The sequence below is a fragment of the Ambystoma mexicanum genome, chromosome 8 (assembly GCF_040938575.1).
Source record: "Ambystoma mexicanum isolate Mex_15411 chromosome 8, UKY_AmexF1_1, whole genome shotgun sequence".
NCBI lineage: Eukaryota > Metazoa > Chordata > Amphibia > Caudata > Ambystomatidae > Ambystoma > Ambystoma mexicanum.
The window spans coordinates 1,454,466,349-1,455,619,781 of record NC_090929.1 but is presented as its reverse complement, the minus strand read 5'-3'; the positions used below and the strand labels follow the sequence as shown (position 1 = coordinate 1,455,619,781).

General features: G+C 48.1%; 1 protein-coding gene across 1 annotated transcript; it reads right to left on the bottom strand.

Annotated features, from left to right (window-relative positions):
• Positions 1 to 244,173: 244,173 nt before the first annotated feature.
• Positions 244,174 to 1,111,647, bottom strand: OGA (O-GlcNAcase). The gene is made up of 16 exons (XM_069611624.1): positions 1,111,175 to 1,111,647; positions 1,037,898 to 1,037,949; positions 970,821 to 970,918; positions 919,170 to 919,300; positions 845,358 to 845,529; positions 754,811 to 754,909; positions 754,258 to 754,542; positions 591,226 to 591,384; positions 546,639 to 547,240; positions 486,392 to 486,566; positions 483,744 to 483,829; positions 477,116 to 477,220; positions 396,907 to 396,995; positions 368,302 to 368,494; positions 273,045 to 273,204; positions 244,174 to 246,190 (listed from the first exon to the last, which is right to left on the bottom strand). Exons 1-16 carry the CDS (start codon positions 1,111,335 to 1,111,337, stop codon positions 246,054 to 246,056), a joined length of 2,706 nt encoding a protein of 901 aa, XP_069467725.1. The 5' UTR covers positions 1,111,338 to 1,111,647; the 3' UTR covers positions 244,174 to 246,053.
• Between the last annotated feature and the right edge of the window lie 41,786 nt (positions 1,111,648 to 1,153,433).

The following is a 1,153,433-nucleotide window of genomic DNA, read 5'->3' as shown; positions in this document are numbered from 1 at the left end:
AAAACACCTTGGTACCAAATGTCTGACTTGCTGAAAAGGAAGCCCTTCATCCCAGAAAACAACTTTCAATCTGCTGTCCAAGTGTTGGCCCTCAGCCCACCTGGATAGTTGTAATCCCCTTTTGCTATGCCTTGCAGCTACTACCCTGGCACATTGAGAGGTGTCCTGCATGCTGCAGCACCACTTATCAAATGAGAGTGCAAATTCGACCACATCACCTAACCCTCATCAAACTGCACTGGCTCCCGCTGTAAGCCTGTATCATCTTCAAATCCTGACACATCATCTACAAGGCTGAGAAACCCAGAATCTCTGGAGGCTTATGATCCACCAGAATTAAGGACATGTGCAGACTTGAACTCTGCTGGTGCAGCAAGGAAAGAACCAGAAGACCGGCCTCTCTGTCTACACCCCAAGACTTTGGTGCACCTCCCCATCATCGGACTCGTCCCCTCGCTTCTATAGTTCAGGAAGGAGCTCAAGACCCTCCTTTCTAGGGAATGGCTTTACCCTAACACCTGGGCCCACAAACCCTCGACTCCCCAACCTCCCTAAGACTGGGTGATCTTCTCCCCCCTGTTTCCTCCCCGGGTTGCTGTAGATCCCTTGCTGACAGATTTCCCACCTTCCCCCTCTCCTGTTGGCTCGACACTTCCTTTTTTGCCTGCTTCCCTCACCATTTCCTTACCCCTATGTTTGTAAAGCACGCTGTTGCTTCTCAAAGCCAGGGCCACGCTCCCGAAATACCCTAATAATAATTTAATATGAGCCAGTGTAATCATATTTAACTTTTCTAAGGGAAGTGAAAGGTTGAGGAACAATAGGTCCAAAAGCAGTGGCGGCCGCTTTCATAGGGCGGGGGGCGCCGCCCCCCCCCCAGCTGACCCCCAGTGTGCGAGATTATTGTTGAACAAGTTTCCTTCTGCAGAACAAATTCAGAAGTTCTGAATCTGTTCTGCTCTGCATCATTGTGAGAAGCTACACAGCGCGGTGGCATTGTATTCACTCTAATAAAATAATTATCAGCTGCTCGATCTGCATCTTCATGACTGCGCACGGGGCTGGCTGACACAGAGGGGCGCGTCCCATTTTACGAAGCTTTTGTTACTGTAAAGTGCGTGGAGAACGTAGCTCCACGCACTTTACGTAACCCATCACAATCTGCATTACTGGCGGGGCGCTAGAGGGGTGGCCCTGCCATTATTAACCTCTGCGCGCAAACAGCGCACCAGATCTGATCAGAGAGCCTATAGCAACAAATATTTACTGAATGTTATTGCTGCTTAGCAGCCAATGACATTTGAGTGTAGATGGGTGGTGATGATGATGGGCATTCGGCGTCTGCGTAGTGACGGTGCGTGCGTGCCACTCACTTCGTGGACAGTGCTGCTGAGTGTGTACTGCGAAGAGCTGCCCAACATGCCCACCACGTGAATGGCCTACCTTTCTAGCAACTCTGCCAGGTAAGTGAAGTTAAACTAACTTCTTTGTGAATGCCCTGGCCCTTCATTCCCCAGGACAGTGCTCCGGCAGCACCGTCCTGCTGGAGCCCTGCCCTGGGGGATGCAGGGCCTGGTTGTTTGCGCCGATGCAGAGCCTACCCTGTGTCTAATCGTGTGTTTTCTGCAGGAATTAAACGGCACTCCTTTTTTTTCCGATTGCAGTTAACTAACTTTTAAAAAAAGTGAGATCAGTTTGTCCTTTCCAGCTCATCCTGTGGATATGAATACACGTCTGTAGGCAGGGCAGGCTTCGCTTTCTCCCTTGGGGGGGAAAAGGGGGGTTTTTGGAGTCCCTTCCCATAATAATGCTACGAGTGAATGCATGAGCAGGAATGAAGGACAACGCTGTGTGACCCTTGCAGGCAGACCTGCCCATTCATTTCTTGGCCTCTCTGCTGGCAGGCACTGTTACCTGATGCATGTTCATCCACATATATGGTTGTTCACACTTTGCAATGGCTTCATCTAACGTGAACAGGATTTCTTGAATATTTATGTTTTTCACTTTATATTATTTTGTATTAATGAACAAATGTGCATTGAATGTCATGAAAACAAGTTAATTCACTGTACATATTTTCACATCCCACTGGCCGTGACACAGTTTCGACATTGTGGTGAAGGTGAACAAGTGAACACTTATCACGCCGGCACTTATCGTATTCACTTTGGCTGCGTAAAGTAGCTCTTATTCCGCGCTTTACATATTAGCTACTTTAGGCCATCGTAGGCAGTCAGACTGCTATTGCCCGTAAGGAGTCACGTATTTCGCCTGAAATTGTGTAGCCAGATTCCAAATCAGCCAGTTGAAACAGTGAAATTGTATATAGACACGCTATGCAAAATGCCTTTTTCCCCCAGTTATTGGCATCTCAATCCAAAAGATGAAACACCTGATCCATGTGATCAGTGCATTATTCGATGTGGCCTACATTGCCATGCTTGCAACAACCATGTTAACGGTTTTGCATACTCTGGGCAATTCACCAAACTTTGAGGATTTAGAATATTGTAGGTTTTTAGCCAGGCACAGAGTGGTTGGCAATATGTTTTTGCTGCTGCACCTAAGTGTCTACCTGACACACGGTTGACATCCTGTCTCGAGGCAGGGACAGAAAACGGTCGACATGCCATTTTGCATTTATTTGACCTCTAGCACACACTTCCTTTTTAATTTGATATCAGTTATTCATATAGGCTTATGCCCAAGCGCTGTACACAGAACATATTTACATATATCATTGTCAGCCCAACCGACGTTGGTGCTCATTTAGCAACATTGGACAAGTGAAATTATGAGTTGTCCTTGCCGGGATTCAAACATGTGACTTGTTATGGATTTTCTGGCTTATGATTTTATAGCAAATAACTCAATGGTGGAGAATCAAGGGCCTGGCGCATGTGAGTCAGACATTGAGGGGTGTGGGCCAGGAGGAGTCCTGTTTAACAACTTCTGTTCTCAACGGATGCCATTGCCATTATCAATAATGTTGGCATCAGTTGAGATCAGCAACACATAAGGTTAAGATGGAATTTGAAGGGACGGATGGATTATTAATCAACAGCTGCATTAGCAGACGCTTTTTACTGAGACTGGCGTGGAGTCCATGTGCAGTCACCCTGGGAGACTTATTATGTGAAATGCTCAGTTGGGCATATAAATGTCTAACTCGTGTTTGTTAATTTGTGTGAGACAAGGGTATCTGCCACTAGCCAAACCTTTGAAAAAGGTGGTCTTTATTTTTACCCGTATGAAATTAGCATCAAATACATTCTATTCAGTTTGTGATTTTCGGGATGGCGCCTCCATGATCTATGTGCATCTTTTAAAATTGACTCCTGCAGTACTTCTACCAACATCACACCGCTGAAATGTGTACTTGGGCAGTGAGCACTGTTTTTTCCTCTGCCATGCTGCATTGGGCATCCACCACGTGCCTTTTCTGACTCCTACCCCCACATGGTACTTTTTGTGATGTGTGGTGATCATATAAGCTTAGACACCTAATGCTGCTAGTCTGCATCCATCTTCCTCTTGCGCTCGTCCTACACAGTCCATTCTTAAACTCTTGCTTCTTGAGGCTTCTATCTCTCCCTAGTACTCTACATGCCACTAGCCACCCAGCTCCCACATACCACTCCTGGCAAGTCTCTCATTTTCCCACTGAAAATAATAAACGTAGTAAACTATTTCTGTTGCATTTTTCTCCATGCAATATGTATGTGCTATTTCTGTGACCTGTGCATTCCACGTGTTTCTAACTTTGAGCAACTGAAGTAATGGCGGCTGTGCGAGGCAGACAGCCATAAGAGGTAGGACAAATGTTGCATTAATTAAGTGGTAAACAAGTACATTTTTAGCTTGGTTTCTCACCTTTCAAATAATGCCTAAAATCCCACCTTAATAAGAGGATGAACGCATATGAATGCCAGTAACAGCATGACAAAATTATATTTTTCCATCCTTACTGGATATCTATATAATCAATTTCTTTATGCATACAAGCTTGTATTTGAGAATAGCTGGTACTATGTTGTATCAAACTTCATAGTACCAGCTATTCTCAAATACTAGCCGCTGTAAAATACATCATCACACTTGCACACGTAAGAACAATGTACCACCATTAGAATGTAAAACCTAATGCCTTTTATGTTATATTTCTGTGGGTTTGGACAGCAAATTGCACATTTTGAAAGCCATTTTTCAAAGAATTTCTAGAAGGGGGAGAACCCTCCCGCTCCTCCCTTGGTGTGGGTTGGGTGTGCTCGCTCCCTAATTCGCCCCCAGGAATTTACGCCCCACCACCTTTCAAAGTCACCAGCCGCCACTGTCCAAAAGGTTTCTCAGGCTTGGTTCTTTTTCTGTATTGTGAACAAACTGGAGAAAAAAATGCAATTGCTTTAGGAGGGTGGCACCTCAGTTGTGGAACTCCTTTCAAAGAGCCTCACTCGCCACTAGCAATACATGCGGATGAACAGGTCGGTAAGTGGGATAGGAAGACGAGACTCTGAGGTAACGAATTACCGAGAGGTCCTTGACCAGTTGTTTCCAAACTAGGGAATGAAAAATAAAACAACCTGTGTTACTGGTGTGCTGTGTTAACTGAGCGTTACGTAATTGTTTAGGTTTGTCAGAGAAAGAAGACTGAATCCCGTATCCTGAGTTTCCCGTTTGTCTCTGCTGGTTTGGTGGTCTCGAGCTGTATACGTTCGGTTCGGAAAGTGGCAATACCCCACAAAAGAACTAGACCTGATCTGCTGGAGCTCTAGAAAGACTTTGATGGCTGTTTTGTAATCAATGCCAAAGACGTTGCCATCTGATTTGAAACCACCTTCTTTTTTAACTCTTCTGGATGGCAAAATTCCAGGCCGTCAAAGGGCAGGTTGAGAATTTTCTCCTGTGCATCTTGATTGAATTTTACGGTCCTGACCTTACCCTACCTTTTTGTATCGGCCACCAAAGCCAGTATCTAGAAGGGGAATTCCATCAAATCACCTGCCACCAATTACTATTTTAGAGGAACCCATTTTTCAAAATCTATGGTCTCTACCCACAGCCTTCGATTACTTGCTGCAAGAGTGGGGTCTGTGTTTGCCAGACAAAAGTGAAAGTCTGCATTTTGGTATACTTTGTGCCCCAAGCACTAAAGGGGCTTATCCTCCTGGCTCAAAAGAGATGGTCTAGAGGTGGATGCAGGCTTATTCCATACAGTGGATGATGTCACAACGTATGACTGCACTTGAGGTTGAAATGATAAACATACCTTCTCCACAAGAACAGGTATGTACCCCAAATCAATTGCCTGTTGAGACGCATATAAAGAGGTTTAGCCCTTCTGAGTTTCACCCAGTATGTCCTTTTGGATGTGGATTCCTGGCCAAAACACCCTTCTGTATGATTGAGATTATATATATATATATATTCACTACAAAAAAAACTTTGTTGAGGGGACGTTATGGTTAAGTTGCCCTACAAAAAACCTGTGCACTTCACTAAAAAACATTTTTCGCCCTCCCCATTATGGTTCAAATTAAAACCGAAAAACCCCTGAAATTCGCCATTTATGGCAGACTGAGCCCCCATACATGCCATCGCCACTGTGCACTGCTAACACTAACACCCAGAACATGAAAGATGTCATCTCAAATGTAACTGATGACATCACTGACGACATCCCATGTTTAGCCCCTTTGTTTTCGTTCCCTGCCCTATATAAATATGTACATTCAGTAAAAAAACTTTGTTAAAGAGTTGTTATACTTCACAGTGAAACCAAAAAACACTGCACATTCCCCCATTATGGCAAGCTCAGCAACCATAACTTGCAGCATCTACGTGCATTGCTAAGACTAACACCCAGGACATCAAAGATGACGGTTAAAAAAGCTGGCACTCGGCAGCTGTAATCCGTGACAATCACAATATGGAAGGAAGTATCTGAGGGGACAAGGGGAAATAAAACGTATATCAATACTGAACCTCTGCACAAAACAAAGTTGTAACACATACTTTTATTACTAAATATTAATTTAATTTGGGGAAATGTACTGGCACCCTACAAACGGCGACAATGTGCAATGTTCATAATGGGGAAAAACAATTAAACGGCACATAAACCTTGTAATTCATTAGGAATTATTTTTTTTCCCCCCCCAGAGTAGAAATTTAATGTCAATTCGGTATATAGGTGGGAAAAATACACTTACATGATGTGGACCGGCTCCATTGCGTTGGCTGCAGTCAGACAGTAGTGTATTTGCAATAGTGCCTCTCCGGGCCTAATATTTCATGGTCGGTTCAAACGTTTTTGAAGCATAACCTTATCAAACGATATGTTGTTCTAACTGTTACTCCCTGCATTCTTTCTGCTCTTTCCCTGTACCTCAAGGTTAAAAAACAACTGACCCTTATGACTGTCGACAAATATGCGGCCGTACTGAGCTCGTATTTAAAACAGAAAATGAAGTGGCCTTTACTTTAAATGCAAATACATTCTCATTTTGCATCAACATATCAGCGGCTATTCATGAGAACCACTAGTGCCGTACACGTGCGGAACTACTGTGTGTACGAAATAGTGCAGGTGGCTGCCTCAGATTCCAGCCAGTCTGACCGCAGTAATGTTGTTTATGTATTGTAAAATGGACGCAGTAAGTTCATTTCGTACAATGAGTAGCAAGTTTCACTGTATCGTACGACAGTACTAACAAGAATACTTCAATGTTTCACTTTCTACTACCAAGTCTCATTAACGCTCACCTTTCGAAACAGTGTTCCATAAGTGTAAAAAGTGCATTGGTGTCTTCTTCATTTACGTATGTTAGCGGCGATGTCCACGTTCAACAGAAAACGAAGTAAACATGGCGGACGTATTGAAAGATTAAGACGCACTTCACGCTGTGCCACAACCAATCGGTGAAAGCGCAACATGATCGCGGCCAGTACGCCACGGAATAGCCAATTGCAATCTCCTCCACGGAGCGGACAGGGAAGTGTGACCGCGGAGTGGACATAGCTATCACTAATTTTTAGAGACATACTTTTTGATAGTTTTTAAGGGAACTACTGGATGGATTGTCACATAATTTACAAAGAACAACAGAAAAAGGTTGTCCAGAGAAACAAATCAATTTGAAAAAATGTGTATCAAAATTTATTGAAAGTGATACCAACTATTTAAACAATGGTGAGTCAATCACAAATAATTAAACACTGATCATACAGCAAAACAGCAGCAACCGTATGCCTAAAGTCGGCTAACACATTGTCACACATACTTGCCATTCATAGTGCACTCATTCAAACCCAACTCAACATACCGTGACATACATTCAAAAGCTTAAAAGACAAAAGAATCATGCTAAAAACCTGTGGGGAGAAGGAATTCATGACTGGTCCCCATCAAACAGACATTTTTATATTCATAATCAATAGAATTAATTAATAAATAATCTATTGTCGGGGTGGATCAGAAGGAAAAGTGCAAAAGATCACATCCCTGTAGGGTTTATCTCTCGACCGGTTTCGACGTGTAGTGGTAGTAAACACAACGTCTTCCTCAGGAGGTGGATGTTACCATTCTGTAAAACACAAAAACATGGCTATAGACTACTGCATAGAACATATGAGTCATAGCTGACTGTCTGCCGAATACAATTAAAAAGAGGGGGCAACTACAAAAGAGCAGCCCAATTTTCTTTGTGAAAAATCTCAGGGATCATATATGCCGTATAACAACTAAGCAAAATAGGAATCCCAATCTAACAGCTACATATGACAGAGCGAAAGGGTTAGTGACTCCCAAAAGAAGACAGTGCAGAATGGTGGGGAACCTTCAGGACCATGGTTAATCTGCGACAAGTATATAAATGCACAATGCAGATTATATATAAACATATGATTGTTAGTCAGTTCCGGGATGGACCCGTGCCCCCGAAGAAGACCAATACTGGACCAACCTGATGAATGCCAAATTGCTATGGTGGCCGTAACAAAGTGATATGGTCAGTCACGCTGGGGGAAGCCAGGACCAAATCCTAACCTAAAGCAAGACCGACATGCACAAAATGAAATAAAATAAAACAAGACAAAAGGTGCTATATCAAGTGCTTGAAACTGGAAAAGGAGGCTAAGAGTATTATGCCAGTACAGAATAACATGTGCAGCATTAACGTGGATGTTCGAAAAATGAATTAGCAGAAAATGGCAAAAAATGCCAAAGCAGAAAGCAGACACTGCTTTGGAATGTCAAGCTGTGAAAATCCACAGCAGACTTGCCTATCCCTCAAGGGGGCCAAGAGTGTTGTTATGCACGTTTAAACTTACATGCACTGCATTCACGTGAATGCTCGAATGACTGCCCTGTTAAAGAATGTGCATAGCAGCACTGAACTGCCATCCAAAATGCAGCCCATCTTAAAAGTGCTCAGAATTCCCACAACTAAGGTGTATAAAGCGGAAAAACTAGCCGCTCGCTTACCTCCATCAAACAATTATCCATCTCTGTCAAGTGGATAATAGAGGTCAAAAAGGTTGACTCTGCGAACTGAAATAGATTTCCTCACTCGAAACGCCATGCATGCGTGTAGGCAGTCTGCATAAAAGAGGCTGGCTGACGGGAACCGCAAGTCAAGCTCTATTTAAGCTAACTGCGCAATCCTATGTTGATACAAAACCACGGTTTCGAGACCAATCCCCTGCCACTGCCGCAAATTTGGTTGAAATCTGTCCAGCGGTTTGGCCTGTAGCCATGTGCAAAGTTTTCCCCCATTCAGTCTATGGGGAAAAAAAGACGTTTTGGGACCCTCCCTATAACTTTGTCCCCCCTTGACCAAACATCACCAAACTTTGCAAAATTGTGAAAGTGCGTTGAGTTTGTTCTTACAATTGCATCCTCCATATTCCAGACAATTACATTTAGTGTTTTCCATATTTAATTTGAAGCCCTAATTTATAGAATATTGATTTAGGATTTTATTTCTTGTGGCTGATTCCTCCTTACTCGAATAGGTAAGTAATATAAAACTGGGCGTGGATATCGCCCCTTTAATTTTAAATCCTTTCATTCTAAAGCCCATTCATTCTACTTTCGCCCTAGAAATGGTGCCAACGCTTCTATGTAGCTATGAAAAGGTTTGCGGTAAAGTAGAACATCCTGCCTTGTACCTGATTCTGTCTCAATTTTGATAGCCAGTGCATGGTTAACTGCTATTCTAGCGGTAAGTACACCGTGAAGAGTGGTAAACACATGCAGTGAAAGGGTCATGACATTACAGTCTCAATTCACCATATTGACATGTTTTTCAGCATCTAAACTTATTATTTTATAGAGCATTACCCTGTGTTTATTTTCTACCTCACTCCACTCTTCTGCGCTAACCTTGATCACTCGACCACCGCTACCCTAGGTATGCTAAAAATAGTTGTTTATCTAGATTTGGGATGGAAGCCATCACTCCTACACTTGGTCCTGGGATATTGTCTGAACAGAAGCGAGGCGAAAACCCCTATGCAAACATTCTGTTCTAACAGCATTTGACTTGGAATATAGCTGCAGCAGCTGGATGAATAATCTCAATGTTCGTGCAGACTGCTTTTTATGGAGTGGGCAGTCTAGAAAAAGATGTGCTACTGTACTTAAGAGCGACATTTATACGTTTTATTTTTTTTTAATAAATTGCCCAAATCGGACATCGGCAACACATCTTGATATCATTTTGGGCCCAATTTATCTCAGATACCAGCCACAGCGTCCCAAGATGCTGTTTATCATTTCACCACTAAGTGGCTGCTTGGCATTCCACAGACCCTGGCTACAAATGCACTGTGGGACTTTGGCATTCCTTTCAATCACAAAGCTTTCCACACCGTTTGTTCCTTGTAACAAGAGTAGGTGCAGGGTTCGGTGCCTACCCATTGTATCCCTCATAGTTTGGAAACCATGGTTTCCAGCGGGCGAATGCCTCAACGGAGTGACCCCTAAATCAACTGGGTCCCAGGATTCAATCTGCCCGCTTATTTTGAATTTGTTAATTCAATCCTACATTTAACATTTAAGGTATTTTGTGTTCTGAATTTGATTGTATACGTTTTTATATTTTCTGGCAGTCTTAAAAATAAACATTCAGAGAGGCTTTGAGCAGCCCTTTATTTTCAGCGTATGTAGGGCAGGTAGCTAGGAAACAAAAGGAGTGCTGATTTACCATGTACACCTTAAAACAAAAGCATTTGGTGTACTCCGTACAGCATTTGGCATTGCTGAGCTACTGTACAGTAGTTTGCAATTAGACCCATGCCAGACTGATATAGCATATCTGTAATGGCGCAGCCTGCTCACTGGGACAATTGATCTTGTATCCCAGCAAAGGGTGCATTGTGTGTCAGCCTATTTTACATATGTTGATTAAGAATGTTATTGTACACTCAATTCCAAAACAAGACAACGACAGAGGTACCCAAACAAACACAATGTACAGTGCATGCTTGTTCGAAATTAAAGAACCACCACTTCCTATAAGGCGAAAACAGACCCCTCTTCAAAACGTTCTCACACGGTCAGGGGATGACCTAGATATATTAATATTTAAAGGAGACTATTACAACATATAACATTTTACTAATCTGGTGCATATGTGTTGGTGTATACCCCACAGTACTGGTACCTTCAGTCCTGAAAAAATAGACCCGGTACTTGTTCTTTCTGTTGTAAAAAAGTTTTTTGATTTTTAATAATTTTTGAATCATTAGTTCACAAATATAAAAACACTTCTAAAAGTGTTTGGTATGAGTCAAACCCAACCTCACACAGCATGGTAATAAAAAACAATACAAATTACAAAATTACATATCCATATATCCACATAAAACGATAAAAAAATTATTACACAGACAGACAATAAATGGATTTAACAATTTTCCAAAACCTGAGTGTAATGACTCAGGTACAAACAACTCCCGACATGTTTCAGTTCTTGGTTGCTCAGATGCATGAACTTTCTTCAGGGGAATATTTCAATTTCAAATTTTCCACCATGCAATCCAAGGTCACAATTATGGGTTCTCACGCATTTCCTAAACCAGGAAACAAACAAATGGGGCAGTCACCACCCATATATACCAGTCAGATAAGCTCAGAAACAAATTCCATACATCAGTGCAGTTTGTTTAATAAATCACAAAGCACTGATAAAATTAGGACATGATTGCACTCAACCTGTCCCCAATAACAAGCTACATACCTCTTCGATTGATACCGGTAGCGCCGGTGTAACAACACCAAAATTTGGCCGAAGACTCCAACAGGTCGAGTCTTGATTGTTCGATAGCTCCTAGTAGCTGAGGGCCCACTTAAAAGCTGCAAACCAAACAACACATACAGTTCATCACAATCAGACCACCAAAATGTTTCTCCCTCTACTAGGAAAAACACCAGTATGTCACCAAGCAGCCCTTATTGCTGCAGCAAAGTGTACCACCACCACACAGTGATAATATTCCATGGCCGACATGTGCCCAACACCCCCGTTGGTTTCGCCTAAGTATGACAACGCCATAAATTGTTAAATTTAAGATACCGTGATCTCTAGTGTACAGTGCGGTACATCCACCGTGGTCAAAAACAACACATCATACCTCCTTTTTAATACGTACAATGTCAATATCTATCCTGTTCCTCTTAGAAATGGATCAAAAATCGCTGTATTCAGGTATCCAAGGCTAAGGACCTGTATGGAGAACGAAGGGGAATAGCCTCTGTAGAAATGAACATTTCCGTGTCACTATATTCAATTATTTATAACACGGCCTTGGTACACACCGCTCATCAAATAGTACCACATGTGACTCAATGCCCCTTAAAGACATACCTGTGACACGCGTAGCGAAAGATATATTCCGGAGCAGCCGTGTCTGCCGTGTCAGTGTAACACACGTTATGCTGTGATTATCTGATCTCGCGTTCAACCCGGAAGTGAGTAGCGCGACATAGAACGAGGACTACGGAGGCAGTGCCAAGGGAGAGGAACACAAAGAAAGGACTAATGTGCTCAGGACCTATGGCTATTACAATTGACACAAGGTACCTAAAAAACAACAACACTGGGAGTGCTATATAAATGAAAACTAGGCTAGAATGCCGTACAAGTGAAGAAAGGCCACCGCACAGGCCAGCATAACGGGCCCAATATGCCTAAATTGAAATAACTTGTCAAAACGAGTACCATCCTCACGTAAAATACAACACTTAAAAATAAGTGAAAAACACATATACATTTTTTAATAAACAGGCCAGATTACAAAGTATCTACCAAAATCACACTGCCTCTTTAGCCAAGTAAATCAGGATACACAAGGATTGGCAACCATAATGACGCTGGATTGCATGTGAGATTACAGACAACACCCAGATATTTATCCTGCACATAAGTATAAACATGGTAATACACATTACATCAAATATATGACCATACAGATTGGCCCAACGGAGGAAATTTACTTGTGTGTATGTTGCCACTCAATTTCTTCATTTAGACTCACAATGTGGCTTTGACACTTAGATGTAATTTTCTGTTCGAACAGTAACAATTTCCTATCTGTTTCAAATTTGTTCTTGCCTATCACTTTCTTCAAAATTACCCATCTCAAATCCTCATGTGTATGCTTCATTTGCGTAAAATGTTTTACCATGGGGGCTGTAAGAATCTGATTCTTTATGCAGCTACGATGTTCCACCATCCGTGTCCGACACTTTCTATTCGTTTTCCCAATATATTGCAATCCACATGGGCATGTGATTAGATAAATAACATTTTCCGTGTTACAATTTGTCATATCCTCAAGAGACCACATCATAGTCGGATTCAGTAAGACCTGTTTGGTTTCTTTTGTATAGGCACACATAATGCATTGTCCACATGGGTAATGTCCTTTAACAGGTGGGAAACCCCACAGTGTAGTTTGTCTAGGAGCTGTCATCTGTTTTACCGATATATCATTCCTAATCAACATGTTTCTGATGTTTTGACTTTTCTTGAATGCTATTAAAGGAGGATGTATGGACTTATCATTATAGACCTTTCTCCAGGTTTTGTTAATGATACCTTTAATTTTGTAAGATAGATTAGAGAAAGTATTTACAAACATAATGCGGTTCTCTTTATTTTCCCTTTCCTCCTTTTTCTCTAGTAGAGCTTCACGATTATTATTAAATGCTCTTTTGGATGATGTTTTCACCAATTTGGCCGGATATCCTTTGTTTCACAATTTTTTGGACAGTACGCCCGCACTACTACAGTAGTCCTGTTGTAAGCTGCTATTCCTTTTTAGTCTTAAAAATTGTCTGAAAGGTAAGTTTGTTTTGATGTGGCTTGCATGATGACTTGAGAAATGTAACAAGGAATTTTTGTCCGTCTTTTTGTTATATGGTTTCACTTTTAATTTCCCTTCATGGTGAAAAATAGTAATATCTAGGAAACTAATTTCCTGAGTATTTATTTCCTTGGTAAAATTTAAAAAAGGGTTTTGCAAATTTAGCCATTCCACAAACGACTGGGCCTCAACTTCTGAACCTTCCCATACTATGAAAATATCATCTATGTATCTTAGCCATTTGACTAGATGTTTTTGAAAGGATTAGTGTCAGGGTAGATGACCAGTTTTTCAAAGTATTCTACATAGAGGTTGGCCAAATTTGGAGCCATGGCTGCACCCATAGCAGTACCCTCTATTTGTTCGTAGAAGCTTCCTTGAAATTGAAAGAAGTTTCTAGTCAGTGCCACTTCAGCACACCACATTATAAAAGCGCTGCTGACTGGATGACCATCTTGTCTGTCTCTCAGAATTTCTTCGACTACTTCCAGAGTAGCTCTTTGTGGAATAACCGTGTACAAAGATTGTATATCAAGGCTAATCAATAGAAAGTTGTTACAATTGTAGGGCAGATTCTCAATTTTATTGATGGCATCCGAGGTATCCCTCAGGTAACTACACATTTTCACTACAAAAGGCCTCAAATAAAAATCCACAAATTTCGACAGAGGTTCTAGTATGGAGTTTACCCCTGATACAATAGGTCTACCTGGAGTGTTAATTAGACTTTTGTGTACCTTGGGAAGGATGTAAAACGCAGGCACACGTCCTTGCTTTCTCGTGGGGTATTCGTATTCCTGCTTACTGATCATCTTGGCCTCATAAGCACTAAGTACCTTGGTTTCAATCATGGCCGAAAGGGTGATGGATGGGTCATTGGGGATGGGGCGATAGCTTTTGACATCATTGAGTAACCGTAAACATTCCCCAACATAATCTGTGCGATTAAGGAGGACAATAGCTCCTCCCTTATCAGCTTGTCTCACAATGACATCCTCTGTTCTCGCCAGTTTGAGAATCAGTGCCCTTTGGGTATTACCAAAGTTAGAGTGATTGGGTATACCACGTTGTTCCAGTTTGAGGACTTCCTTAGGAACCTGTTTCTCAAAGACCTGGGATTCAGATGTATGACTGTGAGAAGGGGCACAGAATGTAGATTTATTTCTTAAGCCCGTGCGATTAAGATTTTCGTAGATATTATCGTTCTGAAAATATTCATTTAGATGAACTTTGCGCATAAAGCTATGGAATTCCGATCTAAACTCGAAAGGATCGTGGAATTTCGTGGTCCCAAAATTAAGACCTTTGTTTAGTACTTGTTCTTCATCACTATTCAAGGTGTAATTAGATAAATTGATTACCACTGATTCCTCGCCCTGCTGCGAGTTTGTATCTGATTTCCCCAATCTCCTCGGTTGGGTCCCTGTCCTAAAAAAGGACGGCCTTGTCCAAAAATAGCCTGGGTTCATTCCTAACAATCAACCCCTGGGGGAGTGCCTGATTCTTAAATAACAATATTTAAAGAATAATCAAGACTCAACCTGTTGGAGTCTTCGGCCAAATTTTGGTGTTGTTACACCGGCGCTACCGGTATCAATTGAAGAGGTATGTAGCTTGTTATTGGGGACAGGTTGAGTGCAATCATGTCCTAATTTTATCAGTGCTTTGTGATTTATTAAACAAACTGCACTGATGTATGGAACTTGTTTCTGAGCTTATCTGACTGGTATATATGGGTGGTGACTGCCCCATTTATTTGTTTCCTGGTTTAGGAAATGCGTGAGAACCCATAATTGTGACCTTGGATTGCATGGTGGAAAATTTGAAATTGAAATATTCCCCTGAAGAAAGTTCATGCATCTGAGCAACCCAGAACTGAAACATGTCGGGAGTTGTTTGTACCTGAGTCATTACACTCAGGTTTTGGAAAATTGTTAAATCCATTTATTGTCTGTCTGTGTAATAATTTTTTTATCGTTTTATGTGGATATATGGATGTGTAATTTTGTAATTTGTATTGTTTTTTATTACCATGCTGTGTGAGGTTGGGTTTGACTCATACCAAACACTTTTAGAAGTGTTTTTATATTTGTGAACTAATGATTAAAAAATTATTAAAAATCAAAAAACTTTTTTACAACAGAAAGAACAAGTACCGGGTCTATTTTTTCAGGACTGAAGGTACCAGTACTGTGGGGTATACACCAACACATATGCACCAGATTAGTAAAATGTTATATGTTGTAATAGTCTCCATCGAAATTAAAGAAGCCAGTGGGCCAGGTGCAGGTCATGCGGTCAGCATCGTGTGTCTGGGGGCAATCCAGCAGTAGACACTTCACGACTATCCCCACACTCAAAAACAAATGGCTACAATTACAAAACAGCTGAAAATAAAGAACGGAATCTGTGTATTGTAATAAACTGGGGTAGGGCTAGACCTAGATTTGTGTGCAAAAGAAAACCGGTCACATCACTTGACTAGTAAACATATACGATGTTTTTGTTTTTGCACAGGATGACAATGGCAATTTGTTGGTTTAATAACCCAGGCAGGCAAATACTTTCCTTTGTGTCTTTTCTTTCTTTTTACATGTGATTGCAATATAATTTCCATGATTACAATAAATGGTTCCAATTTGCTTGAGTACGTTAATCTGTAAAACCTCAGTTTATACGTTACATGCTAGAATGGTCAAATCTACAATAGCCACCAAATCTCTCGGCTGAGTGAATACAAAAAAATCCAATAAGAAAAAGAAATCCAAAAGGATAAACTGTATGCTCACATTATTGAACAAAAAATTAATTGCAGGCAACCACCGCTAAACATCAACTTTTCAAATAGACTATGCAGTTTAACAACCCTGGCAGTGGGGTTCTTCTGTATGCAGCCAATGTTCTCCCCTCCTGAAACCCTGAGTGCTAAAATTGCACTTAAAGGGGAAGTTCTCTCAGGAATTGTATTGGCCCAATGGATAGTGCATGTATTTGAGCATATATCGATTAATCAGAATTTCTTTTCAGGTGCACCTTACCTTTGATTTTCTGACATTTACACTGGCAAAACTCATGGGTCGGAAACCGCCATCTTGTGATAATCGTATCCATTTATCCATCGCCCCAAGTTCAAGTGCCCTTGCTGGCTGTAAATTGGATCACTCGTCCCTAATGCTGACATCATGCAACGCTTAAGCCCCTTGTCACAACGCCAGTGCACATCTCATTCGAACGTCCTCTGTGCGCAATTTGTTGACTTGTCTCCAAGCAAATTTCAAGACGCCTCTTTCCTCTAAGTATCAAGAAAGTCTTTCTGATCAGACAACATTGGAGTTTCTGCTGCCTTAGTGTCTGTCTATTTCATTACAAGCTGCTACAAGTTCTTTTTGCTCTGTTCAGCTACCTCACAACTACGACTAATTAAACTGAACACAGTACTTGCGCTAGCTCAAATGAATTTACTCTGTAAGCGCTTTCAATTTTAATAATTATTACATAATTGACAAATGTCTTTACTAAACCATATTTAAATTGTATATTTACATCAGTTCGTTTTTCCATCTACCAATGAAAGCTTTCCAACTTTGTGTCTATTCCTGTTGCCTATTCCTGTTGTCTTTGCACCATGGGTTTTTATAACATGTTTGTTTCTTCTCCTCATTTTCGTTTACATGGCATTTTAAAATAAAACATCCATTCATTACGTTATCCAAATTACTAAAAAGAATTTGCCCCACAGTTTATCTTTTACTTCTTCAATCCTCAATAATTATTGACATCCATTCAGCCATACCATTACAAACAGCAGTGTACTGAAAGCTAACAAGGTAATTCATAGAATTCGGCGCACAAGTGGCACACGCGGCTGGCGCCAGCCGCGTGCACCAAAATCCATTTCCGCGCACAGTGTTTTCATGGATTTTAACATCCATAACCAGCCATGGTGCAGAGTGGTGTAGCGACCCTGCAGCAGCGCCAGTTACGCCCTCAACCCCGCCCGTGCGCCATGAACAGCGCACAAATCCCGTACATGGCGCACAGGCCAGTGGAACAGCATACAGCCCCCCAACCACGAAAACGTCTGTAAAACTACCCGCGCACCCCTCAGAATACACGTACCCCTCTCGCGGTAGCAAAATCGCATGTAAAACTCCCGGCGCACCACTCCGAATACACGTACCCCGCTGGCGCCAGGTAAATTGCGTCCAAAAAGCACCCCCCTGTGGCGTGGGCTGCCTGTGGGGCACGCCCAGGGTGGATGGGGTGCCTGCGTGTATTTGGGGTGTGCGTGGGAAGTTTCACACGCGATAGGCCATGTGCGAGCGGGGTACGTGTATTTTGGGGGTGCGCGTGGAGAATCACATGCGATAGGCCTTGTGCGAGCGAGGTACGTGTATTTTGGGGGTGCGCATGGAGAATCACACACGATAGGCCTTGGGCAGCGGGGTACGTGTATTCTGAGGGGTACGCGGGGAGAATCACACGCAAAAGGCATTGTGCGAGTGGGGTATGTGTATTTCGGGGCTGCGTGTGGAGAATCACACGCGATAGGCCTTTGGGAGCGTGGTACGTGTATTCTGAGGGGTGCGCGGGGAGAATCACACGCGAAAGGCCTTGTACGAGCGGGGTACGTGTATTTCGGGGGTGCGTGTGGAGAATCACACGCGATAGGCCTTGTGCGAGCGGGTTATGTGTATTTCGGGGCTGCGCGTGGAGAATCACACGCGATAGGCCTTGGGGAGCGGTGTACGTGTATTTGGGGGGTGCTCAGGGAGTTTCACATGTGAATTGGCAGTGTGGGGCCTCCCAGGTGTGCTCTCTACCCCCTCCCCAGCCCCTGCAGGCAGCCCACACCACAGGAGACTACCCTGCACCCCTGGTCATGTCCCGTAGGCAGCCCATCCACCCTGGGCATGCCCCCAGCCAGTTCACATGTCACCATGCACTAGTGAGTACCGACTCATGTCCCCCTGCACCCCCACCCATCCAGCATTGACGGGCACCTGCCAGCAGGTTCCGATTCATGTCCCCCTGCACCCCCACCCATCCAGCACTGACGGGCACCTGCCAGCAGGCCCCGACTCATGTCCCCCTGCACCCCCACCCATCCAGCATTGACGGGCACCTGCCAGCAGGCCCCGACTCGTGTCCCCCTGCACCCCCACCCATCCAGCATTGACGGGCACCTGCCAGCAGGCGCCGACTCGTGTCCCCCTGCACCCCCACCCATCCAGCATTGACGGGCACCTGCCAGCAGGCCCCGACTCATGGCCCCCTGCACCCCCACCCATCCAGCATTGACGGGCACCTGCCAGCAGGCCCCGACTCATGGCCCCCTGCACCCCCACCCATCCAGCATTGACAGGCACCTGCCAGCATGTCACGCTCACCTGATTCCCACGGAGGCGCAGGTCTGGCTTCGAGTGCTGATGCTTCTTCTATGGTGAAGCGCAGGACTCTGAAGATGGACTCACTGGCTCGCAGGAATATCCCCTGTGCGTGAAAAGGGAGTACTACCTACTGACGGAATAATGCTCAAGCCTCCCACTCCCTTCCAGCCCTCCACGATACCCTTCCTCGATTCCCCGTGAAGTCTCACCTTAGGGTCTGGAAGGATGAGTTCTCCATCCTGCTTCTGATGCAGGGGCGCGTTGAAACCCAGTTACTTCACTGGATTGAGGTTTGATGGGAGATCAATAAGCTTGACTATTCAGGTAAGGCGCTGTAAGAGTTCTGTAGCAAGTTCAAAAGTTCAAGCTTAATAATAATGTTCATTGTCTTATTGCTGCAAGCGCTAAAGCTTATGTCTTTTTCCCCTTAGGGGCCGGGGTTCGGAATGCCGGAGATATGGCGCCGACCCGAAGTGAAACGTGCAGTTCCAGTAAATGACAGGTAAGTTCTGGATGAGTGTTCGGGTAATGTCTTTGCATTCGCTCATTCAATGTCTTTGTCTTTTTTCCCCATAGGGGCCGGGGTCCGGAATGCCAGGAAGCGGCAGGACCTGAAATGAAATGGGAATGACCCAACAGGTAAGTCTTAGAAGGAAACTGAGCTTTTCCTATTCCCTTCCTTCTTTCACCTTGTGTTCTTGTCTTTTTCTCTCTAGGCTCTGGGAAGTGGCTGCGGATCCGGATGATCGCTGCTGAAGATGGAGGTGCCCAGGAAAGGTGAGTGAAATGCAGCGCTGCAGCGATCGAAGCGAAATGCTTTTAAAGTGATGTCTTCCCTTTCAGGATCGTCGGTGTGAAGTCTCTGTGATGCAGCTTTAGCAGGTAAGGTCTTCTTTCTCTCCAATTCTCTCTTAGCAGGTGACCCAGGATGCTGACAGGCGTGGCTGAAGTCCAGATGCAGGAGCTGACACGGTGAGCGTCCAGCTGCGAGGAGCAGAACAACGCGAAGCGTGAGTTGCTGATCGGGCGTGGTTTAAATAGCTTTGGAAGAAGTTCCAGGTATGTATCCTTCCACCGATCAGGTATGTATCCTTCCCCGACCACACCCAGGGGAAAGTAGGTCCACAGGTTAAGTAGTTCCATTCAGGCCTCAAGAGGGCCTGGATGTAGCAGCATGGTCTGCATCAGGTAAGAGCACCTTAAAACACTTGAACACATGTCTAGCTTTATGAGCCTGGCGCCTAAGGCGCCAGGACAGGGGTCCAACATGAGCCTGGCGCCTAAGGCGCCAGGACTGTGTCCAAAGGGCTCCAGCTTGGGCCCGCTGGCGCTTCCCTGGGGGAAATGATGCCTGCCTCTGGGTTTGCTGGGTCGGACCTGGCTCCTTGGAGGTAGGCATCATGACACAGCAGGCCCCGACTCATGTCCCCCTGCACCCCCACCCATCCAGCATTGACGGGCACCTGCCAGCAGGCCCTGACTCATGTCCCCCTGCACCCCCACCCATCCAGCATTGACGGGCACCTGACAGCAGGCGCCGAGACTCATGTTCCCTGCGCCCCCACCCATCCAGCATTGACGGGCACCTACCAGCAGACGCCGACTCGTGGCCCCCTGCACCCCCACCCATCTAGCATTGACAGGCACCTGCCAGCAGGCCCCGACTCATGGCCCTCTGCACCCCCACCCATCCAGCATTGACGGGCAACTGCCAGCAGGCCCCGACTTATGGACCCCTGCACCCCCACCCATCCAGCATTGACGGGCACCTGCCAGCAGGCCCCGACTCATGGCCTCCTGCACCCCCACCCATCCAGCATTGACGGGCACCTGCCAGCAGGCCCCGACTAATGTACCCCTGCACCCCCACCCATCCAGCATTGACGGGCACCTGCCAGCAGGCCCCGACTCATGTCCCCCCCAACATGTCATAAAGATGCACATTCATGGGTCTCATGTCCACCAAAATCCCACTGCACGCCACCCCAGTCTTGAGACCCAATCAAGTTTCCCATCCACCCCACACTGAAAGGCCTATTTCATGACACAAACCAAAAGTCAACTATGCACATCAACACATGTCCGTCACACACACACACACTGGGTGCCAGTGATTGTGTAAACCCACATTGTGACATGCAGTAAACCAATGAGCGAATACCACACATGGAAGTAATAAATCAAAATGCATTTTGCACAAAATGAAGCTAATGGAATGAAACCATGAAAATTATTTTAAACAAGAAAAGAAATGCATGTCCAAAAATGAAAAAAAGAAATGAAGTCTCAATCCAAAGTAATCCAAAAGAAAGTTAGTCCAAACTCTCCGTCCACCAAAGCAAATCCAAAGGAAACGTAAATTGTAAAATCCATTTATCCATGGTGATTTAAAATAAATTCTTTTTCAGAAATCCACAGTTCAACTATGTACAACGATTCAAACCAGGGTCCATAAGCCCAACGAATGAAATGAAACCTATAAAAAAAAGCCCTACAGAATGAAGAACTATATACAAAAACGTGGGGCATTGTCCAAGCGTCCCAAAAGAAATAAAAACAGAAAGGAAACCTAACACTAACTAACTATATACAATGGCGTCAGGCAAGTCCTACGGCTCACTCTGTGATGTCGTGGGCCAGGGCATCATCGAACTCCATGCCAATCTCCCGGAGGCGGGCCTCTGCCCTGGCCCCGAGGTCTCGCAGGGATGCAGTCATGGCCTGTTCCAACTCCCTGAGAGTTGCCTCGAGGCACTCAGCCCGCCTCAACGCCTGGCGCATGGAGAACTCCGCCCTGACCATAGTGAGCCGTGCCTCTTCTGCCCGCCGCCGCTCCGCATCTATCCGCTGGCCCAACTGCAGCCACACGGAAGACACTCCCATTCCAGGGTCCTCCTGCCCTCTTGCCGATGCCTGCCCCTCTGATGTTGATGGCCCCGAGTCAGCATCGCTCCCACCTTGAGCCTGCTGCTGCTGCTGTCCATGTGCTCTGATGATGCCTGCACATCCTCCATATGCTGGTCTCCAGTTGGTGGGGTGTCCACCCCTGCTGGACCTCCGACTCCCGACTGTGGCAGGGATGGGATCTCCACCAAGCTGGCTGTGTTGGTCGGGCCAGGTCCACAGGGGGCCCTGGTGGAATCTGGGCCGGAAGACGGCAGGGAGAACGACTGGCGCATAGTCTCCACAGAGGAGGAGAGGTCCGCCAGAGTGCGCGACACATGTAGGAACCCTCCGACCATGGCCCCTCTCAACAGTGCCACGTTGCCACGCAGCTCTTCGTGATGGCGTGTGTGGTCCCCCCAGGAAGCATGCACGTCATCACGAATGTCATATGTGTGCAACGCGACACCAATCAGGATGGAGCCCATACGGTCATGGGACTCCTCGTCCGCAGGTAGTGGAGTGCCAGATGACGTGGGCCTCCCCCCTACCTGCAGACGGGCCTGGGACAGGGCATCCCTGCTGGTGCATGGTGGTGCAGTCACAGGGTCAGGGACAGCGACATGCACAGGCCCCTCCGCGATGACCTGTGCTGCCTCCTGCCCCTGGCCCTGGACTGCACCACTTGCACCAGTGGTACTACCCCCACCAGGCCCCATGTGCGGCTCAGTAGCGGGCTCCTCCTCCTCCTCTGTGGAGACCACCAATCTGGATGTCTCTGTATTGTCTTACGACATTGCAAGGCCCTGTGGGGGCTCACCAGGCCCTTCTGCTACAGCCGTAGTGGCAGACGAGGCACTAGTCCCCTCGCTCCCGGATGATGGCCATTCCTGGGAGGGTGGCTGGGCCTTGCGTCGCCGCCCGGTTGAGGCATCCCTGCCGCTTTGCTCCACAGCGCCATCTCCGCCCTCTTCTTCACTCAACGCTGCGTAGAGGGAGACATAGAACACAAGCATCAGGGTAGTGTAGAATAGTCCCCTAGACAGGAAGCAATAACACATGAGTGGCACTGTCACACGTCACTTCCATCCTGTGCCTCCACAACACATGGATCAATGCAGGCAACACACATGCAGAAACGGCGCATGCAATCAACATCAGTATCCATGTACAAGTGCCTCTATTGACATAAAGGTTTGGCTTCAAAGTCACATGCATCATGGCTCATACTGATCCCATGCACACACATCACCGGAGGGTCATGCATCAGGGCTCGTACACCACAGACACAGTGGATACAAGGGTGACTAGACTGCATAAGTGAATCAACACATTGTCACGGACATGTGTCATGCATCCATGGCGTTTCAAAGTCATACACACGCTTCTCAGACACACAGACATGTACACCATACATGTACATGAGAGCAGCACCCATCTCCCACCCCCATCTATGTCCAAGAACAGAGACAGGCATGCATTCATGTGTGCATTCCGCATGCAGCTCCCCATGTTGCATTGGAACACATGCACTATCCATGTGGTTGACCCATTACTGGTCTCACATGCATTACCATGATGTCCCTTCACACACACATCCATACATGGCCTATGTAACACATACAGGCAAGCAGCTGACTACCAGCACACTGCAACATGCCCTGTTTCACACAGCAATGCATGGCCCCTTACCGCTCGACTCCAGACGGGTCTTCCTTCGAAGGATCTGGACGTGGAGCGCTGGGTTTATGCGTTCCAGGACCCTCATCTGGATGTTGGTCAGGCTGACCCGACACCCCTCTGCATCCTCTGCCTTCAAGAGGCACCAGGCCTTGTTGAGGGTCCTGGACGTGAAGTCCTCCCAGCGCTTCCGGACGTGCTTGATGTCGCAGGTTGTCACCCCCTCCGCGTTGATGGCAACCACTACGTCCTCCCAGATCCTCTCCCGCCCTTCCTTGTCAGCGCGCGATGGTGTGAAGAGGGCATCATAATGCCCCAGAACTTGCTCCAACAGGATACCAACTTCCTTGTCACTGAAGCTGGTAGCCCTCTGCCTCTCTGGCTGAGGGTCGCCAGTGGTCTCTGATGGTGTCTGCCCCGACATGGCGACCCCCGAGGCAGGTGCGGGTGGGCAACTGGGTCCTGGGGCTGGGCTGTGGAGCGATGGTATCCCAGTCGGGAGTCTTCTTTTCCAGCAGGGGTGGACACAGCAACTGGACCCCTTCAGATGGCTGATGTGCAGGCATCAAATAGCAGGGCACGTGGGCAGCAGACAGGCAGGCAGCAGCAGATGGCAGGTGGGAGCTTGCTCAGGGCTCTGGGGGGCAGGAAAATGGCCTTTTGGGCAGGAACATGGTTTTCCGTGTGTTGTCACGTGGCCAGCTTGATACGGAGTGATTTGGCACGTGAAAAAAGTGCACATCCGCGTGTAATTCGAGGAAAGGCCCTTAGCGCATAAGCGCGTCTGTGACGTAATGTGCACGGGCGTTTCCTTCAACACGGGTACATAGTGGATCAGCACGTGAAAAAACCACACGTCTGTGTGTGAATGCGTGCAATCCGAGGAAAGGGCCTAAGCGCGTAAGTGACGTGATGCGCGCAGGCGTCACCCTCAGCACGGGTAAAAGGTGAGCATGGCCAGCAGTTCGCTGTATGTGCCTTTCGTGGAGACCGACGTGTGTGTTGCTACTTCGTGTTGTTTTGCGCGCCATCATAACTTCACAGCGGATCAAGGACGTATCTCTTCTTTTGGCGGAGGTATTGGCTACACATGTTTTTCATCATCACGCTAGTCTGACGGTGAGTCGCGCATGCTATTTTTCCCACTGCGGGTGCCCCTGTGTATCGCGTACCCATTTTTCGAGGTCATAGTAGCCTGCGTGTCCCACGCGTACATGTTTTACCTGTTCCTGGGTGCCACCGCATACTGCGGGAGGTTAATTCCACGCATGTAGGCTGCAGGGGTTGCGTGCATGGTTTTACTGCAGTTTTGGGGTGCCTGAGCGTTGCGTGACCCGTCACTTAATCACCGGGGTCACATACATCCTTGCAGGTGCAGGGGTGCTGTTAACATGTTGCATCCCACCCCCTTCACCCCAATTGCCCAGGACAATTGTCGTGTACACCTCCCATTGGCACTTCTCCATCTGTGCCATGGTTGGGAGGCCACCAAAGGTGAGGAGCATCTCAGCTGGGTGTACTCCTCGTGGTGGGCGTGGTCAGGGACGTGGCCGGGGTGACCAGGGAGTAGGGGGACTCCAGGATGTCCAGGGTGGCCGCAGAGGGGGAAGAGGCAGGTGTGCGCCACTTCGGCACGATGTTGTGCCATGTGTTGGTGCAGTCATGCCACCACCCACTGTGGTTCCGGGAGATGCAGCTTCTGCATCTGGCACTGGCGCCCATGTGACCCGGCAGTCCGTTTCATCGACTGCCACGGGCCCAAGGGTAGTGGTAGCTGCAGGTGCAGCTGTGGACACCACCACCCAGGCTCAGGGTCTGCCAGCGCAGGCTGCATTGGCACTCGAAGAGTCCATGGAAGATTTCCAACAGGGCAGGAGGAACACCGTAGGTGCACGCAGGGCTGCCCTGACCGAGACACGTGTCCCTGGGGCAGTAATGTCATCTGCTGCCCCGACTAGCCGGGTGTTGGCAAGTGCAGGGGCAGATGCAGCCAACAACACCCCGGTTGTGAGTCTACCAACGAGGACAGTCACAGTCAATGACCCTGCCACAGCGGATGTTGCTGCGCAGGGTCCATTTGAGGGCACCCAGCAGCCACTGACGCAAGTCAGGCCTTTGGTCATCCTTCCACCTGCCACTCCCTTGGCATAATCCGCCGGTGCCACTGGCCACACTGATCAGGGCGGCATTTGCCAGCCAGGGTCCACGCCACTATCCAAGAGGAGGAAGATTGCACCTGCAACACAGGCTGGGACCCCACACACAGCCACAACCTCCTGCATGTCGAGGAAGAAGCCTTTCTGTGCGCAGGAACTAGACTTCCTCGTGGACTACGTGCGGGACCACAACCGTGACATGCTAGTGGGGCCTAATTGTCAAACTACGGCTGCCCATCGTGATACCCACTGGAAGCAAGTATCGGAACATGTGAGTGCATTTGGCCATGAGGTGCGCACATCGCAAGAGTGCAAAAAGTGTTGGAATGACCTCAAACGCAGCGCTAAGGCAAGCGTGCCTCAAATTACAACATGACTCTGGTGACTGGCAGTGGGCCGGCACCTGAGGAGGAAGACCTCACTCCGCACGAGTCACTCATTGCGGAGTTCATAACACCAGAATCGGTCGAAGGAGTGGGAGAGATGCTTGACTTTGATGCCCAGTCCAGAGAGTGTTGCTGCGTGTTTGTTGAGTCCATGTGTGTTTTACTTGTGTGATGTGTTGTGCATGACTGCCACTACATGTCATGTGTACATGGTTCAGATGTGCAAGTAATGCAATGCTTCACTGATGCATGGCTGCTCTGCAGGATGGTGGACATGTGGAGCAGATGGGGACTGTCCTCATCACCACACTTGCACCCTACTCACATGCTGGTCACCTGGATGCCCCTCCGGTCCATGTTCCAGCTCACTGGCCCTTCTGCATGTAGCCTGAGGTGTCCTTCCTCTCAGCACTCGGACTATGTCATAGCATGACTGACATGCATGTGTCCTCTGCCTGCATGCGGGTACTCCACGTAGGCATGCTCCCTGGCCCCTGCACCCCCCACCCCAATATCTCCTTTGCACTGGTCTGCATCATTTTGCCGTAATGCAATGGCCTGTTCATGCATCCTGTGTACATGCTAACTTCCACCAGCCAACCTGCTAGTCACATGCAGTGGGATACATCCTTTGTACTTGATGCAGGGTGTCTCACTTGGACTGTGCATATGTCAGATGCTCCGCAGAGAGATGAGTGCCCATTCATGCTCCATGTGCATTCCATGCATGCCCCTCTGTGTCCTTGACTGGATGATCATTTTAGTACGTGTCCAGGGTGACCTACATTTCATGGCATTTCATCAGCCTTCCCATGGCCACTGTGGCTCAGTCCTGCGTCCCACACATGTTTAGGGTGTGACAGTCTGTGTGGGTCACAGGCCTCAGCCTGTTTCAGGCCCACTGACTCTGTACAACTGGTGTAGTGTCTTCTGCACACGTGGGTGTACTACTGAGGGTTCATCATGTGTCCTGCTTACTGTCCCACCATCATCTGCTGTGTTGTCAGTTGACTCAGATGATGCAATTGATGCTTGTCAACACTGTCTGCCAATACACAGTTCTCTGGTCATCCTTTTGATACCATGCAAGGCATTCCAGCATTTCCACTTAGGGGAGGAGTGGTTTGCTTGTAGCCATGCAACCCATTGCATGCACATTGCATGTGATGCCTGAACTTGACGTTGCACTGCCTTCACGTTTTCTGATTCACATCATGAAGTAATTGTACATGTAGATAGTGAGTAACGTAGAAATGTTCTGCACTGCATCGAGCCACTTCTGAGCGGTATGACACTCTTCTACATGCTTAATCACAGAAGCAATGTCAAGTTGACCCGGCATGCATGGCAGGTTCTCTTTTGTGTGTGACATGTCTGCTTCATGTGTTGGCTGTCTGTGTGATGTCTATGTGTGTGTGTGTTGTGTGCTTCGTGTGTAGTGATTTTTTTTCTCTCTACTTTTCAGATGATGACGCAATGGAGCCAGAGGATGGTGTTGTCATGCCAGGCACAGGGTTGTTATCACTACAGCAACCTGGCACAGTTGGGGGTCGTGGGGTGGTAGACCACGAGAACCCACATGTGCTACAGACCATCTTGTCTTTGGCTGGCAATGAGTCTAGCTCAGATGACCACGCTAACGTCCATGTCGAGTTGGATGTGTATCAGGTCCATACGTCAGGGGTGAATGATTCTGATGTGGACACTCCTCTGTCCGCGACACCTGCACTGAGAGGTCAGACAGTGGTGGGACCTCCGCCTGTGGTGGATCGGGACGCAGGGTCACCCTCCACACCAGTCGCTGATGGGCCTGGGCCATCACGTCGACGGGGGCATGTAGTCTTGCAGCCGTGGGCAGTGCCAACCCAACGAGGAAGGCCGGTCCTTGGGTCCCACAGGTGTCGAGCCCAGCAACGCGGTGGCTGCGCGCCACCGAGGTATACTGAGTGGGAGCAAGACATGACTGCCAATTCAGAACGCCAGGGGGCAGCAATGGAAAACATCGCTGTGAGCATGGAGCGTGTGGCCCAATCCATGCTCCCCCCTGCTAGGCAGGTGCTTCTCCAGCAGCGGGTGGCACAGTCCACGGCCCGCTTGCTCAGGTTGGGCATGGCAGCCTCAGACAGGGCACACCAGGCTGAAATGTTGTCTTTGCGTCAAGCTATTGCTGCTCACGCAGAGGCACACATGGAGGCCCAGAGGGCTGAGTATGAGTCCCTCAGATCCACTCTGGGTGTCCTCTTGATGTCCCAGAGGGTGCGGTCAGAGGAGAGGTTTGAGCAGCTTGAGCATACCATCTTGGCTGAGCTACGTGCTTGCCGGGAGGTGGATCAGTTGTCCAGCCAAGCCTTGCAGGAAGAACTCTGGGTTACACGTGTTACCTTGCAAGAGGAAGCATGCGTATCACGGGAGGTTCTGCATGCAGACCTACGTGTCATCGCCACACAGAACCAGCCTCACCCGTCCGGCAGACTTGCTGCCGACGAGGGGCAAGCTGCGGCTAGGCGTGGTCAGGCTCCTGTGCCACGTCCTCCTTTTCAGGATGAGCCAGACTCGGACGACAAGGTATCTCCCACACAGGTCGGGCTGTGCAGGCGTTGAGCCCATGGAGGTTTTTTTTTTCCTCAACATCATCGCATGTGGGTGTTGAGCTGCACCCTGTACCTCCCCCCTCCTGGGTGCCTCCCCCTCCCCTGGGTCATATGTGGCCATTTTTGATTGTAATGTAGGTTTTTTTATAGTTAGGGTAATTAGTTAATATAGTTTAAAATTGCTTGTCTATTGTGCTTTCATGTGACGGTGTGGTGCTTTGTGGCTTTTGAAAGCATCCACTGTCTGTTCCAGCTGGGCCCTTCAAGCTTGTCTCGTGTATGTGTTTGCAGCTTGGGGCCCTGACTCACATAGGCCACTCCTGCTTCCCTTATCCATGGGCTCGCAAGGATGGTTCGGTGTTACAGTCTATTTCACAAGGGCTTTGGACTGTCTGCTGCTGTACTACTTGTGTTAACACCCCTAGTGGGGATTATAGGGGTCTTATCGACGGCATTTCAGCATTAGAAATGGGTGGTTTCAGGAATCAGGTGTCCATTGATTGCTATACATTGTGTTGTATATTTATTTTCTTTAATGTACATGTGCTTGATGCACTTCATGCTGTCGAGAGTGTCCGCCACCCTTTGCCTGTCAAAGTCACACTGAAGGTCCCACTGATGGTGGGATGGAATCTGATGTACGTCTCTGACATGGTCCAGTCACAACCAGCATGAAGATACACACACAGGTGACTTTCCTGCATTAATTTTGTGTTTTGTGCCCTTTCTGCAGGAGAATGAGCCCACAGACCAACTTTGCCGGCAGACATGGGCCAGTGTACGTCTGGCAGCTGGCCACGTTCGGTGGTGCAGACATGTGCATGTGTGCGCTAGCAGTGCCACAGGGCTTGTGCTCAAGCATCCAACAGAAGCAGACGTATTTCCAGGAACTCCATGCAAGGTGAGCAGCACAAGGTGCCCACACCACAGCCAACTTTCCACTAGGCCTGTTGCACATGCATGCTAAGTAGCGCCACTGACGGTGAGCTTGGACAGTTATTGGTGTTGAAGCGCACAGTACAGCTAAGATGAGTTGGTGGACACATGGCAAGTTGCTTTCCAAGTTGTCAGGGGCACATGCAGGGGCTGTCGCACATATCCTCCAGTCCACCATGCTCCATTGAAGCAGATGTATAAGCCCATTAGCGTTCAAAGCCTGAAAAAATAGAGCTGCGCACAGGGACACCCAGCGAGGGACAGACTGATGTGCAGTGCATATCATTTGCATGTTCATATTGACACATGCAATACCTCTTTTATTTGGGGGATGCCAGAACACTACTTGTACTGAAGTCGTACCTCGCTATATGCGTGTAGCTGCTTACCCAGGGACCATTTCATGATGTGTGAATCTTGACACATTGGTCTTCCATTTGCCACGCGCCCACGTGCGCCTGACTTACTGCATTGACAGTGTATGAAACATCACGGGGGGAGTCTTACATATGGGTACGAAGCAGCAGATAAGAGTGTTTGTTTGTGGAGGATTTACTTGCTTTGGGGCATGTATGGTGGTGTGTGTGTGTGGTATGGACACACACAGATTAGTAACTCTTACTATCTTTGCAGCATTGAACTGCTCCTGTTACCGGACCTGAGAGTGCGCAGGCAGGAGGCCAGCTATCACCCCAGAGATAAGTCTCTCTTTGACTTCCATTTCAGTAATTTGGTACAATGTGCATGATGTACATGGTTTATCTGATTGAGTATGTGTTAATGTGAATAGTAGTTTTATGTCTTTTCCCTACTTTCCCTTGACAATCCAACTCCCCTCTCCTGCCCCTCTTTCCGGTTATCCAGAATACCAATGCCTGTCCAGTCAACATATCCCTGACCCTCCTTCCCCACCGTAGTCTCAGAGGCCTGTGTAAGTTTGACCTTGTGCCACTCCTGCGCGTGGACACCGGAGCAGTGACACTACCCATCAGTTGGTGCTGCATCATTGTATATTATGTAGCAAACATGGTACACATCCTTTCATAGCATTGTTTAAGTGTGCTAACTTGGTTGTTCCATCATTGTGCTTGTACATGTCCTTTGAAATTTACTGCTACTTTAAGTCATCTACTGGAGACTCTTCAAGTGTTTTTGCTGCCTACAGGCTTTTTGCCTGGCTTGTGTGTTTGGCTCCTTTGAGTTCTCTTTGATTTGGTATTTTTGCCAGTCAAGGTGGCCTCTGAGGGTGCTGGACACTATTTACACGCAAGGTGGTAGATGGAGACAAAGGGGTAGGGTGATCCTGTGGCCAGGTAGACTTCAAGGAAGAAGGCTACAAACCCCAGACACAGTTGTTCAGTAGGTCATGGTGATATGTGAATGAGGGAGGGTGTTTGGTTGTTGGACAGTTGTCTTGGCCTACAGTGTGATGGGCACACTGACATTGTTATTGTGGTGTCCTATGTACATGATGTGTTCTGCTGGTCAATGCCTGTTCCTGTGTTGTGTTTACCTTTCAGGTGTGAGGGGATTGGTGTGGTTTGACATGCTGGGGTGTGCACATGGGCAATGTTCACATGTGATGTGTAGAGGACACTGATGGTCACTTGATTGGACATGCATGTATTGAGTGCATGTCCCTACTGACACACACAGTCGCACTATGCTCCACCATATGTAGATCCGCCCTTCCATGTCCAAATGTACACACAGTTTGCCTTCTGGGGACCACTGTGTCCCTGCAGCACATCATCTATGACCAATTGTGGATCCTGTACATGCGTCAATTGTTTATTTATTTATTTATTTTGTCCTTTTCATGTGATGCTCAAGGTGTGTCTCTGACACAATGGCTGGTCACTATGCTGTGTGCTGAGCAGTGTGTTGGAGGAGATGCACACAGCACACGTATTCAGGAGTAGGGATTTTGCCTTGGCCAATGTGCATGTGAACAGGCATTGATTGATATGTCCATGCTACAACTGTTGGAATGCATTTGTGTATGCCTTGTTTTGTGTGGGAGGTTGTTGGTCAGTCATTTCATCAGATTCCATGACAGGCGTCATTGTGTGGAGCCAATTTACATTTATCACGTCACTTCGTATATTATTGGTAATGTGTTGGCCTTTTGCTATTGCTTGCCATGTCATGGTGTGTCAAGCAAGGGTGATGTGGTTTAGGAGGGTTTGGTGACATACCAGGGATTGTGATGGCCTGTTTTGCAGGGGTGTGAGATGCACACCTTGCATGTGTTCCTTTTGGTCACACACGATTGTTCATGTTTTAGTAGCTAGGGATGCACACAATGTAGCACTTCCATGGCAACATTCTCAAGTGGTATGAATGTGACAATTGACTGTCTCTTTGTCATCATCGATTGTCACCTGGTATGTGCCAGGCCTGTGTGCACGCCTCAGGGGTGGGAGTTTACGTGAAAAATGTAGCCACAAGCTGGTTCTGGGATGCCTCGCCACGTGCCCTATCCCCTCCCATGGGCAGCGCCTGTGCCTGTGGTTGGGGATGTGGGGGCACCACCATGTCCACCGCTACACCCTGCTCTGTTGCAACATTGTGCAGGACACATGCTGCCACAATTATCCTACACACTACTGGGGGTGCATAGAGTAGCTGCCCACCAGAGCGGTCAAGGGGAGTGGAAGCGTGACTTTAGCACTCCGAATGTGCGCTCCACTATGCCCCTGGTTGCAATATGGGCAGCATTGTATTTTACCTGGGGTGGTGTGGTGGGGTTCCGGATTGGCGTCATCATGTGGTTGCTCAGAGGGTAGGCACTATCCCCCGGAGAGGTGATAATGGTTGTGATTATTGGGGTTTGTGTATTTGTCTGTGTGTGACATGCATGCATGTGCACGGGCATTTGTACTCACCTAGGAGCCATGTGTCGCCATGCTGCCCAGATTCCAGGGCCCGGCTCAGGGCGGACATTCTGTATATGAAACTGTCATGGGTGGAGCCTGGGTAGTTTGCATAGACCTAGGTGATGATTCCCTTTGCATCGCATACCACCTGCACGTTGATGGAATGCCAGTGCTTGCGGTTTCGATAGATGTGCTCAGTGGCCCTAGGTGGACGTTGGGCCACATGGGTGCAATCTATGGCACTGAGCACTTTGGGGAAGTGTGCCACCCTGTAAAAGTCCTGGACCACGGCCTGCCTTTCTGCGGTATGTATATGTGCCTGCGGACTGAAGGGCGTGCAGTCATGATTGCCAACACCTGGTGTAGGCAGCGTGACTGGGTGGCCTGTGAGACTCCCCCCACTATGGCAGTAGTCCGCTGAAATGACCCAGTGGCCAAAAAATGCAGGACATTGAGCACCCTCTCCAAGGGGCTCAATGCTTGGGAGCAGAAGGTGGGGATGTAAGGTCATCTTCCCACTCCCTGACCAGGTCTAGGATGATACGAGGTGGAAACCTATACCTGCCATGGACCTGGTCGTCATGCATCCCAAAAAGGCTGGTCCGGGGGGAAAAAATGTGGGCCCTGGCTATTCTGCTCCTCCTGCGGTGTTCCACGATCAGTGCTGCGACAAATGGGGCATTCATCGTAGCTGTATATACGTGTTTGTTGTTTGCGTGCACTTTTATACTGTGCGCAGGGACGCTTACGCCTGCCTTCCTGTGGCAGACGTGTTGACACCAGTGCGCGTCTTTTTGCGTATTCAAATCCATGAATACGAGTTGTTCGCGTGCGTGTGGGCGTGCCGTGTATTTCCCTGCAGTACTTCCCCAGTTACGCCTTCTTTTTCACGCGTTGTTCCCCATTCCGCGTGTTACGCCCCGTGTCCCGTCCCCTTTTTGGTTTGTGCGCTGACGTTGTGCGCTTTCCCTGTGCGCGTTGCACACGGCATTCAGGTTGTTGCAATTACATGTGCACCCGTGTGCGCCACGCATGGATTTGGCGCACAACCAGTGGGCTTGCTTTTTCACGCTTGCGCCAGCTTGCGCTGAGATTTTCGGCGCACGTTTGTTACATGAATCGATCCCTAAATGGTTGAGAAAGTAGCCAAAAAGATGGTGAATCGAGTAAAAGTTGTGGCGATCGCTCCTAGGATCCTGATCCTCGTCGCATGGAAGACGTTTCCACGTGGTGCCTACCATCAATTTGAGGTAATGCCAATTTTGGTGGAGAACTGTTGTTGCAGAGGAATCTTTGGCTGCTTGGCTTACATAGCCGAAGAAGATCCTCCAACACTATGCATTACCCAGCTGCATGACTTCAGGGAAGCCTGCCTTACAAGATCTGTGTTGAGAATGCTGATGGTGCAGATGCACAAACTTATAGCAACTGTTCGCCCTCATGCTCCTAGTAAGTATTGTGTCTGTACGCTTTCATTTGTGACAACCTTGCACTTTAGCCTTTTGTTTGTTTGTTTGTTTATTTATACCGCGCGCCGAACCTTAGGTAACTGGGCGCCGGTTTAAATATTTTATTTTGCTCTTCTAAGTACATTCTAATCTGATGGGTTCACTCACGATATAGATTTTGATATATTGAAAAAATGTATTGTTCTTTGTTCATGCCAAACCATTCTATTTTGCTAGCCAACAACTTTATTTTCAAGTTATTATAAAATCATCTTCATATCTTTCATTTTTCAAAAGAGTTGGTTATATTATTATAGTACCCTTACCTCAAAAGTATTGAACTGTGACTACTTTACTCACAAAGTATGTTTTTGAATTCATACCAATGCCTTGTATTTTACAAGATAGGCCAAAAAAGATTAATTCAATTATTGGATTCATTCAACAAAGCTATTTCTTTATCTTTTACCCAGATGGTACAGGCTTGAGACCTATCGAGCATTTACATGGTGGTTTCATGGAAGACTGGTATTCCGCGTTCAACGAGTCATACTTGCCTGTGTGGTTCGAGCCATCCATGAACAATTTTCCTAGTTCCTCCAGATGATACAAGGGATTTTTACAGACATTACCACAACCAGATATGTATTATTTGGAGTTAGTATATACCATCAATTTACTTAAGTTCCTTCACGATAAGAGAGCACAATCAATCAATCAATCAATCTTTCTTGGACATTTTCTTAAATGTGCTAAAGCCATTGAAGGACTGAAACATGCAGTACAAAAAACGAACATCACTTGGAAAAGCTCCATCTGATGCAAAGCGAAAATCAATATCTTCAGAAATACAACAACAAACAGCAGCACAATTTGCCAGCCAAAGGACATGAGCAGCTTTTTCCAGTGCAAATGAGATGCCAGAGCAACCTGAGGCAAGACTCGATCAGGACACGTGCAATGCCGGGTAACCCAGCTATAGGAAATAAAAAGCAATGAAGTAATATGAGGACAAGTGAATGAAAGTTGGTATCCAAGTCTTCAACACCACCATGTGTACTAATAAAAATAGTATGCTATACTATCAAGATGAACAAAGATTGTTACTGCCATCAATATGTTTTCAATATCATTCTTACTCGATCATAATCTATCCAAACACTTATCCCTTATAAATGCACTGTTTTTGTTTGTTTGCTTTTATTAATTTTAACATAGCACATATACATGGCACTAAAAGAAAGACGGGAGGACCTTGTACATTCTAGAGTATCTTCATATGCTGTTACAGTGATAACATAAGAAAATAACCAACTTTTCCTAATTGACCCCCAACTTGCCCTCCCTCCCACAGAACGCCCACCCCCCATGTTGCCTATAATACTGGTATTCAGTTTCCTATTTCCATATTATGCCAGAATTAGTCAGTTTGTGTGATCGTTGGAGATACGTGTTCCGTCTCTGTTTCTAGTGTTGCTGGTGTAAACAGCGATTGGATGAGCATGTTCCATGCCGCTATCGGCATTGATGTCCGATAGGCTTACATGCGCTGCTCGCCACCATGCTGTTGTCTCAGCTAGTGCCCATTTCTTCAGATCCCGCCACCAGTTTTCTATGTGGGGACCCCTTGGAGACTTCCATGTCATTGCTATCCTGCGTTTAGCTAGTAAAAACGCCAAGTCTTTCATCCTAGAAGCAGAACGTGCATGCTCAGGGAGTGTAAAACGTATATTAAAGTTACCTTTGCTCCTTCTGTTCACTAAACTCCCAGTACTCCCGTATTGTAGGAAAGGACCAAAACATGTGCAATATGCCCGCATCTGGGGCCGCACATCTAGGGCAATGTTGTGCAACTGCTCCAGGGAACATGGATATCATGAGAGGAAACAAGTATGCTCGGTGCGTTACATACAGTTGAATCAGTTGCAATCTTGCGTTCCGGGACACCTTCTTGTGATAGCGCAGTATGTGTGCCCAGTGCATGTCTTGAATCGGAGTTCCCATGTCTTCCTCCCACCTAGCTGTTATAGTTACCTCTGCTGAGGGTCTGCTCCTAAGGAGAAATGCGTACAACCTAGACATCGTCTGTGTTCCTTCAGCAATGTTGTACAAGGTGTTTATTAATGAGTGTGCCTCTGCTATTTCCCCAAACATAGACCATCTGCATGCAATCAAGTTTTTTATGGTTTGACGTAGCAGTAATTGGCCGTGATGTAGGCCCGTATTGTCGACTAGCTCATGAAAGGGTGTGAAGGCAGTATTTGTAAGCAGATCCCCTATTGTGGCAACGTGTTGAATGCTCAGGTGCGCTTGAGTTCCGTCCGAGACTAGCAAGGCCAAGGGAATCTGTACAGAGAACAGGTCTTTCAGTTTAATTAAAGCCATTGCTCTGTCCCACAACTGAAAGCCTGGTGGCAGCTTGCTTGCGGCCGCTTGCTCCACAACACTTCTTTCAGAAAGACGCACAGCATTGCTGGTTGGAGTAGCCTAGTGTTTAGGGTAGGTTTGTCCGTTAGCCATCCTACCACGGATTGCAGTTGCCCCCCTATGTAAAACAGCTCAAAATTAGGCACCCTAATGCCTCCTTCTTCGTAGGGTCTTTGTAGTGAAGCTAGTGCTGTTATGCATCTACCATTATGCCTCAAGAATTCCCTGCACAATGAGTCTATAGTCTTAAAGAAGACTTTTAGTATGTTATATGGGTTGTTAACAAAGTAATGTAGGAGTCGTGGGAGGGCGACCATTTTATAACAGAGCTGCTCTACCCATCAACAAAAGGGGCAATTTGGTCCAGAATGCCATAGATTTCTTAAACCCTGCTAGGGATTTTTGTGTGTTGTTGTCATGTTCCCTGGCCGGGTCAGGGAATATGTTGAACCCTAAATACCGAAATGTGGTGGTGCTCCATTTTAGGGCCAACACAGGAAGTTTGTTAGGTTGTGTTCTCCAGCATGGGGTCTGGCATGGATTCACATGCTCATGAATATTCCCCGTCGTCAGGCTGGGAATCCTCGGTAAAGAAAAAATCAGTTTCAGTTTTGTTTCTGAACTGTCTTTCTCCTAATAACCAATCACTGGTCTCTGGGTCATACTGCCCCCAGCCAATGACTGCCCTCTTCCTAAGCCCCTCCTCTGGCAGCCATCTTCAGATTTTTACCGCACGTTCAAGTGTTGGGAGTCCTCATGCTGTAGCTCTCAAGCTTTTACTATGTTTTGCAAATTTTTAAAGAGATTCCATCTAATTTTTCGGTCAATCAAGCCTCAAGCTCCACCATTTCTACTTCCGATCAACGGGGACCAGTTTCGGATTCTTCAACGCCCCTCAAGGGCGCAATTTTTGTCGAGTTTCACTTCTCGGAGGCTTCCGGAAGATCTTTGAGGCCTATCCGGCGTGGACATGGCCCAGGAAAAAGGAAACACGACGCCCGGACCCAAGCTCTTCAGGAGCTGCCCTGGATGTGGACTGCAGAATGTCTTCAAGGAAGCTGAACATTCTCGATGTCTCTTCTGCCTTCATGAAGACAAAACGCACCTGGAGAACGGCTGTGCGTTTTGTGAGAACATGTCCAAGCGGACGATGAGGGATCGTCGTGCCCGCCTCACCAACTGGCTGGAGGGGAAGAGCCCAGCAGCGGGTGAGAAAAAGTCAGAGCGGTCTTCTAAGTTCTAAGTCCTTTGAGGGCTCCCCGGCGACGGGGGCCCAACAAAAGGCTAATCACCGCGAGTCCGCGGGCACCGGGAGCGCCGAGCGGTCGGGCTCCTCGGCTGCCAGGCAGGGCGCAACTTCACCGACGCCATCAACCACAAGCCAACGCTCTGGCTCTGGGAAAAGGAAAGCGGAGAACCCGTGTAAGCTTCGGGAGAAGTCCCGGTCGATCCCGACGACAGCCGAGGGGGAGCGAGGCGGTGACCCTCCCCTCAAGGTGAAGGCCTCAGGTGCCTCCAAGGTCGTGAAGGCCTTTATTCACCCGGCTAAGGCCTCTATCGAGGGAGTCGTGGCGGCCCTGGCGAAGCCTGTGAAGGCTACCCCAGTGGAGGCAACCTCGGGGCCTAGAGTTTCCCTGCCACCGCAGAGGGAATCTTCTTTCCAGCCCATCGATAAGACCCCCATGAAAGCCCCAGTGGGAAAAGAGGGGGGGCCCGTTGGCCATCACGGACACGGATACAGCCTCTGAAGAAGAACTGGCTGGAGTCGTAAATGTCCTGAGCAGGAGGTTCGAAGAGGTCCGGTCCCACGGGAAGGATCCCGAGGAGGTGGACCAGGAATGCGACAGTGGTGGCGACGAGGAGCACGTGGAGGCAGAGGATTCCACTCCCCAACCATCGCATCCATCGCAGACAGTCCCTGGGCCACAAGACAATGCAGGTGCAATCTTGATGGCGATCCAGGCTTTGTATACAGAGATAAGGACAAGGTTGCCCTTACCACCAACGGACGACCCAGCGGAGCCTGGCCCATCGGAAAGCCCTCCAAGCAAGCAGAGGAGAATTCATCCACCCCCTGCTTTCCAGCCTTCTCAGCCCGCACAGCCTTCTTCCCCTTCTCCCGAGCCGAGGGACGATACGGGAACAGAGACAGCCACGACGGGGATGGATGACGACAGTGGTGACGACGGGTTGGACCTTCCATCACCACCCCCTCGGTCCTCCCCTCCCGACGAAATTGGCTCCTTCCGCGCCATGATCGCCAGGGCATCCAAGCTCTTCCAGCTCTGCCCCATGGAAGAGAAGAAGGAAGGCTTCCTCTATCAACGACGGGAGCTCCTGAAGAACCCATCCACGGCCCTTGCCAAGAGAGACCAGTACGAGAAGAAGTACTGGGTCCCGGATTCAGCCCCCATGTGCCTTAGGGCGCAACCTACCCCGGACTCAGTTGTCTCCGTGGCAGCCAAGAAGAAAGCGGCGGGGCGATGGCATCAACTTCGTCATCTCCGCCGGACGCCGAAGGGAAGAAATTGGACGCCATGGGACGACGGGTCATCTCATCAGCGGCGACTACCATCAAAGCGGCCAACGCCCTTGCGATCGTGGCCCGCTACGACAGGGAGCTATGGTTTAAGATCGCTCATCTACTGGATTTCCTCCCGGACGACAAGAGGGCTGAGGCCCTAGAGATCCTACAGGAGGGAGAGGTGGCATCGGATCACGCCATAACGGTGGCCACGGACATTGCAGACACTGGCTTCCGCTAGATGGGCAACGGCGTTTGCCTTCGCCGACGCGGCTGGCTCAAGGCAACCGATTTCCATCAAGACGTACAGACCAGGGTCCTGGACGTGCCCTTCGACGGGAACAACCTGTTTGGCAAGGCAGTGGACGACTCGCCCTAAGCCATCAAGGACGACACGGAGACGGCTTGTGCCTTAGGTGTTCTTCAGCAACGACGGCCGCCCTTTCGTGGCTCCGGAGGCAAGCAAGGTGCCTCCAAGGGATTTGGTGGCAGCTCCTCGACATACCGCCAGGCGGCTCACTCCTCGTCGCAGGAAGCCTACAGGGGACGCGGCAAGCAACGAGGATCTCATCGCCGTCGCCAAGGAGGCCAGGGCGGCAAGGCCACCGCCAAGCTGGATTGAACTGGCCGTCGGGTCGGGCCCGACCTGAGCACCCCGGTGGGAGGACGGCTGGCGAACTTCGTCAGCGTGTGGGAGTCCATCTCCACCTACCGCTGGGTGCTGGATGCTCTGGCCCGCGGGCACACACTGGAATTTCTAAAAAAGTGTCCCCATGTTCCACCGGTGGCCATCAAGGAAAACCACGTCTCACAACTACTACTGGCGGTACGAGCGATGTTAAAGAAGGGAACCATCAAACTCGTCCTAAAGAGGCTCTGGGGCTCCGGAGTATACTCTCGATACTTCCTCGTAAGGAAAAAGACCGGTGGTTGGCGACCCATCCTGGACCTTCGTCGTCTAAACAAATGCATCGGGTCCCAGAAGTTCCGGATGGTTACCCTCCAGCACGTGCTGGGACAACTGGAGGAAGATGACTTCCTATCGTCGCTAGACTTGGAGGACGCCTACTTTCACATCCCCATCTAGAAAAAACATAGAAAGTTTCTGCGATTCGTAGTCCAAGTACGGCACTACCAGTTCAAGGCCCTTCCCTTCGGACTGAAGTCGGCACCCAAGGTGTTCACCAGTGGCGGCACGGCTCCTCCTGGAAGGTATCCACATCTACCCTTATCTGGACGATTGGCTCATCCGAGCGGAGTCAAGGGAACTCGCCGTCGAGCACACAAGGAAGACCGTCCAGCTGCTTATGGATCTACGATTTTGGATCATCTTCACAAAATCCAACCTGGCACCGTCGCAAGTCGCCCTGTTCCTGGGAGCCAAGCTCGATACAGTGGGGCGACTAGCGTCTCCATCGGAGGTGAGGACAAAGGCCATCCTAGGCAAGGTGCAACGGCTGTCGACCATGGACGTGGCCAAGGTGAGGTCCGTCAAGTCCCTGCTCGGCATGATGTCCTCCTGCATTTACCTTGTGCGCCTTTGCAGACTACGGATGCGACCACTGCAGGAGTTCCTCGACGCCCGTTGGATGCAAGCGATGGGCAACTTCGAAGACAAGATCTCGCTCAACGAGACCTTTCGATGAGGTATCCGATGGTGGGGCACCCGCGCACATCTGACGGCGGGTATAGATTTCCAGACCCCGGCCCATCAGGAGACGGTGATGATAGACGCCTTCCTAGAGAGATGGGGGCTCACTCCAGAGATTTTCATGCAAGAGCCGGAGGAGAGGTCACTTCACATCAACGTCCTGGAGCTCCGAGCTGTGTTCTGGGCCCTCAGGTCATTCCTTCCGTTCCTCAAGGGCAAGGTGGTGAGGATCTTCACCGACAACACCACGACAATGTTTTACATCCGGAAGCATGGAGGCTCAGATCCCCAGCCCTATCCAAGGAGGCCCAGGATCTGTGGCATTGGGCCGTAGCCCAAGGGACGTTTCTGGTACCCTTCCACCTGGCAGGAATAAAAAACACCATCGCTGACGCACTCAGCAGGGAGTTGCGCTCGTGCCACGAGTGGGAACTGCGGCAAGATCAAGTGGACACCCTCTTCCGACAATGGGGCAATCCCCAGATCGACCTGTTCGCAACGGGGGCGAACACCAAGTGCCAGAGGTTCGCCAGCAGGTTTCCCCAGCTGGGGAGCATGGGCGATGCCTTCTCGTTCCCCTGGGACGGCCTGTTCCTATATGCATTCCTTCCTTTGCCATTGCTGCTGCGACTCATCAACCAACTCAAACTGTCCCGGTGCAGGATGATCCTCGTCGCACCGGCGTGGCCGTGGCAGATCTGGTTCCCAGACCTTCTGGACATATCAGCGTCTCCCCCAGTCAAACTGCTGACGGACGCGGATCTCCTCGTCAGAGAAGGAGGCGCTATCCTCCACCACGATCCGGCGTCGCTGAACTTGCAGGCCTGGCTCCTCCAGCGCTAATGTTTGGAGGGTAAAATATCCCGGCAGACTGCAAGGAGGTGCTTGCAAAGGCCAGGGCACCCTCGACTCTCAAGTGTTATGGACACAAATGGAAGAGGTTCTCTGTCTGGTACCGTGCACAGAAGATTGGCCCTCTGCGGATTACGGCCCCTCAGGTGCTGCCGTACCTACTGTCGCTGGCAAAGGCGGGGCTGGCTCACGCCTCCATCAAGATCCATCTAGCGGCAATTTCCCGCTACTCCAGGACCCCGGGGCGTTCATCTCTCTTGTCCTATCGCCTGGTGAAGGAGTTTATGAAGGGACTGTTCTGGTCATTCCCGCCGGTGAAGGCTCCGGCCCGGGCGTGGGAGCTCAACATAGTGCTGTCCAGGCTCATGGGGCTGCCATTCGAGCCACTGCATTCGGCACCGTTGAAGTTGCTGTCGTGGAAGACAGCGTTTCTTGTGGCCATCACCTCCGCACGCAGGTGGGAGAGATCCAAGCCCTCTCCTGTAAACCTCCATACTTGACTTTTCACGATACGAGGGTGGTGCTGAGGACGCACCCCTCCTTCATGCCCAAGGTGCCGTCGGTCTTCCATCTCAACAAGCCCTTGGTGTTACCTGTTTTCTTACCGTCACTTTCGTCGCCGGCTGAAAGGACTTTGCATTCGCTGGATGTCGCTAGAGCGCTGAAGTTCTACGTGGACCGCACGAAGAGTTTTCGGATGACATCACAGCTGTTTGTGAACTTTGGAACTGTGAACCAAGGGAAGGCCCTCTTGAAGGCTTCCATTTCCAGGTGGCTCTCCGGCTGCATCATGCACTGTCACTGGTTGGCAAACTGACCGTTACCCGGCCGTCCAAGAGCCCATTCGACCAGAGCGATCGCTGCTATCACGGCGTTCCTATCTGGCGTGCCCCTGCTGGACATCTGCAGGGCTGCTACGTAGAGGTCAACGCACACCTTCAAGAGATTCTACTGCGTTGACCAGGATTCCAGGGAGGAGTCCAGAGTCGGCCAGGCAGTGCTGCGCAACCTGTTCGCCTGAAGGTGGGCCTGGTGAAGAGGTCAGAGATGCTTAATGTTGAGTTGATGAAATGCTTAATGTTGAGCCTTGCCACCTCCCGTGGTTGTGCATGTGTGTACTGCTATGTATTCTTATATTCATGAGCATGTAAATCCATGCCAGGCCCCATGCTGGAGAAGGAACAAGTTAGTTACCTGTAACTGTTGTTCTCCAGCATGGGTCTGGCATGGATTCACATGCGAACCCTCCCTCCTACCCCTCTGCGGCTCTTCACTTGGTCATACTGCCACTTTACGTGCTACCAAATCTGAAGATGGCTGTCAGAGGAGGGGCTTAGGTAGAGGGCAGTCATTGGCTGGGGGCAGTATGACCCAGAGACCAGTGATTGGTTATTAGGAGAAAGACAGTTCAGAAACGAAACTGAAACAGATTCTTTCTTTACCAAGGATTCCCAGCCTGACGACGGGGAATATTCATGAGCATGTGAATCCATGCCAGACCCAGGCTGGAGAACAACAGTTACAGGTAAGTAACTTGTTCCTTCTAGCTAGCCCAGCCAATGGGAACAGAGATGACTTGGTAGAAGTCGTAGAAAACTGCATTAATGCCTTCTTGAGTTTGTATTGAGTAGATGGGTGTGCGTTATTCTTTTTTACACAGCCATGCGAGACGTCTGCCTGACTTCTCCTCCTCCGACTGCTGCCTCTCTATGTATTTGGTATAGCTGCGCCTGCCCAAACGTGACCAGCAGCTCAGGCATTGTTGACGCAAAGCCGTTTCCTTTGCCTCCCTGTCCCCCTGGTCAATATGGGATTGTATCAGTGCTTGCAGCGCGTCTTCAGCAGAGGACAGTTCCCTACTAAGCATAGTTTGAATGCCCCCAACTTCGCAATTGCATTGCCTCGAATAACCACCTTTACGGCCTCCTATAGGGTACCTGCGCTGTTCATGCTACCGTTATTGTGCAGGAGGTATTCCTTGATGCTATCTTTAATGTGATCCCGGAAAGGCATGTCCAGTTGGGCCTCGCCTCTCAGCTTCCATGCTGGAATGGGAGGGGCCTCAGGGGTTTAAATTGCCATTGCAGCAGCAAAGCGATGTGATCAGACAGAACCGTACTCTTATATTCTGCGGTCACTGATCCGTCCATCAGACTACTCCCCACAAAGAAGTAGTCAAACATAGTTTGAACAGCGTGTGAAGAGGAGATGTGGGAGTAATGTCTAGTGTGCAGGTGGAGTGTCCTCCAAATATCAACCAGCTTGAATGAAGTTAGCAGCCTCTGTAGGGATCTTTCTGGTGGGGCCGGTCTTAGCATTTTAGAGTCTGACCTGTTCATGCAAGGATTCATAATGAAGTGTAAAGGTGGGCACTACGACGTGACACATATGTTGAATAATCAAAATTCTTTTATTCATGAGAAGCTTTTGCCTGGAGCAACCCAGTTATGAGGAGGTCCTGTGGCATCAGGACCAAATGGAAATGAGCAAAAAGATAGATTTAATATACTCTATCAAAAACTGGTGCTCTCAGTTAACCCTAAAGAGGGCAGCACATTTAGGTAATCCGCTTCATAACCATTTATTTAAATATTTGCAATAAATTATCACCATAAAAAGGAATTGTGCGGAGTGGCCACCAGGGGGCGCGCGGATGAGCTCCTCTCCTGCGTGAGCTCCCGTCCCGAGGTCCCGAAAAGTGGAATGAGCCCCCACTTTTGGACCCCCCGGGGTTAAAACTCGAGACGAAGGTTTATGAAGGCATCGACCATACATGGGAGAAATCCCGGGGAAAATGGCCCAGGCTTCCAGTAAATATTGCCAAGAACCCGTGGCGGTGAAAACGAAACTCGATGCGGCCTTGAGGTGGCTCGGAACCTCGTGCCTGCCGGGAGCGATTACTGCGCTGGCATCGAGAGGAGCGCCCACCGGAGGTTGAGCCCCCACATCTACGTGACACCACTCTTGGAAGCAAGGACCCCACGGAATAGCCGATGGATGCAGTGGTGGGGGAAAGGGCCTGAAAACAAGCTAGCCGGTCGCCCCGCGGAGACGACAGAGGCACGGGCCCCGAGTCGCATTCCCGCGGAAGGATTACTTCGCCTCCCTCTGCAAGGAGCGTGACCCAAGAGAACTATGTGATCCCCGCTGGCCCCTCCATCGCTTGGCTGTAGCGCACAAGGCTTTCAGATCGAAACTGCGACACAACTGATTGCGGCCTTGCCGGCGCATCGCCCGGAGGAAACCCGCGAAACCGAAAATAGGCAACACGCTACCTTCCAGCCGCGTGGTGCCTTGGGGTTCCCTTTCTTATGTGATAACGAAGAAGCGGGCACATGATGGATGCACTTTGCGACTGATTTGCGGGTCCCCACGTGGAGGTGTCCGCGGGACGTTGAGAGACTACGAACAACCCTGCTCCCTCAAAACGATAAGGCCCTTGCTTGGACGGTAACAACAAACGCATCTCCCCCACAGAGGGTAAAGCCCCCGGCGACACCCTTAAAACGGTCCGTCTGGGCCAAAATAATAGAAGGAGGAAATTGGTCTAGGGGCGTGTGCCTCCTCTGTGATACCAAGTACGTGAGCTTTTGCACTTACGACACGTTGAACCTGCAACACAAGGCGCATGAACGCCCGCCAGAAACTTGCCATATACGCATACGGATTAGCACCCCGAATTGACGTCGGACCCACAATGGCCACATCACCAATTGTTGGCGCAGAAACCGCCGCGACAAAAGGAGATATTGCAGATTTACTGGCGGAAATAAGAAAAATGGGTGCCAGCATAGGAGGAAAAATCGATAAGCTCACACAGCGCCTTGATAACATAGAGGACAGGGTTGAGGGCGTTGAGAACAATCAGGCCTCAATTGACGTCCTAGAAATGCGGCTCTCGCACAGAATAACCGAATTAGAACGGAGGGAGCAAGAATTTAAACTCAAGATGGACGATTTGAAGAATCGCGAAAGGCGAAACCATCTACGCTTTTTTGGGATTCCTGAGAAGGAAGGAGAGACAGAGGAGGACCTAAAAACGACCCTTCATGACATCATTAAGCTACTCGTTGCGGACAACAACATTGATGAACCCAAAACGGAACGCATTCACAGAGCAGAAGGGCCACCTGGAGGCCCGAGGTCGGTGCTGGCGAGATTCCACCGTTATCAAGATAGGTCGAGAGTGCTGGAAAAGGCACGGAGCGGGGGCACCATTACCCTAAGTGGGGCCCAAATACCAATATACCAGGACCTCTCCGCCCTGACACTAGCCCTGAGGAAAATGTACAAACCACTTACGACGTGGCTTAAGTCTCGGGACACGCGCTACAGGTGGGGATATCCCTTTTCTCTCTCCTTCGAACATGAAGGCACGAAGATCAGGCTGAGCTCCAAACGGCAGATCAAGGATGGCATCGCTGACTTACTAGGCCCGCAGGATTGCGAGGAATCCAACGACCGCCCTCCCAGGGATGGGTCGGAATGGCAGACACAGGGCCCAAAGAGGAGGAAGGTGAAAGGTTCGAGGAAATACCGCGGAGGGAACGGTTCTCCGGAGGGGGGCAGCTAAGCCTCGATAAGTATAGTACTCTTTGCTTGAACTGACATTTGATATAAGGACAACATGGTTGCTTTTTTTGTGGGTGAAATGTGATCGAGACTTCCACTCATGTTGCGGTATTGAGCTCACTCTGGGGGGAGGTTCTTGGGGGCTTATTAGTTATTTTGATATTTACTTTACTAGGGGACCGTGAGGTAACGGTCTCCACTAGTGGTTCGGTCCAGGGCGAGTGAAGCTAACTCGGCCCGATCGGATGCCACCGAACTCAGGTAGTGGGAGGGAAGGGGGGGAAGGGTCGGGGGACTGGGGCGCGTGTTGAAGCAAATGTAAACTTAAGAACTATGAGCAGTGCAACGGTCATGTGGTTGCTTCGATACCAAGGAAGTGAGTTACTACGGTCAGAAAATATGGATGGTCCTAGATCCCGTCGTTATGATGACCGCTGAATCATATTGCAGGGGTGCCATAAGGGTGGGGATGTTAAATGTCAAAGTTCTTAATTCACCAACAAAAGGATCCCTTGTCTACAGAGAATTTTGCAGATCAAAAATTTACATCCTTCTATTGCAGGAGACTAAATATATGAAAGGAGAGGAGAGGGCGGTCCTGGGGAGGCGTTCCGGGATGGAATTTTGGGGCTCGGGACCGTTGAGGAGGGGGGGAGTGGGAATCCTCATTAGGAAGAGGTTGGACTTCAAGATCACGAAGGTCTGGTCAGATTTTGAGGGCCGTGCCCTACTGGTTTCGGGGACTATTGGGAATGTGTCCACTACGATTGGCACAATTTATTCCCCCAATGTAGGGCAAGTTAGATTTCTCTCCAAAACAATTCCCAAAATTATGTTAGAGTCAACAGGTCATGTCATCCTTGGGGGAGATTTTAATATATGGGCAGATCCCACGCTTGATTGGAAACCTGGTAACCCAGAAACGCGCGAAAAACTTGGAGGAGATCACGCTCAATTCAGGTCATTGATGGAGCTCTATGGACTGACTGATGTGTGGAGATAAATGCACTCTACAGAGAAAGCTTACACCTTTTTTTTCAGCCCCACACAACACCCTCACCCGCATCGACCACCTCTATTTCTCAAGGGACTTATTCGGTACGACTTCACACACAGAAATCACACCAATCACATTGTCTGATCATGACATGGTGATCGCTGACATGGTATGGGAGTCCTTGCTAGTTAGAGGTGGGAATTGGAGATGCAATGAAACCCTATGGAAAGACCCTGTCTTTAAACTGGAAATGGAAACCGAGATCACCAAATACTTTTGAGTGAATGATACTGGGGAGGTTTCTAGACAAGGGGTCTGGGATGCGGGCAAGGCGACTTGAAGAGGAATCCTTATAAGGGAGGGAGCCAAAAAGAAAAGAGAGAGGGCTTTGATCGAAAACAGACTCCGCAAGGAAATCACCCAACTAGAAAATGAGGCAGGGACGGGGATGTGCTAAACCATGAAAAAGCTTGCCAAGCGCGGACAAAAAGAGAGGAACTCCGTCACCTGGAACATGATAAAATAACTCGCAAACTCCTCTTCCTTAAACAAAAGTTTTATGAGAAAGGGGACAAGGCGGATGCGTTGCTGGCGGCCAGGCTGCGAGCACAACAGGCAGAACGCAGAGTGCAGGAAATAGTGGATGGAGGCCCCAACACCCCGATAACTAGCACCACCATTCCCGAGGCCTTTGCAGACTTTTATGAAGCTCTGTTAAAGTGTGCTGTAATTGTTTTTTTCTGTTTTCTTCGGTTTTTTCAATCAAGATGACTATTGCACTTTATTTGTTCAGCGACGTCTATTTCAGACGTTCGTGTATCTTCATGTGTTTCTTATTTTACTCTGTCACTTTTGCTGATCAGATTGAATTTGGGACTATTATTGAACTTGATTTGTTCTGCGACGTCTAGCATAGAAGCTTGTGTATTTCCAAATCCTGTTCGGCATGTATAGTGCTCCTCGAACATTGTGGATTTGAGAATCATATCGCTGCACACAAGTGTGCCTGCTTAAATAACATTTTCTTTATAGTTATATCCGCTCGCACTTTACCTTGTTTAGATATTAGTGTTTTCACACTACCATGGTGACAGTCCCGCCTCCCGTGATGTCATGGGGGTGGGACCCAAGGCGTACGTGCCTCGACACGATGCCGTTTGGTCACCATGGGAACATTTAAATACAGAGGCTTGACATTCGCGCGCGTGCTCGTGCGAATGCAGCTTCCATTGACACAGCGTTTTTTGTCGGGTAAGGCTGACTTCGTTCTCTCCGTACTTACGGCTGTTAACAATGGTGCATTTGACTGATTAGCTTTCCTGTGGGTTTTACAGGAGCCCGCACTGCAAACCGTTGCTTCTCACTTGTGGTGGAGAAACATTAGACACTTAAGGTATGAAAACCTTTTGCTCACTTTTTAGTTTTTAGTTGTTAATTAGTTGGAATTTATGGATGCTTAGTCATTTACATTGTGCTTGTTTCTTTCTTTTTTCTCCTTTATTCACATTATCTTCATTTTGGGACGCTTGGACTTGGTATGTGTTTGAATTTTTTCAATTGAAACTATGTGATTACTTGATGGTTCACGATTATTTATTGAAATGTTGATAGATCATTGAGTGAATGTACCGCCCTGATGAAGGTTTCATTAACCGAAATGCATTGGCATCTGTACATACTATCTGAGCCAATTTTGGCACAGCCTCATTGAATGTGATATACACATATTCCAAAAAAAAGGAACTACGTTAAGGGATGTGAATAAACATTTCCTTGAAGCACAATTCCTTTTTATGGTGATAATTTATTGCAAATATTTCAATAAATGGTTACGAAGCGGATTACCTAAATGTGCTGCCCTCTTTAGGGTTAACTGAGAGCACCAGTTTTTGATAAAGTATATTAACTCTATCTTTTTGCTCATGCAAGGATTCATGACACAATTAAAGTCCCCCTCCCCCCATATGACATTACCGTTTCTGTATGGGCCAAGCCTCGGGTACAGTGTTTCGAAGAAAGCCACTGTGTTGTGATTTGGTGCATATGTGTTTACCAGACAGGTGTCCACGTTCTCTAAAAGCCCCTGTATAAGCACCAGTTTGCCCTCGTCTGTTTTAAACTGGGTTACTTTAAAGGACACTCTAGGTGCGATCCAGGTCAGTACTCCGCGAGGGTTATAGGTTAAAGTTTCGACTCAAAAGGGTCGAATGACAAAAGGGTCGAGTCAATTCGACCCAAAAAAAGGATTGATTATTTTTTTTGGAGGGGTCCCCCTCCCAAAGCCCTGTTTTTGGTGTAAAAACACCTTTTTTTTACCTATACTAAATAAAATAAAAAATATACATTTAAACATTTAAAAAAAAAATTAGATCCTTTTGTTTTCGGTCGAATGCGCTCTCACCTTTGGCATTCGATCCTTTTCATTTCGTAACTTTAACTGGACACCCTCCGCGAGCATACAGAGTACATGGCGCCTATAACCCCTCCTCCCCATTTTCTAGCCAGCAGTGCTTGCTTCTCTGCCATAAGGTGGGTTTGCTGTAGCAGGGCGATGTCTATATTGTGCCTGCAAAGATAAGAGTGCACTCTATTGATTTAATTGTTCAGGCCCTGTACATTCCAGGTCCACAGTGTTATCCCTTAGCTGCCATCCAACACTTCCAGCAAATATGACATGTCATCAAGCTCCTCCAACCTACTTTTCACATAACTCCATGAGAAGTGTTCTAGCCCCATGGAATGTTTTGTAATATAATGTTCAGTGCCGGCAACCCCAATTCCTGCTTAACTTCCATAACCAACAGCAATCGCCCAGCGTAGTAGCCCGTGCTCAGGCGTTTCCACTCTTCGCAACTGCCTCTGGGAGATCATCACGAGGTTTGTGCGCAGCGGTGGGGTGCAAAAACAAGCGTCCAAGAATAGAAAAGCAAAAAAAAGAAAACTTTGTGGGTGGGTTTGTGGCAGCCGTAGGAGAAGTCTGCTTGTTCGAAAGTACAGAGTGGAACTAGGGTATAGATTGTGCCAATTGAGCCATCTGGCCAAAAACTGTGAATGCAAAAGGAGATCGGCCACTACTGGTTCCTTTCTTAATCCAGGGGACACCGCCCATCTTTTGTGACCTAAACATTTGATGTATGTGCGTTCTTCCATGGCTCGATCATTCCGTCATGCTTACGTTAGCGTTCAAAGTGTCTTTGTGCTTAATAGGAGTGGCTCTGTCCCCTGTCCATGGGTTGATCCTCTCTCTCTATCCATCCATTCTTGCGCCTCTTCAAGCTGGTCAAAGAATAGGACGCAGTTTTTGTGCAGGACCTTGAGGCGGGCCGGATACATTAACATGTACTTCAGGCCTGCGTTGCGAAGTCTTGTCTTGGCCGATACAAATTGTGCCCTATTTTTCTGGACAAGGAAGGTGTAATCCGGGTACACTGCTATGTCTGCTGACTCTCTCCGTATGTTACGCTCACCTGGTCTCTGCGGGGACGTTGGGGCACGGTTGCAGCCCTCCCAGGACCTGGCTTCTTTGGATCAGGCTTCTTCCCCTGCTTCCATGTGGTGGACTGCTCTGGTGGTTGGCACTGCCCCTGTGAGGATATGAGAGGTTGTGAGGATGCTATGATATGGCTGTGATTCTCAAAACTTCCCTCCCAGAATGTTGTGAGCATGCGTTTGCCCATATAGTCTTGCCTGTTTAACTATCCGTCCTGCTTCTCAAGTGCAGGGGCTCTTTAATTGGACATAGTTCCTTCACTGGTCCATGTGCGTGGCAGGCCAGACCGGCTATGACTGATCCACTTCGAAGGTAAGTGTTCTACAACAATGATTATTGTCCGTGCTCGTTTGCAATGTCTTTTTTCCCATGATTAGTGTTTGTATCCCTAATAATGTCTTTCTTTCTCCCCAATACTGTCATGACCTACAGAACGCGCCCCTTTTGGACTTCCTGGTCCTTGTCTCAACGGGGCTTGCACTCCCTGGTACTCCCAACATGGCCGTCCAGCGTGAAACATCTTCCTCGCTCTACACGTTGGACGTAGCGTGTTCTATTAATAGACCACGCCCCCGCGGCTCTGCGCGTCTCAATGCTATTGCGAAGTAGCGACAAGACGTGTGCTCTGTAGCTCGCGGTATTGCTTCCCTGATTCTAACTCCATTCCTAGTCCCTCTCCTTTCTTTCTTACTTCCTGGACTTGTGTGCTGTGTAGTGCACTTTCTTAATTTCCCGGATTCCTGGATCGTTGCATCCCGGAACTTTGAACGCACGCTGAAGTCGGAAGAGACTCGTGCAGCCTTATTCAAGACCCGATCCGTCCGCAAGACGGCGTCGACCAACAAATCCAGAAAAGATCGGACTCAGGTGAGAAGGGGGGAACTCCTTGACAAATACGTGATGAAGGCATAGTGGAGTTGCGGTGCTGGCAATGAGCCCAAACAGAGCCCTGATAAGTTTACAATGTCCCAAAATAGATGGTAAGTTTGGGCCCTAGGGTCAGCGCGGAGCTAGAATAGCGCGCGACCATAGATAATTGTCTTTTTGTGGTTTCTGACCTTATTTGTCCTTTTCTCCTGCAGGTTAGCCCTGGCGACATCAGATGAGGAGCCGCTGTCCGAAGATCTGTCAGCGGGTGATGGATGGCTGCACCCGCAACGATGCTGGTAGAGAAGAGCTCCCGCGTAATTGTTGGACCTGCAGAACAGGTAAGGAGCACTGCAGGCGATTGTATTGCCGGAGTCAGGTAAGATGCGCTTCAGGCAATGGTATTGCCAGAATCAGGTAAGATGCTCTTCAGGCGATAGTATTGCCGGAATCAGGTAAAATGCACTTCAGGCGATGGTATTGCTGGAATCAGGTAAGAGGCGCTTCAGGCGATGGTTTGCTGGAATCAGGTAAGAAGCGCTCCATGCGGCGGTGAGTGTTACGCTGCATGAGCAGACTAACGTGAAGTGCTGGCATGCGGGCGGGGCAGGCTTAAATAGCCTGGTCCCAGCCACACCCCTTTGCTCTGCTTGATGGCTCCACCCTGCCACTCCCAGAAGAAGCTGCACGTGTAGCTCAATGCATTCTTATGGCCACGCCCAGCCTGGATGCACGTGGAGGCCCTGCAAGAGATGAAATAACACGTGCACTAGGAATAAAGTGCAGAGCACACTTTCTCATGAGCCTGGCGCCAATGGCACCACTACTCGGTCCAACTGGACCCTTTAAGTGATATAACTTGTGGTCCTTGCCCTGTGGTCATGACAGCACTCCCCCTCAAGGCCCCTCTCACGGGCACTCTTCCTCCTGGTCCTGGTTTGGTGGGATTATTTCATTGAGATTGTCTGATTATTTGTGGGGCATGGACATATTCACTAGGCTCCCATGTGCGATCTTGAGGTTCATAACCTTTCCAGTCTATCTGATAATACAGTTTAGATTGTACTATCTTGGAATCCAGAATGTGTTTGACTTCATATTCCGGTTCCCCTTCTCTGATATCGGGCTCAGATGGTGTTTCAATCCGAGTATCTGGCTTCATCGGTTTTAAGAGAGAGACATGGAATACCGGATGGATCCACATGTTAGCTGGTAAATCCAATTTCATGGCAGCAGGATTAATGATTGCCTTGATGGGTTAAGATCTTAGGTACCTAGGACGGGAGGCTCGGGGTCCTTTCAATGGATTATTCTTGGATGCCAACCAAACCTTATCCACAGCTTGATAATGCAGAGCTTCCCTTCGATGTCGGTCTGCACATTTTTTCTGTTGTTCTTTGGCCCAGGTCAGATTTTCTGCTTCCTCTTTAAGGGTTTGAGAGATTATCTTGTGCAATGTTGTGACTGCTGGCATTTCCAGTTCGTCAAGTGGATCAAATATGGACGTTCGAGGATTGTGACTTTGCACTCTGTAGAACGGGGTCTGTCCGGTGCTAGAATCGACTGAGGTATTGTAGGCAAATTCGGTCAACCAGAGAATATTTTTCCAAGACTCCTCAGTTTGTTGCAGCATACACCGTAGGTATTGCTCCAAGGTCTGGTTGGTCCTTTCTGTTTGACCATCGGTTTGGGGATGATGACTCGTGGATAACCGGAGGTCAATCTTGGCTATTTTGCTGCACCTCCTCCAGAGAGCTGAGGTGAATTGTGTTCCGCAATCTGAAATTAACACTGACAAGAAACCATGTAGCTTGACAATTTGCTCCAAAAACACAGTGGCAAGGGCGGAAGCAGTAGGAAGCCCCTTTAATGGAATAAAATAGGCCATTTTAGAGAATAAGTCCACAATAACCAGGATTGTGTTAAATCCGTTGCAGAGAGGAAGATCGGTGATAAAGTCCATAGACCACGTATGCCATGGTGCTGGTGGTACAGTCAAGGGACGTAATAACCCTGCAGTACTTAGCTTCTGAGATTTGTTTTGTGTGCATATATCACATGTGGTGATGAATCGGGCAACGTCTCTTCTCCAGGTTGGCCACCAATAGCCCTTTTGAATCTTGGCCCGAGTCTTGGCGATCCCAGGATGTCCTTCCACTAATGATTTGTGGTAATTTGCTATTATCTGATCTTGCAATTTCTTGTCCTGAATATATAGTCTTTCTTGAAAATAAGGTTGACCATCCTTTATGGAGTATTGGTCTCCCCGAGCTAACCACTGCTGTTGTGCAGTTTGGTTCATCCGGGATCGGAGATCAGTTTTTAAGTCCTCTGAACAGGCGGTTGCAGTGATTTGGTTCTGAATGCGCTCTTAGGGAATAATGGCCACCGGCTCAGATGCTGTCAAAGCTTTCTTTTCCTTTCCCATAAGTGATAGGGTGTCGGCTTTTCCATTCCACACTCCTGGTCTGTACGTAATGACAAAATCGTATTCTGCAAAGAAAAGAGCCCAGCGCAGCTGGGGTGAAGATTGGGCCATGGATGTTTTCAAGTATTGTAAATTACGGTGGTCTGTAATAACCGTGACTGTGTATCTGGCTCACGGAAGATAGTGTCTCCATCTTTTGAAGGCTCCTTGATTGCTAACAGTTCCTTGTCAGTGATTGCATAGTTTAATTCCGGAGCGGAAACCTTACGGGGGACCAAAATGCTATGGAATAGAATTGTCATGTGTCTGGGTCTCTCTGTGACAAGTCGGCTCCATGGCTATACTAGAGGCATCTGTTTCGACCACATATGGCAGGTCGGGTCGAGGGTGCCGAAGAACTGGTGCTGAGGTGAAGGCCAGTTTCAGCTCTTGAAAAGCTTTTTCTGCATCTTGGGACCAAATACATTTCTTATTTTTTCTCAATAAGGAGGTGATTGGATGAACTAGTTGCGGGAACCTGGGGATAAACCATCGATAGAAATTGCCAAATCCGAGCATGCTTTGTACTCCTTTTGTGGATGTTGGTGACGGCCACTGAAGGATAGCATCCACCTTAAGTGTATCCATGTGAACTCCTCGTGGGGTAAGCATGAAGCCCGAAAATTCAACTTCCGTGACATGGCAGAAGCATTTTTCCAGTTTGGCAAACAACAGGTACTGACAAAGCTTTTCCAGAACTGCACTTTACATGGCCGACATGATCTTCCTTGGATGTAGAGTAAATAAGAATGTTATCAATGTAAACGAGTACGCAAACGTCCAACAACTCGTGAAGCACATCATTCATGAAGAATTGGAATGCCGCTGGGGCATTACATAATCCGAAGGGCATGACCTGATATTCGAAAAGGCCATATTTGGTTCGGAATGCCGTTTTACATTTGTCCCCTTTTTTAACCCTTACAAGATGGTAGGCCCCTCGTAGGTCCAATTTAGTGTAGATTTGAGCATTCTTAACTTGATCAAGCAGCACCGGAATGAGTGGTAGGGGGTATCTGTTCTTTACTGTGATTTGGTTCAGTGCTCTATAATCTAAGTTCTTACATCGCTCTCTTTCTTGGGTACGAAGAAAAGAGCAGAGGAGGCAGGGGACTTAGACGGGCAAATGAAACGGTTGGCTAGGTACTGATCCAGGTAAGACTTCAGATGCAGGTTTTCTTGCTCTGTTAGAGCGTACATTCAGCTCCAGGGAATTTGTGCTCCAGGCACCAGATCGTTCTGGCAGTCGTAAGGTCTGTGAGGCGGCAGGGTGTTTGCTTGCTCCTTCTGGAACACATCCTGGTAATCCAAATATTCCGGGGGTAGAGAACCATAGAGTCCCAAGATAGGTTTCGTTTTGAGTTCCTTGCTCTTCACGTGGTAGCAGATGTTAGCGCACTCTGGGGGAAAGGTCACCACTCTTATTCGCCAGTCGATCCTTGGGTTGTGTGTTTCCAGCCACGGCATTCCTAAGATCATCTGGAACTGGGGAGCCCCAATAAGATCGAAGGAGATATCTTCCCGATGACCATCCTGACACATCAGCATGACTTTGTCGGTATGTTGCGTCATTGGGCCGGATCAACTGAAAACCATCCACCGCTGTGATGTTTTCTGATTTGAGCTTTTGCTGAAGAGGAAGGCCTATTTGAGCAGCCAGATCTTGATTAATATAATTTCCCACCGCTCCACAATCAATATATGCCTCTAAGGCATGTACCTTTGTTGGTTGGTGATGGTTGACCAAAAGTACCGGGATGACCAGGTGTGAGGTCTGTACAGATTCCTTCTTTTCGCTCGACAAGTGGACCCCTATGCTTGTCGGGCGTCGGAGTTTTCCCGATGTTGTTCTTTTTCTTTGTTACCATTGTCCGTTGCACCTACAATCCTTTTGGGGGTTTGACTGGGCAGTCCTGGAGGAAATGTCCTGCTTTTCTGCAGTATAAACAAAGCTGTTGTTGCCTCCTCTTCTCTCTCTGCGCCTTGGAGATAGGAGCCCGTAATTCCCCGATCTGCGTTCGTTCTGTTGGTTCGTGGGTTTTGATTGGATTGTCCCAAGGTCGCATATAGACCGTCCTCCCTTCAGTTCTGGTGCAATCCATTTTTCGATTCTGCAACCTGTGATCAAGTTGTACCGTCAGATTGATGTACTCCGCACAACCTTCTGGAGGGTTGGCCACTTGGGTTAGCACACCCTTTAATTCCCCACGCAATCCCTGATAAGAGTGTGGTTGTCTTCTCTTCTGGCCAGTTTGTCTGTGCTACGAGATGATTAAAGATGGCAATAAAAGTCAGCAGATCTTGGTTTCCCTGTCTGAGGGACAATAGTTCGATATCCAGGGCTTGTCCTTGGGTGTGCCTAGCAAACAACGTTTTCCATTTCCTGTTGAAATTCCCCAGTTTCGGAGTAGAGAATCATCCTGGTTTACTAATGTTATCAACCAGTCTGCTGTACTGCCTCCTAAATATGAAAGAACAAAGGCGACTCTGACACCATCATTAGGAAAGGATCCAGGGTGACATAGAAAGTGAAGACGACATTGGTTCATAAATATATCATACTTGTTTGGGTCGCTGGCAAAACGTTCGGGTGGGGCCAGTGGCACTGCCCCTGGAAGTACCACTTGGACTGGTGGCGATGGCTGTGGCAGAGGAGGCTGTGCAATCCCCCGGTAATGGAACCTGATCTAAAGCATCTGTCTTGCCAAGTCATCAGTTCGTTCTCGGGCTACAATTAGGTCCCTTCGCAAGGCATTAGTCTCTTGTCTGGAAGCATGAACTTCGGCCTGCAATTCCCCCAGTAGTTGGGCCAACTGGTCAGTTTCCGAGGTCTCCATAACGCCCAGGCAGAGATTCAGAGAGGCTTCGCGTTCTGTTACGCTCACCTGGTCTCTGCGGGGACGTTGGGGCACGGTTGCAGCCCTCCCAGGACCTGGCTTCTTTGGATCAGGCTTCTCTCCCTGCCTCTGTGTGGTGGACTGCTGCCTTTACATGAAAGTGGGTTCCTTGTGATTCTGTGTACTGTGTACTCTGTTGGCTTGCCCTCCCCCTCTAAATGCAATAATGTCTCAGAATTAAGGCTTCTGACCCACTCTTCAATGATGTACGAGCCTGCTAGATGTATGGACAGTTTGTTGTTTTGTTTAAATACGTTAAGTTTGTTCTCATAATATGTATGCCTTAATACCTGGATTTCACCTTGACTTGAAAATCGACATATTTAAAAATAAACTCAATGACTTAACCATTATCAACCTTTCTATGTATTCTTATATCTTGAATTCCTACATCACATGATAGGTCTTTTTTTGAAATATCTAAAGTTTTGTCATCCCTCTTTTCTTTCTGTGGCACAATGCATGATCAGTTTACCAGTAATAAGTTTCTTCGTGTGACATACCATTGACATAAAAGTTGGTGTTTAGCCTGGCAAGTCAGACTAGCTTACAGGGCAGTTAAACTCTAAAGCGCTTTGACCTTGCAAGGTTTTGATTGGTGAATTAATCGCTGCCATACGTTTGTATATATTTTAAAAATGTTTACTACATCTTCCTGAGCAAAATTCCATTCATGCAGGCCTCCAGATAAGGAGCGTATTATCAACTTTTACGCATATAATTATGGCAAATTTGGAACAATTCATGTTGCACTGCATATAGCAGGGTTTTCACGGTATTTATTCATTTAAAAAAAGTTCCTATTTCTTCCACTAGATGGCATTACAGTCTGAATCATTAAACTCTACAACAGCACACCTGCGTTTCAATTCGATTTTGCTTTGCTTGGTAGGAAAGAGCAGTGCCTTTTAGTGCCATTACGAGTGGCAGGGGGCAAACTGCCCCAGTCCTCGCCCTCAGGGGAGGCCTCGCAGCTGGGGTCAGATGCCACGGTGCCAGCCTCATTGCTGCTGTGTTTCCAGTCCATCACGTTCCCCTAGGCCGCACCGGTGGCACCCGACTGTGTGTGCAGTACTTATTAATATATATAATACACTCACCCAGCGGAGTGACTGACAGCCCACATAATTTCACTTCGCTTGGTGCATGTATTATATACTATAAATCTATAAAACCTGCACAGTGAGGATCTGACTGTGTTTTGATATTTTTCTGACACTTAAATTCATAGGTGAATGTGTAGTGACAGTTGCACATGGTGTAAAATGTGTTCCCCCACCCCCTCCAAATATACTTGGAAATGGTGAACGTTGTGCAATAGTAAACCTCCTAACATAACCTAGCAGTTCATGCACACCCGCTTGTGTAATGCAGCTGCTTTGATAGCATTCTTTTGTTGGCTCTTGTGCTTATGAATAAGCTGGCAAAGGCCTTTTAAATGCTGCCTTTACACGCATCCGGGCAGATGTATTCTGCGCTTGGACCCGCTTAACGGCCGCAAACCCTGTTATTTAAATGAAAACCCTCCTACATGCATGTTCCCTCCTTTCCCGCCCCCAACACCTCACACCACCCTCTATACTCAGTGTAATCTTTTACTTTGTTCTGCAGATTCACTTGCGCAACCAATAATATAGCTGAAATCCGAGGTGCACACCCCACTGACTAAATAAAGGCATATGATGCATGTGTTCACTCCCAATGTTGGTCCGCCCTCTGCACTGTGCAGTAGAAAGCTAGTCTTCACCTTGCTGTGTTAGCCCCTCATCTGCAATCTTCACAACCAGTAGACTCTTCCTCTGAACATTTCAGCCCCTCTAAACACGCACAGAATAGGGGGGCTTGACAAATGTCAACCATTGCTCCAGTTGGCAACAGCACTTGACTTGTATCAATATGCCCCTCGTGCCCTCAGCACAAACTTCGTAAAACTATCTTGCGTGTCAGCTGTGCTGTTGGAACCTAAGAATTACCTGAAACAAATTCCAAATAAGGCATATACTTAAGCAAACTTGATTTGAAAGTGAAGTAAAATGTGTTTCTAGGTTTGTCAAATTCTTCATATTTACTGCATAACTGCACAGGTAATTGAGACCATGGTTGCTGGTTTGGAAAGTGAATAAAACACTTCCCGAGTGGATAGATTTCGAGTTAGGTAACAGCCTCTTACATGAAGCCAGCCTGCACATTGTGATTTCAAATCACCAGTAGGGCCAACTTCATATTGAGTACCACTATTTTATTAATCTTCTGCCATTATAACAAATAATAGTACACAATATTTATGAATGTGCTGCAGTTAAAAAAAATAAAATAAGCTACACAACTTCATAAAAAGCTATACCCACCTGACCCACACATCCCTATTTAGGGTTTTGAGGTGTGGAAGAGGGGGGGGACTACTTATTTTATTCTGACATTCTCCATTATTGTCTTTGCCACTTTGCTCACAACAAAGCTTTTTGCGAGCATTCTACGTGGTCATGTAATGCACTGTGCACAATAAAACCCTTGTTAGACTCTCTAGGTCTTATATATGTAATGCATTGGTCGTTTAAAAACAAATATTCTATCATTTGAAAGCCACTCACAAGAGTCGCACAAGTTATATTTTTGAACAGAAATGATGGTAATACATGGTGAAAGGAACATTTTCACACGCCATTCTTAAAAAATCATAACACATTTGTTAGCTCTGCAAAGAGTTTCCAGAGCTCATTGCTCACATTTAATGCAGTTTACGCACAGCATTGTACAGAAATCCAGCACAGGATTTACAATTTCCAGCCTTATGTCTGCCAAGTTTTTTCACCAAAACTACACTACATGTTCCAAGAAGCACTGGGAAGCAGGAGGGGTGGAATGGGAACCAAACGTGGTCCTGGTAATCCTTTTCAAAGTGGCCCCTTATTACTCATTTTCAGGCTCAGCAGCCCCAACCCTATGAGGAAATTTGGAAATAAAATAGGTTGCCACAATAAGAGGCCCACAGTGCAGAGGCCTACCAGGAAATCCCCAAAGTTCCCGATAGGCCAGTCCATCCCTGCTGGGAAGTCTATTTGGAAACCGCAAATTGATATTAATAAATCTGTTTCTCTCTGATCACATAGGACACGTTTATGGTTACGCGATCAGCCAGTGGATCAGGCTGTGTGGAGAAACATAAGGACTTGACACCACAGACAGAACGGATCATTACTTAGACGTAAGAGCAGGGTTGTTCAGACAGCTAATAAATAAAACTCATCCACTCACCATTGGCAAACATCAATTACTTAAATGTGAATTTATGTGAGACAAAAGAAAACCTGAAAAGAGCAGCATAACAAAATGTCCATGGGCGCTTCTGAGTGACTAGTTTTGTGAAGGTTGCGAGCCTCCTGGAAAATACTCTTGTTAGTTTTGGGCTACTATGCCAACACTATTGTATTAGAGTAAAGGGAGGAATGCCAGATGAGATGGGGCACACAGTCTGTAGGTGTTTGGTAGGTATGTGTCCACCCATTGACTGCCTGTGGCCATGCTAATTCCTGTGGTCATTCCTGCCCCTCCCAATGCAACTCCTCATGGGAACTATTTGAGCTAGTGTTATCAAGCCTTAACATCAAACTATGCACTCAAAGTTCCCGGCAGTGTTTTTTCAAAGCAGTCTTCTGAGAGTTAATGGCTTAATTGGAGCTGTAAACCCTGCTACGCGTTTAATAAAAATGTCTTACGCGTGTAATAAAAATGGCTTACCAGGCTTGCCTTCAGCCACTCCATTTCTAAGCACTCTGGGTGTCCTTCACTGAAGTCCTGTTAAAAACAAGCATTGGCAAAGCCAACAGGTTTGGCTTGTGTCTTAAGTATTAAGCTTTTGCCAGGCACTGCTATTAGATGCCCAGGTACTCGCTCCATCTTGCACCTTCTACTATCAAGTGCCTTTCCCATTGCATACATGGATATGTTTGTACCAGAAGGGCATGTAGTACCACACAACTGTTGTTATTACTGCCCATCAGAGAAAGAAAACGTGTATTTGTTTAATGTGTATGAATAACTAGGTGCAAAGAAACAATGATTACAAAAACATTTCCCTTTTCCAGTTCAAACTTTATTTGCTTTTTTTTTTTTTTTTTGTATATAATCAATTTAGATTTTTACAAAAAGCTTTTAGTTCTTGAAGAGAGAAAAAAAGACGTTTCTGTGTATTTGGTAATTTCTCGAAGAAGACCAAGAAAGAGAAGAAAAAGCGAAGAAAAAAAGACTTTTTTGATGGTTTACTTCTGTGTCGTTTGCGAAGTCTTCTCCAGTGCGATGGTTATCAGTTTAGTAGCTGCTATAAACCACCTTGTTTGGGCTCCTGTAATGAGGCGGTTCCACCAAATGTTTTCATCAACGACGTAGGACATTTTGTACACAGGACCGAGGAAGGCCTTTCTTTCTTGGTCAATAGCTGGACAAACCATCAAAAGATGTTTGATGGATTCTATGGATTGAACATCTCTGCAGAGTCTACAGGATTTCTCTTCAGAAGCGGAGTGGATGGCTAAGACTTCTTGAGTCGGTAGGAGATTTAGACGGGCTTTCAACTGAGTTCTCATAAGAAATTTGCTCGGGTATTTACTCTAGTACAGTATTCCATCGGTTGTTTCAGTTTATTGAAGACTGGTGGCAAGTGGACTAGCAGTTTGTTCGCTACAGCATTGTCATTAGTTTTTATCCAATCGAGCCATTCCATTTTTGCTTTTATTCTCAGAGAATTAATTCTTCTTCTGAGCAAGCTAAGTCTTGCAAAACACGTCTTTGCTTATTGGCCCAGTTGTTAAGAAATTTGTTACTTCCTTTAGATAATTCCTCGGAAATCATCCTGTATATTTCCAGGCTTTCTGGGTTCCTGATTTTTCTGTAGAGTTGGATGGTGCTCTGAGCGACCACTGCCTCCATGGAGAGTAGCCCAAGTTCACGTCTTATAGGTGCCACAGCTGTCGATTTCGGTAGACCTAATGTTGCTCTCCAAATAAAGCCTTCTAATTTGGTCCATAGGGTCGATGGAGTTGCGGGGCTGGCATCCATGCCGTAAGTTAATGCTGGAATTACTTTTGACTTATAGAATTGGATTGCCGGTAGAAGACTGTATTTGCCGTATTTTCTGTCGACTGCACGTAGTTGGGCCGTTAAGTTTTTGGCCTTAGACCACAGGGTTTTCTGCATACTTAGACCTCTTTTCGAGCTGTCAATGTCAACTCCAAGGTATTTGAATGTGGAGACAGTTTCAATTTTAGAGTGGTCAGGGAACCACTTCAAGGACTCTTTTTTTTTTTTTTTTATGCCCCTGCTTCTGAAGAATCAGTACTTTTGTTTTAGATTTATTGATCTCCAGATTGTTCTCCTTGGTGTAGTGGGCCAGGTTATCCAATTGGCGTTGAAGGCCCACCTGAGTATGGTCCAGAATGATGAGATCATCGGCATATAGAAGTCTGGTGACCGTTGTACTTCCAATTTCGGCGGAAAGGATCTAATCAGATCTTGTGAGGCTTTGAAATCGCCAAGGAAGGAGATGAAAAGTGCTGGGGCCAGAGGGCATCCCTGTTTGACTCCGCGATTGGATGGTATGAGGTCGGAGAGTAGTCCTTGATGATTTAGTCTGACTGAAACGCTGGTATCGGTGTGTAGGGCAATAATCGGGTCAAGGATCTGGTTAGGACAGTTCCATTTCTTCAGTTTGGCCCAGAGTTTCGATCTGTCAACTCTATCGAAGGCCTGGGATAGATCCACGAAGGCGAGGAAGATTCTTGGGGCACCTAGCAAAACTTTTTCTTTTAGGATGTTTAGAATCATTATATTGGCCCCTGTACTGGCGTTTTTCTGGAATCTCGTTTGAAGTGGGTCCCTGGCCGGAGAAGTTCTTGCCCAGTTCTGGAAGTGGGTCAGAAGGCTAGTAGCAAAGACTTTGCCGATAACGTCCAATAAGGCTATAGGACGATAGTTGGAGGGGTCTTCTCTGATGCCTTTTTTGAAGATCGGGACGATGATAGCTTGGTTCCAGGAGCTAGGGATTATCTTTCGTTCTTTACAGTCTTTGAATATCATGCTCAGAACCGCTGACCAAGCCTCCGGGTGTTGCTTTAAATCGGTATTTGCTAAACCGTCGGGCCCAGGAGAGCGCAACAGTTTCAGTTTCAAAATGATTGACCTTATATCTTCTATATTGGAGAGATCAACCCAGTTTGATTTAGTAGAAGATTTTGTTCTCTCGATGGTGGAAGGAGGATGGTCAAACAGTTTTGAGAAATGGTTAATCCAGCACTCTTCGGAGACCGCGTTTATCATCTGAGAGTTAGGATGGAGTTTTGTGTTGTTCACTAGTTTCCAAAATTCTCGAGTTTTTTTGTTGGCTATGATCTTGATCATATTTTCAGCATCTGCTTGGTAAAGGGCTGATTTGATGTTTCTTAGCCACTGTTTATAAAGTCTCAGCTTGAAAAGATAGGATTCCCATAGCGTAGGAGAGCTCGTAGTCGATGCCTCTTTTTTAAATTTTCTTAGGAGACGACGCCTGATCACTAGGTTCCGATTGTAAGTGTGGTTATGACTTCTGGCCTGATTGTCTAGCCTTTTTTGAGGTTTTTTGTAGGTCAGAGGTAACGGGATGTAGCTGGACCTGAAGGTTGCGTTGTTTGCTTTAGTGTCAGAGGTTTGGATTTTATATTCGTCTGATAAAGTTTTAATATCGTTTACGGTCATGCGTAGACGAGAAATCTGCATGTTGGTCTCGATCCCTACGTTGTAGAATTGCTGGTCACGACGCCTGGTGCTGCACGTGAGGTTTAGCAGATTGTGATCGCTAGCTTCACAATAGATCAATAATTTTCTTAGGAGACGACGCCTGATCACTAGGTTCCGATTGTAAGTGTGGTTACTCTCGACATCGCTGATTTTATAACTTACGAAAAACTCGATCTCCTTGCAGTCACGGAAACCTGGCATAATGCTGCCTCCGGTCCATCTCTGGCCCTTGCCATACCTAATGATTATGCTATCATTAGATGCGACAGAAACACCTCTCAAACGAAGGGAGGTGGACTCGCCCTCATATTCAGAAATACCTTCGACATTAAAGTCATCCAGGACGCTCAAATCCCCTCTGCTGAATCCTTGTCCATCAAGCTACCTATATCACCCAACCACACGGCAACTATGCACCTTATTTACCGACCACCAGGTCCCATCTCTTCTTTTATAGAGGACATTACATCACTCATAACCTCAGATACCAAACCTAATTCTCAAACCATCTTACTTGGGGATTTTAATCTCGGTTTTAACGACCCTAAGAACACCAACGCCCATGACCTAGCCAACACCTTATCTGACTTGGGTCATACGCACATTATTCATGAGCCCACTCATATCAAAGGCAGAACACTGGACTGGCTCACTCACCTCAATTGCTCTATTGACCTCCTATCCAATGACCCATGCATTTGGTCCGATCATCATAAAATAACCTTTTCTATCAAAGCCAACACACCCCACCTGGGGCCGATCATCGCCCCAGCCACCAGCACGAGAAATAAGAAAGACATTACTCCTGACAAATTCCTACCTATATTACTCCCCATCCTGAACAATATTGACTCACATGCTGACCCCACAGTTTTAGTGGATATCTACAACCAGGCTATACTCACAGCACTGAACACCATCGCCGCCCTAAAATTGCGGAAACCTAAACCACAGCGTCACCTTAACACTTGGTTCACACCGCAGTTAAGAGAATTACGTAAAACTAAGAGAACCGCTGAGGCACATTGGAAAAAACATCCCACAGCATCCAATAAGACTGAGCTAACCCTAGCCTCCTCCAGTTACAAAGAAGCCATCCTTCTTGCTAAAAAAGACACCTATAACAAAAGGATTACACAAGCGGAATCCAACACAAAAGAACTTTTTAAGATTCTGAAAGAACTAGAATCCCCCATTGCCCCTATAGACAAATGTGTTACTGACGCACTATGGTGTAGTAATATTCAGAAGGCCTTATTAGATAAAATAGCTCGCCTACAATCTAAAATCAATGCAAAAAAATCCCTACTACTAGCTGACCCGGACTACAAACAATTACCTAACAAATCACCTACCTTTAAGTCAACTTGTAAACCTTTCAGCTTCTCACCCCTTTCAACCTGGGAAGTAGAAAACATCATCAGGAAACTTAAACCCTCAAATTGCCAAGGTGATGCCTGCCCTAACCCGATCATCAAAGCTGCCGCGCACGATCTGGCACCATTCATCACCAACCTCATCAATGCATCCTTCAAATCTGGAGTAGTACCTGATAACCTAAAAGACGCGTGGGTCATACCACTCCTCAAAAAACCTACACTTGACCCAGCCAACCCGTCTAACTATAGGCCGAAAACGACTGTACCTTTCTTATTAAAAATACTGGACAGAGCAGCCTACTTACAAATACAGGCCTACTTAGAATCAAACAATCTCTTAAGACTCAGGCAATCAGGTTTCCGACAGAGACACGGTACGGAAACTGCTTTAATAGATCTCACGACCCAGATCCAAATCCTGAAAGACAATGGCAAACTGGCACTCCTCTTACTGCTTGACCTGTCAGCAGCTTTCTACTTGGTCAACCACCAAACACTCTGTCACCACTTGAAAACTGCAGCACACTTCTCAGACGCAGCCACGGCTTGGATCAGTTCCTTCTTGGCGAACAGAACCATGAGGGTCTTCTCTCCCACTGATTCTGCTGAACCCTCACCAGTACCTTGTGGAGTCCCGCAAGGCTCTTGTGTGTCCCCGACACTTTATAATGTATTCACAAAGCCCCTCTTTGATATCCTTGACTATCTGGGTGTCACGTATACCAATTACGCGGATGACACCCACATACTCATTCCTATCTCGGGTAACTATGAAACAGACAGCAAAACCCTTAATGAAATCTACTCAGTAATACAAGCATGGATGGCACATCATGGACTTTGTCTCAATGACGAAAAAACCGAGCTGATCATCCTTGGCACTCATGCCAAACTCAAAAATCTTAATCCCGCATTCAAATCCTTCACCATAGATGGCAATCTCATCCCCGTGTCAAATAATACTAAAACCCTTGGTATCTACATCGATGCCACCTTATCCTTCTGCAAACAAACTAATGCAGTAGCATCATCAGCCGCTTACACCTGTAAGCTGATCACTGCATGTAGGCCGTTTATCTCCTCCCCCAATTACATTAGTCTTGCTAGAGCATTAGTCCTATCCAAAATAGACTATTGTAATGCCCTTTACTTAGGCACTAGCCACAAGAAAATCAACAAACTGCAACTAATTCAAAATAATGCTATCACGGCTGCCCTCAACATTCCCAAAAAGGCGCACATCTCTGAGACCAGACGCAAACTACGCTGGCTCCCAGTCGAGCACAGAATATCCCTCAAAACGCTGGCCCTTACACACCAAGCCAGGGCCAACCTTTCACCAGCATACCTTACCAACCAATTTACATCTCACACTTCTTCAAGACCACTCAGAGCAGCACAAGCTAACACTATGTCCATACCAAGATTCAAACTTCATAACTCGGGTGGAGCTAGCTTCCCTGTACAAGCTTCTAAATTATGGAACACAATCCCTGCGCTTTTGCGAGCAGAACCTTCATTTAACCTATTCAAACACAACACGAAGTGTTGGCTTCACAACATGGACTCTATGACAGCCTAACCTCCTGATCCTAGCATGATTGACTGCTGACTGCACACTTTTGTAATTAATGTATTCATCTTAGACTAGGTATGTATGCATTTGCGACACTAAGTATGTACCTACCTGTAACTGTAACGTAACCCTTTGTTGACTGCTTTTAATTGTAACTGTAACCAGATCTAACTTACGCGCCCGTATGCCCCCGGGCCTGGCTGCGCTTTATAAATAAAATAAATACAAATACAAATGTCTTCTGGCCTGATTGTCTAGCCCTTTTCGAGGTTTTTTGTAGGGCAGAAGTAACGGGATGTAGCTGGACCTGAAGGTTGCGTTGTTTGCTTTAGTGTCAGAGGTTTGGATTTTATATTCACCTGACAAAGTTTTAATATCCTTTACGGTCATGCGTAGATGAGAAAGCTGCGTGTTGGTCTCGATCGCTACGTTGTAGAATTGCTGGTCACGACGCCTGGTGCTGCACGTGAGGTTTAGCAGATTGTGATCGCTAGCTTCCGTTCTGATTACTTCGAAAGAAGATATGTTCGAGTAGATTTTTTCAGAAACAAAGATGTAGTCGAGATTTGCTGTAGATTGATCGCGCTCCCATGTGGGAACTGTAGTTTGATTACTAGCTTTTGCAGCGTTTCGAAGGTTTTTTGAGTTCCTTAGTGTGATCCATATTTTTCCGCTTTCTGCCGTCGGTGTTAGCTTTGACAGGTTCAAGCAATTAGCATTGAGGTCTCCACAGATAAGGATATTCAAGGTTTTGTGTTTAATCATTATTTCGTCGCTGCTTCGTCACAAAATTTTCCGGAAGAGGTTTTTTGTGGGTTCCAGTAGGCGTTGATAATAGCCCAAACTTCAGAAGAATTTTCATCACTCGTTGTTATGAGTACTGCCAGAAAAGCATAGGTAGCTGCTATTTTCTTGTTGATAATTATGTTTGATCCCGTCCGGATAGCAGTCAATAGGCCAGAAGATGGTCTGCCAAACGGACCTTTTAGGGCTGGCGAGATCTCAATGGTGTAGCCGTCAAGAGCAGGCTTATTCAGTAACCAAGTTTCTTGAAGGCAAAGAATATCGTGAACCCCCTGGTTGTAGCTACCAATTTTGGTTAGGTGCATGTGGCCTCTGGTGATCCATGATGCTATGGATAAGTTTGAGTTCTGAGGAGCTTCGTAGTTTGCTTGGGGTAGCCGCGACAAAGAATTGGCTCCCCGCGTTTGCTGCTATCTTTTGAGGCCTGGTGTAAAGGCATCTCGTAACCAAGACCATGTGCCTTTTGTTGGCTTGGGGTCGAGATGGGGAGTAGACTGGTCTCTAATTTGTTTTGAACGTACAAGGTGGTCTGGTGATACAGATCTTCGTTCGTTGTGGTACGCTAATGAGGTATGTGAGGACGTACTAGATCTTCTGTACTCTTTGTATTTTCTTGATTCACTTATTTCTTCAATTCTCTCATTGGCATGGTGTTGATGTTTCGAGTGGTCCGATCTATTCGGATATTTCCCCGACTTTCTAAATTCATTGTGGTCAAATTTTTCCCAACGAGACAGTGTTCTTCCCCGTCTTCTTGATCTGTACAGGTCCTCAGTTTGTGATTTGTATCTGTAGTTTTTAACCGGGTGTTTTTTGTAATTTTCCGCCTGGCTCTTGTTGGTATTTGCTGTGTGGATCTCCATCAGGATAAAGCCCACATGAGCCAATTTTGCATAAACTTCTTGCGGAATCTCCCTGAGTGCCAAGCTTTTGATGTGTAGGTAGGCCTTTGCTTGCTTGTTTCTGTGGTAGGGCTCTATGAGCATGAAGTCATCAGACTTTAAGGTGTTAAGTATGTCGACCTGTTTGAGAATCTTAAGGACAGTTCTTCTATTCAGGATCATGTAGTGATCTTCAGATGGTTTTTGTTTGATTTTGAACAGACGCACGGAGTCCGTAAACTTGTTTTTAGGTTTTGAAGACGGTCCGTGTCGGTATTCAGTTGAAGACTTTCTATCTTTAATAGGCGAATGTCTGGTCGAGGAATTTGATTGGGTAGATTTAGTTTTTGGTATAATTGTTCAATGCTCATGTCTTTCGCCTGGTTTGGGTTAGATGACCTCGTGCACGGGTTAGAGAGTGGGGATTTGTTAGAGGTTCTTTTGGGTGGAGGCGATTGGATTGCCAGTTGGTTTTCAGGGCTATCTCCAGTTTCCGTATCGAGCTCGCAGATTTCTGCTGAGTCCTCGTGCTGTGATAGATCAATCAGGGAACTTTGACAGATGAATTCATCAGCCGATTTTGGGGAAAGGATAGGATGAGTTGTAGTATTGATATTGTTTTCAGGATCGTTCGCTTCGTCCGTGGTCTCTCTTCTAGTTTTTTTGGAATTTCCGTTTGAGCTAGTTGCTGGGTCAGGTGCAGGTTCTTTTCTCCTTGAGCTCGAGTCTTGTTGAGGGCTTCTGGATAGCTTCAATAGAGGTTGTTTAATCGTCGGAACTGATGATTTTATGGAAGTGACACTTATGAGTGCCGGATTCGTGGTCACCGTTGGTTGTGGTGAATTTTTGTTTTTTTGATTAAACAAAAAGTTGCGCCGTTTTCGTAGGTTGTAATTGGCATGAGGTCTGGGTTTCTTTGTCGTCTGAGGTGGTTTTTTTCTGACTTGTGGTTTGGAGGAGTCATAGTTTCTCCTCCAAAACCGACAGCTTAAGGTCCCAGGTTTCTCTATGCTTCTTGTTGGTTTGGTCCAAGGCGGTGATAAATCCTTCCACAAATATCAGTTTGGTGTGCATCATTGCTGTTACTGTGATGCTGTCTTTTAGCGAGTCGTTGATACTTTCGTAAAGCTTCCCAAATGGGGCTAGAGCTATTGTTATAGCCGACATGATGGTGGCCAAGTCGATTTTTTTTTTACGGTGAGTCTTTGGGATTTGTGGAAGCTATTTCGCTAAGTCTCCTATTTATTGGGGGAGATCGTGGTCGAGGTGTGGATGGTGATGATGGGTCTGGTGGAAATAGACTTTCCTCTGTTTGAGTAGGTTGATCTAGATTTTTTGGTTTCAGTGTTTGCTGGTCCTGAGGAAGTTGGGTCGTCGGTTGAGTCCCGAGTAATAGTTGGTGATTTGGGGCTGGGAGAGACGACGGTGTAATTCTATCGGAAGGTTTTTCTTTGAGGATGCTTTCTATGGTTAATGGCAACAGGGTGCCAATTGGATCTTCCTCTTGGGGAGGCATGGAAGTTTTGATGTTGGTTGCTGCTTCAGGTTTCCCCAAGCTGTTTAAGCGTGATATAAGTGGGCGTATAGGCAGTGGAATGGCGGCAGGGGTGCTTGGTATGACTTCTTTTGAGATTCTGTAATCCCATTTAGAACCTTCGTTGGTTGCCTTCCTCCTTTCGACGCATTGCTTGATTCTAAATCGCTTTCGTCGATACTCGAGGGATCTGTTGGTTTTTTTGCTTGCAGTGTTGTTTTTCTTGCTTTGGTGGCTGGTGGGAGGTCTTGGATTGCCTCCAAAATTTCCGCGTTCGAAAGTTCGTTTGCCTCATCCAACTTTCTTTTACACTGTTTTTTGAAGAAGTCTTGTAGAGCCGAAGATAACAACGGGCGGGGGAGGATTTTCTTCCCTGTGTCCTTTTTCCTGTATTTTCTTTTTGAGTTTTGTGTTTTTTTAGGTTGAGCATCTTGTTTGTTATTCGTCGCCAGAGTTCGAGGGTCAGTAAGTTCAGGGGCAAATACCTCTGGCAGTACTTCAATGACTTCGTGAGGTGCTTTGGTAGTGCCGGCTTTGCTTATTTTTGACAAGGAGGGGTCTTTGGAGATTAGACGGTCTCCCTCGCTGTACTCCCTTGGCGGGTTTGCTGGAGCAGTTTGCTCCATTGCTGCGTGGATTTGAGCCAGAGTTAAAACTGTAGACGTTGGCGAGTTCGCTAACTGACAGGGAGTTCCCTGCGTGGACGCCACAGTGCCAGCTGTTTGGATTGTTTGGATTACAGGCGGAAGCTGGTTTTCCGGCGATGCTCGCGGGGCCGTACTAAGAAGAGGATGGCCGCTGTCGAATGGCAAAGTCTGAGCCGGCGAGATTTGATTCTGTTTCCCCTCGCGTTTACTTTCCCTTCCTTCAGCGACTGGATGGTCTCCCACTGTCTCCTGCTCGTCCCAGGCTGCAAGCACAGGGGCAGACGCTGACCGTCCTCCGACAGTCAAATTGTCCACACCTCTCGCCACCGTGAGGGCCTGGCGGGAAGGCTGAGCAGGCTGGGCGCTGGTGCTGGAAGGGGAGGTGGAAGGAGATCCCAGTGCAACGGGTGATTGCTGCGATGAGGGAACTACAGCGTTGCGAAGGTCCCGTAAGTCCCGTAGGTTTTCGGTGTTCATAGCCAGCTGAACAGGTGAGGCGGGAAGTTCTGAGGGGGGAGTGCAAGTGTTAGTTGGAGCATACGACAAACTTGGTGAGACCGCAGGGGTGGGAAATGTCAGTTCCCTGAAGCCATGCTGAGAAAGCTGAGTTATGGCGTTTGTTACGTTTGTTGCATTAGTGTCTTTAGTAGCTTCATGCGCTTCAGTAGCGTTGAATAAGGGCTCCATGGGTGTCGAGCAAGAAACAAAGGGTGAACGCTGGCTTCCGTCAAAAGGGTTTTCAAAGTCAAATCGGATTGCAGGATTTTTACCTGGAGCAATGGAAGCCGAGGAAGTATTCCTTTGCGCCTTTGGTTTTTTTGTCGGGGGTTTCAATGTCACAGGGTCCAGAGACTTGAAATTACTCCTTAATAAACGCTGCTCTGCTGGGCGCTCGGATTGGAGTTCTGGCGGGGTAGGAGTAGTAATCAGAATTTCCTGCGACAAAGTTTCACAAGGCCCACAAGGCTCCATTCAAAGGACCGTGAACCGCGGGGCCGCGGGGTTGCCGCGGACTGCCGGAGACTGTCTCAACCTCATCTCAAGCTCCGCTCACCGCTCCGCGGTGTATGCTGTAGTTAAGTGGATCCTCCCACTACAGACAAGGTAGAGAGACTGCTGCTGCCGGAGACTGTCTCAACCTCGTCTCAATACTCCCATTGGGAATTGGACTTACATTTTTACTCCCTAAAAAATCATTTTACTCCCAACCTTAAAAAACAGGGAGTAAAATACTCCCACTTTAAAATCTAATCTGCAGCACTGCTCCCATCACTCCGACTGATGTAGTGGATGTTTGTGTATGTTCTCGATTGACCAAGATGTAAAACATGGTTTGGTAGAGATATAATTGAGTTTGCAGCAATTAACAAATAAGGAGACACATGGATAATAAAGAGAGAAAGGCTGTGTTGATTTGTATTGCAGGTGAAAGCATCTACATTTCCATGGTGGCATGTGATTATGTAAATGCATGGACTATGTTTTGCTCCAGCAGCAGCAGACATCCCTAGCAGGGGTGCTTGCTGTGCTTTGTGCTGTTAGGCATTCAAACGTGATGCAACCACATCCGACATTACGTTACAACAAGACAGCTGAGGTGAACGCAGGTGTGTCACAGTGATAAGTGCATTGAAGTTTAAGCGATACTTTGTAGAACTCACACCTATAATACATCACTATGAGATTTTAAGTGGGTCTACTGACGATTCATTGAGAAAAAGTACAGGGGCTGAAGATTCCTTTATTGAAATCCCCTCAAACAAGTGGATACTACAAACCACCATTGCCGTGTTGCAGGGATATGAAAATAAATACCTCCATAGAATGGTCAACTAGGAGAAGTTGATGAAATTGGCATTAGGATAAGCTTGCTTACAGGTAAAAGGGCTGTGAGGATACTCCACTTACTTGAGTCAAGGTTCGGTTGTACATTACCCATTCTAACCATGATCTCAGTGAGATACGAGGTGAGGCACGTTTTGTCACCATTGGCGGGACTAAGCCATTATTGGCCAACCCCAAAGTTGTAGAGACGTCGGCCAAAGTGGTAGCCTCAATTCCCAATGTTGATCCTTGAGGCAGGGGAGGCTTCATTCTAACCATGATGGAGTCCCCAACACCATTCTGGGGCCCTCAACATCCCTTCCCCTGCATGAGTCCCCCCTCCCCTCTTAGCTGAGAGGAGTCATCTTCACAGATGATAACACTTTCCAAGTTGAAGTCTGACGATGGCCCCATTCCAGGCAGAGCCACTGAAACACCTGTAATTGGGGAGTCTCCTACCCGAGAGCCAACCCTTAAGTCACATGTGAACCCCGCTCTCCAGGGAATGCCCAGGTTGTAAATGCACTCCGTTCTTGGTATTAGCCAAGCCATGGGAAAACAAACTCTTTAGCAGTAGCATGTAGTTTTACATTATCGAACTTAAAGAGGAGCGACTCCAGAAGCACTAGGTTTGCTTTTGTTTTTGATTTAAGGCTCTCATATAGTGACACTAGAATGCATAGGACCTGATTTATTTCTACCAGTGATTGTTCGCACATGTAAAGAAGGGGACATCAGATTTCCTTGGAGGAAGAAAAGCAGACAATGAGCCTATAGCAGAAAACAAGGAATCAAAGTCTGGTGCATACCGCTGGTCATTGTCAGGTGGCGTATCTAGGTAACTTTGATCCTCATTGGTGTGCACAAAAAGAAGGGTCCTTAGCAACTCGTAAGACTGTTGCTGGGTAGCGGGGCTATTCCGGTATCCTTGTCAGTTTTCCCAGCCCATTTCCCCTTTGGCGGAAAGAAGGAGTTAATTAGTTTAGTTGCAGATTTAACTTGCACAGGAGTCACTGCTTTATCTGGGGGTAGGGAGGAGGGGAGTTTAAATGGTCTCCTCCTCACTTTCTCACATTCTTCCCCATGAACAGGTCGCCGGACAACACAACCTGCGGCAAAGACAGCGGAGGTAGATTTCTCGCCGCCAACATCTCGTCATTCGAAATGGGAGCAAGATTAAGTTTGGGAGTGATGGTAAGCCTTCCACTCGGTAGATCGTACATACGGCATATCGGTGTCAGCCACCATTGGCACCCCCGCCCCTTGTCGTGTGAGGATGACATACCTTGGGAACCAAAACCTGAGCAGCCAGTGAATAATAGTCCGATACCAGTTTACATTTTTGGAAACACAGATCCTAGTTTATTGGAGCATATAACGCAAAAGGGGCAGTCCCAGTCCTAAAGCATCATGGTTCATGACGATCTATACCACAAAACGCCTAGCCCCCAAAAAGTGGGGCAAATAATCTGAATGTTCTGGTGTCCCCTTGCTGCCTCCATGCTTGTCGCAAGGCACCAGACATACGCTCCAGATTGGTGCACAGAGTGCTTCTCCCTCGGGCCACTGCACATGAAGGTGAGGAGTCTCCAGTGTCCATAAGGGATCCAATGCCCGTCGTCCGAGTTTGGCTCGAGTACGGCCATTGGGAAACCGCCCACGGTTCAAGCCGCAAGGTACTCCTCCCCGGCTAGGACTGCCCTGAACACTGCCACGCTTTGGGGATGGCCCTCCTGCTTACCTCAATGCCCCCATACTCCCAACAACTTACCATCACACTCATTTCACCCGGCCTTCGGGAGGATTCCTAAAATGGCCGTAAGAAACAGGTTGTTACCCTTCTCCTATAGATGTACGCCGTCAGCAGTATAGTGAGAAGGTAGTGAGTTTAGCAATGTGTGCTTCACTAAGCAAAGCCATTTGCTAGCGTAAACCTTTCAATGCCTTTATTGAGCCTGCGCCTAGATTTTTCCATGGCCCTCTGTGATTCACCCCCGCACCATTGCAGCCTGGGCACCATTTCTGACCATATCACTTCTGTCCCTGGTAACTCCTGGGCCGGTGCCTGTAGGCCTACTTGGATCTGTGCCCATAATTGTCCCCTTCCCATGGTTGCGAGGTCATTGCCATCCAAATGGACCACTAGCACCCTAGGAGCAGGCCTCCATTGTAAATGCCTGTGAACTGCCGGCAATAGCAATAGCGAGTGCCATCGCATCCCCGATGTACCTGTCAGGAATCGGTCCGGGATCAACAGGAGTCAAACCAAATCGGCTCCCTCCCCATCGTCTCAGACACAACAGGAACACTATACACGGTGTCAGTGCTCACGATCCCTTTGGATTCCTCGTAAAAGAGGGTTATTTCAGGGCTACAGGAAGTTGGCAAAACCTCGTCCCTCCGTGTTGTTGCATTGGCGGTTGCCATGGAGATTAGGGCAGGCATGTCGACCCACTCCACGTCAGCCGCACCTTTAGGTCATGTGACCGCAGCTAGATAAACTCTAGCCAGCAACAAACTCGTTGCTTCTGATTTTGATTTTGTAGCCTGCTAAGTATCCTGAGATATCCCTTGTTTTTGCCTGCTATTTCTGGATTCCTTGCCTTCCTGTCTTGCCTCGCATTTGTTACCCCTGCTTCATCCTCACACTTGTGATTTCCTCGATGTTACGGCCTCCGTGATTGGAATCTCCATTGTTCTTCCTCTTCCTACCTATGCTATTCTCCTTACCTGTTGTCCTCCCGTTCCTTCCATCCTTCCAGCTTACACCCTGAATCCCCGCTCCTTCTTGTTGCCAAACTGGACTGCACCCACGAACTGCCATTTGACTCACGCTTTTGATCATCAATACCTCCCGTTGCCGAATCGGAATTCCTTCTGGATTGCTTCGTCTCACGTTTTGTCCTGTGAAAGTCCTTCAGTTATCGACCCGGATTGCCTTATGGATTGCTATTGCCACTCGTTTGATCAACGTTGTTTATAAATCCTTCATCGTGGACTGCATAGGATTGCCTCCTGTTTCTTGGAATCCACGTGCCTATTGCTCCTCAACCAGACTGCCAGTACACCACTCCTTTCCTCTTCCCCGGTACGGACTAGAGACTGCAGTGGTACCATCAGGGGCTGAGGTCGGAGCGTCCTCGTTTCGTCGGGTATTGTACTTCCGATCCTTAGGCGTACGCGTGCCGGCGGGAATAGTCCTACCCTGTACTTGGCGGTCTTACTGGAGCATTAGTTGTTTCTGGAATACTTGCTGTCAATCCCATGGTAAGAGTGTCTGTCTTTTTTCTTGTTTCTGCTTTTCGTTTCACGTTATCTGAGTATTAAGGATTCTTGTTTCTTGTGTATTGTAACAGCAGTTTTCTGGTCCTTGTGAACTCGGCATAAAAAGCATTATTGTGTCAACTGGAATACTGTTGCACCCGAGGGAGTCTACTGCCATGCGGTTTTTGGGTCCATTCTTCCAAAAAATTGATCCCTGGTGCTGGTTTCCTTGTATCCAGACACAGGGTTACATTGTAGGGTAGAATATTTCGTCTACACTACGAGGGCAAATTAAGAAGGCATTCTCAACAGTACCTAACCACACTATTTTATTCAGATCCATCCCTAGGTTGGAACCCAAGTGCCAGTGCCGAGCTGCGACCTACGCCCGTGTTACAAAGGAATGTCCCACAATCCATACTGTGTCATCTGTGGGTAAAAAGTTGCATTGAGTTAAGAGAAAAAGATTTGTGAAGAAAACATAAATCAGGGTATCATGCAGGAATCATACCATCTCTCGGCTGCGGGCAAACCTTACTTCCCTGTTGCTGGGTGCTCTACAGCCCCCTGAGGTCTTACATAAAGCTGAAATCTGTTTGACTGCCACCTCCCAATCTTCATAATATCGGATGCTGGTATGTCCTGTAAAAATGACGCCGTGGCCGCCCCTATGCGAAAGCTGTGGGATGACCAGCCCTGTTCCCTTATCCCTAGTGCCCCCAAAGTTGTAGGCAGGACCTTCTTAAACTGGTAGTTAGTCAGTGGTAAACCGCTTTGGTGCACCAGTAGCATGCCCGGCTGTAGGGGCCTCATGGTCAGGTACCTTTTTAACAAATGAACTGGACAGCTGCTGTTATGGTTGCATTGGTGAAGCTCCACCCTCTTCCCCTTCCCCACCTGTCCGTCTTACTTTTGCGTATTCCAATCGTTAGCTTCACCCCGCCTACCTCTGGACAGATTTGCACATCCCCCACTGTTATCGCCCTGCCTGAAAAATCGGCTTTACCTGCTGACACTAGCTCGCTGATCCTAAAGGCCCCAAAAAATGCCAGTGAAAATGTGGCCCTGAAGAGTGCTACCGCAAATCCATCAAAGCATATTCCCGGTAATGCCTCAAGTAGCTTCTTCAACAACTCTAAGTCAATTGGCTTCCGGTTGTCCCGCTTGGGCCCCTCAGCCCGGCCCCATCCCTTCAAAGACATTCGAACCCTACACCCCACCCCCGGTTGGGTCTCCCAATCCCTTCAGTTTGCAGTGGCATGCTATGGCAGCCAGGTGGGCAGCTGCCCAGCTCCTGCTCTTACCGTTACCATGTGCCCATACCACAAATGCCTGTACCTGCTCCTCCAGAGAACCTCCCCTGATGTCCCTGCTCTCAATCATGTGGATGAATTTACCATAGCCCTGCCGGTACCGGGATCTGATGCCTGGTGTGAGCGATCGCTCCCCCATTTTCCAGAGTGCCTGGTCCACTTCACCAGCTGCCACCACTCACTCCTGAAGGCCATCCCCTCAACGTTTGCCTTTGGATGTGCCGCCCGGAACTTGTGCCACTGGAAACGAGAAAGAGAGTCAGCCGCAATAATTACCACACCCTGTACATGTCTGGCCCTGAATTCAATGTTTCTTCTAACACACACCTCCACCAGCCTTCTGATTAAGCTCCAAACTGCCAGGCAAGAGGCTGACTGCAAGTTGAGGGCATGGACCACAGCTTTGTTGTCGCACCAAAATCGCACCCTCCTGTTGCCCAATTCACCGGGCCATAGCATGAGTGCCAGTACAATAGGAAATAACTCCAAAACCATGCTTATGCCACTGACCTGGCCATCTATGGGCACACCACTCACAGCCCAGTATCACCCCAAAGCCTTCACTCCCTGAGGCATCAGAGTATAACTGCAGTTCTTCACTGGACTGCCAAGGGCCCCTCCATAACGTGACCCCATTGAAGTCTTTGAGAAATGCCCGCCACATGCGCAGATCTTCCTTCAGACCTGCCCCTAAACGGATGTGATGGTGGGCCATTGTCACCCCCGCTGTTGCCCTGGCTAACCTGCGTGCGAATACCCTCCCAGCAGGGATGTCCTTTGCTGCAAAATGTAGCTTCCCCAGTAGTTGCTGGACCCTCTCCAAAGTTGTCCTGTCTCTTTCCAAAGTGGCCCCAATTTCCTCAATCAATTCTTTCACTTTGTCTCGGGCAGTCTGCAGGTGCCCTCAATGGTGTCTATCTCAATGCCCAAAAAAGCCAACACCTCAATGGGCCCCTTTGTCTTTTCTGGCGCCAAAGGGACACCCATTCTCGCCATCAACCCTTGAAATGAGGACAGAGCTCACATACAATCCCCAGAACCCTCTCGCCCAATGAACAAGAAATCATCCAGATAATGGATCATGTCCCTGCTCCCCTCCGCCCTGTGGGCGACCCATTCAAGAAATGTATTGAAAGCCTCGAAATAAGAACAAGACACTGAGCAACCCATTGGCATGCACTTATCCACGTAAAAACAGGCCCTCCCAATGAAAACCCAGCAGATGAAACCTATCTGGGTGTACCCGGAAGAGTCTAAATGCAGATTCGATGTCCACTTTTGCCAAGAGAGCCCTCCGGCCTGTGGCTGCAACCATCATCATGGCCTGATCAAATGAGGCATAGTGTATCGAACATTTGCCCTGGTCCAACCAGTCGTTCACTGAATCCCCTTTGGGATAGGACAGGTGGTGTATTAGTCTGAACTTGCCCTTCTCTTTTTTAGGCACAATTCCTAGTGGGGAGATAATGCAGTTTGGGAGAGGGAGGATGGAAAAAGTGCCCGCTACCCTGCTCAGTTCCACCTCCTTTGCACTTTTTTGGGTGACCACCAGTGGATGTTGGAGTGCTGAGGAGAGATTTTTCGCCATCCGTCCAGTCAAGGGAACTTCATAAGGAATCCTGAATACCTCAGAGAAACCTTCCCACAGCAAATCCCTATCCCCGGCACTTGGGTATTCCTGCAGAAAATCCAGAAGCACCCCTCTGTCCACCGGTGATGGCCCCATTGACCAAACCCCCTCATTGACCTCCTTTTTGTCCTCCTCCCGCCCTGAGTCCCCCCTCAGTTTTGAAGCATGAAATGCTTGCGTGGCTGCCCCCGCACTTCGAACATTGATGAGAGAAACGGCACTTGCTTCCCCATGTGCAAGACCCTTTATTGAATGACCTACATTCTTTCCCCTCCCTGAATCCCCCGTTTGCTTGGTCCCTCCCGTCCTGTCTCTGTTTTCCTTCCATGGCTCCCCTGTTGGCCTGTTCCCGCCCTCCCTGCCTTGGAGGGGGTGGTTGAACTGACTGCCACTCCCTCTTGGAGTCCCCCTTATTCACCCATGGCCACCCCGTTCCCCTGCTCTCCACATCATTGGGCAGGCTGGTCCTTTCCTTACCTCCCATAAACTCCATCCATGCATCCATATCCTTGGGATCCCACCTTATCTCTGGTTCCCGGGCCATCCTTCTTCTAAAGGCTCTATCATAGTCTATCCAACCTGTGGTCCCATATTTTCTATACTCAGTCGTTATTCCCTTTTTATGTCATCAAAGCCTGACCATCGTTTGGGAATTTCTCCAACCAGACTGCTGCCAATGGATCAAATGCCAACTCCCAATTCGGTATGATCTCCTCTGATCTTACCCTCTTCGCCTCTTTCTGTCCTCTTCCATGCTAATGTTAAAATCTGGTCCTGCGGTTTCCGTCTCCAGAATGCACATTATGTCACATTGCTCCCTTGCCCATATTCTTTCTTTAAAATCCTTACGCACGTGCCTAGCCATCCCACAAGTGGAAGTTATTAAGGGTGCGTGTGCAACCTGCTGGATGGTTGCCCCTACTGCCTCAATGGCCGGCGTGACAGTTGTTTTGTCTGCACTGACTGTCCCCACCGGTTGCTGGGCTGCCACCAGTGTGGGTGTGGTCGCTGTGGGTGCTGGGACCACCGCCCCTAACACTGGTGTTGTGGTACTTGCCGTGCTACCCCCCCCATTCCTCCCCCTGCAATTGCCCCGCAACCTCAGACCCAGATGAGACATTGCCTTTTTCCGCCAGGACTTGTAGCCCAGTACCCTCAAATACTGCCTGGCTCTGTAATGCTTATGGTCCTGGTTGCGTGCTCCCTCCCACTGTACCCACAGTTGCTAGCTGTGGTGGGGCTCCCCACGCGTCCCTTAACCCATTACTGGGTGCACCTGCAGAGGGAAAAATGAGTCCCTGCAATAACTTCAACATTTCACCCAGTGTTTTGTTCAATTTAGCGCTCATCCCTGCCACCACTGCAGGTAATGAACTCAATATATCGTTAACGGGAGCAGTTGGGATAGGCTCCCCCACACGTAAAGCACCCGTCAGTGACTGCCCTCCAATGGGGGCTACCGGTTCCTCTGGTGTTTGTGGAGGGCTGATCAATGGCTGTGACGGCCTGCTTTTCCTAGCCGCCCGTTTCTTTGGCATCGGTGCAACTTGGACCAAATCCAACGACCCCTCCATATATGGCAAATCCCCTAGAAGCCCAAAACCTGTCGCCCTTAAAAACCACAAATCCCACAATTCCGGTAGTTTATTTTCTGACAATAATCCTGGTCATAACTGTTTGTTCCACACACCCTATAAATCTCACCCTTCTTTTCTATACCCTTTAGGGTACTCAAACCCTCTAACTCCCACTCCCTTTCCGACACGAACACCTTCGCACAACATAGAAGACAACAGACTAATTCTAGAGCTGTTCACCTGACATATCCCAACCTAAGGGTCAGGCAAAGTCAGGCAATTGACCAAAATCATACAGACCTGACACCCTTGCCTTTCCCCACAGGGAGAAAAGGTGGAGCAAGAGAGCTCAATGCAAGCAAGGCAAACCGCACAATGTGAGTTAACTCAGCACGGCAGTTCAAAAGGAGGCGAAAGACTCTCCATACCGAGGGCTGACAAGGAGAGAAGTTACCTTGCCCTTTCCGACCCAGGCCTGTGAAACCTCTGCAGATGGAAACCTCAGGCTGAGAACACTCGTCAATGTGTATTGCAACAGATGTCAACCGTACACAAGCCCCTTCTGCGCAGATTACCAAGCCAGGGAGAGCCGCTTGTCTCGGAGGTACCAACCTTGACTCCAAAGGGACGAAAGTCAAGCGCTTCATCACAGTGAGTCGAGGGGAGAGTCGATAAGAAACTGAACTGTGTTGAACAAACAGTAGCAAGCGGCTAATTTGAACTTTGAAAGGTAGAAAGGAACTATTGAGAAAAGAGGGGGGAAACCTGCAACAGAGGCGTCCGGCACCACGTGGGAGCTCACTGTAAAGAAACGCACTGGAGGGGCGTGTCTGTACTCCTGCTCTCTATACGGCAGAGGAGAGGCACAGAGGAGCCCAGCCAGGATTCTGTATATTGGTAAACGTGACGAGCAATCAAGGCCTAGCTTTTCAGGAGGTGATGCCGGCTGCTTCTTAAGTACAGTGTTGACCCCAAGCACCCACAAAGGAATGTCCACACAGTATATTAGTTAAAACACAGTCTTTATATAAATAAGGTCCAATGTTATATACACTATCATGCTAATACACTTTGTGCTCCGACAATTCTAAAATGGAAATGTATACAGTTATAGGTCGTACCACTCTTTCTCTGATTCCATTAAAATGCGACCACGGCTGACAGCCCCAAATAGCATACGAATCAACACAGCAACATGATATCAACCATAGATTTAGGAGGAAGAGAAGTTGGTTAGACAATTGGCAGAATACTGAGCCCCTAACTCTAGGCACAGTTCCGTATGATGATCACCCCACCTGGGCAACCTGTAAATAAAGATATATCGTACAAGCCTAGTCCATGTATTGTCTATTAGAGTCTTATCTTCTTCTATAGTTCTGCAACCCAAATGTACCTTGCGTTGAAGAATTCTTCTTCGGGGAATCGATGGGCCCTTCTTGAGTGCGCTCCCTTTCAAGTGGGCGCCATGGGTCGTCGACCATCCGAGATGAAGAAAGGGTGAACGTTGTTGTTGAGGCTGCAGCTTTGGTCCTTGCAGTGCTCGTTGACAAATGATCGAAAACGTCCTGCAACAGGGGAGGCATGCGGTGCACCTCGACGACAAAGGGCGTCGAGTCGTCACCATCTGGCGTCGGCAAACGGGACGTGAACATGGTTGGCTTCAGTAGCTTCATCAGCGTCTCTGAGGTCTTCGGGTGACGGTAAACCCACCGGCGGATTCTCCTCAGTCGTCGGCGGCTCTGTGGTCAACAGAGATGAACAAGGGAATCCTTGGATCAACTGTTCTTAGGCAAACGGGAGCATGGTGGCTCCGGTCGGTGACAACGGTCGTGGACGGCTGCCCGGTGCTTTTCTTCGTTCTCCTCGGCGGCCCCCTTCTCCGGTGGGCAGCCTTTCATAGGTCTATCTACCAGGGAGCTTTGGCAAAGATCAACTTGTGCACAATGGTCCCTCGTAGCTCCGGAAGAGGTCTCCTTACCAGGTTCACCTTCTTCTTCCGGCTCGGCTTCGAGAGTAAGCATCAAGTATCAACTTCAGCTTCTGAACAATTTCTAGCAGTAAGAGGCCCCCAGATATACTGTTGATCTCCCATTCACTCTGCTGGGTCACACGCAGGCAACCAAACACTCAGAAGGGCATTCAGGCATTCAGTCAGCTAATCAGGCGCATGGTGCATTCAGGCCATTCTTCTCCATCCAGACACTCACAACACATAATGTGGATTCGGACAAGTACTCTGCCATTCAGCTCTACACACTGCATTCATACCAGTTTCGGGCAGGGCTGTCTCAGTCATTGTGTCAACCACCAGATACTAGACACCCATAACACAGAATGCTAATTCGTCACACACTCCATTCACCCAGGTCCCACCCACGGGCATACCCACAACATACGGTCATTGGGAAGGCTCCAGCCTGTCTGGTCGGTACTTCCCCACACTACCATATATGGAACTTCCACCCAACAGCCAGTCAGGGGGAAGAGACAGAGTCAGGGCTTCCCGGGACTTTGGGAAAATCAAGGTAACAGGCGATGGACGGCAAGAGGCCACGGGGGCCATCTTGTCTCCATCAGGAATCCACTGATTCCAATGATAGGGCCTGGGCATCCCAAGATGGAGGATGCGCAGGGCACATGTCAATTCAGCGCGGAGCTGCCACCAGCCCGTACCCTGCTCTGTGGGGCACACACAGGTGCCCAAAAACATACACTAGGAGTACAGGTTCGCACTCCCACCCATGGGTGCCATAAGGTTATCCCAAGGGTCTGTTCACCAAACCAAATAAAGGAATAGCCACAATGCCAGGAGTCCCACATGAACTCCTGCGCGGAAAACAAGTTAGAACATACATGATGAAGCTATAAAGGACAAGGATTCAGCCTAAGCTAAATGAATCCCGCATGGTGAAATTAGTATATGGACTGTGTTTGGTAAAAGTTGGCAAGAGTTAACCCGGCGGAGGGATGCTAACGAGAAGGTATGAAATGTAAAGTCCCATAGCGAACTGTTTAGTAAAAGTTGGCAAGAGTGAACCCGGCAGAGGAAAGCCGACAATCAGGGGTGAAGCCCGAAGAACTGTGTAAAAAGACATTAAGATTCATGAATGCAAGGAAAGTCAGTGTGAACCCGAAGGAGGGAGGCTAGCGTTTGAAAAGGAGTCCGACCCCGGAGAGAGAGATCCAGAGGTGGAAAGTCATCACCCAAAGTTCATTGAGAAAGAAACTGTTCGATTGATTTGTTGAATACGACTTATGAGGGGTCTGCACTCGGAAGAGGGGGACCCAGGGGTGAAGCATTCACCAAATGTATATGTGGGCCAGAACTTTGTGTTGGTTTGTTGAATGCATCATGCCCTCGAAGGCAAGAGACTTTTATTGGAAAGAGACTTAACCATCGAAGAACCTGATAGCTGATACAGAACTGTCGACTAATGCTGGGAAGGCTGGAGTGTGTGCTGTGCTCAGGAGATCCACCTTGTCCCGTGCTCAAAACCTAGGGAAGGGAGACCCCTGGCAATCACATCCTGACTTATTGTTATGTGAGCACTTCTTTCTTTATTGATAACATTAGCCCACACTTTTTTGTATTTAGGGTAAGGATTGGCAATACGTTTTCTTAGTATAGGCCCTTTTATTTTGACACAACGCCACAAGGACTGCCTTATTTTCATTTGATGGTCGAAGCTTGCTCCCATCTTAGATTTAGGTTAGGCATTTTTCCACCCTGCATTTCACAGTTTAATAAACACCCTTGAACTGTGATCAATTGTGTCTGTCTTTACTGTTGCCACCATGAGTTCCTTACACAGTACAGTCATGTGTTTTGGTCACATTGATTGTACAAATTCCACAAAATGGGTGCCATTAAAATTGAATGTAGTAGATATTCATTGATACATAGCAAAGGACGGGATTCAGGGAGAAAGTCGGGAAAACAAATAGACATATTGATTTGTGAATTCCCAGAGTATTCAATCATCTAATTAGCGTAGTAGTCTGCATTGATTCTCAAATTATAGTTGTTACCTTGCATGCCGGTCAGTGCCCAAAACTAACTAATATACAGTACACGTTCTGTGGTTGTTGTCGCATCTCATCATCTCAAAAGCACTAAGAATTTGAAACATTTCTCTCAAGATTTACTTTGCAACTGCAATTCTGATTCCAATTTGTAACTATGTTAGATTCAGTATTGCCTGTCTGAGGCTGAGCGCGAAGTGTTATTGGTATTTATTTACTATATGAGGTCTAGGTTTTAGGGTTCACCACAGACCACTAGCCACACGGCTGGCCTGCTTTCGGATAATGTTCTCCGAGCGCACTTGTACGCAGAATACACTTTCTCCATTTAAATCCTAGCTACGTAATAACACTCATGTTTGCCTCTGCATATACTTTCTTAATGTGGCATGCTATTTTTCCTTGGCATCAAGGGTAAAGCAAACATAAGTGTTATTACGTGGCTTGCCTGGCCTATGGTGCCAGTGTACATTTACTTTCTTACTTTGGCATGGCATTTGTTACTTGGCATCAAGAGAAAAACAAACATGATGAGTGTTATCCCATGGCTAGACTGTCCAGCCACATAATAACACTTATGTTTTCTTTACCCTTGATGTACAGTTACTTAAAATATGCTGACTAACAGGAGAGTATTTCTCTCCTGTTAGTCAACGTGCCTATGAGGTTAGCACAATAATGAGAGGCGACGAGGCAGGCGCTTCCGACACCCTCATGATTTTGCGCTACATTAGTTTTGTATATAAGTGAATTAAACAAAAAGTTGCATAGCAGGGCATGCACCTCTGCTCAGATGCAGACAGCAGTGTTCTACATGGCAGTAAAGCACACTGGTGGACTGTGCAGTCTGTCACTCAGGTGAGGGGGCAACACTCCCTCCTCCCATAGTGGCAGGTCGCCACTGCCCTCAAGGGAATTTCGGGCAGCATGTGTTACCCATTCGATTCTTTGAATGCTGTTGGTCTTGATGAATGAGCTGTCTGTTTGCGTGTCCCCACTAATCAGTGCGCAGAGCATTAAATTATGAGAAATATTTCCCAAACATGACTGTACTTTCACCAGCCCGACAGAATGTATTATTTTCTATATGATGGCACTAGCATTTAACTTCTATTCATCCAGTCCCTCTTCCATCCTCCCCTGTAATATGAATGATGTCTTTAGCATGACTACTTGTAAATGTGTATTTCTTTCTTATTACTTTGTGGGTATTCCCAAAGCTTTCACTGTGACAATCAAATGTGCTTACTATTTAGTGGAATAGTGTGTATGCTTTACAGTGTGAAATAATTACTTTTGGAAGCGGAACACCCCCCCGCTCCCCTGGCTAGGAGGATTTCAAGCTGAGGGCACAGAGCAGCCCCTGCTATTTCAGAGGGTTTAAGAACGGCCAATCCACAAAATTGTCGAGCACAGTCTAGAGGGTGCAGTACGGCCCCTTGCGAGGAGGAACACAGGGTGGAGGAGAGGACCCCTCGCCCGAGAGAAGAGGACCAGGAAGGCGTTTCTGCGGTCCCGCCGAGAAGTTTCCGATGATGAAGGGGTGGAAGGATACTTGGGGCATTGGGAGGATGAAGGGTACAGTGCTGTAAGTAGGAGGGAGAGGGCGAGAAGGGGCCTAAGATGGGAAAGGGAAAGACAGGAGTAAGGGGTCTGGGGGGGCAAGAGGTCGGGGGGATAACTGGCTGGGTGAGAATGTTGACATGTTTTGTCCCCGCAGCAGGAGCCCAGTAAGGAAGGAGATGAGGAGATGAGGAGTGTAGGCCAGACTGCAGACGGGCGATGGCAGGGCAGAAAGAGGTGAGAGGGTAGGGGACTGGTCAGCGGCATGGCAGAGGGGGGACACGAGATTGGGGCCAAGAAGGGATGGGACAGGGTTGCAAGGGTGAGGAGAGAGATTGGCGTGCAGGCTATGGGAGCCTTGGTGTGGGAAAAAGGAGATTTTTTCGGTGGAGGTGCAGACAGACAGGGTGATTGAGCCCTTGGCACCCAAGGTACAGGTTACAAAGGAGAAAGATGCATAGGGAAAGGGCAAGGAGAAAAGGCTGCCATACATGGGCATTACGAAACCCCTGGGAGCACATTTGATGACGACAAAGGATAAGATATGGGCAGGGGAATTTGTGGACGTGTTCAAGCTGCTTCATAGGGAAGTGAGAGCCAAAGAGGGTTCTAAAGAGGAGGAGAGGGAGCGGGCCTCACGTCCAAAGGTACCGGTGATGATCGAGAATTGGACGTCAGCCTTTATTGTCTACGCGAGTGTCTATTGTGAGAAATTACAAGTACATGGACATGATTAGAAAGGCATTCACACTTTCGGGGGCTTCGCGTGGGTGCGTTATGACGAGGAGTTTACAGCAAGGTTGGCTGAGGACAGTCAGGCGGTTTGGGGGGAGATAGATATGGATCTCTGGTTGCAATGGATGGTGCCGACGAGGCCAGCTCCGACGGTACACACGGCAAGCAGTTTACCCGTGCGTTACCGGCCCTTTCTTGGTCGCCCGCCCCAGAAGGGGCAGGGGGAGGAGGCAGAGGTCAGCCCACGGCAGCATGTTGGGCATTCAATAAAGAAGGATGCACAAGGATGATGTGCAAATTTAAACACGAGTGCAGCAGGTGTGCGGGTCGGCAACCGATTACACAGTGTTTTCAGGTGGGGGACGGGGGGAAAGGGTGAGGAGCGGAGCAAGGAGGTGGGGGGAAGGACCGTATGTCAGTTAAAGTGGGGGGGGTGCCTGTAGGTGGGGCTTCAGTTTATCGGAAAGGGAGGGGGCGCAAATGTTGGGGAGAGGTTTTGGGGGCGATCCCAAGGGTGTAGGAGAGGGGTGAGGAGGAAAACCTTTTAGGTAGGGGGGAGGACCGCGGAGGGGATGTAGCTATGAAAAATGTTAGGGGGTGGTGGCCATTATTGGGAGGGCGGGGAAGACGGTGGCGAAGCCCTCACGCTTGCCGCACGACAAGGTGAGCAAGCTTTGGGGGGACGTGAGAGGGTTATAGTGGCACAGAGTAAATACAGAGAGAGCGACGGAGGTTAAGAGGATATATCGCAACTTCGAGCGTACAGTAGTAGCCCCGGTTCCCAGGACGGGCAGGAGACAGGGCACATGCTAGGGCAGGAATTGAGTATGCACAGCACAGGAGGAACTTGGCTCGTTTGGCCCTTGGTTCAGTTGGGGGAATGAGGAGAGGTGACTGCATGGACGGGGGTGCACGAGGGCCCCAGTTGCAGGGTGGGCAACACGGGGCACTGGTAGGAAGGTGATGGAGGGTGGGGGGCAAGGGTGAACATGGGGGTAATAGGATAGAGGAGGAAGGGGGTCAAAGTGGGGGTAGGTGCATTGTTTAAAGGATGGGTGTTAAAGGTGCAAATTATAGCGGGCCAGGTAGGAAAGGACCGGGGGGGTCCGTAGGAGGAATAAGGAGGTGGTCAGGTGAGGATGGGTTGTCCGAGGAAGGCATTGTAGCGGGGGGGGGGTGTAGGAATTTGGAACTCATTCATTTAGGATGGGTGCAGCATCTGTAGGTAGTCGATTGGGGTTATCTGAAGATAAGGTGAAAAGTCGGGGTCGGTGGAGGTCCGGGAAGTACAAAGGGTATATTAGGGACTTAGGTAAAGGGGCTGTTGGAAATACGGACGGGGCGCAGGGCAGGGCTGAATGTTGTGGGGTGGTCGTGACTGGAAAGTGACATTTCTTTTTCAGATGCAGTGCGGAGGTCGGGTGAGATGCCGCAGATTTGGATTGCGGGCCACTCTATTGTTAAGTGGGCGGGGAAGGAGGAGGAGAAAAGGGTTTTTGGCACCCAATTGGGGCGCAGCTACAAAGTGGTGCTGGTAAGGTGGTCAGGTAGGGGGGGCTTCATTGGGATCAGTTGCTGCCTTTGTTGGCAGGGTTGAAGGAGCGCTATGGGTCTCCAGGGGGGGTGATAATTGATGCAGGGGAGAATGATCTAGTAAGAGACAGGTGTGGCGCTGCTGAGAAAAATTAAGATGGATTTGGTATGGATCTGGGAAATGTGGCCCAAAGCAAGTGTTTTCTGGACTAAGCTGTTGCCGCGGAGAGTTTGGAGGGGAGCGAGAAGAGACGGAGCAATAGAGCGGGCAAGGAAGGGAATAAATAGGGAGATGGTGAAATGTTGTGCCTTGGCGGCGGGGAAGGTTTTGCGTTTCAAGATTTTCAGGGAGGATGGCGTTCACCTGTCAATCTATGGGAACAGTTATTACCTTTTGGATTTGACTTTGCAGGTGCAAGAGATAATAAGCAGCTGGAAGTAGAAGGAAGTTGGTAGGGGTGGGGCAGAAAGAACATCTCGGTGGAGGGTTTTTCTGTTGCCGGGGGCATGGGCCCTTTAGATGAGGGGGAGTGAAGCACAATGGGGGAATAGCACGGGAAATGATGGGGGTGGTGCTGTTTGCACAAACTGACTTCCCCGGGGGAACAGGTATTGAAGATGGAGGGGCATGGCCCCGGGAGAAAGCGGGATTCCTTGAGAAGATGGTAAGGAGACGATAGGGACCAAGGGATAGGTAGGAAGGAATGGACTAATTAATTATTTATTTGTTGGGGGAAATGAAAGTGTTGAATTATTAAATTGGTTGTTAAAACATTTTGTGTTAGTCTGTAAGGCCATGGAGCCAGGTTAGCTGTTATTTGTGAGCTTTGGGCTGTCGCATTAAAGCAACCTTTTCCACTACAAGCGAGTCTGGGTGTTTTTCCTGCAGTAAGCCCAAAGGGGGTACCGGGGGGAGCGCAAAGCGTTTCCCCCCGGGGTTATTTTGGGCACTGCACACAGGCCAACGAGATGGCCTGTGCGCAGCGCGCCCTCAGGGGTATTTAAAGGGGCAGGGAAGATTCAGGTGCAGGCGACGGTTAGGACGAGCGTTTGTCCCTGCCCGCCCTCCCTCTTTTTCCAGTTTGGCAAGGGTGTCAAATTTCAGGGGAGGAGGGGGTTTTTAATTAGGAATTTTTTGGTTGTTTTTTCCCCACAAGAGGTTCATGGGTTGTATGTTTAGAGTTCAATGGGCCATAGGGGTTTTTGTGGCCAGTTTTCTTTTGACAGGCTGGGGCATTAGTTCAATGGGCAATAGGGGTTTTTGTGGCCAGTTTTCTTGTGACAGTCTGGGGCATTAGTTGGGAAAGTTGTGATGTAAAGTTTTCGTTGCTGATGTGGCAGGTCAGCCTGGCCGCAGGTCATAGGAAGAAGGAGTTTGGTGTAGAGGGGAGTTCTTGGGTATTGAGGTTGTTGGTTTCCGGGTGCATGGCCCCTTTAGATGAGGGGGGAGTGAAGCACAATGGGACAATAGCGCGGGAAATGATGGGGTGGTGCTGTTTGCACAAACGGGCTACCCCGGGGCAACAGGTATTGAAGATGGAGGGCATGGCCCTGGTGGGAAAGCGGGACGCCTTGAGAAGATGGTAAGGAGACGTAGGGACCAAGCAATAGGTATTTTGGAAGTGGAACTAATTCATTATTTATTTGTTGGGGGGAAATTAAAGTGTTAAATTATTAAATTGGTTGTTAAATCATTTTGTGTTAGTCTGTAAGGCCAGGGAGCCAGGTTAGCTGTTATTTGTGAGCTTTGGCCTGTCACATTAAAGCAACCTTTTCCGTAAAATCGGTCTGGGTGTTTTTGTGCACTAAGCACAAAATGGAGTGCAACTATATGCGCAGGGAGTGGGAGGAGTACAGAGTCGACGCCCTGGCCAGAGATCCTCAAGCCACTCATCAAGCTGTGACTGCGGTGAGTACCTTGCCTCCTTCTCAGAAAATGGCCTCAGAGCATATGCAGGACCACCCAGACTTGGCTACTACAGATGCCCAAATTGTGGTTAGCGGTTTACCTCGCTTCTGTTGGAGCATTAAGTGTTTCACGGCAGGAGCTTGAAAGTAGGCACTTTCAAGATCTGATGATTGGCCCTGTAGAGTGAAGAGGAATTCATTGAGCATTGTCAAAATCATCCAGATTTGCCCACATCCATTATGTGTGGTCCCGTTTCCCTTAAGCAAAGAGGAAGGGGAGACAGGTTTGCCATATACTCTCCAATGCTGTGAAAAGTCCTTCAGCCGCCTGAGTTACCTGACAAGTCACAAGCAGATCCATACAGACAAGCAGCCCTTCGGGTCCACATTCAGTAGCCAGCTGTTTAAGCACAAGAGGAGTCGGGATCTCCACATAAAAAAGCACACAGGGCACAAGTAATATCACTGCCAGGAGTACGGGGCAGCCTTCTTTTGAAGCAGCCACCCCAAAATTCACTTGCAAACCCACAGTTTCACAAAACAGTTCAAGTGCACAGACAGCATATGGGGATTCTCCTCCACAGGATCTTCTACCACACAAACGATTAGGAGAGGCACATGCTGTCACGGCATCATCATCAGCAGCTTTCAGAATAAGCCAATTAACAGTGCACCCATTGCCATGAGTAATTCCTGCATGAGATGAGATGAGAACACTCTATTGACCCACATTGAGGAGGCCCATGCATGAGTGTTGCAAGCAGTTATAGGCAGTGTTAGGGGGCACCTCTTAGCATATTGGGCGCCTGGCCTGTGGGCCTGCGCGCTGAGCGTCTACCATTGGTATCCACTTACATTCCACACTGTTTGTAGGGAATGGGAATGAGCTGGATCAGCAGTAGCAAACAATGCCTGAAATGCCCACTAAGCAGAAGGGGGCCCAATCGGGAGACATCAAAAGTCTCATGAGAGCTCAGAAAACCTAAAGAAAAATATAACGGCAGACTAAGGTGGCACAATTTAACTCCCCACAGTCTCAAATGATCTCAAAGGACCCACCGGCTACAAACGTATGAGCAGCAGAAAGTAGACTAGGGGAGCTGGAAGTTGCCCTCTGTGAGCAAGCACATAAGCAGGCAGAAGGAGTGAGGGGTCTGGAGTAACAGATGGATTTAGACGTAACAACATCCATATATGATGGGTCCCTAAACGGGTCTCTGACAAAGAACTGGAGGGGTTTGTGATTGCTCTATTCCGTCATATCCTGAAGGAGGCGGAGGACTTTGCAGTCATCCTTGGTCAGACACATCGGGTCTTCTCTAGACTGCAACAAAAGAACAATTTGATCCCTGATGTTCTGCCGCGAGTCCACTATTTTCAACTCAAGGATAGGATCATGAGAAAGGCCAGAGGTTTGGAGGCTGTTTCAGGAGAGACCATATTCTGATATTTCAAGTTCTTGCACATGTGGCTCTGCAGAAAAGAATGAGCTTGAGGCCAGTGACGGGTTAGCTCAGAGAGAAACAAGTGAGATACGGATGGGCACATCCATACTGGTTACTGTTTGAACTGGAAGGAAAGGCATATAATATCGCCAAAGACAAAGAAGAGGAGGTTGCAGACTTAATCAACTGGATGATCTCTGCCCACGGGAAACAAAGGGCGTACAATGGACGATTGAGACACAAACAGGAGAAGGGGTCCCAGAAGAGGGCAGAAGAGAGCACATGGATCCAGGGGGTAGAGGGGATATCAGGACAAATGGCCTCATTACGGGTTTGGCAGTGCAGGAAAGAAATGGAGGTCATTCAGTTTACTACATTTTTCCCTTTGGTGGAATTACCGTGTGGTAATTCTGCCGATTTCTGGAGGTAAAGTGGAGGAGGTACCTCCAGCTTCATGTTGATGAAGCAGTCATCACGGCTTTCGTTGGCTTAGGCTTTTTATGTGGTGGCTGATATAAGTCAACTGCCGCATCCTGGGCAGTTCCAGCGTGGGTGGCATGTTCCCTCCTCACTCTCTTCCATCCAAAGCCTCCTTGTGGGACCTCGATCTCTTAGAAAAGGTAGCCTATTATGGCCAAGTGAAGCATGACTCTGAACAGAAGCAGAGTCTGAGGCCCCAGTACCCTCGTCAAGCCAAGACACCAACCTTATGTGACGGTCCCTCAGGCGAATTGTTCAAGAAGGAATGGCAGATGGAGCACAAGTTGATATTGTGTTACAGGCAGTAGATGTACTCGACATGCTTATATTGGGGATAGATGTTCTTCCAGTGGTAGGTGGTGCATACCATAAAGAGGCTTTTCGTAGCCTTTTGATTCAGGATCAGCCATGGTAGGGCGACCAAGAAGCTTCCAACAGGTCCCAACCCTGAGGTGGCAAAGGGTTTTGCAAACAGGGGAGCCCGGGACCTGGGACCTACCTATCTGCAACGTTTCCTCCCTAAATACTGTCCTTCGCGAGCCCTCCGCTCATCTACCTCCATCCTTCTGCAATTGAGCTGGTTCTCCAAGCAGAGATTTGGAGGAAGATCTTTATCCTCTTCAGGGGCCTCCCTCTGGAATAGCCTCCCTGCTGCACTCTGTCTTGAGCCTGATCTCCTTAAGTTCTGAAAACTCCTCAAGACATTCCTCTTCTCTTCCTTCTCTCTCCCTCTATCCTGCTAACCTTTCTCTCTGCTCTATCCCTCTCTCCCTCCTTTTCCATGCAGCCCGCTGACTGGTCGCCTGGTGTACCTCAGAGTCTCACAGGTCCCCTGCACCCTCGCCAGTCCTCTCGCATTTGCCTCCGGGCCTGCACTTGCCTCATCACTACTTCACTTGGTCAATGACCCATGAGAGTGGCATCTCTCAGCACTTACCCAAGCTTCTGACTGACTGGGTGCACTTGGTCCCCTCGCACACCCTTCCCTTCCACCACCTGCACTTGTTCCCCCGCCCCTCTCCTGCACCTGTCTGTGCACTTGCACAATCTGAATGCACCATGCCTTGAAGATCGTTTATCTGTTTTTCCCTTGTCTCCCCTCCTTGCATGATGGCGCCTCAATGCACTTGTAAAAACTGCAGAATCGCCATCAGATCTGTTTCCTGTTATCTACACCGTTAATTGTATTATATACACTTGTTCCATGCACCCACTTCTTCCCGAGCAGACTTGTATCATTCAGAAATTCAAGGGCTCTAAATGACTGTGCCCCCCCCTTGTTACCTTCCTCCATGAGTGCTTTGAAACACCTGCTTTATGTATAGGCGCTTTACAAATAAACAATACCATACCAGGGATTGTTTACACTCCCAACCACCACAATAGGAAATAATGCAACAGAGGCTTTCTGAATTTCGATGAAAAAACATAGAAACAGTGTGTAGATCATCGTACGAAGAACACTTTTATGGCTCCTAAAACACTTGAACGTGTTGGTAAACAATCTGAAGATGGCCAACAGGGGTGGAGCTAAGGGAGTCTCAGCCTATTGTCTGTGGGGCATATGCCTTTCCAATACTAGTACCGGGATGATCAGTGATTAGGTAACTGAATCCCGCAAAATACTGAGACCAAAGCAACTGATGTGCACTCAGCGTTTTTGCCGAATAGTTCTTTTATTTTTTATATAAAAATATTTTTATTGATTTTCATCATAAACGCCATATGGATTAACTCAAACCATTGAAACCACAGGTCCATCAAAAGCAAAGTGCATCCCCTTCCTCCCCTGACCCATCCCTCCCCCTCTCTTATCTTATCCCTTGCAACCCTATATCTTCCCGTTTCTCTCCTACCCATCCCCTTCTCCCCATGCCCCGGGTAACAGCCCACCACTCAAAGTAGCTCATCCGGTTCCAGTCATTTAGCCCATATTAGTTTGTTTTTGGGGACACCCCCTGTCCCTATAAACCCTCATCTCCAGTTCTGCACAGTGATCCATTCCCTCCAGCGATTGCTGCCACCTGGGGGTGCCCCAGTACCCCACTCCTTCAACAGCATCGTTTTCCCTAGTGTCCAGGCCACCCGGAGCAGCTATTTCTCCTTAGCACCAAAGCCAGAGTCCCCCCATATGTTCAGCAGGATCAATTTAGGGCAGAGCCGGTACAGATTCTCCCACCATCCCTGACATTTTACCCCTGACCTTATCCCAGAAACACTTCACCACCCGCCAGTCCTAAACTAGGTGGAAGAAGGAACCCATTCCCGTCCTACATTTCAGACACAGAGTCTAAACCCATCCGATGCTGGTGATCTCTGCTATAGTAGACTCTGTGCAACACCTTGTACTGTATCAAACGTGGCCTCCACCCAATCTTCCCCCTCCTCCAGTGGGCACAAGTCTCTCTCCCATGCATCCATTAACTTTGTCAGGGGTTTGGCTGTAAAGCTGTTTAGCATCTGGTATAGCCGCATGATCCCCTTCTCCAGAATCTCCCCCTCCATAAGGTTGGCTTCTATAGGCAACCTATCTGGCACATCCCATGTGTCCTGTCCTTCCCGGGACACTGCATGTTGCAATCGAATGTATATATACCGATCTTCCTCCCCGAGCCCATGTTGCCCCTGTAGTTGCTGGAAGGGAGCGAGTAGGTTCTGCGTCACAATGTTCCCTACCCGCCTAATGCCTTTCTCCTGCCACTTCTGCTGCTGACCCAATTTCCAGACTTCGGGCAGATACATATTTCCCCATATGGGTGCCTCTTTCATCACTATACCACCCCATCCCATTATCTTCAGAGCTGAACTTCGAGAGTCTAACACACTGGTTCCTGATGCAGAGAGCTTGTGTTTTGCCATATATCACCTGCAAAGGGGACTGTACTCATCTCATCCAACTCTGGGTAAATGTGTGGCCACCCCTCACCTCGGAACAGCCACTCATTAATCACCACTAGTTGAGAGGCCCAGTATTAATGTTGTACATTCGGGACCCCCAGTCCTCTGTCCCACACCTATCTAGAGAGTGCTTTCAGTGACACCCATGGCACCCCATATGATCCCCTGTGCAGCCCCTCTATTGTCCGTAAGACCCCGGGGGGAATCCTCGCCTGTGAATTTTGTAAGACCTATGAGCCTTGGCAGCAAAATCATCTTGAACTGATTTACTCTCTCGGCCAAGGATAGTGGCAGCGTCGCCCAGTGTTTCATATCTCTTCGCAGCGTGTCCAGCACCGGGTCCAAGTTGTTCTTGACGAACCGCTCTTTCCCAGCGCCGACCTCTCCCGGCACCGACCGCAATACCCAAATATTTAAAGGATGACGGTTCTATTACAAGGGGACAATATTCTGGGATAGCCACATCTCCCTCCTTAACTGGCATTAGTACTGACTTTTCCCAGTTAATTTTAAGGCCACTAACCTCTCTGAAACTCCATGACCGATGGACCTGTACGCTTAGGATCTCCTAAGTAGACCAACACGTCCGCGTATAACGAGATATGGATTTCCCTTCTTCCAAGTTTCTCAAAACCTTGCAGCAGAGGGTCTGCTCGAGTGCTCACCGCCAGCAACTCTATTGCCAGCAGGAATAGCAGTGTAGAGAGCACGGGTAGCCCTACCTGGTCCTTAACTGGTGTGGTAAGCTACCGGAGCTCCACCTGTTCACCGTTAACCTTGCCTCTGGATCCTTGTAAAGCAATTTCACCCAGCTGATAAACTTGGGTCCAAACACAAACCGGGATGCCATTTGGGAGTCTCCAGGGGTCGCAGCTGTAACCCCTCAGGTCACCCTTGCTACCCCTGTGGTCTCCCTTGTTACCTCTAAAAAATAAAAATGAATGTTAGTTCCTGGGCTGTGGCCAGCTCCATGTGGCTCTTTGTTTCTGGAGTGGCTCGATTTCTTATTCAGGCCTCTAAAAAAAAAACAGGGGATTGCACAAGTGTAACTCTTTGAACAGTGACCCTAAATAAGAAAGAATAGAAATACCAAATACTTGTCTTTCTGGACTTCTATACAATAATTGCTAGACTCATTAAAGGTTTATTTCAGGCACACTTCAGGGGGTGAGTCAATGATTTAGTCTGTCCTTAAACATCTCAACTCAGTCTTTCATCCTTCTGAGGTCGATAAATGAGTACCAACACAGGTTGGGTGATAGTCTATGTATATTTGTTATTATATAACGCTTAAGCGTAAGTGCTATATAATAACACATCATTTGGCCTTGGACGTCTGCTTGCATTCACAATAATTTGGTAATATGGGCCTATACACACTGATATTAATGATACATATGGGGATCCATTCTTGTATGAAATGTATATCACATTATAGTGATATCGTAACCATATTTTTCATAGTTTACATAGGAACAATGTTATGTGATACGACTTTCTGTTTTGTCAAGGGGTGAAAGGTTGTGTTCCATCGCTTCCTGTGATGTCATTTCAGTGTGGGGTTCAATGACATCACTTCCTGTGGTGTCATCAGAGGGCAAGAGTCGTGTGATTTTACTTCTGCTACCCCTGGCATTTTGCTGAAATGACATCCCTGGGTCCAAACCCAACCAGGACCACCCACAGGTACTCCCACCTGTGAGAAATCAAAGGGTGTCTCACTTACTAGTTCCAGGGATCTCTCTCTCAGGTGGCCAGGGCACGCCCATACCCTTTGGATCCAGACCATGGGGATGGACCAGTGCAGGAGGATCACCTGGGTGAGGGATCTTCGAGGAGTGGGTGTGGGACAACCAATGGTGTGACGCGGTATCCCCCCTTTCCCGTGCTCATACCCCATCCTATTTTATAGGATTTTCCGACGTATAACTCCCCCACCCCCTTTTTACACAAACACTGGGCCAAGGAAGAGGAGGACTGAGAGTAAAAAGGCTAACACTTGCAGATCTTATTGGACATGTCCCGTTAATGCGGTCAGGCAAAGTCAGGCATTTGACCTTAATCACATACATCTGATACCCATTAGCTCCCCCACACGGATAAAAGGCGGAACATTGAGACACACTGTGAGCAAGGTGAGACACGGGAAGGAGCAGATCTTCTGGGGCAAATGCGAACCCACTGGAGTAAGAGGACCGATCGAGGGACCAGAGCGAGGGATAGAGAAACCCTGAAGATCCCTGCAGGAGGTTGTTGCCTCCGGGAAACCATGAAGGATAAATGGAGAAAGACAAATCCCAGACAAGAAGAAGCCTGCATTATGTGTCAAGGACGCCAATGACCCTCCTGGGTAAACGACAGAGTTGCAGAGGCGGGGCCAAGCCTGTGGTATCAACCTTGACTTGTGAATCCAAGCCACGGAGACAAGAAAGGAATACACACACCCGGTGAGTTAGCGAAAGACATGAAAGGCCGGTTTGTGTTAAGGAAAGATTGAGGCCGCAACAGTGTATCTCACAATTGAAAGTTGTGTGCATGCTGATGAGACACGAAAGAAAGCAACCCAGTAGTAAACTTAAAAGTTACTGATAACTGTGAAGCCAGTGATACATAGTAGCAGAGTGGTCCGGTGAAAGAAAGTGGCCCACTCAAAAGTCTCAGCGAAATGTTTGATGTCTTGTTATAAAGCACCAAGAGAACAAACTCTTGAAATGTGCAATGTCAAGATTAATCCTGTAGAAAGGCGAAGTTAAAAGGTGATTGCTTTAAGAGAAAGATCTCTTTGAACTTTGCTGATTGTGTTATGGAACTACCAAGACCAAGAGACACTGGGGCAAATAACATAAGGGAGAACTGAAGTGAAAGTCGAAGGGGTCCTGCAGAGGTCTGTGGAAAAAGCCTTGCACACTCGAAAGTCCTTGACATCAGTGAAAGGTCCAAGCCCGACTGAGGGAGGCCGGGAACATGGAATAAGTTAGAGGAAGGGAACCCCTAACAAATGTGAATGAAGATTGGGGAAGGAAACCCCTGTAACTGCTGTGATTGCGAGGTCTGAGCCCAACAGAGGGAGACCTACGCAAACTTTTGTTGAACTGTGAAAGACCTTTTGGAAAACTGGAATAAGTGACTTTAGCGTGGAAAATCAAGCGGGCTTCGACCCACGTTTTGAACTGCCTTTTTTTGATACCCTGAGCTAGAGTGTGTCATCCTGTTTACGGGAGCCGCTTTACTCCGTGCTGTCCAACGTGGGGAGGAGAGCTGACTCAGCCACCTTGATCCTTTGTTATAACACTGACTTTCCTTTGCATAAACATACCCCTTTACACACTTTTCATATAAGAGATAGGGCAGGCATTGAGTTTTGTTAGTATAGGCCTTTTTGATTTGACATAGATTGACTAGGACTGCCTTTTTTCATTATTTGATGGTAGATACTACTCCCACCATAGCTATAGGGCAAAGTAGGAGTTTCTCCAAACCCCAAGAATTTAATAAAGGTTTTGAAACTTGTAGCACTTGTGTCAGTGTCATACTTGTGATAACATGCCTCCCTTACATTTGGTGTCATGGGTAGGATACTACTCAATTGATAAAAGTTGAAAACACATGCTGATTATCGTGATACCACCCGAAGGGGAGAAAATAATTGTTGAAATTGAGAGTTCTGACTGTATTTACAGCATTAAAGAAGCTCTGTATTCCCAAATCCATATCCCCATCATCCAACTAGATTTAGTCTTTCAAGACCAAGTTTTATTACATACCCTTCCTCTTTCTCACTACCACATACAGCAGTGGGGTCTTGTCAGCTATAAATCCCGATGCTTTGAGGTCTCCGTCTCAATCTGAATCAATCTCCGAAATTCTAGAAAGTTCTGAACCTTCTGCGGAAGAAGGTGAGACCATTTATTTTTTCAGAATTAGAAGATACGACAGGGGGAATGCTCACACCCCTCGAGAATATGGCCTCAATAGAAGATGTGCTAGCACAACTGGCCACCCATCAGATACAAGCTAAAAACCATCTCCAATCAAGCTTAGAACAATTAGTGGCTTTACAGACCAAACCCCTATTACATTAGGGGGTATTGCAACCATATCAAGATGGAGAAGATCTGTGGAATTTCTTTTTGAATTTTGACCGGCTAGCAGAGCAATTCAGATGGCCTGAAAAGCGAAACATTTGTTACCTGGGACCATTGCTGAAAGGGGAATTACAAACTACCTACCATTTACTCAATCTCCCAGTGGGGGCCACCTTTACCTCGATTAAAGAGGAACTTCTTAAAAGAAGACTTTGGGGAGTGGCGGAGAGGCAACCGATGGCGAGCCGCTGTGTTTCCCCCTCTTTTGTTTATCTGATCCATCCTATTTTTTAGGGTCTTCCGAAATCCCAAATCTCCCCTTTTTTTTACACAAACACTGGGCCAAGGAAGAGGGTGACTCAGAGCAACCAGACCAACTCTCTCACATTGTAATGGGGACATGTCCCATTAATCAGGTCAGGCAAAGTCAGGCACTTTACTCTAAGTGCACCCCAATTAGCTCTCCTCACATGAATAAAAGGCAAAACATAACAACACACTCTGAGCAAGGCGGAACACGAGTACAAGCAGAACTTCCGGGACGAAGGCATACCTATGGACCAAGGGACGAGAGCAGTGGGTCGAAAACCCCAGGAGTTCCCTACTGGAAGTTGTTGCCTCTGACAGGCCGTGAAAGGCACGTGGAGAAGGCCAGATCCCACACGTAAAGATTGCACTGTGTTTCAAGGACGCCAGCGACCCTCCCAGGTGAGCAGTAGAGTTGGGGAGGCGAGGCCAAGCCTGTGGTACTACCCTTGACTCGTAAATTAGAAATAGAAAAAAGAAGAAAGAGACGCACACAGCCGGTGAGTTGGCAAGCAACCTGAGAAACCGCTGTGTGTTAAAGCAAATTAAGTAGCAACATTATATCGCAAGTGAAGGCTGCACGCGTATGAATGAGACACAAAGAAAGGCAGACCTGTGAGTGAACTTTGAAACAAGGACAGCTGTGTGATCAGCGATACTACGTAGCGGAGTGGTCCGGCGAAAGGAAGTAGCCCACGTGAAAGTCTCTGTGAAGGGTACATTGTTTGAAGCAATAAAGCGGATGAACAGAAAAAGTGAAGTAAGCAAGAGTAAAGGTGAACTTTCAGTCAAAGTGTTCCTGGGGTGGTCTGTAAAGAAAGCCACGCACATACGAAAGTCTTCGACGTCCAAAAGTGGTCCAAGCCCGACAGAGGGAGACCCAAAGTATAATAAGCCCCCTTGCAAACTTGTGTTAAACTTTGACGTGAGAAGTCTGAGCCTGGCAGAGGGGGCCTTTGTGAACTGTGTGGTGAGAGGTCTGAGCCCGACAGAGTGGGACCTACGTGAACTGTGGTGAAAGGTTTGAGTCTGACAGAGGGGGACATTTGTTAACTTTGTGTTGAAGTACTATTGTTGAAAGACAAGAAAAGAGACTTTATCGTGGAAGGCTAGGTGGGCCTTGATCCACGTTTTGGAACTGTTTATAGTGTTGGAAACTGAGCCAGTGTGTGTCATCCTGCCTACAGGGACAGCCTTACTCTGTGAGGTATAACGTGAGAAGGAGAGCTGGTTCACTGCATTGCCACTTTCTGCTCAAGCTTCCAGTGCTACGCTGGTGACACTCAACTCATTTTCAGGCTGCCCTCTGCCACCTTGTTAAAGGATAGTTCCGGGACTTTTTTTTTATTGTCCCTACGGGTCGGCCATGTGTTTGTAAGCATAAATCGGTAGATCGTAGGAAACTTTCCTATGGACCTTACCCGACTTTTCGCCCATTATCGCACTCGAAATCAGCCTCCATTTTGTGATAATCCTATCATTTCGCCCCATCGACCTGGCTCACCTGCCTTTGCGGCACTAAATCAAATCCCCCGCCCCTGAAACAGACTTTATCAAAACATTCATATTCCCCGCCTCTATCCGTGACGTGACTGAGCTGCGTAGGCAAACGCGCCCAGGCGTCTTCTACGCGACTCCACACAGACCCCGCAAATCAACACAGATCAGCTCACAATACAGCGCACCACAATTCGGAATATGAAACTGTACTTTGAAATCAAACCGCAAGATTGTAAATGTGGTAAAGTACATTTATTTGACATCAAATGTTTAGAGAATATTCAGCGATTTGCATTTTTATTTGCTCATGTTCCAAAAAGTTCGTATTGAGGGAAGCGATGTTCGTGTGCAGTACACAGGGTGTTGGTTTACGATAAAAATAAGCTCTTCGGTCGCACTGATAATCGCATGGCTGTTCCAACAACGAGGCACTAGGCCACCACAACGGTAGGTATGTTGCATCTAACCGTTAGTACCGCGTAAGGGCATACTTGTACTTGGCGATCGTCCCATAAAATGGTCAGGGTGGTAACGTTGTTCATGCGGAGAAGCAACTGGCGGCTGTAGAAGCCGTCCGCCGGTGTCTGGTACTCGTGACACAGACAGTAGTGAATGATGTACCTAAAAACATAAAAAATGAAATTAGTCTCACCATCAGATCCTTATTAAAATTATTCATTTCATAGCGAGGACAGCGCTACTGGGTGTACACAAGTGTTTAAAGGCGTGGCGAGGCATGGAGGGGGGGGGGGGTGGAGTACAAGGTAAGTAGCATAAAATAATAAATAAATAGGGCCAGCTGGTGGCAAGTGCAAGGTAAGTGCAGAACAAGTGCTGGGAAGGGGGGGCTGTAGGATACTGAGACAGTCCCCCAGTGCAGGGGTTGACAGGGAGGCAGTGCAGGTGGAGAGTGGAAGGGCCCAGGACTGAGGTCGCAGACAGTGGACCAGTTGTAGCAGGGGAGAGGGAGAGAGAAAGCAGAAGCAAAGAGGAAGGTTTTGAGGTACTTCAGTAAAAGCAGATGTTTCTCCTCAAGATAGTGCGCGGTAGAAAACAATATGCCACATAGAACGAACAAGTACAACTGAACCCGTCTTTAAAGCCACTGTATAGTAATGAAATTGCGGTATAAACTCATCAAAAGTTACTTACATTATATTTGCATTTTCCATTGTGTCTCTGTGTAGGGCAGACCCGAAACACCACTCCTTCTTTGCCGACGTTACTTCTTCTAATGAACGTGGCTCATCGTTTTGTTTCTGAAATTTTATTCATTATCTTTTCTTAGTCTTTCGGGATGGTCCCGGCCTGTCAAGGTCAAATCACAATAGAACCTTATACTGGGTCGTGGGCCGTTCCGCCACCCGAGCAAAACATCAAAGCAGCTGACCTTCACTTTGAGCGAGCACACATTTCTAGTTTGGGCCTGCAACATGAGGAGACTCGAGAGAACAGACAATCAAATTACAATCATTTAAACCGTGATGTGTATTTCTCAATGAGCTCTGCTTTAGGTGGACATGGAACAGAGGCAATGTTGGGTGGCAATGCAGTTGTCCCCTGCATAGGTTCGTTCACCACTCCATGTATGTGCCTATCGAGGACATCTACGATAAGTCTCTCAATAAACTCATATTGCATATCCTCAAACACTGGTTTGATCACCCATTGTTTACTTCTTTTAGTGAAGGCCTTATTGTAGCGAAGCGTCCCTAAAGTTCCGGTCGTCCTACTTTGTTGACGGCCAACATTATGGTTATGTGCCAAGACCGCTAGAAGAGTCCGATTTATCATGCCTTCCATGCCAAAATGCAATCTTTTGGGCCTGTACTTTAGGCACATATTGTGGAACACCTCCAAATCTCCTGTGTGGCAGAATTCCGTGAGTCCCCTCAAATCTCTTGTTATAGTTTTATCAAATACAATCTTTTCAATGGCCTTGTGAGTGGGTGATGAAGGAATCAACCACTTCTTCTTCCGTGCCTCCTCTGTGGACAAATGGCCATGTTCACATTTGTGGAAATGTTCATTTGTCGACCATCGATGTACGTTGCTACAGTGCAACATTACTGACCGCCATTTTTCCAGTAGAATTTCCAACGACCCTTCACATGTTTTTGAGCTCCACCAAAGATGGTTGCTGATTGACTTGGACCACTGTGAAATACCTTGCATATCTTTTTTTTTTCCTGCAGCCGACAATTTTTTATTGTTTGTTTTTGCAAGATGCCATACGTCAAATTGGTGATTTATATTTTTGTACTCTTCTCTCATTGTCTTGGCAATTGAAACGTGTCTGTCCGTGGCTATCAGGTCGATCACCATTCCCCGCGATTGTAGTTCTTGCAATGATGCTACAAAGCCAACTTTCTCCATGGCCACTGAGGATGTACTTTGTGACACCTGCACGACCACCGAACTCACAATTTTCTTACTTTCCATGTCCTGAAAGTGGTAGGTGCAGTACTTGGCTGAAAATCCTGGGCTGTCGCACTGTCCATCACCGGCTAGCCTGAAGCGTTTGCCCGCGAATGTACTTTCCATTGACATTTTTTCCATTCTCCAAGCTTCGCTGATGGCTGGAAATAGATAATCGGTTTGGTATTTGTAGAACTGAGTTTTCGCAATGAAATGGATTCCCACAAACTGAAAGAAATACTGTAACTTTTTAAAACTTGAACCACTAAAAAGTGCGGCCGCTGCACAAAGTAGATTGCCTGCTGGCAGTTGCCCCAGCATGGGTTGTGCAGACCATGCGAACGGATGATATTGTGTACAGGTGGCATGTATTTTAAGGTTAGTGCCTCGAATTGCACGAGTCACATTAATCAATGGCTCCCCACATACTTCCCCACCAACCCAATGCCCACATTTCATCATCATAATAATATCCATCAAACAGCTATCGAATACAATGAATTTGGCCTCTTTCCTTATACTGTCACTCTGCATCCCAGCTGGTTCGGCCTGTAACGTTGAGGACATGTCACTCGCATGAAAGGTACAATCTCTGATATCGTCTTCCGCTATGCTGAGTGATATTGATGGTGTTTCATTGTCGTCCATGTCATTCTCTTCCACTGCAACAACTGTTCCTTGTCCGGAGATGGGAGAAAAAAACAATGTCTTCAACTTTCGCGCGCTCTTATTTTTTGCGGGTGTGGATTCTGTGAATTGATCTCCGACTGCATCCAAACTACCAGGAGGACATTCACTATCAATGGCTGGTGGTGGTATAGCTCCGTTGTCAATCACTTCATATTCTTCCCATTGGCATGATGCATCTCCAGTCTCAAGTCCCTGCCAAAAGGTTTGACAAGCAACATCTCTCGTTCGCTTCACTGTCTGTGTAGATCTAGTTCTTACACCCACTCGCAACTAGAGGACAGATTAGAAAAGGGATGTTCAGTTTAAACACAACTTACAGTATTGAACTATTGACAGTGAAAGACAACATAATATAGTGAACAGGACACTAACCTTCTTTTGCTTTCTTTTCTTTGAAACTTTCTTGCCTCGAACTTCAACATCTGGACGCTGTTGCTCCGACTCGTGTGTGCATGTCTCCACTTCCTCTCGCGCTGCAACGACTATATTTTCATGATAAGCACATCCATCACTCACTGAGGCTCCATCGACTCCCTGAAACATAGAACTTTCATTAGTATGTATAATAATATTGAAAACACAAAATGTACTTGGGGACCAATACCCATACGTACATCTCAATAGCAAAACACGAATGAACGCATTGTGTAGAACATTCAAACGACAATAGTTCACGCATTGTTGATCTAGTTAGATTGAACTGTCAAGATCCATACCTCGGGCTCCGCATAGACTTCCATTGATGATATTATTGAAGATGACGCTTCAGCAACTCCCTGAAACACAGTAATTGCATTAGTATGGTTTTCTATTTTGTTTAAAAGAACATAAATTTTCTGCAGGCGTCAACGGCTCATCTAAATAGACCTGCACAAATGATCAGTTGTCTAAAATAAATAATGGATATCTAAATATTATTCGATTTGCTCCATCGTTGGAAGTGTCACCACCCAGAGATCTGCATCAACTACTAGGGGTGATGTTCTTGTTGAAGAAGCTCCGTCAGCTCCCTGAAACATAGTACTTGCGTTAATAAAGAAGGAAGTATAGCGGATGTAATCACGTCATTTGATCTCGCATGATTGATCTGTCAGTATCCATACCTCGAAATGCATAAGAACATCAAGGGACGCTGTAACTGCGGTGCACACTTCTGCAAGCTGTTGCGCCGACCCGTAACTGCATGCTCCCCCTTCTTCTTGGACTAATGCTCCATCGACTCCCTGAAACATAGGACTTTCATTAGTAATGAACACAATATTGAAAAAAGAAGACACATAGGAGGGCGACGACAGAAGGACATACCAATGGCTAAAAACGAAAGAAACATTGGGCCTCATTACGACCCTTGCGGTAATCCGCCGTCATTACCGCCATGGCGTAATGAACGTTAACGCCGTGGGACGATGGCGTAAAGTGCGCCACATTAGGACCCATCGCGCACGAGCATTACGCCATGGCGGTAATGTAAACAGCGCCATGGCGGTAATGCCCCCAAAACGGCACCTACCGGCATCGTATGCGGCGCAAGGTGCACCACCGCCACCGCCGTACATAGCGGTGACCGTAGTTAGCGGTCACCGCAATTAGCGGTGACCGTAGATAAGCGGAACCGGAAGTAGCGTCACCGCGGCGGAACGGGAAAGAGCACGGCGGCCATCTTTAAAAACACAATCCATTGCCATCCTCCGAAACCACTGGACATCCGAGCCTGAGACCCCGCCAATACCGTCTTCAACCTTCTACCTGCAGGAAGATGCCTAAAGTTTTGAAAAAAGCCTGTGACCGCCAGCGGCAAGACCGCTTCTCCAGAGAGGAGCTTACCATTCTAGCGGAGACCCTCCAGGAGAACGCTGCAGTGGTATTCTCCAACCAACTGACAAGACCGGCCATATCCAAGAAGAAGGCCATATGGGCACTGGTAGCTCAGCGGGTCAGTGCCGTGGGAACAACACCCCGCAATGTCAAACAGTGCCGCAAGCGGTGGGACGATCTCCGGCTCAGAGTCAGGAGCATACTATCAGCCAACATGAACCTGGCAATGGCAACTGGGGGAGGATCGGAGTCCCCTATAAAATTGCAGCCATGGGAGGAAATCTGTGCCTCCACAATCGGAATGCAGAGCATTGAAGGAGTAGGAGGAATGGAGAGAGGAGCCCCGACATCGGGCGATGCAGGTAGGTGGCTCAAATCAAGGCATGCAAATCTCACCTAAGTCCATTCATGTGAAGTACAATGTTGGCCCATAGTGTGAATGCAACACATCAGCAGGAGACTGCCCACAGATACATCCGATCTGCACCCTGTACACATGCAGCACGCACACCCTAACTGCAGGCACCCACATACCTCCATGCTACTTCCACACAAAAGGGAGACAACTTTTTTCCCCTGCATGAAATGTGCCACATGTACTAACTGATGAGATGCCAGTCGCCACAATGCCCGGCCAATGTCCGCAGACCCATCAATAACACTCTCCCTCCTCTGTCCCACCACAGGCTCAAATTCCGACCTTGAGGAAGAGGACACCACAGCCTCCACACCCACCAAGAGGGCCAGGCCAACTGTGCCAACGCCACAACCCTCCACCTCTGTCGTCCCGAGGAAAACACCACAGCAGGCAAAATCCCTGCAAGGGAAACAGGACAGGGCACAGACAGCCACCCCAGCAGGCAGTACAGCAGCAGCAGCAGCAGCAGACATCACACCAATCATGCCCACAGAAGCCACAGCCTCTGCTGCAAGCAGCACAATTGGGGAGAATGCTGCCATTGCTGCCTCCTCCGATAGCGAAGCAGGGATCTTTGAGGAGAGTGATGTCAGAAGCCCCACAGGCCACCCTCATTCCCCCTACCTGTCCCTAAGCAGCCCGCATGCGGATGCCACTCAGGGTCAGCCAGAGGATGACGATTGGCCAGCCACTCCATCCCCGCTGCAGGGGCAGATCAGCCCAATGGGAATACCACTGCCATTAGCCATGGGCCAGAATTCCAACCATTCTCTGGAGGCGATTGCCACCCGGCAGCAGCAACTTTCCTCGCTGCTCGAAGAACATGTTGCTGAATGTGGGGGGTCAAGTGCAGCAATGGATAAATGTGCTGAGACTGTGAAGGCAGCTATAGAGTCGTCCACAAAGGACATCTGCGCGGAACTAGCTGCTGTGCGGCACGCCATCACTGACCTTGTGCAGACAATACGGGCCATGCGTCCAAATGAGCAGGCAGGATCCTCCTCGGTTGCCAGCTCGACACCGAGCAGCCCCATCCGCCGATCGGGGAGGAACCTCCGCAGCACAGGCAGGGGTGCCCCGGGGGCCAGTGGAGGGGGCTGCCAATAGTGGCCGGACAGTGTAGGAATCCTACTACTGACACTGCTGCACAGACCAACTCACACCTTTGTTGGGATTCCAGGGGGGGGGGAGGTGGGAGGTGGGAGGGGGTGTGTTGGGGTGTGCAGGGGGGTGGCGGGGTGGTGTGTTGGGGAGTTAAGGGGGGAGTTTGGGGGGGTGTGTGTGCAGGGGGGAGGTGGGAGGTGGGAGGGGGTGTGTTGGGGTGTGCAGGGGGGAGGTGGGAGGTGGGAGGGGGTGTGACACGACAGTTCATAGTTCAAATACACTTTTTCGTTTCAAAAAAGGAAATGTGTGGACATTTTCATTGCGTATGTGTGCTTTATTGGTGTCCAGTCCTCAGTGTGCATGCCCCAGAGTCACACAGTGCCCCAAGTGCAGTCTCCATGCGATGAACACCAGCCGTGTGTGCTAGAAGCAGTGGTTGATGATACTTTGGCGCATGGCACGCCCCTCCTGTGCATCGCCTCCTCCATGTGGTGGCGCCCCTTCTGCACCCTCCTCATCCTCATCCTCATCGTCAGGTGGTTGCAGTTCTGCGTCAGGGGGCAGGGGCACATTCCGTCTGACGCACATATTGTGCAGCATGACACATGCCATGACGATCTTTGCCACCTTCTCATGGCCATACAGGAGTGCCCCACCAGACCTGCTGAGGCTTCGGAATCGTGCCTTCAGGAGGCCGAATGTCTGCTCTATGACCACACGAGTACGTGTATGTGCACGGTTGTAGTCCTCCTCGTGCTGGTTCTGCGGGTTCCGGACTGGCGTGAGGAGCCACCTCTTCAGGGGGTAGGCTGCATCACCTGTATGTAGGCGAGAATGTATGTGTCAGTCATGTTGTCTGATCAGGAACATGATGTCCCACCATGGCTGGCATGGAACTGTTACCTTGGCTCACTTCTACATGCACTAATTGATTCACACTATGCAACCAGTATATGCTCATTGCTGCCATGGCCTGTTTTGCATGCCATCACCCTATGTATGCAGAGGGGTTTTGTGCATTGTGAGTGGCCTTCCTCTGTATCCGTTCTCTGTGTTACTCACAGCCAGGTGGAGTATGCATCATCCCCCCCCCCCTTTCAGCCAGGTGGAGTATGCATCATCCCCCCCCCCTTTCAGCCAGGTGGAGTATGCACTGGTACGTCATTCCCATGCCCACTTCCATGACATCGCACTCACCGAGTAGCCAGGATCTTGGGCCTGCATGTCGCTCCATGTAGCGTGGTATTGTGGAGTTCCTCAGGACCATGGAATCATGGGTTGATCCGGGGAATCGGGCACAACAATGTGTGATGATCTTGTTGGAGTCACAGACCATTTGCACGTTGACAGAGTGGAACTGTTTCCGGTTGCGGTACGGTACCTCCATGGCACGTGGAACCACCAATTCCACATGGGTGCTGTCGATGGCACCAATGCAACCGGGTATGCTGGCTAGTGCATGGAAACCCACTTTGGTGTTTGCAATCTCCTGGGCAGTCCGTGGTAATGAGATGTGGTCGTCTGTGTGCTTGAGGAGGGCATCGAGCACTTGGATGAGTGTTCGTGAGAATAATGGTTGTGAAATGCCATGCAGGTGCCCCACTGTGTGCTGGTAGGTGCCTGTGGCCAGGAAGTGGAGTACAGCCACTACCTTCAGTAGGGGGGGGATGGCGGTTGGACTTTCTATCATGCTGACGATGTCGTTGTGTGTCATGTCTACGATGGCGGTGATGGTGTCCCTGTCCAAACGGTACAGGGTGTGGATCTGCTCAGCAGTGAGGTTGTTTGGATTGGCTCTGATGCGTGGGATTGGGGGCTGCCTGCGTGGTGGCACTGGCTGTGCTGGTGGGGCTTGCTGGGCCTGCCTTGCCCTCCTTCTCCTCCTGCGTCTCCTCTGTGCTGCCTGTTGTTGTTGTTGTTGCTGTTGCTGTTGTAGTAGCACATGCATTGCTATCAGGTCCTCCAGCCCCAACATTGCTAGTCGTATTGGCATCATTGTGGAGTGTGACTGGGTGTGGGTAGGGGTGGGGTGTGCTCTTTTTATACTCCCCTGAGTCTGTATTGCCTTCACCTGTGCTGTTTCTGTGCACCTGTGGCAGCTGCATTCACTTGAATTGGCCCTTTACGGTTGGTTCGCGATGGCGTTATTTGCACCATGGCGGTAAGGTACTTAGCGGCCTCATTGATGGCGTTAGGTGCATGTCCGCTTGGGTCGGCATTTGCGTGCCTTTCCGCCATGGCGCTAAGTACGGTGTGGGCGGTCGCGTGCGCGCACCCTTAGCGCTGTTTGCGGCAGCGTTAACTACGATGCCGCTATTGGCATCGTAGTTAACGGTCACGGGTCATGATCGTACCTGGCGGAAAACGATGGCGGTAAGCATTTACCGCCATCGTTTTTCGCTTAGCGCCAGGGTCGTAATGAGGCCCATTGTGTGTAACAATCACGCTACAAGAATGCAAGATCTGATGATCTCCATCGATGGAACTGTCCGGAAACGTACCTCGAGCATCTGAGTGACATCTACGGTTGTCGTCAATGCGTTGGACTCCTCAGCATCTCCCTGAAAGACAGTACTTGCATTATTTTGGATAACAATAATTATAACTGAAAACAAAGACTAGAGGACGAGTACTGTGGTGTACCATTAGGTAAAATAATTACACGATCAATTAAAACTATTGATTTACATGCCTAAAACAAGTCAGTGTCAGAATAGCTAAGTAAGATTACCCGATAGGCGCTTGAAGTGGCTGATGACTGCAATAACGACACGGATGGAGAATCTTCCGCCTTCATATTGAGTGGATACATAAATGGGGAAATTATTGTTAGCTAATGCTACACACTACCGCAAGGCCGAGAGATAAATACGTAAACTTGACTCACCAGTGGAGGGATGTGGACGAATAGAGTGGGAATAGCGGTTGAGAGCAATTTTCGCCTCGCTCGCGGTGTTTTCTTCTTTATTAGCAATGATGTGGAGTACATGTCTGGGCTAAAGTGCCTGCTGCAGATGCGGTATCGATCACCCCTCTTGTCCGCAAAGACTTCTAGGACTCTACTTTCTAGCTCAGAGGCTGGATATCCGCAATATCGGACCCATTCTCTTATCTGATCTATTGTCTTAGGGAAAACATGCATTATAGTACCTTCAGATTTGTTATGGGTCTTCGAAGGGCAACCGCCAATGGAACAGGCAGGCATTATGGAAAGTTCTGAAAAGTAAAGATCAACAATTCTCTATGAATACCAATGTGTTAAAACATTAAATGACACATAAAAGGTTCAATGCAAGGTCCGTTTTGGTTCTTGGAACTATACACGTTATTCACATGCGGATAAGTATTTCAATAACTTTCAAAAAATAGAAAAAGTAATTTGACTAAACTCAGAACATGTGACTAGTTCCTTGCATGTACTGTCGTGAACGAAAAGAAAACATGGATGCAATTTGATGACTACTAGCAAATAGATATAAATTAAAAAATTGGACGCAAAATGATTATGGTACATGGACTTACCTTGACGAACAAACAGTTAGATGCAGGGATCAGAGTAGTTTCTTGTCGTAGAACAGGGAGCAGTTCACAGGTTGCAAACTGACGAGTTTGCTCAAAGTGGTCACGGAAGTTCACAGAGACGAAGAGCAGATAACCAGCACCTTCACGGGTTGACTAGCAAAGCGCAAAGAAGTTCTCATTAGAAATATGAAGTGGGTTATAAAGAATTCGAAATAGGGGTGTGTTTGTGAATGAATGACATGTATATGTCGTGGCATTATGCGGATTGCAGGGGGGCGTCCAGCGTGAGGGGGGATGCTTGGCAGGAGACACGGGGTCTGGAGGTAGACATGGGAACAACAACCCATGCTCTATAGACCACTTTGAAGTGTACATGGTTTTTGGCACCTCTTGGCCTTTATCGCTCCCTGACAGCTCCACTTGCCAGCAGCGCAAGTACCCTGGTGCGAACTGCCTTTGATAGGGCGGGGGGGTGGATCGGGGCGGTGGTCGTGCAGACAAGACACAGGAAGACTCGTGAATGGAGACACACTTATGTGGATTGCAGGGGGGCGTCCAGCGTGAGGGGGGATGCTTGGCAGGAGACACGGGGTCTGGAGGTAGACATGGGAACAGCAACCCATGCTCTATAGACCACTTTGAAGTGTACATGGTCTTTGGCACCTCTTGGCCTTTATCGCTCCCTGACAGCTCCACTTGCCAGCAGCGCAAGTACCCTGGTGCGAACTGCCTTTGATAGGGCGGGGGGGTGGATCGGGGCGGTGGTCGTGCAGACAAGACACAGGAAGACTCGTGAATGGAGACACACTTATGTGGATTGCAGGGGGGCGTCCAGCGTGAGGGGGGATGCTTGGCAGGAGACACGGGGTCTGGAGGTAGACATGGGAACAACAACCCATGCTCTATAGACCACTTTGAAGTGTACATGGTCTTTGGCACCTCTTGGCCTTTATCGCTCCCTGACAGCTCCACTTGCCAGCAGCGCAAGTACCCTGGTGCGAACTGCCTTTGATAGGGCGGGGGGTGGATTGGGGCGGTGGTCGTGCAGACAAGACCCGTTTGCCGCAGGGCCTCACCAATTAGAGGCCATCTAACTGAATGTAAGAGGATGGCTGCAGGATCTACTACATGGAAGGCAGGGGGGTGAGTTTATAAATACCTCACCCTCCCAGGAGAATATATGGGGGTCATCTCTGTACCCGGTGCCCAAAAAGAGGATTTATTATGATCAACCATATTTATTATTTACCTATAACCATGTTTTGTATCAATAAAATCCAACAGCTTTTTATTGCCAACGCTTGATGCCAACCCACAAAATAATATATGTATGACTGCTGCATATATGGGTTCAACGGTTATGTGGATTGAAGGTGTGCGGCCAGCGTGAGGGAGGATGCTGGCCGGGGACATGTGGTGTGACAAGACAAGGCACTGGAAGGCTATTCAACGGAGACACACTAGATTCATTTAAAAAATCAAAACAACCATTGTTAAAATATATGTTGGGCTTTATTTTAGATTTTAATTAAACATAAATAATAAACATTACACATTGTAAAGTTGAGGTTGCAGCACATCGAGGGAAAATCCGCGGTATTGTCCACTGTCACTGGGGAAATGTTGTCTAATGGCAAGTACCGCACAGGCAGGTATTACTCTCCGAACGCGGTGTCCGAGCCTCCCGTGAAGCCACCAAGTGAAGCAACGATAGGCCACCAGCCTGTACCACCTGTGAAAAAAAAAGATGCAAACTGTATTAAACTGACAAAACTTTCTTATCAATGTCGATTCAGGTAACACATGTCATTTTTCTTAGAAAAAAATTATATCTAGAAAATGCACTATATGGAACCAATTTACATGCGTTCGAATGATATGTAAATGTAATTTTATATGTGGGAGACGACCATGAAATAGTAGTGGCATCACTGACATCACAAACAGAGTATACTTACTCGTTACTCGGATTACGCGGACGAACAGTGCCACGAAGTTCGTGCATAAGCACCATCATCATCCTCAACACGGTCCGTGAGAGGCAGGCTTCCCTGAACTCTGGCAGCTCGGTGATGCATTGCGGACTTTGCTCGCCTTCCTGCAGACTTTGCTCGCTTTCCGAAATGTAGGCCAAGCACCCGGAATTTTCACGGCAGCAGCAGTTCTCCTCCTCAGTTGGCATTAGCTCGCACCGATTGCACGTGCACCAGGTGGAGACGCCGTCCATGCGACATGGTCCAGGCTCTTCATCCGTTGACTGGTCCTCCCAACTGCCGTCCGAATCCCCATCGTTTTCGCGTGCTTGCCTTTCCAGTAGTTCCTCCTCGGTGTACTCGGGCTCGTACATATACGGCATTATTGTGGCCATTGTGCGGTAAAGATAGTAAAATAATTTACAGAGATGGTACAGGTGTTCACACGGGCTACAAGCGGCGAAGGTAGCTGACCAGAGCACTGAAACGAGTCACAGAATACTCAAAGTAACACAGAGAGAGGAATGGAATCGAAAATCTGCTGCTGTGTGTTGTGAAACGGTCTGTTTATACTTATTGGGGAAAGAGGCGTCCTGCCATTTCCATGGCAACACGTCAATAGCTGAGGCGCAGCGATTGTTGACACGAGACGTGCTTGAAATGGGCAGTACGCGTCTGCTGATGTCAGGCTCAGGGGCGGGGGATTTGATTTAGTGCTGCAAAGGCAGGTGAGCCAGGTCGATGGGGCGAAATGATAGGATTATCACAAAATGGAGGCTGATTTCGAGTGCGATAATGGGCGAAAAGTCGGGTAAGGTCCATGGGAAAGTTTCCTACGATCTACCGATTTATGCTTACAAACACATGGCCGACCCGTAGGGACAATAAAAAAAAAGTCCCGGAACTATCCTTTAAGAAAGGAAGAAGGCATACTATGGCAAAAGGGAAAATGCACACAGGTCCACTGTGAACAACTCTGAATCTAACAACGTGTATATAATACCCAAGTCTTGTGTATATATGTAAAACCCAGGAACGTCAATAAGGTAAAACAGTATTACCAATATAGGAAAAGGGATGTGGGGTAAACACTTAGGACCTCCTTATGACTGGAAGGAAAGTCGGCAAACTCTTTACCCACTATGCTCTTACAGATACTGACAGCGCTAAACCCACGTAGCGGGCAAGCAAGGACAGATTCTGTGAACTGACAATCTGTAGAATACTGAATAAGGAAATTATAAACAGTACTCACGAGGACCGGAAAGACCACTTGAATGTCAGTAATTTCACGAACCCTGTAGATCAAACAAGGACCCAGAAGGCTGTAAAAGCAAAGGGTTAAAGATAACAAAATACATAAACCCTAGTAAAAGGCAAGTCTGAATTGTGATAATAAATCGTGAGGAAAACTAAAAGGGGAACACTCTGGAACTTGTAACAACAAACCCACACCTAATAATCAATGGAAAATGAATGCAGAAGTGTAATGGAAAACATGGAGTGGAATCTCAATAAAGTAGGATCAGGAGCAGGGAAAATGATATCACAAAAGGAAACCTTTCCCACCCAATCCAAGGAGAAAAGGCAGTAACTAATTCTACGAAAGTAAATATTAATACATCATGCTTTTCAGTAACCAGGACAGCATAAAGGGACAGAAAACACCGGCAGACTGGGCTGCATCAAATAGTAAAGTACAGAGAAAGGCTGTCTGCAGACAGAGAAAGACAGAAAGGGAAATTCAGAAAGCATAAATCAAATAAGCGCATAAATCCGAAATCCAGGACAGAGGAACAAGATACAGGAACTAGTAACTGGGCACAAAGCTAGGAACAGGAACTAGGTACAAGGCATGGAACTAGGAACAAGGAACTGGAAATAGATACTTGGCTCAATATCTATGAACAGGGAACTGGAACTAGGTACAAGGCACAGAAACTAAGTACAGGAAACAGGGACTAGTCACAACAGGAACAGTGCTACAATGACCAGCGCCGGACTGAAGCAAACTGAGGCTTTTAAAGCTGCTTAACGAGCACACCCCTCAGGCGTGTCGCCTGCTGCACCTGCAGCCACATGTGTTGCCTATCCTCCTCCCAGCGTTGTGCTGCAAGGGAGGAGATGATGCAGTGAGCCAGGCATTCTGGGAAGCAGGAGGTGAAACAGTGAGCCAAGGCATTCTGGGAAACATAGTCATTTGATTTAAATAGCATGCTGGCTGCCAAAAACCAGGAATGGATCCGGAAGGGAAGTAACTGGGAAAATAAGGTTTTAACGCTCCCCATTCATCAGAACACTGTAGCATAGGGTTCGAAGGAAATGTCCAGTAAGGAATAAACCCCAGAACATGCCCCCAAGTGGCGGGGACGGGAACGAAGGGAGCGAGAACGGGAGCGAAGAGAGCGAGCCGTGACACTATACCCCCTCCCACGGCCGACTCCAGGCGGCCGTTACTCGCACAAAACATCTTCCTTCCATGACTGGAGCGCTTTGTCTTTGGAGGTGGCACTGACGAAAACAATGATCCACGGGCAGAAGCAGAAGGACTGGAATGAATAGAATCAGGCTGCAGTCTATAAGAGTCATAGGCAGGTTTTCGGTGAGGAAAGGACTCATGGGTTGAAGAAAGGCATGAAGGACTTGCAGGACCCGAAGCAGAGTTGGAAAGTCCAGGAAGGTCAGTCTCTGGGAGCGAACACTCATACATCATTGAGGAGGGAGGCTGGCTGGTGCATGCTTTGGACAATGATAGATGCTCTGGTAGCCCCCCTGCTGAGAGCGAACACACAGGAGGTGAGAAAACAGTGGATTTCAGACAATGTTCATGTTCAGACAAAGAAGGTGGTGACTGGTTCAAGGCCTGTGGTTGAGGGTGACCAAGGTTTGATTGCATTTGTTCCACACCTTGGGGGCCTGGAAGTCCAATGGGTTGTACAAGGCTGGCATTCCTGATGTCAGTCATATGGCCACCTTGTTGCACGTGGGATACAACCGCAGGGACGTTTGGCATACCGATAGGAGTGATAGACACAGTACTTGGTACATCAGGCACACTCGCAGCTGGAGCAATAACAGGCACATCTTGAACTACAGCAGTCATATCCTCCCTTTGGCTACTAGCACCCGAATGGTGCAGCAGTTGGGGAACCGTGCCCGTCCCTTCATTCAGGCTCATGTGAGATCCGGCAACAAAAGGGCTGTCAAGCAGCTTATCCAAACCGGCCCCCAAATGTGAACCGTCCGGCCCGTTATCCTGGTTGACTGCTTGTTCGATGTCTAGGCCATGGCTGATGGTATCCGTCACCCTCTTGTAACACTCCAGGCAAGTCCAACGGCCTTGCATGTAAGGCTCTCCCAAGTCGTGAACCAGCTTGATGTTTTTGGCAGAAGTCTCAGACTCAGATGTAGCACATGCGGGAGGTGCTAATTCTACAGACAAGCAGTTGGAGGAATTAGCTTGTGTAAAAGGCAGGCCTTCTGGTGATCCTCCTGAAGCATAGGATGGGCAGATTGGATGTTCATCCGTAATAAATGGCTGGGATTTAGGAGGTAGCTCTGAAGTAGATGAATCTGCAACATGATCAAACAGAGCAGACAGGTTCACCTCCGATATTGGCAGCGAGGCTGAGCAGGATACAGGTCCTTCATGAACTGAAGCCAAACTAGCAGTAGGCTCTGGGACCGGAGACAGGCACTCAGGATGTGCTACCGGAGGCTTCATGGCTGAAGGATAAACTGTTGGATGAGTCACTGTATCTGAAAACAGGCATGCCAGAGGAAATTCAGAGGCTGAGGGCATGCAAGCTGGAGCCGTCTCGTTAGCTGAAGACAAACTTGTCAAGGTCTTTGGCTCTGACCACGTACATGGTGAAGGCTCTTGAGTGACTGGCAGACATAGCAATTGTTCATTGATTGAAGACACGTTTGACAATGATGACTGCAGAGCCGTGGACTGGGTAGTCGAAGAGTCAATAGTTGTAGAAGGACAGACTGAAGTCCCAGAAGTCGACAGACATATTTGTGGCTCAGGAATGGAAAGCACCTTTAGGGCGGTTGACTCCATGACACCATTAACCAAAGACTGAGCTGGACCCATGCCGTACCTTTCCTTAGTGGATGACACAGAGTCATTTCCAAAGTCTCTGTTAATCAGGATTTCGTCAAGTGTCCATTCCTTTGTCTTAACTTCTGAAGGTGGCAGATTATCAATCAACAGTTCAGGAATCGCTTGCCTGGTCCTTGTTTTAGTATACTGTGGAATGAGTCCATCAAAACAAGAATTATGTACTGTCTTTGATTGTTCATTGTGACAAGAATTGGCAGAAGGAGGAGGGAACACAGAGGTAGCATCGTTTTCCACATCAGCTTGAGTGTTTACTTCAGTCTCAGCAGCTGGATCAAGGGCTGAACCTAAGCCTACAGTAATGACTGATTCTGTGTACGCAACCATTGTGGATTGTGTTTGGGATACAGAAGCATGTATGTGTTCAAACTCTGAATTATGAATGACTGCTATAGAGGAATTCTTAGGCAAAGGAGTGACTTGTAAATCTTCTACTAACAGCAATTCCTGACCAACGGTAGAACAATTGTCAGAATCTGTGCTCTGAATAAGTGCTGTGCAAGAAAGAGGACTTTCACTCCCAATAGGTTTTTCATATTGACAAGTATCATGACCTACTAAAACCTCCTCACTCAGAGATTGAACAGTATTCACTTCATCAACGGATAAAGTTTGAGGTGTAGTCAGAAAAATTCGTAAAGTTTTATTCTCCTCTAGTAAACTGATGTATTCTCGTCTTAATTCCTCAAATTCAACTCTTAACATGCCCAGGCTTAACTGTACATCCCTATCAGTAGTCACAAGGGAAGGCATGGTGGCATCGGGGCTGGAACCTGCCCTAGTCATCTGGACGTGTACTGATTGTACATCGTTATTTACTGCTTGCAGGTCTTGTGATCTATACTCTCGCTTACCGACTTGGTCTGTGTTACCCTTAAGTAAACTACTGACATCAGACCTCTTGACATTAGGGACTACAGTAAGTACTTGTGCAGAGGAGTAAGCAGTTGGCTGAGGGCTGAAAACAGAAGTTATGTAATGAACCCCTTCATTCTTTATGTTTGAATCATGAAACTGTTCAATCTGAGGTAAAGCACAACCGGAATCATGGGGTTCAACAACAGATGTACTCATATTTAGTAAATCTAACAGTGTTTTATTTTCCGCTGCTAAGGCTTGTGCGGACATATCTGGATCAAAATTAAAAACAGAATTAGGATCAGGCAATGTATGATGGGCCAGGCGATGGGTAAAATATCTTGCACGTAAATACCCATTCGTGTCAAGGAGTTCATTTAAGTCTGGATCAGTGTTTTGATTATCACAGGCAAACGTAGTCAAAACTTTCTGTACACATATTTTAGTAGCCTTGCTACCCTTCTTTCTTGATCTGGCCATATACAAACGGGAAGAAGGGCTGGTCATTCTGTTAAGAAAGGAAGAAGGCATACTATGGCAAAAGGGAAAATGCACACAGGTCCACTGTGAACAACTCTGAATCTAACAACGTGTATATAATACCCAAGTCTTGTGTATATATGTAAAACCCAGGAACGTCAATAAGGTAAAACAGTATTACCAATATAGGAAAAGGGATGTGGGGTAAACACTTAGGACCTCCTTATGACTGAAAGGAAAGTCGGCAAACTCTTTACCCACTATGCTCTTACAGATACTGACAGCGCTAAACCCACGTAGCGGGCAAGCAAGGACAGATTCTGTGAACTGACAATCTGTAGAATACTGAATAAGGAAATTATAAACAGTACTCACGAGGACCGGAAAGACCATTTGAATGTCAGTAATTTCACGAACCCTGTAGATCAAACAGGGACCCAGAAGGCTGTAAAAGCAAAGGGTTAAAGATAACAAAATACATAAACCCTAGTAAAAGGCAAGTCTGAATTGTGATAATAAATCGTGAGGAAAACTAAAAGGGGAACACTCTGGAACTTGTAACAACAAACCCACACCTAATAATCAATGGAAAATGAATGCAGAAGTGTAATGGAAAACATGGAGTGGAATCTCAATAAAGTAGGATCAGGAGCAGGGAAAATGATATCACAAAAGGAAACCTTTCCCACCCAATCCAAGGAGAAAAGGCAGTAACTAATTCTACGAAAGTAAATATTAATACATCATGCTTTTCAGTAACCAGGACAGCATAAAGGGACAGAAAACACCGGCAGACTGGGCTGCATCAAATAGTAAAGTACAGAGAAAGGCTGTCTGCAGACAGAGAAAGACAGAAAGGGAAATTCAGAAAGCATAAATCAAATAAGCGCATAAATCCGAAATCCAGGACAGAGGAACAAGATACAGGAACTAGTAACTGGGCACAAAGCTAGGAACAGGAACTAGGTACAAGGCATGGAACTAGGAACAAGGAACTGGAAATAGATACTTGGCTCAATATCTATGAACAGGGAACTGGAACTAGGTACAAGGCACAGAAACTAAGTACAGGAAACAGGGACTAGTCACAACAGGAACAGTGCTACAATGACCAGCGCCGGACTGAAGCAAACTGAGGCTTTTAAAGCTGCTTAACGAGCACACCCCTCAGGCGTGTCGCCTGCTGCACCTGCAGCCACAGGTGTTGCCTATCCTCCTCCCAGCGTTGTGCTGCAAGGGAGGAGATGATGCAGTGAGCCAGGCATTCTGGGAAGCAGGAGGTGAAACAGTGAGCCAAGGCATTCTGGGAAACATAGTCATTTGATTTAAATAGCATGCTGGCTGCCAAAAACCAGGAATGGATCCGGAAGGGAAGTAACTGGGAAAATAAGGTTTTAACGCTCCCCATTCATCAGAACACTGTAGCATAGGGTTCGAAGGAAATGTCCAGTAAGGAATAAACCCCAGAACATGCCCCCAAGTGGCGGGGACGGGAACGAAGGGAGCGAGAACGGGAGCGAAGAGAGCGAGCCGTGACACACCTCCTCTCCCTCTCTCATCTCTGATTGCCTAACTGACATTCAAGATTGGTGTGTCGCCAATGATCTTTGTCTGAATGCCAGCAAGACGGAGATCCTCCTCATCCGCACACCTTCACCATCCTTTCCCCTCACTCTCTGGCCGGCCTCCTTTGGCCCTCCTCCTACCCTCATCTGCGAGGCTAAGAACCTCGGGGTCATCTTTGACTCCACCCTTTCCTTCTCCACCCACATCTCCGAGGTCTCTAAAAAGTCAAATTTCCTACTGCACCTCCTCAGAGGTACTCTGCCTTTCCTCTCCTTCTCCCAGAAGCTTATGGTATCCCAAGCTCTGGTTCTCTCTAGCTTGGAGTATTGTAACAGCCTCTTACTAAATCTACCTGCCTCTACTCTCTGCCCTCTGCAACTAATCCAGAACAGGACTGCGAGACTTGTCCTTGGCATCAAGCCCTGGGATCCTATCTCTCCAGCTCTGAAATCTCTCCATTGGCTCCCAGTGGATGCAAGGATTGAACTCAAAACCCTCTGCATTGTCCACAAGGCTTTCTGGGGCCTGGGTCCAAAATACCTTCAGCTATCCCTCTGCAAATACCTCCCTTCTCGAGCTCTTCGCTCCTCTACCTCCAACTCCCTCAGGGTCAGTTGTTTTTCAAAGAAACTAGCTGTGGGTAGATCTCTGTCTTCAGCTGGGGCCTCCCTCTGGAACAGCCTCCCTGCCACTCTAAAACTTGAGGAGAACCATCTCCGGATCCAGAAGCACCTCAAGACCTTCCTCTCTTCTTCTGCCTTCGCTCCCCCTCTCCCCTGCTGATCTGTTCTCTCTTGGCACCATGCACCTGGCCACCCTCTGTCCTCTGGGCCCAGGTACCTGCTCACCCTGCCCCCCCCATCTCGCACTGCCTCCGGGCCACCCCTTGCACTGGGGTCTGTATCTGTACCCATACAGCCCCCCCTTTTTATTCCTGCACTTACCTGACCTACCCTGTCTGCTGCCTTAAACCTAGCACTTGCAAATTGCTGGCTGCACTACCACTGTTTGTTGCGTTTATTATGTATTTATTGTTATTTATCTGTTTCTCCTCTGCTTCGCACTTTCCACTTCTCCCCCCTTCCATGTACTTTTCCCCTCCCCCCTCTCCCATGCACTTGTGCGTTCTCAATGTCACTGGGCCTAGTAAGATCGCAGTTTTGTTCCCCCCTGTCCCCTCCCTTGCCTTGGTGCGCTCTGAAACACTTGTGTACGAGCGCCATAGAAATAAAATATCAATATCAACCACATTTATTCTTTTTGAACACTGATTTTTCCTTTGCATACATTTTGGGACTTTTGAGTGTTCTAGGCTTTTTCCACAGACCTCTGCAGGACCACTTTGACTTTCACCTCAGTTCTCCCTTATGTTATTTGCCCCAATGTCTCTTGGTCTTGGTAGTTCCATAATATAATCAGCAAAGTTCAAAGAGATCTTTCTATTAAGGCAATCACCTTTTAACTTCCCCTTTCATTGGGATTAATCTTGAACATTGGACATTTCAGAGTTCGTTCACTTGCTGCTTTATAACAAGACATCAACATTTTGAGACTTTTGAGTGGGCTACTTCCTTTCACTAGACCACTCCGCTACTCTGTATCACTGGCTTCACAGTTATCAGTAACTTTTAAGTTTACTACTGGTTTGCTTTCTTTCGCGTCTCCTCTGCATGCGCGCAACCTTCAATTGTGAGATACACTGTTGCGGCTTCAATCTTTCCTTAACACAACCAGCCTTGCATGTGTTTCGCTAACTCACCGGGTGTGGGCATTCCTTTCTTGTCTCTCCGGCTTTGATTCACAAGTCAAGGTTGATACCACAGTCTTTGCCTTGCCTCCCCAACTCTGTCGTTCACCCGGGAGGGTCGCTGGCATCCTTGACACACAAAGCAGGCTTCTTCTTGTCTGGGATTTGGCTTTCTGTGCGTATCCTTCACGGTTTCCCTGAGGCAACAATCTCCTGCCACGATCTTCAGGGTTTGTTTATCCCTCGCTCTGGTCCCTCGATCGGCCGTCCTGCTCCAGTGGGTTCGCCTTCGCCCCGGAAGATCTGCTCCTTCTCGTGTCTCAATGTTCCGCCTTTCATCCATGTGGGGGGAGCTAGTGGGTGTCTACCATCCGCCTATTGTTCTGGAAAAACTCCTTTGGTTCCTTCCTGATGGCGTCTGCTATCTTAATGTCTTTCAGGTAGAATGCATTCAGTTGCCACCCAGAGTGGTCTGAGATCCCTCGCTAGAAACTTAGCTGAGCATGCCCTTCCTGCCACAGTACCGGACAGGAACATAAAGTGTATCCATGAGAGAGCCAAGTGCACGCTGGAGTATAGAGAAGCCATGTTCCCAAGGGAGTAGCCCCATTGCATCCTTAAAGGTGCTGTTTGGTGTGAGAGTAAGTGTGCCTGCCCTAGTACAGTGCTCTGTCCATGGCAAGCTTCACTGTGTCGTTAAAGCCTCCCCCCACCAGTGTAACGTCACCCCAAATTTTGCTAACAGCAACTGTATTAGTTGCAATGTCTCCCCCTGTAGCACAGGAGGCACATATGCACTGATCAGACATATCGTTTCCCCATAGTAGCCTCTCACCAGTAGTACCTTCCCCCTTGTTCCCTCTCGACATGCCAAATTTCCAAAGGGACTGACTTCTTCGCTTGGATTGCCACTGCCTGAACCTCTCATAAAACCTGCATGCTCCACTACTGCATAGCGCCCCCTCCTCAGGAATCTGCACACGGTCCCAATCATGTGGGTCCCTTGTAGCATCACTATATCCGCTTGGTGAAGCGCTGCAATCCATTCACATTCGACGTCATGCAGCTGATTGACCTAGCCCTCCCTCTATCCTCCTCTGCCATTCAAGATCAGAAAGCCAATTATCAGGATCTGAGATAGGAAAGTTGGTCCCCTTACCAGGCCACCCCTGCTCTCTCCGGAAATACCATAGTACCTTAATCATGACCTGTGTTGAACCATGAACTGCCCCTTTTCTCCCACCCTCCCACCCCCAAATCAAAACTGCTTTCGCCCAAAGCCACGAAACATGTCTCGTCCTCCCTCGCTTCCCCCCAACTGGAAGAATCTGACGCCCCTCAACCATTAACCAAACTGCCATTGTGCCAACCCAATGGTGGACGATCTGTGTGTGTGTGTTTGCAACGTCTCCCTAGCTCTGCTCCAGCTGGTTCCTTTCAAGATGCCCTCCATGCCTCCGGCCGCCCCAACTGAAATGGCAAACTTGTTGCATAGGTTACTGCAGCGGTGGTCCTGGTCTCGGCAGTTCAGTACATTTGCAATCACCGGCTAAGGGTGGGTCCCTGGAGTTGCCCCGCTTGGGATTCTGTGGCCTCGCTACACAGAGAAGAATTTCAAGAGTCCCGACGGACCCATCCACTCCGCCAACCACTTCTACCAGTACAGCTCCACGGAGGGGCCCTCTGTTTTTTTCTGGGAGGCCCAAGATCCTGATATTATTGTGACAGGCCCTCCTCTCTGCTTCCTCCGCTCTGTTTTACAAAATCTTGGTCCTTTGGTTGAGCTCCTGGATGTCTTTCTGCATGGGCTGTAGTGTGTCTTCCACCTCTTAAATTCTGCTGTCTGCTTCCCCCATTCTGCCGGATATTTTATGTAAGTCCTGCCTGACGAAGCCAAACTTTGCTCCAACCGCATCTACCTTTCTTTCCAACAAGGTTTTAGAGTCCTTAATTGCCAGGAGGAGTTCACACAAGGAGGGTGATGTTTCAGGACCCTCTCTGCCACAAGCCGCTCTGCTTTCTCCTCCTCTCCTCTGTTGCTCAAAATGCCTGTTACCCCCTCTGCTGCACTACCTGATATGCTCTGGACATGCAAGTGTGCCCACCTCTTGCTCTTGGACCTCGCCACGTGGCCTGGCACACCTGCCTGGTACTGCAGGCCTTGCTGCACCCCATGGGGTCCCACACTCCTCTGCCACATCTTCTTGTTTTTCTGCCTCTAGCTCCCTCTCAAGGAGGAGACACGCTGCCTCCTAATGGTTGGGCCCCAATGGACCTGAAGACACATGCCACACTAGGGTCGCCCCCTTCCCCGTGGCACCGGAGATCGATTCCCCCACTTATGTCAAGTCCTACATAGGCTCCCAGGCCTGTGATTGCCCATGTGGCAGGTCCTGCTCCCTGCTGTCCTGTCTTGAGTGTTCAGTAAGATCCTGGTGTGGGCCTTCTCCTTATGGCCCCTGGAGGTCTGGCATGCAGCCAGGCACTGTCCTATCCGCTGGGGGGAAGAGACTCTGTTTCCTTCAATGGTGGGGAGGCTGCATGGTCTGCTGGTCACTCCCTTCACCAGCCGCCACGCACAGTATGTCTTGGCCCCCGGGCCCCGCTCCTGGGTGCTGCCGCTGCGTTAGGTACATTGGGGAGACACTGCGCAGGAACTGCTTACCATGTCACTGCGGTGCCACCGTGTGCTCCAGTGTTCCTTCATGCTCCCGGGTGTCACCGGGTAAGCCTCCGACACTCCACACTTCTCACTTCTCCAGCAGCCGTCGGGTGAGCCAGTGTAACGTCAGAAAATGCTATCAGTAGCAAAATCTGACAGCAGTTGTAATGCCAGATTTTGTTATCCGTCAGAAAATGCTACCAATAGCATGTTCTGACGGTGTGCTTTTCGTAGCTTGGCACTGTTCTTCCTGATGAATTGGAGCTGTACCTGTGAGGACTTTTAGCAATTTCTAACCCTATGCCCTATGATGCGCTAAGCCGCCTGTAAGGAATTTTAACAATTTAACCCTATGGTAGCTTTACGCGGTTCGTCCCGGGGAATTGGAGCTGTGCCTCAGCAATTTTAACCCTATGTTGCATTATTTATGTAGCGATAGCAAAATCCGACAGCAGCGGTAGTAAAATCTGACGGCATGTAATGTCATTTTTTGCTACCCTGCAAAGCCGCCTGTGAGGAATTGTAGCAATTTAACCCTATGGTAGCTTGGCGCCGTCCTTCCCGGGGAATTGGAGCTGTGCCTCAGCAATTTGAACCCTGTGTTGTATTATTTTTGCAGCAATAACATAATCTGATGGCAGCGGTACCAACATCTGACGGCATGTAATGTCATTTTATGCTACCCGGCAAAGCCGCCTGTGAAGAATTTTAGCAATTTAACCGTATAGTAGCTTTGCACCCTCCTTCCCGGGGAATTGGAGCTGTGCCTCAGCAATTTGAACCCTGTGTTGCATTATTTTTGCAGCGATAGCAAAATCTGACGGCAGCGGTAGAGAAAATCTGATGGCATATAATGTCATTTTATGCTACTCTGCAAAGCAGCCTGTGAGGAATTTTAGCAATTTAGCCATATGGTAGCTTCCCGCTGTCCTTCCTGGGGAATTGGAGCTGTGCTTTTACCCTACGTATTTTTATTTATGTAGCGATAGCAAAATCTGACGGCATGAAGTGTTATTTCTTTGCTAACCTGCAAAGACGCCTGTGAGGAATTTTAGCAATTTAACCCTATGGTAGCTTGGCGCTGTCATTCCCGGGGAATTGGAGCTGTGCCTCAGCAATTTGAACCCTCTGTTGCATTATTTCTGCAGCGATAGCAAAATATGATGGCAGTGGTACCAAAATCTGAGGGCATGTAATGTCATTTTATGCTACCCTGCAAAGCCGCCTGTGAGGAATTTTAGCAATTTAACCCTATGGTAGCTTGCCGCTGTCCTTCCTGGGGAATTGGAGCTGTGCTTTTACCCTATGTTTTATTATTTATGTAGCGATAGCTAAATCTGACGGCAGCCGTAGCAAAATCGGACAGAGTGAAGTGTTCTTTTTTGCTACCCTGCAAAGCCGCTTGAGAGGAATTGTAGCAATTTAACCCTATGGTAGCTTGGTGCCATCCTTCATGGGGAATTGGAGCTGTCCCTCAGTAATTTTAACCTAGTTAAAATGTGCAGTTGCAAAATCTGCCATGCTTCCTTCCTTCCAAACCGATATCCCATTGAAGCTCCCCAGAAATTCTTTGCAGATTACTAGGTCCACTTTCACTCCATCTCCCAGCCGGACATGACAGTATTTTTTTGATAGGCCTCCTTGTGAACACTCTACCCACTGCAATGCAATGACTCCCACAGTCGAGGTTCAGCTGCCATATGAACTTCTGCATCTCTGCCAATGCCGCTTTTGCTCTCCCTCTCATAGCTGCCACTGCCCTCTGGTACTGCTCTACTTTCTCTTTTGGTATGTGCTGTTACATAGAGGAGCACCACATAGATGCCATTAACCAACAGGTTGGTGATTTGGGCAGCGCACAGTTCATTGCTGCACACATATCACTGCATTGATTTGCCATGGGCTACTGTCTGCATGGTGGCACGCAATGAACCCTGCTTTCCTTATCAAGGTGCCAAGTCACCGTGTGGAGCCATTTGGTGTGTGCGTGGCAGTGGTTGACTTGTTAAGAAAATGAAAAGACCTTTGATGCTTTGCGGGGCTAAAACCTACTTGCCCCTCATCCCTACAGACATATCGTATTAAATCTTCCCCTTATCCCAGTGATTGCACAGACTCACATTTTGTATTGGAAACCATCCAGATCATTTTATTGGAGTAAACTCATGAGCGGTCCTAGCCTTGCCCCAGTCCTGAGTGGACCTGGTGTAAAACACCTCTTCCAGTGGCCCTTCGCCATTCCCGGGCTTCACACAAGCTGTTGACCTATTACTTTGGCTTTTCTCTTCTTCCTTTTTTTCTGCCAGGACAGTAACTTCCATGCATCTGTAAAGCGTGTCACCCAGGGCCACTGCAATTGCAAAGAGTCCCAACTGTCTGTATGGGTGTCAGTGCCCATAGAACCCCAACCTGGCTCCTGCAGCCAGTGGGTAAAGCTTGCCGCTGCATCCACAGGGTGACTCCTCCCTGGCTAGGACCGCCCCGTTACTCTGCCAAGCAATGGGGTTGGCTCCCCCACAACCGCTAATGCCCCCACCCACTGCAAAACATACTCACTGCGATATATTACTCGCATCCTGCTCTCCTGAGTACTGTGAAGATGTCGAGGAGGACAACATCATGGCCTGTACTCGACAAGTGCACCCCATTCGGTCAAAATGTATGAGGTCCATATCACAAAGCATTCTGTATCTTATAAATCCCAATCCTTCGAGCTGCATACATTTCTCCATGCTCTTAGTAAACCTCCTTCTAGTATTTTCCATGGCTACAATGGACCCTGCACCCTGCCTATCTCTCTTGGCCCCCCTCTGGCTGCCTCTCCCTCTCCTCCTCCTTTCTCTTTTTTCTCTCCGACTATACCCAACAAGGTTTCTAGACAAGTCCGACCTATGAATGTGTCATCCAAACAAGTGCTCCTGTGCGACTCCAGAACCTTCGAGGACCACATTGACACCCTTGCTGCAGTCTTGGTCGATTTCTGCAATCACTCTTTTGCCACTGGAACTTTTCCCTCTCTCCTCAAGCACTCCCTTGTGCACCCCCTCCTTAAAATGCCTTCTGCTGATCATGCCTGTTGGGAAAACCTTTGCCTGATCTCTGTTATGCTATCCTGGTCAAACTTACTGGAAAAGCTGACCATCTCTCAGCTTACTCTCCACACTGAATCTGTTTGTTGTCTCTATGACCATCAGTCTGGCTTAAGAGCTACCAGAGGTACGACAATTTCTCTCCTGAACACCCGTGAAGATCTGCTCACTTATCTCGGTTCAAGCCTTCCTTCTGTCCTTATCCTCCTTGTCCTTTCATCTGCTTTTGTCACAGTCAATCATGCCATCCTGATCAAATGACTCTGTGAAAACCTGGCCATCACGGCTCAGGCTTGGAGTTGCTGTCCCCCTTCCTCCTGGACCGACCCTCCCAGGTCCTACTCGTGTCCTTTCTCTCCACCACCTTTCTTTCCACATGTGCTGTTCCCCCGGGGCTCTAACCTCTCACCCTGCCTCTTCAATGTGTATGTGACCCCTTTGGCCTACCTTATCACTACCTTTATCTCTAACTTTCAGTGTTATACGGATGACACTCAGCTCTTTCAAGCTCCCCACAGCCTCCTCTCCTTTCTTTTTTATTCCTGACAGTGTACCCGCGATTCTGGATTAGTGCGCCTCCAACAAACTCTGCATTCATGTCAGTAAGAGTGAGATCCTTCTCATTGGGACCCTTGCTCCCGCTGTCCATCTCGCACTCTGGCTTCCCTCCTTGAGCCCTCTTCCTTCGCCTTCCTGTGTGGCAAAACATCTTGGTGTCATCTTCAACTCCATTCTCTCCTTCTCTTCTTACATCACAGACCTTGCTAGGAAGGGTCACTACCAGCTGCACGACCTCAGATGTATTCTTCCTTTTATCACTTTCCCCCAGAAGCTCACTGTTTCAAGAGCCCTGGTTCTCTCTAGGCTGGACTACTGCAACAGCCCCTTTTTCAATCTGCCTTCCTCTACTGTCTGCCCTCTGCAACTAATCTGGAACAGGACTGCAAGACTTGTCCTTGGCCTCAAGCCCAGGTACTGTATATCCCCAGCCTGAAATCACTCCGCTGGCTCCTGGGGGCTGCATGGATTAAGTTCAAGACCCTCTGCATTCGCTCTCTCCCTCCACTACTGACCTACTTGTCTGCTGCGCTGACTGGTGGCCTGGCTACCCTCTGAGTCTCTCTGAGAACCAGGCTCCTCCACTACCAGCTGCCCCTGCACTTTGGGGCTGTAACTGTAACCCTAGAGCCCCCTGCCTCCTTGCTCTTCCCCAGAGCTGCGCAACCCTGGCTATACTTCCCCTTTCCCTCTCCCTGGCACTTCCCCCTTCTTCCTTCCCCTTACCCCCTCCCGCACTTGCGTTACCGAAATTTGCACGATCTGAATGTGACAAAGCCTAGTAAGATTGTTTGATTATCCTCCTTCTGTCTTCTGTCGCGCCTAGAAACACTTGTGTACAGGCGTGTTTTAAATGACTTATCATATTTTCTGGGTGGAGTCCCTGTCACGCAATCACAATGCCTGCTATACCCCACTTATAAGGGGGTAGAGTCAACAGGCTTCCCAGCCAGTAGCGTGATGGGTGGTCGGTAGGACCTTGCAAGAAAAATACTGTGTCGGTAGTTAACCATAGACAAAATCACCACAATATGCATGAAACAATGATCAGCATTTATTTACAAAGAAAAGAAAAGTTTTGTCTGAAGGAATTCTTATGTGCCGTGGCACAACACAAGTACATATAAAAGTGCATGTATACTCTGCACGGTGGTGGGTTAGTAAAAGGTGGTTACAGAACATTCAGTGTATCGCCATTGTACAGTGAACACTATTAAGTTGATAACAGTCTCTTATACATATTGTTCAAAGTCACAATATATCAAACAGTGTCACAAGTTGATGACAATCTCTTATGTATATTGTTCAGGGTCACAATATACCAAACAGTGTCGACACTTAGATGTGTGTTTCTGGTTCGGTAATTGGTTGGCGGAGCGCAGGGTCATCCCGGAAGGTTTACAAGTAAAAAATATACCCCGGGTTTTTCTTGATAACCCCCGTTTCTTAAACAAATTCAGTGGTGTTGGCAATAAATGTTCCCGCGACTGGGTCATTTTGGTGATTGAAACAGCTGAAGAGGAAACCAAAAAACAAGATGAAGAACTGAGAACCCTGGAAGATAAAATCAAAACTGAATCCATTATACCAGAGATAAAAACACATCTTGTGGTGATTTTGTCTATGGTTAACTACCGACACAGTATTTTTCTTGCAAGGTCCTACCGACCACCCATCACGCTACTGGCTAGGGAAGCCTGTTGACTCTACCCCCTTATAATTGTGTATCTTTTCTACCCTCAAGAGTCAGGCCCCCGAAAAAAGAGGGTTCCTTTGCCCATATTTTTTCTCCTGCTATACCCCACTGCCAGGACTTTCACACCATTCATCAGCTCTTATGAACCGTGGGGTTATACTACTTCCTCAAGTTCCACTTCTCTCTGGGGTACTTGTATTTTCAGTTTTCACAAAGTACTGGTATTTTCAAGCTTTGGGTTTCCCGGGGAGGAGTGATGGCTTCCTGTTCGGGGTCTCGTGCATGTGGGTTGTTGTTGGCTTCCCGTTAATGGTCCCGTGGAAGGTTGGAGTCCTGGCTAGATGTGTCACATACCCCCCCTCAGCAAGCTCTGATGTTCAGGCAGGGAAAAGGAACACGACATATAATCAGCCTGAGCTAGACAAGTACCAGGAATGTGTTCAGGAGTGAATGAAAAAGGCTGTAAGGACAGAAACCATTGTAGAACCCTAGGATTGGTGCCCTTGTGGCAGGCCAACCAAACCAAAGGAGTGTGATCAGTGAGGAGTGTGAAGTCATGTCCCAGCCAGTAGTAACGGAAAGACTCCATCGCCCATTTAAGTGCAAGACACACCTTCTCAGTGGTGGCATATCTGGTCTCCTGAGGGAGCAACTTACAACTAATGAACAACACGGTCATTCCCCCTCCTTACCCTGTCTCTGGAACAATACAGCACCTAATCTGGTACGTGAAGCTTCAGAATGTAAATAGAAAAAATGGTTCAGAGAAGTACCTTCAATGAAGGACAGCTTGAGTTGTTAGACTGTTCATTAAAGCTTGAAAGGCGGTTCTTACCTGGGCCTCGCTTTCAGCGCCTGACAGAGGAGATGTTTTTTTTAGGAGAGTAGTGGCTTTGAAGGGTTGTCTTGGCCGACCTATGTGGAGGAATGCTAATGAACCTGCTAATGTACCTCAACACCTACCCTTTTGTTAAGGGCCCAATAAATGATGACCTTGATCTTTGATTGTTATACTTTAAGGAATGTAGCAAGCAGACCGTGTTGCGATATGCACTTGGTTATGTGGGCCACACCATTTTTTACATGTTCATTTTTAGACTACGCCCATCAGGTTTGAGACCACGGCCATCATGCAGGCCATGCCCCCAAACGAGGGCCCCCCTCAATTTCTTAACCCGCGTAAAGCACTGGGAGTTCCTGAAGCAGGGTACGGGTTACATATTTCCTAAACATTCTTGCGGTGGCCCCTTTGTGGGTATTCTGCACTCGGGCTCAAACACCGCCTGCAGACAGGATGGGACCTTGGCGCATAAAGTGCTGCTAAGTATCACACACCTGGTGAAAAGGGCTGCTTCCCTCCCATGCAACTGTCACACCCTTGACGAGAAATCCTGCCCGTCCCCCTCACCGAAAAAATTGCACTCATGCTGAAATCAACACTAAAACTCACAGCACACTACACATTCCTTCTCGCAAAAACACAGCTATCTGGACAATTTTAAAACACTCACTGCACTGTAACTGCTGTGTCTCTGACCTCAGTACTAACTCTGAATCTAAGTGTGTTATTACCTATGCATTGGAACTGATGTGTCTCTGACCCTAGTGCTAACTCTGAATCTAGGTGTGCTATTACCTATGCATTGAAACTGCTGTGTCTCTGACCTTAGTGCTAACTCTGAATCTAGGTGTGCTATTACCTATGCATTGGAACTGCTGTGTCTCTGACCGTAGTGCTAACTCTGAATCTAGGTGTGATATTACCTATGCACTGTAACTGCTGTGTCTCTGACCTCAGTGCTAACTCGGAATCTAGGTGTGATATTACCTATGCATTTCAATGTTGCGTCTTTGACCTAATGCTAACTTTGAATCTAGGTGTGATATTACCTATGCATTGCAACTGCGGTGCCTCTGACCTTAGTGCTAACTCCAAATCTAGGTGTAATATTACCTATGCATTTCAACTGCTGTGTCTCCGACATTAGTGTTAACTCTGAATCCAGGGGTGATATTACCCATGCATTTCAACTGCTGTGTCTCTGACCCTAGTGCACTTCAACAGTTGTGTCTTAGACCCTAGTGTTAATCTCGAATCTAGGCGCCACACCGTATATAGTAGTACCCTAGTGCAGCATTTAATCTACTCTGTCCTATACCACTGTATGGTGACTGCATTCTGCCACTGGCCCAATACTTGATCACTGTGCACTTTAGCCCACTCTGCCCAGTATCCAGTACTCGACTGCGGCATTCAGTCTACTCTCCCTAACCTAGCCCACTTTGCCAAATACCTAGCTGAATGCTGGCCAATATTTGTTCGATGTGGGAAACAACAAGCCCCAGATTGACTAGTAACTACATTATGTACTCTTACCTGCCAAACCTAGCCCTTCGAGCATTACTCACCAATCTGATAGCTATACTTAGTACTATTGTATACATCACCATGTCAACAACCCTGCCCCTAGAGGGCCCAGATGCCCATACACAACTTATCTCCAAATCCCATTGCAATATAGCTCAGAGAAACTACAGACTCGGGGTACGCCGACCCAAAATATTTGAACCTATCAATAAATATAACATTAATCTGGGTCACCTTCGACCCAAACTACTCCCACCCCTAGAAACTACTGCTCCTCCCAGCCACGAACACTATCCTAAAAGAAATAAGCCCACTGCCAACCCGCCTCTCACGGTACAGCCGGATCCTGACCTAAAAGCTGCCTTAATCAATGCCAGATCATTAGTCGCCCATGCTATAGACATAGTAGACGTGATCCTAGAAAATGACCTTGACTTCCTCGCCATTACTGAATCATGGCTCCACGAAGCAGCAGGCCCCGCACTAACCTTAGCAGTCCCTGACAACTACACTATCCTTAGAGCTGACAGAACAGACGCTCGAGGTGGAGGAATAGCGATTATAGCCAAAATCAATCTCTCCATGAGAATTATCTCCACACCTAACCTTAATTCCTTTGAGTCCCTCTCGATCAAACTACCTACTGCCAACTCTCAAACATTAAATATTCACCTCCTCTACAGACCCCCAGCCCTATCAGCACCTTCAATGAAGATATTACCACTATTATCTCCGAGAAATTAAAACATTCCTCACAAACCCTTGTGCTAGGAGATTTTAACCTAGGGTATAATGATATCAATGATCATCAGGCCACTGCCATAGTCAACACCCTAACAGAACTAGGCTTCTCGCAGAAGGTGAATGCATCCACCCATACCAAAGGGAGAACTTTGGACTGGATTGCCAGCCACAATTGCAACCTATCCATCACAACTATTGCCCCCCAAATTTGGACAGACCACCACCTAATCTCCTTTACAATTAATACCAAAAGACCTACAGGTCCAAACACCCCTCGCCACAGCCACATTAACTAGAAACAAGAAAAATATCACGGCGGATAAAATCCTGCCACATATCCTTTCACCTGACTATGCTGATCCAGGCCTTCTAGTGGAGGAATTCAATAATGCTATGACCCTCGCTCTCAATAGCATTGCCCCGCTCAAACTTAGGAACAGTAAACCTAAAAACACCTGAACTCCTGGTTTACACCCCACCTAAAATACTTAAGACTTCAGAAAAGAAAATGCGAAACAGCATGGAACTTACATCCGACTGTGGAAAATAAAACAAACCTAATAAACATCTCAACGCAATACAAAAAGGACTTCATCCTGGCCAAACAAGAAACCTATAATAACAGGATCACACAAGCCAATTCCAGCATGAAGGAGCTATATTCTCTATCCTAAAAGAACTGGAAACTCCCATCGTAGCACAGGATGACTCCATCAAAGATAAAACCTGGTGCACAGACATAAAGTTGGCATTAACCAACAAAGTGTCCAAACTCCAAACTTAAATTGCTCTAAAGAAAGCCTCACTACCAGCCCAAAACTACCACACCTATACCTAAAGAAACTTCCCAATTCAATTTCTCTAAGGTCTCAGTGATCAAGGTAGAGAAAACTATTCTGAGCCTTAAACCTTCCAATTGCAAAGGCGACCAATGCCCAGCACAAATGATCAAGGACACTGCTAGAGATCTAGCTCCCTTCATCACAAAACTTATCAATGCCTCCCTTACTACGGGCACCATTCCACGTAACTTAAAGGAATCTTGGGTACTCCCCCTTCTGAAAAAACAAACTCTGGACCCCAATATTCCTACAAACTACAGGCCCATCACCACGGTGCCTTTCTTACTAGAAATACTAGATAAGGTAGCCTATACCCAAATTCAGAACTTCCTTGAGGCGAACCAGCTCCTTGGCGTCCGCCAATCTGGTTTCCGACCTCAACATGGCACAGAGACTGCCCTTATCGACTTAAAGGCCCAAATTGACTCACTCAGAGACGAGGGCAAACTAGCCCTCCTCCTCCTACTAGACCTCTCAGCTGCCTTTGACCTGGTGGACCATAGAGTCCTGTGTAACTACTTGGACTCTGTGGCCCACTTCTCAGGGGAGGCCATAGACTGAATACAGTCATTCCTCAGAGACAGGACTATGAGGGTGTTCTCCTCCTCAGCAGCAGCAGACCCAATACCCATCACCTGTGGAGTGCCCCAGGGATCCTGTGTCTCGCCAGCACTTTACAATATTTTCACAAAGCCACTCTTTGACGATCTTGACAATCTGGGTGTCACCTACACCAACTACGCAGACGATACCCAGATTCTCCTACCACTTACTGGGGATTACGGTGAAGATCTGGCTTTGGGGAATAGAATCTATAGCATTGTGCAGGCATGATGGCCAACCACGGCCTATGTTTAAACAATGACAAAACAGAGCTCATCATCATGGGCACGGCAGCTTGCATCTCTAAACTTAACCAAAATTACTCAGCATTTATCATCGATGGGAACACTATTAAGGTCGCCAAAGAAGTAAAAACCTTAGGTTTTTACCTTGACTCGACCCTCTACCTTACCAAACAGGTGAACTCACTGGCCTCATCCACGGCCTATACATGTAAATTAATATGAGCCGGGAAACCATTCTTATCAGTTGACAGCTGTCTTATCCTAGCCAGAGCCAGCATCCTTTCAAAGTTAGATTATTGTAATTCCCTCTACATAGGGTCTACCAAACAAATAATCAACAGAATACAAGTGCTCCAAAATAATGCACTTAGAGCTGCCCTAAGCATTCCCAGAAGAGCACATATCTCCGAAATAAGACGGAAATACAAATGGCTATCTACCCAAGAAAAAATCAACCTCAAAGCTGCATCCCTCATCCATAAATGCTTAAATAATAAAGCCCCCCGCTAGCTTACAGAACGATTCCATAGAAAAAACCCTACTAGACCTACTAGAACAGTTAGCCCCAACGGCCTCCTAGTGCCCAAATTCAAACTTACCACCATTGGAGGATCCAGCTTCCCAGTCAAGGCAGCTCAATTATGGAACTCCCTACCCCATGCACTTAGATCTGACCAAACGTTCAACAAATTTAGACAGAATACAATAAAATGGCTCACTGAGAATACTATGTAACCTGCACTTTCCCATGTACCAACCACTTGTGCCTCACCTGGGCTAAAGATGGTGACTGACCTGCTACTTTGTAAATTTAGTTTTATGATGACTGTTTGGCTATACATCGTCTGTACTTGGTATCGTCTCACCCTGTGGTGCCATGTTCTATGAATGTGTAACTTCTGTAAATGTGTAACCTCTGTAACTAAGCTGTAAACCTACTTGTTCTCATGTACCCTGCTACCTCAGGGTCTGGTGCGCTCAGCAAATTAAACAAACAAACAAACAAACTGCCATCCTTGCATCCCTCAAGGCAACATAAGTGCCTGATTGCCTCCGTACTGAAGACCCTTTCCGATTTAAGCACTCCTCCCTTACCTGACAATCATTAACTGCTCCCAGTAGGACACAGCTGTATTAGTTCCTGAGGCAAGTGGTCTTCATAGAATCATAGATGGCTAGCCAAACCCTCTGACTGGGTTTAAAGCTGTTTGGTGACTTTCAGCCAATTAGGAGAACCGTTCTGTTTGGGTTATGAGTGGAATAGGGGCCCTAGTGTGCTAGGCTGTTTGCCTAGACATAACCCCCATTCCAAACTGTTGAGTGTATTATACAGGACAGGATAAAAATATATATATTGTATAGATAAAAAAATCTTCTTTAGCTTTGCTAAGGAGTTCTCCAGGCTGAAGTTGCAAGGTACAGCAACAGTATGTGATGTTCCTTCTCACTCTGTTACTCCTGCCAGCAAGCATAGATGTACAAGCCCCCATTTGCTTTATTGGCCCACATTCTGTATAGTTGAAGGCCATTTGTAGCCGTAAAGGTTACGTTGATGTAATCAATTTTAACACAAAGAAGAAAAGTAGTAGAGATGCAATCAAGTTTTACCTTGGTTATTTTATTCTATAAAATGAAAGATGCATTAACAGAAATTAAATTGCAAAAGTAGACAAGAGCTTTTCTTTTTTTTTTACAACTCTGAAACAATGTCACCCATAAGCAGGTTGGTGCGAAATTCAGGTCACCCACACAAGCCAACACTGAATGCTCCACTGAGGATGACTTCTCTCTAAGTGTAAAGAGATGAAAAATGTAAGGCTCCACATAGAGTGAGATCCATACGATTGGCAATCAAATTTAAAGAATGACAGCATGAACATATTCTTCAATAATCTTTTGGGTATTTGTAATGCGCCTATAAAGCAAATGGTATTTTAAGGGACATATATAATAATGTGAAATTAAAAAGTACAACGTACATCTTATCACAGTAAGCACAATGATCTGCAAATTCAGTGCCAAGTTTTGCCTGGCAAAGAATACCATACATTTGAGCCTAATCTCACAGTTCTTGGGGTCTGTTCTCCTGTGGTGCTCCAGCACACTGTTTCTAAAACTTCTAAGGTTGTTTTCTAATTTGTTCTATTTCCCGGATGCCAGCACAATATTTGGAGCCTGTGAGTGGATTCTATGTTTATGTGATACTGTTATTCCTGTCCCATTAATTTAGGAAACGTCCAGGAACCTCCCCAACCTAGAAAACAGAGGATCCAAGATAAAACATGGTACTGTCCATTCGCTAGTATTGACTCACCCTACTCTCCCTTAGTCTTTTGGGGATATTACCACTCTTATCCTACACTACCCGCTGAAATTCCACTAGTTACTGTAAAGAGGGGAAGGCCATCAAAAGGAAGGCAAACTTCCAATAGAGAACACCATTATAGGATGGAGGCGAGGAAGAGAGGATTAGATACATTGCACATATATCCTCAACAATACATTCACCTACCCAACCCCCTTTAGCCTACTTTACTGTGCATTGGGCCAATTTACATTTACTGGGATTCGATGTTAACCCTGCTGCTGTCAAGACTCACGTGACTGTATAGAGGTGATAAACATGATCTTCCTAGGTCTTATTGTGTATTACAATATTACAATGTCTATGTAGGCCCACAGAATGGTATGGTGGTATGGTTGTAAGATCTTATCCATCAACCGTTGGAATGTTGTGGGGGACCCATGTAGTCCAAACGGGAGGACTTTAAAGTGGAACAAACCTAGGGGCTTGGTGAAGGCAGTGTTTTCTTTATCAGGGCCATTAAGTAGAATCTGCCAAAAGCCTTTTGTAAGGTCAATGGTGGAGAGATAGACAGCATTGCCAAGCCGATTAATTAGATCATCAATACAGGGCATCGGGTAGGCATCAAAAGCAGATATGGCATTGACTTTCCTGAAATCAATACAAAATCGCCAACTTCCATCAGGTTTGGCCACTAATACAATGGGGGAAGACCAGGGGCTATTAGATTGTTCGATAATATTAGCTTCAAGCATCTGCTTGACCTCCTGGATGATGGTCACTTTCCTTGCCTCAGGTAGTCTATAAGGTTTTAGGTATACCATTTTGCCCTCAGGGGTGCGGATGTGGTGGCAGATTCCTTTCAATCTCCCTGGCTCCTCTCTGAATACATCGGTAAATTAAAGGAGTAAGTCATACAGATCATGTTTATGGTTATTATCAAGTTCAAGAGGGATGAGCACCTTTCTATCAGAGTCATCAGGTAGTAAATCTGACAGAATAGCGATAGTTGATTCTGTAGGGTTTTTATTCCATTATTTTAAAGGGTATATATGGTATACCTGTGTTTTCAATCGGCGGTCAGGTTTTAGTTACAGGGTCCTGTCTGTTCTAGCACCTCATAAGACCTGTGCCATTTGGAAATTAGTTTATTCTCGGAAGTTGGCAATAACACTAACACCTTTTGTCCTACTGATAAACATTGTAAGGTGACTGTAAAATTATATGAGGTTCTCTGCTGTTCTTGTGCTTTGGCCATATGAGTTTGGACTAAAGATCTTACTACAGTCGTGTGCGGTTTGGGAAAGTGGAATTGGGGCTTCCTCACTTTCTTCCAAGGTTTCCCCATAACATATCCATTCCCGTCCGTAAAGTAATTCAAATGGGGAGTATTCTGTAGATCAGGGTGTCTTCCAAACAGCAAATAAAGCCCAAGGTACAATCTGATCCCAATTCCTTCTCTCCTCTTTCACTAGCTTCTGTAAAATCATTTTCAGAGTTTTATTAAACCTTTCTACAAGGTCCTCTGTCTGTGGGTGGTATACTGAAGTTCTTAAGGTGGTAATTTGCAACAGTTGTTTCACTTTCCCCATGAGTTTGCTTATAAATGTAGAGCCTTGATCCGTTAAGATTTCTTTGGGAAACCCTACTCTCAAAAAGAAGGGGAGGAGGTGTTTCAGGATTTTCTAGGTGGTGTGAGCTCTAAGGGGAAAGCTTCCAGATACCATATGGCATAATCTACTAGTACAAGTATGTTTTTGTTCCCCAACTTAGAATTTTCCAGGGGTCTTACACCGGTCTGTTACATCCTTCCCGGCCGCTTCCTTTACCAAAGGAAACATTGCTCTTTCAAGCACCCCCGGTACAATTGTATCCCCTTGATGCATCTGGAAGGGATATTTCCCATGGTTTTGTAGTAACACCTTTATATTTCCCCGAAGTCTGGTTCTATGACCCCTGCTAATACATCAATTCCAAATTTCCATGCTAACTCCAACTTGGGAGCCAACCTGATGTATGTGTGTGTGTAGGGGTGGCATCAAGACCAGATCAGTGGGTATTAGTCTTCTTTCACCTGGGGGAATACTTTCTTGCCCAGTGCTGCAAATATTGAACCCAATAGAGCCTTCTATAGCTACTGAGGGGTCCGATACTTTGGGACTTAATTTCTCAAACTTTAGGGTTCCCCAACTTGTATTGGTTGAGCCGCATCCCACTCCTTACACCATTTGTGACGGCACATCATGAAGTAAACACAGACAACTGAATAAAAGTTTGGGGTTGGAAAGAGGCCTAAGGTGCCCTATAGTAAGGTGGGATTTCCCTACCTAAATGAAACAAAGGATAGTCTATGCCAGGAAGTCCAAAGTAAATGTCAGCCTGTGTTCAAAATATATACTTGCCCTCTCGTCTATTTGTATGCAATATGTAGGGATGTGGCCTCAAAATAATAAGTGTTCAAATAACAGTTCACAGCTTCTTCCAGCTCTTGGTTTGTAAAAGGTTTTCCCTTCTGCAAGGTTCAAGATTCACAGTGCAAAAAGGGGTTTGCTTCCCCAAGCTTTCAAGTCTTTCCACTTTTCCAAAAACATAATTCCTTGGGATATTTTCCAGCTCTTCTGGTTTGGTTAGCTTTCACCAATTTCACAAAGTTCAGCTCCTTAATATCAGTTGACACACGATTTCCTTTATATTTAATCACAAGATTCTTTTGCAGGTATTTTATGTGGCTTTTCCATATGGAGCTGTCATCGGTCTAGGCGTAGTTGTCAGACCACAGGGTTCACCCGTTACAGGTCAAGCAACTGACGCACCTTATTTGCTTTGTCTTTATATGCACGTTGGCACTGTGTCAGCTGTACAGTTGTGCTTGATTTATTCTCATTTCACATCCTCATGATGCTTTACCATTGCTCGTTTTGCTGTTATTCACTTGTAATATATTCATATGGCTCTTGCCAATGTTTGTTCTCTCAAGTTACACAGTTCCTTTATGGCTCTTGCCAATGTTTGTTCTTGCAAGTTACACAGTTCCCTTATGGCTCTTGCCAATGCTTTATATGGTGTGATTCCACAAAACTGCTTTCATTCATATTAGTATTGAACTGTACTTGCTTTTATTCAGATCGGTTTTGAAAAAAAACTTGCTTTCATTCAGATCGATATTCAAATTGCTTGCTTTCATTTATAGATTGGCATTCATAGGTTTCTCATAAATCTCACATGCTTGCTTGCCGTTCCGATGTCCCCCTTCCTAGGTTGACTCACCGGTCGACGCTTATGGCGTTCCAGCAAGGCTTCCGGCTGCCATAAGATCTCTCTCTCTCTGTCTCTCTGTCTGTCTGTCTCTCTGTCTCTGTCTCTGTCTCTCTCTCTCTCTCGTGCAGGACCTCCCTCTGGCTCCACAGCAGTTCTCTGTGGCTTCGCTCCCAACACTGATACAGCTCGGGCATCACTCTGCAGCTTCGCCTGGTGAAGCTGGTTCCTTTTCCATATTGTGCCACAGGCCTCCAGGTTCCTTTAGCCTCACTTCCTGCTGTATACACTCTGCAATTTTCCGGGGTTCTCGAGCACCCCGTCTGCCACACCGCCTTTCAGGAGAGGTCTGCTCTCATCCAAAAGTCTGTAGACCGGCTTTTACAGCGGACTCAATTGTCACCGGTCTTGTTGCTTTTAAACCTCCCACCAGGTTGATTGGTCCAAAAAGGATTAGACCTCTCATTGCTGGTATGGGGATTCTGCACTTCTCTTGGTTGCCGCCCCCTCGTCCCAGTACCTAAATGGTGTGTGTGTGTGAGTAAATAAAAGGAGGATGTATGGATTTGGTTTGTCTCTTCCTTGTCCCAGTACCTGACTGCTGGCTAGTGGGGAACGATCTACTGGAAAAATAGGGAAGGGACTGGCAATAGCCTACCAAGGCCTGTGGGATGTCGGACTTGTTAAAAAAAGGGAAATGGGGGATACTGCATCTCACCCATTGGTACCTCGCCTCCACTCCCCAAGTCTCCTCCACCCAGGTAGTCCTCCCTTGCATATCCACCCCCCCCAGGGTCAGGATCCGATAGTGACAGCCTTTCCCTGGCCACCTGGGAGGAGCATATCTGGGAAAAAGAAGTGAGGATCCTCCCCATATTGCTCATAATACATAGTGGATCCCCGTTTTTTATGAGCTGGCTCCGATCCCACAGTTGACACCATATATGAGGAGTGAGTAATGCATGGCAGACAACAGCATGATGATTTGTTATCATGTGCCATTTTATTCTTAAAGAAAATGTATTAAAAAATGCCTCACTATCCCTACTCTGCTGAGGATTTCCCTGCCTAACCAAAGCTAAGGGAGAACAATCTAACACAGGATAGCGGGCCCTCACACTAACAAACAAATACACAAAGAAAATATATAGCAATCTAACATCACATGAACAGCATTCATAGTCTCTGAATAACCTTCTAATGTCCTGGGTGATTTCCCTTCGCCAGGATTCAAAGTCAGGTCTTTTGGTATTCAACCAAAGAAAGAAATGTCTCAAATCAGTTCTTGGTTGTTCAAAGTCAATGTAACAGTTTGTTAACCAAAGTTCCACTAGCAAATCTCTTCTTCTTGGTGAAATATCCACTTTCCACTTTCTCCAAATAGCAGCAATGATAATCCCAGCCACAATGCTTTATCACTGTTACGCTCACCTGGTATCCATGGGGGCGCTACCCGATACTGGATGGAGGTCTAAGCACTATCCCGGACCCCTCTCTGCTTGGTTATGTGCCAGACGTTGGGTAGCGTCTATAAGAGGAGAATGGAGGGTTAAGAAACTGGTTCTGTGATGGGTGGACTCCCACCTCCCTCTGGTCCAAATCCCCTCCCTTGGGGTTATTGTTCACCTAAGGTTTTTGTGCGTTGAACTCTCCGTCCTGCGCCTCTGTGCAGGGGCGCGTGGTTGGTGCGGGAGTTATGTGGACCTAGTTGCTTCACTGGTCCGTGTGCCCTTATGCCAGGTCCAGACCGGCTATGACTCCGACTTTGCTGGACACGGTGAGCATTACGCTGCTGTGCAGAATAACACGAAGCGTGTTCTGCTGTTTGGGTGTGGTTTAAATAGCCCAGGTAAAGTAGTTCCAGGCCAAGTAGTTCCAGGCTCAACCACACCCAAAACACTAGACCACTGCTGCCAGGGGGCTGTTATACCTGAGGGGGTCAGGGGCATGGATTGTGACAATCACCTTCCTCAAGAAGACTTGCCACAGTTCAAAAGAAATGTAATATCCACAACTACCAGTGATGTACAGTTCTTGGTGAACAGTTAGTTTTCTCTTGGTTAAAGTTTTGGGCTTCACAATGGTATATTTGCCAGGATGATTTCTTAGTGCTGCTGCTTCAACTTTAACAACTTCACGCCTACTTCATTTACTATGAGAACAGTCACCTTTGTCTCACAGTACTCCTCTCTGTTTGGACTACTACAATATTGCATCCATTGACAACCAGATATACCACCACAGCTTTAGTACTTTGGACTACTACCACAGCTTCAGTGATTTTTAAATTTAGACAGGCTTTGTCAAGATATACTTCCAAGAGCTTCAACAACATTAAATAGACAAGGCACTCTTCCTCTGAATAACTCTCTCTTCAAAAGGGGCACTTTAGAGTTTGGGGGAACAGGACCCTCTCAGAACAAGCAGGTGAAATCTGCAGTCTCCACGTTCTGGCGTCCCTCTTGTTCTTCCACTTCAGCTTAGTTTGCTAGGCTCGTGCCTTCTTCCTTCTATTACAGCTCGCATTCCAGTCACAGTTCCAGCTCCTTTGACTCCTTCCAATTGCCTGCACCTGAAGGGGGCATTTATGCCTTCCAGGTTCCTTCAGATATGGGCTGTTCGGCTTAATTGCCTGACTACTGCAAATGTATGCCTCTTCAGCCCTCTTCATGATCCGAGCCCGTCTAGGATTATGGGTCTTGTAGTCCTATTCAACAAAGTTAGCTTTTTCAACAATTGAGCTAATTTTAAGGGCAGATCTACTTCCCCCATCCATCCACAATTCCTGCCCAAAGGCTGAAAGGGAGTTCCATTCAAGGGGATGGAATAACCTTTACTTCCACTATTTAGATTCATCAGATCATTTCCCCTTGAATAGTGGTGGGTATCCACAGATACCCTAGATGAGCCTAGATGTCCCCTGGCTAAGTGTGCTTAACGAATGTCAAAATAAATAAATAAATATGTCAAAATAAATAAATAAATAGAGGTTACTCCCGTGTGTGAACAGGCAGGTGTTTTTGCTCTTTTTCTTGATGGTTTTTTCTTTCTAAGGGAAAATTCTCTGATTATGTGTGTTGTTTGTTTGTTTGTTTGTTTGTTTGTTTATTTGGTAATGCGCGCCAAACCCATGGGTAGCCGGGCGCAACAGTTTACATGAAAACGTAAGCTTGTTACAGTGTTTGGCATGAGTATATACAACACAACGGCAAAAAGAGCAAATATATATATGACTATAAAACACAATCGGCAAAAAGCAAATATATACAAGAATATATATACAAACATATGCCCAGGAACAAGGCATGTCTTGGGATGTCCAGGAAAAGGGTAGGTAGAGGCTAATGTGGGAGTAAGCTAGGTGTAAGTCTAGTTATGTGTCATTGTCGCGCAGCCAATTGATTATCTTGTGCCTGAATTTTGGGTACGGTTGTTCCGTTCTGAGGTCAAGTGGTAATTTCTTCCAGCAGTGAGCAGCTTTGACAGGAAAGCTAGTTCCTCCCGCGGTGGAACGTTTAAACCTTGGGATCTCTAGTTTGAAGGTTTTGGCAGATCTCGTGGGTTGCGTGGAAATTTTCCTGTTGATTTTTTCCATTAGATACGGGGGGCTAGGTTGTTTAGACATTTAGATGTGAGGGATGCTGTTTTAAGTAGGATTCTGTCTGTTATTTTTAGCCAGTTAACCTCTTTCCTGCAATTAGTGATGTGCTCTCTGTAGGGGATATTTAGTGCTGCTCTCAGGGCATTATTCTGTAATCTTTGAAGTTTGTCAGTGATGTATTTATTGGTTCCAGAATACAGGGCATTGCAGTAGTCTAACCTAGACATAATAAGGGCATTAGCTAAGGTAATGCAGCTGGCACTGGAAAGGTATGGTCTAGATGCACGGTGAGTTTGCAGGTGTAGGTAGTAGAAGAGGCGAGGGAGTTGACCTGCTTCTTGAGAGTGAGGGAAGAGTTCAGATAGAATCCAACGAGGGTTTTAACCACCGACATCACCTTGATAGGGTTGTTATCAATGCTGAAGGATGTGTAGTTTGGGCATAATTTTTGGATGTTGGCTTCAGAGCCTAGAATTAGTAACTCTGTTTTATCGTCGTTCAGGCAGAGGCCATGTGCGGCCATCCATGCCTGAATGAGGGTGTATTGAGGGTGTATATCTTGTTCACCAAGGCTGAGTCTGTCTCGTAGTCTCCCGAAAGGGGTATGAGGATCTGGGTGTCATCTGTGTAGTTCGTGTAGATGACACCCAGTCTGTCCAACTTGTCAAACAAAGGCTTGGTGAAGATATTGCACATGGTGGGGGAGACACAGGATCCTTGGGGGACACCGCAGGTTATTTTGATAGGCTCAGCTGAGTCAGAGGTGGAGAAGACTCGCATGGTGCTAAGAAGGATTGGACCCAGGCTATAGCATCTCTGGTGAACTTGGCGGCAGATTCGAGGTGGCTGCATAAGACTGCATGGCCCACCAAGTTAAAAGCAGCTGACAGGTCCAGTAAGAGGAGCAGGGCTGTTTTCCCGTTATCCTTGAGTTCCTCAATTTGTGTCTTGAGATCTAACAGAGCTGTTTCCGTGCCATGGAGTGGGCGGAAGCCCGATTGCCGTGAGCCAAGCAGGTGGTTAGCTTCCAGGTAATCCTGGATTTGTATATAGGCAGCTCTGTCTAGGATTTTTAGTAGAAAAGGCACTGTGGTGATTGGTCTGTAGTTGGTGGGGTCCAGAGTTTGTTTTTTCAATAATGGGAGGACCCATGATTCTTTGGAGGTTGGTAGGTACGTGTTAGATTTAAAGGAAGGGTTTATGAGCTTGGAAATGAAGTGAGCTAGATCCCTAGCTGCGTCCTTTATTAATTGTGCTGGGCAGGGGTTGCCCTTGCAATTTGAGGGTTTGAGGGAGAGTATTATTTTTTCTGTGTCAATTATGGAGATAGACTTGAATCTAAATGGAGCAGTAGTCTTATTCTCCTGAGATTGGGGTATTTGTTGGTCCAGTGGTGGCAGTTTGGCTTTTTTTTTGGCAATTTTACATTGAAGCGAGGAAATTTTGTTAGCAAGGGCGTTTTGTATGTTTGTGCACCAAACTTTGTTTTTAGGGGCAACGTCTATTGCTTGAATAGGGGGATTCCAGTTTGCGGAGGGTGGCGAAGAGCTCTTTAGTATTAGAGTTGGCTTTTGCGATCCTGTCGTTAAAGGTGTTCTTCTTGGTTTTGATCATTTCTTTTTTATAAGATTTGGCAAATTCGGTTAGGTTGTTTTTGTTGTATTCAGTGGGTGAGTGGCGCCAGATGGATTGGAGCTTTCTATTTTGTAGTCTCAGCGATTTGAGGTGGGGCGTAAACCGGGCTTTTAAATGGGCTTCCTGTTTAGCTTTACGTAATTTGGCTGGAGCAACTGCGTCTAATGCTTTGGTCATAGCATCATTGAAAGTATTTATCAGGGTTGTTTTTTTTTTTTTTAAACAATTTTTATTATTTTAAACAAACCACACATCAAACGTTACAACCTTTTAGGACATCCATAAACAATATCAAAACATCTTATTATACAGTGATATTGTCAGGAATGGCACTCTGTCAAGAGTGGCACAGGGTACCCAGGTAGGGCTTGGGTGGCTGTGCTGAAGTAAGGTAGCAGATAAGCACACACAGCAGGAAGTTCAACAAGAAAGAAGAGTAGGAAACTGTAGCTGTGAGCCAAAAGGGGCAAAAGATACAAAGGTACAAACAAACTGGATTCCCTCTTGGGGTGTATGCTGAAATGGGAAAGAGTGTTCCACGAACCTTAGGAAACTCCAGCCTTCTGCACAGATTGCTATAACAGAGGCCCACGCTGTATGCTCATGGCTGGGAACAACAGCAGTGGGTGTCTGTAACACTGGAAACGCGACAAGGGAAGGGGCAGAGGTTGCCTGCCGGAAATCAACAGGCAAGCTCTGTACAAAGGGATTACATAAGACACATGAGAAGACAAGAACAGAAATATCCAGCGAAAAGGAAGTCAATGAGCAATCTAGCAGAAGGAAATGAAGGTAAGGCAGTTAGACTGAAATAGATAACCTAAGGTGGAGTACAGAGGACTCAAGGAAGAGAACAAGGGAGCAGCAGTCAGGAAAACAGAAGGGCTGCAAAGTAGGAAGCAGGTCTGCAGTCAAGAGTGGCACTAGGTGCAGGCAAACTGTAGTAGGCTGCAAGGCAGGGAGTCCAGAAGAACAGGACAGAGAGAGATTAGTAGTAGGCGACAGACAGAGAGCCCAAAAGAATAGGGCCGCGAGGTAGGGAGCCCAGAGGAGCAGGGCTGTAGGCAGCTAAGTGTAAAACAGGCTGTAAGGCAGAGGAGTGTAGCAAGCCGCAAGGCAGGGAGCCCAGAGGACACGGGCTGTAGGCAGCAGAGGAAGCAGGCTGCAAGGAAGGAGCCCAGAGGACAAGGGCTGTAGGCAGCGAAGAGATGCAGGCTGCAAGGTAGGGAGCCCAGAGGACAAGGGCTTGGAGACAGCAGAGGGTTGCAAGCTGCAAGGTAGGGAGCCCAGAGGACAAGGGCTGTAGACAGCCGGAGTGAGGCAGGCTGCAGGGCAGGTAGCCCAGAGGACAAGGACTGTAGGCAGCCGGAGTGAGGCAGGCTGCAGGGCAGGGAGCCCAGAGGACAAGGACTGTAGGCAGCCGGAGTGAGGCAGGCTGCAGGACAGGGAGCCCAGAGGACAAGGACTGTAGGCAGCCGGAGGGAGGCAGGCTGCAGGACAGGGAGCCCAGAGGACAAGGACTGTAGGCAGCCGGAGTGAGGCAGGCTGCAGGGCAGGGAGCCCAGACGACATGGACTGTGGGCAGCCGGAGTGAGGCAGGCTGCAAGGCAAGGAGCCCAGAAGCGCAGGACAGCAAGGAGTGAGCCCAGAGGAGCAGGGCCGCTGACTGTAGAGGGCTGCAGAGGACTGTAGTAGGCTGCAAGGCAGGAAGCCCAGAGGACAAGGGCTGTAGGTAGAAGGCAGCAGAGCGTGATCGGCTGCAAGGCAGGGAGCCCGGAAAGGGCACTGGATCAAAACAGGATAATGCAGCAACAGGAACAGCATACAAAGTAGAGGGTCAAGGCAAATAGGAGCGGGGAGATCTCAAGATGCAAGACACTGTGCTCCTGCAGGCAGCTGCTTATAAACAGCCCTGCCCTGTTCTGAGGCAGGCTAATTGACAGCACCTGGAGCAGCACACCTGAAGACAATCTGCCTCCTCCCTCTCTGGTCCTGAGCAGGTGAAAGCAGCACTGGCCGCTAGGGCTTCTGGGGATTGTGATCCCAATAACGATGAATGAGAAAAGCCAGGAATTTAGGACTGTAGCCAGGTGCATTATGGTAAATGTAGTTAATTGAATACAATAAGAAAGAACCAAAGTTGAGCAAATGGAAATAAAAGACCAAGGCGTGAATAGGAGTTGTTCAAAGAGTATTGGAAGGATAAATGAGTACCAAGTAGTCCATGATGGTTGCCAATGCGTGCGCCAGCGGCGCGGGCATGACAGATATTCTCTGTCCTCCCCCTTCCCTCCCCACAAACTCGAGCCGTCTCATTCGTGCCATCTGCATGAGCATTTTCAGGAATCTCAGCGCTTGTTGACTCCTCTGAGTCTCCCGTTTCATGATTGACCTGGTGGGGTTTAGCCAATGAGGTCACCAACTGCCTCCAGGCTATCAGGGGGCCCACTTCCTCCTCTCCCCCCCTGGTAACAGCTTCGAACCATACCACAGTTTCTGCTTCTGCCCATTTTAAGATATCTGCCCACCATGTCTCCACTCTGGGCCTATGGGCCGCTTTCCAACCCATTGCAATTCTATGCTTGGCTATGATGTAGGCCAGGTCCTTCATCTTACTGATATGTTTTAAATTACGCGGCCTGGGAAAACTCCCAAGCATGCATGCCCAAGCAGACCTCACATCAAGCACCACTCTCCCGCTGGCCATTCTCATCCTTATTTCTTCCCAGAATCTCTGCACCTCGGGGCAAGCCCAGAACATGTGTAGCAGCCCTGTCTCCTCCCCACATCTGGGGCATTTCTGTATAGCCGAGCCTCCAAACCTGGCTATTCTGCCGGGGGTCAAATAGGCTCTGTGAGTGACATACAACTGGATCTGCTGGAGTCTCGCATTCCAGGACACCTTTTTGTGGTACCTTTGAGCTCTATCCCACTGTCCCTCTGTCATGGGTTCTCCTACCTCCTTCCCCCAATCATTCCTCAGTTGGAGCAGCTCCCTCCCTGCCTTCGCACTCAGGAGCTCATATATCCTGGATATTTCGTGCCCACCCTCTGAGACATCATACATCATTTCCAGGGTGGCAACAGGTTCTTCCGCTAGCACCGTCTCAGGCCACCTCTCCCTCACCCGTTTCATGAGCCTGATATAAGTAATGTATTGGCCTCTATGAACCCCAGTCTCCTCCTGCAACCTCTGAAATTCCAGTGACTCCCCTTCGTGCCATGTATATCTGAGGGTAGCTAGGCCAGCCGGTTCCCAATATCTGCGGACCCCTTTGAACAGTTGGGGGTCGTCCCCGCATAACACCGCCAGTGGGGCCTGCTTAGAAAGCGGATCCGGGTCGCCCACAGTTCTCCATGCTCTGTGCCAGACTTCCCAGCCCACCTTCAGTAGTCTCCCCATCCCCGCCATTTTAGTTTTGTGCAGCCACACTGTCTCTCTCAGGAAGTATGGAGCTGAATTGCCCTGCAAGAGCCTAGCTTCTGCCGAGTCCTCTGCAGACAACCACCTAGCCACATACAACAGCTGTCCCGCCAAGTAATACAATTCGAAATTCGGCAGGTTAATGCCCCCCTTGTCACATGTGTTCTGTAATTTCCACAGGGCCACCCTATTCCTCGAGTTGCCCCATATGAATCCCCTGCACATGCTATGTAGTCTCACAAAAAAGTGTCTGGGGATCAGGTACGGGACATTCACAAAAAAATGCAAGAGTCTGGGCAAAACCACCATTTTGAGCAGAGCCGCTCTTCCCATCATGGCTAGGGGTAAGTGAGACCAGAACGCCATGCTATTCCTAATTCCCTCAATTGCTTTCTCTGTGTTGTGTTTGTGCTCTGTCTCTATCTTGTGGTAAATGTTTACACCCATATACCTGAATGTCACGGGCTGTCAGGGTATCTGCAGGATGGGCAGTCTCTCCAGAGGGGTGCTCTTATACCTTCCCAAGGGGAACAAACTAGACTTCCCGGGGTTCACCGATATGCCCAAGAGGGCGGCATAGCGATCCATCACCTCCAGCACATATTGCAGGTTCTCCTCCAGGTAGCGTAGATAGAGGAGCATATCATCTGCATACAGTGATATCAGGTGTGTGCCTCCTGTCATGCTGATCCCCACCTCTCCGTATTGCCGCCTCAGGCAAATTGCCAGTGGTTCTAAGGCCAGGATGTATAAAGGGCATCCCTGTCGGGTCCCCCTGCTGAGCTGCCATTTATCTGAAATTCTATTTCCTGTTTTAACTCTCGCGATCGGGGAGCTATATAACATCTGGACCCATCTGATGTATCCTGCCCCCCATGCCGTATCCTTTTAGGGTCGCCTTCAACCATGGCCACTGCACTGAATCAAAGGCTTTAACCGCGTCCAATGACACAATAGCCAGCTCACCCGAGTTGCCCTCGGCTTGATCAATGATATGGTGCAGCCTCCTATGGTTGTCTGTAATATTTCTACCGGGAAGTAATCGGAGTCAACAGCTACCCTAGTCATTGACGCTTTCAGTAGGAAAAAGATCACAGTGGGGCTAACTTAACACATATCAGTTAGCTCATAACATAAACACCAAAAGATCAAGATATCTTTTTCAAACATTGAAGAATGCGATTTATTAGATTTACACAATTAAAAACCTTTACAAGAGTCGAAAGGTAAAGTATTCCATCCTTGGCACAAGAAAACCAATAAGTTTGTACAAAGTTATGCAGTAATTATACGCATGGGTGGGTTAGTACAGACACACACAAAGTTCAGGTGTTTCTGGTACGGTGAGTAGATGGAAAAACCAGCGGAGAAGGTTGTGGAAACTGCTGGTAGTTTCACCGGACTGTCTTCAGGACTGGGGGATTTATTTCAAAAAGAAAAACACGAAGTGGTTGGTGAAGTGCCAGGCTCCTGAAATGGGTGAGACAAAGGATGGTGAGGTTATAAACTAGAAAATAAGATTAAAAGGGGAGTGTTTTGGAAACACTGTGAAAAAAGGACCTACCTAGGGTAGTTGACGCGTCATGACTAACATGTTATATTTTGTATAGGGCCACAATCTGGATGAGTCACAGGCCGGTGGATTTTGTCCAAAATTTGGACAGAAGGTCTCTGAAACAAGTGAAAAGACCGAGTTGTAATTGATAAGATGGGTTTACGATGTCGAAAAAAGAGGTTTAATAATCATTTAATAATCATTTACCTGGTCTGGTTCACAAATGAGTCCCAGGTTGTTAGAGATGAGAGTTGATTTCTATCTAGGATGCTGGGTAACCGCGGTCTGTAATATACAAGGAGGAATGTTGTTGTAAACGTTTGTGTAGCACGCATCGAGATATCGTGCTTGAAAACGTACTGACAGTGCCTGAATGGAAATACAGTGATAGTGATAAATTCAGTAGGTGGTGGATAAAGGCGGTCTCTATTTTAGGATAGAGTGTCTGTGTGTTTTTGTTTCAGCGTGCCTACACTGTAAACTATCATTGCACCATGATCGATTTCAAAAAATGGCGGAATATAACTCGAGCAAAGGTCAGTGCCGATATAGTCTTGGCGCAGTGAGCGGAGGCTTAATTCTGGGAGCACCGAAGCTGATCGGTCTAGTAACTAGTAGGAAAATGTTGGCCGGGTGGGCTTACCTCTGTAGTCGAGCTATGTTTATGGCTGCCGGGGTAGTTAGTAGCTTGCGCATGCGTATATATGTCAAGCAGTGGTCTAGATGACATGCGTGGGGAGAATAGTGTTCATGATTACTTAGCCAATGTGAGTGTTCATAGACATGCGCACGCGTTTAAGGATAGAATGAACGTGCGTGAAGAGTGAGTAGTATCACTGCGTCTGCATGTATTGAGTAGAGAAGGGGACTGAATTTCATGACGTCAATCAACATAGAGAAAATAATATATAATCTATTATCAACTGATTCGCCAGATACAGAAACATAATATTATGACAGGAAAAACAGAAACTTAAAATGCCTACATTTTTGTTGAAAGAAACATTTTTAAACACGAGTGATCAAGACGTATTGTTATAAACATACATTTGTAAGTCAGAAAAACAGAAACGTAAAATGCCTACATTTTTGTTGAAAGAAACATTTTTAAACACGAGTGATCAAGACGTATTGTTATAAACATACATTTGTAAGTCATTTTTTGTGGCAGACGGACAACCAGTGGATTAGTTTCAAGAATATTATCATGTGTGAGGAAATGATAAGCTTAATTTTCAGAGATATGTCATAAAAAGGGGTCTTCCATTAATAGAAATGCAGAACTATATGAGATATTACTAGTCTGCTATTCTGGGGTGATGTGGGGCAGCCAGAGTCAAGGCAGCGCTCAAGGGAGATTGTTAGAAAAAAGGATTGAGTTATTTGTTGAAGAAGAGATTCCACTCGATGGATATATTTAAACCATTTTTGACAGAGTCCAGACGATAGATCCATTTTTGCTCAAGTTTTCGGAGCGCTAGGTCACGATCACCTCCACGAAAAGGGTTTTGGACAGTCTGTAAGATGACCCAGAAAATGTCATTATGGCTGTGTTTTTTCTGCTTAAAATGAGCTACAAGTGGTTTGTCTTCGACGAGGTTTTTGACACAGGAGCGATGTTCACAAATTCTCTGTTTAATTTCCCTTTTGCATTTACCGATGTATATCAGGTCGCAAGGACATTTTATGGCATATATTGACCATTTTGTTTTGCAGTTGGTGAAGTTTGGAAAAGTCCATCTAGTTTCTTTTAAGTCGATGTATCTGATGTTTTTTGTTAAACTACACACTGAGCAATTTCCGCATTGAAAATTTCCTTTCACGCTCGGAAGGTCCCACAACGTGGTTTGTCTTGTCTTTGCTTTTGTCCTATCTTCATAGGTATGCACTAGGCGATCTTTTAAGTTCTTATTGCGTTTGAACGCAAATCTTGGTTTTTCTGGTTTGAAAACATCTGTGTTCAATATGTCCCAGTTGGTAAGAATGATCTTTTTTATGCGATTGCTGAAAGACGTGAAGGTGGTTACACATGTCATTCTTGTTGTTTGTATTTGTTTTGCTGTAGGAGTAAGACATTGTTCCCTGTCGGTGTGTTTTGCTCTCCTACGAGCTTGACGAATAACGTGTCCGGGATAGCCTCGTTCTTTAAGACGTGTACTGAGGTCACTGCTCGTGGAGTCATATTCGTTAATGGTACTGCAGTTTCTCCGTAGTCTGAGAAATTGACCGAAGGGTAGGTTCACTTTTAGGCCTTTGGGGTGGAAACTGCTGTAGTCCAAAAGGGTATTTTTGGATGTAGACTTTCTGTATAGGGTCGTGGCTAGGCCATTGTTGTGGTCTTTGTAGATGTAAAGATCTAGGAAGGGTATTTTATTTCGGTTTTGCTCGCAGGTGAATTGGATGCAGGGGTTGCATTTGTTGAGCCAGTCTAGAAAAATTAACAATTGATCCTCCGTATCTTTCCAGATCATGAAAACATCGTCGATGTACCTACACCAGCAGCCGATAGAATTCTTGAAGGGATTGGAGATATGGTAAATGGAGTGTTGTTCAAAAGAATCCATAAAGAGATTCGCCACATCTGGGGCAAAAGTTGCACCCATACTTGTCCCGTGACATTGCTGATAGAAAGTTTCTTCAAAAATGAAGTAATTTTCTGTTAGTGCTATCCTTAAGCATTCTAACAGCAAAGAGGTGGGTGGGTCTAGGCGTGTTCTTTTATCCAAATAGGAGGCCAAGGCTTCAATGCATTCCATTTGTGGAATGCTGGTGTAGAGTGACTCTACATCAAGTGTCACTAGTAGATCAAATGCGAACCCGACAATGGGTGCCGCCGCCGCAAACATGGTAATTCCTATTTTCAATCTAAGTGAACACATTCTATCGTCAGATGAAATCAATCTCCTCAGTAAAGGTCTTAGTTTTATACCGAACACAAAACCCGATCAGTTCAGCACAGAAGTAGAACTTAAAATTTTTTTTAGAACCATCCGCCTTCGATATTTCTTCAGAGATAGCCCTGAAAAAGATCCACCAGAAACAACCGGCCTAAAACCTCCATCAACCTTTACACCTTTATCATCGATGGTATGCCCGGAGATACTTAGTTTTGAAAACCGCATTCTACTTGAGATGAGAGAAATGTTCAAATCAAATACCATACGTTATAAGGACAACCTCACTAAATCACAACGAGAAGCTTTAAAATCACTAGAAGGTGATCACAACTTCCTGATAAAACCAGCTGATAAAGGGGGAGGAATTGTCCTTTGGAGTCGCCTCCTCTACAATAATGAAGTGACTAGACAACTGTCCAACACTAAGTTCTACAGACAAATTCCAGCAAATCCAACCACCCGATTACTAGCTGAAATCGAAACCCTAATGTGCCACGCTTGGCAAGAAGGTTGGATAGATGACGACGAAAAAGCATTCCTGGTCAACCATCATCCTATTATTCCAGCTTTTTACCTGCTTCCCAAAATACATAAAAACGCAGAGAACCCACCAGGACGACCCATAGTAGCCGGAATTGGCTCGATATTAGAACCTCTATCGATTTACATCGATCATTTTCTAAGACCTTTCATCAGTTGCATGCCATCCTACATACAAGACACCACTGCCATGATAAAAAAGTTAAGAACCTTGACTATAGACAGCAATGATCTACTAGTGACACTTGATGTAGAGTCACTCTACACCAGCATTCCACAAATGGAATGCATTGAAGCCTTGGCCTCCTATTTGGATAAAAGAACACGCCTAGACCCACCCACTTCTTTTCTGTTAGAATGCTTAAGGATAGCACTAACAGAAAATTACTTCATTTTTGAAGAAACTTTCTATCAGCAATGTCACGGGACAAGTATGGGTGCAACTTTTGCCCCAGATGTGGCGAATCTCTTTATGGATTCTTTTGAACAACACTCCATTTACCATATCTCCAATCCCTTCAAGAATTCTATCGGCTGCTGGTGTAGGTACATCGACGATGTTTTCATGATCTGGAAAGATACGGAGGATCAATTGTTAATTTTTCTAGACTGGCTCAACAAATGCAACCCCTGCATCCAATTCACCTGCGAGCAAAACCGAAATAAAATACCCTTCCTAGATCTTTACATCTACAAAGACCACAACAATGGCCTAGCCACGACCCTATACAGAAAGTCTACATCCAAAAATACCCTTTTGGACTACAGCAGTTTCCACCCCAAAGGCCTAAAAGTGAACCTACCCTTCGGTCAATTTCTCAGACTACGGAGAAACTGCAGTACCATTAACGAATATGACTCCACGAGCAGTGACCTCAGTACACGTCTTAAAGAACGAGGCTATCCCGGACACGTTATTCGTCAAGCTCGTAGGAGAGCAAAACACACCGACAGGGAACAATGTCTTACTCCTACAGCAAAACAAATACAAACAACAAGAATGACATGTGTAACCACCTTCACGTCTTACAGCAATCGCATAAAAAAGATCATTCTTACCAACTGGGACATATTGAACACAGATGTTTTCAAACCAGAAAAACCAAGATTTGCGTTCAAACGCAATAAGAACTTAAAAGATCGCCTAGTGCATACCTATGAAGATAGGACAAAAGCAAAGACAAGACAAACCACGTTGTGGGACCTTCCGAGCGTGAAAGGAAATTTTCAATGCGGAAATTGCTCAGTGTGTAGTTTAACAAAAAACATCAGATACATCGACTTAAAAGAAACTAGATGGACTTTTCCAAACTTCACCAACTGCAAAACAAAATGGTCAATATATGCCATAAAATGTCCTTGCGACCTGATATACATCGGTAAATGCAAAAGGGAAATTAAACAGAGAATTTGTGAACATCGCTCCTGTGTCAAAAACCTCGTCGAAGACAAACCACTTGTAGCTCATTTTAAGCAGAAAAAACACAGCCATAATGACATTTTCTGGGTCATCTTACAGACTGTCCAAAACCCTTTTCGTGGAGGTGATCGTGACCTAGCGCTCCAAAAACTTGAGCAAAAATGGATCTATCGTCTGGACTCTGTCAAAAATGGTTTAAATATATCCATCGAGTGGAATCTCTTCTTCAACAAATAACTCAATCCTTTTTTCTAACAATCTCCCTTGAGCGCTGCCTTGACTCTGGCTGCCCCACATCACCCCAGAATAGCAGACTAGTAATATCTCATATAGTTCTGCATTTCTATTAATGGAAGACCCCTTTTTATGACATATCTCTGAAAATTAAGCTTATCATTTCCTCACACATGATAATATTCTTGAAACTAATCCACTGGTTGTCCGTCTGCCACAAAAAATGACTTACAAATGTATGTTTATAACAATACGTCTTGATCACTCCTGTTTAAAAATGTTTCTTTCAACAAAAATGTAGGCATTTTACGTTTCTGTTTTTCTGACTTACAAATGTATGTTTATAACAATACGTCTTGATCACTCGTGTTTAAAAATGTTTCTTTCAACAAAAATGTAGGCATTTTAAGTTTCTGTTTTTCCTGTCATAATATTATGTTTCTGTATCTGGCGAATCAGTTGATAATAGATTATATATTATTTTCTCTATGTTGATTGACGTCATGAAATTCAGTCCCCTTCTCTACTCAATACATGCAGACGCAGTGACACTACTCACTCTTCACGCACGTTCATTCTATCCTTAAACGCGTGCGCATGTCTATGAACACTCACATTGGCTAAGTAATCATGAACACTATTCTCCCCACGCATGTCATCTAGACCACTGCTTGACATATATACGCATGCGCAAGCTACTAACTACCCCGGCAGCCATAAACATAGCTCGACTACAGAGGTAAGCCCACCCGGCCAACTTTTTCCTACTAGTTACTAGACCGATCAGCTTCGGTGCTCCCAGAATTAAGCCTCCGCTCACTGCGCCAAGACTATATCGGCACTGACCTTTGCTCGAGTTATATTCCGCCATTTTTTGAAATCGATCATGGTGCAATGATAGTTTACAGTGTAGGCACGCTGAAACAAAAACACACAGACACTCTATCCTAAAATAGAGACCGCCTTTATCCACCACCTACTGAATTTATCACTATCACTGTATTTCCATTCAGGCACTGTCAGTACGTTTTCAAGCACGATATCTCGATGCGTGCTACACAAACGTTTACAACAACATTCCTCCTTGTATATTACAGACCGCGGTTACCCAGCATCCTAGATAGAAATCAACTCTCATCTCTAACAACCTGGGACTCATTTGTGAACCAGACCAGGTAAATGATTATTAAATGATTATTAAACCTCTTTTTTCGACATCGTAAACCCATCTTATCAATTACAACTCGGTCTTTTCACTTGTTTCAGAGACCTTCTGTCCAAATTTTGGACAAAATCCACCGGCCTGTGACTCATCCAGATTGTGGCCCTATACAAAATATAACATGTTAGTCATGACGCCTCAACTACCCTAGGTAGGTCCTTTTTTCACAGTGTTTCCAAAACACTCCCCTTTTAATCTTATTTTCTAGTTTATAACCTCACCATCCTTTGTCTCACCCATTTCAGGAGCCTGGCACTTCACCAACCACTTCGTGTTTTTCTTTTTGAAATAAATCCCCCAGTCCTGAAGACAGTCCGGTGAAACTACCAGCAGTTTCCACAACCTTCTCCGCTGGTTTTTCCATCTACTCACCGTACCAGAAACACCTGAACTTTGTGTGTGTCTGTACTAACCCACCCATGCGTATAATTACTGCATAACTTTGTACAAACTTATTGGTTTTCTTGTGCCAAGGATGGAATACTTTACCTTTCGACTCTTGTAAAGGTTTTTAATTGTGTAAATCTAATAAATCGCATTCTTCAATGTTTGAAAAAGATATCTTGATCTTTTGGTGTTTATGTTATGAGCTAACTGATATGTGTTAAGTTAGCCCCACTGTGATCTTTTTCCTACTGAAAGCGTCAATGACTAGGGTAGCTGTTGACTCCGATTACTTTCCTAATTGTTGCCTTACCCTCTGGAGTCAAGCCCCCTTAGAAAAAAAGAGGGTTCCCTGCCTTATTTTATAGACTATATTTCTACCGGGGACATAGCCTGTTTGGTCCGGGTGTATCAGTTTGCCCATTACCCTCTTCAGTCTGTTGGCAAGCACTTCCGTGAGTATTTTGCTGTCTTGATTGAGCATAGACAAGGGCCTATAAGACCCACACTCCAAATCCGGCTTGCCTGGTTTAAGGAGTGGGATGATCACTGCCTCGCGGATCGACGCCGGCAGTTCCCCCTGCTCATAGGCTTCATTAAAAATGGCAAGCAGTGGCTGAAGTAGCTCCTGCTTATATGTTTTGTAAAACTCACTGGGTAACCCATCCGACCCAGGCGCCTTACATGGGGGCAGGTGTTGGATCACCATCTCCAGTTCGTCCAGGGTGATGGGGGCGTCTAGATCTGCGCGTTCTAGGTCATCTAAGGTGGGCAGCCCCATGTCCTCTATTGTTTCCTGTATCTCTTGACTCATTTGGCCATCCGCGTCCCTGACCTCTCTGATCACCGGTCGGGGGGTTTAATTTTTGTATAACCAAGCCAGTAATCTACCCGGCTTAACCCCCCCTGTGTGTAGCCTCTCTGTGTATTTCTTATAATTTAGCCTACATAATCTGTCCCAGAGTTCGCTACATGCCATCTGTAAGTCCTTTATCTTGGCGCTGTCCTCTTGGGTGGTCCCCTCACATTGTATCAAGGCCTCTAGCTCCCTTTCTGTTTCTTGCAGTTCCCGTTCAATGCCCCCTTGGAGCCCCTTGGAGTTTGATATGGCTACTCCTCGCACCACTACTTTAAATGCCTCCCATACTGTTCCCACAGAGTGTACGCTACCGATGTTAATTTCGAAATATTCCTCAATGGCCTCCCGCAAGTCCTCCCGGACTCCCGCATCCTGTAGGGCTTCAGTTCTGAGCCTCCATGCCGGGATTCTCGCTCTGGGGGGTTGATGGCACCAGGTCAGATGGCACCAGGGCCTTCTATTCCGCGCCCACCATCTCTCCCACTATCTCGGCCGCAGCAAACACATAATCCAACCTCGTATGCAGGTCATGTGGTGCCACGTAATGCGAGTATTGCCTGTCCACTGGGTGCAGTCGTCGCCACACATCCTCTAGGCCGAGGTCTGCCAGCAGTGTCCTCAGCGCTTTGGCTGTTGGCGCCGGATTTTCTGATTTGTCATCCGACCTGTCTATCCTGGGGTTCAAGGTGTAATTAAAGTCCCCTCCCCAGATCGTTGCGCCACCCGCTAGGGGGCTGATTTTACTGTATAGGGACCTGAAGTATGTCGCTGTATCATGGTTAGGGGCGTACAGATTTATGATGTTCACTTCTCTATTCTCCAGGAGTCCCACCACCGCCACCATTCTACCTTCTGGGTCTGTCATCGAGCTGAGCAGCTGAAAAGGCACTTGCGCTGCCACCCATGTAATCACCCCTCTTGCATACACCGAGTATGTGGCCCCTATGACATTACCCCATCCATTTTCTTCTGACCACCTCCAGCTTTTCCTTGGTGAGGTGGGTCTCTTGTAGCAGATCTATATCAATCCGCATCCTCTTTAGGTACATCATCACCTTATTACATTTTAGATAACTATTGAGGCGCCGCACATTCCAGGTCACGATCCGGGTTGTTACTTTCCAATCACGATATGGCTGGAAGGAGGAGGGGGATAATGTTTTCAGCAGTCATGCCCTTCTTACTTCTGGTTGGGTGAGGGGGAACCATGTTGTTGATTTTGGGGCTAAGGAGATCTAGAGTGGCAGAGAAGGTTATTAGATAATGATCGTCCATGTTTGTGGAACAATATCGGTGATACTGATGTTGCAGTTCAGTTCCGATACCCAATCAAGGGTCCTTCCTTTGATGTGGGTGGGGGAGAGGACTTTTTGATGAAGGACATGGTCCTTGAGCAGGGCTGCAACTGACTCTGCGTGTTTATTGTCAGTTTCATTAAAGCCGAGGTTAAAGTCTCCCAATAGTAGAGTTAGTTTGGGAGTGGTCTTTAGTGTTGTTGGCTATAAGGTTAGTTAAATCGTCTTCAAAGGTGCCTAGAGGCCCTGGGGGTCTATATATTAAGTGGATTGAGAGCATGCGGTTGTTAGAGAGGGGCATTTTGGCTGTACGTAGTTCACAGGATGAGTAGGAGACTGATGTGGCAAGTCTGATGGGATGGGTAGATTTGCAGATGATGGCTAGTCCGCCGCCTCTGGCATTAGACCTGTCAGCTCTGAGAATTTGGTATTTATCGGGCACTGCTAGCATTAGTGTTGGTCCTGCAGCCTCGTGTAGCCAGGTCTCAGTTATGGCCAATAGGTCCAAGTTGTCATTATTTAGGATGTCCGCAATTTCTGCGGCATGGGCCACCACTGATCTCGCATTAATGAGAGACCCTAGTAGTGTTAGAGAACTATTGGGTTTGCTGGTTTAACAGGTTTTAGGTGGTAGGGTATCCATAGTTGTGCAAGTTGTAGTAGAAGTTTGATCACCGGTGTGAGTGGATTGTTTGGCTGAGCGGTGCAGGTTTTTTGGTTGGGTAGTAGTACTCTGTTGGCGTTATTCTGGTGGTTTCCTACAGGTTCATAGATACTAGGTAGTCTGGACCTGAGTCTCATGTTTCTATCCTTGGGAGGGCTGGTTTTGAGAGTGAGGGCCATTATACTGGATATAGCGTGAAAAGTATTAGGGTCAAGGTGACTTTCGTGAGGCAAGTGGGGGACATTTTCTGATTATGCCAGGAACATACTGGGCCTCATTACGAGTATGCCGGTAAAACCGTGTTCATTACAGGCATGGCGGAATGAGCGGGTCCGTGCACATATGAACCCGCTAATAGCGGGTCATTACGAGTGCGCGAGCACGCGCGTTCCCCCATGCCGGTAGTGGCAACACCGCCATTCCGGTAAAGGGCCTCCAAGCCCCCTATACCGGCATTGCGGGGCCCGCCCATTGCGCCACTACCTCACACTAACCCGTAAATACCGGCACAGTAATACCACCATGGTATTACCGTGTTCGCCAAAAACAGACCCGGAAATTACGTCATCGCGCAGGAAATAGCGGACACCCTACAACAGCATGCCGACATTATCCGAAGCACGGACCTGAAGCATGCGGCCCAAACGCATAAGAACAGGTGTGGCAGGAGGTTGCGCAGAGGGTAACAGCAGTGGGGGTTACCCCAAGGAGTGTCCGGGATTGCAGAAAGCGCTGGGACGACCTCCGCCTCCGTGTGCGGAAGATCCTTGCGGAGAACCGGAGGGCCGCAAAGGCGACAGGCGGTGGCACACACTCCCCTGTTAAGCTCACCACATGGGAGGAGATTGCAAGTGGATTCATCGATCCAGAATCCATCGAGGGGATTGGAGAGCAGGTGTACGGGGCAGCTACTACAACAGAGGAAGGTGAGTGAACCATCACATCCACCTATAACAAAACATGATGTGACACAAGTGAGGTGGGAGTCAGAATAGGCAAGGCAATTCCCATACCCAAGGCAACATCAACTCACCAACAGAATATTGATTGCCACCCCCTGCACCACACGCATGCTGCGTGAAATCTGTAAACCCATCCATGCCCATGTCCCCCCCACACCTAGACAATCCATTGCCACCAGCCATGCAATCATTGCCAACATGTCCCCTCAGTACACCAAATGCCACACAACAGAAATGAAATCATGCCTGAATGTATCAAGATATAACACTGCCACAAATCACAGCTGCCATTTGGCAACCTCACTGATGACCTGCATCTCTTCTATCCCCCAGGCACCGATGAGGAAGGTGGAACCCAGGACAGGGGGCCAGGCACATCCAGTGCAAGCAAGGGGACCAGGGACACCGCAACCCCCTCCTCAAAAAAATGTCCTCTGACCACTCCCAGTGTGCCACGCAAGGCATCATCTCTGCAGGGGGCACCTGCTGCGACAGTGCCAGCTGTACCGCCGGCCACCACGGACGTCCTGTCCACAGAGGTGGTTGAAGAGGCCGAAGAATTTTCAGGATCGCCCAGCCCAACACCCATTGGCCCCCCCTCCCCTTCTGCTGAGACAGAGAGCCTGGATGACCCATGTCTCCATGACTCCGACCTAGGGGACTCGGACATCGGCATATTTGAGGACGACAGTGCCCAGGACGAGGGCCCCACGCAGGTGCCTGCCACCACCCAGCCCTCCGCCACCCAGCCCTCCACCGGTACACCTGCGACAGAAACCCCCTTTGAGGTCCGTCTGGCAAGGGTGGAGGCCCGTCAAGACGAGATGCTGCAGATAATGCGGCAACAGGTCCTTGCCGGTAATGAGGCCATGAAGGCCATAGCCACAGCCATTGCCGCAAATACAGCAGCCGTGGAGGCGTCCACGTCTGCATTCAGGCAGTGCATGGGGTCACTGACCGAGGCCCTACTAGCCAACATCAGGCAAGTGCAGCAGCCACACCATGGGTCTGACAGAGGATTGACAATTGACACCTCGACCACGTCAACACCTTCTACCTCTGTCCAATCAAGCCCCGTGCGCTTAACGCGCAGGAGTGCACGGTGCATGGCCATGGCACCCACAGACCTGAAAGTCGCCAAATAGTGACTTTTTGAAAAATGGAAGAAATGTGAGGAGTAGGATTGTTGAAGGCAACACTGTTTGTTGCACACATGGGGACATCTGGGATCTGTGGGGTGGGTGAGGGAGTTTGTTGGGCTGTTCACTGGGGTCTGTGGGGTGGGTGAGGGAGTTTGTTGGGCTGTTCACTGGGGTCTGTGGGGTGGGTGAGGGAGTTTGTTGAGGGATCGTGGGAGGGGGGAGTGGGCACAGTTTTGCACTTTCATATAATACACAAGTTTTCTGGAAAACAATCCATGTCTGGACATTGTCATTTTTGGTGTGCATCCATTTAATGTGTTACGGTGTTCAGTCTCAAAATTACAACATTCCCTTTGTGCATTTTCACATTGGCCCAGTGTCTGACTGACAAAAGTTATTCATGGTCCCTGTGTCTTAAAAGTATTCGTCAATTAGTTCTTGGCGTACAGCATGGCCGTCCCGTGCATCACGTACTGGCAGGGGGGCTCCTTCGCCTCCGTCTCCATCCCCTTCATCCTCACCCGGGCCATGCATGTCAATGTCAGGTGGCAGTGGTACATTCCTTCGGACGCACATGTTGTGCAGTATGACACAGGCCATGGTGATCTTTGCCACCTTCTCAGGCCTATATAGGAGTGCCCCCACCAGACCTGCTTAGGCAGCGGAACCGCGCCTTTAACAGGCCAAATGTCTGCTCAATCACGACACGGGTGCGGGTGTGCACACGATTGTACTCCTCTTCATGGCTGTTCTGCGGGTTCCGCACAGGGGTAAGTAGCCACGGCCTCAAGGGATATCCTCCATCACCTGCAAGCAGATACAAATAGGTGTGTGTCACTCTGAACTGACACCTTCAGGGAGCATGGTCATGGCAGCAGCTATTAGGTGTGAGCATGCACATGTCCCTGTACGTGTACCAAATAGTCACCTATATGGGATGTATACTGGAAAGAGGTGCGGTACACTGGATGGGGTTGAATAGATGATGCAGGGTGTAAGCATGCATGCTGAGGCAGATGTGCTGTGGCAGTGAGACAATGTTTAGCCTCCAATTCATTCTGTTCATTCTTCACTGTGCATGGTCACACTGGCCGCATTGGCACAGTTGCCATCCTATTCAGTCATGCATTGCTTGCCATCACCATGGTGCCCCGGTTGTGCCTCTTACTTGTTGTCATCCATTTGCATTATTTGTGATATGTGGCCCAGTGATGTGTCATTTTCCGTTTGGCTGTGTCAGGTGAGGAGTGTTAAGCTCTGCATTCATTCTCCACTCACTGGCTATTGCCACCCATGTGTACTTTTAACCCCCCCTTTCCCACCCTGGTAAACTACCCCCCCCCCTTTCCCACCCAGGTAAACTATCCCCCCCTTCTGCATCCGCACACATGAGTACCCCACAGCATGGCCATGGGCCTGTTGTGCAACTCACCGAGCAGCCAGGCACGTGGTCCAGCATGTCGCTCCATGTGACGGGGTAGCGTGGAGTTGCGCAGTACCATGGCATCATGTGTGGATCCAGGAAATCTGGCGCAGCAATGGGTGATGATTTTGCTGGAGCCACATACCATTTGCACATTGATGGAGTGGTATTGCTTGTGATTGCGGTACACCGCCTCTATGGCATGGGGGACTACCAATTCCACATGGGTGCAGTCAATGGTACCAACACAATTGGGCATGCCGGCCAGTGCATGGAAGCCTACTTTGGTTTCGGCTATCTCCTGGCCAGTCCGTGGTAGGGATATGTGGGTGCTTGCGTGCTTCAGGAGGGCATCGAGCACTTGGTTCAGCATGCGTGAGAATAGTGGTTGTGAAATGCCATGCAGCTGGCCCACTGTGTGTTGGTAGGTGCCTGTGGCCAGGAAGTGTAGCACAGACACCACCTTCAGTAGTGGGGGGGATGGCAGTGCGTATTTGTATGTGGCTGGCAATGTCGTTGTGTATCATGTCCACTATGGTGGTGATGGTGTCACGGTCCAACCGGTACAGGGTGTGGATCTGCTCAGGGGTTAGGTTGAATGGGCTGGGTCTGGTGCGAGGGATTGGTGGCTGCCTACGAGGCGCTGGTGGCTGCGCTGGTGGTAATTGCTGGGCCTGTCTCACCCTCCTTCTCCTCCTGCGTCTCCTCTGTGCTGCCTGTTCTTGCTGCTGTAGTAGTTGTTGCTGTTGTTGCTGTAGTTGTAGCAGTATAGGCATGTCCTCCTGCGCCATGATTGCAAATGCTAGTGGTAGCATTTTGGTGTAGGAAGGGGTGTGGTGTGTAGGTGTGCTCCTTTTGTACTGGGCCACTCTGCATTGCCTACACCTGTGGGGGGGTTGTGGTGTGTGGGTGTGCTGAGTTCATACAGGCACAGCCTCCTTTGACTCCACCTGTGGGGATTGTGTGCACCTGTGGCAGCTGCCTTGTATCTTGGTTGCTGTTTGCGGGTGGTCCGCGATGCCTGTTTTTCCGGCATCATGCAGCCTGTTATTACCGTGTTCGCGATGCCGGTATTTGCATGTTTGCGTGGGTTGTGATTGCCCCCTATTACCGGCATGCCGGTATTTACTACCTGAGGAGGCGCGTGTACGCGCCTATGCCGGTATTAGCGGCACCGTAAATAACGGTGCCGTTAATACTGGGTTTGTGGGTCAGAATGCTACGGAACGTTAAATGATGCCGGTATTTACATACCGGCATCATTTTTCCCTTACCGGCATAACTCGTAATGAGGCCCACTCTGTGCTGGCATCTAGATATTAAGTTTGGGCATACATACTTCAGTGATATGCCCGAGTCGTTAGGTGGGTTTAGGGTGGCGGTTTCTATAGAAAGGATGTCGTGAAAAGTAGGTTAGGACTTTTTCCTTGGGTTTCCTGATCTTATTGGGACTTAAATCCCCCATAGGGCCTTCGTCCTCGGATGTTAATAAATGCAGAGGTAAGACATTCGCTCTCCCCACACGCCACCTTTCCCCCCAAGCACTCCTACCCTCCCCAAACACCACCTGCCCACAGCCCTCCCTCCTGCCATCCCCACACACCCACTTTCCCACGCACCACCCTTCCCAAACAGCCCACAGGCACAAAGCGAATTCAAGTGCTAGGCCAAGAGCCAATTGTGCTGCCTCTTCGGCACAGGGCTCTTGGCTGGTCCAGGTGTTGACGAAAGCCGCTGGGAGCGGCGCCTTGGGCTGCCCTGCTGCGAGCTGCCGGGGGTAGTGGTGAATGTGGGCTCAAGGGTTAGATGCATGCATGAAGTGTGTGAGGGACTCAGACATGCCTGACATTACCTCATTGCCCTTGCAAACCCTTTGGGCCAGGATGGGAAGGGCAGCGGTGGTGCAACCTTGTGCCAGTGCACTCCTGCGGCTACTGGCCTGAATCAATTCACACAGCAGCCTCACCTCCCTGGCCTCACAAGGAGGGGCTCCCCCTATGGGAGAAGGGACGACATCTGAACATTCGTCACACTATCCATACGTAAAGGCGGGATGAGAGCTCTCATGTGGTATGGCCTATAGTAACATTCAATGTCTGGCAACCCCACCCCTCCCCCATCTTTAGGCAAAATTAGCTCCTCACTCGGAATCCTATTCATTGCCCCGTCCCACAAGAACCACAAAAAACTCTCTTTCACCTCCCTAAAACATGGTCTGGAACCTCAATTGGCAGCATCTGAAATAGGTATAACATTTTAGAGCCTATAGTCATCTTCAGGGCATTCAATCGACCCAACCACAACTTAGTCAGCCTCTCCCAAATTCTCAAATCTCTGGTACTTGGTAAGCAGGGCTGACTAATTTGCTGCAAACAGGCCCTCCAATGTTCTAATCACCATCATCCTGAAATATGTAAACCTTTCAATTTGGAGTCAGGTCGTTCAGTTCTGCTCCTGGATCCCTATTAAAAGGGAAGAGGATTGACTTCTCAAAACTGACCTTGAATCCTGCTAACTCACCAAACTCCTGAATCACCAATATTGCCAATGGTATCGACTCTCAAGGGTCGCAGAGATGCAACAAGATATCATCTGTATACATACCAAGATTATATACTTTCTTGCAGACTTTAATAACACAAATCTGCGTTGGCTCCTGTACATGCTGCACCAATCGCTTCAGGGTCAGGTCAAACAGGAGCAGGGACAATGGGCATCCCATACTTGGTTCCCCCTCTGTAACTCAAAAGGAGTCAAAGTAACCAAGTTGACTTCCACCCGAGCCCTAGGTTCAGCGTACCGAGCACTATACCTCTATGGAATCTATCACCAAAGCCAAACGTCCTTAAGACACCATAGAGGGAGCCCCATTCCACCTGGTCAAAGGCCTTCTCTGCATCAAGTGTGAGAAGAATCAAGTTCCTCACATCTCCTCTGGCTTCTGCCATCAAATTCAAAGTCTTCTGCAATGTATCCGCTCCCTGCCGGCCTCAGATAAAACCCACCTGATCTGAGTGCAGCAACCTAGGCATCAAACTCTCAACCCTCGTTGCCAGTGTCCTTGTGAAAATGTTCTCGTCCATGTTTAACCCCCCAAAATCATAGAGTCCCTACCCTCCTTGTGTATAACCGAAATCAAAGCATCATGGAATGGGGGCGGGGGCTGTCCAGTATCAAGTATGTGATTTAAACAATTTTTTCAAATGCTTCACAAACACCCGTTTTTACCATTTATAAACCCACTGTGAAACCATCATTCCACTGGGGCTTTTCCCGTCAGCAGCGTACGTATAGCTACCGCAACCTCTTCCGTCATTAAAGGGGAATCACCTCCACCACCTGCGTCGCCAATAGCACCGGTAAGCGCACCCTATCCAAGTATCTATCCAGTCCTTCCATTGCCGGTCCAGCCTTACTCGTGTAGAGCCCCTTATAGAATGCTGCAAAGCAACCGGCTATATCCAACAGTGAAGTACTCAGAACTCTGTCAGCATCATTTATATTTTCAACCCACCTCTCCATCCTCTGCGCCCAAAGCCTGGCCGCCAAATTTCTGTCTGCCTCATCGGCCTTCTCATAAACCTTCTGTTTGAGGAACCTCAGCTTCTGCACAGTTTCCCCCACTCAAATAGCTTTCAAATCCATCTTTTTTCTTTTCAACTCATCTAGGATGTCTGCCATCCCACACACCCTCAAATACTTAACTATCAAATGCCTGAATCTCAATCAGCTTTTTCTCCAGGGTCTTGCTCTCTCTCTCTTCCTGTGTGCCCCCTCCCTCATTAGTAAACCTCTCCAAGTGACTTTCCCCGTTTTCCTCCGCTGTGTCATTGACCTGGAAGTATTCCCCTATTCTCTTCTCCAGCTCTTCTACAAATACCCTGTCCTTTCAGAGATAATCATTACATCGGCATCTTGATGACATACATTACTCAGCGTAATCGTATTTCTGATAATTGTATCTGCTTAGATTCACATACGTGCATATAGTCCGACATCTAGTGGTAATCGCAGAGTATTGCATCTTTTTATCGAAGATTGAAAGGGACGTCAACATGGGAGTGACTGTAACACTATCCCTAACATGATGTGTATTGTACCCAAAATCTCTCACGTGTCGAGGTCACACCGGTTGTTTTTTTCTGCTGCGAGGGAGCCTTATAGTCTGCATGAGTAAGTACAGAAGAGAGAAGGTGTAAGAAGCCTATGTTCCTTCTAGGGGAGGAAGGGTGGACGCATGTGAATCTAAGCAGATACAATAATCAGAAATACGATTACGGTGAGTAATGTATGTCTTCTGATGCTTGTAGACCTGCTTAGAATCACATACTGTGCATAGACTAGCGGGCAGTACCCAGAGATGGTGGTGGGATGTGTGTAGGAACAGTAGCAACGAGATGTCTTAGCACTGCTTGTCCCACCTGAGAATCAGACCTAGAGTGTATATCTAGGCAGTAGTGTTGTTTAAAGGTATGCACAGAACTCCAAGTTGCTGCTTTGTAAATGGAATCTAGAGGAACATTTGCAATGAATGCTATCCCTTGTGCCCCAAGTCGAGTGAGCTCTAGACGTGAAGGGTAGTTCTCTCTTGATAAGAGTGTGATGCAGTTTACGATCCACTTGGAAATAGCTGACTTAGAGTCAGGGTCCCATTCTCTACCAGCTGCCACTGATACGAAGAACTGGTTTGTTTTCCTTAGTGGCTTTGTCTTTTCCAGATAGTAAATTACCACTCTCCTCACATCTAGTGTGTGGAGGCTCCTTTCTGCCACATTAGTGGGGTTCTGGAAAAAGGCGGGTAGTTCTATGGACTGGTTTACGTGGAACTTTGAGATAAATGTGGCCGCAAAGCATGGGTGTGTGATCAAAACCACCTTATCCTTGTGAATCGTGATGAAGGGGTCCTGAACTGAAAGGGACTGTATTTCACTAACCCTCTTTACAGAGGTGATTGCCACTAGGAAGGCAGTCTTGTAGGTGAGTGCTTTAAGGCTAGCCGCCTTGTGCAATGGTTCAAAGGGAGGTCCCATTAGTCTGGCAAGAACTACATTCAGGTCCCATCCAGGGGCTGGGTTGGAGATAGGGGGGTGAAGTCTTTTTACCCCCCCCCCCTCCACAAAGGCTTTAATCACAGGAATCTTCCACCACAAAACTCTGCACTGGGACGTGGTGTACGCGAAAGAGCGGCTAAGTCGACCTTTAGAGAATTGAAAACCAGTCATGAATCTAACAGGTGAGTTAGGTACAGGACAATATCTTTAGGAGAGCAATCAATAGGATTGATACCCTTGGTATTACACAAGGTAACACAGTGCTTCCACTTACTGGAGTAGCAACGTCTGGTGGTAGGTTTACGTGCCTCTCTGAGTATGCCATGCATCTTGGAGGGAGTTGAAGGTGCCCACACTCTGACTTCAGGAGCCAGGCTGCTAAGTTGAGTGTTTGGGGGCATGGATGTAGTGCCCCTCCCTGATCTTGGGGCAGCTACCTGGGAGGGGAGACTGACATTGCCATGAGATGCGAGAACCAAGGCTGGTGGGCTCACATAGGGTCCACCAGAATCATTCTGACTGGTTCCTGGTGCATCTTGTACACTATTCTTTTGAGATGGGTAATTGGGGAAAAGCATAAGCAAATCTCCTGGACCATGTTATCCAGAGACCGTTCCTCTTGGAGGGGTACTGTGGGTATCTGGAGGGTAGTCTGATAAGTCGATCTCTGGGAAGCCCCATTCTGCAAAGAGGTTGAGGAAAATATCCTCTTGTGGCTACCACTCGTGCTCTACGGTTAGGGAGTATTCTCTGCTGAGTACATCTGCCCTGGAACATGTTGCGAGAGGAGGAACATTTTGTGTTTGAGTGCCCACTTCCAGATGTTCTGGGACAGTCTGGATAGCCCTAGAGAGTGAGTGCCCCCTTGTTCTTTCAAGTAGTACATGGCCGTGGTACTGTCCTTGAGGATTAGAACTGTCTTCCCCTGGAGGTGTGTCTGGAAAGCCTTCGGGCCTTGAACACTGCCAGCAGTTCCAATATTAAGATCTTTGTCTTAATGCCAGCAAGACGGAGATCCTCCTCATTGGCACACCATTACCTTCCTTTCCCCTCTCTCTCTGGCCGGCCTCCCTTGGCCCTCCTCCTATCCCCACCTGCGAGGCCAAGAACCTTGGTGTCACCTTTGATTCCACACTCTTCTTCTCCGCCCACATCGCTGGTGTATCAAAAAAGTCAAACTTCCTACTGCACCTCTTCAGAGGTATTCTTCCTTTCCTCTCATTCCCCCAGAAGCTCACTGTCTCCCAAGCTCTGGTTCTCTCTAAGTTGGACTATTGCAACAGCCTCTTTCTTAATCTACCTGCCTCTACTATCCGCCCTTTACAACTTATCCAGAACAGGACTGTGAGACTTGTCCTTGGCCTCAAGCCCTGGGATCGTATCTCTCGAGCTCTGAAATCTCTCTATTGGCTCCCAGTGGATGCAACGATTAAATTCAAAACCCTCTGCATTGTCCACAAGGCTTTCCGGGGCCTGGGTCCAACATACCTTCAGCTATCCCTCTGCAAATACCTCCCATCTCGAGCACTCCGCTCCTCTACCTCTAACTCCCTCAGGGTCAGTCGTTGCTCAAAGAAATGAGCTGGGGGTAGATCTCTGTCTTCGGCTGGGGCCTCCCTCTGAAACAGCCTCCCTGCCACTCTAAAACTTGAGTAGAACCATCTCCGGTTCTGGAAGCACCTCAAAACCTTCCTCTTTGCTTCTACCTTCTCCTCTTCTCTCCCCCGTTGATTCTACTCTCCCTCGGCACCATGCACCTGGCCACCCTCTGTCCTCCGGGCCCAGGTACCTGCTCATCTTGCCACCCTCACGCACTTCCTCCGGGGCACCCCTTGCACTGGGGTCTGTATCTGTACCCATACAGCCCTCCCCTTTTCTTCCTGCACTTTCAGACCTACCCGGCCTGTTGCCATAACCCCAGCACTTGCCACTTGCTTGCTGCACACCCATTGTTCGTTGTTTTTGTTCTCCCCTGTTCCCCTTCCCTTGTCACGCTCTGAAACACTTGTGTATGAGCGCGGTAGACATAAAATATCAATATCAATAACAGGTTGATGTGATTGGACGCTACTGCTGGAGAACACATGCTGTGCACGGTCTGTTGAAGGAGGTGAGCTCCCACCCTGACAGACTTGGGTCTGTGTAGAGAGTGGCTTCTACTGTGGGGGTGGTGAAGTTTTTTCCCTGCAGAAGGTTTTCCCTTAACCACCTCTGCAGAGACTGAACGAGGGCTGCCGAGACAACCACTATATTGTCCCCGGCCGCTGCGCTGACACCATTGGCTCGAGAGCCACTCTTGCTTGGGGCACATGTGCAGATGAGCGTGTGGAACTAGGAAGATGCAGGAAGCAATCATCGCCAGCAGTCGCACGGCTTTACGTACGGTCACCTTGTGGCTGGCTACATAGTGAGGGATATGGTACAGCATGTTTTGGACCCTCTCATTGGAGGGGAAGACGAGCCCGTCTTCTGTTCGAATTATAGCCTGCAGATTTCTTTTCATTGATAGAGAATTCTACGTTGAAGAGGAGATCTACCGTCTTCTGGGTATTTGTCTGGCATGTTCCTTACAAATCCTCTGTTATGAGCCAGTCGTCGAGGTAGGGATGGACTGGGATGGGTTGCCTGAGCAGGTGCACGACCACTACCACCAGTACCTTTGTGAACACCCATGGGGCTGAGGCAATGGCAAACGGGAGAACCTTGAACTGATAGTGGGTGTCTATCATGAACCTGAGGTACTTTTTATGCGCTGGCAACATTGAAATATGAAAGTATGCATCTTTCATGTCCAATGTGGCCATGTAATCCCCCTGCTGCAGTATTGGGAATGGAATACCTCCTGATGGGTTGTCATCCTGAACCTTTGAGGTTTGACATACTTGTTTGCAGGGCGTAGGTCTAAACCAGGGTGCATGGCGAGATCCTTTTTGGGTACAAGGAAGTACACTGAATAAATACCCTTGTTTACCTAGAGAAGGGGGACGACTTCGATGGTGCCCTTTTCCAGCAGGACCTAAACTTCTTCCAGCAGGATGAGCAGGTGTTCTGGCGACAGGCGTCTGCTTCTTGGTGGGTGGTAGCAAGGTGGTCGGAGAAACTCAATACAACACCCGTGGGCAACGGTCTTTAGTACTCACTTATCTGAAGTGATCCCTTCCCAGGCGTGGATAAAGGAAGACAGGCGACCCCAACCGGGGAAGCTCGGGGGGGACCCGTACCGATGAGTCACTTGGAGATGGAGGCCGGAGAGCCCCTGGGAGCAGAGTTTCTACCTCTGCCCTTACCCCTACGACAGCCTCTTTGTTGGTACTGGAAGTTGCCAGAGGAGCCCTGACCGGAGGACCAGGGGGCCCCCCGTGCCATACTGACCTTTGGGCGAGTGGGAGGTTTGGCCACGAAAGTACCGGCGAGCGTTAGGGCCGGCACGCTGGTAAAAGGTTTTAGCCACAATCTGGCTAAGAGACTTTAAAGTCTTGTGTTCCTTTTTTGCCATTTCCAAGGCGTCGTCAACCACCTTCCTGAATGGGTTGGATTCCTCCACAGGCTTGTTAATTAAGGAGGCTTGTGTTTCAGGTTTGAACCCAGAGTTCTTCAACCAGGCATGCCGCTTGAGTAGGGTTCCCTGGCCAGTGGTGCATCCAGAAGTTTCGGCTGAGTCCAGTGTGTTTTTCAGGATATTCTGGGTCACTTCTCTGCCTCCAGCAATGATCGCTAGTTGGCGTGATCGGGTAGGCTGTGGGACCTCCTGAAGGCCATCCTGTACTAGGCCCCACTGAACATCACTGTAGCTCGCAAGAAGTGTGGTGTTGTTGGCAATCCTTGTGGAGTAGGCTGCAGAGGCGGTGACGCGCTTATCAAGGGCGTAACATTTTTTTAAATCCTTGTCTGGTCGGGATTCTGCCGAGGACATTGGAATGTCTGCCCGTTTGCGAGTGGTTGTTGCGACCAGGGAGTCCAGTGTGGCATGACCCCTAATATAGAGGGGATCAGAGGGGGCTGGGCAAAACAATGTTTGCACACTGGGATTACTGCCCATGTAAGGGAAGGGGACTGTAAGGAAGGAGGCAGGTGTCTTTTAATAGAATTTAATAAGGGAATGGCTTGGCTAACTAGAGTTTTTTCCTTGAGGATGTCCTCCACAAAGTCCGAATCAGGGTCAGCTTTGTGCTTAGCAATTTTAAAATGGTCGGCTGCTCTTTTTGAGAGGGAGTTCAGCAGCATTTGGTTGTCCACTGGGGATGAATATCTCTGCAGAGGAGAGGTAGGGGGATTCAGACAGATGACGTCTGGTTTCAGTGGTATGTGGCGGTGTGTGCCACAAGCTCTGATGCTCTGATCCTCCACCTGATTCCAGTCTGGGTCTTGGTCATAAAGGTTCAAACCTTCGCAAGAAACATCCTGGGCTGGGTCCTCGGGGTCCTCTCCAAAGATATTATTGTGGTGTTCTTATGGTTCTTCCAAAGAGGGAAACTGGGCACCAGGGAATGGACGTTTCCGAGATTTAGAAGGGATATGGCATGAGTGCACTTCCCTATGTCTCTTCAAGGACCTGCCATACTGGTCTGAAAAGTCGACGAACTCAGCCTTCTTAGCAATACACTCTTCAAACCTTTCCCTATCCATTCACAGGAAACTGAAGGGTCAGGAGAAGAAAAGGGCTGCCTAGAAGGGGGTGAACCTCTATGAAAAGCCTCAGAAAGAGGCCTGGGGGCCTCAGAACCTTCGGGGAGAAGGGTCTCTCTGGAGTCCCCAAAAGCTTCTTACGATGATTCAGAAGCCCTATTGATGGCATATAGGGTCTCGTTACACCTGTAGGTGCTGCCACAGTTGGCAACACCATCGAGTCCTTGAGCGTTTGAGTGCCTTTGGACGGCAGGTCGACAGTAGAGGAAGTTTTAAAAGAACTGCCAGTTCCATAAGGAGATTTATGCCCATTTGCATGCTGTGGGTGTGGTTGCGGGGAGGGCGCCGAACAGATAGTTTCGGAAGGTACCGTAAAAGTTTTTGGCAGCCCTATGGGAGTTGAGGTCTTCTTCGATGACCCAGTCAAAGAGGCCTTATGGGTTGTGTGCTTAAGTAGACATGGTGCGTGGGTGCCCTTGGCGCCGGGGGGTGACTTCCCCATAACAGTGCAGACAGCCTGCCTATCCGGGCCGGGGTCGGGCACATGGGAGCACGTAGGCTCTGCAGAAATGTTGATGGCTTCCGAATCAGAGCCATGGATGTCGACGGATTCCTCGTCCAAAGCGCCGGCGGAGGGAAAGGTTTTCGGCTTGCACAGCATAGGCTGCCCACCACTTAGTCCGCCTGTCTTCCAGCGTCTAAGGCTGAAAGTGTTTACAGGCCTTGCACAATCACTTGTCGTGGTCATGAGGAAGAAATTTATTGCATCAGCAATGGATGTCTTTCCAGGGAAATTTGCTGTTACAAGACGGGCAGAACTTAAAAGGTGTCCTTTCCATAACAGAGGTTAGCGGCAGCCACACCAAGAAGAGAAAGAGAGGGAGGAAGGAAATGCATTCTCAGAGAGAAGAAAGAAAACAGGGCCCCACTCTCCCCACTGTAAAGGCCAGGCCTGAGGGCCACGGCCACGCGGTCAACAGTCGCTGAGCAGTTGCTGATATAGGCGTCGGGGGCTGGAAACCCACCATAATGCCGTTGAGATTGTGGTCGAAATTGATTAAACAACCTAGGCCATGGCAATAAAATAGCAATATAAACCCTTATGAGCTCTGCATAAGCGACCAACTAGGTTGACGGAAAAAAAACAATCAGGTGGGACCTCGACGTGTGAGGGATTTTGGGTACACAATAGCCATGACCACCATATCATGATCCGCCCATCCAATGAGTTGTATATCACACTTAGTGACCCTCTTCCTCCTTTTCTCTCTATGACGAATTGAGGTAATTTGCCCCTTCTTCCCAAGGGGGAACCCCCTTCTCCTGTGAGGCTGGGGAGTTGAGCCTGCTCAGCAACACGCTCCCTAGGGGTAGAAGCAAATGGGCACTCACCGGGAGAGACTCCACTGTAGGGACAAGGACTCTCGTTGTTCTAAGGAAATCCAAATTAATATCCTTAAATGGCCTGTTTGGGAATATCAGACAACTTAAAGGACCTACAATATAGAGCCTTTGATGAAGATAACACTGCCATCTGTTATTGTCAACCAGAAAATGAATACATGTCTTTAAGAAGAAATTCCCATACAATTGGGACAAAGAAGCTAAAGTGGGAATAGACACAGCAGCAAACGGAGGCAGAGAGACACATACGTTGGCCAGGGAAGCCCCGGCCAACGCAACCCCTGATAGGGTAGATACTCCCCAGATGGCAAAGCCCACAAGTTTGGAAACTGCTGGGAAGCCCATGGCAGAGCATGGGATGCAAAGCCTCCTTCGAGAATGCAGAAGAGAGGTTGGTGGCAGTGGTGTGACTACAGGAATCCCGATGTGGGCCGGCAGTCCCCAGAACTACACTGAGACCAGTATGAAGCAACGACAGCCTACCATACAGTTACTCTTAGAGATGTCAGTCCGTACAGAGAGAAAATACAGAGCTTGAAACACCAGTGGGAAACAAGAAGGTGGGAAAGCAAGGAATGCAACGGACCCTAAACGAACGAAGGCCCCAGTGACATTATCCCAGACAAGCCCAAGTAACGGGGAGAATTAATGACCCGGGAGGCCAAAGGGGAATCGTTATGGGACTGTTCATACCAGTCCCAGTCACATTCACGAGAGAGTGAGAAAATGGAATGATATTGATAATATAAACCTGAAGACAGTAAATGTTGAAGCAGATACTGAGTTTAAAACACAAACACCATGGGAGAAGAACTGAGTGTTTAATGAGAGAAACACGAATGCAATAGAAATTGTGAGAAGAATTAAGAGTGAGAAAGTAACACCTGAGGAGAAAGACAAAGTGCAATATCTGTCAAAAGACATTGGGGTGTCATTATGACCCTGCCGGTCCGGTAACAACGGTGCCGGTAAAATTACCGGCACCGTTGTTACTGGGCCGGCAAGAGTATACTTTTGCGGGCCAGATGAAAACCCGCCCGCCAGGTCTGACCTGGTGGGTGGCACGGCACCCGCTCACAGACTTTCACGGTAGCACTGGCACCATTATGAACAGTGGCGGTGCTACCGTCATCCCCATTGAGTCCTATGGTAATGGGGAATATTTTTTTTCCAGCACCTGACTTCCCTGGAACGTCGGGGTCGTAATAACTCGGTAATTCCAGGAAGCCAGGTGCCAGAAAAATCACAAGTCCGGCAGCCAGCCTGCCCTTTTTACCCACACGGCTACTGCCGGACTCGTAATGAGGCCCAGTGAAAATAAAGAGAGAGAAGACTATGGGCCTCATTAAGCGTATGGCGGTCCGGAAACAAGGATGCGGTAGCAACATACCGGCAACCCTTTCCGGACCGCCATACTCTGAGAATACCGGTAGGGGCATGGATCCCCTGACAGGCCTGACCTGCCGGGAAATAAGGCCCTTACCTGCATGTATCTCACTGACGCACCGGCACTGTCAGTAACGGTGCCGGTGCTTCAGTGTGCCCATTCCCATAAGAGTCCTATCGGATTTACCATTCCGTCACCACTTGTGATATCTCGGTCATGCTGTTGCTTCGGTTAGCTTCTGCTTCTTACGTCTGAGGTTAGGGTCTCAATCTGAAGACGAAACCCGGTATGCAAGTGAAAGCCACTGAATTTCATTGTGTCAATGCGAATGTGTGCAGGTGGAATGTCAATAGAAACCATTGAATATCTGAAAGGGAACCCCTAAAGAAACAAACTGAACTGGTATGTTGGTGCAAGTCTGACTTTGCGATTAGTTGAACTTTGATATTTGGAAAAACAACTTTTTAAACCCAAGAGGCATCTGAACTTGGGCAAGGGAAGCCTGGGAGACCCAGTGTAAGAGTCAAAATGAGAGGGCTTGGAGTTCAGGAAAGGGAACCCAGAAAGGCCCACATAACTAGTACTAGTGAGAAATAAGGTACTGTGAACTTTTGACAAGTGAATCTTGAGAAGCCTTCAGAACCTTGAGAACATGAGTGTACTGAATTTGGGGAAGGGAGCTAGAAGAGCTGCAGTGACGTCCCCTACACATTGTTATTTTATAGAGGTGGGGGTAAGCATAGGTTTTTACACAGACAGTGTTTTATTTTGGATTGCTAGAATTAGTTAGTCAGTTTACTTTCATGAAAGGAACATTCCCAACTTAGAACTAGGGCAGCCCATTCATCTCATAGAGTGGTTCCTAATCGAACACTTCTTCATTTCTAAAATTGGTGACATACCTAATAATATCAGCTTGACAAAACGAGATGCTGATGACTCTGTGCTAGTTTCACAGGTAGCAGCTTCATCCCATTCAGTCATTTCCCTGAGTTTTCTGTTGAGGCAGTACTGACTGCCGTAAAAGGACTTAAATCTGGAGCCCCTTCAGACCCAATCCCTTTGACTACTTAAAGATATTATGCCGAATATAGTTACCTGGGTCAAACAGGCAGTTAATCTGTTTTGCCAATCTGGCCTTATTCCGGTCGAATTAAAACAGGTCATTGTCATACCCCTCTTTAAGAAATCTACACTAGATCCTTCTATTCTGGTGGATTTTCAGCCTATTTCTCCTCTTCCTTTTTTAATGAAATTATTATAGTCTCCGATTTCCCCTCTTCTCTGTTCTTTTCTAGAGTCTTCTAATTTCCTGGACCCCTTTCAGTCTGGATTCCGCCTTAGGCATGGCACTGAGAGTTTCCTGATCTCTGTAGTGGATGGTCTTGCCAGCCTGTTCAACCAGGGAGGAATGGTTGTATTAGTTCTTTTGGACACCTTTGAAACCATGGATCACTCCCTTCCGCTGCCTCGCCTGGCCCTGGCAGGACTTTTGGGACCAGTATTGCCCTGGTTTAAATCTTTCCTGACAGAGGCCAGTCTCTTTCTCTTCCTCCATTCTGTTCTTCCTCTTGTTCGCTTTCTTGTGGAGTTACTCAGGGCTCCGTCTTGTCCCCTAAGCTATTTAACATTTATATGCAGCCTCTTGTCTGTCTCATCTCACGTTTACTCTCTGCACCCTCTCCTGGCTATTCTTAGCTCTACTATTTCAGCCTCTGACTTGGCTCAATTCTTCTCTTCAAAGACGGCTTCCCTCCTCTCTGACATCGAAGCCTCCACTCCTCCATCACTGCCTGTCTCTACAATCCCAGTTCCCCCTACTACTATCTCCTGCTTCAAATTTATCACCAATACTGATACTTATCTCCTACTGGCTAAAGCTCATCCGAATGCGTCCCCTAACAATCATATCTCAAGGTCTACCCATCTCTTATTTCCTACCTTACCTCTTCCCTTAATATCGGTCTCTCGTCATCAACTTTTCCCTCATCGTTTAAACATGCCTCTATTATTCCAATCTTAAAGAAACCCATAGCTGACACCCTGCTTGTGTCGAATTTCTGTCCTATTTCCCTATTGCCTTATTTTTCTGAACTACTTGAACGGTTGGTGTACTCTCAAGTTTCTACTTTGGTTTCTAATTCTTCTATTCTCCCACGCTTCCAGTCAGGCTTTCGCCCCCGTTTACTGAAACTGCTCTTTCCGTTTTCAATTCTTTGCTTACTGAATGGTATTCTAAACCCAGCTCTTATTTCGCTGGATCTTTCTGCTGCTTTTGGCACTGCTGATCATTCTCTTCTCCTTCATCTTTTGGTTTTTCTGGCTCTGTTATTTCTTGGTTCCGATCATACCTGCCCCAGATAACGGTTTCCATTTATTGGGCCAGCAAATCATCTGACACCTTTACTTGCTTATACTTGCTATTTAACTTGCAGCCATTGCTTTTTGCTCACTGTACCTTTCAGATGGAAATACCCATTTGCATATCAGTCTTTGTCCCGCCCACATGGTCAGTCCAGCACCGAAATGCTATGGCAATTCCCTTCTGAACAAGATTTCCAACAGCAACCCCATACATGTGTTTCAGCCTTGTTGGGCCTCATCAGTGAGGTGGCACTGTGCCTCTCTGAGCACAGTGATCAGGGAGCCCACGTCTGGGTTCCCCCAGGTAACTTGGGGTGACCAACCACAGGTTCCTTGCAAATATTTCTCAAAAAAGGTAGCAGGTGCCCCTCTCCAGAAAGAGCATGGCATGATAACCTGTTCTGTGGTTTTTTTCCCCACTTTGAGAGTTTGCAGCCATCGCTTTTTCCTCACTGCACCTCTCACAGAGGGGAAATATCCTTTTGTATATCAGTCTTTGTCCTGCCCACATGGGCAGTAACAGAAGAGATACAAGTTATTAGTCAAGAGACGAAGGTTACAAATTCCTCATCAGGAATTCACGTCATTTGTAAGCTAATCTGAAGCGCACGAGTTTCAGCCTCACAGAGGATGACAGGAATTCCACCTTTGGTGACTTTGAGCTCTTGCCCCGAAAGAAAGTAATTTCCATTCAAGGCGAGATTACAAAATCCGTTATTAACAAAGGTGCTTCCTATTCTTCATTTAACCCGTCTGATTTATCTGAGAGTTGTGCTAAGAGAAAAGTCTATTCATTATAAATGTAAAATGTAGCTTATCCAGCTGTAACAAATAGCAAGACTGGCGCGAGTCTCATGTGCCCCTATGTCCTGTACATCTTACATTATGCTTTGCTCAGGCTTTCGTACTACTGCTGGGAAGAAGTAGCCCGGTTCTGGATATTTTACATGTGCATTTCATTGACAACAAACATATCATATTAGTTCAGACAGTGGTCTTTGTTTTGAAAGGGTTGCAAGAATACCAAGTTGGTGTATTAAAAAAAGGGATTTATTGAAAATGAATACATTTCCAGGTTCTGTTAACTATAGTAATCGACGTAAAATGTATCCTGGCTAATGCACCTTCTTACAACAGATATCCAGCCTTTAATCCATTAATTACAATAAAAGACGATACAATGTTTGCAAATGTATGTTACTCAAAACAGTTCTGCCTCACTGGACATTGATGTCGTTTCAGTGTCTGTTTGTTGTCCCCTTTATTTGTATGGTCCTTTTATAATTGGGTCTTTATCCTCTCCTACCCAACGGGGTGCTTGTTTATGTTCCATCTACTTGGCCTAATTGTTTCATGAGATTAGAGAAGGACGTTTGCATCAGCAAATTGCAAAATAACTTGTTTGGCCTTTCAATTTTTGAAAGTTAAATTATGGTATTTGATTTGGCTCTTCGGCCTTTCACCACAAATCAAACATAGTATATGTTCCTAACTAATATTTTTCAATAAGCAAGCTTTTCTAAGCACTTTAGAAGTTATATGTATGTGCATTGAATGCATAGCTTCTGAAGGCCTTGTGTTGGCACTATAGCAATGATATATGTACTTGCAGTGAATACATAACCTTAGTATGTTACTATCTATATAAACCCTATTGTTCTAAACTGTCTCTTGCCAAGCTATACATCCGATTATGCATACCAGAAGTCACATGTATGCTGTACACGATTTCAATTACCCAGGCATCTTTATATACACCTGCAGCTGTTTCAAAATGCTAAATGCTGTGGAATTAAAACTTATTTCTACCTGAGAAAAAGCGTAATACACGACAGAACAACAGTAATGCCAGATTAATGGCCGGGCTCTGGCCAGCTCTTCTGGCCTTTCCACAGACTGCTGAAATGAACTCTGTCCCATCAAGGAAGTAGTGCTCATCAGGCTGACCAACAGCAAGACTGACTGACTGACTGACCAGTGCCCTGCGAAGAAGGCTAGTTGTAGATCTCCACCAAATCCTGTCCTTTCGACCCATGGGGAGGAGGGAGGCTTAGATAAGGTCCATCATTTCCCCTGTGAACTGTAACAACTTACTCAGCAACCTCTACAGCAGTTGTGGTTTTGGAACTAGGACTTCGTAGGATTCCACAAGTGCCAGCATTCTCAATATTTCAACCGTAAGCGGAGTTTGGTAAGGAGGGCGCTGCTGTGACTGCTGGTCACAGTCTGGGGGAAGGAACGGTTTGACTACTTCAGGGAGAGCCAAAGAATGAAGAATCCACAGCTGCTCTTACCTGGCCTCAGTATCGAGTGTTAGGTGGAAGAAAAAATGTCCACCCTTCTCTCCCGAAGAGCAACCACCATGACCTTTGTTAACACTTTACGAAGACACAGTGAAGCTGAACGTGTGAACCACAAACTGTCAATCTGTGTCCAGAACCACAAACTCAAGGTACTTTCAAAATCTGGGGTGGCTAGGCATACGAAAGTATGAATCCTGCAGTTCTAAAGCAACAAGGCAATTTTGGAGCGGCAATGCTTTGAAGACATGGGCAAGGCTCAAACATCACAAATGTTTCTTTCTGAAGAAGCTCAAGTCCAAAACGGGTCTTAGTCTTGGGAACAAGGAAACAGCGGGAATACCACACTTTCCTGACTAAGCTGATGGTACAAACTCCAATGACCCAGTAGAAGGGAGCGCTCTTCCAAGAGAAGCAGTGCAAGGGAACACTGGGAGGGAAAGGAAATTAGGCGGTAGCTTGTTTAGGAATGGGAGACGGAAGCTCTAGGTCACTTTCTGGAGAAGCCAAGGGTCCAATGTTATGCGCTCCCAGAGATGGTAATAAAGCCCAACCCTTTCCCCTTACACAAGAATTGTCAGAGCACAATGTCTTCAATATGCCTTTGGGGGCTACGGTACTGGGGCGCACAGAAGCTGTGGAATGGCCCTTTCTAGCACCGTGCCTTTAGATGGGCAAAAGTATTGTATTCCTTAGAGAGACTAAGCTTGCTGGCCGCTTTTGACCAGGTCGACCGTAGGGTTCTCTGTAATCACCTGGCCTCAGCAGGCCATTTCTCTCAGTCTGCAATCCCATGGATCGAATCCTTCCTAAATAATAGGACCATGCGAGTCTTCTCACCGTTGCAGCTGCCGACCCTATTCCCATCACATGTGGAGTACCTCAGGGCTCCGGTGTGTCTCAGACCATGTACAATATCTTCACAAAGCCGCTATTTGACTAACTGGACCGTCTGGGTGTCACCTACACGAATTATGCAGATCACACCGAGATCCTCCTCCCTTTAATAGGTGTCTATGACTCAGATGTGCAGCTTGTGAACAACATGTATCTCATCATTCAGGTACGGATGGCCACCCATGGCCTCTGCCTGAATGACGATAAAACTGAGCTCCTGATCCTAGGCTCCCCAGCAAACCTGAACAAACTCAACCCAAACTATGCCGCATTTAATATAGACGGGAATAACATCTCAGTGGCCAAAGAGGTAAAACACTTGGTTTCGACATCGATTCTACCTCAAATCTACTTAAACAAGTTAATGCTACGGCCTCAGCTACTGCATACACAGGCAAACTGATAAGGGCTTGCAAACCACTGCTCTCTATGGACAGCTGCCTCACGTTAGCCAGAGCACTCATCTTGTCCAAACTGGACTATTGCAATGTTCTCTACCTGGGTGCCAGTAAGTTTGTGCTCAACAAACTACAAATATTGCAAATTAGTACCCGGCGAGAGTCAAACAAGCATTCCGATTGGCTCTCGCCAGGTCCTTACCCGGCCGAGAATCCTTCGATTCTCGGCCGGGATTCCAGCCGCATTGTCCTCGGCAGGGGGCGTGGCAGCCCCCTCAGCCAATGAGGAGGCTCGAAGTGCTCCGAGCATCTCCACGGCTAAGAGACTGCCTTCACCCCTGCCGGGGACTCGGATAAGCTTTTTTTTTTTTTTTTTTTTCCTTCCCTCCCTCCTCCCTACCCCACTTACCTTTTTGCTCCTGTGTCCCCGCTGGGGAACGATAGCAGGCTCCAGCAGTGTGGAGACTCGGAGCGGGCCATCCCCATGGGGACACAGGTACTTTTTTTTTCTTTTTCTTCCCCTCCTTTCTGCCCTCCCAACCCCACTTACCTTCTGCTTCTTTTTTTTCATTTTTTTTTCAGGAGCGGACGCGCTGGGAACACTTGTGTTCCCAGCGCATCCGCTCCTAATGGCCGCCATGGAAAGAGAAAACTGACTCTGTTTTCCCTTTCCATGGCGGCCATTTTCTTGGTCATTTTTTTTTTTCCTGTCCCGAAACTCTGCAGCATTTCGGGACAGGAAAAAATGCTTTTAGTGCCCTGGTCACGCACATAATGCGGGCCGGGGTACTAATAGCAATATGACCCTCGTGGCGGGGGAATTACCGACTCAGGTAATGCACCCGCCGCTCGGGTCATATTGCTTAAATAATGCTCTCAGGGCGGCGTTGAACATCGCTAGGAGACAACATATCTCTGCAATAAGACAACACAAATGGCTCTCTATCAAGGATAGAATAGAGCTCGAAACCTTGTCTCTTACTTTCAAATCCTTGAATCATGCAGCCCCACCATATATAACTGAAACATTTACTGTCAGATCCTCCACACAGGTTACCAGGTCGACCAACACATCCTGCCTGATAGTCCCAAGATATAAGTTAAAAAAATCAAGTAGCTTCCCTGTCATGGCGGCCCAACTGTGGAACACACTTCCTCCTGATCTTAAGCTGCCCCAGTCCTTCACCAACTTCAGGATAACATCCATCTCCTGGCTAACCAGTAAAAACTAAACCTCAACATTATACCTCTCCCCACAGCATCTAACTATTTGCTCTTCTGTGTATATAACTTACGTTTTTGTTGTCATTACCTATGTGTCTTTGTTCTGAAAATGTTCATGCTTTCTTTGTAAGCTATAACGAGACTTATGTATTGCTGTATAATTGCTTCCTGTAACCCTATATTTTGACCATCTCTGTGACAAATTTGTTTTCTGCTCTAAATGCGCCCAGATACCCCAGCGTTAGGTGCGCTATAGAAATAAAATAAACCTTGAACCAAATCTCTCCCCTTCAAAGGGTAAGAACAGGGCCAACAACAGCCCCTTCAGCTTGAAAAGCAAGTAGTGGGTGAAAAGACCAGAGGGGGGGGGGTCTGCACTTCCGCTCTCTATATGGCAGAGGGGAGGCACAGAGACCCCTGCCAAGATTCTCTATTATGGTAACATAGTCGAGCAATCAAGGCCTAGCTTCTCAGGAGGTACTGCGAGCTGGTTCTTAAGTACAGTGTAGTCCCCGAGCACCCACAAAGGAATGTCCACACACTGTATCGGTTAAAACACAGTCTTTATATAATTAATATTCAAAGTCATATATACAATCATAACTCACTTTGTACTCCGAAAATCAACAATGGTAAATATGTACAATTCTAAAGTGGTACCACTAACGTTATTAGATCTCCTTAAAGTGCATACGGTCAGAATGACACACAGATTAAAATAAAGAGGAAACCAGCAGTAGAGAGAGGAAGGAAAGCAAGATGGTTGAACAATTGGCAGAATACTGGTCCCTACCACTAGACACAGTTCTGTGTGGAGATCCCCCCAACCTGGGCAACCTGTAGAAGAAAGATACAAGCCCAGTCCATATATTGTTCACACTAGACTTTCCAATAGTTCTGCAACCCCAAAGTACCTGGCGTTCTAGCGTTCCTCGTCGGGGAAATCGACAACCCTTCTTGAGTGTCCTCCCTTTCAGGCAGGAGTCACGGGTCGAACGTCCGACGGAGAAAAGGTTGAGCTACGACGGTGAAGTGGCCACGTCGTTCTTAGCGGTGCTCGTTGACGTGGAAGCGTAAACGTCCTGCCAGGAAGAGGCGTGCGGGGCACCTCAGTGTCGATAATTCTGGACTGCAAAGAGTTGAAGAACTGTGACCCAGCAAGGGCGTCGAGTCGTCGGCGTCTCTGTGGTCTTTGGGTGGGGGAAAGCCACCGGTGGATGCTCCTTGGCGCGTCGATGGTCAGGCCTTTTCCAGCAGGATACAGCAGCGACGATGCAGACGAGAGCGTCCTTGGATCCATGAAGTTCTTAGGCAATGGGAGCATGACGGCTCCAGTCAGCAACGGCGGTCGGTGACATTGGCGGACAACAGTCCGGGCGCTTCTCCTTGGAGTTCCGCAGCAGTCCCCGGATTGGGTCGGCAGCCTGTGGAAAGTCTGTCTACCAGGGAGCTTAGGCAAAGATCAGCTGTGCACTATGGTCCCTCGTAGCTCGGGAAGAGGGCGCCTTACCAGGTCCTCTCTGGGTCAGTTCTTGAAGCACAACAGCTTTCAGATTGCGAAGGAGAGCAACAGCAATACTTCTCGTCCAGCAGGGCTTCAGGATCAAGCTTCAGTTATTCCAGTTACTCGTCGTAGTGGACTCCAGCTTCTGAACACGATTCATAGCAGTGAGAGGTACCAGATATACTGTTGATCTCCCATTCATTCCGCTGGGACACACTCAAGCAGCCAATCACGACTACGGGCATTCATGCAGGCAGGCAGCCAATCAGGCACACGAGGTATTCAGGCCATTCACTTCTCTCCAGACACTCACAACAAGTTATGTGTATTGGGACAAGTACCGAGCCATTCAAAACTCCAAGCTGCATTCATAACAGTTTCGGGCAGGGCTGTCTCAACCATTGTGTCAAACACCAGATACTAGACAGCCACAACATAGAATGTATATTCGTCACACATTCCATTCACCCAGGTGGACGACGCTCAGGGCACCAGTCATTTCAGCACGGAGCTGCCACCAGCCCATACCCTGCTCTGTGAGTCACACAAAGGTGCCCAAAAACATACACTAGGGGCACAGGGTTGTACCCCTACCCATGGGTGCCATAGGGGTATCCCACGGGTCTGTTCACCAAACCAAAAGAGAGAGAGCTGCACCGCCAGGAGTCCCACTTGAACTCCTGCGCGGAAAACATGACAGACCACACGATAAAAAGCAGTAAAGGACAAGGATACAGAGGCCCTGTCCCTCCGATGCATTTCCAGCATCACAGTGGGGCATGCCTATATCCTCAGGAATTTGGCTATTGCCGTAGAGGCTTTACATTTAAGGCTCTAGTACGCCTTACGGCCAAACAGATTCACATCAACAAAAGGCATGTCTAAAAACTAGGCCTGTATATTCTGGGGAAATTGTGCATCCTCATCCACTAGTGATGCCTGTCCCCCTGGGCATCACCACACAGTCCTTGGTTATCCAGGTCGGACTGCAAAACCTGTTTTGCATATTCCCTGCCTATGTGTACTAATTGTTGAAAGGGACATTTGTGGTCCAGAGGCAGAGGTTTTTCCCGCCGCACTGGCCAAAGCGCGTATGAATATCAGGCCACAGGGAATTAACAGAACACAGGACCAAGTGACTGAAGCAAAAATTCTTTCCTTCCTCAAGTGGCAAACTTGTTTTGTTTTCATGTCAGAAGGCTTGGGCATATCCTTCTGTATTAGCCCAAAGCACCAACCTCTCTGTTGTAGAGTGAAAGACTAGGCACAAGTCTGAGGAAGGTACAGCTCATCCATAATTGTTGAGGGGGTACAGACACGCCAGAATGCTTGCCAGTCACAAAGTGCTCCCTCAGCTCCCTTTGACAGTTCGCACCCTAGACGCACATGTCCAATGGTCCATGCATGGCTAGGGGCGTTTTGATTCCCTAACCTTGCATGGCCCATTGGGGATGCAGGCTGGGGTACTGCAAGTTTGTATTGTATTTGGTTATTTATATAGCACTCTTTCCCCATTTGTATGGCCTCAATGTGTTTTGTCCTGGTTGGAACACCCTCAGTGACTGTAGTCATTGTGTCAAGGACATTTCTAGAAGTTTAGTTTTAGGAGATGTGAGTGTGCATTTTTGCCAGTCTAGGATTTGGGTGGCTGGCTAGGCTCGACTAAGCAGCCCGATGGTCTGCATGGGAGGGGGCAACCTGCGTGCATGTGCAGGAACCTCTTTTCACAAGTGCTTCCTGATCATTGAAGCCTTTCTGGCAGTGAAGTTGCATGAGGTTTGAGGCTGTGTGCAGGTAAGATTTCCTTTATGTATATGTGTGTGAATCAATGAGTGTATGATGTATGGGTGCATGTGTGAATGAGCTAAATGGAATGAGCGAACAAATGTGTGAATGTGTGCGTGTGTGTTTGTGCTGGCCCGAGGGCATGGCAAACACACATTTTGTACTGCCATCTAACAGTCTTGCAGCCTTCACTGGGCTGCCTGGCTACGACCTTGCAGGACAAGGGGACATAGGAAGCTGAGATACAAAATCCCCCCAACCCTTCGCAGAAGGCACAGAGGGTTGTTGGATGGCAAGGCCAAAGGACTTCGCTGTGACCTTTAATGATTGAAACTTCTGAAGGGCGTCATCAGCTCTAGCCCCAAACAGGTGCTTTCCATCAAAAGGCATATCGTAGAGCTTCGCCTGGACATCGCGTTCGTATCCCAACATCCTCATCCAGGAGTGACTCCTTACCACCGTACTTGTGGCCATGGATCTGCTGACACAATCAGACGAGTCCAGTCCAGATTGTAAAATCTGACAAAAGGCTTCCCTGCCATTACTGGCCATAAAGAGGAAGCCCTCCGGCATCTCACCCCCAGCGACGTGATCAGCCACATTGGCCACAGAGGACCAGAGACCGAACGAGAAAAGGGTACAAGAGGCCTTAATTGCGTGAAGGGCGAGTCTGGCAAATGCACAAACGTTCTCCCCTCCTGGAGAACTAAGGCCAGCCCCTGGACATCCTCACCTTCTTCGTAGAACTCCTCTGGTAAGTCCCCATCTTCCCTGGAGACCAAAGGTTCCAACCCAAAGGGAACATTGTCCCCCCACTTTATTATAGATGTCATACATCTTAGACATGAAGGGCTTCAAAGGAAGAAGAGCATTTTCTAGAGGGGCCCAGATGCCTGCGGCACTGATGACATAGAGGATGAAGTTTGAACCGGCGCCGAGACCTCCATGCCTGATGGCGCTGGGAAACTTCATCCCTCTTAAATCCAGCCCTGAGCCATAGTCATGCAGGATCCCCAGCAGGTACCATGCCAGTACCATAGGACGTGGTGGGACCCAGTCAGCACCGAGTCTCGCCAAAGCCTTTGCGAAGATGCAAGTGCTTGGTCATTGACAATGAGGTAGTGACAGATGCAGTTTTATCCAATGCAACCGTCGCAGTCGAAACAGCGGTGTCAATGATGAACACAACTGTTATGCCATTAGGGCCTTTTTCAATGTTTCTTCTGGCCTCTCCTCTGATCTAGTCTTGTGGGACGAGGGCTTGACAGGGGGCCTTAATGCCATACTCTTAGAGGACTCGGCCTCTGAAGGAGTTCACTTGCCCTCATTAAGCAAACACACAAGATGTCTGTGTCTATCCCTTAAGGTCTTGGCACTGAAGCTCTAGCAGATTTCACAATCTCCAGGTGTACGATTGGGATTGAAGCAATTTATGCACTCATTGTGCCTGTCCCCTTCATGGACATTTTTGATGCCACAAGTCTGACAAGGTATAAGAAGAGTCTTCTTGGATCTCTGTTCCATACTTGACCCCAAACAGATCTGTTTTTGAAGAAAAGTGATTTCTGGAGAGGATTGATAAACTTCTTTTAACGCTGATAAATGTGAAAGGTGTTGGAGCACGACGTGCGGTTAGAACATGAAGATTACCTACAGGCTGGGGCTACATACTTGATGTCCCATTGGTTGGGGATGAATGCACCCAAAAGGACATGGATAGAAGTCTGTTCTCGGTAAAATTAGGTATATTACGTCTGCAATGGCTCGCCTTTGCAGACGATATAATTATCTTTGACCCTACTCAAAAACTCTTTGGCCTACAAAACAAACTTAATTTGTTTGAAAATTTTGCACAATAGCATAATTTATCTCCTAACCCAGCAAAAACAGCTGATATGAAATATGGCACAAATATGAAGTCAAATACAATTTTTTTCGATGGTATTTAAAGCAAACAACCTTACCATTGCTTGAAAATACTATTTCTGAGGCTTGTGGAAGCTGCTTAGATCACATGCTGTGCATAGGCTGACATCTAGTGGAAGCTATGGAGTATTACTGTTTGTTTTTCGAAACTCGAAAATGGGCACCGACAAAGGGCTTGCCAGTAATACTATCCCTAGCGTGACGTCCACTCTACCCATGATCCCTCACGCGTGTAGGACCCTCAGATTGTTTTTTTCCGCCATACATGTCGGAAGCATTGCGCAGAGTTCCCTGGCTTTAAGCCATTTTGACAACAAAAAATCGATATTCATTTCCCCGTTCTTTCACTCCCACGTTGAGACATCGAAGATGGACGCCGGTCCGAAGAACAAACAACCGTCAAGAGCTGCACAACGGACTTTGGGCCTTAGAAGGCCTCTGGCCTCGGCCCGGGCCTTGGAAGGCCTCTGCAAGTAGGGAAAGTTGGGGGTGGAAACATACTCTACACTCTTTATTTTCCTACACACACTAGCCCGCTGCCATAAGGTGACATATGGAGAGAACTACATTTAAATTATGCCCCAAGTGCAACCGCAAGTACCCTTGAGTTGACAAACACGCCACCTGTAATCTCTGCTTGCCGAGGGACCACCCCGAAGCTAACTGCAGAGTGTGAAGGCTTTTTAAAGCTAAAACACTCAAGGACCGCTCCACTAGACGTTGGGCCCACCACGCCAGGCAGCGCGAGGCATGGAAGCGGTGGGTGCCTTCAGTGATGGCAGCGACGCCGCCCATTCAGACGGCGAGGGCACGTGGGTGTCAAAAGACACCCAAGCGCTAGTGCCCGACCTTGGAGGATTGTCCGGCAGGGCAGTTATGGGAGCACACCCAGCGACACGAGCGCTACCCTTTCTTCTTCTACATCTAAACACACTAAGTCCAACCGAGACTCGACACTCGTGTCGAGTTCTCGGAAGAAAGAGGCACATAGAGAGCGGTCCACCGAATCGGTGTCCTCTGGGCGTTCCAGGTCGAGATTGCAGCATGACACACGGCAGCCGTCCACAGTTGCCAAGAGTGCCTCGCTCCCTCGTCAGGAGACGAGTCCGGCCTCCATCCCCAAGCCGCACACCCAAAGTCGGCTCCGGCAGCACGTTCTGCGTCTGCCTCCGAGTCCCAACGTGCGCACTCTAAAGAGAGAGAAAGTACCCCAAGAATCTCGACGCCAGGCGTCCAAAGATTCCGAAAAACACTCTTCCACTCACGGGAAAGGGGACAAACAGCAGAAAAGGTCTACATTTATAACTTCTGCACCCCAGGTACACAAGGACAAACACAAATCATCAGATAGGGACACATCTAAGACCCCTGTCCCTCTGTCTTCACCCAGGCTCACCCCTCCCACCTCTTACGATATGGGATTAGAAGAGGAACCTCATCAGGAGGTTATCATCCCCAGCTCCAGAGAATGGAGCATTTTCTTAGCTGTACCCCTGACAATGCTACTCCTTCAGGATCCAAGGACCCCCAGCCTCCTAATAAGAGATCTTGGCCTGATACTCCAGCTCAGGGACTGTCTTCAGACCCTTACCATATTCAGCCTTACCAACATGACCCAGACGTTTTGGTGCTGGACGACCAAACTGGGGTCGAGTATTATGGAGATGACGAGGGCCAGGATGAGGAGGAGGAAGACGAGGCAGAGGTCTACAATATGGACTCCCCGGTTAACAAGGAACCGCAGGTTACTGACTCACCTATAGATAACCAGCCCCTTCTAAATTAGGTCTTGGCTAAAGCTGCAGAGCACTTCCACATAGATATGCAGGGGGCGCAGGAAAAGAGGGACTTTGCAGAGGAGCTAGTGGGGGACAAAAGACCCATTGCTCAAGCCATTCCTATTCTCAAATCAATCCAACATAGTATTGATCCTTCCCTTCTCAATCCTAATCTCACTAAGGCTGTGAACCCCAGAATTGAGAAGATGTTCAGGGGCGCCCAGTCAGACCCTCTTTACATAAGGGGTCAACTGAAGCCCGACTCCTTGGTAATCACTAACACCAGAAAGAGAGCGGGGACACCTCTGCCATCATCGGAGGCTCCCCCAGACAAGGAGATCAAAAAAATCTACAGTTTAGGAAGGAAAGTAGCCTCCACTTCCGCTTACCAGGCAAGGATTGCCAACACCACCACTCTGCTGGCAAGATATAATTGCCACCAGTGGGAGCAGGTAGCTGCTCTCATTGACTCCGCACCGGAACCACTAAAGGGTCAGTTGGCCCAAATTGCGTCGGAGGGTAGAGCCGTGTCCGGTTGCATTCTGAAGACAACCTTTGACACCGCAGATAATGCAGGACGGCTCATTGCAGAAAGCACTGTCATTAAGAGGCAAGCTTGGCTAAGGCAGTCAGGGTTTAAACCCGAGACCCAGGCAACCCTTATTGACATGCCGGTGGAACTCAATGTCTTGTTTGGCAAAGCGGTAGAGGACGCACTCAAAACTGCCAAAGACGAGTATGATACTCTAAAGTCCCTAGGACAGTTGACGAATAAGCCCACTAATCAAAGAGGGAATAGTAAATTTCGCCGCTCACGCGGACAAAATTCCCAGAGGGGCTCCAATTATTCACAGGGACAGGGTACATCATGGGGTGGCAACCAGCAGACTACCCAAAGTTACGGCAGAGGTAACAAGAGGGCCTGTGGTAGAGGCAGCCCCGGCAGAGGCGGCGGTACACCTCCCGCAAAGCAGTGATGTTCCGCTCAGTGTCCCTTCCCATGCATCTCCAGTAGGGGGGCGCATTTCCAACTTCACCCAAGCATGGGAAGGGATCACATCGGACAGATGGGTGCTGTCCACAGTGTCCGCAGGATACTGCATCGAACTGCTAGAGCGCCCCCGCAACCACCCTCCACGTCAAAAGATACATTCACTGGACCACCAGGAGATCCTCCTTCTCGCAAAGGACGCGATAGAACTTGTCCCGGGCAAACAGAACTTGTCCCGGGCAAACAGGTAAACAAGGGTATCTATTCAACTTACTTCCTTGTGCCAAAAAAAGATTTAACAATGCGCCCAGTATTAGACTTACGGCCTGCAAACAAGTATGTCAAGCCCCAAAAATTTCGCATGACTACTCTCCAAGAAGTAATCCCCCTCCTAAAAAGGGGGGATTACATGGCAACATTGGACATGAAAGATGCCTATTTTCATATTTCCATGTTCCCAGCGCATAGAAGATTCTTGCGCTTCAAGGTGGACAGTCAGCACTACCAGTTCAAGGTGCTGCCCTTCGGCATAGCCTCGGCTCCAAGGGTATTCACCAAGGTACTGGCGGTGGTGGCAGCACACCTACGCAGAGAAGCAATCCCAGTGTACCCTTACCTGGACGACTGGCTCATCATGGGGGAGACCCCAGTAATTTGCAGATCAAACATCCAAAGAACGATCAACCTCCTCTTCGAATTGGGTTTCTCTATCAACGAGAAACAATCAAGCCTGGTGCCATGCACCTCCAAGCAGTTCCTAGGAGCTGTACTAAACACTCAAGAGGGGTTGGCCTTTCCATCAGAGGAAAGAATTCAGAATCTACTACCGCAAATTCCTCTATATCAGCCCGGTCACCAGATAAGGGTGCGCAAAGCGATGTGTTTGCTAGGCATGATGGCGTCATGTATTTACGACCCATGCAAGAATGGTTGGCGAAACAGTGGTCTCAGGCAAGTGGTCAGTGGGATGATCTAGTGGTCGTTTCGCCAACACTTGTACAAAGTCTTCACTGCTGGACAAGAGAGAACCTGTCAAAGGGGAAACCCTTTCATGATCCGGAGGTACAAGCTGTAGTCACTACAGACGCGTCCCTGTCAGGGTGGGGAGCACACCTCCTCCACCACACAGCTCGGGGTCTCTGGTCTCACTCAGTGGCCAAGAATCATATCAATCTGCTAGAACTCCTGGCAGTCTTCAGAGCGCTTCGAGCGTTCGAACCCCACCTGTTGAACCTGTCATTACTGATCCTAACGGACAGTACAACAGTGATGTTTTACATAAACAAACAGGGAGGGACTCATTCACCAAATCTGTCCAGGCTTGCCCAGAAAATTTGGACATGGGCACTCAGACGGAACATTTACCTGTCATCTCAACGTGTTCCTGGGGATCTCAATTCACTAGCAGACGCATTAAGCAGAGATCCCCTCCCAGATGAGCACGAATGGTGTCTACACAGAGAAGTCGTAGAAGACATCTTCTCACAGTGGGGTATCCCCACTGTAGACCTATTCGCCACAAGCGAAAACAGGCAATGCCCAGGATTCCCATCCAGGTTCCCTCAGCCAGACTCCAGGGGGAAGGCCCTGTGGATGAGCTGGTCATGGATGTTTGCCTACGCTTTTCCACCAACCCCTCTCATGAGGAAGGAACAAGATGCACAGGGAATCGATGATGCTCATCCAAGTTTCTCCCATGTGGGCGAGGCAACTGTGGTTCCCACACCTACGCAGACTAGCAGTGTGTGACCCATCAGACTCCCGTGCTGGCACAACCTACTATCCCAGCACCAAGGTCAAACAGTGCGTCCTCCACCCAGCTCAATGAATTTAGCAGCATGGCTCCTGAAGTCATAGAGTTTGGACATCTCAACCTACCACAGAGATGCATGGACATCCTAAAGGAATCTAGGAAACCAAACACGAGGCATTGTTTCTTCGATAAATGGAAAAGATTTGTTATCTGGTGCCAGAATAAGCAAATCAACCTGGTTGATTGCACTCCTTCCAATATTGTCACCTACATGCTCCACCTGCTGGATGCAGGGTTGGTATTTAATTCACTCAAGGTACACCTGGCGGCGCTGTCAGCCTACACCACCTCACATAGCAACGTTTCGTGGTGGAAAGTACCAGTGGTTAAAGCCTTCATGGAAGGGGTAAAGAGACTCCACATTCCAATTTCTAACCCACCTCCAGGATGGGACCTTAATGTGGTGCTTGCTAAGCTCATGGGCCCACCATTCGAACCCATGCATAAAGCCAGTCTCAAACACCTGACCTATAAAACTGCCTTCTTAGAGGGAGCCGCCAGGGGGCGCCGAGATGTGTGGACGGGTCTCGGCTGATCTCCTCCCCTGGGTGTGGATTTTGTCGATTTGGGCCCCCCATCCCCTCGGGAGTTGAAGTTGGACCCCCCATGGTGTGCTGGAGCTGGTGTGCATCGGCGGAGCCTGCCTTCGGTGTTGGTAGGCTCCTGCACGCCAGAGTACAGCCGTCGTCCAGCAGCGGGCGGTAGCAGAGGGCAAGTCTGCCCGGCTGTGTGAACCGCGTGAGCGCCGGCTGCCTGTCGGAGGCGGAGGGGCCAGGATCCTGTGCCGCGGGCGCATCCCCGCCGCGAAGAGCTTTGGCGGGACGGCCGTGGTCCCTGTGAGGGCTTAGAGTGAGACACCTGGAGCAGCCCCGCCGGGCCCGGCGGCCTTATTTGTTGGAGCGCGGGTGTCGGGTCCCGCTGTGTGCTTGGAGGGACCCGCCGGTCAATCCCAGAGAACTGACCTTCTGGCACGTCAAATCAGGTACGTGCAGCCCGCGGTGGTGGTGCCCTCCTGATCCTGAGAGGTCAGTTATCACATTCCAGATTGGACTTTTGCTGGGTCGTGGCGGCCCGTAGAGACCTCATCAAAGGCCTGCATCCCGTCTGAGTATATTGCACCGAGCAGTCCCGCATTGAACACTGCCTGAAGGTCGGACTGGTTGTTGGAGTAGTAGCGGGCTAAAGCTGGGTAGAGCGTCCTCCACAACTAGGGGTATTGTTTTGAGAACTGTGGTCTGTTTCTCCGGCAGCCCCACTGTGTACTGGCAATTTGACCATAGAGGAATCCCTTGGGGGACATGGTTTGCCCTGCTATCGTCCCGCATCCACAAGTGGACCCCAGGCACCTAGGTGGTATTGTCGGGAATCCCGGTTTGCCGGTGGCGGGGCTCCAGGGACCGTGTGGCTGAGCTGGCTGCTGTTCACCGCGCAGAAGGTGTCTAGGGGAAGGCCAGTGACTGTGTGAGATCTGGAGTGGACTGGGCCTGTTGGTGGTCGTCTCGAGCCTTGGCGGAGCGCAGGTCTTTGTTTGGGCCCCCTGGAGTGCTGCATGTGGGACTTTTGTTTGAGCTTTTACTGTTAGATCTCGAGGAACGAGCTCGCAGACGTGGCCCGCTTGGTACTGACTCAGAGTGCAAAGATCTGAGCAGCGATCAGATTGCTGTGAGGTCTTGGCCTCTTGTGAAGAGATGCAGCAGTGTTTCGGGTGGTGTCTGGGTGGGGATTTCTTGGTGCCTGCCTCTGGAGCTTCTAAGGTGGTCCGCGCCTCTCTGGTTCTTTGATGGACTAGGTACAATCTCTGCAGAAGTATCGGCGTGCCCCTGAACAGGGGCCAGTATGCAGTCAGCAGGTCTATCGGAAACAGCGGAGGCTCAGTCCATGAGCCAGAACATGGCTGCCCTGTTGGAGGAGATCCGTGGTTTCAGGGCAGATATTGGCAGGCGGCTGGACTCCCTAGATAAAAAGGTGCATGCTGTCGAGGACCGGGTCCAAGCCCTAGAGGCCAATCAGACCTCGGCAGATCTTTTCGAAACCCAGTTTGACATGCGCCTGGCGGAGTTGGAGAGGCGAGAGGAGGAGGTCACTCTTAAGCTTGATGACCTTGAAAATAGGGAATGGCGCTCCAACCCCAGGTTTCTGGGCATTCCGGAGCAGGAGGGGGAGACCCAGATGGACATTGCAATAAGAGTCAAGTCAATCATAAGCAAACTCTTTGATGGAGAGAATACCAGCGAGCCCACAATTGACAGAGCCCACAGAGCAGGAGGTCGTGCGGGAGGGCCGATATCCGTTCTGGTCAAATTTCACTACTACGTAGAGAAATCAAAGATTCTGGAGCTGGCGCATAGAAAGGGCCCTATCGATTGGGAGGGTGCTAAAATATCGATCTACCAGGACCTTACTGCGCTCGCCCTCGCTCGCCGGAGATTGTGTGGCCCTCTGACGAAGTGGTTGCAGACGAAGGGAGTGCAATATAGGTGGGGGCACCCGTTCTCACTTACGTTTGAGTTGGATGGCTATAAGTACTCCCTAACTACGGGGTCTGAGATTCAGAAAGTGACTAGTAAATTGCTGGGGGCCATGTCATCAGGTCCCAATTTGGAAGCCGGGAAGAAGGGGAGTCATAAGGAACCCTTGGACGCTACAGGTCGGCGCCGCGTTTGGGGGCAAAGGAAGTACAGAAAGGTGGCGCCGCCCTCCCCGGAGCAGTCAGCGATGCGGCTTGATGTGGAGGGTCTTGTTTCAGATCAATGCTCGAGTGCCTTGGGACCACGTGGTTGGCTATCTGGCCGTGTTGAAGAATGTTACGAATTCTCTAGGTTTGGTCTACAGGGCTTTTTGCTTTGTTGATGAGGGGGGGGGTTCAGGAGTTTGAAGTGCTGGGTTGTGATTACATTGTAGGGGGGGGGGGGCAGAACTTCAGGTTTGTTTCGACATAATTCACCCAGGTGGCGGCAATCCTGGGTGTCCTGGTGGTGCAGCAACTGAATGTTGCGACCGTTCCAGGCGCTCAGGGGTAGGTTGGGTGGGGGGCGGATGGGGTTTGTTTTGGTGGGTAAGGTGGGTGGATGTTTGAAGTGGGTATTCTTTTGGGGGGGTGGGGTGGGTTGTTTTTTGCACACGGGTCTACCTGGATTAAGGGGTTACACAAGTCATTACTTGGGCTACACATGTTCACTGAGGTTAGGGGGCTGGGCACTCACAACAGTCTCCCTCGTGGAGGCGGTAGAACTCTTTGGCGTTTCTTATGGGTGATTCTCTACAGCTGGTGTCAGTGGGGTCCTTAAATGTGCGAGGTCTGAACTCTCCGACTAAGAGATCTTTGGTGTTGAGGGAATTTGTTAGACTGAAACTTCATTTTCTCTTCCTACAGGAATCCCATTGTCATGATCTCTGCTTCCAAAAGATCAGGACTTGCCCGACTCCCTTGGAAGCAGACCCATAACCCCGGTTCCGAGTGCCAGCCAGTCCCAATTGGGACCTTTTGGACCCTGTCCTGGCGCCAGTGGCACCAGGCTCATAAAGATGCCCAGTCCCAGCGCTGGAAGCGCCGGGCTCATAATGCTTGGGTGGACTTACCTGCAGCAGACCATGCTGCTTACTTACCTGCCAGTTGAACCCCTGATCCTCTTCTGTTTGGGACTACTTTTCCTGTTGGGTGGGGCAGGAGCCACTCCCTAGCTTCAGAACACTGGAACTCTTCTGGAAAGCAGGAACTCTTTTCTTACCTAGGCGTGGCTGTGGAAGGAGACACCTAAGCACTACAGGAGGCTATTTAAACCACACCCGATGGATGAATCTTGCTTTGTGTTATTCTGCATTCTCTGCAGCAGAACGCTCATCGTGTCTTCTGCTTCTGATCCTGGGCCTAAGGGAACAAAGGCTTACCATCCTGGAATCCAGTCTTCAGCAGCACCTGTAAAGACAAAGAAAGAACAGGTTAGCACTACGGTCTTCAGTGGCAGCGCATCTCTTACCTGGTCCATCGGCTGTCACCAACGCCTCGCGCTGCATTCCGGCATCTGAAAGACAAAGGCTTACCTACTCTTCGCAGGCTCCGGAGGTCTTCGCACTGCATTCCGGCATCTAAAAGACAAAAGCTTACCAGCTCTTCGCACGCTCCGGAGGCCTTCGGCGCTGCATCCCGCATCTGAAAGACAAAAGAAGGTGCGTTTAAAGACATTGGGCAACTTTATTACTCACGTGCCATTACTCCTTCCCACGCCGAATCCAGTGGGTATTCCAGCACCCTTCAGCTTCTCTAAAGCTCCGAACTTGTACCTGCAAGATAAAAGGGACAGATAGTGCGCATCGTGAAGCAGGCTACAAGCGCTTACTTACGTGCTTCCAGGCGCTTCTATTCCTCACGCGGGTTCGATCCTCAACTCTCATCAGCCCGCCATCCGCCATCGCCGGAACCCTGCAAAACAAGAGATATCATTACAAAAGACTTTTAAGACATTTGAAGTGCCCAGAACTTACCGTTCGTGCAGTTAACGACGGACAGTAGTCCTCTGAGGTCAAGAGGTCTGCACCCTTACCCAGTGAAGAAACTGGTTACGGCACCCTGCCCCGAGGCAGATGGAGAGCTCGGCGTTCACTTACCTAAGGTGAGGGCGTTAACCTTTGGGGTTCTACAGGAGAAGAGAAAGGGGAGAGAGGCACCCAATAACCCCAGTTCATTAATCCCATATTTTCTATCTGCAGACATCTTACTCTTCGAGTCAGACATACAGTGCACAGAGGTCCAGCCCAAAGAGCCAACCGTGTGTTACACATCACCTTTGAAGATACGGCATTCACCCAGTCAAGACCGGCGCCTCTGCGGGAATCAGGTGAGCATTACACCCATTGGGTCAAGGGGAGGGAGCATGCATTCAGATTTAGGGCTGTCCAGCAGGTGTTTCAGGCCTCTTATGTGGCAAAAAAGCATGGGGTTGCCCATTTGATTTCCCCGGATGCTCACTTCTCCCCCAAATCTCACAAACCTGACCCGGAAGGGCGTTACATCATGGTTAAGGGGGAGGTGAAAGGCCGACTTTTTACTCTTGTGGGTGTGTATGCCCCGAATGAAGGGCAAGATGTTTTTTGGGAAGGGATGAGGGAGAAAGTCAGAGGATTTGTTGACGGTGCGTTAATAGTTGGGGGGGACTTTAACATGGTTCTGTGTCCGGACAACGACAGGAGATCCCCCAAAACCTTGCCCCGACCTAAGATTCCAATTGAAGATGGCCGACTCATTCAATCAGATTAATGGTGAGCTGGGCCTTGTGGATGCGCACCCGGTTGGGCGCAACCGCAAATCCCTCTTTATGTATTACTCCAAGGTGCATTAATCCTTCTCTAGGATGGACTATCTTCTGGTGGATTCTGCGATCCGGGACTACGTCTCGGATTTCGGGGTTGAGGCGGTCCGATCACGATCTAGTCAGAGTTAATTTAGGAATCCCTTCCCCTGCCCCGAGTAAGTCGAGGTGGATATGTAATGACTCGTTGCTAAGGTATAAGGAGTTGAGGCAGTCCCTACTAGCTTCTATTGAGGAATACTTTAGTCTTAACGACACAGGGGAGGTGGAGACAAGAGGTGTTTGGGATGCAGTTAAAGCCACGATTAGAGGCACTCTGATGGAAATGGGTGCTAGGAGGAAGAGGGCGAGGGAGGAGTTCAAGTTGAGGGAGCAAATCACTGCCATTCAGCCGGAGGGTAAGTTAAAAACCCAGATGGCCCCAGGTCCCCGGGAGGCGCTTCAGAGCCTCAGGGTGAAACTATCCGCCCTCCTTGTAGGTCAGACAGAGAGAAAGCTTGCGTTCTTAAAACAGCGATACATGGAGAGAGGGGAAAAGGCGGACAAGATTCTGGTCTGGAGGCTGCGGGAGCTGCGTAACAGCAGGAGGGTTAAGTGGGTCTCCGGTCGGGTGGGGGAGAAAATACTGCAGGATAGCCAAATAGCGGAGCAGTTTAGGCAGTATTATGAGGGTCTCTATGCTTCAGAGTATCGTGGCAATGGTACGGAAGTGGACCGGTTCCTGGACTCCCTTCCAATCCCTTGCCTCGCTCGAGAGAGACCTTGGAATTTCTAGAGCACCCCATCTCCTCTCAGGAAGTAATTGATGCTATTGTATCCCTGAAGAGTGGTACTGCACCAGGAGACGATGGTTTCTTTGTCAGATTTTATAAGACCTTCCGATCCATGCTAGCCCCCTTCCTATCTAAGGTGTATAACGCGGCCCTGGACTCTGGCTCCCTCCCCGATACCATGATGCCTGCCCTTATAGTCATGCTCCCTAAGGAGGGGAAGGATCCCTCGCTTTGTCAGTCTTACAGGCCCATTTCTCTTCTTAATGTAGACGTTAAAATATTGGCTAAATTACTGGCGAATAGACTGTCCAAACTCCTCCCCTCTCTAGTCCATGGTGATCAAGTAGGCTTCACCCCCGGACGCCAAGGCTCTGACAATGTAAGGAAAACCCTGGGCCTTATGTATGAGGTGTCTAAGTGGGATTCAGAGGCTTATCTCCTTTCGCTGGACTCTGAAAAGGCCTTCGACCGTGTCGAATGGCCTTACATGCCGAAGGTGCTTCGTAAGATGGGTCTGGGTGACAAATTTTGCGGGTGGGTCGCGGCCCTGTACAACGGCCCCTGGTGAACGGCTGTACTTCGGCTGGTTTTTCGCTCTCCACAGGTGCTCGTCAGGGGTACCCCTCTCCCCCCTTTTGTATGCTCTGGCAATGGAGCCCTTTGCCATTGCGGTCAGAGCTGATAGTGGCGTCTCTGGGGTGCAGTGTGGGGACTGCGAATTCAAACTATCCCTTTTCGCAGATGAGATCTTAGCATACCCGACCAGGCTTCACGAATCCCTCCCGCACTTGCTAGGCTTCTTTCACCTTTTGAGGGCATTTTCGGGGTTTAGGATTAACGTATCCAAATCGTGTATTATGCCGATGGGCAGGCTGGACTGAGAGAACAGTGGTAGATCAGAGGTGCTGGGGATGAGAGTAGAGTGGGAATCAACTAGGTATCTAGGTACCAATATCCCTAGAGATTTAAACAAAATGTATGAGTTAAATTTTCTGTCCCTCCAGGCTAAGATCTTTAGTGATCTGACAAGATGGGCTCCTCTCACTCTCTCTTGGTTTGGGCGTATGGTTACGGTTAAAATGAATACTCTCCCGACTCCTCTACCTTTTCTCGTCCCTTCCTTGCATCGTCCCAGACTCCTTTTTTGAGTCTTTGCAATCTCGCCCTCTTCGATTTGTTTGGAGTGGCAAGAGTGAAATATTCCACCCTGACCCTCCCAAAGTCTCACAGAGGGTTCGGTCTCCCTGATTTTAAATTGTATTATAAGACACCCCAGCTGCGGGTGATTCTAGAACATTTGAGGGACTGACCTTAGGACATACTGGACGTATGTGGAGGATGTTCAGGTCCATCCCTTCAAAGTCAGGGATTTACTTTGGGCGCCTCCACGATCCCTCCCAGCAGTGGCTAAATCACACCCAATTCTGTCTGTTTTGTGGGCGGCCTGGAAGCCCAATAGAGATAATAATCTCCTTTCTTCTTGGCCTTCTCCCCTTTCTTCTCTATGGGATCCCCCACTCAGTATTGGATCCAGAGGATTTCGAGAGACTCAGTCGTTGTTGGACCATGGGGTAGAAAGGGCTGCGCAACTTTTTCACCATGGCGATTTTATTGAGTTTGGCCAGTTGTCGGAGGTGTTGCGTGAAAGACCGCTTTCCATTTTTGAATACCTGTGGCTTAAGGGTATCCTCACCCAGGCTGGTTGGCGGGCTGAATCGACTCGTCCTTTAACCCACTTTGAAAAAGTTTTTGTCGATGCTAAGACCAGGAAGGGATCTCTTTCCAAGATTTACAACGTGCTGGTCACAGCTAACCTGGAGGGTAGACAATCGTTCAAGCATATCTGGGAGGAGAGATTGGGCATAACCCTTGACGATTGCATATGGCAGGGAGTCTTCAAACCAATATTTTTTGGGGGGGGGGGTTTATACACAGCAGCTATGGAGCATAATTTCAAGATTCTCCACTCCTGGCACCGTCCCCCCGTTACCTTATCTAGGATGTTTGCCAATGTGTCCCAGGGAATGCTCTCTCCGTGGTACTTGGTTCCACATGTGGTGGGATTGTCCGGTCATCCAGGTTTACTGGGCGGAACTGCTTAGTTGGATCAAGAGCAGTCTGGGAACATGTCCCTCTCTTCACCCCTTGGAGAGCCTCCTGGGCACTCCTTTGCCCGATAACAAATCTGTACCCTTCACTAGGGTGACGAGGGCTATGTTAAGAGCTGGGAGAAAGGCCTTGGCCCAAAAGTGGAAAAGTCCCCATGCCCCCTCTAATCACTGAGTTATTGACAATTTTTACGTATGAGAAACTGTCGGCGTTAATTAACGATAACATGTCTTCTTTTCTGCAGGAATGGACTGTTTTGTTAAGTGCGGAATGCACCGCCCTGAAATTGTAAACAGTTCGGACATGGGGGGAAGTTTGAAGCTCGGGGAGGGTGGTTAGTATTCTGGCAGTTCACCAGACCTTGCACGGTCCTCTGGGGCCCTAGGACATCGATGATGTGTTGAAAAGTCTCACTATGTATTGTGTCCTAACTCTAATCCTTGTGTACTTTTCGTTCTTTGTAACCCGGGTAGCTCGTGGTGGGGGCTGGGGGGGGATCTGGATGTGGGGGGGGGGGGGCGGGTACGATTTGCTTTCACTTATGTTGTGTTTAATACTCGGCTATTGCCAGATGCTGACTTGCAGATTTATTGTTTGATGAAATGTTCAATAAAAACTAAGTGGGAAAAAAAACTGCCTTCTTAGTAGCCATTACATCCATAAGAAGGGTCCGTGAATTCAGGCACTGTCAGTGCAGGACCCTTAATTTATGGTTCATAAGGATAGACTGGTTCTACGAACACACCCTAGGTTCTCACCTAAATTAATTTCTAAATTCCACGTTAACCAGTCCATTGAGCTTCCAGCCTTCTTCCAAGAACCCAAAAGCTCTGCTGAGGTGAAACTACACACTCTAGATGTGCAAAGAGTGGTCCTCTACTATGTAGACAAGACCAGACCGCTAAGGAAAACAGACCAACTGTTTGTCTCCGTAGCTACAAGCAGAGAGGGAGATCGCTTCTCTAAAGGTGCCATCTCGAAGTGGATAGTCAATTCTATCCAGCTATGTTACTTTCTGAAAGAACTCTGCCTTTTACGCCAAGAGCCCACTCTACAAGAGGCACGGGGGCCACTCTGGCTTTCATTGCAAATGTACCCCTTGACACCATTTGCAAAGCAGCTACTTGGAGCTCTGTTCACACTTTTACTCAGCACTACTGCATTGACACTCATTCCAAGACACATACTCAAGTGGGACAAGTGGTTCTAAGAGACCCGTTTGCTCATGACCCTTCTCACATCTCACCTGCTTTTTCTAACACTGCTCGCTAATCTATGCACAGCATGTGATCTAAGCAGATTCCACAAGCCTCACAAGGGATACATTACTCACCGTAATCGTATTTCTGATGCTTCTATCTGCTTAGATTCACATGCGCCCACCCTTCCTCCCCTCTGAGAGAAGGCGCATGGATGCTTGTAGTCTTATCTATCTGCTTGGATAATCTGTACTCATGCTACTCCTCATGCTACCTCATGTCAGAAAAAATACAATCTGAGGGTCCTACACGCGTGAGGGCTCATGGGTACAGTGGACGTCACACTAGGGATAGTATTACTGGCATGCCCTGTGTCGACGCCCATTTTCGAGTTTCGAAAAACTAATACTCTGCAGCTTCCACTAGATGTCGGCCTATGCACAGCATGTGAATCTAAGCAGATACAAGCGTCAGAAATAAGATTACGGTGAGTAATGTATCCCATATCTGGGTTACAATATAAATGAGGTGAACTCGATAGAATATTGAACAGCTTTACTAAAACTAAAAAGTCGCCCGCTGCTCTCGCAGTTGAAGTTAATTCATGTAAAATACTGTAAACATTCATTGGTTCCGAAAATAGACTTCTGGATCCTTAACCCCTTAAGTGCCAAGGACGAGATCTCTCATCATTGGAATTGCGTACGCAGTGCCAAGGACGAGATAGCTCGTCCTTTTTGGCACCTGGTGTGATCCCTGCAAAGCAGGGATCACACAAAACAGTAATCCAACCCCCGGGCTATGTGAGGGGGAAGTCCCCCCTCACTGCCAGGGCGTTGGATTACCTTCAGTTTCACGTCGGCGTGCGTAAAGCACGTCTCTCTGAAACTGAAAGTAAAATCACTGCAGCAGTTGTTTTCGGCTGCTACAGTGAAGAAAGAAGGTAAGAGCCCTTCTTTCTCCGAGATCGAAGTGGGTGTCGTTGGAAAGGGGAGATTCTCCCCTTTCAGCGATACCCATTGTGTGGCATTTCTGCTCACGGATCGGGCGCGGGGCACCCGATCCGTGAGCAGCAATGTCACTGGATCAATAGAGATATGTTTGTGACGCGGGGGGGGGGCTGCTTACTAGGTAAGCAGCCCCCTTGCCTCTGTGGCCCCAAAGCATGGGGCCACAGCACTGGAGACCCCTGGGGTGAAAATAAAAAAAAATAAAAAATGTTAAAAAAAAAAAAAATCGAGGGATGGGGGAGGTGGGAGGGCGTTTGGGGCCCTGGGTCCCACTAGGCCACCAGGGATATAGGAAAAAGTGGTGTCCTTGGAAAGGGGAGGTTCTCCCCTTTCCAAGGACATCACGTATATGACGCATTGCTGGTCACGGATCAGCGCAGAGCGCTCGATCCGTGACCAGCAACCCACTGAACCACCATCGATTTGTTTGTGATGTGGGAGGGAGGGGGGCTGCTTCAAGTATGCAGCCCTCTCCCTCCCCTGGCCCCCAAAGCATGGGGGTACATATGTGCACAACCCTGGGGGCAGATGGCTGATCATCCCCCAGGGAAGGGGGGCAAAAATAAAAATTAAATAAAAAAAATAGAACGGGGATGGGGGGCCTGGGATTTTTTTTGCCCCATGAAATGGTGGTGGCCCTCCCCCTCCCACACCAAGTGGAAAGGGGGGCACCCCTTGTAGCCCTCCCTGGGGGCAGATTTATGCCCCCAGGCAGGAGTACATGAGGTGGCCCCCCATCCAATTGAGGGGTGGGGGGGAGGGCCACCAGGAATTAGTGTGCAGGCCCCCCCAAAGGATGGGGCCTGCAGGTTAGGCCCCCCTGGGGGCAGATGGCTGATCATCTGCCCCAGGGAAGGGTGGAAAACAAAAACTAAAAAATGAAAATAACCAAGGGGAATGTTGGGTGGGATTGGGGGGGCCACTAGCCACCAAGGATATATTTTACAGAAAAGGGGTTGGCCCTCTCCCCATCACCCCATGGGGAAATGGGGGCATCCCTTATATCCCTCCCTGGGGGCAGATATCTGCTCCTAGGAAGGGACATCTGCCCCCAGGGAGGGCTGAATGAGATGCCCCCCTGCATTTGGTGTGGGGGGGTAGAGGGTCACCCCCATTACATTAGAAAATTACCTGGCAGTTTAGGGTGCCCCTCAGCCCACCCTAAAGTGTAGTGTACCTTTTTAATTTGTTTTCTTTGTTTACAAATCTTGCCTTGGCGCAGAGGGGCACATTGGTGTGCCAATCTGGCCCCGGGGTGCCCAAACCTTACTTCCCCACCATTTTGGGGGGCCCTCTCCCCCCTCACCCCAAATGGGTGGCGGGGGCACCTCATGCAGGCCTCCTACAAACGGCTACGTGAGGTACACCCCCCCCACCATATCCAGTTGTGCTTGTCTGGAGAAAGTGTCAAATTCAGGTGTCGAACCTCCCAAGAGCAAGAACAAGATACAATAAACACAAGGACCTAATACTACAAGAACATTAATGTGGCAAGGTTACAACAAATGAAAAGAAGAACAGGTCTGGGAATTTACCAACGGAATCCAAGTTGTTGTTACCGAGGAGCTCTGCACCACCCAATCTACCCTATAGCCAACGGCACGAGGATGCCTTAACGGATCTCCTGGCAGTCTCTAGTCCAATTCTATCCCATCGAAACGAGGATGCCTATCGATCTAAAGCACCAAGTATGATAGTCTCTAGTCCGGGCGCAAGGTACTGGGTAATGCAGGCTCTCTCCAGGTAAAGGATAAGGATGTTCCGGAGGCAGCTCAGACGATGATGGAAGTCCTGGAACAGCAAATGAGGCGCAGCGTAGATGTTCAAGGATACAAGCAGGTGAGCGAAGTCAGAGATGGGCAACGTGCGAGCAGATACTATATTGAATCAGGAGACAAGCAGGTCAGATAGCGTTCCAAGTCGGCAATGTGCGAGTACGGAGGTAGCAAAATCAGCAGGCAGAGCAGGTCCGGTAACTTTTCCAAGTCGTAAAGGAGTGAGAAGAGCACAATGAGAATCAGGTGACAAGGTGGGCCAGATTTCTGGGCCGTGGTCGATGAAGGAGGTAAACGGGCGATGGTAATGGGAGCAAGGTGGAAACTAGAAGCAAGAGCGGGAACAGGACAAACGTAAGCTAAGATTGAAACAATCAGAAGCAGTGAGTGTGGCCACCCGGAAGCGTTTTAACGGGTGGCCGCAACCCCGCGTGACTCCTCCCCACTAAAGCGCGATAGCGTTGCTTGTGGAGGGGACGCCATAGTCGCCATGGTAACATGGCCTCGGGAGTTCTGCTGTGAACTTGGCTGAAAACGGGTGTGGAGCGTTACAGAACTTTCACACTAGTACCTTTAGATTGCTTGAGAGGAGACAGGCTTTGTTTTGGGGCATTCCTCGGGGTAATCCTGACAGTTCCCCACCTCAAAGGAGGCCTCCGTCTCCCGGACCAGAACTCAGCAATAAGCAGAGGGGCATGGATGTTTTTCACCGGTTCCCACGTCCTGTCCTCAGGACCGTAACCCTTCCAATCAACCAGGTACAACCGGATTCCATTACGAACCTTAGTGTCCAAAATGCGCCACACCTCATACTCATCCGAACCCTGCACTTTGACTGGTAACGGGCAGAAAGGCAACCTGGTGGTAGGAAGACATGGTTTCAGTAGAGAAACATGAAAAACCGGATGTATGCGCCAATCATTAGGCAGTTCCAACCGCACAGTTACTGGATTAATAATGGCAGTAACCCGGTAAGGACCAATAAAGCGTGTTAAGAGAAAACAGCAGCCCGGTAGGTGTAGGTGTAGGTTCCGAGTTGCCAACCAAACCTTGGAACCTACTTTGTAAACGGGTGCCGGGGATCTGTGAAGGTCTGCGTGGGTCTTATGCTGTAACTTGACTTCTGGAGCTGAGCAGACACCCTATCCCAGACCTTGGCCAGATCTCTTACACAAGCCGTAACAGCAGGGCTGGATACCGAGGAAAGTGGCTGTATGGGAAGAGTGCAGGGATGCCGTCCGTACATGGTATAAAAAGGTGAGGTCCCTGTGGATGTATGGATTGAGTAGTTGTAAGCAAACTCTGCCATGTCTAAGAGTGTCAAGTATCGGCAGAGATCATCTGTGTTGGGACGCCGTAGTTATCCGGCTTCCGCGAGGACTAATACTTGTGGCTCTCGTATTCGTCAACGAACGGTGGTTACGGTCCCTTTAAGATCTCGTCTGCCGGGATCTTGGAAGTTGGCATGGAGACGATGGCGTCCTCTTCCAATAGTGGATTGGCCCATGCCGCCGCCGTACCACCCAAGTATGACAAAAGGAAGGCTGCTTTAGTGGTTGGATCCGGAAACTGTGCTGGCCTACATAGGAAATGCAACCTACACTGGTTAAGGAAGGTTCGATAGGTCTTAGGGTCACCTAGAAACCGCTCTGGTGGAGCCAAGGGAAACTGAGCAGTCATGTACACTGGCCCCGTATCAGAACGGGCGCGAGATAGCCCAGAACCCGAGGCCACAGTGGGTGAAGGCGCCCCAGCACCGGTGGGCTGAAAACCAACCTGTAGCTCATCAATGCGCCTTTCGGTGGCAGCATGGGCATGAGCCATTTCACTGCGTAAATCCGCCACCAATTGCATTATGGCCGACAAAGACTCATTGGCATCCATTTATATAGAAGGCTTCTGAATATGTCAGTAGCGCTCTTGCCCTCGTAGTGTAGCCGAGGAGTTCTTCTCGCCAATCTACCGAACTAGTCAGTACAATCAACAAACAGAACAGTTGATTGGCGGAAAGATGGAATGTCAACGAAGAATCCAGAACCCGATGGAACAGGATACTGGAACGGGATGTCTTCTCAAGGTGTACAGGCAAGACCCCCAGACAACTGCACTACGAGCAAATATCACATAGATGCGATGTATGCAAAACAAACGCAGAAATCAGAATAGAATCCACCACTAACCTGTGTAGTTCTTCAGAATCTCCGATTCTCCGAATATTCCCAAGGAAGGAATAAGAAGGAAGGTAGAGGCCAACCCAAGATCCAGAAATGAAGGCAAAGCAAGGAGCAGGAGAAAATCCACGCTGACTGTCCAAAGAGCGAAACCTAACCCGACGGCACGAGGACGCCTAAAAGGTACAACAAGGCAGTCTCTAGTCCGTGTACCAAAGGTGACGAGTTCCAATGTAGGTGGACAATCCTAGCAGGGTAGGACCGTGGACGATCCGAGGTCGAAGAGCAGGGCTGGCAGCAAAAGTACAAAGGAGTATCCAAAGCAGGTCCGTGGGCGATCCGAGGTCGAAGAGCAGGGCTGGCAGCAAAAGTACAAAGGTGTAACCAAAGCAGGTCCGTGGGCGATCCGAGGTCGAAGAGCAGGGCTGGCAGCAAAAGTACAAGGGAGTAACCAAAGCAGGTCCGTGGGCGATCCGAGGTCGAAGAGCAGGAAGACAAGGCAAGGGGGGACAAGAAGCTGGAATACAAGAGAAAGCAAGCCGCTAGAATACAAGATTCAGAAGCGCCGGCAAAATGAACAGGCGTGGCTTATATAACAGTCACATGATCACTATACGTAAACTTAACGTGTAGAGGGAAAAGTGACAGACGTGAGAGGACGCCATCGTCTCCATGCCAACTTCCAAGATCCCGGCAGACGAGATCTTAAAGGGACCGTAACCACCGTTCGTTGACGAATACGAGAGCCACAAGTATTAGTCCTCGCGGAAGCCGGATAACTACGGCGTCCCAACACAGATGATCTCTGCCGATACTTGACAAAGAGGGAGAACCAGGACTCCTGATATTGCACCGTGAGACATCGTAGATACTGTTCCAATGTAGCATTTAACCTCTCCGTTTGACCGTCCGTCTGGGGATGGTAAGCGGTAGAAAAAAAAACCCTCTATGCCCAGTGAGGCGGTCAAGGCATGCCAGAAACGTGACGTGAATGGTGATCCACGATCCGAGACGATGATGTGGGGTAGACCATAGTGCCTGAATACATGATGCAGGAACAGTTTAGCCAGTGCAGGTGCCGTAGGAAGTCCTTTACATGGGATAAAAAGGGCCAGCTTGGAGAAGTAGTCGACAACCACCCATATAGTGTCATAACCATGGATGCAGGGCAGCTCGACTATGAAATCCATCAAGATCATTGTCCAAGGTTCATTGGGGATCGGTAAGGGTTGCAGAAGACTAATGGGTTTGGCTGGGAGAACCTTACACTGAGCACAAACGGCACACGAGGCCACAAATTCCAGGACATCTTTGGACATTTGTGGCCACAATGACCAACGTCGTAAGAGATCCAAGGTTTTCCTATCCCCTGGGTGAGCTGCGAACGTAGTGTCATGACACCAGTGCATGGCCGTAGTGCGGGTTCCTGAGTCGGGTAGGTAAACTAATCCGTTGTGGTAAGGAATGCCATGTGACAGGGTCAGATTCATGTCACGAATAGACAGTGAATTATCCTTAGCCCACTTGACTAGGGCAGAACGTAGGGGGTTTAGTATCCCACAAGCACAAACCACCTGTGAGGGAAGCAGAACGGTACATTCGTCCAGAGCAGGCAGAGAGCCAGTATGCATCCTGGAAAGGGCATCAGCTTTGGAGTGCCAAGAACCTGGTCTGTATGAGACTTGAAAGTGGGACATAGAGAAGAACTCGTGCCAACGGGCATGTCTGGCGGTGGTGCATTTCACCGACTGCAACGACAAAAGGTTACGATGGTCTGTATATACCTGGACCGGTATTGCAGTCCCTAAGAGATGGTGGCGCCATACGAGGACAGCGTCCCGAATGGCTAGGAGTTCCTTTACCGTAATAGTGTAGTTGGATTCCTAGGCAGTGAGCTTCCTAGAATGGAAGGCCACTGGATGTAACTCTCTGTTTTCCTTACACTCCTGTGACAGGATAGCTCCTACTGCAACGTCAGAGGCATCCGCTTCTACCACAAACGGGAGATCTGGGTTCGGGTGCATCAATACAGGAGCTGTTGTGAATGAGGATTTCAGATGGTCAAATGCTTCCTGGGCTGTCTGGTTCCAAGAGAACCGTTGTTTCGAACTGGTCAATGAGGTAAGAGGGGCAACAATGCTAGAAAAGGACTGAATGAATCGCCTATAGTAGTTGGCGAAACCCAGGAAGGACTGCAATTGTTTCAAGTTAGAAGGTGTTGGCCATTCTAAGACTGCCTTGACTTTTGTGTCGTTCATTTGTATACCCTTATCCGTGATGTTGTATCCCAAGAACTCAACGGATGTAACATGGAACACACACTTTTCTAATTTAGCGTACAAATGATTGTCCCGAAGCCTTTGGAGAACAGAAGACCTGTTCAATGTGGGTTTTGTAGGATGGGGAGTATATGAGTAGATCGTCTAAGTAGACCACCACATAAGTGTCCAGGACATCTTGAAACACATCATTGATAAAGTGCTGGATGGTAGCAGGGGCATTGCATAGGCCGAAGGGCATGACACAATATTCATAAAGACCGTATTTCGTTTTGAATGCAGTCTTCCATTGGTCCCCTGAGCGCATCCTAACAAGGTTATAAGCACCTCTTAAATCCAGTTTTGTGAAAATCTTTGCCGTGCCCAACTGATCTAGCAGTACAGAGATCAATGGTATAGGGTACTGGTTTTGTATAGTTATTGCATTCAACGCTAGAAACCGGGACGGGCGGATGAGACCCGTACGAAGGGCCTTGTCAATGTAATCCTTCAGAATGGCATCTTCTTTGGTGGTTAGAGAATACACCCTGCCATTAGGTATCTTGGCCCCCGGAATCAGATCTTTTGGTCAGTCGTATGGATGATGGGGTGGCAATATCTCAGCACTTTGGGCATCGAAAACGTCTCGGTAAGAGGTGTATTCTGGAGGTAATGCCATGGCTACTATAGCCCCCACCACAGGTGCGACCTTAAGAAGAGCCTGACAGGGGTTCTCCATGCGCAGGTGAGTGGAGTGGCATTGCTTTCCACAGTACTCGGAGGAAAACAATACAGTACCCTTGCTCCAGTCGACACTCCGATTATGCCTTCTAAGCCAAGGTAAGCCCAGAATTAGCTTAAACTGGGGTGCTGCGATGGCGTCAAAAGTAATGGTCTCAGTATGACCAGTAGCTGTAATCATGGACAGAGGTTCGGTCTGCTCTGTAACCAACCTTGACAAAAGCGAGGTCCCGTCTACTGCATTAACCATCTCCGGGGAACTCTTGACATTGAACATGACACCTTTCTCACGAGCGTAGGAAAGGTCAATGTAATTTCCGGTGGCTCCAGAATCCAGAATGGGTTCTCCGACCCAAGCAGTGCACGATACAGGTTGAAGGACAGCCATAAACGTGACTGGAATGATGCCCAAGGGTTCTCGATTTGCCGGACTCAGTAGAGGAACCCCATCTACTATCGAGCAATGGCGTTTCCCGACTTCTTGGGTTTCTTTGAGCTCTCCTTAAGAAGATGATCTGGAGATCCACAATAGAAACAGGTTATTCAGGCGTCTCGTCTCTCTTTCACTGGGCGTTAATGGTCCTTTAATGGCCCCAGATTGCATGGGCTCAGGTGCATTAGATAAGGCAACAGGAAGGGTAACCACCACAGGCATTGTCTCCCTTTTCTCACCCTTCCTTTCTGCCCGTCGTGCATCAATTTGGAGAACCAAATCCAGTAACTCCTGAAAGGCCGTGGGTACCACTGGAACCGTGGCCAAGGTATCTAACAAAGCGTCAGATAATCCTCTATAAAACAAAGAGGCTTTCTTATCCTCAGGCCAGGCCGTTTCAGCAACCAATTGGTTGAACTTGGCTATATAAACCAAAAGGGGCGAATCGCCTTGTTTTATCCCCAAGAGCTTCAACTCGGTAGCTTGGGTTCAATAGCGAGTATCAAAAACTCGCCCCATCGCCTCCAACAAGGTATCGCAGTCAAATAGCAGAGGACTACCAGCTTCCAGTAATGGATTTGCCCAGGTAGCGGCGGTACCAGCTAGGTGGAACAGGACAAAAGCCGCCTTAGTGGCCGAATCAGGAAAGGCAGAGGACCTACAGAAAAAGTGCAGGCGGCACTGGTTTAGGAAAGTGTGGTAGAGCTTGGGATCTCCATGGAACCTCTCAGGAGGTGCCAGGGGGTGAGGCGAGGCCATAACCAGTGAAGGCTGAACTGGTCCTGGGGGCACGACTGCGGCTGAGCCAGAAGCTACCGCAGGAGAAGCTATGGATGGAGCAGATAGGCTCTGGGCCTGTAATAAGTCAATCCTGGCTTGGTTAGCAGTATGTGCGGTCGTCATGTCGGTCCGCAATTCGGCCAGGAGCTGCATAAGATTGACCAATTTGTTATTGACATCCCTCTTTCGTTCGTTTTTTTGGCTTCTGATTTTGTCAGGTTTCGCCATGCCTGAACTGGAGAACACGCGAGGTGTAGCCGTAGAGTTCTTCCTGCCAATGTCTCCCTTTGTATTCCATTAGAAAACTACAAAGGTAGCAATTAGCCGAAAGATGGGGTCACTGCAGCAGCTGATAAGGAAAACCCGGTCTGGATACTGAAGACAGGATTCAGATGGAACCTCCCAAGAGCAAGAACAAGATACAATGAACACAAGGACCTAATACTACAAGATCATTAATGTGACAAGGTTACAACAAGTGAAAAGAAGAACGGGTCTGGGAACTTACCAACGGAATCCAAGTTGTTGTTACCGAGGAGCTCTGCACCACCCAATCTACCCTATACCCGACAGCACGAGGACGCCTTAACGGATCTCCTGGCAGTCTCTAGTCCAATTCTATCCCGTCAAAACGAGGACGCCTATCGATCTAAAGCACCAAGTATGATAGTCTCTAGTCCGGGCGCAAGGTACTGGGTAATGCAGGCTCTCTCCACGTAAAGGATAAGGATTGTTCCGGAGGCAGCTCAGACGATGATGGAAGTCCGGGAACAGCAAATGAGGCGCAGCGTAGATGTTCAAGGATACAAGCAGGTGAGAAGTCTGAGGTCGGCAACGTGCAAGCAGATACTATATTGAATCAGGAGACAAGCAGGTCAGATAGCATTCCAAGTCGGCAATGTGCGAGCACGGAGGTAGCAAAATCAGCAGGCAGAGCAGGTCCGGTAACTTTTCCAAGTCGTAAAGGAGTGAGAAGAGCACAATGAGAATCGGGTGACAAGGCGGGTCAGATTTCCGGCCCGTGGTCTATGAATGAGATAAACAAGCAATGGTCATGGGAGCAAGGTGGGAACTAGAAGCAAGAGCGGGAACAGGACAAACGTAAGCTAAGATGGAAACAATCTGAAGCAGCGAGTGCAGCCACCCGGCAGCGTTTTAACGGGTGGCCGCAACTCCGCGTGACTCCTCTCCAACATATAGCATTGCCCCCCCCCCCCCCCACCCCTAGCCAGGAACCTGAATCCCCGCTCTGTGTACTGGACACTTTTGGCGGCCTTCTACAATCCCTTTCACACTCTTTCCATGTTTCAGACGCAATCTCAATCTCCAGATCTTTCTGCCAGGCCTGTACATTGGGTGATAGAATTTCTTTCACACCCCCACACCCGAAATGCAAGTATAAAGATTAGAGACGAATCCCCTGCGATATTCAGTAAGAATATACATTTTTCAAACTGTGCGAGGAACCTTGTGGCGGCCAGATGTCTGGCTGCATTACCCAGTGCCATAGTTGCCAGTATTGAAACCTCTCGTTTTCACCAACACCAAAGGAATGGATTTGCACCTCAACAAACATATGCCTTAGGAATTTGCACTCACCTAGCCTCCAATTAGTGAACCTGGTCCCTCAACAGGCCAGAGGGAAACTGGAATTGAAGTGAATGGGTGTAACGGGGATGGCAAGGATGAGAGGCTCAACCTAAACACTAGAGTCCCATACCTCCATGCTAAACTTGGTGGCTGGCAATTCAAACATACTCAGTGGCCTCTCTCTTTTAGGCAACCCCAGAAAATACTGAAGTGGTTTGCCCGCCACATCTTCCTCCAACTGGTACCTCGCTTTAGTTGTATGAGGATTCAACTCCTTCAGTAAATCCGGTTTACAAGATACATTCAGCGCCTAGCTCTTCTCCACATTAATCTTGAACCCAGACACCTGACGGTAGGTGTCTAAGACTTCCAGGAGCTCAGGGGCTGAATTCTCAGCCTGTGTCAGAGTTAGGATCACATCATTGGCAAAGAGGGATATTCTATGAACGTCCCCTCTATATACTATTCCCTAGATGCGCTCTGCCTTCTGTGTATACACAGCTAGTGGCTCCACAGCCAGTGCAGAAACTAAGGGACAGGGTGCGACCCAGTCTATTGCCCCTGATCAACCTGAACCCCTGGGAAAGCCCCCCATTTGCCAATATCCGAGCAGAGGGGTTCTAATATAAAGCACATTTTCCTTTCGTAAACCTCTCCCCAAAATTGCAACCCTTCAAGACTCCTCGAATAAAAAGCCATTCCACACGGTCGAATGCCTGCATCTAACCCCAGAAGTAAGGCCTGAACTCCTGTGCGATAAGCTACATCCAGAAGGTTAACTATTTTCCTGACATTATCCACCCTCTGACACCCCTGAAAAAGCCTGCTTGATGTTCCCCTACTAGGTGTAGAACCTTATGGCCAGAATTTTCATGTAAATCTTTAAATCAGTATTCAAAACAGCTATATGCCTATATGCTGCACAGAAAAAAAAACATCCTTACCGGGCTTGGGGATGAGACATCGTAGCTTGTCCCATGGTCTGGGACGCAACTCCTTGAGAGAACATGTCATTAAGCAGGGTATGAAGGGGCTCCAAGAGTCTGCCACTAAAGTTCTTAAAGAAGGAAGCGGTTAATCCATCTAAACCCTGGGCTCTACCCACCCGCAATAAGGTAATCCCTTGTATTATTTCTTCCATAGTAATTGTGCAATCAAGAAAGTCCCTCTGTTCTTCCGATAGCCTAGGCATCAGACTCCTAATCAGGAATTCTCATATGGAGGAGGGGTCCAGCTGGTCCGAAGTAGACCGGGATTCATAAAACGTATCAAACTCCTCCAGGATATTCTTAGTACCCCCATGTATTACACCCAAACGCCCTCGAATGCCTTCAATTCTCCCTGAGATGGCCCTCTAGCTAAGCTTTCAGGCAAGGATCCTTCCAGCCTTATTACCCTCTTCAAAATACGTCTGCTAAGCCCCTCTTGTTCGGAATTCAGCCCGCAATGTCTCAAACATATTAATCTGTCTACGAGCGGACTATAAGGCCCGAAAGTCTTTACGGAAACCCGTAGCTCTATAGGCCCTTTGCTTATCCTGCAACTCAACACCAGTGAAGTGTGTTGCTCTCCTGAACCTATTCATCACAGCAGCTCTAGAGATTAAACAAAAAAACATATATATGCCTTAAAAGCATCCCATCAGGTTGCCTCCGAGATCTGGCCAACTGGGTTATTTTGGAAAAACTCACTTATTGCTCCACTCATCTCTTTTTTTACCCCCGTGTAGTGTAGTAGTAACAGGTTCAACTTCCATTGTCTATGTACCGCCTCATCTGGGGGAAGAAGCAGATTTATATGAATAGGCGCATGGTCTGAAAATTATACATAACTCACTGTAGTGACTAACGTACTCTTAGTCCTTAGTCCCCTTTCCTCTATACTGCATGGGCGTCCCTGGCGAGGGGTGGGTGATGGAACCTTTTTCACCAGAAAAAAACCTTTTCCCACCTTTAAATTTAGAGGCGTGCGAGGGTGCGGCCCTGGGAGCATGCGCTGCCCTGACTTCGCCCTCCGGCGCCACACCTCAGTCCCCATAGATGTGTCGACAATAGATTTAACATTGCCTAATGACACCAGTTTTATTATGGGGGAGGCTGGTGGTACGTATGGAGGAAAGGGGACTAAGGACTAAGAGTATGTTAGTCACTATGGTGAGTAACTTAATTACTCTAATGTCCCATCCCCTTTCCTCCATACTGAATGGGCGATTACAACTGAATGTAGCCCCAGGGTGGAGAGGAGACCCTCCTTAAGCAAACAGGTTCCTAAGAATCGCCTGTCCGAAAGCCGCGTCTGATCTAGAGCCGGCATCCAAACAGTAGTGCTTGCAGAAAGCCGAAGGGGTGGCCCATGTGGCCGCCCTACTTATGACTTGCCAGGGGACATGCCGCTGGAAAGCGATGGCCGTTGCCTTGGCTCTGACCGGGTGCGCATGCATGTCGGCCGGCGGTGGCTTATGCTGTCTCTTGATGGCCGAGACCATCCACCGGACTATGGAGGCCTTGGATGCCTGATACCCCGGTCTTGAACCTCCAAAGGTGATGAATAGAGCGTCTGACTTGCAGATGCTCTTCGTCGTGTCCAAGTAGAATTTCAGTGCCCACCTGACGTCGAGGCAGTGCAGCCCTCTCTGCACCTCGTCTTTGGGCTCAGCAAAAAACGTGGTGAGCACAATGTCCTCGTTCAGATGTAACGCAGAAGGAACGTTGGGTGGGTCCGTAGGACTACTTTGTCCCTGTGAAACAGTGTATGGCTCTGAGGCGACCAGCGCCTGAATTTCACTGATTCTGCAAGCCGAGGTGAGGCCGACTAGCAAGGCCGTCTTAATGGTGACCAGCCTTATGTCTGCAGACGCCATTGGTTCAAATGGTTTGTGTGCCAGGGCACCCAAGACTATGTTGTGGTCCCACACAGGGTGTGGCTTCTTGTTGGGTGGGTAGAGCCTGGCAAGACCAGTCAAATGTTTCTCGACAATCCGGTTGGAGGAGGAAAAGCTTGCTTTCTCAGAGTTTCTGTAAACCACAATGGCTGCCAGGGAAGTGCAGCAAGTGTCCACCTGCACGCCTGAATGGACGAGATGCACCAAAAAAAGAGCACATCGTCCAGGGAGCATGCCAGAGGGTTAATGCCCTTAAGAGTCTGTGAGATGTCCTAGCGGGACTTGTTTAGGAACCACACTGTGAGGGCATATTTCTCTGGTGCAGGGTGGATGACCCTGCCCCCTGCTGTGCCAGAAAGTGGTCTGGGCCCATTGGCAGGTAAATGGGACTCCGCTCCGCGAGGCTGAGCAGCTCCAAAAACCATGGCCTGGCAGGCCACCATGGAGCTATCATGATGATGCTGAGGAGGTCGAGACGCCTTGATCTTCTTGCATATCACCCTGTGAATCAGGGGAGTGGGTGGAAAGGCGTATGCTGACATTCCGTCCCACCTGATCTGAAAGGCATCGCCCAGGGAGCCCAGGCCCTGACCCTGCCAGGAGTCGAACAGTTGGCACTTCCTGTTGCCCTGGGAGGCAAAGAGGTCCACTGAGGGTGGCCCCATTTGTGAAAATTCTCCTGTAGCACTAGGTCATTCAACTGTCACTCGTAGTTGTCTGCTCCCCTGTCTGCCTCCAGGTTGGATTCCCCCAGCAGGTGGACCACCGTGAGGAAGATGTTGTTCTCCAGGGCCCATTCTCACATACTGACTGCCAGCCTGCACAGAGGGGACGGAGGGGGATCTGGTACCTCCCTGCTTGTTGATATAGAACATGCTAGTCGAGTTGTCTGTCTGAATGAGGACGGCTTTGCCCACAATGACCGGGAGAAAGGCCCTGAGTGCCAGCCAGATGGCCTTCTATTCCAGCCAATTGATGTGGTACTCCTGCAGGGTCCAGGTGCCATGGACATAGTGGTTGTCCAGGGTGGCCCCCTAACCCACGAGAGAGGAGTCCATGGTGATGGTGATCCGAGGTGTAGGTTGCCGGATCGGCTTGCCCGTCCTCAGGTTGCCATCCCCATACCACCATGTAAGGTCTGGGTGAAGTGATAGAGGAACGTTGATCATCTCTGACTGATGGCCCCGTTCCTGGCTCCAGGATGCTGCGAAGTGCAGCTGTATCCTCCTCATCCTGAGTCTTGTGTGGGGGACTGCCAAGAGGACTGCTGCCATGAGACCCAGTAGGTGTTGGTACCAACAGGCCGTGGTCACTTCTCTGCTGAGGAAGTGCGCTGTGGGTCTCATGAGTGCCGTAATCTTGTCCTCCGAGGGAAAAACTTTCTTGGAGCATGTGTCCCAAATGCCGCCTAAGGTCTGTTTCTGTGTGGGCTGCAACTGTGACTTCTTGAGGTTGAGAGAAAAACCCAGCTTGTGCAGTGTATCCATGAGAGTGTGGGAGGTATGGTGCACTGCTTCCGGAGATCTAGCCCTGACGAGCCAGTCGTCTATGTACAGGTAAGTGTGGTGGCCTTAGGACCTGAGGAGGGCCGCCACTGTGTTCATCAGCCTGGTAAAGACCCTGGGGGCCAAGTTGAGGCTGAAAGGGAGCACCTTGTATTGGAAATGGTAGCCCATGATCCTGAATCGTAGAAAGGAAAGATGAAGCTGCCAGATCGGGACGTGTAGGTATGCGTCCTTCAGATCCAGGGAGCACATCCAGTCTCCCTTGCACAATGTCTATGCTATCAAAGTTGGCGTAACCATCTTGAATGTTTTTAGAGGTAGGGAGAGGTTGAGGGTGGAAAGGTCCAGCACAACTCTCAGGCCCGCCTGGTTGTTCTTCTGAATTGCGAAACTCCTGGAGTAAAAGCCCAAGTCTCACTGGGATGTTGGCACTTCCTCCACTGCCTCGCTCTCGACGAGCGACTGGATCTCCACCAAAAGAGTTGCTGTCTCAACCTGTGGGAGTGGAGGGAAGGAGGGAAGAGAAGCTGGGATCTGATGGTGGTACCCCGTGGAGACTACAGAGGTCAGCAAAATTCTGGCACCAAAAATGCGCATGGTGAGCAAGCCTGCTCCCCACTGGAGACACGTGGACCCAGAGGGGTGTGTCATGCCTTCTTTCCTGCTGAGGCTGCTGCGGAGGAGGGGGCCTGGAAAAAGCCCTTACCCCCCCCTACCTTTTTGTTGTTTGCACCGATGATGGGAAGGCGAATGGTCAGGCTGCTTTAACCTCCGCTCTTGGAAGACGCGGAAACCTCTGTATGTACGCCCCTTCTCAGAGCGTTGCTGTGACTGGGTGTATGGTTTGGGCGTGGTCTTTGTAAGAATGGGTAAAGACTTGGCCGTTTGAGAGCTGTTTTTCTTTTTATCCAGCTCCTCGTCCGTTGTGGAGTGGAAGAGGTCACCCTCTTCGAACGGAAGATCCAGTATGCGTTCCTGGACATTTGGGTTGAATTTCATAGCACTGAGCCAGGCAGTTCTGCTCATGTCCGTGGCAATACAGATGGCACAGCCAGAGGTGTCAATGTGGGCCACGGCCATGATGTCCATGATGTCCTGAGCCACGATCTTGGCCTCTGCCAATCCTGCCTTGAATGGTGATGGTCTCTGAGCCGAAAGGTCTGGGAGGAAATCAGCAATTTCCCACCAGAGCCTCTAGTTAACAGCTGCCAGCATGGCATCCGCGTTGGCCTGACACAGGTGCAAGGACGTGTTGGAGTACAGCTTCTTCCTGTACAGCTCCAAGATCTTCTCCTCCTTTCCTAGCAGTGCCATGGAGGAGGCTGAGGACGACTGAGCCCTGGAGTACAGTGATGCTGCAGCGATCACTGAGGAGTGTGGTTGAGGATGGACCGATGGCAAGAGTGTATCCCCTTCCAGCTGCCTGTACTTGGCGTCCAGGTATTTATTCACCGGCTGGGCGGAGGGGGGCTTGAGCCAACCCTTCCTGGCCAAGGCAACTAAGTCCTTCATCGGGATCCCCGTTCTGGTAACGGGATGTAGCATGAGGACTTCTGAGAGGACCCCCTCTGCTGGTTGCTCGACCTCGGGCTGAGGAAGGCCCAAGTACTCTGCCAGCCCTGGCAAACGTTCATGGAAGGCCTCGGCTGAAGACAGCGTGTCGGGGTCCTCCTCATCTATGTCCACCTGTGGCTTCAGAGTGCCGGGCACTGGAGGGGGAGTGCTAGGAGCTGGGGGCAGCAACGGAGGCTGGTGAGGAACCACCTGCGCGATAGGCTGGGGGGCCGGAGCGGGCTGCTGAGGATGAACAGGAGCCAGAGGAGCCTGTACTGGGGCCTGAGGCGCTGGTGGGTCAATTGGAGAGAGCAAGTCCCTGATGGGATCCTTGAGGATGACCCCCATCTGTGGAGATTTCATGAGCCCGAGGAACTTTTCAAAGAACCTGTCCTCACAGGCTGGATTGGTGGTAGGCGATATTGATGGGGTAGTGGGCGGCTGCTGGAACCATTGCATGCCCTGCCCATATGGACGCAGAAGCAAACTGCCTTGCGCAAAGGAAAGATAAGCTGTAGGCCACATACCTGGTTGACACCAGTCCCACCTCGACACACGGTCCTCCATCTGCCTTCCTTGGAGGGGCGTCGGCCGGATGTCTGGATTTTCTGGCGCAGCGGCCATCTTGTCGAGGTGCCTTCCACGTGCCTGCGTTGTGTTGCTCAGCTCACTGGGCCCTGTCCCATCCAGGACTCTTATCATGGGGCCTACCCTGTTCCTCAGGCCTAGGCCCGGTAGGTGTTATGCCCCAGGCGGATCTGCTGGTAGAACTGCGTAAATGTGCCCCCCTCTGACATGATGCCGGTAATAGGGTGTAGCCCCTCGAGTGAAGACCCGGTAAAAGGACCTTCCGGTCCCTCAGCACCCTCACCGGGAGGATCTACAGATCCCTCAGCCTCTCGGGCAGTAGCTGATACAGCCTCTGTACTTTTGCTGGTACGAGGACCTGGGCGGTCCCTCCCGCACGGGCAGGTCCTTGGGCAGGAGTCTCCCATGCAGGCTGTGCTGGAAAAGAGCGGCCCCACCTTGGCCTTGGATCGATGATAGACAAAGTCCTTTAGGTCTTCTGGAGGTGATCTGTGGAAGAGCTCCCTCCACCTGGCCTGTCTGTTCTTCAGAGACCTCGAGGAAAGCGTGTTTCACGCAGTACAAGCTTGCAACCCGTGGTCAGGGCCAAGGCCCCGTAGGTAGAGGGCGTGGGGGTCTTTATCCAGGAAGAGACCGTCGCAGGACGGACACCTGCTGAACCTTGTAGAAGTCGACATGCGCCGGGAGGAGCGTGACGCCTGAGGACCGAGTACCTAAATTATAAAAAGACAAAGAAGAAGTATCTGTGCGTGGAATTACATGGCCGAAGCCAAACCCAGGAGCGCTGGTGAACTTGGCCCATTCCCATTGATGCGGAAAAGGGGAATGAGGTCTGGCGCCGGGCCGCGGAGTCAGGGCAGCGCGTGCTCCCAGGGCCGCACCCCTCTAAATTTAAAGGGGAAGAAAGTGTTTTCTGGTGAAAAAGGTTTTGTCTCCCATCCCTCGCAAGGGACGCTCACGAGTATGGATGAAAGGGGACGGGACGCAAGAGTAAATCAATATGCCAAATGTCTATTCTATTCGCCCCAGGAATCAAAGCTTTGCTAACCCTAAAATAGTCTATTCGAGAGTATACCTGGTGGGAGTGGGAGAAAAAAGTAAAGTCCCTCTCCTTTGGATGTAGGTGCCCCCAGGCGTCCAGTAATTATGAGTCCTCACGTTGCCTTAGCAAGGCTGCGGTGGGTAGGATGGAGACCCAGTAGTGCCTCCTATACTCATCCCTATTATGTTCCATGGGGAGATTAAAATCACTCTCTGATGCACCTTGGAAAATCGCACCAGTTCCCACAACACTGCACAGGGAAATTGATTCTGCCCCGAGTTCGGACCATAGATGGCTGCTATCGTAACCAACAATCCCTTCAGAGTAACTCCCACAAAGAGAAACAACCCCCGTCTGTCACATTTTACATTCTCCATGTTGAACTGGGCTCTCCTACCAATCAAGATGCCTAGTCCCATCTTTTTTTATTTTAACATCCACATAATAGGCTTTTCATAGCAGTGATGTAAAAAGGCAATAGTTATACATACATCTTATTCCATGCACTCACGGGCTACAGAAGCACCTGATGCTGTACCAGCATCTTTGCCTTAATTATCGTCCCAGTCTCCCACCGCATATTCCTTGTGCCCTCTTACGGGCCTTCACAGCCCCTCTGGGCTCATACTCAACCACCACTATCTCCAGTCTTACACCTATTAACAGATACAGCTAAACTTTGCATGCCTCCCCATCCCCCCACTCCGCTCAACTCCCAGCATGGTGCTCACATTGTCTGCCACCCAAGTCTTCACCTCTTGTCCCCGCCCTAGTCTCAGGGTGGCTTGTCATCCTGTGTCGTAAACATCATTTTGACTAATGTTTTCCATGCCGCTATGGCCTTAGTAACCCTTTCTTTGCCTCCTATACACTGCCCTATGCCACACCATTGTCTCTGCCCACTTCCGTAAGTCTTCCCACCATGCCTCCAATCACGTGCCCTCTGCTGACTTCCAAGCTAGCGCGATCCTACATTTGGCCAGAAAGCAAATAAGGTCCATCTTGCTAAGGTGCGCTTCTGTGCTCCGTCTCAGTTAAAGTCCCAGCAGGCATGCCTCTGGCAGCCATTCCTGCATATTAACCCCCACACCCCCCTTTATGACCCTATTAGTTATGTCTTGCCAAAAGAACCTAATAACCAGGCACTACCAAAACATGTGTAGCATGCCTGCCATGTTGCTTTCACACCTAGGGCATCTCTTCTCGCCTGTCCCTGGGAACTGCGAAATGGCGTGTGGGGTCATATACGCCCTATGTATAACTTGTAACTGCGCCTGCTTGAATCTGGCATTTCTGGATACCTTTCTCATATATATCCGTGTTTTAGCCCACTCTCCATCTGAGAAGGGTCTTCCTCCCACCGGGCTCTCGCGTTGAGCTCTGCCGTGCTCAATGAATCTAGCAACATCTCAAAGTCTAGAGTTCACATGTCCTCCATCTGCCAGGTCATAGAATGCATCCAGCATGGTGTCCATATCCACTCCCTCCTTTAATCCCAGCCATCTAGCCTCAGCTGTTTGATCAACCTGTGGTACATCAAGAACTGGCCTCTCGGGATAGCATACCTCTCCATCAGGTCGGGGACAGCTACCCATGCGCCTTCTTGGTGCAGAACTCCCAGATTTATTATCCAATTTGGCTCCCAGTTGGGCCAAAAGTTGCAAAATTCCTCTTGACCTTTCCCACAGAACACTGTTAGGGGTATATTAGCAGAGAATGTTTCTAGCCTCCCCACTAACTTCCACAATCTGCGCCCTAGTTTCCCCCCCTCCCCCCAATGTTATCAGTGCTGGTTCCTCCTGCAAACTGTCACCTCTCACTCAAAGTATGGCCCAACTTCATCCTGCAGTAGCCAAGTGTCCAGCAAACCTTCTGCCAGCCAAGTCATGACAAACTGCAGTTGACCTGCTAGGTAATATGCTTCAAAGTGCGGCAGCTTGATCCCCCTGTCTTTGTAGTCCCTGTTCAGTGTCCTCAACGCTACCCTGCACCTCTTGCCCCCGGCCCCTCTAAGGAATCCTCTTGTCATCGAATCGATCTCACGGAAGAGCTGCCCTGGGATGTCATAGGGTATGTTAAAAAAATGATATAACAAATGCAGCAGTGCCACCATCTTAACGAGCGCTGCCCGGCCCATCATGGAAAAGGTAGCTTATGCCAGAACTCCATAGATCTCTCAGCCCCCTGTAGCGCCCTCAGCATGTTCTTTACATGCTCCTTTCCTGTGTTGTGGTAAACATCCACCCCCAGATACTTGAAGGTGTCCATCGGCCACTGCAACCTCAAATTCGGCAGGCATCTACACTCCAACCTCACCAGGCTCGCTAGTGGGACCAGTCTCGACTATTCCCGGTTTATGGTAATACCCGACAATTTGGCGAAACAGTTCAGAACTTCTAACACATATGGCAGATTGACCGCCGGGTTCTGTATTTACAACAGTATGTCGTCCACATACAGTGAAACCACATGCATGCTGCCACCCACCGGGATGCCTGGATCTTTGAAATATGCTCTGAGCAAGACTGCCAAGGGTTCCAGCGCCAAAATAAACTGCATTAGTGAGAGGGGGCATGCCTTCCTGGTTCCCTTTGCAGTTCCCACTGCTCTGAGATGCATTTGCGCGGCCTCACTTTAGTCATCGGTTTCTTGTGACCCACCATGAAAACCACAGGTCCAATGCACCACAAGACCACATGCAGCCATTCCAACCTCACTGAGTCAAACGCTTTAGTTGCATCCAGTGAAGCCACTGAATACTCTTCCTCTCCCACTTTGGTCTCATCTATTATATGGTGCAATCTGCACAATTTCCAGGATGTATTCCTGCCGGGAACATAGCCAGTCTGATCCAGGTGCTCTAGGGTATTGACTCAGTTATGCAGCCTGTTAACTAGGAGTGCCGCTAATGTTTTACAGTCCTAGCTTATCATTGAGAGCGCTCTGTAAGAGATGTACTCCATTGGTGATTTCCCCGGTTTATATATCGGCACTATAATTGATTCCTGCAAACTTGCAGGCAGTAACACAGCCTCAAATGCTTCTTCTAGTGTCTGTAGGAGTTTGGGAACCAGTACTCCTTGGAAAATTCCACCAGGAGCCAATCGGCTCCTGGTGTTTTGCTGGTAGGTAATGAGTATAATAGCCTTCACATACATCTCAGTGAGTGGGGCATCCATTATCTCGGCCTGCTCATGGTCATGCGGCAGCAGCGCTATATCGGCCAGTGTCTTCTATTTCCATAGCTTCTCACTGACCCTCTGTTATATAGCAGTCGGTAAAATAGGCCAAAGATCGCATTGCTCTTGCTTTGAGCCCGCCGCTCCTCTCCGCATTCATCCCTGATGATATTGATCATTCCCAGCCAGGCCAACACTCTCCCAGGCTTGTCCCCTTTCCAAGTACTTAGTATAAGCATGCTTGCCCAGCCGCTCCCAGTCAGCAATACACTTCTAAGCTGAGTAGGTTCCTTGTCCCTCTCCTTTGTATTCCCCTCTCTTAGTACAGTGTGTGGAGAAGAATTGATGTGGGAATTCCCTGTGGCGTAGGCGACCAATATCACACCGCCGTAGGTGCATTTCTTGTATAAACGCAATGTCCAGAACCTTTGGCTCTGCAGCCTGTGCAGTAGAATGTTTAACTTCCTGGGGCAGTTCAGGCCCCCCAACATTAAATGTCAAGCAACATATTTCCATCTCCTAATGACGCATAACTTGAGCACTGTCTGAGTGCCCCAGAAGCATTCTGTCGGGACTCCCCTACATCTAGAAACATGGACTGAATCGTAGGTCTTTGCTTCCCAAACTTTTAAGAACGAACAGCCTGAGAAAGCAAATTAGAACCAAAACATCAACTCAGGCGTGTCGAGGCAGAAAGTCCCACCAGGAACCAAGACTCCCATCCGGAACCGCCCACCACCCTATTCCCCAGGCAGCGCAGCACCTAACCCTGGCCAGAAAAAGATTATACCTCTACTGATTGCCCGAAAACCAGACAGCCAGCCAAAGACCAGTACCCCCGCCTCAACACCCCCCCCCACCACCACCCGATCACCCTGTGGGGCCATGGCCTCCTCCAACCCCTTTTCATCTGTCTTCTTTCCGAATCTTCTTCTCCATCCAAGGACAGCGAGACACCCAAAACTGTTGCTGCCTCCACTGGCGTAGTACCACGCCATTGCTTCCGCTCCCAAGTAAAAAGACTGATGGGAAATGTCCAACAGTACTGAATTTGTTCCCATCACATCTTCCCAGTGATAGGTCTAAATGATAAACGCTTCTGAAGGGTGAGTGTAGCAAGATCCTGAAGATGAGCAATTTATGGATGCCCTGGGTGATTTTCCTTTTTGACTTAGAAGCCTGGACTCATTAAAATGTCTGTGGGCTGCCCCCCCATGATTTTTCCTGAGGGGGCCGACCCAGTGGATCCTGGTCAAAAGAATGGGTTCTGTTGAAATGTCTGGGAAGGTGTCCTCAAAGAAACCTAAGACCCATGCTTTCAGGTCTGCTCCTTCAGCGGCTTCTTCTAGGCCTCAAATTCTGAGGTTCTCACGCCTATGCCTATTTTCTAAGTCTTTGATGGTGAAGACTAGTTCCTCCATATTTTGCTTCACTGCAGCCAATTCCGCCTGAAGGAAGAGGACATCGTTTTTCAAGGAGCGAATTGATTCTCCAGTATCCTTCACTCTACTGTTCTGTCTTTAGTCCTTGGACAGTCCTTCAAGGGACTTTCAGAGCCCCTCCTTTGCTTCCGAGACCTCTTTCCTGAGAGCTGTAGACATCTTTGCTTCCAGGGTGGCCATAAACTCCAATAAGTCACCCTTAGTAAGGTGAGAGAGGACCCCTTGCCATTGTCTTTAACCACTGCCATACTCTGACACCTATAACCATCGCCTGCACATCCAGCACCCGGTTTAAGAGTCCATAGAGCTGTCACTGGGTGAACATTCTTTCGTGTTTTATGTGCGACACACAGATTGGGTCTGGTTCATCAGGCAGCAGAACTCCTTCTGGAAGCCTCTTTATAGGGATGTTTGGGTGGCCAGGCCAATCCATGAGATCCCTTCTGTGAACTTCTCCAAGGGAAAGCCACAGCGAGCAAGCTGCCGACCCCCAGTCCTACTAAGTCAATTATTCAACAAAGGGGGCTGAGGCGCACCTTAGACTGACATAGCTGATTGGGGGTGCTTTTATTCTAGTAATCAGGTGCAAAGGCTCATCCGCCTCATACCTCGGGTCTCTCCTCTCCACTCCCCAAAGGGCTGTGTAGTCCTCAGCTAACACAGACTGCCCCCTCTGCTATCCGACAGACTGTGCTACTATAGGCCACACCACAGACTCGGTCCATAGACTGGGGCGGCAGTCATCCTCAAACAAGCTGGAGAGCATGCTCACAGTCCACCCAGCTCCCAGATGGGCGGTGGTGCACCAGAACTCCAGCAATTGGCGAGGCCAGCATGCCCAGCAAAGCACCTGGCACGGCCAGCTCACCCAGAACAGCCTTCAATCAGCCCCTGATACCTGGAGGGAGCACATCTCATCAATAGCCCGCAGACATTCCAGACCGCTGGGCACGCTCCCCTTCTGCTGGCCCTCACTCTGCAAAGCTCTCCCGACAGCACTGCTCTCCATATCACACCCTAAACTCTGCCTCCCGGCGATACCGAGTGCTAGCTGCAGGGCCGGCAGGGGAGCACACCGCCTGGAGCCTGCAGAGCCCTCCTATAACACGGCCATCTTAGTCAGCCGTTGGCCACACCTCCAACAAGACATTTTTAGATTTGTATTATTTTGCTTTGAATGCAATAAAAAGAAGGGGTACCTGTTTTAAAGTCCCTAGTTCTACAGGTCAATCTAACAAAAATATCACAGGATTTGAACTAGTAGACCAAATGCAAAGGTGACGGAGTACACAAGTGGTTTTAGATTGGTTTACAATTCCCAAGTTTATTTTCTTTAATTATGCACAAGATGCTATATCAAAAAATATATATATTCAACATTTCATATAATTCTGTGGCCCATACTCTTAATTCATTCATTCACATTTATACTTTCTTCATCAGTCTCTCATTCTACACTTCATACTTTGGAAAAATGGTCTGTATATAAAAAACAGTAAAAACATCTGTTATCTCTACATATGTTTACAATTCATTGTGAAACACATCCCCACCAATTAGGGGTATTACACAAGTCTGTGTTCTGTTATTCCCACAGTTCTCACGTCGACACGTGTTTCAGTTGCTCTCAGCGAGCATCCACATTAATGCTCTCTTTGTATGGCAACCTTCTTCAGGACAAAACAACCCATTTTTCAGGCACATATATTGACATGGGCCACACCATCTAGAAAAATACATAAAACACTATGAATATTGTGTATCCCCGTCACTCCTTTTCAAGTTATTTGATTGCATATTAATATGCTGTGTTCTATAATCACTAGAACAACAAAACAACTCACCTCCTATCCTGATGGGGTCAGGAGGAACAGTGGAATCTGGAGGCCAATAATCCTCTCGTCTATGGGGTAAAGGAATGTATCCATTACCAAAAAGCTGTCTCCGTTTCACTTGATCGCAAAAGCCAATATTTTATTTATAACTTTACAGATCACTACGGGTGGAAAAGACCCAAGTTGAAGGCTAAGTCACTCACTCAAGGTAGCAACAGCCGCAGCTTCCCAGGTGGGTTCATCCAAGACGGGGTGTTCTATGGATGAAATGTCTGAGGCGGAGGCTTATAATTCCAAAGCTATCCGTCTGTCAACGCCTTTTCTTCTGGTTCATAAATCTAAGAATAATATATAAACAATAATATAAAAACACCATTGGTTGGTTTCATATATTGCACTTGAGCTAGATATTATTAGATGTGGAGTTATATTACTCCATGCTCATACACTTTTCTTATCTCTTTTAAATTGTCAACACAGAGGGAGTAGAATCAATATTTGTCCGCTTTTTTAATAAGACATTAATCTAAACTCATTTGTTCGGGTGACCAATGACTAGTACTAATCCTAACACATAAAAGTCTCTTATGGTTAGAGAGACATGGATCGATCTAACAAGAACACGCGTTTCTGCCCATGTTAGTTATTTACAAAGCAGCTGCCTCCCATTTATACTTATGCCAGCGGCATCATCTCGTATGTCACAGGGGATTCATTTATCCTGTCACTCTGATGGGGTATACTTACCCGATTCTCGCCGTCACAGATTTTCTTTCCTGCCTGCACCACAATGACGCATACAACAGCCAGCGGGGTCGTGAGTACCATCCACACGAATCCTCGTGATCATGTTCATAGAAAGCGGACTTGACAAGTTTACGCGTGCACCGAGGGACGTCTCCTCAATTTGCGCGCTCTTCTGTCATGTCTTGATTTTTTATGTAGTCTTTTTTACTTTGTTTTGTGTGTGATCTCATCATCACATTTGGTTAAACTTCTAAAGGCAATATTTCTGTATCGATAGAAATAAAAGACAGACTAATCCAAAGTCTGTTACTAAAGGATTTACATTACCCCATTTGTTGTAAGGACGCAGAGTAAAACTCCTATTCAGGAGAATATACATTATCGCACGTCTTTTTTTCTTTTTGTGTAAATACCGCATACACTACTATACCACGCGTTGGTAGGCGTATACATTACAAAAATGATGGATGTTATCAGTTGTTTTGGTAACGTCTCTGGGTGTAAAATTCTAATTCGCTGCAAAGTAAAATGTTGCAGGGAACAAAGCTAATTTTACATATGGGCAATCAGATGATTCCATTCCACAGACAGATTTAGACCTCGTTTCACTGTATCTAAAGTGTATATCCAACGTTGTTCCTTCTGATGTAGGAGAGTGCCCATATCGCCACCTCTTCTTGAGGGTTTTATTACTTGTAATACAAACCACGTTAGGTCTGTATCTTTGTGACCGTATCTCCCAAAATGTTCCACAAGCGGCTTATCCGCCACTTTATTCCTTATACAGGATCTGTGTTCTGAGATGCGCTGCCGTACTTCCCTAGTGGTCTTTCCTATATATAAAAGATCACAAGGGCATCTTATTACATAGATTGCATTCTTGGTTTTGCAATTAGTATGCATTTTTAGTTGCCATTTAATTTGTCTGTACTCAAAGTCGGTTCTCACCTCTGCCAGTGGGCAGGCTACGCATCCTCCGCATTTGTGGTGACCGATCACGGGGGGCAACCCCCATTGACTGAGTATCGTCTGATTGTGTTTTGGTTCCACATATGTATGTACTAGTTTCTGCCTCAGATTTTGATTTCTTTTAAAGGCAAACATTGGTCTCTGATGTAGAGACCCATCCTGTTTCACAAGGTCCCAATTGTGGTCGACTATCTTTTTAATCTGATTACTTATTGGGCTATAGGTGGTAACACAGACCAATCGTTCTTTTTTTACCTTGGGCTGATGGGTTAAACATATATCCCTATTGGTATTTTTTGCCCTTTTCAGATTGTTTCTGACCAGTCGTGTGGGATAGCCCCTCTCCACCAGTCTGACTTGTAGCTGTTTGGAATGTTCCATGAATTCTTGACTGGTGCTGCAGTTGTCTCCAATTTTGCTCCTATCAGAAAAGCAGGAGCAAAATTGGAGACAACACTTTATAGAAAGCCAACAGACCGCAATACCTTGCTTCATTACACCAGCTTTCATCCTGCAAGCCAGCAATATAATTTACCATATGGGCAATTTTTAAGAATACGGCGCAACTGCAGCACCAGTCAAGAATTCATGGAACATTCCAAACAGCTACAAGTCAGACTGGTGGAGAGGGGCTATCCCACACGACTGGTCAGAAACAATCTGAAAAGGGCAAAAAATACCAATAGGGATATATGTTTAACCCATCAGCCCAAGGTAAAAAAAGAACGATTGGTCTGTGTTACCACCTATAGCCCAATAAGTAATCAGATTAAAAAGATAGTCAACCACAATTGGGACCTTGTGAAACAGGATGGGTCTCTACATCAGAGACCAATGTTTGCCTTTAAAAGAAATCAAAATCTGAGGCAGAAACTAGTACATACATATGTGGAACCAAAACACAATCAGACGATACTCAGTCAATGGGGGTTGCCCCCCGTGATCGGTCACCACAAATGCGGAGGATGCGTAGCCTGCCCACTGGCAGAGGTGAGAACCGACTTTGAGTACAGACAAATTAAATGGCAACTAAAAATGCATACTAATTGCAAAACCAAGAATGCAATCTATGTAATAAGATGCCCTTGTGATCTTTTATATATAGGAAAGACCACTAGGGAAGTACGGCAGCGCATCTCAGAACACAGATCCTGTATAAGGAATAAAGTGGCGGATAAGCCGCTTGTGGAACATTTTGGGAGATACGGTCACAAAGATACAGACCTAACGTGGTTTGTATTACAAGTAATAAAACCCTCAAGAAGAGGTGGCGATATGGGCACTCTCCTACATCAGAAGGAACAACGTTGGATATACACTTTAGATACAGTGAAACGAGGTCTAAATCTGTCTGTGGAATGGAATCATCTGATTGCCCATATGTAAAATTAGCTTTGTTCCCTGCAACATTTTACTTTGCAGCGAATTAGAATTTTAAACCCAGAGACGTTACCAAAACAACTGATAACATCCATCAATTTTGGAATGTATACGCCTACCAACGCATGGTATAGTAGTGTATGCGGTATTTACACAAAAAGAAAAAAAGACGTGCGATAATGTATATTCTCCTGAATAGGAGTTTTACTCTGCGTCCTTACAACAAATGGGGTAATGTAAATCCTTTAGTAACAGACTTTGGATTAGTCTGTCTTTTATTTCTATCGATACAGAAATATTGCCTTTAGAAGTTTAACCAAATGTGATGATGAGATCACACACAAAACAAAGTAAAAAAGACTAAATAAAAAATCAAGACATGACAGAAGAGCGCGCAAATTGAGGAGACGTCCCTCGGTGCACGCGTAAACTTGTCAAGTCCGCTTTCTATGAACATGATCACGAGGATTCGTGTGGATGGTACTCACGACCCCGCTGGCTGTTGTATGCGTCATTGTGGTGCAGGCAGGAAAGAAAATCTGTGACGGCGAGAATCGGGTAAGTATACCCCATCAGAGTGACAGGATAAATGAATCCCCTGTGACATACGAGATGATGCCGCTGGCATAAGTATAAATGGGAGGCAGCTGCTTTGTAAATAACTAACATGGGCAGAAACGCGTGTTCTTGTTAGATCGATCCATGTCTCTCTAACCATAAGAGACTTTTATGTGTTAGGATTAGTACTAGTCATTGGTCACCCGAACACATGAGTTTAGATTAATGTCTTATTAAAAAAGCGGACAAATATTGATTCTACTCCCTCTGTGTTGACAATTTAAAACAGATAAGAAAAGTGTATGAGCATGGAGTAATATAACTCCACATCTAATAATATCTAGCTCAAGTGCAATATATGAAACCAACCAATGGTGTTTTTATATTATTGTTTATATATTATTCTTAGATTTATGAACCAGAAGAAAAGGCGTTGACAGACGGATAGCTTTGGAATTATAAGCCTCCGCCTCAGACATTTCATCCATAGAACACCCCGTCTTGGATGAACCCACCTGGGAAGCTGCGGCTGTTGCTACCTTGAGTGAGTGACTTAGCCTTCAACTTGGGTCTTTTCCACCCGTAGTGATCTGTAAAGTTATAAATAAAATATTGGCTTTTGCGATCAAGTGAAACGGAGACAGCTTTTTGGTAATGGATACATTCCTTTACCCCATAGACGAGAGGATTATTGGCCTCCAGATTCCACTGTTCCTCCTGACCCCATCAGGATAGGAGGCGAGTTGTTTTGTTGTTCTAGTGATTATAGAACACAGCATATTAATATGCAATCAAATAACTTGAAAAGGAGTGACGGGGATACACAATATTCATAGTTTTTTATGTATTTTTCTAGATGGTGTGGCCCATGTCAATATATGTGCCTGAAAAATGGGTTGTTTTGTCCTGAAGAAGGTTGCCATACAAAGAGAGCATTAATGTGGATGCTCGCTGAGAGCAACTGAAACACGTGTCGACGTGAGAACTGTGGGAATAACAGAACACAGACTTGTGTAATACCCCTAATTGGTGGGGATGTGTTTCACAATGAATTGTAAACATATGTAGAGATAACAGATGTTTTTACTGTTTTTTATATACAGACCATTTTTCCAAAGTATGAAGTGTAGAATGAGAGACTGATGAAGAAAGTATAAATGTGAATGAATGAATTAAGAGTATGGGCCACAGAATTATATGAAATGTTGAATATATATATTTTTTGATATAGCATCTTGTGCATAATTAAAGAAAATAAACTTGGGAATTGTAAACCAATCTAAAACCACTTGTGTACTCCGTCACCTTTGCATTTGGTCTACTAGTTCAAATCCTGTGATATTTTTGTTATTTTGCTTTGAGACTTTTAGCTTCCCCCATTTAGAATGTGCAAATAAAGCCAGGACTAGATAATTTTGGCTTGACCTGGTTCCTTAAGGATGTATTGTCAGATTGCTTTCAAAATACACAAATCTCATTATAAAGCAATCACTATGACAGTATTTTAGTGTAGTCATTGAAAGCCAAAAGTTTTGCACAAAGTAAAATGTAGAAAGTATGCAGTTAAGCGCCTAAAGTGTAGAGTGCCTAAAAATATTGGCCCTCATTAAGAGCATGCCAGTCCATAAGAAAGTGCTAGTAACAATGGTTACCAACACCTTTTCCAGACCGCCATATCTCGAGCCTGCCGGTAGGGACAGTGAACAACCGGCATGCCTGACCTGCTGGTAGTTCATGCCCCTACCGGCAGATAAATCACTGAAGCACCAGCACCGTTAATTATTTTAGGAACTAAATGAGTGTGCTCCTCTTTCACTGGCCCCGAGATCACCACCTAGAATTTTATTATTCTAGCTTGGCTCTTCCTGTGTCCCATAAAATGTGACGTGACGGGCAGATACATAGGGTCACCAGCAGCCAGTGCATGGGAAAGTCTAGTATAGCAGAGTGTCTGCTGCAGAACCAACGTTAATTTCCTCCCCTCATGCTGCCAACCACCGAATTTACTTTACTTGTAGACCCAATGAAACCTCGTTGTGAAATTCATGATTTCAATCCATTATTATAAAAAGAAACAGTGCACGGTCGGTTCAACCCAACTAAGAAATGCACCCCCCCAGCCATTTTACAAATCCACCAGCTGCAGACTGCAGATGTATTATTGTCAGAGGACTGGAAACCCATGAAGAGTGCTAGTCTTGCTATCTTCTTTGGCACACATTTCACAAATAAGAAAAAAACTGGAATTTTTGTAAAGTTTGCCCCCCCTTACCCTCCCCCCCAACCTCCTGCCACACTAGATACTCCTCTGCCTCGACATGTCCAACGCAGGGAGAGCGTAGAAGCGTCACCGCTGTGTCCCCTGGCAATGGAAACATTTCCATAGCTGTGGATACATTAACGATGAGGAATACGTGGGAGGAAGGAATCTATTAGAAGCAAACATATCTGTTGTGTCCACAGTTCCCATTTAAAAAGGGAAATATTTACATTAAAAATGATGCCGCTCTGATGCTTTTTCCTCAGATTCCTCATCACGCTATGTATTAAGGAGACTATGCCATCCCCATTGTGCTCCAGCAGACAAGAGCACTATTTAAGTGGTTCAGTTCTGAAGAAATCAAAAGAATCTTTACTTCAGCCACATGGGGGACGCCTTACTTTTGGGATAAAAAAGAATATCAAAGATAAATGCGTCAAAGAGGCCCTGGCTCTGGGCCCATGTCAATTTCAGTCCATCTGTGTACAAACAAATTACTGCATACAAGAAACTAACTAGCGCTACAAAACAATGTGGAAATGCAGAGGGAAGGGACAAACCGAATTTGCAAGGAAAATGCCAGCTGGCTTGAACACATGTAAAAATGGGCTTTTGCAAACCAGAAAAAAAGCCTGTTTTAAAAGTACCATATTTGTTGCTGGGAAACATATCGGGGATGTTTTATCCAACAGGTTTGTTTTGATCCAGGACAAAATAAAATAAAATGAAAGGCATTAAACTGCACTGGCTGAAATTTTGCAAGCTCCAGAACAGGTTTTTCCCTGCTGGCTAAGCTAAGATTTCCCCCAAAAGGAACGATCATTATCTTCCAGGGCACAAAAGTGATAATTGCTAGCTTGAAAAGCTTTGAATGGACCAAGACAAAGAAAGTTCACACGCTCGTCAGACATTCGTCTGTGCTCCAGGCTGGGGCAATAGAAGTTCTGGGACACTAACCTGTGTAGGGGGACAGAAAACCTTCAATCAAACTGCGAAACCCCCATCCCACACAGGGCTGAAGTGACAGTTGGTAGTAGCTGAAGAGTAAAGAAAAAAAATGGTCCAGTGAAGGACAAAAGCAAGCCCATTTGTTTCAAAACACTACTTTATTAAGAAACTTTGAAGATGGTTATTTTTGCAGCAGTTTTAATATCATTTTGTGGGGTGTAATTTAAGATGTTGTAGCCTTCACTGCCACCTTGGGAACAGATATGGCAGAGAATTGGGTATTCTAAGGAAAGTATACCTGATGCCACTGAATTTTCATGCTGACATGCCGAATGATAATCTACACACCTGTATAAAGTTTTAGAATTTTAGGCCGAATATTTCACACTAAAAATGAACAAAAATTATTAGAAGGGCAAAACAATGTCTTACAGACTGCAGAGTTGGACTGGCATGTGCTGCATAAAATATGTAACCTGTTTATGTAATTTGTTAAAATGCTACCACTGTACAAGTGTGCCACTTATAGCAAAACTGGATTTTAGCTAAAGTAACTGTGGGAGGGTAGGGATATTGTAAAACTCACATCATAAACCTGACCGCATGCCCTTGAAACCCAACCGAGAGCAAGGCGTCAACCATTACCCCTGACCAATCCAGTTGTTTAGAGGCGTGCTCAGCTAAGCCTGCCCCACCATATAGTTCTATGATGTCACCACGCTTTATATTAAGCGTGGCTGACATGACTCTGGACACACTCTTTCCTGAATTTCCTGCGCCTGCGTTCCTCATCATTTTACCTTCATCTTGCCATACTCCAGATCCGACTGCAAGGCCAAAGCATAGCTGACCATCCCAGCAAGGCCTCAAGCCTGAAAACCCACTAAAAATCCCAATACCAAAAGGGAGCAGCTGTGGTGTTTTTAGGAAGCATCCTGAAACCAGACCAGCTTTTTGCCCACTAACTGCTTGCGCTGCTTACCCGCTCCATCCCGCTGGAGGCGTCGCTGTGCTGTGACCAGACCTTTGCCCAGCTGTCTTGCCAGGAGAGTCTGCCGTCCAGTGACCTGAGCCGTGGAGTCCAGAATCCGGTTGACTGTGCCTAATCCCAAATTTAAGAGTGGACTGTGAGTATCCACATCCCATCACACAGTCTACCTCCTCTTGATTTTGTCTTTGTTCCTCTCTCTAAGCCACCCTATCCATATCCTGATAACTTATCCAACTGTCAGAATTCTCTGTGCATTTTGTCCTTGATCTCCAAGCATTAGCACCACTTTACTCTTCATTTCGGTCTTGCATAGATCATAAATCATTAGCAATATTTTGATTAAATTAATACATTTTCCCTAAAGATAAAGGGTTTGCTGTGTGAAGGGTTACAACTGCAGCGTAACTTTTATATTCACAGGTGGTGTTACTCTTTTCTTAGCCATTAAATCTAGTTTAAGTAAAATTTACCTTTTTTAAAAAACAGTTTCTCTTTTTTTTTACTGCTCTAATTTCCTCAAAACGAACCTCACCCTACCTTCCAAATCTCTCTCAATTCACCAGCTAGATACCTCCTTTCACCTCTATATTGTCCCTGTGATATACATCTATTCCCCAGTCCAAAAACTGCATTGCGAATCCAAGTATTTCACCCGTTTTTCATAATATTTGTTTATGTCTTTTTAAACGGGAATTGAGAAAATGCAACTTTCCAACGTGTGAGTTCGGCTGCAGCATGTTCTAACTTTCCACTTGTTTTTTAATTGTATGCTTCTTGTTCATCCCTTGCCTTGGGATTGCTAGTGTTTAGGTATTCCTGTTGTGAGAAATATTTGTCTCAAAGATTTAACTGCACAATTATTTGTCAATTTCCGAGTGTCATTTCCTGCTATTGCAAAGGGTTTAAAATCAGTTTTTTGATTCCGTTTGCGGTCTCTTATCCCTGACTACCTGCTGCTGCTGCTTTCTATCCAATCAGAATTTGATTATTTGTCGGTTGAGGGAACATTGCAGGGGGAAACCTTAACTTAGGTGCTATCTATCCCAATTCAAAAAAGTGCTCCTATTCATTTGTGCTTTGAATATGTTTTACTAGAAGGTTAACCAAGTGCATTGCTTTCATTTCCATCTTCATCACCACCCCATTGGTGATTGCTACCCAATACTAAAATGTGTGCGATTTTTGTGAATTTGGTCCATTGTGACCCGCGGTATTTGTAAAAAGGAGGTGTGAGACGGGTCGGGTACCGGCTCAATTTGAATTCATTGAAATTAAAGAAAAAGCATTCCTATTGAGCACCACATTCCAGGCCAAGACCAAGTGTCCTGGCCCAGTGTGTGACGCCCGATTGGAATCCTTAACAGACTCAAATGCACTCTGGCATGATTGGCTGGCTGACCGGTGAGTGGCAGCTAGGCAGGAATAAATGGGAGGAAACTGGATAAAAGGCGAGTTTCTTGGCTTGGAAGGCAGAGTCGACCACTGGAACGAAAGAACCGAAGACGAGCTGGAAGAGGACGGCTGCTGCAACTCCTGGACCATTGGTTTGCCCCGTGAAGCCCTGCTGTAGGTCCGAATCACCAAGTTCATCTCAACAGAGAAGCCCTTCAAGGATGACTTCTCCCTTTGAGTTGGTGAGACCAATCAACTCGTAAGCCACCTGGATTCCATTCTCGGAGCTGGTTGTATTTTCCTCAGAGTGCTGCAGGAAACCAAATAGCCAGGGAGAAGGACACCAGTTTGTGTGCTTGACTACAGCTACCGGAACTGAAGATTTGCCTTTGCCAGCGTTTTGACCAGTCCCCCAACGTCCTCCCTCTTGTTTCCACAACTTAGGCTCAGGAACATCGAGATCTGCCAGGAACAGACTTCTTCAGCTGCATCTTTTTCTTCATTGTAAGGTACTTTCAAAACCCGACCGAGAGAACTTACCTCTCACTGCCAAAGTGCTTGAAACTTTGGCAACTTGCAGGCCTCGTCAGCTTTTGACCCAAAATATGAATCTTTCTTTTATAAACTACTTCTGAGAACTTTGGTAAAGACTTTTCTGTTTACCAGAACTGCGTTATCCTATACAAGACTTTAGCCCATTGACTTTGGCCTAACCTATTGCATTGAATCAACTCCTCTGGGAAACTCAAACTATTTGCACTGTTTAAGAGTAACTGTAATATTCGTTTTAGTAACCTCTGCCTTTTTGCCCCTACTTCAAATGCTCCGAATGCCATTTTGCTCCTCCTTTAAAGTAGTTTAAATGCCTCAGGACCTGATACTGTGAAGTACTGAAGTATATTTTTGTGTGATATAGATTGCCTCCTTCTAGTGAATGTTTTATAACTGACTGTGAAATAAATTAATACGTGTTTTACCAAGAAACCTTGAGTATAAGAGTCTATTTGAAAACTTGTAATTATAGACCTCTGTGTAACATCCTTACAGCTCACATTCCCTCTTGAGATAAGCCTGGCTGCTCATCAACGCTACCACAAAACTCTGTATTACAGACTTCTACCAAAAGTTGGCTTACACCTGTAGTCCTAGTTGTGTGTAGTGGTCCCAAAAGGTACTGCATACAAACTTTGCCTAACAGACCCCACTAAAGATACTATGGCTGATTTAGATAACGTTTTAACCACAGAAGAAATGGAATGGATCTCACACAAGAAAAAAGCATTCTTATCTACGCAGAATCCTCAAATACCACACTTATCTCCTTCCCAAAATCCACAAAGACATGCAGAATCCGCCAGGACGACCCATTGTGGCAGCCACGGGAGGGATACTGCAACCTTTAGGGACTTACATTGATTTCTTTCTGCAATCGATTATACAGAAAACCCATACTTACAAAGACAGCACCCATTTACTGCAGTTATTGGACAAAATTATCTTTAGAGATAAAATGTTGCTCACCACCGATGTTAGTAGTTCATATACAATCATCCCACATGGTCAATGACAAGAGTCAGTCAAATGACTTTTACTGCAAGCAGGGTCTATCGGAGCATCAAAAGAAATTATTATGACACTATTGGAGTTTATCTGATTTAATCAGAATTATTTATAACGTGCACATGGACAAACCAAATTGTATAGAGGCGTAGATGGTCTAAAAGTAACAGAATAAGCGATAAATACATAAGCATTGGTCAAAAAGGATCAATTTGTCAAGGAGAGCTTACAGTCAGTATTAGAGAAACAAAGCATATGACATTCCTATTTATAGAACATTTGCAGGGCTCTGGAGAATGGGTGGAATGAGTCCAGTGACCTCATTTCTTCAGGGGATGCTGTTCCAGAGCTCAGGACCACAGACAGCAAATCTTCCATCACACCTGGTAACTGCGGGATCAGGGAAAATTTAGCAGCAGTTGGACCATTGAGCGCAACAGCCTAGTCGGTTGGTTTCGACTAAGCTTGTCCACTAGGTAAGCTGGAGCGAGCCCCTTCAAGCTTTTGTATATCAAACAAGCAATCTTAAATTTGATCCCATCATCCACTGCCAACCAGTGTAGAGTATGGCGTGCAGTTGAGACATGATCATATCTGTTCAAACAGCAGATTGACTGCTGCATTCTGAGCCTTTTGCAGTCTCTGCCGTTATTTTGATAGAATTTCAACAAGAAAGCTGTTGCAATAGTCAACGTGTGAATTTACCAGTGACCCCACTACAACAGCATGGTTACCACTTGGAACAAACGGCAAAACATGCGCAAGGAGTAAAAAACTGCCTGGACCTTAGCACTAACCTGACTTTCACTGCCAAGATTTGTTTGCAAAATGCACACAATATTTTATTTATCTTGGTGACGAATTTAAGATTAGTCCCCAAATAATGGGAATCTTGGGGGAATTTTCCTGCAGTGAGACTAGGTGTTTTGGCCGAAAAAGGGAAACCTCAGTCTAAGCTGGATTTAGTTGCAACTGATTTGCAGACATCCGAGTGACTTCCTCTAAACATTGATGGACCCTGAAAAATGTGTGTTCTGCATCCTCTAGTTTGATGAAAAGCTGGGTGTCATCGGCATAGGAGTGGACATTAATCCCATGATGACTCGGGATATTCATCAGTGACTGCAAATAGAGATTCAAAAGTAAGGGGGAAAAGGAAGAGCCCAGTGGGACCCCACAACCAATGTGAGTGGGGTCTGAGAGAAAGTCCCCCCATTTTCACCTGCTGATGCCGCGCCAACAAAAATTAGTCAAACCATTTCAGAGCATCGTCTGTGACTTTGCCAATTTCTTTCAAGTGACTAAGCAGTATGGAATGGTCAACAGTGTCGAACGCCATGGAGAGATCCAACATTATCAATAATGAAAGATCTGCATTATCCGCGGCCTCCAACAGGTCACCCTGCACTGCCAGTAGCACTGTCTCATCCCAAACCTTGGTCTGAATATCGACTAAAGAGGTCCAAAAAGGACTCCCTTTCAACAAAGCCCTGCAGTTGGTTGACAACAACCTTCTACAGTAGGTTGCCCAACCATGGCATACCAGCAATCGGGCAATATTTCTGCAATGCAGATGAATCCAGATTTGACTTTTTCAAAAGCGGAGTGATAACATTTTTCTGAAGGTCCAAAGGCACAGAACCTAGGTTTAATGATGTGTTAATAACATTTGTCGTGAAAGGATCTCTAATGCTAAACTTTGTGCTGCACAAGCTGGCAGTGGGAATTAAAGATTGTTGGTGGGTTTGAGCTAAGCGATCAAAGCCGATACTTCATCCTCCATTACTGGTTTTAAGTCAAATGGCACTGAATACTCCTGAGCCACCAGGTGCCCAAGGGATCCTGTCCTATCTGATCTAGGCCTTTATCAGAAGATTGGAGACTCAAATATTATTTTGAATCATTTCCATCTTCTCCTTAAAAAATGAGTTAAATATATTAGCCTGCGATTGTTCCATAGAAGAAGTGCACCTAGGGTAACAGATTTGAGAGGACTGAGAAGAGCTCTCTTGGATGGTTCTTTGCATTCATTTTTGCATGCAAGTAAGCAGATTTAGCTCGAAAAATGGCCTACTTATATATCTTTAATGTGTTTTTTCTCGAGTATTAGCCTCTCTCCATTTCCGCTCTGTGGATCGACACTGTCTTCTTAAAAGTAATAGGTCCTGAGTAAACCAGGATTTAGATTTTCTTAATTAAGGTTTTAAGTATTGCCACTGAAGAGCAGATATTGTCCAGAATAGTGGTACCGCAAGCAAAACAATTATCACATTGCAACGCTGGGTTGCTAGAGCTTGCTGTACTTCCACGCCTGTAATATTTGCTAAATCCTTAGCTCTGCGGACTAACACTGTGGGTTATTCAATGGGTGGCAGTTTCTTCTCTATACCATGCTTCAGCATGAAAAACGGGCATAATCGGACCAATGGACTGGCAGCATATCCATCAGCGTCAACATATCCCTATGTAATAAGACATATAGGCAGCGGCCTTTAATATTGTAATTGGCTATTCATAACATGCTTAATACAAGAGGTTTCTAAGCATGAACCCGGGGATTGAACTTGTGTTGCTCCACATCATCTTGCTTCCAAGACAATCGCGTTGCCCCCAAGATATCCTCCGGAGCCTAATGGCAGGGGGAGGTGGCCAAAGGGGAGATGATGGGATTATTAATGATCTCCCAGAGTTCCCTGGCATCCAAATTGGTCTGATCGTCCGACCACATGTTAAAATCCTCCAGAAACAAAAAATTGGCAGGGCAATGTGGTCTAATACCAAAGTCACATTTTCTGAGGGGAGGAAGAAGAGGGGGTAGTCCATATGACCAACTGGTCCACCTAGGACACCTCATCCCACTCCAGAAGGTCTAAATGAGAGATCTGCAGTGAGGACTTTGAGATCACTGCTAGACCTCCCCCTCTTGTACTATCACGATTTATAATTTGTATTAAAAAAATATCAGGAATCATGTTATGAAAGGATGGTTGGGAGCAGTTTGTAAACCAGGTCTCTGTTACAAACAAAATCTCAAGAGCATGCCCCTCAATAGAATCATGGAGTTATGTGCCATGAGTAACTGCCAATGTGGCATTGATCAAAGCAGTCTTAATTGCTCCACTCACGAGAGTTAACAGGAGCTGTGCCTCGTCGGTCTCAAGATCCTACTGAATTCCTACTTCGAGCATGACAAATTATTTTTGCATACATCAGGCAGAGCTATGGGAGCCACTATGGCACCAGCATATGCTAACAGCTTTATGTACAAGTTTAAAACAACACACATACTTCAACACCCAGTTAGGCAAAAATACATTGAAAAGTGGGTATGCTATATTAACGACATCTTTGGCGTCTGAGCTATCAGAAAATTATCCAACATTTCTCGACTTCATGCCAATGAAATAGAACAAAGGATCCAGTTTACAGCAGAAGTCGGTAACCCAGGTGCACACTTTCTAGATGTACAATAAAAAAGTACAGGAATGTAGACTAAAGTAACGGACAGGAACAACTTGCTCCACAAACTTCGCCTCCATCCTCAGAACACTCAAGAACTTACCATACGTACAGATGCTCAGGATTAAAAGGATCGTGAGCGCCCAATGGAATGTGAAGCAGAAGTAGGCAAACTTCGTGAACAAACTAAAACAAAGAGGATATCCAGAACAAGATTTGATGATAGCAGCTACAAAAACAACCTCAAACACATGCAAAAGTCTATTACAAAATAAGACTAAACGAGAATCACCCGCAATGGTGTTTGTTTCTAAATACTCTACTCAAAGTCAACAGATCAAACGTTGCATATCCAAAAATTGGAGTATTTTAAAGCCCTTTTTCCCAACCCTCCTGTGTTCGCATATCAGAGAAGTGATATGATAAATCTACTAGTGAACACCAGGAGTGTATCTCGAGAATCCACAAGAGATAAGATGCCAGAAACTTTTCCATCTCCGAGCTGCACAAATTGCAACAACGTCAAAGGGGCAGTTGCGTTTCCTCCTAGCACAGGAGAAATGATTAAATTGAAGCAGTTCGCGACCTATCTAACGGAAAATGCAATATACTGCATAAAATGCACATGTAGTATGTACTATGTTGGCGAGACTGCAAGAAAGATCAGAGTAAGAATGAACAGCATTAAATCCTGCATTAGGAACATAAACATGACCTGTGCAGTAGCAAGAGATTTTCACAAAAAAGGCCACAGCATTGCCCAAATGAAGTTTCAGGTTCTAAAGATCATGAAGATGCAAGGCCTGAAAAAAAGACGTCAAACGCAACATGAAGCCTACTGGATAGACCGTTTGGACTCATTCGCCCCCAACGGAATGAACAAAGAATGAGATCTGAACTGCTTCATTTAACCCAAAAGGATTAGTCTCAACACTATACTTAGCTTGCGGTCAGCCTGTTAAATCCTAAAGGGTTATCCACTGACATGAATTACAATGACAACTGTGTATATATGAATTGTAATTTACACTCATCTTTCAACATATATCCAGTTGTCTTGATATCTGTATGACATATCGGCAGATGTTTACACCTTTAAACTCGAGCAGATATTATGATATCCATCACACACAGACTCATTATAGAGAAAATGAGTATTTAGGAATTTGACAATCATTTAATTAAATATGTTCTCTACCGTTCGGCAGCCCAAGGACCTATTTGTCCATAGAAATGCAACACTCGGCTTATTGTATTAATGAGACATTATGGACAGATAAAACACTGCAGTTCTTCCCTACATGTTTCAATAGAGGCTCATATTTCCATGCATTCATGGTTAAATGAGCATTATGGTCAAGCGCCAATGACACTGCATTTATGCAAATTATTACTACACCATTAACATTCATTTGCCCATGGAGATGCAACACTGTGCTTATTGTATCAATGACAGGGTTTATAGTGATAATATCGAAAACCAAAATCTCGAAAACCAAAATCTCGAATACAAAAGGCCGAAAAATAAAATATCGAATTTTTTTTTCAATGTGTTTTTTTTTTAAATGGGGGGGTTCCCCCCCCAACCCCCCTTTTTTTTCATTTTTTTTTATTTTACCCCTTTTTTTTACTTACCTGACCCCAAAAACATATATAAATAAATAAATAAAAAATTCGATATTTTTTTTTTCGATATTTTTTTTTTCGGTCTTTTTGTATTCGATATTTTGGTTTCGAGATTTTGACTGACTACCCAATGACAGATAAGGCACTGCATCTCTTCCTCACATGTTTCAATAGAGGCGTACATTTTCAATTGTTTTGAAATGGATACCTTAAACTTGTTTTTACATAAATTGTTATGACCAATCACGATACCGAAATTTTACGGTTGTGAAATCATGTGGTTACAAAATTGCGGGTCACACATTTTGTTTTTTGACATAATTATGGTTGAATTTATCAGTCAATTTTATAATGATAGTTCAGTGAATTATGCCTTGATGAAGGACTTTAAATAGTCCGAAATGCATTGGCAATTATTGCATCTGCAACTATCTAACCAATAAACAGAAAATATTTGTTTGGAATTAAACAGTATTTGAGAATTATTGTCAAACATTCTACTTAAATAGCCTTGGTCTTGTTCTCCTCTGTCATCTCTCCCATTCTCCAACTTGTGGATTGAGGAAATGTAGCCATTACAAAAGGGGAACAAAGGGAATAAAAGTTGCAATCCACTGGTCTTAAACAACATGAATATGTTCCATGCCACCGGTTGCCATAATACTGTGCTCAAGTATATGTCAAAGTTCCAAGCACTTCAGTTTCAAAGTTCTTTAGGAAAGTAATCCTCCCCAGTCCGCAATGCAAGGAAAGCAAAATGAAATTCCACAGCCTGTAAGCAGAATACAACTCAATTGAATACAACTGAAAAAATAAACGCAGACCCGAGTCTCTATGCATTTTCCAGGGAAGGAGACCTCATGCTCCGTAAAGTCCTCATGAGTGTAAGACTGTTGTTCCATAGCCAGGATATTCCTATGCCAGATGAAGCCACACAGACACTGTGGGTATAGCCGTGCTGCCTCAGAGGGGAATGTTACTTCACTTTCACTACCAGGTGGAAGTGGCTGTTATTGGCTGCAAATCCAGCTGAAGGCGCTCCTACCCCAGTCCCATAGCCAGAAATCACCACCTCCCACAACGATTAACTGAATTCTAGCCAAAATATCTCAAGTAAGGGTAACACCAAATGTGCAGCAATATACCATTTTCCTTGTGGCAATGAATAATGGCAAGGAGTCAACAAACAATCTTCAAAATTCTTTCCCATACTTGGTCTTCAATGTGAGAATGCAAATCCTTTTGCCATGTGTTCATAAAGGCGGTTCCCTCTCCCTCAATGTATGTGACGATTTAAAGCCAGAAGGAGGCCTCTAAATAGTTTCTACTGTCTACGATAATGCTTCAAAATGTAATCATTCATGTGGTAGTATGTTTGGGGGCTGTAGACGCCTTAATTCTTAAACAATGTTATTCCTCCCCTTTCAAAAAGTTCTACTTTAGCACAGTTTTTCCGATGACCACCTTAAACATTTTCTCACTATATTCTGGCGAGGAGTCTGGGTTACTGTGAATTGGTGTAAAGGAGGAATGTTGTAGATTTTACAAGCTTGGCCTCCAGTATGGCCTGATTTATGCCTATTCAGGGCACCATCCAAATAGATTTACCTGCCACAGCCTGCACCATAAACACTACGTGTTTCTGAGGTTTGGATCAACTCTGCCAATAGCCTTACCTGAGATATTTGAAGATCAGAAGCGAATCGCATAACCCCAGCCCCACTTAGTTTTTACATTTCATCAGCACTTTCTTCCTCATCTGTGGATTTTATTTCCCCTAATCAAAGCCATCACCTTTTGGATCTTAATTGGGGCGCCCCTCCGCACCTGGACCTATGCTTGAGAAAGATACAGAACCGTTGTCCGGACATTAATTTTGATGACCAATTCACTTCTCAACCAGTACAGAAACAGCCCCTCCATTTTCTGAGGTCACTTCAAATGGTTGTTTGGCATCAGAAATGAATTTGCTCTACCATGATTAATGAGCCACTATTGGCTTTATGTGCTACTGAAAGCAAATCTATTAAAACTTGGAAATTTTCAATAGGCTAAAAGGAGATGACATGGTTTATTTTAGCACACAAACAATCCTCTGCTACTGTTAAAACATGTTCGATCATGGTTACAATTACATGAGGTGACTGTGTACAAGAATGGCCATAAAAAGACAACACAGAGAGAAGTGTTGACTTAAGTTTTATTATACTGTTGCATTATGTTGAAATACAGTTTGACTCCTTGTTTGGCTACACATAACTTAGTTGATCTAAAAACAGATTAACAAAGTTTTATTCCAGCCAGCCATGTTAAATGTCATCATGGAACCTACTTGAAAATGACAAAGGTTTGGATCTGCATGTAGAGTACAGTTTTAAACTTCACTAGATACAACAGATAAATTAGTAGGACTACTGACTTCAGCAACTTTCTACCAAGGTAAGGCCACAGGTATCCGGTTGTGTGCTGCTTTGCAGCCAGAACATATGAATGTACTTTGGTATAAAGGGAAGCATGAGAAAATGACAAATGGAACATGCACTTACAGAGCATTATAAAACTAAAGCTTTCCAGGTCGATTTGCTATACAACCTATATAGTATGCGTTTTCCAAAAAAGCAACCTGGACTGCAGGTGGGCTAGAAAACATGCTGTCGCAACAATATCATAATGTTTACCATTCTACAAAGTAGAAAATCCTGTGCAAGAATGCACTTAATTTAAAGACATACTAGTTCATCATAATACAACAATAAACTCCGTAAATATGGAGAAGTAATGCACCATTAAGTACATCTTTTTCATTAAGTATATACAAATGTTGCTTCTGAAATGCAGCGTAACAGATTTTCTTATCCAAAAGGTGAAAGTGAAAAAAACAGAATTGTGTAATTTAAATATCAGTAAAAGAAGTTTATTTCCAATGTTTTACAAATGAGGTTGAAAACAAATTTGTCCTCACTCCTTCGCAAAACAAAGCAAAAAACCCACGTGATAGGGAAAAAGTAACAGAACTGCAGGTTTAAATCGCATAGCAAAAATGATTTTTAAAACATCTCTGAATCTGAAGATTTCACTGAAGTAATCACTCCGTTCACACATATGACCTTCCTAGTTTTTATTTTTACCTATGGAGTGACATCAGATTACAGTGCTCCTGTGAAGTTTACCGTTTTCACTTACATAGGAACATCTGAAATGTAAACATTCGGTCGGAATAGGATTTACTTTTCTACAGTATTTTTAAGAAAAAATAAAGGTGGACTCGAACGTAGTTTGGCATGAACATAATTAAGCCATTAGTGGTTATTTGCATTTAAAAAAATGAATCAAACAGAAAAACCCATATTGACAATAACTGCATGAGGCCAGTAAAACATTATACAGACGAGTCCAGCATAAAACCAGATTTTACCTTGCGGCTTTACATTATTTAGAAAATTGTTAACCTGACGTCAAAAAGGAAATGAAATGTACAAAAAAATGCATTAAACACAAGTTAGTCAGCATACATTTATATACACAGAAATTTACAAAATGTCAGTGTGACAACTGCCACAAACAAGTCCACATTTGTCCCTGGAAACCAACCCTGAAATACTGACCACTGCTGATCAGTTCACTCCCACGATTTCTTGACAACTCCTTTTTTTGTGCATTGAATCTTCGGTCTTCCTTTCAGGATGGCATTTGTCTGGGCCCACTTGTGTATAAAACGAAATAGAAGTACGGTCCCATTTTGTACACGTTCTACAGGTTTATATCAAGGTAATGCATTAACATTAAATACACCATTCCTTCCACAACCATTTTTAAGATGTGTTGGTAAGAGCGTAACACAGAATGCTCTTGCATTTCACTGTGGCAGCACGCACAAGGTTTAAAGATTTCATTCAGTTTAGCCAGCGGTTTATGATGTATACATCTTAAACAAGTTAAGGTATGCACAGGTGGATTTTCAAAATCATCCCAAGGGCAGGTTTGTCCATCTTGCATGGTGGGAGATTGAATCATTTATCTGCAGAAACCGTCTTCACTGAAGTAAAAACACCATGTTCCAACATCACAGAGTTCTTCCAAGAATAATGATATCCTTTGGAAAGCCTTCCATTTTTGCTATCTCAAAACAACCCAATTTGCTGTAAAAATCTAAAATTCTTTTATCATCTGGTCGCACTTCACAAAAGGCACCACGGGATCCTGCAGAGGGAGAGAATTGTGAAAGGAAATTAAACTTTCTTCAGCATCACTAGTAAATCTCCAAATCATTTGTATAACTATTAGAAGTACTGATTGTATGAAAGCTATAATAGGTTACATGTGCACTGTTAAGAGAAAAATAAAACTTTGCGCAATGTATCTAACATTTAGTTGACCAACTGAAACAAGTCCAAATACATACCTCCCTGTAGCACCAGTCAAACATTCATGAAACATTTCAGTTTTTAGCACTACCAGCCCAAATTGGTTACTCCCAGTTCATAGAAATTATGCACAATGTGGGTCCAAGAACATAATATCTGCCCTTCTATGCCCAAAGCAAAGCCAGGCATTACTTTGTTAACAGACAATACACTTATGAAAAATGTACCATCAGATAAGGGCAATCCAGTTTCATGCCTGATGCAAGTTCTATGGGCTACCATTTCGAGGTCCCTGGGTCAGCGGTGGACTTGGAAGCCCCAACCACGCACTTAGACCCCCAGCTAAAATAAATAACATTTGCATGTTCCCCAAATTCAAATTCCTTAAGAGCTATTGCACGAACCACTAGATTGCCAGGTATTAGTTATTTGTACAAGTGGGTGAATCACTGGGATTACGTATTTTAGCCACTAGACAATGTCATGTTCTCCGCCAAACCGCCAAAGGGGACCAGGGCTATTTTTCTTTAACTCTCTTGCGACCCATGTTATAACTCTTCTCTATTTCTACCAAGGGTAAGGTGAGATAAAAAAATAAACAAACCGAATTCACACCCATTGACTCCTGGAGACTGGTGTTGAGCAACAGGAATTATTTGAATGTATGTCCTAACAATGAACACATGCTATTAATGATTACTTTAGTGTCCCCTTTTGTCCATAGTTCGAGGGGTCTGTCTATGGACAGCAACCGTCACATTTCCATAGCACAAAAAGCGCAAAATAGCAGGGAAACTCCGCCCACTATTCACCTCTCAACTTAGATGGGATAAGTAACTACATGTCATTAGGACCATTACTGTAATCCTAGTCAAGAGACGCCTTTCCTCCATTTGCCTACCCTCTGTTGTCCAGGACACCCTTCCAGGTAGGCAAATGGAGGAAAGGCGTCGCTTGACTAGGATTATGGCAGTCACTATGCTGAGTCAAGAAAAAAAGTTGTGACAACTGCAGTCACACTTATGTCCCATTGGTCCCCAATTCCACCGCATTAGACGGACTAACTACTACTTTTTGTCATGGTGCGTGCTCCAAAACCCCTGGAGCTGTTGGGCCCATCCCAGTCCCCGCCAACCAGAAGGACTTGGCAGGCCCCAAGGAAGTGCCCCAGAGTCTCATGGACTCAGTCCTGGCGCCGTTAGTGCCAGGCTCATGAAATGGGCTGAATTTATGGAACTACTTAAACTGCCTGAAAGGCTGAGTCTTCTGTTTAATCCAGGGGGTGGCAGAGGGACTATTTTTCCTGAGAGACAGGGTGTGGTAAAGGGACTACTTTACCTGGAACTACTTACAAGGCTATATAAGCCACACCCTGCAAGCAGAACACGCTTCGCGTTATTCTGCACTCCTGCAGCGTAACGCTCACCGTGTCTGCTGTGCCCTCGAGCTTCTTCAGCCACGCCCGTTTGTGCTTTCCATCCATCGGTGCCTGGAACAAGAGAAGGAGAACAGGAGTTACTACAGCGACAAGCCCTTACCTGCAATTCCGGCCATCGGTCTCATCTCCGGCTGGTTCTCTGATCGCCGCCCCCGTTGGAAAAGGACTCCCACGCTGATTCCCCGATACTCACCTGGGATTCTGCATCCTCCGGGTTTCTTCGGAGCGGTTCTTCCATTCTTCATCTTGGGGCCACGCCGCGCCTTCAAAAGGGGAACAGAAAACAGCAGGTTAGTCGCGCACCATATAAACGAACATTTACTCTGTCATCCGGCGCCACTCATTCACACCTATACTCACCTGGAGGCAACCAGCTCAGCATCCTAGGAGGGCCGAATCTTCACCCAGACGATGCACGAAACTGCATCTGCAAGAAAGACAAACACATTTAAAGCCTTGGGACAATATGAGCATGTATACCAAGCTGTTATTGAGATAGAGAATCACCTGATAATCCAAGCATTCCGAAAAAGCAGCAACAGCACTCTGGAACAGTGAAGTAATTGCGCCGAGAGAAAGACGGAGCCTACCGTGCCCCTGCTGAAGGTCAAGCAGGACGGAGCTCCAACCTCACCAAACTCATAGGTGAGCAGGAGAGGAGTCGGGCACATGGAGGTGGCAGGTAGTGGGGCCAATCCAACCCACTCATAGCCAACTTCTTGTTTCAACTTTACAGACTAACGCCTTCTGGGGAGATAACAAGGGAGAGGACACCACTATACCATCAAAACTACACCAGTACAGTTCCCGGTCATACGGCTACGTGCTACGCCCCCGTGGAGACCAGGTGAGCGTGATAGAACACGAAGCCTTCTACAAATTCTCTACCTGGGCATCATGAAAACCTCAGAGACTGCCCAACTGGCCCAACTTTTGGGGGAACTCAGGGCTGAGGTACATTCGGCCCGGCAGGAGACCAATGCTTTAAGGAGGGAATTGATCGTGGCTAAAGACCGTACCGATGAGCTTGCTAAACCATTGCTTCAATCCCAGGCGGGGCAAACACTGTTGCCTGGATTGGGGTCAACGGTTCAGACTACACCCAGCAATCCAGTTCCAAGTGGTCCTTCCAGGGGCTGTACCTTTGGCACCTCCAGAACTCTTTGCAGGAGACCCAAAAAGGTATGCGGTTTTTATGAACCAGTGCCGACTTCATTTTTTTTTTTTTTTTTTTTTTAAACGTGTTTATTTTAAACAGGCAGGTTATGGCAATACAAAGCTTAACCACTTGCGACATGTAGCATACAGTAATACCATTTGACGCTCCTCCAATCCCCACCCTTCGGTCACAAGTTCCTTCTTCACTTCCCTGTAGGGGGTCTCCATCCTGAATAGTTCTCCTGGCCAGTTGGGGCTTGAAAGTCAGGGCTGGGAACCTTTGGTCAAACTAATACCGGACCCCAGATGTTGCAAAAGTGATGCAAGGTGCCTGCTCCGGCAGCCGTCACCTTCTCGGCGATCAGGATGTCCCAGACTTTCATCCACCAGAAAGGCATGAGAGGGCCTTCCGTCGTTTTCCATGTGCGGGCTATCACGTTCCTGCCCGCAAGTAGGCATTGTGATAATAGTTTGGCCTTGGGGCCAGACCTGGGGTAAATCCCGGGGATCAGTGCTCCAAGGAGGATGGGTTCGGGGGCCAAGGGCAGTCGCACCTGAGTGATGTCTGCTATTGTCGCCAGGCATTGTTTCCAAAAGGCTTGGGCCTTGGGGCAGGACCACCACATGTGGAAGGAGGAGCCTATTTGGCCGCACTGCCTCCAGCATTGAGGGTTGATCGTGGAGTTCATGTGGTGGAGTCTTAGGGGAGGGTAGTACCACCGGAGGAGGATCTTGTAGGCGCACTCTCTATTCGTGATGAATGATGAGGAGGTGAGAGCCCGGGACCAGATGTCAACCCACTGTTGTTCTTCAATCGGATGGCCCAGGTCCGCCTCCCATAGGGCCATATACTGGGTCTTGGAGGTTAGGAAGTCCATTTGGAGGCGCTTGTATAGAGTGGAGATTCTTCCTCGGGGCGGAAGCTCCTTAAGGGTCAATTCGATGGTTGTGGGGGGACGAGTAGCCGCCTGGCGAGTCTGTGGATGTGTGCACCAGTGGCATAGCTGGGTATGTGTGAACCTATCTCGTTCCTGGATCTTAAAGAGTTCTTTGCATCGCTCAAAAGGGGCAGGGTTGGTCCCCTTCAAAAAGTTGACCCAGGGTCTCTAGGCCTCCTGCAATCCAGGCCTTAAAATTCCAGGGAGACAGACCAGGAGAGAAGGCCGGGTTCATGAACACTGGGGAGAGGGGGCTGAGCCCCGTCGGGATCCTTTCCTGTTTCAACGCCTTGTCCCACACCGAAATGGTGTGTTTGGTGGATGCCAGGAGATTCCGCCACTGTCGCCGTTCCGGATGGGGGGACATGTGGGAGAAAGCATAGCGGGGAGGGGCAACTGCGTTTGCTAGAGGTCCACCCATCTAGGGCGGTTGGTGAGGACTTGCCATGATTGGATACAGGACAGGTGAGCCGCCATTTGGTATTTCTGCAAGTCAGGGACCCCGAGCCCACCCAATTTCGCGTTTCCCAGCATCGTGGATTTAGGGATCCGGGGCTTTTTCCCCCTCCAAATAAACTGCAGCATTTTCTTCTGTAAGCGTTAAAGGACTGGCGCCAGAACCGGCACCGGGCGAGTGGAGCATGCATACAGAAATCTCGGTAGTAAGTTCATGTTACGGGCTGTAATACGGCCCATCAGCGATATCTCCTGTGTCGCCCGGCGTCTCAAGTCTGCCTCCAAGTTTGTAAATAATGGGGGAAAATTAGCCCGATAAGTCTCGCTTGGACTGGTCGGGATCTGAACTCCCAAGTAGCTAATTCCTTTGGTCGACCATTGTATTGGACACAGCGGGACCAGGGCTTCTCGGGTCAAGCCCACTCCCATGGCGACTGATTTCCGGTAGTTGACTGTGAAGCCTGTGACCCTGCCATATCTCGATATCTCAGCCAGGGCTTGAGGGAGGGAGGAGCGGGGTTTTGTGATAGTCAGGAGGACATCATCTGCATAGAGGGCCAGCTTGTGGTGCGCCGGGCCTGATTGAAAGCCTTCGACTGCAGGATTCAACCTGATCCGCTAGGCAAACGGTTCCATAATTAAAGCAAAGAGAAGTGGCGATAGCGGGCATCCCTGTCGGGTTCCGCAAGTTAGATTGATGGGGGAGGAGAGGGTGCCATTAACTCTGAGAAGGGTTTTGGGGGCTTTGTAATTTGCCAGCGTCATGGTGCAGAACTCCGGGCCAAATCCAAACGCCTCAAGGGTGAGCCTCATGAAAGTCCAATCCACTTTGTCAAACGCCTTGGTCACGTCCAGGGCCAAGAGCATCAACTCCCGGGAATCTCGGGAGGCGAGTTCCACTAGATCCAAGGCTCTTCGAATGTTGTCGGCCGTGGAGCGGTGTCTGAGGAAGCCACTCTGATCCGCACCGGTTCTCTCTGTCTGGCAAGAATCGAGACAGACGAGATGCCAGGATTTTAGAGTAAATATTAGCATCTATGTTGAGCAGGGCAATGGGTCTATATGATGCAGGGTTCTTCGGATCGCCCCCAGGTTTAGGTAGTAAGACCGTAATTGACTCCTAGTTAAATAACTGTACCAAAGGTGCTAATAGTTGGGGTTTGAAAATCTTGTAGAACCTGGTTGTATAGCCATCAGGGTCAGGGGCTCGGGATTTAAGAGCTCTTATTGCCTCGTTCAGTTCGTCAGTAATCAGCGCCTCCAGAGAGTCACGGGCTGTTCTTTTTAGCCGGGGAAGCACTGCACCCCGTAAGTATTCCTTCGGTTCCTCCATGTCCCGCACTGGAGCGGTCATCACCTGAGTCAGGTGGGCCGCAGCGAGCGGCAGTTTGTCCTGGTCAGCGTAATAGACCTTGCCTCGTTGGTCCCGCAGGCCCACAATGGTATTGTTCCTGTTCGCCTTGGTAAGTTTGGCCACTAGTAGTTTATTTGATTTGTGGTTTTTAGCATAATAAAACTGTTTTGCTTTTGCCATTTGGTGGGCAGTGTGTTCAGCATAGTGGGCCTCGATCTTTTTCTGTGCTATCCGGATGGCCCGCTGAGTTTTAGGGGTCCAGCCCTTCACCTTATAGGTCCATTCTGCATTTTTAAGATCTTCCTCAAGGCCCTGGCGAGTTTGCGCAAGGAGCGGCCTATCATAGGCACAAGCGTCAATCAGTTCACCCCGCACTACTGCCTTCATTGTGTCCCAAGTGTTGGCGGTAGAGGTGTCATCACTGGGGTTCTCCTTAAAGAAGTTGGTGATCGTGGTTGCGATCGCGTCTCTGAGTGGCATCTCGTTGAGAATCGGATCATATAGAGTCCATCTGCGCTGTTGGGGGTTAGCTGGTTTCTGCACTCGGATTTCCAGGGTCACCAGAGCGTGATCAGAAAAGATTCTGGAGCCAATTTTCACATTGTTGGTAAACGTGAAGATTTGTGGAGACACTAGAAGATCTATCCTGGAGAAGGTTCTGTGGACATAAGAATAAAAGGAAAAGTCTCTTTCGGATGGGTGGAGTACTCTCCATGAATCCAACAGCCGCAAGGTTCTAAATAGTTGTAGGAGAGCCAGGGCTATGGTGAGGTCTCCAGCACTGGGTGGGTGTGACTTGTCTTTCGAGGGGTCCGGGACCCCATTGAAGTCCCCTCCAATCACTATGTGGCCTTCCAAAAACAGGGAGAGGGTTGTACTCAGGGATTCATAGAACAGCGCCTGGCCTGAGTTGGGTGCGTATACAGAGATTATAGAGTAGAGTTGTCCTAGTAGTAGGCATTTCACCGCCATGTACCGCCCCTCCGGGCAGCTTACAGAGTCCAGAATCTGAGGGCTCAGGCCCCTCCCGAATAGGATAGCTGTGCCACCCCTCTTGGAGTTCCCAGACGCGAAAAGTTGCTTCGGAAAGTCTCGGGAGCGCAGGCGGCTGTGGTCTGCCGGCAGCAGATGGGTTTCTTGTAGCATAGCCACAGCTGCACCGTCGTTCTGAAGCTTCTGTAGTAAAGACTTGCGTTTGGCGGGTGAATTTAGTCCCTTGACATTCAGGGAGACGAACCTCAGAGTTCGATGTTTCGGGGCCAGGTCCGGGGAGGTTGACGAGTCCTGGGGGGGAGGGGGAGAAGTAGAGGAATCAGCCATCATGTCGCGGAGTGTGTAGCCATTCCCCAACCTGCCTGTGGGTTTTTTCTCGGGCTGCCAACGGGAGGACCGAGTTTTAACTGAGGGTGGCTGACCTTTTGCGGGTCTAATGCCTCCCTTGGCCAACAGGGCCATCGAACAGTGTGTAGCCAACATGGCTAACCCTATGAGTAATCTTAGTGGTTTGTTCCAAGGACTCAGATGGCTTGTGCCTTGGAACCGGGCATGAGCCGAGGAATAATGCCCGCTGCTTAAAGAATAAATCTTATCAGTGTTCCTGAGGGTGCAGATCGGAACAAGGTGCCGGGCTGCGGGCCGGGATCAAGGTGGAAGCTCCAACATGGGGTCGCATCTGGCTATTTCCTCTTCCGGAATCTGGGAACCCTCGACCAAGAGTCTTGTGTGGGATTAGGGGAGGCCACTAGGTTTGAATCAGCCGCTGCTTTGGAGGGCGGGAAAGACTAGGGTTTGGAAGCATCTGGGCGCAGGATGTCGGTAGCATCTTCCAGGTGGCTAACTTTCCTGGGCGAGCCCTTGTAGGAAAATTGCAAAGCTGTGGGAAAGAGCCATCTGTAGCAGATTTTTTGAGCCTGAAGAAGGGCGGTTAACGGGCGAAGGGCTCGCCTCTTTTGAAGAGTAAGCGGAGAAAGGTCCTGGAAGATCTGGAGAGAAGTCCCTTGGAATGAAATTTCGTATTTGGAGCGGCTTATTGCCGAGATGGCTTCCTTCGTAGTAAAGAAGTGCACCCTAGTAATGACGTCGGGGGGGCCATCCGATTCCACTCCGCGTCGGGGGTTCAGCCTGTGGGTGCGATCTAGGAGAAGCAGTGAGTCTTCGAGGTCAGGGAGAAGAGATTTGAAAAAGAGGCCCACATATTCAGCTAACCCCTTGTCTGGGATCGATGTGGGAACCCCCCGAATGCGGAGGTTGTTGCGCCGGGCCCTATTTTCGAGGTCTTCTTGCTTGTATTCCAGGATGTCGTACTTGTCCTGCAATAGTCCGATTGAGCGTTGGACCTCCGTTAGCGCGGAGGCATGGTCTTGGATGGATATGATCCTCAACAACTCCTACTCTTTGTTCAACCTCCGAGACCTTTTTGTCTGTGCTTTCCAATTTAGTTGTGAGTTCCGCCATACAAGAGCGGAATTCTGATTTGATGTCCGCCATGAATTCACGAATATCTTCTTTGGTCGGCAAAGGTCCCTTGTTATCTAGGGATTCCCGCGAGATAGAGAAGCAGGAATCTTGTTTTTTAGCTTTGTCGGAAGCGGTCAAAAGAGTTGCTATGTCCGAAGACTAGGTGGTCTTTTGTTGCTTGGACATCGCGCTAGTTGTTAGAGGCAGGACAATGGCCGCCGGGAGCGATGTAGCGGTGAAGAGGAGCAGGACAGTGGGCCGGGGCGCCCCAGGAAGAGCTCAGGGGGAAGCGCATGCGAGCTAGGCCTACCTTAAATCTCTCAAGGGGCTCCCGCTGCCAACCGTTGGGGGGAGGGTCTCTCATCTTTGGCTCCAGGAATTGAATCGCCTCTAGGGCCGTTACATATGTCCATGAGCCGGAAGGTGGGCCCCACTGCGCATCCAGGTGGGCCACTACCGCAGCCGTATAGATCTCCGTCCGCTGGATGTGTAGCTGTAGGGCGGCGTGGGCCGGGGCGCCTCAGGAGGAAAAGGGAGAGGGTGCACAAAACAGGGCCGATGTATGCAGGGCTCTGCCGGTTCCGGGGGGGCCCTCGCCGGCAGATGGAAATAGTCCCCGTTTGTCTGGATATCCGGATGTCCGTCCATCCCCTCTGGCTACGGGGAGGATCGCCTCAGATTCCTGACTGTGGCCGCCATCATACGTGCGTCCGCCATCTTGGATTCTCCGAGCCGCAGAGGAGGGGGGGGGGGCGGGATTCAGGCGACGAGTACGGACATAGTGCTCCCTCTCCCAGCTTTCATCTTTCATCTTTGAGCCGCTAGTGCCCCATCGGTTCCGATCCACATAGCTGGCGTCGATGGATCATATAGGCCAAAGGAACCGCGCAATTTTAGCTGAAGCAGGGGGCCGTCCACGTACGGCTTTAGAGTAGCGACTGCATCGCGTCGCCCCCCGACTTCATTTTCTATATAGGCCAGGGGCCTTTCCAAATGACCAATCAAGGGTAGCCTTTGTATTGTCTTATCTCAGTGGCAGTGCTGCGGACTGGTCGGTTCCTCTAGTTAATCGGGACGATCGCATCTTGCGAGACTTCCAGGGGTTCCAAAGGAACATGGAGAAGTTGTTTGCCCGCCACTCTCAGGGTCAGGCATTGGATAATGAACTCTTGTCCCTGCGCCAAGGCAGCCAGGATCTGTTGTCGTACATTGCAACCTTTAATAGACTGATAGTAGAAACCGATTGGCCTGACGATAAGAGAATAACTCTGTTTCACCGGGGCTTAAGAGGGGAGCTGAAGGACTTTTTAGCCCAAGTGGTCAACCCCCCCTATTGATTGTGCGGAATACATAGATCTGGTGGTTCAGCTTGATCATAGACTACAGAACCGTAAGGCGGATCGAGCTAGGATGGACACTCGGGTGTTTGTGCGCCCAAAGGAGAATGCATCCAAGACTTCCGACGTGGCCGAACCCATGCAAATTGGGGGGGGGGGGGGGGGGGGGGGGGGGAGCGAGGGCCATTAACCAAAGCAGAAAGAGACAGAAGAAGACAACAGCTATGTTTGTACTGCGGCTCTGCTGGCCACTTTCTTCGAGACTGTCCTGTAAAGCCACCCAAGAAAGCAGTCAGAGTTGCCGGCAAAGTGGAAACGGAGCCGGAGCCGGAAAACTTCCTCGCCCGACAAGCGTAGGGGTCTGCTTGTCGAGCGAAAAGAAGGATTTTCAGACCTTGCACCTCGTCTTGCCAATGATCCTCAAATCACCAACAGCCTTCTCAAATGCATGCAGTCAGAGCATATATTGATAGCGGGGCCATTGGAAATTATATGGATCACGATTTGGCTACAAGGATGAATCTTCCTCTGTGCGAAAAGGCAACTACAGATTTAGTCACCACTGTCGATGGAACTGAGATTGCGTCAGGGCCAGTAACGCACTCGACAACAGAAATGACACTTTTGTGCCAAGACGGACATCGGGAAGACATCGTATTCGATCTAATCAAAGCTCCACAATTTCAAATAATTCTGGGAATGCCATGGTTAGAATCTCACAATCCTTGCATCGACTGGCGTGCTAAGAGGCTGACCTTCTCAGTCGAACATGCTCCTACCGGTTACCAAACAAAGGAACCTTTGGTTAAGAAAGTCACAACTGTCTCGAATCAGCCTAATCCGCTACCTCCAGAATACCAAGACTATCAGGACTTTTTCCAGTAAGATCAAGCAAATACCCTTCCTCCCCATAGATCGCACGATTGTCAAATCGACCTTATACCTGGCGCTCAGATTCCATGTGGCAGAATCTACACACTTACAGAGCCTGAAAATCTGCATTTAAAAAAGTATTTGGACCAATACCTGGCTAAGGGCTTTATCCGCCCATCCAAGTCCCCTGCAGCCTCGGCTCTGTTCTTCGTGCTTAAAAAGGAAGGCGACCTTAGGACTTGCATCGATTACCGCGCATTCAGCCAAGTCACAGTTAAAAACCGTTACCCCTTGCCGTTAATTCCTGAACTTTTGGACCAAGTTAAAGATGCCCGAATCTATACCAAGCTCGATCTCAGAGGGGCATTATCATCTGGTATGAATAAAAAAAAAAAAAGGGACGAATGGAAGACCACCTTCCACACCAAATATGGATTATTCTAATACCAGGTGATGCCCTTTGGTCTTTGCAACGCCCCAGCGGCGTTCCAGTACTTGATGAATAATGCCCTGTGTGAATTGATTGATGTGTGTGTTGTAGTATACATAGATGACATCCTGGTATATTCATCGTCTGAACGGGAACATGTGAAACACGTCCGTGCAGTTTTGGATAAACTTCGGCAACATACTGTTCGCAAAACTGGAAAAATGCTTCTTCCATGTTATGGAGGTCGAATTCCTTGGGTTTGTCCTAACCCCACATGGTGTACGCATGGATTCCCGGAAGGTCGATGCCATACTCAACTGGCCTTCCCCCAACCTCGATTAAAGGAGTTCAAAGTATGCTCGGATTTGCGAACTTCTAGCGCCGCTTCATTCCAGGCTTCTGATAGCTAGTGCATCACGTTACCTCTCTACTACGAAAGAACAAACGTTTTCAATGGTCAGAGGAAGCCGAGAAGGCCTTTCAGGACTTAGCAAAAATTCATCTCAGCCCCGATCTTGAAACACCCATGTCCAGACCTACCGTATGTGGTTGAGACAGACGCTTCCAGTTCAGCAATGGGAGCGGTCCTCTCACAAAAAGATCCTGAAACGGGTCAACTCCATCCAGTGGCCGCCTGGTCACGAAAATTCACGGCACCTGAATGGAATTACGCCATTACGGACAAGGAACTTCTGGCCATTAAGGCGGCCTTCAAAGCTTGCCGGCATTACCTGCTGGGAGCAAGGCATACAATTACAGTAATCACTGACCATCGCAATCTACAGTATTTGAAGGTGGCAAAGGCTCCATCATCCCGCCAACTCCGATGGGCATTATATTTTGCTGAATTTGACTTTGTGATCACTTACCGACCTGGTTGTCGAAATGGCAAGGCTGACGCCCTATCTCACATTGGGGTAGACGAGGAATCCACCAACCCAGACCCAGTGCCCATCATTCCCAGAGAAACCTTAGACGACATCCACAAAGAAATCACACATCTCATGGATACAGACACTCAGAGACTGGTCTACTAAAAGTGTTCATCATTCGGTCTCAAACCACTTACCTTATTTTCAAGGACGTCTCTACCTACCCAGTAAAGAACTTCAGTAGAGGGTCATCTCAACTTACCACGAATCACTGGTTTAAGGCCATCCTGGGACAACTAAAACCGAAGCCAAGATCAAGCGATACTATTGGTGGCCAACATGGCGTAAAGACATCAAGCAATTTGTATTATCCTGTGGAATTTGGGCACAAAACAAGGCCTCGAAAAAAAGATCACCAGGTCAACTCCAACCACTGGATATTCCGCCTATGCCTTGGCATATGTTGTCTCTTGATTTTATAACTGACCTTCCCCCTTGTAACGGGTTCAACACAATTCTGGTGGTGGTGGACTTATTTTCGAAAATGGCTCATTTCATTCCACTGAAGGGCCTACCCCCAGCCGCAAACTTGGCTAAAGAATTTTTAGTGCAGGTAGTCCGAATACATGGATTTCCTTCCATCCTAATTTCGGATTGTGGCAGCCAATTTATCTCGCGCTTTTGGAAAAAGTGTTGCGAATTAGCGCAAATCGATGCAAGACTGTCCACCAGCCACCATCCCCAGACTGATGGTCAGACAGAGGACCAACCAGACTCTAGAATAATACCTCAGATGTATGTTACACCAATCTGAAAACGGTTGGAAAGACATTTTATGGATAAGCGAGTATGCCTACAACAACTCTCTGCACTCCAGCATCGGACAGCCCCCCTTCTACACCATCTACGGTTTGCATCCACGAACTTCCAATCTTGACTCACCTCAACCTTTGGAAATGCCAGCAGTAAAAAGTTTGCACTCTGCCATCACCCAAGCCTTCAAACAAGCAACGGATCAGCTGAAACAAGCCAAGGAAAGGTACAAGAAGTCAGCAGACATCCATAGGAGTGAAGCTCCAATGTATCAAGTTGGAGATGAAGTCTGGCTGGCATCTAAGCACATACCCATGAAAGGAACCCGAACCTTCAACCCCAGAAACATAGGTCCATACACCATTAAAGCTATCATCAATCCGGTAGCAGTGAAGTTCAATTTACCCTCACACATGAAAATTCATCCCGTGTTCCATGTCTCACTTCTAAAACCAGTACAACCAGGAACCAGAGTTCTGAAACCACCAAAACCGATCATGGTCGACGGAGAACCCGAATTTGAAATCAAGGATATTCTGGACTCGAAAATCGTCAAATCAAAACTGTTTTATCTAATAGACTGTAAAGGATATGGACCACACGAAAGATCATGGGAACCCAGTGAACACATTCATGCACCACGATTGTTGAAAAGGATTCATCATAGTCACCCGAACAAACCAGGACCAAGGGGAGACCCCTCCTTTGGGGGGGGGGGGGTGGAGTGCTGTCATGGTGTGCGCTCCAAAACCCCTGGAGCTGTTGGGCCCATCCCAGTCCCCGCCAACCAGAAGGACTTGGCAGGCCCCAAGGAAGTGCCCCAGAGTCTCATGGACTCAGTCCTGGTGCCGTTGGCGCCAGGCTCATGAAAGGGGCTGAATTTATGGAACTATTTAAACTGCCTGTGAGACTGAGTCTTCTGTTTAATCCAGGGTGTGGCAGAGGGACTATTTTTCCTGAGAGACAGGGTGTGGTAAAGGGACTACTTTACCTGGCACTACTTACAAGGCTATATAAGCCACACCCTGCAAGCAGAACACGCTTCGCGTTATTCTGCACTCCTGCAGCGTAACGCTCACCGTGTCTGCTCTGCCCTCAAGCTTCTTCAGCCATGCCCGTTGGTGCTGTCCATCCATCGGTGCCTGGAACAAGATAAGGAGAAGAACAGGAGTTACTACAGTGACAAGCCCTTACCTGCAATTTCGCCCATCGGTCTCATCTCCGGCTGGTTCTCTGATCGCCGCCCCTGTTGGAAAATGACTCCCACGCAGATTCCCGATACTCACCTGGGATTCTGCATCCTCCGGGTTTCTTCGGAGCGGTTCTTCCATTCTTCATCTTGGGGCCGCGCCTGCAAAAGGGGAACAGAAAACAGCAGGTTAGTTGCGCACCATATAAACGAACATTTACTCTGTCATCTGGCGCCACTCATTCACACCTATACTCACCTGGGAGGCAACCAGCTCAGCATCCGAGGAGGGCTGAATCTTCTCCCGAACGACGCACGAAACTGCATCTGCAAGAAAGACAAATACGTTTAAAGCCTTGGGACAATATGAGCATCTATACCAAGCTGTTATTGAGATGGAGACTCACCTGATTATCCAAGCATTCTGAAAAAGCAGCAACAGCACTCTCGAACAGTGAAGTAACTGCTCCCAGAGAAAGACTGAGCCTACCACGCCCCTGCTGAAGGTCAAGCAGGACGGAGCGCCAACCTCACCAAACTCATAGGTGAGCAGGAGAGGATTCGGGCACCGGGAGGTGGCAGGTAGTGGGGCCAATCCAACCCACTCCTAGCTAACTTCTTGTTTCAACTTTACAGGCTAACGCCTTCTGGGGAGATAACAAGGGAGAGGACACCTCTATACCATCAAAACCACACCAGTGCAGTTCCCGGTCATACGATTACGTGCTACGCCCCCGTGGAGACCAGGTGAGCGTGACACTTTTGGTATAGGGCCATGGAGGGAGGGCATAAAGCGGAAAGGGGACTAGGAGTACAGTAGCAAGTATGGGGCAAAGGGGATGGGGCCAAAGGAGTACTTTTACATAATACTATGTCCCAAACACTTTTCTACATTCTTATGGAATACCACCAATGTTTGAGGACAGCCTCGTCAAACCGAGCACCCGATCTAGAATTGGTGTCCATGCAGTAATGCGTACAAAAAGCAGTTAGAGATGATCAAGTTACACCTTTGACTACAATGCTTCAAGGGAATTCATCCCTGAATCGCAATCGCAGCAGCCCCAAATGCATGAGCATGAATGCCCCTTGGAGAAGACTTGCCCTATAAGGAGTAATATTCAGAAATACAGGTGTTAGGAAAACAATACTCTTTTACTCCCATAGACTTCTACGGGACACCCTTTCTTTTTGCTTTGTTTTGACTCCTGACCTGACTTTTTGGCAGTAAGTAAATCTTTCTGCTTTACTTCCCTCGCTTTGTGCTCATTTTAATGGCAGGACTGATCAATCCATAAGATTATCAGTGTTGTGAGACCTCTCTCTCTTTATGGATTTCTTGTATTTTTACAACAGCACACATTACCCTAAAGTGAAGTTTTCCTACCAGGTTTTAAACTTTTTACTTGGGCACATTTGCACTTCTGGCAAATGGCTAATAAGAGTGGCTAGCTCTAAGGTGGGAACGCCACAAATGTTTTGCCTGTCCTTTAGCCATATTGTTCTTTGTCCTGCCCTCTATGAGCCAGAGTTTCCTTATATGGAATGCCCTTTTCCGGGGAAAATTGCTGCTTTCGCGAGCCAAGTGGTGGTATGTGTGTGTGGCAGATATGTCTGGTCCCAATCCACATCCTGGTGCCTGAATGTCTGCTGCTGGGCAGATTGTGTAGCGAGTGGGTGTTAGGACAGTTTTTCTGAAGTCCAACTAAAGGCTTAGTAAAACCATACAACTGAGGCAGTACAAGACTCCACTCTTAGTATAAGGATGTACCATGGTAGGGTAGACAGAGCAGCCAGGCATCCTAGGAGGGAGAGAGGGCTGTAGAATCAGTACAAATGAAATTGTAATACAAACGACTGAAAAACACTTATTTAAATAAATCATTTATGTTTACAATACAAAGTAGACCCAGATAAATCTAGGGGGTAAGTAAGTACTAACAAATTATATGAAATCACAATATAAAAACACAACACTATACTTGAAGGCACACAGACCCAAGTATAAACCTCATTTTAAATACCTAACAGTAGTTCTGAGAAAGTCAAAACCTTTTCATACACATTCAGTATACGTCACACCTATTCTTGGGGAGTAAAAACCAATGGCTACTTTCACAGTTACATTCAGTAATCCAAGGGTAGTAGAGCCTTCCAGTTGTACACCGACGCTTAGTACACATCACTTAGTCAACTGAACAATATACTTTTGGTGAATAGTGGAACACTTATTCAAGGTTCAGTAAAAACCTAGAACTACTTTTGTGATAACACAGTTATACTAGGCGAGTAAAACCTAAGAATGTAATATACAATTACAGGTGCTTTTGAAATCAGTGGAACACAGATAGAGATAAGCAGTAACCCTTGTAACTTATTTTTGGATGGCACACAGCTAACACAATGTAAGTAAAACTTGCATACTTTTTTTAACCTTACAATGTAGGGGAAAGTGAAACCCAATGTTATACTTTACTGAATGACTAAGTTATTCTAGGTAGGCAACAACCTAATGCAGACTTATTCTGGACAGACTAGCAGCAAGTCAGGGGAAGCAAGACCCAGTTGGGGGATACTCATCCAATTATTCTAACGGGACTAATCTGGTGATACCAACAGCTAGAGGACACTAGTACAATTACCCTGCAGGAATAATGTGGTGAAACCAACACTTTACTTTTGGGAAGAGGCACACCCTAATCACAGGAGATTAAACTACCTTCACATCTACTTTCTATTAGACTGGCAAAAGGAACAAGTTAATTACCTGTAACTGTTGTTCTCCAGCATGGGTCTGGCATGGATTCACATGCTCATGAATATTCCCTGTCGTCAGGCTGGGAATCCTAGGTAAAAAAAAAGAATCGGTATCAGTTTCGTTTCTGATCTGTCTTTCTTAGTAGTAACCAATCACTGGTCTCTGGGTCATACTGCCCCCAGCCAATGACGGCCCTCTCCCTAAACCCTGCCCCTGGCAGCCATCCTCAGATTTGGTAGCACGTAAAGTGGCAGTGTGGCCAAGTGAAGAGCCGCAGAGGGGTAGGAGGGTTCGCATGTGAATCCATGCCAGACCCATGCTGGAGAACAAAAGTTACAGGTAAGTAACTTGTTCCTTCTCCAGCATGGGGTCTGGCATGGATTCACATGCTCATGAATATAAGAATACATAGCAGTACACACATGCACAACCACGGGAGGTGGCAAGGCTCAACATTAAGCATTATATAAACTCAACATTAAGCAACTATTACCTCCTCACCAGGCTCACCTTAAATGAACAGGTTGCGCAGCACTGCCTGGCCGACTCTGGACTCCTCCCTGGAATCCCGGTCGACGCAGTAGAATCTCGTGAAGGTGTGCGTCGACCTCCACGTAGCAGCCCTGCAGATGTCCAGCAGGGGCACACAGACAAGAACGCCGTGGTAGCAGCGATCGCTCTGGTCGAGTGGGCTCTCGGACGGCCGGGCAACGGTCGGTTTGCCAACCGGTGACAGTGCATGATGCAGCCGGAGAGCCATCTGGAAATGGAAGCCTTCGAGAGAGCCTTCCCTTGATTTACAGGTCCAAAATTCACAAACAGCTGTGAAGTCTTCCGAAAACTCTTAGTGCGGTCCACGTAGAACTTCAGCGCTCTAACTACATCCAGCGAGTGCAAAGTCCTCTCGGCCAGTGACAAAGGTGACGGGAAGAAAACTGGTAACACCAAGGGCTCGTTGAGGTGAAAGTCCGACGGCACCTTGGGCATGAAGGAGGGGTGCGTCCTCAGCACCAATCTTGTTTCGTGAAAAGTCAAGTATGGAGGCTTGCAGGATAGGGCCTGGATCTCTCCCAACCGTTGTGCGGAGGTGATGGCCACCAGAAATGCTGTCTTCCTCGAAAGGAACTTCAACGGTGCCGAATGCAGAGGCTCGAATGGCGCCCCCATGAGCCTGGTCAGCACTACGTTGAGCTCCCACGCCGGGGCTGGAGCCTTCACTGGCGGGAACAATCGGAACAGTCCTTTCATAAATTCCTTCACCAGGCGATGAGACCACAGGGATGGAAGTCCCGTTGTTCTGGTGTATCGGGAAATCGCTGCCAGGTGTATCTTGATGGAAGCATGTGCCAGTCCCGCCTTGGCCAGCGACAGTAGGTACTGTAGCAGTTGAGGGGCCGTAATCCGTAGAGGGTTAATCTTCTGTGTATGGCACCAGACAGAGAACCTCTTCCACTTGTGTCCGTAGCACTCGAATGTTGAGGACGCCCTGGCTTTTGCAAGGACCTTTTGGCAGTCCGTCGGGCTATTGTACCCTCCAAGCTCTAGTGCTGCAGGAGCCAGGCCTGCAAGTTCAGCGACCCCGGGTCGTGATGAAGGATGGCGCCTCCTTCTCTGGAGAAGGATCAAACTGTCGACGGACACAGATCGGTGGGGACGCTGACAAGTCCAGAAGGTCCGGGAACCAGATCTGTCTCGGCCACGCCGGTGCGACGAGGATCATCCTGCACCAGGATCTCTTGAGTTGATTGATGAGTCGGAGCAGTAACGGAGGGAACGCATACAGGAACAGGCCGTCCCAAGGGAACGAGAAAGCATCGCCCATGCTCCTCGGCTGGGGAAACCTGCTGGCGAACCTCTGGCACTTGGAGTTGGTCGTCGTCGCGAACAGGTCGATCTGGGGTTTTCCCCATCGCTGGAAGAGTGGATCCACTTGATCCTAGCGTAGTTCCCACTCGTGGCACGAGCGCAGCTCCCCGCTGAGTGAGAAGGGTACCAGAAACATCCCCTGGGCGACGGCCCAGTGCCACAGATCCTGGGCCTCCTTGGATAGGGCTGGGGATCTGGTTCCTCCCTGCTTCTGGATGTAGAACATTGTGGTGGTGTTGTCGGTGAAGATCCTCACCACCTTGCCCTTGAGGGACGGGAGGAAAGACCTGAGGGCCCAGAACATCGCCTGTAGCTCCAGTATGTTGATGTGGAGCGGCCTCTCCTCCGGGAGCCAAAGGCCTCTCGCGTGAAGATCTCCGGTGTGCGCTCCCCACCTCTCCAGGGAGGCATCCGTCGTCACCGTCACTTGGTGTATTGGGGTCTGAAAGTCCATGCCCGCCGCGAAATGCGCACTGGTGCCCCACCACCGAATTACTTGGCGGAAGCCCTCGTCGAGCGAGATCTTTTCCTCGAAACTGCCCTCCGCTTGTATCCAACGGGCCTCGAGGAACTGCTGTAGAGGACGCATCCGAAGCCTGCACAGGCGCACCAGATAGATGCACGAGGACATCATCCCGAGAAGGGAATTGATGGCCCTCACTCTGGCCACGTCCGTGGCCAGCAGGCGCTGCACCTTGCCCAGGATGGCCTTCGTCCTTTCCTCCCGACGGCGAGGCAAGTCGTGCTACTGTATCGAGCTCGGCTCCCAGAAACAGTGCGACCTGCGACGGAACCAGGTGGGATTTGGGGAAGTTGATGGAGAATCCAAGGTCCGTGAGCAGCCGGACGGTCTTCGCTGTGTGTTCGACAGCGAGTTCCCTTGCTCCTGCTCGGATGAGCCAATCGTCCAGGTAGGGGTATATGTGGATCCCCTGCAGGCGCACCTGCGCCGCCACTGGAGCCAGGCACTTGTTGAACACCCTGGGCGCCGACTTCAATCCGAATGGGAGGGCCTTGAACTGGTAGTGCCGCCCTTGGACTACGAACCTGAGAAACTTTTGGTGTCTTTTTAGGATGGGGATGTGAAAGTACACATCCTCCAAATCCAACGACGATAGGAAGTCTCCTTCCTCCAGCTGGCCCAGCACGTGATGGAGGGTGACCATCCGGAACTTCTGTGCCTTGATGCATTTGTTTAGCCGACGCAGGTCCAGGATGGGATGCCCTCCTCCTGTCTTCTTTCTGACGAGGAAGTATCTTGAGTATACTCCGGAGCCCCAGAGCCTCTTTGGGCTCGATGGCTTCCTTCTTGAGCATCGCCCTTACCTCCAACAACAGTTGAGGGATGTGATTTTCCTTCCTGGCCACGGGAGGAATGCGGGGGCACTTCTTCAGAAATTCCAGAGTGCGCCCGTGGGCCAGGGCATCCAGCACCCAACGGTCGGTGGAGATGGACTCCCACACGCTGAAGAACCTCGTCAGCCGGCCTCCCACCGGGGTGCTTCGGTGGGGGCCCGACGCAACGGCCGGTTCAGTCTTGCCACCTTGGCCACCCTGGCGACGACGGCGAGATTCCCCCCGACTTGCCTCATCCCCTGTAGTTGACCCCTTTGGAGGCACCTTGCTTCCCTCCGGAGTTCCGAAAGGGCAGCCGTCGTTGCTGCAGAACTCCCAAGGCCCGAGCCTTCTCCGTGTTGGCCTTGATGGCCTGAAGGGACTCACCCACTGTCTTCCCAAACAGATTGTTCCCGTCGAAGGGCATGTCCAAAACTTTGGCTTGTACGTCTTGGCGGAAATCCGTCACCTTGAGCCACCCCTGCCGTCGAAGGCAAATGCTGTTGCCCAACTGACGGAAACCGGTGTCGGCAATGTCCGTGGCCACCGTTATGGCGTGGTCCGACACCACCTCATCCTCCTGTAGGATCGCCAGGGCCTCTGCCCTCTTGTCATCTGGGAGGAAGTCCAATAGGGGGGGCGATCTTGTACCACAACTGCCTGTCGTAGCAGGCCACAATCGCTAGGGCGTTGGCCGCCTTAATCGTCGCCGCAGACGAGATGACTCGTCATCCCATGGCATCTAGTTTCTTTCCCTCGCCGTCCGGTGGGGAAGTAGAAGTTGAAGCCGATGCCCCCCTGCCTTCTTCTTGGCCGCTGCCGAGACGACTGAATCCGGGGTCAGTTGTGCTCTAAGGCACAAAGGGGCGCCGTCAGGGACCAGGTACTTCTTCTCGAACCGGTCCCTCTTGGCAGGCGTCGTGGACGGGTTCTTCAGGAGAGCAAGTCCCTCATCCCAGATGTCATCCAGCAATGGCACCACGAGGACCGTCTTCCTCTTGGCCTTGCGCCGTTGGTAGAGGAAGCCTTCCTTCTTTTCTTCGGAGCAGAGCTGGAAAAGCTCGGACGCCCTGGCAATCATGGCGTGGAAGGAGCCAATTTCATCGGGCGGGAATGCCCGAGGAATCAGCGACGGGAGGTCAGTCCCGTCGTCACCACCGTCGTCATCCGTCCCCGTCGTGGCCGTATCTGTTCCCGTGTCATCCCTCGGGACCGGGGAAGGAGACAAAGGCTGAGAGGGCTGTGAGGGCTGAAATGGCGGGGCTGGATGAATCCTTCTCTTGTTTGGAAAGCTCCCCGACAGACCCGGTTCAGTTGGGTCATCCGTCGGTGGTAAGGGCAATCTCGTCCTTATCTCCGTCCATAAGGCTTGAATTGCCGTCAAAATGGCCACCGAGTTGTCCTGTGGCTCGTGCTGCGACGGGCGCGACGGTTGCTCCTCCTCCACAGGGGCCGCGTCGTCACCACCCCCGCTCTCGTCGTCCCCCTCATCGGGATCCCTCCCGTGGGACCGGGTCTCTTCCAAATTCTTGTCGAGTCCCCCTTCGACTTCGACCAGCTCCTCCTCGGAGGCTGTGTCCGTGTCGGCCACCGCCCCCCCTTCTTTCTCCACCGGGGTCTCCACAGGGGTCTTCTCGATGGGCTTAAAAGAGGATTCCCTCCGCAAAGGCAGGGACACTCTGGGCCCCGAGGTCGCCTCCACTGGGGTAGCCTCCACACTCTTTGCCAGGGCCTCAGCGACTCCCTCAATAGAGGCCTTGGCCGGTTGAATCAAGGCCTTCACTACCTTGGGCGCGCTTGAGGCCTTCACCTTAGGGGGAGGGTCACCGCCTCGCTCCCCTTCAGCCGATTACTTCGAGATCGACCGGGGCCTCTCCAGAAGCTTACCCGGGTTCTCTGATTTTCTCTTCCCTGAGCCAGAGCGGTGTCTCGTGGTTGGTGGCATCGGTGAAGGTGTGCCTTGCCTGGCAGCCGAGGAGCCCGACCGTTCTGCGCTCCCGGTGCCCGCGGACTCGCAGTGCTTTGCCTTCTGTTGGGCCCCTGTCGCTGGGGTGCCCTCACAGGACTTAGAAGACTGCTCTGACTTCTTCTCACCTGCTGGGCTCTTGTCTTCCAGCCAGTTGGCAAGACGGGTCCGACGATCCATCATAGTCCGATCCGACATGTTCATGCAAAACGCACAGTCCTTCTCCACGTGAGTTTTGTCCTCGTGGAGACAGTAGAGGCACCTCGAGTGCTCGTCCTCCTTGAACATTCTGTAATCCGCATCCAGGGCAGTTGCTGAACAGCTTGGATCCGGGTGTCGAGCTTCCATTCTCCTGGGCCATGTCCGCGAGGTAGGCCTCAAAAACTTCTGGAATCCTCCAAGAAGCGTAACTCGCTGAAAACTTCATCCTTTAGGGGCGTAGAAAATTCCGAAACGGGTCCCCGTTGATCGGAAGTAGAAACGGTGGAGCTTGAGGCTCGATTTAACCGAAATAAATCTCTTTGGAAAAGCGCAAAACGCAGTAAAAGCTCGAGAGCTATAGCACGAGGACTCCCAACACTTGGACGTGCGGTAAAAATATGAGGATGGCTGCCAGGGGTGTGGCTTAGGGAGAGAGCAGTCATTGGCTGGGGGCAGTATGACCCAGAGACCAGTGATTGGTTACTACTAAGAAAGACAGATCAGAAACGAAACTGATACTGATTTTTTTTTCTTTACCGAAGATTCCCAGCCTGACGACGGGGAATATTTATGAGCATGTGAATCCATGCCACACCCCATGCTGGAGAACAGCTGCTAAGGAAGAGAAGATGTTAACCATACTTTTAAGAATAGTGCATCACACATTCAAGATCCGTAAGAACTTTTGTAACTGTTCACTCTTAGAATTACAGTTACCAAACAACTCTTTACAAGTAAGTTACTTTTAAACACTTATTTTCTTTTCTAGGCAAAAGGCCAAATCCCTTCAAAGTCTTTCCCTTATTCTTGGAGCGTGCGTGTTCTCAGTGGCAGAAGGGGTGGTCACTAGGACTAGTGACCAACAGGAAGTGTCAGAATAGGTTCTTTAGTAGCAAAAGTCAGAGTTCCTTGGGTAAACTGGGCAAACAGGCGAGTACTTTACTTCTAGGGTTAGAAGAGGGTCCAGGGGCTTCGCAGTAGACACCCTAGCAGGAGTCTAGCAGTGTGACTGGGTGCACTGGATGAGAGGCCTCCCCATCACAGAAAACAACCCACAGCTATACAGAAATTCTAACAGGCTTAAGGTAAGTACATACCCAAGCAAACAGTACCTCAGCATTGAAGAGGATTTTGCAGCAGGAACACTTCAGGGTCTGCAGCCAAATACCCGGTCAATGGATTCCTTGTCGTGGTGACTGAAAACAAGGCCTCAGAAGGGACTTTGCAGCAAGGATTGATGAAGGCACTAAGCAAGGTTTCCCTCGCGGCTGAATGCGGTTCTGCGGATTTGGCGCCTTTTCAAGGAGCACAGAAGAAGACAGAAAATCGTGGTTGAATTCTCATCGTTGAAAAGGCCTAGCACTCTGTTGAGGGGACTTTTTGGATTCGATTCGTGTCTCTGGAGATTCGGAATTCGGAAGACCGTGCACCGCACGATGCCTTGAGGTCCCATGGTATTGGGGTATTGCAACAACGCAAGGTCGCAGCAACGCGTGGGATGGCTCAAAATGCAGGTCTTCTTGAGTCTAGTGGGTCTCACCGGGATCTGGGTCGGGGTCATTGTTTTCAGAGTCTCCAGGTCGATTGGAAAGAAGGGCTACAGCAGGTTCCAGTTACACAGCAGGCTCTCGGTCGTTGGAAATCATTTCAGCCACGTTTCCTTCATCTTCCTCTTCGGTTCCAGTGGTCGACTTTTCTTCAGCTTCCAGGTTCGCAGTATTTATCAGGAACTACAGCACAACCTCTACATTCTCTCCCCGCATTTTACAAGAAGGGGCGGTCTGGTTGTCCAATCAGGACAGACAGCCCCCCATTGGGATTTGTCCCCATTCAAGCAAGGCGTAAGACAAAGGGCTGGGGAGTTTTGGACTCCTCCCTCACTTCCTGCTCTCACAGACAGACTGGAGCCTTGGCGGGGAGTCCACGGGACTCTCGCCGAAGATAAAAAACACACAAAGGAATTTCCCACCCTGGATATCAGGGGAAACAACAAGAAACACTAAAATTAGCAAAAAAAGACAAAAATTGCCATTTTGGTAAAATGAGCACCCTACGTGCCTTTACTGCAGCTGTGAACACAGCCTGGGGTAAAGGTGCACAAAATTAATACAAGGTATCACTGCCACCAGCCACTGAAGGTAAGCTGGTCTCTAACAGAATTAATGTGAAAGGGGATACAATGTATCGCCCCAGCACTCCACATAAGGTGGGGTGTGCTGACTTCACAGAATAAAATGTAAAAGGGAGCCAAAGATCCTTTCTACCCTTGGGAACTGTACTTCACCCAAGGTTTGCAAAAGAAAGTAAACAAGGGAGCCCCTAGGGCAACCCAGCAACAACAGGCCTTATTGCCAGTAAGTTGTTTAAGAGGAAAACCTTAAAAAGACACTACGGAGAGTCTAAAAAATGACACCCATAAAAAGAGTTAAGGATTATGTGAGTATGGGAAAAGGTTCCCACTCGCTGAGGTATTATGGAAAAATATCCCACTAGTAAAGCAAAATGTTCTGGGGTTGACCCAGAACAGTGGGGATTCATGATTGAAGAGCGCTGCCAGTTTGAATGGTGCACATCCTTACCATTGGTGAACCGGGGCGAGATTCCAGTCCACATCCTGGATAAAAGAACTCCTACTGTAGCCATTCCACAGATTATAGGAGCCAAGACCCCCTACGAGCAATGCAGCCCGCCGACGACCCAAGGACAACTACTGCAGCTCTCCAGCACAAACTATAGTTAAGTCCTGCCCCTCTCCCTGATCTCAAGATGACCTTTGTTGGTGCTACGACAACCAGACTCGACCCCTGCACGAGAATCCCCACCTTCTGAGCCTTCATAAGTGTCCCTGGACCTGAATCACCCAAAGGTGCAGGGAAAAAAAATGTATGGCATATTTGTCTAAATTTTGGCTATACGACAATATAGTATAGTCTAACCATTTTCACAAATATGCCATACAAAACATTACAGGGAAGAAGGGCAGCAGGGGCTTTTGTGGCTGTCCCCCCGCACCCTTCTTCACAGTAATGTGAGCGGGGGTGCGGGGTGTCTGGCAACCCTGACTCAAAGTATAAAACAAATTCATTTAAAAAAAGAAAAGTGGACCCTGTAGCGCCGGTACCCATACACGCAAGTTAAGGGAACCGGCGTTGCACAGGGATGTTGGCGACATCAGCACACAAGGAGGTGTGCTGCCCACAGGTAAGTAGGGGGTGGGGCAAGGGCAAAGTCTGAAATGTTCAGGGGAGAGATGACCGAAAGTTATTTTCGGAAAAATTACTTTCGGTCTTTTCTCCCTCGAACATTTCAGCCAGTCTTGCAACCCAAAACCCCCTGGACTAACTTTTAGGCTGACCAGGACTACCCTGCTGCGGCGGTTGCGAGTGTATCCTTGGAACTACGAGTATCTTCATCGTTTACTACAAGACACCAGCTCCTGCATTTTCACCCATTTTTTGCATCAAAGGTAGCTGTGCTTTGTTCGTCCACTGAATTTTGCCTGTCGCTGCCCGACTGTGGTTACTCCTGTGGCAATTATTTCTTTGCTCCCTGGAGGTGTCCTGAGGTTGCCCGCTCTGAAGAAGTTTTCATCTGTTCTACACAAGGGTGTTCAGCTGAAAAGTGCTTGAGATTCTTTCCCCATAACCGATCAAAACAAAATCCTGCAACCGAAAGGGACCTCTGCCCCCGCGACCCCATGGCTTCCTTCAACTGGACCAAGCACAGACAACTGTCTCCAACAGAATTCGGGAACTTCAGAAGTGGTCTCTAGAGAAATGGGAGCCAAAAGGGGTATGTTTTCTTTTCCCTCCCGACCTCCATAGTGTTATATGGGCATACAGTCCTGTGCCAATCTCTCTCCTTCCCAACTTAGGTTGGTGGTAACCTTGTCAAGGTTCCCTTCCTAGAAAGACTATCCTAGTGTAGAGGGATTGAGAGAGTTACTTACCTGAACTTTCCTTAACCTTTTAAATTCTGAATCACCACCACTGGCATAGACCAATCACACAGTAAACCTACCTGAAAAGTATAACTTAGGAACTGGTGACTTTAGGGCACAAGGCCCCAAACCATCTCAGGACTGGACTTACTAAGTGCTAGGAAATTATTTTTTCTGGTTGCTCTTAAGTGTCACTGACCCTTATGGCACACCTTGGTACTTACCTATGTTACACTGGCTACTGAATCAAATGCTTTCTAGCTTCTCAGGTGAATGTACACATCTGTTTATTAGTGCGTGTCAATATTTGCCTAGAGGTTTCATTGTTTAGTGTGTATTTTAAAAGGCCTAATAAATAATTGCATATTTTTGTACTTACCCATAACTGGAATTATGGGTGTTGTGTGGAGGCATTGTAGCTCTAGCCCAACGCCACCTAAATTAAAGCCTTACCGCTCTGCGACATACCTTGATTGGTTTTGGATAGACTGTCTTCCCTGTTCACAATAATAGGTTGGCCTCCCATTTGGAAATCCAGCTCAACAACGCTTCCGGATCTTCACAAAACTGGTAGAGCTAGAGAGGTCTACTGAAGATCTCTTTCCAACAAAGCAGTCTCCTGCACAAAACCCACGGCGCCAAAGCATGACAATGTGCAGTCGACCCACTTGAGCTCGGGGACCAAACACTCTAGGAAGATCTGATACGAGTTTGCAGCCAGGTAATTCCTGCCAGAACACGCCTAGAAACCAGTTGAAGCCGACAAAAGCCTGATGTGGGCGAGTGGCGAGGGAAATTGAAAAAAAAAAAGAAGGAAACCTTTTAAAAAATATCTCTGCATGCTGCGCAAGGTGTCAGCCCCGCAAAAGGCAGAGAAAAAGACGGATTGGTCTTGCTGGTGTGCAGGGTCAACACACACATCTGCCACTGTGTCCAGTCGCACAACAAATTTAAAAAGGGAAATTGTGGTTTTTTTGTGTGCAAAAGGACCAAGTCCCGCCCCTACAGACTGACAATTTATACGTATGGAGGAAAGGGGACAGAATGTGGAAGTAAATATGAGCAAATATGGTAGGCTTTAAGGCATCAAGTGGGCTGTACGTTTAGCTACGAATTATGGAATGTCTACGATGCACTCGCATTTCTGGTCCTCAGCAGAGTCCAAGTATTTCACTAAATTAGTATTTTCCGTTCAGTGGCACACAGATGAACACCATGTTAGCAGCTTTGATTTGTTTAGGTCTAGGCTAGGCCTTATTTAAATATAAAGAACCAGCACAAATATATAATTTATTTTATAGACACTTACCATTAGCTTTCAGAGATGAAAGGAGACATGCCATCATTCCTTTGGCCACACTTGGGTCGGTAACCTTTTTGTGAATATCGACTTTGATTAATGATGGAAAGTTTGCCAGAAAGGAATCCGGCAACACTTCCTGTTCTTCATGAAAACTCAACATTATTTTCTAGAGCAGAGACAAACATGTGCAATTCAGTAACATAGGAAATGAAACATGTCATCAGTTTAGGCTCAAAAATTAAATCAGTATTCCTGTAGAAATCCACTGCAGTACAGACTAGAGAGGACACTACACAAGAGGCTTCAAATACACCTGAGAAACTTGGAAGTCAGATGGTTTGATTTGCATTTTGGCACATTTCAGTTTTTGTACATTTAGATTTATGATCCGAATTCCAGGCAATTTAGATATTCTGGATGTTAGTACATCAACTAATACATAAAATGTGGCAAATACCTAAGAAAACCTCAGACTAGAAATTACAATCAGAGACATCAATATTTTGGAAAATTGTGCATACAAAAGGGGACTACAAGTACATGCTTTATTAGCCCCCACATCAGAACACTTCTCAGCTATGGAAAAAGAAAAAATAAAATTTAGAATTATAAATTATCAAGTGTTAGGAAAGGTTTCCTCTGCCTTGTGTTCAGGGCGGCAATAACCCTCAGTGAGACAATAAGGTTTCCAGCAAGCTTTCCCTGGCTCATCTTGTGTTTCCGATCAATGAAGGGAAACTCTTCAGAGGTGAGCATGCGTGTTCAAAATACAATATAGTACATATTTAACTGGATATTTCAGCAAAGGAGGCTATTGAAAATATTACTTCATTATCTGTGAAGGTACAGTGATGTGGAGGTTTACAAGTAAGTGAACATCATAAGAAGGTTAAGTGTGCAAAAGTTAAGTCACCCTAACTGTCAGTTGTTGGCAACGATCAAAGTCAACCAAATACTCGGATACTAAGTTCAATTGTCAGTATACCCAGGGCACCTTAGGAACTAGATCTGTTCAACCAGGAGTAAGCCTCGCGTAGGATCGAAGGGACGAGCTGGACTGGCTTCCAATTGGCTAAATTAGATATGGTCCCAAATAAGATGGATTTCAAAATCAACGCTTGGGATGGATTTTGGGAGGCCACACTATTATGGTGAACAGAACACACTCTAAGACTAGCCAAACCCAATCAAGGTAAGTTATCAGAGTGGCAAGGCTTAGTCTTAGGACGGATGTGTTCAAATGGATTTGTAGAATATGGCTGGGGGACAGGTTTTGGGAGGTCACAATAGCTGTGAAGAGGGATGTTGGGTAAGATTTTGATTTTCAGATCAATGATAAATCTTCCTGACCTGTGTCAACCCCAGAACTTTTTGATTTGACTAGGTATCTTTTTTACCTTGTCCCTAGGTGAAGTGACATCTCCCCCCCCCCCCCCGATCCCACCCTCCCCATCACCTAGTCTTTTACTCTTTATGAGTGACCTTTTTATGTTTCTCCATAGTATATAGTTGAAGTTATAGTTTCCTAGAACATATGGGCTTATTAGGCTAGGTTGCCCCTATGGACTCCCCTATTAATTTCTCCTTCATGTACTTGGGTGAACTACAGTTCCCAAGTAGTAGAGGGATTTTCATCCTCCTTTACATTTTATATAGTGAGCCAGCACACCCCACCTTATGCAGAGAGCCTGCTGTGTAACCGGAGCCTGCTGTTACCCTTCCTTCCAATCATCCTGGGGACTCCGAAAACGACAATGCCGATCCAGAGCCTGTTGAGACCCACTAGACTCAAGAGGACCTGCATGTTGAGCCATTCCACGTTGTGCTGCGATCTTGCTGCCTGCCTTAATCTGTCTGCTGCCTTCGACACGGTTGATCATCCCACCCTGATCTCCTGGCTATTGGTGGCCGGGTTGTCTGGCCAAGTTCTGGCATGGTTCTCTGCCTTTCTGGTGGACCGCTAAGTCTGTTTCTCTGCCCCCAACCCTTCTGTTCCAAGTTTGTTCTCTTATCCTGCAGTGTTCCACAGGGTTCTGCACTCTCGCCAACATAATTTAACATCTACATTAGGCCACTTCTCCACCTTATTCAGTTCCATGGATTCCGGTACTAATCCTATGCCGACACGCAGATTGATCTCACTCAGTCGGATACTGCGGCACGGCTTAGAGGTTTTCTCGAGGACCTGGGATCCTGGATGGCTGCAAATTGGCTTAAACTTAACAGTGACAAAACAGAGGTTCTGGTTGTCAGTACCTCCACCCCTCTATCTTTCTGGACGACTGATTTCTGGCCTATTTCTCCGAGTCCTTTTCCTATGCCCGTTTCCTCTGTAAAAACGTGGTTGTAAAAAATTGCCTCATCCCCATCAATGGGTGACCAGGTTGCGCTAGTCTGCAAATCTTGTTATTTCAAATTGAAAATCTTGCGGAAAGTTTTTCCCTTCATCCGGGCCCAATTTCAGGCTCCTGTTGTTGCGGCCCTTGTATTGGCACCATTGACTACTGTAACTTGCTCTACCTGGGTCGGCCCTGCTATCTCATGTATCGCCTCCAGCATGCTGCAGCTAGTTCTATACTTTACCCTCCGCTGGGTGCACATATGCGCACCCCCCACCCCTGCTTCGTCAGCTCCATTGGCTCCCCATTGCGAAGTGTGTTCTTTTTAAAATCGCTCTGCATTGTGCACCAAACCTTTAATAAACTGGGCGCAGAATAACTTTCGACTAAATTTTCCTCTTAATTCTGCCTAGCCCACTTCATTCCCAGTCTGCTCTCTTGATTCAGGTTCCCCAGTTCAGACTCTCGGCCGTTCGGGAGAAGTCTCAGAAATGTGCTAATTTCCTCCACTTTAGAGACCCCAGCAACTTTGCTGGATTTTGAGGACTTGATTTTTTTTAATCTGGAGAGAGTCAGACCCTTTTCCCCGCTCTCTCATGTATTTTAATGTGATTTTTTTAACACTGTTTCGCTTTTGGTTGTGGAGTCTGACAAACTACATAGGCATCATATTTGACATTGTGTCACACAGCACCTTCAGTGCAGTGACACAGGGAAGTCTTTCAGATTTCCAAAGGTTTAAATACCATCTCTGTGATAAACTACCGTTTCCCAGAGCGTGAAATTGACTTTACTTTCATTTATCACTTTCTAGACCCAGCACACACCATCTTACAATGGGGTGCTGGAGGGGTTACCTAGTATCCCTTTTGTCTAGCTTCTCATGTAACATTTTTATGTTACCCTTTCATCACTGAATGGCTGGTGGCAGTGGTTTTGTTTTAACTACCGTGGTGTATATTTACCGCAGGCTGCGTTCACAGCTCAAGTAAAGCACCCAAGGGTGCCATTTTTTATCAAAATGGCCCCGGGTTCTTTTTTCGTCATTTCTTTGTGGAAAGGTCCTTCTTGAGATTTACTCTGCACGCCAAACCAGGTTTGGTCCCATGTTCGCTTTGCCTTTGGCTGGATTCATGAGTGAAGCCCACCTCTGGCTCCAGGGTGTCTTTGGTGGGCAGCAAGTGAGAGAGGAGCCCAAAACTCCCTGTGCTTAGTCTCCTAGGAGACCCAAATGCACTCTGTAGTGATTGGCCGGCTGACTGCCCGGCAAGGACAGCCACCCTGCTAGGTGACTGACAGCTGGCTGGAATGAATGGGAGAGAACTGAATAAAAGGAGAGGCTTTTGGCTTGGAAGGCAGAGTCGACCACTGGATGAAGCAACCGAAGAAGAACATGAAGAGGACGCCTGCTGCAACTCATGGACCGTTGGTTTGCCCGGTGAAACCCGGCTGCTGTGCTGAAACTCCAAATTCGTATCGACGGAGAAGCCCCTGCAGGGACAACTTCTCCCCTCGAGTTGGTGGGACCAATCAACTCCAAAGTAAGCCACCTGGATATCCTTCTCAGAGCTAGTTGAATTTCCACAGAGTTGCTGCTGGAAACCGAATAGCCAGGGAGAGGAACACCATATTGTGTGTGTTGCTTTTAAGTTGGTCAAGCACTCCAGGAAGATCTTCCGGACTCCCAGGAAGTAGGACTGACTGAGCCTGGGCCACCTCAACAGAGTGCTGGACCCCAGAAGGAAGGAAAGTCCATCTCGACATCCAGAAACCGCTGTGTTGCTATATGCAGTAGTTACGAGGAGATGAAACACTGAAGTGCCACTTGTTGAAAAGATTGCAGGTTGCGAGCTGTGACCGTCTCATTGCAGTGCAGGAGTACCCAGACGTCCTCCCTCTTGTCCCCACGACGGAGGCCCAGGAGCAGTGAAATCTGCAGAGCTGAACAGGAACAGAAGTCATCTGCTGCACTTTTTCTTCAATACAAAGGTACTGTAGAGTGTAAGAGAAAACTTGCCTCTTGTTCTAGAGTTGCTTGCATCTTCTACCTTTCACAAGTATAACAGCTTGTGGCCCATTTGATTCTTCTTTCTTCAAAAACTTCTAAAACATTGTGCAAAGACTTTTACTACTTACCTGCAAAGAAGTGCTTCAGCTCATATAGACTTGCCCATTCACTTTGGCTTAGCCTTTTTCACTGACTGACTCTTATTTGAGGATTTGAAAGTATTTGCCCGATTAAGAATATTTGTGGACTCTTGTATGTCTAATAACCTTTTCCTTTGACATGATTCTAAAAGCAACAGTGATATATTAGTGTCCCCAGCACCCTAGCAACTTATGTCACCTGAGGGTGTAGTTTGTGTATTTTATGAAGTATATTTGAGTGTTACTGTTATATTGCTCCCTTCTGAAGAAGTCTTATTAATAAGTGTTTAGTCAAGAAACCTTGTGTGTAAATGTTTATTTGAATATTTGTCACTGTAAATCTGTAACTCCCCTACAGCTCACAATGACCCCTCTTCAGAAGCCTGGCTGCTCATCACGCTACCAAAACTGTAATACACACTTATACCAAAGGTTGGGTTTCCCATTACCTGTAGTCAGAGTTGTTGTAGTGTTCCCAAAGGGTACTGCATACAAACTTTGCCTAACAGCTGTTCCTTTTCAGTCGCCGCTGCCAAGGCCTGGAACGCTTTTTCATCTCTCTGCATGCCATTTCTGAGCATCTTTCCTTTTGTCGTTCTCTGAAAACCTTTGTTTTGAACTCTCCTTTTTTTCATTCCTTCTCTTTGCTGGTTAGCGCCATGATGCCTCCGGGCTTATGTGCGCTTTCTAAGTATCCTTAACATAACAACAATATCCCAATACCCTGGGACCTCGAGTCTTCCAAATTCCGAATATTGCTGAAACCTTGTGGGCATCCTGCTGGACCTCCAATTAAGTGAAGCGAGCCTAAAAAGTCCCCTCAGAGTGCTGACCTTCCAAACAATGAGAATCCGACCATCGATATTCTGTCTTCGTCTGTGCTGCTGAAATAGCAGCTAAATCCACAGAGCCACATCCAGCCGCAAGGAAAATCTTGCCTGAACCCTTCTTCCGTGATATCTGCTGCAAACGTCCTTGCAAAGTCCTGTCTTCAGTCTTCTAGACCAAGGAATCCATTGACCGGTATTTTTGCTGCATATCCTGAAGTCTTCCTGCTGCAACACTTCCTCTCTGCTGAGGTACTGTGTTGGATGGGGTATTTACCTACCTTCAGTCTCTTGTGATTCCTGTGTATTCCTGGGGTGCTACTGTGATTGGGTGGGCTCTCGTCCAGTTCACCCAGGCCCACTGCTGGAATCTTTCCTCTTTTTGGAAGTCCCTGGATCCTAACTACTTTCAAAGTGAACCATTTACTTGTTTGCCCAGTCTTCCTCAGGAACTCTGACTTTGCCTGCAACTGAGCCCTATCTCACCCCGACTACTGCTGGTGCCTAGACCACTAGGATCCCTATTCTGCCTCAGAGAACTCCTGTACTAGAATTGGGAAGGGCTAGATCATTTAAAGGGTCTGCCTCGAAAAGTAGAACAAGTGTAGAAAAGTGTAATTACTTGTAAAATAGTTAGTTGGTAACTTTAAACTCAGTGAATAGTTACAAAAAGTTATTACTTACCTTAGATATGGTTCTGCCATTCTGAAAAGTATATATAGGATTTACTCATCTTGAGTAAGATGTGTACCTTCTTAAATAAGTATTCTCAAAGTCTTTTTTTTAACTTGTTTTTATTAGTATTTTCTATGTTATAACATACATTCCCCACCACCAACCCCCTTTCCCTCCCTTCCTTTCTGTGTTTAAATCTCCACTGGCACAAGTTCTTGCAACTCAAGAGTTTGGCCATGGCTTTACATTATGTCCAAAATCTTCAGGTTCTGGGGGGCATCATTGCATCGAGTAGTCTCCTTTTAGGTAGTCTAGCACCATTCCCCACTCTTGACGGAACTTGTCCCTTTTCCCTTGCATTCCGTACATAACCCATTTGTAACCACTCCACAGTCGTGGGCGAGTCTTTCCTTTTTTAGTTCCTTGCTATTGTCACCCATGCTGTTATAAGTAGGCCTTCTGTTGAGGTTTTGTTGGAATCTGAAGTTCTGGATTGAAGAGGCCACACATCCATTCTTTTGCGGGATATTCTGGAGGTCATTGAACCATCTTTGAGATTTGGGTTTTAATGTCCTCCCAGAATCCCTGTATTTTCAGGCACTCCCACCAGATGTGTCTCCAGTCTCCCCTCCAACACTCCCGGGTTATATTCGGGTACATGGAGTGAAGACTCTCTGGCGTGTAATACCATTGTGTCATCACCTTGTACCACACCTCCCTCGTCTGAATTGATCTTGTTAGTTTCGGGATTTGCAACCAAAGTGTTTCCCAGTGCTGTTCGGGTATTTCCTCCCCAAATGTGGTTTACCACTTTGTCATGTATGCCCACTTACGGACCACTTACGGGTGGGGCCCTCCCCCTGAAGTCTCCCATAGAGGCTTGAAATGAGATGCTTGTTCCCCGCATGTGTCGTTCTGAATTTTTCAAATGAGGTCAGGGCTCAAACCCCCCACCCCCCCCACCCCCCCCAAACCGACCATGGCGCTATTAGATTATCCATCGCAACCCTGGGGCGTTTGTTTTGCCAGATACATTGGGTCATTATTCTTTTTAGGGCCTTGAAGAATGCAGGCGGGACCCTAACTTGGAGAGACTTAAAGAGAGAGTACCCTTGGGAGCACTAACTTTTTTTTATAGAGGCTATCCTGCCCAGCTAAAATTTTCGAAGCGGAGTCCACCTATTCAGGTCCACTTTGATATTTGCAAGTATCCCTGGGTAATTACCCCATATATTATCATAATTGAGTCAGTTAAGTTCCCCCCTATGTACAATATGATGATGGTTGCCACTTTGAAAGGGGAGGCCTTCAGCAAAAGCTGCAGCTGGTTCTGTGGTAGCCCCAGGTTCAATAGCTCCGATTTTGCCATGTTGATCTTTAGCCCGGAGACTTTTTCCACCCTGAAAAGCTCCCGCATTAATGCTGGTACTGAGGATTCTGGCTGTGTCAGTCATCAGCATGTCAGCGAAGGCAGAATTGCGTGTTCTCCCCCCACCCCCCAAATCTTATCCCTTAAATTGCCGGGTTATGTCTAATGGCAAGCAGCAGCGGCTCCAAGAACAGGGCATATAGGAGCGGCGACAGCGGGCACACCTGTCTAGTGAACCGAGAGATATGTATTGTGTCGGACAAGCATGAGTTGACAGAAAGTGTCATGCTGGGGTTGTTATATGCTGCCTTTACCCAGCCAGTTAATTTAGGGCCCACTCCCATTCGCTTTAGAACCTCAAAAAGGAAAGGCCATTCGATGCGGTCAACCGCTTTTTCTGCGTCGAGCGAGAGGAGGACAGCCAGGCTTCAACTTCAGATTTCTCCATTAGGTGGGCAGCTCTTCTTGTATTGTCCCATGTGTGCCTGCCCCTAATGAACCCCGACTGGTCTGTCTGTTAGGCCTGGCAGTAGTGGGGATAGTCTAGCGGCTAAAAGCCCAGTGTAAATGATTTAGTCTAGGTTTAAGAGTGCTATGTCTACGGTATGACCCACATAGCCTGGCGTCTTTATTGGGCTTGGGGAGGACCACCACTTTGGCCTCGGCCATTGAGGGGGAAACCCTTCTTCGTTGCTGGAAGGAATAAAAAAGCCTTGCTAATTTCGGGCCTAGTTTAGAGCGGAATTTACGATAGAAGTTTGCCGAGAAGCCATCATGGACCGGGGCCTTATTGCCCGGCAGGCTTTTATCGCCGCCTCCACTTCTTCGCTCGTAACCTCTTCCTCCAGACCCTCCCTATCTTCACTAGACTATTTGCGGGTTGTGATCTGCTCATAGTACTTTACCTCGTTCTGGGTTATACAGGGACCCATATTATGCTTCAAATGTCCTCATTATCTTCTCTGTCTCAGTTGTATACTCCTCATTCGGTTGCTGTAATGTCGTGATGGTGCGTTCTGCCTCCACTTTCCTTAATTGCTTGGCTAAGAGACTATGTGCTCTGTTGGCATGTATGTATCATCGCTGCTTGGTTCTCAAAAGTGCCCGCTCTGTCCTCCGTGAGTGGAGTAGTTCGAGCTGAGATCTTGGGTCCCTCAGCTTGTTGGAATTGCTCCTACTTTTATTGTTTGCTAATGTGTGTGTGTGGCTGTCGCTATATGGATTCCAGATCCCAGATCCCAATCCAGGGCCTCCCACATTGTCCGCTTCTGGGATTGTAAAGCAATTATCTCACCCAAGTAGCACATTGAACGCCTCCCAGGTCTCTTCTGGAGTTGAACCTGCCTGCTCATTATCTAGCATTTCCAAGCATTTCATTTGTTCACCACTGTCATCTGTCAATAACCCCTCGTGGAGTGACCGGGCCCACAATCCCCTCCGCAGTCCCCATGTGCGTATTGTAAGCGTTAAAGGCGCATGGTCAGACAAAGTGATCGCCCCCAAGTGCACTTCTTCCACCTCTCCCAAGATTGCTGCCGAAAACCCATACATTGTCAATTCTGGATAGGGACGGCTACACGTGGGAGAAGCATGTAAAGCCATTCTCCTCCCCCTTCAACTCCCTCCACACGTCCCTCAGAGCCAGCTCATGGAAGACCTCCCCTCAAGCGCTTAGGCGGGGGGCTACTCTTCTGGCCACTTCCTATGCTTCTGTCCTAAAACGGGTCCCATGCAGATTTAAAGTCTCCTGTGATAATAATCTCCCCCTCAGCGAATTTCTAGAGTTTCAGCATAACTGCCTGAAAAAAGTAGGCTTGGTTAGTGTTTGGTGCATCCACAGTCCCCAGTGCCATCACTTTTTTTCTACCCGCGCTCGTAAAAACAGGTCATCTCCCCATTTTATCTTCTAGGGTAGATATTACCTACACCTGCCGATGCCTTTTTAACCCTATGAGCACTCCTGCTGTTCTCCCCTGTGCGTCCGCCTGATGTATCTGGGTAAATTGGTGTAATCGAAAGGGTGTCTTGTCAGTTTTCTTTATGTGGGTCTCCTGGAGTGTAACAATGTCCGCCTGGCAACACCTGAGCATCCCTCTACTTTCTTGCGCCTGATGGGAGAGTTTAACCCCCACCCACCTACGTTACATGATTATTTTTTTTAATGTATTTTATTAACATTCTAGAATGTACCATTACTCCCGCAGTGGGCGTTCCCCTTTCTTTGTGCCGTCCCCAATGTGTACCTGTCCAGCGGGGTTGTGTGTTTTTAAAATGTATATATATATATATATATATATATATATATATATATATATATATATTCTCTCTCTCTCTCTCTCTCTCTCTCTCTCATTTACTGCCAATATGACCCCTCCTCTCTGCTCCCCCCTCTCCCCTCACCTCCCTTACCCAGCAACCCCCTCTTTCCCTGCCCCATTCCTTCCCTCCCTACTACCCTTTCCCGGTCAGGACCCGAGTTCCCAAGAAGTACCCCAGAAACTATCCTGAGGCTGTGGCCCTGATGCAACCACCAGGAATTTCCCCTGGGTGAACGATGCCCCTTCTGTGGTTCCATGGTTGACTCCTGGTCTCCCCTCCACCAGGGCCCTTTACCCCTTCACTGCACTTCCCCGCCCTGTATTCGTCCCCCTCAACTGTGGCCTCTCTATCCTTGCGACACGCAGCAGGCCATTTCCCCCCCGGGTCCTTATCGTAGTGAAGTGGGCCTCATCAATTGACTTAATTTGGACAGCAAACCCTTCAAGACTACTTCTCGATCCCCCTCTCCTGCTACCAGACCACTTCCAGGGTCTGCTAGTTTCATCTTGTCTTTTAGATTTGGGCTGTTGCGATGGGTCTGTTTCTTCCTCTTCTAGGTTCATAATTGCCAGGCCTTCCTCGTAAGTTGTGACCCTCCGGTTTCTCCCTCCCCACATGAAGAGTAGGTCAAACGGAAATGGCCACTTGTAAGCTATGTTCTTTGTTATGGGGACATTTGTTAGAGGGTGCATAGCCTTCCTTTTCTGCAGCATAGCCAGCGCTAGGTCTTGGTAGAGTTGAATCCGGGACCCATTGATCTTTATTTCTTGTTGGACCCTGGCCGCTCGGAGCACGTTTTCTTCCATTTTGAAGGAAGCGAGGGCCACCAGGACGTCTCGTGGTCTCGCGCCGGGCTCTCTTCTCTTGGGTCCCACCCTATGTACTCGGTCGATCGCAACCTCTTCTGGATGAGTCTGTTATTAGGCTGCCAAAGCACTGCTGCATGGTGCCTTTCAATTCTGCGTCCATAATATCATCACACAGGCCCTTCACCCGATTGCTTGACCTGCTGCAACGATTTTCCAAGTCCACTGCTTGCATTTCCAGGTTTTGGGTGGCCCGGGCCACCTGTCCCAAGAGGAGGCTGTTTTGTCTGGTTTCTTCCGCCAGTTCCGACAACCCTCTCTCGGTGGTGTCCACTCTGGTCCGGGAGTCCGTTCGCTCTCTTGACATCCTGAAACAAGCTCTGTATCTCTTCTTTCATTTTGTCCATCCTGTCCTGGAAGGAGCACATCGGCCTATACTCCATGCTCCAAGGCATTCTAGAAGGTCGTCCTTACTCAGGGCCATGTTGCATGTGGCCTCTATTGTAGCTATGCTTCTCTGCTTCCCAGGGGGTAGGTCTATTCCCTCTGCCTGTTACTACTTCCAATAGCATTCCAGTTGGCCCTCGGTATCTGAAGGGTTGCCCGGCTCTCCTCCTACTTTTTGACGAGGCTCCCTATGGAGACTACATCTTTATGCTTGTTCCCCTCGAGCTCAGAGACCCTTCTCTGCCCTCGCTCCTCTGGACTTGTTTGGCCCTGGGTGTGGGAGCGTGGTTCCGGCAGGCCTCCTTATCTGTCTTTGTAGGTGACTTGTCCCCCCCCCACCTGTACGTTGGAACGCCGGCCGCCCTTTTGCCTGGAAAGTTGGCACAATAGTTATCTTGTCAATTACCTGACCGGGTGAGGGACTGTCACTCTAATTGGTCCTGCTGCTTGCCCGCCTCTTCTCGATCTTCCCCCAGTTTGTGTCCGTTGTGCTTGGGCCTCTAACTCCACTTTGGTGTTGTCTTGCAGGCAGGAAGGGGCGCCCCCACTGTTGTCAGGACACCAGGCACTCTGACGTTTGTGTCAGCTGTACCTCGTCCTGTTTTGGTACCACAGGGCCCCCACTGCTAGAGCCGGGCCTGGCCTGCACTAGTATTCTTCCCTTGAGTCCTCTGGAGGGTTGGGGGTGTCCTCTGCAGTGTCTGGGGTATCGCGGCAGTCTAATGGCCAATCTCCATCTGCCCGGGCTATCTGCTTCTGGCTCCTCCTCGGTTGCGTCCCTCCTGCAATGCTTCAGGGCCGCAGCAGTCAGGCGGCCCCCTCCTGCAACGATCATCCCCTCCCCGCAGTCCGCACCAGCCTCACCTCTGGTCGGTTCTCCCCTGCAGCCTATGGGCAGAGGTCCGTTTCCTCTCTTCAGCATTGTAGGTACCTCTTAATTCACTGCCCGCGTCCATTTTTCATTCCGGCTGGGTCTCCACAATCGAGGGCAGCCCGATCTGCGGTTTCCGTCCTTTTCCTTTTATTCTTACGGGCTGGGGTCCTGGGGCAGGGGGCGAGGGGATAAAAAGCTGAAGGGAAGCCTCACAGGGCCGGGCAGGGGAAGGGGGTTGTTTGCTTCTGTTCTCCGGTTTAGGATTGTTTCAGCAGGTCCTGGAGGAGGACAGCAAAGCATGTCTTCAAACTATGCCGGCCATTTTGGAACCACCTATTCTCAAAGTCTTAATTTCCTTAGCAACTGTTACACCATTCTAACAGAAAGTAGGTAAAGGGTTAGCTTACTGACCTGTGAATTGGGTGCCCCTCTTCTCAAAAGTAATGCTGTTGGTTTCACTTTATTATTCCTGTTAGGATAATTATACGGGTGTCCTTAATTGGGTCTGGCTTCCCCCGACTTGCTGTTAGCCTGCCCAGAATAAGTCTGCCTATGTCATATTTACCTTTTAGGTTGCTCGTAACTCCTTACAAAAGTATATAGAGGTTTTACTTAACTTGCATAGCTGTGTGCCATCCAAAAATAAGTAATTATTGCTTCCCTTAGTCTGTGAACTGAAAAGCAACTGCTATTGAATATTACAGCCCAAGGTCCAACTCCCCTAGAATAACTTATCCTGAATCAGAGTTATAGGTGTGTTACTGTTCCTAGAATAAGTGTTCCACTATTCTGAAAAGTAAATAGTCCAGTTGACTTGCTATGTGATTTCTTGCTACTACCCTTGTATTACTGTAAGTAATCCAAAAGTAACTATTGATTTTGACGTCCATAGAACTACTGTTCCAAATAAGTTTATACGCTTTGGTCGGTGCACCTTCAAGCATTGTGTTGTATTTTTATAAGTGTGGTTATATATAATGTGATAGTACTTATTTCCCCAAAAATGTATCTGGGCATACTTGTATTTAAATAAAACATTTATTTTTTTACAATACATAGTGTTTCATTTTTTCTTTGGACCATTTCTATTACAATTTCTTTGAACTGATTCTACAGCCCTCTCTCCCTCCTAAGATAAGGAACAAGTTACTTACCTGTAACTATTGTTCTCCAGCATGGGTCTGGCATGGATTCACATGCTCATGAATATTCCCCGTCGTCAGGCTGGGAATCCTCGGTAAAGAAAAAACCAGTATCAGTTTCGTTTCTGATCTGTCTTTCGTAGTAGTAACCAATCACTGATCTCTGCGTCATACTGACCACAGCCAATGACTGCCCTCTACCTAAGCCCCGCCTCTGGCAGCCATCTTCAGAATTGGTAGCACGTGAAGTGGCAGTATGACCAAGTGAATAGCCGCAGAGGGGTAGGCGGGAGGGTTCGCATGTGAATCCATGCCAGACCCATGCTGGAGAACAACAGTTACAGGTAAGTAACTTGTTCCTTCTCCAGCATGGGGTCTGGCATGGATTCACATGCTCATGAATAAAGAATACATAGCAGTACACACATGCACAACCACGGGAGGTGGCAAAGGCTCAACATTAAGCATTACATCAAACTCAACATTAAGCAAATCTTACCTCCTCACCAGGCTCACCTTAGGCGAACAGGTTGCGCAGCACTGCTTGGCCGACCCTGGACTCCTCCCTGGAATCCCGATCGACGCAGTAGAATTTCGTGAAGGTGTGCGTCGACCTCCACGTAGCAGCCCTGCAGATGTCCAGCAAGGGCACACCAGATAGGAACGCCGTGGTAGCTGCGATCGCTCTGGTGGAATGGGCTCTCGGACGGCCAGGCAGCGGTCGGTTTGCCAACCGATGACAGTACATGATACAGCTGGAGAGCCATCTGGAAATGGAAGCCTTCGAGAGAGCCTTCCCCTAATTGACAGGTCCAAAGTTCACAAAGAGTTGAGACGTCTTCCGAAAACACTTTGTATGGTCCACGTAGAACTTCACTTCAGCGCTCTAGCCACATCCAGCGAGTGCAAAGTCCTTTCAGCCGGCGACGAAGGCGACGGGAAGAAAACAGGCAACACCAAGGGTTCGTTGAGGTGGAAGTCCGACGGCACCTTGGGCATGAAGGAGGGGTGTGTCCTGAGCACTACCCTCGTGTCGTGAAAAGTCAAGTACGGGGCCTTGCAGGAAAGGGCCTGGATCTCTCCCACCCGTCGTGCGGAGGTGATGGCCACAAGAAACGCTGTTTTCCACGACAAGAACTTCAACGGAGCCGAGTGCAGAGGCTCGAACGGAGGTCCCATGAGCTTGGTCAGCACCACGTTGAGCTCCCACGCCGGGGCCGGAGCCTTCACCGGCGGGAACGATCTGAACAGTCCCTTCATGAACTCTTTCACCAGACGATGAGACCACAAAGACATCCGCCCCGTGGATCTGGTGTATCGGGAGATCGCAGCAAGATGAATCTTGATGGACGCGTGCGCCAGTCCAGCTTTGGCCAGCGTCAGTAGGTACGGCAGTACTTGGGGAGCCGTAATCCGCAGAGGGTTAATCTTCTGTGCGTGGCACCAGACAGAGAACCTCTTCCATTTGTGTCCGTAGCATTTAAGAGTTGAGGACGCCCTGGCCTTTGCAAGAACCTCTCTGCAGTCGGCCGGTATGTCGTATCCTCCAAACTCTAACGCTGCAGGAGCCAGGCCTGCAAGTTCAGCGACTTCGGGTCGTGATGGAGGATGGCGCCTCCTTCCCTGGAGAGCAGATCCGCATCCACTGGCAGCTTGATTCACGGGGACGCTGACAAGTCCAGAAGGTCCGGGAACCATATCTGCCTCGGTCACGCAGGTGCGACGAGGATCATCCTGCACCCTGACCTCTTGAGCTGGTTGATGAGCCGGATCAGCAATGGCAATGGAGGGAACGCGTAAGGAAACAGGCCCTCCCAGGGGAACGAGAAAGCATCGCCCATGCTCCTCGGCTGGGGAAACCTGCTGGCGAACCTCCGGCACTTGGAGTTCGTCGCCGTCGCGAACAGTTCGATCTGGGGTGTGCCCCACCGTCGGAAGAGGCGGTCCACTAGATCCTGTCGTAGTTCCCACTCGTGGCACGAGCGCAGCTCCCTGCTGAGTGAGTCGGCGATGGTGTTTTTTATCCCTGCCAGATTAAACGGCACCAGAAACATCCTTTGGGCGACGGCCCAATGCAACAGATCCTGCGCCTCCCTGGACAGGGCTGGGGACCTGGTTCCGCCCTGTTTCCTGATGTAGAACATGGTGGTGGTGTTGTCGGTGAAGATCCTCACCACCTTGCCCTTGAGGGACGGAAGGAAGGACCTGAGGGCCCAAAACACTGCACGGAGCTCCAGGACGTTGATATGGAGGGACTTCTCCGTCGGGAGCCAAAGGCCTCTCGCGTGCAGATTTTCGGTGTGCGCTCCCCACCCTTCCAGGGAGGCATCCGTGGTCACTGTCTCCTGGTGGCCGGGGGTATGGAAGTCCATGCCCGCCGTCAGATGTGCGCGGGTGCCCCACCACCGGATCGCTCGTCGGAAACTCTCGTCGAGTGTGATCCTCTCCTCGAAGCTGCCCGTCGTCTGGATCCAGCGCGCGTCCAGGAACTCCTGCAACGGGCGCATCCGGAGCCTGCACAGGGGGATGAGGTAAATGCAAGAAGACATCATTCCGAGGAGGGACTTGATGGACCTCACTCTGGCCGCTTCCGCAACCAGCATCCGCTGCACCTTGCCCAGAATGGCCCTCGTCCTTTCCTCCGACGGAGAGGCCAGAAGCGACACTGTCGAGCTTCGCTCCCAGAAACAGTGCTTCTTGCGCGGGCACCAGGTGGGACTTTGCGTAGTTTATGGAGAATCCCAGGTCCGTGAGAAGTTGGACGGTCCTTGCCGTGTGCTCCACGGCGAGCTCCCTCGTCTTGGCTCGGATGAGCCAGTCGTCCAGGTAGGGGTAGACGTGGATCCCCTCTCGGCGCAGCTGCGCCGCCACCGGTGCGAGGCACTTGGTGAACACCCTGGGTGCCGACCTTAGTCCGAAGGGAAGGGCTCTGAACTGATAGTGACGCCCTTGGACCACGAACCTGAGAAACTTTCGTTTGTCCCTTTAGGATGGGAATATGGAAGTAGGCACCCTCCAAATCCAACGACGACAGGAAATCGCCCTCCTCCAGCTGACCCAGGACATGTTGGAGGGTGACCATCCGGAACTTCTGTGCCTTGATGAATTTGTTCAGTCGTCGTAGGTCCAGGATGGGACGCCATCCTCCCGTCTTCTTCACGAGGAAGTATCTTGAGTAAACTCTGGAGCCCCGAAGCCTCTTTGGGACGAGCTCGATGGCGCCCTTCCTGAGTATCGCCTTTACCTCCAAGAGAAGTTGAGGGACGTGATGTTCTTTCCTGGCCACAGGGGGGACGCGCGGGCACCTTTTTTGAAACTCGAGCGCGTGACCCTGGGCTAGGGCGTCCAGCACCCAACGGTCGGTGGAGATGGACTCCCACACGCTGACGAAGCTCGCTAGCCGGCCTCCCACCGGGGTGCTTTGGTGGGGGCCCGACCCCACGGCCGGTTCAGTCCTGCTTCGACGAGGCTTTGCCGCCTTGACCTCCTTGGCGACGACGGCGGGGTCCGCCTGACTTGCCTCGTCCCCTGTAAGCTTCCTGCGACGACGAACGGGCCACTTGACGGTAGGTGGAAAATCCGCCGCCGGAACCTTTGGAGGCACCCTGTTTGCCTCTGCCACTCCGAAAGGGCGGCCGCCGTTGCTGGAGAACCCCAAGAGCCCGGGCCGTCTCCGTGTCTGCTTTGATGGCTTGAAGGGAATCGTCCACTGTTTTCCCAAACAGGTTGTTTCCATCGAACGGCATGTCCAAGACTCTGGTCTGCACGTCTTGACGGAAGTCAGTAGCCTTGAGCCATCCACGCCGCCTAAGGCGCACGCCGTTGCCCAACTGGCGAAATCCAGTGTCAGCGATGTCCGTCGCAATCGTAATGGCGTGGTCCGACGCCACCTCTCCTTCCTGCAAGATCTCTAGGGCACCCGCCCTATTGTCATCCGGTAGGAAGTCCAGCACGGGGGCCAGTTTGTACCACAGCTCCCTGTCGTAGCGGGCTACGATAGCCAAGGCGTTGGCCGCCTTAATCGTCGTCGCTGCAGACGAGATGACCCTGCGTCCCATCGTATCCAATTTCTTTCCCTCGCCGTCCGGCGGGGAAGACTACGTCGAGGCCGCACCCCCCCCTCCCCCGCTTTCTTCCTGGCCGCCGCGGAGACGACGGAGTCCAGGGTCGGCTGTGCCCAGAGGCACAAGGGGGCCGCGTGCGGGACCCGGTACTTCTTCTCGTACGGATCCCTTCTAGCCGGCGTCGTAGATGAGGGGGGCTAGGCCCTCATCCCAAATATCGTCCAGTAGAGGCACGGAGAGGACCGTCTTCCTCTTGGCCTTGCGCCGTTGATAAAGAAAACCTTCCTTCTTCTCTTCCGAGCAGAGCTGGAAGAGCTCGGATGCCCTGGCGATCATGGAGTGAAACGATCCAATCTCGTCGGGCGGGGAAGCCCGGGTGGGAGGTGACGACGGCAGATCCTCGTCGTAAACCTCGTCGTCCATACCCGTCGCGGCCGTGTCAGTCCCCGTATCATCCCCACGAGTCGTGGACGGGGAGGAGGGCTGAACAGGGCGCGATGGCTGAAAAGGAGGTGGAGGATGAATCCTTCTCTTATGGGGAGGGCTCCCAGAAGGGCCTGGCTCCGGGTCCCCAGTCGGGAGCGGTTCCTCCACTGGTGGTAACGGCAGTCTCGTCCTTATCTCCGAGCATAAGGACTGTATAGCCAACAAAATGGCCGCCGAGTTGTCTTGCGGCGCTGGTTGAGGGGAGTCCGACGGGCGGTCAGGGACCCCGTCGGCACCCTCGACGTTATCGTCGTCTCCTACGTTGGGATCCCTCCCGACGGGCTGGTCTTCTTCCACGCCAACGCCGTGGCTTAAGACCTCGATCAGCTCTTCCTCAGAGGTTGAGGCCGAATCCACGACGACCTCCTGCCCCCCCTTTTTCTTCTCCGTCGGAGGTTTCACGGGGGTCCATAAAAGAGGACTCCCTCCGCAGTGGCAGGGAGACTGAGCTCCGAGGTCGCCACCACTGGTGTAGCCTCCACAGGCTGAGCCAGGGCCGCCGCGACTGTCTCGATAGAGGCCTTGGCCGGATGGATTAAGGCTTTCACCACCTTAGGTGCGCTCACCGCCTTCTCCTTGGGGGAGGGACACTGCCTCGCTCTCCCTCCGATGGGGCCTTCGAGCTCGACCGGGGCCTCTCCAGGAGCTTCGCCGGGTGCTCGGCCTTCCTCTTACCCGAACCAGAGCGTTGGCTCGTGGTAGATGGTGCCGGGGAGGATGCGCCCTGCCTGGCGCCCGTAGAGCCCGACCGTTCGGCGCTCCCGGTGCCAGCGGACTCGCGGTGCTTGGCCTTGTGTTGGACCCCCGTCGCCGGGGCGTCCTCAAAGGTCTTAAAAGACCGCTCGGATTTCTTCTTCTTCTCGCCTGACGGGCTCTTCCCTTCCAGCCAGTTGGCGAGACGTTGATGGCGGTCCTTCATGGTCCGCTCCGACATATTGCCGCAAAACGCACAGTCCTTCTCCACGTGCGTCTTGTCCTCATGTAGGCAGTAAAGACAAAAGGAGTGTTCGTCCTCCTTAAAGACATTCTGAAGCTGGCATCCAGGGCAGACCCTGAACAGCTTTCCGGGCGTTGAGCTTCCCTTCTCCTGGGCCATGTCCGAGATGGGCCCGAGAAACTTCTGGAGTCCTCCAAAAGCGTGGCTCGACGAAATCTTCACCCTTGAGGGGCGTAGACGAATCCGACACGGGTCCCCATTGATCGGATGAAGAAACGGTGGAGCTTGAGACTTTTTTTGACTGAAAAAACGAAGGTTTTGAGAAAAACGTGAAAAAAATAGCACTAACGCTCGAGAGCAATAGCACGAGGATCCCAACACTTCAACGTGCGGTAAAAATCTGAAGATGGCTGCCAGAGGCGGGGCTTAGGTAGAGGGCAGTCATTGGCTGTGGTCAGTATGACGCAGAGATCAGTGATTGGTTACTACTACAAAAGACAGATCAGAAACGAAACTGATACTGGTTTTTTCTTTACCGAGGATTCCCAGCCTGACGACGGGGAATATTCATGAGCATGTGAATCCATGCCAGACCCCATGCTGGAGAAGCATGGCTGCTCCATCGACGCTAGTACAAACTCGGGGGGAGGAGGGGTGTTATGGCTTTATACTAAGAGTGGAGTCTTTTATACTGTCTCAGTTTGATGGTTTTACCAAGCCTTTAGTTGGACCTCAGAAAAACTGTCCCAACAAAGGAGCTCTGAGAGGTTAGCGAACGCCCAATCAAGGTAGTGTGGAGAGCAGCCAAGGTTCAGCCTCAGGAGTGAGTGGGATCAGAGGCCCTCAATGAGTTCACACAGCATGGCACACAATTCAACTCAGTCAAGTATAAAAATACAGTTATTTATTATAGGTCTTCTGAACACACTGGATAAGGAATCTAACATGTAGTATTATTGGACAATACAATTATATAAATATATACAGCACTCACAGGTTCAAATATACATCAGATAACTTATTAAGCAAAGCACGTAAATAATTTAGATGCAATAAATGAGAACTAATTCACAAAACACTATCCTATCTTAAGAAGTCCAAACGCTAAGTTAAAGGGGGCTTTGTGCCCAAAACTCACAAGAGCCACACAATGTCTCTCACCCGAATTAGGTCTCTGCATGTAGGATTCAATAGGCTTGTGTGGGTGATAGTTTCAAACTCTCCCAAAGTTCCACAACAATTTTACCAGAGGTAAGTATGCTATTTTATTTGTATCACGCTCGTACACAAGTGTTTCTCCTTTTGTTCCAGCCCCCAGGGTAACTAAGGTGCATGATACCAGACCCTGGTTTGACTACCAAAGGTGAGTGGAAAAGAGACAGAAGACAAAGGGACTGGTTCCCAAGGTTATCCTATTGAGGATAGGGAGGAGACAATGAGGAACAGTGATGCCACCTATTTCCGCCCCTCCCTCCCCAGGCTCAGATTTTCCCAGTTGACCTCATAGATCAGCGGCTGGGGGGAGCGAGGTTGCTAGGGGCTCCATCTTCCACAGTTTGTTCCAGTGAGAGGTGCCCAGGAGTGGAGGTTCGAGGACTCATCCGGTTGATTGGAAATGCACGATGCAACCCTTTTTGGGAGGAGAAATGCAGAATCCACTGATGGACAGGTCGGAGGAAGACTAATCCCAGCAACGGTCTCCGCACACAGGCGAAGACAGGCGCCCTTCCAGTCACAGCACAGCAGCTACTCCAGGACAGGTTTCTTTGATGGTGGAAAGCTGAAATTCAGGGAGGTGGCTACATGAGGCACAAGCTGGAGACCACCAAAGTTCTGGAACGGCGACGGTTCTGGCAAGGTAACCCACGAGAGAGCTGGTCAGTCCTCCAGGGAGTCCAGGGACACTTCCGAAGGCGCTGAAGGGCTGGATCTCCAAGAAGCCGTCAAGACTAGTTGGTCTCACTAGTCCAAGCGCTGAAGCACCACTCAAAGTCTTCAGAGATCAGGTAGAGGAGTTTGGCTCCACTAGGTCAGATACAAGAAGGGATGCTGGGCCACTTCCGGAGTAATCTTTGGACTTCAGACCGTCCCAACCCACTTCCTGGGACCCCACACATGTGGTATGCACTAGCCCACGAAAAGCCGGGCTTTCCCGGGCATGTGCATGACCATAAAAAGGACATTTCTGACCTGGCAAGGCAGGAAGAAGGCCAAAAGGACAGGATAGCCAAGGAACAAACAAAAAACCTTGCGGCACGGCCGTGTTGGAACACAACCCGTGGTTAGTAGCCAAATGCAGTAAACGCAGTAAGGCTAAAGAAAATTACTGTAACAAGTATGAGAAAGTAACTGTTGCCACCAGTTTGTCCTTAGGCACATGTCAAAGTAACCAAAAATCCCTTTGAGTGCAGTCTAGGGTCAAACAAAAGAAACCCCATTGCGCTGCATTGGAAGAGGCGTTGCACAATGTTAAACAGTTACCCAAAAGGGTAACAAAGACAAAAGACTGAGGGAAACAGTTTCCCAGTACTGACTGCCTGAAGGACTAGTCAGTTTCCCAATAACAAGCAAGCAAAAACCCATTGAGTGAAGCAGAAGACTTCATTTCATTGTAAAAAAGTCAGGACATGGTGAAAAAAAATGTTTGGGGGCCCCATAGAATATGGCTGTAAAGTTGCTAAAAGAGAAAACCTTCACAACACCCCATCAACCCCAGACTAGGGAGGCGAACTAATCCACCCCTGGATGGGTCTCATGTTGAGGTTGGTTATACATTCTGGACGACCCATCAGCATTGCAATGTTGAGCATCTGGCCTATGCTCAATTCAAAGCCTTGAAGGCATATGAACCACCTGCAATTTAGGATTCTCTCCCTTCATGTTCATCAACCAATTTAAAGGCCTATGGTCAGTCTGCACGGAGAAGTGGGTACCATAGAGGTAGGGCCGCAACTTCCTAAGGCTCAACACAGTGGAAAAACATTCCTTCTCCGCAGTACACCACCTGAGCTCTGTGTCCTTAAACTGACGGCTGATGAAACATATAGGATGTTCCCTGCCTTTGTTATCTAGCTGTGATAGTACTGCTCCTATCCCAGTGTCGGAGGCATCTGCACTATGAGAGGTCTCCGATAACCAGGTGCCCTGAGAACAGGGGCCTGGCAAATTGAATCTTTCAGGCCTTGAAAGGCCTTCTCACACTCCTCAGACCAGCTCACCACCCTGGGTTTCTTTGCAGTACTGAGGGCAGTCAGAGGGGCAGCTTTGGTGCCAAGAGTCTGCCATGAAATGTCTAATTTACCCAGTGAGGCTGAAGAAAGCTCACCTGGGATTGGGTTGCCAAATCCTGTACAGCCTGTACTTCACTGGGACTGAAACTTTCCCCCACCAACCTCATGCTCAAGGTAGGACACTGAACCCTGACCAATTAGACACTTGGTTGCCTTTATGGTCAGGTGGGCTTTCTGAAGAGCCTGCAACACAATCCTTGGGTGTTTCACATGTTCCTCCCAGGTGGGGCTGAAGACTGATATAACGTCCCAATATGTTATGCAGAAATCATCCAACACATTCAGAACACAATTAACCAGCCTTGGTAAAGTGGCAGGTGCATTTGTCAATCCAAAGTGATCTAGGTCACCTGGTTGAAGCCCCACCCACCTGGTGCCTTCCTGGCTGCTGCTCTTTTTCCCTACTTAAGGAGCCCTGCAGCCTGTTTTCCTTTGCAGATGGGGAGCAGGTGCAAGTGGATCTAGGTCACCTGGCCTAAGCCCTGCCCACCTTCTTAGCCCCGCGTCTTCCAACTGCTCTTAAATCTTAGATCAAGGGCATCTCTCGCCCGGGCATCCAAAGTGAAGGGCAGAAGAAAAGGGCAATTCCTGTTTGGACCCGGCCAGAAGAAGAAAAGGGCAATTCCTGTTTGAGCCAGGAGGACCCAGGGCCCGACCCCCTGCTCAGACAGCAGGTAAGTATGCCTCAACATGTGTTTACTCCCTCTGTCCCCACAGGCCACCCCCACAGGCCACCCCCACCATCATCAGGCAATGGCAACATAAAATTCTCTGGTCCTGGGGTGAGCACAGGTGCTCCATGGCCCACCCCCTTCCTGGTCCCCTGTGATGTTATTGTGCCCCATTCCCCTGTCCACTGTGATGTCCTTGTGCCCACCCCTGTCCCCCTGCCCCTCATTCCCCCCCACTTGCCAGCTCTCTTCTTCCCTTCTCCCTTATCCTTTCTGCCCCCATCCCCCTACACCTCTCACTACAGGAGTTGTCTCGATTCACTATTGTCTCACCTTCTCAACTGTCATGTTGGACCTCCCCGGGATCTCACACTCAGGGTGGCCCTGAATCATGCTGTGCCCTTCTTGATTCCTTGCCTACCTTCTCTGTTCCCTGCAACATTATGCGTTTTACTGACCTCTGCTTCTCTGCTCTTTTTCACTGTTTATTCTCTGTTCTCTCCTCGCCCTTCTCCCTCCTCCCCTCCCTCCTTTTTTTCTATGCACTTACTCTATCAGAATTGTCCCTTGACCTAGTATGCAACAACGTTTATTCCCCCCCCCTACCATACTTGTTCTCCTCCCCCTCCTTCCAGCACTATCTGAAATGTTATCAGGCCTAGTACGATAGTCGCTTGTTTTGTTCCTCTCCCTCCTTCTTTGTAACGCTTGTGCCCTGCAGGAATGCCTCGTCCGGACTGTTCCGAAGCGTTGCCCCCACAGGATAACTACTATGGTGAATGCCCAAGACACTCCTTCCCCCCACTGGTCCACTGAAGAATCAAAACCCAAGGAGCAGTGAGGTTGGGAGGGACCCGGTAGAAGTTGGAACCTCTGGTAAGATGTGTGAGGGGGGGTTTGGTTAAAGACCTAGAGGTAAGTAAGTGCAGATATTCTGTATGTGTTTCCCAGCTTTCCCCCCACACACCCCTTGTGTTCCCCTTAGATAGGCTGGCAGGCAGTTGTGCTCACCGTATTTGGATGAAGACGACAGGTTGGAGATATCAGGTAAGCATCAGACTCCAGTTGCTTCACTGTGAGTAGTGGTGCTGGCCAGCTGCGAAGCACTGGATGCTGAAGGTATGGAGGTTAGTCGTACAGTGCTGCGCCGTCCCTTTGGAGGCTTACAGCTTGCAGCGCAAAACACAACGTTTCGTGCCGTTTGTTCTTGTCGGGTTGCGCAGTGCGCTCTAACAAGTCTCTTTCTATTCCTTTCCAAAGGTGCAGGTCTCGTGGGACGCCTTTAGTTGGGTTGGCCGCTGCGCAAGAAATGAGTGGAGCGGCTGATTGTCTGTTCAGTTAAGTTTGTGCTGAATGGGGAATGCGGTTGGGATTTGGACAGTTAAATTCAGTTGCTACTGTTTGTTTTCTCGTTACAGGAGCTGCGATTGCTGTGGGCCTCGCTCAGCGATGATCCAGAGTATCAGGACGAAAGCTAGAAGCGTAACTCTTACGGGGAAGTCTGTGAGGTTGTAGCTGCGGTTCCAAGTGAAATTCAAGACGGAGGCATAAAACGGAACTCTTACGATGAAGTAGTTGGTAAGTATGGCTGCGGATGAGTTTGGGCGTGCACTGGTAAGCTAAAGTCTCTGTGCACTTGGAATACAGGAGCGGTAAGCATTGCACTGCTCTGGCAGGTAGCAGAAGAAAGGCTAAGCACAGGGCGTCATTTTATAGCCTTGGGCCGCACCCTTTTAGCACTAGACCACCTGGGATGTCAGATCTTCAGATCTGCCGGGGCCATCTTAAGTTCCATAATAGGTTCTGTCAATGTGACCATGTTGGTATGGATCAAGGCAGCTCCCAAAAAACGCCTGCGCCAGCCAGCCACCCAGCATGACCAGCTTCTCCCTACACAGTCATGGAGGGATATGCCTTGTGTCCTGGTGTGTCTGCTTTTTGACCTTGCTGGGATTGTGACATTCTCATGCCTTCCCTCTCCTCTTGTAAAATTCCAGCTCTCCCAGAAATGTTGTCAGCCCTAGTACGGTAGTCGCCTGTGTTTCCCATTCCTTCCTATCTGTCTTTGCACTTGCTCTATCTGAAACGTCGCCAGGCTGAGTACGATAGTTAATGTCACATTACTGTTGATCAAGACCTGTAAGAATGTCACTGTATTTTTCCCGTTCCCTCCCTTGCCGTGAAGCGCTTTGAAACACATTGTGTATAGGCGCTATATAAATAAACTATCATATCATATATCAAAAGGCATTACCCTGAACCGGTAAAGCCCTTCAGGAGTTTAAAATGCAGTCTTCTCCTTAGCATTTTCTATCAGGGATATTTGCCAATATCCTGCAGTGAGATCAAATGTACTGAGATACTTGGAAGCACCGAGCTCGTCTACAAACTCATTAGTTCTTTGTAAGGCGTGGGCATTTGTCTTGGTGACAGCATTCATAGCATTATAGTCCATGCAGAATCTCAAATGAGATGTACCTGTTTTTGGAACCAGAACCACAGGACTGGACCTAGGGCTGCTAGAGGGCTCAATCACCCCAAGATCCAACATCTTGTTGACCTCAAACTTGATGTGGGATATTTATCCGACATTCTAGAACTCCTACTTTGGTAGGCGCACTATCTCCAGTGCCAATGTCATGTTTGCACCAAGGTTTCAAACCTGCAGTAAGTGAGAACAAGGAGGAAAATAGCTGTTTCCACCTAAACTTACTGCTTAGAAGTCAGTTCAGAGGACAATTTAACACCCTCAATGGAGCCATCTTAAGTACTGCCCTGGAACAAATCGGGGAACGGTTAAGATTCTGCTTCCTCCCTGTCTGAAGCCAACAGAAGAGCAGCAATTTCAACTCTAGGGATGAATGCCTTCAGTTTATTTATACTAAACACTTTAGGAATGTAACCAGGTCTCCCAAGGTCCACCAAATAGTTCACCTCACCAAGTTGCTCCACTACTTTGTAAGGGTCTGACAGTTGGTCCTGCAAAGTTCTAGCCCTTACAGGATTCATGATGAAGAGTAGCCTTCTGGTCCTACCAATGTTTTACCAAATCCTGACCAGCCTTCAACTTATCATTGCCCTGAGCCAGCAGTAAGGCCATCCTCTTTCTTAGACCAAGCACATAGTCCACCACATTTGTAGTGACAGAAGGGGGACCTCTCATCCTTCCTAGACTATAGCAAGTCGTCCCCTCAATAGGGTGACTAAAAAAGTTCAAAGAGGCTGAAGCCACCCCTTCTTTAGGTACCTTTCTGTACAAAAAAAAAAGTGATTCCACTTTCTCCTCTGGGGCTCATCAAGAGCTCCAATCATGATTTTGAGGGTCCTGTTGAATCTCTCACCTAAGCCATTTGTCTGTGGATGATAAGCAGATGAAAACCTTTAGCAGACTCCACACTCCTTCCACATGGCTTGCATGTAGTTGGACAAAGTTGCTGCCTCCGTCAGACACAAATTCTTTAGGGAAGCCAACCCTAGTAAAGATGCCCACTAATGCCCCAGCATCCCATCATCCAACATCTTCTTAAAGGTCTCATGTCAGCCATACACAAGGTACGGCTACTGGCCTGCGGTTGTTTTATTGTTAATTTGTACTGAGTTGATACAGTTGTACTTTTATTTCAGCATTTTTTGGTTCCTCTCAGGCACCGGGCTATTACCCGGGCTGTGGCGTGGCTAGGCGCATATCACCCTCATGCATACTTTTTTTTTTTACTTCTAGTTTCTTTCTTGTTTTAACTATTTTAGTTTTCTACGGCTCCTTAATTGTTTCTTTCCTTGTATTGCCAGCTCCCTCTGGCTGAGGGCGCCTGGCCTCTCTGCAAACCAAGGCTCTGCTGGGTCACTGCCGTGTATCTATTTTGCTTTCCAACACACATCCAGAGACTGACGGCAGTCTGTCCTCGCTGCTCATTGCTACCATGAGAGGATTGGCTAGAGTAGTATCAAATACCTCCATAATGATGCACCGCACCGTTCTTATTACCCAAAGTTATGCCCGTCTGGGACTATCAGGGCTTGACTTGGCTATCTGCAAAAGCTTAACCGGAAAGCCAGATTGGATTTAGCTCCTCCTGACACAGTATTTCCTATAAAACGGAAACAAGCCCCCGGTGGCTGCTCGGTCCACATGAAGGTGGTGGGTGGTTCTTTTAAAGTTATTTCACCTAATGCATGCTCTTTGGTGTCCATGCAGGGCTCGTCCACAATGTTTTATGCGATCAGTCTCCAGATTTCATGTGTCTAACCGAGACGTAGCTTACAGAGATATCTGTGCCCATGTTGGTACAAGTGCTCCCAGGGGACTTGAAATAATCCATCTTGACTGTGGTCAATCCATCAGCTACTCCTTCTGATCCACTCCCTTTGGATGTTCTTAAAAGACATACCTGGCATGATTGTATGGGTATTCCAGGCAGTTCATTCGTCATGTCAGTCAGGCTGCATTCCGGTGGAGCTTTGACAGGCCTGCGCTCTCTCCACTGGCTCCCAGAGGCCAGACACATTAAGTTTAAATCTCAACCTGGTTCATCGAGCTTATTATTGCCAGCGGGCTATCTCCAAGATAAGTTCATTACTTAGCTTCGTGGTCAGGCACTCTGCTCTGGCAGTGCTTGCCAAGTCATGGTTCCTAAGTTCGGCCTTTCTAGGATGGGAGGCTGTACGTTCTCAATCGCTACTGGCAAATTGTGGAACGGTCTGTCCTCTCACCCTTAGGCGTACTCAAAATCACATGGAATTTAGACACTTATTGAAGACGTTGCTCTTCTAGGTCTGGGTATGGTGCAACCTTTCTGTGTGTCTCCTAGCACCAAGATGCCGTTGGGTGAACGTGCGCTTTACAAACATAGCTAACTTACCAGACAACGGCTTAAAGGAGGAGGCAAAAACAAAACAAAATGATAAGTCACAAATTTGATATATGTTGACATAACAAAAGAAAAAAGGACCTTAGGAAGCAGGTAAGGGCCGCAACAAAGTTGGGCTTTGCTTGTCTATCCATGGTGAAAATATCAAAACAAGGAAATGTCATTTGCTCCAAGGCACATACGCACTTAAAATATCAGAATGACGCAGAAAGTATGTTGGACTGTTTATGGTCTAGAGACGGATCTCAGTTTTGGGCTCCGATAAAGTCAACGGCTCAACAAGACTTTATGCGGGCTCAGGCAATTTCTGGAAGAGATTGGGAGAGCTACTTTGCTAATTCATATTCTGCTGCAACTCCAAAAGATAAGACTGCTAAAAACCTCAGACCAACAACGTGGGCTACTTCAGGTTGGGACAGTCTTAATATAGATTTGGGAGATATCCAACGGGCAACTGGAAGGTTTAAAATGTCCAATACCCCGGGCCCTGATGGGCTGTCAAATCTTAATTTTGTATCAGCCCTGAAGCACTGGTCTAAGGTCCTTTTGGTCCCGTTTCGGAATATACTGCAGTTACATCTTAACCCACCATCCTGGAGGGATGCACTTATTATAGTAATTTAAGAATGGCTTATTCTGTTAATTATTGTCCAATTTTCCTGTTGGATGCCTCATAAAATCTTCGTCATTTTAATTTTAAGGAAACTTCACTTTTGGGCCAATTCGCTTCCGTGCTTGGACCTTTACCAATCAGGTTTTAAGAGGTACACGTACTTCAAAAAGGCATTTGTCCTTGATATTAGCAAGGCGTTAGATTATGCAATAAGAGTGAGATTATGGCAAAAAAATGAGGGAGCAGGGATGCCCTGAGGCTCTGTTAAGTATGTTGGATGTGTTGCATTCAGAGACCAGGCTGAAAGTAAGATTTGATCAATGGGGTAGTTACTCAAATTGGATTAAGAGTAAGCCCCCCGTGGCCGCCTCTCCCTCTCCTCTTCCTTTTTCCTCCTCTCTTTCTCTCGACACCTGATGATGTTTCGAGACAAGTCGGAACTATGAAAGTTTTGTCTAAACAGATGCCCCCTGCTCTTCCAGAAACATCAAGGGCAATGTGGACAGCCTGGCTCCAACCCTGGCCGATTTATGCAATCACTCTTCCGCCACTGGATGTTTTCCCCTCCCTCAAGCACTCTTGCGCACCCCCCTCCTAAAAAAGCCTTCTGCTGATCCCATCTATCCGGCAAACTATTGACCGATTTCTACCACTCCTTTCCTGGGCAAACTCCTGCAAAAGTTGGCCATCTCCCAGTTTATTCTCCACACTCAATCTGTTGGTTGCCCCCACGACCATCAGTTTGGCTTCAGAATAGCCAGAGGCACGGAAACCGCTCTCCTGAACACCCATGAAGATCTGCTCTATAACTCTAGCTCTCCTGTCCGCATCCTCCCTGACCTTTCTTCTACTTTCGAGACGGTCAATCACTCCACCCTGATCAAGCAACTCTGAGAACCTGGTCATCACAGATCAGGCTCTGGCGTGGCTGACCTCCTTCCTCTTTGAAGGACCCTTCCAGGTCCAACTTGGGTCCTTCCTCTCCATCAACACTCTCTCTACACGTGATGTCCCCCAGGGCTCTATGCTTTCACTCTGGCTCTGCAATGTCGATCTGTCCCCTTTGGCCCACCTGATCTCCTCCTTCTCCAACTTTGTGTTTTGACACTCTGCTCTACTTCAGGCTTCCCTCAGCCGCCTCTCCTTCCTCACTCATCCCCGACTGTATCCACGATTCAGGATTGATGCTCCTCCAATGAACTCTCCCTTAATGCCAGTAAAATGGAGATCCTTCTCATTGCGACTCCTGCTCCCGCTTTCACTCTCACTTTGGCCGCCCTCCTTGGGCACTCTACCCTCACCTTCTGCAACGCTTACCTTAGGTCTCCGCGGGAGTGTAATGCTTTTTCAGCAGAGGACCTGTTGTCTGGGTATTGATTCTGTGGAAACAATTAACAAAACCCCTATTGTAATTCCCATCCACAAACTAAAACTGTGATACAGTGTACCTTGAAATAACCCACCCTTCTCATCTGTGCTTTTGTTTTGTGGAGCTCTCCATCCTGTATTGGACAGGGGCATGTGGGGTAGAGGACTTTTGATCCAGGGGGCTGTGGTGTCAAAATATTCTTAACTGAACAATGTCCAAAACTACTTCTACAAGGTATCTTGGGCAAGTCTTTTGGTGAAAATAATAATATTCAGTTCATCAGATACAGAATGGTCCCTACGTTGGAGAGATCTCTCTTGCAATTATTTGCTTTAGTTTTTACAGGTTTGTGGTTCCCAAACAAGGGCTCATGCTGTGGTACAGCTGCAGCTATACTCGTTTTGAGGAAACATTAATTTACGTCAGTTTGTTGAAAAAAACGGAGTAATAGCTGCCTTCAGAAACAAGTGCAGTAAGAAATAAGCGAAGAAAAGCCTTGCTGAAACTTCAGGTAAGCACATATGCAACTTCTTTCTTTCTTTCCTTTTTACAAGTTCATTCATTCATTAATTACCTATGTTTTGCAGGTCTTACCTTCGGACGATGCAGAGACTGCTGAGGAAAACTTTAGGAAGAATACACTGCGACCGCGGATGAAAGCTGCTAAGAGAAGAAATGCTGCGGCTGCGACAGAGCTTCTGACAGAAGATGCAGAGACTATGAATATAACAGCGGACTGAGGAAAATACTTGGAAAATACTTGGGTTCGGTAAGGCTTAACAATTCTACTGCTATTCTGTTGATTTTGCTGTGGAAATTAATATCTTTGACTTTTTCTTCTATTGACAGGTTCTGTCAGAGATCGCTGGAAAAGTTACCCACTGTCAGAGGAGAAGACGCGAAGCGAGAGCTTCAGCAGAGGCGGGGCTCAAGTAACTCCCTCTGCAACAGGTGTAGAAAGCACTGAGTTATCTATGGACTTAGAGGTGGCCATGTTGAGGGTAGGGAAGGCAATGTGAGCGTAATGAGCCTATGGGTACAATGCTAGGAGTGAGGTAAATGTCTCTTGTGCCAAACTTGACGCCACTGTTGACCCACTGATGGATATGAAGTTCCTTGCCGCCCTTGTTTTACTGAATGGAATCTGTTTTCCTGTGCTGGGATCATGACACCTTCGCTCAGCTACCTCCAACTCTCTAAGGGTCACATGCTTCTCCAGACAGAGTGGAGGGTAGATCTCTCTTCTCTGCAGGTGCCAGTTAGGAAAGATTTCTCTTTATGCAGTGCAATGAAGCCTTACTCTTCACTACAATGTCATTTGCTCATCACTTATGGGGAAACTGACATGACCTTCAAGCTGTCAGGACTGGGAAACATTGTTTCCCTTTGTCTAGTTACTTTGTTACTACTCTTAGTAACTCATCACTTGTGGTAACTGTTTATCATTGTACAATGCATCTTACAATGCAGTACAATAGGGTACACGTATGTTTTTATTGGATGAATGCGGCCTTGGCAATCGAAAAGCAAGCTCTAAATGAAAGCTGTGGTGGAGTCGTTATTGTACGTTGGGCTGCAAAATTTTTGTGATTTTACATTGAGACTGCGCAATCTGATGATTGAATATGACAGTTGAAATCACCTAGATATTTCGCCTCAACATTTGTATATAAAATAAATATTATTGGAAGCAGTATTGTTCCTCAAATTGCTGGTTTATTGTAACAAAACAGATGTGTCTCTTGCACAGCAAAAATAACTTGGTTTCTCAAAGTCTCTTGGTCTCTCAAATGTTACTTCACATCATAAGAGCGGATTTATCTCCCCTCGACACGTGTTTCTCCAATAGATTCAATTGGTTCTTCGGGAGGGTAATTCTAACTTTTGGACTGCCTGAATTAAACAGCCGTCACTTCTAGGATTGGATTTGGAGTAAATTGCTTTTGGTCTGAACTGCGGAGGGTTGAATCCTCTTTGAACCACGCTGTGTTTCAGTTCATTGAAAATAACAAATGCAGACCATTTCGTCATCACACAGTGACTTTTGTAAAGCAGTGTGGGTGACTGCGGAGAAGTTGTATTCTCTTTGAGCCCCACTGTATTTTGGTGTAAAACTTAAATCATCCGACCTATTACAATTTGGGAACAACAGCATTACTGAAGCAGAGCGAGACACTGGGGGGCGGGGTGGGAGAGGGGTTATACCTCTTTGAACCACACTCGCCTATTTACGTGCTGGATGGATTTGAGCTCTGACTATTCCAGGAAAACAAAAAGTTACAAAAGTTTGCAGTCGCGCAGTGGAGGCGGTGAGGGCAGATTGGTGAATACTATTTCACTCAATTTGTAGAGAAGAGATTTTTTGAAAACAAGGGCTGCTTTAGTTTAATCTACAACTTTGAGCTTGTAATAGAAGGAGGTTCCCTCCACCTAAATTGAGGGCCATGTCGCGCTCATACAACCAGCGTAGCACAGCCTTAGGTGATCTCAATGCCCCGGGATTTGAAACTCTTGCCGATGGGGGTAGAAATCGGAAAACTTAGGAAAGCTCAATTTTTAAACCTTTTCCTGAGGGGGATGCTTTTGCCCCCGGAGTCTTTGTGCAAGACAATGAAATTCCTACGGTGGTTGGGCGCTATTGGCCGCACTAATGCAGAAGGGAGAGTCTCTGCGGCTTCTACGCCTACACACAATCATGACAGGCATACTGTCCAAACAGGAAAAATACACACTCGCTGCAACCACACTAAAAACACTATAGCAGAGTTCTTTCCGGCTGGTGGCACAGCGGCTGGGGAAGACTTGTCAGCAAGTGAGAAAAGAAGCACCCCATTTAAATCCAGTAAGGTGGGCACGCCAAATAGAACGTTTAGTATTGAGTTTCAAGGCCCCGAAGGGGAGACTAAGGGTGCTCTCGTGCCTCAAATATCCCTCGACGACTCCTTTGAACTAAATGTCATATCGGCTTCGTTAGAAGTATCAAGGATTGCAGTGGAACATCATCCAAAGGACAGGGAACGTAGGTCCACCTTAATCCATAGGACCACGCAGACAGACCAGGCGAAAGTAGATCCTGCCTTAATAATTACAGCTCTGAATTTTGTTCTTAACTCGCTAGTTAAGGTATTTGAAGCTCTAAAATCAGAGGTTTTTCAGCATTCAGGATTGCTCCTGGGAATTACCAACGACATGGAAATAAACTAAACGTCGCTGGTTGCCCTGAAATCAGCACTCAGTGGCTCAGTGGGAGAGACACTGAAGGAGTTCCGAATAGAAACTAAAAAGCAGTCAGAAAAATTGGATCTGCTACAGAAACACTGGGAAGGGGCCAAGGAGGAACTGAGTTGATTACATTTGAATCTCTCAGACGATAGGAGGGGATTAGAACGTGGGCCCACTGATACCCACGTTCCGGGTCAAGAAGGCCTAAGCCAAGAACCTCGAATTAGCCCCTTGGATGATACACCTCTCTGGTTGAGCCATGGATGAATTTGTACGCTTAGCTCAGCTGGTGGATGAACCAGACCCCATACAACTAAGGCCGAGCCCTTCTTCTAAAAGAGTCCCCGGAACCAAGAGTACCAATTAGGAAATTTACTAAGCCCAATGGTAAAACCAAAAAGAAACGGAAGAAGCTCCTCTTAGAGCCTGACTCATAGAACCAAGGAGATGTGGGGGCAGTTAAGAAATCAAAGCACCAAAAAGCCAGAAAAAACAGGAATACAGACTTAAGTAATTTCATTCGAAGACTCAAACAAGTCGAACAGGATATTATAGAAATACCAAAGTCTGGGGTGACGGGGAAAAGAAAGAAAAAAGGTGGCTACTTCCTTATCTGCCACTAAAGAATCCATCAAATCAATGGCCATGAAAACAGCAGGGAGCCAGACTGGAGGTGCAACGTGAGCCCCTTAAGATTGCCCTTATATTTCTCAGAAGCAAACAGCGCATTGATACACCAAAAGAAAGTGCTATGATGCCCCGCCTGGTCAGTGCAAGGATCAGACTTTCATTGATTTAACTGTTCCAGGTAAACGCTTTTCGCCTCTGCAGATTGGTATGAATACGTTGGCCATAGGGGCAGGTGAAGGCATAGTAGATCTCTCAGCGAATGCCATCCTCACCGAGGCCAAAGGGGGTGAAAAGACAGGTTTTTGCACGCATATGTTATTCTCATGTATGCAGGCCAATTCCGATCACCCACTATGAGCTCAAGTGAAAAGACCTCAAGGTCCCCTGCCCAAGAGGATGCCAAGAGTCTTCTTTTCCAGAATAGACTTAACAAACCCAAGGAGAAGCCATCTGAATAGAACTACAATTTTGTCAATCATCAATGAAATCCATCAGCTGCAATTTCTTACTACATCAGATACTGAATATGTCAGATTTCCCTATTCCCCATCGTCTGATATACGGTGGAGTCAGGCTTAAAATCTAGACTGGGTGTGGATGCTGTATTGAGAGCGGGAGGGGTACTGAGAAGGAGAGGCTATGAAGTACATTTGGAACTACCCATAGGGGTAATTCATCTTCGAATATGGTCACAAAAGCACAAATGGGGCAGCCACAGACCACAGTCTCCCAAAATGTTGAAATATCTCCCAATGTCTGGTCAATGGTTCCGGAGATTATCACCCAGATTTTCCTCAAGTTAGGGATACCTGGGAAGCAACTCTAATGGAAGAATCGATCAAACTTATCATGGAATACTAGGGGCCAGAGACCATTTAGAATTGAAAGAAGGGCACACATTTTCGAGGTCTTTGTCCTAATTATATTTCAGGAAAAATGGCTCGAAACTCCTTTTAGGTTGAATAATATTCCAACAATTAGCAGTGAGGGTTTGGGTCGGCCCTCAGGGGGCCTCAGCATTGCCTGTAGAAATAAGGTCTTTCTCACTGTTCTTTTGTCCAATGTGGAGATGGGCATCTTGGCAGCAAAGGTTGACTCTGGTCCCAAAAGGGGCAACCTTAGGTGAGTTGTAATAAATATTTATTGGAACCCGACGTCTAGGAATTAAAAGGAATTTCAGCAGTCTTTGGCAGACTTACTGCTTCTCTATATGGACCAGTTTCCATCGTAAGAATGTTTAGTCATGGGTTATTTCAACTCGCAATGCATAACAACTTTTGGGGTCTGTGAATTGTAAGTTACCATCAACTAATGGAGAGCCTTGGCGGAATTACTTTGTGGGTTGGGTTCTCCATGTGGCTAATTGATCTATCGAGGGGGACATCCCTCCTGCTCAGTCTTCGGGGAGCGAGGATCGTTTCTCAATGATTGACTATCTGTTCCTGTCTAGGCCTCTGTTTGAAGTCTGCTCTCGTTTTGCTATCTGAAATGGCTCACCAAGTGACCATGCCATTCTAGAAGCAGATCTCGCTCAAAAAAAAAATAAAACAGAGGTGGTTGACCACTATTTCTCTCAGGAGTTGATTGTAAACAATGGGGGAAATAGAGTTGCCAGATTTAAAAATAATGGGCAAGTCTCGACAAATCGTTTGGGGCGAACCATCTGTTCTATGTCGGAAGGGGAGTTACAGGAGGTGTGCCACCCAAGTTCATTTGTGGAGTTTCTTTGGAACATTAAACCCCCCCCCCCCCCAAACGCGACATCAGTGATGCGGCAAGTCAAATATCCCCATGGTTTTGATGTCCAGACTTAGGGGGTGGGGGGCAGGGGGTAGAGAAATGCGAAGGCACCTAAGAAAGCCCAAGAGCAGGCTTAAGGATTGTCGGGATTATAAGAGGGAAATTAAAAACTCCTATAGAAATTGTTCCAGAACCCATTAGTCCAATCGTGCACAATTAGAGGGGGAAGCTATGGGGAGAGCTTTTGGACAAAATAATTCCCGAAACATTTGGGCAGTTATTAGGTCTTGGGACAACCCAGTTAGTGCAGCACAGGGCGAAGTTATTCAGGAACAGGTATGGGTTGATCACTTTGCCGGGCTCTACGGGGCCGAGGCCAAGTGAAAGCAAAGAACAAAGGCGATATAGCCTGGTCCTTGAATTTTTCATTAGAAGAAATAAAAACTCTCATTCTGAAATGCTCAACATCTAGATCTCCGAGTCCTAATGGACTGAGTAATGAGATTCTGAAGTCGAACCCCGACACCTGGGCTACCTATTGGAGGCTCTGTTTAAGGGAATACTTGTTTCAAAGCAAGTACCATGCTCTTGGAGAAGGGCTGTTATTATTACTATCTTTAAGAGGAGATTGGTTGGATCCCTCAAATTACCACCCAATGTTCCTCTTAGATGCTGATGGAAACATTTTCGCTGGCCTTGTCCTTAGGGATTTGGAAGCATGGGCTAAAAAAACATAGCATTATTTCAAAACATCAAACAGGCTTTAGGAGAGGCCTATCTACATCCCTTAATGGCCTTGTCCTGAATGCCGTGAGCAGTGACTCGTTCTCCAGGGGCAGACTACCGTTTTTTGGGGCATGGATAGACCTGTCCCAGGCTTTTGATACCATCAATCGGGACCACCTTTGGGGGAAATTAAGAGATTGGGGACTGCCAGAAGGTCTACTGGCTATCCTAATTGATTTACATAAGGATGCAGAATTTCAGGTTAGACTTGATAGATCAGGACGTCTTTCTAAATCCATCACAATAACAAGAGGTGTTAGGCAGCGTTGCTTAGTAGCACCATTTTTGTTTAACCTCTATCTAGCCGATCTGGTTGAATGGATACTGGAGTTAGCATTGGCCAGCCCAAAATTGGGTTCGCTATGACGACAGCATTGTGCTGTTAGATCGCATCCAGGTTGGCCCTCAGAGGCTACTTAATGCGTTTCAGAAATACACTGAGTTGAATGGGTGGAAGACAAATCCCGAAAAATCCAAAGTCCTAATCTTTAAACATTCACTTAAGGTGATTAAATCTTCCTCCTGGTATTTTGATAACCAAGCGATCCCAATAGTTAAAGATATCACCTACCTGGGATCGGTGGTTAGATCTTATCCACCCAAAGGGGTGGTTACAGCTGCTCTGAACTAAATCATGACCTTAGGCTCACAGATGAGAAGAATACTGAACAAATGCTGCACATTTTCCATCACTCCACATATTAAATATTATATTGGTAAGATAATACCAGCTCTCCTGTTCGGTTTTGATACCAATCCACAGATCATAGACTGGGAGAGATTGGAAGGTATGTTGTGGAGGAAAGTGTGGACTCTTCCAAATTGTGCTCCAATAGCAAACCTAAGATATGAACTGAGCATACCTTCACTAAGGGCCAGTCTGGAATGGAAATGGATTACATTGTAAACGCTGATTCTGGCCCCGCCATGAAATTTCCTGATCCTGGTATCATAGCAGATTTTCGGAGATTCCGTCTAAATTTGTTACCAACTTTGGAAATCCAGAATATTAGGGATGGTGTTATATTGAATCCAAAAATATAACGCGGCGGAGATCCAGTCTCTAAGACAACTGATGTTTGATTGTCCAGGGACTATTGAGATAAGATTGCAAAGGCTGGCCAGATTTGCCCCACATAATTGGTGGTTGGAAACTGACTGCTTCTGGAAAAGACTGCCATCTGGTCATGAGATTTTTCTTACCGTAGAAGTAGTGAAGCTACTACGGGAATGAAACCTGTTGAGATCATTTTAATGGTGACGAGAAGGACTATTATCGAATGTCCAATGCTTTGGAACTAAATCCTTTGGCTGATGAAAAAACATTTTTTGCTTTTGTTTTTATTGGTAGTGAAGATGGTGTGTGTTGATTTGGTGCTTGATATAGTTCTTGTTTTTCTTTTATTGCTATTTTGTAATTGTTATGGATTTATTAGTGTTCCGAGTTTTGTGAAAAGTCAAATTTTAACTTGTCTATTTCTGACATATATATATATATATATAGGATACATTACTCACCGTAATCGTATTTCTGATGCTTGTATCTGCTTAGATTCACATGCTGCGGAGTATTACAGTTTGTTTTTCGAAACTCGAAAATGGGCGTCGACACAGGGCGTGCCAGTAATACTATCCCTAGTGTGACGTCCACTGTACCCAAGATCCCTCACGCGTCTAGGATCCTCAGATTGTATTTTTTCTGACATGAGGAAGCATGAGGAGTAGCGCGAGTACAGATAATCCAAGCAGATAGACAGAAAGGTAAGACTACCAGCAATCATGCGCCTTCTCTCGGAGGGGTGGAAGGGTGGGTCGCATGTGAATCTAAGCAGATACAAGCATCAGAAATACGATTACGGTGAGTAATGTATCCCTTCTGAGGCTTGTGGAATCTGCTTAGATCACATGCTGTGCATAGATTAGCGAGCAGTACCAGAAGAAGGAGGTGGGATGTGAGAAGGGTCATGAGCAAACAGGTGTCTTAGAACCGCTTGTCCCACTTGTGTATCTGTCTTGGAATGAGTGTCAATGCAGTAATGCTGAGTAAAAGTGTGAATAGAGCTCCAAGTAGCTGCTTTGCAAATGGTGTCGATGGGAACATTTGCAATGAAAGCCAGAGTGGCCCCAATGCCTCTAGTAGAGTGGGCCCTTGGCGTAAAAGGCAGAGTTTTTTCAGAGAGAGAGTAACACAGCTGTATACAGTTGATAATCCACTTCGAGATAGCGCCTTTAGAGACGCGATCTCCCTCTCTGCCTGTAGCTACGGAGACAAACAGTTGATCTGTTTTCCTTAGCGGTCTGGTTTTATTTACATAGTAGAGGACCGCCCTACGCACATCTAGGGTGTGTAGTTTCACCTCAGCCGAGCTTTGCGGGTTCTGGAAGAAAGCCGGAAGCTCGATTGACTGGTTTACATGGAACTTTGATATAAATTTGGGTGAGAACCTAGGGTGTGTGCGTAAAACCAGTTTGTCTTTGTGGATAGTAAAGAAAGGATCCTGCACTGACAGAGCCTGAATTTCACTGACCCTTCTTATAGAGGTAATGGCTACTAAGAAGGCCGTTTTATAAGTCAGGTGTTTGAGACTACTTTTATGCATGGGTTCGAAAGGGGGGCCCATGAGCTTAGCTAGCACCACATTAAGGTCCCATCCTGGCGGTGGGTTCGAAATAGGAGGGTAAAGTCTCTTTACTCCTTCCATGAAGGCTTTAACTACTGGTACTTTCCACCACGACACTTTGTTATGGGATGTGGTGTAAGCCGAGAGGGCTGCCAGGTGTACTTTCAGAGAGTTAAAAACCAATCCTGCATCCAGCAGGTGGAGCATGTATGTCACGACGTTGGAAGGAGTGCAATCAACAGGGTTGATTTGTTTATTCTGGCACCAAATAACGAATCTCTTCCACTTGTCAAAGTAACAGTGCCTTGTGTTTGGTTTCCTGGATTCTTTTAGGATGTCCATACACCTCTGTGGTAAATTGAGATGTCCAAACTCTATGACCTCAGGAGCCATGCTGCCAGGTTCATTGAGTTGGGTTGCTGGTGCACTGTTTGACCTTGTTGCTGGGACAGTAGGTTGTACCAGGCTGGAAGTTTGATGGGCTCGCACACCGCCATCCTGCGTAGGTGTGGAAACCATGGTTGTCTCGCCCACATGGGAGCAACTAGGATGAGCGTCATCGATTCCTTGTTCATCTTGTACACCACCTTACTGATGAGAGGAGTTGGTGGAAAAGCGTACGCAAACATCCCTGACCAGTTCATCCACAGGGCGTTCCCTTGGGAGTCTGGCTGGGGGAACCTGGATGCAAATCCTGGGCATTGTTTGTTTTCGCTTGTGGCGAATAAGTCTATAGTGGGGAAACCCCACTGAGAGAAGAGATCTTCTACGATCTCTCTGTGAAGGACCCATTCGTGTTCTTCTGGGAGGGAGTCTCTGCTTAGAGCATCCGCTAGGGAATTGAGCTCCCCTGGAACATGTTGCGATGACAGGAAGATGTTCCATCTGAGTGCCCATATCCAGATTTTCTGGGCAAGCTTGGACAGATTTGGCGAACGAGTCCCTCCTTGCTTGTTCAGATAGAACATGGCTGTCGTGCTGTCCGTCCGGATCTGCACCGACAGGTTTAGTAGATGGGGCTCGAACGCCCGAAGCGCTCGGAATACTGCCAGAAGCTCTAGGAGGTTGATGTGGTTCTTGGCTACTGAGTGAGACCAGAGACCCTGAGCTATGTGGTGGAGATGGTGAGCTCCCCACCCAGTCAGGCATGCATCTGTAGTCACCACTGCCTGTATTTCGGGATCGTAAAAGGGTTTTCCCCTTGCGAGATTCTCTCTTGTCCACCAGTGTAGGCTCTGTACAAGTGTTGGCGAAACGACCACTAGATCGTCCCACTGACCACTTGCCTGAGACCACTGTTTCGCCAACCATTCCTGCATGGGACGCATGCGCAGTCGCGCGTGGGGGACCAGGTAAATGCATGACGCCATCATGCCCAGTAACCGCATTGCTTTGCGTACCGTTATTTGTTGACCGGACTGATAATGTGGAATTTGCAGTAGTATATTCCGAATTCTCTCTTCCGAAGGGAAGGTCAACCCTTCCTGAGTATCTAGAATTGCTCCTAGGAACTGTTTTGAGGTGCTTGGCACCAGGCTTGACTTCTTCTCGTTGATTGAGAAGCCTAATTCGTGGAGGAGGTCGATAGTCCTTTGAATGTTTGTCCTGCAAATTCCTAGGGTTTCCCCCGTTATGAGCCAGTCGTCCAGATAAGGGTACACTGGGATTGCCTCCCTGCGTAGGTGTGCCGCTGCCACCGCCAGTACCTTGGTGAATACCCTTGGTGCTGAAGCTATCCCGAAGGGCAGTACCTTGAATTGGTAGTGGCGACAGTCCACCTTGAAGCGCAAGTACTTTCTGTGCGCCGGGAGCATGGAAATAGGAAAATAAGCATCTTTCATATCCAAGGTTGCCATGTAATCCCCCTTTTTTAGGAGGGGGATTACCTCTTGTAGCGTGGTCATACGGAATTTTTGGGGCTTGACATACCTGTTGGCAGGCCGTAGGTCCAATACTGGGCGCATTGTCAAATCTTTCTTTGGCACAAGGAAGTAAGTTGAATAGATACCCTTGTTTACCTGGTGTCCTGGGACGAGTTCTATCGCGTCCTTTTCTAGCAGAATGGCGATCTCCTCGAGAAGGATTTTCTGATGTTCTAAGGAGTGTACTTTTTGTCGTGGAGGATGGTTCCGGGGACGCTGCAGTAATTCTATACAATATCCTGTGGACACTGTTGACAGCACCCATCTGTCTGAGGTGATCCCCTCCCAAGCCTGGGTGAAGTTGGAAATGCGTCCCCCTACTGGGGTTGCGTGAGAAGGGACCCTGAACTGAGCGTCACTGCTTTGGTGGAGGCGTGCCACCTCCCTTGTTGGGGCTGCCTCTGCCTCTCCCACGACCTCTTTTGTTACCCCTGCCGTAACTTTGGGTAGACTGCTGGCTGTTGTTCCACTGTGTACCCTGTCCCTGGGCATAGTTGCCTCTGTGAATTTTGGCCGCGTGGGCGACGAAAATTACTGTTCCCCCTCTGGTTAGGGGGTTTGTTGGTTAGTTGGCCAAGGGATTTCAGTGTTTCGTATTCGTCCTTGTCGTTTTTCAGTGCGTCTTCGACCGCTTTCCCAAACAATAGATCGGGTTCCACCGGCTTGTCTATTAATGAAGCCTGAGTTTCTGTTTTGAACCCCGACTGCCGTAACGACGCATGTCTCTTGATAACAGTACCTTCTGCTATCAATCTCCCTGCGTTGTCCGCGGCGTCGAAAGTTGCTTTCAATATGCAACCAGACACGGCTCTCCCTTCTGCCGAGATCCGAGCCAATTGGCCCTTTAACGGTTCAGGAGCAGAGGCTATGAGTGCCGCGACCTCTTCCCATTGATGGCAGTTGTAGCTGGCCAACAGGGTGGTGGAGTTAGCAATCCTTGCTTGGTAGGCGGACGTTGAGGCTACCTTCCTGCCAAACCCGTAAAGTTTCTTGCTCTCCTTGTCGGGAGGAGCTTCTGACGAAGATAAGGGTGTTCCAGCCCTCTTTCGAGTGTTGGTAACAACTAGGGAGTCTGGTTTAAGATGTCCTCTTATATAGAGAGGGTCAGACTGGGCTGCCCGGAAAAGTTTTTCGACCCTGGGGTTGACTGCTCTGGTGAGGTTTGGGTTCACCAGGGACGGATCTATTCTTCATTGGATGGATTTAAGGATAGGGATGGTCTCAGCGACCGGCCTCCTCTCTCCCACCAACTCTTCTGCGAAGTCCCTCTCCTCCTGTACACCGTGGGTGTCGATGTGAAAATGTTCTGCCGCGCGAGCGAGAACCTCAAGGAGGGGCTGGTTATCGACTGGCGAGTCGGTAACTGGGGCTTCGTTGTCTACCGGGGAATCTACTCTGTAAATTTCCTGCTCATCTTCTCCCTCCTCCTGGTCCTCATCATCCGCATAGTATTCCGTCCCGGTTTGTTCCTCCATAATTTCAAACTCCTGGTCCCCCTCAGGGAAAGGCTCTCCTTGGTACCTGGGGTGTGGAGTAGAGTATGGAGTAGAGTAAGGCTGTACCTCGAAGGGTTCAGGTCTTTCGAACCGGGCCCTTTTACTTAGGGGGATGGGATCAGTGGAACCTGAGGGTGTGGCCCCCTGAGGGTCATACGAGAGGAAATGCTCTGGATTCTTGTCGTAAAAATCAGCCAAGGAAGACATCCTTGACATGACCCTGTCTATGTCTTCGCTGGACCATTCTTTGGAACAGGGGATGACTTTAGTAGGCAATTTAGGGGACTTATCAAGGGTACCCTTGCTGGATGTTGATCTCTCAGTAGACTTGTATTTGTTTGTCTGCTTAGGGGGGAAGGATGGTCTTACATGAGTGGAAGAATGTGCTTTCCGCTGTTTCCCCCCCTCCCCGTGCGTGGAAAAATGTTTTCCCTGTCCCTTGGAGGCCCCGGAGACTTTCGACGCCTGGCGTCGAGGATCGGGAGAGGTATCTGTGTTTTTCGAGCGTGGGGCCTCGCTGGTGTTAACTGCGGGCTCCGTCTCTTGGAGCGCGGCCTGGGGGTGGAAGTCGTCTTTGTCCTCCGACGATCGAACTTCCATTAGTCTAGGGTGCGAGGCACTCTTGGCAAGAGTGGATGATTGCCTTGCGTCATGAGGCGATCTCGATCGAGAGCGCCCAGAGGACACAGAGTCGGACCGTTTTATCTGTGCCTCTTTCCGAGAAGTCGACGTCGTCGAGGTTCGGTTGGACTTAGTGTGCTTAGTGTGTGTAGGGTGTGTAGGGTGTGTAGCGCTTGCGTCGCCGGGGGTCTTCCCCATAGCCGCCCTGCCGGACGACCTTCCGAGGTCGGGGACCTGCGCTCGGCTGTCTTTCGACGCCGTAATGCCCTCGCCGTCCGAAAGTACGGCGTCGCTGCCATCGCTGAAGGCACCCTCCGCTGCCATGGCCGCCTGCCTGGCGTGGTGGGACCAACGCTTTGTCGAACGGTCCTTAAGTGTCTTAGGTTTAAACCTACTACACGCTCTGCAGTTCGCTTCGGGGTGGTCCCTCGGCAAGCAGAGATTGCACGTGGAGTGCCTGTCGACCCAAGGGTATTTGCGGTTGCACTTGGGGCAGAATTGGAAAGGGGTACCCTCCATACGCACCTTGAGGCAGCGGGCTGATAAGTGTAGGAAATATATAAGTATCTATATACCAAGAGTGAAGAGTATGTACCACCCCCCACTCTCCCTACTTGCAGGGCCGAGGCCAGCGGCCTACTAGGCCCGGGCCGAGGCCAGCGGCCTTCCGAGGCCCAGATCCGTCGTGCAGCAGCCGACAGTCGATGTCTTCTCCAGCCGTCGTCGAGTGTCGACGTTGGGGTGGGGAAGGATGTCAATAAAGAATAATAAATTTCAATTATTAGCAAAAGTATGGCTAAGGTCAGGGGACTCCGCAAGATGCTTCCGACCAGTATGGCGGAAAAAAACAATCTGAGGATCCTAGACGCGTGAGGGATCTTGGGTACAGTGGACGTCACACTAGGGATAGTATTACTGGCACGCCTGTGTCGACGCCCATTTTCGAGTTTCGAAAAACAAACTAATACTTCGCAGCTTCCACTAGATGACGGCCTATGCACAGCATGTGATCTAAGCAGATTCCACAAGCCTCAGAAATATATATGAGACATTACTCATCGTAATCGTATTTCTGATGCTTGTATCTGCTTAGATTCACCTGCTGTGCATAGGCCGACATCTAGTGGAAGCTGCGGAGTATTACAGTTTGTTTTTTGAAACTCGAAAATGGGCGTCGACACAGGGCGTGCCAGTAATACTATCCCTAGTGTGACGTCCACTGTACCCAAGATCCCTCACGCGTCTAGGATCCTCAGATTGTATTTTTTCAGACATGAGGTAGCATGAGGAGTAGCGCGAGTACAGATAATCCAAGCAGATAGATAGAAAGGTAAGACTACAAGCAACCATGCGCCTTCTCTCAGAGGGGAGGAAGGGTGGGTCGCATGTGAATCCAAGCAGATACAAGCATCAGAAATACGATTACAGTGAGTAATGTATCCCTTCTGAGGCTTGTGGAATCTGCTTAGATCACATGCTGTGCATATATTAGCGAGCAGTACCTGAAGAAGGAGGTAGGATGTGAGAAGGGTCATGAGCAAATAAGTGTCTTAGAACCGCTTGTCCCACTTGTGTATCTGCCTTGGAATGGGTGTCAATGCAGTAATGCTGAGTAAAAGTGTGAATAGAGCTCCAAGTAGCTGCTTTGCAAATGGTGTCAAGGGGTACATTTGCAATGAAAGCCAGAGTGGCCCGAATGCCTCTAGTAGAGTGGGCTCTTGGCGTGAAAGGCAGAGTTCTTTCAGAGAGTGAGTAACACAGCTGGATACAGTTAATAATCCACTTCGAGATGGCACCTTTAGAGACCCGATCCCCCTCTCTGCCTGTAGCTACGGAGACAAACAGTTGATCTGTTTTCCTTAGCGGTCTGGTTTTATTTACATAGTAGAGGACCGCCCTACGCACATCTAGGGTGTGTAGTTTCACCTCAGCCGAGAGGGTCCTACAAGAATGCCGGAAGCTCGATGGACTGGTTTACATGGAATTTAGATATAAACTTAGGTGAGAACCTAGGGTGTGTGCGTAAAACCAGTTTGTCTTTATGGACAGTAAAGAAGGGATCCTGCACTGACAGAGCCTGAATTTCACTGACCCTTCTTATAGAAGTAATAGCTACTAAGAAGGCCGTTTTATAAGTCAGGTGTTTGAGACTGCTTTTATGCATGGGCTCGAAAGGGGGGCCCATGAGCTTAGATAGCACCACATTAGGGTCCCACCCTGGTGGTGGGTTTGAAATAGGAGGGTGAAGTCTCTTTACTCCTTCCATGAAGGCTTTAACTACTGGTACTTTCCACCACGAGATCTTGTTATGGGAAGTGGTGTATGCCGACAGGGCTGCCAGGTGTACTTTCAGCGAGTTAAAAACCAACCCTGCATCTAGCAGGTGGAGCATGTATGTAACAATAGTGGAAGGAGTGCAATCAACTGGGTTGATTTGTTTACTCTGGCACCAGATAACGAATCTCTTCCACTTGTCAAAGTAACAATGCCTTGTGTTTGGTTTCCTAGATTCCTTTAGGATGTCCATACACCTCTGAGGTAAATTGCGATGTCCAAACTCTGTGACCTCAGGAGCCATGCTGCCAGGTTCATTGAGTTGGGTTGCTGATGCACTGTTTGACCTTGGTGCTGGGACAGTAGTTTGTACCAGGCTGGAAGTTTGATGGGCTCGCACACCGCCATCCTGCGTAGGTGTGGGAACCACTGTTGTCTTGCCCACATGGGAGCAACTAGGATGAGCGTCATCGACTCTCTGTTCATCTTGTTGACCACCTTCCTGATGAGTTGTTGGTGGAAAAGCGTACGCAAACATCCCTGACCAGTTCATCCACAGGGCGTTCCACTGGGAGTCTGGTTGGGGGAACCTGGATGCAAATCCTGGGCATTGTCTGTTTTCGCTTGTGGCGAATAAGTCTATAGTGGGGAAACCCCACTGAGAGAAGATATCTTCTAGGACCTCTCTGTGTAGAACCCATTCGTGTTCCTCTGGGAGGGAGTCTCTGCTCAGAGCATCCGCTAGGGAATTGAGCTCCCCTGGAACATGTTGTGATGACAGGAAGATGTTCCGTCTGAGTGCCCATATCCAGATTTTCTGGGCAAGCTTGGACAGATTTGGCGAACAAGTCCCTCCTTGCTTGTTCAGGTAGAACATGGCTGTTGTGCTGTCCATCCGGATTTGCACTGACAGGTTTAGTAGGTGGGGCTCAAACGCTTGAAGCGCTCTGAATACTGCCAGAAGCTCTAGCAGGTTGATGTGGTTCTTGGCCACTGAGGGAGACCAGAGACCCTGAGCTGTGTGGTGGAGATGGTGAGCTCCCCCACCCCGTCAGACATGCATCGGTAGTGACTACTGCCTGTACTTTGGGATCGTAAAAGGGTTTCCCCTGTGCAAGATTCTCTCTTGTCCACCAGTGAAGGCTTTGTACCAGTGTTGGCGAAACGACCACTAGATCGTCCCACTGACCACTTGCCTGAGACCACTTTCGCCAACCATTCCTGCATGGGACGCAGGCGCGCGTGGGGGACCAGGTAAATACATGACGCCATCATGCCCAGCAAACGCATTGCTTTGCGTACCGTTATTTGGTGACCGGACTGATATTGCGGAATTTGCAGTAGTATATTCCAAATTCTTTCCTCTGAAGGAAATGTCAACCCCTCTTAAGTATCTAGGATTGCTCCTAAGAACTGTTTGGAGGTGCTTGGCACCAGGCTTGACTTTTTCTCGTTGATTGAGAAACCTAACTCGTGGAGGAGGTCGATAGTCCTTTGAATGTTTGTTCCGCAAATTACTGGGGTTTCCCCCGTTATGAGCCAGTCGTCCAGATAAGGGTACACCGGCATTGCCTCCCTGCGTAGGTGTGCAGCCGCCACCGCCAGTACCTTGGTGAATACCCTTGGTGCCGAAGCTATCCCGAAGGGCAGTACCTTGAACTGGTAGTGCTGACTGTCCACCTTGAAGCGTAAGTACTTTCTGTGCGCTGGGAACATGGAAATATGAAAATAGGCATCTTTCATATCCAAGGTTGCCATGTAATCCCCCTTTTTTAGGAGGGGGATTACCTCTTGCAGCATAGTCATACGAAACTTTTGGGGCTTGACATACTTGTTGGCAGACCGTAAGTCCAATACTGGGCGCATTGTCAAATCTTTTTTTGGCACAAGGAAGTAAGTTGAATAAATACCCTTGTTTACCTGGTGTCCCGGGACGAGTCCTATCGCGTCCTTTGCTAGCAGATTGGCGATCTCCTCGAGGAGAATCTTCTGATGTTCTAAAGAGTGTACTCTTTGTCGTGGAGGATGGTTCCGGGGACGCTGCAGTAGTTCTATACAGTACCCTGCGGATACTGTTGACAGCACCCATCTGTCTGATGTGATCCCTTCCCAAGCCTGGGTGAAGTTGGAAATGCGTCCCCCTACTGGGGTTGCGTGAGAATGGACCCTGAACTGAGCGTCACTGCTTTGGTGGAGGCGTGCCACCTCCTTTACTGGGGCTGCCTCTGCCTTTACCACGTCCCCTCCTGTTACCCCTGCCGTAACCCTGGGTAGACTGTTGGCTGTTGTTCCACTGTGTACCCTGCCCCTGGGAATAGTTTGATCCTCTCTGGGAATTTTGGCCGCGTGGGCGACGAAAATTACTATTCCCTCCCTGGTTAGGGGGTTTATTGGTTAACTGGCCAAGGGACTTGAGTGTCTCGTATTCGTCCTTGGCGTCCTCGACCGCCTTACCAAACAACAGATCGGCTTCCACCGGTTTGTCCAACAATGATGCCTGGGTTTCTGCCTTAAAACCAGACTGCCGTAACCATGCATGTCTCTTGATAACAGTACTTTCTGCTATCAATCTGCCTGCGTTGTCCGCGGCGTCAAAAGTTGCTTTTAAAATGCAACCAGACACGGCTCTACCCTCTGCCGAAATTCGTGCTAACTGGCCCTTTAAGGGTTCTGGTGCAGAGGCTATGAGTGCCACGACTTCTTTCCACTGATGGCAGTTGTAGCTGGCCAACAGGGTGGTGGAGTTTGCAATCCTTGCCTGATAGGCGGACGTTGAGGCTACCTTCCTGCCGAAACCATATAGTTTTTTGCTCTCCTTGTCTGGAAGAGCTTCGGATGATGACAAGGGTGTTCCAGCCTTCTTACGAGTGTTAGTGACAACTAGGGAGTCTGGCTTCAGATGTCCTCTTATATAGAGAGGGTCAGACTGGGCTGCCCTGAAAAGTTTTTCAACTCGGATTGACTGCTCTGGTGAGGTTCGGGTTCACCAGGGACGGGTCTATTCTTCGCTGAATAGACTTAAGGATAGGGATGGTCTGGGCAACAGGCCTCCTTTCTCCCACTAACTCCTCGACGAAGTCCCTCTCTTCCTGGACACCGTGGGTGTCCATATGGAAATGTTCTGCTGCTCGTGCGAGAACCTCGTTCAGGAGGGGTTGGTTATCGACAGGGGAGTCGGTAACCGGGGCTTCCTTCTCTACCGGGGAATCTACTCTGTAGGTTTCAGGGTCTTCCTCTTCTCTTCTTGGTCCTCATCATCCCCATAGTAGCCCGTCCCAGTTTGCTCTTCTATCATGCCAAAATCTTGGTCCTCACCAAAGGAAGTCTCTCCTTCATACAGTGAGTATGGTTGTACTTCGAAGGGGTCTGTAGACCTCATCGGTGTCTCAAACCGGGGCTTCTTACTCGGGGGGGATAGGATCATTAGAGCCTGAGGGTGTAGCCCCTTGTGGATTATATGAAAGGAAATGGTCTGGATTTTTATCGTAAAAGTCTGCCAAAGAAGACATCCTTGACATGACCCTATCTATGTCATCACTCAACCATTTTTTGGAACTGGGAATGACTCTCAGAAAGTCTAGGAGATTTATCTCGAGTAGATTTGCTGGTTTTAGAAATATCAGCAGACCTGGTCTTGTCTGTTTGTTTAGGAGGAGAGGAGCGTTTCACAGGTGTGGAAGCGTGCAGGGGCTGCTGCTTCTGCTGTTTTCCCCCCTCCCGGGGAGTGGAAAATTGTTTTCCCTGTCCTTTTGTGGTTCCGGAGGTTTTTGATGCCTGGCGTCGAGGATCCGGGGTAGAGTCCCTGTCCTTCGAACGTGGGGCCGCGCTGATCTTGACTGCGGGCTCCGACTCCTCGAGAGCGGCCTGGGGGTGGAAGTCGTCTTCGTCCTCAGACGATCGAACTTCTGTTAGCCTAGGGAGCGAGGCACTCTTGGCAAGAGTGGATGATTGCCTGGAGTCATGTGGCGATCTCGATCGAGAACGCCCAAAGGACACCGATTCGGACCGTTCTGTTTGTGCCTCTTTCCGAGAACTCGACGTCGTCGAGTCTCGGTTGGACTTCGTGTGTTTTGTGTGAGTGGTGTGTGAAGCGCTTGTGTCGCCGGGGGTCTTCCCCATAGCCGCCCTGTCGGACGACCTTCCGAGGTCGGGGACCTGCGCTCGGCTATCTTTCGACGCCTTAATGCCCTCGCCGTCCGAAAGCACGGCGTCGCTGCCATCGCTGAAGGCGCCCTCCGCTGCCATGGCCGCCTGCCTGGCGTGGTGGGCCCAACGCTTCGAACGGTCCTTAAGTGTCTTAGGTTTAAACCTACTACACGCTCTGCAGTTCGCTTCGGGGTGATCCCTCGGCAAGCAGAGATTGCACGTAGCATGCCTGTCGACCCAAGGGTATTTGCGATTGCACTTGGGGCAGAATTGAAAAGGGGTACCCCTCCATACGCACCTTGAGGCAGCGGGCTGGTAAGTGTAGGAAATGTATAAGGTGTACCTATATACCAAGAGTGTAGATTATGTGCAACCCCCCACTCTCCCTACTTGCAGGGCCGAGGCCAGAGGCCTTCCAAGGCCCTGGGACTCCGCAAAATGCTTCCGACCAGTATGGCGGAAAAAAACAATCTGAGGATCCTAAACGCGTGAGGGATCTTGGGTACAGTGGACGTCACACTAGGGATAGTATTACTGGCACGCCCTGTGTCGACGCCCATTTTCGAGTTTCGAAAAACAAAATGCAATACTCTGCTGTTTCCACTAGATGTCGGCCTATGCACAGCATGTGATCTAAGCAGATTCCACAAGCCTCAGAAATATATGACAATGCATTACTTACCGTAAAAGCATTTCTGATGGTTGTATCTGCTTAGATTCACATGCTGTGCATAGGTCCGACATCCAGTGGTCACTGCGGAGTATTGCATTTTGTTTTTCGTAGTCGAAAAGGGGACGTCGACAAGGCGTGTCTGTAACACTATCCCTATAGTGACGTGCGTTGTACCCACAATCCCTCACGCGTCGAGGTCCCTCTGTATTTCTTCTGCTCTGAGGGAGCCTTCTATACGTGAGCGAGTACAGAAAAGAGGGAGATGTAGAAAGATGTCTATGTTCCTTCCATCCGAGCGGGGAGGAAGGGTGGGCGCATGTGAATCTAAGCAGATACAACCATCAGAAATGCTTTTACGGTAAGTAATGCATTGTCTTCTGATGTTTGTTAATCTGCTTAGAATCATATGCTGTGCATAGACTAGCGAGCAGTACCCGGAGTTGGCGGTGGGTTATGAGAAGGAACAGTAGAGAAAAGATGTCTTAATACTGCCTGTCCAACCTGGGAGTCAGATCTAGAGTGTGCATCTAGACAGTAGTATTTTGTAAAGGTGTGCACAGAACTCCAGGTAGCCGCTTTGCAGATGGGCTCAAGGGGAACATTTGCAATGAAAGCTATGGAAGCCCCAGTGGCTCGAGTAGAATGTGCTCTTGGCTTGAAGGGTAGCTCTCTCTTAGCAAGAGAGAAACAGAGTGATGCATTGAACAATCCATCTAGATATAGTGGACTTTGAGACTGCATCTCCTTCTCTTCCTGCTGCCACCGAGACAAAGAACTGATTAGTCTTTCTCAGTGGCCTGGTTCTTTCCATGTAGAACATGACAGCTCTGCGTACATCCAGTGTATGCAGACTTTTTTCTCCCAAGTTGGAAGGGTTTTGAAAGAACGTTGGTAGTTCTATCGACTGGTTTACATGGAATTTCAAGATGAATTTCGGTGCAAACCTTGGGTGTGTGCGTAGAACCACCTTATCTTTGTGAACTGTTACGAAGGGGTCTAGAACAGAAAGAGCCTGTAGTTCACTTACTCTCCTAATGGAGGTGATAGCTATTAGGAAAGCAGTCTTAAGAGTGAGGTCTTTAAGAGTTGCCTTGTGCATGGGTTCAAATGGTGAGCCCAGGAGTCTGTAAAGTACCACATTTAAGTCCCATCCGGGAGCGGGGTTAGCTATCGGAGGGTGTATTCTCTTTACCCCCTCCATGAAGGCCTTGATAACTGGTATCTTCCACCACAACACTTTAAGTTGGGAAGTGGTGTATGCAGAAAGTGCCGCCAGGTGGACTTTAATGGAATTGAACACTAGACCTGAATCCAGTAAATGGGTAAAGTACAGAACAATATGTGTAGGAGAGCAGTAAACCGGGTTGATGCTCTTACCTCTACACCAGATGACAAATCTTCTCCACTTGCTAGAATAGCAGTGGCGAGTATTAGGTTTTCTGGCTTCCCTGAGGATGTCCATACATCTCTGCGGAAGTTGTAGATGTCCAAATTCTATGATCTCAGGAGCCAGGCTGCTAAATTCATGGTCAGAGGGCATGGATGCAGTGTCCTGCCCTTGTCCTGTGACAGCATGTTGTACAGGCAGGGAAGTTTCACTGGGGGAGTTAGGGACATCTCCATCAAGTGCGCGAACCATGGCTGCTGGGCCCACATTGGGGCCACTAGTATCATGGTAACTTGTTACTAGTGCATCTTGTGCACAACTTTGTTGAGAAGGGGAGTCGGGGGAAAGGCGTAGACAAATTTCCCTGACCATTGAATCGACAGACCGTTCCCCTTGAACTGGTTCTGGGGGTACCTGGAGGCGTAACTTTGGCATTGTGAGTTCTCCAGAGTTGCGAACAGGTCTATTTCCGGGAATCCCCATTGCGTGAAGACGTCTAAGACGATGTCTTCGTGCAATCGCCATTAGTACTCTTCGGGCAGGGGGAAGTCTCTGCTGAGTTCGTCTGCTAGCAGATTGAGTTCCCCTGGTACGTGTTGTAACAGTAGGAACATGTGTCTGAGAGCCCACTTCCATATATTCTGAGACAGCTTGGACAGTCCTGGAGAGTGGGTACCCCCCTGCTTGTTGATGTAGTACATGGCTGTGGTGCTGTCTGTAAGGACCATCACTGTCTTCCCTTGTAGGTGTTCCTGGAAGGCTTTTAGTGCTTTGAACACTGCCAGTAGCTCCAGTAGGTTTATGTGCTTGAATGCTACGCTCGGAGTCCACACTCTGTGAGCAGTCTGATGGGATAGGTGAGCCCCCCCATTCTGTGAGGGATGCGTCCGTGGTTAGAGTGGCCTCCACCGCGGGTGTGGCAAAGGGTTTTCCTATTATCAGGTTTTGCTTTGTCCACCACCGTAGCGAGAGAACCAAGGCCTGCGAGACCACCACTAGATTGTCCCATTGTCCGCTGGCCTGACACCACTGGCTGTTGAGCCACTCTTGCATTGGGCGCATGCGCAGGCACGCGTGAGGTACCAAGTAAATACACGACGCCATCATTCCTAGCAAGCACATCGCTTTGCGCACCGTCACCTCTCGACCTGCCACATATTGGGGGATCTGAAACAGCATGTTTTGGACCCTCTCATTGGAGGGGAAGACGAGGCCGTCCTTTGTTCGAATTAGAGCCCCTAGGAATTGTTTGACTTGGCTGGGGTCTAAGCTGGACTTCTTCTCGTTGATGGAGAAGCCCAGTTGGAACAAAAGGTCTACAGTCTTTTGGGTGTTTGAGAAGCATGTCTCGTAAGAATCCCCTGTTATGAGCCAGTCGTCGAGGTAAGGGTATACTGGGATGGATAACCTGCGCAGGTGGGCCGCTGCCACTGCCAGTACTTTCGTGAATACCCTTGGTACAGATGCTATGCCGAAGGGTAGCACTCTGAACTGGTAGTGTTTGCCCTCTATCATGAACCTGAGGTATCTCCTGTGCGCTGGCAACATTAAAATATGAAAGTATGCATCTTTCATGTCCAATGTTGTCATGTAATCTCCCTGTGATAGCAGTGGGATCACTTACTGTAAGGTCACCATACGAAACTTTTGGGGTTTGACAAACTTGTTCGCTGGGCGCAGATCTAATACAGGGCGCATGGTTAGATCCTTTTTGGGTACAAGGCAGTACACTGAATAAATACCTTCCATTACCTGAGATAGAGGCACGACCTCTATGGCTCCTTTTTCCAGCAGTTGGTCCACTTCTTGGAGAAGGATGGCGAGGTGTTATGGTGTCATGCGGCGTTCCCTCGGGGGTCTGTATGTTGGGGAACTGTTGAACTCTATACAGTAGCCGCGGGCTACGGTGGAAAGTACCCAGCGGTCTGAAGTTATTCCCTCCCATGCTGGAAGAAAGGATGTTAACCGGCCCCCGTCCGGCGTTGCATGGGAGGGGACGCGAATCTTCGCGTCACTTGGTGGTGTTGGTGGCTTGGGAGCCTCTGGGGGTGGAACCCCGGCCTCTTCCTTTGCCACGGCGTTGACCCCTCTGATTGTACTGGCCGCTATTACCCTGGTAGTTGCTGGCAGAATACTGTTGGTTTTGTTGCTGGCGTTGTCCACGAAAAAAGCGCTTATTACCAAATCCCCGTCTGTTAGGCGGTTTTGAAATTTGGTCTAAGGTCTTTATTGTGTCAAATTCTTTCTTCGCGTTCTCCAGCGCGTCATCCACTGCTCTCCCAAAGAGGTTGGACTCCTCTATGGGTTTATTAATAAGGGATGCTTGTGTTTCCACCTTAAATCCGGAATTGCGAAGCCAGACGTGACGCTTCAGTAAAATTCCTTGCACCAGAGTGCGGCCAGCCGTCTCTGCTGCATCGAGGGTAATCTTGACGATGCTTTGATTGACCAGAGAGCCCTCATTAACTGTAGCTAGCAAACAAGTCCTTAGGGGTTCGGGAACTTCTTCGATGTCCTGTTTGAGCTTAGCCCATTGAGCATCGGCGTAGCTTGCCAATAGGGTATTATTATTGGCGATTCTGGTAGAGAATGCTGCAAGGTGGTGATTCTCTTGGCTAGGGCGTACAGCTTCTTCCCCTCTTTATCTGGGGGTGCCTCGCTGGTAGATGGTGGGACTCCTGCCCTTTTCCTGGTGTTGGTCACGACCAGGGAGTCCGGGATTGATTGACACTTAATATATAATGGGTCTGATTGAGAGGGAGAGAACAGTTTCTCAATCCTCGGATTGACCCCTCTCACCAATGCAGGAGTGGAAAGAGAAGGTGTAATACGAGGATGGGTATAATTTGGCTAGTGGGGGGGTTTTCCTTGATAATCCTCTCCACAAAATCGATGTCTGGGGTGACTTCCCCAGTTTCAATTTCGAAATGTGCTGCTGCCTTCTTCAGCAGTGCATTGAAGGTGGGTTGATCGACAGGCGAAGGTTTCCCGACTGGTGTAGTTTCAGTAGACCTGATGACTATACTGCTACTGCCTGTGTCTGTCGACCTAGCCGGTGACTGCCAGGGATTTGGGTCGCCCTCGCCTGTGTCCTCCTGGAACACCTCCTCACATAGGTTAGTTTCCTCGTGAAAACCTTCCTCTTCTTGTTGGTCTTCAACATAGGTGAACTCATCTTCCTCCTGGAAGAAGGTATCTTCCTCAGTGGGATTGTGAGAGTATCTGTCCTCCTGTATGGGGTTATAAAACTTCTGGTATTTAGCCCTTGGACTCTCCATGGGTGCCTCCCTTGGTCTCTTGGGTGTCCTGTCTTCTGGGATGGACATGAACCTGTCTAGTTTATCCATACAGGTCTGGAACCTTTCAAAGGTCCACTGAAGTCGGCCAGGATGGTCTGGGAATGAAAAAGGAGTTTCTTCCTCCTGTAATTGTCTGGTTCTGTCCCATAACGTCGAAGAAAGAGAGCCTTCGCCTTCTGAGTAGCCTTCTCGCTGACTAGGGCCTTCTGTCGGCGTCAGGAACTGGCCTGATCCGTTTTCCGGCATATCTTTGGCCTTGTGCGCGGTTTTCGGCGTCTCACTCGCCGTACGTCTCTGGCCGTCCTTAGATGCTATGCGCGCGAGGCTTTCGGCGATCATTCTCTCTTCCGAGGGATCGGTCGCCGTTGCGTTATGTAACGTCGAGCCTTTGCTCATCGAGTCCTTGCTCGTCGAGTCCTTGCCCGTCGAGTCCTTGTTGGCCACGTGAGCGCTCTTGCGATGCACGTCGCCGGAGGTTTTGGTGTTAGCGCCCTTATTTTTAGAATGCCCAGACGCCTGTCGCGGAAGCGGTGGCGGGGAGGGCTGACGACCCTTATGGTCGGCGGAAGACGCCGGTGGGCCCGGCATCCCCGTTGGCGCTATGGCTGCCTTCGTCTTCGACGAATGCGTGCCGGGGGGTGCCGGGGGGTATGTGCTTTGGTGTTTTTTGCGTGTGCGTCCTTGTCGCCGGGGTGTACATCACCATAAGCTGGGCGTGAGCCGGGCTCGTCAGGGCTGGGGACGGACGACGAGGAGCGTGAACGCTCCTTTGAAAGGTCTACTGCCTCCGTTACGGGGGCCGTGTAGTCACTGTCCTCGTCACACTCGGCGGCGGCGGCAGCGGGTGAGGAGTCAGGCCTAGACATGGCATAGGCCACCCACCTTTTGACCCTGCGGTCTTTTAGAGTTTTGGGCTTTAGTAATTTACAGGCCGCACAGCCGTCCTCCTGGTGATCGAAGGGTAAGCAACGGTTGCTTATCCTTCCAGGTATATTTACCCTTGCAAAGCGGGCAAAACCTAAATGGCATCCTCTCCATACCTGAGGGCAATAAGTGTGACTAAGACCTCGAAAGAGAGGGAGGGGAAAGAGAAAGGCATTCTTAAAGAAAAGAAAGAAAGGCCACAAAACCCCACTCTCCCTACTGTGTATGGCTGGCGAGGCCTGGCCACGTGTTCGGCAGCGCCGAAGGATCCCCTCTGCTCGTCCTTCCGTCGAAGATCTTGCTCGGCAGAGAAACAGCTCTGCGTCGAGGGAGGGATCTACGTTATTGATATTAATAACAAACGACCAAAGGCGACCAGTAGCTGGGCGGAAAAAAACAATCTGAGGGACCTCGACGCGTGAGGGATTGTGGGTACAACGCATGTCACTATAGGGATAGTCTTACAGACACGCCTTGTCGACGTCCCCTTTTCGACTACGAAAAACAAAATGCAATACTCCGCAGTGACCACTGGATGTCGGACCTATGCACAGCATGTGATTCTAAGCAGATTAACAAACATCAGAAATACAGTTATGTAGATAGGCAAATACTGAAACGGGTTCATAGGCAGTGGTATAGGAGAGGCCAGAGGTACAGGAGTCGCAGAGAAAGGGTGATGAGGGGTGAGGCAGACGTCTAAGTTTAATTCGGCTATGGTGTCCTGAGAAAACAGGAAGGTTTTGAGCTGCTTGCGGAAGATCCCATGTGAGGGTTCTGCTCTCAGTTTGTATGGTAGCTTATTCCACTGTCCTGCAGCGAGGGTGCGGAAGTTTGTACACCAAGCTCTTTCCAGTCTGTAGGGTGGGATGGTAAGGCGGTTGGAGTGGTACGATCTGGTGGGTCTGTGAGATTGCATTTTTTGCAAGCGATACCTAGGTGCTTTGTTGATTATGCATTTATGTGTGACAGCTCGTGTTTTGAAGAGGATATGTTGCCTAATGGGTAGTGTTAGGACAGATCTTCTGAAGTCAAACTAAGGGCTTAGTAAAACCATTCAACTGAGTCATTACAAGACTCCACTCTTAGTATAAGGCTGTACCACCTCAGTTCAGGGTTGCGTAGACAGAGCAGCCAGGCTTATCTTAGGAGGGAGAGAGGGCTGTAGAATCAGTACAAATGAAATTCTAATAAAAATGGTCCAAAGTAACACTGAAACACTATATATTGTAAAAATTATAAGTTATTCACCGCAGTGACTAACGTACTCTTAGTCCATAGTCCCCTTTCCTCCATACTTTATGGGCGTCCCTTCCAAGGGACAGGAGACAGAACCTTTTTCACCAGAAGAAACCTTCGTCCCCTTTAAATTTAAATGCGCGCAGGGGTGCGGCCCAGGGAGCATGAGCTGCACTGACTCCGCCCTCTGGCGCCACACCTCAGTCCCCACTGACACGTCGACAATGGATTTAACATTGCTTAATGACACCAGTCTTATTGGGAGGGGAGGTTGGCGGGACATATGGAAGAAAGGGGACTATGGACTAAGAGTACGTTAGTCACAGTGGTAACTAGTAATTACTCTTCCGTCCCATCCCATTTGCTCCACACTGTATGGGCGATTACAACTGACTGTAGCCCCAGGGTGGAGAGGAGACCCTCCTTAAGAAAATGGGTTCCTGAGAACCGCCTGTCCGAAAGCCACATCAGCTCTAGAGCCGGCATCCAAACAGTAATGCTTGCAGAAAGCAGAGGGAGAGGCCCAAGTGGCCGCCCTGCTTATGACTTGCCAAGGGACACAGCGCTGGAATGCGATGGCCGTTGCCTTGGCCATGATTGTGTGGGCATGCATGTTGGCCAGGGGCGGCTTGTGCTGGCCCTCATACGCTTCTTTGATGGCAGAGACCATCCAGCGGGATACGGAAGCCCTAGAGGCCTGATTGTCACTTTCGGGCGCTCAAAATCAGGCTAACAGGGCGTCCGATTTGCGGAAGCCTTTTGTCCTGTCCAAATCGAATTTCAGGGCACGCGTGACATCCAGGTAGTGCAGCACTCTGTGCTTCGTCCTTGGGATTGGGGAAAAACGTAGGAAGGACTATTTCCTCTTTCAAGTGGAAAGCAGATGGAACCTTGGGCTGAAATGCTGGGTGTGTCCGCAGGACTACCTCGTCCTTGTGAAAGGTGGTATATGGCTCAGAGGCGACCAGCGCCCGGATTTCACAGACTCTAAGAGCTGAGGTAAGGCCGACTAGTAAGACCGCCTTGATGGTAACCAGCCAGATGTCCATGGACGGCATTGGCTCGAACTGTTTGTGCGCCAAGGCCCCTGAGACTATGTTAAGGTCCCACACCGGGTGCGGTCTCTTGACAAGCGTGTAGAGCCTTGCGAGTCCTGGCAGATGTTTGACGATAGGGTTGGAGGAGGAGAAAATGCCCTCCTCCCGAGTTCCTGTAAGCCCCAATGGTTGCGAGGTATGTGCGGCAGGTGGCCACCTGCACGCCTGAATGAGCGAGGTGTGCCAAAAAGGAGATCACATCGTCCAAGGTGCCTGCCAGGGGGGGGGGGGGGGCGCGATACCCCCTGGAGTCTGCCCAGTGACAGAATCTGGTCCATTTGCTTTTGTACTGGGCCCTGGTTGCCTTGCTCCTGGCACCCTGTATGATCTCCAGATTGGCCTGTGAGAGGCTAAGGTGGCGCAGCGTTACTTGGTCAGGTACCACGCTGTGAGGGCTAGTTTCCCTGGTGCAGGGGGGATGACTCTGCACCCCCTGCTGAGCCAGAAGATGTGCTGGTCCGGTCTGGAGGTGAATCGGGGGCGCTTCCGAGAGACTGAGCAGCTCCAAAAACCACGGCCTGGCCGGCCACCATGAAGCTATTAGAATGATTAGGAGTTGGCGAGACTTCTTGATTTTGCAAATTACCCTGTGAATCAGGGAGTGGGCGGAAAGGCGTAGGCTTTCATGCCGGTCCACTGGAGGTGAAATGCGTCGCCCAGAGAGCTGAGGCCCTGACCTTGCCAGGATGCGAACTGGGGGCACTTCTTGTGCCAGGTGGCAAAGAGATCCACCTGGGGGTGACCCCACCTGTTGAAAATCTCCTGAATAACAAGGTTATTTAGCTGCCACTCTTAATTGTCTGCTCCCAGTCTGCTGAGCCTGTCTGCTTCCAGGTTGGAGTACCCCGGGAGGTGGACTGCCGTGAGGTAAACGCCGTTTTCCAGGGCCCACTCCCACATGCTGATTGCCAGTCTGCACATAGGAAGGGATATGGTGCATCCCTGCTTGTTGACGTAGTAGATGCTAGTCGAGTTGTCTGTCTGGATGAGGACCCTGAGAAGTGGTAGGAATGCCCTGAGCGCCAGCCAGATGGTGTTCAGCTCTAGCCAACTGATGTGTTATTCCTGCTCCTGTCGAGTACCGGTGCCGTGGACCGAGAGATCGTCCAGAGTGGCTCCCCATCCCCCAAGCGAGGAATCCGTGGTGATGGTGGCCTGCGGTGAGGGCGGCCGGAAGGGGCCCCCCTGCAGGTTGCAGTCTCTGGACCACCAAGTCAGGTCCGGTGAAGGGATGGAGGAACGTTGATCATCTCGGATTGAGAGCCCTGCTCCTGGTTCCATGAGGCCGCAAAGTGCAGCTGAATCCTCCTCATCCTTAGTCTTGTGTGCGGAGCGGCTAATAAAACTGCTGCCAGAAGACCCAGAAGATGTTGGTACCACCATGTCGAGGTAATTTCTCTGCTGAGGAAGTGGGCGGTGGCTCTCTTGATGGCCAAGATTTTGCGACTTCTTGAGATTGAACGAGAAGCCCAGATCGTGCAGTGTGTTCATAAGGGCATGGGAAGAGTGGTGAACCGCTTCCGGAGAATTAGCCCTGACGAGCCAGTCTAGGTATGGGTAGATGTGGAGGCCCTGCGCTCTGACGAGGGCCGCCACTGCACTCACGAGTCTGGTAAAGACCCTGGAGGCCGAGTTGAGGCCAAAAGGAAGGACCTTGTATTGAAAATGGTAGACCATGATCCTGAACCGCAGGAAAGAACGATGGGGCTGCTAAGTCGGGACATGTAGGTATGCGTCCTTCAGATCTAGGGAGCACATCCAGTCTCCCCCATCCAATGTTTCCGCTATAAAAGCTGGCGTAACCATCTTGAATTTTTGCAGGGGTAAGGAGAGGTTGAGGTTGGAAAGGTCCATCACAACTTTCAGGCCCGCCTGGTGGTTCTTCTGAATGGCGAAAATCCTGGAGTAAAAGCCAAAGCCTTGCTGGGAGGCTGGGACTTCCTCCACTGCCTGGCTCTCTACGAGCGACCGGATCTCGGCCAAAAGAGTTGCTGTCCCAACCGGAGGAAGAGGAGGGGAGAAGGGAGGAGAGGCTGGGATAGGAAGGCAGTACCCCGTGGATACTATGGAGAGGATCCAGGGGTCTGCGAAATTCTGGCGCCAGAAATGTGCATGAGAGCAAGCCTGCGCCCCACTGGAGACACGTGGACCTGAAAGGGCAGGTCATGCCTTCTTTCCCTCGGAGGCCGTCGTTGAGGAGGGGGACTGGAAAAAGCCCTTACACCCACCGCCCCCTTTTTGTTGCTTGTGCCGGTTCTGAGATGGCAAGCGGTCTGGCTGCCTGGATCTGCGCTCCTGGAAGTCACAGAATCCTTTGTATGTACGACCTCTTTCTGAGCGCTGCTGAGATTGAGTGTACGATTTGGGCGCGGTCCTTTTAAGGATGGACAAAGACTTATTTTTCTTTTTGTCCAGCTCTTTGTCCGTAGAGGAGTGGAAGAGGGCCCCCCCCCCCCTCACCCCTCCTCGAATGGAAGATCTAGTATGCGTTCCTGGACATCCAGGTGGAATTTTGTTGCCCGGAGCCAGGCTATCCTTTCTCATGTCCGTGGCAATACAGATGGCACTGCCGAGTTGTCAATATGGGCCACTTTGGATTCCATGAGGTCATACGTGACCAGCGTGGCCTCAGCAAGCCCCGCCTTAAAGCGCGATTGGCTCTGGGTGGGGAGTTCGGGGAGGAAGTCCGCAATTTCCCGCCATTATCTTTGGTTGGCGGCTGCCAGCATGGCATCGGCGTTGGGCTGACGTAGATGTAAAGAGGCCTTGGAATAGAGTTTGTTGCCATACGCCTTCAAGATCTTCTCCTTGCCACGCCGAGGAAGAGGCTGAGGATGACTGGGGCTTGGAGTATAGTGATGCCGCAGCGATCACCGAGTAGTGTGGCTGAGGCTGGGCCGAGAGCAAGAGTATCACCCTCCACCTGCCTGTACTTGGCGTCCAGGCGTCGATTGATCGGCTGGGCCCAGTGGGGAGACTACAACGGTCTGCATAGTAATTCCTGATTTGGCAGAGGGGCGTAGTGTGAGTACTTCAGCCAGAACCCCGTCTGCCGGCTGCTCGACCTTGGGTTGGGGTAGGCCCAGGTACTCTGCCAGCCCAGCAAGATGTTCGTGGAAGGCCCTGCTGAGGATGGCGTGTCCGGATCCTCCTAGTCTGTATCCTGCGGATCTTGAGGAGGAGATGGCTTCGGAGGCTGAGGTACAAGGACCGCAGCCGGAGGCTGAGGAGGTTGTGGAGTTGGCTCTGGAGCAGGAGGCGGCGGCTGCACCGGGGCCTGGAGGCCCGATGGAGTCTGTGTTGCCTCTAGCATGGCGGGAATGAATTCCCTTAGGACGTGTCTGAGGATAACGCCCATCTGCAGTGACTTCATGAGGCAGAGGAACTTCTTAAAGAAAACCTCACTGACTGAAGTGGTGGCAGGGGGTGCTGACGGGGTAGCAGGGGGATGCTGAGGCCGCTGCATACATTGTCCATACGGGCGCAAATGAAAACTGCACTGAAGGGTAGGCTGTAGGCCACATACCTGGTTGAAGCCAGTGCCCCCCCTCGACACTCGTTCTTCGCCGAATTCCTGGAATGGCGTTGGACGGTGCCTCTTTCTGGCACGGCAGCCATTTTGTATGGCTGCCTGCCATGTGCCTGCCACGTGTTGCTCGGCGCGCTGGCCCGGCATCCTCCAAGATTCGTGTGTGGATCACGAAGCCTACCCTGCTCCTCGGGCCTAGGCCCAGTAGGTGTGACACACTTGACCTGGGGGTCGATGGAGCTGAGCTTAGGCCCCCCCGGACGTATTGCTGGTAATAGGGCGTAGCCCCTCGGCCATGGTGCCAGTACAAGGGTGGAGCCCCTCAGGTGAAGCCCTGGTAAAGAACCTTCTGGTCCCTCAAGGGTGGCACGCCAATAGAGAAGACAATGCTCAGATAAGTAGGCATACCTTCATGTCCTTTCAGCCTGTCTCTGGCGAAGTTCAAGGGTTTTGAGCTCAGCTGTAAACCACTGTTCTGACCGACAGATCCTTATCGAGCAACGTTAACACAGGGCCAAACTGTGAGCCACAGATGTAAACGTCTGGCAGCAATGGGCAAACTTCAATTCAGCGGTCCTTCAGTGTTTCAGCTCCTCGCATCTGACAGCAAATAGCAACACTGCGGTTCTCAGATACCACGCTGGACTTTCCTCGCATCTGGGGTCCAGCACTCAGTAATGCAAGGGGAGCAGACCCTACCAGTTGTACAGTGAGGCTCACTGCAAATAACGGTCAGTCAACTGGACAATATACTTTCTGTGAATAGTGGAACAATTTTTCCAGGTACAGTAAAAAACCTATACAGTTATACTAGGTGAGTAAAACCTAAGGATGTAATATTCAATTACAGGTGCCTTTGAGATCAGTGAAACACAGATTGAGATAAGCAGTAATTCTGGTAACTTATTTTTGTATGGCACACAGCTAACTTAAGGTAGGTAAACCCCATATACGTTTTCAATCTCACAAGGACTCCAGGTGAGATCTTTCCCAGCTATACAAGTAACTGATGCATGGCTTATAAGGGATAGTTAGAACCACAGACTGTGGGTTAGACAGCCCAGGGAAAGTAAACCCAAATGTTACACTTTACAGAATGACTACAAGTTATTCTAGGTAGGTAACAACCTAATACAGAATTGTTCTGGACAGGCTGACAGCAAGTCAGGGGAAGCAAGGCCCAGTTGGGAAACACTCATACAATTATCCTAAAAGGAATAATCTGGTGAAACCAACACATTACTTTTGGGAAGAAGCACAACCTAATAACAGGCGAGTAATATACTTTCACGTCTACGTTCTATTAGAATGGGAAAACGGTTTCTAAGGAAAGAAAGAGGTTAACCATACTTTTAAGAATAGTGCATTATCCATCCAAGGTAAGTAAGAACTTTTGTAACTGTTCACTCTTAGAGTTACAGTTACAAACCTACTCTTTTTCAATAAAGTAACTTTTAAACACTTCTTTTCTAGGCAAAAGGACCAATCCCTTAAAAGTCTTTCACTGGTTCTTGGAGCATGAGTGTTCTCAGTGGCAGAAAGGGGGTCACTAGCAACTAGTGACCAACGGACAGTGTCAGAATAGGTTCTTAAGTAGCAAAAGTCAGAGTTCCTTAGGAAGACTGGGCAAACAGGTGAGTACTTTACTTCTAGGGTTAGCAGAGGGTTCAAGAGCTTCACAGAAGACACCCTAGCAGGATTCAAGCAGTGGGACTGTGCGCCTGCCCATCACAGAAAACACCCCACAGCTACACAGAAATCCTAAGAGACTTAAGGTAAGTGCATACCTAAGCCAACACAGTACCTCAGCATTGAAGAAGATTTAGCAGCAGGAGGACTTCAGGATCTGCAGCTAAATACCTCATCAGTGGATTCCTTGTTGTGGTGACTGAAAACAACAGAAAGAACTTTGCAGCAGGGATCAATGGAGAAGGCTATAGGCAAGGTTTTCGTCACAGCTGAATGCCATTCTGCGGATTTGGCGCCTAGTCAAGGAGCACAAAAGACAACAGAAAATAGCGGTTGAATTCTCGTCATTACAAAGGTCCAGCACTCAATTTGTGTCTCTGGAGATCCACCAGGATGCCTACTAAGTTTGAGCGAGATTCAGAAGACCGTGCACCGCACAGTGGCTTGAGATCCCAGGGGATTGCAGCAACGCATGGTCGTAGCAACGCGTGGGATGGCTCAAAATTCAGGTCTTCTTGAGTCTAGTGGATCTCACCAGGCTCTGGGTCGTCGTTTCCGGAGTCCCTAAGTCGATTGGAAGAAAGGGCTACAGCAGACTCTGTTTACACAGCAGGCTCTGCGGTACCTGGAAATAGTTTTCCATCATCCTCTTCTGTTTAAGTTCCAGTGGTCGACTTATCTTCAGCTTCCAGGTTCGCGGTATTTAACAAAAACTAAAGTATAACTTCTGCATTCTCTCCCTGCATTGTACAACAAGGGGCGGTCTTGTTGTCCAATCAGTTGAGCCAGCCCCCCCACTGGGATTTGTCCCCATTCAGGCAAGGAGGAAGACACAGGGTTGTGGGGTTCTGGACTCCTCTCTAGCTTCCTGCCTTCACAGACAGACTAGAGCCTGGCCAGGGAGTCCAGGGGACTCCCGCCAAAGATAAAAATCGTACAAAGGAATTTCCCGCCCTGGAGGTCAGGGGAAGGAACAAGAAAGGATAGGCAACACTAAAATGGTGAATAAAGAAGACGGGGGCCATTTTGGTAAAATGAGCACCCTTAGGTGCCTTTCCTGCAGCTGTGCACACAGCCCGCGGTAAAGGTGCACCAAATTCATACAAGGCATCACTGCCACCAGCCATTAAAGGTAAGCTTTTCCCTGTAACAGAAATGTTACAGTTTTAGTGTGAAAGGGGATACCTTGTATCTCCCGAGCACCCCACATACGGTGGTGTGTGCTGGTTTTACCAAACAAAATGTAAAAGGGATCCCAAGATCCTTTCTACCTTTGGGAACTGCAGTTCTCGCAAGGTTTGCCAGAGAAAGTTTAAAGGGGGAGCCCATAGGGCAACCCAGCAACAGGCACTTATTGCCGAAAGGTTGTTAAAGAGGATAACTTTAAAAAGACAATATAGAGAGTCAAAAAAATGACACCCATAAAAAAAGTTAAAGATTCTGTGAGTGTGGAAAAAGGTTCCCACACAGAGGTATTAAGGAAAAATATACCACTAGTAAAGCAAAAAGGTCTGGGGTTGACCCAGGTCATGAAGATTGACAATTTCTATGAAAATCTTACCCAACAGGTGGGCTTTTTCCCTGGCCAACGAGATGTGTTCACATTTTTGGATATTAAGTGCGGATCCGAGGGGGTTTTGAATTAGTTGGAGTTTTAAGGTTTTGTGTCGATGTGCCTGCAAATAGTGCTTTGCAGTAGTCCAGCCTGGACCCTATGAGGGCAATAGCAATGGTGAGGCAGTTGTCTTGGGACAAGAACAGTCTGGAGGCATAAATGAGTTTTGTCGTGTAAGCCGCTGAGGAGGCAATAGCGCTGACCTGCCTGTTCAGTGACAGGGTGGCATCCAGATATTCCCAATGTTTTTACATTGGACACTGGCATGGTAATACCGTCAATGTTGAAGACTTTGTAGATGTCATAAAGTTTGTTGAGGGAGGTCTGTGAGCCTGTCAAGAGAATCTGTTTTTTCGTCATTTAGGCAAAAGCATGTTGGCAGCCATCCATGCTTGGATTGTGTGATAGATGTAATTGAGGGAAGTGGAGTCAGTGTTATAGTTGCCTGAGATGGGTATAAGTACTTGCGTGTCATCCATGTAATTTGTGTATGATATTCCCAGACTGTCCAGGATGTCAAATAGTGGTTTCGTGAAAATATTATACAATGTAAGAGAGAGATGCAGGAGCCTTGGGGGACTCCGCAGGAGATCAGGGTGGGTGGAGTGGAGGCTATGTCTGAGAACACTCAGAAAGGATCTGTTGGATAGGAAGGAATGGATCCCGGTGGTGGCTTGTTCTGAGAAGTGTGCCGCTGAGACAAGGTGCTTGCAGAGGATGCAGTGGTGCAGTAGGTCGAAGGCTGCTGATAGCTTTAGAAGGAGTAGACGAAAGACTCTGCCAGTCCCTTTGGCTTCGTCCATCTGTTTTTTTTTAGATCTAAGAGAGCGGATTGTGTGCCGTGTCCTGGTCTAAATATATTTTGCCTTAGTTCCAAGAGGTGGTTGTTTTCCAGGAACAACTGGATTTGGAGATATGTTACTCTAGCTAGCATTTTGAGTAGGATTGGGACTTTGGTGATGGGGCTGTGGTAGTTAGCGGGAATGTCAGGATCTAGAAAGGGTTTTTTTTAGTAGGGGGTGGGGGGGGGGGGACCCATGCATCCTTGAGATTCGTGGGGACTTTGCAGGTGGCAAAGGAAGCATTGACCAGGGCACTGATAAAGGGTGCCACTTCTATGGCACAGTCTTTGATTACGGTAGCTGGGCAGGTGTCGCCTTGGCATATTGTGGGCTTCAGGTTTTGGATGATGCTCAAGGTTTCTTGTGGTGACACAGGCTTAAAGTGGAACTCCAGAGGTGGGGGTGGTAGTGGCGTTATCTTGGTTGGGGAGGTTGGAGTGCGGGAGTTCTGTTTTTGTCTGCGCTTTTTCTGAAGGGAGTCTAGTTTACAAAGCAGTGCGTTTTGAATACTGACACACCAAGCTTTGCCTTTGGGGCTGGAGGGGGTTTCTAGCTCGCGTAGACTAGCAAAGAGTTCATGTGAGCTAGAACTGGAGTTGGCGATTCTTTCATTGTATGTGCATTTTTTGGCCAGGAGGAGGGCGTTTTTTAAAGTTTTGGCTATTGAGAGGAAGTTGCTTTTGTTTGCGTCAGATGGTAAATTCTTCCAGGAGGTTTCTGCTTCACGTTTTTTTTGTCAGATTTTTTAGGTCAGGAGTGAAGCAGGAGTTGCAGTGCGAGACGGGCTTGTCTTTCCGTTAAGTGAGCGGCGTCACAGTGTTTATGGCTTTTGCTAAGGTTGAGTTGTAGATGTCAGTCATAGCTGTCGGGTTGTCTGGCCAGGTTGTTGGGAAGGAGGTGATTTCGGATCGAAGTGGCAGGATATTTGTTGCTGTGATGTTTGAGTTGCGGGAGAGGTTGGGGAGTTTATGGTGGCCGGTGCTGGGGGGAGGGGAACCTTCTGTGTGGGAAGGGTGAATATCACGTTATGGTCTGGATAAGGTTTGTTAATGGTTATGGGGCAGTTCATTTCCACAATCCAGTCGAGTATTTGACCCTTGGTATGTGTGGGGCTGTGGATGCATTGGGATAGCCCTAGTGCGATTAGGGAATTGGTAAAGGAGAGAGCGTTGATGTCACTGGTGTAGTTATATCCCAGGTTCAGGTCACCTAAAAAGAAGCATTTGTGAGGAGGGCTTGGTGTTTGAGGCTAGGATTTGTAAAAATGTCTTCAAAAGGTGGCTATTGGGTCAGGTGCTCTGTAAATGATGTGGGTGGTTAGTGTTGGTGTGAGAGGGTGATTTGGAGGGACAGTACTTCACAGGAGGTGGGATGTCGCTGTTGATCTCTCTAATGACTAGTGTCTCTTTGGCAATCAGGGCTACACCTCCACTTTGGAGTGCAATCAGTCTTTCCTGAAGATCGTGTAGTTAGGGTGGGATAGCTAAAGATAGTGTGGGGCCTGCGGATGGGTGTTGCCAGGTTTCTGATACAGCGTGCAAGTAAAGATCTTTTGTGGTGATGAGGTCTGCGAAATCCAGTGCATGTGACTAGTGATCCCTTTAGAGGGCATGAGGGTGTTGTGAGTGTTGGTTTGGTTTTGCGTCTGGTTGTTGTTTTGTGTGCGTGGATGCTGTGTGTTGCTGAAGGGGCATCGCGCAATGTGTTCGGCAGCATCGAGGCATCACATGAGGTTTCAGGCATTATTGCAAGCAGGGCATTGCATGGAGTATTAGACATTATTGCAACGCACAGGGTTTCCGCCATCACTGACAGACCGGCATCACATGGGGTTAAGGGCATCCTTGCAGACCGGGCATCGCGCAGTGTATCGGGCATTTTTATCAATGGGGCATCACACAGCAGCGTATCCTGCATTTTTACCACTGGGGGATCGCATAGCTAGTCAGGCATTTCTACCAATGGGGTATGATATAACATGTTGGGGCGTTTCTACTAATGAGGCATCACATGGCATCCCAGACATTTTTACCAATGAAGCATCACATAGCATATCAGACATTTTAACCAATTGGGTATTACCTAGCGTAACCTTCATTTTTAACCTTCATTTTTTTCCAATGGGGCCTTACATGGCAAATCCAGCAGTTTTAGCAGTGGGGCATCAAATAGCATGTCAGGTAGTTTTACCAGTGGGGCGACATATAGCATATCAGGCATTTTTGTCAGTGCTGCATCCCATAGCGTGCTATGCATTTTTAATGGGGCAGAATAGTGAGTTTTAGGTATTACTATCCTTGGGGCAACACACATTCCCAATTCGGTTGGTGAGGCAATGTCTCTGGCAGGCGGTTGTAATATCATAAATGTTGGCTTAGTGCAATTTCGGGTTTTCTTGTGTGCTTGAGTCTTCTTGGCATTCAGTTTAAGATTGAATGGGTGTCTGTCTTTTGGGGTGGCTGCAGTTCTCGTGCGGGCTTGGAGGTGGGCCTTTCTTAGCCACAGTGGTGGTGCTTTGGATGTAAGCGACTGTTAAGTTATGTCTGTGACGCCCAGATCATTGACAATGATCGAGTCCTGTATGTCTGTGTCATGGGCACAAAGAGAGCAGACATTGATGAGGGCACAATTGGGGGGTGACAGGTTTAGGAGTTGAAGGATGAGCGGTGGTGTAGTCGGAGGGGTTATCGGAGGTAGTAAATTTCCAATGGGGCGTGCACGTGGCATGCTCCTTCGCGGGGATGGGTGCTTTATTTGCAGGCTGTTGGTGTCTGGTGGGTGTTTAAGGGCAAAGGTGCGGGAACGGAGACGTTGAAGTCAGATATCTCCCGAGCATGCTATGGTATTGGTTTTGATCTGGTTGGTAGGCAGGCCGACTGGTAGGTGGTGGGGAGATGAGTTCTGAAGGCCAGGGCACTCGGTAGGGGTGCTTTCGCTGGATGGAGGATGCATGGCGCACAAAAGGCTACAGGAGGTGCATCAGTGTGACAATTGCTAGATTCCAGGAGTTTTTTGGTAGAGGGCGAGTTGGGTGGTAGGGCACTTGGTAGTTGCAGGGGGCGCGGTGTGCAGTTGGGCACGGGAGGTATACCAGAATTTCTAGCTGTAGATGCTGGCAGGGGAGCTGATGGACAAGGTGTTTCCAAGGGTCTTGTGGCAAGAGGTGTGCCAAAGGGCAAGGCACTGGGTAGGGCTCTGTGCCAGGGGATGTTGCAGGGTGGGAGAAGAAAGGTAGGGCTAGAAGTGGGCAGAGCACATGTGCGCTGTGAGGGGATGCTGACATTAGTTACCAGCATAGCCTTTGGGGGGGAGAGGGGCTGCTGGCATAGCCTTGGAGTGAGGAGCATTTGAGTAAACACCAGGAGGTGAGAGCATGATTATCATGAACTGCAGCTTAGCCAGTATCTGTAGCGGGCAGAGCTTACACAAATCTACTGAAGAGTGGACGGGAGCAGGCAAAACATCACAGGCTGAAGCTGCATGATTGGCATGAGCTACAGCTGGGGCAGAATCGGTAGTGGACAGAACATTGCATCAATTCGCTAATGTGCAGATGGGCACAGGTATATCACAAAGTGAAACCGTATGATTCGCGTGAATTACAGCTGTGGAATTGTCAGTCATGGGTAAAACATTGCAGAACTCAACTCAAGCGCATATGTACGCTGGCGAATCATCACTGCGTGGAACATATGGAATAACAATTATCAGCGAGGGTGGTAGCAGGAGAGGGAGAAGTCGTACATAGAGTAGTTGAGGTGAAGGTAGGCGCGGGCACGGCTGAGGATGCTGTGGTATGGGAAGCATATATGGAAGCTGAAGCAGGATTGGTGGCAGAAGTGGGGTTATATGAAGAGGCATGTGTGCAGAGGCGATTATGCGTGAAGCCGGCAGAGAGGGCAGGCCATCTGGTGGCGGCATCAATGGGTGCATTATTGTCAACAAATATGTCCAATGCAGCAGAGTTCAAGACGGGAAGAACATCCAAGTCCAGAAGGGTTGCTTTGATGTTAGGAGATATATGGAAGGGCATATAAGAGAGGTGCATGCTCGTTTCGTTGTTGGCCATTCTGGGTGGCAGAATGTTGGTTGTATTTCACTGGAGTGGCACCGGTTGGAGGGGCGAAGCTCCGAGGTGGAGCTGAGGGAAGTGGAGGCGGTATGGTGGGCCAGCTTTTATGAAGGGCTGGGCATGGGGGTTGGTTAGAGAGCGCAGCAGCATGGAAAGTCACATTCGGGGAAGGACGACAGGCGAATAAGAGGGTAGTGGGGCAGTGGCTTACCCATGTCGGATTTGCTTAATCTGTTCCTGCATAGAGCTTTTGGGTGAGGCAGGTTTGGTTATGCAGCGGTTGCTGTCGATAAAGATCAGTGGCCAGGCCTTCAAGCTCCGACATGCGTAGGTATTCCTGGGCAGGGCCTGTCATAGCCCCCTGCATAGGCACTTTATGGTGCCCTAAAATGGTTTAGGGACCATTTATCACTCGTAATATGTACATTTTGTAACTTTTAAAATAATGTTCCGTTTGTCTTTATATGTGATATTTGCTGTTATTTGTAATTTATTAAATTTTTCAATAAGTGTGTATTGTGTTTAGTTATTTGAATGTGTGAAAGGTTCATCGTAACTACAGCACACAAATAAATAAATGCCTAGCAGCTGGTCAAGCGGACCAACACCATCAATCCCTACCCTCTCAAAGGGAGTATGGAGCCTGAATTGTTGTACCACTTTTTCCCAGAAATCTGGCAAGTGGCACAACTCCAACAATGGCTTTCTGCCTAGGCTCCCATCTTAGTCCAGTAGAAGTGCATTGATAACCTCTCCTTGGTCTTGTAGATCCCAAGATGAACTGAAAGGGAGACTTCTTATGCCAGCTGTAGGAGGAAGGGTCTTACCTGTGTACAGGAGCTCACCTTCCCAATAATTTCTGTACTTCCCAGGAGGTTCCCCCCTCCAGCTAGGAACAGGCCTGTCTCCCGAGGCGTTCCAAAGATGGGCACTCATGTTGGCCCTTACTGAACTCTTCCCTACATGGACCACCTCTGCAAGCAAACTTTTCAACTCAGGGTGCTCATGTGGGTTGAGAACTTCAGGCAGACCCTCTTCCGCATCCGGTTCAGGGGTGTTAAGTAAGGTTTTGTAGAGTCTAACTGGTGTGGGACTTTACAAGACTAATCTGCTTGGTTTTAGTGACCCAACCTTTAATATAGGCCTGGGCTACACAAATCGGTAGAGTGGCTGTGCAGCCAGGCTCATTTTAGGAGTACTGTGAGCTTTAGAGCAGTACAATCTAATCAGCAGAGACAATTAAACACTTACACACTTTAAAAGTTATATTAACATTTTTTAGTTATATACACAAAGCAAAAGAATCACGCTATGTTATGCAGAAACTAATAGTAACATCAAGCAGCATTTCAGAAGCAAGCAAAAATGCAGGCAAGTACATTATGTTTGTAATTAAACATTTCCAGCATACAGAGTGACATCAGTTAAGGCCAGTAGTAACACATTTGGTCTATTTTTTATTTATTTATTTATTTGCATTTATAAAGCGCACAAAACTGCCCTGGGGCATCGTGGCGCTGTTACAGCAGACTTAGTCTTGAACACAAACATAGGAATATGTTTACAGATGAAAACCGAGTTACAGAGTACGTTTCACATTGGTAATAAACATTGAGCTTAGAGGTTATGCTATGCTGTGGTTACAATGCAGGCATGAATGTGCATGTGGAGGATTTTGGAATAGGAGGGTTTTGAGGTTTTTACGGAAGGTGTGGTATGATTTTTCGTTCCTTAGTGAGGTAGGTAAGGAGTTCCAGTTTTTAGGTGCGAGGTGTCTACCGTACAATATTGAGTTTGGAGGAAAAAAGTGTTAGAATAGAACAATGTAGCACTGTAACAATAGTCTTTTCTCCCAGAGGGATGTAGGCACTCTTTCATCCCACTGCTGCCACCAGCGTTAGGACAGTTTTTCTGAAGTCCAACTAAGGGCTTAGTAAAACCATTCAACTGAGATAGTACAATACTCCACTCTTAGTTTAAGGATGTACCACCCGAGTTCATAGTAGCGTAGACAGAGCAGCAAGGCTTATTTTAGGAAGGAGAGAGGGCTGTAGTACATTGTACTTGTAGTACACCAAGGATACAATAGAAACTGACAACCAGGAGTATTATAAAACAAAATAAAGGTTTATTACAAATCCACATATAGGCGAAGTTAGGTCTTGGGGTAAGTACTAGTCAGTCAAACATTTTTATAAAAACACACACAACTATGCTAGAAGGCACACAGGCCAAAGCACATAATCTTATTTGGAACACCTAACAGGAGTTCTAGGGAAGTCACACCAATAATTACTTTTAGATTACATACAGTAATTCAAGGGTAGAGCCTAACAGTTGTATGGTGGCGTTCAGTAAGAAATCACATAGTAAGTCAACTGGACAACTTTTGTGAATAGGGACACACTTAATCTAGGAGCATTATCAACCTATAACTTCTTTTGGGATAACTCAGTTATACTCAAGGTAAGTGAACCCTTTTTTGTAGTATACCATCACAGCTACTTTTCAGTTCAGTGACACACTGACTAGACAAGCCAGAACTTTGTAACTTCTTTAGAATGGCACACAGCTACCTCAAGGGAAGTGAAACAGTTGGGTAAGATTTCCGCGCCTCGAAACACTGGTGCATAGGCACGTTATAAATGCCATATCATATCAAGATTTTCATAGCAATAATAAATCTTCCTGACCTGCGTCAACCCCAGATCTTTTTGCTTTTACCAGTGGATTATTTGTTCTCATACCTCTGTGAGTAGGAACCTTTTCCCACACTCACAGAATCTTTACTCTTTTTATGGGTGTCATTTCTCACACTCTCCATAGTGTCTTTTAAAAGTTATCCTCAGACTACATTTTGGCAATACGTGCCTATTGTTGCTGGGTTGCCCTAGGGGCTCCCCTTTTAACTTTCTCTGGCTAACCTTGTGAGAAATGCATTTCCAAAGGGTAGAAAGGCTCTTTGGATCCCTCTTACATGTTATTAAGTGAGACCAGCAGCTCCTACCTTATGCAGAGTGCTGGGGAGATACTGAATATCCCCTTTCTAATTTGAAATGTAACATTTATGTTACAAGGACAAACTTACCGTTAATGTCTGTGGCAGTGAATCTTTTTATCAATTCTGTGCACCTTTACCGCGGGCTGTACGCACAGCCCCCGGTAAAGGCACCCATGACTGCTAATTTTACCAAAATGGCCCGTCTTGTTTTTTTTTCCACCATTTTAGTGTTCCTTGTCCTTTCTAGTTCCTTCCCCTGACATCCAGGGTGGGAAATTGCTTTGAGGGATATCTTCGGCGGGAGTCCTGTGGACTCCACGCCCAGGCTCCAGTGTGCCTGTGAAAGCAGGAAGCGAGGAAGCAGTCCAAAACTGTGCAGCCCTTTGTCTTCCAGCCTCAGTGCGAGATTCCAGTTCAAACAGGAAGGATTGCTGTCCTGAAAGGATTGCCAACCCCTCAGGTTTGAATGTTGCAAAGCTGTTTGACTGGCTGGGTTTCTGCATAAGTGTCCGAACCTGGACATTGACGAGGTAGTGGACTATTGGAACCAAAATCGGAGAGGAAAATGAAGAATTCACGGCTGAAGCGATTTCCAGCGACTAGAGAGCTTGCTGTGTAACCAGAGCCTGCTGTAGCCCTTCCTTCCAATCGACCTGGGAACTCTGAAAACAACGACCCCGATCCAGAGACTGGTGACACCCACTAGACTCAAGACCACCTGCATTTTGAGCCATCCCACGCCGTGCTGCGACCTTGCGGGCTGCAATACCCAGCAACCTCGTGACATTGGGTATTGCAGATGGGGAGCAAGTGGATCTAGGTCACCTGGCCTAAGCGCCACCCATCTGGAGCCTTCCCCTGGCTGCCGCTCTTTTTCCCTACTTAAGCAGCCCTCCAGCCTCTTTTCCTTAGCAGATGGGGAGCAGGTGCAAGTGGATCTAGGTCACCTGTGCTAAGCACCACCCACCTTCTTAGCCTGGCCTCTTCATTTCTGCTCTTAACTCTTAGATAGGGGCATCTCTCGCCCGGGCAGGCAAACAAAAGGGCAATTCCTGTTTGGACCTCTTCGGACCAGGAGGACCCAGGGCCTGAACCCCTGCTCAGACAGCAGGTAAGCATGCACCGACATGTGTTTTCTCCCTCTGTCCCCACAGGCCATCCCACCGTCATCAGGCAACGCCTACTTCTCCAGTGCTGGTGTAAGGACAGGTGCTCTGTGGCACAGTAAATTGAGCATATGTACACATTTTATTCTCGCACCCCTGCACGTGTGTGTGCCTGCTCCCCCACCCTTTGTCCCGCTTGCTTCCTTGTTTATTGGCCTTCCACCCCCTCCCTACATCCCACCACGCTCCCTTCCATTGGCCCTTTAAATCAGTGTTAGGCAAGGTTTGCATGCAGTACCCTCTGGGACCCCTACAAACAACTATGACTACAGGTGTAAGCAAAACCAACCTTTGGTAGAAGTCTGTACCACACAGTTTTTGGTAGCGAGCTGAGCAGCCAGGCTCATCTCAAGAGGGAATGTGAGCTGTAATGATGTTACACAGAGGTCTACAATCACAAGTATTCAAATAGACTTATACTCAAGGTTTCTTGGTAAAACACTTATTAATTTATTACACAGTCAGTTAGAAAACATTCACTAAAATGAGGCAATCAATTCCACAGAAAAATATACTACAATACTTCACACTATTCAGTTATGAGGCATTTAAATTACTTTGAAGGAGGAGCAAAATGGCATTCAGAGCATTTGAAGTAGGAGCAAAAAGGCAAAAACTAATAGAATTATTCTTAAACAGTGCAAATAGTTCAAGTTGACCAGAGGAGTTGTTCCAATGCAATAGGTAGGTCAAGGTCAATGGGCTAGAGTCTTGTGTAAGTAAAAAGGGTTGTGGTAGTTAAACGGAAAGGTCTTTGCCATGGTTCTCAGAAGCAGTTCATAGAAGAAAGATTCATAAGTCAAGTCACAAGCTGACTAGGCCTGCAAGTTGCCAAAGTTTCATGCACTTTTGCAGTGAGAGGTAAGTTCGCTCGGTCGGGTTTTCACACTACCTTATTTTGAAGAAAAAGATGCAGCTAAGGTCTTCTGTTCCTGCAGATCTCGCTGTTCCTGAGTCTCAGTCATGGGGACAAGAGGGAGGACGTCGAGGGACTCCTGCACTGCACAGGGACTGGTCACAAAGCTGGCAAATTTTTGATTCCGGTAGCTGTCGTCAAGCACACAAACGGGTGTCCTTCTCCCTGGCTATTTGGTTTCCTGCAGCACTCTGAGGAAAATACAGCTGTTAAGCAGAAACCTGTGCAGTTCCCTCTGGGACCACTGCAAAAGATTTAGGCCTACAGATGTTTGGCAGTAAACCCACTTGGTAGCAGTCTGTACCACACAGATTCACTTGGTAGCTGTGGCTGAGCAGTCAGACTTCCCTCAAGAAGAGTTAGGCAGTATGTGGAGTATACAAGATAGGGCAATTTACACAGTAGAACAAGCAGACACGGAACAGAGCTTGGGTGTAAAGATATATAATTATTTATTTATAAAAACACATCTATGAAAAACACACTGGCACTAATACGGCAAACAACTTCAATTACTACAAGTATATCAATCCCCTAACAATATTTCGACAAGTCTAGGTTCAACGGCACCACTTATTTGCAGACAGAGGTGAATGCTTTAACCTAGATGGCACTCTAATATTCGTTAGAACGGGAGAGAAAAGGCAGGGTATGAAACCAACTCGATACCAACACTTTTACGAAGCAAATGCAAGGCAAGTTAGGCAGGGTCTACTGTAGATCACAAAGTTCAGAGGCCAGGCCCACTCGGAGAGAGGCAAGGCGATAGGTCCCAAAAAGTATCACAGTGGAAATGCACTTTGAGTCTTTGTAGCAAATTGTCACAGAAAGGTTGGACCAGTTTAGAACAGAAAGTTACGAAGGTCTGGAGGCGACCCAATGGAAAGGTAAGGATTTAAGACACCTCACGCTAACCGTCACAAGGGAAGCCAGGCGGACACAGTACCTTGTAAGTGAAGAGACAGCTCCGGCGGGAGCAGTTGTTCCTGGTGGTGGATGCAAGTCGGGGCTTTGCCAACAGATGAGATGGTCTCGTCGTCGAAGGAAAGTTGAAGTTCGTTGCACCAGCAGGGAAGAGACCAGCCGCGGAGTGCTCCGTCACAAGGCACCACCTTTTGGTCGCGGTACGGGTTAGTGGCTATCCAGTTGCCGGGGTGCTCGGCACGGGCAATTCGACCACTACACCCTGGAAGCGAAGAAAAAGCAAAGGGACTGGTTGTTCCCACCAGTCAGGGGAAGAAGACTCTCCGGCGGGGAGATCTCCTCTGTCGTTGGGAAGTGGTGAGTCGGTTCAGAAGGGCTCCACCGGAGGTGTCGTTGTTGCAGGTCGGCTCAGTTTTACCCTCGTCGGATTCTTAGGTCCTGTGGCGACTTCTGAAGATCCAGTCCCCAAAAGCCCTGCTTTTATGCAGAAAACCCCCATTCATTCAGCCTAGCTGTCAATCAAACCACGCTAAGTGGTGAGCGGGGTGGCCCACCACTTGGGCCAATCACACCAGAGTGCGACTTGAGTTGGCAAGGCAACTCAGTCCAGGGTGCCTAAACCCCCTCCCACACCCCCTGTGGTACCCAGACAGAATGGCACCACTTTGGAGGGCCTCTGTGCAGAAGCCCACCAAAAGTGGAACAAAGGGGTCAACCTTTGGTTCGGAGTTTCAGAGGCGAACACATACGCCATTTTAAAAACCGAGTTCTGGCAGAAAATACCATCCGGTAGATTTATTTAAGACAAATAAACCGGCGGTATGTTCGAGACTAATGTGAAAAAGTATTAGCCTCCAACAATGGGAAGAATCCCATAGAATTATATTCAGGGTCGAATATAATAAGTAGTTTCCACTGCCACCAGCCAAAACTCGACGAGGGGGGACAGTGCCCCCTCGAACAACAGACCCAGGGGTAATCAAATTACCCCTACCAGTACGTCCACAATAGGATGGTTTGTACTAGTTCTGTTAGTAAATTTAGGTCTAGCAAAGCCAATGGTGACTTTACATGCCCTGGGAGACCGTAGTCAGTCCCAGGATATGGAGTCTATGGTGGGGATCCTCTAGGACACCCCAGTGTTACGGCACGGAGGGTGCGGTGTAACACATAGTAAAACACATGAGACCCTATGGAGTAAAAGACCCCATAGCCCATAGAACACATTGACATTCAAAGGAATTAACCACATTCATGTCCAAGAGTGGGAGAAAAGAGTCTCACTCTTGGCAGGATGAAAAAAACAAACTCCAGAAATCCAGCAAAGCTGCTGGGGGACTCACTAGGTTAGGAAATTCAGCCTAAACAGAGAATTCTCCCTAACAACAGCCAGCTACGAGAATGGTATCCAGATGGCTTACAAATTGATTGGTCCAATTAACTCCAAGGAAGAAGCCGTCATTGAAGGGCTACTCTGTGGAGAGGAACTTGGCGATTCGGACCTGCAGCAGGGCTTCACCGTGCAAACCAATGGTCCAGGAGTTGCAGCAGCCGTCCTCTTCCAGCTCGCCTTCCGTTCTTTCCTTCCAGTGGTCGACTCTGCCTTCCAAGCCAAGAGAGACACTTTTTATCCAGTTTCCTCCCATTCATTCCAGCCTACTTGCAACTAACCCAGCACGGTGGCTGTCCTTGCCGGACACTCAGCCAGCCAGTCACACCAGAGTGCATTTGGGTCTCCTAGGAGACTAAGCACAGAGTTTCGGGCAACTCCCTCACTTCCTGCCCACCCCAGACACTCAGGTGCCAGAGGTGGTCTTCAGTCCTGAAGCCCGCCAAAGGCGTAGGAACAAAGGGACCAAACCTAGTTTGGCGCGCAGAGAAACTCTAAAAGGACCTTTCCAAAAAGAAATGGTGAAAAAAAGAAGACCGGGACCCGTTTAAACAAAGGAGGCTCGGATGCCATCTTGAAAAACATGGCTCCCGCGATTTAACGCTACCGGTGTTCGCGGTCGAGAAAAATCATGATATTTCGTTGTAAAACCACTGCCACCAGCCATTTCGAGAGAAAAGGGTTGCATTGGACTGCTACATGCGTTTCTAGACATAGGGAATACTAGGTAACCCCTCCAGCACTCTATTGTAAGATAGGGTGTGCTGGGTCTAGGAATTTAAAAAGACTAAAGTCAATTTAACTTTATTTTCTCTGGGAAACAGTAGTTTATCACAGAGAAGGTATCTAAACCTTTGGACAGCCTAAGATGATACCTATGAAGTTGTCTAAAACTCCATAATCAAAAGACCACAAAAGTAAAACACACCTCAAAATACATGAGCGAGTGGGACAAAAGGCTCACACTCTCCAGGTAAAAAAAATCAAATCCTCAAAATCCAGCAAAGTTGCTGGAGGTCTCTAAGGTAAAAGGAATTAGCAAATTTATGAGAATTCTCCCTAACAATCGGCCACCCAAGTCACCCCCTGCCGTGGCAGCCCCCTCGGCCAAGGACCAAAGGCAAAGGACAGCTCCAGTGGTGTCTGCCGGTGTCCGCCGTGGTAGGATGTAGCCTGCAGCCGTCGACCTGCTGCGACTGATCAGGTAAGTGGAATCTGACTGTGTTGTATTGTGCTGTTCTCAAATACTTGCTCAACAACTTGGCTGCGTGTGCTCCCTCACATGGTAGGCCCTGCATCCTGTTCCCCCATCCCTGTGTTTTCCTTCTTTCCTCTCCCATCTCAGCTCTTCCCTCTTCGATCTCTTGTGTACTTCCTGACACAGTCTCGTGCTCCACTCTTTCAGGAATTACTTTGCATTGCCTGCATTCTTCTTCTAGGTTCCTGTTGTGTTCTGTGCCTTGTTGACTGTATTGTTGATTGTATTGACTTGGTATTTGTTCTCTATAGTTCTTGATATTGTGTTGCTATCCACGGTTTGTGGCATCACATTGCAGTTGCCTGCATTCTTCACTTCTAGGTTGCCTGCTTGTGTTTTGCTTTTGGCCCTGTATTGCATCTGTTTTCGTTACTTCTAGGTTGCCTGCTTGTGTTTTGCTTTTGGCCCTGTATTGCATCTGTTTTCGTTACTTCCAGGTTCCCTGTTGTGATTTCTGCTTTGCCTGGTTCTGTACTTCATCTGCATTCTCTACTTCTAGGTTCCCTGTTGTGCTCTTTTTATTCTGATAGTTCTGTACTGCATCTGATTTGTAGGTCTGTTCTTGGTTGAGCCCCCCTCCCTTTCGTTTCCCCCGGTGCCTGCCTCCTGCCTGCCCTCCCTGCGTAACCTCCTCTAGCCCCGCCTCTGCTCCCCTCTCCCTACCACCCTCTTTCCTCTCCGCACCCCCTATGTTGCTCTCTGTGTCACCTACCTTTTCTAACTGCTTTTCTATGGACTATCCAATCCACCTCACCAAGTCTGCCAGGAAGAAGTTCAAAAGGGACGTCCTAATCTCCAACCCAGGCCTCCCCATCGCTGATACCTATACCAGTGCTTCCTTCAGACAGACCCTTACTGACATACTCTTTGTCGTTCCCTCCCCAGGCCTATGGACCTCCCCATTTGGTCTCTGTTCTCCCTTTTTCCTCTTCTCCCATTAATGGTGGCCCCAGATGGGAGACCCTCCTGGCCCCCTTCCACTTCTCTAAGACCATCATTAATGTATACTTAAATGGCACCGTCTTGGTCCAGGGCCCTCGGGCCAATCTCCTCCTCTTTGATAGACGCTTCCCGTGCCTCATCAACTTCCTTTCCTCTCCTGCTATCCCTTCTTACCTCTCTCAGGCTCCTCTGCCGCCTCCTTCCTCTGCCACCTCTTCAGCACCACCTGAAGCTTCTCTGGCCACCCTGTTGCCTCCCTCCTCTGCCACCCCTCTGGCACGCTGTTCTCCCTCTCCGACTACCCTGCCTTCTCTTCCTTCCTCCTCTGCCCATCCTCTTGCACCTCCAACACTTCCGCAGGATGTACATCTGACCTGTAAACCCTTCAAAGGTGGTAACCTGCTCCACATCGCTACTCTCAACTCTCGTTCAGCTGTCAAACACTTCTCTGACATCCGCCATCTCCTGGAAGAGCTGGAGTTGGATGTATGTCTCACTGAAACTTGGTTATAGGTCAGCTCTGTCACGAGTTTTGACACACTCCTTCCCGATGGCTACAAGATCCCCTCCAATGTTGAAGCCAGGGCAAGGTGCCACAAGAAGGTTTGTGTGCAGACAAGCAAAGTATAAAAGCGAACCCAATCAAAAGAGAGACGCATAAGATGCCAATGTGGGGGGGGAGAGGTTTTCAGCAAGTACATTTGAGCAAAATATTACCACATGTTAGGGAGAACTCTCAGAAATGTGCTAATTCCCCTCTACTTTAGAGGCCCCCAGCTCTTTTGCTGGACTTTAAGACTTTTAATTTCTAACCTGGAGAGAGTGAGAACCTTTTTTCACACACTCATCTATCTTTCTGTGATTTGGACTCTGTTTCTTTTGACTTTGGAGTCTGAACTCCATAGGCATCTTTACATTGTGACACACATCACCCTCAGTGCAGTGTCAGAGAAATGCTTTGGATTTCTGCTAAGGTTTAAATACCTTCTCTTGGATAACTACGATTTCCAAGAGTAGTAAAGTGAAAATGACTTTACTTACATTTTACTCTTTATAGACCCAGCACACACTATCTTACAATAGGGTACTGGTGGGGTTACTTAGTATCCCCTTTGTCTATATTCTCATGTAACATTTTTATGTTACCCTTTCTACAATTAATGGCTGGTGGTAGTGGTTTACTTTTTCCTACCATTGTGTGTTTTTACCACAAGCTGCAATTGCAGCTGCAGTATAGCAACCATGGGTGCCCATTTTTTCAAAATGACCCTGGTCGCCTTTTTTCGCCATTTCTTGCTCTAAAGGTCCTTCTTGAGATTTACTCAGCGCCAAACCAGGTTTGGTCCCTTTGTCCGTTTTGACTTTGGCAGGATTCACTGTGTGTCTGGCAGAGCAGGAAGCGACAGAGCTTCACAAAACTGCCAGTGCTTAGTCTCCTTGGTTACAGGAATACACCCAAAGGTGATTTGCTGACTGTGCTTGGAGGCCAGCCGCCCTGCTGTGTGAGTGACAGCTAGGCTGAAAATGAATGGGAGAGACTTGCATAAACGGCAAGGTCTTTTGCAAGGAAGGCAGAGCGGGCCACTGGATGAAGGAATCCGAAGAAGAACTTGGAAGAGAAGCTTGCTGCAACATTGGTTTGCCCAGTGAAGCCCTGCTGCAGTGCTGAAGCTTCAAATTTGCCTAGACTGGAGAGGCCCTGCTAAGGATGACTCCTCCCCCTGGGTTGTTGGGACCAATCGACCCCAAGACGAACTCAAATGGAAACCCTCTCTGATGGCTGTACTTCCATTGCTGCTGCAGCAACCAAGTGCAGGGGACAGGAACACCAGAATCGAGTATAGTTTTTAAACCAGACCCGAGCTCCAGGAAGATTCTCTGGACTTCCTCGAAGCAGGACTAACCAAGCCTGAGCCACCTCAACAGAGTACTGCACCCCAAAAGCAAGGAAAGCCCAGCAGGTGTCCAAGAACCGCAGTGGTGCTATTCGCGAGAAGCTGAAACCGCAAAGTGCAGCTGATCTGAACTTTGTCCATTGCTCCCACCGCCCTTCAAATCGTAGTTCAGAAGACCCCAGACATCCTCCCTCTTGTCCCCATGACTGAGGACCAGGAACAACAGGCGCTGCGGACAACAACAGGAACAGAAGCCAGCTGGAACCAATTTCTTCAGACCTAAAATACTGTAAAACTAAGGGGTACTTGCCTCTTGTAGCATTGCTAGCTCTCAGATGAGACTTGCTTTGGCTGCCCCTAGCAGAGTTGCTAGCAGCTTTGCCCATCACAAGCCTTCCAGCTTGTGGCCCCAACAGTTATTTTCCTTTTCAACAAAAACTCTAACATTGTGCAAGACTTTACTTACCTTCCAGAAGACTCCAGCTCCCCTAGACTGTGCTCAAGTAACATTGGCCGCCCTGACCCCCTGAAGACTTCTAACCTCAGACTTTGTGTTTTGATCTGTCCCTCCAAAAACCCACACATTCTTTACTTGTGTAGCTGGGAAAGGGTTCATCTACATTGCACTGGGGGGTTCAAAAGTTCTTACCTGTTTGAGAAACTTGTTAAACCATTGTTTCTTCCCCCTAACCTTTTCCTTTTAACACCAAACTTGGTATTGCTCTAAATGTACCAGTGATATATCAATGTCCGCAGTGTCCTTGTTATTTAAGTCACCTTAGGCTGTAGGAAGTGTCTGTGTGCCATCCCAAATGGGTATCTACTGATTTATTGAAACAGAGTGTATTTTTGAAGTATATTTTAAGTGTTACATATTTGCTCCCTTCCAAAGAAGGCTTATTCAAACAGACTATAAATTAATAATTAATTGTTTAATCACGAAATCTTGAGTATAAGTTTTATTTGGATACCTGTCACTGTGAAAGTCTAGGTTACAAACCTACAGCTAACATTGGCCCCTCTTGAGATAAGCCTGGCTGCTCAGTTACTCTACCAACTTGTGTAGTACATGCTTATACCAAAGTTTGGGTTAACTATTGCCAAGAGGACAAGGCTGGTGCAGTCTCCCACAGGGTACCGCATACAATCTTGCCTAACAGTCATCTTTGTCAAGAATTCTTTCCAGTTTCAGAGAGCGCACACTGGTGCCTTTTATTCTCACAGATTTGATCCCTAGAGTGCAAGGCTGACCGTGCGAATCCCTGGTTGGTCTTTCATCCACTGATCTTTTCGTGGTTGGTGGTCTTTCTTGGATTGGAATGGGTCTGCTGGTAGGTGAGAGATAATTTCCTCCTTCTGAGTAGTCTCGTCTGGGGATTGAGGTTTTCGAAGGAAGAGGTAAGGCTTTGATACGCCTTTCGTCTTGCAGGTTTTCGGTTTGATGTTGTAAGCTTGTGATTTTTCAGAGGATGGACGCAATGAGTCACTTAAGTATCCAACGTTCAATTTACTCGCTGCTTTTTTTCTTTTTTCAAAGGATGAGGCAGCGCGAAGAGTGATGGTCTGAGGATGACGATTTACTGGTGTTGACATTGGGTGACTTTGGTTGAATAGTCCCAGAGTTGACATCCTCTGTGATCGGTTCCGATTCCGAGTCTTCAATGTAGTACGCCGTTAAGTTCATCAGAGCTTTCTTTGTTGGGCTATGATCGTTGTCTTTTAGAGGGAGGTTCAAGGGTTTCGCATCTCCTGTACGGACGATCAATAGCGGTGCTTTAGGGGGAAGTTGAGTTTTGGTTGGTAGGTTCTCCCTCAGTGCTGGTTTCGGTGGGACCTTCCAACCTATTTGTGGCTGTGTGGTTTTGACAGTAGGCTGTGGTGGTGCAATTGAGGAATTTTCCGACACCACAATCCGATCTTTATCAATGTTAATCTTATTCAGCTTATGGGAGAAAATTGCGAATTCAGGGTTGATTATTCCAGATGGTCGTGGATCCTCTTTCTGGATTTTGTCCGATTCATCCTCCAGTAGCACACATGGTCTGAATTGTTTTTGAGGGACCGGAGGAAGGGTCCCGCATGGTTGGTTTCGTGTGAGGTAGATTGATGGTGGCCATTTCTTCATCAGTTAAATCGACTTGGGGTAGAGTCTGTGAGGTCAGTGTGGTTTGATGATGCATTGATGGGAGAATGGAGCTTTTAGTTGAGATGTCATTACTAGAAAGGAACTGCAAAGTTCCGTTAGTAGCGTTTCTCGACTCGTTAGCCGCAATATAGCCTAAGTTTAGAATGCACCATCGCCATCAATGTGGTGTGATCCTTCAATGTGTCATTCATGGACTCACAATTTTGTGAAAGGTGCTAAGGCGATGGTTAGTGTGGACATCATTGTTAACAAATCTGGTTTATTTTTCCTGGCAGACGATTTCTAATATATTTGTTTTTGAACAATCGAGACTCAAGGTTGACAGAGTTGTTGGATTTAGAAAGTCCTGCGAGAGGCCTCTTGGACAGACATGCCGATCACGAAAGTGGAGAAAACGTTTCTCACAACACTTGACCATCTCTGGTGGATTAATGGCTCTGCCGTGTCCCCCTCCTTGTTTACCTTTCTTACGGTTAGACCCATGAACCTTTGAACCCTGTTTTTTTCTTCTTTCCCTAGTTCAGATTCTAGGTCTGCGTTTACGCTCACCTGGTCTCCACGGGGGCGTTGCACGAAGCTGAGCGATGAACGTCTGCGCGTGTCTCTTCCTGTCCCACTGCTTCACTCACGCTTGGGCGCTATCCTAAAATGATGAACAGAGAAGTTACTTGCTGCGTAGGGTGGGCTAGACTCCCACCTCCCTAAAACCTCCAACCGCTTCCCTCTGTGCTTAGGTCTCACCTTAGGTATTTTAACGATGGGCTCTCCCGTCCTGCGTCTGAATGCAGGTGCACTTTAATGTTCGTACAAACTTTCACTGGATCTAGTGCCTTCACTGATCCTACAGCCTGTAAGTGGAATCCAGACCAGCTGTGACTCTGTAAGAAAGTCTTGGTACCAATTGGTTCTTGGTAACTGTTTTTGCTTAATGTGTTTCTTCTTGTTGCCAAAGTTTCACTATTGTCCTCATTATTTGCAGGAGCGGTCTTGGAGATGCCAGGTTAAGCAATGAACTCCTAAATGCGGCGCTGAGCGATGTTTATGCAGGTGGGTGTTAGCTTGTGAGCGCGGCGTCGAGATGCATTTTAAAATGGGTATTTTTCTATTGCGCGGCTAACCTGGTGTCTTTTTCTTTCCTCTGCAGGTGCAGCGATGCTCCGTAGCAGTGATCGTGTGGACCGCTTCGAAGGAATCCTGAGATGACTGATGCCTCTGGGTAAGTGGTCTCCTTTCTGCAGGTGCGGTGGTCCACAGGAGCGGCGTTCGGATGGAATTGGAAAGACTGCTTCTCTCAAGTAAGAACCTAACTAATGTTGTTCTTGTTTTTCCCTTTTTCGACAGGTGCTGATGGTCCGTGGTTCCCGATGAAGATAACAGGGTGCGGCTGAAGTCCAGGCAAGCAGGAGCAGAGCTGGCACGGTGAGCGTTAACGCTGCAGGAGTGCAGACTAACGCAAAGCGTGTTCTGCTCTTTGGGTGTGGTTTATGTAGCCCAGGTAAAGTAGTCCCAGGTAATGTAGTCCCAGGCCCAGCCACACCCTAGAAACTAGATTGCATAGCTCAGTTCTGTGTGCCTCCATGTTCACTGGAACCTCATTCCATGTAGTCAAATAGTACGAGCCTGGTGCCAAATGCGCTATAACTGGCTCCAGGAGAGCCTCTGATAACGTTCTGTGGTCTTTAAAGCCCCAATGGAAGCCTGCAACTTGGGAAGGCTGGTTTGGCCCTGAAGACTGGGGCAATGCATCATGATAGCACTCCCCCCTAATGCCCCTCTCAGGGTGGGTTCTCTATCTGGTCCAGGCTTGTTTGGATGATTTTGATGGAACTTTTTCACCAGGCGTGGTGCATGAATATGGTTGCTAGGTTCCCATGCGCTCTCCTGTGGTCTATAGCCTTTCCAGTCAACTAGGAAGAATAATTTAGACTTGACAATTTTGGAATCCAGAATATCCTTAACCTCAAATTCGGGTTCCCTGTCGACCATGATTGGCTTTGGTGGTTTTTTAACTCGAGTTCTTGGTTGCACTGGTTTCAAAAGTGAGACGTGAAACACTGGATGGACTCGCATATGTGGTGGTAACTCCAATTACACTGCCACAGGATTGATGATGGCCTTGATGGTATATGGTCCTAAATATCTAGGATTAAAAGTATGAGTTCCTCTTACTGGTATATGTTTGGATGCCAACCAGACTTCATCCCCAATTTGATATTTCAGAGCTTCACTCCGATGTTGGTCTGCAAATCTTTCGTGTTTTTCTTTAGCTTGCTTCAGATGCTTTTCCACCTTTTCGAAGGCTTGTGTGATGGGGCCAGGGTGTAGGTGGAATGTCTAAAGGTTGCAAAAGACCAGATGTTTTTTCTTTTGAGCTTTGTTCTGTGCACAAATACTGCAGGATAGTACAAATTGTGCAATGTCTTTACGCTAAATTGGCCACCAATATTTTTTTATTTAATACATTATATTGGTTTTTACAATAAACAAAACTCACTCAACACACCCGACATTTTCAATTACTTGCTTCATGGCAGACATTTGCATGTAATGTATTGCTGTCTTACCCCTGGTCATCACTAGTTCATAGATCCGGGAAATTTCGTGCCCCCCCCCCCCTCTGAGATATACATCGTTTCTATGACTGTGTCCGGTTGTTCTGCTAGTTCTGCTTCAGACCATGTCTCCCATACCCGTTTGATTATTCTGGTATACGTGATATTGTTGTAAAGCAACTTCATACTCTTCTTAGTTTACTTGATAGTTCTTTATTATAAGTTACTTGAGCTGTTACAAGAGAAGGACCACCGGGTCCCACCACCCAGGCTCAACTGACAGCATTGGAACTCTGGAGCGAGGCTCATAGTTAAACATTCCATGCACTCACAGTGTTCCAAGCCATCTTATAGTTCCATCAACAAGTAACATCACAACACATCTCCCTTTCTATTGACAATGCAAAGATGTCCAACGCAGTCAACATACTAACACACAGACAACCTTAAAAAGGAAAATGCTGCGTTGGGGAACCTAACTGAACATTTCGCTGTGTCATATCTCTCCTCGCAAAACACTACCAGGAAGGACCCATTCCAGGGTAACTTTCATGGACCCTTCACTAAGGAGAACTATGCTGACGAGATTTCATCTTTTAGAGATGATGCAACTCAAAACATATGGGTGACACCAATGACTATGGTATAGATCACCCAGACACATATGGAAGGATATTCCCTACCAACGTGATACTAACCGAAACACTTGGAGCATATACTCCCTTACTCTTTATTCCTTATCATACGTTAGGAGATCCCTCACCACCTCCTTACACTTTGACCTAATCAACGTTAACTCCTCACAAAGTGGGACGCTATCCCTATTGACACTGGGACGCTATCCCTATTCACAGTGGGACGCTATCCCTTAACATTTGGACGCGATCCCCTTCACAGTGGGACGCTATCCTTTCCTTCAGTGAGACGCTATCCCTCATAATGGTGGGACGCTATCCCTTCCTTCAGTGGGGCGCTATCTCTCTTCATTGGGACGCTATCCCTTCACAATGGGACGCGATCCCTTCACAGTGGGACGCTATCCCTTCACTATGGGACGCTATCCCTTCACTATGGGACGCTATCCCTTCTCAGTGGTACGCTATCCCTTCACAATGGGACGCTATCCCTTCACAATGGGACGCGATCCCCTTCACAGTGGGACGCTATCCCTTCACTATGGGACGCGGTCCCCTTCACAGTGGGACGCTATCCCTTCACTATGGGACATCCCTTCACTCTGGGACGCTATCCCTATTCACAGAGGGACGCTATCCCTTCACTTTGGGACGCTATCCCTTCACTTTGGGACGCTATCCCTATTCGCAGAGGAACGCTATCCCTTCACTTTGGGACGCTATCCCCTCACTTTGGGACGCTATCCCTTTCTTCAACTCAAAACATTTATACTTCAAACACGATGTCTATAACTTCCCACGTAAAACCTTAACTCTACATACTTCCATGCACTGCATTTTGTAACTCATTTTCACTAAGAGACAATGCAACGTTTAAACATTCCCATACAATAGCATTTCCATTTCTATGTGTCCATGTTGCTATTTGCAACCACCCTGAAATGCCTCAAAGTGTTAAATCTAGCTGCTCGACACCACACCCGTAACTCACATACTTGCATAAATTGTGCATATCTATGAAAGTCCACATGAGTCCATTTTATCCTGAAATGCCTCAAAATGTGTTACATCTATTACATTTTAACTTCTCAACCTCCTATACTCGCAAACTTCTTCAGATAACACTTTCTCAACCTCACGTGCAGTTCCCACACACACACTGATCATTAATCCTTAAACTGATCTATGCATGCATGCAACTGCAAATACAACAAAAATTTGAAAGGATATATGCTGGTCGCTCGAACTTCTACTTCCTTTATGAGTCCAACGTTCATGACATCTGGTTTAGATCACTCTGCCACCATAGATCTCATGCTGTGCTCCTGCTTCCTTTGTCGTTGCGTCACCCCGATGCACCGCTTCCACTCGTCGTGCCTTTACTACAGTGTAGTTTGTATCCTTCCTTCATACGAACGAGATCAGTGCTTCAAATGCTGTTGTCCTGCCTCCCCTTTTTTTTTTTCGTAATGCTGCGTACGGTCGTATGCACACGCCGTCATGGCTCTCAACCTCTCTCCCGCATTGCGCATCCGGCGTGAGCATTTTCTGTTCCGCTGCGTACAGTCAAATGCATACGCCGCAATGCTTCCAACCCTTCTTCCGCATTGCGCATCCGGCGTGACGCAACTGAGGGTCCTTTTCTCTTCTCTACATCCGTCCTCAGCCACCTCGCTTTACATTTCCTGTTCAGACGGGCCGATCATATGGGCACATCCGCGGCGCATCTATTGGCGGTTACATCTTGCTACGTCCCGACCTGCGGGGCACGATTCTGCGAACGAACACCATCCAGTGTTCCATCGGTTAGCCAACTCTCCAGGACGCACCCTGACGTCATCATTTATACACACGGAGGTAATCTGTTTTAAACTCCAGGTGCTCAACCGTCATCCATTTGTAACAGAGCCCCGTGCTCACAGTCCTTAGTCAGCACTAGTTTAACATAGAAAACACCGCCGAACTTCATTTTACACCCCTCTTTGACAGTTTCTCATATTCTGTCACTGAATTCAGGGTAGGCTACGTGTGCCAATTCAAAATATCTTCCAACTTTACACTTAATCCTCAAGGGGACTTCTGTTACCAGGGGAGTTAGGGTTTTCTTTACTGCCTTAGTACGAAAGACACTCTTCCTTGCTTGACGCTGGGGCTCCACATTTCTCTTTATCAGCCCAAACGCCCAAATGGAGTTTGTTTACTTCCAGATCTCTTGTGCTCTACTTCTTGCTTATGGGGCTAGCGCATCACTATTAGGGGTTGTAATTATTTTAGGGAGCTTCTACTGTTTCCCTTCTTCCGCTCCCCTAATTCTTACTGTCCTTAACCCCTTGCGCTAATAGCCCCCCCCTGGGTGATGGGACTTACTTGGATGACTGGGGGCAGTGGTCTCTCTGCTTCTTCTGCTGCTCCCCCACCACAGCTCAGCTCACTTCTTATCTTGGTTCTTGGTAATCCTCGTCGCCATTGTTGTAAAGCAACTTCATACTCTTCTTAGTTTACTTGATAGTTCTTTATTATAAGTTACTTGAGCTGTTACAAGAGAAGGACCACCGGGTCCCACCACCCAGGCTCAACTGACAGCATTGGAACTCTGGAGCGAGGCTCATAGTTAAACATTCCATGCACTCACAGTGTTCCAAGCCATCTTATAGTTCCATCAACAAGTAACATCACAACACATATGTTGGCCCCTGTGTACTCCCGTTTCATCCACCAATGTTTGAAAGTCCAGTGTTTTCCCCTCCTGCCATATATCTCCCAGGGTCGCCAGGCCTACCGGCTCCCAGTATTTGCGGATCCCTTTCCTCAGTTGTTCATCCGCCCTGCAAAGCGCCACAAGTGGCGCCTGCGGAAAGCTTGGTGCCGGGTTTCCCACGGCCCGGCACGCTTTGCGCCATGTCTTCCAGCCCAGTTCCAGCAATCTCGAGCGCTGTTGCAGCTCTGGTTTGGGTAGCCATATCAGTTCTTTTAGGAAGTATGGGTCGCATTCACCCCTCAGTAGTCTAGATTCTGCGGTCTCATCTTCCGACAGCCACCTAGCGACATATTGTAGCTGTCCTCCCAGGTGATGCATTTAAAAATTCGGCAGGTTAAAGCGCCCCCCGCCCCCCGTCATACGTAATTTGCAGTTTCCATAGGGCTATTCTGTTTCTGGAGTTGTGCCACAGGAAACCTCTACACAAGCTCTGGAGTTTGGCAAAGAAGCGGCGTTTAGGCAACATATGTGGGATATTTACAAAGTTTAGTTGCCTAGGCAGGACCACCATCTTGAGCAAGGCCGCCCTCCCCACCATAGCTATGGGGAGCTTTGCCCAGAACCCCATGCTGTTCCTAATACCATCCACTGCCCTCTCCGTGTTATATTTATGCTCATCTGCAAGCCGGTGGTATATGTTAATCCCCAGGTATCTGAATGTTCTAGTCTGCCAGGGTATCTGCAAGATAGGTACGTTCTCCTGTGTACCTCCCCAGGGGGAACATGCATGACTTTCTGGGGTTCACCATTATGCCCGAGAGAGTCGCATAGTGCTCCATCACCAAGACATATTGCTCTGGGAAACGCAGGTATAGCAGTATATCATCCACGTACAATGATATCAAGTGCAGTCACCCTTTAGTATAAACCCCCATTTCTTCATACTGCTGTCTTGGGGAAATCGCTTGTGGTTCTAAAGCCAAGATATATAGCATCGGGGACCATGGGCAGCCCTGTCTCGTGCCTCTGCTGAGTTGCCATTTGTCTGAAATTATCGCCCCCGTTTTGACCCTGGCTATTGGGGAGCTGTACAACATTTTCACCCACCGCAGGTACCCAGGTCCCATCCCATAACCTTCCAGGACCCCCAACATCCATGGCCACCTTACGGAGTCGAAGGCTTTCACTGAGTCTAGCGAGACTACTGCTATTTCGCTCGGGTCGCCCTCTGCCTGTTCTATTATGTGGTGTAGTCTTCTATGGTTGTCGGATATGCTTCTGCCTGGGACGTAGCCGGTTTGATCGGGGTGTATAAGTTTATTACCCTTTTCAATCTGTTAGCTATCGCTGTCGTGAGGATTTTGCTGTCCTGGTTTAACATGCATAGGTATGACCCGCAATCCGAGCCTGGCTTATCAGGTTTGAGGAGCGGAATAATTACGCCTCTCTCAGAGATTCTGGGAGTCTGCCTTTCTCAAAGGCCTCGTTAAGCATTGCCAGTAGTGGGGGGAGCACTTCCTGTCTATATGTTTTATAAAATTCACTGGGGAGTCCATCTGTCCCTGGGGCTTTACACGTGGGCAGATGCAATACCACTGTCTCTAGTTCCTCTAGTGTGATAGGGGCATTTAGATTCTCCCTTTCTTCCTTGCTCAATTTAGGCAAGCCTATGTCTTCAAGCATCTCCCGAGTCTCCTGCTCTGCAATCTCCCCCGCGTCCTCGTGGAGGCGTTTGTAGAATCTGAGAAATTCCTTATTCACTCCCTCCTGGGTTTTCCAGACTTGGTCCTCTTCACCACTTATCTCCCCGATTGCTGGTCTAGGTGTCTCTTATACAGCCATGCAAGCAGCCTCCCTGGTTTGTCCCCTCCAGCATGTTGTGCGCCTCAATGTATTTTGTATAGTTCAGATTGCAGAGCCTCTCCCAGAGCCCACCACAAAAGCTTGTTGTAGTTGGTCCACCTGATCATCGTTCTGGGAGGCACCCTCACTATTCATGATACCTTCTAGTTTCTTTTCCGTCTCATGTAGTCCTCGCTCTATCCCCCCCTTGGTGCCCTCTAGATTTGGATATGGCCGCCCCCCCTCACTACTACCTTAAAGGCCTCCCACAGGGTTACTTCCGACTCCACGGTCCCTGTGAAGTTGGCCACCAATATATCCTTTTAATTTTAGCTTAAGTTTTTGCAATCCCAGGATGACCTTCCACTAGAGATTAATGGTAATTTGAGATTACTTGTTCCTGTAGTTCTTTACTGGGTAAATAAAGGCGCCCTCGAAAGTATGGCAGTTGATGCGCAACTGTATGGTGTTCGCTTTGGGTAGACCAATCTTGCAAAGTCTTTGCATCTATTAGATGCAGAATTTCCTTTTGGATGTCGTCCAAGGTCAGATGTAGTAATTCCCAAGATTCTTCCCCCTGGGATTATGGCTACTGGATCCAGGGTTGAGTATGCATTTTCATCTACGCCGATACGGGAAAGAGCGTCAGCTTTTCCGTTCCGACAACCGGGATGATATGTAATCACAAAAATCATATTCGGCAAAGAATAGGGCTCATCGCAGCTGGCGAGATGTCTGGGCTTTTGCTGTCTTTAGGTACTGCAGATTGCGATGATCAGTGATCATTGACTGTGTCTTGCTCCTAGGAGGTAATGCCGCCAAGCTTTATAAGCTGCTTTAATGGCCAAGAGTTCTTGGTCTGTCACAGCCTAATTTAGTTCAGAAGCTGAGAATTTTCGCTACCAAAAGGCCAATAGATGAAGTTGACCCGTCTCAGGATCTTTTTGGGAGAGAACTGCCCCCACTGCGAGACTGGAAGCATCGGTTTCAACCACATATGGGAGATCTGGGCGAGGGTGTTTCAGGATTGGGGCTGAGGTAAATCTTTCTTTTAATTCCTCGAAGGCCTTTTCCGCTTCATCCAACCTTTGAACGCGTTTTTCTTTCGCAGCAAGGATGTGATTGAATGCACAATTTGAGAAAAACCCGGAATGAACCGACGATAAAAGTTTGCAACGCCAAACATACTCTGGACTCCTTTGATTGATGTTGGAGGGCCAATTGAGGATGACATCCACCTTACATGAGTCCATACGAACACCTCGGGAAGTTAGAACAAATCCAAGAAACACAACTTCGATGACATGGAAGGAGCATTTTTTCTAGTTTAGCGTATAACTTATGTTGCCGGAGTTTTACAAGGACAGCGCAAACATGTTTCACATGGTCTCGATTGGAAGCGGAGTACACCAGAATGTGGTCCATGTACACTAAGACGCAAACATCAATCAATTCTCGTAAGACGTCATTCATGAATTACTGAAATGCCGCCAGAGCATTACAAAGACCAAAGGGCATTACCTGGTATACAAATAGCCCATATTTGGTGTGGAAGGCGCTTTTCCATTCATCTCCTTTTTTAACTCGTACAAGATGATACGCCCCTCTGAGGTCCAGCTTGGTATAAATCTGGGCATCTTTCACCTGATCCAACAGTTCAGGGATAAGAGGTAGGGGGTAACGATTTTTTTACAGTCACTTGGTTCAACACGCAGTAGTCTATTACAAGTCCTTAAATCTCCCTCCTTCTTAGGTACGAAGAATAAGGGCGAGGCTGCCGGGGATTTGGATGGACGGATAAAACAGTTTGCCAGATATTGGTCCAGATATGTTTTTAAATGGAGATTTTCAGGTTCAGTGAGCGCATAAATTCAACCGCACGGAATCTGTGCGCCAGGTACAAGGTCGATTTGGCAGTCATATGGACTATGGGGTGGTAGGGTATTGGCTTGATCCTTCTGGAAGACATCCTGAAAATCTTGGTATTCCTGGGGTAGTGTGTTTGTTAGACCCATGATGACCGTTGCTACTTCTGAGGTAGGTTTTTTTCTTTTCAGTCAAGGATTCTTCCATTTTATAACATGTATGAGCACATTCATCGGAGAAGGTCAATCTCTTAGCACGCCAGTCAATGTGAGGATGTGTTTCCAACCACGGCATTCCTAGAATTATTTGAGGTTGTGGAGCCTCGATTAGATAGAACACAATGGCTTCCCGATGCCCGTCTTGGCACAAAAGTGTCATCTCTGCCATTGAGTGCGTTACAGGGCCTGAGGATATCTCCGTTCCGTCGACAGTGGTGACCATTTCAGTTGTTGCCTTCTTGCAAAGAGGAAGATCCATTCTTGATGCCAATTCTTGATCCATATAGTTACCAATTGCTCCGCTGTGAATGTATGCTCTGACCACATGCATGCACGACGGTTGTTGGCGACTGATTAGAATTATTGGCAAGGCTAGGTGCGAGGTCTGAGAATCCTTCTTTATGCTCGACAAACAGACCTCTATGCCTTTCGGGCGTGGAAGTTTTCCGTCTCTGATTCAACCTTGTCAGTGACCCCCAACTGCCTTCTTGGGTCGTTTCACTGGACATTCTCGAAGGAAGTGGCCGGCATTCCCGCAATATAAACACAATTGTTGCTGTCTCCTTTTGTCTCTTTCGGTCTTGGATAATGGTCCTCGAACTCTTCCAATCTGCATAGGTTCAGACATGTCGGTAGGTTTTGAAACATTTTCCCTACGGCGCACATAAACCCGATTTTCCATTTTAGCTCGATCATCTTTTTGATCCTGCAGTCTGTGGTCTAATTGCACCACCAGGTTAATATATTCCACACAGTCTCCAAAACATGTTAGTTCACCTCTCAATCCATGATGGAAGATTGTTGTTTTTTTGTTTTCGGGCCAACCAGTTTCAACTACAAATCTTTTCAAGGTTGGGATATATGTTAATAGATCTTCGTTCCCTTGACGCAAAGATAGAAGTTCATTGTCTAATGCTTGACCTTGGGTGTGCCGAGCAAACAGCTTCTCCTTTTCTTGTTGAAACCTCTGGAAGTCCCGCAGAAGAGGGTCATCCTGATTAGCAAGTGGTACCAACCAGCCCGCAGCACTGCCACTCAGATAAGAAAGCACTAAAGCAACCCTCGATTGATCATTTGGAAAAGCTCCAGGTCTACATAGGAAATGAAGGCGGCACTGGTTCATGAAAACTGCATATCTTTTTGGGTTTTCAGTGAAGCGTTCAGGTGGAGCCAAAGGAACGGCCCCCGGAAGAACCACCTGTACGGGGTTGCTTGACGGAGCTGGAACCGATGACCTGATTCCAGGTAAAGGTGTTTGACCAGCCTGCTACTGAAGTAATTGTCTGGTTAGTTCATCCGTGCGATCTTTAGTCACAATCAGCTCTCTTTTTAGAGCATTCGTTTCCTGCCGAGCAGAGTGCACCTCGGCACTGAGTTGTCCCAAAAGCTGGGCTAATTGGTCGGTCTCAGATGTTTCCATGACGCCCAGGTAGAGAATTTTATGGAGGCTTTGCGTTCTGTTATGCTCACCTGGTCTCCACGGGGGCGTTGCACGAAGCTGAGCGATGAACGTCTGCACACGTCACTTCCTGTCCCACTGCTTCACTCACGCTTGGGCGCTATTCTAAAATGATGAACGGAGAAGTTAACTTGCTGCGTAGGGTGGGCAAGACTCCCACCTCCCTAAAACCTCCAACCGCTTCCCTCTGTGCTTATGTCTCACCTTATTGTATATTATTTCAGTAGAGGCTGTGTTAGGCAGATGGTTTTTTCGAGTGATCAAGGAAGCTTTCTGCTGTGTGTCTAAGTCAAGTGGATAAAAGCTATGCATCTGTGCCTGTATTGAAATCTATAAGTGGTTAAAGAGTTTATGTGTCACCGGTGCGCCCCAGTCTGGATCTATGACTAGGTCCGGAGTTTGAGAGAAGTTCTCCCCTGCTGTCGGGAGCTCCTCCCCCGCTCTTACGGACCTTAGAGTTTTCGTTGCGCCTTGTGGAGGGAGTTCAAAAACAGGCAGTGAGTTTCCCCTCTTCGGGCTGTTGGAAGCATACCGAGGTGCCCTCCACCCCTCCCTGTCGGGCAGCGGCCAGGTGGGGTCCGTATTCGGGGCTGCCTGTAACCCGAATACAAACGGGACACAGCGTGGGATAAGCACTACGGGTTGCAGGGAGCCTCTGATTAGGGGGCTTGGTCGTAGTCGCTGGAGAAATCCTTCCTGCCTGGCATGCAGGGATGCATAGAAGGCAGTGTGCATAGATGGTGATCGCTGGGCTGGGGTGATTGATGGCTTAGGCGATGGGAACAAGGAAATGTTTCGAGTGGAGGTTTTATAAACTTGCTTAGCCGCTGATGACGATGCTGCGTCTTTTAGCGGGGAGGAGAGAGGGCAATATCCTTAGTACGGAAGGACAACCTAAGGGGTCACCATCTTTCCATAGTCTGAAGCTTCGGAGGGTACGACCCTCCTCCATCCTGCCTCCTCGTGCGGACTGCGCTGATTGAGATTAACTCACAACTCCTGCTCTGCTTGGAACTCGAGTTTTTGATTTGGGCGCCTCCTCCAGCAGTGTAGAGAAGGAAAAACACCAAAGCAGCAAGGTACTGCAACGGACTGCACTGACTGAAATTAACTCACAACTCCCACACTTTACATTAAAACACATACACAGCAGAATTCATTATAAAAACTTGGATGACTTTGCCTTAGTCTAAAAGTTTGTTCTTATAATTTACCTATAGTTGTGCTGTTACTACAAATGCCATCTATTGTTAAGAGAAAATAGTGCATTAGCTTTAAAAAGCTCACCTCTGCTTCAGAAAGATCTTTATCATTATTTGGCTTAGTGTACTTTTCCTGCATGAAAGGTATCCATGAATGTTTACATTTTTTGATGAAGGGCGTCACATCAACTGTGCCAACTGCATATCCACAAATACCATCTTCATCTTCAAGAACAAAGCAGTAATCGAGACTAAGAGATAGAAGACCTCCAACTAATCTGCAAAGAAAAAGTAGATTCCATGGAAAGAGTGAATCGCAAATTGCACAACAGTTTTTGTATAGTTAACTTACTATTCATTTACTAGCAAGACACATTTCCATCTTGAATGACCTGTCCCAGCAACCCTGGGCTTTTCATGTGGCTTCTGTAAATGTTTTGAAATCCATCACTAATCATATAGCCTGCTAGACCTTTAGAACCCCTCTTCAAGAATTGACAACTTCAATTCATTGCTGCAGCAGGTAAGTACATTTTCAGATAGCTCTGTTTAGAATGGTGTGTTGGGTAAGGATTAGTACAGTCCAACTGGCTTGGGACTACACAAGACTTATCTCTTGGTATTAGGTAACCCACTGTTAGGCAGAATTGCAGGCAGTACCCTCTGGGAACACCACACACAATTAGCACTACAGGTGTAAGCCAAAACCAACCTTTGGTATAAGTCTGTACCACACACTTTTGGTATCGAGCTGAGCAACCAGGCTTATCTCAAGAGGGAATGTGAGCAGCAGAATAAGTCACACAGAAGTATCACAATCACAGTGGTTAAATTAGACACTTGCACTCAAGGTTTCTTGGTAAAAAATACTTAAACATTAATTTACACAGTCATTTAGAAAACCTTCACTAGTAGAAATCAACTCAATATTAAACACCAATATACTACAGTATCTAACTCCAAGTTTTAAAGACAGTTTGCGCTCCCCTGAAAAAGTAGCCAAATGGCACTTCAGTACTTCTAAATAGGAATAAAATGCATGAGTTTGTACAAAGGGTTAAAAAACACTTCTTTTAGATAATGCAAATGTTCATTGTACCAGGAGGGTCAGTTCAATAGGCCAGGCAAAGGTCAATAGTCTAGTGTTCTTGGATAGGACAGCACAGTTCTGGTACAAATGGAGAAGTCTTCGTAAAAGTTTTTAGAAGTAGTTCACACTATAAAGAAAGATATGCTGGCTCACAAACTGATTAGGCCTGCGAGTTTGGCAAAGTTTCACAAACTTCCACTGCGAGAGTTAGGATCTCTCAACCGTATGGCACAGTACCTTAAAGTGGAGCAAAAAATATGCAGCTGAAGACGTTGGTTCCTGGCAGGTCCTGCAGGTCTTGCTGCTCTTGAGCCTCAGTCGTGGGGACAAGAGGGAGGACGTTGGGGGACTCCTGCACTGCACAGGATCGTTGTCGGAGCAAACAAAATGGCGTCACTTCAGCTCAAGTAGCTGTGGCTTCCAAACACAAACTGGTGTCCTTCCACCGGTTTAACCTTAACCAGCTCCTAGAATGGTATCCAGGCATTTGCAGAGTTCATTGGTCCCACCAACTCAAAGGAAGAAGCCGTCCTTGAAGGAGCTTTTCTGTCGATTGGAGATCTGGCAATTTGGGGTTCCAGCAATGCTTCACTGGGCAAACCAACGGTCCAGTGGTTTCAGCAGCCGTCCTCTTCCAGCTCATCTTCGGTTCTTTCATTCCAGTGGTCGAATCTGCTTTCCAGTCCTGGAGACTCCCCTATTAAACAGTTTTCTCCCTTTCATTCCTGCCAGCTGCCACTCACCCAGCAGGGTGGCTGTCCTTGCCGGACAGTCAGCCAGCCAATCAAGTCAGTCCATTTGGGTCTCCTAGGAGACCAAGCACAGGGAGTTTCGGGCACCTCCCTCACTTCCTGCCCACCCCAGACACTCATACGGCATGGGCATACTTCAGTCTTGAAGCCTGCCAAAAGCTCACAAACAAAGGGACCAAATCTGGTTTGGCGCGCAGAGTTAAACACCAGAAGGACCGTTCCACAAAGAAACGGCGAAAAAAGGTGAGTGTTTTTACAGAGGGGTCTTGGGAGCCATATTGAAAGACATGGAGGCCCCAATTTTTAGCTACCGGCGTTCGGGAAAAACCATGGTAGTTCATTATAAAACCACTGCCACCAGCCATTTCAATAGGTAAGGGTAGCTTCTGACAGCTACAAGAGTGTTTAGACATAAGGGATACCAAGTAACCCCTCCAGCAATTTATCGGAAGATAGTTTGTGCTGGGTCTATGAATTTAAAAAGACTAGTAAAGTCAATTTAACTTTACATTCTCTGGGGAACAGTAGTTCATCCCCAGAGAAGGTATTTAAACCTTGGGGAGTCCAAAGGACACCCCTGTGCCACTGCACTAAAGGTGCTGTGTGACAACAATAAAAAATGATGCCTATGGGGTTATCTAAAACTCCATACCCAAAGAACACAATAGTAAAACAAACATCAACATAGCTGAGAGAGTGGGAAAAAGGCTCACACTCTCCAGGGGAAAAAAACAAGTCCTCAAAATCCAGCAAAGTTGGATGAAGGCAAATAAGCACATTTCTGAGAATTCTCCCCAACACTCGTTCCCCCGCCCCCCCCCCCCCCCCGCCGGACTAAGGGACAGGAGGATTTAATCCACCCCTGGATGAATCTCCTTACTCCAGTCGGTCAAACATTCTGGAGTGACCATCAGCATTTTGGCGATTACACCCTGGCCTGTGTTCAATGGTAAAATCAAACCCTTGGAAGCTGATTGACCATCTCAATAGTTTTGGGTTCTCCCCTTTCATCTGCATTAACCATCTCAAGGGTTGGTGGTCAGTCTGCATCACAAAAGTAGATCCATACAAGTATGGTCTAAACTTCTTCAGTGACCACACAATTGCAAAACATTCTCTTTCAATGGTTGCCAACCTTGTTTCTGGTTCCTTCAGCTTTCTGCTAATGAAGCAGATGGGGTGCGCCCTACCTTTCTCATCCAGCTGAGTCAAAACTGCACTTATACCTGTATTGGAGGCATCTGTCTGCACAATGAAGGTTTGGCTATAGTCAGGAGCTCTTAGGACAAAGGGCTTCAAGTCCTTCAAATGCCTTAGTGCACTCCTCATGCCATCTGACCTTTTTAGGAAATTTGGGTGAGGAGACTACATTTTAGGGAGAAGCTATGGACCCATAGTTCTCAATGAAGTTCCTATAATAACCAGTGAGACCCAAGAAGGCTCTCACTTGGGTTTGAGTAGTAGGGGTGGCCCAGTCTTGTACAGCTTGTACTTTGCTAAGCAATGGCCTTATTTCACCTCCTCCTACCTCATGTCCAAGGTAGACCACTTTGCTCTGACCAATGTGACATTTACTTGCCTTTATAGTCAGATGGGCCTGCTCAAGAGCCTGCAAAACATATCCTAAGTGGTCAACGTGTTCTTTCCAAGTAGGGCTGAGCACTGCAATGTCATCCAAGCATGCCATGCAGAAATCCTCCATCCCATTCAGAACTTGATTAACCATCCTTTGGAATGTTGCAGGTACATTCTTTAGTTCAAAAGGCATTACCTTAAACTGGTAGAGGCCGGCTGGAGTTGAAAATGCAGTTTTCTCCTTGGCATGGTCTGTCAGGTCTATTTGCTAATGGCCTGACGCCAGGTCAAATGTACTGTGGTACTTGGCTGAACCAAGTTTATCCACCAGATCTGTCCTAGGTAAAGGATGGGCATCAGTCTTTGTGACTGCATTAAGAGCTCTATAGTCCACACATAATCTCAACTCCTTGGATCCTGCCTTTGGTACTAGCACAACTGGACTAGCCCATGGACTTGTAGAGGGCTCCATCACCCAGAGATCAAGCATCTTGGTTACCTCTTCCTTGATGTGGGTTCTCACATTATCGGACATCCTGTAACCTCTGCTTTTAACAGGTAAACAGTGAGAATATCATGCTGGCCCCAAGGTGTCAAGCCTGGTGATAGTGAAAACAGGGAGACAAACTGATTTAACAGAAAATTGCACTCCTCCTGTTGTTCAAGTGTCAGATTAGAAGAGAGATTAACTCCCATTTTCTCATCTAAAGGTTGTCCCCTGAGGAGATCAGGTAGAGGTTCACTCTCTTCCTCCTCTTGAGCTGAAGCTAGAAGCAAAACTCCCACTTCTAGTCTGGTGACATAAGCATTTAAGCGGTTGGTGTGAAAGACTCTGGGAGCCTCCTTAGGATTGCCCAAGTCCACCATATAGTTGACCTCTCCAAGTTTACCCACAACCTTGAAGGGTCCTATCCACTTGTCCTGTAAGGTCCTCTGCCTTGTAGGAACCATAATTAAAACTAGCTCGTCTTGAATAAATTCCACCATGTTGGACTTCTGGTCATGCCAATGCTTCACCAGAGCCTGACCTGCTTTTAAGTTATCGGATGCTTCTGTTATCATGGGTCATTCTCCTGCGGAGAACTAACACAGTCAGTGACTTCCACTGGCTTGGGGGAAGGAGCACTTTCCAGCTCCTCCTTAGTTAGGGCCAATGGGCCTCTAACTGGATGACCATAGAAAAGCTCAAAGGGACTAAATCCAACTCCTTCCTGAGGGACTTCTCTATAAGCAAAGAGAAGGCATGGCAGTAGAAGGTCCCACATTCTTCTAAGGGGTTCCTCTAAAGCACCTATCATGCTCTTCATAGTATGGTTAAACCTCTCTACCAATCCATTTGTCTGAAGATGGTAGGCAGTTGAGAACTCGTAAGTCACTCGACAGTTCCTCCACATGGCCTGCATGTAGTGGGACATAAAATTAGATCCCGTCAGAGAGGACTTCCTTAGGAAAACCTACCCTGGTAAAAAAATACCAAGTAGGGCCTTAGCAACAGCCTAGGCTGTAACAGTCCTCATAGGTATGGCTTCAGGATACCTAGTAGCATGGTCTACTACAACCAATATAAATTGGTTGCCTGAAGAGGTTGAAGGGTATAAGGGACCAACAATGTCAATTCCTACCCTTTCAAAAGGAACTCCCACCACTGGGAGAGGCACCAAGGGTGTCACAATCTTGGCTCCACTCTTGCCAGATGTGGGACAGCTCCTACAGAATTTGTCTACATCTGACGCCAATTTTGGCCAGTAGAAATACAGAGAAAGCCTTTCCTTGGTCTTCTTGAAACTCAAGTGACCAGCCAAAGGAATCTCATGGGCTAACTGTAGGAATTGTCATCTGCTTTCCATAGGCACTACAAGTTTTCTGTAGTCCCCAGGAAACAGACTCAGTAGGCTCACTGTAGAAGAGGCTGTTAGGCAGAAACCTGTGCAGTTCCCTTAGGGAACACTGCAAATGATTTAGGACTGCAGGTGGTTGGCAGTAAACCCAATTGGTAGCAGTCTGTACCACCCAGATTTACCTGGTAGCTGTGGCTGAGCAGTCAGACTTCTCTCAAGATGAGTTAGGCAGTATGCAGAGTATACACAATAGGTACAGAGATACAGTAGTACAAGCAAACACTGACCAGAGCTTTGGTGTAAAAGTATATCATTATTTATTTAAAGACACACTGGTAAATTACACTAGCACAAAAAAGAGGTAAGTAAATTCAACACACAGTCACTATTACTAGATGTACATCCCTTATTAGACAAGTCTTATTTAACACCACTTATTTCCAGACAGAGGTGAGCGCTTAACTAAATATGGCACTCCAATAAGTTAAGAAAAAGGGAGGGAACAAGGCAGAAGTTAGGAAAAGCACACAACACAATACTTTAGAAGCACCCAGCAAGGTAGGAAAGTCGAGTCTACTGGTGAGCAAAAGGTTCAGAGGCCAGGCTCCCTCTTAGAGAGAACAGAGCACCAATGCGCCCTAGATCACACAGCTAAAAAGTCTTGAAAAGTCTTGCAGGGAGTTCAGCAAAGAATTAAGTCAGCTCAGAAAAGTTCAGTTAGCCAGCCTAGGGCCAACCCAAGTGATAAGTGGAGACTTTAAGAGTCACCACACACAAACCGTTGCGAGGGAGGCCAGGCGAACACAGTACCTTCAAAGTGGAGAGAATCCTCCAGCGGGGGCAGTTGTTCCTGGCAGCAGGTGCAAGTCACGGCGTCGTCCAGAGGAAGATATGGTCTCGACATGGAGGAAAGCTGAAGGTCGTTGCACTGCCAGGGAAGAAACCAGATGCAGAGTTCTCCAGTTAAAAGGTAAGACCCTTTTATTCGCGGTAGTGGAAAAACCGTGGTATCCCAGTTGCCGGGGTGCTTGGCACAGGCAAGGCGGCCACGAGATGATCCAGGAAGGTGAAAGGACGGGCAAACTGGTTATCCCCACCAGTCAAAGGAAGAAGACTCTCCGGGCTGGAGATCTCCTCTGTCATCGGGAAAAGTGATGAGACAGTTGAGAAGGGCTCCACCGGTGGTGTCGTCATTGCAGGTCGGCTCAGCTTCTCCCTCTTCGGATTCTTTAGGTCCTGTGGCGACTTCTGAAGTTCCAGTCCCCAAAGCCCTGCTTTTATGCAGCAAACTCCCATTCATTCAGCCTAGCTGTCAATCAAACATGCTAAGTGGTGAGCCGGGCGGCTCACCACTTGGGCCAATCACACAAGAGTGCGACTTGAGTTGCCAAGGCAACTCTTTCCAGGGTACCTAAACCCCTCCCAAACCCCCTGTGGTACTCAGACAGAGTGGCACCACTTTTGGAGGCTTCTGTGGAGAAGCCCGCCAAAAAGTGGAACAAAGGGCCCGACTTGGGTTGGAGTCACATAAGCAAACACAAACGCCATTTTGGAACAGAGTTTCGGCAAAAATTACCAACCGGTGATTTTATATTAATTTAATAAACCAGCGGTATGTTCGAGGCTATATTAAAAAGTGGTAGCCTCGAACAATGGGAAAATCCCATAGGAAAATATTTGCGGTCGAATATAAAAAGTAGTATCCACTGCCACCAGCCAAAACTCGATCAGGGGGGACGGAGAAGTCCCCCTCGAACAACAGACCCCAGGGCAATCGAATTGCCCCGACCAGTACGTCCACAATATGATGGTTTGTACTGGTTTCTGTTCATAATTTGGGACCAGTTAAGCCAATGGTGACTTTACATGCACTGGGAGACAGTAGTCAGTCCCAGGGTATGGAGACTATGTTTGGGGGTCACTTCGACACCCCTGGGTTACTGCACTGAGGGTGCTGTGTAACCCACACACCAAAAACACATGAAGCCCTATGGGGTAAAGGACTCCATAGCCCATAAAACACATTCAAAGTCAAAGGAACACCTCAAAACATGTCTAAGAGTAGGAGAAAAAGAGTCTCACTTTTAGCAGGAGAGAAAAAAATAACCCCAAAAATCCAGCAAAGCTGCTGGGGGACTCACTAGGTTTGGGAAATTAGCCTTAACAGATAATTAATTCTCCCTAACAGAGGCCATCTTCCCAGTAGAACCTATGCTTCCCTGGCTCTTGCCCTTCCAGCTGGGAAGCTGCCTGTTGGCGAAGACCTTCAAGAGTAGGCTACACTTTGACCTCTGTTGAAGTCTGCCCTACAGGGGCCACCTTCTGCCAGTAAAGAATGCATCTCAGGATGGTCTTTAGGATCCAGATCTCCAACAGGGGCAAGGTCTTCTTCCAGCTTTGACTCCTCAGCAGCTGAGTCAACCTTTCCCGGTTGGTTCTCCCACTCAGCCTCAGCTGGTGGAGTAGTCAGAGTTGTGACTTTGGACAGTCTGGGAGATGTCCTTGTTAGTAGCACAGGAGTGCTTTCTGGTTTCTTCTTTGAGACTCTGGGTTTCCCCTTTGGCTCTTTCTTTTTTGAAACTGCAGTCAGTAACTCCTCTGGGCTGGGTGTTATAGTTTCTTCTACAACCACCTCTGGAGAGACATCTAATGTACTTACTCTGGCCCTCCTTGTCTACTCCGGTTTCCTTTTGCTGGGAGCCGGGGGGTGCTTAATACAACTATTAGAGTTTTTAAGTCATTCCCCAACAGGACTCTCCCAGGCACCTCCCTCTGCACAGTCATGCCATTGCACTGGTTGAGACCTGGTAATTGTGCAAGAATTTAAACAGGGCCTCCAGCAAGCTTAGTGAGGTATTTGGGTGCCTTAGCAACATCCTCTACCTTGAAAAAAAGATTCATCCACTACAGTAATGCTGGCCCCAGTGTCTCTAATGGCAGGGGTCTCCGAACCATTGACAAGAACACCGTCTTTATAATACTCTTTAGTATTGTCTGGGATGGAATTATAGACATCTAAATTCTGTTGTTCCCACAGACCCAGGGACACTAAAGAAGCACTGGCTGAGACTTTCATGGGTTCCAAAGACAGTAGGTGAAAGTTTCCACTTGCCATTTGTATTCTTCCTCTGGGGAGAAGGCTAAGGAGACATTGTGGATCCCTGAAGGTTTACCCTTGTATCTGGGATCCCCTTTCACATGGGCAGTAGAACCACAAGCATATCACTTTCTAAATGTTTTGGCAAATTAGGGTTTCTGCTGACCTCCCTCAGGTTTGGCAGCAGAGGTTTCACTAGCCTGATTCGGTTTTCCTTGCGGCTTACCCGTCTTATATTTGGGACCTTCTTTTGGATTGGAGGCATTAGAATTCTCTTTTGTATCTTTCTTGTGCTGTTTCCCCTCATCCTTCTTCTGAGTTGCCCCAAAGTCCTTGTAAGTGGCCCTGTTGGCAACCCACAAGTCAGCAGCCTTTGCTAACTTCTTTGGATCAAGTTCCTTAGAGTCAGCCAAATGCTGTCTCAGCTCAGGAGAGCAGGCATCAAAAATAGATGCCAACAAAAATAGATTTTTCATTCCTTCAAAAGGTGTTAACCCTGTAACCCTTTACCCAACCATCTAAGTTGTTCAAACATTCACACACCCACATAGCCCAAGGGGTACCATCATGCTTTTGAGGGTCCTAAACCTGTTAAGGGACTGGGAAGGAGTTTTACCAAATCTAGCTATTAAAGCTAGCTTAACATTTTCATACTCCAATCTTTCAAGTCCCCCCCCCACCTCCATTACAGAATTAGTTGCAACCTTGGGGTGCCTAGACAAAAGCCAAGGAATCAACTGATGCCCCATGAAACCCTGAATCTCATAGTTATACTCAAAAGCAGCCAACCAATCCAAAACATCAAGTCGCATACTCACAGCTTCTTTAGGCATGTGAGGCCTCTTAGGACTGGAAGACCTAGAAGACTGAGAGAACCATTTTCAAGAGACAATTTCTTCATTTCAAGTGCATGATTCAATTCAATTTCTCTTAGCCCGAGCTCTTGATGTTAGTTTTCAGTTAGCGTTTGGAGCTTTTTGAATTCCAACTCTAGTCTCATCTTCTCAAGAGAGACAAATTCTGGACTTAGTACTGGACCTGGTAGGGTCCCTGTGGCTAAACATTGAGGCCTAAGAGCCGGTCGAGGGTTAGTGAGGCTCACATCCTGAGACTCCTCTGACTCTTCTGCATCTTCAACAATATTAGAGTTAGACTCTACATCATTTTCCTCATCAACATTATCCACATGTGGTGAGACATTGGGGATTACAGCCCAATTTCTCAATCTTTGGTGTTCCAACAATCTTTCAATCAATTAATTTTTCTTTCCTTTAACAGCTACGTTCCTAACTTTACACATATCTTTAAGTTGATCCACTGTAAGAATGGCTAGGGCCTCCTGTTTGTAGTTATCCATATTAGGCATTATAAAACAATTGATTCTCTAGTGTAGCTTAGCCTTGTGAAGGTTATTTTGAACAAAGTTAAGAGTAGCATTCTCAATGTTACAACTATACTTTATCCTCACCGCTGTATACCATTGTTAGGCAGAATTGCAGGCAGTACTCTCTGGGAACACCACACACAATTAGGAGTACAGGTGTAAGCAAAAACCAACCTTTGGTATAAGTCTGTACCACACACCTTTGGTAGCGAGCTGAGCAGCCAGTCACATCTCAAGAGGGAATGTGAGCAGTAGAGGAAGTGACACAGAAGTATCACAATCACAGTGGTTCAAGTAGACAGTCAAGGTTTCTTGGTAAAAAAATACCAAAACATTTATTTGCAGAGTCATTTAGAAAACCTTCACTATTAGAAATCAACTCAATATTGGTTTTGTTTATTTACTTGTATAGCGCACCCCACCCAAAAACACCAATATACTATAGTATCTAAGTTATAAAGATAGTTTGCGCTCCCCTGAAAAAGGAGCCAAATGGCACACGAGTACTTTAAAAAAAAGAAAAAGCTCTTTATTGAATTTACAACATGATAAACCCTCCCCCAACAAGAACCCCCCTCTCCCCTCAAGCCCCCCCCCCTTGAGGCACATCAGCTTCTGGCCCATTACTTCCAAGAGCCGGTCACCAAAGTTCACTGTAGATCCAACAATTTTAAGCGTTGTGGGCACCACATTACCCGAAAGTAGTCTTTAAGAAAAGCCAGAATTTCTCCCCAGTCGTTTGCAAAGTTATGGACATTGTTTTTCATGGCATATGTCGCCCATTCAAGTGGGATGATTTCCCATATCTTTCGCAGCCAATCCTGCATCCTGGGTATCTCTGCGATTTTTCCATCTGTGCGCTATAAGCGCAATAGCTGCCAGCGTTAGGATCACCCTCGCTTTCTCTCGAGCTCTGGGTTCTCCCCCTTGCGGAGCCCTCTCTAGTCCCCAACAATTTGCTCCGGCGGTCGAGCCGCCCCAAGACCAAATGCCTGGTCTTGTGCCCTCTGGACCTCTTGCCAAAAGGGCTCGATTTTCAAGCGACCCCACCAGATGTGTTCTGCCGTACCTATCATCCCACAGCCCCTCCAACAGTCCCCCGTGGTTCACGGGTAACTCCTGTGCAGTCGGGCTGGTGTGTAGTGCAGGCCTAATAGGATCTTGTACCATGCTTCTTGCAATTAATTTGGGATGCTCTTGCCAATTGGGAATCTTTCCCCATCACCTTTCCCACTCCTCCCTTCCCATCTGTCTCCCCAAGATTTTCTCCCATCTCCTCATATATGGCCACTGCTGCCTGTCATTTGCATTGTCCAATATCTTGTACAAGTTGGAGATTAATCCCTTGACCAGTCGTTTGATAGGAGGAATTTTTCGAATTGCGTTGTATCCCTATTTGCTGCTTCCTTATTCCCGGGATTCAGTACCCAATGCCTTATTTGCGCATACCGGAGTCTTTCCCCCTCCTTCACCCCGAATTCCATTTTACAGTCCAAAAAGGATAGTATTTCCCCCCCTCTGAACATGTCTCCCAGCTTCCTACATCCCCCGTTCTGCCATTGTTTAAATGCCCCCTTCTCCATCCCTGGTGTAAAGTCCCCATTATTGAAGATGGGTGTGAAGGGAGATGGAAATGTCGTTATCCCCTTGTTTCTCACTAGCTTGTCCCAGTTATCAGCTACTAGTTTGGTTATGGAGCTTTTATATAGATGCTTTGGCCTGCAATATTTCGGTAGCCACAGGACTTCCGCTAGATTGTGATGTGTGACCGCCCTATCCATTTTAAACCACTGCTTATTTTGCACTCTCTCCCCTTCCTGAAGCCATTCTCTAATTACCCGCAATTGCGCAGCCTCGTAGTACTGTTGATAGTTTGGTAACGCCAGTCCCCCATTCTGTTTAGGTGCCACCATCAGGTTCCTACTAACCCTCACTCTTTTTCCCTCCCATATAAATTTGTTGGTCAGGGTTTTTAACTCCCTGAAGAGGCTTGCTGGCACCTCTTGGGGTATCGCTTGGAATAGGTACAACCACCATGGGAAAGTGACCATTTTCATTGCGGCTAGTCGACCCAGCCATGAGACCCAGAGGTTCCTTCACCTGTGAAAGTCCTGCTTAATGTCCTTCAACAGTGGGGGATAGTTGGGCGCGTACCAACCCGCGAGGTTCGCCGTGCTTCTCACCCCAAGGTATCTAATTCCCCCTGGACTCCACACAAAAGGGGTGCTTGCCCTCAGAGCGTCCCGTTCCCCTGCCTTCAGAATTAAGCTTAGTATTTCAGATTTACTAATATTCACCCTCAGACCAGAGACCTCCCCAAATTCCTCAGGCAGGGTTCTACTTGCCCGGAGAGACTCAATTGGTGTCGTCAAGATGAGCAGCAGGTCATCGGCTAGCGCTGCTACTTTTTGCTGCCCCCTCCCCCCATACGGGATGCCCCGTATCCCTTCCGTCTCCCTTATCGCATGTAGGAGGGGCTCTAGATAAAGTGCATATAACATCGGGGAGAGTGGGAATCCTTGTTTTGTCCCTCTGCTCAGCCTAAAGGGCCTTGATAGTGTGCCGTTCACCGCCACTCCGATGGTGTCTGATAGTTTGCCCGAACCATTGTCCGGTACTCTCCTTCGAAACCCATCTGCTGCATCACCCGAAATAGAAAGGACCACTCCACACGGTTGTACGCCTTTTCTGCGTCCAATGCCAATAGGACAGCGGGAGTGTCCGTTTTTTGTACCTTTTCCACCAGGTGCGCCACCCTCCTGATGTCCGCCGTTTGCCTGCCTCAAATAAAACTTGTCTGATGCGGATGGACCAAGTCCGGGAAGTACGTTTCTAGCATATTTGCCAAGATCTTTGTGTACATCTTGGCATCGACATTTATCAGTGCAATGGGCCGGTAGGATGTCCTCAACTCTGGGTCTTTATTGGGCTTAAGGATAAGGGTTAGCTTGGCTTCCTCCATGGATGGAGCTATCTTGCCTGTTGACCTGAATGTGTTGAAGAGGGATGTCAGGTGTGGGATATGGGCGGTTGTGAATGTTTTATAGAAGGTAGCGGTGTAGCCATCTGGGCACGGGGCCTTATTTGGCAGTAGATTCCCCATTACCCTTCTTACTTCATCCTCTGAGATCTCCCGGTTAAGGGCCTTCTGCGCCTCCCTCCCAATCTATTGCAGCTTTACTCTCTCCAGGAACTCTGCTTGTGTACGGGGCTGGGGGTTTTGTGATGCGTAGAGGGATTAACAGAATTCTGCCAGAGTTTCTTGAATGTCCTCGGACCGTGTGACCCGCTCCCGTTATCGTTCGTTTTTAAGGCCGTGATGGCATTCTTCGAAGTCGCACCCCTCAGTAGACGTGCCAGAAGCGCGTCTGCCTTGTTTGCTTTGGCATAAAATTTTTGACAGACGGAGAGTAGTGCTCCCTCTGTCTTTGTAGTTCGGAGGACTTCCAATTGCCCTCCTGTATTCCATCATGAAGTATCTAGTCGGGGTCGACCCAGCCTTTTGTCTAGCCGCCTCTACCTCAGCCTCAAGTTGTTCCTCCAACGGCCTCATTTGTTTCAACCTCTGCGCTGATACTGCTATTAATTCCCCCCTGAGCGTGGCTTTAAAGGCGTCCCGTAAATATATATAAGAGACAGAGCTCAAGGGGCAGGTTGTACACTGAACTTTACAAGTAATAAAACTTCTAAATCTTTGATATAGTACACATAAAAAATTCTGAATCACTCAACAAATCAACACCATCATACAGTTATGGTTAAGAACAACTAAAAAACAAGGATTTCGTCCATTCCCATCAAATGGTCTGGTGACACATAAATCTATAGTACATTCAACAGACAAATGACAATGTACTTCAGTTTCTGGTTAGTATTTGATAAGATCAATTATTCTAATCCTGTACATACCCAGGACATTGTCTAACGTGTATATGTGTACTATATTAAAGATTTATAAATTGTATTACTTGTAGAGTTCAGTGTACAACCTGCCCCTTGAGCTCTGTCTCATATATATTTACGTGTCTCCCTCCCGGGTATAGACAGAGTAGTTTGTTGAGTTTCAGGTTTGGAGTGGACCACTAACTACCGGGATTCCTTTTGAATTAAGAGTGTTTAAAGGCGTCCTACCTTGTTTCTTCCTTCGTATCCCCTTTTTTGTTATCTGTGAAGAAGTTTTTAATTTTCCCTTTCATTTCCTCTCCAATTACAGGATCCCTAAGTAGGGGCTTTGGGTATTTCCAACCCCACACACCTCTGTCCTTGCACCCCAGTTCCATGTGAATGGCCACAGTCTTATAGCCTGCTATTCCAATAGGGCCCGTTTGTGCATCACGAATCTGGCCCACCAGGCCCGCTGATAACCAAATGTAATCAATCCATGACTGAAACCTGTGTACTCCCGATAGAAAAGTATAGACCTCCTCATCCCCATTCAGCTCCCACCAGGCATCCCGTAGTCCCGCCCTCCCAATGCTGTCTCTTAGATCCGCAGACATCACCGCTCCACGCCTCTACCAAGGCTCCCAGACCTATCCTGCTCCCTGTCCCAGGTTATGCTAAGGTCCCCCATCAGAATGATATGACCCCATGCTTTCTCTTCCGGTATCGTCAGGACTTGCCTCAGAAACTGCTCCTTTTCTCACCCACTGTTGACCACTCCCACGGTCTCGATCTGGGTCTGTGATCACTTGTTTGAGAACCGTTCCGTGCGGGGGTTTCCTCTAGGTCAATTTGCAGTACGTCAGCTCCTTCCTGTGCCGTGGTGATGCATTTTTGAATTCCTTCCCATTCAAACACCAAGCCGAATGGGAATGTCCAGTTATATCTAATGCCTTTCTCGTTTCCCATCTGTTTCCTCTTTACTAGTGTGCTGCTTGCCAGGTCCTGATCGAGGGCTATTTGTTGGCCCTTATACAAGATCGGTTCCAGTTTCCGTGCCGTCCGAAAGACCGCTTCCTTCTCGGCGTATCTAGTAAAGGCAGCCAGCACATCCCTTGGACTTGCTGCTGCGCCTTTGGGCAGTCTTCCCAACCTGTGTACGCGGTCCAGTTCAATCTTGTCTGGGGTCTCTTGTTCCAGAATCTCTGCAAAGATGGCCTCCATTTCCTCTTTCAGTTCCTTATCATTTACCGTTTCCGGCAACGTTTTCACCCTGATGTTGATCCTGCGGTATCCGTTTTCCAAATCTTCAATTTGGGTTTCTAGATTCCGGGTGGCTACATCTAGTCTCTCTATGGCCTCACTGTTGGCGGTTGTTTCCTTGTCCACGTCTTGTAGACCCTTCTCCAGGAGGTCAGTCCTTTCCCCTATTGTCGCACATCCTGCCTAATCACCCCCGTTCAAGTCTGCCGCATGAGCTGGAATTGGTCCTGGAATGTTTTGGGGGGGTTGGCTTGCAGTATGTGCACTTCCCCCAGGAAATCCTGTTTCGCCATCGGGGCCTGCCCTTCCCCACCTTCCAAGGTTGTGCGGTCCATCTTCCCTTCTTGACTGTTCTTGGCTCCTTCCCTAACGTCCTGAGTAGGCCACAAGGAATGAAGGGTACCTAGTGTGTCACTTGAGCTCTGGGGCCCAATTCCGCCCTATCCCTTGGTTTTCGTAGTCATGTCTCTCGCTTACTCAAGTTAGTCCTTATCCAGGTCCCCAGTGCCCGGGTAATGATGCCTCACTCCTTTCCGCTTAGGTCTCTGGCCCTGTCCTCACTCCTCCTGATTCTCTGTAGGTTCTGCCTCCGTTTGTGCCTTGCCGGTCCGATGTCCTCGCTTTGCTTCTTGACTCATCCGAGCCCGATCTCTCGGGTGGCTTCCCCTGCGCGTCCGTCAGGCCCCGTTTTGCCTCCACTCTATGCGCCAGCCCAGTTTTGGATGTTCGCCAAGGTGAGGGTTATGTTTTGTATGATTGGGTATTCCCGGACCCAAGTCTTCCTGCCCTCACTGCACCCCTCAAAAGAGGGTCTTCCTTCCCTTCCATAAGCTGCAGGGGGGCACTCGTTTGGGTGCTACTGGGCTCCACCCCGCTGCAATCTGCACCTGTATGTGCTCACTGTTATGAGGAATCCCAGCTTTCGGGCGGTATCCTATTTCCCCTGCACTCACCGTCTTCTCCTGCCTCATATGGGACTCCGGCTAGGCTGCCACAGCTCGGCTTCCCCTCAGTACTGCCGGTACTGGCTCCCCCTGCAGCCTCCTCTTCCCAGGTGTGCTCCGGTATGAGTACGGAGGGGCCTCTGCCCTTCTTTCTCTCCAGTGCCAATCTTGGGCTGTGGGGGTTGCCTTGCTCCTCTTTGGCCTCCTACTTCCCGATGCCTGACAGGCCCTTCTGCCCAGCCTCTGGAGCTGGCCCATTGTATGCCTTGCCGGGCTGCTCTGGTGTCGCAGATCTCGCCGTGTGGGCTTCACTCCCCTTCTTCCTCCCTCTCACACGCAGGTTCCCCGCTGCCGACGAAGTGAGGCTTCCCCCGTCGCTACCTCCGGAATGTTAGCGGGAATGCTGCTGTGCTCTTGGGACCGGGGCGGGGACCCCCCCCGCCCTTTCTTTCCTGCTCGGGCATCTCCCGGCTCCCAGGGTCTCCTCGATCCTATGCCCAGGGGCACCACCGTCTCCTCACTTCCACGTCAGGTGACAGTAACCAACTTCTCCGCCCTGTGGATGCCGGGCAGGGTCTGCTCGTCCTCTGGTCGTGCCTTCTCTCCAGGCTGGAGCCCGCCTCGTGGCATTTCCCTGCCTCTGGATGTACTGCTGTTGGGGAGGGTTTCCACCGCTCCTCCCGTCCCCCACCTGGCTACGGGTCCTCGCTCGGGGATCCACAGTCAGCTCCTGGCCGTGGTGGCGCTTCTCCTCCGGCCCCCTTCCGGGGCCGCCACAGTCCGCCAGCGGGCTTCTCGACGCATCAGGGGTGCTGGGCACCCTTTTTACTGCCGGGTTCCGGAGAGCACCATCGGCACGTCTACATTGTGCCGGTGGCCATCTTGGAATTCCAGTACTTTTAAATAGGAATAAAACGCATACGTTTGTACAAAGGGTTAGAAAACACTTCAAAATAATTCAAAGGTTCAATGTACCAGGAGGGTCAGTTCAATTCAATAGGCCAGGCCAAAGTCAATAGTCTAGTGTTCTTGGATACGACAGCACAGTTCTGGTAGAAATGGAGAAGTCTTTGTTAAAGTTTTTAGAAGTAGTTCAGACGATAAAGAAAGATATGCTGGCTCAGAATCTGATTAGGCCCGCGAGTTTGGCAAAGTTTCACGAACTTCCACCGTGAGAGTTAGGACCTCTCAACCGTATGGCACAGTACCTTTAAGTGGAGCAAAAAGATGCAGCTGAAGACGTTGGTTCCTGGCAGGTCCTGCAGGTCTTGCTGTACCTGAGCCTCAGTCGTGAGGACAAGAGGGAGGACGTTGGGGGACTCCTGCACGGGATCGTCGTTGGAGCAAACAAAATGGTGTCACTTCAGCTCAAGTAGCTGTGGCTTCCAAACACAAACTGGTATCCTTCCCCCGGTTGACCTTAACCAGCTCCGAGAATGGTCTCCAGGCGTTTGCCGAGTTGATTGGCCCCACCAACTCAAAGGAAGAAGCCGTCCTTGAAGGAGCTTCTCTGTCGATTAGAGATCTGGCAATTCGGGGTTACAGCAGGGCTTCACCGGGCAAACCAACAGTCCAGTGGTTGCAGCAGTCGTCCTCTTCCAGCTCATCTTCGGTTCTTTTGTTCCAGTGGTCGACTGCCTTCCAGTCCTGGAGACTCGCCTTTTAAATAGTTTTTTCCCATTCATTTCAGCCTAGCTGCCACTCACCCAGCAGGGTGGCTGTCCTTGCCGGACTGTCAGCCAGCCAATCACTACAGAGTGCATTTGTGTCTCCTAGGAGACCAAGTACAGGGAGTTTCGGGCACCTCCCTCACTTCCTGCCCACCTCAGACACTCAGACGCCATTGGCGGACTTCTGTCCTGAAGCCCGCCAAAGGCTCACGAAAAAAGGGACCAAACCTGGTTTGGTGCGCAGAGTTAAACACCAGAAGAACCTTTCCACAAAGAAACATGCGAAAAAAGATGACCAGTGTCTGTTTTTTCAGAGGGGTTTTGGGCGCCATATTGAAAAACATGCCGGCTCCGATTTTTAGCTACCGGTGTTCACGGTCGGTAGTTATAAAACCACTGCCACCAGCCATTTCAATAGTGAAGGGTAGCTTTTGACAGCTACAAGAGTGTTTAGACATAGGGGATACTAAGTAACCCCTCCAGCACTCTATAGAAAGATAGTTTGTGCTGGGTCTATGAATTTAAAAAAAGACTAGTAAAGTCAATTTAACTTTACATTATCTGGGGAACAGGAAAAGGACACCCCTGTGCCACTGCTCTAAAAGGTGCTGTGTGACTACAATAAAAAGATGATGCCTATGGGGTTATCTAAAACTCCATAACCAAAGAACACAAGAGTAAAACACACATCAAAATACCTGAGAGAGTGGGAAAAAGGCTCACACTCTCTCCAGGGGAAAAAAACAAGTCCTCAAAATCCAGATAAGTTGCTGCGGGTCTCTAAGGTGAAGGGAAACAAGCACATTTCCGAGAATTCTCTCTAACACCCACCTTTTAATATAGGCCTGTACTACACAAGTTGGCAGTGTTATCTTAAGAGGAATAATGTGAGCTGCAGAGCTGTGCAATGAAACCAGTAAATACCAGTATCCAATTAAACACACACAAAAGTTATATAACTATTATGTATTTATTTATACACAAAGATATTTAACACATTCTTTAAAAAGCAGTAATTAGCTGCAACATTGATTCTCAGTTAGGATTCAATTGAAAAAGTGATTAATTAAGTAGGTGAGTAATTCATTCATATGTTACACATTTTCCACCACCCGGGAGTGACGTCATTTGAGGTCAGTATAACACTTATTTTGCATCACCTTTGCAGTATTGAGTTTTTAAGGTGGGATAGGTTAGGGTTAGATCAGAACAGACTGATATTTTATAAAAAACAGTTACATTCTCCCAAAGGGATGCAGGAAGTCTTTTATCCGAGCATTAAGAGTGTTCAACAATTAAAACCTGTAAGGGAACACACAATGCCAAAGCCATAGGTTCAGAAGGAGGCCTTTAGGGAACCAGGACAGCCAAAGTCAATGGGCAAAGTCAAAGTGCTGATGCTCGCTAACTCTTGCCGCTAAACTACCTGAAGTTAGCTGACTCACCAGCCTTCAACTCTTTCCCATGACTTTACTCCCGCCTATACCACGCCAGTACCCTCCACCTATGTATTCTCCTACGGGTTACACACCATGCCTAGTGACTCCATCATGGTGATTTTGCCCCGCTCTCCCCTCTGTCAGAGCCACTGCCATTATCACCAACTCCCACCTCCCTGGATAGCCCACACTCGCACTATAAATTCTCCTGCCCTACCACCTCACTCCCATGCCCAAGCACGTCTCTCTGCTTCACAACATGGCTACCACTACTCACTCCAACATGCCTTACATTCCACCCACACTATTCCTCCCCTCATTCACACAACACAAAACATGACATCCACACCACCGGCATACTCCGAAGTGACAGTCAAAACCAGTAAAACCCGACCCAACATCACCACCCTCTTCACACGCCCCAGACCAGTCAACAGCAGAAACCAGCTCCTCAGGCTATGCTCACGACAACCCTCCCAAACCATACCCCCCACCATCCCTCAGAACACTGCCCCACATGCTACCCTCAGAACCACACCTCACCCCACACAGCTCACCAAACACCAGCACCACTACAACAACCACGAATGTTACCACTGAAATCCCACACCAACCCACACAACCTAGCACCACCACTACAGCAAGCATTGCACCCACTCTAAATACATCCTCCAAACCATCTGAACTCACTCACCTACAATGTGCACTCATTAACGCAAGATCCCTCCCAGCACACACCACGGAATTCTTTGACATCATAACAAATCTAGACCTAGACATTTTGGCCATCACAGAGTCCTGGCTACACCAAGCATCAGGACCAGCCATCACTTTAGCACTCCCACAAGGACACTCGATCTACAGACAAGATAGAACTACAACCAAAGGTGAAGGCGTAGCCTTCATAGTAAGACTCCTTGACCATAAGAGAAACTGCCTCAAACCTTGGTGAAAATGCTGACTGCCTCACAATCAAGATAGCCACATCAGCCATAATAACAATCACCATCCACCTAGTCTACCGCCCTCCAGGCCCCATAGCCAACTTCCACGACAACCTTATGCACCTTGCAAGTGACAACATCAAAACTTCTTCAAAAATACTCGTTTAAGGTGACCTTAATCTGGGCCTCAATTACCCTAAAGACAAACCAGCCAAAGACCTAGCCTTAGCTCTCGCTGAACTCTGCTTCCAGCAAAGATACCTCACACCTACACACTGCAAAGGTCGCACAATTGATTGTGTAATTGACCACAACTGCCAAGCAGATGTCAGCTCTAACACCCCTGTATGCTGGTCTGACCACCACCTCATCCACTTCCTTATTCCCACGCGCACTAACACAACCAAAGTTAACGCTCCCATCCCTGAGGCTCTAGCCAGGAATGCCCGAAACCTAACCAAGGAGAACATCCTCCCTCTCTTAGAAATACCACCTCTCCTTCGCCCCACCTCCACTGTCCCCACAGTACTCGCAATCGCATACAACTCCATCATGGAATCCGCCATTGGAACCATTGCACCTCTACAGAACAAAAAAGCCAAAAAAATTAAAATAAATATAACACATGGTTCACCAATGAACTCAAAGAACTCTGATCACAAAAACGGAAAGCCTTGAAGAATTGGCTAGGCCCCCCTCATGATACCATGCTATCAGCCTACAAAGCCATTGCCGCCACCTATAAAAAAAAGCCATAACATCTCCAAATCATCTTACAACAACAGAATCACTAATGCCACCTCCGAATCCAAAGAATTGTTCGCTATATATAGAGAACTCTCCATCCCAGCCACCAAATCGCCAGAAATCACCAAAGACGCTGCCTTGTGCACTAGTGCGCAAACAGCTTTACTAAGTAAAATTGAAAAACTACAGGTCAAGATCCAGGAACACCACAAAAACCTCTCCAATCTCATTAATCTCTCCCCCCACACTGAAATCAAGACTAACCCACATTCAGGGAAGTTACAACATCCGAGGTAATAGAAATAGTAAAAAAAACAAACACAAACCTTCCAACTGCAAAGGCGATGCATGCCCCGCCAAACTAGTCAAAGAGTGCACCGAAACCCTAGCCTCCTTTCTCAAAACCTTTATCAATGCCTCCTTGAACTCCAACAACGTCCCAAACTGTCTTAAAGAGGCCTCGGATTCAACAATTCCTAGAAGAAAATAAAATCTTCGGCAATAGACAATCTGGATTCCGCCCTGGTCATGGCACAGAATCCGCCCTACTTGATCTAAAAATTCAACTCCGAGACATCATGGATAAAGGGAAACCGGCACTTATTAGACCTGTCCGTAGTTTTCGACCTCGTTAACCATGATATTCTAGGCAAGCAACTAAAAAATGCGACCCATTTTTCCCCTGAAGCTACAGCATGGATTGACTGTTTCCTCTGTGGTAGACTCATGAGAGTGTTCTCCGATTCTGCCCAACCCACTACCATTCATTGTGGAGTTCCACAAGGCTCTTGCACGGCACCCACTCTCTACACCATTTTTACCCTCCCACTATTCAATGACCTCGACAGTCTAAACATAGCCTACACCAACTATGCTGATGACACACAAGTCTTAATCCCACTCAGCGGCATCTATGAACAAGATGCAGCTACCCTAACATCTACACTACAATCCAAACCTGGATGGCAGCAAACTGACTGTCTCAATGGAGACAAGACAGATCCTTGTAGTAGGCACCAAACAAACGCTAAACAAACTATCACCGCACTACAACTCCTTCACTGTCGACAACACTACTATTATAGTATCGTCAGCAGTTAAAACACTAGGGGTATATCTCGACTCCTCCCTATCCATTACCTGACAGGTGAATGCCATAGCCTCGTCTGCAGCACTCGCCACTAAAATCATTAACGCAGTCTAACCATTCCTAACAATACAAAACTGCCTATACATTGCCAGAGCCACTGTCGGCACCAAACTGGATTACTGCAATGCACTCTTCCTGGGCACATCTGCCAAAAACATACACAAACTACAAGTAACGCAAAACAACACCCTAAGAGCTGCACTCAGTATCCCCAAAAGTGAGCACATATCTCAAGCAAGAAAAGAAGCACACTGGCTCCCTATCAAAGAGCGCATTCTCTTCAAAACACTAGCTATCACCCACAAATGCCTCTTACTCAACACTCCCCCCTACCTATCCGAAAGAATCACCCCCTGCACATCCTCTAGACCTATTAGAACCCACCTCCCCAACCAGATCATCATCCCACCAGTCAAAAGATCCAAAGCGGGTGGTGCCAGTTTCCAACATCTACCCCCAAAAAATTGGAACACACTCCACAGCGTTAAGAAATGAAAAATCCTATACTGTGTTTAGAAAAAGGCTCAAAACAAAACTGTTTAACGACTCTGCATATGTACTTAAGCTGAACTCAGACCATGATCAACTGTAACCTACTAATTAACCTGTAACTTGCCTCTTACGTTTGCACCACTATGCAAGCATACCAAACACACTGCATATCCTGTATGCAACTAATTTCTGTAATCAACAAGCACTCTGTAACAAGCGCTACGATGCCCTAGGGCCGCTCGGCGCTATACAAAACCAAATAAATAAAATAAAATGCTGATCCTTCTTAGAAAAAGTGTTCTTAAATCGTGTTAAAAAAGAAATCATAGCAACTCAAGAGTAGTCACTTTGAAGCAGAACAAGCTGGAAGGCCAGTCCAAGTGAGTTTAAGGTCAACTCAGAGTAGGGTTAAATAGCACTCCAAAAAGGTAGGCAGCACCCCAAATGGCAAAAGGATAATGTATCTCAAGCCCCACAGTACCTGGATGCCTTCTGGTTGCAATGTAGCATACCCTTGTTTTTGTTCCTTGGTCGTGGTGACGAGCGGGAGGGCGTCTGGCAGGCTCCTGCGGCAGCACTCGAGAGAGGGACTCTGCAGCAATGGATTCCTCGAGATTCAGCGGATCATTGTGGTTTTGGAGCCTTTTTCTCAGCGCCAAAGAAGAAAGGACAGCTCTGGTTAGAAGTTCCTTGATCCCTCAGTCCTGGACTCTGGTGAGGGGACTCTGGAAAGGTATTTCCTGCTTCTGTAGGGTTCTCTGGATGCCCAATAAGTTTTAGCCGGTTTAGTACTTTGTAAGGAAATGCACTCCTAGATGGTCGGAGTGCATTCCTGCAGTCTTGGAAAGTCACAGCAAGGGGTTGCGCCAAAATAGAGTTGGTCTTGAGGCTAGTTGGTCCCACCAGCCTAACAGAGGAAGTTGTCCCGTACGGGTCTTCCCGGTCGGTCGATTAAAAAAACTGAGTCAGCACAGCTGCAGGGCTTCACCAGGCACTTTGCGGTCTAGGAGGGTACAACTGGCATCTTCTCTCGTCTTCTCTTTCGGTTGTTGTCCTCCAGTGGTCGAGTCTGCTAGTCCCAAAAACCTCTTTTATGCAAGTTCACATTAATTCACAGCCATAGGCTGTCAATCACACAGCAGGATGGCTGTACTCCAGGACAGCCAGTTGGCCAATTGGAACTGGTTTCACGCAGGCACACTGAAGCCCGCCAAAGGCAAAACACACAAAGGACTCAAAGCTGATTCAGAGTAAAAGCCAAGAAGAAACCGACAAGAAAGGGCAAAAAAAGAAGACGAGGGCCATTTTGAGTGGCAATAGGAACCCAACCTTTGGTATAAGCATGTACTACACAAGTTGGTAGGCACTGAGCAGCCAGGCTCATCTCAAGAAGGGTCATTGTGAGCTGTAGGGTTGTAACAGAGATTCACAGTGACAAGTATCCAAATAAACACTTACACTCAAGGTTTCTTGATTAAACAATTATTTATTAATTTAACATTCAGTTGAATAATATTTCTCTAGAAGGGAGCAAATATATGTAACACAAAAATATACTTCAAAATACACACTCAGTTTCTGTAAATCAGTAGATACCCATTTGGGATGGCACACAGACACTTCCTACACCCTGAGGTGACTTAAATAACTAGATCACTGGTACATTTAGAGCAATACTGAGTTTGGTGTCAAAGAAAAGGTCTAGGGCATAAAACAATGGCTAATAAATATTCTTAAGCAGGTAAGTACTTTTTGAACCTCCTTTCCCCCCCAATGCAAAGTAAATGAACCTTTTCCCAGATACACAAGTTATATAATGTGTGACTTTTGTTGAGGGATAGTTAAAGCACAAAGTCAGAGGCTAGAAGAGTCTTTCAGGGAGCCAGCAGAGCCAATGTTAATTGAGCAAAAGTCTAAGTGAGCTGAAGCACTTCTTGCAGGTAAGTAAAAAGTCTTGCACAATGTTTCAAAAGTCTTTGTAGAAAAGGAAATTACTGTAGGTCCACAAGCTGGGGGGCTTGTGAGGGGAAAAGCTGCAAGGAACTCTGCAAAAGCAACGAAGACATGTCTCAACTGAGACCTAGCAAGGCTAGACAACAATAGGTAAGTCCCCTTAGTTTTACAATACCTTTGGTTTGAAGAAATTGGTTCCAGCTGGCTTTGGTTCCTGTGTAGGTCTGCAGATGCTGTTGTTCCTGGGCCTCAGTCGTGTGGACAAGAGGGTGGACATCTGGGGACTCCTGCACTACGAATTGAAGGTCGGCGGAAGCAATGGGCAAACTTCAGATCAGCGGCACGTCGCGGTTTCAGCTACGAGACACTCAAAAACACCACCACCGTGGTTTTCGGATAACTTAATGGACTTTCCTCACATCTGGGGTCCAGCACTCGGTTGAGGTGGCTCGGGCTTTGTCAGTCCTGCTTCATGGGAGTCCGGAGGATCTTCCTGGAGCTCAGGTCCGACTTAAAGGTGACACACTCTATTCTGGTGTTCCTCTCCCTGGCAATTGGTTCCTGAAGCAGCAATGGAAGTACAGCCAGCTCCGAGAGGATTTCCAGATGAGTTCGTCTTGGGGTCAACTGGTCCCACCAACCCAAAGGGAGGAGGAGTCCTTTGCAGGGCTTCCCTAATTGAGGCGAATTCGGAGCTTCAGCACTGCAGCAGGGCTTCACCGAGCAAACCAACGGTCCAGGAGATGCAGCAGGCGTCTATTCCAAGTTATTCTTCGGATTCATTTTTCCAGTGGTCGACTCAGCCTTCCAAGCCAAAAAGCCTCACATTTTATGCAGGTCGCTCCCATTCATTCGCAGCCAAGCTGTCAATCACACAGCAGGGTGGCTGTCCTCCAAGGACAGTCAGCCAGCCATCACATTTGGGTGCATTCCTCTAACCAAGGGGATTAACAGAGTTTCGGGCACCTCCCTCACTTTCTGCCCCTGCCAGATACGCTGAAGCCAGAGGCAGGCTTCACTGGTGAATCCTGCCAAAGACAAAACGAACAAAGGACCTTCCCAACAAGAAATGGCGAAAAAAGAGACCAGGGCCATTTTGACCAAATGGGAACCCATGGGTGCTTTACTGCAACTGCAACCCATGGTAGAAACACAATGGTAGGAAAAAGTAAACCACTGCCACCAGCCATTAACTGTAGAAAGGGTAACAAAAATGATACATGAGAAACTACACAAAGGGGATACTAAGTAACCCCTCCAGCACCCTATTGTAAAATAGTGTGTGCTGGGTCTAGAAAGTTACAAACTGCAAGTAAAGTCAATTTCACTTCTCTTGGAAACCGTCTTTTCACCAAGAGAAGGTATTTAATCCTTTGGGAAATCTAAGACTTCCCTGTGTCGCTGCACTGAAGGTGCTGTGTGTCACAATGTAAAGATGCCGCCTACAGAGTTTATCAGACTCCATAACCAAAAGAAACAGTTTAAATCACAGAAAAATATATGAGTGGGAAAAAGGTCTCACTCTCTCCAGGTTAAAAATTAAAAAGCCCTAGAGTCCAGAAAAAGTGCTGGGGCCTCTAAGGTAGAGAGGAATTTGCACATTTCTGAGAATTCTCTCTAACACGATCTAAAGGCCCCGGCAACCGGAGCAACCTCAGAAGACAGTGGAGCTGGGGATTCAGGAAAACGTGCAATCAAATTACTTTTTCAAAATGTAGACGAAAACGAAGAATTTAGAGAGATTTCTCTGAGGCCTTCCAACACAATGTGCAGTAAAGAATATGAAGATGGCCTCCAGGTGTGGAGTTTAGGGAGCTCTTTCCATTGGTTGTGGGCAATATGACCTACAACAAGACTACTAGAGCACTAAAGTGACTGCAGTTTTAATTTCTTTAAATTAACTGCTCTATGTTACTGACGATACCCAGCCTGATGGGGAATATCCATACAGCACGTGAATCTATGAAAGATCCAGAGCTGGAGAAATGGGGTAACTGCACATAAAGGTGATAGGCTTGGATGTCAAGAGTCTCCCAGGATTCAGCGCACACCACAGCTTTTCAATGTCTACATGTTCTCGCTAACTGAAATTCTTGACCAGTTTAACATCACCTACAATATCTACGTCACTGATAGGCAAGTATGATTTTAGCTAGACAACAATTCCCCAGTTTTGCTTTCTATACCCATCGACCATGAAATCCTGGATATCAGACAGCCACCTCCATTGGGCAAAGAGATCCTACTGTGTGGCAACGCCCAAGCAAGTGACATATCAAAGACATGGCTGATCATTCTGCGCGGTACAGATTTCAGTCAGAATAGCCTGAAGCTGCTTTGATATTGAGATTGATATTTTATTTCTATTGCGCTCGTACGCAAGTGTTTCAGAGAGCGACAAGGCAAGGGAGGGGAGGGGGAACAGAGGAGAACAAAACAACGATCTTACTAGGCCCAGTGACATTGAGAACGCACAAGTGCATGGGAGAGGGGGAGGGGAAAAGTGCATAGAAGGGGGAGAAGTTGAAAGTGCGGAGCAAAGGAGAAACAGATAAATAATAAATAAATAATAAAGGCAACAAACAGTGGTAGTGCAGCCAGCAAGTGCCAAGTGCTGGGTTTACGGAAGCAGACAGGGTAAGTCTGTTAAGTGCAGGAAGAAAAAGGGGGGCTGTATGGGTACAGATACAGACCCCAGTGCAAGGGGTGGCCCAAAGGCAGTGCGGGAGGGTGAGCAGGTACCTGGGCCCGGAGTACAGACGGTGGCCAGGTGCACCCGGGAAGAGAGAGAAGAGATCAGCAGGGGAGAGGAGGAGCAGAGGCAGAAGCAAAGAGGACGGTCTTGGGGTGCTTCCGGAACCAAGATGGTTCTCCTCAAGTTTTAGAGTGGCAGGGAGGCTGTTCCAGAGGGAGGCCCCAGCCGAAGACTGATCTACCCCCAGTTCATTTCTTTGAAAAACGACTGACCCCGAGGGAGTTGGAGGTAGAGGAGCAAAGAGCTCGAGATTTTCGGAGGGATAGCTGAAGGTATTTTGGACCCAGGCACCAGAAAGCCTTGTGGACAATGCAGAGGGGTTTTGAATTTAATCCTTGCATCCACTGGGAGCCAACGGAGGGATTTCAGAGCTCGAGCGATACGATCCCAGGGTTTGAGGCCAAGGGCAAGTCTCGCAATCCTGTTCTGGCTTAGTTTCAGAGGGCGGAGAGTAGATGCAGGTAGATTGAGAAAGAGGCTGTTACAGTAGTCCAACCTACAGAGAACCAGAGCTTGGGAGATGGTGAGCTTTTGGGGGAAGGAGAGGAAAGGCAGATTACTTCTGAGGGGCTACAGCAGGAAGTTTGACTTTTTAGAGACATCAGAGATGCGGACGGAGAAGGAAAGTGTGGTGCAAAAGATGACCTCAAGGTTCTTAGCCTCGCAGGTGGGGGTAGGAGTAGGGCCAAGGGACCATCTTTGACCATAACCTTTCAGCTTCTGTACTAAAGTCTACAATAGTAAGCAATTGTCACAGACCGCTCAAGATCCAGCACCAAACCTTCCAGGCCATAGATCTGAACTACAAGATTCATATTATCCAGGCTCTGACCTGGAGATTGAGAGGCCCAATTGGCTATTGCAGTAGCAAATCTAAAACACACACTGATAAGACTGCAGGCAATCCAAAGCGGGGCAAATTAGTCTGATCTTCACCTTCCAAAAGTACAACTATATTGTTAATGTTCTCAAAAGGCTGCATTGACTGACTCCTTGTGCAATCCCAGAGTGAATTCAAGGTTTTGTGCATCACAAGAAAAGCAGTTTGGAACACAGTTGCCAAATACCCCTCAAACCTATCCCTCAAACATACCCCCTTGAGGCTGCTACGCTAGAGTATGAAAAAAATAATTCTGCATCATACATAACAAAATAAATGGTAAACCAAGACTGGCAGTGACCACCCCAGAACTGTGGAACAATCGTCCTACCGTTACGCATTACCTGCAAGATCTGACTTGGCCCTGAACCTAGAGTGCAATTACTGGTAATACAAGTAAATGCTATTGTATATAAAGACTGGCATATGTTGTAGATGCTGCAGCTTACCACACACCGGGGAGCCTCTTCACACCAAATTCCCTGAACCCTCCCAACACCCTACCCCCCTCATGCTCTTTTCTGTATATGCACAAAATTATCCTGTATAAATGTGGCACTTTTTAAAACACCACAAACATACACAAGTTTAATAAGCAAACTGCTGTCCAATTTGGTGGTTCTGATCAGGAAAATTAGGTCTATATGGTCAGTTTCCACAGGGAACAGAGACGCATGCAAATCGGAGAAACATTTTGCTAGGCTTTAATAGAGGACTAATAATTGTTTTGCCATTATCCATCCATATGTATGGTAGAAAACATTCTTCACAAGGTTTAAAAAGATATTGAATATTTAATTTTCGGTACACATGGGGAAAAAAAATAACAACGTACCTGTCTCCAATAAGATCTGGTTGACTTTCAAAGGGCAAATCTTCCATCGCATCATCATACATTTCTCTGCAAATCTTGTATACAGATGCCTGCAAAATATATATACATTTTTAACATGGAGTCGAAGAACTGAATTCCGTTCACAATATTTGACAGGGTGCTGCATTTTTAAATTAAAATATCATTAAGGTCGCAAACTAGAATTTAAATACTCTATAACAAACTTTTAGACAATTGCACACAAGTGTTAGGCTGTTTTCTCTCCATCCTCTGTTCCAGGAAAGAGGAAATGGCCCACAACTGTCCAAAATGGCTTCCAACAGACTGTCTTGCTCACCTAGAGGTAGCAATGGCTGACCAGACAAGGACAAATCTTACTAGGGTATCAGCGTGTTTTAATATACATTATGCATAACACAACAGTCAATAAGAAAATGTCCGCAAAAAGAGCTTATTAAAAATGGTACTATAGCGTTAGAAAATAAAAAGTTAAATTGAAGTAATCTTTATGAAAAATGATGTAAGGCCATGACCCTAACAATGAGGCTCCAAACTGTAGGCAGTGCCCCAGTATGTTACAAGTTACTTACCTGTTCTCAAGCATGGGTCTTGCATGGATTCACGTGCTCACAAATATTGCCCTTCGCCAGGCCGGGAATCCTCAGTAAAAAGAAAGCAGTTTAGCTTTAAACTGCTTGTCTCCTCTATAGCCTATCAGTGTCCTTTGGGTCATACGGCCCCCAGCCAATTACACGCATCCTCCTAAGCTCCATCCCCCGACTGCTATCTTCAAATTTGGTAACACATGTGAAGTGGCAGTATGAACCAAGAAGAGCCAGAGAGGGGAAGGAGGAAGGGTTTACATGTGAATCCATGAAAGACCCATGCAGGAGAACAAGAGCTACAGGTAAGTAACTTGTACCTTCTCCAGCATGGGTTCTTACATGGATTCACATGCTCATGAATACAATTACACAGCAGTACATTTACACAACCACGGGAGGTAGCAAGGCTCATAGAAGCAATACACCTACAACTGGAACAGACATGCCTCAAACAGGTTGCATAGCACCGCTTGGCCGACCTGGGACTCCTCCCTGAAATCCCAGTGTGGGTAGACCTCCACATAGCAACCCTGCAGATGTTGAGCACCAGAGAAACGCTGTAGTTGCTGCAATGGCCCTGGTGGAGTGGGCCCTCAGCCGGCCTGGAAGTGGTCTGTTGGCCAAGGACGAGAGTGCATGATACAGCCGATAAACCACCATACGCAGGGCCTTTGTGTGTCGCACAGGTCCGAAATTAACAAAAAGCCGAGACGTTTTCCGAAAAATGTCCTTCGTGCGTGCCATGTAGAACTTGAGGGCACGAGCAACATCCAGCGAACGCAACACCCTTTTAGCAGGCGTAGAAGGGTGCGGGAAGAAGACTGAAAGAACCAAAGGCTTGTTGAGATTAAATCTTTGGCATGAAGGAGAGATGAGTCCGCAGCACCACCTTATTAGCGTGGAAGGACGAGTACAGCAGCTTGCAGGAGGGGGCCTGAATCTCCCCGAGCTGCCTGGCCGAGGTGATAGCCACCAGGAAAGTGGTCTTCCACGACAGAAACTTCAAAGTGGCATGATGCATTGGTTCAAATGGTGGCCCTATAAACTTACACAACCACGTTCAGTTCCCAAACCAGGCCAAGAGACTTCACTGGGAAAAAAAACCTGAAGCGACCCTTGAGGAACTCTTTGACAAGCCTAGGCAACCAAGGGGAGAGCTTGCCTGGAGTCCATGTATACCAGGATATTGCAGCCAGATGAACCTTAATGGAGGCGTAAACCAGGCCAGCGCAAGCCAGCAAGAGCAGATATGGGAGGAGCTGCGGAGTCATGACCGCCAGTGGTATGATGCTCTGCGCCCCGCACCACATGGTGAAACGCTTCCATTTGTGCCTGTAGCAAGACAACGTAAAGGGAGCTCTGGCCTTGACCAGGATCTTCTTGCATTCCAGCAGCAGGGAATAGATCCCGAATTCTAGGGCTGCAGGTGCGAGGCTGTGAGGCTCAGTGACGCTGGGTCGTGGTGCAGGATTCATACATTGTCTCTGGAGAAAAGGTCGAGAAGTGGAGGCAGCTGGATGGCCGGATTCACCGACAGATGGATAGTCCAAATTAACAGATCTCCCTTGGCCACGCCGGTGCGATGAGGATCATCCTGCAGTGGCAATGTCCGAGTGTGTTGATCACATGTAACAGTAGCAGAATCGAAGGGAAGGCGAGTCAGTCCCAGAGGAACGAGAAGGCATCCCCTAGACTCCTCGGCTGAGAATATCCGCTGGCAAACCTCTGGCACTTGGCAGCTGCTGCAAAGAGGTCGATCTGGGGAAGACCCCACCTCGCTGAAGAGGCGAGACGCCTGCGCTCGTTGCAGCTCCCACTCGTTACAGGACTGCAGCTCCCTGCTGAGCGAGTCCGCTGTTAGGGAGAATTCTCAAAAGTGTGCTCATTACCTCCACTTTAGAGACCCCCAGCAACTTTGCTGGATTTTGAGGACTTGATTTTTTCAACCTGGAGAGAGTGAGACCTTTTTTCCCAATCTCTCATGTATTTTAACGCGATTTTGAACTCTGTTTCTTTTGGTTGTTGAGTCTGACAAATTCCATAGGCATCATCTTTTACATTGTGTCACACAACACCTTCTGTGCAGTGCCACAGGGAAGTCTTTCAGATTTCCCAAAGGTTTAAATACCTTCTCTTAGATAAACTACTGTTTCCAAGAGCAGTAAAGTGAAATTGACGTTACTTACATTTGTAACTTTCTAGACCCAGCACACACATCTTACAATAGGGGGCTGTAGGGGTTACCTAGCATCCCCTTTGTCTAGCTTCTCATGTAACATTTTTATGTTATCCTTTTCTCTCTGAATGGCTGGTGACAGTGGTTTCGTTTTAACTACCGTGGTGTGCATTTACCGCAGGCTGTGTTCGCAGCTGCAGTAAAGCACCCAAGGGCGCAATTTTTGTCAAAATGACCCGATCTTCTTTTCCGCTATTTCCTTGTGGAAAGATCCTTTTTGAGATTTACTCTGCGTGCCAAACCAGGTTTGGTCCAATTGTTCGCTTTGCCTTTGGCAGGATTCACGACTGAAGCCCGCCTCTGGCTCCAGGGTGTCTGGGGTAGGCAGGTAGTGAGGGAGGTGCCTTTACTTAGTCTCCTAAGAGACCCAAATGCACTCTGTAGTGATTGGCCGGCTGACCGTCCGGCAAGAACAGCCACCCTGCTGGGTGACAGCTAGGCTGGAATGAATGGGAGAGAACTGAATAAAAAGGCGAGGCTTTTGGCTTGGAAGGCAGACCATTGGACAAAGGAACCGAAGAAGAACTTGAAGAGGACGTCTGCTGCAATTCCTGGACCGTTGGTTTGCCTGGTGAAGTCCTGCTGCTGTGCTGAAACTCCAAATTCCTATCTACAGAGAAGCCTCTGCAAGGATGACTTCTCCCCTCGAGTTAGTGGGACCAATCAACTCCAAGGTAAGCCATCTGGACATCCGTCTCGGAGCTGGTTGTATTTCCACAGAGTTGCTGCTGGAAACCGAATAGCCAAGGAGTAACACCAGATTGTGTGCGTTGCTTTTAAGTTGGCCAAGAGCTCCAGGAAGATCCTGCGGACTCCCACGAAGCAGGACTGACCGAGACTGAACACCCTCAACAGAGTGCAAGACCCCAGAAGCAACGAAAGTCCATCTCGACAGCCAGGAACCGCGGTGTTGCTATTTGCGATAGTCCCGAGGAGCTGAAATACTGAAGTGGCACTTCTTTGAAAGATTGCCGGTTGTGAGCGGTGACCATCCCATTGCAGTGCCGGAGTCCCCAGAAGTCCTCCCTCTTGTCCCCACGACTGAGGCCCATGAACAGTGAGATCTGCAGAGCTGCACAGGAACAGAAGTCATCTGCTGCACTTTTTCTTCAATACAAAGGAAAACTTACCTCTCATTGTAGAGTTGCTTGCATCTTCTACTACTCACAAGTCTAATCAGCTTGTGGCCCAACATTTGATTGTTTTCTTCAAAGACTTCTAAAAACATTGTGCAAACACTTTTCTACTTACCTACCAGAAGTGCTTCATCCTATATAAGACTTTTGCCCATTGACTTTGGCCTACCCTGGTATACTGAATGACTGAGGGGATCCAAAAGTATTTGCCTACTTAAGAATATTTGTGGTCTCTTGTTGTTCTAATAATCCTTTTTCCTTTTACCAACTTCTAACAGTATTCTAAATGCCAACAATAAGATATTAATGTCCCCAAACCATAGCTATTGAAGTCACCCGAGGGTGTAGGTTGTGTCTGTGGCCCATCCCAAAAGGGTCTTTACTGATTTAGAAACTAAGTGTGCGTTTCTGAAGTATATTTGAGTGTTACTGTTATATTGCTCCCTTCTGAAGAAGGCTTACTCTGACGGATACATTAATAATTGTTTATTCAAGAAACCTTGTGTGTAAGAGTTTATTTGAATACTTGTCACTGAATTTCTGTGCAACTCCCCTATAGCTCACATTGACCCCTCTTGAGATAAGCCTGGCTGCTCAACACACTACCAAAACTGTGTAGTACAAGCTTATACCAAAGGTTGTGTTTTCTATACCTGTGGTCAGAGTTCTGTGTAGTGCACCCAAAGGGTACTGCATACAAACTTTGCCTAACATCCGCAATGGTATTTTTAACACCTGCCAGGTGAAGGGGGACAAGCAACATGTCCTGAAGAATGGCCTGGTGCCACAGGGACTAGGATTCCAGGGATAGAGCGGGGGAGTGCATCCCACACAGTTTCCAGATGTAAAACATGGTGGTGGTGTCCGTGAAGATCTGCACCACCTTCCTCTGTAGCTGAGGCCAGAACGACTTGTGTGCCCAGAAAGCCACCCGTATTACTAGGACATTTATGTACAAGTCCTTCTCCTCCTGGAGCCAGAGGCCTCTGGCGTGAGATTGTCCTTGTGAGCCCCCAAACCGACTAGAGCAGTGTCGGTAGTGACCATAGCCTGGTATGAGGGATCTGGAAGGGGGCTCCTTCAGTGAGATGTGACCGAACCGACCACTATTGACGAGCTTGGCGTAATGCCTGATTGAGGGCGATCTTTTCCGTCCATGTGGCTGTGACCTGCTTCCACCTGGCATACAGGAATTCCTTTAGGGGCCGCATTTGGAGGCTGCAAAAGGGAAACAAATGGATGCAGGAGGACATCATGCCTAGCAGGGATTTGATTGACCGGACTGTTGCTATGGACAGCCACTGATCCTTCCTCTGAGGGGGTCGTCAGACAAAATCGTGTGGAGCTGGCCACCCAGGAACAGTGTGTTCTGAGATGGCACCACATATCCCTTCGGATAATTGATGGAGAATGGTCTCTGCCATGTGCTGGGTTGCCAGTGAGTGGGAGCAGGACCAGATGAGCCAATAGTCCAGGTAATTTATTTTGATTTATTGGTTATTTGTAATGTGCCTATACAGCAATATGGTGTTTCAAATCGCATCAAGACAAGGGAGAGAGACAGGGGAGAAAAAAAGAGAATAATAACGTTCCTACTAAGTCTTGAGGCATTTTGAAAGTGCAAGTGCGATAATAGCAATGATGGGGAGGTGTGGGGGGGAGGACAGAAAGTAAAGGTGGGGGACAAACAGGGAAGGAGACGAACAGTAACATCCTTACTAGGATGTGAGACAAAAGGTAAGGGTAGACATGGGTTCCCTTGCATTGTAGGTGTGCTGCCACTGGGGCCAAGCATTAGGCAAATACCCTCACAATTTCAGACTGAAGGGAAGGGCCTTAAGTTGGCAATGCCGTCCCTGGATGACAGAACGCAGGCACTTACAGTGTTTGCGATGAATGGGGATGTGGAAGAATGCGTCCTCCAGGTTGAGAATCCCCTACCTCCAGCTGGTTGATCACATGCTGCAACGTGACCATCCTGAATTTTTGGGACTTTAGGTACTTGTTTAGGCGTTGCAAGTCTAAGTTCAGTCGCCACCCTCCAGCATTTACCATAAAGTATGTGGAGTACACCCCAGAGCCCCAGAGGCGCTGAGGGACCGGTTCCGTTGCCCTTTTTTATAACATGGCCTGAACCTCCTGTAGCAGCTGGGCCATGTGAAGTTCTTTACGCGCAACAGGAGGAATGCAAGGGTACCAGACTTAAAATTCTAAAGCGTGCCCCTGCTGAAAAATGTCCAGCACCAATCTTTTGCCAAGGATAGACAAAGTTGATAGCCAGTCTCTCCCTGCAGTGTGAAAGTGGGGACGCCGGTTCAGGCCCACTTGGGCGTCTGGGTCCTGGATGGCAGACGATGACTGTGCTCTAGCACCTTGAAGCTTTTGTTGCGTTAGATGGAATTACCAATAAGGAACAAGTTACTTACCTGCAACTGTTCTCCAGCATGGGTCTGGCATGGATTCACATGCTCATGAATATTCCCAGTCAGGCTGGGAATCCTCAGTAAAAGAAAAAACGGTTTCAATTTCGTTTCTAAACTGTCTTTCTCCTATAAACCAATCACTGAGCTCTGGGTCATACTGCTCCCAGCCAATGACTGCCCTCTACCTAAGCCCCTCCTCTGGCAGCCATCCTCACATTTGGTAGCACGTAAAGTGGCAATAGGCCCAAGAAAAGAGCTGCAGAGGGGCAGGCGGGAGGGTTTGCATGTGAATCCATGCAGACCCATGCTGGAGAACAACAGTTACAAGCAAGTAACTTGTTCCTTCTCCAGCACGGGGTCTGGCATGGATTCACATTTTCATGAATAAAGAATACATAGCAGTACATACATGCACAACCACAGGAGGTGGTAAGGGTCAACAGAAGCAATCACTTACCTCCTCACCAGTCTCACCTTCAAGCAAACAGGTTGCCCAGCACTGCTTGACCGACTCTGGACTCCTCCTTGGAACCCCGGTCGACGCAGTAGAATTTTGTGAAGGTGTGCATCGACCTCCACGTAGCAGCCCTTCAAATGTCCAGCAGGGGCACACCAGACAGGAACGCTGTTGAAGCAGTGATCGCTCTGGTAGAATGGGCGCTTGCACAGCCAGGCAACAGTTGGTTTGCCAACCAGTGACAGTGAGTGATACAGCCGGAGAGCCACCTGGAAATGGAAGCCTTGGACAGGGCCTTCCCATGGTTCACAGGACCAAAGTTCACAAAAAGCTGAGAGGTTTTCCGGAAACTCTTCTTGCGGGCCACATACAACTTCGGTGCTCTAGCCACATCCAGCTAGTGCAAAGTCCTTTCAGCCGGCAACGAAGGTGTTGGAAAAAACACAGGTAACACCAAGGGCTTGTGGAGATGAAATTCCAACGGCACCTTGGACATGGAGGGGTGCATCCACAGCACCACCCTCGTCTCGTGGAAAGCCCAGTAGGGCCGCTTGCATGACAGGGCCTGGATCTCACCCACTCGTTGCACAGAGGTGATAGCCATGAGGAACGCTGTTTTCCTCGACAGAAACTTGATCAGAGCTGAATGCATTAGCTCGAATGCGGGCCCCATGAGCCTAGTCAGCACCACGTTGAGTTCCCACACTGGGGCCTTCACCAGTGGGTGGGGGTTGGGGGTGTTCTAGGGGTAGGTCGAGGAGAACCGTAAGCATTGCGGGGTGGCATTGGTTTTTTATACTCTGAGACAACATAGCTAATGGCCCCATGAGGTTGTGATTACCGAAAATACTTCATTTCAATATGTTGTGGCATGGATCACAAAATGTTTGTGTCTCAGGAATCTCAGCAGAGAAAAACCATAATTAAGTAGGTGGACAGTTTGTATTGTATTACTAACAGCCACAGCCCGAGAGGGTGAGAATTAGGGCGTGTCGCCTGGAAACTTAATACATAGCTTCATAATGACAGAAAACATTTGGAATTAACAAAGAAAGTATAGTTTTTCATGTAGGTGATTTCATACATTGACCAAAAAAAAAAAAAGATGGCTGACATAAATACCTACAGGGACCTAGCAACAGCGTTACCAACGCTTTGCAGTCAGGCCCCTGCAGTCTCAACTGTGACACAGCAGTCTGAGGAGCTCCAGCTCGTACTTTTTTGGCAGACAGGCTGCCCATGCTGCAACCCTCACAGGTACTTTAAAATAAACCCTGCACTTACTGCTATATATATGAGACAGTTGTTACTAGGTAACCACACTCACCTTGAGCCATGACAATGCTTTACTTACCGTAAAAGCATTTCTGATGGTTGTATCTGCTTAGATTCACATGCTGTGCATAGGTCAGACATCCAGTGGTCACTGCGGAGTATTGCATTTTGTTTTTCGTAGTCGAAAAGGGGACGTCGACAAGGCGTGTCTGTAACACTATCCCTATAGTGACGTGCGTTGTACCCACAATCCCTCACGCGTCGAGGTCCCTCTGTTTGTATTTTTCTGCCCTGAGGGAGCCTTCTAGACGTGAGTGAGTACAGAAAAGAGAGATATAAAAGGAAGTCTATGTTCCTTCCATCCGAGCGGGGAGGAAGGGTGGGCGCATGTGAATCTAAGCAGATACAACCATCAGAAATGCTTTTACGGTAAGTAATGCATTGTCTTCTGATGTTTGTTAATCTGCTTAGAATCACATGCTGTGCATAGACTAGCGAGCAGTACCCGGAGTTGGCGGTGGGTTATGAGAAGGAGCAGTAGAGAAAAGATGTCTTAATACTGCCTGTCCCACCTGGGAGTCAGATCTTGAGTGTGCATCTAGACAGTAGTGTTTTGTAAAGGTGTGCACAGAACTCCAGGTAGCCGCTTTGCAGATGGACTCAAGGGGAACATTTGCAATGAATGCTATGGATGCCCCAGTGCCTCGAGTGGAATGTGCTCTTGGCTTGAAGGGTAGTTCTCTCTTAGAAAGAGTGTAACAGAGAGTGATGAATTGTACAATCCATCTAGATATAGTGGACTTAGAGACTGCATCTCTTTCTCTTCCTGCTGCCACCGAGACAAAGAACTGATTAGTCTTTCTCAGTGATCTGGTTCTTTCCATGTAGAACATGACAGCTCTGCGTACATCTAGTGTATGCAGACTTTTTTCTCCCAAGTTGGAAGGGTTTTGAAAGAACGTTGGTAGTTCTATAGATTGGTTTACATGAAATTTCGAGATGAATTTTGGTGCAAACCTTGGGTGTGTGCGAAGAACCACCTTATCCTTGTGAACTGATACGAAGGGGTCTAATACAGAAAGAGCCTGTAGTTCACTTACTCTCCTAATGGAGGTGATAGCTATTAGGAAAGCAGTCTTAAGAGTGAGGTATTTAAGAGTTGCCTTGTGCATGGGTTCGAAAGGAGTGCCGATGAGTCTAGAAAGTACCACGTTTAAGTCCCATCCAGGAACTGGGCTTGCTATTGGGGGGTGTATTCTCTTTACCCCTTCCATGAAGGCCTTTATAACTGGTATCTTCCACCACGACACTTTAAGTTGGGAAGTGGTGTATGCAGAAAGTGCCGCTAGGTGGACTTTAATGGAATTAAACACTAGACCTGAATCCAGTAAATGGGTCAAGTACAGAATAATGTTAGTGGCAGAGCAGTCAACCGGGTTGATGTTCTTACTTCTACACCAGATGACAAATCTTTTCCACTTGCTAGAATAGCAGTGGCGAGTATTAGGTTTTCTGGCTTCCCTGAGGATGTCCATACATCTCTGAGGGAGATGTAAATGTCCAAATTCTATGATCTCAGGAGCCAGGCTGCTAAGTTCATGGTCTGAGGGCATGAATGTAGTGTCCTGCCCTTGTCTTGTGACAGCATGTTGTACGGGCAAGGAAGTTTCATTGGGGGAGATAGGGACATCTCCATCAAGTGAGCGAACCATGGCTGCCGGGCCCACATTGGGGCCACTAGTATCATGGTCACCTGCTCTTGGTGCATCTTGTGCACCACTTTGTTGAGGAGGGGAGTCGGGGGAAAGGCGTAAACAAATTTCCCTGACCATTGAATCAACAGACCGTTCCCCTTGGACTGGTTCTGGGGGTACCTGGAGGCGTAACTTTGGCATTGTGAGTTCTCCAGGGTTGCGAACAGGTCTATTTCCGGGAAACCCCATTGCGTGAAGACGTTTAAGACGATGTCTTCTTGCAATTGCCATTCGTACTCTTTGGGTAGGGGGAAGTCTCTGCTGAGTTTGTCTGCTAGCAGATTGAGTTCCCCTGGTACATGTTGTGATAGTAGGAACATGTGTTTGAGAGCCCACTTCCATATATTCTGGGACAGCTTGGACAGTCCTGGAGAGTGAGTGCCCCCTTGCTTGTTGAGATAGTACATGGCTGTGGTGCTGTCTGTGAGGACCATCACTGTCTTTCCTTGTAAGTGTTCCTGAAAGGCTTTCAGTGCTTTGAACACTGCTAATAGTTCCAGCAGGTTTATATGTTTGGATGCTAAGCTTGGAGTCCACACTCCGTGAGCAGTCTGATGGGATAGGTGAGCCCCCCATCCTGTAAGGGATGCGTCTGTGGTTAGAGTGGCTTCCACTGCGGGTGTGGCAAACGTTTTCCCTAATAACAGGTTTTCCTTTGTCCACCACCGTAGCGAGAGAACCAAGGCCTGCGAGACCACCACTAGATTGTCCCATTGTCCGCTGGCCTGGCACCACTGGCTGTAGAGCCACTCTTGCATTGGGCGCATGCGCAGGCGCGCGTGAGGTACCAAATAAATACATGACGCCATCATCCCTAGCAAACGCATTGCTTTGTGTACCGTAACCTCTCGACCTGCCACATAATGGGGGATCTGAAACAGCATGTTTTGGACCCTCTCGTTGGAGGGGAAGACGAGGCTGTCCTTTGTTCGAATTAGAGCCCCTAGGAATTGCTTGATTTGGCTGGGGTCTAAGCTGGACTTCTTTTCGTTGATGGAGAAGCCCAGTTGGGACAAAAGGTCTACGGTCCTTTGGGTATTGGAGAAGCATGTTTCGTAAGAATCCCCTGTTATGAGCCAGTCGTCGAGGTACGGGTAAACCGGGATGGATAATCTGCGCAGGTGGGCCGCTGCCACTGCCAGTACTTTCATGAATACCCTTGGTGCAGATGCTATCCCGAAGGGTAGTACTCTGAACTGGTAGTGTTTGTTATCTATCTTGAACCTGAGGTATTTTCTGTGCGCTGGCAACATTAAAATATGAAAGTATGCATCTTTCATGTCTAGTGTTGTCATGTAATCCCCCTGTGATAACAGTGGGATTACATCCTGCAAGGTTACCATACGAAACTTTTGGGGTTTGACAAAATTGTTCGCTGGACGCAGATCTAATACAGGGCGCATGGTTAAATCCTTTTTGGGTACAAGGAAGTACACTGAATAAATACCTTCTATTACCTGCGATAGGGGGACAGCCTCTATAGCTTCTTTTTTCAGTAGCTCTTCTACTTCTTGAAGAAGAATAGTGAGGTGTTCCGGTGTCATGCGCCGGTTCCGTGGGGGTCTGTATTTTGGGGAACCGTTGAATTCGATGCAGTATCCGTGGGCTATGGTGGATAATACCCAGCGGTCTGACGTTATTCCCTCCCATGCTGAAAGGAACGATGTTAGCCGGCCCCCGACCGGTGATGCATGGGAGGGGACCCGAATCTTTGGGTCATTTGTTGGTATTGGGCGTGGGGCCTTTTGGACGGGAGCCGCGCCCTCTTCCTTTGCCACGACGTTGGCCTCTTTGACTGAACTGGGTGCTTTGGTTAGAGGGCCAGTTGGTAGCAGAGTAAAATTGTTGTTGGCTTTGCTGCTGGCGTTGGCCACGAAAGGAGCGTCTATTGCCATAGCTGCGTCTGTTAGGTGGCCTAGAAATTTGGTCAGTCTTGATGGTATCAAACTCCTTCTTGACATGTTCTAGGGCCTCCAACTGCTTTTCCAAACAGATGTGTTTGCTCTATGGGCTTATTTATTAGGGAAGCCTGGGTTTCTGGCTTAAATCCCGAATTGCGCAGCCAGACATGGCGTTTGAGAAGTATTCCCTGAACCAGGGAACGTCCAGCTGTCTCTGCGGCATCCAAGGAGTTCTTTACGATGCCCTGGTTTACAAGAGTTCCCTCTGATATAGTAGCCAACAGGCGTGAACGCAGGGGTTCTGGTGCGTCCTCTGCTTCGCTGCGCAGCTTGCTCCACTGTGCATCTGCGTAGCTAGCTAGTAGGGAATTGTTATTCGCAATCCTAGTTGAGAAGGCGGCGGAGGTCGTGATTCTCTTCCCAAGTGCATAGAGCTTCTTGCCCTCTTTGTCAGGTGGTGCCTCACTAGTAGATAGTGGTACCCCCGCTCTCTTTCTTGCGTTAGTAACTACCAGAGAGTCCGGAATAGAATGTCCCCTGATGTACAAAGGGTCAGAAGACGAAGGGCTGAAGAGCTTTTCTATCCGAGGGTTGACCCCTCTGACTAAGGCCGGATTGGAAAGGGAAGGAGTTATTCTTCTCCTTATAGAAGCCAGGAGAGGAATGGACTGACTGACCGGGGCTTTTTCTTTAATAACTTTTTCTACAAAGTCTATGTCCGGAAGAGTCTCCCCTGTGTCTATTTCAAAATGCGCTGCTGCCTTGAGCAATAGTGCATTAAGTGAAGGCTGGTCATCTATGGGGGAGGTGTTCCCAATAGGTGAGTCCTTGGGAGGAGAAGGGTGAAAGACATCAGGGTCTGAGTGCACTGATGGGGATTGCCAAGGCTGCACTGATGGGGAGTGCCAGGGCTGTGAGGTAGCTGTATCTTCCTCAAAAGCTCCTGCGCTAGTGTAAGGGTCTTCCTCAAACCTCTCCTCCTCATGTTCTTCCTCTCCACCTAAACACTCCTCATCTTCCTGAAGGTATTGCTCCTCTTCAGTGAGGTCATATGCATCTGTAGAAGGGGGAAACAGCCTAGGAATCTTGACCCTAGGGTCATCCTGGGTCCATTCTCGGTCTTTTGGGTGTGGGTGGGTTTTGGCTACCCAAAAACCTCTCCATCTTTTCCATACAAGAATGGAGTCTTTCCATGGTCTCATGGGGAACCCCTGAATAGTCTAGAGGGGGGAAATCAGTGTTATCACCTTCAAAACGCTTCGAACGCTCCCACAACGTCGACGAAAGGTTTCCGTCGCCCTCAGAAAAGCCCTCCGGTAGTTTAGAAGTGCCTTTAGATGAATGGGGCAGTTCCTGGCTACTCTTGTGCTTTTTCGGCGTTTCCATTTCCTTGGGTGCGGTATTCGACGTCTGTTTCGTCGTCCGCTTACGTTTATCCTCGCAAACAATTCTCGGCAGACTCTCGACGACGAGTTCGTCAGTCGAGGGTTCTGGAGTCGGCGTTGCCTGCGCTGCGCGTTGTTTTTCGACGGAAGCTCTATGGAGCGTTACGTCGGATGTTTTTGAGGTAGCGCCCGTGTTAGATGAAAGCCCAATCGCTGGTCGCGGCTGCGTTTGCGGGTGGGGCTTGAGACCCTTGCGGTCCGAGGTCGACGCCGGAGTACCCTGCGTCCCCTTCGGCGCTGGTGGATCCTTCGTCCTCGACGAAGAAGAGCCGTGGGTTGTGTGCTTAGGCCTATGGGGTCTGTGTGCGTCCTTGTCGCCGGGGTGTTCATCCCCATAAGCAGGGCGTGAGCCGAGCCCGTCGGGGCCGGGGACGGACGTCGAGGAGCGCGAGCGCTCCTTCTGGGGGTTAATGAATTCCGTAACGGACGTCGAGTTATCACTCTCCTCGTCACTTTCTGTAACAGCGGCAGCGGGTGAGGAAACTGACTTCGACATAGCGTAGTCCGCCCACCTCTTAACTTTCCGTTCTTTAAGTGTCCTTGGTTTCAAGAGCTTACAGGCCGCGCAGCTGTCCTCTTTATGATCGAGGGGCAAGCAACGATTACAGAGCTTGTGTTTGTCCTTCCAAGTGTATTTGGCCCTACAGCGTGGGCAAAACTTAAAAGGTGTCCTCTCCATAGCTGAGGCAATAAAAACTGGTGATAACAACCCCAAGGGAAAGATAGGGGAGAAAGAAAGACATTCTCGACGAGAAGATAAAAGTTCGAACCCCCACTCTCCCTACTGTATGTTGGCCGGCGAGGCCTGGCCACGTGTTCGGCAGCGCCGAGGGATCTCCTCCGTCTCTTCCCCTCCGTCGAAAACTTGCACGGCGGAGGAACAGCTTCACAGCTAACGTCGAGGGGAGGGATCTTTACAATAAGTATATATTAAGGACCGAGGTCCGTAGTAATTGTTTTGCAATGTCTCTCTAGGAGCTCCGCGTAAGGCGACCATAAGCTGGGCGGAAAAAAACAATCTGAGGGACCTCGACGCGTGAGGGATTGTGGGTACAACGCACGTCACTATAGGGATAGTGTTACAGACACGCCTTGTCGACGTCCCCTTTTCGACTACGAAAAACAAAATGCAATACTCCGCAGTGACCACTGGATGTCGGACCTATGCACAGCATGTGATTCTAAGCAGATTAACAAACATCAGAAATATATTTTTTAGCTGTGCAAGCCGTGTCTGTTTCCCACTGAAATCCACCCTGGATCAGCATTTTTCGACCTCCAGCGAGAGGTAAGATTTTTTTCCCTGCATATAATAAAAAACTTTTTTTTCATGCCTTTTTAAACGGGGACATGTTTAGCTTCAACCTCCCTTTGCTTCTCTCGTTCTCTGTTATTTGCAACAGGACCATACAGAGACCAGCCCATGCGGCTAGCAGATCTCAAATTTAGCGCCTGTGAAATCTATTAACCCATAGGTAAGCTATGTGCTTTTTGATTTTACATCAACCACACGTGATTCACTCAAACTAAATAATTTTGGCTCAGACACCCCCCTGACTGTAGTCTCCTTCCCCTGCAGCACAGACGTCAATCTACACAGAACTCCGTCCTGATGAAGGCCGTGTTAAAGATGAGACACACCAATGCCACCTAGAAACGGCTGAACTGTGTAGACGCACTACTCCCCCCAAAACTACAGCACATTAATGCTGTTTACGCAAGAAAAATAATTTTGTGTACATTGTTCTATGTGTTTTCCACAAATGTTGACTTGAATATGTACACTGCAATATGTGAATTTCTTGGCAAATCCTAATAGGAGTCGGGTTTGTTACACACACAATTTGGAGATTGTCCCAAAAAATGTTTTTTTGGCACTGTGTGTTGTAAATATATTTTTTTGTCTGATTGTTCTGTTTTAGCAAACCATTTTGATGTCTTAATTTCTCTAAATGTTGGATTTATGTCTTTTTGCACACAACTTTAATATAAAAAAATGAGATTTATCTCTACAACATACTATTGAAGAGTGATTCTTTCCTTAGCAATGCAGAGTTTGATAATCCATGTGGAGGTGTTGTTCTGAGCCTAGCATCCTTGGACCTATTCATTTGTATCTTTTGTTTTCCTAGTTAACCCTCCTGGGTAGAATAGGTTCCACACCAGGAGCCCTATTTTTTGATTCTCGTTGAAGTGTAGTGTCTTCTCCTTCGGCCGCCACATGCCTCTTGTGTGAAGCTCCCCCCATCCTTCCAGCATACGTCGTGACAGTCTCTTGGTAAGGGGGCTCTGGAAATCCGTGCCTCTGGCTATATTGGAGCGCAAGCCCCACCACCATCTCGCCCGGCGGAACTCCTCGTTAAGCGTGATCCTGTCCTGGAAGCCTCCGGACACCTGGACCCAACAGGCGGCGAGGAATTCCTGCAGCGGGCGCATCCGCAACCTGCAGAGCCGAATCAGGTGTATGCACAACAACATCATGCCGAGTAGAGACTTGATGGTCCTTAACATGGCGACCTTCAGTGCCAACAGCCGTTGCACTTTGGAGGAAAGGATATCAGCCATCTTGGGCAATGGTGATGCCAGGCATGACAGTGTTGAGCCTGGTTCCCAGGAACAGGTCGTCCTGTGATGGAGTCAAGCAGGACTTTGCATAACTCATCGAGAACCCCAGTTCCATCAGCAGCTGGACGGTCCTCGCTGTGTGGTCGACTGCAATGTCTTTTGACCGGGCCCAGATGAGCTAGTTGTCCAGGTAATCTCTGCAGTCCTAGATGGGCTGCCAGAGGTGCCAAACACTTGGTGACGACTCTGGCCGCTGCCTTCAGTCCAAAGGGAAGAGCCTTGAATTGGTAAGGCTTCCCTTGAACGACAGAGCTCAGAAACCTCCGATGTCACAATACGCGTCCTCTAGATTCAATGACGACAGAAAATCCCCTCCTCCAGCTGGCAGAGCACATGCTGCAGCATGACCATCCCGAACCTCTGGGACATTATGTACTTGTTGAGTCGCCGTAGGTCAAGAATGGGCCTCCAGCCCCAGTCTTCTTTCTTACGATAAAGTATCTTGAGTAGACTCCGGAGCCCCAGAGTCGCCGTGGAACCAACTCTATCGCCCCTTTTTGTAACATGGCTCGTACCTCCAGCAGCAGCTGAGGGATGTGAATTTCCTGGTGGGCCACCGGTGGTATTCACGGACACTTTCATTGAAATTCCAAGGTGTGTCCATGGGTGAGAACATTCCGCACCCAACGATGGGTGGAGATGGCCTCCCACATGCTGAATAAGTTTGCCAGCCAGCCTCCCACCGTGGTGCATGGGTCGGGGCCGACGTCCTGGCCGGTTCAATATTGCTTGGAGGTCATCGGACCACCTTGGGGCCCTTGGCGATTACAGCAGTCACCTCCGAAGGCCTTGGAGCGACTCCTGTTGGCGCCCTGGGTCGAAGCTTGGGAGGGTTGGCGGTAAGATGAGGCGCCCCTGCCAAAACCCTTCGAAGACCTGCTGGACTTCCCTCCTGAGGAATGACAGGACGGCCCGTGTTGCTGCAGGTTGCCCAAAGCATAGGCCATCTCGGTCTTGATGGCCTGGAGGGATTCATCGACGACATTCCCAAACAGGTTGTCTCCGAACGGCATGTCCAGGACCCTCGTCTGGACCTCCTGCCTGAAGTTGGTGGCTTTGAGCAAGCCTCGACGGCAAAGGCAAACCCTGCTGCCCATCTGGCGGAAAGCCGTGGCTGCAATGTCCAGTGCCACCGTGATTGCATGGTCCGATGCCACCTCACCTTCCTGGAGGATCTCCAAAGCCTCAACCCGCTTGTCATCTGGGAGGAACTCCAGGAGCTGAGCCATCTTGTACCAAAGCTCCCGGTCGTATCTGGCCACGATCACCAGGGCGTTGGTCGCTTTCACAGCCGAGAAGGAACAAGTTACTTACCTGTAACTGTTGTTCTCCAGCATGGGTCTGGCATGGATTCACATGCTCATGAATATTCCCCGTCGTCAGGCTGGGAATCCTCGGTAAAGAAAAAACCAGTATCAGTTTCGTTTCTGATCTGACTTTCGTAGTAATAACCAATCACTGGTCTCTGCGTCATACTGACCACAGCCAATGACTGCCCTCTACCTAAGCCCCACCTCTGGCAGCCATCTTCAGATTTGGAAGCACGTGAAGTGGCAGTATGACCAAGTGAAGAGCCGCAGAGGGGTAGGCGGGAGGGTTCGCATGTGAATCCATGCCAGACCCATGCTGGAGAACAACAGTTACAGGTAAGTAACTTGTTCCTTCTCCAGCATGGGGTCTGGCATGGATTCACATGCTCATGAATAAAGAATACATAGCAGTACACACATGCACAACCACGGGAGGTGGCAAAGGCTCAATATTAAGCATCACATCAAACTCAACATTAAGCATCTTACCTCCTCACCAGGCTCACCTCAGGCGAACAGGTTGCGCAGCACTGCTTGGCCGACCCTGGACTCCTCCCTGGAATCCCGGTCGACGCAGTAGAATTTCGTGAAGGTGTGCGTCGACCTCCACGTAGCAGCCCTGCATATGTCCAGCAGGGGCACACCAGATAGGAACGCCGTGGTAGCTGCGATCGCTCTGGTGGAATGGGCTCTCGGACGGCCAGGCAGCGGTCGGTTTGCCAACCGATGACAGTACATGATACAGCCGGAGAGCCATCTGGAAATGGAAGCCTTCGAGAGAGCCTTCCCCTGATTGACAGGTCCAAAGTTCACAAAGAGTTGTGACGTCTTCCGAAAACACTTCGTGCGGTCCACGTAGAACTTCAGCGCTCTAGCCACATCCAGCGAGTGCAAAGTCCTCTCAGCCGGCGACGAAGGCGACGGGAAGAACACAGGCAACACCAAGGGTTCGTTAAGATGGAAGTCCGACGGTACCTTGGGCATGAAGGAGGGGTGCGTCCTGAGCACCACCCTCGTGTCGTGAAAAGTCAAGTACGGGGCCTTGCAGGAAAGGGCCTGGATCTCTCCCACTCGTCGTGCGGAGGTGATGGCCACAAGAAACGCTGTTTTCCACGACAGAAATTTCAACGGAGCCGAGTGCAGAGGCTCGAACGGAGGTCCCATGAGCTTGGTCAGCACCACGTTGAGCTCCCACGCCGGGGCCGGAGCCTTCACCGGCGGGAACGATCTGAACAGTCCCTTCATGAACTCTTTCACCAGACGATGAGACCACAAGGACGTCCGCCCCGTGGTTCTGGTGTATCGGGAGATCGCAGCAAGATGAATCTTGATGGACGCGTGTGCCAGTCCAGCTTTGGCCAGCGTCAGCAGGTACGGCAGTACTTGGGGGGCCGTAATCCGTAGAGGGTTAATCTTCTGTGCGTGGCACCAGACAGAGAACCTCTTCCATTTGTGTCCGTAGCATTTAAGAGTCGAGGACGCCCTGGCCTTTGCAAGAACCTCTCTGCAGTCGGCCGGTATGTCGTATCCTCCAAACTCTAGCGCTGCAGGAGCCAGGCCTGCAGGTTCAGCGATTTCGGGTCGTGGTGGAGGATGGCGCCTCCTTCTCTGGAGAGTAGATCCGCGTCCACCGGCAGCTTGATTGGCGGGGACGCCGACAAGTCCAGAAGGTCCGGGAACCATATCTGCCTCGGCCACGCAGGTGCGACGAGGATCATCCTGCACCGTGACCTCTTGAGCTGGTTGACGAGCCGGATTAGCAGTGGCAAAGGAGGGAACGCGTAGAGGAACAGGCCCTCCCAGGGGAAAGAGAAAGCATCGCCCATGCTCCTCGCCTGGGGAAACCTGCTGGCGAACCTCCGGCACTTGGAGTTCGTCGCCGTCGCGAACAGGTCGATCTGGGGTGTGCCCCACCGTCGGAAGAGGCGATCCACTAGATCCTGCCGTAGCTCCCACTCGTGGCACGAGCGCAGCTCCCTGCTGAGTGAGTCGGCGATGGTGTTTTTTATCCCTGCCAGATGAAACGGCACCAGAAATATCCTTTGGGCGATGGCCCAGTGCCACAGGTCCTGCGCCTCCTTGGAAAGTGCTGGGGACCTGGTTCCGCCCTGTTTCCTGATGTAAAACATGGTGGTGGTGTTGTCGGTGAAGATCCTCACCACCTTGCCCTTGAGGGACGGAAGGAAGGACCTGAGGGCCCAAAACACTGCACGGAGCTCCAGGACGTTGATATGTAGGGATTTCTCCGTCGGGAGCCAAAAGCCTCTTGCGTGCAGATTTTCGGTGTGCGCTCCCCACCCTTCCAGGGAGGCATCCGTGGTCACTGTCTCCTGGTGGGCTGGGGTCTGGAAGTCCAAGCCCGCTGTCAGATGCGCGCGGGTGCCCCACCACCGGATCGCTCGTCAGAAACTCTCGTCGAGTGTGATCCTTTCCTCGAAGCTGCCCGTCGTTTGGATCCAGCGCGCGTCCAGGAACTCCTGCAACGGGCGCATCCGGAGCCTGCACATGGGAATGAGGTAGATGCAGGAAGACATCATTCCGAGGAGGGACTTGATGGACCTCACCTTGGCCGCGTCGGCCACCAACATCCGCTGCACCTTGCCCAGGATGGTCCTAGTCCTCTCCTCCGACGGGGAGGCCAGAAGGGACACTGTGTTGAGCCTCGCTCCCAGAAACAGAGCGTCTTGCGCGGGTACCAGGTGGGATTTGGCGTAGTTCACGGAGAATCCCAGGTCCGTGAGAAGTTGGACCGTCCTTGCCGTGTGAACCACGGCGAGCTCCCTCGTCTTGGCTCGGATGAGCCAGTCGTCCAGGTAGGGGTAGACGTGGACCCCCTCGCGGCGCAGCTGCGCCGCCACCGGTGCGAGCCACTTGGTGATTACCCTGGGTGCCGACCGTAGTCCGAAGGGGAGGGCTTTGAACTGGTAATGACGCCCTTGGACCACAAACCTGAGGAATTTTCGGTGCCCCTTTAGGATGGGAATATGGAAGTAGGCATCCTCCAAATCCAACGACGACAGGAAGTCTCCTTCCTCCAGCTGACCCAGGACGTGCTGGAGGGTGACCATCCGGAACTTCTGCGCCTTGATGAACTTGTTCAGACGTCGCAGGTCCAGGATGGGGCGCCATCCCCCCGTCGTCTTCTTCACGAGGAAGTATCTCGAGTAGACTCCGGAGCCCCGAAGCCTCTTTGGGACGAGTTCGATGGCGCCCTTCCTGAGCATCGCTTTTACCTCCAGGAGAAGTTGAGGGACGTGAAGTTCTTTCCTGGCCACGGGGGGGACGCGCGGGCACCTTCTCTGGAACTCGAGCGTGTGGCCCCGGGCCAAGGCGTCCAGCACCCAACGGTCGGTGGAGATGGACTCCCACACGCTGACGAAGCTCGCCAGCCGGCCTCCCACCGGGGTGCTTCGGTGGGGGCCCGACCCCACGGCCGGTTCAATCCTGCTTGGACGAGGTTTTGCCGCCTTGACCTCCTTGGCGACGACGGCGGGGTCCGCCAGACTTGCCTCGTCCTCTGTAGGCCTCCTGAGACGACGAGCGGGCCGCTTGACGGTAGGTGGAGAAACCGCCGCCGGAACCTTTGGAGGCGCCCTTGCCTCCGCTGCTCCGAAAGGGCGTCCGTCGTTGTTGCCGAACTCCCAGGGCCCGGGCCGTCTCAGTGTCCGCTTTAATGGCCTGAAGGGAATCGTCCACTGTTTTGCCAAACAGGTTGTTCCCATCGAAGGGCATGTCCAGGACTCTGGTCTGAACGTCTTGACGGAAGTCCGTAGCCTTGAGCCATCCACGCCGCCTAAGGCAAACGCCGTTGCCCAACTGGCGGAACCCAGTGTCGGCGATGTCCGTCGCAACGGTAATGGCGTGGTCCGAAGCCACCTCACCTTCCTGCAGGATCTCCAGGGCCTCTGTCCTCTTGTCGTCCGGCAGGAAGTCCAGCAGGGGAGCCAGTTTGTACCAGAGCTCCCTGTCGTAGCGGGCCACGATAGCCAAGGCGTTGGCCGCTTTAATCGTCGTCGCTGCCGACGAGATGACTCTGCGTCCCATAGCGTCCAATTTCTTTCCCTCACCGTCCGGTGGGGAAGTCGATGTGGAGGCCGCACCCCCACCCCGCTTTCTTCCTGGCCGCCGCGGAGACGACGGAGTCCGGGGTAGGCTGCGCCCGGAGGCACAGGGGGGCCGTGTCCGGGACCCGGTACTTCTTCTCGTACCGGTCTCTTCTAGCTGGCGTCGTGGAAGGGTTCTTGAGGAGGGTGAGGCCCTCATCCCAAATGTCGTCCAATAGAGGCACTGAGAGGACCGTCTTCCTCTTGGCCTCGCGCCGCTGATAAAGGAAACCTTCCTTCTTCTCCTCAGGGCAGAGTTGAAAAAGCTCGGATGCCCTGGTGATCATGGAGTGGAACGATCCAATCTCGTCGGGCGGAGAAGCCCTGGTGGGAGGCGACGACGGTACATCCTCGTCGTATACCTCGTCGTCCGTACCCGTCGCTGCCGTGTCAGTCCCCGTATCATCCCCTCGGGTGGACGGGGAGGAGGGCTGGATGGGGCGCGACGGCTGAAAAGGAGGTGGGGGGTGGATCCTTCTTTTCTTAGTAGGGGGAACACCAGAAGGTCCCGGTTCTGGGTCCCCCGACGGGAGAGGTTCCTCCGTCGGCAACGGTAGTCTCGTCCTTATCTCTGAGCATAAGGACTGTATAGCCAACAAAATGGCCGCCGAGTTGTCTTGCGGTGCTGGCAGAGGGGAATCCGACGGGCGATCAGGGGCCCCGTCGGTACCCTCGTCGTCACCTGCGTCGGGATCCATCCCGACGGGCCGGTCTTCTTCCACGCCGAGGCCGTGGCTTAAGACCTCGACCAGTTCCTCCTCCGAGGTTGAAGCCGAATCTACGACAACGCCCTGCCCCCCCTTTCTCTTCCCCTCGGGGGATTTCACGGGGATTCTATCGATGGGCACAAAAGAGGACTCCCTCCGAGGTGGCAGGGAGACTCTGAGCCCCGAGGTCGCCACCACTGGTGTAGCCTGCACAGGCTGAGCCAGGGCCGCCGCGACAGTTTCGATAGAGGGCTTGGCCGGATGGATTAAGGCCTTCACCACCTTAGGTGCGCTCACCCCCTTATCCTTGAGGGGGGGGGGGGGACACCGCCTCGCTCCCCCTCCGATGGGGCCTTCGAGCTCGACCGGGGCCTCTCCAGGAGCTTTGCCGGGTGCTCGGCCTTCCTCTTACCCGACCCAGAGCGTTGGCTCGTGGTTGATGGTGCCGGGGAGGGTGCGCCCTGCCTGGCGCCCATAGAGCCCGACCGTTCGGCGCTCCTGGTGCCAGCGGACTCGCTGTGCTTGGCCTTATATTGGACCCCCGTCGCCGGGGCGTCCTCAAAGGTCTTAGAAGACCGCTCAGATTTCTTCTTCTTCTCGCCGGACGGGCTCTTCCCTTCTAGCCAGTTGGCGAGACGTTGATGGCGGTCTTTCATGGTCCGCTCCGACATGTTGCCGCAAAACGCACAGTCCTTCTCCACGTGCGTCTTGTCCTCATGTAGGCAGTAGAGACAAAAAGAGTGTTCGTCCTCCTTGAAGACGTTCTGCAGCTGGCATCCAGGGCAGACCCTGAACAGCTTTCCGGGCGTCGAGCTTCCCTTCTCCTGGGCCATGACCGGGCCTGAGAAACTTCTGGAGTCCTCCAAAAGCGTAGCTCGACGAATCTTCACCCTTGAGGGGCGCAGACGAATCCGACACGGGTCCCCGTTGATCGGATAGAGAGTCTGGAGCTTGAGGCTCTTTTGACCGAAAAAACGAAGTTTTTGAGAAAAAACGTGAAAAAAATAGCACTAACGCTCGAGAGCAATAGCACGAGGATCCCAACACATGAACGTGCGGTAAAAATCTGAAGATGGCTGCCAGAGGTGGGGCTTAGGTAGAGGGCAGTCATTGGCTGTGGTCAGTATGACGCAGAGACCAGTGATTGGTTATTACTACGAAAGTCAGATCAGAAACAAAACTGATACTGGTTTTTTCTTTACCGAGGATTCCCAGCCTGACGACGGGGAATATTCATGAGCATGTGAATCCATGCCAGACCCCATGCTGGAGAAGATTACCTTTCTACCCATGAAATCTTCTCCTCGTTGTACGGGGGTACAGATGAGGACTATGATTAACTTGACGACTTCTTCCGGCGACGGAAGACACTGCAGGCACTTGGGCGCAGACTCCGGGACCAGGTACTTTTTCTCAAGCCAGTCTCTTCGCTGGTGCTGAAGCAGGGTTCTTCAGCAATGCCAGCCCCTCATCCCAGATGTCGTCCAGGAGCAGTACCAACAGGATAGTCTTCCTCTTTGCCTCCTGGCGTTGGTACAGGAAACCCTCCCCCTTCGGGGAGAGCTGAAGAAGCTCTGTCGCCCAGGCAATCATGGAATTAAAAGATCCCACCTCGTCCGGTGGAGAGGCTCTCGGCACCGGTGATGCAGGGTCTCCTAGCCCTGCGTCATCGTCCGTATCCGTCGCCGTGTCCGTCCTCATCCTAATAGGGGAGGGAGCGGGGGCGGGTGGCAGCGACGTTTGGAATGGAGGTGTAGGGCATCTCCTCCTCTACACCGGTTCACCTGTGGTGCCACTGGTGCAGGTGGAGCCATCTGCAATTATCTCTGACAACAGCGTGTGGAGTGTCGAGAGGATGTCCTGCGACATGTCCCTATGGGGGCACCTGGTGAACAGGGTCACTGGGCCCAGCGTCCATGTCATCCCATTAGACGGTATCAACGTAATCGGTGACTGTCAGCGTAGTCATCGCCGCATCTGGTCGGCATCTCTTTGATGTTTCCATTGTCGTCGTTGTCACCACCGTGGATGGTGTGGATGGAAAGAATCTCATCCTCGGATGAAGAAATGTCCGTGCCCTGGAGTTCTTCACCGCGCCGCCCACTTTCTTTCAGTCCCGAGGGGTCGGTCTCAGGCTGAGGTCCGGCATCCTTTTCTCTGTCAATCGCCTTGAACGAAGACTCTCCTGGCTGGGAGATGGACTGGCTGCCGCCGGGGCACCCTGGACGGGATGAGCACCTTTTGCCTTCGAAAGGGAGGCCACCACCAACTTGATCGAGGAGGATGATTTGGCCTGGCTCACCTGGGCCTTCACAGGCAGTTCGGCCATCTTGACCTACTTCACAGGTAGCTCGGACCCCTTGTCATACTCGGCCTTCCCCTTCAAGGGCGGTTCGGACATCTTAGCCTGTTTGGCCTTATCCAGTGTTTCCCGCAGCTTTCGTGGGTTAGCTGACTTCCGCTCGGATGAAGAGCTGGAGCGGTGGCTGGAGATTGAGGCCGATGGAGATGATGAACGCGCCCTGACTCTCGCGGAAACCGCTGGAGTAGCGACTCCGACAGAAGCGGACTCGCAGTGCTTGGCCTTGTGTTGGGCCCCCACTGATGGGAACACGGTCAAAGGACTTGGAAGCCTGCTCAGGTTGGCTGATACGGAAGAGGCATCACCCGGGGTTGAGGTCTTGAGCCATGCCACCAACCGGACGTGTCGATCCTTCATCGTGCGCTTGGTGAAGCCACGGCAGATCTCACAGTAATCTTCTTTATGTGCCGGGTGTAGACAATTCAGGCACAGAGGATGCTTGGCATCCGAAAAAACATTCCGCAAACCGCAGCTGGTGCACAGCTTGAAGAGGGAAGCTCAGTCCTTCTCCTCCAACATGATCCGTCACGGTGTAGGCCTGAAGACTTCGGGAAGCTTCCAAGAAGAACACTCGATTTCTCCCCTTGAGAGCAGATGAAAGATGCCGAAAAACGGGTCCCCGTTAATCGGAAGGATGAACAATGGAGCACAAGGGCTCGATTGACCGAAAAATAGAATTCTCTAGTACAAAAAGCGAGGACTCCCAACACTTGAATGTGCGGTAAAAATCTGAAGATGGCTGCCAGAGGAGGGGCTTAGGTAGAGGGCAGTCATTGGCTGGGGGCAGTATGAACCAGAGCTCAGTGATTGGTTTATAGGAGAAAGACAGTTTAGAAACAAAACAAACTTTCTTTTACCAAGAATTCCCAGCCTGACGACAGGGAATATTAATGAGCATCTGAATCCATGCCAGACGCCATGCTGGAGAAAATACTTCAGACCCAGTAACAGGACAGACTCAAAGGAGATGGTAAAATACTGCTTCAATGTCAAGAAGTAAAGCAAGGCAAATAAACACTAATCAATTTGACTCATGCAAGAAATCACTGTCTTATTTATGTGTAGCTTATCTAATGCTAGATGCGTCATCTAGGACATCATCCTAAGTGGCAAACTTCAAAAACCTATTGAGGGGTGGGATTGGATTGAGAGATCAGGTCTACTTAGAGAAAATGTGCGTGTTAGTCCCTCATTGGTGGTCTCTGTTCTGTAAGACACATCCTGAGCTACTTCTAATCACATGATTTAGGGTATTCGTCATAGCAGAAAACGTGGCAGCAGACTAATACTTTGCAACATTGTATGTGAAAGTGCATGGCAGGCTATTCTAATTGGTTGGCAACTCAAATCCAACCTTGGACATTTGGCTTGGTAGCAGCACGTACATAGAAACGAAACCCAGGTGGTTGGCGATTGTTAGGCAGAATTGCAGGCAGTACTCTCTCTGAACACCACACACAATTAGGACTACAGGTGTAAGCAAAAACCAACCTTTGGTATAAGTCTGTACCACACACTTTTGGTAGCAAGCTCAGCAGCCAGGCTTCTCTCAAGAGGGAATGTGAGTAGTAGAAGAAGTTACACAGAAGTATCACAATCACAGTGGTTCAAGTAGACACACTCAAGGTTTCTTGGTAAAAAATACTTAAACATTTATTTACACAGTCATTTAGAAAACCTTCACTAGTAGAAATCAACTCAATATTAAACACCAATATACTGCAGTATCTAACTAAGTTATAAAGAAAGTTTGCGCTCCCCTGAAAACGGAGCCAAATGGCACTTCAGTAGTTTTAAATAGGAATAAAACGCATCAGTTTGTACAAAGGGTTAGAAAACACTTTTAGATAATGCAAAGGTTCAATGTACCAGGAGGGTTAGTTCAATTCAATAGGCCAGGGCAAAGTCAATAGTCTAGTGTTCTTAGATAGGACAGCACAGTTTTGGTACAAATGGAGAAGTCTTTGTAAATGTTTAGAAGTAGTTGAGACGATAAAGAAAGATATGCTGGGTCACAAGCTGATTAGGCCTGCGAGTTGGGAAAGTTTTCACGAAATTCCACTGCGAGAGTTAGTATCTCTCAACCGTATGGCACAGTACCTTAAAGTGGAGCAAAAAGATGCAGCTGAAGACGTTCGTTCCTGGAAGGTCCTGTAGGTCTCGCTGTTCCGGAGCCCCAGTCGTGGGGATAAGAGGGAGGACGTCGGGGGACTCCTGCACTGCACGGGATCGTCACCGGAGCAAACGAAACGGCGTCACTTCAGCTCAAGTAGCTTTGGCTTCCAAACACAAACTGGTTTCCTTACCCCTGGTTAACCTTAACCAGCGCCGAGAATGGTATCCAGGCGTTTGCTGAGTTGATTGGTCCCACCAACTCAAAGGAAGAAGCCATCCTTAAAGGAGCTTCTGTCGATTGGAGAGTTTGCAATTCGGTGTTGCAGCAGGGCTTCACCGGGCAAACCAACGGTCCAGTGGTTGCAGAAGGCATCCTCTTCCAGCTCCTCTCTGGTTTTCATTCCAGTGGTCGACTCTGCCTTCCAGTCCTGCAGACTCGCCTTTTAAACCCATCCATTCATTCATTCATTCCAGCCTAGCTGCCACTCACCCAGCGGGGTGGCGTCCTTGCCGGACAGTCAGCCAGCCAATCACGTCAGAGTGCATTTGGGTCTCCTAGGAGACCAAGCACAGGGAGTTTGTGCACCTCCCTCACTTCCTGCCCACTCCAGACACTCAGACGCCATGGGCGGACTTCAGTTCTGAAGCCCACCAAAGGCTCACGACCAAAGGGACCAAAGGGACCAAACCTGGCTTGGCGCACAGAGTTAAACACCAGGAGGACCTTTCCACAAAGAAACAGCGAAAAAAGATGACCGAGTCCATTTTTACAGAGGGGTCTTAGGCACCATATTGAAATACATGGCGGCCCCGATTTTTAGCTACCAGTGTTCACGGTCGGAAATAATCATGGTAGTTTGTTATAAAACCACTACCACCAGCCATTTCAATAGGAAAGAAAGGCTAGCTTTTGACAGCTACAAGAGTGTTTATACATCAGGGATACGAAGTAACCCCTCTAGCACTCTATAGGAAGATAGACTGTGCTAGGTCTATGAATTTAAAAAGACTTTAGTCAATTTAAGTAGTTAAATCAGTAGTTCATCCCAGAGAAGGTACTTAAACCTTGGGAGTCCAAAGGACACCCCTGTGCCACTGCACTAATGGTGCTGTGTGACAACAATAAAACAATACCTATGGAGTTATCTTAAAACTCCAAAACCAAAAGAAATAAAACAAAGAAAACAAACAGAATTAAAAAGTACAGAGTCCCAAAGTTCAGCAAAAGAGCTGGGGGGCTCTAAGGTAGAGAGGTATTAACACATTTTGAGAATTCTCCCCAACAGCGACACATCAGCTTTCCCTTTCTCTCCTAATTAGGCCACCCCCTCTCATCGGGTAGGCCTCATGCCAGTGTCTTCTGTTTGAAGATTGACCTTGCCAGTCTGCACAGTCTCTGGGCATTCGAGGGAGAGCAGGTACACCGCTATCTTCGCTCCAGACCTAATGAATAGCACTTGTTTGCAAGCTCTTCGTCATGTGTTACAAGACCGTGAAATTGTCCATATCGACAGTGTTTTTAACCTCAATTGATTCAAATTTTGCGGGGTGCAGTTTTTTTTTTAGCCTTTAGAGATTTGCTCACTATCGCATATTGACTCTATGCCTTTTAGTAATCCAATATTTGGCATCAGTAAATGTTCTTGTTCCTCCTAATCTCTGGCAAATATGTCCTTATGCATGGTCTGCTCGGAGACTCCCTTTATGCTTTTCCTTAATCTCTTGAACTAGCATCCTTGGTTCAAAGCAAATGTACTCCCCTATTTGGCAAGGATAACAGCTTCATCGTCTTTCAAAACGCAGGGCTCGCATTTTGAGGTAGTTGGGTTGATTGACATGAGCCATCGTCCATCTGTTCCGATGTTACTCCTAAACATTGACTATATACAGCTCATAAGCAAGCCTCCATGTATTCTTTCTACCTTGCCTTTCAGTGTATTTACAGTTATTGACCCATGGACATTTAATTCAATTCTTCTTTGTATTTGTAAATACTGCAACATGGACTATATATTTCTGCTAATGCTTCAGTTACATCATCATTCTTAAGTATTCTCATATCGTTCAGCATAGATTCATACATCTTCGCTGGGACATTATTTTGCTGTTACTAGACTTTGCTTAACGTACATCCATGTCGCACACCTTTTTATTCATGGCTGCTTTCCAACAGCTCAGCAAGGGACATCCTTCTCGATAGGTTTCCACCACTGTTTCAACATGAGGGTATCTTCTGAATGGCTGCCTGAGGGCATATCGCTTTACATATAGTTGACATGGTATGAACAAGTCGCATAAACTTGGGTTCCAATTGTGGCTCCTCGTCAGTCATTCTAATAGGGTAGGAGGTGAGGGTGCGCTGACTAGGGCGAATGAGTCCTCTACACTTCCTCTACATGACTTTGGCCTCCACTGCGGTAGGCCTGGGAGCGGCCACTGTAGGCCTCCTGGGTGGTGGAGCGGGAGGGCCGACGATAGGGGGTAGTGCACGTCTTGGAGGACCTGGAGACTCTTCCCTTCAGGGAACAAAAGGACAACCTTCTCTGCTGCAGGGTCCCATGAGAGATTGCGGTCTGTGTCTGTCTTGATGGTCTGGAGAGCGTCATGCACTGCCTTCCCAAACAGGTTTCTCCCATCACACGGCATATCCACAACCTTGGTCTGCACGTCCGTCTGCAAATTTGTGGCCTTCAGCCAACCTTTGTTGAAGAGCCACACCATTCCCCATCTTCCGGAAGGCTGAGTGCCCTATGTCAATCGCGACCATGATGGCAAGGCCTGAAATCACCTCTCCTAACTGGAATAGGGCCAAGGCTTCGGCCTTCTGGTTATCAGGGAGGAAGACCAGGATGGGTCCGAGCTTGTACCACAGTTCCCAGTCTTACCTAGACAGGACGGCAAGGGCATTGGCGGCCTTGATGGTGGAGGGTGCAGTGGTAATGATGCGCTTGCCAGCCGCATCAAGCTTGTTTGCCTTCCTGGGTCAGGAGGCACCATGGATGACGAGGGGTTTGACGACCTTTTTCTGGCAGCAACCAACACCACTGAGTTCAGAGAAGGCTGAGACACTTGGGGATTAAATCCAGGACGCAGTACTGCTTCTCGAGCCCATCACGCTTCACCTGCTTTGTGTTTGGAGCCTTCATGACTACCAATCCATCTTTCCAAAGGACGCCCAACAACAGGACGAACACAGTGGTCCTCTTTCCGGACTCTGGGGGTGAAGCCCTGGCGGGCTCATCAACATCTGGCGGTTCCCCATTTGCGGGAACATAGTCATATTCATCAGTGTGAGTGCCAGTGGTGTTGGTGTCCATGCCTGTATCCGTGTGGACTGACTCCTCTGCACAGGGGGCAGCAGTGGCTCACAGGTAACTGTTGCCCTATGGGGTGGTGTCGGCGGATGCCATGGAGGGGTCCTTGCTTAGCCAGGTACAGGAGCAGCAGGGAGCCACTGCTGAATCTCTGACACCAATGTATGCAAGGTGGTTAAAATGTGCAGGGACATGTCCTTTGGTGCAGGTGGTACAGCCAGAGCAGGAGCTGGGCTCGGGCCCCTTGGAGGGCTATACGGCCGGTAGAGCTCACGAGACGGTGATTCCCTCATGAGGCAGGGTTCCCTGGCTCCCTTCCTGGTCTGAAGAAAAATCTTCAGTCAGATCCGCCTCAGAACTGGTGTAGATATGTGGTGGTGACCTCTTGGGGGATCCCAAAGGAGAGAGGAACAGTCTTGGCAGGCCTAGGCAGAAAATCCAGAGCAGGAGGGAAGGCTCTCACCCAATCAGATTCGAAAAGGGGATTAAGGTGTGGCACAGGACGGTGGAGTCAGGGCAGCGCATGCTTGCAGGGCCGCACCCCGCGTGCCTCTAAATTTAAAGGGAAAGAAGGTTTTTTCTGGTTATAAAGGTTCCGTCTCCCGTCCCTTGGAAGGGACGCCCATGCAGTATGGAGGAAAGAGGACGGTACATAAGAGTAGGAATAGACGTTGCTGCTGTCAACGGAGTCGGGACTGACGATGGGGGGGGGTCTAAGACGCAGACACACCCTGGGCGAGCAGGCCATTGTGAAGATGACGCATTGAAGAACTGTCGCTGAAGTGAGACACGTTTTCTGACAGGGCGCTCGTCGCCGAAACAGTGATGATCCTGGTAGTCGACAAGGTGGTCGTCCATGGAGCATTGGTCCTGGTGGATGAGGCTGTCGTCGATGGGGCTCGCACTGCTGACTGCAGCAACAGTGATGGGAACTTCGAAGATCAGCTCTTATGTTTGGACGGCGTCAGCGGCTTCCTCGTGGAGGGAGGCAACCCACCAGCCGGCAGGATAACTGTCGGAGTCCGTGACCGACCCCTTCCAGATCTTGGTCCCCCAGCTGCAAAGACTGCCGACAAGAGTGCTGATTGAGTGCTGGATTTTGCGGCCTTTTGAATCTTCCCAGAGGAAGCATCCTCAAAGGACCTCACCCTCTTCTTGGCAGAGCGAGTACACTCAGAGGACCTGCCTGCCCTGGATGAGGCATGACTGTGCCCAAAGGCTGCATCAGAGGCCTTGCCCTCAATCCCTTTTGGTCTTCGATGAGGATTGCTAGATGTTGCATCCGTTTTGGTCAGGGTGAGGACAATGAAGGTAGTGAAGGTGCTTGACGGAGATGTTCTTCAGGCTGCAGCTTTCACAGGTCCTGAAGAGGCTCTTTGTAGCATCAGTTATGGTCGAGGTGTCGAGTAGGCCCAAGCCTGGACCTGCTGGTGCCACATGTTAAAGATCCAACGATGATTAGAAGATCTTCACCGACAATGGGTCCCTCTGGCCGGTAGTTTGCTACGTGACAGGAGACTAATAGATGAAAGATCTCTTCTGAAAAATGCAAAAGAACTGCTAAAAGCATGATTTTCGAGGAGCAAAGCACAAGGACTAAACACTGGAAACATGGTAAAAATCTGAAGATGGACGCCAGGGGTGGAGTTTAGGAGGACAAGTGTCATTGGCTGCTGGCTCTATGACCCAAAGGACAGGCTATAGAAGAGACGAGCAGTTTTAATTTTAAAGCGAAACTGCTTGCTTTTTACTGAGAACTCCCAGCCTGATGGCTGGGAATATTCATGAGCATGTGAATCCATGCAAGACCCCATGCTAGAGGACCTTATCCATTTAACCAGAAGTCAAACTCCTCAGGTTTGGGCAGAAACAATGATGATTATGGAACAAGCAGAACTACCGAGTAGGTCCTGCTTCAGAAGAGATGACTAATGCTAAAGCTGGGATAAGGTAACATTATATTTATGGGATCTGAGATTTGTGTTGATCAATTTCAACCAAGACTTTGATCCTGTGAATCTCATTAATTGTCTTTTGTATTGAAAAGCCCCCCGGGTAGTCCATTACCCGTGTTCATGGGGGTCAGTTGATCCTGCCTCTATTTGTATGGCCTGCTCAGGGAGGAGCAGCAAAGCTTTATCTAGAAACAAGGATATTTCTAAGGCTTCAACCATGCTTCAGTAGTTAGCTGGCTCTCTGGTTGCTGACAAGTTCGATGTCCCAAGGCACTGGCAGACACCTCCTCAGACTGTTCCTGTTTTTTCACTGATGTTTGGCTCCTTAACTCTGGGTCCCTTAAACCATTTGCAGGCTACTTTATTTTGTATTCACCTTTCCTTTGAGGTCAAAGGTTCTTCTACCAAGTCCCCCTGCTTCTTTTACTGCATTAGAAATCCAATAAACTTACATGGAAGCGATTTGTGTACCAATGCTCCAGGCCATTGTGTTTTGGGCCATCCCACCCACAAGGCATGGTCAAAATGGCAGTTTTGCTGTGCTGACACCGTCATCCAGAGCCCACAAAGGAACCATGAGCAGAGTGGTTTAAAAGTCATTTATACTTCATAATCGACATTCAGTGTGGTTAAGCCAGGGTGTTTGGGGGCGTTTAGGGACAGACTGGCAGGCTGCCGTAACCTGTCTTCATCTAGAATGTTATAGGAGGGCTGGGTAAGGCCACCACCTGAGTGAACATATTGTAATGCCATGGCTATCCTGCATTTCTGATGTGAACGGAAACCTCAGTGTGAAGCGTGTGTGTGTGTGTGATGCAGTGGAGACCTTGTATAAGGTTTCTGGCCCTGTAGTCCACCGGTGTCACTTATATCTTGCTCCCCTGGGGGGATGAATGCCTAGAACCTCTGCTCCTTGCAATCTACTTGGGTAAAGTGCCAGAGGTGCACAGTGACAAATAATAAAGTGACTAACCTGCAGGTTGCTGTTCATATACATTCCATCCATCTAAGAAATTGCATTATAGTACTGGTGTTCAGAGGAGGATCATCGCATACATATGCCATTCTGCTCAAGGGGTCAGCAAATAGGACAGTCCACCCTTTCTCCTTCTGACTTTGCCAACTTCTTATCCTCCAGGATTCTTGCCCTTCGACAGAAAATCACCTGTTCCTCTTTTCCCCCGCCTCTCCTCTACCTCTCCCATCCACCTTCATGTCTGTCTTCTCACCTGTTTCCCCATCTGAAGTCTCCACCCTCCTCTCCAAAGCCCACCCTACATCTGCCCCTACTGACCCTCTGCCATCCCTCCTTATCCCCAAGATCTACCCTCTTCTCATCCCCTACCTTACTTCCTTCTTCAACACCTGCCTCTCGTCGGCCACCTTCCCCTTTGCTTTCAAAAATGCCACTATCATCCCTATTTTGAAGAAACCTTTGGCTGATCCCCTTTTTACCTCTAATTTTCGTCCCATTTCTCTTCTTCCATTCCTCTCTAAGCTGTTAGAGCGCATTGCCTACTCCCAGCTCTCAACCTTCGTCACTAATCTCTCCCTCCTACACCCACCCCCTCCCAATCTGGCTTCCGTCCTAAACACTCTCCTAAGACGGCTCTTACCTATATCCTTAACTCCATTCTCTCTGCTCGACACTCGTAAGCAATCCTCAGTCCTCATTCTTCTTGACCTCTCTGCTGTGTTCAACACTGTCGATCACCCCCTCCTTCTTAACACTCTCCTCCTTTGGATTCACAGGCTCAGTCCTTAACTGGCTATCCTCTTACATCTCCTCCCGCTCTTTCACTGTCTCCTGGGGTGGCCAGTCCTCTCCATCCCAACTTCTTGAATACGGCATACATCAGGGCTCTGTGCATTGTCCTTTCCTTTTCTCACTCTATATCTCCCTCCTTGCCCCTGTCATCTCCTCGTTTTGCATTTCCCACCATTTCTATGCCGACGGCACTCATCTCTTCCTTTCTCTTCCTTCTCATCCGACCTCCACCTGAAACTCTCTTCCTGCCTCACTGCCATAAAAAAACGGATGTCTTCCTGCTTTCTCTCCCTCAACACTGACAAAACTGAAGTCGTCTTTTTCCCCTCAAACTCTCTTCCCCCCCTCCCCTCTTTCTTCATTTCCCTCCCACTAATCTCCCCATCTCTCTCCACGCCCGTAACTTAGGTGTCCACTTTGACTCCTCACTCTCTTTCTCCCACCATATCTCTCTCACCTCTCGTGCCTGTCGCTACCAGCTCTTCAATATTCGCAAAATCCACCCTTCTCTCACCTTTCGTGCTACTAAACTTCTAATCTCCTCCCTTATCTTCTCTCGCCTCTTCTACTGCTCCTCCTTACTCTTTGGCCTACCTACTTCGAATCTTGATCCTCTCAAGTCCATCTATCACTCTGTCCGTACCCTCTGTCTCCTTACTCCCGCGACTATCTCTGCTTCCCTCTCCTCCCTTGGATGGCTTCCATTTCACTCTCAACTTAAATTTCACTTCCTCTGCCTTGTCTTCAAATCTCTCCATGGACTCGCTCCCCCCTACCTCTCCTCCCTCCTCTCTTTCTACACTCCCCCTGCTCCCTTCGTTCAGCTGATCAGTTCCTTCTGACTGTTCCTCCATCCCCTTGTGCCCCCTCCCGTTTCCGCTCCTTCCAACTCCTAGCTCCCTTGCACTGGAACTCCCTACCTCTCTCAATTAGTTCTACTCCCTCCTCATTTCGCGCCTCCCTTAAATCTCTGCTTCTCCACCCCCGCCTTCAAACACCATCCCCTTCCTGCTCCCCCTCCTTGCCTTTTCCTTTCCCTTGATTCCCTCCTTCCACTCCCTACAACCCCTCTCTCACCCTCCTCCCCTCTCCTCCTGCTCACCCCTCCTCTCCTCTAACCCATATTCCCACTGCTTTCTCTCCCTATTCCCTCCAGTCTTATTGCTCTTCTTAATGGTTTGTTATTTGATTGATTCATATTGCAATCTGCTTCTACTTTTATATCGTTATGTTATGTTCTTTGTATCAAGTTCAATTGTGCAGCGCTTTGGCGTAAAGTGCTATATAAATTAATAAATACAAATCTACCCCCCCCCCCCAACTGGCATCTCAATTACAGTCATCAATATGGGTCAGAAAAAGAGGGGAATACTTTATTTGCCCTCCACTCACCAGCACTTCTGTTGCCTACAGCAAGGGCCAACCAGTAGAGCTGAATAAAGCCAACAGAGCCCAACTTATTGTCTGACAGCTAGTGCCTCCAGCAGCAACTTCAACCAAGCTACTTCACAACAACCTGCTGTCATCTGCAGCCTGCCTTGTGTCAAAACAACCAATCCCCCAGGCCAAAGTGATGTGCGCATTACCACCTCCAGCAGCCTCTGAGGTTGGCCCCCACCTCTAGGACATCTGCCCCATTTTCCCTGCAAGATCTGTTGCTACCATACAAACCCTTGCCAAGCTCCTCAGCGCATCGTAGAAGTTACACTGTGGGTACACCCAAGACTTAATCGGGTAGAGGGGGGATAACATTCTGCTAGGGCCTTACCCTCAGCTCCTATAGAGACCCTTACCTCATATTGGCAATTGACTTCATGCCCACTCCTCATGCCACATTTTTGTGCTCCTTCTCCATGCAAGACAGTGCCCTCCCGAAACAGGTTTTTTCTCAAACACCTCCTTGAAGAGTTTGGACACTTACTTTAGGATCTAGTGCAGTTCCTGCATGAGCTCCTACATGCACAGAACCAAAAGGGTTCTTCCTCCAATAAGGAATAGAGAGGAACACAGTCCACCCTCCTTCTGCGACGCCACCCTGGACTATCAACAGAGCGGTTCATAGTCTCGCAGTCCTCAGAAGGTCAATAAATTGCAACATGCATGGTAATTCTACATTCCTTTCTAAAAGCCCTGCAGGCAACGCTGTATTCTCTCCACTACTCGTGTGTTTATTTCGGAGGTTTGTCGCTTCGAAATAAAAAGGGGAGGCGGTGCCTGTGATGTGAACTGGGGGAGAAGTGGGGGTGTTAAGACTGTCAGGACCATTTCCCGCTCTGCACATTTGACTTGTTCTGTTCCCATGACTACCAGCTGGTACCTTTGCATGCCTTGCTGTTATATGAAACGTCCGTGTATGATTTCCATAGCTTTTCCAGGGCAACTGACTCTGCCAGCACTCTACCTTCCAAATTCTAGACTGCTGTTCATTTCATTAAGTGTTTATAAGCGGTATACCTTGATTACTTGCAACGTGTACTGGTGGGGCATGCAAAGCTGCTACATATGTTCCACTGAACGCTTTTTTTCTTGCATTTTACAAATTATGAAAAATTCCAGTTGAAAAGTTTTACGATCCCATTCATTTGTTTCATGTTTTTTTTAAGCTTTATGGTGGTGTGTACACACACCCAGCCCCCTCTTTTTGGTAGTCTGCTTCCTTGTACGCACACCAGACATTACCTAGCAGATCTCTTGTACATTAAAAACACAATCCTAATGACTTTGCAGCCATGCAACACTCTTGCACTACTCACATGCAGCTGAAAGTTTAACCTTCCCTCCATAGTTTTCTATGAGCCCCGTCTTTTTTGCTTGGTTTTTGATCCTGTCCTGACTTTTGGAAGGGAAGTAAAGCCTTCAGCTTCACTTACCTTTTGTTCGGTTGTTATGGGGAAACTGATTCCTTTTTTAATTCTTGTATTTTTACATTGCACAGAGCACCTTACAGTGCAGTACATTGGAAATACTTTTGTATCACCTTAACTTTTAACCCATGGGATTTTCAGTTACTTTTATATGTGCATAAAGACAAGCGGGTGGCAGCAGTTACATTTTGACTGTTTTTGCTTCAGTTATTGCGCATTCGCGTTTTCCGCATATGGCTACTAAACATTGCTAGTGCCCTAAAATGGCTGTGCAAACAACGACATCACCACGATTTTCACATGTTTGTTGGCCATATTGTAGTTTGTCCGCCTTCCTGCCTTCCCGGGGTTCCAGGTCTTAAAAACGCGGCAAAAATGGCCGTGAATAAAAAATATCGCGGCAAAAATGCTGTGGTTTTTTTGTGCCACAATCATGTAAAGGAAGCGGGGGACACCCCCGCAACACCCCGGACCCATTATGCCCCGCAACCCCCACGCCTCTTAAATGGTATAATGGGGTACACCTTTACCGGGCCAAACCACAGAATATTTGCCGTGATTTGTTTTACCGGAGACATTGTTGCCCCAATTTTATTACCGGATACCCTTCCCAGGTCAGGAAATCTTTTACAAGGTCATGCACTTGCCCGGTAAAGCTGCTGCTTTCCCACCGAGTGAGCCTTTGCATGTGTAGCCCAGTGAGGGAGCTGGCACTGTACTTAATTGGTATCAGAAAGTTTGCTACTGGGGCGGATGAGAAACCAGTAGTTGTCCCGGGTAGGACAACCACTGGCTGTTTGAATGGTATAGATCTTTATCATTGGTGGGCTTGGACTTGATTTCAGCTCTAGCTTTCTATTGAAACATTCTTCAGATCTACGTTGGAGCCAATAATCCTTCGAAGAGCAGCCCGTTGATGACCCGGGGACAACTTCTCCAGTGGACCAGCATCCCAACCAGTAGTTGGCCCGGTGAAGCCCTGCTTCTCTGCCTGATCTCCAAAGACCATCATCAGTGCTTCAGCCCTTGGACTACTGAAAGCAACTAGTCTAAATGCCTTTGAGATTGCATCCCCTTCAAGCCTTCAGAAGTGTCCATTCACTGGTAGTCTGATCAGCTCTCACGTGAGCTACCTCTGCAGAGGCGTCACTGTTTGCTGGTCATCTTAGGATTTGAGCCTTGGGACTTTACAGTTCCTCAGTTTATGAAACAAGAAGAGTTTGCCTGAAGTTGCAGCTTTCCACCATGACGAGGGGACTCACAGGACCAGCTTCTTTGTTTCCGCCACAACGGTCGACTGCTGCCATTTCTCTGGAATGTCCGTTGCTGACTGCATTGTGTGCTGGGCGTCCTTTGCGATAGTCTCCAGAGTGGTGCTTCTTTCTTCAGCCCATGAGGTGTCCAGAACCAATCTACTGAAGCATAGAACCACAGACTAGCCAGACCTAAAAACCTGACGCCCAAAGTGACCCCTGCACCCAGGACTTCCACCAACAGAACAAAGGAACTAGAAAAGGAGCCCCAGCAATTTCAGGAACTTCCATCGTCATTCGTAAGTGAATCTGAGTACAGGGGGTAAGCATATCTTTTCTGCCGCCAAACCCCACCTTTCCAATCTCACCTTAAATCTCCCTTGCCTGACCGTGAAGTGTGGTATTCGGGTCAAGTATCCTGCCCGGGTTATTCCCCTCCTAAGGTAATTGGATTGGGATAGGTACCAAGAAACTTTCTTCAATAGTGGTCCAAGTTTGGGAAATGTACAATCTGCTTGTTGGCTTTGCCCACTCTTGTTCAAATTCTTAAAAAGACTCCTAGCCTTCTGAAGAGAACTACAATGCGTCTGGTCACTCTAGGGAACTAGGCCACATCTATTTCTATGGAAGGGCTTAAGGTATAGTACCTTATTTTATAAGGCTCTGTATGGGGTTTCCAACTCATTTTCAACAAATGAGTTCTGATAGTTACTTAACTTTTTTATTTTTATTTGCTTGCTTTACTACTCTACAGTTTTCTAAACTGCTTGAACTGTATTCTAAAAGTGGAGTGTTAGAGCTTTTAGTAGAGCACATCAAAATTAATGTATATATAATAATAGTGAATGTTTGTGTGTAACTTAACTGTGGTTTAAGACCAAAATAAATATCTACTTTTATACATTCTGCCTAGCTTGTATTAAGAGTGCTCTGCGTGTGCTTAACCGCACCTTTTAGCACTCTCACACTTCCTAGGTATACGCCTTGCTTTTCAGTCGCACTGCCCATATGGAGCTTGGTTAGACATTTGTTCCTCCTCTGTTCACCAGAAAAGGGTGGCTTCTCAGAATCTGCCCACAGGGTTCTGAAAATCTGTTTGTTAGGCAAGATTGTATGCAGTACCCTGTGGGAGACTGCACCAGCCTTGTCCTCTTGGCAATAGTTAAACCAACCTTTGGTATAAGCATGTACTACACAAGTTGGTAGAGTAACTGAGCAGCCAGGCTCATCTCAAGATGGGTCAATGTGAGCTGTAGGGTTGCAACATAGAGATTCACAGTGACAAGTATCCAAATAAACACTTACATTCAAGGTTCTTTGATTAAACAATTTAACAGTCAGTTTGAATAAGCCTTCTTTAGAAGGGAGCAAATATATGCAACACAAAAAAATACTTCAAAATACACACTCAGTTTCTTTAAATCAGTAGATACCCATTTGGGACGACACACAGACACATTCTACACCCTGAGGTGACTTAAATAACTAGGACACTGGACATTGATGTATCACTGGCACATTTAAAACAATACCGAGTTTGGTGTCAAAGAAAAGGTTTTAGGGAATGAAACAATGGTTAACAAATATTCTTAAGCAGGTAAGTACTTTTGAAACCCAAATGCAAAGTTAATTAACCCTTTCCCAGCTACATAAATTATAGAATGTGTAACTTTTTGAGGGATAGTTGAAGCCCAAAGTCAGAGGATAGAAGAGTTTCACAGAGCCAGGACAGCCAATGTTAGTTGAGCAAACGTCTAGGTGAGCTGAAGCACTTCTTGCAGGCAAGTAAAAAGTCTTGCACAATGTTTTAGAAGTCTTTGTTGAAAATGAAATCACTGTAGGGCCACAAGATGGGAGGCTTGCGAGGGGCAAAACTGCAAGCAACTTCGTAAAAGCAACCAAGGCAAGTCTCAAATGAGAACTAACAAGGCTACACAACAAGAGGCAAGTCCCCTTAGTTTTTACAGTTCCTTAGGTCTGAAGAATTTGGTTCCAGCTGGCTTCTGTTCATGTGTAGGTCTGCAGATCCTGTTCCTGGTCCTCAGTCGTGGGGACAAGAAGGACAACGTCTGGGGACGCCTGCACTACGAACTGAAGGTCAGCTGCAGCAATGGGCAAACTGCAGCTAAGCTGCACTTTGTGGTTTCAGCTTTTCGCAGCGCTCGCAAATCGCACCTCCGCGGTTCACGGATACCTTATGGTCTTCACTCGCATGTGGGGTCCAGCACTCTTAAGGTGGCTCAGGCTTGGTCAGTCCTGCTTCATGGGAGTCTGGAGGATCTTTCTGTAGCTCGGGTCCGACTTAAAAAACGAGCCACTCGATTCTGGTGTTCCTCTACCTGGCAATCGGTTCCTGCAGCAGCAATGGAAGTACATCCATCTCGGAGAGGATGTCCAGACGAGTTTGCTTTGGGGTTGATTGGTCCCACCAACCCAAGGGAAAAAGTCGTCCGTTGCAGGGCTTCTCTAGTCTTGGCGAGTTCAGAGCTTCAGCACCGCAGCAGTGCTTCACCAGTGTTGGGCAAAATTGTAGCAGTACCCTTTGGGTGCACTACAACAAAGCTGCCCTGACCTCCTGGCAATAGGAACCCAACCTTTGGTATAAGCTTGTACTACACAGGTTGGTAGCGTGTTGAGCAGCCAGGCTTATCTCAAGAGGAGTCAATGTGACCTGTAGGAGAGTTACGCAGATATTCACAGTGACAAGTATTCAAATAAACACTTACACACAAGGTTTCTTGAATAAACAATTATTCATTTATGAGTCAGCTAGAGCAAGCCTTCTTCAGAAGGGGGCAATATAACAGTAACACTCAAATACACTTCAAAAATACACACTCTTAATATTTCTAAATCAGTAAGTACCCTTTTGGGATGGCCCACAGACACTACCTACACCCTCATGTGACTTCAATAGTTACGGTGCTGGGGACATTAATATATCACTGTTGCATTTAGAATCAGATTTAAGAGTTTGTCAAAGAGAAAGGTTATTATGACAACAAGAGACCTCTCAAAGAATGTAAGTACTTTTGTAAACCCCCCCCCCCCCTCCCCCAAAATGCAAAGTTAGTTAACCCTTTCCTGGAAGCAAGACCAAACACATTCACAGAGGGAAGAAGAGTCATTCAGGGAGCCAGGCTAAATCAAAGTTAATTTGAGCCAAGGTCTAGGTGAAACTGAAGCACTTCTCGGGAGGTAGGTAAAAGTCTTGCAAAGTTTTAAAAGTCTTTGTAGACAGAAAAATTCAAAGTAGGTCCACAAGCTGTTTAGGCTTGTGAAGTAAAGAAGCGGTCAACAACTCTACAGACCAACCACAACAAGTCTCACCAACAGAGAACAAGTGCAGTTACACGACAAGAGGTAAATTCTTAGACTGTACAGTACCTTTAGGTTGATGAAAAGTGCAGCAGAGGACTTCTGTTCCTGTGCAGATCTGCAGATCCTGGTGTTCCTGGGCCTCAGTCACCGACCGCAACCAGCAATCTTCAAACAAGTGGCACTTTGGTGTTTCAGCTCCTTGCGTCTACCACAAATAGCAACACTGCGGTTTCTCGCTGTCGAGATTGGACTTTCCTTGCATATGGGGTCCAGCACTCTGTTGAGAAGGCTCAGGCTCGGTCCGTGCTGCTTCCTGGGCATCCAGAGGATCTTCCTGGAGCTCTTGGCCAGCTTAAAAGCAAAAGCACACAATTTGGCATTCCTCTCCCTGGCGTTTCGGTCTCCAGCAGCAACTCTGGAAATTCAACCAGCTCCGACAGGATGTCCAGGTGGCTTAATTTGGAGTTCGATTGGTCCCACCAACTCAAGGGGAAAAGTCGTCTTTGCAGGGCCTTCTCTTCTGATACAAATTTGGAGTTTCAGCACAGCAGCAGCGCTTCACCAGGCAAACCAATGGTCCAGGAGTTGAAGCAAGCGTCCTCTTCGGTTCCTTCGTCCAGTAGTCAACTCTGCCTTCCAAGCCAAAAAACCTCGCCTTTTATGCAGGTTTCTCCCAATCATTCCAGCCAAGCTGTCAGTCACCCAAAAGGGTGGCTGTCCTTGCCGGACAGTCAGCTGACCAATCACCACAGAGTGCATTTGGGTCTCCTAGGAGACTAAGCACAGGGTTTCGGGCACCTCCTTCACTTCCTGCCCCCACCAGACGCCCTGGAGCCAGAGGCAGGCTTCACTCGTGAATCCCGCCGAAGGCAAAGCGAAAAAAAACGGACCAAACCTGGTTTGTCGCGCAGAGTAAATCTCAAGGACTTCTCCACAAAGAAATGGCGAAAAAAGAAGCCTCGGGACATTTTGACAAAAATAGCACATTTGGGTGCTTTACTGCAGCTGCGAACGCAGCCCGCTGTAAATGTAAACCACGGTAGTTAAAAGTAAACCACTGCCACCAGCCATTCAGTGAGGACAGGGTAACAAAAATGTTACATGAGAAGCTAGACAAAGGGGATACCAAGTAACCCCTAATGCACCCTATTGTAAGATCGTGTGTGTGCTGGGTCTAGAAAGTTACAATTGTAAGTATAGTCAATTTTACTTTACTGCTCTTGGAAACAGTAGTTTATCCAAGAGAAGGTATTTAAACCTCCTGGGCGGTGAGACACCTTCTGGTTTCTCACTGTAGGAATGATGATGGAAGCAGGGACCCACTCAGGGAAGATCAGGGCCACTCGACCTCCAGGCCTCTTAGATCTGGGTTTGGAGATGATTTTGGAGCCCTCAGGAAGGAGAGTGGCCCGCCTTTTATCCCCACACGGATAAAAGGCGGAGCACGAGAGCCCACTCTGAGCGAGGCAAAGTACACAAGAAAACAGCAGTTCCAAGATAGCAGTTTAACAAGAGGAGAAAGACAGCGAAACAGAAGGGGATTCCGAGGAGGGAAGTTTCCTTGTCGAAAAGGTCAAGGGACCGTTGTTTTCATAAGCCCTGGAGATTAGAAAGCGTCAGAGCAGGAAAACGGGGTGAAGAATCCTGCATTGTGTGTCGGAGATACCCGAGGCCCTCCCGCGTCAAGAATCAAGGCGGGGAGAATTACTGGCCGTGGTACTGTCATTGGCTCCAAGAACAAAGCAGCTTCAGTGAAATCAACACAGCCGGTGAATTGGAGAGACCGATACAAGACCGGTCTGTGTTGAAGCCAACGTTGCAAGCTGCAACATTGTATTGAAACAAAGATACAATACCTTTGACAGAGTGGTCCAGCACTGCGTGGGTGCTCAATCGAAGGTCTCTGTAGGGTATCCAGCTGAGAAGTGAAAGTTGTAGAGAATTGCGAATCCAAGTGGTCCTGTGACAGGTCAAGCAAAACCATGTGCACAATCGAAAGTCTTCGATATTGATACAGTAAAGAACATTTGTGTCAAAGTTGATGAAGTTGGGCCAAGCCCGGCAGAGGGCGATCAATTGAAAGCTCTGTGATAGTGTGGGGCTGATCCCCGATGGAGGGGGATCCGGGTGAAACGGAAATCACCCGAGAATGTGTATGTGTGAAATCCTAAAAAGGCGGGTCTGAGGCCTGTAGAGGGGGACCTGGGGTGAACAGAAAATCAACCGAGAATGTGTATGTGTGAAACCCTAAGGAGAAAGGAACTTTGTCGTATTGCATCACGCCCTCTGGAAAAGAGACTTTGAATGGCAAAGAGTCTAGCACAGAAGGCCATGATGTTAAAGTTTTTAACTGCACCCTCGTGCTAGAGAAGCAAGAGACTGCGCTAAGCGCGGGTGTGCGACCTTGTCCTCTGCTGAAAACATGGGGAAGGGAAGCAAACGGCTTGAATATCCCGACATATCATTTCTTGAACTTTCTTTTGCATAACATTGTTTCTCACACTATTTGTATTGAGAAGTAAGGATTGGCAATATGTTTATTAGTATATGCCCTTTTATTTTGACAAGACACCACTAGGACTGAGTTATTATTTGATGGTCATAGCTTGCTCCCATCTTTAGATTTAGGTTTTCAAACCCCATTCAAGTTCAATAAACACCCTTGAACTGTGATCACTTTTGTCCGTCTTACTGTTTGATGCCATGCCTTCCTTACACTACTCAATACTCCTTTGAATGCCTCGTCTGAAGACTCGGGGTCTCGCCTACTCTCTGAAACTCACCACTATCTACAGACCACCTGGCCCCATTTCCCTCTTTCTCTTTAAACAGGCCGACCTCGCTTCCTGCCTTAAAACCTCTTCCTACAAACTCCTCCTCCTTGGTGACTTCAACATCCACCTTGACTCTTGAATCATCCACCTCTCAGTTCCGAGCCCTCTGTGACTATCTCACTAATCTTCCTCCAGGCCCGACTCACTCTGCCGGCCACAGCCTTGATGCCCTCATCTCTGGTGACAATCCTGTTGCTAAACTGGTCACCACCCCCCTCTCCTGGTCTGACCACTCTCTCCTCTCCACCCTCATGGGCAACCCTAATCTGCCCAATGGTACCCCACCCAACCCCAGCAAACCTCAAAAATTAACCAAGCTGCGCTCAGGTCACTAGTGCCAGCCCAGGGTGAGTCGGCCCCGCTAGAAAGGATATAGCAAAAATGAAAGTCTGAACTCCACGTTAGGGAGCATTCTCAATTGTTTGCTAATTCTCTTCAACCCTAGACACCCCCACCTCTTTTGCTGGACTTCAGGACTTAATTTCGACCCTGGATTGAGACCTTTTTCTCACTCCCTCATGTATTTTCGATCTGATTTGGGCTTGCTTTCTTTGTTTTTGGAGTCTGACAAACTCCATAGGCATCTACCTTTTGTATTGTGACCCACTGTAACGCTCACCTGATTCCCGTAGAGGCGCCGGTCTTGACTGGGCGTATACCGTATCTTCAAAGGTGATGTGTAACACACGGCTGGCTCTTTGGGCTGGACCTCTGTGCACTGTATGTCTGACTCGAAGGGTAAGATGTCTGCAGATAGAAAATATGGGATTAATGAACTGGGTTATTGAATGTCTCTCTCTTCTTCCCTTTCTCTTCTCCTGTAGAACCCCAAAGGTTAACGCTCTCACCTTAGGTAAGTGAACGCCGTGCTCTCCATCTGCCTCGGGGCAGGGTGCTGTAACCAGTTTCTTCACTGGATAAGGGGAGCAGGCCTCTTGACTTCAGAGGACTGCTGTCCGTCGTTTACTGCACGAACGGTAAGTTTCGAGTAATTCTAATGTCTTTAAAAGTCTTTAGTAATGATGTCTCTTGTTTTGCAGGGTTCCGGCGATGGCGGATGACGGGCTGAAGTGAGTTGAAGATGGAGCCCGTGTGATGAATAGAAGCGCCTGGAAGCACGCAAGTAAGCGCTTGTTGCCTGCTTCACGATGCGCTCTAACTGTCTTTTTATTTTGCAGGTACAAGTTCGGAGCGGCTGCAGGGTGCCGGAATACCCACTGGGTTAGATGTGGAAAGGAGTAATGGCACGTGAGTATTAAAGTTCCCCAATGTCTTTAAACGCACCTTGTTTTGTCTTTCAGATGCGGGATGCAGCGCCGAAGGCCTCCGGAGCGTGCGAAGAGTTGGTAAGCTTTTGTCTTTCAGATGCCGGAATGCAGTGCGAAGACCTCCGGAGCGCACGAAGAGTAGGTAAGCCTTTGTCTTTTAGATGCCGGAATGCAGCGCGAGGCGTTGGTGACAGCCAATGGACCAGGTAAGTGAAGCGCTGTCACTGAAGACCGTAATGCTAACCTGTTCTTTCTTGTCTTTATAGGTGTTGCTGAAGACTGGATTCAGGATGGTAAGCCTTTTTCCTTAGACCCAGGATCAGATGCAGAAGACACGATGAGCGTTCTGCTGCAGAGGATGCAGAATAACGCAAAGCAAGATTCATCCATCGGGTGTGGTTTAAATAGCCTCCTGTAGTGCTTAGGTGTCTCCTTCCACAGCCACGCCTAGGTAAGAAAAGAGTTCCTGCTTTCCAGAAGAGTTCCAGTGTTCTGAACCTAGGGAGTGGCTCCTGCCCCACCCAACAGGAAAAGTAGTTCCAAACAGAAGAGGATCAGAGGCTCAACTGGCAGGCAAGTAAGCAGCATGGTCTGCTGCAGGTAAGTCCACCCAAGCATTATGAGCCCGGCGCTTCCAGCGCTGGGACTGGGCATATTTATGAGCCTGGTGCCACTGGCGCCAGGACTGGGTCCAAAAGGTCCCAATTGGGACTGGTTGGCACTCGGAACCTGGGTTATGGATCTGCTTCCAAGGGAGTTGGGAAAACCCTGACCTTTTGGAAGCAGAGATCATGACACCCACATCACCTTCAGTGGAGTGTCACAGAAGTCCTTGGGATTTCTCATGAGATTTAAATAACTTCTTGGATGAACTACTGTTCCGAAGAATACTAAAGTGAAATTGACTTTGCTTACCTTTTTCCTATGTAGGTCCAGCACACCCCATCTCATCGGGCAGTGCTGGGGGGTTACTTAGTAGCCCCTTTTCCTACTTACTCATGTAAAACAATGTGTGTTACCCTTACTACTTTAAATGGCTGGTGGATGTGGTTTCATTTTCCTACCTGTGATGATGCCAGAGGAGGATGAGTCAGATCAGAGCCAATTAAATAACTAAATCCCCTTTGTATCATAAGCAATGCAGGAAGAGTAAGCTGATGATGTCATAAAGGGTCATGAAGGGAGGGTCCAGACTTGGAAAGACATCTGAGTGGTTCAATGGGAGATAAGAGATATTTTCAAAAGGTGCTCTTCTTTAATACTGGACTTGTGTTGTTTTTTAGCCTTTGGAGAAGGGTGAGGAGGAAAAGGCACCCTCTGAAGAGGATATTGTTTATGAATGGGCTTATTGAAAGACAGTTGCCCTAAGAGTTAAGTTTGTGAAATATAGCCAAGAGACTGTTTGAGGCGAGTCAGCAGAGGTCGAAAGAAAGAGCGAGGGCTTTGAAAAGGCGTTGTGAAGGCCAGTGAACAACCCAGATGTGATTGCCCGTGCGACGGCTCGACCCTTGCAGAGGGTGAGGCTGTCGGACCAGCTGAGCGCGAAACGCAGCTCCGTTTCATTCAGCCCCCACCCTTGCATAGGAGGAGCCGGCTCGGTGAAGTCTACCGCCGCCGTACGAACAGCTGAGAGGTGCCCAGTGGAGGCGCTCGAGCCCCCACCGTTGCGGGGAAGGAGCCGGCGCCGAAGGCTGAAGAAATGTCAACCTGCAAGTGAGTTTCAGAGCACCGCGGAGCAGTCCGACTGATGCGAAGTTCTCGATCATACTGAAGATCTGACAAACGCGAATCAAGGAGGGGCGGTGAACATCGGAGTCCAGGGAGAGAGTTACTGAGTAAAGGTGAGAAGCAGAAGGTGGCGATTTTGTACGGCGAAGTGAAAGTTTCAGTAAAAATATGAAGAGAGAAGGGGAGCGGAGAAGCAAGGATCAGAGAATAACCTTCCCATTTAACTGTATAAAAGGTTAAACAGACTCATATTAACCCTAAGTCAACACACCTAACTATATAAAGGAAGCAAACTTTCTATAAAGCCAAGGTTATGGATTTTTGGGGACATGATGTGCCAAGAAGGCGCTCTCACAAAGATCTGAGGACCCTTACCACTAAAACAAAATAATACAGTCAGTCAACAACCCAGGCAAGACAAAGAGTAGAAACACTGGCTGAAGAAGAAAAGAGTCAAGGCAGTACTCCAGTTATCTTCTTGTTTTTATGGTTACAAGTTAAAAAAATAAAAGGAGTTCAAATCCCATTCCTGTGTATTGAGTGGTCTATTCCCATCTGCTATATTACACTACCATTGTGCTTTTTTAACGCAGGCTGAATCCTCAGCTGCAATATATCATACACGGGCACATTGTGTCAAAATGGCCCAGTCTTTTTCGTCATTTCTTGTTTGTGAGGTCTTTCTTGGGTTTTACTCTGCGCACCATTAACACTTTTGTTAGTTTTGCCTTTGGCGGGCTTCAGTACTGAAACCCGCCTCTGGCTCCAGTGAGTCTGGCAGGGCAGGAAGAGAGGGAGGTGCCTGAAACTCCCTGTCCTTTGTCTCCTTGGTTACCTGAATGCACCCAGTGCTGAATGGCTGGCTGTCCCTGCTGTGTAAGTGACAGCTAGGCTGTGTTTGAATGGGAGAAACTTGCATAAAAGGCGAGGCTTCTTGAACTGATGACAGAGTTGACCACTGGACGAAACATCCGACAAAGGAATTGTGAAGAGAAACATGCTGCATCCTCCTGGACCGTTGAACTGTCCGGTGAAGCCCTGCTGCTGTGCTCAAGCTCCAATTCTGGATCAACTAGAGAATCCCTGGAACGGACAACTTCTTCCGTGGGGTTGGTGGGACCAACTAACCCCAAGACGAACTTTGCTGCACGACCTTCCCCAACGGGCTGTACTTCTTTGCTGTTGCTGGAACCGAGTGCCAGGGGTCGAGAAATCTATAGTTGAGTGCAACGTCTTCAAGCCGGACCCAAGCTCCTGTCACCTCACCAGAGTGCTGGACTCAGGGAGTGAAGGAAGCCCATCAAGTGTCCAAGATCCGCAGTGGTGCTATTTGCCGGTAGCTGAAACCGCGAAGTGCAGCTGAACTGAAAAGCACCCGTAGCTGCAGACCATCAAGCTGCAGTGCAGGAGTCCTCCAGACGTCCTCCCTCTTGTTCCCATGACTGAGGCCCAGAAACCCAGGATCTGTAACACTGCAACCAGAAGAGAAGCCAGCTGGATCCTCTTCTTCTAACCTAAGGTACTTTTGCCGACTAAGGGGTACTTACCTCCTGTCTGTAGCTTGCATTATATCACTTGAGACTTACAGTAGCTGCTTTTTGCAGAGCTGATTTCAGCTCTGCCACTCACAAGACTAACAGCTTGTGGCTCAACAGTGGTTTTCTACAAACTCTCCAACTTTGTGCAAGACTAAGTGCCATCTAAGAAGTGCCTTAGCTCCACAGACATTGTTCAAATTGACTTTGGCTGTCCTGGCTCCCTGCAGACTCTTCTGACCCACTGACGTGGATTAGAACTCTCCCTCATAGGTGGTACATTGATTTAACTAAGTATTGCTGGGAAAGGTTTCATCTAGACTTCATTGGGAGATTGAGAAGTGCTCCCATGCTTTGAGAACCTGTTAACCTTTTTACTTCCCTAACCTTTTCCACAACCTGAGAATTTTACCAAGTGCAAAAGTGATATACAAATGTCAATACTGTCCTACTAATGGAAGTCACCTCAAGGTGTAGGATGTGTGTGGGAAGCATCTCTAAAGAGTATCTACTTGCTTATCTTGATTCTGAGAAAGTGTTATGAAGTATTTTTATTGTTGCACATTGTCCTTTTTAAAGAATGCTTATTTAAAACCGAACAGTAAATAAATAATTATTTTACTAGAAAACGTTGAGTGTAAGTGTTATTTGGATTCGATGCTACAGCTCTACAACTCACATTTACCCCTCTTGAGAAGTCTGGCTGCTCAGTCACTCTACCAACTTGTGTAGTACAGACCTATTCCAATATGTGGGTTACCCAATACCAGGAGGACAAGACTGGTGTAGTCACCCACAGGGTTGCTGCATACAATCTTGCCTAACAGCCATGGATCTACACCTCAGGCTGACCTCAAGCCATCCCCACGACCCATCCAGTTCAGGGGTTCTCCTGGCCTTCCTTGCTGTGATTCCTGGTGCCATTCCAGGGACGCAGATGGTCCCTGTTGATCCCATCCAGGAAGGAGCTGGTGGACTTCAGGGACAAAGAATGGAGTCTTACCCTTGTGCTGAATCCTCAGCTTCGCCAGGAACATCATAAGAGTACTATATATGATTGTACCAAAGTCTGCGCTTGACTCCCACAAAGTACCTCATGGATGCCTGCACCGCTGATAAAAACTATGGAAATACGTGGAATTTCTCCCCATCAAATTGTACAGCCCTTTTCCGTCATGCTAGCCGCAGGGTGGTGTCTCAGTCCCGATAGTTTAAAAACAGAGCTATGAAGGGGCTTGGTGTGGCCCCCAGCACCGGGCCCGAGTCCGGTATACAGTGCTCCCTCTCAACCATAAACAATGAGGTGAGTTCTGAGTCTCCAAAGACCGCTCTAGACAAGGATTTGATAAATTCCTCCATTTTAGTAGGACTGTTGTACTCCCAGATCCCAACCAATTGAATATTATTTATGCGTGCCCGCCCCTCCAAGTCCTCATTCTTGGCGTAAACTGAGTTTAGCTGCCCCACCAAGGAAGAAACCATGGATATGAGGGACACCGCACTGCCTCTATGCCAGACACCCTGTGCTCCACCTCATCTAATCTGTCGCTGTGCTTATCCAATCTGTGTTGGAGCATATCCACTTTGGATAAGAGCAAGTCCAACTTCGCAACCAGCCTACCAATTCCAGCTGTGAGGTACAAAAGAATTGCCTTAATGTCCACCTCCTCCCGAGTCAGCCGCCTCGAGAGCAGACTCTCCCCCAGCTCCGGGCCCCCTGATTGAGACATGGCGCAGGGTGTCCTAGACGAGGTGCCCAGTCAAAATTCAGGTTTCTCTGAAGCTTGGTCTTTCCCATCCTGGGTCTCACCGCAGCAACAACAGACCAGGCAGAGAGTGAGCCCCAGAAGGCAGAGGCCCACAACAGTTCCAATTTACTATACGTCAGTTCCAAATGCTGTAGAGGCTGTCACCCAGCTAAATGTATCCACCCAACAGGGGTGTACTTCCTCATGGACGTAGGGGGACCACCAACCACTGGTGCCCCCAGGCCAGCCGTCTCAGTGGCATGCAGGCTCCTAACTGCCACTGTCCGCCACTAGCCATGCCATGCCCTGCCCTGCTGTCCTCTGCAGCCCCAGGCGGGGCCTCTGCTCACTCCACAGGGGGGTCCTCCGCTACGTTGTCAAGCTGCCAACTATAATGATGGCAGGCAGGCTCCAGACTGCCTCTGCTCGTCACCCACTGTGTCCCGCTGTTCACCTTGAGCCAGGGAGCCCTGCCTTGTCGCTGGAGGGGCGGGGGTCACCTGTTTCCACAGCCGAATACCAGTATGGTGGTGGCAGGCGGGCTCCAAACCGCCTCCGTCCGCCACTGCAGTTATCAGCTTCTCCTTGCAATGCTGCTCACCCCAGGAGGGCCACCAGCTTCAGTGCCGAATATGGCCCACAATGCTGGTCAGGGCGGGCTCCAAACTGCTGCCGCCCTCCACTTTCGGTGCTTCGTCGCTCTCTCCTCCAGGTCTGGCTCCCAGCTCTTGCCCGCGAGGGGAGATCACTCATGACGCACCCCACTGCAGACCCCTGCCAGCATCCCGGGGCACCTTCAGGATCGGGGCTTCCTCCTCTCTCTAACCTGGGTGGGGCCTCCACTCCACACAACCGTAATCCAACCAGGCCCGGGTGGCCTCCCATCTAAACTATCCTGCATGATCGCCTGCACGGGCTGCTGCGGCCTGCTAGTGTCAGTCGCCTTAAGTCAAATAAAAACGGTTGGCACATAACAGTGTGTAGACATTCCTTTGCGGGGACTCGGGATTCACTGTATCCAAGGACCAGCCCAAATCCCCTACTTTGAGTCTCAGCCTCATGTGCTGATCCATTGCTACCATTTGAGAGCGTTTGCTGGGGAGCCTCCGTCTCTACCCCAACCATATAGTGGGAAGTACCACAGACACCTCCAGTCTGTACTGCCAGGAATTGGGGCCCTCAACCATTAGTATCCCCCTCTGGGTTAGATGTCTCTGGCTTTGTCTCATGGAAGGAATCCTACCCCAGGCTGAGAGGGGTTCCTATCCTTTCATGACAGTAGTAGGTTAGTGACCCTCTCACAAATTACATTTCCTCAAAGGCCTGCTTTTCTAGTAGGCTGGCAACCTCAGCAACAGCTGAATATGATCCGGAGGTTCATGTCGGTTTTTGGGAGGAATATTGTGCAGTCTTCGAGTGATTTGGATACATTAGCTCTTGAGTACGGATTCCAACAACCACTTGTTGGTGGTTAAGCCCTTTCATGCGTGGGGTATGACGTTACTCTGCCCCCTACTGGAGTAACATGGGAGGGCATCGAAGCCAGGAAGTCTTTGCTTTGAGGAAGCACCCGTTGTGGGTGTCCCTCTGGCACACCGTTGCGGCAGATGCTGGGGCTGGTAGAAAACGTCCTGTGAAAAACTGAAGTGTTTGACTCCAGATGCCTTGGGGTAACTGTTGCAGTATTTTACATCCCGATTGAGACCTAAGGGGCCCCCAACGCAAAGTATGTATGAAGCAGGGATTTAGACAGTTTGTCAAGGGAGTAAAAGATTGGTTGGTTTCAAATCACTAGGGTCTCATCAACTATTTCAAAAGGGTGGTCATGGAGTGGCTTATCAAAGTTGTTAGAGTTTCAGGTCAACACCCTGCACAGCAAAACCAAGAATGTTTCTTAATAACCGACACACTAGCAACTTGGTGACAACCAGTCTGAGCAACATTCAAGCAGTTTTTAATAACAAAATTCACCACAAGTTGTCACTCTACAGCATGCACTATATTCAGGTTGCTTTCAGGCATATTGTTAGGGAGAATTCTCAGAAATGTGCTAATTCTCTCTACCTTAGAGACCTCCAGTAACTTTGCTGGATTTTTAGGACTGGATTTCTTTTTTTTTTACCTTAAGAGAGTGAGTGAGACCGTTTTTCCTACTCTCTCGTGTATTTTAATGTGATTTTGTACTCTGTTTCTTTTGGTTGTGGAAACTGACAAACTCCATAGGCATCATTTTTTACATTGTGTCACACAGCACCTTCAGTTCAGTGCAAAAGGGAAGCCGTTTAGATCTTCCACAGGTTTAAATACCTTCTCTGGGATAAACTACTGTTTCCCAGAGCAGTAAAGTGAAACTGACTTTACTTAGATTTGTAACTTTCTAGCACCAGCACACACTATCTTACCATAGGGTGCTGGAGGGATTACTTCGTATCCCCTTTGTCTAGCTTCTCATGTAACATTTTTATGTTACCCTTTCCGCACTAAATGGCTGGTGGCAGTGGTTTACTTTTTACTACCATTATGGGATTTTATCGTTGGCTGCGTTCGCAGCCACGGTAAAGCACCCATGGGTTCCATTTTGGCCCCGGTCTTCTGTTTTTGCCATTTCTTTGTGGAAAGGTCCTTCTTAAGATTTACTCTGCGCACCAAACCAGGTTTGGTCCCTTTGTTTGTATTGTCTTTGGCAGGCTTCACGAGTGAAACCCGCCTCTTGCTCTAGGTTGTCTGGCGGGGGCAGGAAGTGAGGTGATTGCCGCCTGACTGTCTGGCAAGGACCGCTACCCTGCTGGGTGACTGACAGCTAGGCTGGAATGAATGGGAGCAAGCTGCATAAAAGGCCAGGCTTTTTGGCTTGGAAGGCAGAGTCGACCACTGGACAAAGGAATCCGAACAAGAACTTGAAGAGGATGCCTGCTGCAACTCCTGGACCGTTGGTTTTCCTGGTGAAGCCCCGCTGCTGTGCTGAAACTCCAAATATGTATCGACAGGGACCCTCCTGCAAGGACTTCTCCATTTGAGTTGGTGGGACCAATCAACTCCAAAGTAAGCCACCTGGACATCCTCTCAAAGCTGGTCGAGTATCCACTGCAGTCGCTGCTGGAACCGGATAGCCAGGGAGAAGAACACCAGTTTGTGTGCATTGCTTTTAAGTTGGCCAAGAGCTCCAGCAAGGTCCTCTGAACTCCCAGGAAGCAGGACTGACCGAGCCTGAGCCCCCTCAGAGTGCGGGCCCGCAGAAGCAAGGAATGCCCATTTAGACAGCCAGGAACCAGAGAGTTGCTATTTGATGCGAGGAGCTGAAACACCGAACAGCCACAAGTTTGAAGTTTGCCGGTTGCGAGCGGTGACCATCCCATTGCAGTGCAGGAGTCCCCAGAAGTCCTCCCTCTTGTCCCCACGACTGAGGCCCAGGATCTGCATAGCTGCACAGGAACAGAAATCTACTGCACGCTCTCTTCAACCTAAAAAGTACTGTAAAGTCTAAGAACTTCTCTTGTTGTGTAGCCGCTTGTCCTCGTTGGGAGACTTGCTTGGTTGCATGTGTAGAGTTGTTGCCAGCTTCTATACTTCACACGCCTAATCAGCTTGTGGCCCTACTTTGATATTCTTCTATTCAACAAATACTTTTTTAGACATTGGAAAATACTTTCTACTTACCTGCATGAAGTACTTCAGTTCACCTTGACTTTTGCCAACTTAACATTGGCTGGCCTACGCTCCCTAAAGGACTCTTCTCTCTGCTGATTATGTGTTTTGCCTTCCTTCCAGGAAAGGGTTAACTGACTTTGCATTGGGGGTTGTATTGAAAGGACTTACCTGCTGGAGAATAACGGTGTGAATACTTGTTCCATTCTGAACTCTCTTCTCTTTAACACTACTCCTAAGAATATTCTAAATGCAACAGTGATGCACTAATGCCAACAGCAGCCTAGCTATTAATAACAATTATAATAATAATGAAGAGTTAGGGCTAAGGTGTCCTCTTATGTAAGCAAGATCAGAGGGGAAGTTTTATATATTTGTTTTGATACAAACATTAACTGTCCAGGTGGACTCCAGTGTTTGGAGCAGTAGCTTTCATGCTATTTCACCCATTTTATTAATCGAATACAGTGGGCTATGGGTTGTAGCTAATCTGAAGTCTTCTATAAAAAAAGAATAATAATTAAAAAAAATTAACATCCTTCTCCTGGTCTTGGTGTTATACCAAACATTTGGACAATCTTTAGAACTGCAGAATCTGCACTGATCCAGATTGGGGGGAACTAGATGAAGGGGGCTATAGGTTGCTGGGGGAGGCAGGTAGAGTCTATAGGGTACTTATGCAGATTCTCTTATCCCTCAGTCTTTCTGGAGCTGCTCCTGTTCTAAGATTCTAAAAACTCATCCATGGGGACTTAACAGGTAGCCAAGTGCTAGGCTCAATTTCCTCCTTTGGGATTTTTCCTTGCTTGTAGGAAAATATGGAGCTTACCCACTGTAATGTGGGATGATGGGTGACTGAAGGGAGTGTCCTTCAACTGGTGGGGAGTATAGGGACCAGCCCCCATCCTCTCGCTTCATACGGCGGCTCCTCAGAGGAATTCTGCAAGCCTTTTAAATGAAGTGCACTAGTCAATGTATGTTTGACATGTGTATATAGCAACAGCTTTGATGCTGGACACGGCAATGAATAGTCAACATGGAACACCCTTATGTGTGTCCCTCACTGTGACAAGTAGTGTCTTGGGCGTCTGGTATTGGGCTTCTTGGGTGTTAACCTTCAGGGTGGGGGCAGATGTAACTGTGTGTAGTTTTAGAGGCTCTCTGCACTGCGTTTTATGGGAATAGAGCACTTGCTTCACTATGCGGCCAAAGCATTCAGCAACATGCTTGGATTGAAGTTTTCTCAGTCAATGACCATTTTGGGTGGTGACCCCAAAAGCTTGTCACCATGTTTAGGACCAGAGGTCTCTGCACTGAGAGAACATCTCTCGGCAGACAGCTTTGAAGCCTTAGCATGGCCCGTCTGTTTGGCTAGGCCTTTAGTTTATAGTTTTGTTGCTTATAGAACAAACCTAGCTCGAGAGCAGCACAGTGATTTTACACAGGAGGGTGCCAGAATTGGGCTTGCCATTTTATACAGCAGTGCACTTCTACTGGTGTAGGGTGGGCAAAATAGTTATCCGTCTAGCAGCTATTTTTGAAAGACCCACATTTCTAGTGTTTTTTAGGTAGTGGGAGCATGCCAAGACTCTGCCAGATGATCGGGTGTGGCAGGAGACGGACTGCTTGCAAGTGTTCTCTTTATCTGCTAACAAACTCCATCTGAGAGCCTCAAGATGTGTAGAGTTCAGACAACAAGTATGTTTGTGTTCCAATCAAGACTGCTTTGTAGGTGAAGCATGAAGTTTTGAATATGATCCGGGTGGGGAGGGAGAGTCACTGAAGCTTGTGCAGTGTGAGATACGGATGAATTTGTATTTGCTTTAATGAGGCGGGCCATGGCATGGTGGGCTGCCTTCATTGGGGCCAGCGGCATGGCTGCAAGGCTAGATAGGAAGAAGATTCCCAGTTGATGCGAGATCACCAGTGCTTAGATCGCTGTGCCGAAGTCATGTGGGGGGTGGGGAGGGATGAGGGTTTGATTTTGCAGAATGTGGAGAGCTATAGCCATGCTGTTTGCACCTTTCTGGCTATGTACTATTGGAAGGAAATGCTACTGTCAAAGTCCTGAGATTTACCAGAGTTTGACAGCTGCAGGGTGAATCCTTCCATGCGCATGTTGTCCAGCCATTGTTGCACGAGTTGTTGTTTGGCAGTCAGACGAGAGGTTGAATTTGTTCATGGCGGTGTGCAGATTGAGGTAGGCATTAGTTGTATGTTTTGGGAGAGCTGCTTAGGACACTAGGCAGAGTGATCTCCTGGGGCCGTTGCTTGACAGACCCTACGGGCATGTGGTCTAGCCGTAAAGGAGTGGTACAAACGTCCTCATCAAATGATTCTTCTGGGTCCGATGTGGCCCCTTCTCCCAGGCTGTTGACATTCACTACCTCTTCAGTGGCTCAGAGCATAGTATAGTCCCAGGCATAAGATCCCCACCGCTTGACAATTTGATCTATAAGCATTGCAAGCCAAAACATTCTGCAAGCCGGGCCATTGGCTTCGGCATGGTCGCTCTGTAAGCAGTGATTACACACCATCCACCTCTATTGACAACAGGCCTTACAGTGACTGGTCAACGACATTCAAGTTGATTGAGAGAAGGCCTATCCCTGCACCAAGGCAAGCTGCCAAGAGAGGACATCAACTCCCAAAACTTCGGCTCACAGAAAGACAGGAGCACTTGAGAAAGGTCAAGTCTAGAAAGCAAACTCCAAAGAGGACTTGCCAGTCGGGTTGACAAGAAAATATCTCCTTGCAATATCTCTGAAAATGATATACTTTCGCAGTCAGTATAAAACGGGAGGCTAGGGTTTAATAACCACTAGATGCTTAACTGGGTGCTATTGTAGCCAACTGAGACCAGGAGAACCCAGGAAAGAAGAACGGTAGGGACAGGACTAGGAGAACAGAAAAAGGCATGAAGAAATTGGAACGGGCAAGGGTCAGGGAACAGACAAAAACAAATTACACACAAAACCATTGGGGAAAGCATCCACTCTGCAGGTAAAATAGAGCGCAGAGATTAACTGGCACGGCTGAAACAAAGGCATATAACTTCCACGTGATTGCCTGACATGACCAAGGAAAGTTTGCGTCAGCCAACTTGGAATGGGGTAGCTATCCTTCCATCTTGTATATAGTTTCCATGCTCCAGGAGGTTGGTGTTGCATTCGGATAGACTTTAAAAGGAGCGTTCACCATTTGGACAACGAAGAATGGGAAAACCAGAAAATTGAAATATACGGGTGATGAGCTGCACTCTCAAACTAAAAGTAAACCATCAATGTGCCTACTGCCTTCATTGCATCTTCGGTTCAGGTTACAGTCCCAGCACTGGCCTGGTGACGAAAAAGTTGAAGTCAGCTGAGCAGTCCGGTCAGTGCTTTTGAATATTTTTTTTCTCCAACTCCACGCTAGCGATCACATCCATAGCAGAAAAAGAAATCTGAGGACATTGACGCATGGAGCATAATGGGTACCAGCACACACAGACTATGGATATTGTTACAGGAACACCCCTGTGTATGCCCTTTAACTGTGGAAGTAGACATGTAAAAGTCAACCACTAGATGACAGAATATGTATAGCATCTGAATCTAAACCTATTCACAAGCCTCAAATAGTTTGACAGTATATTATGTGTACTGTATATCCATCAGGGTTTAATTGTATTCTGGTACAGCCCGAAGCCCTCGAAGAGTGAAGCCTGGCTGCTCTGCTATGTTAACAAATCAGAGTTTTGGTCTGCCTTGGTGGACACCCTGTGTTCCCACTTAGGCTAGGTCTCTCCACATCCCTCAGAGATTTGTGGAAATATTGCCTTAATCTTTACAGATCCAACTAGAACGTTAAATGGTTTTAGGTTTGTAGCACACATCAAAACCACGCAAATTACCAGTCATGCTTCTAAAGGATCCATAAACCTTGCCACCACCATACACTGGTCAGGCATTCTCACATAGTGTACAGTTACAAGGAAATTCATAACGTACAGTTCATGTGTGATGGCCTTCAAATTAAACTTAAAAGTGTGTATATCCAGTATAAAGCACTACAGGTTTTCCTTAGATCTTTCTTCAGGTCCTGCATATACCTTTGGGTATGTGCATGTCGTTTGACAGATTTTCTTTTTGCAAACCTCACCCTCTGTCCTGAGCCTCCGTCCACTACTGCCGTATTCACTGGAATTGGTTTTTACTGACTTTGAAGGGGAATGAGACTATTTCACTCAACCTCTGCATGTACTATTATTCTGGGGACACTCAATCCTTTTCCTAAAGTTCAGGTGGGGGACCTCCCTTTTGTTTTTGCTTCTAAGCTTCCTATGGCTGCACCCCCACTCTTATGTGGTGTGCTGCAATGTCGTTTTGGGTTCACTGGTTAGTCCTTAGACCAACCAGTACAGGAAGTCATCTCCTTTCCATGACTTGTGTTTAACCTTTGCACCACAAGCCATCTTACATGGTGTGCTGTGGGGACACTGTACCATTATTTTTATTCTAATTAGCCTTATTGCTACTTTCCTGGCATCATCTGAACAGGCTAGAGGCAGTTGTCACACCGTTCCAATTTTTCCAGATGCATTATCCCAGACTGCCTTTTTAGCCAAGATAATGCACTTAAGGAGATCATATACTAAATCAAATGACGGGTCAATGACCTCAACTTGGAAGCAGGACGACGCAGAGCAACACAGGTTCGATCCCAGGGTCCGTGCGTAGAAAACTCTGGGTATTAAGTGTGTTATAAATAACCAATTACATTCCTCAAAATGGCCACTCTGCATTTTTTCAAATTGTGGACCACCACCATAAAGCACCAAATAACTTCAACAGTAATTAATTGTACCAAACCTCCGCCCCCTAGGTACAGTGTCCAGGAAAAGGATAACAGTCACCATGTCTCTGATCAGCATGGGTACATACCACACAACCAAACCATTTCGACATCTTATTTTCAGCAGTGAGCGACAAAACGGTGCCCTTCTCTTAACTTTGCACTCCCAGATATTGCCTCCCACAGGAAAGGTTTTGGACTCTTATTCATAAATGCGGTTGGAGCATTACAGTCGGGTATCAGTGCCAGGGTCTGGGTAAATGGGGTTCTTTCAACCTCATTTGGATTGTTTAAAAGGTACACCTGAGGGGTGTCCCTTATCGCCTTATCTGTTTAATTTGGCTCTTGAACCGTTTTTAATATATATTTCGGCAATCGTACTGTCTAACAGGCTTTAAAATTGGAGAGAATGAAGTTAAGATTCTGGGTTATGCAGATGTAGTAATTGTTCTTGATGATCCTGATGTAGGGGGTGGCATTTTAAGGAATATGATTACTGAGTTTGGTAGGCTCTGAGGTTACAAAATTAATTGGGAGAAGACTGCTGTATTCCCGGCTCGGGATACTCTGGTGCGTAGACAGTTGTTAGATGGGAATTGTAAATGGGAAAATTGTCAGGTGAAATATTTAGGGGTATTTTTGTCCACGGACATGAAAAGAATGGCGGGGTTCAATATTGGTAGGTAAGGTTTTAGAAAAGAAAGAATTTTGTCCATGAATGAAGTAGGCTCTCGTTATCCATCTGGGCTTAATGCTATCAAAATGGTGCTCTTACCTAAAGTTCGATATATTATTCAGTCTCTACCTTTAAGATTCACAAAAAAAGTTCTGGGTCGTGCAGATCGGGTTTTTCAAGAGTTCTTGTGGGGCGTTGGGAAGAAATCGAAGATACCCCGATATTTGATGGTTAGAAGTGTAGTGTACATGATGGTGGTTTTGGTTACCCCATCATTGAAAATTACTACAAAGGTTTTTTGATTAAAAAGTCAATCTCTTTTTTCCTCGATGAATGAGTCATGGGTTCCAATATGGGCTCAGATGGCGTTTAAAATGAGACCCTTCCGAATTGAATCTTTGTACTCTGCAAATTACTGACCAATTTAGGTAATTTACCAAGACTGTGGTTGCTACAAAAGATGCAGTCACATCACCGATTGCAGGTGGGGGACAGGGGCTTTATTTATATGAGGAGGCCTCCATTTGGCAGAATCCGGGGTTACAGATCGATAAGATATGTTGGAGACATTGGATGAATAAAGGCATATTACTTATAAGAGATGTCTGCGGTGAGGAGGATATGTTATTGTTTGAGGCTCTGAAGGTGAAGTTTGCACTCCATAATAGGGAATTGAGGGGATATAACTTGTTGAAAGATTTGATATCTGAGAGGTTATTAATGCTTGATGGTCCTTTGTTACCAAGACCAGAAAGGTGTAGTTTTATTGTAGTTGCTCCTCGTGAAGTGTCTAGTTATTTAAAATTGTTCCCGGAAGAGGAAAAGATCAGATTTTCATAGAATGCTTTGCACCTCGCATGGTGTGACGAATTGGGGGAGGACATTTCTATGAAGGATTGGGAAAGTTTATGGAAAGTCCCAGTTAGGATGAAGATTGATCTGAATCTATGGTATATTCAACAGAGGATTCTGGGACGGCTTTTTTGGACTCCGGTTAAAATGCATAGATTTGGTTTAAGAGAGGATAATAAATGCTGGAGTTGTTCTAAGGAAGAAGGCACTATGCTCCACATGTTATGGGATTGTTTAAGGGTTAGGGATTTTTGGAAAGATGTTTTAAAAGAGTTGACCTGGTTTGGAACATATCTTTTCCTAGGACACAGTTTTCAGTGCTATTGAAATCACCAATTGGCACACGTCATTTGAGTTATGTGACTGTGGTGGGTTACTAAAGTAGTTCTGGTGGGAACAGCAAAGTTTGCGCCTCTGGAAGACGAGGAAAAAGCCATGTATTGATGAATGGTTATTACAGGTACAGTTGCTCTCACAGTTTGAAAAGATTAAATATGGTGCTTTAAATAGAGAAGAATTTCATAAGGAGCAATTGAATGCTTTTAATGAGCCATATGCTTGAAATTAGTGTTAACAGACTCTGGTTTATTTTAATCATCTTTTGAGTGGATAATTTGATGAGGTGTTTTTTTATGTTTGTCTTGTTTTTGTGTGGTATTGCGTTGTGTTTTTTATATATGATTTTTCTTATTTTTTTCGCTCTGTGTCATTTCAAAATGTGATTGTTTTATTTTAACGGGGATATTTGAATACTTTTACTTATTGATTCTGTTCTATTTGTATCAAAATTACTTAATGTTATTCTGTTTCATTTATATTGTTTTTCATATATTCATATATGTTTTGGAATAATGTATTTCCTTTGGAAATTTTAAATAGAGTTGCCAAAAATAAATAGTCTTTTGCCCCAGATGGGCCGGCTTTTGTGTTCCAAATAAGGGCATTTCCTTCGAACCCACAGCCAACTGTCAGCATTAGTCCTGTGTTGCCATGGAGTTGCCTTTGAAGCTCCCCAGTTTGAGTTTGAGGGGAGGTACTGCTAAAAAAAAAAAGTCACACCTATGTGTCCCAGAAATCCAATCTGCCAGGCTTTAGCACAACCACAGAGTCTGACGAGGGTGTGAGATCCACCACCATTGTCTATTCAAATGCCTCGGGGGTGGGGGGCCGGAGGTGGAGGGTGTGGAGGGGGGCGAGGGTCTGGTCAACAGGAAGGGATGCAGATCATGTTCCCAGGAATCAAATGTCCTTTGAAGCCAGGCCAGGAAAAACCTGTTCTGTGGCTTCAGCACAGTAAATGCATTTATTTATTTCTGAACCAGAAAGCAAATCTATTGGAATTAAATATCCCATATATGTTTACAAACAAAACCCCCCTCACATTTCTAAGCAAGGACATGGCCTTAAACACTTCACTAAACAGCATTTTCTTGTTTGTCAAAAGCACATTTTACGTGTGGGTTAATTCTGCTGGGATGTCACTTTCAAATGTGGCTTTTCTCAGTATCTTTATTCTGAGCATTTCCATGGCCATAGTTAATTTCGACTACACAAGAATCTGTTCCACACAAGGATCCTTTGAAACTGACATATTTTGTTGCAAAGTAAAGCGTTTTTCTTCCTATGCCTTGGAGTGAAGTTCTTTGTTATTTCACAGATCTTGCCTGGCACAGCCTGTCATTCAATGAGCAATGTCCCCTTTTGCTGGAGCATGACCTGAATATGAATGGACCTAGCTGGGTCTCAATGGATCAGAACTGTGTACTGTTGAACAGATGAAAAAGGGCGTCAGGGCGCAATCATTTTAAAAGGCAGAATATTTCCTTTTTTAGTGAAAAGCTTTGGGCTGGCAGCCTAGCAGCGCTGCCTTTGCATTATTCTCTTTTTGGTGCAAATTAACTTCTCTTCGCAACTTTGTACACACTCCTCCTTCTATGGCTATTAATAGATCCAGCACATAGGGCGTGGTCTGGCGCGCATGGAGTGAGGAAGCAGGGCACTGAGCTCCGGCCATGATCCTACGTACTGATCCTCCAGCGAAGCACAGATACAACCAATAGAAAGCAGAAGTAATCCACTAGGACGACAAAGCGATCCGCACCAGAACCGTGGCGGAACCGACAAAAATCGGACGTCGAGGGAAGCAGTGAGGAGTGTGAGACGAGTCCCCCCCTGAGCAGCCCAAGATGGCGGCGACGGACCGGAGCTAGAAGAGAGAAGGGGGAAGGGCGCGGAAACCAAACCGGCCCCAGAACTGACTACACCAGCGACGGAAAAGGGCCCCCCGGCTTACAGAAGACTCTCACGGATCGAGCTCCACGGCGACGGAGCCCAGCGGAGTCGGCGAAGAACCCAGCTGACAAATCCGAGCGGGGACCGCAGAGGTGAGCCGGCACCGAGGCAGCCGCAGCGAAGGAGACCGACGCGGCGAAACCTCTGGGAGCGGAACTGCGCCCACGGACCCGCAGCGGAAGGACATAACGCGGCGAGGGAAAGGAGATCGGACCGGACGCCGCAGACGGACACCCATGGGTAGAGCCACGCAGACGGCGGACCCCGAGACCAAGGGAGCAGAAATCCGGCGCTGAGAAGTACAGCGCAGCCAGAGACCCTCCCAGGAACCACGAAAGAGGACAGTGAAACCCCGGGACTCTGTGAGCACTGCCAGCAGAAGACAAGGTGAGACCGGTGGCCCCAGCGGGGAACGGGCACCCAGGTGAGAGAATGGGGTGGAGAAAACGGCACCCAGAGTGCGCAGAGACGGCTCGGGGACCACTGACCGGACTGCGCAGGAAACTACCCACTACACCACCCGGGGCTCTGGAGAGCTAACACAGGGGAGCAGGGCTAGCGGCAGGGCCGGCAGCAGTCTGTCGCAAACACACCGTGGGGCACTGCAGCTCCGAACCACGGGGCTATCGGGAAGCCTGACGGATCCAGTGCCCAGAGCAGCGCGGGAAACACCGGCCGTAGAATCAGGTGGCCGATAACCGGCAGATAAGCAGAGCAGGAGGAGCTGGTGGGGGATAAGTCCGGAATGAAGGGGCACTGGACGACCCAAGATCAATCACTGAGACTCCAGCGAGAGCTGTAAAGCGGAAGAAGCCAACGCATAGAGAAAACCGAGAAGAAGCCCGGCGAGTGAGGACGCAGTGCGAAGTTGGACACACGGATCGGAACCACAAGCGCCATACAAACATGCCAACTACTAAAGACAAAGGAAAGGTGAAAATGACGACCATGGACGCGTTTGTGGCACAGAAAACGGCAGCCACAGCACAAAGAAACCCGCCGGAAATCGAGGTGCAGGGAGAACCAAGAATGGACAATAGAGATGGGCAAGTGCTTGAGGCCATAGCTGCTCTAAGAACCTCCATAGAAACGAAAATAGACGAAATAAAAGTGGACATGCAGCTTATGAGGCAAGATGCACGGAACCTTGCGGAGAGGGTGGCGGTGACAGAAACCGGAGTGGCAGAAGCCGCGGAGGCCACGACTGAACTAAAGACCAAGGTAGGGGAACTGGAGAAGAAGGTGGCAATGCTGGAGACTAGAGCTGAGGAAGCTGAAGGGAGGGCCAGGAGAAGTAACGTTAGACTGCTCGGCATCCCCGAAGGAACCGAAGGAATGAATCCGACAAGATACGTAGAGTCCCTACTGCAGCAGGAGATAGGCCCAGGCAACCTGTCACAGGGATTCGCGGTGGAAAGAGCACACCGGGCCCTACAGAAGAAACCGCCTCCCGGCTCACACCCCAGGCCGATGATAGCAAAAATCCTCAACTTTCAGGACAGAGAGATCATACTCAGGCATTCGAGGGAAGGCGGGCTGATAGAGAGAGGAGACTCTAAGATAGCCATATATCCTGATTACACACAAAAGGTGCAAAGGGCCAGAAACTCCTTCGTTCCGATCAAAGCGAGGCTGCGGCAGCTTAACATAAAATACATGCTGCTTTACCCATCCCGCCTGAAGATAATCCATAAGGGGCGAGCCATATTCCTGGAAACCCCTGAGGCGGCGAACATGTGGCTAGAGCACAATAACTTAGCAGATGGCCAAGACAAAGATTCCCGAAAGGATGGAAGCTGACGGACGAACACAAAGGTACGGAAGCGACGACGACAACTAAGCCACCAGTGAAAGTCCCATGGAATACTGGGGGTGAACCACAGGTGCTCTTAACGGACGGCCGACCAGAGCTCAACCACTGCACCGCACACATCACCCCAACACTAGGAAAGATGGATGCCAGCCTGTTGCTGGCATACCCAAGCCCACGCTGGATGCCCCTGAAGGGGCTAGAGAGCGTGGAGGCGCCCGAGCACAACGCCGGTTGTGTAGTTGCTGGGCGCACCTGTTTACGCTGTGGAAGTTGCCGCAGCAGTTCCAGTTTGATACCACAGTCTTCATACAGAACGAGGAGTAGGGAAAGGTGGCCGACAGACGGAGGATGCAAGAAAAAAGGTGAGAGGGCGAGAAAGAATAAGAGCCTGGGGGGTAGACACCCTACGAATGGCAACACAACTTAGAGTACTAACCTGGAACGTGAGAGGGTTGGGGTCATACCTACGCCGGAACAGGATCAGGTCCTACCTTCGCAGGAAGAAAGTAGATATTGCAATGCTCCAAGAGACACACCTCACAAAGGAGAACCAGTCCAGACTGCAGGAGTATTGGGGTGGACAAGGGCAAGGGGCCCCTTATTCCAAATTCGCTAGGGGAGTGTACACTTGGATAAACCCTGAGGTACCCTTTCGGTTGATAGGATGTGAAATAGACACGGATGGGAGGTATCTGATAATGTGGGGCGTGCTAGAGCAAGTGGAGATCTGCTTAGTCAACACCTACTTTCCGAATCACAGTATTCCGCCCTATCTTGAAACACTACAGCTGAAACTGGCGGGACACAGGGATGGCCTTTACATATGGGGCGGGGATCTTAACTGTGTGAGGGACCCGAGCTTAGACAGATCTGAACCCCCACAGAAACGAGTGGATAGGACCTCCCGGGCACTGAACAGCCTGCTGGAACAACTGGACCTGGTGGATGTCTGGAGGGTACACCACCCCGCAGACAGAGAATACTCATACTACTCCTCCCCACACAACCTCCACACAAGAATCGATTATATGTTTATAGATAAAACACACCAAGCCCAGGTTGAATCAATACAATACATGGGTAGATCGATCTCAGATCATTCCCCCCTGTTAATGAACTGGGCATTGAAAGGCCCAAGACCCCCTGTCCCGCTGTGGCGTATGCCCACGGACACACTGACGGATCTGATGTTTAGGGAGGAACTGGGAGAAAAGCTGGCAGACTATGTCACCACTAACAGCGGCAGCGTCGAGCACTGGAGCACGGTCTGGGAGGCCCTGAAGGTGGTAGCGAGGGGAGAAGTCATAGCCGGGACAGCGGGAATCAGGAGAATGCTGATGAGGGAACTGGAAGAAAGGGAGGAAGAAATAAGGCAAGGGGAAGTTAATAATTCAGGGACTAGAGAGGAAGAGGAACATTTGCAAGAGGCACGGATAGTCTGTCACCAGGCATGGGGACGGTTAGCGAAATTCGACTACGCAACACGCACCACCAGAGCACACATGCATGGTGACAAACCAGGCAGGTTGCTGTCCTGGTTATGTAAACGAGAGCACCCCAGACACCCAGTGACCGCCATAAAAGACATGAACGGTGACACTAAGACAACCCAGCACTCCATAAACACCACATTTGCTGACTTCTACACCACACTATATGCACACGACACCCAAGTCCCGCTGATAGACATACAAAACACCCTGGAAGAGATAGGACTCCCCAAATTAAGTGAGCAACAACGAGACTTGTTAGAAGAGCCCCTCACGCCCGAAGACATTACAGACGCCATTAGATCCCTGGCCACATGCAAGACCCCAGGAACGGACGGGCTCCCCCCCCCCCCCCCCCGAGTTTTACAAGGCATATGAGACAACACTGGCCCCACTGTTATATGAGGTATACCAGGAGGCTTATGAAACAGGAACCTTACCCAAATCCATGACAGAGACACTAATAGTCCCGATACCCAAACCACATAAACCGGCCGAGGAATGCGACTCTTACAGACCAATAGCAATGCTAAACTACGACTGTAAGATACTGACCACCATACTGGCCAAAAAACTGTCAAAAGTGGTAGGAAGCCTAGTTCACGAGGACCAGAATGGCTTTGTGCCCGACCGCAATACGACGGCCAATCTGCGTAGATTACAGCACATTATAGCACACACAGAGGGAGACCAGGATCATATGGCGGTAATGTCGTTAGACGCCATAAAGGCATTCGACTCCATATACTGGGAGTGGCTGATAGAGGTGCTAAAGGAGTTCGGATTCGGGGAACGATTTGTACGCTGGGTCAAGATATTGTATAATGGACCCACGGCCAGGGTGAAGACGGGCAAATGGGTCTCGGGAGCCTGGAACATACAAAGAGGCACAAGGCAGGGATGCCCCCTGTCGCCCATGCTCTATATCTTGGGGCTGGAGCCAATTGCGATCTACATTAGGAGTCAATTCTGGGACGCTGGGATAAGGGTGGGCAGGAGACATCATGTTATCTCGCTATATGCGGATGACGTCCTGATCTACCTAAGGGACCCAAAAAACAACGCCCCAACAATCTTGGAAGTGTTAGATAATTTTGCGCGTTATTCGGGGATACATTTTAGTAAACAGAAGTCCTGCATGTTTCCGCTGGCGGGCCTAAGGGAGCTAGGAACAGACAACCTACCCCAAGTTGGGATAAGATGGCAACCGGACACGTTTAAATATCTGGGGGTCTGGATCAGGCATACACCTGAGCTTACACACGAGCAAAATACGCTGAGGGTAACTCAGGGGCTTCACAAATCTATGAAATTTTGGTCTAAGCTACCACTCTCAATGATGGGAAGAGCATCAATAGTAAAGATGATTATACTCCCCCGATATTTATACTTCTTCCAGACTATTTGCCACTACATTAGACCACCCTTTTTTCGAAAGTTAGATGCCCAGATTAGGGATTTCATATGGGGTAAGGCACGCCACAGACTGGCACTGAATATTCTGACCCTCCCGCATGATGTAGGGGGCATACAGCTCCCGGACTTCGAAAGATACTATCTGGCGGCCCAACTTAGCCATGTCACCAAATGGTTATCAGACGAAGTTACCAACGAAACAGGCCTCCTGGGAGATCTAATCAAACCTCTGTACCTTAAGGAGATAATATGGGTGCCCCCAGACCGTCCCGACAGAGCACCCCCATTGGCTGGATTGGGCAGACTGATATGGGAAAGAGTTAAAGCCATCACGCACTTAAAGAATCCTTATTCCCCAGAAATCCCAATAATGGCAGGCTTAAGAAAAACACCAGCCGACACTAACACGATCAGGCAGTGGGAAAGACTGGGTATCTACGCCTGGGGAGACATGTTTGAGGATGGGGAGTTCAGAGGGCTGGAATCACTGCACGAGACAGAGGGAATACCCATGGGACAGTTTTTATGGTATCAGAAGCTTAAGCACGAGGCTAAAGCAAGATGGAGCAACTGGCCAGAGGAGCCAACAGCGACCCCTCTTGTAACAGAAATGTACAATCTAAGCGATGGGTGGAGGCCAGTGTCAAGAATCTATGCGCAGATGAATGATAGGCCCAACCCCAGGGGCGCTACTCTAAAAGCTAAATGGGAAACTGACCTTGGTGAAGAGATTTCAGACAATGAATGGGAAAGAGCACTGAAGTTTCCGAAAGCAGTGTCCAGAAACACCAGATTCAGACTCATCCAAACAAATGTCTTATACAGAACGTACATGACCCCGAAAAGAGTAGCTAGCTTTAAGCGGCAACCGGAAGCGCAATGCCCATGGTGTGCCAGTGAAAACGCAGATCTAATACATATGTTTTGGGGATGTGCAAAGGTGGGCACTCTTTGGGCCAACATCAAACAGGCATGCGAGAAGGGCGGAGTAAGCAGATACGACTGGACAATGAAGGAGTGTCTGCTAGGCACGTACCCCAGGATCAGCAAGTTAAAACACATTGTGAGGGTGATGGACATAGCATGCATCTTGGCAAAGAGGGAAATAGCAATGTCGTGGAAGTCAAAGAAAGGCCCGCAATATACAAGATGGAAAAGGGAGATGGAGCGGTGGACGACCGCAGAGACGGAAGCGTGGGGCACCGGGACCACCAGAGGGCTAGGGGACGCTAACGCTAAATTCGAGGCATGGAAGGCCGTGATCAGAGACATGTTCCTGCCGTCGGATGATATGCCCCCATGAACTAACGAGTAGGTGGACTGGCACACAGCCCCAAGAGACACGTGGTTCGTAAAGAAGAGAGGAGAGAGGTGTGGCACATTGGGAATGAATGCTAACCTTACCCTCAACCCACAAGCAGAGATTGGGACGGGCCACCAATCCGACCCTAAGTAATCCAGACGTCATATTCGCTACAAAAGGAAGACAATGTATGTTTGTGGTATGTTAGAGTTTTGTTTATTATGTATAAGAAATAATAGAACATGTTTCAACCTCATAAAGAGGATGTAATGCCAACTAAGAAATGCTAATAAAAATATTTTGAAATAAATAGATCCAGCATATAGCGGTTCTGCATTGTCATGAGTCTCAACGCACCAAGCTCTACTTTGATGGTGTTCAACCCATTCTCTGCATCATTGGCGAGCTGGACTAGCTCCCATCGGATGATTTGAACCCACTTGGCATTAGCAGCCGCTTTCACCCCAGGAGCCAACAAAAATGAAAAGCAAGTCTCTGCTGAGCTAAAAAGTCTATACTTGTCAGGTATCCCTCTGAGCAGTGCGGAAGAATCTTTTGAGATATAGTTCAATCTCTTCTTTCTTTGTAGCTATTGAAATGGTTCTTTTTCTTGCAGCATACGAAATTCTTGTGTGATCTCCAAGTCTCTCTCTGCTTCTTAAGGAGTTGGAGGGGTTGTTGGCACCTTGACAGGCAGTTCTTTTTCCTTCAGGTGTTTTTCCAGGATTACTAGTAGTGCTGAGTGCAGGGTGGCCAGTGAACACTTGCCCCTCCATGATGATGGGAGGTGCAAGTAGGTTTGTCAGCCACAAACCCATTAGTAATCCATCACTGCTGCCGTACCTTTTGTTGTATCAGTGCAGCCACACTCTTGTGATCCCTGTGCGTTTGCGCCAACAGGAACTGTTCCTTCATTGCTAAAACAAAGTATGTAGTCCATGTCTGTATGTATTCGCACTGGCTTCTCCATTGTCGCAATCCATGACTGCCTTGTGATGTATTGGGACCATATTTGCGCACACATAGTCTCTACGCAGGCTATTGTTTCTTTGCTGTATTCAATCAGTCCATCTGCCAGGCACGTTACTGTGGTACCCAGTCATTTGTTGTTCACAAGTGAGTGACCTCCCACGGTGCTTGTAGACACTTATTTCGTACTGCCATTGCATAGCGCTGGGTCTAGATCGATGCTCTTCAACTTCAGCTGTGTGCTTGGAATTTGTCTTTTATCCTACATAGTGCAAGATGTACCAGGCAGTGTGCCTCTATAATTGGGACTGGTCGTGGAACTAAAACCTTAGAAGCCCCTGATGCATGCGGAATGAATGTACACATGTAACCGCTTTCATTCATCACATTCCTTCCCACAGTACGCACATCGGAGTACCAGCTATTACACGTCTCCGAATGCAGAATGTCAGAAATGGCGTCAGAGCCCAACCCCTTATATAAATCATACGTCATTCGTACTTCCCGTCTTTCGTCGAAGTGGGTGGCCAGCAAAAAGTGAGCCATTGTTTGATTCTTATTTATCATAGACATATTCATACCATTTTTCACAAATCTATTAACATTATTCTCCTTTATATGTAACTGTCCATTCCCCCTTATATATGGCCACCCCATATAACAGACATACCTTCATGCACTCCGACAATCATAACCAGTATCACACAAAACAAAAGCATCGGCCAAGAAAGTATAATGCAGAATTCCTAGAACGAATTACATTCAGTTTATCATTATCCCAAGATAACAGGGAGGTTTGAACACGTCGGTCAGACATCCTTGCTCATCTCTGGAGAGGAGAAAAAAAGGTTACCAAGACAAAGAGGGAGAGAGGGAAAGAGGGAGGGAAAGACACTTTCCACACCGGTTCTAGACCTTAAAAAATTGAAAAATAAAAAATTTTAAAAAGAAAAAGGAAAATCAGCATTGTGCCACTGCACATCACCCTGGCATGGATCCCTTACTAAACGTATTCATCAGTTATGTCCTTGATCCGTCAAGTGACCTTTGCAATGCACTTGTCTTGGGTGCTTTTCAGACATCCGAGAGACGCACCCAATTCCTTCACGCGGACGGCGAGAGGTGTACAGACCACCACACCGTATGGACCTTGAAACCTGGGACTGTTCCATCTATGAACAAAGTTTTTCACATAGATCAGATCCCAGGTAATAAATGTCCAGCTGTGGCAGATATGTTGGTATTTGCTGTCTCCTTCCTTTCCGGTGTGTCCTGTCTTTCGCTCCTGGGTGGCGCAATCTATCGGGAGATATATGTGATAGCACATGTTAGTGTTGTTAAATATTCCCTAAATTTCTCTCCTAGTACTGTTGCTGCTTGATGTGCATCTGACGCTTTCCTCACACAGGATATGGGGGTTTTCATGCCTGTAACCATTTAGTGTGGTGTCAAACGGTGGTCGTCACTAGGCTTTGTGCATAAACTGAAGAGGGCCAAGGTCAAACAGTGTACCCAGTTTTTCTTCAACCTGGAACACAATTGACAGTTTACATTTCAAAAGCCCATTGATCCTCTCCACAAGGCCATTAGCCTGAGGGTGGTAAATTGAACACATTTGATGTTTTATGCCCAATAGCACTGCAACATGCTGAAATAGCGCATTAAAGAAATGCATGCCATTATCCAATCTCAATACTTCGCACATGCCCCATCGTGGAAAAACGTTGCTGTACAGGACCTGCGCTGCACACTTCGCATCTGGGTGTGCACATGGTCCTGCTTCCACTCATCTTGAAAAGGGGCACACCACCACAATAAGGTAACTATATCCAGTGCAACTTTCTCCCGTTTCTGCATAATCTATATGCAGTTCACGGAACGGCCCCGTAGGGCAAGGCAATGTACCTCTTAATGTCTGTAATGTCATCCCTGTGCTGAAACCTTGGCATGTCAGACAGTGCACTGCTTTTTCCGAAATGCTCTACTGGAGGTTTGGCACAAACCAGTCCTCCTGGATATTTACCAATATATGTTATTTGGGGCTGTGGGTGGGGAAATTATAAGTTACTCAACTTAGTTACTAACGTACTCTTAGTCCATAGTCCCCTTTCCTCCACACTGTATGGGCGTCCCTTCCAAGGGACGGGCGATGGAACCTTTTTTACCAGAAAAAAGAACCTTCTTTCCCTTTAAATTTAGAGGCACAGGGGTGCGGCCCAGGGAGCATGTGCCACCCTCCAGCGCCACACCTCAGTCCCCATTGACGCGTCGACAAAAGATTTAACATTGTCTAATGACACCAGCATTATTATGGTGGGGGGTTGGTGGGACGTATGGAGGAAAGGGGACTATGGACTAAGTGTACATTAGTCACTACGGTGAGTAACCTATAATTACTCTTATGTCCCGTCCCCTTTCCTCCATACTGTATGGGCGATTACAACTGATTGTAGCCCCAGGGTGGAGAGGAGACCCTACTCAAGCAAATAGGTTCCGGAGTACCGCCTGTCCGAAAGCCACATCAGATCTAGAGCCGACATTCAAACAGTAATGCTTGCAGAAAGCAGAGGGGGAGGCCCAAGTGGCCGCCGTGCTTATGACTTGTCAAGGGACATATTGCTGGAATGCGATGGCCGTTGCCTTGGCCCTGACTGCGTGGGCATGCATGTTGGCCAGGAGCGGCTTGTGCTGGCTGTAATACGCTTCTTTGATGGCAGAGACAATCCAATGGGATATGGAAGCCTTAGAGGCCTGGTCTTGAGCCTCGGAAAGTGACAAACAGGGCGCCCGATTTACGGAAGCCCTTGGTCCTGTCCAAGTAGAATTTCAGGGCATGCCTGACATCCAGCCAGTGCAGCACTCTGTGCATCGTCCTTAGGATCGGGAAAAAACATAGGAAGGACTATTTCCTCGTTCAAATGGAAAGCAGATGGCACCTTGGGCAGAAATGTTGGGTGTGCCGCAGGACTACTTTGTCCTTGTGAAAGGTAGTATATGGTTCTGAGTCGACCAGCGCCTGGATTTCGCTGACTACGTGCCGAGGTGAGGCCGACTAGTAAGGCAGTCTTGATGGTGACTAGCCTGATGTCCACAGACGCCATTGGCTCGAACGGTTTGTGTGCCAGGGCAACCAATACTATGTTAAGGTCCCACACCGGATGCGGCCTCTTGACGGGCAGGTAGAGCCTTGCGAGTCTTGTCAGAGGTTTGATAGGATTGGAGAAGACACCCTCCTCGAGTTCCTATATGCTCCGATGGCTGCAAGGTAAGAACGGCAGGTGTCGACCTGCACTCCAGACTGGGCGAAATGTGCCGAGAAGGAGAGCACATCGTCCAAAGTGCACGCCAGGCGATCGATTTCTGCCCAGTGGCAGAATCTGATCCATTTGCTTTTGTACTAGGCCCTGGTAGCCTTGCTCCTGGCGTCCTGTATAATCTCCAGATTAGCCTGTGAGAGTGAGGTGTCGCAGCGTTACCTGCTCAGGTACCACGCTATGAGGGCAAGTTTCTGCGGCGTGGGGTGAATGACTCCGCCCCCCTGTTGTGCCAGAAGATGTGCTGTGCCCGTCGGGAGGTGAATCGGGGGCATCTCCGAGAGGCTGAGCAGCTCCGAAAACCATGGTCTGGCCGGCCACCAGGGAGCTATTAGAATGATGTGGAGTTGGCGAGAAACCTTGATTTTGCAAATTACTCTGAATTAGCGGCGTGGGCGGAAAGGCATAGGCCTTCATGCCGTTCCACTGGAGGTGAAATGCGTAGCCCAGAGAGCTGGGGCCCTGTCCCTGCCAGGAGGCGAACTGAGGGCACTTCTTGTTGTGCCAGGTGGCAAAGAGATCCACGTGGGTGTGACCCCACCTATAAGACCTTCTGAATAACGAGGTTGTTTAGCTGCCACTCATAATTGTCCGCTCACAGCCTGCTGAGCCTGTCCGCTTCCAGGTTTGACTCCCCCGGGAGGTGGACTGTTGTGAGGTAGAAGTCGTTTTCCAGGGCTCACTCCCACATTCTGATTGCCAGTCTGCACAGAGGAGGGGGATCTGGTGCCTCCCTGCTTGCTGACATAGTACATGCTGGTCGAGTTGTCGGTCTGGATGAGGACAACCCTGCCCTGAGAAGTGGAAGGAATGCCCTGAGCGCTAGCCAGATGACGTTCAGCTCTAGCCAATTGATGTGGTATTCCTGCTCCTGTCAAGTCCAGGTGCCATGGACCGAGATCGTCGAGGGTTGCTCCCCATCCCTTGAGCGAGGAATCCGTGGTGATGGTGGCCTGCGGAGTGGGTGGCCGGAAGGGCTTGCCTGTCCGTAGGTTGCAGTCTCTGGACCACCAAGTTAGGTCCGGGTGGAGAGATGGAGGAACGTTGATTATCTCCGAGAGTCCAGCTCCTGGTTCCATGAGGCTTCGAAGTGCAGCTGACTCCTCATCCCTTAGTCTCGTGTGCGGGATGGCTAATAGGACTGCTGCCAGTAGATCCAGGAGATGTTGGTACCACCATGTCAATGTCACTTCTCTGCTGAGGAAGTGGGTGGTGGCCCAGTTGATGGCTGGAATTTTGTCTTCCGATGTAAATACCTTCTCAGAGCACGTGTCCCAGATGAGGCCCAAGAATGCCAGTCTGCATAGGCTGCAGCTGTGACTTCTTGAGACCGAACGAGAAGCCCAGACCGTGCAGAGTCTTCATAAGGGGAAGAGTGGTGAACCGCTTCCGGGGATATAGCCCTGACAAGCCAGTCGTCGAGGTATGGATAGATGGAGGCCCTGCGCTTTGAGGAGGGCCGCCACCGCATACATGAGCCTGGTAGAGACCCTGGGGGCCGATTTGAGGCCAATAGGAAGGACCTTGGACAGAGTTGCTGTCCAAACCTGTGGGAGGGGAGGAGGGAGGAGAGGCTGGGATAGGGCAGCAGTGCCCCGTGGATACTACAGAGGGGATTCAGGGGTCTGCGAAATTCTGGCACCAGAAATGTGTGCGGAGAGCAAGCCTGCCCCCCACCGGAGACACGTGGACCCGAAGGGGCATCATGCCTTCTTTCCCTCGAAGGCTGTCGCGGAGGAGGGGGGACTGGAAAAAGCCCTTACTCCACCCCCCTTTTTGTTGCTTGCGCCAGTTCTGAGACAGCAAGTGGTCCGGCTGCCTGGATCTACGTACCTGGAAGCCGCAGAACCTTCTGTACGTACGACTCCTATCTGAGTGCTGCTGAGATTGGGTGTATGATTTGTGCGTGGTCTTTGTAAGGATGGATAAAGACTTGGCCGTTTGTGAGCTGTTTTTCTTTTTGTCCCGCTCTTTATCTGTGGAGGAGTGGAAGAGGTCTCCACCCTTGAACTGTTTATCTAGTATGCGTTCCTGGACGTCCGGGTTGAATTTTGTTGCCCGGAGCCAGGCTGTCCTTCTCATGTCTGTGGCGATACAGATGGCATGGCCAGAGGTGTCCATATGGGTCATGGTGGATTCCATGAGGTCATGTGCCACCAGCTTGGCCTCGGCTAACCCCGCCTTAAAGTGTGATTGGCTCTGGGTGGGGAGTTCCGGGAGGAAGTCCGCAATTTCCAGCAATTATCTTTGGCTAGCAGTAGCCAGCATGGCATCGGCATTGGCCTCACGCAGATGTAAGGAAGCGTTGGAATATAGTTTCTTGCCATACGCCTCCAAGATCTTATCCTTGCCTATCAGCGCTGCAGAAGAGGAAGCTAAGGACAACCGAGGCTTGGAGTATAGTGATGCCGCAGCGATCACCAAGGTGTGGTTGAGACTGGGCCGAAAGCAAGAGTGTATCCCGCTCCATCTGCCTGTACTTGGCGTCCAGGCTTCGATTGACCAGCTGGGCTATGTGGGGTTTAGCCAGGCCTTTTTGGCCAGGCAGACTACATTGGTCTACATAGGAATCCCCGATTCGGCAGATTGGTGTCGTGTGAGGACTTCCGCCAGAACCTCCTCTGCCGGCAGCTAGACCTCAGGTTGGGGTAGGCCCAGATACTCCGCCAGGCCAGCAAGACATTCGTGGAAGGCCTGGCTGAGGATGGCGTGTCTGGATTATCCACCTCATCCGTATCTTGTGGATCTGGGGGATCCTGAGGAGTAGTTGGCGCCAGAGGCTGGGGTACAGGGACCGCGGCCAGATGATGGTGGCGTAGGCTGAGGAGTCAGCTGGGGAGCCGGAGGAGGTTGCTGCACCGGGGGCGCTGACGGAAGCGGCTGTGGTGCCGCTACCATTGATGGCGTCTTTGAGGATAACGCCCATCCAAGGTGACTTCATGAGGCCGAGGAACCTCTCCAAGAAACCCTCTTCATTGACTGAGGAGGTGGAAGGGGGTGCTGACAGGGTAGCGGGAGGCAGCTGGAGCCACTGGGTACCCAGCCCATACGGACGCAAAGGAAAGCTGCCCTGCGCAAATGAGGGGTAGACTGTAGGCCACGTACCTTGTTGAGGCCAGTCCGACCTTGACACTCGTTCTTCGTGGAATTCCTGGAATGGTGTCAGACGGGTGCCTCTTTCTGGCATGGTGGCCATTTTGTCAAGCTTCCCGTCACATGCCTGGGACGTGTTGCTCTGCCTGCTGGGCCCGGCCTCCTCCAAGACTCTTGCGTGTGGATCACAAAGCCTACCTTGCTCCTCGGGCCTAGGCCCGGTAGGTGTGACACCCTCGACTTGGGGATCGGTAGAGCTGCGTTTAGGCGCCCCCTCGCACATAGTGCTGGTATTGGGGCAGAGCCCCATGGGTGAAGACCTGGTAAAAGAAACTTCCGGTCCCTCAACACTGTCACCGGGAGGATCCGAGGATCTCTCGGCCCAGAGGCCAATAGCATCAGCCTCTGTGCATGTGCTGGTAGAAGGACCTGACCGGTCCCTCACACGCGGGAGACCCCCTGGGAAGGAGTCTCCCTTGCGGGTTGCCATGGAGAATATTGGCCCTACCTTAGGCCTGGTTCGATACTTCACCAGATTCTTGAGGTCCTCTGGAGGCGACTTCTGGAAGAGCTCCCTCCACCTGGCTTGTCTGTTCTTCAGCGCTTACGAGGACAGCGAGTCACACGCTGAACAAGATTGCCAACCGTGGTCTGGGCTAAGGCAACCTAGGCAGATGGTGTGGGGGTCTGAAATTGGAAAGTCAGTTGCAGGATGGACACCTGCTGAACCCTGTGGAAGTTGACATGCCCCGTGGAGGGGTATGACGCCCGAGGACCGAGTAGCTGAATGATAAAAAGACAAATAAAGACAAAGAAGAAGTATCCGCGTGTGGAATTACATGGCCGAAGCCAAACCCAGGAGCGCTGGTGAATTTGGGCCGTTCCTGTCTATGCGGAAAAGGGGACTGAGGTGTGGCCCCAGAGGGCAGCGCATGCTCCCTGGGCCGAACCTCGGAGCGCCTCTAATTTAAAAGGGTGAGAAGGTTTTTTCTGGTGAAAAAGGTTCCGTCTCGCATCCCTTGGAAGGGGCGCCCATGCAGTATGGAGGAAAGGGGGCGGGACGTAAGAGTAATGTAGTTACTCAAATGCCACAGAGTAATTCTTGGGGCATCACCACTTTCCCAGAACTCTCCTGCCTCCACAATTAATCAGTGGGAGACTGTTTGCATCCCCTCCGCAACCACAGCTCCTTTTCCTCCTCAGGTGCTTTCCCTTGCAACTCTATGATCTGTAATATATGCAACTCTGTGCGGAACTGTGGTCTCTATACACTCAGTTAACATTGTTTCTGGGAGATAGGCTGCCAACTTGGTCGGCTGGTCTGCAGCCATGTTGTCCTTAGAGATTCGTGGCATTAGTATGGGTGGTGCATTTGACGACTGCCACAGCATATGGTCACGATAAGGCTTCAGTCAGTTCATCCAAGTCTTGCATGCTGCACTGGAGAGCCATCTGCCCTTTGAAACCCTCTCCTCTTCCACCGAAACAGACCAGCATGCACCGTTGTCGTGACATACGCCAAGTCTGAGTACATAGTGACACGCTGCCCTTCAGTGGCGCTCGATGCCTCGATGAAAACGACAAGTTCCACTCCCTGAGCCGAATAGGGCATATGTAATCTATTCATAAGAATTTCATGCTCCCCCCACTCCATGTTTACCGCATACCACTGCCGCCCCTGTGTGCCTCCGTCCTGCCTTCTGCCTTCTGATCAATTGTTGATGACCCATCAACATACAGTATATCTTCTTCCATCAAGGAACTGTCTCTAGCTTTAGATTTACCCACCTCTTCACCCTGAATGTAGCACAGTCATGAGTATTCAGCTCATCAGTGGATCCCTCTGTCAAAAATGTGGCGGGATTCACCGTTCTATGATGTTTGGATATTTTCATAGGCAGAAGATCTCCGAGTCATCAAGGTCAATTTAGACAAATAGCAAATGTTCCACAAACAAGGTAACAGAGCACCGCCCCATGATAATTGTGGTACTTTTCTCTATTGCAAATGCAGCTGCTGCAAGTGCTTATTCGCACGCGAACTGTCCCTGCATGACTCAGTTGAGCAGCCCACTATAAAGAGCCAATGGCTTGTGGCCCATTGTGCTCTTTTGCGTCAATACTGCAGTCATGAGCCGTCCATCAGAGTGGGAAAATAAATAGAACTCCTGTGTATAATCCGCAGTTGCTAAAACAGTGGCTGTGCAAATAGCTTTTTTCAAGTCCTCAATTTGACTATTGCTTTTTTCAGTCCATTCCAATTTACTGTTTTGTCTTCTGTCCTTCTCTGAGACTTTGGAACAGCAGCCTTTGTAGGCTGTGTAGTCTAGGATTCATGTCCTACAATAATTACATAAGCCCAAAAACTGCTGCATTTCCTTGACAGTACTGGACCCAGCGGTGGCGTGTACTGCCACCGCCCTATCTGGTAGTATTGTTTTCCTGTTTGCAGAGATAAGTTGCCCCAAATATAGTACCTCCTGTTGGCAGTATTGTAGTTTATTTTCAGTCCAGAGGAGTCCAGAGGATTTTCCTGGAGCTCGGGTCGGACTTAAAGACACTCACTCGATTCTGGTGTTCCTCTCCCTGGCCTTTTGGTTCCTGCAGCAGCAATGGAAGTACAGCCAGCTCAGAGAGGATTTCCAGATGAGCACGTCCTGGGGGTCGATTGGTCCACCAACCCAAAGGGAGAAGTCGTCCTTTGCAGGCCTTCTCTAGTCAAGGCGAATTCAGAGCTTCAGCACAGCAGCAGGGCTTAACCCGGGCAAACCAATGGCCCAGGAGTTGCAGCAGGCGCCTCTTCCAAGTTCTTCTTTGGATTCCTTAGTCTAGTGGTGGACTCTACCTTCCAAGCAGAAAGCCTCGCCTTTTATGCAGGTTTCCCATTAATTCGGAGCCTAGCTGTCAATCACACAGCAGTGTGGCTGTCCTCGAAGGACAGCCCTCCAGCCAATCACCCTTGGGTGCATTCTTGTAAACAAGGAGACTATGCACAGGGAGTTTCGGACACCTCCCTCGCTTTCTGCGATGCCCGACACGCTGGAGCCAAAGGCGGGTTTCACTCATGAATCCCGCCGAAGATAAAATTAACAAAAGGGACCAAACCTGGTTTGGCACAGAGTAAATCTCAAGAAGGACCTTTCCAACAAGAAATTGCGGAAAAATCAGACCGGGGCCATTTTGACAAAATGGGCACCCATGGGTGCTTTACTGCAGCTGCAATTGCAGCCCATGGTAGAAACACATGATAGAACAAAGTAAACCACTGCCACCAGCCATTAAATGTAGAAATGTTAACATAAAATAGGTTACATGAGAAACAATACAAGTAACCCCTCCAGCACCCTATGGTAAGCTAGTGTTTGTTGGGTCTAGAAAGTTACACAATTCAAGTAAAGTCAATTTAACTTCACTGCTCTTGGAAACAGATTCACCAAGAGAAGGTATTTAAACCTTTGGGAAATCTAAGACTTCCCTGTGCCACTGCACTGAAGGGGTTGTGTGTCACAATGTAAAGAAGATGCCTATGGAGTTTGTCAGACTCCAAAGTCAGAAAGAAACAGTCCAAATCACAGAAAAATACATGAGTGGGAAAAAGGTCTCGCTCTCTCCAGGTTAGAAATGAAAAGTCCTAAAGTCCAGCAAAAAGACCTGGGGTCTCTAAGGTGGAAGGGAATTACCACATTTCTAGATATTCTCCCTCACACCGTCAAGTGCATGACCTTATTAGGACGTTCCTGACCTGAGAGGGCAGAAAGAAGGTCAAACTATAATATAGTCAAAGAACAAGCGAATATCTCGGAGCACTAGCCATGTTTAGTAGCCATACACGGTAAAGGCGAGAATGCACACTTGAAAGAACGCAAACAATGTAAAAAATATACCTGCTGCCACCAGCTTGTGTTTAGGCACATGTAAAAGTAACAAAAATCCCAAATGTAAAAATCTAGGATGAACAAATGTTTCCCTCATTGCACTGCATTATAGGATGCTCTGCGCAACGCTAAAAAGTTACAAAAATGTAAAAGATAAAAGGGAAACAGTTTACCAGTACTGATAGCCTGAAGGACCGCTCAGTTTCCTCATAACAAATGAGGAAAAGGGAAGTGAAGCGGATGGCTTGACTTTCCTTTAACAAGCCAGAGAAGGTTAAAAAAAAACAAAGCAAAAAGACTGAGTGGACCGGGGGTGAGGGGAGAAATTATGGAGGTTGCCAGAAGAAATCTTTTCACCTACCAAAAAGTTAAAGTGGTGCGAGTGGTATGCAGCCGATCATATAAATACAAATTGGACCTCATCTTGGCAGAGTTTACAATTGCAGATGACTAGCAACAAATATTTTACATTACTGGGACAATTATTGCCATATATAATTTTAACACATTGTAACAAGTGTCACAAGTACATAATAAGGATTGAAGTAAACTCTTATTTTCAATGCAAATAAAAGCTTGAATGGATGATCTCACCTCATCTTTTGGATAGTAAGGCCTTATTGTGTAAACCTTGGATGTCGGTGTCAACGGAGGTGGTTGAAAAAAGAGGTCATTTGCTCCTTCAATTGGCAGCAAACGCTGTGGGAAATAAAGACAAAATCTGCAAACAGCTGAGGAACGTTATGAAATGCATACAATTTTCACAAAACTGGAATATGCTCCTGCAAGCACACTAGAAGAACAATAACAGTTCTTCAAACGAACAAGTTACCTACCAACTGGTAATGTTCTTTCGACTGGATGTTCCACCAAAGTATTCCTCATCTATGACATGTAATGTCAACAGCTGTACTGCTTTGGAAATTATTTCGGCAAAGGGAACCCTGCGTCGATGGCATTGGGACGATGTCCCTCGAAGGCCTCCATCGAGGGTGACATCATCGGATGTTATAAGTAGCAGGCACAGCGCCCATAGCCTCAGTTCTTGTCCCCCCCCCCCCTAACAAAGTGGGGCACACGTGCCTATAATACAGCATTGACTGCACTTAGCCTTGTTGGAACGAAAGCTGCAGTGGCATGGGAAATTCTGAAGAGGGGTAGGCTGGGAGGGCGATGAGGAATACTTTGGAGGAACAGCCAGTCGAAAGAATGTTACCAGTTGGTAAGTAACTTGTTCTTTGAATGGAATGTGTCCTCCAATGTATTCCTCATCTATGACAGACTCCCAAAGCAGTATCCATGAGTGGAGGGGGGAGAAGAATTTAGACATGCCCAATTAAACGGCAGAGTAAAACACTGCCTTACCAAAGGTGACATCCTGAGCATGGGAAGTATCCAGGGAATAATGCTTAAACGTGTGTATGGAAGACCACGTTGCAGCATCACAGATGTTCTTAACCCGTACACCCATCTGCAGGGCTGTCGATGTAGCCAGGCCCCTGGTGGAATGAGCCCGTAAACCCTTAGGAGGGTCCTTGCCAGCAAACTTGTAGCATTAGGAAATAGTGAGGATGATCCACCTAGACAAGGTCTGCTTAGAAACATCCTGGCCTAATCGGTGTGCAGTATAGCCCACAAAGAGCTGGTCATCCACTCTGACCTTGGGTATTCTGGAAAGAAAAGCTCAATGCCCTCCTAGGATCCAACCTATGGAGTCTATCCTCGTCCTTACTAGGATGCAGAGGAGGATAGAAGGCGGGGAGCACCACCTTTTGACTTCAATGAAATTCCGACACTACCTTAGGTAGGAAGGACTGACGTACTCGCAATACAACCCTGTCCTTGTGGACAAAGGAAAGGGTGGCTTAGAAGAAAGTGCCTGCAACTCGCTCACTCTACAAGCAGAGGTTACTGCAACCAAGAAAACAGTATTAATTTTCAACAATCTCAACAGACAAGAGTGCAAAGGTTCAAACTGAGCACCAATCATACATTTTAAGACCACTTTTAGGTCCCATACCGGCACCTGAAAAGGCGACGACAGGAACACATTATTGAGCTCTTTCAGGAACTGAGTGATCAGTGGAATCTTAAAATAGGAGCATTCTTCAGACGAGCGCTTAAAGATTGAAAGCGCTGCCAGGTAACTTTTAATGGTTCCCACCTGAAGACCCCTGTGGGCCAAAGAAAGTAAGAAGGAGATAACCTCGGGAATGGAGCACTGAAAAGGATTAACATTCTTTTCTCTGCACCAGTCGCAAAACTTACGCCAACGGTACAGGGACTTCGTTGCTTGCTGCCTGGCTGAAAGCAACATCATCATGTCATTCGGGAGGTCCCAATCCTTATATCTCAACCGTTTAGAAACCATGCGTGAAGGTTCAGAGTCTTGACCTCTGGATGGAGAACCCGACGACCTTCTCGCTAGAGAAGATCCGCTCTTTGGGGAAGACGTATTGGATGACAGATGGACATGTCTAGAAGGTCCGGGTGCCACGCTCTCCTGGCTCAATCAGGGGCAATGAGTATCATGCGGGTCCCGAACCGTCGTAACTTCCTGAGAACTTGAGGAATGACGGGCATTGGAGGAAATGCATGCAGTAGCGGGAATAACCAATCCACAACGAACGCGTATCCTAGAGCTCCTCTGAGGAAATTCTCCTCGAGCAATACCTTTCGCACTTCCGGTTGGCACCGGTTGTGAACAGGTCCACCTGCAGGGTTCCACAAAGGGCGAAGATCTCTTGAAGGACTTCCTGAGCTAGTTCCCACTCGTGGGAGACTGCGCTTTGCCTGCTCAGAGCATCCACCACCATGCTCTCCTCTCCGGCCAGATGAACTGCCGTTAGGGAGATTCCTTCTTGAATTGGCCAGAACCAGAGCAGCATTGCCTTTCTGCACAGAGGGAGTGACCCTACACCACCTCTTTTGTTGAGGTAATGCATAGCCACCGTGCTGACCGTCATTAGCAGGACATTCTTTCCCCGTACAGACGGCAGGAAAGCCTTCAGTGCTAGCCTGATTGCTCTCCACTCCAAAGGATTGATGTGTTGTTTGGACTCTGATGGAGACCAAAGAGCACTGACGGTCAGATTATTGGCATGAGCCCCCGCAACCCGTGAGGGAAGCATCTGTCACTACCGTTACCTCCGTCCACAGTTGCCAAAGAGGCTCTCCCTTCATGAGATTTTCCTCACTGGCCCGCCACAGAAGATCCTGAGAGATCCTGACAGGATCCGAAATCGTGCCTGAGAACTGGGACCATTCAATCCGGAGAGCCCACTGAAGGGATCGCATTCTCAGCTGGGACTTTCACCAGAAAAATGCAGGATGCCATGAGGCCGAGCAACATTAAGAATTAGAGCCAGAAGAGTTTGAGCTTGTTGAAACTTGGAGACCATCTGGAGAATGTGTTGAGCCCTCACCCTGGGTGGAGAACACATCCCCAAGGAAGTGTCCAACACAGCCCTGATGTACTGGAGCTGTTGGGAAGGTGTCATATGCGACTTCTTGAAATTGGAGGGAGAAGCCCAGTTTGTGAAGAGAGAGGTAGGTGACGCTGAGATGATCCAAGGCTTGTTCGGGAGAACGCACCCTGTTCAGCCAATCGTCCAGGTAGGGCTAGACGTGAATCCACCCCCCCCATCCCGAGATATGCTGCCACTACAACCATGAGCTTGGTGTTGACCCTCAGGGTGGAGGTCGACCCGAATGGCAGCACCCGAAACTGGTGAGCTGCCAACTGCGAACCTCAGGTATTTTCTGTGCTTGAGATGGATCGGCACATGAAAATAAGCATCCTGCAGGTCTAATGACACCAACCAATCCTGAAGTTGGAGGGGGCCTGAAGGATATGAGAAAGAGTGAACATCTTGAACTTGTTCTTCCTGAGGAACTTGTTTAAGTATCTCCTGTCCAAGATGGGTCTCAGTCCAGCATCCTTCTTGGGAATCAAAAAAATACAGGGAATACCAACCCTTGTTCCTCTCCACCACAGGCACTGGTTCTAAAGCGCCTTTCTCTAGCAGGGTCAAAATTTCCTGCACAAGGAGCGGATTTGGAACCCTCAGAGTGCTTCACCGGTGGATTATCGTGAGGCTATCTTAGAAAAGGAAGGCAGTAGCCATGAGCTATTGTTTCCAGAGCCCAAGCATCTGAAGTAATGGCTCGCCACTCTTCTAGATGTTGAGACAGCCTGCCCCCTACTGAACAATGAGACAAGGCTTCCGAGCGGATTTGAAGCGGTTGCGGCAGCGCCGGATGGTAAAGAGGCTGCTGCTTGAGCGACCTTGGCACCTCTACCTCATCCACCACGAGGAAACTTAAGTTGGCCCCTCTGAATGGCCATCCCTCTCGCCCTTCCAAATGAGGAGTAGTAGCGAAAGAAACCTTCATTGCTGTCCCCTAGGGCGAAAAGGCAGAGGTTGTCGAACAGCTGTACCCAAAGATTTGGCAGCTGATTTGGCGGTCTGCCACCTCCCAAAGCTCTCGTCAGCCTTGCTGCCAAACAGATGCGACCCATCAAAGGGCATGTTGAGAAGATGAGCCTGCACATCTGGTGCAAACCCAGACTTCCGCAACCACGCAAATCTGAGCATCCTGGTGCTCGTGCCCATGGACCTCCTCCCACTATCTGCAGTGTCCAACCCAGACTGAAGGGATTCACACATGGTATCCTTGCCATCCTTCACAATAGCTAGAAAGCCATCCCTTTCTTCCCCTTGAGAATAAGCTCAGCCACTAAAAAGATGTAATTCCACAGAGTGTGCGAAAACTTTGTTAAGGCACAGGTGGAGTTGGCTGACTTCAACGCAATAGTCCCAGTAGAAGACACCTTGCGTGCCCACCCATCCATGCGCTTATCGCCCCCCCATATGGAGGGATGGTAGCGTACTCTGCCTGCTTTGAGGTGGCTGTAGCCGCCTGAACCACCAAACTCTCCCGAGTAGGGTGTGTGGACAGGCAGCTGTGGTCGCTACAGGATGGGCGGTATTTCTTTGTAAACTACTTGTTCACCGTCGGAATACTCTCCGGGGTGTTCCAAGTAGCAGCCACCCACTTTTGCAATGCCATATGAAATGGTAACACCGGGTCAGTTCACGGACCCCAATCCGGAATATCTGTAAGATCATCTTCATCAAACAGCACCTCAGACCTGGCCCAGCCCAGGTACGCCACAACTCTCAACATCAATCACCGATAAGAGGAGTCGGCATGATTCCCCCAGATCCGGTCTACCAAATTCCCTCTCAGGGGAAGTGTCAAGGCCACTGGCATCATGCAAGGACTGACACAGATCCTCCATCTGACTCTTCAGAAATGAGACACTCCGGAACACCAGGAGTCCCATAAGGAAGACCAAAAGGCCAGACCTCCTCCTCAGACCTTTCTTCGTCCTCATAAATGTCCAGGAGAGACTTAAAGAAGTCCTTCCTTGGGAGAGGAGTACACCTCTTCTCTGTAACAGTCTTCACAGACTTAGAAGTAGCCTTCCTCCGAGGGTCCACAGTCACGGGGACCTCCACCGGTAAATTCAGCCCAGATGGCATCGAGTCGATGGCTCCTTCGGCGTCGACGGCCTGGCCGGGGGGGCAAAGACCGGACATGTGCACCCAACTGGCATGGTGCCGACACCTTTAAGGGCTTAGAGGATTTTACAGGTTTCAATGGTTTCGCTGGAGATGAAGACCTGGACCTGGCACTTCTCTGGTGAACCCCTGATGCCTTATCGCAACGGGGCCTCGAAGGGTCCCAGTGTTCATCACGCCATCCACCCGGGCTGAAGGCGCGCGAGCTTCCGGCCAAGACAGTTCCCTGCTGGCTTTGTCAGAAGGCGCAGACGGAACTGTGCCTTGCGATTGAAATACCTTTAACATCTGCACCTGGAAAGCATCCCACTCCTCCGGGGTCCAGGATTTGGTGGGGCAGGTCACCTTTGTGGAAGAGGACGAGGAAGGCGAACGGTGACATCGCTTCCTGGACCGTTGTTACAAAGAGGACGAGTGGCGCGAACCACGGCGGGACCTGGAGCGCCTGGACTTCTTCCGACGAGGAGAGTCCCCTCTTGACTAGTCGGTCGAAATAGCAGCCAACTTGGATTTATGGGGCTGGGACACCCTTCCTACCTTCAATTTCCCCTTACATTCCTGCAAGGCCTTGGCAGTCAACGACTGGCACTTCGCGCAGTAATCCGTCACGTGATCCTCGCCCAGGCACCACAAACAAATTCTGTGCGGATCCGTAATCTACATCTTGGAGCCGCAGTCCTGACATTTCTTGAAGCCAGACTGCGGGGTCGTTGGGGTAGAAGAAGAAGACATGATACAGTAATTTCACAGTAATCACGAGGCGCGCCGAGTTTTACGAAGCAAACACGTTCGCGGAAAAAGAAACTGAGGCTACGGGTTACTTATAACATCCGATGACGTCACCCTCGACTGAGACCTTCGAGGGACATCGACTCAACGCGCCTTCTGCCGAAAAAATGTCTGAAGCAGCACAGCTGCGGACACTACATGTCATAGATGAAGAATAAGTTGGAGGACAAAATCCATTCAAAATGCACAGATCAGACACGCTGCTACATTTCTAAATTGAAAACTTAGATTTAAAAACATTATTACATAAACATACTTCTACAGTAAGTGTCTATCTCAAATATGTAATTTCCAAAGCTAATATAACATTTAAAATTTATGTTTAGAAACCAACTTGATTAGACAATGACAGGTATCAAGGAGGAGAGGAATGGTCTGAAGAGGGTTATCTAGCATGAGGAGACCTGCAATTCCTACAGAAATTACCCTCAAAGCGCAGCAGAGCACCTGTGAAAAGGAAAAATACAGCACTTGAAAATCCATGAACAAATTCAAACAGAACATCGGCTTCTCCACAAGAGGCCACTGACTAGTTGATAGGCTCATTAGGATAGTTAATTTAACTTAGAAAGCAAATTTACTCTGTTCATGGAATTTCACCTGGCAAGCATGCGCACGCTCTGTGTGCACTCACTAACGCAGATAAAGATGCTAGGCACCCTGCAAAGGAACCATGTGTAACTGAAGCCATCATTGACCTAAAAATACCTTTTTTCCTCATATAAATTTAAAGAAAGGAGATTTACAACCAGAAAACCTTCAGCAGACCAATCCTCTCAAACCCTTTATTAGTTAAATTTAAAAAAAAAAAAATATTCATTCAGTTGTGAATTTATATTTGATACCTGGAACTCTCCTGCTAGACCACCTCTAAAGGCCCAGGGTTCTTGGTCTCCACTTAAGAACTGTGCTGAAGATTGACTACGACACCCTGTTGAGATCAGATCCAAGCGGAAAATGTTACGAAAAAGGGGATTTCCTGGTGATCTGAAATGTCCAACAAACTCATACATTGTGGAAAAAGCTCTAAGCTATTCCAAATTTTTAGGAATGTGTGCCTTCCAAATATTTCAACATGTGTATACCAAAATAAAAAGGACCTAGTAAATGACATTACATGGCAAATATTTTCTTCCACAAATTGTCAAAGTTATTCTAGTGCATCTGTGACAAAACCACAAACATTACCTTTACACAATGATATGCAGAGTAGTCTCATATGTATACATATAGTATCAAGTCCAAACACAAGTTTTGACTTGGGCATTATCATAGACCTATGAGAAACAATCCTGTCTGAAGTCACATTTTATACTTTTTATTCCATCAGAAAAGGAAGATTGGCAAAGACATAACTAAGATGCATCTGCATAGTTTGTGAATAAAGGGCCATGCTATTGTTTGATACAGCAACAAGACTTCATTCAAGGGATTGCCATGGTTTGTTTTTCCAATACAACCATTCTTCCTTTAGATGTGTCAAGCTATAACAAACCTAAATTACTGTAAATATTAGTTCAATTTATAGGTTGTTTCTTCAACCCAATAACTATGGCACCTTATGAATTTACTACAGCTATGTAAATAAATGCAAAGTTTATTCAAGGGGATAAGCACCACATAGTAAATCAAAAAGGACTGAAGCCGTTGCACAAACTGCAATTCCGCACTTTTCTGATGAGATAAACAGTGAAAAATTACTGCCCTTAAAGTGCGGCGCAAATTTACATTTCCAATGGTAACACCGGCACACCAGAACACTCGTAAATGCTGACAAAGTCAAACAGTCTCAAAGTTTTCCACGTTTTGGAATGGACAAATGCAAAATTATTCATTTAAATAGGTATTCAGAAACAAACTATGAACATTGGATGGATACACATTTTTTTTAACTAACTCATTAAGTGAGATTTTCAGAAATCCAATGGTTTTCAAATTTTGTCATAGGGTTGCAGAAACGTAGGACGAGGCTTGGACACAGCAGACTATGAGACTGTGAGACAACCAGAATTTACAGACACTCTAGTAAAATGCTGTGTATGTGAAGAGCTCTGAAAATACAAAAATGGTTAAAGCCTTGTATAGTTACAGTCGCAGCGCAAATGTGACTTCGCTTAACCTAGCTGAGCTGCCTAACAAAACCTTTAATTTATATTATTAATCACGACAGCACGCTGTGTACATCTGACGAAGTCCATCCACTAGCAGAAGAAAATCGTGCTGAGGCTTCTCCCATCTGTACACAATGAGGAAGACACAATAGAATTCATTAGTAAGCAACTGTATTATAACAACCTTTGAGCTTTGTGACTGAGTGTTAACTGGGCTGTGTAGAAAAGAAAATGGTGCTTTCAGTGGACCATTTGCACAGTACCCGTCATTGCTCATTATGGTCATAGCAAATTGTGAGACTTTCAAAAGAATACAACAATGGGAGAGCAATTACATTTTATTCAGAAACAGGTTTGCAATATCATGCTGCATGTCAAAAGAAAGGTTGTGCAATGGTTAACCACTGTCAATGTAGCGACAACATACAAAAAGCTGAATTACAAAACCACCAGCTTTGCTGCCTGCTATGTAAATCACTGCACAGCATGATCTTTGCAAAATGACAACCCTGCAAACATTACCTGGAGATGGTGCTGCTCTTTTTGGGCTCAACCCAATGATAATGTGAAACTGCAAATGTCATAAATAAGCAAATGTTCAGTTTCAAGAACTGGATGATTGCCATTTGGGTTAACCATACGTTAGCTACTCCACCTACAAATTGTGCTCTTTGTAAAAATAAGCCACTTGCACCAGAATAGCTTGTGCCAAAAATCTCCTGCGGAAGGGGCGGGAAGGACTGTCTTCCTCTTAGCATACCCCTTAGAAATCTGCTTTTACTGTTTTGTTAGAAACTTCAAATAACGTTATGACAGAGCAAGCAGCAGAGAGCTGGTAGAGTTATGTTTACGAGATTTACTTGAAAAATGAAAAATGGATTTAAGATGTTAAAACCCAGCCTAATACACATTCAGTCACAATATAAAAAGTTTTAAAAATATTCCAAAAATGATATTCATTCATTTGCATTAGCTCAAGTAAAGCATGAGAAGCCTTTGTTTCCAAATGCATGAAACAAAGACCACATATATGAACTGGAGAATTAGGTTATCCATCGTGTAGGAAACCTTTTAGTGTTTCCAATATCCATTTGAGGAAAACATGATTTTTTTAGATCAGACTGTACCAGTTTGATTTCAGTGGGTAAGCTTTTAACAGACCATTTATCCTTCAACGAATCACATTTAAGCTAAAACCCAACAGATCATGACTAATGTATAACGAATGTGAGAAAGGTACTTACAAATTAACGTGAATCAGAAACCTCCCAATATCTTAAAAAGTGAAAGGCATTTTGCATTGTTTCAAAGCTTTTAAGCTACTTGAGCAAATGCACTAAGAACTTGGAAAAAGAAAAAAAAAAGAAGGAATGCTAACATACCTAACCACTGTACAAACGACTTCACCATTGAAATAATACTCTTGATATCCCACACATAGGAATAGAGATCATATAGAATTGTCCGGTTTGGGCAATTTGAAAGTCGAGTAAACATGGTCATCACCACTCCACACATAGCTTCAAATTGTGTTGCTCGGGTTCGCCATTCTTCAATCTTTAACAAAAATGCACTGATGTTAGTTAACATGATTACAATACACCTTTCAATACAAAGCAAAGTGTCATTCACTTGATTTAGAAGGCTAATTGCCAAAATGACTTGATTTACAAATAAAACTGCACTTTTCAATTGAGATCAATTCCCAAGAACAGCAATGCAGCCAACTGAAAAGGCAATGGATAAACAAGTCAATGTAAGTATTTCCTGACCTGGACACATTCACTGGTATGTTCTGCAACCCTTAAAACGACTCCTTAGGGCCGAAATCACTGAACGCTTTCCAATGGGTTTTTGCCATTGTAAAAAACTGAATTCGGCTCTTAGTGAGAAATAAAACATTGAACACAAATTTAAAGTACAATTTCTTGCATTTCAAGTATTCTGGCATGTACTACACCATTCTAGCAGTTGACAACCCAAGCCACGCACTTGTGACTCAACAGTGGTCCGCAAGCAGTACAGCAAAGGCCTTTGGAACTTAAACAAAATAATGGCAGTCTGAAAAGTACACAACTCCATGTTGCCCCTTGTAGAGGTGGGCAGATTGACTGCACAAAAAACGAAACAGACAAAATATCCAAATAGTTTGGTGCCACTGTTACCCATGAACAGTGGTCTACAAAGATTATCCATTACAGTAATCATTTTTACAGACATGCTGCTGGAGATTGTCATTACTAAGAAATCTCCAATGGTTCCTGTACAAAAATAATGCAATGTTCCAACAAAAAGGAAGTAACAAAGGGGAGGATCAATGTCAACTAGCATGTTCGAGAAAAACAAATGTAAAGTAAGGAGAAATTACTTGCCTGTAACTCCTTTTCTCCAGTTTTGGTATCTTTTATAGAATCACATGCTGTTGAGTATTCCCTGTGGCAAATCCTTTGATGTCGTTCCTTCTCCTCGAGGGGGAGACCCTTTCTATGAGGCCATGGAGGTGGGGCAGTTGCCCGATAGTCCCCATTGGGGTGGAACTCACCGGGTGGATCTCATGGGGAGGGATTATTCCTCCTCCGGTCACCCATGTTCTCCCATGTATTTTTGCTATAGCAATAGTACCACTAGTACTGGGACAAGGAAGATAAGGACCGACTGCTGAACTGTCACCTCTATATACTGAGACGAGGAAGAAGCTTTGCACTAGAAAGAACTTAAAAGACCATTGCATTAAGCAGTCTAGCTTTTGTGTTCCATGGAACTTAAAAAGAGAAGCAAGACTAACAACGTTGTCAGTCCCTCCCTGGAGGCACTGTAAGGCAAGCACTGTGCAGACAGAAGCGCTGGATCTGCAGCTACTGACCGGGACATGGCGGAAGGAGAAATGGTGTCCCTACCTGCTTTGAGGAGGACCGAAGCCTGGAAGAGATTGAGGCTCCCAACGCGGAAGAGCGCAGAGGAAGATGGTCCAGCAGGAACACATAGCTGGGCTCCCAGGAAGTACTAGGGAGACGCGTACAGCAACATGCGAACATGAGACTGCAGAAGAACCGTCGGAAGACGCAAGGAGGTCCGAGACCGAGGTGAGTCCATACAGAAGGTACATGGGTGGGCTGAGGACCTCAAGGGCACTACAGAAGCCAATGTACAGGGGTATGGGACCAAATACAAAGGGGTCGAGGACCCGCAAGAGAGAAACCAATGTGAAGGGACCGCAAAAATGAGAAAGCGTAATGGAGACAGTATTTCTGGCAGGGGAGTGTACCAGGGATATTGTGAAGAAGCAGTCAAGCATACCCAACCGTGCATGAGGACAAGGTCCTCCATCAAGCCCTCTTCTTCGTCACAGTACCTGGTAAAGTCGAATACCAGGTCTGGTCAAGCGAGTCATTAGTGGGGCTCAACAGGGGCGTTAGAAAGGCCAGGGGAAGGGAGACATCCCCCTACTTGTAAACTGTGTTTGTCCAGAAGAAGGGAGTCATTCTCCTGGACTCAGTTTAATTCATTTGAAAGTGTAAGAAATAGAAGTAGGATATGGACACAGGACGGTGGACTTTTTAGCTACAGACATTCTGACAGCTCCTTAGTTTTGTTGAGGCAGGTAAACTATTAGAGTTAGGGATAGTTTGGTGTCCTTCCTTCTTTTGGTATGAATAAAAGTCTTTGCTCAAAAGCATTCCACCTGTATCATTCTCCTTGTTCCACACCCTTACACCAATCAGGCTGGGAATCCTCGGCAACAATAGGCATTTTCAAAGAAATACCCGTTTTTGGGTCATTTACCCTTTAGCCAATACGCAGTAGATCCACCCCTGGAGGTCATCTTCAGATTCATATAGCGTACATAATGGTCCAAAGATGAGCCACGTGTGCAGTAGGGTCGCATGTGAATCTATGAAAGATACCAATGCTGTGGACAGGAGTTCCAGCCAAGTGACTTATTCCTTCTCCAGCATTGGATTTTTTCATACGTCTACATGCTGTTGAATAGACTTAACATCAGTAAAAATGCATTGATAAGCACATACAGGTATGTAGGGAGGAGGAGGTGAACACGTTTTGAAGGACAGCTTGTTCAACTCTGTTCTCCTCTGCATCATTTGTCAATGCAGTAGAACTTGGTGAGGGTATGCAGAGACCTCCTTGTAGCCGTACTGCAGATATCTGACAGCAGCACTCCTGCCAGAAGAGCAGTGGTAGAAGAGACTGCTCTCGCAGAACACAAAGTGGCATGTTAGTGTGTGATGTCATAAAAGGATACCAGCAGACAGCCCTCTGGAAATTAAAGACCCTTGCAAGTAGCATTAGGCCCAAAGGCAACAAAAAGCTGTGATTTTCAAAAATATTTGGAAGGATCCACGTATTTGAGCACCCTCATGAGATTTAGGGAGGGAAGAGAGAGTTCAGCAGGTGGTGTTGGAGAGCTAAACAAGACAGACAGGACCAGGGACATGTTTAGGTGGAAAGAGGAAGGCACTTTCGGCATGAAAGTGAGGATTGGTCCACAGGGTGACCTTATCTTTCTAGAAAGTAAGGTACGGTGGTTGTGAGTAGAGCGCCAGAATATCCTGCACTCTCCCAGTCGAGGTGATAGTCGCCTGGATGACAGCATTTATATTGGCTAACGTAATGCTGGTGATGTGCAACAGCTTGAATGGCCCCATCAATTTCGAAAGAACGACTTGCTTCCTAAGCAGGGGAAGTCTTGCGTACAGAGATGTATGAGCCAGGCTATGAGGCGGAGCAAGGATGGAGCACCTTGTCCTTGACTCTGGAAAGCCACTTGTTCAATGGGAGGGACCAAGGAGAGAGCTAGAATATCGGATAATCAGAACTGCAGTGGCCACACAGGCGCCACAAGGATCAGTATGAACAGCTGCTGCTTGGCTGTGTGGAGAACTCTTGGAATTACCAGAAAAGCATACATGAATCTCACGTTCCATGGTAATGTCAAAGCATCTACCTGGCTGGCTGAATAAACCTGCTGGCAAACAAGTGCACTTGGAGATGTTCATTGTGGTGAATAGGTTCAATTTAGGCCTGCCCTATTTGGAAGATGACTTTCACTTTGCTTTGTCGAAGCTCCCATTCATGGCAGGAGTGGAGCTCCATGCTAAGGTATATTGTTAGGTAAGAATTTGCATGGTCCAACTGGTGTGGGACTTTACAATTTGTACCTCTTGGTATTCGGTAATGCAGCTTTTAATATAAGCCTGTACTACACAAGTTGACAGAGTGACTGAGCAGCCAGGCTTATCTTAAGAGGGGTAATGTGAGCTGTAGAGCTGTACAATGAAACTAGTAAATACAGGTATCCAAGTAAACACACACTTAAAGTTATAGTATTCAACAAGGGCAATAAAGTAGGAGAGTAAACTTTTCTTATGCTAAACATATTCCAGCCCACTGTGATGTCATTTGAGGCCAGTAATAGGACTTATTTGTGACCACCATTACAATATTGAGTTTCAGGGAGGGAAAAGGGAAAGTTGGATCAGAACATACTTTGTATGTAGTAAAACAGATTCTGCCATAAGAATGTAGGCTGTCTTTTATCCCGGCAATAATAGTGTTCAACAATTAAACTTGCACAGGAACAAGCATTGCCAAAGCCAATAGGCTCAGAAGGGGGCCTTTAGGGAGCTAGGGCGGCCAAAGTCAATGGGTCAGTTTAAAGTTCTGATGCTCTCTTAAAAAGGTTTCAAAATAGTCAGTAGTTCAGTAGGAAAATCACAGAAGTTCAAGAGGAGCCACCTTGAAGCACAAGCTGGCAGGCCAGTGCAAGTGAGTTGAGGTCAACTCAACGGGTTTAAAATAGTACTCACCAAGCTAGGAAGCACCACAATTGGCAGAAGGTAGATGTACCCAAAGCCCCACAGTACCTGGAAAATGAAGAATTGGTTCCAGCTGGATGCCTTCCTCTTTCAGTGTAGCAGACCCTTGTTCCTAGTCCGTGGTCGTGGTGATTAAAGGGAGGACGCATGGTGGGCTTCTGCGGCAGTACGTGAGAGGGACTCTGCAGTAATGGATTGTCCTTGATTCAGCTGCCTTTTGTGTCTTTGGCCACTTTTTCAGAACACCAAAGAACTAACCGCTATGGTTGATACTTCAGTCCTCGACTCTGGTGAGGGGACTCTGGAGGAAGATTTTCTGTTTCTGTAGGGTCTTCTGGATGCCCACGAGGTTTTGGCCGGATTTACCCTTCCGAAAACAATGCACTCGATGATGGTCAGGGGTCCCCGGGCATTGGGATGCTGCAGCCTTGGAAAGTCAAAGCAAGTCGGGGGTTGCGCCAAAATGAAGCTCGTCTCAAGGCTATTTGGTGCCGCCAGCCCAACGGAGGATGTCGTCCCTTATCGGTCTTCAGTCTAAATGAAAACGGGGTGAGCACAGCTGCACGGCTTCCAGGAGGGACCTGCCGGCGTCTCTTCGCAACTTTGTCGGATGTTGTCCCCCAGTGGTTGACTGACTGTAGTCCCAAAACCTTGCCTTTTAAGCAAGTTCCCATTCATTCACAGGGCTGTCAATCAGAACTGGTTTCACTCAGGCATACCCAGAGACAAAGGACAGGGACGTTTCTGTCCCCCCCTTCACTTCGTGCATTTACAGACACACTATCACGGCAAGTTGTGGGGAGGATGGGTCCTTTCCCTCATTTTGTCACTGGCAGTCTAGAGGGCCTGTGACTTGTTGCGCAGGCTCCAACAGCCCTGTGACATGAGCCGCTGCAGTGTGAGCAGCTGCAACGGGCAATTCTCTCTCCCCAAGAGGTGCACTCCTATCTAGGGACTGTGGTTTCTCCTTTCGGCTTTTCTTCCCCATTCTGCACCAACGCTGCTTTTCTTGCTAGGCCTTTGCTGATGGTTTTTCTCTGAAAACAAAGACATTGGCCAGTATTTCAGTCTAGAGACAAGCCTGGAGAGAAGGGTCTGCAAACAAATGTGACATATGGGGTGAGGAGCAACAGGAATAAAGGCCCCTCTGCTGCCACCATCCACCTCAAGGGTAGGGACTGGCTATGGATTGCTCCCTGTAAGGCCTCCCACCCCCAGCTGAGAGGGATTTTTGTCCCCTCTTGACAAGGCCAAGATATTCGTAAATTCCACAAATCGCACATGAAACTTCAACACCTAACCCCACCACCTCTGGCCGCAGAAAATATGGCTAAAGGAAAGTCTGGGATGCTGCCATAGAGTACTGTAACTTCAGAGGGAAAAGCCAAGGGCCTACAGTTAGAGTGCCCAACTCAATTCTAACTAGTCGATCCAACCACATTAGGTCTCACCCAAAACCCAGTTACATTTCTGGAAGAGACTATTAAGTTCCCAGAATGATATAGAAACTAGACAAAACAGATAATAAAAAGGGGAAAGGAAGTGTTTCGTAATATTTGTAATTTAGCATTTTTGTACCACCAATAACTGTTAGGGAGAATTCTCAGTAATGTGCTAATTCCCTCCATTTTAGAGACCCTCTCCCCCCCACCCCCCCCTAGCAACTTTGCTGGATTTTGAGGACTTGATTTCTTTGAGAGAAGAGAGAGAGAGAGAGAGAGAGAGAGAGAGAGAGAGAGAGAGAGAGAGAGAGAGAGAGAGAGAGAGAGAGAGAGAGAGAGAGAGAGAGAGAGAGAGAGAGAGAGAGAGAGAGAGAGAGACCACCTTTTTTTCCCCACTCGCTCATGTACTCTTTTGGTTGTGGAGTCTGACAAACTCCATAGGCGGCATCTTTTACATTGTGTCACACAGCAACTTCAGTGCAGTGGCACAGGGAAGTCTTTCAGATTTACCTAAGGTGTAAATACCTTCTCTTGGATAAACTACTGTTTCCAAGAGCAGTAAAATGAAATGTACTTTACTTACAATTGTAACTTTCTAGACCCAGCACACACTATCTTACAATAGGGTGCTGGAGGGGTTACCTAGTATCCCCTTTGTCTAGCTTCTCATGTAACATTTTTGTGTTACCCTTTCCTGCCTGAATGGCTCGTGGCAGTGGTTTCATTTTAACTACCGTGGTGTGCATTTACCGTGGGCTGCGTTCGCAGCTGCAGTCAAGCACCCAAGGGTGCCATTTTTGTCAAAATGGCCACGGTCTTTTCACCATTTCTTTGAACTACCTGCAAGTCTAATCAGCTTGTGCCACTACATTTGATTCCTCTTCTTCAAAAACTTCTAAAACACTGTGCAAAGACTTTCTACTTACCTACAAAGAAGTGCTTCAGCTCATATAGAATTTTGCCTGTTGACTTTGGCTGAGACTCTTTCACTGAAGGACTCTTATTGGGGGGGGAGGGGATCTGAAAGTATTTGCCTGCTTAAGAATATTTGTGGTCTCTTGTATGTTCTGAATAACCTTTTCCTTTTACTTCTTACTATATGATTTTAAATGCAACCGTGATATATTAATGTCCCCAGCACCCTACAATTGAAATCACCTGAGGGTGTAGGTAGTGTCTGTGGGCCATCCCAAAAGGGTATCTACTGATTTAGAGATATTAAGATTGTATATTTCATGAAGTGTATTTGAGTGTTACTGTTATATTGCTCCCTTCTGAAGGGTTATTCTAACTGATGAATAAATTACCTTGAGTGTAAGGTTTGAATACTTGTAACTGTAAATCTCTGTAACTGTTAGGCAAAGTTTGTATGCAGTACCCTCTGGGAACACTACAAACAACTGACTACAGGTATAGGCAATCCAACCTTTGGTATACGCGTGTACTACACAGTTTTGCTTATCTCAAGAGGGGACATGTGAGCTGTAGTAGAGTTACACAAAGATTGTTACAGGTATTCAAATAAACTCTTACACTCAAGGTTTCTTGCATAAACAATTAATTTCTCAGTCAGTCATAAAGCCTTCTTCAGAAGGGAGCAATAGAATAGTAACAAATATATTTCAATACTGTACACTCTGAGTTTCTGGATCAGACAAGGCCCTTTTGGGATGGCCCACAGACACAACCTATGTCCACAAGTGACTTCAGTAACAAGGGTGCTAGTGGCATTAATACCTTACTGTTGGCATACAGAGTACTCTTTAAAAAGTAAGTAAAAGACAAAAGTTATTAGAACACAAGAAATACAAATAGTCATAAGCAGGGCAATTACCTTCAGATAGCTCCGAGAAGAGTCATTCAATTCAATAGGTTAAGCCAAAGTCAATAGGCCAAAGTCTTTGTATTGGATGCAGCACTTCAGGTAAGTAAATGGAAAAGTCTTTTCACGTCTTTAAGAATAAGAAGAATCAAATGTAGGGCCACAGGCCGATTAGACTTGTGAGTTGCAGAAGTTATAAGCACTTCCACAGTATGAGGTAAATTCTCTTAGGCTAGGTTTTACAGTACCCTAGTAAAGAAGAACAAGATGCAGCTGAAGACTTCTGTTCCTGTACAGCTCTGCAGATCTCACGGTTCCTGGGCCTCAGTCGTGGGGACAAGATGGAGGACTTCAGGGGACTCCTGCACTGTATTGGCACCGTCAAAGCTGGCAACCGGCAAACTTTACTTTCAGTGGCTGTTTCGCGTTTCAGCTCCTTGCGGTACAGCAAATGGCAATAAGCGTGGTTCCTGGCTGTAAAGGTGGACTTTCCTCACATCTGAGGTCCTGCATTCGACTAAAGGGGGTCAGGCTTGGTCAGTCCTGCTTCGTGTGAGTCAGGAGGATCTTAAAAGCTTTAGGCCAGCTTACAAGCAACGCACACAATCTGGTGTCCCTCTAACTGGCTCTAAGGTTTCCTGCAGCAACTCAGAGGAAATTCAACCAGCTCTGAGATGGGTGTCCAGGTGACTTACTTGGGAGCTGATTGCTCCTACCAACTCAAAAGGGAGAAGTCGTCCTTTGCAGGGCTTCACCCGGCAAACCAACGGTCCAGGAGTTGCAGCAGCAGTTTTCTTCAAGCTCTTCTTCGGTTCAGAGACTCGCCTTTTTTTCAGTTCTTTCCCATTCATTCCAGCCTAGCTGCCACTCACCCAGCAGGGTGGCTGTCCTTGCCGGACAGTCAGCCAGCCAATCACGTCAGAGTGCATTTGGGTCTCCTAGGAGACTAAGCACATGGAGTTTCGGGCACCTCCCTCACTTCCTCCCCACCCCAGCCACTCATACGCCAGAGGTGGTCTTCAGTCCTGAAGCCCGCCCAAAGGCATAGAAACAAAGGGACCAAACCTAGTTTGGCACGCAGAGAAACTCTAGAAGGACCTTTCCAAAAAGATGACAGGACATGTTTGAACAAAGGGGCTTAAGGCGGCATCTCGAAAAACATGGCTCCCGTGATTTTTAGCTACTGGTGCTCGCGGTCGGGAAAAATCATGGTAGTTTGTTGTAAAACCAATGCCACCAGCCATTTCGATAAGAAAGGGTAGCATTTGACTGCTACAAGAGTTTCTAGACATAGGGGATACTAGATAACCCCTCCAGCACTCTATCGGAAGATAGTGTGTGCTGGTTCTAGGAATTTAAAAAAGATTAGTTAAGTCAAATTTAACCTTCCATTCTCTGGGAAACAGTAGTTTATCCCAGAGAAGGTATTTAAACCTTTCGGGAAGTCTAAAAAGATATCCCTGTCTCACTGCACTGAGGGTGCTGTGTAACACATGAAAAGATGTCTATGGAGGTACCTTAAAACTCCATAATCAAAGAACACAAGAGTAAAACACATCAAAATACATGTGAGTGGGGAAAAAAAAAGGCTCACACTCTCTCCAAGTAAAAAAATCAAGTCCTCAAAATCCAGCAAAGTTGCTGGGGGTCTCCAAGGTGAAGGAAATTAGCACATTTATGAGAATTCTCCCTAATAATAGGTAAGAGCTTTGAAACTTGCCTTATGCATAGGCTCAAAAGGAGACCCCATAAGTCTAGTCAATACCACATTTAGGTCCCATCCGGGAGCTGGGATAGAAATATAGAAATGGGGGGGGGGGATGAATCCTTATAACCCCTTCCATGAAAGCCTTAATAACTGGTTATTTTCCACCACAACACTTTCTGTTGTGAAGTAGTTATCCAGAGACCGTTCCCCCTTGTATCGGTTCTGGAGGCGTAATCTTGGCATTGAGCGTTCTCCAGAGTTGCAAACAAGGCGATCTCTGGGAAACCCCATTGTGCGAAAACGTTGGAGAGGATGTCTTTGTGTAGTTGCCATTCGTACTCTTCGGGCAGTGGAAAGTCTATGCCGAGCAAGTCCGCTAGAAGATCGAGTTCCCCTGGAACATGTTGAGACAACAGTAACATCCTGTTTTTGAGAGCCCATTTCCAGGTGGACCTACCAGCACTTTCCTTTCTTCACTGGGACGGAGCCCTTCTTGACACAGACGCTGCAGGAGCAGCCAGCACCGCCTGAACAGCTGATCCCCTGTCAGGACCATAGGGCAGGTCCTGCATCCCTCAGCTGCTATTACCGGATCTATTCGTGCATCTCCTGAACCAGAAGCACACCATTGCTTAAGGTGAGCACGGCCAGCCTCCGCAGACCGCGTGGATTGAAATAAATTTGCAGCCGCACGTCCCAATGTTTTGTGTATGTTGGGTTGCTAAGCAACCGCTCCAGGCCCGCTCATAGGCCAACAGGAGCCACCTGAAGGTGTCAGCCGGGCCCCCCTCCTCTAGGCCCCACGAACATAAGGCCCACCTGTCTGGACCGGTACGGACACAGAACTGAACGCATTGCCCTGCGGACCAACTTCTACTATTGCCACTGTCAAACACAATAGAAAACATCGACTCCCCTCCCTTACGCCTACGAAGTTACCGGACCTGTAATCCATCATCATATGAGGTCCCACTAGGTCTCGGCAAAGACACCCATTACACCGTTCCCACAAGGTGGTAAGCGTTCACAATATTATACTGAGTTAATCCAACCTACTACGCCTCAGTTAATATAGCGCGGCTACCTGAAATCGGTACTGGGTTGGGATCACGCACACCCTATCCCACCTCGTCTTAGTAACAATACTTAGCATTGTTCCAAATTCCGCCATTCCTGTTGACATTTGTCTTTTGCTGCACTGCTTTTGAACGTGCCCACTCTTGTGTACTTTGCCTCCGAGTAAACCACATTCTATCATATGTGCCCATCTTGAGGAGATCTGCCAGTTGGTAAACTATAGCTAAACTATAGTGAAACTGATAAACTATAATAGAGTGCACCTACGTGGCATCACATCATTGTATGGTCTGTGTATTGTTGCTTGATTTCTAGTACCCACTCCCTATACTCGCTCGCCCTTTACCCCATGTACCTGCTCCATCTAGCATGACTTTGACTGCATCTATGCACAAGCCTTAGAGTTAATATCTATTTCCTTACATCTATCACTAACGTGGCATTATTACAATTTTACTCGACACATGCCGTACAATTACATTTGCATTTGAACCTTTCTTTTTTGATGTCTAAGCATATGCCCCAATATGGTCCAAATTGTACTAGTTATGCTGCCTAATGTGTACCAGATCTTACGTACCCAGATTATTGCTGAGCTTACTCAAGGAGCCATGTTATTCTAATACAGCCTAACTGCATGCTGACCTAAACTGAATTAATGTTGCCTAGAATACTCCAGGATGCATATTGCTTGCATGATCATTTAGCCGGTTTTAGGAGTTCCGTAGCCTAACTATCGCCCAGTTCACTCCAAGAGCTATACTGCTTAGTTGCACTAGAATCTAGGTTATTCATAGACTTCCCTACTCATACCTAGACTTATATTGCATCAGTTATTGCTCTATGCTCCATGCCATGGATACTATACTGTATCTAATCTGATTAGACCGACACGTGCTCCACCACGTACCAGCTGCAGTCTTATAACATGTATGCCTCGCTAGTGTTACCTCTGATGGGCTTATTCTCAGACACAAACCAACACCGTTTAACTATACATCTAACACCTCTGTATTACCACTGGCTAACCATGAGCTATACCAATTACCTACCACAAGGGATTAAGGCTACACCTTCCCACCCTCGCTTATATACAACCACTTGTACGCATCAATAAGGCCTACCAAGTTTTTGCCTAAGCTCTGCCTAAGCTCTAAGCTGCCCAACAAAGTTCTTATGAAAGTTGCAACCCCCCCCTTTGCCTCTATCTAACAGGACACCAACTGCCTCCATATCCACTTGACATCTGTCAAACCTGCAGCAAAGATTCTGTTATTGCCAAGAAGACCAGGTTTTCAGCTGTGATTAGGTCAGCAACGTCTCTCGCATGAGCCACCATTGATCTGGCATTTATTAATGCGCCCTTAATTGTGTGGTGCCATTAGTAGAAGTGGCACTCAATTTATCCTGTTTCCTATTCTGATTGTAGTTATTCGAGGTTTTAGACGCGTCTTTGCTATGTGCAATTGAGTTTTTTGGTAAGGTTAGGCAATGCTTGTTCTTAGTGGGTATCATTTTAAGGGGGGTGTTGAGCAAAGGCTTGTGACGAGTCAGGAGACTAGAGCGGAGTATTGTTTCTGTCATTAGTAGAGCAATGATAACTACTGATAACTACTCTATAATAGGAGCTGACAGGATTGATTCTAGAGGTGGCAGCATTGCCATTATTGCAAAGTCCAACCTAGAACTAAGACTAGCCGCTGTGCCAACATTTTCATCCTGTGAATTATTCACAGGCAAAATACTGATTTCTAATTCCCGAACCCTAACTGTTCAACTAATATACAGACCTCTGGGGTCTATTGGTACCTTTGAGGAAGACATGACAACACTACTATCCGATAATACCAAAACTTCCTCTTAAATACTATTACTATGAGACTTCAATTTAGGATTTAACTACCCTAATGATCACCAAGCACTAGTAGTAGCTAACGCCCTTACGGAACATGGCTTTAACCAAAGAGCTACCCATGACAAAGGAAGGACAATAGACTGGGTAGCGGACCTTAACTGTGATACTGCAATCACTTCAATCACACCTCAATCATGGACGGACGATTATCTCTTGTTATTGATTCTCTCAGCTAATATCCTTAAAACTAAAATCGAACCCAATAGTGCCTCCATGCCTTACGAGGAACAAACTGAACATTATGGTGGACGCCATCATGCAGTCCCTATCCTGAATTCCTTAGAGGACACTACTGACCCAAATATGCTAGTAGATGCCTACAATTCTACTATGACGAACGCCCTGGACATCATCGCCCCACTTAAAATGCGCAAAGGCAAACCAAGAGCTCACCTGAACTCATGGTTCACTCCACAGCTAAAAACATTACGCGCTGAACAAAGAAAACTGGAAACCATATTGAAACCTTCCCCTCTGCAGAGAACAAAACCAACCTGTTGCATTTATCTGCAAAATATAAAGAAGAGCTACTTCAAACTAAACGTGAAACGTACAACAGAATTAATCAAGCTTGTTCTAGCACTAAAGAGCTCTTCGTTATCCTCATAGAAATGGAGACGCCCATCACGGATCCCTGCCTAAAGGACAAACTCTGGTGTATGAACATTCAGAATGCTCTTACCAACAAATTTCCACACTTTAAAGACTCCTCACCGTACACAAAAGCCCTCTACCAAACCATATCAATGTTCAAATTCTCTAAAGTCTCCGTTCTGGAGGTTCAAAAAATGATTGCTTCCCTTAAGCCATCAAGGTGCCAAGGAGATAGCTGCCCGCCTCAAATTAAAGATGCCGCTAGAGACCTGGTTCCGTTCATAACCAAATTAATCAATGCTTCTTTTACCTCAGGTATTGTACCTAGTAAGCTAAAGGAGTCTTGGGTTCTACCCCTCCTTAAAAAACAATCTCTGGACCCCACTAGCCCCACAAATTACAGGCCTCATCTTCTTACTGAAGATACTGGACAGGGTTGCATACCTGCAGATCCAGCAATACTTGGAGCCCAACTATCTTCTAGGGACTCAGCAATCTGGCTTTAGACCTCAACACGGTACCGAAACTGCGCTGATGGACTTAAAAACCCAGATTGACGAACTCAAAGCTAAGGGGAAAACTCGGCTGTTACTACTGTTGGACACATCGGCCGTGTTTGATTTGGTCGACCACAAAGTACTATGCAGTCACCTAGCCACAGCAGCTCACTTCTCTCAGAATGCAATTACATGGATCCCATCTTTTCTAAACAATAGGACTATGAGAGTCTTCTCACCATCGGCAGCGGCTGACCCAATTCCCATAACAGGTGGAGTCCCTCAAGGCTCCTGCGTGTCACCAAACATATTTAATATTTTCACTAAGCCTCTTTTCGATGACCTGGATCATCTGGGTGTCACCTACACTAACTATGCAGACACCCAGATTCCCCTCCTCCTCACAGGTAACTATGACACCGATGTACAGCTAGTGAAAAAAAAATGTATCTCATCATTAAGGCATGGATGGATACCCATAGCCTCTGCCTGAAGGACGATAAAACGGAGCTCCTGATCCTAGGCTCCACCGCTAACCTGAATAAACTTAACACTGATTATGGCTACTTTAATATCGATGGGAATAACATCCTAGTGGCTAAAGAGGTAAAACATTAGGCTTTTACCTAGACTCTACGCTGAATTTACATAAACAAGTCTACGCCACGGCCACAGCCTACACTGGTAAATTGATAAGGGATAAGGGCTTGCAAACCTCTTCTATCAAATTAGAGCTGTCTCACCTTAGCCAGGGCCCTCATCTTGTCTAAAGTGGATTATTTTAACTGACTATTTAGGCGCACGCAAGTATGTTATTAACAAATTACAAGCCCTGCAAAATAACGCTCTTAGGACTGCTTTAAGTATTTCAAGGAGAGAACATGTCTCGGAGACAAGAAGACAGCACAAATGGCTCTCCATGAAGGACAAAATTCAGTTCAAAACCATGTCTCTTACATATAAATCATTCCGCTCCACCCTACCTGAGAAATTCACCTTCAGATCTTCAGCATGTGTCACCAGGTCCACAAACACCTCCAGCCTGGTAGTTCCCAGATAAAAATTAAAAAAAGTCAGGGGGGAGTAGCTTCCCAGTAATGGCGGCCCAGATATGGAATACACTCCCACCCTCCCTCCCTCAAGACAACAGTCTTTCTCCAACTTCAGGAGAAAATCCATCACATGGCTAAATGAGAAGGACCAACATCAAGAATAGGATCATGTTACCTCTAAGATCACTTACGGCACTCTACTGCTCTATCTGTACTGATAATGTTGTTCCTATGACCTCATTGCCTGCATCCTTCTACGCCTTTCACTGTTTAAATTCTTAATGTACTTTTCTGTAATTTGTGTCTTTGCCTATGTGTACTTCGCTGTAATTTGTGATTATGCCTATTTTGTATCACTCACAACATGTTCCATTGTGCCCAGATACCTCTGGGTTTTGTGCGCTTTAGAAATATATAAAACAAACAAAACAAATGTTCTGGGACAGCTTGGATAACCCTGGAGAGTGTGTGCCCCCTTGCTTGTTCAAGTAATACATGGCTGTGGTGCTGTCTGAGAATCAGAACTGTCTTCCCCTGCAACTGTGTCTGAAAGGCTTTCAGTGCTTTTAATACGGCTAACGGCTCCAACAGATTTATGTGGTTGGATGCTACTTCTGGGGACCACACGGCGTGCGCCGTCTGCTGAAGCAGGTGAGCCCACCCTCACTGCGAGAGATGAGTCTGTCGTGAGAGTGGCTTCTACTGCGGGGGTGGTGAAGGTTTTCCCTCAACCACCACTGCAGAGAGAGAACGAGGGCTGGCGAGACAAGTATCAGATCTTCCCATTGTCTGCTGGCATGGCACCACTGGCTGTTGAGCCTCTCTTGCAGGACACCATCATTCCTAACAGTCGCATGGCTTTGCGTATTGTCACTTCTCGACCGGCTACATAATGAGGGATCGGAAACGGCATGTTTTGAATCCTCTTGGAGGGGAAGACGAGGCCATCTTCTGTCCGAATTAGAGCCCATAGGAACTGTTTGACCTGAATGGGGTCTAGGCTGGATTTCTTCTCGTTGATGGAGAATCCCAGGCTGAATAAGAGATCCATCGTCTTTTGGGTGTTCAAGAGGCATGTTCTGTAGGAATCCCCCGTTATGAGCCAGTCGTCGAGGTAAGGGTAAACCGGAACGGATTCTTTTTGCAGGTGCGCTGCTGCCACTGCCAGTATCTTTGTAAACACCCTTGGCGCTGAAGCAATGCCGAAGGGGAGTACTTTGAATGGATGGTGCTTGTCCTCTATCGTGAACCTTGGGTATTGTTTGTGTTTTGGCAACATTGAAATATGAAAGTATGCATCTTTCATATCCAGTGATGCCATGTAATCCCCCCGTTTCAGCAGAGGGATTACCTCCTGCAACGTAACCACACAAAACTTTTGAGGTTTGAAAATGTTTTCGTTTCCTTTTTGGGTACAAGGAAGTACACTGAATATGTATTACTTACCGTAAAAGCATTTCTGATGGTTGCATCTGCTTAGATTCACATGCTGTGCATATGGTCCGACATCCAGTGGTAACCGCAGAGTACTGCATCTTGTCTTTCGAGAATCGAAAGGGGACGTCGACATGGGTGTGCCTGTAACACTATCCCTACATGAGGGGTAGTGTACCCAAGATCCGTCATGCGTCGAGGTCCCTCCGATTGTATTTTGTCTGCTGTGAGAGAGCCTTATGACCATCGTGAGAGTACAGTAAAGCGAGAAAGTAGTAAGACGTCTATGTTCCTTCCATCCGAGCAGGGATGAAGGGTGGACGCATGTGAATCTAAGCAGATACAACCATCAGAAATGCTTTTATGGTAAGTAATGCATATCTTGTGATGTTTGGTAATCTGTTTAGAATCACATGCTGTGCATAGAATAGCAAGCAGTACCTGGAGTTGGAGGTGGGTTGTGAGAAGGAACAGTAGTGAACAGATGTCTTAGTACTGCCTGTAAGTAAAGGTAAGTAAAGGTGTGTACAGAACTCCAGGTTGCCGCTTTGCAAATAGATTTGAGGGGAACATTTGCTATGAATGCTATGGATGCCTCAGTGCCTGGAGTGGAATGTGCTCTAGGCTTGAAGGGCAGCTCTCTCTTAGCAAGGGTGTAGCAGAGTGTGATGCATTTAACAATCCACCTAGAGATTGTGGATTTGGAGACCGCGTCTCGTTCTCTTCCTGCTGCCACCGAAATGAAAAACTGATTAGTCTTTTAAGTGGTTGAGTTCTTTCCATGTAGAACATGACGGCTCTGTGTACATCCAGTGTGTGCAGGGTTCTTTCCCCCAGCCTTGAAGGATTCTGAAAGAACGTTGATAGTTCTATTGACTGGTTCACTTGGAAATGAATTTAGACGCAAATATAGGGTGAGTGCGCAGAACCAACTTATCTTTGTGAATTGTTACAAAGGGATCTAGGATCGAGAGCTCCTGTAGTTCACTTACCGTTCTGATGGAGGTAATAGCTATAAAAAAAAAAGCAGTCTTAAGGGGGAGGTCTTTAAGACTTGCTTTGTGCATGGGCTCGAAAGGAGCCCCCAATAAGCCTAGTCAAAACCATGTTTAGGTTCCATCCGGGGGTTAGAAATGGGAGGTTGAATTCTCTTCACTCCCTCCATGAAAGCCTTAATAACTGGTATCTTCCACCACCATGACACTTTCTGTTGTGATGTTGTGTAGGCTGAAAGTGCAGCTAGGTGCACCTTTATGTAGTTGAAGACCAGGCCTGAGTCAAGTAAATGAGTTAGGTATAAAACAATTGTGTGGGAGAGCAGTTAATCCTCTGAGTTGCACCAGATGAAAAACCATTTCCATTTACTGGAATAGCAGTATCTGGTGTTCGGTTTTCTTGCTTCATTGAGAATGTCCATCCATCTCTGAGGCAGTTGCATGTGTCCAAACTCTATGACCTCAGGAGCCTGGCCGCTAAGTTCAATGTCTGCAGGCATGGGTGAAGCGTCTCCCCCCTGTCTTGCGACATGTTGTATGGGCAAGGCAGTTTGACTGGAGGAGATAGGGACAGCTCCACCAGATGAGCGAACCAGGGTTGGCAGGCCCACATGGGGGCCACCAGTATCATCGTGACTGGTTCCTGGTGCATCTTGTGCACAATCTTGTTGAGAAGAGGAGCCGCAGGGTGGGGAGAAAGGGGACAGACAAGCATAGTCAAATTCCCCAGACCATGTTATCCAGAGTCCGTTCACCTTGGAACGGTTCTGGGGGTACATAGAGGCGTAATCTTGGCACTGAGCGTTCTCCAAAGTTGTAAACAAAAGAATCTCTGGGAAGCCCCATTCTGCGAAAACGTTGGAGACAATGTCTCTGTGTAATCGCCATTCATACTCCTTGGGCAATGGAAAGTCTCTGCTGAGAACGTCTGCCAGAAGATTGAGTTCCCCTGGAACATGTTGCGTTTGAGAGCCCACTTCCAAATGTTCTGGGACAGTTTGGACAGCCCTGCAGAATGAGTGCCCCCTTATTTGTTCAGATAATACATGGCCGTGGTGCTGTCTGTGAGGATGAGGATCGTCTTCCCCCTGCAGTTGTGTCTGGAAAGCCTTCAGTGCTTTGAACACTGCCAATAGTTCCAACAGGTTTATGTGGTTGAATGCTACGTCCGACTACCAAACTCTGTGCGCGGTTTGTTGAAGCAGGGGAGCTCCCCACCCTGTAAGAGACGTGTCTGTGGTTAGAGTGGCTTGCACTGCAGGGGGGGTGAAGGATTTCCCTTTCAAGAGGTTGTCCCTCGACCACCGATGCGGCGAGAGAATGAGGGCCGGCAAGACAACCACTAGATCATCCCACTGTCTGTTGGCCTGACACCACTGGCTGTTGAGCCACTCTAGCATTGGGCACATGCGCAGGCACGCATGAGGAACCAAGTAGATACATGACGCTATCATTCCTAGCAGTCACATAGCCTTGCGTACAGTCACCTTTCGACTGGCTACATACTGAGGGATTTGAAACATGTTTTGGACCCTCTCGTTTGAGGGGAAAACAAGGCCGTCCTTTGTTCGAATTAGAGCCCCTAGGAATTGTTTGACCTGACTGGGGTCTAGGCTGGATTTTTTCTCGTTGATAGAGAATCCCAGACTGAATAAAAGACATATCGTCTTTTGGGTATTTGACAGACATGTTTTGTAAGAGTGCCCTGTTATGAGCCAGTCGTCGAGGTAAGGGTAGACTGGGATGGATTGCCTGCGCAGATGTGCTGCTGCCACCGCTAGTACTTTTGTAAATACCCTTGGTGCAGATGCTATGCCGAAGGGTAGTACTATGAACTGATAATGTTTGTCTTGTATCATAAATCTGAGGTATTTTCTGTGCGCTGGCAACATTGAAATGTGGAAGTATGCATCTTTCATGTCCAGTGTTGCCATGTAATCTCTCTGTGATAGCAGTGGGATTACTTCTTGCATTGTGACCATGCAGAACTTTTGTGGCTTTACACATTTTTTCACTGGGCGCAGATCTAAAACAGGGCGCATGCTTAGATCCTTTTTGGGTACAAGGAAGTACACTGAATAAATACCTTGTTTTACCTGTGACAGAGGTATGATTTCTATGGCTCCTTTCTCCTGTAGTGTTTGGACTTCCTGCAGGAGAACGCGAAGGAGGTCTGGTGTCAGTTGTCTTGCTCGTGGAGGTCTGAATGTTGGGGACCGGTTGAACACGATACAGTACCCGTGGGCCACAATCTTTAGCACTCACTGGTCTGTAGTTATTCCCTCCCATGCCTGAAGAAACTATGTTAGCCGGCCCCCAACCGGGGAGGCATGGGAGGAAACCCGAATCTTCGGGTCATTACGAACCCGAGGCCGTGGAGCCTCTGGGTGTAGAGTTCCGGCCTCTTCCTTTGCCACGTCGCTGACCCATCTGGGGATATGGGGTGGTGTATCTGCTATTTCCCTGTGTAGAATTCCAATTGTTTCCCGATGAATATTGTTGTTGAGAGAAGCGTTAGCCACGAAAAAGCCGTTTGGACCCAGATCCTCTTCTTGTAGAGGGTCTTTGTCTAATCTGGTCCAGTGTTTTAACGGGGTCATGCTTCTTTTTTGCGGTCTCGAGGGCCTCATCGACCGTCTTCCCAAACAGATTGGATTCTTCCACTGGTTTATCAGTGACGCTTGCATCTCTGTCTTGAATCCAGAGTTCTGTAGCCGCGTATGTCTCTTCAGGCGTGTGCCCTGAGCAAGGGATTGACCAGCCGTTTCTGCAAAATCCAAAGTATTCTTAAGAATGCTTTGGTTCACCCGTCTACCCTCTGTGACAGTGGTGAGGAGACTAGTATGTAGGAGTTCTGGAACCTCCTGTATGCCTTCCTGTATTAAGGCCCACAGGGCATCGGAATAGCTGGCCAACAAGGTATTGTTGTTGGCAATGTGCGTTGAGAACGCTGCCACAATCGTGATCCTTTTCCCCAAGGGTGTAAAGTCGCTTACCTTCCTTATCAGGTGGTGCCTCGCCTGTTAACAAAGGGACCTCTGCCCTCTTTCGTGTCGTAGTCACCACCAGGGAGTCTGGGGAGGAATGACCTCTGATATACATTGGGTCTGATGGAGAAGGGCGAAAGAGGTTTTCTATCCGTGGGTTGACACCTCTTGTGAGAGCAGGTGTTGATAAGGAGGGTGCTAGACGTTTCTTCATTGAATTGAGGAGAGTAATCGCCTTGCTGGCCGGTGGTTTCTCTTTAAGGATGCCCTCCACGAAGTCAGCTTCGGGGACTGCTTCATCTGTAGCAATTTTAAAGTGATCAGCTGCTTTATGCAACATCACGTTAAACGTCAACTGGTCATCCACTGGCGAGGGTTGCCTGGTGGGAGTGGACTGGGGAGAGTCCAGAGACAGGGTCTTGATGATCCGGTGACTGCCATGTTTGAGGGTCACCAACATCTGGGTTTTCTTCCCAGCCCTCTATGGGATCATGCATGTCGTCAGGGTTGATGAATTCCTCATCCTGAGTGTCATCCTCAGTTAAATCGTAATTGTATATATCCTCTTCTAAGGAGGGGTCAAAAAGTCTTGGAAATTTAGCTTTGGGGTCCATAGGGCTCTCATCCCTTGGCCTCCTTGGTGTAGGTTGTTCTGAACAGGAAACAAACCTGTCCAGCCTTTCCATACAGTTCTCAAACTTTTCTCTAGTCCAAACCATGGAGCTAGAATGGTCTAGAGGTGGAAAAAGGTCTTGATCGCGTTCATCCGTCGAAAAGCGGCGGGATTTTCGTCTCATCGTCGAAAATAGCCCTTCTTCGCCCTCACAGAACTCCTCTTGAGGTACCGACAGAGGTGAGCCGTCTCTGTGCTTCTCCTTCGGCTTCTGGGTGGGTTTCGATAACCCCCCCCTTAGGCCATCCTTGGACCTCGGCGGATCCTTAAGCCTTTCTGTGCGCTTCGGCGCATCCCCGGGTTGCCGCTTCTGAGAAACTGGCGGCAACAATCCTAGCTACGCGGTCGGTGACGTCCTCTCTGGTCGGGAGGCGCGCAACTTCAGCCTGCGATTGCGAGGGGGTCCTCTTCGCTGGTGCCAGGGCCTTGTCCTCAACGGCTGCCTTTTTCAGCAGTGCCGGGGCCCTATCTTCTGCGACCGCCTTTTTCGGCGGAACTGGAAACCTATCGTCGCCGGACGCCTTCTTGCGATGGGTCTCGACAGAACCTAGTATATTAGGGATAGCGCCCTTTTTTTTCCCCGATTGCCTGGACGCTAGGCGCATTTGTGTCTGCGGGAAGGGCTGCCGATTCTAACGGTTGGCGGGTACCGCCGGAGCTTCTGGTGTACCCGTTGACGCTGAAGTCTTCTTCGACCTGGCCGAAGAATGACTTGGGGTTGTGTGCTTTGTGCGGTGTGCGATGTTCGTCTTTGTCACTGGGGTGTTACGTCCCCATAGCAGTGCCTAAGCCGTGCCTAGCGGGGCCAGGGACAGACGATGCGGAATGCAATCGTTGCAGCGAAAGGTCAACAACCCCCGGTTCGAAGGTATGATCGTCACTCTTGCCGCCGTCACATTCAGTGGCTGCGGTAGCAGGCGAAAATTCGGCTTTCGACATACCGTAGGCCACCCACCGCTTGACTCTATGCTCCTTTAATGTCTTAGGACGGAGCAGCCTACAAGCCGCGCATCCTTCTTTGTGATCGAGGGGCAAGCACCGGTTACACCGTCTGTGCCTATCTTTCCAAGGGAATTTGCTCCTACAATTAGGGCAAAACCTAAATGGAGTCCTCTCCATAGCTGAGGATGGGTAGAGTGACGAAGAATGAAAGGGAAAGAGGAAGGAAAGGGAAAGGCATTCTCAATTTGTATAGAATTGTCCGCCCGGATCTCACCCTCCCTACTGTATATACCGGTGGAAGGCCCGGGCATGTGGCCGGCAGCGTCGACTGGATCACTGTCTTTCGAGTTCTTGAAGGTCTTCGGCGGAAGTCTAACAGCTGTCGAAATAAGGAACGGATGGGGTGATATGGATATTTTATATAATTATTCAACCAAAGGTCGATGGGCCAATAAGCAAGTTTTACGAGCTCTGCATCAAGGCGACCAGTATGCTGGGCGGAAAAAAACAATCTGAGGGACCTCGACGCGTCAGGGATCTTGGGTACACGACACGCCACGTATGGATAGTGTGTTACAGGCACGACCATGTCGACGCCCTCCTTCGATTCTCAAAAGACAAAATGCAATACTCTGCAGTTACCACTGGATGTCGGAGCATATGCACAGCATGTGATTCTAAGTAGAACAAACATCAGAAACCCTTGTTTACCTGTAGAAGAGGGACTTCTATGCCACCCTTTTCCTGCATAATCTCGACCTTTTGCAGCAGGATGCGTAGGTGTTCCGACATCAGGCATCTGATTTTGTCGGTCCGAATTGAAGTGGTCGGCGAAATTCTCTGCAGTACCCATGGGCAACGGTCTTGAGCAGCCACTGGTCCGTTATCCCCTCCCATGCATGAAGGAATGATGTTAGACGTCCTCTGACCAGGGAGGCATGCGAGGGGACCTGGATCTGAAGGTCATTTCTGACCTGAGGCCGGGGAGCCTCTGGGGTGGAATCCCAGCCTCTACCCTTTCCACTGCGTTGTCCTCTAGGTGGATGCGTGGTGGTGGTGTTGGATCCTTGTCCTGAAGACCAGTTGTTTCCTGAACCATACTAGTTTTGAGGGGAGCGAGATTGCCCCAAAAGGAATGAGAACCGCCCCCTCTCTTGTGAAGACCTTTGGGTAATCTGGTTTAAGGTTATGAGAGTTTCATGCCCCTTCTCAGCTGTCTCAAGTGCTTTGTCCACGGCCTTGCAAAACAAGTTGGTCTCTTCAACTGGCTTGTTTCTTAAGGCTGCTGGGTTACAGGCTTAAAACCAGAGTTCCTCAACCAGGCGTGCCGTTTTAGCAGTGTACCCTGGGCCAAGTTCCTTCCTGCTGTTTCAGCAGCGTCCAAAGTGTTCTTCAGAATGTTGTGGTTGATTTGCTTGCCTTCCGATACAATCGCAAGCAGTTCAGCCTACACTGGCTCAGGGACCTCTTGAAGTCCCTCGTGCAGCAAATTCCACTGTACACAGCAGTAGTAACCCTTTTTCCCCCAGTCCATACAACGTATTGCCTTCTTTATCAGGTGGTGCCTCACCTGTAGACAGGGGGACATCTGCCTTCTTTTTCGTAGTCCTAACTACCAGGGAAGCTGGAGTAGCATGCCCTTTAATGTAAAGGGGGTTACTATGAGAAAGACGAAAGAACTTCTTTCTTCCCTGGGATTAACCACCCTGGTTTGGGCTAGTGTTTACAATGAAGGCGCCAGACGTCTCTAGATAGGGTTCAGTAAGGTAATGGCCTGACAGGCAGGAGGCTTTTCCTTCAGTATGTCCTCTACAAAATCTGAATTCTGCACAGTCTCCTGTGTGGGGATTTGAAAATGTTCAGCCGCCTTCTTTAAGATGGTGTTAAACGCCATTTGATCATCCACAGGTGAGGCCTGACTGACTGGGGTGGTAGGAGGGGAATCCATACACAGAGCGTCAGGATCCGGGGTAGGAGATGGGGATGCCCGAGGTTGATTATCAACCGGATTGCTGTCATCCCAATTATCCATGTGATCAGCAGGATCATCAATAGGGTCCCCAAAGGGATCATCATCTTCTATGTAGGTATTGATAGGCACCTCGTCATCTGTAAGGTCAAAAACATTCTGTTCATGAGGATCCTCAAAGCTCCTCTGAAACTTACCCATAGGCATAAAAGGAAGTTCCTCACGAGTCCTCTTGGGAGAAAAACGCTCTGAAAATTCAACAAACATCCCCAGTCTGTTCATGCACCCCTCAAACTTCTCGCTGGTCCATGATGATGAATCAGAGAGGAAAGGGATCTTCTTGACAAATTCCCTCTTCAGACACATCTTTCGGGCCTTAAGCGGTGTCTGAGCCTTCTTCTGAAGTGTCTCGATGGCCGTGTGTGATTTGGTGCTAGCGCCCTTACTTTTTGATTGCCCAGACGCATGCCGCTGTCGTGGTTGCAGGGAGGGGTGCCGATCATAAGGATCGCGAGGTGTCTGAAGCAGAACCGTGGGTTGTGAGCTTAGTGTGGGAATTGGGTGTGTCCTGTCGCTGGGATGTATCGTACCAATAGCAGGACTTGCGTCGTGCCTATCAGGGCTGGGGAAGGATGCTGCGGAACGAGAACTTTCTGCAGTAAGGTCAATGGCTTCTGACGTGGAGCCTTGGTCATCGATAATCCCTTAGTCACACTTGGCGGCTGTGGCGGCGGGGGAATTATAGGCCTGCGACATACCATAGGCCGCCCACCGCTTCAAACGGCGCTCCTTAAGAGTCTTAGGCCGTAGGAGTTTACAGGCCACCTCGTCGTGGTCGAGGGGAAGACAATTGTTGCACCAGCGATGCTAGTCTTTCCACAGGTAGTTTGCCTTACAGGAGGGACAAAATCTAAATGGAGTCCTGTCTATAGCGCAGGATCGGGATAGCGACGACAAACCCAAGGGAATAAAGAGGGGAGAAGGAAAGGCATTCTTGAAAAGAATATGGACCACCCGACCACACTCTCCCTACTGTAAAGGCCGCCCAGAAATCCCAGCCAAGTTGTCAGCAGCACAGACGGGATCAACAGCCGTCGAAATTCCATCGTCGGTAGTCTTTGGCGGTGGCACAGTAATCAGCCGTGGAAGGGAGCTACAATGAGAATAAACGACCAAAGGTAGAGAAATATAACAACAACGCAATGTTTTATGAAGAGCTCCACATTAGGCAGACCAGATAGCTGGGTGGAAAAAAAAAAATCTGTGGGACCTCGACGCGTGAGGGGTTTTGGGTACACTACATTTCACGTTAGGGATAGTGTTACAGGCACGCCCATGTCGACGTCCCCTTTCGATTCTCGAAAGACAAGATGCACTACTCTGCGGCTACCACCGGATGTTGGACTATATGCACAGCATGTGATTATAAGCAGATTAACAAGCATCAGAAACACTACTTATGCATAGACTGTGGAGGACTTCTCCAACATGAGTCTCATGATCCTCATAGGACGTTGAGAAGATCACAAGATATATTACCAAGCATACATCCAAAATGTCTCAACAAAAATAATTTACAAAAGGAACTGGATAACAGCTGGGGTGTTGCATAAGCCAAAAGGAATGACCCGATACTCAGTGCCTGTATCGCGACTGGAAAGCGGTTTTCCATTTGTCCCTTTTTGCCTAACGTATCAAATTATATGCCCCTTTTAAGTCTGGTTTGGTGTTCAGTTTGCTATCCCAGGCTTCATCTAGGAGGACCTGGATAAGGTGCAAAATGTATTGATTTTTTACTGCAATTTGGAGGCATTGAGTTGTCTGTGGTGCTGTGAATGATTCGGACAGAGGTTGCTGCGGCAAAAACCCAAGGGTTGCCAGACCGACTCTCACCGATCCCCAAGGGATAACAAACATGATTTTCCCGGAAGTGACGGATCCCTGGCAGGTGCATCCGGGTATGCAGGGGAAGTAGGTAGAGCAGCCACAGAAGAAACAACGACAAAAGAGTTGGTTGGTGAGCGCAGTTAATTGCAGTGCTATGTGTTATTGCTATGTGTTATAGTATTATGTCTTGCTTTGTTGTGTTGTCAGTGGCAATGGGTTAAGTGAATCCGGTTCTGGACAGCCTGGAAATAATCAACTCTGGTAAAGTAAACAGAAATAACTTTATTTTCTGGCACTCCTCCTGCCCTTTGTGGTAGAAATGGCCATACATGGTCATGCACTTTCACAGGGTTCGGCCCTGGGCTCCTGGTCAGTGCTGCGTGGGTCTGACACTGGGGCTGTTGCCAATACACATTCCAGCTAGGTGTTGTCTGTTTGGCAGATGCTGGACAGCTGGCTATTCAGGATTAGGCACCCCACTGTCAGTTTAGATGATGCAGATCCTTGCTAATAAGCTGGGGCAGTCCCCAGCCCAGATTCAGGATAAAAGGAGATGCCCTGGAGCCATTCTAAATGTCACCCACTGAAAGGGGGAGTCAGTAGAATGAAGATTCTGCCAAGGAATGGCAAAGGACTAGAGATGTGGAGTAGGCATGCTAACGACAGCCATCTGGGAAATATTGGGCCCTCGACAGCAACATGGGAGCATCCTCATTGGGTGCTTGTGTTTCCTTAGATTAGTGGACCTAACCAGTCTCGTGTCCTGTAAAGGCGTACTGCCATATATAGACTTCCGGAGGCACTGAAACATCCTAGTAGCTGACCTTCTACAGAAGGGGCACTGCTGCCTGACACTTTTCAGACCTGGTAGTCTGCTGCTACTCTCTACTGAGAGGATTTGCCTGCCTGCAGCATAAACTCCACCACTTGCAATATTGGTGTCTGCCGGACCCTTAACAGAGTTCCCCGGCAAACTTAAAGCACAGGCTGCGCCCCAGGGGTCAGACATTGTCATTGAAGTTGCAATGGTCATCTTTCAAATCATCCTTCCTGTCCAGTTGCTGGAACTGTACCAGTTTAGGGAGATCGGAACAGTCACAAATCAGACAGATGACATTGGCACCTGCGACCGCTGGACCGCCAGCAACAGGACCCAAAGCGTGATTAGTTGCTGCAGAAACCACTATTTACCTGGGGTGATTTTTCTGCGAATCAGTTTGGGGGCCAACAATGCATAGTGTTGCAGCCCCCGCACCCTCTGTGTCCCAATAGGGACTTCACTGACGTAAAGTGCAATTCCTAAAGCTATCCTTGCCTAATAAGAGTTCTGGTGAAGGAGATCTTCTGTAAAAAGAAATTGGGAGTGGTTTCCTTTTCTGCAGGTAAAGTGACTTTTTAACTACTCATTTAACTCTTAGTCAGCTTTGAGCAATTGAATTCTTAGGTAAAGCGTTTGGGAAAGCCTTATGGTTAGGGCAGGAATCCATTTTGTGCTATTCTGCAGTCTTTTATGGAACCCCCTCATCTTTTTTGCTTCCCACCCCCTTTGGTTTTTACGCTCTCTGGCTTATTTAGGTGGTCAGAAGGGGGTTCTACTGAAAGACCTCTGACAATACTATCTTATTCAGTACACGGTACTGTGAGGTACATTTATCCGCCCAGCAGAACTCCCCATCATCACCAAACAGCATTTTTCAGCAGTACCAGCAGAAGGCTGCGCTGGCTCTGTTGAGCACCATTGCATTGTACCAAAACTGCGTTTTGCAGTCACCGAAATAATGCATGTGCTGTCTTTGCCAAGCACATATGTGGCAAGATGGAACATGGAACACACAGAGAAAGGCTGCCAGTGTTTTCCTTATGTGCACCAAAGAAAGTAATTGAAAAGCAGCGCTGTTAGGCTGCTAGCTCAAAATTTCTCATGGAAAAAGGAAATATTTTGCATTTAAAATGACTGCGCACTGATGCTCTTTTCCACTGTTACAACAGTACACAGTTCTGTTCCAGTGAGACCCAGCCATGTCCATCCATATTAAGGTGTACTCCAACAAAAGGGGGCATTTCTCATTGAATGACAGGCTGTGTCAGGCATGATCTGTGAAATAACAAAGAACTGCACTCCAAGCCATATGGAAAAACAAATGACTTTTTGCAACAAAATATCACAGCTAAAAACTTCACAATGAGCCCAATCTCTCTGCGCTTCTGTCAGTGTCAGTGGACCCTTGCCTTGATCAGATTGGTGTATGAGAAATTGACTGGGGTTACAAATAATGTTTAGAAGCTAAACGTAAGAGAAAACTGCATTGTTTAGTGACAAAGGAAAATTAACCACATGTAAAATGGTGCTTGTTACAAACAAGGAAATGACTGTTAAAAAGTAAATTGTTGAATTAAGGCCCTGTTCTTGCATAGAAATGTGGGGGGGGTTGTTTTAAAACCTATGTAGGATTTTTAATTCCAACAGATTTGCTTTCTGGTTCAGGAAAGAAAAAGAAGATGTGCTGAAGCCAATAAACAGGTTTTTCCTGGCCTGGCTTCAAAGGACTTGCTTCCTGGGAACAGGAACTGCCTACCTTCAAGTGGGCCAGCCCCCAGGGCATATGAATAGGCAAGAGAAGTGGATGTTGCACCCTCGTCAGACTCTGTGGCAGTGCTCCAGCCTGGTACATTGGATTTCTGGGACACACGTGTGACTTTTTAGCAGCACCTCCCCTTCACTGAAACTAGGGAGCTTCAAAGGCAACTCCAGAGCAACATTGGGAAGTATGCCCTTATTTGGAAGGCAATGCTGGCCATTTGGGACAAAAGACTATTCTGAATTAATAAACTTTAGACTTATTTCTGCAACCGGAAAATGCAGTAATTTAACAGTTTAAATGTAATTTTGGTGGCATTAAAATAAGACATTGTGGCTTTCCCTAGCATGTGGGGGACGCAAACGGCAGAAAAATATAAATAATGGGAAAAGTATACATGGTATAACTTTGAAATGTAATGCAAACATGCTTTGTGATAATAGGTACACATCTAAAATTGTAGAATTTTAGATGAAGCAGTTCCCACTAGAAATGGCAAAAGATTATTGGAACAGCGAAATTATATCGTACAGATGTGGGAATTGGAATGACAGGTTCAGTGTAAAATCTAGAATCTGCCTATGTGATTTTCAAAAGGGCCCCAACTGTAAAGATTTGCAATTTATGTTATAACTTATTTTGGCTAAAAGAACTGTGGGTGGGCCATGGGCGTTGTGAGCACACATCATAAAAACTGAGGTAATGTCCCTGAAGTTCAACCGGCTGACAGGAAGGCGGTAACAGTCATCCCTGCCCAAACCAGTTGTTAGAGGCATGTCTAGCCAAAGCCTGCCCCGATAGTATAATCCTGTGATGTCATCCTCCTTATATAAGGTGGAATCTCAGAGACAAAGGTTACTCTTCTGAATTTTCTGCATCCAGATATTCCAGGTTCCACTGCCAGGCCAGAGCATAGCTTACCCTATCCAGGAAGGACCATTGATCCATAAAAACGGCACTAAAACATCCCAATAACTCAGGGAGAAAGGGGAAAGGTGGCTGAATCCTCATTGGGATTATCCAGTACTACCTGCTTACCCTGCTACCACGCTCTATCCAGCTGGGGTGCTGCTGTGCCGTGACCAGACCCTTGCCCAGCTGTTTTCTTCTAGGAGAGCCTGCCGCTGTGACCAGTGACCAGATATTGCCTTGCTGTCCAGAAACTGTCCGCTGTCCAAAATACACCATTCAAGTGTTTATTGTGAGTATTTCCCTTCCCCAACAATCACAAACTGCATCCTTTGCTCTGTTACCTTGTAATAGGTCCAATCCCATAAAAATCCCCTAACTGCCTTAGTAGAAATCCTTAAGTGTCATAATCCTTTGTGCATCCTGTCCTTTATTTCCAAGTGTTAGTGCCATTCTTCCACTCATTTCTGTCCTTGTGTAAGTCCTTAGTATTTTGATTAAATAAATGAATTCTCCCTAAAAGAGGCACACTGCGTGAAGGGGTTACAATTGCAGCTTAACCTTCTTATTCACAGGTGGTGTTTCTCTTTTCTAGCCACTAAAATCTAGTTAAGTGAAACTTCTTTCCTTTCCAAACCAACTTTCTCTGTCATCTGCTGTTATTTGTAAAACCGAATTGCCTTTCCCATTGAGAATCTCATCCCGTCATTAATTTAGAGTCACTCTTTCATTTTCATATTATCCCTGTGATGTGCATCTGTCACTCAGCATAAAAACTGCACTCCGATTTGTTTCTTCAACCCGTTTTTCAAACCGTTTTGACATTTAAAACTGTAAATTAGCAAATGCAATTTCTACGCGTGTGATTTGGCTGCACTGTATTTTTCACTTTCAAGTTGATTTTCTGAATTGTATGCCCGTTGTTAGGACATTGCCTGTAGTTTGCTAGTGTTCTTACATCCCTGATAATGTTATAACTCATTTATTCGACCGCACATGTAAATTAAATATTTAGCAATTGCTAGTGCTATTTGGGGCAATTGCAAGGGTCTTTAAATACGATTTTGCTTCTGATTTCGTAGGGGAAGGTTGGATTCCACTTCTGTTTGCTGCCCAGTATCATCCTGGCTACTCCTTGCTACCCACCAACAATTCCTTTAATAGGGGTTTGAGGGAGTATTACAGGGGGAAATCTTAACTGGGGTGCTATCTACCCGAAAAGTAATATTGATCTCACTCATTTGTGCTTTGTGTAGGTATATTAGAAGGTCCAACTAAGTATTCTATCATTTTGCAGTGTAATTACCACCCCAATGGTGATTGCTTCTCAATATTAAATGTGTGATTTCCTTTGAATTTTAAAATAAATATTGCATTACCACCCACCGGCCTGGTTCATGGTGCATTGTGGCTTAGGGTATTTGTAAAAGGGAGTGTGAGATGGGTTGGGTGCCAGGTCAATCTGAATTCTTAGGAAATCAGTGTTTTAATTGTGTGCTGCATCCTAGGCCAGTGGCAAGAGTCCTGGTCTGCTGTGTGAAGCCCGATTAGAATCCTTAACAGATTGGTGGCGGGTGCCGGGGAGAATTCTCTTTTGCTGGACTTTGTACTTTTAATTCTATGTATTTTCTGTGTTTGTTTCTTTTTTAATTATGGTGTCTGACCAACCCCATAGGCATCATCTTTTCATTTGTGTCACAGCACCCTCAGTGCAGTGGCACAGGGAAAACTTTTCAGGCTGTCCCGAGGTTTAAATACCTCCTCTGGGATAAACTACTGTTTCCCAGAGAAAGTAAAGTGAAATTGACTTTACTAGTCTTTTCAAATTCCTAGACCCAGAACACCCTATTTTACAATAGAGTGCTGGAGGGGTTACTTAGTGTCCCCTATGTCTAGAAACTCATGTAGCAGTCAAATGCTACCCTTTCCTCTCGAAATGGCTGGTGGCAGTGGTTTTACAACGAACTACCATGATTCTTCCCGGCCGCGAACACTACTAGCGTTCAATCACAGAGCCATGTTTCTCAAGATGGTGTCTGAGCCCCCTTTGTTTAAACAGGTCCCGGTCGTCTATTTCTGACATTGCTTTTTAGAAAGGTCCTTCTAGAGTTTGTGTCTGCACGCCAAACCAGTTTTGGTCCCTTTGTTCCTACGCGTTTGGCGGGCTTCAGGACTGAAGACCGCCTCTGGCGCTGAGTGTCAGGGATGGGCAGGAAATGAGGGAGGTGCCCGAAACTCCCTGTGCTTAGTCTCCTAGGAGACCCAAATGCACTCTGGCATGATTGGCTGGCTGACTGCCCGGCAAGGACAGCCACTCTGCTGGGTGATTGGCAGCTAGGCAGGAATGAATGGGAGGAAACTGGATAAAATGCAAGTCTCTTGGATTGGAAGGCAGTGTCGACCACTGGAATGAAAGAACCGAAGACGAGCTGGAAGAGGACGGCTGCTGCAACTCCTAGACCGTTGGTTTGCCCGGTGAAGCCCTGCTGCAGGTCTGAATCGCCAAGTTCATCTCGACAGAGATGCCCTTCAAAGACGACTTCTGCCTTTGAGTTGCTGGGACCAATCAACTCGACCCATATGCCACCTGGATACCATTCTCGGAGCTGGTTGTATTTTCCTCAGAGTGCTGCAGGAAATAGAATAACCAGGGAGAGGGACACCAGTTTGTGTGCTTGTCAACAGCTACAGGAATTGAAGATTTGCATTTGCCAGCTTTACGACCAGTGCAGTGCAGGAGTCCCCTGACGTCCTCCCTCTTGTCCCCATGACTGAGACTCAGGAACAGCGAGATCTGCAGGAACAGAAGTCTTCGGCTGCATCTTTTTCTTCATTGTAAGGTACTGTGACATCCCGACCGAGAGAATTTACCTCTCACTGCGAAAGTGCTTGAAACTTTGGCAACTTGCAGGCCTAGTCAGCTTGTGACCCAATTCATGAATCTTTCTTTTACAAACTACTTCTGAGAACCGTGGCAAACACTTTTCCGTTTAACAACCAGAACGGTCTATCCTATACAAAACTTTAGCCCATTGACTTTGGCCTAACCTATTGCATTGACTCCTCTGGTGAACTCAAACTATTTGCACTGTCTAAGAGTAACTGTAGTATTCTTTGTATTAACCTATGCCTTTTTGCTCCTACCTCAAATACTCTGAATGCCATTTTGCTCCTCCTTGAAAGTAGTTTAAATGCCTCAGAAACTGAGTGTGTGAAGTACTGAAGTCGATTTTTGTGTGATCTAGATTGCCTCCTTTTAGTGAATGTTTTATAAGTGACTATGAAATAAATTAATAAGTGTTTTACCAAGAAACCTTGAGTATAAGAGTCTATTCGAATACTTGTGATTGTAGACCTCTATGTAACATCATTACAGCTCACATTTCCCCTCTTGAGATACGCCTGGCTGCTCAGCAACGCTACCAAAACTGTGTAGTACAGACTTATATCAAAGGTTGGTTTTGCTTACACCTGTAGTCCTAGTTTTGTATAGTGGTCCCAAAGGGTACTGCATACAAACTTTGCCTAACATCGGGGATTGAGAAAGTGTCGCCAGCCTTGACAGCTTAGCACAGCAGGCTAACCTTCAACGTAGTAATACATTGTGTGGTTAGAAAGCCGTGTTACACTGTAGAAAGCGCTTCCCCAAAACATAGACACTAAGTATCAATCCCGAATTAAACAAAAAGCAACAAAATACAGGTTACCATTATATAAATACATTTATAAAGACACAACACTCTCCATAATGACCACAGTAGAGAAACACGGCCAGGCGGCACCTTCTGCATAAACTATTAGAGGAGAATGGTCACAGCAAGATGACGCGGTCTGGCTAGGAGAAACGATGCAACAGGTCACCGCCATTGACATGGATGTGTGGCAAGACGGTAGCCTGTTCCATCAAACTTTGAGCGAGTTCTACATAACTCCAAATCTTAAAGAAGTGCAGATTAAAATTGTCTGAATCACAGCCTACATATATCTCTATAGGGGGACTGGAAAAAGCCCTTGCTCCCCCCATTTTGCTGTTTCCACCAGTGCTAACTCAGAGGATGGTCAGGCTGTCTAGGCCTCTGTTCTTGGAAGCCCCAGAATGCGCCGAACGCCCGCCCTTTGTCAGAGGGATGAGGCAACTGGGTGTACACCTTAGGCGTGGCCTTCGTAAGGATAAAGACTTTGTAGTTTCTCAACTGTTTTTATTTTTATCTAGCTCCTCGTCAGTGGTGAAGTGAAAGAGGTCACCACCCTCGAATGGAAGGTCCAATATGCTTTCCTGGACGTCTGGGTTGAATTTAGTAGCCTGAAGCCAGGCAGTCCTCATGTCCGTGGCGATGCAAATGGCCCAGCCAGAGGTGTCTATGTGGGCCAAAGTGGACTCCATGAGGTCCTTCACCACCAATTTAGCGTCTGCCAGGCCCACTTTGAAACGTGTCTGACTCTGCACCGGAAGTTCTGGGAGGAAGTTGGCCATTTCCCACCAAAGCCTCCGGTAACGGCTGCCAGCATGGCATCCGCGTTGGATTGCCGAAGATGCAGCAAAGCGTTGGAAGGGAATAGTTTACCTGTAACATTTCTCCAGCATTGGTATCTATCATGGATTCACATGCTTAGAATATTCCCCGTCGTCAGGCTGGGAATCCTCTGTAAGTTATATAGACCTTTTCCATAGAAACACGTCTGACACTTTTGTGTCCTATCTACGTCGTTTTGGGCCACGTACGGCAGTGCCACTAGGAAGTAGAGGTATAAATAGCCCCGCCCCCGCGGCTCCCTCAGATTTCAACCCCCAAAGTAGTATGGGGGGGATCTCTGGTTTGCATGCGTAGGGGAGGCTGGCGGGCGCATGTGAATCCATGAAAGATACCAATGCTGGAGAAATGGAGTTAGAGGTAAGAAACTATTCCCTTCTCCAGCATTGGATCTTTCATGGATTCACATGCTTAGAATAGATTGTATAGCAGTATCCCCCAACATTGGAGGTGTGTATGCAAACCAATATCACAATAACCATAATGCATATTAATGCATATTTATCATGGTAAAACATCACATTATAGTATGTTAACAGTGAAAACACCACACTTAAAAGTACATTAGCCGAAGGATGCGACCCCATAATTGGGGCTTACCTTATTGAAACAGGTGCCGTAGGACTGCACGACCCATCTGTGTATCCTCAGCATGTTGCTGTTCGAGGCAATAATGCCGGGTAAACGTGTGTGGTACCGACCAGGAAGCCGCCTGACAGATATCTCCCAGCGGAATTCCGGACCACAATGCCGTCGACGAAGAAGTGGATCTCGTCGAATAGGCCCTTGGACGCTTCTCCAGCGGTTTTCCGGCTTTTGAGTGACAAAAGGAAATAGCAGACGACACCCATCGGGCTAGTCCTTGTTTTGAGATTTGTTTACCTTGAGCTGAAGGGCCATAAGCCACAAATAGTTGTCTCGTGTCTCTGAAGCTTTGAGTGCGATGTTAAAGCTCTTTTCACGTCCAATGTATGGAGAGTCTTCTCCGCAACCGACGAAGGTGTAGGAAAAAACGTCAGCAGCACTATAGAAGAATGCTTATGGAACATGGTAGGTACTTTAGTAATGAAATGAGGATTAGTAGCTAGGACGACTTTATTATTGAAAAACCGCAAGTACGGTGGATAGATCACTAAAGCTTGTATTTCTGACAGTCGTCGAGCCGAAGTAATAGCCACCAGAAAAGCTACATTTCCACAACAAAAATTTCAATGACGACGATGACATCGGCTCAAAAGGGGGCTTCATCAGCGCTGCCAGAACCAGGTTAAGACTCCAGCTTGGAGGAAACTTTTTCGTGGGAGGAAAGGTTCGGAACAATCCTTTAAGGAAATGTTTAATCAGCCGGTCACTAAATAACGGAGTTGAATGTCTCTTCCGAGTAAATCTCGAAATGTCAGCCAGATGCACTTTTATGGATGAAACAGACAAGCCTTTTTGAGCTAGGAGCAAGTATGGTAGAAGCTGTTCCGGTGTGATATTAAGCGGGACCAAACCTGGTTGACCTGCGCACCATATGCAGAATCTCTTCCATTTGTATGAATATGAAGCGTTCGAGGACGGCACCCTCGCCGCTTGCAAAATGCAACGACAGTCCGCTGGAATCTCTACCGTACCAAACTCAGAGAAATCAGGAGCCAGGCTGACAGACTGAGGCTGCCGGGTCGTGATGCCAAACAACCCCTTTCTCCTGAGACAGAAGGTTCGGGATTTTCTGGAACCTCATTGGTTCTGCCGCTGACAGATGGAGTAGATCGGAGAACCACACTTGTCTGGCCCAGTACGGGGCCACCAGGATCACCCGACATGGAGATCTGTGGTGGATCCATTGCAGCGTCCTACGTATGAGCGGAAACGGGGGAAAGGCATACAGAAACTTGTCCGTCCACGGGAAAGAGAACGCTTCCCCTAGTGAGTCTTGCTGTGGCCACCTGCTCGGGTATTGTGGGCATTTCTTGTTGTGTCTCATCGCAAAGAGATCGAAGGCCGGACGACCCCATTTTTCAAGACATGGTGCAGTTGTTGGTCGTTCAGTTCCCATTCGTGTAGTCAATTCATCTCCCTGCTGAGAGAGTCTGCTTGCATGTTTTTGACTCCTGGCAAGTGGAACGCCAATAGATATATCTTCTGCTGAAGGGCCCAATGCCAGATCTCCCGGGCTTCGGTCGACAGTTCTGGAGCGAGTTCCTCCTTGTTTCCTTAGGTAAAACATTGTTGTGTTGTCTGTCATAATCCGTACAACTGATCCCTTTATCTGTGGAAGAAAGGATTTCAGGGCCCAACGCACTGCCCTTATTCCAGCACATTGATATGAAGGCCGGACTCCTCCGATGACCAAAGACCCTGAACCTGTAGGGAATCCAGATGAGCTCCCCATCCAGTTCGAGAAGCATCCGTCACCACTGTCATATGGAACACTGGTTCCAGCAAGGGCATTCCCTTCGTCAGATTTATGGCAATTCTCCACCATTGAAGCGCCTGGACGAGTTTGCTGTTGATGGTCAATTTGTCCGACCAACGCCCTTGACTCTGTGCCCATCGATCCGCCAAGAATTCCTGAATCGGTCTCATGAAGAGACGACAATTGTTGATTAAGGGTATGCAGGAAGACATGGTCCCCAGTAGGGACATGTACCTTCGCAGTGACACTCTGGTGTCGACTTTCCAATCCAATGCTTTTTGCTGCAGTTTCAGAACCCTTTCTACAGATGGCTTTACCAGTCCTAACTGCGTCTGGAACTCGGCCCCCAGAAAGACCAAGGTCCTTGATGGCGATAAGGAGGACTTTTTGAAGTTTATCGCGAAGCCCAAATGTTGTAGGAGGCCCATGGTGGCATTCAGACTTTCCTGTGCCCTTTCCGGAGACAATCCCCTCACCAGCCAACCTTTCCTTAACCAGGCTGCTACTGGAGCCAGACATTTCGTGAACGTCCTGGGAGACGATTTCAGTCCGAACGGGAGGACCTTGAACTGATAGTGGGTTCGTCCGACGACGAACCGTAGAAATCGTTTGTGTCGTCGACGCATCGGGATATGGAAGTATGCGTCCTGAAGGTCTAGTGATGACAAATAATCTCCCGGTTGTATCGAACGGATCACTTCTTGGAGTGTGAGCATCTTGAATTTTAGATTCTTGAGCAGTTTGTTGAGAGCTCGTAGATCTAGAATGGGACACCATTTTCCATTGGGTTTCTTGACGACAAAGTAACGGGAATACACTCCCTGTCCTCTTTCTGCCACCGGGACCAGTTCTATAGCCCCTTTCTGCAGCATAAGCACTACCTCTTGCATTAGTATTTGAAGGTGGGGGCTGCGTCGAGACCACCGGTGGAATACATGGTGGCTTGCCCTTGAACTGTAGAGAATGGCCCAGATGTATCGTGTCCAAAACCCATTGGTCTGTTATGCGCGCCCACTCGTCGACGTGACGAGACACTCTGCCCCCAGGACGTTCTTTAATTTGTCATTGCTGGCTTTTGGCCTGTTTATCCTTCGTCGACGAGGAGTAGGCACCTCGTCGTCTGGAGGTTTGGTAATCTCTGCCTTTACGAGTAGCTTGGGCTGCACGTCTGTAGCCTTGGGAAGAGTAGGAGGGTCTGCTGAAACCTCGGTTTCTAGATGATCCAAACCGGGAGTTACCTGATGCTCCTCTGAAGGGACGAAAGGAACGAAAATTCCTACCACTCGAGGGCTCCAAGGGAACGAGCCGTGTCAGAATCTTCTTTCATGCCCTTCAAGGCTTCATCCACTTTCTCCCCGAAAAGACGTTCTCCTTCGCATGGCATATCCATTACCTTACATTGTACCTCTGGTCTGAACGTCGTGCACTTAAACCAGGCTTGCCTTTGTAACACTACGCCATTGTTGATTTGCTTACAGCCTGATTCCGCCAGGTCGACAGCAATGGAATGATTGGAAGCCTCTTCTCCCTCACGTACGAGCAGCATGGCAGATTTCCTGTGTTCCTCCGGGAGATGGTCCAAGATAGGAGCCAGCCGATGCCACATCTTATCATAGCTGGCCATAATAGCCAAGGAGTTGGCTGCTTTAACTGTAGTAGTTCCAACCAATAGCACTTTCTTCCCAAAAGCATCTCGTCTCCTGGCTTCGTTGTCTGGCGGGGTCGTGCATTTGTGTTGCGACCTTGCCTTTCTGGATGCCGCGGCGGATACCACCGATTCCGGCGAAGGTTGAGATATCAGGCACTTGGGAGTCGATTCCGGAGCATTGAATTTCTTTTCCAATCGACCTTTTACTGCCGGTTCTGAAAAAGGGTGACGCATGGTTTTTAGTCCCTCCTGCCAGACATGGTCTAAAATGGGGATAGCAAATATCGCCTTTCTTCTCTTGCCCATATGATCGAACAGAAAACAATCTTTTTTCTCTTCTTCTGGGACTAGGCCAAACTCTGCATATGCCTTACCCATCATGGCATGGAAAGCGCCCACGTCATCAGGTGCCGATGGCTGCGCCGGACTCTGGAGTTTCCATCTCCGCTTCAGAGTCCCATGTAGGGTCCCTTGAGGGGGATAACGAGATGTCCGAACCCGACCCTTCACGCTCAGACTCTGCCAGTTCTTCTTCCTGTGGACGAGAACGATCTTCCTCAACCGGGTAAGCGGTAGGAATTCTGGATGGAGGGCGAGGAGCCGGGCCCGGCTCGACGACGACTGGTGAAGCCTGTAACACTGTCGGGACAAGCTGAGGTAACCGAGTATCCAACCGCTCCAACAGCTTCTAAAATGTGTTCAACACCTCCAGGGACAGAACAGCCTGGGGATTCAGTAAGGAAGAGGTAACTGGAATGGCACTTCCACTCAAGAGCGACCCCGAACCAGTTGGTTGTAATCCCAGATCGGTTGGATGTGCGACCGGATCACGGTCATCCTCCGCCGACGAGATGGAGAAAGCCGCTTCTGGTTGCAGCAAGGCCTCAGGCGGGATCGGATCAAAAGCCTCCGGTTGCCATCCCACCGACTGGGCCACCGTCGACGATGACATCTTTTCCATAGGCGCTGTTTGACCTGACGAAATAGCCGTAGGAAGAGCCGTCGCCGAAGACAAAGCAGGCGTCGACGACCGGATCGTCGTCGATGAAGTCTGTGGTGCAGGGCCTTGAGGCGTTCCTGCCGTTTTTGACCTCGACTTGTGGGACGAGGACTCTCGACCCGAGGTAGACTTATGACGGTCTCCTGAGGAGGATTTCGATGAGTCTTTTCTCTCCTTTTTAGATGAGGAGGAAGAAGACGGAGCCTTATGCGAAGAGGAGGACCCTGCAGGAGGTTTCTCCGAGGGACGTTTTTCAGATGAGCGCGATTTCTTCGCCGGAGGCTCCGCCAACACTGAGCGACGAGGGGGGACAGGAGACTTAGCTCTCGAGGCTGTAGAGCCTACCTCCGATGCCGGGTACGCACCCGCTCCACCATTGAGCCAAGTAACCAGGCGTCTGTTGCGGTCTTTTAGGGTCTTTTGTGAGAAGCCTTGACAGATCTCACACGTGTCCGCCGTATGAGGGTGAAGACAGTAGATACAGTCCATATGCCCGTCTCCTTCATACACCTTCTTAAGACTGCATGTAGCACACGGACGAAATAACCCCTTTCCAGACATTCTTCGAAAAGTAACAGTCGAAGAAGCAGAAGAACGCACAACCTAATAAAATAGTAGATACTCGAGGTAATCCCACTACTTTGGAAGACGGTTGAAATCTGAGGGAGCCGCGGGGGCGGGGCTATTTATACCTCTACGTCCTAGTGGTGCTGCCGTACGCGGCCCAGAACGACGTAGATGGGACACAAAAGTGTCAGAAGTTTTCCTATGGAAAAGGTCTATATAAAATTTACCGAGGATTCCCAGCCTGACGGGGAATATTCTAAGCATGTGAATCCATTAAAGATCCAATGCTGGAGAATAAAGCTTCTTCCCGTAAGCCTCCAAGATCATCTCTTTGGCTAGCAGCACTGAGGATGACTGAGGCTTTGAGTAGAGTGATGCAGCAGCGATCACCGAAGAGCGCGGTTGAGGGTGCGCCGACAGCAAGAGTGGATCCCCCTCCATTTGCCTATAATTGGCGCTGAGGCGCCGATTGACAGGCTGGGCTGTGTGTGGCTTGAGCCTCCCTTTTTTGGGCAAGGCGACAACATCCTTCTGCATCAGGATCCCCATTCTAGCCGCGGGGTGTAGAGTGAGGACCTCAGCAACGACCCCCGCACCTCCGGCTGTTTGACCTTGGGTTGAGGAAGGCCCAAGTACTCTGCCAGACCTGCGACTGTTAAGACCTTGCTGACAATGGCATGTCAGGGTCTTCCTCATCTGTGTCCACCAGGGTGTCCGGCGGTTTGAGGCAAGCTGGGCGCAGAGGGCTGCGGTGAGACCACCACAGCCGGAAGCTGCAGCAGAGGGTGTTGTAGACCCACCGGAACTGTGGGAGGCAGGGGAGCCGGAATCGAAGGAGCCGGCAAGGGCTGCGGAGGTTGCACTGGGGCCTGTAGCGCTTGAGGCATAGGAGGAATGACTATAGGCGCAGGGACCGGAGGGAGCATGTCCCTGATCACATCCCAGAGGATGGCCCCATCTGAGGAGATCTCATGAGAGTGAGGAACTTTTCAAAGCACCTGTCCTCACAGGCCGGTGGGATGACAGGTGATGTTGACAGGGTAGCATCAGTGCGTACTCTGTCTAGCTTGCTGCGGGGTAAACCTGCCCTGTGATGCATATGGATAAGCCATAGGCCATGTACCTGGTTGACACCAGTCCCACCTTGTAACTTGTTCTCCAACCTGCTCCTTTCCAAGTGACAGTATCGGACGAGCTGCCATCTTGTCGAGTTGCGTGCCACATGCCAAAGTCCCGGTGCTTGGCTCACTGGGCCCGGCCTCCTCCAGGACTCTTGGTGGACAAGCATGAGACTTACCCTGCACCTCAGGGCATGGGAAGCGTGTTGCCCTCGGCAGTATTGCCAGCAGTGCTGCGTGCAAGCACCCCCTCGGGCATCTGGCCGGTACTAGGGGGTAGCTCCTCGGGTGCACACCTGGTAAAAGAACCTTGCCGTCCCTCAGCACTGTTTCTGGAAGGATCTAATGACCCCCTCGGCCTGGCAGCCTGGAGCTGAACTAGCCACGATACCAGTGCTGGTGAGAACCTGAAAAGGTACCTGCCATTCTGGCGTTTCCTTGGGAAGGAGCCACCCTTGCGGGGTGCGATGGAAAAAAGCGCCCATACCTTGGGCCTTGACTTACGTCTGACGAAGTCCTTCAAGTCCTATGGAGGCGACTTCTCGAAGAGCTGCCTCCAACAAGCTAGCTTGTTCTTCAGAGCACGCGGTGGAATTAATAATACTCAGTGGTGAATTACAACCCTGTTTTTGAAATTCGTTCGCAGTAGACTTTTATTGTGTTCTTTTTGATATGTGAAAATGAGTACTCATTGCACAAGTCACTTTACTGGGGTGCACATGCCACTGAGGAGTTGATATATTATGTAATTTTAAGACAACTATGAATATAAAATATATTTTTGTAGGAGTCATATGTATTCACGTTCTGATTATTCAGCATTTGAAATAAAACCTGGTAAAACATTGATAAAAAAAGAAGATCTATTGTAGGAGCTGTGTGAATAAGCTCAACAGTATATGAGCAAGTGGTATTTTCTGCACAAAGGGTCTGTTTTGTTTCCTTCTGGAATATTTCTAGGCTATTTTACTGCTACCTCACCGGCTAATCCTCCTGGTCATGTTCCTCAAGGTAGGCAGTTGCGGTCATACAGAACAGTGGTGGATCTGGATCTGCTTTTAATCTGGGCCACCTTCAGGTTTTTTCCATTTTCTGACAGTTTTTTGTTGGCTGGCTGTCTAATTGCACATCAAGCTGTCCAGGTCTGCTTTGTGGGATTTGTAAGGGTGCAGAAAGAGAGTGAGACAGGTGGCATTGTGGTTGCTACAAACCTTTATTAGTCAAGAAAATAAAGAAAGCCTAACTTCCCCCACCTCCAAGAAGGGTTTCCCTGCCTTAACTAAAAGTGTTGTCAAAATGTCAGTGTAAATCAATAGTCCACCGCCCTGTGTCAAAAGCCCTGCTTCGGACCTTACACTTCCAACTAAACTAAAGGTTGTGCCAATGGTCTCGGTCCAGGAGAATGACTCCCTACGCCTGGACTAGGTATCATGGTTCTGGTTGTGATTTGCCTTTCTAGTTCTTTACCAGGGGGAATGACTCCCTCCCCTGGCTGAAGGTTCTGTGGTCAGCTTTCGCAGTTGTCAAGAGAATGGCTCCGTTCTCTTGACTGTGGATTTTCTTAAATCTTGGGTAATTAGTCCCTTCCCTAAGCTCCTCTGCCTTTTTTTAATTGTTTTTTTTACAGATTTAGTACTTCCCCGGCGAATGACTCCCTTCTCCTGGTATATTGGTTTCACACTTTGGTTTCTCAGCAATGCAGATCATGCACCAGTAGGGTGCTCGACCCAGGCTTACCCACTATGGCCCACTTGGAGCTTTAGCTTGCCAAGTGCTGCCACAAGGAAGAGGGCTCTGCTTTCTCTCGCTTTCTTTTGTTGTGGGTCCCAGACCAGTCTTTCTCTATTCACTTCACTGGACAGACTTGATTCACTAGCTTGCCAAGTACTGTCACAAAGAAGATGACTTGCAAAACATAATACTAAAGTGGGTCGCAGACCCTTCCTGGGGGGGGGCGGGGTTAGTTTTTGTTATGCCACTGGGCCGAGGAGGTGCCCCTCAGATGCAAGACCCTCTCGTTGCCTTCCTTGTATCCCTACTGAGCTTCCCCGTACCAGTTACTGGGATCGGGCAGCACTCCGGTTCTTCCTCGGATGGGGCGTTACAGAGGCAGCTCTGTTGTTCCTTCGGTTTGTCAGCTGCCTGAATCTGCGCTCTGCTTCGCGGTCTTGATGCCGTTACCAGACCGTCCGGTCCACCTAGTTATGGTCTCTCCACCGCACTGTGTCGAGACTGCGAGGGAGGTTGCTTCTAGCGCGACCTGTTCGGGACTTGCATGGCTGCTCGCCTGCGTCCGCCGCTCCACCTAGTTCTTTTCTGGACAGGATCCGAAACTCCCAGGTTTATCGCGGGCTGAAGACTTAGTCCTCCTTCGTTTTTTTGTTATGGCGCCTGCTCCGTCCTGGTGCAAAGTCCACACCTGTGACTGTAGTTGTCATGTCAGTCCTTATTCCTCCTATGGGCCACCTCGTCCAAGAACTTGGGTCAGGCAAACCCTCAGGGTTCTCAAAGATCTTCATCCCAGTAGATTTGGTTATGTCAATCGCACATATGTTACAGAAGTACATGGGCCTACTCTCAATATAAGAGTTTGTGATGGAGGTGGGGCCTAAGTAGTAAAGGAGTGTGGGTGGAGGGTTAGAATACTGCGTTCTCCCGAGATGTTCTCCCTTGTTCTCAGAGGGGAAGTCTATTCCCATGAGATCCTCCTGCTGAGTACCACCCCCAAGTGAACTATCGGGTACCGGCCTCACCTCTCCCTGGCCTCATGGGAAGGGTTCCCCTTCAGGGAGAAGTGACATTTCAGGATTAGTCACAGATTGCTCCTCGTCGTCGTTTTCACTCATGGCGTGTCGCCCTTGTGGGAAGGAGGATTGTTCTTTTGTGTCACCGGTGTTCTGGCTTTCAATTCACTGGCTGACTGGATCTTGTAGATTGACCTGAAACAGAAGACTTGCGCATTGGAAGTATCACCCCTCCTGAGCCCTATTTTCTGCAACTGCCACCACGAGTACTCATCTCTGGGGCTTGCGAGATACTCTCCAAAAGTACCATCAGGGGTACCCCTTGTTCCATGGCTTTCTACAGGTTGTGTTCTACCGCAGTTTGCTATACACTTACATTGGCACGAATCCTGCTTTGCTTCTCTTCTCCAGGCTGCTAAATCTCGAATCTGGTACTGGAGCTGTTCGTGAGGGTCTTCTTCCCTGGCACCCTCTGAGGTAAGTTGTTGCCTTCTCCTTAGCTGTGGCGTAGAACTCCTATTTTTGCCCATAACACTGACAGTGCCCACAGGCTTTGTCTCGTTGATTCCCATGGGAAACCTTTGCACTTAAAAAAAAAAAAAGGTCAGTTGGAAGGTTGTTACCTGAACTCAGCAATTTTACCTCTGTCCACTTGGGTTCTTCGAGATTTAGGTCAAAGAATAATAAGGTTACTCACCGTAGTGACCACCTTACTCCTAGTCCATAGTCCCATTTCCTCCATACTTATGGGACATATCTCCGTCCTGTGCGACGGGACCAGAGCACTTTGTAAAAAGCATCACATTTTTCAAAAAATATGTCCTTCCTCTTTTTACGCGGGGTACTGCAAACGGCCGTAACCCCGTCCTCCTTAGCCCCGCCCAGCACATCGCCCATCTGTCCTTTTCTATCGCCTTTTAGCAATAACAGAGGAACCTTATTAGAGGGGACGGCGGGCGGGCGTATGGAGGAAAGGGGACTATGGACTAGGAGTAAGGTGGTCACTACGGTGAGTAACCTTATATTCATACGTCCTGTCCCCTTTCCTCCATACTTAAGGGAGATTCCCAAGCACTCCTCACAGAAATTATGGGTGGATGGAAAACTCCTTATTGAAAAAGGTTTTTAGGCACAACCTGACCAAACTGAGCATCAGACCTGGAGTTCAGATCCAAACAGTAGTGTTTACAAAAAGCCGATTGAGAGGCCCAGGTAGCTGCTTTCGCGATGGTCTCCTAGGTGACATACCTTTGAAAGGCAACAGCAGCTGCTTTGCCCTGTACCAGATGTGCAAGGACCCCTTTTGGAGGTTGGAGACCTTTAACAGCGTAAGACTCCATAATAAAAGCAGCGATCCATCTGGAGTTAGTCGCTTTGGAGGCCTGTTTACCCTGCAGATTACCGAAGGTCACCAAGAGTTCAGAAGAACTCCTAAATTCAGATGTTCTGTCCAGATAGAACTTAAGAGCTCTTCTAACGTCCACGCAATGCAAAACCCGCTCAGCCACTGAAGCTGGGTTTGGAAAGAAGACAGGCAAGGAGACTAACTGATTCAGATGAAAATCAGAGAACACTTTTGGAAGGAAAGAAGGATTCGTCCTCAGACAACCTGATCCTTATGAAAAACCAGACACTCACTCACATGTCTTGCCGAAGTCACAGCGACCAAGGCAGACATTTTCCCCGAAAGGTGCTTAAGGTCTACAGAAGCCATTGGCTCAAAAGGCTTATGGCACAAGGCCGTAAGGACCACGTTCAGATCCCACATCGGATGCGTTTTGCGAACAGGAGGGTAAAGACGCATGAGACCCGCAAGGTGCCTATTAACCACTGGGTTTGACAGTGAAAAAGAGCACTGATCCATGGATAGGTATGCGCAACAGCCGAAAGATAAGTCCTGCATGTCAAGACATGGATGCACGACACTGTTAGATGAGAGACAAAGGACAGCACCGTGTCGATCCTAGCACCCCCCCTGGGGTCCAGCTGTCTGGCTAAGCACCAGTGGCAGAAGCAAAGCCATTTGCTCCTGTATTGAGATCTCGTCGAGGGCTTCCTGGCCGTCTGAATAATATGCATGATATCAGCGGACAAGTTGAGGTGTTCTAAAGATCTGAACTCCGGCACCATGCCGCCAAGCTGAACGATTGTTGGGAGGGGTGCCACAGCTGCCGATCTCTCTGGTGAAGCAGGTTGGGAACCAACGGGAGCCTGATCGGTGCACACACCGACAGATGCTGAAGGTCTGAAAACCAAATCCTGGCTGGCCACCACGGTGCTATGAGCAGAAGAAAAACAATTCACCGTGCTCCTCAGCTTGCACAGCGTCTGATGAATCAAAGGCAGAGTCGTGAAAGTATAGGCTCTCATGTTGAACCAGGGAATTTCAAGGGCATCCCCCAGAGAGGAGGCTCCCAGCCCGTTCCTGGAGGCATACAGGTGAAGTTTCCTGTTTGACGCCGTTGCGAAGAGGTCCACTTCTGGAGTGCCCCAACATCAGAAGCTTTGCAAGAGGACCTCGGAGTTCAGTTCCCACTCGTAACTGACCATTGTAAGCCGGCTGAGGGCATCCGCAGTAACATTCAGCTGACTCGGCATGTGCACTGCCACCAGCCAGATGCCATGCTGAACCGCCCATTCCCATATCTGAATGGCAAGATCCACATGGGGAGGGGACTTGGTACCCCCTTGCTTGTTGATCTAAAGCAGGGACACCACATTGTCCGTGCAGATCCAAACTACTTTGTTGACAATGACAGGCTGGAACACTTTGAGCTCCAGGAAAATCGCCAGCAGCTCAAGGTGATTTATATGAAGGAGTTTGTCCTACGGTGACCAGAGATCGGAAACCTGAAGGTCCAATGTCGTACCCCATCCCAGCAGGGAAGAGTCCGTCGTGATTGTCACTAGCGGGCCGGGATCCTGAAAGGCCGCGCCCACCGATAGATTGCTGAGAGATGACCACCACACAAGGTCCGTTCTCATGAAAAATGGAACAGAAATCATTTTGGAGTCTCGGTCCACTGCTTGGCACCAAGAACTCTGAAGAGCCATCTGTGTTCGCCTCATCTTGAGACAAGTAAGAGGAAGCGCCAGCACACACGAGGTCATGAGGCCCAGAAGCCTCTGGAACAACCAGGCCGACATGCTCTCTGACTGCGCAAACACCTACACGTGGCCAACAGATCCGCCATTCTGTCCCCGGTCAGGTAAACTCTGCAGTCGATCGTGTTCCACCGAAAACCCAGGAAAATCAGGTCTTGAGAGACCGGCATGGAGGATTTCTGCCAGTTCACCGACAGCCCAAGATGGAACAGGAGCTGGAGGAGAGACTGATGGTTGCTCAAGGCTGATTGAGGACAAGATCTGCAGAGCAGCCAATCGGCCAAATACAGATACACATGGATACCCTGAAGCCGAAGATGAGCTGCAATAACCGACATCATCTTCGTAAAGACACGCGGTGCCGAGCTGAGGCCAAACAGGAGCACTCAGAACTGGAAATGCTCCTCCCCCCACGGAGAAACATAGGTATTTCCGATGCAGACTCCAAATCAGAATATTCATATAAGCATCCTGAAGGTACACCACGCTGAGCCAATCGCCCTTCTGCAAATAGGACTTTATCTGACAGGGCGTGCTCATCTTGAATTTCTCTTGGGGTAGAGAGAGATTGAACTGGGAAAGGTCTAGGATGGTGTGCAGGCCAGCCTGGTTGGGTTTGGGCACCGTAAAAAGCTGGGAGTAGAAGCCCTACCCTAGGGGAACGGGTGCCACTGCTCCGAGATCCAGCAAATTCTGTATCTTGGCTCTGAGGGAGGGCGACCCCGACTGCTGGAAGGGGGGATTGAAGGGTGGGGTAGGTGGAAGGGGCAAGCGTAAGGCTGCCCAAGCGACCGACAAGACCCACCGGTCCTCGGTGAGGGCCTGCCACACCTCCCAGTGAGACGCAACGTGCCCTCCCACCGGGGCCTCGCGCGAGCGCAGAGAAACTTCATTTAGTTGGTTTATCAGTGGTGGCGCCACCTGAAGAGGAGGCCGAGGAACGGGAGAAAAACCTGCTCTGTTGCCGTCGGCGAGAATTTCCTGATGGAGTATTGACCCTACAGGACTTCCGATCCAGAAATCCCCTAAAACCAGAGGAAGACAGAGGCTGCGAAGACGTTCTCTGTGCCCTGAAAGGCGGTTTCACCAAGACAGACAAGGGCTGTCTGGGTGCTGTCCTTAGTCTTAGTCAGTTCAACATCTGTCGTTGAGTGAAAAAGCTCCTTGCATTCAAAAGGCAGGCCCAGAACTTTATCCTGCACCTCTTTAGAGAACTTGGTAGTGTGCAGCCAAGCCTGACGAGAGGTGTCCACGCCAAGCATAAGGCCCCGGGCCGAGGTGTCGACATGATGCGCCGCGGCCTCCAGCATATCCTGCGCCAGGACCCTGGCATCTGACAACCCCACTTTAAAATACTCTAGTTTATTAGCGGGAATGAATTTCTCAAATTCTGACAGACCTTCCCACATTTTCATATTCGTCCCCGCTAATACCAGTTCTGCGTTAGCTTGACGTAACTGCAGGGCTGAATTAGCGAAAAATCTTCCTCCCCATAGAGTCCAGAAGCTTGTCCTCTTTGGCCAGAACCTGCGTTGCCGCTGTAGAAGACGAAGCGGGTCTGGATTGTAATGTAGCAGCAGCCACCATTGTGGAGGAATGGTGCGGACACGACGCTAAGGCCACTTCTTCCGAAGAATGGAGCCTATAAGCGAGCGTCGATCTTTTTTTTTTTATAAACTTTTTATTTTTTTTCGTTTAAAACAGCAAACAGACACAAAAACAAACAACTCACAACACATTTGCTCTGGCACTTTCGAGCTTAAGACTATATTGTTCGTCATCTGCACGGGTCACGGCTAGACGACCTCCCTCTCGATCGTATTGTCTTCGTGCTGGCCTGTATATCGCACCCAGGCGCCGGCGTATCAGTGCTCCTACCCCTCAAGGTCATTTGAGTCACTCGTGCTGTCTCCGTCCTTGTTCCTGAGCAGGTCTTGTACAAGCGCGTTCCACGCCAGTAGTCTGACCCCGCTGTTACTTTCTCCCCTTTGCGAAGCCCTTGTCCAGACTGCGGTTTCTTCTACTGCCCACTTTTGTAAGTCCGCCCACCAGCCCTCTATTGAGGGTCCTGCGCTTGCGTTCCACGCCATTGCAATGCAGCGTTTCGCCAGTATCGTCATCAGATCTTTCATCTTTGCCACGTGTGTCCTCAGCTCGTCTCCCCTCAGGAACAAGCCCAATATGTAAGACGCCGGCGACCAAGCTTGCATGTGAATTCCTGCTTTCGACGCCCTTTCCCTAATCGTGCTCCAGAAGTTCATTACTCTCGGGCACGACCAGAACATATGTACCATGTCTGCTAGTTGTTCTTGGCAGCGTGGGCAGCTTCGAGTTTGTCTGTCCCCCATGTTCGACATTCTTTAGATACGATATGCTCAGTGTACAATGTAGATTTGTATCTGCCTGAACCTTGCGTTCCTGGAAACTTTCTTTGCGTACTGGAGGGCCCCGTTCCATTCCTCATCCTTGAAGGGTTGCTGAAGCTCCTCCTACCATTTCGCTCGTGTGTTCAATGCCGTTGTGTTGATGGTTCCCAACATTTGATCGTAGAGCCTGGACACGGTGCGTCCCCCCTCCGAGACATCGTACCACGCGTCCAGAGTCCCTCCAGTGTCTTCCTCCTCTGGTAGAGTCTCCCACCTCCTTCTGATTGCTTGGACCACGCTATTATACAGTAGGAATTGGCCCCCGTGTACTTCTTGTTCCTCCACCAGGGACTGGAAGTCTACCCACTGTCCTCCTTGCCACAAATCCCCTATTTGGGCCACACCTTTGTCTTCCCATTGTGTTCTGAACGTTGCCAAACTTGCGATGCGGGTGTCCACCAGTCCCGCCAGGGGGATTTGCCTCGAGCAGGGGTCCCTCATGCCCTGTGCTTTCCACACTCTTTTCCATAATGCTCGGCCCAGCTGGATAATGTTAGGGAGGGCTTTGGCCCGGGCGGCACCTACCCACAGAAGTTCTCTTAAGTAGTATTGCTGGAGCAATGGTCAAAAAAGTATTGCGTCTATAGAGGTTTCCTTTCCCAACCAACGCACCCCAAACTGTAGTTGTGCCGCCAGATAGTATCGCTCGAAGTCCGGGAGCTTGCCTCCCCCCACCCTCAACTCATAGCCCCTTTGTAGTGTGCTCAGTGCTAACCTGTCCCCCCCGCCCCCTCAGGAAGTCTCTTACCATGGAGTGTAGTCGCCTGAAAAAGGACCCTGGTATGTTGTAGGGGATATTGGTGAAGTAGTATAGGAGCCGGGGTAAGACCGTCATCTTCAGCAGGGCCGCTCGGCCCATCATCCCCAGTGGTAGTGTCTTCCAGAACTGCATGGTGTTTCCAATTTTGTCCAGGGCCGCCTGTGTGTTGGTCATGTGTGTCTCAGTGGTATCATGGTAAAGGTCCACCCCTAGGTATCTAAAGGTAATCGGGGTCCATGTGAGGCCCAGGTGTGGCATCTGGTCTGATGTCATTTTTCGCAGGCCTGTCAGGGGGGTATGGGACAGCAAGGATTTTTCCCTGTTAAGATATTAAGAGATACTCGATAGTCTGCCAAACGCTCCGAGGGCCTCGAGCAGGTCCAGCAGGTGGGTGCGTGGATCTCGGACATTTCGATATCTGGTGTGTTTCCCCATCTATCACTATGCCAGTGTCCCTGTACTCTGCTCTTAGGAAGACCGCGAACGGTTCCAGGGCCAGAATATATAACATCGGGGATAGCGTGCACCCCTGCTTCGTAACCCGCCCTATGTTCCACTCCCCCCGAGACATGCCTACCCGTCTTTACCCTTGCCCTCGGGTCTTTGTATAGCAGCTTTATCCAGCATAGGAGCCCCTCCCCTATCCCAAAGTGAGCGAGCGCTCCCAGGAGCCAATCCCAGTTCACCAAATCAAATGCCTTGATCGCATCCAGTGAAGCCACGGCGCACACCCCTCTTCCTGATTCATCCTGTCAATAACGTAATGGAGTCTCTGGAGATTCCATGCAGTGTTTAATTCTGGTAGATACCCGTTTGATCTGTGTGGACCAGTGTGGGCATCACTATTTTAAGCCAGCTAGCTAGTGCCGCTGTTAGAATCTTGGAGTCTTGGTTTATCAGAGAGATTGGTCTGTAGGACCCACGCTCGAGGGGTGGCTTCCCTGCTTTAAGTATTGGAACTATTATAGATTCTGACATGCTACTTGGGAGCCTCCCTCTCTCGTATGCCTCCCCCAGCGCCTCTAGTAGTCTCTGGGCCAAGCTATCTCTGTATTTCTTATACAATTCCCCAGGTAACCCGTCGGGCCCTGGGGACTTACCCGTCGGTAGCTGGGTAATAACTTGCGCCAGCTCTTCCACAGTAAGGGGGGCGTCCAGCATTTGGGCCTGCTCCTCTGTCAGTTGAGGGAGCCCGATTTCCGCAAAAACGTCCTCCTGGCCCCCTCCTCTGCCTCTTGGACACTGGTGTATAGTTTCTCGTAGAATTGCGAGAACACCGCATTTATACCCTCTTGGGACTTTATCACCTCCCCCTGGCAGTTTGGATTGCGTTTATCAGTTCCCACTTGGTCTCCTGTTTAGTTAGCCAGGCTAGGAGCCTGCCAGGCTTGTCTCCTTCTGCTTGCAACTTCTGTATATACTTTCCGTAATCTAGCCACCCCAGCCTCTCCCAGGCTGCCATACACCGTTGTCTCATGGCGGTGAGGTCTCCCAGTTCTCCTCCCTTCTCCCCCGCCTGTGCTTCAGCCCTCTCAATCTTCCTTTCTATCTCCTCCAGTCCCACCAGGATTTCCCGTCTGAGGCCTCCAGTCTTCCCCATCGCTGCACCCCTGACCACTACCTTAAAGGCCTCCCCATGTCGTACCCGTGCTGTCCACGCTACCTGTGTTATGCTCGAAATAGTCATCTATCGTGCTCTGAATATGCTCCTGAAATTCCCCATCTAACAGTGCTTCCGCCCTCAGTTTCCATGTGGGTATAGGGGCTCTCCTATATTTGTGTGCCCATGCTACTCTTAGCGGGGCGTGGTTGGACAGGGTTCGTTCGTGTATGTGTGCCTCGGTAAATTCACCCAGTGTCTCCTTGCCCGTGAAAAGGTAATCTATCCGAGTGAATGTCCCGTGCGGGGCACTATAGTGTGTGTATCCCCTTTCGCTCCCATGTATCTTTCTCCAGACGTCTTCTAGCTCGAGCTGATCCAGCATCTTCTGTAGTACCTGCGCTGGTGGCACTGCTCTTTTATGCTGGTCGTCCGACCTATCCAGTTGGGGGTCCAACATGCAGTTAAGATCACCGGCCCAGATGATCGGTGTGTTCCTGTACGGGGCCAGCCGAGGCGTGAGTGACTTAAAGTCTGTTGCATCGTGATTGGGGGCGTAGGTGTTCACCAGGCACACTTCTCAGTTCTCCAGCATTCCATGGACAATCAAGACTCGGCCCTTGGCATCCTTTTCCTGATTGACGAGTTGAAATGGGGTGTCCGGGGCAATCCAGATCACCACCCCCCTTGCATAGAGGATGTTGAGCTATACATCTGGCCTCCCCATTTCTTGGCCACCTTGGCTTGCTTTTCAGCAGTCAGGTGTGTCTCCTGTAGCATTGCAATGTGGGCTTTTTCTTTGTTTAACCAGGCGTAGACCCTTAGCCTCTTGACGTAGGCATTCAGCCCTCCGACGTTCCATGTGACCACGTTTAGTTCAGCTCGGTCCTTATGTTGGCTGGCTCCAGTGGCCCGTTCATTCCCATGGGCCTGTTTGCTTCTATTTCCTCCTGGTGTACTGTCTTGGGGGGCCAGTCCTTAGTCTTCCTTCTGCTGTGCTTTTGGTGGTCTACGTGTCCGCGTCATCTCTGGTCTTTCCCAGTCTCAGCTAACCCTTCAGTTGCTAGATTCGGTTCCATACTGGCCTTTTTCTTCAGTGTTCCCTCATTGGTTTCCCACGCCTGGGCGTGGCCTCACATGCTCCTCTTTCTTGCCTTTGCCGTGTCCTCATCATATATTGTGCCTTCTTCCTCTCATGCCTTCTCCTTGCAAACTTAACCACACAACCTTAACTACTGTAAACAAACGCCCAGCCTCCCGTCCCCTGCTCAGGCCCCGCCGCCTTCCAGGTGCCGCCCTCCTTTCCGCGGGCGCACTCATCGCGGCATAGTGTCTTAAAACTGACACTGCAAACATTGTCTCTACTTGGGGTCTCTACGGTGGGTCTTGGCGGTCCAGTTCTGGAGGTCTTGAGCTCCCGTTTTGAACCACTTGTTTAGGCCTTTAGACTCTTGTTCTGCTGATTATCTGCCGTTTCTGCTTTCCACAGGGTGTGTCCCTGGTTTCTCATTTCGGGGAGGTGTCATGGCATCCGGCGGCCTGCTCAAGCGTCTTTCAAGCTCTCCTTCGCCCCGACCTTAGTTTGTGCCTCTGGGGCGTATAATTGGTCCTCATTCTCACTCCCTGCCTCGCCGGGGCCTCTCTATTCCTCTCGTCCACCTCTCTTGGTTGTGGAATCCCTTGTTGCTCCATCTACTCTTGTGCGACTGCTGTGGTCTCAAAGATCTGTGTCCTCCCGTTGTGCAACACTTTGAGCTTGGACGGGTATAGCAGCATCAATTTTGCACCCGGAGGCGCTCTTTGGTCGGCCAGAACTGGGCCCGCTGTTTTTGCACGAGCGCGGTATAATCTGGGTAGATGGTTACCCTGGCTCCATTTCGGGTTATCACCCCGCCCTCCCTTGAGAATGTCAAGATTTTTTCCCGGTCTTTAAAATTCATGATCTTCGCAATCATAGGTCTCGGTGGCGCTCCCGGGCGGGGTTTCCTAGTTAGTGCTCTGTGTGCCCTCTCCACTACGAAGCCCTGGGACAGAGTCCGTGGGCCTACCTCTTGGAGCAGTAGGTTCTCTATGTAGTTTGCAGGGTCTCTGTCTTCCTCCCCCTCCGGCAGTCCCACAATGCGTACGTTGTTGCACCTGGCTCTGCCCTCCGCATCTTCGGCACTGCGTTCCAGTGTACTGATCCGTTCCAGCGCCTCTGACATTTGTGATTGGGAGGTGGCCACATTCACAGAGTTGCTCTGTACTCATTGTTCCACCGTCGTCACTCTCTCCGCTAGGTTCCTTGTGTCCTGTCTAAGGAGCCCCACGTCCACGATCACTGCATCCAGTTTACCCTCCATCGACGCCTTCAAAGCCTCTATGGCCTCCAGGATACTGCTTTCCACCTGTCTGATCGCTCCCTGTGTGGCGTTTGGCGTGGCTGTGTCCGCCCCCGTCATCCCAGGTTGCGGGTCATCATTCTTACGGGCAAATGACTCCATGCTCATTTGTCTCCCTCTGCCGCCTCTGTTTGTCGGGCATGTTGATTTCCGTTGCCCTGTGTCTCTGGGCTGTATTGCAGGTGGTGTGCCCTCCGGGTTGCCGCCCCTCCAAGGCCGGCGCGCGCTCTCCCTCTTGCGGGTTATTCCAGTTTTAGCCCCGTCCTCCCTGAGTTCCTGTCGGCTCTACCGCTTCTGAGTGCTTTTTTGTTTTTTAGGGTCTTGTATTTGCAAAGTTCTTGCCCTCTCTTAGCGGTGAGTGCTCATAGACTCTTGTCGGGCCAGGATCTCCTTGTATGTCTTTTATCAGGTGGCTTCCCGCAGGTCTTCCTCGCTGTTGCCTGGCAGCTATGACTCCGCAATTGGACTGTTGTCCGCGGCCACTCAGTGAGAACGTTGTCTCCTGTCTCTGCCGTGGAGGCCTGTCTGTGGGGCTATCACTGATGATTCCAGCAGCTCTGCCGTGCTGGAGGGGGGGGGGTTCATAGTTCGAGGGGCCGTTCTCCTCAACTGCACTGTGATCTTGTTGTGTCGGCCGGGAGTCCCCTCAGCTCCCCAGGGGTTTTCTGTTTGTTCGTGGGTCTCCTCCTTCCTTCCCCCCTTGGTAGTCTGTTGATGGCTTGAGTGCTATTTGGGTGGGTTCTGTTCTCCCACGTATGCCCTGTGGCCCCCAGGCTGGTCACTGAGCTCCCGTTATCCCCCAGCTGTCTGACCGTGGGATCTTCCACTTTCGTCTTGCAGGGTTCCCTTATGGTTCCCCTTGATTGCCCTGTAGTTGGCTGCCGCTCTGCCTCAGGTGTGGTGTAGTGGCCACCTGCGTTCCTCTCGTTGCTGGGGGTTGGGGGAGGGTCGCACTCACTGACCCCGCTGGGCTCCCTTGCCGCTGCCCAGGCGTGTTCCCGTGGGACTCCTCCGCTGTGACTGCCGGCCCGCAGTGTGCCGGGGCATCTTGTCGGTGGTCCGGGCCACGGGCGCTGCCGCCTGTTCACGGCCGCCCGCGCCTCCGTGTCCCAGCGCATGTCTCCGCCCGCGATGGAGCGGGCCGACCCGGCGCTTCTCCCAGTCTCCTACCGGGTGGTTCGCTGGTGTCCGCTGGGGTTCCCCTCTCCTTGCCGGCTGTCTGCGCCCCTACGCCTGGTTGGTCCACGCTTCCAGCGTTTCTTCGTCTTTCAAGGCGCAGGCAATCTTTCAACGGGTCACGGCCGCCATTTTGTGTGGCGGTTCTGCGTTGCTCACAGTCTTCGTTTTAGCCTCGCCAGCCTCCGATTTTGCTCGGGCTTTCGCCTACGTGTGCGCTCCGGACCTTCAGATGTCTCCTCTTCCGTTTTCCGTCTTTTCTCGCCTAATTTTGGTCTTTTTCCAGGATCATTGGCCGGATCGAACGGGAGCTCTCAGAGACTTGCTCACGCTTGCATGGCCGCCAAGCCACGCCCCTCGAGCATCAATCTTTTTGTTAACAAACAATCCAGAGTGTGGTTTTTGCCAGACTTTACGGACCTCGGCTAAAACGTCCTTTTGCAAGAACAAGCCTGTGCGCTCCAAAGGAGACAAGGTGAATTGCCCACAAAAGCAACCCTTCCTGTGGAACGGGTGCCTCGGGTACTGGAACATCCAAAAGACATGTCCAGCACCTGGTCATGAAAACCTCTAACGGAGCGGGTCTGGTCCTCGCTGTCCTGATCCGGATGTGTGGGGGAGGGGAATCAAGCTGCGCAACATCTGGCACTGCTGGAGATTTGTCCACTGGAGACAATGGAGGCAAGTGAGGGAGGGCTGGTGGTGGCCCGGCCGGTAGAGGCAGCGCTGGTGGAATCACTGGTGCCACAACCGGGACCGACGGCGCAGGAGGGCACATCTCCCTAAACAAGCCTAGAAAATACTCCTTCATGGGGTCGGAGCGCATTAGCTTTTGAAATTTGCAGAAAAAGCGTCCTCCGCCGATGATTTAGGGGCACTTGGAGGAGGCCTCATGAGCGGAGTAACTCCATGGACGTAAGGGATGAGGGTTGCCAAGAGGGCCCTTCTCCGCTGTTATCAATATAGATCAAGGGCGCAGATGCCGCAGGGAGCGAGACGTTGTGCGGTAGGGGCCTCCGAGCGTTACAGTCAAAAACTGGAAGAAAGGGACGCACACAAGGAAAACTATGTTCACCTGAAATGCCACTCCCCACACCCTGCGCTGATGGCGTAGATGTAAGGAGTTATCCAAAATGGCCACCGTAGTCTTGGCGGGAGTAGCCGCCATTTTGTCAGCAGCTGAGGAGAACTGCGACACATGTGAAAGTGAGACAGGGGTCTCCACAGATGAGTCAGGGGGTCTTCATCTTCGCCTTGACACAAGGAACCTCGGCCGAGCCGGTACTGCGTGGCCTAGAATGTTTTTTGAGACATGCTATCAGCCAGAATAGCCTTCAACGGAAAGACCTCGGCAACGCCGATAACAGAGGAATTCTGGTCAGAGACCTCACTCCGTGCCCCCGCAAAAGAACTGGCGTCACCGCTTGAGCGGGAATGATGAGGAGTACACCTCACCGACAAGACCTTAACAGGCCTCACAGAACTGTCGGTCACCTTAGCTGCCAAACGAGGGACCTTGGACACGAGCCCAGTAAAAGCCCCTTCAAGAAGGGCCTCGAACTTTAGTTTGGTACAGAAAACCTCAGAGGCCTCAGGGCGACCCTGGTGTCTTTACGGGAAGCTCCAGTCAAGGAGACTCGAAGCAAGCTCTGGTACCCACCGCCTCAGTATAACTGGGCCCACAAACAGCCGCCACAGGAGGGGCCTCGGATTGTAATCTGGTGTCAATAGGCCCCTTACGGAGGCCCTTGGAGAAAACTCTGGTGCACTTTTTAGACCTCAGGGCAAGCCCCGGTAACAGAGCTTTTGATGCTCCCAGACCAGGAAGACCCCAGGAAGGAGTGGCCCGGCCGGGGTGCCCTAAAAAGTAAAGAACTCACCAGGCGTTTATTTTTCTCATCGATGAAAGTTTGAAAGTGAGTAGGGGGAGTGCGCTGAAACACCTCCCACCGCTCTAAACGACATTTAAGTGCCCAGACCGAAAGCGAATCGCAGTAAAAGCATGAGTCCCACCGGTGGTCCGGACCCAAACACTCTAAACAAAGAGGATGGTGTTCCGCAGCGAAGCGTCGCTCACAGGAAGAACAAATAGGAAAATCTAACTGAACCGGCATAGATGGACTGCCACACAACCACTAAGCCGTAGCAGGAGAGGACGACACTGGAAGGAAAAAATCTTCCAAAGAAGCAAGTGCGTCCAGTCACGATCGAGCGTAGAAAAGGACTGATGGGCGATGCGCTGGGCGGAGCTAAGGAGGACAGGATTCCGGCCGCGTGCGGTACCCCGCGTAAAAAGAGGAAGAACCCATTTTTAAAAAAATGTGATGCTTTTTACAAAGTGCTCCGGTCCTGTCCCACAGGACATAGGAATGTCCCATAAGTATGGGGGAAAGGTGACGGGACGTAGGAGTACTGGATTTGTAGGATGTAATGCTCATGATGTCTTTTTAAAGAATTGGTCTCACATGCCCACCTTTGGGGAATGCCCTGCTACGATGTAAAACCTTTTGTTATTACTGAATCTATTTTCTAGGTGTGTAATAAGACCATAAGGGGCTCGTGCCATCAGCCTAATATCACATTTTGGTTGCTTTCTGGGCTTAGGTGCTAAAGGCCCAACCCCTTTTCCTTCCTTCATGGGTTGTATTTATTGTACGATTTACAGAAAGTATGCTACTATGCATTAGAGGTTTAGGATCTAGGGTAACTTAACTAGGAGGCAATTCGGCTCCTTACACGACTTTATAAAGGTTTGTTTTTATTAATTGGGGTACCACCCCCAGCACATACATCTTGTATGTTGCCTACCAACAGGTAGTGGTAACATTTTACACATTCACTGTGTTGATACCATGTGCTATGTTTAACCTAAATACTTATTTATACTAATGGATTTACTAGGTGTGCGTTTCATAAATCTACTTATTTTCTAGAATACTAGTGTAGTGCATTCTTTGGGGGTAACTGTATGGATCAACTGTACTTCACTACCAGCCTTGCTGCCTCCCTTGAGTTAAACCAGACTGCACTGCCCCACCTACCACTAGAGAGTCTGGTTTTAAATTTCAGTAAGAAACTCTGCTCTGCATCTAAGTTAGATGGTTTTACATCTACCAGAGGGCTGTGGAAAAATCTCCTCAAGATCACCAGGTGATGTTCTTGTGCACATGTGCAGTGATCACTAAACCATGAATAGTTGAAGCTGTGGCAATTCCTTTAAGCAGGGGTCGGGGGGACGAGAGGGACTTGAGAAGCAGAGTAAGGAAGGGGTTTAGAGTAGGCCCCTTGGAATTATTACAACATATGTCCTATGACTTGCCTCAAAGCCTCTGCACTTTCAGAAATTGTTTTTTTCTGGGAGGGCAAGTGTAGTTGTTTCGATTACTATTTCGCTACAGTGGTACCCTGCAACAGTGTGGAGTGCGGGGCAGTCTTAGGCAGCTGCAACAGATTTTCAAGGTAATCTCGAATGTTATGTTGTACTACCAAATTGGCCTGAAACATACGAGCAAGTTCCATTTAATTCTAGGGCTCCTCTCAATTCAATGAACCTCGGGTGAAGGAGTAGCCAGGGTGCCTATGAAAAAAGGGGGCAGCAAAGTGAATTCACCAGTCTTCCCTCCTGATACTCTGAGAACTTGTGGAGCAATTGAGTAAAAAGTAATAAACTACAAGGAAAGGCGCAGGTTAAAAAAAAGCTGCAAAATAATGTAATGACCGTACAAGTTCATCTGACATGCAATGCTACTTTCATTTATTTATTTATTTTATTTGTATAGCGCAGACCAGGCCCGGAGGCTACCGGGCGCATTTCTTAAGGCAATGGTTACATACGTTGCATACAATGATGATATATCAACAATAAGTAAGGCATAGAAATAGACATGTGTAGGTGGTACATGGAAAGTCAAGTAATGCATCCTTACTGATGTTATTGCAGCACGTTTTAGTAAGAATCTTAGGCATTGGAGGAGGCGAGCCAACATTTGGCTTTGTGTTTGAAAAGGTTGAAGGAGGGGAGGTTTCTGATAGTCAAGGGGACAGTATTCCACAGTTTGGCTGCCAGGACTGGGAAGCTAGACCCACCGGCTGTTTGGAGCTTGTATCTGGGTATCGTTAGGCTCTGATTCAGGGTAGATCTAAGTGATCGGACTGGAGTGTACATCATGAATCGTGAGGAGAGATACGTGGGGGCCAGATTGTTCAGGCATTTGTAGGTAAGGGCAAGCGATTTTAGTGAGATCCTTTGGGTGACTGACAACCAGTGAAGGTTCTTCCTGGTATCCGAGATGTGTGCAGATCTGGGGATATTGAGGGCTGCCCTGATGGCGTTATTTTGTATAATTTGGAGCTTGTCTAGGTTACACTGGTTAGTGCCCTGGTACAATGCATTGCAATAGTCAAGTTTAGACATGACCAGGGTCCTAGCCAGGGTAGTGCAGTTATGCGAGGAGAGGAGAGGACGACATGCTGTGATCAACTTGCAGGTATAGGCGGCGGCGGCCGCAACTGCATTGGTTTGTCTGTGAAGGGAGAGGGTGGAGTCAAGGTAGATTCCAAGTGTTTTTGTGTCTTTAGAAACTTTAGTTATGTTTCCATCAATGTTAAAGGAACTAAACATAGGGTTCAGTTTGTTTAGTCTTTGCGGAGTACCTAGGATGAGGAGCTCTGTCTTGTCATCATTGAGACAGAGCTTATGTTGGGCCATCCAAGTTTGAATGACATGGTAGACATCGTTCAAGGCTTTTGAGTCTAAGGTGTAATCACCCGTGATGGGGATGAGTATCTGGGTGTCATCCGCATAATTAGTGTAGGTAACACCCAGGTAATCAAGCACATTGAATAAGGGTTTAGTGAATACATTATGAAGGGTGGGGGAAACGCACGATCCTTGGGGGACTCCGCACGGGACTGGTGCAGGGTCAGCCGCAGAGGTGGGCGAGAATACCCTCATCTGTCTGTTTGCCAGGAAGGATTGAATCCAGTTTGTGGCCATGTCAGAGAAGTGAGCTGCTGTTTTCAGGTGGTGACAGAGGATTTGGTGATTAACCAGATCAAAGGCAGCAGATAAGTCTAGTAGTAGTAGCATGGCTAGTTTACCTTTGTCTTTGATATCCTCGATTTGGGTCTTGAGATCAAGGAGGGCTGTCTCCGTACCATGCTTCGGTCTTTCATGACTGCACTGGGAAAGGATCACTTTTCGGGTCAAGAAACATGAGCGATGTAGGTACATGCAGAGGGGCATATAGTCACGCATGAGCCACAGTACAACATTTGTGCTGCGGTAGAACATGTTCGGCATTTGGTCCCTTATCCGGGTATAACATAGGCACACAGGAAAGGGACCAGAAGGAGTACCAGGGGTGTGTTAAGGGCAGAGCAAAGCAGGTGGGTGGCATAGCAGACATGGAGGAGAGTGGGGTGCCACAGAGCTGAGCCATTAAGATGGTTTGGGAACAACCCAAATGAGGGGGAGCAAGGCAATTAGATGCAAAAGGATGTAGGCAAAGCAAAATGTGTGGCACTCCCTAGTGCATATAAATAATTGTCAGAAGAGAGATCACTGAGGAGTAAACCGGAGGCTTTGGCTGAAGTACAGATTCGTGCGAGACCAACAAAGCAAGTATAGATTCTGGATATCTAGACTGGCATGCTATTACTCTCTCCACCATACCAACTAACATAAGCCTTAGAACTTAAAACATTTTTCAATTAGACACCAAAGCAAAAACAAGAAACGGGATATATGGCCTCTGATACAAAAAATACAATTTAACAGTGATAAAAGTTCCAGGCCATATCAGAAACATTTATGCAAGTCAAGTAAAACTGAAAGAGAAACAAAAAACACTTACTTTGTCAGAATCTTTTCCTGCGCAGTTAACACTGACAACACTACTGTTTGCTCTAAGCCACTGAAATTCTTTCAGCATCTGTGCTCCCTTTGGTCCATGTTCATATGGAAGATAGAACAAATCAGCAAGAAGTTGAAGATCATCCAGAGTCACAATCTCTGCTTTGTAGAGTGGCTTCTCATTCGGACCAGGTACAAAGGTGTCCTTGTTAATTTGCTCATCAGTCTGCATAGGAGCAATGTCACTTCCTGAGTCTTCCTGCATTGATGTTTCTGGCGACTTGGATTCCGATAAGCTCTCTTTATCAGTGTCCATTGGTTTCAACTCTTCAGACATTTTGGACTCAACAATCTCTGTTAACGTCCGATTCTTCTCTACATCATCTACTTTCTCTACCACCATTTCCATTGGTTCTTCATCCAACTGTTTTTTCTCTTCTTTCGATAACACTGAAGGCTCCACATTTCCTGCTGCTCCTTGACTCATAATTGGTTGCTGATAAACTGTTGTTACTGTGGTTGCCACATTTAATGAAGGTGGAGAAACAATGGCTGCCCCACAAGAAACACGTGTTTTAGCGCCACTGTGGGCTACTTGCCGACCTGTTTAACACAAGTAAAACATTTCAGAGTGGCAAAATAAGCACACTGTCCCAAAAGACATGGGAAGATTAGAAATGACCCAATAAAGTGTGATCAGGAATAAGGATGACCACTATACAACTGAATTTTCAGTCTTTCAAAAAATGAAGCACACAACAAAATCATCAAGGGAAACATTACCCCTGTTCCACCCTAATATTTTAAGCTGTTTTCCAATTTGTCATTTAAACACTCAGGTGCTAGTCCTCAAGCATGTTTATGAATGGGTTAAGGAATCTATGAGGAACATTAACTCTCAACATGTTTTGACACTCCTGTGCTGGCATGAAATTTTATCAAAACAGGTAGGTAATCTCCTTAACTCGTAGATACCCAGGGAATATATCAACAACAAATGGGATTAGTACCATACAAGATAAATCATGTCAAAGTTGAAAAATATTTTTTTAAAGCAATAAACGCTATGTATTAAATCAACATCAATGGAGGTAGCACAAAGAAATAGGTAGCGTTGCTTTATTAGCCTTACAGTACACAGTGTTCATTGACAAATCAATATACAGATGACATTTTGATTTATCTATATGAAACTGTTAAACAAACTTTGAATGCAGTACCCTCGGGAACACTACAATCAACTCTGACTACAGGTATGCACAACCCAACCTTTGGTATAAGCTTGTACTACACAGTTTTGGTAGCGTGTTGAGCAGCCAGGCTTATCTCGAGAGGGTAAATGTGAGCAGTATTTGAGTTACACAGAGATTCACAGTTACAGGTATTTAAATAAACTCTTACACTAAAGGTTTCTTGCATAAACAATTATTAATGAATCAGTCAGTTATAAAGTCTTCTTTAGAAGGGAGCAATATAATAGGAACACACAAATACACTTCAATACTGAACACTGAGTTTCTGAATCAGAAAAGACCCTTTTGGGATGGCCCACAGACAACCTAGACCCACAGGTGACTTCAATAACAAGGGTGCTGGGGACATTAATATCTTACTGTTGGCATTCAGAGCACTTAAAATTTGGTAAAAGGCAAAGGTTATTAGTACACAATAGATCACAAATATTCTTAAGCAAGGCAAATAGTTTCAGATCCTCTTAGAAGAGTCATACAATTCAATAGGCTTAGCCAAAGTCAATAGGCAAAAGTCTTGTATAGGATGAAACTTCTGATAAGTAAATGGAAAAGTCTTTGCACAAGTTCTTAGGAGTCTTTGATTAATAAAAAAAAAAAAAAAAAAAAAAGAAGAATCAAATGTAGGGCCACAAGCTGATTAGACTTGTGAGTTGCAGAAGATACAAGCACTTCCACAGCAAGAGGTACGTTCTCTTAGACTTGTTTTACAGTATCCTAGAAATAAAGAAAAGATGCAGCTGATGACTTCTGTTCCTGTGCAGCTCTGCAGATCTCAATGTTCCTGGGCCTCAGTCGTGGGGACAAGAGGGAGGACGTCGGGGGACTCCTGCACTGGGACGGTCAAAACTTGCAACCGGCAAATTTAACTTTCAGTGGCTGTTTCGCGTTTCAGCTTCTCACGGCTACTGCAAATAGCAACAACGTGGTTCCTGACTGCTGAGGTGGGCTTTCCTTGCTTCTGGGGTCCCGCACTCTTGTTGAGGGGGCTCAGGCTTGGTCAGTCCTGCTTCTTAGGAGTCTGGAGGATCTTCCAAAAAGCTCTAGGCCAGCTTAAAAGCAATGCACACAATCTGGTATTCCTCTCCCTGGCTCTAAAGTTCCAGCAGCAACTCTGGAAATTCAACCAGCTCCGAGATGATGTCCAGGTGGCTTACTTTGGAGTTGATTGGAGTCGTCCTTGCAGGGGCTTCTCTGCTGATGCGAACTTGGCGTTTCGGCACTGCAGCAGGGCTTCATCGGGCTAACCAATGGTCCAGGTGTTGCAGCAGGCGTCCTCTTCAAGTTCTTCTTCGGTTCCTTTGTCCAGTGGTCGACTCAATTCCAAGCCAAAAGACTTTTATTCAGTTCTCTCCCATTCATTCCAGCCTAGATGACACTCACCCAGCAGGGTGGCTGTCCTTGCCGGACAGTCAGCCAGCCAATCACCACAGAGTGCATTTGGGTCTCCTAGGAGTCTAAGCACAGGGAGTTTCGGGCACCACCCTCACTTCCAGCCTACCCCAGACACTCTGAAGACACTGGCAAGCTTCACTCCTGAATCCCGCCAAAGGCGAAATGAACAAAGACCAAACCTGGTTTGGCACGCAGAGGAAATCTCTAGAAGGACCTTTCCACGAAGACATGGCGAAAAATGAACACCAGGGTCCATTTATTCAAAGATGGCTCTGCACCATTTTGAAAAAGATGGCTCCCGCGGTTGCTTTACCAGAGCTGCGAACAGCCGTGGTAAATGCAAACCATGGTAGTTACGAAACCACTGCCACCAGCCATTCATTGAGGAAAGGGTAACGTAAAATATGTTACATAAGAAGCTGGGATACTAAGAAACACCTCCAGCACTCTATTGGAAGATTGGGTGTGCTGGTCTAGAAAGTTACAATCGTAAGTAAAGTCAATTTCACTTTACTGCTCTGGGAAACAGTAGTTTATCTCAGGGAAAGGTATTTAACCTTGGAGAAATCTGGAAGACTTTCCTGTGCCACTGCACTGAAGGTGCTGTGTGACAAAATGTAAAAGATGATGCCTATGGAGTTTGTCAGACTCCATAACCAAAAGAAACGGAGGTAAAATTCACATTAAAATACATGAGCGAGTGGGAAAAGAAGAGTCTCACTCTCTCCAGGTTAAACAAATCAAGTCCTCAAAATCCAGCAATGTTGCTGGGAATTGCCACATTTCTGAGAATTCTCCCCAACAGAAACTAGCAGTGATCCGCTCTTTACTTACAGATGAGGCGACAGGCTGGAATTGGCACTTGCATATTTTTAAATAATGTCATTCTCTACACTCAAAGGTGTCACAGTCAGCATTGAGTTCACATGAGCCACTGGCACAGTAGCAGTCTAAATCAGAAGGTAATTCAGACATTGTGGCCCCCATGTACACTGTATGATTAGTGGGAAGGCTTAGCCACTTATGTTTTAATCTCATTCTCTTGCAGGCATCTACCTGCCACAGGCGTAGCCATTTAAATTCAACTCAAGGAAATAACATGACTGGCTGTATAATAAAGAACTTCATAAATATATCTGTAGATTGTTTTTCTACGCAGTAGAGATAATCAAAATAAATCTAATATAAATGTGTTATTAGTACCATCTGGTCCTTAAGAAAACCTAAGATATGGGACATTTCTCAGGGATTGTTGAAACTAACAGTGTCAAGATTTTAGATAAGAGCTGGGAGACTCAAAAAAGAGCCCGTTTTGGCTTGTAGACAACTGTTAGGGAGAAATCTCAAAAATGTGCTAATTCCTCTCTACCTTAGAGACCCCCCCCCCCCCCAACAACTTTGAGGACTTGAATTTTTAACCTGGAGAGAGTGAGATCATTTTTTCTACTCTGTCATGAATTTCAATGTGTTTTTGGAGCACTGTTACTTTTGGTTGTGGAGTCTGACCAACTCCATAGGCATAATATTTTACATTGTGTCACACAGCACCTTCAGTGCAGTGGCACAGGGACGTCTTTCAGATTTCCCAAAGGTTTAAATACCTTCTCTTGGTGAAACTACTTTTTCCAAGAGCATTGAAGTGAAACTGAGTATTTGAATTTGTAACTTTCTAGCCCCAGCATCTTACAATAGGTTGTTGGTGGGGTTACTTAGTATCCCCTTTGTCTAGCTTCTCATTTATCATTTTTGGGTTACCCTTTCCTCGATGAATGGCTGGTGGAAGTGGTTTACTTTTAACTACCGTGGTGTGCTTTTACTGTGGGCTGCGTTCGCAGCTGCAGTAAAGCACCCAAGGGGGCCATTTTTGTGAAAATGGCCACAGTGTTCTTTTTTTGCCATTTATTTGTGGAAAGGTCCCTTTTGTGATTTACTCTGCGTGCCAAACCAGGTTTGGTCCCTTTGTTCATCTTGCCTTTGGCAGGATTCACAAATGAAGCCCGCCTCTAGCTCCAGGCTGTCTGGTGGGGGCAGGAAGCGAGGGAGGTGCCCGACAACCCCTGTGCTTAGTCTCCTAGGAGACAGAAATGCACTCTTAGGTGATTGGCCGGCTGGCTGTCCGGAAGGACAGCCAGACTGCTGGGTGACTGACAGTTAGGCTGGAATGAATGGGAGAAACCTGCATTAAAAGGCAAGCCTTTTTGGCTTAGAAGGCAGAGTCGACCACTGGAGGAAGGAATCCGAAGAAGAACTTGGAAGAGACACCTGCTGCAACGCCTGGACCGTTGGTTTGCCCGGTGAAGCCCTGTTGCTGTGCTGAAGCAGTGAATTCGCCTCGATTGGAAAATCCCTGCAAGGACGACATCTCCCCTTGAGTTGGTGTGACCAATCAACCCCAAAGTAAGCCACCTGGACATTCTCTCAAAACTGGTTGCATTTCCACTGCAGTTGCTGCTGGAACCGAAGAGCAAGGAAGAGGAACACCAGATCGCGTGCGTTGCTTTTAAGTTGGTCAAGGGCTCCAGGAAGATCCTCTGGACTCCAGGAAGCAGGACTGACCGAGCCTGAGCCACCTCAACAGAGTGCTGGACCCCAGATGCAAGGAAAGCACATCTCAACGGCCAAGAGTTTGCGGTTGCGCTATTTGCTGAGATGCGAGGAGCTGAAACCGCAAAGTGCCACTGAATAGAAGTTGGTCCTTTTCTGTCGCCGACCGTCCCGTTGCAGTGCAGGAGTCCTCCAGACGTCCTCCTTGTCCACACTGCTGATGCCCCGGAACACAGGATCTGCAGAGCTGCACAGGAACAGAAGCCAGCTAGAACCATTTCTTCTAACCAAAAGGTACTGTAAAGTCTAAGAGCACTTACCTCTTGTTGTGCAACTTGTCTTGGTTGCTTCTGTAGAGTTTCTAACAGCTTCTTAACCTCACAAGCCTAATTAGCTTGTGGCCCTACTTTGATTTCTTCTTTTCTACAAAGACATCTAAAACATTGTGCAAGACGTTTACCTCCCTGCAAGAATTGCTTCAGCTCACCTAGACTTTTGCCCAATTGACTTTGGCCTGGCTCCCTGAAGGACACTTCTTCCCTCTGGGCTTTGTGTTCTGTCTTCCTTCCGGGAAGGGGTTAACGTACTTTGCATTGGCAGTTACCAAAATAACTTACCTGCTTCAGAATATTTATGTGATCTCTTGTGTTCTAATAATCCTTTTCTTTGACATACTCCAGGTATTGCTCTAAATGCAACAGTAATATATTAATCTCCACAGTGTCCTAGCTATTTAAGTCACCTGAGGGTATAGGAAGTGTCTCTGTGCCATCCCAAATGGGTACTTGCAGACTTAGAGAAACAAAGTGTGTATTTTGGAGTGTATGTGTGCGTTACTATTATACTGCCCCTTCTGAAGAAGGCTTACTCATACTGTTAAATTAATAATTGTTTAATCAAGAAACCTTGTGTGTAAGAGTTTTACCAGGTTACTCACCGTAGTGACGACCTTACTCCTAGTCCATAGTCCCCCTTTCCTCCATACTTGTGGGACATCTCTCCGTCCTGTGGGACGGGACCGGAGCACTTTGTAAAAAGCATCCACATTTTTCCAAAAAATTGTCCTTCCTCTCTTTCCTGCGTGGGGCCCGGCACGCGGCCGTAACCCCGCCAACCTTGGCTCCGCCCGCGCATCGCCCCTCAGTCCTTTTCTTTGCCAGGTCAGAGACCCATTACCAATAACAGAGGAACCTTATTAGTGGGGACGGCGGGCGGGCGTATGGAGGAAAGGGGACTATGGACTAGGAGTAAGGTGGTCACTACGGTGAGTAACCTGGTAATACTCCTACGTCCCGTCCCCTTTGATTCCCAAGCACTCCTTTACTGAAAAGGGTTCTTCAGCACAGCCTGACCAAACTGAGCATCAGCTCTAGAACTCATATCGAGGCAGTAATGCTTACAGAAAGCAGATGGAGAGGCCCAAGTAGCTGCCCTAGCGATGGACTCCCAGGGAACATACTTCTGAAAAGCAACCGCAGCCACCTTGCCCCGCACCAGGTGTGCATGAATACCTTTAGGAGGTTTCAGCTTTTGGATAGTGAAAGACTCCATGATGCAGGTAGAACTTAAGAGCTCTTCGGACATCAAGACAGTGTAGAACCCTCTCCGCCTCAGCGGCGGGGTTCGGAAAAAAGACCGGTAGGTAGATCGATTGATTCAAATGGAATTCGGTCACTACCTTCGGCAGAAAAGCCGGATTAGTTCGAAGGACTACCTTGTCCTTGTGAAAGACCAAGAAAGGATGCTCCACCGACAATGCCTGGAGCTCCCTCACTCTCCTTGCCGATGTGACGGCGACCAAAAAGGACACTTTCCAAGACAAGTACTTGAGGTCCACAGTAGCCATTGGCTCAAAGGGTTTATGACACAGCGCCGTCAGGACAACATTCAGGTCCCATGGCGGGTGCGGATTACAAACTGGAGGGTAAAGGCGTGTTAAACCAGCGAAATGCCTCTTTACCACTGGGTTAGTCAGAGAAAACGAACACTGATCCGTAGAAAGATAAGCGGAGACCGCTGAAAGGTAAGTCCTGCATGACAGAACATGAACCCGACTCTGCTCGGGAGGACACGAAGGACAACACTGTCAACCGTGGCCCCCCCCCTTGGATCCAATTTCTTCTCTAGACACCAATGACAGAACCTGAGCCATTTACTCTTGTACTGAGATCTGGTCGAGGGTTTTCTGGCTGCCTGGATAATACGCATGTTATCCGCAGACAAATTCAGATGCTCTAAAGACCTGAACTCAGGCACCATGCCGCCAAGCTGAGCGATTGTGAGGATGGGTGCCACAGCTGCTGCTCCCTCTGGTGGAGAAGATCGGGAGTTAGTGGAAACCTGATCGGCGGACACACCGACAGGTGTTGAAATTCTGAGAACCAAAACCTGGCCGGCCACCACGGAGCTATCAGTAGAAGAGAACAGTTGACAGAACTCTTCAACTTCCAAATTGCTCGATGAACCAGAAGAAGAGGCGGGAAGGCGCAAGCTCATGTTTTGCCATGGGATCTCAAGTGCGTTCCCCAGAGAGGAGGCTCCCAGCCCCCCTCTGGAGGCGTACTGAGGAAGCTTCTTGTTTATCGCCATGGCGAAGAGGTCCACCTCTGGTGTGCCCCAATGCGAGAAAATCCATGATAGGATCTCTGCCTTCAACTTCCACTTGTAGCTGACCACTGTACGCCGGCTGAGGGCATCCGCGTGACATTCAGCCGGCCGGGGATATGCACTGCAAGCAGCCAGACCCCATGAAGCATGGCCCACTCCTATATCTGGATGGACAGATCAACCAAATGGTGCCCACCCCGCAGGCAACAAAAATTGTGCGGAAGGGGTATCCGGGCATTCCGGTCATAAACTGACCGATAAGGATGCGCACAAGGCCGAGAAACCAGCCCTACACCTGAGGCCGATGGCGCAGCTGTAGGGGTAGCGTTCAAAATGTCCGCCGCGGTCGTGGCAGGAACGGGCGCCATTTTGTCATCACCTGAGGGGAACTGCGGCACGTGAGGAAGTGAGGCAGCGGTCCCCGTCGATGGATCAGGGGTCTTAACTTTAGCCTTAACATAAGGAACCTCGGCAGAGCCGGTACTATGAGGCCTGGAATGTTTCTGCGACATACCAACCGCCAAATTAGCCTTCTCAGGAAGGACCTCGGCGCTGCCGGTAAAAGAAGAATTTCCCTTCTTTGCCCCCTCAACAGATCTGGTGTCGCCGCAAGAGCAGGAACGGTGAGAAACAACCTTCACCAATAAGGCCTTGCCAGACCCTCAGAAATGCTGGTAGCTTTAGCCTCTGTACGAGGGACCTCGGACCCAGGTCCGGTAACAGCCTTACTCGAGCGGGCCTCGAACATCCGTTCGGTAGCACCAAGCCCCACCAAGGCCTCGGGGCGCACCCCGGCATAAGAGCCAGTCGTCCAAATAGGGATACACATGTATACCCTGGAGACGAAGATAGGCCGCAATCACTGACATCATCTTTGTGAAGACACGCGGCGCCGAGCTGAGGCCAAAAGGAAGCACCCGAAACTGGAAGTGCTCCTCTCCCAAAGAGAAACGGAGGTATCTCCTGTGTGGAGCCCAAATCAGGATATGCATGTACGCGTCCTGAAGATCCACTACGCTGAGCCAGTCGCCCATCTGCAAAGAGGAGCGTATCTGGCTGGGCGTGATCATCTTGAATTCTCTTGGGGTAGAAAGAGGTTGAACTGGGAAAGGTCTAGGATGGTGCGCAGGGCAGCCTGGTTGGGTTTGGGCACCGTAAACAGCCGGGAGTAGAAGCCCTCCCCTCGCTCCCCAAAGGGAACGGCTTCCACAGCCCTGAGGTCCAGGAGTTTCTGAACCTCGGCGTTGAGGGAGGGCGAGCCCAACAGCTGATAAGGAGGGTTGAGGGGTGGGGTAGGGGGTAAAGGTAAGCGGAAGCCCGCCCGAGCGACTGACAAGGCCCATCTGTCTTCTGTGATGGTCTGCCACGCCTCCCAATGAGACGCAATGCGCCCTCCCACCAGGGTCTCGTGCGAGCGCTGAAAACGCTCATTTGGCAGGTTTATCGGTGGCAGTGCCACCTGAACCTGATGAGACTGAGGAGCAGGAGAAATACCGCGTACGCTGTTGTCTACGGCGGTTATTCCCCGCAGGAGTATCCACTCTGCGATTCTTGCGGTCGAGGAATCCCCTAAAGCCAGAGGAAGGTCGCCCTTGCGACAACGGCCTTTGAGCCTTGAAGGGAGGTTTAACCAGAACAGACAATCATTTAGCCGCCTGAGTGCTATCCTTGGTTTTGGTGAGCTCTACATCAGTAGAAGAATGAAAAAGCTCCTTAACATCGAATGGAAGGTCCAATACTTTGTCTTGCACTTCCTTTGAAAACTTAGTGGCATGCAACCACGCTTGCCTCGAGGTATCAACCCCGAGCATCATGCCCCGAGCCGAGGTGTCTACGTGATGAGCCGCAGCCTCCAGGAGATCCTGGGACAAGACCCTGGCATCGGAAAGGCCACCTCTGAAGTCTTCCAACTTCTCGACCGGAATGTGCTCCTCAAACTCCGACAGACCTTTCCACATCCGCATGTTAGCTCCCGCCAAAATCAATTCGGCATTGGCCTGCCTGAGCTGCAAGGCCGAATTGGCAAAGATTTTCCTCCCTAGGGAGTCCAGGAGCTTGTCCTCCTTTCCCAAGACCCGAGTAGCCGTCGCGGAAGAGGATGCTGCAGGTCTGGACTGCAACGTGGCCGCAGCCACCACTGTGGAGGAGGGAGGTGGACAAGACGACAGGGCCACCTCTTCTGAAGAGTGCAGCCTGTACCTCGCGTCAATCTTTTTATTGACAAAAAGTCCTGAGTGTGGCTTCTCCCAGACTCTTCGGACCTCGGCCAAAGCATCCTCCTGCAGAAAAAGGCCGGTACGCTCCAAAGGAGACAGGGTGAACGCCCCAGAAAGCACGCCCTCCTGTGGAGCAGGTGCCTCGGGAACTGGAACATCTAAGAAATTCATGTCCAGTACCCGGTCATAAAAAGCTCCATCAGAGCGGGGAAGGTCCTCGCTGTCCTGCTCGCCTCGAGGGTTATCTGACAGGTCAGGATCCTACTGAACCGTGTCAGGCACTGCCTTGTCCACTGGGGACAACGGTGGCAAAGGCGGAAGAGCAGGGGCAGGCACCACGGACAAAGGAGGCGCCGGCGTAACCACCAGAGGAACGGGTGGAGCCGGGGGCGCTGGTGGACAAATTTCCTTAAAAAGCCCTTTGAAATACTCCCTCATGGGGTCGGTGCGCATAAGTGCTTGAAATTTACTGAAAAAAGCGTCCTCAGGAGATTGCTTCGGAACCTGAGGAGGCCACTCATGAGGTGGACAAACATCGGGGACGTAACGGAGAAGGGTGCCACGCCGGGCCCTCCGCTGACGTATCCACATAAATCAAAGGGGCCGCCCCTGCAGGCAACGAAATATTGTGCGGAAGAGGCATCCGGGCGTTCCAATCATAAACGGGCCGGTAAGGATACGCACAAGTGATCTTAGGTTCACCCAAAGGACCGAACCCTACACCAGGGGCCAATGGCGTAGTTGTAGGGGTAGTACCTAAAATGGCCACCGTGGTCGTGGCGGGAACGGCCACCATTTTGTCTTCACCTGAGGGGAACTGCGGCACGTGAGGTGGTGAGGCAGGGGTCCCCGTTGATGGATCAGGGGTCTTAATTTTAGCCTTAACATAAGGAACCTCGGCAGAGCCGGTACTGTGAGGCCTGGAATGTTTCTGCGACATACGAACCGCCAACTGAGCCTTCGAAGGAAGGACCTCGGCACTGCCAGTAAAAGAAGAACCCTGCTTCTTTGCCTCCTCAACAGATCTGGTATCACCACAAGAGCGGTAATGGTGAGAAACCGCATTCACCGACAGGGCCCTGCCCGGCCCCTCAGAACTGTTGGTAGCCTTAGCCTCTGTAAGAGGTACCTCGGGCCTAGGCCCGGTAATAGCCTTATCCACACGGGCCTCGAACATCTGTTCGGTAAACACAAGCCCAGCCAAGGTCTCGGGGCGCACCCCGGTCTTGTTTTTGAGGGAAGCCGAAAGAGAGGCCTCCGAGCAAGCTCCGGTACCCTATGACTCAGCAGAACTGGGTCTACACACAGCCCCCACAGGAGGGGCCTCGGAAGTTACTCTGGTGTACACAGGCCCCTTACGGAGACCCTCGGAGAAAACTCCGGTAGAATTATTAGGCCCGACAGGCACCTCAGGGCGAACCCCGGTGAGAGAGCGATCAACGCCCCTCCTGGCTCGAGAGGAACCCGGAAAGGTATCCCCCGGCCGGGGTGCTCTGAAAAGTAAAGAACTTACCGGGCGTTTCTTCTTCTCGTTGATGAACGCCTGAAAATGAGACGGGGGAGTGCGTCGGAACACCTCCTACCGTTCCAACCGACGTTGAAGACGCCGGACCGAAAGGGAGACACAGTAAAAACAGGAGTCCCAACAGTGTTCCGGACCCAAAAACTAAACAAAGAGGATGGGGATCCGCCCTCGTGAAGCGACGATGACACGAAGAACAGTCTGGAAAGTCTAATTTAAAAGACAGACAGACTAGAAGACGAACGCTAGGGAGAGCCAGAGAGGAAAACAGGGAAGAAAATCTGCCGAGGATGCAAGTGCGTCCGGCCCCAATCGAGCGGAGAAAAGGACTGAGCGGCGATGCGCGGGGCGGAGCCAAGGTGGGTGGGGTTAAGGCCGTGTGCTCGGCCCCGTGCAGGGAAGAGAGGAAGGACACATTTTGGGAAAAATATATAGTATGGCGGAAAGGGGACGGGACGTAGGAGTATATTAGAATACTGTGTGAATCTCTGTGCAACTCCCCTACTGCTCACATTAACCCCTCTTGAGATAAGACTGGCTGCTCATCACGCTACCACCCTCTGTAGTACAGACTTATACCAAAGGTTGGGTTACGATTGTCAGGAGGGCAGGGTTGTTGTAGCGCACCCAAAGGGTACTGCATACAATCTTGCCTAACAGTCCCCCTGCTGTGTGAATGACAGCTAGGCTCCAATGAATGGGAGAAACCTGCATAAAAGGCACGGCTTTTTGGCTTGGAAGGCACAGTCGACCACTGGACGAAGGAATTCGATGAACTTGGAAGAGACGCCTGCTGCAATTCCTGGATCGTTGGTTTGCCCGAAGCCCTGCAAGGACGACTTCTCCCTTTTGAGTTGGTGGGACCAATCAACTCCAAAGTAAGCCCGTCTGGACATCCTCTCGAAGGTGATTTCCACTGCTGCTGCTGGAACTAAAGTGCCAGGGAGAGGAACACCAGATTGTGTGCGTTGCTTTTAATTCGTGCCAGAGCACTAGGAAGATCCTCCGGACTTTCATGATGCAGGACTGACCAAGCCTGAGACACGTCAACAGAGTGCTGGACCCCAGAAGCAACGTAACTCTGAAGTGGTATCCGAGAACTGCGATGTTGCCATTTGCTGTCAGACAAGAGGAGCTGAAACACCGAAGGACTGCTGAACTGAAGTTTTCCCATTGCTGCCGTCGACTTTCCTATTGCAGAGCAGGAGTCCCCAGACTGAGGCTCAGGAATAACAGGATCTGCAGAGTTGTACAGGAACAGAAGGCAGCTGGAACCATTTCTTCTAACCAGAGGTACTGTAAAGTCCAAGAGACTTACCTCTTGTTGTGTAGCCTTACTTGCTCTCAGTTAAAACCGGTCTTGGTTACTTTGCAGAGTTGCTAAAGCTTTGCCCTTCACAAGCCTCCCAGCTTGTGGCCCTTCAAGTGTTCAACATTTCTAAAAACATTTTTAAAAACACTGTGCAAGACTTTTAACCTACCTGCAAAGATGATCTTCAGCTCCCCTTGACATTTTGCAATTAACATTTGCTATCCTGGCTCCCTGAGAGACTCGTCTTTACCTCTGACTTTGTGCTTTGGCCTTTCCCCCAGGAAAGGGTTCATTTACTCTGCTTTTTCAAAGGTTTTTAAAAGTACTTACCTGTTTATGAATTATTTGTTAACCTTTGTTTTATTCCTCTATTCTAGCTTTTACACCTAACTCAGTATTGCTCTAAATGTACCAGTGATAACTCAATGTCCACAGTCTCCTAGCTATTTAAGTGACCTGAGAGTGTAGAAAGTGTCCACGTGCCATCCCCAATTGGTGTCACCTGATTTAGGGAAACCAAGTGTATTGAAGTATATTTAAGTGTTACATTTTTCACTCCCTTTCTGAAGAAGGCTTATATAACTGACTGAAATAAATGAATAATAGATTTGTCAAGAAACCTTTAGTATGACATGCACTTACCGTAATAGCATTTCTGATGATTGTATCTGCTTAGATATACATGCTGTGCATGTGGTCCGGCATCCAGTGGTATCCGCAGAGTATTGCATCTTGTCTTTCAAGGATAGAAATGGGACGTCGGCTTAGGTGTGTCTGTAAAACTATCCCTAACTTGGCGTGTAGCGTACCCAAAATCCCTCACACGCCGAGGTCCCTCCGATAGTTTTTTTTAATGCCAGGAGGGAGCCCAAGGCTAACGTGAGTGAGTATATAAAAGAGAGAAAGTAGTAAGACGTCTATGTTCCTTCCACCCGAGCGGGGAGGAAGGGTGGGCGCATGTGAATCTAAGCGGATACAATCATCAGAAATGCTATCACTGTGCTTGTTAATCTGCTTAGAATCACATGCTGTGCATAGACTAGCAAGCAGTACCTGGAGGTGGGTTTTGAAAAGTTGTGAAAAGATGTCTTCGTACTGCTTGTCCTACCTGAGAATCAGACTTAGAATGAGTGTCTAGGCAATAGTGTTTTGTAAAGGTGTGTAGAGAACTCCAGGTTGCCGCTTTGCAAATGGACTCTAGGGGAACATTTGCAAAGAATGCTATGGAAGCCCCAGTGCCTACAGTAGAATGTGCTCTAGGCTTGAAGGGCAGTTCTCTCTTAGCAAGAGTGAAACAAAGTGTGATGCATTTGACTATTGTTACGCTCGCATGGTATCCACAGGGACGCCACCCAGCCGGGTTACTCGCTGGTATGCTTCTCAGCTTTGCCCTGATGTGGTCTGCGGGGAAGGTTCTGCCTGAAGATACAGGAGGACTGTGTTCAAGACTGACCTACTGGGGTAAGTATCCTCCCTCCACCCCCGTATGATTTCAGTCCCTCTGGTGCCATCTCCTCAACTTGTGGTAGAATTAGGTGTGCTCTCCGTCCTGCCTTCTTTGCAGGGACGCGTTGTCTTTCATGGGCGAGTGCGGTCCAGTTACTTCACCGACGCCGGCCCGTTTGATATTGTTCAGGTAGGTATTATTGCTGTTCTTTAGTGTTGTTGCTATCCTGCATGCCTTTCTTTCTTTAAAATGTCTTTTTTCTTCCTTATGCATGCACAGCTTCAGCACGGCGAACTGGCTTGTTTGAGACCCGCTGGTAAATGATGGCGCATTAAGAGCGCTATGATGCGGTAAGTAAGCGCTATACGCAGCGCTGCAAAGTCTTGCCTTTGCTAACCTGTGTTTTCCTCCCTTGTAGGTCGCAGTGTTCTTCAGCGCGAGTGGAATGTCGGGAGTGGTGCCAGCCGAGAGGCGACCAGCCAGGTAAGCCTTTTGAGCAGTTCGTAATTTGTAAATGTCTCTACTGCTTTCTTTAATGTTGCCTCTATCTTCCTCCTTCAGGTCGTTCTGTCCGGGAGGCGTGCAGATTCGAGGAAGCTGTTCTCAGTAGCTGCGAGTGTTTAAAGATGAAGACTGCAGGTAAGATGCTGCTGCTAATGATATTCCTTTCGTCTCCTTGCAGGTTCTGCTTCTCTGAGGTTCGAGGGAATAGCTGGACACGGTGAGCGTCAGGTTGCAAGCTGCAAAGTAACGCGAAGCGTGGTGTCTTGCTCGGGTGTGGTTTAAATGGCCTCAACAAAATAGTCCAGGTAAAGTAGTCCGTAGGCAGCCACACCCAAAACTCGACCGCATAGCTTGGTTCTTAGGAACCAAGCTATGTGGATGCCTCCATGTTGGCTGACAATACAATAAAGTAGTTCCCAAGCACATTGTTTTTCATGGTGTATGAGCCTGGCGCCATAGGCGCCAGGACTGGCCCCATGAGGGCTTTTGAAGAGGATGCCAGGCTCTAGAGGCCCGAGTCCTGAGTCCTGACTCCACCTGCCCAATGGGTTTGCCAAAGGGGGTTTTGGGCGAGGGTCGTGACAACTATCCACCTTGAGATAGCCGACTTATCAAGACAGGACCCCCTTCTCTGCCAGATGCCACTGAAACAGAAAATTGGTTTTCCTCAGTGGTTGTGTTCTTTCCAGGTAAAACATGACTGCCCTGCACATAGCTAACATGTGTAGGCTCCTTTCGGCCATCTTATAGGGGTTATGGAAGAAAGTGGGCAGTTCTATTGATTGGTTCACGTGGAATCGAGGGGGGAGTGCGCAGAACCACCTTATCTCTGAACAGTAACGAAAGGGTCTAGTACTGAAAGGGCCTGTAGTTCACTAACCCTTCTAATAGAAGTGATAGCCACTAGGAAGGCTGTCTTTTAGGTAAGGTCTTTTAGACTTGGCTTGTGCATCGGCTCAAAGGGGGACCCCATGATTTTAGTCAAAACCACAAAAACACATTTAAGTCCCATCAAGCTGGGTTCGAAAAGGGGGGATGAATCCTCTTAACCCCTTCCATGAAATCCTTGATAACTGGCATTTTCCACCACGACACCTTTTGCTGTGACGTAGTGTAGGCTGAGAGAGCAGCTAGGTGAACCTTTAGGGAATTAAAACCAGGCCTGAATCCAATAAGTGGGTCGGGTACAATCCTAGGAGAGCAGTCAATGGGATTGACGCCCTTGGCATTACATCAGATAAAGCGTTTCCATTTACTGGAATAGCAGTATCGGGTGTTGGGTTTTCTCGCTTCCCTGAATATGTCCATACATCTCTCAGGGAGTTGAACTCTGACTTCAGGAGCCAGGCCGCTAAGTTCAGAGTTTGCGGGCATGGGTGCAGTGTCTCTCCCATGTCCTGCGACATGTTGTACGGGCAGCGCAGTTTCATTGGATGGGAGAGGGACATCCCCATCAGATGAGAAAACCAGGGTTGGCGGGCCCACATGTATCCACCAATATCATGGTGACTGGCCCCTGGTGTATCTTGTGCACAATCTTGTTGAGTAAGTGATTCGGAGGGGAGGGGGCAGGGAGGGGGGTGTTCGTAAACAAATTTCCCCAACCACATTATCCAGAGCTCGTTCCCCCTGGAGCGGTTTTGTGGGTACCTGGAGGAGTAATCCTGGCATTGAGTGGTCTCCAGTGTTGCGAACAAGTCAATCTCTGGGAAACTCCTTTCTGCGAAAACGTTGGAGACGATATTTTCGTGTAGTCGCCATTCGTACTCTACTGGCAGTGGGATATTGAGCACGTCTGCCAGAAGATTGAGTTTCCCTGGAAAGTGTTGGGACAAAAGGAACATCCTGTGTTTGAGAGCCCATATCCAAATGTTTTTGGACAGCTTGGATAGCCCTCGAGAGGGTGTGCCCCCTTGTTTGATCAGGTAGTACATGGCTGTAGTGATGTCTGTCAAGATCAGGACCATCTTCCCCTGTAACTGTCTGAAAGGCTTTCAGTGCTTTGAATACCGATAATAGCTCCAACAGATTTATGTGGTTGGACGCTACTTGTGGGGACCACACGCCGTGAGCTGTCTGATGAAGCAGAAGAGTACCCCCACCCCGTGATTGATGCGTCAGTGTTAGAGTGGCTTCTACTGCGGGGGTGGTGAAGGTCTTCCCCCTTCAAGAGTTTTTCCCCCTCGACCACCACTGCAGAGAGAGAATGAGGGCTGGAGAGACAACTACCAGATTTTCCATTGCCGCTGGGCTGACACCACTGGCTGTTGTGCCACTCTTGCATGGGACGCATGGGCAGATGTGAATGAGGAACTAAGTAAATGCAGGACGCCATCATCTCTAACAGTCGCATGGCCTTGCGTACCGTCACTTCCTGATTGGCTACATATTGAGTGATTTAAAACAGCATGTTTTGAACCCTCTCGTTGGAGGGGAAGACAAGGCCGTCTTTTGTCTGAATTAGAGCCCCTAGGAACTGTTTGAATTGACTGAGTCTAGGCTGGATTTCTTCTCGTTGATGGAGAATCCCAGACTGAAAAGAGGTCTATTGTCTTCTGAGTGTTCAAAAGGCATGTTTCGTAGGACTCCCCTGTTATGAGTTTAAATAAATGGGTACTCCCTAATTTTTTGTTTTCGGGGGGTCAAATCTGTTAGAAGGGAGAGTCTACAGAGGAAAAATGTAAAGTACAGATTGACTACCCCTCTCTTCAAGTCCTGTATGTAACGCAGGTAAGGGTAAAGGTTAACCTGTTTAGTTAATTGAGCAGGATAAACACCTTTTTAGGGAAAGGTATTGAAGCAATGCAATTTTGCAAAATATAAATCTCTTTAATTATTTTTCATAAAAACACAATACAAGACATTACAAACATTTTCTAATGATCATCAATCATACCATTCAATCACCATACTCCTATTCTAACAACGGGGTGTTCTAACTCAAAGAAACTTTTGTGCATAACAGTTGTAAATATGCATACAAGACATAGGAAAAAGAAATTAGATTTTCCCTCATCAGTCGACATACGTTTCGGCCTTTGATGGTGTACAAGTTATGTCAACAGTGGTCACTAAAATAGATATTGGGCCATCTTCAGGACAAAGGTTACTTGTAGAAGATCAATCTTGCTCCCCATTTGACACAAATTGACACATCTGCGGTCCATAAAACTGTAATTCGGACTATTGAGCTGTGTTAGACATTTGGAAGTTGCAGTAATTTAGCGTCCAGTCTACAAATTCAGGTAAGCCACCTCTGTGTATGTATCTTCTTATCCGGTCTTGATTATGCCAGACTCAAACAGAAGTTTATGTGCTGAACTGTTACGGCCAACACGAACAAATGTTCCACAAAACTGGTGGACAGCCTTCGTCAGTTTCGTGCTTGCATCGGAATTGAAACCGTTTTGCTTCAAGCCTTCGTCAGTTTCGTGCTTGCATCGGAATCGAAAGCGCTTTGCTTCAAGCGATGCAAGCACGAAACTGACAAAGGCTGTCCACCAGTTTTGTGGAACATTGCTTGCCTTCGGAAACAATGGCGAGCAACTTGGTCCTTGCATTTTCTGGTACTTCCTAGAGGCCTTCTTGTAGAAAGTGCCACTGGACGTCTGCCTAGCTGGCCAATAGCATGGTGCGATTGGCGACATGGGTGGTAAACGCAGCAGTTGTTGTTATTCTCTTCCTCTTCCCCAGTGCTTAAAGTCTCTTGGATTCCTTATCAGGTGGTGCCTCTCCTGTAGACAAGGGAACACCAGCCCGTTTTCTAGTGGTGGTAGCCACTAACGAATCCGGAATGGCATGACCCTTGATATAAGCAGGGTCAGTTAGAGAAGGCCGAAACAGTTTATCCACCCTAGGGTTTACCGCCCTGGTCTGTGCCGGTGTCAACAAAGAAGGTGCCAACCTCCTCTTGATTGAGTTCAACAAGGGGATGGCCGGAGGTTTTTCTTTGAGTATATCCTCCACGAAATCAGAATCTGGTAAGGCCTCTTGAGTGGCGATCTGAAAATGGTCATCCACCTTCTTCAAGATGGCATTGAAAGCCATCTGATCGTCTACTGGGGAGGCTTGCCAAGCCGGAGTGGAAGGGGGGGAATCTAAGCATAGGACATCAGGGTCCTGTGTGGGAGTAGGGGACGTCCAGGGCTGAGCATCAACCAGACGGCTGTCCCCCCAATTGTCCATAAGACCCGTCTGATCATCCACATTGTAGTTTTCCAGAAAGGTGCCATCTTCATCCTGATCATAAGTGTCCACAACATCCTCATCTGTGAGGACACAAGTAAACTGTTCATGTGGATCCTCCTCCTCCAAGGTCCTTTGAAAATTAGATACAGGGGTAGAAGGTTTATCTTCCTCCCTGTGGCGTTGAGACTTTTCCCCTAATGTGCCTGACAAAGGCACAGGACTCAACGTAGTCCTGGCGGGGTTCTGGGTGCTGTGGCTTATCTTTCGACCCGTCTCTCGGCCGTTCTTTTTGTTTCACCGACTCCTCCGACTGCTCCTTCATTCTAACTGCCGAAGTAATCCTAGCAATGCTGTCGGCAATGGTAGGAGAATCCGGCCGGCCTACCGGCTGAACCGGAGGATGAGCGGAGGATTTTACCACCACCACCCGGCCCTTAAACGGAATTTGCGCATCCTCCTGAAGCGCTTCGAAGTCCGCGTGCCTTTTAGTGTTGGTGCCCTTGACTTTGGATTGCCCAGTCGCAAGCCGCGACTGTGGTTGCGGGGGAAAGCTGCCGATCATGATGATCAGAGGATCCCGTCTAAGATTTCGATGGTTCCGTTGGCGCTTTGGTAGGCTTCGACACAGTCGTCGAAGCAGAACCTTGGGTTGTGTGTTTGGTGTTATGATCATGTGCGCCCCTGTCGCTGGCTGTTTTCCCTGTAGCATGACTCGCTTAAGACCTGGTGGGGATGGGCGTCGTGCACAGAGCGTGGTCCGCAGTTAGGTCAATAGCTTCCGACACGGAGGCCTGGTCATCGCTAGTTCCCCCATCACTTTCGGCGGTTGCAACATCGGGGGGTTGAGAGGGAAGAACATTCGGCCTGCGACATGCCGTAGGCTGCCCACCACTTTAAGCGGTGCTCATTAAACGTCTTTTCGCGCCTTGAAACACTTGTGTATAGGCGCGTTAGAAATGCCATATCATATCATGTCTTAGGGCACAGGAGTCTACAGGCCGCGCAACTCACTTCTTTGTGGTCGAGGGGCAGACAACTGTTGCACCGAGCGTGCTCGTTCTTCCAAGGATATTTGGCCCTGCAAATACCTAAATGATGTCTTTTCCATAGCGAAGACAATTAGAGCGATGACGAGACTCAGGGAGCAGTGGGGGGTGAAAGAGGAAAGTCATACTTGTAAAGGATATGTCCACCCCAACCCCCACTCTCCCTACTGTGTAGGCCGGCCGGAAGCCCGGCAGCGTCGCCGGGATCAACAGGCGTCGAAAGTCCACAGCAGTCTTCGGTGTTGTTTCACAGGATTCAACAGTTGAAGTGACAATGGGAATAACGACAAAATAGATAATGACAATAAAGCTATCTCTATGTAAGAGCTCCGCATTAGGGCAACCAGTAAGCTGGGTGGAAAAAAACGATCTGAGGGACCTCGGTGCGTGAGGGATTTTGGGCACACTAGATGTCACGTTAGGGATAGTGTTACAGACACGCCTATGCCAACGTCCCCTTTCGATCCTCAAAAGACAAGATGCAATACTCTGTGGTTAACAGTGGATGTCGGACCATATGCACAGCATGTGATTTTAAGCAGATTAACAAGCATTAGCAAAGTGTTTATTTGGATAACTGCATTGTGAAACTATGTCACAACCTTACTGCTGACACTGACCCCCCATTGAGATAAGCATGGCTGCTCAGCCACACTACCAACCTGTGTAGTTCACACGTATACCAAAGGTTGGGTCCCTATTGCCAGGAGGTCAAGATTACCAAAGAGTAATCTTCCTCCTCTCTTCCCCGGAGAGGAGTCCTCTCCGGGGAAGAGAGGAGGAAGAAGAGGGGGGGGAGGGGAGGGGGGAGAGAAGGGGGGAAGAGAGGGGGAAGAAAGGGGGAGAGAGGAAATGCATTCCCAGAAAGAATCAACCCAGGGGCCCCACTCTTCATACGGTACGGTCCAGACCGGAGGGCTGAAGCCACACGGTCGACAGGAAGTCGATCGATGCAGTCATCGATCATCAGTGGATGTCTTTGGCATAGGGGTCCACGAAGCAGTCGTCTAAGAGAAAAGTCGAAGACTAGATGACCATCGGTCATGGGCAAACAAAGTAATTATTGCGCAATATAAACTCTCATAAGGCGACCAACTAGTTGGGCGGAAAAAAACAATCTGTGGAACCTGGACGCGTGAGGTATTTTGGGTACACTACACGTCACGGATAGTGTTACAGTCACGCCCATGTTGACGCCCCCTTTCAATCCTCGAAAGAAAGAGGCAATACGCTGCGATTACCACTAGATGTCGGACTATATGTACAGCCTGTGATACTAAGCAGATTAACAAGCATTAGAAAAATATCTTTATTCTTTTGATCACTGTTAGACTGGATTGGATTTCGAAACTCTGGCCTGGACAGATGTTTAGAAGGCCACCCTAATTATAGTGAACAGGGTAACTCTGGGAGCTGTAGCCAAACCAATCAAGATGGAGAGTGGCCAAGGTTAAATCTTAGGAGGGAGTGAGTGAGGGCAGGGGTCTACAATGAGCCCAACACAATGAGCAATCAAGGATTACACTTAGACAAGTATACAAATACTATAAAATATAGGGCCAAGAACAGACTATGAAAATGATTGAGAACAGGCAACACTAATAGCAAAATACATATATACAATCTGATTTATTATAAAATAATCAGTTCACACCTTCCCTTTCAGGCGTTTGGGGGTGGGAGGTGGTCCAGGGTAGGGGGGGAAGTAATTACATGTAACACCAACAGTCCACAGGATTAACAACTCTTAATTTGAAACGGCCAAATCTAACTTGTATGGGACCTTGTGCACAAAAGGTCAGAGTTTCCAAGTCTTTATGGAGTGTGATAACGTTAGGAGGCCTGTGGATGCGAACAAGGCAGATGAAATTCACTGGTGAGTAAAACCTTTTTCTACCTTTTGGAGGGCTTTAGACAACAAGTATTGTGAAAGCCAGAGGTTACAAAACGATTTAAAATTTTACGAAATGTAAAAGGGTGGAGGTAGGCGTGCAGGTAAATACTGCTGTAACTTACCCCCTGTACTGCGATTTTTCCTCAGACTTGGCAGGACATTGGAGGTAGCCTGGGGTAACTTTTCCTGTTACTGGTTCTGGTTGAAGTAGTCCAGGAGCTGCGGGTGCAAGAAGAGTTCAGATAGTTTCCAGGAGCTTTATGGAACACTGTAGCAGGCACCGGTGCAGGACTCTTCAGGATTCAAGATGCGGGAAAGCTGGTTACACTGATGATCATTGATGCACGACAACAGCAGGCGTCACAGATGTCATAGTTGAAGAAAGCCTTTAACTCAGGACCCTTGGATGCTGGGATGATGACATTTTGCAGAATGGCTACATGCCGGACACGCTGGAGATCCCTGGAGGTCCGGGCCGAGAAATCGGAAGAACATCGCTTCTACTACGGCAGCCCAAATTGGAGTTGGTCAGTACACTGGATGGGTCCAGGAACGCTTACAAAGACTCCAAATCGCAGGGCACCAAGAAGACATTGAGAATGGGTCTTCTTGGTGCCCTGCCAACGACACTCCAAAGGGTAGAAGCACCGACAAGGGCCTTCCAAGATCAGTTGCTAGACAGGGCTCCATCGGGACTACAGCAAAAGTTGGTCACCAGGTCTGCTCAGGATCGGTCCACAGGTCTTCCGAAGTCTTCACGGCTATGCAGGATACTTGGCTCTTCTTCAGATCTCTGGGGGGCGACTGCTGGACTGCTCTTCTTATCTAAAACTCTGCTGAGCACAAAAACTCAGCCCAACCAATGCAAGATCTGCCCCTCATACACCTCAGAGCAGTGGTCCAATCAGGGACCACTGTTGGTGAAACTCATGCACCAGTCATACAGAAACCAGTTTGTGTATTGGGACCAGCCAGTCCCTATCCTCTTCCTGGCTTCCAACACATGCCCTGTTCTAGCCCACAAAAAGCACTGCTTTACAGGGCAAATGCAGGACTACAAAAGGATTTTCCTGACCTCAGAAGGCAGGAAGAAGGCTACGACAAAATGGCCAAAGAACAAGCGACAAACCTTGTGGCACAGCCATGTTGAGACACTAGCCACAGTTGGTAGCCAAACAAGGTAAAGCTAAAATAAAATACAATAAAAATAGTGAAAATTAACTGTGGCCACCAGCTCGTCTTTAGGCACATTTAAAAGTAACCAAACAATCCTCTGAGTGTAGTCTAGGGTGATACAAAAGTATCCCCCTTGCACTGCATTGTAAGGTGCTGTGTGCAACAAAGTTACCCAAAATAGATAACGTATAAAAAGAAAAAAAGGTCAAACAGTTTCCCAGTACTGAGTCTGAAAGACTGGTCAGTTCCGCCATAACATGTTAACAAAGGTCAGTGGAGTGACGCGGAAGGCTTCACTTATCTGCAAAAAGTCAGGACAAAGTACAAAACCAAAAAGCAAAAAGTGTGTGGGTCTATAGAATATGGAGAATCAATTGCTCCAAGAGAATAATTTCCTAACAATCACCTTAGTATCTCATCAATACCACTGGGACGATATTCTCCTGCTCCTTAACGATGCCCCGGCAGTGTCCCAGTACTCCAATTACCACTATCTGAAGGGGAATGCTGCTGGGCTCGGTGTTTGCACAGGTTTTTTTCCCTCTGCTCCGAAATGTGTGCTTCTCCTGGTCGTCAGCATCCCGCACTCAGTCCTCTCCCTCGTAGCAACTAGGACTGGATGCAGGGCGTCTCGTTGACTTCTCCGTCGGGTGGTTTTGGTGCATTTCAAACAATGAACTCATGGCCACTCCACCACCGGGACAAGGATTGCCTTCTCCTCAGCTTCTCAGCTCGTAAATGCTGGTCCTCCAGCGTTTCCTTCTGATGTTCAGGACTGTTAGGGGAGTGTTCCTAAAGTCCTACTGACAGCAAGACTTTACTGAGTTATCCCAGTTGTTTGTAGATCCCCAACTCTACTAAGATTTACTCTGCCTTTCCTCTCCTTCCCCCAGAAGCTCACCGTCTCCCAAGCTCTGGTTCTCTCTAGGTTGGACTATTGTAACAGCCTCTTTCTAAATCTACCAGTCTCTACTCTCCGCCCTTTACAACTAATCCAGAACAGGACTGCAAGACTTGTCCTTGGCCTCAAGCCCTGGGATTGTATCTCTCTAGCTCTGAAATCTTTCCATTGGCTCCCAGTGGATGCAAGGATTACATTCAAAACCCTCTGTATTGTCCACAAGGCTTTCTGGGGCCAGGGTCCAAAATACCTTCAGCTGTCCATCCACAAATACCTCCCCCCCTCGAGCACTTCGCTCTTCTGCCTCCAACTCCCTCAGGCTCAGTTGGTTTTCAAAGAAACGAGCTGGGGGTAGATCTCGGTCTTTGGCTGGGGCCTCCCTCTGGAACAGCCTCCCTGCCAATCTAAAACCGGAGGAGAACCATCTCCGGTTCCGGAAGCACCGCAAGACCTTCCTATTTGCTTCTGCCTTCGCTCCCCCTCTACCCTGCTGATCGGTTCTCTCTTGGCACTGTGCACCTGGCCACCCTCTGTACTCCGGGCCCAAGTACCTCCTCACCCCGCCACCGTCCCGCACGGCCTCCAGGCCACCCCTTGCACTTTGGTCTGTATCTGTACACCCATACAGTCCTCCACCCCCTTTTTCTTCCTGCACTTATTAGACCTATCCTGTCTGCTGCCTTAAACCCAGCACTTGCTGGCTGCACTACCATGGTTTGTTGCCCTTATTATTTATTATTATTTATCTGTTTCTCCTTTGCTCCACACTTTTCACTTCTACCTCCCATGCACTTTTCCCTGCCCCCTCCCCCCATGCACTTGCGCATTCTCAATGTCACTGGGCCTAGTAAGATTGTGGTTTTTTCTCCCCTTTACCCCTCCCTTGCCTTGTCGCGCTCTGAAACACTTGTGTACGAGCGTGATAGAAATAAAATATCAATTCAATCAATCTGTACTAACTCAGGACCTTGGTAGAGTGGTAGAGCAGTCAGGCTCATCTTAAGAGGAAGGTGTGAGCTATAGCTAAGTACACTGAGCCTAGCTAGACAGGCACAGCAAAGAAGCACTTACACTAGTAAGTTACACAAAATTATATAGTTATTACATTGACACCAGAATCGCTTTAAATACTTTAGACATTTATACTACAACACTTAAGAATACTTGATAATACACTTCAAAGGGCACTTTCACTTGTGTTTGTTCTAGCAACATTAGAAAGGGAAAAGACAATGTTATCGCATTATATGTATTTGCGCACTCATGGGTGTTAGGGAGATTTATAATTTTTATGCTTTATCCCATCTCCTAGTGAGACCCCCAGCACATTTCCTGGACTTCTGGACCTTTTTCCTTTCAATCCTGAATGAGTGGAGCCTTTTTCCTCATTCATTCTTGCAGGCTCTGTCTTTTGGAACTCTATCCTTTGTATTCTACCCATACTATGGAGTATGTCTGCTCCATAGCTCTTAAAGGCATCTGTTGTACTACTGCAACACACAGCTCCTTATGGTCAATGTTGCTGGGGACCCGTAGGCACCTCCTTTGAGATTATTTTTCTGTATCCTGAAGTAAATTTTGCACACACAACCTTAAGTGGAGTGCCAAAGTGATACAGCCCTTGCTCTCTGCTCCTGTGACATTTTAGTCACAGACAACAACCTAGTGATGGCTGGTGGCAGTGGATGTGTTCTACCAACTATTGTGTATTTATTGTACCACACCCGAACACCAACTTGGGGCCTCACTTCTTTTCTTGGCATTACTAGAGTGATTGTTCTTTGTTAGCCCTTCTACTATTCTGGGAGAGGGAGGTCAGTGTATATGTTTTGCCTTTGGCTGGAACCAGTAGGTATCCCTGCCTAGGCTCCAGAGTGTCTGGGCAGGCAGGACGTGGGGGAGGAGTGTTCCACCCCCCCCCCCCCCATGTCCTTCGTCTGCTGGAGTGCCTCAATAGGTCCAGCTTCCACAGGGGTCTGGTTGTCCTGATTGGACTGCCAAACGCCCCTTTTTGTAAAATGCTGAGAGAGATTGCAGAGTAGTGTGTGCTGGAGCTGTATAAAAGGCGAGGTATGTGGAGTAACAAGCAAGTCGACCACTGGAAACAGAAGTAACCGAAGAACAAGACAACCAGAGACACCGAAGAACAAGACAACCAGAGACACCAAAGAACAAGACAACCAGAGACACCTGCAGATCCTTTGCAACACTAAAGCAACCACTGCTGTCCTGAGCCCGTTTTCTATGCGACAGAGGAGTTCCGAAGAGGACGACCCGTTCCAGTTGGCTAGTGGGAACAATTAGTCCCAAGACGCACTTTGAAAAAAGCCATCTCGTGAGGTTCTAGGAGCTTCCAGAGCTGCGGAACGCCAATACGAGGAGACCTGCTGCCCATTTCGAGTGCATAGTCATGGAAAGGCTGAACTCGTCCAAATCTTTGCTGAACCCATAAGGACACTCCAGAGATCCGATCCAACTGGCCCAGACCGGCTCACCAGAGTGTGGGACTGCAGAAAGCGAAGAAGATTAACCGGACGATCTGTGTCCTTTGTTGGTGTTGCAGAAAAGGCGCAAAAAACGCAGAGCGAAACAAGAAGTTGCACCAAAAGTCATGCCAGAGGTCCTCTCTAGAGACTGTTGCTGAGAGATCCCAACCATTGTCCTGCCTTCAGTCACCAGACCAAGGAATCCAGAGGTCGGGTCCAGAGCTGCAACATCGCGGAGCATCCAGCAGAAACATGTTCTTCTAACCTAAGGTACTGTGGGGAAAAAGGTATTGCTTACCCGATTCTAAGAAGTTGCTCCAGAGCGTTGGAGTGCATGTAGAGGTGTCTAGGACAACCCCCCTCTTACTTCAGACGCAAGCTGCTGCTTGTGTCTCTTCATCGAGTCCTATTTTAGGGTCTCCACCGTCAGTTGTTAACTTGCTGCTTCTAAAAGACTAGAAACTGGAAGAAATCCACAGCAACTCTTGGTATTATGCTGTTTGGCAAGACGTTGATCCCTATACGAACTGCCTTAAGCTAGGGTTGCATTTTTGGATTTAAGACATGCTGTGCGAAGAAACCCCCTCTAGAACCTTGAGCCAAACTAGTATTACTCTAACCCTTTTCCTTCCTTAAAGTTATTTTCTTATATGTGTTTGCAGAGGAAATGTCTTACTGTATATCTGCTAAGAACCGCACATGTGCCTAATTACCGATAATACGAGAACAGTCTTTTCCCTTTCCAACATTGCACAGAATGTAACCGCGAATGAACACAAAAGTGAAAAAGTCCTTTGAAGTATATCCTGAAGTATTCTGAAGTGTCATAGTGTAAACGTATGAGGTATTTAAAGTGATTCTGGTGTTATTCTAATAAATATGGGATACATTACTCGCCGTAATCGGATTTCTGATGCTTGTATCTGCTTAGATTCATATGCTATGCATAGGCCGACATCTAGTGGAAGCTGCAGAGCATTACAGTTTTTGAAACTCAAAAAGGGACGTTGACAGGGCGTGCCAATAATACTATCCCTAGTATGTCCTGAGTTAGTACAGACAGATACTAAGAGTTGGGGATCTACAAACCACTGGGATAGTTTACTAAAGTCTTACCTCCAGGCGGGACTCTAGGAAAACTCCCCCAACACTGGTGTTACAGCTGGTGGGATGTGTGTAGGATGAATTACATTGACTCCTGTTGGTATTGTACTCAAAGAAACCATCCTTAAGGCCACTATACTGTAAAGAACTAAAACTATGTCCACTAGGGAAAACTATAAGGCAGAGGCTTGTATATTGCGTAATGTTGAAAAACTTAAAGAAATGTGTAAAGATAAATGTCTTAGTAAAAAAGGGGGAAAAAAAAGATGAATTAATCCAAACTTGTTGGATTACCTAACTGTAAGTAGGACTGTAATCCCTACTTCCAGAATTGATCTAGAAGATGATGATCGTCAAAGTTCAACTCTTAGCCCCCAACTTCCCGAAAATGAGGTAGATTATATGGAAGAAAATGCGATTGCTGATCAACCTCCCAATTCTCTAGCCTACCCCTACCTATAGCTAACATTTCAGATGAGCTGGTTCTAGAGATGGAAAAAATGAAAATGCAGCTTCTGTTTCAGAGTCCTATTTGCAAGACCACTGCAAAAGCAAGAAGCCTCATCTCCCAAAGATGTGGCGAGTTTGTATGATGTGCAAACTGTTATTCTTGATTGGCTGAGTACATTCAAATTTACATATTAAGTGCAAGGTATTTGTGAAAGTGAATTTGTTCCATGGGTAATCTCTAGGCTCCCACAGAATGGCTGTGATGGAGTTGAATGATGTTGACAGACAAGATTACCTGTTGGTAAAAACTGCTCTCGTAGCCAGGTTTGGGAAGACCCCTTCCCAATACCTAAAAAGGTTTAAGGACCACAAGAATAGAGATGGTAACTTGTGAGCCACTTGGGTGTGTGAAAGCCTGCAAAACTTAGATGGGTGCAGGGCATAAAATAAGCAGTGTTGCATAGCAATTTGCTAATTAAATTGGCTATTCAAGTAACCCTGCTCAATGAAAGCACAGCTCACGGCTCTCTCTACCTTCTGTTCTTTGCAAGTTCAGAGTGGGGATGCGGGGGGGGAGAGAGAGACAGAGAGAGACCGAGAGAGAGAGAGATCTACATCCATTTGTATGTGCTAAAGGACTGTGTGCAAGGCAAGATTGTTTTTTCCTTTTCAATAATCGGCATGATACTTTTTATAAAGATAAATATATCATGTCTGGCAAAGACCAGTATGTGTTAACTTTTTTTACATTTTTTTTTATTTTTTTTTAAAGACAGTCATGCAATTCCATTCCTAGAAATGTGTTCCATAAGGAACAAGTTACTTGTTCTCCAGCATGGGTCTGGCATGGATTCACATGCTCATGAATATTCCCCCAGCAGGCTGGGAATCCTCGGTAAAGAAAAAAAAAAATCAGTTTAGTTTCTGCAACGTCTTTCTACTAATAACCAATCACTGGTCTCTGGGTTATACTGCCCCCAGCCAATGACTGCCCTCTACCTAAGCCCCTCCCCTGGCAGCCATCTTTAGATTTGGTAGCACGTAAAGTGGCAAAGGGACCAAGAGAAGAGCCGCGGAGGGGGTGAAGGCAGGGTTTGCATGTGCATCCATGCCAGACCCATGCTGTAGAACAACAGTTAGAGGTAAAGTCACTTGTTCCTTCTCCAGCATGGGGTCTGGCATGGATTCACATGCTCATGAATACAAGAATAAATAGCAGTACACACATGCACAAGCACGGGAGGTGGCAAGGCTCAACATTAAGCATTTCAACAACTCAACCTTAAGCATCTCTTACCTCCTCACCAGGCTCACCTTCAAGTGAACAGGTGGCACAGCACTGCTTGGCCGACTCTGGACTCCTCCCTGGAATCCCGGTCGACGCAGTAAAATTTCGTGACGTTTGCGTCAACCTCCAAGTAGCTGCCTTGCAGATGTTTAACAGGGGCACACAAGACAAGAACCCCGTAGTAGCAGCGGTCAATCTGGTCGAATGGGCTCTCGGACGGCCAGGCAACGGTCGGTTTGCCAACCGGTGACAGTGCATGATGCAGCCGCAGAGCCATCTGGAAATGGAAGCCTTGGAGAGCGCCTTCCCTTGCTTCACAGGGCCAAAGGTCACAAACGGCTGTGATGTCTTCCGAAAACTCTTTGTGCGGTCCATGTAGAACTTCAGCGCTATAGCCACATCCAGCGAGTGCAAAGTCCTCTCAGGCGGTGACGGGAAGAAAATGGGCAACACCAAAGGCTTGTTGAGATAGAAGTCCGACGGCACCTTGGGCATGAAGGAGGGGTGTGTCCTCAGTACTACCCTCGTCTGGTGGAATGTCAGTTACGGCAGCTTACAGGAGAGGGCTTGGATCTCTCCCACTCGTCGTGCGGAGGTGATGGCCACAAGAAACGCCATCTTCCACAATATGAATTTCAGCAGCGCTGAATGCAAAGGCTCGAATGGCGGGCCCATGAGCCTGGTCAGCACCACATTGAGCTCCCACGCCGGGGCTGGAGCCTTCACCCGCGGGAACTAGCGGAACAGTCCTTTCATGAACTCCTTCACCAGGCGGTGGGACTACAGCTACGACCGCCCCGGAGTTCATGTGTAGCAGGAGATAGCCGCCAGATGAATTTTGATGGGGGCATGCACCAGCCCGGCCTTGGCCAGTGACAGCAAGTACGGCAGCACTTGGGGGGCCGTAATCCGAGAGGGTTGATCTTCTGTGCAAGGCACCAGACAAAGAACCCCTTCCATTTATGTCCATAGCACTTAAGAGTCGAGGAAGCCCTGGCCTTGCAGTCCACGTGATGTCGTAGCCTCCGAACACTAGTGCTGCAAAATTCAGGCCTGTAGGTTCAGAGATCCTGGGTCATGATGCAGGATCGCGCCTCCTTCCCTGGTGAGAATATCTGCGTCCATAGACAGCCTGACTGGAGGGGACGCTGACATGTCCAGAAGGTCCGGGAACCATATCTGCCTCTGCCACACCGGTGTGATGAGGATCATCCTGCACCGGGACCGTCTGAGTTGACTGATGAGTCGTAGGAGCAACAGTAACGGTGGGAACGCATAGAGGAACAGGCCGTCCCAGGGGAAGGAGAATTCATCCCCCATGCTCCCCGGCTGGGGAAAGCTGCTGGCGAACCTCCGGCATTTGGTGTTCATCGCCGTTGCGAACAGATCGATCTGGGGATTGCAACATTGTTGAATAGGTGATCTACTTGATCTTGAGTGAGTCGGCAACAGTGTTCTTTATTCCTGCCAGGCGAAAGGGTACCAGGAACATCCCCTGGACGACGGCCCAGTGCCACAGATCCAGTGCTTCCTTGGAGAGAGCTGGGGATCTGGTGCCCCCCGCTTCCGGATGTAGACCATCGTGGTGGTGTTGTCGGTGAAGACCCTTACGACTTTGCCACACGGCCCGAAGCTCCAGGAAGTTGATGTGCAGTGACATCTCCTCCGGGAGCCAAAGGCCTCTTGCGTGGAGATCTCTGGTGTGTGCGCCCCATCCCTCCAGGGAGGCGTCCGTCGTCACCGTCTCCTGATGTGCCAGGTCTGGAAGTCCATACCCGCCGCCAGATGCGCACGGGTGCCCCACCACTGGATTGCTTGACGGAAAGTTCTCTTGAGGGAGATCTTGTCCTCGAAGCTTCCCGCCACTTGTATCCACCAGGCGTCGTGGAACTCCTGCAGCGGCTGCATCAGCAACCTGCACAGTCGCACGAAGTAGATGCACGACATCATGCCGAGCAGGGACTTGATGGACCGTATCCTGGCAACTTCCGTGGTCAACAGCCGTTAAACCTTGCCCAGGATGGCCTTTATCCTCTCCTCTGACGTTGAAGCCAACCTCGTCACTGTGTTGAGCCTGGCTCCCAGGAACAGGGCGTCCTGCGATGGCACCAAGCAGGACTTTGCATAGTTTATCGAGAAGCCCAGTTCTGTGAGCAGGCGGACGGTCCTCACTGTGTGGTCCGCGGCGAGTTCCCTTGACTTCGCTCCCATGAGCCAATCGTCCAGATAGGGGTAGATGTGGATACCCTGCAGGCGCAGCCACGCCGCCACCGGTGCCAAGCACTTGGTGAAGACCCTTGGTGCTGACTTCAAACATCAGGGGCAGTGCCTTAAACGGATAGTGTCGCCCCTGGACCACGAAGCGCAGAAATTTGCAATGTCCTTTGTGTATGGGGATGTGGAAGTATGCACCCTCCAGGTCCAGGACAACAGGAAGTCCCCTTCTTCCAGCTGTCCCAGCATGTGCTGAAGGGTGACCATCCAGAATTTTTAGGACCTTATGTATTTGTTGAGGGGGCAGAGGTCCAGGATAGTCCGCCAGCTGCTGGTCTTCTTTCGGACGAGGAAGTACCACAAGTACACTTCGGAGCCCCAGAGTTTCTTCGGGACAAGCTCTATCGTGCATTTTTCCGGCATTGCTTGTACCTCCAGAAGTAGCTGTGGAATGTGGTTATCTTTCCTGACCACCGGTGGAAAGTGGGGACACTTTCTTTGGAACTCCAGAGTGTGGCCTTGGGCCAGGGCATCCAGCACCCAAAGGTCGGTGGAGATGGATTTCCACACGCCGACGAGGTTAGTCAGCCGGCCTCCCACTGGGGTGCTCGGGCAGGGGCCCCGACATCCCGGCCGGTTCAGTCCTGCTTCGCCAAGGCCTTGCCACCTTGGGCCCCTTGGCAGCGACTATTTCCACCAGCCTTGCTGTGGCCCCTGTAGGCTTTCTGCGATGAAGAACGGCCCACCTGACGGTACGACGAGGAGCTGCCGCCGAATCCTTTGGAGGCACCTTGAGACTTGCCTTTGGGGGTCCGAAAGGACGGTCGTCGCTGATGGAGCGTGCCCAAGGCATGGACCATCTCAATGTACACCTTGATGGCCTGCAGTAACTCATCCACTGCCTTGCCGAACAGGTTGTTCGCGTCGAAGGGCATGTCTAGTACCATGGTCTGTACGTCCTGACAGAAATCAGTGGCCCTGAGCAAACCACGCTGGTGAAGGCAAACTCAGTTACCCATCTGTCGAAAACCGGTGTCTGCGAGGTCCGTGGCTACCGTGATGGCGTGGTCAGAAGCCACCTCGCCCTCCTGCAGGATTTCGAGGGCCTCTGCTCTCTTGTCGTCCGGGAGGAAGTCCAGGACGGGGGAGATTTTAAACCACAGCTCCCCATCCTAGCGGGCCGCGAGAGCATTGGCCGCCTTAATGGTCATCACTGATGAGATGACCCGACGTCCCATGGCGTCCAGCTTCTTCCCCTCGCCGTCCAGCGGGGAAGTGGAAGTAGATGCCTTCGCCCCTGCCAATTTCTTCTTGGCCGCTGCGGAGACCGAGTCCGGGGACGGCTGCGTCCTGAGGCACATAGGAGCAGAATCTGGGTACCGGTACTACTTCTCGTACCAGTCTCTCTTCGAGGGACCGTGGACAGGTTCTTCAGAAGGGACAGTCCCTCGTCCCAGATGTCGTCCAACAACGGGACAGAGTACGGTCTTCCTCTTGGACTCTCGTCGCTGATAAAGGAATCCCTACTTCTGCTCTTCGGGGCATAGCTGGAAAACTTCTGAGGCCCTTGCGATCATGGCGTGAAACGAGCCAATTTCGTCGGGAGGGGAAGCCCAGGGAGAGGGCGATGGGAGATATGTTTCGTCGTCTGTTGTCGTCCGTCCCCGTCGTCGCCATCTCAGTCTCCTCCCTCGGCAGAGGGGATGGAGGTGAAGGATGGAAAGGTGGGGTGGATGGACTCACCTCTGCTTGGCTCGAGGGCTCCCCGACGGTCCAGGCGTAGCTGGATCGTCCGTCGGCGGTAAGGGCAACCTTGTCCTCATCTCTCTGCACAAGGTGTGCAGTGCCAGCAAGATGTCTTACGACCTGTTTGATGGTGTTGGAATTGGAAGCATCGGTAGAGGTTCCTCGTCAACCTGCCATTCGTCGGCTCCACCTCCGCTCTCCACGCCCACCTCGCCGGGATCCTTCCCGCAGGCTCTGACCTTGTCGAACCTCTTGTCCAGGACTGCCTTGATGACAGACAGCTTGTCCTCGGAGGAGGTATCTGCATGCGCTAGGACTACCGCACCCCCCCTCCTTCTCAGCCCGGGGCTTCACGGGGGTCTTTTCGATCAGTTGGAAAGACGATTCCCTCCGGGATGGTAGGGAAACTCTAGGCCTGGAGGCAGTCTTCACTGGGTCGCCACTGTGGGCTTCGCCAGGGATGCCACAACTCCCTCAATCGAGGCCTTAGCCGGGTGAATCTGGGCCTTCACGACTTAGGCGCATCGAGACCTTCACCGTGGGGGGCCACAGTCTCGCTCCCCCTTGGCTTTCTCCGTCGGGATTGGCTGGGGCTTCACCCGAAGCATAACCGGGTTTTCAGACTTCCTTTTCACAGAGCCGGTGCATAGGCTCGTGGTTGTCTGCGTCCGTGACATTGCGCCGAGGCAGCCGAGGAGCTCGAACCAATGGCGCTCCCGGTGCCCATGGACACGCGGTGCTTTGCCTTCTGTTGGGCCCCCGTCGCCGGAGTGCCCTCAAAGGTCTTAGAAGACCGCTCAGACTTCTCACCTGCTGCCGGGCTCGCCGCCTCCAGCCAGTCAGCGAGTCGTTTACGACGGTCTTTCATGGTCCGGACGAACATGTTCTTGCAGAATGCACAGTCCTCCTCCACGTGCGACTTGTTGGAGTGCAGGTAATAGAGACACCGGGAGTGCTCATCTTCCTTGAAGACGTTCTGTAGTCCACATACTGGGCAGATCCTAAACAGCTTGGATCCAACGGGCGTAGAGTCTTCTTTGTCTTGAGCCATGACCACGCGGGGTAGGCCTCAAAGATCTTCCGGAATCCTCCAAGAAGTGAAACTCAATGAAAAAACGCCCTTGAGGGGCGTAGAAATTTCTGAAACGGGTCCCCAATAACCAGAAGATGAATCATTTGGAGCTTAAGGCTCGAAATGACCAAAAAATGAGTAAACTCTTTGAAAAAACGCAACACGCAGTAAAAGCTTGAAAGCTAAGCCCAAGGACTCCCAAAACTTAACCGTGCGGTAAAAATCTGAAGATGGCTGCCAGGGGAGGGGCTTAGGTACAGGGCAGTGATTGGCTGGGGGCAGTTTGACCCAGAGACCACCAGTGATTGGTTATTAGTAGAAAGACAGTTCAGAAACTAAACTTTTTCTTTACCGAGGATTCCCAGCCTGATGGGGAATATTCATGAGCATGTGAATCCATTCCACACTCCATTCTGGAGAATGCATAATTACTCTATTGCTACGGTAAACCACTTCATTGTCTCCATGTTTTCCATTAAAGTTTAGGTTAGTGTATCAAAAACTCAGAGTGAACTATGGTGATGATGCATCACAGACAAAAACAAATACTTTTGTAAATGTACATAACACAGCCAAATGCTTTGGATGTCAAATCTAGATCTGCCATCTGCTGTTAGCATGCCTCTGTGCAACTGGTGCTTCTCCCGTACTCGTTGACATTCCATCGTATCACCCTGGTACTTTTATACCAGCTACTCTGAAAGTGTAATGGCAGCAAATTACAATATTCCACCGAATTTGCCTAGTTCTAGGCCTTCTACGCCATCTACTCTGTATAGTCTCTTACTTTCTTTCCGTTTACATAATGAATACACAAAGCTAACTAGATGTTTATGCAAAGAAGTGACCAATGGTTACATCCAGACTGTACATCTACTGCAATGCTATACACTGTAGTTATCCTCAGGAGGTCGCTTTGCTCTAGGATTATGATTTCATTATATATCAGTACCTGTGCAAAATAGCTGGCCAAGCTGTTTTCAGACCCTATCATATCTATTTGTGTCCATTCATGCAGCTAACCTTTACATTTTACAGACCGTCAACCAGGGCTCGCAAAGTCTACCTGCCCACTGCAATAGTCAAGTACATGGTACATGTTATGAAGGGATGTTTTAAACTTTTTTGTAACATGCAGTGAATGTCAAATAAGTTTCACTGTTGATGGCTGGCCTCTGGGTGGTAGCAGTGTGCACAACATGAAGTGGGTTTTTGGTGACATGTACCATTTTACAGAAAGCACATTTAAATTTGTTATGCGTGGGACGAGTGCATTTCTCTTAAGTCTAGTAGGTAAACTAAGTTACTTGACCTGCAGATTTAGTGGAATTTTAAAGAAATTGCTAGGCCTTACCCCTTCCACTAACATCTTACTACAGCGGTACACAAAAATGCTCTATTGCTGCTCATTTTATGCCTTGGGTAAAAATAGCTTCTGGTGACATTAAAAATAGCAGAACATTGCTAATCAAATGGGTTAGTTTGCTAATGAAGAATACAAGGTGAGCTCTTATGAAGGCAGGAGGTGTCTTCATGCTAGAAAGTATTTTGATGCCTGTTCCCCAGAGAGCTGAGACAGCACCTTGCTGACTCAAAGGAACTGCACCCAAAGAAGCTAGCAGTAGCTGCTGACTTGTGGTTGGCCAACAGGGCTACTCACAAGGATTTGGGGACCCCTCAAAAGAAAGAATGGGAACAAGCACTAGAAGGATCATTCCAAAAATCCCCCACCAAAAGAGGGCCACAAACATAACCTTATAGGGCTAGTGAAATCTCTGGACCCAAACCAGAGGGAGGTTATCAGAAACACCCTATTCCAAAAGAAATTTGGGAAATGTGGAGTTTGTGGGTCTGGTGACCATGTGAAAGGAGATCCCAGGTGTAAGGGTATTCGGCATGATTGTATGCAGTACCCTTTCGGTGCACTACAGTAACCTTGACCTCCTGACAATAGGGACCCAACCTTTGGTATAAGTCTGAACTACACAGGTTGGTTGTGTGGTCGAGCAGCCAGGCTCATCTCAAGAGGGGTCAATGTGAGCAGTAATGTTGCGACACAGTTTCATAATAACAGTTACTCAAAAAAATACCTACACTCAAGGTTTCTTGATAAAAACAATTATTCATTTATTTCACAATCAGTTGTAAAGCCTTCTTCAGAAGGGAGCAAGATATATAACAAAATACACTTCAAAACACACTTAGTTTCTCTAAAGTAGATGATACCCATTGGGGATGGCACACAGACACTTCCTACACACTCAGGTGATTTAAATAGCTAGGACACTGGACATTGATTTATCACTAGTACATTTAGAGCAATGCTGAGTTTGGTGTAAAAGATAGAAACAGAGGAATAAAACAAAGGTTAACAAATAATTCACAAACCATTAAGTACTTTTGAAAACCTTCCAATGGCAAATACGTTTAACCCTTTTCTGGGGGAAAGGATAAAGCAGAGTCAAAGGGGAGGAGAGTCTCTCAAGGAGCCAGGGCAGCCAATGTTAACTGCACAATGTCAAGGGAAGATGAAGATCTCCTTTGCAGGTAGGTAAAAAGTCTTGCACAATGTTTTTAGAAATGCTTGTAGAAGAATACAACACTTGAAGGGCCACAAGCTGGGAGGCTTGTGAAGGGCAAAGCTTTAGCAACTCTGCAAGGTAACCAAGACAGGTCTCAAATGAGAGCAAGTAAGGCTACACAACAAGAGGTACGTTCTCAGACTTTACAGTACCTCTGGTTAGAAGAAATGGTTCCAGCTGGCTTCTGTTCCTATACCTCAGTCGTGGGGACAAGAGGCAGGACGTCTGGGGACTCCTGCTCTGCAATGGGAAGGTCAGCGGCAGCAATGGGCAAACTTCAATTCAGCGGTTCTTCAATGTTTCAGCTCCTTGCATCAGCAAATAGCAACACCACGGTTCTTGGATACCACTTCAGACTTTCCTTGCTTCTGGGGTTCAGAACTCTTGAGTTGGCTCAGGCTTGGTCAGTCCTGCAACACAGAAGTCCGGAGAATCTTCCCAGCGCTCGGGTCCGACTTAAAAGCAACGCACACAATCTGGTGTGCCTCTTCCTGACTCTTCGGTTACAGCAGTGGAAAAGCAACCAGCTTTGAGAGGATGTCCAAATGGGCTTACTTTGGAGTTGATTAGTCCCACCAACTCTAAGGCAGTAGTCGTCCTTGCAGGGCTTCTCTAGTTGAGGCAAATTCAGCGCTTCAGCACAGCAGCAGGGCTTCACCAGGCAAACCAACGGTCCAGAAGTTGCAGCAGGCGTCTCTTCCAAGTTCTTCTTCGGATTCCTTCGTACAGTGGTTGTCTGCCTTCCAAGCCAAAAAGCCTCGCCTTTTATGCAGGTTTCTCCCAGTCGTTGCAGCTTAGCTGTCAATCACAGCAGGCTGGCTGCCCTTGCCCGACAGCCAGCGGTCCAATCACATTTGGGTGCATTCCTGTAACCAAGACGATTAAGCAAAGGGAATTTCGGGCACCTCCCTCACTTCCTGCCCTGCCAGACATACTTGAGCCAGAGGCGGGTTTCACTCGCGAATCCCGCCAAAGACAAAATGAACAAAGGGACCAATCTTGGTTTGGCGAGCAGAGTAAATCTCAAGAAGGACCTTCCAGACAAGAAATGGCAAAAAAAGAAGACCGGGCCCATTTTGATGAAGTGGGCACCCATGGGTGCCTTACTGTGGATGCGAACGCAGCCCGCCGTAAAAACACACAATGGTAGTAAAAAGTAAACCAATGCCACCAAGCCATTAACTGTAGGAGAGGTAACACAAATGTAACATGAGAAACTAGACAAAGGGCCCCTCCAGCACCCTATGGGAATATATTGTGTGCTGGGTCTAGAAAGTTACAAAATGTAAAGTCAATTTCACTTCACTGCTCTTGGAAACAGTAGTTTCACCAAGAGAAGGTATTTAAACCTTTGGGAAATATAAGCGACTTCCCTGTGCCACTGCACTGAAGGTGCTGTGTGACACAATAATGATGATGCCTATTGAGTTTGTCAGACTCCAATGCCAAAAAAGAACACAGAAATTAAATCACATTAAAATTACATGAGAGATAAAAAGTCCTAAAGTCCAGCAAAAGAGCTGGGGGTCTCTAAGGTAGAAGGGAATGACACATTTCTGAGAATTCTCCCAAAAAAAGGGTATACCTTCAGGGATCCCCGCCGTCAGCTTATTATTCACACATGATGTGGATATACCAATGACAGGGGCTAGCTTTCACCCTCAAGCTGAAGAACCCATTGGTGTTCAGGCTAGAGTTTCTTTAATATCTCTGGGAACAACAGAACATCGAGGTCTACAATTCCATTCCTGATAATACTAAATAGTGTCATAAATACAGCGTACTTGTAAATGGTCAGGCCACCCCTGCCATTAGAGACACTGGCGCCAGTATAACTTTGGTAGATTAACGTTTTTCAACCAAGGGAAGTTGCTAAAGCTCCCAAAAAGGCTTACCAAGTTAGCAAGATGCCCAGTCTAAATGTCCCCAGTACTGCCAACTATCATTAAGTGTAGAGAAATGACTAAGGATACCTGTAAGTGTTCAGTCAGAAGTACCAGGAAGGGTACTGTTGGGCAATGATTTGAAGGACTTGGGTGTAGTCTCCAGCACACCCAAACCCCCCTCTAAGAAGGGAAGGGAGTTGACAAGGAAAGCCAGACAGGCAACCATAAGAGATCTTCCTTTAGTGACTCTAGGGCCCCAAGCCCAAAGCTTCCACAAGGAAAAAGGTTCCTACAGAAAACCTAGAGGTCACCCCTGTGACCCCACCAGCAGCTGAGGCTGAGTTGGTGCCACAGGAATCCTCAAAACAACGCTCTTCTGATTGAGTCAGAAGAGGAGGAGATTCAACCCTGTTTGGAAGATCTGGATCCAAGAGACCATCCCGAGTTGCATACTTTGCTTGCAGAAGGTGGACCCTCAAGGACAGACTTCAAAGGGGACCGAGAGAGGATCCCTCTCTAGAAGGTCTGCGTCAATAGGCCGCTTCCCAGAGTGAAGAGTAAGACCCTGGGAAGCATAGGCTAGGAGGATGGACTCCTAAACCTATGGATTTTATACCAGGGAGGTCAGGCAACTGGTTGTACCCATAGAATTGAGACCCAAATTCCTACAGTTGGTACATGAAGTCCCCCTGGCTGGTCTTTTTAAGCGGACCAAGGAGAGGATATCATTGTACTTTTACTGGTCCAAGATGGGTGCAGAAATTGAAAAACACTGTAGGAGTTATCACACTTCCCAGTTATCCGTTAAGAGTAGAGCCAAGAACGTGGCACACTTGGTGCCTCTCCCTGTTGTGGGAGTTCCTTTTGAGAGGGTGGGGATTGACATTGTTGGTCCCCTAGACCCTCCAACATCTTCAGGCAACCAATTTATATTGGTCGTGGTGGACCATGCCACCAGGTACCCTGAAGCTATTCCAATGAGACATGTTACTGATCAGGCAGTGGCTAAGGCCCTACTTGGTATTTATAGCATAGTAGGATTTCCTAAGGAGGTATTTAACAGTGGGTCACATTTTATGACCCACTACATGCCAACCATGTGGAAAACCTGTGGGGTCACCTACAAGTTCTCAACTGCCTACCACCCTCACACAAATGGGTTGATAGAGAGCTTTAATAGAACAATGAAGAGCATGATTGCAGTTTTTGAATAACCACTTAGAAGAAAGTGGGACCTTCATCTGCCATGCCGTCTTTTTGCCTATAGAGAAGCTCCTCAAGCTGGAGTAGGCTTTAGTCCCTTAGAGTTACTTTATGGTGATCCTGCTGATCAAGGAGAGTCTGCAGAGTGCTCCTTCTCTCATGCCATTAAGGATTACTGACTACGTGCTATGCCTCAGAGAATAGCACAAATGAGGACAGATGCTACTGAGCATTTGAAAGCTGGTCAAGCATTGGCATGACCAGAAGGCAAACATGGTGGAGTTCACTCCAGACCAACACATTCTCATCATGGTTCCAGTAAGACAGAGGGTCGTACAGGTCAAATGGACAGGATCACTCAAAGTGGTAGGAAAACATGGAGGGGTCAACTATTTGGTAGACTTGGGCAACCCAAAGGAGGCCCCTAGGTTCTTTCATACCAACCGTCTAAAAGCCTATGTTTCCAGACCAGAGATGGGAGCTTTGCTCTTCGCTTCTGATCAAGAAGAGGAGAGTGACCCTATCCAAGATCTTCTAAGGGGACACCCTTCAGATGGGTCAGTAGAAGGCGTAAAACGCTCTACTAATCTGACAATGCAGCAACAGCAGGAGTGCAAAGATTTGTTAACTCCCTTGGCCCCTCTGTTCTCACTTAAACCAGGCTTGTCTGACACTGGTGATAGTGTACCTGTAAAACACAGTGGCTACAAGATGTCAAATAATGTGAAGAATCACATAAAAGAAGACCAATAATATGCATGACCTTGGAGTGATTAAACATTCCTCAAGTCCATGGGCTAGCCCAGTTGTTTTAGTACCAAAGGCAGGAACTAAGGAAGTTCGAATCTGTGTAGACTATAGGGCATTAAATGCAGTTACCAAGACTGATGCCCATCCCTTGCCAAGAACAGATGAACTGGTGGATAAGCTGGGCTCAGCTAAATTTCTCAGTACTTTTGACCTGACAAGTGGTTATTCGCAGATTGCCATGACTGAGCAGTCCAAGGAAAAAAACGCATTCTCAACTCCTGAAGGCTTGTTCCAGTTTAAGGTCATGCCCTTTGGCTTAAAGAATTCAAATGCCACATTCCAGAGAATGGTTAACCATGTTCTGAACGAGTTGGAGAACTTGAATGAATATCTTGATCACCTAGGATGTGTTTTGCAGGCCCTTCAACAGGCAAATCTGACCATCAAAGCAAGTAAATGTCAAGTTGGTCAGAGTAAAGTGGTCTACCTTAGTCATGAGGTAGGAGAGGGGAGATCAAGCCCTTACCCAGCAAAGTACAGGCTGTACAAGACTGTGCCATTCCAATTAGTCGAACTCAAGTAGGAGCCTACTTAGGACTTACTTAGGGACTTAGGACCAAAAACAGAGCATAAAGAAAAGGGTTCCAGAGGAAACTATGTAGGGGAAGTGTAGGGGAAGTTGCAAAATGAAAATCGCACAAGTCCCTCTGAACACCAAAATAAATTAGAAAACCCCACAAAATAAAGAGGCTTTGGGGGGAGAGAAGCAAAGGCAGTAGGGGTCCCATACAATGATATTGCAGTATCCCCAAACATTTAATTCTGGCCTAACAAATGATTTTATGCCTGTCCAGTAGCTTGCAACTTCAAATGTGTACAACTGATTTAGGACAAATTGTACAACAGTGTAACTAAACAGTACACAGACACCCTTCCCAATCCTAAGGTTAATGTAGTTTGGCCTTACTTGCCAGCCCCTATAGATAATAATGCTAAGGACTGGGGGAGATAAAGATCTCTAGACAGTATTAAGAGATTACAGAATACTATTTGGTACCCACAATGCCAAAGGACAGTTCTAACCCACACAACCTCTAGCAGTGTAGAATACATGTGCAGGCCACATAATCAATATAGTACTTCGAGGGAGAGAAGGGGTTTACACGTCTAAATCATTCCCGAAAGAGCTACCAAAATTCAGAACAGAGTTAGATATACACAACCAGACATATAAGCTCTCCTTCCACCTATAGAACTGAATAGATGCAATTTAAACACAGTTTGGCAGCATCCGAATATCGTTCTATGGCAGGAGTGCAGTTAAGTGATTTAATACATTTAATTGAGCAGTAAATCAGGGGTAATGGCTAAAATTCCAGTCTTGGTTAGAAAACTCCAGTGTGCTAAGGGGGCAGGGGGCCACAAAACATCCCAAAGTTCGGGTAAGTAACGTGTTTGCCACTTTGGGAGTTTTAGAGTTGTAGCAGGTCCCCCAAAGGGTCCAATCAGAATGGCCAATCCTGGTCCTAAAATACCAGCCCATCTGAAGCAACATCCAACAAGTCACGCAACAATCTGAGGAATGAGCAGTTTCTCCCCAACATATGGCACACATTACTCACTGTAAACGTATTTCTGATTCTTTTATCTGCTTAGATTCACATGCTATGCACTATGCACAGGCCAACATCTAGTGGTAGTCGCAGAGTATTACATGATTTGTTTTCGAAACTCAAAAAGGGACGTCGACTGGGCGTGTCAGTAATACTAAAAAAACTGTCTAAACCCGCTGTCACCCGACACGGACAGCGACAGGGTCGCGCACAAAAGGTTCGTTTATTTGTATAGCACATATACACAATGTGTTTCAAAGCGCTTCAAGGAGGGAGGGACAAGGGGAAATACAGTTACATTCTTACAAGTCCTTGAAACAAATCAGAATGTGAAAAATAACTATAGCAGATAGTACAAGTGCATGGAACAATAAGGGGGAGGAGGAGAGGGGAAAAAGGAGACAATACTAGCAGTAACATTACCATGCCTGACGACAATTGTTGCAGTGCAAGTGTGACAAGAGGAGGGTAGGTGAGGGGGAGGGAGAGCAGGGAAGAGGAGAGGACCACAACAAGTGACTATCTTAATGGTCAAATGACTGATCAAGGTAGTGCTGGGAGGGAGGAGAAAACAAGGAGGAAAAGGGGGGGGGGGGGGGGGGCAGAAGCTATTATCAAACGGTCAAGGGACAATGATAAGAGTAAGTGCTAAGGTAGTTGAGAGGTGAAAAGGAGGAAGGGGAAGGCAAGAGGGCTGAAAGAGATGTGGGCCAGTGGGGGCACACAGATGGACAGAGGGGGCAGTAGGGCACACAGATGGACATGGGGGCACACAGATGGACACAGGGGGGCACACAGAAGGACACAATAGCCTCAGTATGGGCTTCTGCCTGGCCCAACTTGCAATGAACTGGTTCTCAGTCTCACAGTTCCTTTAGAACACCATGGTATAGTCTTTACAATCTTCACACAGAGCGTCTTAGTAAAAATTATAATTCTTTTATATGGGTTTCACACTTCCACTTCATACAAAAAAAATACAAAAATAAAACCTGCTTTCTTTTCTCCCATTTTATTTCAAATGTCCAAATCCCTCTAAGATTACTCGACAAGACACTTTGCTGTTTCCCACCTTTGTGGCACTGGGACTTCCCCGAACGTGTGGTGGTCCGATAGGTGTCTTGTTTCACAATTCTAGCATTTAACTTAGGGGCTCTGCTTGTTCCGGTATTGCAGGTTCAGGTGGCCTTATGCACTTGGCTAGCCTTGCTGCAAAGCATTCGCCTTCCTTTCACTCTGTTCCCCAGTAGCCTTGTCGGCACCCGCAGGATTGCAACCTTTTGTGCTCTTAAAATGCATCAGTACCCAAAAGATGATATACTGGTAACATTGGGCTACTAATGCAGTAAAACCAGCTGCACCTCTGGTGAAGCCAAAACAAAACTACAGCTGCCACCTGTCTACTCCACAACACAAGTGGGGGGGGTGAAAGAATTGCCCTGTGGCCAAAATTGGAGTAGGGGGTGGACATAAAATGCACCCCATACCCAGAGCCACTTGGAAAACCATAGCACATCGAAAATGGAATTCTGTCCCAACAGATTAAACAGGGACCATTTTGAGAGGCAGTGGGAAAAACACTCTAATTGGATCCTCTGTTCAACAAGGCACAAATAAAGCTTGGCCTACAAAAGGAGACCTCAGAGTAGTACAATGCGAGCCAAAAGCAGGGAAAATTGCTGAATTTCTCAGAATCCGATGTTTCACACTATATAGGCCCAAGTAGAACGAGATGTAAAATCCATGTGGGACTGAATGAGAGCAGAGACCACCAAATTGTGTGGCGACAGTAGAAGGAAAACATTTGGAGCAAGAGGGGATATATTTTAGGTGTAACGCAAATGTAAGCTCCTGAGGGCTTCCCAAGCAAGGAGAGTCTCCACAGTTCACAACCTAGGTATTGTCCCAGTGAAGTTAGATCACATTATCACCCATCTATTAGGAAAGAGCGGACATACAGGCTTGGAAATTAGCAGTACGTTCCAGCTCATCCAAGTAGGTAAAGAAAGTAAAGCCAAATAAAGAAACTAGGGTGGCAGATAAAAAATTGGGAAGGGCTGCGCCCCAAACAGTCGAACAAATGAGAAAAAGTGAACGATACTGTAACAAGCATTCATATATAGTTTGCATTTTAAGTCTGAAAGTTAATCAATATGAATATGAGAACCAAAAAATGTACAAAACAAACTTACTGCTGTACTGGTTGGGCACTCCAAACTCTTGAAGCCAGTCAGTCAGTGCCAACTTCAGGGCCATTTGAGGGCTATACAGAACATCAGTTTCAATATCTTCATCACTGCCTTCGTTTTCTAGTTTAATTTGAATAGATACAGTAGTGTCTTCTGTGTCAGCTTAAAAACAAAAAGGGCATTGAAATAATTAACAGACCAATGCAGAGTGAAAGCAAATAAATGGTTGTGAAGCCAGCAAAAGGTTCTGGTTTATCAATTTCATGGTGAGGAGGATACAAAGACCTTGGATCATCCAATGGAAATGGAGAGATGCAATTCGGAACTTGTGAATCAAATTACTACACAGGTATAACAACTTCAGACAGATGACGATGTATGATTTTGCACTGTTACGGGTTGCAAGGTGTGAGTACGTGTATTATCCCCTTTCCTCCCCACCGCGAACAGTATCTGGGAGAAAAATAAAAAGGTCCTGCTGTTTTGGTCCACCGTTCCCAGAAAGCAAGCAACTTTAGAAAGTAAGGACAATAGCAGCATGGCCTTCAGGGTCAAAACAACATTCAATGCAGCATGGGGTACATGTTCAGGAAAGATGCACACAACCATGTATTTCGTAAATCCATAGAAAAATGGACAGTTAACACAAACACAGCAACAGAAACTAGCCGGAACATTAAAATAGGTTTTAAACTTATATAAACATTGTTTGTTTTTGCTAGTTTAGGCTTCTGCAAATTAAATTAGTCTACGTAGAATAATCATACCTAAACCACCATTTCATTAGAATGTACACTGAAACAATTCAGAAGCAGAGGAAACATTTTTCAGATTCACTTAGAAATAAGCTTAATATCTACAAAACAGAAGCCATGCCTCAGTTTTCTGCTTGTCACGTTGGTGAAGATGGTACGACCCAAAGTGCTTTTCTGCACTTTGGGAATTTCCATGGTCAAAGTTATCCAACTTTTCCCTGATCAGCCATAATCAGAGGCCTCGGCAGTATGCCCTTGAGGAAGCCTAAGTTGCAGAGAGCTGGCAACAGTTTCCCAAGTAGTAGATGTGTGGGCTCTACTGGTAAACCAAATTTAATTCTAGTGGGATGTAACCTGCTATGCCCTGACGGTGTCCAATATACACACAACATAAAAGTAGAGACCTACAGTCATCATGTTAACAGGAGAGTGGATACAGATTTTGAGCTGTATGAACCTAGCTACTTCCTATTTTGGCATGTGAGGTCAGCAGTTGCTAAAAGCAGATAGGCCATATTTGCGATTATCAGGAATGAAGCCCCAATGCACACCTGACAGAAAGCCTAGAATACAATCAGGTAAAGTTGAATATGAGGGTCCCTCTGAGATTGGGCAGATACATCAGTGTTCCCATCATGCAACCTCCTTCCCGATACTGCACACAGGGTGTACTACCACTCCACGTATAAACCACTAAGTGGAACCAAAAAGTGATGGCTTTACTTTCACAACAGAATCCATATTTATGAAAATGATCTGCACATTATCTTTAGTGTTAAAAATAAAAATTGTTCCACAACACCTCGTTCAAGGAACAGGAGGGTGATTTTCCAAATGACTGGGTATTCCGATATATTACTCAGGGTATCTTCAAACAGACAGTTTTCCCCCAAACAAACCTCTTTTTGGAGAGATGTAAATCACAGACTTAACGGTCACACTACTCCGTACACTTTAATGGTGCTAAATGGCATAGACTGGGAGCAGACAAGCATGTAGCTTTAACAGTCAGTTGTGGCATGGGGGGTGGGAGAGAGCCTCCTGCGGCTCTTTGCTAGCCAATATCTTCTGATCTGGCTTTCAAACTATGCATGGGGAACAGGGGGTGAGTACTTAAAGAGGGAATATATTTTAGAAGGAACCTTAGAGAAGGTGAAAGCACACATACCAGCAACGTGCCAATACATGAGCCAGCAGGATGCAGAGCCTTTAAAATTATATACTTGCTTGGTGTGTGCAGAGACCAGAAAATGTGCATTCAGTTCGTGCAATTGGCCATGTTCTAGAACAGCTGATCTGCACTTCCATTGCTTGGCTACGTTTTTGCTCTCCCTAGGCTTTAAAGCGTGGTTTCCTGTCTAGTTCTTGCTTTCACAAAGCAAAAACCACTGCTTACTTCTGCATCAGACTTCCTCTCTGGTTCTGGAGTCAAAGAATGTACACTGACACTGCACTCGCTTCCTTAAGTCCGACAGCAGTATAACCGTCCCCATTACAAATCAGGTGCCAATGAATGTACTTGACTGTTCCAAACAAAGCAGCACTCATTAACATGTATTGGCAAGTGATGTGACAATATGCCCTAGCATCTAGTCATTTGATCTCTCTTTCTAATATTCCTCAGTGATGGTACTCTCCCATTTACTCACTCGGCCACCTGGAGGTGTCAAGTTTATGGTGCTTTTTTTGCATAAAACATCAGCTGCCCTGCTGCAATCTCGTCCAGCCACCAACAGTCCTCTACCTCGACCGATACAGCTGCCCCTTCTTCCCCAATGTTAATAAGTATCTTTAAAAAAAATGTAATCGCTAAATGTTCAGTTGTGTAAGCTTGATTTACATTATACTAATAGAAGGTTCTTTTAACATACAAGTTATACCTTTGAATACTTTAGTGTACTTCAAAATTATTCTGATAGAACGAAAATCGCCTGAAATGGAGGATCTAAAAGTAGACTCGTATGTTATGAATACATTTAGATATTACAGGACATTTTAATGTATTCGATATTTATATTATGTTATTGAGTAACTTAACTTGCAGTTACCCTATTTAATACAATTATGCAGGCATATTTAAAATTGTTTGGCAATCTTTCTTTCATTGTAATTTGCTCCACATTACATTCAAACCATAAATAATGTTTCAGTGCATTTGTCATAATGGCTGTTTGCAGTGTTTCCATGATAAATAATACTTTCAGTTTTAGGAGTTCCACATAAGTTGACAATGGACCTCATTACAAGTACACCGGTCCGGAGTTAACGCCAGCGGTAAAACCATACCGGCAGCGTTTCCACGTCCGCCCAATCATGACCCGCGGCCCCGGAAACAGCACCTCCTCAATCCGCCACCACGGAGTTAAGGGTCCCGTAAAGTCCACCTGCACGGAAACCCCTCCGTTACCGGCAACACGAAACACCGCGAGCATCACAACTAGCGCGGACATAGAAACACCGCCAGAAAAATGGCGTTAAAACCGTGATCACGGTGGCGGTACCGCTGCCACCGCGAGCATGACATTAAACAGTGCCTGCTGAACAGAATCAGGGCACAGGTGCACTAAATCAGCCCAGCTAGACCCAGCAGCACACTGGGAGCCAACAACAAGGCCACACCCAGCCCAACACAACACAGAACCATGCAGGCAGCAGCTCTAGTAGCACTTGGACTGGGCCTACTCAACCAACAGGCAGCACTGCACATGGCAGTAATGGTGCAGAGGAGGAGGCGGGGCAGGCGCCAACCAGCCAACCCTGCACCTATGGCAAACCCCATTGTGAAGCTGCCACTACCCCGCAGGCAGCCTGCAATACCACGCATCAGGGCCTCACCCTGGAACCTTACCCCAGCACAGATCCACACACTGTACAGGCTGGACCGCCCAACAATCCTGTACATCACTGCCATGATTGAGGACATCAGCAGCCACATAGACACCCCCACTGCCACCCCCCCCCTCCTGAAGGTTGTGTCTGTGCTGCATTTCTGCATTTCCTTGGCACTGGCACCTATCAACACGGTCGGTGAGCTGCACAGCATATCACAACCCTGTTTCTCGAAAATCCTGGTACAGGTACTGGATGCCCTTTTGCGCCATGTGTCGGAACACATAGCCCTACCCCGTACCCTCCCCGAGGTCATTGCCACAAAGTTGGCCTTCCATGCCATAGCAGGCATGCAAAATTGCATAGGTGCACTTGACTGCACCCACATTGAGCTGACAGTACCACGTGCAATTGAGATGGTGTTCCGCAACAGGAAACAGTATCACTCACTGAATGTACAGATGGTATGTGATGCCACGCTACTGATTACACATTGCTGCGCACGTTTCCCAGGCTCAACCCATGACTCAATGGTACTGCGGAATTCCACGTTGCCACGGTACATGGAACGCTATGCCGGACAAAGCACATGGCTATTGGGTGAGTACAGCTGACAATGCTCTGACCCTGTTGAAGCGTTATGTATGTGTCCAGGCCAATGAGCAATGTGAGTGTGCCGCTGGAGCGCACATGCATCACCCCCCCCTCCCATCTACCAAATAGACAGCGGATACCAAACATCACAAAGGAAGACATGACAGGTCACCACAGTGTTCCTGTACACACCCTGCCACAGCCCATCCTGTCACTGTCCCATACACCTTGTGCCACTGCAGACACCCATCCACAAATGGAACACTGCCCTCCCAATGCACGAGATGCCTGTAAATGAGACGTCGTGCATGGACTACTTCAGTACAATGGAGTCACTCTGCCATGTGTGCACATCACTACACTATGACATACTCCCAATCCAATGACATCCGCAGGGCACAGTACACATGCACATAAATGTGTACGCCAATATCCAGTTGGGGACATCCACTGTGATGCCCAATGAACACTTCAAACCACTGCATGGCACATATGCAAGAATGAACAATGATACAAGGTAGCACAGCATCAGATTAAGACATGATACCACAAACACTGACATGTCCCCCATCTTCATCCCATGTAGGTGATGCTGGATATGCACTCACGCCATGGATGATGACACCTGTACGGAGACCAAGGAACAGGCATGAAGAGGCATACAATAGGTCACATGTCCGCACACGTGGAATGATTGAGAGGACATTTGGACTGCTGAAGGCCCGTTTCCGCTGTCTGAGCAGATCTGGGGGATCACTGCTGTACAGCCCAGTGAAGACGGGTAAAATCACGCTCGTATGTGCCATGCTGTAAAATCTGTGCCTGCGCAGGAACATCCCAATGCTCCCAGACGCAGATGAAGAAGATGGGGATGGAGATGGAGATGGGGATGGCACCACCTCCCCCTGGGGGTGCACTTGATGGCCAAAGAGCACGGGATGAGCTGATTCGCATTTACTTTTGAGACACAGCACATTCACAGCAATCCATAGAGTGATGACAATAAATAATTTGTTGTACTGCAAATGAAATGATAGATGTCCACACATGTATGTTTTGCTTTCAAATGATGATATATTGATGAATTCACAACAGGGAAGGAGGTGAAATTGTTAGGGAAGCTGAACACCCGAGCCCACCCACCACCCAAACGTACCCACCCCCACCCAGGCCCCAATGTTCAAACACCCAAAACAACCTCCCCCACCACCCAAACGTACCCACCCCTCACACCCTTCAAGTCCATGTGTGTCCTGCAGTGCCTCACACACATATCATCACTTCCGTGTGCGCTTCTGTGCCTGTGCATCCTTGCCCGAGAGCCCCGTTAGCCGACTTGAGCGCCTCCTTGGACTGGCAGTAGTGGAGCTTGATGGGGTGGTGGTATTTGATGGCACAGAATCCGGTATGGATGGCATCCGTGCAAGATTTGCCTGTTGCCCAATCAACATGGCCTCAATGAGCCTGGAGGTGTTGTTACCCTACCGCACATGGCGTGCCAGGGTGACTATTGTGCTTGCAAAGCGTCCAATAGACCTTGAGAGGCAACGCACTGACGTGCTATAGCACTCCCTCTGCAGCCTAGATTCTTCAAGCTGCCTCTCCACCAGCTGGGTGAGGGTTGCCTGCTGCTCCTCCATCCGCTGCATGCGGGAATTCAGCTCTGCCATGGATGGGGTGGGTGACTTCATGGGACTTCTGAGTGAAGTGGGGCTTAACTCCAGCTGATGGAAGGAACCCAGGTCATCAAATGTGGGCGTCTCCCCCTGTGGCCCAGTATCAGAGTGCTCTACCGGGGCACTGTTGTCACTACAGGCCGCCTCCTCTGCAGTGCAGCTGCCTTCTGTGTTGGTTTGGGTGGGCATGGTGGGTTCTCGTGGCACCTGTCTTGCCACAGGCAGCGTGGAGACGGTGGGGATGTCGGTGGTGGTGGCCGGCACATCTATTGCAGTTGGTAGTGGGGGCTGAGATGCCGAACTGCTGGCAGCATCCTCTTGTGTGGGGGCGGTGGCTTAGGCACGTGCCGGTGCTGATTGCCTGGCCTGTTGTGCAGTGTCACTGGATACGGCTGTGGGGACACAGAGGACATGCAATTCGTTTTGTGGGGGTGGCTGATGGGTGCATCACATGCATCATGCAGGTTGGTCATTGTATAGTGTTCGTTACATGAATCTGATTGTTGGGGGTATGCATTGTTGTGATATTGGGTGCCATACGGATCTTGATGGGTCCTTTGGGCCAGTCAGGCACTGCCTGGGGGGGGGGCGGGGGGGGGGGTTAACAACGGGTCCTTCGGGCCAGTCATGCACTGCCGGGGGGGGGGGGTGGGGGGGGGGTTTATTAACTGGTCCTTTTGGGCAGTCATGCACTGCCGGGAGGGGGGGGGTATTAACGGGTCCTTTGGGCCAGTCATGCACTGCCTGGGGAGGGGGGGGTGGTATAATGGGTCCATTGGGCCAGTCATGCACTGCCTGGGGGTGGGGAGGGGGGGTTATTAACGGATCCTTTGGGCCAGTCATGCACTGCCTAGGGGGGGAGGGGGGTTATTAACGGGTCCTTTGGGCCAGTCATGCACTACCGGGGGGGGGGGGTTATTAAAGGGTCCTTTGGGCCAGTCATGCACTGCCTGGGGGGGTGGGTGGGGGGTTTAATGGGTCCTTTGGCACTGTAATGCCATCAACATATTCTCATATGGCATTCATGTTTGACCACTTACCAGCATCTGCAGGTGGGCTCACTCCTGCCTCAGCCTCCCCGATCCCATGAATGCCCTCAAGGTGGAGGACACTGCTGCAACGCTCCTCCCATGCTTGCAGCCTCAGTGGGGAAGGGGGTCCTCCACCTGTCCCACTGCTGCGTTGGCGGTGTGTGGAGATGAGGTTACGAACCCTCAGCCTGAGGTCGTCCCACCGCTTGTGGCAGTCCTTGATGCTCCTCACTGTCTCGCCCACAGCAGTGCACTTGCGTGCTGCTTCTGCCCACACTTCCTTCCTCTGCTGCTGTGTGGCACGCCGTTGATCGGGACTGAACAGCATCTCTGCATGCTCCACTATGTGCTCCACGAGCACAGTTAGCTCCGCCTCACTGAAGCGCTGTTTGTGCTGCGTCTGCGCTGGAATCCTGGCAGACATGCTGGTGGTCCCTTTTGCCTTCTCACAGTATGGATTGTGCTTGTGCTGACTCTGGATGGCAATGGATTGTGCTTTATATGATGGCCGCCTCTCCGTTTCCGGTTTTTGGCGATCATGGTATTTCCGGTTCCGTGGCGACGGAGGCGGACACGGGTTTTGCGCTACTTGTGGCAGCGCTATGTCCATTTCTGTGGCTTTTTCCGTGACGGCGTAACAACGTTTCCGCGTCCGTGTGGTGTGCGCGACCGTCAGCACGTAATCGGACTGTCTTTCCGCAACCTTGCGGACATGGAAACTTTATTACCGCCGTCATGGAATCACCGCGATCCGAAGCTGCCAGGTTGTAATGAGGCCCAATGTGTATAGTGTGTAATTAAAGTATTTAATCTTACACCATGAGCTATATATCGTTGCACTAGAAGAGCAAGGTAGTTTGAACAGTGTGTAAATGTAGTACTTTAACTGGTTGTTCACATCATGCACAAGTGTCAATTGTAGGACTGCAAACATATCTTTAAATGGAATCTTGTTAACATTCAGAAAGTGAGACAGTAGAAGCTACATTTATTCCAGCCATAAACACATTTCGAAATATTACCAACAGTAATTCATAAGGAGCTTGATGCTGGTAAAACAGGCTGTGCTAGTATTCTTTCCATTCCTGCAAGTATTAACGTCCAACTATATGCTTTCTCCTGAATTTCTTGTAATGTTACTTATTAACAATGTTGCTGTTAAAATGAAAATGGTTACTTATAATCTTTGTTTTACTACAGGTTCTACTTTTAACAGCATATGGAAAGTTACATTAGCATAACAATTTACTCCAGTCTCATTAATAAAACCACAAGGGATAGTTTTAGAAGTGTTCGCCTTACTACTAGTATTTGCTTTCAAAACTGCATTATTGTTTTTATTTCTAACTTTTTAATTGGTTGCACTTTTAAAAGTTTGCTTTTACCTTATATAATTTGATAGGTGATTAACAGTCTGTTGTATTCTTGTATACACAGAATGTGAGCTGTGATTTGTGGTACATCCATATTTATTAGAAAAACAACGTGTTCACACTCTTGACACATAACTCAGTCCATTTGAATAAACTTCGATCCTAGATCTACTAATGCTGTATTTAAACTTAAAGCCTGACATTCATGTATTGTTACTGCATATCTGTTATTGGAAATGGTTTACAGATTAAAAAGTTGAACGTGCACAATAACTATTTCTTGCACTTTAAGGTCATCACATTTTAATGCAATATTTAAAAAAAATGGGTTACTGGCATGATTTTTAAGATCCACTCTATAGCCGATAGGTCCATTAACCAAGCCTTCTACACTAACATTTTTTTTTTTAAAAAACTAGCATTTAAAAAAACATTTAATGAACTTTCAAAGTCAGCTGTTCTAGAAACAGTATGTGAAAGGATGCAAGAACATGCTAGTAAAAGATTACAAGAATGTAGTTAAATCTGACTGTTCTACTTTGTCAACTGCTTGAAGTGAAATGTTTTGTTTTTCTTTAGAAAGGTCACAATTCCATTAATCAAAATCTGCTTAAGTGGACATAAAACAGATTTTTGCCTCATACTAGCACACTACATAATACGTCTGCAGTTACTTCTACTGTACTCCTAGTCCAACGTCCCCCTTTCCTCTATACTTACAGGAGTTGCCGTGGAGCATGGATGGGATCAGAGTCCTAGCAAGCCTAAGGGTGTTTCCCCATTAAGAATTTAGAGTGTGGGGGCAGGCCACGTGCGTACAGCGTGACTACGCCCATAACCCCAACTCTCGCACTCCTTCGCCTCAGTCCCTTGATCTGCCAGGTGGTCTTTTTGGGGGAATGGAGTGTGGGTGTTTGGAGGAAAGGGGACACATTGGACTAGGAGTACAGTAGTCACTATGGCAACTAACCTTTCCTTACTCCAAAATTCTGAGCCCTTTCCGCCATACTCCTGGGATAGTATAAAGCACTCCTCACTCAGCGAGGATTGATTCAAATAGCTGCAAAAATATGGAAGGATGCTTGTCCAAATTGGGCATCAGCCCAGGAGCTGTATTCCAGCACACAATGTTTACAAAAACCTAATGTGTGCGCCCATGTAGCTGCTTTGTATACCAAGCTTTGTGGCATTTGAAGGTTACTGCTGTAATCATTGCTCTAGTTAAATTGGCATACAGAACCTGAGGCAGTTACCAGCCCGGGATTTCATAGGCTTGGGAAATGCAAGAAACAAAGATGTTTGCTTGCCAGGATGCACCCCACCAAAGTGACAAATCACCTGTCCGAAGATCTGTGAGGCCAAGTCCTCTTGAAAACCTCAAAGCCCAAAACCTCTAGAGGTTGCAAGATTCAATTAGCCCAAATGAGGCTCTGGAACAAACACTGGCAATGTGATTTATATGGCAGTTGGAGACTATCTTGGATAAGCATGAATGTGTCCGCTGTACCACGTTGTCTCGATGCAACAAAAGATACAGTTCTTCAATAGAGAACGATTGGAGCTTGCTGATGCAAAAGGCTGAATTGATTGCCACCAAAAATCCAGTCTTTCAGGTGACTAGACGTAAATCAATTGATGCCACTGGTTCGAATGGCTTGTGTGCTAGGGCCGTCAACAGGTGGACAAGTCCCCCATAGTGACGTTTGACTATTGGGTAAGCTAAAGAGACTAGTCTACTTTTATTTTAGCGGTATGCCCCAATTGCTGCGAGGTATGTTCAGTAGGAAGACAATTGGGTCCCTATTTGAACAAGGTTTGACAAGGAAAGGATGTAATCTATGAATGTATGCAGGGGATATTTCTCCTTATCCAACATCCAATGACAGAAACAAAGCCATTTACCTCAATATTGTGAGCAAGAGGGCTGTTTCCATGAAGCCCCCATCACACTGAGGTGGACATCTGATAACATAATAGTAACCTATGGCCACTTGGATTTATGTCATAACATTTGTATTGGCGCCCAATGCCATTGGTATGGCCTCGAAGCACTGCGAGGATGAAGAGAAGAACTTTAAAATGTGTGTGCGCACATTTTTAGCCAGTACAAAGGTTGGTAGGGAGTGGCTAGGTCCCTGATAGGAGCCCACATAAATTAGATGAGCGGATGGGTGCTGCAACAGACTGTCGAGAGTAGGAGAGTCAAGGAGTGAGGGGGGAGGGGGGAAACTTTTTCCCCATGCACCCTTTCCTTTAACTCCTCCTACGGGTGTCATGTTTTCGACTCTCCATAGTGTCTTTGATTTTATCCTTTGACAACTTTTTGGCATCTACATTTTATTGTTTAAGCACACAGCACTTTCTGTAGTGTTGTTGGGTTGCCCTTTGGGCTCCCTTTTAATTTTCTCTGACTTACCTTGTGTGAACAACTGTTCCCAAGGATAGAACGGATACGTTTATGTGGTGAGACCAGCACAACCCCCCTTATGTGGAGTGCTGGGGAGATATAGTGTATCCCCTTTCTCACTAACATTTATATTACAGCAACAAGCTTACCCTAAATGGCAAGTGGCAGTGAACCTTTTTTCTTATAATTCGGTGCAACTTTTTATTCACCAATTTTCAGTTTCTTGTCCTTTCTAGGTCCTTCCACTAGCGTCCTGGGGCCCGTTCTTTGTGAAAGTTTTGTCTTCGTTGAGAGGCCTCGGGTAAGTCTGCCCAGGCTCCAGTGTGCCTGAGAAGGCAGGAAGCGAGGGAGCCTTTGTCTTCCAGCCTGCCTGCTTGGCACCAGTTCCAACAGGGTGCTTGACAGGCCTGAAATGACAGCCACCCCCCTCAGGTTTGAATGTTGCACGCCTGTTGATTGGCTGGGTTCCCGTATAAAGTTCTGACCCTGGAAGCTGAAGAGGTAGTTGAACACTGGAACCAAATCCGAAGAGGAAGATGAATACAAGTCAGCTGAGACCATTTCCAGCAACTGGAGAGCCTGCTGTGTTATTGCAGGCTGCTGTTACCCTTCCTTACAAGCAAACTGGGGACCCGACCCAAGCCTGGTGAGATACACTAGACTCAAGAAACCTGCATTTCGAGCAATCCAACATCATGCTGCAACCTTGCGGGCTGCAATACCCCAATGCCCTGGGACCTCGAGCTAATGCACAGTACACGGTCTGGTGGCATCCTGCTGGACCTTGAGAGACTTGATTTGAATTCCTGAAGTCCCCTCACCCAAGTGCTGGACCAGATTAGTGACGATTAGCACAGCCACACACACATCTGCAATAATCACTACTCTGCTTCACCACCCAAACACACATCACCACACCCAATAGAATGAAGCTCCATCCCACGAAATAATTCGGTCCAGCTGTGCGCATAATTAGTCTCTTGGCCCTCCTACTCTCTCGACAGTCTGTCACAGCACCCATCCACTCAGCTAATTTCCATTGAATTTGCCCAGGTGAGTGGTGCTCTGTTCTGAGACCCCATTTTCAGCCAAATTTGTTAAAAATACCCATTGCCCAGTCCACCGGCAGCCCCTCGCTCCCTGCTCACTGCTAAACCCGCCTCCCCAGCCCGCCCCGCGAACCGATTGGTCCTCCAACTTTACCGACCAGTGCAGAGCAGCCTTCTGCCTGGCAGCTCCATTGGCTAAGGACCCCAAGGCAAAGGGCGGCTCCTACATTGGCAGCTCCAAGATGTGTCTGCAGGTGTCCGCAGGGGAAGCCAATGAAGCCAGCAGTCAGACACCAACAAAAACTAAGTGTGGCATGGGTGGGGTGTAGAGCAAATATTCTACTCCAGAAAGCCCCCGCCACTCTACCTTACCTTTCCAGAACGTAGACTGCCATAGACTTACCCCATGCATACTTAGAGAGATTTGTAACCACCAGCCGAAAACTATTTATGGCTTGTCTATAAATTTTGCCATGCATTACATAGTAACATAATTGCCAATGCTGACTAGAGAGAACTGTTAAGATTGGCCTGTGTCGCATCTAGATAGAAATGTGAATGACATCATGCGGCACATTAGATGAAATTGTAAACTCTAGCCTGTGTCGCATTTAGATAGAATTACTATTAGCCACACTTAGCCGGAATTCTCAACTTTGCTTACCCCGCATGTAAACAGAACTGTGAATGATAGCATGTGCCACACTTAAATGAAAATGTGAAGTTTGGCCTGCGTCACTTCTAGATAGAAAGGTGAATTGTACCATGTGCCACACTAGATGAATTTGTGAACTCTGTCCTGCGTCACATCGGTATCCCCATGTATATCTGTATCCGCATTTATACCTGTATCGACCCCTGTCCCTATCTATCCGTATGTCGCTATACATGTCCCCACCATCTTGTTCATGTGCCTGGTCTCAGGCGCCTTACAGATAGCCACCATATCACACCACTACACTTATTCACTACTATACACCATCACTCAACTAGAACACAGCTATATCCCTGATCATTCGGTCTAGCTGTTCACATACGAATACGACCCCATGAACACCCATCACCCAATAAAACACAGCTAGCCGAGCACATTCCGGGCTAGCTGCCAACATAGGTGTTCCTCAGGCCTAATGCAACCAGAACCCAGTCTAGGTGTCCACCCACCAGAATGCACACACCAAAACTGATATCTCCAGCACCACACTATCGCTAGGAAGCAGCTATCATCCGACAACTACACCCGCTGCACACATATCCGGTGCATCCATGCACCATATGACACCATTTCTCTCTACTGACCTGAACTGCGGTTCCCGAGGGTTTTCAACCTACCAGCGCTTTGAGGTCATACCAATGATATACAAGGCGCTATATAAATGCCAAGTAACATAACATAGGCTCCCATCAGGGACCTAGCCACTCCCAACCAACCTTTGAGCTGGCTAAAAATGCACACATTTTAGAATTCTTCCTTCACATCTCAGACCACCGTCAGAGATGTGGATTGGCTTCTTTTAAAAATAAGTCTAATAGTTCTTACAATGCATATTCTGCACAACTTCAAACAAACCATGCTGGTGAGTCAAGGTTTCATAACATTCAATTTATTTTAAATAAATGCCTATAGGAATATTTTCTTCCGCGCATGTATGCTAAAATGTTTGTAAAGCTACTTTCCATGACTTGATCTTTAGCTTCACCTTTTTCAACTAGTGCAGATGCAGTCATATTTTGATAACCTTTTCCTGTATTAAGGCTATGAGCAACACCATAACACTGTTGCCAATTCACTTTTGTAGAGCAAGGGAAACATTCATGATTCAGTCTAAATCATGGATCTGTTGCATGCATGCGAGTGGGTATATATTCTGAAGCTGGCATCCAATCTTGACCCCTCTCCTGTTGGGAACAATTGAGAAAAGCATCTTTCTTCAAAGTCTTTACCCATTTATTTAGTAATGTACCCTTTGCTTGTTTTATTTGAAATAATTCTATTGTATGACCTTTAACTTCTTTTGAATGTAAAAAGGTGGACAGTACATTCTTCATTTAAGTTCTCTATTTTAGAGTGGAACATTCTTAAATTGGGCCTATTTTTCATTTCCATTGTCATGGTTTAAATTCATATGGTCTGCTACATTTACATTATGTTCATAGTTTGTTTTTAACTATGATAAACATTTGTGCACTTTGCATAAATCAACAAGTTCCTAACAAATTGCACTCAATATCAATAGAGCTTTCAATCACAAGATGTTAGGAAAGGTATTCCTATTATATTTTTATTCCCCTGCTCTATCCTGCTCTCTGAATGCATGCTGTGTCTCTGTAGGTATGAGGTCATGAATGAAATACCTGGAGTGTGACTGACTGGAATGCTGAGTGTATGAGATTCCACCCAGGGCAGATGGCGAGGATGAAGCCAGTGGGTTTCCCTAGTGCTTTACCTCCTTGTGATGAAACCTGATTAGCCGGTCTTGGTGAGGACCTTGGAGAACCCTGTAGAAGACCGGTACCTGTGTGAATGTGAGCCGGGGAGAGGAGAAAGGAGAATGCTGCGGAGGGTGCAGAGCAGGAAGCAAAGAGACCAAAGGAAAGGAGAGGGAACTCACTGCCCCCCATGATGAGTCCCACGACCCAGGGGGAAGTAGAGAAGTCTGTCCTGGTAGGCACCCAGGAGATGTAATGTTGGCAGAGACTATAAAAGGTGCCACGGGTCTTTAGGGATCCCCGAGACTGCTTAGGTTGACATCTCAGGGAGAGCAAGTGTGCCAGAGACTGTTTGGCACCCAGCGGATGCAAAGTATTTTGCCCTGGTTGGCGCCCAACGGGGAACAGGTGCCAGAAGCCTGACCTAAAAGTGTCAGTGCCTGTTCTGGTTCCTCAGAGGTGCCATGGGAGTCTGTAGTGATGGATTATTCAGACGCTGCTCCAAGATGTGGTCTTGCTGGACACCCGTGCTGTATACAGAGCACAGCGTGGCTGCCAGAGGACAGGCACTTACAGTAATTAGCCACATGAAAGGAAATGAACGTAATATTTGAAAGATAGGTAACAAAATTTTCTCAGGTCACCTGCAAGCCCTCTGCAGGGTGCTTTGTAGTGTTTATGGCAGCGCCCAGGAGCTGTGCTGGTTTGGGCATGGAGTCAACTAGCTGCAGTGACGGTTGGTTAGCGCAGCTGTGGTCATCCCCAAGCCCGCTGTGGAAGTGGTGCTGTCATATCACTGCTGTTGGGAGTGTTCGCAGCAAGGCATTCCATGGAATTGCTACGGTGCCGCGATGTTCCATCATCACAGGAAAGGATCTTCTTACGTGGTCAGCGTGATGACGCATGGGAGGCCCGGTTTCAGTTCCCAGCTTGGAACATGAAATGTTCCCACTGCGCCGGGGTTGTATGTTAATCCTGCATCCCCATGGTCGCTGTGGGAAACAGTGTTCGGCAATCTTCGGAGCCACGCTCAATTGATGCCCCGCCCACTTACAGATGACTACAGCCATACAAACAGCGTAAAAATGAAAAACGAGAATACAGCGGCATAGCCCGCCCTCCAACCGTTCCGTTCCTGGGATTGGCCAGTGATGTCTTTGTAGCTCCGCCCCTGCCCAATCTGTCATCTGTGGTCATGCAGAATATCATAAAAAGGACAGGCATGCAACGAAATGTTAGCTGCTAACAAAAGGATCAGAAACATGGGACGCATTTCGTTTCTTCACAGTGTCACAGCCCCTCCGAGACAGTCTGCGTAATAAACCCAACAACACGTTTCTTTTTCTTTTGTCATCGGCAGCCGAGGCTTGCTTATTCATAATGGTGACTTTCCAACTGAAAGACCACCAGTCACCTTGCAAATCTGTTACAGGTGAAGTGAGCAACACAATAAAGCACCCCTTTAAAATGTGTTCACACCCATAGCGTCTAATCGCTTGATATCCTAAACTGTAAAGTATGCTTTCATGTCCTCAGGTGAATGTTCTTAAAACCATGCATAACACCACGCTGGAGGTTTGTGACAAATCTCCAAACCAAAGTGAGTTTTTTAGCCTCTTTTATTGTGTGTCTTAAAGCGCTGAAAATAAAGTGAGTCCATAGATATTTTGCCTTTTGCATCTTCTAGTTTTCCATTCAGGATGTGGAAAATAAAGGTACATCGATATTTTGGCTCAACATGCTATAAGTATTTAGATGTTGTCATGATGCTTTACTATGCAATTTGTGGATTTTGCAAGTAAACTCTATAGAACAGTATTATTGTAGGTCTTGACACCCAAAACTATTTGTTCCAAGTAAAGCGTGGAAGAAGATGGCCGTGCCCAAATTGCAGAGTGGGTTAAAATCCCTGCTTCGCTGTTTAGTGTAAGTGTGAGATCCTGGGCAAATAATGTAATCTCACAATGGGCCTTATTACAAGTCCAGTGGTAATCCTGCCGGTGCTACCGGCGGGTTGCCGCAGGACTTGCAGTATTTAGTGGCATCTGGCTTGCCGAAAAACACCGGGGGATTATAACCCTAGTGTTCTGGGAAGTCAGGCACCGGCAAATGGTAAATCCCCATTCCCACTTGAGCCTCATAGGACTTAATGGGAATGGAGATGACGGAAGCACCAACACCGTTAATAACGGTGCTGGTGCTTCTGTGAAAGTCTGCGGGCGGGTGCCGTTCCGCCCACCAGGTCTGACCCCGGTGGGCGGGACGGCACCTGCCTGCACACTCAGTGTGCCGGTATGGTAACAATGGGCCCGATTCATTGATTCCAGCGCAGAAGCAGCGCAACGCACCGAGAGGGAGCGTGCGCCAGCGGGGGCACAAAGCAGCATCTGCGCACCACGCAGTGAACATCCATCTTTGCCAGTAACGCCCCCAACACCGCCCCTTGCGCAGGAAAAAGCAATTGAAATGGCCAATACAGCGCAAGGCCCCGCGGCATCTGTGGGCCAGCACACAGCCCCCCTCCATTGTAACCGCGTGAAAAATTGGAGCATACCCAGCTCGCGCCAGCCAAATCGCGTGAAAAGGCCCTCGCGTACCCCTGCGAAATTGCGTACCCCATTCGCGCCAGCCAAAACGTGTGAAAAGGCCCTCACGTACCCCCGTGAAATCGCCTACGCCACTCGCGCCAGCCAAATCGTGTGAAAAGGGCTGCAAACACACCCCGCAGGCAGCCCACACCACAAGGGATCCCCCATCACTCGTGATCATACCCGTAGGCAGCCCACACCACAAGGGATCCCCCATCACCCCAGACCATACCCGCAGGCAGCCCACACCACAAGGGACCCCACCATTACCCGTGACCATACCCGCAGGCAGCCCATACCCCATGGGACCCCCCCCCCAATCACCCGTGATCATACCCCGCAGGCAGCCCACCCATGACCATACCCACAGGCAGCCCACACCACAAGAGACCTCCCACCCCCATCACCTGTGACCATACCCGCAGGCAGCCCACACCACAAGGGACCCCACCATCACCCGTGATCAGCCGACACCACATGGGGAAACCACCCCCACCGCCCGAACACTGACCATAACCCGCAGGCAGCCCACCCCTGACCATACCCGCAGGCAGCCCACATCAGATGAGACCCTCCGCTCAAATTCCCTGCGAGCCTCGAGTAACTTCTGCCTCTCTGCCCGACGCAGGGTGTTCGCCGCCGTGGCCATGGTGAGTCATGCCCCCGCTGCCGCTCTGCCCCGGTTTGCTGGCCGATTTTCTGCAACACGGAAGACATCCTTGTTCCAAAGTCCACGTTACCCTCCTGCCCGATGGTCGATAGCTGCCCCTGTGATGTAGAGGGCCCCGAGTCCTGTCACCTTCTACATCGAGCCTGCTGCTGCCGCCGAAAAGCGCTGTGCATGCGCCTCCGAGATGACGACAACCCCCGGGGCAGTCGTACACGTGCCCTGCTGCAAGGTGCCTGCACTACCTCCATTTCCACTGGTCCTGTTGCTGGGGTGACCACCTCTGCTGATCCTCCAACTCCCGACTGTGGCAGGGATGTGTCTCCACTAGACTGGCTGCCGTGATTGGGACCGGTCCACAGGGAGTCCTGGTGTTATCTGGGCCAGAAGACGGCAGGGAGTACGACTGGCGCACAGTGGAGAAAGAGGGGGGGTGTTGCATGAGTGGCCAGCACATGTAGTAAACTCGCGTCAACGAGCTGAGCTAGCCAGTTCATGAGGCTACAGACCTTTGTGATGACGTGCAAGCCCCCAATTGCAAGCCTGCACGTCAACCCGAATTGGGCCCGTCGGCCTCACGATTCTGGCTAGCATGGGTTCCACCCTGTCACAAATTGCCTCGTCTGCAGGTATTGGAAGATCAGTTGACGTGGATACATCCGCTACCTGTGGACGGGTCTGGCCTGAGGCATGCCTGTAGGTGCATACTGATGCAGGGACAGGATTAGGCACAGGCCCCTCTGCGGTGACCTGAACTGCCTCCTGCCCCTGGACTGCATCAGTTGCACCTACCTCATCACCCCCGCCAGGCCCCATGTGCTGGGCTGATGTGACCTCCTCCTCCTCCTCGTCCACCACCAACCTGGCTGACTCCCCATCGTCTTCCACATCGAATTGCCCCAGTGGGGGCTCACCTGTCCCTCCCGCTGCCGAGGAGCCCACAACCAACTTCACCTTCTTGGGCCTCCCCTCAGCAGCTGCGGCCGATGACGCGGCACCAGCGTCCTCACGCCTGGCCTTGCGTTGGTTTCTGGTGGAGGCATCCCTGCCGCGGGGCTCCACAGCACCACCTCCGCCCTCTTCCTCTGTTGTCACTGTGGATAGGGAGACATTGAACACAAGCATGAGTGTACCGAACAAATGTCTGCTTGGAACAAAGCAAATGCGCATGAGTGGCACTGTCAAACGTCACCACCATCACCCCCCCCAACACACAGGTCAGTGCAAGCAACACACATACACAATCATGCATACCATGTGCAACAAACATTCACATCCATGTACAAGGCACTGCGACCACATGAGAGGAGGGGATGAACCTCACATGCATCATGGTACATGCACATCACATACACGCACATCACATACACACACATCACCTGACAGTCATGCATCAGGCCATGTAGACCTCCCATCACAGTGCACTTGGGGACAACTGGGCCGCATGAGTCAATCACACATTGAGATACTCATGTGTCATGCATCCATGGGGTTGGCCAGTCACACACTCAATACTCAGACACATGTACACCATGCATGTCAATGATGGTGACATTAGCACCCATGTGTCGCACCTCTCACATGCCTCAGTCCAGACACAGGTATGCAAACATGTGCACCTCGTTACACATGCCAGTGCGCATCACGCATTGCAACACAGACACCATTGAAGTGGGTCAGGCTTGAATGGACTCACATGCAGCACTGTCAGGGACATGCACACAGACGCCTGTACAGGAGGCATGCCAGACATGAGGCCAAGGTGCACACTCCAGCCACACGTCAACATACACATGCACTATGGCGGACATGAACACTTACCAGTCGACTCCAGACGGAGCACCAAATCCAAGACCTGGGCATGCATCGCTGGGTGGATGCATTCCAGGACCCGCATCTCATTGGTGGACAACCGGCCCCGGCGCCTCGCTCCATCATCAGCAGCCTTGAGGAGGTGCTGGGCATTGTTGAGGGTCCTGGATCTGAAGTCTTCCCAGCGCTTACGGACATGTCAGTAGTCGCGGGGTGCCAACCCCTCCCCGTAGATCGCATCCCTGATGTTCGCCCAGATCTTACTCCGTCCTTCCTTGTTGATGCGGGATGTTCCGATGAATAGGCCATCATAATGCCCCAGGACTTGCTCCATCAGGATGCCAACTTCTCTGGAAGAGAAGCTGACAGTCCTCTGCCTCTCTGCCAGGGGGTTGCCACTTGCCTCAGATGGAGATGGGTCAGACATGGTAACCCCCGAGGCGGGGGGGGGGGGGTGGGGAGGGGGTTGGGCAGGTGGTCCTGGGGCTGGGCTGTGGAGCGATGGAATGGCAGTCGGGAGTCTTCAGGGTCAGCACAGGTGGTCAAAACAACAGGATCACTGGCAATGGCTTCAGAGCAGGCGCCAAAATGCAGGACACGTGAGTAGCATGCACACAGTGGGCTGGCAGCAGCAGATGGCTCTAGGAGGCAGATCGGGGCAGTTGGAGGAAGGTAAATGGCCTTGTGGGCAGGAGCGTCGGTCTTCTGTGTGCTTTTGCGTGGCCAGCCGGATGCAGAATGACCCCGCACGTGCGGAAACAGTGTGTTAGCATGTAATCCGAGGAAAGGTCCTAAGCGTGCAAGTTATGTGACGCGTGCTGGACGTTGGGCGTTGCCGTTCAGTACGGGTTAAAGGTCCACGTAGGACAACAGTGCAGTGTACGTGTTTTTCGTGGAGACCGGCGCGCGAGATTCTTCTTTTTGTGGGTTCACATGCGAATTGATCACTACTGTGGCAGTGCGTACTTCTTGTTTTGGCGGGGGAGTTGCCTATGCACACATGCGTGTGTGTTTTTCTTCATTTTTCCATGCAGACGGTGAGTCGAATATGCATTTTTCCCACTGTGGTTGCCCCGGTGTGTCGCGTATCCCATTTTCGAGGTCACAGTAGCCTACGTGTTCCCCGCTTAATCATTTTTTGTGTTCCTGGGTGCCACATTGTATTGCGGGATGTTTTTCCATCGCACATGGGATACTGAGGGGTCACAAGCACATTTGTTTTTGATTTTGGGGTGCCTTAGCGTTGCGTGACCCGTTATTTTTCCCCAGGGGTCACATACAGCCTTGCAGGAGCACAGGGGTTCGTTTTCCATCACGTTGCCCAGGACAATTGTCTGCACCTCCTATTGCGCTAGTACATCAGTGACATGAATGGGAGGCAAAGCTGGGCGAACTCCCAGAGGTGGCCGTGGTGGGGGATGTGGGCAACGTGGCCAGGATGGTCCACGAGGGCAGGGTGTCCAGGCACATGCAGGGACAGCTATCCCCCCCCCCCCACAAGTGGGTTAGGGAGATGCTGCTGCCATCCCCAGCACCTGTCAGACCCGACAAGCAGAGCAGGCAGGGTGTGGAAGCTGCAGGGGAAGCTGGACTGGATTGGTCCCGGAACAGGCACAGGATGACTCAGGCCGATTTCCGTGTCCGGAAGGCCAAAGCACGTGTGGTCAAGGTTGCTGTCACCAGGTCATGTAGATCTGGGGCAGCAGAGTCATCTGCTGCCCCGAGTAGCCAGGGTGTGGAAGCTGCAGGGGCAGCTGCAGCTGACACCACCCCGGCTCCGAGTCACCCAGCCATGACTGTGTTGGTCCTGGCCCTTGGCACCGAGGTAAGTGCGGCACAGGGTCCTGGTAACAGCACCCAGCTGCTAACATCTGCAGTCTGACCTTCGGTCCTCATGTCATTGCCTGATTCCATTGGCCAGTCCACCTGTGCTTCAGCCCCTACTGACCAGAGTGGCACAAGCCACTCAGGGTCCGCACTAGCTCCCAAGAGGAAGAAGCGTGCTCCAGCAGAACAGACTGGGACCCCAGACATGAAGCAAATTTTCTGTAATGCGGAACTGGAAGCGCTTGTGGACTACGTGTTTGAACACAGCCGTGACATGCTGGTGACGGCAGGGAGCAAACATACACCTGCTCAGCGTAGGGCCCACTGGCAGTGCATCACTGACAATATTAGCGCCTTGGGATATGAGAGGCGCACAGAAGATGTGATGAAGTGTTGGAATGACCTCCGACGCCGAGCAAAAGACAAGCTAGCTGCAAAGTTCGCCTCAACTCTGGTGACTGACAGTGGGACACCATCTGAGGACAAAGAACTCACTGCACATGAGGAGATCGCTGGTGATTTTATCGCAAGGTCCAAGGCGTGGGATGGCTTCCAAATTATGAGACAATGTCCGGTGTTGAAGCGTGTGTGTCCAGGCCATGTGTATGTTGCTTGGGTGATGTGTTATGATTGTCTGCCCGTTCAGGGTACATTGACATGACTATGTGTGACCCATGTGATGTTGGACCGATACGTGCTTGTCATGCAGAGTGCGTACAAACCATGTCCTGCACACAGAGGCAATCCTCATCACCATACCTGCTCCCTCCTTTCATCACAATATTTGTGCAGCCTCTCTTGGCCCTATTCTTGCTCCGACCTAAGGTTGCAGATAGCCTGTGATTATCTTCCACTCAACACTCACCTATCGTCACATGACTGACATCTCTGTGTGGTCAACCTGCGTGCTGTTCCTCCTCAGAGGCATTTTTCCTTACCTCTCCATCCCCCAGCAGCTCACCGTCTACATGGGACTGGTGATTCCGATGGTGGACTACTGCAACGGGCAGCACCCGAATTTCTGTGAATATAAACTCTTCCCTCTGCAACTCTTCCAGACCTGGACTGTGTAGAACGTCCTTGGTGCAGGGTATCTCACTCGGACTGTGCGGATGGCACAGGCTCACAGTGGCTATGAGTGTTCAATTCCTGGACACTGTGCATTCCCAGCAAGTCCACATGGGTCCTGGGCAATCAATTAATTTAACTCCATCTCCAGTATTTGCTTCCTTCTCATGGTATTTCATCATCCCGTTCCTGCTCACTCAGGGTCAGTTGCTCCTCATGGCCATTAATTTGGGGTTCTCGTCTGTGTCGAGCGTAATCCTCCCTCAGTTACAGCCTCCCTGCCTCTATGAAACTGCTGTTGCTTCTCCAGGTCTGGGGGCACTTCTGATGCTTCCTCATGTGTTGTGCTTACTGTCCTCCTCTCCCCGGCTGTAGTCCCAGATGACTGAAAGAATGCAATCGACAGCTGCCCACACTGCTACGATACAGTACTCTGAGCAACCATTTTGAGCCATGCACTGCCCCCAAGCCATGCCCTGCCCTTGGGGGTGGGGTTTACTGTATCCCTACAACCCACTACCAACACATTACACAGAATGACTGCACTTGCCATTACACTGGCATTAGTCCACGACATTCACATCACTGCCTTTGTGTTCTCAATGATAGTTGACGCTGTACACATGTACTGCACTGCACCCACACACTTCTGAGCCCTGTTCTCCCCTTCCACATGCCTATTCACTTGCATCATGTCAAAATGACCTGCCATTGATGAATCCATGTGTCTTCCTTCAATGCATTTCAACACCCTAGCGTCGTTGCAGCCTGTGACACGTGTGTTTTTATCAGTGATTTCAATGAAATGTCAAATGACATGCATTGTACATGGCTCATGGACAGTAGTATTGAGCTTCCATCTGGGTCTGGTTGGCAGTTCGGGCATGGTATGCTACGTGCCATCTGTGTGTTGACATCTCATGTTTGTGGAAGGACTAAGCAAGTCACAAGCTTGTGTGTGATGCAGGTGTTATGCACCATGCAGTACGTGTCTTATTTGGTCATTTGACACACATTCATGTCTGCTTTCAGGGTCCCATTACATTGGCACTGCGTGCATGCCTACGTTTGTGTCATGTGTCACATGGCTGCTTCAGGTGTTGGCTGTCAACATTGTAATACCTATGTGTGTGGCCTACGCTGTTAACATGTGTGGTCATGTCTTTATTTTGTGCAGCTGATGAGGCACTGGAAGCAGAGGAGGAGGGGATGGTGGAGGGGGTGGAGTATTCAGAACCCCAACCAGGCACCAGTGGAGGCCATGCGGTGGTAGCCCATGAATATCCATTGGTGCTCCAGACCATCCTAGCCAGAGGTGTCTGAGTACACCTCTGAGGAACCCTATGCCTCTTGTGCGGTATCGGAAATTGACCCCTCATTGCTGTCACAGGTGAGTGATTCTACTGTGGATGCTGTTCTGTCCGACACACCTGCAGTGGGGATAGACCCCTCAAGGGCCCATTCAGTTTTGGTATGTCTGTCTGTGGTGGTTACGGATGCAGGGTCACGCTCCACACTACTTGCTGCTGTTCCTGGGGCAGCTCAGCGAGGGAGGAATACAGTCCTGAAGCCACAGGCAGCGCAGCAAGGGCCAGGTATCCTTGGGCCCGACAGGTGTGGCGTCCGGCAACATGGTGGCCGTGTGCCACCCAGGAATACTGTGTGGGAGAATTCCATGTATGCCATTTCACAGCAAAAGGGGGCATCATGTGAGATGATGGCTCAGGGCGTGGAAAGTGTGGCCAATTCCATTCTCCCCCCTGAAAGGCAGATGGAGCTCCAGCAGCAGGCAGTGCGGTCCACATGCCGCTCGCACAGGCTGGACATGTTAGCCACCAACAGGGACCGTCGGGCTGAACTGGGGGCTCTGCGCACAGCTATGGCTGCAGAGGCCAACAGGGATGCCCTGAGGGAAGAGAACATCTCCCTCAAAACTACTCTGGCTGCACTTGAGATGGGCCGCAGTAGACGGGCGGAACAGCAGATGGAGCAGCTGACACACAACATCTCTGCTGGACTCCATGCAACCTGGAAGGAGATCCGTGCGTCATGTGAGGCCTTAGAGGCGGAATGCCGTGCAACACGTGAGGTGCTGCATGGGGACCTCCATACCGTAATAATGCATGCTTGCTGCCATTGAGGAGCATACAAGGGCTATGTGTAGTCAGCCTCCCTTGTCACGCTCACCTTCTTAGGTTACATCAGAGGGTGCCGACAGCGGCGAGAGCTCTCCCACTGTAGGCTAGCCGTGCAGGCCATGAACTCATGGAGAGTTTTTGTTTTTTTCTCAATATCCACACATGTGGGTGTTGAGGTGCACCCTGCACCTCCTCTCTCCTGGGTGGTCCCCCCCGCCCTGGTCCACCATGGCCATTTTTTAAATTTATTTATAATTTTTCTGTCTATTGTGCATTCATGTAACAGTGTGTTGCTTTGTGTGGCACCCGTAGGCATCCACTGTGTTCTGGCTGGGCCCATACAGGCTTGTCTCGTGTTTGTGCATTGGGGTCCAGACACATATGCCACTCCTGCTTCCCCTTTCCATGGGCTTGGAAGGAGGGCAGCGTGTGACAGTAACTTACACAGCGGCATTGGGCTTCCATCATTTCTGTGGCCAGTCTGAAGTCCAACCTGTGTATACACCTCTTGTGGGGAATCATGATTGTTTGACCAGTGCATGTTTAGCATGCATTTTGCTTTGGATATTGGTAAATGTGTATTGAATGATGTTACATCTTCATGTATTAGCTTGCTTGTCTCCATCATTGATACCCTTCACGCTGTATGCGTTACCCTGCCCCCTTTAGCTAGCAGAGACCCACTCAAGATGGAAGGGGACCATGTGGTGGCTTTGTCACATTGAGGCACTGTGCTATTGTGATTGGTCACTGTCTGACATTGTCACTGTTGGGTTCTGTCATATGATGGTTCTGTGTATCCACTTTATTAGGTACTGTGAGGAACCTAAGGGCGTCCTCACATATAATTCCCTTGAAACCTCTTCTCAGGTGGCCAGGGAAAAGCCATCAATCTTGGATCCCAACCATGGGGTCAGAGAAGCGAGGGGGGAGCACCTACATGGCGAATACTTGGGGATTGGAGATGGGATGTCCTTAGGTGAGACACAGTATTCCACACTCCCTTCTCTCAAAGAAACCCCTATCCCAAACACAACCATGGGATATTGTTACCCCTATCCCATTGACAAAGAAAATGATAAAAGATGTTGCTAGTCTAGAGGCAGCAGGAGGATGGGGAAAAGGGGAGGGGTTAAAATTGGGGTACCCTTAGGAGGGAAGGAACAAGTTACTTACCTGTAACTGTTCTCCAGCATGGGTCTGGCATGGATTCACATGCTCATGAATATTCCCTGTCGTCAGGCTGGGAATCCTCGGTAAAGAAAAAATCAGTATCAGTTTTGTTTCTGATCTGTCTTTCTCAGTAGTAACCAATCACTGGTCTCTGGGTCATACTGACCACAGCCAATGACTGCCCTCTCCCTAAACCCTGCCTCTGGCAGCCATCGTCAGATTTGGTAGCACGCAAAGTGGCAGTATGACCAAGTGAAGAGCCGTAGAGGGGCAGGAGGGAGGGTTCGCATGTGAATCCATGCCAGACCCATGCTGGAGAACAACAGTTACAGGTAAGTAACTTGTTCCTTCTCCAGCATGGGGTCTGGCATGGATTCACATGCTCATGAATATAAGAATACATAGCAGTACAACACATGCACAACCACGGGAGGTGGCAAGGCTCAACATTAAGCATTACATAAAACTAAACATTAAGCATCTCTTACCTCCTCACCAGGCTCACCTTAAGCAAACAGGTTGCGCAGCACTGCCTGGCCGACTCTTGACTCCTCCCTGGAATCCCGGTTGACGCAGTAGAATCTCGTGAAGGTGTGCGTCGACCTCCACCTAGCAGCCCTGCAGATGTCCAGCAGAGGCACACCAGACAAGAACGCCGTGGTAGCAGCGATCGCTCTGGTCGAGTGGGCTCTTGGACAGCCGGGCAACTGTCGGTTTGCCAACCAGTGACAATGCATGATACAGCCGGAGAGCCATCTGGAAATGGAAGCCTTCGAGAGAGCCTTCCCTTGGTTCACAGGTCCAAAGTTCACAAACAGCTGTGATGTCTTCCGAAAACTCTTCGCTCGGTCCAGGTAGAACTTCAGCGCTCTAGCCACATCCAGCAAGTGCAAAGTCCTCTCGGCCGGAGACAAAGGAGACGGGAAGAAAACAGGTAACACCAAGGGCTCGTTGAGGTGGAAGTCCAACGGCACCTTGGGTATAAACGAGGCTTGCAGGATAGGTACTGGATCTCTCCCACTCGCTGTGCGGAGGTGATGGCCACAAGTGTAACGCTCACCTGATTCCCGTAGAGGCGCCGGTCTTGACTGGGCGTATACCGTATCTTCAAAGGTGATGTGTAACACACGGCTGGCTCTTTGGGCTGGACCTCTGTGCACTGTATGTCTGACTCGAAGGGTAAGATGTCTTAGGTAAGTGAACGCTGTGCTCTCCATCTGCCTCAGGGCAGGGTGCTGTAACCAGTTTCTTCACTGGATAAGGGGAGCAGGCCTCTTGACTTCAGAGGACTGCTGTCCGTCGTTTACTGCACGAACGGTAAGTTTCGAGTAATTCTAATGTCTTTAAAGTCTTTAGTAATGATGTCTCTTGTTTTGCAGGGTTCCGGCGATGGCGGATGACGGGCTGAAGTGAGTTGAAGATGGAGCCCGTGTGATGAATAGAAGCGCCTGGAAGCACGTAAGTAAGCGCTTGTTGCCTGCTTCACGATGCGCTCTAACTGTCTTTTTATTTTGCAGGTACAAGTTCGGAGCGGCTGCAGGGTGCCGGAATACCCACTGGGTTAGATGTGGAAAGGAGTAATGGCACGTGAGTATTAAAGTTCCCCAATGTCTTTAAACGCACCTTGTTTTGTCTTTCAGATGCGGGATGCAGCGCCGAAGGCCTCCGGAGCGTGCGAAGAGTTGGTAAGCTTTTGTCTTTCAGATGCCGGAATGCAGTGTGAAGACCTCCGGAGCGCACGAAGAGTAGGTAAGCCTTTGTCTTTCAAATGCCGGAAAGCAGCGCGAGGCGTTGGTGACAGCCGATGGACCAGGTAAGTGAAGAGCTGTCACTGAAGACCGTAATGCTAACCTGTTCTTTCTTGTCTTTATAGGTGTTGCTGAAGACTGGATTGAGGATGGTAAGCCTTTTTCCTTAGGCCCAGGATCAGATGCAGAAGACACAATGAGCGTTCTGCTGCAGAGGATGCAGAATAACGCAAAGCAAGATTCATCCATCGGGTGTGGTTTAAATAGCCTCCTGTAGTGCTTAGGTGTCTCCTTCCACAGCCACGCCTAGGTAAGAAAAGAGTTCCTGCTTTCCAGAAGAGTTCCAGTGTTCTGAATCTAGGGAGTGGCTCCTGCCCCACCCAACAGGAAAAGTAGTTCCAAACAGAAGAGGATCAGAGGCTCAACTGGCAGGCAAGTAAGCAGCATGGTCTGCTGCAGGTAAGTCCACCCAAGCATTATGAGCCCGGCGCTTTCAGCGCTGGGACTGGGCATATTTATGAGCCTGGTGCCACTGGCGCCAGGAGTGGGTCCAAAAGGTCCCAATTGGGACTGGTTGGCACTCGGAACCTGGGTTATGGATCTGCTTCCAAGGGAGTTGGGAAAACCCTGACCTTTTGGAAGCAGAGATCATGACAACAAGAAACGCAGTCTTCCACGACAGGAATTTCAGCGGCGCCGAATGCAGGGGCTCGAATGGTGCCCACATAAGCCTGGTCTGCACCACGTTGAGTTCCCATGCCGGGGCAGTGGCCTTCACTGGCGGGAATGATCGGAACAGTCCCTTCATAAATTCCTTCACCAGGCGATGGGACCACAAGGACGCCCGTCCTGTGGTTCTGTTGTATCGGGAGATTGCAGCCAGATGTATCTTGATGGAGGCGTGAGCCAGTCCAGCCTTGGCCAGCGACAGTAGGTACGGCAGCACTTGAGGGGCCGTAATCCGTAGAGGGTTAATCTTCTGTGCAGGGCACCAGACAGAGAACCTCTTCCACTTCTGTCCGTAGCACTTGAGAGTTGAGGACGCCCTGGCTTTTGCAAGGACCTCTCTGCAGTCAGCCGGAATATCGTACCCTCCAAACTCTAGCGCTGCAGGAGCCAGGCCTGCAAGTTCAGCGACTCCGGGTCGTGATGAAGTACGGCGCCTCCTTCTCTGGAGAGAAGATCCGTGTCCGTTTGCAGCTTGACTGGTGGGGACGCTGACAAGTCCAGAAGGTCCGGGAACCAGATCTGCCTCGGCCACGGTCGTGCGACCAGGATCATCCTGCACCAGGACCTCTTGAGCTGGTTGACGAGTCGGAGCAGTAACGGCAACGGAGGGAACGCATAAAGGAACAGGCCTTCCCAGGGGAACGAGAAAGCATCACCCATGCTCCTCGGCTGGGGAAACCTGCTGGCGAACCTCTGGCACTTGGAGTTTGTCGCCGTCGCAAACAGGTCGATCTGGGGTTTTCCCCCCATCGTCGGAAGAGTCGATCCACTTGATCCTGACGTAGTTCCCACTCGTGGCACGAGCACAGCTCCCTGCTGGGTGAGTCGGCGATGGTATTTTTTATCCCTGCCAGAGGAAAGGGCACCAGAAGAACAAGTTACTTCTTACCTGGTAACGTTCTTTCGATGGGATGTTCCTCCAACGTATTCCTTATCTTAGATAATTCGTCTCCAGCTTGCTGGCCTCGGACATTTTTTCTCTGTAGAGGGCGCTGCGTGTCGACGTCCGCTGAGTTGGTGTCCCTCGACAGCCACCGTATCGGCGCTGACGTCACCATGCCCATAAATAGCCAGGCGCGGCGTCCGTTGCTCAGTTCCGTTTTGTAGCATAAGATAAGTCTTGCATGAATTGGCTATTGACCTTGAAGGAGCGTGAGCTACAACAAGGGAAGTATTACTGCAGGGATGGATGGGAGGGGCGATAAGGAATACGTCGGAGGAACATCCCATCGAAAGAACGTTACCAGGTAAGAAGTAACTTGTTCTTCGAAGGGATTGTGTCCTCCAACGTATTCCTTATCTTAGATAAGACTCCCATAGCAGTGGTATGTAATTGGAGGTGGGAGTAAGAATGTCATGTATCCCTTTTAGGAATGAACCGAATGTAATACGGCTTTGCCAAACCTGGTCTCTTGACTAGCGGAGGAATCCAGGTTGTAAAATCTTGTGAATGTATGTGCGGACGACCATGTGGCAGCCGCACATATGTCTCGGACAGGTACCCCTCTTTGGAGGGCAGGAGAGGCTGCGATACCCCTGGTTGAATGAGCCCTAAGATTTTGAGGGGGCTCTTTCCCTGCCAGTTTGCAACATTCCAGAATGGCCAAAATAATCCACCTGGAAATGGTCTGTTTTGTTATGGGTAGTCCCAACTTGTGACCCGAGTAGCCTACACACAGTTGGTCTGCTTGCCTAATCCTAGCAAGTCTGCTGATGTAAAAGCTTAGAGCTCGCCTTGGGTGCAGCCTAAGTAGCCTTTCTTCCTCTTTCCCCGGATGGGCGGGGGGGGTGGGGGGCGGGTTGGGGTAGAACGAAGCTAAGGTAATTTTCTGAGTGATGTGAAATTCAGAAACCACCTTTGGGAGGAAATTAGGCTTCACCTGTAGGACAACTTAGTCCTTATGGAAAATTGTATGGGGGGGGTGGGGGGGGTTTACAAGATAGAGCTTGTAATTCGCTCACCCTCCTAGCAGATGTTAGTGCTACTAACAAGACAGTTTTAAGAGTGAGAAATCTCAGCGAACAAGAGTGGAGTGGTTCGAAGGGAGTACCCATTAGGAAATTTAAGACTAAATTTAAGTCCCATAAGGGAACTTGGAATGGTCCTGGAGGACAGACATTAGTTAATCCCTTGAGAAATTGTATTACTAATGGTAGTTTGAAATACGATGGTTCCTCCGCAGTGCGCTTGAAGATTGATAGCGCCGCGAGATAGCCTTTTACAGTGCCAACTTGAAGGCCTGAGTTTGCCAATTAGAGTAGAAACGATAACACTGTTGGTGTACCGCATGAAAAAGGGTCGATACTGTCCTCTCTACACCAGCTGCAAAATTTGTTCCAACGGCAGCAGTATAAAGTCTTTGTTGCTGGCCTTCTAGCCGAAAGCAACACCTCCATGACGTCATCAGGGAGGTCCCAATCCTTGTACCTCAACCTTTCAGAAGCCAAGCGTGAAGGTTGAGGGTTTTTATGTCTGGATGGAGAACCTGACCTCCCTTCTGCTAGAGAAGATTCTCTGAGTGGAAGACGGATTGGAGGGCAGATGGACATATCCAGAAGGTCTGGGTACCACATTCTCCTGTCCCAGTCTGGGGCAATTCGGATCATGGTTTTCCGGAATCTTCTCAACCTCCTGATCATTTGAGGAATAACAGGGACTGGTGGAAACGCGTAAAGGAGTGGAAACTCCCAGTCCACTACGAACACGTCCCCTAGAGCTACTCTCGGGGAAAATTCCCTTGAACAGAACAGATCGCACTTCCTGTTGATACTGGTGGCGAACAGATCCACCTGAGGGGTTCCCCAAAGGGCGAAGGTCTCTTGAAGGACTTCCTGAGCTAGCTCCCACTCGTGGGAGACTGTGCTATGCCTGCTCAGAGCGTCTGTTGTCAAGTTCTTCTCTACAGCTAGTTGAACTGCCGATAGAGAGATTCCTTCCTGAATTGCCCAAAACCAGAGCTGCATTGCCTCTCTGCACAGAGGCAGTGACCCTACGCCTCCTCTTTTGTTGAGGTAGTGCATGGCCACCGTGTTGTCCGTCATTATCAGGACATTTCTACCCCTGTACTAATGGCAGGAAAGCTTTCAGCGCTAGTCTGATCGCTCTCAGCTCCAATAGGTTGATGTGTAGTCTGGACTCCGATGGAGACCAATGACGATGGTCAAGTCGTTGGCATGGGCTCCCCACCCCGTGGGTGAGGCATTTGTGACTACTGTTATCTCCGGCCATGGTTGCCAAAACAGTTCTCCTTTCAAGATGTTCTCTGGATAGGCCCACCATTGAAGGTCATGGGCAACCTTGTCCAGAATCCGGAGGAGATCTGTCATTCTTCCTGAGTATTGTGACCACTGGGTTCTTAGTGCCCACTGGAGAGATCTCATTCTCAGACGAGCCTCTGGCACAAGGAAGATGCAGGATGCCATGAGGCCTAGCAATCTCAAAAAGTCAAAGGCTGGGAGATGTTGAGCATTTTGAAACTTGTTGACCATCTGCAGAATATCTTGAGCCCTCACCTCTGGTGGCGAGGCTTTTCCCAGGGAAGTGTCCAGGACCGGTCCGATGAACTGGAGTCTCTGTGATGGTATCATCTGTGACTTCTTTAAATTGAGGGAGAAGCCCAGTCTGTGAATGAAGTGGCAGACATAATCTAGCTGGATCTGAGCTTGTTTCCGAAGATACAGCTCTGATCAGCCAATCATCCAGGTAGGGGTAGACGTGGATCCCTTCCCTCCTTAGACTTGCAGCCACTACCGACATTAGCTTGGTGAAGACCCTCGGGGCGGAGGTCAGCCCAAATGGCAGAACTCGAAATTGATAATGAGAGCCGCCAATTGCGAACCTCAGGTATTTCCTGTGTTTGAGATGGATTGGCACATGGAAATAACCAGTCCTGGAGCTGGAGGGCCTGAAGGATCTGAGAGAGAGTTACCATCTTGAACTTGTCCTTCCTGAGGAACTTGTTCAATTCTCGTAAGTCCAAGATAGGTCTCAGTCCTCAGTCTTTCTTCGGTATGAGAAAGTAGGGGGGAGTACCAGCCCTTATTCCTCTCCGCTACAGGTACCGGTACCGGTTCTATGGCACCTTTCTCTAGCAGGTCTACAATTTCCTGCAAGAGGAGCAGATCTGGAACTTTTAGAGAGCTGTGCCCCGGTGGATGACTGAGGGATGCGTAGAAAGGCTAGGCAGTAACCTTGGGCAACTGTCTCCAATGCCCAAGCATCTGACGTAATAGCCTGCCATTCCATCAGATGGTGAGTTAACCTGCCCCCTACAGGTGTTGTGTGGAAAGACCTCAGAGTGGTTTGGGGGCAGCTGATGCAGATGCCGAGGGTAAAGAGGCACCTGCTGCTGCTGCGGCCTTAGTACTTTTGACCCGTCCACCTCAGGTGGATCTCCTTTGGCCTCTTTGAGCCGGCTGTCCTCTGCCTCTCCCGAATGCGGAATAATAGCGAAAGGACTTTCCTCTCCCAGAGGTTCCTGAGGGCCGAAAAGGAGTTTGGCGGATTGCAGCGCCTAAAGATTTTGCTGCTGCTTTAGATGTTTGCAACCTTTCCAGACTGTCATCAGCCTTTTTACCGAATAAAGAAGAGCCGTCAAAGGGCATATTTAAAAGTCTGGCCTGTACATCTGGAGCAAAGCCAGACTTACGTAACCACGCATGTCTGAGGATTGTAGTACTTGCCACCATGGCCCTGCTGATACTGTCAGCGGAATCAATGCCCGTTTTAAGAGATTCGCACATGGCATCCTTGCCGGTTGCCAGACATTTCGTCGAAAAAAAATTGGTCGACCAGACAAATGGTCGAACCAATTTGGTCGAAAACCAAATGGTCGAAATTTTTTTTTTTTTTATTTTAACCTTTTTTTTTTTTTTGGGGGGTCCCCCCCCACCCCCTTTTTTTCTCTAAAAACCCCTTTTTTAACTAAACGAAAACCCGAAAAATAAATATATAAATAAAAATAAAAAAAAAATTCGACCATTTGGTTTTCGACCAAATTGCGTCGACCAAATTGCAGTCGACCAGTTTTTTTTCGACGAGTTGACTGGACACCATCCTTGCCATCTTTAATGATGTTAAGTAAGGCTTTCCTTTCATCTCCTTCCGGTATGCAGTCAGCTGCTGATGAAGAACACACCCACAGTGTGTGACTGAACCTGGCGAGCGTACAAGTGGCGTTGATGGATTTCAACGCCATACTACAAGCAGAAAAGACTTTTTGCCATAGAATCGTACCTTTTGTCATCCCTGTCCTGTGGAACAGTCGGATAAGCAGATCTGCTGCTTGATGAAGTTGCTGCTTGAACCACCAGGCTCTCTGGAGTCGGGCGTTTTGATAAATATTCAGGGTCAGCCGCAGCTACCCTATACTTGGCTCACAATTTTTTATTGACTGCAGGGATAACCTCAGGAGTTTCCCAATTTGATGAAATTTTCCTTTGTAAAGCTGTATGGAAAGGGACCACAGGATCCTCCTGTGGACCTTTATCTAGTATGTCTGTAAGGTCATCCTGTTGAAAAACAGGTGAAGGCGCAGACCAATCCATGAATTGAATAATTCTTGCCATCAGGGTTCCATAGGGGGTTTCGGCATGTTCCCCTGGGTCTGGTTTGGCAAATTCCACTTCTGGGGAAGTGTCCAACCCACTTGCCTCATGTAAGGATTCCTGTAGGTCTTTCAACCTTCTTTCCTCAGAGGTAAAAACCTCTGAAACAGGTGGTGTCGTCCTCTGCAGCCCGATGGGTCTTTCTTGATCAGAATCCTCTTCTTCATAGATTGAAGATAAGGTTCTGGTGTACTCTGACCTCGGAAATGGTGTTAAACCCATTTCTAAAGCAGAAGGAGCCAAACTTGTCATTATTGGTCGAGAAAAAGTCGATGTCGTCGACGCCGATGTGAAATGCTTCGAAGGCGCCAAGAAAGGCTGGAAGAGGCCTCGAGGAACTCGAGAGGATCGGGATCCTGCTCGAGGATGTCGACGACGTTCTCAGAGTCGTGCTAGAGGCCCTGGGTATAACCGTTGGCTGTGAAGTAGCCGTGTTTTTTTTCTTTTATCGGCGCCGATGTCGACGATGGCGTCGATTCGAAAGACCGATGCATTGAAGAACCCTTCGATAACAGCGTTGATGGCGCCGATCCATGAGTCGAAGGGACTTTTGACGATGGCGTAGAAGATGGTGCCTTGCTACCAGATGGCCCGTGGCGCTCTCGGTGGACTCTTTCGCCGGGTGCAAGGACTTGCGGTGTTTCAATTTTTTGGTTTTTTCACCCAGGGTATCACCCTCAGCTGTCTTCGAGGGGGTCGAGGCAGCTATCTCGAAGACGCTAAGCATCTTTTTCCTGAATTCCTCCCACTCAGCCTGAGAGCTGTGTTTTGTGGGGCAGGAGACCCTTTCTGGGGAAACAGAAGATGACGAGGAAGGGGATCTCCGACGTCTCTTTTTTGAGTGTCTAGATCTCAACGAGTGGTGGGAGCTAATTCGAGACCTAGAATGGGAATGCTTTCGACGGCGAGGAGACGAATGCCTCGACCGAAGAAACTTTCGAGGAGGTTTTAACTGACTTACCTCTCTCTCGAGCTTCCCCTTGCGCTCCTTCAAGGCTTTTGCCGTCATGGACATGCAGTCCTCACACTCCGAACAATGGTGCTCGACTCCCAAGCACCACAAACAGATCCTGTGAGGATCCGTTAGCGACATTTTCTTTCCGCAGTCTCGACTTTTTTTTAAGCCGGACCGCGGAGTCGTCGGTTCGGATGAGGAAGCCATTGAGTACGAGTTGGTTTTCTCGAGGAAATATAAGAGGTTTATCTGACTGAACTGAGCAACGATATTCCGAGGCCCCACGAAGCGCGGAAAAACGGAACTGAGCAACAGACGCCACGCGTGGCTATTTATGGGGATGGTGACGTCAGCGCCGATACGGTGACTGTCGAGGGACATCAACTCGGCAGACGTCGACGCGCAGCGCCCTCTACAGAGAAAAAATTCCGAGGCCAGCAAGCTGGAGACGAATTATCTAAGATAAGGAATACGTCGGAGGACACAATCCCTTCGAAACATCGCTTGGGCGACGGCCCAATGCCACAGATCCTGGGCTTCCTTGGAGAGGGCTGGGGATCTGGTTCCTCCCTGCTTCCGGATGTAGAACATCATGGTGGTGTTGTCGGTGAAAATTCTCACCACCTTGCCCTTGAGGGACGGGAGAAAGGACCCGAGGGCCCAGAACACTGCACAGAGCTCCAGGATGTTGATGTGGAGCTTCTTCTCCTGCGGGAGCCAAAGGCCTCTTGGGTAAAGATCTCCGGTGTGTGCTCCCCACCCTTCCAGGGAGGCATCCGTCGTCACCGTTATCTGGTGGGATGGGGTCTGAAAGTCTGTACCCGCCGTCAGATGAACGCGGGTGCCCCACCACCGGATCGCTCGTCGGAAGGTCTCGTCGAGCGGAATCCGGTCCTCGAAGGTGCCCGTCGCTTGGATCCAGCGAGGATATCTTGCAGAGGGCGCATCCGAAGCCTGCACAGGCGCACAAGATATATGCAGGAGGACATCATCCCGAGGAGGGACTTGATGGACCTCACCCTGGCCACGTCCGTGGCCAGCCGGCGCTGCACCTTGCCAAGGATGGCCTTCGTCCTTTCTTCCGACGGTGAGGCCAGGCGCGCCACTGTGTCGAGCTTTGCTCCCAGAAACAGTGCGACTTGCGACGGGACTAGGTGGGATTTGGGAAAGTTGGTGGAGAATCCCAGGTCCGAGAGCAGCTGGACGTTCTTTGCTGTGTGATCCACGGTGAGCTCCCTTGTCCCTGCTCGGATGAGCCAGTCGTCCAGGTAGGGGTAGATCCGCCTTGATGGCTTGGAGGGACTCATCCACTGTTGTCCCAAACAGGTTGTTCCCGTCGAATGGCATGTCCAGCACCTTGGCTTGTACATCCTGGTGGAAATCCGTCGCCTTGAGCCAACCTCATCATCAAAGGCAAACGCTGTTGCCTATCTGGCCGAAACCGGCGTCGGCAATGTCCGTTGCCACCGTAATGGCGTGGTCCGACGCCACTTCGCCTTCTTGCAAGATCTCCAGGGCCTCGGCCCTCTTGTCATCCGGTAGGAAGTCCAACAGGGGGGCGATCTTGTACCATAACTCCCTGTCGTAGTGGGCCATGATTGCAAGGGCATGGGCCGCCTTAATCGTTGTTGCCGCCGACGACGAGATAACTCGTCGCCCCATTGCGTCCAGCTTCTTCCCTTCGCTTGATCCCCTGCAGGCGCAGCCGCGCCGCCACCGGTGCGAGGCACTCTGTAAACACCCTGGGTGCCAACTTCAATCCGAACGGGAAGGCCTTGAACTGGTAGTGCCGTCCTTGGACCACAAACCTTCGGAACCTTCGGTGACCTTTCAGAATGGGGATGTGGAAGTATGCATCCTCCAAATCCAACGACGACAGGAAATCGCCCTCCTCCGGTTGTCCCAGCACGTGCTCGAGGGTGACCATCCAGAATTTCTGTGCCTTGGTGTATTTGTTCAGCCGTCGCAGGTCCAGGATGGGGGGCCATCCTCCGGTCTTCTTTTTTACTAGGAAGTACCTCGAGTATACTCCGGAGCCCCGGAGTCTTTTCGGGACGAGCTCGATGGCACCTTTTCTGAGCAACGCGCTCACCTCCAAGAGTAGTTGAGGGACGTGATTTTCCTTTCTGACCACGGGTGGCATGCGGTACTTTTTTAGAAAATCGAGGGCGTGCCCCTGGGCCAGGGCGTCCAGCACCCAATGGTCACTGGAGATGGACTCCCACATGCTGACGAACTTCGCCAGCCGGCCTCCCACCGGGGTGCTTCGGTGGGGGCTCGACCCCGCTGTCGGTTCAATCTTGCTTGGCGGAAGCCTTGCCCTCCCTGGCGATGGCGGGCTCCCCACCCCCCCCTCCAACTTGCCTCGTCCTCTATAGGCTTCCTGCGACGAGGAGCGGGCCGCTTGGCAGTACGTAGAGGAGCCACCACCGAATCCCTTGGAGGCACCCTGCTTGCCTCCGGCGCTCCTAAAGGACGGCCTCCGTTGCCGGAGAACGCCTAGGGCCCTAGCAGTCTCTGTGTCCGGCGGGGAAGTTGACGTTGAGACCGATGCCCCCCCCCCCGGCTTTCTTCTTGGCCGCCGCTGAGACGACCGAGTCCGGGGTAGGTTGTGCCCTAAGGCACAAAGGGGCCGTGTCGGGGACCTGGTACTTCTCGTACCGATCGTTCTTGGCAGGCGTCGTAGACGGGTTCTTGAGAAGGGTGAGACCCTCGTCCCAGATGTCATCCAGCAGAGGCACGGTGAGGACTGACTTCCTCCTGGCCTTGCGCCGTTGGTAAAGGAAACCGTCGTTCTCTTCGGGGCAGAGCTGAAAAAGCTTGGATGCCCTGGCGATCATTGCATGGAAAGATCCGATCTCATCGGACGGGGAGGCCCGGGCTGGTGATGGGAGCTCCGTCCCGTCGTCACCGCCATTGTTGTCGGTACCCGTCGTGTTCCCGTGTCATCCCAGGGACGGGGGATGTGGGTTAAGGCCGATCCGTCTTCTCTTGTTCGGGGGGCTTCCCGCCGGGACCGGCTCTGGTTCCTCCGTCGGACCTGGTACCGGGTCCTCTGTCGGCGGTAAGGGCAATCTCGTCCTCATCTCTGAGCATAAGGATTGTTTTGCCAACAAAATGGCCTCCGAGTTCTCCTGCGGCTCCAGAAGCGACGGCTGATTAGGACCCTCGCCGGTGCTGCCGTCGCTCTCATCGTGACTCTCGTCGGGATCCCTCCCGTGGGGACGGGCCTCTTCGACGCCCTCGTCGAGGCCCTTTAGGACTTCTGCCAGCTCCTCCTCGGATGTGGTGTCCGTGTCCACAATGGCAACCTACCCCCCCACCCCCCCTCTTTTTCCGCCGGGGTCTTCACTGGTTTTTTTGATGGGTCTGAAAGAGGCTTCCCTCCACTGAGGCAGGGAGAATCTGGGCCCTGAGGTCACCTCCACTGGTGTAGCCTCCACAGGCTGCGCCAGGGCCGCTGCGACTCCCTCGATAGAAGCCTTGGCCGGGTGAATCAAGGCCTTCACCGCCTTAGGCGCGCTTGAGGCCTTCACCTTGGGGGGGGGGGATGGTCACCGCCTCGCTCCCCCTCGGCTGAATTCTTCGAGATCGACCCGGGCCTCTCCAGAGGCTTACCTGGGTTCTCGGGTTTCCTCTTCCTCGAACCAGAGCTTTGGCTCGTGGTTGATGGTGCCGGGGAAGGTGCGCCCTGCCTGGCAGCCGAAGAGCCCGACCGTTCGGCGCTACTGGTGCCCGCGGTGCTTTGCCTTCTGTTGGGCCCCCCTCGCCGGGGCGCCCTCACAGGACTTAGAAGACCGCTCGGACGACTTCTTCACACCTGACGGACTCCTTCCTTCCAGCCAGTTGGAGACGCGAAGGTGTCAGTCCCTGATGGTGCGTTCCGACATGTTCCTGCAAAACGCACAGTCCTTCTCCACGTGCGTTTTGTCCTCATGAAGGCAGTAGAGACATTTCGAATGCTCGTCCTCTTTGAACACATTCTGTAGCTGGCATCCAGGGCAGACAATGAACAGCTTTCTGGGCGTCGAGCTCCCTTTCTCCTGGGCCATGTTCGGGTAGGCCGCAGAAACTTCTGGAATCCTCCAAGAAGCTCAACGTGACAAAATGTTCACCCTTGAGGGGCGTAGAACAAATCTGACACGGATCCCCGTTAATCGGATGTAGAGACGGTGGAGCTTGAGGCTCTATTTGACCGAAAAATGAGAAATTCTCTTTGAAAAAGCGCAAAAACGCAGCAAAAGCTCGAGACCTAAACACAAGGACTCCCAACACTTGAGCGTGCGGTAAAAATTTGAAGATGGCTGCCAGAGGCGGGGCTTAGGTAGAGGGCAGTCATTGGCTGGGGGCAGTATGACCCAGAGACCAGTGATTGGTTACTACTGAGAAAGACAGATTAGAAACAAAACTGATACCGATTTTTTCTTTACCGAGGATTCCCAGCCTGACGGGGAATATTCATGAGCATGTGAATTCATGCCAGACCCCATGCTGGAGAAATGGTGTCCCCCCTTACCCTAAAAATGACCTACCTAACCCTCCCCCAACCTTTATGGGCTACTACAAGACTGCTCCCCTCGTTTCCCCACATCTAACTGTTAAATGTTCTGGTACGAGGAAGAGGAGACAGTAGTAAACCCTAAACCTTCCTTTTGCCACTCTGGTACTGGGACGAAGAAGATGTCTACAGAGAGTCAGGCATGTCCCTTTAATGATGATCAGGCAAATCCAAGTAAAGACACACACACCTGTAACCTGTTAACTAGTTGCAGGTGTATAAAATGAGGGTCCAAGAAGCACAACAGGGAGGTAGAAACCAGGTCGCCGGCAGAGACCCTGAAGAACTTGTGTGGCCCAAGGCAAGTGGGCTGTGTTGTGGCACAGTTGTGGGGGCCTCCAATGCAGAGTGCGAGCAGCAGGGGCTGTGGGAGAAGCCTGGAGAGAGAGAGAGAGAGAACACCATCCGCATCAGGAGAGAAGCCTCCGAGTGAAAGGAAGACTGCCCGTTAGGTGAGCAGGGATTGCATCAGAAGGCCTGCTGGCCTCATGTCTAGAGAAACTGCAAGGGCCGTCGGAGGGAGCTGCTATCAGCCGGTGAGTGTCAGAGGGAACACTTGGGCACCGGGGCGCTCCGAACAGACCGGAATTGTTAACAGTCTTTGAAACAAATACAATATATGCATATTGAATACCGAACCGAGCAGAAACTTGAAGCTACATATGAGCGCATTATAAATACCGAACTACATGACCACTTACAATTGAGCATAACAAATGCATTGTAAGTACAGAACTGAATGAAAACATCAAATTAAGCCTCACAAATGCATTTTAAACACCAAACTGAATAAAAAGGCGAAATCCTACATAACAGAAGTACATTGAATACTGAACTGAATGAAACCCCTAAACTAGATATCTTCAATAATTAGTGCTTTAAAAACTTTATGAACGAAGCAAACCTTGAAGAACAATTAAAGTGCCCATGTGAAAAAAAACTATGGGAAAAGGGCATACGTGTGAAAGAGTGCCACAGAAGGTGGGATAGGAATAAAACCCAGCAAAGATGAACTTTTATGAATGAATGGAATGCGACAAGGCCACAGACTGGCGAGAGGTGTTTGACACATGGTGACAGAATCAAAAGGTTGACAAGGAGAAGCCAAAAAAGTGTCAACTTGCACATAAAGCCAAGAGGCCAGCAAAGTGGAACTAATTCAAAGTGACTTGGTACACAGGGGCTGGAACTGAAGAACCCGTGTGGCCTAGAACCTAGGGTTCCTGGCTGCGCAACCTGTGATCAGTGATTCGTGTGGTCTGACAAATGCACCTAGACCAGTAAGCCCTGAGTGAATTGGGACACAAACCAAAGAGAAACATTGTGAATAAACTGGTGAAACCAACCAGAAGGAGGACTCAGTTGACCTTGAGTTTTGTTGCACTTTTGAAAAGACTAAAATAAACTTGGCGGAGATGAAGTCTTAGGGAAGTGTACCCAGAGACTTTGGGAACTGTACACGTTGCCTTGAGATCAAAGCATCAAGACCTCTTTACTTTGTGAACTGTGTTGCTTGGAACTTGGGGAAGGGAACTCCGAGGATATTTGGAACTGTGTTGCTTGAGACTTTGTGTGTAACTTTCTTGCACTTGGGAAAGGGAAACTGAAAGAAGGCTGAGCGCTGGAAAAAGCTCAGACTTTGAGTGAAGCACTGTTTATTCTGTTAGTAACATCCCTACACATTGTTTTTCTTAGTTGTGAGGGCACGAATAGGTTTTGGACACAGACTGACTTTTAAGTTAAACTCTTTGACTGAGACTTTACTTCGTTTTGTTCAGGTAGGGAAATCCCAATTTAGTATAGGACAAGTTAGAGTTTCAACCATCCTGATACTTAAGTTAATACATATCTTTTGTCTGTGTCATGCTTCATGATGCCCTCACAGTACATATTAGACACACCCACTGACCTTGCTCTGTGTAGTCCATGTGATAGGCACAAAGCAGACAGAATCACTAACAATGTGATGGCTTGGTGCATAACATGCGATAGACTGTCAAGAACCTCTGCCGATACTCCTGGTTCGTGGACTCTCCCCTCCCCCTCCTCCTCACCTGATGTCTCAGTGTCTGATGTTTGGATCTGTCTCTTCTGCCACAGAGCCTTTTTTTTTGTGAGTGGATAGGGTCTACCTCGGAAGGAAGCCACCCTGACCGAGGACTAAGAGGTCAAGGAAGGGGGCCCCTCTTCCGAAGTAAACGGAAAGGGGAAAAAAACCAGTCGGCACAAAAACCCCTCTGGGCAATGTTGGTCGAGGTGTCCAGAAGGCAGTAACTTCTGTCCCAGGTGAAGGAAAACACTCTGATGGCACGGGTTGGAATGCGGGTTGAACTTGATAAACTGAAAGAAGAGAGAGCGAGCCAGCAGGACGGAGATAAAAGAAGAAACGAAAAACGAAACTATATAGAGGAAGAGGAAAAGATGAACTCCAGGAAGGGAGAGGAAATGCAGGCAATGAGGCCGGCCGAAAAGATAGGAGGGCCGGTAACAAAAGACAGAAAGAAGAGCGGGCAGAAAAGAACGTTGCGAAGGCACAGCGAAGCGGAGAAAAACTCGAGCAGCGTCTCACCCGAAGCCTGACGCGATAGGGTTGCAACGCGCAGGCTTCCGGGTGCGACACACAGAAAAGGCTTCACACGGCCGCACGTCCTGAAACGCTAGAGCGTCACTGGGAGATATGCGGGAAGCGTGACGGAACAGTCAATGGCCGCTCAAGCGCCACCTGTTCCATAAACGCCAAAGACTGCGGCGTGTGACGGACACAGAGCAGACAGACTCACTGATACATGATGCACTGGTTCTGTGGATCACCTGTTCTAGGCACATAACAGACAGACTTGGTGATGTGGTATGCTATTGTAATAATGTGTGATTGGCACATAGCCGACAGACTCATTGATGTGATGGTTCTGTGTATAACATGTGACAGGTGCAGAGCAGCCATACTTGCTGACCTGTGATGTCTGTGTATCTCCCATAATAGACACACAGCAGACCGACTCAGTGACCTGATAGCGTGGTGTATCACCTGTGATGGGCACATAGCAGACATACACTATTCTATGTGATGACCCTGTGTGTCACCTGTGATAGGCACATTGGTGACAGGCTCACTAACATGTGATGATCTGTGTATAATGTGTGCATAAAAGCAAGACTAACACAAGAGGGGTCATTGTGGTGGTTCTAGACTTTTATTGAAGTGCAAAAAGGAAAAGAAAACCCTATCTTGCCCTAACTCTAAGAGGGGGTTTCCCTGCCTCAACTGAAATACTATTATCACAATGTTCAAAGTAAACGTCCCAATGTCAAAATCCTACTCTGTACCTCACATTCTAAGTTTAAACTAAATGAAAGTGGGTATTTTCTTGCCCAAGGAGAATGACTCCCTTCCCCGGGGCAAAAGACAGTTCTGCAATAGTCCAAATCATGAACTATTAGGGAATGCCTCCCTTCCCCGGCTTAGTTCAAGTCTCTTACAAAAGTTAAAACAATGGTTGGGGAAACTCTGTTCCCTGGTTGGCCATACTCGGGTTTCCTTTCTGTCTCTAGGCCCACGGCCCTGATGGGCAGGCTTGGTTTCCTCTCACCAGGGTCTGCAATGATGAACAGCCTACATGCACTTCCGCCAAGCTGCGGTGGGTCCCTAACCCTGATTGGCAGCCCTAGTATCATCCCACCAGGTACTGCAACAAAGAACAGCCTGGATGCACTCCCAGGCTGTGGTGGGTCCCCGACCCTGACTGGCAGATCTGGTTTCCTCCACTACCATATGGCGCCACACAAACAAAGACTTGGTTTACTCGCATGCCAAGTACTATGCTTATAGGTTTTGTTCTCCCAGTTCTCTTTATAGTCCCATGCTTTGAGGGGCTGACTTAGTTTGTTTTCTGACCAAGTACTTGCACAAGTAAGATCAGGTACTCTTCCTTCTTGTAACCACAAAAGTGAGGGTGGAAGGTTTTGAATGAATCTGTACCACTGGCATTGCTCTGGACAACCTTCCACACCATAGTTTTTTTGCCCGTAGCGCCATTGCAAAAGGGGTCCAGCCATATGCAAATCATTCAGGTACTGCCACCAATGGTAGCAGCCCAGCCCGTACTGCTAGGCCGTGTCCTCTCTGCACAGAAACACAAGCAATGCCAGACATGTTTTGGCCTTGTTGGGCCTCCTCAGTGAGGTGCAGACTAGTTCCCTATGGCACAGCGAGTAAGGGACCCACGTCTGGCCATACCATCTCTCACATAGCGAGACAAACTAGAACCACAAAAGTGATGGGTAGAAGGTTTTGAATGAATCTGTACCACTGGCATTGCTCTGGGTGACCACCTTCTCCACCGTTTTTTAGCCCGTCTGCACCATTGCAAAATGGGTCTAGCCATATCCAAACAGTCGGGTACTGTCACCAATGGTAGCACCCCAGCTACAACTGCAAGGCCAGGTCCCCTCTGCACAGAAACTCTTCCTTCTTGATCTACCTCTGAACTGTAGGGGTCACAGACTCTGTTCTGTGTGTAATTGGCCTTTGTTATGTTCACAGGGCTCCCATCACCGCCCGCTCTTCAACGTACCTTAGTTTGCTGGTGCGTGATGCTCTTGATGCTTCCTGCATGTCTGCCATCAGTGGTGAGACGACCCCTGCTTCCTCTCCTCTCCGGCATTTGTTGGCTCCGTCGCACCAGGTTTGCTCTTGTCAGCGCGGGACGGTCCGTCCCCAGTTGCTGACCTTCAGGGTTGCCAGGAGCACCTCCCATGCTGCACACCACGCGGTCTCTGCACACCAGCAGGCTCCACGGCTCACTGGTCTGCCTTCCTTCTTCCCTGAGTGTTCTCCGACTCGTGCTTCCTCCAGGGCGCGGGCTTCACACTTTGTCAAGTCCCTCTTCCTTTTTAACTTGTCTTGACTTGACCGGTTGTCAAGAACCTCTAGAGTGCATGTTCTGGTATCGATGGGCACTCTATATTGCTCCGCGCCTCCTCCTCGTCCCAGTACTGAGAGGGCCATGATGTTGTGACTCACTAGGGATCTCCCTCGCCACAGTACTCTCTACTTTGGTTGGTCTACCAAAACATAGTGTAAGAAGATAAAGTTGTAGAGGGAGAAGTGAAAGAAGCGGTGGGGTCATGGTAGGCAAGAGTTCTAGGGTCAGGTGATTGGCGGGGATACTGCATTCTCCCAGGGTCATCACTGGTCTCATAGTTGGTCTCCCTCCCCATGCAATCCTCCCGCTGAGTACCAATCCCTCGGAGACTATCGGGTAGTAGACTCGCCCACAAGGGCTCATGAGAAGGTGCTCCCCCTGTGGAAGCAGTGACGACACCCTGAGATTTGTCACAATACATAAAAGAAAGGTTTGCTAGTGTGTGATGGCTCTGTGCACCACCTGTGAAAGGCACATAGCAGACTCACCGACATACGATTGTTCTTTATCTTAACTGTGATAGGCACATAGCCGACATGATATCATATAATGGCTTTGTGTACCACCTTTGATAAACATATTGCAGACACACTCGCTGATGTGTGGTGACTCTATGCATCACTTGTGATAGGTACATAGCAGAGAGACCTGCTAACTTGATATTTGTGTGCATATACTGCGATAGACGGAAAAGACAGTCTTGCTGACCTGTCAGGGCCCCCGTGTTTAACCAGTGATAAAGATCAGATGGATTCACTAATGTGGGAGTTTATCATCTATAATTAGTAGAGAATAGGCAGGCTTGCTGACAAGACAACTCTTTGCATTCCCTTTGACAGCCACATAGCAGACAGTCGCTGACATGAGAAACCTCTGTGCATAACATGTAATAGTTATACAAAAGAGAGACTCACTGACTTGAGATGGCTCCATGGTCAACCTGTGATAAAGTTCAGACAGATCCACTAATGTGGGTAGGATCTGTACCTGTGATAGGCACAGAGCACACTGACTCGGCTAACACATGATATCCTTGTGCATAACATGTTAGATACAATTTAAGGGCTCCTCGGGCTCCTCCTCCTCGGGCTCCTCCTCCTCCTCGGGCTCCTCCTCCTCCTCCTCCTCCCTTGCCGTGCCATGCTCTTCCCCCAGGCTCAATGTCAGATTGCCAGCCCAGTCGCCTCCAGCCCACCAGCCAATCACAAGCCACATGCCCCTTCCATACATCCAGCCTTGCCTGGGTGTCCTCATCGCTGGCATCCTTCGCTAAGGACAAAGACAAGAACATTACCTGTTTGTAAATGGCTAGGGAATGGACAGGAGAAACCCCTGCTTTTCCAACAGGCAGACATTACAATGCGTCTTCAACAGCCACAGTCCATTCCCAAGCTCATGAGGACACGAACTCGCAAACTCTTGCCGCGTCATTGAGCCGCAAATCCTCTCAATCTCAGCCACGTTCTCTTTCCCTCGTTAGGATATCATCTGCACTATCCTGGCTCTCTGACCACATAATGCTCATTAATTCAAACCAGTCCATCCACCATGCTGTTGACATCACTAACCTCATCACCGCAAAGTCAATGCAATATTCATCTCTGAAACTTGGCACTTCCTCTACCAAGGTCTTTGATATTCTCCTCGTACCTGGGTACAGCATTCAAAATGTTGGCCGCACAGAGAAGGTAAGGCGAGGTGTGCCAGTTATCCACAAATCAGACTCAACCTATACCATGCTCAGTTAAATGGCCATGAAATCCCCATTGCTTCTCTCTTGCCACCTTCTAGCATCGCATATAGATATAATTACATGACAAACTAAGTTGGAAGCATCACTGGAAAGATACTAAAATTAAATGTCTAAAAATAACCGGAGCTATTAGTGAGTTCATAGGAAGACAAGGTGGCATTTATATTAACACAGTTTTATTATTATATTCCTCTAAAATTATCGCAAGTCTACTGTACGGTCCAGAGATATGGGGAAAAATATTTAGTAAAGAAATATGTAGGTTGGAAAGAAACATTTTAAGATCGCTTTTTAGATTCACTAAAACGGTTTTGTGTGAATACATTTTAGATGGTGATTTTAGATATGCAAGCGATATTTTAGACTATAAAGCTGCTATGCTATTTGTGAAATTATGCACCTTAAATAACAACACCTATGTAGTAGATCACAAAAAGATGTTTCATGAAGGAGACAACCAGAAAAGCTTTAAAAGCATTTACTTCCTATATAAGATATATGTGAAATGGGCGAAACAAAATGCAAGCAGTTGACTACTCTACTCCCATGCTAAGGTTAAACGCCTATTGAAAGAGTCAATATATACTGTAGCGAAAGAAAGATATTGTATGTCTAGCTGCCAAAGCAAAAAGTAATATGTTTTTTTAATACTGGACCATGAATACTAGAAAACCTAGATACTTTTATGCTCATCCATGTGCTGATATCGTAAGATCCTATTTAAGTATAACAAATGCGAAACTATGGAAATCATTGGTGCCAGACTGTTAAGCTCACCTGGTATCCACAGGGACACCACCCAGCTGGGTTACTCGCTGGTATGCTTCTCAGCTTTGCCCTGATGTGGTCTGCGGGGAAGGTTCTGCCTTGTAGTAGAATTAGGCGTGCTCTCTATCCTGCCTTCTTTGCAGGGGCGTGTTGTCTTTTATGGGCGAGTGCGGTCCAGTTACTTCACTGACGTCGGCCCGTTTGATATTGTTCAGGTAGGTCTTATTGCTGTTCTTTAGTTTTGTTGCTATCCTGCATGCCTTTCTTTGTTTAAACTGTCTTTTTTCTCCCTTAGGTATGCGGAGCTTCAGCGCGGCGAACTGGCTTGGTTGAGCCCCGCTGGTAAATGATGGCGCATTAGGGGCGCTATGATGCGGTAAGTAAGCGCTATGCTCAGCGCTGCGAAGTCTTGCCTTTGCTAACCTGTGTTTTCCTTCCTTGTAGGTCGCAGTGTTCTTCAGCGCGAGTGGAATGTCCGGAGTGGTGCCAGCCGAGAGGCGACCAGCCAGGTAAGCTTTTTGAGCAGTTCGAAATTTGTAAATGTCTCTACAGCTTTCTTTAATGTTGCCTCCATCTTCCTCTTTCAGGTCGTTCTGTCCGGGAGGCATGCAGATTCGAGGAAGCTGTTCTCAGTAGCTGCCATTGTTTAAAGATGAAGACCCTCCCAGGTCCAACTGGGGTCTTTCCTATCATCCATCTTCCTCTCCACCTTTGGGGTTACCCAGGGGTCTAACCTCTCACCCTGGTTTTTCAACCAATACCTGGCAACTCTCGCTCACTGCATTGCCATTTTCTGCTCAAATTTCCAGTGCTACGCTGATGACACTCAACTCATTTTCCGGCTGCCCTTGGCCACCTCCTCTCCCTCTCTCATCTCCGACTGCCTCACTGCCATTCAAAATTGGTGTGCCGCTAATGATCTTTGTCTGAATGCCATGTCTCTAAAAAGTCTAACTTCCGACTGCACCTCCTCAGAGATATTCTGCCTTTCCTCTCCTTCCCCCAGAAGCTCATGGTATCCCAAGCTCTGGTTCTCTCTAGCTTGGACTATTTTAACAGCCTCTTTCTAAATCTACCTGCCTCTAGTCTCCGCCCTCTACTACTTATCCAGAACAGGACTGCGAGACTTGTCCTTGGCCTCAAGCCCTGGGATCGCATCTCTCCAGCTTTGAAATCTCTCCATTGGCTCCCAGTGGATGCAAGGATTAAATTCAAAACCCTCTGCATTGTGCACAAGGCTTTCTGGGGCCTGGGTCCAAAATACCTTCAGCTATCCCTCCGCAAATACCTCCCCTCAAGCTCTTCGCTCCTCTACCTCTAACTCCCTCAGGGTCAGTCGTTTTTCAAAGAAACGAGCTGGCGGTAGATCTCCATCTTCGGTTGGGGCCTCCCTCTGGAATAGCCTCCCTGCCTCTCTAAAACTATAGGAGAACCATCTCCGGTTCCGGAAGCACCTCAAAACCTTCCTCTTTGCTTCTGCCTTCGCTCCCCTACTCCTCTGCTGATCTGCTCTCTTGGCACTGTGCACCTGGCCACCCTTTGTCCCCTGGGCCCAGGTACCTGCTCACTCTGCCACCTTCCTGTACTGACTCCTGGCCACCCCTTGCACTGGGGACTACATCTGTACCCATACAGCCCCCCCCCCCCATTTTTCTTCTTTTCTGCACTTATTCAGACTTACCCCGTCTGCTGCCTTAAACACAGCACTTGCCACTTGCTGGCTGCACTACCACAGTTTGCCTCAATTTTCTATTTATTTTATTTATCTGCGCTCCTCGGCTTCTGCACTTTCCACTCTCCCCCTTCCATGTACTTTTTCCCTTTTCCCTTTCCCACGCACTTGCACGTTCTCAATATCACTGGGCCTAGTAAGATGGTTTTTATGTTGTGCTGTGTTCTCCCTTGTTCCCCTACGAGCGCGATAAAAATAAAATATCAATCTTAAGACTGCAGGTAAGATGCTGCTGCTAATGATGTCCCTTTTGTCTCCTTGCAGGTTCTGCTTCTCCGAGGTTCGAGGGAATAGCTGGACACGGTGAGCGTCACGTTGCAAGCTGCAAAGTAATACGAAGCATGTTCTGCAGTCAGGGTGTGGTTTATATAGCCCAGGTAAAGTAGTACCAGGGAAAGTAGTTCCAGGCCTGCCACACCCAAAACACTAGACCGCATAGCTTGGTTCCTAGGAACCAAGCTATGTGGATGCCTCCATGTTGGCTGACAATACAATAAAGTAGTTCCCAAGCACATTGTTGTTCATGGTGTATGAGCCTGGCGCCGTAGGCGCCAGGACTGGCCCCATGAGGGCTTTTGAAGAGGATGCCAGGCTCTAGAGGCACAAGTCCTGACTCCACCTGGCCAATGGGTTTGCCAGAGGGGGTTTTGGGCGAGGGTCGTGACACAGACTGGACATAATAACAGCCTTAGGACTGCGTAGATTGTGTGGATGTGAAATTGTAGCAACTGCAAAACATCTAATATGTGAATGTGAAAGTTTAGAGAAGTTAAGAAATATCTGAAACGATATAATAATTCTTGTACAATTGCAGTAATAGGACAAGATGGAGTCACTTCAGGTCCAGTAGCTGTAGATTCAAGAACACAATCTGGTGTTCCTCTCCCTGGTTAATCCTAACCAGCCTTGAGAATGGTATCCAGGTGTCTTATGAGTTAATTGGTCCCACCAACTGAAAGGAAGAAGCCGTCCTTGAAGGGGCTTCTATGTCGAATGGAGTTTGGCAATTCGGACCTGCAGCAGGGCTTCTCCGGGCAAACCAACGGTCCAGGAGTTGCAGCAGCCGTCCTCTTCCAGCTCGTCTTCGGTTCTTTCGTTCCAGTGGTCGACTCTGCCTTTCAGTCCTGGAGACTCGCCTTTCAAACAGTTTTCTCCCTTTCATTCCAGCCTAGCTGTCACTCACCCAGCAGGGTGGCTGTCCTTCCCCGACAGTCAGCCAGCCAATCACGGCAGAGTGCATTTGGGTCTTCTAGGAGACTAAGCACAGGGAGTTTCGGGCACCTCCCCCACTTACTGCGCACCCCAGACACTCAGACGCCAGAGGCGGTCTTCAGTCCTGAAGCCCGCCAAAGGCACACAAAGGGACCACACCTAGTTTGGGGTGCAGAGAAAAACACTAGAAGTGCCTTTCCAAAAAGAAACGGTGAAAAAAGAAGACTGGGACCCGTTTAAACGAAGGGGCTTAAGGTGCCATCTTGAAAAACAGGACTCCCGTGATTTTTAGCCACCAGTGTCCGCATTCGGGAAAAATCATGGTAGTTCATTGTAAAACCACTGACACCAGCCTTTTCAATAGGAAAGGGTAGCATTTGACTGCTACTTGAGTATTTAGACACCGGGGGATACTCCACCCCTCCAGCACTCCATTGTAAGATGGTGTGTGCTGGGTCTAAAGTCAGTTTCATCTTACATTCTCTGGGAAAGTGTAGTTTATCCCAGAGAAGGTATTTAAACCTGTGGGAAGTCTAAAAGACAACCCTGTGTCACTGCACTGAGGGTGCTGTGTAACACACATGAAAAGATGCCTATGGAGTTATCTAAAACTCCATAATCGAAGAACACAAATGTAAAACAGACAACAAAATACATGAGTGGGAGAAAAAAAGGCTCACACTCTTTCCAGGAAAAAATAAAGTCCTCAAAATCCAGCAAAGTTGCTGGGGGTCCACAATGAGTCCACACAGTGAAATACACAAGTATCTGACTTAAGACAGGCAAGTACAAAAATACTATGTTTATTGTAGGCCCAAAAACACACAGAAAATTAATGAACCAGGCAATAATGTCGCACAACACTCCAAATATAAAACATATACAGTCACCTTTGTTTATAACAAGGCATACAATTCACCTTCATACCTTAGAGGGAAGGCAAGCACTTAAGCAATTGGATAACCAATCCAAATGAATAGGTGGCCTCAGTTTATCAGTCCAACCTTACGCTAAATGGAGCTTTGTGTCCAAAAGTACAAAGCTCCTTTAGGAGAGGGGATCAAGTTAAGAATGTTCCCGTGGGGGGGGGGGGAACAAGGTTCCAGAAGACTTCTCAGGACTTTTTAAAGCTAAGTAAAGTACTTTTACTATGTTTTAGAACAGCTTTTTAAATAGACATTTAAAAAGGAATGGAATAGGAATCAAAGTTCTTCACAAACTTTATAATTGGCGAGATAGGGGCACCGGTAAGTAGAGACTACTCACCACACTTACTGAGATTTCTCCAAAGGACTTGGCAGGTCAAATGCGAGTCCGTGGAGGTAGGTTTTCCCACCGTTGGATCCAGTAGAAGATGCCCAGGAGTTTGGGTGCAAGGAACATTCTGGTCGGGTCCAGGAACTGAGTGCAACCCTTTCCAGCAAAGAAATGCAGCAGGCACCAATGCAGGGCTCTTCAGGACACTACCAGATGGGGGATGGCCGGTTCCAGCGACAGTCGCAGCACATAGGGGCATCGCTCAGTTTGCGAACAAAGGAAGCCCTTCAGAACAGGATCCCTGGATACTGGGATGCTCAGACCCAGAGGGAGGCAACTTTTAGGACTAGCTTGCGACTACCCCGGGCAGAAATGTGGAACAGCAAAGCTTCTGGCATGGCAGCCCAAAAAGGAGCTGGTCAGTCCACCGGGTGGTCCAGAGACTCTTCCGAACGCTCCAGGCTTGTGCGAAGACATCTAGAATCGTTGGTCTCACTAGTCCAAAGGGTCGAAGCACCAGGAAGATTCTTCTGAGATCAGGTAGTACAGCAGGGCTTTCACCAGGACAGCAGCAAGAATTGAAAGACCTCTTTGGGATTTGTCCTTAGGTCTTCCGTCTTCTGCACAGCTACTCAGGATACTTGGATCTTCTGATTTGCTGGAACGGCTGCAGGACTCTTCTTATCCTAAATTAGGGTGAGTGGTGAAACTCAGCCTTCCAATTGCGTGGATCTGCACCACTCATGCAAACCAGCAGTGGTCCAATCAGGGACCACTGTGGGGCTGACTCATGCATGCAGACTAGACTGGCGCCAGTTTGCGGATTGGGACCAGACAGTCCCAACCTACTTTCTGGGCCCATACATGCAGGACATGCACAAGCCTGCGAAAACAGCAGCAAATGCATGACCATAAAAGAATTCATGACCTGACAGGAAGAAGGCCAAAAGAACAAAATGGCCACAGAACAACCAAACAATCTCGTGGCACAGCCATCTTTGACCATTTACTACTGTTAGTAGCCAAACGCAGTAAACGCGAATGTGCAAAAATGGCAAAATCGTATCTGCTGCCATCAGCTTTAGGCACATTTAAAAGTAACCAAAAATCCTGTTGGTGAAAGTCTACGATGATACAAATGTATCTCCATTGCACTGCATTGAAAGATGCTGTGTGCAATATGAAATGTACCCAAACAGGTAACATGTCAAAAGAAAAAAGGGAACATAGTTCCCAAGTACTGAGTCTGAAGGAGTAGTCAGTTTCCCCTTTAAAAAATGAGCAAAAAGGTCAGCTGAAGGCTACACTTCTCTGTAAAAAAGTCAGGACAAGGCGTAAAACAAAAGCAAAATGTTTGGGGGTCCATAGAATCCTAACAGTTGATATTATATTTTTCAACACAAATAGTGAAATCCTTTTGAGAATCAACAGTGTGTTTTAAACCCCATTTTAAATTGCTAATGCTTCATCTACAGAGTTTTGAAAATATTAGTTTGCTATCTACATGTACCTTTGCAAATTTTCATTTGTTTCACTATCCTAGTAATTTCCCTTCTTTTTGTTAAAAAGAAAAAAACTGTATTGATGTTTTTGATAAAAGCTAAATAAGTGCCTTAGTTTGCTTTTAGTGTTTTGTTAGATTTCTTTTGCAAGTTTGAAATTAGCTTTCCTATAACATTTGTGTTTTTTAGCAATGTTTAATGTTTACTTTAAAAATAAAAATGTTTACGTGTTGATTTTGCTTTATTTTTTAGTGTTCAATCCTTTTCTTCTGTTTTAATGCATGGTATATTTTTATCATGAAGTTGCTTCTGAGTTTTCCCCCCATTGTGACAGAAACACATGTAAAACATTTTTTTTTTTTTAAAGAACACACATTTATGTGTACATTAATTTAAAACCAACTTATAAAAAGGTAGACATTTATTGACAAGAGAACTACAATGTATGTGTTAACTGTAATTAAAAAAAAAAGTACATTTTACTGCGAAACCAATATAGGAAATGTGTATTTTTTCATATTGGTTTGTATACTGGTTTTGAACCAGAAAAGCGTAAATTTGTTGTCACTGCCTGAGAAAACATTGAGGTTGTCTATGTGGACGTCATAGGCTTCGACAATCCTGAAAAAGGCATCGAAAAGTTTGAAAAGACCTAGATGCACTCAAGAGGATCGGAAATCCTACTCTGCGTCGAGATTGTCGATGGCATCCTCAACGTCATGGTCGGAGCTTTCGACACCTCTACTGCATGTGACGTAGTGACAGTTGTAGGTTTGACTTTTATTGGGGTCGAAGACGGTGTCGATGAAACCAATTTATGCGTCGAAGGGCCCTTCGACAAAGGCGTTGACGCTAATTTGTGAGTCGAAGGAATCGACGACGGCGTCGATGATGATGCGGTCTTATTGCTTTTACTCGAGTGTTCATGACGCTCTCGAGTACTTTCTATCGTCGGGTTCAACGACTCGCGCCATTTTGATTTTTCGGGTCTTTCACCCAGGGTATCACCTTTAGACGTCTCCGAGGGGGTCGAGGCCGCTTTCTCGAAGACGCTAAGCATTTTTTTACAGAATTCCCCCCCCACTTAGTCTGAGAGCTGTGTTTCGTGGGGCAGGTGACCCTTGCTGGGGAAGTAGAGAGATCTACGACACCTCTTCTTAGACTGTTTTGATCTCGAAGACTGATGAGAACTGCTTCGAGATCTTGAACGGGAATGTTTCTTTTGTCAATGAGGAGACGAATGTCACGACGCAGCCAAAAAAACCTTTGAGGGAGTGGAAGTTTTAAAGTCGTTACCTCTTTCTAACTTCCCCTTACGCTCCTTCAAGGCTTTCGCCATCATGGACATACAGTCCTCGCATTCCGAACAGTGATGCTCCGATCCCAGGCACCACAAACAGATCCTGTGAGGATCCGTTAACGACATTTTCTTCCCACAGTCACGACATTTCTTGAAACCGGACCGTGGAGTCGATGGTTCGGATGAAGAAGCCATCGTGTAACGGTAATAATCTTCGAAGAATAGGAAGGTTTTTCTGAAGAAAGGAACCGAGCGTTACGTTGCCGAGGCCCACAAAGTGCGGAAAAACTGAGCTGACGAAGGCTGAAAATGCAGGAGCAGGCTTATTGTGGTACACTTTGAAGATCTTCCAAGTTCCATTAATGCACTTGGAACGGCGATGACTGCAGCGAGGTATCCCAGGAAAGAGGTGGTCAGTCTACCGGTCCAGGAACACTTACAAAAGGCACATACCCTCAAGCAGGGGTCGCGAGCAGTTGTTCCTACCAGTTCAAGGGTCGAAGCACCGACGAGGGTCTTTTTGAGTCCAGGCAGAATAGTAGGGCTTCACCAGCACAGCACTGGAGTCTATGCTAGGCAGCTGCAGCAGTCATCCTCAGGCCATCAGTGGGTTGCTCTTCTTCATATGGATCTTGCTCTAACGAATGGCTGCAGGAGCCTTCCTTTTATCCAGCTCACCCAAGGCCACCAGGTGCTGCCACATTCAAACTGGCATTTGCTACAACATCTGCTCAGCAACAGACATTCAGGCACCTGGATGTGTACTGGGATCAGACGGTGCCAGCCCCACATCCGGGCTCACACACAATCTGCCCTTGAGCCTGGAAAGCAGCAGTTTGCGAGGGGAAAAGATATTCCATATATGGCATCCCAAGTGAAAGCCTTGTGGCATAACCATCTGCTAGCCACCTTTAGTATCTCTTTGCAGTAAATGCAAAAGTGCACAAGCAAAATTACAAAAACACAGTAGAAAAATATCAGCTGCCACCAGCTCATCCTAGGTACATTGTATCCTTCTATCCTTTTCTGAAATGGCTTTTTTTTGTGTTACTTTTACACAGTATTCCAGTCCCACTTCACATTCAGGTGATATGTGCAATTGGAATAAAACAAGAAATTCACAGAGACATAGGTCCCGATTCACAGACGTGTTTTAGAATGGCACAATCCCATAAGAAAACACTCTGAATCAGGCCTATAGTATTATTACAGATCGTCATATCGACTGATCAGTTTCCCAATACGAATGATCGAAAGTGCAAGGGAAGTACACCATAAGGCTTCACTGAAATCGAAAAAGTCCAGTCAGAAGTCTAAACAAAGCAAAAACAAAGGGTGTCCCATAAAAGTATATGGGAGGAAAGCAGCAGAAAGAAATTATTTCCAAACACAACTCCATTGCATTTGCATCTGAGTGACTGCAGGGTTTGCAGAGTCCTCCTCTGGGTTCCAACAATGATTTTAACTTTAGTTAAAGTGAACTTTGCAGTGAGAATTTGTGAAAAATCTTTGGCAATCTATGCAATGTTTGTGAGAAGACTTCATCAATCCAATTTGGTCTTAAATGCTTAAGTGTACTATGGGCCTGTTGAGAACTTTTACTCTGGGAACTAAGCTAGCTCATTTTGTTCCATGGTTAAAGGATACTTTATGAATTAACGCAACATCATAATTAGCAGTGGTTACTGCAGTCAAGACACAGTGGTTATGTTCGGCCTGACTAGTGATACTATCTATTGCAAAGTCTGCAAATCTATGCCAACATGTAGCTATCGGTTATGAATTGTAGTAGAATTTCTTCAAAAGCATATCCCTCTGTATTATTACCCACATATATTGACCTTCCGCTTGCTACCAAGCAAAGACTTAATAGGAAAAGCTATTACCCAGAAATCGTGCATCTGCAGGCTGATCGGACCAACCTAGATGGGGAACAATTCTGAAACTGGAGTATTACAATGTGTTTTTGAGATTGAGTTTAGGCGTCATCAGCGACCGTCCTATAAACTGAACTGTGGATGACGAGCAGCTGCTATACACAATGGTTTTTACAGTTTATGCCCTGCTCCAATTCTATGTGACAGAATGTACATGAGTTAAGAAATGTGGTATGCCCATATTTCTTCTGTTTGTGCAAAGGCACTTCCATCTTGCAGCTTTTTCTTCCCTACCATCCACAACAGGGAGGTTGGATGGGTGTATGTGATCCTCATACAGATCAGTCAGCAGAAGAACAAGTTACTTACCCCTGGTAACATTCTTTCGACTGAATGTTCATCCAACGTATTCATCATCTTTGGCAGACTCACAAAGCAGTATCCATTTCTGGAGGAGGGTGAAGAATTGTGTACATTAGAAATTAAAGGGCAGAGTAAAGCATTGCCTTACCAAATGCCACATCCTGATCATGGGAAGTACCCAGGGAATAATGTTTAGTAAACGTGTGTATCAAAGACCACATTGCAGCATCACAGATGTTCTTGATAGGGACACCCCTTTGTAGGGCTGTCGACATAGCCAAACCTCTGGTGGAATGACTGTGCAAGCCCTCAGGAGGGTCCTTACCCGCCAAACTATAGCATTCAGAAATAGTGAGGATGATCCACCTAGACAAGGACTGTTTAGAAACAGCCTGGCCTAGCTTGTGCCCTGCATACCCCAAAAAGAGCTGGTTGTCCACTCTCACCTTGGACATTCTGGAAATATAAAAGCTTAATTCTCTCCTAGGGTCCAACCTATGAAGCCTTTCCTCATCCTTACTAGGATGTGGATGAGGATGGAAGGCAGGTAGCACAATTTTATGACTTCAGTAAAAGTCCAAAACTACCTTAGGTAGGAAGGTCTGACTGAACACAACCCGGTCCTTGAGGAATACAGTAAAGGGTGGCTTAGAAGGAAGTGCCTGCAATTCCCTCACTCTATTAATAGCCACCAATAGAATAGTCTTAAAGGTCAACAACCTGAACGGACACGTGCAATGGTTAAAATGGAGCACCCATCAGAAAGTTTAGGGCCAAGTTAAGGTCCCAAACCGGAACCTGAAACTGATGGCGGGAACACATTTGTGAGCCCCTTTAGAAACTGAGTAACCAGTGGAATCTTAAAATAAGAGCATTCTTCGGATGAGCGCTTAAAGATTGAGAGCGCTGCAAGGTAACCTTTAATGGTTCCCACCTGAAGACCCTTGTGTGCTAAAGAAAGCAAAAAAGGATAGAACATCTGGAGTCGAACACTGAAAAGGATTAACATTCTTATCCCTGCACCTGTCGCAGAACTTATTCCAACGGCAACGGTACAGGGACTTTGCTGCCGGTCGCCTGGCCGAAAGCATCACGTCATCCGGGAGGTCCCAAATCCTTGTATCTCAACCTTTCAGAAACCATGCGTGAAGGTGGAGAGTCCTGACCTCTGGATAGAGAACCAGACCCCCCTCTGGCGAAACAAGATCCTCTCTTTGGGGAAGATGCATCATAGGACAGATGGACATGCCTAGAAGGTCTAGGTACCATAATCCCCTGGCCCAATCTGGAGCAATGAGGATCATGTGTAGGGTGACCAGATTTTTCACACAAAAAACCCAGACAGGCCATAGACATAAAAGTAGGACTATCATAAATAAAAAAATACAGTCCTACTTTTATGTCTATGGCCTGTTGCGGGGGCTCAGAGGGGGTGTGCTCACACGCACAACCCTCTCATTGGAGGAAAGTGGCCGGGGACGGGAAGGGTGAGGAAATGGGGCCGTGAAATACTTTTCATGCATCCATTCGCGCAATTAGAGTTGCGCCGGGACCCGATTTTGGGATTTCGAAATCGGGTCCCGGCACATGACTGTGGGCACCCACCATTGCAAACCCCAGACGGGGTTTGCAAAATAAAAAAAACTATCGGGACCCCAGGACAGAGGGCGATTTCCCCGGACTGTCCCGGGAAAACCGGGACGTCTGGTCACCCTAATCATGTGGGTCCCGAACCGTCTCAACCTCCTGAGAACTTGAGGGATGACAGGGACAGGAGGAAACGTGTGCAGTAGCAGGCATTCCCAGTCCACCATGAACGCGTCTCCTAGAGGTCCTCTCTGCAGAAATTGCCTTGAGCAGTACTGCTCGCACTTCCTGTTGGCACCGGTCGCAAACAGATCCACTTGAGGGGTTCCCAAAAGGGAGAAGCTCTCCCAAAGGACTTCCTGAGCTAGTTCCCACTTGTGGGCGACTGCTCTGCCTGCTCAGAGCACCCCTGCCGCATTCTCCTCTCCAGCTAGGTGAACCGCCCCCGTGGAAATTCCCTCTTGAATTGCATAGTACAAGAGCTGCATTGCCTCTCTGCACAGAGACAGTGACCCTACGCCTCCTCTCTTGTTGAGGTAATGCATGGCCACCGTGTTGTCCGTTATTATCAGGACATTCTTTCCCTGTACAAACAGCAGGAAAGCCTACAGTGCTAGCCCGATTGCTCGCAGCTCTAAAAGATTGATGTCTAGTCTGGACTCCGATGGAGACCAACGACAGCTGATGGACAAATTGTTGGCGTGAGTTCCCCACCCTGTGAGGGAAGCCTCCGTCACTACAGTTATCTCCGGCCATGGTTGCCAGAAATGTTCTCCCTTCATAGGATTTTTCTCGGAGGCCCACCACAGGATATCCTGTGAGACCGACTGGAATCTGTAGGCGATCCGACACCTTGCCTGAGAACTGGGACCACTGAGTCATGAGAGCCCATTGAAGGGATCTGATTCTCAGAGGGGCCTGTGGCACCAAAACAATGCACGATACCAGACAGCAGAGCATCCTTAAGAATTCAAAGGACGGGAAGACTCTGGGCACTTTGAGAATGTCGTGAGCCCTCACCCTGGGTGGCGAGCACTTCCCCAAGGATGTATCCAAGACAGCCCTGATGTACTGGAGCCTTTGGGAAGGTGTCATATGGGCCTTCTTGAAATTGAGGGAGAAGCCCAGTCTGCTAAGTGAGTGGTAGGTAACGCTGAGATGAGCCAAGGCTTGTTCGTGAGAACTCGCCCATATTAGTCAATCGTCCAGATGGGGGTGGACGTAAATCCCCCCCTTTCCTGAGATGCTCTGCCACAACCACCATCCGTTTGGTGAATACCCTCGGGCGGAGGTCAATCCGAATGGCAAGACACAAAACTGATAGTGCAAGCCGTCAACGGTGAACCTCAGGTATTTCCTGTGCTGGAGATGGATCGCCACATCAAAAAAAGCATCCTGAAGGAAGGTCCAATGACACTAACCAATTCTGAAGTTGGAGTACCTGAAAGATCTGAGAAATCTTGACCATCTTGAATTTGTTCTTCCTGAGGAACTTGTTCAAATTTCTCAAGTCCAAGATGGGTCTCAGTCCCCTGTCCTTTTTGGTAATCAGAAAATAAGGGGAGTACCATCCCTGGTTCCTCTCCGCTATAGGAACTGGTTATATACAAGCCTTCTCTAGGAGGGTTAATATTTCCGGCAAAATGAGCGGATCTGGAATCCTCAAAAGAGTTCTCCCGGTGGATTGGTGTGAGGCTTCTGTAGAAAAGGAAGGCAATACCCGTGGGCTATTGTTTCCAGAGCCCAAGCATCCAAAGTAATTGCTCACCATTCTTCTAGATGCTGAGACAGCCTGCCCCCCACAGGTCAGCTGTGACAGAAGGCCTCAGAGCGGTTTTGAAGCGGCGGCAGCAGAGCCGGATAGCAAAGAGGCTGCTGCTTGAGCTGGCTTGGCACCTCGACCTCGTCCGCCACGAGGAAACTTATGTTGGCCTCTTTGACGGGCCATTCCTCTCGCCCTTCCAAATGAGGAGTGGTAGCGAAAAGATCTACCCCTCCATTGCTGTCCGCCAAGACGAAAAGGCTGAGGCTCCTGAACAGGGGTGCCCAAAGATCTGCCGGCTGCTTTAGAGGTCTGCAGCTTCTCAAGGCTCTTGTCAGCCTTGCTGCCAAAAAGATGAGACCCGTCAAATGGCATGTTCAGAAGTCGAGCCTGCACATCCAGTGCAAAACCAGACTTTCACAACCATGCAAATCTACGTATTACGGTGCCCGTAGCCATGGACCTGCTGACACTGTTTGCAACATCCAACCCAGACTGCAGAGATTCACACATGGCTTCCTTGCCATCCTTAATAGCCAGGAAGCCCTCCCTTTCTGCCCCCTCAGGAATATGCTCAGCCGCCATAGATCTGCACTCCCACAGAGTGTACGAAAATCTTGCCAAGGCACAAGTGGAGTTGCCCGACTTAAACGCCATACTCCCAGCGGAAAACACATTGCGCGCCCATCCATCCACACGCTTATCGTCCCTATCTGGAGGGATGGTAGGGCACTCAGCCTGCTTCGAGGTAGCCGTGGCTGCCTGGACCACCAGACAGTCAGGAGTCGGTGTGAGGGCAGATAGCCGGGGTCGCTACTGGAGAGGCAGTATTTTCTCATCAGAGACTTGTTTACCGCCGGATTAGTCCCTGGAGTTTCCCAATTTATGGCCACCCTGTTCTGCAGAGCCACATGAAATGGCAATATTGGATCTGTAGGGGGACCCTGATCCAAAATGTATGTGAGATCATACTGAGCAGAAGTCTAGACCAGCCTAAATACTCCAAAATTCTCGACATAAGCAGTTTGACTAAGCAAACACGTTTGCAGAAAAAGTGTAACTGAGGCAACAGGAGTCGTGCACGCTACTTATAACATCCGCTGACGTCACCCGCAACAGAGGCCTTAGAGGGACATCGACCAGACGCCATGGACGCAGGGCGCCCTCTGCTGAAAAATTTCCAAAGCAGCTGAGCTGTGGGCACTACATGTCAAAGATGAGGAATGCGTTGGAGTACACAATCCATTTGAAATTACTGTTATGTAACCAGTTCCTTCTGCAGCCTGAAATCTTTTGGATTCATGTTCTGTGCATAGGTTAATGAGCGGTGTGTCTTTCTGATGGAAGAGGGGGAGGAGGGAAGGATGGGCACGTGGGAAAGTAAATTCCATAAAATGGCTGGTGCCACTTGGGAATGACCTTTTTTGGGTATCCATGACAATGCTTGGAGAAAAGTGGGCACTGAATTGCATGGTGCAGCTTTGCAAATGGAGTAGAGTCGCAAATTAGCCTAGAAAGCAGCAGTTGCTCCTATTGCTGTTGTGGAACGTCCTTTGGGTGCAGCGAAAATGTTATTGCTATTTAGTAACATTAACATTCCTGTTTACAGTGAACTGGCCATTTCCCAATGCCTGCATTGCGAATAGGGTTTTCACTTTTCAACAACTCTGACTGTTATGAAGAGTTGGCTTACCTTTCTGATAGCTTTAGTTCCGTCAATGTAAAACAGGACTGCACCTGCGCACATCCAGTGCCTTGGCTTTTTCATATGTTTGGAAAATATCGTCAATCAATGTTTTGAGGGGCTTTAAGAAACTTCCATTTGTTCTAAACACACTTTTGTCTTTATCACAAGGAAAGGCTGGTCTACCGAGAAGGGCTGTACCTCACTCATTCAGAGGACATTACCATTCAGAAAGCAATCTGTAGAGTTAGAGGTTTTAACAAGCACTTTTATAATGGGTCAAAAAGAGACACCATGAGCCTATGTAGAACTGTGTAAGGTCCCACATTTACCCTGTCACACAGATGGGTGAAGATATTTGTCCTCCTCCATGACTGCATTAATCACTGGAACCTTTACACCATCTGATTTTGTGCTGTGAAGTAGTGTTTGCACCTTGCATATAAAGGGGAGCTCGAACAGGTTTATATACTAATCCACAATCAAACCGATAAAATTATATTTGTCTATACGTTTGTGCTGCCTGAAGCAGATGGATTTGTTATGTGCACCACAAGACATACCTTTTCTACTTATTGAAGTAACGCGAGGCTGTATTTGGCTTATGTGCCTCCCACAATTGTTTAATTCACCTTGAAGGTAAGCCTGAATAGCCAAACTGTCCTCTGGGCCAGGCTGACAGAATGCAGATTGAGATGCAAGAATTATTGCTGCTCCCATGTAAGTAAATGTAGATCTGGGCCCAATTTGATTGGTGCTCGTTAGGCAAGACTGTATGCAGTACCCTTTGGGTGCACTATAATACCCTTGACCTCCTGGCAATAGGGACCCAACCTTTGGTATAAGTCGACCAGTATGAACTGCACAAGTTGGTTGTGTGGTCGAGCAGCCAGGCTCATCTCAAGAGGGGTCATTGTGAGCAGTAATGTCTGACAGTGTTTCACAGTAACAGTTATTCAAATAAACACTTACTCTCAAGGTTTCTTGATAAAACAATGAATTTATTTCACAGTTGTTAAGCCTTCTTCAGAAGGAAGCAATGTATGTAAATTAAAAATACACTTCAAAATACACTTAGTTTAAATTAGATGATACCCATTGGGGATGGCACACAGACACTTCCTACAGCCTCAGGTGACTTAAATAGCCATGACACTGTGGACATTGATTTATCACTAGTACATTTAGATCAATGCCGAGTTTGGTGTAAAAGATAGAAATAGAGGAATAAAACAAAGGTTAACAAATAATTCACAAACCGTTAAGTACTTTTGAAAACCTTCCAATGGCAAATAAGTCTCTCAAGGAGCCAGGACAGCCAATGTTAATGTCAAGGGAAGTTGAAGATCTCCTTTGCAGGTAGGTAAAAAGTCTTGCAGTTTTTAGAAATGTTTGTAGAAGAATAGAACACTTGAAGGGCCACAAGCTGGGAGGCTTGTGAAGGGCAAAGCTTTAGCAACTCTAAGGTAACCAAGACAGGTCTCAAATGAGAGCAAGTAAGGCTACACAACAAGAGGTAAGTTCTTAGACTTTACGGTACCTCTGGTTAGAACAAATGGTTCCAGCTGGCCTCTGTTCCTGTATCTCAGTCGTAGGGACAAGAGGGAGGACATCTGGGGACTCTTGCTCTACAATGGGAAGGTCAGCGGCAGCAATGGGCAAAGTTCAATTCAGCGGTTCTGTGTTTCAGCTCCTTGCGTCCGACAGCAAATAGCAACAATGCGGTTCTCGGATACCACTTCAGACTTGCCTTGCTCCTGGGGTCCAGAACTCGGTTGAGTTGGCTCAGGCTTGGTCAGTCCTGCAACAGGGAAGTCCGGAGAATCTTCCTAGTGCTAGGGTCAGACTTAAAAGCAACACACACAATCTGGTGTTCCTCTCCCTGACTCTTTGGTGGCAGCAGCAGCGGAAATGCAAGCAGCTTTGAGAGGATGTCCAGACAGGCTTCCTTTGGAGTTGATTGGTCCCACCAACTCTAAGGCAGAAGTCGTCCTTGCAGGGCTTCTCTAGTCGGGGCAAATTCAGCACAGCAGCAGGGCTTCACCAGGCAAACCAACGGTCCAGAAGCTGCAGCACCCGTCTCTTCCAAGTTCTTCGGATTCCTTCGTCCAGTGGTCGTCTCTGCCTTCCAAGCCAAAAAGCCTTGCCTTTTATACAGGTTTCTCCCAGTTGTTGCAGCCTAGCTGTCAATCACACAGCAGGGAGGCTGTCCTTGCCTGACAGCCAGCCGTCCAATCGCATTTGGGTGCATTCCTGTAACCAAGGGGATTAAGCAAAGGGAGTTTCGGACACCTCCCTCACTTCCTGCCCCTGCCAGACATAATGGAGCCAGAGGCGGGTTTCCCACGTGAAGCCCGCCAAAGGGAACAAAGGGAACAAAGGGAACAAACCTGGTTTGGCGCGCAGAGTAAATCTCAAGAAGGACCTTCCCGACAAGAAATGGAGAAAAACAAAGACCGGGCCATTTTGACAAAATGGGCATCGATGGGTGCCTTACTGCAGCTGCGATTGTAGCTTGCGGTAAAAACACACAAGGGTAGTAAAACGTAAACCATTGCCAACAGGCATTAATTGTATAACAAAGATGTCACATGGGAAAGTAGACAAAGGCGTAGTAACCCCTCCATCACCCTATTGTAAGATAGTGTGTGCTCGGTCTAGAAAGTTACAAAATGTAAGTAAAGTCACTTTCAATTCACTGCTCTTGGAAATGGTAGTTTCAACAAGAGAAGGTATTCAAACCTTTTGGAAATCTAAGAGACTTCCCTGTGCCACTGCACTGAAGGTGCTGTTTGACACAATGTAAAGATTACTATGGAGTTTGTTAGACTACAAAGTTAGAAAGAAAACAGAAATTAAATCACATTAAAATGACATGAGATAAAAAGTCCTAAAGTCCAGCAAAAGAGCTGGGGGTCTCTAAGGTAGAAGGTAATCAACACATTTCTGTGAGTTCTCCCTAACAGTGCTGCAATTATTTAGTGTAGCTAATGGGGAGACCAGAATCATCCACTCGCATGGATGTTATCAAAATGAGTGTCCCCTTGCATCTTCAGGATCGCCCGATTAATTAGGGTAACCATTTGAAAACCCTTTGCAAACATCACTGACCAGCTGATCCCAGTACACTGCCTAGGAACCAGACCATAGGTTAGCACAGGCTCCTTTGTGCATCACTGCTCGGCTCCCCTCTGCCCCAACCCCCTGCCCCAGCCTATTGGCTTGCTGAAGATTCCTTTTTTTCCAGCTCAGGAATTCACAAGCCAACTCCACCAGGCTATGGTGGAGTCTGAGTTGCTTTGGTCACGTGATAAAATGCTCTACCAACTCCCACCAGAAGCAAACTAGTTCAATGACCAAGGCGTGCTCATCTCAGGCATGCCAAGGACAGACAAAGAAAGGACTTATCCTGTTTGTGAGTCTTAGAGCCTGGAAAGGCCAAAGGGCAAGACTCCAATTACCACAGAAGTCCCTATGACATCACCATAGTTGGTCCGCACTAGTCCAATGGCTGAAGCTCCACAGAGGGTCTTCGGAGATCAGGCAGAGGAGCAGGGCCTCACCGGGCTGACTACTGGGAGGGGTGCTGGGGCACTTCAGGAGTTTTCTTCAGATCTTCAGCAGACTGCTCTTATTCGAGGGATTCTAGGCTCTAACGATCTGAAGAAAAGGCCACAGAGGTACTCCACGTCAAAATTCTGAGCTGGAAGCACGTTAAAGCCCACCAATGGTAAGTATCTTTACAATTCAAACAGCTAGTAGTTGTCCAATCAGGAACAACTACTCGTTTCACATCCTCCCCAGAACCCCACTTTCTGGCACCCAGGACGTGGAGGAGTGCGAACAGGGTTGCACCACCTTCTGATGCGCATGACCGTATAAGGAATTTCCTGACCTGGCAAGGCAGCCAAACAACAATATGGGCAAAGAAGCAACCGAAAATCTTGTGGCAGACCTTTTTTTAGTAGCCATGTGCGGTAAACGCAAAAGTACACACTAAAAATAATGTAAAAATCATAAAAATATATTTGCTGCCACCAGCTCGTCTTTAGGCACCTATAAAAGTAACCATAAATCCCATGTCTAAAAAGCTAGGGCGATTCAAAAGTATCCCCATTGCAATGCACTCTAAGGTGCTGTGTATAATGTTAAAAAGTACACAAATTCAAAAGGGAAACAAAGTTTCCCAGGACTGATAGTCTGAAGAACTGAACATAACAATGAACAAAGGTCAAGGGCAGTGAAGCTGAAGACTTTACTTCCCTTCAAAAAGTTAGGACAGGAAGAAACAGAGCAAAAAGAATGGGATTCCATGGGGAAACTATGGAAGGAAAGTTGCAAAAAGATAAATCATTACTAACACCCCCCCCCCCCAAAGATCTCACGTACACTTGCACCACTAAAGCCAACTTTCTATACCAATGGCATCCTACATCCCTACAATTCTAAAAAATTAAAATAGTCTTGGGTCGCTGTTAGGGGAGTTTTCCTAAAGTCCCACTTAGATGTACGACTTTAGTAAGCTATCCCAGTGGTTTGTAGATCTCCCCACACCCCAACTCTTAGTATAAGTCTGTACTACTCAAGTACCTTGGTAGAGTGGCAGAGCAGTCATGTTTATCTTAAGAGGAGGATGTTCACTGTAGGTAAGTACACTGAATCTAGCCAGCACTGAAAAGCAAAGAAACACTTACACAAACATGTGTATTCAAATATTTACACAAGAGTCCAGGTTAAATATTTCGAAAAACAAACCAACACACATAGGTATACTTTCTAATATTTTGAAAAGGCCTGAACACCTGTACGTTCACTCCAACGCTTAGGAGCGACTTTCTGGCATAAGGTAAGCGATACCTTTTTCTCCACAGTACCATAGGTTTGAAGAAAATGTTTTTGGTGGATGCTCCGCGATGTTGCAGCTCTGGACCCAACCTCCGGATTCTTTGGTCTGATGACTGAAGGCAGGACAATATATGGGATCTTTCAGGAGCAGTTTTGAGGGAGGACAATTGGCATGGCTTTAATCAACTTCTTTGGTCACTGCGGTTTTGGCGCCTTTTCTGCAGCACCAACAAAGGACACGATTTGCCCGGTCAGTCTTCTTTGCTTTCACAGTCTCACACGCTGCTGAGGTGGTCTGTGAGAGTTGGATCGGATCTCTGGAGTGGCCTAGTCGAATGGAAGGAGTTTTCCTGTTCGGAGTTCCTCCGTCACACAGAAACGGGGTCAGGACAGCAGTGGTCGCTTCATCGTGTTGCAAAGGGACTGCAGGCATCTCTGGTTTTCTTCTTCCGTTACTTCAGCTTTCAGCGGTCAACTTGCTTTTCCACTCCATGAGCCTAACCTTTTATACAGTTTGAGCACTCGCTCCTCTGCAATCTTCCTCAATTTACAGAAAGGGGCGTTTGGCTGTCCAACCAGGGCAGCCAGACTCTCTCCCCCCCCGCCCCCAGCCACTCATTGGGAGCTGGTCCCATTTAGGCACTCTGGCAGACAATGGACAGGGGTGTGGAAAGCTCCTACCCTGCTTCATGCCTGCCCAGCCACACTAAACTAAACTCTGGAGGCTAGCCGGGACACCCAAGGGTTCCAACCAAAGGAAAAACCCACACACAGGCCTCCCCCCTCCCAGAGTGGTAGATGGGCTAACAAAGAACAACTACGCTAGCAATGGTGAAAAAGCAAGGGCGGATCAGCCACCAGGGGGCGCAGGGATGTTCTAGAACTCCTGCGTTGCTCCCTTCTAGTAAAGCCAAATCCGACACCACCCCGACCCACCTGAAACTGTTGGGAACGTGGGGGTGTATAAACACAGCGTGAGCCCCCAGACAACTGTGGGAATCAAGTAGAGAAGCAATGGCGGCAAAAGTTATTTCTCCGAACCGTCCCGTGGCTCCAGCTTGTAGCAAGGAGCTGCCGCTACGGAGTTGCAGCGCCACCTGCAGAGCAGCATTTGGTGAGAGGCCCACAGCTCTCAACTTCAAAAAGGGACCTCACAGCCCGATCCCTACCCGACCGCCGCCAGAGAATAAGGAGTCCGAGTGCCGAGCTAAGGAGGAAACACACGTGGATCAGTGGCAGGGGTGAGTGGGTTGACTCCCCCTGCCCAAATAGTACTGAGGGTATCGGAGGTCCAGGGGGAGGCCTGGGAGGCCCGTGCCACACATCCCCTACACAGAGGTACGAATTCCTGGGAGCTGGCCATGTCCAGGGCAACAGCCAAGGTGCTGGTCTGTCTAGGCCCCCAGGGACATTCAGCGGGGCAGGAAGTTCCGAACCAATGACCAGCAAAAGCCGGATCCAGCTCCCGCTGGATCCCACCAACCTGTCAGGTCCCCAGGTAACAGGAGGTAGTAGCCTAGGTACTTCTTGGTGGCATTAGGTGGTAATAGTTGCCAGTGTGGGGGTCGATTGGTTATAGATGCGCTTTTCCTTTCCCTGGCTAAAACTGTTGTTAAGGGAATGATAAGATTGTAAAGTATCCCTAGCCTCAATCTATTGCCCTAATGAGGGACAGGCCCAGTTCTGGGATAAAGTGAAGGGGAAGATCCAGACCTTTGTAGAAGGGCATCTACTTATTGGGGGAGCCTTCAACATGGTCCTTGATCCACCAACGTGTAGAAAGGGAGAAATACCTACAAGAGGTTTGAACACACAGCATAAAAGGGCCAGACACTTTGCCCAAATAAACAAGGAACAGGGGGTGGCAGATGCAATGGCCCGGGAGGGGAAAACCGGAATTTGCATACACATTTCACTGAAAGGTCCACAACATCTACACAAGGATCGATTACATATTCATAGACTCTGCCCTGATACAGAGTGTGTCTAACACAACAATAGCACTGGTTCCCTGGTCAGACCATGACCTGGTTCAGGTGAAGATGGACGAGTGGCCAGCAGAGCGGAGAAAGTGGAGGTGGATAATGATCTTTTACTGAAGGATAGAGAGGTGGCACAGGATCTGTTGAAAGTTATAAGCAAATTCTTCCAGTTCAACAATAACGAGGCGGTGAGATTAACAATGGTCTGTGAGGCATTTAAGGCCACGTTACGAAACAAATCCACCTGGGAGCCAGAAAGAAAAGGGAAAGTGAGAAAGAGTAATTGGACCTGAAGAATAAGTTGGATAAGCTCAAACCTAAAGGGATGTTAAAAACTCATAGCCCCAGATAACCTGGCAAAGGTGCAAAAACCCAGTTGAAAGATCTCCTCCTATAACAGAGCGAGAGGAAATCAGCGTTTCTCAAGCAAAAATATATGGAGAAGGGGGAACGGGCAGATAAGATTCTGGCCTGGAAACTGCAGGCGCAAAAGGAGGCTAAGAGAGTCGGGCTGATACGTAAATTAGGACAATAAAGTGTGTACGGTGACCAACAAATAAAGGAATTCTGCAAATATGGGACCCTATACACAACTGAATATAAAGGTGAGGGAACCCAGAAAGATGACTAACACCCTCCCATTGCCAGGTATCTCACCGGAACAAGCCGTGTTATTGGAAATAATAGCGTCAATTCTGAGGATGGACGCAGGAACAGCCCAAGGAGAAAATGGCTTTTCTATCTGTTTCTTCAAGACATACTAATCCACCCTAGCTCCCTTCCTTGCTAGACTACTCAATCAAGCACTGGAGACGGACTACCTGCTAGCCTTAATAGTAATCGCAAATGAGGGCAAGGACCTGATGCAATGCCAGTCATACAGACCAATCTCCTTACTAAACACGGATGCCAAAATCTTTGCAAAAGCATTAATCATTAGATAGGAGTCACTCATGCCCTTGTTAGTCCATGGGGATCAGGTAGGATTTATCTCGGGGCGACAGGGTGTAGATAATATTTCGGAAAACTATCTAATACACCTGGCCCAAGACCAGAATATGAACAGCTACCTCGTCTCGATCGACTCTGAAAAGGCTTTTTATAGGGTTAAGTGGGACTATATGATGAAACTACTGGGGAAGATGAGGTTCGGCCCCAACTTCCGTGGATGGATCATGGATCTCTACAGGGCCCCAACGGCCAACGTTCTTGTCAACGGCATAATATCTCAAACTCTGCATTTAACCAGGGGAACTAGACAGGGATGCCCTTTCTCCCCGCTCCTTTACGCTCTTACCATGGAGCCCCTGGCGATAGCAATTCGGAACAACTCGGGCATCAGTGGGATCACAATGAGTTGAAACCATCATTGTTTGCAGATGATATCCTGTGTTATATATCGGATGTACAGTGCTGCCTTCCAGGTCTGCTCGACCAAATTAACACCTATGGGACCTTTCCGGGCCTGAAAATGTATAATACAAAGTCAAGTGTGATGCCGCTGCTACCAGATCCCACCCAGGCGATACCTCAGGGATTACTGAGAGGGATGAGGCTGGAAAATGCACAAATTACCTACTTCGGGATATCCCTTCCCCGAGCTCGGTCCCGCTTGTTCAATGTCAATTTTACGACCGTTCTTAGCAGACAGGGCGCGGACCTTGCGAGGTGCGCCCCCTTGACTCTCTCATGGTATGGCAGGTTGACCTTAATCCAGATGACAGTCCTCCCATGCCTATTGTACCTATTTACATCAATCCCTGCACTCCTCCTGAACACATTTTTCGCGAAGCTCAACTCCTTGGTATTCCGATTCATATAGCAACGGAAGAGACCCAGGGTTAAAATAACTACCCTGACCCTCCATAAAGATATCTGAGAATTCGCCTTGCCATATTCTTCTTGTACTACAAAGCGGCCCAACTGCGAGCATTAGAGCACATGCAGGATTACATGGGCATATTCTGGATCTACTTAGAAGATATGTATTGTCCTCAAGGGAAACTCAGACCTGCTGTGGTCCCCAACCAAGTACGTGCCAGCAAGACTTGGGGAACACCCAGTGTTGGGGGTACTTGGGGCCCTGTGGAAGAATAGCCTAAACAATAACCTCTCCTCTTGGCCCTCTCCACTAAGCTCGTTATGCCCCCCCCCCACCCCCGACAGATCTAGGAAAAAGGATTTAAAAAGGCATAGCTATGGTCTGAAAGGCCTGGCGAGTGTGAAGCAACTCTTCCATAAGGAACGGTTCAAGGATTTAGAGGAGGTGAGGGAAGTGCTGGGAGAGAAGGAGGTAACAGTGTTCGACTACCTACGGTTAAAGGGTGTGTGCACAGCCCCTGAGTTCCATTTGAGTCTTTCCCTGCCATTAACAGCCTTTGAACAGGTGATTAGTGGGGCCTCCTCCAGGAATTGTGTCTAAAATGTATAGAGCAATGAGTACAACTAATTTGGAAGGGAGGCAAAAGTTTAAACAGAAATGGGAGGTGGAAATTGGGAGGGAGATCCCCAAGGAGACTTGGGACCAGGTTGATCAGATCATGTTTCATGGAAACCTATTTACAGCAAGAATGGAACATAACTTTAAAATGCTTCATAGCTGGCACCTGGCCCCCAGAAATTGTCTATACTGTTTAGTGGTACCTCCCACCTATGTCCCAGGGAATGTGGACTAATATGATCATACCACCACATGTGGTGGACCTTCCCGAAAATCTAGGTGTACTGATCTGAAGTCCTTAGCAGGATGAAAGAAATGGGGGGGGGGGTGAGTGGAAATAGCCCTATCCTTGGAGCCATTACAAATTCTATTAGGAGTCCCTGAAAGTGAGAGAGAGGAACGTAGGCTTTCAAGGGCATATCAGGCGATGCTGAGAGCTGCGCTGGTGGCAATAGCGCCAAGATGGAAGAGCACCTCTTCCCCCTCAAAAGGAGGCTGGTTGAATAAACTTTGGGACATCTTTATATTGGAAAAACTCTCGGCAATGGTCAACGGCAAACTGGAATCCTATAGGGATTGGGGTATGCTCATACTCAAGTGGGGAGATAACAGACCAGGAAGAGTGTGAAGGCTCCCATAGGGGAAATATGGACAATGTGGGAGGAGCCCACAGTAACGGACAGGATAGTAGGCGTTATGAGGGAGGTTCTCATCCGGGGGAATGAAATAGGACAATGTAACATGACGTTATAAGAGCCTAAATGTACCATCTTTTGAAGCCTAAATATCTGCGCTTTTGAGACAAAGTACATGCATTCTTTCGAGTAACGTTTGTTGTAACCTAGTGTTGTGTAAGTTGAATTACAGTGGGAGCGATCGGGGGAGGGGGCGGAGGGAATAATGGAAACTAACGTTACTATACATTGCTTTATATCTGCAACTGTTCCCGATGTTGTATGTTTAATAAAAACAAAGTAAACATAAAAAAAGAGGGGAGGCTCCAAGTTGGCACTTGGGTGTCCTTATTGTGCACTACTGAGGCTATACACATAGCCTGTGGTAGAAAAGTTACACAATAGTTGGTAGAATACGTCCACTGCTACCAACCATAGCTAGGAGTTTGTCTATGTTACTAAAAAGACACAGGAGCACAGACACAGGAGCAGAAAGAAGGGGGATATTAGGTATCCTTAGGCTTCCACATAAAGTGGTGTGTGCCAATCTCTCAGGCTACAATGTTTTTGGAGAGATACTAAGAACTGTAGTTACTCTAGGATAACAAATTATCTCAAAGGAGGACCCCAAGGGTCCCCAGCAACACTGCCCATATGTGTGCTGAAATAGTAAAATACAGATGCCTTTAAGAGTTAGAGAACAAATAGACTCCATAGTACAGGTAAAATACAAAGAATAGAGTTCCAAAAGACAGAGTCCATAAGAATAAATGAGTAGAAAAAGGGCTCAACTCATTTAGGATTTCAGAAAAAGGTCCAGAAGTACAGCAAAAAGTGCTGGGGGTCTCCCTAGGAGAGGGGACGAAGCATAACAATGATAAATGTCCCTAACAGTCATGCTCTCATTGGTCGAGGGAGGCACTAGCAGCCTCAAGTAGCGCGCAAATAAATTCACAAGCTGCTTAAAAACAGGGCTCAATCTTGACTGATCTACTCCCCTGCCCCAAAGCCCCCGGAACGGATGGCCTGGCGGCTGAGTTCTACAAAGAGTTTGTCATGACTCATCTCTGGACTGTTTGGCAAGATTCACTAGAGGAAGGCATCCTATCAATGTTCATGTGTGAGGCAATCATTACAGTTATTTAGAAGCCCGATAAAGACCCGACGGCCTGTGCCTCATAAATGCCTGAATTAATAAACCTGGACAGAATTATTTTTATGAAAATCCTGCCAGACCGGCTCATGGCACAGATTCACCGAGATCCGTTAGGCTTCCTTCCCGGATGATTGATGACTCTGAATCTACAAGGGTTGTTTGCAACCATGACCCAAATAGACAGAGGCACCGCTATTAGAAGCCGAAAGGCCATTTCATTCCCTATGATGGGACTGGTCATTTCAGTTGCTGCAAAAAGTGAGATTTTCAGGCTATTTTTTGGAGTGTGTGAAATTACTGTACCCCGATCCTACGCGAGGATTAGTTGACTGGGGAGGTGTTCAGGACCCCTTATGCTACGTAGAGGCATCAGGCAGGGCTGCCCCTCAATTTCTCCTATTTTGAACCACTGGCTGTCAGAATTGGACAACCACACACACAAACAAGCATTGGCAATACCAACAGTTTGGGCTTTTGCGTAGGCATGGGAAAGGCACTTGCAGGGCACTACCGCAGTGGCACTTAGTGGGCATCGATGGTAGCAGGTGCAAAATGGTGTGAATACATGGCCAAAGACTGATAAGTTTAGGGTATTTCTCCTCTGTGGAAGATAGTGAGCTAAAGTATTTCTCCTGGTATGCCCCCCGAAGAGGCTTAAGATAAGCAGATAAGGGCCTTATAAACATCCCAGAAGCCAAACGGGCAACGGGAAGGGGTAAATCTTTCCCGTTCAAGGCAACTAAATATTGGAACGAGCTCCCTGTTAACTTAAGATAACAAGAAAACTACTCCACTTTTAGAAAAGCCTTGAAAACCCGACTTTTGCAATAATTGAGTCATCTGGTTCTTTACCCCAGCGCAGTCCTACTCCAAGTAAACTACTGAGAGTTATAAACGGCAAGTGGTTCTCTTTGCGCTCCGCCGCGCCCAGATGCCTGCGGGCTTTCGGCGCGTAACAAGCGTAAAGTAAAGGACTAATGTCTGGCAGAGGAACTCCCAGGGCTTCCCTTGTTATTTGCACATCCACTAGCTATACCTGGCAAATGCCCAATACTTATACACAAATAACAGGACTTCAGTGAAGGACATGCAGAGTGCTCATAAATGGTGGCTGAAGCCAAACCTGGTTAAGACATTACACCAGTAGCGGGTTTAAAATTCCAATTAAGTCATTATCCCTCAGAAGACTGCTTTGAAAAAAACAATGGCAGACACTTTGAGAGCAAGGTTTGATGGTAACACTTAATTCAGGTGAGCTCAAAGAGTTCCCATGAGGTGGTGTGTCGGGCTGGGAAGGTCAGGAACTGAGTGGGAAAGACCATAGGGATTAACATGGCAATGGGTGGGTAAATAACCACACTCACACAGCAGATAGAAACATTAGGGCCAAGTCGCTGTTATTATCCTTAACTGACAAGACCTCTAAACCACTCTAGATGGAGTACAAAGGGGAACCACAAACAGTACAATACTTAGCATAAGAACCACATGTTCCTCCTTAACGATAATTACACCTGCTATCCGAGTTCCTCCACTATAAAATCTCCAGGTGGATTGTGTTGCCTGTGCCAACATACTGTAGAAAATCCATCGGCAAAATGTTAAATATCCCCAGACTCCTTTAACTCTTCCAAAACATCCCAATATGGGCAGGCAAGAAATTATTTACAGTTATGCTCGCTTCGAATAACGTCTAGTGCGGCGGTCAAAACACCCCTAGATAAAACGGGAGACTATTGTGTCCCCATTCTCCCAGGACAGACTTTGGGCACAGGATTTGGAGCTATAGAACAGGCCCAATTTGCATCCTACAGGATCGAGAAAATGCCAGTTTGCCCCTAATCGCTACATGCAACCCTACATTCACCCAACCGAATTGACACTTGCACTGTCAGAGCCTGGAGAATATTACACATACAAGTTAATAATATTCTGTGATACACTGGAACTTAGCCTCTGGAGCATCAGGGAGCTAGACCCCACATGAGAGTAGGTGATTAAGATGACATGGTCCCGTCTAGGTCACAGGCGGCTCATCCATAATGGGCGAGGGGGCGTCGACCCACCGGGTCTTGGCCCCCTCTCACCCATTATGGAGGAGCCAGACCAGTGAAATACGGGCACTCTCTCAGCTGTTTGTTTCAGCGCTCTTAAGTGTCAAAGAGAAACAGTGTTTCCCTTTGACAGTTTCAATTCCCTACCTGTGCAAGCTCAAGTAGCCATGCAAGGCTGGGGATGTTTTGCTTCCCCAGCCTTGCATGGCTCATTGGAAATGCTGGCTGGAGAACCGCATGTCTGTATGTGCAAGGGGGCACTCCTGGACTCATCACCCACGCTCATGCCCCTGCACGCAAGTGCAGAAATCGGGAAGCTTCCGGATTCCTGTTCATGCTAGCAGGGACCTGAGTGCTTGAGATGAAAGACCTGCGGCAGACGGTAAGTTTGTTTATGTTCATATTTTTTTAATCTAAATGTGTATGGACGCGTGCAAGCTTTGGTTGTTGGGTGAATGAATGTATGTTGATGGGTGCTTGTGTGAATGAGAGAGTGATTGCTGTGTACAGGTTGTGGAAATGTGTGTGTTTGAAAGTTAATTTATTTATTATTTAAATACGTGTATGGATGCATGTTTGCTTGTGTTATGAGTGAGTGCATGATGGGTGCTTGTGTGAATGAGAGAGTGATTGCTGTGTGCAGGTTGTGGAAATGTGTGTGTTTGAAAGTTAATTTATTTATTATTTAAATACGTGTATGGATGCATGTTTGCTTGTGTTATGAGTGAGTGCATGATGGGTGCTTGTGTGAATGAGAGAGTGATTGCTGTGTGCAGGTTGTGGAAATGTGTGTGTTTGAAAGTTAATTTATTTATTATTTAAATACGTGTATGGATGCATGTTTGCTTGTGTTATGAGTAAGTGCATGATGGGTGCTTGTGTGAATGAGACAGCAAGATGTGTGTGTTGATTTTGGCGAGTGGGAGTAGGAGGTTTGTACAACATAGGCATTTAAAAAATGTCTGTTGCACAATACCCCTCACCACCGGCCAATATCAACTCTCGGTCTGAGGTGCTGTGGGGCCCAGGGGACAGGGATGGTATTTTTGTTTACTGGACATCTATGATAGAGGTCTAGTAAAAAATACCCTAACTGCCCCCCTGCGCCTTGCATACACACAATCACTTTGATTGTGCGTTTGGCGCTATGGGGCTCACGGGACAGGCATGGCCTTTTTTACTGGACATCTAGGATCGATGTCCAGTAAAAAATACTGTCCCTGTCCCCCCCCCCCCCCCCCAGTGCTTGGCATACACACAACCACACTCTGTGCGTGTGTGAGGAGCTCTGGACCCAGGGGACAAGCATGCCTTTTCTTTCTGGGCATCTATGATAGATGTCCAGTAAAAAAAAAAAAAATACATGGCTGTCCCCATTGCCTCGCATATACACAATGACATTCATTGTGTGCGGCACTGGGCGCCCAGGAGGAAGGTACAGCATTTTTTAATGGGTATGCCCAGTAAAGAATACCAGCCCAATTCACTGGGATTCCTAGCGCCTCACATGCAATCTCAAACCTGACCCCTTAGACCCTCAGCGCCTCGCATGTACACACCATCAATGTTCTGTGCATGTGAGGCACTGGAAAGCAACGGGGGAAGGAATTGCCATTTATTATCTGATATACACATGGATGACAAGCACCTAACGAAACTCAACCCCGACCAAACTGTACTCTTCGGCCACCCCACTATACAGGAAAACATCCAAGGGTGGCAGAACAATATGCACATAGACTGCTGGACACCTCTTCTCCCACACCCCTCACCAACTTGCCCAGTCTGCCAAATCTCTGGTTCTTCGGAGACAGCAACATCTCCTTTCAGCACCACATCAATAAGAAATTCCATACGTCTTATTAGCACATAATGCAGCTAAGCAAGATTTAGCCCTTCTTCCCTCCCCAGGACTTCAGGACTGTGGTACACTTGTGAATACACATTAATGGATGTAACACCCTGCTCTACAGGCTCTGTGCGGTACATCTGGCTCTGCACAAAGCAGCCCATAGAACAAAAGTCCACCTTATCAATGGTTCTAAAATAATTCAACCACACTGACCTTCACTGGCTCCCGATCTCCGATAATCCACTTTTCAAAATTGCCTGAATTCCAAGGAAAAAATCCTACACTAATATCGGCAGATATAAAGAAACTTGGATTACAGTGCAACCAATATGCGATGGATTTACAGTATTAATGAATCCAGCAATCCTGAAGAAAAAGAGCCGCCCAATAGCTGGTCTTATAACGCTAATTAAAAACGGAAAGAACCTCGATCTAATAGAATTTGAAAACAAACCCATGGATTCAATTAACAATACTCAAATGCAAAACAGAAGAAACGATGAAAGAACTACCGACCAAACAACGCAGGGTAGAGAAAATATGGTGTCTACTTAACCTTTACTGGAACCCAGCAAGTATATCTGATGAGAAATTCATAGATGCAGTATTCACGGCTCTGGACAACGCTAAGGAGAAACACCAAACCACCGAATGCATAATATGAAGAGATCTAAACATACATATATTTGACAAAGAAGGCAAAGAAACAGATAAAAACCACCTGCCGATGAGTGTTAAGAACTGGAACAAAGAAACAACATCTAGGAACCTGAGCAGGTCGGATACCGTGGACAGTGCAACAGGAAAAAGGATGGAAACCTGGGCAAGAGGTAACTCGTCAGCCACAATTGACTATATATACTTGACCAAAGGTATATATGATAACCTCAGAGAAACACAAAACATCCAAACCAAAACCAGCAACCACTTCATAATTAGAAGAACTTGGAACACTGCAAAACCAATCAATTGTAGAATGGAACCAATAGAACTAGAGATAAACAACGGAAGAAACAGATTAAGACTACGACAAAAAATGATAGAGGAACTTCTGAATATAATTAACAAATCAACATTACCAGATAATGAACAGATCAACTATGAATGGCTACTCTTGCCCTATAAGAGCCAGAACAGATCCCTGGATGAAGGAAAAAGTAAGTTCATGCTTTCAATAAGAAAATAAAAAACAAAAATAAAAAGGAACTGAGAACTAAAATAAAAGATTGAAGCAAAACACAATCGAGAAAACAAAACAACTAAAAGCGGCGAAACAATAACACAGAAACTGGATAAATCGCAGAGCCACAATAATGCAAGATGACGCTGAGAAGATGCTTCAAACCATCAAAAACAATACAACTATGGGCATTACTACATGGCCAAACCCAAATACAAAATGTAATGATCAGCGATGTACCTGAAGCAAGCTGGACAGCATACATTACAGAAATATACAGAAACAAAAAGGATGGGAAAAGAAATACTTGCATCGCAAAAAATACAACATGGCAATGGGAATGGGACCTCGAGGACATACAAAAGGCAATCAGATCCCTAAATACATCGAGGGACCCAGGACCAGATGGTCTATCGAATACGCTCATAAAACAAAACCCAGAAGCATGGGGAGCAATATGCGAGAGCATCTTCAAAATGATTCAGAGCACCAAAACAATCCCCAAACCTTGGAGGCAAGCGACGATAATACCCATATTCAAACACGGTACTACAAAGGACCCACAAAACTACCGTCCACTAGCATTGCTTGATCCTCTGGGGAAAATCTTCGCCGAACTCCTACTAGAAAATTTGAACAGATGGGCAACAAAAGAAAAAAAATATGCTACTAGACAAACAGGGTTCATGAAAACAACTGGCACCAACATCAACCTCCTGATATTAAACATACTGAAACATGAAGCCAGAAGAACGAAATCACAAATCTACGCTGCTTTCGTAGATGTAATACTGGCTTGTGACTCTGTGAACAGAGACGCTTTATGGGAGAAGCTCAACGCATGGAAATGCCCAGACAACATCGAACCCATTAAACTCCTATATGAAAAAAAACAACATAAGAGTCAGACTATCGAAAGACAGCACCCTAACAGAAAAAATTAGAACATGGAATTGTCTGAAAAAAGGATGCCCATTGGCCGCCACACTTTTCCACTTCCACGTGGCAGATCTTGAAGAAAACATCTACACCCCTCAAATGAATCCGCCAAAAATACATAACACCGCAATACCGTTCATCTTATATGCCAATGACATAGTGCTGCTAGCAAAAACACCCAGAGGACTGCAAATAGCTCTACGAAATCTAGAAGAATGTATGAAAAAGAACCAGCTGGAAATTACCACAAAAAACGAAAATCATGACACTGAAGAAACAAGAAAAAATGGAAAAACGCTTTCCTTCCATATAGGAAAAGAAAGAGTGGAGCAAAGAAAAACAATAAAATATCTAGGAGTATGGATATCTCAATCCCCCACTGAAGAAGATGCAGCTACCGAAAGAAGACAGCCTCACTAGCGCGCCAGGCTAAAATACTACACCGAAGATATGGAACATTTTCCCTCACTCCAATAGTTACATTCTACAAGCAAAAAGTAACAGCAGTACTAACTTACCGAGCAGAGGCGATGATAAATATCGACAAATCCATATGGACGCAGTTGGAAGGAAAAGTTTGGAAAAAAGTCCTAAACCTACTAATGTCCCTGCCTGCAACACGCATAAGAGCAGAACTCACTTTACAATCACTTGAATCCATTGCATTATGGAAGCAACTCGACTTATACAGGAAAATCATGAGCCCAAGCCATGCGCCACCGCTTGAAATACTCCGATTCAATAAAAGCAACAATGCAGAAGACACCCTTGCAATATGGAAAACAACAATAGAAGCCAAAAGAAAACAACAAGACATTTCACTGGAAATGCTGCTAGAAAGACCTCAAAAGGCAAAAACCAAAATTAAAGAGAATGATTGGATGAAGACTATACAAGATAAACTTAAGTACCAACACCATATACAGTGTGCCTTCGATTCCAGAAGAATTAACCAGCTACCGGCGTATTTGATAATCTTCCCCTCCTCAAAAATAAGAGACACGTTCATGAGAGTGCGCCTAAACATCCTCCCAACACGAGAAGTAATGGCAGCGAGAAAGCAAATACCCAAAACAAAAATGTACTGTAGAATTTGCAAAAACAAAGACAACAGAGACCCTACACCACAATCATGATCTGCCCTGCTCTCGACGAAAAAAGACAGCTATCCAGAGAATGGTTCATGAAAACGACAAAGGCACTGCACTCACTCCGGAAGATAGTTGGGCAATGATGATAGCAAGAAACGAAAAACAACTGATCTTTGCACTAATATCGTTCTGGAACAACATAATGAACATAAAACAAACAGGCTAAAGAAATCCAATCCAAAGCAAAGGTCATAAGTATAAAAGAAAGCCAATGACATCATACAAAACATCCAACACAACTCATTAGAAGGTCAATTAGAGTAAAAGGAAACAAGATGAGAGGTGTGAATGCAAACCAAAGCATTTAAGACAAAAAAATGGCCTGAATCACCTACCAGGCAACTACCATCTGATTCCCACCTACCTCGCAGAAAAATTTAACACCTCAGCCGGTACATACTCTATGAGCCAGCCTATTGCTAACATGCAAAATAAACTAGCCCAGAGGGAAAAGACCACAAAAAGGCCATCCACCTACTATGCACCGTCATACTGGAACACCATCCTGATGGCAATCAGGACTGCTCCAACATTTCTGTAGTTCAAGAGCAGATCACAGGACAAGGCTGGCCTGCCGCCAGAACCACCATAGGGGCTTCAAAGGGAAATCATGTAGCTGGTGCCAGTCTCCCTTGTGGAATAGTCTTGCGTTCTGCTCAACTATCATTTTCCACTAAAATTCTGAAGAGTAGCTTTGCTTGTATTCTACTGTGAGGGGTGTTAGGACCGGGCAGGGTATGAACTCTGGCAGGGGGCAGCTGTTGGGACCGTTTTTCTGAAGTCCAACTAAGGGGTTAGTAAAACCATTCAACTGAGGCACTACAAGACTCCACTCTTAGTATAAAGCTGTACCACCTGAGTTCATGGTAGCGTAGACAGAGCAGCCAGGCTTACCTTAGGAGGGAAGAGAGGGCTGCAGAATCAGTACAAATGAAATTGTAATACAAATGGTCCAACACAAACACTATGTATGTAAAAATAATGTATTTATATATAGGTAGGGCCAGCTAAATCTAGGGGCAAATAAGTAACATCACACCTTATATGTAATCACAATTATAAAAAAATAACTACACTTGAAGGTACACAGACCAAAGTATAAACCTTATTTGGAACACCTAATAGTTCTAGGGAAGTCAAAACCTTTTCATACACATTCAGTATAAGTCACACCTATTCTTGGGAGTAAAAACCAAAGGTTACTTTCACAATTACATTCAGTAACGCAAGGGCAGTAGACCCTACCAGCTGTACAGTGACTCTCAGTACAAATAACAATCAATCAACAAAACAATATACTTTGTGTATAGTGGAACACTTCCTTCTGGTACAGTAAAAACCTATAACTACTCTTGTGATAACACACAGTTATACTAGGTGATTCAATTACAGGGGCTTTTGAGATCAGTGAAACACAGACTGAGATAAGCAGTAACTCTTAATTTATTTTTGGATGCCACACCGCTTATAAGTAAAGGAGTCTAGGTTAGATCCTTCCCAGCTATACAAGTAGCTGATGTATGACATAAGGGACAGTTGGAACCACAGACTCTGGGTTAGATAGCACAGGGAAAGTAAACCCTAATGTTACACTTTACTGAATGAATCGGTTATTCTAGGTAGGCAACAATCTAATACAGACTTATTCTGGACAGGCCAACAGCAAGTCAGGGAAAGCAAGACCCAGTTGGGGGACACTCATACCATTATCCTAACAGGCATGATCTGGTGAAACCAACACATTACTTTTGGGAAGAGGCACAACCCAATCACAGATGAGTAATATACCTTCACATCTACATCTACTAGAATGGCACAACAGTTTCTACGGAAAGAAAGAGGTTAACCATACTTTTAAGAATAGTGCATCACACATCCAAGGTAAGTAAGATCTTTTGTAACTGTTCGCTCTTAGAGCTAGTTATCAACCAACAGTTTTACAGGTAAGTAACTTTTAAACACTTATTTTCTTTTCTAGGAAAAAGTAAAGTATTTCCCTTATTCTTGGAGCACAAGTGTACTCAGTGGCTGAAGGGGGGGGGGGGGGTCACTAGGATCTAGTGACCAACAGGCAGTGTGAGAACAGATTAAGTAGCAAAAGTCAGAGTTCCTTAGGAAGACTGGGCAAACAGGTGAGTACTTTACTTCTAGGGCTAGAAGAGGGTCCAGCGGCTTCACAGAAGACACCCTAGCAGGATTCTAGCAGTGGGAATGTATGCAATGGATTAGAGGCCTCCCCATCACAGAAATCACCCCACAGCTACACAGAAATCCTAACAGACTTAAGATGAGTACATACCCTAGCCAACACAGTACCTCAGCATTGAAGAGGATTTTGCAGCAGGACTACTTCAGGATCTATAGACACATACCCAGTCATGGATTCCTCTTCATGGTGACTGAAAACAAGATCTCAGAAGGAACATTGCAGCAGGGATCAATGGAGAAGGCTCTATGCAAGCTTTTCCTCGCAGCTGAATGCGGTTCTGCGGATTTGGCGCCTTTTCAAGGAGCAGAGAAGAAGACAGAAAATCATGGCAAAGGTCCAGCACTTGGGCGAGGGGACTTTTCAGACTTCATTCGTGTCTCTGGCGATACACCAGGATGCCCACGAAGTTTCAGCGAGATTCAGAAGACTGTGCACCGCACAGTGGCTCGAGGTCCAAGGTATTGGGGTACTGCAGCAACGTAAGGTCGCAGCAGTGCGTGGGATGGCTTAAAATGCAGGTCTTCTTGTGTCTAGTGGGTCTCACTAGGCTCTGGGCGCCGTTTTCAGAGTCCCCAGGTCGATTGGAAGGAAGGGCTACAGCAGGCTCCGGTTACACAATAGGCTCTCCGGTCACTGGAAATCATTTCAGCCGCTTTTCCTTCATCATCCTCTTCAGGTTTGGTTCCACTGGTGACTTGTCTTCAGCTTCCAGGTTTGCAGTATTTAACAGAAACTACAGCACAACAATTGCATTCTCTCCCTGCATTTTACAACAAGGGGCGGTCTGGTTGTCCAATCAGGAATGCCAACCCCCCCACGGTGATTTGTCCCCATTCAGACACGGAGGAAGACAAAGGTCTCCTACCTCGCTTCCTGCCTTCACAGATAGACTGGAGCCTGGGCAGGGAGTCCAGGGGACTCCTGCCGAAGATAAAAATCACACAAAGGAATTTCCCACCCTGGATGTCAGAGGAAGGAACAAGAAAGGACAAGAAATACTAAAACAAAAAAAGACGACGGGGGCCATTTTGGTAAAATGAGCACCCTTAGGTGCCTTTATTGCAGCTGTGAACACAGCACGCGGTAAAGGTGCACCAAATTAATACAAAGGTATCACTGCCACCAGCCATTGAAGGTAAGCTTGTCCCTATAACAGAATTGTTACAGTTTTAATGTGAAAGGGGATACATTGTATCTCCATAGCACTCCACGCAAGGTGGGTGTGCTGGCTACACAGAATAAAATGTAAAATGGATCCAAAGATCCTTTCTACCCTTGGGAACTGTAGCTCTCAAGGTTAGCCAAAGAAACTTTAAAAGGGGAACCCCTAAGGCAACCCAGCAACAACAGGCACTCGTTGCCAATAAGTTGTTAAAGAGGATAACTTTAAAAAGACACTATGGAGAGTAAACAAAATGACATCCATCAAAAGAGTTAAAGATTCTGTGAGTGTGGAAAAAGGTTCCCACTCACTGAGGTATTAAGGAAAAATATCCCACTAGTAAAGCAAAAAAAGTTCTGGGGTTGACCCAGGTCAGGAAGATTTACCATTTCTATGAAGATTTTACCTAACAAGGGGGTTGCTTCCATTGCATATAATTTGTCTAGCATTGGGGTTGGAAATGTCATGCATCCTCAATATATGTCTAGAAACATGTCACAATGCAGGTATGATATGATATATGTAATTTATAACACACAATACCCAGAAGTTTCTAAGTGCGGAGCCGGGATCGAACCTGTTTTGCACCGTGTCGTTTTGCTTACAAGGCAAGCATGTTGCCCCTGAGCTATGCTCCCGAGACCAGTGCAGCTCTATCCAAGGAGACTCCTTGGAGCACAACTTGCTTTTTTTGTGCCTGTAGATGCTGTGCGAGGGGATGGGGGGGGGGGGGGAAGAGCTAACAACCACTAACCACTTCACTGAGTTCCTCAAAAGTCATGGGAATCGTTACAGTGTTCTTCCTGCATCTTCAACCAGCTGATTATCAGTTCCTGAAATGTTACAGATGGAGTGGAAGCGCCAAATAACTGGACTCTACTGTCTAAGTTGTCAGCATGAGTAATTTTCCAATAGCCCTGACTTAAATAGGTGTGTACCTATTCTTGATTAGAGTGAGGGTGCATACCTGTGTTATAGCCACCTTCTTCCCCAATTATTCCTATCTATTTAAATTGGACTCCTGCAGCTAACTGTGCTGGACTTTTAATGATAGAATCAGAGTCAGAGTATCCTGTCTCTTGTCTACCCCCCCCCCCCCGAGAATAAGCGGTTCTATGTCATTTTCTCAATTTTTGTATGTCGCATAGCAAAAAGACTGATATTTTTCCACTGATTTTAGAGAGCCTCCAAAAATAGAAAAAATGAAATTTCTTCGCCCTCCAAACCCCCACCCTCCCGTGACATTTGCTTGAAATCAGGGGTTTCACTGCCTGAACCCCGCCTTCCTCCACACCCCCCACCATAACTTACCCAAACCCACCCACCCACACGTATGTACGTACTCTTACCTGTACCCGTTCTCCGTTGAGGCCGCTTCTGGGTTTTTGCATGGCCGTCAGCCCCTGTGCAACCTTGTGTCTCTTATAATCCTGTACATTTGCTTAATATCTTTTCCCCTGATTTTCTTTTCCTCTGCTCTAGGCTACTGTTAGTGTTATTTCTTAAACATTGTTAATTCTAATGTGTGGTTTGCGTTCCAATTTGCAAACAACTTACTGTCTATAAATAATATATGTCTCTTACTTTTAATGTCTTGACATTGACTGCCCCTGCTTTGGGCGACACTTTTTTTTATATAGTGTATTTTTGGTTACTTTTACTTTTGAGATTTATACAACACATAGCTCCGGAATATCACTTCTCGTACATATTGCTCTGTGTCCGAATAAAGTGATTTAGTACCATATATTGTTGCCATCTGGAATGTTGAGATTGTCAAAAAGGGCAACAAATGAATTAATATCGCTGCCACTTTCCCCGGGCTATTGAGGTTTTTTTTTTATAACTAAAACAGGAATCAATGCTGTAGTAGAGGGATAGTTTCTCTCTTCTTTCCTTTTAGATAGGCGGCTGTGGTGATGGGGACCTAGGGACATCACCCCCTGATAGGGATAGGGTGTGCTTTATAGGGTCAGTATTAGTTTTACAGCCAGATTCAGTCCATACTAAATGATATCGCATTGTCCTGTTTTCTCCACACAATCCTTGGGTGTTACATGCAGTTTTTGTTTATAATGGGGGAGAATGCATTTTTGTTGCAACTAGCCCAGCTCTCCTTGACCGTTATAGTGATAAATCTTCAATGTCATTTTTTAAATTCGACTATGTGACTAAACATCAATTGTAGGAACGACCAATCTGAGGATGACGTGGATTGTGCGTAGCAGTAGCAAGTCATATACAGTTCCTATTACACGAACACTCCAGTTGATGACAAAACTAATGCTAAAAAATTACTTTCAATATGCACCACCCCACCCAGAGAGTCCAGCCTCAGCATTCATCTGTGCTGTCGATAGGTTAACCTAGGTAATAATCTGGTGGTCCTCGGTGTACATGCAATAGCCCGACTTTGAACCAAAAGGATTACTCCAAGACCATTTATACTTCTCTGTAAATTAATACGGTAGAACTCATACACCCCCAAAATGTCTTGGGGCTGGTTAAATTAAGTAACCAGGAACTTGTGACAGACATGTCATTTCCCCCAGTTTTCAAAACATACTGGCTAAAAGGCATATGTGATGGAAGTAGTTCTGCCACAGCCTCAATGAGCGTACATTTGCCAATCAGCAAGTGGCGTTCCCTATAGAAACAATGGATGATCAGCAGACATTTATATGCAACAGCAGAAACGGTGCTCGAAAGAAAGTGGCATTGGGAAAAAGAAACAAATCCTGAGCGAGGAGAAATGTAATATTTAGCAACAAAATGTAAATACCACGTTATGCACGGTTGGCTTTTCAACATAAGTATTGTTTGGGAACACAATTAGCGCAAATGGTGGGCAATAAAGAACATTGAACATTTTCAGAACTTGAAAGAACCTCAAATTTACATTACAAGGCGTTAATGGCATATGCAATAGAATTTTGGGAACATTAGTAATGCCCCAAAGTGCACATGAGCAATAATGACTCCACAAGGAAGCATAAGCAATGACATTGAGGAAGTACATGTACAAAACCCATTAGCCAGAATAGCTAAAAACCCAGATGAGAGGCTTGAAACATTCCAAATTTGCCCAGTGGCCACAATTTCCAAATACCCAGATAACAGATTGTTATCAGTTTAAAATATGCTCACTAAGCATTACATAATCGGATTTGATTATGGCCAATAACAGAATCAAGGACAGGGAGCAAGGTATGGCCAAGAGCTGGTGAGGGCCCGGGAGGGAAGTGCCATGGGGTGCCAGGGTAGATGGCCACTGGCTAAGTGCTAAGGTGGAGGAGTCCCATGGGTGGGGGGGGTTGACCGCAAGGTGGGGGGACCGCAAGGGCAGTGCTGGGGGTGAGGAGAGGGGCTGGTGTCGACTGGGCAGGGGTCTGGTACTTTTAGGATTCTGGACGGTCCAGGCCGCCAGTCTCAGCTGTGGTGGGGTGTGTCAGGGAGATTTATCATTATTGTGCTTCATCCCCTCTCCTAGTGAGACCGCCAGCACTTTTTGCTGAACTTCAGGACCTTTTCTTTCAATCCTAAATGAGTGCAGCCTTTTTCCCCCATTCTTGTGGGCTATGTCTTTTGGAAATCTATTCTTTATATTCTACCTGTACTATGGAGTCTGTTTGCTCCATAGCTCTGTGTTTTACTACTGCAGCACAAAGCTCCCTATGGGCAGTGTTCCTTAGCGTCCTCCTTTAAGATTCTTTTTCTATATCCTCAAGTAACTAGAATTCTTAAGGATATTAGTCTATAACTCTATAGTCTGAGAGATTGGCGCACATCACCTTCAAGTGGAGTGCCAAAGGGATACTTAGTATTCCCATTTTGTCTGCTCCTGTGACTTTTTAGACACACTCACCTAGTTATGGCTAGTCGCAGTGGACGTATTCTACCAACTATTGTGTATTTTCTATATCGCAGGCTGTCCATAGCCTCGGTAGTGCACAATAAGGGCATCCAAGCACTGGGGCCTCCCTTTTTTTTGTTGCCATTATTAGCGTGATTGTTCTTCGTTAGCCTTCTACCATTCTGGGAGAGGGAGGTCTGTGTGTGTTTTACCTTTGGCGGGAACCAGTAGGTATCCCCACGTAGGCTCCAGAGTGTCTGGACAGGCAGGAAGTGGGGGAGGAGTCTTTCACCCCCCCGTACTTTGTCTGCCAGTGTGCCTGAATAGGTCCAGCTCCCACAGGGGGTCTGGCTATCCTGATTGGACAGCCAAACGCCCCTTCTGTAAAATGCTGAGTGAGATTGCAGAGGAGTGTGTGCTGGAACTGTATTAAAGGTGCGGCTTCGAGAGTGTAAAGCAAGTCGACCACAGGAAACAGAAGTAACCGAAGACAACGACCAGAGACACCTGCAGACCCTTTGCAAGACCGTGAAGCGACCGCTGCTGTCCTGACCCCATTTTCTATGCCACAGAGGAGCTCTGAAGAGGACTCCTTCCCTTTGGCTGCTGGGAACAACCAGTCCCAAGATGAACTTTGAAACAAGCCATCTCTCGAGGTTCTAGGAGCTTCCAGAGCTGTGGAACCCCAATACCAGAAGACCTGCTGCCCATTCGGAGTGCATTGTGGTGCAAAGACTGAATTATACAAATCTTTGCTGAAATCGTATGGACACTTGAGTTCCGATCCAACTCACCCAGACCCCCTCACCAGAGTGTGGGGCTGCAACAAGCAAAGAAGATTGACCGGGCAATCCGTGTCCTTTGTTGATGCTGCTGAAAGGTGTCAAAACCTCAGTGTGAACCAAGAAGTTGCTGAAAGTCGTGCTACAGCTCCTCCCTCGAGACTGCTGCTGACAGATACTGTCCATTGTCCTGGCTTTTGTCACCAGACCTAGGAATCCGGAGGTAAGGTGCAGAGCTGCCACAAGGTACTGTGGGGAAAAAGGTTTTGCTTACCTGATTCCAAGAAGTTGCTCCAGAGCTTTAGAGTGCACATAGAGGTGTCCAGGGCAACCCCTCTTACCTCAGACTCAAGCTGCTGCTTGTGTCCCCATCTCAAGTCCGTTTTTAGGTCTCATTTGTTAGTTTCTAACTTGCTGCTTCAATAACTTTAGACACTGGAAGAAATCTGCAGGAACTCTTCATATTTGCTGTTTGTCAAGACTTAAAGCCCTCTCCGAACTGCCTTTATATAGGGTTGCGTTTTTGGACTTAAAATAATTGACAGGCGAAGAAACCGTCTCTCGAACCTTGAACTAAGCTCATGTTGCACCAACCACTTTTTTTCCTCCCTTTAAGTGACTCACATATATATGTTTGCAGTGTAAATGCATTACCTTCTAACCTGTTGAAAACCACATAAGTGCGCAATTACCGATATGATAACCTTGTCTTTTCCCTTTCTAAACTTTGTTAAATTAAAGTGCCCTTTGAAGTGTATTATCTAGTATTCCTACGTGTTCTACCATAAACGTCTGAAATATGTAAAGTGATTCTGGTGTAAATATAATAAATATCTTTTATATAAATATATGTGCAAGTGCTTCTTTGTTGTGCCTGCCTAGATAAGATTCAGAGTACTTACCTACAGCTCACATCTTCCTCTTAAGATGAACTGGACTGCTCTGCCACACTGCCCAGGTCCTGAGCTAGTACAGACTGATACTAGGAGTTCGGGATCTACAAACCACTGGGATAGCTTACTAAAGTCTTACTGCCAGTAGGACTTTAGGGAAGAAAAAAAAACTAACAGGGTGATTAGCGGGGAAGGGTAAGAGGGAACGGTAGAGAAGAGCATAGTTTTGAGGCATTTCCGGAACTTAAGGAGGTTCTGGCTCAAGTGTGAGAGGGGCAGGGAGGCTGTTCCAAAGAGGCACCAGCCGAAGCGAGACCTGTCACCCACTTTCTTCTTGGAAGTACTGGGGGAGAGAAGGACAAGTTACTTACCTGCAACTGTTCTCCAGCATTGGTCTGGCATGGATTCACATGCTCATGAATATTCCCAGTCAGGCTGGGAATCCTTGGTAAATGAAAAATCTGTTTAACTTTCGTTTATAAACTGTCTTCCTCCTATAAACCAATCCCTGAGCTCTAGGTCATACTACCCCCAGACAATGATTGCCCTCTACCTAAGGCCCTCCTCTGGCAACCATCTCAGATTTGCTAGCACATAAAGTGGCAGAATGACCAATAAGACGCAGGGGGGCAGGAGGGAGGGCTCGCATGTGAATCCATGCCAGACACATGCTGGAGAACAACAGTTACAGGTAAGTAACTTGTTCCTTCTCTAGCATGGGGTCTGGCATGGATTCACATGCTTATGCATAAATACATAGCAGTACATACATACACAACCACGGGAGGTGGCAAGGCTCAATAGAAGCAATTACTCTTACCTCTGCATCAGGCTCACCATCAATCGAACAGGATGCGTAGTAATGCTTGGCCGACGCTTGACTCCTCCCTGGAATTCCTGTCGACGCAGTAGAATTTCGTGAAGGTGTGCGTAGACCTCCAAGTAGCTGATCTGCAGATGTCCAGTAGGGGCACACGAGACAGCAACGCTGTCGTAGCAGCGATCGCTCTGGTGGAATGGACTTGGATGGCCAGGCAGCGGTCGGTTCACCAACCGGTGACAATGAGTGATGAAGCCGGAGAGCCAGCTGAAAATGGAAGCCTTGGACAAGGCCTTACCATGGTTCACAGGACCAAAGTTCACAAAGAGCTGAGGAGTCTTCCGAAACGCTTCGTGTGGGTCACCAAACTTCAGCGCTCCAGCCAAATCCAGCTAGTGCAAAGTCCTTTCAGCCCGCAACGATGGTGTCGGAAAAAACACAGGTAACACCAAGGGCTTGTTGAGATGAATTTCTGACGGAACTTTGGGCATGAAGGAGGGTGGGGGTGTCCGCAGCACCACCCTTGTCTTGCGGAAAGTGAAGTAAGGCTGCTTGCAGGACAAGGTCTGGATCTCACCTACTCTCCTGGCAGAGGTAATGGCCACGAGGAAAGTGGTCTTCCAAGACAGGAACTTAAGCAGAGCTTGATGCATCGGCTTGAATGGGGCCCCCATGAGCCTAGTCAAGACCACTTTGACTTCTCACGCCAGGGCAGGCGCCTTCACTGGCGGGAACAAACAGAACAATCTGTTGATTAACTCCTTCACCAGACCGTGCAACCAAGGAGAAGACTGTCCTAGAGACCTAGTGTAGCGGAAGATAGCCGCCATACGCACCTTGATGGAGGCGCCTGCCCCAACTTAGCCAAAGACAACAAATACAGAAGGACCTGGGGGGCCGTGATCCTTCGAGGGTTAATCTTCTGCGACCAGCACCAAGTCGCGAAACGCTTTCATTTGTGCATGCAAGACTTCAGAGTCGACGACGCCCGGGCCTTGGCGAGGACCTCCCTGCAGTCACCAGGTAACTCAAACCCCCCGAACTCTAATGCTGCGGGAGCCAGGCCTTCAGGTTCGGCGATCCTAGTTCATGGTGCAGGATTGCGCTACCCTCCCTGGTGATAAGCTATGCGAACACTGGAAGTTTGACTGGAGGCGACGCTAACATGCTGCGAAGGTCCAGGTACCAGATCTGCCTCGGCCACACTGGCGCGACGAGGATCATCCTGCACCGGAACCATCCGAGTTGACTGATGACTCGTAGTAGCAGCAACAACGGAGGGAATGCGTACAGAAACAGGCCTTCCCACGGGAAGGAGAATGCATCCCCCATGGTCCCTGGCTGGGGAAACCTGTTAGCAAACCTCTGGCACTTGTGTTTGTCGCCGTGGCAAACAGATTGATCTGGGGACTGCCCTACTTGAGGAAAAGGTTGTCCACTTGATCCTGCTGAAGATCCCACTCGTGGCAAGAGCGCAGCTCCCTGTTGAGAGTCGGCGTCAGTGTTTATTCCCGCCAGGTTGAAAGGATGGAGTACCATCCTGTGGGCGACGGCCCCGTGCCACAACTGTGCCTCTCTGGAGAGTGCCGGGGATCTGGTGCCACCCCCCCTTGCTTCCGGATGTAAAACATTGTTTTGGTATGGTCTGAAGACCCTCACCACTTTGCCCTTGAGGGACGGAAGAAACTATTTGAGGGCCCAAAACACAGCTCGTAGTTCCAGTACGTTGATGTGTAGCATCATTTCCTCCGGCACCCACAGGTCTCTTTCGTGGAGATGTACGGTGTGCACTCCCCACTCTTCCAGGGAAGCGTCTGTCGTGACCATCTCCTGGTATGGAGGGCTCTGGAAGTCTGTGCTCCCTGCGATGTTGGAGCGCACGCCCCACCACCTTAACACTCGACAGAACTCCTCGACGAGCACGATCCTGTCTTTGAAACTTGCGACCACTTGGATCCAACGGGCATCCAGAAACTGAGCGGTCGCATCCGCAACCTGCAGAGCCGGACCAGGTAGATGCATGACAGCATCATGCCGAGCAGCAATTTGATGGTCCTTACCGTGGCGATCTTTTGTGCTAACAGCCGTTGCACCTTGCCCAAAATGGCCGCTATCCTCTCCTCTGATGGAGCCACTAGACAGGACACGTGTCGAGACTGGACCCCAGGAATAGCGCGTTCTGCAATGGAATTAAGCAGGATTTAGCAAAGTTCACGAGAACCCTAGATCAGTCAGCAGCCGGACGGTCCTCTGTGTGATCGACAGCAATGTCCTTCGACTTAGCCTGGATGAGCCAGTCGTCGAGGTAAGGGTACACATGAATCCCCTGTAACCGTAGATTGGACGCCACCGGAGCCAGGCACTTCGTAAAGACTCTGGGCACTGACTTCAGTCCGAAGGGGAGAGCCTTGCATTGGTAGCACTTCCCTTGTACAACCAAAGCGCAGGAACTTGCAATGCTTTATGTGAATGGGGACGTGGCAGTATGCGTCTGTAACGCTCACCTGATTCTCGCAGAGGCGCCGGTCTTGACTGGGCGACTACCGTATCTTCAAAGGTGATGTGTAGCACCCGGTTGGCTCTTTGGGCTGGACCTCTGTGCACTGTATGCCTGATGTGTAGAGTAAGATGTCTGCAGATAGAAAATATGGGGTTAATGAACTGGGGTTATTGGGGTGTCCCTATCTCTTTCCTCTTCTCCTCTCCTGTAGACCCCCAAAAGTTAACGCTCTCACCTTAGGTAAGTGAATGCCGAGCTCTCCATCTGCCTCGGGGCAGGGTGCTGTAACCAGTTTCTTCACTGGATAGGTAGCGCAGGCCTCTTGACTCCAGAGGACTGCTGTCCGTCGTTTACTGCACGAACGGTAAGTTTCGAGTCATTCAAATGTCTTTAAAGTCTTTAGTAATGATGTCTCTTGTTTTGCAGGGTTCCGGCGTTGGCGGATGACGGGCTGAAGTGAGTTGAAGATGGAGCCCGTGTGATGAATAGAAGCGCCTGGAAGCACGTAAGTAAGCGCTTGTTGCCTGCTTCACTATGCTCTCTAACTGTCTTTTTATTTTGCAGGTACGAGTTCGGAGCGGCTGCAGGGTGCCGGAATACCCACTGGATTAGATGTGGAAAGGAGTAATGGCACGTGAGTATTAAAGTTCCCCAATGTCTTTAAACGCACCTTGTTTTGTCTTTCAGATGCGGGATGCAGCGCCGAAGGCCTCCGGAGCGTGCGAAGAGTTGGTAAACTTTTGTCTTTCAGATGCCGGAATGCAGTGTGAAGACCTCCGGAGCGCACGAAGAGTAGGTAAGCCTTTGCCTTTCAGATGCCGGAATGCTAACCTGTTCTTTCTTGTCTTTATAGGTGTTGCTGAAGACTGGATTCAGGATGGTAAGCCTTTGCCTTTCAGATGCCGGAATGCTAACCTGTTCTTTCTTGTCTTTATAGGTGTTGCTGAAGACTGGATTCAGGATGGTAAGCCTTTTTCCTTAGGCCCAGGACCGGATGCAGAAGACACGATGAGCGTTCTGCTGCAGAGGTTGCAGAATAACGCAAAGCAAGATTCATCCACCGGGTGTGGTTTAAATAGCCTCCTGTAGTGCTTAGGTGTCTCCTTCCACAGCCACGCCTAAGTAAGAAAAGAGTTCCTGGTAAGAAAAGAGTTCCTGCCTTCCAGAAGAGTTCCAGTGTTCTGAATCTAGGGAGTGGCTCCAGCCCCACCCAACAGGAAAAGTAGTTCCAAACAGAAGAGGATCAGAGGCTCAACTGGCAGGCAAGTAAGCAGCATGGTCTGCTGAAGGTAACTCCACCCAAGCATTATGAGCCCGGCGCTTCCAGCGCTGGGACTGGGCATATTTATGAGCCTGGTGCCACTGGCGCCAGGACTGGGTCCAAAAGGTCCCAATTGGGACTGGTTGGCACTCGGAACCTGGGTTATGGATCTGCTTCCAAGGGAGTTGGGAAAAACCTGACCTTTTGGAAGCAGAGATCATGACAGCGTCCACCAGATCCAACGACAACAGAAAGTCTCCTTCCTCCAGTTGGCTGAGCACTTCTTTACACGTGACCATCCTGAATTTCTGGGACTTGATGAACTTGTTGAGTTGTCATAAGCCACGAATGGGCCGACAGCCCCCGGTCGTCTTTCTTACCAGAAAGTATCTGGACTAAACTCCAGAGTCACTTCGGAATCGGCTCTATCGCCCCTTTTCATAACATAGCCCGAACTTCCAGCAGCAGCTGAGGGATAAGTTGTTCCAGCCGGGCCATGGGTGGCATTTGCGGACACTCGCTGAAACTCCAAAGTGTGTCCGTGGGTGAGAGCGTCAAGCACCCACCGATCGGTGGAGATGTTTTCCCACATGCGGACTAAGTTTGCCAGGCGGCCTCCCACTGGAGTGCAGGCCCGATGTCCTGGTTGGTTCAATCCTGCTTTGAGGCCGGCACGCCACCCTGGGAGCCTTGACTATGACAGCGGCCACCTCCAAAGGCCTTGGAACGACCCCTGTAGGCTTCCTGGGACGTGGAATGGTTGGGTTGGTGGTAAGAGAACAATCCACAGCCGGAACTCTTAAGACCTCCCTAACTTTCCGTCTGAGGGTCAAAAAGACAGACGGTGCTGCTGCAACATGCCTAAGGCACGGGCCGTCTCGGTGTCGGCTTTGATGGCCTGAAGAGATTTGTCGACTGCCTTGCCGAAAAGATTGTCTGTCGAACGGCATGTCCAGGACCCTCGTCTGGACCGCTTGTCTGCAGTTGGTGGTCTTCAGCCAGCCACGACGACGGTAAACCCTGTTCCCAATCTGGCGGATCCCTGTGTCTGCAATGTCCAGGGCCACGGTGATGGCGTGGTCCGACGCCACCTCGCCTTCCTGAAGGATCTCCATTGCCTCTACCCGCTTGTCCCCGGGGAGGAAATCCAGGATTGGAGCCATCTTGTACCAAAGCTCCCGGTCGTACCTGGCCAGGATCACTTAGGCGGTGGCCGCCTCGACTGTAGTAAATTACTTTCCGTCCCATGGCATCCAATTTCTTCCCCTCGGTGTCCGGAAGGACACATGTTGACAACGGGTTGGACAATTTCTTTCTTGCCGCAGCCGAGACCACCGAGTCCGGCAATGGTTGCGACCTCAGACAATTGGGTGCAAACTCCGGCACCCAATACTTCTTCTCTAGCCAGTCTCTTAGCCGGGCCGAGAAGGGGTTCTTGAGGAGCGCCAGCCCCTCATTCCAGAAGTCGTCCAGGAGCGGTATAGACAGAATGGTTTTCCTCTTCGCCTCCTGGCGTTGGTACATGAAACCTTCCTTTTTCTCTTCCGGGGTGAGCTGAAAAAGTTCTAACGCAAGGGCAATCATGGAATGAAAAGATCCTACCTCGTCTGGTGGAGACGCCCTTGGCGGTGGTGAGAGGCCTCAGTCGTCTGTGTCCGTCATAGCCGTGTCCGTCCACATGTCCAGACGGCCAGAGCGGAGATATAGGGTGCCTCTTCCTCTTCTTTGACGGAGGTGGCCCCGGTGTCAACGGTGTCCCCGTTGGTGGAGTCGCTGGCAGTGCCGTTGGCATCCTCTTCTAAATCTCAGACACCAGTGTGAGGATGTTTGAGAGAATATCCTGCGACGGATCCTTGGGGGGTACCATAGGGACAGAACCGCTGGGCCCAGAGCCTGGGTCGTTCCCTGCCCTCTTATTGCCAAATCCGGGGGGCAACTCAGACGTTCTCGTCATCATCACCCATCTCCTTCGGGATGGTGTGGACGGAAACAACTTCCTCATCGGATGATTAAATATCCATGCCCTGAAGCTCTTCCACTCCCCCAGCCCCTTCTTTGGGTACTGAGGGGTCGGCCTAGGGCTGAGGTCCAGCATCCTCTTCTCCGGAGTCTTCTCCACTGGTTTGGCGGAAGCCTCCCGCCTTGGAGGGAGCACCACTCTGGTCGCCACCGGGGTACCTTGGGCCGAGAAGGTCGGTCGCAAGCATCTCGATGGAAGACATTTTGGCCTGGGTCACCTTGGCCTGCGCCGGCAGAACAGATCCATTGTCCTGTCCGGCCTTCTCCCGCAGCTTCCCTGGTATAGCTGACTTTCTCCTCGACGAAGAATTGGAGCGATGGCTGGAGATCGAAGCAGATTGAGACGATGAGTGCGCCCTGACCGTCGCAGGGCCCTGCTTGCGTGGCGACCCTGCCGGAAACGTACTTGCAGTGCATGGCCTTGTTTTGGGCCCCCACGGATGGAGTGCCCTCAAAAGACTTAGAAGCCCACTCACGTTGGCCGGATCCGGATGAGGCATGCCCCTTGAGGACTACCCGGGGTAGAAGCCTTGAGCCAGGTCGCCAGTCGGACGTGCTGGTCCTTCATCGTGCGCTAGGAAGGAGAAGACACAGCAAATTTCACAATCTTCCTCCTTGTGCGTCGGGTGCAAACAATACAGGCACTGGGAATACTTGTCTGTGAAAACATTCTGTAAACCGCAGCTGGTGCAGAGCTTGAATCGGAAAGCCAAGTCCTTTACCCCCGACATGATCCGGCGTGGTGTAGGCCTGATGGACTTCTGGAAGCTTCCAAGAAAAAACACTCGATTTAAGCCCTTGAGGGGTGAAGAACAAAGCCGATAAACGGGTAAGCGATGGAGCACACGGGCTCAATTGACCAAAAAACATTTCCTACCAAAAAAAGTGCAGAAAAACACAAAGCTCGAAGAGCAAAACACGAGGGCTCCCAAACATTTGAACGTCCGGTAAAAATCTCAAGATGGCTGCCAGAGGGGCTTAGGTAGAGGGCAGTCATTGGTTTCTGGTTTTATTTAAATCTTGCACATAGAAAGTTCTCCCACAAAGGAGTTTGCACATAAAAAAACTCAAACAGTAATTCAACCATAACAAATATGTTATGGAAACTTATTGAGGGCACGTACGCCCGAGGGCATCATGGCGCTGAGGCAAAGAGGAGAACCAAGAAGAAACAGCCTCACGTACATTCTCCTAATCCATCCCAATTTAGATACCTATAATGAGAATATTAGGTCCAGTCTTGTGGTATTTCAGTTCAACAAATTAAACCTCTTCAGAAAGCGCAAAAGAACATATATCATTTTTAGGGAACTGCCCTGAATGATCCTGGTTAAAAATTCTTAGTTTTTTTTTTTTTATAACAAAAGAAGGATCCCGAATCATAAATAAAACATGATACGCCCATTCAGTAGGGCTCTGCAGTCCATTAATAAATGTTTTAAGGTTTCACAGTCAGCTCTGCCGAATCTACAGATTGATCCTTTGGGGGGAAATGTATACCTTTTGCACTGGAATACTTGTGTTTAATAAATTAAACCGAAATGTCATCGTCCTCAAGGAAGGAAAGGTCGATTTTGTCAGATAAAACACTCCTTTCTCGTACTTTTACATTCATTATGTATATACATACCACGCACTGACACTGGGGCAGACATGACATTTAACGGTCCGCCAGCGCAAGGTTTGTAGGAGGAGTGAAGCGAGAGCCTCAGCTCGGTGCTGCAGGCCGCTAGACGCAATGTCTGCCCCAACGGCAGGGCAGGAAAGCTATTCGCACCCTGGGATTCCATAGGGTGTGGATAGTTCTGTTTTTTTTGGTCCAACAGGAGATGCGCTCTGCGCAAGCTCGTCTCCCATCGGAGAAAAAAAAAAAGGAAATAAAAGCCCAATGGCCGCCACCATTAAAATACAAGAGGGACTAGGTCCCTTTTCAGATGACAGCCATTGAAAAAATTTTGAAAAATGGCAGCCGTCATCCGAAAAGGCACCTAGTCCCTTTGCTATTTTAATGGCGGATGCCATCTGTTTTTGCTTTTTTTTCCCCCACCACCATCTGCCTTGAAGGCAGAATCGTACCCTGGAAAGGCGGATTCTGAAGGGTCAGACCGCCTTTCCCGGGTGTGGATATTAACATAGTGCTTAAAGCTACTAACTGCATTACACGTTTTGCACCAGTCCTGACGTACCAGGGATTTTTTTTGGCTCGCCCTAGGTTCTCCAGTAAATTCAAAAGTACTTTTACATTTATTCACATAATTGAGGGTCTCACGCTTCCAATTATCCACCAGTTTGTAGAAGTTACTTTCCAGAGGAAACAGCAAATTCTTAGAGAGGGTTAGTATTACAACTATAGATACTCATGACGCAAGGCCTAAGATTTTGCTGGAATAACCTTCCCTTCATAAAATTGAATCAAGGGATTGGAATCGAGGGATTGGTAGAGAACCTCCGATAACGATATAGTAGATGCTGCATTAGGGCTGTAAACTGAATGGCCTTTGTCCTCAATTCGGTCAACATCGTGACCTGTGAAGGGCTTGCCTTAAATCGTTAGGCCCCAACATTTTAGCTCTGACATGATTATATTTTATATTGTTCAACCACCATTTAAATGGATCTCTTGTTAATTTTAGTATTCCAAAACCGGATAATTTTGGACTTAATATTTATTACAAGATCATTCTTAGATGCGTTTCTGAAGTGCAGTCAGAGGTCGGTGCAGCCCAATGCATGTGGTGTCTGAAAGCATACCATCCACATGCGTAATACAGTACATTTTAACCCCATTAATCATAGTGGAGCTGAAAGCCGCCTTTGCGTGCTCTCTGCCCATATCCGCTGTGTAAAGGTTACAGAAGTAAGGCGTCATAATGCATCCCTGTCTCAAACCCATGGTCGTTGCAATGGGTGCAGAGATTTTACCCTGCATATTCAGTCTTACCTGTTGATTGGGTAGTGCTCGTCCAGTCAGGGGTAACAGAGATGCAAGCCTAGTTGAAGAAATGCAGGCTTTCGTGATGCAGACCTCTTCAGGACACTGCACAGGGTGGAGGAACGCAAGTTTCAGCGACAATCACAATTTGCAGGCAACGCAGTCAAAAAAGCAGCTTGATGACAGGTTCCTTTGTTGCTAGGAAGCAAACATTGTGGCAACTCATGGCACAAACTGCCGACCACCAAAGTTCTGGGCTTGAACGTGGAATGGCGACAATTCTGGCGAGGTTGCCCACGAGGGAGCTGGTCAGCCCAGGGACACTTCGAAAAGGCTCTTGGGGCATGCAACCTTGATAAGACACCAAGACTAGTTGGGCCCCGCTAGTCCAAGGGTCAAAGCACCAACAAGGGTCTTCTGTGATCAGGCAGAGGAGCAGGGCTTCAATGGATCAATCACTGGGGCAGATGCTGGTGTACTCCGGAAGTCGTCCTTTGGTCAACAGGCTGCTCTTCGGCGAAGGATTACTGGCTCCAGTATCAATCAAAAGAATGGATGCAGCACTCCTCTTATGCAAAACCAGAGCTGAAATCAAGTCAAAGCCCACCAATGGAAAGGATCTGCACCATCTAAACAGCCAGTATGACCTTATATGGGATTTCCTGGCTGGGGAAGGCGGGAAGAAGGCCAAACTACAATATAGCCGAACAAGTGAAAATCTTGTCACAGCCATTTTAAGGCACTAGCCACGTTTAGTAGCCATAAGCAGTAAAAGTAAATGTGAACATAAAATAAAGCAACAACGGTAAACGTATAACTGCTGTAGTTTGTATTTATGCACATATAAAAGTAACCAAAAATCCCCAATGTAAAATGTTAGGGTGATACAAAAGTATCTGCAGCGCACTGCAAGGGGCTGTGTGCAATGCAAAAGATAAACAGTTTCTCAGTACTAACAAATGAGCAAAAGTGAAGTGAAGCTGATGGCTTTCTTCGAAAAGTCAGGCTGGGACCAAAAAGAAAATCCTTCCTAACACTATGCACAAGAGGCCAACCTTCGGGCTGTTCCTGCACTCAGTGACACGTCTGCTACTCTTCTGAATACAAAGGCCTGTGACAGAATCTTGTGCAGGGCTGATAGTTAAGAGCTAGATATAGGAGGAAGTGCTCCTGCAGGCAAGAGTGGTTGCTAGAGTTTAATTGAAACACAGTCACCTACATCATGCTCATAGCCCATACATTTGAACCTGATTTCTAGCTTGACTGATCAAAAAAAGTCTACATAACACCTGGTTAAGCCGGAAAATACTCCAAAAGAACACATTATTAAAACAAAGAAGTACATAAAACACAGTTAGCAACACACTGCATGCACCCATCTGACTAGTTGGAGGAAATAGTACTAAGACTTAGGAAGTCAAGGAGGTATGTTAGCACTGGGATAGAACACTAGTATGCTTAGGTTTCATATTTGGTGCCAAGGCATTTCTATTCCATCACGAACCTTAAGGGGAAATTAGGTTGTAGGGGTATGGCTGAAGAAGGCCCAACACAAACGTTACTACCTTTAACCTAAAGTTTGAGTCATACTAGCCTCAGATTGCGCCCATATGAAACTGGACTCAATTGCTTGCTTAAAGAAATCAACACATTAGCACGGAGGGTAAATCTGTCTGGTACAATGACAATGTCACTTTCCTCCACACTTGCTTTATCATTTACCTTTTTTGCAGTCAATTTATAAAACATTGTCAAAAGAAGTATAAACTCAAGATTAAGGAAGGCCATGAACGCAAACCAAGGACATTAAACTATTCAGTATGTGCAAGGTTTCGAACTGCAAGCATGAACAGTTTAGATGTTTGCCTTGTTGACCTTTGTAGTCAATTCATATATTTTACAGATTTTGGAAATCAAATCCTCCACCAAGAATCAAAGATCCAATGGATCCAAGAAGTCTTATTTGGCAAAAACGCCATTTCAGACATACCTTGCATTATTTGCCCATATATACTCAAGGGCAGATCTGGAAATCCAGTCCCACACCTCTTTGGGAGTCATCACGTATCTAAGTCTAGCCCTTGTTCTTTTCTTTTTCCATATACATTTCCGGACTTCCACCTCAATTGCCTCCCTCTCCCCTGTTAAAAGAAAATACATGGGGTGATTGTTAGTTTCATTCAGGAGCCTAAGAAGGAGGTTCACTTGTAACACGGTCTACCTGCCTAGCCAGGAAAACAGGATAAGTAAATCACTTCTAGTACCTCTGGTTCTTGGTACTCAAGTTACCAACTCTGGGACCCATCTGCTACTTAGTGGCAAGGCCCGAGACCATACAAACAATTTTCAAAGTGAGGATGGGGATAGGTTTCCCACATTGTCATGGTCAGATCACCCAGGAACACCTGCACAGCCCACTGCTCAATTCGGAAGATGGCTTGCTCAGGATAACAAAATGCCACAATCATTTAAGGTGGGTGTGTAATAAACAACTAAGGGCCTAGAAGACCAAGAGTACCAGAGTTACTACAGGTGAATATGAAAGTTACTTACTTATAACATTGGTGCTCCAGTATAGGCATCCTCCCCAGATTTATGCACCCTAGGATTCCCTGTAGACAAGGGTCATCCCATACCTGAACACAGAATGACGTCTCTTCAAACCCTTGATTCATAATAATGAAAACGTGGAGATCAAAACCTGCAATGGTGTCTTCATGTAGCAGGTTATCATCTCAAGGTTATCTCTCAAGTAGGTGCAATTGAACAGACCTGAACGAAAGCAAGAATGAAGTGTTACAAAGAGGCCGAATGTCTGGTGGAGGGAAATCCAGCTACTATAAACTGCACCATACAATTCTAGGAATGTTGTGGCTGTTCATATCAAAAAAATGCGTGGAGCCAGGCCCCCGAGTTTGGCGAGAAACTTTGGATGCCGCATCATTGCTTGCACACTCAAAAGCATGTCTGGTGTGTGCCGCGCCACAGATATTTACAACCACCTTGAGTAGCAACCAGTCTTGACAAATTTGGAGCATCGGGGTAAAGGTGCCCCTAGAAAGATGCGTTTTTAAGCCACTCAATCTGAGCCTTTTCCACAGATTATGTAATCTGTTTCATTAGGTATTTAAAAAGTGTTAGGAGTGCTATTTTGATGGACAACTTCAAGTATGTCTACTGAGCTGTCAATTTGTGCTTTCTCCAATAAACTGATTACATTCTGAAGGACACAGGATTGCTGCAGCGTCCTTCGATTGAAGAGAGAAAAAAAAATAAGGAAGTTGGTTCTCTGGCCATTTAAACCCTAGATGTGCCCAGTCGAAACCAGGATGCATTATTCCATGATCACAACTTGCAGAGGTACTAATCATGTTTAGGGAAGACGGACCATTCTGCCCCTTGGTTCACTAGGGTGGTTTTCCACACGTCTTGATTTCACCACAATGTCATTTCAGACACACGCTCTGCCTTCATTGACCTTTCAAGCGCTGCCTTAATTGACCTTTCAAGCACTAGTATAATGGGCCGTATGAAGGATGTGCATTTCGTATCCATGTATGCATTTATTCTAACTTCCCTCTCCTTGGAATGTTGTAAATACTTTCAATAGGTTTGAGACAAGGCCCCTTCTGCCCTTTAGTTAATGCCCCTTCCTTCATACATTATAAATTCTATAAAAAGTGCTTTGACCAGGGTTTTGAGAAGGCAGTGTGTTTTCCACCTATGGTGGGCAAATATCATGCTTTTGGGGAAGAAAAAGAAAAGTCCACACATTCAGATATGTTTTATGCAGGAGCTCATCTGCAGTGCATTACATGTAGGTTTTGTGACTGGTCAGAAGAATGGACGCCGACACTATGGACATAGTTCACAATGTATTTTTATTAACGTAAAATGAGGCCTACCTTTCCCCATCTCTTATGGTTGATCCATGCCTATTTTCTAACTAAGGTGCTCGACCGGCAGTCGTGTATGTCCAAAAGGAACACAGTCCGCTGTCCAAAACTCTAACCTATCCGACCCTACCACTATATCAGCTAACTTATAAGAGTAGAATGACTCCCTTCTCCTGAAGGTACTTCTAAGTACCGGTTTGTAAGGTTATTCAATAAAAGGTAATCTTTAAATAGTCTCTGGAAATATCTTGTAAGAGTAACTCTTCAAGAGGGAATTGTAGTTTTCCGTTCTGGTTTCTTTGTCAGAATAGCCTTTTTCTCAAGGCCAATTGTGGCTAGATTTGCTTTGGTCAGTTTGCTTTTTATATAGCTTCACAGGTCTGCTTTCTTTAAACAGATTTATTGTAATGGCCCCTTTTGATAGTCAAATGGTCTTGTATGGATTGACTTGTGACTCTCCCTTTCCCAGGGTATTCGTGTTCATATGTCTTTCCCCTTTGTATCATGATTTTCTCTTACAGCTCCATAGTTTATTTTCCTCAAAGGGGGACTTTTTCTCATGTGTTATACTGAGACGAGTTATTTGCTTATTACATTGCTCCTCTTTTGGCAGTTGGTTATCCCAGTTAGCTTTTATTTGGACGGGAGTGTTTCCCAGAGCCTTTTTCCTTCTGGATCTCTTCTCAGGTCACCAGCCATTGTAACGCATCAGTGTTCTGCTTCTCTTCCGACTCCTTTTCCTCTCTTCAATATCCTTGTCCGTTGACAAGGATAGGGACATGCTGTGTCCTGATGTACATGGTGGTATAGACTATGTCAGTGGTATCTTCAATCGACCACAGGATTTCTATGTCTCACAACCACCTCAGTTCCGGCTCCTGCCACATGGACCTCAGTCTGGGTTGGTGCTTTGCCTTTGGTGTTTCCGTCTTGCTTTCTTCTCCTCCCCGTTCTAGGTTTCTCATGTCTGGCTGTTGCTCAGGCTTTCCAGCGTGTCTCGGTTTTGGTGCCTAGGGTTTCTCCTGTTGGGTTGACGCTGTGCGTTTAGCGTTCCAACCTCTCTTGGTTTCCATTCTCTGGGTTTCTAGTGCCTGGCTGATGCCGTGACTTATGACGTCCAAGAGCTCCTCTCTCAATTTCCCTGGTTAGGGCTTCTCGGGTCGGGCTGATGCCATAGCTGTCGAGTCCCCACCTCTCTCTTTCGGTCTTCTCTCGGTGTCCCTCATTCGCTCTTCAGGCGAGTTTCAAACTTCCATGCTTGTCTTGTGCGGACTCTCGCATTTGCACGTAGAGGGTTCATTATTTAATCTCCTCATCGCAGTACATGCGACACTGTGGCTTAAAAAGGTACATGATCGTTTCCAGTAGGATTTTAGCCTCCATTAGATTTTCTTTGTCCCAGTCAGGCTATTTAAAAGTCTTTGATGTTGTAGAAATTACAAATGACTCACAAGTCCCCTTTCCGCCATACTGTATGGGCGTCCCTTCCTAGGGACGGGAGACAGAACCTTTTTCACCAGAAAAACCTTCTTCCCCTTTAATTTAGAGGCACGCAGGGGTACGGCCCAGGAAGCATGCGCTACCCTGACTCTGCCCACCGGCGCCACGCCTCAGTCCCCATTGAGGTGTTGACAATATTTATTGCCTAATGACACCAGTATTATTAGGGGGGGATGGTGGGACATATGGAGGAAAGGGGACTAAGGACTAGTCACCACAGTGAGTAAATTCTAATTATTCTTACGTCCCGTCCCCTTTCCTCCATACTGTACGGGCGATTACAACTGAATGTAGCTCCACGGTGGACAGGAGACCCTCCTTACACAAACAGGTTCCTTAGAACCGCCTGTCCGAAGGCCCTGTCTGACTTAGAGCCGGCATTCAAACAGTAATGCTCACAGAAAGCTGAAGGGGCGGCCCAGGTAGCTGCCCTGCTCATGACCTGCTACGAAACCCGCAGCTGGAATGCGATGGCCGTGGCCTTGGCCCAGACGGCATGGGCGTGCATGTTGGCTGGTAGTGGCTTGTGCTGCCCGTCGTAGGCCTCTTTGATGGCTGCAACCATCCACCTTGATATGAAGGCCTTGGATACCTGATAATCGGGTCTGGAGTCCACAAAGGTGACAAAGTGCATCTGACTTGCGGAAGCCTTTGGTCCTATTCAGACAGAATTTCAGAACGCGTCTGACATCCAGCCAGTGCAAGACCCTCTGAGCCTCGTCCTTGGGGTCAGCAAAGAATGTAGGTAGGACCATTTCCTCGTTTAGATGGAACGCAGAGGTAGGAATGCTGGCTGAGTCCGTAGGACCATCTTACCCCTGTGGAAAGTGGTATAGGGTTCTGAAGACACCAGAGCCTGGATCTCGCCGACTCTGCGAGCGGATGTGAGACCTACTAGCAGAGCTGTCTTGATGGTGACCAGCCCGATGTCCACGGACGCCATTGGCTCGAAGGGTTTGTGCGCCAGGGCGCCCAACACCACATTGAGGCCCTAAACACAGGTTGTGGCTTTTTGATGGGCAGGTAAAGCCTGGACAGGCCTGCCAGATGTTTCCTGACTATCAGGTTGAAAAAGGAGAAGACCACCCCACTCCCCAAATTTCTGTACGCCCCTATGGCTGCGAGATAGGTGCAACAAGTGTCCACCTGTACCCCTGAGTGGGCAAGGTGCACCGAGAAAAGGCACATCGTCCAGTGTGCACGTCAGGGGGGGGGGCTGATATCCTTATAATCTGCCCAGTGACAGAACCTGCTCCATTTACTCTTGTATTGGCTCCTAGTGGCCTTGCTCCTAGCGCCCAGGATGATCATGATCTCCAGGTTAGCCCAAGAGGTTCAGGTGCTTGAGGGTGATCTGCTCAGGAACCACAGTACAAGGGCTAGCTTCTGAGGCGTGGGGTGGAGAACCCTTCCCCCTGCTGGGACAGGAGAGGTGCTGGGCCCAGCGGAAGGTGAATGGGTGGTCGGTCCGAGAGGCTGAACAATTCCGAGAACCACGGTCTCGCCAGCCACCAAGGCACCATCACTATGATGGTGAGGTGACAGTACCCAGGGGATCAGGAGTGTGGGCGGAAAAGCAGAGGCTGTCATGCCCTCCCACTGACTCTGCATGGCGTTGCCCAGGGCGGGGCCTACTCCCTGCCAAGACGTGAACTGATAGCGCTTTGTGCTTCCTGTTCCTCCAGGTGGCAAACAGATCCACTTGGGGATGGCCCCATGTGTTGAAAACCACCTGCAGCACCTGGCTGTTCAATTGCCACCCGTATTTGTCTGCTCCCAGTGTGCTGAGTGTCTGCCTCCAAGTTGGCCTCCCCCGGCAGGTGGACAGCCCCGAGGTAGATGTTTTCCAGAGCCCATTCCCACATGCTGACCGCTAGGGGTCACAGCGGAGGGGACCTGGTACCCCCCACCCTGCTTGTTGAAATAGAACATGCTGGTGGAGTTGTCAGTCTGGATAAGGATGGTCCTGCCCTCAATGAGCGGAAGGAAGGCCCTGAGGGCTAGCCAAACGGCTCCGAGCGCCAGCCAGTTGGTAGGCAATCCTGCTCCTGCCGGGTCCAGACTCCATGGACGATGTGGCTGTCCGGATTGGCTCCCCAGCCCTCGAGGGAGGAGTCCGGAGCAATGGTGACCTGCAGAGTAGGCTGCCGGAAAGGCCTGCCCGTCTGCAGATTGCAGTCCTTGGACAACCACGTGAGGTCAGAATGTAGAGAAGGCAATATGCTGACCAGCTCTGCGTGGGAGCCCCTCACCCGATTCCATGAGGCTGTGAAGTGGAGCTGCAGTCTCCTCATCCGGGGCCTAGCGTGGGGCACAGCCAAGAGGACCGCTGCCATTATACCCAATAGGTGCTGTTAACACCAAGCCGAAGTAACTGGTAAGGAAGTGCGTAGTGGCCCTCTTGATGGCCGCAATCTTGTCCTGCGAGGGAAATGCCTTCTCAGAGTTCGTATCCCAGATGAGGCCCAGGAAGGTGAGGCTCTGCGTGGGCTGCAGCTGAGACTTTGTGAGGTTGATGGTAAACCCCAGGTCGTGCAGTGTACTCATAACCGCAGAGGATGTGTGGACAACCCCCTCCGGGGATCTCGCCCTGACAAACCAGTCGTCCAGGTATGGGTAGACATGGTGGCCTTTGGCCCTGAGGAGGGCTGCCACTGCATTCATAAGTCTGGTAAACACCCTGAGGGCTGAGTTGAGGCCAAAGGGTAGTACCTTGTACTGGAAATGACAGCCCATGAGCCTGAAGCATAGGATGGAGCGATGGGGCTGCCAAATTGGGACGTGTAGGGTAAGCGTCCTTCAGATCCAGGGAGCACATCCAATCTTTCTTGTCTAGTGTCTCTGCAATGAGTGCTGGTGTAACCATCTTGAATTTTTGAAGAGCGAGGGAGAGGTTGAGGGTGGAGCGGTCTAACACCTCTCAAGCCAGCCTTGTTCTTTTGTATGGCAAAAATCCTGGAATAGAAGCCTAATCCTCTCTGGGAGTCTGGTACTTCTTCCACTGCCTGGCTCTCGACAATCGACCGGATCTCTGCTAACAGAGTTGGTGCCCCGATCTGTGTGAGGGAAGGGTATGAAGGAGGGGAGGCAGGAGAGGGAGGTATAGGTAGGTGGTAACCAGTGGATGCTACTGAGAGGATCCACGAAGTTCCGGCACCAAAAATGTACGCAAGAGTCTAGCCTGCCACCCCACTGGAGACAAGTAGACCCAGGGGGACGCATCATGCCTTTTTGCTCTTTGAGGCTGCTGCTGATTCGTGGCTTGCGTCGTTGCTGACTCTGCGAGCGGTCAAGTTTTCTCGACCTCCGTTCCTGGAATCCCCAATACCAGCCAAATGCCTGCCCCTAATTGGAGTGTATGCCTTGGGCGTGGCTTTCGTAAGAATAAAGACTTCGTGGTTTTCGAGCTGTTCTTATTCAATTTCTCATCGGTGGTAGAGTAGAAGAGGTCACTACCCTCGAAAGGAAGGTCCAATATGCAATCCTGGATGTCCTCATGTCCGTGGCTATGCAGAGGGCCCAGCAAGAGCTATTGATGTGGGACACTGGACTCCATGAGTTCTTGTGCTACCAGCTTGGCTTCTCCTAGACCCGCCTTAAAGCGTGACTGGCACTGCACCGGAGTTCCGGAAGGAAGTCCATTTCCCGCCACAAGCTCTGGTTCGCAGCTGCAAGCATGGCATCCGCGTTGGCTTGACGCAGGTGCAGGGAGGCATGGAGTACAGCCTTTTCCTGTATGCCTCCAAGATCTTCTCCCTTTTGCCTAGTAGCGTCGAGGACGAGGTGGTAGAGGACAACTGAGGCTTAGAGTAGGGTGATGCTGCAGCGATCACAGACGAGTGCGGCTGGGCGTGCGTTGACAGCAAGAGTATATCCCCTTCCCTCTGTCTATACTTGGCATCGAGGCGCCGATTGACAGGCTGAGCCATGCCTGGCTTGAGCAAACCCTTCTTGGCCAGAGTGCTGACATCCTTCTGCATCGGGACACCCGTCTTGGTAAGTGGTCTTATGGAGAGGATGTCTGCCAATACCCCCTCCTCGGGCTGCTCTACCTCGGGATGAGGAAGTCCCAGATATTCTGCCAAACCTGCAAGCCTGTCGTGAAAGGCCTTTGCTGACGATGGCATATCAGGGTTCTCCTCCTAGTCTGCATCTGCCTGGGTGTCCGGCTGGTCCGTCGCGGGAGGAGTGCTGGGCGGCGTGAGATGCTGTGTGGAGACTGGAGCCCGAGGCTGCTGCAGAGGTTTACTCGGAACCGGCTGCACTGGGGTGGATTCGAGGGAGCCGGCAGCAGGGGTTGCGCCAGGGCCTGTGGTGCCAGAGCCATGGGAGGAATGACTATAGGCAACGGTGGAGTGACTGGCGGGAGCAAGTCCCTGACTGCATCCCTTAGGATGGCACCCATCTTGGGGGTTCGCATCAGCCCCAGAAACCTTTCAAAGAACCTGTCCTCAGAAGCTGAAGAGGAGGCAGAGTGACTGGGGGCTGATGGGGCCGGAGCATACTCAGTCTGGGTTGTAGGGGGAACCTGCCCTGCGCTACTGATGGATACACTGTAGGCCACATACCTGGTTGACACCTGTCCCACCTTGACACTCGTTCACCCGCCTGCTCTGTTCCTAGGAGTGGCATCGGACGAGAGGCCATGTTGTCTGGTGCAGTGACCATTTTGTCGGGCTGTGTGCCACGTACCAAAGTCGTGGTGCATGGCCCTCTGGACACGGCATCGCCCAAGACTCTTGGTGTTGGAACATGGGGCCTATCCCGCACCTCCGATCAAGGCCTGGAAGACTTCTTGCCCTCTGCATTGTCGCCGATAGTGCTGTGTGCAGGCGCCACCTCGGCCGTGGAGCTGGTAGTAGGGTGTAGCTCCTCGGGTGTAGACACAGTAGAAGAACCTTGCGGCCCCTCAGCACTGCGACCCCTCGGCTGGAAGGTCGGTAGCTGGATTAGCATTGGTGTGTGTGTGTGTGTGTGTGCTGGTAACAGAACCAGAGCAGTTTCTCCCGCTTGGGCGTTTCCTCTGGAAGGAGTCGCCCTTATGGGGTGCGATGGAAAATAATTGCCCTCCCTTGGGCCTCGATCTCTGCTAGACAAACTTCTTCAAGTCCTCTGGAGGTGATGCTTCGAAGAGTTCTGTCCACCTAGCTGGCCTGTTTTTCAGTGCGCGTGAAATTAGAGAGTCGCACGCGGTGCAACCTTACCAGCCATGGTCAGGGCCAAGGCAGCGGAGGCAAAGAGCGTGGGGGTCAGACGTGGGAAGAGTCCCTCACAGGCTGGACACCTGCTGAAACCCTGCTGAAGTCGACATGCGCCGGGGAGGAGCGTTACGCCGGAGGACCAAGTACCTAGATAGCAAGACAAAAAGATAAGAGAAGAACCCGGGGAAGAGCATGTGGAATTACATGGCAAGGCCAAACCCAGGAGCGCTGATGAAATCGGCCTGTTCCCGTCGACGCAGACATGGGGACTAGGGAGTGGTTCCGGTGGGCGGAGTCAGGGTAGCGCATGCTCCCAGGGCAGCACCCCCACGCACCTCTAAATTTAAAGGGGAAGAAGGTTTCTCTGGTGAAAAAGGTTCCGTCTACCGTCCCTAGGAAGAGACGCCCATACAGTATGGAGGAAAGGTGACGGGACGCAATTACATGCTATGTAAGCCATAAGGTTGGTTTGTTTGTTGAGGTGGATCTCTCTAGGGAGTTCCTCATGGGAACAGAAGTCCTTGTCCCCAAAGGGGGAGTCCCACTTGCCTCTACCCCTAGGGAGCGTATTGCAGTGCAGGCTCACCTCCATAGAAGTTTCAGATCATTTTTAGAAACCATTTTTAGGGCAGAGACTTCAAGAGAAGTCACTAAATGTTTAGAAATCTTTTGGGGGTCAAACACAATGTTGCGATTGCCCGTTTATTTTAGTAGGACTATAGGCAACCCCTGACTATTCTGCCACATACACACTTGAGAGAGTCTGATATCCCTAAGTGTGGATCGATCAAACTGAACCGCAGCATGGTTAAGCAAAATCATAACACCATTTCAAAATTATGATTAAGTGAACTTTAACCCAAAGGTTTGACGTTCTATTTAAAATGTAAATTGGACCTTACAAAATTCTAACCCTTTTCAGGGATGTTCTTGTATCTTTGGGGTCTAGAGTATGTGTTGACCAATGCATGCTGCTTCACATTCTGGGCTTTTGAGGGACACCATTACAGGTTTTATGGCACATTCCTGAAAAGGGTCTATTGCATTGCCCTTCATTAGACTGATCTCTTTACCATCCAGGTTGGAATGAGCTTTTTTTGTTGGCCTCCATATGGTGCTCTGGACCCACATGAGGTTTCTTCACCTCCGTCATTGTGGCGATCAATGCTGCCACACACTTACTTTGTAGGCCATACATTACTTACTGTAATACAATTTTTGGGTCTTATATCTGCTTAGATTCACATGATGTGCACAAAGTCCAACATCTAGTGGTAGTCACAGAGTATTGCATCTTGTTTTCGAAGTTGGAAAAGGAATGTCAACCTGGGCATGCCTGTAAACTATCCTTACTGTGACAAGTTGTGTACCCATGAGCCCTCACGCGCCGAGATCTGTTAGGTAAGAATTGGTGCAGTCACACTGTGTGAAACTACATGTTAGGGAGAATTCTCAGAAATGTGCTCATTCCCTTCTACCTTAGAGACAGACACCCAGCTCTTTTTGCTGGACTTTAGGACTTAATTTCTAACCTGGAGAGACTCAGACCTTTTTCCTACTCGTGTATTTTTCATTAATTTGAACACTTTCTTTTGGCTTTGGAGTCTGACAAACTCCATAGGCATCATCTTCACACTGACACACAGCACCTTCAGTGCAGTGGCACATGGAACTCTCTCAGATTTCCCAAAGGTTTAAATAACTACTGTTTCCAAGAGCAGTGAAGTGAAATTGACTTTACTTAATATTTTATAACTTTCTAGACCTAGCACACACTATCTTACAATAGAGTGCTGCAGAGGTTACTTAGTATCCCTTTTGTCTAGTTTTTCTACAATTAATGGCTGGTGGCAGTGGTTTACTTTTTCCTTCCATTGTGTGCTTCTACCGCGTGCTGCAATTGCAGCTGTAGTACAGCACCCATGGGTGCCCATTTTGCCAAAATGGTCCCAGACTTTTGTCACCATTTCTTGTTGGAAAGGTCCTTCTTGAGATTTACCCTGCGTGCCAAACCAGGTTTGGTCCCTTTGTTAGTTTTGTCTTTGGCAGGATTCACTGGTGAAGTCTGCCTCTGGGTCCAGAATGTCTGTCAGGGCAGAAAGCGAGGGAGGTGCCCGAAATTCCCTGTGCTTAATCCCCTTGGTTACAGGAATGCACCCAACGGTGGACAGCCACCCTGCTGTTTGACAGCTAGGCTGTGAATGAATGGGAGAAACCTGCATAGAGGACAAGGCTTTTTGCTTGGAAGGCAGTCGACCACTGGCCAATTAATCCGAAGAAGAACTTTGAAGAGATGCCTGCTGCAATTCCTGGACCATTGGTTTGCCCGGTGAAGCCCTGCTGCAGTGCTGAAGCTCCGAATTCGCCTCGACTAGAGAAGCCCTGCAAAGGACTTCTCCCCTTGGGTTGGTGGGACCAATCTACCCCAAGACAATCTCATCTGGAAATCCTTTCGGAGCAGACTGTACTTCCAATGCTGCTCCAGGAACGGATTGCCAGGGAAAGTTACAAAAGAATCTTTAAGTCAGACCCCGAGCTCCAGGAAGAACCTCCGGACTCCCATGAAGCAGGACTGACCAAGCCCGAGCCACCTCAACAGATTGCTGGACCCTAGATGCGAGGAAAGTCCATAAGGTATCCGAGAACTGCAGTGGTGCTATTTGCGAGAAGCTGAAACCACAAAGTGCTGCTGATCTGAAGTTTGCCATTGCTGCCACCGACCTTCATTTCGTAGTGCAGGAGTCCCAAGACGTCCCCCCTCTTGTCCCCACGACTGAGGCCCAGGAACAACAGGATCTGCAAACTGCAACAGGAATAGAAGCCAGCTGGAACCAATTTCTTCAGACTTACGGTACTGTAAAAGAAACAAGTTACTTACCTGTAACTGTTGTTCTCCAGCATGGGTCTGGCATGGATTCACATGCTCATGAATATTCCCCGTCGTCAGGCTGGGAATCCTCGGTATAGAAAAAAATCAGTATAAGTTTCGTTTCTGATCTGTCTTTCTCAGTAGTAACCAATCACTGGTCTCTGGATCATACTGCCCCCAGCCAATGACTGCCCTCTCCCTAAGCCCCGCCCCTGGCAGCCATCCTCAGATTTGGTAGCACGTGAAGTGGCAGTATGACCAAGTGAAGAGCCGCAGAGGGGAAGGAGGGAGGGTTCGCATGTGAATCCATGCCAGACCCATGCTGGAGAACAACAGTTACAGGTAAGTAAATTGTTCCTTCTCCAGCATGGGGTCTGGCATAGATTCACATGCTCATGAATATAAGAATACATAGCAGTATACACATGCACAACCACGGGAGGTGGCAAAAGGCTCAATATCTTTTTTATTTTTATTGTAACATTTAGTTGTTTACACAACTTTAATTACAAAGATACAAAACTGTCCAATCCTCTTCATTTCACCAAGAAAAACGGCTATATCATCTCATCAAGATGGATTTATTTGAAGCACATTTTCCAAAAAGTCTACTAAGGCACATATGAATCTCACGTTATTTCCAGCTATAGATGTATGCCACAAGTCTTCAGGATTATGATGTAATAGTGTCAGATGGTGAAAAAAGAATCTACGCTGAAAACGTACATTACTGCATTCAGTAATTAAATGCTTTAAAGATTCTGGTTCACTCTTGCAGAACCTGCATTTATTATCTGTTACTTCTTTGAAATGTCTCTGCCACATCATCTCCTTAGTTTTATAGATGTTGAGTCGTAGTTTCAAGAATTTATTACGATGATATCTGGATGGAAACCTTTCTAAATACTTAGGTAGTTTGTCTAGTTTGTTGCAGGTTATACCCAGATTAAGTGCAGACGGCATGGCATCACGTGTTTCCGTGTTTTTTGTCCAATGCCATTGTCAGCTTTTTTTTTGCAATTTGCGGCATATTTATGACAGTTTCCCAAGCAATGTCAGTAGTTTTTAGAATCTTATGTATTTTCATGGCCCAAATTTCCAGAACTCCGGTGTATGGATTGTTGGCCGACTCCTTTAAAATTGCATAGGCAGGAGCAACGGTACTGCGGTTCATTTTACGTAGTAAGGCAATTGATTTCCATTGGATTAGCCCATTTAAAGGTTTCAGGCCTAATTCATATTGTATTATTACAATGGAAGCATAGGATGGTAATCCCAAAACTCCCCTCCAAAACTGATCTTCTAGAATCGGCCAGATCCGATTATCCAAATTTAGTCCAGCTTCCGCCCCATATGTTATCGCCGGTATAACTTTTTGCCGATAGAAAGTCATTATCGGAATGAAGGTGAATTTACCATATTCATTGTGTAACCGTTTTCCCTGCAGTGTAAAGGATGCCATCTGATGCTTCAAATCAATTATCCAGTCTTGTTCTCTTATGGATTGATTGATCTGAATCCCAAGATATCGTATTCTGGAGACGTCATACATTTTTTCACCATTCACTTACCACCCAAATCTTTTCAGGGCTCTCTTTTGACTTGTGCCAAAAGCTATAATTTTTGATTTAGCAGCATTTATTTCAAGATCGTTGACTTGTAGGTAGATGACCAATGTATTCAGGAGCCGTTGAAGCCCAATCTCAGTTTGGTCGACTAATAAAATATCGTCGGCATTGAAGGCCCAACTTATCATTTGATGGTTCAGTTTTGGTAGAAAACAGCGTATGTTCTTGAAAGCTGCTGGCAGGTCAGCAATGTAAAGCTTGAACAGTAACGCTGCTAGCGGGCATCCTTGTTTAACTCCATGGATTGTTGGAACTTCTTTTGTCAGGCTACCACTGTTGTTAGTGCGAACTTTTATTGAAGTTTCTTCATGTAAAGCCATTAGCGGCTCCAGTAAAGTTGGGGGGGCAAGCCCATGTTATTAATTTGTTCCACAATTTTATGCAGTTTATTCGATCAAAGGCTTGACACATGTCTATAAATGCTACAAAGAGTTTTCTTTGTCTTTAAGGTTTCCAACTTCAACAGATTCACAATTAGAAGATTAACTTAACTTCTGTTCCAACTTCTTTAGTAAAACCAGTTTGACGGACATCTAATAGATTTTTATTTACCGCCCAAGCTGTAATTTTCTGTTGTAAACAAGTCGCAAAGATTTTCCCTATTATGTCCAAGAGGGCAATAGGGCGATAGTTGGCAGGATTTTCCCTATTGCCCTTCTTGAAAATAGGCACAATGACAGCCGACTTCCATGAATTGGGTATACATTTGGATACTGATATTACTTCAAATAAATCCGCAATAAATTCAGCCCATAACTCCTTTTTCTCTTTTATCATAACATTCGTTAACCCATCAGGGCCTGCAGCACACAAGTTCTTAAGGTGCTTTATAAGTGTAAGGAGTCTATCTTTGGGTTCACATACATTCTAGGGCTCCACAGATTGTGTAAACTTTATTAGGTCATCGGTTGATGTGCCAGCAAATACTTTTCTAAAATGATCTTCCCATGTTGCCATGGATATTGCATTAACCAGAATTGCTTCTTGGGAATTATTCGTATTGAGAATTTTCCAGATGTCTCTTGATTTACATTGGATTATCAGACCGAGCATCAATTCGGCACCTTCTTGATCTCTAAGTATTTTGAACGATTTGAGCCAATTTCGATATTTCATTTTGCATTTTGAGATAGCTCTTTTTGTTTCACTCGTTGTGCTATCTTTCTTTTTTAATTGCCTGATGGTCTTATGCATTTGTTTTTTTTGCTGATTACCCTGAATACTGAAGGGATATTTAGGTTGTTGGTGGAGGGACTTTGATGTTTTTTTCGTACATATTTGTTGTAGTAATGGGACGTAATTTATTTTTACAGCGGTAGTTGTTTGCTCATTTTTTTTAATCGATTTCTCAACTGGCAGATATGATGATCTTTAATTCGCAAACGATTCCTGCCTTCATTTGCTTCTACAGGACAGTTGTAATTGTGCCGAGTTATTGTGCAGGTTAATTCCAAAATGTTATGGTCACTGTTGTCAGTCTTATGTACTGCCATTGTATTTACTTTTGGCCAGAAAGACGAGGAGATCCAAAAGTAATCTAATGTTTTATGAGTTTTCTCGTTGCCAAGTAGGTCGTGGTGGCATATCTCCATAAATGTGTCCGTTTACCATCTCACAACTTCTTGCTTTCATCGCTTTCCTCCATTTGTCGCCCTTTGTATGCGTCAAACTTGTTTCCACCATAGTACTTGAAGAAGCGTTAAACCAGGAGAAGTTGAAGTCTCCGCAGATTAATATTAATAAGTTTCTGAATAGAGTTAAGCATGGGTCAATTATGCCTGTCACTGCTTTGATGAAACTCACCGTCGAAATCATTGCTGGGTTCCAGTATAGATTAATCACCAGTAAGTGTGAAGTCTGATTAGTATTGGCTGACATCAGCTGCAATAGTGAGCCTTGTACAAAAATATTTGGCGTATACGTTTGGACAATTTCCCAGCCAAAGGCGTTATTTATCATTGTGATTAGACCAGAAAAGGGTCTTCCACGATGATTTTTCTGTGCTTTATTCAGCACAATGGTGTATCCGTCCTTTATTGGGATTTCTCTCAGCCAAGTCTCTTGTAAACAGATTATAAAGTTATTTACCTGCGGGATTGGAAATTCTTGAAATAAATGGGTAAATCCTCTCGTATTCCAAGATAGAATTCCACATGTTTCCGTTCCTATGGTTAATGATGGTTACGCTCAATGGACTTGGTTGGCGTCAACTCTTCTTACGATTTCAGATGAATCTTTCCAAGTATAGATCGTTGGAGACCGAGGGGCTCTTTCGGAGAAGTGCGTTCTCAAATCATTACGTCTATGTTCATTTGAAGAAGTGTGTTCTGTTAATTTGGAAACTTGTTTCACACTTCTCTCAGATTGTATTTCGAAACCATACGATAGGAGTTCATCCTTTGCCACTAAGAGTGTTCTTTCCACAGCGGTTGATCTAATGTGTAGAAAGACACTGTCAGTGGACTTTTCAGAGATGTATTCTACAATCAGAATATCTTCTGTAGTTATTGTGCGTAAGGACGGAATATTGTGAAGTAATCTCATCACATTACGTCTGTTTAAATTCACTTCGCTTTCTTCAGGGAACACATTTTCCACTCTGATTTTCCATGATTTATGATTTCTCTCCATCTGGTATTTTTCATGATCTTTGGTTTTCATTGGTTGGTGTTTGTTTAGTTGAGCAGCAGTCATTCTAGGATTGAGATTTGTAGCTGACTTCCAGCTCCTGTTTTTTATAGACAACTTTGGCTTTGCGGCAGGTTCTTTCAAAGACGTGCTTTGTTCATCATGAACTGACGACAACATGGGTACTCCATCTGCATTCCGCAACTTTGTGTTTGTTTGTTTAATCAATCTCACCTGAGAGGTAAGATCACAACTTCTTGATGTCCTTTCTCCAGCACTTGTTTCTTCATGCGAGGATGATGAAACTTCTGACTCAATTGAATAAGTCGATAAGTCGCATAACTCCACCGACACTTCGTTTTCCCCTATTTGTTGATTATCAGAATCTAGTCTTAGCCGGTTTTTTGGATTCTGCCTTTGATTCAAACAGGGCTTTGCACTCTTAGGCTGAGATTTCAACTCCAACAGTTGTGCCTTTGTTGAGTTGTCTGTCGGTTGCCCTAGTGATGTGCGCTCAAATAGGCTAAGCTTATGTCAAGTTTCTAACAAATTGTTTGACTTGTGAAGAGGACTTTTTTTTTACTTATTTCTTACTTTGTTTGAAGCAGGTTGTTGTTTTGTTGCAGTCATCTTCCCTGTCATGACCTTACAAGTGGGCAGATTCTTTGCCGCACCAGTCAAGATATCAAAGGTCATCTTCTTCACAGTGATTGCTGTTACATCTGATATGGCACTCGATTTTTCAGGGGATTGTGTCTGGCCATTTTCAGCAGTGGTATTTGTTGCACATACTAGCGCACTGGATTCGACTAAAGGCAGCACAGGTACAGCCTGCGAGCTTTCCTGCTCGTCCGATGGATCCGGACGGACTGCATGCCTGTGTTGCATTTACCACTAATGTAGTAGGCTTTATTGACTGAGCGGTCTTTCCTGAAGATTGCATTTGTCCTAAACTATGGCAATTTGGATGTAGATGGGCTCTACTTTCTTTTTCCACAGTGTCAATGTTGTGTACTACGTGGATCCCATCACCTTTTGTATGTATGTTGTGTCTCAGCCATTTCATAAATTCTAATGTTGCTGACATTAGAGTGGAATTTTCTACCTGTGCACTTGTCGCCAGATCACCAAGGCGATATTGCCATTGTGAGGAGATCTCTGATTCTCTTTCTAATCTTTGTTGTAGAGCACTGTTTAAATGTGTCATTGTGTCTACCTGTGTAATTAAGTTGTTAATTTGAGTTCCTTGATCTCTTATGGAGTCATTTAGACTTTCGTATAGCTTCACGAAAGGAATGAGCGCTAGGGAGGTTGCAGCTAGGATGTTATTGTGTATTTGGATGCCGGCAGCCACCGACAGGTTGGTTTTATTCAATTGCTCTTGTGCTAGTTTATCACCTACTGATTGTGAATGCACTTCTGGTCGATGGTCATCTAATGTGGCATGTTTCTCAGCATTTTGTGGCATATTTTCAACTTCCATTACGTCCGTATTTGTATTTTTAGGCCACGTTACACCATGTATCTGTGGAAAATTGTCATCCATAGAAATAGAACTCGAATTTGTTCGAGTTAACAGGAATCCATTTTGTGAATTAATTTGAGATGGCCTCATTTGCTCTTCAGTAGACCTTCTTGCCATATCAGTTTTATCACATCCACTTCGTACTGACTTTACCAGGTTGTCACATGGTGAATGAACGAAGCCTTGTACTAGCTTTTCTTTAATGGACTGGAAGTCAGCCGTCAGCCTCTCAGTGAGGCGAGCCTCCCGACCTGCCAAGTGTTCTTGGTGACTGACTGGATGGAGTATGAGACTGAAGACCTTTTAGTGTCTGCGGGCATTGTGACGCTGTGGTCAAATTCTAAATCTGTGGCCCTCGCAAACTGGTTAGTATGCCGTCATTGTTTGAAAGTGTCATAGACGTATTACATGGCAGAGTGAATCTTTCGCCGATCCTTGTTGCGGTTTTATATTCACCATTTGATTTCTCAAAGCGTAAGTTAGTCTTTATAGTTGCTTTACGTTGTACATCCGCCACATTATCATCTCGTGTTTTATTAGAATTGTTTGAAGACAGCCTGATCTCATCTTGAACAAATGGAGGTGTTCGGGTTATCAGCAGATACTTGTAATTGTAGTAACTCTATCAGTTACATCAAAGGGGGATTGACAAGGTGCAGAGTTTGCTTCAATCAAATTCATCTCCACAGATGTCAAGGATAGAGCAGCTGCAGGCATTAACGTCAGTGGAGAAATAAGGTCACCATTTGTTGTATTAGCATTCTGCCCTGTATTTTCATTTACGCTGGTACTTTCGTAAGCAAATGCGTTTTTTGTTAAACGCTGAGGAAAGCGGTACGGCATCTGACTGAGAAGCCAGACACTCCAGTGGGTACACAATTTTTACTGAGCTCCGACACGCACCGGCAACCGGCTTGAGTCTGGGGCGTGTAAGTAGCTTTTCTTTTTCAATGGCCACCAATGTCAATTTCAAAAGCGATGACACCGTACCCGTCACTGTTCACTCATCCAGTAGATTATTAGGCAATAAGGACATTGACGGTTGAACGCTTACCTTCGTACTTCCTCCACTCGTCACTAATGAAGCAAGATTAAGAGTACCAGCCATCGCTTGAGACGAGGGAGTTGCGCTAGATGGGGAGGGAGATAAAGCGAGGGAACCCTGGCGCACAGACTCGAGTTGAGTTTCCTGTTTTAGCCGGGTCTGTGGGGCCATCGCACGAGTGTCACTACGGCTACTCATACGGCCGTTCCTATAAGGGCCAACCTTTATTGTAAAATGTATTTTTGCGTAAGACTGTAGATCTAGGTATGGTCTAGGCTGGACTTAAACTCTCCTTAGGACTCCGTGCAGCGCTCGCGCCCACATACACCTATAAGGTGGAGTCAGCAAAAAGGAGAAGGAGAAGTCTCAGTTAGCACAGCAATTAGCCACGGGAGAAGGCAGACCGTATCACGTCGCTGCAGCTCCTCTTTCACACGGATATCAGGGTATATACAAGGGATTACCTGCTTGAGGCTGGGAATAGGTGGAGTAGCACTGCAACCTGCAGCAAGCAGCAAACAGCCAAACAGCAGGAAATTCGCACTCGCCCTTAACGCGGCCGGGCTTCACGCCGCAAGGGTTGCCGGGGTCCAGTTTTATCTCTGCACTTCCTGAATGGGTGGAGCTACCAGGGTGGGCGGGGCTTCAACCCGCGATGCGGCGGTTCTCTTACTCGCAGTCTACCTCGTATAGCGAGGGACGCGAGGAGCACACGCTGGGTCAGTTGTACAGACAACGTCTTTCCAGAAGGATAATAAGTCCACAACGCAGCACAGCCAAACAGCAGGAAATTCGCACTCGCCCTTAACGCGGCCGGGCTTCACGCCGCAAGGGTTGCCGGGGTCCAGTTTTATCTCTGCACTTCCTGAATGGGTGGAGCTACCAGGGTGGGCGGGGCTTCAACCCGCGATGCGGCGGTTCTCTTACTCGCAGTCTACCTCGTATAGCGAGGGACGCGAGGAGCACACGCTGGGTCAGTTGTACAGACAACGTCTTTCCAGAAGGATAATAAGTCCACAACGCAGCACAGCCAAACAGCAGGAAATTCGCACTCGCCCTTAACGCGGCCGGGCTTCACGCCGCAAGGGTTGCCGGGGTCCAGTTTTATCTCTGCACTTCCTGAATGGGTGGAGCTACCAGGGTGGGCGGGGCTTCAACCCGCGATGCGGCGGTTCTCTTACTCGCAGTCTACCTCGTATAGCGAGGGACGCGAGGAGCACACGCTGGGTCAGTTGTACAGACAACGTCTTTCCAGAAGGATAATAAGTCCACAACGCAGCACAGCCAAACAGCAGGAAATTCGCACTCGCACTTAACGCGGCCGGGCTTCACCTTCATATCAAGCAATACAACAACTCAACATTAAGCAACTCTTACCTCCTCATCAGGCCCACCTTAGGCGAACAGGTTGCGCAGCACTGCCTGGCCGACTCTGGACTCCTCCCTGGAATCCCGGTCGACGCAGTAGAATCTCATGAAGGTGTGCGTCAACCTCCACGTAGCAGCCCTGCAGATGTCGAGCAGGGGCACACCAGACAAGAACGCCGTAGTAGCAGCGATCGCTCTCGTCGAATGGGCCCTCGGACGGCCTGGCAACGGTCGGTTTGCCAACTGGTGACAGTGCATGATGCAGCCGGAGAGCCATCTGGAAATTGAAGTCTTCGAGAGAGCCTTCCCTTGATTCACAGGTCCAAAGTTCACAAACAGCTGTGATGTCTACCGAAAACTCTTCGTGCGGTCCACGTAGAACTTCAGCGCTCTAGCTACATCCAGCGAGTGCAGAGTCCTCTCAGCCGGCGACGAAGGCGACGGGAAGATAACTGGCAACACCAAGGGCTCGTTGAGGTGGAAGTCCGACGGCACCTTGGTCATGAAGGAGGGGTGCGTCCTCAGCACCACCCCCGTGTCCTGAAAAGTCAAGTATGGAGGCTTGCAAGACAGGGCCTGGATCTCTCCCACTCGTCGTGCAGAGGTGATGGCCACGAGGAATGCTGTCTTCCACGACAAACTTCAACAGCACTGAATGCATAGGCTCGAATGGGGCCCCCCCATGAGCCTAGTCAGCACCACATTGAGCTCCCACGCCGGGGCAGGAGCCTTCACCGGCGGGAATGATCGGAACAGTCCTTTCATAAATTCCTTCACCAGTCGATGAGACCACAAGGACGCCCGTCCTGTAGATCTGGTGTAACGTGAGACGGCAGCCAGATGTACCTTGATGGAAGCGTGAGACAGGCCAGCCTTGGCCAAGGACAATAGGTACGGCAATACTTGAGGGGCCGTAATCCGCAGAGGGTTAATCTTTTGTGCACGGCACCAGACAAAGAACCTCTTCCATTTGTGTCCGTAGCACTTGAGAGTTGAGGTTGCCCTGGCCTTCGCAAGAACCTCTCTGCAGTTGGCCGGGATGTCGTATCCTCCAAACTCTAGTGCTGCAGGAGCCAGGCCTGCAAGTTCAGCGACTCTGGTTCGTGATGAAGAATGGCGCCTCCTTCCCTGGAGAGAAGATCCCCGTCCGTCGGCAGCTTGACTGGTGTGGACGCTGACAAGTCCAGAAGGTCCAGGAACCAGATCTGCCTCGGTCACGCCGGTGCGACGAGGATCATCCTGCACCGGGACCTCTTGAGCTGGTTGACGAGCCGCAGTAGCAACGGCGGGAACGCATTAAGGAACAGGCCGTCCAAAGGGAACGAGAAAGCATCGCCCATGCTCCTCGGTTGGGGAAACCTGCTGGCGAACCTCCGGCACTTGGAGTTCGCCGCTGTCGCGAAGAGATCGATCTGGGGTTCGCCCCATCGTTGGAAGAGTCGGTCCACTTGATCCTGGCGCAGTTCCCAGTCGTGGCACGAGCGCAGCTCTCTGCTGAGTGAGTCGGCGATGGTGTTTTTTATCCTTGCCAGATGAAAGGGTACCAGAAACATCCCTTGGGCGACGGCCCAATGCCACAGATCCTGGGCTTCCTTGGATAGGGCAGGGGATCTGGTTCCGCCCTGCTTCCGAATGTAAAACATTGTGGTGGTGTTGTCGGTGAAGATCCTCACCACCTTGCCCTTGAGGGACGGAAGGAAGGACCTGAGGGCCCAGAACACTGCACAGAGCTCCAAGATGTTGATGTGGAGAGTCTTCTCCTCCGGGAGCCAAAGGCCTCTCGCGTGGAGACCCCCGGTGTGCGCTCCCCAACCTTCCAGGGAGGCATCCGTCGTCACCGTCACCTGGTGGGCCGGGGCTAGGAAACCTGTTCCCACCGTCAGATGAGAGCAGACACCCCACCATCGTACCGCCTGACGGAACGCTTCGTCGAGCGGGATCCTGTCCTCGAAGCTGCCCGTCGTCTGGATCCAGTGGGCGTCGAGGAATTCTTGCAAGGGCCGCATCCGAAGTCTGCAGTGGCGCACCAGATAAATGCAGGAGGACATCATTCCGAGGAGGGACTTGATAGACCTCACTCTGGCCACATCTGTGGCCAGCAGACGTTGCACCTTTCCCAGGATGGTCCTTATCCTTTCCTCCGACGGTGAGGCCCGCCACGCCACTATGTCGAGCTGTGCTCCCAGAAACAGGGCAATTAGCGATGGGACCAGGTGGGATTTTGGAAAGTTGGAGAACTCGAGGTCCGTGAGCAGTTGGACGGTCTTCGCAGTGTGTTCCACGGCGAGCTCCCTTGTCCTTGCCCGTATGAGCCAGTCGTCCAGGTAGGGGTAGACATGGATCCCCTGCAGGCGCAGCCGTGCCGCCACCGGTGCTAGGCACTTGGTGAACACCCTGGGCGCCGATTTTAATCCGAACGGGAGGGCCTTGAACTGGTAGTGCCGCCCTTTGACCACAAACCTGAGGAACTTTCGGTGTCTCTTTAGAATAGGGATGTGGAAGTATGCAACGACAGACAATCGCCCTCCTCCAGCTGTCCCAGCACGGGCTGGAGGGTGACCATCCAGAACTTCTGTGGCTTGATGTATTTGTTCAGTCGTCGCAGGTCCAGGATGGGACGCCATCCTCCCGTCTTCTTTACGAGGAAGTATCTTGAGTAAACTCCGGAGCCCCGAAGCCTCTTTGGAACGAGCTTGATGGCACCTTTCCTGAGCATCGCCCTTACCTCCAACAGCAGTTGAGCGACGTGATTTTCCTTCCTGGCCACGGGAGGAATGCGGGGGCACCTCTTGTGGAACTCAAGGGCGTGCCCCAGGGCCAGGGCGTCCAGCACCCAACGGTCGGTGGAGATGGACTCCCACACGCCGACGGACTTCGTCAGCCGGCCTCCCACCGGGGTGCTTCGGCAGGGGCCCGACCCGACGGTCGGTTCAATCTTGCTTGGAGGCCGCTTTGCCTCCTTGACCACCTTGGCGACGACGGCGGGATCCACCTGACTTGCCGCGTCCCCTGTAGGCCTCCTGCGACGAAGATCTTGCCGCTTGATGGTACGTAGAGGAGCTGCTGCCGGCTCCCTTGGAGGCACCCTGTCTGCCTCCGGAGCTCCAAAAGGACGGCCGTTGCTGTTGGAGCACACCCAGTGCACGGGCCGTCTCCGTGTCCGTCTTTATCGCCTGAAGGGACTCATCAACCGCCTTGCCAAAAAGGTTGTTCCCATCGAAGGGCATGTCCAAAACCTTGGTCTGTACGTCCTGGTGGAAATCAGTCGTCTTGAGCCATCCTCGTCGTCTCAGGCAAACGCTGTTGCCCAACTGACGGAAACTGGTTTCGGCGATGTCCGTAGCCACCGTAATGGCGTGGTCCGAGGCAATCTCACCTTCCTGTAAGATTTCCAGGGCCTCAGCCCTCTTGGCGTCCGGAAGGAAGTCCAACAGAGGGGCGATCTTGAACCACAACTCCATCGTAGCGGGCTACGATGGCCAGGGAGTTTGCCGCCTTGATGGTCGTCACAGCAGATGAGATGACCCGTCATCCCATCGCATCCAGCTTCCTACCCTCGCCGTCCGGCGGGGAGGTTGAGGCCGATGCCCCCCCCCCACTTTCTTCTTGGCCGCCGCCGAAACGACCAAATCCGGGGTAGGTTGTGCCCTAAGGCACAAGGGGGCAGCGTCGGGGACCCGGTACTTCTTCTCGTACCGGTCCCTCTTCGCAGGAGCCGTGGCAGGGTTCTTGAGGAGGGCGAGCCCCTCATCCCAGATGTCATCAAGAAGCGGTACGGCGAGGACCGTATTCCTTTTAGCCTGGTGCCGTTGGTAAAGGAACCCTTCCTTCTTTTCTTCGGGGCAGAGCTGGAAGAGCTCGGATGCCCTGGAAATCATAGCATGGAAGGATCCAATCTCGTCTGGTGGGGACGCCCGGGCAGGGGGCGACAGGGGACACGTCCCGTCGTCGCCTCCGTCGTCATCCGTACCCGTCGTAGTCGTGTCCATGCCTGTATCATCCCCGTGGGTAGTGGACCGGGGGGAAGGCAGAGAAGGCCGCAGAGGCGGGAGAGGAGGCCTAGGATGCGTCCTCCTCCTCTTAAGTGGTGGGCTCTCCGAAGGTCCGGCCTTCGGTTCCCCCGTCGGGTCTGGCTCAGGTACCTCCGTCGGGGGAAGGGGCAACCTAGTCCTTATCTCCGAGCATAAGGACTGGATGGCTGACAAAATGGCCGCCGAGGTGTCCTGTGGCGCCGGAAACGACGCGAGCGAGGGCTCTTGAGGAGCCTCGTCTGCGTCACAGTCGCCCTCGTCGGGATCCCTCCCGATGGGCTGGGCCTCCTTCACGACTTGGATGAGCTCCTCTTCAGCGGTCGTGTCCCTATGCACGATGGCCACCAGCCCCTCCCCCACCCTTTCCAACGAGGACTTCATGGGGGTCTTCTCGATGGGCCTGAAAGACGACTCCCTCCGCGGTGGCAGGGAGACTCTGGTACCTGAGGGCGCCTCCACTGGTGTAGCCTCCATAGGCTGAGCCAGGGCCGCGGCGACATCCTCAATCGAGGTCTTAGCAGGGTGAATTAAGGCCAACGTCACCTTCTGTACGCCTGGGGCCTTCACCTTGGGGTGGGAGGGTCCGAGCCTCGCTCCCCCTCTGCCGGAATCTTCGAGATCGACCGGGTCCTCTCCAGAAGCTTCGCCGGGTTCTCGGACTTCCTCTTACCCGAGCCAGAGCGTTGGCTCGTGGTCGATGGCGCCGGGGAGGATGCGCCCTGCCTGGCAGCCAAGGAGCCCGACCGTTCGGCGCTCCCGGTGCCCGCAGACTCGCGGTGTTTAGCCTTTTGTTGGGCCCCCGCCGCCGGGGCACCCTCACAGGACTTAGAAGACCGCTGGGACTGCTTTTTCTTCTTCTCGCCTGGCGGGCTCTTACCTTCCAGCCAGTTGTCGAGACGGAGGTGGCGATCCTTCATGGTCCGCTCCGACATGTTCCCACAAAACGCGCCGTCCTTTTCCTTGTGCGTCTTGTCCTCATGGAGACAGTAGAGGCATAACGAATGCTCGTCCTCCTTGAAAACGTTCTGAAGCTGGCATCCAGGGCAGGTCCTGAACAGCTTCCCGGGCGTCGAGCTCCCTTTCTCCTGGGCCATGTCCGGGGTAGGCCTCAGAACTTCTGGAATCCTCCAAAAGCGTAACTCGACGAAATCTTCACCCTTGAGGGGCGTAGAAACTCCGAAATGGATCCCTGTTGATCGGAAGTAGAAACGGTGGAGCTTGAGGCTCTATTTAACCGAAAAAATGAGAAAACCTCCTGAAAAAAGCGCGAAAACGCAGCAAAAGCTCGAGAGCTACAGCACGAGGACTCCCAACACTTGAACGTGCGGTAAAAATCTGAGGATGGCTGCCAGGGGCGGGACTTAGGGAGAGGGCAGTCATTGGCTGGGGGCAGTATGACCCAGAGACCAGCGATTGGTTACTACTGAGAAAGACAGATCAGAAACGAAACTGATACTGATTTTTTCTATACCGAGGATTCCCGGCCTGACGGGGAATATTCATGAGCATGTGAATCCATGCCAGACCCCATGCTGGAGAACTAAGGGAATTTACCTCTTGTTGTGTAGCCTTGCTAGTTCTCAGTGGCGACTTGTCTTTTGCTTTTGCAGAGTTGCTTGCAGCTTTGCCCCTCACAAGCCTCCAAGCTTGTAGCCCTACAGTGATTTCATTTTCTACAATGACTTCTAAAACATTGTGCAAACTTTTTACTTACCTTCAAGAAGTGCTTCAGCTCCCCTAGACTTTGCTCAATTGACATTGGCTGGCCTCCCTGAAAGACTCTTCTATCCTCTGACTTTGTGCTTTAACTATACCTCAACTAAAGTCACACATTCTATAATTTGTGTAGCTGGGAAAGGGTTCATTTACTTTGCATTGGGGGTGCAAAAGTACTAACCTGCTTAACAATATTTGTTAACCATTTTTTTACTCCCTAGACCTTAATTTACACCAAACTCAGCATTGCTCTAACTGTACCAGTGATATATTAATGTCCACAGTGTCCTAGTTATTTAAGTCACCTCAGGGTGGAGGAAGTGTCTGCGTGCCATCCCAAATGGGTATCTGATTTAAAGAAACTTAGTGTATATTTTTGCGTTACATATATTTGCTCCCTTCTAAAGAAGGTTTATTCAACTGACTGTTAAATTAATAAATAATAGTTTAATCAGCACACCTTGAGTCTAAGTTTTTATTTGGATACTTGTCACTGAATCTCAACGTTATAACCCTACAGCTCACATTGGTAGAGTGACTGAGCAGCCAGGTTTATCTCAAGAGGGGTAAATGTGAGCTGTAGAGCTGTTCAAATGAAATCCATAAATACAAGTAGCCAAGTAACACTTACACTCAAGGTTTCAGTTATAAATAATTATTTAATTAACAAAGGCAATGTATGTAACAATGTAAATCTACTTTAAAATCACTTTTCAGAATTCAAACAAGTTAGTTGATAATCTTTGGATCTGCTTCTTACCCAGTATATGTGAATACAACTAAATCTTCCAATTAAATCTAGATAAGCCTTTCCCAGCAGTAATAGTATACAACCAGCTAACACCTATGAAGGACAAACTGTATGAAAGTCAATGAAGAGTCTTCTGGGAGCCAGGACAGCCAAAGACATTTGGGACACAGTCTATGGATCTGATGCACTGCTTTGATCAAAGTTGTGCGCAAAGTTTGAGAGCTTCTGAGAAAAATCACTTGTAGTGTCAAGTGTGAAAAGATTTGGCATCAACTCTAAAAAGGTAAGCCAATGCAATTCCCAACTGAGAAGAGCGTGGCTAAAAGGCAATAATGTCAAGTACCCGAAGCCCAGACAGTACCTCTGGTTTGAAGAACAGTGGTCCAGCTGGATTCTGTCTTGGTACAGTAGGGCAGACCCTTGTTCCTGAGCCTCAGTCATGGGGACAAGGGGGAGGACGTCTGGAGGGCTCCTGCGGCAGTACTTGGGAGGTAGTTGGCAGCTAGGGGCTCTTTTCAGTTCAGCAGCACTTCGCTCCCTCGGTCCTGCACTCTCGTGAGGGGACTCTGGATCTGGAGGGTCCTTAGGAGACTCCTGTAGCTTCTAGCAGGATTCGTTCCGCGGCAGACGTTGCACTACTACGGACACTCGACCCTTGGCATTGGGCCTCCGGTGCAACGGAGAGGCATAGCAAGTCTGGGATGGAGGTCCAGTTGAGTTTGTCTCGGGGTTAGTTGGTCCCACTAACCAAAGGGGAGAAGTCGCTCATGAGCATCTTCTCTGTCGTGGTGAAGGAGTTCAGCACAGCAGCAAGGCTTCACCAGGCATTTCAAAGGTCCAGGAGGTTGCAGCAAGCTTTGTTCACGGTTTCTTCATTGGGTGTTTCTCCCAGTGGTCGACTCTGCCTGTAGTCCCAACTCTCGCCTTTTAAGCAGATTTCTTCCATTCATGCACAGCCTAGGCTGTCATTCACACAGCAGGGTGGCTGTCCTAAAAGCCAATCAGGACTAGTTGCATTCAGGAATTCCTAGAGACTAACGGGGGAGTTTCGGGACCTTCCCTCACATCCGGTCCTTCCAGACACACTGGAGCCAGAGGCGGGTTTCAGGGATGAAGCCCGCCAGAGGCAAGACAAAGTGCTCAAACCTGCCTCAACGTACAGAGTAAAACCCAAGAAAGCCTCACAAACAAAAAATGGCAACAACAAAACAAAATTTCTCAGTGACACTGCACTGAAGGTGTTGTGTGTCACCATACAAAAAGCAGATGCCTATGGAGTTTGTCAGACTCCAAAAACAGTGAACACACAAAAATCCAAATCAGGTAAAAACACATTGGCGAGTGAGAAAAGGGTCTCACTCACTCCAGGGTTAAACTTAAAAAGTCCTAAGTCCAGCAAAGGAGCTGGGGTTCTCCAAGGTTGAAGGGCATCAGCACAGAAATGCAAATTCTCCCCAACAAGGTCCCCCTGGTGAAATTGTCCGGCCATGAGGGAGCCTGAAAAGAATGCGCGAGTACAGAAGGATAGGAAAGGTGTAAGATGTCCCTGTTCCATAAACTCCAAGCGGGGAGTAAGGGTGGGTGCATGTGAATCTAAGCAGATACAAGCACCAGAAAAATATTACGGTAAGTAATGTAGGCCTTCTGATGCTTTTGAATTTGCTTAAAAAAATAAATCACATGCTGTGCAGTACCAGGAGATGGTGGTGGGATGTTGGCAGGGACAGCTGCAAAAAGAGGTCTTAAAGGAATGGTTCGGTCAAAATTGTGTTTTTAAGCCTAAATCGCTCGATTTTAGAAAAATTTCCTATGGACCTTACCCGAGTTTCCGAGTTTACCCGAGCTGACCTACTTTTGCGGCACTAAATCATATCCCCCGCCCCTGAGCCTGTCATCAGCAGACGCGTACCGCCCATTTCACAACACCAAAGCAAGTCTCGTGTCAACATTCGCTGCGCTTCAGCTAATGACGTGTCGCCATGGAAATAAGTATAAACAGACCGTTTCACAACACACAGCAGCAGATTTTCGATTTCATTCCTCTCTGTGTTACTTTGAGTATTCTGTGACTCGTTTCTGTGCTCTGGTCAGCTACCTTCGTTGCTTGTAGCCCGTGTGAACAGATACCAGTACCAGTTTGTTTAACACACAATGGCTACAATAATGCCCTACATGTACGAGCCCGAGTATACAGAGGAGGAACTACTGGAAAGGGAAACGCGTGAAAACTATGGGTCTTCGGACGGCAGTTGGGAGGACGATTCAACAGCTGAAGAGCCTGGACCTACTCGCATGGACGGTGTTTCCACCTGGTGCACATGCAATCGGTGCGTGCTAATGCCAACCGAGGACGAGAACTACTGCTGCTGCTGTGAAAACTTGGGATGCGTGGCCTACATTTCGGAAGACGATCCACGGCCGCAATGCATCACCGAGCTGCCAGACTTCAGGGCAGCCTGCCTCACACGGTCCGTGTTGAGGATAATGATGGTGCTTATGCACGAACTTCACGCAACTGTTCGTCCTCGTAATCGAGTAACGAGTAAGTATACTCTGCTTGTCATGCCACTATTTCATGGTCTTCTACTATATCCAAAATTACATATACATATCATTGTAACACATGAAAGTCGTTCAATAGTGTGCAGTGTCTAGATAGCATTTGTCCGAGCAGAATGCCATTAGTTACAAGAATTGTCATTGACAACAAACGTTTAAACTTCTCTTGGTCGTTTAAAAACAGTTTGTTTCATTCCTTTTCACAGGTGGTACAGGCTGGTGGCCTATCGTTCCTTTTCATGGTGGCTTCACGGGAGGCTTGGACACCGCGTTCGAAGAGTAATACCCGCCTGTGCCGTTCGTGCCATAAGAGAAACTTTCCCAAGTGACAGCGGTCAGTACAGGGGATTTTCTCTCGCTGTGCTGCAACCTGACCTGTACAATGTGTAAAGTCTTGTATTTTTGTGTCGTCAAAATAAGATACAAAATAAAACACCACATATATTTTAAAAACGGTTCTTTCGATTTTTTTAATTAATCAAGTGAGTCTCCATTCAAGGATGGACGTCAGACATCTGTGCTCCGAATCGGTGAACGTCAGGTCGCTGTGAAGCAGGGTGGTCACTATCTAAGCTAACATAGTATATTCTCAATAATGCATGCACTAAATAACACTTGTTCAAAGTCTTTCAGTAGGTTATGTCTCTATAAAAGTCACACATATATCTATATTATCAATTAACATTGGATTATACAGGCCTTAGGTTAAGGGTCTTGACCACTATAATGGGGTTCTCTTTATTTTTAAATTTCTATGTATTTGCGATTAGAGTACCCAATAGTGCTATGGTCATTGGTCTCATTGCTATTGACTTGAGTTTCAATTGTTATGCTATCAATAGATCTATTTATTTTCATCTGTGTCAATTGTCGTCGAATTGCATCCTTCGGGGGTCCAGTCAATAATGTAAGCATGTTTCCTTCTCGTGCAAGACAGAACATCCAAGGGACGAGTCACATGTTCAGAATTTAGTCACATCATTTACAAATTTCTGTAACTAGCGAGTAAAATAAACTTTGCATTGAACATTGTATGGTTCATTTACTTTTGTATCACATTTCTATTCATCAAGATTGTTTAATAATGTCGATATTTAAAGAATTTTCAACAATGCCTGCCTGTTCGATTAGCAGTTAACCTTCGAAGACGCATGCTAAATCTGAAGGTACTACAATGCATGTATTCCCGTAAACTGTTGATCGAATAAGAGACTGGGTCAGACATTGCGGATATCCACTGGATGAGCTTGAAAGTAGAGGCCAAGAAGTCTTAGAGGACAAGAGGGGTGATCGATACCGCATCTGCAGCCGGCACTTTTCCTCGAACATGTAGACAACATCTTGGGTAACAAAGAAGAATAAACTGCGAACGACACGAAAATTGCTTGCAAACGCTATTCCCACTCTATTCGTCCACATTCCGCCACTGGTGAGTCAAGTGTCCGTTTTTAGCTTTAGGCCTTGCGGTAGTGTGTAGGTAGCCGAATGGATTAATTGATATTTTAGGTGTTGTTTCCAATTTGTAATACTTTCGACATTGATATGAGTGTGTAGCTTTTTGAATAATGACATTAATATATTCTTTTTCGATTTCATAACCCACAAACAAAATCTATAGATGGTCAAAGGTAACTGTGCTATATTGCACATTTTCAATAGCATTACTCCCAAGTATTCTGTCTCCTTGCATGGCAATTTTAAATATTGGCATTTCATTATCAAACAATTTACCTTTACAACGTCTTGACTATACCTTGAATCTGAAGCAAGAACATTCAACTGCGAACACGTCACAGAAGTAATCAACCACTTCTAGCGCGTATCATGTAATCTTACTTGGCTATTCCGCTACAGACTTGATTTATGTATCATGCGATTATTTTACAGAATGTTTGGTTAGTGCTTTCCAATTGATATACACCTTAGTTATCGTCCACTGGTGTTCGTTTTCAGTTATAATTAGTGTTATCCATATTAATGCAAGTACTGTCTTTCAGGGAGATGCTGAAGCGTCCACCACATTGACAACAGCCCTAGATATTCTTCAGCAGCACGAGGTATGGATACTGACAGCTCCATCGACCGTGATCATCAGGACTGGAACACTTGTCGTTTGATTGTTCTACACCATGTTTCATTCATGGTTAGCCATTGATATGTACCTGTGCGGTCGACCCCAAGTGTGTGTTGTGTTTTCAATATTGTAATCCTTTCTAATGCAAATACTATGTTTCAAGCAGTTGTTGAAGCGTCAACCCACGCACTTGATGCAGAGCCTGACATTCAAGTAATTCCAAGGGAAGTGGAAGAGGGACCAAGCGTATACGAATCGGCGCAACAGCTTTCGGAAGTGCGCACCACATTTACAACATCCATAGATATTCTTCAGCAGCACGAGGTATGGATACTGACCGCTCCATCGAGCGTGATCATATAACGTGATTCCATTTGCTATACTTTCTTCCCTATTAACGCAAGTACTGTGTTTCAGGGAGACGATGGAGCTTCCACTACAATCACAACATCCCATTTAGATGATGCAGATGTAAAGAAATTGGAGAAATAAGTCGATTAAATCTGATCATATTTAAATATTCCTTGATTCTTTTAGACAATGCATCATTTGTGGTTATCTCTTTATATGTACCTGTGCCGTCGACCCCAAGTGTGTGTTCTGTTTACAATATTGAAAACCATACTAGCGCAAGTACTGTGTTTCAGGGAGTTGTTGATGCTTCCTCTCCAATACAATCATTCGTGGCAGTCAATGCAGAGCCAGAGGTATGGATACTGACAGTTCCATGGAACTAGGTCATCCGAGCTCGAATACTTGTCGTTTGATTGTTCTACACAATGTTTAATTCGTGTTGAGCTATTGAGATGTACCTGTGTGTTCGTCCTCACGTGTTTTATGTTATCAATATTGTGATACATAGTAATGAAAGTACTGTGTCTCAGGGAGTCGATGGAGCCTCATTCCGTGCTGTCTATGCGGATACAGAAAATATAGTCGTTGCAGCGCAAGAGGAAGGGAAGAGATGCGGAAACGAATCGGAGCTACAGCATGCAGATGTTGAAGGTCGAGTCAAGAAAGTTGCAAAGAAAAGAAACAAATAAGGTTAGTTACAAACAGTTCATAACTTTAGAATTTCTTTGTGCTGGGGACTATTTTATGTTTTTTCCAGTCAATTGTACTATACTTTATCTTGTGTTTAAACTGAACATCCCTTTTCCAATCTGTCCTGTAGTTACCCGTGGGTCTACGAACTATACATACACAGACAGTGAAGCGAATGAGAGATGTTGCTTGCCAGACCATTTACACTATGGAGGAACTATTAATTCAGACGCGGCGTGTTGAGACTAGAGATGCTCATGTCCAATGGCCAGAACATGAAATGAATGCGTCCGGAGAATCCAGTAAAGTTGTAATAGACCATTGCTACAGTGCTACAGTGCCACAAGATGATACTGAATGTATTGAGGATAGCTCAGAAGTAGTCGCAAATCAATTCACACAATCTACACCCGCCAAAAAATTGCCATCAAAAAAGCTGTCGACATTGTTGTGTTCTCCCATCAATGTTGAAGTAACAGATGTTGAAATGACAGAGAATGAACCAGCAGCAGCATTCACCGACGCATCAGAACCTGATATCAACGATATTTCTTTCAGTTGTGGTGAAATGTCCTCAACGATGCAGTCCGAAACAAGTGTGACACCGGATGACAGTCTAATGAAAGAGGGCAAATACATAGTATTCAACAGTTGTTTGATGGATATTATAAGTATGCTGAAATGTGGGCATTGCGTCAGGAGGGAAAGTATGTCGGAGGCCATTGATTCATGCGACTCGTCGAAAATAAGGCAGTAACGTCAAAATACATGCCGCCTGTAGATTGAATCATACGTTCTCATGGTCTGCACAACCGATGCTGGGCAAACTGCCAGCAGGCAATCTACTGTGTGCAGCTGCATCACTTTTTAGTGGCTCCAGTTTTAGAAAGTTAGAGTCTTTCAGTTTGTGGGACTCCATTTCATTTCTAAAACGCAGTACTACAAATGTACTACAAATTCCAACATGATTATCTATTTCCAGCCATTAGTGATGCTTGGAAAATTGAACAAGGCAAACTATTCAGGCTAGCCGGCGATGGACAGTGCGACAGCCCTGGATTTTCTGCCAAGTACTGCACCTACCACTTTCAGGACATGGATAGTAAGAAAATTGTGAGTTCGGTGGTCGTGCAGGTAACACAATGTACATCCTCAGTGGCCATGGAGAAACTAGGATTTATAAAATCAGTGGAATATTTACAATCGAGGGGAATGCACATTGACCTCATAGCCACGGACAGACACGTTTCAATTGCCAAGACAATGAGAGAGCAGTTCCCACATATTAAACATCAATTTGACGTATGGCATCTTGCTAAATCAATCAATAAGAAAATCTCGGCTGCAGGGGGAAAAAAAAGGTTTGGAAAGTATTTCATATTTCAGAGTGGTCCCAGTCTATCAGCAACCATCTTTGGTGGAGCTCCAAAACTTGAGAAGGGTCAGTGGAAATACTACTTGAAAAATGGCGGTCACTGATGCACCACTGTACCAACGTTCACCGCTGGTCAGAAAACCTACATTTCCACCAATGTGAACATGGCCCTTTGTCCCCAGAGGAGGCAAGGAAGAAGTGGTTGACTCCATTTTCACCGACACACAAAGCCATTGAGAAGATTGTTTTCGATAAAACTATCAAGAGATTTGAGGGGACTGACAGAATTCTGTCAAACAGGAGGTTTGGAGGTGTTCCACAAAATGTGCCTAAAGTACAGGCCAAAGTGCTTGCATTTCAGCATACAGGGCATGAAACATTGGACTCTACTTGCGGTCTTGGCCCATAACGAGACTCTCTGCCATGAACAATCTAGGACTACGGGTAATGCAAGGATGCCTCACTACACTAAGGTGTTTTCAAAAAGAAGTAAGCAATGGGTGATCAAAACAGTCTATGAAGAAATGGAGTTCGACTTTGTAAAAAGCCTTATTGTTGCTGTACTCGAGAAGCACAGATATGGAATTTTGAACGTGTGCAGAGCACTGCCACCAAACATTGCCACTGTGCCATGTCCACCCAAAGCAGAGCTGGTTGTTAAGTACAAATCCCGGTTTAAATAATTGTAATATGATTGTCTTTTTGTAAATAAATGTTATTGTACAGTGTACATACGAAGTATGCTAACCCTATCCCCTCCCTTCACGATCCTGGGTGGCGAACAACCTTGGTGTCATCTTTGACTTCTCTCTCTATTCACCTCATATCGCTGACCTTGTCAATATGTGTATGTATATATTTTTGCTGCTGTAACTAAGTTTCGCAACCTCATGTAAATGCTGCGCACTGTTAACCGAGGGGAGGCTTGAGTATTGCAAATAATAAAAACAATAAATCTCACTTTCAACTCAACTCCTCGGGTACGTTATGCTTTCCCTGACCTTCCCCCAAAAAGTCAATGTCTCCATAGTTATGGTTCTCTAGGGCTGCAAAGCTCAACGACAAAATTGGGGGCCTCAGAACGCGCCAAGCGAGCCATTGCAGATGGGAGAGAAGCCAGTTCGCATTTGCACATTGAGGCCTAGTACATAGATGGATTCGAAAATTCAAGTTCTCAAAGATGGCTTTACACAGGATGTTTCAAAGTAAGAATGTATGCTCATTTAGAGTGAAGGTCAGCGGCTTTGATTTTCAGCTGGCGGCCTGAAGAGGCCCATAACTCGCACTGGCAGTATAAGGTTCTATTGTTTTTTGACCTTGAGAGACAGGGAGCATGCCGAAAGGACTTCATTTGAAGGAGGGGTGCAATAACGTAAGAGACGATAAGGCAGAAAATTCTGAAACTAGACCGAGTTTCATGTTAGTTCAGTATACGGAAAATCGATGTCAAGAGCACAGTTGGATTTATGGACTGCTTTACGCAGAGACACAATGGAAATTGCAAATATAATGTAAGTAACTCTTTAGACGCTTTTATACCGGAATGCAGAATTAATGAATGGATGGATGGATGAATGAATGAATGAAGAGCAAGTAAAACGTTTGTGGGATCGTCTTTGTACCGGGCACATGGGCATGCAGGTCCACATTCCACACGCATGTAGACAAACAGTTATTTCTCATTGTGTGTTAACCTCGATTTATTTCGTTAGTTTTCACATTGATTTTAGAGCCGAACATACTCCATTGCACTATCCTTGCAAGCAAATAGTTTCAGATCGGCCATAATAAATAAAATGAATAATATTAATAAAGATCGGATGGCGAGACTAATTATAATTTTTATGTTTTCAAAACAGGTATATCCTACCCTACTGCTACTGCCACCAGTTTCAGACCCCAGGAGATGGTTTTTTCAACCGCCAGCTGCAGCTTACCATAAACAACTGCACCACTTTGACGATTTTATGGGACGATCGGCAAGGGCCCACATGCCCTTACGCGGTACACGGCGCGTGACTCACGATAAAACGGAACAGGATTTGCGGATAGAGGAAAAAAAAAGAAAAAAAAAAAACACACATTTCGATTTAATATGCCAATTGCTGAATATTCTATAAATATTTAATGTTAAATAAATGTACTTTACCAAATGTACCGTGTTGCTGTTTGATTTGAAATTACAGTTTCATATTCCGAATTGTGGCACGCTGTGTTGTGAGATGATCTGTGTTGGTTTCCGGGTTCTGTGTGAAGTTGCCTAGAAGACGACAGGGCGCGTTTGCCTACGCAGCACAGTAACATCACGGAGAGAGGCGGGGAATATGAATGTTTTGATAATGTCAGGCTCAGGGGCGGGGATATGATTTAGTGCCGCAAAAGCAGGTCAGCCAGGGCGATGGGGCAAGTGATAGGATTATCACAAAATGGCAGCGCCCTGATGCCTGTTTTCGCGTACGTTTAATGGATGAAAACTCGGGTAAGGTCCATAGGAAAGTTTTCTAAAATCGAGCGACTTAGGCTTAAAAACACATGGCCGACCCGTAGGGACAATAAAAAATGTTGACCGAACCATTCCTTTAACACCGTCTGAGCCATTTGAGAATCAGTCTTAGAAGGTGCATCTAAGGAGTAATACTGTGTAAAGGTGTGAATAGAACTCCAGGTAGCTGCTTTGCAAATATCATGTGGAGGAATATTTGCAATGAAATCTGTAGTTGCATCTGTGCCTCAAATAGCATGTGCTCTAGGCGTAAAAGGTAAAACTCTTTGAAAGAGTAACATATATGGATACAATTAACAATCGATTTTGAAATTATCGACGTTCCCCCGTCTCTACCAGTGGCAATGGAGAAAAAGAATTGATCCGTCATCTTCCGAAATGTTTTTTCTTTTATTGCGGTAGTTTATCACTGCTCTCCTAACAACTAGTGTTTGGAGACTTCCTTCAGCAGAATTAGTTGGATTTTGAAAGAAAGATGGAAGTTCTATGATTGATTTACATGGAATTTGGAGATGAATTTAGGTGCAATGCGTGGATATATGCACACAACCACTTTGTCCTTATGAATGGTAACACACGGGTCTTGAACTGAGAGAGCTTGCAGTTCACTTACCCTCCTAATGGAAGTAATAACTACCGGCAAAGTAGTCTTAATATGACAACCTAAGACTAGCTTTGTGCATTGGCTCAAAAGGAGGGCCTATCAGTTTAGTAAGGATGAAATTCAAGTCCCATCCGGGAGTTGTATTTGAAACAGGGGGGGTGAAGTCTTTTTACCCCTTCCATAAAAGTCTTGATTATAGGGATTTTCCAACAGTAAACCTTGCTTTGAGAGGTGGGGTAAGCAGAAAGGATAGCAAGGAGCACCTTTAGTGGGTTAAAACCTAGGTCTGAGTTTTAGAGGTAAGTTAGGTAAAAGAATATGTGTGTGGGCGAATAGTCCATTGGGTTGATGTAACAAGTACCACACCAAATGACAAAACATTTCCATTTATTGAAATAACAAATGTCTGGTATATGGTTTACATGCCTCTTTAAGAATGTCTATAGAGGCCTGGGTGCCGTGTTGACCCCTGACAAAGGGATAGCATGTTGTAGGGGCAAAGCAGTTTTACTGGAGTAGAAAGTGACATCTTCATGAGATGCGAGGACCATAGCGGACAAGCCCACATTGGGGCTATTAAGATCAGTGTAACTTGTTCCTGGTGCATCCTGTGAATTATCTTGTTGAGGAGAAGAGTTGGGATCCAGAGAATGTCCCCCCTTGGACATTTTTTGGGGATACCTGGAGGTGTAGTCTGGTCATTGTGCATTCTCCAGTGTTGCAAAGAGGTTGATGTCCGGATGCCACCATTCTGCGAAGAAGTTTTGCAAAAAGTGTGCGTGTAAACACCACTCGTGTTCTATGGGTAGTTGAAAATTTTTGCTGTGCATGTCTGCAAGAAGATTGTGTTTTCTGGAACGTGTTGTGACAGGAGGATCATGTGTATCAGAGTCCAATTCCAAATGTTTGGAGAGCATGTCCCTCCCCGCTGGTTTATATACAACATGGCCGTGGTGATATTTGGATTAGAACGATTTTCCCCTACAGTTGTTGCAAAACATTTAGGGCTTTGAACACTGCTAGAAGTTCCAGCAGGTTGATATGTTTGTTTGCCACCGATTGTGCCCACGTGACGTGTGCTGTCTGGTGGATGTGGTGTGCTCCCCACATTGACCGGGATGAGTGTGTTAAGAGTGGCCTCTACTGCACGGGTGGTGAATGATTTCTCCTTCACAAGGTTTTCCCTTGTCCATCACTGCAGTGATAGGACAAGGGTTCGAGACAGCCAATAGATCGTCCCAGTGACAGCTTGCTTGACACCATTGGCTCAAGAGCCACTCTTGCGTCGGGCGCATGCGCTGACGGGCTTGTGGCACCAGAAAAATGCAGGAAGCCATCATTCCTATAACCGCCTAGCTTTCCGCATGGTTATCAGATGAACAGCTACATATTGAGGAATTTGGAACTACATGTTTTGGACCCTCTTTTTGGAGGGGAAGACTAGCCTGTCTTTTGTCCTAACTAACGTCCCAGAAATTATTTTAATTGACTGGGGACAAGGCTTGATTTCTTCCCGTTGATGGAGAACCCCAGTTGAAAGAGTAGGCCTATGGTCTTGGGTTTTCTCTAGACACGCTGGACTAGACCGGCGTCTAGATATGGGTACAACGAAAAGGACTGTGTGAAATAAGCTGATGCCACTGCCAGAACTTTGGTTAAAATCCTTGGAGCTGAGGCAATGCCGAGGGAAGGACCTTGAATTGATAGTGCGTGTTCCCCATTTTGAACCTCAGGTATTTTCTGCACGCTGGCAACACTGAAATGGGAAAGTATGCATCTTCATATTTAAGGTTGCCATGTGTTACAGAGAATTCTCCGAAATGTGCCAAGTCCTCTCTACCTTAGAGACCCCCAGCAACTTTGCTTAATTTTAGGACTTTTAATGTTTAACCTGGAGAGAGTGAGAACCTTTTCCCCAATCTCTCATGTATTTTAAATGTGATTTGAACTCCGTGTTTCTTTGTATGGAGTCTGACAAACTCCACCGGCATCACCATTACATTGTGTCACACCACATAGCGCCTTCAGTGCAGTGACACAAGGAAGTCTTTCAGATTTCCCAAAGGTTTAATTACCTTCCTCATGGATAAAGTACTGTTTCCAAAAGCAGTGAAGTGAAATTGACTTTACTTGCATTTGTAACTTTCTAGAGCCAGCACACACTATCTTACAATAGGGTGCTGAAGGAGTTACTTAGTATCCCATTTTGTCTAGCTCCTCATGTAACTATTTTATGTTACCCTTTCCTCGATTAATGGCTGGTGACAGTGGTTTACTTTTAACTACTGTGGTGTGCTTTTTACTGCGGGCTGCGTTCGCAGCTGCAGTAAAGCACCCAAGGGTGCAATTTGTCAAAATGGCCCCGGTCTTTTTTCGCCATTTCTTTGTGGAAAGGTCCTTCTTGAGATTTACTCTGCGCGCCAAACCAGGTTTGGTCCCTTTGTTCATTTTGTCTTTGGTGGGATTCATGAGTGAAGCCCGCCTCTGGCTCCAGGGTGTCTGGCGGGGGAAGGAAGCGAGGGAGGTGCCCGAATCTCCCTGTACTTAGTCTCCTATGAGACAGGAATGCACCATTAGGCGATTGGCTGGCTCGCTGTCCGGCAAGGACAGCCACCCTGCTGGGTGATTGACAGCTAGGCTGGAATGAATGGGAGAAACCTGCATAAAAGGTGAGGCTTTTTGGATTGGAAGGCAGAGTCGACCACTGGACGAAGGAATCCGAAGAAGAACTTGAAGACACCTGCTGCAACTCCTGGACCATTGGTTTGCCCGGTGAAGCCCTGCTGCTGTGCTGCAACTCAGAATTCGTATCGACAGAGAAGATCCTGCAAGGACGACTTCTCCCTTTGAGTTGGTGGGACCAATCAACTCCAAAGTAAGCCACCTTGACATCCTCTCTGAGCTGGTTAAAATTCCACTGCCGTTGCTGCTGGAACCAAATAGCCAGTGAGAGAAACAGATTGTGTGCGTTGCTTTTAAGCTGGCCAAGAGCTCCAGGAAGATCCGCTGGACTCCTAGGAAGCAGGACTGACTGAGCCTGAACCACCTCAAAAGAGTGCTGGACCCCAGATGCAAGGAAAGCCCATCTCGACAGCCAGGAACCGAGTGTTGCTATTTGCGGTAGATGCGAGGAGCTGAAACAGCAAAGTGCCACTGGTTTGAAGATTGCCAGTTCCAGTCGGTGACTGTCCCTTTGCAGTGCAGGAGTCCACAGACGTCCTTCCTCTTGTCCCCACGGCTGAGGCCTAGGAACACCAGGATCTGCATAGGTGTACAGGAACTGAAGTCAACTGCTGCCCTGTTCCTTCAACCTAAAGGTACTCTACAGTCTAAGAGAACTTACCTCTTGTTGTGTAACTGCACTTGTTCTCTGTTGGTGAGACCTGTTGTGGTTGCTCTGTAGAGTTGCCGATAGCTTCTTTACTCCACAAGTCTAAACCATTTGTGGATCTGCTATGAATTCTTTTCTACAAAGACTTCTAAAACATTGTGCAAGACTTTTACTTAGCTGCAAGAAGTGCATCAGCTCACCTAGACTTTTGTCCAATTGACTTTGGCCTAGCCAGGCTCCTTTTTTATTCATTTATTTTTATTTATTTTCATTTGTAAAGCGCACAACTGCCCTCAGGCATCGTGGCGCTGTTAAGAATACTTACTTGGTTACATAAGTGCATATGGTCAAAATTGGTGGCATAAACCGAGAGCCAACCCCTTCTTGAAGGGTGGCGACAACAGGTAATGCGCATGACAGAGTAGGTAGTGAAAAACGCGTGTCGGCCCCTAGTTACAAACGGCAGTAGCATATAATACTTTTTCGTCAGAATAGGTGGTATAGACATGGGGGCTGACGACCCCACAAGAGACCAAGAGGGGAGCATATATTACACAGGTGACCAAGGGGATGGGAGGGGGGAGGCATACATGACACGGGCGACCAAGGTGGGTGGGGGGTAGGGGGCATACATGAGATGGGCGACCAAGGGGGCATTCATGTCATGGGTGACCAAGGGGGTTTGGGGGGAGGCACACATGACACGGGAGACCAAGGGGCTAGGCATACATGACACAGGTGACCAAGGGGCTAGGGGGGGGGAGGCATACATGACATGAACGACCAAGGGGGCTGGGGGGTGGATACATGACACGGGCAACCAAGGGGCTGGGGGGAGGCATACATGACAATGGCGACCAAGGGGGATGGGGCATACATGTCATGGGCGACCAAGGGGGCAGCGACGGAGCGGCGTACCGTGGTGGACAGGAGTAGACGGGGCCCAGGAGTGGGCCTTGGAGGGAGGGCCAGCCAAGCCTGCCAACTTTCCCATAAGGCCATGATAGCATAGCCCCAGCCAAACAGGCAAAGCACAACAAACACAAAGGCCCAGGCACTCCAGTGCACGCATGGGCAGCCATCTGGGAATGGCCAAATGTAACATCAATAGGCATTGTGGTGAAGCAGTAGGACCAGTAAAAGTTATAAAGAGTCAAAAGAGGAAATTTTTGCAAGAAATCAATGGAGTCCGCTGCTTCAGCAAATATACATATTGCAATTCAGATTTCGGAGCTTTTCTTCTTATAGGCGCGCAAACGCAATATATCAATTCTGTGAAGCCCAAGGCTTACCTTGCTTTAGATGGAGTGGCAAGGCAGGAATCCCGATGGAAATAGGACCTGTGCAGGGGCACCTGCATCTTGGATGGTGTGTAAGAGGCCTGCAGCAGAGCACCTCAAGGATAGAGGTAGGGCCCAGGAGTGGCTGAATGACTCTTCTGCCCTCTGACATTGTGGTTTTCCTCTTTCCAGGAATGGCCAACTAACTTTGCATTGGGGGTTATTAATAAGTACTTAACTGCTTCAGAATATTTCTGTGATCTCTTGCTCTGTTCTAATAACCTTTTTTTTTGCCAAACTCTTAAGTCGGATTCTAAATGCAAACAGCGGTATATTAATGTCCACAGTGTCCTAGTTACTAAAGTCACCTGAGGGTGTAGGAAGTGTGTGTGCCATCCCAAAAGGGTACTTAATGGTTTAGAAATATTAAGAGTGTATTTCGGAGTGTATTTGTGTGCTACTATTTATAATACCCCCTTCTGAAGGCGGCTTACTCTGACTGTTAAATTAATAATTGTTTAAATCAAGAAACCTTGTGTGTAAGAGTTTATCTGAATACTTGTCACTGTGGATCTCTTTAACTCCCCTACAGCTCACATTGACCCTGCTTGAGATAAGCCGGACTGCTCAACACGCTACCAACCTGTGCACTACAAACTTATGCCAAAGGTTGGGTTCCTATTGCCAGGAGTTCAGGGTTGTTTTAGTGCAGCCAAAGGGTACTGCATACAGTCTTGCCCAACACCAGCACTCTATTGAGGGACATTTTTGGACTGGTATCGTGCCTCTAAAGATCCGGCAGGATGCCCACGAAGTTTCTGCGAGTTTCGGAAGAACTTGCACCACACAATGGCTCGAGGTACTAGGGTATTGCAGCCCCACAAGGTCTCAGCACGCTGTGGGATGGCTCAAAATGCAGGTCTACTTGCATCTAGTCGGTCTCATCAGGCTCGGTGTTGTCGTTTTTGGAGTCCCCCCAGGTCGACATAGCAAGCTCTACGGTCGCTGGAAATCATTTCAGCCGCAAATTCTTAATCTTCCGCTTCGGTTTTGGTTCCAGTGGTCTACTAACTCTTCAGCTTCTAGGTTCGGACTCTTGTGCAGAAACCCAGCCAACCAAACAGCCTTGCAACATTCAAACTTAGGGGGTGGGGGATTGGCAATCCTTTCAGGACAGGCAGCGTTTGAACTGGAATCTCGCACTCAGGCTGGAAGACAAAGGGCTACAGAGTTTTGGACTCTTCCCTCGCTTCCTTCTTTCACAGACACTCTGGAGCATAGGCGGGGAGTCCCAGGACTCCCGCCGAAGATAAAATTCACACAAAGTACTTTCCCGCCCTGGCTGTCAGGCGAAGGAAGAACGGACAAGGAACACTAAAATGGTGAATAAACAAGACGGGGGCCATTTTGGTAAAATTACCACTGTTGGGTGCCTTTACTGCAGCTGTGAACACAGCCTGCGGTAAAGGTGCACCAAATTAGTGAAAGGTATCACGTCACCAGCAATTAAAGGTAAGCTTGTCCCTGTAACAATTGTTACAGTTGTAGTGTGAAAGGGGATACATTGCATCCCCACAGCAGTCCACATAAGGTGGGGTGTGGTTTCACCAAATAAAATGTAAAAGGGATCCAAAGACCCTTCCTACCCTTGGGAACTGTAGTTCTCTCAAGGTTAGCCAGAGAAAGCTAAAAGGGGAGCCCCTAGGGCAACCCAGCAACAATAGCATTGCCAAAAAGTTGCCAAAGAGGATAACTTTTAAAAGACACTATGGAGAGTCTTAAAATGACACCCATAAAAAGAGTAAAAGATTCTGCGAGTGTGGGTAAAGGTTCCCATTCACAGAGGTATAAGGAAAAATAATCCACCAGTAAAATCAAAAAGTTCTAGGTTTGACACAAACCAAGAAGATTTATCATTACTTTGAAAATCTTTCCTAAACAGTGAAACACCCACCCTAACACACCCACGCCACAGAATCCTCTGTTACAAAGCATGTTCACAAATTGTAACATGAATCGTCATACATGCCATGACCATATAGACTGAAATATATCAACAAACCACATTAGCTATGAAAACCCGAACGTATCTTCATAAAAAATGTGGTTATTACAGCACCTCTAGTAGAGCATATCAAGAAAAACCACTCAGTCGATCCCAACAAGTAGAATAATACAGAAATGAATACAATAGGCAACGAATAAGCCAAAAGAAAACCAACTTAGAACAAAAATTATTTCCTGCACACAGAAATGGGAAATGTCCAAATGACTGGCAGAATGTAGCAGCAATCCGGCTGAGTACGGAGAACGAGGGATAAGAAAACCGGATAGAGGGAGCTCTGAGAAAAAGTGAGAGAAAACAGGGGTATACATCATAGGTGGAAAACCTGTTAAAACGGGTCAATAACATCAGGCATTTGCAGTCACCGCATAACCACAATTAGAGCACTGGACCCAGACCTCCCCCAAATAAGATGCATTACATAAAATGACGACACAAATTGTACACAGAATGGAAAATAACATCTCTGTCTGGGAGCGTGGATGTTAACTACATATCCCTAGAAGTTTTGCATGCCATTTAAGCAGCCAGAATTAAACAAAAACAAAAAAGGATTAAGGACTAAAGAAGTGCTTCATACTGACAGAGCGGCTTGTATGAACAAAAAATGTTGCAGAGTAGACACTTGTCTCCTGGAAAAAGCAGGAAATGCATGAAGTAAAGGAGGCTTAAAAGGGACCCTCATTGCAATGGAAACTCACGCAAAATGTACACAAACTGTACAGAAAGGACAACAGTGTTGCGTGCATTTTTTCCTTTTAGTGCAGAGTGTAAGACTCACTATGACATCTTTATATAAGGCTTCCTCAGACAGTTACCAGAGGACACGACCAGGCAATAACGTATATGCAATACCCTAAGGAACAATGCAACATTATAGCAAAAGGATAGGGCATCTGGGGACCTGGAAGTCTTATTACGTACATATAATTGCATTTCTCCCGCATGGATATCCATCATAAATTCACATGCTTGAATATTCCCTGTCAGACTTTAAATCTGCAGCAATTAAAATGTTACTTTCATAGCAATGTACATTGCAAACAAAGCCTGGAAGGCTTTCCCTTTTGTAGTGCATCCACCTAGTTTTGGTTCTTTTCTCCATAGCCAATGTGGTGGTAAGGCTTTAGCACCACTCCAGGCATCTTCAGATTTTGAGCCCCCAGCGACTGATAGACTGATGACTGACTGTACCTGGAGCAGCCCCACCAGGGAGGCGGAAGGTGTTAGGACTGATTTTCTATACTCTGGCCTGGTGGACGAATGTATAGAAGGCCAACTTAGTATTGTGACAGGGACAACTCTGGGAGCTGTAGCCAAACCAGTTCAAGGTAGCAAGGTGAGTGGTCTAGGCTAGGTCTCAAGAGGTGGTGAGCTTGTAATGGGCCCACAATGAGCATACACAGTGAAACAGTCAAGGAACACAATTATACAAACAGATATAAAAATACTTCTTTACTTACAGCCAAATAACAGTGCGAAATGACTAACAGTTAATATCGCACAACACTAGTAGGGCAAAATACATATCAAACCGCTAAAAAGGAAGATACAGATAAGCACTACAGGTCCACAGAGATTCAATCCTCGCTTCAGAAGTCCATCCTTAAGATGTATGGGGCTTTATACCCAAAGGTTCAGCTAAATTCACCTCAGTCTGCTGAAGAGGGCCCGATGTTGCTTTTCCCACCGTCAGCCTCAGCCCTTCATCCGCAGGTTCGAGCTCTCCTCCGGTCGGCGACTAATGCTAGTGCGAGGTCTTCCTGTTGGGAAATGAAACACTATGCAGGGCTACTCTCAGAAAAAGACTGGACACAGATAAGCAGTTTGGGATGGCCACCGATGCATGGCGACACAAAGGGATTCACTTGCCGTGGTCAGACTTTGCCTCATATCTCGGCCCTTGATGCTAGAACCACGAAAATTTGCAGAAGTCAGCCTTGTTGCACAAGCTGAAGATCCCCCACGTTCCAGGCCTCAACTCGGAACGGTGACGTCTGCAGCACAGTAGCCCAAACTCAGAGCTGCTCAGCCACTGGGCGGTCCAGCAGCACTGCCAAAGGGTCTTCTTTGCAGAACTCTTGAGCCCACGTTGAGAAAGGATGTTCCTTCCACTTCAAGGGTCACAGCTCCTTCGCAGGACTGCTGAAGATCACCTACATGACAGGGCTCTTCCCATACAGCAGCGGAAGTTGTTTGCCAGGCCTTCGCCCAGGAATTCTCCGGTATCCAGTCCCCACTCACATTCTGGCAGCAAACAAACAGCCCTCAAGTAACCCGCCAGAAGTCTCAGCTTTCCGAGGCAGTGGAAATGCATATAAGGAGAAGAAGAGTAAAACACAGGATGGCCAAAGGACGAGTGAAAAGCCTCCTGGCATGGCCATGTTTGACCACTAGCTACAGATAGTAGCCAGACGTGGCAAGGCTGTTAGGATAGTTTTTCTGAAGGACTTAGTAAAACTGAGACAGTACAAGACTCCACTCTTCGTATAAAGCTGTACCACTTGAGTTCATGGTAGCGTAGACAGAGCATTTCAAATCGAACAGTCAGTGCACACCTACAAAAGTAGTTCAAGCTTTTACAAAATATTAGCAACTGTTTGGGTGCAGGGGAGGAATAACGAGATGGTATTACCAAAAAACAAAAAGTGTCCAGTCTATGGACAATCCTGTCCCCCTGCACACGTAAATGCTGAAATCAGCCAAGTATTCTTAATACATTTGACAATTTTTCCATATCAGTTTAAGAATAACCAATACAATGCACTCAATTCCAATAGAATATTGATAACATCTTTATTCTGTAATGTTGAATAGGAGGCCAAAAACGGTGCTCAACGTGCCCTGCAAATATGAAAAAAATCCATAAAATAAATCAGAGGATCAATACTATGTACACATCTCATAAAAAATATATCTAAATGTAGACTATTACAAAAATCTGAATCTTGTGAATATTACAACCTTCACCTGTGCCCAAATGCCAAGGGGTTTAGAGCAAAAATATTCATGGTCTGCTGTGAACAAACAATGATGTATTGTCTCTTTTTGGCAAATGCCATTGATGTTTATAACAACCTAAGCGCTATATGGTATACACTATCACTGGATCAGAACCCCCATATATAGTGCGAGGGAAGAATATAGTAGGGAAAATAAATATCAAGCATGCCTATCTGGCCTCTTATGTTCGATCCACACATGAATCAAGATAGGTAGCTGCAATCTAGGAGTAATAAGCAATGCTTGTAAATGGAATTACAGTGACATGTTATGTGAAAAATAATGTAGGGTCAGTCTCACCTCATATCGTTGTGTCCCAAACGTATGGAATTCTGCTCCAGAACAGCTCCCCTCCCAAAGTTCTTTACAACTTCTTTCCTCACCACGTAATCTCAAGTCATATGGAGCCGTTTCTACAAGACAATGGACACCAATCTATATGGCATTCTCCTGCGAATGTTACCCGCATCCCACCAATCCTGGTGCGAGTGATATATACATAAGTAGCTGCGTGGACAGCCCGGTGAATCCATTAAGATTAACTCACCTCCATTATGTTTCATGGAACGTTTCCTCGAGCGTCGGTGTCCGTGATGCAGAAGGGAAATACGGAAGTAAAAAATGCGTATGCCAATATTCAACAGCGAGGGAGAGTCACGTGGAGTCTCCTCATATAAGCTGGTAAGCCGACCTGCTGAGGATCGTATGCAATGCAACCTCTCTAATGTGAGCGCCATCTTTGAAAGGACTTCATCGTCCTCATTTGTCCGAGCAACCCTGCTGGGTTGTAACCAAACATGGTGCCCTAATGTCAAATGAGTGTTGGAAATTCACCCTAGATGTTTTCAAAAGGGCATCCGCTAAATAAGTGCTCCAAATGTCCATGCTGGACAAGATCCCAATTGTAACCACAACGGGGAAAAATTAGGAGGACCTCCTCCCTAGTGGTCAACAGCGATTCCATCAGGGTAAAATAGTGCTGTTAAGTAGTACAAGGCAATGCGCTATCACTAGAGCCTTAGCCATATAAGTGGACACCCACTTTATATTCACTGCACCAATACATTATTTATTGTTCAGTAATGGAATTCAATCTGGATATTCTACCCAAACAGCCCGTTATAAATTATAATCAGAGTAAAATGCAGTCTAGACGTATTCCATAAAGATCCTTCGGTAATAGGGATACCAGCTATTCATTGGGTCCAATGGGGCCCACAAACCATGGATTATACAGAGTAACACATAGGATAAGCTTATGGACAATGCATCTTTACACAGTTGTTTAGCATCAAAGCCGATACATAGTAGATTACCTCCTACCTAATCGTAATTCATCAATTGAAGCATTTATACCCCATGGCATGTTCATCTCAGTCCAGTTATATCAACCAGACATGCAATTCCCAGCTCCTACACAACACATCACAGTAAGGTCCTACATAATGATTAATTATCCCAAAAAGTGTATCCGTCTGTCATTCTGCCATTTCCATACATCTTTTTATAGTTCGACACCATTCAAATTTAACAGTTTAAGCAACACTCTTCATTCATCCCCCTGGGATGTAGTGCCCAACAAGTGAATCCAAAACCTAATAACCGGGTGTTAAAATCACCCCCTCTGAGGGGGCGTTTGACCACTTCCAATATCATAAATTGCATTTGTGCAACTGAATGTTTATATTCATCAAAATGTCTGGCCACTGGTGAGTTAGTACTTTTGCATCGTACATTTGATTTATGTTCGGTCCACCTTTCACGGGCAGATCTTGATGTTTGGCCTACATATAGAAGACCACATGGACACTGGATACTGTAAATCACTCCTGGAGTGACACACACGTGGCTTAGTCATGCAAGGGCCGGTGTGTGGAGCAGGAGAGAGGCTGCTCCTCTACAACCCCCACCTGGTCGACATATTCAAGCACTATTCAACCACATAACTATTGTTTACCCTCCCCTGCATGCAATGTACCTATGCATCCCTAAACTCAATGCTCTATCTCAACATTGGAGGTATCGTGGAAGACACTTCTAAAGAATCAATAGTGTCTCCAGTCATATTCTATTCTCCTAATCTATTGTATATGTATCCTTTATCAAAGGCGTGGCATATTTTGACTTATTATTCTGTCTATGTATCCCCGGACAATAACATTGTTTACTTCCATCTTGTTCCCACCCCCGTTACCCAATTAAACGTTCATTTATATGACCAGCAAATGATTCTGCCACTACGAGAGTCGGGAGAGATCGTTAAATGACATTTATATCTTTTCTTCTGATGGGCCCACCAGATCATTAATTTTGTATCATTTGTTCTCTTTTTTTCTGTAGTTAGTAAGAGTGTTAGGACAGTTTTTCTGAAGTCCAGCTAAGGGCTTAGTAAAACTATTTATCTGCAACAGTACAAGACTCCACTCTTAGTATAAGGCTGTATCACTCGAGATCAGGGTAGCTTAGATCGAGCAGCTAGGCTTATCTTAGGAGGGAGAGAGGGCTGCAGAATCAGTACAAAGAAATTGTATTATACATATGGTCCAAAGAAATACTGACTATGTATTGCAAAAATAAAGTGTTTCTTTTATAAACAAGCAGACCAAGAGATTCTTGGGCAAGTTAAGTACCATCATAAAGCAAATAAACACATTATAAAAGCACAACACTATGCTTTAAATACACAGATCAAAGCACAGCCCTTATTTAGAACACCTAACAGTATTTATAGAGGGGGTAAGACCATAGATTACTTTTAGTAACACAAGGGTAGTAGACGCTGTCAGTTGTGCAGTGACACGCAACAAGGAAATCACAGTCAATCAACTTGCAAATATACTTTTCTGAATAGTGGAACACAGATTCAAGGAACAGTCTATACCTCTATTACACAAAAAAGGTTTGTGTGTGATAACACAGACCTTTTTTGTGTAATATACAATTACAACTGCTTTTCAGCTCAGTGGAACACAGGGTAAGATAAGCAAGAACTATTTACACTAATTTTGTATGCACCAGGCAGATCAAGGTCAGCTACACGTAAAGGAACACTTTTCAGGCATGGCACACAGCTATTCTAGGCAGGTAAGACCTAATGTTGTAGCATACTATCACAGTTGATTTTCAGATCAGAGCAACACAGATGGAGGTAAATAACTAACTTGTTATAGGATGGCACACGGCCAACACAAGGCAAGTAAAACCGATTTACTTTTTAAAGGGGCTATCAGCAACTTAAAAGGTAAGGATTACCTTAGGCAGACTTATTCTGGACAGGCTAACAGCAAGTCTGGGAAAGCAGGGGGACACTCGTACATTTATCCTAACAGGAATAGTAAAGTGAAACCAACAGCATTACTCTTGGGGGAAGAAGCACAACCAATTCACAGGTGAGTGACTTGACCATATATATATACTTTTCAGAATAGTGCAACACATTGAAGGTAAGTAAGAACTTTTGTAACTGTTCACTCTCAGATTTAGTTACCAAGCAACTTCTTTTACAAGTAAGTAACTTTTGAACACGTTACTCTTTTCAAGGCAGAACCCTTTTCTTATCCAGTCCTTCCCTTATTCCACAGCATGAGGTCACAGAGGCAGTAGAGGGACCCTAGTAGTCTAGGTGCCAGCTATAGGCAGGGTGAGCTAGGGTTCAGTTGCAGGTAAAGTCAGAGTTCCATAGGAAGACAGTTCAATTTACTTTAAAATTAGTTGAGGGTCCAGAGACTTCAGAGAAGACACCCTAGGAGGATTCCACAGTGGGCCTGGGTGAACTGGAGCAGTGGCCTCCCAATACAGAAATCACAAAGGCTTAAGGTAGGTAAAATACCAAAGCCAACAGTACCTCAACACAGAAGACGAGTTGAAGCAGGAAGACTTCAGGATCTGCAGCCAAAAACCAGGTCGATTGACTCCTTTGTCCAGAAGACAGAACTTTTACAGCAGGGACAGGGAGGAAGGCTCCAGTCAGGAGTTTCCTTGTGGCTTGATGCGGCTCTGTGGATCTGGCGCCTTTTCAGGAACACAGAAGACAACAGAATATCACTGGTCGGATTCTCATCGTTTGCATGGTCCAGCACTCTGGTGAGGGGACTTTTCGGACCTGAATTGTGCTTCTGGTGATCCAACAGGATGCCCATGAGGTTTCAGCGATATTCGGAAGACTGTGCACTGCACAATGGCTCGAGGTCCCATGGTATTGCAGCCTGCAAGTCGCAGCATGGCATGAGAAGGAAGGGATGGGATGGCTCAAAATGCAGGTCTTCTTGAGTCTAGTGAGTCTCACCAGGCTCTTGGTCGGGTTGTCATTTTTGGAGTCCCCAGGTCGATTGGAAGGAAGGGCTACAGCAAGCTTCAGTTACACAGCAGGCTCTCCGGTCCCTGGAAAGTGTCTCAGCTGCGGTGTCTTCACCTTCCTCTTTGGTTTGTATCCAGTGGGCGACTACCTCTTCAGCTTCCAGAATCTGACTTTTATGCAGGAACCCAGCCAATCACAGCCTTGCAACATTCAAACTTGCGGGGGTTGACAGTCCTTTCAGGACAGTCAGCCTTCCAGTTTGAACTGGATTCTTGCAGTCAGGCTCGAAGACAAAGGGCTGCAGAGTTTGACTCCTCCCTCGCTCCCTGCCTTCACAGACACACTGGAGCCTGGGCAATCGACAGAAGTCCCGCTGAAGGAAAAAAAATAAAAAAAAATAAAAATCACAAAGTAATTTCACACCCTGAATGTTAGGAGAAGGAACAAGAAAGGACAAGAAACGCTAAAATGGCAAAAAAAGGCCCATTTTGGTAAAATGAGCACCCATGGGTGCCTTTACTGGGGCTGGGCAAACATCCCACGGTAAAGGTGCACAGAATTAATAAAAAAGATTCTCTGCCACCAGCCATTAAAAGGTAGGTTTGTCCTTGTAACATAAATGTTACATTTAAAATTAGAAAGGGGATACTCCGTATTCTCCCCAGCACTCCACATCCAGGTCGCATCTAAGAAAATGTAAAAGGGATCGAAGATTCTTTCTAACCTTGGGAACTGTAGTTCTCACAGGGTTAGTCAGGGAAAGTCTAAAGGGGAGCCACTAGGGGAACCCAGCAACAATAGGCACGTATTGCCAAAACGTTGTCAAAGAGGATACGTTTTAAAAGACACTATGGAGAGTCTAAAAAATTACTGCCATAAAAAGAGTAAAAGATTATGTGAATGTGGAAAAAAGTTCTCACTCACAGAGGTATAAGGAAAAATAATCCACCAGTAAAAGCAACAAGTTCTGGGGTGACACAAGTCAAGAAAATCATTACTATGAAAACCTTAACAAAGGCTAAAATGAAATACACCAACCAAAAGAATCGTAAAAAGTAACTGCTGCCACCAGCTCGTCAAAAACAAATTAACGAGACTAAGGGAAACAATGTTTCCCAGTACTGATAGCCTGAATGACATGTCAGTTTCCCCACGATTAATGACTGTTGCAAAAAGGATAGGCCAGAATAAAAAAAAAAAAAGCAAAAGGTTTGGAGGTCCATAGAAATGGAAGGAAAGGCGATGTAAAGAGAAATCACTCCTAACAGGAGGGCACATGTGAATCTACGAAAGATACCAATTGTAGAGAAATACAGTAGTAGGTAAGTAACCAAGACTTCCCCAGTATTGGATCTTTCACAGATTCACATGAATGAATAGATTACCAAGCAGTACAAAGCATGCCATATACCTCCATTAAGCACACAATTCTTTACCGTGCCCTAAAAGGCATACCACAGAATACTTAATTTTATTATGCTGTAGCCGAAACAAAACGACTTTTCAAAATACAAAACGTTGATGCATTACATCTGTTTAAGAAATACAATGAAAGAGCTAAATAGATAAAAACATAATCGAACAATACATTTCTTACAATGTTAAAATGTTAGTAAATCTAATTTGTTAATAAAATGTCATGCCCTGCAGTTAATCCTTCCCAGAAAACATTTGTGTATAGTCCTTCCTTTCTGTGGACAAAATATTTAAGCATTTTAGTTCTTCGGTGCCAGTACAGTCAATCATGATAAGTTTTAAAGTCTGTAGTAATGTTTTTTGCAAAGTTCACAGGAGATGTCTGGCGATACTTGCTTTCGGAACACCTTTATTTCCCCAGTGGGTAGTAGTTTGAGACGAAACTTCAAGAAATGTGATCTGCCTATCAAACTTGGAAATTTCCTGAGGTACTTGGCAGGGTAGCCCCTAGGTTTGTCTAACAGCGTGGTTTTGAAACCCTAGAATTTTGAGCATTTGATATGGTGTTTATCCAATCGTCTCAAAGCATTGAGATTTCGATTTTTTACGGGTTGTGATCTCATCCTCTGTACATTGACTGCGTTTGAGCATTTCACGGGACTCGCTTGTTAAATTGAGAAATTATTGGAGTTGGGGGCGCTGTTGCGCAGTGGGGCAATGCGGACGTGAGCGTCCATAGCGCCCGCATAGCTGCACACATCCTGCATTTATATCCTGTTTCCTCGGCATAAAGACTCAAAAAACCATGGCGGAACACTGCAGCAACAGACCGCTGCAAGCGTGGGGGAAACGTAGCAGGGTACCTTGCGAAACGACCACTGGCAGGGCAACGGAGCATTCTGCATCACTAGTCCCGTGGCTGACTGCTGGGCTATCACCAACCTGGTATTTGGTGCTCACCCCGCTCCTGGCACCCCCCCGTGGGCGGGCCGCGGACCTCACACCACAGAGGGACTGTGCCGCAGATTGCATGGGAGGGCATCGGCGGACCCAACCCTGGGTGCCCCTCCCCCACCAGGTGGCAAAATCATGGCTGTGAGCTGCAAGACGGCCTGAGACAGGCTGAAAGAGAGGGACAGCGACCCCGACATAGCGGATCCAGTGGGGACCCAGCTGATCCAGGTGAGGGGCTGGGGAACAGCACGAGGAGGAGAATAGCCCCCCGCCGAGCTGAGAGAAGCAGCAGGGCACACATCCACTACGCCCCACTCACCCCGGCCAGCCACAAGCCACCTGACACAGAAGGCAGCCTGGGACACCACTGGCCACTACCAGAAGAAAGAAAAGGGCCAACAGGGCACAAACACCCGCACTGAGAGCTCCTCTTGCCCCCTAGACTTGGCAGACCCAGGCGAGAAGACTGGGGGGCAGGGGACACCAGGCCCCTCTGGCCCGCATAGAAAGTCCGTCCCTGCGCCGCAAACAGTAACGGGGCATTTCCCCAGCCAGGACCACGGCCAGCCCACCCCGGCCAGGTGCAACAGGGAAGCAGGAGGTAGCCTTAACTTGCACATGCCCGCCCACGAGGCCATCTAGACTAAATAAATAAATCCTGGGACCTCACCAGCCACAGGCGGAGTGAAGAAAGCAGAACCATCTGGACACCGATATCCACATTGCGCAGAAATTCAGAGAGGCTGAGTGTGCAGCACCATGGCTAAAAACAAAGCTAGGAGGACGGGGCTCCAGTGCAAGACGGACCAATATTCAGTAGGGGTTTCCCAACACCCTACGACTAGTGCTGCAGGGACAGTTGCAGCAAACAGAAGCAAGACACCCCCCATCCCCCAAATCTCCCTTCGAGACATAACGGGAGCCATAGGGGAATCTAGGTCCTCCATGGAGGAGAAAATAGACTCTCACATCTAAGGTATCCTTTCTCAGGCAAGACATGCAGAACATGGCCTCGAGAGTCAGAGGCAGAACAGCGCATTTTTTCGGACTCGGAGGACGCAATTAAGAAAATGGAGAAACACCCGTCAGTGGTCACCCAGAAACTCTCACAACTGGAAAACAAGGCAAAAGACAGTGAAGGAAAAGCAAGGCGCAACAACATTTGCATCCTTGTGGTGCCGGAAAAGAAGAGGGGCCCAGCATGGAGCTCTTCTTGGAAAAATGGCTAACAGCTCTTCGCCCCAAAGAAACTTTCCAAATTCTTCTCTGTGGAAAGGGCACACAGGATGCCGGCGGGTAGCCCCATCCCGAGGGCACCCCCCCCCCCACACCATAATAGCATGACTCCTTAACTACAGAGACCGGGATGCCCTGCTGAAAATGGCATGAGCCGGCAGCCCCATCACATATAATGGCTACCGGATCGGATTCCTTTCCAGACTATACCAGAGAGGTCCAGAGAGCACACCAATATTTTGAATCTGTCAAAAGGAAGATGCACTCGCTCAGCATTAAGTACGCTCTTTTCTTCCTTGCACAATACCATGAGGGAACTGTGCATCTTTTCAATAACCGGAAGGAGGCCTGGTCATAGTGTGAAATAAAGGTCCTCTCATCGCCTGGGCACCAGCCACCGAAGGGATGACCCAGACAAGAGCCAGACCCGGGTCACTGTCCAACTCTGCCTGACTCCCAGGAAGCAGACCGAACAGCGCCCTTAGAGTCCACGCCAGGGGGCAGAGGGTAACGGATGACTTGGGCCCCCACCTCCCAACGACAACAGCTGGCAATACCGCAAAGGCATTCAGGGGTAAACAAGTTTAGCAGCTACAGAGTGGGAATGGAGGGCAACACTAACAGCAACAGCGCACAGTTGGTTGACGTGGTTCTCTTGCACCAGTTTGGTGCGGGGTTAGGGCGACAGGTGCTTCAAGTTGGGGAGGAGTACAGGGTGGGATATGGGGAATGTTGGTCAACCATTGTTGGCCTGTTTTGGGTTCATTTCTTGTTAACAAGGCACGCAGCACACGAGAAAGAGCCTATGGTGCTTGAGGTCGGGGGGAGGCACAGGGAGGGAAACAGGAATGTTTGCTTTACGTGTTGCATCATGGTTGGGAAATGCTACAGTGGGGAGTGTTTCAGGTATTTTTTTCTTATGGTCTGGTATAGTTGGTCGCAAAGCCTGGCGGAGAGGTGGTGCGCAGACAGATAACATGATGGCTTACTGTAGAGGGATGCCCATGTCCGGGAACCCCGAGACCCAAGAGGTCCACGCAGATATGCATGCCCCTGGGGAAAGGATAACCAGGGGTCTGGGAACCTGCCCTATGCCCCCAGGATATCTCACTAGATTCCGATGGCACATGAAGGGCAACTAACCTTGTTGCCATGGAATGTCAACGGACTGGGCTCCAGCATCAAATGCAGATTGGTACTCCAGTTCCTCAATAGGCACTCACCTGACATTGCCCTCCTCACAGAGACGCACCTGGTTGGTACAGACTGCAGCTCTTAAGTGCCAAGCTTTCTCGTCCTTGACATTACGTTCGCAGTGCCAAGGACGAGATGGCTCACCCTTTTTTTGCACTTAGTTTTGTGCGTGCACAAAACTGAAATCCAACCCTTGGGCTATATGAGGGGGCAGTTCTTCCTCACGGCCCGGGAGTTGGAATTGTTTCAGTTTCACGTCGGTGTGCGTAATGCACAACGGCATGAAAAAGTAATTTTTACTGCGGCAGCCATTTTCGGCTGCTGCAGTGAAAATGAAAGGCGAGTCTCCACCTTTCTCCCCCTCGATCTGCAGCACTATTGTGTCATTCAGATTGAGGGAGGTGTCGTTGGAAAGTGGAGACTCCCCTTTCCAACTGCACCTTTTTCGAAGCATTGCTGGGTGCAGAGAGCTCAATCCGCGCCCAGCAATGCCACTAGTCCACCAGGGATCAGTTTGTGAAGTGGGGGCAGAGAGGGCTGCTTACTATGCAAGCAGCCCTCTCCCTCCTGGCCCCTTAAGAATGGGGCCCCACGTTTTGCCCCCCCCTGGGTGATTTTTGTGTATTGAAAGGGGTGTGGGGGGCTGGCCCTCCCCCCCCACCCTAAGTGGAGGTGGGGGCACCTCAGGAGCAGAAATCTGCCCCCAGGGAGGGCTACATGAGATGCCCCCCATTTGGGGTGGGGAGAGGGCCACCAGAAGTCTTGGTCTTTGCCCCCCCCCGCCAAGCATGGTGCAGTACATTTTGCCCACCCTTGAGGCAGATGGGCACAGTAATGTGGCCATCTGCCTCTAGGATAGGGACAAAAAATGTTGGTAGGGTATGGGGGGCACCCTAAACCATCAGCAACTTATATAATCAAAAGGGGATGGCCCTCTCCCCCACACCATATGGATGGGGAGACTCATGTAGCCCTCCCTGGGGGCAGATCTACCCCTAGAAAGGGGCAAATGTGTTTTACTGGGCGGTGAGGGTCAGTAGACAACCAGGGATGGCTTGAAAGGGGGGCTGTGATCAGAGACTAGTAGTTACGATTTGGTTTTGCTGGGGTGACCAAAGGTAACAAATGTTTTTTTTTTCATTTACGGCTTTTTCAACGCGAGCAGCTGCAACATTTACTGTTTTTTATTATTCTACAGTTAGGGCCCATTGTCAGAGGGGTGGGTGGGACTGGGGCTGGATTGTTGGTGGTGTGGGCGGGAGTGGGCTAGCCGGGGAGGTAGGTCAGTGGGCTGTGACACAATTGCAGGGTAAGGGGCCACAAATTGGTGTTTCTCCGGGAGCGGCTGTCTCCCATGTGGGTTGACCGTCTGCCAGCCCATGCTGAACCTCTGGCTGTGCTGCGTTACAGATGTCACCTCCAGGGATGAATGGGGATCCTGCCGGGGCTCCTTGGGACTGCCGCTGCACTTGGGGATGGTCAACCCACATGGGAGACGGGTAACCAAGGCCAAGTACAGGATCCCCAACCATCCTGGAGCGCAGGCTGGCCTGCGTTACAGAATTTATCCGTGGGGAGGCAAGGGGAGCCTGCCAGGTGCTCCCTGACACTGCCACTGTGCTTGGGGACAGTACAACCACATGGGAAACGGATGTCACCTCCAACCGTCCTGGAGTTCTTGCTGGTCTGTGTTACATCTTTTCTCCACCAGGGAGTGCCAGCAGTGTGTCAATACCTCCCCAAAGGGAAAAGACCCTGCCGAGAGCCTCGGCAGGAACCCTGACCTTTCCCAGAGGGCGAAGCTGTAAAGCAGCCCAGCCAGAGCTCCAGGCTGGGCTTGGGGATGGCCGACCCATATGGGTGACGGGTGCCCAAGACCTGTGACATCACTCCGAACATCCTTGTGCTGTGGCTGCGTTGCGTTACACCTCTCTCTGGGAAAGGATGGGGAGCCTGCTGAGTCTCCCTGAAACCGCTGCTGGACTTGTGGACGGTCAACCCATATGAGGGACAACCACCAAAGGCCAGGGACATCACCCACTACCATCCTGGAGCTCTAGCAAGACAGCATTACTGAATTTCCCTCGGGGAATGAACGGGGACCCACCCGAGGATCCCTGGGACTGCTGTTGGACTTGTGGACAGTCAACACTTTCTTTTCCGCCCGAATGTAAGGTACTGTTTTCATCCGGACACCTGTGGGAATGTAGGACATGTGTTGGTGGCATGTTTCAGTAGTTTCCAGGTGAGAAGAGTTTTCTCCCATACATTTGGGACTTTGCCGGGGCTTGTGGGTAATACATTCTGGGGAAATTTGTGCAAGTCAGACTTCACGGGTTTCTTCTTTTCGGAAATGCATGGGGTTCCCGGTTTTCCTTGGTGGCTGTGACACACCTGACCAAAATCTGTAGGTTGGCTCCCCAAACCCTTTGGGGATAGCAGTGGTTTAGCCTTTTCCCTTTGCACCCAGGTAGGTGCACCCACACGTGAATTACCGTTTTTGTTGGGATACCTGTGGTAACATGTGATGATAGGACATGTGTTGGCGGCGTGTTTCGTTGGGTAGGTGGCCAGAGGGAAATGTCTGAATTGTGGGGGTTTTTGCCAAATTTTGGAATTTGCCGGGGATTGTGGGTAATCATTTCTGGCCCGATTCGCACAAGTCAGACCTCTGTAAATTCCCACAGGTGTCTTTTCATGAATGCATGGGGTTCCCCGTTTTCCTTGGTGGCTTCGACACCCTAGGCTTAAATCTGCAGCTTGCCCATATGAGCAAAATCTGCTCTGCCGAAAAACTTGGGGTTACCAGTGGTTTAGCCTTTTCCCTTTGCGCCCAGGTAGGTGCACCCACACATGAGGTACCGTTTTCGTCAGGACACCTGTGGTAACGCGGGAAGGTAGGACATTTGTTCTGTTTGCGTGGTTTTCATAACATTCTCGAACATTTGCTGCTGCACTTTGTCACAACAACCCTTTCATTTCCCAATGTGACCTACATTTAGTCGCTGCTTTAGGCACTATACACTTTTGTAACCTGCACAAGTCCCCTACCGTTCAAATGGTCTGCCTGTGCTCTTTCAAAAAAATGTATGCGTGCCCTTCCTCACCACATTTTGTTTTCTTTACTTACACATGCTAAGTACGTCTGTTTAGGCCGTAAGCATAAAAAAACCTGTGTACCATGGCTCATTTTTTGGCTAGTGGCATTGCTCGTTTTGTGAAACATTACGAAAAAAGTGCACTTTCCTAACTGGAAGAGTCGGGGAATGTAGCGGGGCATTGCTTTTCTCAAAATTCACAAAAGCCATTGCCGTACTGGGCCAACCATGTCCACGTACCTTTTTTCTGTCATTTTCCCGATTTTTTACCCAAACTATGGAATTCTTCCCTACATAGTTGTTGCCTGACCTGCGCAAATCACCCATTCCTAAACCTGGAATTTTGTCTACTTTTCAGAAATGTATGCCTCTGTCCTCCCATTCAGCTTTCGTACCCTTCTCTTCCATTCCCATCCAAGCATGTCCTATTGGAAAAAAAGAGCAAAATCGCCTACCCCAAAAAACGGCTGGTAACCATATCAAAATGTTTCCACTCAACCTGTTCCTGAAAGCCTGGAAAATTGCGAATTCAGCACAGCAAACCATTTGTTCCTAGTTCTTACAAGGAAGGCTTCTTTGTACATCATTTTATTGGCATTTACTGAAAAACAGAAATTGTTCTCCTTTTTTGGTAATTTTTTTCTTTCCTCTACAGCAAACTAGGAATCCTTGGTGGCTTTACGACCGCCTACATGTGGGGAAAAAAGGAGGCAAATTTGGCAGAGATATCTCATGTCACAAAAAGGTTACAAGGGATTGAATGATAACATACCAAAATCACCAAAAAAGGCCTTGGCACTGAAGCACTTTTACACAAGCTAAGTGCTTGAAAGCACTTCAAGGCAGGAAAGGAACAAGGGAATTCAATAGTCATTGAAGCTTCTGAGTGATTTAACACAGAAAAACTAGCATACTAGGCCTGATGCATTTCTACTAGTGCAAGGGCATGACAGGAGGGAAGGAGAGAAGGGGGTAGGTGGAAGGGGGGGAGGGGAAGGAGATGGAAGAGCATACAATCAAACTGCAGTACTGGCCTAACAACTTGTCAGATAGTACAAGTGCATGACAGTGGGGAAGGAAGGGGGCAGGAGTGGGGAAAAGGACAAACTACCGTACTAGGCCTGGCGACAATCAGATTGATTGAGGTTTGGCCATCTCTTATGCACCTATGCACAAATGTTTCAGGCGCAACCGAGCTAGAAGGGAGACAAGGAAGAACAGGACAAGCGATCTTGCTAGGCCTAGTGCATTCAAGATTGTGCGAGGAAGTTCGAGGAGTAGGGAGTGTGGGGGGGGGGGGAGGGAGAACAAGTGCACCCAGTCCATCAGGGGCCTGGGTTAAGTGTAGAGGATGCCCCTGACATGGAACGTATTCGGAGTGCAGTAGTGCCAGGCACAGTGCAGAGGCCCGGAGGCAAGTGTAGGACTGGCTGGGGAGCCTAGAACCTGTGAGGCTCTGGAGGTGCACCAGGCAATCAGTCGGTGAAACTGAGCAGTGTAAAGGAGGATAAAGGAGTAGGGAAGCAGGAGAAGAGAAGGGAGGTTAGCAGGGGAGAGGGAGAGAAAGAAGAGTAATGTCTTGAGGAGTTTCCAGAACTTGGAGGTGCAGCTCAAGACAGAGGTAGGGAGGCTGTTCCAGAGGGAGGCACCTGCAGAAGATCAAGATCTACCCCCAAATCTGTTTGGAGAAAAGGCTCAGCCGCAGAGAGTTGGAGGGGGCCGAGTGGAGAGCTCCAGAAGGAGAGTATTTAGGAAGAGGGCGAGATTGCATATGACCTTCGCCCACCCTCCCTACTGTACATCAAAAGTTTGTTGATACGGTTGTCGTTGACGATTGATGTCTTGTCCTCGAAAGCAGTCGCCGTAGATCTTGCGTTGTACGGTTGTCGAAAGGACAGAAAGAAGTCTAACTTAAGTAATGGCGTCAGCCAGAAGAAGTAACTGCGATATGAGATAGACTACGACTACGATGGTGGAAAAAGAAGAAAAAAAAAAACAGGTGGGACCTCAACACGTGAAGGACCATGGTTACAGTGGACGTCACACTAGGGGGCTAGTATTACTGACATGCCCTGTCAACATTGAGGTGAATTCTGAGCTTCAGCAGGCAAACCAACAGTCCAGGAGTTGCAGCAGGCGTCTCTTCCAAGTTCTTCTTTGGATTCCTTAGTCCAGTGGTTGACTGCCTTCCAAGCAAAAGACCTCGCCTTTTATGCATGTTTCGCCTAATCATTTGCAGCCTAGTTGTCAGTCAAACAGCAGGGTGTCTGTCCTCCGAGGCAGCTAGCCAGCCAATCATCTTTAGGTGCATTCCTGTAACTAAGGAGACTAAGCACAGGGGAGTTTCGGGCACCTCCCTCGCCTTCCTGCCATGCCAGACACGCTGGAGCCAGAGGCGGGCTTCACCAGTGAATCCTACCAAAGAAATTGAACAAAGGGACCAAACCTGGTGTGGCGCACAGAGTAAATCTCAAGAAGGACCTTTCCAATATGAAATGGTGAAAAAAAGACGACTGCGGCCTTTTTGACAAAATGGGCACCCATGGGTGCTTTACTGAAGCTGCATTTGCAGCTCGCGGTAGAAACACTCAATGGTAGTAAAAAGTAAACCACTACCACAAATATTTAAGTGTTACATATTTGCTGCCTTCTAAAGAAGGCTTATTCAAACTGACTGTTAAATTAATACATAATTATTTAATCAAGAAACCTTGAGTATAAGTGTATTTGGATACTTGTCACTGTGAATCTCTATATTACAACCCTACAACTCACATTGACCCCTCTTGAGATAAGCCTGGCTGCTCAGTCACTCTACCAACTTGTGTAGTACATGCTTATAGCAATGTTGGGTTAACTACTGCCAAAAGGACATGGCTGGTGCAGTCTCCCACAGGGTACTGCATACGATCTTGCCTAACAAAGCGCAATATAAAGACTCATCACATCTGCACCACTTTCAGCAGACTTTTAGCAGCATAAGCACTTCACGCATTCCACTTTACAAACTGCTATTCTTGTGAGAAAAGTTAAAAACTACATCAAATTAATCCCCCCTTCATATTTGCACTAATATGATGTTTATTGTCAAAGGATGAAAATTCCACAAACATTGACCCACAATACAAGTGTTGACCATTTCACGTTTGTATGAACTAGGTTCAGAGACATGGCTCTTAAACCTAGATAGTATCCCCTTAGTCAAAAAAATATATTGATGGGAAACAGCAAAAAAACTAGATTGGAACACAAATCTGTGTTGAGACAAGGCCAGCTTTAGATCATATGTATCGCTAGCACCGCAAACACCACCAACAGAATATTTAAAATGGTGGACTTCTAAGCATCATAGATCAGTCCTAACCCGGTTCAGATTAGGATTGTTACCCTTGAGTATACCAAGGCAGGCATAGGTGGACATGTGATGTAAGCAAAGTCAAGGGTAACATGTGTTTATGTGGATACAATTGCGAAACGCTTATGCACTGTATGCTTTTTTTAACACTACACTGGCTCCCAGTAAAACATTGCATCACCTTCAAAACAATGTGCATAACGTACAGGGCAATCAGTGGACAAGGAGCAGAAGTCCTACAAAAGAAAATCTACAAGCCAACAAGACTCCTCAGGTCAAGCAACGAAATCAGTCTGGAACCAAAACCATACCTCAAGAAAAAAACTTGGCGGCACCTCCTTCTACCACTTAGCCGCAAAAACATCACAAAAGAAATAAAACACCAAAGATCACTCAAAAATGTAGGAAATTACTAAAAACCTGGCTCTTCAACACCACACAAACTGAAAACAAAGGAAAAGGGATGACTAAACTGGAGTGGACACAGACAACTCCCAGAACCGGATGGGAAGCTCCCACAGCATCTGGACGAGTGACGCCAGGTAGAGTGGAACACAGGCGACACCCATGGAGACGGAGCCAACAACCCCACCCTAATCCCACCCACACCCGCACCCGCACTCCCCCTTTAGTTGCCACCAGGTGCCAGTGTTGTGGAATTGTCGGGATATTGGCAATCACCACACTAGCTGTGCTGTGGACACTGGCATTGGCCGTATGAGTGGGAAGGTAAGACAGGTAGGGCTGCGAGGGAGACTGGGTGAGGAGGAGGCCAGATGTGAAAGGGACCCTGAAGGCCGGACAGACCCAGATCAGGACAGAGGCGCAGGGGTGCTCCCGAACTCCATCTGGGGAGATTACAGAAGACCAGCGCCCCAATTCAGGATAGAGATGCCAACTAACCAATTTCACTAACAATTTCCCCCTGTGCATACACCTCTCAAACTACAAACCAAACACAACCTCAAACCTACAGCACATCAAACCGCACAAACTTCACTACAAACTTCACTACATTGCAACAACAAAACAAAAACACACAACAGTACATGAAGACTACTGGCCGCAAACACCCCCGGCCCAGCCAACGGACCCACCGGTCTGAGGGCACTAACAGCACATCACTGCTCTCTTGCACTTTTCCAGCTTCCTCCCACTAACCCCTCCTCCCTTCCTCTTTCAGAGCTGCCAGACCGCCAGGGGACCACTCCGGTGGTGATGGTGCGCGGTACAAATGTCCTTTAACATTAAAATAACATTAACTTGCTAAACATATACCACAGTGCTGCTTCATCAAATAACTCCAGTACATTACCTATTTTAAAGGAAGCATACAATCTGTTTTATAACTAACCTTTATATTAACGTAAAAGATTACAAATCTTGAAGTTTATGATTCACCCCCGGGTAATCATGCAGACTAAGAAAGTGAATAAATGACCCCCATTACTACAAATAATTTGGTGCTCCCCCTGGAGGGAGATTCCCATTTTACACATTGCAGTTACAAACCACAATTTCACCCACCATCCCTTAATTTCCTGTCCCAACACACCTTTTAACATTGCCTATCAGACTTTTGTGGCGCAGTGGTTAGATTTTTACAATTGGCATTAAGGTGGAGAGAGACCCTTGTGAAGATTACAGGTTAATTTGATTATGGATGTTTTTATGTACCAACTGTAAACCGTTATATTTCTCCTTTTATCTTTCAAAATATTTAAGACTGTACAATTTGTAGAAGCGTGCTGTATTTATTTTTATATATGTGCTTTTATGGCTTCATATACCCCGAAATAAAGCTTGACTGACAATGTAAGGCATCAATAAATTAACAAATAGGACAACCTGCATTCTTCTGTAGGTTTTCCGGTTTTAATTTTAAGAAATTACATTGAATGCCCAGCTAGGAATGTGTCTTGGATGGGCCTTACGACTGAGTTGTAAGTTACTGCACTTGCTGTTAGAAGTCCTACTTTCACTATGAATACGGCCCTACTGAAACAAAGGTTAAAATAAAAGGATTGACACTGTTACAAATATACTTACTCATTACAACATCTTTCCTCACGCCATTCATGTTTGATTTGTACCAGGTTGCCAACGTGTGGATCGCAACATAGTTTGCCTCAAATTCACAGTTCGGGTTAGTTAGAACACCCTTCAGCCTAGGGATGAGTTCGGTTGACCGCCCCTTATATGGTCCAAGGAATAGTCTTTTCTGATCATAATCATTGGCATGTATGTTGTCCCAGATAACTGGAGCCCTCTTAAGAATTTTGGAAACTTCTTCAATCGATTCCACTGGGATGTCTTTGGATACAACTTTGGGTCCTAAATAATTTTGAAAGATGAACTTTAAAAACAGGTTTACAGGAAAATAATCACGATTTTAAAACTTCAATTCATGTCAAGGCAAGGCAATATTACAACACAAATGACATTTTGAAATGTAAAGCATAAAAGTACATGATAAAACGACACAAAAATCCAATTCTCTCGTTTATTTACTGGAAGCACTACCACTATCTTTAACAAAGGTGTATGGACAACATGTACTATGACGTTTTACACAAAAGGTCTCTATAAAACTACTACATACCTGTCCATAACACCTGAATACCAGGTAGCAGTTTTTCACCTACAGTCCTGAGATATGGTGACTGAGCTGCATTTGGAAAGCAGAAGGTTCCACAGTATTCTGATGAACAAAGAAGATTTTACTGTATAACTTCAAAACATTTGCAAAATCATAAGCAATTTAAAAAGTAGTGCAGCAAAACAGAGCAACTCTGTATGCTGAAAATTACAATAGTCAGATTTATCACAAGGGTTTTTGCATCCATAAACTACAAGCTCTAAAGGGCTAAGTTAGATGGGGAACAACGTACTTAACTTCAGAAATGTGTTCCGATGGATTGATTATCCACTTCCAACAGATTACTCACCTTGAAAATATATTCCCCAGAGTCGGTCTGGCTGCAGAAACCATCAACCAAAAGGAGGTGAAATGCTGATCAGGGTCTGTGGTCATATCTCTGGATGTGATGTAGCGTGTATGGAGCAAGAGGAGTGCAAGCTGTTTTGCCTTGAGGGTAGGATCAGCAGGTGATTACTAGTTCTATGGCAGGACTAGTCCATCAGAAAGCAAATTAACAAAGGGTGGTAATTTGGTCTTTTAATGGATTCATAAATTCCACATCTGAGAAAGACTTGCAATGTAGTACAGAACTGGAGAAAGAACGATAGTGAGGAACCCCACCTTCACCAGCAAACTCTGGCACGCACTTTAAAGGAGTTTTTCTAAAATCCCACTACCAATTGGATTTTGTACGACTAGCTCTACTTAGCAATATTGATCTGCAACTACCAGTACAGGTCTGTACCACACAAGCTTTGGTAGGTGACTGAGCAGCCAGGCTGATCTTAGGAGGGCGAGCAGGCTATAGGAAGGTACAAAGAACTTATAGCAAACATATGGTCCAAAGAAACACCTATACAACTCTGGGAGTTATATGAAAACAATGGATATATATATATATGATACATTACTCACCGTAATCTTATTTCTGATGCTTGTATCGGCTTAGATTCACATGCTATGCATAGGCCGACATCTAGTGGAAGCGGAGTAGTACAGTTGTTTTCAAAACTCAAAAAGTCTAGTTTATTTACTTGTATAGCGCACCCCATCCAAGGGTATCTGGGCGCTGTTACTTGAAAACAGGCAGTTACAGGACATACTATACAAGACCCACAAGAAAGGGGATGAGGTGTGTTACATATCATTTTACAAGCATGTGTGTAGATGGGGCAAACAGCTGTATGGTGACAAATATACACAAATACAATACACCGAATATACAGGCAAAGGCACAAATAAATATGCAGTCACTAAACCTAGATCACAATAGAGAAGTGCGAGTTTACAGGTCTCTAGTCCTTAGCTAAAAGTCATATTTACAGCAGGGATAGAGCAGCACAGGCTGTGAGTGCGCATGAGTTAGAGAAGCACCGGAGCAGATTGGGCTATGAGCCATGCTTTGGTTTTAGCTCTGAAGGACCAGAATGCAGGCTCTGCTCTAATGTCAGATGGGAGGGAGTTCCAGCATTTAGCCGCTAACACTGGGAAACTGGATCCTTCTGCTGTTTTTAGATTGAAATTTGGGATGTGAGTTGGTTGAGATGGAACAAGTTACTTACCTGTAACTGTTGTTTTCCAGCATGGGTCTGGCATGGCTTTACATGCTCATGAATATTCCCCGTCAGGCTGGGAATCCTCAGTAAAGAAAGAAAAAATCAGTTTCAGTTTCGTTTTTGAACCATCTTTCTACTAGTAACCAATCACTGGTCTCTGCGTCATACTGCCCCCAGCCAATGACTGCCCTCTACCTAAGCCCCTCCTCAGGCAGCCATCTTCAGATTTGGTAGCACGTAAAGTGGCAGTAGGACCAAGTGAAGAGCCGTAGAGGGGTAGGAGGAAGGGTTCGCATGTGAATCCATGCCAGACCCATGCTGGAGAACAACAGTTACAGGTAAGTAACTTGTTCCTTCTCTAGCATGGGGTCTGGCATGGATTCACATGCTCATGAATATAAGAATACATAGCAGTACACACATGCACAACCACAGGAGGTGGCAAGGCTCAACATTAAGCATTTCATCAACTCAACATTAAGCAACTCTTACCTCCTCACCAGGCCCACATTCAGGTGAACAGGTTGCGCAGCACTGCCTGGCCGACCCTGGGCTCCTCCCTGGAATCCCGGTCGATGCAGTAGAATCTAGTGAAGGTGTGCGTCGACCTCCACGTAGCAGCCCTGCAGATGTCCAGCAGGGGTACGCCAGACAAGAACGCTGTGGTAGCAGCAAATCGCTCTGGTCGAGTAGGCTCTAGGACGGCCGGGCAACGGTCTGTTAGCGAACCGGAGAGCCATCTGGAAATAGAAGCCTTCGAGAGGGCCTTCCCTTGGTTCACAGGGCCAAAGTTTACAAACAGTTGGGATGTCTTCCGAAGGCTCTTCGTGCGGTCCACTTAGAACTTCAGCGCTCTAGCTACATCCAAAGAGTGCAAAGTCCTCTCAGCCGGCGACGAAGGTGACGGGAAGAAAACAGGTAACGCCAAGGGCTCGTTGAGATGGAAGTCCGACGGCACCTTGGGCATGAAGGAGGGGTGCGTCCTCAGCACCACCCTCGACTTGTGGAAAGTCAGGTATGGAGGTTTACAGGAGAGGGCCTAGATCTCTCCCACTCGTCGTGCGGAGGTGATGGCCACAAGAAACTCAGTCTTCCACGAGAGGAACTCAACGGTGCCGAATACAGAGGCTTGAATGGCGGCCCCATGAGCCTGCTCAGCACCACGTTGTGCTCCCTCGCCGGCTCTGGAGCCTTCACTGGCGGGAATGATCGTAACAATCCTTTCATAAACTCCTTCACCAGAAGATGGGACCACAGAGATGATCGTCCTGGAGTTCTGGTGTAGCGGGAGATCGACGTTAGATGTATCTTGATGGAGGTGTGCGCGAGCCCCGCCTTGGCCAGCGACAGTAGGTACGGCAGCACCTGGGGGGGCCGTAATCCATAGAGGGTTAATCTTCTGTGTACGGCACCAGACAGAGAACCTCTTCCACTTATGTCCATAGCACTTGAGAGTCGAGGACGCCCTGGCCTTTGCAAGCACCTCCTTGCAGTCCGCCAGGATATCGTACCCTCCAAACTCTAGTGCTGCAGGAGCCAGGCCTGCAAGTTCAGCGACCCCGGGTCGTGGTGGAGAATGGTGCCTCCTTCTCTGGCGAGGGATTCCGCGTCCATCGGCAGTTTGACGGGGGGGGGGGGCGCTGACATGTCCAGAAGGTCCGGGAACCAGATGCGTCTCGACCACACCGGTGCAACGAGGATCATCCTGCACCGGGACCGTCTGAGTTGGTTGATGAGTCGCAGCAGCAACGGAAACGCATACAGGAACAGGCCGACCCAGGGGAATGAGAAGGCATCGCCCATGCTCCCCGGCTGGGGAAACCTGCTGGCGAACCTCCGACACTTGGTGTTTGTCACTGTCGCAAATAGATCGATCTGGGGGTTGCCCCATCATTGGAATAGCAGATCCACTCGATCCTGTCGTAATTATCACTCGTGGCATGAGCGCAGCTCACGGCTGAGTGAGTCGGCGATCGTGTTCTTTATTCCTGCCAGGTGGAAGGGTACCAGAAACATCCCTTGGGCGATGGCCCAGTGCCACAGATCCTGCACCTCCTTGGATAGGGCTGGGGATCTGGTACCTCCCTGCTTCTGGATGTAGAACATCGTGGTCGTGTGGTCGATGAAGATCCTCACCACCTTAACCTTGGGAACGGAAGGAACAACCTGAGGGCCCAGAACACGGCCCGGAGCTCCAGTACTTTGATGTGGAGTGACCTCTCCTCCGGGAGCCAAAGGGCTCTTGCGTGGAGATCTCCGGTGTGCGCACCCCATCCCTCTAGGGAGGCGTCAGTCGTCACTGTTTCCTGATGTGCTGGGTCTGGAAGTCCATACCCGCCGCCAGATGTGCGAGGATGCCCCACCACCGGATCGCTTAGCGGAAGGTCTCGTTGAGCAAGATCCTGTCTTCGAAGCTGCCCACCGCTTACATCCAGCGGGCGTGGAGGAATTCTTGTAGTGGCCGCATCCGCAATCTGCACAGGCGCACTAGGAAGATGCACGAGGACATCATGCCGAGAAGGGACTTGATGGACCTCACCCTGGCCACGTCCGTGGTCAACAGCCGCTGCACCTTTCCCATGATGGCCTTCGTCCTTTCCTCCGACGGCGAGGCCAGTGGCGCAACTGTGTCGAGCTTGGCTCCCAGAAACAGTGCGACCTGCGACGGAACCAGGTGGGATTTGGGGAAGTTGGAGAATCCTAGATCCGTGAGCAGTTGGACGGTCTTTGCTGTGTGCTCGACGGCGAGATCTCTTGTCTTTGCGCGGATGAGTCAATCGTCCCGGTAGGGGTAGACGTGGATCCCCTGCAGGCGCAGCCACGCCGCCACTGGTGCTAGGCACTTGGTGAATACCCTGGGTGGCGACTTTGATCCAAAAGGAAGGGCCTTGAATTCGTAGTGCCATCCTTTCACTACGAATCCGAGAAACCTTCAATGTCCTTTTAGAATGGGGATGTGAAAGTAGGCATCCTCCAAGTCCAGCGACGATAGAAAGTCGCCTTCCTCCAGCTGCCCCAGCACGTGCTGGAGGGTGACCATCCGGAACTTCTGGGCCTTGATGTACTTGTTTAAATGACAAAGGTCCAGGATGGGTCACCAACCACCGGTCTTCTTTCTTATGAGGAAGTATCGAGAGTACACTCCGGAGCCCCGGAGCCTCTTTGGGACAAGCTCAATGGCTCATTTCTTCAGCATCGCCCTTACTTCCAGCAGCAGTTGTGGGATGTGGTTTTCCTTCCTGGCCACAGGTGGAATGCGGGGGCACTTCTTTAAAAACTCGAGGGTGTGCCCACGGGCCAGGGCATCCAGCACTCATCGGTCGGTGGAGATGGCTGTCCAGTTAAAGCACCGAATGAAAAAGGATTGAATGCAAAAGGATCGACACAATAGGGCCGAAAACAAAAAGGATCGAAATTTTTTTCTTTAATTATATATTTTTGTTGGTTTTCGTATAGGTAAAAATAATGGTTTTTACCAAGAAAACAACAAATAAATTAAAAAATGTTCGATCCTTTTGTTTTCGGCACTTTTGAGTCGATCCTTTGACCATTCGACCCTTTTTTTCCAATCCTTTAACCTATAACCGTGGAGATGGACTCCCACACGCTGATGAACTTCGCCAGCTGGCCCTCCCACCGGGGTGCTCAGGTGGGGGCCTGACGCTACGGCCGGTTCAGTCCTGCTTGGCAGCAGCCTTGCCGCCTTGGCCTCCTTGGTGACAACAAGCTCCTCCTGACTTGCCTGGTCCTCTGTAGGCCTCCTGCAACGAGGAGCGGGCCGCCTGGCAGTACATTGAGGAACCGCCGCCAAATCCTTTGGAGGCACCTTGCTTGCCCCCGGAGTTCCGAAAGGGTGACCGTCATTGCTGCAAAACCCCCAAGGCCCGGGCCGTCTCTGTGTCAGCCTTGATGGCCTGCAATGATTCGTCCACTGTCTTGCCAAACAGGTTATTCCCTTCGAAGGGCATGTCCAAAACTCTGGTTTGCACGCCCTGGCGGAAATCGGTTGCCTTGAGCCAACCACGCCGTCGAAGACCAATACCGTTGCCCAACTGACGGAAACCAGTGTCAGCAATACATAGCAGTACACACATGCACAACCACGGGAGGTGGCAAGGCTCAACATTAAGCATGGCAACCGTTATGGCGTGGTCCGACGCCACCTCACCTTCCTGCAGGATCTCCAGGGCCTCCGCCCTCTTGTCGTCCGGGAGGAAGTCCAGCAGAGGAGCTATATGAAACCAAAGCTCCCTGTCGTAGCGGGCCACAATCGCTAAGGCGTTGCCCGCTTTAATCGTCATCTAAGGTCTCGTAACAGCTATCTAATTTATTTAAACGAGTTTGGGAACCGATGATCAGTAGTTCGGTTTATTCATCATTAAAACAAAGACTGAGTAGCCATCCAGGTTTGGATCTCTAGATAGGGGTCATTGATCAGTTCAGTGTCTTTGGTATAGCATCCAGTGAGTGTGATGAGAATCTGGGTGTCATCCGCATAGTTGGTATAGGTGACACCCAGATTGTCGAGGAGTTCAAATAGGAGCTTCGTAAAGATATTGTAAAGTGTGGGCGATACGCATGATCCTTGTAGGGCTCCGCAATTAGCAGGCATTGGCGGCGCTGAAGCCAGAGGCGAGAAAACTCTTGTGGTTCTATTAGAAAGGAAGGACTGTATCCATCTAGCTGCATTCAGTGAGAAGGCAGCTGCTGCAGTTAGATGTTGGGTTAGGATATTATGGTCAACCAGGTCAAAGGCTGCAGATAGATCAAAGAGGTGAAGGATGGCTATCTTGCCTCTATCTTTGAGTTCATCCATCTGAATCTTGAGATCTAGCAGAAAAGGGACGTCGACAGGGCGTGCCAGTAATACTATCCCTAATGCGATGTCAACTGTACCCATGGTCCTTCACGCGTCGAGGTCCCTCAGATTGTTTTGTTCTGACATGAGGTTGCATGAAGTGTAGCGTGGGTACAGGTGTAACCAAGCAGCTAGATAACAAAGCTCATAACATCTATGCACCTTCTCTCAGGGGAGGAAGGGTGGGCGTGAATCTAAGCAGATACAAGCATCAGAAATAAGATTACGGTGAGTAATGTGTCCCTTCTGAGGCTTGTGGAATCCGCTAAGATCACATGCTATGCATAGATTACCGAAAAGTGTTAGGAGAAGGTGGTGGGTGATGAGGAGCAGTGGCAAATAGATGTTTTAGAACTGCTTGTCCCATTTGTGTATCTGCTTTGGAATGGGTGTCACTGCAGTAGCGCTGAGTAAAAGTGTGAACAGAGCTCCAAGTAGCTGCTTTGCAAATGTTGTCTAAGGGGACATTTGTGATAAAAGCCAGAGTAGCACCTGTGCTCCATGTGGAGTGAGCTCTTGGTGTAAAAAGCAGTGTCTTGTTTGATAAGGAATAGCATAATTGTATACATCTAACTACCCATCTGGAGATGGCATTCTTGGAAATGTGGTCTCCTTCTCTGCCTGGTGCTACGGAGACAAACAGTTGGTCAGTATTTCTACGCAGCCTGGTCTTGTTTACGTAGTAAAGGACCACCTTCTTCACATCCAGTGTGTGGAGTTTTACCTCCGCTGAGCTAGTTGGATTCTGAAAGAAAGCCGGAAGCTCAATAGATTGGTTCATGTGAAATTTGGAAATTAATTTAGGGGAGAACAGAGGGAGTACGTAAAACGAATATATCTTTAGGAATGATAAAGGGTCCTGCACTGACAATGCTTCCAATTCACTAACTCTTTTTATGGAGGTAATAGTCACTAAGAAGGCAGTCTTGTATGTCAGGTGTTTAAGACTTTACTTATACATAGGCTCGAATGGGGGCCTCATGAGCTTTGCGAGTACAACATTGAGATCCCCATCCTGGCAGTGGGTTTCAAATTTGAGGGTGGAGTCTTTTTACTCCCTCCATAAATGCCTTAATTACTGGAATCTTCCACCACGATACCTTACTTTGAGAGCTGGTATATGCTGATAAAGCCGCCAGGTGGACCTTTATAGAGTTTAATACTAACCCCGAATCTAACAAGTGGAGCATATAATTTAGAATGTGTGAAGGAGTACATTTTATGGGGTTAATTTGTTTAGACTGGCACCAAATTACACATCTGTTCCACTTGTCGAACTAACAGTGTCTAGTGTTTGGTTTTTGTGCCTCCTTGAGGATATCCATACACAGCTGTGGTAGATTAAGGGGTCCGAACTCTGACTTCAGGAGCCATGCTGCCAAGTTCATTGAGTGTGGTTGAGGATGCACAGTTGTCCCCCCCACTCCCTTGTTGGGTTAACCGGTTGGTTTGACACGGGAGCTTGATGGGAATCGCACATCGCCAGTTTGCGCAGATGTGGATACCACGGCTGTCTCGCCCACATGGGAACAACTAGGATGAGTTCATCTGTTCTCTGTGCATATTGTTCACTATCCTGCTCATTAATGAAGTTGAGGGAAAAGCGTAAGCAAATTTCCCTGACCAGTTCATCCATAGAGCCTGGCTGGGGGAACCTGGATGCTACGTCTGGGCATTGCTTGTTTTCTCCTGTAGCAAACAAGTCTAGTGTGGGGTAACCCCATTGAGAGAAGAGGTGGTCTACGACCCTTGTGTCTAGTTGCCACTCGTGTTCCTCTGGTAGGGGATCTCTGCTCGAGAGTGGAGTTCCCCTGGAACATGTTGTGAGGATAGGAATATTTTCCGTTTGAGTGCCCATTTCCAAATTTGTTGTGCTAGTTTGGACAAATTTGGAGAGCGTATGCCCCCTGTTTGTTGATGCAAAACATTGCCGTAGTGCTGTCGGTGAGGACTTGCACCGACTGCTAGGTGTATCTCAAATGCCTGAAGCGACTTGAACACCAGCACTACAGCAGATTGATGTGGTTCTGGGCCGTGGCATGAGTCCAGAACCTGTGCTATGTGATGAAGGTGATGAGCCCCTCCCACCCGGCGAGAGACGTGTCCGTCGTAACTATCGCCTGCTCTTCTGGATCGTGGAAGGGTTTCCCCTTCAACAGATTTTCTGTCATCCACCAGTGAAAGCTTTCTACCAATGTTGGCAAAACAACCACTAGATTGTCCCACTGACCACTTGCCTGAGACCACTGTTTCATCAACCATTCCTGCATGGGTCGCATGCACAGGTTTGCGTGCGGTACCAGGTAAATGCAAGATGCCATCATGCCTAGCAAACACAAAGCTTTGCGTACGCTTATCTGGCGGCCAGCCTGATAATTAGGTATTCGCAGTAACATATTTTGGACTCTTTCCTCTGTCAGGAAGACCAACCCCTCTTTTGAGTCTATTACAGCTCCTAGGAACTGTTTGGTCGTGCTTGGCACTAGGCTCGATGTTTTCTCATTTATTGAGAAGCCCAATAGAAAGAGAAGGTTTATAGTTCTTTGAATGTTTTGCCTGCAAATTTGGGGAGTCTCCCCTGTAATCCGCCAGTTGTCCAGGTAAGCGTACACTGGGATTGCTTGCCTGAGCAGGTCTGCTGCCGCCACCACCAGTACCTTTGTTAATACCCTTGGTGCGGAAGCTATTCCGAAGGGTAGCACCTTGAATTGGTAGTGCTGGTTTGCCATCTTGAACTGCAAGTATCTTCTGTGCACCGGGAACATGGAGATATGAAACTAGCCACCTTTCATATCCAATGTTGCCATGTAGTCTCCCCGCTTTAGCAGAAGGGTTACTTCTTGTAGCGTAGTCATGCTGAACTTTTGTGGCTTGACATAGGTGTTTGCAGGGCGTAGGTCTAATACTGGGCGCATTGTTAGATTTTTTTGGCACAAGCAAGTAGGTTGAATATATCACCTTGTTTACCTGGTTCGCCGGGACAACTTCTATGGCGTCTTTTTGTATCAGTTTTGCACTTTTCTTGAAAACTGATGCATTGTTCTTCCTTCGAGTGAGTCTAGATGCGGGGGATGGTTCTGGGGTTGCTGGATCAGTTCCGAACAATAACTGACCGCCAAGGTGGATAGCTCCCATTTGAGGTGATTCCCTCCCCCATGCTTGGGTGAAGTTTGAAATATGCCCTCCTACTGGAGAGGCATGGGAGAGCATCTGAAGCGGATTGTCATTGTTTTGGAGGTGTGGCTACACCTCTATAAGTGGAGGACCTCCCCCGGCCGGGAGATCTGCGCTGTCCCCTTTGGTAACCCTATGAGGCCTGGCCTTGATTGTTACCCCGGGACGATCCTTGATTTTGATTGTAGCTTGAACCCCTCTGAATTTTGTCAGCGAAAGCAATGAAAATTACTATCGTTACCTCTTTGCCCTGTGGTTTTATTGGTAAACTGGCTCAAGGACTTTAAGGTGTCGTATTCCTCTTTAGCCGATTTAGGGCGCGTTCAAGGGCCTTCCCGAAGAGGACATTGGGGTCAATTGGCATATTAAGCAGCGTAGCTGGAGTCTCCTGCTTGAAGCCAGACTGGCGTAGCCACGCATGTCTCTTAATAATAGTCCCTTTGGCAATAATTCTGCCTGCATTGTCAGCAGCGTCTAGACTGCGCTTGAATTTGCAGCTAGAAACTGCTTTGCCTTCTGTCGCTTCCATGTCCAATTGAGTCTTAAGGGGTCCCAGAGCTGAAGACAATAATGCGGACACCTAATCCCATTTATGGCAGTCATAACTCGCCAGAAGTGTGGTATTGTAGCGATTTGAGCCGAAGAGGCTATTTTCTGCCCCATAGTATAAAGCTTCTTACTTTCTTGTCTAATGGTGGTGCCTCTGAGACTAAGGGTGTCCCTGCTCTTTTTCTTGTTGTAACTACAAAAGAGTCTGGCTTGAGCTATCCCCTGATATAGAGAGGATCCGTAGAAGCAGGTCGCAAGAGCTTCTCCATGGACGGATTAACTGCCTGCGTCTGATTAGGTGTTTCCAGGATAGACTGCAGGATGGGAATTAACTTCGAGACTGCCTTTTTATCCCCTAAAATGTCCTCAACAAAGTCCTTGTCTTGTCGAGTCTCCTGCATGTTAATCTGAAAATGTTCAGCTGCCTTGATGAGCATGTCATTTTGTAGTGGCTGGTTGTTTATAGGTGAATCTGCTTGAGGTGAGGGCTGACCCTTGTTCTTTAGGGCCGCTGTCCAGGATTCCTCTTCCTGAGGAAATAATCCCCGTCTTTGTGAGGATGGGATTCCCTCTCCCTGGGTGTAGAATGAGACCTTTCCTTATGAGGTGTCTTAGAAGAGTGCTTCTTGGACTCCTTCCCTGTCAGCAGGCTTTTTGGGACGTGTTTCTTTACCAGGTCGGCTAAACCCAACTATATGGAGTCTTTAGCCGTTTTTGACAAGGCAGGTCAAACTTTGGTTGTGTGGTGACCCGCCGTCTCGTCTGTCAATGTGCGATGGCTGGTAATGGATTTAGACACAACGTCTGTGCTGTCTTTCGACAGTCGGGCCAGTCATGTGGCGATCGGGACCTAGAGTGCCCAGGGGACAGGGATTCTATGCACCTCTCCCTAGACGTGTGTGGGCCCTTGGTCAAGGAACGCGTCAAGACACAGCCCTTGGCTGTCTGCTTTGAGAAAGGGGCTGTGCGAGTGCTGATGCCGCCGGGGGTAGTCCCCGTAACAGGGCTGCTGGGGTCTGGGGCTTGCGCTTGGGAAACTGAAGTATCCCCTTTGCCTTCACCATCCGAAAACGCGGTATTGCTGCCGTCGCCCGTCGCTGTAGGTCCCCTTCATGTCCATGGTGGCCTTGGCCTGCATGGCCTGGTGGGCCAAGCACTTAGTTAAACAGTCCTTTAACGTCTCACGTTGAACAACTGTTCCGTTCAACGTGATCCTGATGGAGACAAAGGTTGCACACCAGGTGCTTGTCGACCGAGGGGAATTTTTTGTTGCACTTTGGGCAGAACTTGAAAGGGGCAGCAGCTAGGCGAAGATAATGTATGAAAAAGGGTAAATGCATTCTCAAATGTCGTCCCCCCCCCGCCCTCCTCTCTCCCTACTGTGTGGGCCGAAGTCCGAAGCAGCCCTCCAAGGCCGGAAGGATCCGTCTATGGGAGTTTGACAGTCAATTTCTTCAAAGCTGTCAGTGATGTTATCGATAGTCAGCGAACGAAAGATATAAAGTATAGGAAGAGTAACTAACTAATTTGATAAATCAATGGCGTTATGCTGAAATCAGAACCCTGCGATATAGTGTTCGTCTACGATGGCAGGAAAAAAAACAATCTGAGGGACCTCTATGCGTGAAGGACCATGGGTACAGTGGACGTCACACTAGGGATAGTATTACTGGCACGCCCTGTCGACGTCCCTTTTCAAACTTCAAAAACAACTGTAATACTCCGCCGCTTCCACTAGATGTCGGCCTATGCACTGCATGTGATCGAAGCAGATTCCACAAGCCTCAGAATATATGATACATTACTCACCGTAATCGTATTTCTGATGCTTGTATCTGCTTAGATTCACATGCGACCCACCCTTTCTCCCCTCCGAGAGAAGGCGCATGATTGCTTGTAGTCTTACCTTCTGTCTATCTGCTTGGATTATCTGATAGTCTTTTCAGAGAGTGAGTAACACAGCTGGATACAGTTAATAATCCACTTCGAGATGGCACCTTTAGAGACGCGATCCCCCTCTCTGCCTGTAGCTACGGAGACAAACAGTTGATCTGTTTTCCTTAGCGGTCTGGTTTTATTTACATAGTAGAGGACCGCCCTACGCACATCTAGGGTGTGTAGTTTCACCTCAGCCGAGCTTTGCGGGTTCTGGAAGAAAGCCGGAAGCTCGATGGACTGGTTTACATGGAATTTTGATATAAATTTAGGCGAGAACCTAGGGTGTGTGAGTAAAACCAGTTTGTCTTTATGGATAGTAAAGAAGGGATCCTGCACTGACAGAGCCTGAATTTCACTGACCCTTCTTATAGAAGTAATAGCTACTAAGAAGGCCGTTTTATAAGTCAGGTGTTTGAGACTGCTTTTATGCATGGGTTCGAAAGGGGGGCCCATGAGCTTGGCTAGCACCACATTAAGGTCCCACCCTGGTGGTGGGTTTGAAATAGGAGGGTGAAGTCTCTTTACTCCTTCCATGAAGGCTTTAACTACTGGTACTTTCCATCACGAAACCTTGCTATGGGAAGTGGTGTAAGCCGAGAGGGCTGCCAGGTGTACTTTCAGTGAGTTAAAAACCAATCCTGCATCTAGCAGGTGGAGCATGTATGTAACAATAGTGGAAGGAGTGCAATCAACTGGGTTGATTTGTCTACTCTGGCACCAGATAACGAACCTCTTCCACTTGTCAGAGTAACAGTGCCTTGTGTTTGGTTTCCTAGATTCCTTTAGGATGTCCATACACCTCTGTGGTAAATTGAGGTGTCCAAACTCTGACCTCAGGAGCCATGCTGCCAGGTTCATTGAGTTGGGTTGCTGGTGCACTGTTTGACCTTGGTGCTGGGACAGTAGGTTGTACCAGGCTGGAAGTTTGATGGGCTCGCACACCGCCATCCTGCGTAGGTGTGGGAACCACGGTTGTCTTGCCCACATGGGAGCAACTAGGACGAGCGTCATCGACTCCCTGTTCATCTTGTTCACCACCTTCCTGATGAGGAGTTGGTGGAAAAGCGTACGCAAACATCCCTGACCAGTTCATCCACAGGGCGTTCCCCTGGGAGTCTGGTTGGGGGAACCTGGATGCAAATCCTGGGCACCGTCTGTTTTCGCTTGTGGCGAATAGGTCTATAGTGGGGAAACCCCACTGAGAGAAGAGATCTTCTACGACCTCTCTGTGAAGAACCCATTCGTGTTCCTCTGGGAGGGAGTCTCTGCTCAGAGCATCCCCTAGGGAATTGAGCTCCCCTGGAACATGTTGTGATGACAGGAAGATGTTCCGTCTGAGTGCCCATATCCAGATTTTCTGGGCAAGCTTGGACAGATTTGGCGAGCGAGTCCCTCCTTGCTTGTTCAGGTAGAACATGGCTGTAGTGCTGTCCGTCCGGATTTGCACTGACAGGTTTAGTAGGTGGGGCTCGAACGCCTGAAGCGCTCTGAATACTGCCAGAAGCTCTAGCAGGTTGATGTGGTTCTTGGCCACTGAGTGAGACCAGAGACCCTGAGCTGTGTGGTGGAGATGGTGAGCTCCCCACCTCGTCAGACATGCATCGGTAGTGACTACTGCCTGTACTTGGGGATCGTAAAAGGGTTTCCCCTGTGCGAGATTCTCTCTTGTCCACCAGTGAAGGCTTTGTACCAGTGTTGGCGAAACGACCACTAGATCGTCCCACTGACCACTTGCCTGAGACCACTGTTTCGCCAACCATTCTTGCATGGGACGCATGCATAGGCGCGCGTGGGGGACCAGGTAAATGCATGACGCCATCAGGCCCAGTAAATGCATTGCTTTGCGTACCGTTATTTGTTGACCGGACTGATGATGCGGAATTTGCAGTAGTATATTCCGAATTCTTTCTTCTGAAGGAAAGGTCAACCCCTCCTGGGTATCTAGGATTGCTCCTAGGAATTGTTTTGAGGTGCTTGGCACCAGGCTTGACTTCTTCTCGTTGATTGAGAAGCCTAACTCGTGGAGGAGGTCGATAGTCCTTTGAATGTTTGTCCTGCAAATTCCTCGGGTTTCCCCCGTTATGAGCCAGTCGTCCAGATAAGGGTACACTGGGATTGCCTCCCTGCGTAGGTGTGCAGCCGCCACCGCCAGTACCTTGGTGAATACCCTTGGTGCTGAAGCTATCCCGAAGGGCAGTACCTTGAATTGGTAGTGCCGACTGTCCACCGTGAAGCGCAAGTACTTTCTGTGTGCTGGGAACATGGAAATATGAAAATAAGCATCTTTCATATCCAAGGTTGCCATGTAATCCCCTTTTTTAGGAGGGGGATTACCTCTTGTAGCGTGGTCATACGAAATTTTTGGGGCTCGACATACTTGTTGGCAGGCCTTAAGTCCAATAATGGGCGCATTGTCAAGTCTTTCTTTGGCACAAGGAAGTAAGTTGAATAAATACCCTTGTTTACCTGGTGTCCCGGGACGAGTTCTATCGCGTCCTTTTGTAGAAGAATGGCGATCTCCTCGAGGAGAATCTTCTGATGTTCTAAGGAGTGTACTCTTTGTCATGGAGGATGGTTCTGGGGACGCTGCAGTAGCTCTATACAATATCCCGTGGATACTGTTGACAGCACCCATCTGTCTGATGTGATCCCTTCCCAAGCCTGGGTGAAGTTTGAAATGCGTCCCCCTACTGGGGTTGCGTGAGAAGGGACCCTGAACTGAGCGTCACTGCTTTGATGGAGGCGTGCCGCCTCCCGTGCTGGGGCTGCCTCTGCCTTTACCACGACCTCTCCTATTACCTCTGCCGTAACCCTGGGTAGACTGTTGGTTGTTGTTCCACTGTGTACCCTGCCCCTGGCAATAGTTAGATCCTCTCTGGGAATTTTGGCCGCGTGGGCGACGAAAATTACTATTCCCTCTCTGGTTAGGGGGTTTATTGGTTAACTGACCAAGGGATTTGAGTGTCTCGTATTCGTCCTTGACATTTTTCTGTGCGTCTTCGACCGCCTTACCAAACAACAGATCGGCTTCCACTGGTTTGTCCAACAATGATGCCTGTGTTTCTGGCTTAAAACCAGACTGCCGTAACCACGCATGTCTCTTGATAACAGTACCTTCTGCTATCAATCTGCCTGCGTTGTCCGCGGCGTCGAAGGTTGCTTTCAAAATGCAACCAGACACGGCTCTACCCTCTGCGGAAATCCGAGCTAATTGGCCCTTTAACGGTTCAGGAGAAGAGGCTATGAGAGCCGCGACTTCTTCCCACTGATGGCAGTTGTAGCTGGCCAACAGGGGGGTGGAGTTAGCAATCCTTCCTTGATAGGCGGACGTTGAGGCTACCTTCCTGCCGAAACAGTATAGTTTTTTGCTCTCCTTGTCGGGAGGAGCTTCCGACGAAGACAAGGGTGTCCCAGCCCTCTTACGAGTGTTGGTGACAACTAGGGAGTCTGGCTTCAGATGTCATCTTATATAGAGAGGGTCAGACTGAGCTGCCCTGAAAAGTTTTTCAACCCTGGGATTGACTGCTCTGGTGAGGTTTGGGTTCACCAGGGACGGATCTATTCTCCGCTGAATGGATTTAAGGATAGGGATGGTCTGGGCAACAGGCCTCCTTTCTCCCACTAACTCTTCTGCGAAGTCCCTTTCCTCCTGTACACCGTGGGTGTCAATGTGGAAATGTTCTGCTGCGCAAGCGAGAACCTCATTTAGGAGGGGTTGGTTATCGATCGGGGAGTCGGTAACCGGGGCTTCGTTCTCTACTGGGGAATCTACTCTGTATGTTTCCGGGTCATCCTCTTCTTCCTCCTGGTCCTCATCATCCCCATAGTAGGCCGTCCCGGTTTGCTCTTCTATCAACCCAAAATCTTGGTCTTCACAAAAGGAAGCCTCTCCTTGATACCGTGAGTATGGTCTTGCGTAAGGTTGTACCTCGAAGGGTTCGGACCTCATTGGAGTTTCAAACCGGGCCTTTTTACTCGGGGGGGATAGGATCACTAGAGCCTGAGGGTGTGGCCCCTTGTGGATCATACAAGAGGAAATGTTCGGGATTTTTATCATAAAAATCAGCCAAAGAAGACATTCTTGACATGACCCTATCTATGTCTTCACTGGACCATTTTTTGGAACTGGGAATGACTCTCTCAGCAAGTCTATGGGATTTATCTTGAGTAGTTTTGCTGGTTGTGGACCTATCAGCAGACCTGGGCTTGTCTGTCTGTTTAGGGGGGGGTGGAGTGTTTCACAGGTGTGGAAGGATGTACAGGTAGTTTCTTCTGCTGTTTTCCCCCCTCCCCGTGCGTAGAAAAATGTTTTCCCTGTCCCTTAGTGGCTCCGGAGTTTTTCGACGCCTGGCGTCGAGGATCGGGAGAGGTGTCCCTGTCCTTCGTGCGTGGGGCCTCGCTGGCTTTAATTGCGGGCTCCGACTCCTGGAGCGCGGCCTGGGGGTGGAAGTCGCCTTCGTCTTCCGACGATTGAACTTCTGTTAGCCTAGGGAGCGAGGCACTCTTGGCAAGAGTGGATGATTGCCTGGAGTCATGCGGCGATCTTGATCGAGAGCGCCCAGAGGACACTGAATCGGACCGTTTTGTCTGTGCCTCTTTCCGAGAACGCGACGTTGTTGAGTCTCGGTTGGACTTATTGTGTTTAGTGTGTGTAGTATGTGAAGCGTGTGTCGCCGGGGGTCTTCCCCATAGCCGCCCTGCCGGACGACCTTCGGAGGTCGGGGACCTGCGCTCGGCTGTCTTTCGACGCGTTATGCCCTCGCCGTCCGAAAGTACGGCGTCGCTGCCATCGCTGAAGGCGCCCTCTGCTGCCATGGCCGCCTGCCTGGCGTGGTGGGCCCAACGCTTCGTCGAACGGTCCTTAAGTGTCTTAGGTTTAAACCTACTACCCGCTCTGCAGTTCGCTTCGGGGTGGTCCCTCGGCAAGCAGAGATTGCACGTGGCGTGACTGTCGACCCAAGGGTATTTGCGATTGCACTTGGGGCAGAATTGAAAAGGGGTACCCTCCATACGCACCTTGAGGCAGCGGGCTGTTAAGTGTAGGAAATGTATAAGGTGTACCTATATATCAAGAGTGTAGAGTATGTACCACCCCCCACTCTCCTACCAGGCCCAGGCCGAGGCCAGCGGCCTTCCGAGGCCCAAATCCGTCGTGCAGCAGCCGACGGTCGATTTCTTCTCCAGCCGGCGTCGAGTGTCGAAGTTCGACGTTGGGGTGGGAAAGGATGTCAATAGATTATTATTTTTAAATTCTAGCAAAAGTATAGCTAAGGCCAGGGGACTCCGCAAAATGCTTCCGACCAGTATGGCGGAAAAAAACAATCTGAGGATCCTAGACGCGTGAGGGATCTTGGGTACAGTGGACGTCACACTAGGGATAGTATTACTGGCACGCCCTGTGTCGACGCCCATTTTCGAGTTTCGAAAAACAAACTGTAATACTCTGCAGCTTCCACTAGATGTCGGCCTATGCACAGCATGTGATCTAAGCAGATTCCACAAGCCTCAGAAATGAACAAGTTACTTCTTTACCTTGTAACGTTCTTTCGACGGGATGTTCCTCCGACGTATTCCTCATCTTAGATATCTCCTTCCAGCTCTGCTGGCCTCGGAAAATTTTCTCTCTAGAGGGCGCTGCGCGTCGACGTCCTCCGAGTCGATGTCCCTCGACAGCCGCCGTATCGAGGTCATCCTGCCTATAAAGGCCGCGCGCAGCGTCCGTTGCTCAGTTCCGTTTTGTAGCCCACAATAATACTTTCTGGACTAGACTAATCACCCTGAAGGAGCGTAAGCTGCAACAACACGGGAAGTAGAACTGCGGGGATGGATGGGAGGGCCGATGAGGAATACGTCGGAGGAACATCCCGTCGAAAGAACGTTACAAGGTAAGAAGTAACTTGTTCTTCGAAGGGATTGTGTCCTCCGACGTATTCCTCATCTTAGATAGGCTCCCATAGCAGTATTCTATTATTGGAGGAGGGAGTACTGACTTCACGCTGTCTTCTATTGATGAATAGAATGCAGTACAGCCCTTCCAAACCTAGTCTCTTGACTGGAGGAGGAATCCAAATTGTAAAAACGTGTAAAGGTAAGGACAGACGACCATGTAGCGGCCGCACAGATGTCTTTAATCGGCACGCCTCTTTTGAGGGCCGATGAAGCTGCAATACCTCTGGTCGAATGAGCCCTAAGGTTTTGAGGGGGCTCTTTCCCTGCCAGTTTATAACATTCCAGAATGGCTAGAATGATCCATCTGGAAATGGTCTGCTTAGTTATTGGTAACCCCAGCTTATGACCTGCGTAACCTAAAAAACAGCTGGTCTGCTTGTCTTATCCTGGCTAGTCTACTGATGTAAAAACTTAAAACCCTTCTAGGGTCTAGCCTGTGTAACCTCTCTTCCTCTTTCCCCGGGTGAGGAGGAGGATAGAAAGATGGTAGGGTAATCTTCTGAGTGATATGGAATTCAGAAACCACCTTTGGGAGGAAATTAGGCTTCACTTGCAGGACAACTTTGTCTTTGTGAAATATTGTGTGAGGGGGTTTACAAGAAAGAGCTTGTAATTTGCTCACCCTTCTAGCAGATGTAAGTGCTATTAATAAAACAGTTTTAAGGGTAAGGAATCTTAACGAACAAGAATGGAGTGGTTCGAAAGGTGTGCCCATCAGGAAAGTTAGTACTAAGTTTAAATCCCATAGGGGAACTTGGAATGGTCTTGGGGGATAAACATTGGTTAACCCCTTTAGAAACTGTATTACCAAGGGTAATTTGAAATAGGATGGTTCTTCCGCAGTGCGCTTAAAGATGGATAGCGCTGCGAGATAGCCCTTAATGGTGCCAACTTGAAGGCCTGAATTCGCCAAATATAGAAGGAAGGACAAACCCATTGGTGTACCACATGAAAAAGGGTCGATATTCTGTTCTCTACACCAGCTGCAAAATCTGTTCCAACGGCAGCGGTATAAAGACTTTGTTGCTGGCCTCCTTGCCGAAAGCAACACCTCCATAACATCATCAGGGAGGTCCCAATCCTTGTACCTCAACCTTTCAGAAGCCAAGCGTGAAGGTTGAGGGTTTTGATGTCTGGATGGAGAACCTGACCTCCCTTCTGTGAGAGTAGGTTCCCTCTGAGTGGAAGTCGAATTGGAGGGCAGATGGACAAGTCTAGAAGGTCCGGGTACCATGTTCTCCTGGACCAATCCGGGGCAATTAGGATCATGGTTCTCCGGAATCTTCTCAACCTCCTGTTCATTTGAGGAATGACAGGGACCGGTGGGAACACGTACAGAAGCGGAAACTCCCAGTCCACTATGAACGCATCTCCCAGAGCTCCTCTCGGGGGAAATTCCCTTGAGCAGAACAGATCGCATTTCCTGTTGACGCTGGTGGCGAACAGATCCACCTGAGGGGTTCCTCAAAGGGCGAAGATCTCTTGAAGGACTTCCTGAGCTAGTTCCCACTCGTGGGAGACTGTGCTCTGCCTGCTCAGAGCGTCCGCTGTCAAGTTCTTCTCTCCGGCTAGGTGAACTGCCGATAGAGAGATTCCTTCTTGGATTGCCCAAGACCAGAGCTGCATCGCCTCTCTGCACAGGGGTAGTGATCCTACGCCTCCTCTTTTGTTGAGGTAATGCATGGGCGTTTTTCCCTTGTACAGCTGGCAGGAACGCCTTCAGCGCAAGTCTGATGGCTCTCAGCTCTAACAGGTTGATATGTAGTCTGGACTCCAACGACCGCTGATGGTCAAGTCGTTGGCGTGGGCTCCCCACCCCGTGAGTGAGGCATCCGTGACTACTGTTATCTCCGGCCAGGGTTGCCACAAATGTTCTCCTTTCAGAATGTTCTCCTGACAGGCCCACCACTGAAGGTCTCGAGCCACCCTGTCGGGAACCTGAAGAAGATCTGTCATTCTCCCTGAGAATTGTGACCACTGAGTCCTCCGTGCCCACTGGAGGGATCTCATTCTCAGGCGAGCCTCTGGCACTAGGAAAATGCAGGATGCCATGAGGCCTAGCAACCTCAAAAAGTCAAAGGCTGGGAGACGTTGGGCATTTTGAAACTTGGTAACCATCTGTAGAATATCTTGAGCCCTCACCTCTGGTGGCGAGGCTTTTCCCAGGGAAGTGTCCAGGATCGCTCCTATGAACTGGAGTCTCTGCGATGGTATCATTTGTGACTTTAAATTGAGGGAGAAGCCCAGTCTGTGAAGGGAGTGGCACACGTGATTTAGTTGGATCTGAGCTTGTTCCGAAGAGACAACCCTGATCAACCAATCGTCCAGGTAGGGGTAGACATGAATCCCTTCCCTCCTTAGACTTGCCGCCACTACCGACATTAACTTGGTGAAGACCCTCGGGGCGGAGGTCAGCCCAAATGGCAGCACTCGAAATTGATAGTGAGAGTTGCCAATTGCGAGCCTCAGGTATTTCCTGTGTTTGAGATGGATAGGCACATGGAAATAAGCGTCCTGAAGGTCCAGAGATACCAACCAGTCCTGGAACTGAAGGGCCTGGAGGATCTGAGAAAGAGTGATCATCTTGAATTTGTCTTTTCTGAGGAATTTGTTCAATTCTCGCAAGTCCAAGATGGGTCTCAGTCCTCCGTCTTTCTTTGGAATGAGAAAGTAAGGGGAGTACCAGCCCTTGTTCCTCTCCGCTACAGGTACCGGTTCTATGGCACCTTTCTCTAGCAGGTCCAAAATTTCCTGCAAGAGGAGCGGATCTGGAGCTTTCTGAGAGCTGATCCCCGGTGGATGACTCTGAGGTATGCGTAGGAGAGGCAGGCAGTAACCTTGGGCAACTGTTTCCAATGACCAAGCATCGGACATGATAGCCTGCCATTCCGCCAGATGTTGAGTCAACCTGCCTCCTACAGGTGTCCTGTGAGGGAAGTCCTCAGAGTGGTTTTGGGGCGGCTGATGCAGATGCCGATGGTAAAGAGGCACCTGCTGTTGCTGCGGCCTTTGAATATCTACCCCGTCCACCTCGGGTAGTTCTTCTTTGTCCCCTTTGAGCCGGTCGTCCTCTACCTCTTCCGAATGCGGAGTAGAAGCGAAAGGACTTGCCTCTCGCAGAGGTTCCTGTGGGACGAAAAGGTGTCTGACGGATTGCAGCGCCTAGGGATTTTGCTGCTGCTTTTGAAGTTTGCAGTTTTTCTAAACTGTCATCCGCCTTTTTCCCAAACAAAGAAGAGCCATCGAATGGCATGTTCAAGAGCCTGGCTTGCACATCTGGGGCAAAACCAGACTTTCTCAACCAAGCGAATCTCCTGGTTGATGTACTTGCCGCCATTGCTCTGCTGATACTGTCAGCCGAATCAATGCCCGTCTGGAGGGATTCGCACATAGCGTCTTTACCGTCCTGTATGATATTCAGGAACGCCTCCCTTTCTTCTCCCTCCGGGATGCAGTCAGCCGCTGTAGAAGCACACTCCCAAAGTGTATGGCTGAATCTAGCAAGGGTGCAAGTAGCATTCACAGATTTTAACGCCATGCTACATGCCGAAAAAAACTTTCTTTGCCATAGCATCATATTTTTTATCGTCCCTGTCCTGTGGGACGGTAGGATAAGCCGTCTTGACATCGGTAGAAGATGCTGCCTGTACCACCAGACTTTCTGGGGATGGGTGTTTTGACAAAAACTCTGGGTCTGTAGAGGATACCCTGTATTTTGTAGACAGTTTTTTATTTACTGCCGGGACACATCTGGGGTTTCCCAGTTCGTCATAATCTTCCTCTGAAGAGCTTTATGGAAAGGCACCACAGGATCCTCCTGTGGGCCTTTATCAAGAATATCCGTGAGGTCATCTTGTTGGAAAGATTGTGAAGGTGCAGACCACCCCATAAACTCTGTGATCCTGGCCATTAAGGCTCTATAGGGGGTTTCAGCATGCTCCCCCGGGTCTGGCCTAGCAAACTCCACCTCAGGGGAAGTGTCTAACCCACTTGCCTCATGTAAGGAATCATGAAGATCCTTTAACCTGCGTTCTTCAGAGGAAAATTCCTCTCTAATTGGGGTTACAGGTCCCTGCAACTCAAATGTGTCTTCCTGTTCAGACAATTCACCCTCTTCCAAAATTGAGGACATAGTTCTCAATTGTTCTGAACTTATAAAGGGTGTAAATCCCATTTCCAAGGCAGAGGGTGCCGAACTTGTCATTATCGGCCTCGAAAACGTCGATGTCGTCGACGCCGAAGGCTTCAAGCGTGGCGTCGAAAACAAAGGCGGAGACCTCGATGACCTCGACAGAATTGGGATTCTACTCGACAATCTCGAAGCCATTGTCATCGAGGACCTGGGGATAGTCACTGGGTGTGTCGTGACCGTGACTTTTCTTGGTGTCGATGCCGGTGTCGAAGCTGGCGTCGAGTCGACAGACCCGTGTGTCGAAGGTCCCTTCGACAACGGCGTCGAAGACACCGACCTCGGCGTTGACGGAACCCTCGTCGACGGCGTCGACGGAACCTTCGAGGAAGGTTTGGAGGTCATAGTCCTACTCGAGGGTTCGAGACGCGCTCGAGAGGTTTCCTTTGCCGGGTACTGCGACTCCCGGCGTTTTTGACCTTCGGGTCTTTCGACCAGAGCATCGCTCTCAGCAGTCTTCGAGGGGGTTGAGGCCACTTTCTCGAAGACGCTCATCATATTTTTGCGGAATTCCTCCCATTCAGCCCGGGAACTATGTTTCGTGGGGCAAGGGATTCTTTTTGGCGAAACAGAGGAAGAGGAAGACGGAGAAGGGGATCTTCGACGTCTCCTCTTCGAGTGCTTCGATCACGAGGAGTGATGGGACCCACTCCGAGACCTGGAGCGCGAATGGTGACGAGGAGACGAATGTCTCGACTTCGTCGACGAAGAAGCTTTAAAAGTCTTACCTTTCTCCAGCTTCCCCCTACGCTCCTTCAGGGCCTTAGCTGTCATGGACATACAGTCCTCGCACTCCGAACAATGGTGTTCAGCTCCCAAACACCACAGAAACTCTGAGGGTCAGTCAGTGACATCTTTTTTCCACAATCTCAGCATTTTTTGAAGCCGGATCGAGGAGTTGTCGGTTCCGACGAGGAAGCCATAGAGTACGGATCGAATAACTCGAGGTAAATAGGTTTAATCTGACAAGAACTGAGCAACGGTATTCCGAGGCACTGAGTAAGCGCGGAAAAACGGAACTGAGCAACGGACGCTGCGCGCGGCCTTTATAGGCAGGATGACGTTGATACGGCGGCTGTCGAGGGACATCGACTCGGAGGACGTCGACGCGCAGCGCCCTCTAGAGAAAAATTTTTCCGAGGCCAGCAGAGCTGGAAGGAGATATCTAAGATGAGGAATACGTCTGAGGACACAATCCCTTCGAAATATATATATACACATACATACACACACACAATACAATACATTACGCACCGTAATCGTATTTCTGATGCTTGTATCTGCTTAGATTCACATGCTGTGCATAGACCGACATCTAGTGGAAGCTGTGAGTATTACCGTTTGTATTTGAAACTCGAAAAGGGAAGAGCAGGGCGTGCCAGTAATACCATCCCTAGTGTGACATCCCCTGTACCCATGATCCCTCACGCGTGTAGGACCGTCAGATTGTATTTTTCTGACATGAAGAGTAGCGCGAGTACAGAGTATCCAAGCAGATAAGATAGATAAGACTACAAGCATCCATGCACCTTCTCTCAGAGGGGATGAAGGGCAGGCACATGTGAATCTAAGCAGATACAAGCATCAGAAATACGATTACGGTGAGTAATGTATCCATTCTGATGTTTGTGAAATCTGCTTAGATCAATGCTGTGCATAGATAAGCGAGCAGTGTTAGAAGGAGGTGGGATGTGAGAAGGGTCATGAACTAACAAATGTCTTAGAACCGCTTGTCCCACTTGTGTATCTGTCTTGGAATGATTGTCAATGCAGTAGTGCTGAGTAAAGGTGTGAATACAGCTCCATGTAGCTGCTGTGCAAATACTGTCTAAGGGGACATTTGCAATGAAAGCCAGAGTGGCTCCAGTACCTCTTGTGGAGTGGGCCCTTGGCGTAAAAGGCAGTGTTTTATCTGAAAGGGAGTAGCACAGTTGGATACATCCGACTATGCACCTATAGATGGCATATTTAAGAGATGCAATCTCCTCCTCTGCCTGGCGCTATGGAGACGAGCAGTTGATCTGTCTTTCTTAGCGGTCTGGTCTGGTCTTGTCTAAGTAGTAGAGCACCGCCCTCCTCACATCTAGTGTGTGGAGTTTCACCTCAGCAGAGCTTTTGGGTTCCTGGAAGAAAGCCGGTAGCTCAACAGACTGGTTAACATGGAATTTGGAAATGAGCTTAGGTGAGAACCTAGGGTGAGTGGAAAAACCAGTTTGTCCTCATGTATAGTAAAGAAAGGATCCGGCACTGACAGAGCTTGGATTTCACGGACCCTTCTTATGGAGGTGATGGCTACTAAGAAGGCAGTTTTATAAGTCAGGTGTTTGAGACTAGACTTGTGTATGGGCTCAAAGGGTGGTCCCATGAGCTTAGCGAGTACCACATTAAGGTCCCAACCTGGGAGTGGGTTAGAAATTGGAGGGGGGAGTCTCTTTACCCTTTCCATAAATGCTTTGACCCCTGGTATCTTCCACCTTGACACCTTGTTATGGGAAGTGGTGTAGGCTGACAAAGCTTCTGTCATGAGCACTGCTCCCGAGAAGCCAAGTCAAGCCCAGCATCCCCGAAAGCAGGCTCAAGACCCTCGTCCCCGGCTCCAGCAAACCCCTATTGGGGCCCTTTGGACCATGTCCTGGCGCCTCTGGCGCCAGGGTCATAAGGAACCTCAGTCCCGGCGCCAGGGGCGCCGGGCTCATAATTCTTGCAAAGGTGCTTGGGTGGACCTACCTGTAGCAGACCATGCTGCATACTCACCTTTGCAAATGCTGGCAGGATGAAGTCCCCAGCCTTCTGCTGGGAGGAACTATTCCCTGAACTGGGACTACTTTCTTACCTGGGTGGGGTTGGTGCCACTCCTTAGCTCTGGAACACAGGAACTCTTTTACCTGGGCGAGGCTGAGGAAGAAGACACCCAATCACTCCAACACTATTTAAACCACACCCGATTGGGAAAACGTGCTTCGCGTTATTCTGCATCTGCAGCAGGACGCTCACCGAGTCAGCTCCAGCATTCCAGTGACATCTCCAGCTTCAGCTCAGCAACCTGTGGAAGAAAGACACGAGAACTATACTTACCATCCAGGAATCCAGACACCGGCAGAACCTGCAAGCAAAAGAAACATAAGGTTAGCAAGTTGCAACACGTTCGCAGCCGCGCTCGCTTACCTGATCCATCTGCGCTTTCACGGATTCTTCGCGGCCTTCTCTTCAGCAGCCTAACGGCACCTGTAAAGACAAAGAACATTGTTAAGTAGGAGTCGGGTGAAGGCGGCCGCATTTACTTTTCTTACCTGCTTTTGTGCGCCTATTACGATCTCTTCAACCGCAGCAGCCCGGCACCTGAAAACAAGAAAAGACATTATTTAAGTGCCATTAAAGACTGCAAGAAAGCCTAACACTTATGTGTTTCCCCACGTGCATCCGCGACTGGGAAAACGCCTGCAAGGTCCCGACACCTGCAAATAAGAAAAGAACATTGTTAGAGGTGCTATAATAAGGTCACAGATCATTATACTCACGTACTTCGCACGTGCAACGGCAACGGACGAAGAACGCCTGCAACATCTTAAGACCTGAAAACAGAAAACAAGGGACATTATTGAGGTGTCATTGAAATTCCCATACCTACGAACAACCGCACGTGTCGCGCTCTCAGTGACCACGCCCTCAGCATCCAGGCACCTGAAAAAGACAATGCAAAGACTTCATTAAAGGTGCCCATCTCTTCAAGACTATAAACTCTTTATACCTACTGGCATCCGGTCGTGCAGTAACAGTGGCATCACCTTTTGGCATCTCAGCACCTGTGCCACTTCTAAGGCCACAAAAGACTTTGAGGACCTCCAGTGACGTAACTGGAACCCACGCAACCCTGCATAAGTCGCAGGATGGAGAGCCCAGCATTTATACGCCTAAGGTGAGAGCTCGCCGAGACAAGTAGAAAGCTAGGCTGTGGCAGAAACTGGCGATTGGTGGGAGAAGGAATCCCATCAAACGGTGATTAACCCTTTTTCTTCCACCTGCAGAAAACTTACCCTGCAAGTCAGACATTCGGTAAGAGGAAGCCCAGTCCTGAGAGTCGTCCGAGCTCTACGCTTCTCAATTGAAGAAACGATAGCAGCCCAGCCGGGATCAGCGCCTCTGTGGGAATCAGGTGAGCGTTACAGCTTCCAGGTGTACCTTTAGCAAGTTAAACACTAACCCTGCATCCAGTAAGTGGAGCATATAGGTCAGAACATTAGAAGGAGTACAATCAACAGGGCCGATTTGTTTATTCTGGCACCAAATAATGAATTGTTTCCATTTATCATTGCAACAGTGCATCGTGTTCGGTTTTCTTGACTCTCAAGATATCCATACATCTCTGCGGTAAATTGAAATGTCCAAACTGTATGACTTCAGGAGCCATGCTGCCATGTTAAACGAGTTGGGCTGAGGATGCACTGTTAGCCCCTCGTGCTGGGAGAGTAGGTTGTACCGGCACGGTAGTTTGATGGGGTCGCACACCGCTAGTCTGCGCAGGTGTGGATACAATGGTGGTCTTGTCCACATATGAGCAACCAGGATGAGTGTCATCGGTTCCCTGTGGATCCTGTTCACCACTTTCCTCATTAGAGGGGTTGGTGGAAAAGCGTAGGCAAATATCCCTGACCAATTCATCCATAGGGCGTTCCCCTTGGAGCCTGGCTGGGGGAACCTGGATGCGAAGTTTGGGCATTGCCTGTTTTCGCTTGTGGCGAATAGGTCTATAGTGGGGAAACCCCACTGATAGGAGAGGTCTCCTATGACCTTTTCGTGTAGTCGCCACTCATGTTCCAATGGGAGGGATCTCTGCTCAGAGCGTCTGCTAGCGAGTTGAGTTCCCCCAGAACATGTTGGGATGACGGGTAAATCTTCCCTTTGAGTGCCCATTTCCAAATTTTCTGGGCAAGCTTGGACAGATTTTGAGAACGAGTGCCACCCTGTTTGTTTAAATAAAACATTGCAGTCGTGCTGTCTGTTAGGATCTGTACTGACTGGTTGGATAGGAGGGGTTTTAATGCCCGAAGCGCTCTGAAGACTGTCAGAAGTTTGAGCAGGTTGATGTGGTTCTGAGCCACCGTGAGAGACCAGAGACCCTGAGCTGTGTGGTGAAGGTAGTGAGCTCCCCACCCTGCCAGGGAGGAGTCTGTTTTGACAACGGCCTGTATCTCTGGATCGTAGAAGGGTTTGCCCTTCGTAAGATTCTCTCTTGTCCACCAGCAAAGATTCTGTACTAGTGTTGGCGAAACGACCACTAGATCGTCCCAGTGACCACTTGCCTGAGACCGCTGTTTCACCAACCATTCCTGCATGGGTTGCATGCGCAGGCGCGCATGGGGAACTAGGTAAATGCAAATTGCCATCATGCCTAACAAACGCATAGCTTTGCGCACCCTTATTTGGCGACCTGGCCTGATATGGAGTAATTTGCAGCAACATTTGAGTGCCCATCTCCATATTTTCTGTGCCAGCTTGGACAGAGTGGGTGCCCCCCTGCTTGTTGACGTACAACATTGCAGTGGAGTTGTTAGGATCTGAACCGACTGGTTCGTCAGCTGTGCTTCGAATGCTTGAAGCGCTTTGAATACTGCTCGGAGTTCCAGCAGGTTGATGTGGTTCTGTGCAGTGATGCGAGTCCACAGACCGTGTGCTCTGTGGTGAAGGTAATGTGCCCCCCACCCAGAGAGTGAGGAGTCTGTTGTAACGACTACTTGCGCTTCCGGGTTGTGGAAGGGTTTTCCCTTTTGCGCCCACTAGCATAGATGTTGTACTGTGTTTGCGAAACGACCACTAGATCACCCCACTGACCGCTTGATTGAGGCCATTATTTCACCAACCACTCCTGCATGGGGCGCATGCGCAGACGTGCGTGGGTGACCAGGTAAATGCACAACGCCATTATGCCTAGTAAAAGCATTGCTTTGCATACGTTTATCTGGCAACCGGCTTGGTACAGAGTTATTTTCCGTAGCATGTTTTGAACCCTTTCCATAGATGGAAATACTAACCCTGCTTCTGTGTCAAAGACAACTCCTAGGAACTGTCTTGCGTTTGGTACAAGGCTTGACTTTTTCTCGTTTATTGAGAAGCCCAGTTGGAAGAGAAGGTTTATGGTTCTTTGCGTGCTTTGCTTATAAAGATGGGGTGATTCCCCTGTAGTCAACTCCTTGCCCCAGGATGTGCGTTTAGTGGCAGGGGTAGTGGTAGTGCTTTCGCCACCGGGTGTCATTCCCTTAACAGAGTCGCCGGCCCGTTTCTTGGGGTTAGGGGCCTGCCCTCGAGACCATGATGGATCCCAGTCACCCTCACAGTCTGTAAAGACACTGACGCAGCCATCACTGGAAGCTTCCTCCGTGTCAATGGCGGCCTCGGCCTGCATTGCGGGATGGGCCCATCGTTTGGTTCTTCGGTCTTTAAGAGTCTTTGTTTTGAAGAGCTTGCAGGCTCAACAATGCTCCTCGTCGTGGGCCAGACACAAGTTACACACTCCGTGTTTGTCTATCCACTGGATTTTTTTATTGCACGTGGGGCAGATTTTAAATGGTGTTCTATTCATGTTTTAAGGGGAATGGCAACCAAGCGAACATGGGAACGGAGGGGAGAAATACATTGTACAATGACCACCACCCCCCACTCTCCCTACATGGGCCTTCCAAGGCCGAAAGGGTCAGTCGAATCTTGAATCATCCGACGGTTGTCTTTTCCACGGCATCAATGGATTCATCGAGGTCGGTAAGGAAAAGGACAGAAATAATGTGACATGCATTACTTACCATAATAGAATTTCTGATGATTGTATCTGCTTAGATTCACATGCTGTGCAATATAGTCCGACATCTAGTGGTAAGTAGAGTATTGCATCTCTTCTTTCAAGGATCGAAAGGGGACGTCGGCATAGGCGTGTCTAACACTATCCCCAACGTGACGTGTAGTGTACCCAGAAATCCTCACGCATCGAGGTCCCTCCAATTGTATCTTTTCTGCCGTGAGGGAGAGTACAGACATCTATGTTCTTTCCATCCGAGCGGGGAGTAAGGGTGGGCGCATGTGAATCTAAGCAGATACAATCATCAGAAATACTATTACAGTAAGTAATGCATGTCTTCTGATGCTTCTCAATCGGCTTAGAATCACATGCTGTGCACAGACCTGCGAGCAGTACCCAGAGTTGGGATCTGAAGGAACAGTAGTGAAAAGAGGTTTTAGTTCTGCTTGTCCCACCTGAGAAACAGACCTAGAGTGAGTGACTAGGCAACAATGCTTTGTAAAGGTGTGTACAGAACTCCAGGATGCTGCTTTGCAAATGGACTCGAGAGGAACATTTGCAATAAATGCTATGGAAGCCCCCGTGCCCAGAGTAGAATGTGCTCTTGGCCTCTTGCCAAGAGGGAAGTTCCCTCTTGGCAAGAGTGTAGCAGAGAGTGATGCATGTGGACAATCCATTAAGAGATGGCTCATTTAGAGACAAGGCCCCCCTCTGTACCAGCTGCCACTGAAACGAAAAACTGGCCCGTTTTCCTTAGTGGTTTAGATCTTTCCAGATAGTACATGACTGCCCTGCGCACATCTACTGTGTGGAGGCTTCTTTCTGCCACGTTGGTAGGGTTCTGGAATAATGTAGGCAGTTCTATAGACCTGAGTGCGCAGAACTACATTATCTCCAAGTTGTGACAAATGGGTCTAGAATAGAAAGGGCCTGTAGTTCACCAACTCTTCGTTTTGAAGTGACTGCCACTAGGAAGGCTGTCTTGCGAGTGCTTTTAGGCTTGCTTTGTGCAGACCTCATAAGTCTCCCTAACACCACATTTAGGTCCCATCTGGGAGCCGGGTTGGAAATGGGAGGATGCATTCTCTTAACCCCTTCCATAAAAGCTTTAATTACTGGAATCTTCATCCATGACACTTTCTGCTGGGACATAGTATAGGCTAAAAGTGCAGCTAAGTGAACCTTCAGAGAATTGAATAGAAGACCCGAGTGCAGCAGGTGAGTCGGGTATAACACAATGTGTTGGGGAACATTCAATGGGATTGATGCCCTTGCTATTACACTATATGACAAAGCGTTTCCATTTATTGGAGTAGCAATATGACAATGCATTACTTACCGTAAAAGCATTTCTGATGGTTGTATCTGCTTAGATTCACATGCTGTGCATAGGTCCGACATCCAGTGGTCACTGCGGAGTATTGCATTTTGTTTTTCGTAGTCGAAAAGGGGACGTCGACAAGGCGTGTCTGTAACACTATCCCTATCGTGACGTGCGTTGTACCCATAATCCCTCACGCGTCGAGGTCCCTCTGTTTGTATTTTTCTGCCCTGAGGGAGCCTTCTAGACGTGAGTGAGTACAGAAAAGAGAGATATAGAAAAGGATGTCTATGTTCCTTCCATCCGAGCGGGGAGGAAGGGTGGGCGCATGTGAATCTAAGCAGATACAATCATCAGAAATGCTTTTACGGTAAGTAATGCATTGTCTTCTGATGTTTGTTAATCTGCTTAGAATCACATGCTGTGCATAGACTAGCGAGCAGTACCCGGAGTTGGATGTGGGTTGTGAGAAGGAACAGTAGAGAAAAGATGTCTTAATACTGCCTGTCCCACCTGGGAATCAGATCTAGAGTGGGCATCTAGACAGTAGTGTCCAGGTTGCCGCTTTGCAGATAGACTCAAGGGGAACATTTGCAATGAATGCTATGGATGCCCCAGTGCCTCGAGTAGAGTGTGCTCTTGGCTTGAAGGGTAGTTCTCTCTTAGCAAGAGAGAAACAGAGAGTGATGCATTGAACAATCCATCCAGATATAGTGGATTTTGAAACTGCATCTCCTTCTCTTCCTGCTGCCACCGAGACAAAGAACTGGTTAGTCTTTCTCAGTGGTCTGGTTCTTTCCATGTAGAACATGACAGCTCTGCGTACATCTAGTGTATGCAGACTTTTTTCTCCCAAGCTGGAAGGGTTTTGAAAGAAAGTTGGTAGTTCTATTGACTGGTTTACATGAAATTTAGAGATGAATTTTGGTGCAAACCTTGGGTGTGTGCGTAGAACCACCTTATGTTGAACCACCACGTGAACTGTTACGAAGGGGTCTAGAACAGAAAGAGCCTGTAGTTCACTTACTCTCCTAATGGAGGTGATAGCTATTAGGAAAGCAGTCTTAAGAGTGAGGTCCTTACGAGTTGCCTTGTGCATGGGTTCAAAGGGAGGGCCGTTGAGTCTAGAAAGTACCACATTTAAGTCCCATCCGGGAGCTGGGTTAGCTATCGGAGGGTGTATTCTCTTTACCCCCTCCATGAAGGCTTTGATAACTGGTATCTTCCACCACGACACTAAGTTGGGAAGTGGTGTATGCAGAAAGTGCCGGTAGGTGGACTTTAATGGAATTGAATACTAGACCTGAATCCAGTAAATGGGTCAAGTACAGAATGATGTTCGTGGGAGAGCAATCCACCGGGTTGATGCTCTTACCTCTACACCAGATGACAAATCTTTTCCACTTGCTAGAATAGCAGTGGCGAGTATTAGGTTTGCTGGCTTCCCTGAGGATGTCCATACATCTCTGCGGGAGTTGAAGATGTCCAAATTCTATGATCTCAGGAGCCAGGCTGCTAAGTTCATGGTCTGAGGGCATGGATGCAGTGTCCTGCCCTTGTCCTGTGACAGCATGTTGTACGGGCAGGGAAGTCTCACTGGGGGGGATAGGGACATCTCCATCAAGTGAGAGAACCGTGGCTGCCGGGCCCACATTGGGGCCACTAGTATCATGGTAACCTGTTCCTGGTGCATCTTGTGCACTATCTTGTTGAGAAGGGGAGTCGGGGGAAAAGCGTAAACAAATTTCCCTGTCCATGGAATCGATAGACTGTTCCCCTTGGACTGGTTCTGGGGGTACCTGGAGGCGTAATCTTGGCATTGAGAGTTTTCCAGAGTTGCGAACAGGTCTATTTCTGGGAAACCCCACTGTGTGAAGACGTCGAAGACGATGTCTTCTTGTAACCGCCATTCGTACTCTACGGGCAGGGGGGAAGTCTCTGCTCTTGAGTTCCCCTGGTACATGTTGTGATAGTAGGAACATGTGTTTGAGAGCCCACTTCCAGATGTTCTGGGACAGCTTGGACAGTCCTGGAGAGTGAGTGCCCCCTTGCTTGTTGAGGTAGTACATGGCTGTGGTGCTGTCTGTGAGGACCATCACTGTCTTCCCTTGTAGGTGTTCCTGGAAGGCTTTCAGTGCTTTGAACACCGCTAGTAGTTCCAGCAGGTTTATATACTTGGATGCTAAGCTCTGAGTCCACTATCCGTGAGCAGTCTGATGGGATAGGTGAGCCCCCCATCCTGTAAGGGATGCGTCTGTGGTTAGAGTGGCTTCCACTGCGGGTGTGGCAAAAGTTTTCCCTAATAACAGGTTTTCTTTTGTCCACCACCGTAGCGAGAGAACCAAGGCCTGCGAGACCACCACTAGATCGTCCCATTGTCCGCTGGCTTGACACCACTGGCTGTTGAGCCACTCTTGCATTGGGCGCAGGCGCGCGTGAGGTACCAAATAAATACATGACGCCATCATCCCTAGCAAGCGCATTGCTTTGCGTACCGTCACCTCTCGACCTGCCACATAATGGGGGATCTGAAACAGCATGTTTTGGACCCTCTCGTTGGAGGGGAAGACGAGGCAGTCCTTTGATCGAATTAGAGCCCCTAGGAATTGTTTGATTTGGCTGGGGTCTAAGCTGGACTTCTTTTTGTTGATGGAGAAGCCCAGTTGGAACAAAAGGTCTACAGTCTTTTGGGTATTGGAGAAGCATGTTTCATAAGAATCCCCTGTTATGAGCCAGTCGTCGAGGTAAGGGTATACCGGGATGGATAACCTGCGCAGGTGGGCCACTGCCAGTACTTTCGTGAATACCCTTGGTGCAGATGCTATCCCGAAGGGTAGTACTCTGAACTGGTAGTGTTTGTTCTCTATCTTGAACCTGAGGTATTTTCTGTGCGCTGGCAACATTAAAATATGAAAGTATGCATCTTTCATGTCTAGTGTTGTCATGTAATCCCCTTGTGATAACAGTGGGATTACTTCCTGCAAGGTCACCATAAGAAACTTTTGGAGTTTGACAAACTTGTTCGCTGGGCGCAGATCTAATACAGGGCGCATGGTGAAGTCCTTTTTGGGTACAAGCAAGTACACTGAATAAATACCTTCTGTTACCTGAGATAGGGGAACAGCCTCTATAGCTTCTTTTTTCAGTAGCTCTTCTACTTCTTGAAGAAGAATGGTGAGGTGTTCCGGTGTCATGCGTCGGTTCCGTGGGGGTCTGTACTTCGGGGAACCGTTGAATTCGATGCAGTATCCGTGGGCTATGGTGGATAATACCCAGCGGTCTGACGATATTCCCTCCCATGCTGAAAGGAACGATGTTAGCCGGCCCCCGACCGGTGATGCATGGGAGGGGACCCGAATCTTCGGGTCATTTGTTGTTATTGGGCGTGGAACCTTTGGGGCTGGAGCCGCGACCTCTTCCTCTGCCACGGCGTTGGCCTCTTTGACTGAACTGGGTGTTGTTACCCTGGTTAGAGGGCCAGTTGGTAGCAGAGTAAAATTGCTGTTGGTTTTGCTGCTGGCGTTGGCCACGAAAGGAGCGTCTATTGCCATAGCCGCGTCTGTTAGGGGGCCTAGAAATTTGGTCAAGAGTTTTGATGGTATCAAACTCTTTCTTCGCATGTTCTAGGGCCTCATCAACTGCTTTCCCAAACAGATGTGTTTGTTCTATGGGCTTATTTATCAGGGAAGCCTGTGTTTCCGGCTTAAATCCCGAATTGCGCAGCCAGACATGGCGTTTGAGAAGTATTCCCTGAACCAGGGATTGGCCAGCCATCTCTGCGGCATCTAAGGAATTCTTTACGATGTCCTGGTTTACAAGAGTTCCCTCTGAGATTGTAGCTAACAGGCGTGAACGCAGGGGTTCTGGTGCGTCCTCTGCTTCGCTGCGCAGCTTGCTCCACTGTGCATCTGCGTAGCTAGCTAGTAGGGAATTGTTATTTGCAATCCTAGTTGAAAAGGCGGCGGACGTCGTGATTCTCTTCCCCAGAGCATAGAGCTTTTTGCCCTCTTTGTCAGGTGGTGCCTCACTAGTGGATAGTGGTACCCCTGCTCTTTTTCTTGTATTAGTAACCACGAGGGAGTCCGGAATAGAATGGCCTCTGAGGTACAAAGGGTCAGAGGACGAAGGGCTGAAGAGCTTTTCTATCCGCGGGTTGACCCCCTCTGACTAAGGCAGGATTGGAAAGGGAAGGAGTTATTCTTCTCTTTATAGAAGCCAGGAGCGGAATAGACTGACTAACGGGGGCTTTTTCTTTAATAACTTTCTCTACAAAGTCTATCTCAGGAAGAGTCTCCCCTGTGTCCATTTCAAAATGCGCTGCTGCCTTGAGCAATAGTGCATTAAGTGAAGGTTGGTCATCTATGGGAGAAGTGTTTCCAATAGGTGAATCCTTGGGAGGAGAAGGGTGAAAGGCATCAGGGTCTGAGTGCACTGATGGGGATTGCCAAGGCTGCACTGATGGGGATTGCCAAGGCTGCACTGATGGGGATTGCCAGGGCTGCGAGGTAGCTGTATCTTCTTCGAAAGCTCCTGCACTAGTGTAAGGATCTTCTCCAAACCCCTCTTCCTCAAGTTCTTCCTCTCCACCCAAACATTCCTCATCTTCCTGGAGGTATTGCTCCTCTTCAGTGAGGTCATATACATCTGTAGAAGGGGGAAACAGCCTAGGAATCTTGACTCTAGGGTCATCCTGGGGCCATTCTCTTGGTCTTTTGGGTGTGGGTGGGTTTTGGTTTCCCAAAAACCTTTCCATTTTCTCCATACAAGAATGGAGTCTTTCAAGGGTCTCATGGGGGACCCCTGAATAGTCTAGAGGGGGGAAAATCAGTGTTTTCACCTTCAAAACGCTTAGAACGCTCCCACAGCGTCGAAGAAAGGTTTCCGTCGCCCTCTGAAAAGCCCTCCGGTAGTTCAGAAGTGCCCTTAGATGAAGGGGGCAGTTCCTGGCTACTCTTGTGCTTTTTCGGCGTTTCCATAGCTTTTTGTGCGGTATTCGACGTTTGTTTCGTCGTCCGCTTACGTTTGTCTTCGGAAACAATTCTCGCCAGGCTCTCGACAACGGGTTTGTCAGTAGAGGACTCTGGTGTCGACGTTGCCTGCGTTACGCGTTGTTCCTCGACGGCCGCTCTATGGAGCGTTACGTCGGATGATTTTGGGGTAGCGCCCGTGTTTGATGAAAGTCCAATCGCTGGTCGCGGCTGCGTTTGGGGCTTGAGACCCTTACGGTCTGAGGTAGACGCCGGAGTGCCCTGCGTCCCCTTCGGCGCTGATGGATCCTTCGTCTTCGACGAAGAAGAGCCGTGGGTTGTGTGCGTCCTTGTCGCCGGGGTGTTCATCCCCATAAGCAGGGCGTGAGCCGAGCCCGTCGTGACCTAGGTCCTGCGCCTCTCTGGAACGTGCTGGGGATCTGGTGCCTCCCTGCTTCCGGATGCAGAACATCGTGGTGGTGTTGTCTGAAGACCTGTATCACCTTGCTCTTGAGAGACGGAAGGAAAGACTTGAGGGCCCAAAACACTGTCTGTGGCTCCAGTACCTTGATATGCAACGACTTCTACGGTAGCCACAGGCCTCTTGCGTGGAGACTTCCGCTGTGTGCGCCCCATCCCTCCAGGAGGCGTCCGTCGTGACTGTCTCCTGATGAGGTGGGGTCTGGAAGTCTGCGCCCACCGACAGATGCTGACCCCCCCACCACCGTATCGCTCAATGGAAATTCTGGTCGAGCGAGATCTGGTCCTTGAAGCTTTTCGATACCTGAATCGAACGGAACTCTTGCAGTGGCAGCATCCACAGCCTGCAAAGCCGAATGAGGTATATGCATGACATCATGCCGAGAAGGGACTTGATGGACCTCACCCTTGCGATCTTCAGGGTCAACAGCTGTTGTACCTTGCCCAGGACGGACGCTATCCTCTCCTCCGATGTAGACGCCAGGCATGCCACTGTCGAGTCGAGACCCCAGAATGTGCGTCATGCGATGGCACCAAGCAAGATTTTGCATAGTTCACCGAGAACCACAACTCAGTCAGTAGCTGGACGGTTTCCGCTGTGTCTGCGAGGGTGATCTCCCTCGATTTCGCTCAGATGAGCCACTCGTCCAGGTAGGGGTAAACGTGGATTCCTCGTAGACACAGCCGCGCCGCCCTTGGCGCCAGGCACTTGGTGGAAGCCCTTGACGTCGACTTCAATCCGAAAGGCAGGGCCTTGAACTGGTAATGTTGCCCTTGAACCACGAAGCGCAGAAACTTGCAGTGTCCCTTGCGAATGGGGATGTGAAAGTAGGCATCCTCCAAGTCCAGCGACGATGGGAAATCCCCTTTTTCCAGCTGTCCTAGAATGTGCTGAAGGGTGACCATCTGAAACTTCTGGGATCTGATATACTTGTTCAGACGGCAGAGGTCCAGGATGGGCCTCCAACCACCAGTCTTCTTCTTGACAAGGAAGTACCGAGAGTAAAGTCCGGAGCCCCAGAGCCTATTTGGAACAAGCTCTATCACGCCCTTCTTTAGCATGGACCGCACCTCCAGCAGAAGGTGAGGAACGTGGTTTCCTTCCTGGCCACGGGTGGTATGCGAGGACACTTTTGTTGGAATTCCATGTGCGTCTGTGGGCGAGAGCGTCCAGCACCCAACGGTCGGTGGAGATGGTCTTCCACACGCTGATGAAGTTCACCAGCCGGCCTCCCACCAGGGTGTGCGTGTGGGGGCCCCGACGTCACGGCCGGTTCAATTCTTGCTTTGCTGCAGAGGCGCCGCCTTGGGGACCTTGACAGCGACCTCATCCGGACTTGCTGCGGCCCCTGTAGGCCTCCTGGGCTGAAGAGCGGGACGATCGACGGTAGGACGATGAGCTTCCGCCGAAGCCCTTCAAGGAACCTTGGGGTTTTTCCGAACAAATTATCCCCGAAGGGCATGTCCAATACCCTTGACTGCACCTCCTGGCGAAAAATTGGTAGCCTTCAACTATCCTCGCCGATGAAGGCAAACGCTGTTGCCCATTTGGTGGAATCCTGTGTCGGATGCCACCTCGCCCTCCTGCAGGATCTCCAACGCTTCCGCTCTCTTGTCATCAGGAAGGAAGTCCAGGAGGGGAGCGATCTTAAACCAGAGCTCCCTGTAGTAGCGCTCTACGATGGCGAGGGCGTTGGCCGCCTTGATGGTCGTTGCTGCCGATGTGATGACTTGTCCCATGGCGTCCAACTTCTTCCCCTCGCTGTCTGGGGGGAAGCAGCGGGGGGGGTCATTGACGCAGCAGAGCCAGAAGATTTCTTCCTCGGCACCGCCGACACTACCGAATCTGGGGAAGGCTCAGAGGAGATGTCTGTGCCCTGCAGGACTACCGTGCCTCCCCCCCCCTTCTCAACCAGGGGAGAAGGTTGAGGAGATGATGGGCATCGCCTTCTCTGGCGTCTTCTCTATGGGCTGAAACTATTCCCTCCGGGCAGGCAGGAAAACTCTCGCCTTGGCGACCGTACCAAGCGAACCCGATGGAAGGCTTCGCTGGGTGAATCTGGGCCTGCACGACCTTGATCGAGCTAGGGGCATTCACCTTGCGGGTTGGAAGGGGGGGTTGTGGGGGGGGGGTCAGCACCCCACTCCCCCTTGGCCTTCTCCAACTGGTCCGCCCGGGGCTTCTCCAGAAGCTTACCCGATTGATCAGACTTACTCTTACTCGCCGAACCAGAGCGTTGGCTCGTGGTCGAAGGTGCCGGAAACGCCGTGCCCACCCTAGCTGCTAGGGAGCCCATCACAACAGCGCTCTCGGTGCCAGCGGACTCAGGGTGCTTGGCCTTATGTTGGGCCCCTGTCGCCGGACCACCCTCAAAGGTCTTAGAAGACCGCTCAGATTTCTTGTGGCTGGGGGAAGGCATGCTGCCGGGACTCACCCATACCAGGGGCCTTGGCCTGAAGCCACTCAGTGAGATGCCTGCGCCGATCCTTCATGGTGTGGGGACCATCTCCTGGCAAAACACAGTCATCCTCCACGTGCGTTTGGTCAGAATGCAGGCAGTAGAGGGACACGGAATGCTCACTGTCCAAGTAGATGTTCCGAAGGCTGCATCCTGGACAAATCCTGAACAGAGGCGTCAAGTCTTCCTTCTCTGCCATCTCCTCGCGGGGTAGGCCTTGAAGAAACTTCTGGAATCCTCCGTGAAGAAACAACGAAAAATCACCCACGAGGGGCCCTGAAGACTCCAAAAAAGGGGTCCCTGTTAATCGCAAGATAGCTAGATGGAGCTTGAGGCTCGATTGACTGGAAAAATAGAGTAGAACTCTTAGATAAATTGCAAAATGCAGTAAAAGCTCGAGAGCTATAGCACGAGGACTCCATACACTTGAACGTGCAGAAAAAAATCTGAAGATGGCTGCCAGAGGAGGGGCTTAGGTAGAGGGCAGTATGACCCAGAGACCAGTGATTTTTTGTTAGGAGAAAGTTCAGAAGTGAAACAAACAGATTTTTTCTCTACCGAGGATTCCCAGCCTGACGATGGGGAATATTCATGAGCATGTGAATCCATGCCAGACCCCATGCTGGAGAAGTCATTTTTGACCGGAGGCTGGGGAGCCTCTGGGGGTGGAATTACACCCTGCTGATCTCTGCCGATCTCTCCTTAATGGCCCAAGTAGCCTCAATGTGTCAGCAGGGCCACTTTCATCTTAAAATATTAAGGAAAGTGCTCCATCTAATCCCAGCACTATATCCTCCTGTAGTGGCAGCCATGATTAGCAGGCTGGATTACTGTAACTCCCTGTACCCATCCCAAACCAAGGGGCTTATTGGCAGGTTATGACTACTTCAGAATTTGGCGGCGAAGCTAGCAACGGGTACCCCCTATGGATCCCATATAACCCTGTGCTACGCTCTTCATAGGCTGCCCGTGGCACAACGTATTCAGTTTAAGGCCCTCTGTATCATTCACCGGGCTGTGCATGGTGTGGGTACTGAATACATCTGCCAAATTTGTGCGATATGTCCCTAATCGCCCTTTACAATCAGCTTCTGCCGGCATGCTCTCCGTACCTCTTTATCGCCGCTCGCGACTGGGTGGCCGCGTTTTCTCTGTTACAGCTGCATTGTTGTGGAACAGCCTTCCTTCCACCATTAAACTTTTGCCTAATCACCTGGTTTTCCGGAAAGCTCTGAAGTCTCATCTTTTCTGAACCTCTGTCTTTGATCCTACTCGGCTTCTTGTTTGTTGTGGTCTTTTTTTCTCTCCAGCGCCAAGATGCCCTCGGGTGAACCTGCGCTATATAAATTACCTTAACAGAACATAACCTCCTCTAACATTTGCAGGGATTAAGGGTAATTTGGAGTAGCCAGCATGGCACAGTAATAATTCTCAATCAAGATAGTGATGTTCTGAAAACAGCAAGATGAGCGTGCATTAGTGACCATGTTTTTCTTCCTCCCCAACCAACATTTTGCAAGGTTAAGGCCTACATATATAGCAAAGTATGATTGTCATGTTTGCAATGCAGTACCTCTAGTTCAAGTTCAATACTTACTGTGATGACATCTTTGATGTCCTTGGTGTTAGTGTGAGCAGTGCATCTAGGGGTAGTGAGTTATGGCTGCATAGCTTGCCATAAAATATTTATTAATTAAACCATTCTTTTTCAATGTACTATACATATATAAATATTTACACTTTAATGTTTGCACTTTATTGCCTATTCATAAATGTTAGCCATTGCGTTTTTTTTTTTTATAAAAGGTAGTGCATTACAATAAAATATCAGTACTTTTCCAATATAAAATATTCTTCAAATAAACAGCCTAAAAAACCCATCTCTTTCCATACGGTCAGTAACCATATGTACGTTATGTAATGTACATTATGTAATAAATGTATAATACATAACTAATGTTAATTTATAAAAAAAACAAAGATTACATACTTATTGCTTCTTTTCAGCTGCACCCTCACCATGCGCTTCCCCATGCTCTTTTCCCTTCTCTGTTCACTCTCCTCCACTCAGAACCATCTCAACTCTCTCCCCATCCCCATCATTTCTCTTCGACGCCACCTCTTCTCGCTCCACTACCCTTTCTAGTCACAAAACTTACTCCAACAAAAACTTCCATTACACATCCTATTCTCACATCTACCCCCAGTGCCTGTATTTCTCAGACTCCACGTCACTATGCTTCTACATCTCGCTCTCGATTGCTCTTTGGAATGCACAGTCCGTCTGAAATAAAACCTTGTTTATTACCTGCAACTTCATTTCTTCCCCTTCTCATGACCTTATACTCTTACTAAAACCTGGATCTCTCCCTCCAACTCTGCAACCCTTGGTGCACTTCATGACCCTGCCTTGACCTTCTTGCACTCCCGGCTCCACTGGCATGAGCGGTGGTGAAGGCTGGTTTCATCTTCCAAACTTCCCATCTCTCCTACTCCCCAATTGGCTAATTCTCCACAGTAACTTCCCCATAAGGCATACATATCATCTATCTTTACCGACCACCTGGTGTGGTAGATCAAATCTTTGACCATCCCTCTCCACAAAATGACTCTACATCCTCATCACAACCTGAATTGGTGACTTCAACCTCTCCTCTCTGCTGCTCTATCCACTCACCTTCTGTCCACACTCTGCCCACCCATTTAAATGGAAACTCCCTAGAGCTTATTCTCTTCCCCTTTGCCCCCACCAACACGGATGAGATTATTGCCCTACTCCTGAAGGCAAACCATTCCTGTGCCCCACCCAGTGTCCCTGCACCTTGTGAAGCGCATAGTTCCCAGTGTTGCTGCACATCTTAATTCCCGCTTCAACTCCTCTCTGGACACTGCCACTTTTCACTCCTCATAAGACAGCTACGATCATCCCTCTCCTTAAAAAAACACCATACCTAGAGCCTACCTGTCCTGCCAACTTTCACCCTGCCTCTCTTCTACCACACTATTCCAAAATCCTAAAGCAAGTAGCATTCAATCGATTCACTGAGTTCCTTGATCCAACCTTCGGGACACTTCAATATGGCTTCCGACCTCTGTATTCTACCGAGACAGCTCTTAATGTCAGCAACTTCAGCTCTTCCACTCAGCATCCAAACCCTTCATCTATTCTTCTCGACCTCTCTGCTGCCTTCGGTAATGTCGACCATTCTGACCTTCTCTATACATATTTTTCCTTGGCCCTCACTTGGTTTGCTTCATACCTTGCCCACAGACACTTTCAGGTGTCCTGGAACAGCCATACCACCCCAATCTCCACCTTACAGTTGGAGAGCCACAAGGGTCTGTCCTTGGTCCACTTCTCTTCACTCCCTATACTTCAGCTCTTGAATCCCCGATTTCCTCTTAGGACTTCTCTTATCAACTCTTCGCTCACAAAACTCAGATCTTCTCTTTTCCCTCCCTACCCAACGAGCTGCTGTCGAAAATATCAAACTGTCTCTCTGGCATCAAATATTGGATGGCGTCTCCATCGCTCATGCTCAACTCCACTAAGCCTAAAGCTCTCTTCTTCCCAGCCAAACATGCGCTCTTCCTCTCCGGACTACCTTCGATACTCTGCATCCACTCGTATCCTTCGTGTCGTCATCGGCCTTTCATGCAGCTTCTCGCTCTTCATCTCCAAATATGCCACTACAGCTAGATTAAACTTCCTCAAAACCATAAAAATATGTTGTAAACAGTTTATCGCCTCAATCCTTTATAGATCGGACCACTGTGCCAGGCTCCTCTATGGCCTTCCCAACTATGCTTTTTCACCTCTGGACAGTCCTCAACTTTACAGTCCACACACTTTTCAACCTTTCTCACTTTACCCCTAACTCCTCTGTCCGTTGCCAGATTGGCTGGCTATCTATGAAACAACGGGCCAAGTATAAACTTTTCATCTTCAAAACTATTGATGGGCTCGCACCACCCTACCCATCTGCTCATCTCACTCACTACTCTCCTGCTAGCTCGTTAAGATCATCCTCAGCTCACCTCCTTGCCACCCCCCCCCCCTATGTTCCCTCTCCTTTCTGCTTTCTCTCTGCTTGTTCCCCAACTCTGGAATGATCTTCCTCTCCATACTACTCCAACGCGATCACCATTTAAATCCCACCTAAAAAGTCTCCTTCCTAAAGAACTAGTTTCCTGCCACGCTATGCTACTGCATCGCCCCGTTTGCCTCTCGTCCCACATTTCATGTACAACCCTACAACACTTTCCCGTCACCCCTCCATCCTTAATTCAGCTCTTTTTCCATCATCCCGTTCCTATCATTCTGTCTTGTCCTCGTCCCCGTTTCATGATTCCACAGTCCCCTGCAACATCTGGTCTTCAGGTCACATTCTCTCATCCCATTGTAAAGGAGCCGTGTCCTTTGCTATGTTATCAATGGTAAATTCTGTATGCGTTTTTGTGCCAAAAATTTATTGCTTTTCCTGACATTTTTAAAAATAAAATAAAGAGTAAAGGCTGTACAGGACTGGGAAACCCCCACAACCCAAACCTAGGTGAGATTTTCTAAGCCTTACTGGCCATTACAGAAACTTCATGGCAGATTATGGCACCATCGCCGCCATTCGGAATGCCCTCAATTCCTAAGAAACCAAAGAAAGTCACTTGGAGTGAGGATTGTGAGAATGCCTTAAGGATTCCTTTTTTCAGGCCCCCGTTCTCAAGGCAATACACAAATCTCCCATACCATATATAAATGTCAACAACGTGATTTGTCCCAATTTTTACATCACACAAGGTGATTTAGTTGGGAATATGGTTATTTTATTGATATATGATATGTACAAAACAATCAATTGATTTACTATGTGACATTTGTCGTGCAACGGTCAATAGAATTGACAAATATTTCATGTATACTCACTCATAATCAGTCATCAAATCACAAATACTCATGTTCCCAACCTACTGCGCCCAAAGACCACAAAAATGTTACAATTTAAAATTGTGTGCAAATAAGCTTAAGTGTGCAAAATAACACTTTGGTGCAAACCCACATCAATTCAAATAACAACAAAGGAGACCGTTAATGTTCCAGTCTGGCAAAATTATTAAATAAGAACAAGTTACTTCTTACCTTGTAACGTTCTTTCGATGGGATGTTCCTCCGACGTACTCCTCATCTTGATAGATCACTTCCAGCTTGCTGGCCTCGGAAATTTTTCTTCAGTAGAGGGCGCTGCGCGTCGACGTCCCTCGAGTTGGTGTCCCTCGACAGCCTCTGTATTGGCGCCGACGTCATCGTGCGTATAAATAGACTCGCGCAGCGTCCGTTGCTCAGTTCCGTTTTGAAGCTTAAGAGTAGCTGTGCATGAATTGGTTATTGACCTTGAAGGAGCGTAAACTGCAACTACAAGCAAAGTTTTACTGAGGGGATGGATGGGAGGGGCGATAAGGAATACGTCGGAGGAACATCCCATCGAAAGAACGTTACAAGGTAAGAAGTGACTTGTTCTTCGAAGGGATTGTGTCCTCCGACATATTCCTTATCTTGATAGACTCCCATAGCAGTGTTGTGTAAATGGAGGTGGGAGTAAAATTGGAATATTTGCCTTTAAGAATGAACAGAGTGTAACACAGCTTTGCCAAATCTTGTCTCCTGGCTAGAGGAGGAATCCAGATTGTAGAATTTTGTAAAGGTATGTGCGGACAACCATGTGGCAGCCGCACATCTGTCTCGAATCGGTACCCCTCGTTAGAGGGCCGAAGAGGCTGCGATATCCCTGGTTGAATGAGCCCTAAGGCGTTCAGGGGGCCCTTTCCCTGCCAATTTGTAGCATTCTAGAATGGCTAAAATAATCCATCTGGAAATGGTCTGTTTTGTGATTGGCAATCCCAATTTGTGTCCTGCATAACCTATAAAGAGTTGGTCTGCTTGCCTAATCCTAGCAAGTCTGCTGATATAAAAACTCAAGGTTCGCCTTGGATCCAGCCTATGTAGCCTCTCTTCCTCTTTCCCAGGATGGGGAGGAGGATAGAATGAAGGTAAGGTTATCTTCTGAGTGATGTGGAATTCAGAGACTACCATTGGGAGGAAATTAGGCTTCACTTGTAGGACAACTTTGTCTTTGTGAAAAATTGTATGAGGAGGTTTGCAAGATAGAGCTTGTAATTCGCTCACTCTTCTGGCAGATGTCAAAGCCACTAGTAAGACTGTTTTAAGGGTGAGAAACCTTAATGAACAAGAATGGAGTGGTTCAAAGGGAGTACCCATCAGGAAATTTAAGACTAGATTTAAATCCCACAAGGGAACTTGGAACGGCTTTGGGGGATAGACATTATTCAACCCCTTCAGAAATTGGATTACTAGGGGTAATTTGAAATATGATGGCTCCTCCGCAGTGCGCTTGAAGATCGACAGCGCTGCGATGTAGCCCTTGATCGTACCAACTTTAAGACCTGAATTCGCCAAATAGAGCAAAAAAGATAACACCATTGGTGTACCGCATGAAAAGGGTTCGATATTCTTTTCTCTACACCAGCTGCAAAACTTGTTCCAACGGCAGTGGTATAAAGTCTTTGTTGCTGGCCTTCTAGCCGAAAGCAACACCTCCATGACATCATCTGGGAAGTCCCAATCCTTGTATCTCAACCTTTCAGAAACCAAGCGTGAAGGTTGAGAGTTCTGATGTCTGGATGGAGAACCTGACCTCCCTTCTGCGAGAGAAGATCCTCCCTGTGTGGAAGACCAATCAGAGGGCAGATTGACATGTCCAGAAGGTCCGGGTACCACGTTGTCCTGGCCCAGTATGGGGCAATTAGGATCATAGTCTTCCGGAATCTTCTCAACCTCCTGATCATCTCAGGAATGACAGGGACTGGAGGAAACGCATACAGAAGTGGAAACTCCCAGTCAACTACAAACACGTCCCCTAGAGCTCCTCACGGGGCAAATTCCCTAGAACAAAATTGACCGCACTTCCTGTTGATACGGGTGGCGAACAGATCCACTTGAGGGGTTGCCCAAAGGTTGAAGATCTCTTGAAGGACTTCCTGAGCTATCTCCCACTCGTGGGAGACTGCTCTGCCTGCTCAGAGCGTCTGCTGTTAAGTTCTGCTCTCCAGCTAAGTGAACTGCCGATATAGAGATTCCTTCTTGAATTGCCCAAAACCAGAGCTGCATCGCCTCTCTGCACAGTGGCAGTAATCCTACGCCTCCTCCTTTGTTGAGGTAGTGCATGGACACTGTGTTGTCTGTCATTATTAGGACATTTTTCCCTTGTACAGATGGCAGAAAAGCATTCAGCGCTAGTCTGATGGCTCTCAGCTCCAACAGGTTGATATGTAGTCTGGACTCCGATGGAGACAAACGACCGCTGATGGTCAAGTCGTTGGCATGGGCTCCCACCCCGTGAGTGAGGCATCCGTGACTATGGTTATCTCTGGCCATGGTTGCCAAAAAAGTTCTCCCGACAGGCCCACCACTGAAGGTCTCGAGCCCCTTTGTCCGGGACCAGGAGGAGATCTGTCATTCTTCCTGAGAATTGCGACCACTGAGTTCTTAGTGCCCACTGGAGAGATCTCATTCTCAGGCGAGCCTCTGGCACAAGGAAGATGCAGGATGCCATGAGGCCTAGCAACCTCAAAAAGTCGAAGGCTGGGAGACGTTGGGCATTTTGAAATTTGGTGACCATCTGCAGATCTTGAGCTATCACCTCTGGTGGCGAGGCTTTCCCCAGGGAAGTGTCCAGGACCGCTCCGATAAACTGGAGTCTCTGTGATGGTATCATCTGTGACTTCTTTAAATTGAGGGAGAAGCCCAGTTTGTGAAGGAAGTGGCAGACATAATCTAGTTGGTCTGAGCTTGTTCCGAAGATACTGCTCTGATAAACCAATCGTCTAGGTAGGGGTAGACGTGGATACCTTCCCTCCTTAGACTTGCAGCCACTACTGACATTAGCTTGGTGAAGACCCTTGGGGCGGAGGTCAGCCCAAATGGCAGAACTCGAAATTGATAGTGAGTTGCCAATTGCGAACCTCAGGTATTTCCTGTGTTTGAGACGGATTGGCACATGGAAATAAGCATCCTAATGTCTAGAGATAGCAGCCAGTCCTGAAGCTGGAGGGCCTGAAGGATCTGAGAGAGAGGGACCATCTTGAACTTGTCCTTCCTGTGGAATTTGTGCAATTTTCGTAAGTCCAAGAAGGGCCTCAGTCCTCTGTCCTTCGTCGGTACTAGACAATAGGGGGAATACCAACCCTTGTTCCTCTCCGCTACAGGTACCGGTTCTATGGCACCTTTCTCCAGCAGGCCTAGAATCTTCTGCGAAAGGAGCGGATCTGGAAACTTCAAAGAGTTGTTCCCCGGTGGATGACTGAGGGGTGCGTAGAAAAGGCAGGCAGTAACCTTGGGCAACTGTCTCCAATGCCCAAGCATCTGACGTAATAGCCTGCCATTCCGTCAGATGTTGAGTTAACATGCCCCCTACTGGTGTCTTGTGAGGAGAGACCTCAGAGTGGTTTAGAGGCGGTTGACGCAGATGCAGAGGGCAAGGCTTTTGTACTTTTAACCCATCCACCGCGGGTGAATCGTTTTTGGCCCCTTTGAGCCGGCTGTCCTCTGCCTTTTCCGAATGTGGAATAAAAGAGTAAGGACCTATCCCTCCAAGATGTTCCTGACGGGCGATACGGAGTTTGATGGATTGCAGCTCCAAGAGATTTCGCTGCTGCCTTGGATGTTTGCAACTTCTCTAAGCTGTCATCAGCCTTCTTACCAAACAAAGAAGAGCCGTCAAAGGGCATATTCAAAAGTCTGGCCTGTACATCTGGAGCAAAACCAGACTTTCGCAACCACGCAAATCTGCGGATTGTAGTACTTGCCGCCATGGCCCTGCTGATATTGTCAGCAGAATCAATGCCAGTTTGAAGGGACTCACACGTCACACATTGCGTCTTTACCATCTTTAATGATGTTCAGAAAGGCTTCCCTTTCCTCTCCTTCTGGGAGACAGTCAGCCGCAGATGAAGCACACTCCCAAAGTGTATGGCTGAATCTTGCGATCATGCAAGTAGCATTAAGCATTAATGGATTTAAGCGCCATGCTACATGCCGAGAAGACTTTTGACATAACGTCAAACCTTTTATCATCCCTGTCTTGTGGAATAGTAGGGTATGCAGATCTAGTGTTCGATGAAGTTGCTGCTTGTACAACCAAACTCTCTGGGGTTGGATGTTTGCTCAAATATTCAGGGTCAGAAGCAGATACCCGATATTTGGCAGATAGTTTTTTGTTAACTGCCGGATAACCTCGGGGGTTTCCCAGTTGACAGATATTTTTCTCTGCAATGCAGTATGAAAGGGAACCACAGGATCTACCTGTGGGCCTTTAAGTAAAATGTCCGTAAGATCATCCTGTTGAAAAGAAGGTGAAGGTGTAGACCAACCCATGAACTCTATTATTCTGGCCATTAAGACCCTATAAGGGGTCTCAGCATGTTCCCCTGGGTCTGGTTTAGCGAATTCTACTTCTGGAGAAGTATCTAAACCACTTGCCTCATGCAAAGTCATGAAGGTCCTTCAATCTATTCTCTTCAGAGATAAATTCCTCTGGTATAGTTGTAGTGGTCCTCTGAAACCCAAAGGGTCTTTCATGGTCAGAATCCTCCCCTTCCTCATATATAGAGGACAAAGCTCTGAAATAATCTGACCTTGGGTATGGTTTAAAACCCATTTCTAAAGCAGAAGGGGCCAAGCTTGTAGTCACCGGTTGATAAAACAAAGTTGTCGACGCAGAAGTCAAAGGCTTCGATGAAACCGAAAAAGGCGTCGAAAAAGTATGAAGAGGCCTCGAAGAACTCGAGAGGATCGGAATCCTACTCGGAGTCGTTGAGGTCATCGACGACATCCTCGAGGTAATGGTTGAAGCCCTCGTTACGTCTACTGACTGAGATGTAGTAACAGCAGTAGGTCTGTCCTTCATCTGTGTCGACAGCTGCGAAGACGGCGTCGATTCGACAGATGTGTGTTGACGGGCCCTTTGATAAAGGCGTCGATGACACAGATTTATGAGTCGAAGGAACTTTAGACGACAGCGTCGATGACGCAGTCTTACTGCCTTTGCTCGAGGGTTCATGACACTCTCGGGCAGTTTCTTTCGCCGGGTGCAACGACTCGCGGCGTTTTGATTTTTCGGGTCCTTCACCCAGGGTACCACCTTTAGCCGTCTCCGAGGGGGTCAAGGCTGCTTTCTCGAAGACGCTGAGCATTTTTTTAAACGGAATTCCTCCCACGTAGCTGGAGAGCTGTGTTTTGTGGGGCAGGTGACCCTTTCCGGGGAAGTAGAAGACGAAGAAGAGGGAGATCTACAACGCCTCTTTTTTGAATGTTTAGATCTCGAAGACTGATGGGAACCGCTTCGAGACCTTGAGCGAGAACGTTTCCTGTGACGGCGAGGAAACTTTCAAAGAAGTAGAAGTTTTAAGAGTCTTACCTCTTTCTAGCTTCCCCTTACGCTCCTTCAAGGCTTTCGCCGTCATGGACATACAGTCTTCGCATTCTGAACAGTGATGCTCCGATCCCAGGCACCACAAAAAGATCCTGTGAGGATCCGTCAATGACATTTTCGTCCCACAATCTTGACACTTTTTGAAGACGGTCCGTGGGGTCGACGGTTCGGAAGAGGAAGCCATCAAATGAAGATATCTTCGAGGACTAATAAGAAATACTTGAAGAACTGAGCAACACGATTCCGAGGCCCACGAAGCGCGGAAAAACAGAACTGAACAACAGACGCTGCGCAAGTCTATTTATACGCACAATGACGTTGGTGCGGATACATAGGCTGTCGAGGGACACCAACTCGAGGGATGTCGACACGCAGCGCCCTCTACTGAAAAGAAATGTCCAAGGCCAGCAAGCTGAAGTGATCTATCAAGATAAGGAATACGTCGGAGGACACAATCCATTCGAAATACAGTTTGCCCATGTTACTATTTAGGCCTATACTGCTGCTCTCTGCATCACTAAGGCTGAAATGATCATTTGCTGGTCCTTTGGATGGACAGATATCCCTTCATTGATCGCCTACTCCAGTTTCAGCTCTAGACATAACATTTTTCTAAACAGGCCAAGTCTTCATTAGGGCGGCAAGATATCTCGAAATATACATGAGTACAGTCCTTAAAACGTGGGACAAGGAACTTCGGTTATCACATCAACACATAGCACAACTGTGCACAGAAACTAGCTGGGAAGGCACAGCAGTGGTAAAGATGAGCAAAATGTGAGTTTCACAGCGTGGAACTGTCTAAGATTTGATTTCAGACCTGAGACAAGACCACATGTCCCTCCTGGCAACAGCTACTTAGCTGAATGGTTTTGGTGAAAGGATTGTCATCAATTGATATCTTGCTTCATAAATTGCTTCTGGTTCCAAAAACTGTACTACAATCTTGTGAATCCCTGCCATTCAAAGCATGAATTGAGCAATATGATGTTGCCATTCAGCGGATATACTGTAGTGGCAACTTGTTCTCGGGTCACCTGCTTATCAAAGACCTTTTTATATTGCAGACTGATGCCTCTGAAACTGGGATAGGTGCTGTCCTTTCACAGTTGGATGACAAAGGCAGGGCACATCTTATATTTTTTATTAGTCACCAGTTTAAGGACCGAGAGCTCAGGTAGACAACTGTGGAAAAGGAGTGTTTTTCCATAGTGTGGCCCCTTTGTAAACTGAGACCACTACCTCTTTGGGACCCACTTCACTGTGCAGACTGACACTGAATATGAAGGGAATGAATATGAAGTTGCTCACTCGGTCTATAGGCCTGCATTGCTTTGACTTCAGCTTTGAGTAGAGGTCAGATGCACAACATGGCAATGCCAACGGCTGTCCAGAAGGTATAACCGACAAACTGGAAACCCATCCAGAAGTGAATTAGATCCCCCCTATCCCAAGTCGGGGGGTGGTTAAAAGATCTCTTAGCCAATTTCCTTCCATAGTTCTATGGACCCCCCTCCCAAAATGTTTTCCTTTTATTTTTAAACCAATCCTGAGTTTTTACAGGGAAGTGAAGCCTGTAGCTTCACTCGCTTGACCTTTTGCTCATTTTGTTACAGGGAAACAGATCAGTCGTTCAGACTATCAATCCTGGGAAACTAGGTTTCCCTTTAGAATTTTATAAACTGTAACTTTTAACATTGCACGCAGCACCTTACCATGCAGTGCAATGGGGAAACGTGTGCATCACTTTAGTCTTTCACACTTTGAATTTTTGTTATTTTTGTATGTGCTGTGGAGAGGAGGAGCAAGGAGTTGGACAAAGGGGTGGCATGTTTCAACAAAGTTGTATTAAGATTTAAAGCAAAGAACCTACCTCTCCCAGTCTCCAAGGATTGTCCCTACTTAAACCAACGAATAACTCTGGTGCTTGTCATCAGGAGGTCTATTCAAATGAAAAATATGGAATTCCGAAATGCAGGCAGCAGAGGTAACAGCATAATCCTGTAGCTCCTAGCTCTCTCCTTTTTCTTGATTATATTAGAATATGAACTCAAAGAAAAAGATTCATACCGCAAAGAACTCTATCTATAAGAAACCTAAACCAGCTTCAGACATGAGTGAGATTCCTAATACTCAAGATATTTATTCCTTACTGCTGAAAATGGCTCAAGATCTGGGAAAAGTGGCACAGGATGTGGGGGATGTTAAATCCTCTATTGACGACATTTCCCTGAAAGTCTCTAAACTGGACAGCTGCTTTTCTGCTCTGGAAAGTGGTTCATCAATTTCTACTGAGATGGCAGGAAGTTTCAGGGCTTACAATAGCTTGAGCGAGGACTTGCAGAAAGGGAAAGATACGAGCTTGGAATTGGATTTGAATATTAGAAGCAAGAACCTGAGGCTGGTGGGGATAGAGGAAAACACCAGTGAAGAGTTGTTACTTATGATTTTGGATATTCTGAGAACATGCTTCAGCCGTGATCAAATTGGTCAAGGCGATATTGATAATGTTTACAGGGTTGGCAAGAAGACTGGTCCAAAGGCTAGACAAATCCTCATCTCGTTTATGAATACACAGATCAAAGAGGACATTGAGAAATGCAAGGAAAAAGGAAATGCTTTCTACAAAAAGACACACAGATTTTTGTTTACCATGACTACCCTAAGGAATCACTGGCTATCAGGAAGTCCTTTAAAGAAGCCAAAGATTTGGCCAGGTTAGTGGGTGTGAAAGTGTTTCTCAATGGAGTCAATCTACTGACTCTGATCCTTCCTGGAGGTGAGAAAAGCACTATGGATCCTAAGGAAGCTGTAGCCTGGCTGTAGCCTTTGCAAACCAAGAGTAGCTGAAGTGTTTGTATTGTCTTAACTCACTCCCCACATATTTTCTCTTTATGTGTATACATAATTCTAAATTTAAAAAATGGAGCAAAGGACACAAAAAAAAGCACATTTTTTATTAGTGTGACGTCCACTGTACCCATGATCCCTCACGCGTCTAGGACCCTCAAATTGTATTTTTTCTGACATGAGGTAGCATGAGGAGTAGCGCGAGTACAGATTATCTAAGCAGATAGAAAGAAAGATAAGACTACAAGCATCAATGCGCCTTCTCTCAGAGGGGAGGAAGGGTGGGTCGCATGTGAATCTAAGCAGATATAAGCATCAGAAATACGATTACGGTGAGTAATGTATCCCTTCTGAGGCGTGTGGATAGATTAGCGAGCAGTGTTAGGAGGTGGGATGTGAGAAGGGCCATGAGCAAATAAATGTCTGAGAACCACTTGTCCCACTTGAGAATCTGTCTTGGAATGAGTGTCAATGCAGTAGTGCCAAGTAAAAGTGTGAATAGAGCGCCAAGTAGCTGCTTTGCAAATGGTGTCAAGGGGTACATTTGCAATGAAAGCAAGAGTGGCCCCAATTCCTCTTGTAGAGTGGGCTCTTGGCGTGAAAGGCAAGGTTTTTTCAGAAAGGGAGTAACACAGCTGGATACAATGTATAATCCACTTAGAGATGGCACCTTTAGAGACGCAATCTTCTTCTTTGTCTGTAGCTACGGAGACAAACAGTTGGTCTGTTTTTCTTAGCAGCCTGGTCTTGTCTACATAGTATAGGACCGCCCTACGCACATCTAGGGTGTGTAGTTTCACCTCAGCTGAGCTTTGGGGTTCTTGGAAGAAAGCCGGAAGGTCAATGGACTGGTTTACATGGAATTTGGAAATAAACTTAGGTGAAAACCTAGGGTGTGTTCGTAAAACCAGGTTATCTTTATGAACAGTAAAGAAAGGATCCTGCATTGACAGCGCATGAATTTCACTGACCCTTCTTATCGATGTAATGGCTACTAAGAAGGCAGTTTTTTATGTCAGGTGTTTGAGACTGCTTTTATGCATGGGCTCAAATGGGGGGCCCATGAGTTTAGCCAGCACCACATTAAGGTCCCATCCTGGTGGTGGGTTAGAAATTGGAGGGTGGAGTCTATTTACCCCTTCCATGAAGGCTTTAACCACTGGCACTTTCCACCACAATACCTTGTTATGGGAGGTGGTGTATGCTGACAGAGCTGCCAGGTGTACCTTTAATGAATTAAATACCAACCCTGGGTCCAGCAGGTGGAGCATCTAGGTGACAATAGTGGAAGGAGTGCAATCAACCGGGTTGATTTGCTTATTCTGGCACCAGATAACAAATCTTTTCCATTTGCCAAAATAACAGTGACTGGTGTTGGGCTTCCTAGATTCCTTTAGGATGTCCATGCACCTCTGTGATAAGTTGAGGTGTCCAAACTCTGACTTCAGGAGCCATGCTGCCAAGTTCATTGAGCTGGGTTGAGGATGCACGGTTTGACCTTGGTGTTGGGATAGTAGGTTGAACCAGCACGGGAGTCTGATTGGTTCACACGTTGCTAACCTGCGCAGGTGTGGGAACCACGGTTGTCTCGCCCACATGGGAGCAACTAGGATGAGCGTCATCGATTCCCTGTGCATCTTGTTGACCACCTTCTTCATCGGAGGAGTTGGTGGAAAAGTGTAAGCAAACATCCCTCACCAGTTCGTCCACAGGGCATTCCCCTTGGAGCCTGGCTGGGGAAACCTGGATGCGAAGTCTGGGCATTGTCTGTTTTCACTTGTGGCGAATAGGTCTATAGTGGGGAAACCCCACTGTGAGAAGATGTCTTCTACGATTTCTCTGTGTAGAGACCACTCGTGTTCTCTTGGGAGAGGATCTCTGCTCAAGGCGTCTGCTAGAGAATTGAGATCCCCTGGAACATGTTGAGATGAGAGGTAAATGTTCCGTCTGAGTGCCCATATTCAAATTTGTTGGGCAAGCTTGGACAGATTTGGCGAACAAGTCCCTCCCTGCTTGTTAATGTAGAACATCGCTGTTGTGCTGTCTGTTAAGATCTGCACTGACAGGTTTAACAGGTGGGGCTTGAACGCTCGAAGCACTCTGAATACTGGCAGAAGCTCTAGCAGGTTGATATGATTCTTGGCCACTGGGTGAGACCAGAGACCCTGAGCTGTGCGGTGAAGGAGGTGAGCTCCCCACCCTGACAGGGATGCATCTGTAGTGACTACAGCCTGTACTTCTGGATCGTAAAAGGGTTTCCCCTTTGACAGGTTCTCTTGTCCACCAGTGAAGACTTAGTACCAGTGTTGGCGAAACGACCACTAGACCGTCCCACTGACCACTTGCCTGAGACCACTGTTTCACCAACCATTCTTGCATGGGACGCACTTGCGCAGGCGCGCGTGGGGGGACCAAGTAAATACATGACGCCATCATGCCTAGCAAACGCATCGCTTTGAGCACCGTTATCTGGTGACCTGACTGATATTGAGGAATCTGCAGTAGTATATTCCGAATTCTTTCCTCTGATGGAAAGGCCAACCCCTCGAGTGTTTAGTACAGCTCCTAGGAACTGTTTGGAGGTGCTTAGCACCAGGCTTGATTTCTTCTCGTTTATGGAGAAACCCAATTCGAAGAGGAGGTCGATCGTTCTTTGAATGTTTAAACTGCAAATTCCTGGGGTCTCCCCCGTGATGAGCCAGTCATCCAGGTAAGGGTACACTAGGATTGCCTCCCTGCGTAGGTGTGCCACCACCACCGCCAGAACCTTGGTGAATACCCTTGGAGCTGAGGCTATACCAAAGGGCAGCACCTTGAACTGGTAGTGCTGACCGTCCACCTTGAAGCGCAAGAATCTTCTGTGCGCTGGGAACATGGAAATATGAAAATCGGCATCTTTCATGTCCAATGTTGCCATGTAATACCCTTTTTTAGGAGGGGGATTACCTCTTGGAGAGTAGTCATGCAAAACTTTTGAGGCTTGACATACTTGTTTGCAGGGCGTAAGTCTAAGACTGGGCGCATTGTTAGATCTTTTTTTGGCACAAGGAAGTAAGTTGAATAAATACCCTTGTTTACCTGTTTGCCCGGGACGAGTTCTATTGCGTCCTTTTCTAGAAGATTGACGATCTCCTCGAGGAGGATCTTCTGGTGCTCCAAGGAATGTACTTTTTGTCGTGGGGGGTGGTTTCGGGGACGCTCGAGCAGTTCTATGCAGTATCCTGCGGACACTGTGGACAGCACCCATCTGTCTGATGTGATCCCTTCCCAAGCTTGGGTGAAGTTGGTAATGCGTCCTACTGGAGATGCGTGGGAAGGGACCCTGATCTCGGCGTCACTATTTTGCGGGAGGCGTGCCGCCTCTGCTGGGGCTGCCTCTTCCCTTACCACAGCCCCTCTTGTTTTCCCTGTTATAACTTTGGGTAGACTGCTGGTTATTACTCCATGATGTACCCTGCCCCTGAGAATAGTTGGAGCCTCTGTGAATTTTTGCCGCGTGGGCGACAAAAATTGCCATTCTCTCTTTGATTAGGGGGCTTGTTGGTCAACTGTCCCAGGGATTTCAGAGTCTCATACTCGTCTCTGGCATTTTTCAATGCATCCTCTACCGCCTTGCCAAACAGTAGATAAGGCTCCACTGGCATGTCGATTAAGGATGCTTGTGTCTCGGGTTTAAACCCTGACTGTCTTAACCAAGCACGCCTATTAATGACAGTGCTCTCTGCTATTAGTCTGCAGGCGTTATCCGCGGCATCAAAGGTTGCCTTAAGGATGCAACCAGACACGGCTCTCCCCTCCGACGGAACCTGTGCCAACTGGCCCTTTAAAGGTTCTGGTGCGGAGTCTAAGTGCAGCAACTTGCTCCCACTGGTGGCAGTTGCAACTAGCCAGCAGAGTGGTGGAGTTGGCAATCCTTGCCTGGTAGGCGGAAGTGGAGGCTACTTTCCTTCCCAACCCATAGATCTTCTTGCTCTCATTGTCGGGGGGGGGCCTCAGAAGATGGGGGCGTTCTCGCCCTCTTCCGGGTATTAGTTACTACCAGGGAGTCCGGTTTCAGTTGTCCCTTTATGTAAAGTGGGTCTGATTGGGCTGCCCTGAACAATTTTTCGATTCTGGGGTTTACCGCCCTGGTGAGGTTAGGATTAATAAGGGAAGGATCAATTCTCCTCTGTATAGACTTGAGAATAGGGATGGCCTGAGCAATGCCTCTTTTCCCCTACTAGTTCCTCGGCAAAGTCCCTCTCCTCCTGTGCTCCCTGGGTGTCTATGCTGAAGTGTTCAGCTGCTCTAGACAAAACCTCATTTAGGAGAGGTTGGTTGTCGACTGGAGAGTCGGTAACCTGAGGTTATTTGCCTACCGGGGAGTCTACTCTGTAGACTGCTGGGTCATCTTCCTCTTCCTCTTGGTCCTCGTCATCCCCATAGTAGTCCACTCCAGTTTGGTCGTCCAACGTTACCAAATCTGGATCCTCTTCTTGTAGTGGATCCTGACTGAGTGTATAGCTGTACGTAGAATGGGGCAGAAGACCGACATTGCGTTGGTGTCTCAACTCGAGGTTTCTTACCAGGGGGTAACAGGTCCCTAGACCCTGAGGGAGTAGCTCCGTCAGGGGTATAGGAGAGGAAGTGATCTGGGTTCTTGGCATAGAAGTCCACTAGGGATGACATTCTAGACATAACCCTGTCTATATCCTCACTGGACCATTCTTTGGAGCTGGGGATGACCCTTTCCTGGGAGTGTTTCCCTGCTATAACCTGACTGGACCTATGGGCTTGTGCAGGGGACTTGCTTAGCTGTTTATCAGAAGACCTAGCACGGTCTTTATGTACCAGAGGAGTAGACGGCTGAGAGGGTTTCTTCTGCTATTTTTCCCCCCTCCCCATGAGTGGAAGAGTGCTTCCCTGGTGTTTTCACCTTCTCAGAGGTTTTCAATGTCTGGCGTTGAGATTCAGGGGTAGTGTCCCTTTCCTTAGAGTGAGGACGTCAGGAAACGGGAACCGCCGTCGAGCGGTCTGCTGACGCTGACTCCTGGAGTGCGGCCTGGGGATGGAGGTCGGCTTCGTCTTCCGACGATCGTACCTCCATTACTTTGGTGAGTGAGGCACTCTTGGCAACAGTGGATGGTTGCCTGGTGTCATGCAGTGATCTTGACCACTGGGCGTTCTCGGTCAAGCGGACAGCAATTCGGTGGACCATTCTTTGCGTGCCTCTTTCCGAGAACTCGACACGAGCATCGAGTCTCGGTTAGACTTCGAGTGTTTAGTAGAAGTGGTGTGGGTAGCGCTCTCGTTGCCGGGTGTGCTCCTCATAGCTGCCCTGCCGGACAAACTTCCGAGGTCGGGGACTTGCACTTGGCTGTCTTTTGACCCACGTTGCCCTCGCCGTCCGATAGTATGGTGTCGCTGCCATCACTGAAGGTGCCCTCCGCTTCCATGGCCTCTCGTTGCCTGGCTAAGTGGGCCCAACGTTTTGTCGAACGGTCCTTTAGAGTCTTAGCCTTGAACCGGGTACACGCTCTGCAGTTCGCCTCGGGGTGGTCCCTCGGCAAGCAGAGGTTACAGGTGGCATGTCTGTCAACCCAAGGGTACTTGCGGTTGCACTTGGGGCAAAATTGGAAAGGGGTACCCTCCATAGGCACCCTGTGGCAGCGGGCTAGTGTGTGTAGGAATATATATATAAATATATGTGAGTGTAGAGTATGTACCACCCCCCACTCTCCCTACTTGTTGGGCTGAGGCCTTCCAAGGCCCAAAGTCCGTTGTGCAGCTCTCGACGGTTGTTATCTTCTCCGGGCCGGCGTCGAGCTTCGATATTCGGTGACTCGACGTGGGGATGGAGAAAAGGGGGAAATCTATCCGAAGGTCCTAGACGCGTGCGGGATCATGGGTACAGCGGACGTCACACTAGGGATAGTATTACTGGCATGCCCTGTGTCGACGCCCATTTTCGAGTTCCGAAAAACAAACTAATACTCCGCAGCTTCCACTAGATGTCGGCCTATGCACAGCATGTGATCTAAGCACATTCCACAAGCATATATATATATATATATATATATATATATATATATATATATATATATATATATATATATATATATATATACACACACACAGTTTTTATTGACTTCAATATGAGAAAATGGCACCAATGCGTATTGCAGTTAAACTATTTATAAAGGATCACACACTGGCCCTCATTACGACCCTTGCGGAAAGGGGTTTACGCCGGCGTAAACCATGGCGCACCTTTCCGCCTGAGTACGAGTTCCCGTAGCGCCATGGTGATTTTTACGCCTGCTTTTTGCAAGCGGAAAAATCCATGGCGCTACGGGACTTGTTGTTAATTACGCCACCGTAATTTACGGTGGCGTAATTAACGCCTTCCCCACTCGCATTATACCCTATGGGGCAAAAATGGGAATGGGGAAGGGTAAATGGGGATTGGGGACTTACCGCCCCGCCAAGGTCGGAATGGGGCGGTAAGTCCGCCAACCACCATGGCGGAGTTGGCAGCTTAGCGCCATGGACCATGGTGCAAATTGCACCAATGGTTCTCCGCCAGGGTCGTAATGAGGGCCACTGAGATCGGTGTTCTATATGTAGAAGGAGACAGTTTGGAAGAAAGGACCCTACAGGTGCCTAGAACGTAGGTTGGATGTCTAAAGAGGTTCACACGTGAGTTCCGTAAGATACGGCTGGCTGTGTGGAACTGCGTAGAACAGGATTGGATGACAATCACCGCCTGCAGCCTGTTGGGACGGAGCAGCCCGTATGATGTCTGGAACTAAAGGATGAGGTACATGACTGATGCAACTCTAATGACCGTCGGGGTCCCTTGATGTGGCTGCGGCTCCATTTGATGGTCGGCGGCAATGCTTGCAATGCCTTTATTCCTCCTGGTATTATGGCTGACTGCACGGGGCGAGGGTGTGGATGATTGGTTATTGGGCATGATTTTGATGGCCAGAAATCGACTTTGGGATGCTTTTGAAGAAGGTAGTTTAATACACTGGTGGAATTATTCAGGTTTGGTGAAGTCATCCACGCCAGGTGAACTTAACACAAGACTGTTTGGACACAGAGGTGCTTTCCCATGACTGGGTGCTTATGAGTCTAAGCACCAACACTGATAGTACCATTTTTGACTCCTTAAAAACAGATAATAGCATTGCAGATTTTTAACCCATGGTTGGTAATGGCCCTACCCGTCAGCTCATATAGTGGACCACATGGGCATAACAGGAATTTACTATGTGTTATCAAAACAGGGGCAGAGTCAATAATTTGCTCCAGTCCCAGTGGTGTTTGGACCTGTGCCAGGCATTTTATAACAGACATCTGCAAACGTTTACCATAGAACCTTAGCAGTCAGAGAAAAGGTCATTATTGCAGTGGTCTATGTGTGCAAAATGTCACCCAAAAAGTACATAAACCGGTGCAAACTGTCATCGATGGGTACAAAATTACCAGGCAGTTGGTTAAGTGTGGAAATAAACACTCGGGTATTAGCAGGGGGACGGAGGGGAAGTGTTTTGCGTAAATTGATAACCACTGGCAGTAATGTGTAATGATGTGTTCTGAAAGTGATCTGACATGCATTACTTACCGTAATTTCAGCATTTCTGATGATTGTATCTGTTTAGATTTACATGCTGTGCATATGGTCCGACATCCAGTGTAAACCGCAGAGTATTGCATCTTGTCTTTCAGGGACCGAAAGGGGACGTCGGCATAGGCGTGTCTGTAACACTATCCCTATTGTGACGTGTGTACTACCCAAAATCTCTCACGCGCGGGGGTCCCTCTGATTGTATTTTTTCTGCCATGTGGGAGCCCAAGGCTTTAGTGAGTGAGTACATAAAGAGAGAAAGTAGTAAGACTTCCATGTTCCTTCCACCCAGAGCGGGGAGGTAGGGAGGGCGCATGTGAATCTATGCAGATACAATGATCAGAAATGCTATTACGGTAAGTAATGTATGTCTTCTGATGCTTCTCAATCGGCTTAGAATCACATGCTGTGCATAGACTAGCGAGCAGTACCCGGAGTTGGAGGTGGGTTGTGAGAAGGAACAGTAAAGAAAAGATGTCTTAGTACTGCTTGTCCCACCTGAGAATCAGACCTAGAATGAGTGTCTATGCAATAGTGTTTTGTAAAGGTGTGTACAGAAATCCAGGTTGCCGCTTTGCAAACGGACTCAAGAGGAACATTTGCAATGAATGCTATGGATGCCCTAGTGCCTCGAGTAGTGTGCTCTAGGCTTGAAGGGCAGTTCTCTCTTAGCAAGAGTGTAACAGTGTGATGCATTTGACAATCCACCTTGAGATAGATTTAGAGACAGGATCCCCTTCTCTACCAGCTGCCACTGAAACAAAGAACTGTTTAGTCTTCCTTAGTGGTTTAGTTCTTTCCAGGTAAAAAATGACTGCCCTGCGTGCATCTAATGTGTGAAGGCTTCTTTCGGCCATGTTAGTAGGGTTCTGGAAGAAAGTGGGTAGTTCGATTGATTGGTTCACATGGAACTTTGAGATGAACTTAGGTGCAAATCTGGGATGTGTGCGCAGAACTACCTTGTCTTTGTGGACTGTAACAAAGGGGTCTAGAACAGAAAGAGCCTGTAGTTCGCCAACGCTTCTGATAGAAGTGATGGCCACTAGGAAGGCTGTCTTATAAATCGGGTCTTTTAGACTTGCTTTATGCATAGGCTCAAAGGGAGCTCCCATAAGCCTGGTCAAAACCACATTCAGATCCCATCCAGGGGCTGGGTGAGAGATGGGAGGATAAATCCTCTTAACCCCTTCCATAAAGGCTTTAATCACTGGTATTTTCCACCACAATACCTTTTGATGTGATGTGGTGTAGGCTGACAGAGCAGCCAGATGAACCTTTAGGGAATTGAAGATTAACCCAGAGTCCAACAGGTGGGTTAGGTACAGCACGGTGGGTGGTCATAATTTCGGAAAAAAAATGTCGACAGACAAAAATGTCGACAAAAAAATGTCGGAAAAAAAAATGTCGACTTTCGGTTTTTTTAATTATATATTTATTTTAGGGGTTCGGGAGTTAAAAAAAAGGGAAAAATTAAAAAAAAAAATTAAAAAAGGGGGGTTGGGGGGAACCCCCCCATTTAAAAAAAAATGCATTGAAAAAAAGTCGACATTTTTTTCCGACTTTTTTTTCGATATTTTGATTTTCGACATTTTTGTTGTCGAAATTATCACTGTAAACCGTACAGCACAATGTGTGAGGGTGCGCAATCTATGGGATTGATGCCTTTGGAATTGCACCAGATGACAAAATGTTTCCATTTGCTGGCATAGCAATAACATGTATTAGGTTTCCTCGCTTCACTGAGTATGCCCATGCACCTTTGAGGGAGTTGCAGGTGTCCATGATCTCAGGAGCCAGGGTGCCAAGTTCAGAGGTTTGTGGGCATGGGTGTAGGGTCTCCACCCTGTCCTGAGACAACATGTTGTACGGGCAGAGTAGCTTGACTGGTGGGGAGAGGGACATTTCCATGAGGTGAGCGAACCAGGGTTGGCAGGCCCACATGGGGGCTACCAGTATCATGGTCACTGGTTCCTGGTGCATCTTGTGCACTATCTTGTTGAGAAGGGGAGTCGGGGGGGGGGGGGGGGCCGGGGCGTGTTATCCAGAGACCGTCCCCCCTTGGATCGCTTCTGGGGGTACCTGGAGGCGTAGTCTTGGCATTGAGCGTTCTCCTGAGTAGCGAACAGGTCGATCTCTGGGAACCCCCATTCTGCGAAGACGTTGGACACAATGTCTTCGTGCAGTCGCCATTCGTATTCTTCGGCAGAGGGACATCCCTGCTGAGTACGTCTGCTAGAAGATGGAGTTCCCCTGGAACATGTTGGGTCAACAGAAACATCCTGTGTTTGAGAGCCCATATCCAGATGCTCTGGGACAGCTTGGATAGCCCTGGAGAGTGCGTGCCCCCCCCCCCTGTTTGTTCCGGTAATACATAGCTGTAGTGCTGTCCATCAGAATCAGCACCATCTTCCCTTGCAGTTGCACCTGAAAGGCTTTCAACACCGCTAACAGCTCCAGTAAGTTTATATGATCGGACGCTACTTGAGGAGACCAAACTCTGTGCGCTGTCTGTTGAAGCAGATGAGTTCCCCACCCTGTGAGAGATGCGCCTGTCGTGAGAGTGGCTTCCACTGCAGGGGTGGTGAAGGTCTTCCCTTTCAAGAGGTTTTCTCTTGACCACCACTGCAGAGAGAGAACGAGGGCTGGCGAGACAACTACCAGATCTTCCCATTGTCTGCTGGCCTGACACCACTGGCTGTTGAGCCACTCTTGCATGGGACGCATGCGCAGCCGCGCGTGGGGAACCAAGTATATGCATGACGCCATCATTCCTAGCAAGAGCATTGCTTTGCGTACCGTCACCTCCCGACTGGCTACATATTGAGGGATCTGTGAAAGCATGTTCTGAACCCTCTTCCGTCCGAATTAGAGCTCCCAGAAATTGTTTTACTTGGCTGGGGACTAAACTGGATTTCTTTTTGTTGATCGAGAAACCCAGGCTGAAGGAGATCTACTGTTTTTTGGGTGTTCGAAAAACAAGCGCCGAACGAGTCCCCCGTGATGAGCCAGTCGTTGAGGTAAGGGTAAACTGGGACTGATAGTCTGCGCAGGTGTGCTTCTGCCACTGCCAGAACTTTGGTAAACACCCTCGGTGCTGAGGCGATACCGAAGGGGAGTACCTTGAATTGGTAATTTTTGTCTTGGATCATGAACCTCAGATATTTTCTGTGCGCTGGCAACAATGAAATATGAAAGTATGCATCTTTCATGTCCAATGTTGCCATGAAGTCCCCCCCCTGTTTCAGCAATGGTATCACCTCCTGCAGTGTTACCATGTGAAACTTCTGGGGTTTTATAAACTTGTTCGCTGGGTGCAGGTCTAGAACAGGGCGCATGGTGAGATCCTTTTTGGGTACAAAGAAGTACACTGAATAAATACCCTTGTTTACCTGAAGAATAGCGGCGGCTTCTATGGCGTCCTTTCCCAGCAGCGCTTCCACCTCTTGGATCAGGATACCCAGATGGTCCGGCGAAAGGCGTGTTGAGCGCAGCGGTATGAACTGTGGAGGTTGGTCGAATTCCATGCAGTAACCATGGGCGACCGTCTTTAAGACCCACTGGTCGGAAGTTATCCCCTCCCATGCCCTGAGGAAAGATGTTAATCGCCCCCCCCCCCCCCCGACCGGGGTGACATGGGAGGGGACCTGGACTTGGTGGTCATTTCTGACCAGAGGCCGTGGCTCCTCTGGGATTGGGGCCTCTGCCTCTACCTTTGCCGCGTTCCTGACCCCTAGAGGGGTAGTAAGTGGGGCTTCCAGATGTTTGATTGGTGTTGAAGTTACCCGTGCTGTAGTTTTAACCAGCACGGGCTTGCCCGCGAAAGGACCGGCTAGAGTTATTACCCCTCTGGGAGGAGGGTTTGTGTAATTTGATGCAGAGACCTTATAGTCTCATGCTCCTTCTTGGCTGTCTCCAACACCTCATCCACTGCTTTCCCGAAGAGGTTAGTCTCCTCAAGGGGTTCATTAATGAGGGAGGCCTGAGTTTCAGGTGTAAACCCTGATGTACGCAGCCAAGCGTGTCTTTTCAGTATGGTCCCTTCTTATTGGGCGAAGTGACTTAACGGGGAATAAACCGACAATTCAGTAAAGATAAACACTGTCTCTAGTAAGAGCTCCGCTATAGGACGTCAAGTATCTGGGTGGAAAAAGATGCAATACTCCGCGGTTACCAGTGGATGTCGGACCATATGCACAGCATGTGATTCCAAGCAGATTAACAAGCATCAGAACTCTAATTCTGATTTCAATTACCGCTAGTGGTATTTTCTGCCTATAATGCCACTTTTCTGAATGGCTATCATCCTGCAGCACTGCATCCTTGGTGAGGGGTTGAGTCGGATGCTACTTGTGATCACAATGGCAGGGATTGGATGTTTTAGTGCAGGGTAGTGTCCCACAACCATTATCTAATCTCCTGGCCATTTGGCCCAGATTCCCCCCTCTCATTCTCTGTCCTGCGTGGACACCCTCACCATCCCAGTCTCTATGTTTTTATCTTGCATTTATACAAGTGCACATAGCCTGTGGGCATCTAGGCAATGGTTACAGCGGCAATGGAGCTTCTACTACTACTATTAAGGTCCTATACATGGTACAATGTTGACACTTCCATCTCATAGTATAGCAATTTCTTTAACTGGAAATGTGGGTCTAGGAACGTGCTGGGATTGTCCCATCTGGGTACTTGGTTTACCGGTAGTGCAGCTTGGTTGGGTCAATCTATTTTCTGCCCTGTAATTTTATTCAGAACAACAGACGAACAAAAAAAAGTTCATCAGCTAAACATTTGTAATACATGGGGAGGGGTCATATTGTGAAATCATCTCACTAATCCCTTATGCTGAGACCGGTTGACAAAGTGCTTTCTGTGTTCTTAAATAGTTTCACTAGTGTTTGGATTGTGGGATTCTGGAGATGCGGTCTTCGATTGTTGACCAGTGCAACATTGATGGTGACAGAGCTATGCCCCAGCCTCCTGTAGATATTTTGTTGGAGATTTTGCATGCAGGTTGTCATTGTGGGGGTGGGTCAAGTGAGTGGCAAGGAGACAATACCATAATTCCGGATAGCGGTTTTCTCCACTTTTCTCGGTTATTAGTATGTTAGTCATTCCCGAATAGGGGGCAATGCTTATGAACCAGTTTTATCTGGAACTGGAACCACACAAGGAGCATTGGTTTCATGCTGCATTGTATGGTTGATAGTATGAACATGCCTGTACCGAGTGGTGGGTTAGGACATTAGAGGCTGCTCTCTCTGGGATCAAAGGTCATGCTTTCTATGCTCAGAACTACAGCTGCAACAAATGCCGGAAATTGTAGATAAGAATGGAACTGGGGTGGCTAATGAACCTATTTACAGAAGGAAACCTGGGAATTTTCTATTGCTATTTATGTGTGACGTGGTTATAACATTTAGTGGCCTGTGTAGCTTTGCCTCATGTTACTAATATATATAATACTTACTAAAATGGCTACAGGCTGATATCATTAGATTTATATATGGGTTTTTTAGATGATGATACAATATGTTGATTAGTAGCTTTATTAATGTTTGTCGCTGATTAATCTGTTACTCTGGGAATGAGGACTCAAATATTTGATCTGGCTTTTTCAAGTTATATGTGATTTAATGAATATACTGTAGAGTGATTTCTCATTTTCATTCAGGAATGGAAGTCATGTGAGAGATTAGGTTCAACATATTCCTTAATTATTCTATCTAGGTGGTGTGATAGTTTGGATTTTATGCATGTTGTCTCTGGAATAAGACGATACCTGTTTGACTCCATGAAGAGAAGGAGTTCTGATACATTCTGGATATTACTTATTAATACATGGCAGATTAGATCTAGTTGGGGGACTCTAAAATTTGACATGTGCTGAAGAAAGTATGGAATTGATAATTATTGGTAATGTTGGTTGAGAATGTGGTGACATTAACATTTCTAATGAAGAAGATGGTGGGAATTATTTACAGGCCTTTATCTTATTGTAGGACCTACTAAGTGTTGGGTTTGGACAGCTGAAATGGGGTATTATGTACGGGGAGTGAGTTAGTGACAGGGTTTTCTGAAATTAAAATTGTACATATGGTTACTTTGTGTTCATTTAGGAGAGGTAGCTGGGGCACTAGGAAGTTTGGAATGTTTTATTCAACCTATTACATTAATTTGTGGTTGGCCAACTGCTTCTGTTTCAGAGGGGGTGTTTTGTTTTTTTGTGCGTTTGAATATATTGTTGAATTTAGTGCAATTGATTGATATTTTCTCTGTTGTACGATTGGAGTTGGATAGAATGGATAAGATGGCTGAAGACTTGAGAATGATTACATTATTCAATCCATTTACATTCCAAGTTATGAGAGGATGAACATTTTTGATTTCTTACATGAGTTAAAAGGTGATGTGTGTTTCATACAGGAAACGCACCTTGAGAAAAAAGAAAAAAAAGATATTGAGAAGCTGAGGAAGAGTTGGGTGGAGAAAGTTTATGGCTCATCTTTCAATCCACAGTCCAGAGGGGTTGTAATCCTGATTAGGAAGAACACTCCTATTAAGGTACTAAAGGACATTTCAGATAAAGAAGGGCGGATAATTGCCCGGTTAGTGGATATTCAGGGTTAGGTGGTGTCTTCTTGTAATATTTATGCATCTGCATTTTTCAGGAAAGTGGCACAGACACTACAAGATTTAGGATCTAGGGATGTTATCCTAGGTGGTGATTTCAATATTGTGCTTGACAAAAATTTAGACAGAAGTAAATCGACAGTTAGTAGACATACTGATAGGCAGTATGTGGCGTTGAATAATCTACTTTTTGAGCATAATTTCAAAGATTGTTGGAGGCTAGAACACCCTTCCAATAGGGAATATAGTTTCTTTTCTGGCGCACAGTTTATTAAAGACTTGATATGTTTTTAACAGCTAGGAAAATGACAGAATTATAGAACAAGCGAAATTGGGAATATTCTTTTGACGGACTATGCTCATGTACTTATGCACTTGCGTTTGAAATTTGCGCTACATATGCAGCGTTTCTGGCGGATGAATACCTTTATTCTACAAAATGATAATGAAGCAGAGAGACTAGTCAAGGAAATTGAATATTTTGTGTCTGATAACCACCTGGGGGACTTGAGACCAGGTATTGTATGGGAATCTTTTAAATGTACCATACGTGGACATGTAATTAGTGTGACTAGTCGACAAAGGAAGCAATCTGACAAACAAGCTCAACTTGTGTAGAAAATAAGTGAATTGTCGAGAAGAGTAATGGCTAATCCGACTAGTGCAGACTCAATATCAGAGTTGATGAGAATGAAGAAAGATTTGAAAAGGCTGATAGATGAACGTGCTGAATGGAGAAACTTATCTAAAACGTGCATATTTTGAGACCGGGGGGCGGGAGTGCGACAGATGGTTGGCTTATAGATTACGGAAGAGTGAGGCTGAGAGATCTATTCGAGACAAAAACAATAAGATTACATATCACCCGAAAGTGATTAACAAAATTTTTCAGGATTTCTACGAGGAACTGTATCAAAATTAGTTCGACCTGACAGGCAAAGAGAATAACTTTCTGGAAAAGTTGAATCTTTCAATGATTAATGAATGTGATTCACAACTTTTGGAAGAAGATATTACGGTGCATAAAATTAAACGTGCAATTATTAAACTGAACACAGGGAAATCCCCTGGCCCTGATGGTCTACCTGTGGAATTTTATAGATTACCGAATTCCGCCCTGCTTCTATTGAAAGATATGTATACGGCATCATTGGTGGATGGTTTGCTACCAGACACTACGAGACATGCAAGGATATCTGTCTTCCCAAAGGAAGGGAAGGATGATATCCTACCAACTAGCTATAGACCAATAAGCCTTATCAATACAGACAAGATCCTGGCAAAAATGTTGGCATTAAGATTGGAAAATTTACTTCCATCACTAATTCACAGAAATCAATCAGGTTTTATGAAAGCGAGGAAAACCTTGAGCAATATCAGGAGTCTATTATATACAATTTCCAGGGCGGATGAGCAGCTGGAGGACGCTGCTGTTGTATCCCTCGACGCCGAGAAGGCTTTCGACAGTCAATTGGTATTTTCTCTTCTCGGTTCTTGATGGGATTTGGGGGAAAGTTTGTCTCATGGATCAGATTACTTTATAATGAACCAAACAGCCGAGGTTAACGCCAATGGAATACGATTCGACAGTTTCACACTTAAAAGAGGAACTAGGCAGGGTTGCCCTTTGTCGCCCTTGTTGTTTGTAATTGCCATAGAACCATTGGCCATGGCCATCGGGGAAGAATGTAGGATAATGGGTTTATCATGCTGGGGACTTTAGCAAAAATTGTGGTTATATGCAGATGATATGTTATTAGTCCTCAGACTTGCAGCATTCAATACCGGCACTTATGGACATCTTGACAGAGTTTCATGTTTGTTCCGGATACAAAATAAATTGGACAAAGTCTGAAGTAATGCTGCTAGTGCATTTTTGTGATGAAAAATGTGTCACAGAGTTAGGATTCAAATGGTGTACGGACAAATGGTTATATTTGGGTGACACCTAGGATTTCAGACATGAGTGAAAACATGAAGATAGTATGCTACAAATTAAGGGATGATCTGGAAAGATGGAGTCTGTTGAATCTGTCATTTTGGGGCAAGGTGAACGCTTTGAGGATGTTTTCTGGCCAAAAGGTTAACTATGTACCGAGTATGATTCCTCCGACAATAACTTCCATATACTGGAATGAAATAGCTGGATTACTTAAAGCATTCTTGTGGGATAAGAACCCCCCCCCCCAAGGTTAAAGTTATGGAAGTTGCAACTACCACTAATAAAAGGTGGATTAGGGGTTCCTAATTTCAGAGCCTACCATTTGGCGTATGTCTAATTTATTTGTTCCCTTTTTGGAAGATTCAAATGATGATTGGGTATTGGCAGAAACTAGCTACAATGGTCCTCTGATGCCGGGAGCTATCTTGACCACAAACTCGAGACGAAGTTGTGGGAAAGATCCATCGATTGCTTGTTTGAGGGGCTCGTGGAAGAAACTGTGTGGCTTGATAGGAGTGGATGCGTTGAAGGATCCTGGAGCGTCAGTCTGGATGAATCAGTTATTAAAATTGATGGCAGAGTGGTGTTCTGAGCCGATTGGTATTTGGGTGGTGTTCAATGGATAGCTGATCTGATTAAGGATGGGCGTTGGATGACAGCGAGAGAAATACAGATGAGCTGTAACATTGTGAATTTCAAAGTTTCTGATTACAGGAAACTCAGAAGTGCAATTGGAGTTATAGACTTGGAAAACAGGCTTAATGTATACTTGTTTACAAGGAAGGTAGTAGGAGTGGAAGGTTGACTGGCCAGCTGTGTTTACAATATGATTATATCTTGAGTATAAGGGTAATGACTCATTAAGAGAAGAGTGGAGAAGAAGAATTGGTTCAGATATTTCTGAAGAGTTATGGAAGCAAATGTGTGGTAATGTCCGGCTATGTTCTTTGGGGCTTACAGAGAGATCTAGACAGATTAAGATCTTAAAATCGGGTTTATTGGACACCCAAAAGAATGTGTAAGAGAAGTATGTTGGAGAATTCAGATTGTTGGACATGTACACATGAATCAGGTACCTTGGAACACATGTTGTGGGATTGCAGAGTGGTGAGAGTGTTTTGGAGAGAGATAGGTGCAGTTTGTGAAAAGGTGATTGAGGGGTTGCTGGTTTTAGACTTTAAAACAATGTGTTGGGGAGTAATGAAACTCTGGATGACCTTACTCAGTGTCAGAAAAAGTGGTTGTTCAGAGGGCCTAGGATTGGAAAAAATTTAAGCAATTGGAAATGTGTTTTGGACCTGAAAATTGAGGATTGGACTTCGGACATGCATGCATTAGCAGGAGTTGAGAAGGTACTATATAAGAGGGAGGGAAAGAAAGGATTATTTGAAAAAATTTGGGGTACATTTTTGTCATTGTACTAAACTGTATATAATAGGAAATGCATATGAAATGGGTGGGTGGGGTGATGGGGGAGGTGGGATGGAATCAGTTGTGAGATGATGTAGTAGTTGTATCCTTCAATGTAAATAGAAGTATTGTTTATCTGGTTTATGATTTTCTGACCGTTTAGTAACTTAACTATGGAACAAGTTACTTACCTGTAACTGTTGTCCTCCAGCATGGGTCTGGCATGGATTCACATGCTCATGAATATTCCCTGTTGTCAGACTGGGAATCCTCGGTAAAGAAAAAATCTGTTTCAGTTTAGTTTCTGAACTGTCTTTATACTAATAACCAATCACTGGTCTCTGGGTAATACTGCCTCAGCCAATGACTGCCTTCTACGTAAGCCCCTCCTCTAGCAGACTTCTTCAGATTTTGTAGCACGCAAAGTGGCAGTAGGACCAAGAGAAGAGCCACAGAGGGGTTGGAGGGAGGGTTTTTGCATGCAAATCCATTTCAGACACATATTGGAGAAAAACAGTTACATGTAACTTGTTCCTTCTCCAGCATGGGGTCTAGCATGGATTCACATACTCATGAATACAAGAATACATAGCAGTACACACATGCACAACCAGGGGAGGTGGCAAGGCTCAACATTAAGCATCTCTTAACTCCTCACCAGGCTCACCTTCAAGCGAACAGGTTGCGCAGCACTACCTGGCCGGCTGTGTACTCCCCCCCTGGAATCCCGGTCGACGCAGTAGAATCTCGTGAAGGTGTGTGTCGACCTTCACGTAGCATTCCTGCAGATGTCCAGCAGGGGCACACCAGACAGGAACGCTGTTGTAGCAGCGATCACTCTGGTTGAATGGGCTCTCGGACGGCCGGGCAACAGTCAGTTTGCCAACCGGTGACAGTGCATGATGCAGCCAGAGAGCCATCTGGAAATGGAAGCCTTCGAGAGGGCCTTCCCTTGGTTCACAGGTCCAAAGTTCACAAACATCTGATGTCTTCGGAAAACTTTTCGTGCAGTCCACGTAGAACTTCAGCGCTCTAGCCACATCCAGCGAGTCCTCTCAGCCGGCGACAGGAAGAAAACAGGTAACACCAAGGGCTCGTTGAGATGGAAGTCCGACGGCACCTTGGGCATGAAGGAGGGGTGCATCCTCAGCACTACCCACGTCTCGTGGAATGTCAGGTATGGTGGTCTGCAGGAGAGGGCCTGGATCTCTCCCACTCGTCGTGTGAGGTGATGGCCACAAGAAACGCTGTCTTGCACGATAGAAACTTCAACGGTGTCGAATGCAAGGGCTCGAATGGGGGGACCCATGAGCCTAGTCAGCACCACGTCGAGCTCCCACGCCGGAGCCTTCACCGGCGGGAACGAGCCGAACAGTCCTTTCATGAACATGGAGTTCTGGTGTAGCGGGAGATAGCCGCCAGGTGGATCTTGATGGAGGCATGTGCCAGCCCCGCCTTTGCCAGCAACAGCAAGTACGCAGCACTTGAGGGGCCGTAATCCGTAGAGGGTTGATCTTCTGTGCGCGGCACCTGACAGAGAACCTCTTCCACTTATGTCCATAGCACTTTGTGGACGCCCCAGCCTTTGCAAGTACTTCCCTGTAGTCCGCCGGGATATCATAGCCCCCGAACTCTAGTGCTGCAGGAGCCAGGCCCGCAGGTTCAGCGATCCCCGGTCGTGATGTAGGATGGCGCCTCCTTCCCTGGCGAGAAGAACCGCATCCGTCAGCAGTTTCACAAGTCCAGAAGGTTTGGTAACCATATCTCCCTCAGCCACGCTGGTGCGACGGGGATCATCCTGCACCGGGACCATCTGAGTTGACTGATGAGTCGCAGAAGCAACGGCAGGAACGCGTACAGGAACAGGCCGTCCCAAGGGAAGGAGAATGCATCGCCCATGCTCCCTGGCTGGGGAAACCTGCTGGCGAACCTCTGGCACTTGGTGTTCGCCGCTGTCGCGAAGCTCCCACTCGTGGCAAGAGCGCAGCTCCCTACTGAGTGAATCGGTGATTTGTTTTTCGCTCCTGCCAGATGAAACGGTACCAGGAACATCCCCGCGGCGACGGCCCAGTGCCACAGATCCTGCGCTTCCTTGGATAGGGCTGGTGCTCCCCTGCTTCCGGATGTAGAACATAGTGGTGGTGAAGATCCGTACCACTTTGCCCTTGAGGGACGGAAGGAAAGACCTGAGGGCCCAGAACACGGCCCGGGGCTCCAGGACATTGATGTGCAGGGACCTCTCCTCTGGGAGCCAAAGGCCTCTTGCGTGGAGATCTCCGGTGTGCGCTCCCCAACCCTCCGTCGTCACCATTTCGTGGTGCGTTGGGGTCTGGAAGTCCATGCCCGCCGAGAGATCCGGTGGTGGGGCACCCGCGCTCATCGCTTGACGGAAAGTCTTGTTGAGGGAGATCTGGTCTTCGAAGCTCCCCGCCACTTGCATCCAAGGGGCGTCAAGGAACTCCTGCAGTGGTCGCATCCGCAGCCTGCACAGGCGCACGAGGTACATGCAAGATGACATCATGCCGAGCGGGACTTGATGAACCTCACCCTGGCCACTTCCATGGTCAAAAGCCGTTGTACCTTGCCCAGGATGGCCTTCGTCCTCTGCTCGGACGGTGAAGCCAACCGCGCCACTGAGTCGAGCATGGCTCCCAGGAACAGGGCGTCCGGCAACAGTACCAAGTGGGATTTTGCAAAGTTGATTGAGAATCCCAGCTTCGTGAGCAGGTGGACGGTCTTCGCTGTGTGGTCAACGGCGAGTTCTTTCGACTTTGCTCGGATGAGCCAATCTTGCAGGTAGGGGTAAACGTGGATGCCCTGCAGGTGCAGCCACGGGTGTCAGGCACTTGGTAAAGACCCTTGGAGACAACTGCAACCCGAAGGGCAGGTCCTTGAACTGGTAGTGCTGCTCTTGGACCACGAAACGTAGGAACTTTCGATGTCCTTTGTGTATGGGGATGTGAAAGTATGTATCCTCCAAGTCCAGCGACGATAGGAAGTCACCTTCCTCCAGCTGTCCCAGCACGTGCTGAAGGGTAACCATCCGGAACATCTGGGCTTTTATGCATTTGTTGAGGCGCCGAAGGTCCAGGATGGGTCGCCAGCCGCCGGTCTTCTTTCAGATGTGGAAGTACCGCGAGTATACTACGGAGCCTCTTTGGGACGAGTTCTATCGCGCCCTTTCTCAGCATGGCTCGAACCGCCAGAAGCAGCTGTGGAAAGTGGTTGTCTTTCCTGGCCACAGGAGGGAAATGGGGGCACTTTCTTTGAAACTCCAGAGTGTGCCCGTGGCCCAGGGCATCCAGCACCCAAGGGTCAGTGGAGATTGACTCCCACACGCCAACGAAGTTCACCAGCCGGACTCCCACCGGGGTGCTTAGGTGAGGACCCTACGTCACGGCCGGTTCAATCTCGCCTAGGCCTTGCCACCCTGGGCTCCTTGGCAACGACTGTATGCACTGGTCTTGCTGCGGCCTCTAAGCTTCCTGCGACGAGGAACGGGCAGCTTGGCGGTACGACGATGAACTGCCGCCAAATCCTTTGGAGGCACCTTGAGATTTGCCTCCGGAGGTCCGAAAGGACGGCCATCGTTGATGAAGAGTGCCTAGGGCACGGGCCGTCTCGGTGTCTGCTTTGATGGTCTGTAGTAACTCATCCACCGCTTTCCCCGAATAGGTTGTTTCCGTCGAAGGCCATGTCCAGTACCCTGGTCTGCACGTCCTGACGGAAATTGGTGGCCTTGAGCCAACCGCACAGGCAAACGTTGTTGCCCATCTGGCGAAAACCGGTGTCAGCAATGTCTGTGGCCACCATGATGGCGTGGTCCGAAGCCACCTCGCCTTCCTGCAGGATTTCAAGGGCTTCTGCACTCTTGTCATCTGGGAGGAAGTCCAGGAGGGGAGCGATCTTGAACCATAGCTCCCTGCCGTAGCGTGCCAGAATCGCGAGAGCGTTGGCCGCCTTGATGGTCGTCGCTCGTCCCATGGCGTCCAGCTTCTTCCCCCTTGCTGTACGGTTGGGAAGTGAAGTTAATGCCGTCGCCCATGCCGATTTCTTCTTGGCCGCCGCAGAGACAACTGAATCCGGGGACGGCTGTGCTCTGAGGCACATAGGAGCGGAGTCTGGGACCCGGTACTTCTCCTCGTACTAGTCCCTCCGCGCAGGGGCCGTGGACGCCTTCTTCGGCAGGGACAGCCCTTCGTCCCAGATGTCGTCCAGTAACGAACAGGACCGAGAGGACGGTCTTCCTCTTGGCCTCCCGTCGTTGGTAGAGGAAACCTTCCGTCTGCTGTTTGGGGTATAGCTGGAAAAGCTACGATGGGGGAGGTCCGGGCAGGGGGGGGTGATGGGAGATCCGTCCAGTCGTCAGCAACGTCGTCCGTCCCCGTCAACGCCATCTCCGTTCCGGTCTCATCCCTCGGTGGAGGGGATGGGGTTGAAGGATGGAAGGGAGGGAGAGGCTGGATTCGCCTCCGCTTGCTCGGTGGGATCCTCAACGGTCCAGGTGCCGCTGGATCGTCCGCTGGGGGTAAGGGCAACCTTGTCCTTATCTCCGTACACAGGGTCTGCAAAAGTCATCAAGATTGCTTCTGAATTGTCCTATGGCGTAGGCATCGGTTGCGACGGGAGTGACAGCTGGTGAGCGGGGTCCTCCATGGCCCGCAGCTCCTCGTCGGCTCCACTGTTGCTCTCTACGTCTGCCTCGTCGGGATCCCTCCCGTAGGCCTCAAACTTCTTGTCCAGGATAGCGTTGATGCCAGCCAGCTCATCCTCGGAGGAGGTATCTGTGTCCGTTATGGCTACCATGCCCCCCCCTCTTTCTCGTCATGGGGTTTCACAGGGGTCTTCTCGATAGGCTGGAAGATGATTCCCTCCGGGGTGGCAGGGAAACTCTAGGCCCGGAAGTCGTCTCTACTGGGGTAGCCTCCACAGGCTTTGCCAGGGCCGCCACGACTCCTTCAATCGAGGCCTTCGCTGGGTGAATCAGGACCTTCAGGACCTTGGGCGCGTCTGAGGCCGTCACCTTAGGGGGAGGGTCACCGCCTCGCACCCCTTGGCTTTCTCCTTCGGGATCGACCGGGGCTTCTCCTGAAGCTTACCCGGGTTCTTAGACTTCCTTTTCCCCCGAGCCAGAGCATTGGCTCGTGGCCGATGGCGTCAGTGACATCCCACCCTGCCTGGTAGCCGAGGAGGCCAAACCAACGGCGCTCCCGGTGCCTGCGGACTCACGTTGCTTTGCCTTTTGTTGGGCTCCGTCGCCAGAGCGCCCTCAAAGGGGTTAGAAGACCGCTCAGACTTCTTCTCACCTGCTGCTGGGCTCTTCCCCTCCAGCCAGTTGGTGAGCCGAGTAAGACAGTCCTTCATTGTCTGGACGAACATGTTCTTACAGAATGCACAGTCCTCCTCCATGTGCGACTTGTTGGCATGAAGGCAGTAGAGGCACGGGGAGTGCTCATCTTCCTTGAAGACATTCTGTAATCCACATCCTTGGCAGTTCCTGAACAGTTTTGATCCAGTAGGTGTCAAATCTCCTTAGTCCTGGGCCCTGTCCGAATCGGGGAAGGCCTCAAAAGTCTTCCGGAATCCTCCAAAAAGTGTAATTCGACGAAAATCAGCCCTTGAGGGGAATAAAAAATTCCAAAACGGGTCCCTGTTGATCGGAAGACGAATCGGTGGAGCTTAAGGCTCGAATTGACCGAAAAAGAAATAAGAGTAAACTCTTCGAAAAAATGCATAAAAGCTCGAGAGCTACAGCACGAGGACTCCCAATACTTGAACGTGCAGTAAAAAACTGAAGATGTCTGCCAGAGGATGGGTTTAGGAAGAGGGCAGTCATTGGCTGAGGCAGTATGACCCAGAGACCAGCGATTGGTTATTAGTAGAAAGACAGTTCAGAAAAGAAACAAACTGATTTTTCTTTACCGAGGATTCCCAGCCTGACGGGGAATATTCATGAGCATGTGAATCCATGCCCGACCCCATGCTGGAGAAGTATTATTCCGCATTTTGTTAACTTATAAATAAATGTTTTAAAAAAAAAAGAATATCCATTCTCTGTCCAAACATCTACTCTTACCCTACCACTAATCTACAAACAGCGTTCAGCATCCATTTGTATATAAATACCAGGCTATGGACTAGCTTCTCCGGGTAAACTGGCTAAGTATTTATCCTTTCTTCAGTATTCCTTTGCTTTAGCTTATGATTCAACAAAGAGCGCGGCCCGGAGAAGGACTACCTTCTCATGAGCCACCTTTCTCAGCCTTGGGGGCCGTCTTGGAATGTTCTTTAGCAATAGTCCTCAGTCTCTTTACTTCTTCCATGGGGCTTTGAAAGTTTTACAGTTCCAGTAATTTTTACCAGTTTTACAACATTGTGAAGATGACCTCCAGATAGATCGTGTTGCCTAATCTCCTCTTAAATCCCCATTTGGATTATCACTGTGACAAGGGAGATTCCTCCTGATTCTTGAATCCGGGAGGGAGATTACTCCTGAGATTCTCTTGACTATTGATTCTCTGGGTATCACTGCTGTGACTAAGGAGACCACTCATGCAGCTTCATGTTCCCTGGTTCGAACTTCCCGGGCTGAACTGGCTTAACGCTGGCTGCTCTCTCCTTCTTAGTCCTTTATCACTATTTCCTGGGGCTTTGTCCTCCCCAGCATAGAATCCAAGTCCTCCATTGTTGTTGATCTGATCTTGAGGCCAACTCTTCTCAATATTATGGTCAGTTGATGAGATGATCTTAAGGCCTCCTTGGGACCAACTCTTCTCAGTACATTCTGCTATCACTCTGTAGATCTCTGATTATTATTAGTCTGGGTCTTGCTGATTCGTAGATCAAAGACAGAAGATGCTTTGCTATAACAGACAGTGTTTACAGGAATTTCTAATAAGTGCTTGGTCCCAAGAGAAAAGGGTTCCGGGAGTTCCTTCACGAAACGGGAATCCTCATCCCCACAAGGGCAGTCTCTCGCTGTGAGGTCCCCCTTTCCACAACCCAAAAGGGGACTATTGGGTAGCAGCCACAGCTCCCTAGCCTCACTCGGAAGGGCTCCCCCCTCGAGACAAGGGACATGATCACATGAATCATTCCAGTGCCTAAAGAAAAGCTGGTGGCAACAATTATATTTTTACCCTTTTTGTGTAATTTCTAATGTGCACATTTGAGTTTACCTCTTATGGCTACTACGCATTGACCAACAATGGCCACACCACGAGATATTTGCTTGTTCTTTGGCCATATTCTTTGAACTCGCCAAAGGTCTGCATTCCTCTATTGCCAAGGCTTGCTCCTGGGGCCGACCATAAGAATCCTTGCACCCGCAGCTGGGAGGCACTTCTGACCGGAACCAACTGCGAGAAAACCAACCTCCAGTGACCGCCAGTCACCACAAAAACGTGTTAGACGGCCCTGGGAGTGTGTGTGGGGGGGGTGGGGGGGGGGGTTGTAAACAAAGTATTTGTCTCGCCCCATTCTTCATAGGGTAACATGGAGAACAAGTCTCTTTGTATCCTTCCATTCCAATGCTCTTGGTCATTGCACCTGGGCAGTGAAACCTGAAAGAGAACACATTTTTACTTACCAGTAACGTTTTTGCATCTTCTCTTGAACATTTCACCAACACAAGGACACTTCTTGCTCTGCGGCGCCAGCGGCTCCACATTGCAAGAGCAGTCGTGAGCGTTAAGCGCTCGACGATGGTGAATATGATTTCATGCTTATACGCATGCAGAATCAAAGAAGCTCATGCAAGATACTTAAGCAGGAGAATATAGAGCACCTGGAACAGAAATAACAATTGTGAATACAAACCACTATCATAATATAGTGATAACTGGTTCATTTGTTGAGAGCCTTGAGGAAGGGCATAAGAATCAAAACATGTGTCGGCTGAGTAGACTAACATTAAATCATAAAACAGTTTTCATTATGTTAGGCAAGATTGTATGCAGTACCCTGTGGGAGACCGCACCAGCCTTGACCTCCTGGCAATAGTTAACCCAACCCTTGGTATAAGCATGTACTACACAAGTTGGTAGAGTGAGTGAGCAGCCAGGCATATCTCAAGAGGGGTCAATGTGAGCTGTAGGGTTAATTACACAGACTCACACTGACAAGTATCCAAATAAACTTTCACTCGAGGTCTCTTGATTAAACCATTATTAATGTATTTAACAGCCAGTAGTTGAACAAGCCTTCTTCAGAAGGGAGCAATATACAAGTAACAAAAATATACTTCAAAATACAGTTTCTTTAAATCAGTAAATACCCATTTGGGCTGGCACGCAGAATATTCCTACAACCTAAGGTGACTTAAATAACTGGGACAATGTGGACAATAAGCAGGTAAGGACTTTCTGAACCCTCCAATGCAAAGTAAATTAACCCTTTCCTGGGGGAAAGGCAAAGCGCCAAGTCAGAGGTAAGAAGAGTCTTTCAGGGAGTCGAGACAGCCAATGTTAGTTGATCAAAAAGTCTAGGTGAGCTGAAGCACTTCTTGCAGGTAGATAAAAAGTCTTGCACAATGTTTTAGAGGTCTTTGGATAAAAATGAAATCACTGTAGGTCCACAATCTGGGAGGCTTGTGAGGGCCAAAGCTTCAAGCAGCAAAGACAACTCTCAACTGAGACCTAGCTAGGCTACACAACAAGAGGTAAGTCCCCTTAGAAATTGGTTCCAGCCCTCTTCTGTTCCTGTGTAGGTCTGCAGATCATGTTGTTCCTGGGCCTCCGTCTTGGGGACAAGAGGGAGGACGTCTGGGGACTCCTGCATTACGAACTGAAGGTCAGCAGCAGCAATGGGCAATCTTCGGATCAGCAGCACTTCGCGGTTTCCGCTTCCCTTGCAAATAGCACCTCTGCGGTTCTCGGATACCTTAATGGACTTTCCTCGCATCTGGGGTCCAGCATCCTGTTGGGGTGGCTGAGGCTTGGTCAGTCCTGCTTCATGGGAGTGTCAGGCAAAGTTTCTATGCAGTACCTTTTGGGTGCACTACACACAACTCCGACTACAGGTACAGGAAAACCACCCTTTGGTATAAGTTTGTACTACACAGTTTGGTAGCGTGTTGAGCAGCCAGGATTATCTCAAGAGGGATCAATGTGAGCTGTAGGGGAGTTACACAGAGTTTCAGTGACAAGTATTCAAATAAATTCATACACAAGGTTTCTTGAATAAACAATTTATTTATCAGTCAGTTAGAACAAGCCTTCTTCAGAAGGGAACAATATAACAAATAACACAAATACACTTCAATACTGTACACTCAGTTTCTAAATGAGTAAATGACCCTTTTGGGATGGCCCACAGACACAACCTACACCCTCAGGTGACTTCAATAGCTAGGGTGCTGGGGACATTAATATCTTACAGTTTGCATTTAGAATACTCTTAGAAGTTGTTAAAAGAAAAAAGGATATTAGAACAACAAGAGACCACAAATATTCTTAAGCAGGCAAATACTTTTGGATCCCCCAAGAAGAGTCATTCAGTACAACAGGCTAAGCCAAAGTCAATGGACAAGTCATATAGGATGAAGCACTTCTGGTAGGTAAGTAGAAAAGTCTTTGAAGAAAAGAAGAATCAAATGTAGGGCCAAAAACTGATTAGGCTTCTGAGTAGTAGAAGATGCAAGCAACTCTACAGTAAGAGGCAAGTTCTCTCAGACTTAGATACCTTTGTATTGAAGAAAAAGTGCAGCAGATGACTTCTGTTCCTGTGCAGCTCTGCAGATCTCTCTGTTCCTGGGCATCAGTCGTGGGGACAAGAGGGAGGACTTCTGGGGACTCCTGCACTGCAATGAGATGGTCACCGCTCGCAACCGGCAATCTTTCCAACAAGTGGTACTTCAGTGTTTCAGCTCCTCGCAACTACCGCAAATAGCAACACTGCGGTTCCTGGATGTCGAGATGGACTTTCCTTGCTTCTGGGGTCCCGCACTCTGTAGAGTGGGCTCAGGCTTGGTCAGTCCTGCTTCCTGGTGTCCAGAGAATCTTCCTGGAGCTCTTGGCCAATTTAAAAGCAACGCACACAATCTGAGGTTCATCTCCCTGGCTATTCGGTTTACAGCAGCAACTCTAGAAATTCAACCAGCTCCGAGAAGGATGTCCAGGTGTCTTACTTTGGAGTCGATTGGTCCCACCAACTCAAGGGGAGAAGTCGTCCTTGCAGTGACTTCTCTGTCGATATGAATTTGGAGTTTCAGCACAGCAGCAGGACTTCACCGGGCTTACCAACGGTCCAGGAGTTGCAGCAGGAGTCCTCTTCAAGTTCTTCTTTGGTTCCTTCGTCAAGTGGTCGACTGACTTCCAAGCCAAAAGCCTAACATTTTATTCAGTTCTCTCCCATTCATTCCAGCTTAGCTGTCAGTCAACCAGCAGGGTGGCTGTCCTTGCTGGACAGTCAGCCAGCCAATAACCAGAGAGTGCATTTGGGTCTCCTAGTAGACTAAGCACATGGAGTTTCGGGAATATCCCTCGCTTCCTGCCTACCCCAGACACCCTGGAGCCAGAGGTGGGCTTCACTCGTGAATCCAGCCAAAGGCAAAGCGAACAATGAGACCAAACCTGTTTTGTTGTGCAGAGTAACTCAAGAAAGACCTTTCCACAAAGAAATGGCGAAAAAAAGAGACCGGGCCATTTTTATTAAATTACTGCAGCTGCAAACACAACCTGTGGTAAATGCACACCACGGTAGTTAACAAAACCACTGCCACCAGCCATTCAGTGAGAAAAGGGTAACAGAACTGTTACATGAGAAGCTAGACAAAGGGGCTACTAGGTAACCACTCCAGCACCCTATTGTAGGATAGTGTGTGCTGGGTCTAGAAATGTACAAATTTAAGTAAAGTCAATTTCACTTTACTGCTCTTGGAAACAGTAGTTTATACAAGAGGAGGTATTTAAACCTTTGGGAAATCTGAAAGACTTCCCTGTGCCACTGCACTCAAGGTGCTGTGTGACACAACGTAAAAGATGCCGCCTGTGGAGTTTGTCAGACTTCACAACCAAAACAAACAGTTCAAAATCACATTAAAATATGAGAGTGGCAGGCCACCAGGGGGCGCAGGCAAGATGGCTGCCTGAACCGTGAGCTCTGCACCCAGCCCCAGGGAACTGGCGGAGACGACACGGAATTAGGGTCCCACCCTGCACATGACCCCCAGATAACGCTGTCGGAACCCGCGACCCCTCGCAGGGTCCAATTTAGGAGTTTCACTGACACTCCTGTGCGGAGATATGCCGCCTGAAAGATTCTTGCCACCCCTACCCCACGGCTCTGAGCTACGCATCGGAGGAGCTCCGCGGAAGCCGCGGCCTGCGTGGATAACAGCAAGCGCGTCGGCGTCCTGAGGCGGGAGCCCGCGCCAAGGGAGGAGAAGACCCCAACCTGGCGGCATTGAGAAATACCGGGCGCCGGCTGTGACACCGAGGCACGGGAGCCCGACACCTCTGACAGACGCTTGGACCTACAAGCCAGGTACGCGGAGGTAGCCGCTAAGGGGAACCTGCCTAGCTGCCGCAACCAGGCTGAAAGAAGCGACGGGGGGGCTGACGCGGGAGCGCGCCCCGCCTCTCCGCTGCAGAGTGAACTGCGAGGGGCCACCTGGAGCTTCGGATCACCAGCCGCCTTGGGAGGGCCTGAGGCGCTCCACCACATTACACGCACATGGGCGGTACTAAGCCGGGCCCTCAACGCTGTGAAGACGCCCCGGCTGAGACCCCCACAGAAGCCTCACTTCCCTCTCCTTCGGTGTCCCCCCGGTCCAGGCCGTCGCGGGAGCGGGCCCTTGATCCTACAGACTGGGGGACACAGAAGGCTCCATAACCCAGGAGAGGGGCCCTTCAGGCCGGGACCTCAGGGTCACCCCCTCATGAGCTAGAACCCGAGGGAGAACGGTATCAGGTCGCGGGGAACACCACAAAAGACATCCTCCACGCCCGTCCCACGGGCAGCTGCCCTGCGCTTTCCCCACACCCAAGAGGGGCCAATCTACACCGTCACTGCCACCGCTGTCCCCGCACGGCCTTGCGGTGACGCCTGGGGGCTACCTCCATAGGTGTACCCAACCGCCCCGAGCGAACCTGACTCTCCCTCTGAGCCAACACCTACAAACTCACCCCAGGGAGCCCCAGTTCGGCCAAAAACCAGACAGGGACCATCAAGAGCAGCCGCCCAGAACGGGAACCCCATGAACTGGAAAGAGGCCCTTTCTAAATACCAGTTTGTCGCCAACGAGGGCAGCATGGCGACAGGGGGCCACCCCCGCTCCACCCCCTGACCTGGGCGCCATCCAGAACAATATCCAGACGATCCTTGGAGATCCGCGGAATGAGTACCGACATGGGTGCCAAATTGGCGGACCTCACAACCAAAGTCACCACCCTAGAGGACCGTGTGGAGGGAGTAGAAAACAAACAGCTCTCCACGGCGCTCCTGGACACTCAAATGTAAGCCAGGAAATGCAACGCCGGGGAAGAGGAACTCCGGTTCAAGGTGGATGATATGGAAAACAGGGAGAGGAGAAACAACCTACGCATTTTTGGCCTAGTAGAAGCTGAAGGGGAAAGCCCACAAGGCCTAGAGGGCAAGGTACACGACATAAGGATTGTCATGGGGGCGGAGGCAGACAACGAGAAAGTTTGACAGGGTGCATCGCGCTGGGGGGTGGGCGTAGCCGAGGCCCACGCTCTGTGCTGGCCCGGCTACATTACTACAAGAACAAAGCCAAGATCATGGAGAAAGTGAGGAAACTTGGCAATATACAATACGGAGACTCCAAGGTGGCAATCTACCAAGATCTCTCCGCCCTCACCCTGCTAATGAGGATGAAATGTGGCAACCTTACCAAATGGCTACAGGGAAAGGGGGTCAGATACTGCTGAAAGGGTCACCCCTTTTACCTAGCATTCGAATGGTCAGGAGAGAGACCACCTGGTGATGGAAGAGGACATTCAACGGGTCACAGACTTGGTGGATGACTGCACCGGCTATTCCGGCAGGCAAGCTGAAGGAGCCCGGGACCCCCCGTGGGGCCCCGACAGACTGGGAAAGCTTACTGGAAAAGCTAAGGTAAAGGGAGCTCGCAAGTTCCAAAAAAACAGACACCCATCATCAACTTCTGAGGATCACCCAAATTGACAACAGTGCTACCTCGCCGCACGAGGATGAGAATTCTCTGGTGATTGAGGACACTAGGTGGAGACGCCTGTGGAATGGAGGAGCCCGGAGGCACTACGGCCGTGTGCCACGTTGGTGCCAATTTTGGCCCGCAAGGTTTCAGGGCTGGTTGTTTTTTGAAATGTTGACTGAACTGAACTGTTTAGCAGACCCGCACACGAGGTCCAAGTCTGAGAACACAGGTCGAGACAGGGGGTCCTGGTTTTGAGAGCCCGCCTCGGACACCTTTGCCGAGGTTAATATGGGATCATCCCACACTGAAAGAAGGAAATGGGTATCCCGAACATTTGCACTACCCGGGGATGGGGTAGAGTCCTTGGTGGGTCGTTGATTGACCCCGACGCGAGTCGGGCGACGTGGACAAACACCTTAAACTGGGGAAGAAGGTGATGAGGAGGGCTCGGGGGAGGGGGAGGGAGTGGGACAGGGAGGGTGGGGGGAATGACCAATGTAATTGATAAAATGGAGACATTAAGAAGGGCTAATGGGGGGGAGGGGACCAGCCAGATCAAACGAGTTATTTATTTTCCAGCGGGCCTCACACCAGCACTACACCAAGGAGCAGAAAGAGAAAGACTCCGATGGTGACAATGGTTGAAGGAAGGATAGGCACACTAAATGTCAAGGGCCTGAACTCCCAAAACAAAAGATCACTGACTAGTAACATGTTCCGCAAACAACAACTAATGGTGCTCTTCCTTCAAGAAACCCACTATAAACAGGGCAAAGAATCGCCCATCAGAGGAAAGGAAATTGGGTCCAACTTCTGGGCCTCCCATAGAAGCTCAAAGAAGGAAGGGGTGGATATCCTTATGAGTAATAAATTCCATCTCTCAAACATCGAAACCAAGAGAGGCTTCGGGGGGAGGTTCCTGGCGATCAAGGGCACCTGTGAAGGCAAAGGCATCACTCTGGCCACCCTATATGCACCCAACTCAGGCCAGATACGGTTTCTGACCCAAATCCTGGGGGTAATAGACGAATGGGCAGAGGGAGCCATGATATTAGGTGGTGATTTCAACCTCATAATGGACCCCAAACTAGATTGGTGGACGGCAAGAGGGGCTGAACCAAAGGGGATCACCAAAGATAACAGCATTGCAGACACTCCTAAAAGACCACTACTGGGAGGACGTCTGGTGCGCGGCGCACTCGGGACCTGGGGCTACACATTCTCTCCCCCTCCACCGCATTATACCTACACGAGAATGGACTTGCTCTTGACCTCAAAGGAAGGGGGTGGGGTGGCTACAATCCCAAAGGTTGAAGCAATAACTTGGTCTAACCACGAGCTGCTCGTGGCAAGTTGGTTGCTGCCCCTGTCCCCCAGATCATCTTATTGGCGATGCAACAACACACTCCTGAGGGACCCGGTCTTTAGAGACTTCCTAAGAGGTGAGATGGTGGCATACTTTGAAACAAATGACAACGTAGAGACAGATATGGTGACAGTGTGGGAGGCAGCTAAGGCCACCTTCCGTGGTCTTCTCATAGCCGAAGGCGCCAGGCGCAAACGGGAAAGAGGGCTCACTGAGACTAAGATACAAACAGAACTGAAGGCCCTGCGGGTTCGGCTCACCCAGGAGCGGGTAGACAGGGAGCCCCTTTTGGCAGAAATGTGGGAGAAGCGACAGGCCTTACACACAGTCCTCATAGGGGAAGAGGTCAAGAAATTGAGATACACACGGCAGAGGTACTATGAAAGGGGAGACAGGGTGGGGACACTAGTGGCACGTAGAGTCAGGGGATGCAGACTGGAGAGGAGGATCGGGCCAACATGCGTAACAAAAAGGTAGAGATAGTTGATTCCTTTGCAGGGTTCTACAGGGATCTATACACAAAACAGGGGGGAGGGAGGGGGTGGAACAAAAATCGGTGGAGGAGATCCGGGCATACTTGGGGGAACACCCGCTGCCCCGCTTGACTGAGGCTGAACTGCAGGAAATGGGAGATATAGCAGTGGAGGCGGTAGAGGCAGCCATCAAGAGACTAAAAGTGGCAAAGGCCCCGGGGGGAGATGGGTATACGGCTGACTTTTACAAACAATTCCAGCCCACGCTGATGGAACCCCTAGCCAAACTGTTCAATCATATCTGAAAAAAAAGACACGATCCTGCCCACCTTCCTGCAGGCCCTCATCATGGTAATCCCCCAAGCCGGGTAGAGATCTGACAAAGTGTGGCTCATACAGACCCATTTCCCTCCCGAACCTTGATGCCAAGATCTTCGTCAGAATCCTGGCAACCAGCCTAGAGAAAGGTCTACCCAGTCTGGGCCACCCGGATCAGGCGGGCTTCATCCTTAACAGGCAAGCCTCAGACAGCATGTGTAAAATCCTCCACGTGCTAAACTCAAGGGTGACCCGAGACGAAGGGGCCCTACTGCTGGCCCTGGATGCAGAGAAGGCTTTCGACAGGTTCAGCTGGGCATTCATGGGGGAGGTCCTATCAGCGGTAGGGATGGGCCAGAGGTGGGATGGATGGCGGCACTATACTCTGCCCCCATGGCCGGGGTAGTAGCTAATTGGATGGAATCGAAGGCCTTCCCCCTAGGGAGAGGGACAAGACAGGGTTGCCCACCATCACCCCTGATATACGCCCTGGTCATGGAACCCTGGGCGATTTCTGTGCGCAACGATGAAGCTATCAGCGGAGTTCGGATAGGTGACTCCCACTGCAAGATTAGTTTATTCGCCGATGACGCTCTCCTTTACGTCACCAAGCCATCACAAACGATCCCCCATGTGTTACGGGGCTTGGTGCGCTACAGGGATCTCTCAGGGTACAAGGTTAACCTCGGCAAGTCGGTGGCTTTTATAGGGGGGTCACCTGACTGAAAAAGAGAAAATATGTGGAGGACCTCCCCTTCCAGTTGCAGAGAGACTGGTTCCGATACCTGGGAGTCCAGATCTCAGCCAACTCGACTGACCTCTTCTCTAGTAACTTTACCCCACTATGGACAGATGTTAAGAGACAGAGGTGGGCGGCCTCTGGGTGTTCTTGGATGGCCAGACTCAATCTGATCAAAATGGTAGTACTCCCCAAGTTGCTGTTCCTCTTCCAGATGCTCCCCATCCAGGTGCCCAAGACCTTTTTAAATTCAATAAAGCGCACCTTGCTCAGGTTTCCCTGGGTGGGAAAGAAACATAGGATCTCCTACGATGTATTAATGAGACCCAAGGAAGATGGAGGGGTGGGGTTTCCAGACCTCGACACATACTACAGGGCAGCCCAGTTGAGGATACTTGTCTAACAGTTTAACCCTGGGACAGAAAAGCAGTGGGTGGCCCTGGACAATAAGTTGCTCGCCCCGGTCACGCTCGACGAATGGCTATGGGCTCCAAGGGCACAGGTCCCCCGACGGGTTCTGGACCACCCGGTTCTGGGAGTCCTGTGGGCACTCTGGAAGGAAGTTACTATAGATGGCTCACAACCTGGCCATCCCCGTAGAGTTGCATTTGGGCCCCGCCGTTCCTAGACAAAGTGGCGGAACCAGCCGCCTACCAGCGGTGGTATGAGGCGGGCCTCGTCAGGGCGTGTCACCTTAGGGTTGAGGGGTCCTTCATGCCCCTTCTAGACCTTGGAGGCCCTGGGGTTGGGCAGACTGTCACCATTCCGCTACCTCCAACTCAAGGGAGTTCTCTGAGCCCTCATGGAGCAACACCCTCAGGAGGGACCTAACAGACTTTGAGAAAATGATCATCTCTACCCAGGGTTCCAGGGGGGTCATATCCCGTTTATACAAACTCCTCTTGTTCTCGATACCGAGGGACCCCCCCCCCCCCCAACAGCACGGTCACAATGGGAGAAAGATCTGGGAGAGGGGATAGACAACAAAAAGGTGGACGAAGATGTGCATCCGAGCCCACCGCTCAACGACCTCCCCTCAGTATAGACATCAAGCACTAAAAGTTCTACATAGGTGGCATTACCCTCAACAGAGGATTTCCAGAATGAGCCCGGGCTACGACCCCCACTGCTTGAAATGCCGCAAAACAAAAAGGCGACTACATACACATGTGGTGGACATGTCCAAGGGTACAGTCATATTGGGGGGAAGGTCCTGTCCTGGATCAAGGGGGTAGACGGAGTCTGTAGACCCCTATGCCCCTGGCTGCTCCTCTTTGGGATTGAGGTTGGAGATGATCATGAGGACACCCAGGGCCACATGCTACAGGTCATGCTGGTGGCGGCCAGGTGCTGCTTGGCCCAAAAATGGAAGAACCCACACATGCCCAAAGAGAAGGAATGGGTCACCAAGGTTCGGGCGATATATGACATGGAGTTTCTAACACATGTTCATAACGAATCTAGATCCAATATTGAGGAACTCTGGCTCCCCTTTTTCGAAAAGTATGAGCGCCCGACCTGAAGGGAGAAACCTAAGCCCGTGGAACTGCCCAGGCATCAGGGCATGATGTACGTGGAACACCACAGACACTAATCAAGTAACACGTGATCTCCCTAATGGGGCACCACCAAATGGAGCCCATGACAATGTGTGCACAAGACCATTCGACAGTCTGGGTCTGAAAACTCTCTCTGTGGGCCTGCAAGGCAAATCTGAAATTAACGTTCGATCATCGGCTATGGGGGTGTGGGGGGTAGGGGGGAAGGGTTATTGTTAAAATGTTCTTTTGGGTAATGCACATGGTTTAAATTACTTGTTTGATGTAATAACCTAAAAATGGCAATAAAACTATATTTGTGGGTAAAAGGGGCTCTCTCTCTCTCCAGGTTAAAAAATCAAGTCCTCAAAATCCAGCAAAGTTGCTGGAGGTCTCGAAGGCGGAGGGAATTAGCACATTTCTGAGAATTCTCCCCAACATGGAGTCCGGAGGATCTTCCTGGAGCTCGGGTCTGACTTAAAGATGACACTCGATTCTGGTGTTCCTCTCCGTGGCAATCGGTTCCTGCAGCAGCAGAAGTACAGCCAGCTCCTAGAGGATTTCCGAGATTGTCTTTTGGTCGATTGGTCCCACTAACCCAAGGGGAGAAGTCGTCCTTTGCAGGTCTTCTCTAGTCTAGGCGAATTCGGAGCTTCAGCACTGCAGCAGGGCTTCACCGGGCAAACCAACGGTCCAGGAGTTGCAGCAGGCGTTGCTTCCAAGTTCTTCTTTGGGTTCCTTCATCCAGTGGTCGACTCTGCGTTCCAAGCAAAACAAGCTCGCCATTTGTGCAGGTTTCTCCCATTCATTCACAACCTAGCTGTCATTCACACAGCAAGGTGGCTGTCCTCCAAGGACAGCCCGCCAGCCAATCACTTTTGGGTGCATTCCCGTTACCAAGAAGACTAAGCACAGGGAGTTTCGGACACCTCCCTCGCTTCCTGGCCTGCCAGACACGCTGGAGCCAGAGGCGGGCTTCACTGGTGAATCCCGCCAAAGACAAAACGAACAAAGGGACCAAACCTGGTTTGGGGCGCAGAGCAAATCTCACGAAGGACCTTTCCAACAAGAAATGTCAAAAAAGACGACCGGGGACATTATGGCAAAATGCACACCCATGGGTGTTTAACTGCAGCTGCAATTGCAGCCCGCGGTAGAAACACACAATGGTACGAAAAGTAAACCACTGCCACCAGCCATAAATTGTAGACAGGGTAACAAAAATGTTAAATGAGAAACTAGACAAAGGGGATACTAACCCCTCCATGAGCCTATTGTAAGATAGTGTGTGCGGGGTCTAGAAAGTTACAAAATATAAGTAAAATCAATTTCCCTTCACTCCTCTTGGAAACAGTAGTTTCACCAAGAGAAGGTATTGAAACCTTAGTGAAATCTAAGAGACTTCCCTGTGCCACTGCACTGAAGGTGCTGTGTCTCTCAATGTAAAGATGATGCCTATGGAGTTTGTCAGACTCCAAATTCAAAAGAGAAACAGGGTCCAAATCACAGCAAAATACATGAGTGGGAAAAAGGTCTCTTTATCCTGGCTAGAAACTAAAAGTCCTAAAGTCCAGCAAAAAGAGCAGGGGGTCTGTAAGGTAGAAGGTAATTAGCACATTTCTGAGAAATTTCCCTAACACATTACCATCCTATGGACTTTTTTACTATTGTGGCAACTCGAAATTGTGAGAGTGTTGTGCACGGATTGAAACAGTTTCCCAAGTTGTTTCAACACGAGTACTTTACCTGCAGCAGATACATTCTGGGGTGAAACATTGTGACCTTTGGGCACAAGACCCCACTCTTCATAGGGATTGGGCTTCTGAAGCTAGGGCATATTTCATGAGACTTGGTTCCATCTTACTGCATCATACTCATTTTAATATGTTGTCAACAAATGCATTTTAAGAACCTAGGGTGACTATGTATTATTGAGTGTTGAGCGATGGTTTCACCTGCTAATTTCATTTGTTAGTGTCTGTTTAAGGCTATCATGCCCTTCTAAAATCTGTCCACTAGGCCAGATTCTAGAAATCCATCTTAACAAGCAGGTAAGGCAAAGAATAAAAGGGAGCATCGGCAACTAAATCAGGCAGACCCAGAGCCTTCCTCTTTAAAAAAAAAAAAAGATCTCTGATCTTCAGACCAGAAAGCAAATCAAACTGGCAAGTAATCTGTCAAGATTCCATACCAGGAAGAAATTGCTACCTCAGTCAACCAAGTACGAAATTAAATATTATATGAACATTCTTTAAACCTAAGGATTAACCCTTCTAATAAGGGCACAAACACTGTCTTTCATTGTGCAAAATCTTTCCTGATGATCCATTCTAAACAAACCGAATGGTGAAACACGTGTAGAGATACTTTTGAGATACTTTTGAGAAAGATAACGAGACACTTTTGAGAAAGACAATATTAAGAATAAGAATAAACGCATGATACTAGCAACAAACGTTAGTTTTTCATTTCTCTCTAAATCTAGCGTCAAACAAAGGAGCCAAACAAATTCAAGTTGGCGCAAAGACAATTTATCCCAACATTGTGTTTACAAAAGAATAAAGGGGCTCAACCTAAAAAGGTGTTAAGGAAGGTCCAGAGCGGGGATAGGCTAGAAAACAGACAGGAGAGTGGGGAGTGCCCCCTCAGCCTTTTCCAGTTGACATTTTACATGCAGCCATTAAAGAGTGCAGACAATGGGTTCAAACAAGAGGAATGATGTAGATCATAATGTTTCATAGCTTCTTTTGCACACCAATACAGTAACATTTGAGTAGAAAGATTCAACTTGAGAGGTCATACTACAAGGGAATCATTTGTTAAATGCCACCACATCACCTTTTAAGTAACCCACCCACTAAAGCAGTCCTCAATTTAGTAGATACGAGGATGCCATAAGTGCAAAGATAAAATGTCCACTATGTTGAGAGGGTGTTTGGCATCCTAATGTGAAGAATCTAGTCCCATGGCTCTTGTCCAGACTAGCTCCTAGCTGCAATTAGATAGAGCTTGCCTGGAGCTTCTTCTCTTTGAAACAAATCAAGTCCTTGAGAAATAGCAAAGATAGACTGCGAGCATGGTGCTCATTGAGGGCCATGATCCTCAAGTAGGCTGTGAACAAAGGTTGTTGCATGTCAGAAAAATGCCAGTATCCAGAATAAGTCACGTATAACTATAATGCATATGCCTTTAACAATGATGGTTAATTCTGCAATTAATTATATGAGCATCACAAGCATATGTAAAATGACTTCTCAACATTTACATGCAGATTACAGCTCACAAGTGAATGCTCAGACGCTGACACTCTTTACAGAGATCACAAACTTCTTCAGCTGACGTTAACAATACGTTTTCAACTTTGAAGAATATTCTGCATAGACAAAGGAGGGCATAATGCGAAGAATGTGTACAATAACTCATTGGAGTTGCAAAGTTTATATTGTAAAGTCATTAACATTATGTACTGTCAAGGTAGGTAGGATTTGAACCTTGGTGTACAGGTTAAAAGTGCTCTAGGTAAGTACATGTAATTTGCCCTCAGGCCTGGCTCATCAGATATAAAGCTCTAAAAGGGACAGAAAAACATGACAGGTTAGCAATCTGCGGATTAGGAAATGTGCTTACATTTTGTTTTATTGTTCTGAACAGTGTAGCAAAAGCAGAAAACCTGAACCTTTTGAAACAATGTAGGGAGGTAATATGTAGCCAGTAATAAATCTGTAGGCAAAAGTGCAATTGAAAAGAAACCACATGAGCTTACCTGTTGGACAGAACAAAAATGTTTCTGGTTCTCCCAAGTACTGAAATATCTCATTTGTTATTGAAAGTTGGGCATGAGCAAAGGAGCTGAACACCTCTTTGTCTGCTGGACACATGTTGTGGTCAATATCGTCAAAGAGTAATGCAAACGACCGACAGCCAAACTGCGTAACCTGAAGAGTGGGAAAGACCAGGAAATGTATACTTTTTTAAATAAAAAAACACAAATGCAAACTTCTTAAATCATTGCTAAATTGAAGATGACATTAGGTACATGATATTTCATGTGTAGCTGCACCGTTATTTACAGCCACTATACATTTCTGCTGGTGCAGCTGGATCTGGAACACAAACTCTCTGTGGAAAACTGAGTATTACTTTAGGTCGTTTCTGTAAAATATTATTGAACAATATGAATACACATAGGGTATTAAGACATCAACTCTACAAATGCTAGCCAATCACCAGGATCCCTTGATGTAGCAACTATCAATTCTATTTGGATGTCTACTTGAGATTACAAGCACTCTCCCAAAGATGGCAAGGAAAGGGGAGTTAGTCAAGATGTAGCACTAACAACAAAGGCAAGACTCTTTCAGTTATAATTCCTAGATTATAAATGCCCTTATTACAGTTATGGAAGAAGGGAGGGAGGACGAGATTTATCAACTGTCAAGCATATGTTGGTGCAGGCTTCATTTTAGTTGGGTTCAGAATGTCTCGAGATGTGTCTTTCAAGCTAAACCATTGGTGGATTCAACTGCAATGTCAAAGGTCAAGATGTGCAGGACCAAGTGAGAGTTGTGAGGCTGGGGATGGAATGGAGTTGTATCGGCTAAACCAGGATTAAGTCTTTTGGTAATCAATGCCAGAGAATGTCTGGCTTCGGAGTGGCCGAACATTACTTACCATTGAGAATGTCCCTGCATCAAGGCAAGTATAGGACCCAATGTTAAAGAGGAATCAGATTCAGAAACACACTGGTGCCTTTCAAAGTCCAGTCTGAATACAGGAAAACATGTGGTCAGGTATTTCTAGCAATTTCCAACTGCTGGCAGTTGTGTCCTCAAAGTTCAGAGGTCAATGGTGGCGGTTAGTGTACTCTGGTTTTGCAGCAGCATTTGGGCGGTGACAAAGGAGAGAAAACAGTAGGGTTGGGATGCACGTACAGAGTCCCAGCCAGGTAAAAAAGGAGCAGGCTAAGAAGAAATCTATTAGTATGTACCACAGTGTGAGTATGATGAGACTCCTACAACAAAAGACACACGTATTGCGTGTAGTTAACTTTGACACATATTAGAGACACACATAAAGCAACACTGAAGGAGCACCAAACGTATTATTGTTGCAGTGGCAGAGGTTATAGATAGTGAAGTGTGGTATAGGCCGTGTTTAGAAGTAGTACACAAAGCTACGTTTCCAGTTAGGTGTTAGACGAGAGCTGAAGGCGGTGAAAGATGGAGTCAGAAAGGTACTGTGATAAGAGAGAGGCCAGCGCATTAACATGAAAGTGTCACCATATTGAATATTAAGGCCTAGTACACAACAAACAGAATAGAAAGCAAGCCCTGTTGCGGAGATGTGGCTGCATTTAGCTTAGTCCTAAGACAAATCCCTTTTTTCCGTTTGTTAGGGAGAATTCTCAGAAATGTGCCAATTCCTCGCTACCTTACAGACCCCCAGCACTTTTGCTGGACTCTAGTTTTTAATTTTTAACCTGGAGAGAGTGAGACCCTTTTTCCCACTCTCTCATGTATTTTAATGTGGTTTTGAACCCTTTCTGTTGGTTGTGAAGTCTGACAAACACAAGCATACCTTTTTAACATTGTGTCATACAGCACCTTCAGTGCAGTGGCACAGGGAAGTCTTTCGGTTTTCCCAAAGGTTTAACTACCTTCTCTTGGATAAACTGTTTCCAAGAGCAGTGAATTGAAATTTACTTTACTTACATTTGTAACTTTCTAGACCCAGCACACACTATCTTACAATAGGGTGCTGGAGGGGTTACTTAGTATACCCTTTGTCTGGTTTCTCATGTAACATTTTTATGTTACCCTTTCCTCGATGAATGGCTGGTGGCAGTGGTTTACTTAACTACCGTGGTGTGCTTTTACCGCGGGCTGCGTTTGCAGCTGCAGTAAAGCACCCAAGGGTGCCATTCTTGTCAAAATGGCCTGGCCTTTTTTTGCCATTTGTTTGTGGAAAGGTCCTTTTTGAGACTTACTATGCACGCCAAACCAGGTTTGGTCCCTTTGTTAGTTTAATGTTTGGCAGGATTCACGAGTGGTGAATGGTGGGGGCAGGAAGCGAGGGCGGTGCCCGGTGCTTAGTCTCCTAGGAGACAGGAATGCACTCTTAGGTGATAGGCCGGCTGGCTGTCTGGCAAGGACAGCCACCCTGCTGGGTGACTGACCGATAGGCTGGAAAGAATGGGAGAAACCTGGATAAAAGGGCAGGCTTTTTGGCTTGGAAGGCAGAGTTGACCACCGGATGAAGGAATCCGAAGAACAACTTGGAAGAGACGCCTGGTGCCACTCCTGGGCCATTGGTTTGCCCGGTGAAGCCCTGCTGCGCTGAAGCTCCAAATTTGTATCGACAGAAGCATGCAAGGACGACTTCTCCCCTTGAGTTGGTGGGACCAATCAACTCCAAAGTAAGCCACCTGGACATCCTCTCGAAGCTGGTTGAATTTCCACTGCAGTCGCTGCTGGAACCGAATAGCTAGGGAGAGGAACACCAGATTGTGTGCGTTGCTTTTAAGCAGTCCAAGAGCTCCAGAAAGATCCCCCGGACTCCCAGGAAGGAGGACTGACCGAGCCCGAGCCACCTCAGAGCGATGGACTCCAGATGCAAGAAAAACCCATCTCGACAGCTAGGAACCGCAGTGTTGCTATTTGCAGTAGACGCAAGGAGCTGCAACACTGAAGTGCCACTTGTTTGAAGATTGCCAGTTGCGGTCGGTGATCGTCCCATTGCAGTGCAGGAGTCCCCAGAAGTCCTCCCTCTTGTCCCCACAACATATGCCCAGGAACAGAGAGATCTGCAGAGCTGCACAGGAACAGAAGCCATCTGCTGCACTTTTCTTCAACCTAACGGTACTGTACAGTCTAAGAGAACTTAGCTCTTGTTGTGTAGCCTCACTTGTCCTCATTGGAGACTTGTTGTGGTTACCTCTGTAGAGTTGCTAACAGCGTATTTACCTCACAAGCCTAATCAGCTTGTGGCCCTACTTTGATTTCTTCTTATTCTAGAAAGACTTCTATAACATTGTGCAAGACATTTACTTACCTGCAAGAAGTGCTTCAGTTCACCTTGACTTTTGCTAACTTAATATTGGCTGGTCTGGCTCCCTGAATGACTTCCCTCCTCTGCTTGTGTTTTTGCCTTCCTTCTAGGAAAAAGTTAACTGACTTTGCATTGTTTTTTTTTAAAGTACTTACCTGATTGAGAATAATTGTGTGAACACTTGTCTTATTCTGAAACCTCTTTTCTTTGACACTCCTCTCAATAATATTCTAAATGCAACAGTGATATATTAATGTCCCCAGCACCCTAACTATTGAAGTCACCTGAGGGTGTAGGTAGTGTCTGTGGGTCATCCTAAATGGAAATTTGCTGATTTAGAAAAGTATATTTTGTAGTATATTTGTGTGTTGCTTTATATTGCTCCCTTCGGAAGAAGACATTCAAACTGACTGTTAAATTAATAATTGTTTAATCAAGAAACCTTGCGTGTAAGAGTTTATTTGAATACTTGTCACTGTGAATCTCTGTGCAACTCCCCTACAGCTCACATTGGCCCCGCTTGAGATAAGCCTGGCTACTCAAATACACCACCAACCTGTGTAGTACAGACTTATACCAAAGGTTGGGTTCCTATTGCCAGGAGGTTGTTGTAGTGCACCCAAAGGATAATGCATCCAATCTTGCCTAACACCGTTCATCATGAAGGAAGCCGATTTCAGAGGCACCCGCGGTGCACAGATAAACACTAATTGGCTCCAGGGCGGGAAATTGGAGGGAATGGCATGTTAGCTGTGTGGAGGGCAGGTAGGGATGCACCCTTTGCAGGACAAATTCATGAGAATAGGGCATGAGGTCTTGTGATGCCAATAGTACAGGCAAAGATTTTGAGCACTACTGCCCTCGCCCAATGAGCAGTCATACCATATGAATTACAAGTAAACGCATAACCAAAGCAAATAAATCCATGGAATTCAGACTCAAGAGTCAGGTCATTCCTGGGCACCTGGGGTTTGAAGGCCATAAGGGGGATCCGTGTCTGGAACGTTCTGTGATGGGAATAGGAGGAGCAGAGGTGATGCCAATAAATTCAGTACAAGGTTAGGGGTGCAGCTTGTGTGTCCTGCAGTGTCTGGTATAATGAGAAGGCCTATTGTCTTATCAAAGCAGAGTTTGCCTCGTCAGTTTACTTTGAACGTGTCTGAATCGGAGGTGTGCACATGACCGTCATGATTTATTAAGTGTCAATATATTCAATGGTCAATCCTGAACCCGGATTTAATATTGATGGTGTAGAGGGCCACGTATGTGTGTGGTCAATCAGTCCAGGGACTATGGGGGTGGGGGGTCATTAGCATGTTTTATAGGTGGTAGCCAATGAGGGTGGTGGGAGAACATTGCAACCTGAATGGACCACTGCTGGGGTGTGTCTGTGCGGCTAGTCCTGCTATTGGAAGTTTCGGCTCTTATCTGGATTTTAGGATAAGAAGAGGACCCGTGCACCCATTCAGAGATCTTGGAGTAACCTGAAGGAGCCAAGGCTCCTGTCCAGCTCCGAGACCCGTGAAGAGACCGGAGACCCAACTGATTAAGCCTGGCAACCAACTTCTGCGGCTGTCCTGTTGGAGCCCTGTCTTGCTCCTGAACTTCAGCGGTCCTGCGAAGGAGCCGAGACCCTTGGAGTGGAGGGAACATCCATTCCTGACGCCTGCAGAGTGCCTTGAGGAGAAGAGCCATCAGAAGTGTCCCTGGGCCAACCAGTGGCTGACCAGCTCCGAATTTGGGCTACCATGCTGCCAACGGCACCATTCCACATTGATATGATATTGCATGTGTAGCACGCATATACACAAGTGTTTCAAGGCACATTGAACTTTGGGGATCCTCAGCTTGCCCTACAAGACTCACCTCTGCGAAATGTCAACGTCCTAGCATCAAAGGGACCCGAGATAGAAGGGAAAGTCAGTTAGGAAAAGTTTTTGTGAACCACTACACAACTAGGACTACAGGTGTAAGCAAAACCAACCTTTGGTATAAGTCTGTAGTACATAGTTTTGTGGTAGCTCTGCTCTTATCTCAAGAGGGAATGTGAGCTGCATTTTATTTTAAAATGTTTTCATTAGCGTTGATCTTGTACATCACCAATTCAGTGTACACTTAACAGCATTGGTCAACGTGTACGTAAAAAAATTGAAATTAACAATAACCAGTACAAAAACAAACCAAACAACCAGGCTTCGCTTGCTAGGTGATCGTGCTGGGGCTCACAGCCCGCCTAACAGTTCAGGCTCAAGGAACCTTTGAGCTGTGTACTGACCAGTTCTGTCAGGTCTAGTTGCTCAGTTGCTGGGGTTCAGGCGCTGTCAATCTACTGCATTTCCAGTGAGCAGTAGTCACTCACGGGGGTTTGTCGTCCGATGGGTGGAACATGCCCCAGATTAAGCCTTCCAGTCCTCATATGCAGGGCTTGCCTCGCCTCCAAATTTAGCCACTCCCTCTCCCCATACAGTGGTTTCTGCCCCTGTCCAGTGCGCTAATTCCCTGTGTCACTTGTCAAACTGCGGGTTTCACTACATGCCTCACTTTACTTATTCTTGGGTAGGCCCCCAGGACGCACTCTTTCGAAGACCAGTCATACCTCACCACCCCGCTCTTCTACAGGTCTGTTGTATTTTGAACCAGAAATTATGTATCTTAAGGCACCCCCAGAACATGTGCAGCCATCCAGCCCCTTCTGAGTTATACCACGGTCACAGGGTGTTTGTGTTCTTACTGAATTTGGCTATCCTGTCTGGTGTTATAGATCTGTAATTGGATTAGTTTGAAAGAGGCGTTTGACACTTCTCTCGGGGGGGGGGGAGGGGGGGGTGTGGGAGCAGGTATACTAGGATTCTCTCCCATTCCTTTTCCGTTATACTGTCTCCCAGGTCCACCCCCCACTTCAGCTTCAGTGTATCACTTTTAAGTTTGGGCCTATCCGCTAATTGAGCATAGAGCCTGGACACTGGTTTCCATCCATTCCCCAGATTGTACAGTAGTGTTAGTAGTGGGTCAGTCTCAGGTTCTGCCGGCCACTTTTTCCATTGCGCCCTAGCCCCCTTCCTGGCTCTCCTATACCACAGGAATTGGCCTTTGGGTAGGCCTTCTTTCTCTACCATGGACTCAAATTCTCTGAAGGCCCCATCTTCGTATGTGTCCCCCCCCCCCCCCCCCAGGTGTAAATGCTGTGTCCTTCCCATTTTCTCATAAGGGCCAGGTCTGAGCGAATGTGAGCTGTAAGGGTGTTACACAGAGGTCTATAATTACAAGTATTCAAATAGACTCTTATACTCAAGATTTCTTGGTAAAACACTTATTAATTTATTTCACAGTGAGTTATAAAAGACATTCACTAGAAGGAGGCAATCTATATCACACAAAAATATACTTCAATATTTCACAATATCAGGTTATGAGGCCTTTAAACTACTTTGAAGGAGGAGCAAAATGGCATTCAGAGCATCTGAAGTAGGAGCAAAAAACGCATACGTTAATAAAAACGAATATTACAGTTACTCGAAACAGTGTAAATAGTTTGAGTTCCCCCAGAGGAGTTGATTCAATGCAATAGGTGAGGCCAAAGTCAATGGGCTAAAGTCTTGTATAGGATAAAGCAGGTCTACAAGATAAGAGGAAAAGTAATTGCCAAAGTTCTCAGTAGTTCATAAAAAAGATTCATATGTTGGGTCACAAGAAGACTAAACCTGAAAGTTGGCAAAGTTTCAAGCACTTTCGCAGTGAGAGGCAAGTTCTCTCGGTCAGGTTTTCACAGTACCTTACAATGAAGAAAAAGATGCAGCTGAAGAAGTCTGTTCCTGGCAGTTCCTGCAGATCTCGCTGTTCCTGAGCCTCAGTCGTGGGGACAAGAGGGAGGACGTTGGGGTATTCCTGCACTGCCCGGGGACTGGTCAAAAAGCTGGCAAAAGCAAATCTTCAATTCCGGTAGCTGTAGTAAAGCACAAACTGGTGTCCTTCTCCCTGACTATTCGGTTTCCTGCAGCACTCTGAGGAAAATACAACCAGTTCCGAGAATGGTATGCAGGTGGCTTAAGACTTGATTGGCTCCACCAACTGAAAGGGAGAAGTCGTCCTTGACCTTGGCGATTCGGACCTGCAGCAGGGCTTCACCGGGCAAACCTCTTCCAGTTAGTCTTCGGTTCTTTCGCTCAAGTGGTCGACTCTGCCTTCCAAGCCAAGAGACTCACTTTTTAAACAGTTTTCTCCCATTCATTCCAGTCTAGCTGCCACTCACCCAGCAGGGTGGCTGTCCTTGCCGGACAGTCAGCCAGCCAATCACGCCAGAGTGCATTTGGGTCTCCGAGGAGACTAAGCACACAGAGTTTCGGGCACGTCCCTCACTTCCTGCCCACCCCAGACACTCGGGCGCCAGAGGCGGTCTTCAGTCCTGAAGCACGCCAAAGGCGTAGGAACAAATGGATCAAACCTGGTTTGGCACACAGAAACTCTAGAAGGACCTTTCCAAAACAAAATGGCGAAAAAGACTGACTTGTTTAAACAAAGGAGGCTCAGATGCCATCTTGAAAAACATGGCTCCCGCAATTTACCACTACCGGTGTTCGCGGTCGGGAAAGACAATGCTAGTTCGTTGTAAAACCACTGCCACCAGCCATTACGAGAGGAAAGGGTAGCATTTGACTGCTACATGAGTTTCTAGACATAGGAGATACTAAGTAACCTCTCCAGCACTCTATTGTAAGATAGTGTGTGCTGGGTCTAGGAATTTGGAAAGACTTTACTAGTCAATTTCACTTTATTTTCTCTGGGAAACAGTAGTTTATCCCAGAGAAGGTATTTAAACCTGGGGACAGCCTAAAAGGCTTCCCCGTGTCACTGCACTGAGGGTGCTATGTGACAAATGAAAAGATGCCGCCTATGGTGTTGTCTAAAACTCCATAATCAAAGAACACAAGAGTAAAACACACATCAAAATACATGAGTGGGGACAAAAAAGGCTCACACTCTCTCTAAGTAAAAAAATCAAGTCCTCAAAATCCAGAAAAGTTGCTGGGGGTCTCTAAGGTGAAGGGAATTATCACATTTATGAGAATTCTTCCTAATTAAGTCTGACTGCAGCAGTTGTATTTGTATTTGGTTTATTTATAAAGCGCAACCAGGGCCAGGGGCATACGGGCGCGCAAGTTTTTTGATCATGTTACATAAGAGTACAGTTAAATTAGCAAGCAGTAGGCAACAGTTACAATAGTTGCAGTAACAAATAAATACATACATTGGTATTACAGGTACAAGCATACATTTTGCAATTAAGGCGGTGGGCCGAAGGTGAGACAGATAGTAATATTATTTACAATATGTACAGTGGGTAGGCAATAAATCTAAGCTCTAGGATGTTAAGCTGTCAATGTGTCCAGGTCATGAAGCCAACGTTTGGTGTTGCGTTTAAATAGTTTGAAGGAGGTTACAGACCTGATTGGAACAGGTAGTGTGTTCCATAGCTTTGAGGCTTGTACAGGGAAACTAACTCCTCCCGAGTTATGGAGTTTGAATCTTGGTATAGACATAGTGTTAACTTGAGCTGTTCTAAGTGGTCTTGTAGATGTGTGTGGAGTAAGTTGGTTAGAGATGTAGGATGGTGCGAGGTTAGCCATGGCTTTGTGGGTAAGGGCAAGAACTTTGAGGGATATTCTGTGCTCTATTGGGAGCCAAGGCAGATTACGTCTAGTCTCAGAGATATGCGACTTCTTAGGGATGTTGAGGGCTGCCCCAATGGCGTTACTTTGAGTTACTTGTAGTTTGTGAATATTTTTGCGGCTAGTGCCTAAGTAGAGGGCATTACAATAATCTACTTTGGACAAGACTAACGTTCTAGCAAGAGTAATGCAGTTGGGAGTGGAGATAAATGGCCTACATGCGGTAATAAGTTTACATGTGTAGGCGGCTGAAGACGCTACTGCATTGGTTTGTTTGGTGAAGGATAATGTGGCATCGAGGTAGATACCAAGGGTTTTATTATTATTAGAGATAGGGAAGGGGTTACCATCAATAGTGAACGATTTGAAAGCAGTATTTAGTTTTTTTAGTTTAGTGTGTGTACCAAGGATAATCAATTCTGTTTTCTCGTCATTGAAACAAAGTCCATGGTGTGCCATCCACGCTTGTATTACTGCATATATTTCATTGAGGGTTTTGCTATCAGTTTCATAGTCGCCAGAGATAGGAATGAGTATCTGGGTGTCATCCGCATAATTAGTATACGTGACACCCAGATAGTCAAGGATATCGAAAAGGGGCTTCGTAAATACATTATAGAGCCTTGCGGGACACCACACGGGACTGGTGAGGGTTCCGGCGAGTCAGTAGGAGATAAGACCCTCATGGTTGTGTTAGCCAAGAAGGAGCTGATCCAGGCAGTGGCTCCGTCAGAAAAGTGAGCTGCAGATTTCAGGTGGTGGCAAAGCGTTTGGTGGTTGACCAAGTCAAAAGCTGCTGACAGATCAAGCAATAAGAGCAGTGCTAGTTTGCCATTGTCTTTTAAAACATTTTTTAAAAAAGTTGAGTCCTGTTGCGTCACCGAGCTGCCTGGCGACCAACTTCTGCTGCTTTCCTCGTGGAGCCCTGGCTTACTTGCGATGTTCAGCACTCCAGTGTGGGAGCTGCGACCCTTGGAGTGGAGGGAACATCCATTCCCGACATCTGCTCGGTATCCTGCGAAGAAGAGCCTTCGGAAGTATCCCGGAACCGTCCTGTGGCTGGCCAGCTCTGAGTTTGGGCTGCCGGCTACCCACATTGCAGTTTCCGAGTTGAGGCCTGGAACTTTCCTCAGCCACTCATAAAAGACTTACCTCAGCAAAATTTTGGAGTCCTAATATCAAGGGTACCCGAGGTAGCAGGGAACATCTGACCGTGACAAGGCCCTTTGCGTGGCTGTGCTGCAGTGACCACCGTCCAAAACAGCTTACCTGCCTCAAGTCCAGTCCTGGGAGGGGTCCTGCATCATGCTTTTCTGCATCCTTCATCTGAGAGTCCTTGCACCAGTGAAAGACACCGACCAGAGATCATCTCGAACCTGCAACCCCTGTGAATCAAGGACTGAGGCAGACTGTGGGAAAAGCAACTTCGGACCTTCCATTGACCTGCCAAGTCCTGGGAAGAATAGAGTATGGGGGGCAAGTTACAGTGGTTCTTTATCTGCCCCTAAAATCCCTTTAAAAGTTTTGCTAACTTTCATAAAACCATTGCTAGGCTTAGGCTTGGCCATTGCTACTTCTATTAGTAAGAATACATTATCCTAACTCATGGAACAGTTCACTGGACCCCAGAAAGCCTACCTTGATTTTTTTTCTGCATCAGAAACTGTCAGTACTTTCCTGAACCTTTGGCCATAAGGCCCCAGACAATTTAGGGAAGGACTTTTGAAGTTAGGGCTAACTCTGTGGACCTGCAGTACATACCCTAATCTGCACTTTCTTTAACAGGGGTTTGATTTGTGTTATGCCCTACTTCAGTGACTGTATATATGTAATCTAGCATTAGTGTTGAGTGATACTTCTACCTGTTAGTAGTCATTTTTCATAGAGATTTTTGGCCATAAATAAATAACTATTTTTATACATCCTTTCTAAGTGTAATCTGTGATTCCCATTGCGACTACTCATTGTGGACCCTTTACAAGCTCACTACCTCTTGAGACAGCCTATACTGCTCATCAATGCTACCTTGAACTGGTTTGGCTATGGCTCCCCAGAGTTGTCCCGGTCACAATATAGGTTGGCCTTCTATTCATCTGTCCATCAAGCCACAGCATAGAAAATCAGTCCTAACACCCTTACCAAAGTGCAGGACCGTGAGAGTGAAGAGAATCCGGCCGGCGATATTCGTTCATCTGGTTCCTGTAAAAGGGAGCCAAACCCACAGGGCCACGAGAAGCCTTGACGCCTTGATTAATCCTTTGTGGGAATCCTTCTCTTATGCATGCTCCTGCAAGTTCCAATTCAGTGTCGGTTTCTTTTCGTCACCAGACCGAGATTCCAGGGACTCGGTCCTGTGCTGCCGCAGCCTGAAGCCATCCACCAAGGAGCTCTTCTTTTCTGCAAAGGAACTGTGTTGACTTGGTTAATACTTACCTCACGTCCTGTATATATCCTGTGAGGCTGAGGGGGTGATTTGTGTGTTTGGGAGTTTGCCCATAACATTCGCCCGGGCCCGATGCTGGAACGCCTATAAGGAGTCTTCTGTGAAGTCCCTGAACACTTAACTCCAAAGTGAATACTTACTTGTTTGAAAATATATGCTCTGGAACTCTGACTTTACTGCAACTGAACCATATCCTGACTTGCTTACTCTTAGACCACTGGAGTCCCTCTTGAGAAAACATGCTCTAGAATAGTGAAGGACTTGAAAATATAAGGCTTCTGTCTTGAAAATACAAGTGTAGTTGCTAAAGAAGTTAGTGTGGTAACTATCTCTGTAAAAGAATAAGTTACAAAGTGTCAAAAGGTTTCTGCTTACCTTTAAGTTGCTTCTTTAAAATAGTGTTTCACTCTTCTAAAAATATAATTTGTGCTCATACTTTATTATTCTTAACTGAAGACTAAAAGCTTACCAATAGGGTTTACCTAGCTTGAATAACTGTACTACTGGGTTTTGCTTTCCCCGATTTGCTTTAATGCATTTCTTAAACATTCTTGGAGTTAATACTTGTCTGAGTTGCTTGCAGCCCCTCTGGAAAGTATATGGGTCCTTACATACCCTGAACTGCTTATTGCCTTCTTAAAAGTCTGCTAAGAGTTCTTACTTACCCTGGAAGTGTATTCTACACTTCTGAAAAGTAGAATCGAAATAGTGTAATACGTTAATATACCCATAGGTTCTAATGACCTGGAATAGCTGTTGCTCTTCTGAAACAGTACTATTGGGTTATGCTTTCCTTGAATTGCTTTAGTGCACTTCTAAAATAGTTTATTAGGTTAATACTTGTCCATGAGTAGCTTAAGGCCCCTCTCAAAAGTATGAGTTATATTACGATCTCTGAACTGTGTTCTTAAAAATATCTGGTTGCAACTGTATCCATTCATGATAGAAGAAAGTTACATATGTTGCAACATATTTACTTGCAACAGAGGTGGTCTAATTAAGTGATTCTGAAGGAACAAGTTACTTGCCTGTAACTATTGTTCTCCAGCATGGGCCTGGCATGGATTCACATGCTCATGAATATTCCCCGCCATCAGGCCAGGAATCCTCGGTAAAAGAAAAAACAGTTTCACTTTCAAACTTTATTTCTCCTCTAAACCAATCACTGTACTCAGAGTCATACTGCCCCCAGACAATGGAAGTCCTCTTCCTAAGCCCCTCCTTTGGCAGCCATCTTCAGATTTGGTACGCACATAAAGTGGCAGTATGACCAAGAAGAGTCACTGAGGGGAGGGAGGGTTCGCATGTAAATCCATGCCAGACCCATGCTGGAGAACAATAGTTACAGGTAGGTAACGTGTTCCTTCTCCAGCACGGGGACTGGCATGGATTCACATTCTCATGAATGAAGAATACATAGCGGTACAACCTTACACAAACAGAAGCAATTACTCTTACCTCTGGAATAGGCTCACCTCAAGCGAACAGATTGCGCAGAACTGCTTGGCCAACTCTGGACTCCACCGTGGAATACCTGTCAACGCAGTAGAACTCTGAAGGTGCGCGCAGACCTCCACTTAGCAGCCCTGCATGTCCAGCAGGGTCACACCAGACAGGAATGCCGTTGTCGCAGCAATCTCTGGTGGAGTGGTCTCTCGGACGGCCTGGTAGCGATCAGTTCGCCAACCGATGACTGCGTGATGCAGCCGGAGAGCCACCTTGAGATGGAAGCTTTGGACAAGGCCTTCCCATGCTTCACAGGACCAAAGTTCACAAACAGTTGGGAAGCATTCCAAAAACTCTTTGTGCGTGTCACGTAGAACTTTAGAGCACAAGCAATGTCCAGCGTGTGCAATGCCCTTTCAGCCGGTGACAAAGGCTTCGGAAAAAACACAGGTTAACACCAAAGACTTGTTGAGTTGGAATTCCGACAGAACCTTCGTGATGGAGGTGTGCGTCCGCAGCACCACCCTCGATTCGTGGAAAGTCAGATATGGCTGTTTGCAGGATAGGGTCTGGATCTCATCCCACCCTCCTGGTAGAGGGGATGGCCACAAGCAAAGCCGTTTTTTCCACAAGGTGAACGAGAGGGGCCTGATGCATAGGCTTGAAGCGGGGCTCCATGAGCCTTGTCAGAACACCACATTTAGTTCCCGCGCCAGGGCAGGAACCTTCACCGGCAGAAAAGATCGAAACAGTCCTTTGAGAAACTGCTTGATGAGACGATGGGACCAGAGCAGTTGTTCCAGTAGACCTGGTGTAGCGGGAGATAGCCGCCAGGTGCAACTTGATCGAGGTGTGCGCCAGCCCCTCCTTGGCCAAGGACAACAAGTATGGAAGAATATGCAGGGCCGTGACCCTCAGAGGGGTGATCTTCTGCGACCGGCACCACGTAGCGAAATGCTTCCACTTGTGACCATAGCACTTCAAAGTTGACAACGCTCTGGCCTTGGCAAGGACCACCATGCAGTCCGCCGGCAAATCGTATCCTTTAAACTCTAGGGCTGCAGGAGCCAAGCCCTCAGGTTCAGCAATCCTGGGTTGTGATGCAGGATTGCGCCTTTTCTCTGTGAGAAAATCTGTGACCACCAGCAGCTTGACCAGAGGCGACACTGACCGGCTGAGAAGGTCTGGGTACCAAATCTGCCTCGGCCACCCCAGGGCGATGAGTATTATCCTGCATCGGTACTGTGAGTTGATTGATGACTCACAGTAGGAGAGGCAATGAAAGGAACGCATACAGAAACAGGCATTGCCACGGGAAGGAGAACGTGTCTCCCCCATGCTCCCCAGTTGGTGTTATCATCTGGCATTTGGAGTTCGCCACTGTCACAAAACAGATTGATCTGGGGCCTGCCCCACATGCTGCAGATGCATTCCACCTGGTCTGCCAAAGTTCCCACTCGTGGCAGGAGTGCAACTCCCTGCTGAGGGGGTCGGCGATTGGGTTCTTGACTCCGTCATTTGAAAGGGGATGAGGAACATGTCTTGTCCGACAGCCCAATGCCACAAGTCCTGCGCCTCTTCAGAGATGTAGAACATCGTAGTTGTGTTGTCCGTGAATATACTCACCACTTTCCCCTTCAGGGACGGAAGGAATGACTTGAGGGCCCAGAACACTGCCCGCAGCTCCAGGATATTGATGTGAAGATCCTTCTCCTCCGCCTGACAGGCCTATGGCGTGCAGACGTCTGGTGTGGGCTCCCCAGACTTCCAGGGAAGCATCCGTGGTGACCGTCTCCTGAAACGGGGAGGGGGGTGTGGAACCCTATGCCCTGAGCAACATTGCAGTGAACGCCCCGCCCCACCACTGCATTGCCCGACGGAACTCCTCGTCAAGCGGGATCTTGTCCGTGAAGCTTCCGGACACCTGAACCAAGCGAGCGTCCATTAACTCCTGAAGGTTACATCCGTAACCTGCAGAGCCGGATAAGGTAGATGCAAGACATGCCGAGAAGCGACTCGATGGGCCGCACTGTGGAGGTCTTCAGTGACAACAGTCGCTACACTTTCCCCAGAATGGCCGCTACCCTCTTCGCCGAGGGCGACGCTAGGCAGGAGACTGTATGGAGTCTGGCCCCCAGCAACAGCGTGTTTTGCGATGGCATCAAGCAGGACTTCGGATAATTGATGGAGAATCTCATATCCGTCAGCAGCTGGACGGTCGTCTCCATGTGTCAGATGGCCAACTCTCAGGAACTGGCTGGAATGAGCCAGTCCAGGTACGGGTATACGTGTATCCCCCATAGACACAGACGGGCCACCACTGCTGCCAGGCACTTTGTGAACACTCTCAGGTCTGACTTCAAACTAAATGGGGAGGGCCCTGAACTGGTAGTGCCATCCCTGCACTACGAAGCGTAGGAACTTCGGTGATTCTTGTGAATTGGGACGTGGAAGCAGTGATCCTCTAGGTCCAGCGACGCCAAAAAATCTCCTTCCAATTGGCCGAGCACATGCTGCAACGTGAGCATCCTGAATTTTTGGGACTTTAGGTACTAGAGACGTCGCAGGTCCAGAATGGGCCTCCAGCCCCTGGTTTTCCTTTTGACTAAAAAGTATCTGGAGTAGACTGTGGAGCCCCGGAGTCACAGTGGAACCAGCTCCATCACCCGTTTCCGCAGCATTGGCCATACCTCCTCTATGAGTTCAGGGATGTGTTGCTCATGCCGGGCCAGAGGACACCTGCATTTAAACTCCAGGGTATGTCCATGGGGGAGAGCGTCCAGCACCCATCTATTGGATATCTTCTCCTGCTTGCGGACGGATCCTGCCATCCAGTCTCCCACCGGGGTACATGGGAGTGGGCCGGACGTCTTGGCCGGTTCAGTCCTGCTTCGGGGTCAGCGTCCCACCACAAGGGAGGCGACGGTGTTGACCACCTCCACAGTAGACTTTGTAGCGGCCTCTGTAGACCTGTAAGGCTAGCGGTTTGATGAGGTGAAACCTTTCATCGACCTGCCCGACTTGCCTCTAGAGGCATGAAAGGAACAGCAGTGTTGCTGGAGAGTGCCCACGGCATGGGCCGTCTCCTTATCCGCCCTGATGGCCTGCAAGGATTCCCAATGTGTTTATCACGGTCGAAGGGCATGTCCAGTGCCCTCGCCTGGTCCTCCTGGTGGAAATTCATGGCATTCAGCCAGCCTTGACGACTGAGGCAGACACCGTTCCCCATCTGCCGGAACCTTGTGTAGGCGATGTCCAGCGCCACTGCAATGGCATAGTCTGAGGCCACCTCACACTCCGTGAAGACGTTGATCGCCTCCCACCTTTTGTCATCGGGAAGGAATTCCACAATCGGGCTCAGCTTGTACCACAGTTCCGCGTCGTACCTGGCCAGGATCACCAGTGCGTTGGGCGCCTTGATGGTCAACGCTGCGGTGTAAATAAACTTCCTCCCCATAACATCCAACTTCTTCCCCTCGCTGTCCAGCGGGACTGAGGACTAGGCAGGGTTCAATGACCTCTTCCGCGCGGTTGCCGAGTCTGGCGATGGTTGGGACAGCAGACAATTGGGTGCGGCCTCCGGTACCCGGTATTTTTTCTCCAGTCTATCCCGCTTGGCCAGGGCCATGCAACGATTCGTCGAGAGCCAGGCCCCCCTCCCACACATCATCCAGGAGGGTACTGCCATGATGGTCTTCCTCTTGGCCTCATGCCTCTGGTACAGAAAACCCTTGTTCTTGGTTTCCTCTGGCGCAAGCTGGAAAAGCTTGGAAGCTTTGGTGACCATGGAATGAAACGACCCCACCTCATCTGATGGGGACACCTTGGGTTGCGTCGATCCGTCCCCTGTGACAATGTTATTATCCGTCGTCGCAGTGTCCGTTCCCGTATCCACTGGGGAGTGGGCACCTGACACTGATGTGGAGGTTGATAAAGGGGCATTGGATAGGACTTCCTATTTTTAGCCGGCGGCTAATCAGGGGACGCTGAGACCTTTCTGGATTTCTGACACCACAGTGTGTAGGGTCGATAGGATGTCCAGTGATGCATCTCAGCTGAGCTGACGTGGTCGGAACACTAGGCCCCTCGCTATTGTCACTGTTGCCACCTCTGTCATCTTATGCCTCGACGTCCTTGTGGATCGTGTGCAGGGACTCCAGGTCCTCGTCCGTGGAGGAAACTTCCATGGCCTGGGGTACGGCCTGGGGCACGGCCTGTGGCTTCATCGCGCCCACCCCCTCACACTTTGCATCCTGAGGGTTTGGGGTCAGGCTCAGTGACATCATCCTCTGCTCCAGCGGACCTGCAGGATTCGCCACCACCCCCACTGAGGCCTTCCGCCTCAGAGGCAGGCACATTCTGGGCGCAGTAGGAGGTTACCCTTCACAGGGGTCAGTCCGTTTGGCCTCTGAGACAACAGCCGCCACCAGCTCAATCATTGACTAGGATTTCTCCTGCACCGCCTGGGCCTACTTGGGCAGTTTTGGCCACCTTTGCCTCCGTCCTGTGCTTCTCGGGCTTCTCCCACAGCTTAGCCGGGTTGGACGTTTTCCTCTTTGAAGAGGAGCTGGATTGCTGGCTGCAATGGAGGCGGATGGTGACGTTGATCATGCCGTACCTATTGAGGGACCCACTTGCGCAGCGACCCCGGTGGAACCGGACTTGCGGTGCTTAACCTCATCTTGGGGCACCATCAAAGGACATAAAAGCCCACTCCTTGGACCAGCTAGTCCTGGGTAAGGCATGACCCTGCTTGGGGCACAAGGCAGAGGCCTCAGCATTTAGCCACACCACCAGTCTACTGTGCCGATCCTTCATTTTCTTGGAGAAGCCGAGGCAGCTCTCCCACTCTCCTCCTTTGTGGTCCGGATGAAGACAGAGGCACTGAAGGCGTTTGTCCTCCACAAACATGTTCCGTAGTCTGCATCTGGTGCAGAGCTTGAAAGGGGGATCTTTCTTCCTTCCTTCTCCTCCAGAGGCTCGGAGTAAGCCTGATGGCTTTCTCGAAACTTTGACTATCCTTGCCCTGGAGGGGCGCTGAAATTCACTGACAAATGGATCCAAATGACGGCAGATGGAGAGAAGAGCACACGGGCTCTTCGACAAAACTAGAAACGTATTCTGTTCAAAACTGTGGAAGTAGCTCACGGAGCAAAACTTGAGGATTTCCAACACTTGAACGTGTGGTAAAAATCTGAAGATGACTGCCAGAGGAGGGGCTTAGGGAGAGGACTCATTAGATGGGTGCAGTATGATCCAGAGCACAGTGATTGGTTTAGATGAGAAATATAGTTTGTAAGTGAAAGAAAAACTTTTCTTTTACCGAGGATTCCCGCCCTGGCGACGGGGAATATTCAAGAGCATGTGAATCCATGCCAGACCCCATGCTGGAGAAAGTGAATAACACCATGTTCTGACTAATAGAGAATTGTTGCCGTTGAATTACTTCTGGTATTCCAAATCTCTGCTCAGGTATATTTTAAATAAGGTCTTTGCTTTGTATACCTTAAGTATTAGGTTGGTTTTTATAATTTGTTTATATATGTGATAGTACTTAACTTTCCCAAGATGTATCTTGAACTCCACCTATTTATAAATCATTTTTACAATACATAGTGTTTGTGTTTCTTTGGACCATATGTATGCTACAATTTCTTTGTACCAAGCTACAGCGCTTGGTCTACGCTACCAAATGTTCTTAGATGGTGCAGCCTTCTAAGGGTGTGTGGGGGGGGGGTGTGAACTGCCTCAGATATGGTTTTATGAAGCACTTAGTTGTACTTTAGAAAAACTGTCCTAACAAGTACCAAATCAATAGATATGCTCCCCCACACACACCAGCAGTGGTGGTCTAATCAGGAAACACTGTTGGTGAAACTCGCGTATACACTCCAGACATACTGAAACCAGTTTGTGGCTTGGGACCAGCCAGTCCCAAACCACTTCCTGGCTTGCAACACACATGGCCTGCCCTAGCCCGGAAAAGCAATCATTTCCCAGGCACGTGCATGACCATAAAAGGAAATTCCTGACTCATGGCGGCCAAACAACAAAATTACCAAAGAACAAGCAAAATTCCTTGCAGCACGGCCATGGAAGGACACTAGCCACAGTTAGTAGCCAAACGCGGTAAATGCCAGACGGCTAATTAGAAATGCAGAAAGAATAGTAACAATGTAACTGCTGCCACCAGCTTGTCCTTGGGCACATTTAAAAGTAACCAAACAATTATTTGAGTGTAGTCTATGGTGATTCAAAAGTACCCCCAATGCACTGCATTGTAAGATGCATTGTGCAACATGAAAAAGTTACCCAAAATGGATAACATTTAAAAAGAAAAGGGAAACAATTTCTCAGTACTGAGTAGGAAGGACTAGTCAGTTTCCCCATTACAAGGGAGAAAAGCCCAATGAAGTGAGGCTGAAGGCTTCACTTCATTGTAAAAAGGGAGGGCAAGGTGTAAAAACAAAAAGCAAAACAGGTTTTGGGGGTCCATAGAATAAGAGGAGGGGAATAGATTAAAAAAAAAAGTCTCTAAAATTCCCCCCCTCGTTTATGCAAACACGGGCTCAAACCTCTATGGATGCAATCACCTCTCCACATTGCCGTAGAATCTTACTTATACTCAGATTAAACGTCCTCTAAGATCAGAAATGAAAGGGTAAAAAAAAATATGGTGGCTGGAGCTGCAAGTTGAAAAACAGGTTCTGCTTGGAGGGGTGGCACCAAAAGGAGGTATGTCTAGGGGTGTCTCTCTCCCTCTCCCCCCCCCTTCTCCCCTTCCCCTCCAGATAGTGACACCCGCCTGATAATTACAGGGTTGAACAGACTTTTGTCTCTGCTGGGACCCAAACAATGAAGCTCCCAGGGAAGGAAACCAGAGGTGTGAAGGGGGAAATATAACTTCAATGAAGGGAGAAACCTCCACCCTGCTCTAAAGGAAATGACAGTTGGCAGCAGTGGAAGGACAGAAAAGAAAAAAAATGGGCTCAGGAACAGACTGCCTTTTGTTCCCCAAGACCATTTCAGGAATATAACTTCTATCTTTGCAGCAAGACTTTGAAAAATTGTAAAATTTTTCGCAGCTTGAAAGTGATTTTTCATGCTTGCTTTAGAGACATGGTAGAACTCACTGACACATTGGGGACAGAAAGGGGAAAGTATTGAGAATAAATCGAAAAGTATCAATGTTGCAAACATACATTTTTGTACATGCATTCCTTGGGATAATTTGCATCGGTGTATAAAATTTATGAAATTTTAGGACAAATCTTTCATGCTCAAAATTACCAAAATATATCAGAAGGGCGAAACAAGGTCCCACAGACTTGAGGATTGGACTGATATGTGCTGCACAAAATATGTAACCTGTGTGCATAATTTGCCAAGAGATTGCAATGTGTAAATGTATATTTTTGGCAAAATCAGATTTTCAGTAAAGTAAATGTGGGAGTTTTTGGACTTGTAAAACTCGCCTCATAACCCAGACATCATTCCCTTGGAAATCTAACCAGTTGAGAGCAAGGCAGATATTAGCACCACTGTCCAATCCAAGTAGTTTAGGGGTGTGCTTAGTTAACCCTGCCCGGCCTCTACTTTGAGGATGTCATTAGGCACTATAAATAAGGCTCCCTGACAAGACTCTACACACTCTTCCTGATTTTCTTGCACCGGTGTCCTGTTCCTGTTTAATCTATCCAGACTCCAGATCCCAACTACAAGGCCCAAGCAGTGCTGACCCTACTCCAGGAACCACTGCAAAACCCAAGCATTGCTGATCCTGCTCCAGCAATGCCTAGATTTAAAAAAAACACTAAATCCCCAAATAACCAAGGGGAGAGCTGTGGCGTTTTTGGGAAGCATCCTGATCCCACTAACTGCATCTAGGAGGTACCTGTGCCATCCAGATGACCTGTAGTATCCAGTGACCAGAATTGCCAGTCCAAAGTATTAACCGGTAACTAGAACTGCCCAGCTGTTTGCCAGGCGACCTGCCGTGTAGTGACCAGAACCCTTGACTGTCCAAAATCCAAAAACAAAAAAAAAGACCGAGTATCAATTGCCACCCCACCTAAACACATAGCCTATCTTGTCTTTGTTCTTATCCCACTCTCCAAGTCACCCTACCCTTATCCTGATACCTTGTTCAAACTGTCAATAATTCTTGCAATCCTGCCATTGATGTGCTAGCGCCACGTTTCTCTTCATGTCTGTCTTGCATAGATTCTAAGTCATTAGTGATATTGTGTTTAAATAAATTAACTTTCCTTTAAGAAAAGGGGTACACTGCGTGAAGGGTTACAACTGCAGCTTAACTTTTGAGATTCACGGGTAGCGTTCCTCTTTTCTTAGCCATTAAATTTAGATTCAGTGAGATTTGCCTTTCAATTTTAAAAGCAATTCCTCTTTTCTCTGCTCTATTTTCCTAAAAACGAACCTCAATATCTTCCATAATTCTCTCAATTTTCCAGTGTAATCAGTGTATTTCACCTGTTTTTATTAAAAACCGTTTGGGTAATTTCAGGCGGGAATCGCAAGGTTTGCAAAGCTTGCAACGTGTCTTTTGCTACAATCTGTTTCAACCCTGCCACTCATGAACTGTATGCTTTTGGGAATACATGTTTTGCGAGTGTTAGTGTAACTGCATTGTTGCTTTAGTGAGGAATTATATTTGCTTCAAGGTTCTTAACACACATTCATTATTTAATTGTCCATTTCCGAGTGTCATTTTACAACATTTCAAGGGGTTTAAATTTTCTCTTATTTGGGGAGAGAAGGTCAGATTTGAATTCTGTTTCCCATTTGTCATTCCCGATTACCTGCTGCTTCTGTTTATCCACTCAGAATTGATTATTTGTGGGTTCAGGGAACATTGCAGGGGGAAACTCCAACATAAGTGCTATCTTACCTAAACCAAAAGTGCTCCAATTCTGCTGTGCATATGTTCCTCTAGTGAGTTAAACCCAGGGCTTTGCTCATCTTATCATTGTTATTGTTATTATCACCCCATTGGCGATTGCTGCCCCATATTATTAAGTGCATGATTGCTTTTGAATTTTCAAATAAATATTATATTTTACCAACCAGCCTGATTCAGGGTCCATTGTGACCTGGGGTATTTGAAAAGTGGGTGTGATATTTGAGTGGTCTACCATCTCAATATTGAATCTAATGTAAAAAAATAAGCGTTTCAGTTGTGCGCTGCATGCTAGGCCGAGACCAAGGTGTGTGTCGCCTGATAAATCCTTAACACCTCACAGACAATCCCTACAGCACTTTCCTGTGACCCCTCAATCCTTAATTTACCATTTCCTCCACCAACCTGTTCCTATGTTATTCTGGCCTGTCCTTGTCCATGGTTTTTGCGTTCACCTTCCCTGCAACATCTGGTAGTCAAGTCACATTCTCCAACCCCATTGTCAAGGACCCATGTACACCGCTCCGTTACCAATGTTACATTTTGTACTCGTTTGTGCGCCAAAAATGCATTGCTTTCCAGTGATTTCGATAAAGCCTCCGGCAGCATTCCACAACTGTAGCCCCAAATTACACAGTAGTCCGTCCAGGCTTTGAGAAAGAAATATCCGATCTTGTGCACTCAGATGCTGTGTTGCTCATTTTCAGCAATTTACAGGCTACTTTGTATTGCACATCTCCCATTCCAACTTTCTCAGCTGGATTAGAATGGCAATGAGGAAGAGCAATGGTGTATTGCTGTTCTGGTCACAAAATTCAGACATATCAGCTGCACAGTTGGAGGAGAATGTGGGGAATTTGTTCTGCCTTTATGATTCTGGGTAATATACAATAGGGCACATACAAAAACTGCACAATTCTGGGTGGTTGTGAGGCATTGTACTGCCCTGTGCTATAGGGCGTTACACCATATTGTTCAATAGCAACTTCACAGTTACGGTATTTGTACTGTCCTGTGCATCTGGGTGCTATACCAGATACAGGAGCACCACCAATAGGGTTGAAGCGAGTGTGGGGTATTTGTACTACTATGTGCCTTTGGGTGCCATACCACAGGGCACCCATACAATACGCTGCCCCTATCCTTGATGGATATTCAATTACACTCGCCCGTTAGACTACATGGGTTGGTTGCCTCATGCGCAAGCCTGACAGTCTCAACCTCTCTCTGGCTCCAATTGGGTAAAGGCCGAACTATTTAAAATCTGCAAGGAGTTTGCCAACCCTGCCACCGTCTGTGTCTCGTCGTCCTCCTCCTGTTCCTCCTCCTCCTCCTGTTCCTCTGTCTGTGCTTGCTCACCCCCCTTTAACCTCCCCCCCACCCTCCTTCTCTTCCTTTCCTCTTTTCTCTCCTGATGAGGTCGCTAGACAAGTCTGATCTATGAAAGCCTTGTCAAAACAGGTTCATCCCTGTTGCTCTAAAACCATCAAGGACCACATTGCCACCCTTCATTCTGATGGCTGTCTCCATGACCACCAGTCTGGCTTCAGAGCGACCAGAAGCATGGAAACTGCTCTCCTGAAGATCTGCTCGCAAACCTGGACTCTAACATTCCCTCTGTCCTCATCCTACGCGATCTCTCTTCTGCCTTCAACATGGTCAACCATACCATCCTGCGCAACCATCTGTGATAACTTGGGTATCACTGATCAGGCTCTGGCCTGGCTGACCTCCTTCCTCTCTGATCAACCCTCCGAGGTCCAACTGGGGCCCTTCCTATCATCTATCTTCCTCTCTACCTGTGGTGTCCCCCAGGGGTCTAACCTCTCGCCCCAGCTTGTCAACCAATACCTGGCAACTGTAACCCACTGCATTGGCATTTTCTGCTTAAATTTCCAGTGCTACGCCGACGACCGCTCATTTTCAGGCTGCCCTCAGCCACCTCCTCTCCCTCTCTCTCATCTCTGATTGCCTAACAGCCATTCAATATTGGTGTAACGCCAACAATCTTTGTCTGAATGCCAGCAAGACGGAGATCCTCCTCATCAGCACACCTTCACCATCTTTTCCCCTCAATCTCTAGCCAGCCTCCCTTGGCCCACCTTCCACCACCTGCGAGGCCAAGAACATCGGGATCATCTTTGGCTCCACACTTTCCTTCTCCTCCCACATCTGAGGTCTCTAAAAAGTCAAACTTTGTATTGCACCTCCTCAGAGGTACTCTGCCTTTCCCCAGAGGTTCACGATCTCCCAAGCTCTGGTTCTCTCAAGGTTGGTCTACAGCCTCTTTCTACTACCTGCCTCTACTCTCCGTCCTATGCAACTAATACAGAACAGGACTTCAAGACTTGTCGAAGGATGCAAGCCCTGGGATCGTATATCTCCAGCTTGGAGATCTCTCCAGTGGCTGCAAGGATTAAATCCAAAACCCTCTGTATTGTCCACAAGGCTTTCCAGGGCCTGGGTCCAAAATACCTTCAGCTATCCCTCTGCAAATACCTCCCCTCTCAAGCTCTTCGCTCCTCTACCTCCAACTCCCTCAGGGTCAGTCGTTTTTCAAAGAAACGAGCTGGGGTAGATCTCCGTCTTCGGGTGGGGCCTCCCTTTGGAACAGCCTCCCCGCCACTCTAAAACTTGAGGAGAACCATCTCTGGATCCGGAAGCACCTCAAGACCTTCCTTCCTCTTTGCTTCTGCCTTCGCTCCCCTCCTCCCTTGCTGATCTGCTCTCTTGGCACTGTGCACCTGGCCACCCTCTGTCCAAAGGTACCTGCTCACCCTGCCACCCTCCTGCACTGCCTCCTGGCCACCCCTTGCACTGGGGACTGTGTACCCATACGGTCCCCCAACCCCCCCCTATTTTCTTCTTTTTCTGCACTTATCAGACCTACCCAGTCTGCTGCCATAAACACAGCACTTGCAACTTGCTGGCTGCACTACCACCGTTTATTGCCCCCATTATCCATTTATTTTTACATATTTATCTGCTCTCCCCTGCTCCACACTTTCCACTCTCCCCCTTCCATGCACTTTTTCCCTTTCCAATGCATTCTGAATGTCACTGGGTCTAGTAAGATCGTTGTTGTGTTCTCCCCTGTTCCCCTCCCTTGCCTTGTCGAACTCTGAAACACTTCTGTATGAGCGGGATACAAATAAAATATATCATAAAAGGATAAACCCAATCCAAATCAAGGCCTTCTCTTTAGTGGGTGACTCTCACACTTTGTGCCTATCCAATCACTTCAGGCCTCAACATACTATACCAAGCTAAATGCCAATCCTCATGCAAGTGATAACAGACACAACCTTCAATAAGTTTTGGCTACGTAGCTTTTCAGGAGACGAACACGCACCCACACTATCACACACATGCCTCTTCCTGGTTACATCACCCTTCATGAAGTATATCAAAAGCTTGACTTGCTTTTCTGTCCCCTTTTGTTATCCACACTACTCATCTCCTTGGCTCAGATCTTGGATCTTCATGTTCCAAAGTTTGCTATTTTTTACATTTAATTTAATGGATTATATGGATGAGCAGGTTTTATTTTTTTTAAATCACCAATACTTGTCAAATAAGGAAATGGGAATACAGAGCACTAAATTGAAAAACCCAAGATCAGGCCATGCTTGTAAAGTGGAGAAGCTGGAACTAGATTAGGTATAAGGGTGTTTGAACATGTTTAGTTTACTCACTAGACAACTTCCTTACTCTCTTAACCAATTTTGTTGGCTAAAGGAGGGAGATCAGCACCTTCCCGGTTTGATCAGTCTTGTTTCCCGCAAAATCTAGTTGCTGCCACCTGAACACGTTCTGGCCAATAAAAGTACAGGGCAATTGCAGGGGGTCCATGGCTTTCTCAAGCTCCAAAGACTTTGTAGCCAGCTATTGGAACCAATTGCATATCAGGCCTCACCAGACTGCTGGTCTAAGAAATGGGCTCAATCCAACATTGAGACTATATGGGGCAGGGGTGGAGTATACAGCTATCATTGCATCTTGCTCAGTGACTCAGAAGCTGGCCTGTCATTCATGTTACTAGTAGACAAATTCTGGTTGAACAGATGGAAGGATCCCAAAGCACAGGGGTACTGCCAACCAGCTCAGTTGTGAGGTTGCAGGGCTCCTGTGCTGAATCCTGTCCATCGAGAATTGAATACAGCACTCAAAGCCGGTGCCCCCCAATCAAGTCTGCAGTGCTTCCATCCAAGAGTCTAGCAAGTTGTGCTTGGTGACTGGACTTTGTTGCCCACACTCATCCACCTGGATATTTGGGCTCTTGTCTTGAGGCTCCAAATGGACTTTGTAGGCATAACTGAAACTTTGAAGATCCTGGAAGTTAATTTTGGTTTACAACCAATTTGAAAAGCTACTTAATCGTGTTATTTGTTAGTTCTTACTTTGTACAACTTTACTATGCAGAATGTATTTGGGCATTCTCTTATTCTGTATTAGTAAAATAAATGCTTACCGTACCTTTATATCTTCTTTGACCTTTTGATGACCCGCTTTGGCTGCTCAGCTATTCTATCAATTGGGGAGTCAGGATAACTAATGAAACACCCTGTAAGAAAAGTAGGAAGTAGGTTGCTCTATCTGAGCCATAGAGAAGGCCTCAAAAGTCTGACAATCTGAACACAGGGTAAAGAGATATCATCCTAAAAAGGATAGCAGGGGCATGATCCAGGAGGCGCCCGATACACTTAGAGAATAACTGAAATTCGGTTAACAGATCCTCAAACCCATGTGGTAGGTTCCAAAATAGAGGGCAGGGGCTATGATTATCACCAGGAGTGACATTTGGTGGCCCATGAGCAATTGACAATCAGTGTAACCATCCAGGAGCCAACTGACAAGCAAGTTCTACTACGATATGATATACGATTTGGCATTTGTAACACGCCTATACACAAGTGTTTCAAGTCACGAGGAACAGAGGAAGGACAGAGACAACGATCTTACTAGGCAAGTGACATTGAGATTGTGAAAGTGCAGGGGAAGAGGAAAAGTGCAAGGGGAAAGGGGAGAGGGCAGTGCTGTACATGGGATAAAAACAATAACAAGAAGTGTGGCTGGCAGGTGCAAGGGTAAGTGCAGACAGCAGGTGTCCAAAAGTGCAGGGAGGGGGGGGTGAGGTGGGAGTGTAGGGTTACAGATGCAGATCCAAGTGCAAGGTTTGCCGGGAGGCACTGGGGTGTGCAACTGGGCGGCAAGGGACCAGGGTCTGAAAATCGGAGGGTAGCCAGGTGACCAGTGCAGTATCAGACAGGAAATCAGCAGGGGAGAGGAAGAGAAGGCAGAAGCAAGGAGAAAAGTCTTGAGGTGCATCCGGAACCGGAGATGGTTCTCCTCCAGTTTCAGAGAGGCGGGAGGCTGTTCCAGAGGGAGGCCCCAGCCAAACAGAGATATACCACCAACTAGTTGCTTGGAGAAGAGACTGACCATGAGGGAGTTGGAGGAGCAAAGAGCTCGAGTGGGAAGGTATTTACGAAGAGCAAGTTGGAGGTATTAAGGACCCAGGCCAAAGAAGGCCTTGTGGACAGTGCAGAGGGTCTTGAACTTCATCCTTGCAGCCACAGGGAGCCAATGCAGAGATTTCAGTGCGGGAGAGATACGATCCCTGGGCTTGAGGCCAACGACAAGCCTTGCAGTCCAATACTGGATGAGTTGCAGAGAGCAGAAGCAGGCAGATTTTGAAAGAGGCTATTGCAGTAATCCAGCCTAGAGAAGCAGAGCTCTAGAGACAGTGAGCTTCTGGGGGAAGGAGAGGAAAGGACTAATACCTCTGAGGAGGTGAAGTTGGTACTTTGACTTCTTAGAGACACCAGAGATGTGAGGAGAAATGGAGTGTGGAGTCGAAGATAACCCTGAGGTTCTTAGCCTCACAGGTGGGAGCAAGAAGAGGGCCAAGAGAGGCCGGCTAGAGTGACATGAAAGGAGGGTGCTTGTGTGCCGATGAGGAGAATCTCCACCTTACTGGCATTAAGGCAGAGACCGGGCGATAATTATCTGGGCACTGCGGGGTCGGCTGAGGCTTTCTTAAGAGAGTGCACAAGAAAGTGCTTCAGGGGGAGGGGCAAAGTGGCAAAGGAGTGGTTGCAGACGTCAGAGCGAGGGTGTCAATGTGGTCCTTGATGGTTTTGGAAGAACAAGTTACTCTTACCAGATAACGTTCTTTCGATGGGATGGTCCGACGACGTATTCCCTATCTATGACAATAATCACCACAGCTGTGCTGCTTCGGAAAATTTTCGGCATCTGCGTCCTGCATCGATACGCCGCCGTCAAGGACCTCCTCTGATGGCCGACATAACTGGATGTTATAAGTAGGACGCACGACGCCCGTAGCCTCAGTTGTAGCTTATTCCCCCAGAACGTGTGGCACCAGTCTTCTGCCAGTCTGACACACAAAGCCTTGCGGAAACGTAAGCTGCAATCGCATAAGAAATTCTGTAGCGGGGAAGGCAGGGAGGGAGTGATATGGAATACGTCATCGGACCATCCCATCGAAAGAACGTTACCAGGTAAGAGAGTAACTTGTTCTTTGAGGGGATTGGGTCCTCCGACGTATTCCATATCTATGACCGACTCCCAAAGCAGTACCAACGCAAGGAGGTGGGAAAAGAATTTAGAAAACAGAAATTTAGAATGCCCAATCAAATTGCGGCGTAAAGGACCGCCTTGCCAAAGGCCAGATCATGCCCCGGGATGGAATCGAGGGAGTAGTGACGTACAAAAGTATGTACCGAAGCCCAGGTGGCTGCATCACAGATGTTACGAATAGGAACACCCCTCCGTAGGGAAGTAGAGGCAGCCATACCCCTGGTAGAATGGGCCCATAAGCCAACCGGTGGGTCCTTACCCGCCAAGCGTTAACACTCGGAGATAGCCAAAATAATCCAGCGAGACAGTCTGTTTCGTCACAGCTTGTCCCAAACGCTTTCCAGCGTAACCAATGACGAGTTGATCGGCCACTCTGACCCAGGACATGCGCGAAATATAAAAGCTTAACGCTCTCCTAGGATCAAGCCTATGGAGCCTCTCCTCTTCCTTACCAGGATGTGGAGGATAAAACGCCAGAAGAACAACCTTCTGGCCTAAATGAAATTCCAACACTACCTTCGGAAGAAAGGAAGGAAGGACGAACTCCAAGGACAACCCTGTCCTTATGAAACACAGTAAAGAGTGGCTTAACTGAAAGTGCATGTAACTCACTCACTCTGCGAGCGGAAGTGACCGCAACCAAAAATACAGTTTGAAGAGTTAACAGTCTCAAAGGGCATGAATGCAAAGGCTCAAACGGAGCACCCATCAGAAACTTGATAACAAAGTTCAAATCCCAACCGGGCACCTGGAAAGGTGACGGAGGGAACACATTAATGTGCCCTTTCAGAAACTGAGAAATTAAAGGAATTTTAAAATAGGAACACTTCAGATGAGCACTTAAATATGGACAGCGCCGCCAGCTAACCTTTAACGTACCCACTTGCAAGCCCCTGTGGGCCAAAGAAAGCAAAAAAGACAGAACCATGGGAATGGCACATGTAAAAGGATCCACAGTCTTAACTGTGCACCAGTCGCAGAACTTACGCCTACGGCAACGGTACAGGGACTTTGTTGCTGGCCGTCTGGCCGAGAGCAACACCTCCATCACGTCTTCAGGGAGGTCCCAATCCTTATACCTCAACCTTTCAGAAACCAAGCGTGAAGGTTGAGGGATATGACCTCTGGATGGAGAACCTGACCCCCCCACCCCCTCCCGTGAGAGCAGATCGTCTCGGTAGGGAAGACGACGTGGAGGGCAGATGGATAAGTCGAGAAGGTCTGGGTAACACGTCCTCCGGGCCCACGCCGGAGCAATGAGGATCATCCGGGAACCGAACCTCCGTAACCTCCGCAGTACTTGCGGGATGACGGGGTCTGGAGGAAACGCGTACAGCAGTGGGAATGACCACTCCACCACGAATGCGTCTCCTAAGGCTCCTTTTGGAGGAAATTCCCACGAGCAGAACCTCTCGCACTTCCGGTTGACACTGGAGGCGAAGAGATCCACTTGAGGAGTCCCCCAAATGGCGAAGATCTCCAGGAGAATCTCCTGAGCCAACTCCCACTCGTGAGAGATCGCGCTCTGCCTGCTCAGAGCATCTACCGTCTCGTTTTAGTCTCCGGCCAGATCAACTGCCGAGATCGAAACTTCCTGCTGGATTGCCCAGAACCAGAGCTGCATCTCCTCCATGCACAGAGGAAGTGACCCTGCCCCCCCCCCTTTTTTTTTGTTGTGGTAGTGCATGGCCACCGTGTTGTCCGTCAGGATCAGGACATTCTTCCCCCGCACAGTCAGCAGAAAAGCCTTCAGGGCTAGCCTGACGGCCCTCAGCTCCAACAGATTGATATGGAGTCTGGACTCCGGAGACCACCGACTGCTGACTCAACTCGTTGGCATGAGCTCTCCATCCCATGAGGGATGCGTCCGTCACGATAGTCACCTAGGGCCAGGGTACCCAAAATGGAGCCCCCCCCCTTCATCAGATTGTCTTCGATGGCCCACCACAGAAGGTCCTGGGCGCCCGAGGACGGCACCTGGACAGGGTCCGACATCCTACCGGAGGACAGACCACTGGAGCTTGAGTGCCCATTGCAAAGATCTCATGCGCAACCTGGCCTCTGGCACCAGAAGAATGCAGGATGCCATGAGGCCGAGCAATCTCAAGAACTTGAACGCTGGGAGACTCTGGGCAAGCTCAAACTTGTACACCATCTGCTGGATGTGATGAGCCCTCGCCTGGGGAGGAAAACATTACCCCAGGGACGTGTCGAGCACTGCTCTGATGTACTGGAGCCTCTGAGTTGGTGTCAAATGGGACTTCTTTAAGTTGAGGGAGAAGCCCAGCTTGTGGAGGGAGTGGCAGGTGACTGACAGATGATCCAGGACTTGCTCGGGAGAGCACGCCCTGATCAACCAATCGTCCAGGTAGGGGAAGACAGAATCCCCTTTCCTGAGGTGCGCCGACACCACTACCATGAGCTTGGTGAAGACCCTCTGGGCGGAGGTCAATTCGAACGGCAGGACCCGAAACTGAAAGTGCGAGTCGCCAACCTGCGAACCTCAGGTACTTCTTGTGCTTTGGTGTATCGGCACATGAAAATAAGCATCTTTGAGGTCGAGAGACACCAACCAGTCCTGAAGTTGAAGGGCCTGGAGGACTTGAGAGTAACCATCTTGAACTTGTCCTTCCTGAGGAGTTTGTTCAAACCGCGCAAGTCCATGATGGGTCTCAATCCCCCGTCTTTCTTGTAACTCAAAAAATAAGGGGAATACCATCCCTTGTTCCTCTCCGCTACAGGCGCCTTTCTCCAGCAGGGATCGAATTTCCTGCACAAGGAGTGGATCCGGATTCTTCAAAGAGATTCCCCAGTGGATTGTCTTGAGGCCTCTGCCGGAAAGGAAGACAGTAGCAGTGGGTTATGATCTCCAGAACCCACACATCTGAGGTAATGGCGCACCACTCTGCAAGATGCTGCGCCAGCCTTCCCCCAACCAGGGAACCATGGGGCATGGCCTCATGACTGAGCTGAAGCGGCTGAGGCGTTGCCTGAGGGCAAAGAGGCAACAGCCCGGCGGCCTTGGAACCTAGAGTACCTTGTTTTACACCTCTGGCACTCCTACAGTGGTCCCTTTGACTGGCAGCTCCTCTCGCTTTAACAAAGGATGAGTAATAACGAAAGAAAAGTCCCCTCCATTGCTGTCCCGTAGGACGAAAAGGCGGAGGTTGGCGAACTGCAGCGCCCAACGACTTTGCTGCAGCTTTGGAGGTCTGCAACCTCTCAAGGCTCTCGTCAGCCTTGCTGCCAAAAACATGTTCCCCGTCAAAGGGCATGCTGAGGAACCGGGCCTGCACATCAGGAGCAAACCCCGACTTCCACAACCACGCAAACCTGCATATCACGGTGCTCGCCGCCATGGACCGGCTGACGCAATCCACCACGTCCAAACCCGACTGAACGGCCTCACACATGGCATCCTTGCCATCCTGAACCATGGCAAGGAAACCATCCAGTTCGTCCCCTTCGGGAATATGTTCAGCCGCTAATGAAACAGTTCCACAGAATGTACGTGAATCGTGACAAGGTACAAAGGGAGAAGGCCGCCTGAAGCGCCATACCCCCTGAAGAAAACACTTTCTTCGCTCAGCCGTCAAAACGCTTGTCGTCCCTATCAGGAGGGATGGTAGGATAAGACGCCTGCTTTGCCGGGGCTGTAGCCGCCTGCACCACCAAACTCTCCGGAGTGGGGTGCTTGGTCAAGTAGCAGGGGTCGCTACTGGCTGGGCGGTATTTCCGCGGCAAAGACTTGCCCACTGCCGGGAGACTCTCTGGTGCAGTCCAAGCCGCCGCCACCCTCCTCCGTAGAGCCATATGGAACGGCAGTACCGGGTCAGTTGGTGGACCTTGGTCGAGGATATCCGTAAGGTCATCCTGAAGAAAATCCCCTGGGGGAGCAGACGTACTCGGTGACGCTGGACATAAGGCGCCGGTACGAGGAGTCGGCATGAGTGCCAGGCTCAGGCTTACAAAACTCCACCTCCGGAGAGGTGTCCAGCCCACTGGCACCTTGCAGGGACTGCCACAGGTCCTCAATTTGGCTATGGCCCGAGAGAATCTCGTCCGGCTCCATTTCCGGAACCATGCCATCATCAGAGCCCTCATCCACCTCTGAAATAAACTTAAGCTGGCAGTAAGAAGGCACAGAATGTGGAACAAAGCCATGCTTGACCTTTGCCAGAGCCTTTCTAGGTGGTTCCACCGAGCCCCGGGGAACCCCCCTCGAAACAGCCTTGAAAGGAGTCGAGTGAATCGGCGTCGACAGCATCGATGGCGTTGACACAGTCCTCGAGGCCGGAGCCCCGAGCGTGTCCCTCGACAGCCTGGGCGCCAACGACTTCCTCGAAGACACCACAGGTGCACACGGTCTCGAGCACGTCGAGGACCGGGACCTGTAACGGGCAAGACGAGAATGATTCCCCTTGTCCGAGCGGGACCTCTCCCGCGAATCGTGCCGACCACCCGAGCCCGAAGGCGTGCGAGCGGTGTCTCTCGACCGATCACGACTGACCCCACTGAGGGGTGGACGGACCAGTGCCCTGCGATTCGAGAATCGCCAACATTTTCTTCCCGAAGGAAGCCCATTCCTCCGGCATTGCATGCTTGGTGGGGTAAGCGACGCGCGAAGTCCTCGGATGGGGAAGGCGACCGATGACGGAGCTTCCGGGAGTGCCTCGAAGAGGCAGAGGAGTGGCGGGACCGACTCTGGGACCGAGACCCACTGGACTTCCGACGACGAAGGAGAGTCGCTCCTCGAATCGTCTGTCGAAAGCCCCGCAGACCTCGACTTCCGTGGCTTGGACTCCTTACCTACCGATAACTTCTTGCACTCCCGCAAGGCTTTCGACGTGAGCGACTGGCACCAGAGGCAGACGTTGTGCGAGTCCGTTACCGACATCTTGGACCCACAGTCCCTGCACTTCTTAAAGCCCGGACGAGTGTGGAAGACGAGGTAGACATCTTCACAAAGAAAGACTTCACAATATGAACAGGTTCGAAGAACCAAGAAAGAACAGGAACTCCATAGAGTCGAGGCCCGCATTCGCGGAAAAAACAGAACTGAGGCTAGGGGCGTCGTGCCTCCTACTTATAACATCCAGTGACGTCGGAGGAGGTCCTCGAGAGCGGCATATCGACGTCATCGACGCAGGACGCAGACGATTTTCTGAAGCAGCACAGCTGTGGTGATTACTGTCATAGATAGATATGGAATACGTCGGAGGACCCAATCCCCTTGAAGAACCTGTTTTGACAAGACTTTCATAGATCGGACTTGTCTAGAAACCTCATCAGGGGAGGATAGAGGAAAGGAAGAGGGAGAGGAAGGAGAGGTGGCCACAGGGGGGGGGGGTGCAGGTAGACGAGAGAGTAGAGGGAGGAGGAGAGAACGAGAGGGTGGACAGGAGGTCCTGGGTTTTAGAGATGAAATGAGAAGCCAGGGTTGTGCAGAGGGGCCCCGGAGGATTAAGCTGGGAGATAGCCAGGACAAAGCAGGCATTGGGAATGCCAGTGAGCACTGATGGGAGGGTTACTGTGCTAAAGGCATGGTTGCAGGTCAGGTTTTGTGCACAGTAACCACTGTCATTGTTGCGATATGTGTCCAGCAGGCACATCAACCCCGACAGGTTTTTAATGTGCCACAGGAACAGTAACCATAGTGCATGGCAGCAGGCCATGACCTTTAGGTGGGTTGGTGATGCAAACTGCACCATATGAATGGCCTTGGCACATTCCCTGAGGATATTTTTCAAAGGGAGTCTATACCCAGGGCAATACCCACAGGCTTGTTTGCTATTGAGACAACCGACAATCTGGCCTAGGGCCTGCCTTGCGACCAGAACCCAGAGTGAACAATTGACACAGATAATGAACTCAGTGCAATGCCATAAACCATGCCGTGTAAACTGCATTAACAGGCATGGCCGCAGGACATAGACTCTGGGTACAGGTATTAAGTGGGGCGTGGCTGTAGGCAAAGGGTAAGAGGCCTACGCCTCGCACCGATGGATCACCACACTACGGCTATCTGAAGAATTTAGTGCGGTTGCCATATGCAATGGCAGGGACGTCATGTGACACATTTGCAGTGCATTGCAGGGAAGAATTCTAGTTGGGCTTTTCGGGCTTATGGTTGAAACAGATAAAGCTTGGAAATACAGCACCTGCAGAAAAAGTGCATCCTTGTTTGAAACCGAAAATAAATGTGTTCTTTCCTGCGGGGAAAGGCTGTGATAACCTTCAGGTTGCAGAGGGGGCTTTGGCTGCACATTTGGAGAAGGGCCAGCTGTCTGGGACCTTCAGCAGCTGCTCGTTGCTTAAGAGGGGCAAGGGTGGAGAACAATCTATTCCTCCATTCTGTTACAGGACAATTGATGACATCAGGACACCAGCAGTGACTAACACTGCCTCTCAGAAAAGGTGAACCCTCTCACCCACTTCTTCCCTTCTCCTGGTTCCTGTGCCTTATGCACAAACAGTGCAAACACGTTAATTACATGGTTAACACAGAATGACTTGGCTCCTAAAAGTTGGCCCCCAGTGCTTAAAAATAGCCTCAGAGTAAAGAAATAAAATTAATTTAACAGTGTTTTATCACTGTCTCCATGTGAACCCCCCCCCCCGTGTATTTTTGTTCCAGTTTCACACATGTAGCTCTTTAAATTGTGTTTGACTTGAACAGTGCAGGCATCCAGGACAAACGGACAAAGAACGGGAGGCAGCTGTGCAATCTACCTCTCAAAGTGGTAACACTTTGAAACACTTGTGTACGAGCGCGATAGAAATAAAATATCAATCAAAAAGTGAAACACTGCCTCTCATACAGGAACAACAGGACTGTGAATCCTGTGGGTGCATCCCAACCTAGCTATGAAGCACTCTTGAAAGAATGTGATTCACAACTGGCTAATTTGTGCACCAAACTCCAGTATACAGAGATCGACTTTACAACAGCGTTATTGAAAACAGGCACCCAAGGACAAGACAATCTGGTAAAAAAGAAAACAGAAAGAACCGCACCCCCAACGGTGTTAGTTTCAAAATGTTCAACCCAGAGACCAACAAATTAAACAATGCATCAAACATTGGAGTTTTTTGACCAGTGACGAGAGGACAAAAGATTCATTCAGTAATCCCCGACCTTTGCTTACCAAAGGAGCAATGAGTTAAGGAAGGTACTGGTTAACACAAAAACCAGTACCAAACATCCACCAAAAGTCAAGAACATCGGGACCTCACCATGCCTGAACAGGGGCAACTGTAACAATATAATTAAAGGACCAGCAGTATTTCATCCTAACACTGGTGAAAAAATACAATTGAGGACATAAACCACTTGTCTCACAGAAAATGTAATATATTGCATGTGATGCCCATGTGGCATCTATCATATACGTGAAACAAGAACACAAATCTGCTTATGAATGAATGAGCACAACTCGTGCATCAGGAATACAAACACCACATTGGAAGTAGCAGGACATTTTAATGATAAAGGGCATAGCATTAAGTATTGGAAACCATTGATACGAAAGGCCAACAGAGACTTCAAAGGATTGAGGGCACAGAAAGAAGCCTATTGGATAGACCGGCTCGATGAAGTCCCAACGGAATCAATGAAGAATGGGATCTCAATTGTTTTCTTTAAAACGTTTTTTGGCATAGTTTATTTGAGGACAGTAGACCTAACTTCCTAATATCTTGATTATAAGTCTATGTCTCTAGTTGACTTGATAAGTGTGTGGGTTAACAGCAATGTGTTTTTTTTTTCCAACAACATGTGCAAGGCATGTTGGTGCGACCAGCAAATCGGCCCAATATGAGATGACTAATGTCTATTCATGTTTAGTTTTGTTTAATTACTCTGACATCTGGAAACTAGCGTTTGAAATTGGAGAATGTTGAAACTTCTGCTGTACAGTAGTTATCCATACAGAGAAAGACAATCTTTTTTCCAATTGTCCATTCAGTTTGTTATTTTAATTCTTATTTTCATCTTGTATTTTAATTAACTTTTCTATTATTTTTCATTTTTTTTGTTTCTTGTAGTGATATTTGCTCAATATCACTATTGTGACTGACCTTCCTTCTTGATTAGGTAAAACACAAGCATTACTTTATTAATCAAAGCATCTCCTATCCCTGACACTGTGCACACTAATATGGCAGCCTGCACTTTGCCAAAATACTGAACGAGGCATACTTTATGTCTAGTGCAGTTACTATAGCAACATTATGTTGCTATGAGAACGCGCAAGCGCACAATCGGCATCCAGCTTGCAATGGCGCCATCGAGCTATTGCTTACACTACGGCCATCGAGCAGGAGAGTTTAGTTACCTTCTAACAGCACAGCATGAACCCGTCAGTGCGTTATTGTGGTAAGATGTTAGTTTGCACGGTCACTGAATTTCTCCAGACGCAATTGTATTGATCAGGACGACAGCAGTGGTACTAATCTACAGTTTCTGTGATGTTGCAGGGTACATCTCTCACAACACTTAACCAATCTAGCAGTTCAAGGGATTGCATTGCAGAAAGGTCAGTAAACAAAAGAGTGGGTAAACTCCTCACATCCTCCACATGTGGGATAATGACGGTGACACAAAGAGTTAGCAAATGAACATGACACAAAGGACTCTTACAAAAAGTGGAGCCACCATTCAGTAGGGATTCACTTAGTGCAGCTAACACATCAGCACGTCTCACCCCAAGTAGAACCACAGTATTCTTTTCCAACAGCTGCAGTCAGCCTCAAGTATCCACGAAAATTAAGGCGACTGGGCACTATGTAGGGAGACCTCACAGAATCCTATAGAGAACCAGGAATACGTTATTAGCTTATATGATGTATACTATGAGCTTACTGTTATTGATTTGTGTTTTCTCTCGATTTTTTTATTGCTTTTTTCTAAATGTTTTACTGTTGTCTGTCAAATGTTAGTTTATGTGGCCTGATTGTATATTCACCCGTATTTAATCTTGGCATGTGATTTTTCATGAGACTAAAATTTGCCTTATTATTTTCTTTGTAGTGACTGGACGCTGTCTGAACAAAGATTTATTGCGTTGATTGAATTGATACAACTGTTGCTGATCAAATTAAATAGAAATGCCCTGATGAAGGACCAAGAAGTCCGAAATGTATTGGCAGCTATTTGCAACCACAAATATTATAATTTTGATAATACCTTTGTTAGGACAGTTTTTCTGAAGTCCAACTAAGGGCTTAGTAAAACCATTCAACTGAGGCAGTACAAGACTCCACTCTTAGTATAAGGCTGTACCAAACGAGTCTAGGGTAGCATTCACAGAGCAGCCAGGCTTCTCTTAGGAGGTAGAGTGGGCTGTAGAATCAGTACAAATTAAATTGTAATACAAATGGTCCAAAGAAACAACAAAACACTATGTACTGTAAAAAATAAAATTGTTTATTTAAATACAGATAGGCCCAGATAAATCTTGGGGAAAATAAGTACTATCAGATTATATATAACCACAATTTTAAAAACACAACATTATGCTTGAAGGTACACAGACCAAAGCATATAACCATATTTGGAACACCTAACAGTAGTTCTAGGGAAGTCAATCCTTTTCATACACTTTTAGTATAGGTCACACCTGTTCTTGGGGAGTAAAAAACAATGGTTACTTTGAGATTAAATTCAGTTATTCAAGGGTAGTAGACCCTTCCAGTTGAGCCATGACACTCAGTAACAAATCACAATCAGTCAACTGGGCAAAATACATTTTGTAAATAGTGGAACGCTTATACTAGGTACAGTAAAAACCTATAACTACTTTTGTGATAACACAGTTATACTAGTTGAGTAAAACCCAAGGATGTAATATTCAATTACAGGTGCTTTTGAAATCAGTGAAACACAGATTGAGATAAGCAGTAACTTGTGCAACTTATTTTTGGATGGCACACAGCTAACTCAAGGTAAGTAAAACCCAAATACTTTTTCAAGAAGCTATCAGCAACTTGGAGCAGGCATAGACCTGTAGGGGAGGAGTGGTCCACAAGCCCCCCCCCCCTTGCCTACATCTCCACCCCGGGTGAGGGCCATGGCTCATCGGGCGTTCCCTCCTACCACCAGGGCCCAGGTGGTGGATGGCTCACCTGCTGAAGACATTGCCAGCACGTATTAAATTTAGCTAGGCCTCAGAAACCATTTTCGGCCTGCTAAAGATGGTGTGAGCTCAGCGCGCTGCAGCGCAGCCCCCACCTTCAGATAGTTTCAGTCCTCCCTGTCTCCGCAGCACCATGGTAGATCCGCTGCAAGCCCGTTCCCACGAACAAGACGGGCATGATCTAGCGTAATACATTAACATTGTAACAGTTCACCTTCCGCAGTGCATCACTGCTTCCACAATGACCCGGTCAGCAAGGCCTGGGCGATGGGAAAACCTGTAGAATGGTCATCTGCTGAAAGCAGACAGGTACCCAAATATGAATGTAAGAAACCACTTTTAACACATGTATCCTCTCCATACAACCACTCTTACTAAAGAAATCTGTGAAATTGTGTAATTATCGTACATGACACCAGCCGTGAAGGACCCACACCCCTGCAGGGGTGTACAAATGTTAAAAGCATTTCCGGGGGATTATTCTACATAAGTACCACTGAAAGCCCCACGCCCCGCGGTCCCGCACCACAACTGAACTGAAGCTGCTAGAGTACACAAGAAAACGAATGTGACCATACCCATGACACATGTGAAGAGTGTGCGAGAATGCACTCGTCACACGTGTATGTCTAGGCCCCTCATGTGCCATCTCCGCCACGTACAGTGGCGGGTTACTTTCTATGTACTCCACCAACCCTAAAACTACCTCACTCACTGCAAATGTATATGCATACAACTAAATACTGTAGTTGGTAAAACATAGTGTATGAATAAGGTACTCAGACTGGGTATAATCGAAACACATCCAGCAAAGTTTAAATGCATGTTTCAAAATGATTTGAATAAGTATTATTGAGTGTTCAAATGTTTATGATGTTTTTACCTAAAATCGGCAACACACGAGGGAGATACCTTTGTGAAATGCATGCAAGGCCGTTCCCCCTCCCACCCTGTGAAGGCTGCCAAGACATGAGAGCAGAGGCCCGCGCTGCGCTACTCCGCCTCCCCCAACCAGACTGGAGCCGCTTCAAAGATTTGTAGCCCCCTCTGCAGCACCCAAGGCCACGGCCCGCCACCTGCACTATTTACAGCACAGCAGTAAACCTCTGCCTGAACACACACTTCTAAAGGCGCCCCCTCGTAAACCCCATAGCCCACCGGATCATCTTAGACTTATGGCCCTGTGCAATCAGGACACCCAACACTTTGACAACACACAGCGGAACATCCATAACTTCTAACAAGGCAGAAAGACCTGTACCGCCCGTCCAAGGCCCCGAAGCTTAGCCCCTCGACCTATAGCCCCGGTCAACAGGACACTGGTAACCATGTCCTGACGTATTACCTCCAGACCCCTCACAAGGTACATTCCTCCTGTGTTGCATTAACCTGTAGAATAACCTATTGGAAGATTTACTAAAGAAGATAATATTGCAATGACTGAATGACTGCGGTGTGCATGGCCCAGGGCAAATAAGTCAGGAAAGGACATTCATCACTGACACTGGCCACGATGGCACAACAACACCGCCCGGAGGAACCCAGCCAACCTGCCAGGCCCAGCTCAACCCGCGAGGCTGACCAGTGACGTCTTCCAGCCAAAGCCAACCACATCGCAGCAGCACCTATAGTTAGTCGTCGCCACCCAATCCCATTGAACTTGTGCCCCCTATAGTGTGTAGGTTCTTATGACGTTTTTTGTAAATATATACGCCTGTCTTTGCTATTGTCAGACAGAGCGCTCTCGGAGTTTTGCAGAGTTCTTTGCATGCCCTATTCTAATCGATAAACTCCCATTTAAGCTCACCCGGACTCTGTCTTGGCTTTATTCCCAATTTGGGAGAGTCCTTTATTGTCTCTCATTGCGGGGAGGATCGTGCTGGTTGGGGACGCATGCCTTCAGTGGTGACCCCGAAAGCGTGATTATTATTATTATTATTTTTCCCCGACCTAACATTACCGTCCCCTTTTGGCACGAGAATCTCCGGTCGAAAAGGGATACGCACGGTGAGCCGGCTCCGGGAGGCTGCCCGCCAACGGCGACCGGTACACTAAGAAGTGCGCACTCAATAGAGAAAGGGTACGGGATCCCGGTTGAAAAATCCCCTTTGAGTACCGCTCGCCGGGGCTGACTGTTGAGCTGACGGCGACACTGCCTGGACGGACCCAGTTTCGGAGACTATCGGTTCAAGATGGGCACGTGAGTATTGAGTGCGAGCGATTGTAAAGGGAGCGGGGAAAGAAGTGTAGGACAGGTAACGAAGAGGGGGTACGTAGATCTACTAAGGATCATCTTAAAATTTCCTTGCATATGGCCATTAGGATTACGAGGTGAATAAGATATAAAAGTGACGGGAACCTAGCTCCGAAAGGGGGTGGAAGGCGGCGCCGCATAGTGCTATATTGACTAGTACTGGAAATATATGGAGAAGTGGAATATAAGATAAAAGTGTTCAGCAAAAGGGGGCACTGAGAATATATTAGTGACCGCTATTACTTCTTTTTTCTTTTCTTTAGGGGTGGGGGAGAATAAAAAGTGAGATTAGCACAAATTTAGGGGGAAAGTAAGAGAAAAAGAGTCCTACTAGAAGGGGGGGGGAGCAGGCTAATATATACATATATGCGCATCCATATATTCAAATAAGACGGACAGGGACAGCCGGCTAGGGAGGAAAGGGAGGGCAGCTTGAATGGTGAATTGAGTGGTACCAAGAGGTGTGTGCACCTCGTATGTGTCAAAAGACAATTTGATGTTGTGAATGTGTAAAACAGTTATACATGTATAGTAGTTAAATGGTCATGGTAAGTGTGACCGGATAAAACTTTTTTGAAGACAACGTTGATACAGTGAAGTGAGTGGGTACCTTTTTGATTTCCGGGTTGATATTGTCAAAATAAATGATGGGTTGCTCTTGTATGTGCCCCCCAAAGAGAATAGGGTAGAAACTATGTACAGCCAGCTTTGTATTGTGCAGGCAGGGGGGGAGAGCCCAAAGGAGCTAATATTGAATGTGAAGTAGAAAACGAAAAATAATACTGATAATACATTTACATTGTAGTTGCAGACACACAGAGACACACAAGCACTAGGAGGGCGCAGAGATGGGGGCTGAAACACCCCTATCACATATTTGTAAGAATCTCCCAGGGTACGCGGAGCGGATTAAGAAATATCACGACCAATGGATAACCGAGTTGAAGGGAGAGGGGTTACCCCAGATATGGCCCGAGGGAGGGTCATTTGATAAAAGTGTTCTGGATATGGTGGCCACATGCATTTGTTTGAAGTACAAGGGGAAGCAGTTGCAAAATAGGAGGGAAGTATTAGATCTTTGGAGGTTATTTGAAGAGATACCACCGCCTAAAACACCAGCATTAAATCCTGATCTCCCGTCCACCACAGAAAATCCACTAATGATACAGAAAGATGTCAAAGAATTGTCAAGTGTAGCGCCACCAGTAGAGGTAATAAGTTTGTACCCGATATTAAACAAGCCTGTGCCCGCAGAAGGATACAGTGACCCCACATATGTGCCTCCCCCGACAACTACTACACCCCACCGGCCCACGGCACCCCCAACATATGAAAGTACGAGAGAGCGAGGCCAGGCGAGTACACAAAGGGTGGACATAGAGAAACTCACAGATGATTTACAGTCAAGACTCTCAATAGCAAAAGATGAGCTCTCGAGGATAAAAGACATGTGTGGACAAACAGCACTTAATACGGCTAGATCAGGGCGCACGTCTAGAGCGCCAGGTGAGAATAGAAAGCCTGAAGAGGGGTGGAAAAAAGCCGAGATACTGTTCAGAATTGAAGAAGAACCGACACGAATAATTGAAGTAGGGACACGAGAGGGAGATACTGACAATGAAGAAAGGCCTATGGGGGACAGAGAGGAATTGCTATGTGACATAAGGGATGAGTTAGAAGAAAGCGACATGTTGAGCATGGCAATGGGAGGGGGAAGCGAAGGGGGGGAATGGTACTTGTTCAATGAGAACCCTGGATGAGTGGACGGGGCGATTAAGGAACAGAGTGGGGAAAATGGCATCACTGGGAACCTCAGCAGCCAAAACGGGTCCGGATGCAACGACGAACGGAAGGCTACAGCTCCCGCTGATACACAGGGGAAGAGGGAGGCCTAACTATATCCCATGGGCGCAGATGGATAAAGCCAATTTATTAAAGTTATTGCCCCCGTTATCAGGAGGGGCAAGTAAGTGGATATACGCCTTTGAGAAACACACTGCCGGGGTACCCCTAGCTATAGGAGATGTGAAGAGTTTGCTCGTATCAGCAGTGGGCGATCAGGCTGAAAGAGTATGGGTTAAAGCCGGTTTCCCGGGAGTAACATTAGACTGTGACCGCCATGATGGGGCCTCATTTAACACAGTGCGTGCCAGGGTGTGGGATGCCTTACGAGAAACGTTCCCAGATACACCAGACTTACAGTCAGTGATGCAGTGTACAATGAATGACGGGGAGGAGGCTATGGATTACATTTTTTGGGTCCAAGAGATGTGGAGAGCTGAAACGGACACGCCCTGGTATCAATCGACATCTTTATTTTACTTCATTATAAAAAGAGGCCTCCCAAAGGAAGTGCAGAAGGCGCTCGACAAAATAGCAGGTATTGAAGCAAAGGGATGGCCTGAGATTCAGAGCATAATAGTACACCACTGTAAACGAATCAAGGAGAGGGAGAAGGAGGTGGCGCAGAAAAGATTGGCAGACGAGGCGAAGTTAGTACAGACAAAGTTGGTGAAGGTTGCAGCAGCAGTAGCCGCGCTCCCACACAGCAGGGAGGGAGACGATGAGGAGGAGGGGCTGATAGCACTACAAGGAAGGGTGGCAACTAATTGGGCGGGAATAGGACAGCGGCAGTGGAATGAGCAGGAGCAAGGCGGAGGTCCGCAGTGGCAAGAGTGGACCCCTCGAGGGGGACGAGGTGGGTACAGGGGCCGAAGAGGAGGTCGATCAGGGTACGGGGGAATGGGAGGAAATGGATGGCAAGGTCCTAGAGGAGCGCAAGGGAGTTGCTGCAACTGCGGGAGATGGGGGCATTACTCTAGAGAGTGCAGAAGCAGACCCAACAACGGGTTCCAGGAGGTAGAACAATATGGCCATCCCCATCCAGGAAGCCCATATGGTCTCCCAATGGGACAACAGCAACTAAGAAACCCAGGCCAAGGTAATGCCGGCCAGCAACAGGGACCCCAGTATAGAACACAGAACCACCCACAAAACAATGACAGTATGCAATACACGCCAGGTAACCCTTTCACGACAACAGCAAACGGGGCCCCCGCACCAGCACCTTACAACGGCATGTCAGTGGTTTCGGGAAGTGTCTTTAATGATGGGGGGGCAATGAGACACCCCGCATAGGACAGCCCACAGAGAACACTTGCGTGTCCAGTTCTATCTACCACCTACAATGCAGCAGAGGAACCATTGGTAGGGGCGCAGATAGGAGACAAGCAGTTCATATTCATGGTTGATTCGGGAGCGGAGAAATCATGAATCAGAGAGGGCCGGTTCCCGTTATCTAACCGGAAGTTAGAGACGCAGGGGTTCTCTGGGGCTGTAATTGAAGTTCCTTACACCGAAGCTTTGGATGTAACAGTGGGGGGTAAAACTGTGAAGGCACCCTTACTGTATTACGAACATTCCCCAATAAATTTGTTAGGGAGGGATCTCCTGAGTAAACTTAACATGACTATATCATTTACCGAGAGGGGAATAGTGTGCTCTACACCCGGGATATGCCCCTTGCGTGCGATGTTGGTAGTGCAAGCCTACACAACCACACAGGAAATACGAGGGCTGCCACAAAATGAGGAAATGTTTATTGAAGGGCTAAAGACTTTGGCCCTCATAATCCCAGAGCTAAGAAGAATGGACTGGAGGATTCCAGCGGAGTTCCTCTTCCGGCCCATAGTGTGTCCCAACGCAGCACTAGGATCAGTGGTATCATTGAACTTGCACGCTGTACAGGTATCAGCGAAAAGGATCGCTGTGATTGGAGTGGACAGGGAAGGATGTGAGTGGCGCACAGTGCTGTGTACAAACGCCAACATCGCCCTACGAGAGTTAACAGATGAGGATCTCTTTTCAGACACAGAAGGGGATGGTGAGATAGTAATGGAAATAGCAATGCCCTGTGACATTTTGATTCAAGCCAGGGAAACCCCCGTCCAATTGATGGCAGTGGTAGGAGCACCGCCGTCATTTTTTGATGACGACATGAGGCTCGTACCAAACAATTTATGGACAACAGGCCCCCATGATGTAGGGCTGTTGCACGGAGTACAGCCTGTGGTAATAAAACTAAAGCAAGGAGCAATCTTACCCCGAGCTAAACAGTATCCATTGTCCCGTGAAGCTGAAGAAGGGATAAAAGAAACAATAAATGCACTACTAGCACAAGGGATAATAGTGCCTTCAAACTCCCCATGTAACACATGTATTTATCCAATCAAAAAAGCGAAAGGAGGGTCTTGGAGGATGATACAGGACTTACGCCCCCTCAATGATGTAATTCAGAAGGAGTTCCCTCTAGTCCCGAACCCTGCATCAATACTATGCAGCATCTCAAAAGTGGCATCACATTTCACAGTAGTGGACTTGAAAAACGCATTTTTCTCAATACCCCTGGCTGAAGAGAGTAGATACCTCACTGCATTCACACTGGGGGGTAAAAGATATGAACACTGCAGACTACCACAGGGGTACTGTGAGAGCCCGAGCATATTCAACCGCATATTGCATGAAGACTTGGGAAACCTATCAGTTGAGAGTACGATTATTCAGTACGTAGACGATTTATTAGTGTGTGCACATGACGAGGTAACATGCAGAAAGGATTCAACAACGCTCCTGACCCTACTGGCAAACAAGGGGTACAAGGTAGACAAGGAAAAGTTACAGTACTGCCTGACAGAGGTCTTATACTTGGGACAGCTCATATCAAAAGATGGAAAAAGAATAATTCCCGACAGGGTAGAAGCAATAAGATCAGTAGGAGAACCCACAACAGTGAAAGACATGCAGAAATTCTTGGGAATGTGCAACTATTGCCGAGCATGGATATTAGACTATGCAGCATACACAAGGCCCCTCCTACAAGCACTCAAGGAAGCACAACAGGAGAACAAAAAAATAGAATGGTCAGAAGAAATGAGCACATCATTTCAATCATTGAAAGAGCTAATTTCAAGCGCTCCAGTACTAGCAAATCCTGATTATGGACGCGAATTTTACCTATTTTCACACTGCAAGGGAACACTCATGACAGCTGTACTGACACAAAAGACGTCCCTAGGACACAAGCCATTGGCTTACTATAGTGGTACTTTGGATGCCGTGATGCAAGGCCATTTCGCGTGCGAGCAATCACTCGCTGCAGCCGCGTTCGCGATTGAGAAAAGTGCCACAATAGTAATGGGTTGCCCTGTGACATTGTTTGTGGAAAACTCATTATTCGCAATACTTGAGAGGTCAAAGAGCACACTGACAACACAGCGGGCGACAGCCTACGAGATTATATTGTCTAGCGCCAATATCCATGTAGTGAGATGTAAGACAGTGAACCCCGCCACATTCATTACAGAAGCGTGCACACTAGAGGACATGCAGGACCACGATTGCGCAACCTACACAGGAGAAAGAGGGGAGGACACAGTGGTGTGTGAGAACGCTCTGAGCGAGGGGGAAGTGTACTTCGTGGACGGGTCTGCATCAATTGACGTGGACACGGGAGAAAAACACGTTGGCATGGCAGTAGTGAGGTTAGAAGACGGTGAGTATGAAACACTAGTACAATACCGCCTCCCATCACATTACTCCGCACAAGCAGCAGAACTGATTGCGCTCATAGAAGCACTACATGCAGCAAAGGGTTGTGCAGTGACAATATACACAGACTCAGCTTACATGACGACAACAGTACATGGAGGTCTAGCAAGATGGGGGCATAGGGGATTTCGACGGGCAGACGGAACACCAGTACAGCATGCGGAATTGTTGAAAGAGTTAATTGAGGCCCTACAAAACCCTACTGCAGTAGCAATAGTAATGTGCCAAGCACATACATCCAACACAGACGTTGTGCCTTTGGGGAACACGGCAGCGAAAGCTGCCGCCAAGGAGGCTTCCTATTTTCAGAAATATGACACAGGTGAGTACATGCTTCAGCATAAGAGAAACGAAGAGCCCCCAGAAGGGTACAACATGATGCCCACATCACAAATACTAGAATTGCAGGAAGGCGCCAGCGCAGACGAAAAATTGATGTGGACTAAACGAGGGTGCAGCAGGTCGGGAACAGACTTGCTATGGCGGCAAAATAACTCAGGGAAAGTGGTGATGCCCATCCAGTTACTAGAAATTGCGTTTCAACAACTACACTTCCCCGCACATAATACCAAACAGCACATTGCAGCAGAAATACAGGAAGAATGGTTCGTGCCCTGTCTCCAGGAGCACGTATCTCGATTAGCAATGGAATGCACAACATGTCAGATCTACAATTCAGGAATGACACTACGCACACTCCAGGGAACAATTCCTAAACCCACTGGCCCATTCAGAGAACTGCATATAGACTACGCAGACATGGGGGAAAGGTGTAATGGCACACGGTACATGATCGTGGTTGTGTGCCCATTCTCAAGGTGGGTGGAAGCTGGACCATGTGCACGGCCTGATGCCAAAAGCGCCGCCAAGTTCCTAGTGAGGGAAATATTCCCGCGCTGGGGAATTTGTGACGTGATTCGCTCAGACAATGGCACTCATTTTGTAAATGAACTTTTCAAGGAAGTAACTGCATTATTGGGAATAAAACACAAATTGTGTTCGATTTATCATCCTCAAAGTAATGGCGTAGTGGAAAAGATGAACGGACTGCTGAAGGGCAGACTATCAAAACTCTGCTTTTCATTGAAAAAGAACTGGATCTACTGTCTGCCCCTTGCGCTATTTGAATTGAGAAATCAGCCAAGTAAAGATCACCATTTGTCCCCGCACGAAATCGTGACTGGGAGACGAATGCACACAGCACACTCCCCGCTGCGCGAACACTCAGATGCACACAGAAGCGCCGCGATATTAGGAGAAGAATTCACGGACTATTTGAAAAAACTAACAAGGGCAGCGCGCGTAATATCACGACAGCTCTCCCCACCCTTCACTAGAGAGGAGGGAAACATAACAGGGTCTGTCACAGAACCTGAGCAGCAGCTACAACTAATGCCAGGCGAACTAATCTATGTCAGGAGTTTTGTGCGTCGATGGAATGCACCACGGTTCCACGGCCCATAGGAGGTAGTGTTCTGCACGCCCACAGCAGTAAAAGTGAAGGGCTTGCGGTACTGGATACACTTGACAGATGTGCGCAGAGCTTATAATAATGTGCAAGAGGAGGCAGATGAGGAGGCACAGACAACAGCAACCAATTTAACTGAACAAAATGTCTGAACATCGACTTGTGTGTGTGTGCGCGTCAGCAATGAACACGAATGGGAAAGTGACTGATGAAGTATTGTTACATTCTCTTGTTTATTTGTTTTTTTGTTGTGTTTTATCCTATTTTGTGATTGATGAAATGATCAAATTATAACTTGTTAACACCCTTGTCTGTGACTTCCCCTCCCTACAACCCTACCCGCTTCCATTTCCCGTCAACATATAACAGCCCTAATGGTGCCAACAAAATGTTTACATGCATGCACTTAATGCACTTTTGTATCTCAAACAGGAACTACCATGGCATCTAACAGGCAGCCTGCAACGGATAGAATTAGCAGAATGCGAGAATTATTAAATGAGAGATGTAGATATTCGTATGAGTGCGGATTATCTGTGTGCATTACGATGTTTTTTATGCTAATGTTTGGCCTGGTTATATATTGGTTCGTCGCGTTCATCTCTATCGAGATGAACGAGGGGGGAGGGATTAACAGCACTGGGATCAACAGCACCACCGGGACCAATGTAACTACAAGTGTCAATACGAGAGAAGGTGATTTTCTGGGATGGGATGGAACTAAACTTGTATGGGGTTATCACACCACACCATCCAATGCTGTCATATCAGAAAAGAAAGAGCCACAGGGTGGAATGCAAAACAACACAGTGTCTCCACCAGTGATGTATAGGTATAATGCTCGCAGCTTAAATGACCGAAATCCGTCTGCAATATCGTGGTTGTATGATACCCCCACCAGTCAACCTGCCCCCGTCTTAAAAAACAACCTGCAAGATAAACTCAGGGACGAAAAGGAAAAAATGATAGCAGCACACGAAATTTTATACGATGAATGGGCCGCGGGGGGCGGGAATGAGAAAGGGGGGTCTATTTTATCCTTCGCCCAGGAAGTTGGGAAGTACATGAGGAACAAGAACAACAGACGAAAGAGGGAAGCAGGGAGGAGGAAGTATGTGAGTACTATGGGTTAGGTCTAGATAAGATGGAAGACCCACGACACCCCCACCAAACAAATAAATGGTATGCAGATATGAGTGCCACAGCTAAACAAACAACAAACGAGAGCTGTTATGTCTGCTCCCTCATCCCTCACGCTTCAGGTACACCCAAAGTATTGTTACCCAAAGAGTTGCCAATTATAGATGCCCAATGTCTCCTTCATCTCACGTTATGCAGGATTAAGAACACCTTCCAGGCACACGAAGTTACTTTTCAAATGCTGCAGAACGAGAAAACATGCTACCCAAAAACGGCAGGGGTAGTATGTTTGAAAGAACCATTTTTTGTAATACAAGGGACACTTTTTTCTGATAACAAGTGGAAGGATGAAGAAGAAATGTGCAAGGCGGAAGCACTGAGAGGTGTGGCACCAGAGAAATTGAAGTGGATAGAAGAAACATGCACACCAGTATGGAAGGAACACATTTCAAAACTAACTTGGGTAACCGCCATTGAAAAACCTTTCAAACTACAGAGCGAAATAGACTATGAACTGTGTTTTAAAGGGGAGGGGAAGACCTCCATGGGAACAAACAAGAACTGTAACAAGACCCTCACCATCCCAGATCTGAGAAAAGGGACAGCGGCCCTTATGGACACGTACTGGGTATGCGGCAACCAGGCATACCTACACCTCCCCCCGTCGTGGAGTGGCAGCTGCTCAATGGCCACTCTACACTCAGCCCCAATGGTAATACCAGAAAGCCACATTGACGGGAACAACAAGACACCGGAACGCCGGCAACAGAGTGCAGCCCAGCCAACTGCGGAGTCGCAAATGTACGTCCTATCTTCCGGAAGCAAGGGAGAAGTGCTCACCCGTAACAGACGTGCGTCAAACTACATATCAAAGGAATCAACAGAACTATTGGCCCAGATCCCAGATTAATATCGATTATTCAGCTCAGCAGAAACATTCTTTGCCTCACTGGTCTCAAGTGTCCAAGCAAGAGCAAATGCAAAATGGCTCCAGATAACACGCTGGGAACTGATTCAGCTGGCGAACGACAGTGAAGAAGGGTTTAACGTAATCAAAGGGGAACTAAGGGCTTTACGACTGATGGCTATGCAAAACAGGTATGTCCTGGACCTGTTGACAGCAATGGATGGAGGTGTTTGCCGAAAAATCGGAAGTGCCTGCTGCACTTTCGTACCTTCCGAAGACGCAGAAAATGGCTCCCTGTCCCATGTGATGGAGGCAGTCCACAACCTAGGAGAAAAAATGAGAATGGAAGGCGGAGCAGAAGACAGTACATGGTTCGATAACATCTTCTCCTGGGTTCCCTCATGGCTAGGAACAACTGTTAAGTTTTTGATGCCAGCTGTGGTGTTCCTCCTTTTAATTTGTTGTCTGTGCCAGGTGGGTCTTCGAGTTTGTGCTAACGCAGTACCAAATGGTGCAATGATGATGGTGACAATGGGCAACACCCGTGGGACAATACAAAACATGCAGGAAGTAAAGGTCCAAACAGGAACAGATGACACCAAGATATCAGCTAGTGCCTATCTATCACGCTAAAGATATCATAGATAAAGCATGGCACACCACCATTAGAGAGCCCCGTGTATTAGAATGGTACCAGGAGGTGTGGGTAGACTTGGCGGGAGATGGCGGATGTATCTACCTGACTTGTACCCCAGATGAATATGCCAGAAGAGGGGAAAGCTTACGGGGGGTGTGCAGAGCATGGATGCCCATAAAAGGCACACCTGCATGGGACGAGGCAGTGATGGACGAAGTGGAGTGTAGAAGGTTGGAGGAGTTAAAGTATTCGTTACTTAAGTAACGAAAGGGGGGAAATGTAGGGGAGGAGTGGTCCAAAAGCCCCCCCCCCTTGCCTACATCTCCACCCCGGGTGAGGGCCATGGCTCATCGGGCGTTCCCTCCTACCACCAGGGCCCAGGTGGTGGATGGCTCACCTGCTGAAGACATTGCCCGCACGTATTAAATTTAGCTAGGCCTCAGAAACCATTTTCGGCCTGCTAAAGATGGTGTGAGCTCAGCGCGCTGCAGCGCAGCCCCCACCTTCAGATAGTTTCAGTCCTCCCTGTCTCCGCAGCACCATGGTAGATCCGCTGCAAGCCCGTTCCCACGAACAAGACGGGCATGATCTAGCGTAATACATTAACATTGTAACAGTTCACCTTCCGCAGTGTATCACTGCTTCCACAATGACCCGGTCAGCAAGGCCTGGGCGATGGGAAAACCTGTAGAATGGTCATCTGCTGAAAGCAGACAGGTACCCAAATATGAATGTAAGAAACCACTTTTAACACATGTATCCTCTCCATACAACCACTCTTACTAAAGAAATCTGTGAAATTGTGTAATTATCGTACATGACACCAGCCGTGAAGGACCCAAACCCCTGCAGGGGTGTACAAATGTTAAAAGCATTTCCGGGGGATTATTCTTCATAAGTACCACTGAAAGCCCCACGCCCCGCGGTCCCGCACCACAACTAAACTGATGCTGCTAGAGTACACAAGAAAACGAATGTGACCATACCCATGACACAGGTGAAGAGTGTGCGAGAATGCACTCGTCACACGTGTATGTCTAGGCCCCTCATGTGCCATCTCCGCCACGTACAGTGGCGGGTTACTTTCTATGTACTCCACCAACCCTAAAACTACCTCACTCACTGCAAATGTATATGCATACAACTAAATACTGTAGTTGGTAAAACATAGTGTATGAATAAGGTACTCAGACTGGGTATAATCGAAACACATCCAGCAAAGTTTAAATGCATGTTTCAAAATGATTTGAATAAGCATTATTGAGTGTTCAAATGTTTATGATGTTTTTACCTAAAATCGGCAACACACAATGGATACACCTTTGTGAAATGCATGCAAGGCCGTTCCCCCTCCCACCCTGCGAAGGCTGCCAAGACATGAGAGCAGAGGCCCGCGCTGCGCTACTCCGCCTCCCCCAACCAGACTGGAGCCGCTTCAAAGATTTGTAGCCCCCTCTGCAGCACCCAAGGCCACGGCCCGCCACCTGCACTATTTACAGCACAGCAGTAAACCTCTGCCTGAACACACACTTCTAAAGGCGCCCCCTCGTAAACCCCATAGCCCACCGGATCATCTTAGACTTATGGCCCTGTGCAATCAGGACACCCAACACTTTGACAACACAGCGGAACATCCATAACAACTTCTAACAAGGCAGAAAGACCTGTACCGCCCGTCCCAGGCCCCGAAGCTTAGCCCCTCGACCTATAGCCCCGGTCAACAGGACACTGGTAACCATGTCCTGACGTATTACCTCCAGACCCCTCACAAGGTACATTCCTCCTGTGTTGCATTAACCTGTAGAATAACCTATTGGAAGATTTACTAAAGAAGATAATATTGCAATGACTGAATGACTGCGGTGTGCATGGCCCAGGGCAAATAAGTCAGGAAAGGACATTCATCACTGACACTGGCCACGATGGCACAACAAAACCGCCCGGATGAACCCAGCCAACCTGCCAGGCCCAGCCCAACCCGCGAGGCTGACCAGTGACGTCTTCCAGCCAAAGCCAACCATATCGCAGCAGCACCTATAGTTAGTAGTCGCCACCCAATCCCATTGAACTTGTGCCCCCTATAGTGTGTAGGTTCTTATGACGTTTTTTGTAAATATATACGCCTGTCTTTGCTATTGTCAGACAGAGCGCTCTCAGAGTTTTGCAGAGTTCTTTGCATGCCCTATTCTAATCGATAAACTCCCATTTAAGCTCACCCGCACTCTGTCTTGGCTTTATTCCCAATTTGGGAGAGTCCTTTATTGTCTCTCATTGCGGGGAGGATCGTGCTGGTTGGGGACGCATGCCTTCAGACCCAAGACTCTGTGTCTGTCTGAAACAGACCAGGGAAAGCAAAACCCAATGTTACACTTTATGAATGACTCAGCTATTCTAGATAGTAAAAAACCTAATGCAGACTTATTTTGGACAGGCTAATAGCAAGCCAGGGGAAGCAAGAACCAGTTGGAAACACTCATGCAATTATCCTAACAGGAATAATAAAGTGAAACCAGCAACATTACTTTCGAGAAGAGGCACAACCAAATTACAGGCGAGTAATATTCTCTTACATCTACTGTCTGTTCGAATGGCAAAACAGTTTCTAAGGAAAGAAAGATGTTTCATATACTTTTCAGAATAGTGCAACACATTCAAGGTAAGTAAGAACTTGTTTAACCGTTCACTCTCAGAGTTGGTTACCAACCAACCAACCTTTTTTTGCAAGTAAGTACCTTTTAAAAACACATTCTCTTCTCTAGGCAAAAGGCCCAATCCTTTAAAAGCCTTCCCCTTATTCTTGGAGCAAGAGTGTTCAGTGTCGGAAGGGGGGTCACTAGGGTTTAGTGTCCAAAAGGCAGTGACAGCATAGGTTCTTAAGTAGCAAAAGTCAGAGTTCCTTAGGGAGACTGTTCAGACAAGTGCGTATTTTACTTTAAAATTAGTTGAGGTTCCAGGGGCTTCACAGAAGAAACCCCATGAGGACGCCAGCAGTGAGCCAGGGTGAACTGGACGAGAGGCCTCACAACCACAGAAAACACGCCTAAACTACACAGGAATCAAAAGAGAATTAAGGTAAGTAAATACCCAAGCCAGCACAGTACCTTAGCACAGAAGATTTTGCAGCAGAAGGACTTCAGGATCTGCAGCCAAAAACTTGGTTGGTGGATTCCTTGTCATGGTGACTGAAAACAGGACCTTGGAAGAGACTTTACAGCAGGCATCAACGGAGAAGGCCCTAGGCAAGGTTTTCCTTACAGCTGGGTGCGGCTCTGTAGATTTGGCACCTTTTTCAGGAGCACAGAAGACAGAATATCACTGGTCGGATTCTCAACGTTACGAAGTCCAGCACTCTGGTGAGGGGACTTTTTGGACTTGATTCGTGTCTCTGAAGATCCAGCAGGATGCCCACGAAGTTTCCGCGAAATTCGAAAGACCGTGCACCGCACAATGGTTCGAGGTCCCAGGGTATTATAGCCCCACAAGGTCGCAGCAAATTGTGGGATGGCTCAAAATGCAGGTCTTCTGGAGTTTAGTCTCACCGGGCTCTGGGTCTTGGTCGTCGTTTATGGAGTCCCCAGGTTGATTGGAAGGAAGGGCTACAGCAGGTTCAGGTTACAGAGCAGGCTCTCCGCTCGCTGGAAATCGTCTCAGCCACATTTCCATCATCCTCTTTGGTTTTGGTTCCAGTGGTTGACTGTTCTTCAAGCTGCCAGGTTTGGAGTATTTAACAGGAATTACAGCACAACTTCTGCATTCTCTCCATGCATTTTACAACACGGGGTGTTCTGGTTGTCCAATCAGGACAGCCAGCACCCCCACTGGAATGTATCCCTATTCAGGCAAGGAGGAAGACAAAGGGCTGTGAAGTATTTGACTCCCTCGATTCCAGCCTTCACAGACAGCCTGAAGCCTGGGCGGGGAGAGCTCCGGGGGACTCCCCCACCCCCCCGCCCCCCAAGATTTTATAAAACTTTTTTTTAAAAAATCACACAAAGATTTCCTGCCGTGGATGTCGGGGGAAAGAAGGCAGGACAAGAAGCGCTAAAATGGCGAATAAACAAGACATGGCCATTTTGGTAAAATTAGCACACTTGGGTGCCTTTACTGCAGCTGTGAACAAAGCCTGCGGTAAAGGTGCACCGAATTAGTAAAAGGTATCACTGCCACCAGCCATTAAAGGTAAGCTTGTCCCCATAACAGAATTGTTACAGTTTTAGTGTAAAAGGGGATACATTGCCTCTCTCCAGCACTCCACATAAGGTGCTGGTTTCACCAAATAAAATGTAAAAAAAGGGATCCAAGGATCCTTTCTACCCTTGGGAACTTTAGTTCTCTCAATGTTAGCCAGAGAAAGTTAAAAGAGGAACCCCTAGGGCAACCCAGCAACAACAGGCACTTATTGCCAAAAGGTTGTCAAAGAGGATAACTTTTAAAAGACAGTATGGAGATTCTAAAAATGACACCCATGAAGAGTAACAGTTTCTGGGAGTGTGGAAAAAGGTTCCCACCCACAGAGGTATAAGAAGAAATAATCCGCCAGAAAAGCAAACAGTTCTGGGGTTGATACAGGTCAGGAAGATTTACCATTACTATGAAAATCTTACCCAACAACCTTTAACAAGTTATTTTGAGTCCATTTATGAAGTAACCAACAGAATGCAATAGGTCCAAACACATTACTCACCGACCTATCAAAGTTTCAAGAAACCACTGGAGTAGTATTAAGGGAGTGCAGCACACAGAAGGCTAATTAGCCTAGGTAATTTATCGCCATCATTATCAATCATGCACAGCACAGAGGCCGTGACAGTGGGTTCCCCACCACTCACATGTTTACATTAAAGAGATTATTATCAAGAACTTAATTTACCTCAAGGTGGTGCCCGCTTATCCAGTCTTTTGCAACACTCTACTTCCCAGCTAGGTTTGTGCTTTGTAAATTCCATACATGCATAACTCTCCTTCAGCTCCCAACCCTGTGACCTCATGTCAGATTATCCAATCTCAGTCTACGTTCAGAAGACTGCTTGCTCTACATAAACAAGGCTGGCCTGCTGATCACTTGCTCAGAGCTGCACCCCGAGGGAGGAGGAAATCTTGACTTTGAAGCGGCCAGGCATTATTCCTATGCAACTTTCACTCTGTTGTTGGGATCCATCTTGGTTTGAAAGGCAGTGACCATCACAAACATTTGAATTGGCACAAGTTACTTACCTGTAACTGTTGTTCTCCAGCATGGGTCTGGCATGGATTCACATGCTCGTGAATATTCCGTTGTCAGGCCGGGAATCCTCGTTAAAGAAAAAAAAAATCAGTATCAGTTTTGTTTCGGATCTGTCTTTCTTAGTAGTAACCAATAACTGGTCTCTGGGTCATACTGCACCAGCCAATGACTGCCCTCTGCCTAAGCCCCGCCCCTGGCAACCATCCTCAGATTTGGTAGCACATAAAGTGGCAGTATGACCAAGTGAAGAGCCGCAGAGGGGTAGGCGGGAGGGTTCGCATGTGAATCCATGCCAGACCCATGCTGGAGAACAGTTACAGGTAAGTAACTTGTTCCTTCTCCAGCATGGGGTCTGGCATGGATTCACATGCTCATGAATATAAGAATACATAGCAGTATACACATGCACAAACACAGGAGGTGGCAAGGCGCAACATTAAGCATTACATAAACTCAACATTAAGCAACTCTTACCTCCTCACCAGGCCCACCTTCAGGCGAACAGGTTGCACAGCACTGCTTTGTCGACCCTGGACTCCTCCCTGGAATCCCGGTCGACAGAGTTTCATGAAGGTGTGCGTCGACCTCCATGTAGCAGCCCTGCAGATGTCCAGCAGGGGCACACCAGACGAGAACGCTGTAGTAGCAGCGATCGCTCTGGTCAAATGGGCTCTCGGACGGACGGGCAATGGTCGGTTTGCCAACCAATGACAGTGCATGATGCAGCCGGAGAGCCATCTGGAAATGGAAGCCTTCGAGAGGGCCTTCCCTTGATTCACAGGTCCAAAGTTCACAAAAAGCTGTATTGTCTTCCGAAAACTCTGTGCGGTCCACGTAGAACTTCAGCACTCTAGCTACATCCAGTGAGTGCAAAGTCCTCTCGGCCGGCGACGAAGGCGACGGGAAGAAAACTGGCAACACCAAGGGCTCGTTGAGGTGGAAGTCCGACGGCACCTTGGGCATGAAGGAGGGGTGCGTCCTCAGCACCACCCTCATCTCGTGGAAAGTCAAGTATGGAGGCTTGCCGGACAGGGCCTGAATCTCTCCCACTCGTCGTGCAGAGGTGATGGCCACAAGGAACGCTGTTTTCCACGACAGAAATTTCAATGGTGCCGAATGCAGAAGCTTGAATGGCAGCCCCATGAGCCTGGTCAGCACCACGTTGAGCTCCCACGCCGGGGCCGGAGCCTTCACCGGAGGGAACGATTGGAACAGTCCCTTCATAAATTCCTTCACCAGGCGATGAGACCACAGGGATGACCGTCCCGTAGTTCTGGTGTAACGTGAAATTGCTGCAAGATGGATCTTGATGGAAGCGTGAGCTAGCCCCGCCTTGGCCAGCGACAGCAGGTACGGCAGCACTTGAGGGGCCATAATTCGCAGAGGGTCAATCTTCTGTGCACGGCACCAGACAGAGAACCTCTCCCACTTGTGTCCGTAGCACTTTAGAGCCGAGGATGCCCTGGCCTTTGCAAGCACCTCCTTGCAGTCCGTCGGGATATTATATCCTCCAAACTCTAGTGCTGCAGGAGCCAGGCCTGCAAGTTCAGAGACTCCGGGTCGTGATGGAGGATGTCGCCTCCTTCTCTGGAGAGAAGATCTGCGTCCGTCGACAGTCTGACTGGGGGGGGGACGCTGACAAGTCCAGAAGCTCCGTGAACCAGATCTGTCTCGGCCACGCCGGTGTGACGAGGATGGTTGATGAGTCGGAGCAGCAACGGCAATGGAGGGAACGCATATAAGAACAGGCCGTCCCAGAGGAACGATAAAAGCATCGCCCATGCTCCTCGGCTGGGGAAACCTGCTGGCGAACCTCTGGCACTTGGAGTTCGTCGCTGTCGGAAATAGGTCGATCTGGGGTTTGCCCCATCGTTGAAAAAGTCGATCCACCCGATCCTGACGCAGCTCCCACTCGTGGCACGAGCGCAGCTCCCTGCTGAGTGAGTCGGCGATGATGTTATTTGTTCCTGCTAGATGGAAGGGCACCAGAAACATTCCCTGGGCGACAACCCAGTGCCACAGATCCTGGGCCTCCTTGGACAGGGCTGGGGATCTGGTGCCTCCCTGCTTCCGGATGTAGAACATCGTGGTGGTGTTGTCGGTGAAGATCCTCACCACCTTGCCCTTGAGGGACGGGAGAAACGACCTGAGGGCCCCGGTGTGCGCTCCCCATCCCTCCAGGGAGGCGTCCGTCGTCACCGTCTCCTGATGTACCGGGGTCTGAAAGTCCTTGCCCGCCGCGAGATGCGCGCGGGTGCACCACCATCGGATCGCTTGGCGGAAAACCTCATTGAGCAGGGTCCCGTCTTCGAAGCTGCCCGTCGCTTGTATCCAACGGGCATCGAGAAACTCTTGTAGAGGGCGCATCCGTACCCTGCACAGGCGCACCAGGTACATGCATGAGGACATCATTCCGAGCAGGGACTTGATGGATCTCACCCTGGCCACGCCCGTGGCCAGCAGGCGCTGCACCTTGCCCAAGATGGCCTTCGTCCTCTCCACCGACGGCGAGGCCAATCGCGTCACTGTATCGAGCTTGGCTCCCAGAAACAGTGCGACCTGGGACAGGACCAGGTGGGATTTGAGTAGTTGATGGAGAAGCCCAGATCCATGAGTAGTTGGACAGTCTCCGCTGTGTGTTCGACAGCGAGTTCTCTTGGCCTTGCACGGATGAGCCAATCGTCCAGGGAGGGGTGGACGTGGATCCCCCGCAGCCGCAGCCGTGCCGCCACTGGTGCGAGGCACTTGGTAAACACCCTGGGTGCCGACTTCAGCCCGAATGGCAGGGCCTTGAATTGGTAGTGCCGCCCTTGGACTACGAATCTGTGCTGGAGGGTGACCATCCCAAACTTTTGTGCCTTGGTGTATTTGTTCAGCCGCCGCAGGTCCAGGATGGGGCCTCAACTGCCTGTCTTCTTTCTGACAAGGAAGTACCTCGAGTATTCTCCTGAGCCACAGAGCCTCTTCGGGACGAGCTCGATGGCACCCTTCTTGAGCATCGCCCTTACTTTTAACAGCAGTTGAGGGACGTGATTTTCCTTCCTGGCCACGGGAGGAATGCGGGGGCACTTTTTGAAATTCGAGTGTTGCCGTGGGCCAGGGCATCCAGCACCCAACGGTCGGTGAAGATGGACTCCCACACGCTGATGAAATTCGCCAGCCGGCCTCCCACCAGTGTGCTCCGGTGGGGGCCCAATGCTACAGCCGGCTCAGTCCTGCTTGGAGGCGGCCTTGCCACCTTAGGGACGACGGCAAGGTCCTCCTGACTTGCCACGTCCTCTGTAGGCCTCCTGCGACGAGGAGCAGGCCGCCTGGTGGTACGTCAAGGAGCCGCCGCATCCCTTGGAGGCACCCAGTCTGCCTCTGGCATACCGAAAGGGCGGCAGTCGTTGCTGTAACACTCCCAAGGCCCGAGCAGTCTCCGTGTCGGTCTTGATGGTCTGAAGTGACTCATCCACTGTTTTTCCAAACAGGTTGTTCCCGTCGAAGAGCATTTCCAAAACTCTGGTTGGCACGTTCTGGCGGAAATCAGTTGCCTTGAGCCATCCCTGTCGTCGAAGGCAAACACTTTTGCCCAACTGGCGGAATCCGGTGTCAGCGATATTCGTGGCCACCGTTATGGCGTGGTCCGACACCACCTCACCTTCCTCTAGGATCTCCAGGGCCTCTGACCTCTTGTCGTCCGGTAGGGGCCCGATCTTGTACCACAGCTCCCTGTCATAGAGGGCCACAATCGCTAGAGCGTTGGCCGTCTTAATTGTCACCGCAGACGAGATGACTCGTCATCCCATGGCGTCCAGCTTCTTTCCCTCGCCGTCAGGTGGGGAGGTTGAAGTTGAGGATAATGCCCCCGCCGCCTTCTTCTTGGCTACTGCCGAGACGAGCGAATCCGGGGTCGGCTGTGCCCTAATCGGGGGACCTGGTACTTCTTCTCGTACCGATCCCTCTTGGCAGGCATAGTGGACGGGTTCTTCAGGAGAGCCAGTCCCTCCTCCCAGATATCGTCAATCAATGGTACTGCGAGGACCGTCTTCCTCTTGGCCACGCACCGCTGATAGAGGAAACCTACCTTCTGTTCCTCAGGGCAGAGCTGAAAGAGCTTGGAAGCCCTGGCAATCATGGCGTAGAAGGAGCCAATTTCGTCAGGCAGGGAGGCCCGAAGGGGTGGTGATGGAAGGCCCATCCCATCGTCACCACTGTCATCCGTCCCCGTCGTGGCCATATCCGTTCCGTGTCATCCCCAGGATCAGGGGATGGAGACGAAGGCTGAGCGGGCCGCGAGGGCTGGAAAGGTTGGGGGGTGGGGGGGGTTTGAACTCTCCTCCGCTTGTTTGGAGGGCTTCCTGATGGGCCTGGTTCTGCTGGGTCGTCCGTTGGGGTGAGGGGCAATCTTGTCCTTATCTCTGTGCATAAGGTTTGGATTGCCATCAAAATGGCCGCCGTGTTGCCCTGAGGCTCGGGCACTGGTTGCGACGGGCGCGATGGTTGCTCCTCCTCTACGGGAGCCTCGTCGGCACCACCGTCGCTCTTTTGGTCCGCCTCCTCGGGGTTCCTCCCGTGGGATCGGACCTCCCTGAACCTCTTGAGGCCTTTCACGACTTCAACCAGCTCCTCCTCAGAGGCTGTATCTGTGTCCGTGTCCGTAATGGCCACCGCCCCCACCCCTCTTTTTCCACCAGGGTCTTCACGGGGGTCTTATCGATGGGTTGAAAAGAGGATTCCCTCCAAGGTGGCAGGGAAACTCTGGACCCCAAGGTCGCCTCCACTGGCGTAGCCTCCACAGGCTTCCCCAGGGCCGCCACGACTCCCTCGATAGAGGCCTCTGCCGGGTGAATCAAGGCCTTCACCACCTTGGGTGCGCTTGAGGCCTTCATCTTAGGGGGTCACTGCCTCGCTCCCCCTCAGCTGTCTTCGAGATCGACCAGGCTTCTCCAGAAGCTTACCTGGGTTCACAGATTTTCTCTTCCCCGAGCCAGAGTTTTGGCTCGTGGTTGATGGCGTTGGTGAAAGCGCGCCCTGCCTGGCAGCCAAGGAGCCTGACCCTTCGGCGCTCCCGGTGCCTGCGGACTCGTGGTGCTTTGCCTTCTGTTGGGCCCCCGTCGCTGGAGCGCCCTCAAAGGACTTAGAAGACTGCTCGGACCTCCTCTTCTCACCTGCTGGGCTCTTTCCTTCCAGCCAGTTGGCGAGGCAGATACGCCTTCATGGTCTGTTCCAACATGTTCCTGCAAAACGCACAGTCCTTCTCCACATGCGTTTTGTCTTCATGAAGGCAGTAGAGACATCTCGAATGCTCCTCCTCCTTGAAAACATTCTGTAATCCGCATCCAGGGCAGTTCCTGAACGGCTTGGATCTGGGTGTCGAGCTTCCCTTGTCTTGGGCCATGTCCAAGAGGTAGGCCTCAGATCTTCTGGAATCCTCCAAGAAACGTAGCTCGACGAAACTTCGCCCTTGAGGGGTGTAGAAAATTCTGAAACGGGTCCCTGTTATTCCGGAAGTAGAAACGGTGGAGCTTGAGGCTTGATTGACCGAAAAAATTAGATTAAACTCTGAAAGAAAAAAAAAAAAAAAACGCAAAACGCAGTAAAAGCTCGAGAGCTAAAGCACGAGGACTCCCAAAACTCAAAACTTGAAGATGCAGTAAAAATCTGAGGAGGGCTGCCAGGGGTGGGGCTTAGGGAGAGGGCAGTCATTGGCTGGGGCACTATGACCCAGAGACCAGTGATTGGTTACTTCTAAGAAAGACAGATCAGCAACAAAACTGATACTGATTTTTTCTTTACCGAGGATTCCAGGCCTGACAACGGGGAATAGTCACGAGCATATGAATCCATGCCAGACCCCATGCTGGAGAATAAACACTTACACTCAACAAGGTTTCTTGATTAAACAATTATTAATTTAACAGTCAGTTTGAGTAAGCCTTCTTCAGAAGGGGCAATATGACATGCATTACTTATAGCATTTCTGATGATTGTATCTGCTTAGATTCACATGCTGTGCATATGGTCCGACATCCAGTAGTAACCGCGGAGTATTGCATCTCTTCTTTGGGAGACCGAAAGGGGATGTTGGCATAGGTGTGTCCGTAACACTATCCCTATCGTGACGTGTAGTGTACCCAAAATCCCTCACGTGCCGAGGTTCCTACGATTGTATTTTTTCTGCCATGAGGAAGCCTGAGCCTATTGTGATTGAGTACATGGAGAGAAAGTAGTAAGAGGTCTATGTTTCTTCCACCCCGAGCAGGGATTGTAACGCTTACCTTGGGCTCCGCAGGAACACCGCTCCTGATGACCTCAACTACTCTTCTCTGGGTACGTGGTTTTCTCACTACTCCTTTTCCTTGCGTTGAATAAGCAGAAAATCTGTGGTATATGACAAAATCCAGTCAAGGGTGGATTTGATGTAAGAGCTGTGAATAGTCTTCTCACTTGTAACCTCTCCCTCCCTGCTGAGTTCACCCTGGTCACCTCAACTTATGTTATGATGGGCTCTCCATCCTGCTTCTGCACAGGGGCACAAGTTCTGAAGATGGGCTCTGAATGAATGAGGAGGAAAGGAACTAACTCTGGTTGGACAGGTACTAGAGAGTTCCAATAACCACAGGAGATGCCAATTAGGATGCTAGAAAAGGTTCCAGGTGATTATATCGACACCAGGGTGCTAGGACGGTGATGAGGGAAAAGACTCCAATTCTGAAGGAAATGCCACCTACTCCAATATTCACCTCACGATGTTCCTTATGTGTCTGGGGAAGGGGCAAGGGAGTAAGTGCACCTTACGCCCGAACAACAACAAAGGCACCTCCTGTAAAGCAACACGCTATGCTAAATTCTTTTCTCACAAAACTAAAATGAAATTTGGAGCACAAGCGTGAAGGAAACTAATGATCATGTTTTGACACACTGCGCGCCCCAATGTTATGTACAAACGTAGCTACTGTGACTAAATGTGCCAACTACGGGAAAAAACAATTTGCATTCACAACCACAGCCTTAGTAATGCTTACAAGAGTGAAGCGCGGCTACAAAAATGCCCGCGTTCGAAAACTACAAAGACTGCGCTAATACGAACTGAACATAATAATTATGCTTGACATGGGAGCAGTACTTGCGGTAGGTTGGGAATAGTAGAACGGTGTCTCCGGATTATTTCCCTCACAGAAGAACGCCACTCTCTCACAGGACAAACGAAACTAGGGACCGGACTGACTCGAACGAGATATGGAACTACAACAGAATGAACTGTGAATGTGGCGGGCACAACTATATTGAATAAAGGGGCACAGGGAACAGAGGAATTCCTGTCAGGAACGAACCGCGGTAAGCGTCCGCTAATAAGCATGAGGACGCGAAGCGCAGCTCAACAGAGGGGAGGGGCTTAAATACTCGCAGAGCCCACACCACTGGAATACACTGCAGTATTCAGGAACGGCCGCTTGGCGGTCATATTGAGTGATGCGGAAATGCTGGAATTACAATTGGCCACAGTGTCCTTTCTGCTCTTAGCCCAGGAATGATACGCTGCAGCCCAAGACCTCCTAGGGGAAATTCCATGGAAAAGTCCTGTGGTCATGACAGGGATGTAGGGAGGGTGTATGTGAATCTAAGTCGATAGAATCATCAGCAATGCTATTACAGTAAGTAATGCATGTCTTCTGATGCTTGTTAATCTGCTTAGAATCACATGCTGTGCATAGACCAGCAAGCAGTACCCGATGTTGGAGGTAGGCTGTGAGAAGGAACAGTAGAGAAAAGATGTCTTAGTACGGTTTGTCACACCTGAGAATCAGACCTAGAAAGAGTGTCTAGGCAATAGTGTTTTGTAAAGGTGTGTACAGAACTCCTGGTTGCCGCTTTGCAAATGGACTCTAGGGGAACATTTGCAATGAATGCTATGAACGCCCCAGTGCCTCGAGTAGAATGTGCTCTAGGCTTGAAGGGTAGGTCTCTCTTAGCAAGGGTATAGCAGAGTGTGATGCATTTGACAATCCACCTTGAGATAGCCGATTTAGAGACAGGATCCCCCGCTCTACCAGCTGCCACTGAAACAAAACATTGGTTTGTTTTTCTAAGTGGTTTTGTTCTTTACAGATAGAACACGACTGCCCTGCGCACATCTAGTGTGTGTAGGCTTCTTTTGGCCATGCTAGTGGGATTCTGGAAAAAGGTAGATAGTTCAATCGATTGGTTCACATGGAACTTCAAGATGAATTTAGGCGCAAATCTGGGATGAGTGCGCAGAACTAACTTATCCCTGTAGACTGTAACCAAGGGGTCTAGAACAGAAAGGGCCTGTAGTTCGCCAACCCTTCTGATAGAAGTGATAGCCACTTGGAAGGCTGTCTTATAAGTCAGGTATTTTAGACTTGCTTTATGCATTGGCTCAAAGGGAGATCCAATGAGCCTGGTTAAAACCACATTTAGATCCCATCCAGGAGCTGGGTGAGAAATGGGAGGATACATCCCTCTTAACCCCTTCCATAAAGGCCTTAATCACTGGTATCTTCCACCACGACACCTGTTGTGATGTGGTGTAGGCAGAAAGAGCAGCCAGATGAACGTTTAGAGAGTTGAAGACCAACCCTGTGTCTAACAAATGGGTTAGGTATAGCAGAATGTGTGTGGGTGAGCAATCAATGGGATTGACCCCTTAGTATTACACCAGATGGCAAAACGTTTCCATTTGCTGGCATAGCAATAACGGGTGTTAGGTTTTCTAGCTTCCCCGATTATGTCCATGCATCTGAGGGAGCTGAAGGTGTCCAAACTCTATGACCTCAGGAGCCAGGCTGCTAAATTCAGAGTTTGTGGACATGGGTGTAGGGTCTACCCCCTGTCCTGAGACAACATGTTGTACGGGCAGGGTAGTTTTACTGGTGGGGATGGGGACATTTCCATTAGATGAGCGAACCAGGGTTGGCGAACCCACATGTGGGCCACCAGTATCATGGTAACCGGTTCCTGGTGCATCTTGTTCACTATCTTGTTGAGAAGGGGAGTCGGGTGGGTGGGGGTTAGCGGGGGGGGGGGGTGGAGGGGGATGAGGCTGGGGAGCATAGACACATTTCCCCGACCATGTTATCCAGAGACCGTTCCCCTTGGGCTGGCGAGACAACTACCAGATCTTCCCATTATCCGCTGGCCTGACACCACTGGCTGTTGAGCCACTCTTGCATGGGACGCATGCGCAGGCGCGCGTGGGGCACCAAGTATATGCATGACACCATCATTCCTAGCAAACGCATGGCTTTGCGCACCGTCACCTCCCGACTGGCTACATATTGAGGGAGATGAAAAAGCATGTTCTGAACCCTCTTGTTGGAGGGGAAGACGAGAGCTCCCAGAAATTGTTTTGTTTGACTGGGGACTAAACTGGATTTTTTCTCGTTGCTAGAGAATCCTAGACTGAACAGAAGGTCTATGGTCTTTTGGGTGTTCAAAAAACATGTGTCGTACGAGTCCCCTGTTATGAGCCAGTCGTCGAGGTAAGGGTAAACCGGGATGGATAGGCTGCGCAGGTGTGCTGCCGCTACTGCAAGAACCTTTATAAACACCCTTGGTGCCGAGGCAATGCCGAAGGGGAGTACCTTTAATTGGTAATGCCTGTCCTCTATCATGAACCTTAGATATTTCCTGTGTGCTGGCAACATTGAAATATGAAAGTATGCATCGTTCATGTCCAATGTTGCCATGTAGTCCCCCTGTTTCAACAGTGGTATCACTTCCTTTAGCGCTACCATGCAAAACTTCTGAGGTTTTATGAACTTGTTCGCTGGGCGCAGGTCTAGAACAGGGCGCATGGTGAAGTCCTTTTTGGGTACAAGGAAGTACACTGAATAAATACCCTTGTTTACCTGAAGAATAGCGGCGGCTTCTATGGCGTCCTTTCCCAGCAGCGCTTCCACCTCTTGATTCAGGATCTCCAGATGGTCTGGTGAGAGGTGCCGTGAGCCTGGTGGTCTGAATTGTGGAGGTCTGGCGAATTCCACGTAGTACCTGTGGGCGACCATCTTTATGACCCACTGCTCTGAAGATATTCCCTCCCATGCTGTGAGGAAAGATGTTAAGCTCCCCCCGACCTGGGTGACATGGGAGGGGACCTGAATCTGAAGGTAATTTCTGACCAGAGACTGCGGCTCCTCTAGGATTGGGGCCTCTACCTCTGGCTTTGCCGCTGACCCCATGGTGGGTAGTATGCGGGACTACCTGATGTTTGTCCAGTATTAAAGTTTCCTGTGCCATAGTTCTGACTTGCACGGGACTGCACTCGAAACGGGACTGCACTCGAAAGGACCAACGAGAAGGATTTCCCCTTTGGGAGGGGGGGGTTGAGTAATCTGTTGCAGGGACTTAAAAGTCTCATGCTCCTTTTTGGCTGTTTCCAGGGCCTCATCGACCGCCTTTCCGCAGAGGTTAGTTTCTTCAATGGGTTTGTTGATGAGAGCGGCCTGTGTCTCAGGCTTAAAACCTGAGTTACGAAGCCAAGCGTGCCGCTTAAGTAAAGTGCCCTGGGCGACAGACCTGCCTGCTGTTTTAATAGTGTCCAGAGTGTTCATCACATTCTGGTTTACTTGCCTGCCTTCGGCCACAATGGTGCAAAGCCTGGACCCAACAGGTTCTGGAACCTCCTGGAGACCTTCCTGCACTAGGTTCCATTGAGCGTCTGCATAACTCGCCAGCAGCATAGTGTTATTCGCTATGCGTGTGGTATATGCAGCAGCCGAGGTAACCCGCTTACCTAAGGCATACAACCCCTTTGATTCTTTATCCAGAGGAGCCTCCCCCGTGGCAAGGGGTACTCCTGCCAGTTTCCAGGTGGCAGTCACTACAAGGGAATCAGGGGGTGGCATGCTCTTTTATGTATTGACGGTCCGAAGGAGCTGGCCGAAATAACTTTTCTACTCTTAGGTTTAGTGCTGGCGACACCAGGGAGGGGGGGCCAATCTTCTCTTAACAAAATTAAGGAGGGGAATGGCCTGGCTTGAAGGGGATTTCTCCTTGAGAATGTCTTCTACAAAGTCCTGCTCGGGTACCGCCTCTTGAGTAATGATTTGGAAGCGATCTGCTGCCTTCCTTAACATGGCATTGAAGGCTATTTGATCGTCTACATGCGAGGCCTGGCGAGCCGGGGTGGATGGAGGAGAATCCAGGCACAGAACATCAGCGTCCTGATTATGTTGGGGAAGCGTCAATGGGCCCGTCCCCACTTGTTGGGTTTCTTCCCAGTTGTCCGTGGCATCCGCCTGGTCCTCATCGCAACCCTGCAGGAAGGAAGGCTCTTCATCTTCACTGTAAAGTATCCATCTGGACGATGTCTTCGTGATGGATGGGGACCGAGGACTGATCATCCTGGAAATGTGGAGCCGATTTAGGATTAGGTTCCCCCACGAGACCTTTTCGGGGAAGGATGTTCAAAAAGATTTTTTTAAGACGATCCATGCACCCTTCAAATTTCTCCCTTGTCCATTTAGAGGACCCATAAGGGCCTACGGATGGAAAAACGTTGTCTTCCGCCCCTTGACGCTGAAATGCGTCACTCAGGTTGTTGGAAAGAGGCTCCAGACTGTCCTCGTAGGTCTCACGAGAATTGGGGCACCATGGCGCAGTTATAGATTTGTCAGCGGCCAGCCCCATGTAGTAATTCTTGCGATACTGTGTTCAATCACCGCTGAATCAGCGTGAGCTAGTAGGTACAAAGATCTATCTGTAGATTGACTGCCTACCGCGCCGTTAGAGGGTCTAGCGGTAGGTTTTTCGGCTTGAGGCCTAGTCACAGGTTTTGGGCCTACCAGGCCTTTTACGGACCGTCGAATTTCCTCGCTTCGACGTGTAAACCTGATTTAGGGGTAGTGCCATTGTTTGTTTTGGAATGCCCAGTCGCAAAACGCTGCTGCGGATGTGGGGGAAGGCTGTTGATCTGAACGATCAGAGGAATCCACCGAAATTTGACGGCCCTGCTGGCGCTTTCACCTTTTTCGACGTACTCATCGAAAGGGGGTTCCGCCCGTGACATACCGTGCGCGGCCCACCGCTTTACACGGCGCACCTTAAGGGTCTTAGGCCGAAGGAGTTTACAAGCCGCACACCGCTTCTCTTCGTGATCTAAGGGGAGACAGGAGTTGCAAGTCCTGTGCTCGTCCTTCCATGGGTATCTAACCGTACACTTAAGGCAGAACCTAAATGGAGTCCTTTCCATAGCAAAAGGTGTAAACAAAGATGACCAGACCTAGAGGGTAAAGAGGGGGGAAGAGGAAAGACATAACGCAGATATGGCCACCCCGACCTCACTCTCCCTACTGTGAAGGCCGGCCAGAGGGCCAGGTCACGTGGATGCTTCAGCCGCTGGATCTTAGGCGCTGAAATACACCGCCGTAGACCAATCCCCTGCAGTCTGCGTCAAAGTTGTTTCTGCCGTCGAAGTGACTTAAGGGGGACAAGTCGGTTTAAGAAACAAGGTCTCTTCTGTAAGAGCGCCGCTATATGGCGACCAGTTAACTGGGCGGAATAAAACAATCTGAGGGACCTCAGCGCGTGAGGGATTTTGGGTACACTAGACGTCACGATAGGGATAGTGATGTTACAGACACTCCTATGCAGACGTCCCTTTCGGTCCCTGAAAGACAAGATGCAATACTCTGCAGTTACCACTGGATGTCGGACCATATGCACAGCATGTGATTCTAAGCAGATTAACAAGCATCAGAAAATAGTAACACACAAATACACTCCAAAATGCACACTCTTAGTTTCTCTAAATCAGCAAGTACCCATTTGGGATGGCACACAGAAACTTCCTACACGCTCAGATGACTTCAATAGTTAGGACACTGGACATTAATATATTACTGGTACATTTAGAGCAATACTGAGTTGGTGCCAAAAAGAAAAGGTTTCAGAATAAGACGAGAGATCACACAAATATTCTGAGGCAGGTAAGTACTTTTGAACCACCAATGCAAAGTAAGTTAACCCTTTCCTGAATGGAAGGAAGGTAAAAACACAATCGGATGAGAGAAGTCATTCATGGAGCCAGGCCAGCCAATGTCATTTGGGCAAAAGTCTAGGGGAGCGGAAGCACTTCTTGCAGTTAAGTAAAGGTCTTGCACAATGTTTTAATTCCCTTATACCTTAGAGACCACAAGCTCTTTTTGCTGGACTTTAGGACTCTTTATTTCACATGTAATTTGTAATGCGATTTATCCTCTGTTTCTTCCGACTTCGTAGTCTGACAAACTCCATAGGCATCTTTACATTGTGTCACACAGCACCTTCAGTAGAGTGGCACAGAGAAGTCTCTTAAATTTCCCAAAGGTTTCAAAACCTTTTCTTGGTGAAACTACTGTTTCCAAGAGCAGTGAAGTGAAATTGACTTCACTTACATGTTGTAACTTTCTAGACTCAGCACACACTCTTACCATAGGGTGCTGGAGGGGTTACTTAGTATCCCCTTTGTCTAGTTTCTCACGTAACATTTTCATGTTACCGTTCCTACAATTAATGGCTGGTGGCAGTTTTCTACTTTTTACTACCATTGTGTGTTTTTACCGCGAGCTGCGTTCGCAGCCATGGTAAGGCACCAATTTTGTCAAAATGGCCCTGGTCGTCTTTTTGCCATTTCTTGTCAGGAAGGTCCTTCTTGAGATTTACTCTACGCGCCAAACCAGGTTTGGTCCCTTTGTTAGTTTTGTCTTTGGCAGGTTTCACGAGTGAAATCTGCCTCTGGCTCCAGTATGTCTGGCAGGGGCAGGAAGTGAGGGAGGTGCCCAAAGCGCCCTGTGCTTAAGCCCCTTGGTTACAGGAATGCACCCAAAGGTGATTGGCCTGCTAGCTGTCCGGCAAGGACAGCCACCCTGCTGTGCGATTGACAGCTAGGCTGGAATGAATGAGAGAAACCTGCATAAAAGGAGAGGCTTTTTGGCTTGGAAGGCAGAATCAACCACTGGATGAAGGAATCCTAAGAGGAACTTGGAAGAGACGCCTGCTGAAACTCCTGGACCGTTGGTTTGCCCGATGAAGCCCTGCTGCTGTGCTGAAGCTCTGAATTTGCCTCAACTAGAGCAGCCCTGCAAGGACGACTTCTCCCTTTGATTTGGTGGAACCAATCAACTCCAAAGTAGGCCTGTCGGTACATCCTCTCAAAGCTGGTTGTATTTGCGCTGCTGCTGGAACCGAAGAGCCAGGGAGAGGAACACCAGATTGTGTGCGTTGCTTTTAAGTCAACCCGAGCACTAGGAAGATCCTCCAAACTTCCCTGTTGCAGGACTGACCAAGCCTGAGCCACCTCAGAATGCTGGACCCCAGAAGCAAGGAAATTCTGAAGTTGTATCCGAGAAACGCAGTGTTGCTATTTGCTCTCAGACGCAAGGAGCTGAAACACTGAAGAACAGCTGAATTGAATATTGCCCATTGCTGCTGACCTTCCCATTGCAGAGCAGGAGTCCCCAGATGTCCTCCCGCTTGTCCCCACGACTGAGGATCTTGGAACAACAGGATCTGCTGAGCTGTACAGGAACAGAAGCCAGCTGGAACCATTTTATCTAACCAGAGGTACTGTAAAGTTTAAGAGAACTTACCTCTTGTTGTGTAGCCTTACTTGCTCTCGGTTGAGACCGGACCCATCTTGCTTACCTTGCGAACGCTTCGCCCTTCGCAAGCCTCCTAGCTTGTGGCCCTTTAAGTGTTCTATTTTTCTATAAACATTTCTAAAAACATTGTGCAAGACTTTTTACCTACCTGCAAAGAAGGTCTTCAGCTCCCCTTGACATTGCGCAATTAACATGTGCTGTCCTGGCTTCCTGAGAGACTCTCCTCACCTTTGACTCTGTGCTTCATCCTTTCCCCCCTCAAACTTTTTGCCATTGGAAGGTTTTCAAAAGTACTTACCCGCTTGTGAATTTGTTAACCTTTGTTTTATTCCTCTGTTTCTATCTTTTACACCAAACTCATTATTGCTCTAAGTGTACTAGTGATAAATCAATGTCCTAGCTATTTAAGTCACCCGAGTGTGTAGGAAGTGTCTTTGTGCCATCACCAATGGGTATCATCTAATTTAGAGAAATTAAGAATGTGTTTTGAAGTGTATTTTAATTGTAACATATATTGCTCCCTTCTGAAGAAGGCCTTACAACCGACTGTGAAATAAAATAATTGTTTTAGCAAGAAACCCTGAGTGTGTTTATTTGAATGACTGCTACTGTGAGGCTCTGTGTCACAACATTACTGCTCACATTGACCCCCCTTGAGATAAGCCTAGCTGCTCGACCACACTACCAACCTGTGTAGTTCAGACTTATACAAAAGGTTGGGTCCCTAAGGTTGTTATAGAGCATACAAGGTTACTGCATACAATCTTGCCTAACAGTAGAAAAGTAGAATCAAAGTAGGGCCAAAAGCAGGGGGGCTTGTGAGGTGTAGAAGATGGAAGCAACTCTACAGGAGCAACCAAGACCAGTCTCAACTGAGAACAAGTAAAGCTACAAGACAAAAGGTAAGTTCTCTTAGACGGTACAGTTCCTTTGGTTAGAAGAAATGGTTCCAGCTGGCTTCTGTTCCAGCGTGGCTCTGCAGATCCTTTTGTTCCTGGGCCTGAGTCGTGGGGACATAAGGGAGGATGTCTGGGGACTCCTGCAACACAACAGGGTGGTCGGCGACAGCAACGGGCAAACTTCAATTCAGAGGCACTTCAGCATTTCAGCTCCTCGCCTCTGACAGCAAATAGCAACACAGCGATTCTCGGATACCACTACAGACTTTCCTTGCTTCGGGTCCAGCACTCTGTTGAGGTGGCTCAGGCTTGGTCAGTCCTGCTTCATGGGAGTCCAGAGGATCTTCCTAGCGCTCGGGTCCGACTTCAATGCGATGCACTACGTTTAGTGTTCCTCTCCCTGGCACTTCAGTTCCAGCAGTAGTAGTAATAGTACAGCTAGCTTCAAGCGATGTCAAAACGAGTACACTTTGGAGTTGATTTGTCCCACCAACTCAAGGGGAGAAGTCGTCCTTGCAGGGCTTCTCTAGTCAAGGATATTTCGGAGCTTCAGCACAGCAGCAGGGCTTCGGCTGGCAAACCAACGGTCCAGGAGTTGCAGCAGGCGTCTCTTCCAAGTTCTTCTTCGGATTCCTTCGTCCAGTGGTCGCCTCTGCCTTCCAAGGAAAAAAGCCTTACCTTTTATGCAGGATTCTCCCATTCATTCCAGCCTAGCTGTCAATCACACAGCAGGGTGGCTGTCCTTGCCAGACAGCCAGTCGGCCAATCACCTTTGGGTGCATTGCTGTAACCAAGGGGATTAAGCACAGGGAGTTTCGGTCACCTCCCTCACTTCCTCACTTCCTGCCCCTGCCAGACATACTGGAGCCAGAGGCGGGCTTCACTTGTGAATCCCGCCAAAGACAAAAATAACAGAGACCAAACATGGTTTGCCACACAGAGTAAATCTCAAGAAGGACCCTTCCAATAAGAAATGGCAAAAAAAAAAAAAAAAAAGACGACTGGGGCCATTTTGACAAAACGGGCACCCATGGGTGCTTTACTGCAGCTGCAAACGCAGCCCGCGGTAAAAACTCCCAATGGTAGTTAAAAGTAAACCACTGCCATCAGCCATTCATTGTAGAAAGGGTAACAAAACTGTTACATGAGAAACTAGACAAAGGGGATACTAAGTAACCCCTCCAGCACCCTATTAGTGTGTGCTGGGTCTAGAAAGTTACAATGTAAGTAAAGTCAATTTCAATTCACTGCTCTTGGGAACCGTAGTTTATCCAAGAGAAGGTATTTAAACCTTTGGGAAATCTGAAATACTTCTTTGTGTCACTGAACTGAAGGTGCCATTTGTCATAACAAAACAAGAGTATGCCTATGGAGTTTGTCAGACTCTATAAGCAAAAGAAACAGTTCAAATCACAGTAAAAATATGAGTGTGAAAAAGGTCTCACTCTCTCCAGGTTAAACATTGAAAAGTCCTAGAGTCCAGCAAAAGTGCTTGGGGTCTGTAAGGTAGAGGGGAATTGGCATATTTCTGAGAATTCTCCCCGACACTGCGCTTTAATAATAAGCTGAAAGCAACTGAGATTTGCCGTTATAAAGCTCGACGGGAACTTTATGTACTTTTTTCATTATTGAATGCTACAATGCATGCTCCACCTACAATTTTACTTCTTTCCAAGACCATGCCTTTGTCTGCATAAATTGGTTACACCTTCTACATCTCAATTAACATCACAATGTGGTAGAGTGAATTGGGAGTTGGATACAAGTTGCTGATTGTCAGCTGTTGAATGGAACCGCATATGTACAGGTCCAGTCAAATACAAGGTGGATTTAGACTTGAGGTATACACAACAAAGAATTAACCATTATCTTTACGGGTCTCCATGGAAGATGAGATTGTGCAAGCTGTGCAAGTTGTGTAATGCAGACATTTGTTGCAACTGTAAAAGAGGTGGGAACAACACTCCATATGTTGATTGGAAAGGTACAACTATTCTGGGATGGTGTTTTTCAGAGAATGGAACTAGTTATGGATCAATCTATACCTAGAGATCCACTACTTGGTGTGTTGGGTTTAATTCGATTAAATATTGGGTTGTCCAACAGTGAAGTGCTCTGAACATATAGAGCCCTTCTAGCTAAGAAGCTAATTCTGAAATTTTGGAAAAAGTGATTCTCCTCCCTCTCCCCCCTAATCCCCCCCGTGTTGATTGGTTGCAAAGTGTGTCCCTTCTGTCTAGAAGAGAGAAAGTATCCTTTAATGCAAAGGGCCAACTTGATACATATGAGAGGATTTGGGGTGCATTTAATGATCTTTATTCTTTTTCTCTGGCGTTTTTGTTCACCTCGACTTCCATCTTTCTCTGCTATTCTTTTAAAGATTGGGCTACTATGTTGTATTTGGATAAGTATTATTTAAATAAAATAAAAAGGCTTCTACCACATTTCCTAGAAAATGCATTCAAGCATTCATCAGAAAACAATTACACTATTAAATACTGTATCCACACTTTCCAAATAACAGCATATAGATTTACTTCAGCAAATCAATCATCACTACATAGCTCAGTTAAATTATATATAAAAAAGTTACCTGGTCTAATTTGCGCTTTAAGGTGGACACTTCCTTTGGATTTGAGAAAGTGATATCCAATCCAGGTGAGATAGCATAAATAAACTCAATTCCAAATTCATGAGCTGAGGATATTAACGTTATAAGTTGCTCTGAGAAGAAAAAAAAGAAAGTGTATATTTAAACTGTCAGTACAATGGGTTGCCTCAAAGTCGGTTGCATGCAACAACAACGAAAAACGGTATATCTAAAGCAACTGATGCTTTTGAGAGAAAGCCATATGCGTTGTTAAACTATTCAGATTGGGAATTAGCAGATCTTAAAATAAATAGCACAGAAAACTGTGTAATTTTGTTAAATAAAATGAAAATAATTATAGTTAAATTCCCAAAATTGGAGGATACCTCGAGCCGCTGTCAAGTCAGCATGTAGCTTCCACCAGCCCATACCCTGCTCTGTGGGCAACACGCAGGTACCCAAAAACATACACTGGGGTACAAGTGTGTACTCCCCCATCCATGGGTTCCCCAAGGGTATCCCATGGGTATTCTAAAGAACTTATGGTGCCAACAGTAAAGACAGACACGTGATCACAATTCAGGGGTCTTTATTGAATAATGCAGGGTGAAAAAATGCCTAAACTAAACCTAAATCTAAGATTGGAGCAAGCGTCGACCATCAAATGAAAATAAGGCAGTCCTAGTGGCGTTGTGTCAAAATAAAAAGGGCCTGTACTAAGAAACCCATTGCAAAACCTTACAACGAATACAAAAAGGGCGTGGGATGGTTTTCACGAAAAGAAAGAAGTGTTCACAAATGATACGTCAGGATTTAGTAGCCTGGGTCTTCCTTCCCCACGTTTTGAGCACGGGGTAAGGTAGGATACTGGAGCACAGCACACACTCGAGCTTTCCCAGCACAAGTCGTCAGTTCAGTTCCAGTTTATCAGGAGCTTTGCCGGCCAAGTCCTGTTTCACTTGAAAGTCTCTCCTTCAAGGGCCTGGTGTATTCAAACAAAACTTTTTCTTCAACAAATGAAAGTACATTTCCTGCTTTCACTTAGGGTGATTATTCTTCACCCAGGGGTGAACTCTTCTGTGAACTGCCCCTCTTTCTTGAGGTATTGGGTGATCGCTTTTCACCCCCTGGATCTCCCTCTTGCAGGCTTGGATCCTAAAACAATTCCTATCGATATCAGGGCCTTGGTAGTTTTGTCTCCTGGTTCCGAAGGACTGATGGATTTTCCAATAACCAAAACAACAAACACACATGGTTCTGTTCCATGTATTTATCGAGTGATTGATTCACCCCTGGGGTCCCCCTCTTCCGGGCGCAGAGCCCTCTTAGTTTTCAGCCTGCCTCCATGGGTTCACTATGGCTTTTCTCAGGTGTTTGATTCACCCCTGGATCTCCCTCGTTCAGGCTCGGATCCCTCTTTACTCTCAGCCTCCCTCCACCGGGTTCACAGTGGCTTTTCTTTCCTTCCCAAATCTTAATGTTTTTTTAAACAGTTCCAGTGGACATCGCTTAGCCTTTGTGAACACTGTTTGAGACTTTAGACTTTCCCCCTTCTCGTCAGCAACCCTCTTTCGGGTTCACTCTTTCCAACTTCACATTCACAAATATTTGCAGAATTCACTTCACTTGCTTTCTCACAGTTCTTAGGTCAAAGGCTTTCGACTGTACTGAGATTTAGCTTGACCTCTTGTATGACCACTTTGACCTATCCCGTCTACTCTCCTACGGCCTTCTGGTATTTGTAGTTTCACTCAGACGAGGGTCGCCTAGAGTCTTGAGTTAGCGCCCACATGGCACTGGTTCCCTCTACAGCTGGTCTCCCACTCAACACTTTTACAGTCCTTTGAACTTGGTTCAACTTGCCACTTTGCATCACAGCGAGGCTCTTATCGGCTCTCCCCTCGATTTACCGGCTATGATGAACTGTTTCTGGAGTAACTGGAGTCAAGGCCCGTAGCAGGGGTTTCCCTCGCTACCGCTTAACGGCGTCCACACACTACATGTACACTTCGACATCTGCTGCAGCACACTTGGGCTATTGTCGTCGGCCTTACGATTCTTTCAGCGCAGGGTTTTGTCAACGAGGGCAAGGACGTGTCTCTCCTCGTCATCCTCTCGATGTTTGCTGACTTTCTCCTACTTTTGAACTGCTGGGTCTGAATAGCCGTCTCGTCGTGCGGCCTGCCTTGCTCGTACTGTGCTCTCTTGCTCCACCTTTTCTCCCTGTGGGGAAATGAAAGGGTCACGAGGTGTGTGTGTTTCTGAACAATTGCATGACTTTACCTGACATGTCACACTACCAGGATCAGGCAAATGGCTCTGGTATTAGTCCGTTCTCTGGTGTGTCATGCAAAAGTGTTTGTGACAGAAAAAGGGGCTGGGGGAATTTTCCAATGTCCTACCTGGTAGGCTGGGGGAAAAGGTATTGAAGGAGGGGGGGAATATCGCGTCTCAACCATCGGTGTCCCACTCCCAGAGGACACACCCTCTACCCATCCAGGTGATGCTTCCTCACTGGTCCACCCCCAAGAAATGGATCCAATCGCGATGGCAGTGTCCTGGCCACCTGGATGACAGATCCCTAGTTTTTAGCCAGGCAGACACCTTCAGGTTTCTCACAGTACTGTTCACCAAAAGGTGAAAATAAATCTGCCGCGCTGGCAGGGGTCCAAACTGGACTCCTGTGCAGAAGAACACACAAGCACCAACAGAGAAGTAGTAGGACAAAGACGAGGAGGCATTGTCCCTCCAAAAGCTTTTCTAGCATCACAACCATCACCCTTCCATTTGTCCTGCACTTGTCAGGACTAGTACGTTAGCAGCAATGGAGGATTTTATGGGCAGTTTTGTCGAAGTAACACGGTTGGGGTGTACATTTCTTGGATACCAGTGTCCACAGGCACAGATGTCTTTCTTTGCTTAGTTCTCCACCCATCTGAAGTTAAATAGTAGGTGTACCACACAATAAAAACCTGCAATTACAATCCATCATTAACAATGCTTCAATTAAGAGAAAAGGGGCTGGCATGAGGAGCTATTGGGGAGATGGGGGGATTTTGGGGTGGGGGGGGGATCTCCTGGAAGCAATTACCCGTGGGGATTCTAGGGGATTGTGGTCCAAGATGAGGGATGAACCCCGGGGGCCTCAAACCCAGCTGTATGGTTTAATTCCGGAATCAGTATGGGCAGATTACGGTACCCTTTACCACGAGGACCCCAGGACTTCGATGGAGGTCTGTACTGCTGGAGATTGCCCTGTGCTGGCCCCTATCTCCCATAACGCTCACAGAGGCCCAGGTGGAGCGTGGTTGGTGCAGCAGAAGCTGGGCAAGGCCCCAGGCCCAGATACAGTCCCGATAGATTATTTTCAGGAATGAGTCTTCAATATGGGTGCCCTATTTGACCAAGTTATACAATGCTGTGTTGGCTAGCACCATGGCTGCCGCTGAGCTATTGTCCCGGGTGGATAGCTCAGCGGCAGCGTGCGCGTCTTGGAAGCAAGACGACACGAAGCAACAACAGGTTCGATCCCCGGGTCCGCGCTTAGAAACCTCTGGGTGTTTAAGCGCGTTATAAATACGTAACAAGGACAAAAAAAACTAAAAAACAAAACACAATTACGCAACTAAGAAAAACAAACAATTCCTGTAACAGCGCCTCGATGCCTGCGGGCTGTGTGAGCGCTTTATAAATGTAAAATAAAAAAATGGTAAATGGTCCCGGGGTCTTGGACTGGGGTCGAAATGGTCCCAATACATAAAAAGGGTGTGCGCAATGACCTGGTCAACTTTAGATGGATTTCCTTGTTGGATGCTGGGGCAGAGAGGGGGTGGGGTAGTGGGGGGGGAGAAGACATTTGCCGACGCACTTTTATTCCACTTGGATGTGTGGGTATTGAGCTCCGATGTAATTGATTGTCGGGCGGGATTTTGTGAGGGCCCGAGCACGATAGACCAAAGATGTTGGCTGCGCTTGATCTGTGAAGAGTATTTGGTTCTGAGAAAGGTCAGCGTCTATGCTCTGTTCGTGGACCTCAGCACAGCTTTTGATACAGTCCCAGGGGCACGTTTGTGGAAGGTCATGGAGGAGCTTGGGATCCCTGTGGCTCTGCATTCAGCAATTCTGAGTTTTTACAACGAACTCGGCGGGGGTCCGCTGGAGCCAAGATGGAAGCACTTCCCGTAGTATTGCTATACAGAAGGGTGTCCCCCAGGGATGTGTGTTGGCGCCGAGGCTGTTCTGCATTTCCATTAATGAAGTTTTGAAGAGGTTGTTGGCCGCCCAGACTGAAGTCCCTTTGCTAGCAGACAAGTTAACTGCTGTGCACCCCTCCCTCACGAAGGCCGGTGTGTACAAACAACTGGAGATTTTTGTGTCTTTCACAAACAAGAATGGGCTTGCCTAGAATATCACAAAAACAAAGGCTATGATCTTCAGTGCTGTTAGGGAGAATTCTCAGAAATGTGCCACTTCATCTATACCTTAGAGACCCCCAGGAACTCTGCTGGATTTTGAGGACTTGAATTTTTAACCTGGAAAGAGCAAGACCCGTTTTCCCCACTCCCAGGTATCTTAATGTGATTTTGAACACCGTTTCTTTTGGTTGTGGAGTCTGACAATCTCCATAGGCATCTTTTACATTGTGTCACACAGCATCTTCAGTGCAGTGGCACAGGGAAGTCTTTCAGATTTCCCAAAAGGTTCAAATACTTTCTCTTGGATAAACTACTGTTTCCAAGAGCAGTCAAGTGGAATTGGCTTACTTACATTTGGAACTTTCTAGACCCAGCACACACTTTCTTGAAATAGGGTGCTGGAGGGGTTACTTAGTATCCAGTTTGTCTAGTTTCTCATGTAACATTTTTTGTTACCCTTTCCTCGAATGGCAGGTGGCAGTGGTTTACTTTTAACTACCGTGGTGTGCTGTTACCGCAGTCTGCTTTTGCACCTGCAGCAAAGTACCCATGGGTGCCATTTTTGTCAAAATGGCCCTGTCTTTTTTCGCCATTTCTCTGTGGAAAGGTCCTTCTTGAGATTTACTCTCTTCGCCAAACCAGGTTCGGTCCCTTTGTTCATTTTGCCTTTGGTGGGATTCACGAGTGAAGCCCACCTCTGGCTCCTGGGTGTCTGGCGGAAGCAGGAAGCGAGGAAGGTGCCCAAAACTCCCTGTGCTTAGTCCCCTAGGAGACAGGAATGCACTCTAAGGTGATTGGCCAGCTGGCTGTCCGGCAAGGACAGCCACCCTGCTGGGTGACTGACAGTTAGGCTGGAATGAATGGGAGAAACCTGCATAAAAGGCGAGGCTTTTTGTCTTGGCAGGCAGAGTCGACCACTGAACAAAGGAATCCGAAGAAGAACTTGGAAGAGATGCCTGCTGCAACTCCTGGAACATTGGTTTGCCCGGTGAAGCTCTACTTCTGTGCTGAAGCTCCAAATCCATTTCGAATAGAGAAGCCCTGCAAGGAGGACTTCTCCCCTTGAGTTGGTGGGACCAATCAACTCCAAAGTAAGGCACCTGGACATCCTCTCGAAGCTGGTTGAATTTCCACTGCAGTCGCTACTGGACACGAATAGCCAGTGAGAGGAACACCACCAGATCGTGTGCGTTGCTTTTAAGCTGGCCAAGAGCTCAATCCAGACTCTCAGGAAGCAGGACTGCCTTAGCCACCTCAACAGAGTGCTGGACCCCAGATGCAAGGAAAGCCCATCTCGACAGCCAGGAACCGCGGCGTTGCTATTTGCGATAGACGCGAGGAGCTGAAACACCAAAGTGCCACTTGTTTGAAGATTGCTGCTTGCGGTCGGTGACCGTCACACTGCAGAGCATGAGTCTCCGGAAGTCCTGCCTCTTGTCCCCACGACTGCAGCCCAGGAACAACAGGATCTGCAGAGCTGCACAGGAACAGAAACCATAGGCTGCACTTTTTCAACCTAAAGGTACTGTACAGTCTAAGAGAACCTACCTCTTGTTGTACCACCTTGCTTATTCTCAGTTGAGACTTGTCTTGGTTGCTTGCATGTTCTACTACTCACAGGCCTAATAGCTTGTGACCCTACATTTGATCCTACTTTTTCAACAAGGATTTCTAAAACATCGTGCAAGACTTTTACTTACTTGCAAGAAGTGCTTCAGTTCACCTTGACTTTTGCCAAGTTCACATTGGCTGGCCTGACTCCCTGAATGACTCCTCTGCTCTGCTTATGTGTTTTGGCCTTCCTTCCTTCTAGGAAAGAGTTAACTAACTTTGCATTTTTTTTTTTTTAAGTTCTCACCTGCTTCAGAATAATTGTGTGAACACTTGCCTTATTCTGAAACCTCTTGTCTTCGACACTCCTCTCAATATTCTAAATGCAAAAATTAAAGGCATGGTCTAGTAAACATTTTTATTGTCCCTACGGGTCGGCCATGTTTTTTTAAGCCTAAGTGGCTCGATTTTAGAAAACTTTCCTATGGACCTTACCCGAGTTTTCGTCCATTAAACGCACGCGAAAACAGGCACCAGGGAGCCGCCATTTTGTGATAATCCTATCACTTGCTGCATCTCCCTGGCTGACCTGCTTCTGTGGCACTAAATCAAATCCCCTGAGCCTGTCATCAGCAAACTCGTACCGGCCATTTTCCAACACCAAAGCACGTCTCGCGTCAACAATCGCTGCGCCTCAGCTAATGACGTGTCGCCATGGAAATGGCAGGACGCCTCTTTCCTCAATAAGTATAAACAGACCGTTTCCCAACACAGCAGCAGATTTTCGATTCCATTCCTCTTTCTGTGTTACTTTGAGTATTCTGTGACTCGTTTCTGTGCTCTGGTCAGCTACCTTCGCCGCTTGTAGCCCGTGTGAACACCTGTACCATCTCTGTAAATTATTTTACTTAGTTTACCACACAATGGCTACAATAATGCCCTACATGTACGAGCCCGCGTATACCGAGGAGGAACTACAGGAAAGGGAAGCAGGCGAAAACGATGGGGATTCGGACGGCAGTTGGGAGGACGATTCAACAGATGAAGAGCCTGGGCCTAGTAGCATGGACGGCGTCTCCACCTGGTGCACATGCAATCGGTGCGAGCTAACACCAACCGAGGACGAGAACTGCTGCTGCCGAGAAAACTCGGGATGCCTGGCCTACATTTCGGAAGGCGAGCCACGACCGCAATGCATCACCGAGCTGCCAGACTTCAGGGCAGCCTGCCTCATACGGGCCGTGTTGAGAATAATGATGGTGCTTATGCACGAACTACGCGCAACTGATCGTCCTCGTAATCCGAGTAACAAGTAAGTATACTCTGCTTGTCATGCCACTCCTATTTCATGTTCTACTATATCCAAAATTATATATTCATATCATAGTAACGCATGAAAGTCGTTCAATAGTGTGCATTGTCTAGATAGCATTTGTCTGTGCAGAATGCCATTAGTTACAAGAATTGTCATTGACAACAAACGTTTATTAAACTTATCTTGGTCATTTAAAAACAGTTTGTTTCATTCCTTTTCACAGGTGGTACAGGCTGGTGGCCTATCGTTCCTTTACATGGTGGCTCCACGGGAGGCTTGGACACAGTGTTCGAAGAGTGATACCCGCCTGTGCCGTTCGTGCCATAAGAGAAACGTTTCTGAGTGACAGCGGTCAGTACTGGGGATTTTCTCTCGCTGTGCTGCAACCTGACCTGTATAATCTTTAAAGTCTTGTATTTTTGTGTCATGAAAATAAGATACAAAATAAAACACCACATATTTTAACAACGGTTGTTTCGATTTTTTAAATGAATCAAGTGTGTCTCCATTCAAGGATGGACGTCAGACATCTGTGCTCCGAATGAGTGAAGGTCTGGTCGCTGTGAAGCAGGGTTGTCACTATCTATCTAAGCTAACATAACATTCTCGATAATGCATGCACTAAATAACACTTCAGTAGGTTATGTCTCTATAAAAGTCACACATATATCTATACTAACCATTACCATTGGATTATACAGGCCTTGGGTTAAGGGTCTTGACCACTATAATAAACCGGTTGAAGTGTGGGTCTGTGCTCACAAGAATCTCCGGTATGTGGCATTTGTTATTGATAAGAAACGATATACTATCAAAGGCAGTTCGCACCCGTGGATGAGCGCTGGCATGGGGGCTGTCTGGGGCGCGAAAGGCCAAGGGGCCATCGGTCACATGGCCTCCTCAGACCCAGTGTCTCCAGCCAGGCCTCCCCTTGAAGCAGGCCGCCCCCCCCCAGCAATCCACATAAGTGTGTCTCCATTCAGCAGTCTCCTGTGCCTGATCTGCACGCCCCAGGCCCATCCATCCCACCCCCTCTATCAAAGGCGGTTCGCACCCGGGGACGAGCGCAAGCATGGGGGGCTGTCACGGGCGCAAACGGCCAAGGTGCCAAACAGCATGTACACTTCAAAAGGTATCCCACGCCCAGGGGCCATCGCTCACATGGCCTCCTCAGACCCCGTGTCTCCAGCCAGGCCTCCCCTTGAAGCAGGACGCCCTCCCTAAGACCACGACATATATACGTCATTCATTCACAAACACACCCCTGTTTCTAATACTTTATAAACCACTTGATATATCTCATGAGAACATCTTTGTGCTTTGCAAGTCAACTCCTGAACGTGCTACCTGGCAACCACTGAGATCTACGCTAATCTGCTCGTTGTCGTGCTATCCGTGAACTTCTGTGACCGCTTACAGCAAACCCATCAGTGTGCTACCTGTGGCCACCCACCTATTCTCCTACAACATACTGCTCTGCTTGCTGAATCCAACTGTTTGTTGGTCAAGGTAAGGCCATGTATCCTAGTCATATTTCGCAGATTTTTAAATTTCTATCTATTTGCGAGTAGAGTACACAATAGTGCTATGTTCATTGGTCTCATTGCTATTGACTTGAGTTTCCATTGCTATGCTATCAATAGATCTATTTATTTTCATCTTTGTCTACTGTCATCGAATTGCATCCTTCGGGGGTCCAGTCTATAATGTAAGCATGTTTCCTTCTCGTGCAAGACAGAACATCCAAGGGACGAGTCACATGTTCAGATTTTAGTCACATCATTTATACATTTCTGCAACTTATGCAAATACTAAGCCGCACATAATGAACTGGTATAGTTCCTGCGACCAAAACAAACCTTGCATTGATCATTGTATGATTCATTTACTTTTGTATCAAATCTTTATTCATGAAGATTGTATAATAATGACGATATTTACTTTTCAGATTCATCAACAATGCCTGCCTGTTCGATTAGCGGTTGCCCTTGCCCCATGCGAAATCTGAAGGCACTACAATGCATGTATTCCCGAAAACTGTTGATCGAATAAGAGAATGGGTCAGACATTGCGGATATCCACTGGATGAGCTGGAAAGTAGAGTCCAACAAGTCTTACAGGACAAGAGGGGTGATCGATACCGCATCTGCAGCCGGCACTTTTCCTTGGACATGTACACATCATCTTGGGTAACAAAGAAAAATAAACAGAGAACGACACGGAAATTGCTCGAAAACCCTATTCCCACTCTATTCGTCCACATTCCGCCACCGGTGAGTCAAGTGTCCGGTTTTAGCTTTAGGCCTTGCGGTAGTGTGTAGGTAACCGAATTAATTAATTGATATTGTAGGTGTTCTATCCCTTGTAATAATTTCGATATTGATATGAGTGTATAGCTTTTTGAATAATGACATTTATCAATATATTCTTTTTCGATTTCATAACCCACAAACAAAATGTATATATATGGGAACAGGGAACTGTGCTGTATTGAGCATTTTTCAAGTATTCTGTCGACTTACATGGCTATTTTTAATATTGGCATTTCATTATCAATCATTAATTTACCTTTACAACTTGACTATCCCTTGAATCTGAAGCAAGAACATTCGACATCCTTGACGTGGTCGCAGTTATCAACCACTTCTAGCGCGCATCAGGTAATCTTACTAGGCTAATCCGCTACAGACTTGTTTTATGCATGTCAAGTAATAGTTTTATTCTATCGTGTAATTATTTACTGAATGTTTGGTTAGTGCTCTCCAATTGATATACACCTTAGTTATCGTCCACTGGTGGTTGTTTTCAGTTATAATTAGTGTTATCCATACTAATGCAAGTACTGTCTTTCAGGGAGATGCTGAAGCAGCCGCCACATCTACAACATTTCTAGATGTTCTTCACCAGCAGGAGGTATGGATACGGACAGCTCCATCGAGCGTCATCCTCAGAGCTGGAATTCTTGTCGTTTGATTGTTCTACACAATGTTTCATTCGTGGTTAGCCGTTGATATGTACCTGTGCTGTCGACCCCAGGTGTGTGTTATGTTTTCACTATTGTAATCCTCACTAATGCAAGTACAATGTTTCAGGCAGTTGATGGAGCGTCAACCCCTGCACTTGATGCAGAGCCTGACATTCAAGTAATTCCAGGGGAAGTGGAAGCGGGACCATGCGTATACGAATCGGCGCAACAGCTTTCAGAAGTGCGCACTACATTTGCAACATCCATAGATATTCTTCAGCAGCACGAGGTATGGATACGGACAGCTCCATCATGCGTGATCATATAACGTGATTCCATTTGCTATACTTTCTTCCCTATTAATGCAAGTGCTGTGTTTCAGGGAGACGACGGAGCTTCCACTACAATCACAACATCCCATTTTGATGATGCCGATGTAAAGGAATCGGAGAAATAAGTCGATGAAATCTGCATATTTATATTTTCCTTGATTGTTTTAGACAATGCATCATTTGTGGTTATCTCTTTATATGTACCTGTGCCGTCGACCCCAAGTGTGTGTTATGTTTCCAATATTGAAAACCATACTAATGCAAGTACTGTGTTTCAGGGATATGCTGATGCCTCCTCTCCAATACAACCCTTCATGGCAGTCCATGCAGAGCCAGAGGTATGGATACTGACAGTTCCATCGAAATAGATCATCACAGGTCTAATACTTGTCGTTTGATTGTTGCACACAATGTTTAAAATCGTGTTTGGCTATTGAGATGTACCTGTGTGTTCGTATTTTGATACATAGTAATGAAAGTACTACGTTTCAGGGAGACGATGGAGCCTCATTCCGTGCTGTCTATGCGGATACAGAAAATATAGTCGTTGCAGCGCAAGAGGAAGGGAGGACATGCGGAAACGAACCAGAGCTACAGCGTGCAGATGTTGAAGGTTGAGTCAAAAAAGTTGCAAAGAAAAAAAAACAAAAAAAAGGTTAGCTACAAACAGATCATAACTTAAAAAAATTGTTTGTGCTGGGGACTATTTTATGTTTTTTTCCAGTCAATTGTACTACACTTTATCTTGTGTTTAAACTGAACATCCCTTTTCCAATCTCTCTTCTAGTTATCCGTGGGTGTCAGAACTATACATACACAGACAGTGAAGCGAAGCGAATGAGAGATGTTGCTTGCCAGACCATGTACACTATGGAGGAACTATTAATTGAGGTGAGGCGTGTTCAGGCTCGAGATGCTCATGTCCAATGGCCAGAACATGAATTAACTGTGTTTGGAGAATACAGCAAAGTTGCATTGGACCATTGCTACAGTGCGACCGCACCACCACAAGAAGATGATATTGAATGTATTGAAGATAGCTCTGAAGTAGTTGCAGATCAATTCACACAATCTGCACCCGCCAAAAAATTGCCACCCAAAAACATGTCGACATTGTTGTGTTCTCCCATCAATGTTGAAGTAGCGGATGTCGAAATGACAGAATGAACCAGTCGCAACATCCATAGACGCATCAGAACTTGATAGCATCGATATTACTTTCCAATGTGTTGAAATCTCCGCAACGTCACAGGCCGAAACAACGTTGACGCAGGATGACAGTCTAATGAAAGAGAGCAAATACATTGTTTGATGGATATTATAAGTATGCTGAAATGTGGGCATTCAGTTAGAGGGAAAGAATGTGGGAAGCCATTGATTAATGTGACTCGTCAAATAAAAGGCAGTAACGTCAAAATAAATGCCGCCTGTAGAGTAAATCATAGGTTCTCATGGTCTGCACAAACGATGCTGGGGAAAATGCCAGCAGGCAATATCCTGTGTGCAGCTGCATCACTTTTTAGTGGCTCCAGTTTTAGAAAGTTAGAGGCTCTCTTTTAGTTTGTGGGACTCCCATTTCATTTCTAAATCGCTGTACTACATATACCAACGTGATTATCTGTTTCCGGCCATTAGTGATGCTTGGAAAATTGAACAATTGTCTCTAGCAAGTACATTCGAAGGGAAACTTTTCAGGCTAGCCGGCGATGGACAGTGCGACAGCCCTGGATTTTCTGCCAAGTACTGCACCTACCACTTTCAGGACATGGATAGTAAGAAAATTGTGAGTTCGGTGGTCGTGCAGGTAACACAATGTACATCCTCAGTGGCCATGGAGAAACTAGGATTTATAAAATCAGTGGAATATCTACAATCAAGGGGAATGCACATCGACCTCATAGCCACGGACAGACACGTTTCAATTGCCAAGACAATGAGAGAGCAGTTCCCGCTTATTAATCATCAATTTGACATATGGCATCTTGCTAAATCAATCAGTAAGAAAATCTCGGCTGCAGGGAAAAAAAAAAAGGTTTCGAAAGTATTTTGCAGTGGTCCCAGTCTATCACCAACCATCTTTGGTGGAGCTCAAAAACTTGTGAAGGGTCAGTGGAAATACTACCTGAAAAATGGCAGTCACTGATGCACCACTGTACCAACGTTCACCGCTGGTCAGAAAACCTACATTTCCACCAATGTGAACATGACCCTTTGTCCCCAGAGGAGGCAAGGAAGAAGAAGTGGTTGATTCCATCTTCACTGACACACAAAGCCATTGAGAAGATTGTTTGACAAAACTCTATCAAGAGATTTGAGAGGACTGACAGAATTCTGTCACACAGGAGATTTGGAGGTGTTCCACAATATGTGCCTAAAGTACAGGCCAAAGCGCTTGCATTTTAGGTTTCGGGGCATGAAACATCGCACTCTACTAGCGGTCTTGGCCCATAACAGCAATGTCGGACGTGAACAATCTAGGACTAGGGGTAAAGTAAGGATGCCTCGCTAAACTAAGGTGTTTTCAAAATGAAGTAAGCAATGGGTGATCAAACCAGTCTATGATGAAATGCAGTTCGACTTTGTGAAAGGCCTTATTGTTGCTGTGTTAGAGAAGCACAGATATGGAATTTTGGACGTTTCTGTGCAGAGCAGTGATCCATTGCCACTGAACATTGCAACTGTGCCATGTCCACCCGAAGCACAGCAGGTTGTGAAGTACAAATCCCGGTTTAAATAATTGCAATTCAATTTGTCTTTTTGTAAATAAATGTTATTGTACAGTGTACCTGTAAACCTAACCCCTACCTTCACCATCATGGGTGGCGAAAAAGCTGGGTGTCATCTTTGAATTCTCTCTATTCACCTCATATGTGTATGTATATATTTTTCTCATGTCTCATCTCATGTAAATGTAAATGCGGCGCACTATTGCGCACTGTTAACGGAGGGGAGGCTTGCGTATTGCAAATAATAAAACAAACAAAAAATCTCACTTTTAACTCAACTCCTGTGGTACTTTATACTTTCCCTGACCTTGCGCCAAAAATTAAATGTCTCCATAGTTATGATTCTTTGGGGCTGCAAAGCTCGCAGACAACGGGGACAAAATTGGGGGCCTTAGAACGCGCCAAGCGGGCCGTGGCATTTAGGAGAGAAGCCAGTTCACATTTGCACATTGTGGCGCACTACATAGAGGGATTCTAAACTTCAAGTTCTCACAGATGCCTTTACCACGGGATGTTGCAAATAAAGAATGCGAAGGGCAGCGGCTTTGATTTTCAGCTCGCGCCCAGAAGAGGCCCACAAGTCGCACTGGAAGTACAAGGGTCTATTGTTTTTTGACCTTGAGACAGGGACCATGCCGAAAGAACTTCATTTGAAGGGGGTGCGCAATAACATAAGACGATAAGGCAGAAAATTCAGAAACTAGACCGAGTTTCATTTTAGTTCAGTATACGAAAAATTGTTGTCAAGAGCACGGTCGGATTTACAGACTGCATTTTGCAGAGACACAATGGAAATTTCAAATATAATGTGAGTATAATGTGAGTAAATCGTTAGACGCTTTTATACCGTAATGAAGAATTAATGAATGGATGCATGAATAAATGAATGAATGAAGAGCTAGAAAAAGCAAGGAAAACGTGTTCGTAGTGGGCACATGGGCATGCAGGTCCACAGGTATCACCGATCTCGGTCCTTGGCCCAGCCACTTTTCCCTGCACTGCCTACCTGCACTACGGGACTGTGTATCCTTCAGCCCCTTCTCCCGGCATTTACCTTGCACTTGCCACCAGCTGGCCCTATTATTTATCTTGTATTCTACTAACCATGTACAGCACTTTTACCCCCCCCCCTCTCCTCTTCCCCGATCTGAAAGACACCTGGCCTAGTAGGATCGTTGTCTGTCTGCCCTTGTTCCCCCCCCCTGCCTCGTCGCGCCTTGAAACACTTGTGTATAGCCGCGTTACAAATGCCATATCATATATCATATCATTCCACACGCATGTAGACAAACTGTCGTTTCTCATTGTGTGCTGGCCTCGATTTATTTCGTTACTTTTCGCATTGATTTTAGAGCCGAACATACTCCATTGAACTATCCTTGCAAGCAAATAGTTTCTGATCGGCCGTAATAAATAAAATAATTTTGTTTTCATAACAGGTATCCCGTTCTGCTACTGTCATCGGTTTGAGACACCGGCAGATGGTTTTTTCAACAGACACCTGCAGCTTCGTGTGAACAACTGGAGCACACTAACAATTTTATGGGACGATCGCCAAGGGCCCACATGCCCTTACGCTGTACTAGTGAAGCAACATATCAACCTTTACGATGGACTAGTGCCTAGTTGATGGAACAGCCTTCACCGTGCTGCCAAAGTGCTTCTTTTAACGAAAACCAACACCCTGTGTACCATAAAGGAACAGCGCGTGACTCAATATAAAGTTATACGGATTTGCGGATACAGATAAAAGAAAATAAATGGCTTTCGGAGTTCATATGGCAATTGCTGAATATTCTCTAAACATTTAATGTCAGATAAATGTACTTTACCATATGTACCGTGTTGCTGTTTGATTTTAAAGTACAGTTTCATATTCCGAATTGTGGCACGCTGTGTTGTGAGATGGTCTGTGTTGGTTTCCGGGTTCTGTGTGGAGTCGCGTAGAAGACGACTGGCCGCGTTTGCCTACGCAGCACAGTAACGTCACGGAGAGAGGCGGGGAATATGAATGTTTTGATAATGTCAGGCTCAGGGGCGGGGGATTTGATTTAGTGCCGCAGAAGCAGGTCAGCCAGGGCGATGCGGCAAGTGATAGGATTGTCACAAAATGGGGGCTCCCTGGTGCCAGTTTTCGCATGCGTTTAATGGACGAAAACTCGGGTAAGGTCCATAGGAAAGTTTTCTAAAATCGAGCCACTTAGGCTTAAACAACATGGCCGACCCGTAGGGACAATAAAAAATTTTACTAGACCTTGCCTTTAATGTCCCCAGCACCCCAACTATAGGTTTTAGGCAGTGTCTGTGGGCCATCTCAAATTGGTATTTGTTGATTTAGAAAACTAAGTGTGGATTTTGAATTATATTTGTGTTGCTTTATATTTCCCCCTTCTGAAGTAGGCTTATTCAAACTGACTGTTAAATAAATTAATAATTGTTTAAACCAAGAAACCTGGTGTGCAAGAGTTTTTGAATACTTGTCACTGTGAATCTCTGTAACTCCCCTACAGCTCACATTAAACTCTTGAGATAAGCCTGGCTGCTCAACACGCTACCAACCTGTGTACCACTTATAGCAAAGGTTGGGTACCTATTACCAGGAGGCCAGGGTTGTTGTAGTGCACCCAAAGGGTACTGCATACAATCTTGCCTAACAAATGCCAATTTCAAGAAGAAGCACAAGGCCTTATATATCTTTGTAGAGGGGGAGGGGGTGCAATTGAGCTGGTTCAGTCCTATGATTATCTAGGTCTGAGAGTTATGGCATTATGCAGTTGGAAAATTCAGGTTAAGAAGGCCAATCTCACCTTGGCTAGATATAGCGGGCCCTCAATAGATTCACCAACAAACATGGAAATGGGGCAGTGCGGGACTCGCTTGAGGCCTACAGAGCACAAGCACGCCAAGCAGCATTGTTTGGGGCGGAACTCTGGGGTCACGTGGAGACCAATTCCCTTGAAGTGGCTGAGACAATTTCTGAAGAATATCCTTGGGTTGCCCACTGCAGCCCCGAACAAACCAGTGCTTTTTGAAACTGGATTGGAGGGGTTTGAGATGATCTGTAAGTTCCGCCCGGTCCTTTACTGGGCTCGCCTCTGGTCTAATCCTCACCTTCGTAAATACAAAGAGGCAGTTACAGATGTTTTGTCCCAGCAAGGGGGGGAAGCTCCTTAAAGAAGGCTGCATGTGTGAAAGGTTATCTGGGTTTGGAGGATTACGGGTCAAATCCCTCAATCATCACACTGGTTGCAGAGGAAGCAATCAAGAACGCAGCAGGGGCAAAGGTGAAGGAGGACATCCAGGGAAGATCCAGGGCTACAGAGCAGCTGGACAGATATCTTTCAATAAAGACGCGGGCGGGCTGCAAAGAATACCTGGACTTTGTCTCGGCCAGGTGGGAAAGAGCATTATATTTAAAGTTCCGTATTGGAATCTTGCCAACTGCTGTATTCCGACAGATGGAATATTGCTGTTTCCACATCATGTATCCTTTGGAGCGAGTCTGAAGAGACTGTACAACAATTATAAGTTACCCACCGTAGTGACCAACTTACTCTTAGTCCCCTTTCCGTTCAATGGGACAAGAGACGGAACCTTTTTCACCAGAAAAAACCTTCCCCTTTAAAATTTAGAGGTACACGTAGTGCGGCCCTGGGAACATGCGCTACCCTGACTCCGCCCTCTGGCGCCACACCTCAGTCCCCATTGACGCGTCGACAATAGATTTAAAATTGCCCAATGACACCAGTATTCTTAGGTGGGAGAATGGTTGCACGTATGTAGTCACTACAGTGACTAACTTCTAATTATTCTTACTTCCCGTCCCCTTTCCTCCATACTGCATGGGCGATTACAACTGAATGTAGCCCCAGGGTGGAGAGGAGACCCTCCTTAAGCAAATAGGTTCCTGAGAACTGCATGTCCGAAAAGCCGCATCAGATCTACAGCCAGCATCCAAACAGTAATGCTTGCAGAAAGCCGGCGGAGTGGTCCAAGTGGCCGCCCTGCTTATGACTTGCCAAGGGACATGGCGCTGGAATGTGATGGCTGTTGCCTTGCCCCTGACTGCGTGGGCATGCATGTTGGCCGGAAGCGGCTTGTGCTGGCCCTCGTACGCTTCTTTGATGGCCGAGGCCATCCAGAGGGATATGGAGGCCTTAGAGCCTGTTCTTGAGCCTCCGAAAGTGACAAACAGGGCGTCCGATTTGCGGAAGCCCTTGGTCCTGTCCAAATAGAGTTTCAGGGCACGCCCGACATCCAGGCAGTGCAGCTCTCTGTGCTTCCTCCTTAGGATCGGCAAAGAACGTAGGAAGGACCATTTTCTTATTCAAGTGGAAACCAGACAGCACCTTGGGCCGAAATGCTCAGTGTGTCTGCAGGATTACTTTGTCCCTGTGAAAGGTAGATGGTTCTGAGGTGAGCAGCGCCTGGATTTTGCTGACTCTACGAGCCAAGGTGTAATCGCCATTTGTACTTTATTGGTAGTGGAAAATCTCTGCCGAGTACATCTGCCAACATGTTCTGTTTGAGAGCCCACTTCCAAATGTTCTGGGACAGTTTGGGCAGCCCTGGAGAGTGAGTGCCCCTTTGTTTGTTCTGATAGTAAATGGCCATGGTGCTGTCTGTGAGGATCAGGACAGTCTTTCCCTGCAGTTTCAGCGCTTTGAATACTGCTAACAGTTCCAACAGGTTTGTTTGTTTATTTATTATTTATAATGCGGCGAAAAGCCCAAGGGTAACAAGGCGCAGCAGATACAAGAATTTGCAAGACTTAGTTACAGACAGTAAAATATATACAAGTATGAACACAGTAATAATAGCAATAAGCGGTAAATATAAACATATGTACAATTAACAGTTGTGTATCCAGAGTGACCAAGTGAAGGGTGGAGACAAGAGGTCCTAGATGATAGCTGTCTTCAGCCAAGACATCAGCTTTGAGCGTAAGTTTTGGTAGGGTAGGTCCATTCTAAGAGTGGGTGGTAGGGAGTTCCATAGCTTGACCACTTTCACTGGGAAGCTATTGCCACCTATAGTTCATCGTTTGTAAGAAGGGACGGAGAGGCAGTCTCTGTATGCTATCCTAGTCGGTCTCATGGATGTTAGTCTATGAAATCTGTTGATCAGATAGGTAGGGTCCGCATTGTTAAGGGACTTATGGGTTAGTGAGGCAGCTTTTAAGGAAATTTTGTCTATGATGGGAATCCAATTTTTTTGCTTGCTATGTATTGTAATGTGGTCTCTTCTTGAGATGCCCAAGGCCGCTCTGAGTGCGTTGTTCTGGAGAGTTTGTAGCTTGCCAGTGACGGCCTTGGAGGACCCAAGATAGAGGGCGTTACAGCAGTCCAAGCGGGAGAGTATAAGGGCTCTGGCCAGGGTCAGACAACTAGCCTCGGATAGAAAAGGTTTGGCTGTCCGGATCAATTTACAAGTATAGGACGTGGAGGAGGCTAGTGAGTTCACTTGTCTGCTAAAATTGAAATTAGAGTCCAAGTAAAAGCCCAGTGTTTTGACTTCGTGTCCAACCCTGATGGTATTACCATCAATTATAAATGATGAGTATGCCGGGCTCAGTTTCTTTAGGCTAGCTTTGGTGCCCAGTGTGATGAGTTCCGTTTTATCATCATTCAGGCATAGACCGTGAGTGGCCATCCATGCCTGGATGATGATGTAAACCCTATTCACCAAGGCCAAATCCTTTGCATAATCTCCAGAAAGCGGAAGGAGGATCTGGGTATCATCTGCATAATTAGTGTAGGTGATACCGAGATGATCCAGATCGTCGAAAAGGGGCTTGGTAAATATGTTGTACAGTGTAGGGGAGACACAGGAACTCTGAGGCACACCGCAGGTGATGGGTATGGGGTCTGCCGCGTCTGTGGGCGAAAAGACCCTCATGGTTCTGCCATCAAGGAAGGATCTGATCCATGTAATGGCCTCGGGGGAGAAATGGGCAGCCGTGTGGAGGTGGGTGCAGAGGACCGAGTGATCGACCAAGTCGAATGCTGCGGATAGGTCAAGGAGGAGGAGTAAAGCTGCTTGACCATTGTCTTTGAGCAGATCAATCTGTGTTTTAAGGTCGATGAGAGCTGTCTCGGTCCCATGTTGGGGTCGGAAGCCTGATTGTCTGGCTCCTAGCAAGTGGTGATCCTCCAGGTGCTTCTGTATTTGTACATAGGCGACCTTGTCCAGAATTTTCAGAAGGAATGGTACCGTTGTTATAGGCCTATAGTTAGTAGGTATTGCTGGGTCAAGAGTGTTTTTTTTTAGTAGGGGTAGTACCCAGGATTGTTTTAAATTAGTTGGGATGGAGCCGGTGGAGAAGGAAGCGTTGATTAGCTTAGTGATAAATGGGGAAAGGTCATGGGCAGCATCTTTTATGAGCTGTGCTGGGCATAAGTCTCCCTGGCAGTTAGAAGGCTTTAATGACAGGATGATTTTTTCCACTTCGAGTATGGTCACTTTGGTAAAGTTAAATCGTGAATATTCACTTGTGGTCCGCTTCTCAGGTGGCTTAGACAGGGCAGGATTGTTCAAGGAGGCTTTTTTACAGGATATTTTATTTTGTAGCGTGGCGATTTTGTTAGCTAGGGCATATTGGATGTCGGTACACTAGTTCTTGTCTTTTATGCAGGTGTCTATAGGTGCTATGGGGGTTTCTACTTCTTTTAGAATCGAGAATAGTTCCTTTGTGTTTGAGCTGGCTTGGGAGATGCCAGAGTCAAAAGGAGGTACGTTTTGCAAGGAAGATTTCTTTTTTGTACAGGGCCGCTAGTTTGGTGAATTTAATTTTGTTGGCTGCTGATGGGTCTTTTTTCCAGATAGATTCGCAATGTCTTTTTTGTTGTCTTAAGTTTTTAAGGAGAGGTGTGTACCAGTTGTTAAGGTGTGTTTTGGACTTGCTTGGCCTGAGTTTGAGAGGGGCAATTGAGTCTAGGGAGGTAGACATGATTTTATTATATTCCTCAACCAAGGTTTCAGGGTCCAAGTTGTCAGAGTTAAGTGTGGGGAGTAGGTTGGGGATAAGTCTCTCCACTGTGATACTCTTTTTGTTTCCCGTAAGAGTAGGTGGTGCCCTGCACAGTAATATGGGTGGAGGTCTAGTAGTGGACAACACAAACGATACCAGGTGGTGGTCAGTCCAGGCTAGGGGTGAGATGTCAGTGACGTTGGCTAGGCAATTGTAGTCGGCTACCCAGTCTAGTATTCTGCCCTTGTCATGGGTAGGTTTTAGGCTTGAGTAAATCCTAATTCGGTGAGGGTGTTCAACGTGGTGATGGCGGCTTGGTCTTCAAGGTCATTAAAGCCCATATTGAAGTCTCCGAGGGTGAGCATCTGTGTGGCGTTTTTTAAGTTAGTGGAAAGGATAGTGTTAAGATTCTCATCGAAGGTGCCTAAAGGACCTGGGGGGCGATAGATCAAATGGACGTTAAGGGTTTGAGTATTTGTGATCGGGATTTTAGGTGAAAGTAGTTCGCAGGATGGGGCATTGGTGGGGGTAGCTAATCTTATTGGAAGGCTACATTTGTGAATGATGGCAACACCGCCTCCTCTGGAATTGGGTCGGTCTTGTCTCGGGATGGTGTAGTTCTCTGGGATTGCTAGCATCAGCATAGGTCCTGCTGCCGGGTGGAGCCAGGTCTCTGTGATGGCAAGGAGGTCCAGGTCTTCATTGATAAGTAGGTCTGCGATTTCAGTTGCGTGAGCTACTAGTGATCTGGCGTTAATTAAAGCTCCCTTGATTTGGGGGCTCACTAGCGGTGCAGTAGGGGCCGACAGTTTGAGGGGGTTTAGTGTTTTTCTGGATGATGGGAGTAGTAGGGTCTTTAGTGGGATAGCTCAGAGATATTTTGGGTCTGTAGTTGTCAAGGCTAGTGAGAGTGGATTTGGATCTTTTTTTAGTAGGCATGGAGCGGGCGAGTGGCTCGTAAATTTTGGCTAGTCTAGCTCTGAGTTTTGTGTTCCTGACTACAGTGGGGCACGGGAGGCTGATCATAATTGCTAGAGGAGCCTCAGTTGTTGTTGGCAGTAAATTGATTGAGGAATTGAAATTAGGTGAGGTCGTGTACATGGTAGTAGGGAGTTGAGGTGGCATGTTGGATAGTATAATGGTAATTAAGAAGAATAGGGGGCTGGCAAGGTAGTTACTAAGCAGGGGAGGCATGCTAGTTAGTGGCAGGTGTGCGTGAAAGCGACCTTAAGGCACAGCACAGTTTTAGAATGGTCTGAGAGCGACCTTAAGGCACAACACAATTTTAGATGGTCTGAAAGTGACCTTAAGGCACAACACAATTTTAAATGTCTGACAGCGATCTTGAGGCACAAAACAATTTTAAATGGTCTGAGAGCGACCTTAAGGCACAACACAATTTTAAAAGTCTGACAGCGATCTTAAGGCACAACATGCTAGTATGCACAGAGCTGTATCTGGATTTGATCAGCAAGGCAAACTACCGTGTACATGGCCACATCTAAATTCAAATCAGTGCGGGCAGCACAAGGCAGCACAGTTAAACTAGTGTGCGCATGACAGTATCTAGAATTGGCCAGCCAGGCAAGCTGTAGTATGATGATGAGTTAGTACAGGCATCACAGTAAAGCTAAAGTGTATGGGGCCCCATTTGGGTTTGGTTAGCAAGAAGTACTCAGTTAGATGGTGCACAAGAAAGGCAGCAATGCCCGAGTTAGTTTAAAAGTGCATTGCAGGAGGTGATGATATGGTGCAAAAGTCATCTACTGCAGAAATTATGTAATTTTGTTGCAGGGACTAAGCAGGTAGAGCCAGACTAGTGCAGTAAACTGTATTACAGAGTTACCTTGGTGGTCATGTGTGGGAGAAGCAGGGGTTCTGGCAGACGGCAGAGTAGGCAGGTAACAGGCATGGAAACAGGAGATGGCCTTGGTAGCTGTGGGCCTTGGGTGAAGTGGGCTGGCTTCGCCTGCCGGCGCCCAATAGGACGACATGGGGTTGGATGCTATGTCTGACAACCAAACTCTGTGTACCGTCTGTTGAAGCAGGTGAGCTCCCCACCCTGTGAGAGAGGAGTCTGTAGTTAGAGTGGCCTCCACTACGGGGGTGGTGAAGGATTTCCCTTTTAAGAGCTTCTCACTCGACCACCACCGTAGTGAGAGAATGAGGCCTGGCGAGACAACCACTAGATCGTCCCATTGTCCGCTGTCCTGACACCACTGGCTGTTGAACAACTCCTGCATTGGACGCATGCGCAAGCACACATGAGGAACCAAATAAATACATGACGCCATCATTCCTAACGGTCGCATAGCCTTGCGTACCGTCACCTCTCAACTGGCGACATATTGAGGGATTTGAAACAGCATGTTTTGGACCCTCTCGGAGGGGAAGACAAGGCCGCCCTTTGTTCAAATTAGAGCCCCTAGGAACTGCTTCACCTGACTGGGGTCTAGGCTGCATTTCTTCTCGTTGATGGATAATCCCAGACTGAATAAAAGATCTATTGTTCTTTGGGCATTTGACAGACAGTTTTCTTAAGAGTCCCCTGTAATGAGCCAGTCGTCGAGGTAAGGATAAACCAGGATGGATTGCCTGCACAGGTGTGCTGCTGCCACTGCTAGTACCTTTGTAAATTGTAAATACCCTTGGTGCAGAGGCTATGCCGAATGGCAATACCTTGAATTGATCGTGTTTGTCTTGTATCAGGAATCTGAGGTATTTTCTGTGCGCCAGCAACATTGAAATATGAACGTATGCATCTTTCATGTCCAGTGTTGCAATGTAATCCCCCTGTGAGAGCAGGGGAATTACTTCCTGCAGAGTGACCATGCAGAACTTTTGTGGCTTTACAAATGTATTCGCTGGGCGCAGATCTAATACAGGGCGAATGGTGAGATCCTTTTTGGGTACAAGGAAGTACACTGAATAAATACCTTTGTTTACCTGTGAAAGAGGAACAACCTCTTTGGCTTCCTTTTCTTGTAGTGTCTCGACTTCCTGAAGAAGAAGAATACGCAGATGGTCTGGTGTCAGTTGTCTTGCGCGTGGAGGTCTGAATGTTGGGGACCGGCAGAACTCTATACAGTACCCGTGGGCCACGTTCTTTAGCACCCGCTGGTCTGTAGTTATCCCCTACCATGCCTGAAGGAATGATGTTAGCTGGCCCCTGACCGTGGAGGCATGGGAGGGGTCCCGGATCTTTGGGTCATTTTGAACCTGAGGCTGGGGAGACTCTGGGGATAGAGTTACGGCCCCTTTTCCCACAACGCTGACCCCTTTGGGGATACAGGGTGGTGTAACTGCTGGTTCCTTGTGGAGAAGACCAATTGTTTCCCGAGGTGTGCTAGTTTTGAGGGAAGCGTTGGCCACAAAAAAGGCGCCTGCACCTTTGCCTGGTGGAGGGCTTTTGTGTGATTTTATCTAGCGTCTTCAGGGTGTCATGCCGCTCCTTTGCGGTCTCGAGAGCTTAGTCGACCGCTCTTTCAAATAGGTTAGATTCTCCCAAGGGTTTATTAATAAGTGGCGCTTGAATTTTTGGCTTGAACCCAGAGTTTCTTAGCCACGCATGTCTCTTTAGGAGGGTGCTCTGAGCCAACGATCGACCCACTGTCTCAGCGGAATCCAAAGTGTTCTTGAGTATACTTTGGTTTACTTGTCTGCCCTCGGTTACCATGGAAAGAAGACTCGTCCATAGCGGTTCAGGAACCTCTTGCAGGCCTTCCTGTAACATGGCCCATTGGGCATCCGCGTAGCTGGCTAACAAGGTAGTATTGTTAGCAATGTGTGTAGAAAAGGCTGCTGCAGCCATGACCCTTCTTCCTAGGGCGTAGAGTCTTACACTCTTTGTCAGGGGTGCCTCCCTGGTTGACAGGGGAACCGCTGCCCTTTTTCTTGTAGTGGTCACCACCAGCGAGTCTGGGGTGGAGTGACATCCGATATAAAGGGGATCACAGGGGGAAGGCCAAAATAGATTTTCAATCCTTGGATTAACTGCTCTTGTGAGTGCAGGTGTTCATAATGAGGGAGCCAGATGCTTTTTAATTGAGTTAAGAAGAGGAATAGCCTGGCTGGCGGTTTCTCTTTAAGAATGTCCTCCACAAAGTCAGCCTCAGGAACAGCTTCATCGGTGGAGATCTTGAAATGTTCTGCTGCTTTGCACAACATGGCGTTAAACGTCATCTGATCGTCCACTGGAGAGGGCCGTCTAGTGGCAGTGGTCTTTGGGGAATCTAAACACAGGGCATCAGGATCTGGAGAAGGATTTGGAGACTGCCAAGGCTGAGGATCACCCATATCCGGGTTTTCCCACACCCCTCTATGCGGTCATGCATATTCTCAGTGTCAATGAAGTGATGATCATCATCTTGAGTGTCTGCAGGAACCTCCTCCGCCTCAGTGAGGTCGTAAGTGTACACATCCTCCTCATGAGAGGGATCAAAGAGTCTTGGAAATGTAGCCACAGGGTTCAAAAGGGCGTCTTCCTGTGGCCTTTTAGGGATGGATTGTTATGAGAGGGTTACAAACCTATCAGGCCTCTCCATACAATGTTCAAATGTTTTCCTAGTCCACACAGAAGACCTAGAGGGGTCAAGAGGTGGAAAGGGCAAATCCCTAGACTGACGCATCTGAGCGTCCGCTGAAACAATTCTCGCAATGCTTTCGTGTCCTCCGCAGTAGGGAGACGCGTAGCCTGGGCCTGCGGTTGTACAGTCTTCTGCGCAGCCGGGGCCTTGTCGTTGGCAGACACCTTCTAACAAAGCGTCTCAACAGGTTTTGTAATATTGGGGGTAGCGCCCTTCACTTACCAGTGCCCAGTCGCTAGGCACATCTGCGGCTACGGGAAGGGCTGCCGATCCTGACAGTCAGCAGGCACGGCCGACATTTCCGGTGTGCCCGTTGGCACTGTGGACCGTTTCGACGAAGACTGGCCGGGAGTTGTGTGTTTACTGAGTTGAAAGTGTTTGTCTTTGTCGCTGGTGTTTACAGTCCCCATAGCAGTGCCTGAGCCATGCCGGGGACAGCCTACGCGGAGCGGGAGCGCTCTGCCGAAAGGTCAACAACCTCTGAGTCGGAGGCCTGCTCGTCACGGATGCCCTTGTTGCACTCTGTTCAGGCAGCGGGAGAACTTGACTCTGCCTTCGACACCCCGTAGGCCGCCCACCGCTTGACACCGCGCTCCTTCAATGTCTTCGGACGGAGAAGCTTGCAAGCCGCACAACCTTTTTCATCGTGATCGAGGGGCAAGCAACAGTTACACCGTCAATGCTCATCTCTCCAAAGAAATCTGCCCTAGCAAATGGGGCAAAACCTAAATGGAGTCCTCTCCATAGCTGAGGATAGGGAATGGGACGAAGACCAAAGAAAAAGGGAGGAAAGGGAAAGGCATTCTCAGATGTTACAGAAATGTCCACCCCGACCCTACTCTCCCTACTGTGTAGGCCGGCTGGAAGGCCCGGGCACGTGGTCGGCATGCCGACTTGATCACCGTCCGAAGGTCCGTGGAGGTTTCGGAGGAGATCCGGAACAGCCGTCGATAGGAAGGACAGTCAGGGTGATCTTAAATAATCTGATATAGTCGACCAAAGGTCGATGGGACAATTAATGTTGTACGAGCTCTGCTTAATGCGACTAGTATGCTGGGCAGGAAAAACAACCTGAGATACCTCGACGCGCGAGGGATTTTGGGTACACTACACGTCATGTTAGGGATAGTGTTACAGTCATGCCCATGTCAACATCCCCCTTTCGATTCTCGAAAGAGAAGATGCAATACTCTGCGGTGACCACTGGATGTCGGACTATATGCACAGCATGTGATTCTAAGCAGATTAACAAGCATCAGAAATTCAATTAAAGGTGCTTTTGAGATCAGTGAAACAGATTGAGAAGCAGTAACTCTGTTAGCTGTGTGCCATCCAAAAATAAGTTAACTCAAGGTACGTAAAACACATACTTTTTTAATCTCACGAAATCCAGGTTAGATCTTTCCCAGCTATACAAGTGACTGATGTAGGACATAAGGGACAGTTAGAACCACAGACTCTGGGTTAGATAGCACAGGGAAAGTAAACCCTAATGTTACACTTTACTGAATGACAAAGTTATTCTAGGTAGACAACAACCTTATGCAGACTTATTCTGGACAGGCTAGCAGCAAGTTCGGGGGAAGCAAGAACCAGTTTGGGGGTGAGGGGCACTCATACAATTATATTAACAAGACTAATCTGGTGAACCCAACACATTACTTTTGGGAAGAGGCACAACCTAATCACGGGAGCGTAATATACCTTCACATCTACTTTTTATTAGAATGGCAAAACAGTTTAAGGAAAGAAAAGATGTTAACCATACTTTTAAGAATAGTTCATCACACATCCAAGGTAAGTAAGAACTTTTGTAACTGTTCACTCAGAGTTACAGTTACCAACCAATTCTTATACAAGTAAGTAACTTTTAAACACTTATTTTCTTTTCTAGGCAAACGTCCCAATCCCTTAAAAGTCTTCCCCTTATTCTTGGAGCACAAGTGTTCTCAGTAGCAGAAGGGGGGTCACTAGGATCTAGTGTCCAACAGGCAGTTTCAGAATAGGTTCTTAAGTAGCAAAAGAAAGAGTTCCTTAGGAAGACTGGACAAACAAGTGAGTATTTTACTTTAGAGTTAGAAGAGGGTCCAGGGGCTTCACAGAAGACACCCTAGCAGGATTCTAGCAGTGGGACTGGGTGCACTGGATGAGAAGCCTCCCCATCACAGAAAACACCCCGCAGAAATCCTAAGAGACTTAAGTTAAGTACATACCCAAGCCAACAAAGTACCTCAGTATTGAACAAGATTTTGCAGCAGGAAGACTTCAGGATCTGCAGCCAAATACCCGGTCAGTGGATTCCTTGTTTTAGTGACTGAAAATAAGACCTCAGAAGGAACTTTGCAGCAGGGATCGATGAAGGCTCTAGGTAAATGTTTTCATCGCAGCTGAATGCGGTTCTGCGGATTTGGCACCTTTTCAAGGAGCACAGAAGAAGACAGAAAATCATGCTTGAATTCTCGTCGTTACAATGGTCCAGCACTCTGTTGAGCAGTCGTTTCAGACTCTAATCGGGTCCCTGGAGATCCACCAGGAGGCCCACGAAGTTTCAGCGAGATTCGGAATTCGGGAGACAGTGGCTCGAGTTCCCAGGTTATTGCAGCAACGCAAGGTCGCAGCAACGCGTGGGATGGCTCAAAATGCAGGTCTTTTCAAGTCTAGTGGGTCTCACCAGGCTCTGGATCAGAGTCATCGTTTCCGGAGTCCCCAGGTCAATTGGAAGGAAGGGCTACAGAAGGCTACGGTTACACAACATGCGTCCCCGGGCACTGGAAATCATTTCAGCCGCTTTTCCTTCATCATCCTCTTCGGTTTCGGTTCCAGTGGTCGATTTGTCTTCTGCTTCCAGGTTTGCAGTATTTAACATGAACTACAACACAACTTCTGCATGCTCTCCCTGCATTTTACAAGAAGGGGTGGTTTGGTTGTCCACTGGGATTTGGGCCCATTCAGGCAAGGAGAAAGACAAAGGACTGCAGAGTTTGACTCCTCCCTCGCTTCCTGTCATCACAGACTGACTAGAGACTGTCCTAGGGACTCCTGCCAAAGATCTAATTCTCACACATGAATTTCCTGCCCTGGATGTCAGGGGAAGGAACAAGAAAGGACAAGAAACACTAAAATGGCGAAAAAAGAAGACAGGGTACATTTTGGTCAAATGAGCACCCTTGGGTGCCTTTACTGCAGCTATGCACAAAGCCTGCAGTAAAGGTGCACCCAATTAATACAATGGAGGTCTGCGAACAGATTAAGGACTTTATCAATTGCAAAACTATAAAGGTTTATGCAGTGGTATGTGTATACAAGAAAATCTACGCAGGAAGCACAATTCGGGAGTTGCACGTTAGAATACGTTAGAATACGAGAACATTTGGCAAATTTGAACAGCTAAGACCCCAAGCTTCCCTTTGCCACTCATTGGCAAACCTATCACCAAAGTGACAATCGAAAAGACCTTTGCTTTGTGGGCCTACAACAGGCTCTAGCACACACAAGAGTATGATTCGCAAATTGAGATGCACTCGACTTGGGACTCAACCAGGGACACAAACTGAATGTGTTATTATGAAAACATTCTTTGGGAGATCTGTCTTTCTCTGTGTGTAACCCTGGTGAAAAATATCAAAGTATTTTTGCATGATTATTTTTTTGGATTTCGTAAAATGCAATTATTCAAAGTGTATATCGTTTGTTAGAGTTGCCAAAATGAAGGGAGTAATAGACATTGTATTAACCTTTTCTGGAATTTTGGTGATCAGCTAACTACCAACAGTCAACCTTTGCGAGGTTAATCTACATAATTTCCAAGGAGACTTGGAGAATACTACATCAGACGGTGAACTTCTGTTATCGCTAGAGCATTCTAATATTAACTCATTCAGATGTGGGGAACTTAATTATACCAGGCAATGAGCAGTTGACATTGCATTAGACAAAACATCGAGGATCAGTAACAGGAAACCAACTTTATTCATTTTCCTAATTTCTTTCTATGAAACATATGTTCCAATGGGGTGCATATGGCTATCCCAAATGGAACTTTGACTGGCAGCCCATTGGCCAATATTATTAATTGTACCACACGTTTTTGCACCAGAATGGTATTAATATGGGAGCAGTATTAATTATGCATGGATAGTACTGCCACGTGAGGAATCAGCATGATTTATAGTTCTTACAATGCAAGTCTTTGCCCGACCTTTAGCTAATTCTGAATGGAGTAACATGACTCACGGGCAATCACATGACTGACCCCCACATTAGTCATTAAACCAGTTAGACCACAAACTAGAAGCTTACCGTCACTATGGTAACTATTAAGACAACCATTTTCCCAAGACAAAATTCAGGGCGCAGCATACATTTTTACAGGAGTTTGATTATAAACATTTGTGAAATCGCACGCCACGTGATCAGTCACGTGGCAAGTTAACGAATGTACTTAAACAATGACAGTTACTATGGGTACTACAAAGATGAAGAGTCTGCCGAGCAAATAATACTCAGGCTAAAGTATGTACTGCCACAGTATTTTTATTATAACTAATTCTTTATGTGAAACCGTACGTCACGTGGCAAACCCATGAACTTATAAAAACAATGAAGGAGCTGAAGACTAACGTTTGCTGTCGTTGCTCGGAGCTACCAGGACGCAATGGACGTATCTATACCTCCTCATGCACGACTACTGGTAAGAATAAAATTTGCCATCAAGATACCATATGTGTGCTCTGGTCCAGCCCATAAGGACATTAGATTGATTCCCGCGCTATGCATTTACTCTATTCCAGTTATTATATAAGCTGACTCTAAAAGAGACATGACGAACACGCCGGTCAGGCAACAGTACGAAAATAGTTGTTAAAGAAATGAACAGGAGTTTCATTTTGCAAAAGTGGTGCAAGCTCCCTTTAAGGCGGAGCTGATATGTAGCGGACAAGCAGTATCTCCTCAGAGGTATGAAGCCTGTATAGAGCGTCAACTCGCTTGTTGACGTGGAGCCCAGTGTGGGGTTTATTCAGACTTTGCGGGCCTCAGCCAAGATGTCCTTCGGGAGGAACAGGCCGGTGCACTCTAGGCTCCCAAAAGCACTGGAATATCAAGGAGGGCCATCATATCCAGGACCCGGTCATGGAATGCTCTCACTGAGTGGGGCTGCTTATCGCTGTCCTGATCCACTTGAGGCTCATCCAGCAAGGCAGGGACAGAAGACTAGTCCACCACGCATAACACATCAGGTTTTAAAGTGTTGTCCCGGTCCGCTGGTGTCTTCTCTATAGGAGACAAGGGCAGAGGAGGGAGAGATGGAGGACGTCCAGGAGGAAGCGGTGGAGGGAGTGCACCACCAGAACCTGCATAGGGACAGTCCGGGCAGAAGGTGGGACAGGAGGCTCAGGGTACATTTCCCTGAAAAGACGCTTGAAATACACTTTTATAGGGTCAGGGTGCATGAGCATCTGAAACTTCCCAAAAAAACTCATCTCAGCCGAAGGCTTTGGCACTGGCACAGGCAGATGCTGCTCGTGAGGGGCATGCCCCCATGAACGCAGGGAGGATGGTTGCCAGGAAGGCCCACCACCGGCCGGGTCCATGCAAATCAGTGGAGCAGAAGCAGGAGGTAGCCAGACTGTATGAGGCAGCGGTGTCCGGGCACGTCAGTCAAATGAAGGGCGGAACAGATTCCAGTTGTCCACATGGCGTGGAAAAGGCTGCTCAGCCCCAAAAGGAATGCTCCCAGTACCAGACGGCGTGAACGGCGGTGTAAGAGAGCTATTCAAAATGGCCACCTTAGACCACAGGGGTTGGGCCACCATTTTGTCGACACCTGAGGAGAACTGCGTCACATGTGGAGATGAGGCAATTGTCTCCTCAGGGGAGTCAGGGGACTTAAGTAATACCTTAGCCTTGACGCAAGGTTCATCGGGAGAGCCGGTACTGGGTGATCTCGGAGGTTTACTGGGCATTTTGGAACCAGTCCCAAAAAGCCTCCAGAGGAGGAACCTCGGCAAAGCCGGTAGTGGAGGGGTAATGGTCTGTGACTGTCCTCTTTGCCCCCTATGGTGAACCTCGGAACGATGTCCGGTACTGGCAGGTCCGCTGCAGGATCCCTGAGAGAACACTCCCGTATGCCTATTAGGCCCCTGGGGCACCTCCGGGGAACCCCTGGTGCCAGCTACACAAGCCCCTCCCAGACCTGGAAGACCCCAAAAGGAGTCCCCTGGCCGGGGCGTGCTAAAAAAGTAAAGAACTTACCTGCGTTTCTTCTTTTCGTCGAAGCTGAAAATGTGGAGGAACGCGCTGAAACACCTCCTTCCACAGAAGACGATTTTGGAATGCCCGCACGGAGAGGGAGTCGCAGTAGAAGCATGAATCCCAAAGATGTTTCGGTCTAAGGCACTCCAAGCAAAGAGTTGGGATCCGCCCTAGCGAAGCGACGTTCGCATGAAGAACAGGACACGAATTCCAGATGCTCCGGCATAGACGGAGGAACGAGGTGATTCCCAGTGATGCTAGTGCGTCCAGCTCTGACCGCACGGTGAAAAGGACTGAAGGGCGATGAGCTGGGCAGAGCTCAGGAGGACAGTGTTACGGCCACGTGCGGTACCCCGTGTAAAAATAAAAGTACAAAATAAATTCCACATTTTGGGTGCTTTTTTCCAAAAGTGCTCCGGTCCCGTCCCGAAGGATGGAATGTCCCACAAGTATGGGGATGGGACGTAGGAGTAAGTCAGATATGAGCGAGGAGGCGGCGGAGGCGGCGGCTGGAGGTAGCCTGAAAGATAGTTGCGTGTCATCCGCGTAACACTGGAAGTTAGAGGTGAAAGTGGCAATCACATGTGCCAGGGCAGCCATACAGACGTTGAAGTACCAGGGGGATAGGTTGCAACCCTGGGGAACACCACAGGTTGAAAGAGCTATAGTCAAGAGAAAGACTCCAAGTTCCAGCTGGGATGAGCGGTCAGAGAGAAAGGAGGTTAAACACGCCAGAGCCCGACCTGTGATTCTCAGGGTGTCACAGAGACGTGCGATCAGGATGTTGTGGTTAACCATGTCAAAGGCAGAGGAGAGGTCAAGGAGAATGAGGACAGGGGGAGGTTAGTGCCAAGATTTGATAGCAGGTATTTATGGTAACAGGAACTGCTTAGGTGGGAAGGGAAGAAGGGAAGAGCTGCTCCGAAGGAGAGACGCAGGAAGTGGAGGGCCCTTGGGCTAGGCGACTGCTATGGAAGGCTAGGAGGACACATGCCAGGGGAATGCCGGGAGCGCAGGGAAGGAAGATCCACATGCTTAGTGCGAGGACGGGGCTAGCCTGGGCTCAGTAAGGTTGCAGGCCCCACCAGGCTAGTACAGGGGAGAGGGCCTGGAAGGGCAAGTGCAGGAATATGGGAGAGGAGGTTTGGTCAGTGGAGAACGAGGTGAAGGGGGCAAGGAGGGCCTGGTGCCTTCTGAGACGGAAACCTGGCAGCCAGTCAGGAGGCTGAGGGGGACATTACCAAGGGAGGGGTAGAGAGAAGGAAGAAGAGAAAAGGAAGTTCTTTGGAAGCTTCTGGAACTTAAGTTGATCCGGCTCAAGCCTGAGAGAGACACGGAGGCCATTCCAGAAGGAGACTCCTGCGGAGGAGCGAGATCTAGCCCCCCTCCCCACCACTCTGCTTCGAAAAAAATCTGTTCTGCAGAGATTCGGAGCTAGAAGACCGAAAGGCTCTAGCAGGGAGGTATTTAGGGAAAGAGTTGGATGTAGCAGGGTCCTGCGCCCGCATAAATCCTTGTCTATGATGCAGAGGATCTTGACCTTGATCCTAGCTGCAATCGGGAGCCAGTAGAGCGATTCTAGGGCTGAGAGATGCAGTCGCTAGGCTTGAAGCCCAGGAGAAGTTATGATCACAGGTAAAGGATACTGAAGTAGTCAGCCGTAGTGATGATCAAGTGGTTTTAATCAGTTACAAGTTTCTTCAGATGTGATCAGGTAGGTCAAGGAGATGGGAAAGTACAGAGGGGAGTACGTGTACACACACACACACACACACACACACACACACACACACACACACACACACACACACACACACACTATGGCAACAATCGCTACACGGCAGGAAACCGGTCATAGAAAACCCTCACCAACCCCAGTTTGTTGGCCATACAAACTGGGCCATTAGATATCCAAGTCCTGAGAAAGGAACCAATACCGTCACACAAAATATAACCACGAGCGGCAAGATGGAAGTAAAATGAAAAAATTTGCCACATTCACATGAAGACACCAAGTGTTTATTTGGCCTGCTCAATGTGAGCAAAATGTAAAAGAAACAAACAAGCTGATTGCATGAGATGGCGGGGCTACACTCTCAAACCATCAGGGGACCCTGCCCCACAAATAGCCGCCACCTGCGAGATAGGCTTTAGCCACCTCAGTTCCGAAATGTCTCCATCCAGATCAACTAACACTGCACCTGGATACTCAAAGCGCACACCTGGCAGACACCCGTCTAGCAAAACTCTGCAACGGTCTTTTCCTACTGGACACTGTAAGGCAACAACATTGGAAAATTGGATGTGGAGGCGTCCCAAAACACACCAATGTAACAAAACAGAATACAGGCAAAGCCCTGCCCCACACCTGTTAACTCCCACCCTACACAAAAATCAGTGGGCTACCATCCTCCCACATGTCTGAAAACATCAGGACGTGTCCAACTCCCACCCTACTCAAAATCAATGGGCCACCCATTCTCACCCATCCCTTAAACCATCGAAGGGGTTGCCCATTCAATCCACAAAATTCATATGGTAATCTGTTGGGGGAATTTGCATACAGTCCAACAATTTCATGTCCCTGTTCCCTTGCCAACTAAATGCTAAACAGCACTTATGTGGAATTTCAAACTCAATGGGTCATGCATTTAAGAGCCAAGTTTAAATTGTCCCAGTATGCATACAGTGGACACAGAAAAACATGCACCACACTTATCCTGTAAAAGCTTCAGGACAATGGTGATTCACTGGCTGTAACCAGATCCCTGAAATTCCTGCAGATGTTCTAAATAACATTTCACTCACGCATGTGGTCACTCAATCACATTCACCTTGCCATATCTAAATGATGCCATAAACCATTCATGCTGCACTATATCAGTCCAAATGTGAAGAGCATTTAAAATGACAACTTTCCCCCAACCTTACAAGCCATCACAGTTCAAAAGCATGAGTCACCATGTGACGACAGTCCATCCTGCCACTATAATGTCAGCACTTCCTAAAGCTGGTGCGCGCAGCCAAAAAGAATGGTCAATTAGGATATGTCTTATTAAACCATTACTACATTTTGTGTGTGTTCTCAAAGAAAAAATGAATGAAAAAGTCTTTATGGCACTTCACCTCGACAAAAATAAATTCCCATAAGCTGTTTTGCCGCATTCAGACTGCCAGTAAACAGTGCCTCGAGCACCCAACTTTCACTTGCTGTTCCATCGGGTACTCCATCGGCACAACACTTAAAAGGAAATGCGCGCACTCCTGGGCAGCAACAACAGTACCTGAGTGCCACCGACAGCCACCGCAGCTTTTCCATCCCATTGCTCTCCGCAGCATTACCAGGAAAACCGAGGCGTGACACTCCATGACTCCCTCATGTACAGTGGGAACGCAGGCAGGTGCTTTCCTCTTAACATGTTGGCAGCCCTTGAAAGACTGACATTGGCATAGCACTAAGCAATGCGAACACAGATACTCATGAAAGTTCGGCTGTCACCAGCACCCACAGCACGTCGGTGACATCACTGCTCAGCAGGCAGCTGTGGGGGGAGGCGGGAGCTGCGCCAGGCCAACCGCCACAACAGAACTCTGGGACTGTCTAGGAATGTCAGGTGGGCCTTGCCCACGACACCTCAGCCAACAACTTCACCCTTCCACCTAGGCAAATCTTCATCTAGCTGAGGGCGCTAAAACGAATCTCCTCAGGTCAGGTACAGCACCAGACGTATAGCACCTCACATGTAGTGCCTCACACCACACAGTTACTTTGCTCTTCACGCACTTTAAAAGTTCTGACTCCGTGGCCTTGGGATCTTCGCATAGTTTAATAGCGCCGATACTGTGCCCTCACGGGAAGCCCTCTTCACTTTCCCTGGGGCAATCAACTGCAGCCAGCATGGTGTCTCCAACATCACAATGTTTCTCTCTAGACAGTAAACGGACTGGTGGGACAGTGCTCTGGTTATAAACTGCCATGAATCTTATGGCATATGTGCTGTGTTCTTCTCCCCCTGGGTGGTGGGACAGCATTGGTGGGGGCGGTGGGTCCTTTAATTTCTCTGCTCTGTCAATTCCTTTTGCACCCCTTCCCAAGTCTCCTCACTATCTTTCAAACACACAGGTACCGGTCTTCCTCTGGGTTCGCCAACAACCTCAAAGACCAGCTCATTGCCAGGTGTTATGATCACAGGTAAAGGATACTCAAGTAAATCAGCCGTAGTGATCATCAAGTTGCTTTAATCAGTTACAAGTTCTTCAGATGTCATCAGGTACAACAAGGAGATGGGAAAGTACAGAGGGGAGCCCACTGGCTCCCACCACCCAGGCTACATAACTACCAACTGCCTGGGGGTAACATTCACTCAGACCCAAACATTCCACACACACACACACAACATTGTGTTCATGACCTCACTAACCATGCATTCAGGGAAAGGATGCAGGAAGTGTGAAACCAGTCATAGGGAAACCAGTCATAACAGAGGTCGTGCAGTCCTATCTGGATTAGTTGAAGGGTACGACGGGAGAATTCAGGCAGATTGAGAAGAGGCTGTTGCAGTAGTCCAGCCTAGAGAGGAACAGGGCTCTGGAGACACAGTTTCTGGGGGAAGATGAGGAAAGAGAATACCTCTGAGGAGGTGCAGCTGAAAGTTGGCCTTCTTGGCAAGGTCTGATGTGAGGAGAGAAGGAGAGGAGTCATAAAAGACACCTAGGTTTTTTGCCTCACAAGAGGGTCCGCGTAGGGAACCCATGGAGGAGGGGTGGGGGGGGGGGGGGGGGGGGGGGGGGGTGAAATCAGAGAGGAGGGAGCTACGGTCTGAATGGGAAGGATCTCAGTTTTACTAGCAGTTAAACAGGAAGGAGGGAGCTGGGGTTATAACTCGAGTTATAAACAATAGGTGTGTCCTTGCACTGAAACTGTTAAAAACAAGCACTGGTAACACCAACAGTTTTGGCTTGTGTATAGTTATTGGATAAACATTTGCCAGGCACTGCCACCATTCTGCAGCCGTTCGCATCTTATGGTCAGGTAGTAGTAGTACCATTACGGAAGAACATAACAAATGCATATGCCACGTGTACACAAAAGCCAAAACTGTTTGGTATGCCAATGCTTGTATTTATTTGTAACCAGGTTGGAGAGCATTAGTGGCTTGTTAAATAGCAACGATATCGGAAGCAGTTTTAGGTTATTGGTTCTTTTACAGCACAACGTCTACTACGTTCCTGCCTTTTGGTGCTTTGGGACCTCCAGATAAGTTTGGTTGGGGTTGACTGTGGTGGAAAAAAGGAGTCAAGCAAGGAAAGCATGGCTACTGTAAAGTTTAGACATGTAGATGTGAAGAACCCTGGCTCTGGGCGGGGATAGCCTTGTGTGTTTTCGGGCTCATGTCCAATGAACGTGCTGAACATTCCCTTGGGGTTGAGTCTGTTTCGTTGATATCAGGTAGGTGCAAGTTTGTGCAGTGACCCAGTTCGGTTCATCCATGCATGGCACATACTTTCAAGAATGCTTCATCTTTACAAAGTCGCTCCTGGGTATTTAATGTGTTGAGCTGTTCAGGTTTTTAGTTCCTAAATGGGTCAGTTACAGCCAGTTTGTTATAAGCTTTTTCTGAGCTGTTCAGCAAGCCTGTGCATATTCCCCAGATTATCCTGATCCGGAAGTAATTTTAGACATACGTGGAATTGGTCCAAAGTGTGTTTGCCTCGACTTTGTTCAAAGTGATCCTTATAATTTTCAAGGACTGCATCATTTGCATTATGTACAGTAGGAAAAATTATCCTGCAGCACAATGGCTCATTTGGGCATCGAGCCCGAAGGTCTGGCAGGCACAGTTTTAAACAATGAGCCTCCATGGCATTTTCTGTAGCAGCAGGGCACAATCGGGAGCATGATGTTTGTGTATCTTTTGTTGGGGGCTTCTTTTAAAATAGTTCTGCCCTCCTGTTTTAAATCATTGTGCTGCCAAACTTGGTCTAAGTTGTATGCTTCTCTTGACAGGCAACTAGTGTTTGGTTCATAGTAGTGGTGTGATGCAATCTCCTTACCAGCCATAGTAGCAATGTTGTGGCAGATTTCTGCATACACTGCAGCTTCTTCAGACGTTCTTGGATGGCTGCTGTTCATAGACGAACCTTGCTAAGACCAGGGAGAGTACTGCAATGTTTTTTTGGCAGGAAAATACAAATAGGCAGAATAGATCTGATCAACCTATGGTTGAAGACACACACACACACACTTACCAACCAGTGCCTTAATTTGAGATGTTGATCAGGGGGGATAAGCAAAACTGAGGAAGGCCAGGGGAGATAGTGTGTGGACATTTTGAGGATAGTACAGCTTACTGTAGCAAATGGTTCTGAGATATAGCATAATTAACAAAGTTACTCACCATAGTGACTACCTTACTCCTAAGTCAATAGTCCCTTTCTGCCATACTTGTGGGACATTCTGTCCTTCGGGACAGGAGCACTTTATGTGGCCGGAACCCTGGCCTCCTGAGCTCCGCCCCGCGCATCGCCCTGCAGTCTTTCTATCGCTAGGTTTGAGACCATTTAAGGAACAGAATACTTTTTAGAGGGCACGGGGGGGCATATGGAGGAAAGGGGACTATGGACTAGGAGCAAGGTAGTCACTACGGTGAGTGATTTTGTTATACTCCTACATCCCATCCCCTTTCCTCCATACTTGTGGGAGATTCCCAAGCACAACCAGAAGTAGTATGGGTGGATGGAAAATACCTTTACTGAAATAGGTTTTTGAGGACAGCCTGGTCAAATTGGGCATCAGTCCTGGAGCTCAGGTCTAAGCAGTAATGCTTGCAGAAAGCCGATTGTGGAGGCCCACGTAGCCGCCTTGGCGAAAGACTCCCAAGGAACATACTTTTGAAAGACAACAGCAGCTGCTTGGCCGCGGACTAGATGTGCATGGATGCCCTTTGGTGGTTGAAGGACTTGGATTTTATAGGCCTCTGAAATACACGAGGCAATCAAGCAGGAGATATATGCTTTCAAAGCTGGTTTCCCTCTAGGGTCACCAAATACAACAATGAGTTGTGAGGAGATTCTGAATTCACTCGTTCTATCGAGGTAAAACTTCAGGGCTCGCATGATGTCAAAATTGTGTAGAACGCTCAGCATCAGATGCCAGGTTCGGAAAGAAGACTGGTAAGGAGATAGATTGATTCAAATGAAAAACAGTTACCTTGGGAAGGAAGGATGAGTGCAAAGCACAACCTTATCCTTGCGGAAAGTGAGGAACAGGTGTTCCATGGAGAGAGCTTGGAGTTTGCTCGCTCACTCGCCTTGCCGAAGATATTGCGATCAAAAAAGCAACCTTCCAAGAGAGGCACTTGAGATAGATAGATAGATAGTGGCCATGGGTTCAAACAGCTTGTGACAAAGCAGTGAGGACCACATTTAAATCCCATTTGGGATGAGGAGTCCGATCCGGCGGGAAGAGATGAAGAAGTCCGGCAAAATTCCTTTTGATGACTGGATTAGTCAATGAAAAAGAGCAGCTGTCCGTGGACAAGTAGGCTGCAATGGCGGATAAATAAGTCCTGCATGATGGAACATGTATGCCAGAAGCTGCCAGTTGAAATGCAACGGAAAGAAGGGTGTCGACCGAAGCCTGTCTGGGATCGAGCTGTTTTGCTAAGCACCAGTGGCAAGAACAGAGCCATTTACTACTATACTGGGCCCTCGTAGGTTTCCTGGCCGATTGGATAATGCGCATATTGTCTTTGGACAAGTTAAACTGTGCTAAAGATCTGAACTCCAGCTTGGCAGCCTGGTCCCGAACAACTGAGGGGAGGGGTGCCACAGCTGGTAATTGCTGCCGATACCCAACCACCTTCACCAGACTGATCTGATCAGGGAAGAATCGACAGAAACTGTAGTTCAGAAAAACAGAACTGGCTGGCCACCAAGGAGCTATGAACAGGAGAGTGCATTTCGATGCAGTCCTGAGCTTGCAGAGTGACCGATGAATTAGTAGCAGTGCAGGGAAGGTAAGCCTTCATGTTGTCCCACGGTATCTCAAGGTCGTTCTCCCGTGCCGCCCCGTGCCGTCCCCCCCCGCCCCCATGTTTCCCATTTGCAGAAGTTGCAAAAAGGTCCACCTTTCAACGGGAGTGCCCCGTTGATGGAAAATGTTGGAGAGCACGCATCTCCCACTTGTAACTGGCTGCCGTCTGACGACTGAGTGAATCTGCAGTCACATTGATGTGACCCAGAATGTGTACAGCCTGGAGCCAGAAGTTATGCTGGATGGCCCAGTCCCAAATTCGTATGTCAAGATCCACAAGGAGAGGCGACTTGGTGCCGCCCTGCTTGTTGATGTAAAACATTACCAAATAATTATCTGTGAATACGGACTACCCTGCCAGTGCTGATTGGTTGAAAAGCTTTGAGTGCCAGGAACACAGTCAGGAGTTCCAGGTAATTTATATGAAACTGCCCGTTGTGAGGTGTCCACAAGTCGAATACTTCGAGGTGATGCAGCGTCGCTCCCCACCCCAGAAGGCAGGAGTCTGTAGTAACCATTTCTTGTGGGAAGGGCTCCTGGAAGGAGGCCGCCAATGAAAGGTTTTTGGCCGAGGACCACCATTGTAGATCCGCCGTCATGCAGGATGGAACTGGAATCATCTTGGAATCAGGATCCGATGCCCGAGACCAGCAGCTCCGGAGAGCTAGCCAAGTGTGCCTCATCTTCAGACGTGCAAGAGGTACAGTTAGCAGGCAAGAGGCCATGAGACCCAGAAGTCTTTGGAACCACCAGGACGTCATGTACAAGGACTGGAGGAAGAGCGGACATGTGGTCGACAGGTCTGCAATCGGGTCTGTCGTTAGGAACACCCTGGTACTGACTGTATTCCAACGAAAACCCAGAAAGATCAGGCCTTGAGAGATGGTCATGAACGATTTCCGCCAATTCACCGACAGCCCAAGATGGAACAGGAGCTGAAGTAGAGATTGAAGATTGGTGAAGGGCGTCTGTGGGCAAGGACAGCGCAGGAGCCAATCATACAAGTAAGGGTATACATGAATCCCCTGCAGTCTGAGGAATGATGCAATAACCGAAATCTTTGTAAAGACACGTGGTGCCGAGCTGAGACCAAAAGGGAGTACAAGAAACTGGAAGTGTTATGCTCCCACGGCAAACTGAAGTTATTTTCGATGCGGGCTCCAAATCAGAATGTGCATGTATGCATCCTGGAGGTCTACCATGCTGTGCCAGTCACCCTTCCGGAGAGAGGACTTTATCTGGGAGGGCGTGATAATCTTCAATTTCTCTTGGGGAGGAGAAAGATTGAACTGGTAAAGATTGAGGATAACGAGCAGGCCAGCCTGGTTGGGTTTGGGCACTGAACAGACTTGAGTAGTAGCCTTCACCTTGTTCCCTGAGGAGAAAAAGTCTCCACCGCTCGGAGGTCTAGAAGTTTCTGTACCTCGGCTCTGAGGGAGGGTTGAAGGGTGTGATGGGGGAGGGGCAAGCAGAAGCCCGCCTGATCGATTGACAAAACCCATCAGTCTTCAGTGATGGTCTTGTCACGCCTCCAGATGAGACGAAATTAGTCCTCCCACCTGAGTTTCATACGACGGACAAAAAATATAATTTGGATGACTTGTCGGCTGTCCCTAGAGAGGAGGCTGATGGCAGAGAAAAAATGGCAACTTTGGCACTGCTGCTTACGGCAGAGCCCGCCAGTCGAACCCTCAGATTGGCACGCACAGCGATCCTGAAAATCCCTGAATCCAGAGAAGGACCGAGTTTGGGACCTTGACCCCTGTGTACAAGGAGCCGTAGGTGGAGTTTTCACCAGGACCAATAAAGACTTGGCTGTTCCAGTGCTTGTCTTAGTCTTCGCAAGCTCCTCATCTGTGGAGGAATGGAACAATTCCCTACCATTAAAACGAAGATCCAGCACATTGTCCTGAGCTTCCTTTGAGATTCTCGTAGCATGGAGCCACGCTTGGCAGGAGATGTCAACCCCAACCATAAGGCCTCGAGCGGAAGTATCTACGTGGTGTGCCGCAGCCTCCAGTAGATCCTGTGCCAACACTCTGGCATCAGACAAATTGGCTTTGAAGTCTTCGAGCTTATCCGCAAGAATAGTCTTATACAAATTATGGCTTTGTAGGCACAATCTGTCAGGACGACAGAGATAAGTTTTGCAGGCAGTGATTTTATAAAATAATATAAAATGTGTTGCGTCTCTACTGAATTGTGGTTACAGAAAAGCCATTTAAACCACTGGTATGAGTTATAGAATTAAAAAATACTCAGATTAGAGACAGCGCCAAATCCACTTTTGAAAAAAGTATTTAAGTCATGTAGCCCTTTGTACGACACATGTTTCAGCTAAAACTGTTAGCCTTTCTCAAATGCGGGCTGTATATTTTCAGAAATTAGTATTGATTCAGTTTCATGAATAACTGGGTTCAACCCCTGGACGAAGGTCTTGAAGCGCTCTCGCGCTCAGTTTCATTGAATGAAGCCAGTTATTCATGAAACTGAATCAATACTAATTTCTGAAAATATACAGCCATACAGCCCGCATTTGAGAAAGGCTAACAGTTTAGCCGAAACACATGTCATACAAAGGGTTAAATTAATTAAATACTTTTTTCAAAAGTGGATTTGGCGCTGTCTCTAATCAGAGTATTTTTTAATTCTATCCGCAAGAATACATTCCTGAAATCTGCTAGCTCTGTCCACAGCTCGACATTGGCCGCTGCCAGGATAAGCTCGGTGTTAGCCTGACAAAGTTGGAGAGCCAAATTGGAGAAAAAAAAAAAAAGCTTGCCAATGGCGTCAAAAAGTTTGTCCTTCTTGGAGAGGATTTGGGCTGCTGCATTGGAGGATGTAGAAGCCGGCTTGGATTGGAGGGGGTGGCTGCTGCTACCACGGTCGACGATAGGAGCGGACAAGCCGACAAAGATATGTCCTCTGAGGTATGAAGCTTTTATCTAGAGTCAATCCTCGTGTTGAGATGCTGCCTGCAACAAGGTTTTTCCCAGACCTTGCAGGCCTCAGCCAAGATGTCCTTCTGGAGGAACAGGCCGGTGTGCTCCTGAGGCGACTTAGTAAAGGCTCCAGAAAGCACACCCTCCTGTGGAGCGATGGTCTCGGGTACTGGAATGTCAAAAAGGGCCATCATGCCTAGCACCCGGTCATGAAATGCTCCAATGGAACGGGCAGCTCATCAACGTCCTTGTCCGCCTGGTCCTCATCCAGTGAAGCGGGAGCAGAAGACTGATCCGCTGCACGTGGTGCCTCAGGCACTAAGTGTTTGGCAGAGCACCCAATGTCTTTTCTACCAGGGAAAGCAGAGGAAGTGGTGGAGGAGACTCTACAGGAAGAGGAGGAGGTGGCTCCACCAGGGCTTGCCAGAGCAGGAGGCCTAGGATACATTTTTCTAAACAGATCCTAAAAGTACTCCTTCATGGGATCAGAATGCATGAGCACATGAAATTTCCCAAAACTGCATCCTCGGACGTAGGTCTAGGTGCTGAAGGGGGCAGAGGATGCTTGGAAGGGGCATACCCCCATGAACGCAATGAGGACGGTTGCCAGGAAGGATCGCCACCAATTGGGTCCACACAGATCAGGGGTGCGGATCCAGGAGGGAGCGAGACTGTATAAGTCAGCGGTGCCCGAGCACGCCATACAATTGATGTGCGGAACGGGTTCTTGTTATCCATATAGTATGGAAAAGGCTGCTCTGCCCTAAAAGGAGCCCCCCCCCCAGCACCAGTCAACGTTGGTGTAAGAGAGGTAGTAAAAAAGGCTGCCGTGGTCCAGGGAGGTTGGGCCGCAATTTTGTCGACACCGGAGGTGAACTGCGTCACAGGAGAAAGTCAGGCAATGGTCTCAGGCGAGTCAGGGGCCATAGGTGACAGTTTAGCCTTGAAGCAAGGACCCTCGGCAGAGCCAGTACTGGCAGATCTAGCGTGTTTACTCAACACCTTAGGGACTGCCCCAGAATTAGCCTCAGGTGGAGGAACCTCGGCAGAGCTGGTACTCTAAGGCCTGTGGTGCGTGACCGCTTTCTTTGCCCCCTTGATAGAACTGGTACCACCACGCCCCTGAGCGTCGGAAGGTTGAGGGACATACCTCACCGCCAGGACGCTTGGAGAGGATCTCAATTCTGCTGGTACTGGATTTAGCCTTATGGGGAACCTCGGGATGGACCCTGGTACGTTTAGCTCCCTCAAGAGAGGCCTTGAGCCGAGACTCAGTGTGGAAAGCTCAGAGGCCTCAGGGCGAGCCCCGGTACCCAGAGCCACAGAAGAACTGGGTTCAACTTAAACCCCCAAACGAGGAATCTATGATGAAGATGTGGTTTTGGCTGGCCCACTGCGGGGTCCCTCAGAGGAAACTCTGGCGCACCTATTAGGCCCCTTGCAGGACACCTCAGGGATATCCCTGGTAGAAGAGCTACTTGAGCCCCTCTCAGTCCAGGAAGACCCCGGGAAGGAGTACCCTGCACAACGCACCCTAAAAAGTAAAGAACGCACCGGGCGTTTCTTTTCTCGTCGATTAAGTGCTGCAAATGTGGTGGAGGTATGCGTTGACATACAGCACCCCCTTGTAATTGCACTGTGCTCTCCTGTCCCAATTTTACCAACACAAGATTTGTCTGAATGATTTATCTATACAGTTTGAAATAACCTGTTATTTGGTATGCCTACAATTTGTGAGAACTGATTGAATGGCACCAATGCAGAGTGCGAACTAGTTTTTCACAAATACACTTGTGAACATCAGTCCTCCTGGCTCACGTGATCCCCTTCACTTGAGTCTGACGTTCTGACTTCCCAACTGTTTTTGCGGAATCTGGACATGGGCCACTACTGAAGCAGGTTCATTTTGCATTTATAATCCTTCTGGTATATTGGACAGTTTGAGCGTGCATTATGAGCTATCTCAAAGGTAGCAGGTTTTGAATGCACAGTATTTTAATGAATAAGACCCCAATATGCATGATGGGTAATAGATTTAATATGTTTATCAATCTACTTATGTAATAAAAGGAACAAGTTACTTACCTGTAACTGTTGTTCTCCAGCATGGGTCTGGCATGGATTCACATGCTCATGAATATTCCCCGTCAGGCTGGGAATCCTCGGTAAAGAAAAAACCAGTATCAGTTTAGTTTCTGATCTGTCTTTCGTAGTAGTAACCAATCACTGATCTCTGCGTCATACTGACCACAGCCAATGACTGCCCTCTACCTAAACCCCGCCTCTGGCAGCCATCTTCAGATTTGGTAGCACGTGAAGTGGCAGTATGACCAAGTGAAGAGCCGCAGAGGGGTAGGCGGGAGGGTTCGCATGTGAATCCATGCCAGACCCATGCTGGAGAACAACAGTTACAGGTAAGTAACTTGTTCCTTCTCCAGCATGGGGTCTGGCATGGATTCACATGCTCATGAATAAAGAATACATAGCAGTACACACATGCACAACCAAGGGAGGTGGCAAAGGCTCAACATTAAGCATTACATCAAACTCAACATTAAGCAAATCTTACCTCCTCACCAGGCTCACCTTAGGCGAACAGGTTGCGCAGCACTGCGTGGCCGACCCTGGACTCCTCCCTGGAATCCCGATCGACGCAGTAGAATTTCATGAAGGTCTGCGTCGACCTCCACGTAGCAGCCCTGCAGATGTCCAGCAAGGGCACACCAGATAGGAACGCGTGGTAGCTGCGATCGCTCTGGTGGAATGGGCTCTCGGACGGCCAGGCAGCGGTCGGTTTGCCAACCGATGACAGTACATGATACAGCCGGAGAGCCATCTGGAAATGGAAGCCTTCGAGAGAGCCTTCCCCTGATTGACAGGTCCAAAGTTCACAAAGAGTTGTGACGTCTTCCGAAAACACTTCGTGCGGTCCACGTAGAACTTCAGCGCTCTAGCCACATCCAGCGAGTGCAAAGTCCTCTCAGCCGGCGACGAAGGTGACGGGAAGAAAACAGGCAACACCAAGGGTTCGTTGAGGTGGAAGTCCGACGGCACCTTGGGCATGAAGGAGGGGTGCGTCCTGAGCACTACCCTCGTGTCGTGAAAAGTCAAGTACGGGGCCTTGCAGGAAAGGGCCTGGATCTCTCCCACCCGTCGTGCAGGGGTGATGGCCACAAGAAACGCTGTTTTCCACGACAAGAACTTCAACGGAGCCGAGTGCAGTGGCTCGAACGGAGGTCCCATGAGCTTGGTCAGCACCACGTTGAGCTCCCACGCCGGGGCCGGAGCCTTCACCGGCGGGAACGATCTGAACAGTCCCTTCATGAACTCTTTCACCAGACGATGAGACCACAAAGACGTCCGCCCCGTGGTTCTGGTGTATCGGGAGATCGCAGCAAGATGAATCTTGATGGACGCGTGCGCCAGTCCAGCCTTGGCCAGAGTCAGTAGGTACGGCAGTACTTGGGGAGCTGTAATCCGTAGAGGGTTAATCTTCTGTGCGTGGCACCAGACAGAGACCCTCTTCCATTTGCGTCCGTAGCATTTAAGAGTTGAGGACGCCCTGGCCTTTGCAAGAACCTCTCTGCAGTCGGCCGGTATGTTGTATCCTCCAAACTCTAACGCTGCAGGAGCCAGGCCTGCAAGTTCAGCGACTTCGGGTCGTGATGGAGGATGGCGCCTCCTTCCATGGAGAGAAGATCCGCGTCCACTGGAAGCTTGATTGACGGGGACGCTAACAAGTCCAGAAGGTCCGGGAACCATATCTGCCTCGGTCACGCAGGTGCGACGAGGATCATCCTGCACCGTGACCTCTTGAGCTGGTTGATGAGCCGGATCAGCAATGGCAATGGAGGGAACGCGTATAGAAACAGGCCCTCCCAGGGGAAAGAGAAAGCATCGCCCATGCTCCTCGGCTGGGGAAACCTGCTGGCGAACCTCCGGCACTTGGAGTTCGTCGCCGTCGCGAACAGATCGATCTGGGGTGTGCCCCACCTTCGGAAGAGGCGGTCCACTAGATCCTGTCGTAGTTCCCACTCGTGGCACAAGCGCAGCTCCCTGCTGAGTGAGTCGGCGATGGTGTTTTTTTATCCCTGCCAGATGAAATGGCACCAGAAACATCCCTTGGGCGACGGCCCAATGCCACAGATCCTGCACCTCCCTGGACAGGGCTGGGGACCTGGTTCCGCCCTGTTTCCTGATGTAGAACATGGTGGTGGTGTTGTCGGTGAAAATCCTCACCACCTTGCCCTTGAGGGACGGAAGGAAGGACCTGAGGGCCCAAAACACTGCACGGAGCTCCAGGACGTTGATATGGAGGGACTTCTCCGTCGGGAGCCAAAGGCCTCTCGCGTGCAGTTTTTCGGTGTGCGCTCCCCACCCTTCCAGGGAGGCATCCGTGCTCACTGTCTCCTGGTGGCCGGGGGTCTGGAAGTCCATGCCCGCGGTCAGATGCGCGCGGGTGCCCCACCACCGGATCGCTCGTCGGAAACTCTCATCGAGTGTGATCCTCTCCTCGAAGCTGCCCGTCGTCTGGATCCAGCGCGCGTCCAGGAACTCCTGCAACGGGCGCATCCGGAGCCTGCACAGGGGGATGAGGTAAATGCAAGAAGACATCATTCCGAGGAGGGACTTGATGGACCTCACTCTGGCCGCGTCCGCAACCAGCATCCGCTGCACCTTGCCCAAAATGGCCCTCGTCCTTTCCTCCGACGGATAGGCCAGAAGCGACACTGTCGAGCTTCGCTCCCAGAAACAGTGCGTCTTACGCGGGCACTAGGTGGGACTTGGCGTAGTTTATGGAGAATCCCAGGTCCGTGAGAAGTTGGACGGTCCTTGCCGTGTGCTCCACGGCGAGCTCCTTTGTCTTCGCTCGGATGAGCCAGTCGTCCAGGCAGGGATAGACGTGGATCCCCTCTCGGCGCAGCTGCGCCGCCACCGGTGCGAGGCACTTGGTGAACACCCTGGGTGCCGACCTCAGTCCGAAGGGAAGGGCTCTGAACTGATAGTGACGCCCTAGGACCACGAACCTGAGAAACTTTCGGTGTCCCTTTAGGATGGGAATATGGAAATAGGCATCCTCCAAATCCAACGACGACAGGAAATTGCCCTCCTCCAGCTGACCCAGGACGTGTTGGAGGGTGACCATCCGGAACTTCTGTGCCTTGATGAATTTGTTCAGTCGTCGTAGGTCCAGGATGGGACGCCATCCTCCCGTCTTCTTCTTCACGAGGAAGTATCTTGAGTAAACTCCGGAGCCCCGAAGCCTCTTTGGGACGAGCTCGATGGCGCCCTTCCTGAGCATCGCCTTTAACACCAAGAGAAGTTGAGGGACGTGATGTTCTTTCCTGGCCACAGGGGGGACGCGCGGGCACCTCTTTAGAAACTCGAGCGCGTGACCCTGGGCTAGGGCGTTCAGCACCCAACGGTCGGTTGAGATGGACTCCCACACGCTGACGAAGCTCGCCAGCTGGCCTCCCACCGGGGTGCTTCGGTGGGGGCCCGACCCCACGGCCGGTTCAGTCCTGCTTCGACGAGGCTTTGCCGCCTTGACCTCCTTGGCGACGACGGCGGGGTCCGCCCGACTTGCCTCGTCCCCTGTAAGCTTCCTGCAACGACGAACTGGCCGCTTGACGGTAGGTGGAAAATCCGCCGCCGGAACCTTTGGAGGCACCCTGTTTGCCTCCGCCGCTCCGAAAGGGCTGTCGCCGTTGCTGGAGAACCCCAAGAGCCCGGGCCGTCTCCGTGTCTGCCTTGATGGCTTGAAGGGAATCGTCCACTGTTTTCCCAAACAGGTTGTTTCCGTCGAACGGCATGTCCAAGACTCTGGTCTGCACGTCCTGATGGAAGTCAGTAGCCTTGAGCCATCCACGCCGCCTAAGGCACACGCCGTTGCCCAACTGGCGAAATCCAGTGTCAGCGATGTCCGTCGCAATCGTAATGGCGTGGTCCGACGCCACCACTCCTACCTGCAAGATCTCTAGGGCATCCGCCCTCTTGTCGTCCAGTAGGAAGTCCAGCAGGGGGGCCAGTTTGTACCACAACTCAATGTTGTAGCGGGCTACGATAGCCAAGGCGTTGGCCGCCTTAATAGTCGTCGCTGCAGAAGAGATGACCCTGCGTCCCATCGTATCCAATTTCTTTCCCTCGCCGTCCAGCGGGGAGGTCGACGTAGAGGCCGCGCCCCCCCCCCCCGCTTTCTTCCTGGCCGCCGCGGAGACGACTGAGTCCGGTGTCGGCTGTGCCCGAAGGCACAAGGGGGCCGCATCCGGGACCCGGTACTTCTTCTCGTACCGATCCCTTCTAGCCGGCGTCGTGGATGGGTTCTTGAGGAGGGCGAGGCCCTCATCCCAAATATCGTCCAGTAGAGGTACGGAGAGGACCGTCTTCCTCTTGGACTCGCGCCGTTGAGAAAGGAAACCTTCCTTCTTCTTCTCTTCCGGGCAGAGCTGGAAAAGCTCGGATGCCCTGGCGATCATGGAGTGAAACGATCCAATCTCGTCGGGCGGGGAAGCCCGGGTGGGAGGTGACGACGGCAGATCCTCGTCGTAAACCTAGTCGTCCGTACCCGTCGCGGCCGTGTCAGTCCCCGTATCATCCCCACGAGTCGTGGACGGGGAGGAGGGCTGAACAGGGCGCGATGGCTGAAAAGGAGGTGGAGGATGAATCCTCTTAGGGGGAGGGCTCCCAGAAGGGCCTGGCTCCGGGTCCCCCATCGGGAGCGGTTCCTCCGCTGGTGGTAACGGCAGTCTCGTCCTTATCTCCGAGCATAAGGACTGTATAGCCAACAAAATGTCCGCCGAGTTGTCTTGCGGCACTGGTTGAGGGGATTCCGACGGGCGGTAGGGGGCCCCGTCGGCACCCTCGACGTTATCGTCGTCTCCCACGCCGGGGTCCCTCCCGACGGGCTGGTCTTCTTCCACGCCAATGCCGTGGCTTAAGACTTCGATCAGCTCTCCCTCAGAGGTTGAGGCCGAATCCACGACGACCTCCTGCCCCCCCCCCTTTTTCTTCTCCGGAGGTTTCACGGGGGTCCTGTCGATGGGCATAAAAGAGGACTCCCTCCGCGGTGGCAGGGAGACTCTGAGCCCCGAGGTCGCCACCACTGGTGTAGCCTCCACAGGCTGAGCCAGGGCCGCCGCGACTGTCTCGATAGAGGCCTTGGCCGGATGGATTAAGGCTTTCACCACCTTAGGTGCGCTCACCGCCTTCTCCTTGGGGGGGGGGGGGGGTCCCTGCCTCGCTCTCCCTCCGATGGGGCCTTCGAGCTCGACCAAGGCCTCTCCAGGAGCTTCACCGGGTGCTCGGCCTTCCTCTTACCCGAACCAGAGCGTTGGCTCGTGGTTGATGGTGCCGGGGAGGATGCGCCCTGCCTGGCGCCCGTAGAGCCCGACCGTTCGGCGCTCCCTGTGCTAGCGGACTCGCGGCGTTTGGCCTTGTGTTGGACCCCCGTCGCCGGGGCGTCCTCAAAGGTCTTAGAAGACCGCTCGGATTTCTTCTTCTTCTCGCCCGATGGGCTCTTCCCTTCCAGCCAGTTGGCGAGACGTTGATGGCGGTCCTTCATGGTCCGCTCCGACATATTGCCGCAAAACGCAAAGTCCTTCTCCACGTGCGTCTTGTCCTCATGTAGGCAGTACAGACAAAAGGAGTGTTCGTCCTCCTTAAAGACATTCTGAAGCTGGCATCCAGGGCAGACCCTGAACAGCTTTCCGGGCGTCGAGCTTTCCTTCTCCTGGGCCATGTCCGAGATGGGCCTGAGAAACTTCTGGAGTCCTCCAAAAGCGTGGCTCGACGAAATCTTCACCCTTGAGGGGCGTAGACGAATCCGACACGGGTCCCTGTTGATCGGATGAAGAAACGGTGGAGCTTGAGGCTCTTTTGTCCGAAAAAAATCGAAGTTTTTGAGAAAAAAACGTGAAAAAAATAGCACTAACGTGCGAGAGCAATAGCACGAGGATCCCAACACTTGAACGTGTGGTAAAAATCTGAAGATGGCTGCCAGAGGCGGGGTTTAGGTAGAGGGCAGTCATTGGCTGTGATCAGTATGACGCAGAGATCAGTGATTGGTTACTACTACGAAAGACAGATCAGAAACGAAACTGATACTGGTTTTTTCTTTACCGAGGATTCCCAGCCGGACGACGGGGAATATTCATGAGCATGTGAAACCATTCCAGACCCCATGCTGGAGAATTATGTATTTTTTCAAAAGCTTCTTATGATTTGGGTCTAATTGAGTGCTTCCCCCGTGCATGTCATGGAGGACAGTCAAGCATCAACGTGTTAATTTAAGGTTAATTTTGCCTGACAGGACCACTGTTCTATAAAGGAGGTACGCGTTAAAACACCTCCCACCGGAAAAGATGATGCTGGAGAGCCTGGACGGAAAGAGAGTCACAATAGAAGCACAAGTCCCAACGGTGTTCCGAGCTTAGACACTCAAGGCAAAGAGAGTGAGGAACCGCCCTGGCAAAACAGTGTTCGCAAGATGAGCAGGACACGAATCCCAGACGCTCCAGCATAGACAGAGGACAAGATGACCATGGAACCAACCGGAGCAAATTGAATAAAAGAAAACATTCCCGGAGATGCTAGTGCGTCTGGCCCCGACTGCGCAGAGAAAAGGACTGAAGGGCGATTGATGGGGAGGAGCTCAGGAGGGCGGGGTTACGGCCATGTGCTGTGGCCACGCATAAAAATAAAAAGGACAAATACATTTTTTATGCTTTTGGACAAAAGTGCTCCGGTCCCATCCCGAAGGACGGAAAGTCCAACAAATATGGAGGAAAGGCAACAGGAAGTAGGAGTAAGAGGGCAAGTCATGTCCTGATCAGAACAGACCTTCAGGTTGTACCATACTGATATTAAATCATGTTTGACTCCTCTCCCTGAAGCCCTCTTATGTCTAATCTAGGATGTTAGTTTACACAAAGCATTACTGTAGGGGAAATGTCAATTTCTCTGATGAGAAAAAGCAACAATTTGCCAAGAATGAGCCAATGAGGACTAAAACAAAAAGGACAGCACAGTGAACTACAGGTAGAGGGCAAATAAAGCCACCACTGAGAAAGCTGCAAACCCTACTAGAGTAAAAATGGCAGGAACAGAGAATGCTACATGGTATGAATGGGGAGGGGGAACAAAATGTGCTTTTGTAAGGTCTAGTAGGTTGCTTGAGGAACATGCTTATGACTCCATAGCATTTTAAAGTGCAGTATTTGCAGGGATTACTATGCACCGGGGTTGCCAATGACCAGCTAAGTAAAAGAGCAGTGTGGCAAAGAACTTCTCTCCGGCACAGTAACAAGATCAAAAACTGTCATGATGGTGAGATCAGGGGAAAACTGGACGCTAAGGTTTTGTAGAGAACCGGAGGTCTTATTATACTAAATATAAACATGCTTATATAGACCCATATAAACTAGTTTAAAAGGTGAAGCACATCGTAGGTTCCTAAACATACAAATTAAAATCCTCATCTTCCACACACAAGTGAACTGTTCAGCGGTTGTGATATATTGTAATAGTAAGCTTTACCCATCTTGACCACAAAATAAAATAATAGTACCAGCTTCTTCCACGGAGTACATTTCTCTCCAGAACATCCTGTGCTTGTAATCATCCTTTGGAGCATATAGGTAAGTATTTAGTCCCCATTTCTGAAGCCTACAAAAAAAGACGGGCAAAAAGGAACAATTGAGAAGGCCATTTTATAAGAAAGTGTCACAAGAAAGTAAAATGACTGGTGGGCAATGCATGTCAGCAGTCCAGTTTTTGCTGAAACCAACTCATTTATAGTAGAAAGGTAAATATTACATCATTTTTCTGTAGCCTTGGCAGCCATTCTCCATGATGCTGAATTTATCAAAATGTGTAACTTGCATACATTCCCCAATATGATACAGACAGGCCATCTGCCTCTATAGCCAGCTTATTATGAAAGCGATCCTTCAGCCAGCCAGATTCTTTCCACTGCTTAAACTATAATCTTAATGGAATCTCTCCTCAGGTCAGTATTTATTTTGATAACATCTCAAACATTTATTGATACCCATTCTTCCCCTCGTAAACACACCAATAGAGGCATGATGAAGAGCGCTAATATGAATGACATCAACTGGGAAATTATACCACACTAATCTGGTTATTAGCAAGTTCCAAAGCCAGCAACCCCACAAGAATTACCCAGAATGAAGCCACTTTAGGCTAGTCAAATTCTGCACAATGTTCGCCTTTACTCCGTCAGCTGTGGAATACCAAAATGGAATTACAGTGCTGATTAAGTTTTCACAGGTAAGGGCAATTATAATATGCGTTCATACAAAACCAGACAACAATTCCACCCAAAACAAACACCTGTTTATCCAATGACACATTAAGGCATTTGTAATCTGCAATAAGCTACTTATGTGCTGGCCATCAACCATTCATAATCATTCCATAGCCGTTCAAGCTACAATATTGATTTTAATTACAATTACAATTTCTTTTGATAGGCTATAGGTGACCAGGCTTTACCCCTGTATGCTGCGTACCACTGTAGTTCTACGACTTACTATAATTATTTGTACCATTTCATTATGACCATGTACATTAATGGTTTAACCACAGAAAAGAAAAAATGGTTTTACGCTCCCAAAACATAGAAGCAGACAAATGTTCAGGCCCATAGGGATAATTCTACCATGGTGAAGAGTAACGGATTGCTTTTTACCCAAGCAGTCCAGTCTTGTCGTTGAGCTATGTAGTCCAGTTCTGCTTTGCATCTACGGACCAGGAATTCTTGAACTCTGTTTTAGCTCTGTGGTTCAGCTTCCCTTCTAGCCCGAAGCCAACTTTATCTAAACCCTCACTTGTCAGTCATGATGATGTTGAAAGCCAATCTAAAGCGTCGGCCCATAATAATCATAAATTAGATGTAGGCTTCAGAAGATTAACATTTGGCAGCCTATTTTCTTCATGCAGTTGAATGTACAAAAAGGGCAGAAGTTCAAAAATGAGTAACATGTATCTGTATGTTGGGGAATTCAAACCGGTTTAAAGCTAGTTGGTTCTTTGCTCAAGGACGTACTTCAAGAAACAATGATTTTACTTTGTATTAAATCTGAAGCCGCAGGAGGCTTTTCATTTTATAACTTACAATTATTTCATATAAACTGTTCTGCTTGTAAACGCAGTAGTCTGTGCGCAGCAAGTACATTTGTAATGTACCACTTACAAAATGGATCTTGTGTAAAATAGCACTACAGAAACGATGTTTCTGGTTTTCTTATCTAGCCACCTGTATGGTCTGGAGATGTGTAAAAATAAAAAACACATTTTTTTAGCATTCTCACACGCAGAATTAACACGGGCTGTCCTGCATTTCATTAGTATTACAGCCATTGAATTTACTGGTAGCCCAGAGTTATGTGGCCGAGATTACAGGCATGCACGACAAGCGAGTACAACTCATAACAGGCCCTCTGTTAATAGAAGTGCCCCTCACCACCGGCTGCCGCGTTATAAACCTCTCATGAAAAGCACAAATAAAGGCAAAAGGAGTCTCCTTCCAAATAAATGTAAAGAAATGGGTAAAAAGCAGTCCTGTTTCCATCACACATGCAGTACATAAACAACCAAGCAGCAAGCATGTGATGATCCAATGATTGCAATGGCAAACAGACTTTTACATTCCACTTATGCATTTTCGGCGAAAGCATTTCATTCTAGAGACCAATATTTAAAGTTATACCTTTAATGATAAACTGATAAATAAAAGCAAAGCTTTGTACGAAAGCCACTTCGGGTGCCGCTATGGGGCTGAAAAAGCTCTGGATAGAGATCGATTTTTTTGAAACATACAATGAAGGAAATGAGTTTTAGGTATTTTTTCTTTTAGGTCACTACGTTGTGTACACGCTGGAGCGACTGCTATGATTTGGCTGAATGGAGTTCTTTCCAAAGAAATAGTTGTTCTAACAAGGAGAACGAGACAGGGGTGTCCTTTATCCAAGTTGCTATGTAATATTACTCTTGAACCTCTTGCAGCTCACATCATACAAGAGAATGGAATGTGTGTGTAATGTCCTAAGTGAATGACATGGCTGCGATATCGAATCCATGTGTAGGCAGTGTTTTGCTGAATGGAACTTTCGATGAAGTTGGATGTTTATTTGGGCATAAGAAAAAGTGAGACAAAAGAGCAAGGAACCGGTAACGTTCTTTCGACTGGATGTTCCTTCCACGTATTCCTCATCTATGATAGTCTTATTTCGCCAGCTTCGGAAATTCCTTCGGTAGAGGGCACTGTGCACGAGGTTGTGGTGTTGATGTCCCACGAGGGCCGCCGTGTCGACGTCACCAGTAGTATAAATAGCTTGTGTTGCGTCCGTTGGCTTCAGTTCTGTTTTTACGTTGTAATTCAAGGAACCTTCCAGGTGTGCCTCAGACTGTAAGCTCTTCGCAAACGGAAGTGTAAATCACGTAAATTGTACAGCAGGGTAGGTTGGGTGGGGCGATGAGGAATACATGTGAGGAACATCCAGTCGAAAGAACGTTATCAGTTGGTAAGTAACTTGTTCTTCGAATGGATTGTGTCCTCCCACGTATTCCTCATCTACGATAGCCTCCCAAAGCAGTAAGACAATAGGAGTTAGGAGTACTATTTAGTTTTATCATGGGTGGAATGAAGTACTGCTTTAGCAAAACAGGCCTTCTTGGGAAGATGAAGAATCTAAGCAGTAATGCTTAACAAAAGTATGAATTGACGCCCAAGTTGCAGCTGAGCAGCTGTCCAGCGGGATAGTTTGCTTTGTCACTGCTGATCCCAATTTAGGACCAGTATAACCTACAAAGAGAGCTGGTCATCCTGGCGTAATTTCACCATTCTTGCTATATAAAAACTCAGAGCCCTTTTTGGGTCCAATATATGCCACCTCTCCCAAATAAGGTGGAGGGTAGAAAGCAGGAAGCATTATTTTTTGCGACCTGTAACAGTCAGAAACTACTTTCAGCAAGAATGATGGTTTTACCTTAAGAACTATCTTATCCTTATGAAAAATAGTATAAGGAGGTTTGCATGAAAGAGCCTGCAACTCGCTTAACCTGCGGGCTGATGTTAGTGCCACAAGAATGGCAGTTTTCAATGCCAAGAGCCTTAATGGGCAGGAATGTAAAGGCTCAAAGGGTATACCTGTTAGAAACTTTAACACAAGATTTAAATCCCAGGCCGGGACATGAAATGGTACTAGAGGGTACACGTTAGTGAGTCCCTTCAGAAAATTGGATAAATGGAATTTTGAAATAAGAAATCTCCTCGCAGGAGCGCTTGAAGATGGAAAGCGCAGCCAAGTATCCTTTTATTGTACCAATCTGGAGCCCCAGATTGGCCAAATACAATAGGAAGGACAGCACTATTGAAGTGCCACATTGAAAAGGATCCACATTCTTGTCCTTGCACCAGTTAGTGAACTTATTCCAACGACACAGGTACAAAGATTTTGTTGCTGGCCTTCTGGCCGAAAGCAAAATCTCCATTACGTCACCCGGGAGGTTCCAATCCTTTTATCTCAGGCTCTTAGAAACCATGCGTGAAGGCTGAGTCCTTTGACCTCTGGATGGAGAACCCGACCTTCCTCTTGCGAGAGAAGATCCTCTCTTTGTGGAAAACATATTGGAGGGCAGAGGAACATTTCCAGAAGGTCCGGGTACCACGTCCTCCTGGCCCAATTCGGGGCAATTAGGATCATGGTTTTCCTGAACTTTCTCAACCTCCCGATTACGTGAGGAATCACGGGGACTAGAGGAAACTCGTACAGGAGTGGAAATTACCAGTCACTATGAACGTGAGGAGCTCCTTTCGCAGGAAATTCCCTTGAGCAATACTGATCGCACTTCCGATTAACATCGGTCGTGAACAGATCCATTTGAGGGGTTACCCAAAGGGTGAAGATCTCTTGAAGGACTTCCTGAGCTAGTTCCCACTCTTGGGAGACTGCTCTGCCTGCTCAGAGCGTCCGCCGCTGTGTTCTACTCTCCGGCTAGGTTAATCGCCAACAGAGAGATTCCTTCTTGTATTGCCCAGAACTAGAGCTGCATTGCCTCTTTGCACAGTGGTAGTGACCCTACATCTCCTCTCTTGTTGAGGTAGTACATGGCCACTGTGTTGTCCGTCATTATCAGGACATTCTTTCCCCGTACAGATGGCAGGAAGGCCTTCAGCGCAGGTCCGATTTTCCTCAGCTCTAAAAGGTTGATGTGTAGTTTTGGACTCCGATGGAGACCAACGACCGCTGATTGTCAGATCGTTGGCATGGGCTCCCCACCCCGTGAGGCGTCCGTCACTACAATTATCTCCAGCCATGGCTACCAAAAAGATTCCCCCTTGGGAATATTGTGCTTGCAACTTTGTTCGGAACCTGCAGAAGATCTGACATTTTTCTCAAAATCTGGGACCACCGAGTAGCTCATTCTCAATCTGGCCTCTGGCACCAGAAAATTGCAGGGTGCATGAACCTGAGCAACCTCAAAATTGTAGGCCGGTAGACGCTGGGCACTTTGGAATTTTGTAACCATCTGCAGAATGCGTTGAGCTCTCACCTGGGGAGTCTTTGGAAAGGTATCAAATGGGACTTTTTGTAATTGAGGGAGAAGCCCAGTCTGTGAAGGAAGTGGCAGGTGATCCTCAGATGTTCCTGGGCCTGTTTGGGAGAACAAGCCCCGATTAACCAATCGTCCAGGTAGGGGTAGACAGAAATACCCCCCACCCCCCTCTCCCCGAGACTTGCTGCCACCGCCACCATCAGTTTGGTGAAAACCCTTGGGCGGAGGTTAGCCTGAATGGCAGAACTCGAAACTGATAATGAGCGTTACCAACCGCGAACCTCATGTACTTTCTGTGCTTGAGATGGATTGGCACATGAAAGAAAGCATCCTGAAGATCCAATGATACCAACCAGTCTTTGAGTTGGAGAGTCTGACGGATCAGAGAAAGTGTGACCATCTTGAACTTGTCCTTCCTGAGGAACTTGATCAAGTTTCTTAAGTCCAAGATAGGTCTCAGTCCTCCGTCCTTCTTGGGAATGGGAAAATAAGGGAATACCAACCCTTGTTCCTACAGGTAAATATTCTATTGCACCTTTCTCTAGCAGGGTTAAAATCTCCTGCACAAGGAGCGGATCTGGATTTTTGACAGAGCTGGGTCCCGGTGGATGATCCTGGGGCCTCTTTAGAAAAGGAAGGCAGTAACCCTGGGATACTGTTTCCAGTGCCCAAGCATCTGAAGTAATGCCCCGCCATTCGCTCAGATGCCGAGAGATTCTGCATCCCACTGGGGTCTTGTGGGCTAAAGCCTCAGAGTGGTTTAGAGGCAGCTGCAGCAGCGGCTGAGGGTAAAGGTGCAGCTGCTGAGGCTGATTTGGCACTCTTATCTCGTCCACCACGAGGGAATTTCCTTTGTCCTTTCTGTACAGCCTGTCCTTTTCCTCTACCAAAGGAGGAGTAGTAACGAAAAGAACAAGCTCTCCAGGAAGATGTGCCCGAATAAGGTTACTGAGGTTGCCGAATGTATGCGCTAAGGGACTTAACCGCCGTCCTGGAAGTCTGCAGATTCTCCAAGCTTTCGTCCGCCTTGCTGCAGAACAACCTTGAGTCGTCGAAAGGCATGTTGAGAAGTTTGGCCTGCATGTCCAGTGCAAACCCCGACTTTCTCAACCATGCAAATATGCGCAGTACCGTGCTTGCAGCCATGGATCTGCTGATGCTGTCGGTAGTATCCAGCCCTGCCTGGAGACACTCCCCAATTGCCTCCTTGCCATCCTTAATCATATTCAGAAAGCCTTCCCTTTCTTCGCCTTCTGGAATATGTTCAGTCGCCCCTTTAATAAAGTCCCACAGGGTATAGGTAAACCTGGCTAGGGGACAGGTGACGTGGATTGAGCCATACTGCCCGAAGTAAACACCTTGCGGGCCCAAACATCCACTTTCTTATCCTCTCTATCTGGGGGAATAGAGGGATAGCCTGACTGTCTGGAAGCAGTCGCAGCCTGGATCACTAGACTCAGGTGTAGGTCACTGGAAGATGGTCTATACTTTCCAGTAAAGCTCCTATTAATAGCTGAACCAGCCTCAGGAGTCTCCCAGTTTGCTTCTACCTTCCTTTGTAGGGCCCTAAGGAAGGGTAGAACTGGGTCTTTTTGTGGACCCCGATTCAGGAGGTCTGTCCTATAATCCATATCGACCAGGTCTTTTCTCTTGTTTTCAAGTAGGTGCTCCACTGTTTCAAATACCACACATCAGCCCTGCAAGTGGGGTTTACCCACGAACTTCGCACCGACTTCACTTTAGGGGTTTGTGGCCTAGAGTTGTGGCATACTTTATAAATCTGTTTCCCAACAGTTGCTCTTCATTGCTTGTTTCAGATGAAGTCTCCATGATAATTAGTTATTAAGGTGGACCCTGATCGGGCTGGATTTCTATACTCGGCCTGGTGGATGGCCTAATGGACAGATCTATAGGAGGCCAACCTAATTAGTGAACAGGGACAACTCTAGGAGCTGTAGCCAAACCAATCAAGGTACCATGGAGAGTGGTCAAGCACAAGTCTAAGGAAGGGGTGTGCCTGGTCAAGGGTCCACAAGGTAAGTAATCAAGGATTACAATTAGACAAATAATTATAAGGCACAACATGTTAAGTAAACACTATTAAAAAAAAAAAAAAAAAAGGACTATAACCAGGTAATAACAGTTATTACCCAAATTGTTCGAATGAACAATTGACTTAATTTAAAGGGTCACAATTTTGTGTGTGAGAATATATATATATATATATATATATATATATATACACACATACATATATTTATTTTGCGGGGCCCCCCCGCATATATGTTACAATTGACCTTCACAATTCGGTCAATTGTGAAAAGGTCAATTGTCATACGAACAGTTGTAATACGAACAATTTGTATACAACCTAATAACACACTCATAATAAAATACATATATACAGTCCCAGTTAGGGATGTAACGGTATAACGGTATACTGTTAAAGATACCGTGAACCATTTAATTGAACAATAATAACCGTCACATTGTTTATACCGTTATACCGTAAAGTGTGCTTTTCAATCTGATTTGGAAAGGCTGCAGTAAGCAAGTGCTGCGCAGTCTTGGTCTTGCACTGTTGGATGTGCCGTCTGCCAAGTAGTTTCAGTTGGAGCAGTTTTTAATGCCATTCCATAAACCACACGTGCCTGACACAAAATCAATATGTTAGCAATAGGAAGAATAGATACAGTGCCAAGAAGGAAAAGGGTTTACTTTGGGTTGGCGGCTTTGGGGTTTATATATTTATAATGGATAATGTTCTCTAAACATATGGCAATGGGGGATTTCCCTGGTTCTATCATTGAATTTACATATAATAAGTCACACTGCGAAATTCACTCATCTCTGTGGGTATTCCCTGCTGCCATACCAAAGGGTAACATGTCCGTGAGTACTGAACACCTTTTGGCCCGCAAGTAAACTAAAGGCTGTAACGTAAAGAGAGTGCGTCTGTGTGTGTGTGTGTGTGTGTGTGTCTGTGTATATGCGCACAAGCGTATACTACCATCAGCCTCCATTGATCGGTGGCATGCAGGTTATCAAGATGGCAACATGTTCATCTTCACCAGTAGCCAGTGGGAGAGCATAAAGCCTAAATGACCACTTAAGAAAAGCTATTCAGTTTGCTTTGCCAGTTGCAGCAGCCCCCCCCTCCTCTCCACACGTGTGTGTGTTTGGTGGAAGCAAGGCATTTCAGTGGCAAGTATGTTGAAAAGCCCAATTCTGGCCCTGGGTGCCTGGTTTTGTTTGTGATGATAAATCTGTCAATTTATGACCTTTTAGAAAATATTTGTTAAGATTAGTTAACTCCACCTGCTATACCGCGATAACCATGATATACCGTCATTTGGCAAGAAGGTTATCGTACCGTCATAAAACTAATACCGTGACACCCCTAGTCCCAGTAGCGAGAGCAATAGAACCACAATATCCCCACCCCACCATACTGAAAGGAAAGGTATGGTTAAGTTGGTAATGACAGTCCACAAGAATCACAACCCTAACTTTAGAAGTCCAACCCTAAATTGACTGGGGGCCTTGTGCCATGAAAGTTCACAAAAGTTCCCGGTAGTTTTGTAAAGCAGGAAAAAGTTAGGAGGGTCTTGTGGATAGGAAAAACGTTCCAGAAGTCGTGTTGATTCGAGTGATTAAAACCGTCCCCAGCTTTCAGAGTGCTTTCGCAAACAAGCAATGGCAAATCCAAACTATTGCAAAGGTTTTAAACGTTAGGACAACTTTTAAAAAGGGGAAAGAGGAATTCAGGTAAGTACAACTATAACTCACCACCTCTACGCTGGTTTTTTTTGGGACTTGGCAGATCTTGAGACGGTTGTCAAAAGTCACGTTTCCTGCAGTTTCTTCTGGACCTCGGTGCCCGGCAGTTGTAGGTGCGTATGAATCCATGGTCGGCCACAGATGCTGGTGCAATATGTTCAAGAATGCAGCTTACGCAGCGTACTGATTCCGCACCGTAGCTGCGCACTGGCTGCACAGTGCCCCTTACAGACAGGGGGACTGCCCACACTGCCATCCATGTCCTACAAAAAATGCGATCGACCCATTTTGGCTATAAGTAATCATTTCCCATGCGCAATCTTCATAGAAAATGGCTGCCGCTAGTTCCCATTTACCGGTTTCCTAGCAACAGGTCGGGTCTGCATGAATATTTGTTTTTTGAGTGAATGTGCAGTGCTTGTTCAGATGAGGGGGTGGGGGGTGGGTAGGGTCTGCCTGAATGTTTGTTGTTGTGTTAAAGTGCAGTGTATGCGGAGTTGGGGGGAGGTTCGGGTCTGTATGGGTGCATGTGTATGCTTGTGAGTGTGTGCCGAGTTGAAGGTCGGGGGGGGGGGGGGGGTTCAAAATCCTTTCAATGCAAGTGAAGGGATGTGCTCACTTCAGTCAAAAAAAAGATGAGGGCTAGTTAGAGGTGATGTTAATGTGCACATCTCTGAGACGCACTGCTGGGAATGGAAATCATGTCCTCTAGGGACCCACCTACTCCTTGTGGGGAGTGGCCAGAGCGATGCCAGGCAAGGCTTTCGCAAAGTGTACAAAATACTATAAAGCACATAATGCAAAAAAAAAAAAATAATAATTATATATACAAAATAAAGGGGGGGGGACATGTTGCATACAATATTCAATCCCGATTTCACACTCACTGCTGTGTCTGCAATTCTTCTCAACTTAGAAGTTAGTCTCCAAGTGGTGGGAACATACAGCCTCAACTCAAACCCTCAACATCTGTAAATTTCTCTGCCTGCTTATGACCTGGGTAAAGTTGGGAGGACCAGGCAGCTTTTCTGCTTCATTACCTGCTAATGTAATGATCAACAAATGCACAGGTGCCTGATTAAATAAGGTCACCTATCAAGAATTTGTAAACAGGGCACGAAGGGCAGGGAGCAGTGTTTTTGTGCCCTGGGAGGGGCCGGCCTTGCTTTCAAGGGGCTGGACTTCCTGCTGGGCTTCGCCTCTTTCCAAGGAGCTCATTTGGTAGAGAAATTCCACATGGTCCCCAAGTGGGGTGTTTCCACCTGCCTTCACGCTTTGAAAAGGTACATTGTGAGAACAGATTACTCATTCTGAAGTGTGGGCGATTGTTAAAAGGTTTTTTGGGGGCAGTCTAGATGAGCTTTTCAAAGTTGCGTAGGTGCGTTTTCGGTTGGTAGCCGTCATGTGGTGTTGGGTGATGTTTTGTAATGTTGCGATCTCATCTCCCAATTCCAGATAGACGAGGCATTAGACAGGGGAACGAACGAGAAAGTACCCGGATTCACCTTCATGCAGATAGCCTAGAAACAAACAGACTTCATGCCCACGACCAGGTAAAAACTGTGTATGACACTACAGTAGCCTGGGTTCTCTGCGTGGATCTGAACAACATAATGATAAAACGGGCAAAGTTAAGATATGTACCTCCTTCGCCTCTACTCCCAAGAGTATGGCTGACTCGAAGAGCAAAGTATAGCAGGCCAAAATACTGTCCCCTCCTATATTGAGCACTAACTTTCCAGGGTAGACCTTATGGCAGTTTTAGTTTTGCAAAAATTACTTTTCTAGAAAGTTGATGCTTCTGACATTGCATTTGTAACAGTGTCTACATTTGTGCTCTGGCTAAATGTTTGTTTTGAAGGTGGGTGTTTACGGCACAGCTCTGCCACAATTTCAAATGGCTACTCTAGTAGGGCCATCCAATCCCTGCATTCACCACCTTAATCTCAAAAGTAGCTGTTTGATATGCTATGCAGCCTGCTATTCCTGAAGGAAATATCCATCAATAAGTGCATTAAAAAGGTTTGCTGGCAAGGCTATGTTCTTTATCTGATCTTGTTCTTTTGTCGCTTCTAGGCTTCTCTAAAAAGTATAATGGTTTGTATAGGATGATACGGCCAGGCTAATGGACGCAGGTGGAGTGGGTGCCCTGATCCAGTTAGATCTTTCAGCGGCATTCAACACTGTCGACCACCCAATCCTGCTGTCCCGTCTTGCCCAGATTGGTGTATTTGGGCAGGTACTAGCCTGGTTCACTTCATTCCTGGCGGATCGTACCCAGACTCACTGCCACCTTTTCTTTCTGTCCCCTGTCATTTCAGTTGTGGAGTACCACACTGCTCCTCTCTGTCTCCGATTCTCTTTAACATCTATATTTGGGCCCTTGTGTGTCTCATCCGCTCCTTCGGTGTCGGGTGCTACTCATATGCCGATGACACTCAGATCTTGATTCGATTAGACCTGGATCAGGCTGAAAAGTTGTGCCTACGTGGGTGCCTGGCAGCTGTGGGGGAGTGGATGAACCACAATTGGCTCAAACTGAACGGAGACAAGACTGAGGTGCTGGTGGTGGGCTCTCTTTCTGGCCTCCTTTGGGCCCTCTTCACACTCCGGTAGACAAGGTGAAAAACTTGGGTGTAGTACCACCTGCATCATTGTCTATGCTGTGTGTCAATCCGGTCATTTTCAACTAAAACACTTAAGAAAGTGCTTCCCGTGATTCCCACACCCCTCTGTCCTCTTGTGGTGGCGGCCATGGTGATCTCAAGGCTGGATTATTGCAATTCCCTCTACTTGGCACAACCTAAGGGCTTGATCCAACGTTTGCAACAACTTCAAAATCTTGCTGCCCGCATGGCTGCGAGCACGCCCTATGGATCCCATATATCACTGGTTCTTCGAGCCTCGCATTGGCTCCCGATGACTCAACGAGTCAGTCAATTTTAAAAGCACTTTGCATCGTTCACCGTGCCCTTCATAATCAGGGCGCAGAATAGCTTCATGCCAAATCCACGCACTATTCGCCCAGCCGGAGGCTGCACTCTGCCTCTGCTGATCTGTTAACGGTCCCCATCTACAAGCGGGCCCGGATAGGAGGTCAGGCCTTCTCTATAGCAGCTGCTGAGCTGTGGAGTGGAATAAACTCCCATTGGCTATTAAAACAATCTCCAATTATTTGGCCTTTAGAAGGGCTGTTAAAACTTCTATTTTAGGCTGATTCTTGTTTGGTCCACTGATTGGGGACTCCTGCCTCTAGCGCCAAGATACCCTAGGGTGAACGGGCACTTTAGAAATGGGTTTAACATAACATATATACTCTAGACTTGGACCGTCGTAGTGGGAGCATAAGAGTGGAGTTCGTATCTTCCCGAAGTACCATTGAACCTGCCCTTTACCGTTGGTACTCCATCTCAGCACACAGGCCTCTGGGTGCATTGCATCACTGTTTGTGCTCCAAAGATGTGCCTGCCAATGTTCAGTGCGGTTAAAAAAATGAAGAAAGATTGACCAGGAGCTCTGTCCATTTAGGGATGAGTGGACTGAAGTTTTTTCTCCCCCATTGAGTCCAAACTTAATGTCTACTTGTGTCTCATTTGTCTCGAGCGTATAGCAGCCCCCAAGGAATAGAATATCCGGCACCATTGTGAAACGAAACATTCACATTAGAAGAATTTACAGGGGGAAGCCTGAATTAAGAAAGCTGGGGAGCTAAAAACACAGCTGACTAAGCAACAGGGTTTATTTGCCAAGAAAAAAAAATAATCTGAATGTGCCACCTTTGCGAGTTATAAAGGTTGCAAAACTTATTGCACAGTCAGCACGTCCTTTCACAGATGGGGATTTCGTAAAAGACTGCCTGATGGAGATTTATGAGGCAGTGTGCAAAGATTAAAAAAAAAAAAAGATGCTTTTACAAATGTAGACATGGCTGACAATTGTTACAGCCAACTAAAAATGCAATGTAAGGATGTCAAGTTCTTTTCAGCTGCTCTTGATGAGAGCACAGGCGCAAGTGACACATCCCAACTCTTAATTTTCATTCGGAGTGGGGGCAGGGGGGGGTCAATAACGAATGCAAAGTATTTCAGGAACTGGCTTCACTGGTATCTTTGCATGGCAGGACTACTGGTGCTGACATTTTTAATGCCTTTCAAAAAGTCATCGATGATTTAAATTTGCCATGGGATACTCTGGTAGGCGTGACAACTGATGGGGTGCCAGCCATGGCTGGGGAGCAAAATGGTTTTATTGGCTGCCTGAAAAGACACTTGGGCGAGAAGGCTGTCCATTAAAAAGAATTATCACTGCATCATACACCAGGAGGCATTATGTGCAAAACATTTGAAATTCACAGAAGTGATGGACTTCGTTGTGAAAACTGTTAATTTTGTCTGTGGCACGCACTTTAAATCAGATTGTTTCAGGCGTTTTTAGAAGAGATAAAGGCGGAATATGGTGATGTCCTATATCACACTGATGTCCGCTGGCTTAGTTGTGGTAATGTGCTGAAGCGATTCTTTGCTTTACGGCACGAAATAAAAGCATTCCTTGATGACAAGGGAATGGACACTTCCGTCATGCAAGATATTGACTGGGTAGCTGACTTTGCTTTTCTGACTGACCTGACAGGCCATTGAATGATTTAAATTTGATTGCACATTGAAAGCAAGGAAGCCAAAATCTGTTTGAGGCAGTTAAGGCTTCTGATAGCCCAACTAGAGAAAGCGATGCTGGTACACTACCCCGCATGTGCAGAGGTTTTGACTACCCCGCATGACAAGTATGTAAGATGGTATCGGAAGGTGAAGGTCCTGAAGGAAATGGAAAATGTTTGAGAATCGTTTCACACAATTCAAATCCCAGCGAGCCTCTCAAATGTTTTGCAGACCCTTTCTCTGCTGATGTTGCCAGTGTGCAACCTGAACTTCAACTGGAAGCGATTGAACTTCAGTGCTGTAGTACCCTCAAAAATAAGTACAGATATAAGCCTTTATTAGCCTTTTATCAGTCTCTGGACACTGCTCAATTCCCCAATCTGTCATGGGAAGCATTAAAGATGGTATCTATGTTTGTCAGTACTTACATCTGTGATCAAGTTTTTTCACAAATGAAAATACATAAATCCAGCCTAAGGACAAGACTCACTGACAAACATCTCCATGCTATCCTGAGAGTAGGAACAACCTCACTGGAGCGCCCAGAAACTGTAAGCCGAGATACGATGCAATGTTTCTCACTGATCAAGTAGGTCTGGTTCAATGTTTCATCTTGTATGATTTGCATATTTATTGTAGGGCCAATATGTCCTTTGCAAAGAAAGAAATAAAAGTGGAATGGGAAATGTATACTACAAAATTTAACTTTTGAATACAAATAAAGACCGGTACACCTCCAAAAAGGTATTCTGTTCCATCTGGCTAATGAGAATTTGGGGTTGAAACGTCCTCCCGCCTGCCCCTCCCACATTTACTTTTTGGCCCTCTATAGGCAGCATATAAAAAAGGTACATTCGGCCCTCTGCCAAAATCAGTTGTGCACCCCTGGCTTAAACCAAAAAGTTACCCAGCCTACCCATGGCAAAAGGGAGGACCCTAGAATGGGTAGCTGATCTCAACTGTGACACTGTAATCACATCACATCAATTGCGCCTCAATCATGGACGGATCACTACCTATTGTCATTCACACTGAGCCAATATTCCTAAAACTAAATCCAACCCAATAGCGCCTACATGTCTTACGAGGAACAAAAGGAACATCATGGTGGACGCCATCTTGCCACATATGATCCCTATCCTAAACTCCTTAGAGGATACCACCGACCCAGACGTGCTAGTAGATGCTTACAACTGTACCATGACCCAAGCCTTGGACATCATTGCCCACTTAAAATGCGCCAAGGTAAACCAAGAGCTCACCTGAACTCATGGTTCACTCCACAGCTAAAAACCCTACGAGCCGAGAAAAGAAAATTGGAAACCTTATGGAAACACCTTCCCTCTGCAGAAAACAAAAACTAACCCGATAAATCTTTCAGCTAAATATAAAGAGATACTTTGAGCTAAACAGGCATCTACAGCAATAGAATTAACCAAGCTAGCTCTAATACCAAAGAGCTCTTTGTTATCCTCAGAGAAATGCAGATGCCCATTCCTCCAACGGATCCTTGCATAAAGGACAAACTCTGGTGTACGAACATTCCGAATGCTGTCACCAATAAAATAGCCACTCTTCAAAGTAAAATCACCACCAAACGTCTAAACTTACAAAACTCAGATACTCCCTGCTGCACCCAAAAGTCACCATCCAAATCACCACAATGCTTCAAATTCTCTAAAAAATGATTGCATCCCTTAAGCCATCAAGGTGCCAAGGAAATAGCTGCCCAGCTCAAATAATCAAAGATGCCGCAAGAGACCTGGCGCCGTTCATATCCAAATTAATCAATGCCTCATTTACCTCAGGTATTGTACCTAGTAACTTAAAATGAGTCTTGGGTTCTACCCCTCCGAAAAAAGCAATTGTTGACCCTACTATTCCCACTAATTACAGGCCAATCACCACGGTCCCATTCTTACTGAAGATATTGACAGGGTCGCATACCTGCAGTTCCAGGAATACTTGGAGATCAACCATCTCCTAGGGACGCAGCAATCTGGCTTTAGTACTCAACAAGGTACCGAAACGGCAGTGATTGACTTAAAAACCCAGATTGACAAACTTAAAGACAATGGAAAGATTGTACTGCTACTACTGTTGGACTCATCGGCTGCGTTTGATCTGGTCGACCACAGAGTACTTTGCAATCACCTTGCCACAGCAGATCACTTTTCTCAGAAAGCAATTACATGGATACAATCCTTTTTTAAAATGGGACCATGAGAGTCTTCTCCGCGTCAGCAGCAGCTGACTCAATTCCCATCACTTGCGGAGTCCCCCAAGGCTCCTGTATTTCACCAACAATGTACAATATCTTCACAAAGCCTTTATTCGGTTATCTGGATCATCTGGGTGTCACCTACACTAACTATGCAGATTGACGCCCAGATCCTCCTCCCCTTAACCGGTAATTATGATACCGACGTACTGCTTGTGAACAAAGCGTATTTAATCATTCAGGCATGGATGGCTACTCATGGTCTCTGCCTGAATGACGATAAAATTGAGCTCCTGATTCTAGGCTAACCTGAACAAACTTCACGCTGATTATGCTTCATTTACTATCGATGGGAACATCCCAGTGGCTAAAGAGGTAAAAACCATTAGGTTTCTATCTAGAGCACCGGTATTCAAACTGGGGCGCGGGAGGCTAGCATGAAATCTACCAAGTTTTTTTTACTTTTTGATTGGAAGAAATGGCAGGGGCGGCTCACGTGGTCAGGCAGAAGCATGAAACTGTCTCAGGCACCAATAAAAAAAGTGGGCCGCAGTTATAAATGGATATTCATTGCTTTAGTCACAGACTGTTTGAATAGTACCCAAGGGGGTGCTTTGTGTTAAAATGCAAGTAAATTGTGATATTTAAAGAAAATTTATTCAGCAACAATGGTCAAAATTACTACCTGCTCAATGGTCAAAATCTAACTGCATAGTGAAGTAACTCAAACTGGCCCACATTGGCCAAAACGGTGGCTCATTTTAAAATGGGCCACACTACCATTTTGCATTTTTTGATACATGCATTGCCCTATAGTATAGGCCAGTCCGAGCCTGGCGGCTCATCCAAAATGGCGAGGGGGCGCCCACCCAGTGGCCCCCTCACCCATCATGGAGGAGCTAAGGAGCCAGCCCCGTGAAACAATGAGCACTCCCTCAGCTGCTTGTTCCAGCTGATGGGTGCTCCTGGGCTGGCTGAAGTGTCAAAGGGAAACACTATTTCCCCTTCGACAGTTCAGTGCCCCATCCGCACATGCTCACTGAGCCATGCAAGGCTGGGGTGTTTTGCTTCGCCAGCATTGCATAGCTCATTGGAAATTCTGGCTGGGGCTGCGCCACCCCCGGGTCACTATTTCACATGCTATGGGCCTGCCCAAAGGCGGAGGCATACTGGAGGGAGGTGATTAAACACATTAAGGACATTACGGGACTCACTATTCCGTGGGACCTGGGGATCGTTCTCCTAGGAGAAACAGGGGGAGGGGCATTACCGATTTCAGGTTACATACCTCGTTTGTGTACGCACTTACACCTTGCAGCGAAAATTGCCATGGCCCGTCTGTGGAAGCATGAGGAGGGACCCTCAATAGCATTATGGTGGCACAAATGTTGGGACATTGCAGTAGCAGAAAAGGTGACCGCGATCCGGAACAACTCATTCACCAAAAACATGAACATCTGGGATCCTTTCATGGACTATGCAATGAGATTCTCGGCCCTGTCCAGAAGGCCACCACTCACCAGAAGGCTACAAAGCAGCCCCCTCTACTGACCAACCCATAACCCTCAATCACAGTCACCCTTCCCAGAACTCTTGACAACTCCGCTAAGCCCAAATAAAATATCGGACATTCAAGCTATGCCGTCCACAGACTATTTTCTTATCCTCCATATGAACTTATATTTCTGAATATTGCGATTATTGATCAAATTCTGTTGATGTATTGATGACTTTGTACACCTTAATAAAATGTTATGAAAACAAAAAATACCATGCTTGCCCCCTTGGCACCCCAATGCCTTGCATACACACAATCATGTTGAATGTGTTAGGCCCTGTGGGGCCCAAGGGACAGGGATGGTATTTTAAAAAATGTCATGCCTGCCCCCTTGGCCCCCAGCACCAATTGCAAACTGTTTGGCTATTTACCTATTTCTTTTTTTAACCAATTATTTTTAAAAAATCATGGGGGGGGGGAACCCCCCGATGCACCCCTTGATTGGTTCAGGCTCCCTCCCTGCGCTCAGTCGGCTAGGAATTTTTGGGGGAAATAGTTATGCCACTCCAAAAATGCACCAACCGCCACTTGCCCACAGACTGTGTTGGGAACGGGATGGGAGAGCCCAGGGACTGTGGTGGAAGCAGGATGGGCGGGAACCATGGGATAGTGGTAGAAGCAGAATGGGGAAGCCTATTTGGGGTGTGTGTATATATATATATATATATATATATATATATATATATATATATATATATATATAGCACAGGGACTGGGGAGGAGTGGGATGAGGGAGTCCAGCGACTGATGGGAGCAGGTGGGGGAGCCCAGGGACTATACTGGGAGTAGGTTGTGGTGACAGCAGGCAATAGTGGCGACAGCCCAGAAGGACAGCTCAGCGGCAGCGTGCTCGCCTTGGAAGCAGGGCAAAAAGCAGCAACACAGGTTCGATCCCCGAGTCCGCGCTTAGAAACCTCTGGGTATTAAGCGCAATTGATAAATAACCTACTATATCATACATACTGTCCATTTGTCATTTTTTGGGGGTCCCAGCCAGCACAATTTTGCTCAGGGAGGGAGGTGGTTAAACAGCCAAAAAAGTTTGAAGATGACTGATCTAGAGTCTACACTGAATCTACACAAACAAGTTAACACTACGGCTTCGGCCACGGCTTGCACTGGTTGATAAGGGCCTGCAAAACTCTGCTCTCTAATGAGAACTGCCTGATCCTAGCTACAGCCCTTTTCCTGTCAAAACTGTTATTGTAACGGACTCTACTTGGGCGCTAGTTACCAACAAATTACAAACCTTGCAAAATAATGCACTTAGGTCTGCTCTGAGCATCCCAAGGAGAGAACATATCTCGAAAACTAGAAGACAGCATAGATGGCTGTTCATAAAGGATAAGATTCAGCTTTAAACTATGTCTCTCACACATAAATCCCTGAATCATGCCACTCCACCCTACCTAAACAGAGAAATTCACCCGCAGATCTTCAGCACGTGTCACCAGGTCGACAAATACCTCTTCCCTGGTAGTCCCTAGGTACAAACTTAAGAAGCCAGGGGAGGTGGGGGGGGGGGGAACGAGGGGCGGAGAGAACAGTTTCCCAGTTATGGTGGCCCAGCAATGGAACACACTCATACTCTGTCTTAAGTCGACCCAGTCTTTCTCCAACTTCAACAGAAAAGCCATTATATGGCTTACTGAGAAGGACCAACATCGAGAACTGGACTGCACAACCCCCAAGGGCATTTAATGCAAAATACTATGCTCTATACCTGTGACGTTGCCTCTATGACCTCTGCCTGTCCCAGACTGATCCACTCATTATCTTAAAGGTACTTTGCTATTATCTGTTATTATGTATATTTTGTAAACACCTGAAACCTGTTACACTGTACTACTTTGGTATTCAGTACTACTCTGTAATCTAAGAATATTACTTATTTGTAACACCTGTAACTTTGCTCAAATGCGCCCAGAAACCTCCGGGTTCGGTACGCTATAGAAATAAAATAAACAAACTCAGGTGCAGGCCTCCTCTCAGTACAGAAATGGATGCAAGAAAGCAGTTTCTGGCAATTGTCACTGTTGCACAGCAGCAGAAGGGGACACAGTGGTCGCGGTCATAGTCAGCCTTGTATCTCGGGTCCATTGGATGCTGACATTTCAAAGAGACAACCTGTATGATGAGCAGGAGTCCCGAAAGTTCTGAGCTGAAAAGCGCGATAGCCCAAAGTTCCAGCTGGTCAGCCACTGTGTTCCGGTGGCACTTCGGAGGGCTCTTCTTCGCAGGACACTGTGCCGTCGTCGGAAATGGTTGGGTCCCACCACTCCAAGGGTTGAAGCTCCACTAAAAGACTTCTGAATGTCACCAGCCAGACAGGGCTCCTCCAGGACTGTAGCAAAAGTTGGTTGCCAGGCCACCTATAGACGGGGCTGCGGTCTTCCATGGTCTTTATAGCTGAGCAGGATACTTGGCTCCTTGCAGGAAATCTCCAGGATTACATTACATTACATTTGTATTGCGCTCTATAGACCCGCAGGCATGAAGGCGCGGACAACATGCAAAACAAATACACATGGTTAACCAATCTGGTTAGGATTTTGTAAACCACAACAGAGACAAGCCTATCTAATTGAACAACAGTATGTCAATTATAGTAGTTCGGGAACTACATTTTTTATCCAACAACTTATGAGAACAGTGTTTTCAACTCCTTCTTAAAGACTTTGACCACGTATGTGTTCTGTTAATTTATTCCAGAGCGATGGGGCTTTCAGATGGAATGCTCCCTTTTCTGATCTTGGTTGAATTAACACATTTTGTTTACCTGACCGGAGTGTTCTAATATTTATTTGGCCCTTAATGTAAACTGCAGGTAGGGAGGCACGATTTGTAACTTACATTTAAAAAAGTTATGGATCTCTGGAGGCATGGCTGCAGGAATCTCCTTATCCGGAAACTCAGTTGAGACAGAAGCTCAGCTCACCCAATGGAAGATCTACCCATCAAACACCACGAGCAGTTGTCCAATCAGGACCACTAATGGTGAAACTCATGCATACACTAATCATACCGAAACCAGTATGTGGAGACACGGTAGAGCTAATTAAAAGTATTGCAAAACATGTCAAAATGCAACTGCTGCCAAGAGCTTGTCTTTTAGGCACATCCAAAGTAACCAAAAAATCCCTTGGAGTGTAGTTCAGGGTCATACAAAAGAAACCCCATTGCACTGCATTGTAAAATGATAAAAAGTTAACCAAAAAAATAGATAATATGTAACAAAAGGAAAACAGTTTCCGAGTACTGACAGCCTAAAGGACTAGTCGGTTTCCCCACAACAATGAGCAAACGTGCATGAGTGAAGCACTTCACTGGAAAAGGTCAGGACAGAGAACAAAAAAGAGCAAAAGGTTTGGGAGGGGAGGGGGGGTCCATAGGAATGGAGGGCAAAGTTGCTCAAATGAAAACACTTTCCCAACAGACCCCAAGATATGGCCAACTATTTCCAAATGTGTACTATTTATATGGAAGCTCCATTCTCCTGTTCACATCACTTTTGTGGAGATTATCTTTGATGTGTTTCCGTTTATTCTGAGCTTGCTTTCCTCGCAATATTCCTGGGTTGTGTATAGGAGCTCACTGGCACTCCAACCTTCAAGCCAGTAGAGCCGATTTGTCAGATTATTGCAGGATCAGAATGATTTTGATCATTTAGTCAAAGGGAAGTCCTTGTCAACCATCAGATCCCACTAGTACACACCCCCAGGAAGGAAGCAAGACTTTCTTCCCACAATCAGCCGAGGTCCAATGACAACACACACCAGCCGAGTAATTAGATGAAAAGTTGGGAAATATGCTACTATGCCTTCCGCCTATCTGCAAAGAAAGTAACTACCACCGGTTAGTTAATCCTATCAATGTACCTCACATGATCAGACCAGTTGCTTAGACGTTTTAGATACCACACGTCACAGTCAGCGTAGATACAGTTCCCATGTAGGGCGCAGGAATACTGCCATATGTTGTGGGAAGCCCAGACAGAACCCTTAGAGTAAGTCCAAAAACAAAGTCAGCGATTAGCCTGACCCGAACGGCACACAGATTTGTCTAAATGGAGATGGGTACACCCAGTGCTCCAGGTAAGATTTTGAGGTGGGAGTATTTTACTCAGTTTTAAACTTTGAGAGTAAATGTGATTTTAAGAGAGTAAAAATGACTTTTCTCCTTGGCAAGAGAGTAAAATGTATGTGACATCAAGCCAACGAATGCACAAAATGTATGGAAATCATTACCGTACGGCAGCTTTTTGCACTTTGACAGAATACACCTTTCATTATTTCTCTATGGTCTGGCCATTTGATCTCTCCTGTATATATTTAAATGTTGAAATCACAAAAACCTAGCCAATTACTGTCATGATGCCTACCCCCGGGCATCCGGATCAAGCCCATCAGCCCCGGGAGCAGGCATCCAGACATTTACAAAAACCCCAGCAGCCCCAGCTAGGAGCTGGCTCACCAGGCTCATAATAAAAATTAGTCCTGGCGCCATAGGCGCCAGGCTCATAGACATTACTTACCTCATGCAGACCATGCTGCAAATAAATCCAAGCCAGCATGAGGCCTGGATGGGACTATTTCACTACAGGGACTATTTTTTACTCAGGTGTGGTCCTGGGGAACTTCTTTCCTGGGACTACTTTGGAGGCTATTTAAACCAAGCCCGAACAGCAGCACATGCTTCGTGTTATTCTGCATCCAGCAGCATGACTCTCACCGTGCCTGCAGCCAGCATCCAGTGTTCTGCCACGCCCGCGTGCCTACAGCCAGCATCCAGTCTTCTGCCACGCCCGCCTCGAATCCAGAGCTCCTAGAATAAAGAGGAAGAAAAGGACAAGGTTAGAAAACGAACTTATTTCAAATTCCTCACCTGATTCCGGATCCATTTCATCTCCCGACCTGGATAGTACATCAGTCCTGCACGCGTCGCTTCGCCAGCTCCAGCACGGCGCCATACTCACCAGTTCTCACAGCATCTTTCGATCCAGCACTGTCTCCATCCTTTCTTCGCCGTACTCCGGCACCTAGGGGCACAAGAATAACAAGGTGAGCCAAGGGAATCAACAAATACCTCTTACCACCATAGACTTAGCCGATTTACCACCGGCGGTATTATTCTCCATATCTTCATATGCCGCATCTGTAAAGAGGGAGAAAAACAACACGTTAACGCATGCAATAGTTACAGGACAGCGTTGGGTAACACAGACTCTTACCTGAACGCCAGCAGCAGCTACGAGACCTTCTCACGAACTCGGTTGCAACTTAAGGAAGGAAGGGGACAAGAGTGAACATCGGGCACATTGAACTCTTTGAACTTGATACTTACCAATCCCGCCTGGGACTTCAGAGTCAATGCTTACCGGAACTCTCCCAACGCCTTCAAACCAGTGAAGTAACTGGTATATACGCGCCCCTGCAAGACACGCAGGATGGAGAGCTCATCTTTTACAAACATAAGGTGAGGTTCCTAAGGGGATATCGGAGGTGATTAGTGGGGGAGAGCGAGAACAGTTGGGAGGCCATCACTAAAACCCACAGGTGGCTAATCCCCGTCTCCACTTGCAGGAAAATACTTCTTCGGGTCCAGCAGACAAGACTAGGCGGGCCAGTCCAGACAGTCATCTCTGCACTACGCATCACGTTGACGGAGACCGCAGCTGTCCGGGTCCGATCGACACCCCTGTGGGGTCCAGGTGAGCGTAACAATTACATAGTAAAGCAAACATGAATTGTATTGTGTGTTTTGAGGTTCGATAGCAGAATTGCCTTTTGATGTTTAATGAAAGTCCTCATTTTCTGGAGCTAGTACTACCTAATGGTATGCCAATGTTATGATACAACAGTGCAGAGGCAAGGACTCCATGCTAAATTCTATATCTAATCTAATGGTCAAATGGTTATTTATATAGCGCTTTTGGCAAAGTGCTGTACATAGAACATATTAATCACAATTATCACCAAACCAAAGTCGGTACACTCCTTTACCTTGAAAGGCTGAGTTGGACTTGGAGGGATTTGAACCTGCAACCTACAGATTGCAGCAATGAGTGCACAACCAACTGAGCTATCTTACTGGCTAACATCCTTCAGAGGTCGGTTAACTCAGTATCGACTGAGGTATAATAATCACATTACCTAGATGTTGGACAAACCATTTATGAAGCACTACATGAAGTTAAATACCCATCTGGATTATCACAGGCACAGGTTTTGCTGAGTTTCTATTTCAATTACCAATGTAACTTTCATTTGTTTTTGAACAGGTTTGCATTTCCTGGAGATTCAGGTTTTGGATGTTTTAATTGTTGATTTGAGAGGCCAGAACACCTGTGATTGGTGTAATGACAATCACTCACCCTTGAGCAAAGACTCTGCTGCCACTGACCATTTATAGTACCCCATTGACTGCAAGGTTGAATGGATGTAAACTAGACTGTGCACAGTCATCATTTTACACACTGTTCTTATAATTTGAGTGTACATTAAATAATTTGTGTAAACATGATCTGCCTCTGCATGATTATGCACACAGCACCAGAACTCATACTGGTTTGCTTTCAAGAGGGGCGGGGGGCGCGCTGGGGGTATCGGGCGGGGGAAGCATAATTTGTTACACAATATTAATTCTCAATTACAACTTAGTTTTTTGTCTTATTAATTATACAATCCTAACATTCCAGGAAAATGTGCACAGTGCTTCTAAAATCAGAATTGAAAGAAACCATTCCTTTTATCACAGTGTGCAGTTTCTTTTTTTTTTAAGGCTTCAGAGAAATGCATTCTGTTTCAGAGGTGGCTTGCAATTACATCCATGCAGATAAAAATCAAAAGAAGCCTTCTGGTTTCTGTCAAGTAACCTGACCTTTGCACTGACCTCTGCTCTAAACCCGTATGTAAATGTACACAGGAAAATAATAAAGCTGTCGTATTTGCAAGATTTTCATGCGTAAAAATGCCTAGTACGCACCTTATCTGGAGGCCCGAGTACACCCTTGAAGAGTACAGAACAGCTCAGCTGGTTACGGTTGTGTGCAGTAGCCACTGGAGCATTCCAAGTGCCGAATGGGATTACCAAATAAATTATCTCCGGCCCAAATAACGGAACAGATTCAAAGAATATGGCAAAATAACACTATCAGTTCAATTAAGTCGAGAAACCTGAAGAACAAACAGATTGTACCTCACACACTCACAATGTATTTCAATTATGCAAAAGGCTTTATACCTTGATGTACGTCAGCCGTGACGTCATCCTTTGTGGCAAACAGTAAAACCTACTAGGTGGAGGGATTGGTTAAGGGATACGTGTGTATATATACACCTATAATTCATATAAGTGTTAGTATCATCATTGACTGCCCCATATCTGGTAGGGCACGCCTTGAACAACCTCCAACTATGTAAAATACAGATTTACAGCAGCAGCGGACAGGCTTCTGCAAATATGTATGGTCCACCATTACATAGGCCCTCATAATTGGTTGGCACTCTTGCAACTCTGGACATGCAGCATGTAAGCAACGAAACCCAGGTGCAAGGGAACAATGTCAGACCTTCCTTAGTTAATTAGCCTACCATCTCTCATCATTTAGGCCCCAATTTGTTGCAGTTGACCTTGCTGGCTGTTCTATTCCTCTGAACTTTAAAAGGGAGTGAAGGTACGTTGTAATCTTCATCGGTACACAGTTTTGATAGCTCATGTCACAAAATATTCAAGCTGTTGCTTAGGTTGTCGAATTGGTCATCAATTGTTTTATTCCATTTCAGGATTACAGCTCATAATTTTGTAAGCTCAAAATCAAAGTTTACCCCACAGTCTTCATAGTGGGTGCAGCATCAGGCCCTACTGGAATGAATGCCAGGTTCTAGTTTGCTGCGCCTTTATTCGTAAAACCGGCCTCAAACCTGCAGCTGTGATTTGGATCTTGTCCTTGATTTTGGTGGTAGACCGCAATTAAGGAGGAAACCACAGTTTCTTTTAAATATAAGAATATATGCCATTTATAACTCAAAAGCAAATCAGCATTGATACAATTCCAAGATAATTAAATCTGCCCAAATTAACACCCAGCAGGGTGGGTGTGGAGGCCCCCAGCCAATCAGGAGGCTTTGAATAGGGTCTTTACCTCACAGCAAAGTCTGTACTCTGAGCCTCCCCAGAAGCGGGATGCTGCCATCTTCCCTGCCGCGAATGAGGTTAGTAGTAGTATTAACATATCATGATCCTCCACTAGGGAACTTACTGTATCAAATTAACCCTCACATTAAAATACTGTGTGTTACAACCCCTCAAACATCCCTACTTGGTTTGCATGTTATCCTAATCTTATCCACATTGTGCATGATACCCTATGATTGTAACTGCAGCTTTGCCACAGTTGTTAATGTGTACTATATAGAGCTATATAATGCCAGACCAAGCTGACCCTATTCTAACCATGTAGCGCTAATCCACATGGTACTCTGTCCAAACTCGGAGGCACTCTATCCCGCATACAGCCTATGCTGAGCCATCTCCTGAATGTATCGCCAAATAATATCCTTGTACGTACGCATATTGCCCACCATTGTGCAGCCTTTTTGCTCACACTGTAGCCCACTGCACAATTGTGTTACTGCCCACTGCTAAACTGTGTTGCCTGTATACTGTGTAGCCCACTGCCCAATTGTGTTGTTGCCTACTGTTCTTCGGACTAGCTAGGACTGCAACCCTTTACGCTGTGCTGCCCACACCTAGCCCCACTCTACACTACTGTTTCTACCAATACCCACTGCTGACCCCCAGCACATCAGCGATATCCAGATGAATTGTACCACAACACTGAAACATTAAACTCCCGCTTAGGATTCTCCTCTCCTTCATGGCTTCTGTACGAAGCGCTACACTCACCATGGCCATCCCCTTACCACTCCTTCACTCCATAGCACCCACAAGATTCTTGACCCCTTACAATGTCCAAACCCCCACCCCCACCTTCATACAAGCAGCACCCCCCCACCCATTTCCCCTATAGAATGGATCACCTGCTTTGCCACAACACCTACACCACTGGTGCCATGCCCACTTAGCATAAGAAACGCCAGACTTGGCTCTCACCTTCCCTTAAGCAAGCACTCTCCTAAAATACCAAATTCTCCAGACAACAGGGCAACTAGCTCCCACTCAACTCCCCGGCCAACCCAACTGCACAAAAAAAGCCAGCACCACTGAGCACACTAGTCATATCCAGAGTGCCACAGCCACTGACATCCCATCCCTCAAAGGAGCCCTGGTCAACAAACGTTCTCTGGTCGCCCACGCATTGGACATAGCCAACCTCAACACAACCAACAATCTTGACTTCCTTGCTGTGACAGAAACCTGGCTTCTTCCAGCAGCTGGTCCCTCGCTTTCTCTAGCCATCCCAAACAACTACACCATCTTCCAAGCAGACAGAGGATCCGGTAAAGGTGGCGGTGAAGCCCTCATAGCCAAACCCAATCTGAACTTCAGAGAATTCTCCAACATAGGTCTACCATCAGCGGAACTCCTTTCCGTGAAACTTCCGCTCTCAAACAATGAACCATCTTACTCGACCTCCTCCATCGACCCCCAGGTGCCATCTCCTCCTTTGAAGATGATATCACCCACCTACTCACACAAAACACCAAATTGGGCTCACAAATCATTCTCCTTGGAGATTTTAATTTAGGCCTTTATGATGGCAATGATTCCAATGCCTCTACACTAGACAAAGTCATCGCCCAACTGGGATTCCAACAGTGCATCAACGAACCTACCCACTCCAATGGTAGAACATTGGATTGGTTAGCTGACCTTAACTGCTCCACAACTATTCTTAACAATGCCCTGTGTGCATGGTCTAACCATCATTGGATCGCGTTCTCCATCCTTAGAGACTCGCACTACCACCATCGCCCTACAATCCATCTCAAGGGACAAACGTAACATTAGACAACCTTTTACCATTGCTTCAATCCATCACCAACCTGCCTCGACACTCAAACCTAGACTCCCCCTCCTCCTTGGTGGACCTGTACAACAACACCATCGAACATGCTCTAAATCAAATCACACCCCTGAAATTGAGAAAGGCAAAACCGACCGCCCACTTAAACAAATGGTTTACTGCCGAACTAAAAGCCTTGCGCAACATCAAAAGAATATCCAAAGCCAATTGGAGAAAATCTCCATCTAGCCCCAACAAGGAAAGCATCACTTCTGCGGCAGCCACCTACAAATCTGCCATCACCAACATAAAAGAGATCTACAATACCAGAATACAGAACGCTAAATCTGGTACCAAAAGAGCTCTTCTTGATTTTAAGGGAACTAGAGTCCCCAGCATCCCCTACTAAAGTCAAAGCCTGGTGTGAGAACATCCAGAAAGCTCCATTTGATAAACTGGTACTACTAAAAAGCAAAATTGAGTCCAAGAAAGAGAGCCTCAACCAATCGCCCAACTCACCTACTCCACGACAGCCCTCATGTCCACCTTTTCACTTATCCCCCGTTTCTAGCGAAGAAGTGGCAAAGATAATCTCAGGACTCAAACCGACCAACTGCCAGGGTGACACCTGCCCTGCCTCAGTTATCAAGGAAGGCGCTAATGAATTTACTTCCTTTGCCACGGCTCTGATCAACTCGTCCTTTAAAAGCTGCGTAGTTCCCAAAAACCTCAAGGAGGCGGGGGTCATGCCTCTCCTAAAAAAATAAAATAAAAAAAAAAGTAAAACTATATCCAAATATACTCAAACTACAGACCCATAACAACGGTCCCATTCCTGCTAAAGATCATAGATAGAGTGGCATATCTCCAAATACAAAAACATTTGGAAGATAACCTTCTTGGCCTGCGCCAGTCAGGCTTTAGACCCAGGCATGGAACAGAAACAGCCCTTCCAGATCTGAAGATCCAAATGGACGAATCCAAAGACAATGGCAAACTGGCTATCCTGCCCCTTTTGGACTTTTCAGCAGCATTTGACCTTGTGGACCACCAGATCTTGACCGAACGTCTATCCTCAGCAGCAGCATTCTCACCAAACGCTGCCAGCTGGATCAAACCCTTCCTCACAGATAGAGCCACCAGAGTTTTCGCCCCTACCACAGCCGCCAAGCCTGGGCCAATCCAGTCAGGAGTCCCCCAAGGCTCCTGCGTCTCTCCCACACTCACCAAGCTCCTCTTTGACCGTCTTGACAACCTGGGTGCAACCTAAACAAACTATGCAGATGACACCCAGGTCCTCATCACCCTCACTGGTTACTATCAGAGAGATGCAGAAAAACGAACGAGATCTATCGTGAAATTCAAGCCTGGATGGCCACACAGCCTCTGCTTAAACGACAAGACGGAACTCTTGATCGTCGGCACCCAAGCCTGCCTCAATAAAGGCGACCACAGGTACAACTCCTTCAACGTTGATGGTAACATCATCAAAGTTGCCAAAGAAGTTAAAACCCTTAGTGTGGATTTAGACTCCACCTTATCACTTAAATGTCACAGCTTCCAGCACTGCATACACCAATAAACCTAACGCCTGCAAACCTTTTTTGTCAGCAAACAGCTGCCTTACGCTTGCCAGGGCTCTGATCCCGTCCAAATTGGACTATTGCAACACCTTATTCTTAGGTTCCTCCTAGTCCAATTTGATAAGATTACACGTTCTACAGAGCAATGCTCTGCGCCCTGAACATACCTTGCTGACGCATCATCTCTGCCACCAGACGTGCTTTTAACTGGCTACCAATACGTGACCGAAGCAAACTCTGCACTCTTGGCATTACACACAAATGCCTGGCCAACACAGCTCCCCAATATCTGTCAGACAAATTCTCAAGGCACCAACCCACCAGATCTGCCTACCAGCACTGCCTCACTGTACCAAAGTTCAAATAGAAAACAGCAGGGGCTCTAGCTTCCCAGTGCTGGCAGCCAAATACTGGAATGCCCTACTTACAGCTATCAGAGCTGAACCCTCTTTTTGGACATTCAGATCCAAAATTAAAGCTTGGCTCCTCGCACAACTACCTCGACCTTGTGTATTCAGATGCCTCCTGATTATTGCCGTTATCACCCTGACCACATGTAATATGGTCCCAAGTACTGCTCAACACAATGTAGAATGTATCTGTAACTGTCATTACTATTACCTGCCAACTACTTGTAAACTGTCATTACTTTATCTGTAACTATTTCAAATGTACCCAAGCGCCCAGATACCTCAGGGTTAGGTGCGCTTTATAAATAAACTAAACTATGCCCCCCGCCCCTCACTCCCCTTCCCTGATTCCAACGTATCTGGAAATTACCTAGCCCTTTAAAGCCCCCATCCGTCTCGTTTTATTGCTCGAGTAAATAAAGCTTTACTGCATGTATACAAACAGTTCAGTATCCTACAATTTCTCCGACTCACCAGGCCAGCACTCCGCGTATGTGGCAGGAGGAATGCTTCAAGCTATGAGCCTTCACAGACAGTGGCTTTGTGTCCACAACATGCTGGAGTCGCAAATAATGCTGGCGCAGTAGAGTAGGGTAAAGTAGATGCACAATAACCTACTCCTAAATTACATTTTGACAGTAAAAAGTATCACCCATCTCACAGTGGTTTACTCCTCAGTTCCAAATTGCAGGATGAAGTGTTGTACGAAGCCCCCTCTGTTCACGTCCTGCTTGTGCGGCTGCCGGCCACACCTCTATAAAGGCCGCCCTTTTAGTAGGTTTGTGATGGTCCACCATTTCACTTTCTCACTACTACCACATCTTCCCAGTCCCCTATGGCTTGTGAGCATTGGAAATGTAACACTTCTTGAAATGGTCCCAGGAGAAGTAGGGCATGAGCCGCTAAGTAAATACCGGAAGCTATCATTCCAAATCGTTTCACAGCCTTTACTGGAATCGACACCAATGACTGAAAGGGGAAGCAAAGCTGCAAAAGCATGTATTCTATTAAGAAGATTAAGCTACAGTTTTGTCTGTCCAGTTATGCCAAAAGAAAAGGTTAGACTCATTTATGAGAACTCCAATTGATGAAGCAGTGCCATGCAATGTTGCTGATGATATACCAAAAAGGAAATACTTTGAAGTGATCAGCTTCGTGGCATTTCTTTACTGTAGATGCTACGATTGCTCTGGTACATGGAAATATGAAGGCATGCATCCCTCATGTTCACAGTTGCCATGAAGTATCCTTTTAGCAACAGTATGCCCTCATTCAGGAGGACAACCCTGCAATTTCGAGGTTTGCTGAATTTGTTGGGTGGGAAAATGCAGAGGTCTGTCACATATGGCAGCCTGTTTTGCATACACAGAAGAGCAGTACATTCTCAAAATCCTGTTGTGGGCAGGGAGTTTCTCAAACCCCTTTTTCGAGCAGCAGTACTATTTTTGGTATTAAGTCAAGAGACCTTTTAAAACAAAAGCAATTTAAAAATAATAAAAAAAAAAAGATTTAGAAAGACTGCACTGTGACCACACAGAGCAGTCTTTCTAAATGAAAATGTCAGCCCCTGACGGACAGGCACACCAGGACCCGTAAGCAGCCACGAGGTAGAACGGGTAAGTTTACGTGTGCATGTTTTATGTACATGTTTGCGTGAGTTTTAGTGGGGTTGGGGGGGGGGGGTTCTTGGGAGGGAAAGGAGGCGGTGAAACCACCACCTCCAATTCTGAGTAAAAATGGGGAAGAGGGGTTGGGGGGGGCAGAAGAAATGTCATTTCCATTAGTGTTTAATTTTGTTTTGGTGAATTGTGTGCGACAGTTAAAAACTCTACATAATACCTCAGGCGGCCTGTGTCTAATACCTGCTTGTCTGTGGTTACACCCTCCCTTACATGGGTGAATGTAGTTATCCTCCCTCCAACCCGCCATTAGGAAAGATCTCTCTTCACTGCACCTTTCCTTCCATCTCTGTGGCACCCCCAAACTTTTTGAATCTGATCTGTACTTTTTGCAGTGAAGCCTTAAGCTTCACTACACTGGCCTTAGTTCATATGTTATGGGGGAACTGATATGTCCTTCAGACTGTCAGTACTGGAAAACCTTGTTTCCCTAAATCCTGTTACTATGTTACAACTTTTGGTTACTATTTCTACAATGCAGCTTACACTGCAGTACAACGGGGTGCATTTCCATTTTCCCTAGACTAGCACTCAGAAGATTTTTGGTTACTCTAGGTGTGCTAAAAGGATAGGCTGATGGCAGCAGTGACTTTTCCCCAATTTTGTGGATTTCCGTTTTAGCTTTACCGTCTGTGGCTACTGGTCAAACATGATTTTTCACCTGTTCTTTAGCCTTCTTGTTCTTTAGCCTTCTTCCTGGCCGGAGAGGCCAAGAAAATCCTTAGGACTTCCAGTGCCCGGGAAAGCAGGAGCTTTTGGCAGGCTAATGGAGGGCTGTGTGTGTTTGCTGGCAGGATGTGTGCTGGGTCCGTCGGACCCCAATCCACAAACTGGTTTCAGTGTGTCCTAGTGGTATGCATGAATGTTCCAGCCAATGGGAGGGGGTGGTGGGGGAGTGGAGGGAGATGTCTGTCTGTCCTGGATAAGAGGACCCCTGCATCCATTCTTCAGAGACTGGAGAAACCGAAGTAGGCAAGTATCCTGTCCAGCTGGGAGACCCATGAAGAAACCGGAGACCTGGCTGAATGAGGCCTGGCAACCAAATCCTCCTGCTGCTGTCCTCGAAGAGCCCTGTCTTGCTCGTGATCTTTAGTAATCCCGCGAAGGCGCTACGACCCTTGGAGTAGAGGGAAGATCCATTCCCGAAGTCTGCTCGGTGCCCTGCCAGAGGAAGCCTTCGGAAGTGTCCCGGAACCGTCCTGTGGCTGATCAGCTTCGTTTTTGGGCTACCATGCTGCCGGCATCACCGTACAGAGTTTCGGCCTGAAACTTGCAGGACCCCCAGTTGGCCCTATGAGATTACCTCCTGCAAAGTTTTGGCGTCCTAGCATCACAGGGACCCGAGATAGGAGGGAAAGTCCAACTGCAGCTGCCAAGTCCTTTTGCGTCGCCCTGCTGCAATCACCAACATCTGAAATATTTTACCTGACCAGAGTCCAGTCCTGAGAGGTATGCTACATCGGGTTTCTCTGCATTCTTTGATCGAGAGTGTTTGCAACTGTAAAAGACACCAACAGGAGATCAGCTTGAACATGCAACACCTGTGAATCGAGGACTGCAACTTAAGCGACGTTGGACACTCTTCCTTTGTTATGCCAAGTCTGGGGAAGAAGCGGAGTACAGGGCAAGTTTTAGAGTTTCTAACCTACTCCTATACTCCCATTATAAGTCAATGGGCTTACAATAAGGTTTAATTTTAACACTTGGCTTTGCCATTGCTTGCTTGCGCAAGACATCTGACTGTTGGGGCTACTTTTTGGCATTAGTCTAACTTGAACCCTAACCCCAAGCACCCTTCACTGCACACCAGAGAACCTACCTGCATTTTTTCCTGCATCCTGAACTGGAACCGGAACCTTTGGGCAAAAGGCCCCAGGCAACTTAGAGCTGGACAATTTTTGTTAGGGGATCATCCCTGTGGACCACAAGTGCATAATATTAACCTTTCCTTTGCAGGAGTTTCTGATGTGTATTATATGCCCTGTAACAAAATGAACATAGATGTATGTATTTAGTTTGATAGTGTTGTGTGATAAATTACCTGCTAGCAATTTTTCTATAGTGTGTTTTAGCCATAATATACTGTATTTTTATACATCCTGTCCATGTGCAATCTGTGATTCCCATTGTGGACCTCTTACAAGCTCACCACCTCTGAAGTACCTATCCTAGACCGCCTGTCACTGCTACCTAAACTGGTTTGGCTACAGCTTTCCAGAGTTGTTCCTGTCACAATATAGGTTGGCCTTCTGTATATCTGTCCACCATGCCAGGGTATAGAAAATCAGTCCTAACACCCGCCCCTTAAGGGGGAGTGGTTTGGGGGTGAGGGAGGGAAACTGTTGTTGGACATCATGGTTTTTGTGCTGCTCCACTTTTGATTCCCTCACTTCTGCCACTTTGCTGCATGAAGCAGCTTTGTTGGTATTGGCCATGTGAGGAGGACTGCTGTCCTTGAGCCGTGGTGTTTGTGTTTGAAGCTCTGGTAGGTTTGTTGGGTGAACCCTTGCCATGCGCCATACTTCCTTCTATCATCTGGTTTGGAGTGCCAATACAAAGTCAGTCCCTTTAAAAAGGGGCCAATAACAAATATGTTATGCTCTGTGTTTGCCTTTTGTAAGGCCTCATCGACTTCTTTGCTGAATGTGTGTTCCCCATTGATGTGCTTCTTTATTAAGGTTGCCCGTGTTTCAGGCTTGAAACCAGTGACTTAGCCATGAGAACCACTCGAGGACTGCTATGCTGGCTGCCCGGTATCGGCATCAAGCCTTTTAAAAAAAAAAGTTACTCAATGTAGTGACTACCTTACTCCTAGTCCATAGTCGCCTTTCCTCCATACTTGTGGGGACATTCCGTCCTTCAGGACGGGACCGGAGCACTTTTGTTAAAAAGCATAAAAAAATGAAAGTTTTGTGTCCTATTTTTACACGGGGTACCACATTTGGCCGTAAACCCTGCCCTCCTGAGCTCGCCCCGCGCATCGCCCTTCTGTCCTTTTCTATTGCCAGGTCTGCAACCATTTAAATATTAATAGGAGGATACTTATTAGAGGGGTGGGCGTATGGAGGAAAGGAGACTATGGACTAGGAGTAAGGTAGTCACTACTGTGACTAACTTTGTTATACTCCTACGTCCCGTCCCTTTTCCTCCATACTTGTGAGGTGTGCTTGGGAATCTCCCACAGGTGTTACGGGTGGAATAGGTTCTTAAGAACAGCCTGGCCAAATTGGGCATCGGCCCTGGAGCGGAGGTCCAGGCAGTAATGCTTACAAAAAGCTGATGGGGAAGCCCACGTAGCCTCGACAATGGTTTCCCAAGGAACGTACTTTTGGAAGGCAATAGCAGCCGCTTTGCCACATATAAGGTGGACATGATTGCCCTTCGGAGGTTGAAAACCCTGAATGGAATATGCTTCAGAAATGCAGGAGGCAATCCATCGGGAGATAGTAGCCTTTGAACCAGGCTTCCATTTCGGATCTCCGAATGTAACAAAGAGTTGGGAGAAGCCCCCGAGTTCACTCGTTCTGCCGAGATAAAATGTATGGGCTTGCCTGAAATCTGAGTTGTGTAAGACTCTCTCGGCATCTGAGGCCAGGCTCGGAAAAAGACAGATAATGAGATAGTCAGTACTTTAAAAAGGAAAGAAGGATGAGTGCAGAGCACAACCTTATCCTTATGGAAGGTAACAAACGTATATTCCACGGACAGAACTTGAAGCTCATTTACACGCCTTGCTGAAGTCACTGCAATCAAAAAGGCAACCTTCCAAGAAAGGTAGTTTAGATCCGTCATAGCCATGGGTTCAAATGGTTTATGGGATAAGGCAGTCAGGGCCACATTTAAGTCCCACTTTGGATGAGGATTGCGTACAGTTGGAAAAAGATGTAATAAACCTGCGAAATGCCTTTTAATGGCTGGGTTCATCAAAGAAAAGTAACAGGTATCAGTGGACAGGCAGGCAGCAATAGCCAACCATTAAGTCCTACAAGACATGAATGCCCAAAGCAGCCATATGAGAAATGAACGAAAGGACAGTGTCAATCGTAGCATGTCTGCGGTCTAGTTGCTTAGCTAAACACTAGTGACAAAACCAGAGCCGCTTGCTCCTATACTGAGACCTCGTAGAAGGCTTCCTGGCCGCGCATTGTCCTCGGACAGGTTAAACTGCGCTGAAGATTTGAATTCAGGCACCAGGCCGCCAAGTTGAATGATTGTGGGGAGGGGTGCCACATCTGCTGATCGCACTGGTGAAGCAGTTCGGGAATCAACGGTAGTCTGATCGGAGGAAGATCGACAGATGCAGAAGTTCCGAGAACCAGAATCTGGCTGGCCACAAGGAGCTATGAACAGGAGGGTGCAAATCGATGTATTCCTGAGCTTGCAGAGTGCCCGATAAATGAGAGCAAGTGGCGGGAAAGCATAGGCCTTCATGTTGTACCATAGGATCTCGAGAGCATCCCCTGGAGAGTAGTCTCCAAGATCATTCCTGGAAGCATAAAGAGGAAGTTTCCCGTTTGTAAAAGTCACGGTCCACTTCTGGAGTGCCCCTTTGGTGAAAAACGGTGGAGAGAACCCCAGTGTTCAGTTCCCACTCGTAGCTGTCTGCTGAGTGAGTCTGCAGTCACATTGAAGTGACCCGGAATGTGTACCGCCAGCAGCCAAATGCCGTGCTGGATTGTCCATTCCCAAATCTGAATGGAGAGGTCCAGAAGGAAAGGTGACTTGATGCCACCCTGCTTGTTGATATAAAACATCGCCACAGAGCGGTCCGTGCGGATGCAGACCACCCTGTTCGTGATTGACTGTTGAAAAGCTTTCAGCGCCAGAAAATCAGCCAGGAGCGCCATATAATTGATATGAAACTGCCTGTCCTGCAGTGTCCATAGATCGAATATCTGGAGATGATCCAGCGTCGCGCCCCACCCCAGAAGGGAGGAGTCCATGGTAATTGTCACTTGTGGGCAGCACCCCTGAAAGGGGGCCCCCACGGAATGACTGTTAGTCGAGAACCACCATAGCAGATCCAACGTCATGAATAACTGGGATCATCTTGGAATCCGAGTCCAAAGCCTGACAAGAACTCCGAAGAGCAAGCTCAGTACGCCTCATTTTCAGACGTGCAAGAGGAAGAGCCAGCACGCACAAAGCCATGAGGTCCAGAAGTCTTTGAAACCACCAAGCCGTCATTTGCGCCGAATGGAGGAAGAGCAGACACATGGTGGACAGATCTGCAATCCTGGCCACCATTAGGTACACACAGGAATCGATCGTAAGCCAACGGAAATGCAAGAAAATCAGGTCTTGGGAGACCTTCATAGAAGATTTCCGACAGTTCACCGACAACCCAAGATGGAACATTAGCTGGAGGAGAGACTGGAGATTGCTCAAAGTTGTCTGTGGACAAGGGCTGCGTAGGAGCCAGTCGTCCAAATACAGATATACATTAACGCCCTGTAGCCGAAGGAAAGCTGCGATGAGGGGCGTGGCTTAGTAGCCATGTAAGAGGACGTATTTTTCCGTGTCTCCCGTTGATCCTACAAGATCCTGGAAGTTACATGAACCCATAACGCAGTAGGAGTGCTATAATTGGAACTGCGGCTGTGTGAATGCAGCAGGAGCGTGGGGACCATGAATTCAAGAAGAGATATGATGCGGTGAAGTAGTTATCAGAAGCGTGGGGATGTTCGAAGTGCGACAGAGGAAGGAAAAAAGAAAATGGCGCTGGCACCTGAACAAAGGAATCGACCTCGGACGGAGCAAACATGAAGCAGTGAAGCAGCACACTAGAAACGGCTGGAGGTAATGCCCACCAACAATGCTGCATAAAGCGGGATGACCAGAACATCCACGAGCCCAGACTGACGGGGGGTGGGGGGGGGGCGATGGTGGTTTTACGTGCTGCTCTACTGCCGGAGCTCTGCGGATAAGACACCCCAACACAGAGGAGCATAACTCTTAAGTGAACTCCAGCCGCTGGTGCGAGCTGCGGCGTTCAGGCACGGCGGATGCACGCATCGGATGACCCGGCGAATATTGCAAGGTATTCGGCTGGAGCGCGGACCCAATCAACATGGGAGCAGACACACCTGCCCCTTCAAGCCTCCCCACACACACAGGATCGGGAGCCTGCTGACCTGGGGGAACGTGATGTGTAGAGAATACAATATTTGATACGCAGCCACCATCCAGAAATATTGGTAATCCCAACAGAACGGGATTTATGGGCAGGGAAGTGAACTATGTGCACCAGATGAGTGCAGAGCCCGATTACAGGGGCAGTAAGAGGCCACCACGACCACGAAGTGATGGTGGCATGAACGGGCTGAACCCCCAGGTCCTGCATGGTACGTGTGGGCACGCGCCCTTATTGGGATACTGCCTGCTGACATCCATATTGTAGGGCAGAACACTGCATGGAGGCCGATGCCCCGCTTCCATGAAAGGAGGGGCTGGGAATCTGCCTCCAAGGTGCCCAGCTACAGCCACAGGATCCCACAGTCACTGGGGAAAGTAAAACGTAGTGCCCATGAGACACACGGGCTACATATGGGGAGGAGACGTGCAAAATCAAGGTGACTCTGCGAGCTGGGGGGGGGGGGGGGTCAGACAAATGCATGGTGCCTCACCGAAGTGCATTCAGCAACAGATGTTGCGACCCGGCGCTTAAGGATGACAGGCGCAGACACTGCACCAACAAGTATGGAGCTCTTCCATAACATCAGCCCCGCATCGTCTGCGAATCGGAGGACAGCACTCCAGGAAGACGGAAGGTAGGAGCTATGCACGCTGTGGAAAGGGGACTGTGGTTGTCATAAGCCAGCACGGAACGAATGCTGTCTATCCAAACTGCTTGCAAGGCGACAGCAAGACATTAATATCCAGGTTCAGGCACCAAACCTTGCATGACCAAGAAAACACAAACATTTTAAAATCGCACCGTTACACTCCAACGACAACTAATTGCATGTGCACTAATCCTCATGAAACACTTAACTGTAAAAACAGACCTGAAGTATCGGAGGTCATAGCCTTGCCATCTTGAATTGAGGCACACAACGACACTGAGATGGCGTCCAAGCAGGTCAAGGCAAAAGGGAAGCAGCCCCCATTGGAAGAATTCGCCAGGCCACCACAGTCAACGGAGGGGGCTAGAAGTAAGGAAAAGACCCCACAGATGGGCGCAACTTCAGCATGAAATGATCAGCAGATCCTTGAAGCATTTGCAGACATGAAATGAATGTGTGAAACTAAATTGGAGGCAGCCATGGCCGAACTCAAGGCAACACTGGAACTCAAGGTTGGCGCAGTCCAAGAAGATGTGAACCTTCTTAGACAAGACATGAGTGTAATAGCAGAACGTACAGGTGAAATTGAGAAAGAAATGACCTCTAACACGGCTGCATGTGTATCGCACTCCTCGGAGATTCACATACTGAAGCAACACGTAAGCAACATGGAAAACAGAGCGGAGGAAGCTGAAGGGCGCGCCCGGGGAAAGAACATACGCATCGTGGGGCTCCCGGAGAGTGAAGCGGGACCCAATACAACGGACTACGTTGAGATGATGATCCAAGAAATAGGAGGAGGGGCACTCACCCAAGGATTCGCAGTGGAGAGAGTACACAGAGCCCTGTCAAGGAAGCCACCGCCAGGGGCTCCCGAGACCAATAATTGCCAAAATATTGAACTATAGAGACAGGGAGAAATTGCTGGAATACTTCCGAAATGGCGACATAATACAAAGGGCATCCGCGGATATTACGGCGTACCCAGACTATACACTTCTGGTGCAGGGACGGCGATTGAACTATGGAATGGTGAAGAGATTGCAGGAGGTGGGCTATAGATACATGCTGATGTACCCAGCTAAACTGAAAGTGTTTCACAGGAACAGGGCCCTGTTTTTTGAGACCCCTCCCGAGGATGCGACGGAGTCGTTGGATGCCCAGAATTGCCCGCTGGAAATGGACAGCCAGAAGGAGGGCGGAGCGGATAAGTGAAACAGCAATTGCAGTAACCGAGGTGCTGTATAAATTGTACATTGGGACTTGAATATAAGACAGGGCAATGCTGGCAGGAGTAGACAAGCTATGTGTTTAACAAATAGATGTGAACGCGTAATGATGCAAAATTGCGGGAGACGCGATAGACTCGCTCTCATGCCCCTATTAATAGTTTAGCTAGGTTACTGGTAGTTTGGTAACCTCCTGCTGTGTTCCTAGTACCGGCATTGCCGAGAAAGGACTAAATGTGGGATAGCCCGAGATCCAGTGATGGAGCTGGGCAACAGTTGGGGAGGGAAGTGGAGGGGGGGGGGTGGGGGGAAAGGGAGAGGGGAGAAGAGGGAAAAGGAGGGGCGGGGGGGGGGGGGGGTGTAGCAGTGATTTTAGTTAGGGGACAAGCCTACGTACACGCGCCAAAGTGCAAAACACAGAAGACAAAGGAGGATAGTGGCGGGACCAGATGTGGATGAATGATGGAAGACCTTAAGATGGCTACCTGGAATGTCAGGGGGCTAAATAGCTACTTAAAGAGAAATAAGATCATGATGTACCTGAGGAGGCAGAAAATAGATATAGCCTTATTACAAGAGACCCATCTCACAAAAGAAAAACTAGCAGTGATAAGGAAGAATGGAAAGGAACCACCGTGGGGGCACCATATTCAGCATATGCCAGAGGGGAACTTACCTGGGTGGCACCGCATGTCCCCTTTCAGCTATTACAATCTGCGGCAGAGTCAGATGGGAGGATGGTAACAGTACAGGGACTGATAGAAAACAGAGAAGTATGCATCATTAACACATATGCCCCGAACCAAGACACAGTGGCCTACTTTAAGACCGTATATTGTAAAATAAGCCCATATATTGGGGGGCGAGGGGGGCGCAGTCATATGGGGAGGTGACTTCAACTGCATGCTGGATCCAAAGGTAGACAGGTTGGATGGGAAATTAGATAAACCCACACCGGCAGCTAAGACTTTGAAGACCCTGTTGCGAGACTTTAGGCTAGAAGACATGTGGAGGCTACACCACCCATGTGTTAGACACTACTCGCATTATTCGGCCCCACATAATTTGTACACACTGTTTGCCTCCCCAGAGAAGATAGGAGAGATAGGACTCTGGCTTTATATTCAGTACGCACTATCAGACCACTCACCACTGATCTTAACATGACAGTACCAAGCCCCCAGAGCTAGAATTCCAAAGTGGTGGCTGAGAGCCGAAGCACTGAAAGACAGCATTTAGAGAGGACCTTAGGGGGGAAATAGTTGAATATTTTGAAAACAATATTGGTAGCGTAAAATTATCCGGCACCGTATGGGAAGCATTTAAAGTGGTGATAAGGGGATCAGCGATAGCAAAATCCAAAGGGCTGCAAGGAGGCATATTGCAAGGGATGCAGAAGGCAGAGGAGGAACTCGAGGCAGTTATGCGCAAGGGAGATGATAACCTGGAAGGGGCTGACACTATAAATAAACTACGGCAGGTCTGTGAAGAATACTGGGAAAGGCTATGTAACAAACTACAAGAAATGCATGGAGACACAGCACGCGGGGGGGTAGGGGAGGGGGGGGGGGGGGGGGGCAAACCGGGGAGGTTGCTTGCACGGTTATACAAAAGCGAGACACCAAGACCGGCGATTAGAGCAATACAAGGGGAGAAGGGACCAATATTCGATACCCAGGAGGGAGTGGATGAAGGGTCGAGTTTTATAAACCATTATATGGAGATACAGAGGAAGGTAGATGGGACGAGATAGTGGAAACACTTGGGGACATTGGTCTGCCCAAATCGAGTGCTGAGGAAAGAGAGAACTTAAACGCCCCAATCATACTGGAGGAACTAGAGGCAGTGATAGAGGCATTACCAACTTGTAAGGCCCCGGGGACAGACGGACTCTCTAGTGAGGTCTATAAAGCATACACGGCGGAGGGGCTTCCCTCGTTGCTGGCTATGCTAAATGAAGCTCTTCAAATAGGAACATTGCCAGAATCCCACCGGGAGGTGATGATTGTCCCGATTCTCAAACCTAATAAGCTGAGCATGGATTGCGGATGGTATAGACCACTATCCATGCTGAAACAAGATAGCAAGAGCCTCACAGCTGTGCTGGCGGGGAGACTGAGACAGGTCATACGCAAACTTATACATCCCGATCAGACTGGATATGTCCCGCACAGAACCATATCTGACAACCTTAGGAGGCTTCACCGGGTCTTGGAACAGACAGGAGAGGGGCAGGAAGTTGCAATTGTCTCCCTGGATGCAGTGAAGGCCTTCGATTCGGTTAAATGGCCATGGCTGATAGCCTTACAGGAATATGGGATAGGGCCAGAGTATCTGAAATGGGGTAAACTATTGTACTGTTCACCACTGGCCAGAGTCAAGACAGGTGGGGTTATTTCAGAACGATGGAAACTTAGCAGAGGTACCAGACAGGGGTGCCCTTGGTCCCCAATGCTATACATTCTAGCACTGGAACCCCTAGGGATAAACCCAAGACAACAGTATGGAGAGGTGGGGATCTTCACGAAAGGAGGGGCACATCTAATATCACTGTATGCAGATCATATGTTGCTATACTCGAAGTACCCAGAGGAAAACCTACAATACACCCTAGAAGTAATGGAGCGATGTGCGTCGCTCTATGGCATTGCAGTCAACCCTAAAAAGTTGTGTTTATTTCCCCTGGGGAGATGAGGATATTCCGCGAGAGCACCTACCCATTCTACAAATACCCTAGGAGACCAAAACCTTTAGATACCTGGGAATAGACATCTACCATACTGTGGAAAAAGAACACGAACAGAACACAGAAAAGGCTGTAGCAAACATTGAGAACATTATGAAATTCTGGGCTAAGCTCCCTTTGGCCATGGTTGGGAGGGTGGCCTTCTTGAAAACGGTGGTATTGCCGAGGCTGCCACACTTCGTCGGTAATACACCTTCCATGATACCTAAGCGATTCTTTGCTAAACTCCAAAGCATATGTAGAGGCTTTATCTGGCACAACACCAGGAATAGGATAGCCCTGTGGCAACTACAGAATATATTTGATAAAGGAGGCATAAAGTTCCCAATTTTGAGATCTACTACTGGGCCAGCCAGCTACAATATGTGGCCAGGTGGCTATCGGAAGTTCCAACAGCGGAGTCCAGACTGCTGCGGTAAGACTGTGCCCCATTTTTCTTGAAAGAATGGATATGGCTGCACAAAGCAGAGCGAAAAGGGTGTCCAAGAATGCTGGGATGGCAAATATGGCTGAAAGCCCGCCAGGTCATGGGACACCCGACTCCATGCTCCCCACAAGTGCTGCTAGTGGCACTGACCAAAGGGGATGTGCAACTGAGGGAGACGATACGCAAACACTGGGAACCGATGGGTATCGCAACAATGGTGGATATATGGCAATATGGGAAAATACTGGATTTTGACGCATTGGTAGAGGAAACGGGTCTACATCTAGGGCAATATATCACATACACCAGACTGGTGCGGCGAGTGAAGGAAACATGGTCTGAAGTAGTGCTGGAAGTCCTAGAAACAATATATGACATTGCAGAGGGGGGGCATGAGGTTTCTCGAACCTATGAACTGCTGATGACTAGGGTGGGGAAGGAAGTGACCCAGCTAAGGCGAGATTGGGAAGAGGAGGTAGGAGAAAACATGAATGGTGGGCAGTGGGAGAGAGCTCAGAGGAATCAAAAAGGTGTCTAGGAATGCAAGGCTGCAAACAAATCCAACTATATGTAACTCACAGAGCATACATGACCCCCCCCCCCAGAGGATAGCCCGATTTAAGAACGCAGGAATACAAACATGTGCCGAATGTGGAGAAGTGAATGCTGGGATGACACATATGTTCTGGGCATGCCCAGAAATTGGTGAACTTTGGAAAGAAGTAGCCCACTGCCTGACAGAGAAAGGCATCACGCTAGAGGTGGGGTCGGTGTGGGCTTGTATGGTGGGGGGGGTTCCCTAGACCACGCAAGCTAAAGCATGTGGGCAAGCTTAAAGACCTAGCCTACATACTGGCTAAACGCAGAATTGCGATGGGCTGGAAAGCATGTAACAGACCTAAGGTGGAGGTTTGGTGGAATGATCTTAAAATGGGTTGAGACCGAAACGGCAGTATGGAGTGAGGCTGTGAAAAGAGAGGGGGTGGGGGGGCGAAGAGGCAGACACATTGACAGCCTGGAGGCACTAGGTGGCCACATTATCGGGTTCTGCCCAGGCAAGCCCAAGTGGAGATGATACCTCCCAAGATACGGAAGAGGCAACATCCCTAGAGGATAGGGCAGAAGACGAAATGGAGTAGGCTTCTGTTCAGGGGGGGGAGGGTAAAGGGTAATCAGCGGCTAGGTTATAGATATGACAAGAGTTATGTAAAATGTATAACTTGTACCGCTAAGTTTGTTTTATGTGTTTGTTGTATAAAAAAAAAGTGTTTAAAAAAAAAACTGCGTTGATCGACATCTTCATAAAGACACGCAGCGCTGAGCTGAGACCAAACGGGAGCACACGGAACCGGAAATGTTCTCCTCCCAGGGAGAACTGCAGATATTTCGGATGCAGTCTCCATATCAGGATGTGCATATAAGCGTCCTGAAGGTCCACTACCCTTCTGTAGATAGGACTTTATTTGTTAGGGCGTGATCATCCTAAGAATTTCTCTTGGGGAAGAGAAAGATTGAACTGGGAAAGATCGAGGATAGTGTGCAGACCAGCCTGGTTGGGTTTGGGCACTGAACAGACGAGAGTAGAAGCCCTCCCCTTGCTCTCCAAGGGTAACAGGTTTCACAGATCTGAGGTCTAGAAGTTTCTGCACCTCGGTACTGAGGGAGGGAGTGAGGGGCAAGCGAAAGCCTGCCCGAGTGATGGACAAAACCCACTGGTCTTCAGTGATGGTCTGCCACGCCTCCAGATGAGACGAGATTCGTCCTCCCACCGGAGTCTTGTGCGAACGACAAAAAATATCATTTTGCTGATTTGTCAACAGGTACTGGAATGTCAAGGAGGGCCATCATATCCAGGACCCGGTCATGGAATGCTCCCACCGAGTGGGGCTGCTCATCGCTGTCCTGATCCGCTTGCGGCTCCTCCAATAAGGCGGGAGCAGAAGACTGGTCCAGCACACATACCGTGTAGGTTTTAAAGTGTTGTCCTGGTCCACTGTTGTCTTCTCTATAGGAGACAACAGGGGTAAGGGAGGAAGAGGCAGAGCAGGTCCAGAAGGAAGAGGTGGAGGGAGTGGCACCACCGGAACCTGCATCGGAACGGCCGGGGCCGAATGCGGGCCACGAGGCTCAAGGTATACTTCCCTGAAAAGACGCTTGAAGTGCGCCTTCATAGGGTCAGAGTGCATGAGCATCTGAAATTTCCCAAAAAAACTCATCCTCAGCCGAAGGCGTTGACGTAGGTACAGGCAGAGGCCGCTCGTGAGGGGCATACCCCCATGAACGTAAGGATGACGGTTGCCATGAAGGCCCACCACCAGCCGGGTCCACGTAAACCAGTAGAGGTAGCGAGACTGTATACGGCAGCGGTGTCCGAGCACACCAGTCAACTGACGGGCAGAACAGATTTCTGTTGTCTACTTGACGTGGAAAAGGCTGCTCAGCCCCAAAAGGAATGCTCCCAGCACCAGATGGCGTGAACATCGGCGTAAGGGAGGTATCCAAAATGGCCACCGTAGACCATGGAGGTTGGGCCACCATTTTGTCGTCACCTGAAGAGAACTGCGTCACATGTGGAGATGAGGCATTTGTCTCCTCAGGGGAGTCGCACCTTAGCCTTGACACAAGGATCCTCGGCAGAGCTGGTACTGGGTGGTATCAGATGTTTACTGGACATCTTAGAAACTGCTACAAACATAGCCTCCCACGGAGAACCTCCGCAAAGCCAGTAGTGGAGGAGTAATGGTCAGTGACCGCCCTCTTTGCCCCTCGACAGAACCGGTACCATCACGACCCCGAGCGTGGGACGGTAGAGTAATATACCTCACCGACAAGACCTTCAAAGAGGGTCTTTCGGATCTGTCAGTGCTGACCTTAGCGTCAATAAGGTCATCCATGTGGCCATCCATTTTAAAACAGCCCCAAATACACACCCCTACCCATACCCCCAACACACACCCCACTTACCTTTCCTTCTGGAGGTGATGGCGCTGCAGGATCCTTTTATTTATTTTTTTCACTTTTGATCGGGAGAGCTGCGGGGGTGTCCCTCACAACCCCCGCTCACTATAATGAGCAGGGAGTTGCGGGGGGACACCCCAGCAGCCTCACCCCCCCCCTCGGGTCAGCTGCGCAGCTGACCATGTATAGTATAGTGAACGGGGTGTTGTGGGGGGGCACCCACGCAGGTATTTCATTTCTATTTTTTTTTCTTTTTGGTTACACAGTAACCTTTACAAAAAGGTGTACACAGTTAAAATACATAAAACAGATCCTGAATGTCTTACACAATAAACAGACTGTAAGCAATTAGCAAAACACTACATCTTGTAATAGACAAATACATTTACACAAATAAATGTACACATTCACACTCAATACGTATTGTAGGGTTACCACCTCGCAATGGATCGGAAATAGTAATTCATATCTAGATATTTCAATGAGGAAAACCTGTCTAACACATGCATTAACTATTTAATTCTCGTTCCAGAACCAACTTCCTCAAGTTTTAGTTCGCACATTTCATTCACCACCTGGTAGAATTAGCCAATTGACCAGAGTTACAGTCCATAATGCATCTTCAAGTATCTGAGGACTATTAGTTGAAAATGCAATTGCCATGTAACATAGCCAACTATAGTAAAGTCAGATCCACACACTGAGTGTTGGGAACAAATTGTGAAAAACAGTCAATTTGTTCAGTCCTTCCACCATCGCATTCTGTCATAATGTGTTTAAGGGTTTCAGAGGGCACCTCATTTTTACAGTATCCGCATATGTGAGCAAGTTCCAGGGCTCCTGACCTGATGTCCATAATTTTGCCTGTGCCAAGGACATTGAAGCGAAACATCATAAAATCTTGCCTCCACAATCTACCAGGAAATTTGAGCAGATATGGATTAGTGACACCCATTTTTTTTTAAAATTAGAAACAAGTTGGCTATATAGTTTCTTATTCAGAACTTCGATAACCATGAAGTTCCAGTCCCAATGAAGGAGCAAGCTCTTGACCTTCATAGTGTTGGAAATCAGAAGCTCACGGCTGACCCCCACTTTATCGAGGAATTCAAATGCTTCCCTTTCCAGATGAACAAGAAACTGAGGAGACCTTGCCATTTAGGAACCCGCTTCCCATGATTGCATATTAGTTGGTGTCATTACCTGAAAGCAGTTTCCTGTACAGCGCAAGCCTACGCCATTCAATTGTACTTCGGATGGAAAAGAGCCCCAGTTCTCAGCGAATGGCAGCAGGTGGCACGCACTTCGGCAGACATCTGACCATAGATTTTAAAATGTGTGCCTCATACTTCGCAATTTCTTCCCAACACCAGAGCGGGGCAAACTCCAAACCATAACTAAACTGTCCCACGATTTTATTTCTATACATGCGTAAGCACGGTAGCAAGGTGAATTTCCCGTACTTGCCGATTTTGTTGATTTTCCGCAACTGACACATAAGAGGGTTGATTTTCTTAATGAGATAATCACGATAATTTACCTTTTTCTTATCATTAGAAATAGGATAGCCCAAATATCTAATGGCATGGCACACTGGTAGTTTTACTTTATCTAGGAACCAAGAATATTTATTAGGACTTTTCCTGTAGCTTAGTCGCAGAATAACAGTTTAGGTATGATTAATTATTAAGAAGTTTACCCGTGTGTAATATTTAAAAGAGGTGAGAAGACGTTGTAAGCCAATGGGGGTGTGGTCTTACAGTGTCACGTCATCAGCGTAGGCAGTCCAGAAAACCTTAACTCACGCAAAAGATATTCCTTTTAAGTCTGAGCCCACATCAAAAAAAATAACAGATTGAAAATGGTGGGGGCAAAAATACAACCTTGTCTTAGGCCGTTGAATACCTTAATTTCCTCGGACAATGATCCGTCTGTACTCAATCTCACTTTGATTTTGGAGTCTTCATGCAGCTAATAGAGAATAGACAGCAAGGAGGCAGGCATACCTAATGCATAGAGTTTAGTCCATAGCATGGTCCTATTCACCATGTCAAAAGCAGACAGGTCAATAGAACCCAAATAAATGTGGATTCCCCATTATCCAGGCCTGTTGCATAATATTGATTAGGAGACCACCTGCGTCCATACCCACATGCTTCCTGAATCCAAATTGAAAAGGAGATAGAACACTAAATTCCTTAATCCAATCATGTATATGCTCCAGAATAATAGAAGCAAAAATGTTGGAATCAGCGTCCAAAAGGGCGATCGGTCTATAACTGAGTGGACCGGACCCATCACCCTTTTTATAAATAGGGACAACAATTGACATATGCCAGCTCTTCGGAATGGCCCTAGTGATTACAATGTCCTTAAATAAAAAAAACTAAATTTTAGCCCACAAATTTGAGATGCCTTTAAGAACCATGTTCGAGAGTAGATTAGGACCAGGAACCCGAGAAGCGGAACAACGGATGATTATTCTGTGAATGTCAGCCAGAGTAAAGGGGGAAGTTCCACGGGCACGTTTCAATGTCCTTTGGCACAATCCAGTCCGTATTAGGCGAGCTATATAATGTGCCAAAGTGCCCTTCCCAAACATCAGAGGAAATGCATACAGTTTGGGCTCTCAGTTGGACATCACCTCTGTTATTTATTAGAGTCCAAAATTTCCGTGTATTGGAAACAGAAAGAAGCACGTCTTCCGCGTCCTTCTGATAAAGTTTGGACCTTAATAATCTTGCTCTTGATTTCCATTTATTTTTAACAGTATTCACCCTGCCACTAAGAGTGTTATTACCCTGCCCTTTTAGGAGTGAGCGAATTTCCCAGATTCCTCTCAAGATTATGCATTGCTGGGATGAGTACTGCAAACTGTGTGGTTTCTTAATGCCTGAAGGGCTTCGTATCACAAAATTAACATATTTCTCAAAAGCATTGAGTGTATAAATTGTCAGCTTTTTATCGAAGCCATGCTTTTGATAATCTTGCAAGAACAACGTATTTACTTTTAAAATATTATAACTGTGCCAGATGATTCTATTGCAAGGATTATTAAGTTCTAGCATTGGTGAGAAAGCCCCCTCTTGGGGAGCATGATGTACTTGTAAAGAGGCTTTAAGCATTTTGTGGTCACTGCCATTTGTCGGGACCAAAACAAAATCTGAAATTAAATATCGCCATGTTCACAAAAACAATCTATAACGGAGCACACACTCCCATTGAACCATGTATTGTGGTCCAGGGTAGCCCCCAATAGATTATTCACACAATGCAGACCCCAATCAGAAAGAAATTGAAACCAGGTTTCTCCCTGTAAGATTTTCAGAGAAGAACCACAATCCTGCAACAACAATATTGAGGGTATTGCACATCTCTTGGCATTCCTGAATAGTACGGTCAAATCAATTCTATTAACTCCTTTAGGTCAAGATCAGGACACCAGTACACATTGGCAATCAATAGATGGACAAAAGATTCAGAAAGACCAAGTTTTAAAAGAATTGTAATACACCCCCTATAAATCTTGAATGGCTTAATACATTTAGAATAGAGGTTAGTTTTTACTGCAATGAGAAGCCCCCCAGTGGGACTTCCTTTGGATTTCTAAACCGCCAATTCTTGATGCATAAAAAAAGCAATCCAGTGATGGGGGGGGGGGCAAGTTTCTTGCAGACAAAGAATACTAGCATCATGCAGGAGTGCACAGCTATTGGAGGACTGCTTAAGAGCATGATTGCCCCTCGAGTTCCATGACAAAAGTATTACAGAGCGGGCATTCTAGGGATTGTCTTTAATTGCTTGAATTTTGGAGATAGAGTCTTAAGTGTCTGTGCCAGCCACATCAGGTCTGGCTCAGTGGTGGGCATCAATTTATTATCCCTCTATTTATGAAGTGGGATCCCTCATTTCATTCTTTAGGTTACCTCTCCTGTTCACCGTCCCATGACTTTAGAAATCCCTCATTAAAGAGTTCCAAATCGAAACCAAAATGTTACAAAGACTCTCCGAAAAAACAGTTCTCAAATAGAAAACAATCCTTACATAATCATACATAGTAGGATGTATGTAGTCAATGAGTTTATGTCTCCAGAGGAGATCAAGGATAATCTAGGTACTTCACTAAAAAGGGTTAGGATCCGCCCCCGATTAAGTGATGGTGGGCCGCCTTGTGAGAACAAAGTTCCACATGACACTGGGGTGATCCAAAAAAATGGGGCCGTCTCCAGCCCACTCTAGATGAGGATCCTATATGTGATTGCATTATTCCTTTCTCCTCATGAGTGTAGGGATGTTTAGTACCACCCTCAATTTTACACCCGTCACAAGGACCCTCCTCCCAGTCCTTATATTGAGTGTAATTTTTGCCCATTTCTTGTGGCCATCCCACGTTCGGACAATCATTTCTCACATTCATTGATTCCCTAGGGATGTTTAAAGCGGAGTGATTAGTTGGTTCCACGCTGATTCAGTTCCTTTAGGATATCGCTTGGTATCTGTATCGCTGATGGGCTGTGCATCACTCATACCCCCATGCTTCAGTGGAATACTCAGTTGGGGAGCAATAGTGCCTGGATTTTTTTGTTCAGACCGTAACATCATTTCACTGTCTGCAACTAATCGCTCGGTCTCAGCAAAGTTACCTGTATACGGAACCTCTTCATGAACCCCATTTATATGCGCTGGTAATTGCAAACCATACTTTGTTGAGTATTCAAGGTGGTTTGTTAAAGCCTGCTGGACTAGAATTTTGATGTCCTCACTTGGAATGAGAGTTGCATTCTTATTGACAATGGCAGCTCCACCCTCCACCCCTCTGATAGCGGTTTCGTTTTTTAGTCCACTCGAAGGGATTTTACTAATAGAATTTGTGTGGATGGGTGGAGGTGGGTATTAGGAGAACCCTGCCTTTTCTCATCCAGTAAAGTGATGTTAATCATTACTTTAGATTTCGGCACAAAAAAAAAATTGTTTAATCCCTGGGCTCTCGATAGAGCCCTCAGTTTTAGAGTTTCCCAGTTTTTTTTTTGGGTACATTTTTTGGGGGAGGTGGGGTTGTTTGAGGTGAAATGTGTGCCTTTATGGCTCATTGCCTCTGTCAGAGTATTGGTGGCCTCACCATACTCCTTCACAGAACCAAGAGCGGATTTGGAGCAAGCTGTAACAATTGCACCATCAATACTTTTTTTCATGGGAGGCGGTGTCTCCTTCAGATCCAGTACCTTTTGACTCTTCATCCAGCTGAGTGAAGTCAAAGACACCTTCTTCCGCGGACAAGTCACAGATATCTGATGTTCGTATTAGTTTTATGTACCTTAAATGAGTGTACGTTTTTGCTTTTTTAACGTAAATTTGTATTTGTTGAGCTAGAAATCATAGCTCTTCGCTAAAGAGCCCTAGCACACATTTTCCTCTCTCTACGAGAGATCTGTTGCACAGGGGCAACATCGGATATCAGAATAGAATCCTTATCCACATTTCCACCAACCTCTTGCATCTGTCCAACACCTTCTATGGCCTTCAGTAAAGCAGATGGACTATTTATACTGGGGCTATCACAGGGCATCTCAATGTTTGGGCCACATACTGCATAGTTTAAGGATCTGGAATTTGACGCAGAGAGCAGTAAGCCAAACCGGGCCTCCATGCGTTTAAGTTGTTCTACATTAAATAAGACCAAACGCTTTAATTCCTCCATACCAATTTAATTGGTAGCTTGTTCCTCTTTCTTACCATGCGCCAAGGCGTCAGCATAAGATTTGAACCCTAATTGTTTCTCATCTTCAGTTTGAGAGATCTGATCACAAGTGATTTTTGGGTCAGTCTTTATGCTGTTCCCTAAGGGGAAATCACACTTCTCTGTGAAAAACACTAAGCCCCTACAATCTGCTTATTTTCTCTGAGCTATCAAGAAACAAAAATCTTAGTTCTTGAATCTCCGTATGAATCTCCGTATGCGTACGCTCACGGCCCCTGTCCAAAAGATGTAATATTCTTGTTAGGACGGGAAAGGATGCATATGTAGATGCAATGTCTTCCATATTAAGCCCCTCAAATGAGGGGGTTATACGTGAAGCTTTGTGTTCCTGAATAGATGGATGGTTCATAGAGGAGTGACTAGAACATTTTTGGGGAATAGTGCTAGGTGGGCGCTGTCCCACCACGCCCATACAGTCAGACCCTATGCCCAAAGACTTTACTGGGTCAGATGTTTGTTTTCTTGAATTGCTGTCTTCAATTAGGTGTGAGGTGGGCGCAGGGTATACTGCTTCGTGGAGATGTACATTATCGACACCCCCACCCTCTGGCCCTAGCCGGAGTAGAGGGACCCCTAGAGAGTGAGACCCTTCTGTCAAGCTCTGCCAAAACAGCAGGAGCCAGCAGAGAAGTGTCTGCCCGGGGTCTGTGATTATCACGCTCTAAATTCATAATAGGCTGAGAACCCAGATTGTCGTGCATGCTTAGAAAACTTTGAGATGAGCATTCAAGTAGTCATATTTGCTAGATGCGTCATCATTGCCCTCATTTTTAATGGAGGAGTTGGGTCCAGGCCATTATGTTTATAGTTGCTATTGGCAGTTGGTGACTGCTCACCCTTATCAGAGTTCATATGTAAAGACATTGAGAGTGGGGGCAAGCCCTGTCTGTACCCGCTGTCCGGGCCGTCTATACTTCACTGGCGGACAGGTTTAGCAACGTGTATGTCTTTTTTTTGCACGGTGGGTGATTTAACTAATTTGCCGCTGCGTAGGGACCCCACCATAGTCTATATATAGATTTCCAAGCAAATTCACCACAGTCTAACACGCTACTATGGTTAACAACTAGGAACCAGACGATTTTCTGACTTTCTTCAAACGAGCTTGGCGTCAACTACACACTGATATTGACTAAGCGGCAAAACCTCTGCACATCAACAAAAAAAAAAATCACGACAGGTCATATTTGCGAAGCTTTCAGTGGTGGCCCTAGTCTCCAGTGGCACATATATAAATGGAGTAAAGTGGACAAATCGCTACCCGGCACACTTCTGGAAGCACTTCCGGATGGGCGTGATGCGCCTGCACCCGAGTGCTTGTAGCAGAAGTGTGAAAGCGAGGCTGAATGGAGTAGGAGGAGTGGGGGGGGTGAGGGGAGTGTCAGGAGGCGGGCCAGCGGGCGGAACTGCAGAGTAAGAAAGAAAGAGGAAAGTGAGTTTGGAGCATAAATGCAGACAAACGCACAAGAATCACAAATGACAAGAAGCACAGGATAAACTACCTAATATATACAAAGTCCCAGTAATTACTTAGGCAGGTTGATGGTCCGTGTTGCTACAAAGCTCAAACTTCCTCTTGGCGACTCAGCACAGTTGACAGAGCAGAATCATGATCCATAAATCATGATCCATAATCAGGCCAATGCTCCAATGTCCAGTCCAGACCAGTAACCGGCAGCGTGGAAGCCCAACAGCCTGTACACTTCTGGAAGTACTTCTGGATTTTTGACCGACCTCAGCAAAAGACCTAAACACACAACAAAAAGGTTTGACCTTTTGGTAGTTAGAACTTTGTGGTGTGTGTTTTTTAGGTCTTTTGGTGAGGTCAGTAATTTTGGGTTAGGTAATTTCGTCCTAACCATTTTGCACAATAGATGAGGATAGCAAAACACACTGCACTTAGTTGAAATTATGAACATAGCCAGGGTAATGTGCTGCACGTAGAAGAATGGTGAAGCTTTTCGAAAAGGTATAAAATTAGCCTATGCACTGCACCTAAAAGACCTCAAGGATAGCCAATATATTGCAATTAGAGTGGGGAAGATTAGCCAATGTAGTGCACTTAGAAGAATTATGACGGTTAGTCTAGGTATAACAACTCGGAAGCATTGTGAATAAAGATTGCCCACGCTGACAGCTCAGGAAGTCTTCATTCTATTAAAGACAAGGAGGCGAGCATTATGCTTTACTTTCTTTAATACTGCCAAATCAGCTTTTCAATTTATTACTTTTAAACATCAATATTTGTGCTTTTTTTCTCTTCTCCAGACATATAAAATAGCCAATCAGAGGTTTAAAGTCCATAACAAAATGTTCTTCATCTCAGAAACCATTTAAACTAAAACTCCCCTGCACCTCGAGGAGTGCTGTAGTTCTGACCCCGTCCCATGCTGCACTGCGGTGTTGGGTCATCCTATAAGAATCCCATTGTCCCAGGTCCTTTCCTCTTTCTTTCTTTTGCCTTGGAGATCACTGTCGCGAACGACCAACAACAACTTCCAACTCATAACCGTAACAGTGTCTTTAAAACAGAACTGCTCTACCATCTTGGGCGAGATCGAAGTACCCTGGCGAACCACTGACTGAGATCAGGTTGTCTTTTGATCATCTCCTAAGGAAAATGGAAACACATTCGTAAGGGCGGGTACCAATACAGAGTTGAGCATTTGACATACATTTCATAAATCAACTTCTGTGCCTTTCTGGGTGGTATATAATGCTTGCCGCCTTGTCTTTAATAGAATGAAGACTTCCTGAGCTGTCAGCGTGGGCAATCTTTATTCTATGACAAGACAGGAGGCTCACATTATGCTTATTCAAAGCTAGCCACCACTCTATTACTCAAATCTGACACAGGCTTGAAATAAAAAGTCTTAAAAGTGGACTCGGAGGACCAATCTGCTGCTTTCATTATATCTTGGAGGGGTACTCCTGCTAAGACCCTAGAAGCCATTGCGCCCCTAGCTGAATGCGCCCCAAACTGCGATAAGTCTATACCTGCCCATTGCATTACTTCGCGCACCCATCTTGCAATTGTCGCTGTCGCTACTGCATGATAAGGTTTCCTTTGTGCTATCAACAGTCGTGTTACACCTCGCGGTCTCAGCAGCGCTGTGGCGGTTTCATAGTCTTTGATACATTGCGCTATGCATAGTTTACTATTCTCTGTAAAATAGGGGTATGAAATTACTCGAGTCTGTTTTCGTTCTTAGCTATGGTAAAGGCTATCCCATCTGCATAGAATATTTTCCTGTGTATCTCAAGAGCTTTTACATCAGATACCCTTCGGCATGCTGTAAGGCATAATAACATTGCTAACTTGCCTGGGAGTTGTGATCGGGATAGATCTATATTGTTCGGCCACGCCAGAAACAGTTGAAAGACTTCTCTGACATTCCCATAACGTCATATACTTCGGTTCTGGGGGTTTCCTCTCAACAGCCGTAAGACTGTGGGGTGTTCCCGTATAGCTCTACCTTCCACTGCGTCATGTCCTGCAGAGATTGTGGATCGCAGTACCCCCATTGTCCTGAAGACATTTCCCTCCTGAAACTTCATTGCTAAAAAGTTCAATAATCGAACTACAGGGGCAGAAACAGGATCCAAACCACGGTCTGCGCACCAGAGAGCCCAGCTCTTCCAAGCCGCATTATAGCTCCTGATGGAAGGCGCCGATGAATCTCTGATGCAATTTGCAGCGAATCGCGAAATTCCTGGCAACTCCCACTTTCTCCTGAAACCTTGCAGACTATCAACCGCAGCGTGCCCGTCGAAATGAGCGGGTGACTCCTCCTGGTTAGGTCTAGCAGAAGGTCTGGCCGTTGAGGAACTATCCTCGGAAAATCCGTAGAAAGTTCCATCGCTACTGGAAACCAAGGTTGGGATCTCCAGAGGCGGGGGGGGGGAGGGGGGGACCATTACAAGGTCTGCTCGCTCCCTGTGCACTTTCGCTAGTGCTCTCGTGATCATGAGAAATGGCGGGAAGGCATAATTCAATGCTCCGTTCCGCGGTTGGAGAAAGGTGTCCGTGTCGGCTGCACCCGGGTCTATTCTCCAGCTGAAGTACGTCTGCGTCTGAGTATTCAGTCTGGACGCAAATAGATCTATGTGTATGGGACACCAGAGGTCCTGTAAACTCTTGAACACGCTCGGGTGCAGTTTCCAATCGCTGGAGTCTACAAGTTATCTTGAATTCCAATCCGCTACCTCGTTGAGCGTGCCCGGAAGATGTCCTGCTGTGACTGTAATCTGATGCTGTAGGCAGTAATGCCAAAGGTCTTTCACCAACTCTGCCAGCATTTTCGATCTTGTTCCCCCTAGCTTGTTGATATAACGCACTGCCGAGATGTTGTCCATCTTGAGCAGTACGCAACATCGTACTTTGTCCTTCGTAAACGTTTGCACTGCAAAAGAACCTGCTAACAGTTCGAGACAGTTTATGTGCATTGTCAATTCCTGCTCTGACCATTTTCCTCCTGTCTCTACATTCTCGTACCTGCCCCCCCCCCCCCAATCCGGACCCGCTTGCATCCGACTCTACAATGATGTCTGGGGTGTCCCCGAAAATCGCTCGCCCATTCCAGGCTTCCATGTTGGAGAGCCACCAGTGAAGTTCCGAGATTGGTTCCTGATCTAGGGTTACCAGCTAGTGATAACCTAGCCCCCCCCCCCCCTGTAGGTGCCTTATCTTGAGCCTCTGCAGCGCTCGATAATGGAGCGGGCATGGAAAGATTGCTTGAATCGATACTGCTAGCAGGCCTACTACTCTTGCGAGAGCTCGAAGAGATATAGTCTTCTTTACTATGACCATCTTGAGCTCTTTCTTTATCGCTTTCACCTTGTGATCTGGGAGCTCGATGGTTGCTTTGTTTGTATCTATACTGAAACCTAGGAATTCTATATTCTGCACTGGTACTAACTGGGATTTGTCTAAATTTACTAAGAATCCTAGAGAGGACAAGAGCGTGAATATCCATTGCACGTTCTTGGACAGTGCGGCTTTGTCTGAACCCATGACGAGAATGTCGTCTAGGTAAACGATTATGCGAATCCCTCTCGCTCTTATAGCCGCTGCCACGTGCTTCATCAGTTTGGTGAAAGCCCAAGGCGCTGACGTCAGGCCGAACGGAAGACATGTGAAGCGCCATGTCTCTTTTCCCCACCGAAATCTCAGATACCTCCGAAACTCTTGAGCTATCGGAATCGTTAGATAAGCGTCTTTGAGATCTAACCGAGCCAACCAATCTCCCGTTCTGAGGAGGTCCCGAAGAAGATGGATTCCCTCCATCTTGAAATGATTGTATACAATCCACTCGTTTAGATTCTTCAGATTTATGACTGGACGTACCTTGTCGGAAACCCGGTCCTCCTTGAATATCTTTCTATAGCATTCTTGTCTACCAACTTCATAATATCGCTGTGTAACAATACCACCTCCCCTTGGGTCATCTGAATCTGCAGAGGTCCTGATCTCTGAAGGGGATCCCCCTAAATTCTAGTCGCAGTCCTGCTACTGCCTGCAGTACCCATGCATCGCGCGAGACCGCCTGCCATGCGCTGAGAAATTGGAGCGTTCTCCCTCCCACTTGCAAATTCGCTGCATTCACCTCATTAGGCATTGGGTTGCCGATATGAACCCCTTCCCCTTCGACCTCTGGGGAATCTGGATCTCGATGGGAAAAAAGTGTCTTGTTGCTTCCCTTTTCAGTACTGGGCCCGCGGCCCTTGGGGTCTGCACTGGTAGTTAAATCGACCGGACGAACGAACCCTGTAACGTCCGGTCCTGGAAAAAACTGGAGTTGGGAAGATCTTTTTGATTGAGCTTTGAGCTATTTCCAACACCGAATAAGTTCCCGCGAACTGTGCCATTTCTTTTGCGAAGGCTTCGCCAAATAGTAGGCCTTTTGCTCCTTCCCCTGCCTCATAGGAGGCCAAGTCGCTTAACTTGTCGTCTATTTTGAGAAGCACCCCTCTTCTCCTCTCCGAGGATAAAGCGCAGTTCGCGTTTCCCATAATACACACAGCTCTTTGAGCCCAATTGGCTAGGGCGGAGGCATCTACTGGTGTGCCTGTGTCCTTTGCCTTTTCCGCAAGATCCATTATCTTTGCTAACGGGCCCGCCAAGTCGAGGAGGTTATCTCGGCAACCTCGCCAGGCACGGTCTATGCCCTTACGAATGTCTTTCACTGTCTTTGTGACGAACGTGACCATCTTGGGGTCTAGCTCGTGTGCATCGGCAAGTTTACCTGGCAATTCTGGCCTAGGGCACTCCGACCGCATACGCGATCTTACCTCCCGATCTAGGGGTTTGCGTATATGCTGGGCCATGTAGGCGGCCACTCTGGGCGACGAGGACTTAGGGTGCCTTATGGCCTCCGGGTCAAACATATCTGTAGTGCCGTCAGGTTCCCGAGGATCTACATCCTCCTCATAATGAGGATCAACCTCTATATCCTCACCTTCATCATCCGGCATATAGCCTTCATCATTGTCCCCTGCATTACTCACCCCTGGGGTAGGGGATCTGTCCTGGCTTCTTTTCTTCTCCAGGAAAGTTCTCTTGAGCGTCTTGGGGAGTGGAACCCTCCCTATCAGGATTGCTCGGGGGCAGGAGGGGTCAAGGAGTGTTTACTCTTACGAGCTGCTTTTCTCCCCCTGGGTTCAACCCCATCTGTGGGGTGCCTGGCTGACAACTCCTTTTCTTGGCTTTCCGCCTTTCTCTTCTTGGCACGCTGCGCTTGAAGTTCATTAAACACTGCTTCCAAAACATCCAGCCTTTGGGTAATGGGCTGCACTCCCTGTGACACCGATTTGGCTAAGGAATCACCTAATACCCTTTTAAAACTATGTGACAGGTCAGCGTCCTGCTCGTAAGGGCTTTCCTCCGCTCCTCCTCTGACCATTCAAGCGAGGTGGAAGGAGTGGCACCGGGGCTTTTGTATTGGGCCATGGCGTTAGCAGAGTTAACTTATGTGCTGTCAGCAAGGGATGAAAGGTGACCTGTTAATCTGTAAATTCGTGTCTTCTGACAGTTTCTACTGTCAGACAGGAATCGTCTTTGCCAATGTCCCTTTCCGTGTGCGCTCCGACGAAACAATGTCTTTTTTTAAAATAATTCCTCTCAGTATCTACAGGTGTCTGCTCCGCTCGGCATCCACAACGCAATTAAAAAATCGCACGTTGCCGGCGGAAGGGATCCCAGGGGATGCCGGGGAATACTAAATCCTCCCGCTCCCCTGGGTCCTACCGCTCGCCGTGTTCAGCGACGCGGCTTTGCAGGATCGAGGAGCGGGGCCAGGAGCCTGAGGCGGGCGTGTTCACTTGCGGCGCCGGTCCCGCCTCCTCTCCACAAAACAAACAGAGATGTACTGTTCGCGATGCGCGCAAACGCTGAGCAGATAAACTCGCGGCGAATCTACGTGTAGGCGGCCACTCTGGGCGCACAATGGTAATACGTGTGAACAACGAGTTCGACGGGTGTACATGCGCTGGGAAGCGCTCCAAGGTAATCTGTTTAAATAGAATACATTCATGCAGCTTACGCGCCACTAAATATGAGAATGCATTACTTACCGTAAAAGCATTTCTGATGGTTGTATCTGCTTAGATTCACATGCTGTGCATAGGTCCGACATCCAGTGGTCACTGCGGAGTATTGCATTTTGTTTTTCGTAGTCGAAAAAGGGGACGTCGACAAGGCGTGTCTGAAACACTAGCCCTATAGTGACGTGCGTTGTACCCACAATCCCTCACGCGTCGAGGTCCCTCTGTTTGTATTTTTCTGACCTGAGGGAGCCTTCTAGACGTGAGCGAGTACAGAAAAGAGACAGATATATAAAGGAAGTCTATGTTCCTTCCATCCGAGCGGGGAGGAAGGGTGGGCGCAGGTGAATCTAAGCAGATACAACCATCATTTTACGGTAAGTAATGCATTCTCTTCTGATGTTTGTTAATCTGCTTAGAATCACATGCTGTGCATAGACTAGCGAGCAGTACCCGGAGTTGGCGGTGGGTTATGAGAAGGAACAGTAGAGAAAAGGTGTCGTAATACTGCCTGTCCCACCTGGGAGTCAGATCTAGAGTGTGTATCTAGACAGTAGTGTTTTGTAAAGGTGTGCACAGAACTCCAGGTAGCCGCTTTGCAGATGGACTCAAGGGGAACATTTGCAATGAATGCTATGGATGCCCCCGTGCCTCGAGTAGAGTGTGCTCTTGGCCTAAAGGGCAGTTCTCTCTTAGCAAGAGTATAGCAGAGAGTGATGCATTGAACAATCCATCTAGAAATAGTGGATTTTGAAACCGCATCTCCTTCTCTTCCTGCTGCCACCGAGACGAAGAACTGATTAGTCTTCCTCAGTGGTCTGGTTCTTTCCATGTAGAACATGACCGCTCTGCGTACATCTAGTGTGTGCAGTGTCCTTTCTCCCAAATTGGAAGGATTTTGAAAGAACGTTGGTAGTTCTATAGATTGGTTTACGTGGAATTTAGAAATAAATTTCGGAGCAAACCTAGGGTGAGTGCGTAGAACCACTTTATCTTTGTGAACTGTAACGAAGGGGTCTAGAATAGAAAGAGCCTGAAGTTCACTTACTCTCCTGATGGAGGTGATAGCTATTAAAAAAGCAGTCTTAAGCGTGAGGTGTTTAAGAGATGCTTTGTGCATGGATTGAGTTCCCCGGGTACATGTAGTGATAGTAGGAACATGTCCTGTTTGAGAGCCCACTTCCATATATTCTGGGCCAGCTTGGACAGGCCTGGAGAGTGGGTGCCCCCTTGCTTGTTGATGTTGTACATGGCTGTGGTGCTGTCTGCAAGGACCATTACTGTTTTGCCTTGTAGGTGTTTCTGGAAGTCTCTTAGCGCCTTGAACACAGCTAGTAGCTCCAGAAGATTTATGTGTTTGGATGCTACGTTCGGAGTCCACACTCCGTGAGCAGTCTGATGGGATAGGTGCGCCCCCCATCCTGTGAGGGATGCGTCTGTGGTTAGAGTGGCTTCCGCCGCGGGTGTGGCAAAGGGTTTCCCTTTTTCCATGTTTTCCTTTGTCCACCACCGTAGCGAGAGAACCAAGGCTTGCGAGACCACAACTAGATCCTCCCATAGTCCGCTGGCCTGACACCACTGGCTGTTGAGCCACTCTTGCATTGGGCGCATGCGCAGGCGCGCGTGAGGTACCAAATAAATACACGACGCCATCATTCCTAGAAGGCGCATTGCTTTGCGTACCGTCACCTCTCGACCGGTCACATATTGAGGGATTTGAAACAGCATGTTTTGGACCCTCTCTTTGGGAGGGGAAGACGAGGCCGTCCTTTGTTTGAATTAGAGCCCCTAGGAATTGCTTGATTTGACTGGGGTCTAAACTGGACTTCTTTTCGTTGATGGAGAAGCCCAACTTGAACAAAAGGTCTACCGTCTTTTGGGTATTGGAGAAGCATGTTTCGTAAGAATCCCCTGTTATGAGCCAGTCGTCGAGGTAAGGGTAAACTGGGATGGACAACCTGCGCAGGTGGGCCGCTGCCACTGCCAGCACCTTCGTGAATACCCTTGGTGCTGATGCTATGCCGAAGGGTAGCACTTTGAACTGGTAGTGTTTGCCCTCTATCATGAACCTGAGGTATTTTCTGTGCGCTGGCAACATTAAAATATGAAAGTATGCATCTTTCATGTCCAATGTTGTCATGTAATCTCCCTGAGAAAGCAGTGGGATCACTTCCTGTAAGGTTACCATACGAAACTTTTGGGGTTTGATAAACTTGTTCGCTGGGCGCAGATCTAATACAGGGCGCATGGTTAGATCCTTTTTGGGTACAAGGAAGTACACTGAATAAAAACCTTCCGTTACCTGAGATAGAGGCACGACCTCTATGGCTCCTTTTTCCAGCAGTTGTTGTACTTCTTGGAGAAGGATGGCAAGATGTTCCGGTGTCATGCGACGTCCCCTCGGGGGTCTGTAGGATGGGGAACTGTTGAATTCGATACAGTATCCGTGGGCTACGGAGGAAAGTACCCAACGGTCTGACGTTATCTCCTCCCATGCAGGAAGAAAGGATGTTATCCGGCCCCCGACCGGTGTTGCATGGGAGGGGACGCGAATCTTCGCGTCACTTGGAGTTGTTGGGGGCTTGGGAGCCTCTGGGGGTGGATCCCCGACCTCTCCCTTTACCCCGGCGTTGGCCTCTTTGGCTGTACTGCCCACTATTGGTCTGGTAATTGGTGGCAAGGTATAGTTGATGCTGACTTTGTTGTTGTTGTTGTTGGCCACGAAAAAAGCGTTTGTTGCCATAGCTGCGTCTGGTAGTGGTCTTAGAGATTTGGTCAAGAGTCTTGATAGTATCGAACTCTTTTTTAGCCATCTCTAGAGCTTCATCCACCGCTTTTCCGAAGAGGTTAGAGTCTTCCACAGGTTTATTTATTAAAGACACCTGTGTCTCCGGTTTAAACCCCGAGTTGCGCAGCCATATATGGCGTTTTAGGAGTATTCCCTGCACCAGGGAACGTCCCGCTGTTTCTGCCGCGTCTAGAGAGTTTTTTACAATGCTCTGGTTAACCTGGGTTCCTTCGCCAATAGTTGAAAGTAGGCGTGTACGTAAAGGCTCCGGTGCTTCCTCAGCGTCCTTGCGCAGTTTGGCCCACTGCGCGTCTGCATAGCTAGCAAGCAAAGAATTGTTGTTCGCAATTCTTGCTGAGAAGGCAGCCGAGGAAGTTACTCTTTTTGCAAGGGCATATAGCCTTTTGCCCTCCTTGACAGGGGGTGCCTCACTGGTGGAAAGTGGTACCCCTGCCCTCTTTCTAGTATTAGATACTACTAGGGAATCCGGAATGGAATGTCCCCTAATGTAGAGCGGGTCTGAGGGAGAAGGAGTGAAAAGTTTTTCAATTCTCGGATTGACCCCTCTGATCAATGCGGGAGTGGCCAGCGAAGGGATGATTCTTCTCTTCACTGAAGCTAGGAGGGGAATGGTCTGGCTGACCGGGGGTTTCTCTTTAATTACTTTTTCCACAAAGTCTAATTCTGGAGAGAGCTCCCCAGTGTCCAGTTCGAAATGTGCTGCTGCTCTGCGCAACAGTGCATTGAAAGTGGGCTGATCGTCAATTGGAGACGTGTTCCTAACCGGTGAATTGTCAGGAGGATTTAGGTTTAGGACATCAGTGTTGGAATATACTGATGGGGATTGCCAGGGGTGCGAAGGTCCTTCTTCAGTGTCTTCTCTGAAGCCTTCTTCTATAATGTCTGGCCTGTCTTCCAGACATTCCTCCTGGTTCTGTCCTTCATCGTCCATGAAATCATCCTCCTCCTCCAAGTATTGTTCCTCCCCAGTGAGGTCGTATATGTTATGGAAGTCTGAGGCTGTGTCCACCTGGGGATCGACTAGCCTCGGATTTTTGGCCCTGGGGTCCTCCTGAGGCCCTTCTCTAGTCCTCTTGGGAGTTTGAGAGGTCTGGGTATTCATAAACCTTTCCATCCTCTCCATACAGAGGTGGAGTCTTTCCATGGTTTCATGGGGTACCCCAGAGCGGTCTGGCGGGGGAAAAATAGAGTCATCTAGCTGGAAACGGCTCGACCTCTCCCAAAGCGTCGAGGAAAGTGTCCCGTCGCCCTCCGAAAAACCTTCAGGTGTGCTGGGTGACCCCCCGACTGAAGGGGGTAGTCCCTGCCTTTCTTCGGGCTTTTTCGGCGTGTCTTTCGACTTATGCGTAGCGCTCGACGTGTTCTTCGGCGTACGCTTCTGGGCGTCGGCTACAGCGATCCTCGCCAAGCTTTCGGCGACTCGTTTGTCGGCGACTAGTTTGTCGGCGGAAGCTTGCGTTTTCGACGCTATGGGTGTCGAACGCTCTACGGCGGTATGCGCCTTCTGTTGATGCGCGCCGGCCGATGGTTTGGGGGCGGCGCCCTTATTTGCTGAAAGCCCAGTCGCTGGTCGCGGCTGCGGTTGCGAGAGGGGCTTCGAACCCGAACGGCCCGAGGAGGCCGCCGGTGGAACCTGCGTCTCCTTGGGCGCCGAAGCTCTTTTCGTCTTAGACGAAGAAGAGCCGTGGGTTGTGTGCTTATGTGAGTCTTTGTGTGCGTCAGTGTCGCTGGGGTGTTCATCCCCATAAGCAGGGCGTGAGCCGAGCCCGTCGGGGCCGGGGACAGACGACGCGCGCAAGCGCTCCTTAGAGGGGGTTTCGACTTCCGTAGCGGAGGTCGTGTTATCGCGTTCCTCGTCACTGTCGGTGGTAGCAGCGGCGGGTGAACCTTCGGCCTTCGACATCGCGTAGGCCGCCCACCTTTTAACCCTACGGTCTTTTAGAGTTTTAGGCTTAAGAAGCCGACAAGCCGCGCAACCTTCCTCCTTGTGATCGAGGGGCAAGCAGCGGTTACACCGTGAATGCTTGTCCTTCCAAGTAAATTTGCCTTTGCAAAGCGGGCAAAACCTAAAGGGTGTCCTCTCCATAGCCGAGGCAATAAATCGCGATAAGCACCCCAAGGGAAAGGAAGGTGAAAGGGAAAGGCATTCTCAGAAAAGACACAGAGATGTCCCACGACCCCACTCTCCCTACTGTATATGGCCTGCGAGGCCAGGCCACGTGTTCGGCAGCGCCGAAGGATTTCCTCCGCTCGACCCTCCGTCAAAGATCTTGCTCGGCGGAGAACAGCTTACAACTGCGTCGAGGGAGGGATTATTAATATGAGAAAAAACGACCAAAGGTCGAGGAGTTGCAATGTCTCTCGAGGAGCTCTGTGTGAAGGCGACCAGAAGCTGGGCGGAAAAAAACAATCTGAGGGACCTCGACGCGTGAGGGATTGTGGGTACAACGCACGTCACTATAGGGATAGTGTTTCAGACACGCCTTGTCGACGTCCCCTTTTTCGACTACGAAAAACAAAATGCAATACTCCGCAGTGACCACTGGATGTCGGACCTATGCACAGCATGTGATTCTAAGCAGATTAACAAACATCAGAAACTATATTCTGCTTGTAACGATGCAATTAAATCAAGAACTGAATTAGGAGGTACTTCTATCATCATGGCAGCAAAAAGAAAGAGGAAAGGACCTGGGACAATGGGGTTCTTATAGGATGACCCAGCACCGCAGTGCAGCATGGGACGGGGTCAGAACTACAGCACTCATGGAGGTGCAGGGGAGTTTTAGTTTAAATGGTTTCTGAGATGAAGAAAATTTGGTTATGGACTTTTAAACGTCTGATTGGCTATTTTTTATGTCTGGAGAAGAAAAAAAAAGCACACAATGTTTAAAAGTAATACATTGAAAAGCTGATTTGGCAGTATTAAAGGAAGTAAAGCATAATACGAGCCTCCTGTCCTGTCATAGAATTGTAACCAAGGTATTGCACTTTGAAAACATTGAGAGTAACCAATGTACTAACCACCCCGCTCCACTCCCACATACCTCCCAAGTAGCACACGCCCTATGGGCCAGCCAAATTAAACTTAAAACACACATCCAACACAAACATTTGCAAACAATCCCAGACAATCCTCACCCCTCTGGATACAACAATAAGTGCACACAAAGAAAACTGACTCGCACTGGACACCGGTTCTTCAAAGCATTAACAGAAGATCACAACTTCGATCCCATCCCTCTTCCTCTCAATAACCCACAATGCCCCCTTTCTTACAGAGCTACGTGACATCCTGGAGACTATGTCAATGGTTAACGGTGCAAGGTATAAAACAACCTAACATAACACTATGCCTAGATTTTCAATAGGGTACTTTGGAAGCAGGAATGCAACGAAAATCGAATTCTAATCACTAACAGATAGACTAAACTTTCAATGATTAATTAATCGATATGGCTCTGCTTTTTGGAGAATCAAAATTGTTCCTGTGAGAGAACAAGCTCTTGAAAGTCATTAGTATTGCTAAGATGAGGCGGTTCACCTACATATGTACACACAATAAGTGATCACAGGACATATGTAGCAGATTCCAACTGCGGTTTCTCATAGGCGTCCTGAATTTGCCCTGAAAGAAATTAGGTTGGGCACAATTTCTTCTAGTACTCCAGATGTAAGGAGTGATTATATGCTGTCCCCTTGGGACTTGCATGTGGTTTGCGGTATTGGAACACGAGTGGCCTGGGCAGTGGGCGGGGCGATTTTTGGTTGGTAAGGAAAGACATCTCATTATTATGGTGTGGAGCCTCCTAAGCATTTGGATGCCAGGAACACTTTCAAATTAGATACTCTCCTGTACCAGAAGTGCATGCATGTGTTTTTTTTTTAATCCGTTTTTATTTTCCATATACAGGTTACAACAAACAATACAATTGCAACATTAGAATAACATACAGCCCCACAATTCCCTCTTCAGCACAGCCCCAGGGACATGTGTTACGTTTGACTATTATGCCAGTTGTGGTTTCACCATTCTCTCAATACCTGTTTTGGCCCTTCTCCCTCCCAACATATCCAAGACCCATTGCACACCCCTTTGACCCATCCCGAAAAACCGATCTCTTGTTTCGAAGTCACCCTTTTCCGGCCATATCCTTTCAGGGAGATCTGAGATCTGGAGAGGCCATCAATTTGTTAAGCATCTGCCCCCAATCAGCCTCCCCACCGTCCCCCTCCAAGACCTCTCCTCCCAGTTTACGCAGAATCACTGATTCAGCCAGACCACATCTTTGAACGTTTCTAATACATTTTTGTATCACTAGGCACCTAGAACTTCCATGATATAGCCCTCCCATCTCAGCCAAAAATCAACAGAAATTGTACCATCTTTTTCTTCGTTTTATCCCTCTTTTTCCCTGGCACCAGTCCCCAGAAGCAAACAGATGGCAGGCAGTCGTACGAACCCTGGAGTAGAGAGTTAATCTTAGCCAACACCCCCTCCGAATACGTGGAGATCACTAGGCACTTCCATATCATCTGCCAAAACCCTACTGAACTCTCCCCACACCGTGAACAATGAGGCACCTTGCGGTTAATGGCATATCTCACCAGGGTAACATACAGCCTATGCAGATAGTTGAATTGAATCAACCGGAACCGTGTATTACTCAATACTCTACTTGTTCCCATATTTTCTCTGATCACACAAACCCAACACCTTTTCCCCCCTCCAGTTCCCACAGCGGTATCTGCTCTTAGAACCAGTTGTATAATCGCAATATAGCCCTTGTCCGATCGCTACTCATCAGCACCATCTGCAATAATGCACCAGATTGCGGTTCCTTCGGGATGTCTCCCCACAATCCGGCCAACCTCTTTACTACACGTGTGTATGCCAAAAAGGAACCCTTCTGCATATCATATTTGTTCTTCCACTTTTCAAAATAGAGCAATTGGCCATCTGAGAAGAGATTCGGCCATCCTCCCACTGCTCCTAGTGCATAATCCAGCTACATCCATACTTTTCCATGATTGCCAAAATTTTGTGTCGAACCAGAAGTTTACTCCACCCCTCTGCCGGGAAGCATGATGAGATTGAGTTGGTAAGTAGTTGATCTTTCCATAAGAATGGCATTCTGAACTACTTGCAGCTTTTTCATTAGAAATACGGAAGGTGCGGCTGACTGGGTTGTAGTAGTTCAGCCTTTAGTTTGCAAGTGCTCCGATCATTATTTTGTGGTAGACTTAATACGCAGGGGTGGAGGGGAATTTCTGAAGAGTCACATGAGAAAAAGCAGATTTGAATGTGGCACTGATAAGTGAATTCATGACCAGATTAGGCCTAGGTTACGTTCCTTGGTTTTATAGTGACTATTTTTCAGAGGTGAAGGGAGAGAAAAGGGGGACGGAGAGAAAAGGGGGACGGAGAAACCGAGTGAGAAGATGTCCCATTAGGTGAGATGGGTTAAAGACAAGGTTTTCAGTTTTTTGCATTACTGATCTGGAGGCCATTTAGCCCTTCCCAGGTTTACAGCTTGGAGTCTATTTTGAAAGATTGCAAATTGGTTTGGGTGGACCCTTCTGTAGATTTGCGGGTTACTGGCCTAGGCCTGGAAGTAGAGCCGCTGTGTAGCAGGTCCACGAGGGATTTTATACAAATAATGAACGTCAGGTGTGATGGCCCTGAAAGTCAACAGAATTATATTTGAGGGAAAGGTTGAATATTTAAACACTAACCTTTTCTACAAATGTACACACTATTCATCACGGTCCTACTCCATGAAATTTCTAATGCTCCATATGATGTACTAGCAAATATCTAAGTTCCCTTGCAAATATGTAGGCATGGCATAAATACATCTAGTCATACAGCTTTCAAGCTATTATTAGCAACTATACATATTATTTTAAAGTATACCGAAGAGGGATTCTCTCAAACGTAAAAGAAACACCTACCTCCTGAAAAGTTCCTTCCTCTGCTCCATAATCCATGGCCTTCCATAAAATCCTAAAAACATAAAAATAAACATATTAAACCAAAACAGATTGTGCAAGAGGAACAAGGAATGGCACAAGCATAAATAGGAGCATACCGAACTAGGAGAGATTTGAAAGAGAATAAATATAACAAATGTTTACTATTGAAGAGTTATTCAATAGCAACAGTCACAAGTTGACAGAGGTAGCCAGTGAAAATAATAAGGTTACTCATCGTAGTGACCACCTTACTCCTAGTCCATAGTCCCCTTTCCTCCATACTTATGGGACATTCCTCCGTCCTGTGGGACGGGACTAGAGCACTTTGTAAAAAGTATCACATTTTTCAAAAATGTGTCCTTATTACACGGGGTACCGCACGCGGCCATAACCCCGCCCTCCTTAGCTCTGCCCAGCGAATCGCCCATCAGTCATTTTCTATCGCCTTTAAGCAATAACAGAGGAACCTTATTAGAGGGGGAAGGCGGGCGGGCGTATGGAGGAAAGGGGACTATGGACTAGGAGTAAGGTGGTCACTACGGGGAGTAACCTTATTATACTCCTACATCCCGTCCCCTTTCCTCCATACTTATGGGAGATTCCCAAGCACTCCTCACAGGAATTACAGATGGATGGAAACTCCTTACTGATATAGGGTAAGCACAGCCTGGCCAAACTGAGCATCAGCTCTGGGGCTCAGATCCAAACAGTAGTGTTTACAAAATGCCGATGGAGAGGCCCATGAAGCCGCTTTCGCGATGGTCCCCCAGGGAAACATACTTTTGAAAGGCAACAGCAGCTGCCTTGCCCCTTACCAGGTGTGCGTGAATCCCTTTAGGAGGTTGGAGGCCCTGAACTGTGTAAGACTCCATACTACAGGCAGCAACCCATCTGGCGATAGTAGATTTGGAGGCCCGTTAACCGTGCGGATTACCAAAGGTCACCAATAGTTGAGAACTCCTAAATTCAGATGTTCTCTCCAGATAGAACCTAAGAGCTCTTCTAACATCCAGGCAATGCAAAACCCTTTTGGCTTCCAAAGCCGGGTTTGGGAAGAAGACGGGCAAGGAGATTGACTGATTTAGATGAAAATCAGAGACCACTTTTGGCAGGAAAGAAGGATTCGTCCTTAGGACAACCTTATCCTTGTGGAAAACCAAGAAGGGATGCTCCACCGACAAAGCCTGGAGCTCACTCAAACATGTTGCCGAAGTCACGGCGACCAAGAAGGACACTTTCCACGAAAGGTGCTTTCCACGAAAGGTGCTTAATATCTACCGTAGCCATTGGTTCGAAGGGTTTAGGAACACGTTCAGATGCCACGTCGGATGCGGTTTGCGAACAGGAGTGTAAGAACGCATTAGACCCGCAATGTGCCTTTTAACCACTGGATTTAATAGTGAAAAAGAGCACTGGTCCGTGGATAAGTAGGCGGCAACAGCCGAAAGGTAAGTCCTGCATGAGAGGACATGAATGCCCGACTCTGCTAGGTGAGAGACGAAGGACAGCACTGTGTCGATCGTAGCCACCCTGGGGTCCAATTGTTTGGCTAAGCACCAGAACCGAAGCCATTTGCTCCTGTATTGAGATCTCGTCGAGGGCTTCCTGGCTGCCTGAATAACGCACAGGTTATCAGCAGAAAGGTTGAGATGTTCTAAAGATCTGAACTCGGGCACCATGCCGCCAAGCTGAACAACTGTGGGGAGGGGTACCACAGTTGCCGATCTCTCTGGTGAAGCAGGTCGGGAACCAACGGAAGCCTGATCGGTGCACACACCGACAGATGCGGAGGCTCTGAAAACCAGAACCTGGCCAGCCACCACGGAGCTATGAGCAGAAGAGAACAGTTCACTGTGTTCCTCAGTTTGCAAATTGTCTGATGAATCGGAGGCGGAAAAGCATAGGCCCTCATTGTGCCAGGGAATCTTGAGAGCATCCCCCACAGAGGAGGTATACAGAGGAAGTTTCCTGTTGGCCGACGTTGCGAAGAGGTCCACTTCTGGAGTGCCCCAACACTGGAAGATTTGTAAGAGGACCTCCACTTTCAACTCTCACTCGCAGCAGACAATCGTTCGTTGGCTGAGGGCATCCGCAGTAACATTCAGCCGGCTCGGGATGTGTACAGCCACCAGCCAGATGCCATGCTGCACCGCCCATTCACAAATCTGAATGGCAAGATGCACAAGAGGAGGGGACTTTGTTACCCCCCCTCTCCCGCTTGATGTAAAACATGGACACCATTAGGTCCGTGTGGACACGGACCACTTGGTTGACAATGACTGGCTTGAACGCCTTGAGCGCCAGGAAGATTGCCAGAAGCTCCAGGTGATTTATATGAAGGAGATTGTTCTTGGGGCGACCAGAGATCGGAAACTTGAAGGTCCAACGTCGCACCCCACCCCAGAAGGGAAGAGTCTGCCGTGACTGTCACCAGCGGAGCGGAGTAGTGAAAAGCTGCCCCCACCAACAATTTGCAGAGAGACGACCACCACAAATGGTCCACTCTCATGAAAGCTGGAATCGATAACATTTTGGAGTCCGGATCTACAGCTTGACGCCAAGAACTCCGAAGAGCCATCTGCGTCCGCCTCATCTTGAGAAGAGGAGGAGCCAAAAAACACGAGGCCATGAGGCGCAGAAGCCTCTAGAACCACCAGGCCGACATTCTCCCCGACTGCGCAAAGACCTGACATGTGGCCACCAGATCTGCCATTCTGTCTCCGGTCAGGTATACGCTACAGTCGATCGTGTTCCAACGAAAACCCAGGAAAATCAGGTCCTGAGAGACCGTCATGGAGGATCCCCCCCCCCCAGTTCACCGACAGCCCAAGGTGGAACAGGAGCTGGAGGAGAGTTACTTGAGGCTGTCAAAGGACAAGGACTGCGCAGCAGCCAATCGTCCAAAGATGGATACCCTGAAGCCGAAGATAAGCTGCGATAACCGACATCTTCGTAAAGACACGTGGTGCTGAGCTGAGGCCAAAAGGGAGCACTTGGAACTGGAAGTGCTGCTCTCCCACAGAAAACCATAGGTATCTCAGATGTACGCACCCTGGAGGTCAACCACGCTGAGCCAATTGCCCTTCTGCAAAGAGGACTTCTGACAGGGCGTGATCATCGTGAATTTCTCTTGGGGTAGAGAGAGAGAGATTGAACTGGTTAAGGTCTAGGATCGTGAGCAGGCCAGCCTGGTCACAGTAAACAGCCGGGAATAGAAGCCCTCCCCTATGGGAACTGGTTCCATCGCCCCGACATCCAGCAACTTCTGAATCTTGGCTCTGAGGGAGGGCGACCCCGACTGCTGGAAGGGAGGATTGATGGGTGGGGTAGGGGTAAGGGCCAAGCAGAAGCCCGCCCGAGCGACTGACAAGACCCACCGGTCCGCGGTGATGGTCTACCACGCCTCCCAATGAGATGCAATGCATCCTCCCAACGGGGTCCCGTGCGAGCACAGAGAAACTTCATTTAGCTGGTTTTTCGGTGGTGGCGCCTCCTGAACCTGAAGAGGAGGCTGAGGAATAGGAGAAAAATTGGCTCTGTATCAACCCTGCGGGACTTTCGGTCCAGAAAACCCCCGAAACCAGAAGGCCGAGGATGCGAGGACGTTCTCTGTGCCCTGAAAGACGGTTTCACTAGGATCGACAAAGACTTGGCGGTCTGAGTGCTATCCTTAGTTTTGGTCAGTTCAACATCCGTTGGTTGTGGAATGAAAAAGCTTCTTGCCATCAAAGGGCAGGTCCAAAACCTTATCCTGCACCTCCTTAGAGAACTTGGTGGCATGCAGCCAAGCCTGACGAGAGGTGTCCACGCCAAGCATGAGGCTGTGGGCCGAGGCGTCGACATGATGTGCCGCGGCCTCCAGCATGTCCTGCGCCAGGACCCTAGCATCTAACAAATCCGATCTGAAATCCTCTAGCTTTCCGGCGGGAATACATTTCTCAAATTCTGACAGACCTTCCCACAATTTCATATTTGCCCACGCTAACACCAGTTCTGCGTTCACTTGACGTAACTGCAGAGTTGAATTAGCGAAAATCCTCCTTCCCAAAGAGTCAAGAAGCTTGTTCTCTTTAGCCAGAACCTGTGTAGCCATAGCGGTAGACGATGCAGCAGGTCTGGATTGTAAAGTGACAGCAGCCACTAACGTGGAGGAGGGGGGCGGACAACGCTAAAGCCACCTGTTCCGAAGAATGGAGCCTATAACACACGTCAATCTTCTTGTTGACAAACAGTCCAGAGTGTGGTTTTTCCCAAACTTTACGGACCTCTGCCAAAATGTCCTTCTGCAAGAACAAGCCGGTACGCTCCGAAGGAGACAAGGTGAACGCCCCCGAAAGCACGCCCTCCTGCGGAGCGGGTGCCTCGGGTACTGGAACATCCAATAGGCACATCATGTCCAGCACCCAGTCGTGAAAGGCTGGTCATCGCTGTCCTGATCCTCTTGTGCGTCGTCCAACAGATCCGGCTCAGTTGCATCAGGCACCACTATAGACTTGTCCATTGGTGACAACAGAGGCAAGGGAGGAAGAGTCGGGGGAGGTCCAGCCGGTAAAAGCAGCGCCGGCGGAACCACAGGTGCTGCAGCTGGACCGTCGGCGCAGGCGGGCAGATCTCCCTAAACAATCCTCGAAAATACTCCTTCATGGGGTTGGACTGCATAAGTCTTTGAAACTTGCCGAAAAAGACGTCCTCAGCCGATGATTTAGGCGCGACTGGAGGAGGCCTCTCATGAGCAGAGTAATTCCAGGGACGCAAGGGAGAGGGTTGCAAGAGGGCCCTTCTCCACTGGAGTCCACATAAATCAAGGGCTCCGATGCCACAGGAAGCGAGACATTGTGCAGAAGGGGCATCCAAGCATTCCAGTCAAACCAGACGAAAAGGATGTGCACAAGGAAATCGATATTCACCGGAAAACCCACTCCCCACACCTAGGGCCAATGGCGTAGTTGTGAGGGAGGTATCCAAAATGGCCACCGTAGTCTTGGCGGGAGCAGCTGCCATTTTGTCAGCACATAAGGAGAACTGCAACACGTGTTGCAGTGAGACAGGGGTCTCCACAGTTGGGTCAGGGGTCTTCATCTTAGCCTAGATGAAAGGAACCTCGGCCGAACCGGTACTGCAAGGCCTAGAATGTTTTTGAGACATGCTATCAGCCAGAGAAGCCTTCAACAGAAGGACATCGGCACCGCCGTTAACTGAGGAATTACGGTCCATGACCTCACTCCGTGCCCCCTCAACAGGTCTGGTGTTACCGCTTGGACGGGAGCGATGAGGCACACACCTCACCGACAAGACCTTAGCAGGCCTCTCAGAACTGTTGGCCACCCTAGCCACCAAACGAGGGGCCTCAGACCCGAGCCCAGTATCTAAAGCCCCTTCACCACGGGCCTTAAACTTTTGTTAGGTACTAACAGCCTCAACTGAGGCCTCAGGGCATAGCCCAGTGTTTTTACGGGAAGCTCCAGCCAAGGAGAACTTGAAGCAAGTTCTGGTACCCGCCACCACAGTAGAGGTAGGCTCACAAATAGCCCCCACAGGAGGGGCCTCGGATAGTAATCCGGTGTCAATAGACCCCTTACAGAGACCCTCGGAGAAAACTCTGGTACACTTTTTAGGCCTAGAAGGCACCTCAGGGCAAACCCCGGTAATAGAGCTTTTGACGCTCCTCCTGGACCAGGAAGGAGCCCCCCCCAGCCCGGGGTGCTCTAAAAAGTGAAGAACTCACCAGGCGTTTCTTCTTTTCTTCGATGAAAAGAAGAAAATGCAATGGGGGAGTGCACTGGAACACCTCCCACCGCTCCAAAATGACGTTGAAGCGCCCGGACCGAAAGGGAGTCGCAGTAAAAGCACGAGTCCCACCAGTGATCCAGACCCAAGCACTCTAAACAAAGAGGATGGGGATCCGCCCTAGCGAAGCGTCACTGACAAGAAGAAGGGAAATCTAACTGAAATGGCATAGACAGCAGGAGAGGACACTGGAAGGAAAAAAAGAAAGAAAAAAAAAAATCATCCGAAGATGCAAGTGCGTCCAGTCCCGATCGAGCGGAGAAAAGGACTGATGGGTGATGCGCTGGGCAGAGCTAAGGAGGGCGGGGTTACGGCCGCTTGCGGTACCCCACGTAAAAAGAGGGACACATTTTTGAAAAATGCGATGTTTTATAAAGTGCTCCGGTCCCGTCCCACAGGACGGAGGAATGTCCCATAAGTATGGAGGAAAAGGGACAGGACGTAGGAGTAATTATGCTTTTTAAGAGCAAGCAAACCGTTTTCAATGCCAAAATAACCAAAATGTCCAATAGCATCCTCTCTCACAGGAGAGGGATCAGATTCAAAGGAGAGCAAATTACACAAGGGAGAATGTTCCTCCTAGATAGTTGCAGTACTTAGTTTGAACCATTCTGTCATTGGTTTACAGGAAACAAAATACAAAACAAAAAACATGTGCTCAATCAACACAGCAGCACGATGAAAACATGACTCTTTGAGCCGTTTGGAAATGTATGTCTACACACCCTTAAAACTGTGCTTCTATAGTGCTAAGGAGATAGATGAACAAGTTACTTACCCCCGGTAACGTTCTTTGGATTGGATGTTCCTCCCACGTATTCCTCCTCTTACAATTATCTCTCCAGCTTCAGCTGCTTCGGAAACTTTGACGGGGCACTGTGTGCCGTCTCGCTGAGTCAATGTCCCTCGAGGGCCTCCATTCTCCGGTCAACATCATCATCAGTATAAGTAACGCACGCAGCGCCCGTTGGCTTCAGTTCTGCCGTCTCCCCCCCGCCCCCCAAGCCCCTGAAGAGGGATTACCAGTCGTACCATAGACCGGAGGCTCCAAGAAAGCGTATAGTGCAAGAACACTTGTACGCCGGGATGGGCGATGAGGAATACATAGGAGGAACATCCAATTGAAAGAACGTTGCCATGGGCAAGTAACTTGTTCTTTGAATGGATTGTGTCCTCCCACGTATTCCTCATCTTATGATAGACTCCCAAAGCAGCAATAATTTGGAGGTGGGAGTACAAGTTAAATTTTGTTCTAATCATTGACCGTATGAAGGACCGCTTTTGCAAATTGCCCTCCCCGACTGGAAGATGAATCCAGACAATGTCTCACAAGTGTGAACAGACGGCCAAGTCGTAGCTGAACAAATGTCTGATTGGACACCTCTTTGAACAGCAGCAGAGGCTGCCATGCGCCTTGTGAAATGTGCTCTTAGGCCTTCCGGCAGGCCCTTGCCTGCTAATCTGTAACATTCACCAATAGCCAGGATGATCCATCTGGATATGGTTTTGTAACAGGTAGACCCAATTTGGGGCCATTATAGCCAATTAATGGTCATTTTGGAGACATTTAGCCATTCTAGATATGTAAAAACAGAGCACATTTTGGGTCCAGTCTATGTAATCTTTCCTCCTCCTTTCCCGAATGGGGAGGTGGATAAAAAGTTGGTGAAGTTATTTTTTGCGACAAGTGGAAGTCGGAGACTACCTTAGGTAAGGAACAAGTTACTTACCTGTAACTGTTGTTCTCCAGCATGGGTCTGGCATGGATTCACATGCTCATGAATATTCCCCGTCGTCAGGCTGGGAATCCTCGGTAAAGAAAAAACCAGTATCAGTTTCGTTTCTGATCTGTCTTTCGTAGTAATAACCAATCACTGGTCTCTGCGTCATACTGACCACAGCCAATGACTGCCCTCTACCTAAGCACCGCCTCTGGCAGCCATCTTCAGATTTGGAAGCACGTGAAGTGGCAGTATGACCAAGTGAAGAGCCGCAGAGGGGTAGGCGGGAGGGTTCGCATGTGAATCCATGCCAGACCCATGCTGGAGAACCACAGTTACAGGTAAGTAACTTGTTCCTTCTCCAGCATGGGGTCTGGCATGGATTCACATGCTCATGAATAAAGAATACATAGCAGTACACACATGCACAACCACGGGAGGTGGCAAAGGCTCAACATTAAGCATCACATCAACTCAACATTAAGCATCTTACCTCCTCACCAGGCTCACCTCAGGCGAACAGGTTGCGCAGCACTGCTTGGCCGACCCTGGACTCCTCCCTGGAATCCCGGTCGACGCAGTAGAATTTCGTGAAGGTGTGCGTCGACCTCCACGTAGCAGCCCTGCATATGTCCAGCAGGGGCACACCAGATAGGAACGCCGTGGTAGCTGCGATCGCTCTGGTGGAATGGGCTCTCGGACGGCCAGGCAGCGGTCGGTTTGCCAACCGGTGACAGTACATGATACAGCCGGAGAGCCATCTGGAGATGGAAGCCTTCGAGAGAGCCTTCCCCTGATTGACAGGTCCAAAGTTCACAAAGAGTTGTGACGTCTTCCGAAAACCTTTCGTGCGGTCCACGTAGAACTTCAGCGCTCTAGCTACATCCAGCGAGTGCAAAGTCCTCTCAGCCGGCGACGAAGGCGACGGGAAGAACACAGGTAACACCAAGGGTTCGTTGAGATGAAAGTCCGACGGTACCTTGGGCATGAAGGAGGGGTGCGTCCTGAGCACTACCCTCGTGTCGTGGAAAGTCAAGTACGGGGCCTTGCAGGAAAGGGCCTGGATCTCTCCCACTCGTCGTGCGGAGGTGATGGCCACGAGAAAAGCTGTTTTCCACGATAGAAACTTCAACGGGGCCGAGTGCAGAGGCTCGAACGGAGGTCCCATGAGTTTGGTCAGCACCACGTTGAGCTCCCACGCCGGGGCCGGAGCCTTCACCGGCGGGAACGATCTGAACAGTCCCTTCATGAACTCTTTCACCAGACGATGAGACCACAAGGACGTCCGGCCCGTGGTTCTGGTGTATCGGGAGATCGCAGCAAGATGAATCTTGATGGACGCGTGTGCCAGACCAGCTTTGGCCAGCGTCAGCAGGTACGGCAGCACTTGGGGAGCCGTAATCCGTAGAGGGTTAACCTTCTGTGCGTGGCACCAGACAGAGAACCTCTTCCATTTGTGTCCGTAGCATTTAAGAGTCGAGGACGCCCTGGCCTTTGCAAGAACCTCTCTGCAATCGGCCGGTATGTCGTATCCTCCAAACTCTAGCGCTGCAGGAGCCAGGCCTGCAAGTTCAGCGACTTCGGGTCGTGGTGGAGGATGGCGCCTCCTTCCCTGGAGAGTAGATCCGCGTCCGCCGGCAGCTTGATTGGCGGGGACGCCGACAAGTCCAGAAGGTCCGGGAACCATATCTGCCTCGGCCACGCAGGTGCGACGAGGATCATCCTGCACCGTGACCTCTTGAGCTGGTTGACGAGCCGGATTAGCAGAGGCAAGGGAGGGAACGCGTAGAGGAACAGGCCCTCCCAGGGGAACGAGAAAGCATCGCCCATGCTCCTCGTCTGGGGAAACCTGCTGGCGAACCTCCGGCACTTGGTGTTCGTCGCCGTCGCGAACAGGTCGATCTGGGGTGTGCCCCACCGTCGGAAGAGGCGATCCACCAGATCCTGCCGTAGTTCCCACTCGTGGCACGAGCGCAGCTCCCTGCTGAGTGAGTCGGCGATGGTGTTTTTTATCCCTGCCAGATGAAACGGCACCAGAAGAATCCCTTGGGCGACGGCCCAATGCCACAGGTCCTGCGCCTCCTTGGACAGCGCTGGGGACCTGGTTCCGCCCTGTTTCCTGATGTAAAACATGGTGGTGGTGTTGTCGGTGAAGATCCTCACCACCTTGCCCTTGAGGGACGGAAGGAAGGACCTGAGGGCCCAAAACACTGCACGGAGCTCCAGGACGTTGATATGCAGGGACTTCTCCGTCGGGAGCCAGAGTCCCCTTGCGTGCAGATTTTCGGTGTGCGCTCCCCACCCTTCTAGGGAGGCATCCGTGGTCACAGTCACCTGGTGGGCTGGGGTCTGGAAGTCCATGCCCGCCGTCAGATGCGCGCGGGTGCCCCACCACCGTATCGCTCGTCGGAAACTCTCGTCGAGCTTGATCCTTTCCTCGAAGCTGCCCGTCGTCTGGATCCAGCGCGCATCCAGGAACTCTTGCAACGGGCGCATCCGGAGCCTGCACATGGGAATGAGGTAGATGCAGGAAGACATCATCCCGAGGAGGGACTTGATGGACCTCACCTTGGCCGCGTCGGCCACCAACATCCGTTGCACCTTGCCCAGGATGGTCCTGGTCCTCTCCTCCGACGGGGAGGCCAGAAGGGACACTGTGTCGAGCCTCGCTCCCAGAAACAGTGCGACTTGCGCGGGCACCAGGTGGGATTTGGCGTAGTTCACGGAGAATCCCAGGTCCGTGAGGAGTTGGACGGTCCTTGCCGTGTGGACCACGGCGAGCTCCCTCGTCTTGGCGCGGATGAGCCAGTCGTCCAGGTAGGGGTAGACGTGAATCCCCTCGCGGCGCAGCTGCGCCGCCACCGGTGCGAGGCACTTGGTGAAAACCCTGGGTGCCGACCGCAGTCCGAAGGGAAGGGCTTTGAACTGGTAATGACGCCCTTGGACCACGAATCTGAGGAATTTTCGGTGCCCCTTTAGGATGGGAATGTGGAAGTAGGCATCCTCCAAATCCAACGACGATAGGAAGTCTCCTTCCTCCAGCTGACCCAGGACGTGCTGGAGGGTGACCATCCGGAACTTCTGCGCCTTGATGAACTTGTTCAGGCGTCGCAGGTCCAGGATGGGGCGCCATCCTCCCGTCTTCTTCTTCACGAGGAAGTAACGCGAGTAGACTCCGGAGCCCCGAAGCCTCTTTGGGACGAGTTCGATGGCGCCCTTTCTGAGCATCGCCTTTACCTCCAGGAGAAGTTGAGGGACGTGAAGTTCTTTCCTGGCCACGGGGGGGACGCGCGGGCACCTTCTTTGAAACTCGAGCGCGTGGCCCCGGGCCAGGGCGTCCAGCACCCAACGGTCGGTGGAGATGGACTCCCACACGCTGACGAAGCCCGCCAGCCGGCCTCCCACCGGGGTGCTTCGGTGGGGGCCCGACCCCACGGCCGGTTCAATCCTGCTTGGACGCGGCCTTGCCGCCTTGGCCTCCTTGGCGACGACGGCGGGGGCCGCTAGACTTGCCTCGTCCTCTGTAGGCCTCTTGCGACGACGAGCGGGCCGCTTGACGGTAGGAAGCGAAACCGCCGCCGGAACCTTTGGAGGCGCCCTTGCCTCCGCCGCTCCGAAAGGGCGTCCGCCGTTGCTGCAGTACTCCAAGGGCCCGGGCCGTCTCAGTATCCGCCTTGATGGCCTGAAGGGAATCGTCCACTGTCTTCCCAAACAGGTTGTTCCCGTCGAAGGGCATGTCCAGGACCCTGGTCTGGACGTCCTGCCGAAAGTCCGTAGCCTTGAGCCATCCGCGACGTCGAAGGCAAACGCCGTTGCCCATCTGGCGGAACCCAGTGTCGGCGATGTCCGTCGCCACGGTGATGGCGTGGTCCGAGGCCACCTCACCTTCCTGCAGGATCTCAAGGGCCTCCGCCCTCTTGTCGTCCGGCAGAAAATCCAGCAGGGGAGCTATCTTGTACCAGAGTTCCCTGTCGTAGCGGGCCACGATAGCCAAGGCGTTGGCCGCTTTAATCGTCGTCGCCGCCGACGAGATGACTCTGCGTCCCATGGCATCCAATTTCTTTCCCTCGCCGTCCGGCGGGGAAGTCGACGTGGAGGCCGCACCCCCCCCCGCTTTCTTCCTGGCTGCCGCGGAGACGACGGAGTCCGGGGTAGGCTGCGCCCGGAGGCATAGGGGGGCCGAGTCCGGGACCCGGTACTTTTTCTCGTACCGGTCTCTTTTCGCTGGCGTCGTGGAAGGGTTCTTGAGGAGGGAAAGGCCCTCATCCCAAATGTCGTCCAACAGAGGCACTGCGAGGACCGTCTTCCTCTTGGTCTCGCGCCGTTGGTAAAGGAAGCCTTCCTTTTTCTTCTCCTCAGGGCAGAGTTGGAAAAGCTCGGATGCCCTGGCGATCATTGAGTGGAACGATCCAATCTCGTCGGGCGGAGAAGCCCTGGTGGGAGGCGACGACGGAAAATCCTCGTCGTATGCCTCGTCGTCCGTACCCGTCGCTGCCGTGTCAGTCCCCGTATCATCCCCTCGGGTGGACGGGGAGGAGGGCTGGACGGGGCGCGACGGTTGAAAAGGAGGCGGTGGATGGATCCTTCTTTTCTTGGTAGGGGGAACACCAGAAGGTCCCGGTTCTGGATCCCCCGACGGGAGAGGTTCCTCCGTCGGTAACGGTAGTCTCGTCCTTATCTCGGAGCATAAGGACTGTATAGCCAACAAAATGGCCGCTGAGTTGTCTTGCGGCGCTGGCAGAGGGGAATCCGACGGGCGAGCAGGGGCCCCGTCGGTATCCTCGACGATGTCGTCGTCGTCACCTGCGTCGGGGCCCATTCCGACGGGCTGGTCTTGTTCCACGCCTAGGCCGTGGCTTAAGACCTCGATCAGTTCCTCTTCTGAGGTTGAGGCCGAATCTACGACGACGCCCTGCCCCCCCTTCTTCCCCACGGCGGGTTTCACGGGGGTCCTATCGATGGGCACGAAAGAAGACTCCCTCCGAGGAGGCAGGGAGATTCTGGGCCCCGAGGCCGCCACCACTGGTGCAGCCTCCACAGGCTGGGCCAGGGCCGCCGCGACCGTTTCGATAGAGGGCTTGGTCGAATGGATCAAGGCCTTCACCACCTTAGGTGCGCTCACCGCCTTATCCTTGAGGGAGGGGGCACTGCCACGCTCCTCCTCTGCCTTAGAGCTCGACCGGGGTCTCTCCAGGAGCTTCGCCGGGTGCTCGGCCTTCCTCTTACCCGACCCAGAGCGTTGGCTCGTGGTTGATGGTGCCGGGGAGGGTGCGCCCTGCCTGGCGCCCGTAGAGCCCGACCGTTCGGCGCTCCCGGTGCCAGCGGACTCGCGGTGCTTGGCCTTATGTTGGGCCCCCGTCGCCGGGGCGCCCTCAAAGGTCTTAGAAGACCGCTCAGATTTCTTCTTCTTCTCGCCAGACGGGCTCTTACCCTCCAGCCAGCTGGCGAGACGTTGATGGCGGTCCTTCATGGTCCGTTCCGACATGTTGCCGCAAAACGCACAGTCCTTCTCCACGTGCGTCTTGTCCCCATGAAGGCAGTAAAGGCAGAAAGAGTGTTCGTCCTCCTTGAAGACGTTCTGCAGCTGGCATCCAGGGCAGGCCCTGAACAGCTTTCCGGGCGTCGAGCTTCCCTTCTCCTGGGCCATCTCCGAGACCGGGCCTGAGAAGCTTCTGGAGTCCTCCGAAGTGTAGCTCGACGAAATCTTCACCCTTGAGGGGCACAGATGAATCCGACACGGGTCCCCGTTGATCGGATGTAGGATCGGTGGAGCTTGAGGCTCTTTTGACCGAAAGAATCGAAGTTTTTGTGAAAAAGCGCGAAAAAATAGCACTAACGCTCGAGAGCAATAGCACGAGGATCCCAACACATGAACGTGCGGTAAAAATCTGAAGATGGCTGCCAGAGGCGGTGCTTAGGTAGAGGGCAGTCATTGGCTGTGGTCAGTATGACGCAGAGACCAGTGATTGGTTATTACTACGAAAGACAGATCAGAAACGAAACTGATACTGGTTTTTTCTTTACCGAGGATTCCCAGCCTGACGACGGGGAATATTCATGAGCATGTGAATCCATGCCAGACCCCATGCTGGAGAAGAAAGAATGTTTCACGTTTCACCTTGAGAATAACCTTGTCTTTATGGAAAACTGTATGTGGAGGTTTACAGGAAAGAGCCTGCAACTCGCTTAGCCTACGGGCTAACGTTATTGCAATAAGCAAAACAGTTTTGATTGTTAAAAGTCTTCATGGGCAGGAGTGTAACGTCTCAAAAGGAATGATTGTTAAAAATCTTAACACCAGATTGAGATCCGATACAAGGACATTGAATGGAACGGGTGGAAAATCATTAGAAAGGCCTTTTAGGAATTGAAAAAAAAAAAAAATCAGAAGAATCTTAAAATATCAATCCTCCTCTGAAGAGTGCTTGAAAATAGATGGCGCCGCCAGGTAACCTTAAATTGTTCCAATCTGAAGGCCCAGATCTGCCAAATGTAACAAAAAGGAAAGCACCAAAAGGTGTGTCACAAAGAAAGGCATCCAGATTCTTATCCCTGCATCATCTACTGAATATGTTTCAACGACAAATGGTACAATGATTTTGTTGCCGATCTCCTGGCCAAAAGAAAAATCTCAATTACATCATCCAGGAGGTCCCAATCCTTGTATCTCAGCCTTTCAGAAACCATGCGGGAAGGCGGGGTGTCTTGACCTCTGGATGGAGAACCAGACATTCCTCTTGCAAGAGAAGATCCTCCCTTTGTGGAAGACGAATTGGAGGGCAGATGGACATGTTCAGAAGGTCCGCGTACCGCGTCCTCCTGGCCCAATCCGTAGCAGTTAGGATTATGGATTTCCCGAACTTTCTCAACCTCCCGATCACATGAAACACATACAGGAGTGGAAATTCCCAGTCCACCACAAACGAGTCCCCTAGAGCTCCTCTTGGAGGACATTCCCTGGAGCAAAACAGTTAGCACTTCCGGTTAACACTGGTCACAATCAGATCCACTTTAGGAGTTCCCCAAATGGTGAAGATCTCTTGAAGGACTTCTTGAGCTAGTTCCCACTCATGGGAGACTCTGCTGTGCCTGCTCAGAGGATCCGCTGCAGTGTTCTCCTCTCCAGCTGGGTGAACTGCTGATAGGGAGATTCCTTCATGACCTGCCCAGGTGACCCTACACCACCTCACTTGTTGAAGTAGTACATGGCCACTGTGTTGTCTGTCATTATCAGGACCTTCTTTCCCCATAGAGGGCAGAAAGGCCTTTAGCGCTAGTCCGATTGCTCTCAGCTCCAAAAGGTTGATATGTAGTTTGGACTCTGATGGAGACCAACGACCGTTCATTGTCAGATCACTGGTGTGGGCTCCCCACCCCGGGAGTGAGGAGTCCGTCACTAATGTTATCTCCGGCCATGGCTGCCAAAAAGATTCTGCCTTGAGAATGTTGTCCTTGAAAGCCGACCACTGAAATTCCTGAGAGACTCTGCTTGGAACTTTCATGTGGTTCGACATCCTGCCTAAAAACTGGGGCCATTGAGTCCCGAGAGCCCATTGGAAGGATCTAATTCTCAGACAAGCCTCTGGCACCAGGAAAATGCATGATACCATGGGACCGAGGCAACCTCAAAAAAATAAATAGAAGGCCGGAAGATGCTGGGCACTCTGGAATTTGGTAACCATCTGCAGAATGCGTTTAGCTCTCACCTCGGATGGCAAGGCTTTCCCTGAGGAAGCATCCATGACTGCTTCAATAAGTTGGAGTCTTTGAAATGGTATAATGTGGAACTTCTTGTAATTGAGGGAGAAGCCCAGTCTGTACAGGAGTGGCAGGTTACGCTGAGATGTTTCGGGCTTGTTCGGGTGAACGAGCCCTGATCAGCCAATCGTCTAGGTAGGGGTAGATGTGAATCCCCCCTCTCTGGAGACTCGCTGACACCACTGCCATCAACTTGGTGAAAACCCTTGGGGCAGAGGTCAACCCGCCCGAATGGCAGAACTCTAAACTGATAAGAACCTCCAACATGAAAGTAAGCATCCTTAAGGTCCAATGATTCCAACTCCAAGACTGGAGGGTGAGCCTGAAGGATTTGGGAAAGGGTAGCCATCTTGAACTTGTCCTTCCTGAGGAACTTTTTCAAGTTTCTTAAGTTCAAGATGGGTCTCAATCCTCTGTCCTTTTTTGGGAATCAGGCACTATGGGGAATACCAACCTTTGTTCCTTTCCTCTACAGCTACATGTTCTATTGCACCTTTCTCTAGCAGGGTCAAAATTTCCTGCACAAGGAGCGGATTTGGAATTTAGAAAGAGCTGTTCCCTGGTGGATGATCTGGAGGCCTTTTTTGGAAAGAAAGGCAGTAACCCTGGGCTACACTTTCCAGTACCCAAGCATCTGAAGTAATGCCTCGCCACTCGTTCAGATGCTGATCAAGTCTGCCTCCCACCGGGGTCTTGTGAGTCAAGGCCTCAGAGTGGTTTTGATGCAGCTGAAGCAGCAGCCGGTGGTAAAACTGTTGCTGCTTGGGTTGGCTTGTCACCTCTCCCTCCTCGTCCACCACGAGGGAATCTTCACCGATCTCTTTATCCTCTTTCAATGGAGGAGTAGAATCAAAAGGACTTATCCCTCCAGGAAGATGAGCCAGAGTATGGGTGTTGAGGCCGTCTAATGGCGCTGCTAAGGGATTTAGCTGTCGCCTTTGAGGTCTGCAGCTTATCCAAACTCATCTGCCCTGCCGCCAAACAGCCTTGAGCCATCAAAGGGCATGTCAAGTAGTCTAGCCTGTACATTTGGTGCATACCCGGACTTCCTCAACCATGTAAATCTGCCTAACACTGTGCTAGCTGCCATTGATATGCTGGTGCTGTCTGCAGTATCCAGACCGGACTGGAGATATTCACCCATTGCCTCCTTACCATCCTTGATGATTGCCAGGAAGCAGTCTCTTTCCTCTCCTTCTGGGATGTGGTCAGCCACCATAGCTACACGGTCCCACATGTCAGGTACACGTTACATTAGTTGATTTTAATGCTGCCAGCAGTAAATACTTTTCTCGGCCAGGCATCCACTCGCTTATCCCTATCAGGAGGGGTTGATGGGTATGCCGACTGCTTGGTAGATGTATCAGCCTGAACCACAAAACTTTCTGGGGTCGGATGTTTAGTCAGATACTCTGGGTCACTACTGGATGGTCTGTATTTTTGAGCACATATGTATTCACTGCAGCCGCAGTTTCTGGTGTCTCCCAATTTACGGAGACCCTTTATTCTAATGCAGTGTGACATGGCAAAATTGGATCTTTCTGGGGACCCTGGTCATGTCATCCTGCTCAAAAGGAGTAGGCCTGCTCCAGCTTTCTGCTTGTTCTTCGAGGGGTGGAAGGGGGGGCGCGGGGGTGCTTTGTTTAGGCCGCATTTGAAGAACTTTTGAGTATTTCATTACGAAATGCATCCCACTTTGCAGGGGAGTATGATCTAGTTAGACCCTTGATTACCTCAGCCGAGGAATAACTGGAGGTCGAAGGGGACCTATGGCCCCATTTGTTGGCCTTCGAAGAAGAGGAAGAATGGTGTGATCGAATTCTCGAACAGGACAGTTGATATTTTACGTCAAGAAGAATCCCTCGACTCTGTCATGCTCTTTGAACTCTTCAATGGATACTTCGAAGGCAACCTCCCCACCGCCAACGCTGCCTGGGAGCATTTTCGGTCAACGCCTGACAGGCGCCACAGTCGGAGGTACAGTGACCGGTACCAAGACACCCCAAACATATGCAGGGGTGCGGGCGGGGGTCCGTGATCGACATCTTCAATGTACAGTCTTGGCACTTCTTGAAACCAGTCTTAGGCATTGAAGAAGCAGACGGGGAAGACATTTTCGAAAACAAAAATAACTATCGAAGTTCACAGAAGAAACTATGCACGCTGTAATTCTCTCAAAGCGTAAGCTCGGAAAAAAACAGAACTTAAGCCAACGGCACTGCGTGCGCTACTTGTACTGATGTCGACAGTCAAACGGAGGCCCTCGAGGGGCATTGACGTGACGAAATGGCACACAGCGCATCCGGTCGAAATTTCTTACCGAAGAAGCTGGAGAGATAATTATAAGATGAGGAATACGTGGGAGGAGAGATAGATATATATATATACACACACACACACACACACACACACAAAAGTTTAGTCGAAGTGAGTAAACAGAACGCAACAACACCCTCATTCAGTGCATTCAGAAACTCAGGACCAGCTTAACTCTGTGCGTTCCAGCTGCAAAGCCCAAGAGCACATATACATAAGAGAAATATGGCCATTATGGGGGGTATGGCATTATGGGGGAGATAAACAGGAACGGATATATACATGTCTATGTACACACAAACACAACAAAACCCTTGAAATTCAGGACTGGTTTAGCTGTGCATCCCTGTTGATCTCCCCTATACTGCCATACCCCCACATAATGGCATAATAAATTCCTGTCATAATATAGATGTGCTCTTGGCCTTTGCAACTGGAACGCACCACGTTAAGCTGGTTCCTAGTCTCCCAATTCTCTGAATTTCAAGGGATTTGATGAGTTACTCACCTTAAGTGCACTTCAACTAAAGTGTTTTCCTTTAAATTCAAGGGTTTTCTCATGCCATCATTTTTTTTCATGCCCACTGTATATTTTTCGGCACCGCCGGCCACAGCCTTTGGTCATGCCCAGTGTCTATTTTAAAACACTAACCAAGGCCTTTGCCAGTGCACACCATATATTTTTCAGCACCACTGTCCATGGCCAGTGGGCACGGCCGGTTTTCAGCACCACTGTCCACAGCCTTTGGCCATGGCTGTTTGACTGTATATTTCTCAGCACCACTGGGCACGGCAGATTGTATATTTTTCAGCACTTCGGGCCATGCCCATTATATATTTTAAAAGACTAACTGGCCACTAACCATGGCCTTGGCCATGGCCATGGCCAGCACACACAGCCTTCAGCCGTGCCCACTGTATATTTTAAATCACTCCCTGTTCACTAGCCATGGTCTTCGGTCATGCCTACTCTTATTTTTAACCCTCCATTTTAACACCAATTGGCCACAGGCTTTGGCTATGCAGCACTCATTTTGTATGTTAAAACACTACCAGGCCAGCAACCACAGTTCTATTGTAATGTAGTGCAGATACCCTCGGTTATTTGTAATTATACCTGCGGTTATCGGGGAAAAACAGCACGTGGGGGGGGGTGCATTTTTGCCATCCCAGACACTATTAATTGCCTCATCTGTGCCTGCCCCGCACCCCCGCCCCCATTAGCCCACCTCTAACCCCCACATTTTACTTAGTGTCCTCTTGCCTAATGGCATTTGCTGGTTTTCTTGCCCCAAAAATGTCATTTTTCCTGGTATACACTTGGTTATCTCTCGCATTGAGAGAAAAAAAAAAATTATGGCAGCTTTTCCATTTCTGAAAAGTCTCAAGCATCATGGGGATATCGATATTTTGGAAGAAGGGGGTGTAAAGAGATTCATTCTCATCCATAATTCTCTGCAGTCAGCCATCCCTGGAAGTAAATATACTTGTGCAAAGAAGAGACATCTGGGCAGCCAGCCGGGAGTACAATCGTTTAATCACTGCTTCTTAAAGCTGAAAAAGGAAATGTCTCAACTTTAACTTTGTGCTACATACATAATGGAATGTATATAATGGCAACAGGTTATACAATAATGTTATGCTAATATGAACCTTATATTTCAATAGGGTTTTATTGGCCATTTTACTAAAAGGACAAACATCACTTACTTCTAGTACATTGTAGCCAAGAAATAAATAAATTGCCTGGTTTTCATTTTGGTTACATTTCCCCACCTTATCTTTTGACTGTATGCCAGTTTTGTTTTACGAGTCACACCATTGCAAATCACATATTCTGCTATTAAATACTGCCATGTTGTCTGCACCAGTCTTCAGCTGCTCTCAGTCTACCTTGGCTGGGGCTCAATCATTTATCTGGGGTTTTCCAACTCTGCGTTTCTTTGATACTAAACACTGGTAAACTATCAGACTTAAGGCCTTTATTCATTTGCAAGGAACTGTGTAGAGTCCATTTTAAGATAATGAACGTCTGCTGTGGTCACATTTGTTTTGTAAGGGCATGTATTTGAGCACTACCAGTTTTCTGATGTCTAATATCTATTGAGTGTGAGTAACATCCTCCACATCTAAACACAGTGTGGCCTAATGTCTGTTATTCTATAATAAATAAAAGTTTACCCTGTCTCCTATGCGGCTATATCATTGGTGAAATGACATCCCTCTGGTTCTCCTTGCCCCACACCATGTTTGTCCTCACGGTTTCTGTTTAGGGAATGGATAATACAGTTGTCGAGTGCACAATTCTTCTCATATTTGCACTATTGGACCAGGGGGATGGACAGCCCCTAAGTAAGAATGGTAGGATAGTTTTTCTGAAGTTCAACCAAGGGCTTAGTAAAACAATTCAGCTGAGACAGTACAAGACTCTACTCTTTGCAAGGCTGTACCAACCAAGTTCAGGGTAGCGTAGACAGAGCAGCCAGGTTTATTTTAGGAGGGAGAGAGGGCTGTAGAATCAGTACAAAGAAAGTGCATAATACATATGGTCCAAAGAAACACTGACACTACGTATTGTAAAAAGGAACAAGTTACTTACCTGTAACTGTTGTTCTCCAGCATGGGTCTGGCATGGATTCACATGCTCATGAATATTCCCCGTCGTCAGGCTGGGAATCCTCGGTAAAGAAAAAACCAGTATCAGTTTCGTTTCTGATCTGTCTTTCGTAGTAATAACCAATCACTGGTCTCTGCGTCATACTGACCACAGCCAATGACTGCCCTCTACCTAAGCACCGCCTCTGGCAGCCATCTTCAGATTTGGAAGCACGTGAAGTGGCAGTATGACCAAGTGAAGAGCCGCAGAGGGGTAGGCGGGAGGGTTCGCATGTGAATCCATGCCAGACCCATGCTGGAGAACAACAGTTACAGGTAAGTAACTTGTTCCTTCTCCAGCATGGGGTCTGGCATGGATTCACCTGCTCATGAATAAAGAATACATAGCAGTACACACATGCACAACCACGGGAGGTGGCAAAGGCTCAACATTAAGCATCACATCAACTCAACATTAAGCATCTTACCTCCTCACCAGGCTCACCTCAGGCGAACAGGTTGCGCAGCACTGCTTGGCCGACCCGGGACTCCTCCCTGGAATCCCGGTCGACGCAGTAGAATTTCGTGAAGGTGTGCGTCGACCTCCACGTAGCAGCCCTGCATATGTCCAGCAGGGGCACACCAGATAGGAACGCCGTGGTAGCTGCGATCGCTCTGGTGGAATGGGCTCTCGGACGGCCAGGCAGCGGTCGGTTTGCCAACCGGTGACAGTACATGATACAGCCGGAGAGCCATCTGGAGATGGAAGCCTTCGAGAGAGCCTTCCCCTGATTGACAGGTCCAAAGTTCACAAAGAGTTGTGACGTCTTCCGAAAACCTTTCGTGCGGTCCACGTAGAACTTCAGCGCTCTAGCTACATCCAGCGAGTGCAAAGTCCTCTCAGCCGGCGACGAAGGCGACGGGAAGAACACAGGTAACACCAAGGGTTCGTTGAGATGAAAGTCCGACGGTACCTTGGGCATGAAGGAGGGGTGCGTCCTGAGCACTACCCTCGTGTCGTCGAAAGTCAAGTACGGGGCCTTGCAGGAAAGGGCCTGGATCTCTCCCACTCGTCGTGCGGAGGTGATGGCCACGAGAAAAGCTGTTTTCCACGATAGAAACTTCAACGGGGCCGAGTGCAGAGGCTCGAACGGGGGTCCCATGAGTTTGGTCAGCACCACGTTGAGCTCCCACGCCGGGGCCGGAGCCTTCACCGGCGGGAACGATCTGAACAGTCCCTTCATGAACTCTTTCACCAGACGATGAGACCACAAGGACGTCCGGCCCGTGGTTCTGGTGTATCGGGAGATCGCAGCAAGATGAATCTTGATGGACGCGTGTGCCAGACCAGCTTTGGCCAGCGTCAGCAGGTACGGCAGCACTTGGGGAGCCGTAATCCGTAGAGGGTTAATCTTCTGTGCGTGGCACCAGACAGAGAACCTCTTCCATTTGTGTCCGTAGCATTTAAGAGTCGAGGACGCCCTGGCCTTTGCAAGAACCTCTCTGCAATCGGCCGGTATGTCGTATCCTCCAAACTCTAGCGCTGCAGGAGCCAGGCCTGCAAGTTCAGCGACTTCGGGTCGTGGTGGAGGATGGCGCCTCCTTCCCTGGAGAGTAGATCCGCGTCCGCCGGCAGCTTGATTGGCGGGGACGCCGACAAGTCCAGAAGGTCCGGGAACCATATCTGCCTCGGCCACGCAGGTGCGACGAGGATCATCCTGCACCGTGACCTCTTGAGCTGGTTGACGAGCCGGATTAGCAGAGGCAAGGGAGGGAACGCGTAGAGGAACAGGCCCTCCCAGGGGAACGAGAAAGCATCGCCCATGCTCCTCGTCTGGGGAAACCTGCTGGCGAACCTCCGGCACTTGGTGTTCGTCGCCGTCGCGAACAGGTCGATCTGGGGTGTGCCCCACCGTCGGAAGAGGCGATCCACCAGATCCTGCCGTAGTTCCCACTCGTGGCACGAGCGCAGCTCCCTGCTGAGTGAGTCGGCGATGGTGTTTTTTATCCCTGCCAGATGAAACGGCACCAGAAGAATCCCTTGGGCGACGGCCCAATGCCACAGGTCCTGCGCCTCCTTGGACAGCGCTGGGGACCTGGTTCCGCCCTGTTTCCTGATGTAAAACATGGTGGTGGTGTTGTCGGTGAAGATCCTCACCACCTTGCCCTTGAGGGACGGAAGGAAGGACCTGAGGGCCCAAAACACTGCACGGAGCTCCAGGACGTTGATATGCAGGGACTTCTCCGTCGGGAGCCAGAGTCCCCTTGCGTGCAGATTTTCGGTGTGCGCTCCCCACCCTTCTAGGGAGGCATCCGTGGTCACAGTCACCTGGTGGGCTGGGGTCTGGAAGTCCATGCCCGCCGTCAGATGCGCGCGGGTGCCCCACCACTGTATCGCTCGTCGGAAACTCTCGTCGAGCTTGATCCTTTCCTCGAAGCTGCCCGTCGTCTGGATCCAGCGCGCATCCAGGAACTCTTGCAACGGGCGCATCCGGAGCCTGCACATGGGAATGAGGTAGATGCAGGAAGACATCATCCCGAGGAGGGACTTGATGGACCTCACCTTGGCCGCGTCGGCCACCAACATCCGTTGCACCTTGCCCAAGATGGTCCTGGTCCTCTCCTCCGACGGGGAGGCCAGAAGGGACACTGTGTCGAGCCTCGCTCCCAGAAACAGTGCGACTTGCGCGGGCACCAGGTGGGATTTGGCGTAGTTCACGGAGAATCCCAGGTCCGTGAGGAGTTGGACGGTCCTTGCCGTGTGGACCACGGCGAGCTCCCTCGTCTTGGCGCGGATGAGCCAGTCGTCCAGGTAGGGGTAGACGTGAATCCCCTCGCGGCGCAGCTGCGCCGCCACCGGTGCGAGGCACTTGGTGAAAACCCTGGGTGCCGACCGTAGTCCGAAGGGAAGGGCTTTGAACTGGTAATGACGCCCTTGGACCACGAATCTGAGGAATTTTCGGTGCCCCTTTAGGATGGGAATGTGGAAGTAGGCATCCTCCAAATCCAACGACGATAGGAAGTCTCCTTCCTCCAGCTGACCCAGGACGTGCTGGAGGGTGACCATCCGGAACTTCTGCGCCTTGATGAACTTGTTCAGGCGTCGCAGGTCCAGGATGGGGCGCCATCCTCCCGTCTTCTTCTTTACGAGGAAGTAACGCGAGTAGACTCCGGAGCCCCGAAGCCTCTTTGGGACGAGTTCGATGGCGCCCTTTCTGAGCATCGCCTTTACCTCCAGGAGAAGTTGAGGGACGTGAAGTTCTTTCCTGGCCACGGGGGGGACGCGCGGGCACCTTCTTTGAAACTCGAGCGCGTGGCCCCGGGCCAGGGCGTCCAGCACCCAACGGTCGGTGGAGATGGACTCCCACACGCTGACGAAGCCCGCCAGCCGGCCTCCCACCGGGGTGCTTCGGTGGGGGCCCGACCCCACGGCCGGTTCAATCCTGCTTGGACGCGGCCTTGCCGCCTTGGCCTCCTTGGCGACGACGGCGGGGTCCGCCAGACTTGCCTCGTCCTCTGTAGGCCTCTTGCGACGACGAGCGGGCCGCTTGACGGTAGGAAGCGAAACCGCCGCCGGAACCTTTGGAGGCGCCCTTGCCTCCGCCGCTCCGAAAGGGCGTCCGCCGTTGCTGCAGTACTCCAAGGGCCCGGGCCGTCTCAGTATCCGCCTTGATGGCCTGAAGGGAATCGTCCACTGTCTTCCCAAACAGGTTGTTCCCGTCGAAGGGCATGTCCAGGACCCTGGTCTGGACGTCCTGCCGAAAGTCCGTAGCCTTGAGCCATCCGCGACGTCGAAGGCAAACGCCGTTGCCCATCTGGCGGAACCCAGTGTCGGCGATGTCCGTCGGCACGGTGATGGCGTGGTCCGAGGCCACCTCACCTTCCTGCAGGATCTCAAGGGCCTCCGCCCTCTTGTCGTCCGGCAGAAAATCCAGCAGGGGAGCTATCTTGTACCAGAGTTCCCTGTCGTAGCGGGCCACGATAGCCAAGGCGTTGGCCGCTTTAATCGTCGTCGCCGCCGACGAGATGACTCTGCGTCCCATGGCATCCAATTTCTTTCCCTCGCCGTCCGGCGGGGAAGTCGACGTGGAGGCCGCACCCCCCCCCGCTTTCTTCCTGGCTGCCGCGGAGACGACGGAGTCCGGGGTAGGCTGCGCCCGGAGGCATAGGGGGGCCGAGTCCGGGACCCGGTACTTTTTCTCGTACCAGTCTCTTTTCGCTGGCGTCGTGGAAGGGTTCTTGAGGAGGGAAAGGCCCTCATCCCAAATGTCGTCCAACAGAGGCACTGCGAGGACCGTCTTCCTCTTGGCCTCGCGCCGTTGGTAAAGGAAGCCTTCCTTTTTCTTCTCCTCAGGGCAGAGTTGGAAAAGCTCGGATGCCCTGGCGATCATTGAGTGGAACGATCCAATCTCGTCGGGCGGAGAAGCCCTGGTGGGAGGCGACGACGGAAAATCCTCGTCGTATGCCTCGTCGTCCGTACTAGTCGCTGCCGTGTCAGTCCCCGTATCATCCCCTCGGGTGGACGGGGAGGAGGGCTGGACGGGGCGCGACGGTTGAAAAGGAGGCGGTGGATGGATCCTTCTTTTCTTGGTAGGGGGAACACCAGAAGGTCCCGGTTCTGGATCCCCCGACGGGAGAGGTTCCTCCGTCGGTAACGGTAGTCTCGTCCTTATCTCGGAGCATAAGGACTGTATAGCCAACAAAATGGCCGCTGAGTTGTCTTGCGGCGCTGGCAGAGGGGAATCCGACGGGCGAGCAGGGGCCCCGTCGGTATCCTCGACGATGTAGTCGTCGTCACCTGCGTCGGGGCCCATTCCGACGGGCTGGTCTTGTTCCACGCCTAGGCCGTGGCTTAAGACCTCGATCAGTTCCTCTTCTGAGGTTGAGGCCGAATCTACGACGACGCCCTGCCCCCCCTTCTTCCCCACGGAGGGTTTCACGGGGGTCCTATCGATGGGCACGAAAGAAGACTCCCTCCGAGGAGGCAGGGAGATTCTGGGCCCCGAGGCCGCCACCACTGGTGCAGCCTCCACAGGCTGGGCCAGGGCCGCCGCGACAGTTTCGATAGAGGGCTTGGTCGAATGGATCAAGGCCTTCACCACCTTAGGTGCGCTCACCGCCTTATCCTTGAGGGAGGGGGCACTGCCACGCTCCTCCTCTGCCTTAGAGCTCGACCGGGGTCTCTCCAGGAGCTTCGCCGGGTGCTCGGCCTTCCTCTTACCCGACCCAGAGCGTTGGCTCGTGGTTGATGGTGCCGGGGAGGGTGCGCCCTGCCTGGCGCCCGTAGAGCCCGACCGTTCGGCGCTCCCGGTGCCAGCGGACTCGCGGTGCTTGGCCTTATGTTGGGCCCCCGTCGCCGGGGCGCCCTCAAAGGTCTTAGAAGACCGCTCAGATTTCTTCTTCTTCTCGCCAGACGGGCTCTTACCCTCCAGCCAGCTGGCGAGACGTTGATGGCGGTCCTTCATGGTCCGTTCCGACATGTTGCCGCAAAACGCACAGTCCTTCTCCACGTGCGTCTTGTCCCCATGAAGGCAGTAAAGGCAGAAAGAGTGTTCGTCCTCCTTGAAGACGTTCTGCAGCTGGCATCCAGGGCAGGCCCTGAACAGCTTTCCGGGCGTCGAGCTTCCCTTCTCCTGGGCCATCTCCGAGACCGGGCCTGAGAAGCTTCTGGAGTCCTCCGAAGTGTAGCTCGACGAAATCTTCACCCTTGAGGGGCACAGATGAATCCGACACGGGTCCCCGTTGATCGGATGTAGGATCGGTGGAGCTTGAGGCTCTTTTGACCGAAAGAATCGAAGTTTTTGTGAAAAAGCGCGAAAAAATAGCACTAACGCTCGAGAGCAATAGCACGAGGATCCCAACACATGAACGTGCGGTAAAAATCTGAAGATGGCTGCCAGAGGCGGTGCTTAGGTAGAGGGCAGTCATTGGCTGTGGTCAGTATGACGCAGAGACCAGTGATTGGTTATTACTACGAAAGACAGATCAGAAACGAAACTGATACTGGTTTTTTCTTTACCGAGGATTCCCAGCCTGACGACGGGGAATATTCATGAGCAGGTGAATCCATGCCAGACCCCATGCTGGAGAATAAAGGGTTTATTTTATATACAAGCAGACAGAGTTTCGTGGTGAAGTAAGTACCATCATAAAGCATATAAACACATTACAAAAACACACCACTATGTTTTAACCCCTTGAGTGCCAAGGACGAACTAACTCATCCTTTTTGGCACTCCACTTGTGCAATCGCTGCATAGCAGCGCTTGTACAAAACTAAAATCCAACCCCCAGGCTATTTGTGGAGGAGGTTCCGCCTCACGGCCCGGGGGTTGGCTTTCCTTTAGTTTCACATCAGCATGCTGACGTGAAACTGAAAGTAAGTTTCACTGCTGCAACCATTTTCGGCTGTTGCGGTGAAAGAAGGTAGGTTTCTACCTTTCTCTCCCTCAATCTCTGGCATTATTGTGTCGTTTAGATTGAGGGAGGCGTTGTTGGAAAGGGGAGACGCTCCCCTTTCCAACGACATCTTCTTTGAAGCATTGCTGGGTGCGGATCAGTTGATCTGCCCCCAGCAATGCCACTAGACCACCAGGGATCGGTTTTTTGAAGTGGGGGGGGGAGGGGGTGGCACTTACTATCTAAGCAGCCCTCTTCCCCCACCCCCCAAAGCATGGGGCAGTACGTTTGCCCACCCTGGGGGCAGATGGGCACAGCAATCTGCCACTAGGGAAGGGGCAAAACAAAAAAACACGTTTTTGGTAGGGGTTGTGGGGCACAATAAACCAACACTGGTGTTTGTAGAGGAAAGGTGTCACCCTCCACCCCAAATTGATGGGGATGGCATCTCATGTAGCCCTCCCTGTGGGCAGATTGCGAGTGCAATCTGCCCCTAGGAAGGGGTGCATGAGATGCTGCCCCATCCATTTGGGGTGGGGGGCACCAGAGAACTTTGCAATGGAAAGGGTGTGCCCCCTGGAGGAAAGTGCCCATCTGACCCAAAGGAAGGGGCAAACATCCGCCCCCCCCCCTAAAAAAAAAAACATGTTTTTGGTGGGGGCACACTAAACCACCATGGAAGTTTGGAATGGAAAGGGGGTGGGCCCTCTGCCCCCCACCCCAAATGGATTGGGGGCATTTCATGTAGCCCTCACTGCAGGCAGATTGTCCCCTTCCTAGCAGATTGCACTAGCAATGTGTTTTTACATGGGAGGGGGTAACTAGACCACCAGGGATGGCTTGAAAGGGGGCAGGGGTGGTGATCGGAACATGAGTTATGATTTGTTGTTGCTGGGCTGAACATAGGTAATGAATGTTTTTTGTTGAGTAGTTTTTTTTTATTATTCTACGGTTAGGGCACATTGTCGGTGGGGTGGGTGGGACTGGGGCTGAATTGTTGGTGGTGTGGGTGGGAGCGGGCCGTCTGGAGAGGTATTTTGGTGGGCTGGGAAACAATTGCAGGGTTAGACCACAAATTGCCCCCATGCCAGCAGAACATTGGTGTTTCCCTGAGAGTGGCTGTTTCCCCATCTGTGGTGACCATCCCCAAGCCCAGCAGCGGTTCCAGGGAGCGAAAGGCTGTACCGCAGCCCAGCCAGAGCTCCAGGCTAGGCTTGGGGATGGTCGACCCACATGGGAGATGGGTGCCCAAGGACATCGCCCCCGACCATCGTGGGGCTTTAGCTGGGCGGAGCTGCTGCATTTCCCTCATGGAATGGATGGGGACACTGCTGGGGCTCCAGGTGACTGTCCCTGTGCTTGGGGATGGTCGACCCACATGGGAGACGGATGCCCAAGGCCAGGGACATCACTCCGACCATCCTGGAACTGTGGCTGGGCTGCATTACAGAATTGACCTCCAGGAAGGGAGGGAGGGAGGGTGGGCCCACTACGAGAAATACTGAAGCACCACCATATTTAAAGTGAGGCCTAGTCTGCCGTGGGACATGGTGAAAGTAACAACCTAGCATGGAAATTAGGTCTGAAATCATTTTCCCATGCCAAGTCCCAGCAGAGAAAATGAACACAGAGGCCTTCAAGTCAGATAATTAAAATACAATTGTATTGTGTCGCAGGCCTGTGAAACCAGAAAGGAGTGTGGATGACTAAGCACAAACAGGGCTGCGACCGTCCTGAAGGACCACCTCATGGGAACCAGCGCACAGGTATTGAGCTGCCAAAGGCCTGGCCTAGATTTAGGGCACCAGTGCCCCCCCCCAGAAAAACACCCATCCCATTTGAACTGCCAGATGCCCACACACAGAATTTTGATTAGTGTGGTCCTTGAGAGGCCTAGGAGAAGCCCCAGGGCGGGGAGAGCAAGGAGTGAAAGATCCTATGATTGTACTGTGAGAAGCAAGAGGCAACAAATTTAGCTCTGCTGCAGGGAGGGATGGTGGGGGCGACCGTATGTCTGGGATCAAGAGAAGCACTCCTTTAGTCTGAATGGAAAATTTGACCTCGTAAATATACGCTGAGCTCATGTTAACGACCAGGTGCACGCCATGCGACTAAGCACATGGGGAAGGATATATATTATGCAACTCGCCAATCGGGAAGCAGGGAACCAAGGTGATGGAGTACAATAGAAGATCACGTATTGGAGGGTGACAAAGATGTGGCAAATCGAGAATATATATATATATTACATTACTCACCGTAATCGTATTTCTGATGCTTGTATCTGCTTAGATTCACATGCTGTGCATAGGCCGGCATCTAGTGGAAGCTGCGGAGTATTACAGTTTGTTTTTCGAAACTCGAAAATGGGCGTCGACACAGGGCGTGCCAGTAATACTATCCCTAGTGTGACGTCCACTGTACCCATGATCCTTCACGCGTCTAGGACCCTCAGATTGTATTTTTCCTGACATGAGGTAGCATGAGGAGTAGCGCGAGTACAGATGATCCAAGCAGATAGAAGATAGATAAGATAAGACTACAAGCATCCATGCGCCTTCTCTCAGAGGGGAGGAAGGGTGGGTCGCATGTGAATCCAAGCAGATACAAGCATCAGAAATATGATTACGGTGAGTAATGTATCCCTTCTGAGGCTTGTGGAATCTGCTTAGATCACATGCTGTGCATAGATTAGCGAGCAGTGTTAGAAGGAGGTGGGATTTGAGAAGAGTCATGAGCAAATAAATGTCTTAGAACCGCTTGTCCCACTTGAGTATCTGTCTTGGAATGGGTGTCAATGCAGTAGTGCTGAGTAAAAGTGTGAATAGAGCTCCAAGTATCTGCTTTGCAAATGGTGTCTAGGGGTACATTTGCAATGAAAGCCAGAGAGGCCCTGATGCCTCTTGTAGAGTGTGCTCTTGGCCTGAAAGGCAGAGTCTTTTCAGAAAGGGAGTAACAGCTGGATACAGTTAACAATCCACTTAGAGATGGCACCTTTAGAGACACGATCCCCCTCTGTGCCTGTAGCTACGGAGACAAATAGCTGGTCTGTTTTCCTTAGCGGCCTGGTCTTGTTTACATAGTAGAGGACCGCCCTACGCACATCTATGGTGTGTAGCATCACCTCAGCCAAGCTTTGTGGGTTTTGGAAGAAAGCCGGAAGCTCGATGGACTGGTTCACGTGGAATTTGGAAATAAACTTAGGTGAGAACCTAGGGTGTGTACGCAAAACCAGTTTATCCTTGTGGACTGTAAAGAAAGGATCCTGCACCGACAGAGCCTGAATTTCGCTAACCCTTCTTATGGATGTAATAGCTACTAAGAAGGCTGTCTTATAAGTCAGGTGTTTGAGACTGCTTTTATGCATGGGTTCGAATGGGGGGCCCATGAGTTTAGCTAGCACCACATTAAGGTCCCAACCTGGTGGTGGGTTTGAAATAGGAGGGTGAAGTCTCTTTACTCCTTCCATGAAGGCTTTAACCACTGGAACTTTCCACCACGACACCTTGTTATGGGAGGTGGTGTATGCTGCCGGATGCACCTTCAGTGAGTTAAAAACCAATCATGCATCCAGCAGGTGGAGCATGTATTTAACAATAGTTGAAGGAGTGCAATCAACTGGGTTGATTTGTCTATTCTGGCACCAGATAACGAATCTCTTCCACTTGTCAAAGTAGCAATGCCTCGTGTTAGGCTTCCTAGATTCTTTTAGGATGTCCATACATCTTTGAGGTAAATTGAGATGTCCAAACTCTAGGACCTCAGGAGCCATGCTGCTAGGTTCATTGAGCTGGGTAGAGGATGTACTGTTTGACCTTGATGCTGGGACAGTAGGTTGTACCAGCCCAGGAGTTTGATGGCTTCGCACATCGCTAGTCTGCGTAAGTGTGGGAACCACGGTTGTCTCGCCCACATGGGAGCAACTAGGACGAGCGTCATCGATTCCTTGTTCACCACCTTCCTGGAGAGGAGTTGATGGAAAAGCGTATGCAAACATTCCTGACCAGTTCATCCACAGGGCGTTCCCCTGGGAGCCAGGTTGTGGGAATCTGGACGCGAATCTTGGGCATTGTCTGTTTTCGCTCGTGGCGAAGAGGTCTATGATGGGGGAGCCCCACTGAGAGAAGAGATCTTCTACGATTTCTCTGTGTAGACACCATTTGTGCTCCTCTGGGAGGGGATCTCTGCTTAGTGCATCTGCCAGAGAATTGAGATCCCCTGGAACATGATGCGATGACAGGAAGATGTTCCGTTTGAGTGCCCATATCCAAATTCTCTGGGCAAGTTTGGACGGATTTGGCGAACAAGTCCCTCCCTGCTTGTTTAAGTAAAACATGGCTGTAGTGCTGTCCGTCCGGATTTGCACTGACAGATTCAGCAGGTAGGGTTCGAACGCTTCAAGCGCTCTGAATACTGTCTGAAGCTCTAGCAGGTTGATGTGATTCTTGGCCACTGAGTGAGACCAGAGACCCTGAGCTGTGTGGTGGAGGAGGTGAGCTCCCCACCCTGTCGGGCATGTATCGGTTGTGACTACCGCCTGTATCCCGGGATAGTAAAAGGGTTTCCCCTTGGACAGGTTTTCTCTTGTCCACCAGTGAAGGCTTTGTACCAGTGTTGGGAAAACAACCACTAGATCGTCCCACTGACCACTTGCCGAGACCACTGTTTCGCCAACCATTCCTGCATGGGACGCATGCGCAGGTGCGCGTGGGGGACCCGCATTGCTTTGCATACTGTTATCTGACGACCGGCCTGATATGGAGGAATTTGCAGTAGTATATTCCGAATTCTTTCCTCTGATGGAAAGGTCAACCCCCTCTTGTGTGTCTAGGATAGCTCCTAGGAACTGTTTGGAGGTGCTTGGCACCAGACTTGACTTTTTCTTGTTTATTGAGAAACTGTCATGATCTCTGCTTCCAAAAGGTCAGGGTTTTCCCAACTCCCTTGGACGCAGATCCATAACCCAGGTTCCGAGTGCCAACCAGTCCCAATTGGGACCTTTTGGACCCAGTCCTGGCGCCAGTGGCACCAGGCTCATAAATATGCCCAGTCCCAGCGCTGGAAGCGCCAGGCTCATAATGCTTGGGTGGACTTACCTGCAGCAGACCATGCTGCTTACTTGCCTGCCAGTTGAGCCTCTGATCCTCTTCTGTTTGGAACTACTTTTCCTGTTGGGTGGGGCAGGAGCCACTCCCTAGGTTCAGAACACTGGAACTCTTCTGGAAAGCAGGAACTCTTTTCTCACCTAGGCGTGGCTGTGGAAGGAGACACCTAAGCACTACAGGAGGCTATTTAAACCACACCCGATGGATGAATCTTGCTTTGCGTTATTCTGCATCCTCTGCAGCAGAACGCTCATCGTGTCTTCTGCATCTGATCCTGGGCCTAAGGAAAAAGGCTTACCATCCTGAATCCAGTCTTCAGCAACACCTATAAAGACAAGAAAGAACAGGTTAGCATTACGGTCTTCAGTGACAGCGCTTCACTTACCTGGTCCATCGGCTGTCACCAACGCCTCGCACTGCATTCCGGCATCTGAAAGACAAAAGCTTACCAACTCTTCGCACGCTCCGGAGGCCTTCGGCACTGCATCCCGCATCTGAAAGACAAAACAAGGTGCGTTTAAAGACATTGGGGAACTTTAATACTCACGTGCCATTACTCCTTTCCACATCTAACCCAGTGGGTATTCCGGCACCCTGCAGCCGCTCCGAACTTGTACCTGCAAAATAAAAAGACAGTTAGAGCGCATTGTGAAGCAGGCAACAAGCGCTTACTTACGTGCTTCCAGGCGCTTCTATTCATCACACGGGCTCCATCTTCAACTCACTTCAGCCCGTCATCCGCCATCGCCGGAACCCTGCAAAACAAGAGACATCATTACTAAAGACTTTTAAAGACATTAGAATTACTCGAAACTTACCGTTCGTGCAGTAAACAACGGACAGCAGTCCTCTGAAGTCAAGAGGCCTGCTCCCCTTATCCAGTGAAGAAACTGGTTACAGCACCCTGCCCTGAGGCAGATGGAGAGCACGGCGTTCACTTACCTAAGGTGAGAGCGTTAACCTTTGGGGTTCTACAGGAGAAGAGAAAGGGAAGAAGAGAGAGACATTCAATAACCCAGTTCCTTAATCCCATATTTTCTATCTGCAGACATCTTACCCTTCGAGTCAGACATACAGTGCACAGAGGTCCAGCCCAAAGAGCCAGCCGTGTGTTACACATCACCTTTGAAGATACGGTATACGCCCAGTCAAGACCGGCGCCTCTACGGGAATCAGGTGAGCGTTACAGAAACCCAATTCGAAGAGGAGGTCGGTAGTTCTTTGAATGTTTGTTCTGCAAATCGCTGGGAGTTTCCCCTGTGATGAGCCAGTCGTCTAGGTAAGGGTACACCGGGATTGCCTCCCTGCGTAGGTGAAGCTAGCCCGAAGGGCAGTATCTTGAACTGGTAGTGCCGACTGTCCACCTTGAACCGCAAGTACTTTATGTGCGCTGGGAACATAGAAATATGAAAATAGGCATCTTTCATGTCCAATGTTGCCATGTATCCCCCCTTTTTAGGAGGGGGATTACTTCTTGGAGAGTTGTCATGCAAAACTTTTGGGGCTTGACATATTTGTTTGCAGACCGTAAGTCTAATACTGGACGCATTGTTAAATCTTTCTTTGGTACAAGGAAGTAGGTTGAATAAATACCCTGGTTTACCTGGTGTCCCTGGACGAGTTCGATCGCGTCCTTTGCTAGCAGATTGACGATTTCCTCGAGGAGGATTCTTTGGTGGTCCAAAGAATGTGTTCTTTGTCGTGGAGGGTGGTTTCGGGGACGCTCTAACAGTTCTATGCTGTATCCTGTGGACACTGTGGACAGCACCCATCTGTCCGATGTGATCCCTTCCCAAGCCTGGGTGAAGTTGGAAATGCGTCCTCCTACTGGGGATGCGTGAGAAGGGACCCTGAGCGGAGCGTCACTGTTTTGGTGGAGGCGTGCCGCCGCCTCTACTACTGGGGCTGCCTCTACCTTCACCCCGTCCTCTCTTATTCCCCCTGCTATAACCTTGGGTAGACTGTTGGTTATTGTTCCACTGCGTGCCCTGGGAATAGCTTAACCCTCTTTGGGAATTCTGTCCGCATGTGTGGTGAAAATTGCCACTACCCCTTTGACTTGGGGACTTAGTGGTTAGTTGACCTAGGGACGAGTGTTTCATACTCGTCCTTGGCATTTTTCAGCGCGTCCTCGACTGCCTTACCGAACACTAGATCTGAATCCACTGGTTTGTCTAACAATGATGCTTGGGTTTCGGCCTTGAATCCAGACTGCCGTAACCAAGCATGTCTCTTGATAACCGTACCCTCTGCTATCAATCTCCCGGCGTTATCTGCGGCATCAAAGGTTGCCTTTAAAATGCAACCGGATACAGCTCTACCTTCCGCCGAGACTCGTGCCAATTGGCTCTTTAGGGGTTCTGGTGCGGAATCTATGAGTGTCACGACTTCCTCCCATTGGTGGCAGTTATAACTCGCCAGCAGGGTGGTGGAGTTGGCGATTCTTGTTTGGTAGGCGGAAGTGGAGGCAACCTTCCTGCCGAACCCATACATTTTCTTGCTCTCCTTGTCTGGAGGAGCTTCTGATGAGAAGGGTGTTCCTGCCCTCTTGCGGGTGTTTGTAACGACTAGGGAGTCCGGTTTCAGATGCCCTCTTATATACAGTGGGTCTGATTGGGCTGCCCTGAAAAGCTTCTCAATCCTGGGGTTGACTGCCCTGGTGAGGTTGGGGTTTACCAGTGAAGGGCCTATTCTTCTTTGGATCGACCTAAGGACAGGGACGGCCTGCGCAACAGGTCTCCTTTCTCCCACCAACTCTTCGGCAAAATCTCATTCCTCTTGAGCACCTTGTGTGTCAATGTGGAAGTGGTTTGCTGCTCGAGATAGGACTTCGTTTAGAAGGGGCTGGTTGTCGACCGGGGAGTCGGTAACCGTTGGTTCCTTATCTACCGGGGAATCTACCCTGCATGTTTCTGGGTCGTCCTCTTCCTCCTCTTGTTCCTCATCGTCCCCATAGTAGCCTGTCCCAGTCTGTTCTTTCAACATGCCCAAATCTGTATCCTCACCAAGGGAAGGATCTTCCTCTTGAGAATAAGGGTAAATGTGGAAGGGATCTGAAGACTGTTGTTTCGAACCGGGATTTTTTTACTTGGGGTTGGGGGGGGGGGGGGAGGGGGGGGGGTTTGGGGGGAATAGGATCTTTGGAACCTGAGGGTGCTGACCCATCGGGGTTATAAGTGAGAACATTTTCAGGGTTTTTGGAATATAAATTTGCCAATGATGACATTCTTGACATGACTATGTCCTCACCTTGAACTGGGAATGACTTTGCCGGGGGGGGGTGGGGTTGGACTTTCCATGTCTCATCTATAATTGAGATGTGAGAGACCTATCTGTCCGTTTGAGGAGTGGAATGTTTCTGCGGTGTGGAAGCAGGCCGAGACTGCTTCCTCTGTTTTCCCCCCTCCCCGTGGCTGGAAGAGTGTTAACCCTGCTTGTTTGGGCCTTCGGAGCTTTTCGACGCCCGGCGTCGAGCTTCGGTAGTGGTGGTACTATCCTTCGACCGTGTAGGTTGGGATTCGGGAATAGGCGTTACTTGGGCTGTAGACACTGACTCCTGGAGTGCGGTCTGGGGATAGAGGTCGGCTTCGTCTTCCGACGATCGAACCTCGGTTACCTTAGGGGGCGAGGCACTCTTGGCAATAGTGGATGATTGCCTGGAGTCATGCGGCGATCTAGATAGAGAACGTCCAGAGGACGCTGATTCGGACCGTTCCCTATGTGCCTCTTTCCGAGAGCTCGACGTGCGCATCGAGTCTCGGTGGGACTTCGTGTGTTTGGAAGTGCTGTGGGTTGCGCTTATGTCGCCGGGGGTCTTCCCCATAGCCGCCCTGCCGGACAACCTTCCGAGGTCGGGGACCTGTGCCTGGCTGTCTTTAGACACCGTGTTGCCCTCGCCGTCCGAAAGTCCGGCGTCGCTGAAGGCACCCTCCGCGGCCATGGCCTCTTGATGCCTGACGTGGTGGGCCCAACGCTTGGTGGAATGGTCTTTTAGTGTTTTAGGTTTGAACCTACTACACGCTCTGCAATTTGCCTCGGGGTGATCCCTTGGCAAGCAGAGATTGCAAGTGGCTTGTCTGTCAAGCCAAGGATACTTGCGGTTGCACTTTGGGCAAAATTGGAAAGGGGTACCCTCCATACGCACCTTGAGGCAGCGGGCTGGTATGTGTAGAAATATATAGAAAGACACACACACACACCCCCACCCCCACCCCCCCCCCAGAGTGGGTGGGGGTGAACACTGCATAGTCACGAGTGACTACGTTTTGCTTCATAACAACCTGCATTCCTTGAACTAAGCCAGTGAGCTCTGTGGAAGTTGGGATTTACGGCACCCTTTTTGTATACAAAATAAAATCGTTTTCCTTGCAAAGAGGTGCACCAAGCCTTCTTCCTTGGAGAATTGTTTTTCCAGAGTCTGGTTGTCTTCTGCCTTACAAATGTGGTGACCGCAACGAGATCCTAGACCCTGCAAATGGCCCGATGATTCCTGGCTACACAACCGGAAGGGCCCCACCCACCTTCAGCAACCAGTCCCCTGCACGAATTGGGAAAGGTGTATAGGAGCCTTGCGTCTCAAATTCCTGTCTGCACTTTTGAGCAGGGTGCCAATCCTGGATTGTGCAGGCCGCTGATGGGACCCCGTAATGGAGGAACTCGGGAGAGCACATAGATTTAAGTGCACCTTTTGCAGAAAAGGAAAAAACAAAAAAAACGGAACGGGGAAGTGTGAGGGTTCCCATTTTTTTTAAGCTGTATATTTCACCTGTTTTTATTTAAAACATTTTTAAAAAGAAATGAAGAATTTGCATAGCGGAAAGTAGGCGTGAATCTGCATTTTTGCTAAAGTTTTACATGTGTAAATTCTCATTCAAAGTGTTAACTTCCATTTTGATTTGAAGTGTGTTCTGTTGCTCATCTTGTAGCTCATGTTTGTTAGGACCTGTTGAGTGTTGATCCATAAGTATTTCTAGCAATTTAAGGATTTTTGCACACTTTTCACTGTTTCACAAACACATTTTCAACTGTCGGTTTAAAAAGTGCCAATTTCCAAAAGCACTTCTCACTCGTTTGGGGAGGAAAGACTATACTCAAACACTGTACTCTGTTCTTATTCCTGAATACCTGCTGCTTACTTACATATGTGTAGAATTGCTCATTTGTAAGAACTTTGCAGGGGGAACCTTTAACTTAAGCGCGATCTTTCACCAACCAAAATTGTTCTTTTTCCTGCGTTTTCTATTCTGTATTACTATAAGTGAATTCAATTGCTTTCCTTTGAATTTTAAATAAATATTTACATTTATCAACCAGCCTTATTCCTGGTCCACTGTGACCTGGGGGGTATTTTGAGAAGGGTGTGATATATCACTCAGGATATTGAACCTATAGACACAATTTCATCTGTGCATTACATAGTTAGGCGAGACCCGGTTGTATTGCCTGATTGAAATCCTTAACAGTCCATAGTGCGTCAAGGTTTTTTTTACTGTGGCAGAGGGTGTGGGGGGGGGGGTAGAAGGGGGCCAAGGAAGTGGGCGAGGTAGAGGTAGAAGCTCAGTGTTGCCGCACACCATGATTTCGGTTTTAGTGGGGTTTAAGAGGAGGTGGTCTATAGTCATCCAATGGTCGATAACTAGGAGGCAGGCAGCGAGGTCGGGCTGGGAGTTGGAGTACAAGTTGTGGATTTTAAGGATGATTTGGGTATCGTCGGGGTAGTTGTAGCACAGAATATTGTGCAGGCGGGTGATTCCAGGAAGGGTGGACATAGAGAGGTTGAATGGGAGAGCATATAGACATGCGCCTTGCGGTAACTGAGCGAGCAGCCGAGACAAAAGGGGAGAGGAGGGTTGTTTCCTGTTGTTGAGGAAGGAGGCGATCCACTGGACAGCGGTTCCACATATTCCAAAGGAGTGGAGACGGTCAAGGAGGACTTCGTGGTTAATCGTATTGAAGGCTGCAGACAGGTCAAGGAGAATTAGTGCAGCACATCTGGCAGTGTTTGCAGTGGTCTTAAGATCGTCCAAGATTGAGGCCAAAGTGGTTTATGTTCCAGGTAGCTGTCTGAAGACAGATTGGGCAGGGTCGAGGAGGTTGTTGGATTCGACAAAGGCGTTCAGTGGGGAGTATGCTGTTCGGTCGATAGTTTTGCAAGGAATCTGGTGTTCGAGATGGGTCTATAGTTTTTGGGGTCAAGGGATGGGGTTTTTTGTTTTTTTAAGAAGAGGCTTGACATGTGCAATTTTGAAGGCATCGGGAAAGATTCCAGAGCTGAGGGAGTCATTTAGAATGGTTCTTGCATGCTCTCCTGTGCAAGTGGACGAGAATATTAGGACTGAGGCGGGGCAGGGATCAAGGGAGGGGGGGGGGGCCAGGGAGGGGGGATTTCAGGGGGAACCAGATGGTTTGCTAACAGATAGAAGGTCAAGAAATGATTCTCTGGAGATCGGTTTGAAGTAGTCAAAAGGTGGGTACGGTGGGGGTTGGGACGGCTAGGGGGTAGGGGGGTTGTTGGAGTGGTCGGTATTTGGGGCAGGGAGAGGAGGGATAGTTTATTGTTAAGGGAGGTCGTCCTGTCGAGAGCAGTAGTGTAGAAGTGGAGGGAGAGAGAGTCGCATAGAGATGGTGATGGGGCTGTTCGGGAAGCGGTGCAGGTGGCGTTTTCGAATTTGGATTGTGTTCTTTGCTGCGGTTTCCACAGTTGAGAATTCTATTGTTGTAGTAGGCTTTCTTGGCTTTCTGGATTTCTGCTTTGTAGCTGCGAGGGTGTAAGGCGAAAGTGGATCTGCTGAGACTGTTTTTTTCTGCTCGCCATTTGCGCATTCCAGTGATGTTTTTAGTTTTTTGGCATGCCTCAGTTCGGGAGTAAACCATTTGGGAGATGGTCCGAGGCTTGAGGAAGAGGGGTGAGAGGAATTAGTCAATCACTGAGCCATGAGTCGATGGTTAAGGATTTGTCGGGGGGGGGGGTAGGTGCTGTAGGGGGGTCCAAGAAGAAGGGCTTTGGCTAGGTCAGAGACGATCTTTAGTTTGTTCCAACATTTGCAGTGAAGAGGGAGGCTGGTTGGGGGTGAGGGGGCTGGGGCAGGGGAGAGGATGGAGAAAGGGACGACAAAGGTGGTCGGACCAGATGAGTTGTAAGGGGGGCTAGATGTATCAGGTCTTGGGAGCTGGAGATAGCATCTAGGGTGTGCCCTTTAGAATGGTTTGGACCGTTCATATGAAGGGAGAGGTTGAGCACATCAAGACTGTCGACCAGTGAATGGGTCATGGGGCTGGTGATAATGTCCAACCAGATATTGAAGTCTCCTAGGAGAGTCAGGGAGGGGTGATTTACTTGAATGGTGGCTATGGAGTAACAGAGGTTGGTTGTGAAAGGTATGTAATAACCAGGAGGTCTGTAAATGATTAGGAAGCTGTGGGATAAAGTTGGAGGTAGTGAGAGTTTAACTAGGAGGGATTCGCATGATGGAATGCATGTCTGAGAATCAACGAGGGAGAAGTGAGATTTGAAGAGGACTGCCACGCCGCCTCCTCTTGAGGGTCTGTTGAGCGGTATGAGGGAGTATCCAGAGGGGTGGGGGGGCTGCCTCATGGGCAAAGTCATCGGAGAACCAGATTTCAGTGATAAAGACTAGGTCAGGTTTGTCAGAGGAGAGGTGGTCAAAGATGTTGCGTCTGTTTTTAGCTACAGAGCGAGCATTAAAAAGGATGCACTTGACTTCGGAGTAGGGTGTGGTCATGGAGGTTATTGGGGTGTGAATAGGAGGATCGAGGGGGGACAGGAAGGGTGGGGTGCTCAAGGTCAATGAGGCAGAGAGAGGAAGGGTAGTGGTGAGGGAGGGTGTCAGCGGACTCTGGGTGACGAAGGATGGAGGCAAGTCGGTGGAGATTCCCAGAGTAGGCGGGCGGAGGAGGATATGTGAGGCGTGTGGGTAGAGATTAGGACGGGCAGGCGAGTAGACAGATGGTCAGTGGGCGAGGGGGGAGTCTTGAGTGAGCCTCGAAGGATTGGGGGGGAGTGCGGTGTGCAGGGAGAGAAGTCGAGAGAGAGAGAGAGGGGTGGGGGGGGGGTGGAAGCAGGGCGAGGGCAGGGGGAGTGTAATGGGGATGGGGAGGGAGAGGTTGGGAGGCTGGGTAGGGTAGAAGTGGTGAGGAGTAGACAGTCATGGAGGGGGACCAGACTGGTTTTCTACTGCTCAATGGTTTCTGTCCAATCGGGGTGTGAGAGGGTAGGGTCAGAGAGTGAAGGCGATGCAGCTACTGTTCTTGCAAGAGTGATATGTGCTGTTTTTAGAGAGGGGAAGGGATATGGTGGGGTTTGTTGGCAGGAGTCAAGGGGAGGTTAGGGGGCAGAGGAGGGAGGTGGTGGTTTTGGGTGGGAGGGTGAGCAGTTCTGTGGTGGGCTAGGGGATAGGGACTCCGAGGTATGGGGGGGGAGGAGTGGAGGGACGATTGCTGAAGGGTGGAAGAAGGCGTTATGCTCAACTGGTCTCCACAGGGGCGCCGAACAGAGCTGGACGGTCTGGTGTAGAGTGGTTCCTCGTGTCCCCCTCCGATTCCCCTTTTCGTCACCAAAGCAGGTTGCCTAAAAGGTTAAACCAAATGTTACCCAACCATAAAGACGAGGGCAACTCCCGCCTGCTGTGACCTCTTCTTGCACCCCTCTGCTATGTCTCACCTTTATGTTATGAATGGCAGACTCTCCATCCCGCGCCTGTGTGCAGGGGTGTGTAGTAGTTCAAGGATCTAGTTACTTCACTGATCCTGCAGAGTTCCAGACAACTGTGACTCAATGGGTAAGTCTTTATTCCAAAGTATGGATTGCTTAAGTTCAAGTTGCCAAACGTTCACTCCTGTGCCTCTTCCTTACATGTTTCCCCTCGGTGCTTAATATGGAGCGGGGTCCCTTCCAGAAATGGTAGCTGGCTTCCAAGGTAGGTCTAGCGGCAGCGTTATGCAATCTTTCCACACGGTATTGGTTCTCTGCGCACCTAATTTACTGTTCTTGTATTCTGCAAGTGCAGTATATCCAAGGCTGAGAGTGTATGGTGATGTCTTGCGGGGCCGCGAGGAAGGGCTCCCTTCAGGTGAGTAGCGGCGCTGCGCAAGATTTTAAAGTCTGAATGAGGCCTTTCCCCCACTGCGCGGCTAACCTGATGTCTTTTGTTTTCTATAGATGTCGCAGCGACCGAGTGATGGTGCTTCTATGGATCGCTAGAATGAGCAGCCTTCTGGTAAGCATTAGCGTTGCGCTGCAAACCTGGTGTCTTTTCCTTTGCAGCTCAGCAGAAGCAGTGACTCCAGAGCGACCGAGATGGAGCATCAGGTAAGAGTTTTGTTCTGTCCTCTTCTCTCTTTCTTCCATGCAGGTAACTCGAGAGGACGAGACTTAGTGGCTGAAGACAGACTTGGAGTTTGCAGACACATTGAGCGTTACGCTGCAGGAGTGCAGAATAACACGAAACGTGTTCTGTACTGAAGGAGTGGTTTAGATTGCCTTCAAGAAGTAGTTCCCAGGTAAAGAAGTCCCTCCAACCACACCCTAGCAAGTAGTCCCTTGGTAAAGTCGTTCCTTCAGCCTGCCTCAGACTGGTCTGCATGTGGTTCTCTCCCTTTGAAACCTGCCTTACTTGAGATGGCACCAACGGTGCCAGGACCGAGTCCAGGAATCCCTTAGGGAATCCTTTGGGACCTTGAAGGTCCCCATGTGTGCCAATACCCTGGGCTGGTTGGTCTGTTCAAGGTGTCTGTGGGCAGATACCATGGCAGAAGGTAAGGGTTTCAGCTGTTTGGAGCGCCAGCGGGCTCCTCTGGCTTGGGAGTTTGATAGGGGGGGTGGGGGGGGTCACGGCGAGGGATATTAGGGAGTTCTCAATAACGGTCAGAGGGAGGGGGGGAATGGGGTTCAGAGGAGGGAGATGGTTGGGCGCGCCAGAGTGCAGCTCTGATTTTAGAGTTTGCTGGGGGGGGGGGGCAGGGGGAGGGGTCATGACATGGTGTAATGGGGAGTTCTCAGAAACGGTCAGAGGGAGGGAGGGGAGCGAGGAGTCTGGGTGGGAAAGGGGGCTGGGGGGGAAGGAATGGGATTCCGATGACGAGGCAGTTAGGGTGCCAGCGTGCGGCTCAGATTTTAGAGATGGGTGCAGGGTGGTGGTAGGAGATTGGCCGAGTGGCATTATGCTGAAGTGAGGTGGGTGGCGGGGATTTTTCTACAGATGTGGTTGGGAAAGGAATGATGGCAGGGTTCGAGAAGGAGGGTGCTAGTGTGCGGGTGGAATGCCCTGGGGTCTGAGTGAGGATGAGATGGAGATTGCGGGGCTTACTAGGGATCTGGACGGACGTGAGAGGTGGATACTTGAGATGGGGTAGCCATCTGGATGTGACAGTCTTATTAGGTAGAATTCAACACAGTAAACTTTCAGTGCACTATCTAGATTTGAGATTTACTAAGAAGGTGGAATGCAACACAATATCAATTGGGTACAATATCTAGTTGTGAGATGTCTTAAGAGGCAGATTACAACACAGGAATCATTGAGTGTACTACCTAGATGTGACACGGTCACAATTTAATACTACTCATTAAACTTTACAGTAATCTTTGTGCGCACTGTCTAGATGTGACACAGTCTTAAGAGTTAGAATATAACAAAATTATTCAGTGCACTGTCTAGATTTGATAGGATAACAGGGTGGTATGCAACATTATCGCTTGGGCACAATATCTAGAAGTGACACAGTAAACTTTAGGTGCACTATCTAAATGTGGCACAGTCTTAAGGGCAGGGCAGCTGCTATTATTCACAAGTCTGTCTGGGAGCAGCACAGGCTAAAATTTCACAATGCTATCAAGTGTGGCACTTGCTAATCTTCACAATCCTATCTAGATGTGATGCAGGCTGAAGTTCCAATTCTCACTAAATATGCTCCTTGCTATCAATCACAATTCTATCTAGAAGCGACACAGGCTAATGTTCACGATTACATCTAGGTGTGGCGCGTGCTGACATTTACAAATTCGTCCAAGTGTGGCATATACAAGCATTCACAGTTCAGAGGTAGGTTAATGTAGACTGGCAGGGCTTTCTGGAGAAGAGTTATGGATCTACTCCCCACCCAAGCTACACTTACTTGGTGGTTGGTGCTGGTTGACCACTGACGCCTCCTGCGGACACCTGCTGACACTTTCTGGAGCAGCCTCCGTTAGAGCCGCCCTTTGCCGCGGGTCCTTAACCGCATGGGCTGCCGGGCAGAGGGCTGCCCTGGGAAGGCCAGTTATGACTTTCAGACTAACCTATCAGGAGTGAGAGGGTGGATCAGGAGGCGGGAGGGATCTGGGTTCAGGAAGTGGACGCGGGTGGGAAGCGAGGGGGACTGGAGGCACTAAGGGGCTGGGAAACACAACAACAGGCACAATTGGAGCTGCACACAATGTTGGGCACTCACCTTGCTCCTTCTAAGGCCAAGAGCGGAAAGGGACTAACGCAAGTCGGTAGGCCTGCTGGGCACAGACAGCACGACCAATCAGGGGCGGGTGGGCAGAGTGGGATGGGTCTGGGTTGAGGAAGTGGACGTGGGTGGGAAGCTAGGGGGTGTGCACAATTTAACATCCCCAGGCCAGCAGGGAACGGATCAACGGTAAGTAAAATTTCAAAGCTGTGCACCACAGTAAAGAGAAAGAGTGCACTGCTTGCAACTGACTTGATTTAGCATCCGCACGCAACCCTGTAAGGATCATCATGTATCACCTCATGCACACGCCACTTTCTCCCATTACAAAAGCTTCAGATCCTCACAGGGCTGCGTCCGTTCTGGGGGACGAGTTCAGGGATTATCCTTCTGCCTTAACAAAAGCGATAACATATTTCTCAACAGATAGCGCCATCACAATCTGAAGATACGCGGCATCGGAGTCACTGACGTCGCCACCTCTTCAGCTCTTCCCAGTAGACTTAATATACGTTCAAAATGTTGTCCGCAAGTGAAGTGAGCCTAGATAGAATGGCTCACTCACTGTCATCTATGCCACTCCCCTTTGCAGTAAAGGTTCGGAAGCTGTGCTATCGGATACATCTTTCAGATGTCTGGAAAGGCCCCCATCAAACCACACCCCTCGCAAAGGGTGAATAAAAATTCAGAAGTGTAAAGAATTATGCAGTGAAACGATCTATTCATCGAATCAATGTTCGTTCAGCAAATACAAATCTTAATTTACTAAAGATCTTTGAGCTTGTTGCACAAGCGTTTTATGGTACCATTTTTAAATGTGTTTTTGAAACCGGTCTACCTCTAAAAGATATTTCCGTTGCTATGCACAATATTGCACCGTCATGCTACCTTCACTTTAATGTTCTCCTTCTTCCTTTTCATCTTCCCTTTTAATATTATCTTCCACATCCTCTACTAAAATAATGCCTAGAAACGCACTCAGAGGATGCTCATATCCTTGTCTAATGAATATTCTACAGTAACAGTATTCTCCTCTACCTAGATCTGTGTTATAAATTGTGTAGCTGGACTATTTGCATTAGGCATATATTTAGGATGTAGTTGTATATGGATGGGAAAGAGCATATAAAAAGGGGGCCAGGGAAATGTAACGATTCATAAGATCTCTTCATTAAACAAACAAGCTGGAAAGAACACCAGTTACCAATTTAAATACTACTCGAGGAGAAATGGGGAAGTTTGCTAAATTGACTTGTCATTGTTTCCTAATATGTTTTTGACATAACTGCAAATGTAAGCTTTCGTTTTCTTATGTCAAACGCCAATGAACCAAAACGTTTTAAATGACAGCTGAAAGAGCCAAATATGACGAGTATAGACTAGATGTCAAAGAAGGTGTGTACCACCCAGAAATAATAATTGGTACGCAGACATGAGCTCAAAGGGGGGGTGCAGGGGGAGCGTGGAAGAGGATTAATGGAAGCTGTTCCATTGGTTCCTTGATATCACATGTTTCAGGCATGAAGCATACAACTCGCGATGATGGACCCGGATGAACTGCAATGTGCACGCAACCCCAAAAGCCTGCACTGTTTACAAAGACCATACCTGAAACTGGAGGGTGTGAAATGCGCAGCAAACAGATTGCAAGAGACTACAATGAGCTGCATGGCAGGAGGCATCGTGGGATTCGGATAAGAATTAATACAGAAATGGGACTACTGTATGCCGAGAATACTGGAATGAGCATGTGGTGAAACTCGCGTGGATAGAGGCAATGGAAAAACCAGTTAAAGTGCAGAAGCAAGGAGAATAAGCTGTTTTTAAAGCAAAGGAAAAGTTTTTGTGGGGGCAAACAACAAGTGAAACAAGACACACATCCCAGACCTCAAAAAAGGGACAGGAGTAGTGGTGGACAATTATTGGGTCTGTGGCCACCAGGGGTTTCCGCACCTCCCACCACTACAGAGGAGCACCTGCTTGCTGGCCACATTGCACTCAGCTCGCCTGGTGGTCTCTGAAGAGCACTAGATAGTGGGACCAGGTGGCTTGTCCGGCCAAACAGCACCAGTGTCGGATGTCCCTACCACAGTTCTGCCGCAACAACCAATATTCCGTATCATGCCAGAAAAAGAAAAATTGCGGAGAAAACAGAGATCCAACAATTTGTCCCAAGATTCCTCACAGTTGCTCAAAGAAAGAACAGACTAATACAGATTGTACAGCTAAGAAGAGAGGCATTTTTCACATAATTCTTATTGCCAAAAGTACAAGCAGCTGCCAATGCCAAGTGGTTCCAAATAGACCCTTGGGAGGCTATACAGCTGGCAAACAGGCCTAAACGCCATAGAGAAGGAGCTGCGAGCAATCAGGTTGATGACTATGCAGAGCCGCTATGTGCTGGACTTGCTTACAGCAATGGAAAGAGGGGCCTGCAAAAACATTGAGGATTCCCGTTGGTGCCGCCAAATGACGCAGACAATGGTCTCTCGCGCACATTATAGAGGCCCTGCACACCCTCGCTACCCACATGCAAACAGAGGCTTGTTTGAGGACCTTTTCTCTTGGACACCATTGTGGATGGGGGTGATCCTGAAAATACTGGTACCAGTGATGGTGTTCGTGGTCTTCTGAACATGCCAGGTAGGACTTCAATGCTGTGCCAAAGCAATGCAGTAGTGATAGTTTCAACTGGGACACAGGGCGCAACTCGCAGTGCAAAAGACAGCCAGGTACAAACAGATGACCCTAGCATTCCTGCACGATTAGATTAGAGCAACGCCTTCACCACTCAGGCACGATCACAACTCCACCACCAGACCCCAAGAACTACGAAGAACACTGTGCAAGGCATAGGTACCTAAAGAGGGAACATTGTCCTATTTGGGAACAGAGAGGCTGGAAAGGGAGAAAATAGGACGAGGAGATGGAAAGGCTTACATGGAAGTTCATCAATGAGGGATTAACAAAGATGGGAAATGTTGAGAGGCGGGGGGGGGGGGGGCAAACGTCCCAGGCCCCCCCAAGAGGTCGCGAATGCAGCAGAGGCCTAGGAGTGTTTTGTATATGCGTGGGGAGGTTCTAGGGGGATGTTGCTAGAAGCTGTATTATGGGTAGGTTATAATGTGCTTGGGTGTAGATTGCACTAGGAATAAGACACCATCTTGGAATATAGCAGCCATCTTCAAATCGATGCCTCTTGCTGCACTGCAGCAGAGATAGTGGGCACAGGCATAGAGCTTGGAGATGTGCATGTGAACACAGGGCCGTGTTGCAACTTGGCCAGCAGTGAGAAAAACCAACCTGCAGACAGTCATAAACCTCTCATTGTCTCATACTATTACCATTTGTATCCCAGAAGGAATGCGCCTTACAAGACCATGATGGGGCCGAGAGCTCCCTGTGAAAAGTTGCTCACGAGAGGGAGGGCACGAACCTCCGACCTGCACCAGTCCATACTCCAACATAGTGCTCCGATGCCCCGTCCCAAGATCCCAGCATCCCAACGTACCAACCAGCCCCAGACCACCGACCATAAAACTGTTACATTGCCAATCAATCAGGAAGATCAGAAAGCAGGGGCGGACTGTCCCCACCATCAGGCCACGTGGTGCAAGTGCCAGGGGTGAAAGTAACAACCTAAACCCATGCTAGGAAGATTTGAGAAGCTGACCATTTGGGATTGTGCTGGGGTTTGCAAGCCAACGTGACCTCGGAAGTATCCTCTGCACCCATCTGCAGTCCCAGGTGCAAATTAAGCCACAGAGGGAATTTTATGATTTGCACTTATAGTTACCAATTAGGAGCCCTGGGCCCGATGACGTGCAAAGAAGAATGCCACGTGCAAGAAGACAGACAGGAGAAGCTGGGACCAATGACCTGGCATCTCTTATGGGGCAGGAGTATATATTTAGGGTCGCACCATCCAGCCACCTGGATTTGTAACTTATGTAATGTATATCACATATGACACTGTGCCAGTATAACTTGTTGCTTATGCGGTTTTCCTCAGAGTGCTCTGTGTAGCAGAGTCCTTTGCCGACGCGTATCTTATGTGGAAATAAACCTTGTTCTCCTTGCAAGAGGTGTGCTGGGCCTTTTTCTTAGTGTCCTGTATTTTTTATGGTGTGAGCATTGAGGGGCTTCTCTACACACTTTATTGCATCAAACTGAAAAAATGGTTTATAATCCCTGGTGGAATTCGATTTGTTCTTTTAATAGAATTGTGAAAATGTACGCACTATTGTGCAGGAATTTACAAAACAGCAAATGGAATATCTTTACAGAATAATTAATGTAGCCTTTTCATAACAGGCAGTTGGATGCAGAACTAAGGCTCTGGGTAAAAGGGCCGTCACACTGCGCTACCAAAGACAAAAATAATTAAAGATTGTTCCACCATCCAATCAGTAGAATCATTCAAGAAGTACCTCATCGCAACTCATTTGAGTACCTAGGGTACACCCACACCCTAGAAAAACTAGTAGAAGCAGAAAGTACCCAATTAATACTCCAAGTGTGTGTTAGTTTATTTTCAATTGAGTCATTGGTACGTGTGCCCATCTGTCTGATGCGTGTTTCGTGCCACTGAGGCCTTTTTCAAAAACCGGGCTGTACAAAACAATAACTGTTCAAATAACTATTCAAATTAATTTGTGTTGGAAAACATTCACCAACTTGCTGCTAAAATTAGCATTCTACACAGATTTGTATACAGGATAGACCCAAGGTACCCCAGTGGTTTCCCAGCTTTAGCAGCAAGTTGATGAAATTTTTTCAAACTCAATCAATTGGATTAGATATTTTGTTGACCAGCCCGATTTTTAAAAAAGGCCTCAGTGGGCCGAAACACGTGTCAGACAGACTGCCACACAGATTTTGAAGATTGAGAAAGTAACCCAATTGAAAAAACAAACACTAGCATTGGCTAGTAGTTTTTATGAAGGGCGAGTACCAGAATGAGGATGTTGGAAACAATTAACTGCAAACACACTTTGTTTGCCGTAAATGGAAAATACAATTTTCATTGTGCATGCTTGACAGCATTGCACAAAATGTGAAGTGTGCTTGATGGCGACATGCACCACTTTACAAAAGGCCATGTAAATGTTTTGTCACCAGTCACCATGGGGCAAGTGCATTCCTCCAAGGTCGAGTGTGTAAACTAAGGAACTCGCCCGGCAGGTCTAGTGGGTTTTCTAAGAATTTGCAAGGCCTGCATAACTTTTGGTTACACTGATTACCCCTTCACTTCTTTCCTATTGTTTCACTTGTTTGTCTCCACTGTAAGTCCCAGTTATTATACTGAAAGATCAATGTATAGTATTTAATATTCATGTTTTTTGAGCTAAGCACTTTTTATATTCACTCTTCGTATGATACTGTATTTGATAAATCTTTCATATCAATATGTATGTTCATCAACTCATTGATATGTTCTTCAAATTAACAAGAAAAATTTTCATCAACAATGAAGACAACATGTGATCTGCGACCCAATGACATGACATTTTGATGAGAAGATGCTTCCGATAGATCGTCCCTGCAGGACTATTTTTGATCAGATGTAAACCAATCACCAGGGTAAAACGACATTGCATACCTGCTTGCATTTCATCTGCCACCCAGAAAATATACTTCGAAATTAGCATCAGTAACACGTTCAATTAAAACTGGGGCTTAGATAATTTTTACTCTGAAAAACAAGCTACCGGTTATCTTAGTAAGAATGAGAGCGAGAGAAGAGAATGCTGAATTATTTCAGGTTATTAACAATTCTGGTACCAATTGCTTTTGTCGATTTACAATGCAGTATTTTAAACACGTCCTCCAGAACCGATTCAAAGAAGAGCTTGGAGTAGAAACTTTCAGAGCTTCAGTTTACACTTACTGTAAACGTTAACATGCATAGGATCTATTACTAAAATGTGTAGGGTTGGCAACCATGAAACTGAATTAATGAAAGTGACGAACTGCCAGAGGCTTGCACAAAGGGACTACGTAGCGGAGCAAGCATAACACTAGTAGTTCTACTGACATTGAGTGACAGGACTTTTAACAAAGGATCGATAAATACATATTTGGATTGGACAGAGCTGAATGTGAATAGAGTGGCAAGAAAGCGCAAATCTTGACTAACTCTCCCGATGTTCTCATTCTCATTGACCTCTTCCGCCTTTGACGCGGTCAACCACTCTATCCCCATAAAACGTCTCCAAGATACCCTTGTCATCTCAGACTGGGCACTGGATAGGTTGACTTCCTTCCTCATTGACCGCCCCTCCCAGGTGATCCTAAGCCCTTTCTCCTCCCCCGCCTCTCCCTCAATGTGTGGTGTTCCCCCAGGGCTCGATCCTCTCGCATTGGCTCTTCAAAATCTACCTTGCTCCTCATGCTCACTCGATCTGCACCCTCACATCCAATGTTACGCAGATGACAATTCTTCAAGCTCCCCTGCGCCCGTTCTTCCTCCTATATCATCCCTGACTGCCCATCTGCTATCCAGTCACGGCGCACTTACAATGATCTGTCTTAATGCTAGTAAAACAGATTCTTCCTGTCTGAACACCTGCTCCTGCTTCCCCCCCTGCACTCTGGCCACCTTCTATGGGCTCTCCACCGAAGTCAGAAACCTCTAGGTCATCCTCGACTCCACTCTCCTTCACTCCTCATATGTTGGACCTTGCCAAGAAGGCCCACTTTCAACATTACCTCCTCAGAGGCATTCTCCCTTTCTCACCTTTCCCCAGAAGCTTAATGTCTCTAGAGCCCTGGCCCTCTCCCAGCTGGACTACTGCAACAACCTCTTCTTTAACTTACCCCATTCTTCCCTCCGTCCTCTTCAACTAATCCAGAATAGGGCTGCAAGACTTTTGGCCTCCAGCCCACTGATCGTATCTCTGCAGCCCTAATATCCCCCCCACCGGCTCCCGGTTGCTGCAAGGAGCAAATTTAAGACCCTATGCATCATCCATAAGGCTGTATGGGGACTGGGACCACACTGTCTGCAGCTCCCTTACCAAATACTCTCCTTCAAAATCCCTACAATACACTCCCTCTTGAATCGGATCTCCTCAAGTTCCGCAAACAACTCAAGAATGTTCGTCTCCTCCTCCTTCCCTTTCTCCCTCCTATGCTAACCATCCCCAAAGTCGCAGAGATCGGTGGCCTGGTCCCTCAAGAGTCCAAGAATGGCCTGGCCATCTGACCAATCGCCACTAGCATCCCCCTACAATGGACATGGCCCTACACATGCCTGGGTGTTTGTCTCAGGCCTGTGCTTACCTGGCGGGTGGTTGACTGCCCCACCCCCGGCCCCTTCACTTGGGAGGTCTCTGACCTTGCACTTACCTGTTGCTTCTGCAACTGGCACCTTTGGCCCTTCCCCCTGGGGGACCCACCAGCACTTACCCTTCCTCTGCACTTGCACACTCTGAATGTCACATGGCCTAGTAAGACTGCTGTTTTATGATTTATTGTCATTTTTATTGATTATTTGTTCCCTTGCTCCTTTCTCTTGTGGCTCTTTGAAACACTTGTATAAGCGCCCAATAAAAAAAATACAAAAAATAAAAAGAAATAAACTAGCCTGTCAGAAGAGCATTCCCTTAAAAAACAGCACTGGAGAAGTGCAGTGAATCAGTTAGTGAACAGAATCACTTTTGGAATTTGAACTGTTTATTAAACTTTATTACCTAATACTTTACCAAATCCAGAAATGAATAATCCGCCTGTATAAAATGCATAAAATCTTAAATCCACAAAAGAGGGATAAATGCATAGCGGGCAATTGACGCAATTAAACATGCATAACTCAGTTGTCCTTTCAAGCAAATGTGTCGACACAAATGCAATTTTAGAAGTTAACTTGTTCTCCAAGTTGGAGCCGATAACTTTAAAGTGACCCCGAATTTTACCCATGGAGAAAGATGTTAAGACTTGTGCAATGCATTGTGTAAAAAGGTACCAGAGATCCGTAGCCCACAAAGGCTACCAGACTTGTCTCTCCCTTTTAAAGAGCGAGTCAGCTACTATAAAATTGGCTTTGAGAGCTCTCCAGTGGCCTAGGTGCAGAAATCCATTGACCAGGCACCATGGCCTAGCATCCAGCTGTAAAAACAGATTTGGATATCTGCATGACAGAGGGGGGTGGAGCGGTGGGAACCAGAGCACATGCACACCTTTCAGCAGAAAGAGGGGGACATTGGCTTCCAGGTTAGCAGAATGGGAAATATTACAGGTTAATATTTGGGGAGGGGGGTATTTCCCCAAGCAGTGAACATGAAAGGAAATTGCACAACACTCTATAATTATGGCCAAAATAAACATGTTTGTGTTAGGAGAGAACTCTTTAAAAGGACTGTTCCTTCCAATTTTATTGACTTCTAAACATTTTGATTTTATTTTTTTAATATGACCTAAACTTTGTGTCATGGGGAAACCGACATGTCTTGCAAGCCGTCGTTACTGGGAAACATTTGCCGTTGCTACTTTTGGTAACCTCACGTTTGGCAACCCTTTATCATTGTACAATGCATTTTCCACTTTGTTTTGTCTTGGACTAACACTCAGAGGATTTTTGGTTACGTTGGTGTGCCTAAGAGACAAGCTGTGGGCAGCAGTTACTTTTGCTAATGTTCTGTGTGTTTTGTTTTAGCCTTACCGCGTTTGGCTACCTAGAGCAGCATGGCCGATGAGAGTACAGGAAAATCCTTATTTGGATGTCCAGTGCCCGGGAAAACATAAATCATGTGAATACAATTTGTATTTTCTTAGTAATTCTCTTGCTGGTTTTTAGCATCTGGCTGTGCTAATAAGTGTGTCTGTTAACTATGGTTATACACAGGGGGCGCTGTTGCGCACGGAACGAAATGGCGGTGTCCATGTAAGCTCCGGCAGTGACCTGGGCCACAAAGCCTGCTTACATCATTTCTACATCCCGGTTCGGCACGATTTTTTAAGAAAATATGCTTCAGTGAATCAGGATTACCCATATGAAATTTGGGCAAGAAAAGAAAGAACAAAGGTTCGGGTGATCGGGACTCTGCGGCTGAGCGGGGCACGACGCGCCGCGCCCGCCCGGGACTGAGGGGAGGAGCCCGGCGATGGGCTGCTGTAGCGGAGGCAGAGGCCGTTGTGCGGAGGACTCCAGACATAGCGGGGAGTGTCGTGGGCGCTCCGCTCACCGTAGAGCGCCCCTGCGGACCCCCCCGCCGCCGACACGGAGGTGGCGGCCCACCGGAAGAAGAGTATAACTGCGCACCACCTGACCTGCGGCGGAGAAGGTAGGCCGTGCGGCCGTTGCCGCGAATCCCTCCGCGACCGCCGCTGAACTGGCGAGTGGACATGTGGGGCGGTTGGCGGGAGGGGGGCGCGAGTGACCGATGCTCTGCCGACGCGCGCCTTAAGAGGTTTAGGATTGGGGAACGGTGCGGGGCTGGCTGGCAATCTCCCCCCCCCCGCGTGTAAAGTGAGACTATAACGGCAGTGCATGTCTGCACAACAAAATAATCAAGGCGGGGGCCTGCTTACTGATCCCCCCCCCCGATCACGGAGCCAGCAGAGGGTCTCAATTGAAGTGAATGCACGGGCGGCCACACGGAGATAAACGCTGACACGGCGTCAAAATAGCGGAGAAGACACAGTCTCGCTTGAGGAGGAGGCACAGGCAGACACTTGGGAGGAAAGTATCCAATAAAGGCACAAATAACATTAGCTGCCCTATCACAGAGGTAACACCGCACCATATGGAGCCCAACTATTGGCAACCCAACAGGAAAGCTATGGACAGCATGGAGTGAAGCCATCGCAACACACTCTGCAGAGTGGACAAAGACGACCACACCGAACTGTGCTCAAACAAATCCCCGGGCCCTAGCAGAAACTTGCACATGTAATATCGGGATGCTAACCAAACTCACATTAATTGAACATAATAGCAAAGCATATTAAAGAAAAGTACCCCGGGATCACTGCATTAGTGCCCTCCGGCAGAGGGCGCCAACATAATTCCTAGACCGGTGACAATGCCCAAAAACCCTGGCTCGAAAAGGAACAAAGGTACAATTGAGAAATACATAACTGCAATGCCAAAAGGATCTGAACCTGAGAGAGAGGAGGCAATGCTGGCACAGGTTGAACAGACCCCCACCGCTTCCATGATGGACCCACACGCGGTGTTCCGGGCTCTGCAACAGGGATTTGCGACATTAACAGACAAGCTGGACGGAATCACGGCAAGTGTTGCAAGCATCAAAACACAACTTGACAAAACAATGGCTCGCACGACGGAGGCAGAAACCAGAATATCAGGAGTAGAGGACAAGATGGAAACACTACAGAATACGGTATCCACCATGACCATTGAGCTAGGGACAGTGAAAACTAAGTGTGAAGACTTAGAGGCGAGATCAAGGCGAAACAATGTCCGTTCTGGAGGAGGCAATTAAAAGAACAATGGAGAAAGCGGTGGAAGATCTTCTTCGAACGCTGCTGGGAGAACCGGGATGGTCGCCTGTATTCATGGTGGAGAGGGCACACAGATCATTGGCCCTGAAACCGAAACCCAGAGCATACCCCAGGCCCATTATAGCTTGCATACTTAACTACAGGGACAGAGACCTGATCCTAAAGACTGCAAGAGAGAAACAAGAGCTAAAGTGGGAAACCAACACAATACGCATCTTTCCAGATTTTACCCTAGCGGACCAGCAGGAGAAAAAACTATTCACAGGAATCAAAAAGATGCTACGTGAGCGACAGGTACAATATGCAATTCTTCACCCCGCCAGACTCAAGATCCAACATCAAAATAAATTGTACTTTTTTACATTCCCTGAAGAGGCAGCGAGCTTCATAGAGACACACATACCATTGAATAAAGGACAATGAAGTAAGCCAATGAGAGTTCCCTAATCGACTTTGCAGAAATTACGATCAAGAAGGAAATTAAACTGGCAAAAAGATAGCCCCCAAGCTGAGAATCACACACTACGATTGTCGAAAAGCAATGTAAAGGAGTAATGGGGCAAATGCTGATTCGAAGAAGCCAAAATAAATGAGTAACAAGCCAGAACTGGAGACAACACGTATAACTAAGAATGGCTTGGGCACAGGAAACGCCACAGCCCCCCCCCCCCCCGTAGCAAGTGCTCAAGAAGATGATGGGAGGGGTGACGGGAGGGAATCCAAGCACGGTTGAAGTTCGGGGAAGCCTGAGAAACTTGGAAAGAAAAACCGCAGCGTTTTCAAACACAACGTTTTTAAAGCTGTGGTTTTATTTCTAAGTTTTCCGGGCTCGTCCAGCCCGAAAAACTTAGAAAAAAAAAACGCAGCTAGTGCTTATTTTATTTTTTTAAATAAATAGCACTTACCGAGATTCAGCTGCAGCTTTCCTGCTCTGGTCTCCGGTCCGCGTCCTCCGAGTCCCGGCACCAATGAAGGAAAAGCCACCCAGCGGCAGCTTTTGTTTACTACAGCTGGCTAGCTTTTCCTTCATTAGTGCTGCAAAAGCCAGCACAGGCGGGCATCCATTTCACAAAATGGATGCGCCCATGTGCTTGCTTTTCGAATTTTGAGCTTGAATAGCTCAAAATTTTACATAGGAAGTTTTTTTTTTTTTTTTAAAAGCGCTAGTATTTTTTTTTTAAATAAAATTTTTTACTGGACTATCCCTTTAAGAGGACACGTTAAACATTTAAAAAAAAAAAAAAAGTACAACAGCAGTGTAGAAATAGTTACAAAACAAGGATCCTGAGAATTCGGTATACTACAGTAGGTGCCCAACAATATGTGTATCTGGATACAGTTGGAGAAGGCATGATAAGGGGGTGCCAGTGCAGGTTACATCTTCCCATGAGAAGCCCGAGTGGTTATGGGCAATGAGGCCGATGTATCAAGTTCGTGAAGCCAAAGTTTGTTTTAGTTTTCAAAAGGAGTGAACAGAAGGCTCTGTACTGAAAGTGTTAGGTAAGGAGTCCCATAGCTTAGATGCGAGGACTGGGAAGCTAGATCCTCCAGCTGTCTGAAGCTTGTATTTAGGAATAGACAGTGTGTACACATGGGCAGACCTCAGAGGTCTGGTTGCAGTGTGTCACAAGAAGAGAGTGGATAGGTAAGCAGGTGCCAGGTTGTTCTGGGCCTTGTGTGTGTTAGAACAAGTGTTTTAAGAGATATGCAAAGTGAAACAGGTAACCAGTGAAGGTTACGTCTTGTGGCAGAGATGTGTGATGAACTTGGTTTCGTCTTGTGGCAGAGATGTGTGATGAACTTGGTATGTTAAGTGCAGCCCTGATGGCTTTATTCTGAGTGACCTGTAGCTTATCCAAGTTTCTTTGGCTAGTCCCCCAAGTAGAGGGCATTACAATAATCGATTTTGGATAAAATAAGGATTCTGGCGAGGATCGTGCAGTTGTCAGGAAGGGTCCGCCGGCAGTGATGAATTTGCAGGTGTAGGATGAGACAACTGCATTGGTTTGTCTGTTGAGGGACAATGTAGAGTCTAAGTAGATGCAAAGTGTTTTAGTGACATTGGACACTGATAATGTTACCGTCAATAGTAAAGGATTTTATTTTCTTGGTCCAGTTTGCTAAGTTTGGTGGGGGAGCCTAGGATGAGTAACTGTTTTTTCATCATTAAGGCAGAGCCCATGATGTGCCATCCAGGCCGGGATGACTGTGTAGACTGCATTGAGTGCTTTGGAATCAGAAAGATAGTCACCTGTCATAGGGATGACTATCTGGGTGTCATCCGCATAGTTGGTGTAGGAGACACCCAGATAGTAGAGTATATCAAAGAGCGGTTTAGTAAACACATTGTACAATGTGGGCGATACGCAGGATCCTTGTGGGACTCCACAGGGCTGTGTGCTGGTTCAGCTGCTGCCGAGGGTGAGAAGACCCTCATGGTTCCATTAGCCAGGAAGGAGCTAATCCAAGATCTGTGGGCAGCTATCTTAAGGTGGTGGCAGATGATTTGATGATCGACCAAATCAAAAGCTGCTGAAAGATCAAGGAGAAGCAGGAGTGACTGCTTGCCTGGTCCAGGATTTTAAGTAGGTAAGGCACTGGTGATTAGGGATGTAACGGTATACCGTTAAAGACACCGTGAACCACTTAATTGAACAATAATAACCGTCACATTGTTTATACCGGTATACCGTTAAGTGTGCTTTTCAATCTGATTTGGAAAGGCTGCAGTAAGCAAGTGCTGCACAGTCTTGGTCTTGCACTGTTGGATGTGCCGTCTGCCAAGTAGTTTCAGTTGGAGCAGTTTTTAATGCCATTCCATAAACCACACATGCCGGACATAAAATCAATAAGTTAGCAATAGGAAGAATAAATACAGTGCCAAGAAGGAAAAGGGTTTACTTTGGGATGGCGGCTTTGGGATTTATATATTTATAATGGATATTGTTTGCTAAACATATGACGATGGGGGATATTTCCCTGGTTCCATCATTGAATTTACAAATAATAAGTCACACTGCGAAATTCACTCAGCTCTGTGGGTATTCCCTGCTGCCATACCAAAGGGTAACATGTCCGTGATTACTGAACACCTTTTGGCCCGCAAGTAAACTAAAGGCTGTAAAGTAAAGAGAGCGTGTGTGCGTATGCGCACAAGCGTATACTACCATCAGCCTCCATTGATCTGTGGCATGCAGGTTATCAAGATGGCAACATGCTCATCTTCACCAGTAGCCAGTGGGGGAGCTAAAAGCCTAAATGACCACTTAAGAAAAGCTATTCAGTTTGCTTTGCCAGTCGCAGCAGGGCTCCCCCCACAATCCCCTCCTCCTCTTCACACGTGTGTTTGGTGGAAGCAAGGGGTGGCATTTCAGTGGAAAGTATGTTGAAAAGCCCAATTCTGGCCCTGGGTGCCTGGTTTTATTTGTGATAAATCTGACAATTTATGACCTTTTAGAAAATATTTGTTAAGATTAGTTAACTCCACCTGCTATACCGCGATAACCATGATATACCGTCATTTGGCAAGAAGGTTATCGTACCGTCATAAAACTAATACCGTGACACCCCTACTGGTGATGGGCCTGTAATTGGAAGGGTTACTCGGGTCAAGAGTGGGTCTTTTCGATTAGTGGGATAACCCACGCATCCTTGAGGTTATTAGGTACAGTACCAGATTTAAAAGAGGCATTTGTGAAGGGCGCGAGATCATGCGCAGCCTCCTTAATGACGGGGGCGGGGCAGGCATCCCCTTGGCAATTTGAAGGCTTGAGCTCCTTAATAATAATAATAATTTCAACTTCCTTAATAGAGAGCGGTGTGAAGCTGAATGGTTTGAAAGAATGTTAAGGCGTGGAGATGTTGGACAGGGGGGGGGCGGGGGGCGGTTTCCCGCCGAGTCAGATAGGTGGCTTCTTTCGGCGTCGATTTTGGCTTGAAGCAAGGCAAGTTTAAGAGTGCCTTTTGGGTGTTGGTACACCAGGCAATGTCAGGGGTGCACGTATCAAGAGGGGCTACTGGAAACTCTAATTCCTTGAGGATCTTGAAAAGTTCCTTTGTGTTCGATTGAGCTTGTACTATCCGTTTGCTGTACATGTCTTTTTTTAGCAGCTAGTATGGCTTCTTTGTGGGTGGAGGAGGCAATGGCTAGTTTTTTTTATTTTTTATTAACTAAGTGGTAAGCGGGGGCATGGCCAACTGGCCATGGAATAGGAAGTGCCTGAGAGAGCTGCTCCGGGGATCCAACATTGATTTGTTAGAACATGCACTAAAAATGGACAAGCTGATTCAGTAATAGAGACACGGGTGTCTGAAAGGGTCCCCTGCCACAACTACAAAAGCCAAGCTAATCGGGCTGAATAACAGAAGTGATATTAACTTTGAAGCATCTGGCTGCTCCGGAACAAAGTATCCAAAATGGCGGAGAACAAAGGAGATGCAGCCGCGGCAGGGAGGACAACGCTGCAGTTCCGATCGAGGCGCGGATAAGGGAGCACTGCCCCTTGGAGTTCGTGAGGATCTTGGCACCTGGAACGGTGAGCGTACCACCGGCGAGGACGCAGAGCCATTGTGTGGGGCTCGGTGCGACAGGCAAACCCAGGTTGCGAGTACGGTGACCGCATATGCGGAAAGGGGAGGACTGGCATCTGGAGACCGTGTGCCCCCCGGCTGCACAGGATTGTCGTGCCCGCGGCTCCCTGCCGTCCGCGGGTAAGTGGGCTGCTGGATACGAGGACTGCATGTGAGGAGCAGAGGCGTGGATGACCCATGTGAGACCGGCCGCGGGTCGCGGGATCAACAGGGCACAGAGGCTCCAAGATCGCGCATCAAGCGCTCTACGGATATAAAGGCACCCATGCGTGCGAGACGGAGGCTTGCGGCCTCGGATGATCAGCAATAATTGAACCGAACTGAAAGGGGGACCGGCACTGCTTGTCGAGCACTTCTTCCACGTGGAGTGAAAACAGCTGAGACGAAGCGCTGCCAGCATACAAGCGGGGGCACAATGGCACGAGCCATACAACGAATCGCCCCTTGCTCTGTGCACCCAACACTAAATATTGGGTTGACTGGGGCGAGGAGGAGCACGTACTGAATAACAGCTGGGTGTAGAAGCTGTTAAACCGGGGTGAAGCTCTGTAGGAATGCCGCGAGTCCCTTGGGCCTGTGGCTGCAACCACCCGTGAAGCGCTGCCAAGCGGACCACGGCAGCCACATATAACCGATGTGGGGCGAGTCGTGCGGTGCGAGATCCAGAGGAGCTGCACAGTGCGGATCACACGGAGTGAAATTCCGGAAAATGAGTGGCACTTCAATAGCAGAACTGAGAAATGAAATACGGGATTTTGCAGAGTGGAAGCAACGTAGGAACCGCGCTGAGGGAGGGAAACTAACGAGGTCCACTGGAGATACCCTTGCCTATAAGCACGTATGGGACCTGGGACATGAGGCTAAATACTGACTGTGGCAGCTATCAGCTATGGAGGGTGCCCATTGAGCACCCATTACAAATGGAACTATACCATCGTGCTCACAAATAAAAGTGCCGGAGGCCGAGGGAAAGAGAAGGCCTTCCCGCTCTGTCTGAGGCAGATGTCTGCGTGGCTTCTACGCCACACGATCCGAGGCGCCATGTAAATGCAGATGGCCCAGAAGAGTGCAAGGGCTGCGCATCAAGAGCAGATATTGAAAATCACAAGGTATGAAACTGCGCTAGGTGGCAGATAGGCCAATTGGGAACGTGGGAGGATATGACCCACTTGAGTACATAGCTCAGCGCACACAAATCCACATGGGGCACCCCAAGATAACAGCCATGGCCTGTAATAACTCGCTGACATCACGGCGAACCAGAGTAATAGAATTGCTATGCCACGGACAGAGCGGCTTGGGACACTTAATCCAGATCACAAGATGGCGGGGAGAGTGGTCAAGGGCAAAAGCAAACAACCCACAATGGATGCGTTTGCTAAGACACAGCAGTCTCCAACGATGTCGACGCACACGGGCACAGGGGTACCCACGGAAAGCTCCCAGGGGGACTGAAAACCACCAGATATTGACGGCCATAACGGAACTAAGAGACTCTTTGGGGATAGCAATGGCGGATCTAAGGACCTCCTTGGAGGCCAAAATAGACGCAGTGGGGATAGAAGTCAACCTGCTGCGACAAGACGTCAGGGCGCTGGCAGACAGAACGAGCAGCCTGGAAAGTGTGGTCAAAACTAACACGACCACCAGCACTGATAATGCAAAGGAAGTCCACATACTAAAGCAGCAAGTGGCTAACCTGGAGAATCGCGCAGAGGAGGCCGAAGGAAGGGCGAGACGGAATAACATTTGTTTGGTTGGTCTGCCTGAAGGAGAAGGAGGCCAGGACCCTACGGACTATGTGGAGAATATGATCCTGCAGGAAATAGGGGCCGATAAACTCACACAAGGATTCACAGTGGAGCGAGCGCATAGAGCCCTCATGTGGAAACCAAAGCCTGCAGCCCCTCCCCACGCAATAATTGCCAAGATATTGAACTATAAAGATCACAAGAGGATTTTGGAGTACTTCAGAAAAGAGCTTGAAAGAGCCTCGGCTACGATTACAGCATATCCTGATTATACAATGCTGGTCCAGAGGCAGAGGTATAGTTATGTAGTGGTGAAGAGGAGGCTGCGCATGGCTAGCATCAAATATATGCTTCTGTACCCTGCAAGATTGAAAGTGTTGTACAAAAGTAGAATGTTCTTCTTTGACACCCCAGAGGAAGCTGCTACATGGCTGGACCTACAGGGCTGCCCGGAACATGATGCGGAACGGGCCCAAGGAGATCAAGATAAGTGACTAAGACACTCTATGCATACTGGTATAATCACACTGCCAGGTATCCCAGTAGAGACTTGATAAAGACATTGATAGATGTGTAGGGATGGGTAGTGTTGAAGCCAGGATAGGATATCCCTGATTCTGCTGATGTGTAATGGACTGGAATATAGAGTATTGAATATATGAGCAAATTGGATAGTAGTATGTGACTGAATTGCAGCAAATAGGAGTGGCGGAACACAGGCACCTCCCCCCCCCCCCCCCCCCAAGTGGCAGTAGAAGTAACAGGATAGCCATTAGGGCGACCTCACCCTGCTGAGCTTCGAGTACAGGCTATTGCCAGAAAGAGCTACATGCGGGGGTGCCAGAGATCCAGGGATGGAGCTGGGCAACAGTTGGGGGTGGTAAAGATGGGGAAGGGAGGTGAGAGGGGGGGAAGGGGTGTTTGTAGTTAAAGGGAAGTATGAAATGGGGAACAAGCCCATATAGACTGAGATGGAAGTGGGATCTGGACTGCACCGGTGGGAGGGGAAGGGGAACTCTAATGGGCCATGGGGGACCTTCAAATAATTACGTGGAATGTCAGGGGACTTAATAGTTATCTAAAGAGGAACACGGTCATGTTGTACCTGCGCAGACAAAAGAAAGACATTGCACTGTTGCAGGAGACTCACCTGACACAGGAAAAGATGAAGATGGTTGTGAAGAAATGGAAAGGGGTTATGGCGGCTCGACATATTCTGCTTACGTTAGGGGAGTGCTCATCTGGGTGGCGCCGCATGTCCCGTTTCAACTGTTGCAGGAAATGTCGGAAACGGATGGGAAGATGGTCATAATGAGGGGATTGGTGGAGAATAGGGAGATATGCATTGTAAATACATACGCCCCCAATCAGAATACGGCAGCATATTTCAGAACTCGGTGTACTAACCTTAGCATGTTTATGGGGAGTGCAGTGATCTGGGGGTGGGGATTTTAACTGTATTAAACCGCAGGGTGGATAGATCAGATGGAAAGATTGATAGACCCGCCCCAGTGGTTAAAGCGTTGCAGACACTACTAGACGACTTTGGTTTGGCAGATGTGTGGAGAACGAGACACCCCCAAGAAAGGAAATACTCACACTATTCCGCCCCGCAGCAGTTACATACGAGGCTGGACTATGTCTTTGCCATGTCGGTGGTAATAACAGATTACACAGGCAGAATATAAAGCAAGGGTCCTCTCGGACCACGTGCCCCTGGTTCTCGGGTGGCAATACTGCCCCCAGAGAGCAAGGATTCCGACATGGCGCCTCCGGGCAGAGGCATTTAAGGATCCCTTTTTTAGGGAAGATATGAGGGAGGAGATTATAAACTACTTTGAGATGAATATGGGAATCAGTGGGGTTAGTAACGATGGGAGATATCTGGCGAGAGGGGACTATCATAGATTTTCAAGTGCTGGGGGAGGAAACGGGGTTACACACGGGCCAGTATATTACACATCACAGAATGGGGCAGAGAATTAGGAGAACATGGCCCGAAACGGTACTGGAAGAAGAACCAGATGCTACGAGATCTCTAGACTGTACGAGATGATGTCTAAGGTCGGGAAGGAATTAACACAATTAAGACTAGACTGGGAATCGGAAGTAGGAGCCCCGATAGAGGACGGGATGTGGGAACATGCCCTGGGGTACCACAAGAAGGTGTCAAGGAATGCGAGACTAAACAGATACAACTATTTATCATGCACAGGGCATATATGACACCCCAGAGGATATCTAGGTTTGAAAATGCTGGACGACAAGCATGTCCTAAACGCGACGAACAAAAGGCTGGCATGGTAACACATGTTCTGGTCATGCCTGGTAATTGAGCGTTTCTGGGGTGAAGTAGCACAGAAACTGGCGGAGAAGGGGGTCACGATTATTATAGATACAGCCTGGGCCTGCTTGCTGGGGGGGTTCCCCAGATCGCAGAAACTTAAGCATGTTAGTAAATTGAAAGATCTAGCATATGTGCTCGCAAAAATAAGGATTGCCATGGGATGGAAGACATGTCACAGGCCACGGGTGGAGGTGTGGTGGAGAGAGTTGCAGAAATGGGTGGAGGCAGAAACCATGGTATGGCAAGAGGCGAGCAATGTGAGGGGAGAGGAGGAGGCGGAAACCCTGATGGCATGGAAATCATTAATAGCGGAATTGTTTGGAACGATACAAGGGAGACCCCACCACGCAGGGCAGATACAGAGTGTGGCAATAAATAGGCTCGTAGGGGGGGGGGGGGATAAGGGGAGCAGTGACCGAAATTAAGCAATGAACAATTGAGCTGTTGATATATGCACTGTGTGTTTGGTTTGTATTTGTTTTTTTTAAAACTAGAGATGGTAAGGTTTTGCAATGTGCCGCAGCTTTTCTTTTTTCTTTACGCAGGTCACGCAGATGTGGGGTGAACCAGGTATTAATGTGGGGCGAGGTTTTTGTTTGCGCAGCTTGAGTGGCGCAATGGTATTAAGGGCTTTCAACAAGGCATGATTAAAGGCATCTACTAGGACTATGGGGTTAGAGTAGGTAGTTGTAGCCGTGTCCAGCAGAGGGAGGATAAGTGGGAGAAGTTTCTCTACCGTGATATCCTTATTATGCATGTGGATAGGTGGTGTGAGGTTTGGTTTGGCTCTAGGTGGGTTGGAATTAATAGTGAAGATCATTTTATGATGATCAAATCAGGAGCAGGGGGGGGTCACAGATCATGTTGAGCGAGCAGTTCAAGTCAGAGACCCAGTCAAGAGTACAACCCTTAATATGGGTGGGCTCTCTGATATGTTAGGTAAGGCCAAAATCGGTCAGTGTGCAAGCTAAGTCAAGGGCTTTGGTGTCGTTCACATCTTGGTATCCTAGATTGAAGTCACTGAGTAGTAGGATTTGTGAGTTGAGCTTGGTGCTGGTGGCTAAGATGTCTTCAGCGAACGAGATATGGGACCTGGGGGTCTATAGATGAGATGCACTGTGGCAGTATGATTGGGTGAGATGGGTAATTTAATAGAGAGTAGTTCAGCTGAAGAGATACGAGGGCTGGTGATAGTTCCAAGTTCATGTGAGCTCCTGAAAATGAAGGCTAATCCTCCACCCTTAGTTTGATTGGTATCACCATCACACCTGATAATGGAGTAGTTGTCTGGGATAGCCAAGATCAAAGCAGGCCTGATGCCGCATGCTGCAGACACTGCGGTTTCACGTGGAGGCTTGTGCTACAGGACTCATCTCTGCCAAATTGCGTGGTTCCAGCATCAAGGAAACCAGAGATAAGAGAATTCTGACTATGACAAGTGTAGCCTCCTGTGTCGTTGTGCAAAGGTGGCAGTCGTCCAAATCAGCTTTCCTGCATCCAGTCCTGTGCTAAGAGGAGCCCTGCACAGAGTTCTTCTGCATTACCAATCCTGAAGAACTACCACTGGCATTTGCCACTGGCCGGAGAAGTGTTTGAACCTGCAACCCCATGGCATAAAGAACCGGAGCCAACGATGGGAAAAAGCGACCTTGGAGCCTCTTCTGAAGACCTGCCAAGTCCTACGAAGAATCGTGGTATGGGGGTTGAGATGTAACAATACGCATCTGAACCCCATCTCCCTTTTGAAAGTTTAGAAAAGTTTATAACAGTTTGGCTTTGCCATGGCTTTCTCGTGCAAGCATTCCAAAGCGGGGGATATTTCATTCACTAGAACAACTCGTCTTCTACACCTTGGAACTCTTAATTGGACCCCAGAAGTCCTCCACTAACTTTTCCCCCCCCATCTCACAATGAGAAACTTTGAACTTTTTTGGACACAACGCCCCATACATCTTACGGATGGACTTTTTAAAGTTAGTGCTGTATCTGTGTGGGCCTATAATGCTGCATAATAATACTTACCTTCCTTGGCAGGGGTTTGTTATGTAGTTTGCCCTACTCCAGTGACATACATGTTTTATTTAGTCGTGTGTGATATAAAAATGCTAGTAGTCATTTTTCATAGTGTTATATGGCCATAAATATATATTTTAGTTTTAACTGTTTATCCAAGTGTGTTGCTTGACTTTTCACTGTGTGTGCTCACTCCTCCTGAGACTTGAGCACTGGTCCAGCTACCTTGAACTAGTTTGGCTACAGCAACCAGAGTTGTCCCAGTCACTAAACTAGTTTGGCCTTCTATATATATATATTTATCTGTCCACCAGGCCAGGGTATAGAAAACAGTCCTAACAGATGAGCTTGCAATCAGGCATCTTTCCTATGGTGCAAGACCTAAAAGCTTTTATGAGTGGGCATGGAAAGAAAGGAGGAACTTCAGCGATGGTAAAACAAGACACTAGGAATTCAATTACAAAAAATAAAGGATGCAGACAAACAGTATAGGCACAGGAAGCCACAAACGAGGTCTTTAGAAAGTATAAGCATCAGCATCAGCAGCTCTACACACAGCGCGGATTTATTTACTGTTTGATGGTTAGGCGCTTATACCACGAGTAACATACTGTTTCAAAGTGCCCACAGGGCAAGGGGAGGGACCAAGGGAGTGTAATACATTATTAAACAATATTTAAAAGAACAGTGGTGGGGAAAGGAAGAAAAGGACAAACCTACTATGCCTTGTGAGTATTCAGAACGTGCAAGTGCAGGAAGGAGGAGAGCAGAGGGGGTAAGTCCTGGGGAGTCTGAGCTCATGCGTGATCCACAGATTAAGCGTTTAAGTTGTTGAATGCTAAATGGCCTGGAGCCACGTTAGGAGTAAGTGCAAACCTCCAGGGTGGAGGGTATGCTGAGGGTAGACAGGAGCTGGGCTGATTGGGTGTGGGAGGTCTGGGGGCCCCAAGGATGCGCAAGGGCCCCAAACACCAATCACAGCAACTGTGGGATTAGCAGAGAAGAAAAGTGATGGAGAAGGAAAAAAGGTGAAGGTCTTGAGGAGCTTCCAGAATTTAAGAAAGTCCTGCTCAAGGCGTAGAGGCATTGGGAGGCTGTTCCATAAGAGGGAGCCAGCTGAGGAAAGCATCGACCACCTACTCTCCGTGCAGCACCCGGGAGCCAGTGAAGACCTTTTAGGGCAGGAGAGATGTGGTCCCTGTGCTTAAGGCCAGGGATACGTTTTGCTGCCCTATTCTGGATTAGCCAAAAGTGGGACTTCTTGGCAATGTCCTGAATGTGAGGCAGGAAGGAGAGTGGGGAAATCGAAGAGGACTCCAAGGTTTCTGGCTTCAGAGGAAGGAGCCGGGGGAGAGCCCAAAGAGGCAGGCCAGAGAGAAGGTAAGAAGGGGGCAGCAGGGGTCCTGAAAGGAACTCAATATAACTGGTGTTGAGGTTGAGATTGTTGGAGGTGCACCAGGACTGGATGGCAGATAGGCAGTCTGAGTTGATGGACAGTGCAAGAGCGTCAAAGTTGAAGGAGACGAGACGTGCAAGCTGAGCAAGATAGGTGTTAAAGAGCCATGGGGAGATGACAGAACCCTGGGGGACAACACAGGTGGAGAAGGCAGTAGGAGAGGAGAAGGTGCCCAGGATGACCTGAGAAGAGCAGTCAGTTAATAAGGAAGTCAGCCAGTCCAGTGCCCGTTCCGCAATGCCAAGGGTATCGGGGAGCCTTTGTATGAGGATGGAATGGTTTACCGGCAGAGGAAAGAGCGAGAAGGATGAGGACAGCTGGGGAGTTGGAATCCAGCGATGCCAGCAATTCTTCTTGGGTGTTCAGAAGAGCAGTTCTGTGCTTCTGGATGCTCGGAATACAGATTGATAGTCGTGGAGACCACCAACAAGCTCTGTGTGCAAGTTGAGGCAATGCCAGCTTCTCCAGCAAGTAGTTGGCAGGGCAGGTAGGGTCTGCTGAAGGTTTTTTTCCAGGAGTGGTCGCACAAGGGCATGTTTAAGGGAGGGGGGGGAAAGATCCCGTGACAAAAGTGTGATTGCAGGAATCAGTGAGTGCGGGCCAGAGAGCCAATATTATCCTTGATGATCCTGGATGAGCAAGGGGACACCCGTTTAGAAGAGACATTCATGTAGCAGACAACTCTGGTAACTTTTTCAGGTGTGGCAGGGGAGAAGAAGGAAGGAGGAGGGAAGAGGAGCCGAGGGAGGTAAGGGGGTGTGGGATGGGTTGAGAGGGTGATTAGCAAGGGTGTTCAGGATGTCGTGGGTTTTGGTGGAGAAGTGTTAAGCCAGTGCGTTGCAGACGGCCTGGGAAGGAGAAATGGAGGAGGAGACTGCGGAAGGGCTGGCGATCATGAAAAGTTCAGCCGTGCTGTTGGGTGCACCAGAAACCTGTGCCTGTATTTGAGCTCTTTTCTTGGCATGGATGGAGCATCTGTATTGCCTTTGGAGCAGGCAGCAGACAAGAGTTTGTCAGAGGATGAACTCGAGATTTGCCTATTCCATTCTGCCGCCCTGCACTTTTGTTTCAGGGCCGCAAGTTCGGAGTCGTACCAGGTGTTACGCTTGGATGCAGGCGGATACTCACGAGTGGGGCAAGAATGTCAAGAGTATTGGTGATGGACAAGTGGAGGTTGCTGAGAGCAGAGTCAGAGGCTGAATCAAGGGTTTGAGGGTGAGGGTAGAAGCGAAGGCAGCAGGTTTCATCAGGCAGATGTTAGTGAACGAGGTTGGCAGGGCTTTTGTGGGCCCGGTCAGAAGGCAAAAGTGACTCAAGTGAGAGGAGTGGTCTGACCAGGAAAGAGGGGTGACTAGTGGGGGGGAGGAGGGGTCAGAGTGTATGAGGGCGTCCTGAGTGTGTTCAGCTGAATGGGTTGGCCCAGAAGGTAAATGGAGAGGGACAGAGAGTTGCAGATGTCAGTGAAGAGAGGGGATACAGAGCCAGGTGAGTCCAGTTGGATATTGAAGTCACCCAGGAGGAGGAGGTTGATGAAAGTAAGGAAGAACAGAAATCAGCCCATTCTGAAAGGAACAGGGAGGTGGCGCCTGGAGGCCGGTAAATGGTAGTAGCAATGGAGAGGACCAACTTGCAAACCAGGCTTTCAAAAGGCAGAGTAGAGCCGAATGGGTAAGATGGAAGCAGGAACCCACTAAGGGAAGATTAAGGCAACCCCCTGCCAGTGCGGTGAGGTTAAGGCTTAGAGATGCTCTTGAATCCATCATGGAGGAGGAAGTCAAAAGCAGTGACTGAGCTGGCATTGAACCATGTCTCGGTAAGAGCGAGAATGTTGAGGTCAACGTCTTCAAGGAGGCAGATGTTATGTTATTTGGCATTTATATAGCAGTAGATGATATATATATACATCTATCATTGGCATGACCTCAAAGCGCTTGTAGGTTGAACGCCCTTGGGGACCGTAGTACAGGTCAATTGAGAGAAGGTGCCGTAGGGTGCACCAGTTATGTGTGCAGCTGGTGTAATTGCATCCTAGTATTTAGGTGTGGAGTTATTGATATCAGTTGAATGTTTGCAGTCTGGCGGGTGGACACCAAGACTGTGTTGGCCTGTAGGACGCTTATGTGTGCAGCTAGGCCAGTTTGCCATGGGAGATAGCTGCATTTTATTAGAACAATGAGGTGTTTATGGGGTAATGTTCGTATGTGAGCAGCTAGGGCGAATTTGATCGAGGGGTATAGCTGCTCTAAATGAGTGATGGTGTAGAGTAGATTGTAAACATAGCGATATGGGGTGAGAGTTTGAGTTATGATCTAAGACAGGATAGCGCCTGTGTGATAGACATAGAACGAAGCAATGTGAAGATGCAAAGCCGGCCAAAAGGACTCCCCACTTGGTGTCACTGTTGATGGTAGAGGATGTGCAAGGAGAGAGGGTGGAGATGAGATGGGGGGGTCCATAGATCTGGAGAGGGGACAGAGAAGAGGATATCTGTGAAAACCTGAGAGTTGTGAAGGGTCAGAAAAAAGCTAGACGGACACAAAAAGGTAAAGTTTTCAATGTTTTCTAATTAAAAAAGGGGTTTTGATGTATGCCTAGCTTTCCCTAACCTAATCCTACCAATCACATTAAAGCTAAAGAAAATTGACCTAATGTCCAAAATATCTCTGACCCTCACACTAATACATACAATAAAATGTCACAAGGAAAATATGGATTAAGTTTAGTTCAACTAAACAGTCTTGTAATTCAATTTCAAATGTTCTTAGAAGCACTCCTTGCGACCAGGGTTGTATTCCCTTCTCTTGGATCAATTCAGGAATACTCAGATTACAGTTCTGTTTCAAAAAGTTCTGTTCAAAGAAATAGATATTTTTCAACCACAGAGTCTTTCTTGGAGAAACAACAAATGCCCTTCACCACAGCTGGTTGACAATTCAATGTCTTCCACAATATCCCTCTTGCAGGGATGACTGACTTTCTCCCCAAAACACAGGTTCCAAAACCAAATGCAATTTTCTGTTATCAGAACACTTCCTTCAAAAGAAAAACGTTGTCAAGATAGCACGTCACTATCTCAATACTGCTTGAAACCAAAACTCGTCAGCATAGCAAATAACTTGCCTCAGTGATGCTACTGCTCGTCAATAAATGATACATACACATTAAGTTATTTTCGTTCAACAAAGGTTGTTTCCACAAATCTTTCTGCCACAAAGATATCAAACCAGCATCTTCTTTTCTGGCCCACTCGCCTGCGAGGACTAACTACTATAAGCCATTTCCTGGTATATTTGACTGCCAGGAAGAAAACTAACTTCAAACTTCATTACAGTATGCTCCACACCAGTCTGTGTGGTTTCACAACTTCTTGTCTGTTGAAAATGTGACATATAAGCTTATATCTCTTAAAGGGGACTTATGCTTTATTAAGGGTCTCTCACAACTTCTTGGCTGATGGCAATGTTGGTTATGAGCTTTTCCCAGGGGTGGGCTTGATCTGGTCTGCCTGCAGCCTCTTGGCTGTAGGTAACGTTGAATAGAGGCTTTCCTCACTGGTAGTTCGCCCAAAGTCTTTTGGCAGCCTCTTGGCTCTGGGTAAGACTGGTTACAAATGTCCCCCTCTTGAAGTCCCTTATGAGGGAACTTTCATCTTTGTCACTTAGCTTAGTTTTCTTTACTTATTTGGTATTCATCAAACACATTCTATTTGTTAATTGTTTGGTATTCAAAATCATTAGATTGCGACAGCTTCTGTGCACGGAGCACAACAGGCTCAGCATTTGCTCTCTGCCAACTCAATGGTTCCTCGCGGCAACTCTGTCTGGCGGGCAGACTTGCGGCGGTGCTTCTGCGTGCCTCTGGTGAGCTGCACAGCGATGTTCGGGGAGCAATGACAGCTACGTTGATCTTCTGCGGCTTCCCCGATCTGCTACATGCTGTTATGTTATTGGCATTTATATAGCCCTTTATACAACATTGGTATGACTTCAAAGCACTGGTAGGTTGAACGGCCTCTGTGACCGTAGTCCAGGTCAGTCGAGGGAGTAAGGCGTCGTAGGGTGCACCGGTTATGTGCGCAGCTGATGCGATTGCCTGATTGTAGCTGCATCCTAGCAATTAGGTGTGGTGGTATTTATTATCAGTTGAATGTGTGCTGACTGGAGGTTGGTCATCAGGACTGGGTTCTGGCTTCATTAGGCCTGTGTAGGACGCTTATGTGTGCAGTTATGCCGTTTTTAGTGGGGTATAGCTGCGTTTTATCAGAATGTTGATGTTTTCATGAAGTACTGTTCGTATGTGAGCAGATAGGCTGAAATTGACCGAGGGGTGTAGCTGCGCTTTAATTGTGTGCTGGTGTAGAGAGTGAGCATGGAGATAGGAGGGGCAAGCTGGAGGTTTTGATCCAACAAGCTCGCTATTCCAGATTTCAGGTGCACGATTGTGATTGCTGCATTCAGAGTAAAACTATTAGAGACTTAATGGATGCATTCAGTGGCACCATTGCTCGTGATTTCTGAACATTTGTCAGCAGGTTGCAAGGTCTCGGCAGCCTTAGATGGTCTTAATTGGCGTTCATGGCCAGGTTTTCCGAGCTTAGCGGAAGGCCATGTAGTCTGGGTGTGTCGAATATGTGGGGGGGTGAGTTCCACATAGTTGTGGGCAAGGTTGATAAGGCCTCCGACAGAATTAGAGGTTGGAATCACTAGAAAGAGGGCAGTGCTTGATCTTAGGGTGCAAGATGGGAGGTAGGGTTTTATCTTCTCTTGTGGGTATGTTGTACCTGTCTTGTGCACTGCTCGGTGGGTAATGCATAGGGTCTTGCAGGCCCTTCGTCTGACTGGGAGCCAGTGGAGGGTGCGGAAAGCAGGTGAGATGTGGTCTGCGTGTCTCAGGACGAGGAGGAGTTTGGCGGCAGCTTGTAGCGCATCTCCTTCACAGCTAGGCTTCCTCTCAGTACGCAGTCTTCCGCTGCGCTCACTCTGCAATTCTTTTGGTTGTCACCTGTCGGGGTGACTTCTGTGGGCGGGATTCTCTCTGCGACTGCTCCTGCACCTCGAATGGCTTGTGCTCCTTCTGCTACATCTCCTGCACAGCCATGAACTGCTTTGTCCTCTAACAACACAGCTGGGTCTCATCATTGGTTTGAAATATCCTGTTCTTGTGCTTTAATTGGAAATGACTAGCCCACAACTTTGAATATTCACTATTCTGAGTTCCCCTTCTTTGTCCCAGTACTTTTAGTATTCTAGGAACCGAAGTCCATAGGAGAGTGTATAATATTAAGTTATTCCATTTTACAATAAGCCATTGTCAGTTCAGGAAAGTTATAAGGGGATGGTGGGATAAGGAAATCCCTACCGTTCCCCGGCATGAGCCCACTCCCCCCTCCCATGATCCCCCCACATGAAACCACCCCCAGGGTAGAAGAGGCCCATATCGGGTTTCTTGAGATTATCTCACTGGGTTCATCACACAGTCTAGCAGATATCTGCAAGTTTCCCCATGAAGTGCAGGATAAACTAAATAACCCATAAGTCCACAGGAAATAATTATATACAGGCTATGGGAGGTGGGAAAGTGCCAGAGCGTGACTGCTACCAGAAGAACAATGCCACATTTGAAGTGGTGTTTCCTATGCTTCGGGGAACTTCTGTAGAAGTACATAGGTCTGATGAAAATGCTGCTTCCAATGAGAGGCTATCCGAACAGGTCTCTTAAAGAGGCAAGGATGCCCTGCGCCTCATATAGACCTGCACCCCACTTAAAAGATCGATTCAAAATTCTGATTAAGATCCTGGCTCTGCCTTCAGACGTAGATTTTATACACTAGGAACAAACTGGTTTTATACCCAGTCGTAATACTGCACTTGGAGAGGGTGTGGGGGGTTCACATTATTCAAGAACTTAAAGTAGATGGTGGTAATTTTGTCATTGCTTCTCTAGATGCAGAGAAAATGTTATTTTGCGGGTTGGACTTTTTTAAATTAAAGGTACTTAAGGCAGTGAACATTAGACTAAGGTACACAGGCTTTTATTACTGTACTCTAAAGCCTAGAGGTAGGGGTTTGGAAAAGATCTGGGTCTCGTGAGAGGGAACAGGGGGGTGGGAGGGGTACGAGTGCCTCCTTTTTTGCACTAGTAATAGAACAAGCAGATGGCCAATAAACCGGGTTCCGAGTTTAAGGATATTCGGATGGCTGGTAGGGAGCATACAGCTGTTCTATATTTATTTTATTGTTTTTTTTTTTTTAAAGCCCCTAATACTGTACCCGAGTTCGGTTTCTAAGCGCAGATCTGGGGTTCAAAACTCTGTTGCTCTGCGTGGTCTTGCTTCCATTATCAGCGCGTTGCCCCCGTGCGATCCTCTTATAACATGTTGCTACTTCTAAAAGAGACCCAAAACAAGCATTCCTAAGGCTGTAGAGAATTTATGGAATCTGCTTGGATGGTTAATTTCAGCAAGTCGTGTTAGTTTCCGCTGGGGTTCCTGAGACATATTCCCTGTGAGGACCTACAGCAATTTTTGTTTTAAGTGGGCTCTGGCGTACTGTTAACAAATGTGGGTATTGGTGTGAGAACCAAGGTCTCACTGAAGTTATTATTGAGACTGGGGATAAAAGTTTGGGGTGATGGCCGAGAAATCTGCAGGGTGGATTCCATATGTCAAGAATTGCCAATTGTGGATAGTGTCACATTTTGTCAGGGCCCTACACAGGGTTCGAAATTGCCAGGAGCTATTTAGCTTCTGGTTATAGCCAAGGGGAGCCCATTTAGCTTGTAACCAACAGTGATGAGGAGCTACTTTTGACTCCCCAGGAAAGCAGTGGCATACAAGCAAAACTATGCAATATTAATTGTGTTGGTGTGGAAACGTGCAGAAAATAAACACCCAGTGTCTACGCTCGGGTCTCAGCTCTTCCCACGACATCCTTGCACAGTACACCACAGGCAGATCAACGCTGCACATCAACAGACAAAGCAAATCCTGGAAGAAACACCACCCGACTACGTGCATGGCTTGAGGCTGCACCACCGAAACCAGTATTTGGGTTGTTGGAAGTACGGTTAATATTCAGGAATAGAGCTTGTATGCCAGATCACAGAACAGCAAAATGATTGTCCCCAAAGGAAAAAAACTGTTGGGCCTTAATATGGTCAGAGTGAGTGCAGTAAATGATTCGACAATGAGAAGGAACAGGATTCTAGATTCATGCTAAAGTTCACAACAAAACTGGGAGGGGGGGGTCGTATGTAAGCAGCATACCCTCTCGCCCTTTGTCTGGTAAAAAGCGAGGTCACCGTATGCAGAACACAAACCAGGCAAAATTATAATTTCAAAATCCGAGAAATCGCAACATTTTAAATCACTGTACATATTTCGCATTTCACCCGAGAAGGCGATTGTCTTTTGCAGCAGGCATGGATACACTGTGGGAAGCTAGCCGTATCAACCCAGCCCTCTCCCGATGAGCCTGCCTGAGGCGGCAGACGCCCACTCACCTTCCACCACGCCACAGAGGAAGCTGCGCGAGCCAGCCGTCTCGGTGTCCGTGTCCTCCCCAACTGACTCGGGAGGCTGCAGGGCTGGTAGCGGAGCGGTGCCAGGACTCGGCGGCAACTCAGCCTCGTCTGCACCAGGCTGTGCCTTCTCCTTCTGCACCATGCTTACGGCAGAGGTGGAGGTATGTGGCTACGCACTGCAGTGCGGGCTCCGAGAAAGGAGCTGGCGCACCTCCTCCCCGCAGCGAAGTGACAGGCGCCGAAGGGGGCTCTCCAGAGACCGCGCTCTCTATGTCCTCAGCGCTGTAGCCTCGATGTTGGACGCGATGACAGGCCCCCGGGTGGCTCTTTCTGACAAGCAGCTGTCCGCTCTGCAGGTGACAGCCTTTGCAACCTCGTTTTCTTTAATTAGGTCCTTTCTCTTTCCCTATTCCGCACTCCGCTCCGCCTCCCTTCGTGAATCTCTTCCTGTTTATGGACACTGCGCATGCGCGGGGAACCGGATCAAACCGGCCTACGCAGCATCCGGGCGCAGGATGCTAAAAGGAAAAACGTAACTAGACGTGCATTTTTCAGCGTTGGAAAGTTTTTGCATTTTACTTTTCAGCTACATTCAAGAGGGAACACGCGTATTAACATTAGGACTTGCTTTCGAAATGTCGACGATTGTTTACTCTTATGTACGCATGCGCGTTTTTAGCTGTTTTGCCGAGCCTGTCGGACGACCATGCTAGGTGCATGAAACTACATAAGCAGGCAGGGAGCGTTGGATTTGCTACATGAATCCACAACTAACATGGCCCCCGACCGGATGCAGCAGAATGCGCATGCCTCGTACAATGTTTATGTTACTATCTGCTAGGTGACAGCGGCGAAGAATTGATTGGTTCAGAGTCTGTTTTTGAAATGCAGACCTACTGGCTCATACACTGGAACGATAGCTAGGTTTAGACAGAAAGTAACTCGACAGAACGAATGTCCACGTGTCAGTTCCTTTTGCTACCTGAAATGCACTTGAACCCATCTTTTGGTTTGGAAACGGAAGATGTGCAGCTGGAAAGACCTAACTTTTTTAGTGAAAGAGTTAAATGCATTGACACATGCGACTTCTTGCAATTCTCCTTTGTGGTATTGCTGATTTAAGGTCTGCTGCAACACTGTAGGCGATTTAAAAAACTATTAATTTCCTTTAGTATATCACATATTTGCAGCTCCATCGAGAGCCCCCGAAAAAGAGCTGCACGGGTTGGTGTTGTCATTGGCTCTGTATCAATAATTCTACATGCCAGCCTCTTATGTTGTATTGCTTTCACTTTATTGTGTAATGCTGTTTTTGCCTACATTCTGAATTGTAATCTGGGTAAGTATAAAACTAAGGGCCCATCGTTATCTGCTGATTAACATTCTTTTGTAAATAGAGTTCTTGACATTGTATGAATAGGCATCTCATACTAATAATTTATCACAAATAATGTATTTAGAAAGTTTGAAGCTCAAACGAGGCGTTTCAGCCAACTCTGCATAATGAAAGAACTCGTTGTAAGAATGGAACCATTGTGTGAGGCCTGCTGTACCGCGAGCCCCTCCCACGCCCCCCCCGGCATCCCCTGAGAACACTACTTCTTGTCCGGGCTCCACACATGCTCAATTATACCCTCAACTGTTCTATTCATGTGTCCACACCTAGTCCTTCAGGTGAGCAGGTCTCCCCCTCCCTACTCGTTGGGCATATCACTGGCCCCCCTCCCAGCTCAGCATCTCCTCACCTGCATCCATTGGGTCAGTGGAACCTGCGAACAGTCGGACCCTCCACCTTCGTCAGACTATTCTGCACACTCGGGTGCCTTCTCCAAGCTTCTTGAAGAAACTTGCCTTTCCTGTGACGGTGGCATTCCCGTCTGATGCAGTCACCATCGACCACCTTTACTGCTATCACGTCCATGAAGTTTTCCTTGGGGGTGCAGGTTTCTCATAATCGCCTCATCCCAAGGGGCCAATGAGTATGGTCTGAGCCCCCTTCTAGTGTTCTCGCCTTCATTTCTAAACATTCTCTCCTCCACTCGGTCTTCATCAATCACCGCCGGCTCCCTGTCCCATGTCTGGCAGTAGGACTCTCAGACATCTCTTAGACATTGATTCTGCTGGAGCCACCCCTTTAGAACAGTGGGGGGATCGCCCGATATTCAATCAGGAATTGATACAGGGCTCTTTTGAGACAGTGTCCTTGGCCATGAGCGATCAAACGCTTTGTTAAGGGTCCTCATGAACCGTTCTGCCTCCCCATTGGCTCTCGGCCAGACCGGAGTAATTTTCTAATGGTGTATTCCATAATCCCACATGAGTTGGTTGTATCGTTCCCCTTGGAATGGCGGTCCATTGTCGGAGCACCACACCTGGGGGAGACCATGTGTTGCAAAGATCTTGTCTAATGCCATTGCCACATTGTCAAATGACACAGACTCCAGAAATTCCACCTCCAGATATCTGGACCTTCATGGTTGCATTCCTCGGGGCATGGACTCAATGGGGGTTCCTTCTGTACCAGGGCTGCCGCCTGGCACCACAGAGAGCACACTACAAGCTCTTTGACTTTCCTCTCCAGGTCAGGAAACAACACTTTTAGCCTTGGTCTTGGCCATTCCTTGGTGGCCATGCTGAGACCAGCTCAATCCCCTGCTGATCCTTTCTAGCAGGTATGACCAGCCAGACCCCTCGCAGTAGCAGTGGGCGAATGCCAGTTCGTCACAGGCCCTTCACAGCTGTTCCAACATGATCCGAGCCTATTCAGTCCTCTTACCCAGGCCCTCCAAGATCGACTTCCATTCCCCTTTCTGCACCCTACTCTGAGAAGTCGGAAACAATCATCTTCCTCTGATGCCTTCTCCAGCTCCTGAACAGGCATTGAGTTTGGAGTAGCGGACTCGACAATGATTTGCATGCTCATCAGCCCCCTCCACACTGGTCTTTCCATCCACCTCCTTGTCCAGGGGGTGTTGTGACAAACAGCTGCATTGTTTGCACCGGGCCGGTACACCAACAGTACACTGTACTCCAACAGCGCCAACATCCACCGCTCTATCCGGGTTGGTGGTTTAGATGATGAGCCCGCCATGATGGGCAGCAACAGGGGCTTGTGATCTGTCACGGGTCTGCCCAAAACCTACAGCCGAAAATGCTTACACCCCCACAGAACCACGAGGGCCTCGTGCTAAATCTGGGAGTACCTCTGCTCCGTTTCAGACAGGGCGCAGCTGGCAAACATAATGGGCCTTACCTCACCCATGGTGTCCATCTGCGCCAGGACCGCTCTCAGGACAAACGGGCTGGTCCTCAGGGGCTCAGATCAGGTGGCAAGGTTCCTTTTGAAATGCCCACAGTACGTTACCATCCCTAGAAAACTGTGCACCTCTGTCACATTCTCCGGGGGTCTGGCTTCCATGATATCCTTAACCTTACGGGGATCAGGCGACGCACCGCCTTCCTTGAACACAAAACCAAAGAATTCAATGCTAGTCTTAAGAAACTCACTTTTTTCTGTGTGGAGCGTTGGACCCAGTGCCTGGATGCATTCAAGCGTCTTGACCAAACGTGCCATGTGCTCAACCTCCGCGACCTTGCAAACCATGTTGTTACTGATGTTTAGGATGCCATCCAGGTCTGCTAGGGCACTCCTGATGATGTTCTGGAACACCTTGGCAGCTGACACCCCAAAACTGTAGCTCTAGTACCTATACAGCCCTCAGTGTGTCGTGAAGGTGGTGATGTACCTGGACTCTGGGTGTAGAACAACTTGGTAGTATCCAGCCCTCAAGTCCAGTTTGGAAAAAAACCTTGCACCCTGCAGCTCAGCGATGATGTTACAGAAGGGGAAACAGCATATGCAAAGCAGGCTTGGTCCCACCACAAAAGGGGCAGTCCAGCCCACACTGCTCGGTCACATTCCTTCTGCACAAGACCACAAACATCCCCAAACATGTTTCAGCCTTGGGCCTCATCAGTGAGGAGTAGCTTGGGTCTCTAGGCCTAGCAGGCACATGACCCATGTCTGGGCATACCCGCCCCACTATGGGTGACAAAGCAAAAACAAAGGTGATGGCTGGAAGGTTTAGAATGATTCTTCACCTGCCAAGCCATTACAGAAGGGGAAATAACATATGCAAATCAGGCTTGGTCCCACCCCAAAAAGGGCAGTCCAGCCCGAACTGCTAGGTCACATCCCTTCTGCGCATACTTGTGGTCTCGTGCAGAAGGGATGTGACCTAGCAGTTCAGGCTGGACTGCCCCTTTTGGGGTGGGACCAAGCCTGATTTGCATATGGTCTTTCCCCATAGGCCAAAATCATGGTCTCCATTGATATTCCGTCCCCACACGCACAACCCTCCACTCTCCTCAACAATTACACCATCATCCCATAGGCACTCAACAAAATGGCCCCCATGAAATTCCCAAAAGCCTGCAGACACCACCATAAACCATGGTTCAACAGTTCTCTCCTCTCTATCAAGCAGGACGCCAGACACCTAGAAAGAGCTTGGCAAAATAACCCATGCCCCTCCACCAGAACACCACTCAAATTCTTCTGCAACAAATACACAACAGCCATATGCAATGCCAAAGCTAACCATTACCTCCAAGAACTCCAATCGGCCCAAATGTAACACAGAAACTATTCAACATGGTAAAATCCCTCTCCAAACCATCATCCACACCCCCATCCACTGGTATGCAACTCCCTCATGGACTACTTCAACTCCAAAACGAAACATCAGGTAAACCCTCCCCTCTGATATGATATGATTTGCTATTTATAACACGCCTGTACACAAGTGATCACCCACACACATCCCCCACTCCCAAACAATCCAACACAGGGAACATCTTCGGCCCCATAGACACAGACACCCTGATCAACTTTTCTAACAAAACAAAACCTGCACACTTCCTGGATAATGCATGCCCACTTCAAGCCACATCCAATTGCATCACCAAACTCACTACCAAAATCTCTCACATGGCACTATCCCCTCTGCTCTCAAAACTGGACATATCTCAACCCCTCCTCAACAAATCATCTCTCGACCCCCCTCCCCACCAAACTCCCTGAACATTACTGCACCGTCATTATCCTTCCATACCTTGCCAGAATCATGTAACGGTTTCTCACTGCCTGTGATGGGGCGCCCTCCACAAAGAACCACTCTGGAAAAAGGAATACTTTACAAGAGTGGTTATTGTATCTATTACAACAATTTAAAATGATGTTAGGGCCTACTGGATTCTTGGAGTGTTTGGCCCAAGGGCCGTCCCTCTCTAACTCGACTACCTCAGCCTCCTCCCTAGCCTAGGCGTGCATAACAGGGTGTTAATAATATCGCAAGGTGAACCCTACGCTCTGCGTTTCTTCCTTTGGCTAAAAGGGGTATCCGTAAAACAGTGGCTTGCTACCTCCCTAGGGGTCTTCTAGTTGTTCCTAACCTAGCTACGTTTAGTGCTCTATGGGAGATGAGGGATGGTGCCTCCTTCCGCCCAGTTTCGCTTGTTCTCCTTGCACACACAGTCTTTCATGACCCCTTCTCTGTACTGGGCCCCAGGATATTCCCCTCCCGCCGTACTAATGTCCCTCCGCTCTACCACTCCATCTTCCTACCTCCTCCACTCTTAGATGTTACCTTTCTCCTTATTCCTCTACCACCAACCACCACTCTAGTAGCATATTGATACTTATCTCCTTACTTCCTCCTCAGTACTACTCCACCTTCTACAGTCTGTCCAATCTGGTGTTGCAGGGGAAGGGCTTAGGTAGGCTTAAAAAGGGCCTGTAAGCCCCACCCCTTTTCCAGGTAGTCTTGTAGCATCTCTTACAATGAAAGCATAAGACTTTCTGAGGGACTGGAGTCCCCGTTTGATAAGGCCTTCTGGTGGGCCTTTTGATGTTAATTTCCCTGGTGGGCTTAAAGGGGTTTCATTAATAAGGCCTCTATTGAGGCCTTCATTCATTAACGTGAGTCCTTGGTGGGTCAGTGGTGGTGCGCAGTTCCATTTCTGGACGCCTCGTAGAGTCTACGTGGCATCACTTTCTCTTGCAGCCATTTGTATGCTTCATCTGCTCTCCTAGTGAGACCCCCAGCACTTTCGGCTGGACTTTTGGAACTTTTTCTTTCAGTCATGAATGAGATGAGTGGAGCTTTTTTCCACTCATTCATTCTTGTGGGGTCGGTCTTGTGGAACTCTATTCTTTGTATTCTAACTGTACTATGGTGTCTGTCTGCTCCGTACCTCTTAAAGACATCTGTGTTTTTACTACTGCAGCACACAACTCCTTATGGGCAGTGTTGGTGGGGGACCCTTAGGGTCATCCTTTTAAGATTATTTTTCTATATCCTCAAGTAACTACAATTCTTAAGAGTATCTCTCCCAAACCTCTATAGTGTGAAAGATTGGCACACACTACCTTCAGTGGAGTGCCAAAGGGATACCTAGTGCACCCCTTCTCTCTGCTCCTGTGACTTTTTAGTCACATAGACAATTTCCTAGTTATGGCAGATGGCAGTGGACGTGTTCTACCAACTATTGTGTAGTTATTGCACCGCAGGCTATGTCCATAGCCTCAGTAGTGCACAATAGGAGCACCCAAGTACCAACTTGGAGCCTCCCTTTTTTTCCGCCATTACTAGCGTGGTTGTTCTTTGTTAGCCCTTTTACCATTCTGGGAGGAGGGAGGGCAGTGTGTGTGTTTTGCCTTTGGTGGGAACCTTTGGGTGTCCCCACCTAGGCTCCTGAGTGTCTGGCTAGGCAGGAAGTGGGGGTGGAGTTTTCCACCTCTCTGTCCTTTATCTGCCAGAGTGCCTGAATAGGATCAGCTCCCACAGGGGGGTCTGGCTGTCCCGATTGGACAGCCAAACGCCCCTTTCTGTAAATTGCTGATAGAGGTTGCAGAGGTGTGTGTGCTGGAACTGAATAAAAGGTGAGGCTTCTGGAGTGAAAAGCAAGTCGACCACTGGAGCTGAAGTAACCGAAGAAGACGACTAGAGACACCTGCAGACCCTTTGCAACACTGTGAAGTGACCACTGCTGCCCTGAACGCATTTTCTGTGCGACAGAGGTGCTCCGAAGAGGACGACTCCTTCACTTTGGCTGGTTGGAACAACCAGTCCCAATACAAACTTTGAATTGAGCCATCTCCCGAGGTCCTAGGAGTTTCCAGAGCTGCGGAAACCCCAACACCAGGAGACCAGACCATTTCAGGTGATTTGTCGTGGAAAGGCTGAATCCGTCCAACTCTTTACCAAGCTCATAAGGACACCGCAGAGATCCGATCCAACTCACCTAGACCCCCTCATGAGAGTGTGGGACTGCAGGTAGTCAAGGAGATTGACCGGATGATCTGTGTCCTTTGTTGGTGCTGCTGTAAAGGCGCCAAAACTGCAGTCGAACCTAGAAGTTGCTGAAAGTCGCGCTCCAGGTCCTCCCTCGAGACTGCTGCTGACAGACCCTGTCCATTGTCCTGTCTTCAGTCATCAAACCAAGAAATCCAGAGGTTGGGTCTAGAGCTGCAACATCACGGAGCATCCAGCACAAACATTTTCTTCTAACCTAAGGTACTGTGGGGAAAAAGGTATTGCTTACCTGATTCCAAGAAGTCGCTAAAGTGTTGGAGTGCACCTAGAGGTGTCCAGGGTAACCCCCTCTTACCTCTGACTCAAACAACTGCTTGTGTCCCTTCATTGAGTCCTTTAACATGTCTCCCTTGTTAGTTGTTAACTTGCTGCTTCTATGACACTAGAGACTGGAAGAAATCCACATGAATTCTTCATATTCTGCTGCTTGCAAAGACTTTGAACCCTCTCCAAGCTGTATTTAGCTTGGGTTGTGTTTTGGGACATACAAGACTTACTGGGTGAAGAAACCCTCTCCAGAACCTTGAACCAAGCTAATATTACACCAACTAACCATTTTCTTCCCTTTAAGTGACTTTACTATATGTGTTTGCAGAGTAAAATGTATTACTGTATGAACTGTTAGAATCCGCAGGTGCGTGTAGTAACCAATAATACGATAACATTCTATTTTCCCTTTCTAACGTTACAGTATCCTTTGAAGCATATTCACATTCACAAGTATTCCAAAGTGTTCTAGCGTAAACATCTTAAGTATTTAAAGTGTGTGTGTGTGTGTGTATATGTATGTATATATTTATATGAATAATAAGTAAGAGTTTCTTTGGTGTGCATGTCCAACTAGGTTCAGTGTACTTACCTACGTCTCACATCTACCTCTTAAGATAAGCCTGACTGCTCTGCCACTCTACTGAGGTCCTTAGTTATTACAGACTGATACTAAGAGTTGGAGATCTACAAACCACTGGGATAGCTTACTAAAGTCTCACTACCAGTAGGACTTTAGGAAAACTCCCCTAACAAGCCAGTGTTAATGCCTCTTGCAGCATCCTTTGGCAAAGTGCAGACCGCTGATGCACACCTCTGGCATCTTCCTCCTGCTGCTCCCCGATGTGGCTTCTCCCCATCAGTATTCTTCTGTGGTTGGGATGCCACCATCATCACAGGAAAGGGGCCTGCCAGCACTCGGGCAGGCACAGCGGGATGTTTGGGCTTCCTCCCTCCACTGACAGGGCTTGTACGCAGGCCTTGTCTCACTTCCCAACTGCAACAAGACATCACCACAAACAACCTCCTCAGCGCCTTCCAATCTGGCTTTCGATCTGGACACAGCACTGAGATTGCTACACTTGACATCCTCAATGACCTTCACTACATCTCTGATAAAGGACACACAGCACCTGCTCATACTTCTCGACCTCTCTGCAGACTTCAACAGCATCGAGCATACTATTCTAGTCAACATTCTATGCTACAGTATGAAACTCTCAGGCACTGTCCTTGGCTGGTTCATCTCATTCCTTACTGACAGGTGTGAGAAACCAGGAGGTGTCTCACCCGCTAGTCCCTGCAGAACTCTTTCTTAGGTGGCCAGGGCACGGGCATTGCCTGTGGATCCAGACCCTGGGGGTGGACTAGTGCGGCAGGATCACCTGGGTGAGGGGTTTTCGGGGAATGGGAGTGAGACACTGGATGACGTGACGCAGTATCCCTCTCTTCCCTATAACACCTTTACCCCATCCTACCAGGTAGGATATGTATGAACCTTACGCCCTCTTTCCCTTCTCCAGCACTTTCAGACAGACAGTCCGCTCTGGGAGAAAACAGACGCACACCCGAGCAGTGTACCAGACGGTTATAGGTAATGTTACCGAAAACAAAGGACCGAAAAACAAAAGTATCGAATCAAAAGGATCGAAAGTCAAAGGTCCGACATCAGATAAAAAGCATGTAAAAGGTGATTTGTTTGAAATGAAAGGATCGAAGATTAAACAACATTTCAAATGAAAATTCAATCGATATTGATTAAAACACTAGTTCTGAACGAAGTGTAAAGAACCTTGTGTAGAAAGCATATGCACTGGTGACGATTGGAAACAAGCTGTCAGTGCGTGAGGGAAGGTGACAAGAAAACACCAGCTGACACGAAAGAAATCGACGATAACGTATTTCCTGACTGAAATCATCTGGTAAGTAAAACACATGAAATTGATGAAATATTTATAAAATTAGCACGTTACAGTTAGCAACTGATAAATAACGATAAAATTGGCTATTTCAGATATGTATTGATACAGAAATGGAGTACATAAAATCACAAATGAGAGGATCGCAGCTAGTATTTGAAGGATACATCTACGATAGAGAATCGACACGTAAAGAAACCAGTTACTGGAAGTGTACGGAATATAAAAAATTACAGTGTACGGGAAGAGCAATAACTGAAAATGGAAATATAAGGTGTACAGGGGAACATAATCATATGCCCGACACTACAACTGTATTAATTAAAAAATCGATAGGTGAACTTAAGAAAAATGTAGAGGAAAATAAAAATGAAGCGGCCAGCTCGCTAGTAAACAAAACATATGAAAAAATGCCACTGCAAGTAGCTGCGCAAATTCCAAACACGAAGCTGATAAAAAGAAATGTAAATAGACAGAGGCAACAAAAGGATGGCACCACAAACATATATAGACATGCACATTGATTATTGGAAATTGCTCAATCTGTTTTTTGTTAGCAATCCAACCTAAATGACTAGCTATTATTTTCATCACTAATTGCAATTGAGGAAGAAGTGAATTTTTGCTGTTAACTGCAGTAACTTACTTGAGCTATCTTGACACTGGACCAAATAACTTCCCTGCATCTGCCATTCTGCCACTAGCAGAATCAAAATGGACTTTGGATGGCCCTGGGGCCGATTTTATAAGCCACTCTGGGGCCGGTTTTATGAGCCACATTAATATCCTTGGCGCTGGGCTGGATTTTATAAAGTGTTGTACTTGTTACGTTGCCTCACGTAGCCTGCCACCAGCTCGCAGCACCGCAGCAAACTGACGTATTTATGATTAGAATGCACACAGTGTCAGTCAGAGAACATCATCAAAGAAAAGGTAACACTTTGTAAGTGTTAACCTTGCTTTGATGATGCACCAATTGTCATGACCCTCAGCCCTGATCCCCACTGGCAAGCCCATTGGCCAGGTGGAATCAGGGCTCGGATCACTAATAAGGCCTGGCATCCACTTCTCAGGCCCTCTCGGGGCCAGTCCTGGCGCCTTTGGCGCCAGGCTCATCAGTAAGGAAAGACGTCTCCTTGAGGAACTACTTTATTTAGGCTTTCAGCCAACATGGAGGCATCCACATAGCTTGATTCCTAGAACCAAGCTATGTGGTCTAGTGTTTTGGGTGTGGTGGCCTAGGGACTACTTTACCTGGACTACTTTACAGTGGCTATTTAAACCACACCCGAACAAGACAACACGCTTCGCATATCTTTGCTTCTAGCAACATGACGCTGACTGTGTCCAGCTTTCTCATGAGCCTGGTGAATTCCGGACCTGCAGAAAAACCAAGAACATAGCAGCAGAATCTTACCTACATTCATCATCCTTCACTGCTTGCAGCTCCTGAGCAGCCCTGTTGGTGGAGTTCACCGCCCGGATTGAAGGACCTGAGAAAAGGAGGAAAACATCATTAAAGGAGGTAGTGGAGACATTACAACCACAAATCGCTTAAAGACCTACCCGGTTGGTTGCTTTTCGGCCGGCGTAGCCCCAGAACTCTATCTGCGCTGGGAACTCACCGCGACCTACGAAAAGAGAAAAGCACAGGTCAGTGAGGACAAGACATCGCTGCGCTACGCAAAGCGCCTCCTTACCGCATCATAGCGCTATAGCGCGCCATCATCTCCCGGTGAGAACCAGCATATCCAGTTTTCCAAGCAGACATTCCGCGCTCCTAGGGAGATAAAAAAAGAGACATTTAGAACGGAGAAAAGGCATGCAAGAATTACAACGTCATCAATCGCAATGAGACCTACCTGAAAGACACTACAAGGGCAGCAGTCAGTGAAGTAACTGGACCGCCTGCGCCCACAAAAGAGAACGTGCCCCTGCCCAGAGAGCAGGACGGAGAGCCCAATGATTCTGACAACCAGGTGAGAAGAGAACCTGGAGGGGCTGGAAACACAAGGGAGGTGGGGGAAAACTTACCTTGGTCGCCCAGTCCTAATATAGTCTTCATTTCCAGGCGGAATCCCATCGACACCAAGACCACACCAGGCAATCATTGGGAAGGGCACCAACGACCAACTGGCTGGGTGGCATCCCTGTGGATACCAGGTGAGCGTAACACCAGTAGCATGAGTCGTGGGGCTGCCAGTGCCCCAGCCATCCACTGGCTTGGCGCCAGGCAGGCAGCTTCACGTCCTCTTCGAGAACACCAACAATTCCTGTCGTGGGGGTGGGCTCTACATCAAGTTTGCTTTTACCTGCCTTGGGTGGGGGAGCAGGGCGGGGCTGACCCGGGGATGACTCTTGACCCTCGCACTCTTGGGGCAAGGCCAGGGGGCCTGTTGATATGTAGCAGGCTAGAAGTGGCAGCCAATCATGCTCAAGACACGTGGACCGTTATGCGCATTGGTATGCCAATGCACAGATATTCGAAAGGAAGTGTTAATGACTGAGGAGGGAGCAGGCCTCAAGAAAAGCACATCTGACAATGCAATGCAGAGTCTCTGGAGACAAAATGTGTGCACGTGGTTTACACACAGTAAGTAATAACATAACATTGAATGGGCCAGTGGGGGTCGGGAGTCAGAGAAGAGGCTGTCACTCTGAATGAGAACAGTCAAGTGAAGTGTTTGTAATTAATTGTTACTATCTCTGTTAGTTCGAGAAAGGCCAGAGCACTGCCACTTAGCCAGTGTCTGTCACGGCCATGCAATCATCGTGTCAGCATGACCAACAACACATGCAACTCAAACCACAAGGAGATGTTTGAGCAGAGACAAAGACAAATATGAAAAAAATCACATTTCCAATCAGACTAAATGAGTGTCTTTTGAATGAAGATCAGGTTTTCTGAAACACCTGTTGCAGCAGCACCATCCCTCCCATTCATGGCATATGGTGTTGGGAGCATGAGATGCCTTAAACTCGATGCTGTTCCTGGTGCTGTATCCGGAGCTGGTGCAGAAGGGAGCTGTGTTGTGGTCTGTGTGGGTCATTGCTTGCAACACCTTTCTCAGTGTGGGCTACACAGCGGTGGAGGGCAGGCGTTTGTAGTAGTCCTAGTCCTTACAAAAGTGCCCGTTTGTGTGTACATAAATGTGTGCGTGCAGGAGTTCCAATTTGAATGAATCTCAGAACAACACGCTTGAAGTAGTGTGGACTCGGCCCATATGGAAGAGCTTCCCTGGACAGACCGGGTGCAGGGAAAGGTGAAAGGTCCTGTACTGGTGGCGCATGCACGGCCTAGGTATCCTGGTTGATGTGAAGTTTTCGGAAATAGTATCATTGTGCAGTGTCTTTCATTCTACTAATTGAAGAGTCGACCTTCTCCAAATTCCCATTCCCCTTTTACCTTTATCTTCCTGTCTCCACTATCAAGCCTGGCCCCAAGTATTCAATTGAATCCGATTACTCATAATGTGAGCCCAGGGGGTGTTGGGGACCTGGCTGTCCATGTTGCTTGTCTGTGCATAAGGCGTTTATGGTGCAGCTCATTTCGTTTGTTGGAGGCAGCCCCACTGATGCTCACTAGTGGGCACTGGGTTTCTGGTCGCAAGTCCAAGACAGTCTGCGCTTGTCTATATATTTAAGATAGCCCAGGCCCCCACTTCTTTGGGGTGCTACTCGGTGGGAGGGCTCCACAAATGGAGGAGGTCCGACTACAGTTTAGGGCGAATCGAGCAGGACTGGTTCTGAAGTGGTTATCTGCTGCGGCAAAGTCAGGACAGAGTTACCAAATGTGCAGCCTAATGTATAAATCATTAATGCTGCTCTGTGATGCTACGTAGCGAAAGAGATGTTTACACTGTTGTCAAAGGTGCTACGCTCCTGTCAGTGCTGCTTTATGTTAATGACATGTGAATGTGATGGTGTTCTGTGGTGAAAACCAGTGATAAAGGCATTTGATGTTACACAGTATGTCATTGTTAAAAAAGCACGGTGAAGGTGTTTAATTGTCAAGGTTTAAATTGGGTGGGCCTAGGAGGGAGTGGTGACAGTACAATATTTAGGTGGCTCCAGTGTCACAACAAATATGTGCAGGAAGCTCTATGTTTCGACCTGGACTGCCCTGGGTCTTCGTTATCGTACCGCTGGCTCCTTCATGCACTGAGAGTGTATGTATGTATGTCATGATCAAGCCTCTCTGAAAGCTCTCTAAAATGGAATCCACGCCACGTGCCTCTTTGGAACCCATGAGCGAAAGCTTTTATCTTCTAAAATGTCTGAAATTTGACATGGACAAACTGCTACAGGCCAGGACAAAGCTTCATAATTTTAGTGTACAGAAATGGAAATTTCCCTTAAACCTTAGTAAATATTGCTGCATGTATGTGTATTCTGTGCATGCCTGTTGACTAGGAGTGTCCAATGCACAGTGCTTCTTGTAAGAGCTGATTTCCTAGGTTCCAGTGTACAATTCTAGGACACAGACAGTCAATTGTACTTCTGCATTAGGTATAAAGTGTGGCAAGCACAAGTGTGCACTATAATTTGTCATAATGTGGTCCTTTCGCTCTTAGTCCAAACTGTTGGCTATGGAGCCTAGTGTTTGACCTTGCTTCCAAACTTTGCAGCATACGGCTGTCATGTTCTGCAAGCCCTAGGATTGTATTTCAGAATGTACTATATATACAGAATATGGGGATTAAGGCAATCAGCAAAACTAATTTAATTTAACAAAAACTATTTCCCAGAATACCTTGCACACTGATCCTCTTTACCTTTGCAGGTCAAGGGTGGGTGAAATAAAAAGAACATTTGTGCTGGCAGGCGGTTGCATTTGCTGATACCTGAGCCGTACGATCATTATAAAAGCTCAGTTTTGTTTATTCCAACGTTAGTCACGGCCTCAGGCATCTAAACGCTGGCTCTTATTCCAAACAGCCTGCTTTAATATATATTGGGTGTATGGTTGAATGTACAGATCATACCTTTTAAAGTTTTGCCTGTGCACTTGCACAGCTGATCCCCCAATACACAAAATGATATGAAACAATGTTTTCTCTGTGCTTCCCTGTGCATTGGGAGTTTTGTTACAGGCCCCTCTGTAGGGGACCTCTCAGAGGCTGTGTATGGTTCAGATTCATTGGCTGCATTGAGGACCCTTTCTGAAGTTTCATCAAGGCCTGTTTTCTTGGGCCATTTGTGTGCCTGGGAAGGAGCCCGAGGGGCATAAGGTCTATAGCACCATGTTTCCTTTGAATACGTGTTTTCTGGTGTTGGGCATGTTGGAAACACACAGAAAACAGGAAGTTGTGGAAAGTGAGAGCTTCTCACTTAACTAAAGTCTAAATGCAGTCATCTAAAGCCAGGTTATTGCTAGTGCCAGTTCTGCAGCACGCTGTTTCATACTGGTATGAGCATCACGTGTTGCGTTGAGGATACGTTTTCCTAATTTTCCAGCCAGCAATCACCCCTCTGTAGTTTTGGTGCATTACCCTGATTTAACAAGGGATGGTTCTCACACTGTAGAATTGGGGAGGTGGTAACCGTATTGTGGCATTGCTTTAGATTGGGGAGTGTCTGAGCGGCATGAGGTGTGTGTGGTGGCACCATGGTTGTGGTGAATTGTGGCATTGTTAAAATGTAGCTGAAACTGCTTGCTTGCGGACATCACCCTTTCCTGGCACCTTATCCACAGGATTAGACAACACATAACAAGCATTGTAAATCCTGGCCCCTAATCCTGTGAGAGATCTATACATAGACCCAGATGTGGTGTTCATACATGCTTAGATTAAATGCTTCTGTCTGAACATAGATTTATCACACTCTCATGTCTCGACTAAGGGCTTGGTAATGCAGCTGCCCTTTGGTATCAGCTGTGATTCAAGAATGCTGCAGAGCCCATCATTGCACTCGACTCGAGTGCACCCTAGCCTGTTGACCCATGCACAATAATGTATCTTTAACTGCTATTTTCCAATATAGCAATGGGATAGGAATTGCAGAGAGTGAGAAAGGAAAGAAACAAGGAGGAATGGTCGAAGAGACAAAAACAAGGAAGGTAGAAGGATAGGGGAAGTTGAGGAAAGCTGGTAGGGAGACAGGAAGGAAATAATGTTAGAGAGGAAGGAGAGGAAAGATGCCCATGAAAGAAAGGGGAGAGAATGGAAGGGGAAGCAAAAAAAAGGAAGGAACAAAATGCAAGAAGAAATCAAGAGGAAGGAAGGGAGGGATAAGGGAGTGCTGGGTGATGGGAGGGAAGAAGCAAGGAGCTGCTTGCTCCTCCTAGTTTACTCCAGTAATATAGACCAGCAGGTTGAACTCTCACTGGCGCTGCTGTGATCTATGCATGATCTGCAGGCAGCAGGTTAAAATCCTGGCAAGGCAAACTCAGCCTTTCATTAATCAGAAGTTGATAAGTGAGTACCAACTACTTTGGTTGGGAATGATTGTATCTAAATATGTGCTATGTACAGGGCTTTGACAAATGTGCTATTTAAATAACAAATCATGATCAAATCCCGGGACCATGGAAAAGGATCTCTCGTTAAGTGTTTACAAAAAAAATGCAACAAACACCATTAACCCTCCATAAGTAGCATTTTCTATAAAGTTGTGAAATCACGGATGAGGGTTTGAGAGCCACTTTATTTTAGGTGATGGCCACTTTCTTTGAGGTGTCTGGACCCATTTCTTGTCCTAGTCCGACCCTGATTCCTTGCTACATTAAGGTATCCTCATAATAAATGCCATTTTAAGGACTGTTCCTTTTAAAACCCTCTAGCCCCCAAAAAAGCTAATGTTGACGAAAAGGGATGTGACAGTTTTGAATGAGAGGTCAGTGACTGGATATGAAGAGTTCCAGGTGACAGTACACGTGTGGCAGGAGAGAGGGTGTTCATTTGTCAGGAGAGAAAAGGTCAGCTTAAGTGTGTATATAAATAGTGAAATGTTGCATAGGTGACAGCTTTGTTAGGCTAACACTATTTCATGATGTAGGTTCCTTCTTTGGGTCCTGACAGCTAGCAATGGTCAGGGGAAGATTCTGAAAAGAAAAGGTAGGTGTTTGGAGTCCAGGACCCAATTTTCCGATGACAACACCTGCTTTTAATATACTGTTTACACAAAGGGGGGGGGGGACGCAATGTTTGATAAAAGGCATTATGTATGCTCTTCACTTAATGAGTACACTATGACATATGTGTTGTTTTTGTTGTTCTATTTTCGTCAGTACTGCAGTGCAAGACCTCAGATGATAAAGCATGGAGGCATGCATCTTTGCAAGCATCTTTGATCCAGAAGCAATTAACGCTGGTCATCTGTTTGAAGTAGAAGTTATCAGTTCCACAGCAATTGTAGGTTATTGTAAGAGGTTGATTGTTTGGCAATAATTATTTCCGCTGCACAAATTGTCAACAATTGGAACCGTGTTAGCATATTTTGAAATTGCTGGAATCTGTCTGAGCCACGGCTCAGGAGATATTTAATCACAGGCACTGTAATACATTTGACTAAAACATGGCGCCTGTGTGCAGTGCATTATGGGTGCACTCTGAGCCATAATAGACATTTGGTCCAGGCCTCAGTGGAAGCTGCACTTGATGCAAACTCTTCTCATATTATTCCATTGGTAAACAGGTTTTCAGCGCTGCCTATTGCTTATGTTATTTTGCATTGCTCCTTGAGAAAGGGAAAGGTTTTGCCTCTTGGGGTTACCGTGGATCACTTCGGCCGAGCGCCCATGGGATCTGTCAACAGGTAGAAGCTTAGAAAGCCAGAAAGTTCTGGAATATGCTATCACGCATTTGCGGATGGCTTAAAATGAGGGGCACCAGAGCAGTTAGACAGAAAGCTTCACTGGAGGATGGACGCATCACTCCAAGCCGTTGATGCCAAAAATCTCTCTGCCTGCCTTTTGGGGAGCTTTTCAGGGACTTCTGGTGAGATGAGGTGTGCCTCTCAGCTGTAGCTGTGTCAACTGTGATGTATTTTATTTAGACTTCTTTTATCCTTGTTGCATTTATTCATTTATGTATGCTTTTGGTCAGTAAAGAGGCTGTATAAGAGCCATTTCATAACCTAGCTGTAGATACTTGCCCTTTAGCACCCCAAGTTTTTCATTCAGTTTACTGGGGAGAACAATAGAAACATATCTGCGCACTCTGTGAAAAGCAAAATATTTGGCGCTGTGACCTGAGTGCCTTGTGATGAAGAATCCCAGGCATCACACAGATCTGTGCTTGAACGCTGGTGAGCAAGATTTATAGTGAAAGTCAGGTGTTTTTTTTTGTTTTGTTCCCTTTGCAGTGGGAATCAGGCTGTGTTCATGCGTGATTTGCATGTGCGTTTTGCGTGACTGCATTCAGGTTGCAGTGAGTACGTTATTGTAGATAGTTTATTGTAAATATGAACACTTTGCTTAAGGAAAATAAGCGGTCCTTCGTTGGCAGAGGCTGCCTTGCTGTTATGATCCCAAGGTAGGCAAAGAGCCCATATGATAAGTTTTCCCAGGAATGAACATGCGGCGTAGGATTGAGTGAACAGTGGGATGGAAGTCTAGGTGAGGCAGGGACCCACGGAGGTCGTATCTTGTTTACATCTGGTTTCAGTGGAAAAGGGAAAGGAATTTGCCATCCTAGGGAGGTGGGGGTGGATTCTATTGCATGCCTACAGAAAAATGCACCAGAGAAATATTGAACTGAATGGAGATGTTTTGTGTTTAGAGAAAGAGTTAGCTGCTGAAAAGCACATCTCACTAATGCAGCAATTACAAATGAAACTTTCACACGACAAAGCAGATAAATACCAGGCATTGGCTGAGTGAGCAGTGTGAGAAACCTGAGGGTATTCTCCCGAGAATCCCTTATTCAGGTAGCCAGGGACGATCTGGCCCTTGCTTATCCCAACACTAGGGGTAGACAAGTGGGGAAGGATCAGCTAGGTAGGGGAACCTAAGGATGTCCTCAGGGAAATGCCCCAGGTGAAACGCGGTACTATACCAAGAAAGGAGAGGAGGGAGAGATCCCTGAGATCTTTGTAGGCTCTATTACATTTGCCTCCCTTCCTCCTACTGAATCCCTCCTTCCCAGACCCAGCGACCCCCCCCACCCTCCCACCATATATATATATATATATATATATATATATATATATATATATATATACAATCCCTAGGATCCCAAACCCAGTTGTACCCAAAAATCATCTCTCCCAGAATCCCTGTTTTACTGCAACCTACCCAAACACTCCTAGACATTCTTTTCCACATCGCTCTGGTTATTATTTTCTGACCTCCCAGTTAACATTAACACAACACTACTGTTCCCATAATCCCTCCTATTCATTTCACAAGCCCTACCAAACTTACCCTTCTGAAATCACCTATCCCCTAGGACGAAGAATACAAATTCCCCTTGTTATAATGTCTTCTCTTCATCCTGTCACGCAGAAACTCTACCTCTCCCCTTTTCCGACACGAACACTTGGGCACACCGCGAAAGACGACTGACAAACACCAAGGCCGTTTACCTGACATGTCCCAATGCCAGGGTCAGGCAATTGACCTGAATCGCACACACCTGATGGCCCTTTCCCTTCCCCATAGGGATAAAAGGTGGCGCATGGAGCACAATATGAGCAAGGCAGACCGCATGCCGAAAGAGCTAACTCAGCACGGCAGTTAAGGAGGAGGAGAAAGACGGCACAAAACGAGAGGTGACCAAGGAAACCTCCAGAAGGGATTGTCAGACCGCGAACAATAGCCAGTGGGTGTTGCAGCAGATGTCAATGGTACACGGGCGCCTCCTCCGCTGACAGCAAAGCTGGGGAGAGATGCGTGGCCCAATGGTACCAGCCTTGACTCGACAGACAAGAAAGCCAACAGTTCATCACATCCGGTGAGTCAAGGGAAGAGCCTATAAGAAAGTTACTGAAAGTACAAAAAAATATTGATACGTAAGGGGAAAGCCAACGTAGTAGATTTAAGCACAATGTGGGCGCTCACGTGAGAAACTATGGGCGATTACCATGTTGTTGAACTAATGTAAACAGAAGGCCTTGGGAGAAAGGTGAGAAGGGGGTCAAAGTGTTTATACAGGGTCTAGTAAAATCCTCTGTACAGTCAAAAGCCTTTGACTGACAGATGATTGTGAAAACTAAGGGAAGCAAATCCTGAATCGTAAAGTTGGCAAAAGTGAACCCGACCGAGGGATGCCGACGAGGGGCGAAGTCGGAAGTCCCAATTAACAATGTGTAGACAAGCATGAACCTTAGATGGATGTCCACAGTAAACTGTTTAAAAAGACATTACGATTTGGGAATGTTACAGATGAAGATTGTGTTGAAAGCCATAGTGAACCTGGCTGAGGTAGGCTAACAATCGAGAGAGATCTGAGCCCAAACGAGGGGGAACCCAGGGGTGAATATCTATCACTCAAACGGAAGTAAACACAATCAAAGAAGAACTTTGGAACCAGTGTTGACTTTTTGTATAAATATTTTGAGAGCTCAGCAGACCTTCGGGAGCGAGAAGCTTCATTACCGAGGGGCCGGATACTGATTGAAAACGTCTTGTAGATCTAAGCCAGAACGAGGGGGATCCAAGGGTGAAAAGACAACACCCAACGTGCAAGCTGAAAGGACATTTTGTTGGTTACTTTATTGAAGACACCAGGTCCTCAGAGGCAAGAGATTTTCTTTTTTTTATAGAAAAGAGACTTAACCACAAAGGTCCTGACAAGCTGAGAGTGGAACTGTTAGCTTGTGCTGGGAAAACTCTAGCGTGTGCTGTGCTCCAGAGTACTACCTTGTCCTGTGCTCCAAATGTGGGGAAGGGAGGCCTGACTACCGCATCCTGACTTATTATTTGTGAACACTTCTTTCTTTCCTGTGAACCCTATCCCACACTCTTTGTTTGTATTCAGCGTAAGGATTGGCAATAGGTTTTTCTTAGTATAGGCCTTTTCATTTGACAAGACGCCACTAGGACTGCCTTATTATTATTTGATGGTCGTAGCTTACTCCCATCTTAGATTTGCGTTTTTCTAACCCGCACATACAGTTTGATAAACACCCTTGAACTGTGATCACTTGTGTCTCTCTTTACTGTTGCCACCATGAGTTCCTTACAGCAGATATCAGGGTTGCTTGATATAAATATAAAAACCGATGAGGCAATATAAACAAAAGGAAGGTGGCAGCTGTAATTGCCAAAGCAGGGGTGGATTGGGACCCCGATCAGTGGGATGGTGATATCTCGAATTACACCGACTCGGAGTGTAACCCAGAGGTGGATGCAGAATCTAAACTGAAACCTGACAAAACAGTAACTGCCAAACTAGTAACAAGGTGTAGGGCTGGCCCCCATCCCCATAACCCGTAAGGGGGGTTTTGGATTTGACTATGCTAGATGATTACAGACAAGCAAGAGGTTGTGGAGATTATTACTCGGCTGAGAACCGGCGAGGCCTTGCTTACATGGATGGTGCAAAGATTTGATGGGACTGACGGGGCCTGCTGGTAGACTCCACAGATTCCCTGCTCTCCCTACCTCTGTCCAATGACGCCAATATACAAGAAGTATTGAGTGCAGGGCCTCCTCCAGAGGCAAATGGCCAAGCTTCACAGGTGTCTCTGCTGTACCTAGCGGCCCAAGGGTGTAACCGTAAGTATCCATTCATTACGGCCTTCATCAACTCCTCCTTTAAAACAGGTATTGTCCCGGACAACCTTAAGGATGCTTGGGTGATCCCACTGCTCAAAAAACCTTCCCTAGACCCAAGCATATCTACCAACTTCCGACCTATCACCACGGTACCGTTTTTGCTTAAGATTTTAGACCGCACAGCATACCTTCAGATCCAAGATTACTTGGAATCTAACAATCTGCTAGGCCTACGACATTTTCACGAAACCACTCTTTGATGTGCTTGACTATCTGGGTGTCTCCTACACTAACTATGCGGATGACACCCAGATACTCATTCCTATCACAGGTGATTATCTAGCTGACACCAAGGCCCTTAACGACGTCTACCTTGTCATCCACACCAGTTATGCCTAAATGACGACAAGACTGAGCTCCTTATCCTGGGCACCTCACAACGCCTGAGCAAACTAGAGCCGTCCTATCAGTCATTCACCATAGACGGGAATACCATACGAGTCTCGAAAGACACCAAAATGTTAGGTTTTTACCTTGACGCCACCCTATCCTTATCTCGACAAATAAATGCAGTCAGATCTGCCTCTGCATACATGTGCAAACTTATTTCAGCTTGCAGACCGTTTCTTACCACCCCCAACAGTGTCACACTAGCTAGAACTCTCATTATGGCCAAAATTGATTATTGTAGTGCCCTTTACTTAGGTACTAGCCAAGAGAACCTGAATAAACTCCAAACGACTCAGAACAATGCCATTCGAGCTGCCCTAAACATCCCCCGCAACCACCACATTTCAGAATCCAGAACCAATCTAAAGTGGCTACCTGTCAAACAGAGAATCTCACTAAAAACACTTGCCCTCACGCACACATGCTTGGCTAACAAGGCCCCTATCTACCTCTGCAGCCGGCTGTCTCGCCACACGACCTCCCGACCTCTAAGAATTGCCCAGACTCACTGTCTATTGATGTCATGATGCCTACCTCCAAGGAGCCAGGTCCGACCCAGCAACCCCAGAGGCAGGCATCATTTCCCCCAGGGGAGTGCCAGCGGGCCCAAGCTGGGGCCCTTTGGACGCAGTCCTGGCGCCTTAGGCGCCAGGCTCATGTTGGACCCCTGTCCTGGCGCCTTAGGCGCCAGGCTCATAAAGCTAGACATGTGTTCAAGTGTTTTAATGTGCGCTTACCTGATGCAGACCATGCTGCCACATCCAGGCCCTCTTGAGGCCTGAATGGAACTACTTTACCTGTGGGATTACTTTCCACCCGGGTGTGGTCAGGGAAGGATACATACCTGATCGGAGGAAGGATACACACTTGGAACTTCTTCCAAAGCTATTTAAACCACACCCGATCAGCAACTCACACTTCGCGTTGTTCTGCTCCTCGCAGCTGGACGCTCACCGTGTCAGCTCCTGCATCTGGACCTCAGCCACGCCTGTCAGTATCCTGGGTCACCTGCAAAGGGAGACAAAAGACCTTACCTGCTAAATCAGCACCACAGAGGCATCACACCGACGATCCTGAAAAGGAAGACATCATTTTAAAAGCATTTTGCTACGGTCGCTGCAGCGCTGCATTTCACTCACCTTTCCTGGACGCCACCATCTTCAGCAGCGATCATCCGGATCCACAGCCGCTTCCCAGAACCTAGAGAGAAAGACAAGAACAAGGTGAGAGAAGAAAGGGAATAGGAAAAGCTCAGTTTCCTTCTAAGTCTTACCTGTTGGGTCATTCCCATTTCATTTCGGGTCTTGCCGCTTCCAGGCATCCGGCCCCTATGGGGAAAAAGGACAAAGACATTGAATGAGCAAATGCAAAGACATTACCCGAGCGCTCATCCAGAACTTACCTGTCATTTACTGGAACTGCACGTATCACTTCGGGTCGGCGCCATATCTCTGGCATTCCGAACCCTGGCCCCTAAGGGGAAAAAGATAATGAACATTATTATTAAGCTTGGACTTTTGAACTTGCAACAGAACTTTTACAGAGCCTTACCTGAATAGTTAAGCTTACCTGAACTCCCATAATCCTCAATCCAGTGAAGTAACTGGGTTTCAACGCGCCCCTGCATCAGAAGCAGGATGGAGAGCTCATGCTTCCTGACCCTAAGGTGAGACTTCAGGGGGAATCGTGGAAGGGTATCGTGGAGGGTTGGAAGAGAGTGGGAGGCTTGAGCATAACTCAGTCAGTAGGTAATACTCCCTTTTCACGCACAGGGGAATATTCCTGCGAGCCGGAGAAGCCAGAGTAGAGGGGCCCTTCCTGTCCATCTTCAGAGTCCTGCGCTTCACCATTGAAGAAGCATCAGCACTCGAAGCCAGACCTGCGCCTCCGTGGGAATCAGGTGAGCGTTACAATTGATCCCTAGGTTTCAACTTCAAAAAGCGGGGGGCACTAGCTTCCCTGTCCTGGCCTCTAAGCTATGGAACTCCCTCCCTGCTACAATCAGAGCTGAAGACTCATTCAACACATTCAAGGCCAAAACCAAATCTTGGCTTTTTGACCAGCACTAAGACACGCTCTGCACCCTTGTCTTACATACTCTGGCCCGCTGACCTCCTTACTATTTTTGTACACCCTATGGGTATATCCACTGTTAAGCCTACAGGCACTGTAATTACTGTAATGTATGTAGATAGTAACACTGTTAGTATTCTGTTAATGTAATTTTTATGTCTGTATACATGCATTGTTGTAACTTTGTACAAATTGCGCCCTGATGCCTCTGGGCCTGATGCTCTGCGCGTTATAAATAAAACAAATACAAAAAATACAAAATCCTATCACCACTGACTGTCCCAGTGAGGAAATGAAGTGGTACGCGTTAAAAGAGGCAATTCAGAAAATTAGGGAGCATGCCATGAAGGAAGCAATTTGTGTAGACAAACCGGTACATATGGGGGCAGTGCCACTGTCAGTGTCAGCAAGAAATCTGGTTATACAAACCGCCCCACACGCATATAAAGGTGTCATAACTTTATTAGTAGGTATGACCGGAAAACCAACTGATGAGGTGGTTGATGCAATTCAGCAACTGTCAGACCTGGGTGAATGGGACAAAAGTAAGGATAAGACAGACAGACGGAGCAAGAGGGGGGCGCAGTGAGAGAAGAATGGAGGGTAGGAGACAGGATAGTAGAGACTTCTGGGTGTCAAGAAAGGACATGATTTTGGCATTGTTGAAAGATGGTGTACCTTGGGAGGAGATTGATGGTATGCAAACCAGGGAGATGTATGAGTTATACAAAAAGAGGGCTTGCTGGGAAGGAGTGCTGTAAACAAGTTAAGAGGCAGGTAGTGACTAAGCTGAAAAAGGACACTAGACCTTTTGGCTCCTCCTGAGAAGGAACAGCAAGAAGGGTCTATGGGGGACCCTTCCCTGTACCAGCCAACATATGTTGTTTTGAGAAAGGTGGGGAGTGCAATGTTAGAGTCTGAGTCCGGATACACTCATTCCAAATTTGACTAGGATTATGGCCAAGCCCCAGCAGCGTCCGCTCGTATAAAAGTTGACAGACGACCCCATGTTAATGTTAAGATATTTTGGGAGACTGGCAACACACAAGGCCCGAGCTTTGAAAGACACTGGGCAGAGGCCTCATTGATTCATGGAAATCCTTTAAGATTTAAAGGTTGATACTTTACCATTACTGGGCTGGGGGAAGGAAACACCCGCAGTACAGTCAGGAGTGGAGATGAGAATAAGCAATTTGTCAAAGCAGAAATAAGAAGTGTTGATTGTCCCGATACCTGATTATATAATTGGTTTTGACATTTTAGAGGTGTTGCCAATCGGTTTTGAAGTGAATACCTTAACTTGTACTACAGGTATTGTGGGAAAATTGAAAATGCCCCCGGTGCACGTGCCTTTGGCCACAAAGCATGTATCTATGAAGCAATACCTTATTCCTGGGGACATAAGGACCTTTCAGAAATCATTAAGGGATATGTAGAAGCAGGAGTGTTATGCCCTGCTACTTCTGCTCTGAATAATCCGGTCTGGCCTGTGAAAAGGGGGCATGGGAGCTGGAGAATGATGGTGGATTATAGGGAATTGAATAAATACACTCCTTTAGTCCCTGCAGTCCCATATGCTATCACCTTGATTGAGAACATACACACGTTTAGGGCACCTGGTATGCCGTATTGGATTTAGCAAATGCCCTTTTCTCTGTGCCAATTGATAAGGAATGCCAGGGTCAGTTTTAATTTTCTTGGAATTGGCGTTGGTTTACCTTCTCGATGGTACCTATGAGGTACTTGCACAGCCTCACCATTTGTCACCGGCTGGTGGCAGAACATTTGGGCAAAATACCATGTGAACTTGATGTGCAGGTTTCACATTACATTGATGACATTTTGATTTGGGGCAAAGATGAGCGAAGTGTGCGAAATCAGTTGGAAGTAATCATTGACGGGTTCAAGAAGGAAGGGTGGGAGATTAATCCTATCAAAATGCGAGTGCCAGCTGAGACTGTGGTATTCCTGGGAATTCAGTGGCATAATGGGCATCAGGTGATGGTGCCGAAAGCCAGACAAAAAATACTCAAGTTCACCACTCCTATGAACAAGAAACAAGCTCAGCAGTTTATAGGGTTGTTTGGATTTTGGAGACGGCATATACAAAATATAGGGCAAATGTTGGCTCTACTCTACAAAGTGACACGAAAGAAGCATGAGATTGGGGAGAGGAACCACAGACAGCGTTTGACTTGTCAAAATACACTGTGCAGTGTGTGCTTGATTTGTGGCATTTGAAGTCAGGAGAAGTGGAATTGAATGTGTCGGTATAAGAAAAGTATGCTAACTGGAGCTTGTGGCGAAAGCAAGACAGAAAACGGGTTCCCTTAGGATTTTGGAGCCACAGGTTACCGCAGGCTGGTGATAGATGAACTCTGTTTGAGAAGCAACTGCTAGCATGCTATTGGGTTCTTTTTTACACTGAGAAAATGACAGTGGGTCATGATGTATTGATGAGGCCCGGAATCCTGATTATGCAGCGGGTTTTGAGTTCTCCTAAAATGCATAGGATAGGACATGTCCAAGAAGCCAGTATAATCAAGTGGAAATGGTATATCCAGGACTAAGCAAAATCAGGAAGAAGTGGGGTTGCCAAACCACATGAACAAGTGTCTAGTGTACCAACTGTAGACTATATACCACATGAAGTGACCGAAGTGCATGAGACTCCAGTAAAATGGGAGGTACCTTATGGGGATTTGACGGTAGAACAGACAGAACATTTGTGATGTCATCTTTGATGTCCTGGGTGTTAGTCTTAGCATTGCACGGTGGTGGTGCGAGTTATGGTTGCTTAGCTTAGCATAACTAGCGAATTTCAGGGGGTTTTCGGTTTTCCTTGGAACCATAATGTCCCTTTAACAAAGATTTTTTACTGAATTTCATAGGTTTTTAGTAGCGCAACTTAACCATAACGTCCCTTTAACAACTTTTGCCCTTCAGCGTCCACAGTTTTTCATTGTGTACTGGGGAGAAAAATAGAAATATATCCGCGCACTCTGTGAAAAGCAAAATCGGCACCCAAAACCGGCATGATATATATAGTGACACCCTAACCTTGGTGAAGTTGCTCCATCAACATAAGTTGGACCTGTGTCCATTTGGGTTGGAAGAAGCAGTATGTTGTTATAACTTATGTTGATGGAGCAACTTCACCAAGCTTAGGGTGTCACTATATATAGTTTTTCACAATGGGTGTGGGGTAAGGGACTTCATCCCCAGTGCAAGCGCAGTAAATGACTCCCTCTTCTTTTTTAAATTACTCTTCTACAGCAGGAACACATAATCTGTGATTGGTTCCGTTCTTCTAAAATAACCAAGCCCTGGAAGTGATGTGTGGCTTATATTTTGTAAGTATATATCATGCATGTAACCAACACTTCAGTTCCATCATTGGCCTAACATGGATTTTTTTAAATTATATAAATATGTCTTTTAGGGGTTTGTCTAATCTTTCCTTTCCCTGATAAACTAACATGATAAACGTTGAAACTAGTCAATGCTTTTTTTAAGTAGTCGAAGACAACAACATTTTTTTAAATTAAATTTGATAGATGTGAAAAGAAAACACAAGATTTGAGAATTAATTATTTATTTAGTGGGAATTGAATTGATGGTGTTTAGTGAAAAAAGTAGATTAGATTAAAAAGCGTGATATAGAGGGTTTGGCGTCTGCGACAATTTGGTGCACGCTCACATTGTTTTGTTTTTCTGAAGCGTATTTTTGAAATCTGCAAAGTGTAAGGGTTAGTATTGACAGTCAAGTGTGATGAGTCAAAAATGGAGGATATTACTCCACTTATATACCACTGCAAACAGTTGCTGAAACACGCAACCAACCTTAAGCAGTATAGTGCAGAATGGGTGAAGGGCAGATAAAATGTTCATGCCATGACCACAAGGGGGATCCTTATTGAAGGCAGTTTTGCAGCATATGACGACATATTTGCATGCAGCATATACTGGAAAAAAGGTTAGATAAACGATTAGCAAGCTTAGTGCTCTGGAAAATGTGGTAGGAGGAAAGAGAAGAGCCACCTCCTGAAGACTGGATATTGAATATATGCAAAGAGGGGGGTGAGGCACCCTCTGCTCCCCCCGCCGCGCCTGACGCAGATGGCGACAGTAAAAAAGATGATGGGATATACCAATTAAGAGAGCTTATGGCAGCGACAGGATACAGCAACCCGGCATATCAGTCGCCTGTGCAAAGCAGCGACAATGGCCCAGAGAAAACTTCTGAGAAAGATGTAATCTCTAAGGTCCCGAGGAACAAAGAGAGAAGTGACAAGGAGAGAAGTGATCGACCAAGTACATCCTTAGATAAGGACAGGAAATAAAGAGATGGAAAGAAGAAAAAGATGAGACTGAGTTAGCACTTGTACAGAACAAATGGATGGGTGGTCAGATTTTGCTCAAACTCGATGGCAAGAGCATCGAGGATGTAAGGTAAAGGGAAGATCAAGACAAACGGGACAAAAAGGATAAAGAGAGAGAGGAAAGATTGAAAGGAGACAGGGCTAAAAGAAAGGATAGACAAAGGCGGGAACAGTTGTATCAAGATGAGCAACTGAAAAACAGGAAAGAGCAGAGGAGCAGAGAAAGTATGACAATAGACAGAGGGCAATCAAAGAACAAGAAAAAGACAAGAAAGGCGAGAAAGAAAGAGAAAGAGGAGGAACAGAAATTAAGGGATAAAAGAATACAAAGACAAAGAGATACGAAGGGCAAATGAGAGGAGAGATATGAAAAGAAAAGAGGAAGCAAGAGTAAGAGAAGAAGCAAGGAAACAGAGAGAGTTTGATGATGAACTAGAACGAAAGAGGAGGCAGAGAGCACGCGATTTTGAACATGTGGAAGAGGAATTAATAGATCCTAATCCAGTAGTGGCATGGGAAGACATAGAAGAGTTCTTCCCAGCACATGAGCCAATAGCAGGTCCGTCTAGAGCAAATCTAGTGGATGAGTTTGACTCTAGAAGCATTGGGGACCCAATCGATAAAGTCTATTATGATATGAGGACTAAGAAAGTGCTACAGGGGAAGGGTAAATATGATCGACTCTTGAGTACGCAGTTGTACGACAAAGAGGGAACCTCTTGCAGTTCTGAGCCAAAGGAGCTGTCTTTAGATAGACTGACTCTGAATAGAGATGAAGTGGAGATAAGTCACACGAGTTGGGGACAGGATATGTCAGACAAGGACAGGGAAACCTTCCGTGGGGAAGAGGAAGGCAATGCATGTGGCCCTAGAGGGTGTTTTGCAATTGATAAGGAAGTAAGATGGTTGGATCTAGACTTACCCAAATCTCGGGTGTCAGAATCATTGACGCGGCTAGATCCACCCAGAGGGCGATCCCATGGTCAGAGGGGGGACTCACCACCTTATGTGAGCAGGTTAAGGTCACTGCCAGGTAGAAGGTGGAGTGGAACCATTGTTGATCATTTGAGGTGTAAACTCCCGAGTTTAACTCCTAGCGCTGGGAAATAAATGCACGAGTTAGAGAAAAGGACAGGAGGAAACACGTTAGCTATAGGGGACATTAAAGGTCTCCTGATCGCCATCCTTGGGGAAAGGGCTGACGACGTTTGGTTAAGAGCAGGGCATTCTAGTGTTACCACGGTTGTCAGGAATAGGTGTTGGGGCAAGAGAAGGCGTGTAATGGGTAAGAACTGGCTTTGAACTACAATTCCCAGCAGGCTGTGGGACACTGTGTAGTTCAGAGCATTCACGCGGCGAGCCAGCTGTGCAATAAGATGACTTCTTAAACCGTCAACCACCTGTTTTTCGGTGCGGATAATTACTGATTAACAGCACGGGCGGCGGCAGTGTGCTTTGTGGGTGAGCAGAATTGCCGGCTATTGGGATGCCAGAGGTATGTTTGCTTAGGAGACCGGGCCGCGACGGTGATCATGAGTGGCAACATGCTAACCCAGGAGTCCGGGTCGCGGCGGTGAACAGTGGCTGCCCTGACTATATTCCGCGCCATTCTCCTGGGTCCGGGTGTCCTCGTGAGGCACCCGGACACAAAGATAAGTGCCTTGATATCTATTACCCTCTGAGGAACTGTGTGCTCACGCCTATCTTATTTGTCAGTGGGGAAAATGTATGTGCGTGCTGAGCGTACGCTATGGTTAACTTGTAAGGAAACAAAGTGAGAGAAGTTAATGTCACGCTTCTCTGCTTTACATCGTTTATGCCCATGAGGTTTAGGAGCACGACTTACGTGCTGATAAAGAGCATTGAGGATACTTTATTTTCAAACATTACATGCCATATAGGGGTGCTTCTCCAGACAAGTGGAGAGAGGCACAGCTAAATGTAATGACTTTCAATGCTTGTTTGTTGCCTCTGCGTGCCCAATGGGCCATGTGTTTTGTGTTTTCATGAAAGGGACCTTCCCTTTGTTTGTGCCATAATGCTTGCAGTTAAAACCATGTCCTGCATCGTGATACCATAAGTTTGTTGTTTGGTGCTACATTCTGTTATGCTTATTGTACCCAACACATTGTTGTATGTGCAATCATGTTTTGGCTTGGGCTACTCAAGCAGCACATGCTGTGTTACAAAGAATAAGCCTGGTAGCAGGAATAAGGTTGGAGTAAGAGGACAGGTTTCGATGTACAGGTTTAGGAGTATTGGTTGTCAATAGCATTGCTTTGCTATGTGTATGCATGTTTTCTCTTCCCCACCTTCCCTTTATCATTCCACACCCTTTCCCTAACTCCGTCCCCCCCCTCCATTGATTGCCATGTGGTTCCCTTTGTTACTAATATCCAGGCGCCCGTGCCAACTATGGTGGGAGGGTCAATCTATTCGGCTTCTGTGGTTCGGGAGAGGGGGTAGATACCATTTCATCCCTTTACGATTTTGACAACGGTAAACACTGCTCATAATGGGGCACCGTTCAATAACTGTAGGGCGGCAGCCTGGAAAGCGCTTAGAGTACTGTATCCGGACATGCCCGACATGGGAGCTATAATGACAAAGAAGATGCAGGAAGGGGATTATCCTCTTGTCTATATTCAGAATTTCCAAGAGCAGTGGGCTTTGGAAGCATGTGAGGCTTGGGTGAAATCCATACCTGTATTTTATCATATATTGTGCCAAGGGCTGCCAGAAGCAGTACAAAAGCAGCTCAAGAAATTAGTGGGCATGGAAGCAAAGCCATGGTCAGTGATTCAGTTGACCATCACGCATTATTGCAGGCTGTTGCAAGAGAAGAATTGAAAGAAAGACAATGCTAGGAAAGGTGAAGAGACAATGTTAGTGCAGAAAAAATGATCAAAGTACGCCAATGAAGGGGCGATGTTGACTCGTGGAGACGGATTGGGTTCACAGCAAGCAGCTAGCATGCCGCAGGTGAATAACCAAAGGCAGTTTGATCATGGCAATAATGTTTTTGCATCACAGGGAAGGGGAGGTTTTTGAAAAATAGGCTTCCAGAATAATCAGGGAAACTCCCAGAACAATCAAAGTGGGGTTTCAAAACACGCAGAACGATAGTCAAGGCATGCAGGAGGGGCAGGTTAGGAGACCTCTTCCTATATGTTGGACATGTGGTATGCAAGGCACTTTGCTCCCACATGTAGAAGTCAAGGATACGTGCAGAATGGGAAATTCTCAAGAGTGGGGACAGTAAACCCATCTGCATATTCGCAGCAGAATGGAGATTGGTTTGCTCAGAATCAGACAGCAGGCAACAATGAATCCGCCACAAGGGCAGTCACAGTAGTCACAAATGCAGATACAACAAAGCACAAGCACGGGACAGTTAATGACTCCTAGGATAGGGGGTGTTACTGTTGATGGAGGGAATCCTTTCACAGGTACAGGGATGAGAATGTATCCACAATAGGACAGCTCACTGGGAGACTTGATGTGTTCGATACCATCAGTGACGCCCAATCCTCAAGAGGACCGAGGGTTGACGTCAATATAGGAGGCAAATCTTTTTCTTTTTTAGAAGATACGGGTGCAACACGCTCATGTATACGAGAGGGGAAATTTTCAATGTCTGGAAATGCCATGAATACTCAAGGTTTCACAGGAGCTACAAGTAGAGTTCCTTTTACTGAAGAATTGCCAGTCTCTATAGAAGAGTGTGACATGTCTGTGCCATTGTTATATAACAAGGCGGACATCTGTCTATATATTAGGTCGAGATTTAATGATCAAATTGAACATGACAGTTTTGTTCACTGATAAAGGCATAGTGTGTTCAACACCAGGAATGCATTATTTGAACATGAGTGAATGCATTATGGCATTTGCAGGACAAATGGCCATACAAGGAGTACCGTTAGAACCAGAAGTTTTTCATTATGGGGTACGCATTCTGTTAACATGGCTGCCAGGTTAAGTGGGCAGAACTATGAGAATACCTGATGAATTTTTATTCAGGCCAAAGATACCTATGGATGAAGAGGAAGGCCGAGTTTTCCCTTTAGAGTTACAAGCAGCCATAGTGCGAGGAGAAATGGCTTTTCTTGATGGAAATGATTATGAAGGCAGACAATGGTGCACAGTGATTGGGGAAGGTTACAGATTGACGTCACTGATGAGGATATGTTTGGAGATCATCCGTCAGATGATGAAGTAGTATTTGAGATGAACATTACTTATTGGGTAAGAGCAATTAGACATGAGGTTCCTCAGAAAATGATGTTGGCACAGAAACGGCCCAAGTATTTCGATGAAGACATGGCAAAAGTGCCAGTTTCATTATAGACAACCAGCCCATATGACGTAGGCCTATTAAAGGGAGTTGGAGAAGTGAAGATTAAACTGAAACCAGGAGCAATTTTATCTCGAGCACAACAGTATCCTGTGTCTCGAGAGGCAGAAGAAGGCATTTTTAAGACGATATCTGCTATGATGGAACAGGGCACCCTAGTGACGTCTGAGTCACTGTGTAATACTGCAATGTATCCTGTGCAGAAAGGGAAAGGGGGGTTGTAGCGTTTAATTCAAGATTTACGCCCGATTAACCAGATCGTAGAGGCCAAGTTCCATCTAGTTCCTAATCCTTCGATGATTTTATGTAATATCCCTGTTAAGGCACGATATTTCACTGTGATTGACTTGAAAATGCGTTTTTCTCAATCCCATTGCATAAAGACTCGCAAGATCTGATGTCATTTACGGTCAGACAAACTTGTCTGAAAAGTACTCGCCTGCCCCACGGGTACTGTGAGTCTCCGTCGATTGTGAATAGAGTCCTACAAATGGACTTAAGCAGTATTGATTTGGAAAGTGTTGTGTTGCAGTATGTGGATGATATATTGGTCTATAGCACCTCAGAGGAAGAGTGCAGACGCGATTCAGTTCAACTGATGATTATGATTATTCTTGCAGACAAAGGATATAAAGTAGACAAGGAGAAATTACAGTATTGTCAAAAGGAAGTACTGGATATAGGCCAGTTAATTTTGCATGAGGGAAAAAAGTTACTCCTGAGAGGGCTGAGGCTATTTGAAGACAGTAAAGCCACTCACGATAAAGATTTGTGGGACTGTTTAACTATGTAAGAGTATGGGTCTTGGATTACAGTTCATACATAAGGCCCTTGTTGCAAGCTCTGAAGAAAGCACTGGCAAATGGGGGAAAAATTGTCTGGACTGAGTAGATGGAAGAAGGGTTTGATGAGTTGAAAAAGGCAATTTGTACAGCTCCAGTTTTAGGGATTCCCAATTATGCTGAGGAATTCTTTTTGTTCTCGCACACAAATGGCACTGTCATGACAGCTGTACTCACGCAGAGAACCACATTGGTGTACAAGCCCCTTGCATATTACAGTGGGATTCTAGACCCAGTAATGAGGGGTCATTTTCCATGCAAACAGTGTTTGGCTGCCGCCGCGTTCGCCATTAAGAAGGCTACTAGTATAGTAATGGGGTGTTCCATGACGTTATTTGTTGAACATACATTTTGCTATTTTGGAAAAACCTAAAGGCACGTAGGCTTCTGCCTATGAGGTAGTCATATGAAATCCGGCGATTAAAATAGTCTGATGCAGAATAGTGAATCTTGCCATGTTTGTAGCAGAGCCACTGGCAGAGGACGAGCATGCACATGATTGCGCGAACTATGAGGAATTCTATGATGAACTCCCGATGGTGAAGGAAAATGCGTTGGCAGCTGGGGAGATTCTCTTTATTGACGGTTCTTCTGGAATCAATCAGAATGATGGACAAAGATATACAGGTGCCGCTGTAGTGAAGCTCACAGCCAATGGAGAGTTTGAAGTATTGATAAGTGTACGACTACGTCTCACTTTTTGGCACAGGCTTCAGAATTAGTGGTGCTGATTATCGCGCTCGAGAGACACGCAGACCAGTAAGTAACAGTGTACAGCGACCCTGCCTATGTGACGTCGACAGTGCACGCAGGGCTAGCACGTTGGAAAAGGAGGGGCTACCTCCGAGCGTTCGACACTCCAGTGCAGCATGCAGCCTTGTTTGACAGGCTTATTAGAGCACTGCAACTACCAGTAGCCATCGCAGTACTTAAATGTGCAAGACAAACTAAGAGAGCAGACTTTATCTCAGATGGAAATCAAAAGGCAGATGAGGAAGCAAAACGAGTTGCATTCTCAGATATTATGTTGTTTGATAGGCCTGATGTGAATGAAAGCATGGAGGTGATGATGAGTGTGTCTGAGTGTTATAATAATTTATCTAGGACTCGGTTGATAGAGATTCAAGGGGAAGCGCCTCAAGATGAGAAAGACTTGTGGACGCAGAGAGGGTGTTCTTTAAACCCATCTGAAGCATTTTGGTGACAAGACAGCACTGGTAAACCAGTGATGCCTGTAGCCTTATTAAGGGTGGCATTGGAACAGCTACACTACCCTGCCACATTACTAGAGAGAGCCTCACCACAACTATTGCGGGGGATTGGTTAGTTCCAAATATAGTAGAACCCGTTGCATTTTATGGAGTAAATTGTATTGTATGTCAAAAGTTTACTGCTGGGCACACACTACGCACAATTAGAGGAGTTATTCCAAGACCTAATGGTCCCTTTCAGCATTTGCATATGGACTATGTTGACATGCGGCAAATATGTAATGGATATAGATATAAGATTGTAGTGGTTTTTCCCTTTTCGAGGTGGATTGAGGCTGGTCCATGTACGCACCCAGACTCCACCTGTGCAGCAAAACTTTTAGTACAAGAATTATTTCCTAGATGGGGAATATGGGAAGTATTAAGATCAGATAATGGCTCTCATTTTGTTAATGAAGTATTTGAACAGATAAGCTTCTTCCTTAGCATAAAGCACACGTTTTCATCGGCGTATCACCTGCAAGCGAACAGAGTCTATGAGAGACTCAACAGCTTGCTTAAAGAGACACTAGCCAAATTGAAGCTTACCTTGAAGAAAGGATGGTTGCATTGTCTACCACTGGCATTGGATGCATTGAGAAATCAACCAGGTTCAGACCACCATCTTACGTCCCATGAAATAGTGACATGAGGCGAATGAGGACACCTCTCACACCTCCGTCTAGGGCTAGAATTGATGCCCAAACAACAGCAGAATTGTTAGGAAATTAGTTACGTGATCACTTAACATGCATGACCTCAAGTATCTCTGTCATTTCAGATCAGCTCAAGCGGAAGGGGTGTGGGGCAGCTCACAACACAGAAGGAGATGCTACAATGACCAGAGTTGAAAAACAATGTCTTCCCAAACTTTTCCCCGGTGATCAGGTCTTGATCAGGAATTTCACAAGGAAGTGGCACAAGCCACGTTTTAACAGCCCTTCATAGTGGAAGACGTGACACCATCTGCAGTCAAGGTGCAGGGCAGATGCACCTGGATATTTCTCAGCGATGTGAAAATCTATGCTGGAGAACCCCCTCTTCACCCGCACCCCTGTCAGAAGCAAGCATCGGGGAAGAACCACAGCACCATAGTTCCTTTGGTAGCCCCCCTACTCAATGCCCTACCGGACACCAATGATCCTAACACTCTAATCAACATCTACAATGAGACCATGACTAAAGCCATTGATGATATTGCCCCGCTAAAACTACGTAAAAGCAAACCCATAGCCCATCTTAACTCGTGGTTCACTCCAGAGCTGAAAACACTCCGCACTGAAAAAAGAAAATGGGAATCACGTTGGAAATCATCCCCTACACCTGAAAACAAAACTAACTTGGCCACTATCACTGCCACTTACAAAAATAAGATAATCCAGGCTAAAAAAGAAATCTATAATGACAGAATAGCCCAAGCCAGCTCCAGTACTAAAGAATTATTCAACATTCTAAGAGAACTAGAGAACCCCAACCCACCGCCAGATACATGCACTAAGGATAAAGCCTGGTGTACCAGCATTCAAAATGCCCTCTCCAATAAAATCAAGGGACTGCAGACCAAAATAGCTGACAAAAGATCCCAACTAACAGTCACTACACCAGCTCCTACACCTACTCCTCACATTAACTCAGGTTTCATATTAAAAAAAGTCACCATTCCTGAAGTCCATAAAATCATTGCGTCTCTTAAACCATCTAACTGCAAGGGCGATAGCTGCGCAGCTCAGATTATAAAAGATGCAGCTAAAGACCTTGCCCCATTCATTACTAAACTGGTAAATTCCTCCTTCTCCAATAACTCCGTCCCAAGTAACCTCAAACAGTCCTGGGTTCTACCACTATTAAAAAAACAGACCCTTGACCCGACTATACCCACTAACTATAGACTAATCACGACAGTCCCCTTTCTATTGAAAACTTTGTACAGAATAGCCTACTTGCAAATACAAGATTATCTTGAAGCTCACAAACTACTCGGCACCCGTCAATCTGGCTTCAGACTCCAGCATGGAACAGAAACCGCACTTGTCAACCTCAAAAGCCAGATCGATGAATTGAAAGACAAAGGAAAGATGGCCATCCTACTTCTACTCGACCTCTCTGCGGCTTTTGATCTGGTGGATCACTCCATACTTTGTAACCACCTATCCTCTGTGGCCCATTTCTCCAGTTCTGCAGTTGCCTGGATCCAAACTTTCCTCGCCAACAGAAATATGCGCGTGTTCTCACCGTCAGCAGCTGCTGACCCCATCCCCATCACCTGCGGAGTCCCTCAAAGATCCTGCGTCTCGCCAACTTTGTACAACATTTTTACAAAGCCACTATTTGACAAACTGGACCGTCTGGGTGTCACCTACACAAACTATGCGGATGACACCCAGATACTCCTACCCCTCTCAGGAACCTATGATATAGACGTTGCGCGGATCAACAAAGTCTACATCATCATTCAGGCTTGGATGGCCACACATGGCCTCTGCCTGAATGATGATAAGACCGAATTACGACTAGTCGGATCATCTAACAACCTTCTCAAACTAAGTCCTCACTATACAAATATCGTCATCGATGGGAACAGTATTCCCATTGCCAAACATGTAAAAACTCTAGGTTTCTACCTCGATTCCCAGTCTAACCTAACTAAGCAGATTAACATGACCTCATCGGCTCAGCCTACACCGGCAAGTTGATCAGCGCCTGTAGACCTTTACTATCCCCCACTAGCTGCATTACTCTAGCGAGAGCGCTCATACAATCCAAATTGGATTATTGCAACAGTCTTTATCTAGGAGCCAACAAAACCATCTTAAGTAAACTACAGATTATGCAAAATAACGCGCTCAGAGCTGCGCTGAATATTCCCAAAAGAGAGCATATATCAGAAACTAGAAAGCACCACAAGTGGCTCTCTATACAGGACAAAATTGCCCCCCCTACCTTACAGATAAGTTCACATGGAAGGTATCCAATAGATTCACCACATCCTCCAACATACCACGTCTGGTGGTGCCCAAATACAATCTAAAAAGAGCCGGAGGTTCTAGCTTCCCAGTATTAGCCGCCCAGCTTTGGAACACCCTCCCTCAGAATATTCAAACCATTCAACCCTTTAACAATTTCAGAAGTCAGGCTATCACTTGGATACTAAATAAAATAGAAGACAACAGCTCCTGATACCACTAACCGTTAGGTGATCGGCACATTCTACTGCTATGACCCAATGTATAATATGTATAATGTTTAATATGTATATATGTAGCACTGTAATCTTACCTTGAATGTTCAAACTGTAGTCATGTACATAACTGTCTATACTTTGCCTTGTAATCTGTACTACCCGATAGCGCCCAATTACCTCCAGGTCAGGTTCGCGATATAAATAAAAAAAACAAAAAAACAAACAAACAACCAAACGTGCAGACTAGGTCTATGATGAAGGAAGAAGGATGCAGAAGCTGTTGAATAACCAGACAAAAAATATATTTGACTGTGGCTTTTTATTGGGACACTCTTTTTAGTCACTAAAAAGGAGTTAAGGGAAGCTATATGTTCTTGAGCTACAGGAGTTTGTTGACATTGGACAGAGACATGTTTAAGTCTTGATCATAAAGGAGAGCATGCCAGATTTGGAGTTCCTTTTTGACGATTGGAAGAAGGAACAGTTCCCTGATTTCATTTCTCACTGGATTTCTTTTCGGAGGTGCCCATGGTGGTGTCCAATGACAACGTTTCACGGATCGTTCTTGCAGTGTTCTTGTTTGTTCTGCGTGCATACCCTGCTCTTGTCGGGAGAACTACTAGCGTTCATCTGTTCCTGCAAGATCCTAAAAATGGTCCAATTGGGAGGAGATTGTTTGCAGCTATTATTAAGCAAATCCTTCAGCTTCCTGAGTACAGTGGGGGGAACACAAATGCCCCTATCAGCGGATAATGCGCATCAAATAGTAAGCTTGGTGTTCTACTATCTGATTGAGGAATGTCTGCATCTTGTTAGACAAACTGATGTCCGAACGTTCCTGAGTGATCCGAGGAATAATGCTGCACTTAATGAAATACTTAGAGACACAATCACGCAGGTGAACCTTAACTCTGAGAGAACACTGAGCACTGAATGAGACATTCGAAGGAGAAGATTCAAAAATCTACTGGTTAAAGGAGAATCTTCATGTCTTCTGGTAAAAGGCCAATTCATGGTCTTCACTGGGAACATTTGTTCATCATCGTATAGTCAGCCAGCTGAAGTTGTTCGAGGGAACTTGTGGAGCAGACTCAGCAGCTTCCAGTATATTACGTAATGTTGCCTGATTAAAGTTTATTTTTTCCTTCCTTAAAAAAGAGTAAAAATGGGCAGCATAATAGTAATATCATTATGGCAAATCATGAGAGACGTCCACTATGTGCAAGAAGCTATTGTTGTAAATGGACATATTTATGCGTAATTTACATTTGCTTTTTGTTCATAGTGATACTGCTCTCACTTACAGTATGCACTTACAACATAGATACCAATAGAGTAAAGATTCCTGTGTATCCTCTTATGCAAAAGGAAGGTACAGACGTAGCACCTACAAGGCAGCCGAGACCTTATGTAATTGTTCCTACTTTAGAGATAGACACACGAGGGCACCTGGTCCTGTGATGAATAAACCTGGGTTACCTTTTAGAGGGAGGTCACGTGTGGAGATTATGCGAGGCATCTTTATGTCCGCATATTATGTGGATAGGATGAAGCTTCTGGAACTCTCTCCTACACAGGTAGCACATGTAAAAGCACCCAGCACACTGACAAATGTTTCTATGATTAGTCCAGTAAGGAAGAACTATGCTGACATATTGCATGAGATGGTTAGAGAAGCTCGTAAGCAAAGAACGAAACCTAGGAGAAGTGCTAGGGAGGATGATCATGAGATAAATGATTACCTGGACAGTACAGCACACTTGGGGAATAACATATGATATCAGCATATGAAAGAAGTGGGAAGGAGAACCTCAAAGGAGGAATGCTTTGCATGTGCACTCCTGCCTTATAGCATGTGGAAGTCTAAGATCTTCATAGCTATTGAAATAGACGTCCAGACAGCACATTGTCTTTCACACATAGCACTCTACAAGGGGTCTGTTCATGGGCCGAGATGCCCATCTCAAGTGGGCAACTGAATGGACAGATCCAGATGAAGACGACTATATCCAAGATACAAAGACAAGGCTAAGAGCTCATAATAAGATTCACGTGATTAGATACGAAAAACCTGGAGTGAAAGGAGCTGGAATCAGATGGGAGGTAAACAAAAGACAGGAAAGTCCAGGAAAATCTGCAGAAGAAATTTGTCAAGATTTTGGGGATCGGTGCTATCAGTGCTATTACCAGATGGATGGGAAGAAGGAGTGGTGATTTGCAGAGCCTGGGTGGTCATCAGTTGTTATCAACTAGCCATTGACATAGTGCAGAATGGCTGCAAACCTCTATGGCCAAGACTTGCTAAGCTACTGACCCGGGTCGAAGATAGAGGAGGACCCTTGCAGATAGTGCCTTTGGAGAGTACAAAGCTGTGCTTCAGAACCAATGGCACAAGAAAAGTTGGAGAGAACCAGAACTGTGGTCGCATCTTTGATGTACCAGGAGTGAAACGTGGAACAGCAGTGATCATGGATCACTATTGGGCTTGTGGATCCAGAGCATATATGAAACTGCCCAAGGATTGGGGAGGACGATGCTCACTAGTGAATGTCCATGTTCCAGCGTTAGTGATTCCTAAAAGTGACTTAAGTCTTGACAGTTTCCCGAAAACAGATGCTCACCTGAGGAAGAAAAGATCTGTGGAGCTGATTAATCGAATGAAGAGGGAGAACTATTTCTGTGCCAAGTCAATAGAAGCTTTTGACTCCATTCTGTATGAGCACAGATTGTTCAGCCAGACTTTGTCGGTATTCACATTGATCTTCATGCACGAGAATCCAGGTTGGAGCAAATACCAAATGGCTGCAGATTACCAGATGGGAATTGCTGCGGACAATGAACACTACCATAAAGGGATTCAATGCTATCAGAGAAAAGATGAGAGCCATACGACTGATGACTCTTCAGAATAGATACGTTCTGGACATGATTACATGTATGGATGGAGGTTTTTGTGCAAAAATCGGAGAATCATGTTGCACGTTCATACCTTCTCAAGATTACAAGAATAGCACCTTGACAGAGGCCACAGAAATGCTGACAAAACTACACGTCCAGATGATAGATGAAGTAGAAGACATTGCTGATGACAGCTGGTTTGGATCACTCTTTTTTTGGGTTCCACAATGGATGGCAGACATGTTCAAGTTCCTTCGAGCCCTGATCGTATTGGTGTTGCTTGGTGTTTGTGTGGTCAAGATAATAATCACACAATGCAAGAAGACAGCTGTCATGCCTGCGCCATGGGCACATCCATTTATGCTCCATTTGGACTTTGCTGCTTAATGATTATTGTCAACTAACTACGCATACCATAATGCACCTGGCCGCAAGCATTGTTTCCTGGCCGTTCCTATTGGTTTTCTATGGAACTACACCCCCCAGAAGCCTTAGAGTCTGGTCCTGCTTCCACCAGCCCAGGAACAGAAAGGGAGGTGGCCGATTGCCTGCAGGTGTGATTCGCCAGGTGAAACCAATTAGCCTGCCTCTGTGCTGGGCTAGGCAGTATAAAGGCTGCTGCCTGCAGTGGCTCAGCCTCTTGCAACTAAGAGTCCTTCCTCCACCTTTCGCGTCTGTCTTCGGATCCTTGTATGCTGTTTACCATCACTCCTGCTTGGACCCTGCCTTGCAGCTTTCTACACCCTGCTGCCTACAGCCCTAGCCTTTTGGGCTCCTGCCTCAGTCCAGCTCCTCTGGGCTCCCTGCCTTGCAGCTTGCTACACCCTGCTGCCTACAGCCCTAGCCTTTTGGGCTCCTGCTACAGTCCAGCTCCTCTGGGCTCCCTGCCTTGTTGCTTGCTCCACCCTGCTGCCTCCAGCCTTAGCCTTCCAGGCTCCCTTCCTCACCGCCCTTGCCCTGCCGGGCTCTCCACCTTGCAGCGGATCACGCTCTGCTGTCTTCCAGTCTCCGCCCTTGCCCTGCCGGGCTCTCCACATTGCAGCGGATCACGCTCTGCTGCCTTCCAGTCTCCGCCCTTGCCCTGCCGGGCTCTCCACATTGCAGCGGATCTCGCTCTGCTGCCTTCCAGCCTCCGCCCTTGCCCTGCGGGCTCTCCACATTGCAGCTGATCTCGCTCTGCTGCTTTCCAGCCTCAGCCCTTGTCCTCTGGGCTTCCTGCTCGGCAGCCTGCCTCACTCCGGCTGCCTTAGCCCTTGTCCTCTGGGCTCCCTGCTCTACAGCCTACCTCTCTCCGGCTGTCTTAGCCCTTGTCCTCTGGGCTCCCTGCTCTACAGCCTGCCTCACTCCGGCTGCCTTAGCCCTTGTCCTCTGGGCTTCCTGCTCTACAGCCTACCTCTCTCCGGCTGTCTTAGCCCTTGTCCTCTGGGCTCCCTGCTCTACAGCCTGCCTCACTCCGGCTGCCTTAGCCCTTGTCCTCTGGGCTCCCTGCTCTACAGCCTGCCTCATTCCGGCTGCCTTAGCCCTTGTCCTCTGGGCTCCCTGCTCTACAGCCTACCTCTCTCCGGCTGCCCTAAACCCTTT

Excerpts from the sequence above, each read along its gene's own strand:
- OGA (XM_069611624.1), bottom strand. The coding sequence starts at position 1,111,337 with ATGGTGCAGAAGGAGAAGGCACAGCCTGGTGCAGACGAGGCTGAGTTG. Across the intron at positions 845,530-919,169 it reads TAAAGCGCAAATTAGACCAG|GTTACGCAGTTTGGCTGTCG; the intron begins GTAACTTTTTTA and ends CCCACTCTTCAG. Across the intron at positions 754,910-845,357 it reads ATTTTTGTTCTGTCCAACAG|AATACTGTGGAACCTTCTGC; the intron begins GTAAGCTCATGT and ends TTTGTTCATCAG.